Source organism: Microcaecilia unicolor, chromosome 1, assembly GCF_901765095.1.
Source record: "Microcaecilia unicolor chromosome 1, aMicUni1.1, whole genome shotgun sequence".
In the NCBI taxonomy this organism is placed as follows: domain Eukaryota; kingdom Metazoa; phylum Chordata; class Amphibia; order Gymnophiona; family Siphonopidae; genus Microcaecilia; species Microcaecilia unicolor.
In genome coordinates, this window is record NC_044031.1 from 683652777 (window position 1) to 684655686 (window position 1002910).

General features: G+C 43.4%; 7 protein-coding genes and 2 non-coding genes across 14 annotated transcripts; 7 read left to right on the forward strand and 2 right to left on the reverse strand.

Moving 5' to 3' along the window:
- The first annotated feature begins 17850 nt into the window (after positions 1-17850).
- Positions 17851-33235, forward strand: RPS17 (ribosomal protein S17). Its single transcript, XM_030187998.1, has 5 exons — positions 17851-17934; positions 20953-21104; positions 22374-22479; positions 31942-32007; positions 33105-33235. The coding sequence occupies exons 1-5, from the start codon at positions 17932-17934 to the stop codon at positions 33183-33185; spliced, it is 408 nt and encodes a 135-aa protein (XP_030043858.1). The 5' UTR covers positions 17851-17931; the 3' UTR covers positions 33186-33235.
- On the forward strand, positions 21951-22085 carry LOC115460845. Its single transcript, XR_003940618.1, has one exon. It is a non-coding gene; the product is annotated as a small nucleolar RNA SNORA71 (small nucleolar RNA).
- On the forward strand, positions 23318-23450 carry LOC115460846. The gene has a single exon (XR_003940619.1). It is a non-coding gene; the product is annotated as a small nucleolar RNA SNORA71 (small nucleolar RNA).
- Positions 33236-90274: 57039 nt separating the features above from the next.
- On the forward strand, positions 90275-102743 carry LOC115461605. Its single transcript, XM_030191556.1, has 7 exons — positions 90275-90347; positions 90772-90872; positions 91795-91938; positions 93879-94064; positions 97541-97805; positions 99956-100117; positions 102454-102743. The coding sequence occupies exons 1-7, from the start codon at positions 90275-90277 to the stop codon at positions 102741-102743; spliced, it is 1221 nt and encodes a 406-aa protein (XP_030047416.1).
- Positions 102744-118918: 16175 nt separating this feature from the next.
- LOC115461610 lies at positions 118919-178077 on the forward strand. Its single transcript, XM_030191569.1, has 10 exons — positions 118919-119003; positions 122981-123112; positions 125353-125467; positions 128178-128235; positions 137999-138175; positions 141610-141789; positions 145759-145901; positions 156611-156716; positions 161409-161638; positions 177263-178077. Exons 1-10 carry the CDS (start codon positions 118919-118921, stop codon positions 177387-177389), a joined length of 1353 nt encoding a protein of 450 aa, XP_030047429.1. The 3' UTR covers positions 177390-178077.
- Positions 178078-185826: 7749 nt separating this feature from the next.
- SNX1 (sorting nexin 1) lies at positions 185827-328752 on the forward strand. Its single transcript, XM_030188008.1, has 15 exons — positions 185827-186104; positions 217064-217160; positions 225890-226023; positions 227830-227896; positions 266195-266238; positions 276845-276986; positions 285745-285823; positions 291308-291383; positions 292945-293058; positions 294297-294390; positions 296316-296521; positions 305106-305249; positions 317248-317328; positions 318539-318610; positions 328324-328752. Exons 1-15 carry the CDS (start codon positions 185994-185996, stop codon positions 328372-328374), a joined length of 1512 nt encoding a protein of 503 aa, XP_030043868.1. The 5' UTR covers positions 185827-185993; the 3' UTR covers positions 328375-328752.
- Positions 328753-383749: 54997 nt separating this feature from the next.
- Positions 383750-494459, forward strand: SNX22 (sorting nexin 22). 3 transcript variants are annotated; one of them, XM_030188032.1, is made up of 8 exons: positions 383750-384064; positions 465035-465118; positions 466999-467103; positions 467933-468027; positions 475357-475389; positions 478151-478218; positions 491193-491282; positions 493555-494459. In XM_030188032.1, exons 1-8 carry the CDS (start codon positions 384002-384004, stop codon positions 493665-493667), a joined length of 651 nt encoding a protein of 216 aa, XP_030043892.1. In that variant the 5' UTR covers positions 383750-384001; the 3' UTR covers positions 493668-494459. The 3 variants fall into 3 exon arrangements, with proteins under 3 accessions (XP_030043892.1, XP_030043900.1, XP_030043908.1); XM_030188040.1 differs by having other exon boundaries at positions 491196-491282; XM_030188048.1 differs by lacking the exon at positions 491193-491282 and having other exon boundaries at positions 383753-384064.
- Positions 494382-507377, reverse strand: PPIB (peptidylprolyl isomerase B). Its single transcript, XM_030188020.1, has 5 exons — positions 507128-507377; positions 500748-500861; positions 498078-498171; positions 496973-497157; positions 494382-494841 (listed from the first exon to the last, which is right to left on the reverse strand). Exons 1-5 carry the CDS (start codon positions 507260-507262, stop codon positions 494719-494721), a joined length of 651 nt encoding a protein of 216 aa, XP_030043880.1. The 5' UTR covers positions 507263-507377; the 3' UTR covers positions 494382-494718.
- Positions 507378-520975: 13598 nt separating this feature from the next.
- On the reverse strand, positions 520976-945951 carry CSNK1G1 (casein kinase 1 gamma 1). Of its 4 annotated transcripts, none has more exons than XM_030188057.1 (13): positions 945634-945951; positions 799102-799546; positions 768028-768068; positions 754862-754931; positions 684965-685116; positions 653455-653689; positions 615975-616060; positions 604302-604386; positions 588147-588295; positions 584349-584456; positions 552445-552549; positions 544117-544223; positions 520976-526761 (listed from the first exon to the last, which is right to left on the reverse strand). In XM_030188057.1, exons 2-13 carry the CDS (start codon positions 799286-799288, stop codon positions 526707-526709), a joined length of 1380 nt encoding a protein of 459 aa, XP_030043917.1. In that variant the 5' UTR covers positions 799289-799546; positions 945634-945951; the 3' UTR covers positions 520976-526706. The 4 variants fall into 4 exon arrangements, with proteins under 4 accessions (XP_030043917.1, XP_030043924.1, XP_030043930.1 ...); XM_030188064.1 differs by lacking the exon at positions 945634-945951 and adding an exon at positions 874896-875000; XM_030188070.1 differs by lacking the exon at positions 552445-552549.
- Between the last annotated feature and the right edge of the window lie 56959 nt (positions 945952-1002910).

Genomic DNA, 1002910 nt, shown 5'->3' on the forward strand with positions numbered 1-1002910 from the left:
GAGGAGTTGAAGATGACCCAAGGTTACGAGCTGATGAGACAGGAAGGATGGGAGTGTTATCCACAGAAAGAGAATGGGGGAGGAGGAGAGGTTGGTTTGGGGGGAAAGATAAGAAGCTGTCTTGGTCATGTTTAGTTTCAGATGGTGCTGAGACATCCAGGCAGCAATGTCAGACAGGCAGGCTGATACTTTGGCCTGGATTTTGGCAGAGATTTCTGGTGTGGAGAGGTAGATCTGGGGGGGGAGTCAGCGTAAAGATGATACTGAAAACCACGGGATGAGATCAGAGTACGAAGGGAAGAGGTCCCAGGACAGATCCCTGAGGTACACCAACTGACAGTGGTATAGAAGTAGAAGAGGATCCACTAAAGTATACACTAAAGGTATGCTAGGAGAGAGAAGAAGAAAGCCAGGAAAGAACAGAGCCCTGAAATCCAAATGAGGACAGCGTATCAAGGAGTAGGCTGTGATCAACAGTGTCAAAAGCAGCAGATAGATCGAGAAGGATGAGGATAGAATAGAGACCTTTGGATCTGGCCAGGAACAGATCATTGGAGACTTTAGCAAGCGCTGTTTCAGTTGAATGAAGGGGGCAAAAGCCAAATTGAAGTGGATCAAGAATAGCTTGAGATGAAAGTCAAGGCAATGGCGGTGAACAGCGCGTTCAAGTATCTTGGATAGGAAAGGGAGGAGGGAGATGGGGCGATAGTTGGAAGGACAGGTTGGATCTAATGAAGGTTTTTTTTAAGGAGTGGTGTGACTACGGCATGTTTGAAGGCTTCAGGAACAGTCGCAGTGGAAAGTGAAAGATTGAGGATATGACAGATAACACTATCTCTCCTACTGTCATCCCATTTAAGTAGATGTGTGGTAATAGGATCAGAGGAACAGGTAGTTTTGAGGAGGAAAGATGTGTAGTTTCCTCTTCAGTGATTTAAGAAAAGGAGGCAGGGCTTGGAGGGTTGAGAGAATGGACTAAGGGAAGGAGAGGTGGAGGTGAACTGGTTGAGAATTCAAGTTCAATCTTGTGAACCTTATGAAAGAACTCAGTGTCTGGGGGGAAAGTGAAGAGGGGGTTGGAGGTGAAGGCAATGAGAAGGGTTTGAGCCAAGAGACTTTGTCAACTGGATGTAATAGTCCTGTTTGGCAAGAAAAAGAGCAGACTGGAAGGAGGTCAGCAAGAATCTGAAATGTATGAAGTCAGCATGGGCACAGGATTTCAGCCAAGGGCGTTCGGCAGAGCGGGCAAAGGAACATAGCGGATTCTAGAGGTCAGCCAAGGTTGGGGTTTGGTACGTTTTACAGAACGGGGAATGAGAGGAGCGAGAGTATCCAGAGCAGAGGAGAGAATAGTATATTATAGGAAGAGACAGCCTCATTGACAGACTTGGATACCATAGTGGTAGAGAAGAGATTTGAAACATTGGAGGACAGAGTAGAAGGTCAATAGCCTGAAGATTACTAAATGTATTGGTTAAGATTGGATGGGACTGGGGAGGAGGGTGTTTAAGTGTGAAAGTTATCGGATGATGGTCAGAGAGGGGAAGAGTTTAGGCACAGAAACTGGAGAGTGAGCAGTTTGAGGAGAGGATAAGATCAAGACAGTGGCCGTTCTAGTGAGCGGGGGCAGTGGAGCACAGTTGAAGATTGAAAGAGGATGTTAAATCAAGAAACTGTGAAGCATAAGAGTCAGAGGGATCATTTAGCATGAATGTTAAAATCCACAAGAATGAGGGAAGGAGATGAAGGTTCAAGAAAGAAGGAAAGCCAAGCATCAAAGTCAGTGAGAAAGGAAGAAAGGGACTTATCAGGGGTCGATAAATGACTGCTACTTGGAGAGGCAGACGAGCAAATAGACGGATGGAGTGGACTTTGAAGGAAGAAAAACAGTGAGAGTGAGGTAGAAGAAGAGGTTGAAATCCTACAAGAGGGTGAAAGTAGTAGCCCGACACCACCTCTGTGGCCAACTGGGCGAGGAGTATGGGAGAAGATAACCTCCATGGCATAGGGCCACAACTGAAGCAGAGTCTTCAGGGCAAAGCCAAGTTTCAGTTGGCTTTACCCTGAAGACCAGGTACCATGATTCATCGAACTATAAAGGTTATCAATAGAAATCAAACAAAATAAAACATGGCAAAGAAAATATGATACCTTTTTTACTCAACTATAAACAAATCAGAACAGATTTTGTGATTACACTTGAACACAGTACACTTTAACTCCATTGCTTTGTTGGCCCTCAATCAACATTATAACCAGCCTTATTCATGCCACTTCAAATGGTATTACCAAAACCAAGGAGACTACTCTTATTTTCCATGTATTCAAAGTATAGCTAATACCTGATTTAATCTTTATCAATTCTACTCGCCCAAAACAAAAATAAAAAATCCTAATTGTTTAATTTATCAGATTCTTCTCATCACTATTAAGAGAATTAAGCACCAGACTCTGCAAGCCCTGGATGACCAAGAATCTAGGTATGCACCCCAAGTAAGTAAGTCTACTGTATCAGTTCAAAAGCAGGTGGATCAGCACTTGTCCACACACTGGTGTGGTTTTCTTACCAATTAGACCTGCTTTGCAAATACTCTGCTTAGCAACCCAAAACCTTAGTTTTCTAAAAAAAAAAAAAAAAAACCAGTACAGAAAATATTAGATGTCTGAGTAAATGTTCCATGTAATGTATTACCGACGCCAAAAGTATTTTATCTTAAAGCATACCCCATGCCCAAAAAGCATAAAAAAGAATAAATGTCAATTTGCACTTTTGGCAGAGTGGGGTATCTACTTGCCCTATCTCTTATAGATTTGTGCTTGAGTGAAATAAGCACAGTGGAGAACTTGAAATTGACATTCCTGTGAGACTGCACTGACTGATCCAGGAGTCTGTGAAGTCAACTTAAGATCATAATGCGAGACAGGTATGATACCTAAATCTTTTTGCTCCATCTGATTTCAATTATTCATAATCTTTAGGAAGTATAACGTAGCAAAACCCAATGGCACTCTTGAGATCAAAATTTCTCTCCTAACTTTTTTTAAGATTCACGAAACCAATGCTCTTACCAAGAATCCAAGGCCATTCCATTTAAAGCAGATACATACATTTGTTGCCAGGAGCCAAAACTATCACTGAACTGGATGGTTTCCTCCCATATCAAGTCTTTTAAACTTGTTTGCCATCATCTTGTAAAATGTGTTCCAAAAATCTTACCCCTTGTTGCTTCCACTGGAGAAATACAGCAGCATCCCATGCCTGGAGGAGACATTGAATTCCCCTGTATAGGCAGCAAAGCTAAAATCCGGAGATTCACTGTCCAGTAGCACATAGGAGCCAACTTTTCAAAATTATTGGGGGTGCTAAGCTCAGTGGAAATAACCCTTCCTTGGACACATACAAGGAATTTTCTCAATATTGGGGGTGCTAAAGCACCCACAGAGTCGGCTCCTATGCTGAGTAGCGTCGTGTCTCTCCAGTGTGCTTTCAAAGGGCACAACAGAATGCTCCTCTCTTAAGTAACCAGGCCAAACTCTTAAGTAAGTCTATCATATATATTGGGTACGTATGTTACACAACAGGAGTTGCCACTCTTACCCTTACCTGAGCTTCTAGTCCTTTATGGACCTTGTATATTTCATAGTTAATGCCCTTTAGAATAAGATAAGCACTCCTGCTTTTTGTTCTACAGGAGTCTCAAATTTAAGAAATGGTAGGTAGGAGATATAGAGGCTTATTTTCAAAGCACTTAGCCTCCCAAAGTTCCATAGAAACATATGGAACTTAGCCTCCCAAAGTGCTTTGAAAATATGCCTCATAGTCATGTTCTGCCATTGACAAATGTCTCTTGTAACAGAGGTATGTTTACTTAGTGGTGGTATAAGGTTTGTAATACTCTCTTTTGATAGGTGATGTCACCCCTCCCACATTCCAAGAGATTATCTTAAGTGATTGCATTGCTACCTATATTTATATTGGTGGCAAAATAATATACAATCTTACACAGGATGGGGGGGACAGGCTGTCCCAGCCAGCAGCCACCCCCCCCCCCCCCAAAATAATTCAACATGATCTTATAGAGAAGAGGGATTCTAATGTCCTCCTATTAACAATAGGCATATTAAAGAATTAAAAAACAGACAAATATAAACACAAGCTCCCTAACCCAAAACCACCACCTCCCATCCCTAACCTGCCCCTAACCCAAAACTCAAGTATGAGAAAGTCCACCCAATGAACTGAGTCACTATAAGGCTACCCTCCCCTCAGGTGAACTAACCTGAATTTTGTAAACTTAAATGTATACCACTCCTGCCATAGGGCCAAAAAAAAAAAAACCAACCCTGAATATGTAGTTTAACAAAGGAAAAGTGGAACTATTGCTTGACTGTTGAAGAGATGTAGTGCATGAGTGAACATTAAACAAAACAATTTCAGTTGTAATTTCATTGTAACACATGAAGTCCATAGAGCGTCTGTCCCCCAATAAATGATTAATCAACAATAAGTCTCTCTTAACCGGCCGGGAACCCAATATTTTAACTATGCAGGTAGAATTAGTGTTCTAGGAGCTGCTCTAAAACTTCTAAAGTTAAAGAAACATAAAACTTTAAGGTGTTTAAATCAAAGAATCAAAAGCAGAGCTTGGGTAAAATTAAATGAAAGAAATGCTACAGTTGAGAGATGCAAACTTTCACATGCTACCAGTTGGTAAAATCTCAACTACCTGTAGACTTACAGAAAGTGCAGTCATATTAGAAAAGCAGTACTTAATCTGAAAATAGCTTCATATGAAGTGAAATTGGGTTCTATCTTGTTGAAAGTGTACACAAATTTTACAGCTGGCATTGGAAGCAAGAATTAATTCAGGCCAAAGGTTTAAGGGGTAATCCCTAAGGCAAACCCCAAATGCAATCAACTTCTCTGTAGGAGCTGTATAAGATCACAGTCAAGTAACTATTGCCGTGTAAGTTGTATTGCCGTTCTTGCAGCAGATGTCTGTACTGCTTCCCGTAGTGTGCATAGTCAGGCTTAGCATAGGCATCCTACCACAAATGCAGGAGAAAGCTGAAAAGCTTTTGTATGAATCAAAGTCCACAGCCCCAGTTATACTGACAACTAACACACAAAGACCAAGTATTAAAAAAAAAAAAAAAGAGAAAAAAACGTGTTTAGGAGCAGGTAAAAATAAACATGTGAGAAGAATGCACAAATGTTAAATTAGAGAAAAGCAATGAGAACCTATTTAGTTTAGAGGAAACACACACTTTGTACTTTAGGCCCATAAAGTAGCGCATATGAGTTTTATCTTGTTGGGAAGATTGGATGGACAGTACAGGTGTTTTTCTGCCATCACCTACTATATTACTATGTAAGTGTTGAACCCCCTCTATCCCCAGCATTACAAAATTGGAACGGTTACAACCTGGCTAGTGAAGCAGGAGACACTGGTGGGACAGCTGAGCCGTTCTTCCTCCCAGGATACTGGTGCGTGCTGCAGGTGCAGGGCTGACAGACACACTGAGGGGTCCTCCTTAGGGAAGATGCAGGTGCTGTGGTTTTGAGCTTCCCAAGTGGCTCCTTACTTTCAGTTCTTGATAGTTTATACTATACCCTAAACTAAAAATAAAATTCATTTTTTCTACCTTTGTTGACTGGCTGTTTACTGTTTCTAATTATGTAGGTTCCAGTTTCTTGTTAATGCTTTCCTTGACTTAACTCCCTTGCTAAGATTTCCTATCCATTTGTCATTTTTCTCCTTTTCCTTTCAACTTTCTTTAACATATTTTTCAAACTCTGTCCAGATTTAATTCTTTCTTATTATATATTCTTCAACTGCCTTTTTTTTTTTTTGTAACAGTCTACCTATAGCTTGTCATTTTTCCCTCACTCTGGCTCTTTCACTTTTTTTTTTTTTTGCTACATTTGTACCCCGCGCTTTACCACTCGTGGCAGGCTTAATGCATTTTACATATTGTATACAGGTACTTATTTGTACCTGGGGCAATGGTGGGTTAAGTTTCCATCTCTCACTAAAACTCTATCCTCGTTCTTCTAGTGTGTGCCCTCTTCTCACCATCCAGCATCTGTCCCCTCTTGCATCCAGCATCCTTTTTTCTCTGCTCCCCTCTCTATCCAACATCTGCTCCCCCTTCCCATCAAGCATCTGCTCCCTCCTTCCCCTTTCCAGCCAACCTCCCCTCCTACTTGCTACTACTGTTTTCAGCAGTGGGATGGGATTTGATATACCGCCTTTCTGTGGTTACAATCAAAGCAGTTTACATATACAGGTACTTGTTTTGTTCTTGGGGCAATGGAGGATTGAGTGACTTGCCCAGAGTGGAAAAAAAAAAATTGCGGAGCCACACTATTCCTACTTGTGGCTGCTGGCTGTGCCCTGGAACAGGAAATGAAGTTGGGGGGGGGGGGGGGGGAGACTGGCAGCTACAAATGGGAACAGTGTGGCCCGTGATCTCCTTTTTTTTTTTTTTTTTACCGCCACAGCAGTGGGATGTTGGGTGGGAGTGAGGAGAGCCACCCTGGTGCACCTCTTACTCCATACAGATTTTGGGGGGGGTGCCACGGCATATTTGATGCCTATGGGCCATACGCACATTCCTGGCTACTCAGCCCTTGGCAAATTCAGTTCAGAGGTTACATGAACTTTTAAACTGTGTAGTGCAATAGACTCTTGCAGGAGAGTTTTAACTAGCTAGGCTCTGTAGTTGGCCTTGAAAAAGTACAGGTTATTGGTGACAAAGCTATACAGGTACTTTTTTATTCGCTTATTTTAATACAGTGACCCTATTTTACATCCAACATACTAAAGAACAGTTAGAAACAGTGTCGGAGCCAGTCTCAATACTCACTGTTCTGGGCTTCTACTGAAATTTAAAATAAAAGGTTTGTAATTAGACTTCCAACAAACTTCAAGTTGTCAATTTAAACCACAAATGTAAATGAAGAGACCATGTTACAAAGGTTTGCTATGTCCCTTTCATAAAGTGCAGGGCACTGCCTAGGGGTCTCTGTGCCCCCCTGCAGACTATCAGTTGGAGGTGGCGGTGGCCCCCCCCCCCCCCCCCCCCCCCGGGTGAAAATGATCGCTCACTACTTGCCACACTGACAGGAATTGTCAGCAATATTCTTAGAAACAAATTGCTATACATTGCAAAATAAGATAGCAGATGTAAATTCTCAAAGTGGACATATTCCAAATACTAACATGAAAATAAAATGATTTTTTTCTACCTTTGTTGTCTGGTGACTTTCTTTTTCTGATCATGCTGGCCCAGTATCTGATTCTGCTGCTATCTGTCCTCTTAACTCTGTTTCCAGGGCTTCCTTTCCATTTATTTCTTTCCTTTCCTCCTTTCTTCTTAATTTCTGGTCCTCAGCTTCTGCCTATTTTCTTCATCCGCGTGCAGTTTTTCTCCTCTCTTCCTTTTCCCTCATTTCATCTCCATCTCTCATCCCTCCCCTCTATGTCCAGCAATTTTGCCTCTGTCCCCTGCCCCCTCCATTCATCCTTTTCCAGCAATTCCCCTCTGTCCCCTGCCCCCTCCATTCATCTTTTTCCAGCAATTCCCCTCTCTCCCTGAGCCCTGCCCCTCCCATCCATGCGCCTCTCTCTCCTCTCGCTACCATGTCCTAGTTGGCCTGGCCCGCCCTCCCGCTCCCATTGTTCAGCTGCCCGCCCTCTTCTCTCCCCCAACATCCCTTTTCTAGCTTTCTAGCTCTAGCTTTAAAGAAAAAAAAAAAAGTAACCAATAAACCCAGGTGTTTACTGCTGTACATTGGGTGGGGAATTGTAGAGGTGGATTAACTAACAAAATAACAACTTGAAGCAGGCTAGTGCACATAGTGAAATAGTTGGTCAACACTGTGGTCTAGACAGCTTGTCAAACCAGTGAGAGATGGATCAGACGCACATATGTCCCACTGTACTTCTAGTAAAGTTACATGAAGAAAAATGTTATCCACTATTATAGCATGCAATTTGGATTCTAAGCTGAACCCAGGACCTAGGTAAGGATGAGTGCCACCCACCCTGTTCGAATAAGAGATCATAGTTCTCAAGATGTTTGTGAACAAAATACTTGAAGCAGCTCTTAACTGCTGCAGTAGCTATTACTGGAGAAACCCTCTACTTTCACTTTATTTTGTAATGAGTTACTGTAGCTGAAAAGGGGTAAAACATTAACCATGTTGGAATAAAAGTTTCACCTTCAGTTTACGTACTGGCACTGTGGACAGAGTATCCATTTAGTCTTCTGTTATTTCTCATGAGCCATCTCTTATGTTACACCTGGTTTCCAGCTAAACTCCCTTTCCATTTAACTAGTCCTTAGTGGCATGTATTGAGCATACCCACCCATTCTGCCAACAGCCACCAAGTACCTGCAAGAGCAAGGGGTACAGCAAACTACTGGGAACAAAGGAGGGGAAGGTATAGTACTGGGTGGTGTTAAGCCCAGATTTAAAAAAAGGCAAAGGAGATGCTGACTGAGTGTTGCACTTCAGTCACATCTCTACGCAGCCAGTTTTTGGTAGCAGAATTGCATAAGAGGGTGAGAATCCTAGATGCAGTTCTGCAATCTGGAAGCTAGTTACCACTTTCCACTATTATGGTAACATGGATTAGCAACTAGGCCCCACTGTATAAAATAAATGTGATGTAGCATAAGTAATGCCAGAGCTAAGATCATAATGCAAGAAGTCATATGTACACATGTGACACTCTTTCTAAAGATTTTGTCCTTTTTATTAAAGAAAGTGTATCTGGCTACAGGAACTTGACCATAAGATGTAAAAGCTAAAAAGCTAGGCATGTGTGTTTGCTGTTTGGTTAAAAATGTTGAGCAGTCCAGAATAGTTTAATCAGTTTGTAGTAATATTACCAAAAGTGTTGTCCTAACCTTACCTGGTTAATCAGGTGGCAGGCTGAGTAGTGGGAGGGGGAGAAGTTTGTTTTGCTTATTCTTTTTCTCCCTTCCCTTCCCTCCCCCACCTCCCAAAAGCCCACACCCTGAGCATTCAACCCCTTCCTGAAGTGAGACTACTGCTAGAGATCACTGCCATCGTTTTGAACCCAGAGCTGGCATGGCTGAGTGACTTGGGGTCACTCGTACCTGTCTTGCCCTAGACCACCAGGAATCCATAGTTGGGGGGGGGGGGGGGAGACTTCAGGAGAGGTCTGGATGCTCTTCAGTGGTGGGGGCTCTTTGGGAGGGGAGTGTATGCTTACTTTACCACTGCAGGCTGTTCTTGGACCTGGATATTTAGCATTGCATTAATGGTGTTATTTAACACACAAAAGGGGCAAAAATTAACATTTTCTTACCAGTAGGTAAGGATCATATCATTTTACTTTTGCTTGTATGCATGTTCGTTTCCTACTTGTAGGTAAAAACAGCTCCTCCTCTAGTGGACCCTAAAGGACCTGAGCCTCTTGGTCAGCTGCAGACTAACCTAAAAACGATGCAGGTACAAACATGTACACACGTGCAGGGCAAGGCTAAGCACTGTATGCCCTCTGCTGAAAAGCCGCTGCAAGTAAAAAATCTATTTTCAGTTAGTGAGCAGAATAAATCAAACAAGTGGACTATGCCATCCTATGGTGGGGACACGGAGGTGCTCATAGTCCTCTGAAATGGGGTTTTCCCTTTAAATATGCACTAAACTTCACTGCAATCTGGGTGTTTTCAATGTAATTTCTGCAGCTGTAGCCTATATTAAAAAAAATAATAAAAGCTGATCTTCATCTCTAAATTTAGTTTGTTTTTTTCTTCTTGGTTCACTTGAGCCCCCCCCCCCCCCCCCCCCACCCCCCCCCCGCCAAAAGAAATATTTTGTTAATTGTCCCTTTTCTCTCAATCACTTAACTTAATGACGTAGTGGTTACTATTCTGGAATCTTTAGGAAATGCATCTGTGTGGAAGATGGTCTGCTCCCGTATGCAACAGCAATATCACCCTGACTGCAATGTACCTAATTGCTTGTACAATGCAAAATAATTAAAAGTTAACACAATGAGGGCTTCAGTCCTTGCAGTCACTCACCTCTGTCACTGAAGATGTAGAAAAACAGGTCTCTTCCTTACAAGACCCATGGCATCTACTGCATGAGACCAACACCACCACCACTCCATGCCAGAGAGAAACTTCCCAACTCTACTCCCCCCCCCCCCCCCCCCCCTGCTTCTGAGCCTCTTCATTCCTCGCTGGGCTAGTGTCAATAGAATAGAGAACTAAAGGTCAAAAGGGATCTTTCTTCAGTTAACCAATACATATAGCCAGGGAGCTTTGACTCGTAACTCCCTAGGCTAATATCTACCAGCCTACTCATGTAAGTACCCTATTTACCTCCCCACTTCCCCCCTGTAACTCCCTCTCTTATTTACAAAAATAAGGGATTGTACAAAACATATTTATATGAAGACTAGATTTAACTGAAAGAAGCATGTCCTACCATGTGAAAAAGGAAAATTGTCCACTTGATTTTGATATAACTTCTTGCCTTGGGGGCCAAGGATTGAGTCTGTGCATCTCATTATAATCCAGACTAGGAAATATAAGCTCTGAAAAGGAGTTTATACTAGCACTCTAATAATTCTGTGCTATAATTGATATCAACAGCTCTCTGAAGCCTACAGGGTTGCCAGAGCAGATAAGTCTTGCTGGGGTCTACAAGCCTATAGTTTTTTATGTAATAAAGAAACAGATCAAATTGTTGGAAGGCATGTTGAATAACTCTTTAAATTTAGAATCCACATCAGTACTTAGAAAAAAAAAAACTATTTAGAGATTGAACACAACAGGGTTGTAGATCAACAACAATCTGCCAAGTCTGGGTTCATTCCTAACAAGAGTAAGCAGTCTTGCATTTTTCCATTCAATAATATAAAATGTTTAAGTAACACAAAACATTGGTCTATCATGCCAATTGAGGATTTATCCTGACCTGGCTTGAAATCCACATTCACTCAAAAAAAAAAAAAAAAAAATTTTTTGTGGATGGACTTTAGTGAAAAAAAAAATCAATTAAATCACAATGAAAGCTCAATCAATTAACAGTTCTATCAAACATATAAATGACAAGTGACCGACTCACCCGCAAATGCGCAGTAGAGACCAAACATTGAGAGTGCAGAAGTCCAAGCCCCGCCTCCACCAGCAGTACAGCCCAATAGGGAGGAGGGCTTGGACATGGGCGTGGAAATCGGAGGAGGGAGCAGGAGGGAAGGAGGGGGCGGAACTGAGGGAAACGGACGCAGTGATGGAGGAGAACTGAAAACACGACAGAATCACGGGAGGTAACGAAAGCAGCTGAAGGAGGACACAATGATGGCGGAAAGAGGGGAGGGGGCAACGCTGGGGGGGTCAAAGGTGGTGGCGATGGTGGGGGGGGGGGGGTGAAATGGCAGCAGAGGGGACGGCAGGGCAGAGGAGGTCACAATCGCAGTACATTTAGGAGATGGGTGGACATGGATGGGAGCCCTAGGATAGAGGGTAGGGGAGAGAACAGTTGATGGACACGGGTGGATGGAGCAGATGGGAGGGGGGAGAGGAGGGTTGCTGGACATGGGGGGAGGGCAGGGGAGATAGCAGGGTTGATGGACGGGGGGGGGAGGCCATAGAAAAACAAAAAACTCGCCCGTTGTTACGGGCTTAACGGCTACTACAACTATTAATATGCAAACACCTTTTTAAGCATTGGTATACCACTTCTTATTTCACCAAAAATTATGAAAGGAGGAAAAAAACTTTAATGTCCCAACATTGGCATTTCATGCTGAGTTTTATGCTGCTGTATAACTGATGCCATTTTTCTCATCTGTCTAAAAAAAACCACCTCTTTTTTTTTTTGGGGGGGGGGGGGGGGGGTTAAAACCGATATCGTGCACTCATATCAAATTCCCAAATCTACTATAATAAAAGCACCTCCAACGTTCTGAAGCTGACTCTGTGGTAGTGACGGGTTTGTAAGGTTTGTGCTGGCTGTATCCATCTCCTGTCGTGACGTTTGCGTGCTTCCTGGTTCGTCACAAGCAGCAGTGACCAACCACAGGATACCAGCATGAGGCACACCAACGTACCCTCAGTCGGCGCCCAACGTCGCTGGCATCAACACTGCCAGTACTACTGCCGCCGCCACCACCCTCTGCAAGCCACTTGCCACCTCCCTGACAACCCCCCTCCCAGACACACGACACCCTCCCCCCTGGGTCTGCAGCTGTCGCCACCGCTCCCCCCTCCACCCCCCCCCCCCCCCGAGGTCACCACCGGGCTGGGCACCCTGCATTGAAATCGCAGGCTCACCTCTGAAAGCAGTGCTGCAGGCAGCAGAACACCTCCCTTCGGCCCTCCTTCCGTCCCGCCCTCGTGGAAGTTGCATTAGACGACGGTGGGACACAGAGAGAGAAGGAGGCCTGAAGGGAGTCGTTCTGCTGCCTGCAGCGCTGCTTTCACGGAGGTGATACTGCGATTTCAATGCAGAGGGCAGATGGTTGACGACGGAGGGTGGGTGGGACTGCGGCGCCGGGCCCCCCTTGGAGCCCCAGGCCTGGGGAATTTTGGCCCCTCCCCCACCCCTCCTCTTGGCAGCTATGTCTCCACCCCCTTCCAGTTCAAGGGGGAGGGGGTCCGGAGAGGGGAGGAGGGCGAGAGGGTCCTGAGACCAGAGAGGGAAGGGGGGACGTATCTGTGTCACACACACACTCTCACAGTCAGTGTCTTTCTCTCACTCTGTCACACAGTCATTCTCAAACACTCGGTCTCACAGAGAGTCTGTATCGCACACATACTCTCGCACACTCTGTCTCACACACACTCTCTCAGTATCTGTGTGAAACCCTCTCACACTCACTGTGGCTCACACACTCGCACACATTCTCACACACACACACACACTCTCTCTCACACAGTCACTCTCACACACACACACTCTCAAACATACACACTCCGAGGAAAACCTTGCTAGCGTCCGTTTCATTTGTGTCAGAAACGGGCCTTTTTTTTGTTTGTTTTTTTTACTAGTGTCTTAATATTGATAGGTGTGAAGAACTGTTAATTTCTTCTTCCATTTTGATTTTGAAATCCACATTCCCATATAAAGGTAAAAGATTGCAAAACTTGGGTCAAAGGCCCAAAATCTAGCCATCTCTCTCCACAGTGTTCTCAGTGGTTGTACTATAGTACTACAATGTAAATAATCTGGAAGTGATTTAGTTTTGGTATGTAGTATGTAATTTAAGTGCCAGGGATGACCTAATGCTTTTTCCATTCAAGCTGGGGTGTAATCTGAATAAGTTAGCCATATTAGAGTTTAATATCTGGGATGTGTAATTACTTTTTAAATTGGAAAATGTTATTTTTGATTTTTTTCCCCCCTCCCTAACAAAAAAGTTGCAGCTCTATAAAGATTATTGATATCTTTTTGTTTCAGGTATAAAGGAAGTGTTTGGAAAAAATGCAGCCATTTAGGGAAAATAATCATAGAGCATAAATTAATCCTCCCCATTAAGGACAAAGGCAGTGCAGACATCACTGTAGGATACCAAACAACTTTTCAGTACTCTGACTCTTTATACTTTGTATATTCATGACCTCAGTAGTGACTCATGTCATCTGAGTATACAGCTCATGATTCGCGTGTGTGTTAACCGTAAAGGCATGTACACAGTTGACGTGTACGTGGTTAATGTGCGCTAAAGTGCCTATAACGCTGCTTAGTAAACAGGGCCCAAAGCCTATTAAAAGTAATTCTGACCAACAAAGAGACAGGCAAATCAAGAGTTGTATACTCATGTGAAACGAGCCACTGCTGAGGTCATGAATATACAAAGTATAAAGAGTCAGATTGCTGAGCATTTTTTTGATATACTTATGAGAAGCTCCCATTCAGATCCAAGTGTTCGACCTGTTTAACTGAAATTACTATATGAGGCATTTAGTATTACAAAATTGATTACTAATATTAAAGGCCTCCTATAGCAGTGGTCTTCACTTCCTTTGTCCAAAGTCTGACTTCCTAAAAATGCAGCCCCGGAAGGGGGGATGGGACGAATCAGGGATATCCATTGACGCAAGCCCAAGCAAGTAAAAAAAAAAAAAAAGCCTGGGCTTGTTTAATTCAATGGATCGCCCTGATTTGTCCCACCCAGTCCTGGGTCTGTATTTCCAGGAAGTCAGACTATGGAGATTTCTCTTGTTTTAAACTAAATCTCTCTGACTGTGATATTTTCTAATAATGCTGGTAAAGACCATTCCAGATCCACTATGTGAACCAGGAGCTTGTCTGCAAAAGCATATATCTTGAAAATCTCCACCTCAATCTGTATGACCCAGACCTCCAGGTTGCTTAAGAGGTCTCTAATTAAGGGGTCCACAAAAAGCAAGGGTGAGGGCATCCTTGTCTAGTACCTCTTGCTATTTCAAATGTCTCAGAGGATATCCCATTGACTCCTATCTCATCTATCGGACAATAAGGCCTGTACTGCTGACATAAAGGACCCTGTAAGACCATAGAATTGTAACACTCATACATAAACTACCAATTAACTCTTGTCAAATTACTTCTTTTCATCAAAACTGATAAGCTAGAGAAGGTGTTGTAGCAAGCCTCGACTTCTCAAGAGAAGCTATTTCTCATACGTTTTTCGCCACCTAGTGAGAATAAAAAGCCCACTTGAGGCTCAGCCACAATGTGAGGTAACATCTGGGTCAATCTATTAGCCAATATTTTGGCAAAAGATTTTGCCTCATAGTTAAGTGAGATTGGTCTGTATGAATCTGCCAGTTGCGGATCTGTACCTGGCTTCTACAAGTCCACTACCAGGGCCTTTTGTAAAGAAGAAACCATAGTCCCTGTAGCTATAAAGGAGTTAAATATTATTGTCAAACAATTAGAACTTTCTGGACAAAATCTCATAGAAATTCAGAGGATAGACCATACACTCCAGGTGTGTTATGTAGAGGAATTAGTTTGATAACATGCTGCTCCTCTTACACCAGCCATGGCACATATAAACAGACATCATTGAAATTATTATACTAGTATAGGAGAAAAAAAATAACATGATTTTTTTTCATTATAAATAATTTCTGTAAGCTGTTACAGCTCCAGTATACCCAGTGCAAAATAAGACAGCAGATGTAAGTTCTCAAATTGGGCATATTCTAAACACTAAAATGAAAATAAAATGATTTTTTTCTACCTTTGTTGTCTGGTGATTTTGTTTTTCTAGCCATATTGGTCCGAGTCTCTGATTCTGCTGCTCTCTATCTGTTCTCTTAACTCCGTTTCCAGGGCTTCCTTTCCATTTATTTCTTTACTTTCCTCCTTTCTTCTTAATTTCTTGCCCTCCATCCATAAGTAAAAGCTGGGTCCTCCTCTGTGGAATTGACTGGAGGAGGTATAATGTGGATCCAGCTTTTGCCTATTTTCTCCATCCATGTGCAGTTTTTCTCCTCCCTGCCCTCCCCTCCATCCACCCACCCACCCACCCACCCATGTCCAGCCACCCTCCTCTCCCCCTCCCACCCAGCACCAAGCACCCAGCACCCCTCCCACCTAGCATCAAGCACCAGGCACACTTCCCTCCCACCCAGGCATCAGGCATCCCACCCAGCACCTAGCATCCCTCCCACCCAGCATCAAGCACCAGGCACACTTCCCTCCCACCTAGCACCAGGCATCCCACCCAGCGTCAAGCACCAGGCCTTCCTCCCTCCCACCCAGCATCAGGCCTCCCTCCCTCCCTCCGAGCACCAGGTCACCCGCCCGCCCCCCCCCCCTCCGAAATTTAAAACTCATACCTGTGTGAGGTTAAGGCGGCAGCGACAGCAGCAGTGAAAAGCATGCTGGGCTGGCTCGGCGCGCCTTCAGCCTTCCCTTCTGTTTCTCAAGCTCTGGTCCTGCCCTTGCGGAAACAGGAAATGAGGGTGGAATCTGAGCTTGAGAGACAGAAGGGAAGGCTGCAGGTGCGCCAAGCCAGCCCAGCCTGCTTTTCACTGCTGCTGCCGACGCGACGCCACCTTAACCCTGAGCAGGTATGAGTTTTAAATTTTGGAGGGGGGCGGGAACTGGCTGAGGCGATGGCGCACGTGCCAGCAGAGAGGGCTCTGCGTGCCCTCTCTGGCAGCGTGCCATAGGTTTGCCATCACTGCTCTAATCTAATGAGAGAAGCCCTAGTGTTCGTTTATTGAAATACTCTATGAGGTCCCCGATCTCTTGAAATGTAATGAGCCAGTTTCATAGTTGTTGGCATGTTCGAATAACTGATAGTGATAATACAGTGTACATTTTTTTTTAACCCAAGCATGTAACAACTGATTAAAGGTAGACTGGGCAGCCAGGAACTTGGCCTTAACACCACTGGGGAGGGTTAATCCATAAATTTGTCTGTCTCTTCTGACTTGGGTATCCCATCTTTTAAGCTCAGCCTCGGATTTTTTTTTTCCTGTGGGAAGTGTATGAGATACTACTACTACTTATCACTTCTATAGCGCTACAAAGCATACGCAGCGCTGTACATCATACACGAAAAGACAGTCCCTGCTCCCCCTTAATACAGCTTAGCTACCTCCCAGAAAACCACCAGCCCTTCTGAGAGGAAACAATGCTGGTCCAAGGTGGTTCTAGCCCTTTACAGAAGAATGTTTGCTGGATACAGCACATTACAGAGTGCTGAAAATGAGTGCTGGAGCAGGAATGCTCCCTTCCTTCTTTAGAGAATGACTGCTGTACTGTAAACAAACAAGTGATCCGTTTTTAAGGTGGTACTCTAAGGATCTGAGTTTACCCACACCCTCCTAATTCACCTGATGGTTAGACAGGTCTTTTTAGATCAATGTTTGCAGAATCTTGCTAGCATATCTGAGAAGGAACTTTTTTTTTTGGTGGGGGGGGGGGGGGGGTTAACAGCTGGATCTTGTTATTTACTTTGTGGATTGTATGTATTTTTGATCACTGAAAAATATTTGAGATTATTATAACTATATTTCCCTCTCTTTCTTCCTTTGTTCCTCTTTTAGTCTGTTTTACAATTTTTGTGATTTTAACAACTTTGGTTTTGATGAAAGGTAGTATATCTTTAGAAATTGTCCTCCTTATTAAATAAGCCAGGGCTACATAAATGTAACTAAGCCTCAAATAGCAAACTTCCAACATTTCACACAGTGCAGATTTTCTTCCAGGTCATGCCACTCTCTGACCTGGAGGATCCTTTTGAACGTGTTTCCTTTTCCCTATTGCACTCGAAGCAGAAAGAAGGCTGTGCCCCTAGGGTCTGGTACCCCCCCCCCCCCCCCTTTTTTTTTTTTCTTTAAGAAAATTCACTGGTTTTACATAATGGTAAAGAACTTCTTTGCTTCTTACAGTTTTTCATGAAATTGAAGGGTTGGGTTTTTTTTGGTATGTGATGATGATAAGCACAAGCTCATTGCTCCTGATTCACATATTTCATGGAGATAACAGGTTGATATGAACATACCTTTTCAGTTATTAAAGAAAATGGGAACTAAAATTATATGATTTTTAAGTTTTACATGTTGAGTTTGGACTCTTCTAAAATTTATTTTGTTTGCTGGATTCAAAATCTGATTGTTTGCCTACACTGCTGTGCGCGCTGTTTCGGCGGGAAGAGAAAAGAGAATGGTCTAAGTCAGTTAAGATTTACTGTATGATACAAGCAGGTTTAATGTGCGCAGAGTTGATTAAATGTATGGGCCTTAGTCAACTCTTGTTTTGTATTTCCATGCTCTCCAGGAGAAAGTGGTCGGCCGCGTTTACCCTCCCAGCCGCTAGATGTCCCTAGCAGAAACGTCTGTTCCCACGCTCTTTCAGTCCGCAGACAGTGACACTCTGAGCGCAGCTTTATATCGCCTCTCCCCAGAATCCTTTGCCCTCTTCCGCCGGCCTTGTCCAACATGGTGGGTTTTCTTCAGTGGTTTCTCCTTCTTTAAATCCGGTGCCATCCTGCCTCTATGTCTCTGGGGTGGACACAGTGACTGATCTGTTCGTCTGCTAAAAGCTCTGGGCTGCTCCTTGGCTGGATGCGGGGGCTTGGGAGGTTCGGGTGCCGGGATTCTCTGGTGAATTCCCGGCCGCGGGGAGGAGAGCTGGAAGAAGTGGCTCGGGGTGCTCGGTCCTGTGGAAGGAATGAAGTCGGGTGGATCTAGTCCCATTTCCGAGCGGCTAATCCAGGGTTAGTTTGCTGTGGTGCTTATGTGTAATTGGGCCGCTTTCCACTGGCTCATGTTCCATTGCAGGGCTTAGGAGGCGTCCGGTGGCCGTTTGTATCGCGTCGAGGACGGGCCTTGTTTTGTTTGGAATTGGTTTTACTGCTGAAACTGAGGCAAGCGTGTGTTCATAGCTGCAACTGGTAAGGCGGTACAATATTTTCGGTTGCTTGCAACCTTTACCGTCCAGGTAATTTGCACTTCCGAATTAAAGGACAGGAAGTGAGGATCGGTGCTGCAGTTTTAAACTCCTGACGAATCGGTGTGCAGAGAGCCTTGTGAGCCAGGTGTCTGTGTGTGGAGACGGCACTTTTCTGTAGGGGAGCTTTGCTGTGTGCTTGCAAAGGGACTTTGTGTTTAATTCTATAGAGCAAATGTTTTCCAATCTTGGCCCTCGTCAGGTCGGGTTTTCAGGATTTCCTTAATGAATATGCATGCGATCTGTTGGCATACAGTGGAGACAGTGCATGCAAATATATCTCATGCATATTCATTGGGGGAATCCTGAAAACCCGACTGGATTGTGGCCCTCGAGGGCTGAGGTTGGGTAACCCTGCTGTAGAGGTTGGGAGAGCTAGGCCTTTGCTTCTTAATGCACACAGTACATTGAGAGAGAAATTGTTATTGAGGAGTTTCTAGGCCGAACTTTGATGGATTGATACTATCTTGTTTGCTACTGTTAGAATTAAATAGGTTTTTGGTGAAAATGAGCTATTTAAGTTGTGGCTATTCTTCCAGCCATTGCATCTCTTCTGTCAAAGTGGCATCTTATGAGGATTGTGGAAGCTTAAATGCCCAAAGGCCCTCAGGAGCTACTACTCTGACAATGAGTGAGGTGGTTTCTACTGTCATAGGTAGGTAATAGAAAAATCCTAACATTCCTAGCTTTAGAAAGCCGGGTTTTGTTTTCTTAATGGTTGAGAGGTTGTGACATTTTAAAAACTAAAACAAAGGGATTGAGTGAGCATTGATGAAATGTTAGAGACTCTGGTGCTAGAGAGGGCATCATCTTCCTGTTATTTGACTTTTGTTTCTTTTAGAGAGTGTCTTCATCTAGAAAAGCTTTCTTTTTAGGGGAGGGTTGGGGAGGAGGAGATGTCCATTGTGGAGAGCTTTTTTATGTGCTGTTTCAGGAGTGTTTAAAGGGAGATGAATTGTGTATGTTACTTACATAGTAACATAGTAGATGACGGCAGAAAAAGACCTGCATGGTCCATCCAGTCTTGTCGTACAAGTCTGCCCAGCAGTATTTCCCGCCTCCCAACCACCAGTCCCGCCTCCCATCACCGGGTCTGGCACAGACCGTATAAGTCTGCCCTCCACTATCCTCGCCTCCCAACCACCAACCTCTCTTCCCCCACCTGCTCTGCCACCCAATTTTGGCTAAGCTTCTGAGGATCCATTCCTACTGCACAGGATTCCTTTATGCATATCCCACACATGTTTGAATTCCGTTACCGTTTTCATCTCCACCACCTCCCGCGGGAGGGCATTCCAAGCATACTTTGTGTAACAGATTGTTTAGTAGGTTGTCAGAATTATTTGTTTTGTCTTTAATTTGATATACCACTTTATTATAATTAGGACTTTTGATTTTAGGATGTGTTTTCCAGTGTTTATCACTATGATGCAAAAAAATTAAGGGGCCCATTTACTCAGCTGCTCAAAGAAATGGGATAGTACATTCTTATGTGGGCCTTTCCCGTGCACTAAGTACATTTGTAGCATGGTTGTCACAAAGGGCTTTTTCATATTTGTTTTATTTCTGGCCAAGTGTTAATGTTAGCAAGCAACCATTTTTAAACAAATTACCGTGGGAGCACTTACTGCCTCCTGTTTAGGAAGTGCTAAAAGTTCCCTTGTTAGGGATGCGCTAGCCAGTTAGCATGGTGGTGATGTTAGTGCATCCACACTACTACTACTCCACACCCATTCAATGCCCCTGAATGCCTCTCCCCCCCCCCCCCCCCCCCCAAAAAAAAAAAAAAAAAAAAATTAAAAAAATAATAATTACCGCGCACTTAGCATGTGCAGAAATAACGCAGGATGTTAAGGAAGTTTTGCATTAGGCCATTGTTGGCTGTGCTGTGTTAGGCGGCATTGGTGCCTAATGCAGCTTAGTGAAAAGGTCCCTAAAATAGCTGCTTATTGGATAAACATCACCTTCACTGATACTCTTTCACCGCTTTCCGATCTTGTCTTCCACTCAGTTTTTATGCCTTTTTTGCGCAGGTTGCTCCTAAGTGACACAAAAATATATATCTGATTCCATCAGAAAAGTTACCCAACAGTACCACCTTTGGTATGAAAAATAAACACTGATTTTTGTTTTTGTACCTTCAAAGAAACCCAAATTAGCTGGAAAATAAACACTTAAAGTTTATAAAAGAAGCACTATTTATAAATAACCTGAACAAGTTCACAACATATATTATTATATTAAATGACCCCCAACACAGTTACACCAGACAAAACTGTACAAGAATATTCTAACATCAGTTAATTAAGAAATACTTATTATTATGCTTTTAATTTTGGAAAGCATAATTTTTGCCAGTTTTATCCATTGTAGAAAATGGCCTTTTCTGGCTAGAATTTTGTGTTTAACTGTTTGTTCTGTTGGGTTTGTAGCAGGTTTGCATTTAATTGGGGAAAATGATGATCAGACTTCTGATTATTGGATGTTCTTTCTTGTTCTGCTGTTTTTAGGGACGTGTAAGGACAAAGACCGTGAAAAAGGCTGCCCGGGTCATCATAGAGAAGTACTACACCCGGCTAGGAAATGACTTCCACACCAACAAGCGCGTTTGTGAGGAGATTGCTATCATCCCTAGCAAGAAACTGCGCAACAAAATTGCTGGGTAAGGGAGAGCTTGGACTGATGCTGCTCTTACTGGAATAACCTTTGATGGATCCATACGGGTAAACTGTGTAACATGCAAGATACCTCTGAGAGAGAGATGCTAAGTTACTGAAGCTTGTGATTGCTGGTTTGCCGTTGGTGGTATTTTTGGACCTGATAATTCCTCCACCTGATAATTCCTCCATTTGTTCTTTTGCTTCCATTTTGTTTGGAACTAGGGCTGGGATTCTGGCACCACAAGCCTTCATTCATAGTTTTAATATTCTAGTTATAACAACCATCCTAAAGTTGGGAGCCATTCACCAGAGGTCCAAATCTGGCCACTGTGATGCTTGACCCTCTTGTGATCCACCCATGCCCCTTCTAGGTCCATGCCCCCTTGGGATTGCACACACTGGAATTTGAACATGCAGCTTATGGAATACTGACTAAGGGCAGCTACTTGTGTAACTGCTAATTAGTCCGTTAACACCAATTATAGCCAATAATTGGTTAAGTCCAATTAGTATCTGTCTGTAAAGTTATACACACAACTGAGCTTATTTTGTAAATTGGATGAGCAAATTTGTGCGCAACTTTCTAGAATTACGGGGTTTGTGTGTATGAAAAAATGCTTAGCGCTCTGGTGCTATAGAACTGTAGTGAGATAGTGCATTCAGATTTCTATAGTACGTGTAGTGGGGGAAATCAAGAGCACAAAATGAAATCATTGCAGTGGAGCAGCCCATATTGATGCCAAGGTATGAGAACACTTTGAAAGAGCTGGTTTTACTTGTTAAATGCACAGGTGGTTTACTAGTAGCAGGTGGTGGTGGGGCTATAGGCTAGACTGGATTCCTTCTGAACCTGCATTCGAAAGTGATCACGGTTCTGCTTGTGGCCTGGTCATTGATACTGCAGGGAGAGAAATCTTTGGAAGTTTTTCCCGTGTTTGCCGGGTTCAGTTTCTGTCCCTGCCAAACCCTGTATCTTTCAAACATTGAGGTATAGAGGCCAAGTGCTGCAATTTCTGCTTCATTGGACATATTTACTATTGTGGGACGTAGACTCCGGTCAGCATCTCCTTAGTGTAGTTTCAGATATTCTTAAAGTCCCGTGTGTCATATTGCTACAAAAAGTAAGAGGATATAACTTCTGAAATACTGACAAGACAATGAATTTTGTAGTATTTTAGTAAATTTGTTAAATTGGATTAGGGCAAGATCATTAGTGCTAGACCTAAAGACAGTGATTGGTTATATGACCATGTTTGCATCTCTGTATTTAGCTATGTCACTCATCTGATGAAACGTATCCAGAGAGGCCCAGTCAGAGGCATCTCCATCAAACTGCAGGAGGAGGAAAGAGAAAGACGGGATAATTATGTCCCAGAGGTGAGAGTCTCTTGCATGTAGCATGGGCTGCCTCTTCTACCCAGTTGCGGGGCTTTTTGAAGCTGAAAGCTCAAAAAGCCCAATGACCTTTTATGTTTGTTCTGCACTTGATATGCTATCTTTCTGTAGATACAGTCAAAGTAGTTTACATATACTATTTTTTTTGCAAGTACTTTTCTGTCCCTAATGAACTCACAAGCTAAGGAGCCGCTACAGTGGAATATATGAAACTTTGTTCCCAAACTATTCTAACAAAGGATGGTTTATTAATATCTAGTGCAAGGTTTTACATGCCTTCTCCAAGAGTTTTGCATTGGGTTGTTGTCACAATCTCGGACATAATCAAGCTGATCACACAGGCCCACAGATGGAAAAATATAAGGGCTAGCCAAAATTGAGGCAGGGAAACACTTTTTTAATGCCTTTTCTTTCTTTTCACTTTTTGCTTTCTATTCTCATGTTTCCTCTCAAAGCACTCTTCCCCTTCCTTTCAGCCATCATCTTCGCCCTTGGCTTGTCAACAGCAACCATCTATTTTCCACAGGTTGGGTTTGACCAGTAACATTCACCATTATGTTGCCAGGGCATCACTGGTGGGTAGTCAGTCAATTAAGCCGAGCTCCAGGTCTGAGTTTTAGGTTGAGTGGGGTGCTTGAGAACTTTCAGCCCTGCACATGATCTTGAGGTAGAAAAGGGGTGTCTGTCCTTTTTGTCCCTGTTGTTTTTTTTTTTGGAATCTGTTTTCTGATACAGTCAGGCAAGTGACATTGGGATTTGCTGAATTATATATATTCTTGATTGTTTGGCAAGCAGGAAAGATGTTTATTATAATAGATGTACCTGCATTCGAAAGTGATCATTGTCCTGTCTGTGGCTTGGTCATTGATACTGCAGGAAGAGAAATCCAGAGATTTTTCCCGTGTTTGCAGGGTCCAGTTTCCATCCCTGCCAAACCCTGTAACTTTCAAACATTCTAACTTGAAACCTTTATTTATTTATTTTTTAAAGGGTTCTATACTCAAGTTTGTATATTGCTCCTCCTGGAAGTCAGGTACCTTCCAACCTAAGGGCTACTGGTTCAAGGCTGACTCATGCCTGATAGCTATTAACAGAAAGAACTCTGAAATTTAACAATTAATTTATCTTATAAAACTGACCAGAAAGGTAGAAGGTGGAATCTGAGCAAAACTTAGATGTAACCTGAACGAAGCTACAGGAATAACCCCAAACAAGAACATAGAGGGATGTAACTTGCATGGAGCAGCAAATACAACTTCAGATACTTTACTGGGCAGCCTAGAGAGAACATATTGGCCTTTATCTGACATTGGAATGCGGGACCCGAGGCAGCATGGCTTCACTAGTGGCAGGTCGTGTCAGACGAATCTGACTCTCTTCTTCGACTGGGTGACCAAACAGTTGGATGTGGGAGGGGTGCTTGATGTGGTATACTTGGATTTCAGCAAAGCCTTTGACATGGTTCCGCACAGGCGACTGATAAATAAATTGAGTGCCCTCGGTGTGGGACCTAGAGAAGCTGATGGGGTAAAAAATGGGTTGAATGGTAGGAGACAGAGGGTGGTGGTAAATGGAGCTTGCTCTGAAGAAAAGGACGTCAGGGGAGTACTGCAGGGATCGGTCCTAGGGCCAGCTCTTTTTTTTTTTTTTTTTTTTTAAAGTATTTTTATTACATTTTTAACATACATAGAACATATGCTAATAACAACGATTGAACCATTTTCTTAAATGTTCTATCCTCGACCCCCCCCCCCCCCCCCCCACCCCCCTACCTAACACATAAGGGCTGGCTCTTTTTAACATCTTTGTGAGCGATATTGTGAAAGGGCTGTCTGGTAAGGTTTGTCTCTTTGCGGATGATACTAAACTCTGCAACAGGGTGGACACCCAGGAGGGTGTGAATGACATGAGGAAGGACCTAGCGAAGCTAGAGGAATGGACCGATATTGGCAACTAAGGTTTAATCCCAAAAAATGCAGGGTCATGCACTTGGGTCGCAAAAACCCGAGGGAACGGTACAGTATAGGGGGTGTAGTGCTTCAGTGTGCAAAGGAAGAGCGGGACTTGGAGATGATTGTGTCAGACGACCTTAAAGCTTTCAAACAGGTAGAAAAAGCGGCGGCCAAAGCCAGAAGGATGCTTGGGTGCATAAAGAGAGGCATGACCAGCAGGAAAAAGGTGATAGTGCCATTGTAAAGTCTCTGGTGAGGCCCCATTTGGAGTACTGCATGCAGTTCTGGAGATCGCACCTACGGAAAGATATAAACAGGATGGAGTCGGTCCAGAGGGCGGCTACGAAATTAGTAAGCGGTCTTGAATGCAAAAATGATAGGGACAGGCTTATGAACACTGTTTACGCTGGGAGAGAGGAGACATGATAGAGACGTTTAAATATCTTAAGGGCATTTATGTACAGGAAGAGAGCCTTTTTCAAATGAAGGAGAGCCCTGGAATGAGGGGGCATCTGCCGTCATGTTTCTATTATTCACTATGTTACATGGATCCTAATTCCCTGGAAAATGCTGGCAAATAGCTTGTTCATGTTATGCACAGAGAATAAAGGTCCCAGGATAGGGAGGACAGGAGAGAGCTGTTCTGTGATGGGATACTGCACACTTTGAATTAAGTTTTTCTTTGAGAGATGTTGGATTATTCCATCTTTAGTGGGTAGGGTTGTTAACAGTACAACTCTTAATTTTATTTCAGCAATGTTGGGGTTAGTACTTGGTATTAAGATAAAATAGATTTGTTTTTTTTGTGAAATTATATATTTCCATATCATCAAGCTGATCAATCCATAGACTGGTGGGTTGTGTCCATCTACCAGCAGGTGGAGATAGAGAGCAAACTTTTGCCTCCCTATATGTGGTCATGTGCTGCCGGAAACTCCCCAGTATGTTCTCTATCTCAGCAGGTGGTGGTCACACACAGCAGCAGCTCTGGCTAGGCCTCCAAGCCTAATTTTTAGGTTTTGTTGAGTGCCTGGGGTTGAGGGCTCTTTTGAGCAAGTGCAAACCTGGTGGTGCCAGGTCCCTCCTTTTCTCCCCCCTCCCGCTGGCTCCGTTAAAAAAAAAAAAAAAAAATTTTGAACGTCCTTAAAGGCGTTTATTTCGACGTTTATTTAAGCGTCTATTGCAGCTACTCACTGGGACACCAGGTCGTTACAGCTCGGAGCGGACAGCAGGTAATTTTTACCTTTTTATAGCGGGCAGGGGGTTCCCCGATTCTTCTCCTCGTGGCATATGGCGTCGGAGGCGAGGGCGCAAAGGGGCGCTCCCCGGATCGCTGGAGCGCTTCTAGAGGGGATGCGGGGGTCTTCAAGCCTGATTCGCCCTTGTTGGGTGACAGTTTCGTGACCGATGTATGTCCGGTCCTTCCTCCGGCGTGGCGGTTTTTCCCGCCATAAACCGCCCATCCCCCCGCTCCTCGCCTCCGCCATCTTGGCCGGCCACGCGGCTCGGACGGCTTCTTCTTGGGCCGCCCTTGAGGTTGGAGACATTAATGCCATGAACGCCCTTAATTTGGGCGACGGCCACAAAAGCGGCTAAAGTTAAGAGCCGGTTCTTCCCGCGCGGCTCCTTCGCGGAGTGTCGCGACCGGACGCCATCTTGGATTGCGCAGCATGTCTCTCCCCCCGCTCTTGCGAGCGCCGGTTGAGGGTGCGTCTAGGGCTGTTGCCCAGGCTGCGGAAGTGCACAGTCTGGGGGGTTTTCTCCCCCGAGTTTGTTTTGCTGCTGCATCAGGCCTTCCTCATGCACAACGCTGCCCCTGCTCCCTCGTCTGGTAAAGAGGTTGAGGTTCCCAGAGGTAAACGCCCTCGGGTTGATTCCCAGGCCTTGGAGGAATTTGTCTCCTCCGATGTAGATGAGGGCAGCGTGTCTGAGGTCTCCCAACGGTCCTTTGCGGATTCCTGGAGAGGGACCGGATCCCCCCGCTCGGTTGGAGCGGATGACCCCTGTGCAGCGCGGCTTTTTAGCCCAGAGGATTTGCCCAACCTGTTGCTACAGGCCATGGACACTTTGAAGATTTCCTCTCCGGAGGACGTCTCTCCCTCAGCCCCTGTTGGCTCTGCCATTATGCTGGGGACAAAGCGCCCGCCTAGAACCTTCCACGTGCATGATGCTATGCACACCTTAATTTCGGCTCAATGGGATGTCCCAGAAGCGAGCCTTAAAGTGGCTAGGGCTATGTCCCGCCTCTATCCTTTGGCTGTGAGTGAACGTGAGGCCTATCTGTGGCCCTACCGGGATTCTTTAATCACTGCGGTGACTAAGAAAACGGCGTTGCCGGTGGAAGGTGGCACGGCCCTAAAGGACGCCCAAGACAGAAGATTGGAGGCGGCCTTAAGGTCGTCCTACGAGGCTACTGCTTTAAATTTGCAGGCCTCAGTTTGCGGTTCCTATGTGGCCAGGGCGTGCATGACTATGGTGCGGCGGGCTTCCCCCTCGGATTCTTACCTTGAGGGATGATTGGCCGGCCCTGGAATCGGGCTTGGCCTATTTGGCAGACTTGCTGTATGATGTCTTGAGAGCCTCAGCTAAAGGCATGGCTCAGACAATCTCTGCGCGGCGGTGGCTTTGGCTGAAGCATTGGTCTGCTGACCACGCCTCTAAATCCCGCCTGGCTAGATTGCCTTTTAAAGGCAAGCTGCTCTTTGGGGTCGAGCTGGACAAAATCGTGACCGATCTCGGCACGTCTAAGGGCAAGAAGTTACCAGAGGTCAGGGCTCGAGCTAGTGCTCGCCCCGGTACCTCCAGAGGACGGTTTCAGGAAGCCCGTCGGTACCGCCCGGGCAGGTCGGGCTCTTCTGCCTCCTCTTCCTTTAAGAGGACCTTCTCCCCCAAGCAGCGTTCCTTTCGCAGAGACCGCCGTCCCGGAGGTGCTCCCTCCGGTCCTCCCCCAGGGTCTCGTACCCAATGACGGGGTCTTGGTCCACGCCCCAGTGCAGATTGGAGGACGGCTGTCCTCGTTTCTGGGCGAGTGGACCACAATAACTTCAGACGCTTGGGTGCTGGAAGTCATCAGAGACGGCTACAAGCTAGAGTTCTGCCGACCCTTAAGAGACGGGTTTGTACTCTCTCCCTGCAAGTCTCCGGTCAAAGCTGTGGCAGTGCAGCAGACCTTGGACAATCTCATCCGCCTGGGGGCGGTCGTTCCGGTGCCAGAAAATCAGCTTGGCAAGGGACGTTACTCCATTTACTTTGTGGTACCAAAGAAAGGAGGTTCTGTCCGGCCTATCCTCGACCTCAAGGGGGTCAATCGGGCCTTGAAAGTTCGGCACTTTCGCATGGAGACTCTCCGCTCTGTTATAGCGGCAGTGAAGGCAGGGGAGTACCTGGCATCCTTGGACATCAAGGAAGCGTACTTGCATATTCCCATCTGGCCTCCTCATCAACGCTTCCTGCGTTTTGCAGTACTGGGCCGACACTTCCAGTTCAGAGCCCTCCCGTTCGGGTTGGCTACTGCTCCGCGGACCTTCTCCAAAGTAATGGTGGTCATCGCGGCCTTCCTGAGGAAGGAAGGAGTACAAGTCCATCCTTATCTGGACGACTGGTTGATCCGAGCCCCCTCTTATGCAGAGTGCGGCAAAGCTGTGAACCGGGTGGTTGCTCTTTTGAGCTCCCTGGGATGGATCATCAACTGGGAGAAAAGCCAGCTGCGCCCCACTCAGTCCCTGGAGTATCTGGGAGTTCGATTCGACACCCAAGTGGGCAGAGTGTTCCTGCCAGACAATCGGATTGTCAAGCTTCAGGCTCAGGTGAACCAGTTCCTAGTAGCCTCTCCTCTTCGGGCTTGGGACTATGTGCATCCGTTGGGCTCTATGACGGCCACGATGGAAGTAGTGCCCTGGGCCAGGGCTCATATGAGACCACTTCAACTCTCTCTGCTGCAGCGCTGGACTCCGGTGTCGGAGGATTATGCTGTGCGCCTTCCCTTGGGCCCAGCAGTGCGCAAGGCGCTGAGCTGGTGGACGCAGATGGACAAGTTGTCTGCAGGAATGCCTCTGGTGACCCCAGAGTGGATTGTCGTCACGACGGACGCTTCCTTGTCGGGCTGGGGAGCCCACTGCTTGGGAAGGACAGCGCAGGGACTCTGGTCTCCTGCAGAGGCAAAGTGGTCTATCAACCTCCTGGAACTCAGAGCCATTCGGTTGGCGCTTTTGGAGTTCATCCCGGTACTGGCGTTGAAACCGGTACGGGTTCTGTCGGACAATGCCACGGCTGTGGCCTATGTCAACCGCCAGGGAGGTACCAAGAGCGCCCCTCTAGCCAAGGAGGCTATGAATCTATGCCAGTGGGCGGAAGCGAACCTGGAGCAGCTTTCAGCGGCCCACATTGCCGGAGTCATGAATGTCAAGGCGGACTTTCTCAGTCGCCATACCTTGGAGCCCGGAGAGTGGCAGCTATCTGCTCAGGCGTTCTTGGACATCACGAAGCGCTGGGGCCAGCCGAGCCTAGATCTGATGGCGTCATCGGCCAATTGCCAAGTGCCGCGCTTCTTCAGCAGAGGACGGGACCCTCGATCCCTGGGAGTAGATGCTCTTCTCCAACAGTGGCCGACACAAGAGCTTCTCTATGTGTTCCCGCCCTGGCCCATGTTGGGCAGGGTGCTAGACCGGGTGGCAAAGCATCCCGGCAGGGTAATCCTGGTGGGTCCGGATTGGCCCAGACGTCCCTGGTATGCGGACTTGATCAGGCTCTCAGTCGACGATCCTCTGCGACTGCCAGTGGAGCAGGGCCTGTTGCATCAGGGTCCCGTGGTGATGGAGGATCCCTCCCCCTTTGGTCTTACGGCCTGGCTATTGAGCGGCAGCGTCTGAGGAAGAAGGGCTTCTCAGACAAGGTCATCGCCACTATGCTGAGAGCGAGGAAGCGCTCTACTTCTACTGCTTACGCCAGGGTTTGGCGTATCTTTGCAGCGTGGTGTGAAGCAGGCTCACTTTCTCCCTTCACTGCTCCAATTTCTTCAGTGTTGGCGTTCCTGCAAGAAGGTCTAGAGAAAGGCCTGTCGCTCAGTTCCCTTAAAGTCCAGGTAGCGGCTCTGGCTTGCTTCAGGGGCCGCCTGAAGGGTGTTTCCCTGGCTTCGCAGCCAGATGTGGTGCGCTTTCTCAAGGGAGTTAATCACCTGCGCCCTCCTCTGCACTCAGTGGTGCCTGCGTGGAATCTCAACCTGGTGCTAAGAGCATTGCAGAAGCCGCCTTTTGAACCCTTGTCGAGGGCATCTCTGAAAGACCTGACGTTGAAAGCAGTCTTTTGGTGGCTATCACTTCAGCCAGAAGAGTTTCCGGCTCCAGGTGCTCTCTTGTCGAGAGCCTTTTCTGCAGTTCACTGAGGCAGGAGTGACTATTCGCACAGTGCCTTCCTTCCTGCCCAAGATTGTTTCTCGATTCCATGTGAATCAGCAGCTCTGTCTCACTTCCTTTCGTAGGGAGGACTACCCAGAGGAGTACTTCTGCTCTTAAATATCTGGATGTGAGACGAGTCATCATCAGATACTTGGAAGTGACCAATGATTTCCGGAAGTCAGATCATCTGTTTGTCCTGTGTGCAGGTCCTCGTAAGGGTCTGCAGGCTGCTAAGCCTACAGTGGCAAGATGGGTCAAGGAAGCCATTGCAGCGGCTTATGTGGCCGCGGGGAAGGTGCCGCCTATCCAGCTGAAGGCTCACTCCACAAGAGCTCAGGCGGCCTCGATGGCAGAGGCCGGATCCGTCTCCTTGGAAGAGATATGCAAGGCGGCAACTTGGGCTTCGGCTCATACATTCTCCAAGCATTACCGTTTGACTGTGACTGCACGGGCGGAGGCCCGGTTTGGAGCTTCAGTGTTGAGGTCAGGGATTTCAATGTCCCGCCCTGGGTGAGTACTGCTTCGGTACATCCCACCAGTCTATGGATTGATCAGCTTGATGATAGGGAAGGTAAAATTATGTATAATCATACCTGATAATTTTCTTTCCATTAATCATAGCTGATCAATCCATAGCCCCTCCCAGATATCTGTACTGTTTTTATTCTGGTTGCATTTCAGGTTCAAGTTTAGTCTTCAGTTACTTCAGAAAGACTTCGTGTTCAAGTTTTTTCACTTGGATTCTTCAGAGTTAAGACGAGTTTTGTGTTACAGTGAGCTGCTGCATTCCTCTCACCCTCCGTTTTACGGGGCTGGATTGAGACTTAAAATTCTGCCGGCACTCCCTCCCCGTCGTGCGGCTGTAGGGCAGCTTTGTACCCTTCCCGCTTCGGCGGTGTTAGGGTCAGTCAGCTCCTCCCGCGGTTGCGGTTGCAGGATAAGCCAGATCCCCCCGCATCGGCGGGTGTGGTGTCCCCTTCCCCCGCTCCGCGGGGATGAGCTGGACGGATTCCCCTCCCCCACTTGTGTGGGGATGAGCTGGGTTAATTCCCCTCCCCCGTTTCGGCGGTGGTGAGCTGGGCAGAGTGTCCCTTCGTGGGTGTAATTCTCTAAGTGCTGAGTCCTGCGGATGGAGCTTTGATATCGACATACTGAGGAGTTTCCGGCAGCACATGACCACATATAGGGAGGCAAAGTTTGCTCTCTATCTCCACCTGCTGGTAGATGGGACACAACCCACCAGTCTATGGATTGATCAGCTATGATTAATGGAAAGAGAAAATTATCAGGTATGATTATACATAATTTTACCATATATATATATATATATATAATACACACACACACACAACACACACACACTGATTATTTGGTTTTTGAGGAAAAACAAACCCCTAACATATTAGAAAAACCTAAAGATAAGTGGAAAATTTGCTGTTGTATAAAAAAGCAGCTGGGGGTGGTAGCCTTATGCTGGTGCTACTGTGTGCATTTGAGCAATGCAAATAATGCATGTTAATTGTAACACATTTGTAAATAGTGTGCACACTTCACAATTAATACAGGCTAATTGCAGTTACCACACAGTGGTAGAAGATGGCTTTAGCACTGCTGAATAAAACTTGTTTTTCTCCTTTCGGCCCCCTCCTCCTTGGGCAGGTACAGTGTCAAAATTCAAGATGCAGTCAGTCAAGATGACACTATTTTGAATTTGTCTACTAGCAGAGCAGGAGTGTTTGGGCATTCCCTTACAGTGGGGAAAGAGCAGGGTTGACTTATTCTGTTAAGATGGGTGAAGGATAGCTTTATTGCTGCTTGGTTGGGTGGTTTCAGGGGGGGTTAGGGATTATATTGGGGTGAACAATAGAGATCATAGGTGGTATGCGATTTTTACCCTGTCAGTTTTGAGATGTAAAAAACTAAAACATGAATCCAGTGGAACTACAGTTCTTTATTTTGCTTCATTTTATTTTTATTTTCTTTGCTTTTCCTTCCTGATCATAATTTCTTCTCAGCTTGTCCTCTGTCTCTTCGTCTCTGGTGTTGGTATCTCAAATAAAAAGAGATTGTTGCTGATTGTCTCCTTTCCTAATATGCAGGTCTCTGCCCTGGACCAGGAGATCATTGAAGTTGATCCAGACACCAAGGAGATGCTGAAGCTGCTGGTATGTGTAGCTCTGTGTACCCTGAGGTTAATCATGGGCATTCCATTCCAGCTTCATGCTGGTGCCTTATCTGCTTTTTTGAATGTTTCATTGAAGTCACAAATTCTGCAGTTTTCAGGCTTCCCAATTTTCGAAAGCATCCATTTCAGGTTTTATCTTTGTAGCTCTTATTGTCCAGCCCCAAAAGAGGTGTTTTGAACCAACTTAATCTTTATATTAATGAGATTAGCTTGTAATTTTCACTCCTCCATATACTTCTCAAAATTGTACTGAATTGATGGGCTCCAAGCCATGCTTCTTAAAACAGAAATGTCAGTGCCCCTGTCAGACTGCAGCCTTCAGAACTAAAGAGGAAAAGTCTATATTCTGCTATTGAGACAGACATGGGAAGCAACTGCTTGCCCTGGAATTTGTAGTATGGAGTGTTGCCACAATTTGGGTTTCTGTCAGGTACTTGTGACCTGGCTTGGCCGCTGTTTGGAAAACAGGATTCTGGGCTAGATGGACCACTGGTCTGGCCCACTATGGCTGCTCTTATGTAAGATGAAAATAAATATTATGTATCATTGTTTCCTCCTTTTCCTCCATTTTTATCTCATGGAAATGTCCCAGCCCTGATAGTATAAACTGGGTAAAATGTACTGTTATGGTCCCAGGTGCTAGAGGAAAATCCAATGAGAATATTCTCAGTGCTTCTCTGTGGCTGCTATGCCCTGACAGCCAGATTGGGTAATACTCAAACCACTGATGTTAGCTGTGTGGGAGCTGGAGATGCTTGAGCACCCCCAGTATTGAGCAGACTGTTGACTGTGTCCAGGGAGGAGTAATTTCCATTGGGTTTAGCACCCCCAGTCACTTTGAAAAGATGGCTGCTATGGCTCAAATCCAAGTCTTCTGCATTTAGAGATACAGTCAAAGCCCTGTGACAAATGGAGATATCACCGCTGTAAAAGAAATAGACTATTGTGAATACATTCTAAATTAACTTTGCTTCATTAGTGCTGTTCTGAGTCAGCACATGCTATCTTGATAGACTAATGCCAAAGTGGTGTATGTAGCACCTACTGCTTTTAACTCACATTTGTGCTTTATTTTAGGATTTTGGCAGCTTGTCCAACCTGCAGGTCACTCAGCCAACTGTGGGAATGAATTTCAAAACACCAAGGGGAGGTGTTTGAAGCCACCTTGTACTATACTGTGTTCAATAAACTTGAGCTGTAAAAATCCACACTTGCCTTCTCGCTTGTTTCTAGTTGTATATTGGGTATTGCCTACACCTGATGCATCTTGATCATGTAGGACGTTTTGTTAATATCTCTGTTCTTTTCTTATATGGGTATGAATGCTCGCTGTCAGTAGTCCTGTGTTAAAACTGTTTATGTACAGGTCCCAACTTGCCTCAAAAAAAATAAATAAAAGAAAGTTGGTAAAAGCGTGTGAACTCTTTTTCCCCATCTGTTTTCTCCTTTTCCTGAGTTCAGGAATTTTGAGATGCTTACAAAGTAATGTACTTTTATGTCACATTTACATTGGCATCTGCCATGTGCCTAATCTCTTCCTTAAAAGCACAATGTCCAATTGTAGGCTGGGAAACTAGCCTCTAGTGTACTGATATTCACTGATGGTCCTCAAGGACTGCAAACAGGTTTGCAGATTCTCTCATGCATATATTCATTAGGAAGATTCTGAAAAAAAAAATTTGCAGGTCTCAAAGACTGGAAGTAAATACCACTGCTCTTACTGATACCTTTGAATGAACAGTTTTGTTCTGGATCGGTCCTGTGCAAAATACTTAATGTAATATTGTTAATTTAAGCAAGCACGTACTTGTCAGTGTTGAGTCATGAAATAGTTTTCCATACTAATCAATGTCACTATCACAGTGGATGTGCTTTAATATGCAGTAAAGTCCGTTGACATCATCTGCTGCAAAGCCTACAATTGTTAAAATTCTGCTTTTAGTTCTATTTTACATCTAGTGGTGGGATTATGTGCGGGTAAGATTGTTTTCTACTATGTCTTGATTGTAAGCAATAGTCTTGATTATGTTACTGACGTTCCTGAGGCTCGATTAAGGACTTGTAATGAAGGCAGCTGCAAATCTGTGACTGACTAAACAAAACACTAGGTCAGTAGTTCCCAAACCTGGTCCTGGAGGCACTCTGGCAGTCATGTTTTCAGGATACCCACAATGAATATTCATGAGAGATTTCCAGGTGTTCCTTGCAGCACATCATGTGGCTATGACTGAATACTGGTTGGCTCTATTTAACTTATTAGTCTTACTAAGACAGTATTTGAAACGTGAGCTAATTTAGATTTGCTATGACAAAGGATATAGACATATGAGATCAGGCCTTTTTTTGTCTTTTTGAATATTTTTATAATTGCTTTTCCCTGGTCTGATGAAAAGTTCTTGAAATCTTGTCAAAGGATATTAAGTTAGTCTAATAAAAAACCAATAACTTTACCTACAACTTGGTGGTTGACTCTTGTTTCCACATATCCAATCAGACTTACACAGCAATCACAATTTTGGTTTTACATTGGCAAGTGTAAAGTATGTTGTGTAGAGTAGTGAAACAAGCTGTCACTGTAATGTATTTTCAATTGTATTTAGATGCGGACTTGAAAAATGTGCAAGGGTGTGATGAGTTGTGATACACAGTACCAAATATTAACTGAAAGTTCTAGAAGGAACCCTGGTGTGTTGGGCAGAGCGGAGGCCTATCACTGTGCTGACTGGCCTAAGTGATTTGGGAGGGAATAATGTATGGAAAATGGTAGAGTAGTTTTTCAGGGTTCATGCATTGCACCCCAGCCCTACTCAGACAGTGCTTAGAAACCCAAAGAACACTTTGCCCCCCCCCCCCCCCAAAAAAAAAATCCTGTCCAGTTAAAAGAGCATCCACAAAGGATACATAGGGTTAAATATGCAAACTTGTTTCTACATATACCCAGGATAGTAGAGAACCTACAAAGAAAACGAAATCTGACTTGGATAAGGAGTGATATCTACAAGTATTCAAAGTTCCTGTAGCTGGGATACCTCGGCAGTGTGGACTGTAATAAATGGGCAGAATAAATTGGCCAATGGTAAAGTTTTCAGAGCATCCGCAATGAATTCCATATCATCATGCTGATCAATCTATAGACTGGTGGGTTGTGTCCATCTACCAGCAGGTGGAGATAGAGAGCAATCCTTTTGCCTCCCTATATGTGGTCATGTGCTGCCGGAAACTCCTCAGTACGTTCTCTATCTCAGCAGGTGGTGGTCACACACAGCAGCAGCTCTGGCTAGGTCTCCAAGCCTAGGTTTTGTTGAGTACCTGGGGTTGAGGGCTCTTCTTGAGCAAGTGCAAACCTGGTGGTGCCAGGTCCCTCCTTTTCTCCCCCCTCCCGCTGGCTCCGTTTAAAAAAAAAAAAATTTTTGACGTCCTTTAAGGGTGTTTATTTCAATGTTGATATCAGCGTTTATTGCAGCTGCTCACTGGGACACCAGTTCGTTACAGCTCGGAGTGAGAAGCAGGTAATTTTACCTTTTTATAGCAGGCAGGGGGTTCCCTGTTTGGTCTCCACGTGGCTTATAGCGTCGGAGGGCGAGGGCACGAGGATTCGCTCCCCGGACCGCGTGTGTGCGTCTAACGGGGATGCGGGGGTTTTGAAAGCCTGAATCGCCTTTGTTGGGCATCAGTTTGGAGTCCGGTCAGTGTCCCGGTTCTTCCTCCGGTGCGGCGGTTTTTCCCGCCATAAGCGCCCATCCCCCGCTGCTCGCCCACTCCATGTTGGCCGGCCACTCTGCTCGGACGGCTTCTTGGGCCGCCCTCGAGCTGGGAGACGTTAATGCTATGGTCGCCCTTGATTCGGGCGACGGCAAGAAAGCGGCGAAAGTTAAGCACCATTCTTCCTGCGCGGCTCCTCGGAGTTTCGCATGGGACGCCATTTTGGATGCGCAGCATGTTTCTCCCCCGCTCTTGCGAGCGCCGGTTGAGGGTGCGTCTAGGGTCGTGGCCCAGGCGGCAGAAGTGCTCAGTCTAGGGGGTTTCTCCCCTGAGTTCATTTTGCTGCTGCATCAGGCTTTTCTTATGATAAATGCTGCCCCGGCTCCCCCCTCTGATCAAGAGGCTGAGGCCTCCGGAAGCAAACGCCCTCGGGTGGTCTTCCAGGCCCTAGAGGACTCGGTCTCCTCTGATGTAGATGAGGGCAGCGTATCTGAGTTCTCCCAACGGTCCTTTCGGGGATTCCTTGGAGGAGACGGATTCCCGCTCGAATGGAGCGGATGACCCCTCTGCAGCACGGATCTTTCTCTCAGAGGATTTGCCCAACCTGTTAGTGCAGGCCATGAGCATTTTGAAGAGTTCTCTCCGGAGGACGTCTCTCCCTCAGCCTCTGTTGGCTCTGCCATTATGCGGGGGACTAAGCGCCCGCCTAGAACGTTTCACTTGCATGAAGCCATGCACACCTTGATTTTGGCTCAATGGGATTTCCCAGAAGCGAGCCTTAAAGTGGCTAGGGCAATGTCCCGCCTCTATCCTCTGCCTGAAGGTGAACGGGAGGCCTTTCTTGGGCCTACCGTGGATTCTTTAATCACTGCGGTGACTAAGAAAACGGCGTTGCCGGTGGAATGTGGCACGGCCCTAAAGAACGCCCAAGACAGGAGTTGGAGGCGGCTTTAAAGTCGTCCTTCGAGGTGGCTGTGTTAAGTTTACAGGCCTCAATTTGTGGCTCCTATGTGGCCAGGGCGTGCCGGACGCTTGTGCAGCGGGCTTCCCCCTCGGATCCTTCCTTGAGGGCTGTTTGGCCAGCCCTGGAATCGGGCTTGGCCTACTTGGCAGGCTGGCTGTATGATGTCTTGAGAGCCTCGGCTAAAGGTATGGCTCAGACAGTCTCTGCACGGCGGTGGCTTTGACTGAAGCATTGGTCTGCTGACCACGCCTCTAAGTCTCGCCTGGCTAAGTTGCCTTTTAAAGGCAAGCTGCTCTTTGGGGTTAAGCTGGACAAGATTGTGACTGATCTCGGCACGCCTAAGGGCAAGAGGTTACCGGAGGTCAGGGCTCGGGCCAGTGGTGCCCGCCCTGGCTCCTCCAAAGGACGGTTTCAGGAAGCCCGTCGGTATATTGCCCGGGCAAGTCGAGCTCCTCTGCCCCTCTTCCATCAAAAGGAATTTCTCCCCAAGCAGCATTCCTTTCGCAGAGACCGCCGTCCCGGAGGTGCCTCCTCCGGTCCTCCCCCAGGGTCTCGTACCCAATGACGGGGCGCTGGTCCATGGCCCAGAGTAGATTGGAGGTCGCCTACCTCGTTTCTGGGCGAGTGGACCAGGGTAACTTCAGACGCTTGAGTGCTGGAAGTCATCAGAGACAGCTACAAGCTAGAGTTCTGCCGACCCTTAAGAATCGGTGTTGTGCACTCTCCCTGCAAGTCTCCCGGTCAGGCTGTGACAGTGCAGCAGACTTTGGACAATCTGATCCGCCTGGGTGCGGTCGTTCCGGTGCCAGAAGGTCACCCTGGCAAGGGACGTTACTCCATTTACTTTGTGGTACCTAAGAAAGGAGGGTTTGTCCGGCCTATCCTCGACCTCAAGGTGTCAAAGGGGTCAATCGGGCCTTGGAAGTTCGGCACTTCCGGATGGAGACTCTCCGCTCTGTTATAGCGGCAGTGCAGGCAGGAAGTTCCTGGCATCCTTGGACATCAAGGAAGCTTACTTGCATATTCCCATCTGGCCTCCTCATCAACGCTTTCCGCGTTTTGCAGTTCTGAGGACACTCCAGTTCAGAGGCCTCCCTTTCGGGTTGGCTACTGGCTCTGCGGACCTTCTCCAGTTATGGTGGTCATTGCGGCCTTCCTACGCAAGAAAGGAGTTACAAGTCCATCCTTATCTGGACAACTGGTTGATCCGAGCCCCCTCTTATGCAGAGTGCGGCAGAGCTTCAGACCGGGTGATTGCTCTTTTGAGCTCCCTGAGGTGGATCATCAACTGGGAGAAAAGCCAGCTGCGCCCGACTCAGTCCCTGGAGTATCTGGGAGTTTGATTCGACCACCCAAGTGGGCAGAGTGCTCCTGCCAGACAATCGGATTGTCAAGCTTCAGGCTCAGGTGGACAAGTTCCTAGCAGCCTCGTTCTCTTCGGGCTCAGGACTATGGGCAGCTGTTGGGCTCTATGACGGCCACGATGGAAGTAGTGCCCTGGGTTAGGGCCATATGAGACCTATACAGCTCTCTCTTGCTGCAGCGATGGACTCCAGCTTCGGAGGATTACGCTGTGCGCCTTCCCTTGGATCCAGCGGTGCTCAAGCGCTGAGCTGATGGCTGAGGCCAGACAAGCCGTCCGCAGGAATGCCTCTTGTGACCCCGGAGTGGGTTTTCGTCACGGCAGATGCCTCTTTGTGGGGCTGGGGAGCCCACTGCTTGGGAAGGACAGCGCAGGGGCTCTGTCCCCTGCAGAGGCAGAGATGGTCTATCAACCTCCCGGAACTCAGAGCCATTCGGTTGGTGCCTTTGGAGTTTCTCCCGGGCCTGGCGCTGAAGCCAGTACGGCTCCTGTCGGACAATGCCACGGCTGTGGCCTATGTCAATCGCCGGGGAGGTACCAGGAGCGCCCCTCTAGCCAAGGAGGCCATGAAGCTATGCCTGTGGGCGGAAGCAAACCTGGAACAGCTGTCGGTGGCCCACATTGCGGGAGTCATGAATATTGCTCAGGCGTTCTTGGACATCACGAAGCGTTGGGGCCAGCCAAGCCTAGATCTGATGGCGTCCTCAGCCACTTGCCAAGTGCCGCGCTTTGTCAGCAGAGGACGGGACCCTCGATCTCTGGGAGTAGATGCTCTTCTCCCACAGTGGCTGACACAGGAGCTCCTCTTTGTGTTTCCGCCTTGACCCATGTTGGGCACGGTGCTAGGCCGGGTGGCAAAGCATCCGGGCCGGATAATCCTGGTGAGTCCGGATTGGCCAGACGTCCCGGGTATGCGGACTTGATCAGGCTCTCAGTGGACGCACCTCTGCAGAGGCCAGCGGAGCGGGGCCTGTTGCATCAGGGTCCCGTGGTGATGGAGGATCCCTCCCCCTTTGGTCTTACGGCCTGGCTATTGAGCGGCAGCGTCGGAGCAAGCAGAGCTTCTCAGACAAGGTCATCGCCACTATGCTGAGAGCGAGGAAGCGCTCTACTTCTACTGATTATGCCAGGGTTTGGCATACCTTGCATCGTGGTGTGAGGCAGGCTCACTTTCTCCCTTCACTGCTCCAATTTCATCAGTGTTGGCGTTCCTGCAAGAAGGTCTGGAAAAAAGCCTGTCGCTCAGTTCCCTTAAGGTCCAGATAGCGGCTCTTGCTTCTGGGGTCACCTGAAGGGTGTTTCCCTGGCATTGCAGCCAGATGTGGTGCGCTTTCTCAAGAGAGATATTCACCTGCGCCCTCTGCACGCAGTGGTACCTGCGTGGAATCTCAATCTGGTGCTAAGAGCCTTGCAGAAGCCACCTTGTGAACCCTTGTCGAGGGCATCTCTGAAAGAATTTACGTTGAAAGCAGTCTTTTGGTGGCTATCACTTCAGCCAGAACAGTTTCCGAGCTTCAGGCGCTATCATATCGAGAGCCCTTTCTGCAGTTCACTGAGGCAGGAGTGTCTATTCGCACAGTGCCTTCCTTCCTGCCCAAGATTGGTCCTCGCTTCCATGTGAATCAGCAGCTCTGTCTACCCTCCTTTCGTAGGGAGGACTACCTAGAGGAGTACTCTGCTCTCAAATATTTAGATGTGAGATGAGTCATCATCAGGTACTTGGAAGTGACCAATGATTCCGGAAGTCGGATCATCTGTTTGTGCTGTTCGCAGGTCCTCGTAGAGGGACTAGCAGGCTGCCAAGTCTACAGTGCACGATGGGTCAGGAACCCATTGCAGCGGCTTATGTGGCCGCAGGGAGGGTGCCGCCTATCTAGCTGAAGGCTCACTCCACCAAGAGCACAGGCGGCCTCGATGGCAGAGGCCGAGTCCGTCTCCTTAGAAGAGATTTATAGGGCGGCAACTTGGGCATCGGCTCATACCTTCTCCAGGCATTACCGCTTGACTGTGGCTGCTCGGGCGGAGGCCCGGTTTGGAGCTTCAGTGTTGCGGTCAGGGATTTCTGTGTCCCGCTCTGGGTGCGTACTGCTTCGGTACATCCCACCAGTGTATGGATTGGTCAGCATGATGATATGGAAGGTAAAATTATGTATCATACCTGATAATTTTTTTTCCATTAATCATAGCTGATCAATCCATAGCCCCTCCAAGATATCTGTACTGTTATATTCTGGTTTCATTTCAGGTTCAAGTTTAGTCTTCAGTTCCTGTTCAGGAGGACTTCGTGTTCAAGGTTTTTTTCAATTGGATTCTTCAGGAGGTTGAGACGATTTTGTGTTACAGTGAGCTGCTGCATTCCGCTCCCCTCCGTTTTACGGGCTGGATTGAGACCTAAATTCTGCCGGCGCTCCATCCCGCTTCGTGCGGCTGTAGGGCGCTTTGTACCCCTCCCGCTTCGGCGGTGTTAGGGTCAGTCAGCTCTCCCCTCGGTTGCAGGATAAGGCCAGATCCCCCCCGCATCGTCGGGTGTGGTGTCCCTCCCCCGCTCCGTGGGATGAGCTGGACGGCTTCCCTCCCCCACTTGTGGGGGGATGAGCTGGTGAATTCATTCCCCTCCCCCGTTCGGCGGGGTGAGCTGGGCAGAGTGTCGCTTGGGGGGTGTAATTCTCTGAGTCCTGCGGATGGAGCTTTGATATCGACATACTGAGGAGTTTCCGGCAGCACATGACCACATATAGGGAGGCAAAAGGATTGCTCTCTATCTCCACCTGCTGGTAGATGGACACAACCCACCAGTCTATGGATTGATCAGCTATGATTAATGGAAAGAAAATTATCAGGTATGTTACATAATTTTACCTTTTCATTAGAAATTTGCATGCACTGCCCAACTGGCTGGAGGGCGGAAGGACAGATTTGCAAACCACAGTACCAGAGGGGATTGCACTTGCCATTAAACCAGTAGTGAAAAACTTGGGTGTGCTTCTTGATCCAGGTCTTAATACATGTGATTGTATTAAGGTAATCTTTTAAAACTTTTGGAGTCTTTTTATGTTATGTCCTCTCAGACTTTTGTCACTGAGTTTCAAGTTAGGGTTGGCCTGCAAGTGTTGGTATTAGGTATCCCAGTAAAATATAACTTCTACAATTGATCTAAAATGCAGCTGTAAGGCTGGTTTCAGGCAGTCTCTACCTAGCATATTAGGGTGCAGCTTAAAGTTCTCTGTTTTAACTTCAATATTGTGGATAAAACTGGTACAACCAATTTATCAGACCCTACAGTCCATCTGGATCCAGAGGTCTGCGGGTAATCTTCAACTTTGTTTTCTCTCGGAAAGGTTATAAATTCAGCCTTTATCGCTGTTCCTTGGGGATTCTTTTCCCATATTCCTCAAACATGTTGAGATTTTTTAAACACAGACCTTTGCTTAGTTTTACATGAGTGGACCGATATTTTTGTAAACTGGTTTACACTTGTATTATGTTGTGGTTGTACGATGATACCTGTGTCAACTTTCTCTACCTCTCCAGAACTCAGCCTTTCTTGCCTTTACATTGCACTAGGACAGTGGTTCCCAAATCTGGTCCTGAAGGTGCCCCACCCAGTCAGGTCTTCAGGAGATCCACAATGAATATTCACAACAGAGATTTCCGTGCAGCAGAGGCAGTACATGTAAGTCATGAGTATTCATTGTGAATATCCTGAAGGTCTGTCTGGGGTGCCTCCAGGACCAGGTTTGGGAACCACTGCATTAGCATCTTTATCAAAACTCTCATCTTCCATTTATATCAGTGCAGCCTACAGCCCATAGCAATATGCCTTCTCTTCTTTAGTCATCATTAGGGTCACATAAAACTTCTTCCTGAATCACCACAGCAGCTGTTGCAACTCTCAAGAGGGCTCACTGCAAGACTAATTTCAATAACTTAGACCAGTGGTTCTGAAACCTGCTCCTGGAGGCACTCCAGCCAGTCAGGTTTTTAGACTCCAAAATGAATATTGAGAGATTTGCATGCACTGCCCCCATTGTATGCAAATGTACTACTACTACTACTACTTATTTCTAAAGCGCTACTAGACGTACGCAGCGCTGTACACTTGAATATGAAGAGACAGTCCCTGCTCGACAGCTTACAATCTAATTAGGACAGACAAACAGGACAAACGAGATAAGGGAATATTAAAGTGAGGATGATAAAATAGGTAACACGTCAGAGGAGGGCGGGCCCAGGAAGAACGTTGGGACGTCGGAGGAGGCATCACTGATCGTCAATCAGCTGTTCTTGCCCGTGCATTGCCTTCACACAGAGGTGAGAGGCGCTGCATGGGCCCGGTAAGGCAGAGGGGGGCCGATGGAGGGGTGGAGCGGCGACGACCTCAGGGAGGATGGTGGAGGATGGCGGGAGCTGTCAAGGGAGGGAGGAGGGGGGCCGGGCTGCCTTAACTTGTGATTTTGATGCAGGGGGGAGTGGGGAGCAGCGGCGACCTCGGGCGGGGGGGCGAGGCAGTAAAAGACGCTCCTGACGAGCGGGGAGCAGCGGCAACCTCGGGCGGGCGGGCAAGGAAGTCGGTAAAAGATGGGGTTTTAAAAAAATGTTTTTTGGCATGCGCAGAGCAGCCAGCATAACACTTGGCTGCTCTGCGCATGCTTTACGGGCAGATTAACGACGGGGATTACACTTCTTTAATGCATTCGACTTTAGAATACCGCACCGAACATGTGCGACTTGTTTTTTTAGTGCATTCTTCGTTTTTTCAACTTCAGTAAGGAATTTTTATGTTTTAGATTCTTTTACGTTTGGTTGATGCTTCTGGCCCTAAGTGAATAAGGGTTAGGAGTTAAAAGCTGCATCAAAAAGGTGGGCTTTTAGCTTAGATTTGAAGACTGCCAGAGATGGAGCTTGACGTACCGGCTCAGGAAGTTCAAAGCCCACCTCTTCAATGTTGCTTTCGGCACCTAACCTTTATACCTTTCAGGAAATCTAGACTGCCCCAATTTGATTGCCCCTACTTGACTGACTGTACATTTGTCCATTAGTTTGTAAGCTCTTTGAGCAGGGACTGTCCTTCTATGTTAAATTGTACAGCGCTGCGTAACCCTAGTAGCGCTTTAGAAATGTTAAGTAGTAGTAGTAGTAGTAGTAGTAGTATTCCAGGCATATGGTGCAGCAAGATAAAAGGAATGGAGTCTGGAATTAGCAGTGGAGGAGAAGGGTGCAGATAAGAGAGATTTACCCAGTGAACGGAGTTCCCTGGGAGGAATGTAGGGAGAGGTACTGAGGAGCTGCAGAGTGAATTCACTTATAGGTCAATAAGAGGAGTTTGAACTGTATGCGGAAACGGATAGGAAGCCAGTGAAGTGACTTGAGAGGGCTAATATGAGCATAACGACACTGGCGGAATATTAGTCGTGCAGCAGAATTTGAACAAATTGAATATTCATTGTGGATATCCTGAAAACCTGACTTCCTGGGGTGCCTCCAGGATCAGGTTTTGGAATCACTGACAAGACCAGTGTTTCCCAAGTCGGTCCTAGAGTACCCCCTTACCAGTCAGGTTTTCAGGATATTGACACTGAATATGCATGGTTAATTTGCATACACTGCTTCCATTCTATGCAAACCTTTCATGCATATTACTACTACTACTACTATTTAGCATTTCTATAGCGCTACAAGGCGTACGCAGCGCTGCACAAACATAGAAGAAAGACAGTCCCTGCTCAAAGAGCTTATAATCTAATAGACAAAAAAAATAAAATAAAGTAAGCAAATCAAATCAATTAATGTGAACGGGAAGGAAGAGAGGAGGGTAGGTGGAGGCGAGTGGTTACAAGTGGTTATGAGTCAAAAGCAATGTTAAAGAGGTGGGCTTTCAGTCTAGATTTAAAGGTGGCCAAGGATGGGGCAAGACATAGGGGCTCAGGAAGTTTATTCCAGGCATAGGGTGCAGCGAGACAGAAGGCGCGGAGTTGGCAGTAGTGGAGAAGGGAACAGATAAGAAGGATTTATCCATGGAGCGGAGTGCACGGGAAGGGGTGTAGGGAAGGACGAGTGTGGAGAGATACTGGGGAGCAGCAGAGTGGGTACATTTATAGGTTAGTAGAAGAAGTTTGAACAGGATGCGAAAACGGATAGGGAGCCAGTGAAGGGTCTTGAGGAGAGGGGTAGTATGAGTAAAGCGACCCTGGCGGAAGATGAGACGGGCAGCAGAGTTTTGAACCGACTGGAGAGGGGAGAGGTGACTAAGTGGGAGGCCAGCAAGAAGCAGATTGCAGTAGTCTAAACGAGAGGTGACAAGGGTGTGGATGAGGGTTTTGGTAGAGTGCTCGGAAAGAAAGGGGCGGATTTTACGGATGTTGTAAAGAAAGAAACGACAGGTCTTGGCAATCTGCTGGATATGAGCAGAGAAGGAGAGAGAAGAGTCAAAGATGACCCCAAGGTTTCGAGCTGAGGAGACAGGGAGAATGAGAGAGCCATCAACAGAAATAGAAAACGGGGGGAGCGGGGAGGTGGGTTTGGGGGGGGGGGGGGGGGGGGAAAATGAGAAGCTCGGTTTTGGTCATATTTAATTTCAGGTGGCGTTGAGACATCCAGACAGCAATGTCAGATAAGCACGCTGAAACTTTGGTTTGGATGCAAGGTGAGATATCAGGGGTAGAAAGGTAGATTTGGGAGTCATCAGCATAGAGATGGTAGGAAAAGCCATGGGATGAGATTAATGAACCAAGGGAAGAAGTGTAGATAGAAAAGAGGAGGGGACCAAGAACAGAGCCCTGAGGTACGCCGACAGGCAGAGGGATAGAAGTAGAAGAGGATCCTTCAGAGTGAACACTAAAGGTGCGGAGGGAGAGGTGGATATCCTGAAAATCTGATTGGCAAGGGTGTACTCCAGGATTGACTTGGGAAACAGTAACTTAGAAGATGCCCCCCCCCCCCCGAAATATGTCTTTGTTTGTGTTCTATCAGCTTGCAGACTCCAAGAAACAAGGACTGGCTATTGTGAGTCTGAAGAAAGGCACACATCTAGTAATGCCATAGAAGTAAGAATATGCAAAGACAATGCTTCATTAACAATCTGGGGTATTGCATGATTTTGTTACGTGTGTTCAATTTGCACCAAAGCCAAAATTTGGGTAACTGCTGGGGCCTCCACCTAGTGCAGTGGTTCTCAAATCTGGTCCTGGAGGCACTCTAGCCAGTCAGGTTTTCAGTATATCCACAACCACAATGAATATTCATGAGATAGATTTGCAAGAGTGGAGGAGTGGCCTAGTAGTTAGGGTGGTGGACTTTGGTCCTGAGGAACTGAGTTCAATTCCCCCGTCAGGCACAGGTAGCTCCTTGTGACTCTGGGCAAGTCACTTAACCCTCCATTGCCCCAGGTACAAATAAGTACCTGTATACAATATGTAAGCTGCATTGAGCCTGCCATGAGTGGAAAGCACAGGGTACAAATGTAACAATAAATAAATAAATCTCATAAATATTCATTTTGGGTATTGTGAAATCCTGACTGGCTGGGGTGCCTCCAGGACCAGACTTGGGGGAACCACTGTCCTATATGCTTGTCCCATGCATTCTTGAATACAGATACAGTCTTCGTCTTCATTATCTCCATTAGGAGGCTATTCCAAGCATCCACTATCCTTTCCGTGAAGAAGCATTTCTTTAGATTACTCACGAGTCTATCCCTTTCACCTTGATCTTATTATTATTTGTTACATTTGTATCTCACATTTTCCCACCTATTTGCAGGCTCAATGTGGCTTACATGGTACTGTATTGGCTTTCGCCGATTCTGATATGAACAAATACAAGGTGATATTGTGGTAGAATAAGGTTCATGTTCATCTTAGACTCCCTCATTCCAAAGCTTCCTTTCAGTTGAAAGAGATTTGCCTCCTATGCATTTATTCTGTGGAGGAATTTAAATGTCTATCATATTTCCCCTCTGCCACCTTTCTTCCAAAGTATATATCTTTAGATGTTTAGGTCTGGCTCCATATGTTTTATGACAAAGATCACTGACTATTTTAATAGCAGCCCTCTGGACCAACTCCATACTATTGATATCGTTTTGAAGGTGCAGTCTCCAGAACTGTACACAGTATGCTAAATGAGGTCTCGCTAGAGACATATACAGAGGAACTATCACCTCATTTTTTTCTGCTGGTCATTTCTCTCCCTAGGCACCCAAGTAGCCTTTTAGCTTTTGCTGTCACCTTTTCTACCTATTTGGTCTTCTTAAGATCATCAGATTATGGTCACCCCTCTCCCCCCCCCCCCCCCCATCCTGCTCTTTTGTGCACAGTACTTCACCCCCTATACTGTACCACTCCCTTGGGGTTTTGCAGCCCAAATGCATGACCCTGCATTTTTTAGCATTAAATATTAGTTGCCAAATTCTAGATTATTCTTCAAGCTTCGTTAGATCCCTCCTTATGTTATCATTATATTTTGGTATCATCCACAGAGGCAAAGTATACCAGACCCCTATTTTGCAATATTGCTTACAAAAATGTTATAAACAACCTGCCCAAGGATTGATCCTTGATTATAAACTGCTTTGGATGACTCTTGGAGCTCCACCAAGTGCTGAATCAAGGAATGTAAAGACTTATACACTCCAGACTTTTTCCTTTCTTATTTTTGATTGCTTTTGAATATTTGTATAATTGTTCTTTCATATTAAAAGTATAGAGTATGTTGTGTAGATTAGTGAAAGAAACTCCTCATAATATATTCTAAATAATATTTAGATAGCAGAATTTGAAAAATGTACACAGTACTGTTGAGTGATGACAGGCTTCCACCGGAGGCTGGGAATCCAGGCCATTCAGCTACTGGGCTGGTTTCTTGCGCTCCTGACATTCCTTACCATCAAGCTTTATCATCATTTTAACAACTACCAAAACTAGCATCATTGTCCCAAAATCCCGATAGAGTTCCCTGTGCCCCTGCTCAACTGTACCTGGGCACTACAGATCTGCTGGGCTGGTATTTATTTTTTTTAGCACTTAGCCAGACATATTTAGCTGGATTCTTACCTTACAATTTAGATAAGTACAAACTGATTTTATACCCCATGGAGCTAGCGAAATAGCCACTCACTTCAAGCTACCAATGACAAGGTGTGAACTAAATATATGTAAATAAATAATCTTGCTTCCTTAACTTCAGGTACTTATTTGCTTTAGCTTCTGTTTCTTAGGCTACAAGAGACACAAATAAGAAAATCTTACCAAGAGACTCAGCTGTTCCAGAGAGACAAATAAAACCAGAATTAATCATTTCTCTCTCCAACCCGAGATCCATTGATACTGCCAGTTTATCAAATGGTATCATGAAAAACAGGTGCAGACAGCTAATTATAAATTTGTCTGGGTTTGAATCATGATGAGGCTGTTAAAACATTAAATCAGTTTGACAGCAATGATAAATTGGATGGATATCAAATTGAAGATTAGCCCATCAAAACTGGAAATCTTTCAGGAGGTAGAATGCGATTCTAGAGTCTGATATATTTGAACAGTAGGCCATACTTTATTAAGGAACCTTTGTACTAAAGCTCAGCACATGGCCCATAGGTATAAAATAGGATGCACAAAATTTAACGTGTGCTAATGTCCATCAGTGCACGCCAAGCTTTAGTAAAAGGGCTCCTAAATTAATTTATAAGAATATTTAAATTCCCTGTTGAGATGTAAATCCCACCCAAGAAGAGGGTGATCACTTGTAGCCTCTCCCTTAGGCCATATCTGGGGGCTCTTTCCAATATAATGCTTTGGGGCTCTTAATTTGAACTTCTGCCACTGGTTATACAACCTCGTTTTGTCCTTTTTCTTTGCACGAGACCCCTCTGTAAGTAAATTAGGTTGCTTGTTTATTATCTATAATTAGGGCCCCCAGCTGCCTGCAATTCCTCAACCATGGGAAGGGCTACACATTCCTCATTTCCTGCAGAACTGTTGGGGAATCTGATAGAAATGTGTCAATGACTATAATGGTAGTTATGATCTAAGCAGCAGTGCTGCATTTTATAACAAGTCTTCCCCTTCTCTTCCAGGCTGGACTGTCACATTTTTGAACAACTAGATTCAAAGCATGACAGCCTAGCCAGGGAGAGGGAGGGGGTAGAAGAGTTTTAAAACACAGTGCTAGAACCCTACCAATGACTTCCTGCTGTTATCCTGAGGCAAAAAAATATCAATCTCTACCCTGAAGACATACTAGAAAAACACTTCTTCCTACTGTGGTCAAGATGAGTGAATAGCCTAATGGTTCAGTGTAGTGGGCTGGGAATCTGGGGAACTGGGTTCAGTTCGCACTGCAAATCCTTGTGACCTGGGCAAGTTACTTAACCCTCCATTGCCCCAGGTATTAAACTTAGAGTGTGAGCCCTATGATTTACCCAACAGAAAGGTGGTATATCAAATGCATTACCCTTACCATTATGATTGAGGGGGTAGGGAGGCAAAAGAGTGTCAGGGGGAGGGACAATGAGGAAGAGCTTGTCAAGGGGGGAGGGGGGGTCAAGGAAAGAGCTTGCACAAAGGGGTGAGGAGCAAGACTGAGTAGATATGGTAGAAAGAACATGTCAGTGAGTAGATGGGGATAAGTGTGACAGGAGGTATTGGGAGAGGGAGGGGATTAGAGGTGCAGGGTGTGAAACAATGGAGGGTGAGAGTGAGTGAGGAGGAGATTAGAGAAGGTGATGGGGAAAGAAAGGAGAGTGGGGGGGGGGGGGGGGGGGATTGGAGAGGATGTGGATTGGTTAGTAAGAAAAGGGATCAGTGTAGGGAAGGAGAGTGTGAATATACTGACCATCCCTATCCTATCCAATCCTGGATTCCCTCTTCTTCCCCTATCTGAGGACCCATCTCCATTTTATAAGAACATAAAGCCATGCCAAATCAGATCAAGGTTCACTGAACTTAGCATCCTGGCCAGTCCAGGTGACAAATACCCAACAGATTACAAAAAGTAGATCAATGTAGTCCTTCCCTCCTCTGAAATCTCCCCATCCCCATATCCCTTCTCAATATACGGTTTTCTCTCTTTATTTCTCTCTCCCTCCCAGCAGCTGGTCACTATGATCCCTTTCCTATAAATAAAAGGAGCTGGGCACTATAAAATACCAGAAGAAGACTTTTAAACACTAAAGTAAAAAAAACAACAACCCCAAAACCTGTAAGTATATGCAAATTTATTAAAATGCACAACAGTGCTACAGATGTTGAAAAAATCTGCTGTAGCAATTTGCAAATCTGCGACAGGAAACAATGAGTTGTGAGGAGTGTTTTGGATTTCACGCTTCCTGAATTGTAGCCATGAGGGGTTAATTCTGAAAAGGTCACTGGATGCTGCCTACTATGCACAAATCCTATGTCCGCAATTATGGTGCATAATTTCCATTCGCATAGATGAACAAGTTATTGATAATTTGCCATAGTAATTATTGGAGGAAAAGAACTTTAGTGGCTGGGGTTACAGTCTTAATTTTTATTTAGGCTAATAACCACCTACTTCTTCATCAGTTCTTTAAAAACCTCCAATTGTTAATAACATTATTATTTTCTTTTCTCTTTTATTAATGTCAGTACTTATCTGAAATGCTGCTGTGCTCTACGCTCTACAGCACGGCTGTTTCACCCTGGCTTCGTCAGGAGTGATTTAATACTGCAGCTGCTCTAGTACCGTAAAAAACACTATATAGCAAATGATGTTCAACTAAATAGCTACATTACCTAACATAAGTTGTAAGTAAGATGTGTAGATCGTGATCAAAATTCTCTCACCTTGTCTCACAGGCGGTATGTTGCTATAGAATGAACTCCTTTCAAGATGGCGCCTGAAATTAAAAGGACGCTCTTCTTTCCTCATCCAATCAGAAGAGTGTTCTGATTGGCCGGGAGAGTATATATTTTAAATGGGCACATCCATACCGATTGTAATCTAAACATTCTTTATTACTATTCTCATTAAAAATTATTTTCCATTCAATTGCCAGATTTAACCCGTATGGGTGAAGAAGAGTATTCAGTGTTATTGATCCAGTACTGGTCTCTTTGGATCTTATGACTCCTTAATGTGGTCAGTGACTCCACAAATAAGCCTTCAAATTGATGGCCTATTTTAAGGCAGTGAGCCACTAGTGGTGCTTCTTGTTTTGGTGTAAGATATTAAATCTGTGTCCATTGAGTCAGTAACCTCACTGCCCTTCAAAAGGCCATCAATTGAAGACTTTATTTGTGGAATATTTGGTGCCCTTTTTCACCAGCACCCTGAGCCAGCGCCTCACCTGGTTCATAGGCTGAGCTGGCCTTGAGGAAGGGATTGCCAGACATCCAGAGCTGGCCAAAAACCTCCCTCCTGAAACTGTGTAACTTGGCAACTTTCCATTTTACACTCTATTTATTTATTAGGATTTATTTACCGCCTTTTTGAAGGAATTCACTCAAGGCGGTGTATAGTAAGAATAGATCAAACATGAGCAGGATGCAATTAGAGCAGTAAAATATTCGAACAACAATACAAAGTGTGGGCATGGTATACTACTTGCAATGACAACACAATATGTACTAGAACATTATAATTGATAGTGAAGGGTAAGGCAAAGTTGTAACATATACTGTAGATGAGTAAGAAAGTAGGAAGAATTAGAAAGTAAGGTGATTGATTTCAAGAAGTTGCACATGAGGTCAGAGAGATGGTTAAATATTATCTCAGCTAGGGTAGGAGTGGATAAGCCTTTAAGTAGGGGCTTATTAGTTTCCTTTAGCAGGTATTCAGGAAAGCTGAAGAGCGAGTCTATAAGCTGGCACCTTTGTCTAGGGAACTCAATGTGGAGTGGAGGAGTGGCCTAGTGGTTAGTGCACCAGTCTTGCAATCCAGAGGTGGCCAGTTCAAATCCCACTGCTGCTCCTTGTGATCTTGGGCAAGTCACTTAACCCTCTGTTGCTTCAGGTACAAACTTAGATTGTGAGCCCTCCTGGGACAGAGAAATATCCAGTGTACCTGAATGTAACTCACCTTGAGCTACTACTGAAAAAGGTGTGAGCAAAAATCTAAATAATAAATGTCATACACTTAGCACCAGTTTGCCACATCTTGGTGCCAAGATTCCATTATAGAATACTAGCATAAGATTGGCATTGGCACACCCTTGTGTAGGCATGCCCTTTTATACCATGTAAATGGCAGATGTAAGTTGGCATGCCTAGGTGTACTAAGTATAATATTCTATAAACCACATGCCTAATAGGCCTGCTCATGCTCCACATGACCCTCCCTTGAAGTAAGGTGCTGTGGCACTTAGGTGCTTACCTTATAGAATAGCGCCTAGTGCACGTAGGCACCTGTTAATTTGATGGCACCTTTTATGTGTGTAAGTGGTGCCTACCTCTCAGTGCCACATTACAGAATTGCCCGATACCCCAGGATTCTATATCAGCTTGGAGAAGAGACGGCTGAGGGGAGACATGATAGAGGTATATAAAATAATGAGTGGAGTGGAACAGGTGGATGTGAAACGTCTGTTCACACTTTCCAAAAATACTAGGACTAGGGGGCATGCGATGAAACTACAGTGTAGTAAATTTAAAACAAATCGGAGAAAATGTTTCTTCACCCAACGCGTAGTTAAACTCTGGAATCGTTGCCGGAGAACGTGGTGAAGGCGGTTAGCTTGGCAGAGTTTAAAAAGGGGTTAGACGGTTTCCTAAAGGACAAGTCCATAAACCACTACTAAATGGACTTGGGAAAAATCCACAATTCCAGGAATAACATGTATAGAATGTTTGTACGTTTGGGAAGCTTGCCAGGTGCCCTTGGCCTGGATTGGCCACTGTCGTGGACAGGATGCTGGGTTCGATGGACCCTTGGTCTTTTCCCAGTGTGGCATTACTTATGTACTTATGACTTAATTTCCATGTGGAAATCGAACCGTATTATATAACAATGCATGAAACTTAATTGTTAACTAGCTAATCAGTGCTGTCAATTGATGTTAACAAGCAATTATCAGCACTAATTGGCATTAATCAAGATTTTGCAGAACTCACTAAGCATATTCTGTAACGTGGTGCATTTAAATTCTAAGTCGCATAGTTGAAAAGGGGCACAGCCATGAGTGTTTCTAAATCTATGTGCGCTGTTGTAGAATACACCCGCTCTGCGCCTCATTTAGGCATCAGGATTTATGCCAAGGTAAACATAGCGTAAATGGCAGTGACTAAATTTGGTCATGTGGAGAGGTGCTCGGTGTATTCTATATACCGCGCAGAAATTTAAGCCTATTCTATAAGATTTAGGTGTACGTTTAGAGAATTCACCTGGGCGTATTTTTTGTTTCTGTGCAGAATTTTTAAGCGCCGTATATAGAACACTAGTTCATAATGCCTACTTTTATTCAATCTATGCACAGGTATTCCTGGAAGAGGGGGGAGGGGAGAAAGTGGGTGGAGTAAGGGCAGAATGGGCACTTCTGTGTGTGTTCTGTAAAATCACTTGTGCTCTGATTTCTACCAGCATATACAGCGCACACATTTCTGAGCAGGTATAACAGTGTGCCAACACTTCAGCTAGTCGGTTTTACAAAGGCCCAGAGACACAGGTGTTCCCTTAACACACAGGGCAGCATGTGTGCTGTGTTCCTTGCGTAGCTGTTCTGTTATATGATTAGCTCGTAATCTTAATCTTTAAGGAATAACATTCTCCTTGGTTTTAAAAAACCTTCTCTCCCTCATCAGTGATTTAATCACCTTTAGAGATTTACCTAGCTGGCATATCTAAAACCAAAGTGAGTGGTTAATTGAAGTCCCTTTCTTTAATTGAAGTCCCTTTCTTTAATAGAGATAACCCCCCCCCCCCCCTGAAGATAAATAGAATGCCATAAAATCAAACTGTTAGTGCAGATTTTTTAATAGAAAATAGTTTGTGCCCACAGATGACACTCAACTCCTTTCACTATCTGATGTTTGAGAGATTGTTAAAATTTGAGGATATTTTAAGCAGGACAGTCATTCCGCTTTCTGAGTCATCACTGGTGAAAAGGTGCATTCCTTGATCCACTGCCCCAGGGCCAGCATCCTATGGGATAAGCAGGAAAAGTACCCCTTACAGTTTCTGCTTGGAGTACCACAGTTGGCAGAACCCTAAAGCAATGGGGCTGTGTTCCTCTGTGGCCAGGAAGGTCCAACCTCAGGCACACTGTGGTTGACCTTTTACTCCTATTAAGCCACCACAGCCTCCCTCCCCCCCCCCCCCCCCCCCCCAAAGTAGAGGTGCTCTATGTGGCTCCTCGTAGCTGCCTATTCTACCTAATGGAAACTTTGAGCTTGGAGGCACAGTAGTTAGGCCAAAGTTTACAGTTTCCTTAGCTAAAGCTTTTTAAGGTGTGTTCTCACCAGTGAGGAAAAGAAAGAGTTACAAAGCCGCACAGTTACTAAACACCTGTTTATAGTAACCACCATTGCAGGCAGTAGCCTGGAAAATCGTCCCTGCTGCATTGTGCTTTGCCCTTCTTCCGTGACTGGCTGTGAAGGGACGGACAGGGAGGTAAGACTCTTTGCTGTATAGCTCTCTGTGCCAAAGGGGCTCTGTGGGTAGCTCAGCAGCAACCTGAGGGTTTGGGTCTCCTAACTGACATGTAAGAAGTATTATATAAAATATTAAATATCCACTCTGAAGCATTGTAATAGTCCATTTGCACAACTAGTAGTTTATATAAATTGAAAAGGATCCTTTATCAAGTTCTGATTTCTGTCATGCAGAACTTATTGTGTTACTGCTGAATATAGACATACAGGCAGACGAGATTGAATGTGAATAAGTGTGGGACAAGGCAAAAGAATGGACAGGTACCATATATTCTCAATGGGACAGTCCTTGATAACCCTGCGAACTGTACTGGATCTCATAGAAAACCTAGGAGAAGCAAATAAACAAGCAAGCAGGTATCCTCTACGGGTGAGAGGGGAAATGTATCATCATCATCAGAAAGAAGAAGAAAGGGTCCTTCACTCAAGGAAACGGTGAACTTAATGGAACTTTCACCGAGAGAAGCGTGTCATAATTCGATATTAAATACCTTCAAAAGAAGTTGCTGAAAAATAGATACTGTGGTGTAGTGGAAGCAGGGGGCTGGTTCAGGAGCTGATTTTTTTTCCTCCCACTAAGCTTTTTCCTTACCTTTTCCTGTATTCCAGTGCTCAGATTGCTGTGTGCTATCCACTTTCCTAGACAGGCTATGGCTATGGAGCCGGTGTAGTCGCAGCCACCGCGGGGATGAACTGCACTGGCAGTGATTGCAGCCCACGAACGCTCCAGGATGGCACGAAAATCTGAAGAGACCAAGGAGGAGCTGGAAGCAATCAGAAAGAGGGTTGATCGGGTATGAAAAAATACATATATCACTTGAACAGATATATTTATATGTCTATCTCATTACCCAAAATACAGCTGGGCTGCCATTGTCATCATATTGCAGCCAAAGAATTCATTTTCGTGAGTAATATAACAGACACCCTGTACAAGAGTGTTTTCTTTTCCACATCTTTGGGCTTCTCTTTGGCTTCTGCTGGATCAAGAGATCATGGAGAAGGCCAAGAGCTGAACATGCATGAAAAGCACAGCGTCATGCTATGAGAATCATAGTATGAGAGTTGGAGAGAGATGGGGGCGTTTTACTGTTTTATGAATGCTTATTATTATAGGGAGGTAATTTAGAGGGGTCTATAAATGTCTTAATGTTGGTTTAGCATGTAATTGCATAAAACCAGAATGTATTTGCAAAATAAGCACCATAATGGAATGTCATGTACTGTGATTCAGGGTTTTTTCCAACATTTCCTTTAAGGTTAAGTGCCTTGTACAATTTCTGAGTGATATAGAAGGATTTGACATGTGGGCTTACTCTAGACCCCTTCATATGAGGTATGACACGTTCTGAAACAGATTCTAAACCTAGGATAAAGGCAAGCGCACATGCACCACTTTATTAAAACAGGCAGTGCTTTTCAATATAGGAAGACTTACACCAGGACAGGTACTACTACTAGGTGAACTAAGCAAGTGCCTAAGTGACAGAGTTTAGAGGGTGGAAAAATAGCAAGTAGAGGCAGCTGGGTGGAGCAATATGGCTGGTGGGGATCTCATGAAATATAGAGTTGGGCAAGTGGAGCAGTAGGAGCTCGTGAAGCAGATATCACTGCTCCTGCTTTTCCTCTCCTACAAAGCAGTTCAAAATAAGTAATCATGGAACAGCACTTCATGATGTTGATCTCATGCATGTAGTGCCCGCCTTAAGAAACAGGAGAAGGAGTTCAATTCCCACTTCAGGCACAGGCACTCCTTGTGACTCTGGGCAAGTCACTTAACCCTCCCTTGCCCCATGTAAGCCACATTGAGCCTGCCATGAGTGGGAATTGCGGGTACAAGAAGTTAAAAAAAAAACAGCCACAAGTAAGTCGGGTTGGCACGATTGATTTGCTTAGGGCGTCCAGTACTTTTGTGCTGGCCTTCTGCATAACACATCTGAAGTAGTTTAATTTGAAGGGATGGCACATATCCAACCCATACTGTAGGAGAAGGAAGTTTGGATTTAGCTCACGCCTTTTCGGTAGTAGCTCAAGGCAAGCTACATTCAGATACTATAAGTATTTTCCTGTCCCCTGGAAAGGGTCACAATCTAAGTTTTTATCTGAGGTAACAGAGGTAACCACAGATTAAGAAACTTGCCCAGACACAAGAAGTGTTGGTGGGATTTGAACCCTGAATTCCCTGGTTCTCAGTCTTCTGTTCTAATTATTAGGTTATCCTCCATCTAGTAGAGATATTTTGAGCATGTTTTGGAACCGTATAGTGTTCGAAATGAAGATTGGGACTTGGGGTGATTGTATCTGGACAATCTTAAGGTGGCCACACAGGTAGAAAAGGTGATAGCCAAAATCAGAAGGATGCTCAAGAGCATAGAGAGAGGAAAGATCAGCAGGAAAAAAACGAGGATGTTACTGCCGTTGTTTAAGTCTCTGGTGAGTGTATGCAATTCTGAAGACTGCACCTACGACAAGATATAAACCGCATGGAGTCTGGTCAGAGGGTGGCTACAAAATCGGTCAGTGGTCCTCTGTATAAAACAAATGGGGACAGACTTATAGACCTCCCATATCGAAGAGAAGGCGGGAGAGAGGGAATATGATAGAAACTTTTAAATATCCCCATGGCATTAACTACAGGAGGCGAGTCTATTTCAATTAAAAGAAAACTCTGGAATGATAGGATGAAGCTAAAAAATACTAGATTCAGGAATCTGTGCCAACTTTGAGTGAGGATTATGCCTGGTGTGAATCCTACTATGTAAGCATGGTCCCGCACCCCTGGTATTCTATAACTACTGCCTAACATGTGGTATAACCCTGACCTGTCCTGTCTCTCCCATGGCCACACTTCTTTTAAGTTGTACATGAGTCACTTTGGGTGCTCAGTGTTATAGAATAGCACATAGGCAGATGCAACGTGAATCCAAATTAGTGCCAATTCTAATTAATGCTAATAATTGGTTGTTAGCACCCACTTGTCTAATTAGTTGCCCGTGCATCTGGCACCATGCTCAAATTTCGTGACCTGTATAGAATCTAGGGGACCATGCATCTTATCTTTTTTAGCTGTACCTAATATTGACAACTCAACAGTACACGAAAGGCTAAGAGTCTGAAGCCTGGTGGCCATTTGGCAACCCTACCAAACACATGGATGAGGAGGGGTGTTAAAAAATGATCCGCCCTGGGTGTCAAACACACTAGTATGTCACTGTTTACAAGTATGTGCAGTCTTATCATTGCATGCATATGTACATGTGGGGCGATTTTATGAGAAAGATAATCCACAAAAGTGGGGGGACCGTAAGACACTACAGATGCAAAACCAACAAAGAGAGTAGTGTAGTCCAACATGACACTTCCAAAGAAACCAGGACCGTGACTTAGATCTAACAGGAATTTTTATTCTATAAGAGACTTGACACCGCACCGTGTTTCAACAATAGTGTCTGCCTCAGGGGTCTTTAAGAGTATAAAGAACCAAGATAACAATCACGATCTTTAAAAAGACGCGATTGCATGCTTTTCAGCCCTTTATATGAAAGATTGTTGCCCTGGCAATCGCATCTTTTAAAGATTGTGAGGCCCTTTTACAAAGGCGCACTGAAAATGGCCTGCGGTAGTGTAGACATGTGTTTTGGGCGCGCGCAGAATCATTTTTCAGCACACCTGTAAAAATGTCTTTTTAAAATTTTTGCCGCAAATGGACATGTGGCAAAATGAAAATTGCCACATGTCCATTTTGGGTCTGAGACCTTACCTTCAGCCATTGACCTAGCGGTAAAGTCTCACATGGTAACCGGGCGGTAATGACCTACCCACGTCAAATGCCAGTTGGCTCATGTCCAATACGCATGTCTGAAAATAAAAATTATTTTTCGGATGCGCGTATTGGACATGCACCAAAAATGAAATTACTACAAGAGCCACTTGGTTGCCAGGTGGTAACTCCATTTTGGCGCACATTTGGGCACGTGTAGACACTTACACGGCTTAGTAAAAGGTACCTAGCAGAGTCCTAATTATTAGCAACATTCCATGCTACCAATTTTGGGGCAAGCATTGTCTGTCTCAACAGCAAACTATTTAGTATTTTATTTATTTAGATTTTGCTCACACCTTTTTCAGTAGTAGCCCAAGGTAAGTTGCCATTCAGGTACACTGAGTATTTCTCTGTCCCTGGACGGCTCACAATCTTAAGTTTGTACCTGAGGCAAGGGAGGGCTAAGTGACTTGCCCAAGATCACAAGGAGTAGCAATGAGATTTGAATCTGCCACCTCTGGATGCCAAGACCAGTGCTCTAACCACTAGGCCACTCCTCCACTCTCAAACTATGGACTTTTCCTCCAGGAACTTGTCTAAACCTTTTTAAAACCCATATACACTAACTGCTGTTACCACATCCTCCAGCAAAGAGTTCCAGAGCTTAAATATTCGTTGAGTGAAAAAATATTTCCTCCTATTTGTTTTAAAAGTATTTCCATGTAACTTCCTTGAATGTCCCCTAGTCTTTGTACTTTTGGAATGAGTAAAAAATTGATTTACTTCTGCTGGTTCTACACCTCTCAGGATTTTATAGACCTCAATTATATCTCCCCTCAGCCATCTCTTTTCCAAGCTGGGGTGATTCTCAGGTCGGCTAAGATCAGGTGACACTCAAGGGGAGGAATGCTGGCTTCGGCCTAACCCCTGGTATGCCTTTTCTTGGCTGGGAGGTGTGTGGTGGAGGTACCCAGTGCTCCTACCAGCTGCCTTCCATGTGCTGTGGAGGACTTGCAGCCCATCTGCATATCCTCACAGCTCACAGCTTTCTCCGGGGTGACTCCCAGGTCCACTCCAATCCACTCAGGGCCTTTGTGGCACACAAAGCATTTTCCCTATACACTTTATTTTCTCCCAGTTACTTTTTATGGCTCCAGTACACTTTCTCTTCTTGGTACTGTCCCTTCCTAATCTCTTTCTCCATCTGAAACCACTGTAAACTGCAGGAACACATTGCCCAACTTCTGCTTTCATCATCTCACCATCTCTTTTTTTTTTTGTTACATTTGTACCCCGCACTTTCCCACTCATGGCAGACTCAATGCGGCTTACATGGAGCAATGGAGGGTTAAGTGACTTGCCCAGAGTCACAAGGAGCTGCCTGTGCCGGGAATCGAACTCACTTCCTTAGTTCCCCAGGACCAAAGTCCACCACCCTAACCACTAGGCCACTCCTCCACTTTTGTCTTCTTCCTTCTTCTCAGATCTCAACCTTCAACATTTCCTTCCTTACATTCAAGGGATGTAGGAGTGGGGAAATGAAGGACAGCTGGACAAACCACAGGTTCAACAAATCGACTTTATTCTTCAAATGCGTAAAAAGAGTGGATTTGTTGAGCCTGTGGTTTGTCCAGCTGTCCTTCATTTCTCCACTCCTACATCCATTGTTTGCTCTCCGTGGGATTCCTCCTGTTCAACTACCGTTTGGTTCCCTTCCTTCCATTCAACCATCTCCATTCTATCTGTGTACATCTCGCCTTTGTTGCTGTTGTCATGCCTCTTCTACTCTTCTCCATACTCTCTTGCTCCTTCTCCTGCACTCTGCTGGGGATATCAATCCCAATCCTGGTCCTCTACATCAGCTCTCATCCTATTTGTGCAGGTCACACTGTGATGTCTCCAATCTAATTTCTGTTCCTCTCCTCCCCCCCTTCTTCCCTGCCTTTCTCATGTGCTCTGTGGAATGCCTGCTCTATCTGCAACAAACTTTCCTACATCCACAACCTCTTTATCTCTTGTACTCTCCGTCTGCTTGCCCTAACTGAGACGTGGCTTTGTCCTGAAGACTCTGCTTCAGCCACTGCCCTGTGTCATGGAGATTACCTTTTCTCCTATATTCCTCGCCCAAGTTGGCTGCAGAGGTAGTGTCGGGACACTACTTTCACTCTCCTGTAGATTTCAACATTTTCTTCCACCTCAGGCTCACTGCTATTCTTCCTTCGAAGTCCACTCCATCCATCTATTCACTTCTCTGCCTCTCTGAGTAGCAGTCATTTATTGACCACCTGATGTCCCTTTCTTCCTTTCGCACTGACTTTGACGCCTGGCTTTCCTTCTTTCTTGAACCTTCATCTCCTTCCCTCATTCTTGGGGATTTTAATATTCATGCTAATGATCCCTCTGTTTCTTATGCTTCTCAGTTTCTCGCTTTCAATCTTCAACTGTGCTCCACTACCCCCACTCACCAGAATGGCCACTGCCTTGATCTTATCTTCTTCTCAAACTGCTCACTCTCCAGTTTCTGCGCCTCAGCTCTTCTCCTCTCTGACCATCATCTGATAACTTCCACACTTAAACACCCTCCCCCCAATCCCATCCAATCTCAACCAATACATTTAGGAATCTTCAGGCTATTGACTCTTCTACTCTGTCTTCCAGTGTTTCAAATCTCTTCTCAACCACTATCCAGCTCATTTTCGAAAGTGATCGCCGGCCATCTTCTGACATAAATTGGGAGATGGCCGGCGATCTCTCAAAAGTGGCCAAATCGGTATAATCGAAAGCCGCTTTTTTGACAACATCGCTGCTTTCCTGTCATGGAGCCGGCGAAAGTTCAAGGGGGCATGTCGGTGGCGTAGCGAAGGCGGGACATGGGCAGGCATGGGCGTGGCTAACAGATGGCCAGCTTCAGCGCATAATGGAAAAAACAAAAGCGTCCTTAATGAGTATTTCGCCGGTTTTACTTGGTCCTTTTATTTTTACGACCAAGCCTCAAAAAGGTGCCCCAACTCACCAGATGACCACCGGAGGGAATGGGGGATGACTTCCCCGTACTCCCCCAGTGGTCACCAACCCCCTCCTACACTAAAAAAATAAAAATAAAAACCTTTTTTGCCAGCCTGTATGCCAGCCTCAAATGTCATACCCAGCTCCATGACAGCAGTATGCAGGTCCCTGGAACAGTTTTTGTTGGTTGCAGTGGACTTCAGGCAGGTGGACCCAGGCCCATCCCCCCCCCCTACCTGTTACACTTGTGGTGGTAAGTGTTGAGCCCTCCAAACCCCCCCCAACCCACTGTACCCACATGTAGGTGCTCCCCTTCACCCATAAGGGCTATGGTAATGGTGTAGAGTTGTGGGGAGTGGGTTTTCGGGGGGGATTTTGGGGCTCAGCATCCAAGGTAAGGGAGCTATGCACCTGGGAGCTATTTGTATATATATATTTTTTAATTTTTAGCAGTGCCCCCTAGGGTGCCCGGTTGGTGTCCTGGCATGTCAGGGGGACCAGTGCACTACAAATGCTGGCTCCTACCATGACCAAATGCCTTGGATTTAGCCGGGGTTGAGGTGGCCGCTTTTAGTTTCCATTATCGCTGAAAAACAAAAGCGACCATCTCAAACCCGGCGAACTCTGGCATTTGGCTGGTCCAAACCGTATTATCAAAGCAAAAGATGGCCGCCCATCTTTTTCGATAATACGGTTCTGGCCAGCTGTTTGCGGCACCGCCAAAATAGATCGCGGGCAATCTATTTCGCCGACGCCGTTCGATTATTCCCCCCTATGTTATCCAAGTCTGTCAATGAGGCTGTCTCTTCCTATAATACTACTCTCTCCTCTGCTCTGGATACTCTCGCTCCTCCCATTCCCCGTTCTGTAAGGCTTACCAAACCCCAGTCTTGGCTGACCTCTAGAATCCGCTACCTTTGTTCCTGTGCCCGCTCTGCTGAACGCCTTTGGCTGAAATCTCGTGCCCATGCTGACTTCATAAATTTCAAATTCTTGCTGACCCCCTTCCAGTCTGCTCTTTCACTTGCTAAACAGGATTATTACATCCAGTTGACAAACTCTCTTGACTCAAACCCTTAATCTCTCTTTGCCACAATGAACTCTCTTCAAACTGCCTTCACCTCCATCTCCCCCTTCACTTTCTCCCCAGACTCTGGCTGAGTACTTTCATGATAAGGTTCATAAGATTAAACTTGAATTCTCAATCAAGTCACCTCCACCTCTCCTTCCCTTAGTCCATTCTCTCAACCCTCCTTCAACCCCTGCCTCCTTTTCTGAAATCACTGAAGAGGAAACTGCACATTTTCTTTCCTCCTTGAAACTAACTACCTGTTCCTCCTGATCCTAGTCCCACCCATCTACGTAACAGTATCTCTCTGTCATGCACCTCACCTCGTCCTTGATGGCCCCCTCGAGCAGCACGACTTCCTTTGGCAGCACGGGTCTCATCACCTCGTCAGCGGCGTTTTTTTCCCACAGCGCAGGATTCCCCTGCCTCTTAAACAGCTCGTGCTCCCTGATGCTGCCATCCTTTTTCCCTGGCGCTTCGCACCGCTGTCCGGTGCATACCGGTGGGGCAATGCTGAGCTCTGCCCTGGGATCTCTGGTCCACCCTCTTTCTTGCTGGGAATTGGCCAACCCAGTGATTGGGCTCCTAGTCTCCTTCCTCTTTTGCTCCTCCATCCTATTGACTGTCTCGGGTTCCCCTATGACCCGCTCTCATTGGCCAATTACCTGTCCTCTGCTATTCCCCTGTCCTATGGCTGCTTCCCTTTCTCTGCTGGTTCTTGCTGACGTCAGACACCAGCACTATTTCTACTGAGCTTTCCTTTGCCTCTTTGCTTTGGCTTCTACTCCGGTAGGTCTACTCCTAGCTTTGCTAATATTTTCTATGCTGACCTGGTTTCTGGTTCTCTGCCTGCCTCTGGACCTCGCTTTTGCCTGCTGCCTGCTCATTTGATCCTAGCTTGTACCTGGACTTCTCTTGCCTGCTGCCTGCTTGTTTGACCCCAGCTTATACCTGGACTTCTCCTTGCTTGCTGCCTGCTCATTTGACCCCAACTTGTGCCTGGACTTCTCTCTGCTTGCTGCCTGCTCGTTTGACCCTAGCTTGTACCTGGCTTCTCTTTGCCTGCTGCAGCTTATTGGACCTCTTCCCGGCATCCCTTGTTCGCCTGTTCCTGTTCTCCTAAGTCCTGCCGGCCGGCCGCACCTAGGGGCTCAACCCCCGGGGAACGGCAGTCATTGCAGGTGAAGCCTCAGGTTGCCTGACCGCCAAGTCAGAACCTGGGTCCTTGTCCAGGTCCCAGATCCTGCAGCGTTCAACTTGGTACAAGAACTCACTAGTCTGACACTCTCCTACTGTCATCCCTTTTATCTGTCATATCCTCAATCTTTCATTTTCCAACTGCGACTGTTCCTGATGTCTTCAAACATACCGTAGTCACACTACTCCTCAAAAAACCTTCATTGGACCCTACCTATCCTTCCAACTATTGCCCCATCTCCCTCCTCCCTTTCCTATCCAAGATACTTGAATGTACTGTTCACTGCCGTTGTCTTGACTTCCTTTCATCTCAACACTTCAATTTGGCTTTTGCCCTCTTCATTCAACTGAAACAGCGCTTGCTAAAGTCTCCAATGACCTGTTCCTGGCCAGATCCAAAGGTCTCTATTCTATCCTAATCCTTCTCGATCTATCTGCTGCTTTTGACACTGTTGATCACAGCCTACTCCTTGATATGCTGTCCTCATTGGAATTTCAGGGCTCTGTTCTTTCCTGGTTTTTCCCAGCGTACCTTTAGTGTATACTCTAGTGGGATCCTCCTCTACTTCCATCCCACTGGTCAGTTGGTGTACCTCAGGGATCTGTCCTGGGACCTCTTCTTTTCTCCCATCTATACTTATTCCTGGTACTCTGATCTCAACACATGGTTTTTCAGTATTGCCTTTACGCTGATGACTCCCAGATCTACCTCGCTATACTAGGAATTTCAGCAGGAATTCAGGCCAAAGTATCAGCCTGCCTGGTCTGACATTGCTGCCTGGATGTCTCACTGCCATCTGAAACTAAACATGACCAAGGACCGAGCTTCTATCTTTCTCCCTAAACCAACCTCTCCTCTTCCCCCATTCTCTATCTCTGTGGATAACACTCTCATCCTCGCTGTCTCAGTCAGCTCGTAACCTTGGAGTCATCTCGACTCCTCTCTCTCCTTCTCTGCACATATTGAACAGACTGCTAAAACCTGTTGTTTCTTTCTCTATAATATCACCAAAATTCATCCTTTCCTTTCTGAGCACACTACCAGAACCCTTATTCACACTCCTATCACCTCTGCTTAGACTTTTGCAACTTGCTTCTCACAGGTCTCCCACTAAGCCATCTCTCTCTCCTTCTGTATGTTCAAAATTCTGCTGCACGACTTATATTCCACCAGTGTTATGCTCATATTAGCCCTCTTCTCAAGTCACTTCATTGGCTCCTATCCATTTCTGCATACAGTTCAACTCCTCTTATTGTCTTACAAGTGTGTTCACTCTGTAGCTCTCAGTACCTCTCCACTCTTATCTCTCCTACACTCCTCCCCGGGAACTCCATTCACTGGGTAAATCTCTCTTATCTGCACCCTTCTCCTCCACTGCTAACTCCAGACTCTGCTCCTTTTATCTTGCTGCACCATATGCCTGGAATAGACATCAAGCTCCATCTCTAGCTAACTTCAAATCTAGGCTAAAAGCCCCCTTTTTAATGCTGCTTTTAACTCCTAACCTTTACTCACTTGTTCAGTACCCATGTTTTATCATTCCCACCTTTGTAATTCCCTTATCCCTTAATTGTCCTGTTTGTCTGTCCTAATTAGATTGTAAGCTGTGTCGAGCAGGGACTGTCTCTTCATATCCAGTGTACAGCACTGTGTATTTCTAGTAGCACTATAGAAATGATAAGTAGTAGTAGTAGTACTTTTACTTTTTACTCAAATGTATTATATTAGGCAATAACATTTTTATTTTCACTTAAGTAAATTTTTTAATGTGTTCTTCATTGTACTTTTTACTTTTACTTAAGTAGTAAAATATACATTTCTTTTTACTTAAGTACTTTGACCTAGTACTTTGAACAACACTGTGAACCTACTTTCTAGAGATTTAGCGGGATACAAATCTATAACATAATGCAACAAAATGGAATTTTAATATTACACCTTGATACTTTGAATGATACTCTCTACCTCTCTGCTGGATTCTCCCATTTATACATTTCTTCAACAGTGGTTTCATAGTGATTAATTGGCTGATTTTCTGTATTTTTAAATCAGATGATTCAGGACCTGTTGAACGACTAGCCTGATAGTCAAAGGGCAGCTACCAGGCATAGAGATTATAGATGATGTGGTAAGTTAAATTTTGGTCTTTCTAAAGCAATGTACATATGAAAAAGCCTCAATTTGGAGCTAGTCAATCGACTCAATACCAGTCTTGTAGGCTGCTATGCAGCAGCCCTGGGTTCAGTTCCCAAGCCTTTCTTTGGGCTGGCTGGAGTAGGTCATAGCTAAGAGGAACACATATAGATTGGATGAGGGAGGCATCATGTGATATTCCAGACAGAACTGCAGCATGCCTTTCTACCAGAGGACTGGTGCTATGATTGCTGGGCTACATGGGAGAGTCTCAAAATAGTACAGTCAAATCAATATTCTAGTATCAGTAGGGTGGTCTCTTGGTTGGTAGGGCAGTCCTACAGGTGCTTTGGCAGTCATAGCAAAGATGTCTGTAGTGAGTCTTTTCCAATGCAGTCAGATCCTCACAATTTTATTATTAAACATAGATCCTGATCTACTAAAACTTTCCTTCCCGTAAGTACAAAATAGGAAGGCCCTGTAGTGCCTCTAGCCCGTAACGGTTATGTCCAAAAGCCTTTAGTACTTCCCAAACTCAGTTCTCTAAAGGTCTTCCTTTGGCTTCAGAAATCACAGCACATACTTCTGCCTCTGTAGTGTTAGAAAGCTCCAATAGAGCTGAGAGGCCTTAGATTGAGATCTTTAGGATCATGCAGCCTGAATTCTCACCTCTCTTTCCTCTCCAGGACCAGCTGAACTCCATCCTGAGTGACAAGGTGAAGAGGAAGAAGTACCATCAGCAGCTTAGTGTCTTCATTGTGGGATACCAGGAAACCTGTGGGGCAGCGAAAAAAACGTCCTCTCACAGCTGCAAGAGGTCAGGCATTGCATTTTTAAGCTTCTTTGGAGCTACAGAATAGGCTCCACACTCTTCAACACTTTGATGTTGGGCTGTAACACATCCACCCTTTTCTCCCCTTATGTCACAGAAACAGATGGCATCATCAGAAACTGGGGAGGGGGGAGGGGAGGGAAGGTATCCAACCAGTTTATCTATTTGTACCAAGCTGCTGTGCTATGCAAATCCTGCTTCATCACTGAGTACCTCTACCACTGGGTTCTTCTCTCTTCCCTTCTTCAGACATCCACAGCTGTCTCTTACATCTCCCCAGGCAGGGCCGGTGCAAAGGTATCAAATGCCCTAGGTAAAACTTTAGCCTTTCATTCCCTACCCTCCCAATTAATTGTCAGGCTCCTAGGCCTCCCTTATATTTTGATTAAAAAAAAATCAACAATCATGATTGCCCCAACCCTACCCTTCCCAAAGCAATCCTGAAAAAATAAAGAATTAGGCATCAAGGGGCCTGTTTACTAAAATGTGGTGAGCAGTTGCTGTGAAAATTAGCAGTAATAACAATTATCGCACAGTCATGACACATACTGTGAACTAATTGCATGGTAACCCTCTTTCTATAAAGTTTCCCCAAATTTAGAACTAGCATATGCAAGTTATATAGAATAAGGTTAGTTGCGCACATCCTATATAATAAAACTCACCCTCAACGTTCTGAGGACACTGATGTCAGTGTCACTTCCTTCGGGCACTTCCTTCGGGTTCGAAGGGGTTCGTGGTGGTGAAGCCACCGAAATCACTGTCTCTGGCCCCGCCCTCGCGTCAAACGTTATGACGTTGAGGGCGGAGCAATGGCGTCACAGATCGAGGGCGGAGCAATGGCGTCAGTGGCTTCACAACGAACAAGGACTCAGGAGATGAAGGTGGCGTGCGTTATGAGGTGCGGAGCAATGGCGTCAGTGCCTTCACAACGACGAAGAGGTGGGTAGGGAGGGGGGGGTTGGGGAGGAAAACCTTGCTAGCGCCCGTTTCATTTGCTCCAGAAACGGGCCTTTTTTACTAGTAACTTAATAATGAACTGATAATTGGTGTTAACGAGGAATAGCCTATAACTGTCATTAACTGGCACCAGTTAGAAATTACACACATAACTGGCCTTAGTCGCTATTCTATAATTTGTGTGCTCAAAGTCCAGAATGCGCAACTTCAAAGGGGGAGTGGACCTCGAACGGGCATGAGCGTGTTGGAGCATGTCAGGCAGTTAGTCGTGTGGGTTCTAGAATACTGGCGTTTATTCACCTAACTGCGTACAGTTAGGCACGAGCATTTACTCCAGGCATTGAGCTGGCATAGGTGCTTGTATCTAAAGTTAAGTGTGTAAATGCAGACTTATACTAGTATTACCATAGTATACCAGCTGCATGCACAACTGCAATTATAGAATTTGCACTTAGCACGTATCATCCCAGTAGCTAACTTTCAGCAACCTTTTGAGAATTTACCCCTGCTTGTTGTGGTAGGGAGTGGGAAATGGGTGGATTATGGGTATGGATGGCTGTATTGAGATTCTCTCTGCTCTCTCGTACTGCAGCTTTCCCACTGCCCATACTGTGTATGCACACTGAAGCACCACACTTACCTGTGTCGCCACTGGCCTCAGTTTTACAAAGGAAAGCCACCACACTCGAGTGTACATGTACCTGCAGTGCTGATTCTGCTGCAGTGTGACCTCCTATCCTAGAGGTGGAGCCAGGCCTGTGGCTGCTTCTACATTGCCAGGGTGAAAAATCACAAAAAGACCAGTGAATAATGTCACAAAAAAGTTTTTATTATACAATTATTTTAATGCTTCTTGTAAAAACACCTGCTGAAAAACACAACAACAACAACAACAACAACAACAACAACAACAACAACAACAACAACAACAACAACAAATATATCTATCTATCTATCTATCTATCTATATGTGAATTTATTATCACCCACTACACAGCCTAAACATTAGCTGCTATCATTCGGGTGAATTTATTAATTCTCTTTTATAAGGCTTACTCCCTAGTGCAAGAGCAACTGAAGTAGTGCTCTGGGTGCATGAGGTCATTAGCACCAGACTAGTGACCACATCTAGGTGCCCCCCTTCACCCGTAAGGGCTATGGTAGTGGTGTATAGTTGTGGGTAGTGGATTTTTTTTTTGGGGGGGGGGTTGGGGGGCTCAGCACACAAGATAAGGGAGCCATGTACCTGGGAGCAATTTATGAAGTCCACTGCAGTGCCCCCTAGGGTGCCTGGTTGGTGTCCTGGCATGTCAGGGGGATCAGTGCACTACGAATGCTGGCTACTACTACTACTACTACTTAACATTTCTAGAGCGCTACTAGGGTTACGCAGCGCTGTACAATTTAACAAAGAGAGACAGTCCCTGCTCAAAGAGCTTGCATTTGGTCGTTTCTGAGATGGGCGTCCTTGATTTCCATTATCGCCGAAAATCAGAAATGACCAAGTCTAGGGACGACCATCTCTAAGGATGACCTAAATTTCAAGATTTGGGCGTCCCCAACCATATTATCAAAACGAAAGATGGATGTCCATCTTGTTTCGAAAATATGGGTTTCCCCGCCCCTCCATCAGGACATTTTGCGAGGGCGTCCTCAGCAAAACTTGGGTGTCTCTTTCGATTATGCCCCTCCACGTGATTTAAGTCAATTGAGAATCAAATCTAACACCCAAGATTTTAATAGTCTCACAGAGTGGAATAAGAGTATCATCTATGATGGGGCAAGGTGGTAGTGGAGAATGAGGCCACATAAACGTGATAGCTTCACACTTAGAGGTATTGAGAAAAAGGCGATTTTCCCTAAGCCACAATGAAACCTTAGACAGACATGTATTAAGAACAGAATAATGCCAATTATTGATTGTTGTCACCAATTAAGCCAATTGCTTTGCATGTGAACCTTCAATCCACTTGCAAAACTGAGTGTTTGAGTGACCTATTCAGAATTGCCAAGAAAGTAGTGAGGATGGGATTTGCACCTGAGTCTTTAGATTTGGCAGCTCTGTGCTCCATCAAGCTTAATTGCCAGATAACATTAGTGCACTGTTATGCCTTGTATGATGCCATCAATGGCCTGGAAATTTGGGGAGGGGCAATGTGGTAAACAAGTTTTGCACCACACTGCATGATTATCATGGACTGATCACCACACCTTGATGCAGAGCGCTGCTTGAAACGCGATCGTCTTGTGATTATGAGGGACCTCCTCCTCTCCTTGTAAGTAATTCTATAGTACTGAGAAAGCTTGGCAAGATGTAGCTAAGTATTTGACTATTTTGCCATCAATGAATTACAGGAGAGCAAAAGTAATATAATGAAAGACTAGAGATAATTGTAGGAAAAATATGCTGGACTGATGATTATACCTATGAGAAATTGTTATGATAAGCACAAATTAGTGCTCATCTTTCATCTAGTACGATTGTCTTTTTAGACAATACTGAAGTATACTTTATTGAAGTGTAACTTGTAAAAGATGGGGTTTTTGTTGCTGCTGCTGTTCTTTTTTTTTGGGGGGGGGGGGGAAATTTTGTTGTATGATGCCTAAAGCACTTGGTACAAAATAGCATGTTACCCTCATGTCCTGTATAGGAGTCATTTCCACGCTTGTCATTGCCCTTTGCATCCAGACACCTTCATGCCAATAGTAGTTTCCTGAGCATAAAAATGGTCAATCTTGGAGCTGGATGGAGGATAGGAGAGTGTCTGTCCTGATGACATTCTGGGATCTGCTGGGGACTGTGAAATTAAAAGGGGATCTGAAGTCTCTCAAAACTTCTTAGCAAGTTCTAACCAAACTGTGATGGACACTGCAGTACAATTGGGCTCTTGGTGGATGCCTCACCAGCCACAGTAACCAGGAACGTAGCCAGATCTGTTATTTTGGATGGATCCACAGTTAAGTTGGGTGGGCCTTCCCAAACTACCCCTCCTTTATCCTACATCTTGCTCCCTCTCCTTCTTCCCCAGATCTGGCATTTGCTGCCACAGCCACCCGCCCGTCCCCCATGTACCTCAGCTACTTCATGGGCAGTGGCAACAACACGCATCCACTACCTGCGCTGGGTTTGCAGACTTCCCTTTGCAGCATTCCGCCCTCACTGATGCTGCTTCCTGATTCTCTCTGGTGAGGCATGGCAGAGGGAAGCCTGCAGGGCATACACAGGCAGCAGATGTAAGTCACTGCCCAAAGCCTGTGAAGTTGATGAGGTATACTGGGAAGGGGAGGTTTAGAAAGAGGGGAATGGAGATTTGCCAGGCCCTGGGTGAGTGAGTGAGTGAGCAAGCAGGGACAAACGCTGGATCTGGATGAGGGAGAGACGGGAGCAAGGCAGCCACTGCTGAATTGTCTTGGGTGGGCCTGTGCCCACCCAGGCCCACCAGTAGCTACGCCACTGACAGTAACTGAAGAACATAGTTCAGACCTGGCACACGCTTAGTCCTCATTATCAGTCTTATTTTGAATTCTGTTTGCATTTTTCCTTCAGTTTTTCACATACTATGCAAAGTTGGAGGAGGAGAACTTTGTCCAGATGGAGGACTTCCACATGGAAATGGATAATGTGGCTGACCAGGTACTGTAATAGCACAGAGACTTTTCCAAAACCTACAGGAAGCCATGCAGTAGTGACCTTCATTTATTTGTCATTTTGTCCAGTTAATGTATTCTAATCACTGTAAACTGTTAGTGTTATATAAGACCTAACTTAAATTGAATTGAATTTTCTGTTCCCTTCACCCTTGCCCTTTGCACTGTTACTCATGGGTAATTCAGGGATCATTTTATAAACTTTTTGAACATATAAAATGCTGATTTATGTGCATAAATGGCCTCATAAATTTAGGTCATGCCTAAAATCATGTGCGGTGCAAGCAGGTGCATATTTGTAGAGTAGGCCTGCTCAGGGGAGGAGTCTTGTGGAATCATGCATTGCCACCTGCTCCTGAGAGAAGGAGTCAGCATAATGGTTAGAATAGTGGCCTGAGAAGCAGGGTTCAAATTCCACTGCAGCCCTTTGTGATCTCCTGCAAATCACTTAGGGAGTTTTTTGCTAAAGCTTAGCTCGAGTTATCCGCAGCAAGGCCCATTTTATTCCTATGGGTGCTGCTGCAGATAACTCGAGCTAAGCTTTAGTAAAAGACCCCTTTATCCTTCCAATGCCTCAGGAACAGGAAAATAACTTATCTTGACCCACTGAAAAAAGAAGAGTGAGCTACATGCAGTTCCTTTTAAATGTCCTCACTTATAAAGAATCAATCCTCAATCAATGTACTCTATCCAGCTTATTTTTGAAAGAGAAAGACGCCCATATTTCGACCCAAATCGGGAGATGGGCGTCTTTCTCCCGTGGGTGAACAAATCGGTATAATCGAAAGCCGATTTTGGTCGTCTTCAACTGCACGCCGTCGCAGGAACGAACAAAGTGGACAGGGGCGTGTTGGAGGCTTGGTGAAGGCGGGACTGGGGCGTGGTTATCGGCCGAGGAGAGATGGGCGTCTTTAGCTGATAATCGAAACAAGAAGGGCGTTTTTGACGAGAATTTGGTCCACTTTATTTGGACCCTTTTTTTTCAGGTCCAAATCCCCAAAAAGTGGCCCAACTGACCAGATGACCACCGGTGACCGGAGGGAATCGGAGATGACCTCCCCTGACTCCCCCAGTGGTCACTAACCCCCTCCCACCAAAAAAACCCACTTTACAAACTTTTGTTCCCAGCCTGTATGCCAGCCTCAAATGCCGTACCCACCTCCATGACAGCAGAATGTGTTCTATCCTCTGACAGCCATTACCCTGGTTCTGATGTGGCTCTCGGGTGAGTGTGACACCTTTTCTGTTATGCGCACTGCAGAGTCACATCAGCAATGCATTGTGGTGGGTGTAGGGTATTGGGCTCCGTGATTCCACTAGCCTGTGTTAAATGCTCACGATGTTGGTAGTTAGTAGGCTCTACTCCCATGGTGCTTTTCCCTCTGCTTACTGGGTCAGAGTGTGCCCTGTTTTGTTTCCTGTAGTCCATGAGGTAGTGGCCATTTTTGTAAGCCAGTTTTAGCTCCCTTTCATGTGTTACCCACATTACTGAAAGTGGGCATTGTACAGCATTCTGCCAGCTCTGACCTACTGCTAATCTCAGTACCAGGGAGACTCTTTGCCAGTGGGGCACAACCTCTGATCTGCAGTTAACTGTGAGTAAACGTGCTTATTCCAATAAAAGACGTTTTCGGAGACATTAGTCTTCAGGTGTCAACTGGTGTGCCAAGGTTCTACAGCAGCAACAACTCCTAGAGGCCTGGAGCACTTTTAGTGGGTACCGCAGTGCACTTCAGGCAGGCGGACCCAGGTCCATCCCCCCTACCTATATCACTTGTGCTGGTAAATGGGAGGCCTCCAAACCCACTGTACCCACATGTAGGTGACCCTTCACCCCTAAGAGCTATGGTAGTGTTGTACATTTGTGGGTATTGGGTTTTGGAGGAGGGGGTTGGGGGTTGGGGGCTTAGCACCCGTGGTAAGGGAGCTATGCATGTGGGAGCTGTTTCTGAAGTCCACCGCACTGACCTCTAGGGTGCCCAGTTGGTGTCCTGGCATGTCAGGGAGGCCAGTATACTACGAATCCTGGCCTCTCCCACAACCAAATGGCTCGGATTAGGATGTTTTTGAGCTGGCCGGTTTTAGTTTCCATTTTTGCCTAAAAAAAAAAAAATGCCCAGCTTAGAAATGAACAAATCCATGGCATTTGGTCCGTACAAACCGTATTTTCGAAACAAAACAAGACGTCCATTTTTTTCGAAAATATAGTCTGTCCCTCCTCTTCACGTACCCGTTTTCGGACATAGACGCCCATGGAGATAGCATCCTATCCATGACAGCGGCCAATCCAGGCCAAGGGCACCTGGCAAGGTTCCCAAACGTACAAACATTCTATACATGTTATTCCTGGAATTGTGGATTTTTCCCAAGCCCATTTAGTAGCGGTTTATGGACTTGTCCTTTAGGAAACCATCTAACCCCTTTTTAAACTCTGCCAAGCTAACCGCCTTCACCACGTTCTCCGGCAACGAATTCCAGAGTTTAATTACGCGTTGGGTGAAGAAAAACTTTCTCCGATTTGTACCAGCACTAAATATATTGATCACAAGACTCCATGGTACCCTGAAGCAGGAGTCGAAACTCGGCCGGAGTCGGGCCGTGGATGATAGATATATTGACTGAACAGCTGCAAGATAAGTGATCCCTACACATTTACTAGTTTGAGTGTTAGGTATCACGTTATTAAAATTTGGGAGGTTTTTTTTAGCCTGTGATGATTAGATGGAACTCCCTTAGGTTGGATTCCAACAAAGGAGTATCTATCCGTATTTGAGGCTTTTTCCTCCAACTACATACCACAACAGTAACACATAGAGTACATTGATTGACGATTGATTGTTGGATTTTGAATACTCTATTAGCTCTTATATATATATATATATATATATATATATATATATAGAACTCACTTACAAAGACTCATAAGTAACAACAATGGGGCTCATTTTCAAAGCACTTAGATCTACAAAGTTCCATAGGTAACTATTTAACTTTTTAAGTCTAAGTGCTTTGAAAATACACTTGTTGGTGTGTTATAAATAGCCATTTTCCTCCCCTATTAACTTAGGTGCCCTATTACAGATTTACCCTCATCCTGCTCATGGTTAGGCAACTGACATTTAAATGAGTTTAAAAAGTGCTGTACTTCATATAAGGATCTGATCTGCCCTCCCCTGACAGGTGAAAGCAGCTGTGAGTTCTGCAAAGGCAGCAATGTCCCGCCTAATGGAGCTGAACAAGGAACTGATCAGCTATGTGAACAAGGCTATGACCCCCACCTTTCCTGGGAAAAGGTATAGAGTGGTGTGTGTGAGAGGCTGTAGCTTATTGCAGTGTATGCTACAATATGCATTCTCAAGTTCAGTCTGTAAAGTCACCAGTGTTGTATCTACGAATGCACGAGTTATATATAAAGCTCTCAAGAAGCTGAGATCAGGTCTTGGTTATCCTGTTTTTCAAAAGATTTGTAAAACTTTATTGCAAAAAAAGCTTCCTGAAATAACCAGATCTATAATATTAGTGAGTATTTTATCTATTTTGTGTTTATTTATGATTTTATTTTGTTGTGTATTTTTATATTTTTATGTAAGTGGCTTGCTGTATTGCTAGGTTGTTGTTGTTGCTGCTGTTGTTTTTGTTTTCTTGTGTGTGTGTTTCTGTAACATTATTTATCTTGGTTTCCTGGAGCGTCTTTTTTTTTGGCCAAGCATCTCAGAACATTTAAATAAATATGCAATGTATATTCATGAAGACAATGGCCAGTTACAAATCTAGGCAGAGATGCCACTCTTTTTTTTATTTTTTCTGAGTCATGCACTGGTTTCCTAATTTGTCCTACTGACTCCACAAATCTGGAGATTTCAGAATGTCCACAATGAATATGAATGAGTGAAACTGGCATTTACAGTTACCATTTATTAAAAATTGATATACTATCAATACTTTTCCAGATCAAAGCAGTTTATAATAAATTATGCAGTAAAGATCGACGGAGAAAGAAGTCCAATTTTGTACCAGTTAAATGTATGAATGATTACTCTGTTTCTAATGTATCTACTCCTGTTTATTATGTTAATGCTAGATCCGTAGCCAATAAATTAGACACAATTAGAGACTGGATTGAGAGAGATGAGCCAGACCTGGTAATATTGGTTGAAACATGGCTTCAAATGTATGATGATCCGGTAATTAATGAATTATCTCCTCCTAGCTATAAAATCTGCATTATTACAAGGGGGTAGCTTTGTTGTATAAATATTTTTTTTATGTTAACCTTCACTCTTCCTTTAAATCAACTTTTTTGGAGATCATGGCATGCACTGTTCGGGACACCTCTTTACAAGGCACCCTGACTATTATTCCATTCTATTGCCCTCCAGGTCAATGGAAGAACACTTCTATTGATGTTTTAGATATTGTTACTGGTTTAACTTTAGAAAATGAAAATGCAATATTACTAGGAGACATAAATCTTCACCTGGAAGATTAAGGTGACCCAAAGGTTAGGTACATTTTAGAATTTCTTTATTCTCTAAGTTATAAGTGGCCCACTTTCACTTCATCTCATATTAAAGGCCAACATATAGATTCTCTGAAGATAATTTCATGTCTATTTCTGTTAGCTGCTGGGAACCAGTAATTTGGTCAGATCATTATGCCTGCAGCTTATTATAAACTAGGAAAAAAGGCCTGTTTCTGACAGAAATGAAACGGGCACTAGCAAGGTTTTCCTCAGAGTGTGTGTGTTTTACAGAGTGTGTGTGAGAGTGAGTGTGTGATACAGAAAGAGTGAATGTGTGAGTGTGTGTGACAGAGTGAGAGTGAATGTGTGAGTGTGTGTGACAGAGAGAGTGAGACTGTGTGCAAGAGTGTGTGTGTGTGTGTGAGAATGAGAGTGTGTGCCAGGGGCCCCCTCCCTCCCAGTTTCAGGGTCCGCCCCCCCCCCCCCGCAAGGTCCAGTGTCTGCTCTCCCTCCCTCCCACCCACACAGTTCCAGGGTCGTTCCCCCCCTCTCCTCCAGTTTCATGGTCTCCCTCCCTCCATCCCAGTTTCTGGGTCCGCCTGGCCCCCTCTAAGTTCCAAGGTTGGCCCCCCTCCAAGTTCCAGGATCGGCCCCCTCCAAGTTCCAGTGTCCGCTGTCCCTTCCTCCCACCCACCGACCCTGTTCCAGGGTAGTTCCCCCCCTCTCCCCCTCCCTCCCAGTTTCTGGGTACCCCCTCCCTCCTTCCCAGTTTCTGTGTCCGTCTGGCCCCCCTCCAAGTTAGTTCCAGCGTTGTTGCCCCCCTCTCTCCCTCCCTGTTCCAGGGTAGTTGCCCCCTCTCTTTCCCTCCCCTCCAGCCACCCACCTGCAACGTGATGACATCGAGGGTGGCGGACCTATCAGAGGCGTGAAGGCAGGGCCGACAGAGATGGTGACAGAGCGACGAACCTAACGATCCTAACAAACCCTTCACTTGAAGCCACGGAGTCAGCTTCAGAACGTTGAAGGTGTCTTTTATTATAGTAGAGATTGGCAAAAATCACAAAAAATTAAGCCTTCTTTTGAGAACCAAAATTGTATAGTATGTATTTTTTTTAATTTTTTGTTACATTTGTACCCTGCGCTTTCCCACTCATGGCAGGCTCAATGTGGCGGGCAATGGAGGGTTAAGTGACTTGCCCAGAGTCACAAGGAGCTGCCTGTGCCGGGAATCGAACTCAGTTCCTCAGTTCCCCAGGACCAAAGTCCACTACCCTAACCACTAGGCCACTCATGTAGGAAAGCGGACCCAGGAGAATTTTGGGATAAACCCTTTGGGGCCCTCTTACTAAGCTGGCAATAAAAAGGGCTGTGAACTAGTGGCGGGGGCCATTTTTGCCACCCGTTGAGGCCCTTTTTACCGCAGCAGGTAAAAAAGGTGAAAAAATAAATGGCAATGTGGTAGGATTTCACTTACCAAGTGACCAAGTGGGAGGGAGCACTTACCACCACTGGCCCTAACCCGGCGGTAATTGGGTAGCACACAACGCTGCCTGATTACTGCCGGGTTAGCGCATGTGAAAATATTTTTTCAAATATTTCCGCTAGCACTATTAATGCTGCATGCTGGGGGTAGAGCTACCACCGGTGCCCGCATTGGGCCAGCGGTAACTCCAGATTGGCACATGATAAACCTGCAGTGGGCTTACTGCCGCTTAGTAAAAGGGCCCTTTTTTATCTTCTCAGTTGACAGATGTTTTACATAACATATCAAATTGGCTTTTAATAAGTAAAGAAGTGATGGGTGAAATTTCACCACCCAAAGTTATAAAAATTCTTATTAAAAATACTAAACCAAGCTGGTTCACTGAAGAAATAGTTAAATTGAAGAAAAAATGCAGAGCTTTGGAAGGAAAATGGCGAAAAACTGAAAATGATTCCAATAAGCTACTATGGAGGAATTCTATAGGAATCTATAAATCATGATCAAAGAAATTAAAACAAATACATTTTAGTTCACTTACAGGCTTATTTTCGAAAGAGAAGGACCCCCATCTTTTGACACAAATCGCAAGATGAGCATTCTTCTCACAGGGTCGCCCAAATCGGCATAATCGAAAGCCAATTTTGGGTGTCCTCAACTGCTTTCTATCGCAGGGATAATCAAAGTTCACGGGGGCATGTTGGAGGCGTAGTGAAGGCGGGACTGGGGCGTGCCTAACACATGGGTGTCCTCGACTGATAATGGAAAAAAGAAGGGCGTCTCTGACGAACACTTGAACGACTTTACCTGGTCCTGTTTTTCTTACGACCAAGCCACAAAAATGTACACTAAATGATCAGATGACCCCCGGAGGGAATCGGGGATGACCTCCCCTTACTCCCCCAGTGGTCATTAACCCCCTCCCACCCTCAAAAAAGTTTTTTAAAATATTTTTTCCAGCCTCTATGCCAGCCTCAAATATCATACCCAGCTCCATGACAGCAGTTTGCAGGTCCCTGGAGCAATTTTAGTGGGTGCAGTGCACTTCAGGCAGACGGACCCAGGCCCATTCCCCTCCTACCTGTTACACTTGTGGTGGTAAATGTGAGCCCTTCAAAACCCACCAGAAACCCACTGTACCTACATGTAGGTGCCCCCTTCACCCCTTAGGGCTATGGTAGTGGTGTACAGTTGTGGGGAGTGGGTTTTGGGGGGGGTTGGGGGGGCTCAGCACACAAGGTAAGGGAGCTATGTACCTGGGAGCAATTTCTGAAGTCCACTGCAGTGCCCCATAAAATGCCCGGTTGGTGTCTTGGCATGTCAGGGGGACCAGTGCACTACGAATGTTGGCTCCTCCCATGACCAAATGGCTTGGATTTGGTCGTTTCTGAGATGGGCGTGCTTGGTTTCCATTATTGCCAAAAATCGGGGATTACCATCTCTAAGGATGACCATCTCTAAGGTCGACCTAAATTTCGTGATTTGGGCGTCCCCGACCGTATTATCGAAACGAAAGATGGACGCCCATCTTGTTTCGATAATATGGGTTTCCCTGCCCCTTCGCTGGGATGTCCTGCGAGGACGTCCTCAGGAAAACTTGAGTACCCCTTTTGATATGCCCTCTTATTGGTTCAAATCAGATAGATTCCCAAAAACATTATAATCAGTTAGTGAACAAACTACTAACTCCATCGCAGCAATTAGTAGCAAATAATTTGACTCCATCAGCAGATGAATTTACTCATTTTTAAAAATCTAAAGTAAAAAAAAAAATAGATTTTTTCTTAAACAAGATGATATTAGTGATCTAGAATTTTTAGACTATACTGATAGCATGCAGGAGGGGATCATAGCTGAGAAGAATTGGAGCTCTTTCAAAATCCCTGAACTATCCTCACTTGAGTTATTTATGAGAAATTATTCTGCATCATATTGTGCCCTGGACTATTGTCCTAATTCATTACTGAATTAATAATTCTGTATATTTTAAGAATTATGTGTTTGCTTGCATTACAGATACCTTTCATTCAGGACATTTTCCTAATGAAGCAGGAAAACTTCTCCCCCCAATATCTAAGAATGCAAAATTAAGACTTGCGGAGGTTTCAAACTATTAACCTCTAACATTCATTCCATTTCTCACTAATGTTAGGAAGGGAATTGTGGCAAGTCTGTTAATGGATTTTATGGAATCTAATAACATTCTCCCTCCTCCACTATCAGGATTTAGAAAATATTTCAGTACTGAGATGCTGCTAATTTCTTTATATTCAGAGGATAAGGAGAGTTTAACATGTCTCATGCATTTGATCTCGTCGATCATAAAATCTTACTGAACTTATTAACACATTATGGAATATTTAGCAAATTTTTCATTACTCTGCATTCAAGAAAGCCATTAAAACGTATCTCTATGATCTTTTTAAAATTTATACTGATTTTATCTACTTACTAACTATAATTTGTTGTATTTCCAGGGTTTTGTCCTGCTTTTTTGCATTGTTTACAGCATAGAACTCTTAGGGGACATTGAGGCTTATTTTCGAAAGAGAAAAACGCCCAAATTCTGACCAAAATCGGGAGATGGACGTCTTTCTCTTGTGGGTGCCCAAATCGGTATAATCAAAAGCCGATTTTGGGCGTTTCCAACTGCACTCCGTCGTGGGAACGCATAAAGTTGACGGGGGCGTGTCGGAGGCGTGGTGAAGGTGGGACTGAGGCGTGGTTATCGGCTGAGCAGAGATGTGCGTGCTCGGCCGATAATGGAAAAAAGAAAGGCGTTTTCAGAGAGAATTTAGGTCACTTTTGTTGGACCCGTTTTTTTCACGAACAGGTCCCAAAAAAGTGCCCAAAATGACCAGATGACCACCGGAGGGAACCGGGGATGACCTCCCCTGACTCCCCCAGTGGTCACTAACCCCCTCTCACCAAAACAAAACGAATGTTAAACACTTTTTTCCCAACTTGTAAGCCAGCCTCAAATGTCATCCCCAGCTCCATGACAGCAGTATGCAGGTCCCCGAAGTAATTTTAGTTTAGTTAGTGCTTTGCGGGACCCATGCAGAGAGGAAAAATCAGAAGAAAAAAAAAAAACAAGCAAGTGCAGTCAGGGACGTCTAAATTACCAGGATAGTAAAAGGGGGAATCGAACCAGCAACCTTCTGATTACACGCTCAGTGTTCTAGCCAGTGCACCACTGATTAGATGTCCTTCCATTTCCATTAAGTCTCTCCAAGTTTCTGTCAGCCAATCACCGCTGTTTAGCTGACACAGATGTCAGCTAAATGAGCTGTGATTGGCTGACAGAAACTTGGAGAGACTTAATGGAAAAGAAAGGACATCTAATCAGTGGTGCACTGGCTAGAACACTGAGCGTGTAATCAGAAGGTTGCTGGTTCAATTCCCCCTTTTACTATCTTTTAATTTGGACGTCCCTGACTGCACTTGCTTGCTTGTTTTTTTTTTTCTTCCGATTTTTCCTCTCTGCATGGGTCCCGCGCAGCATCAACTAAAGTAAAATTGCTCTGGGGACCTGCATACTACTGTCATGGAGCTAGGTATGATATTTGAGGCTGGCACAGAGGCATCTCAGGGGGACCAGTGCACTACGAATGCTGGCCCCTCCCACGACCAAATGCCTTGGATTTGGTTGTTTTTGAGCTGGGACGCTTCGGTTTCGATTATCGCTAAAAAACAAAAACGCCCAGCTCAAAAAACGCCCTAATCCAATGTATTTTCGAAAAAAAAGATGGACGTCCATTTTTTTCGAAAATACAGTTCGGCCTGCCCCTTCACGGACCCGTTCTCGGAGATGGACGTTTTTACAAATGGGCGTTCGCGTTCGATTATGCCCCTCATTGTAGTATAGAAATGTAAAATGTAATGTAAAAGAAAAAACAAACCATAAAAATAAAAAAAGAACTCCATAAACTTGATAGGACAGACCTAAACACATCCATTTTGGCAAAAAAGAAACTCCAAACTTCCAAAAAACAAAACTAAAAACAACCATTCTAACAGAAAAGCAAAGACAAGAAAACATACATTATAATGTGTTTCCCATCCTACATCACTATATTTCTCCCTCCCCCTCTGGTACAATATTAAAAGCTAACACACAAAAAAAATGCATCTTCAACAATCTTTTAAAAACCTTAAAGGATGTAAGGGGCCCTTTTACTAAGCTGCCTAGGCGCCTACGTGCACCCAATGCACTCCAATTTGGACCTATCACCAAGCTACCACATGATCTGGGCGGCAATTTAATTTTGTACGCGCGTCCCCTATGCGTGCCGGAAAACATATTTTATTTTCCGGTGCACGGCACTAACCGGGTGGTAATCGGCATTGTACGCGAGCAGACGATTACCACCTGGTTAACGCATGAGACCTTACCGCTAAGTCAATGGGTGGCAGTAAAGTCTCAGGCCCAAAATGGACTCGCACCAATTTAAATTTTGCCACACATCCATTTTTGGCCAAAAAAGGCCTTTTTCGCAGGCGTGCTGAAAAATTGTTGTTGTTACTGGACCTGCGTCTATAATAATGCAGGCCATTTTTCGGCACACCTTAGTAAAAGGACCCCTAAGCGTCTTCTGGGTCCTACTGGACTGCTGGCTTGAGGCGAAGGACCAGCAGGCAGAGGAGAGACTGGTTTCTTGTTCTGCTCATTTTTCTGGGTCCTAGGGTGCAGGAGGGTGGACTCTCTGGTGCTGAACCTCCTACAGAACTAGCACGATTTGCAAGAGTACTGGTTTTGCTTTGCTCAGTATACCTCCAGTATATTGCAGTTGTCCAACAAGCAGCATGAATAAAGAGAAAGAACTCTAGAACTTACATTTAAATTAATTCTGGAAGCTACGATAATGCTGCTAATTATCTTATTTTATTTTCTTTGTTTACAGAAAGCCACTGGACGACAAGTACGTAAGTGCATTGCATGAAATAAGTGGGCTGCCATTTGCTCTGCATTGATCCAAAAGAGATGGGCAGACTCTGCTCACTAGAGGGAGCAATAGTGGTGGCCACCCTTTGAAGATGGTAGCATTGATGAAATTTCTCCTTGTAGTGAAGGTAAACCCTGTTTCTCTGGAGTAGGAAGCAGAGTTAATTAATCTCAAGGGACTTCCTTATTTTTTTTGCCAAATTTCAATAGACTATTTATTTATTTGTTGACACTTGTATACCACCATAGCTGAGCATAGACCTAAGCAGTTTACAGACTAAGGGGCCCTGTTTACTAAACCACGCTGGAAGGCCTCTTTTACCAAGCTGCAGCAAAAGGGAGCCAACGCTGGCATCGGCATACGTTTTAAACACGCGCCAAGCCCCCCTTTTACTGCAGCTGGTAAAAAGGAAGTATCACCTTTCTGCAGGAAACAGTTGTCCGGCAAGTAAAGGAGTAGTGGTTAGTGCAGCGGACTTTGATCCTGGGGAACTGGGTTCAATTCCCACTGCAGCTCCTTGTGACTGTGGGCAAGTCACTTAACCCTCCATTGCCCCGGTACAAAATAAGTACCTGTATATATGTAAACTGCTTTGAATGTAGTTGCAAAAAAACCTCAGAAAGGCAGTATATCAAGTCCCATTTCCCTTTCCCTATTTCAGATTCTACATGGAATGTTGCTACTATTTGAGATTCTACATGGAATGTTAATGTTGCTATTCCACTAGCAACATTCCATGTAGAAGCCTGCCCTTGTAGATCAGCAACGCGGCCACACGGGCTTCTGTTTCTTTGAGTCTGACGTCCTGCATGTACGTGCAGGACGTCAGACTCACAGAAACAGAAGCCTGCGCGGCCGCGTTGCTGATCTGCAAGGGCAGGCTTCTACATGGAATGTTGCTAGTGGAGGAGTAGCCTAGTGGTTAGTGCAGTGGACTTTGATCCTGGGGAACTGGGTTGAATTCCCACTGCAGCTCCTTGTGACTGTGGGCAAGTCACTTAACCCTCCATTGCCCCTGGTACAAAATAAGTACCTGTATATATGTAAACCGCTTTGAATGTAGTTGCAAAATACCACAGAAAGGTGGTATATCAAGTTCCATTTCCCTTTCCCTAAAGCACTTGCTGCATGGCCATTTCTGGGAGGGGGGAGCCCTTACCGCCACCCATTGAGGTGGCAGTAAGCGGTAAGGGCTCCCACGTTAACCCGGCAGGAACCAGGCAGCGCGTGGCACTGCCTGACTACCGATGGGTACACTCTGGTGGGAAGTACCACCGGGCTGCTACGGTAACCTGGCAGTACTTCCTGTATAGTGAGTGGTAAGCCTGCATTGAGCTTATTGCCGCTTACTAAAAGGAGCCCTAGGTGTGCTAATTTTTTAGCGTGCTCTAACAATAGAGACACCCATTGCAGTCCTATGAGTGTCTCTAGTGTTAGTGTGTGCTAAATTTTATTGTGCGCTAAAAGGTTTGTGCACCTACAGTGCGGCTTTGTAAACAGGGCCCTTAGGACCCTAATTACTAAGGTGTGCTAGAGTTTTTAGCATAATCTAAAAAATAGCGCTCACTAACACTAAAGACATCCATATATTCCTATGGGTGCCTCTAGTGTTAGTGCATGCTAAAAACACTAGTGCGCCTATAGAGTGGCTTAGTAATCAGGGCCCTAAAGTAATGAAATTGGAAAAGGAACTACAATATATGATAGGAAAGTGGGGGATAAGAACAACCAAAAGATTATAAATGAAAAGAAATTATAGGTCTAAAACACAGGAGGGGTAGAAGAAGGAGGGAGGGGGAGGGCAAAAAAAGGGAAAAAAACTTACAGAAGTCCAGTTAGCTAGTCACTGAGGGCAGTGGCGTTCCTAGGGGGGGGGCGGTGGGTGCGGTCCACCCCGGGTGCACGCCGCTGGGGGGGGGGGGGTGTTACGCGTCTGTCGGCTCCGCTCGTTCCGTGCTCCCTCTGCCCAAGAACAGGTTACTTCCTGTTCCAGGGCACAGGGAGCATGGAACGAGTGAAGCCGACAGGCGCGCGGCACCCCCCCAGCAGGTAAAAATGCACTCGGGGGGGGGGGGGGGCGCGGCACCGGGGGGGGGGGCGCACATCGGCAATCTGCCCTGGGTGTCAGCCACCCTAGGAACGCCACTGACTGAGGGGTCCTTTTACAAAGGCGTGCTGAAAAATGGCTTGTGGTAGTGTAGGCGCGAGTTTTGGGTGCGCGCAGAATCATTTGTCAGCACACCTGTAAAAAAAGCCTTTTTCCTCCCCCCCCCCCCCCGAAAATGTACATGTGGCTAAATCAAAATTGCCGCGCATACATTTTGAGTCTGAGACCTTACCGCCAGCCATTGACCTAGCAGTAAAGCATTTGGGCGAGAATGACCTACGCGTGTCAGATGCCACTTGGTGCGCGTCCACTACGTGCGCCAGAAAATATATTTTTCAGACGCGTGCCAAAAATGAAATTACCACAAGAGCCACACGGTAGTTGGTTGGTAACTCCATTTTGGCGCATGTTGGGCGCGCATAGGCGCCTACGCGGCTTAGTAAAAGGGGCCCTGAAAGCTTGCTGAAAAAGCCATGTGTTAATGGCAGTCTTAACTTGGACAGGGATAGCTCGGCACAGATCTTACTAGGGAAAGTGTTCCACATCATAGGTGCCAGAAAATAGAAAGCACTATTCCTAGTCCTTTCGTACTTGGCAAGACAGGGGTTAGGGAGAACTATCCAATGGTCATTAAGGGATCACAAAATTTGCACAGGAGAACAATGCCTGAATCTGGAGTGGGGGGAGGTGGGGGAGGATTTCAGCTTGTCTTAAACTGAATTAGTTTACACATACTTATAATCCTGGTGCTTTGAATGAATGAATTGTCAACATTTATTTGGAAAGTAAAACAGGAGAATACATTGTTGTGTTATCTAGAACAGAGGAATGGCCCAGCTATGTATGGGTACAAATGGATAAGGACTGAATCTGTCTCTTCCTGCCTATATCAGTACAATGATCTTTATTTCCATGCATAACCCTATTCATGCTCCATGTGTCAATCCATTGAAAACGTCCCCTCATTGTATTGTTGCTGGATGCTGGAAATTCAGCCACAAATTGTACCTGCGTATTTCACTGATGCTGGAAGGCAGGAACTGGGAAGGAAAACCAAGAGAAAGTGTGACATTCTAGATCAGAATTATCAAACTGCAGTTCTGGAGGGTCACAGACCAGTCAGGTTGTTAGGATAACCCTACTCAGTATTCATTAAAATATATTTACCCGCACTACCTACATCATGTGCAAATATATTTCATGCATATTTATTACCTAATAATCATTGACCATCAATTTTCACCATATCAGAACCAGTTTTAATTCACAATACTTTAAACATTTTTTTTTTAATAGAATGTAGCTTGATCCAAACCACAGCTGGAAATAATCATGCCCTATACAAAATATAATCAAGGAGCTCAAGTTGCATATGTTTTCATCTCAAATAAAACATTCTTATTCACATGCTTTCAAATCAAGATTCTTCTCGGACATAAACAGTTATTAAAGGGCCCTTTTACTAAGCCGTGGCCAAAAGTGGCCTGCGACAGTGCAAGCGCATCTTTTGGGCACAGGCCGGGCCAGTTTTGCCACATCCTAGAAAAAGGGCCATTTTTAAGGGGCCAGAATATGGACGTGTGGCAAAATACAAACCAGCGCGCGTCCATTTTCGGCCTGAGACCTTACCGCCGCCCATTAGCTTAGCGGTAAGATCTCATTTGCTACCCAGGTAGTAGGCATGAGGCGCACCCACTGCCGTTTACCACTGGGTAAGCACCATGCGGTAGAAAATAGAAAATATTTTCTACTGTGTGTTTTTGGCGCATGCTAAATTCAGAATTACTGCCTGGGGCACATGGTAGCCAGGCAGTAATGCTGATTTGGCATGCACTAGACATACATAGGCCTTTATGCGCCTTTGTAAAAGGGCTCCTAAGTGTTTCTGCTGAAAATAAGTCAACGTGGAGGGGCATTGTTGAAAGGGACATCCAAGTTGTGATTTGGACATCCTTGCAAAATGGCGAAATCCAGGGGTGGGGAAACCCGTATTTTCGAAACAAGATGGACGTCCATCTTTCATTTTGAAAATACCGTCAGAGACATCCAAATCCTTAAATTTAGATGTCCCTAGATTTGGAAGTCCCTAGACATGGAAGTTTCTAACTTTCGGCGATTTTCGAAACCAAAGACATCCATGTCAAAAATGGCTAAATGCAAGCCATTTGGTCATGGGAGGAGCCGGCATTTGTAGTGCACTGGTCCCCCTGACATGCCAGGACACCAACCGGGCACCCTAGGGGGCACTGCAGTGGACTTCATAAATTGCTCCCAGGTACATAGCTCCCTTACCTTGTGTGCTGAACCCCCCAACCCCCCCCCCCAAAACCCACTACCCCTAACTGTACACCACTACCATAGCCCTTACAGGTAAAGGGGGGCACCTAGATGTGGGTACAGTGGGTTTCTGGTGGGTTTTGGAAGTATTGCTGTTTCCTCCACAAACATAACAGGTGGGGGGAATGGGGCTGGATCCGCCTGTCTGAAGTGCACTGCACCCACTAAAACTGCTCAAAGGACCTACCCCTCTCCTCAAGACCCTTCACTGGCTCCCTATCCGTTTTCGCATCCTGTTCAAACTTCTTCTACTAACCTATAAATGTATTCACTCTGCTGCTCCCCAGTATCTCTCCACACTCGTCCTTCCCTACACCCCTTCCCGTGCACTCCGCTCCATAGATAAATCCTTCTTATCTGTTCCCTTCTCCACTACTGCCAACTCCAGACTTCGCGCCTTCTGTCTCGCTGCACCCTACGCCTGGAATAAACTTCCTGAGCCCCTACGTCTTGCCCCATCCTTGGCCACCTTTAAATCTAGACTGAAAGCCCACCTCTTTAACATTGCTTTTGACTCGTAACCACTTGTAACCACTCGCCTCCACCTACCCTCCTCTCTTCCTTCCCGTTCACATTAATTGATTTGATTTGCTTACTTTATTTATTTTTTGTCTATTAGATTGTAAGCTCTTTGAGCAGGGACTGTCTTTCTTCTATGTTTGTGCAGCGCTGCGTATGCCTTGTAGCGCTATAGAAATGCTAAATAGTAGTAGTAGTAGTAGGACCTGCATGCGCTGTCATGGACCTGAGTATGACATCTGAGGCTGGCATAGAGGCTGGCACAACGTATTTTGAAAGATGTTTTTTGAGGGTGGGAGGGGGTTAGTAACCACTGGGGGAGTAACGGGAGGTCATCCCCGATTCCCTCCGGTGGTCATCTGGTCATTTCGGGCACCTTTTTGTGCCTTATTCATAAGAAAAACACGTCCAGTGAAAACGTCCAAGTGTTCATCAGGGACGTCCTTGTTTTTTTTGATTATGGGTCAAAGATGTCCAAGTGTTAGGCACGCCCAAGTCCCATCTTCGCTACGCCTCCGACACGCCCCCTTGAACTTTGGCCGTCCTTGCGATGGACTGCAGTTGGAGACGTCCTAAATCGGGTTTCGATTATATCGATTTGGACGTCCCTGGGAGAAGGACGTCCATCTTCCGATTTATGTCGAAAGATGGACGTCCTTCTCTTTCAAAAATGAGCCCAATGGTCTCTCTACTGGTGATCTTCAACATTCATCTTAACTTGTAAGCCATATTGAACTTAGCTCAATGTCTCTTATTGTGGTGCTAAGAGCCCTGTTTTGCATGCTAGTTGCATTCTGAGCCCACGAGTGCTTTGTTTCATGTGCTCTGATCATGGGGTGGTAGCAAACACAGGCGCTAGTATGGCGCTAACAGCCCCTAGCACCTACGTTTGCTTTTTTTTTTGTTATATTTGTACCCTGCTCATGGCAGGCTCAATGCGGCTTACATGGGGAAATGGAGGGTTAAGTGACTTGCCCAGAGTCACAAGGAGCTGCCTGTGCCTGAAGTGGGAATCGAACTCAGTTCCTCAGTTCCCCAGGACCAAAGTCCACCACCCTAACCACTAGACCACTCCTCCACTCCACTCCACTCCACTCCACTTCTGATCATCGGCCCATTAATGTGGCACAAAACTCCCTTTGCAAGGTTACGATCAGTGCTTCAAACAATCCAAGGTGGTCTGCATTAGTCTCTACAAGACTGCATGTTTCGCCAAATTTGCGTCAACAGGAGACTAAACCTAAACTACAAATCTATGTCTTACAAAATTCTCACAACATTACTTAAACCAAAATACTACACCTCTGTATACATATAATGCCCACTCACCACTATCCTTGTAACTTCAACCTGGACCATCCCAGTTTGGATATTCGACCGGTGGGGCTGCCAAAAAGTGAAACCTAATCACTGAATATTGGATCATGGCCAGGCTAAACTTTTTAAATATATTGAAGGGCAGTCAGTGCTACCAATTATACAGCTGCCCAACCAACTTCCTTGTTGAGCCCAAATGGTTCCACAGTGTTCCATTCAAATATCATGTGCTGCTTGCTTCTAATTAAAATTGCTGAGCTATCCCCTCCTCTGGGTAATATTATGTGTTGTAGGACTACGAATTGCTGGTCTTTAGCTAAATGACCTCCAATGATCTATTAATGGGACATCATTTTTATCAAGCCTCAAAATGCTCAAATGTGGTACTATTCTTTGCTTCACAGGTTTCTTAGTTTGCCCCAGGTACCATTTACCACAGGGACACAATATTCCAAAAATAACCTGTTTAGAAGAACAATCAGTTGTGCCTTTCAGCCAATACTGTTTATGACTATTGGGTATTGATACCGTATTTACTGCTAAAGTAAACGGACATTATACACAATGTCCACAAGCATTAGATGCATATTTATTAGAGATACCTTGAAAACCAGGTAGCAATGTGGAGCTGAACAAGGAAATGATCAGCTATCCTGCTTATTTTCGAAGGAGATCGCTGGTCATCTTCCGACACAAATCGGGAGATGGCCGGCCATCTCCTGAAACCGGCCAAATCGGTATAATCGAAAGCCAATTTTGGCCGGCTCCAGCTGCTTTCCATCGCAGAGCCGGCCAAAGTTAAAGGGGGCGTTTCCGCAGGGTATGGAAGGTGGGATGGGAGCATGGTTATGAGATGGCCGGCTTTGGCCGATAATGGAAAAAAGAAGGCCGGCTCTGACGAACCAGCCTGCTTCACTTGGTCCATTTATTTTTAGGACTAAGCTTCAAAAAAGTGTCCAAACTGACCAAATGACCACCGGAGGGAATCAGGGATCACCTCCCCATACTCCCCCAGTGGTCACCAACCCCCTCCCACCCTAAAAAAAAAAATTAAAAACATTTTTTGCCAGCCTCTATGCCAGCTTCAAATGCCATACCCAGCTCCATGATAGCAGTATGCAGGTCCCTGGAGCAGTTTTAGTGGGTGCAGTGCACATCAGCCAGGCGGACCCAGGTCCATCCCCCTCTACCTGTTACACTTGTGGTGGTAAGTGTTGAGCCCTCCAACCCCCACAAAACTCACTATACCCCACATGTAGGTGCCCCCCTTCACCCCAAGGGCTATGGTAGTGGTGTACAGTTGTGGGGAGTGGGTTTGGGGGGGATTTGGGGGGCTCAGCACCCAAGGTAAGGGAGGTATGCATCTGGGAGCAATTTTTGAAGTCCACTGCAGTGCCCTCTAGGCTAGGGTGCCTGGTTGGTGTCCTGGCATGTGAGGGGAACCAGTGCACTACAAATGCTGGCCCCTCCCAAGACCAAATGCCTTGGATTTGGCTGGGTTTGAGATGGCCAGCCTCGGTTTCCATTATCAGTGAAAACCAATGCCGGCCATCTCAAACCTGGCCATCTCTGACATTTGGCCGACCCGAACCATATTATCAAAACAAAAGATGGCCGGCCATCTTTTTCGATAATACAGTTCGGGACCGCTGTTTGCGGCGCCGGCCATATAGATGGCCGGCGCCATTTGATTATGCCCCTCCATGTGACCAAATCTATGACCCCACCCCCTGCTGGGAAAAGGTACAGTGTGATGTGTGTGAGAGGCTATCAGGCTTATTTTCGAAAGAAAAGGGCTCCCATCTTCCAACACAAATCGGGAGATGGGCGTCCTTCTCTCAGGGTCGCCCAAATCGGCATAATTGAAAGCCGATTTTCGGCATCCTCAACTGCTTTCCTTCGCGGGGATGACCAAAGTTCACAGGGGTGTGTCGGCACCGTAGCGAAGGCGGGACTTGGGCGTGATTAAGAGATGGGCGTCCTTAGCCGATAATGGAAAAAAGAAGGGAGTCCCTGATGAGCACTTGGCTGACTTTACTTGGTCCATTTTTCTTGCAACCAAGCCGTGAAAAGGTGCCCAAACTGACCAGATGACCACCAGAGGGTATCGGGGATGACCTCCCCTTACTCCCCCAGTGGTCACCAACCCCCTCCCACCCTAAAAAAAAAACAAAAAAATTTTTTTTTGCCAGCCTCTATGCCAGCCTCAAATGTCATAACCAGCTCCATGACATCTCTAATGTCGACCATCTCAACATTTAGGTCAACCATCTCTAAGGTTGACCTAAATGTTGAGATTTGGGCGTCCCAGACCGTATTATCGAAACGAAAGATGGATGCCCATCTTGTTTCAATAATACGGGTTTCCCCGCCCCTTCGCGGGGCTGTCCTGCGAGGACACCCTCATGAAAACTTGGGCGCCCTGTTCGATTATGCCCCTCCACAGCTCATTGCAGTGTATGCTACAATATGCTTTCTCAAGTTCGATCTATAAAGTCAGCAGTGTTGTATCTATGGTTTGCAGCCCTCCAGAACTGCTCTTTGACACTTCTGTTCTAGAAAGCCTTGTTTCAGACTGTAGGCATTTGCTAAGGCAAAAGCACCAACTGTGCCTATTTCCTGAGCCCTCCATCCCAAATCATGTACCAGCTTTAAAAAGCAGAAAAGTCTGATGCCTCCATCAAGGACCTACCTCCACCCAAATTTTGATGGAGCTAAATACAGCCATTGCAAAATTCTAAGAAGGGGACACACCCAGACATTCAGTTCTATCCATTAAACTTACCGAACCAAGGCTAAAAAGTACTTTTCAATGATGTTCTGTAGGAGCCGCAAAAAAATGGAGAAAGCCATAGAACGGGCCAAAGAGGATATCACCCAGCTCACAACAAAACTCCTTCAGGCCCAGGAAGGTAGGAAGGCGAAGGATTTACCAAGCTTCATGTTTCTCTATTTGCTCTTTCTCTACTTTTATAATTGTTCTCTTGTAAGAATTACCCAAGATCACAAGGAGCAACAGTGGGATTTGAACTGAGCACCCCTGGATATCCAGCCTGGTGCACTAACCACTAGACTATTCCTCTATACCACGCTGACCACTGCCTGTGCAAAAGTGGTTCTAACAAATGTTCATTCCTGATTTTTTTGTTTTTGTTTTTTATACAAAAAAAAAACAGAAAATGGCAGGAGATAAAGAGCATACAACATAACCAGCCTGCCCATTTTAGATGCTATTATGCTGATAAGAAATTTAAAAAAATGCATCATGTACAACCTGTATCGATTATTATATATTTAATAAAAAATGTGAAAACATCTACATTTCCATTCTTGTAGATCTGGAGTCTAAAGACAAGAAGCTGAAGGAACTGTTAAGACAGAATGAGATGAAGGGGCTTGAGAGTCAACACTTACAAACCCACCTGGAGAGTACAAAGGTGATTAGACAAAAGCATTCGACACAGTGAGCAAAACAGATAAATTATAAACCAAACACTTAGGGGTCCTTTCACGAAACCACATTAAACACTTAAGCATACGGTTTACCATACGGTAACTGCTTGCACACAACTGCGTTAAGGGACTTTATGGTATTTTTTCAGTTACCGTGTGGTAAACATGGCAACTTTTTGTATTAGGGAGTGGGTCATGGGCGGAGGGTGGGGCTTAGGAGGCGTTTTGTGGTTAACACGTTGTAAATACCGTATGCTAATTGGCAGATTTGTAGTTAGCCTGGGATCACTTATTGCCTCTTAAATAAGAGGTACTAAGTGTTTCCACACTAACTCCAAGCAAAGCACATGCAGTAGCTGCACATTTAACATGACACCTGTAATGACAAATGATGGGAACGCCTCCAATAATTGTTGCTACCATGTGGTAAAGTCCTGCATTAAGCCCACAGTAACTGGTTTAATAAAAGTTCCCCTAAGTGCATTGGTGGAAATATGATGCTGTTTACCAATTCTCATAGCTTTGGTGACCCCAGAAGCTATGAAGGGGAAGCATTTTTTAGATGCTGAGGGACAGAGGAAGAGTTAATTCTTGCTCTGTGTCTAGAGATGATCTCTTACCTCTTTTCTTTGTCTCACACAGTCCAGTTTTTAAAGAACAAATATATGGGCCAATATTTGAATCCTGAAGTCAGCAGTTTTGTTTTAAAACTCGGGCCATGGCATTTTAACTATTTTATATATTCAACACCACTAACTGAGTTTAATTACATTTTGAGAACAAATGTATGCACTTGGGCCTAGTAAATTTTCAGAGAAGTCAATTTATGAGTGTGACTAATGGCTAGGCCGGCCCTGAAAAGATGGCTTGGTACTATGTCCTCCACTTCCCTTTGTGTTTGTCCAGAATTGCCTGGCCACTTTCCAGCGGGAGTGTGAGATGCAGAGGTCATTGCAGGAAACTGAGGGGAAGAGACAGATTTCCCGCATCGCTGAGCTGGAAGAAATCCTGAGAGAGAAGGAAGAACTGAAGCGAGAAACAGCAACACAGGTAACACTGAAGTTCACCAATACATCTGTCACTTTGAAAAACGTATGTAGCCACCATCCATCCATCCATCTTTACAGTTGCTAACAGTGTTTCTCCAATCATATTTTTACAGCCACCTGGGGTTCTTTTACAGTGGTGATGGTGGTACTACAGGAAGGGGAATGTATTAATGCTTTGTGGGAAAAATATAAGTTAAACCAGTGTCTGAAGCTAAAACTACCCTTAAGAAAAGCTATAAACTACTTGTAAGACTAGTCAGAGTATGTAACTGTAATCCAGGACTTCTAAGTTTTAATCTCCTTTCTGCCACCGACTTGTAACTGTAAGCAAGTTATTTGAGCAACCAGTGCCTCGAATTAGCTGACTACTGTTGAATGATAATAGCAATGTTTCTTCTTCCCCTCTTTCCCTCCCCTTTGGAATCTATCATGTAGGACAGTAATAATTAAGGGGTCCTTTTACTAAGGTGCGCTGAAAAATGGCCTGCGGTAGTGTGGGTGCGGGTTTTGGGCACGTACAGATCCATTTTTCAGCATGCCTGCAAAAAATGCCTTTTTAAAATTTTGGCCAAAAATGGATGTACAGCAAAATAAAATTATGAATCATATGAGAGAAAATAATTCCAGGTCCACTCTTCTATCAATGGTGTCTCTGTACCAAGTGACCAGTTCGGGTCAGAGAGCATACTGAAGGTCAACAGTTTCCGGTAGCTTTTTACAGCATGGGAGAAACATTCCATTGATTGAGAGATGGTATTATGTTTTTAAAATTTCAACAGAAGCTTTACATCTTCAAGTCATTGATGAAAGAGTGGGCCTGGAATTATTTTCTCGTAAATGATTCATATTTTGCCAACAGGCTTCTGGGCTAGTTAGTATTGGAAATATTGGGGTTTTTTTTTATTTCATTGTAACCAGTGAGCAAAGCAGTTAGTAGTATAAATGGATGATATGAATGAGTTAGTCATGATATCACTTACTTGTATACAATAAATATTTTTGTATAGTATAAATGGTGGTCTGCAGGACATCTATTTGAAAGTATTAATACTCTCCAGATAGTGCCAAGGCAGTACAGGGGCAGAGTATGGGTAGAGGAAGACGTTATCCAGAAAGCAGCAATATTCAACCTTCTATCCAGGTAACTTTCTGGATAAAGCTAGGGCAGAAAATTGCTGTCCTAACTGTATCTGGTATTTGAATACTGCTGCTGTCCAGATATTGGTGGCACTTGCTGCTCTACAGAGATATTCAGCACCATTCGGAATCTGGACAGTGGTGCTGAATGTGCATGGATAATTTAACCGCTGCAGCCAGCACCAATATTTTTGTGAACAGTAGCTTAGCAAAGTCTCAAACTGAAAAAAAAAATATTGATTTGGCTTGACTGTTTTGCTCTTGAAGAATCCCTAACTAACTGGAAAATAAACACCTAAGGGGCCCTTTTACAAAGACGTGCTGAAAAATGGCCTGCGGTAGCGTAAACGCGTGTTTTGGGCGTGCACAGAATCATTTTTCAGCGCAACTGTAAAAAAAAATGCCTTTTTAAAAATTTTTGCCGAAAATGGGCGTGCGGCGAAATGAAAATTGCCGCATGTCCATTTTTGGTCTAAGACCTTACTGCCAGCTATTGACCTAGCGGTAAGGTCTCATGCGGTGACCAGGCGGTAATGGTCCACATGCGTAAAATGCTGATTACCGCCCAATTACCGTCCGCATGCCAGAAAATAAAAATATTTTCCGGCGCACGTAGTGGGCACATGTTAAAAATGAAATTACTGCAAGGGCCATGTGGTAGCCAGGTGGTAACTCAAAATTGACGCGCATCGAGCGCACATAGGCGCCTACGCTGCTTAGTAAAAGGGCCCCTAAATTTACAATTTATAAACACCCAAGAACAGAGGCTCTAATTTTAGTTGTATTTTCTGCATGGTCTCACAGTGGAGTGACCTCAGCCCACCCAGCACAGCTGTATCTGAGTGGGAAATAGACTCCATGGCTGGAGAACCAGAGAGAGACGGGGGTGACGATGATGACAATGACAGAAGACAACACGAGGAGCTGGAAAGACCTGGACTGTGGGAGGAAGTAAGAGGAAATGGCACGTTTTCAGAGCAAGAAGTCCAGGTGTGGCATGGTCAATAACTGGCTAGATGAATCATTGTATAAAAAACAAGTGGTCCGAAATGCTGCAGTCCAAATATGTCACAAGCACAAAGCAACAATGATAAGCCAGAAGCTATTTCTTAAAATCCTTTAATAAATCCAAAACAACCTTATAATACTTTTTCCAGTAGTCCATTAGCACAACATGTTTCAGGGGCAAATTTTGAAAGGTAAAATGGACAAACACTCCACCTACAATTCTTTATAAGGTTGTACTCACAGGGATCTTCAGCCTACAATGTAGAGCTCAAAACAGGTCCCCAACAATACACAAGTGCAAATCAAGTGAAAAAGCTTGATTATTCTTATCTTTAAAGTCATACAACTAGAAAGTCTGCAAACTTTAAGGAACTGCTCTATGGTTATGACTGCTAAAGGTCCAGAAACTGACAGGGGATACTATATGTATGTGTAATACCATCACCGCCTGGATATCATACAGTAATGGTTATGATAGCATAGACCAAACAGGAAGGATGTCTCAATCAGAAAATTATCCCCAAGTGGTTGATTTCTCAAGACGTGTCTCCCATTTTGTCCAGTACAGGATTCACACCAAAAACGACCAAAAGCTCCCTTTTCCAAGTTATAAATGCAAAGGCCACTGGCAAATTATCCTATATTGCTGGATCAGCACTCCATTGGGACCTCCTGTGCCTTTACTAAAAACACTTCAAGGTGAAAACTTATGTGTCCCTATCTATAACATTTTAAAATCATAAATCATAGTTCATTTTCACAAAAATTGTGTCCACTTACCTGGAGCAGCATACTGCTTCAATAGTTCTGCAAGCAAAATTTCATGCATGTGGTCCCCTGCTTGAGAATTCCCTTTTTTGTCTTGGAGAGACCTTTCATAAACTGGAACCTTGCTCTTCTGTGTATTCTGGCACTACAATACTTCTCTGGTAGGGAATACATCCCTCAGCTGTTGGCAGAATTCCCTCTAAGCTGTATGGAAGCGCTCCATTTGCATTTCTGCAGTACCACTATCACATTTTCAGTCACAATGGGCAGCCAGGATCTGCAGAACTCCCAGGTATCCTTCCTAGTTCCTGCCCCTCATGATTGATACACCTTGCTGGCAGGAATGTGGCTGGACATCTGTGCAGAGGCAGGGCCACTGAAAAACAAAGCTGGACCCAGGGCAAACAGTCTTCAGGGGCATGCCCCCCCCCCCCCCACCTCAGCAGTGATCAAGAGTGACTACTCTGCCAAAAATGGGTCCTTCTTCCTGCCATGTTCCATCTCCTGCGAAGTAACTTCCTGTTTATGTATAGGAGTGACCCATGAAGAATGACCTATGGCCATCAGAGCAGTCTCTCTTGATCACCTGTGCCGGGTTGGAGGCTGGGCCTGGGGAATCTTGCCCCCTGCCCCCCCCCCCCATCTCAGTGGCTCTGCTTAGAGGGAATGCTGGTTGTTGGACTCTGATCTGTGGAACCTTGCATTCAGTAGCTATAATTTGGGTTTCTCTTTCCCACATGCATTACTTTGCACTTGCTCACATTAAACGTCATCACATTACTATTTCCTGTTCTGTATTCTTGATCATTAAAACATCATCGATTGCCTAGCCTCATGCTGCTGTTATATATCACAGTGAGCAGGACTGGGGCAAGTTGCCGTTTGGGGAAGGGTGTGTCATGTCCCTTACCTCAACGCAAGCGGCGTCCTCAGGCTGTGCGGGGTCCCGTCGACATGCACACTTGACTGGCACTGCCTGAGCCATGTGTGTGTAGTCCATGGGCTTAGCTACGTGGGGCCACATGGGCATGGGCCCCCGTGGATTTGGCCATGGCCCCTCCCCGCTGCCAACCCCCTCGACCCCCCCTCCCACCGCCAACCCTCCACCGCCTTCGGGTACCTTTGCTGGGGGGGGTCCCCTACCCCCGCCAGCCGAAGTCCTCTTCTCAGGCGTGGCCACGTTGCTGATCTGCAAGGGCAGGCTTCTGTTTCTGTGAGTGACATCCTGCACTTTGTACATGCAGGACGTCAGACTCACATAAACAGAAGCCTGCCCTTGCAGATCAGCAACGCGACTGTGTCTGAGAAGAGGACTTCAGCTGGCAGGGGTTGGGGACCCCCAACAGCAAAGGTACCCAACGGCGGTGGCAGGGGAGAGTTGGCGGCGGGGGGAAGAGGGGGTCGAAAGGGTTGGTGCCGGGGGGGGGGGGGGGTCAAAGGTGGTGGTGGCGGTGGGGGGTCAGTCATGTATCTGTCTGTCTGTGTGCTTAGATAGATATTCTGCCTGGATTCTGTGGTTTTCTGACGCTTGACTTTCACTGTTCACAATGGCACATATTTTTGCCTCTGGAGGATTCTCCTAGAATGCTTGATTTCCCACTCAATATTATATCATTAACTGGGAAACATGAATTTTGTATTGCCTTCTTTCCCGAAGACAGGCTGAGACCCAGGTCGGTGTTAGACATGCAGGTGCCCAGTCAGAAACTGGGAAGCCCCCCGCCCCCCCCAAAAAAAAAACCTGTTAACCTGTTTGCAAGCTATGTCTCCTTCAGCTTGATGGAAGGTGGGGCCCCCTGTGACATGGGGCCTGGGGCAATTGCCCTGTTTGCCACTTCCTAACGCCGGCCCTGCTGATATCTGCTTTTCATGTGCCATGGACATTCAGTTGTACTTGGCACACAGTCAATTTCCACATTTAGAATTATACAGATGCTACACAGATACTTCCATGCTTTATTTTAGACCTGATTTCTTTGCGCTTTCATTTCTACCCCATTTACCTACACTGGCGAGCAGTGGCATAGCTACATGGGGCCACGGGGGCCTGGGCCCCCCAAAATTTCCTCCAGGCCCCTGGTTTTCTGGCAGGGGTCCCCAACCCCCGCCAGCTGAAGCTTTGCCCAGTGCCAGTCTTTGGTGCCACCGAGTTGCCTGCCCTGCTCTCTCTTCCCCTTCACGTCCTGCACGCTCCTTTTAGTGAAATTGAGCATGCTCACTTAAAGGAGCGTGCAGGACGTGAAATTGAGCATGCTCAGTTTCACTTAAAGGAGCGTGCAGGACGTGAGGAGGAAGACAGAGCAGAGCAGGCAACGTGGCAGTGCTGGAGACCGGCGCTGGACAAGTCTTCAGTTGGTGGGGGTTGGGGACCCCTGCCAGCCAAAGTATTTGCTGCAGCTTGCATTTAGCAATTTGGGGAGTGGCAGGGGGATGAATTGGCAGGGGGCGGCGGTGGGGTGGCAGACCAAAATGTGCCCCTCCACCTCAGGCTCTGGCCCCCTCCCACTGTGAGGTCTGGCTACGCCCCTGCTGGCCAGTGACAAACCAAATAAAATTTAATGCCACTTTTGTTCAACAGCTGCTTATTGTTTAATTCCTTATCTAACACTGAACTTATGTCTTCTCCTAAACACTCCTTCCACTACTACCCTTATTCTGTATGTCTCACTCTTTGTTATCCACTACCTTAGTCCCCTACTAGGCTTTGTACCCCTAATCTTCCTACTTCCAGGCCCCTTACCTCCCTGTCCTATACCCATCTGTCTGATCAGGACTCGCTGGAGATGATGATGCTTTTGTTGAGTCAGGACAGCAGCTCAGAGGAACTTCGACAGACCAGCTTAGGTGGTCTATCATTGGGTAGCACACCTTCTCCTTCACTTCAGGTGCAGATCCAACATGACAGTGGCCAAGGAGAAGCCAATGAGGAGATGGAAATGCCATCAAGCTGTGAAGGTACCTAACTTCTGTGAAAGACTGACTGCAGCAGCAGCCTATGAACCTCTTAAAAAGGGCTCTGGCTTTCAAGCTCCTTCTAGGAGACCTCCCTCCTCCAAGGCAGCACAGGGGCTGCCATACTAGAGGTCCTCTATGTACCTCTCTGTTTCCCTCAGCTCCTCAAAGTCTGCTACTCTAGCCTCAAGAGAATGGACTCGTTCTCTGAGAGCTAGGAGCTCTTTGCATAGAGCACACACATGTAACCTCTCGCTAACTGGGAGATAATCATACATGTGACAATCAGTACAAAAGGCTGGCTAGCACCCCTCTTGCTACTGGACTGCTGTCTGCATCTTAGTATTATTGTGTTGTTTAAACTTCTTAAGGTACTAGGTATATTAGATTGATATAAAGAACCTTATGATTATATGGTATATTGTTTGATTTATTTAGTATTTGCATCTCAGAAGGAGACTAGTTGATACAGTTTGCTTTTAAAAATTCTGTCTTTATCAATAAACCTACCTTACCGCTTTTAAACCTCAATCTTTAAATCACCAAAGCACAAAAAATGTTCACTTACCCAGTGAAATGGCCTGTTCTTTCAGAGCTTCTCAGAAAACAAGTACAATTTCCTGGGTAGTTGGCTCCTGGTGCCAGATCTCAGCACTGGTTTAAACTGACATGAAAGAAGGAAGGAAAAAAAATTGTCACATGAGATATCCATAAAGACCTGAGAAATAGTTCTAATAGAAATTCTTAGAGAGCTCAGAAATAGTTCAAATGGGCTTCTATAGTCAGTTAGGAAACAAGCAGTGGATGCCTAGAATGTTCTTTCATGGGACGTGGTGGGGTTGAAAACAATGATGGAATTCAGAAAGGCATGAGATAAACACAGAGGTGACATAAAGATGAAATAAAGGTAAGGGACCAATATTCAGACCATGGGTTGGTGCTAAACCCAGATATTCAGTGCCGGCCATTTCTGGTGACCAGCATTGAATATCTAGCTTATTTTTGGCCAGTTTGAAGATAACTGGCTAAGTCAATATTCAGACTTAGCCGGTTATCTTCAAACCAGCCAAAATTATACCAGGTTTTCAAGCAGCCAAATATGATTGCTAAACCCACTTTAAAAAACAGTGGATAGCCAGTTATATCACATGATATTCAGTGGGGAATAACCAGTTATCCCCAGCTGAATATCTGCGTAGAGCCGATTAAAAGCTATTTAACTGATCAGCAGCCATTCTGCCCATTTAAATAGTGTGAAATATTGGGCAGTAAAAGTATAGAGCATTTCCACGCACAACAAAACTTTTTTTTAAAAGGCGTTGGGGGGGAGGGGGGAATCAGACTACACCAGGTGTCAATTGCAACTCTAAAGGCAAAGGAAGGTTGACTTGCACAAAGTTACAGGTAAACCCTGGCCGCCCTTCTGGACAGAGTGGATGAGCCATACTGGTCTTTATTTGCCTTCATTTACTATGTGAATTTTAGGTTCCACCTCAAAGAGCAAGAAAAGTTCCAATGGGTGGAAAAGAGTCTCACAGACCCTCCTCAAGGTGCCTCTTCAACAGAAATCAGAAATAGCTCTAACAAACTTCCATAGGCAGATGGAAACTGTTCCAAAGGGTCTTCTCATAAAAAAAGGGGAAATTGTCATATAACATCTCACCCTTCATTTATCTATTAATCAAACTAGATATTCGGCTTATGACAAACATGTCCTATGGTGGATCACAATTTAAAAACATAATATAGTCACATTACAATTTTGTAATATCAGTCCACAAAAATTAGAGAAATACTTTACCAAGAAAACAGGGTTTTATCCATTTCCCAAATCCCAAATGTTGAGCTTCATCACATATATCTTTAGGGATTGCATTCCATGATGCAGAGGCACAACAATGAAATGCACACGTTATATCCTGACAGATAACTGAATACTTGAGTAAGCTGATACTACAAAAAGGGTCTGCTGCAAGAACTGCAACTGTCAAGCAGATCTATGAAACATCAGCAGGTCCATCAATATTCCGACCCCTTAGTATGCAAGCATTTCTCATTGAAGTTTTATTGCACTATAAAAATTATACTCCTGCAGATTTCACAGAGAGAATTGTCAATCTCTCTCCTTTGTTCTCCATTTTTCTCCTCTGCAGGCAGTTTAGGAAGTGCTGACCTGTCTCAGGAACTTAGAGATGATCCTGTTCTCACCTTACAAGAGGGTGAACCCCCTATCTCAGGAAGGACAACTCCTGCAGACGCAGAACAGAAAATTGAGCTCCATGTTTCAGATACAGTGACTGCCACAGAGCAGGATGGTAAGTCCTCCATCTGTGGCAAAGAGACACCAGCAAAGAGCATCCAAGACACAAGTCAACAAGCAGACCTTCTAGTAAGTAGCAACAACCCAGGCAGATGGTTCTACATTTTTCTTTTTCTTCTAATAAAATGTTTCACTAGTTTGATTTACCTGTGCTTGTCAATGAAGTGATTTTTCATGTAAATTGGTGCTCTGGCCACTAGACCCCACCTTCAGTACAAGTAATCTCAGGATCTGGAAGCAATAAATATAATATCAACACTAGCCCTGCTACTGTCAGATCTATATGAATTAAAGAAAGCATGGGACAAGCACAGTGGATCTCTGAGGGAGAGGAAATGATTACAGAGCATATTAGTTGGCATGGATGGGCAGACAGGATAAGCCATATGGTCTTTATTTGCCACCATGTCCACTGTTTTATGCAAGCAGGAAAAAGGACAGGTTGGAAAGTAGAAAGCGTTCCTAGCAACAAGAAGGTTCCTAGCTATCGCTGCCATGGACCCTGATCTCTGGTGTCCTGTCTTCAGAGAGTCCGAGCCAGTAATTTCCTCATTCCTATGGCAGCAGCCCTGGTGCTTCTATCTCCAGCATTTAATTCTGGCAGCCTTGATTCCCACTGACTCAGTATGCTGTTTGCAGATGTTCCTCTTTGCCTATACTATTCTATAATCCTGAATAAATGACTGACTGGTTTTAACCTCAGATTCTTAAAGTACCCTTCTAATGGAAACCTGAGAGCTATCCACTCCTAGGGAAAATATTGTATAAAAGCCAGTGGCGAGTTCAAGCTATGATGCCATTGGGTGTGCAAGAGCAGTCCATTCCATTATGAGAGTATGGTGGTTCATCTTTGTAAGAACTACATTAATCTAGCTATCCATAGACATAAAGCAGAAAGACTTTTATCATTAAGATAACATCTTCTGTCTTTGGACTTAATTTTTGTGCAGTTTATTTTTATAAATATTTTAATATTCATATTGAATAGCCATATTTCCCACCCAGATACTGCAGAGGTAAAAAAAAGAAAGAAAGAAAGAAAACAACAGAAACTGTAAATGTCCTAGGTCTTTAAACTCTGAAGGAAAACAAAACAAAACAAAAATACCAAGTCTTAATTTAACTCAATGTAGCCAATAAAGATCACCTGGATGAAGGTAAGCTGTTCTGGATCCAAAATCAAAACAGACCTCAGGTCTAAATTTCTGACTCTTGGCACAATATTTCAACACCAAGCCAACTTCAAAATCCAATGTTTTTTAAAAAATTTATATTCCAATTTTTTTTTCTTCCTCGGTGGAGGGGAACACAGCAGGTATAACCTGACCTTAGCTCTCAAAAGAGCCTTTCAATTTTTGAACCAAATTTTAAAAACCAGCCCTGATCCAGTTTTGTGGCAGAGGATAATATCAGCATCATACTTTTCCATGACAGAGTCTATCATGTTTTCTGCAAGTCTTCACTGAGATTAGAATCACCCACTCATTTTGTGTGGAAGAAAGTACACTCTAACCAGGGCTGCCAAGAGGGGGTGCGTGGGGGGGGGGGGTGCAAAATTACCCCAGGCCCAGCCTCCAAGGGGGGGCCCACAGCCAGAAAGGCTTCCAGTGGCAGGCAAGGAGGCATACACAGGCAAAAGAAAGCTGGACTGGTCTCCTGCTCCTGTTTGTCAGGCCCGGGTTCCAGGTTATCACTTTAACACATTAACTCTGCTCTGCCGCCACAGGTCCTTCTTCCTGCCTTGTCCCACCTCCTGTGTGAAGTACTTCCTGTTTCCACACAAGTGGGAGGAGATGCGACAGGAGAACCTGTGGCGGCAGAGCAGAGTACATATTAATGTGATAACCTGGGTCCCAGTGCACAGGAGCAGCAGAGAGATGACATACCGAGGGAACAGACATAGTAAGTGACTGTCAAACTATGCGTGGAAGACTTGGTAGAAATATCTAGACACTACAACGTATATATTTCGTACATAACTTGGCCCCAGTTATTTGCAAGACCTTCAGAAAATTAATTGTTCTGAGTTTTGGGTTATTTTTTTTTTAATTTCCATAAATCCATCTTTGCTTTTTAAGGTATCAACTTCAAAGAGTGAATAGCAGAGTCATGTCAGTTTATTTTAAGCTGCAGCTCTACAGCTGGCATTCAAAGAAATTGAATTAGTGGAATATATCTATTTAATATCCAAGTTTGCATGCCATGGAAGTGCAATAGTAACTTTCAGAGGCACTTCAAGGATCTTCAGAAAGTCAGATGGTAAAGGCTCAAAATTTGTTTCTAAAACCATGTTCTCTGACAGAACCATCTCAGCTCCCCCTTGACGTTCAGATTTCATCTACAAGATAGGCAGTTCTGACTTCTCCAGTGATTCCTCAGAGAGCACACCAGCCTCAAAGAGCCCCACGCCTGCTGTGAAATCCAGAATCTATAGCTCTGGGTGCAATGCAGTGACAGTCAGGAAAACAATGAAATCCAACCGGTGCATGCCCCAAGCTCCCACACCAACGGGTATCTCATCAATGTGCCTGGCTCTTCTGCAGTGTCCTTCCAACCCAACTCCACAAAGGTTGGAAGGACACTGCAGAAGAACCAGGTACTGTCCTAGTTTGCGTGTCTAGAAAGACCTATGCTCTGTGCTCATATTTTGACACTGGGCAGGAGATAAAAGAAAACGAGAGCAATGAGAAGAGAAAAGGAAAGGTTCCTGGGTCAAAGCAGCTACTGATGTGGCTCACCATCCACCATCATCTTAATTCCACTCTTCGGCATGGAGTTATTTTACAGTAGTGGTAAGTAATCTACAGTATTATATGTTAAAAGTGTCAATAGGACAGAAAATACATTGTTGAAAGTTTCTTTCTCCTTTTTTGATTATGGTATTGTATAGCAGGTACTTCTTATGGAAATATTGGCACATGTCCTACATAAAGGAACAGCCACCTGGTTCACTGATGGCTGTTTCAATATATAAAATCAATAAGGAACAAACAGGAAAAAGCTGAATTTAGAATTCTTCTTGCCCTCGTTACCAGAATGTGTTTTGTTGCAGCTGCTGGCAGAATTAGCTGCAGTCAAAGAGGAAAGTCAAGAAAACATCGCTCGGCTGAAAGGGCATATCAGGGAGCTGGAGGCTCAGAGGGAACTGGTAGGTATTACTGTTTCAGAGTCCAAAGCCTAGCAAGTAATATGAGAGAGATCCTTCAAAAGCCAGAATCAACTCCATGTTCACAAAGCCATTTCCAGTCCCCAGCTTAACCACATTCCTGGCAACAGCTGTTTATAGTTCCACTAAAGGTTTGGGGACTGGGTGTAAAAAGACATGGTCAATTGTGTCTTGTTTGGGAGACAGGGGCTACAAGATGCATTTTTTTCTGAGTGTAATATCTATTTTTGTGTGCATGTGTATTTGCATGCTTGTCTTTGTGTGTGTATGTATGTTTTAGTGTGTGTATGTGTGCTTGTCTTTTTGTGCGCATGTGTATGCATATCTTTGTGTGCATTTGTATTTGCATGCTTGTCTTTATCTGTGTGTGTTAGTGTGTATATATATGTGCTTCTCTTTGTGTGTATGTGTGTGTGTGTGTGCATGCTTGTCTGTATGCTTGCCTTTCTGTGTGAATATGTATTTGCATGCTTGTGTGTGTATATGTGTACTTGTCTTTGTGTGTGTGTGCATGTCATTATCCCCTGGATTCTATAAAAGTCATCCAATTTTGGTGTCCAAAATTGGGCCAGGATCCCAGATCGGTGACCAAAATAATTAGTTAATGGGGTCCAATGATTTCATTATTGAAGTTAACAAGTACTTCATTGGCACTAATTACGATTTGGCTGACGATCTGGCTGCATGCTATTCTGTCACAATGGGCACCTACATTGAATCGCGTGCAACTCAAAAAGGGGTGTGCCCATCCTGGAGTGCTCTTTATGGAATAGTGTTTGCTGCCAAATTTTCAGTGCCATTTATAGAATTACCCCCTAAGTGTATTTGTGTGTGAGTGTGGCTTTGTGTGTATATCCATGTGCCTGTGTGTGTTTGTCTCTGTGTATGTCTTTTGGTTATGCATACAGATGGACAGGCAGGCAAGACATATGAATGGAGCCTCCCCAAAATGTGCTATAGTTTGGGTAAAATGTGCCTATAAATTAGGGGGTCAATATTCAGCTGGCAGCGCTCAGTGTTTTGCTGATGGCTGCCAGCTTTATTCCTGGAATTTCAATGCCGGCCATGTCTGTGCTTTGGCATTGAATTTCTGTGCTTATGGAGCTGGTGAAACCAAAACCGGTTAAGTGCGATATTTATCACTTAAGTGGCTATAGGGCACCACATAAACATAGGACTGACTTTGATGTGGTCCTATTTATGCCATTACCTTGGCTAATTAAGTGCTGAACATCAGCACTTAACTGGCCAAGTTCTGACTTCGCCCCCAGAATGCCCCAAAATAGCCGGTTTTGAGTTGGGCTCTAACCGGGCATTTTCAGTGGCATTACCCAAGCAAGTGATTTAACCAGCCAGGAGCCGTTCCTGGTTGAATACTATAAGTCCCAGTGAGCCAGCCAAGTGCTGTATCAAAAAAAAGTTCTCTAGGTATGAACAGAAATGATATAGTCTGACAAGCAATTTTCAGTTGATTTAACGTGGTTATATGGATGTTATATCGTGGTTATATAGATGTTGTGCTTCATCTATATTTGAAAAGTTTTGTTGTTTTCTTTTAAATCATATACATTGAGAAGTAAATTTTCAGTAGGGTGTCTAACAACAAAACCATACTCATACTTTTCAGTTTATACAATCCCAGACCATTTTTATTTCAGAGGACTTGTACATTGTGTTTGAATATTAGCTTGGTACATGGAGAAAAAACATGTGTATACTTAAACCGGGTGAATGATGGCTTAAATATATGCCTTAGTGCATGCCTCCTTTACGCTTAGATTTTTTAAACTTAAATGTATACATCTATTTTTCTGACCACCAGAACATCTTCGGGGCAACTGTATAAGCTGGCGCCTAGAGGTTCCAAGTTTATTTAGTATTTACTACCCCGCCCTATGGAAGCCGTCAGGGTGGTTTACAATCTAAAATATGAGGAGAAAAAGATGGAGGTAGAAAAGTAAAAATACAATAGACAAGATACTTGACACAATGAGGGCGGTGAGGGGGGAGCTACAATCATGATAGTAAAGTTGGTAGGCTAAAACAATAGGAGTGCTCTGCTATGAACAGACTACTCTGTCCAGTTATTCAAAATAGAATCATTTATAGGCATCTGCAAATAGGTGAGTTTTAAGTTCGGCTTTGAAAGTTGACAAAGCAGATTGAAGTCTGAACAATCGAGGGAGGGTATTCCAAAGATGAGGTCCTTGTACTGAGAAAATGGAATCCCAGATGTGTTCATGAATTAGTACACAATAACTTTGGGATGATAAGTTGGTTCTGCTGAGGCTCCAGGGGCGTAGCTACGGGTGGGCCTGGGTGGGCCCAGGCCCACCCAATCTCAGTTCAGGCCCACCCAGTTTAAGCACTGAAAAGTGCACAGCTGAGCTGAGCAGCCACTGCCTTTCTGCCTTGCAGCAGCGCCGGCCTGCTCAGCCACCTCCCATCTGCTTTTAGTCTCTCGGGCAGCACTGGTAGCTGTAGTGAGCGAAGTGATGCTCCATAACGCAAGTCACGTGCTGCACGGTGCCGAACAAATCCGCCACTTCCTGTGGGCTGAGGTCGCAGAAACAAGGAGCTGGGCGCAGTGGACAAACCAACACGTGTCCTGTTAGCACCGGTCGCAGGTTTACCAGTGCGAACGAGAGCTCTCAGATAGCTTCATGTCTACACATCCTGAAGGGACATTTGGTGTGATGATATATATGAGAGCAGGTGAGTGGCAAAATAAATTCTTATTGCTTTTATTTCTCTTTGACTTCTTATCACCTTATGAGAAAGATGCTCTCTCTGTTTACTGTGGTATTCTTTAAAAGTTCACAGAAGAAGTAATATCCTCTGACAATTAAAACTCTGATTGCTAAGTCATTATTCTTACAACTGCTCCCCCCCCCCCCCCCCCCCCCTGTATCTTTTGAACTCTCAAGAGCATAAATGTTCATAATGTTCATAACAGTGACAGCAATTACTTTTCTCAGCATGGGATCTGCTGGTATGTGGATTTGCAGAAGAACAGCAAAAAATAATTCAGTTACAAATGCTATTTTGAATTACCACAGGCAGGGGAAGATTATGCCTAAAAAATTAGCACAAGCATGGCAATCCTCTCCTCTCCCCTTTCTTTCTCTCTCCCTTCTCCTCCCTATCTATCCTTGGTGCTGCAGTGTGGGCTGCTAGGTTCAGTGTATTATCACTGCAAATCTCTGCCTCATTTAAACAAATTCCAGAAGCAGTAGTTTCCCTTCTTTCAAATCTGCCCCCTTAAAGGTACAGGAGTTCATGAGCTGGCAGCTATTCCTGTACTGTGGCCTGCAAATCCCTGCATCTTTAAGAGGTCGTCACTTTTGGGTCGCAAATCCTCTGCTTTCCTGGCTGGCGCAGATACTAAGCCCCATCAGCCAAAGATCTCTCCTGACTGGGTCGTGCCTGCAGCAGCAGTTATTCAATAGGCGCACTTTGTACAGTGGTGGAAATAAGTATTTGATCCCTTGCTGATTTTGTAAGTTTGCCCACTGACAAAGACATGAGCAGCCCATAATTGAAGGGTAGGTTATTGGTAACAGTGAGAGATAGCACATCACAAATTAAATCCGGAAAATCACATTGTGGAAAGTATATGAATTTATTTGCATTCTGCAGAGGGAAATAAGTATTTGATCCCCCACCAACCAGTAAGAGATCTGGCCCCTACAGACCAGGTAGATGCTCCAAATCAACTCGTTACCTGCATGACAGACAGCTGTCGGCAATGGTCACCTGTATGAAAGACACCTGTCCACAGACTCAGTGAATCAGTCAGACTCTAACCTCAACAAAATGGCCAAGAGCAAGGAGCTGTCTAAGGATGTCAGGGACAAGATCATACACCTGCACAAGGCTGGAATGGGCTACAAAACCATCAGTAAGACGCTGGGCGAGAAGGAGACAACTGTTGGTGCCATAGTAAGAAAATGGAAGAAGTACAAAATGACTGTCAATCGACAAAGATCTGGGGCTCCACGCAAAATCTCACCTCGTGGGGTATCCTTGATCATGAGGAAGGTTAGAAATCAGCCTACAACTACAAGGGGGGAACTTGTCAATGATCTCAAGGCAGCTGGGACCACTGTCACCACGAAAACCATTGGTAACACATTACGACATAACGGATTGCAATCCTGCAGTGCCCGCAAGGTCCCCCTGCTCCGGAAGGCACATGTGACGGCCCGTCTGAAGTTTGCCAGTGAACACCTGGATGATGCCGAGAGTGATTGGGAGAAGGTGCTGTGGTCAGATGAGACAAAAATTGAGCTCTTTGGCATGAACTCAACTCGCCGTGTTTGGAGGAAGAGAAATGCTGCCTATGACCCAAAGAACACCGTCCCCACTGTCAAGCATGGAGGTGGAAATGTTATGTTTTGGGGGTGTTTCTCTGCTAAGGGCACAGGACTACTTCACCGCATCAATGGGAGAATGGATGGGGCCATGTACCGTACAATTCTGAGTGACAACCTCCTTCCCTCCGCCAGGGCCTTAAAAATGGGTCGTGGCTGGGTCTTCCAGCACGACAATGACCCAAAACATACAGCCAAGGCAACAAAGGAGGGGCTCAGGAAGAAGCACATTAGGGTCATGGAGTGGCCTAGCCAGTCACCAGACCTTAATCCCATTGAAAACTTATGGAGGGAGCTGAAGCTGCGAGTTGCCAAGCGACAGCCCAGAACTCTTAATGATTTAGAGATGATCTGCAAAGAGGAGTGGACCAAAATTCCTCCTGACATGTGTGCAAACCTCATCATCAACTACAGAAGACGTCTGACCGCTGTGCTTGCCAACAAGGGTTTTGCCACCAAGTATTAGGTCTTGTTTGCCAGAGGGATTAAATACTTATTTCCCTCTGCAGAATGCAAATAAATTCATATACTTTCCACAATGTGATTTTCCGGATTTAATTTGTGATGTGCTATCTCTCACTGTTACCAATAACCTACCCTTCAATTATGGGCTGCTCATGTCTTTGTCAGTGGGCAAACTTACAAAATCAGCAAGGGATCAAATACTTATTTCCACCACTGTACATGCTTAGTTGAGGTCTAACTGAGCATGTGCAAGAAAGCAGGCATTAGTGGTGAGGCGCTCCTGCTGAATAAGTGCTGCTACAGGCACATGTAAGGCAGGAGAGGTCTTTGGCTGGCAGGGCATGGCATCCCTGCCAGCTCAGGCATTTATATTTTGAGGAGCCAAGGGCAGACATCATGGGGGTGGGGTGGGGGAGAGAGAATTACATGCCCACCCACATTGGGCCAAGGCCCACTCAGAATTGGTTGTCTGGCTACGCTACTGTAATTGAGCAGGTCTCAATATCTTGTTTGGGCAATATGGAATAAGAAGCCAGGAGAGGTATTGCGGTTCATTATGGGTGAGAGTTTTGAATATAAGTAGCATCAAAGCACCATTGATTGGCAGGTGCCTATGTGCACTAGGGGTAGGGCCTAAGTGCCACAGCACCTAGCTGCAATGGGGCATACATGTGGGCAGAGCATGGGTGTGTCTCCCCATTATGTGTGCAGATAATAGAACAGTATAAAATTATGCATGCCAGCCATTGACGTGGCAGGCTCATCTAAACATGGACATGCCAATGCTAACATATGCTACTATTCTATAACAATCCTGACACCAAGATGCCCTTATAAAATTGGCACTAGGGCATGGCTTTGGGGTGCATAGATTGAGGTACCAGTTTATAGGGTGAATGTAACCCAAAGCACCTGTACTGTAAAAATATGCTCATTCTCTAATGTATTACATGTGTGAATCTTGACTAATCGTTTAAGAAACTTCCCCCTCAATATACAATATATATTTGTATATTTGCTGTGGGGCTGATTCATCAATTTTGAATCTGGAAAGAAGGTGGAAACCAGGCTGGTACATAAAAATAATTGTTATTCAAAGCTGCAACTCCCTATGGAGAATTCCCCACATGGTGCATCCACTTATTTATTGCTCTCAGTTTGCTTCTTTTATAGGAGAAGCAGGAGCTGCTGCAGCAGATCCAGCACCTGCTAAAGGCACAGGCTGTGGCTGAAAGGAAAGCTGCCTTTGCTCTGGAGGAACTCCAAAATCTGCGCTGTATGCATATGGAAATGGTATTCCTGCATCCACTTATAGCTATGACTTCCTCTTGCACAGTTCTTACATTTCTATTTCTTCCATGTCGTGTTTACCTAGCTGTAAACAGTACAGTTTTCTATAAGTGGCTACTGAACAGCAAACTAAGCTAGGAGAAATAAGGTGGGTGTTGCACAGATAAGACAACTTCAAGGACTGGCAGTTTGGAGGGGGTGGATAGGGAAACTAAACCTCTCCTTCTATCCAAAAAGAGGCTGAACAAATATTGATTTTGGTTTCAGTTTTGACACCGAAACTGGCCCAAAATCTGGGTTTGGTCATGTTTCATTTTTGGGTGAAACTCCACCCCCCCCCCCCTGCAACCACTCTCTGCCTGCCCCGCTCCGCCCACATATCCATCCCCACCATTGCCTCCTGAGCAAGTCCTCCCGGGCAGGCTGCCACCCACTGGGAGAGAACGGGTCCTGCTGATCCAGACACCCCACCCCCACCCCCAACAATAACCCCTCCAACCTCCCACCACCTGAAAGCTCTCCCCGGGCCTACCTTAAATGCTCTAGTGGTCTAGTGGCTTCTTCTGGGCAAGAGCGATTCCCAGTCGCTCTTGCCCCTTCTGGCTTCTTAGCAAAAATGGCTGCTGGGACTTCCCACGACAGCCTCTCAAGACTGTTGCACAAGGTCCTAGAACCCATTTTGCAATTGGAATTGGCATGGGCAAGAGCAATCCTGTCGCTCCTGCCCATGCCAGTTCCAATCGCAAAATGGGTGCTAAGACCTCCCATGACAGTCTCATGAGGCTGCCACAGGATTTCCCAACAGCCATTTTCGCTGAGGAACAAACAGAGACAAGATCGACTGGGAATTGCTCTTGCACAAAAGATGCCACTAGATCACCAGGGCTTTTAAAGGTAGGCCCAAGGAGGATCTTTCAGGTGGTGGGAGGGCAGAGGATTTGTGGTGGTGGTGGGGGGAGGGGTGGCTGACTGGCTTGAGAGAACCAGCCCTCTTTTGGGGGGTGGGGGTGGTGGATAGCATCCCGGGAGGACCTGCTCTCTGCCGGGAGGGAGAGGGTGAGTGTAGGGTTACCATATGGCTCCAGAAAAAGGAGGACGGATTGAGCCAGCCGGGTTTTACTTCCATTGCTTTCAATGGAAGTAATTGAGCCAGCCGGGTTTTACTTCCATTGCTTTCAATGGAAAACAATGGAAGTAAAACCCGGCTGGCTCAATCCGTCCTCCTTTTTCTGGAGCCATATGGTAACCCTAGGTGAGTGGTGACCCAGGAGGACCCACTCTCTGCTGTTGGTGGCAGCTCAGGAGCACCCACTCTCTGCTGGGAGGAGGGAGGCACTGTGTTTGGTTTCACTTTCAGCTGAAGACAAATGGCAAATTTCAGCTGCTGATTCGGTTTCAGTCAAAACTGAGAACCCAATTTTCAGTCGCCCTATACTCTTCAAGGCCCTAGTCTCTGTCTTCCAATGTCCTCTGTTAGCAAGCACACAGCCACCTCCACAAAGACTCACTTCTTCCAAAGAGAGATCCAAGTACTTCCCCCCCAAATTACAGACACATTAACTTGTCTACCTACAATCTATAAAGGCGATTCTGTAGCTGGGTGTGTGCAGTTATGAGCACATTGCATGCTTAAGTGCACAGAAAAGCGGCTCTTACATATGTACGTACACTGTGTGCTATTCTATCAGATAGTACCTAACCAAAAGGGTGCGTGAGCATGGGTGTGTCTCACATTTGCAACTTGCCTAGTGCACTCAGGCACACCCATTTACGCCTGTCATTGATCTGTTGTCAATAGAAATAAAACATGAAACAGAAAATAAGATGATACCTTTTTTATTTGACATAACTTATTTTCTGTTTCATGTTTTATTTCTATTGATTACCTTTAAAAGTGGACTAACACAGCTACCACACCTCTCTACTCATTGATCTGTTGTAAATTGTCATGCCTAAATGCAGTTTTATACTAGTAATTCTATAATAGAATCAGGGTGTCCAGATGCCATTACAGAGTAGGTGCTCCCTTGGAATTTGAGGTGCTACAAAGCAGATGTAGTCTTAAAGATAGGGATCCAGGTGAGTCAGAGTTGACTGCAACCTCGGTCCTTGAGGGCTGCCTTCCAGTTGGGTTTTCAGGATTTCCCCAATGAATATGCATGAGATCTATCTGCATGCACTGCCTCCATTGTATGCAAACAGATCTCGTGCATATTCATTGGGGAAATCCTGAAAACCCGATTGGGTTGTAGCCCTTGAGGACCGAGATTGCCCAGCCCTGCACTAGACCTATCAGGGATTTTGGGGGGGAGGAGGGAGAGGCTGCAAGAGAGGGGGGCTGGGGGTCTACTAGACCACCAGGGTTTTTTTTTAACCCTAGGAGTAGGGTCAGGTTGGGGGGGGGGCAGGGGTCCATTAGATCACCAGGTCTTTTTTTAACATTGGGGGAAGTCAAGAGGGAGGTTGGGGGTCCACTACACCATCAGAGCATTTTCTTTAATGTTTAGAGAAAAGGGGGTGGGAGGGAGGGGTAAGCTGGGGTCACTGCACAAAGCAGTGTGATGTAGGGTAGTTAGGTTGGAGGGCGAGAAGGAGTGCCAGTAGATACCTCTTCTCTTAACCAATCCTTCTATGTTGTCCTGGAGCAGGCAAAACGTTTTGCATGCTAAATGTGCGCAAGAAACCTTTTTTTTTTTTTTTTAGCATGGCTGTGGGGTGAATAATGACTGCATTAACATGCATTTTAATGCAGTTTGTGGTAATGGTTTCAGCGTGAATTAATTCCAGCACTGAAACCATTTGAGCATTCAGCGCACAATAACATGGGTGCAAACCTGGCGTTAACTGCATGTTAATGCAGGCGATAATGCTGAACATCAGCCCCAGAACTGGGTGCAATCTGGGGTTTGCACGTATACTATGCAAATGCAAAGTGTATGTGCATAACCTAGTAGCTATACATGTGTATATTTACTGCTCTGGAGCAGACATAAATCTACACATGTGCCTGCTGCTGCTGGTTGTATGTATAAGCATTGATTTTAAAAGGGAATGTATATGTAATAAATCTGAACTCCATGGGGCCGATATTCAGACTGCAGGAGTTAGTCCAGCTAACTCCCACGGTCACCAGTAAACCCGGATATTCAATGCTGGGCTGTTTCCAGTGACTGGCATTGAATATCCAGTTTATTTTTGGCCAGTTATCAGATCACTGGTTATGAAATTTAGATTTAGCCAGTTATCTTCTAACCAGCCAAAAATATCCCACATATTCACGTGGCCAAATATAGTTGCTAAAGTGGGGCTGCAAATCGGCGGATAGCCAGTTATGTCAGCCAATATAACCGGTTATCTGCTAACTGGTGATATTAAGCGGGAGATAGCCAGCTATTCCCCCTGCTGAATATCACCGGATAGCCAGTTATGGGGCATTTATCCAGCCAGGTGCCGATCCTGGCCAGTTAAATGCTTTTGAATATCAAGGGGGTGTATGCCTTCCCTTTCTAAAATTTCCATTTTTTACACATACAGCAGCTGCAACCACTTATACAGGTGATTCTAAAATCACCCCCTAAATGTATTTCTGAGCATTCTGATATTAGTGCGATTCTAACTGATAATGTGCTGACCTTGGCATTTGCTCTGATCATCTTCTTGCAGCCCAGTTGTGAATGTGTACCTGTGTGGAACATATTCAGCCAAAGAGCTCCAGGGCTTTTGTGCCTTCCTCTGGATCCCCACAAGTAAACAGCTTCCCTTGAATGGCCACTGTGCAGAAAATATTATTATTATTAGCATTTGTATAGCGCTACCAGACGCACACAGCGCTGAGCACCTGATACAAAGAGACAGTCCCTGCTCAAAAGAGCTTACAATCTAAATAATACAGACAGACAAGACAGTTATGGGTGAGGGAGTAATGGGAGCTAAAAAGCAGCAGTGAAAAGGTGGGTTTTCAGCATAGATTTGAAAACAGGTAGAGATGGAGCTAGACGTATAGGTCCAGGAAGTCTATTCCAGGCATAAGGTGCCGCGAGAGAAAAGGAGCGAAGCCTGGAGTTAGCAATGGAGGAGAAGGGGGACGACAAGAGAGATTTGTCCAGTGAGCAGAGTTCACGGGGAGGAATGTAGGGAGAGACGAGAGTGGAGAGGTAATGGGGGGCTGCAGAGTGGATGCATTTAAAGGTCAGCACGAGAAGTTTAAACTGAATGCGGAAGTGGACAGGGAGCCAGTGAAGTGACTTGAGGAGCGGGCTAGTGTGGGTATAATGATTCTGGTGGAAAATAAGTCATGCCACAGAATTTTGGACAGATTGGAGAGGAGAGAGATGGCTGAGCGGAAGACCAGTGAGAAGTAAAATAGAACTTGAAGGTTTCTTTCACCTATGCTGGCTTTGCTCAGTACATCGCAAAGCAATTCTAACATTCCAAGCACTTATAGCAAAGCTACTTTAAAGGAACACCCACTGATTTTCGATCATGTTCATGACCATGGATTTCACACTCACAGGACTGTAAAATTAATATTCATTCACCTTTCTCGTGTTTTATTGTGGTTTTATTTCCCAGTCCCCTTCTGCTGAATGTGAAGTGCAAGATTCTTCAGAAATTATATCTGTCCCCAGCACTAATGAAGTCGTCCATGTTCCAATGTCCCAGTTGGACGACAGTCCCCATCCTAAGAATGGTATGTGCAAGAGAAGCTGTTGACATGCCTTCAATGAGTTGCCAATGAGGAGTTATCCTAGAGATGAGGTGGAGGAGGTTCAGGAACAGGGATTAGTTATTTGGGAGCAGTTTTCAATGATAAATAGGAAGGTGGCAGAAGAAGTAATGGTTAAGTTTCACCCTACATACTATTACAGGGATCACTGCAATTCTTGGTTGATTAGATAAATCAGAGGCAATCATAAATGCTTTATTCAATGACAGTACATTCTGGATTCCCTGAAGGAGACTGAAATATAACCATTGCTGAAAAGAGAGAATTTGTATTAGAGAGATTTGGAAAATTATGAACCAGTGTCCAATCTCTTGTAAATTAGGGCTTTTTGAAGAGTTACATTGAACAGTTGATTCTATAACCCATAACCTACATTTACATACTGACTGTGCACATAATTTATAGAATATTTGTATTTAAACGTATAAGTGCAAGTTGTGCAGTAAGCAGTATTTTATAAGCTTGGCACACAACTCATATAGTGTGTAAATAGAAGGGGTGAACACATGAATGGAGCATGAATACTATAAGTTACATGCTAAAGTGCTGCATTTACATGTGTCCACGTACAGCTGCTATTGACATGGCGTAAGTGGGCATGTCTTAATGTTGGTATGTAAACAGAGGAGGAGTGGCCTAATGGTTAGTGCAGAGGGCTTTGATCCTGGCATCCTGGGTTCAATTCCCACTGCAGCTCTTTGTGACCTTGGGCAAGTCACCTAACCCTCTGTTCCCCAGGTACAAAAACTTAAGATTGTGAGCCCTCTAGGGACAGAGAAAGTACCTGCATATGATGTGTACATCTAGTAACACTATAGAAATGATTAGTAGTAGTATTTTATAATGCTATCTGAGCACCCAGATGCCATTATAAAATTAACGCTTAGCCTGTCGACACCCTTTCTTGAATTCTTCCTAAAATGGGTTGAACCTAGTTACTTACAAGATAAAGTACAGGGCTATATGCTAAGATGCCAGCTTCATTCATTCTGCAGGAAAGGGGGTATTGGTTCTTCTGGAGAAACTTGAGGCTCAGCTAGATATCTTTTCTGTTATTGCCTTGGCATGGTAGAGCTCCCGGAAGATCTGAAATTGTGCCAAGATTAACTGCATTTACAACAGATTATAAAAACATGGTTGTAAAAACAAACATATTCAGTTAACTGAGCTGGCACAGTGGGCTGAGGAATGGGATGGTCGGGTTAAAGGATCCTCATTGTTAGGAAGCTAGGCTGTGAATTGTTATATATATATAAGAAGGTTGGGTTTGGTTTTTATAGTATTATAATATGTGTATATTGATTTATTTTATTATAACCTACTTCAAGATTTTAAAATAGAAGAGAAATATAAATGTAAATAAACATGCTCCAAGAAGTGATGTATAAATGAAGCTACAGTGTGGTAAATTTAAAACGAATCGGAGAAAATTTTTCTTCACCCAACGTGTAATTAGACTCTGGAATTCGTTGCCGGAGAACGTGGTACGGGCGGTTAGCTTGACGGAGTTTAAAAAGGGGTTAGATAGATTCCTAAAGGACAAGTCCATAGACCGCTATTAAATGGACTTGGAAAAATTCCGCATTTTTAGGTATAACTTGTCTGGAATGTTTTTACGTTTGGGGAGCGTGCCAGGTGCCCTTGACCTGGATTGGCCACTGTCGGTGACAGGATGCTGGGCTAGATGGACCTTTGGTCTTTCCCAGTATGGCACTACTTATGTACTTATGTAATATAAACACAGCCTCAGGGACGCGTCTTCTCAATGTGGCTTAAAGGAAATATATGATTGGAATAGCGCAGATCATATTGAAAGTGAAACAGATTAAAGCAGAGACACAGAAGAGAAAGGTCCATTTCTTTTCATCATAGACCTAAAGATTTCAATTTGAACACAACTGAATACAATTGAGTACAAGCTCTCAGAAAGACTGGATCACTTTTCACACTTTGATCTCCATCCGGCTTCATGATGTGCATGCAAAATGAAGGAATAGAATCAAACAACCCCACTGAGCTCACTAACCCTCTCCACATATGAAAAAATATATGCACAGAAAGTCTACAGCATTTTTAGCCAGGGTTGGCTCTGTTTGCCCTAGAACTGTTCCTATTGGAGGAGAGGCCTAGTGGTTAGAGCACTGGTCTTGACATCCAGAGGTGGCTGGTTCAAAGCCCACTAGTGCTTCTTGTGATCTTGGGCCTCAGGTACAGACAGGGAAATAAGCAGTGTACCTGACTGCAATTCACCTTGAGCTACTACTGGAAAAGGTGTGAGCAAAAATCAAACTAGAAGAGCAGTCTAGTGCTTAGCACAGTGCCCTAAAAACCAGGGGTGCTGGGTTCAATTCCCACTGCAGCTTCTTGTGACTCTGGGCAAGTCACTTAGCTCTCATAAGGGTGATGATACATAAGTAATGCCATTGTGGGAAAAGACCAAAGGCCCATCAAGCCCAGCATCCTGTCCCCGACAGGGGCCAATCCAGGTCAAGGGCACCTGGCAGTTTTCCAAACGTACAAACATTCTATACATGTTATTCCTGAAACTGTGGATTTTTCCAAGTCCATTTAGTAGCAGTCTATGGACTTGTCCTTTAGGAAACCGTCCAAACCCTTTTTAAACACTGCCAAGCTAACCGCCTTCACCACGTTCTCCAGCAGCGAATTCCAGAGTTTAATTACACGTTGGGTGAAGAAACATTTTCTCCTATTTGTTTTAAATGTACTACACTATAGTTTCATCGCATGCCCCCTAGTCCTACTATTTTTGGAAAGCGTGAACAGATGCTTCACATCCACCTGTTCCATTCCACTCATTATTTTATATACCTCTATTATGTCTCTTCTCCAAGCTGAAAAGCCCTAGCCTCCTTAGTCTTTCTTCATAGGGAAGTCGTCCTATCCCCGCTATCATTTTCGTCGCCCTTCGCTACACCTTTTCCAATTCCACTATATCTTTCTTGAGATGCGGCGACCAGAATTGGACACAATACTCAAGGTGCGGTCACACCATGGAACAATACAACGGCATTATAACATCCTCACACCTGTTTTCTATACCTTTCCTAATAATACCCAACATTCTATTCGCTTTCCTAGCCACAGCAGCACACTGAGCAGAAGGTTTCAGTATATTATCAACGACGGCACCCAGATCCCTTTCTTGGTCCGTAACTCCTAACCTGGAACCTTGCATGACGTAGCTATAATTCGGGTTCTTTTTTCCCCACATGCATCACCTTACACTTGCTCACATTAAACGTCATCTGCCATTTAGCCGCCCAGTCTCCCAGTCTCGAAAGGTCCTTCTGTAATTTTTCACTTTGATCGTAACCACAGAAAGGCAATATATCAGATCCCATCCTCTTGCTATAGATTTAATATTTTCTCCTTGCACTTGGCTGATGAGCTCAGCAGAATTCTTTGGTCTGTATGTTAGTGCTGCACGATGGAGCCAGAGAGACTTCAAAGTGAAAAATGACATGCCTTCCCCAACTGTTCTACAAAATGTGCATATCATATAGTTTATAATAACAAACAGAATTTTGCTCTTTACTTCCAGGTATTAACTCCATTTTTCCCTGCTTCTTTTATTTCCCTGCTTCTTTTATTTCTTCTAAATACTCTAGCTTTACTCTAGGTCTTCTTTGTACTTTTCCCAGAGTACCTTAATGGTTAGTGCAGCACACTAAGAACCAGGGGAACCAGGTTTGATTCCCACTACAGCTCCTTGTGACTCTGGGCAAGTCACTTAACCTTTTATTGCCCCATGTACAAAATAAAGTACCCTCATATAATATGTAAACTGCTTTGATTGTAACCACAGAAAAGCAGTATATCAAATCCCATGTCCTTTCCCTTTCCTCTAGGCTTTCTCTGTACTTTTCTCCACCCTTCCGTACTCTCCCATCCCTCTAAACCTTCTCTTTCTGTTTTCCCACTGTCACAGAATGCCTAGTCACCCACCTGGGCTAACCCTGCAGCCACCTGGAGGATTTGTCCCCTGCACAACTCAGGTCTGCCTGAACCTGCTGCTTGTGCTTTACACTAGCACCCTCCTCCCATTGACTGGTTTACAACCACCTCTGGGTGATTCAAGTTATCCCCAGTGATTTTTAGGTTACTGGAGGCCACACTCCCAGGGATCCCACAGCTCCCAGAAAGCACCCACAGACCCAAACCACAAGCCACCAGGATTCTTAGTCAGTCCAGACAAGCAGAGCAAACAAACAATTACGTTTATTTTCATAAAATATTGAACAGCGAACTATAAAACAGATGGGGGGAAAAAAGCACACAATGAAAGGTAACTCAAATAGGATTAATTATAAACTATCTAAACATTTTATCACTACCTGAATAGTGCCTGGAAAGTACAGGAAATATAGCTGCTCACCAGTTCTAGAATATAACTGATCACAGGGTCTCAGCAAAGAGATCTTTTCCCCCTACTTCCAAACTAAGACTGACAAATTACCTCACAGTTAGGAGGGGAAAAGAAAAATACCTGTCCCTTCTGGTACAGCTTTAAAGAAAACAATCACTATCTGCTGGCCAACCAGATATACATACAGTGGAGCCAGTGCATGAAAATCTCTCTCTTGCATATTCATTGTGGATACCATTAAAACTAGGTGGGCTAAAAGGCACTCTAGGACTGTCTGGAGGAACGCTGATCTAAGGAGGATATTTGTGTCACAATGAATAGGTGCTCCAGAAGGTCCATATGTTACACCCGAGACTGGCACAAACCAAGATCATAGAGGCGTTGCCAAGATGCCATTTGCTGAAGGGATCCAAGAGATTTCCAAGGGCATTACAACATTCTTAGGATCCATCAGGAGTGGTCTTCTGGTTCAAGGTACATGATCAACTAACTCTCTGACAGGAGCAAAACCTTATTACAAATTTCCAGCATAGTCATCCAAATGTGCTCATAGCAGTGAGATTTTACGGGCATTTAAAGTCATGCAGTGAAGAAGCAAAGCTGTGGAATAAATTGACTATTTGTATTGCTCTCTCTTTTGTGCTTTATCAGCATTATCAGTGCACTCTGTTTAGTGGGATTATGTGTCTGTGCTAGAAATTCAGCCCTAACCTATGCTAGCCTCACTGCATGTCTGAGTACTAACCTATTACTGAGCAATTCTCACAGCCTTCGATGACACCATTCTGAACAGTTCAATAGTTTGTATTTTTAATTGGGCCTGATATGCAGCCCTCGAGAGGCAGCCCACATATGTGCCGTGATTGGCGCTGACCTTGGATATTCTATGCTGGAGCATTTCCGGTGACCAGCATTGAATATCCGGGAGTTTTTGGCTGCTATAAAGTTAATCGGCTATGCCGATATTCAGTGCTAACCGGTTAACTTTTTAGCAGTTAAAGTTAGGCCTCCTATTTAAGTGGCCTGTTTTGACTGCTCAACATAGCTGGTTAGGCGCTGAATATCCGTGCCTAACCAGTTATGTTGCACGATATAACCGGTTATCTCCTGCTGAATATCCGTGGTTAGGCGCTTAATAGTTCTGAATATTGGGGTCCTTGTGTTTAAAATATGATTATGTGTGTATATGATGTTCTTTACCTTGGTCAAGGCCGATTATAAATCAGTAAACCATAAACCTTAAGTAAATATGTAATTAATTATAAAAGAAACATCATTTTCCTGTTTGTTGATGTTTTAAAATTCAGCATTTGTTATTAGCTAATAGTAATATGACAGTTTTCATCATTCAGCATCAGGCAGCAGTTATCCAGTAACGTATCACTACAAAATATATGATAAATTGGTGACATACAAGTACTGTTAAATAAACACATCAATTGACCACCCAGATACATCCTTCACATAGTTTCAATTTTTAAGTTAAAAATTTGATATACTGCACGTCAAGCATTGTCTTCTAGGTAGTTTGCATTATTAAAGGGAAAAGGGATCACATCTGTAAGATTCCATGGTATCATTATTCCACACAGTTCTCTTCCACATCAGTCACATCCATAGGATTCAGTGGTAACACCCTGCTGCATACAATTACCGTAATCTGAAATTCAGTCCATCTCTATCTTGTACTGCTCTCAAAATGCCGACTGAGATTTTTGTCACTTTCAGTAGTTTGTGATGGAGAACTCAAGGCAGATGAGGGGGTTGCCTAGAGTGGCGCCTTCTGGGGATATAGCATATAGCAGATACCAAGATTTGTAACAGAGTGGACACCCCGGAGGGAGTGGAAAATATGAAAAAGGATCTGCAAAAGTTAGAAGAATGGCCTAATGTTTGGCAATTAAACTCCAATGCAAAGAAGTGCATCGTGATAAACTTAGGGAGTAGAAATCCAAAGGAGACATGTGCTAGGAGGTGAAAGGCTGATATGTACAGACAGAGGGGGATCTTGGGATGATAGTATCTGAAGATCTGAAGGTGACGAAACAGTGTGACAAGGCGGCAGGGCTGGTCAAACCCGGTAAGCGGGGTAAGTGCTGCAGGGGGGCGCCTGCCTTCAAGGGCGCCGCTGCGCCGCCATACCGCGCCGCCCTTGGTGTTTTAAATCTTTAATTTACCTCCGTTCCAGCAGCTGCATCATTTGAAAGCCCTGCCCCGTCTCTAGCCTTCCCTCCCTTCGTGAGTTCGTTCCGCAGTCCCGCCTTCTGACATCATTTCCTCGAGGGCGGGACTGCAGAACGAACTCACAAAGGGAGGGAAGGCTAGAGACGGGGAAAGGCTTTCAAATGACGTGGCTGCTGGAACGGAGGTAAATTAAAGATTTAAAGCACCAAGGGCGGCGGGGGATGGGGCGATTCGGGCGAAGAAGAATCGCTGGACAGGGGCAGGGTGGGAGAAGAGAGAAAGGAGATGCTGGGGGGGTGGGGGCGTGCGGGTGCAGGAGGGGGGGCATGCGGGCGCCAACTCATCGACTGCAGGGGGGTGCAGAGACCCTAGGACCGGCCCTGCAAGGCGGTGGCCTTAGTCAGAAGGATGCTAGGCTGTATATAGAGAGAGGCATAACCAGCAGAAGAAAAGAGGTGTTGATGCCCCTCTACAAGTTGTTGGTGAGGCCCCGGATACAGTATTGTGTTCAGTTTTGGAGGACATATCTTGCTAAGGATGTAAAAAGACTTGAAATGCTAAAAAGAATATCAGTGGAAGGTGACAAAAATGGTATGGGGCTTGCGCCAAAAGATGTATGAGAAGAGACCGGAAGACCTGAATATGTTTACCCTAGAGGAGAGGAGGGACAGGGGAGATATGATGCAGACATTTAAATACTTGAAAAGCGTTAATATAGAAACAAATATTTTCCAGAGAAGGGAAAATAGTAAAACTAGAGGACATGAACTGAGGCTGCAGGGTGGTAGATTTAGGAGTACTATCAGGAAAGTGGCTTTCACAGAGAGAGTGGTTGATGCCTGAATGCCCTCCCGAGGGAGGTGATGGAGAAACAAATGGTGATGGAATTTAAAAAGGTGTGGGATGAACACAGAGGATCTCTAATTAGAAAATGAATGGATAAAAAAACAACTTAAATGGTTGTATGTGTGTTTGTATATCAAGTGGTACTTAGATGGCGACTCTGGCTGTGAAAAACTAAGGCTGGTGCTGGGCAAGCTTGTATGGTCTGGGACCCGTATATGTCAATCCGGTTTAGGATGGGCTGGAGAGGGCTTTGAAGGAAACTCCAATAATTTGGAATGTGAGGACAGTGTCGCGCATACTTTTACAGTCTGTGTCCCACAAATGATAAGGCGGATTTTGGATAGGCTGGAGTGGCTTTGACAGCAAATTCAGTAGTTGGAACCAGGGCCGCCGAGAGGGGGGGACAGGGGGGACAAAATTCCCCGGGCCCGGGCCTCCGGGGGGGGGGGGCCTGGCGCCGCCGCCGCAGTCCAGCCCGCCCGCCCTCCATCACTCCCTGGCATTGAACTTAAGCGCCTCACCTTCGAAAGCGCAGCAAGCAGTGGCAGACCACTCCTTCCTTCCATGTCCCGCCTTCGCCTGACGTAACTTCTGCGAGGGCGGGACACGGAAGGAAGGAGTGGTCTGCCGCTGCTTGCTGCGCCTTCGAAGGTGAGGTGCTTAAGGTCAGTGCAGAGGGCCCGGGGGTGGAGAGAGGGCCCGGAGGAGGGGGGTCCGACGACCTCGGGTGGGGGGGGGGGCGGGGGCGGCCTTGTCCCAGGCCTGGCCCAGTCTCTCGGCGGCCCTGGTTGGAACCTAAGGACAGGGCAAGCAGACTTCTATGGTCTATGTCCCAGAAATGCCAGAGACAATGATCAAGTATTTTATATCAGATTCATTGTTGGTTTAATCATGACCTGATTTTGAGTGTGACTGTTGGGCGGACTGGATGGACCATTCAGTGGGTCCCCCCTCACCAAATGGCCATGCAGCAAGTGCGAACTTACATCACGGCCATTTCTTTTTTCAGCCTTTTTACCTTCTGCAGTAAAAGGGGCCTTGGCACCAGCAGCGTAGCCAGACTTCGCGGTGGGAGGGGGCCAGAGTTCCAGGGTAACGCCAGACATATCTATCAAGGTGAAAGATATGGGAAGAAATATGTTGAGAGGGTGATGTCCTTGAAATCCACAAATATCAATGATGTGGGGAAGAGCAGTGGAAGAAGGTGTTGCCACTGAAATCTGTTGATGGGAGGATAGTGTGGTTGGGGAGTGACTGTCATCCTAAGATCATAGGACCTGATGAGTTGAAAAATGAGAAGTCATTTTATTGAATTTTAATTTCCTGTAACAGTTGCATGATACTCAATGATGAGAACAAGAAGAGTAGGAAGTAAAAACAGGGTGTATAAATAAATATAAACTGAGATTTAATTTCTGCAGATCTTTATTCACTGGCTGAGCTCCTGGATGGCTCATGTGCTGCAGTACCTGAAGTGGTGTCAGCCTCACCTGAGGGAATCAGTAGGGCAGAAGTAGCTCAGAGTCTTCAACTGCTGAGTAATGCTGCAGTAGGTATGGAACAGAAGGCAATCCATTCAATCTCTCTGGTTCTTTCTCCATAAGCTCATGGCTCGCTCTAGTATTTTCTTGTGACAATACCTTGAACTATCCACAGAGCATTAGCCATTGGGAAAAAGGCACTGGCCCCACCCCAAGATGAATTCCCTTTCCTCTCTTCATCAACCATCAGCTACTGTATACATTTTCCAATCTGACAGGTGTAAAATATGACAGCAGTCAAATTGGCTACTATCCTATCATTTATAGAATTTATCTTTTATTTTGAAGGAAACTTAAGACTTTTCTTTTTACCTAAGGTTTTGGCTGTTTAAATATATAGATATAGATATAGATAGATAGATAGATATTCTATGATGTCTTGTAATTCCCAAAGCTGTTTTGTTTCTTAATTGTACACTGCTTAGAACCTTTTTGTGAAATAGGCGGTCAACAAATGTTTAGATTTGATTATAATTAAGCGATAAAAAATATTTAATCCATGGAAAATTGTTAATATTTTTTCAAGATAGCAACTATTTGTGAATTTACAGAACTTATGGATACACACAAAGACAAACAAAACACACCACAAAAGTAAAAACAATGGCATGCCCTAGAAGATATCAAGTAAATAAACTCAATTGTTATAACAATCTGCAAAAAGAAAAATCAACATAGGACAAAGTTCTTTCAAAAGACAAAGGTGCCCAGATTACTGCATGGTATCTGCAAAGCCTCTGTGATAACTTGTGGGGGTGTGGCCAGCATCCTCCCCTATGGTTACTGCACAAAGCTATTACCACCCAGTGGGTGCAGAAACAGATAAACTAGGTGCTAACATTTCTGTGTGTGTTGCACAAGCAAAATTTCAGAATATATGTATGTGTGTGTGCATCTACATGTGTACATGCCAATTTTCTACCTTAGCGCTATTCTAGAGATACGCGCCTGTTTATGCAAAGGTGAGTACACATGAGCAGAGCACGGGTGGGGCTTAGGTGCAGCTCCCACTTATACATGCAACTTACTGGATACTGTACATTATGCACGCCTGGGCTGCAATTTAGGTACTTGCACTCACACCGGCTCTTAATGTTAGGCGTGTCAATACCGGGTTATGCTAGGATTCTATAAGGGGGTAATCCAAACAGCCCAGCATCTTATAATTTAGTCAAGTTCTTTATTATCTTCTATTTCTTGAAAAGGTATAAAAAAACTTTTTTATTTGAAATTCAACTTGGCATAAATTCAACTCCAAATTCCACTTAATATAAGTTTCACTTGACTCAATTGGATTTGTAGATTTTTAAATGTATAAGTACAGCTTAACTCATCTGCACTCAGAGTCATAAATAAAGGACCGCTGGCCGACATGCGGCATGTTCCGCTATTGGACGCCAATATCCAAAGACTGTTTCTATAAGGGAACATAGACACCTAGGTTCCATTATAGAAGAGGCTCCTACCAGGTGCCCTCTGGGCACCTAAACCTCATTATTGGGAGGTGGAAAGCTCTGTTCTCTATAAGCTGAGAGGGAGTCCTCCAACTGTATTGCTACCAGTGTGTGTGGGGGGGTACTTCAATATTGTGCTTTCAACTGCCAGGGACAGGCAGGTTACCTGGAGCCCTGCAGAGCTTGCCTGTCTCTCACTATTGAAAATGTGATAGGGAAAGAGCACTGCCCCCTCCCCCCCCCCCCCCCCCCCCCACCCGGCAGAACTGTAGGTGGAGGACTCCCGCTCAGCTTAGAGGGAACAGTGGTGGTAAGTGCATCCACACTATCTGAATTGGTGAAAGCACACAGGAAGTTTCCATGTGCTACCTGCAAGGCTCAGTCAACCTCCCCTCACGTAACTCATTTCCAACTCATGAATTCGCATGTGCTGTCATGCCAGTGATGTAACTGTTAGCGAGGCTGTGTGCCAACAGTGCATGCTAATTCACACAGTAACTGCTTACTGCAGTTTAGTAAAAGGACTCCTTAGTCCATTATACCCACAGGAAGATAAAGCACCCAATGGCCCATAAACAGCACCCAATAATTTATATCCACACAAAATCAGTGGTGAAATGAAACCCTTTAGGATACCATCCCAAGCATATAATTGTTAAGAATGCAGTTTTGTAAATCTTCCTGTAAATATGAAGGACTAACAGTTAGAGCTACAAACTGGTAATTTTCTATGTTTTAGGACTTTATGACAATGGAACCCAAAAACATTGCTCATTGACACCAATTGTGTTCTTTAAGTGTTTAACAGATTACTTGAAGGAATAAGCTATAAATATGGAGCACCACCAAAGCTAGCGGAAGTGACGTCAGAAAATGCTGGAGTAGAAACACAAGCAAATGCCAGTGACATGAGGTACAAGTGTCTGTCTTCTCGATGGCCTTTCCTGTTATAAACTTTAACTGTGAAGCACCTCAGATCCTCATGCACTGTTCCATCCACTCCTAGTTAACCTGTAACCTTGCTTACACAGATGTCTGGGAGATACAGAGCACTAACAGCCTGATTCACAAAGTTCCTTTTCTTATAGACACAGAATAGATGGCAGTTCTATAAAGTGGCAGGTGCCAGAGGTGTGCCTAAGCTGTTATAGAATACAGGCGTAAGGCATCATTGGCACATCAAAATATACTGAAAGGGTGAAGTACTGTGGTCAACAGGACACATCCAGAAGAAAACATGTGGACGATGATGATATATCAACACAAGTTTATTGCCCTGTCAGCATGACTTCCAGAACTTGGATTGCTCTTCTTTCAAAGAGTTTTTCTAAAAGACTATTTTATTTACTTTATGTTCAGTATCACAGGGTTGTTTACCACCTACAATCCAATAAGACTCCTGATGCAGGCACATTAGCCAAAACACGGTGCCATGTCGAGTCCATTTATGCAATAAACTTAAGTTGATATAACATCATCGTCCATGTGCCTTCTTCTGGAAGTGTTCTGTTGACCACACTACTCCACCCTTTCAGCATCCTTTCTCCGTAGCGTTTTACTTTCTTCCACTTTGCGGTAGCCTTTTGAGTGCACATCAAAATATAGGCACAGGCACTTATATCAATGCAATGGCAGGTGTAAGTGGGCCAGGCTTGTGCGCAACATCTTATTATTTAAGGTGCATGCATTGCTAGATGAAACACCCATGATACCCCCATGCTGTGCCCAGATTAACCCCCCCCCCCCCATGCAAGTGCATGCTGAGGGATGTAAGCGCACATTTTATAGAACCTAGCGCTTATGTGTGTAACGACCAATTAATCACACACATAAGTGCTATTATTCAATAAATACGTGAACATTATTAGAACCTAACTTTAGACGCACCTTATAGAAATGTTCTCTTAATGAATCAGGCCACTGGTAAAACTATTTGACACTGTAAGGTTTGAAACACTGGGGCCAGCTTTTCTTATTTTGAGATGCAATCTGGGCTATTGGCTTATTGATCTGAATTAATTTATGTCCAAGCAAAAAGTTGGTTCCCTGATGTGTACAGAATATGACAGTAGTGTTTTAATTAGCCCATTTTGAAGTGCACAGTGAATGGGAGATGCCTCTTGGTAGACTACTGAGCGAGGTCTAGGGAGGCAGTTAGGAAGCACAGATCCCCTTATGTTCTAACTCCTGTTGCTCTGTCTTATCTACCTAGATCAGGGCTTTCCAATCTTTTTGTGGCAATAATCCCACGAATGCAGCCAAATAAATTTGTGTGACCTCCTGGAGGTGCAGAACAATGATGCATCTATAGAGAGCCCACCTAGGCCATGACACCAAATTCAGGCTTTGTGACCCCATTTGGGGTCCTGATCCACAGTTTGGGAAACTCTGATCTAGACATTTCATCTTTGCGTACACTTATTCTTGCTGTACATCGCCTTGAAAGAATTCCTTCAAAAAGATGGTAAATAAATTCTAATAACTAAGGGGTCTATATTCAACATGATTTAACTGGTCAGAAACAGATCCTGGCTGGTTAAATCGCCTGTTCAGGGTTAACGGGAATTTTCAGCAGCACTTAACCAGTTAGCAACGCTGAAAATAGCTGGTTAGCACCAAATTCAAAACCGACTATTTTGGGGACATTCCTGGGGTGGAGTCAGCACTTGGTTGGTTAGGTGCTGATATTCAGAACTTAACCAGCCACGTTAACCGTATAAATAGGACAGCATGAAAGTCAGTCCTATCTTTATGTGGTAACCCCATAGCCAGTTAAATGCTGAACATGGCACTTAACCGACTCTGCAAACTCAGAAATTCAATGCAAGTGTGTGGACATAGCCTGGCATTGAATTTCTGGGTTTAGTGCTGGCAGCAGTCAGCAAAACGCTGATTGCCGCCAACTAAATATCAGGCCCTACATAAATAAAAAAGAAGCACTTAGACCCCTGTAAGGAGAGAAGCACTAGAGAAGCCAGTCTCGGAAAGTGCTGACTTACGAGCAATGTCTAAAGTGGACATGAAACAGGAAGTGTTGAGAACATCCCATTTTCAGGATGCTTGAGGTGGAGGGAGTTTTCATCAAATGACCAAAGGTCAGCCCTGGATTAAGTAAAATAAGTATGTGCTTAGGGCACTAAGGGAAGGGGGGCACCAAAGAGTTTTTCCCCCTAGTTATCATGCCCTTAACTCTTTCACTGCTGTTTGCCACACCCATTATCCAAAATGAATTTCAGTGTTTTTCTAACCAGTATAAATATATATGATATTTTGTTTTGTACAGTAATTATATTTCTCAGCACTTATTGAATCTTAATGTCTTGCCAGTTAAGGGATGGAAGGGCCAAGGGGCACCATTGTTCGGCTGTGCTTAGGGCATCAGCTGGCCTTAATCCCACCCTGCCAAAGGTGCAGCTTTTGAATCTGAAAATGGACCAGGACACAGCAGGCAGGAATACACTGCTCATCTTTGCTGTATTGGCAACATTTTGTGTGCTGTGTGTATTTCCAATAATCTAACCCCATAAAGAAGAAGTGTAGTATTTACAGGAGAGGAGAGCATATCCACATATCACAGGAAGCCTTAAACTGAAGGGAACTTTCTGTTTTTCCATTTATTCTAGAGCTTTGTCCCAGGATCAGAATGACACAGTGGAATGGAGCAGCTCCTGGACCTCACTGGTAACTATAAAAACATCAAAGTACAAGTTCTTTGGGGAGAAAACAGTGTGCATTGTTAGCACAAGCATAGTTTGGGGTGGGCATGGAGGCCTCCTCAATGCTGCAAGTGCTAATGCTGAATTGTTTCCCCTCCCTTTTCCATCAAAGTAGGCAAACTCATTGTTAAGATGTGAGGACAAATTACAGTCACTTACAAATCCCCTGTACACAAGTCGCAAATTTATTTATTTACTTATTGGGATTTATTAACTGCATTTATGAAGAGATTCACTCAAGGTGGTGTACAGCGTGTATAGTTTAACATAAAACTTACAATTTTGTTAATAGTAAAAATGGCCAAATATAAACACGAATACAATACATGAGGAAAACTTGAAAACAACAAATTATAACTTAATAATAGGACTAGCATGAAACAGTATTAAAATATATACATTTAAAAGCACTGAAGTTCAAATATCAGAGATATACCTGTAATACAATGTCAGCATAATACTAATGGAGCATCTGATTCTAATGCATTTCTACAACATAGCTTACCATGTAGCCGAGGGACAAAGTGCAGATATATAGACAAGGACAAGATGGGTGGTGTAGAGTCAACTGGGATAAATAGATGAGTGGTTAAACTCTAGGCAAGTTTGTTAAACAAGATTTAAGGAACTGGTCTAAGTTACAGTGGGGCTGATATTCAAACCGCAGGAGCCGGCCCAACCAACGCCTGTGTTGCCACTTGCAGGATGGTTTCTTTAAACTATTAGCAGGGTGGTTTGCCAGTGCCTTCCCCAGTCATCTTGATCTCTCCCCATCCCACAAGGCTGGGTACTCAATTACTGACTGAAAGGGAATGAATGGCAGAGTTGGCCAGAGGCTGGCTACCTGACAGAAATCCCACATTAGTGTGGAATTTGAACTCAGGTCATGGGTGCAGTAGGCATGTGACCTAACAATTGTACTATAAAGGTCTCCTAAACTCACTTATCACAAATACAAAATCTGCTGGATTAGAGGGACCAGGGTCAGATAATTTGAGTACAGAAGTCTTCTATTCCTGCCATATCTGAGGCAGTAGGTCATGCTCCGTCTCCAACTCTGTTAAAATCCAGTCTACAGCTTCTGTCTCTTAACCCCCTTAATACTGATGTTGTTTTAATCATTCCCATAATAAATGTAACTCCTTAATCCCTTATTTGTCCTGCTCATCAGTCTTGGATAGATTGTAAACTCTATGATGAAGCAACTCTCTCTTAGGCATTTGTGTACAGTGCTATGTACATCTAGTAATGCTATAGAAATGATAAGCAGTACAATATATTAACATGGTTTGCCCTTCAGCAGCTTAAGTGCAAAGCAATCATTGTGATGATTTATGAGTCATTGCTGTTCAACAAGAAAGTGGTTGCCAGTGATAGGGTTCAAATCCTATCTCTGGTTAATGAGGCCCATGCTCCCAGGTGATTTTCACTGGACAGGGATCTCTTTCCAAGTAAATGCTTTTTTCTTTCTGCCAGATACAGGTCTTATGGCAACTTCACCCCATTCAAACCCAAATACTGCAAATGAATTCAGGCTTAACTGATGGCCTGGGATGGTGCTGTTTTATTTAGCTAAACTTATTGATGTATTCAACGATCCCACAACTTGCAGGTATCCACAGCAAAAGTTCAGACAAGCAGTAGAAAGTAAATATCAAAGATAACTCTCCTTATAAATAAAATCCATTCTCTGGCATATCGAGCAAAGTTCATCAGAGTACATTGAACATCACCTTACATTATTTTGGAGGTAAATGATAAGATTTCCAATCGACCTGATTTTCCTCTCGTTATCCATGATTTTCTCAGGAGCTTCCCAGAATATTATTATTTATTTGTTACATCTGTACCCCACATTTTCCCACCTCTTTGTAGGTTCAATGTGGCTTACATAGTGCCGGAGACTCCGGTGTATACAAATACAATGTGAAGTTGTGATAGGGTAATGTTCATGTGGTAGGACCACGTAGAGGAAACGTTCAATAGAAGAGTTCGGTGAAGGCCATTATGAACTTTACTGTAGTTCTGTCGCAGATATCAGGCATTTACGTTGGATCTGTAGGGTATGCCTTTTTAAACAGGTGGGTCTTGAGTGTCTTTCTGAAGTGTAGGTGGTCATATATGGTTTTCAGGTCTTTTGGTAGTGCATTCCACAGTTGTGTGCTGATGTAGGAAATACTAGATGCGTAAGTTGATTTGTATTTGAATCCTTTGCAGTTTGGGTAGTATAGATTTAGGTATGTTCGTGTTGATATGAATGTGTTTCTGGCTGGTAGGTCGATAAGGTCTGTCAGGTAGTCTGGTGCTTCACTGTATATAATTTTGTGAACCGTAGTACAGATTTTGAAGGCAATGCGCTCTTTGATACATCAGTTGTAGAATAGGAGTTAGTGCCCAACTATCACTTAAGCACATAATTACATAAGTGTACAATTCATGTGCATAAGAGTTGTGTTCTCTCATTTTAGTATGCAAATAGAGCTTCCATTTAGGCACTAAGGTGGGGATTCTATATATGGTGCCTAAAAAATCTGCACAGAAAACATTTTCGCCTAAGCATATTCTATAAGCGGCGCCTAGATTTAGGCACAATATATAGAATACGCTTAGTTGATATCCCAGGGCATAAAACTATGTGCATCCATTTACACCAACGAAAATGTGGCATAAATCCTGGCATGGAGATTTAGGCGCAAAGGGCCATATTCTATAACTACACACGTAAATTCCAGAATGCCCACGAAACGCTCATTTCCCCGCCTATAACCACGCCCTGTTTTTGTTAGGCACGGTGCATTACAGAATATGCTTAGCAAGTTGTGCATGTAAATTTGAATTATTGCTAATTAGTGCTCATTATTGCTTAAGTGCTATTATCAATGCTAATTAGCTTTTTAAGCCAATTAAGTTACGCATATTGTTATAGAATCTGCCTGGATTTCGGCCGGGATATCTAGGCGCGCTGCATAGAAACCGTGGGTTAATATGCAAATTCAATGCACTTTTTTGTCCTCCTTTTCTGGAAATGTGTTCTCCTTTTGGGGTACTCCGACTTGGCCACCATATCATTCCTCCAGGGGCCTAAATACTGCCCAAGCAGGTCCTGCAATAGTATGGGGGGCCCCATTCAAGAAGGGGGGAAGCAAATGCACCCTGCAGGGACAGAGGCAGAATGCAGCAAACACATAAGGTTCTGTTTACTAAGTCGCGCTGTAGGCACACAAACTTTTTAGCACGTGCTAAAACGTCAGCGCGCCTACAGCGTGGCTTAGTAAACAGGGCCCTTAAGCATTTTTAATCAGTCAGAGAAACACTTGAGCGCATCATCTCCTGCTATGAGAGCCTACTCTCAAGGTAAGAGCCAAGTGATTTCACTTTCACTTATCAAAATTGTATTAAGCTAGGTCAAGAAAGGTATCATCTTATTTTCTTTTCTTTTCTTTTCTTTTCTTTTCTTTGTTTTGTTTAATTTCTATTTATTACCTCTAAAAATGGACTAACACAGCTACCATACTCCTTTCACTTAAAAATATTTTACTTATCGTGAGATTTGGCCCCAGAGGCGGGACATGATATGCTCATCGTTTATTTAACTGAATAAAGATGTTGGGAGATAGCACAGAACACTTTTAAAGGGAAAGGACAGTGTTTACCATGCTCACTTCCTACCCTTAAATTTGGCTTGGGGCCCCGAATTTGAACTTACACCACTGCACCCTTCCTTGAGAAGACTGGTGCATTGGGGAAACAGAGTAGTGAGGGAAACAAAAAAAAAAAGTAGATATACAAAAAAAAGAACTTTATATATAAAATCTCCTTTAATAGTTCCAACAGCAAAGTGTGCACAATGTCAAATGTGACTACAAATGATGGTGGCATAAATAATAAGACTCGACATGGCTGTGTTTCGGCAAAGATGCCTGGGTCAGGAGTCATCTAATCCAATGGTTATATCACCCAGGTTTAGTAGTGAACTTCCAAATGTAATAATTCAAGACAAAACAAACAAGAGGAGCTTTATTATGTGAGCTTTCGGCAATGATTACCGTTATTTAAAACTGGTGCATTAACAGGCAGAAAAGCAAAGACTAGAAGAACCAATCAGCTGTTAGTTTAAGGTACTTCTGACATCAGTGTGTACCTTAAAGACACATAAGCCCATACACATCATATACTGCTACACAAAGTAGATAGCTCTGTGCTTAAGAAAATACATGTGGATCTAGGGCCATAAGTGTAATTCACATGATCTAAATTTTAGCAAGGGGCACACACTGAGGGCTGGATAAGGAAGCCAGATTGGGATTAACCTAGATCAGTGCTTCTCAATCCTCTCCTGGAGGCACACCTACTACTACTACTACTTATCATTTCTATAGCGCTACTAGACGTACGCAGCGCTGTACACTTGAACATGAAGAGACAATCCCTGCTCGACAGAGCTTACAATCTAATTAGGACAGACAAACAGGACAAACAAGAGATAAGGGAATATTAAAGTGAGGATGATAAAATAAGGGTTCTGAACAAGTGAATAGCCGGTTGGATTTTCAGGATCACCACAATGAATATGCATGAGATATATTTGCATATATTGCAGATCCTTTGCATGACCTACTAGCAGAGGAGGAGAGGGCCATTGCTTTGTCAGATTTTGGCCATGCTCAAGACAGATGTAGAGGACAATGCTGGAAAAGTGTTGAAAGGACAAATGTGGGGGAAGGAGGGAGCTGGTGTTGGGTTACATACAGTGGTGTGCTGGAGCCAGCTCGCACCGGCTCACAAGAGCCGGTTGTTACATTTTCTTCCGACTTGCGAGCCGGTTGTTAAAAAGCGCGAGCAGGCTCTGGCTCTCCTCCCTCCCTCCTCCCTCCCTCCGGATCCGGTCCCTCACCGACTCCTTGTCCTTCGAATTCTTCGGGGCATGCAGTCTTGCCTGCCTGCTGCCAGCGCTGACTCTCCCCCGCTGCTGGTTCATGCTTTAAAAATGGCTGCCAAGACTTCCAGAGGCGGCCTCGCGAGACTTCTGCTGACGTCTCAGCGACCATTTTGAAGCGCGATCCGGCAGCGGGGGAGTCAGCACTGGCAGCGGGCAGGCAAGACTGCCTGCCCCGAAGAATTCGAAGGACAAGGAGTCGGTGAGGGACCGGATCCGGAGGGAGGGAGGGAGGGAGGAGAATTCACTGAACAACTCGGGAGGAGGTGGCAGGGGAAAAGGGAGTCGCTGGGCATGGGTAGATGGAGGGGAGAGAAGGGTCGCTGGGTATGGGTGCATGCAGGGCAGGGGAGAGGAGGGTCACTGCTGGACATGGGTGGATGGAGGGCAGGAAAAAGGAGGGTCACTGGGTATGGGTGCATGCAGGGCAGGGGAGAGGAGGGTCGCTGGGTATGGGTGCATGCAGGGCAGGGGAGAGGAGGGTCGCTGGACAGGGGTGGATGGAGGGCAGGGGAAAGGAGGGTCACTGGGTATGGGTGCATGCAGGGCAGGGGAGAAGAGGGTCGCTGGGTATGGGTGCATGGAGGGCAGGGCAGGGGAGGGTCACTGGACATGGGTGGATGGAGGGCAGGGGGAGAGAAGGGTCGCTGGACATGGGTGGATGGAGGGTAGGGGAGAGGAGGGGAGAGAGAAGAAATGCTGGACATGGATGGAGGGGAGGGAAGAGTGAGGAAGGAGATGAGATGAGGGAAAAGGAAGAGAGGAGAAAAACTGCACATGGATGAAGAAAATAGGCAGAAGCTGAGGACCAGAAATGAAGAAGGAGGAAAGGAAAGAAATAAATGGAAAGGAAGCCCTGGAAACGGAGTTAAGAGGACAGATAGCAGCAGAATCGGATACTGGGCCAGCATGATCAGAAAAACAGTCACCAGACAACAAAGGTAGAAAAAAATCATTTTATTTTCATTATAGTGTTTGGAATATGTTCACTTTGAGAATCAGGTGCTCAACATTAAAAGTGTATATTTATTTACTTATTTATGGCATTTTATCGCACATTAAACATGAATTTGATTGGAACCTGGGATCATTTAATTTTTTTCCTTGAAGTAATGCATTTCCACCCCCCCCCCCCAGGCTCTCTCCCCGGCTATAGCCAGCTCTGCAATTTGGGGGGGGGGGGGGACGCAGAGGGGGACCGGGGAGAGAGCCTGTTGTTAAACATTTACCAGCACACCACTGGTTACATAAAGGATTTAGTGTGCGCATTTACCTAAAACAGAGGTGCAGCCCCATTTTAGAAAGGACACAGAAGTCAGAATTGAGACATCCAGGTCAGGACGTCTCTAGTTTTAGTAGTATTTTAGAACAGAATCTGCTGACATAGAGGCTGTTCTAAAACACTGAGAAATGGACGTTTATGCACCGAGTGTGGGCAGCATAAACATCCATTTTAGAAAAATAAACATACAGAATATCGTCATATTTAAAGCCGATACAGAACCGGTTATCCGTGCCACATAACCAGTTATGTTATAAAATGGCAACATAACCGGTTATGTGCCACAATATAACCAGTTATCTTTCCAATCTTAGAAACAGAACTGGTTATTATCCTGATGCTGTCACATGACTGGTTTGCTTGCCAGGTTAGCATTTGGGGGGAGAAAAAAAACACTGGGGGATTAAAGGGGCAACCTCCTCCCCTCCAATCCCTGCAGTTTAGTGCTGCTCAGTAACAGCTATTTATCAAATCCTAAACACGTTTGGTAGCAGGTGTAACTTCCAATGCTGATCTTTTAGGACATAGACATTAGTCACCAAAACATGCCCAGGCCACATCTACCTTCCATCTGCATGCACCAGTACACACGTTTAAGTACCGGTTTATCCACGTATCAAATGCAAATACGGCTTGCAAAATGAGGGCCTAAGCATCTGACTAGGTAGAGTGGATGCACCATTTGGTCTTTATCAGCTCTTATGTTACTGTGTTACTTACTATCTCCAGAATCAGAGGTCATGGTAGCTGGTTGTAAAAAGATGACATTGACAAGTAAATAGAACAGCTGTACCTATGAAGTCAAGAAAAACATGCAGGCTAGCTAAAGGTCTGTCACTAGGCTCTTTCATACTTTTGACACTTGAGAGCAATTGGGCAAAATAGCCATCATTAGATTAGTTAAGTTATTATGTTTATTGCAGTAATATACGTGAAAAAGTCCTGCATCATCTGTGCGATAATGATAACTTTCATCTCTGACCAGCTTTCTGCCCAAATGTAAGGTGGAAAATATTGCATATCATATGCCATTTTATTCAGAATTCAAGTTTGCATCAGTTGTATATGTTTTTCTGATATTTTTGTGGCGCCTATAATGGTTTTTATCCCACCCATTGGTGTTCCATTAGCAGCTTCTATATTTGATGCATTTTCGGATCAAAATGAATCAATGGTGTTGAGAGTTTTTGACCTATGAATATGCTTTAGTTTTTAGCCAAGTATTAAAGCTGATAAATTGTTTCCAATGGTCCTTTTCAGGGCCACAGAATTAATAAAAAAATTAATTTATTTTTACTTTTTTATTAATTATTATACTAAGCGAATGTAGGAAAAACAGCTTCTGGCCTTGTGTATTACAAGAAGAACTGAATGTTCTTAGATAAGCTTCTTGGCTAGCTTGTAAAAACCTCCTAATGGTCTAAAACTGTAACATGTTCATCCAAGCTCAAAAAGTATGTGATAACAGACAAACTGCTTCATATACAGCTGCACGGAGATGAGAGTCTAGAAAGGTATATAAGAAACGGAAAGGTATAGGTAAGTCAGACAACTTCCTGAGTGTATGCTGGATTTGTCTCCTTGCAAGAAATAAAACTGCTTTAAGCCTGACTTGGTCTTGTGGTGTTGGTGAGTATTATTGGTAAAATTCTTTTAACAATTTTTTTTATTAACTCTGTGGCCCTGAAAAGGACCATTTGAAACAATTTATCAACTTTAATACTTGGCTAAAAACTAAAGCATGTATATTTATTTATTTATTCATTTGTTTGTTGCATTTGTATCCCACATTTCCCCACCTATTTGCAGGCTCAATGTGGCTTACAGTATGCCATAATGGCGCTCGCCATTTCTGGAATGAGAAATACAACGTATTATTACATTAAAGTTCATAAATGTTGAAGTAAATTATAAAGTAAGTTGGATAAACACTTGAACTTGTGATATACGTACATAATACACTTAGAGGGGCATAATTGAACGAAAACGTCTATCTCCATGGGCGTTTATCTCCGAGAACGGGTCCGTGAAGGGGCGGACCGAACTGTATTTTCAAAAAAAATAGATGTCCATGTTTTATTCGACAATTTGTGAGCTGGGCGTTTTTGTTTTTCAGTGTTAATGGAAAATGAAAGCGCCCAGCTCAAAAATGAATAAATCCAAGGCATTTGTTCGTGGGAGGGGCCAGGATTCGTAGTGTACTTGTCCCCCTCACATGCCAGGACACCAACCGGGCACCCTAGGGGGCACTTTTACAAAAACAAAAAAAAAAAGGTAAAAGAGCTCCCAGGTGCATAGCACCCTTCCCTTGTGTGTTGAGCCCCCCAAATCCCCCTCAAACCCACTGCCCACAAGTCTACACCATTATTATAGCCCTAAGGGGTGAAGGGGGGCACCTACATGTGGTTACAGTGGGTTTGGGGGGTTGGACGACTAATAAGCATTAAGCAGCACAATTGTAACAGGTAGGGGGGGATGGGCCTGGGTCCACCTGCCTGAAGTCCACTGCACCCCCTAACAACTGCTCCAGGGACCTGCATACTGCTGCCAGGGAGGTGGGTATGACATTTGATGGTGAAAATAAAAAGTTGTGAAACATCATTTTTTGTGGTGGGAGGGGGTTAGTGACCACTGGGGGAGTCAGGGGAGGTCATCCCCGATTCCTTCTGGGGGTAATCTGGTCATTTAGGGCACTTTTTGGGGCCTTATTCATGAAAAAACAGGGTCCAGGAAAAGTGCCCTAAATTCTAGCTACAAACGCATACTTTTTTTCCATTATCGGCGAAAGGCGCCCATCTCTCCTCGGCCGATAACCACGCCCCAGTTCCACCTTCGCCACGCCTCCGACACGCCCCCGTCAACTTTGTACGCTTCTGCGATGGAGTGCAGTTGAAAACGTCCAAAATCGGCTTTCCATTATACCGATTTATTCGTTTTTGTGAGATAAACGTCTATCTCCCGATTTGGGTCGAAATCTAGGCGTTTTTCTCTTTCAATTATAAGGTGGTTAGCATCATACTATACATAGCTAAAAAAATAGGATAGATGGGGCTAAATAAAACATTTCAATGCTAAGTACATGCAAAATTGAATTTACAACTTACTTATGAACTTAATATATGAATTTGGTTTCATTAACTCATACAGTAGCAGAAAGAGAAATAAACGAAAACATGATTTTCTGAACAGGTGATGCAGGACTTTTTCACACCATATTCATAGTGGATGCTTTCGGACTCAAGCACCCACACAAATATTTTTGTGGACACATTGCACCCCCAGAACTGTGTCTCTCTCTAGACCAGCAAGCTGCACCTTCTCTCAATCTTAATTCTCTGCAGAAGCAGGTGATGGAGCCACAGAGAATGCTGTGCTTCCTATCTCCATGGTGGTTCAACCTCCACTTCTATCTTATTTCTTCTTTAGAAGGGAGACACACCCATGAAAATTATAAAAAACAGCATCCTAATATTACTCTCTCATTATATATTCTCTGCTGGTTTTCCTTAGATTAATAGAGAGCAGAAAAGGAAGGATAAGGGTGAGCTAAGGTCTGCTTTGGAGCTTGGTCCTCATACCATGGAAAGACCACCAGGGATTCTTTTCACATATCTTGATGAGATGCACAACCGTCGGGTGCTGGAACGAGGTGTGACCACTGGCAGGGTGCCCAGAGACTTGTACCAGGTGAGCACAGCTTCAGACCCCCCCCCCCCCCACCACCACCCCGTGCTTGCAACTCCTGCTCTGCCACTGAACTCCGTTAAAGTCCTCTCTTTCATTGGCAGTGTGAACTCTGTGACTAGGAGCACAGCTAGATTCAGTGTGAAGCATTACTGCTGAACCTTCAGAGCACACCACAGAGCAACTGAGTCAAAACCTACTGCTGTAAGCTGCTGCTTTCATGACTTGACAATATTATTCGCTCAGTGAGATGTGGTTTTCCTAATAAACAGGGCTATAGTCATTTTTACCACAGGTGGTCCCCACTTATTAAAAGAAAATGGTCATTGATGCAAGTATTCTACTGAAATGTGTCAAATTTGCAAACAGAGATTGATTCTATTGTGTATGATGGCAGACAGTGCAGGTTACAAGTTCTTAAATAAATAAATACTTATGCTCTTACATTAAGGGGTAATATTATAAGCAACTTGAGCATATAGAACAATGTTTTATGTTATAAGATTACCCAGTTCAGACATGCATAAAAGCAGGCACTCAGAAAATACATCATCTACTTTGAACTATATTTACTGAAGTGCACAATACCACCTTAGCTCATACTAACATGCATTAATGAGGGTCTCGTTATATGCAGTGGAGCTCTTTGCTAATAACATACAGTAGCACATGTTAGTAAATCTAGGCTTTCATGCGCTATACTTATATGTATTTATAGGAGCAGAGAAGGGACAAGATATATGTCCTGATTCCTACCAGCTCATATATACAGTTACTCTTGTCTTGGAGTAGGTATAACTTTGTCTAGGTCAGTTTTCAGGATGGCTGTTTTATAAACAGAGGCATATATATCAGTTAAAAAAAAACAACAACAGATGTTACAGGTACACCTATATGCCTTCCCTATCTAGGCCCTCTATTTTAAAATTGCCCTTCATGAGGGCACTTTTCAAAAGTCATTTTAGCTGGGTAGAAGGGGTGTCTGGCAATTTCCCACTTTTAACCCAGTTAAAAAGTACCCACAGTGTACATATATTTAGCTGCATCAGGGAGAGGCATTCCCTGGACATGTCTTGCGCAGAATTAGGAAACAGGTCATGTAGCCAAATGGAAAGGAAGGGCTCAGATGAGAGATGAGAGGTGAGTGCTGGAGAACCCAGATTCAGTATCATAATACATCATCAGCAGGACAAATTTCAAAGCCATTTGTCAAGTTATAGGGTAATTTGATAACAGGTTGCCTTTGGCCTATTTTATGAAAACACATAGGTGTTTATATGTCTTTATTAAAAGGCCCCAAAATGCAGCCAAAATTGTGGCTAAAATGAAGTCATGCACATTTTCACGTGCTGCAGAGTATGTGTGTATTTTATAAAGTTTGCGTGTAAATCATAACACCACCCAAATTCTGCCCTCAAACATGCTTACATCTGAATCACCTAAAAGAATGTATGTGAGGATACTTTTATAAGAGGCATTTTCCACTCTACTAGTGTCTGAATGATAGTTTCTTGGAAGATCCGCAGATCATCAGTAGAGTGGAATGCATACTAGTTGAGTATCTGGAATTTAATGATATGGAGGAAGTGTCTCCAGAGGCTCTGTCAGAAGGCACAAATGCTACTATGCAGGGACACCTGATCACTATAGTGGCCCACAGGAAACATCAGAGGCAAGCTGAAGAAAAGAGGCTAAGACAACTCCTCCATACATTAGAGGTGCGGCATAAGGCTAGGCCCAGGGAGTAGGCTTTGTTAGGTGAACTGGAAGAGGTTAGGAAGCAGTTCAGGGCCATGGAAGCTGAGCGGTTGAACTATAAGCTGCAATGTGTGAGGCAGCGTTTGAATTTAATAATAAGGCAAGCAGGCTGTTGGCCCACAGGCTGAGAGTGCAACATACTAGGAATAATGTGCTTCGACTTAAGGGGGAGGAGGGCAGGGAGATAGTGGAGAATGAGTTGATCAGGGACAAATTTGTGGCATTCTTTAAGACTCCATACACTCCGGAATCAGAGGTTGATGGGGAAGCCATTGACCATTATTCAGAAGGAATATAATTGGGGTGAATGCAAGGGAGAGAGGCGGATCTACTGGATAGGTCTATCTCGGGGGTGGAAGTGAAGCGAGCCTTCTGGTCCATGAAACCAGGATAATCCCCCAGCTTGGACAATTTTTCCGCATTATTTTATAAGTGGGTTCAACATCTTTTGTTGTGACCCTTGTTGTGTCTTTTTAATTCCCTGGAGAAGGGGTCTCAGTTATCTTAATTTATGTGTCTTGCCGTTGTGACTTTCATAGCAAAGGAGGGTAAAGACCTGACAAATTGCAGCTCCTATAGACCCATTTCCCTCTTGTGAGTTGATACAAAAATATTACGTCTTGTGGAATCTGTTCTTGGGTTAGTCCACCCTGACCAGTTGGGTTTTGTGAAGGGGTGACAAGCAGGAGGCAACATTGGAAAGGTTTTGAATATTATTGATAAGCTCTCTGTAGATGCTGAAAAAGCATTTGACCAGATGTCATGCGACATAGCCAGTTAGGCACGGATAGTCAGCGCTTAACCGGCTATGTTCGGTGGTTAAAATAGGCCGCATAAATGGCAGGCCTATCTTTAACTGCTAAAAAATTAACCGTTAGCGCAGAATATCAACTTAACCAGTTAACGTTTTAGAGGTTAACCCCCCCCCCCCTGGATATTCAAAGTAGATTGCCGGAAATGGCCTGGCATTGAATATCTGGGTTTAACGCTAGCAGCGGACAGCAAAAGTGCTGCCGGTCGCTGGCTGAATATCAGACCCGTAATGCCTAAATGCTGTAGTGCGCTGCCCATGGGCGGGTCAGGGGCATGTCTTGTAGCTGCATGCATAAGTTACTGAATGCTATCACTTATGCACACAACTGGCAGCTTTAGGTGCCAGCATTTACAGCAGCCTTTGACATGGCATAAGTGCCAACGCCTAAAGTTAGGAGCACACATGCCAACTTAGACCCTATTACAGAATTGGTGCTTGGCGCCCTTTGTAGAATCTACTCCTTTATGTGCATATACTAGTACTTCTCACTAATGCAGGCTCTTATAAAATTATCCCCCTCCCCTGTTGTATTTTGTAAATCTGCAGCTCAGAAACGCGAGATCCAATTTCTGAAAAACAATCTGTATTTCCTGATGACGGTGCTCCTTTAGTATCACTGAGATAAGAGGCAGTCTGCAGGTTATCCACTTTGTCTGCAAATCCCATATCTATTGCAGAACAAATCAACCTTCCCAGCAGAGGACGTTATATTATTGTACAATGTGACTACAGCCTGAGAGAGCTGAGGCAGCAAGGTACCAGGACATGTTAAGAATCTGCCAATAAATTGGAAGAGTCTCTTATCACTGTACAGGAATCAGGCTGTCTGTCTGATAGTTATTTAGAATCATGTGGCACTTCACAGGATGCTAGCCTGGCAATGGACAGCTATGGATGGCTCAGACAAGGCAGCCTGATCTCTCTGGTCAAAGGTTACATCCAGCACATTGCCATCAAGGGGGTGGAAAACAGACTGCAAAAGCAGAGCCTTTCGAATCCAGAACTGAGACAAACAATGCGCAAATTCCAAACAGCGAAGCAGCAGGTAAAAATAGATCAAGTACAATCCTTAGAGACGGGCAGTCAGAAAATGTTCATTATGTGTCGTTTCCCATGTTGCTCCTGCAAATGTTTGTTTTAATTGTTTCCGTTTGGTCATTTTTTTTTTGACACGGGAGCAAAGTTTCCGAAAGAGTGTGCACTCTTTTCCCGATAGCATGCGCAATGGTTCGCACATGCATGATGGCTGGCATGCTCTTGGGAAAAGAGTTTGCATTCTTTTAGAAAGAGTGCACCCTTTTTCCAACTAGGGTGCATTCTTTCGAAACCATACACTCTATTATCAGCAAACAATTTTTTTTTTAAACATGAATTTTTGTGTGAGTGTGGGGGAGGGGTTCCTGCTTATTTTTGGGTTTTAACAACATGCTATGGCATTTGACATTTCCCACAACATTGCAAACAACAGCTCATCCCTAAAAATTCTTATCCTTATCGGTGTCTCTTTCTTCCTGTCATAATATTATTGCTATAACCATCAGTGCACACAATACTGTCTAAGATCATTCACATGACTCTGTCTCTGACCCAGAGAAGTTACAGCACCAGCGGACAAACAGGTTAAGGTCAGAATAGAACCTGGCTTTCTTCTAGTTTCCTGTTTTCTGATCCAGTTCTCCTAGGGGCCCTTTTACTAACCCGCAGTAGGCACTAGCGAGTGCCTACCGTGCGCCAAAAAGCACTGCCTCGGGACATGCTGAGGCAACCCGCAGTAGTGTGCCAATCAGCGTGCTCTAATGCTGCGTTCAAATATGGTTTTTATTTTTTTGGCGCAGGAGGTGTGTCTGTGGGCAGAGCATGCCCTGCGCTAATTGGGTTGCGCTGGTATATTGCCGCATGTTGTTTGATTAGCGCAGGAGCCCTTACCACCTAGTAAATAGGTGGTGGAAAGGGCTCCTGTGGTAATGGCCATGTGCTAATTGGGAAATTAGCATGTGGCCATTACAGGAAGTTATACAAATGTGGCCATTTTACTGCCACGCTAAAAGTAACCACAACGTGTGGAAAACTCATGCGCTACAAACAGCGACAGCCACTTTTGAGCGCGGCTTAGTAAAAGGGCCTCTTAGTGTGGTTGTTGTAAGGAAGTTGATGCTAGGTAAAAAGACTAGGGCACCCTGAAAAAGTCAGTCTAGGATAGCTTTTGGGGACAATAATTCTTTCACTTTCATGTTATTCTGATCCGGCTCTCGATTCTCTTTCCTTGGGTCACAGTTTGCCCTGCTGTTATTAGGTAATAACAGTATCAAGTTCCAAGTTTATTAAACATTTTCTATCCCACCCAACAGAACAAACCATCTGGGTGGCATACAAATGCCTCCTCCTTATTTTTGCCCTTTGAAGCTGGCATACAAATCTGGCAGCACCCCAAAGACAGCTAGATGCGTGTTCCTGAAATGCTAAATATTAAAAGAATAGTGGGGTCTTGGCATTGATGTGCCTAAATGGAGGTGCCCATTTAGAGAACTGCCTCCTATGTATGCATGGAAATGTAGGCCTGCTTTTATTTAACTGTATAATTGTTTTAATTATTTTTATTGAACAATTGCAAATGATCATATAAAAATCAACTGAAGTACATTTTGTACAGTGTTCCAACCTTCAAGTATTAACAGTTTAACTCATGAACAACATCTTGAATAACTATTATATCTTCTTTTTCGTGTTTTTTTTTTTAGAAGTCTTTATTGAATATTGAGAAACATAACATAAGAAAAGCATACATTCCGGAGACTGCATGACTAATTACAGATAACCAATTGAGAAACCCCCCCCCCCCCCGCAAAAAAAAAAATGTTCTCAGTAAAAGTTACATACAATCAAACATTCACTTCCAACATTTTTAGAGGTTTTATAACTATAATTCCCTCCTTCAAATCTCCACCCTCCCACCCGAACCCCACACTCCAACCTATTAGCAAATCCAAACCACCTAAGAGAAAAGAAAAAAGCAAAACAAAAGAACCCCCCCCCCCCCCACCCCATAAACTTTGTTTTATCCCTCCTCCCCCACCAGATCCGAAACACCAAGAAAGTCCATTGAACAAAAACATGTCCTGGCTCAGTGGTGTTCCTTACACTGAGGCCAGGAATAGTATTGGAATAGCATCGATTACACACAGTTGCCAGGAAGCTTCCCAAACAAGACAAACAAAATTAAGTCCATACATTACAATGTGTATATTTACTTTAACATTTTCTATATTTGGTTGATCTAAAATATTCAATGGATTACAATAAAACACAAGACCAATTATCACAAACCTATACAACATTAAAATAAATACAATAGCCAATCTATTAAAATGATGAGAAAATATTAAACGCTTGACTACAAAGAAAGGCCTTAGTCTTCTTTCTAAATGTCAAGTAGTCATCTTCTAACATATCTGCCTTGACAAATTATTCCACGGTTTATTACAGGGGCCACTACAGTAAAAGTCCATGCACTACTCTTAACCTCTCTCATTTGTCTTACGGTAGGAACCACCAACAGGTTCTGATTTTGTAAGTGTGAGTTCTGTACAGACTGACATGAGGCCAACATATTCCTAAAATATTCTGGAGACATTTCATTCAGCTACTTAAACACTAAAACCACAACTTTAACTCCTCTTCAAACTGGACATCTTTTAATCGACTCTCGATTACAGCTGCCAGTAAATGTATTGCCATTCTTAATCCACCATCATCACCTTTTGACCTGTAACCTGCCACTTCAGTGCAAATTTACCCATCTTAGCCTTCCTTTATTCTTGCCTGTTTTACAGGGCAGTTTGGAACAAGGATAATATCTTTTATCTTGGAAACATTTAGGGGGTCTTTTACTAAAGATTAGCTCGAGTTATCTGCAGTAGGGCCCATTTTATTCCTATGGGCCTTGCTGCAGATAATCTTTATTAAAAGATCCCCTTAATTGTTCCTCCTGTTCTTAAGAAAGCTAACCTTGATCCTTTAGTTCCCACCACTTACAGACCCATCTCCAACCTTCCTTTCATTTCTAAACTTTTCAAATGCATTGTATATAGTAGCACAGTAGATGACGGCAGATAAAGACCTGTACGGTTCATCCAGTCTGCCCAACAAGATAAACCCGTATGTGCTCTTTATATCTATACCTGACGTTGATTTGTCCTTGCCATTTTCAGGGCACAGACCGTAGAAGTCTGCCCAGCACTAGCTTTGCTTCCCAAATACTGGTATTGCCACCCAATCTCCATTAAGCTTCTGTGGATCCATTCATAGTAACATAGTAAATGACGGCAGATAAAGACCTGAACGGTCCATCCAGTCTGCCCAACAAGATAAACTCATTTTACGTGGTATGTAATACTTTATATGTATATCTGAGTTTGATTTGTCCCTTCCTTTCTAAGGGCACAGACCGTAGAAGTCCGCCCTGCACCTGTTTTATTCTCCAAATACCGGCATCGCCACCCAGTGTCTGCTAAGATTCCATTGATCCATTCCTTCTAAACAGGATTCCTTTGTTTTTATCCCATGCATGTTTGAATTCCATTACCATTTTCATCTCCACCACCTCCCACGGGAAGGCATTCCAAGTATCCAGCACTCTCTCCGTGAAACAATATGGCCAGCTCTCTTCCTTACTTGAAATGGCACTAGCCCTTCGCCTTCACCAGGCAGGATTTTGAACTGACCACAGTACAGAAACACTCCTTCCAGTTCTATACAATGAAATACGCTGTTCTCTTGACCTGTCCTATTCTGACCTGTCTTTGATGATACAATAGAATTGGAGGTTGTTGTTTTGTAATATACAGAACCATTCATTCCCATCACTGGTACAGATGTAATAAGGAATCTTTAATATAGTTTTCAGGATAACAGACAATGTCCTCTCTCAGAAGAGCTCATTTAGTATTAACTTCCAAGCGTTCATTGGTTTCTGTCTCAATTCCACTCAATCTCCTTGTTTCTTTATCTCCTACAGGCATTTCAGCGCTGGAGGAAGGACAGGTTCCAGGTCTCTCAGAGCAGGCTCCAGCTAGCAGTATCCCTCGATGACAAGCTGAGACAAATAGAGGGCCAGTCGGGGATATTTCTCATAAAACCTCTACTGTCATGGTCTGAAAGGTATCAAGACTCTTCTTTCTGCTACCTACTACCAATCAAACAGTAGGCAACAACAGCATTTGCACGGTTACAGGCAAGAGCAGTACATTATCCACACTTGGCAGGCACTTTAGATCCCCTGAATTTCCCCAGGGGTAATGTGTTGTGAATTCAGAGAGTGCCCGTTTCTCTCACGTTCATATTTACCAGCAGGATTACAGAATGTCTATGATATGTGAGCAACCTGGCAGAGTTACTTAATAAAATTTAAAAAAAAAAACAGGATGGCTTGATAGTGCTGCTATCTGTGAGACCTGGATTTCTTTCCCAGATAAGACTTTTGCTTGGATGGCTATGGATGCTGTGGGATATAACATTCACAGCTGCTAGGAGAAAGAGTTTCAGACATCATGCAGAACGACTTCTATAGATGGAATTCACAGTCTACATAATGGATTCAGAATGGAATTTTCTGATTAAAAAAAGAGGTGACCGCCTCCTCAGTGCAGTGAAATCTACCAGTGTCACCATGCAGCAGGACTGGGTTTAGTTCTGCCATGCCTATGGGCACAAAGTGGGGGAGGTGGAGGAAGGGACTTTCAGAAGCTGTGGCATGAGATGGGGCCCCCTTCAAAGACCTGCTATAGTCAATGGCATCTCCTTCTACTTCCTCAGCTCACACCAGCCCATTAAAATGGCATACTACTTCAGACACAAGATACCCCACACAGCTGTTTCCTCTGCCTCACGAGAAAAACAGCCTGCCACTAGGGGCTTTGATACTACAGAGATGTCACAGAGGACTAAGTGTAATGGCTGTGATTACATCAGGCTCCTGCAACTTAAATTAAATAATACATTTTTTGCTTATTTTCAACTCAGACTTTTACAGATTTCTGCTCAGTCTGTGTTGAGGCACCAGTCCTCACTTTTATTTTAAACTTCTTTCATTTATTTTGCCTGGAGAAAGGAAACTTTTATATTCCCTTTATATAACAAACAACTCTCCTTGTGTCCTTTGATCTGAGCTGGATCTATATTTACCTCTAACCCTCTTCCTGGACAACAAAGAAAAATCCTACATCATTCTGTCTCAAATGGACCATCCAAGGATATCAGAACCAGAAACTACAAAGTTCATAACTACAATCCGTAAGTTGAAGTTTTATTTTAACTACATAACTATTTCTAAGATTCTGAATCTGTTACTTTCTATTACAACTAAAGTCCACCATCATCCTCTACATTAAGTCGCCAAAGAAATTCACATAGAAATGCAAAGTACAGACATTTGTTTCTCTATTACTGGAATCCTTTAATCTCCCAGGCATGGTCTGAATTAATCCTTTAATCCTACTTTGCCAACTGGTAAGATTGCTGATCCACAGAGTGAACTGAAGTGCCACCAGGCGAAATCTGTCTAAGGAACTGACTGCTGAGAATTTCCTAGAGGCCTTTGACTATCCATGTGGATGAAAAGACTACTACAGTACCAGAACAGGTTAATATTTGGAATACACACTTAGCTAAGATCTTAGAGAAAGCGGCACCACTAAAAAAAGGTCTTATGCCCCACTCATAAATGCTTACCTTGGTTTTCTCCAGAACTTCGGACCCTTAAGCGCGAAGGATGGAAACTGGAAATCTCGCTTGGATGAGGACAGGCAAAACTGTTGGAATAACAAGGGGAACAATAAAAAGGGAACAAGCTTTACTCATATACTCAAAGAACCAGCCCTACTAAAACTTACAGAAATGACAAAGGATAAAATAGGATTGAGGATTTGGGACCTCTTCTTTCTGGTACAAGCATCTGCAGTTGAAGTATGGCTAAGAATTAAGCCCCAAAAGGTGCTGCTCTCCTTGCAGCTTCTACTTCTGTCCAGACTGAATGCAGGATCCAAGGCAAGGGTCTGGCTTCTTGGGCTAATTGTGTGCACATTGAATCTCTCATGAAAGAAGTACAAAAACTAAGAGAGGAGGTGGCAAGACTAAGAAGCATATGTAACAACCAGAAATAAAACTCAGAAATGCAACTCAAGGCCTTGGGTACATCCAACAAAGAGAATGAATGTCTTGTATAGAAAGAGGAAAACTGGACACAGATTACCAGATCCTGCAAAATCAACCTCCCAACCATCTTCTGTTGAAGAACCTGGAGGTAGAAGATGTGAAAATATCTCAAGAACAAGAGGGAATAAAGCTCAATCCCAAATCTTCCAGATCAAAGGTTTATAAGAAGCTAAAGGTAGTTGTAGTTGGCGATTCCCTTCTGAGGGGTACAGAGGCGCCCATCTGCCGCCCAGACATTATGTCCAGGTAGGTGTGCTGTCTGCCTGGTGCAAAGATTCTGGATGTTGCAGAAAGTTTACCAAGTCTCATCAAACCTACTGACCATCACCCCATGCTGCTTATCCATGTTGGCACAAATGATACTGCTAGGTATTCAGCTGAGCATATCAAACATGACTTCATGGTTCTGGGGCAGAGGGTGAAACAGTTGGGTGTACATCCATTCTTCCTGTTGAGGGTAAAGGCAGAATAAGGGAAGCTCGCATTCTGGAGCTGAATATGTGGCTGTGTGGATGGTGCTAGCATGACCACTTCAGTTTCCTTGACCATGGGATGCTTTTCCAAGACCTACTGAGCAGGGATGGCATCCATCTATTGAAGAAGGGACAAAGTGTGTTCTGTAACAGACTGGCTAACGTACTAAAGAGGGCTTTCAACTAGATTTGCTGGGGATGGGTGAGAAAAGCCCTAGAGTCATTAACAACTCTTGGGAATGATAAAGGGGATGGGATGACTTCCCTATGAGGAAAGGACAAAGCGGCTAGGGCTCTTCAGCTTGGTGAAAAGACAGTTGAGGGGAGATATGATAGAGGTCTATAAAATAATGAGTGGAGTGAAATGGGTAGACGTGAATTGCTTGTTTACTCTTTCCAAAAATACTAGGACTAGGGGGCATACAATGGAGCTATAAAGTAGTAAATTTAAAACAAATTGGAGAAATATTTCTTCACTCAATGTGTAATTAAACTCTGGAATTCGTTGCCAGAGAATGTGGTGAAGGTGGTTAGCTTAGCGGGGTTTAAAAAAGATTTAGATGGCTTCCTAAAGGCAAATCCATAGACCATTATTAAAATGGACTTGGGGAAAATCCATTGCTTATTTCTAGAATAAGCAGCAGAAAATGTATTGTACTGTTTTGGGATCTTGCCAGGTACTTGTGACCTGCCACTGTTGGAAACAGGATGCTGGGCTTGATGGACCTTCAGTCTGTCCCAGTATGGTAATACTTATGTACTTATAGCTATTCTCAGTATCTTTCAGTCTTGCAATTCCATTCCTATTTTTTTCTCCTTTCTCCAATGTACCTGGATTGACCACTGCTGGAAACAGGATGCTGGGCTTGATGGACCTTCGTTCTGTCCCAGTATGGGAAAGCATAGTATTTTAGAAATCAGAAGAAAGAGCAATATCTGGAGAGCTTTGTATACCAATGCACACAGTATGGGAAACAAATTTATGGATCTGGAGGTAGTAATGGTAGAAGCTAACTTGTATTTAGCGGCGATCATGGAGACGTGGTTCACAGACAACCATGACATGGATATAGTTATACCTGGCTACAATCTATTCAAGAATGACAGGGTAGGTAGAAAGGGTGGAGGAGTGGCATTATATGTTAGGAATAATATTAAAGTGACAGAATTGCAGGACATATGGGGTAAGAAAGAAACACTGTGGGTCAATCTGGAATGAAGGAATAGATAAAGTATTTACATTGTGTGATATATTGGCCTCCGAAGCAATCAGATGAAATGGACAGAAACTTAATCAAAGACATTCACAAGACCACTAGTAAAGGAGAGGTACTACTGATAGGTGACTTCAGTATGTCGGATTGTGATTAGGGTGTCCCTGCTGCGGGGTCATCTAGAAGCAAGGGGATCTTGGATTCTCTACAGGAAGAATTATTCTAGCAGTTGGTAATGGAACCTACCTATTCTGGACCTGATGCTTACAAATGGGGAGTGTTTCCAATGTTACAGTGGGTGATCATTTGGCATCTAGTGATCACCAGATGGTGTGGTTCAATATTAAGACACATTAGAAGAGGACTTATTCAGGATTGAAGGTTCTAGACTTGAAAAGAACTAACTTTGCCAAGATGGGGAAATAACTCAGGGAGGAGTTAGTTGGATGGGAACAGCTGAAGAAAGTAGAACAGCAGTGGACAAAAATGAAAGGAGCTCTTATAAATGCAACAAACCTTCATGTTAGAAAAGTATGTAAGAGGAAAAGAAGGCTACTTTGGTTCTCAAATGTAGTAGCTGAAAAGGTAAGGGAAAAAAGGTTAGCTTTCATAAGTTACATGCTGACACAGAAAGAAGAAGACAGGCAAAAATACCTAGAAAAGCTAAGAGAAGTTAGAAAAGCTGTCAGAAAAGCAAAGATATAAATGGAAGTGTTGCAGGAATTACCACTAGTGTTAGCAGAATCTGTAGTACTTCAGGAGTCAAACAGCACACACCAGAATGAGGGAGAAATCTTCTTTATTTGCCAGCAAACAAAGTAGGACATCAGCACTAAGTCTCTTCTTCTCTTTCTCAGCTCTCTGGATCTTGTGGCTTCTGTCTGTCCTCTTCAGCTCTCTTCTCTCCTTCTTCTCAGCTCCTTCTTCTGACGTAAGCTGCTTCTGCTCCCAGTTATATACAGTTTTAAACCCCCTCCTAGCCCCCCTTACTTTCCAGATGGTAAAGAATAGATTGATTACCCTGTCTGAACCAATCATCTCTACACATATGTTCAAAAATATCAGTTACATAGGTTCCAGACATTTCCTAACTGACCTATGACCTGAGGCCTCTCACGCTAGACAATGGGGCACCAGAACTCTTGCATTTTATTATGATTCACATAATCTCAGTCATAGCTTAAACTGGGTTCATTTAGGGGCCAGTCTTGCTTAATGGCATACAGTCCTACATTTTGCTATAATCCATCAAGGAAGTAAGTTGACTTTTTCTGACCTCTTTCACCTATTAGCTTCATACATTGAACTAGCTAGGACTGTGGATAATTCAAACCAGACGATGACCTTTTCAACTGCAGTCTTACTTGAAAAGTCAGGCAAAGATATAACACTGGATTGAAAAGATATTCTACATAGAATTATTAATTACACAGAATAAAACATATTCTAAAATAAGCAGAAATCAAAATTCCTTATAAGACCAAATATAAAGCATCAAGAATATCTAGAATTATTTATTCTATAAACTTCTAACCAGCATTTTAAACTAATCCTTTTAAAACTACAATATGCCTGGCTCATAATGGTATACAGATGTGGTAAACTAATACCTATGAACTAGCCTTAACCATCCATCACTCACAAGGGGTCAAAGAAAGTTTCTCTCTCTGACCTTTCTAACCTTTAGCCTAGCAAAAGTTAGACATTCTAAATAATCTAAACCATATGGCATTCCTCCATCACTTTACAGGACTGAAGAGTTAAAATAGAATTAACAATTTCTTTGCCCATGGCTGCCTCAGAAGAAAAGATAGCCAGTACAGTAAAACTGGGAGACAAGACATTTTTTTTAGATATGTAAGAGACAGGAGGAAGTAACAAAATGGAATAGTGAGGCTGAAGGGTGAAGGTGAGGAATATGCAGAAGCTGATAAGGACAAAGCTAAACTGCTTAACAATTATTTCTGTTCTGTGTTCATGGATGAAAGGCCGGAAGCAGGGCCGCAGAAAACAATTGCTAATGGAAACAGATGTTTGGTAGACCAGGACCGATTTTCAGAAGACTCTGTTTGCGAGGAGCTAGCTAAACTAAGAACAGACAAAGCAATGGGGCCTGATGAGATACATCCGAGGGTGCTCAAAGAACTCATGGAAATTTTGGCTTCTCTGTTGTCTGACCTCTTCTATGCTTCCTTAGAGTCCAGATTGGTCTTAGAGGACTGGAGAAGGGCGGATGTGGTCCCTCTGCACAAGAGTGGAAGTAAGGAGGAAGTTGGGAATTACAGACCTGTTAGTCTGACCTCAGTGGTGAGTAAACTAATGGAAATGCTTCTAAAGAGGAGGATTGTGAGATTTCTAGAATCAAATGGACTGCAGGACCCAAGGCAGCATAGTTTCACTAGAGGCAGGTTTTGCCAGACTAATTTGATTGATTTTTTTGACTGGGTGACCAAATAGTTGGATACAGGAGGGACTCTAGATGTGGTGTACTTGGATTTTAGCAAAGCCTTTGACACAGTTTCTCAAAAACAACTGATAAATAAACTGAGTGCCCGTGGAATGGGTCCTAAAGTGACTACCTGGGTTAAAAACTGGTTAAGTGGAAAGATACAGAGGGTAGTGGTAAATGGAGCCTGTTCTGAGGAAAAGGACGTTATCAGTGGTGTACCGCAGGGATCAGTCCTTGGGATGGCTCTTTTTAACATCTTTGTGAGTGATATTGCAGAAGGACTGTGTGGTAAGGTTTGTCTCTTCGAAGATGATACCAAACTCTGTAACAGGATTGACACCCTGGAGGGTGTGGCTAGGATGCCAGGGGGTCTGGTGAAACTGGAAGAATGGTCCATTGATTGGCAACTCAGATTTAATGCTAAAAATTGCAGGGTCATGTACTTAGGTTGCAAAAACCAAGGGAACGGTATAGGAAAGAGGATGAAGTACTTCTGTGTATGAAAGAAGAACGTGACTTGGGGGTGACTCTGTCGGATGATCTCAAGGTGGCCAAGCAGCTAGAAAAGGCAACGGTCAAAGCCAGAAGGATGCTTGGGTGCATAGGAAGAGGAATGGCCAGCAGAAGAAAAGGGGTGGAGGAGTAGCCTAATGGTTAGTGCAGTGGACTTTGATCCTGGCAACCTGGGTTTGATTCCCACTACAGCTCCTTGTGACCTTGGGCAACTCACTTAACCCTCCATTGCCCCAGGTACCAAAACTTAGATTGTGAGCCCTCTATGGACAGAGAAAGTAACTGCATATAATGTGTACAGTGCTGCATATGTCTGGTAGCGCTATAGAAATTAGTAGTAGTAAGAAAAGAGGTTATAGTGCCCTTGTATAAGTCTCTGGTAAGGCCCAATTTAGAATACTGTGTGCAATTCTGGATAGAGTTGGTCCAGAGGGCGGCTACAAAATTGGTCAGTGGTCTCTGTCGCAAAACATATGGGGACAGACTTAAGGCTGTATACATTAGAAGAAAGGTAGGAGAGAGGGGATATGATAAAGACATTTAAATACCTCTGTGGCATTAATGTACAGGAGGTGAGCCTCTTTCAAATGAAGGAAAACTCAGGAATGAGGGAACATAGGATGAAGTTAAGAGGTTATAGGCTCGGGAGTAATCTAAGGAAGTACTTTTTCAAGGAAAGGGGGATGCATGGAATTGCCTCCCAGTGGAAGTAGTGGAGTCGAGGACTGTGTCTGAATTTAAGAAAGCATGGGACAGGCACATGGGATCTCTTAGGAACAGAAGGAGATAGTGGATACTGTGGATGGGCAGACTGGATGGGCCAAGCCTTAACAGCAGCCAAAAAACAGTATTTTTCTCAATGCATTGAACAGGCCGCCAATTCAATAATTCAAACAGCCTACTGCAGTCCTCATAACAGAACCAGCCTACCCAGTCACAACTGAACTGCACTGAACTGACACAGACATATGGGATTCTTTTAACTCAATAACAGAGGAGGGCTTTAATGAAATTCTAAGAGACCTTCGACCAACCACCTGCTCCCTCGACCCCTGACCCTCAAAGAGAGTGCAGCAGGCAAGCAGGGGCCTCATAGAAGGCGCCACAAAATTTGAAGTCCTCTCTTTCTAATGGGCAATTACCACAACATTAAAACGAGCAGTAATGCAACAAGATGGCGTTTTGAAGAGAATGCTGCAAGGCGGCATATCACTCGATTTCCTCCACTATTTAATTCTTTACCTGTTTCTATGCCAAAGTGGAGGGGAAAACAGCCTGTTGGCCTGCAACACCTGTGAGACCATCGGGACCGATGGACCGCTTTGCTGTGCCTGGAAGTCTTTCGGGGCTTGGTTCTTCGCTGCTAGAGGGAGTGGTGAGAGGCGTCCCGCTCCCTCAGCTTTAGGCTGAGATCTCATTTAGCCCCGACGAGCGGGGGCCTCCGATGATGCTGGCAGTGGAGCTGCAACAGGGGCAGGAAACCCCTTGTGTTGCTGACCAAGGAGTGCTTCCTCCTGCGAGGTCGGTTTGCAGCGTGGATCTGCTGGATGTTACCATCGGAGAGAAGATATCGGAGAGAGTTAGTGTTTTGGCACACTCCAGAGCAGTAGAGGAGAAGCAACCATTGGGTGAAAACTTAGCTGAATTTACTTCAATCTGTAAGTCTTTTCTGCCTAGAAAACCACCCATTATTACCTTAGTCTCAATATGGAAAGCTCTTAAGGGCTTAGAAACTTCTTTCTCACAGAAATTATTACTGGTGACTCAAGCCTCAAAATTGCCACTGGAAAAAATTTCAATCTTGGAAGCAAGAACACTTAAAATTGAGAAAACAACAGAAATGAATAATGATAACATTAAATCTCTTCAACAGACACAGCTTAACTTGATTAAGGAAAATACTTTGTTACACTATCAAGCTGAGAACTTAGAAAATCAACTAAAGGCTAAAACTCTAAGGTTGATTAATTTTCCAAAAATTACATCGGTTGCTCCTTTAATAACTTTTAAGAAATAGTTATCAGAAATACTGAAGATTCCTGAACAGGCTTACCTGCCAGTTTCTAAGATATATTATTTACCACCATATAAAAAAGATAAAAAAGAAAATATTAATCAAGTTGACCAAGGAACAGAAGTTTCATTTGATATATTGAATCTCACACAAATAATTCAAGAGGATGAGAAGGGTATCACACCAGCAACTTTGATTGTGACTTTTATACTGGAACCGGATCGTGATTGGATTTTGAGACAATTTTTCCGTCATAGGGATGAACTCTTTATGAATAACAAGATTAGAATATTTCCTGATATTGCGAGAGCAACTCAAAAGAGACGCCAATTATTTCTAAAACTCTGTCCCAGGGTTTTACAATTGGGTGGTTTATTTTGGCTTAATTTTCCCTGCAAATGTGTATTGAAAATTAATTCAGTTAAATATATCTTTTTTGACCCAACACATCTGAACTCTTTTTTAGAGTCGAGGGTTGCTATTACTCCCAAACTACAGCCAACTATATTACCAACATCTACTCCGTGATTATATATTGTTATGGCACTTAAAGTATCTCTTCTATTTCCTTTTAATTATTGGAAACATATATAATGGAATTGTACCTTGTTCTCTCTTTAAAGGGGTGGACTTGAGATTGGAGGGGGAAAATAATATATTGTTTGAATAATTGTTTATTTTTAAATTGTATTGCTTACATTCTTCAATCTTTCAAATCAAGAGTTTGTCTTGAATTATTGTGAATACTCATTAAAAAAAAAACCGAGCAGTAACGCGTCCTTTGCTAAAGAAGAACAACCTTGACCAGGACACACTTGAAAGTTACCGGCCAGTATCCAACATCCTGTTTTAAGAAAAACTTATAGATCAAATAGTCTGTGATCAAATCAGTGACTGGTTAGAAGAAAGAAACTGGCTAGGTCCATGTCAATCTGGAGTCAGACCCAGTTATGGAACAGAAACAGTCCATATATCCCTACTAGATTTAGTATAGTTTTGGCGGGTAAGTGCCATTTTTTCATAGTTTTTGGAAATTTCACCACTTCCCCATTTAGGGGCCCTTTCACAAAGGCGTGTTGAAAAATGGCCTGTGTTTTGGGTGTGTGCAGAATCACTTTTCAGTGCACCTGTAAAAAATGCCTTTTTAAAATTTTTGCCAAAAGTGGACATGCGGCAAAATTGACACACGTCTATTTTGGGTCTGAGACCTTACCGCCAGCCATTGACCTAGTGGTACAGTCTCATGCGGTAACCGGGCAGAAATGACCTAAGCATGTCAAATGCCACTTGGCGTGCGCCCAATATGCACGTCCAAAAATTATTTTTCGGATGGTCATATCGAATGCACACAAAAAATGAAATTACCGCAACAGCCATGCGGTAGCCGGGCAGTAACTCCATTTTGCCGTGCGTTGGACACGCGTAGACGCTTACGCGGCTTAGTAAAAGGGCCCCTTAATGTCTTTGGGTGCACTTTATCACACATATTTTTTTATTCATAGAGTAGTATCACGCTGTAATTTTCTTCAATTCAGCAAGTTTTTACATACCACATCATTATATTCATGGAGTATTATTATGTTCTTATTTATCCTCTTTAACTTAGCATGTTTTGACTTTATCTGCAGATTTCACTGGCCATCATCACTTGCACTCCATTGATATCATCACTGCACACTAGGCACCATTCTATCTCTCCTTTCCATCTATTTCTTCATTTCTTATCCACTATTTATTTATCAAAGTAAGGTTTTGTAGCATTCATTTTGTATTTTTAATTCTTACTGTAATATTTGTTTATGTTATAGAATTGATCCCTGAGGCAGGCGTTTGTTTACGCTGAAGCATGGCTCGTGTTGGGTCATTATTAAAGTACACTTGTTCCATTCTTGAGATCCTTTTGTGCATGATTTAAGGTTAATCATCTTCTGCAACAGTAATTGAAAGTGAATAACAGGCCCCTGTATAATGAGTGTTTTCTGCTTTATGTTCAGATATCCGCAATTCCATTCTGAAAGAATCAGTGCTCATCTGAAAGGTTCTCCAGTGACCCATACAGTGCCAACCCATCCGTCTTCTACACAGGTCCCCAGCTTTAAGGTAGATTGACGGGGATGGGAGGTGGAGAGAATGAGAGGGGGGAAATCATAGGCGCCCGGTATAAGAGGCTTGGGGAGGCTAAGCCTCCCCAGCCAGAAGTGCAGCAAGGGCGGGGTGGGGCGGACCACCCCGGGTGCAGCTCCCGCTGCCTTGAACATTTCCCTCGCTCCCCCTGACTGGTGCGTGGACCGCGCGATCATTACCGCCCCCCCCCCCCCGACTACTGCGGTATCGCTCTCCCCCTCCGCTCCTGTCATGTCTTTGAACGTCGAGGATTCCTTCCGGTAGCAGCAGAATCGGCAACGATGTAAGCGCTGCTTTCAGCCTGCCCCAGAAGCACTCTCTGTACAGTTTCCCGCATAGGAGGGACGCTGTCCAGAGAAGGCTTCTGGGGCAGGCTGAGAGCAGCGCTTACATCATTGCCGATTCTGCTGCTACCGGAAGGAATCCTCGACATTCAAAGACATGACGGGAGCGGAGGGGGAGAGCGATACCGAACTAGTCTGGGGGGAGGGAGCGATGCATCATGCCAGCCAGCTGCCAGACCAAAGGGAAAGGGAGTGGAGAGAGGAGGATGTGAGGTGCCACATCTAAGGGGAAGAGGGAGGAAGGAAAGCAATGGCAGGGAATGGGAAAAGGGGGGTGGAGAAAGGAGTGAGAGTGATGGGAGCAAGAAGGGGAGGGAAGAGAAAGGTGGGATGCATGAGGACGCTGGAGGAGAGAGAGAGAAAGTGGAAAAGTGCAGGGGAGAGCCAGGGACATGCAAAAGAGCAGGAGAGAGTCAGAGAGAGATGGGGAGAGAAAGAGGGGACATGGCAGAGAGCATGGGAGAGCCAGAGAGAGATGGGGAGTGAAAGAGGGGACAAGGAAGAGAGCAGGGGAGAGCCAGAGAGAGATGGGGAGCGAAAGAGGGGACATGGAAGAGAGCAGGGGACAGCCAGAGAGAGATGGGGAGCGAAAGAGGGGACAAGGAAGAGAGCAGGGGAGAGCCAGAGAGAGATGGGGAGCGAAAGAGGGGACATGGAAGAGAGCAGGGGAGAGCCAGAGAGAGATGGGGAGCAAAAGAGGGGACATGAAAGAGAGCAGGGGAGAGCCAGAGAGAGATGGGGAGAGAAAGAGGGGACATGGAAGAGAGCATGGGAGAGCCAGAGAGAAGATGCTGGATGGAAGAGGAGAGAGAGAGAGAGATTAGTGGAAAGATGGGGAGAGAAAGAGGGGACATGGGCAGGAGAGAGAGAGAGAAGCTGCTGGGGAGAAACTGGGGAGACCCTAGCTGTCAGACGGAGAAATGCTGAATGAAAGGAGGGAGAAAGAGGGAAAATGCTGGAAGGAGGGGGCAGAAAGAGGGAAGACACTGGACGTAAGGGTAGGGAGGGAAAGAGGAAAGACACTGGAAGGATGGGGATAGAGAGGACATGCTGAATGGAAAAGGGTAGAGAGAGAGAACTGTTTAGAAGGAAGGGGAGATAGAGGGAGACAATGGATGGAAGGAGAGGGAGACAATAGACGGAAGGATTGGGAGAGGGTAATGGGTAGAAGGATGGAGAGAGAAAGAGGGATGACACTGGATGGAAGGGTAGAAGAGAAAGACATGGATGGATGGAGGGGAGGGAAGAGAGGAGAAATGTTGGACAAGGATGGAGGGAAGGAAAGACAAACGAAGGAGATGCACATGGATGGAGTGGAAGGGAGAGAGGAGAAATGCTGGACATGGATGGAGGGGAGGAAAGACAGAGGAAGTTCATGCACATGGATGGAGGGGAGGGAAGACATGCTGTATTTGGATGGAGGGGAAATTGCTGAATTTAAGGGCTGGATTGGAACACTTTGAGGGCAGATGCTAAAACTGGAGAAAGGATAGGGACAGGGCTACAGATGGTAGACAGGACGCATAAGGACACAGGAGGATGTGGACATGTTGAGAGAAAAAATATCAAATGGAAAGAAGACACTGGGACCAAAGCGAATAGAAAAACTAAATGATCAGACAACAAAGGTAGAAAAAAGTATTTTATTCAGAATTTATTAACTGGAATATGTCAGTTTTTGGAAATGTGCATCTGTGATATTTTGCATGTAAGTTTCAATTTTTCTAGTATTGCTGCATGCTGAGTCTGACTTCTTGAGGTAACTTTCCAGTTTTGCCTTCATATCTGTTGTGTGATGTGTTTTTCATGTGTAATCAAGGTGCAGTATTCTACTAGTGTGTAGTATTTATAGCCCTTTTTGTTTTTTTGTTTTGTTTCACTAGGTTATGTACTGGTGTTTTAGAGCCCGGTGTAATTACAGTGCTGCTTTTCCACGCATAAGGTTGTAGCTCATCCTGTCCTTGGAATTAGTGCTGTTATGGTTTGCTAAGGTTATGAGTGTGTTTTTGCACAAGTTTGTGTATAGTGTTTTGCAGTTGAGAGATTGTGTATTGGCATTACTGAGGTGGCACCAAAACATCGGAAAGGGTTTTAGAGCCTAAATCATGACACACTACCTCTTGAAGGATCTACATATAGTTGTTAATAAAAGGAGCTCATTGTGAACACTATCCACCCTAAAAGGGTGTTTTGTGGCTCTACATGAGAATTGTGATATTATGATCCCTTGTTTCATATTGTTGACGGTCTGCATTTTCTATATGGGTGGTATATTGGTGTATTAGGGTCTGCCTAGTGTTATGGTACAGTAAGGTTCTGAGTGTGTTTTTGCACAAATTTGTGCATAGTGTTTTGCAGTTGAGCGATTGTGGTTAGTATATGCTTTGAGCAACCACTTTATTCTTTGACATATGATACATATTTAATATCTAAATTTAATAAAAGGTATTGTGACTATTTTATTTTTACTTATTTTTTTTCTGTTAATTGTGGCTATAAGCTCCGCCCCTGGCTCCACCCCCTAACCCCGCCCCTTTAGCCTCCCCAAACAGTTGGGCCACCGACCACCTATGGGGGAAATGCTGAACCACAGGCAGGGGAGGGGAAGATGCTGGCTTGCTCACCAGGAGGGGAAGGGGAGCGATGTTGGACCTGGATATGGAGGGCAGGAAGAAAGAGATACTGGACAATGGGAGGGAGGGGATTGGAGGGGAGAAAGGAAGAGATGTTGGACTGGGTAGGGGCAGGGGCATGGCATCTGATATTTTATATTTCATTTTGTATAACTCAGTCTTTGCACTGATCTACCACAGTTCTAAATGAGTCAGATTTAATAAATTTTCATTCAACATGAGTAAATTCATATCTGCTTTAATGATGGGGAAGAAAGAGAGAGATAATGGACCTGAGGATAGAGGGGAGGGAAAGAGAGGTACTGGATTATGATGGAAGAGAAAGGGAGAGATATTGGACCTCAGGAAGAAAGAGAGAGAGATAATGGACCTGGGGGTGGAGGGGAGGGAAAGAGAGATACCTGATAATGGGAGGGAAGGAGCGAGGGAAAAGAAGGGAGAAATGTTGGATCCTGGGAAAGAAAGAGTGATAATGGACCTAAAGACAAAGGAAAGGGAGGGCAGGCAAGAAGAAGAAAGAGAGATGTTGAACCTAGGAACAGGAGGGAGGGAGAAATCAATTCTTTAATCATGCGATTAATTGCAATTAAAAACTGTAATCGAAATGCAGCCCTAGTAAATATATGAATATTCTTTATGGGGGCAACTCTATAATCAGCTCCTACAATTAGGTAGCTGGAGGGCACAAGGCTGGAGCCTGTTCTGTAAGAGAACATAAATATCTACTTTCCTTCATAGAAACTAGCGTAACCAGGTATATATGCACTTAACATTTGGGTGCCAGCACTCACTCCAGCCTCTAGCGTAGCAAGGGCAGGGCGGTGGGGGCGGTCTGCCCAGGATGCAGGCAACAAGAGGGTGCACAGAGCAGTCGCATGGCTGTCAGCTCCACTGGTTCCCTATCCCCTCTGACATTACTTCCTGTTTCAGGGCAGGGGACCGGTCGAGTCGACAGATGCGCGACTGCTCCATGCACCCCCAGGTGGTGAGGATGATGTGCTTCGGGGGGAGAGGTGGGTGATGCACTTTAGGGGGGGTGATACGCCTGGGGGGGGGGTGCATGATGCACCAAGGGGGGGGGGGGGTGTAGCGGCGATCCACCCAGGGTGGCAGCAAACCTAGGTACACCACTGGCTCCAGCCATAGAACTTTTGTGTTTGTGTCTATGAGTGGCAGATCCCAGTGTAAGTAACTTTACGTGTGTAAATGCCCCACCCATACTCCCCCCTATGTAAATTAAGCGGGTATTTACAGAATAATGCTTAAATACATTGCAACTCCACCCCAAATATGCCCTGGGAACACATATGCACTATTTTTTGGTGTGCGTACTTTTTACACTTGTATTCCCACATACAATTTTATAATAGTCATTTTCTGTATGAAAAACTTGCTTTACATGAGATCAGTGCTTTATAAAATTATGTCCATGATGGGCCTTGTTTAGACAATTTTTCTGGAAACAGAGCTAATTTGGGTTTGCTCTGACAAAAGATGTGATGACTTATGCAATCCAGATTCTTTGGGGGGGAGGGGTTATTTTGACAATTTCTATTAGCTGTTCTTTCAAGTTGAAAGTGCAGAGTATGTTGTGTAGATCAGTGAAAAACATACAAGGGTGTGAACAGTTTAACAAAGCTCTGTGTCTGTATCTGTTATGAAGATTAGATTTTGAACTCTCTTAATGACAGGAAGTCCCAAACCTTTGGGCTGGTAGCAGTATGGAGGTCAGCGGTACTTCTTTCTTGATAAATACTTTGACCAAGGATAAACATCAGAAAGAATGGAACAGTGAATCAGCAGATGTGAAAGACAAATCTGTAGAACTTAATCAGAAAAAGGCGCCAGAACCTATGGTTATAACACCACGGCTTCTCGTAATGGATGTCAACAGATACCTGATTGAAGAATGCCTGGTGAGGTACAGTACACATTTAATTTTTCAGGTCTTATTTTGCAGCTGTTTTATTGTTTCCATTTATCCCCCACTGTACTTGCACTAGCGTTTGTGCATGACCCAGATCTAAGAGAGCTTGACAGCTTTTTTCCAGTCTATAGAAACCATTTATCTAGAAGCAACATTAGCCCTTTCCTCAAAAAAAAAACAGACCCCCTAATTCTATGATCTTGTGTGCCCATTTTCATGTTTACCCCTAGATTCTATATAGAGTGCCTAAAGATCGAAGCTGAAATCCAGGCACATTCAGCACGCGTAACTTAATTGGCTTAACAAGCGTTGATAATAGCACAACAAGCAATAATAAGCACTAATTGGTAATAATTAGAATTTACGTGCACAACTCGCTAAGCGTATTCTGTAATGAACTGTGCCTAAATTCGAATGCGCGCAGTTCAAAAGAGGTGTGGCTATAGGCATGGAAATGGGAATTTCGTGGGCATTCCAAAATGTATAAGCGTGGTGATAGACTATGGCCCAGTGTGCCATGAGAAGCTCTGAGAGAAGAGGACATTTCTCTGGAGAAGTGACATTATTTTGCTCTGTGCTCTTAAAGATTGTAAACACAGAATTAAAAAAAAAAGAAGAAAACTTTATTAACTAGTCTCCATACCCGTTTCCCCATAGTTTTAAAACTTGAATTTTCTGCCACAGCCTTAACAAATAGACTGTAGAAGGCACAGCAGGGCCTAGTTCAGTCTTAGAAAAAAATAAAAATAAAAAGAGAGAAGCAAGCATTATTATCTAGTTTCCATAATGTACAACCCTTTTCCCCATAGTTTTAAACTAAAACTTACTCTAGAGGTATAAACGTAATAGCCAAGAGTATTAAAAGTATAGTAGTAAGGCTCAAACTGTCCTAAAGGAAAGTTATTGTCTGTTCTTTGCCTGCTGGAGAGGTAGAACTGCTACTGACCTGAATTAGGTATTAATTAAGGTGTGAGGAAGTAGAATATTTGCAAAGGTTACTAAGGGCAATCTGATTACTGGGTTAGCTTCAAAGGATTTGTTTGAAGCAGTCTCCTTAGAATCCAACCTATATAGAGAGGATACGTCCCACTTAACTTTCGTTCTGAGAAGTTCTGAGAGAAGAGGACATTTCTCTGGGTAAGTGACATTATTTTGCTCTGTGCTTGGTAATGTAAAGATTGGGTTTAAAAGAGGAATTGTTGGATATTGATAAACACAGTATTAAAAAAAAAAGAAGAAGCAAACTTTATTAGCTAGTCTCTATACCTTTTCCCCCATAGTTTTAAAACTTGAATTTTCTGCCACAGTATTAACAGATAGGCTTTAGAAGTCAGAGAAGGCCTAGTTCAGAAGTTGTGCAGGCAGCAATAATGGATCACTGCAGCAATAATGGATCACTGCAGGTGCCGGGGACACCTTTAAGGTACACAGAGGAGGGACAGGGTTCAGCGACGGACAAGTAGACGCCGGGGTGCTGCAGAGGAGAGATGTTGATGTGGGGTTACGCTGCTGGGTGGGCCTGTGCCTACCCAGGCCCACCAGTAGCTACACCACTGGGTGGTCCTATCATATTTTGGTTTCCTGAAAATAAGTCTGGCTGCTGTATTTTGAACTGTTCAAAATACTGTTTGGAGTCTGTTTGCGATCTGCTCTTTGCAGCCTGCATAGAGTGCATAGCAGTAATCTAGATGGGTGAGGATAGTGGACTGCACTATGAGTTAGAATACTTCAGTGGGGAAGTTGTTCCTGTTTCTCCTCATTTTCCATATCATGTGGAACGCATTTGTTGCAACCTTTGTGACCTGGGGCTAGAGTGTCAGTTTTTGATCAATGATTACTCCCAGTAGTTTTAGGTTTTCCGAGAGGGGGTTACAAGGTCCTGTCTGTGGTTATGTTGGTTTGTTTGTGCAGTGCTGTAATTACCAGGAATTGGGTCTTGTCTCTGTTGAGTTTGAGTTTAAAGGTAGTAGCCCAGTTTTCTAGTATATTTAGGCTTCCTTTAATTATCTTTGATATGCCTTTTATGTCTTTTTCGAATGGGATGTAGATTGTCACATCGTCAGCGCAGATGAATGGATTGAGGCCTTTATTGTCACGTGTCTTGGTCAGAGGTTTCATCATGACATTGAAGAGGGTTGGAGAAATTGAGGATCCCTGTGGGACTCCTAATTGTGCTTTCCATGTGGAGGACAGTTCGTTTCTCTTTTTGACTTGGTATGATCTGTTGGTCAGGAATTTCTCGAACCATTGGAGTGTTGCTCCACTTATGCTGATCTTGTCGAGTATTCATATTAGGATGTAGTGGTTGACAATGTCGAAGGCTGAAGACATGTCAAATTGTAGCAGTAGTATGTTTCTGCCTTGACTGATTTTTTTCTTGAATTTGGTGATTAATGCAGTTAGTGTCATTTCTGTGCTGTGGCGAGATCTAAATCCTGATTGAGAGTCGTGGAGTGTTGAGAAGTTGTGCAGGTATTCTGTGAGTTGCTTGTTGACAACATTTTCTAGTAGTTTGGCAATAAGGGGTATGGAGGCTACTGGTCCGTAGTTTTTGACATCACTTTTGCTTAATTTGGCATTTTTGGGGATAGGCGTTAGAATGATGTTCTCTTTTTCCTCCAGGAAGAGGCCTGTGGTTAGTAGATTGGCTAAGTAGGCTGTGATGCTTTTTAGGAATTTTGCGGGGGGTTCCTTTATCTGCACTTTGCATTTGACTTGCCATTCCTTATGTTGCTTCTTATTATTTTCAGTCGGATCCTTCTGTCATTTTCTGAAGGATTTTCTTTTAGCTCTAATAGCTTCCTTCACCTCACTTTTTAACCATGCCAGCTGTGATTTGGTCTTCCTTCCTCTTTTTCTAATACATGGAATATAACTGGCCTGGGCTTCCAGCGTGGTATTTTTGAGCAGCATCCTCACCTGATGTAAATTTTTGACCTTCACAGCTGCTCCTCTAAGTTTGTTTTTTTTTCACCATTCTTCTCATTTTATCATAGTCTCCTTTTTGAAAGTTAAATGCTAACGTATTGGATTTCCTGTGTGTGCTTTAAAGCTGATATCAAATCTGATCATATTATGATAACTTATCAAGCGGCCCCACCACCATTACCTCCTCCACCAGATCATGCTTGCCACTAAAGACTAGGTCTAGAATTTTTCCTCCTCTTGTTGGCTCCTGTACCAGCTGCTCCATTAAGCAGTCTTTGATTTAGTCAAGGAATTTTACCTCCCTAGCATATCCTGATGTTACATTTATCCAGTCAATATTGGGGTATTGAAATCACCCATTATTATTGTGTTCCCCAGTTTGTTAGCCTCCCTAATGTCTTGTGTGCAAGGACGGCGAGCCCTTAGGTCCCATAAGGCCCCGAGGGACCTTAAAGAACAGCCGTGCAACCCCAAGTCTTCACCCGCGGCGACCGCCGTTCACCAAGGGTTGAGCCCCCAGCTGCAGGCGGTCAACGGGACTTCAGGAACCACGGGGTGCCAAGCTGACCCGGACAGGGACCAGGAGAGCAGAGGGCAGATGGAGAACGAGAACATCCAATAACAGTCAAAGTTCAGGGCAGGCAGCAGACAACGATGTTGAGATCCGGCAAGAGGTCGAGGCAGGCAGCGAGCAGGGAAAAAACCAGGAACAGTCCAGAGGTCAAAACTAGAGGAACACGAAACACAGAGGAACACAGGAACAAAATGGAAACGGGCCTCGGGAACAGAACCTGAAGCAAAGTTCTAACTCAGTTCTCTTCCTTAAGTACTGTTCAGCATCAGCCGCCCCGCCCCCGCAGGTATAGCCAACCAACCCGAACCTGGCTATTGACAGAGCCCTTCTGATTGGCTCTGTCTGCCCAATCCAGCACCTCAGAGGCGGAGCTCCGGACCCCCGCGCCCGGGAGAAACGAGGACGCTGGCCATTGCGCCTCGGCACCTCCTCCTCCCGCAGCGCAAACACCGCCCCCACAGCCGGCGACCGCGAGATCGGCGGCTGCAATCGCTGGCCTCTGGCCTCGGCCCCGGATTGGGTGGCCATCACCGCGGCGGGCCCCGGCTCCTCGCTGCGGCTTCCGGATCGTCGACCCTCGCCGAAGTGGACGCCGGCTCCCGCCCCCCGCGGCGGAGAAGCCGGAGGGAGCTGCGGACGCGACACCTAATTTCTTTTTTTTTACTTTCTTTATTGAATTTTTTAACAGTTTTTTAACATAGCCTCCCTAATTTCTGATAACATTTCTACATTGGTCTGTTCATCCTGGCCCGGTGGACAGTAGTACACTCCTATCACTATCCTTTTCCCCTTTGCACATGGAATTTCATCCCATAAGGATTGCAAGATGTGTTTTGTTTCCTGCAGAATTTTCAATCTATTTGATTCAAGTCCCTCCTTAACATGCAATGCTAATCCTTCACCAATTCGATCCACCCTATCACTACAATATAATTTGTACCCTGGTATGACAGTGTCCCACTGGTTATCCTCCTTTCATCAGGTCTTTCAGATGCCTATTAAATCTAATTTTTCATTTAGTGCAATATATTCTAACTCTCCCATCTTATTTCTTAGGCTTCTGGCATGCTCATATAGACATTTCAAACTATGTTTGTTGTTTCTTTTTAAATCGTGCTCAGCAGTTGACAGTGTTAATTTGCAATCTTTTGTCTGCTTTTTATTTAAAGATACGTGGAGGGGCATAATCGAAAGGGACGCTCAAGTTTTGCTGAGGACATCCTCGCAAAACATCCTGGTGGAGGGGCGTGGAAACCCGTATTATCGAAACAAGAAGGACGTCCATCTTTCGTTTTGATAATACGGTCGGGGTCGCCAAATCTTGATATTTAGGTCGTCCTTAGAGATGGTCATCCCTAGACTTGGTCGTTTCTGATTTTCGGCGATAATGGAAACCAAGGACGCCCATCTCAGAAACGACCAAATGCAAACCCTTTGGTCGTGGGAGGAGCCAGCATTCGTAGTGCACTGGTCCCCCTGACATGCCAGGACACCAACTGGGCACCCTAGGGGGCACTGCAGTGGACTTCATAAATTGCTCCCAGGTACATAGCTCCCTTACCTTGTGTGCTGAGCCCCCAAAACCCACTACCCACAACTGTACACCACTACCATAACCCTTACAGGTGAAGAGGGCACCTAGATGTGGGTACAGTGAGTTTCTGGTGGGTTTTGGAGGGCTCGTTGTTTCCTCCACAACGTAACAGGTAGGGGGGATGGGCCTGAGTCCGGCTGCCTGAAGTGCACTGCACCCACTAAAACTGCTCCAGGGACCTGCATACTGCTGTCACGGACCTGAGTATGACATCTGAGGCTGGCATAGAGGCTGGCAAAAAATATTTTGAAAGATATTTTTTGAGGGTGGGAGGGGGTTAGTGACCACTGGGAGAGTAAGGGGAGGTCATCCCCGATTCTCTCTGGAAGTCATCTGGTCATGTCGGGTACCTTTTTGTGCCTTGGTCATAAGAAAAACATGACCAGGTAAAGTCGTCCAAGTGCTCGTCAGGGACACCCTTTTTTTCCATTACGGGGTGAAGACGTCCATGTGTTAGGCACGCCCAAGTCCCGCCTTTGCTACACCTCCGATACGCCCCCTTGAACTTTGGCCATCCCTGCGATGGAAAGTAGTTGGGGACGTCCAAAATCGGCTCTCAATTATACCGATTTGGACGACCCTTTGAGAAGGATGCCTATCTTCCAATTTATGTCGAAAGATGGGCATCCTTCTCTTTCGAAAATGAGCCCAATAGTAAACATTTTTTTAGGTATATTAAAAGCAAGAAGCCAGCAAAAGAATCAGTTGGACCACTAGATGACTGAGGGATAAAAGGGGCACTCAGGGAAGACAAAGCCAAAGCAGAGAGATTAAATGAATTATTTGCTTCAGGCTTCACTGAGATACCGGTGCCAGAAATGGTATTCAAAGCTGATGAGTCAGAGAAACTGAATGAAATCTCTATAAACCTGGAAGATGTAGTGGCACAATTTGACAAACTGAAGAGTAGCAAATCGCCTGGACCGGATGATATTCATCCCAGAGTGCCGATAGAATTGAAAAATGAACTTGCAGAATTATTGTTAGTAATATGTAATTTATCTTTAAAATAAAGCATGGTACTAGAAGATTGGAGGGTGGACAATGTAAAGCCAATTTTTTAAAAAGGTTCCAGAGGTAGGGACTAAGAACATTTTGGCACTGAGACAAAGGGGGGGAGGGCTCCACACATCAGACAAAGCAATATGTGAAACTTTTCGGGCCTTTTATCATGAGCTGTATGCTTCCCCAGAGGAAGACGGTCTGCTAAATCAGATGTATTTAGGAAATCTGGCTTTACCAAAGCTTACAATACAAGAGTTGGATAGTCTCAATCAATTAATTACTGAGGATGAAGTCAGTCTAGTTATTGCCCGCAGCCCGCGACTAAAAGCCCCGGGACCTGATGGTTTAAGGGGAGAATTCTATAAATTAATGGAAGGAGGGGTTATACCTGCAATTACTAGATTTTTGAACCAAGTGATAGAGAGACAGAGGTTACCCCCAGACTTGAATAGGGCTCAAATAATAGTTTTGTTGAAACCGGGGAGGGACCCTCTAGAGCCGACATCGTACCGGCCTATCTCCCTGTTAAATTATGATACCAAGTTGTTGGCAAAAATCTTGGCTAATAGATTGGCGAGGCTGCTCCCAAGGTTGATTCATGAAAGTCAAGTAGGATTTGTGGGAGGTAGAGCAGTGAGTAAAAACTTGAGAGCAATATTGACATCACTAGAACACAGCTCGCAGGCGAAGGTAGCATCATTGCTGATCAGCTTTGATGCGGAAAAGGCCTTTGATAAGGTTCACTGGAAGTTTCTTTTTGATACGCTGGAACATTATGGATTTTCAGGGAGATTTGTTGAGGCAATTCATGCTTTATATGCCAACCCATGTGCCACTCTGAGAGTAAACGGGATAGAATCGGAAAGTTTCTGTATTAGGAGGGGCACGAGGCAGGGGTGCCCATTGTCCCCTCTTCTCTTTGTTTTGGTTTTAGATCCCCTTATCAGAGACATCATGGCAAACCCTTTGATCCGGGGAGTTGGCTTAGGGACACACATGTTTAAGATTGCAGCATTTGCGGATGACATTTTGGTACATCTCACAAACCCAAGGGAATCCTTAGATACGTTATTGGAAACCTTTCGTGAATATGGCGACTACTCAGGTTTCCGTATTAATCTAGACAAGTCAGAAGCGCTGGCTTCGCCAGAGGTGAACCAGAGGGACTGGGCTCCTGAATTTCCGTTGAGATGGGCCAGAGAGTCTTTTAAATATTTAGGAATCCGACTCACAATGAATACATTAGATTTATATCAGTTGAATGTTAAAATCTTACTGGAATATACTAAAACTAAATTGGACTCTTGGATGAGTCTGCCACTGTCATTAATGGGACGGATACATGTAGTACAAATGGTGTTGTTTCCGCGCTGGTTGTACGTTCTTCAAACCTTACCCATACGTCTATCGCGGTCTGATTTGAAGCGGATGATGCGCCTTTTCAGTAGATTTTGTTGGGCAGGCAAAAAGCCTAAAGTTAGCCAAAACCAGTTAATAGGGAGCTGGAGACAGGGGGGAATGGGTATCCCGGATGTGTTCCTATATAATCAGGCGTGTTTGCTGCGCCACTTAGTAGATGTGGTGAATGCCACGCAGTATTACACACCTATGGGCTTGGAGGAAGCTTTTTTTGCTCCCTATGATATACAGTGGGGGAAATAAGTATTTGATCCCTTGCTGATTTTGTAAGTTTGCCCACTGACAAAGACATGAGCAGCCCATAATTGAAGGATAGGTTATTGGTAACAGTGAGAGATAGCACATCACAAATTAAATCCGGAAAATCACATTGTGGAAAGTATATGAATTTATTTGCATTCTGCAGAGGGAAATAAGTATTTGATCCCCCACCAACCAGTAAGAGATCTGGCCCCTACAGACCAGGTAGATGCTCCAAATCAACTCGTTACCTGCATGACAGACAGCTGTCGGCAATGGTCACCTGTATGAAAGACACCTGTCCACAGACTCAGTGAATCAGTCAGACTCTAACCTCTACAAAATGGCCAAGAGCAAGGAGCTGTCTAAGGATGTCAGGGACAAGATCATACACCTGCACAAGGCTGGAATGGGCTACAAAACCATCAGTAAGACGCTGGGCGAGAAGGAGACAACTGTTGGTGCCATAGTAAGAAAATGGAAGAAGTACAAAATGACTGTCAATCGACAAAGATCTGGGGCTCCACGCAAAATCTCACCTCGTGGGGTATCCTTGATCATGAGGAAGGTTAGAAATCAGCCTACAACTACAAGGGGGGAACTTGTCAATGATCTCAAGGCAGCTGGGACCACTGTCACCACGAAAACCATTGGTAACACATTACGACATAACGGATTGCAATCCTGCAGTGCCCGCAAGGTCCCCCTGCTCCGGAAGGCACATGTGACGGCCCGTCTGAAGTTTGCCAGTGAACACCTGGATGATGCCGAGAGTGATTGGGAGAAGGTGCTGTGGTCAGATGAGACAAAAATTGAGCTCTTTGGCATGAACTCAACTCGCCGTGTTTGGAGGAAGAGAAATGCTGCCTATGACCCAAAGAACACCGTCCCCACTGTCAAGCATGGAGGTGGAAATGTTATGTTTTGGGGGTGTTTCTCTGCTAAGGGCACAGGACTACTTCACCGCATCAATGGGAGGATGGATGGGGCCATGTACCGTACAATTCTGAGTGACAACCTCCTTCCCTCCTCCAGGGCCTTAAAAATGGGTCGTGGCTGGGTCTTCCAGCACGACAATGACCCAAAACATACAGCCAAGGCAACAAAGGAGTGGCTCAGGAAGAAGCACATTAGGGTCATGGAGTGGCCTAGCCAGTCACCAGACCTTAATCCCATTGAAAACTTATGGAGGGAGCTGAAGCTGCGAGTTGCCAAGCGACAGCCCAGAACTCTTAATGATTTAGAGATGATCTGCAAAGAGGAGTGGACCAAAATTCCTCCTGACATGTGTGCAAACCTCATCATCAACTACAGAAGACGTCTGACCGCTGTGCTTGCCAACAAGGGTTTTGCCACCAAGTATTAGGTCTTGTTTGCCAGAGGGATTAAATACTTATTTCCCTCTGCAGAATGCAAATAAATTCATATACTTTCCACAATGTGATTTTCCAGATTTAATTTGTGATGTGCTATCTCTCACTGTTACCAATAACCTACCCTTCAATTATGGGCTGCTCATGTCTTTGTCAGTGGGCAAACTTACAAAATCAGCAAGGGATCAAATACTTATTTCCACCACTGTATTAGCATTGCTCCATTTACCTCGTAGTCAGCTCCCTTCTAAATTTAAAAAAAGTATAATACTACAGCCCCTTCGGGAGGCGTGGCAGTGGTGGATGCGGCAAATGGGGGGCCAACCACACGTTACAGATCAAATCCCAATCGTAGGCAATCCTGTTTTTGAAGCAGGGACAGATAACCCGACATTTGGCAGATGGCAAGGGCTGGGTATCACAAGATTAGAACACCTATTGTTGGACAATGGGGAAATGATAACATTTGACGCTCTCCAAGATAAAGTGGGATCAGCTTGGGGTAATAGATTTGCCTATGCACAGGTCCGACACTATGTGAAGTCCCTGAGCCAAATACCCCTGAGAGGGCGGATGGGGGAGCTGCTAAGGGTTTTCTTTGAGGAGTTGCAGATAGAGAAACAATCTGTATCAGCACTGTATGGGGCACTGGCTAGGCGTAGGTCCCAGAGGCAATATGTTGATCTTAAGCGAAAATGGGAACAAGATTTGGGGATCTCCCTGGCAACATGGGATGTGTCAGCTACCTTGAAGGGCATACGGGCGTTGGTAACAGATGAGAGGTTGAGGGAGTGTGGTTATAGAGTGGTCCTACGGGGGTATATGTCTAGAACACAACTGGCTCATATGTTGGGGCCGGACAACTCGGGGTGTTCTAAATGCGGAGGGGGTCCCAGCTCGTTATATCATGCATTGTGGCAATGCCCCAAGGTGCGCATGTTTTGGCAGAGGGTAAGAGGGTTTTTGATTCGATTGGGGAACAGAGTTCAAGGAACGGAGCGGCAGTTTCTGTTGGATCAACCAAGAGCGTTTGCCCCATTAGGCGCCCCCGCTATAATGTTATGCAGGAAGCTGAGCTTGGTAGCGCGGAAATGCATTATGCAATACTGGGTCTCATCGGAAGGGCCAGCTTACTGGCATTGGCGCAATCAGGTGCATCTCCTGGCCTCTTGGGAGGCTAGGGATTCAAAACAATCGCCTAAACGTAGAGTGCGCTTTCTGCAGATTTGGACACCATACCTGCAAATGCTTAGTCCAAGGGGACGTAGTCTGCTTGTTAATGCCTGATAAATAGTAGAATAATGGAAAGTATGGATAGCCTGGAGTAGTCAATTTAGTCTAAAGTGGAAATCTGCTTGCAAGGGGGGGAGGTATTGGGTGGGGGGTTGAGTGAGATGTAAATGGCTAAGCTTGGCAGTGATCTAGAGCTTTGATGTTTAGTTACTGATATTTTGTGATAAGCACTATTTTACCTAATGAAGTACTCAAGTGTATGATATTAGGAACAAGAGTCACTTAAAACCTAATGTTAGCATGGGCCAAGGAATTGTTAAGAGGGGAGGGGGGAGAAAAATGGGGACGAAAAGTGTTTGGCGAAGTTGAATATGTTGTAAGAATGCTGTTTTGTATATCAAGCAATGCTATAAGCATATTCTACATTACTTTGTATTGTGAGAATTGTTAATAAAACAGTTTAAACATAAAAAGGTTCCAGAGGTGATCTGGGAAATAATAGACCAGTAAGCCTGATGTTGGTGCCAGGCAAAATGGTAGAGCCGGTGGTGGGCAGCGGGACTGGTGGTTGGGAGGCGGGGATAGTGCTGGACAGACTTGTACGGTCTGTACCAGAGCCGGTGGTTGGGAGGCAGGGCTGATGGTTGGGAGGTGAGGATAGTGCTGGGCAGACGTATACGGTCTGTGCCAGAGCCGGTGGTTGGGAGGAGGGGCAGGTGGTTGGGAGGCGGGGATAGTGCTGGGCAGACTTATACGGTCTGTGCCCTGAAGAGCACAGGTGCGGGTCAGAGTAGGGTATACACAGAAAACAGCAAATATGAGTTGTCTTGTTGGGCAGACTGGATGGACCGTGCAGGTCTTTTTCTGCCGTCATCTGCTATGCTATGTTAGAGACTATTACAAAGAACAAAATTGCAGAGCATATTCAAAAGCATGGATTAATGAGACAAAGCCAACATGGATTTAGTGAAGGGAAATCCTGCCTCATCAATCTATTACATTTCTTTGAAGAGATGAACAAACATTTTATTTTTATTTTATTTTTGTTATATTTGTACCCCGCGCTTTCCCACTCATGGCAGGCTCAATGCGGCTTACATGGGGCAATGGAGGGTTAAGTGACTTGCCCAGAGTCACAAGGAGTTGCCTGTGCCTGAAGTGGGAATCGAACTCAGTTCCTCCGTTCCCCAGGACCAAAGGCCATTCCTCCGGTGAACCGATTAATATTGTGTATCTGGATTTTCAAAAGGCATTTGATAAAGTACCTTATGAAAGACTCCAGAGGAAACTGGAGAGTCATGGGATAGGAGGTAGTGTTCTAGTGTGGATTAAAAACTGGTTAAAAGATAGGAAACAGAGAGTAGGGTTAAATAGTCAGTATTCTCAATGGAGAAGGGTAGATAGTGGAGTTCCCTAGGGGTCTGAGCTGTGACCGCTGCTTTTTAACATATTTATAATTGATCTAGGGAGTAATTAGTGAGGTAATTACATTTGCTGATAAAACAAAGTTATTCAAAGTTTTTAAATCGCAAGAGGATGTGAAAAATTACAAGAGGACCTTACGAAACTGGGAGACTGGGCATCCAAATGGCAGATGGCATTTAATGTGAGCAAGTGCAAAGTGATGCATGTAGGAAAGAGGAATCCGAACTATAGCTACGTAATGCAAGGTTCCACGTTAGCAGTCACTGACCAGGAGAGGGAAAGGGATCTAGGTGTCATCAATGCTGATACATTGAAACTCTTTGCTTAGTGTGCGGCAGCAGCTAAGAAAGCAAATAGAATGTTAGATATTATTAGGAAAGGAATGGAAAACAAAAATGAGTAATTTATAATGCCTTTGTATCACTCTATGGTGCGACTACACCTCGAATATTGTGTGCAATTCTGGTCACCACATCTCAAAAAAGATATAGTGGAATTAGAAAAGGTACAGAGAAGGGCGACAAAATGATAAAGGTGATGGGATGACTTCCCTATGAGGAAAAGCTAAAGCGACTAGGGCTCTTCAGCTTGGAGAAAAGACAGCTGACAGGAGGTATGACAGAGGTCTACAAAATAATGAGTGGAGTGGAATGGGTAGACATGAATCGCTTGTTTACTCATGCCAGAAATACTAGGACAAGGGGGCATGCAATGAAGCTACAAAGTAGGAAATTAAAACGGATCGGAGAAAATATTTCTTCACTCAACGTGTAATTAAACTCTGGAATTTGTTGCCAAAGAATGTAATAAAAGCAGTTAGCTTAGTGGGGTTTAAATAAGGTTTGGATAGCTTCCTAAAAGTCCATAAGCCATTATTAAAATGATCTTGGGGAAACTCCACTGCTTATTTCCAGGATACGCAGCATAAAACGTATTGTACTGTTTTGGGATGTTGCCAGGTACTTGTAACCTAGATTGGCCACTGTTGGAAACAGGATGCTGTGCTTGATGGACCTTCGGTCAGTCCAGTATGGCAATACTTATGTTCTTATGCTCACAAATCTATGTGCAGGGATTTATGCCACATTTTCAGTGGTGTAAATAGAGGTGTGCATAGTTTTAGGCATTGTGGTATCAACTAAGCATATTCTATATACTGCGCCTAAACAAGGTGCCGATATGCTTAGGCGGAAATGTTTACCGTGTGGGTTTTTTAGACGCCTTAAATAGTATCTGGCCCTTAATGTGCAAAATTGCATGTGCAGGTTATACAATACTGCCAATTATGTGTGTAACTCAATTATTAAATTAGGAGTAAACTGTCGTTAACAATCAATAGTTGGCTATAATTGGAGTTAATCTGGCATTAATTGGCACAGATTTGCGGTTACGCACCTAATTGCATTTAATCGGCATAGTGTGTGATTTCTTTAGCACACAACTGCTAGGGGGTGTGGATGTGGGAGGAGCATGACAGGTCAGGGGTCTGTCCAGCACTTACATACTACGGTTGTAATACTGTCAGTTAGCAGTTAGGTGCAAACAAACCTATAAGACTTTTGGGCGCTCGTTTTCAAAAAAGCAAATGTTTTAAAAAGTGTCATAAAGCAGCATTCGGAAAAAAAATCTTCTCAAAATCTCCAAATTGATAGTTTTGAAACATGTTTTGCAAAAGTCTACCTATGCAATTCATCTGCAGTACATCCAAATCACAAGGGGGCATGTCAGGGATGTGTCAAAGGCAAGATTAGGGAAGGCGTACCTAACACTTCGACATTTTACAGCCATAATGGAACAAAACGAAAACGTCTAAGGCGAAAATCTAAACGCTTTGGTCTTGACCTGTTTTAGAAGAAATAAGTCACAAAAAGGTGCCCTAAATGACAAGGTGACTACTGGAGGGAATCAGGGATGACTCTCCCAGAAGTCACTGACCCCCTCCCACCCCCCAAAAATGTGAATAAAAATATTACTTTCCAGTCTCTATGACAGCCTCAGATGTTATAGCCAGGTCTATTGGAACAGCGTGCAGGGCCCTGGAGTAGTCTAGTAGTTGGTGCAGTGCACTGTAGACAGGTGGACCCAGGCCCATACCTCCCTCTACCTGTTACACTTGTGGTGAAAACTGTGAGCCCTCCAAAACTCACCAGAAACCCACTGTACCCACATACAGGTACACCCATAAGGGCTATTGTAGTGGTGTAGGGGGTAGTGGTTTTGTGTGGTTTTTGGAGGGCTCAGCAGACAAGATAAGGGAGCAACGTGAGATGTGTATCTGGGAGTATTTATATGATGTCCACAGCGGTGCCCCCCTAGGGTGCCCCACTGCTTTGCTGGAATGTCTAGGGGACCAGTCTGCTAAAACTGCTGGCCCCTCCTACATCCCAATGGCTTGATTTTCTATGTTTTTCACTTGCACATTTTGTTTTAATGCCTGAAAAGATAAATGCACAGAGCACAAAAACTTGTTATAAACTTTATTTTGGGGGGGGAAAAAAGATAAATGTTTTGTGGTTTCAAAAATGGTCATGTTATCCATTCAGATTTGGGACATTTAATGCAAAACGTCCAAAGTCTGACTTGGACATCATATTGAAAATGACCCTCCACAGATATCTCTGAAAACCAACTTTTTCACCGCTGCTTTCAGATAGCCAGCAGGGATTTGGTCAGTTGGTTGAAGTTGTAGCATTTGTGAATTTGTAAACTTTGAGAATTTTGGATTTTTTACATTATTGATTTAATTTTCTATTGGAATTTTAGATGCACTTGGTTGATTGTCTATCTCTGAATCTTTCCTTTAATTATTTGGAATTCCTTTCTTCTCTTACTGTTAGTATTGTACACTGCTTCAACTTGCCTGTGCTAAATGAAGCAAATTTAAAAATAAACCATAACAACAGCAAGGAAATGAGGCAAAGAAGATGAGGGCTTCCAAAATTTGAAATATGTAGGACCCCATCTAGGACCCGACATGGTTGTGTTTCAGCGTGTGAGCCTGGTCCTAGATGGGGTCCTACATATTTCAAATTTTGGAAGTCCTTGTCTTCTTTGTCTCACTTCCTCGCTGTCGTCTACACATCCATGAGGTTTTGGATTGTCTCCTCCTTTGTGCTTTTCCTAAATAAATCATAAACCAGCCATTGAACTAGTGTAAGTGCTCGTGTCTAAAATTAGCTGCGAACTTATACTAGTATTGTATACCAGCAATTATGCACACAATTGCTGTTATAGAATTTGCGCTTAGCGCATACTTTAAACACCTAACTTTAGGGGACATTTTCAGAATTACCCCTGATCATGTCTCTTAATATAAGAAAACCTGAAGAAACTTCCAACTTGGGTCTCTTGTACAAAGAGAAGCCTATCAAAAAGCTATTTCAATAGCGACTTTTCAACCTGCGAAGCTGATTTTGAGACCTGGGTTCTAACAGATGAGTTACATATTAATGAGGCTGTTGCCACTATCATAGCGCAGGGAAGGAGGTGACTGCCTTCATATAGAGTTGTCTCCTTAGAGCTACTGTTCCCTGTAAACTGAGTGGGGGGTGCTGTTTCCCTATCACATTTTCAATAGTGAGGGACAGGCAAGCTCTGCAGGACTCCAGAGAACCTTCCTGTCCCTAGAAATTAAAAATACAATATTGAAGCACTGCCCCACACTGGCAGCAATGCAGCTGGAGGACTACCACTCAGCTTACAGAGCATAGTGCTTAGAGCCCACGGTGAAATGAGAAATCTGCTGCAGGTGATATGATATAATATCTAGAATTACTATGTGCTCAATATATTTATGTTTCTCACTGTTTACTTCAATGTTTTTGCAGTGCAATTTCACAATCTAGAAGCAGCTCTTCTTACTCCAAACTTCAGCTTTCAGGTTCAGCGGCTTTGCGAAATTTCCTTCCTGTCACACGAACGTCCGGGTTAAACCTGAGCTGCTCAGATCATTAAAGCGGCAGCCTGGATGCACCGTGTATAACAGAACTATTCTGAAAGTAAATTAATGGATTGCTGTGATCAGATGTAACTGGTGAAATATGTCATTCTATGAACTTTGGTGGGATGAGCACTGCAGCTCCCTAGGGGAGGGGCGGGGAAAGGATGGTACAGCCTGTGGTATGTGCTAAGCTTACAAAAAGTGGAAATAGTTCAGGGGTCAGTATTCAGCTGGCAATGGTCAGTGTTTGTTTAAAGCTGGCTGCCACTGGCTAAATTAGATCTGGAAATTCAGTGCTGACCCCTATCTGGGTACTGGCACTAAGTATCCGAGTCTGGGGAAGCTGCCAGGTGTTGTCTGAGTGCCACTTGTTTGATGTCCTAAATTAACCAGATAGCTATCAGGGTAGTGCTGCCGAATATCGATGATGCTGAGGTAACTCCTGGCTCTGCCCTCGGGCTGGTCCGGCTGTAACCTGATAGTGCCAAATCAGTCAGGTAAGATATTCAATTGCACTATCCAGTTATATCCTGTTGGGACCCTTTCAGAACCCAGTTAATGAGTTCTGAATATTGCCTTCTTAGTTTTTAAAGGGTAGTCCTACAAGAAACGTCAGTGTGTAGAACAGCATGTTATTGCACAGAAACAGAAGAACAATGCTCCACACAGCAGCATGAAGCACGAGGCCGAAAGAAGGCTTTCCCACTTGGCATATTTTCAAAGCACTTAGCCTTCCAAAGTTCCATAGAAACCTATGGAACTTTGGAAGGCTAAGTGCTTTGAAAATGAGCCCCCCAGAACCTGGCCCAGACTTTTCTGGATTGTGCTCTTTGAAGATATTTTTATGACATCTGAGCAGATAATTTGAATGTCTTCAGTGTTAAAACTCCTGATGCAGGCTATACAGCTGAAACACGGCCCGTACCGAGTCTATTTCAAGATGTTATCCAGTTTGGAATAATCAAATAAAGATTTGACTGTCACCACTGGTTTTTTGGTGGTTTTTTAAGTCTCCATTGCTTTTTGTGCTTTGAACAGCATTTTATACAATGAAATAAACTCATAAAATTGCCCGAGGATCCAGGTGTATCAAAAATTGGTACATAAAACCATAGCACCAAGCTTTATGTGATATAGATGCAGGCATTGTCGGGGACAGAGAAAAGGCACAGCAGAGGCAGGATAGGCTCTTATGTGCACATTTTATAAAATACTAGGAAATATGAGGACCAAGAGAAGAAGCTGGAACCAATGAGTGCCTGCCTATGAATCCTAGATGCGACTCCTGCAAGCTATTTGTATATCCAATATCAAAGATGGCTTATCTATTATCAGTTGGAGTTGACAAAGAATATGACCACTGATTGAAACCAGCGACTTCTCAACTTTCCTAATGCTTAATATCTACTCTGGAATTATCTAAACTGTATCTGAGGGATGTTCTCAAATTGCCCAAGTGGGAGGCTTTAAGGATTCCTAGGATTTATTTTAAGTCCAAAACTATTCAGGTGGGCTCTGAGCAGGATAAGGGAATGAATGTTATGTTATCTGAAGGAAGCTTTGCTTTGTCGAACCTTTTGGAATCCTCACCTGTAGAGATTTCCACCCTACTTTGTTTTCTCATCAGAAATTGATATGGTCATGATACTTATTAAGAAAATATGCTTCTCCTCTGACACGCAGGACTCAGACACATATGTGTATGCGCCATCCAACAGCACCAGATCTTGCTGTATAACCCTTGGATGAATTTAACTCTTACAGTTTTCATAACATGCATTATACATTACCTTGTACTGTTTATTACTTATGTAAGCCACACAGAGCTGAATAATTGTATTCAGATAATGTGAGATGCAAGTATCAAATAAATACATTTCTTCAAAAAGGTGGTAAATAAATCCTAATAAATGAAATAAAAGTAGTGTACAGTTCTGAGCATGCACAGTTCTTTCCATATGCAGCAGTCTCCACAGTTGTATTTTGTACTGCCAGATGCCACAGCAGAGCTCTCTCAATATTTTCACTGACGTCTTCTCTTCTTGTTTTTCTGACACTGTTTTTATTATTCTTTCATTAGGTTTTATTATTTTCTTAGGGGCCCTTTTACTAAACTGTGTTAAGCGCTAACGCACACTTAATGTAGTGAAAAAAAGCTTACTGCAAAATACGTTAAAGTGTTTTGCAGTAATCTGCCTGTCATCGAGTGATACTTTTTTTGTTATTTTTTTCAGGTGGGGACCTGTCATGGGCAGAGAAGCATTATTCAGCTAGCACATTCTGATTAGCAATGCTACCTGGATAATGAAGACTGAATGCGGGAGCACTCGGTGCCTCCTAAATAGGAGGAAGTAAGTGCTCTCGTGTTAATTTTTTGAGTTTCCCATACACTAATGGAAACATTAGCATGGGGCCTGTTATAAGAACAAAGAAAAAAAAGCCCTATTTTGGGGCATTAGAAATGGGCTTCGAAAACAGGAAAATCCTGTGTTAAACATGCTAAACCCATATTTTAGTGCATCTTAGAAAAAGGGTCCCTTAATTATTAAAAAAATAATATTAAATAGAATTTGTATTTCCTACTTTGATGCCATGGGACTAAAGGTGTAGGTGAAGCCCGATTTCACACCCTGTGAAAGAAAGAGAGCCAACAATGACATCCACAGCTGAGTGCAGATAGACGTATCCGAGAGTCTAGAAGAATCATCTCTACCGGCTCTGTGAGCTCTAGGAGGCAGAGGAGGGGTTCCTAAAACTGAAGTAAAGACTATTCAACGCAGAAGACAGCTGACTGCGCAGTCCAGCAGGTCTGCATTTGTATTTTATCTTTAATTACTCTCCTGTTCCAAATCTGAACTCCATGTGAGCTGCAAGCAGCTACACGAGTTATTTCCCTGCCCAGGTTCTCCTCTTTTGGATGTTGCCTCCATCTCCTCATGCAGTGGTTTCAAAAGTCCTGTCATGAAAGAGGGGAGCATCATACTTCTTTGGAGAAAGTGACACTCTCAGGTGAGACTTCTTGACTGCAAAAGGCCAATATCCTCAGTGCTTTTGCACCTGTCTGAACAAGAGCAACCTTCCAAACTACAAAGCTCTGTCATCTCAGTGCAAAAGAACATAATCATGGTGCCATGTCAAAGCAAAAGAAGTTTGAAAATATTCCAGCACCATCGTCTGCACATAAGAAACTTCCTCCTGGTGCAGACAAACCTCTAGTGGCAGGCCCTTCTCATGGTAATACCCCTGTTGTATCACATGCCATTCAGCATAAAGGTTCTTTAATTGCAGACCCTGTGCAAATATCCTCTTCCTCTCCTAAACTTCCATAAGATTCTGTGCTTTCAATTGCTACTCAGTGCAGTACCTCTGCACTCAAAAATTCTAAGTCCCATCTGCTGCTGAAAAGCCACTACCTTTAATCCAGTTCTGTTTTCTGTGGCAGATGATGAGTGTTCCCTGTCAAATTCCCCTGAGTTGGACTTTTCAGATAATTCAGTCAAAAAAATGATGCTGTTTGAACAGCTCCTTTGTATACTTGCAGGAAGTGTTTAATGATTTTGTCAAAGAACACTACAAGGATAATCCAGGAGTGGAATATCAGGATCACGCTGCACCACAAATCTATGCAGGAGTTACTCCTGCTAGAAGAGAGCCACAATCTTCTCAAGATCCAGCACTATTTCTTCTTTCTATATTATTTTGTGCTATCTTTATTGTTAATTTCAGTATTACAATCACAATTATTCCATTGTGACGATCAGAAATTCCATTGAAACAACACATCTTACAAAAGGATAATAAAGTTACACTTGACCACAATATATAATCCAAGACTACACATTCTAAACTAAGAGGAAATAAATCAAATCTTACAGATGCATACTAACACTGTAACTTTCCTAGCCCACCTCAGTGGAATGGGGAACACTTACCTGGACCCTTTCCTATTCTCAAGCCACAATAAATTCAGCAAGTTGTCTGGGTTCAAAAAACATATGTCTTATTTTGAAAAAATACAACACAACAACAAGGAAATCTCAGTAAAAATTTCAGTCCCAACGATTGTATTCTAGGCCTAAGAGCCAAAAATGATTGGCATTGTTTCTGTGTCTGCCTTGACAGGTCAGGAAATATTCTTATTTTGGACCCAAAGAACTTCTCATCAATTACATGGAAATAAGATTTCAAAACCACGATTCGGTCTATTTCTAAGGCAAACGTTGCAATAAGAGTAGTTCTCTGAGGGGTCGTTTTACAAAGGCACACTAGCGTTTTTAGCATGCGCTAAAAATAAGCTTGGGCAAAAGATAAGCATGTGCTAAACGTTAGAGTCGCCCATATATATTTCTATGAGTGTCGCTAGTGTTTAGTGCACACTAATGATTAGCGTGCCCTAAAACCGCTAGCACGCCTTTGTAAAAGGACCCCTGCGTCAATGTCTCCAATGATGACGCCAAAAAGTCTGTGAGATTGATCACTGACTGCTCCCTATTTCTCACAAGTTCAGCATCAATGCTAGACGTCAGATTCAGATACCTTTACCATCAGGGGCAAAGATTCAGATGGTATCTTCAAAACCTCCTGCATATATCTCGGTAGCATATCCACAGATGTTACCAGGGGAGACTTAGGAAAATTCAAAAACTGCAAGACATTTCTCTGACTTTGATTTTCCAAGTACTCCAATTTTCTGTGCATGACGGCATTATCTTTCACCAATGAATTATTAGTCAATTCAATGAGCTTTTTTTCTGGGGAGCTAATTTTTTTGGGACTGGTTACTCAGTTCCTGGGAATGGGCCAACTCCCCAACTACTTTAACCACAGATACTATGGTTGAATTAAGGGTCTGCATAGCGTCCCACAAAGAGTCCATATTGATTTTAAGAGGCTTTTGCACCTGAGGTGCAGACAGTTCAGAGAGCTTCTCAATCTTTATATGCCCGGATAAGGTTCTCACAGTTGGCTACATAGGACGTGAGTGAGGTAAACACATTGCCTTCAGCGGCCTGGAAGCTTTCTCTCTGCTGCAACTTCCTGTCCCGCATAGGCGGGACACTGCAGCAGGAGAGCTTCCAGGGCCGCTGAAGGCAGTGTGTTTACCTCACTCACATCCTATGTAACCAACTGTGAGTACCTTATCTGGGCTTGCCTCACTGACACTGCAGGTGGCTCAGAAAATTGAAGGCAGCAGTGCTGCAAGCCAAGCTAAGGGAGCAGGTAGGCGAGAGCTGAAGGCAGTTAGATTGAGATGGCCGCTGAAGCCCATGAAGTTGGTCTCCCTTTCCTTCTCCTCCACGCACACCTTATCCCCTTACCCAAACAAAGCAAGCAAATCTATGAGCTGCTCTATCCACATTGTCGTTCTTTATTGTTGGTAGCATTTTTATTGGATCTTACTTATGTTTTCAAAGATGCCAGCTTGTGTAGCATACCAATGTACACAGAGGAAGTATTGCTTTCATCTAATTAATTCTAAATCATAATCATTGAGTTATTTGGAGGGGCTGGTTATAGGGACTCACTCTGTTCTGATGTTTTCACCTAATAAAGGGCCACCAAAACAGACATTATGAGTATCAAGTGCTTAACAATCAGGCTTACTATTTATAAGTACAGTTTACAAAAAATCATTAATTAGGTTGAGACCTGGAAGCATTTAACATCTTTTTTTTTTCCTGTTCCTACATCAAAAGAAAAAGATGGCATGTGGGAACTTGCTTAAGAATATAAAATAAAAGTGAGAGGACGACCAAGGATACCAAAGACTGAGAAGATGTATAATAATAGAAAAGTTTATTGAAGTATGAAGACTTGACACAACGTTGTGTTTCGGCCGTTAGGCCTGCATCAGGAGTCTTATCTGCAGACTTCTAAACGAATGATGATGGCAAAATCTTCAGGAAAGGATGGTCTTTAAAAAGACCGTTGTAGGAGCAAGCTTGCTCGTGTGTCTCCTTTGACTACACGCTTACAGCGAAATGTTTCAAATGGCAAAATTGGGAACTTGCTCCTTTTGTTTTGTGGAATGCAGTGGTATATTATAAAAATGCACTTGCCTTTTTTATTACTACTATTTCACAGAGTCATCACGACAAACTGCGCATCCTTCAGCATTCCAACTCTCTCCTTAGTCAGCTGGGCACTTACTCCTTTAAATTTTTCCTCAAGCCATTCAAGAATCCTCAGGACTATTACATTTTTTGAGTCTCTAATTTCCCGGAGCGCTGAAGTCTGCTTCCTCTCCACGCTCTCCTTCCATGTGCACCAGGAGTCCTGGCTCTGCTGCCACTTGCACGTCCTTTGGTAAAGATACATGTTTGGCTTTTTTCTTATATATTTCTTGTATCAATTTACTGGTTTTCCCTTTTATTGCTTTTGACATGACAAACCAACCCTTGGGGGGGGGGGGGTGCTCAAAATTGTGATAATGAGTTGATAATCAGGTCTTGAGGGAACACCACTGGGACATGTCTGTTCACATACCAATTGGAACCTGAAGCCCAACTGTAACCCTTAATAAGGACTTTGAACAAGGAAAGAGTCTCAATTTTTTTGCCAATCATAATCCCTGGGATTCTATAAAGCACAACTTTAGTTGCATGCGAAAATCCAGTCGTATTCTGGATTTGCGTGCACAACTTAATTAGTTAACAAGCCAATCAGCGCCAATAATTGCCACTTAACAAGCAACTACTGACAGTAATTGGCATTAGAATTTATGCACAGAACTAAGTGTATACTAAAACGCTTTGCGCGTAAATTCTAAGTCACATAGTTGAAAAGGGGGCATGGCCACAGGTGTGGAATGGGTGGGTCATAGGTATTTCTAAAATTTATGTGCATAATTATAGAATACACCCAGTCTTCACCTCAGCAATTACACCAAGTCTTACTTGACATAATTGCCCGTGACTAAATTTAGCCACATGAACCGGCACTCAGCATATTCTATAAACTGTGCAGAAATTTACGCTTATATATAGACTCTAGTCAATATGTTATACCCAAAATAACCAATTCAAATTGATTTTAATTTATTAATTTCAGAAAATAAAACAAGTTCTAATGATATCTTTGTATCTCTGTCCAGTTAGTCCTCAGTGCTGTCTCAGCTGCCTCTATTTACTCCTTGCTTCTTCCACTGACCCTTCTTTGGACCTTTCTCATTTGTCTCTTCCTGTTTGTAGATGCATACTTGCCACTGTTAGTGCTTTAACAAGTTTTGCCACAATATTAAATGAAGTGATTACAGGGAGCTGCATCTTGCTGATCCCCATTGCCCTCCTTTGCTCTTCTGGGCTCTATCCCCCCCCCCCCCCTCCCCTCCAACACTACTACTACTGAGCAAGACTAGGTGTTCACCTAAGGCAGCAGCTTCTTGGGCATAGCAAAAAGCAGCTGAAACAAGGCAACATAGGTTAGGCTTTCCAAACTGGATTTTAACCCAAATGGGGTTGCAAAAGCTACATTTGGGGTCACAATATAAGTGGGCTGATAAAATCTCATTGTCCCATGCCTGATGGCTCAGCTAAAGATGGGGGATGACACACAAGCACCAACTGAATTGCTGTAGGAGGATCCCAGGCGTCAGCAGATAGAAGATAGGCCTGCGAACGTCACGTGTTATAAAGGGGGTCATTATCAATTGGCCCCAGAAAATCTGATAAGTACTGACAGTAGGTCCTGACAGGCACACAACCTCAAAGAACTGCCAACGTACACTTTAACCTGCATTTTTATAGGATGTTTGCATAATGATCACGATAAGTACATAAGTACATAAGTAGTGCCATACTGGGAAAGACCAAAGGTCCATCTAGCCCAGCATCCTGTCACCGACAGTGGCCAATCCAGGTCAAGGGCACCTGGCACGCTCCCCAAACGTAAAAACACTCCAGACAAGTTATACCTAAAAATGCGGAATTTTTCCAAGTCCATTTAATAGCGGTCTATGGACTTGTCCTTTAGGAATCTATCTAACCCCTTTTTAAACTCCGTCAAGCTAACCGCCCGTACCACGTTCTCCGGCAACGAATTCCAGAGTCTAATTACACGTTGGGTGAAGAAAAATTTTCTCCGATTCGTTTTAAATTTACCACACTGTAGCTTCAACTCATGCCCTCTAGTCCTAGTATTTTTGGATAGCGTGAACAGTCGCTTCACATCCACCCGATCCATTCCACTCATTATTTTATACACTTCTATCATATCTCCCCTCAGCCGTCTCTTCTCCAAGCTGAAAAGCCCTAGCCTTCTCAGCCTCTCTTCATAGGAAAGTCGTCCCATCCCCACTATCATTTTCGTCGCCCTTCGCTGTACCTTTTCCAATTCCAATTGTTGAGTTTAATTATCGAAATCTTGGAAGAGTTCGTCTCGTCTGGGGCGCCCACCACCCTCGCGCCGCCTCTGCACCCTACCTCTCCGTCGCCTACTTCACACAGTCTCCGCTCACCGCCGCTGCTGCTGAGCTGACGCTGCACGGGCGTCCAGTAGGGGTCACTGTCGGCTCTCTTGCTGCTGCTCGCAGCCGCGCCTTTCAATAAAGTTCTGTTTGTTGCAGTGGGGGCGCCGGCGCCGCGCTCGTTTTGTGTCCCGTGTTGGGGAGAAGCAGAAAGATGGCTGCTGACGGTGACAGCTTGGAGCGGCTTCCTCCACCCTTCCCCGAGGAGGAGCCAGGGGGACGAGGGGACAGCGACGCGGAGGGAGAGGATATCTTCACCGGCTGCGTGAGTTACTGGAGCTCGGGCGGCGGGGAAGGCTGGGCTGGAGGCCCCGGGTGGGACGCCGAACTCGGGTAACTTGGTCACAGGGCTAGGGTGGGACCGCGTGAGCACGTAAAACATTGGCTTCTTTCCAAACCCAGAGCAAGGAGTACAGGCCTTAACCTGTCTCGAAGTAACTGATCTTGCCCTGTCCTGGTGATCTGAGGCAGAGTGACAGTGTCCTCAGCTAACTGTATTCAGGCTGCACTCGGCAACAGCTCCAGTCCAGGGCTGCTATATAGGGTGACACTGTACTCCGCAGGGACCCTTCTGCCGGCCATTTGAACAATAACCGTATTCCTGCTCTAGCATATTGGCATTTACAACTTATTTTAAATTGTGTTCGTTTTTGGAAAGAAGTAGAGCAGCAATTGCAAAACTGTCAAATGAGGAAAATAATTGTAGCACTGCTGATACTGGTGTTCAAAGGAGGCAATTTTGTTCGGTTTCTCCTGTTTGGTTTTTACGGTATCCGAATGTTAGAAACGGGGCGTTTCTTTTGAGTTTATAGTGCATCACAATATGGGTTTGCTGTAAAATGACAAGGTTTCCCTAAGTGTGACAGGTATTTAAGTCTAGCAGTAAGTGGATAGAGTGTTATATACACTGCACCTCTGAAGTGGGTTTCTATGAAATCGAGACAAGTTAATGTAATCTTTTGGGGAGTAATGCCGTTGTGCATTTTATGCTGTTCTAAAAGAACAACTTTATAAAGTTTTCAAAACTAGAGATTAGCAAATAAATTATAGACAAGATTTTCTAGTATTAACATTTTGAGTGGACTAGCTTTTAAGTATTATGCTGCTCATCAAATCGGTATAGAACTAGTTTTGCACCAGTACAAGGCAGAGAATGTATTTAGTCCAATAAAACCATTTCATTTAGAACTTGTTTGCGTAATCTCTCTGTTTGGTACTGGAATCTTTGCGAGAGTGTTGAGCAATTGAGTTGAGTTGCTAGCTCTGCTAAATAATACACAGGACCTACAACTGATAGTAACATTGAGGTTGTGGTATGAAACAGACTAGTGTATAGTTCAATATAAAACTAGCTCAGAACCAACCTAGATTAGAACAATTGTCCTAGACTTCAGAAGGGCAGACTTTAAGAAAACTAATGACTTAAGAACCATGTTTGGCGTTAGGGGCTTTTGGTGGTTAAAAAGAACTATGGGCAGTAATAAAAAGGAATATGAAAACAGCAGCAGGTCTTTTGTCAGGCATTTTAATAAGGGGATGTGAATGAAAAGCTCATTTTGGTTCACCAAAGAAGAGAAAAATAAAGATCAAAACAAAAACCATTTACAAAATACAGATAGAGGAGAAGAGAACAGGCAAAATTACCAGGAAAACCACTGCCTGGTTAACCATGCTACTTCCTTTCCAAAGGCTCAGAGGCAAGTGTTTTCAGTGAATATGGTAGGGCTGCAAAAAGAGAGGCTGAAGGGGAGAGAAACAAGTTAGGAAAGGAGATTTTTTTTTTAATGTTAAATATCTTTGGGGAGACAAAAGGCCTTGAAACATCAGATTAAAAACTCAGGCAAAACAAATGCTGCAAAAGCATTTCTATATCTTTTTCTCTTCCTTGATCCTAATTTTGACTGATATCTAAGTTTTTTTTGTTTTTTTTCTAAATATGTCCCACACTTACTGGAGACAGTACTGGAGTTGGTGGAGAAAGCTGAGCTCTGGCTGGCTAAGGATCTAGATACTAAGTCACACATGCAAGTGTGCTTCAGGCATGTGCTTAGTCTGGGCCCAAAGATTTGTCATCTTATCCCCAGGCCAGTTATGGCCTGCATTGTAAATATATCGCTCATAAGATGAAAATCTTTAGCCTGTTGTGGAAGCACCAAATATCTTTTCATGAGGGCCATAAGGCTGTTCAGAAATTCTCCCTAGATGCCTTTCACAAAGGAAAGAGATGGCTCCTGTGTTTTCTGCTCTCCAAAGAAAATGTAAAATGCAGCTACAGTACTCTACTTGGCATAGGGTAGTGGTGAGTAGCAATCCTCGGTTCATACTGTGTGGAGGAAGTGGTAACTTTTTTTGGACCATGAACTCTTGAGAGAGGCTCTGAAATGTCATCCATGTTTTGCTTCCAGATAGGACTGGAAGCTAGAATCTTCTGTTCTGATTGGTGTTACTAGATAGTATGGTATATCATCAAATTCAATAAATAAATACAAAAGAGCTGACATGAATGAAACGTTTTGGGGCCCTTTTACTAAGCTGCTCTAAAATGTGGCCTGCACTATTTCAGCATATGGGTTTCCCACGCATTGAGGCCACTTCTAGCATGGCTGTAAAATGGCTTCAATTTGTCCTTTACCATTAATGGCCACGTGCTAATTAGCGCGTGGCCATTAGCACAGGAGCCTTCACCACCACCTATTTTATAGACAGTAGAGGCTCCTGTGCTAATCATTCAGTGTGTGCCAATGCCCACGTGCTAACTGATTAGTGCAGGGCATGCCTATTCTCTGCCTCCAAATACGGCCCCCTGTGCTAAAAAATAAAATCTATTTTTGAGCACATGGGAAGCGTGTGCCAATTCCAAAACTGCCGTGGGACATGATCAGTTAGTGCTTACTGCAGCTTAGTAAAAGGATCCCTTTACCGTTTTTGCAATTTTGTATCTTTAAAGTTCATTAATTAGATGTTACCAATAATTACATAATGACATTGCCCTGTCTCTGTGTGAGGAGAAATGTAAGTGCTTGCGTACATATGTTTGTGTGACTGGGAGTTCTACCGTTGGCCCACTTAGAAGGTATTGCTATGCCATTTTGGAGAAAGATTTGATAAGGGAGCATTCTGACTGGTGACAAGCAAAATGATAGCTTGAAGCTGATGCTATTAGTTTAAGCTTTATTATGAAGTTAATTCTGTGTATTTTAAGATAGTATGACTAGTTGAAATTGGTTTCCTGGCATGTAGTGGTATACATACACCTGTCAAATGGGAAAACATCACAGCACCGAGATGAGCACAGATACTGTAAAACAGGAAGCACTTGGGAGAATTGGATCATATTTAAACCGAGGCATAACAGAGTTTCCCCACATGTTTTATTTTCCATTTTATTGGGGGAGAGGAGTTGTGGGATAGCCCATTTTAATTTAGAGGGAGCTTACATTTACTTGTGTTAACTAACTCGGTTTGTAATGAAGTGGGTAGGTCAGTAATAGCTTTGGCTAAGCTATTTTTCAAGATGGTGGTTATATTTACTCTCCTGATGAGTCTATTGACCAATCTTTTCAGTGTTATGTTTTAAGTGGAGTTCCCATCTGTTCAGGAGGTGATATAAATTGTGATAAATTCTTCCCTGGGCTAATCAGTTAGTTCACGTTTTGCAGCTCTAGGTAAAAATGAAGGTAGCCTTTTTGCCAGTTTGTAAACTGTGATTATATGGAAGTATATCTGCAACAGCTCAGTGGCTATATAACTTTATACATATAAAATATCTGCACAAAATGTTATACTTACATTCAGTGACAGTAAATGTACAAGTGCCTCTGCTGAATATACATATATATCTTGTCCGTACAAGTTATACCTTCTAAATTTAGAACTGTCAGATCTTCAAATCCCTTAAAGGATTTGGGCTGAGTACTTGAACAGGATCTTCCTCTACACACCGCCAAGATTGCTAAAGTCATCTTATGGAACGTCTCTAAGCACACCCTCTCTAAAAGATATTGCATGATGTGACGCCCACAAATGAACCTTCTCTGGAGTAACCCTCCATACTCTGGAATGTACTCCCTGAAAAGCTTTGCTCAACACAAGACAATCTCTACTTCAGGAAGCTGGTGACAGCTTGATTCTTCTCCCAAGTTTTTAATGGAAGATGTAGCTAACTTGCTAGTCTCGCATACAAGGACTAGCACTGGTCACAAATACAGTACTTGCTTATCCACTCCTAGCCTAGCTGAGATCATTTTCATGCACTTTTCTGACTCCACCTGTAACTTTCTTTGTTAGTTCCCTTATTCTCTATCTAACTTCTGTTCTGTCTTATCTGTCTTCCACCTTCGCTTACACCCTATGCTAATAAGATGTTTTGTTGTAAGTAGTATGCAGTGTCATATGTATTGTTTGAATATTTTTTCTTTTGATAATGTTTATTGCCTGTGTTCAGACTGATCTTGTACACCGCCTTAGTTGAATTTCTTTAAAAAAGTGGTAAATCCTAAGAATGAAAGAAAGAAAATAAGTTTTTAAGATATCTGGGATTGGTCTTTTTTTGCCAGTCTTCTGAGAAATATTATTAAAACCTTGGATAGCTAAATGGGCTTGGCTCTTTCCTTTTTGAGTTGAATCCAATTAAGATGGTTCGATTCCTAAATTCATAGCAGTCTTAACTGTTGGGCAAGCTAGGTGGTTGCCTAGAGTACCAAAGCTTTGAGGCCCAGCATTATGGGGACAGTTGGGATCAACAACTTGAAAGGTCATCGGGCTCTTAGGAGAGAAAAGTGTTGTCCATGCTTACCCTCTCCCTCCCTTCACAATATGATCTGTGCAGGACTGAAGAAGAACTGCTGGCCACTGCCTCCCCACCTCTATGGTTGGACTGAAAAAGAGCGGATGAATCAGCCGCTTCCTTAGCATCCCTCCGGACCGGCCCAGGATTGGACTGATGGGTTGTGCTCGCCTACCAGCAGGTGGAGACTGAGAAAATACTGGGCCTGGGCCGGTCCGGAGGGATTAAAGGAAAGCAAATTAGCAGGTAAGGTCTAATTTCTCCTTCTTGTTGCCTCGCTTGCCTGTATGGATGGAAGAAAAGAAAAACAAAGTCTTGGACCCAGCCACTACCTCCCCCCTCACTGTATTTGGTGAGACTTAATTAGTGCCACCAGCCTAAATGCTACCTTCATCCCACATAACCTGCATGGGTCTAAAGCAGTGATTTCTCAATCTTTCCTCTGTTGTAATACACCTGACATAATATTTATGTGTGACACACTAAACATTACAGTTTTCAGCTAAACAAAGGAAAACCCTATGTTTCATGTAATTGTTGCTAATAATGACGTATTGGTGGTGTCTGCCAGGGTTGACGAGAGAGGTGAGTTGCACCATTTTCTTTTGAGGCTGATGACAAAAGTAGAGACCAGTTATGGAGATTTCAAGTACCTAACATCCTGGTTCCCAACTCTCCCCAACTTGCAGCACACATGATGGTTTTTAAGAAAAGCACAAGCATGCTTGTCTCTCAGAATTTCAGTGACATGCCAGTGTGTCCCAACACACTGGTTGAGAACCACTGACCTAAAGAAAGGGAACAAGCCCAGTTCCAATAGACACATCTTTTAAACGGTCACTTTAAACTTCAATTATAGGAATACTGTTGGATCCATCAGATACGCATGCTTCAACCTTTAGGCTAACATATTTTGAGCCTTGCATGAGTGTAATCATCATCAATCCACTATATATTTTTTTCCTTTTCTTCATCAGTATATAATACATTAAATACTTAGCTTAACTTTTTCTTAAGCCTTCATTATAGGATGCATGTAAAATCATACAGGAGACGCATCAAAACCAACATTAATACACGTTTTGCCGATGGCTGTCTCAAGGTCACTCTCCTAAAACAATAAAAAACAACTTGACACTATATAGGTTCTCATTCGTTGCGGTTTATAAAATGGCCGCAGTATTTAAATCATTTATGTTCAGCTAACATCACATGAGTAAAGGAGCACCAATCAGAGCCTGGGGGTAAGAAACTTCCATCCAATCAGGAATCAAGCTAGATCAGCATCCTAATTCAATTTCATGATTTAATCCCCTAGGACTGACAGCATTCAAAGCAAAAATCCAGTACTGCTCTCTGTAAATTAGTAGTTTTTCATGCGTTTACTGCTTACCACACTTTAGTAAGAAAGGCCTCTTAGTGCTAAAGGAAAACTGAGCATTTTCAAAATGAAATGAAAGTCAAAATATTTTTCTTTTTCAACAGCAAACCTCTGATTTTTTTTCTTTTTTAATGTAAAAAAGGGATGAGAAGGCATTGACTAATCTTGATTAATGACAAACAGCTGTGTGCGCGTTCATCAGCAATGTTGGAGTCTTGCTTTGGGATATTGAAATCTCTGCTAACAGATATAGGAGCTTCAGTATTTTGGGTCAGGGTTTTGTTGAGATGGTATATAAATATAGTATGACAAAAGGTGACAGTTTGCCCTCTGAGAGCTTTTAAAGCAGGTTTTATGGACTGAAGTGAAGCTTCCGAAGTGTAAGCTGAAGGTAGGTGTTCTGTTACATGTGAAAGGTTGCCAAGTTTTGGAAGAAGGTAGTAGATATTCTTGGGGGAAACTTCCTGGAAAGATAATTGGCTCTAAATGTTGCTATAAAGCAGGTTGGTTTGATGCCTTATTTTCTTTAGGGAATGAACACAGTTTCTGAGTAAAGCATGCCTATTTATGTATCCAAGCAGACAAAACTCTTGTAGATGATGTACAGGCAAACGTTAGATTTCTGGCCATTATTGGCTCTGCACTTTCATAAGCAATTGGTATTTTGGCTTCTTCTATCCATTTCCTAAGTGTTGATTATAATCAGACCTGCTTAATTCTTGCATGTTTCATAAACTGAATATTTGCCAGGATCAAACTGCTTCAGACCGAGGTGCAAAAATGTACTTAAACACCATCCAAATTCTTTTTTACATATAGGGTGACTGGGGGATCTTGGTTTAAATGTTTTCTGCTGTTTTCCTTTTCCCTCTCCCTTTAAGCCTTTTTTCTCCCTCTTCTCTATTTTTGTTCAGATCAGCTGCTCTTCCTGGCCTTGTCCCCTTCTGTCGGCTCCAGTGGCCAAACATCTGGGTTTTTGTCAGCCCTGATTTATTTTATGTATGTCTTTTATTTGTAAGCCGCTTAGGTTTAAGCGGGTTAAAAATTTTTTAAAAATAAATCTGCAATGAGCAAGTCAAAATTAACAGAGTTTAGTATTCAGTGGGTGGATGTGTATTTTGGGAAACAGTACTGAAAAGGGCAGCCTACTGGATTAGATGACACAAGTTTCTTTAGCATTTAAACTTTATTTTTGGCTAACTTGCCCCTTCCCCTTTTTAAAGCTGACTTGTAAGCATGACCTTTGAGTTTCAGTATTAGTAAATAGGAAGCTAAAGCCTCACATTATGAGAGTGCTAGAATGGAAGTTTGGATATTGCAAAAACTTATGAGGTCTTCAACTCTATTGCAAACTATTTCATGATGTGACCTAGGAAAGACTGCAGTGAAAACTGTTAAACTGCCACTAGTGATTCTACTAGCTAATATCAATCTTAAAAAGAAAATTAAAAAAAATTCAGCAGAAAAGTTGAATTTTTATTTTTTAGTAATGGGAAACTTATTTTGGCACAGTGTACCATAAGTACAAACATCAGAGAGACATTGTTTCAATTTGGGAGTTTTATCTCTAGAATTCCTAGTGGATATGTCCAATAGTGTCATGTTTGGGTTTGAGCAAGATGATGGTTCCTTTAAATCCAAGCATACAGCATGACATGGAGGTGTTGCACTTGAAGGGGCAGCACTGAGGGTAAGTCTAGAAACTTCTTGACTGATGAGGCATGTCATCTTTAGAGCAGGAAAGTATATACATATATATAAGTGGAAAACTGGGTGGGGGGGGGGCAGTTCTTTTGATAAGGAGATGTAGTTGCTTTTGAGGTGGTAGTAAACTCCAAATGAATTAATTTTGAGCATACCATGACCCTTGCTCCCATTCCAAAATATATGGAATATGGTCTCAGTCTCTCAGGTTTGCTGCTAACGCTTTCCATAGTACTTGTACTGTGCTAAAGAGCTTTCCGTATGGAGTTCATAATATGTAATAGGCAACTTGGGGAAACATGCTTGAAAATTCCTTTTATCAAGCCTCATTGTTTTGTGGGAAAACAAGTGTTTAAACAGTTTTTCCACATACCTGGGGAAGAAAGATTTCAATATGTCTAAAAAAAAAAAAAAAGATGTTACTTGTCTAACTTTTGAGATAATTGTTAGATATAAACTAAGGCAAGAAGAATAAATGTCACAAGTGTAATAAGGCTATGCTTAAACCTCGACACCAAGAGAAAAATCTGAGGTTTTATGGGATTATTTCTCCTACAAAATCGACTGCAGTTTCTTCTATTAATGATTGGCAAAGTTGAAAGTTAGGGTTTTTGCTGCTGCAGCACTTAGATTTCAGTCTGAAAACTGAATTGTTCCCTATTAGGAAACAGGGGTGTGTTTTTCTTCAAGCTACAAAAAGTGCCAGGGAGATTAATTAGCACTTGAATTTAGAATTGCTTGAGCTGGAGAAAACAGTATCCCTAAGCTAAGACAAGTCATTCAGTTGAAATGATGTAAGTACAAAATGATTCAGAGGCTTGGCTCAGTGACTCAGCTCTTGATGGTTTTCCAAATCTTTTAGGAAGCAGAGGTCAACAAAAGTGTTTTAATACATTTTGTGACTACATATCTAAGTGATCTAACTAATAAAAATCTAACATGGCTACCTGGATAAAGCATTTTGGGGCCAATGCAGAAAGCTATTGTGGGCAGTCTAATGAGCAGTCTGTCTGCTTGCTACAGCTTACACAATGTAAAAGGTGGTTGAGCGTGGGGTGTTAACTTGTGCGGTAAGCATGGCACATACTGCATTAAAATGAATGGTAATGTGGTCATTACCCCAATGCACACGGAAAAATTGGCTTCTGATTTGAGCATAATGCAAGAAATTTGTCAAGTAGAGGGCAGTGTAGAAGGTTGAGAAGAGGGAATGTCTAGCAGCACTCCTTATCCCAGTATAACTTTGCACATTGGTCCCTGGCTTCTAGTAGCACCCCCGTCAAGTTCCTTGGGCATACCTTAAATGTTGTTGCCTGACCCTGTGCAGTGCATCCTAGGATGCACTGAGCAGGTTAATTCTGTCAAGGAAATTTTTTTTCCTTTATTTGGGAGCCTCCACCCACACTACTAAATAAGGGAAAATTCCCTTATTTGACAAACTGACCCTGCTCAGTGCATCCCAGGATTCACTGTATGGGGTTAAGCACCATTACTTTCCAAGATAGCAGCACTGGAGACTGGAGAAGTAAATTAATTTTTTTATTTTTTACTTCTATAAGTACAGAGACTAGGGGACACAAAAGTATTTCCATGTAACTTCCTTGAAAAACAAGTAGGAAGAAATATTTCTTCACTCAATGAATAGTTAAGCTCTGGAACTCTTTGACGGAGGATGTTGTAACAGCGGTTAACGTATCTGGTTTTAAAAGAAGGTTTGGACAAATTCCTGGAGGAAAAGTCCATAGTCTGCTATTGAGGCAGACATGGGAAGCAACTGCTTGCCCTGGGATTTGTAGTATGGAGTGTTGCCACAATTTGGGTTTCTGCTAGGTACTTGTGACCTGGCTTGGCCACTGTTTAGAAAACAGGATACTGGGCTAGATGGACCATCAGTATGGCTACTCTTAATGTTCTTATGAGATGTGAAGGAACCCTAAAGAACTGCAGCCTCATGTTTGCACTAAGTTGGTGTTTTTCTTTGTTGGATCAGGATTTTGATTTTGTTGTTCTATTCCAGACAATGATTAGTGGACTTCATTCTTCAATTTTCCCCCTATAGATTCAGAATTAGGTTTTTTTCCTTTTTAGGTGTATCAACTTTTGGGCTTGCAGGTGTGATATAAATGGTGCAGTATATTAAGAATAAAATACAAAGGCTATAGAAGTGATGTACATTCATGTACAGTGGGTATTCTGTCCCTGGATGGCTCACAATCGAGGTTGGTATTTGAGGCAATAGAGGGTTAAGTGATTTGCCCAAGTTTACAAAGAACTGCAGTGGGATTTGAACCGGGCTCCCTCATTTTGAGCCACAAGAGTAAGTCTTTTGAGTGCCAGAGGTGAGTAGATGCATATGCAAATTAAAGGGAAGATATCAACTCTAGAAGGATTAAGAACCTTATTGGTTTTCTTTGTGTCCAATTCATTTTATAATATCTATACATTAAAAATGATTTTGGAGACCATTGCCATTTGACTTCTTCTGTTGCAAGGGTTTTAGACAGTGACATCTTGATGCTGGGCTTCAACTGTAAATGAAACTCCTCATCCCCCATTTCATTTTATCTCACTGTTAAAATTAAGATTCCTATTTGTTAGTAGAGACTGGGCACCCTCCTGGCTCTTCACGACTTTGATCTGCGGACACTCACTGACACCGATTGCCAGTGGCTAGACCAGTGGCAGCGGCAGTCTAGTTATTAGTTTCAGAAACACACGTACAAAACTTCGGCAGTCGTTCAGACAATCGCTTGAGCGAAAACACCTAAATATACAAATACAACTTTGAAATGGCATGTTTGTTCCTACAGCTTCTTTACAAAATGTATGCAGATATTGCGATTTTTAACTTAAGACAACTGTAAGCAGGATTATTCCACAAACCCCAGACCTTTTGTTATGGATTCTTCCAGTTTTGGAAGTGAGGTCATATCTAATATCTCTTATGAAACAATGGCATTTCTTGTGTTTAGATAAATCTTTGGATTGATGCGACTCTGAACAAAGAGAGATCTAATGTGACAGCTTTAATGTTTCTCCTAATGGAACAAATTACTTACAAGGGAGTCTTTATTTGTGTCTTCTACCAGCATTGTGAGTTTTTATTTTTGACGTGAAGTCTGATTGCAGTGTAGGTGGAGAAATAAAGCATACAAGTCTAAGATAAATGATTCTTTGGTATTTACCTGCTTTAAAGGTGAACATTTGAAAAACATCACAATCTGATAGCAGAGTAGCTCTATAATGTGATTTTAGCTTAATGGCATGGACTCAAATTACAGAAAAGAGACAAAGGGATCCACACCTCAGAAATGTTACACAAGAAAGCAGATACAACCAGTAAAAAGTTGGATCAAAGTTCAGCTTTTAATGAAAAACGCCTGACATAGCTATGTTTCAAGAGATCTTCATCAGGGGTATGACTGTAACTGAGATATTGTATTTTTGTTTTCATAAGGATAACAGTATGCATGTTACATGTCATTAAAATCTAGACATCTTTATATTTACAAACAATAAATGTAATGCAATTGTAAACTGAGGTCATAAAATTAAGTAAATGTGCATGACTGATTAATATACATATTTGGCATCACATGTGAGAAATAATATCCATGCCCACCAGTAGTAAAATGATGGAGTGCTTAATCAGACCACCAACAGGTTACAAAATTTATAGAGTAACCTTAAAATTAATCACATATGACTGTAACCATAAATAAAGGAATTTAACAAAACTATACTCATACTGACTACATTTATTTATTTGTTGCATTTGTATCCCACATTATCCCACCTCTTTGCAGGCTCAATGTGGCTTACAATACATCATGAGTAGTGACAATGCATGAGAAAGTATACATTTAGTAATAACAGAAGTATTTTGGGTAACATGATAATGATAGAACATGATAGTATTTTTCAGCAAACATAGTAAGAGAAATATAAGAAATATATAAGAATTATATAAGAAAATATATATTTAGTAATAGCAAGAGGATCTTGGGTAGTGTGATGATAAAACATGTTAATATTTTGGCAGGTAGATATAGTGGAAGTAGTTCTGGATATGTGTACAGGAGTTCATATTTGTTGATCATTGTTGTATGCCTTGTTGAAGAGATGAGTCAGCAGAATTCGGAAGTTAGCTAGTTCGTAGATTGTTTTTAAATTGCGCGGCAGCACATTCCAGAATTGTGTGCTCAGATAGGAAAAGGTTGACGCATGCGTTAGTTTGTATTTGAGACCTTTGCAGTTTGGGAAGTGAAGATTAAGGAATGTGCAGGATGATTTTTTAGCATCCCTGGGTGGTAGGTCTATCAGGTCTGACATGTAGGCTGGTGCAAGGAGAAGTGTTCAAGTGGATTAAGAACCTAAAAGGGGGAATTCAGTCAAGATAGCCATTGAAGACAAATCAGGAAAGTTCTTGCAATTATCAGGTATCAAAGATGGTCTAATTACATCGAGAGCTATACAGATATGAACACACAACGGTGCCTTGAAGGGGATGAGAAGGTGGGCTAAAGAAAGTGAGCAGCAAAGATGGTATATTGAAAACAGGAACGGAGCAGTTAGGAAGTTGAAAAACAAAAGCTGTGGAATTGATGAGGTACCTACTGAACTGGGATCTTGGGTAGTCAAGGAAGTATGGAAAATCTGTAATGAAATTTGGGAAATTGAGCAAATGGCCGAATGGTGTAAATTCATCCTCTCTGCACAGTTTGTGTCCTTTAACTACAAAACAATAATGATAATCCCATACCTATGCAAAATGTTGAACATGCTGCAGGAGAGAGTGAGAAATGCACACAAAGGAAACCTGAGTAAGGAAGGTTGACAAAAAAAAATAGAAGTACTGCATTCAGCAGATGTTGATGCCGGACTAATTGCTGAAGAAATGCTAAGCAAATAAAAAAAAACCAAAAAAAAAACCTTTACCACTGCTTCAACTTCAAGAAGGCATTTATTTGGTATGACTTCTATTCTGGAGCAGTGGAGTAGCCTAATGGTTAGTGCAGTGGCCTGGGAGCCAGGTTTGATTCCCACTGCAACTCCTTGTGACTCTGGGTAAGTCACTTAGGGTCCTTTTACTAATCCATGGTAAAAGTGGCCTGCGTTAGTGCAAGCACATCTTTTGGGCATGTGCTGGGCCTTTTTTTTTTTTTTTTTTAACGCATCTGAGACCTTACTGCCACCCATTGACCTAGCGGTGAGGTATCACATGCTACCTGCGCGGTGAGTATGCAGTGTGTGTCAACTGTTTACCGTCGGGTAAGCGGCCCGTGATAGAAAATTATTTTCTATGGTGGAATTCGGTGCATGCCAAATTCAGAATTACCACCCAACTCACACACTAGTGCCGATTTGGCACTTGCTGTACTCACGTAGGCCCTCCTGCACCTTTTGTAAAAGGGCCTCTTAACTCTCTGTTGCCCCAGGTACAAAATAAGTACTTGTATATAATATGTAAACCACTTTGACTAACCACAGAAAAGTGATATATCAAATCCCATCTCCTCCTTCTCAACCTGTTCTTCTCCCAACCTCAGTCTCTTGATCTAATCATCTTCTGGTCTGGTTTAGCTGTCTCTGATTGATGTGCACTATCCAATCTGCATCCCAACCACCAAAAATACATAGTGTGTCAGAGCCTTTCTTTAAGCACTGCCTTTTAACTTTTCACATCTTTCTCATCCATCTCTAGATGATAAAACCACTGCTTTGGCCCAAACACTTGGCGATAGTCTGGCCTCTCCGTTTCTTTCTTCCCAGCATTCTCGCATATATCATCACTGGTTTATTGCTGAATTGAGAACGCCTAAGACCCCGAGAAGGGCAGAATGGGGAATGGAGGAATACTAGATCCTCCTTTTGCCCTTCAGAGCTGTAAGACTCTGCAACATCATAATAATCAATTGAGATGGGCTAAGCAAATTTTAGCAGCTGAAATTTTATCCTAAACAAGTTTCTTGATTATAGATCAGCTGTTCAAGAGACTCTGCTTTCTTCCACTCCTTTATTACTGTATTTATAGAAATGTCTTTGTATTAAAGATATCTTGATGTTGTAAATTTCTATCGTGCTCCTCAAAACAAAATTACAAGAAATCATCGAAATAGTTCAGGAAAATTATAGGGATTTACAGTCCATGGAAGAAGGATCCAAGAACGGAAGACTTCAGAGCAGGACTACTAAAGAAGATACACTCAATCGTCCTTCCCTCAGGCTCTAAAAGGATCTTCCCAGGGAGCAATAGGGTGCCCCTCCCATCTCTAGCCTCTTTGGTTCCAACACATATATATGGGTTAGCCATGGGAACAGAGCTTCTTCTGACCACCCCACCTGTTTGGTGACTGTCTAATCACACTAGGTGATCTGGTGTACTGCAAACTACTCCTTTCCTGAGGACATGCTAGATTTTCCCTGTTCCTGAGGTTCTAAACCTATCCTGAGGCAAGCTGGGGTGTCTTCTACAGGCTGACCAAGTTTTGGCTTCAGCATCAAAATGGGCCTGAAATCCATATGTGCCCTCATTTTGAAACCAACTTTGGGTTGTCTTTCTCCCCCCCCCCCCCCCAATGCTTACCTTAACCATCCTGGCGGTCAAGTAGCCTAGTTGGTGCAACAGTTTCTAGGCAGGAGCAATTTGCTAAAGCTCGCAGCAGCCATTTTTAACGGTGGAGACGGCATGGGGGAGGAGTGTCTGGGGGTAGCTCCTGCCCCTAACTTAAGGTCACCAGGATTTAAGGTAGGCCCTGGGAGTGGGTCTAGGAGGGGGAACTGGGGGGCAGTTCATACTTCCTCCTGTTTGGGGAGGGAGGATGGTTCTCCATGTTCAAGGGAGGAGGGAGTGGCCGCCTGTTTAGGGAGAGTGTGAGGGCTGTTCCAGGACCCTAAGCGGCTGCTTTGGGTGAGCCTCTGATGCCTTCTGTTCAGGGAAAGCTTTTTATCAGGGAAGCTTACTTGCTGTCTCTGATTATTACACTATGATGTCACTCCCCTTTTGTATCAACAGAACTGGTTACATTTTGTAAAGTGGCAGTCTAGTTTAGTATACTTTTATCTTGCTCATTCCACATCGGCCACCGCAGACTTCATATTTCTCTAACACAATCAGTCATTCCTACTACTACTACTACTTAACATTTCTATTCCTCCTGTAAGGAATGTTAGACTGGATTCTTCATGGGAACCAGCTTCCTATGGACCATTGTACTGAAACTTTTTTTTTTAAATGCCTTTAAAATATATGTATTTTTTTATTTGTACCCCGCACTTTCCCACTCATGGCAGGCTCAATGCGGCTTACATATTATATACAGGTACTTATTTGTACCTGGGGCAATGGAGGGTTAAGTGACTTGCCCAGAGTCACAAGGAGCTGCCTGTGCCTGAAGTGGGAACTCAGTTCCCCAGGACCAAAGTCCACCACCCTAACCACTAGGCCACTCCTCCAAGTCTTGCTGTGCCTTTCCTGATCAAGACCATAATTTTCTTGTTTCTAAGACAGATACATGATACCTTAATCCTCCTTGACCTGTGACTGATGCCTCCCTTTTGTATTCTGGTTTTATTCTTATGTTAGGATTTTATTTTTGTATCATACTATTCCCTCTTGGGCCCTAGGTGCTACTACTACTACTCAACATTTCTAAAGCACTACCAGACTTACGCAGCGCTGTACAGTCAAACATGAAAAGAGACAGTCCCTGCTCAAGAGCTTACAATCTATAGAACATAACAACAGAAACAATCAAATTAGGACAGCATAGTACATCTGATTACACAATAGTTCATAGGGACAGACTAATAGGTGCTGTACTGTGCCTTATTGTTCCTCTGCCTCTATATATTATAGTTTGCTCCATTTTTTTTTTTTAATTGTACTACTGCCATGATGGCTTACAGAAGGCGTGAGATACCAAATCATTCAAATAGTAACATAATAAATGATGGCAGATAAAGACCTATACAGTCCATCCAGTCTGCCCAACAAGATAAACTCATTTTACATGGTATGGGATACTTTATACCTGAGTTTGATTTGTCCTTGCCATTCTCAGGGCACAGGAAGTCTGCCAAGCACTCTTGTACTAAAAGTTCTGAAGGTAACGTCGAAGCCCCTTAAAATTTACAGCCCATCAATATTTATTCAGTCACGATCAGGGCGTAGACTATATTTATTGCATTTGTATCCTGCCCAGCACTGGTTTTGCTTCCCAATTACTGGCGTTGCCATGCAATCTCCTGTAAGATTCTGTGGATCCATTCCTTCTAAACAGGATTCCTTTGTGTTTATCCCATGCATGTTTGAATTCCATTACCGTTTTCATCTCTACCACCTCCCGCGGGAGGGCATTCCATGTATCCACCACCCTCTCTGTGAAAAAAAAATACTTCCTGACATTACTCTTGAGTCTGCCCCCCTTCAACCTCAATTCATGTCCTCCAGTTCTACCGCCTTCCCATCTCCGGAAAAGGCTTGTTTGCGGATTAATACATTTCAAATATTTGAACGTCTGTATGATGTCAGCCCTGTTTCTTCTTTCCTCCAAGGTATACATGTTCAGGTTGGCAAGTCTCTCCTTGTACGGTTTGCAACGCAAATTCCATACCATTTTTGTAGCTTTTCTTTGCACCACTTCCAGACTTTTTACATCTTTAGCAAGATACGGCCTCCAAAACTGAACACAATACTCTAAGTGGGGTCTCACCAGCGACTTGTAGAGGGACATCAACACCTCCTTTCTTCAGCTGGTTATACCCCTCTCTATGCAGCCTAGCTTCCTTCTAGCCACGGCTGTTGCCTTGTCACATTGTTTCTTCACCTTTAGATCCTCGGACACCAACACCCCAAGGTCTGTCTCCTGAGTCGAGCTTACTAATAAGGACTGTGGGGCTTACTGCATATGCATGAGAGAGGCATGTAAATCTGTCATGCAAATTCGTTAGGGAACACTGGAGAAACTTATTAGAGTGATGTGAAACTTGCATGAAAGGTCAGGGATGACTGTAAAGTGCAAGAAAGGATTGAATAAATGAGTAAGAGCAACAGTAAGCAATAGACAAGGAGATCAATGTTCCCACTATTCATAACAATTCTGGAGAAGGCCATGGAAAAAATGAAAATGCAAGAGCATGGAGGTGTGATGATATGAAGAAGGCATATTAAGAACTGAATTGCAAATGATATAGATCTGGTGGTGGAAGGGGAGTACCACCTGCAGAAGCAATTGGCAGGAATATATCAGGCTGACAAAGACTCTGGGCTTCACATTGACAGGGATAAGATGAAAGTCATTCTGATGGGTAGTGATAGGGTGTAGGTGTTAATAGAAGGTATTGGAATGTGTTGACCAATTCATATACTTGGAAAGTGTGATAACCAGAGGTAAACAACTGAGGAAATAAGAATGAGGATCAGAAAAGTAAGCAATGCTTTTGCAAACCTGGCCACAGCAAGAACAGTGAAACATGCGTGATGTCTACATTGCTATATGCATGCAAGTCTTGGACTCCCCCCCCCCCCCCCCCCCCCCCGCCACCAAAAAAAAAGCCAAACAAACCTGCAAAGTTGAATGTTTGAAATAGTGTTGCAGGGAAAATGAGAATATGGTGGAGGGATATGGTGACATGCAAAAAAAGCATAATGAGCCTTCAAGGATAAATTGGCATCTATTTAAAAAAATGTCTAATCCACCTAAGAAACTAAGCAGCATACATTAATTATATTCTCACATCATACAATAAAACTAATACACAAATAAAAAGACAGCCCCAATGCCTACCCCCACATTATCTAATCCTCCATCAGGATTCCTTACTGCAAAATCACCTCTCAATAAGATGCTTTCACAAAAAGATGAATTTTCAAAAGCTTCTTTAACTGCTGCACACAGTGGCACAGTCTCATCATTCGTGGTAGGGTGTTCCACAGACCCGACCCTGCTACCGAGACAGCAGTTGCACAAGTTTCTGCATACCTTGCTGCCATCAAACTGTCTATCCCTAGTCTCATTGCTGACCCAGACCTCAACTGTCTCCCTGGCTGATAAACACGCCTTATCATACAAGGTTTTATGAATGATGGCCAAAACCTAAAGTTTATTGAAGGACTCTTTAATAAGTGTTAGATGCCAACCTATCCCTGAAAGCTTATTGTGCCATTTTGCATCTGTTGATTTCTTGTGCTTTGAATTCCCCCTCTCCTGCTCATCGGAGGGATATGGTGAGGATCAGAGAGGACTTGAACAGGAAAGTTAACGATTGTGGACAAGATCAAAGCAAGAAAACTGTTTTACATCTTACAGATGTGATCTAACATCGATTTTAAAAACGGTGGTGCTGGAAAGAGGCAAAAGTGAGAAAAAGATCAAAAAGAAGATGGCTGGTTGATGTGTGTGTTGGCTGAACTCCACCAGCCCTTTTTTTAAAACTAGAACTGCACATTGTGCCCTGGACCTCCCATAGACTTTAAGGAGGTTACTTTTATGAAAACCAAAGACAAGCACACCAAGAGGTGTAAAATAGGGGAAAATTCATTGGTGATAAACTGACAAATATATCTCAGGAGTCGGGTTGTTTACAATGCATTTAAACAAACACAAAATGCTTTCCTATTTAATACATCAAAAAGAAGTATATCCTCACATGAACTAGATAAATGAACAACACCAATAACCATGACACCTGCAACCAAACTGCATTAAAAAAAAAAAAAGAAGAAGCCTGAAGGAATAATGCTGCCGTTACCATCTTACAAGTAGGATTAAGAATGTGCAAACTTATCTCTAATTCCCTCAAGCTCTACTAGCAGCAGGTCCTCCAGAAAAGCTTTGGAGTTTGTTGCAGGAGCAATTTTCAGGGCAGTAGCAACCTGATGCACTGCTTACGCATCTTATGAATTCTGAATCCATTGTACCTGCATTGCTAGACTTCACAGTGACATCCAAAGCCAACTTGGTAAGGGAGGTGGAAGAATTTTGTGGTGAAAGACTGACAAGAGGGAAAAAGTGTTCTGCCCTACTATGGATTGACTTAAAGTTTTTCTCCTGTTGCTGGGGGTGGTGGTTACAGTGGGGGCCACACCAGGGGCCTTAAGGAATCACCAGAGGCCCATGGACTCATCTATTGGACAGTGTCTTGAAACAGCCACCTCTGCTTCCTGCTCCAGCTGCATTTCCCCAGGCAAAACGCATAGAGATTTTGAAGAATGTAGCCAAGGGCAATCAAATTTAGCAGACAGAAACATGGTGTATTACTCCCTGAAGCAATAAGCCTAACCAGCTAGATTAGACTGCAAAAGGTATTCTCATGGTGAACCTCATGACAAACTAAATTTTTCTTTTTTGTTTTTTGTTGCAAACAAGTATCAGTTCCTCAGAACTGCTTGTGTGTGGGAGCTACTTGCAAATGTAAGAGATTAGCATTTGCTGCTCCTTCAGATTTTTATGTTGTATTTTTTTAACATAAAATTGTCATAACCATGGTGTGGAAACTCATATATGTGCGGTCTGAATTTTAAGAAGTTCAAAATCCACATCTTAGCAACATCCTTAGAAACGCACTTAGAAACATCCTTAAAAACACGTAGAAAAAAAAGACAGCAACAGCCTTCCACCATTGTTAAGAAATCAAGGCTAAGAAACCTAGTAAACCTAGTTCATTTCTTCTCCCTCCCCCATCTCTCCTCCCTACTGAAAGTGATCCGGGAAATGTGTGTTGTGAAAATATAATTTAATTAGCTCTGGCTGTCTTTCTCCCTTCTCTCTTTGCCACCAGTGTTTCTCTTGATTTCCCATCGGGTTCACACAATTCCTGATCACTGGGAACTGATGGGCAAGAATTAATTCTGGGGGAAAAGAAGGAGATAAGGGGTTGAGTGGCAGTGAAGGATTGAGGGAGGGTGGAAAGGGTCTGATGGAGTGGCCTATGAAGCTGGTTTAAAAAAAAAAAATTATAGAGATCCTTCCAGTCCTCCCTATTCCTTGCCAAACAGGACTATTAGACCCAATTGACTAATTCTCTCAGCTCCAACCCTCGTCGCCTCTTCGCCACCCTTAACTCCCTCCTCAAAGTGCCCTCCATCCCCCCCCCCCCTCACTCTCCTCAATCACTGGCTGACTACTTCCGCAACAAGGTGCAAAAGATCAACCTTGAGTTCACTATCAAGCCACCTCCTCCTCTTCACCCTTCAACCCACTCCCTCAACCAACCAACCCAGGCCGCCACCTCCTCTTTTCCTGACATCACCGAAGAGGAAACCGCCCACCTTCTTTCCTCCTCTAAATGCACCACTTGTTCATCTGATCTCATCCCCACCAACTTACTTAACACCATCTCTCCTACTGTCACCCCCCCCCATCTGTCATATCCTCAACCTCTCCCTCTCGGTATTGGCAGCAGAGGCCATCTTAGTAGGCTCATATTAAGAGCAAGCATTGACAGCAGCGGGGTCATGTGTTGCCGGGTGCATGGAGGCACAGGCAGGCACAGGGGACTTCCTTTCTCCTGAGTGGGATTCCCGCTCTGAGGCATCGGGCATGTACGCCATTTTCTTTTGCTGCCTCCTGATGCGGCTTCTGCTTTCTGGCTGTTGGCTGCATTGGCAGCTTCGCAATCAGCTGGACTGCAGGGTTCATCTTTAGGGGTCTGCCTCTGCTATGGGTACCCCTTCAGGCTTTGTACCAACCTCTCCTGATTTGGGGGAATTGTTCTCTGCCCGTATTTCGTCCTTTTTCTCCACGTCCACTGGTTGAAGTGGCTTTTGCCCCCTCAGCATTTGTCTGTAGCCCGCCCCCTTTGGAAGTTTCTTCAGGTACAGAAGTAGCTTTACTACCCTCTGTTGTAGATCCGGTGTTCCAGGAGAGGCAGCTGGGTGCAACATTGGAGTTGGGGTCCTTGGGACCCCTCTCTGGTTCCCCTTCAGTAGGCTCGGGGGAGTTTTTTTACACCCATCTCGGGCGAATGGGTTCTAGATGGCAAGATTTTCCAGAAGGAATCTGATGGTCCTCCTGCGGTGTGCCTTGTTCTTTAGGATGCACGCCAGCTGATCTATGGGGCTGGGGTCTTCTGACCTTTCCTCCCAGTCCATTCTGCTGATCCATATGCCTATATGTTGCAGAAGTCTGGTTGGGGAACTGACAGTTTCTTTTTAGTTCAGCCTTTGGAGATCTCTGGCTTGTTCCCTGTCTGTCTACACTGATGAACCCTGCCTCGAAGAGGGGATGTTTACTCCCCAGTTCAGCAGTAGGGTCCATTGCTTTCCTGTCTTCCTCTATTCGGAGGGAGTCTTTTGAGGGCAGTCCCGTTCTGCACAGAGGCAGCAATAATCACCTGAGCTGGAAAACCATGTTTGCCTAAGTGGGTGCATTGATGGCAGCAGTTTCCAGTAGGCCTCACTGTCTGTGGCGAGTTAAGATTTTCTTATAGTTCCTGCGTTTGCTAAAGTCTGTTTCTGGTGTGGGAAACAGTGAACAGCATCAAAGCAGGGCTCCTTGTGTTGGATCTCAGAAAGGGCCTATTTAGTATTTTTATTTACAGACTTTTTTGGTCACCCTCAGTTGTTTTTTTTTTTTTTCTCTGAGGGCAGTTGCTTAAACACCCTGAAAGTTTCCCTCACTTCCTTTGTGGAACTCTCTTTATATTGGCAGTATAGGTATTGCCTACAGGCACACCACCCTGAGTGTGCCTGATCTCCTCCAGGGTTGCCAGGTGGAAAATTTTTTTCCCACCCAATCCAGCCTAAAAACAGCCCAAAACCCGCCCAAACTCAAACCCCGCCCCTGACACCCCCGCCCCTGCTGTCATCGGCCCCGCCTCCCCGTCATTGGCCCCGCCCAGAACGTCACTAACCCCGCCCCCCGCGGCCGAAAAAAAAACGCCTGAAAACCGCGGAAAAGAAAAAAATGAAGCCCAAAAAACCGCGACCCGCCGCGGGCAAAAACTGCCTGTGGCGGGTCGCCAAACTGCCCATCTGGCAACACTGATCTCCTCTGATCTCTGAAGCTCAGCACAGTTGGCCCTGGTTTCTACTTCTTTGGGAGACTGTGATTTCCAGGTGCTGTAGGTTTTCTTTTTTCTTTTTTTTTTCTGCACCTTGCCTTTGGCTCCAGGTTTCTGTGGGAAATGTTACATATTGTTGTTTTCTGGGGCTAATGCTCTGGTCTCCATGGTAACCATGGAACCTCAGTGCGGCCATGGGGACATTATCTCCAGGTGCAGTATTTTCAGCAAAATAGTTTTTGGTTTTTTTTTTTTTCTGGAAGATGGCTAGCTTTCAATCTGAAGGTCACAGGTTTAAGGCTGGTTTGTGCATCATATTAGACGCAGTGGCCCTCGGCTCCTTTTCAAATGGGGCATATTTTACTTCACTCTCCCATATTGCTTGCCTTGACAAGCAGTTCATTGCATAGCTGGGACAACTAACACTACACTACAGTGCCAACGGTTAGCTATATTGGTTTCCCACAGCAGCTCTCCTCTTCTAGTATTGCACTCTGTCACTGATCAAGCTATTGCATACCAGCTCCAGCCTCCGCTGTATCTGCGGTACCTCTAGCTAGCTGTATGTTGTAGTGTCTCTAAGGCTTTTTATTGTAGTTTTGCATTTTTTTTCTTTGTATTGGACAGCTAGCTATATTGCAGAGCTACTTCAATTTAGAATTCATCCCTGTTCTCCTCTAGGAAGCATTTCTGCTCCTTCCCCTTTGGCCCCCTTATCTGCGATTTCTTTGGTTGGCTGTTCTGGGCCTTCATATTCAGTTCCGGGCTTTGCCTTTTGGCATGGCTACGGCTCCACACACCTTTTCCTAGGTTTGGGAGTGTTGCGACATTGTCCGCAAGGGTGACATCTGAGTGCACCCCGCTCTAGATGAGTACCGAGGATCAATCTGACTCTCTCCGGGTCCTCTCACTGTTGGAATCCTTGGGCTGGGTGGTCACCCTTCAGATGAGCCACCTTGTCCTGTTCCATTCAGCTCTGGTATGGTTTTTTGTTTTCTTGACCGAGGACTGGAGGGTTTAGCTTCAGACTCAGGTGCGCGGTCTGCTTGGGGCGCCGAGTCCTCAGGCCTGGCAATATGTTCGTGTCTTGGGCTCTTTGGCAGCCACTTTGGAGGTAGTGCTGTGGGCTCCTGCTCACATGCGACATCTGCAGCTCTCGCTTCTCAGCAGATGGTCACCAGTGTCCTAGTAGTGTCAGTGGCATCTTCTGTGGCTGTTCTTGGCACAGCTGCCCATGAACTGGTGCTCCACAATTCCTCCCTGTGGAAGGGATGCTTTGGCACCTCCGCAGTGGATGGTGGTGGTTATGGATGCAAGCCTCTCGGGCTGGAGAACCCTTTGCCACCTTCCGCCTCCGGGGCGGTGGATGGCACGGGAGACTGTGTGGCCAATCTCCCTCCTGGACCTGCTTTTGGTGCTGTACCTCTTCTAGCCTTTCGGGACATGTTGCAGGCCAGGCGGTGCTTGTGCCATTGGAGAACATGATGGCGATGGCTGCTGCTTTGACAGGGTGGGATTTAGAGTCAGGCCCTGGCCACCAGGGCATGTCGCCCCATGGAGTAGCAGAGGACCTCATGTTAAATTTCTCTGTGGCCCACTTTGTGGGCTTTTCCTACATTGAGTACTCTTTTTCTGTCGTCTTCTCCTGGTCTCGGCGGAATTGTTATTCTGCACCAGTGCTTCTCCAGTTTGACCTCAGGTAGAGAGCTCTGGAGGTGGATCTGATGGTGTCCCGGCTGGATGCAAAGGTGCCTTCTTTCTTCTGTCATCAGAGAGAGGGTGATTCAGCAGGGCTGGTTGTTAAGCTGCTTCTTTTCCCGGAGGACGTTCTTCGATAGTGTTTTCTCAATTGCCTCTGTGGCAGAGTTCTTTTTGGATCCCTCGCCACTGGGGTCGAGTCATTCTGGTAGCTCTGAATTGGCCATGGCGCCCTTGGTATTCAGATCTGGTGTGGCTCCTGGTGGTTCCTCCATTTCGGATTCTATTCAACTCTGGGCTCTTCCTTCATGGTCTGTTAGAGTGAAGGATCCCTCTCACTTTGGTCTTACGGCCTGGTTTTTGAAGAGGTCGACTCTGAGGAACAGAGTTCTTCAGACACAGTGATTGCTGATGTATTGTGAGCTTGTAGGCAGTCCACTTTGACTGTGTATTCTAGTGTGTAGAGGATTTTTTAAGGCATAGTATATGGCCTACGCTTGGTCTTCATTGCGGGCGTCTGTTCCTCAGCGATTGGTTCTTGTTGCAGAAGGCCCTGGCCTCTAATTAGCTTTGGGTGCAGGTGGTGGTAGCCTGCTTCTGGGAGAGAGTGTCAGGCTCTCCTCTGACTTCGCACCCGGATGTGGTGTATTTCTTGTGGAGAGCTTTGCTTCTCTGCTGCTGTGACCTTGTTTGCTGAAGCCTCGTTCTTGTTCTTCGAACCTAGCTTAGGGCTCCTTGTCTACCGAGCTTTGCTTCAGACTCCTTTTGATCCTTTGCAGAAGACTTTGCTTAGGAGCTTACTCGTGAGTGACGTTCTTAGTTGCCAATTCTTCAGCACGCAGAGTGTCCGAATTTTTAGCACTGCCGTGCCAAGCTGCTTTGTAATTTGCTGAGTCTGGAGTGACCTGCGTGCGGTTCCTCCTTTTCTTACCGACTGTGGTTTGGCTTTTCTTCATCAGCCCCTTTCTTCCCTCCGTTTGGGAGGGGGATTTTCATGAGGAGTAGACGGCACTTCATCGTCTTGATGTTCGGAGGGTTCTCCTCCCGGCATTCACAGATGTCGCATGTTTTTTCAGCGTTCGGATCCTCTCTTTGTCCTTCTCGCTGGTCCTTGCCATGGGACAGCAGCCTCTGATCCGACTATTTTTTTGTTGGATTGTAGATACTTTGTTTTTGAGGATTTTTTTGGAAGGTCGCGTCCCGCAGGTGGTGCACCCTTGCTCTACGAGGTTGCTGTCTATCTTTTGGGTGGAATGGATATGCTTTCGCTATTCGTATGCTGCCTCAGCAGCGACAGTTCTGTCTCAGGGAGCGACGACTGCTGATTGCTTTGGTACATCCCACCAGTTCCTGGATTCATCTGCTGCATTTTTTTTTGTTACATTAAGGAAGGTAAAATTATGCCTTACCTGCTGATAATTTTCTTTCCTTTAGCAGTAGTAGATGAATCCAGGATCCCACTCTCTGTCAGCCGCGATTGTTTTGCCTGTCTGTTCTTGTCCTGGTCTTTTAAAAAAAAAAAAGAGAGAGAACAGAAACCACTGAAGAGTCCATTGCGGAGTCCATTGCAGTCGTGGTTTCTCTAAGTCGGACTGACGAGTTTCTGTTGTGTTTGGTTGGTGAGGAAGGCTTCCTGGTTTCTTGTCTGATTCTGTTTGGTGATGAGACATATACTGAAGGGAAGGAAGAGCTGACCGTCTGGTATCACTGCCTTCAGCTTTGTAATCTCTATCTCCACCGGCTGGTAGATGGACACAACCCGTCAGTTCCTGGATTCATCTGCTGCTACTAAAGGAAAGAAAATTATCAGCAGGTAAGGCATAATTTTACCATCCTGTTTATAACTTTCTGTAGTTGAAGTCTACAGAACTGCACACAGTACTCTAAATGGTGCCTCACCAGAGACTTCTACAAGGGCCCTAGCACATCTTCTTTTTTTTTTTTTTTTTTTTAATGCAGGTCAGCCCTCTCTTTATGCACCCAGGCATCCTTCTAGCTTTGACTGTTGCTTTTTCTACCTGTTTGTATCTGATGACCTTAAAGCTTCCAATCACTCCCAAGTACCTCTCTTCCTTCGTACACAGAAGCACTATAAGCTCTTTGAGCAGGGACTGTCTTTCTTCTATGTTTGTGTAGCACTGCGTACGCCTTGTAGCGCTATAGAAATGCTAAATAGTAGTAGTAGTAATATTGTACCGTTCCCTCGGATTCTTATGATCCAAGTGCATGACCCTGCATTTTTTAGCATTAAATCTTAGTTGCCAAATATAGGACCATTCTTCCAACTTCGCTAGGTCCTTCCTCATGTCATTCACACCCTCCGCTGTGTCCACCCTGCTGCAGAGTTTGGTATCATCCGCAAAGAGACAAACCTTGCCAGACAGCCCTTCCGCAGTATTGCTGTCAAAAGACGTTAAAAAGAGCTAGCTCAAGGACCGATCCCTGCAGTACTCCACTGATAACAGTAGTAGTCTAGTGGTTAGTGCAGTGGACTTTGATCCTGGGGAACTGGGTTCAGTTCCCACTGCAGCTCCTTGTGACTCTGGGCAAGTCACTTAACCCTCCATTGTCCCAGGTACAAATAAGTACCTGTATATAATGTAAACTGCTTTGAATGTAGTTGAAAAAAACCACAGAAAAGGCGGTATATTAAGTCCCATTCCCTTTCCCTTTCCCCCTTTCTTCGGAGCAAGCTCCATTTACCACTACCTTCTGTCTCCTTCCATTCAACCAATTTTTAACCCATACCGAGGGCACTCAATTTATTCATCAGTCACCTATGCAGCACTGTGTCAAAGGCTTTGCTGAAATCTAAGTATACCACATCTAGCGCCCCTCCCACACCCAACTGTTTGGTCACCCAGTCGAAGAAATCAGATTTCTCTTACAATACCTGCCTCTAGTCAAGCCATGCTGCCTCAGGTCCTTCATTCCATTCAGTTTGAGAAACCTCACAGTCCTCTGCTTTAGAAGCACTTCCGTTAGTTTACTCACCACGAGGTCAAACTGACCAGTCTGTAACTCCCAACCTCCTCCTCCTTCCACTCTTGTGCAGCGGGACCACATCCACCCTTCTCCAGTCCTCCGGGTCAAGTTCTGCATTGAAGAGGTCAGTCAGAGGAGCCACCAGAACCTCTCCGAGTTCCTTGAGCACCCTCAGGTATATCGCATCAAGCCCCATCACTTTGTCTACTTTTAGTTTAGCTAGATTCTCACAAACACAGTCTTCTGTGAACAGGTCTTGGTCTACCATACATCCATCCCCTTTAGCCTTTGTTTTCTGCAGTCCTACCCCTGGCCTTTCATCCATGGATACAGAGCAGAAATAATTGCTAAGCAGTTCAGCTTTATCCTTATCTTCCACATATTCCTCCCCATCTTTGAGGCTTGCAACACTATTATGGAACTTCCTCCTGTCACATATCTGAAAAAGACTTATCCCCCAATTTTACCTTATTAGCTATCTTTTCTTCCATTTGCCATTTTACTTTCCTGACAGCTTTTTTTCCCAGCTTCTCTTAGCTTATCCAGGTATTCTCGCCTGTGTTCTTCTTTTGGAGGCTAATCTCCTTTCCCTTATCTTTTCTACTACTACGTTTGAGAACCAGAGCGGCCTTCTTTTCCTCTTACTTTTATGTAATTTTCAAACATAAAGGTTAGTTGCCTTTAATATAGCTCCTTTCAGTCTTGTCCATTGCTGTTCTACTCCCTTCAGCTGTTCCCATCCTACTAACTGTTCCTTGAGAAATTCCCCCCCATCTCGGCGAAGTTAGTTCTTTTGAAATCCAGGACCTTCAATCTCGAATGAGCCCTCTCCCCTGTCTTAATATTGAACCACACCATTCGGTGATCACTAGATGCCAAATGGTCTTCCACCTTGACGTCAGAAACATTCTCTCCGTTTGCAGGCACCTGGTCCAAAATGGCTCCATCCCATAGGTTTACAGTTGCGGTTACAGTTCATCACATAAAGGGATAGAGGAGATATTTATATATATCTCCCGGATTCTATATAGGCTGTCAAAATTTGTGTGTGGATCCCAGATGCATGCGGAAATCAATTATTGGCATTAATTGGCACTTATGCATGGATCTGCCTATGCACTATTCTATAACCAAGTGTCTAAATTCCATAGCATGCAAATCAAAGGGGGGTGTGGCCATAGGAGGGGCATGAACAGGTGTTCCCAGAAATTAGGCACAATGTTATAGAATTCTTGGATTTCTACACCCAGCTGCCATCAGTTGAGTGCCAGTATTTACACCCACTTATGGCTGACGTAAGTCCTCCTGCCTAAAGTTGGGTGCGGGAATCCATGCTAAGTGCTATTCTATAAAGGTTACTTAGCACTGAGACCTTTTATTGAATTGACGCTTAGCACAAATTTTAACAATGCCTAACTTTGGGCATCATTTACTGAATCAGGCCCACAGAGGACAAACCCATAACAGGGTACCCACTATGGGCTCGATCCTATATATGGCACCAAAATATGCATGGTTTATAGAAAGCACTTATGTCTGGGAATCGCGCCTAACTTTAGGTCTGGCCATTTGCACCAATTGAAATGTGGTGCAAATGTATGCGCATATTCCTGTTATACAACAACGTGTTAATTTTAGGAATGCCCCTGTTCAGTCCATGTCCCTCCCATTTCCGCACCCCTCTTTTTTCAGGTCATGTGTAAATGCCAAATCTAATTGGTGTCAGGGAGGATAGAACCATACCAGAGAGGCTGAATGAGTTATGTGCTTTGGTCCTTACTGAAGAGAATGTAAGAGATCTACCTTTACTAGAGAGAGTTTTCATGGGTGGTGATGTGGAGGAACTGAAATTTTTTTGTGAACCTGGAAAATGCAGTGAGTCAAATTGACAAATTTAAAGGGCAGCAAATCACCTGGACCAAAGGGTATACATCCCAGGGCACTGAAAGAACTCAAATATGAAATTGCAGATCTATTGTTGGTGATTTGTAACATGTTAAAAAATCGGTAAGACCTGAAGATTGGAGGGTGGCCAGTGTATTGCCCTACTCTTAAAAAGGATCCAGGGGTGATCTGGGAAATTACAGACCAATAAACCTGATGTCCGTGCCAGGCAAAATAGTGAAAACTATTATAAAGAATAAAATCACTGAACATGTAGATAAATGTGGTTTAATGGGTCAGAGCCAAAATAGGCTCAGCCAAGGGAAGTCTTGCTCACCAGTTTGCTTCATTTCTTTGAATGCATGAATAAACGTGTGGATAAATGTGAGCTGGTTGATGTAGGTGATCATTTTTAAAGCTCATAGACTTACGTAGTAACATGTAACTTTGTAAGTCTGTGTTTTGAAAATGAGCTTCATAGTGTATCTAGATTTTCAGAAAGTGTTTGACAAAGTCCCTCATGAAATTTCTGAGAAAATTAAAAACCCTTGGGATAGGAGGCAGTGTTCTGTTGTGGATTAAGAATTTGTTGATGGATAGAAAACAGAGAGGATAAGATTAAATGGCGTAATTCTCTCAGTGGAGGAGGGTGAATAGTGGAGTGCCCTAGGGATCTATATTGGGACCGGTGCTATTTAACACATTTTTAATAATCTGGAAATGGGAATGATGAGTGAGGAGATTTAAATTTGCAGACAACACAAAACTATTCAAAGTTGTTAAAAAGGTTTGGGCAAGTTCCTGGAGGAAAAGTCCATAATCTGTTATTGAGATAGACATGAGGAAGCCACTGCTTGACCTGGGATCGGTAGCACGGAATGTTGCTATTACTTGAGACCTAAATTGGCCACTTTTGGAAGCAGGATACTGGGCTAGATGGACCATTGGTTTGATCCAGTATGGCTATTCTTATGCCTTATGTTCTTAGGAGGTGTGCATGCTCCATAGCTTCTGCTGTTATCGTAAGTGCTTTTTTTAAGCTCCCAAACCCTTGGGGACTATGATGCACTTCCACTGATCAAGAAAACAATCGGCAGTCTGTTTAAAGAAGAAAAATGAACTAGAAGCTAGTGCACAAACTATACAGAATTGCCTCAACTGTTGTCACCATGAAAAAAGCATGAACCTGTTTCCGAGACTTTAATACGATTTTCTCCATTGTGTGACAGATTAAGAATCACTTAGGTTGGAGTGTAAGCCTATGTCAGATTTTTGTACGACTGTTGCTATCATGAGAACTTGACCAGCTGACTGAACAGCCCATACAATTGATGGGAAAGAAGAAAGTTGTACATGACGTGAAAGCTTTTATTTCACTCAGTGTAACCCCTGGTCAAAGGCACTGTTTTCTAGGGTGTATAGCTCCACAGCATTGCTTAGGCAGCCATTAACACTGCATCTCAGGTTGCATACAACTGGGTAGAGAAAGTGTACAAGCTAGTGGAGTTTATCTGGCGCTGCAAGCTTGTTCAGCATTTATGGTCTGTTTCTGTGTGCTGATCTTGCAGTGTGCAAGATGAGCACACAGGAAACATAGGCCGTGGATTTTGAATAAGCTTGCAGTGCCAACACACAGCAGCATTAGTGGAAAATGCAGCCATGAAGCAGCAGCAGGTCATGAATAGCAAGTGTGTGGGGATTCAACCTCCATTCTGGTGAGCCATTTTGCAGTTTGTGTGTGGAGGAGGATGATAAAGAAGTAAGGAAGAGGATAAGCTGAAAGGGGTGGGGGTCAGAGGCCATTGGATAAGGGAGAGGATACGCTAAAAGGGGTGGGGGCAGAGAGGCTATTGGATTGGGAGAGGGTATCTGGGGAAGGAAGTAAATGCTGGAGGAGGGGTAAAGAACAGATGCTAGAGAGAGGAGAAGAAATCATGCAGTAAATGCTATGGGAAAGCAAAGAAGTGGCAGGGAAAATGCTGGGGGGGGGGGGGGGAGAAAAGGGGAAGTGAGGAAGAAGGCAGAAGGGTAGATATGGGGGGGAATTGATGGCAAGAGATAAAATGGAAATGATGTGAGAGACATAGAAGGGATGGGTAGGGCAGTGGTGTGAAAGATAAGGAAGAGAGCTTGGGAATCTGGTGGTAGTACTGTGCTCATGAGAGGGGAGAGTAAGACCCCTTCTCCCACTGGTCATGTGAAAATATGGTTAGCCCAACAATAGAGCACACCTGCAGATTCTATTAAAAAAAAAAAAAAAAGAGGGTGACATTTGGTCAAAGGTTGTTTGCTCTGATAACTAGACTGAGTTACAAGGGCAATATCAAATAGCAGAAATAACACCCAGCTAACTGGGAGTTTAGTGATTTGAGAGCCCAGAAAAAAAACAGGAGGAAACTAGTGGGCTCATAAATGACTCAGAGTCTGTGTCATTTCGGAGAATTATGGGTTGAGAATTAGACGCTTGTTGAAGGCTTGGGTTGTTGTGGGTTTTTTTTTTTTTGGGGGGGGGGGGGGGGTTGTGTGTGTGTTTTTAACAGTATTGATAGATTTGACGTTTATACTGTTCTGATTATGTAAGGTATTACTTTTTTGTAATTTTTATAGTTCTCTTGTTACGCCATTATGCATTTCGTATTTTGGGGGTTTTTTTTCCTTCTGTTATCCAGATTGTACCTTTTCTTGGTTAAGTGGATTTATAACCATTGTAATTAAATGACTTGTTTCATTTGTCTTGTATATGAAGTTTGTAACCAAAACTAAATCTTCATTCTCCTTTCAGAGCAAACCCACACAACTGGAGAGTAAATGCTCTCCTTCAATCATTTCCAAAGAGAATGGCTTACACTTAGAGGATGAGGAGCGGGACCTATTTGCAGGTAAAGGTCTACTTGGATAATGTCACATAACAAAAAATGCAAGACTGGAAAACAGCACGTCTCTAAAGTAACTCATTCCAAACACTTTTTGAGACCTAAGAGCTTCTACTACTTAATTGTCGGATCTTAGAGTACATGTAAGCAAGCAATTGCATTTTGGTTCTGGGTTTCATGGTCTTCAAGGCTGTAAGTATTGACTATAAATATGGAAGCAAACTTTCCAGCTCAAGAGTTGTAATAGTATGAATTTAATCCTGTTTAATAGGAACACCCACACAAAACAACAAAAGAGGCAGAAGAAGACCAAAAAACCAGACTGAAACCACAGATAGTAAGAGCACCAAAGAAGTTTTTATTTGGACCCTACACGGTCCATGTTTCGGCCAAAAGGCTTTCAGGGGTCTAAAACAAAACAAAGATAAAACGTAACGTACATAACGCATAAAAACATATACATATATATTGTGATAAAGTCACCTCCAGGATAGTTGGGTTAAGGCAGCTTCAGTCTGAACTACAAGTCCCAGAAGCCATTGTAGGCAAGGAGCCAGGGGGTGAGATGGAAAACCCGGACTGGACTCCTAGCTGCAATAGGGGAAGACATGGGTGTAAGCTGGCAGGTTGTGTAGAGTGGCTGCCACTAGGTGGAAAGAGAGTTAGGAAACCCTGTGTGCAGGAGCTCATCATTGGTCTCATTAATTTAATGCTCAACTCAGCTGGTTTGGGTGTGAGGAAGCTAATGAGTGGAGAATGATTGGTGGTGGTAGCTGAAGCCAGGGATTGATTAGGCAGGTGGGAAGGAGTCCCAGCAGTGGAGTTCAGTTTAGTTCAGGAGAGAGAAGCAGAAGGAAAGAAGGAGTTGCAGGCTGAAAATCCTTGGGCAAGGAGGTCCCTAAAGTACTGGTAGTTACAGGCTGAAAATCCTTGGGCAGGGAGGTCCCTAAAGTACTGAAGCAGGCTGAAATTCCTTGGGTGAGAGGAAGTCCCTAAAGTATTGAATTCACTGCGAAGCTGATGCAGGGGGAAAACCCTTGGGTAGAAAGAGTCCCTAAAATATTGAACTTTCCTGAAGGTAAAGAGGATAGAAGGTAGAAACTGCTACTTGATGACTGGACTGTGATGATGAACTGAAAGAACTGTGGGTCTTGGGAATTGAATTACTGTTTATTGTGCACTGGACAAAGAGCCCAGACTGGAGCCTGTAGGCCTGTATTGAATCCTGGTATGTGCTATGCTGCTGTTGGAACTGTTTACTAGAAACCTGCATGGAATAAAAGTCCTTAAGATTGAAGTTACGGGTGGACATCTATTTCTTCATTGTGCCGGGAGCCTGTGGCTGGAGGAGATTGTTCTATCCTTGGCTGCACCTAGGGGCACCTGGTTACAATATACATACAGTGGTGGAAATAAGTATTTGATCCCTTGCTGATTTTGTAAGTTTGCCCACTGACAAAGACATGAGCAGCCCATAATTGAAGGGTAGGTTATTGGTAACAGTGAGAGATAGCACATCACAAATTAAATCCGGAAAATCACATTGTGGAAAGTATATGAATTTATTTGCATTCTGCAGAGGGAAATAAGTATTTGATCCCCCACCAACCAGTAAGAGATCTGGCCCCTACAGACCAGGTAGATGCTCCAAATCAACTCGTTACCTGCATGACAGACAGCTGTCGGCAATGGTCACCTGTATGAAAGACACCTGTCCACAGACTCAGTGAATCAGTCAGACTCTAACCTCTACAAAATGGCCAAGAGCAAGGAGCTGTCTAAGGATGTCAGGGACAAGATCATACACCTGCACAAGGCTGGAATGGGCTACAAAACCATCAGTAAGACGCTGGGCGAGAAGGAGACAACTGTTGGTGCCATAGTAAGAAAATGGAAGAAGTACAAAATGACTGTCAATCGACAAAGATCTGGGGCTCCACGCAAAATCTCACCTCGTGGGGTATCCTTGATCATGAGGAAGGTTAGAAATCAGCCTACAACTACAAGGGGGGAACTTGTCAATGATCTCAAGGCAGCTGGGACCACTGTCACCACGAAAACCATTGGTAACACATTACGACATAACGGATTGCAATCCTGCAGTGCCCGCAAGGTCCCCCTGCTCCGGAAGGCACATGTGACGGCCCGTCTGAAGTTTGCCAGTGAACACCTGGATGATGCCGAGAGTGATTGGGAGAAGGTGCTGTGGTCAGATGAGACAAAAATTGAGCTCTTTGGCATGAACTCAACTCGCCGTGTTTGGAGGAAGAGAAATGCTGCCTATGACCCAAAGATCACCGTCCCCACTGTCAAGCATGGAGGTGGAAATGTTATGTTTTGGGGGTGTTTCTCTGCTAAGGGCACAGGACTACTTCACCGCATCAATGGGAGAATGGATGGGCCATGTACCGTACAATTCTGAGTGACAACCTCCTTCCCTCCGCCAGGGCCTTAAAAATGGGTCGTGGCTGGGTCTTCCAGCACGACAATGACCCAAAACATATAGCCAAGGCAACAAAGGAGTGGCTCAGGAAGAAGCACATTAGGGTCATGGAGTGGCCTAGCCAGTCACCAGACCTTAATCCCATTGAAAACTTATGGAGGGAGCTGAAGCTGTGAGTTGCCAAGCGACAGCCCAGAACTCTTAATGATTTAGAGATGATCTGCAAAGAGGAGTGGACCAAAATTCCTCCTGACATGTGTGCAAACCTCATCATCAACTACAGAAGACGTCTGACCGCTGTGCTTGCCAACAAGGGTTTTGCCACCAAGTATTAGGTCTTGTTTGCCAGAGGGATTAAATACTTATTTCCCTCTGCAGAATGCAAATAAATTCATATACTTTCCACAATGTGATTTTCCGGATTTAATTTGTGATGTGCTATCTCTCACTGTTACCAATAACCTACCCTTCAATTATGGGCTGCTCATGTCTTTGTCAGTGGGCAAACTTACAAAATCAGCAAGGGATCAAATACTTATTTCCACCACTGTATATGTACATACACATATATGACGTGAATAAAAGTTAATCATATACAATTTTTATTTCTTATAATGGTGACATTCAAGCACAATTAAAATCATAAAAATGTAAAACTGTATAATATCACAAAGCTTCATAAAAGATAAATGAGGATGCAGTGTATAAAATAATCTAGAATAAGAATAGCAAAGGAAACAGGCAAAAGACTCATATATAGGAATATATGGTAATATCTAGAGCCACAGACAGAGATATATTTGTCAAAAACATGGCAATGTTACACTTTAAAATATGAACACCATAAATGGGTAGTTCACTAAGGGCTACAACTCAGTCACTGTCTTATTCTTTCTTTGAGATAGGTTTTAATTAGATATATCCTTAACTATAGTGATTAACTTCACTCCCCATTTATGGTAGACTTTAGTAGTTAAATTACTACTACTACTACTTAACATTTCTAGAGCGCTACTAGGGTTACGCAGCGCTGTACAATTTAACAAAGAGAGACAGTCCCTGCTCAAAGAGCTTACAATCTAACAGACAAGTGAACGGTCGGTCCGATAGGGGCAGTCAAATTGGGGCAGTCTGGATTCACTGAACGGTAAGGGTTAGGTGCCGAACGCAGCATTGAAGAGGTGGGCTTTAAGCAAAGACTTGAAGACGGGCAGGGAGGGGGCTTGGCGTAAGGGCTCAGGAAGGTTGTTCCAAGCATAGGGTGAGGCGAGGCAGAATAAGCGGAGCCTGGAGTTGGCGGTGGTGGAGAAGGGTACTGAGAAATGTTTTTGACTGATTTTCCTGTAAGATTTTTCTTATTTATATTCTCATGTGTATGGGTTTAAGTGTTTTTCTGTACAAGCGGGTTTTGCTTGGTATTTGTAATTCATAATTTAAATAGCAATTAAAAAAAGGAACACCAACTGAGATATTTCAATCAACATAGGACTAAGTAGATTTGGGTAACTCTGCTATAAACATTGGGATCTTTATCTTCCTTGGAGAGAAATTTGGTCTAGGTCAGTTCTTAGAGATTCTTAGCAAGTCATGTTCTTAATATAGCCACAATGAATATGTAGATGAAAGATTTGCATACATTACCTCCATTGTATGTGAATCTGTTCTGCACATTCATTACAGATATCCTGAAAACCATGGAACTGGAAGTCCTCCAAGAACAAGTTTGGGAGCCATTAGTTAAATTACTTCTTTTCCAACTTCAAAAAAGGGACGTGGAGGGACTAAAGGTTTACTGTATGAAAAGAGAGGAGAAATTAAATAAGTTGGCGATTCACCGCAAAATTGAGCAGTTGGAGAATTATAATAGGAAACTTGACTTGTATTTATTAAACTTTCCTAGGAAGAATGTCTCCTCTGGAATTGTTTATAAAAATATCTGATTGAAAATTTGAAGTTTCCTCCGGAAGCTATTCCTCCTCTTAATAAGATATATTATTTGCCTGATGCCTCTAATAAATGAGAGGGTACACCTGGGTCTTTTGACAATGGACAATCGAAAATAAGATTTGACTAAGTCTTTTTCTGACTTGAAGGAAAGATTGATGTTATTGGTTGCATTGGTTTTTGAACAGGACTTAAATGCTATTATAAGACTTTATTTTTTGGAATAGTCAAGTACAATTTGTGGGCAAAGAATTTGGATTTTTCCAGATTTGACAAGATCAACACAGGAAAGGCGTAAGACTTTTTTTTTCTATCGATGAGAAGAAGCTTGGGGCTTCATATTTATTAGCTTACCCATGTAAAAAGATGTTTGACTTGGTGGATCTTTGGAATAGCCTCTTACCAAGTATCACGTTTCAAGATCAGCCTGTGCCACAAGCATCTGAATGTATTCGATTAATTCTTGCATAGATCCACATTCTTACCAAAGTACCCTATCTTTCTCTATTTATCTCGGATTCTGAGTTGCAGGGCAGCCACTCTTTCTTTCCCATGATGATCATCTCAAAGTGATCGAAGAACGTTCAGATACATCTGTTATGAAAGGAGACTGTTCCATAGGTTGTACAACATGTCAAGGGAAGTTCTTCAGCAAAAAGTGGAACAGAGCTGATACCTTTTGGATTTTCAAAGTTTATAGATGTTCCAAAGGCCACAGTCAGGGTAACCGTTGGACCAGGTGAGGCTCAGGCTGCTGGTGATTAAGGACACCAAAATACCCACCCAGCCTCTGACCTCATCTGGTCTACAGGTTGAGGCTTTTCTTCCCCTCCCTCTAGGTCTGGCATTGCTCCCTCACTTCTCTTACTCCCCTATGATCCTGTAAACTCTACAGGTAACCGGTGGCAGCAACAAGAGCAGTATGAGAGGCTGTCTTTGGCCAGACCCTCGGTCTTCCTTCTTCCGCATCCTGCCTCCTCTGAAGCAGTTTCCTGTGGGAAGGATGTGGCAGAGGGAAGACCCAGCTTGTCATGATGCTGCTGCTGCCACCGCAACCATCACTAACATTTTTACAGGACTGTGAGTAAGCAGTGCTGGACCCATGGAGAAGGGGAAAGGAACTGAATTGGGGGAGAGATGCCAGACATACGGGGGGAGGGAGGGGTGTCAGAAGCAATGCAATGGGGGGGGGGGGGGACACCACTAAAGCAACTTAGGGTGCCACTATCCTTTTGAGCCAGCCTGGCTACAGTGACACACTTATGCTCCACTGTCCACTGCAAGAGCAGCAGATTTAAATATGATAAATGTAATTACTGGTACAGCTGACTGGATTCAACAGGACACAGCTGTAGTAGCTGAATCAGCATTAGAAAACAAAAAAAATAGATTTAGACCACTTGGGAAGAGAGAAATCTTGAGGTAATGGTCATCTTATCTAAGGCGCTAAATGGGGGATCCATTTTATCTGAGCATATGTATTTGACACTTCAGGAGAGGTGGTAGAGTCCAAAACAGTGAGCGAATTAAAATAAGCAGTGGATAGACACAGGGAATGCCTAAACAGAGGATGGAAACACAACATGAGGCTGATGCCAGACAGATTTCTACAATCTGTGTCTTGCAAATGGCAAAAAACAAAAGATTCGTTAACACCAGTTTTGTAGATTGCTTTGTCACGTGCTGCGAGTGATGGTATTGTGCATCTCAGGGGAAGACATCTTGACTGGTAAGTGGAATACTATCAGCTATACTTGGGGATGATATGTGGTTATGACCAAGATTATATCCTGTTTGACTGCCTATATGATTGGCATGGTAGAGACTTGACAATCAGCGTTTAAGCATGGGTGATAGGGGCCCACACAGAGTGGCAGGTGTGGCTCTGGCCACCTTGTTGGGCAGACTGGATCTATCATGCGGGTCTTTGCAGTCATTTACTGTGTACCTCATCCTGTAGACCATGGTCTTCACTCCCTTTTCTCAAGACCCACCAGTAGATCAGATTTTCAGGATACTCCTAATGAGTATACATGCGAGAGCTTTGCATACCTTCTACTTCCATTTTATGCAGATCTCTCGCATGCACATTTTATTAGGGGTATCCTAAAAACATGACCTGTTGGCTGCCCTTGGATTGGGAGCTAGGTGAACAGCAGCAACCCAATGTAGAAGAGACTTCTCCATTTAAGAAGAAAATGTTTTTTCACTGTTTACTATGTGTGTGATTGCAACAGGCTCAGCATTAGTCTAGTCATTGCTAAACAAAAAAGTCTAAATAGCTTTCTTTTTTTTAACTGAATACTGCCAGTTTATTCTCCAATGCACATTCTGCCCTGTCGGAGATCAGGTGCATTGCTTTCTTCAGAAACGTTAGAAAAGATTTCTGGATCCTCAGCATTAAATCTGGATACCATTCTGCCTGGAGGACCCCTCACCTGGTCTGGGTTTTTTTTTTTTTAACCCCAAAGCCACTCTCTTTGATTTGAGGTCCTTCTGTTACAAGCTGGTGTGGTAGAACTCTTTATTCTTCAAAAAATGGCAAGAGGGCTAAATCTCATCTTGGACTTGAACAACCTTTTTTGTTCTCTACAAGAAGTTCAAAACAATATCCTTTCCTGAGATCCAGCAAATACAGCCAATGGATCTGAAGGATGTGTGTACATGCATATTAATATATCTCGATTACAGAAAGCATTTTTGTTTTACCCTGCAAACCAATAAATACTAGGACAAAGTCTCCCTATTCAAACTGTCGTCAGCTCCCAGGGGCGTCACTAAAATTTTGTGATCATGGCAGCTGCCTTACACAGGCCGGGGGGGGGGGGGGGGGGGGGTTCTTGATATTTATACATTTTGATATCTGACTTAGCATCTTCATCAGTGAATCTAGCCAGCTTCAAGGGCACAACACGTATCTTTTTCTGTCGCTTGGCTTTCACATCAGTTTTAGCAGCCTACAAAGAAGGTCTCTTTCATAGCTCTTCTACATGTGGAACAAGCTAAAGCTTTCCTTCCACAAGACAGAATGTAAAACCTAATGTATGTTAAGACAGTGCAATGCTCCCCTTGGATCACATCCAGAAACAAATGGTAGGCCACATGGTTCCCTTTTGCTTGCTTTATTTTGAGGAAGCCACAATGGGGATCCCAAATTTCAGCAGAATCCTTGAACCCAGCTCTCTATGTTCTGAGGTTCACCCATCCACTTTCCTTCAAACCATGTCCAGTGTACAGTGCTGCGTACGTCTAGAAGCGTTATAGAAATGGTGGTAGTAGTAGTAGTATTACCAAAACCAATTTGCTGAAAGTATCTCTGACAGTAGCTTCCAAGGTTGGGAAGCAAGACCAATACCGGGCTGACTTCTATGGTCTGGGTCCTGTAAATGGAAAAAAAAAATCAGGATCAAGGCTAGAGTGGGCTTTGACAACAGCTCCAGGTCTGGGCAGACTTCTATGGTCTCTTTCTCAAACTTGACAGGGAGAGACTGAGATAATGAAGTAGAACCTGTGCAGAGTACCAGATTCAACTCTGGGCACCTTGTTGGGCAGACTGGATAGACCGTGCAGGCCTTTATCTGCTGACATTTACCATGTTGTGTAGCTCAGGAGCTTTTGATAACTTTGATTCTTACTGATCACAGATACTTTTGTGCTGGAGAGCATACTTTGGTGCATGAATCACTCAGGGAGCCTAGTCAAATTCCAGGAGACTTATCCACATAAATCATTTGGATTTGAGAGCAATATTTTATTCCCTTTTGAGCATTCACTCATCTTCTGACAATCAAATATTAATGTGTAGAGAAGGTAAAATGGGATGGGACAAGGCAGGAGCCACATAATGAACCCTCCCCCCTCCCCTTTAGGAATACTTCTGGTAGACTTAATGCTTTCAACCGTTGGTGTTGTCGTCTTAGGTCCAAACTGACCTCTGCTTTTGAATTTGTTATAATTGATGATATAATTCCATGTGGTTTGGGTTTAAATCTGACTATTGTACTTGTGCTTTGTTTGGTAAGTCTTTGCATTCTTTTTTGGGGAAAGTGATATTTACAAGAGGAAGTGTTGAGTATTTTTTCTAATATGTTTATTTATAAACCGTGCTCTGAGGTAAAAGGGTGAAAGCACTGAAAACAAAATGAATGAATTCAATACTTTACAGTTTTGTAAGACTCTTCTCCCTTCTTAGGTTGATAACTGAGATGAGTTAGGATCTCGTATTTGCAGAGGGTTAGAGAAACTGATAGAATTTGTCAGTGTCTCCTAAAGTTAAGATATATTATCATATAGACTAATGCCAATTAACATTTTTTTTCTTTTTGGTAAATCTGTTTTTGTTTTACAGAATCCACTGTGGAGTTATCTGTTGACCACATACAAAACAACCAGAAGAAAGAATCAACTGTATCTAAGCCCACCCCATTCAATGTTGCTCCAATGAGCTCATTTTCAACATCACAACAGAAGAGTTATGAAGAGGCGAGTCTGATGTTGTTTGATTTAGTTTATTTACTTTATATATACCACTTACCACAACCAGAGTTTTAGAGTATACAGAAAGGTTAGCATTTTAAATATTGTATGCTGTCATTCAAACATAAAAATATAATTAATTTATTAATGTATAAAATTACTTTCATCATAAATCGAATCTGTAACACTGCTTAAATAGCCAGATCTTCAAAGCTTTCTATAAAGGCAAATACCCAGAAATCTTATGCAAATAAATTGGTAGTGAATTCCACAGGGAAGGTGCAGCATAGTAGAAAGCTCTGTGTCTGGTACTTGTCTACTTAACAATGCTTAAAGAATGCAGTTGAATCAAACATTTTTGAAAAGGATATAGTGTTTGAGACACACATTCCTCTAATTTATCAGAAAGATAAGTAGGAACTCCATGTAAAGAGCTTTGTGGACCAGACACAACAATTTAAAAGAAATCCTTGCTGGTATTGGAAGCCATTCAGTTTTATAAGGGTAGGTGTAACATGATCAAATGTTCTTTTTTTTTTTTTTCCCTTGTAACTAAGCTCCTATATTCTGGATTAATTGCAACCTAGTCAAACTGTTAGTCCTTGATATGAGTTGCAGAGATCCAGCTGGCTGGTTAATCAATGCATGAACCACTTTTACCAAGTTAACTAATGTAAGAAAAGGCTTCAATTGATGAATCATTTTAGTTGACAAAAAAACAAGAACACACAACAGAACTTGATTGAGATGAAAATTACACAGTATTGTCACAGTGAATCCAAAGATTGCATAACTACACTGCTTTCTTTTCTTCATATTCCTATGCCATTCTCTCCAACTTCTCAGTACATATATGTGGGCAGCACTGAAAGCATTGTCTGGACAAAAGGGATCCCAGCATTGCTCTTTATGATTGGTTGAAGCTATCATAGTAGCGGCAGGCACATTTCCCCTCCCTTCCTTCCTGGATGGAACACATGGACTTTGCACATTTGATCCCCAGCTAGCCCTACTTAGGCTTGGGAACCACAAGTCTAAACTAAGCCGATATTTTTTGGGGGGAGGGGGGTCTCCCAACTAGCATGTTTTTTTGGGAAATCTCCAGCATGCATGAGGTATGCATATAATGAAGTTTGTTTCACATTTCCCAAAAACACCAGAAATTTGGAAACATTTATTTTTTATAGCATTTATATCCCGCTCTTTCCCGCTCAATAGCAGGTTCAGTGCGGCTTACAAAGCATGGTACAAAGTATTATAGAGATAATACAAAGTATGGTACAAAGTATCACAGAGATAATCCAGTTATAGAGAGTAGGACAGTAGGAAGAGATGTGGGGGAGAGGATTGGAGTATGGGTAGTGTTAGTGGTGTGGATCAGGTTCGAGAATTAGGTTGGGTTGTTTGGGTATGCTTGTTTGAAGAGGTAAGTTTTCAGCAGCTTTAGATGTTCATTTGTTGTTCGGATATGTCGAGGTATTGTGTTCCAGAGTTTGCTGCCTATAACGGAGAAGTTGGATGCGTAGTAGGTTTTGTATTTGAGGCCTTTCCAATTGGGAAGATGGAGATTGAGATATGTTCGAGAAGATTTGGACCCATTCCTGGCTGGTAGATCGATCAAGTTGGTCATATAGCTTGGGGATTCGCCATGGAGGATCTTGTGGATCATTTAAGCAGGTTTTTTTTTTTTATATTGGGCAAAAGTTGGAGGATGGGAAGAGATGAACTTAAGACTGCCCATGTTCTGGTGTGCTCATCCTAAATTATTTGTTTGCACAATTGACATTGGTCATATCTCTATTTTCTTTGTAGCTGGAAGAGGAGGAACAGGAAGATCAATTTGAATTGTCAATCAAAGTGACTTCCCCAGAAAAAATTGGTAAGTGTGTGGCTGTTTTAGGAATCCCATGTTCTTTTTCTAGATCTCTGGTAGTGCCAGAGGATGATGGAATGGCAATAGAGGTGCAGGGTGCTGCTTCCAGAAACACCACAAGTTATAACAGCATTTGGTATGATGTGTTTTTCCATGCAAGATACCAATAAAGATGTGTTTCAATGATATACAAAATTGTTCACGATGTTCCTAACAAAACAAGGTGGGGGGGGGGGGGATATGGAAAAGGATTGTATATGCTTGTTGAAAGTGTTATAAAGTAATGAGTCAGAGTGCAGTTTTTGGCACAAATGTTTAATGTGATGATAAAATCTTTGTCAATAAAGATATTTTAAAAAAACCAAAACTGAAACATCTTCCTAAGAAGAGCACATTGCAAAACCAAGGGTAATTTTTCTGGATCTTGATGTGTGGTACAAAATGCAAATTTTATATTGGTGGGTTAACTATTGGATTATTTTCTGCTGCTTTATTAGAAAGATTTAAGAAGGTTAGCTGCTTGCTCTAGGGCTCTTCTTAACTCCTAGCTCCTCCCTTCCTCACCCCATCTTCCAGATCTTGTTATATAGTCCTTCTTGTCAGCTGAATTGAATTAAATAGAAGTGTTTGGTGTTGGTTGGAAGGGAATATCTGGTCACATTTTAGTTTTTACTTATATTTCTTGGTACTTTAATTAGTAACATCGTATTTATATGATGTGTGAAATCTAGTCTTCCTTTTTGAAGGTGTACCTCAAAGATTTAAAATACATATATGAAGGGATAAGATAAATATCCCATATCCCAAAACAGGTGAGCAAGCAAGCTGAGTTCTGCATACAGAATCGGAATAGGGGATTAGCTGTTTTTGAAAAGGTAGGAATAGTAGGTATTTTTCTTTTTTGTTTCAAGAGATGGTAAAGCTCCTACAACTGAACAGTGACTGGGAAACACCATGCCACTAAAGCTATTGCCTTCATTACAACTTCTGTCTCTGTCTAGACAAAGCATAATCCAAGGCAAGGGATTGTTTCCATATGCAAGATGTCTTTAGGTTGAATCCCATCCCTCATGAAATAAGTAAAGGAACTGAAAGGAGGTGGTGAAGCTGAGAAGAGATGAGAAATAACATCAATGAAATACTTCTTGAGGTGTTGATCTCCAGTAGAGGGGAAGAAAAAGTTATACTAAAAGAGGACAAATAGTCACCAAGAACCTGCAGAATCAACACTCCGACTCCACCTCCCCTTGAACAGAAGAATCAGTATGCTGCCCTCGAAGTGAAGAAGGCAAGAAACATCCCAGGAACAGGTGAAGCTGGAGCTCAAGACCCCCCTAAAGTAGCTGGATCAGAGATCATTAGGAAAAAAAAGGGTAGTGGTGGTTGGTGATTACTTTCTGAGGGGTACAGAGGTGTCCATGCTATCTGCCTGGTGTCAAGATCAGACATTTATAGAGAGTTTGCCACAACTCATGAAGCCTACTGACTATTTGACACTGCTAACCCTTGTTAGACTCTGGGAGAGAAGGTGAAGCAGGTGGACGGGCAAGTGGTACTTTGTCATTACTGTCAAGAATAAGTGCTGAAGCAGAGAGGCTCGCTTCCTTGAAATGAATGCATGGCTGCACAAGATATAGTCCAGGAACTGAAATGCTCTTGACACTAAGACTTTCCAAGAGCTGCTGAGCAGAGATGCCTACCTATCAAAGAAGGGACAAAGTGTTTAATCCACTGAAGAGGGCTTTAAAACCCTTTAGTGTCCAATGTTCCCGTAATAAGCCATATGGGAACAGATTGATGGGAACATTGGACACTAAAGGGTTAAATTAGGATCAACAGGAATGGGTGAACAAAGTCCCTAGGTAAGTAAAAGCCCTCAGGGAAGGGATGCTAATAAAATGGGCAACGCGATAATGGGTGATTTCAATTACCCCAATATAGACTGGGTTAATGTAGCATCGGGGCACGTCAAGGGATAAAATTCCTTAATGAAATGAAGGACTGCTTCATGGAGTAGCTGGTTCAGGAGCCGACGAGAGAAGGAAAAATTTTAGATCTAGTCATTTGTGGAGCACATGATCTGGTACGGGAGGTAATGGTGCGGGGGCTGCTTGATAGCAGTGATCATAATATGATCAGCTTTGAAATCTGCTTTCAAAAAAGTAGACAACGGAAGTCAGATATGTTGGTGTTTAACTTCAAAAAAGGGAGCTATGATGAAATGAGGAGGATGGTAAAAAAAAGAACTTAGAGGAGCAAAGGATAGGGTAAAAAACCTTCAAAAGGCGTGGATGCTATTCAAAAACACCGTCCTGGAGGCCCAGGCCAAATATATTCCATGTATCAGTAAAAGAGGGCAGAAGACCAAATGACAACCGGCGTGGTTAAAAAGAGAGGTGAAGGAGGCTATTGGAACAAAAAGAGAATCCTTCAGAAAATGGAAGAAAGAACCAACTGAAGATAATAAAAAGAGGCATAAGGAATGTCAAATCAGATGTAAAGCGCTGATAAGAAAGGCTAAGAAGGACTTTGAAAGGAAGATAGCGGTAGAGGCAAAAACATATAGTAAAATATTTTTCAGGTATATAAAAACAGAAAACCGGCAAAAGAATCAGTTGGGCCGCTGGATGACCGAGGAGTAAAAGGGGCACTCAGGGAAGATAAAGAAATAGCGGAAATATTAAATGAGTTCTTTACTTCACCGAGGAAGATTTGGTTGGGATACCGGTGCCGGACAGGGTATTCGAGGCTGACGAGTCTGAGAGACTTAATGAAATCTCTGTAAACCTGGAGGATGTAATGGGGCAGTTCTGCAATCTAAAGAGTAGCAAATCTGGGCCAGATGGCATTCATCCCAGGGTACTGATGGAACTAAAAAATGAGCTTGCGGAGCTACTGTTGTTATGTAATTTATCCTTAAAATCGAGCGTGGTACCAGAAGATTGGAGGGTCGCTAATGTAACGCCGATTTTTAAGAAAGGTTCCAGGGGAGATCCGGGGGATTATAGACCGGTGAGTCTGACGTCGGTGCTGGGCAAAATGGTAGAGACTATCATTAAGAACAAAATAACAGAGCACATTCTAAAGCATGGACTGATGAGACAAAGTCAGCATGGATTTAGTGAAGGGAAGTCTTGCCTCACCAATCTACTGCATTTCTTTGAAAGGGTAAACAAGCATGTTGACAAAGGTGAGCCGGTGGATATTGTGTATCTGGATTTTCAGAAAGAGTTGGACAAAGTCTTTCATGAAAGGCTCCAGACGAAATTAGAGAGTCATAGGATCGGAGGTAGTGTATTGTTATGGATTAAAAACTGGGTGAAAGATAGGAAACAGAGAGCAGGGTTAAATGGTCACTTCGCAATGGAGAAGGGTAGTTAGTGGGGTCCCTCAGGGATCTGTGCTGGGACCGTTGCTTTTTAATATTTTCATAAATGACCTGGAGGTGGGGGTAACTAGTGAGATTATGAAACATGCTGATGACACAAAGTTGTTTAACGTCGTCAAATCGCGGGAAGATTGTGAAAAGTTGCAAGAAGACGTTGCGAGACTAGGAGACTGGTGTCTAAATAGCAGATGACATTCAGTGTGAGCAAGTGCAAAGTGATGCATGTGGGAAAGAGGAACCCAAACTATAGCTACGTCATGCAAGGTTCAGTGTTAGGAGTCACCGAACGAGAAAGGGACCTGGGAGTCATCATTGATGATACGTTGAAATCTTCTGCTCAGTGTGCTGCTGTGGCTAAGAAAGCAAATAGAATGTTAGGTATTATTAGGAAAGGGATGGAAAACATAAATGAGGATATTATAATGTATCAGTCCAGGGTGCGACCGTACCTATTGTGTTCAATTCTGGTTGCCGCACCTCAAAAAAGATATAGTGGAATTAGAAAAGGTGCAGAGAAGGGCGACAAAGATGTTTAATGGGATGGGACGACTTTCCTATGAGGAAAGGCTAAAGCGGCTGGGGCTCTTCAGCTTGGAGAAAAGGCGACTGAGGTGTGATATGATAGAGGTATATAAAATAACTAGTAAAAAAGTCCCGTTTCTGATGCAAATGAAATGGGGGCTAGCAAGGTTTTCTTCTGTGTGCGTGTGGGAGTGTGTGTGTCCCTGCCCTCTCTCCCTTCCCCTCTGCTCTCTGTCCCCTCCCCCCTCGGAGTCTAGTCCTTCAGTGTTAAGTTTCCTGATGTGTATGTGTTACAGAGATAGTGAGGGCTTCTGCCCTCTCTCCCCTCCCCCCTCTGAGTCCTTCACTGTTACAGAGAGAGCGATTTGATTTCGTGCTTTGCTGTGTTTTCCTTCACTGTTTGTGTTACAGAGAGAGCGAGGGCGGGGCAGACACTCATGGGGAAACCGGATATCTCTTCCCCTTTCACACTTCCGGCTGGAGGCTTCATTTAGAACGTTGGTAGTGCCTTTTATATATAGAGATGTGTGGAGTGGAAAAGATAGATATGGAGCGTCTGTTTACGCTTTCCAAAAATACTAGGACAAGGAGGCATGCGATGAAGCTGGAGTGCAATAAGTTTAAAACAAATAAGAGAAAAGTTTTCTTTACTCAGCGTGTAATTTGACTCTGGATTTCGTTGCCGGAGAATGTGGTTAAGGTGGTTAGCTTAGCAGAGTTTAAGAAAGGTTTGGATGGCTTCCTGAAGGAAAAGGCCATAGAATGTTATTAAATGGACGTAGGGAAAAATGCACTATTCCTGGGACAAGCAGTACAAAATACTTTGCTTCGTGTATCTTGTCAGGTGATTGTGACCTGGATTGGCCACTGTCGGAGACAGGGTGCTGGGATAGATGGACCTTTGGTCTGTACCAGTGTGATGCTTATGTCTTATGTCTCTACAGGAGTAGGGGAAATGGTAACATCTGCATAGCTGTGTATACTAATGCCTGCAATACATAGTAACGTAGTAAATGATGGCAGATAAAGACCTCAATAGTCCATCCAGTCTGCCCAACAAGATAAACTCATTTTACATGGTATATAATACTTTATATGTATATCCGAGTTTGATTTGTCCCTGCCTTTCTCAGGGCACAAACTGTAGAAGTCTGCCCTGCACCGGTTTTATTCTCCAAATGCCGGTGTTGCCACCCATGTCCGCTAAGATTCCATATATCCACCCTTCTAAACAGGATTCCTTTGTGTTTATCCCACACATGTTTGAATTCCATTACCGTTTTCATCTTCACCACCTCCCACAGAAGGGCATTCCACGTATCCACCACCCTCTCCGAGAAAAAATACTTCCTGACATTACTCTTGAGTCTGCCCCCCTTCAACCTCAATTCATGTCCTCTAGTTCTGCCACCTTTCCGTCTCTGGAAAAGGTTCGAATGCAGATTAATACCTTTCAAATATTTGAACGTCTGTATCATGTCACCCCTGTTTCTCCTTTTCTCTAAGGTATACATGTTCAGGTCGGCAAGTCTCTCCTCATACAGTTTGCAACGCAAATCCCATACCATTTTCGGAGCTTTTCTTTGCACCGTTTCCAGTCTTTTTACATCTTTAGCCAGATACGGCCTCCAAAACTGAACACAATACAAGTGGGGACTCCCCAACGACTTGTAGAGGGGCATCAACACCGCCTTTCTTTTGCTGGTTATACCCCTCTCTATGCAGCCTAGCATCCTTCTAGCCAAGGCCGTCGCCTTGTCACGTTGTTTCTGCACCTTCATATCATAAGTACATAAGTAATGCCATACTGGGAAAAGACCAAGGGTCCATCGAGCCCAGCATCTTGTCCACGACAGCGGCCAATCCAGGCCAAGGGCACCTGGCAAGTTTCCCAAACGTACAAACATTCTATACATGTTATTCCTGGAATTTTGGATTTTTCCAAGTCCGTTTAGTAGCGGTTTATGGACTTGTCCTTTAGGAAACCGTCCAACCCCTTTTTAAACTCTGCTAAGCTAACCGCCTTCACCACATTTTCCGGCAATGAATTCCAGAGTTTAATTACACGTTGGGTGAAGAAAAATTTTCTCCGATTTGTTTTAAATTTACTACACTGTAGTTTAATCGCATGCCCCCTAGTCCTAGTATTTTTGGAAAGCATGAACAGACGCTTCACATCCACCTGTTCCACGCCACTCATTATTTTATATACCTCTATCATGTCTCCCCTCAGCCGTCTCTTCTTCAAGCTGAATAGCCCTAGCCTCCTTAGTCTTTCTTCATAGGGAAGTCGTCCCATCCCCGCTATCATTTTAGTCGCCCTTCGCTGCACCTTTTCCAATTCTACTTTATCTTTCTTGAGATGCGGCGACCAGAATTGAACACAATACTCAAGGTGCGGTCGCACCATGGAGCGATACAAAGGCATTATAACATCCTCACACCTGTTTTCCATACCTTTCCTAATAATACCCAACATTCTATTCGCTTTCCTAGCCACAGCAGCACACTGAGCAGAAGGTTTCAGTGTGTTATCGACGACGACACCCAGATCCCTTTCTTGGTCCGTAACTCCTAACGTGGAACCTTGCATGACGTAGCTATAATTCGGGTTCTTTTTTCCCACATGCATCACCTTGCACTTGCTCACATTAAACGTAATCTGCCATTTAGCTGCCCAGTCTCCCAGTCTCGTAAGGTCCTCTTGTAATTTTTCACAATCCTGTCGCGAGTTAACGACTTTGAATAACTTTGTGTCATCAGCAAATTTAATTACCTCGCTAGTTACTCCCATCTCTAAATCATTTATAAATATATTAAAAAGCAGCGGTCCTAGCACAGACCCCTGAGGAACCCCACTAACTACCCTTCTCCATTGTGAATACTGCCCATTTAACCCCACTCTCTGTTTCCTATCCTTTAACCAGTTTTTAATCCACAATAGGACATTTCCTCCTATCCCATGACCCTCCAATTTCCTCTGTAGCCTTTCATGAGGTACCTTGTCAAACGCCTTTTGAAAATCCAGATACACAATATCAACCGGCTCCCCTTTGTCCACATGTTTGTTTACTCCTTCAAAGAATTGAAGTAAATTGGTCAGGCAAGATTTCCCCACACAAAAGCCGTGCTGACTCGGTCTCAGTAATCCATGTCCTCGGATGTGCTCTGTAATTTTGTTTTTAATAATAGCCTCTACCATTTTCCCCGGCACCGACGTCAGACTCACCGGTCTATAATTTCCCGGATCTCCCCTGGAGCCTTTTTTAAAAATGGGTGTTACATTGGCTACCCTCCAATCTTCCGGTACCACGCTCGATTTTAAGGATAAGTTGCATATCACTAGCAGTAGCTCCGCAAGCTCATTTTTCAGTTTTTATCAGTACTCTAGGGTGAATACCATCCGGTCCAGGAGATTTGCTACTCTTCAGTTTGCCGAACTGCCCCATTACGTCCTCCAGGTTTACCGTGAAGTCAGTAAGTTTCTCCGACTTGTCCGCTTGAAATACCATTTCCGACACCGGTATCCCACCCAAATCTTCCTCGGTGAAGACCGAAGCAAAGAATTTATTCAGTCTCTCCGCTACGTCTTTGTCTTCCTTGATCGCCCCTTTTACCCCTCGGTCATCCAGCGGCCCAACCGATTCTTTTGCCGGCTTCCTGCTTTTAATATACCGAAAATATTTTAATATATCCTCCAACACCAACACCCCAAGGTCTCTCTCCTGAGTCGAGCCTGCTAATCTCTCCCCTCCTATTCGGTATCTCTCTTTTGGGTTTCTACACCCCAAATGCATCACTCTGCACTTCTTGGCATTAAATTTTAACTATACGAGTTATGGCTGAGTTTCATGAACGGCATTCTGAGCACTATCATACAGTATTGCACACTACTTTATTACACAACCTATTAGTTATAATAAGGAGATATTTTAGGTTTCTAGTCTTTCGTATATTTATAATATAAGAGAAACCTAGCATCTAATCCCCAGTATCTCTCAATTAAATTTTAACTGCCAGACCCTCGACCATTCTTCTAACTTTCAGAGATCCCTTCTCATCGTTTCTGCTCCCTCCATATACTCTATTGGCTATCTTCGTATCATTCACAAAAAGGCAAACCTTTCCTTCCAACCCTTCAGCAATATCTCTCACAAATATATTAAACAAAATGGGCCCCAGCACCGACCCCTGAAGAACCCCACTGCTCACCATCCTTTCCTCCGAGCGGATTCCATTTACCACCACCCTCTGCCACCTGTCGGTCAACCAGTTTTCTATCCAGTTCAGCCCTTTCAGCTTATTCACGAACCTTCTGTGGGGGACCATATCAAAGGCTTTGCTGAAATCCAAGTAGATTACATCTAGCGCACGGCCTTCATCCATTTCTTATGTCACCCAGTCAGAGAAGTCAGTGAGATTCGTTTGGCAAGATTTTCCTTTGGTAAAGCCATGTTGCCTCATGTCCTGTAACCCGTTGTCCTCTAGAAAGTTATCCTTTCTTTCAGCAGCGACTCCATTACTTTTCCTACCACCGACGTGAGACTTACCGGTCTGTAGTTTCCCATGTCTTCCCTGTCTCCACTTTTGTGAAGAGGGACTACATCCGCTCTCCAATCTCACAGAACCTTTCCCGTCTCTAAAGATCTATTAAGTAAATCTTTAAGAGTTCCCGCCAGGACTTCCCTGAGCTCCCTCTGTCCTGGGATGTATCCCATCCAGCCCCATAGCTTTGCCAACCTTCAGATTCTCCAGCTGTCTATAAATTCTTTTCTGCCGTAAATGGCGCACTATCCACTCCATTCACAAATATTCCTTCAGCAGCCAACCGCGGTCCTTCTCCAGGATTTTCCTCCATGAACACCGAAGATAAGTAATTATTTAGCACATTCGCTTTATCCTCCTCACTTTCCATATAACCATTCTCATTATCTTTCAGTCTCGCAATTCCAGTCCTATCTTTTCTTCTTTCTCCAATATATCTGAAAAAGGTCTTGTCACCTCTCTTTACATCTTTAGCCATTTTTTCTTCCAATCGCACTTTCGCTAGCTGTATTTCCCTCTTTGCTTCTTTGAGTTTAATCCGATAATCTTTTCTGTGATCCTCTCATTGCGTTCTTTTGTATTTCTTGAACAGAGCCTCTTTTGCTCTTATTTTTTCAGCTACTTGGTTGAAAAACTATATAGGCTTCCTGTTTCTCTTGGTTTTGTTTACTTTCCTTGCGTAAAGATCAGTTGCCATATTTATAGCAGCCTTCAGCTTTGACCACTGATGTTCCACTTCTCCTACGCCTTCCCACTTCAGCAGCTCCCTATTCAGGTATTCCCCCATTTTATCAAAATCAGTACGTCTGAAATCCAGTACTTTGAGTTTTGTGTGTTCACACTGCGCCTTCGCCCTTATATCAAACCATATGGTGTGATGATCACTATTACATAGGTGGGCACCCACCCAGATATTAGAAACACTTCCTCCATTCGTGAGCACTAGATCCAGCATCAACCCTTCCCTCGTGGGTTCCGTCACCATTTGTCTGAGCAAGGCACTTTGACAGGTGTCCTCAATCTCCCGACTTCTTTCCGATTCCGCAGATGGGATGTTCCAATCCACATCAGACAAAGTTGAAATCTCTCAACAGTAGCACCTCCCCTTTCATACCAATCTTTTGAATATCCTCTATCAGATCCTTGTTTAGCTTCTCTTTTTGTGCCGAAGGTCTGTAGATAAACCCCCGTGTGGATACAGGTTCCATCTTCTCTTTCCAGGACGATCCATAAAGTTTCTTCCTTTCCCCAGGTGCCCCGCATTTCAGCCGCTCTGATATTGTCTCTCACATACAGCGCCACTCCTCCACCCTTTCGGCCCTCTTATCCTTTCTAAAAAGATTATAGCCTGGTATAGTCACATCCCATTCATGGGAATCATTGAACCACGTCTCTGTAATAGCAACAATATCCAAGTTATCGTCAAACATCAGGGCTTGCAAGTATTGAACCTTTTTACCTAGACTATGAGCATTTGTGCTCATTGCTTTCCATCTGCATAGAGAGTTTAGGTGGTTTTCTGTATTTAGATGACCTTTCCCTCTGCCATCAAGTTTATTCTGGGGGTGACTTTCCGAATTCCCTTGTTTCCTTTTGTTACCCCCGCCTTCTAGTTTAAATGTCTAGAAACATACTGTCTGAATTTCTCCCCAAGGATCCTTTTTCCCGTCAAGGAAAGATGTAGTATGAAATGAGGCTTTGGATCTAGAGACTGAGATGGAAGAGGCTGACTTGGATTTAGTGGCGGTAACGGAGACATGGTTCATGGAGAACAATAACTGGGATATAGTTATACTGGGCTATAATCTGTTCAGGAAGGATGGTGTAAGGGAGAAGGAGTGGTAAAGATATTAAAGCAACACAATTGCAGGACTTATGTGGTAAGGAGACAGCACTGTAAGTTGCTTTTTTTTAAAAGGAGGAATGAAAAAAATGGGCAGATATTTAAGTGAAGACATTTACAATAATAGCTATGAAAGGGGAAGTACTACTAATAAGCAATTTCAGTATGCCAGATGTTGATGTCCCTTTTGCAGTGTAAGTGATATTGCAGAAGGGCTGAATGGTAAACTTTGCCTTTTTTGTGGGTGATACCAAAGTAGGGTAGACTCTTCTGATGTTGTGACTAACATGAGAAGGGATATAGTGAAGCTTAAAGAATTTAACAGCTAAGAGTTTTCAAAAAAATGCAAAGTAATGCATTTGGGCTGTAAAAACTGAAGGGAAGCTGTCTAGTATAGGAGGTAAAGTACTTCTATACATGAAAAGAGTGGAACATGGAAGTGGTTGGCCACCTTAAAATCAGATACAAACAGATAGAGAAGGTGATGGCAAAAGCCAGAAGAATGCTTAGGTATGCAGGGTGAGGAATGGCCAGCAGGAAAAAGGAGATAAGGTCTTGGCAGAGATTTATACTCTGGAGACTGGAGAATAAGAATTTTGTGATGCTGTTATTTTTTCCTAATAAAAATGCTGTTTAAAAATGCCCAGAGGAGGAGGAAGCTTGTACTGCAACTCCAGACATGAGGTTTTGGGACATGGTTTGAATTTTATTTATTTACTTATTTTCTTTTTTGAGAGATCTCTCTAAGGAGATAAGTTATGAAGATGTTTTATGGCCTTAATATGTGTGTTCATATTACCATAATACACACCAGTCTAAGGTACCTAGGGGGAGTAAGGGGATACAAAGTATACAAATGCATGTAAAACACCTCTTTACTATGTAAGCTAAATAAAGCAGCTTGTGGTGACCATTGTAAGAAGGTTTTTTTCAGGGAAAATAATGCCAGTGTTTTGCAGGTACTATCTTGAAGGGGCTGGCCAGACTGAAAGCAAGCCCTGCTCCCCCCATGCTGCCTTACAGAATCCCTGAGGTCCCTTGCCAGCACTGGTTTCATAATGACACTGGCAACCCCAAATCTTAGTTTTAAGGTAGCTTGACTCCCTAGTTGTAGGTCTAAGACTACCACTACTACCACTAGAGATTGTTGGCATATAAGCAGTATAAAATGTTTTGTAATTTTTTGGGATCTTGCCAGGTATTTGTGACCTGGATTGGCCGTTGGTGAAAACAGGATGCTGGGCTTGATGAACCTTTGGTCTTTCTCAGTATGGCAATACTTATGTACTTATATTATGAACCTGGTACCAACAAGGGGCAGGAGCGACAGGGGTTGCTTCTGTCCTGAACCTACTAGACCCCCAGAGTAGGAAGGACTTTTGGGGAAGGGGGGGGATCAGGTATGGGAGAGAAGCTCCTGATAACATGCTAGCAGTAAGAAGTGTCTTGGGGAGCACAAGCCTGTGGCCACTCCTCTGAATAGTGCAGCTTGCATGTACTGTGGGAGTGACTAAGATGTAGTACTAAGCTACCACAGATTAGTCACTCCTGCAAGAAATTAAGATTCTCCAATGACAAGCAGGCCTATTTATTCTCACAAGTGGGTATTATGGCGCCATGTTGCCTGGTCCAGAGCTTATAGCAAACTTTACATAGCTTTGTAGCTTGCAAGACATGCTCTGCCGTGCATGTGCGAGTGCCTTTCTGCCTGCCACGAGGGCATTGTTACCATAGTTGTTTTTCTACCATGGTGAGGAGAAGCTGCATCTGTAGTTTCTCGTCACTCCCAGTGGAAGAACTTCTTTTTTTTTTTAGTGCCTTTTCGCCGTCTTTTTTGGCAATTTTTTTCACTGTGCCTTGTTAGGCCTTTGTCCCCCTTCTCTTCCCATATATTTTTCGTTCTCTTTGGTTCGCTTTTAAGTTTTCTTTATTTTCTGTGACTTAGACTGCGATTAGGCCTAGTCTCTGGGTGGGTATTTCCCAGGATTTTTTTTTGTGGTGCCTTGCCCCTTTTCTCAGGCACCATCATGTCTCTTGATTTGGCTTTGGATGTTTTTCCTTCCATGTCCATTAAAGCTCCCAGTGGCTTTAAGCGCTGTTCCTGGTGCAATCAGACAATGTCCGGCAAAGACACCCATTCTTGGTGTCTTCAGTGCTTAGGGCCCGACCATAGCCCTGCCAACTGTGTCCTTTGTCTTCGAATGAAGAAAAAGGACTAAGGTGTCCAGAGAGGCTCAATGTGAGAAGACATTTGGAGCCAGGTAAGAGTCCTCAATGTTGAACACTGCATCGGTCCATATGGCTGCTTCGAAGACCCATGCACACTGGGAGCATTTGTGTGTTGGGTAGGTCACCACCTGTCTCGACGCCGGCTGCTGGACAGGGGCCCCTGCGACTGGCCAGCGTTGGATCCAACTCCAAGGCGATGTGAGGATTTGACGTTGTCTTTTTTAGCACCAAGGAATCTCGACGCCGAGCTTCGTGCAAAGGCCTAGAAGCATTGGCATTAATCGTCCTCGACACCTTGTGCTGGGGGCGTCGAGGGATTCGGCACCCGAGAAGCGTTGGTGCTGGGATGATGACTCCCCCTCAGTATAGATGCGTCTCACCAAGCAACCAGGACCCGATTCCCCTCTCTGCCCCATCAGTTCTGCAGCCTGTCTCGGAGCCGGTACCCCAGCCTTTTCCGAGGGCTGCCCTCTATGAGCATCTCCAGGCCTTGCTTCCTGAGCTGCTGGATGGCCTTTTGCAACGGTGTGTATCAGTATTGGGAGTGCTTGCGCCTGCCCTACCACCTGTTGCGGCTCCACTTGGCCCTCAGCTTGCAGTGCGGTCTCCGGCATCTCATGCGGCCCCTGGCGCCTCATGCAGCCCCTGTGTCATCTGCCACCCATGCTGGTACTCCCTTGACGTCGGTGGAGGAAGCTTTGCCGGAGTTGAGGAGGGAGCCGGTTCCTTGACACCCCTCTCAGGCACATGGTTCCTAAAAGTTGAGGCAAGCTCGGTCTCGGCCATCCCTCTAGGATTTTCTATTTGATTCCATTGAGGCATGCTCATGGGAGTCAGAGGAGGATCCAAGGTACTTTTCCTCTGATGAGTCCTATGAAATTTCCTCTGAACCCTCCCCGACACTTGAAAGGAGAAAGTCTCCTCCGGAGAGCCTTTTGCTCCCCTGTTTTGTGAAGCAAATGGCTGAAGCTATTCCATTTCATTTGGATGTGGAGGATGAGCCAGAGGCTAAGATGCTCAAGGTTCTGGACTATGAGTCCCCTCCTAGAGATGCTATGTCTCCCTCTATGAGGTGCTCAAGGAAATTCTCAATAGGAACTGGGAGTCCCCTCTGTTGGTCCCTGTCCTACCCAAGAAGATCGACATGATGTATGTAATCAACAGCACAACTGGTTTTGATAGGCCCCAGTTGTCTCACAATTCCATGATGGAGGAGTCTGCTCTCAAGAGAGCCAGGAGTTCTAGAGATTATACCTTGGCCAGGCAGAGAAGCTAAGACATTGGACTCATTTGGAGATGTTCCAGGCCTCAATGATCGTGTCCCATATACAATCTTGAAACAACAAAGAGAGTCCAATTCTCCCGTAAAAAACAACACAAAAAACAAAAGAACGGAAGAACTCAAAAGAACCAGACTCAAAAAATGAAAAGCCAAATTTATTGCACAAGACCCTACACGGTCCGTGTTTCGGCCAGTAAAGGCCTTCCTCAGGGGTCTATAAATTGACTTATACAAATATTCATATTTCAATTACACGGCTTATGCATCAGTTCGGATAGGATCAGCAGATCTGTCCGAATTCGAATGAACTTTTGGATGTATATATGAATATTTGTATAAGTCAATTTATAGACCCCTGAGGAAGGCCTTTACTGGCCGAAACACGGACCGTGTAGGGTCTTGTGCAATAAATTTGGCTTTTCATTTTTTGAGTCTGGTTCTTTTGAGTTCTTCCGTTCTTTTGTTTTTTCCATATACAATCTTGCCAGCTCTTTACGAGCGTGTACTTATGAGACTTGGTGTGTAAGTTGTTGGACTTGGCAAACTCTCCCCCACTGGAGCAGGCTGAATCAGTACACCAGTTGGCAAGCAGCAGAAGTGTGTCGTAAGTTCTTGGCCACGGGCATCTACAACATTTTTGATGTGGCATCCAGGATCTCTGCTCAAAGTATAGCAGTGCGCAGACTCTCTTGGCTGTGTGTTTCTGACTTGGAACAGTTGGTTCATAGAGGTTGGTGGATGCCCCATGCTGGGGGGGATAATCTTTTTGGAGAGAAAGTTAAGGAGGTCACTGACCAAATCAAGAAACACACTGATACCATCTCTTCTCTCTCCCTCTAGGCACTTTCTACATCAGGCTCAGCTCCAGCCTGCTTGTTCTTGTTAACAGCGTAAGCCTAAGGCCCCCCCCCCCCTACTGCTTCCCAGTCGAAGCAAGGGATGAGCTTTTGACTGGCTCTAGCAGAGCATAGCTGCTGTAAAAGTTTCTGTCCCGGACAACTTGCAGATCAGGGGGAGGCTAAAGTTTCCTTACGTAAGGTGGCCCCTTCTAACATCCAACTGGTTGGTTTTTCAAATTGTCCTACTCGGATACGCCCTCAATTGTCTTCAAAACTTCCAAATTACCCACCGAGAGCTGATTTACCTGCTCGTGCTGATAGCTGAAATATACTTGTAGAGGAGCTCTGTTGCTTTCTAAAGGCCCATGTGGTTGAGCCCGTTCCACCAGGGGAGGAAGGGTAGGGATTCTATTCCAGATATTTCCTCATACAAAAGAAGTCCTATCCTAGACCTAAGGGCCCTGAACAAATTCATGGTCAAAGAAAAGTTCAGTATGGTTTCCCTTTGCACCCTTCTACCCATGATTCAGGAAAATGATTGACTATGCTCTGTGGACATGAAGGATGCATGCACTCGCATCCCAATACTTCCAGCCCACCGGAAGTATCTCCGATTTTTACTGGGAACACATCACTATCTGTACTACATGTTGCCCTTTGGCCTCTTGTCAGCTCCCTGGATTGTCACCAAATGTCTAGTGGTAGTCGCATTGTCGCTACGCAGACTGGGAGTCCATATGTTCCCTTACCTCAACGATTGGCTGGTGAAGAGTTAGTTGGAGGATAGTTCTCAGGAGTTTATGTGGAGGATTATTCAGGTGCTGGAGCTACTAGGGTTCGTTACAAACTGCCCTAAACCACATCTTCCTGCTCAACAATTGGAATTCATTGGAACCCTACTCAATTACACAACAGGTTTGAGCTTTTCTCCCAGGACCGAGTTCAGACACTCTAGTTACTCTGGCTTCTCAGGTTCGATCTTCGCAGCAGGTTGCAGCTTGGTAGATGCTGAGGTTGTTGGGCCACATGGCTTCCACAGTTTGTGACACCCGTGACATGCCTTCACATGAGATCCGCCCAATGGACCTTAGCCTCCCAGTGGTGTCAAGCTACAGGAGATCAAGCAGATGTCATCTGAGTGTCTCTAGATCTTGTTCACCCTCTGCTCTAGAGAAAGTGGACCATTTGATCCAATTTGACTCTGGGACTAGCATGCCAAATTATTCTGCCCCAAGGTACTGACGACGGAATCCTGTGCAGTAGGAATGGATCCTCAGAAGCTTAGCCAAAATTGGGTGGCGGAACAGGTGGGGGAAGAGAGGTTGGTGGTTGGGAGGCGAGGATAGTGGAGGGCAGACTTATACGGTCTGTGCCAGAGCCGGTGATGGGAGGCGGGAAATACTGCTGGGCAGACTTGTACGGTCTGTGCCTTGAAAAAGGCAGGTACAAATCAAGGTAAGGTATACACATATGAGTTTATCTTGTTGGGCAGACTGGATGGACCATGCAGGTCTTTTTCTGCCGTCATCTACTATGTTACTATGTTACTCCTTGGGGAGCTCATGTAGATGGACTTCAAACCCGGGGAGCTTTTTCCCTTCAGGAAGCAGTCTTCTGGAGCTATGGGCGATCTGGAACGCTCTAAAAGCTTTCAGAGATCAGCTATCCAACCAAATTGTGCTCACTCAGACACCCAGGTGCAATGTATTACACCAACAAGAAGGGGGGGGGGGGGGGGAGGCACTGGATCACGCCCTCTGTGTCAGGAGTCTGTCCAGATGTGGCGCAGGGCTCGCCAGCATGGCATGTTCCTTTGTGCAGCTTATCTGGTGGGCAAAAAAACAGTCTGGCCAACAGGCTGAGCAGGGTTATGCAACTGCACAAGTGGTCCCTCAACATGGGAGTTGCATCTTCCAAGTGTGGGACACCCCCTTGGTGCCACTCAACTAAATCACAAAGTCCCTCAGTTATGTTCCATACTTCAGGCTCACGACAGACTAGCATCTGATGCCTTCCTCCTGCTTTGGGGGACATGTCTTCTTTATGCATATCCTCCCATTCCTCTTGTGGGGAAGACTTTGCTGAAACTCAAGCAAGACCATGATCTTGATCACATCTTACTGGCCGCGGCAGATCTGGTTCTCTTTTCTGGAGTTATCCTCCAAAGAACCGTGGAGTCAGAATGTATTCTGACTCATTCAGAATGAGGGATCTCTTCTGCATTCCAACCCTTCAGTCTCTGGCGCTCATGGCCTGCATGTTGAGAGCCTAGAATTCGCTTCTTTTGGGTTTGCAAGAGGGTGTCTCTTGGGTCTTGCTGGCTTCCAGGAAAGATTCTACTAAGAGGTGCTATTCTTTCAAACGGATGAGGTTTGCCGTCTGATGTGAGGGCAAGGCCCTAGATCTGTTTCCTGCCCTACACAGACTCTTCTTGAATACCTTCTACACCTCTATGAGTCTGGTCTCAAGACCAATTCTGTAAAGGGTTCACCTCGGCGCAATTAGTGATTTTCACTGTGTAGAGGGTAAGCCCATCTCTGGACAGCCTCTAGTTGTTCGCTTCATGAGAGGTTTGCTTTTGTCAAAGCCCCTTGTCAAACCTCCACTTGTGTCATGGAACCTCAATGTCATTCTCACCCAGCTGATGAAATCTCCTTTTGAGCCACTGAATTCCTACCTTGTGAAGTACTTGACGTGGAAGGTCACTTTCTTGGTGGCAATTACTTCAGCTCGTAGGGTCAGTGAGCTTCAGGCTTTGGTAGTAGATGCACCTTATACTAAATTTCATCATAACAGTAGTCTCCTCACGCACCCCAAGTTCCTACCAAAGGTTGTGTTGGAGTTCCATCTGAACCTGTCAGTTGTCTTGCCAGCATTCTTTCCTCGACCTCTTGCTCATCCTGTTGAGAGCACTTTGCACATCTTGGACTGCAAGCAAGTGTTGGCCTATTATGTGGAGCAGACATGGCCCACAGACAGTCCGCCCAACTTTTTGTTTCTTTTGATCCCAACAGGATAGGGGTCACCATTGGGGAAACTTACAATCTCTAATTGGCTTGCAGATTGTATTTCTTTCACTTATGCCTGGGCTGGGTCACCCTGAAGGGTCATGTCAAGGCTCACAATGTCAGAGCCATGGCTGTGTCGGTAGCCCACTTTTAGGTCTGCCTCCATTAAAGAAATTTGCATGGCTATGACACAGTCTTCAGTCCACACATTCATATCTCATTATCCTACAATAAGCAGGATTCCCGACTTGATAGTTGGTTTGGGCAGACAGTGTTGCAGAATCTTTCTGGGGTCTAGAATCCAACTCCACCCTCCTAGGCCCGTTTTATTCTATTTCAGGCTGCACTCTGTATATAGTTTCAGGTTGATCTTGAGTGATGTCCTCACCGTTACGAGGTCCAGTTGACCAATGTTTGTTGTTCTTGGTGCGCCTGGATGCTAGGGATACCCCACTTGTGAGAATAAATAGGCCTGATTGTCCTTGGAGAAAGCGAGGATACTTACCTGTAGCAGGTATTCTCTGAGGACAGCAGGCCTTATATTCTCACAAACCCTCCCACCTCCCCTAGGAATTTTTATTTTTTATGCTGTAGTATTTAACTGCAGTAACTGTGCCCTCTCAGCAGGCAGGAAGGCATTCATGCAATGGAGCATGTCTCGACTCCACAAAGCTCTGTAAAGCAACACGGTGCCTTGTTACATCAAAGTAAGTTTATTGGGACCCTGTGTATTAACAGTTTCCCCGAGACCTGTTAATACAAAGATGCCCCAGCAGTGCCATTGCACATCTGATGTAATTTGACCCCTGAGGAAGGCTTGTATGCCGAAGCATGGACCGTGTAGGGTCCCAATAAACTTACTTTGACGTTCTTATTCCCTGTTTGGGCTGGTTTCTTGGAATTTGTTCACCTCCACTCTTGTGTTTTGGCCTTTGGTGTTTTTGTGGAAGGTGTGGATCTCCCTGACTTGCCATTCCTGGTTTACATTCTATCATCAGGGAAGGGGAACCCCGACCCTGAGAAGATATCCCAAACCGCTCCTACAGGAAAACAACTTGGGTATAGTCTCACTAATACAGTTAAGGTGAACATCGATAACCCTGCTTGGGCGGCTGTATTCAACCAGGGAAGACTACGTGGGAGGTAGCAGGGTAGGACTAACCATCCTGGAGTTGTTTGGCCTTGATTCAGTGAGCACCGGGAGTGAAAATAATATCCAGGAACTGAACTAAATTACATGCACATCTAATTTACATACACTGGTAAACAATGGACTTTGACTATTGGAAAACTCCGGGAAGGGAGAAAAGGACTCTGTTGGGCCCCAAAAGGGGATAGGGGGAGGACATGTGGGTTTATTCCAGGATTCTAAAGACCACTAGGTCCCTAATTATTGAACCCACCTTAACTGAAAAGGGAGACTCTAACCAATATCTTGCAGCTGTAGAAGCCTAAATATTCAGAGACTGATCTTTCTTTTTTTGGGAGTTGAGAGGTCTTGTGGCGTGGCTGGACCTTTTTGCTAAGGTTTCTTACAAACTAACCCTTTTTTGGTTGGATTATTGACGACGGATGGATTGACTATTGAGGGAGAGTTTGGCCTACACCTTCTGGATTGGATTCAGCATACACCTTCGGTTAGGCGGGGATAGACTTTTGAAGACTTTGCCTACACCCTCAATGGTGGTGACATTCACAGTAACACATGTGGTTAATCTAAATGTTAAAGAATTTTTCTTTAGGTTATTTATACTGGTAGATATTTCCCCTCTAATTATTTTAGCTCTTTATTGTGCTTAAGGCAGGTTGTGTTTGGGGTTTTTTCTTTATTACAGAGGTACATTTGCCCTAATTTCTGTGCAAGAGGTGATCATTGTAATTTTTTTAGTTCAATAAATACAACATTAAAAAAAGAATCTTTGATATTTGCTAGAATAGTGTGGGATCCCATTTTTAAATTTGATTTTAGAAAGATGGCATAATAAATGTGGTAGTACCGAGTGCATTAAAACTTTTTTTTTTTTTTTTTTTTTGCATTATATTTTCCTGGTGTTTTTAAATGCCACTTTTTTTTTTTTTTTTAAAGACAAAGTTCATTCAAAAGGAAACTTGAGCAACGGTGCTATAAATTCCTTCAGATTCTAGAGATTGGCTTTTCTCTTAGGGCCCTGTTAAGCAGCACTAAGGGCGTGCTGGCATTTTTAGTGCATGCTAAATATTAGACACCTATAGGAATCTATGGGTGTCTTTAGGGTTTAGCGTGTGCTAAAAATGCTAACGCATCTTAGTAAACAGAGCCCTTAATATAGTGCAACAATTGAACTGAATTTCTTAAAATAAGTCTCATCTAGAAATCTTGATTCAAAACCTTTTTTCTTTTTCTTTTTTTTAACCCCTTCTACTGTTTCTGCTATTATTGCTGAATCATTTGGGAAAATTGATTTTACAGCAGTTGATTGCATGCTAAAGGACATAGATATTTATTACAGCAGTAGTATCCTGGATAATATCCAAACCCCACATGTTGCATCTGCCTGCTGAGTCATTGCCATGTGTCCTGCTTCCAGCCTTCTTTGTTTTCCTGTTTATGAATACAGAGGAACTTCTCCCACCTCATTGGCCCCATCAGCAATTTTGTGATACTTCAGGGAATGATGTTGATGCTTCAGTTTGTGTCACTTGACTATGTCTCATGACATTCTTCTCTATAACAGAGTAAATTAAACATTTAATTAAGAGAACATATTCATCATAAACTGCAATTTTCTGTAAGTCATCATAGTGCATAGCAATGCTCTTTAAGTGGTCTAACTGAAATTCTCAGGACTGATTATTCTGCAGCTCCCTTGAACCTATGGAGTATCCTAGATTTGGATGGTCTCACAAGGGACCTTGCAAGGAATAGTTCCTAATTTGCTGTTGTGTTTTTACAAGTTGTTTATGCAATGCAGACATATCAAAGATTGAGTTGCACATGCTCGTTTTTGTGATGATCAGAGGAATTAATGGTGACTATCTTAAGATGTTCAAATACAGCAACTTAAAGCAGATCTTTATTTGGTGTAGATGGCATAAAACTAATAAGCTATATAGATATGTGAAATGTATAAATCACAATAGCTAGTTTTTTCTCTCAGTGCCTAGTTCAGATGCTAGATATTAGGTGCTTATTTATAAATCTATTTCTGCCGAGCAGTGCAAATGTAATTATAAATGGGTAGTTAGGACAAACAGTCTGGTTTCAAAGTAAAGCTTCAGAAAGAGAGATGGTGTCGTTACCATTACCAAAACCAGCAAAGGCAAGTAACTATAGGCTTGATGTTCAAAAATGTTGATCTAAATTTTGTGCTTAGGAGTTTAAAATATATACTCATAAACTTAGAGAGCAAAAAAAGGCTGTATTGTCAACACAGTGTTATAAGTGTCACTTATACTGCTCATAACTGCTGTTATCAATGGATGAAAAAAAGTACAGCCAGCAAGAGTTAAATTCTGTTGGGTTATTGATCTGGGTCACAACTTATTAAAAAATTGACTTATTAAAAATTGGGAAGGTTTTTGACCTAAGATTTACATTGTCGCTAAAGACTTCTTCAGCCTAAAAAAATCAGGTTGGTTGTAAGTTTCTTACAACAAGTGAGATATTTTCCTCCTTCACCATGAATGGGATTCCATTGTTCACTTTGTTGTGTATGTACTCATAAATTTAGGCCTGCTATTTCCCTAAATTTAGGAGCCTAATTTATGAGCCTTTTGCTTACCACTTAACTTATTTCCCCGCACCTTTTGTCTTCCTGATACCATGCACAGTTCAATGCATGCACTATAGTTCAAGGTGGGAAAGAGAAAACCATCTTATTGGTGAATGACAAAACGAAGAATGTTTTTCTGCTCCTTTTTATTTGCCGTTAACTTTCCTATGTTATTGTAAATAACAATACCATCTCTATTTTTGTGCTCTTAAATTTGACTTTAGTGACATTGAGTATAAATTTAGTTACCTAAAAGGTCCCCTAAGCTGTGGTATAAAGTGGCCTTAGCGTGCCTTTATGCAGGTTTTTCCCACAGGCTAAGGCCATTTTTACCACAGCCGGAAGATTTTCGCTTTTTCAATCTTTTTCTGTTAATGGCCATGCGCTTTTGGATTGTTGTGGTCGTGTGACAGGAATTTATCCCCTGAAGCAGCTGTAGCAAAACAAGGATTTCTTGTCATAAGTACAGTTGAAGTCATTGATTTGGTTTGCATAACCAGCACAATTGTTTTTTCTTGTTTAAGTGTTATTGCAGTCTTTTTATTTATACCCCCCCCCCCCCCCCCCCCCCCCCCTTGGTACAGTGTGGCTAGGAGTGGAGTTATCTGACCAATGATGGCTCACAATATGCTCTAGCTTATGAGCAGTGACTGAATAGCTGCGGTCTTTTTCTTTTTCCCTCCTCTTTGTATGTGGTCTTTTGAAACACCAGGCGGAGTAAAAACTGCTTGACCAGACAGACATCTTCTCAGGAGTTTCCATTCGCTAAAGTTGCCATTATTGCGTGTCCATTAAATAATTATTGCAGGAACATTTACAGGCACCTATTTTGTAAATGATAAAGGCTCGCACAGTAATTCTGCGCTAAGCAGTTATTGTGACGGGAAAATCCATCAGTCTGGCTGACAGACTAAGCAGGGACTTGCAACCACACGAGTGGTTATTCAGCATTGGTCATTGCCCATGAGGTCTTCCGAGAATGGGGCACCCCTCAGTGGATCTCTTTGCCACTCGGTCCAATCACAAGAGTCCCTCAGTTCTGTTCTGGGCTCCAGGCCCACAACAGGCTAGCATCGGATGCCTTCCTCCTTCAGTGGGGGACAGAACTTTTGTATGCGTATCCTCCCATTCCTCTTGTGGGGAAGACTTTGCCGAAACTCAAACAAAACTGCAGGACCACAGTACTGATCGCTCCCTTCTGGCCCCGGCAGATCTGGTTCCCGCTTCTTCTGAAGTTATCCTCCGAAGAGCCGTGGAGTTTGGAATGTTTCTAACCCTCATCACGCAGAACGAGGGATCTCTTCTGCATCCCAGCCTCTGGTCTTTGGCCCTCCTGGCCTGGATGTTGAGAGTTTAGAATTTGCTTCCTTGCATCTTTCTGAGGGTGTAACCAAAGTCTTGCTAGCTTCTAGGAAAAATTCCACTAAGAGATGCTTTTTCAAATGGAGGTGGTTTGCCGTCTGGTGTGAGGGCAAGGCCCTAGATCCTGCCCTACACAGACCTGCTTGAATATCTTCTGCACTTTTCAGAGTCTGATCTCAAGACCAACTCAGAAGGGTTCACCTCGGTGCAATTACTGCTTAGCAACATGTAGAAGGTAAGCCCATCTCTGGACAGCCTCTAGTTGTTCACTTCATGTTCCTTCAACATACTCTCCTTTTGAGTCACTTGAGTCCTTGTCATCTGAAATACTTGACCTAGAAGGTCTTATTTTTGGTGGCTGTTACTTCAGTTCGCAGGGTCAGTGGGCTTCAGGCCTTAGTGGCAGAAGCACCTTATGTGAAGTTTCATCATAACGGAGTAGTCTTCCGCACGCTCCCTAAGTTCTACCTAAGGTTGTGTTGGAATTCCATCTGAATCAGTTGATTGTCTTGCCAACATTCTTCCCCCAACCTCATGCCCATCCTGGTGAAAGCGCACTGCACACCTTGGACTGCAAGCAAGTATTGGCCTTTTACTTGGAGCGGACAAGGCCCTAAAGAGAGTCCTCCCAATTGTTTTGTTTCTTTTGATCCCAACACGATGGGGGAGGGTCGCCATTGGGAAATGCACTATTTCCAATTGGCTGGCAGATTGCATTTCTTTCACAAACTCTTCACTACTCTTTCATGTACTCTGCGCTAGCCAGACGTCGACTCCTTTCTCTCCTTCTCTGCACATATTCAACAGACTGCTAAAACCTGTTGTTTCTTTCTTTATATTCTGAACACACTACTAGAACCCTCTCGCTTAGACTATTACAACTTGCTTCTCACAGGTCTCCCACAAACCATTTCTCTCCCCTTCAATCTGTTCAAAATTCTGCTCATGACTTATATTCCACCAGTGTCACTATGCTCATTAGCCCTGTTGCTATGCTCATATTAGCCCTCTCTTCAAGCACTTCATTGGCTCCCTATCCGTTTCCGCATACAGTTCAAACTCCTCTTATTGACTTAAAAGTGCATTCACTCTGCATCTCCTCTACCTCTCCACTCTTATCTCTCCCTACCCTCCTTTCTGGGAACTTCATTCACTGGGTAAATCTCTCTTATCTGCACCCTTCTCCTTCACAGCTAACCAGGGGCGTAACTAGGTGGGGCCACGGCCCCCCAGATTTAGTCCAGGCCCCTGGTTTTGCTGTCAGGGGTCCCGAACCCCCACCAGCTGAAGCCTTCTTCAGCACCGATCTCGGGCATTCCGTGTTCACTGATCTGTGCTTGCTTGAGTCCTGACATCCTCCATGTTCCATTAAGTGAAACTGAGCATGCTCGGGTTCACTTAAAGGAACGTGCAGGCGTGCCATGTCGCTGATCTGTGCTTTCTTTCTCCTGACATCGACTGTCTGGCTACGCCCCTGTTACTAACTCCAGACTCCGTTCCTTTTATCTTGCTGCACCATATTCCTGGAATAGACTTCCTGAGCTGGTACGTCAAGGTCCATCTTTGGCCGTCTTCAAATCTACTACTACTACTACTTAACATTTCTAGAGCGCTACTAGGGTTACGCAGCGCTGTACAAATTAACAAATAAGGACAGTCCCTGCTCAGAAGAGCTTACAATCTAAGGACGAAATGTCAAGTTGGGGTAGTTTAGATTTCCTGAGAAAAGGTGTAGTGATTAGGTGCCGAAGGCGACATTGAAGAGGTGGGCTTTGAGCAATGATTTGAAGATGGGTAGGGAGGGGGCCCAGCGTATGGGCTCAGGGAGTTTGTTCCAAGCATGGGGTGAAGCGAGGCAGAAAGGGCGAAGCCTAGAGTTGGCGGTGGTGGAGAAGGGTACTGAAAGGAGGGATTTGTCAAGAGAGCGGAGGTTACGGGTGGGGGACATAAGGGGAGATGAGTAGAGAGATAAGGAGGGGCTGCAGATCGAGTGCATTTGTAGGTGAGTAGGAGAAGCTTGAACTGTATGCGGTATCTGATCGGAAGCCAGTGAAGTGACTTGAGGAGAGGGGTGATATGAGTATATCGGTTGAGGCGGAAGATAAGACGTGCGGCCGAGTTCCGGATGGACTGAAGGGGGGATAGATGGCTAAGTGGGAGGCAGGTGAGGAGTAGGTTGCAGTAGTCAAGGCGAGAGGTAATGAGAGAGTGGATGAGAGTTCGAGTGGTGTGCTCGGAGAGGAGGGGGCGAATTTTGCTAATGTTATAGAGGAAGAAGCGACAGGTCTTGGCTATCTGCTGGATATGCGCAGAGAAGGAGAGGGAGGAGTCGAAGATGACACCAAGGTTGCGGGCAGATGAGAAAGGGACGATGAGGGTGTTATCAATTGAGATAGAGAGCGAAGGGAGAGGAGAAGTGGGTTTGGGTGGGAACACAATAAGTTCCGTCTTGGCCATGTTTAGTTTCAGGTGACGGTTGGACATCCAGGCAGCAATGTCGGATAGGCAGGCCAGTACTTTGGCCTGGGTTTCCGCAGTGATTTCTGGTGTGGAGAGATAAAAGCTGGGTGTCGTCAGCATAAAGATGATAGTGGAAACCATGAGAAGAGATTAGGGAGGTGTAGATTGAAAAAAGAAGGGGCCCAAGGACAGAACCCTGGGGAACTCCAACAGAGAGCGGGATAGGGGAGGAGGATGAGTCATGAGAGTGCACTCTGAAGGTACGATGGGAGAGATAAGAGGAGAATCAGGAGAGGACAGAGCCCTGGATCCCAAAGGAGGACAGTGTGTCGAGAAGTAGGTTGTGATTGACAGTGTCAAAAGCGGCGGATAGGTCGAGGAGGATGAGGATTGAATAGTGACCTTTAGATTTGGCGAGGAACAGGTCATTGCAGACTTTAGATAGTGCTAAAAGCACACCTTTTTGGTGCTGCTTTTAACTCCTTACCCACTTATTCACTACCCATGTTTTATTATGCCCACCTTATTTGTCCTGTTTGTCTGTCCTAATTAGATTGCAAGCTCTGTCTCTTCATGTCCAGTGTACAGCGCTGTGTACATCTAGTAGCATTATAGAAATAAGTAGTAGTACATCACAGGCTGGGCTAACCCTTGAGGGTCATGTCAGAGCCATGGCTGCATTGGTAGCCCACTTCAGGTCAGCCTCCGGTGAAGAAATTTGCAAGGCTGGGACATGGTTTTCAGTCCACACAGATTCACATCTCATTGCTGCCTTGAGCAGGATACCCGATGGAACAGTCAGTTTGGACAGACAGTTCTGCAGAGTTTGTCCAACTCATCCCACCAAGGCCTGGTTTTTCTCTGTTCCAGGCTGTACTCTCACTCAGATTGTATATAGCTTCAGGTTAATTACTTTTTGCCCTTAATGTTGCAAGGTCTAATTGACTACTGGTGGTGGTGGTTTTCTGTGAGCCTGATAGCTAGGGATTCCCACATGTGAGAATTATAGACCTGCTTGTCCTTGGAGAAAACAAAGATACTTACCTGTAGCAGGCCTTGTATTCTCACATAACCTCCCACCTACAGTGCTTTTTTTTGTAGAAAAAAAAGTGCCGGTACTCATTATGGGCGGGGTCACCACATGGTTCCTCCCCTATGATAGCCACACCCACATTAGCCACACCCCTTATACCAGCCATGGTGCATATAAACAGACATTGAAAATATACTAGTATAGGAGGTTATGTGAGAATACAAGGCTTGCTACAGGTAAGTATCTTCGTTTTCTCCCCTTAGAGTTGTCTCCTTTTTTTTTCTTATGTTTTATATTGTACTGCTGGTCCCACACTTACAGCAGTTGGGAAGGCACCTTTGCTTGTGTGATAGTGTGTCTCGTGCTCAAAGACCTGTTTAAAGCTTGTTACAAGATTGGGACTGATAACACAGACCCGCAGTTACCCACATGTGAGAATATAAGGTCTGCTGTCCTCAGAGAATACCTGCTACAGGTAAGTATCTTCACGTTTTGTGGACCAGACTTTGTTGCTATTGAAGACCCATTAGTGATGAGACATCTGGGGAAGGGTGAAAACAAAATGACAGAATATTAATTTTTCTTTCAGATATTTTGTTCTCCTTTAAGTACACAAGTATTGCCATACTGGGAAAGACCAAAGGTCCATGAAGCCCAGCATCCTGTTTCCAACAGTGGCCAATCCAGGTCACAAATACCTGGCAAGATTCACCCCACCGCCCCCCCTCCCCAAAAAAAGTACAAAACATTTTATGCTGCTTATCCCAGAAATGCAGTGGAGTTTCCCCAAGTCCATTTTAATAACGGTCTATGGACTTTTCCTTTAGGAAGCCGTCCAAACCTTTTAAAAACCAATTTAAGCTAACCGCCTTTACCACATTCTCTGGCAAGGAATTCCAGAGTTTAATTACACGTTGAGTGAAGAAATATTTTCTCTGATTCGTTTTAAATTTACTACTTTGTATCTTCATTGAATGCCCCCTAGTCCTAGTATTTTTGGAAAGAGTAAACAGACGTTTCACGTCTACCCGTTCCACTCCACTCATTATTTTATTGACCTCTATCATCTCTCTCCTCAGCCGTCTTTTCTCCAAGCTGAAGAGCCTTAGCCACTGTAGCCTTTCCTCATAGGGAAGTCGTCCCATCCTCTTTATCATTTTCATCGCCCTTCTCTGCACCTTTTCTAATTCCACTATATCTTTTTTGAGATGTGGCGACCAGAATTGAACACAATATTCGAGGTGCGGTGGCACCATGGAGCAATACAAAGGCATTATGACATCCTCATTTTTGTTTTCCATTCCTTTCCTAATAATACCTAACATTCTATTTGCTTTCTTAGCCGCCGCAGCACACTGAGCAGAAGGTTTGAACATATCAACGATGACACCTACAGTGCTTTTATTTTGTAGAAAAAAGGTGCCGGTACTCATTATGGGCGGGGTCACCACATATGGCTCTGCCCCTATGATAGCCACATGCACATTAGCCACACCCCTTATACCAGCCATGGTGCATATAAACAGACATCATTGAAAATATACTAGTATAGGAGAAAAAAATAACGTGATGTTTTTCATTATAAATAATTTCTGTAAGCTGTTTACAGCTCCAGTATACCCAGTGCAAAATAAGACAGCAGATGTAAATTCTCAAATTGGACATATTCCAAACACTAAAATGAAAATAAAATGATTTTTTTTCTACCTTTGTTGTCTGGTGACTTTGTTTTTCTATCCATATTGGTCCCAGTCTCTTGATTCTGCTGCTCTCTAACTGTTCTCTTAACTCTGTTTCCAGAGCTTCCTTTCCATTTATTTCTTTACTTTCCTCCTTTCTTCTTCATTTCTTGCCCTGCATCCATAAGTAAAATCTGGGTCCTCCTCCGTGGAATTCACTGGAGGAGGTATAACGTGGATCCAGCTTTTGCTTATTTTCTCCATCCATGTGCAGTTTTTCTCCTCTCTTCCCTTTCCCTCATCTCCATCCATGTGCATCTTCTTTTTTTCTTTCCTCCCCTCCTTCCATGTCTAGCACTTCTCTCTCCCCTCTCCATCCAAGTCCAGCATTTCTCCTCTCTCTGCCGCCAACCCCCTCCATCCATCCATGTCCAACAATTCTCTCTCTCTCCATCCATTTCCATCATTTTCCTCTCTCCCCTGCCCTCCCATCCATATGCATGTCCTTCCTGTCTTTCTCTCCCCTCCATCCATGTCTGGCATGTCTTCTCTCTCCCCTGCCCTCCCCTCCCATGCCCAGCGATTCTCCTCTATCCCCTACCCTCCCCTGCCACCCATGTCCAGCGATTCTCTTTTCTCCCGTCTCATCCATGTCCAGTATGTCTCTTCTCTTCCCCACCCTCCCCTCTCATCCATGTCCATCAATTCTCCTCTCTTCCCCTGCCCTCCCCTCTCATCCATGTCCATCAATTCTCCTCTCTTCCCCTGCCCTCCCCTCCAATCCATGTCCTGCATGTCTCCTCTCTCCCCTCCGCTCCATGTCCAATGATTCTATTTTGCCCCCTATCATCCCCCTCTCTTCCATGTCCACTGACTTGCCCCAGCCTCCACCTGCCTGCGAGATCATTCAATCCCCAGCCCCACCTGCCCGTTCCCTTCCATTCATGCACCTGGCTGTGCTCCCTGCATTGCAAAACTTTTGTTTACCTGAAGTTGCAGCGAACCGGCAGTAAAAGCAGCAGGCAGGCAGGCTTGCCTCCTTGTCGCTTGCTTCGCTTCCCTTCCCTCTCAGCGTGTCCTGCCCTCACAGAAAGGAAATTACATCAGAGGAGGGCGGGACGCACTGAGAGGGAAGGGAAGCGAAGCAAGCGACAAGGAGGCACCTGCTGCTTTCACTGCCGGTTTGCCGCGACTTTCGGGTAAACAAAAGTTTTGCAATGCAGGGAGCACAGCCAGGTGCATGAATGGAAGGGAACGGGCAGGTGGGGCTGGGGATTGAATGATCTCGCAGGCAGGTGGAGGCTGGGGCAAGTCAGTGGACATGGAAGAGAGGGGGAGGATAGGGGGCAAAATAGAATCATTGGACATGGAGCGGAGGGGAGAGAGGAGACATGCAGGGAGCACAGCTGGGTGCACGAACGGAAGGGAGTGGGCAGGTGAGCCATACCGCACAAAAAAGGTGCCGGTACTCCGTACCGGCTCGTACTGGCACAAAAAAAGCACTGGACACCTAAATCCCTTTCTTGGTCGGTGACTCCTAAGGTGGAACCTTGCATTACGTACATATAATTTGGGTTCCTGACTTTCCCACATGCATCACATTGCACTTGGCTCACATTAAACGTCATCTGCCATTTAGATGCCCAGTCTCCCAGTCTCGTAAGGCCCTCTTGTAATTTTTCACAATCCTCTCGCGATTTAACAACTTCGAATAACTTTGTGTTGTCAGCAAATTTAATTACCTCACTGGTTACTCCCATCTCTAGGTCACTTATAAATACGTTAAAAAGCATCGGTCCCAGCACAGACCCCTGGGGAACCCCACTAACTACCCTTCTCCATTGAGAATACTGATCATTTAACCCTACTCTCTGTTTTCTATCTTTTAACCAGTTTTTAATCCAGAATAGGACACTACCTCCTATCCCATGAGGTAGTCTTTCATGAGGTACTTTGTCAAACGCCTTTTGAAAATCCAGATACACAATATCAACCATCTCCCCTTTATCCACATGTTTGTTCACCCCTTCAAAGAAATATAATAGATTGGTGAGGCAAGATTTCCCTTCACTAAATCCATATTGGCTTTGTCTCATTAATCCATGCTTTTGAATATGCTCAGTAATTTTGTTCTTTATAATAGTCTCTACCATTTTGCCCAGCACCGAATTCAGGTTCACCGGTTTATAATTTCCCAGATCCCCTCTGGAACCTTTTTTTAAAAATCTGCGTTACATTGGCCACCTTCCAATCTTCCGGTTTGATTTTAAAGATAAATTACACATTACTAACAATAGTTCTGCAAAGTTCATTTTTCAATTCTGTCAGTACTCTTATAGTTGCATCAGGCAAGTATATAATAGTACTTTTGTAAAAAAAAAAAAAAAAAAGAAAAGCAAGCATATGCATAAATTCCCCCACATACATCATAACAAGATTATTGGGGGGAGGGGGGAGTAAGGAAATCAAGGACCTGCTCTTGTAGGTGTAGATGATATACTGATTTAAATAAGTCTGAAGATTCTATTTAAACAGATCCTTGGATTACTTTTTGTTCCCCTCCCACTCCAGTAGTCTTACTTGAAATTGTTAATTTAAAAATAACCTTGTATGTGTGGGGTTTTTTTGTTTGTTTTTTTCGTTTTTGTCTATCTCTTTACTAAGCAAGCAAAACTGGACAATAGTAGATGATCTTTGAAGTAAAGAACATTGTGTTTTAGGAAACCTTGATATTCGGGGCTATTTGCTTGTGGAGTAATATGTAGATATTTGATTGTGGGCAGCTTGGATGTTAGTTTGATTTAGACATTGTGAAGAAGTCCGCTGAAAATGCATTATTTTATGCTGAACACTATTTTTGTACTTGGGGGGGGGGGGGGGATACTAATTAGGATGGATATTTTTATTGTAAGATTCCCACTCTGTAAACTCTTCATACAAATGTACACAAAGTAAATCTCTTGTACCACCTGCTGGAATCTTCCCCATTAATTTGTTTTTACTAAGAATTGTTTGAATGCAAAAACTTTTCCTTTTACACAGAATCAGTTACTGTCATATAATTTAGACTTCATTGATTTCATTGAATATAGCTTCTACCAATGATTTATTCAAAAGACTCTTGACTCAGTCCAGGAACCATTAACAAATTTAACGGCCCACTGCTCATAAATGCACTTCATGATTTCAAGAGACAACCAAGCAGCCCTTGTAAAATGGTAGCATTTAAAAAGTCCAGCCAACAAAGCAATTGCACTGAACAGCTCACCATGCTTTCAATTTCCCATTTGATATTTTATATGAAACAGCATTAGGTCCCTTTATATAAAGATGTTGAATTGTAGCTTTGCAACTGAAGCAAAAAAGCAACTCTGCTATGTAGGCTCAATTATAGCATCTAAAAGGGTATATACACTCGGATCCACAAAAACATGAAAGAAGCAATCTGCATGTGGCTTTTGCTGGCTTTTGCCCCAGCAGCGGTGGAAATACTGATAGTCGAATACAGCTATAATGCATATTAATAACGGAACACCTTTTTAGGTGAGGGGGCCCAATGAACCAACTTCTTCTGCCACCTATTGCACAGTGTAGAATTTAAGCTAGATTTCTTTCCCATGCAGAGATTGTGAGGTAGGGAGAACAGAGGCCTACACAAGTCAGATGAGGGCATCACCTGCATGCTGGAAAAGGAAAGATGCCTTTTCAGCTTCTACTGTGTGGGGTTTTCCCCCTTCTTCCTCTCACCTCTCCTTCCTAGCTGCAGTTGCTTCTCTTTTGGATGTAGGTTCCTGACCATCCTATAGTGGTAAACAGCAGTGCATGATGGGATCACACTTCCATTCACTGGCACAATTTCTCTGGATGTTACTCTCATCAGTCTGGTATTCCTGTGTCTTAAATCCATGGTCTTACTCTTAACTCACTGCAATAGATCCTGATGTTGGTGGATGGACATTCCTTACTTCTGTGGGGAAGCAGCTTGTCTGGAAGCTGGGCCTTTCAGAGGTTTAAAATTTTTGTGAGTAGGTGTAGTGTTTTTCATTTTACAAATTTATAAATCTGAGCCTAGGAAGGGGGAGAGCTGAGGTTATTGAGCCTAGGGAAGAGGAAGTAGTAGTCTTGGGTGACTGATTTTGGGGGGGTGGGAGTGGGAATTGGGAGGGTGGAAATTGAACCAGGGAGGGAAGTAGCTGATAAGAGGAGGGTCAGAAAAAGCTTGCATTTTCTTGCAAACAGATGGCCTTTTATAACCTCCGATGCGGTTCTCTGAAATCATCCAGATTAGGGTATCCTCTTCAATTAGTGGATTGATCTCCAAATTGCCCACCTAGTGTATCAATATTTAAGCTCTCAGGATCAAGAAATGCTTGCCAAGGTACACTCTTCCCTCTTACAGGCCAATGTGATTGAACCCATTCCATAGGAAAGAGGGCAGGGATTTTGTATTTCCTGGTCATAAAAAAGAGATGAGGATTCAGCCCAATCCTAGACCTGAGGGCCCTGAACAAACATCTCTCCAAACAGATTTTCAGGATGATTTTATTAGGCTCCCTCATACCACTTTTCAAAAAAAGGGATTGATTATGTTCTTGGGGGTGGGGCACGCCCTCTTTACCACTGCATTCAACAAAATTCCTCAGTTTTGCTCTAGTAAAGGGTTGCACAGCAAATTAGCCTTGGATGCCTTCCTTCTACATGGTGGAGAGGGAAGAGTCTTCTGTACACATATCTTCCAATTCCCTTCATAGTGGACAGCATTGTGAACTTGGACAAGAATGGGTAACCATGGTTCTCATAGCTTCTTATTAGCCAAGACAGGTCTGGTTCCCCATTCTGTACTGCGAGGCTGGAGTGTTTTCCAATGTTAGTCCAATGCTGTTGTATCCCATTGTTGAGTCCACACCTCAACATTGTGCTTACCTGGCTGATGAAAGATCTTTTGAGCCATGACTATCTGCCATTTGAAGTAACTGTCTTGGGAGGTCTTAGTTTTAGTGGCAGTTTTATGATTTTAATTTGTTCTATTTAATTTAACAAAATCACAAGTAAAAATATATATTGTAACCTGCTTGGGTCTGTTTACCCTGTAAAAGGCAGAATATAACTATATAAATTAGGAACCTTATTGAGTAGAACTTTTAAGAAGCCTTTAACAAATGACCTGAATCCCCAAAAATTAGAACCTAAAGGGAAGTATAACCGGAGGCAAGATGGCAGTAAGAGCAGGTGCTCTGTGGGAGCTTTTAATGTTTCCTACATGCCTGAGTACCTGTGCCATTCAGATCCCTCTTAATTATGGTGAAGAGGAAAGATAAAACTAGGCAGCATCCTCTATTTGAAACCAGCCACAGCAGATTGCTGTTAGAATCCTTCTGTTACCAGGTTAGGTGTTTCCCTTCAACCAGCCTGGAGATGTATGTTTCGAGCATCAGTGAGAGCGGGGCTTCCTTTAGCCCTGCACTGAGGTTGGCTCCATTACAACCTAGAAGTGTAAGCCCATCCATGGTGTCTGCTACTCAGGCGGAGTTCTCCCAACCTATTCAGACACCTTTTGGAGGAAACTTCGGCTGTGCCTTCATCACCCCTCAGCAACTTAATTTTAGCTGTTTTATATTTTAGCAATATTTTGAGCAGCAAAATGGAGGAAACCCAGCTCAGTGAGCGAAGAAGCTGCAAAAGCTGACTGTTGTGACCTTGGAGTCACTGTGGGATGCCATGCAAGTACCTAATTCTTCTTTGCTTAAGTGATTTCTAAGTTTGTGACTGATCTTTCAATGGTTTCATACTCTGTTGCGGTCCAGTCCCAAACTTTGGATTAACATTCTCTCAAACTTGTGACTTTACATAAGTACACAATTATTGCCATACTGGGACAGACCGAAGGTCCGTCCAAACCCCACATACTGTTTCCAACAGTGGCCAATCCAGGTCACAAGCACCTGGTAAGATCCCAGAAAATACACTTTATGCTGCTTATTCTAGAAATAACAAAACAAAAAAGATAGAGGATTCCTAGGAGTCAAACTATGTTGTACAGGTTGAGTCTCATATAATCGCCACGGCTGGCTAGAAATAAGCAGTGGATTTTCCCCAAGTCCATTTTAATATTGGTCCTTTAGGACTTTGGAGGAGATGATAACCACAATGCAAGAACTGAATGAATGCTCAAGGATAGTCTTCACACATAGGAGAATGGAATATCTAGAAAATCAATTAAGAAAAAAAATACTCTGCACTTTTTTGAATTTTCCAGAATCATTATTGATTGCTCCCTTGGATATGGTTTGCAAGTATTTGTGAAGTTTTAAAAATGTCTTCAGAATCAACTTTCACCTATTGTAAGGGCTCATTACTTGTCTCTACCAAGTAGCACTGGTGCAGATGGGACCCAAGTTGTCTCTATCTGGTTTAAATATGACAGTTTTTGGAGTCTTCATTGGAGGTGGTAACTCAAAGAACTACGCATAATAACTTTTGCTTTGGAACCTGATCATAATGCAGTCTTGAGGATGTATTTCCATTCTATGCATGACTTTTTATGGGTTCTAAAGTTAGAAATTTTCCTAATTTATCTAAAGTTACACAAAGACGACGCCAATAATTCTTGGCATTGAGACCTACAAACTTTGGGGATTAAGTGTTTTTGTTACGTTTTCCTTGTAAATTGTGTATTAACTCATGAAGGTAAAACTTTAGTTTTTTATGTTTAAACGGTTTTTATTGGCTTTTCCACATGTATATCATTACAAACAGGCATGGAACCAACTTCTCAAACAAGCCATGTTACACCCATCTAGATACCTACTGGCCTTTCGGCCAATTTTAAACATTCCCCCCTCCTTCTTATTGTGTAACAATTTTATGAATGACACTGCAATACAACTCATGTCAACCCCTCAACAACATCAGAACTTTGTTACCAACATCTCTATATATAAAAGGCAACACCAACGTTCTATGAAGCCTCCAACCGGAAATGTGAAGGGGGAGAGATATCCGGTTTCCCCATGAGTGTCTGCCCCGCCCTCGCTCTCTCTCTAACACAAACAGTGAAGGAAAACAGCAAAGCAGGAAATCAAATCGCTCTCTCTTTAACAATGAAGGACTCAGAGGGGGGAGGGCAGAGAGGGCAGGAACACACACACTCCCACATGCACACAGAAGAAAACCTTGCTAGCCCCCATTTCATTTGCATCAGAAACGGTGCTTTTTTACTAGTTTCCAATAATTTGAACAGCGGTCATACACATCAATCAACAATGTGATTACCTAAGACCTCTTACCCCCGCACTCTTATCAAGGACTAGTGCAGTAAACTTTAGTTTTTTAAACCAAACATCTAGTAGACTATATTGTTGGGTGGACTTTCACTTCGTCTTAGACATGTCTGGCATAGGCAGTTGCGTTGATTGTAGTTTTCTGTTTTATTTTTTCCTTTAATTTTGGTTCCCTTATTTTTAATTTGTGGAAGAATTTGTATGATTTTGTTCTCTTGTATTTCCTTTATTTTTCATTTTTCTGTATTTCTAGAGTTGCATTAGAAATGGTTTATGTTTTGAATTTGAAATCTGAAATTAAAAAAAAAAAATAGAACATAGCGGGTCCTTTTACTAAAGTAAGTCTTTTTTTTTTTCGTTTGGAGTTTTTTTTTTTTTTTTTTTTTTGCATTTTATTAGGCTCCCTCATACCACTTTTTCAAAAAAAGGGATTGATTATGTTCTTGGGGGTGGGGCACGCCCTCTTTACCACTGCATTCAACAAAAATTCCAGCAAAACTTAAAGTGCATTAAGTGCAAAGGCTATATGGTAATTGTTGGGAGCATGCCCAGCATGTCCTCGGCATGCTCGGTGGCGGAGTGGCCTAGTGGTTAGGGTGGTGGACTTTGGTCCTGGGGAACTGAGGAACTGAGTTTGATTCCCACTTCAGGCACAGGCAGCTCCTTGTGACTCTGGGCAAGTCACTTAACCCTCCTTTGCCCCAGGTACAAATAAGTACCTGTATACAATATGTAAGCCGCATTGAGCCTGCCATGAGTGGGAAAGCGCGGGGTACAAATGTAACAAAAAAAAACACTACAAACTGCACTAGTGCACATAAACCTGGTTGCAGCTCGTGAGGCGGTATTAAGTGAACATGTGCTAACTGCAAATGTGACATCACATAAGTACTGCGTGCTAACTGTGGTATGCAGTCCATGCCCTGCTTAATTTTCATCCCTTAACCCAGGGGTTCTCAAATCTAGTCCTCAAGGTCCATAACCCAGTCTGGCTTTCAGGATTTCCACAATGAATGTGTGTGAAATGTTTGCATTCACTGCTTCCATTGCATGTAATTAGATTTCATATAATCATTGTGGAAATCCTGAAAACCAGCCAGGGTTGTGGACCTCAAGGACTAGATTTGAGAACCCCCGCCTTAATCCAACATGCAGTTAATGCATGAATTAGCGTGTGCAAACTGGCATGCTGCCATGGTAAAGTTGATGTGCTTGTGCAAAGTAGTTGACACACGCTAATTCAAGTGTTAATTGCTTAGTGCACTTTAGTAAAGGGTCCCCAAAGAGAAGGCTTTTAACTTTAATATGATTTCACCCATATGAAGTGAGATACAATGGTAAATGGTTTAACTGTAAAACACTATTTTCACTACTTATGCTTCCTAGAACAATTTAATGTTTTCTCCTGAGGTTTATTTGAAGGTTTTTAAGAGGTGGGAATGACTAGGTCTAAACTAAGTAATCATTTTCATTCAAAGGAAGGAATTCTCTGTTTTAGGACTCTTCTATACTTTTCTACCCAACCCACATACATATGGACATAGTATATCAACAATATCTGATTTTCTTAAGGATTTAAATATGGGTATAAACTAGCTCTATGAAGGGTCTGAGTTCCAGACTTTTTAAATTTAAAAAGGCAAATCTTCACTTAATACAATAATGTTAAAATTGAATCTATAATATGCAATGTGAAATCAATGGAGCAATTTGTTTTTTTAAAATTGGGCCCAGCAAAGTCGTTCTCCTCCCTTCATTTTGCAGCTACCTTGTCTCTCCCCCCCCCCCCCCCCCAATTTATAGAAACTTTGAAATGAAAACTTAATATATGATTTCCCCCTGTTTTTATATTCCTTCTCATCCCACCTAGCTTAGCCATTGCAATGACAATCAAAAACCAGAGACAGTGGTGCATCCTCGGGAACCTGGTACATGTGCACCAGAAATATGGCCAACAGATGTCAAAATGTTGCTTCTCATTCCCTTGAGGGCTGTGAATGCCATCTTTTAACTTCATGAAGTCATGACCTGGGAATGAAATCCAGGTTCTCTGCAGGACAGCATGCAACGCTGCCCCTGAACCAAGCTTTCATTTCTAATATAATTTTAGAAATGGATATAAACTTATTATGGGATGGAACTTCCTCCAAAGATCATTTATAATTCTGATTTGACTTGTATGTTGGCCTGTAGGTGAGTGGTTTTCAGAGGCCTGTACACTGCTCTTTAACCACTTCAAGTAATATATTTTAAAATATTTTTTGCTTGTCAGCTATTTGAGATATATAGATAGATCTATATAGCTATATAAATATAAAAATCAGGTTGCATTTACCTAATAAGCCAGCTGTCTGTCTAGATCCTTGGTCTTCACTCTCAGTCCTTGAGGACCATTGATGGGTCAGGTTTTCAGAATATCCCTAGTCATTCAGGCCATGACCTGAGCCTGTCGAATGGGGAGGTAGACACTCTTCGTCCTGCAGCTACACCAATCCATACTGCTGGAGGCAGCGAATACTTCCATACTAGTGATGATGCCATTAAAACTTATTGTTCTCTGCCTCCATTTGCTGGTTGTATCTTCCTCTACTTTTTGGGTTGAAATGCAAAGTTCTAGCCTTGTATAATTTTCACTTGAAGGCTTGGTTCTATTTGTGATTTTGGTACCCAATCATCTTGTCCAGTGTTCATATATGGGACAGTTTTATAACTGGATGCTTTTAAATATTTCCAAATAAGTGCCTATTTTATGTATAGTGCCTCTTATAAGCTTTCAAAACAATCTCCAGTAGTACACAAATGCTTTCATACTAATTTACATATGTGCGTGTACTCTGCATGTAGGAGCAAACTATGTGTCTGGGAACCCCTACACATATATCCAGTATAAGTGCTGTTTGTATGCCTACTTTTTATGCACTTACACACCCATACAACTTTATAATAGCTGGGGGAGGGGTTGTGTGTACGTACAGAAATGTTTTATAAAATTACCTCTATAGTAACACCAATATTAAAGTTGTGCTGCTTCTATCTCTACATGCTGACAGGACTTAACTTGGTTTTTTTCATTTTCCCACAGGGGAGGGTATGAACGCATATGTAGCTTATCAAGTATCTACTCAGGTAGGTCTCTGAAGAGTGTGAAACTGTCCTGCTTGGCTCTTTCGTCTTTCTAGAGTTGCTTGTGTTTTAGGGCAGGTAAAATACACATTGAGGGAATGCTAAGTTTTGTTTGTTTTTGTTTTAATTTACATTTATATACAATTTTACTGATCAAATCATTTAAAATGGTTTACAAAGCATATAACACAACAGAAGTGTAGAACAGTCAGAAAAAAAATTTTTAAACCTGAAAAATCAAATAACCTAAACGTTCTTCATCATAAACTATAAACTTACATTTAACTGGATCCTAAAAATAAAATCAGATTAATGAGGAAACAGTAATGTTTTCAACTTCCTCCCTTCTAAATGCCATAAGATTTGTTTCCTGTCTCAGTTCTAAATGAAGTTTATTCTGTAACTCTGGACCAATTAGTTGAAAAGATTTTGACTTCCAACTTACTTTCCTTATAATGGCAATACTCAGAACTTGAAGTAGGTTGCCTGGATCGCAGAGATCAATTTTGGTGTATAAAAAGTAAGTTTCTTTTTTAAATATACTGATTTTCTGACAATGTAATACCTTGAAAATCAAACAATAATTTAAATCTGTACCCTTTTCTTCATAGAAAGCCAGCGTAATTGAGTCAAAAGGGGTTTAGCACTTTCCTAACAATGCCCTCCTAATAATCTGGCTGCTGCATTTTGAACGGTTTGTAATTTCTTAAACAAAATCGTTGTTAAGCCCACATATAAGACATAACAATAATCCAGAAGGCTTACCAAAAAGGCATATGTTATTGTGTCTAACTACTTCAAGGCAGTGCCCTCTATGGACAGAGAAAGTACCTGCATATAATGTGTACAACGCTGCATATATCTAGTAGCACTATAGAAATCATTTAGTAGTAGTAAGTCCAGAAACAGTTTCAGTTGCCTAATTATTTTTAGTTAAAAAAAAAAAAAAAAAAACTTTTGAGAAACAGTGCCTATCTGATTCTTCCCAATCCCAGCCTGCCCTAGTATAACCCCTAACAGACCAGACTCTGATCCAATGTAGGAAATACACTTAGGATGGTAGGGGAAATGTTACCAATATCCAAACCAAGTGGCTTATTGCTCACCTGTGAATTTTCCACACCGCTGTGCTATGGAGGCTGCTGCTTTTATTGACTTTTGCTACAGCACCAGATATTACTCTGTTGTCTCGGTGTTTTAAATTATGTATATTGACCCCCCTGAAGCAGGCGGCTGTGTTTGCCGAAATACAACCTGTGTCTGGTCTTTTCGTTTTGGTGCTTGAATAAATCTGCTGTGAGCTACTTCTCCTGGTGGATTGGTCATTGTGTCATCCTCTATTCCTGCTTTTACCTATATTAACCACAAGACCACTGGATTTTAACCAACTTCGCCAAACAGTTGTTCATCCTAATTATTGCAGAATCTTTACTACTTCTAACGGAAGCAGCAATTAGATATCATCAGCATACATAAACACTTTGATATCCTAATGTTAGGTATTAGGAAAGGCATGGAAAACAAGAATGAGGATGTTATAATGCCTTTGTATCGCTTATGACTCTGGGCAAGTCACTTAACCCTCCATTGTCCCAGGTACAAATAAGTACCTGTATATAACGTGTAAACCGCTTTGAGTGTAGTTGGAAAAACCACAGAAAGGCGATATATAAGGCCCATTCCCTTTCCCTCTATGGTGCGGCTGCACCTTGAATATTGTGTGCAATTCTGGTTAACACATCTCAAAAAAGATATAGTGGAATTAGAAAAGGTACAGAGAAGGGTGACTAAAATGATAAAAGGGATGGGATGACTTCCCTATAGGGAAAGGCTAAAGCGGCTAGGGCTCTTCAGCTTGGAGAAAAGACGGCTGAGGGGGAGATATGATAGAGGCCTATAAAATAATGAGTGGAACGGGTAGATGTGAATTGCTTGTTCACTCTTTCTAGAAATACTAGGACACGGGGACATGCAATGAAGCTACAAAGTAGTAAATTTAAAACGAATCAGAGAAAATATTTCTTCACTCAAAGTGCAATTAAACTCTGGAATTCGTTGTTGGATAATGTAGTAAAAGCAGTTAGCTTAGCGGGGTTAAAAAGGTTTGGATAGCTTCCTAAAAGAAGTCCTTAAGCCATTATTAAAATGGACTTGGGGAAAATCCACTGCTTATTTCAAGCAGCATAAAATGTATTGTACTATTTTGGGATCTTGCCAGGTACTTGTAACCTGGATTGACTACGGTTGGAAACAGGATGGTAGGCTTGATGGACCTTCAGTCTGTCCCAGTATGGCTGAAGGTAAACATTGAAAAGTAATGAGGATAATGGTGAGCCATGAGTTACACCCCATGCCCCTAGGTATTTGAGACCAACTAGCTTTATACCAGACCCGAAAGGATCTTTCAGCAAGAAAAGAGAAAATACACTTAAGCACTGCCGCAGATAATCCTGCCATCACGCATGAATTCGCAAATACCGAAAAAATGTATGTATGAGAAATAGGGGTAAGATTCCAGCAGTACCAATTTTTTTCCTCAAAACTGTGAAAAGCTAGTACATATCCCTGTAGGAAATACAGGGTTTGGTTCTTGCATTTGTCAACACATAACAAAAAACCCAAAACAAAACAGCGAAACAGTGTATTGTGAAAAATACATATTTTTTATTTGCTGAATCACAGTACTGTAGTAACACTCAAAGGAAATACTGTACAGTATTGCATAATATAAAGCAAGTACTGTATCATGGTTTTGCCACCATATTTATTTGATGAGCCAGTTGCAGTATGTACTGTAGTAACATTCTTAAGAGATTGCACAAAACAGTGCTGGAAAATACTTGTACTGTACCATGGTTTTGCCACCATGTTTTACAGTTCTTGCAGTTGGTAACACTTCAAGAAAAATGTGCTTGATAAAATATTGCATGCTGTAACCAGAAGGTACTGTACCATGTGAAAACATTGCTTGAAAACTACATATCTGCTTGCGAGGGGGACAGAGACTTGCTCTTCTGCACAGATGAGGGCATCAAATCAGGCAGGTCAGCCTCTGAAGAGTGACAGCCTTGCAGAATGATAGTAGATGATGAAGAGATGACCCTGGGGGGAGGGGGGTCAACTTCTGTATGATCTGCCTCAATTGCCTGGATCTCGTGCCTTGTTGACTGAAAAAACAGTCAGCCTTTCTGCTTTGCTTTCCTTCTGCTTAAATGTTTTATTGTAAGGGGCAAATGCAGAGCTTGTTAGATGCTTACATTTTTGACTGTGCTCCAGCATAGAATTACATTTCTCCATGTCACTGAACATTTTTTCCAGTGTTGATGCCCACTCTACTATTTTGGCAGATGTGAGAGGCACAATTTTTGGAGTCTCAACTGTCTCTTCTTTATTACTGCCCCTGAGACTTTATTGCTGGACTCTGTTGCAGTCTCTGCCAAATTTTCCTTGAAGTCTTCTTGTCATGTCCTTGAAGCTTTCTCCAGGGATTTGTCGCTCAAAGCGCATTATTTCTACTCGTGTTCTGCTACACCTTCAAATTCCTCCAAGTTCATTACACTGTCCTGCCAAGTTTTCCAACAATTATTTTTATAGCAGCCTGTGTGACTCTATCCCAACATAGTCGATTACATTGAATATTGTCACTGTCTTCCAGTAGTTCAGCATGGTGGTTTTCTCATCAGCATCTAGAGTTTCACAGACTTTGCTGCAAATAAACAGCAGCCATCACTGATACCAACAGGGTTTCAGTACCTAAGTGCCTACTGCTAGGATTGTGTTATACTTAAATCTGGTTAGTTTACATGATCTTACTTTTCTTTTGCACACTACCCTGAAGGTAATTAATGACAATCATGTTTTTCCTGTCAACATCTGTTTTGCTCTTGGGGGGGGGGGGGGGAATGGATTCATCAGGATTGAGCACAGAAATGCATTTTTCTTATCCAAGCCACTGTTTTTATCTAGAGCCAGTACAGAAGCAGTAGCTTGTAGTTTGTCATTGATTCGCAGTAGTATTAGAGCTGCTGTAGCAGCCCAGGCTTTCAGCAATCAAAATGTATTGTCAAAATTCTTTATTTAAAAATATGTATTATCCCCATGATCCACTGTTTTAGGCAGGGTACAATAAAAGCATGCACATAATATTCAAATAATAAAATTAAACATAAACATATCAAGCTAGTTCAGCCTTCAGTATAAACTATCCAAATGCTTTCTGAAATGACATCAGAAACTTCATGAAAGAAGCAAGCTTGCCCCTACTACTGGAAAGCATAAGACAAAGAGCAGAGGAACCCAACATAGGGAAACAGTGAACCACAAATATCAAAAGCATTTGAGGGGTTAGGGCATGCAGCTGGGGTCCAAGATCATAGACGTTTGGGGGATTTTGTGTATGGTTTGGGAGGGGGGCAGTGATTCACGTGGTTAGAGGGGATTTTTTTATAGTTGTGCGAGGAAGGGGAATTGACTTGGCACCCTCTGATTAACATGCATATTTTTCATACAATATTTGATATGGAGGTGGGGTTGTAATGATTCAAGGGGTCAATATTTGGTGAGAAATGTTAGGGCCTGGAATAGTGTGTTGGTGGAACCCCTGCAATTAGGGTTTCAAATTTCTTGAGGGAGGAGGGTTTTCAGGATATGGTAGGGAATTCCTGAATTTAAAAAATTAAGGTTGGGATAATTTAATGCTAGATTGTTCAAAAATAATGTTATCTGTGACTTATTTTGGGTAAGTTTAATTTGTGTGTTGGATTCTGATTAGCTTTTAAATAATTTGTCATCTGGTCTTTTCTAACATGGGGGGGAGGGTGATCTGTGCATTTAAGCCTCAATTGCAATTTTTGTTCCACACTTGATATACTGCCTTTCTGTAGATAGTTACTGGATTATATATACTATTTTTTGCAGGTACTCTTCTGTCCCTATTGGGATCACAATCTAAGGTTATTTATTCCTGGGGCAGTGTAGGGTTAAGTGACTTGCCCAGGATCACAAGAAACTGCAGTGGTATTTGAACCCAGTTCCTCAGGTTCTCAACCCATTCCACTAACCGTTAGGCTACTCCTCCACTAAGATTGCCCTTGTTTGACTAGAAGTAGTTGGTTGTGCTTGAGCTGCCTCCTGTTGCCCAGTGGGTTGTTAGATGAGTTGATTTATTCTGCATCTTCAATGTTATGGGGAGGGTTTAATTTACATAATTTGGAATATTCAAGGTCCTCTGATTTTTATTGGAACAATATATGTGCAGGGTTTTCAGTAAATGCCAACACATTTTAGATTTTAATATTTTGTGGTGCTCAGAAATGAAAAATGAGGGTGCCACTGGGTTGGTATCCTAGCAGAACCATGGTCTGATCATTTTCTTTAAATTTTTGACATGGATGAGGTGAGACTGGGGAGAGAGGGATGCAGGAAGTGTTTGTGCTCCAGACAACAGAAGTTAAAGGTTTTGTTATTGGGAAATGATAGCATTGGAATGGGTTTTCGCAGGGGGAGTGGGGGGCATAGAGGGACCAATGAAGATCATGAGGCTCAATGGCAATGCCTTTCACAGGAGGTGTTAAATATGAAGAGAGCCTTATGGCAGGCTGAATGCAAGTGCTGTAAAAATAAGGTGAAAAGTATAAGAATTATTTGCTGCTTTTGAAACAATATAAAGATATTATATTAAGAAGACTAGGAGACAACTAGCTGGCCACAAATGTGCTTTTACAATGAGAAGTGTTTATTGGCTAATGGGAGTGATTAGAAGTAGAGAGAAGGAAGAGCTTGATGCAGATGTGTGGTAGTTTTTTGGAGGAGACATTCAGATTGAACAGTAGTTAGGATGAGTGAAGGCACTTGGATAGGTGTTGAAGGAAGCTTGGAAAATGTAATATATAATATAATTTTTTTTATTTTTTTTGTAGAATAAATCTGCCCTGATGTTAGAGGCAGACTTAGACGTTGTTGCAATCACGGAGACTTGGCTCAATGATTCCCATGAATGGGATGCAAACATACCAGGCTACAATCTGTTTAGTAAAGGTGGAGGAGTAGCTCTGTATGTGAGAAACGATATCACAGCGATAGAAATGACAGGGGCCTGGGGAAACGAAGAAGCGATATGGATCACCTTAAGAGATTATGGGACCTCTGTCCACATGGATGTTGTCTACAGACCTCCGACACAATCAGAGGAACTAGATAAAGATCTGGTCACAGATATCCATAAGTTGGTAAAGAAAAGAGAGGTGCTGTTGCTGGGAGATTTCAGTCTGCCAGATATGGATTGGAAAGTTCCATCTGTGGAATTGGAAAGAAGTAGAGAGATTGTGGATGCTTTTCAAAGTGCTCTACTAAGACAAATAGTGATGGAACCTATGAGACAGGGAGCAACGCTGGATCTGGTGCTCACAAATGGGGAAAGTGTCACATGTCCGAGTGGGTGCCCACCTGGGCAGCAGCGACCATCAAACAGTTTGGTTTGATATAACAGCTGAAATGGAGGGCAGCCACTCAAAACTCAATGTCCTGGATTTTAAGCATGCTAACTTTAGTAAAATGGGGGAATACCTGGGGAAGGAGCTGATGGGTTGGGAGGACATATGAGAAGTGGAAGGGCAGTGGTCCAGGCTGAAAGAAGCTATAAATTTGGCTACAAACCTTTATGTAAGGAGAGTAAATAAAAACAAGAGAAAAAGGAAACAGATATGGTTTTCCAAGCAAGTGGCTGAGAAAATAAAGACTAAAGAGTTGGCGTTCATGAAATATAGAAAAACTCAAGAAGAAGAACACAGAGAGGAATACCGTATGAAACAGAAGCCAAGAGAGAGACATCTGGCAAAAGCGGAAGAACAAATGGCTAGAAATGTAAGGAGGGGTGACAAAAATTTCTTCAGGTATATTAGTGAAAGGAGGAAGACTAAAAATGGAATTGTGAGACTGAAAGATGATGCAAACTGCTATATGGCTAATGATGAAGAAAAAGCAAATGTGCTAAACAAATACTTCTGTTTTTATTGAAGAAAATCAAAAATCCTGGAGAAGGACCACGATTGACTGGCAAAAGTACATATGAGAACGGAGCGGATATAGCACCGTTCTCGGAAGAGAATGTTTATGAACAACTTGAAAATCTAAAGGTGGACAAAGCCATGGGACCGGACGGGATCCATCCCAGAATATTGAGGGAGCTCAGACAGGTTCTGGCGGGTCCTCTTAAGGATTTGTTTAATAAATTCTTGGAGACGAGGGAGGTTCCGTGAGATTGGAGAACAGCGGATGTGGTCCCTCTTCACAGAAGTGGTGATAGGGAAGAAGCTGGAAACTACAGGCTGATAAGCCTCACTTCGGTTATTGGAAAAGTAATGGAAGCGATGCTGAAGGAAAGGATAGTGAATTTCCTGGAATCCAATACGTTGCAAGATCTGAGACAACATGGTTTTACCAAAGGTAAATCGTACCAAACGAATCTCATAGAATTCTTTGACTGGGTAACCAGGGAATTGAATCAAGGATTTGCGATAGATTTCAGCAAAGCCTTTGACACGGTTCCTCACAGGAGGCTCTTGAATAAACTTGACAGGCTAAAGGTAGGACCCAACGTGGTGAACTGGATTAGGAACTGAATTGACGTTAATGGAATTCGCTCGGATGAGGGAAAGCTGAATAGCAGAGTGCCTCAGGGATCGTTGCTGGGGCCGATTCTATTCAATATATTTGTGAGCGACATTGCCGAAGGGTTAGAAGGTAAAGTTTGCCTTTTTGCGGATGATACCAAGATTTGTAACAGAGTAGGCACCTCAGAGGGAATGGAAAACATGAAAATGGATCTGCAGAAGCTAGAAGAATGGTCTAATGTTTGGCAATTAAAATTCAATGTGAAGAAATGCAAAGTGATGCACTTAGGGAGTAGAAATCCACGGGAGACGTATGTGTTAGGCGGTGAGACTTTGATATGTGCAGGCAGGGAAGAGGTGATAGTATCTGAGGATCTGAAGGTGACGAAACAGTGTGACAAGGCAGTGGCTGCAGCCAGAAGGATGCTAGGCTGTATATAGAGAGAGGTGTGACCAGCAGAAGAAAGGAGGTGGTGAGGCCCCACTTGGAGTATTGTGTTCAGTTTTGGAGGCCTTATCTTGCTAAGGATGTAAAAAGAATTACGGCGGTGCAAAGCAAAGCTATGGGATTTGTGTTACAAGACATATAAGGAGAGACTTGCAGACTCGAACATGTATACTCTGGAAGAAAGGAGAAACAGAGGTGATATGATACAGACGTTCAAATATTTGAAATATATTAATCTACAAACAGATCTTTTCTGGAGATGGTGAAATGAGGTTGAAGGGGGGGGGGCAGACTCGAGAAAAATGTCAGGAAGTATTTTTTCGTGGAGAGAGTGGTGGATACTTGGAATGCCCTCCCACGGGAGGTGGTGGAGATGAAAATGGTAACGGAATTCAAAAATGCGTGGGATAAACATAAAGGGATCCTGTTCAGAAGGAATGGATCCTCAGAAGCTTAGTGGAGATTGGGTGGCAGCACTGGTGGTTGGGAGGCGGGGCAATTACTGGGCAGACTTCTACGGTCTATGCCCCGAAAATGGCAAGGATAAATCAAGGTCAGGTATACATATAATGTAGCACATATGAGTTTATCTTGTTGGGCAGACTGGATGGACTGTACAGGTCTTTGTCTGCCGTCATCTATGTTACTATGTAATAGATGATAAAAGGGCTTTAGAGTAGTAGTTCCCACAATGAATATTTGAGAGATTTTTCTAGATGCGTGCACAGCCTCCATTGCATGAAAATCTATCTCATGAATATTCATTGTGGGTATCCAGAAAACCTGTCTGGCTAGGGTGCCTCTAGGACCAGGTTTGGGAACCACTGCTTTAGGTAGTTATCTATTAGAATTACATAGTGTAGTCTGAAACCTTGTCCAGTAAGGATTCACAAAATGGCTGCTGTTACATTGGCTAGAAAGTTAGCTGAGTTGGTAAATGTATCCTTGAAATGGGAGTATTACTGTTGCTTTTAAAATGGCAGTAGTTCACCGTGTAAATGTATTACAGTTGAATACTGTGAGTTATAGGCCAGTATCTAGTCTCCCATTGTTGGGGAAATACTGGAATCGGAAGTATCAATAAAGCAGTGTTGAGTGGTTTTGATAACTTTTTTTTTCATCATTATTTGGCTGTACTCAATTGGTTGAAGTGGGAAGTTTTTATGAAATTTGTTAGTGGTATTGCTTTCCCTGACACTATGCCAAAAGCATAAATATTAAATATTGTCAAGAGAAGGGATCTTGTTTTGAATGTATGCAAATACTATTTTCAACTTCAGTGGATAAACGATATCTGCTCAAATTGGGGGGGGGGGGGGGGTAATAATTAGATATCATCTGTCCTTGGTCTAATCCTGGATGCATGATTGTTGAATATAGATAAAATGGAGATAATGTCTGTCTAAAAGGAAAAGGAGGGTTATTGATTTAGGATTGTCTGGCAGGGGATATTCTCTCAAGTATACAACGAGGTGCAAAGTTTGTTGGCAGTTGGATACTGCCCTGTCTTTAAAAACTGACATTAAATTAATGGCTCAGGTAACTTTTTTTTTTTTTCCCCTTCTTGGAAGCTAAAATACTTGACTTCTGTCCCATGGTACAAATATTGATATTAGATTACTGTAAGGTAGTGTTTCTCTTCAGTGTTCTTTGAAGGTGTTGCAGGTGGCATGCAAGCATAGAGATCATATTATGATATCTTTAATAAATTTGCATTTGCTTCTAATACAGCAACAGATTATTATTTTTAAAGTACTAATGTTGTTCCAATCTCATTCTAGATTGGCCCCTCAATATTTGGTGCTGGATAGTATGTCTTAGGCCCTTTTCATTAGTATTTTATGCACATCACCTCAGCATGGGAGGCATGTTTTTTTTTTTTTTTTTTTAATTACTCTGGAGTTAGCTATTTTGGTGAGAGGGCCTGCTCTTTGCAATTCTCTGCTTCAGGCAGTTAGAGGGGGAACAATGGTATCTTAGATTTCAGAAAATTTCTTATCTGTTTGGGGAGGCAGTTGGCATTTGCTAATTGTACATGGAAGTGTTAAGTATTGTTATTGGGGGGAGGGGGTTAGACATTTAACCTTGAAAGTTTCTTTCACAGTCAGAATTTTGACAACATTGAACAGAAGTTAAGGCAAGCTTTTTATTAACGATAACCCCACCTCTCCCCTCCCTCCCCAAGTCATTTGTTTGATGTAAGTTCAACCCAAAGCAAACTGAGCATCAGACTAACCAGATTGTACCTCATTCCATGCTTCAACAACATTTGGCAAGTGTATTTTGTTCATTCTCTGAAGCAGTTGTTCTCCATACTTGTTCAGTCCTTGCTTTCAGTAAGATGCATGTTGTGATGATTGTTGTCATACTGATACTTGTTCATTTCGGTGCAAGCTGACAAAAGGTAGTAATTAGTCATTATTACCCTGGCCCACCATTGTTAGCTAGCAGTCTTGGGTGCATATTCAGATGTATGAATTGACAAGAGATTGGTTATGTACATCAGTGATCATTTCTTACTTCATAAAATAGTTTTTTCTCCCCACCTCAGACTAGCTTACCAATGTTCCGAAGTAAACAGCTCTCTGTCAAGAGGAGATTCAGTGACTTCTTGGGTCTTTATGAGAAACTGTCAGAGAAGCACTCACTGAATGGGTTCATTGTCCCTCCACCACCAGAAAAAAGTTTAATAGGTTAGTATAGCTTATTTCTTGCATTCCTTATCCATTGTCTTTCAGGAAATCTCTTAAATCAGATTGCTGTATAAATATTTTCTGTCCTATATGGCTGTCTTTTATGTTTAGTAATGTACTGAACTCTTGTGTAATTTTGTACTTGGTGGCTTTCGTTTGGAAGAAATATCTAATTCATGATTCAAAAATAGATTTCCATATCAATGCCAGATCAGTCTAGATGAATGGGTTGTGTCCACCTGCCAGCAGATGAAGCCAGAAGAAAACAGCTGAAGGCTGACTTCTCACCTTACAGAGGGGCCAATGCTGCCTTCAGCTACTTAGTATTTCTCTACTTCCAGCAGGTAGCTGCTGCACCGGCCACACATCTGCACTACGAGTAGGTCAGGTAGGCCACTTCTGGGAAGGCTGTGAAGCATAGACGAGTCTAGGGGATGCTGTGGGTAATGATCCTGTGAGGCTAGCTTCCCTCTCCTCAAAGAGAACAGACTTAGTTGGAGGCTGAGTTCCCAGTACCAGGTGATTCCTGGAGGAGCTATTGACCACGTGGTCAGATTTGAACTTTGGAGGGGGGGGGGGGGTCCTAAAGTGATCACACTCCTTCCACTTGTTTCCTATGTCTAGGACAAAAAGATGTGATATGCTACAGGTAAGTCATGGCAGTTCATATCAGCTGGTGCATTTGGCGTGACTTGGGAGCAGACAAGCAGGCACCAAGTGAGTGGGTGTGATCTGTAAAGTTTAAGCACCTGGTCAAAAGCAAAGCTGAAGAGGTTCTACCACATTGAGGTGTGGTTAGTCAGTGTGCATGGAATAATACCTGGTCAATGCTTCTGTATTGGTAGGATAAGCAACTATTTTATAGCTGCTTCCCATCAACAATATGAGTGAAGCATGCTAGGCTCTTTATCTCACTCTTCCTCTGATATTGTATGCAGCATTCACAAAATTGCCCATTTTTCTATCTACCCTCAGGTATGGCTGAGCCTGCACAGCTGCACTTTTCTACAGAGTTAGTATGTCAAAGGCAACTTCACATGCAGTATTCTGGTTGGCATAACTTTATGGGGAAGTGGTATGAAGGAGTAGCTTGGTGGGGCAGGGGGAGTACTGCTCAGTATTATAAAATTGCTTTAAAAGTTTTATTGTTAGCCAGGTGGTGAATAAAATCAGCTGGGTGGTACACCAGGTTAAAAGGTCCTACTCACAAGCAAGTCTGAGCTCCTCTTTCCTCCTTCCCCTCCCTCTCAGCTGGAGGAGCAATCTGGAAACAGTCTGAAGGAGCAGCGCTCTGCCCCTCTAAAATGAAGCTTCCCAGAGTGCCTTTAAGGCCAGTTAGATATGCGATGCATGAAAAATTACTGCAGCTTGAGAAAAATGAAAAGAAAAAAAATCCTGGGAGGTTCTGCTTTGGCAATGAATGCACATTCCTTTCCTAACCCTAATCTGTGTACCTGCATGGGAGGAAACACAGTTTGACCTTGGCAGTATTTAGCATGCTAGAGCATTCCACTGACTGGGTCAAGACAAAGAGGACATTGCCAATTCAGCAGACAGAAGGAACATGGAGGTAAGTCATGCCAGGTGCTCATTTGGATCTTTCTTATTGCCAGGTCAAAGTTAGTTCGACATGGCCAATATGTTTACAGCCATGTTTTTTCAGGTCATAGAATGGCAGATATGTTAGTTTCACCCTTTCTAAGAGGTAATGGTCTTTTGGAAAAGTCCTGGAACTTTAGGGACCAAAATTCAGAGTCTGGCTGGAAGAAGCCCCGGTTCTTCCCCCATCCCCCCCACCAAAAAAAAAAGAAATACTGGTCCTGATTCTTCCACATTCAAAGGCCATGAGCAATACTACTTGGACAGCTCCATCCTTTCCTCGGGAATAGTCCTGGACAGTTGGTTTGGCTGGAGTGGACCATGCCTTGTTGCAAGCTGCTGTGTTCTGGCTGAGAGTTTTCACAGCAACACTTGAGGGGGGGGGGGTTGGAGTCATCTTATTGGGTGTTGGGTGCTTCCCTTTGCTCATAGTGTAGGGTTTGGAGGCAATGTTAAGTGCTACAATGAGCCTCAGGGTTTCAGGCACAAGACTGCTGTGAGTGTACTTGTTTTTGGAACACCTATGCAGAATGACAGACTTCAGGTACCATATATACTTGAATATATGCCGGAAATTTCTAAAAAAAAAAAAAAAAAAGGGGTGGTGGGGAAATTTTAACTCTGATTTAGAGAGTTGCACGGGGCTAGAAATCTTACCCATCCCCACCCGTCCCTGCTAGAATCTCACCCATCCCCACTGGAATATTACCCAACCCCACCCATCCCCGCAAAAATGTAACCCATCCCCTCAAGAAAATTCTGGTTAGCTCCCTTAATCTCTCTCTGGATTTGAGCCACATCACTGTAGGCAAGGAGGGAATGGAAGCTCTAACTTAGAACACTCTGGTGTGCACATGTAAGATTTGTCTCTGATTTCTGGTACTGTGTGCTGAGAGGTCACCACATGCATGTGCCAGTAGGTCAGGTGACATCTGATGCTCTTGCCTGTGTCAGAGCTGAGGTCTGCGCATCAGCCCGGGAGCAAAGAGCATTAATTGTAACATAGTAAGTGACAGCAAATAAAGACCTGAACGGTCCATCCAATCTGCCCAATAGTCACACTCATTATCAATTCATGATTAAATCAATGAGTGTGATATTATATACTTTATTTCGTGTTTCTGGAACATAGACTATAGAAGTCTATTTGGCCCTATACTTATGTTCCAACTGCTGGAGTTCTCATTGAAGCCCACTCCAGTCTATTCGTCTTCTCTTTTGTGGGATACAAACCATAAAAATCTGTCCAGCACTGTCCTTATGTTCCAGCCACTGAAGTTGCTGTCTAAGCCCTTTCTATCCTATCCTAAACCAGACTGCCATATATTAGACACAGACCATACAAGTCTGCCCGTTATCGGCCCTAGTTAATCACAGCCAGAGTCGCCATCTAAGCGTCACTTGACACATCCACACACATAAAGCCATTTAAGGTTAGGATTTTTATAACTTCCATTTTCTAATTAGAGATCCTCTGTGTTCATTCCAAGCCTTTTTGAATTCCATCATCATTTGTGTCTCTACCACCTCCTTAACGGAAGACTTTCCACATTTGTGCTGTTAAAGCAAGGAGGAGGAGACAGCACTCAAGGTACTCAGTAGATGAGAGGCTAATGCAGTGCAGCTTACACTTCCACGGGAACCCCGCAGGACCTGCTTCCGTCCCCGCGGGAACCCCGCAGGACCTGCTTCCGTCCCCGCGGGAACCCCGCAGGACCTGCTTCCATCCCCGTGGGAACACCGCAGCACCTGCTTCCGTCCCCACGGGAACCCTGCAGAACTGCTTCCATCCCTGCGGGAATCCCGCGGGATTCCCGCGAACCCTGTTTCCGTTCAGCTCTCTACTCTGATTATAAGTCAAGGGCTGTTCCTTGTCCCTCCTCCTCCTCCTTCTGTCTTCCCTCCCCTTTGGGTGTGGGGGGAGAAAGACTTGTTGACTATAAGCAGGGATCCCAAGTATATATTGTAGTTCCTGGATAGATGCACAGGGGCATTCCTTTCCCAGGGTTACCAGCACATGTTTATGAGATTTGGTACTCTGGATCCCTTATTGACATCTTCAGGCCCTCCTCCTGTGCTAATTTTGGCCCAGTCACCTGTCAGTCAAAAGGTAATAGATTTAGATATTTTTAGGGCGATTTTCACCTATAGTGAGTGTTCTGCAGTTGTGGAATCTTGGTGTTGATTATCTTTGAAAAACAATTTAGTTCTTAGGTCTTGAAGTATAAGTGAGAAGTCTTGTTTCCTAAAAAGAACATGGTTTCGTGGTCTTGGATGCAGTGGCTGAAGACCTCATTCCTGATGTTCAGATCTCCCATTTCCACGTCTTCCCTGAGAGTTGTCCTTTATGCAGGTCCTAGGCTGCAATTCAGTAGACCTATATATTAATTATTTCAGTGTCACAAGGCTACTATCTCTTTCAAGAGTCTGAAAGGAGCCTGAGCAGATAACCTGATCTATTCCCTGCCAGAGAAAACAGAGGTTATTTTATACCATATAGGTGAGCCTGCTAGACTGGGATGAGATTTATGGTCAGGAACAGTAAGTGATGACTGTTGTCCTGGTGGAGAAATAGGTCCAAATCTTGGCCAATAGCTAGGGAGAAGACAGTGCAGGTGGTGGCAGCAAGACAACATTACTTGCTAATGGGAATAATGTGAGGAAAACTATGCCTGGTGCCCTGGTAAATGTCAGATTTTGTCTAGAATGGAGTTATCCTGCAGAAACCCAGGAGCAACACACCATTATCATTCAGAGGAATTTTCTGAACTACTTTTGGGATCCTGAAGTATAGAAGGACTGGAGGAAGTGGCTGTGGCTCTACTAGGCGTTAGGTGGAGGGAACCTCCACGAGCTTACCTCATATCAACTTGCTGTTGCTCCAGGCAGCTGTTCCAGTTCCCCAGGCCAAACAGGGACAAAGCAGATACTCCGTCTACTTCATTGTCTCAAACAAGGAAGACACCTTTCGTCCGGCCTTAGATCTCAAAGATCTAACCTGCTGCTTCTGACCTGCTTTCTCATGAGACCACACTACTGGGGACCATAAACAGTTTGTTATAAACAAGTTATTTTCCCTCAGTGTTTTGTAGGCCATCAGATCCAGCTGGTGCTCTTTCTCATGAGTTCCCGCAATGGAAGTTAGTCTAAAACTCATATGTTTTAAAAAGTCACTTAAAATGTGTTTGCAAATCGGACAAACTGTACTTTTTGGTAAATAGAGACTTGGCCTCATGGCTTCCAAGCCCACAATTACTAGGTGGATGAAGGAGACTATTGTATCAACTTATTTGCTTGTGGGGAAGCAGGCTTCTCAGGTCTTGAGGGCTCATTCTATGAGACATACAGCAAGATCTTAGGCGGAGACTACCTTACTATCTATTTGCAGGACGGTGACAGTCAATGCTGCATTGCATACCTTTGGCCAGCACTACAGGGTGGTTGTTGTGGCATGCTTGAAAGCCAGTTTTTGGGCTTTAGTCCTCACGAAGATAGTGCCAGTATCCCACCCACTCTATGGATTGGTTTGAACATCCCACAGAACAGTGAGAAGCTACGTAATGGAAGGGAGAAATTAGGTCTTACCTAATAATTTTCTTTCCCTTAGTCTTCCCACTGTTCCAGAGGCCTGCCTGAGATTTGAGTTGTTTAGTCTGTGCAAAGTAATGGGTCAAATAACGACACCATGCATGGTGCTTCCTGCATATCTCTTGTTCTCTACAAGTTGTGCAGAGATGAGAGGTCCACATATTTTTGCTTGTCTGGTTAGTGTTAGGATAGCGAGTTATTTAAGTTGGTTGTGTGTGTTCTTGGTTTCTTCTCCACCTGCTGGTTGATGGACATGGGTTCTGGAATAGTGGGAAGGGCTAATGGAAAGAAAATCAGCTAAGACCTAATTTCTCCTTTCTTTACCCGTCTCTTATGGGGGAAGACAACAGAAGACAAACTTAACCCTCTTAGAGGGGGCAGAAATGGCTCTTAAGACACAATCTCACAAAAGCTCCTTTGGGATGGGATGTTGTCCTTGAGAGTCCACTATTTGGAACCTGAGCTTAGTCCAGAGGGCTCAGTGTTCTATTCCTCTCAAGCCTCGCATTACTAAGACTTGGGACAGAGGTTGGACTCCTTGAGTAATTTTAAAAAGGTATTATATCTGTAATCCCAATATGTACCCCCTTCTGAGGATATAACATTTCACTGCTGGCAGAATCATGCTCTTTCTCCCAATGGCAGAGAAATCAGATGATGTAAGTTGAGGCAACGGTGTCCATTCTCAAGTTAATTGTCAGCCACAGTTTCAGATGTTTGTAGGAGCCAAGGCAGAGTTGTATTTAAGGCATCAATTTCTGGAGGGGTCAGTGAGATGATCACCTCAGACCACACCAGCAAGAATTGGCAAGTCCCAGAAAGCAGGGAAACCTACTTAGTGCAGAAGTCATAGGCAGAGTTACTCTCAAGGAGGTTTGATAACAGGAGACAACATGAGCCTATCTGACCCATTATGTGGGCTGAAACCAGTAGGTAGAGCTTGTCGCCCTATCGGTTTCATTGTTTTCGGTGTACCAAGATGGTGGCAGCTGCAATGGGGAGAATTAAAACCTTGAGTGGCGTGGGTGATGACTGATTTTAGCCTTGAGACATCATGCTGTCTCCTGTTATCAAACCTCCTTGGTTACTCTCTGTCCAGAGAATAATGGCAGGGTTGTGCCCTTTCCTCTATTGCACCCCTTTTCTGAGTGCCTCAGCATGGGTGTGCAGGTGTGGAGAGCCATCTTAGTGTGTGATTCCTGAGAACAACTGTAACTTCCTCCCACCTGATCTGGGTAGGATTTGGGTACATCCCACTCATGTAGACAGGTTTAGCATGGATGAAAGGGACATTTGGACTTATCTGTTAATTTCCTTTTCTTGAGTCCTGAACTCATCCATGAAAACCATGGCAGTCAAGGGCTCTGACAAAGAAAGCTGACAATATATTTCAGCCCACTCTGAAGGTAGTTGTACCCTTGGTATATAGTGTTCTTTTTTTTTTTTCTGGATTAGTGGCCATACATTTATTTTCACTGCATCAGGTTTTCCTGCCTTAGCTTTGACATAAGAGGAGCTAAAGGCTCATAAGGTGTGTGAAATCAGCTCTGAGCTATTTTTCTCTGACTCCATCTGCTGGTAAGGGGACATAACACACTCATCTGGACTAGTCTGGTAGGACTCAAGGAAAATAAATGAACAGGTAAGTCCAAATTTCACCTTAAATATTAGTTTTAAAGTAACTAGCAGGGACCTGCTGAAACTTGGTGGAAGGGCCTGTACAGGGTCATGACACTGAGATTGCTATAGCCTCTTCTCTGTCCCTATCACCTTCTCTCCCATTGTCTCCTCCCTGTTCCCAGCAGTGTATGTATCCATTTCTCTCATAAAGTTCCATCAATCCCCTTCCCCCAACACTCATTCTGTCAACTCTTCTACTTCACACCCCCTGCTAGCTAAACACAGAGAAATTCCATGGTGGTTCAAGTCCCAATCTCCCCCCCCCCCCCCCTAAGACTAACTCAGTAGCAGTTTCTTCCCATGATCAGATTCAACCCCCAGCTTTCTCTTTCCTCCTCCAACTGAGCGCTTATGTCTAGAAGAGCAGCTGGGAGGTCTAGGGGACATGTCACTCTTATAGCCACATGGCCTAATTCAGGCCCCCTTAAGCTCATGGGCAAAATGAGTAGACTTTCTTAAGGTTCCCTGCTGCTTCTCGCGCAGCCTGTCTCCGCTACTTGGTTCTCTTCTACACGTGTCCTAGAGACCTCATCCTCATTTGACCTGAAACTTCCAAAAACATCATAGTAGCGATGGGAGCTTCCCCAAGGCTTCTACTGCTGGCTATAACCTCCCCAAACTATCTGCTTCTTCTTCTGACCATGACTGACAATAGTACTCTGGGCCCCCAACTTCTGGGTTCAAATGCATGGTTGCTGAAAGCTCCAGTTATAGTAGCGATCTACCATACTGAGCCTTGTGCTGCCACTGTCCCCAGCATAACCTGCTGATGACTAACCAGAACACAGCAGTGCAGTGCTTGTATGTTAGGAAGAGAGATTTGGAGCCACAGTACCTCTATAGACTAACAAGTCACCATTAGCAGGATGCTAATGGTGTTATAGAAGCACTGTCTGTTAACTGATGGGTATAATCAGAAGAGTGCAGCACTACATTAATGTGTCCCCATGTCCCTCCCCACTTCTACTGGAAGTCTGTCCATTCTCTCTCAAGGCAACATGGGGCACTGTGTGCATGCACAGCCCACCTGCACAGAAAATGTGTCTATATAAAATAGTGCCAAAGTAGATGCCTACTTGCCACCATAGACCAGGTGCCATTATAAAATTACCCTCTGTGTAGAAAGTGCTGTAGTAATAGGTGGTGGTATACTGTGAACAAAGTAAACAACTTTAGTACTCTGAGAGCTCCTTTTACTAAGCTTCAGTAAACACTAGTGTACGCTTACCACAGATTAAAAGGGCTTACTGTGGGACGCACTCAGATGTCCTGTGGTATGTTCCCAGCTTTCACGCACTACCTGCATGGTAAAAACTTTTTCATAGAGGGGTCATGTCAGGGTTAGTGTATCCACGTTACTGTACACTAACTGATTTAGCACAGGATTTAAGCAAGAGCCCTTACCACCCACAAAATAGATGTGTAAAAGTGGCCTTTTCCCATGCACTGGGACCACTTTCTACTGCAGCTTAGTAAGATGACTTCTAAGTCTGCAAAACAGACCTGGAAAACTTTTATGCTTTTAATCAGAGCCTTATTGTGTGTTTGAGAGGGAGGGAGGGTGCTGCCCATTTTTTTCCCCTTTTGCCACATGCCACCTCCTCTGACATTAGCCATTTTGAGGTATGATTCTGTATTTGCAGAGGACTGGAAGACAACTTTGACAGAGCTGCAGGTGCCATGCGCTCAGTCCTTCCCTTTTAAGAGTCCTGAGCACGTCAAACCTGGTATCCTTGTATCAGAACCCTCCCCAAGACAAATTTAGAATGTAGTCAGTCTGCATTTTTATTGTGAACATTTTGTACAGTCTTGAGGATTAGAGTTGTCCAGTTTCACTATGGCTCTAGTGCTTTATGATCCTTGTAATATGTGCTTTGTCCCTTTCTACGAGGCATGACCAAAGTGAAGGTGGGAAAAGAAGACTCCTCCTCAGCTGAGTTTCTTGAGAAGAGGCGAGCTGCCTTAGAAAGGTAAGAGTGGCATTCAAGAAGTCAAATGTTTTGTTGCTGTGCCTCTCTGGATATCATCTTAAGCCTCTTGATTCCGTTACTGCTGAAGTGATGAAAAACAGAGTCACATACATTTCAGGAGTTTGGACTTGCCATTACATGTTTAAAAAAAAACAACAAATTGGTAGATGCCACTGTACTGTCGACACACAAAATATTTTTAGACACTATCATGCAACCTCCTGCTTCTTTGTTGTGAAGCTCGTTAATATTCTCATCTTGCATATGTGCAGCATTAGGTATTGATGGTATTTGAATATAAATTATAAAGAGGCAGGCAAGCCATAAAACTCAGAAACAGACCCTCTAGTCAAAACCATGTATGTATTCTGTTACTGAGGTACCTGCTGACTTGAGAGAGAACCTACAAGGACTAGTGGTTTTTCATTTTTGATAATGCAGCCACTGTTAATGGCTTGTAGTTGTTGAACTGTTATCTTACCATAGCACTGCTGCTGTTATTGGCTAATAGAGTATGAAGGAGATTCTCTGGCCTATGTGTGGACCTCCCCAATTTGCTGCCTATGAGATGTATCTTAACGATGAGCAAAAGTGAAAAGAATCCACTGTCGAGCAAATATTGTCTCCTTGAACAGAACAAACCACTTTTTCTCTTTTTCCCCTTTCCTTTTGCAAGAGCTATTTAGTAGCAATTCTGCATCAGCAGGAATCATCCTTCTAAAATGAGTCATTTATTTGCTCCATGATCTGAGCACATAATCGCCAAATTCCTGTGCCTCATTGATTAGAGATTTGAATCCTAGCAGCCACTGCCAAGCTGCAGAAGCATTCCTATTGTAACAGTATGGCCTCTATAGCTAATGGCAGCACACTCTCCTGCATCACTTAGCAGAAAAGGAACTCCATTGAAGATAAGACAGTCAGTCACACTAGAAAAGAGTCTCCTAGGAGGATGTTAATTTTTCCTTTTCTCCCTTTTCTCCTTCATAGCACATCAACCGAAGACCCCAATGGTCTCGAACTTCAAAAGCCAAAGCAAAAAAATGGGTTTTTAAACCAGCCTTAAACTTTTTCAGTGAAGATTCTGAATGTAAAAAGAGGGAGGTTATTCCAAAGAAAGAATTCCAAAAAATAAAAAGCACACACTCTCCTGTTTCATAGTAATGTGGTTGGGAAGAATTAACCAGTGATTGTTGTGAGAACAGAGGAGCTGAGACATAAGAAATTGTTAGTCTAGCCAAATATTCTAACAGACCTATATGAAGTGCTTTGGAAGCCAGCATAAGAATCTTAAAATCAGCCCGATGAAGAAATGTTTACAGAAATTAAGAAAGCCGACAAATTGGACAACAGTATAATAATTTCAGTTACCCCAATATTGACTGGATAAAAGTTACATCAGGGAGCGCTAAGAAGGTAAAATTCTTAGACATAAGACTGCTTCTTGGAGCAACTGGTCCAGGAACTGACAAGGGGGAGCTGTGTTAGCTCTTGTCCATAGTGGAATGCAGGGCATAGTACGAGAGGTAACCATGTTGGGTCCACTGGTAAACACATAACATGATCAAATTTGAGCTAATATCGGGAGTGAAGACACAAAGGAAATTTACTGTGGCAGCATTTAATTTTCAGAATGGATTCGACGATAAAATGAGGGAAATGGTTAAAAAAAAAAACCTAAAAGGATTGGCTACAGAGGTTAGGACTTTAAATCAGGCATGGATGTTGTTTAAAAATATATAAATAAATCTTGAGAGCTCTCTAGTGGTCTGACTCCAGCAAGTCTATGCTACAGGAGGAAGAAGCCTCACGAGGCTCAAAGGTTGCTAAAAGCAACAGGACCAGGCTGCTTCAACATTGGCTTTAAAAAAAGGCATAAAAACCCTCCTGATAAACTCAAACTGTTATTCTCTACGTTGTGGGAGAATACTTAGCTATACAACTGCGAAAATATATATATATTACTCAGATTTCTATTCCACAGTAGTAGTGTGAAGAATTACTTAGCTTTAGACCGGTCTTCCTTGCTCTCCTCTCATTCAAACTAATGGACTGTGACCTATGGTGACCCAACGTTTCGTCGCCTGCTTCAGGGTTCACCCAGTCACATTTAAAGTCTGTCAAAGAAGGAGAAAAAACATGGGGTGAGCATTCAAAAAGTTCCTTCGGTCTACTTATTCAGATTTCAAATATCCCACTTACATAGAGAGAGCAACACATATCTCTACTCTTGGTCTTATTCACCATCCCCTTCCTAATTCCTATATATATATATATATGTATATATATATCTCGTTGTCTAGGGTTGGTCCCGAGTCCAGTTCACAGAGGCAGTGGGTTCCCAAAGAATACACACTCCACACGGGTTTGGATATATAAAGTATATTATATTTTGCAGATATATATAGGCTTACAGCACTTAGTACAGGTAAATGGTACAGGCTGTCTCTGGGTGTGTGTTTACAGAGAGATAGAAAGGATAGGGTGTTTGTTCAGAGGACGAGAGAAGCCTTGGGGTTGTGCTGCAAGAGGTATATATGTGTGCCGGGGGGAAAGAGAGAGAGAGAAGTAGTGCATGCAGAGCCCTGTGTGCTCTGCTTGCAGAGAGAGAGAGAGGGGGAGAGGTGCCCCGGACAGAGAGCAGTGCCCTGGACAGAGAGAAGTGCCCCGAGCACCATGTGCTTCTCCTTTATACCTCCAGAACAGAAAGAGATCAAATTATATATATATATATATATATATATATATATATATATATATAAAAGAGACCTATGAACTGACTAACTTCCGTAAACTACTAAAGACCCATCTCTTTGACAAGATATACCACAAAGCTCTAAACATGTGAAACTCCCACATTTATCCAGAAATGTTAATAATGCCTTCTGTTATATTACTATCATGTATTCCAGTACCATGCAACCCAAAATCCTTCTGTAACACCAAATGTCTACTCTCTTCTCTTTTCCATTATCCATGATGTATTGTAAGCCACATTGAGCCTGCAAAGAGGTGGGAAAATGTGGGATACAAATGCAATTAAATAAAAAATAAATAATTCCTCTATTGCTTCATTATGCAATCTCACCTAACTATTGTATTCAATTCTGGTTGCTGTGGAATTAGAAAAGGTTCAAACACGAACAACCAAAATGATAAAGGAATGGAACGTCTCTTCATATGAGGAAAGGCTAAAGAGTTTAGGGCTCTTCAGCTTGGAAAAGAGACAGCTGAGTTGAGAGATGATTGAGGTCTACAAAATCCTGAGCAGTGTAGAATGGGTAAAAGTGAATAGATTTTTTTTACTCCTTTTCAGAAAATACAAAGACTAGGGGACACTTGATGAAGTTACATGGAAATACTTTTTAAACAAGTAAGAGCAAATATTTCCTCCAGCAAATAGTAATGCTCTGGAACTTGTTGCCAGAGGCTGTGATAACAGTGATTAGCATATCTGGGTTTAAACAAGGTTTGGACGATTTGCTGGAGGAAAAGTCCTTAGTCTTCTATTGAGATAAACATGGGAAGCCTTTGCATGCCCTGGGATTGGTAGCATGGAATATTGCTACTAATTGGGTTTCTGACAAGTACTTGTGACCTTGATTGGCCACTGTTGGAAACAGCATACTGGGCTGGATGGACCATTGATCTGACCCAGTATGGCTATTCCTATGTTCTTATTTAATAGATAGCCAATGTAGTTTGGAAAGCAATGGGGAAGTATGATCTCTCCTTTTAGCTAAACATAAAATTCTAGCGTCTCTGTTTTCTAATTTTTTTAATTTAGACTTAAGCGATACCAGCATAAACTGAATTACAGTAATCCATACAGGAACCTACAAAAGCATGATACAAAGTATATTAAGCCTCATCTATAGAACTGCGAGACGATCGCAGTTTGTGAACTGCAAAAAAAATGGATTTAAGAACTGAAGATATCTGAAAGAGTTAGTTTTGAATCTAGTATAACATATAGATATCTACATTTGTCTACTGGCTGAATAAGGAAACCAAACCAAAGAGCACAGGTGCAACCAATGGAATAGAAGTATGTCCTGTGATCCTACAGTCTGTGATTATTTGAGGATTTAGATCTAAATTATGTGTACGTAGCTAATTAGATACTTTCTCCAAACGTTTTTGAAGTGGGCTAAGATTGGGTGTGATATTGAAAGTCAAGGTATCATCCGCATAAAAATACATGCCAAGACCAAAAGACTGTATTACACAAGGCAGACTGCTGAGAGAGAGTAAAGAGAATTGGACAGAATGGGTCCCTCTGCAAGAAAGAGAATAACACTGGTAGCACGTCTGTTTTCACTGCTTTGAATTATGATTATGTAGGAATATAATATAACATGGTTCCATTGTTTATTTCTGGTGTGTATTATCTTGTTGTTTTCCGTGAAAAGAATTTAATGATAAAATTTCTTCCTAGACATCTGACCCAGGTGACTCTTGGTTCTTCTCTAGCCAAAGGCTTGAGGGCAGTTTGTAACTGAACCCATCCTCAGGGGTTGCTTGCAGTAGCAGCAGTCACTTCCCTGAAAATATTGCCTTACCATGGCAGTGTGCACAAAACACATCTGGCCTGTTGAACAGCACCAGCCCAAATACGATTGCAGAGGGGTGACACTCTTCTCAGTCTTTGTTGTTTGTATGTTATAATTAACGTTTCAAAAATTCTTACCCAGTATAACTTACAGTAGTGTTGTATTCCAAATGTTATAAATAATTCTACATGTAATTTGCCTGAATAAAAGGGAATCATTTTATACAGATCAGTATCTTGATGTGCTGATAGCCATGGAGCATGCTCTTTCACAATGACAATAATGCAGTGCTTCAACAGATGAGCTGTAAGCCATCAGATCATAGTACTGTGATATTGGGTTGTGGCCTTGTTCAACGTTTCTTTTCACTTCAGAACGTGTAGCACAGCTTTTGTAGCCTTTATGACCCAAGGGTATAAGTAGACTTGCTGTTGTATGCCTCTTTAGTGAGATGTTTAAGCCTATGGTCCAAAGGGAAGGAAGATTTTAGATCACTATGTATATGTTTATGTGGATAACTATACCCCTCCTCCCAAATAACTTTAAAAAATAAGGTCCATCAAGCATAACATCCTGTTTCTAAGAGGTGGCACGTTCAGGCTACAAGTACCTGGAAGATCCGAAGAAATAGATCCATATTTCACATCCTGTCCTTGCTGCTGTACTTGCCAAATTTTCAATACATGTTAGGGGATTCTGACAGCTGTGTTATGGATTCACATATACACCCCCCCCACCCACCCCCAGTAAATAAGCTCCATCAATTCAGCATGTTAAAAGTCATAGGGTGCTTGAAACATTTTAGTACTGTCTTTGTAATGAAATAGTTCATGTATCTCATCTAACATATGCTGTCATACTGTTTGAGGGTAATGACAGTTGTGATTGAGTGTATAAATCTGAAGCTAGCATATTACGTTTTTATCTGCAGATATCTTCAGAGGATTGTCAAGCATCCCACCCTGCTCCAGGATCCTGACGTGAGGGAGTTCCTTGAAAAAGAGGAGGTTTGTATTATCTTTTAGGGTGTATCTGAAGAGATGTATACATTTTATTTTGTTCAAGGAGCTAAGGAAATACTACAAAGAAGCACCTTGTATGCCAAACTTTAAAGAATGGAAAAAGAAAAAAAAAAAGGGGGGGGGAACCTATATATCCTCCCAAATTAATAATAATAACAAAACAGAGAGAAATATAAAATGGTGCAGACCCTAACACATCAAAAGTCGCCGCCAACCCGCCTACCTTTGCTGGCGGGGGACCCCAACCCCCCGCCAGCCAAGGTCCTCCTCGCAAAAGGCTTCTTATTCCTTCTGTTTCTGACGTCAGACTCACAGAACGATTGGGCCCTGGACCCCCCTGCCGACGACCTGCTCTACCCCTCCCCCCCCCCCCCCGGCCGCCAACCCGCCTACCTTTGCTGGTGGGGGACCCCACCCCCCTGCCAGCCGAGGTCCTCCTCGCAAAAGGCTTTCCTATTCCTTCTGTTTCTGACGTCAGACTCACAGTACGATTGGGCCCTGGACCCCCCTGCCGACGACCCGCCTACCTTTGCTGGCGGGGGACCCCACCCCCCTGCCAGCCGAGGTCCTCCTCGCAAAAGGCTTCCTATTCCTTCTGTTTCTGACGTCAGACTCACAGTACGATTGGGCCCTGGACCCCCCTGCCGACCCGCTCTACCCCCCCCCCCCCCCCCGGCCGCCAACCCGCCTACCTTTGCTGGCGGGGGACCCCACCCCCCTGCCAGCCGAGGTCCTCCTCGCAAAAGGGTTCTTATTCCTTCTGTTTCTGACTTCCTGCAGAAGGAATAGGAAGCTTTTTGTGAGGAGGACCTCGGCTGGCGGGGGGTTGGGGTCCCCCGCCAGCAAAGGTAGGCGGGTTGGCGGTGGGAGGGGGGAGTTGAGCGGGTCATTGGGGAGGGGGGTCGACGGGCGGGCGGTGTCGGCGGTGATGGGGGGCGGGAGGTGTCAGCACCGCCGGGGGGGGGGATTAAAATGTGCCCCCTCACCTCAGGCTCTGGACCCCCCTCCCGCCGAAGTCTGGCTACACCCCTGCTTCAGATTCCTGTATCCTGAGTGAGGAAATCCAGTAGTGGGCATACTGAAGTTCTCCTAAATGTGTAATATTACTTTCATAGATGAAATACTGAGGCGCTTAAGGGAAGTGTGAGTACCTTGCTAGAACAGCAGCAAAACAGCAGAGATGACCAAAAACTAGTGTGTAACCAAATGAATATTAAATAGATCCTTTATTGACAATAGTTCATACAAACACATGAAGGAATACGCAACCATCAAAGGACTCGACATGGGCCATGTTTCGGCTATACCGCCTGCATTAGTAGTCCAAATTTTAATCCAAATGTACATGTATCAAATGCACAGGACTGTGTATGAGTCAGTGTATAATCTCCCTTAATTGCAAAGAAACTGTTGTGAACAGTCAGTGTCCAATGATGAAACCAGCAGCACCTCTCCACTATAGAACATAAACTTGTTGAATAGTACCAGGCAAACTACAGATATAATTGTCTCACCTTTTCTTCCTCCCCCCCCACCCCTTCTATAGTTGCCACGTGCAGTGGGAACTCAGACACTGAGTGGAGCCGGGCTTCTCAAGATGTTCAGCAAAGCCACTGATGCTGTCAGTAAGATGACCATCAAGATGAATGAATCTGACATCGTAAGATCAGTCTTCTTGTTCAGTTTTCCTGTTAGCATTTTTTTTTTGTTTGTTTGACTTTTGATCACTGTTTCTTGGTGGTTAAAAGCATGCTACCAATTTTAAACACCAACTTATATGTGCTTCTTGTATGTCAACTCTTCGTTCTTGTTTTCTGATTTAAGAAGGGATATGATAAGCTTTCTGTTATTCACCTCCAGTGGTGTGCTGGAGCTGGCTGGCACTGGCTCACAAGAGCCAGTTGTTAATTTTTGTGACATTTTGCAAGCCGGTTGTTGAGACAGAACGAGCCGATTTGCATCTCCTCCCCCTAAGCCACAGGGTCCCAGCACATATCTGAAGGCAGCCACCCTGGGGGTCTAGTGGATTCTTCGGGGCAGGAAAGATCCCCAGTCTTTCCTGTCTGCTGCCGGCGCTGACCCTCCCGCTGCCACATCACTCTTTAAAAATGGCTGCTGAGACTTCCAGCAGTGGCCTCGCCAGACATCCCCTGAAGTATTGCAAGGCCGCCCTTGTAAGTCTTAGCAGCTATTTTAAAGAGCAATGCGGCAGCGGGAGAGTCAGTACCAGCAGTGGTCAGGAAAGACTGAGGATCTTTTCTGCCCCGAAGAATTCACTAGACCACCAGGGTGGCTGCCTTCAGGTATGTTCTGGGACCCTGTGTCTGGGGGGGGGGGAACGGGACGTGAGGAGGATACAGTTTGAAAATACAACTTTTTTTTTTTTTTTAAATGCCAGCTTGTGCATACGGATGTACACAAAGGAAGTATAATGGAATAACTTTTCATAGGTAGAGAAGTAATTTGTTATAAATCGTAATTGGTGTGTCATTTGGAGGGACTGTTTATAGAGACACCCTAACCCTGTTATATTGGTGCAGAGATTTTTTTTTTCTCCTGGTAAAGGGCTTCTAAAACAGACATCATGTTATGAGAATCAGGTGCTCAACATTCAGAGTTTCTATCTGTTTATGTACTTATTTGTGGCATTTTATCCCACATTAAACATGAATTAGATTGGAACCTGGGAGCATTTAAAATCCTTGCCCCCCCCCCCCCCAGTCTCTCTCTTCGGGTATAGCCAGCTCTGCAATTTGGGGAGGGGGTGTGCAGAGGTGGACTAGGCTCCCCCCTCCCTAAATTGCAGGGCTGGCTATACCCGGGGAGAGAGCCTGTTGTTAGAGATTCACTAGCACACCACTGTCCATTTCCATACCATTTTGTGTTTCTCAATTTCAGTGGTTTGAAGAAAAACTTCAGGAGGTGGAGTGTGAGGAACAGCACCTGAGAAAATTACATGCTGTGGTAGAAACATTGGTCAATCATAGAAAAGGTAATAATCTCTCTTAATCTAATACTGTGGGTTTATTGCTTTTAAGGTGAAGACAGCTGTTCTGTAGCATTCATCCACAATCCAGTCCTTGGTGACCCCTGGAATGTCAGATTTTTCCAGATACCCAAAATGAACATGTAACCGAGATCTGCAATGGAGGCAGCAGTGTATGCAGATATCTCATGCATATTCATTGGGTATTTCCTGAAGTTACTGCCATATGGGGATCCTTAAGAACAGGCTTGGGAGCTTACTCGAACCACTAGCTTGGGTGCCTCCATACATGGGTAACATTGATAGAAATCTGTTTTACTGAGCTGCCCTGATAATAGCATGGTTAATCAGGCATAGTCTCTCATGCGCGATCTGTGTTTGGGAGTAGTCTAGGATCTTTGTTTCTGTGACTCAGTAAGGCTGGGAGCAATGCAGACACCCCATAGGAAGAGAATACCAGCAAGCGCTCTAGCACAGTCACCTGCCAGCTGGGGTTAAATTATGGAAGAGTTTACCTCTAACATGAGGTCAATTAAAAGCCTAAAAGTTTGTAAGAAAACTCTTAACATTTCTATTTCAGCAAGCCTTTGATAGTGTGCAGTATTACTTTTCTCATATTGGTGACAGTGATAATAATTGGAAGTTTAATTGAAATGAACTTTTTTCATTTTGTGTCTCATTTTACATTTTGATTGCTTATTTATATTGTGTATGTTACTTTTGTACGCCACCTAGAATTTTAGATTGAGGTATAAATTTTTAGTTTCAACCATTTTTATTGATGATTCATCAATGTAAACAATCAACACATTCAATATACAACCAAAAAAGAAATTAACATATCCTGCATGCGAAAGAGATAATCGTGGCATCATCAAAAACAAATTTTAACATTTCCTCCCTCCCCCAACTCAGCCTCAAACCCCATCCCTCCCTCGCACTTTATTATTCTCAGTTCTTCATGGAAGTGCATAAACATATGAACTCTGTTTACAAAATGGTCACACACAACCACGAAGGTCAGTGTGCTGTGTAACTATGTATGCCCTGCATCCTATTATAGCTGGAACATTAAATATACTAATAAAACCCCTCCAAGCGAGAGAGAGAGAGAATTTTTTAAATAAAGCTAGCTCCTGAAAGCAGTAGAACTAACTTGTTGCAAAATTATAATTTGCATTATTTGGAGGGAGGGGGTTCAACATGTTTTGTGCTTGTTGGCAACCTGGTTATCCTATGGTATGGGGGGGAAAGGAGGGTGGGAAGTTCCTCTGAGAGAGAAGGAGGGCTATTGGGAACTGATGCTTAGTAATGTACTGAAGGAACACAGTATGTCATTTGCATTGCTGTTCCTACTGTTGTTTTTAACCTAATTTGCAGTCAGGAGGAGAATAGAAGATATGAGACATACTTTCCCCTAATCATTTGTTTAAAATAAGAACAATGTAATACCAGAGTTCAGCTGAGGATTTAACTGGGAGTAAAGAATGTTGCATGACCTTGTATATCCTCCCCTGCTCCCTCTTCTCTTCCTCTGAGAGAGACTATCAGTCGGGCACCAGCTCATTGCTGCTGGAGGTGAAACTATTTTTCTCTGGTGGTATTCTCCACTGATGCCAGTGGACTTCTAAATCTTAATAGAATCAATCTAAATCTGAATAGAATCAATTTTTGTATGCTGCAACTCTACCTGAATTAATTTTCCTCCTCTTAAAATAATGCATGTTCCTACAGAAAACGTTAGATGTATACATAAGGTTGCTGCCATTAAATAGCTATGCCATTAATAAACTGCTTACCCGCATAAAGCAACGATTGGCTTCATTTATCAAAAGGGTTCCAGTAGACACTTAATCAGGTCCTTTATATTGACTTCTTTCTAGGGAGGGAAATGATCTTGATTCATTGTACCATTATTCTGTCTTCCTTAGAACTGGCGGTAAATACAGCACTATTTGCAAAAAGCTTGGCCATGTTGGGGAGCTCAGAGGACAACACTGCCCTGTCCAGGGCTCTGTCCCAGCTGGCTGAGCTAGAAGAGAGGATTGAACAGCTGCACCAGGAACAGGCCAACAGTGACTTCTTTTTCCTAGCGGAGCTGCTGGCGGATTACATTCGTCTACTCTCTACTGTTCGGGTGAGGTGTTAGACGGTGTTCAAGGAGGCAGCACAGAGGCTTTAATATTGTATTGTTAGAACTTCTGATCTTAGGTTTTAATCAACAAAACACCTCTAGTGTGACAAATAAGTGTTCATAACACCTTCTCTACTTGCCTTGGCTCTTCCACTCTCTTTTTACACATTTTCTGTGATAACTCAGCTGTGCAAATGTATATATTTGATTCAGCAGAAAAGAGAACAAATAGTGGTATCTGCTCTCTGAAAGCACCAATGAACATAAAGGACCCCTGATTAGCTGGAAAATTAACATCTGAATTTACAGTATGTAAATATTTTATCAATAGAAGCCCTTTGTATTATTTAAACACTAGTAAAAAATGGCCCGTTTCTGGAGCCAATGAAACGGGCGCTAGCAAGGCTTTCCTGTGGCCCCCCCACCCGTCGTCGATGTTGGTGAATTGCTCCGCCTCCGCCCTCAATGTCATAACGTTTGACGCGAGGGCGGTGAATTGCTCCGCCTCCACCCTCAACGTCATAACGTTTGACGCGAGGGCGGGGCCCAGACACTGTGATTTTCGAGGCTTCAGAGCTTCGAACATACGAACCTTGGCTTCAGTGACGTCAGAAGCCAATAGAACGTTGAGGGTGAGTTTTATATATATAGATAACTAGGATCTTTGATACTCTGGCCTGTCCTTAATGATTATCCTCTTAAGATGAGTTTGCCCAGGTACACACAGAAAATCCATTCAGTATGATAATGTATTCTGCTGAAATGAGTTGCTTAATATTACAAGACATTCCTTTTAATTAGGTTTTGTAAACCAACTACTAAAAAATAACACTAGGTAAGGAAATTATGCTGTGGCTTTACTTCCCATCTGGATGAGTGTTCTGGCATTAGAATTTCATTTTCCTCTGACTGTGTGAATTGGACCATACACAATATATTTTCTTCATAATTCATATTCTTCAGCAAATAAATGAAGAGAATGGTGTGTGTGTGTGTTTATATTTCTTGAAACTACAAAGAATAAAACCATCTCTCCCATTCTCCGAGGACAAGCAGGCTGCTTGTTCTCACTGATGGGTGACGTCCACGGCAGCCCCTCCAATCGGAATCTTCACTAGCAAAGGCCTTTGCTAGCCCTCGCGCGCCGATGCGCACCGCGCATGCGCGGCCGTCTTCCCGCCCGAAACCGGCTTGTGCCGGCCAGTCTTCTTTTCTCCGCGCTCGGTACGGTTGTGTTTTACCGTTCGTGCCCCGAAAAGTCGACCTCGCGCGTCGTTTTCGACATTTTTCTGTGAGAAATTCCAGAAATCATTTGGATTAGCCACTTTCGGTTTTTCCTTCCTCTACTTCGAGTTTTTTTGCCCCGTTAAGTTTTCTTTCGTCGTCGGGGTAGGCCTTACTTAGGCCCCGGTCGAAATTTCCCTTTTTTCTGTGCCAAATTTCGCCATTTCGTCTTTCGATTTCGCCGGCGTGATTTTTCCGCCCATGACATCGAAGCCTTCCAGCGGCTTCAAGAAGTGCACCCAGTGCGCCCGGGTAATCTCGCTCACTGACAGGCACGCGTCGTGTCTTCAGTGTCTGGGGGCTGGGCACCGCCCTCAGGCCTGTAGTCTGTGTTCCCTTTTGCAAAGGCGGACTCAGGTAGCGAGGTTAGCCCAGTGGAACATTTTGTTCTCGGGCTCTTTGTCGGCATCGGCACCGGGGGTATCGAGTGCATCGACGTCTTCAGCGTCCAGACCTTCAACCTCGGCGGCCAGTGCATCGAGGCATCGGCCCTCTGCATCGGCGCCAAGACATCGGATAGCTGCATCGACGTCGGTGGTACCGGGACCTCGTCTGCTGATGTCGTCGGACGGTGGTGCTTCGTCTGGAGTGCAGGTGAGGGCTGTCCATTCCCCTGCTGGTGGCGGTGAGCCTTCGGGTGGGTCTCCCCCTACCCTGAGGGCTCCTGCGGTACAGCCCCCCCCCCCCCCGAGACCGACCCTCTTCGGTCTCGGCCCCGAGGAAGCGACGGCTGGATTCTACGTCCTCCTCGTCGGTACCGGGAAGCTCCGGTGACATGCTTCGTCCCAAGAAGTCGAAGAAGCATCGTCACCAGTCCCCTTCCCATGTCGGTACCGAGAGCTCTGGGTCGCCGAAGGAGTCGGCACCCAGCAGGCATCGACGCCGAGAGGACCGCTCACCCTCTGTTCAGGAGGTGTCGATGCGCTCCACTCTGGACAGCCCGGAACAGCCTCCACGCCCGAAACAGGTTCTGACGTCGACGCCTGCATCGACCTCCATGCCTTTCTCTGCAGCCGCTCTGAACGAGAGCCTCCGGGCCGTTCTCCCAGAGATTCTGGGAGAGCTGTTGCGCCCTACCCCTCTGGTACCGGCGGTGCTTGCGCCACCGGTACCGTCGAGCGTGGCGCCGGCTGGCCCATCGCCCGAGGTGAGGTCTCCGGCGTCGGTGCCGCGTGCGGTGCCGGCTGCCGTCGCCTCCCAGGAAGGCTCCCCGACTACGTCGGCGGAGGGAGCTTCGCCGATGCGGGCGAGGGAGTCTACCTCTCGACGCCCCCATCGTGGACGTGGCTCCACGGAGTCGAGTCGGGCACGGTTGCAGACACAGGTCCGTGAACTTGTGTCTGACACCGAGGGTGAGGCCTCGTGGGAAGAGGAAGAAGATCCCAGATATTTCTCTGACGAGGAGTCTGAGGTTCTTCCTTCCGATCCCACTCCCTCTCCTGAAAGACAGCTTTCTCCTCCTGAGAGTCTGTCTTTTGCTTCCTTTGTCCGGGAGATGTCTACGGCCATCCCCTTCCCGGTGGTTGTGGAGGACGAGCCCAGGGCTGAAATGTTTGAGCTCCTGGACTATCCTTCTCCACCTAAGGAAGCGTCCACTGTTCCCTTGCACCATGTCCTAAAAAAGACATTGCTTGCGAACTGGACCAAACCTTTAACTAATCCCCACATCCCCAAGAAGATAGAGTCCCAGTACCGGATCCATGGGGACCCAGATCTGATGCGCACTCAGTTGCCTCATGATTCTGGAGTTGTGGATCTGGCCCTAAAGAAGGCTAAGAGTTCTAGGGAGCATGCTTCGGCGTCCCCGGGCAAGGACTCTAGAACCTTGGACTCCTTTGGGAGGAAGGCCTACCATTCTTCTATGCTCGTGGCCAAAATTCAGTCTTACCAGCTCTACACGAGCATACACATGCGGAACAATGTGCGGCAGTTGGCGGGCTTGGTTGATGCGCTCCCCCCTGAGCAAGCCAAGCCTTTTCAGGAGGTGGTCAGGCAGCTGAAGGCGTGCAGAAAATTCCTGGCCAGAGGGGTGTATGACACCTTTGATGTTGCGTCCAGGGCCGCTGCTCAAGGTGTGGTGATGCGCAGGCTCTCATGGCTGCGTGCCTCCGACCTGGAGAATAGAATCCAGCAGCGGATTGTGGACTCACCTTGCCGTGCGGATAACATTTTTGGAGAGAAAGTCGAACAGGTGGTAGAGCAGCTCCACCAGCGGGACACCGCATTCGACAAGTTCTCCCGCCGGCAGCCTTCAGCCTCTACCTCTACAGGTAGAAGATTTTTGGGGGGAAGGAAGACTGTTCCCTACTCTTCTGGCAAGCGTAGGTACAATCCTCCTTCTCGACAGCCTGCGGCCCAGGCTAAGCCCCAGCGCGCTCGCTCTCGTCAGCAGCGTGCGACTCAGCAAGGCCCCTCGGCTCCCCAGCAAAAGCAAGGGACGAGCTTTTGACTGGCTCCAGCAGAGCATAGCCGACATCCAAGTGTCAGTGCCGGGCGACCTGCCAGTCGGAGGGAGGTTGAAAGCTTTTCACCAAAGGTGGCCTCTCATAACCTCCGATCAGTGGGTTCTCCAAATAGTCCGGCAAGGATACACCCTCAATTTGACCTCGAAACCTCCAAATTGTCCACCGGGAGCTCAGTCTTCCAGCTTCCAGCACAAGCAGGTACTTGCAGAGGAACTCTCCGCCCTTCTCAGCGCCAATGCGGTCGAGCCCGTGCCATCCGGGCAAGAAGGGCTGGGATTCTATTCCAGGTACTTCCTTGTGGAAAAGAAAACAGGGGGGATGCGTCCCATCCTAGACCTAAGGGCCCTGAACAAATATCTGGTCAAAGAAAAGTTCAGGATGCTTTCCCTGGGCACCCTACTTCCCATGATTCAGGAAAACGATTGGCTATGCTCTCTGGAATTGAAGGATGCCTACACACACATCCCGATACTGCCAGCTCACAGACAGTATCTGCGATTTCAGCTGGGCACACGTGACTTCCAGTACTGTGTGCTACCCTTTGGGCTCGCCTCTGCGCCCAGGGTGTTCACAAAGTGCTTGGCTGTAGTAGCAGCAGCACTTCGCAGGCTGGGGGTGCACGTGTTCCCATATCTCGACGATTGGCTGGTGAAGAACACGTCCGAGGCAGGAGCCCTGCAGTCCATGCAGATGACTATTCGCCTCCTGGAGCTACTGGGGTTTGTGATAAATTACCCAAAGTCCCATCTTCTCCCGGCGCAGAGACTCGAATTCATAGGAGCTCTGCTGGATTCTCGGACGGCTCGCGCCTATCTCCCAGAGGCGAGAGCCAACAACTTGTTGTCCCTCGTCTCGTGGGTGCGAGCGTCCCAGCAGATCACAGCTCGGCAGATGTTGAGATTGCTGGGCCACATGGCCTCCACAGTTCATGTGACTCCCATGGCCCGCCTTCACATGAGATCTGCTCAATGGACCCTAGCTTCCCAGTGGTTTCAGGCTGCTGGGGATCTAGAAGACGTGATCCACCTGTCCACGAGTTTTCTCGAATCCCTGTATTGGTGGACGATTTGGTCCAATTTGACTCTGGGACGTCCTTTCCAAATTCCTCAGCCACAAAAAGTGCTGACCACGGATGCGTCTCTCCTGGGATGGGGAGCTCATGTCGATGGGCTTCACACCCAAGGAAGCTGGTCCCTCCAGGAACGCGATCTACAGATCAATCTTCTGGAGTTGCGAGCGATCTGGAACGCTCTGAAGGCTTTCAGAGATCGGCTGTCCCACCAAATTATCCAAATTCAGATAGACAACCAGGTTACCATGTACTACGTCAACAAGCAGGGGGGCACCGGATCTCGCCCCCTGTGTCAGGAAGCCGTCAGCATGTGGCTCTGGGCTCGCCGTCACGGCATGGTGCTCCAAGCCACATATCTGGCAGGCGTAAACAACAGTCTGGCTGACAGGTTGAGCAGGATTATGCAACCTCACGAGTGGTCGCTCAACTCCCGAGTGGTGCGCCAGATCTTCCAAGCGTGGGGCACCCCCTTGGTGGATCTCTTCGCATCTCGAGCCAACCACAAAGTCCCTCAGTTCTGTTCCAGGCTTCAGGCCCACGGCAGACTGGCATCGGATGCCTTCCTCCTGGATTGGGGGGAGGGTCTGCTGTATGCTTATCCTCCCATACCTCTGGTGGGGAAGACTTTGTTGAAACTCAAGCAAGACCGAGGCACCATGATTCTGATTGCTCCTTTTTGGCCGCGTCAGATCTGGTTCCCTCTTCTTCTGGAGTTGTCCTCCGAAGAACCGTGGAGATTGGAGTGTTTTCCGACCCTCATCACACAGGACGAAGGGGCGCTTCTGCATCCCAGCCTCCGGTCCCTGGCTCTCACGGCCTGGATGTTGAGAGCGTAGACTTTGCCTCTTTGGGTCTGTCGGAGGGTGTCTCCCGCATCTTGCTTGCTTCCAGGAAAGATTCCACTAAGAGGAGTTACTTCTTTCTATGGAGGAGGTTTGCCGTCTGGTGTGACAGCAAGGCCCTAGATCCTCGCTCTTGTCCTACACAGACCCTGCTTGAATACCTTCTGCACTTGTCTGAGTCTGGTCTCAAGACCAATTCTGTAAGAGTTCACCTTAGTGCAATCAGTGCATACCATTACCATGTGGAAGGTAAGCCGATCTCAGGACAGCCTTTAGTTGTTCGCTTCATGAGAGGTTTGCTTTTGTCAAAGCCCCCTGTCAAGCCTCCTACAGTGTCATGGGATCTCAATGTCGTTCTCACCCAGCTGATGAAACCTCCTTTTGAGCCACTGGATTCCTGCCATCTGAAGTACTTGACCTGGAAGGTCATTTTCTTGGTGGCAGTTACTTCAGCTCGTAGAGTCAGTGAGCTTCAGGCCCTGGTAGCCCAGGCCCCTTACACCAAATTTCATCATAACAGAGTAGTCCTCCGCACTCACCCTAAGTTCTTGCCAAAGGTCGTGTCGGAGTTCCATCTGAACCAGTCAATTGTCTTGCCAACATTCTTTCCCCGTCCTCATTCCTGCCCTGCTGAACGTCAGCTGCACACATTGGACTGCAAGAGAGCATTGGCCTTCTACCTGGAGCGGACACAGCCCAACAGACATTCCGCCCAATTGTTTGTTTCTTTTGATCCCAATAGGAGGGGAGTGGCTGTGGGGAAACGCACCATATCCAATTGGCTAGCAGATTGCATTTCCTTCACCCTTCACCCTGGGCTGACTCTTGAGGGTCATGTCACGGCTCATAATGTTAGAGCCATGGCAGCGTCGGTAGCCCACTTGAAGTCAGCCTCTATTGAAGAAATTTGCAAAGCTGCGACGTGGTCATCTGTCCACACATTCACATCTCATTACTGCCTGCAGCAGGATACCCGACGCGACAGTCTGTTCGGGCAGTCAGTTCTTCAGAACCTGTTTGGGCTTTAGGATCCAACTCCACCCCCCGAGGGCCCTGTTTGTTCTGTTCCAGGCTGCACTCTCAGTTAGTTGGTAAATTTTTTAGGTCAATCTCAGTTATGTCCTCGCCGTTGCGAGGCCCAATTGACCATGGTTGTTGTTTTGAGTGAGCCTGGGGGCTAGGGATACCCCATCAGTGAGAACAAGCAGCCTGCTTGTCCTCGGAGAAAGCGAATGCTACATACCTGTAGAAGGTATTCTCCGAGGACAGCAGGCTGATTGTTCTCACAAACCCGCCCGCCTCCCCTTTGGAGTTGTGTCTTCCCTTGTCTTTGTCTTGCTACATATGAGACTGGCCGGCACAAGCCGGTTTCGGGCGGGAAGACGGCCGCGCATGCGCGGTGCGCATCGGCGCGCGAGGGCTAGCAAAGGCCTTTGCTAGTGAAGATTCCGATTGGAGGGGCTGCCGTGGACGTCACCCATCAGTGAGAACAATCAGCCTGCTGTCCTCGGAGAATACCTTCTACAGGTATGTAGCATTCGCTTTAGCCTAACACCCCACTACCTCTAGCACCCATCAAAGGGCACAAATGTTATAACTCCCAATGCACAACAATCTAGGTGGCCTTCTCCCAGCCGGCTTCAGTATACACATTTCTGGATGCTTATGTTTAATTTTTTTTCCCTTCATATCCCATGCAAGAGAGTCAACAGTCACTGCTCCCTCACCAACTCAAGTAATATTGGTGGTTCTTCCTGCCCTTCTACCTTTCCTAGACATTCCAGCTCAAAGCATAACACCTGCCTGTTTCCCTATAGTGCTGTTTCAAACTGTGTAGATACTGTGAACCATGTGATGATGGCATGAAGCTGACATTTACCTCCAGGTATTCTCATTGAAACACTATGGTATCTGGTGTATCTGATCTGAAAGATATGTTTTAAATAAAAGGTTTAAAAAAAATTCCTTGGAAAGTTGGGGAAAGCCAAGCTGTGCTCTGGCCTCATGCTTGTTTTGATACTGCTAATCATTAGGTAAAATATTATATTAATTTATAGCCTGCCTCATCAGTCTCCAGGGATTGCCCAAAGCAGTTTGACAGATTCATAGAAGTCCATGATAAGTGACTCCCAGTTGACTGGAGAAGGAGAAGATCAAAGGTCATTCCAACTTTCCTCACATCTGAGGGATTTGTTTTAAATCCCTCCCAATTTGTTTTCTTTTTACATGGCAGCACCAGGAATACTTGCAAGCTCCAAAGGCTGAACACTAGAGGAACGACGCCTCCAGAATCATCCCTCATCTCTACTCTTTGTGGCCAGCACTGGCTGCACTGTAGCAGTAGCCATTTCTCCCTCTTCCCACGATTAAGTATGTTGCTTCCTTGGTGACTGTTGGGCTCCAACTAACAGCAGACTCTAACCAGAGTTTGCTGTTCTGTGTACAATGCTGAGTTCTGGAATTGTCCCCGTTTAATTTTATTTTTAATCTGCCTTTTTCTTGGGCCAGTTTTTGAAACGTTTCATCCAGAATTCTTTAGTGTTACAATGGTCAGATTTATCCAGCTCTCTGAATGTCATTTTGCTGTGAGTCGGACACTATTTGTTTAAATTTAAAAATTATGTTTAAAAGTATAGCTGTGCAGTCATAATTAAGAGAATAATGGATAGTGTACTTTTCCTTTGACATTTTCATTAAAGCTATGGCTATAGAGATGTCCACAATTACCTTTGAGACAGCGACAGAACAAGAAATACTATTTAAGGAAATGTGGTGTAATTTTTAAATGCATAGCTCATGCAGTTGTTACAATTTAGGATGGATATCTGATAAGCTTGCTTCCATGTTCAATGCATAACTAGAGTTAAAATATTCTAAATGCAAGGGACTTATGTTGAATATTCTTTCTGCTCTATTACTGGCAGGCTGCCTTCGACCAGCGCATGAAGACGTGGCAACGTTGGCAGGACGGCCAGACTATACTGCAGAAGAAACGGGAAAATGAGGGAAGGCTACTGTGGGCCAACAAACCTGACAAGCTGCAGCAGGCCAAGGATGAGATTTCAGAGGTAAGCACTTCATGATGAAAATTGGTTTTCTTCCTACTCATTTGGAACCAGTGCTGGGATCTGTCACAAAGAGCCTTCATTGACTCACCTGTCCTGCATAACTGTTCTGGCTATTGAAGCAACAGTCTTGGGTAGAGAAGTAGTGGGTTATGTACCAGGGTTCCTTCCTGAATCCTTCAGTCATGTGCCCTGACACCAGCCACTGGGTGTGTCTGCTAAACAATGAATAGTAAATTACAGCAGATAGACCAAAAGGACCCAGCCAGTCTGCCCTGCAGCAATTTGTCCAGTTATGCACATGCAAATTTTCTTATGGAATCCAACACCTAGACCTCTTCCTTTGTGTCTGTCACCTAGCCTTTTGAATTAGTACAGTTGTCTTTTAGAGTTGCAGCTACTGTATAGGTTGCCTCCCAGTGTTTTCTTGTAGATTTATGGTTGCAGTGACTGAGAGTCTCAAGTCCTCTGTCTCCAACCAGCTTGGAGAGCAGAAGACCTGACTCAGAATTCACCAGGGACCTTCTGCATAGTAATGCATAGCATCTGCTACCTTAGCCACTGGGCTTGCGTTGGAAGTCTCTGGGCAGCTACCCAGGAATTTTGAAGACCCTGTGGACATCAAATCAGCTGTTTAACTTGAGCGCTATAGAAATGATAAGTAGTAGTAGTAATATGTGAACGCAGACATGTGGTCCCAAGTGGAATATCCAAAATGGCATCCCTTGCCCCCTTGGAGCCATTAGGGAGCAGCGATGAGGCAAAAACAGGCTTACAGTTCAGGCAGAGAGAGCCACAAGTGATGCTGGCTTGGGGAGAGAGGCAGAGAAACATAGCCAGAGACATAGAGAAAGAGATGGAGGGTAATGAAGGATGAGGGAGGAGAGAAAACAGGGTAAGCTGGATAGAGGAGAAGAAACACAGAAAAGGGGAAAGGCTGGATAAGGGAGAAGAAACAGAGAAAGAGTAATGCTGAATGGGGTTAATGGGGGGCTTAGACTTGATGGAAAGGGGAGCAAGAGAGGGCAGAGGCTGAATGAAAGTGGTGAGGAGAGAAAGAACAGGGTAATGCTGGATGGAAGAGAAGAAACACAGAAAAGGGGAACTGGATAAAGGAGAAAAAACAGAGAAATGGTAATGCTGAGTGGGGTTAATGGGGGGGCTTAGGCTGGACGGAAGGGGGGAGCAAGAGAGGGCAGAGGCTGAATGAAAGTGGGGAGAGAGGGAGGTCAGAGGCTGGATGGAAAGTGGGGAGAGGAGGAGGGCATGCATTGGTGGCTGAAGTATGCCACCTGTTTGCTTGGGTAGTGAGCCTCTTCAGCTGGTGAGGCATGGGCAGGCATGCCCACCAGCAAAGGTAGGACTCAATGCTGTTGGGGACAGGGGGCCAAGGCAGGGGACTGGGGCCTCAGTGGGGGAGAGGGAAAACAAAAGGAAATGTGTAACCTAGGGGCGCCGTGACCCGAGAACCTTTGTGAACCACTGGTATAGATCCTTGAGGCAATCAACTATTTTCTTTTCTCCATTGAGAAAATTGACCACTTAAATTGCTTCCTATCTCATGGCATTTTTTTTAGTTTACCCTGGCGACTCTCATGGGCAGTGGCGTAGCAAGGGGGGAGGGGCGGTCCACCCCTGGTGTCAGCTCGGGGGGGGGTGCTCCCTGCCAGCTCCCCTACCTCGGCGCATCGACACCCCCCGACCAGCTCCCCCACCCTACCTTTAAAAAGAATATCGGGAGGCGAGGCACAGCGCCTCGCGCCTGCCCTGCACGTAAAAGAAACGTGGACTGTCGGGCCTTCCCTCGCTCTATCTGTCCCGCCCTCCGCTGACGCAACTTCCTATTTCCGCAAGGGCGGGACAGACAGAGCGAGAGAAGGCCCGACGGTCCACATTTCTTTTACGTGCAGGGCAGGCGCGAGGGGCTGCGTCTCGCCTCGGATTCCGACATTCTTTTTAAAGGTAGGGTGCGGGAGCTGGTCGGGGGGGAAGGGGGGGGTGTCGTGCTGCACCCGGGGGGGGGGGGGTGCAACGGCGAACCGCCCCGCCCCGGGTGGCAGCCCCCCCTGCTACGCCACTGCTCATGGGGTACTTTTTATTAAATAGCTTCTGAAACTCCCTTATTCTTCTCTAAATATCAGACCCATTAAACCATGTTTATCCATGTATTTGATTTTGAAGGATGGCCTCTATCATTTTGCTTGGCACAGATTTCAGGCTCCCTGGACTGGACTATAATTTTCCTAGATGGATTACAGATTGCTAATAGGTCTGCAGTTTCATTTGAGTTCTTGTAGAACACGTAGGTGTATACCATCTGGTCCGGATGATTAGCTTCTCTTTAGCTCACTAGTTTGATCTCTTACATCTTCCAAGTTCACCCCAATTTGCTTCGGTTCCTCCAAGTCACCACCATCAAAGATTGTTTTGGCATGGGTACTTTCCCAACATCTTTTCAGTAAGGATTGAAGCAAATTGTACCTTACCCTCTTATTCTTAAAATCCATCTTATTCTTGGACATGCAAATTTGTTTCTTAGCTGAGGAATAGCAGGACAAGTGACAGAATATCTTGGGAACATGAGAAAGAAAAGCGAGAGTGGGCCAGAATTAGCCTGCTGAGCTGTGATCATCATATATATTGATGAACAGAGGGGATTATCTAGATTTGAAAAAATGTATATGCTTTTTTGGAATTTTTTTTTAAGAATTCTAAATATGTTATGCCTCTAAAATGTATAAGTTACTATATTACATTTGTAACTCTACATAATGCCTTTCAAACAAGATTCCAGAGTCCTGTGCAGGTCTAGCACTTTAAAAACCTACATATGGGTATGTGCACCCCTGTTCCCCAAAGAACAGAATTACAGATCATATTCAAAAGCATGGATTAATGAGACAAAACCAACATGGATTTAGTGAAGGGAAATCTTGCCTCACCAATCTATTACATTTCTTTGAAGGGGTGAACAAACAAGGTGAGCCGGTCGATATTGTGTATCTGGATTTTCAAAAGGTGTTTGACAAAGTACCCCATGAAAGACTCCAGAGGAAATTGGAAAGTCATGGGATAGGAGGTAGTCTCTTATTGTGGATTAAAAACTGGTTAAAAGATAGAAAACAAGAGGAAGTGACGTCATCGTCCGAGATGGTCGCTTAGCCACGTTGCTCTGTCTCCCTAAGTCCGTTTGCAGCGATCAAAAGCGATTTTAAGCAGCTCCGAATCAAGAAAAAAGGGAGTTCAGTGACTTCTGCACCCCAAGCAGCGAAATCGTCATGAGCAAAGCGGCTTCCACCCGTAAAAAGGAACTTGAAAAACGGGAGAAAAGCGTGGGTGGAAAAAGTGCACACCGCCATGAATCTCCTGAACGGGCCTCACCCTCTGATTCAGATTCGGCCCTGTCCATGGCAGAAACCCGCTCTCCACCATCAAAAAAAGGTATCTCCGGCGAGCTCCGCAATTGTTTATCTAATATACAACATGAGATTAAGAACTCAAAAGATGAGATACTGGAGCGGATGGATACCTTGAGCTCAGAACTGAGGGAGCTGGGGGGCAGGGTGGAGGAGGCCGAGGTTAAACTGGACGAGCACGCGGAACATCTGAACAGGCACGCAGAACTGATTCAGGGGCTGGAAACACGCAATGCAGACCTCGAATATAAATTGGATGACTTAGAAAACAGGGGCCGCAGGAATAATTTACGTTTTCGTGGAATACCTGAAGGAGGCGAGACTGAAGATGTGCCCCGGATTATCCAATCCATATGCAATACGCTGATGGGAGCTGTAGCTGGTGCGGCTTCGGAAGAGTTAGAACGGGCGCATCGCGCCTTGGGCCCACGGAAAGCACAACAAACCAGAGACATAATAGTTCGCTTCCAGAAATATGAAGCTAAAGAAAGAATATTGGCCCGAGCAAGGAACTCAAAAGACCTGGAATATGGAGGGGCTAAGGTTTCTGTTTATCAGGATCTTTCTCAGTATACTCTCCAGCAGAGACGGCTGATGAAACCCGCCCTGGACATATTGATTAAAAATCAATTGCAGTATAGATGGGGGTTCCCCTTCTCTTTGAATTTTGAGGTACAGGGCATAAAGTGCAGAGCGTTAAACCTGGCAGAGGCGTGGGAAGCGCTACTCAAAGGGGGACTGGTGACGCAGCAGATACCACCTGGGACAGTAGCACCAGTAACCAGAGCCAAGCTGCAAAAATGGAAGAGAGTGCCAGAACCCACTAAGCGCACAGCCTCTAAGCGCTGAAGGGGCGTTCGAGATACGATCTGGTAACAAAATATCTGTGCTGCACTAGGAATAGTGCAAGGGACTGGTCCTTATTTAACCGGACTGGTCTAGCGAGTCCACGGACTGTTAGGATATGACTTAAGAATGTATGTGTATTGTCTATTAGGGACACGATTGAAGGTATGGGGTAGGAGGCGTAAGAAAGTATGACTTGTGCAGGAACTCCGAATGCAAGTAAGGAATTAGAGCTGCTTAGGACACCATGGGGGGAAGGGCGGGCGGGGGACTTAACCGGGTGGTGGGTCATTTCTCTCTAATCCCACTTGGAGGAGTTAATCTCTGGGTGGTGTAACAAACAAGGGGAAGGGGAGATATAATGTGGGCGGGGGGGGGGGAGAACAAAGGGAGGTGGGAGGGGGGTGGGTGGAGGGAATGGCTTGAAAGGAAGGGAGTCCATAGGGAAAGTGTATGCAGCTAAGCCTGTAAGGTTGGAATGCTATGTTTATAACTGTATGATTAAGACATGACCACAGACCTAAAGATATTATCCTATAATGTTAAAGGTTTGAATATGCCACAGAAGAGACAGAAATTATTTAAGGAGCTACAACACCATAGTCCCCATATAGTCCTCCTGCAAGAAACACATTTAAGACGAAAGCATGAGAGACTTCTCACTCATCCGGTGTTCCCAGTAGTCCATTGTGCATCCTCCGAGGGCTCAAGGGCAGGGGGGGTTGCAGTACTGATGCATACATCCCTGGCTATACAGGTTCTAGAGGTAAAAAAAAGACCCGGGGGGGAGATATATATTTTTACATATCAAAATAGACCAGGTGGACCTGACCTTGGCATCGATATATGCCCCAAATGTTGGACAGGTGGAGTTTTTTGCGAAGCTGAAACTGGCATTGGCAGCATTTGCTAGGGGCACATTGTGGGGGGGGATTTTAACGCAGTGATGAACCCCATTCTCGATCGTTCAGGGCAACACAAGTTAGATGGTATTAAAGATTCACAGGCGTTGGGTTCTTTCACATACTCTCTGGGCACTCTGGACCTGTGGAGACTGACACACATGAAGGATAGGGACTATACATTCTATTCATCAGCACATGGAACGTACTCACGTGTTGACTACATTTTCTTAGACACAACTCTAGTGGAGTGGGGCCCTACAGCAGCAATAGGCAGTAAAACTCTATCCGATCATGCTCCAGTCTGGGTGGTACTTCCGAAAATAAAGGTAGAATATAAGGATAAGAGATGGACACTTAATACCAGTTTATTACAGGAAGGGGAGGTGGTAGAGGGGTATAGAGCGGTATTACACGAATACTTGGAGTTTAATAAGGAATCTGGGCCTGATCTCAATGTGGTATGGGATGCGATGAAAGCTGTCACTAGGGGATATTTTTTGAAATTAGCTAGTAAGAGATCTAGAATGTGCAAAGCTCAGATTAGGGGGTGTATGGGCCGTATACACAATCTGGAGGCACAACACAAAGCAAATGGTTCCCGACAGATCTTACAAGAATTGAAAGATCAGAGAATGTTGCTGGATTCCATTTACTCGGAACAGCTGAGCCACTTGCACAATAGACAGAGGATGGGGTCCTATGAACACACAAATAAGGCTGGTCGCCTTCTGGCCATAAAGCTACGAAGGCAGAAGGTAGATCGTACAATCACACAGATACGCGATGGGGAGGGAGGCCTGATACGTACCTCAGAGGAAATTCGTAAACGTTTTAGGGATTTTTATCAAGCTTTGTATGATCAGGAGATACACCCTGCTGAGGACTCTGTGGAGGAGTACCTGGCGGACAGTGACCTCTCACCATTGACTCTCCAACAGCAGGCCCAACTAGACAGTCCTGTTACACCATTAGAAATACAGGAAGCTATTCATGGCTTGCCATCTTGTAAGTCCCCAGGTTTGGACGGGCTCCCAAATGAATTCTACAAGATGTTTGCTAAAGAACTGGCACCACTATTAGCAGACTTATTCAATCTGGTAGGAAGGGGGGAGATACTGCCTCAATCTATGAAAGAGGCATGGATAGCGGTCTTGCCTAAGCCGGACAAAGACCACTCTGAATGTGGCTCCTACAGGCCTATTTCAGTATTGAACTCTGATGTCAAAATTTTGGCCAAAGTTTTGGCCAATAGGTTGGCCCCGGTGCTTCCAGTATTAATTCACCCTGATCAGGTGGGCTTTGTCGCGCACCGTAAGGCTATGGACAACATTAGAAGAGTATTAGACCTTATATACTTGGCCAAGCGAAGCCAGCGGCCATTGTGTCTTCTCAGTTTAGATGCCGAAAAGGCTTTTGACAGGGTACATTGGCCATTTATGTATAAGACATTAGAGGTGTTAGGGTTTGGGACTCGGTTTAGAGGCTGGATACAAGCATTTTATGAATCTCCAAGGGCATGTGTGAGAGTCAATGGGGGCAACTCGGGGCTATTTGCTCTTCACAGAGGGACTCGGCAGGGCTGCCCTTTATCTCCTTTATTATTCGCAATGGTAATGGAGCCTCTTGCATCTCGGATATGGTCAGAACCGGGTATCTTCGGTTTGGCCATAGAAGGCAGGGCACACAAGTTGGCTCTTTTTGCGGATGACGTTTTGCTGTTCATTACAAGACCACTGACATCGTTTCCTAACCTTTTGCGTACTATTGAAGAATATTCAGCAGTGTCTGGGTTTAAGGTCAATATGAACAAATCGGAAGCCCTTAACATTACACTGCCGGCTCCGGACTTGGACTCTTTAAAGACTTCTTTTCCATTTCGGTGGGCCTCTAAGTATATACGATACCTGGGGGTTAATTTGACCTCTGAATCATCGGAACTTTTTCAAGCTAATTATAAAAGACTAGGGCGGGACATTGTGGTGGACCTAGAACGCTGGGGGGACATGGTGTTTTCATGGTTTGGACGGATAGCTATAGTTAAAATGAACGTGTTACCTCGTTTGCTCTACCTCTTTCAAGCGCTGCCTGTATTAATGCCCAGACGATATTTAACAACGCTGCAGGATAAAATAATGCGGTTCGTCTGGGCAGGAAAGTGACCACGCTTATCGCATACTTTACTATATCAAGATAAACGAAAGGGGGGGCTGGGGGTCCCTAACCTCATGTGGTACTATAGGGCGGCCCAAGGGAAAGTAGCGGTTGAGTGGTACCAAGAATACCCAGACAGGCAATGGGTCCAACTGGAGCAATAATCATTGGGGCACACACCTCTGGGAGCGCTAATGTGGATCCCAAACCATTTAGGGTACTAGGGGTCGGTGAATGTCCTTCCATTGGGGTAACCCTCTACTACTGGGATAGTCTCTTCCCTCAGAAGAAATGCACTCTCACTAGTTTATCTCCAATAGCATATAATCCACTTTTTATGCCTGGAACTACACCGGGGATATTTACTCGATGGTATGCCATAGGTCTAAGGAAATGGGGCCAAATGTTTGAAGCAGAGCAAATACTCTCATTCCAAAGTTTGCAATCACAATATCCTGAATTGGAGGAAGACACCTACGCATACCTCCAGCTGACCCACTTTCTCAAAACAGAGGCAGTGAGAGGGGTCATAAAACGGGAAAGGTCTAGTCTGGAGGATATCTGTGAGGGGATTGAGTCTTCTGGTGGACTGATCAGCCGATTATATAAATGCATCAGTGCACAGGCTCCTCGCTATTGCCTCCACAGAAAGAGCTGGAATAGCGAGCTGGGAATGGCCCTGGGGGAAAAGGACTGGGAAAGGATTGAAAAGGGGGCAGGAGGCGTGTCAGTACATGTACCGTTAAAAGAGAATGCAGTAAAAGTACTGTTCCGCTGGTACCTCACTCCAGCACGCCTCCAAAGAATATATCCAGCAGGCTCAGGAATGTGTTGGAGAGGATGTGGTCAAAAAGGAACAATGGGACATATGTGGTGGACATGTGGCAAAATTAAAGCGTATTGGAAAACAGTACATAGTAGACTGCAGAGATGGGTAGGAAATACCTTTAGGTGGGCCCCAGAAATTTTTCTGTTCTCTGTTAAAGTAGGAGGGTTAACACATAGCCAACAGATTCTGGTGAGAATGGCGACTGGAGTAGCTAGACAGGTCTTAGCTTCTCATTGGAAGCAGAAGGGTGTACCCTCCATCGAGAGATGGATTTCAAAGTTGAAATATGTTTGTGAAATGGAAAGGTTATTAGCAGAACGAAAACGCAAGCTGAATCAATGGCAAGCTGTCTGGGGTACCTTCTTGGAACAATACCCATAATGAATGGTGAAGGATATCTAGATCCTGTGGACAGGAGAACGCTGAGCCATACTCTTGAAGGGGGTGGGGGGAGGGATGGGAGGGGGGGGAGGTAGGGGGAATTAATATCTCTAAAAAAACTCTAAAAATGTTGAAGTTCAATTGTTCAATATTGTTGTATGCAAAATGCTAGTACCATGTATAGTGCAGAAAGGAACTGTATTATTTTATTCTTATTGAAAACATTTTGTAAGGATGGAATGTTGTGTTGCTTTTTGTGTTGAATTTAACATTCAATAAAGACTTCTTGAAATATAAAAAAAAAAAAAAGATAGAAAACAGAGAGTAGGGTTAAATGGTCTATTCTCAATGGAGGAGGGTAGATAGTGGGGTTCCTCAGGGGTCTGTGCTGGGACCACTGCTTTTTAACATATTTATAAATGATCTAGAGATGGGAGTAACAAGTGAGGTAATTAAATTTGCTGACGACACAAAGTTATTCAAAGTTATTAAATCGAGATAGGATTGTGAAAAATTACAAGAGGACCTTACGAGACTGGTCATTCAAATGGCAGATGACATTTAATGTGAGCAAGTGCAAAGTGATGCATGTGGGAAAGAGGAACCCAAACTATAAGTACGTAATGCAAAGTTCCACATTAGGAGTCATCGACCAGGAAAGGGATCTAGGTGTCGTCATTGATAATACATTGAAACCTTCTGCTTAGTTTGCAGCGGTGGCTAAGAAAGCAAATAGAATGTTAGGTATTATTAGGAAAGGAATGGAAAACAAAAATGCCTTTGTATCGCTCCATGGTGCGACCACAGCTCGAATATTGTGTTCACTTCTGGTCAGCGTATCTCAAAAAAGATATAGTGGAATTAGAAAAGGTACAGAGAAGGGTGACAAAAATGATAAAGGGTTTGGGAAGATTTCCCTATGAGGAAAGGCTGAAGCAGCTAGGGCTGTTCAGCTTGGAGAAAAGACAGCTGAGGTGAGATATGATAGAGGTCTATAATGAGTGGAGTGAAACAGGTAGATGTGAATCGCTTATTTACTGTTTCCAAACCCCCCACCTCCCCCTAACCCATCATATCTATCTTATTTCAAGATTTTTGTAATCTCTCAAGGTAAGATCAAAACACCAAACTGATGAACAAATAATTTAGGCAGAGATATCAAATGAATGCAGAATAAAAAAAACATTCAAAAAACCCCTTTGAGATCTTGGTTTACTAAGTCACTCCTCATTCCCACCTTACCATAACCATTGCCTTTCAACTATAACTAAGGTGACCCATTGTCTGGACTCTTATGACCCCAGGTCACCATGGAATGTTAACATCTATTTCTAATCCCCAGCCCCTCCCTGGCAGAGAATCCCATAGTAACCCTTACTAAACTTATGAGCTTATGAAACATTCGGGAACCTATTTAATACAACACTTCTTTATGGGAAACAGACTGCAGATAGACATAAAGGCTCTTCTCCTTGGGGAATTTTGAGCAACCTGTGCTTCCCAAAGCATTAATTCTTGCAATCTTTCTCCAATGCCAAAAGGAGGGAGGTGCCTCTTGCATCCAATACTTAAGCATACATTTCTTCCCCAGTGCATAAGCTTTGCTAAGGTAAAGACAGGAGTTTTGTGATGGTGTGTGTTTAAATAAATTTATGTGGAGGGGGGGGGAAGGGGGTGGAACGGGGTAGGGGTAAAAAGGAGGGGGAAAATCTACATGTGATATCTTGATGTATTATTGTTTATTGTGGTCTGTAAGGAGTCAATGGTTCTAAGATGTTAATAAGATTTAAAAAAAAAAAGCCTGTGAGTAACTTTAGAACTGTGCTACAAAGACCAAGATGGCATCTGAGGCAGAGGTGCGAGTGTGCCGCTCCTGAACGGTAAAATCTCTCTTGAGGCATTGGACCTTTCTGAATCCCATTATGGGGAAAAGAAAGGGGAAACCCTCTGTACCCACCTCCTCGAGTCGGGTGGTGTCTTCCACCTTGCGTCAAGGGACATTGGACATGGTGGTGGTGCGCCCGCCGGGACCTTCTATGAGCACTTCGATGGCTCCGACAAGTTTGCCGAACCATAGCTTTGAGGGAGCCTCTTTGAGTCCTCCCTCTTGCACAGCTTCTCCGAGACCCGTGGGCGTAATGGCGACGTCAATGGAACAACGCCAGGGAATCTCCGGAGAGAGTCCGTCCCTGGTGGCTGTAGTGGGAGGCCCCGTCGCCACTTCTCCAGCGGGGATAGCTGAGCATTCGGGGTGGACTTCAGTTGTACTACCCCTGAATTTGCAAGCGCAGGAGTTGCTCACGAGGAATCTCGGAGATGAATCTGAAACTGCTGTGACCCTTGGGATGTTATGGGGAGTTATTCAAGGCATAAGCGCTACTCTGACACAGATTTCTAATACTACACAAGCAGAGCTGACGGATATCAAAACTAACCAGGAAAACTTTGCGGCCAGGCTGAGAGCTCAGGACACCAAAATGGAGGCTCTAGACAAAGAGGTACAAGATTTAAAAAAAACTTTTCTTCTTCAGTTTCCAAAGAAAAAACTATTCAGTCTAGAAAAATTGAATATTTAGAAAACCAAATTCGAAGAAACAATTTGAGGATATTGAGCTTTCCTAAGACTCCCTTAATTTCATCTTTGGAAATGTTTAAAAAATATATGAAAGATGTTTTGCATATTCCCATGGAAAATTTACCACCAATAAATAGGATACAATATATAGCCAGTATCTCTACTGGAGTGGGGCCCACCCCACAAATGAATAACTGATTTCCTTCAGGATTCCCTTGAGATAATAACTGAGAGAAATACCATGTTGGTGACTTTTGCATTCGAACTTGATCGTAATAATGTTTTCAAATTATATTTCCGTCATATTAATGAAGATTTTCTGGGTTCGAAGATTCAAATATTTCCCGACCTATCCAGGGATACACAGAAAAGGAGGAAAGCTTTTTTACTTTTGAAATCTAGGTTGTTAAATATAGGGGGCTCCTTTTTGCTTATGTATCCCTGTAGATGTGTCATATCATTTAATTCCCAGAATTATATCTTCTTTGAACCTCAGAAACTTCTTGAGTTTATTATTAGTAAAGAATAGCGATTTATGTCTTGAATTATAAGCTATGCATTGGCTGTGCTCAAGAAGGTTCTTCTGCCTCTGTAGATTTTTAATTTAATTTCCTTCTAATGATTTCTTTGATCTTGGTCATTACTGTTGTGGTCTAATATTAATGAAAAAGTTTTTTTTCCTGATAACTTTGTACCTATTATTAAGTTCTGATATTTCTGAATTTATGTATATGCATGAATGAAAAATAAAATCTTATAAAAAAAAATTTATGTGTAAATTCCATTCTAAAGCATGAGGTCTCTTTGAATCCATGTCTATTTGGACAGCAACAAACTAAATTCTCACACAGGTTAAATCTTATCTGAAACCTATCTGTGTTTCTTTCCCCTTGTTTAGTGGGAGTCCCGAGTGACACAATACGAAAGGGACTTTGAACGGGTTTCTGCAACAGTACGGAAGGAAGTGGTACGGTTTGAGGTAAGTCTTCAGTTTCTCTGTTATCAGCCTGTCTCCTGCATGTTTCTGAATACCCTATCAGCCTATTCTTGTTCTCTTGTTTCTTCCTCTACCATTTTCCTGCTTTCTGATAAACTCTTGGCCTTCCTTCCTCAACCTGCAGCAGTGTTCTTTCTGTCATACCCAACACACCTTCATTTTATGCATTTTATTTTAAAATCTTTGACCTCTCTCCAGCATTTTAATTTCTGGTTTTAAATTGGTTTTAATTTTCTTTTTCTTATCAGTTTTGCTTATCTCCATTACACTCTGACTCATCTACTTATAACTGGCTTTGTGCTAGCAAACATAAATGCCAGTAAATAGATCTGACTGGTTCATAGATTTTCCTGCTTTCTGGTGATATGGAATAATAGACAAGGACCCAACTTTTTTTTTTTTTTGTTACATTTGTACCCCGCGCTTTCCCACTCATGGCAGGCTCAATGCGGTGGGCAGTGGAGGGTTAGGTGACTTGCCCAGAGTCACAAGGAGCTGCCTGTGCCGGGAATCGAACTCAGTTCCCCAGGACCAAAGTCCACCACCCTAACCACTAGGCCACTCCTCCACTTTGATGTGACGGTGAATAAGAAGTTGCCAGCTTGCTGCCAAAACCCCCAAAATAAATGCAGCTGCTGACAAGATATGAAACCCTCAAGGAGGGGAGCTGGAATGCTATGAAGTCAGGACACAGCAGCAGCCATGCCATTTCTGCTACTGCAGACACCCAAAAAAGGAAGTCAAGAGATCCTGAAGCTTTCCCTTCCCCCATCTCCTGTTTCCCTAGTTCCTCCTAGGCTGGCAAGAGGAAAGCAGCATATACTTATTTTTCTTGTCTCTGCCAGTCTTTCAGACTGATATATTAAATCATGTGGTGCTGTATAGGCTTGTGAGACCAGTCAGCATTGCAGTTCTTTTGACAGCTGGGTGGGGGACACCTCATTCCCTCTTATGTGGGTGCATGTTGTCCAGGATCAGTTGGAGGAAGGCGATTCTGTTTCATAGAGGGGGACTAAAAAGTAGAAAGATTCCCCTTCCACAATAAAATCACCAACAGGGTTGGCTTAATACTGATGGTCTGATAATAGCCATCAGTGGTGCAAATGTGTATGACATTTAATTTTTTTTCTGCTAACATTCATAAACATAGCTTCAGTAGAATGTGTGTATTTATATGGGGGTTTCTTTGCAGAAAGAGAAAACCAAGGACTTTAGAAACCACATAATTAAGTATCTTGAGACACTGTTAAATTCACAGCATCAGGTGAGTGAACCTTATTTTTTAAGTTATACGGCTATCAAGTTACCTGAATTGCAATGCAGATTTAAGTTGCAAAATGTGTTCTACTCTGCAGATCTTGTGTTTCTACCATCATCTCTTCACTTGTTGAAACGTTTTACTGTGGTATTAAGCTATTTCAGAAGTGTTTCTCCATCTCCAAACAGGAACAGTTGTAATACTTCAGAAGTAGAAGTATATCGTAGTGATAGGGTGGACTGGACTGGTGGAGGGGTAGCATTGTATATTAACGAGAGCCTTGACTCAGATAGATTACAAATTCAGCAGGACACAAGTCACACCTTTGAATCATTGTGGGTTGAAATTCCATGTATAAAAGGGAAAAAAACGGTGATAGGAGTGTACTACCGTCCGCCTCGCCAGGACGAGCAGGTAGACGCAGAAACGATAAAAGAAATCAGAGATGCGAACAAAATGGGCAATGTGATTATAATGGGTGATTTCAATTATCCAAATATAGACTGGGTAAATGTAACATCGGGACACGCTAGAGAGGTACAATTCCTTGATGAAATCAAGGACAGCTTTATGGAGCAGCTGGTGCAGGAGCCGACGAGAGAAGGAAAAATTCTAAACTTGGTCCTTAGTGGAGCGCATGATCTGGTGAGGGACGTTATGGTACTGGGGCCGCTTGATAACAGTGATCATAATATGATCGGTTTTGATATCGACCTTGAAGTAACTGTACACAGAAAGTCAAATACGTTAGCGTTTAACTTTAAAAAAGGAGACTATGATAAAATGAGAAGAATGGTAAAAAAAAAAACTTAGGAGGGCAACTGAGAGAGTAAAAACTGTACAACAGGCGTGGACGTTGTTCAAAAATACCATCCTGGAGGCCCAGGCCATACATATTCCGCGAATTAGAAAAGAAAGACGGAAGTCCAAAAGACAGCCGGCCTGGTTGAAAAGTGAGGTGAAGGAAGCTATTAGGGCTAAAAGAAACGCCTTCAGAAAATGGAAGAAGGAACCATCTGAAAATAACAAGCAGCATAAGGAGTGTCAAAGCAAATGCAAGGCGCAGATAAAGAAGCCAAGAGGGATTACGAAAAAAAGATAGCATTAGAGGCAAAAAAACATAGTAAAAACATTTTTCGGTATATTAAAAGAAGGAAGCCGGCAAAAGAATCGGTTGGGCCACTGGATGACCGAGGGGTAAAAGGGGTGATCAAGGAAGACAAAGACGTAGCGGAGAGAGTGAATGAATTCTTTGCTTCGGTCTTCACCGAGGAAGATTTGGGTGGGACACCGGTGTCGGAAATGGTATTTCAAACGGACGAGTCGGAAAAACTTACTGACTTCACGGTAAACCTGGAGGACGTAATGGGGCAGTTCGGCAAACTGAAGAGTAGCAAATCTCCTGGACCGGATGGTATTCACCCTAGAGTACTGATAGAACTGAAAAATGAGCTTGCAGAGCTACTGCTAGTGATATGCAACTTATCCTTAAAATCGAGCGTGGTACCGGAAGATTGGAGGGTGGCCAATGTAACGCCCATTTTTAAAAAAGGCTGCAGGGGAGATCCGGGAAATTATAGACCAGTGAGTCTGACGTCGGTGCCGGGGAAAATGGTAGAGGCTATTATTAAAAACAAAATTACAGAGCACATCCGAGGACATGGATTACTGAGACCGAGTCAGCACGGCTTTTGTGTGGGGAAATCTTGCCTGACCAATTTACTTCAATTCTTTGAAGGAGTAAACAAACATGTGGACAAAGGGGAGCCGGTTGATATTGTGTATCTGGATTTTCAAAAGGCGTTTGACAAGGTACCTCATGAAAGGCTACAGAGGAAATTGGAGGGTCATGGGATAGGAGGAAATGTCCTATTGTGGATTAAAAACTGGTTAAAGGATAGGAAACAGAGAGTGGGGTTAAATGGGCAGTATTCACAATGGAGAAGGGTAGTTAGTGGGGTTCCTCAGGGGTCTGTGCTAGGACCACTGCTTTTTAATATATTTATAAATGATTTAGAGATGGGAGTAACTAGCGAGGTAATTAAATTTGCTGATGACACAAAGTTATTCAAAGTTGTTAAATCGCGACAGGATTGTGAAAAATTGCAAGAGGACCTTACGAGACTGGGAGACTGGGTGGCTAAATGGCAGATGACGTTTAATGTGAGCAAGTGCAAGGTGATGCATGTGGGGAAAAAAGAACCCGAATTATAGCTACGTCATGCAAGGTTCCACGTTAGGAGTTACGGACCAAGAAAGGGATCTGGGTGTCGTCGTTGATAATACACTGAAACCTTCTGCTCAATGTGCTGCTGCGGCTAGGAAAGCGAATAGAATGTTGGGTATTATTAGGAAAGGTATGGAAAACAGGTGTGAGGATGTTATAATGCCGTTGTATCGCTCCATGGTGCGACCGCACCTTGAGTATTGTGTTCAATTCTGGTTGCCGCATCTCAAGAAAGATATAGTAGAATTGGAAAAGGTGCAGAAAAGGGCGACTAAAATGATAGCGGGGATGGGACGACTTCCCTATGAAGAAAGATAAAGGAGGCTAGGGCTATTCAGCTTGGAGAAGAGACGGCTGAGGGGAGACATGATAGAGGTATATAAAATAATGAGTGGAGTGGAACAGGTGGATGTGAAGTGTCTGTTCACGCTTTCCAAAAATACTAGGACTAGGGGGCATGCGATGAAACTACAGTGTAGTAAATTTAAAACAAATTGGAGAAAATTTTTCTTCACCCAACTTATAATTAAACTCTGGAATTCGTTGCCGGAGAAAGTGGTGAAGGCGGTTAGCTTAGCAGAATTTAAAAAGGGGTTGGACAGTTTCCTAAAGGACAAGTCCATAAACCGCTACTAAATGGACTTGGGAAAAATCCAAAATTCCAGGAATAACATGTATAAAATGTTTGTACTTTTGGGAAGCTTGCCAGGTGCCCTTGGCCTGGATTGGCCGCTGTCGTGGACAGGATGCTGGGCTCGATGGACCTTTGGTCTTTTCCCAGTATGGCATTACTTATGTACTTATGTTCTTTCAGCCACCCAAGCTGGAGGTGTGGAAAGCTTGACTACCAGTGTTAAAATATAAGAGATACCTAGGGTCAGGATCACTTGGTCTATCCAGTCTTGCTTGTATGTACCTGTCTGCTATAATGTGGCAGACCCTCTTCAATCTCTACTCCCTTCTCATAGGAATCTGTATGGCAGCCTTCATATAGGAAATGAAAGGGCTGTATAGTGAGGACATTACTCAACTGGAACAATTGCAGGAGAACAAAGAAACATCACAAAAGGATCTGGGTTCTTGGGTTTCTGAAGCTTTTGTTTCCACAGCTCTCCCAATAACCTATGTGAATAAGAGTTTTATATACTTATAAACATTGGTTTTTTTGTGTGTCATATACCTTTCTTTTACATATTAACTTTCTAATAAAATGGACTTTGTTATAGCACATGATTTCCTGTTCTAGACTTCTGTAAACCAAATATTTTTGCTGTTTTTTTCCCTCTTGTCAGCTACAGCATCTGCAAAGAGCTTGGGACCTGTTCACTGCATAACTGCTGAAAAGTCTTTGACTTTTTTGGACTGCTCTGTTATTTGGAGAGGAGAGAGATATACCAAATTTAGAATTTTTGGGGGGGTGGGGTGGCACTTTATTATTATTAATATTATTTTAACTTTGACTTGGGCTGCAGTACTGTTTGCAGCCAGGCAGATTTGAATACCATCTGACTCTACAGACCTGTTTCCAGGGCTAGCCTAGGTGGGGGGCTTACCCAGGGATTGTACATCATACATCTTTCTGTAGTGACAGTTAATTTTAATTAGCTGGCCGTTTTAACCACAAATTGAGGCAAAAGTGTTGTGGAAGCTAGAATAATGGAGGCAAGAATGTAATTATATACTAAAACTGTAAATCTGCAATATCTGGCCATCTGTCGCTTTTTTAGACATCTGGCTCAAGGAGTAACTTTTTAGTCATGAAGGGGTTTATTCATGGAATGTAATTGGCTAAAGTGTGTTTTGCTGAATGAACTTTGCTTTCTCTTGATCGCTGTAAGCAGATATAGAATGATTGCCCATCTGTGGATAGTTTTGAAGAGAGTAGAATGCAGATAATTGAGTGGGGTTTCAAAGGTCTTCACTGGCTAGAAAACCTTTAAATATCTGTCCTTCCACAGATGAGCACTTTTTTTCCCATATCTTCTTGCTAGACCAGCCCAAATGAATGGCTTTATTTTCCCTAACCAGCAGAGACAGAACACAGCTGTCCAGTGATGACATACTCGCTGTAACTTAATGGTACAGCCCTGGACTAGCCAGTATTCTATGTCCAGCAGATCTGCCCTGCAATGGCAAAAAGCAAGTGCTTCGATAGATAAGCACTAATTCTTTTTGCCATTGCAGGGCAAAGATGGTGGCAACTTCTGGCTTGCTACAATAGGACTTTGTGTTTTAGCTTCCAGGGTTTGGCTTATGAACAGGGGTCCCCAAACTGTCCTCAAGGGCTACCATCCTTTCAGGTTTTCAACATTTTTATAATGAATGTGCATGAATTCTATTTGCATACAGTAGAGGCAGTAAATGCAAACAGATTTCTTCATTGTGGTAATCCACTAGCCTGGGATGTGGCCCTTAAGGCTGGCCTTGGGGGAACCCCTGCTCTAGACATACAAATCCTTCCCCTCCCCATATAGGAGACCCTTCTCACATGGGAAGAGAAAGCTATCTCTCTTTTCATTATACAAGCACAGAACACACACAATCAGTCTAACTTCACACAGAGAGAACGGCCTAAACAAGTTTTCTGCTCAACCTAAGCAGCCATCCTCTCACTCAGCCAGCTATATACTGTCCATTCTATTTCAAACACCATGTCATATTCCTCCCTGTCAGAGGTTAGGTGTACTACCTTTCTTCAAGAATGGCAGGAAGTCTACTATTAGAAGCTCAAACAATAGAACCTGTTTCACTACAGAGAGAGAATCAATAGCTGTACTTCAAGTATTTCCTCATTCCCAAGAAGATAAGAGGACTGCACCCCATCTTCAACCTCTGATTTCAAACACACTTTCTCTACAAGGAGAAATTCGAGATGAACATACTTCTCATCATCCTCCTCTATCTGACTAAAGAGGATTGGCTGTGTTTACTGGATCTCAGATGCATAGATATATACTGATTCCAGATATAGAAAATAATTTTGTTCTGTAAACCAACTATTGTCACAACAAGTTCTCCCATCTGGACTATTCGCAACTTTCAAGATCTTTATCAAATGTCTTGTGGTTGTGGCAGTCCACCAACACAAGCAAGGGCCTCTAGTATTTCCATTCCTCAGCTATATTCTGGCATCTTCATCACAAGTTCTAACCAAGTCCCACAGGGACACATTGGATCTACTTCAATCCCTTGGCCTTCTCATCACTTTGGCAGATTGACTCTTCATCCTACAAATAAGATCTTTATAAGAGCTCTTCTCAAGAAGAAAGCAAACTCTTTCCTTCTGCAAGACAGAATACAGAACTTTTGGCGGTATATTTGAAAAGCCCAGTATTCCCCTTGGGTCATGGCCAGAACCTTCTTGCAAATGTTGCCCATTTTGCTACCTCTGTGCCTTTTGCTCACTTCATATGAGAGCCACAGTGGGACCTCAAGTTTTCAGTGGAATCAGTGAACCCGATATTTGGGCAGTAAAATTCACTCATCCACTTAGGGTTTCTGTGAATAGACTTTTGACCAAACTGGTTTTGTAAGGACCTTTCTTTTGCACCTCAGGAGTATCTGTGTATACTATTCACAAATCCTTCCAACATAGGCTAGGGAGCTTCTCTTTGCACTCAACTCAATCATTTATTCTCTTCAAAAGCTGATAAACTGCTCCGCATCTATACAATTGAGAGCAATATTTTACTCTTGGAATGTTCACTTATCTCTGAGACCAACCATTTCTAATTCAAATGGAGAATTAATAGATAATATTTTACATCAGCAAACAAGATGGTGCAGGGTCCCTTCAGCAATGACAAGAGGTGGCAATAATTTGGGACTTTTCAATTTTCAATCACATAGCAATCTAATACTAGGACTAGGGGGCGTGCAATGAAGCTACAAAGTAGTAAATTTAAAACGAATCGGAGAAAATCTTTCTTCACTCAACGTGTAGTTAAACTCTGGAATTCGTTGCCAGAGAATGTGGTAAAGGCAGTTAGCTTAGCGGGGTTTAAAAAAAGATTTGGACGGCTTCCTAAAGGAAAAGTACATAGACCATTATTAAAATGGACTTGGGGAAAATCCACTGCTTATTTCTGGGATAAGCAGCATAAAATGTATTGAACGTTTTGGGGATCTTGCCATTTATTTGTGACCTGGATTGGCCACTGTTGGAAACAAGATGCTGGGCTTGATGGACCTTTGGTCTGTCCCAGTGTGGCAATACTTATGTACTTAAGCCACTTACATAGCATAGTAATATGCATAGATGACAGCAAATAAAGACCTACATTGTCCATCCACTCTGCCCAACAAGATAAACTCATACCTGGTCTTGATTTTCAGGGCAAAGAGCATAGAAATCTTCCCAGCCAAGGGATCTAAAACCAGTTGGAAGACCAACTCTGTAGAGTTCAGCCTCACAAGTGGTCCCCAGATGCTCATTCTTCAGTGTATTTTTCAGAAATGTTTATTTATTTTATTTATTTATTGCATTTGTATCCCACATTTTCCCACCTATTTGCGGGTTCAGTGTGGCTTGTTTGCTGGCAGCAAGAGCACACAAACTACACAGTTCACCCAGCTCTCTCTCAACAGACTATGTGCGAACTCTTTAAAGAAACACTGAAACTACCAAGGAAATAGTAATTGCAAATGTTTGCCCCCAATATTCCTGCAAGTACTTCTTTCATGAAAAATAATTCAATTTCATTTACTGAATTTATATTCTATTCATTACATAAACGTTCTAAATGGTTCACAATAAAGCATGCATAAGCAATTTGGCAAATAAATAAAATAGAAAAATGTAGGCAGATAAAGACCATCCGGGTTATATTCAGCACTATTTAACTGGCCAGTATACATTGGCCATGACTGGACTTGGCCTCTCCTTTATGCTTATCTGCCTATCCAAATAATACCAAATAATACCAAACTTCATAAGACCCAGCACAGTGATTCTCATAGCAACATACTGACCTTTTCAGAACTGGTTTTCACTTATAAGATTGTTCTCTCTTCAGGCTTGGTGCAGGACAAGGACATCCTTCTACACTTGACCTTCAAGTTGCTGGTGCAAACTAAGTATCTAGTTGCCTCCTTCAACAAACTACAGTCAAGCCAAGATTTGGTAGCAGCGAGGAAACCTTTCTTGAGACATATATGCCTTTATAAATGGAGAAGTTTCTCAGCCTGGTGCTTTACTAATTGGGAAGACCCCTTTTCATGTCTTGCAAATTATACTCCAATATGTCTGCCTTTATTGACTTGGTGTACAGACCTCCTCTCTGAGTTCACTTTAGTTTGCTTTCAGCCTAGAAGTCTTAATATGATACTGTGAAGCTGGAACTCTTGATTTCAAAATTTATAGCCTTATGTCAAACCACCATTAAAAGACTTCCTGTTCTATGGGACCTGATTATCATCTTTAGATATCTGATGAAACTACCATTTGCGTTATGGAATCCTCATCTCTAGCATCTAACCTGGAGCTTTTACCTCAAAAAAAAAAACAAAAAACTATCAGTGAGCTTCAAGCCTTGGTCACATTTGAACATTGCACTCCATTTCATTGTAACAAGGTAGTATTACATATTCATCCCAAATTCCAGAAGATTTTTAATTAACCGTGAATACAATAGACAACTTTAACCTGGAGGAGGTTCATTGACAATACATGTATTGTATGGAAAGGCACAGAGGATTCTTTTTGTCAATAAAGGAACTTTGTGTGAACCTTACTCTGGGATCTGTGACTTTTTTTTTTTTTCTTTTTTGTTATATCCTTACCCAACTTTGAAAAGCAATATATCAAAATTTGAAAGAAATTAAATCTCAGAGAGATGTACTACTTGAGCTATGGAACTAAATGAGAGGACTGGGGAGACTGCAGTGCATGGGAAGGGCTCTGGATGTTCATAACTGTACTTTAGTTCTGAGCTCTGGCAGAGCTGTTTTGATCCTGGCACTGTCTAAGGATCTCTCCTGCGCGCCCCCCAAGTTCATTTAGTAGTGGTTTATGGACTTGTCCTTTAGGAAACCATCTAACCCCTTTTTAAATTCTGCCAAGCTAACCGCCTTCACCACGTTCTCCGGCAACGAATTCCAGAGTTTAATTATGCGTTGGGTGAAGAAATATTTTCTCTGATTTGTTTTAAAATTACTACCCTGTAGTTTCATCGCATGCCCCCTAGTCCTAGTATTTTTGGAAAGCGTGAACAGACACTTCACATCCACTTGTTCCATTCCACTCATTATTTTATATACCTCTATCATGTCTCCCCTCAGCCGTCTCTTCTCCAAGCTGTATAGCCCTAGCCTCCTTAGCCTTTCTTCATAGGGAAGTCGTCCCATCCCCGCTATCATTTTAGTCGCCCTTCGCTGCACCTTTTCCAATTCTATATCTTTCTTGAGATGCGGCGACCAGAATTGAACACAATATTCAAGGTGCGGTCACACATGGAGCGATACAACGGCATTATAACATCCTCACACCTGTTTTCCATACCTTTCCTAATAATACCCAACATTCTATTTGCTTTCCTAGCCGCAGCAGCACATTGAGCAGAAGGTTTCAGTGTATTATCAACGACACCCAGATCCCTTTCTTGGTCCGTAACGCCTAACGTGGAGCCTTGCATGACGTAGCTATAATTCAGGTTCTTTTTTCCCACATGCATTACCTTGCACTTGCTCACATTAAACATCATCTGCCATTTAGCTGCCCAGTCTCATAAGGTCCTCTTGCAATTTTTCACAATCCTGTCGCGAGTTAACGACTTTGAATAACTTTGTGTCATCAGAAAATTTAATTACCTTGCTGGTTACTCCCATCTCTAAATCATTTATAAATATATTAAAAAGCAGCGGTCCTAGCACAGACCCCTGAGGAACCCCACTAACTACCCTTCTCCATTGTGAATACTGGCCATTTAACCCCACTCTGTTTCCTATCCTTCAGCCAGTTTTTAATCCACAATAGGACATTTCCTCCTATCCCATGACCCTCCAATTTCCTCTGTAGCCTTTCATGAGGTACCTTGTGAAACGCCTTTTGTGAGCCATTTAGAACTTTTATTTAAATAACAGAATATAAATTCAGTAAATGAAATTGAATTATTTTTCATGAAAAGTACTTGCAGGAATATTGGGGGCAAACTGTTGCAGTTACTATTTCTTGGGTAGTTTCAGTGTTCTTTAAAGAGTTAGCACACAGTCTATCTGCCAAGTTTTGAAAGTTGCCCGTACTTTTAATAGTGCTATGAGAATCCAGTTATCATCTGCCAATTTTAAAATACCATGTATGTATTTTTAAGGTGGACTTATAAATTGGTTTACTGTTTCTTAGGTAATAAATACAAATAAAATAAAAAAAGACTAATAGAGCTACTACAACTGCCTCTTAGGAAAAGTCAAATTGCTTTTATATAGGTCATACATTGACCTTTTAATTATGAATGTAGTATTATATTACTTACCCTCCTTTTCTTTATCCCTCCAGCTGGTGAAATATTGGGACGCATTCCTTCCAGAAGCAAAGGCCATCTCCTAACTGGACCAAACAAACCCAGAGCACCCTTCTCCTGCCTTTTTTATACACTATACCTCTTGCCTTTTAACACCCCAGTTACATAGCCTACTGCCAAACCCTTAGCAATTTTAAACCAAAAAGGAGAAAGATTTAGCCTCGTCAGTCTACCCATCCAGCACCTCCTCTAACTGTATATTTTTCATTTAATTTCCATATATATTTTCTTAAAAAGAAATAGTTTATTGCTTTAAAGAAAAAAAAGCAATTAGGTGATGGATTTCTGGGGGGTTTATTAATATATATGTATAAATAAAAAAATGTATATTTTTCAGGATGTGGTACAGGAATCAAGAATGGAGTATTTGTATTACTCTTGCTAGTGCCATGAAATATTACATAATAAAATATTTAAAAAAGTAAAGTGCTGGCAGTCAATGTTCTTTTTATTGGTTTCCAGTTCATTGTTTCTCTGTGGTATTCTCTTTGGTTGCAGAAGAAGTCACAGAATGGTTCATGGTACTGCATAACACAGCATAGTTGATAAACAAGTTTATTGGGTTTAAAAAGACACAGGTTAATTTCTGTCCATGGACAACCTTCCTAACTTTGGAGAATTTCTAAGAGCTTTATTAATGTACTTCCTTGCTTGTGTAACACTCCACATCACATAAGGGGTCCTTGGTTTTCTTCCTGTGGAACTGGCTAGAAATGTTATCCTGCGATACCCAGAATTTATTCAGATTCTTTGTCCTTTTTATAGATATAGGCTCTCCACTCCCTTATGTTTCCCTTTTGTTTTTCTGTCATTCAGTGTGTGTGTGGAGGGGGGGGGGGGGGGGGGGTCTGTGTTCACTTTTTTCACCACTTTTTCAGTGCCTGGTGTCCCAACTGGGCTTTTGTTTAAAAGAAGCCTACACCCAGAGAGAGATCTCAGATCTGTAATTGGGAAACATTACCACCGTCTTGTCCTCCAGTTTGGGCTAGTATCAGTCCTACATGTTCCAAAAATGTCTAGCAGTAATAGCTGTTCATTTTACCTGAACGTGTATGTAGGCTTTCCTTATCTGGACATTTGGTTAATCAAGAGCCTATTTTATCTGGGTGCTGGGGTAACTAAGGTTTGTTATCAGTTACTCAAAATATGACTTGAGCCTTTAACCTCAGTTGGAATTCATAGGAGTTCAGCTACACAGACATAACTCGGGCAAAAGTCTTTCTTCCACCAGAAGGGATTACCATTCTGGGGTTTCCATGGTTTTAGAAAATTACAGGGAGTCATTGAACATCAGCATGAGGCATGTTACAGTTGTTGAGATATGTAGCCTCAGAATGAGACAGGCCCAATGAACTTATGCTCATACTGCACTTAGGCTGCTCAGAATTTACAGAATGTGATCCTTTCACTGAACCTCTTGAGGTCTCCATGTCCTGGTGGATGGAGCAAATCAACCTGGCAAAAGGAATTCCCTTTCAAATTCCTCCTGTCTAACTTGTTCTCATCAGACTCCTCCAAACGGGGTTGGAGGTGCTCATGTAAATTAACTTCACTTGGGGATCTCTGGTCTGCTCAGAAAAGAGTTCACTAGATATACTTCCTAGAGCTGAGGATAGTCTGAAATGCTCTATGGCTTTCAGAGATAAGTTGGCCAATAAAATTAAAATTGGTTACCAGATAGCCGTGTACTACATCATCAAGCAGAGAGGAACATATTCATACCTCCTGTTTTGGGAGACTATCAGGAAGTGGAACTGGGCCAGCTCTGACGGAATGACTCTCAGAACCACATATCTAATAGAAATACAATATCTGGCAGACGAGGTGAGCTGAGTACTTCAACCACAGGAGTGGTACCTACTACTACTACTACTATTACTATTTAGCATTTCTATAGCGCTACAAGGTGTACGCAGCGCTGCACAAACATAGAAGAAAGACAGTCCCTGCTCAAAGAGCTTACAATCTAATAGACAAAAAATAAAGTAATCAAATCAATTAATGTGTACAGGAAGGAGGAGAGGAGGGTAGGTGGAGGCGAGTGGTTACGAGTCAAAAGCAATTTTAAAGAGGTGGGCTTTCAGTCTAGATTTAAAGGTGGCCAAGGATGGGGCAAGACGTAGGGGCTCAGGAAGTTTATTCCAGGCGTAGGGTGCAGCGAGACAAGGCGCGAAGTCTGGAGTTGGCAGTAGTGGAGAAGGGAACAGATAAGGATTTATCCATGGAGCGGAGTGCACGGGAAGGGGTGTAGGGAAGGACGAGTGTGGAGAGATACTGGGGAGCAGCAGAGTGAGTACATTTATAGGTTAGTAGAAGAAGTTTGAACAGGATGCGAAAACGGATAGGGAGCCAGTGAAGCGACTTGAGGAGAGGGGTAGTATGAGTAAAGCGACCCTGGCGGAAGACGAGACGGGCGGCAGAGTTTTGAACCGATTGGAGAGGGGAGAGGTGACTAAGTGGGAGGCCAGCAAGAAGCAGATTGCAGTAGTCTAAACGAGAGGTGACAAGCGTGTGGACGAGGGTTTTGGTAGAGTGCTCGGAAAGAAAGGGGCGGATTTTACGGATGTTGTAAAGAAAGAAATGACAGGTCTTGGTGATCTGCTGGATATGAGCAGAGAAGGAGAGAGAAGAGTCAAAGATGACCCCAAGGTTTCGAGCTGAGGAGACAGAATGAGAGAGCCATCAACAGAAATAGAAAACGGGGGGCGTGGGGAGGTGGGTTTGGGGGGAAAAATGAGAAGCTCGGTTTTGGTCATGTTTAATTTCAGGTGGCGTTGAGACATCCAGACAGCAATGTCAGACAAGCCGCTGAAACTTTGGTTTGGATGCAAGGAGAGATATCAGGGGTAGAAAGGTAGATTTGGGAGTCATCAGCATAGAGATGGTAGGAAAAGCCATGGGATGAGATTAATGAACCAAGGGAAGAAGTGTAAATAGAAAAGAGGAGGGGACCAAGAACAGAACCCTGAGGTACGCCGACAGGCAGAGGGATAGAAGTAGAAGAGGACCAGGTACAGTTTTTGCCTCGCCCTGTCACCGCTGTGACCTCCTGCAACCCCCACATACTTGAGCTGGTGAGAATCCCCAACCCTACCAGCCAAAGTGCTGCTCCTACCTGTGACCGCTGCCACCTCTGTGCTGGATCTTACCTCCTGCTCAGTTTCCGTGAAACCAAGCATGTGTGGGAAGCCCTGTCCCCTGAGCATGCTCAGTTTTGTGAAAACTGAGCATGTGTGGTGGTGGTGGTGGTGGTGGTCAGAGGCCTGATGTGGTGGTCGCAAGTGGAGGAGTATTTCCACTGCAAGGCATGGGGACCTGAACACAAATTAGGGGGGCCAGACCCCAAGGACCTCCCCCTGCCCCATAGCTGCACTCCTGGATTTGAGGCACGGCCGGGGGGGGGGGGGGGGGCAAACTTTCCCAGGCCCAGTGCTGGCAAGCTTCTTCCTGCCTGCTTCCTGGTCTGTCCTCTCCTCCTATATGTCGCCATTAACGCGATATCACGTTAATGCAATCATCTAGGTCCCGACTCACTGCCCGGAAAGGAGTAGTGCAGGAGAGGACAGAGTGAGAGAGCAGGCAGAAAGGTGCGGAGCTGGCAGCCCGAGTGTGGGGGAACGGGGTGCAGTGTAGTGGTGGTGGCCCGGGGGGGGGGGGGGGTGCACATGTGCGGCAGTCCTGCCCTGGGCCAGGCTGTGTCTCTCAGCAGCCCTGCTTCAGGAGATAGAAGTGAGATTTCATGAGTGAGGCGCACCAGTAATGTATCTTCCTGCATCTCCTCAGAACAAGAATGTTTCTCAGTTTTGTTTCAGGATAAGGGATACATGGCAAACTAGTCTTAACGTCCTACCTCTTAAATGGGGGGGGGGGGGGGCTTCTGTATCCATACCCTCTAATTCTACTTAGTGAACCTCTTGTAAAACTTTAGCAAGATTGGAAAACTGATAATCATATCCCCCTTTTGACCAAAGTGGGGTTAGATTTCTGTCCTTCAAAACTTCTCTATATGGAGCCCAATGAAACTGAGGAGTTCTTACTAAGTTTCAGTGGCAGCAGTTTTCTGCCCTCATTATTGTGAGGGAGAAACTGAGTGGTTGGTTTATTCCTTTTTGGTAAAAGATTTGCGATACTGTTCTGCCTTATAAACATCTACAGACCCTTGATACAGCATTGTTAGGTGAAACATAACCATCTCCATAAACTTTGGAATGCCTGTTTTTACTTTGTATCCTGGTGCTATCTGTTAGTTCCAGCATTGGTAAGTTAACAGTGGCCTCCTTGTATGTTTCATGTTTACAAAGCTTAGAATGGATGATGGTGCCACCTTATGGTGCTTTTCAGAACTTTGTATCCAGCTACAAGATGAGTAACCATTTCCAGCAAAGTAAAAAAAAAAATGTATTTATACCTGAAGTGCCTAGGGGGAGCTCTGGTGTGAATGGCCATAATGGGAAGGGAAATGGGACTTGATATACTGCTTTTCTGAGGTTTTTGCAACTACATTCAAAGCGGTTTACATATATTCAGGTACTTATTTTGTACCAGGGGCAATGGAGGGTTAAGTGACTTGCCCAGAGTCACAAGGAGCTACAGTGGGAATTGAACTCAGTTCCCCAGGATCAAAGTCCACTGCACTAACCACTAGGCTACTCCTCCACTCCATTGTCATGCAGGAGTCTGACCTGTGATGTTCTGGACCGCCTAAATGCAGTGGAAGGCTGGCAGAACAAGGCAGGAGAAGCCCATGCTGGGTCTGGACCGGGAATGGAAATGTTGCATGCATGCGTGATTCAGCAATTTGCTGATGTCTGCACTCGCATCATTCGTGTATATGTAGAAAGTTGGGTGGACAGTCTAGTAAGCTCCAGGAAGGCCTCAAAGTATAGGTAAAGTCCAGTCCAGCTGAACCTGGAATCTTTTTAAAAAAATTTTATTTGGGCACAGTTCTGGTGCAAAATGTGTTGCGCAATTATGCGTACATGCTGGTGACACAAATAGAGGCCCAGAGACTTCTGGAAGGTAGGGGGGTTTCAGGTTTACTTTCTGAAAATGGTGTGAAAATTTGTGCATGCCCAGTAAAAGGAAAGGAGACCGGCAAGGATATCTGCCCATTATATAAAATATAAACACACCATTTTTGAGTGTTTAAAAAAAATGTATGTGGCTAAGAAGTGCTGTGAAGTTTTTAATGTGTGCTGTGTTAGTGCAGCAGTGCATTAAAGCTACATTTTATAGTAATTGGTCAGTGTCAAATATAAAATTGGAAGACGTTTACAACATGGAAATTTTTGGATAAAAGTAAGAATTGAATCAGTTCACATGAATTCTTTTAAATTTGACCAAAAAATGAAGCTGTTAATTTTTATTTAGTGATGGAATGTGACAGTGTTTGTGTGTGAATGTAAGCAGGCTACTGATTGGCTGACTGCCCTAAAACAGAACTTGAGGGAGAGTAACAGAAGAAAATGAAGAGAGGAAGTCCTGCTGTGTGTGAGTGTATTTGAGAAGTAAGAATTGTTGTGTTTGAGAGAAGAATAAAGAAATTGACTGTGAACCGAATGAGAGTAAAAAGTTACTTTAAGGAAAATATCTTAATTTTAGAGGAAAGAACTGAACTTTAAAATTTGACTGAGGGAAAATTTTTCCTAGTTGGATTTTAAGTAAGTTTGGGGTTTTAAAGTAACTCAGAATAAAGTGATATGGTAGCCATGTTAGTCCACTCTTAAAGGTAATAAATAGAAACAAAACAGAGAAAATAAAATAAGATGATACCTTTCTTTTTGGACTAACTTAATACATTTTTTGATTAGTGTGACAAAACTTGGTTTCTAAGCCTGAAAACTGTATTTCATGCATTGGCCAGCAGATGGCGATTGTTTTGAGTTTTAAAGCTGTTGCAGAAAAAGACTGTAGGCTTATGGAAAGGCAATCTGCAATACCATTGAGCAGCTACTTTCAAAATTGATGCCCTAGGCTCTGGCCCTGGATTTCAAATCTATCCTGAAGATACTGGATTTTCCCCCATCTCAGCCAGGGAGTGGAGAGAGAAAGATCTCTTTACTGAGACCCTGTGAGCAGTTATATTTCGTGACCTCCCCAGGTACTACCCAGATAGTAAACAAATGTTTAGATAGTTTTAATTGATCAATATTCAGTTACCTGTTATTGCTTGCTGAGTTCCCCTTTTTTGTTCACTGTTCAGGTTCTGTGACAACAAACCTTTAGTTTATTGACTCTGCTGGACTAAGAATCATGGTTTGTGTATTGGGGTCTGTGGGTGTGTTCTGGGAACTGTGGGACCACTGGAGTGTGGCCCTAGTGTCCTAGAAATCACTGAGGAATAACTTGCGAGGAGACTAGCCCAGAGGCAAGTGGAACCCAGCCGGTGGGAGGAGGGTGCTAGTATAGAACACAAGCCCAGGTGAGTCTGGGCAGTGCTGGGCAGACCCTTCAGCTGGCCACAGGGCAACCACAGGTGGGTGCTAGTATAGAACACAAGCCCAGGTGCAGGTGAGTCTGGGCAGTGCTGGGCAGACCCTTCAGGTGGCCACAGGGCAACCACAGGTGGGTGCTAGGTGTTTCATGACAATTAGCTTTCGAAGGTAACCCTTCAGATCAAAATAAGCAAATGTTGATAAATAGCAGAATCTATAAGTGAAACACAAAAGCATTCCAATAAGGTGAGAAACGGGGAGCTGGGTGGTTGAGAGATGGATTGTAGATAAGAGGATGACAAAGCAGTAGAATTTTATGGTTTATAATGGGCTAGAAAACCCAGATCTTTAAGTACTGTCTGGTGGGTGTCAATATTAATCATTTTTACTTCAAAGGTCTTATGTTCCTGGCTTGTCTTAAAGTTTCTTTTTAGTATTCTTAACATAAAATTGTTGATGTAGTGTTCTGGTTTTGTAAAGTACTGTCCCACAGAGGTGACATCCTGGCTGGCATTTGCATTTTTCGTATGATATCTATGTAGATTAAATCTCATCTTTAGCATCTGGCTTGTTTCTCCAATTAGCTCTCTTCTTACATTTATACCACATTTGAAGATGAGCTTATGAATATTCCTTTGTTTAATATTTTTCCTTTGTGAATGACTGTAAGATCCTGTGAAATGCGTTGGCACAGTTTGCAGATGGAAGATGTGTGCCACTCTCTTCTTTTTGAGTTTCTATCGGGAGCTTGCTTTTCACTAGTTTGCGTTTTAAGTTAGGTGGCTGTTGGAACCAGCACTGGTGAGGATGGGAATATTTCAGTAGTTCATCCTCCTGGAATAGTGACTATAAATCTTTAATGAGTTTTCTCAATTTTTCCACTCTGGATTGTATGTCCGTGGCTTTCTTTCCCTTGTTGTACTGTTGCAGATTTTCCATGGGTATTTTAAGGGAGGAGGCAATATTCTTGGAAATTATTTTGGGGTTGTACTGTTGTAGCCCTTTTGTTTGAAGGATTCAGTCAGTGTTTTAAGGTGTTTATCTCTGTCTCTTGGGTCAGAGCAGATACGATGGTATCTTGTAGCTTGGCTGTGTATAATGGATTATTTTGTATGAGAAGGGTGGAAGCAGCAGTTGTGAAGGTAACTGCATCTGTCTGTAGGTTTTCTCTATATAGATGTTTTTATATAGTCATTGCAGATGGAAACTGTGGTGTCCAAAAAATATGACTTTTTCTGGGGTGCAGTTAATTTTGAATTTGATTGTAGGATGGTGTGTATTGAAAGAACTGTGAATTTTTTTTTTAGAGTTTCTTGTCCTTCAGTCTAAATCATGAAAATGCCATCAATATACCAGTAGTATTGTAGGGGTTTAGTCTGATTATATATTTAAAAATGTCTCCTCCAGTTCTGCCATAAATAAGTTGGCCTATTGGGGTGCCATCCTACAGTTTATCACATGCAGTTCTGCCATCTGCATGGGGAACGTTGCTGTATAATGAATCTACATCCATTGTGACCAGAATAGCACCAGGTGGTAACTGCTTGATGTTTTTTTTTTTAATTTGTTCAGAAAGCCTGTGTTATATGAAGCTGTTTGTCTTATGCACAAAGGGTTTAAGAATACCCTCTAGAAGTCCAGATATTTCCTCTGTAAGTGTGCCAATACCAGGGTTTCCAGGTTTGTGGATTTTGGGTAGCATGTAGAATGTGCCCACAGAAGGATGGTTTGATATGATATGGGGGGGGGGGGGGGAGGTTAAATTGTGGCTGTAGTTGCTTTGAAAGTGTTTTGATAAGATTTTTCAGCTGCTCTGTATAATCCTGCATGGGTTCGTACGTTAGTTTCCTGTAGTATGTGTTGTCTGACAGCAGTCTGTGTCCTCCTTCAATGTATTTTTGTGCGACCATAATCACTACAAAGCCTCCTTTGTCTGCAGGTTTGATGGCTGTTTTGGTTATTTTATAGGGTATTTATGGCCACTCTTTCTGGTGGAGAAAGGTTGTACAAAATTTTCTTTTGTTTGCTGAAAAGTTGTGATTTCACCTTATGCCTGAAACTTTCTAGATGTAGTTGTCTAATTTAAAAGAAATCAAGGCTTGTTTAAACCCATTCTTAATTGACATTAGTGTGGAACAGTGTTTTCCAGTAATTTAGAGGGAAGTAAAACTAGGTGTGGGATTTTGATAAATTTTCGTCAAAACCTCTGAGAGTTTCTGACAGAGTTCTGAGATAGATGTGCTACTGGAGCTGAAGAGAACCTGAGCAGCTGAGAAGAACATAAAGCCTCACCTGTTATTTATAATAGAGAAAGTAAATTGAAAAATTAATAGGATCTTTGTCACGAAACATCTAGGGTTACCCTGTGGCCACTTAGAGGGTCTATCCCCAGCACAGCTCAGGTCTGCCTGCACCTGCCGCTTGTGCTTTACATTAGCACCCTCCTCCCACCAACTGGGTCATAACCACCTCTGCGCAAGTCTCCCAATCTTTAATTATCCCCATTGATTTCTAGGTTACTGGAGCCATTCAGTAGTCTACTCTCAGTAGTCCCACAGTTCCCAGAAAGCACTCACAGACCCAACACCAAAACCACCAGGATTCTTTATCAGTCCAGACAGGCAGAGTCAACAAATAGGTATATTGTCACACTGGAACAATGAACAAAAAAAAAGGGCAGTCAGCAAACAGTAACAGTTAACTGGATTATGGATCAATTATAACGCTAACTAAACATTTAAATACTGTCTAAACAGTACCTGGGAAGATCAGGACATATAATTCACTGAGCCTCAGCAAAGAAATCTGTGTCTCTCTTCTCCTGGGCTAAGACTGAAGTAACAACCAGCAACAACTGCTGGGTAATTTCAAACTCCAGGCTAATCAGAGCCCAGTCAACACGTTTTAAAAGTATAATGCTCATAGTTCTGTAGTTTCACTTCTTCACTAAGTGAAACTAAAAGAGGGCTTGCACTTAACAGCTTTACATAAACATGCACCCAGCTGCTGGTCAAACTAGATAAATGCACTTTAAGAGTTAATAAAGACAGTTTTACAGGTTTAAAACACACTTCTGTCACAATCTTCATTTAGAGAAGAGATATATAATTGGTTGGTTTTAATTAGTTACTCATAGAGTCTAGGTATCCTATTGCAGGAAGGCACTCAATAAAGCTTCACACACATTATGGAAGGCAAGCTTTTCTCCTTTATTTTGTTTTAACAGGGAAAAAGACACAAATGAAGATATACAAGATAGATGAAGCATGAACACTTCAACAAAAGAAAACTAATAATTATCCAGTTTTGGATAATGTGGGGTATAAATATACATAAATAAAACTTGTGGACTTTAAACACATTTAAAGAGGCAGACATCGCAGTTAACATTCACACTTACTTACCTGACAGTTTTTTTACACTAATCTTCAAGTGATTCTGGGAAAAGAAAAGGTTTTTCACACACAAGAGCTCATTTTCAGAGCACTTAGACTTACAAAGTTCCATCGGTTACAAGCAACTTTGTAAATTAAAACCAGTAGAAATGCTTAAGCATTCCAGTGGATGATTTGTACCTGGTTCTGGCTTTAGCCTAGTGCGCTAGAACCTGGTATTTATCTTGGGTGGGGTTTGCTCTAGCAGCAATTCTCCTTTTCTTTGGTACAGTATGCTACAACTTGAACCATGATTCTGACCTAGGGCTCCTAATTTGTCCTATTTTAATAGTCAGTATTCTCCCAATATTAGCCTAATAGAGCTGTATATGTTCATATGAGAATATTATTCATCATCTAGTCCATTCCACTGTGGCTGCTTCTGCTAATGCATCTGAAATTTTGCTGAAAAATTGAATCAATTTAATTTGAGAAATCCCTAAAAGAAAGATGAGGCTTATGTTTTCCATGTAGAATTTAGGGACAGGTAACTCAGCTGCAGGAACAGTGCAACAATCAACCCCCCCCCCCCCCCCCCCCCACACACACACACACACACTTTCAATGATGTGTGGAAGAGAAAACTCCTAGTTTCCTCTGTCCTTACAGACTTTGCTATGAACAATATAATAAGCATATATAGTAGGTGTTCTGCATAAGCACACACTTTAGAAAACCCAAACCAACTGTATGTAGTGTTGGTTTGTTTAAATCTAGTAATTTATGCTAAATGATATAGTATCACTATAGAATTTAATTAGCAAGGTACAGGCTAAATCACATGAGAAAGATCCATCTACCCAGTGCTCTTAGGCATGTGGACAGCATACTATCCTTCCCCATCCCAGAAGGTTGTGGCACAGTGATGACAATCCTGCCACCTTGTGTGGTCAGAAGGAAACAGCTATTCAGTGCTGCTGCAATTCAGCAGACCTCCTTAACCTTTGAAGGGCATAAGGAAGGGCTACAGTTGTAGTGGTTTAGTGCTACAGCTTTTGGTATAAAATAAATGCCTTCTGTGGGGGAGGTTGCCTAGTGGCAGATCTACTCCTGTCTATACAAGGGAGGTTATAATACAATACAGGTCTTATATACAACAATCGCCCAGCAATATTGCTTCAAAGCAGTTTAGAAACATCAAAACTGAATGGGGCACGGTTCAAGATGGCAGCACACACCTGGTGCTCCTGCATATTTGCTCTATTTTTGTTTCTTATCTCTGGTGTTTTGCCTGCGATGCCCCAATACCGAGAAGAGAGGGACAGTGAGGCCAATTGCCCTGCCAGCATACACTTTGTCACTGGTGCAGCAACAGTGCAAGGTACACTAACCAGGACTGCATCAAGTGTTTCCAGGGTAAAGGAGCTCAGACTTCCTTGGGATGCTATTTCAGCTTGTCTCCCCCAGTATCCGATATCTTCTGTGTCAAGCGGCAGCAGCTACACTATTGGAGGAGTTACAGGTGCTGCTGGGATCAGTCCCAGAATCCTCGGATGGGGGAAAAGCTCGGCTGATGAGTGGACGAGAGTGTGTGAACGCTGGAGTAGCAGTGATGGAATCTGCAACTCCCACAGTGGTTTCTCTTTGCTTGGGAAAATGGATGGCCTAACTAAGGTTGGAGAAAAGACGGCTGAGGGGAGATATGATAGAGATCTATAACATAGTGAGTGGAGTGGAATGGGTAGATGTGAATTGTTTACTCTTTCCAAAAATACTAGACTAGGGGGCATGCAATGAAGCTACAAAGTAGTAAATTTAATACAAATTGGAGAAAATCTTTCTTCACTCAATGTGTAATTAAACTCTGGAATTCGTTGCCAGAGAATGTGATAAAGGCGGTTAGCTTAGTGGGAGTTTAAAAAGGTTTGAACAGCTTCCTAAAGGAAAAGTCCAGAGACCATTATTAAAATGACTTGGGGAAGATCCACTGCTTATTTCTGGGATAAGCAGCATAAAATGTACTGAACTTTCTTTCTGGGATCTTGCCAGGTACTTGTGACCTGGATTGGCCACTGTTGGAAACAGGATGCTGGGCTTCATGGACCTTCGGTCTGTACCTGTGTGGCAATACTAATGTACTTATGTAGATAACATAAAAACGGATTGTTCAGGTCAGTTTCAACAAATCCAAAATGATATAAAGGAGCTTTAGGAATTTAAAAATTCCCAGTGCAGCTCCTTGTGACCTTGGGCAAGTTGCTTAACCCTCCATTGCCAAAGGTACAAAAACTTAGGGACCCTTTTACTAAAGGATTGGTGTGCAGCAATGGTTTTGCTGCATGCCAATCCAGAACTACCACCAGGAGCCCGGCAATAGTTTCCACCCCAGCGCGCACAATTTCCGACGCTACAGGAATTTTTTTAATTTCTTTTTGTAGCACCATACACTTAACTGGTGGTAATTGGGCAGTGCTGGGTTAGCGCAGGAGCCCCTAGTGCCATATCAGTGGGTGGTAGCAAGTGTTTCCCACTGAAATGGCCATGCGGTAAGTGATTCACATACCACACAGCCATTTTTTTTTCAAAAATGGACAGGCTTTTTACCCACTGCGGTAAAAGGGGGCCTCAGCATGCATCAAAAACACACACTGTTGCTAGTGTAGGCCTTTTTTTTTACCACAGTTTAATAAAAGGCCCCTTAGATTGTGAGCCTTCTAGGGACAGAGAAAGTACCTGCATATGTCTAGTAGCGCTATAGAAGTGATTAGCAGTAGTAGTAAAAATACTGTTGTTAAAGATACTTCGCCACAGGAAGATTGAACAAATGGAGAGTTATAATCAACACCTAAATCTACATGTTTTGGTTTTTCCTCGCGCTCTGGAGATTAGGGCTTTGGACATGTTTAAGAAATGCCTTTGTGAAATTTTGAAGTTTTCTCCTGAGTTATTTCCAACATTTCTTCTAGTAGCTCCTAAGGAGAGGTATTAGCTCTGCAAATTGCAAGTGGAGAGGTGTGAGCAGTATAAAAAGCATATATGATATTTCAGCTTTATTAGAACAATCAATTACTGAATCCGTGCAGAAATGTACTTTGATAATATAACAGGATGTGAACAATTTTATGGAAATTTAATTTCATAATTCACAAGCTTTTTTTATGGCCGATGCAGCTAAGGCTACTCAAAATCGAAGAAAGGCCTTTTTCGGTTTAAGACAAGAAACCTTAAATATGGGAGCAACTTTTGTTAGCTTATCCCTGCAAACATTTGATGTGCTTGGGTGGGGGGGGGGGGGGGGGTGTTTTGTTTTATTTTCTTACCTGCACAATCTTTCATACAACTTTAAAAAGTTGTATAACATCTGATGTGGTATTTTTTTAATCTCTCCCTTTGATTTCATGCTTCTCCTAAACTTAGTTATTCTGTCCCCCACTGTTGTAGTTTAAGGATGAAAGGTTATTTCTTCATGTTATAATTTATTATGAACCTATCTTCTCATCTCTTCTGTTTTTCTGTATCAAGTGTATTATGCTGGAAATTGTTTTTTTTTTATTGTTATATTTTTTAGTAAACCACAAACATCCATCAAAACCACTAGTAACAAAAACTAGGATGGATCACACACAGGAGGGGCATGTCAAGATGGCGGTTGGTACTCATTGCTAGACCGGACAGCTAAGTTGCTTTTGCTTCAAAATATATTTCCACGATGCCCCATACAAAGAGGAAAGGCTTGGTGAGAGTACAACCGCCGAAAACTCTCACCTCTACGCCCGTGCAACTTACCTTGGACCGGTTTGTTATGAGTCGAACACAAAAATCAGGTGTAGTGGACCCAGTGAAGGATGCTGGCGGAGGAGCGCTGACTCCCTTAGGGTTAGAAACATCTCTTTCTTCGCCTGAGCTCTATCCACCACCTTGTCCAGCTCTCGTGAGAAGTCAGCCAGAGGACCCGGAGGTATCGGAAGGCGGTGCTACAGGTTCCTCAGTTGGCGGTGGCGTATCTCAGTTAGCTGAGAGTTCCAACGTGGAACAAGTGGTTCCCGAGGTGGTGACATTAAGCCTGATTTGGCAAGCTATCAAAGAGCTGACCAAGGTAACGGAGAAAACGGCTCAAGAAACTACTGCCATAGTAAGTAAGCTTGAATCTTTAAGCTTAGCTTTTGATAAACTGAAAAATGAATCGTCGAATCAAATGACTCAAGTACAATCAGACATATCGAATTTAAAGGCTACATCGGTTGCATTGGTCAAAGATAGTTTAATAACTGCTCAGAAAATTGAACAGATGCAGAATTATAACAGGAGGCTGAATCTACGAGTTCTAAACTTCCGAGTAGTTACAGCAATCTCAGCCATGGAATTATTTAAGAAATATTTGATCGAAGTTCTTCATTACTCACCTACTCTGATTCCTCCTATAAATAAAATATACTACTTACCGATTGCCTCAAAAAAAAACAGGATGTAATAGAAGGAGTTGGAACTCAAATACAACCACATGTGGATGATAATGTAACTTTGGATATTTCTGCACTCCTGGATTAATCTCTTAGTGATATAAAAACTCGAGCTACATTACTCGTGTCATTTATATTTGAGCAAGATGTTAACTCTTTAATGAAAATTTATTTTAAGAATACTTTTACTCTTTTTTTTTTTTTTTGTGGGGCCAGGATTTGGATATATCCGGATGTTGCTAAAACTACCCAAGAAAGAAGAAAATTATTCCTGGCCCTAAGAGAGGACACTAAATCTATCGGTGCTAAGTTTCTCCTTCAATATCCATGCAAATGTATAATTTACTATGTTAATAATAAGTATGTTTTCTTTGACCCTGCGCAGCTCAAAACTTTTTTGGAGCAAAAGCAAATATCTGCCTAAATTAGATTAATGTATATGAGTTATGTGATAATTTGTGTTCATCAGACCAGGCCATAATGCCTCTTTAATTTTTTTCTGCTTTATTATCTCCTATACTTTGTTTGCCCCCCCCCACCCCCACCTTGCTATTTTGTGGTCTGAGGTAGAGGGTTTATTTCTATAAGTGTCTAAATGCCTGGGAAATAATTCTGTGTTAATTTCCTTATTATCGGTTCCTATTAGTGATTATATATAAGCCTAAGCATAAAAGGTTTTGAAGATATCTTAGCTCTATATTTCTGTATACAAGATGGAAATGCTTGTAAAATTAATAATTTTCAATAAAAAAAAACTAGGATGCACATTTAAATCTTAGATTAAATTAAGAAATTTCTTAAAAAGGTAAGTCTTCAGCTTTTCTTTTTTTTTCAAAACCTCATTTAGTGCCTCTTTTACAGAACCACATTAGCAATTCCTGGGGCAGCAATGTTGACAAAGACCATTCACTTTGAATGGGTTTCTTCAGCATTGCTGTGAGGAATCGCTAGTGCGGTTTGGTAAACGAGGCCTCTATAGTTCATGTCTTATTAGTGATGAAGAATTCCATCTGCGGGCTGCTTGATATGAGAAGTTAGAAGAGTTTTAAAAGGATGCTCTAGCACTGCTGAGGGAAAATTAAGCATCAATTATCTGAGATTTGAGGATAGTTTAATAAAGTTGATGAAATATTAAAAAAATAAAAATAAGTACATAAGTAATGCCACACTGGGAAAAGACCAAGGGTCCATCGAGCCCAGCATCTTGCCCACGACAGCGGCCAATCCAGGCCAAGGGCACCTGGCAAGCTTCCCAAACGTACAAATATTCTATACATGTTATTCCTGGGATTTTGGATTTTTCCAAGTCCGTTTAGTAGCGGTTTATGGACTTGTCCTTTAGGAAACCGTCCAACCCCTTTTTAAACTCTGCTAAGCTAACCGCCTTCACCACATTTTCCGGCAATGAATTCCAGAGTTTAATTACACGTTGGGTGAAGAAAACGTTTCTCTGATTTGTTTTAAATTTACTACACTGTAGTTTAATCGCATGCCCCCTAGTCCTAGTATTTTTGGAAAGCGTCTGATGTAACTTGCATGAGGGCGGGACACAGGGAGGGAAGGCCCGAAGGGAGGCGATCTGCAGACTGCCGGTGCTGCACTTCTTTCACACGGAGCAAGGTCGAGGTGAGGCGCTATGATTTGAATTCAGGGGGGCCCGGCCCGGTGGTGGACAGAGGGGGGCAGGTGGAGGGGACTCCGTCGCCGGGCCCCCCTTGGAGGCCCGGGCAATTTTGTCCCCCCTGCCCCCCCTCGGCGGCCCTGATGAGGCTAAAACTGCCCCTCCCCCCAAAAAACCCCTCTAAAATTAGTCCAACAGGTGAATATTTAGTTTCTTGTGCTTGAATGGTGGGCTAATTAACAAAAGTAGTACAAAACATGTAAGGGTAAGGATAGCACCTCATGCTCTTCTTCTAAGTAGGAGTGGTATATGGAGGCTGTAAGGCCAGCAGGAAGGGGTCCAGCTGTACTTGTAGCTTTATCCTGATTGTGAGTTGCCATCTTTCAGCTCCTTCAGGGAATAAAAAGGAGAGGGAGACGAGAATGGCTGCGTTTCAAGGTAGAACTAAAAAGAGCCCCTGGATTATATTAAACTGGATGATGGCCTTCCTGTGCTTCAGAGCGGTGGTGGGATGGGGGACGGGTTACACATCAAAGATAATCTCTATGCTTCCATCCACAAAAAAGATCCTAGTTGTGTACCGGAATTGTTAGGATTGGGCTTGTTTTAATTACAATGAAGATATCAGACAGAAGATAGAACGGATTAATGACATGGGGCACTACACACTGACGTATGGCTGCAAATGATTAATAAGGGCCATTTGTCCAATGTGCAGAGTAAGCTCTCCTGCCAGACCAGTTCACTTCAGCCCAAGCTCTGACTCAGGGCAGAATCTATGCTAGTGCTTTAACAGGTCGGTGGACAGCATTAGACTTTGCCAAGATTGACATACCTGCACTGTGTGTATACCACAAGCTGCTGTTGATCCAGCTCTGATGGGATTAGGAAACCTGGTTTTGCTCTGGGTCTCGCTGTCCCATGGCATTTGCTGATGCAGCATCAGAAAATTGTATCATGGTAGAGGCAGAGTAGGCAAAAAGTAATTCTGGAACTGCTGGTCTCTGCATTTTAGGAAGGTCAGCAGCACAGCCTCCTCTGCAAAATCATCTGCACTCAATGACCTGGTTCTTTATTCTGTCTCTGTTTCAATGAAGAAAAACAAATGCTTTCCTTTCAAGCTTTAAGTGTGTTGTAATGTGCATTGGCTGCCTAGAGAATAAAGTGAGGAACCTGAGATCCCTTGGGCAATGTGTGACGGCCCAGCTGTGATTCATATACCCACATGCATGCAAAGTACTTCCAAAGAATAAATAGACTTTCCAGATCAGCACAATTAAAAATAGAATGTGTCTGTCTTGTGCATGTTCCTGAATTTCTTTCCACTTGTTCCTTTAATGAAATGGCAAGGTGTAGCTTACTATTTTCAGGTAGGGAAAATGCACTCTAGAGGTCTGTAAGCCCTGCCCTGCAATTCTCACTGCCAGGGAGGAACAGGGGAGTGGTAATAAGTGTTTGCAGGAGAAAGGCAGACTATCTCTGGGAAATATTCTGCATCTGTATATAGATTGGTCACAACATGCTGGAATCAAGGCCAGCCTTGTGCTGTTGGAATTCAGTGTGTGATATTTTACATAACTGATGGAAATATGTCATATCTCCACTAGTTTTACAATAACAGCTTCATTCTACTGTCTACAGATCTGTCAGGGTTCAATGACAAAGTACAAGCGATATATAAGTCAAATGCTATTGTTTCTGCTGATTGCAATCAAAAGTGTATGAAAGAGGCAAAAACAAATGTAATTAATAAAAAGCAAGTAAGAAGGGGGCCTTGTGGCAAGTGCTGTTTACTGCCAGGCAGGAGTCCCAAGTGCTACATCCATGATGATGGTGGGGGGGGGGGGGGGGGGGGGGGGGGCAGCAGCAGTCTGTTATCAGTCAAGGGCCACAATAAAAAGAAAAACCAAAGTCTAGGTTCTGGAGAGACCTGTTTGTAGCGCCTGCCTGAAGTTTCGTAGTAATGACTGAGCAAAATTTGGAAATGGATATAAAAATGGGGGAGGGGAGATGACTCAGGTCACCATGGCATGCAACAATATAGGTACTTGGTTTATCTGGTGTGCAAGAGTCACTAACTCATTAGAAACTAAGCAGATATCTGCATAGACCACAGCGTCATCACAGAATCCACCCCCGACTGACTAGAATATGGGTGATATTGGTATAGCTGAAGGTACTGACAGCTGAATGGTACTGTAAGGTTTTTCTATAGCATCTTAAAACAGGCTTCAGATTTTAGCATAGCGCTGTGGATTCCTGTTTCTTTAATCTTATTTTTGTGTATGAAAAAATACTACTCTTTTAATTAATTGCTATTCTTATTTTTTCTAAAAATTTCAAAGAAAAAAAATAAATGTGCATTAATACTAACTACTCTTGTTATGGGCAAATTCTGCATAACAGTTTTTGTTAAGATATATACTATTTATTAATCTGGACTTTAATAAAAAATTCTAGTTAAAAATAAAAAAAAGCACAGTTACATAGCACATCGCCTACAAAAACTTTTCTGCCTGAACAACTGTTGCATGAGAGCCAGGCTATCTGGGGCACACTCATCTCAATAAGATGGCCTAGAGTTGTAAGAGTCCAGCCAACGGGCCATCATAGTTGCATTTTCAAGGAAAAAGGTTATGGAGGAGGGGTGGCAACAGGTTGCTCATAAAAATGGGATCATAAGATTTTTTTTGTCTCATGATACTTTGTTCATTGTTATACTATTGTTTTTTTTTCAATATGTAATTGAGCGTTGCCTTTGCTTTGCAATATTGTTTATCGGCTTGCTGTATGGTTCTTTTGATTCTGACTAAAACTTGTTAATACTGCTGCATGAGAATAATAGAAGAGATGAAATTGTTTTCAACTGATGTTAAGCCAAATATGTCAAAGATGAAAGGAAACCATGAATAAAATTCAAATAAAGCAATATAAGAGCCATGGACCAGGAAGGTTTATGTATTGAGCAAAGCTTGTTAGTGCTGCTGCCTTAAAGGAGAAAATTATGATGAAAGTGTAATGTGGAGGGCTGCAGTGACCTAGAAATTAGAGTTCCTCTAAATTCCATTAAAATGTTACAATTTGAGCATGGGAATTTTAACTACCAAAAATATAAACATTTACAAATAATTGAATCTGCTTTTTCTAATTCTGAATCCTTGAAGATGTCTCTCAGATTCTCCCTCTCTCTTTATCTGACTGCTTGTCTCTCCTTTTTTTCTCCCTCTCTTCCTTATTCATTATTCTCCCTATCCCAATCTCTTTTCTATGTCTGTTGCACCTGTCTCTCCAGTGACAGTACATAACTACAAAATGCACCCCATGCTGCACCTGCTCTTCCTGGAGTGCTGCCTTTGATGAAGGGCATATCATTTAGTTCTGGAAGTTGTGGTAATCAGTTAATGTGCATGGGCTAACTGGTTACTGCTTGCACACCCACTCTTTGTTTTGCTGCATTCGGCACACATTATTGCCTAATGCAAAAGGACCCCTAAATGTGTTCGTTTTAGTGTTGAGACCCTTCCCTATCCAGTTCTGACCTCTTTAGTCTACTTTTCATCAGTTCTGGGAGGCACGGGAGCCAACATTTCAAAATTGATTAGGGATGCTAACCCCAATGGAAATTACACCGCCCTGGACACAGTTAAGAAATTTGCTCAGTGTTTGGAGTGCTCAAGCACCCCCAGTGTTGGTTCCTGTGCTGGGAGGAGGTAAAGAGATCTGTCCTCCCTATCTCCATCCTGTGCAGACTTTCAGTGTCAGCCATAAAGCAAAGAAAGGGGCATCATCAGCTCATGACTCAGACCTTACATCTGATCTCACCCAGACAGAGAAGACAAGTAGAGGATGGGAACTATTCCAGTTCCCACTCACCAGCACATTCTGGTAAGAACGTCTGATGAGGCAATGAGTTCCTTTACACTTCCTGACTCAAGGCATTTGGCATCTAGGAGGTAGGGCAGGAGGAGGGAAGGCTGCACAGAGGCTGTCTGTTTCCCTCAGCTGTAAATATGTAAGAATAAAAGAACTACTATTAAGAAGGGGGGAGGAAGAAGGGCTTAAGCTCTCCAGGCAGGAAAAGGGAAGTGCTTAGTGGGCAAAGAAACACTATCTGAATTGTGTTCAGATCTGCAGGTGTATGAGACATGAATGTTATTCACAGGCACAGGAATTTCTACAGATGTGAAGAGACAAAGCAGATCATAGAACACCTTATCTAACCCCAGCATGTGAAATCCTTTTGTAAAACTATTTGTTTTTTTGTAAAATGTTTAAAAAATGGACTGTTGACGAATATTAGTGTCGGTGGCTCTTCTGCAAAGGAAGACCCAAACCTGATGAAGGTCTGCCTATTATAGTAATTTGGTGTGAAGGTATTGTTGTGGGGAAATTTCTTCAAATGGGTTAGTTATGCGCATACCATGACAAGCCAGGGTATGTGGAGTATGATCTCAGTTTCTGCAATTTACACTAATGCTTGCCATTGCATTGTGCCAAAGATCGCTTCTTTCTGTAGTTCATAAGATGTAACATACAGTCAACTTTTCCAAGTGTGCTTGTGATCAAGCCTGTAGTACCCAAAACAATGGGAAATATTTCTGTATCTTTCTGCCACATTTTCTTGGTCTCGACTGCATTTCCTGATACTTGAGGATCTTCCCTCTCTCCATGTGATTCACTGAGTAATTGCTTGGGACTAACGCCTCTATGATTAATGCCATTCTGGTGTTTTTCTCTTACCAGTGCTGTATACGGTTCTCTGGCATTCAGCTTTTTATCAGTCAGAATGGAGATGGCCCAGGTGATCATAACCTCTTCATCTGTTTGGTCTTTGAAGTGTTACTTCACCTGATATTCTATATTGCCATGTTTTCATTGAGCTTTGATAGTACTTTATAAAGGTAACATAAGTTCCTATGTGCCTTTATTAGCTTGTCTGGCTACAATTTACACTTCCTCAAAATAGAACAACCTTCATGTGCAAGGTATTATTATAACCACTCTAGTTCAAATTAGCAAAGGTAACATGCCAAATCTGTATCTAAGCTGGAGTGCTGTGCAAAAACTTGTTCTTATGTGCCACTCAAAATTCTTACAGACTGTCTGAACATTACCTGGATAGTTCTGGGGCACAGAGTGGGCATTCCACCTAACTGTACAGATAATTGTTGACAGTCATTATCCATTTAGCTATGGAGATAAATTTAGGCCAGCAAAAAGGCTATTCTAACTTAAACCGCTATCCGGAAAACGGCTGAATACTGCCACTATTCACATAAATATTTATTTACTGTCTTTTTGAAGGAATTAACTCAAGGCGATGTACAGCAAGAATAAGTCAAACATAAGCAATAGACAATTACAGCAGTAAAAATATTCAAACAACAATACAAAGTATAGTATGCTTTATTTATTTATTTATTTGTTGCATTTGTATCCCACATTTTCCCACATATTTGTAGGCTCAATGTGGCTTACATAGTACCGGAAGGCGTTTAATTTCATTGCCTGCCCCCTAGTCCTGGCCATGTTTCTTCCAGTTTTATGAATAAGGTCACCATGTTAATTACTTAAAATAATTTGCTAACCCATAGATATTGTGAGAAAGAAATATATGGGGATCCTTTTCAAAGCACTTAGACATACAAAGTGCCAAAAAATATATATGTAAAAGAATGAGCATGCAGTGGGTTTGATTGGCTTCCCCTTTTCTTTGTTGGACCTCTCTGGGTTAGAGCTGGGATGTAGCCTTTATGTCTTGTTGTTGCCTTCCTTCTCTTGAGTCCTTGCTACCTCAACCTTCTTCAGCTCAGACACCTGCAGTCTAGCCAGCTTTCTCCTTCTTTAACTGAACGCCTTTCCTTTGCTTTAAGTCTAGCCAGCTTTTTCCCTTTGTACATTTCTTTGTGATCAGTCTAATTTATGTATAAGAGGCTGATGTTATGTTAAGGGGGCAGGGATGGGAAGATAGAGAAGATAATGTAAACACTGAGCACACTGATTGTTGGATGGCTGATTGTATCTTTATGTTCAATAAAAACTTTTAAAGTAAAACTATCAGAGTGATGCAGAGTAAAGCCATAACCTCCCTCTTCTCCAACCCATTAAACAACCCAACAAATTAAGAGTGTCTTTTACAAAGGAACGGTAGTGTTTCTAGTGTGTGCTAATGATTAGCGTGTGCTAAACACTAGAGATGGCCATAGGAATATATGGGTGGCTCTAGCATGCACTAAAAACGCTAGCATGCCTTTGTAAAAGAACCCCTAAAACAATTAAAGAACTAACTCAATTTAAAAAAACAGACTCGGTAACTCAGGATCTTTTACTAAAATGTGTTAAGAAATGGGCTTAGCTCATTTTAACGCAGGACTCTCCTGCATGCTAAGCCCATTATTAACGTGGCCCAAAAACGAGGCTTTTTAAATTTTTGCCATGTCTGCTTTGTCCAGTTCCAACTAATAGCTTGATGAGAGGTAAAGGGGTCCTTTTACTAAGACGCATAAGCATCTACACATGCCCAATGTGTGCCAAAATGGAGTTACCGCCTGGTTACCATGTAGCTCTTGCGGTAATTTCATTTTTGGCACGCGTCCGATATGCCCGGCTGAAAAATAATTTTTATTTTTGGAAGCACGTATCGGACGTGCGCCAAGTGGCTTTTGACACGCGTAGGTCATTACCGCCTGGTTACCATGTGAGACTTTACCGCTAGGTCAATGGCTGGCAGTAAGGTTGCAGACCAAAAATGGACATGCGGCAATTTTGATTTTGCCACACGTCCATTTTCGGCAAAACTTTAAAAGGCCTTTTCTTACAGGCATGCTGAAAAATGGATCGGCGAGCACCCAAAACCCACACCTACATTACCACAAGCCATTTTTCAGCGCACCTTAGTAAAAGGACCCCAAAGTTACTTAACAACCTCTGGGAAATCGTGTAAAACCATTCAAAAGATTATTCATAGAGCTACTTATGTATATACCCACCATTTCCCCAAACTTTTCATCAGATAAATATTTTTTACATTTTTTATTTTTGTAAGCGTGCTCATAAGTTTCAAGGGCATATGCAGACCAAAACCAGCCCAATTAACGTCCATAATTTTTTATATAATCATTGCACACAATGTGATAAGGCAGCCAAGCAGCTAGATCTAAGGGTTCCTTAAAACAGCCAAGTTGCGAAACATGGTCCGTGTCGGGACCCGAAAAGCTAAGTGCTTTTCAATTTATTGGTTATACACATTTTGTGAAAAATTGTGTGTAATGATTATAAAAAATGATGGACGTTAATTGAACCAGTTTTGGTAAATTTAAAAAATATTTATTTGAGGAAAAGTTTGGGTTAATGGTGTGTATAGGCATAAGTATCTCTGTGGATAAACATTTGAATGCTTTATCCAGATAGCATATGTTAATGTGAATGTTCTAGCTGGATAACACTTTCACGCCCATTCAGGTCCCACAAAATAAAAAAAATAAATAAATAGCACACTCGATTAGCACACTGAGAGGCAAATTACTGCAGAATACTTTAACTTGTTTTGTGGTAAACCTTTTTTCACACATTAACCCCAGAATTCTATATATGGTGCCTTAATTTCAGCACAGAAATCGAAGCATATTCTATAACAATGCACATAAGTTAAGGGGTCTTTACTAACGCTTAGCTCGAGTTATCTGCAGCAGGACCCATAGGAATAAAATGGGCCCTGCTGCAGGTAACTCGAGCTAAGCTTTAGTAAAAGACCCCCTTAATTGGTTAACTAGCTAATCATCACTGTTAACTGGACATTAACAATTATCAACACTAATTAGCATTAATTAAGATTTACACTCACAAATCGCTAAGCATATTCTGTAACTTGGTGCACCTAAATTCTAAGACATGTATTGAAAAGGGGGCAATGGGCATTTATAAAATCTATGTGTGTTACAGAATGCAGCCACTCTGCGCCTAATTTAGGCATTAGGATTTATGCCAAGTAAAACATGGCGTCAATGGGCATGACTACATTTGGTCACATGGAGAGGTGCTGGGCATTATTCTAGCAGAAAGTTAAGCCTGTTCTATAAAATTTAGGTGTACTTTACACAATACACCTAGGCATATTTTTTTCCCACACAGAATTTTCAGGCGCTGTATATAGAATCTATTTATTTAGATTTTGCTCACACCTTTTTCAGTAGTAGCTCAAGGTGAGTTATATTCAGGTACTCTGGATATTTCTCTGTCCCAGGAGGGCTCACAATCTAAGTTTGTACCTGAGGCAATGGAGGGTTAAGTGACTTGCCCAAGATCACAAGGGGCAGCAGTGGGGTTTGAACCACCTACCTCTGGATTGCAAGACCGGTGCTCTAACCACTAGGCCACTCCTCCACTCTAGCCCTAAGCGCTCATTAGCTCTTAACACAATTTAGTAAAAGGGTCCCTAAACTCCCATAAAACAACCATGAGTGACATCTCCTTCAATATCTACCATCACAACATCTGGCATCCCACCTAACCCCCCCCCCCCCCCCAAAAAAAAAAAAACTCACAGGAAACAGCCATGTTTTTTTACTAAGGCTTCCCAAATGTAACAAATAAATAAATGCATGGTAGAACTGGGCCTGGACACTGTGTTCCCCCATGTCTTGTGGCTGATCTTTTTAGAACTGTGTCTGGGCCATTAACCCAGAAATTAAGCTATGCTTCAGTCCAACACAATCTCTACAGTGAGCTATGTTTTCAAAGAAAATATTAAGACAGACTGCAAAAAGAGACACAGGAAGAAAGAGAAGTGAACTGGTACATTTGAATTTAAGCCCTGGTAGGTGTATTTTCTTATTTATTTGTTTGTTTTCATTTATAAGTCGCCCTGATCAAGAAGTTTCAAATGGCATAAAAAGCAAAAGTAAAATAAATGGCCACATTTTCTTGTTGTCAGGCTGTGCATTTCCCCTCTAGACATTAGAAAAACTAACCTTGTCAAAATGGAATAATATCTCAAAGGGGCTCTTTTACTAAAGGTCATTAAGCCCTAATATACAGTGTCCCAAAACAGGCTTACCGCAAAACACATTAAAATGTTTTTGCAGTAATTTGCCTGCTTGCGTGCACTACTTCCATGTTATTTATATGTTTCTTTTTTAGAGGGGGGGGAGGGAACATGCCATGAGCGGGGAATGGGCATGGAAGCATTATCCAGCTAGTGTGTTCTGATCAGCATGTGCTAACTGAATAATATGGACTTAACACGTGGGAGCCTTTGGCACCTCCTAAATAGAAGGTGGTAAGTGCTCCCGGTGGGTTTTTGTTTGTTTTTGGTTTTTTTTTGTACATTTTGCAAGTCCCATGGGCTAATGAGAAAATTAGCATGGGTTGTGCAAAATAAATTAAAAGAAAATTCCTTAAAATATTGGCGTGTAAAATATGGGCTTAGCATGTGAAAGTCCATGTTAAAACACACTAAGCCTAAATTTTAGCTCATTTTAGCAAAAGAGTCCCAAAGCTAGCTGGATGGGAACATTGAGGGAAGCAAAAAAGTGGCAGGCAGAGCTGAAAGGAGATATTTCAAGGGCAATGAACCTTTTTAAGACAGTAAAGAAAAGTAAGAGGAAAAGAAGGTCACTTTGGTTCTCAAAAGTAGCTTAAAAAGGTGAGAAAAATAGGTTATTTATTTATTTATTGCACTTGTCTCCCACATTTTCCCACCTATTTGCAGGCTCAATGTGGCTTACAAAGATCTGTTATGGCATCGCCAATACAGGTTAAAAGATACAAATTGGTGTTATAAAGAGATCAAGGACAACAGAGAAGAACTAAGTAAACATTTAAAGAAAGATGTCGTTTAAGTTGGGGTGGATTGGTGAAGTGTTATGGTTAAGCTACGGGTTCTCGTGGTAGGCCTTGTTGAAGAGGTAGGTTTTCAGAGATTTGTGAAAGATAGTTATTTAGTTAATTGTTTTCAATTTTGATGGTAGTGCATTCCACAGTTGTGTGCTCATGTATGAGAAGCTGGTTGCATGTGTTAGTTTGTATCTTAGTCCTTTACAGCTGGGGAAGTGTAGATTCAGAAATGTGCGGGCAGATCTTTTAGCATTTCTAGGAGGTAGATCGATGAGGTCTAACATGTAGGTCGGGGGGTTTCCGTAAATGATTTTATGAACAATCGTGCATATCTTGAACGTGCTTCGTTCTTTGAGTGGGAGCCAGTGCAGTTTCTTTCTTAGGGGTTTTGCACTTTCATATTTTGTTTTTCCAAATGTGAGTCTGGCTGCGGTGTTCTGGACTGTTTGAAGTTTCTTGATAGTCTGTTCTTTGCAACCAACGTATAGTGCGTTGCAATAGTCCAGGTGGCTTAGCACCATTGACTGTACCAGGTTGCGAAAGATGGATCTTGGGAAGTAAGGCTTTACTCTTTTAAGTTTCCATATGGCGTGGAACATCTTCTTAGTTGTATTTTTCAAGAGTGAGGTTTCGATCTATGGTGACTCCGAGAATTTTCAGTGTGTTTGAGACGGGAAGGGAAACATTTGGTGTGGTTATTGTGGTGAATTTACTTGTGTTATGTTGCGAGGTGAGTATGAGACGTGTTTTTTCTGCGTTGAGTTTTAACTGAAATGCATCTGCCCAAGAGTGCATTATTTGGAAGCTTTGGTTGATCTCGGCGATTTCCTTTAGATCATGTTTGAACGGGATGTAGATCGTGACATCATCTGCATAAATATATGGGTTGAGGTTTTGATTGGCTAGTAACTTGGCTAGGGGTATCATCATTAGGTTAAAGAGGGTTGGTGAAAGGGGGGATCCTTGGGGAACTCCGCATTCGGGTGTCCATGGGGCAGATGTATTCTCGTTAGATGTTACTTGGTATGATCTTGAGGTCAGGAATCCTCTAAACCAGTTAAGAACGTTGCCTCCCACTCCAAAGTATTCTAGGATATATAGTAATATTTCATGGTTGACCATGTCGAAGGCACTGGACATGTCGAATTGTAAGAGGAGTATATTGTTGCCTGTTGCAATTGTTTGTTTAAATTTGTTCATTAAAGTCACTAGTACTGTTTCAGTGCTGTGGTTCGACCGGAATCCTGATTCAGACTCATGAAGAATTGAGTATTTATTTAAGTAGCTTGTTATTTGTTTCGTCACCATGCCTTCCATAAGTTTAGTTATCAGCGGGATAGATGCTACTGGCCGATAATTGGTTAAGTCATTCACATTTTTCTTTGCGTCTTTAGGTAGAAGGGTGAGTAGTATGTTTCCTTTGTTCTTTGGGAAGAGGCCGTTTTGTAGCATGTAGTTCATGTGGCTCATGAGGTCTGTTATGAATTGTTGAGGGGCGGATCTTATCAGACTGCTAGGGCAGATGTCTAATTTGCATTGCGACTTGGCGTATCTACTAAGCAGTTGGGAGATGTTGTCAGTCGAGAGTGTGTTAAAGTTAGTCCATGATCGATCTGCTGGGTGCTCCCCAGGTATTGGATCTAGGCATTCAAGGAGGTTTGCATATTCAGTTGTATTGATAGGTATCATGAGTCATAGCTTTATAATTTTCTCTTTGAAGTAGTTCGCAAGATTATTTACTGATGGGGTGTCCATGTTGTTAGTAGTAACTGGTGTGGTATTTAGTAGTTTGTTTATGAGTTGGAAGAGTTTGTGTGTATCCTTGTAGTCTGGCCCAATTTTAGTTTTATAGTATGATCTTTTAGTTTGTCTAATGGTGTATTTGTATTTTCTTTGTAGTTGTTTCCAGTCATTAAGTGCGGAGTCGTCTTTTTTCTTATTCCATGCTCGTTCTTATCTTCTGACCTGTGTTTTTAATTCTTTCAATTCTTCATTGAACCATGGTATTGAGTTCTTTCTGTGTGAGGCTCTGGTTTGAAGTGATGCTATATTGTCTAATATGATTCTACATCTGTTGTCCCATTCCTGAATAAATTGGGTTGAGTCTGTTGGAGCTGTCCATTAATTGTTAGACTTCAAAAACTACTAGAGATCGCAGAAAGACAAGCAACAGTGTAGGGGTGAAAAGAACAACAGGACCTGGGTGTAGAGAATCATGGTTTTGATATACCTTTCTGTGGTACAACCAAAGCAATTTATATCTATTAGATGCAGGTACTTTCTCTGTCCCAAGTGGGTTCACATTCTAACCCCCCTGTTTACTAAGCCGCACGGCAATGCCAACACAGCTCTTTCAAAGTGAATGGGCTGTGTCAGCATTAACGCATGTCAGCCACTGCAGCTAATAAACAAGGGGTTAAGTTTTTGTACCTGAGCAATGGAGGATTAAGTGACTTGCCCAGGGTCAAAGGAGCCACAGTGGAAATCAAACCCGGTTCCCAGCCCACTGCACTAACCATTAGGTAACTCCTCCACTTCACTTGGGTGATTTTTTTTCTGATGATCTTAAGGTGGCTAAACTGATTAAAAAAAAAAAAAAAAAAAAGAAATTGATGGTAAAAAACCAGGATGCTTCAGTGGGTACAGATTGGAATCACAGGCAGGAAAATGGAAGTGATAGTACCTTTGTAGAGATTGTTGGCAAGACCTCGTTTTACAAAGCCACGCTACCAATTCTCAGCGCAGCAAATGAGAGAGACCATTCAATTCCTATGGGTTTCTTCTCATTTGCCGTGCGGGAATCGCTAGCATAGCTTTGTAAAAGAAGCCCTTTGAGACCTGTGCACAATTCTAGAGATCACATTTTCAAAAAGCTATAAACAGGATAGCATTGAGCCAGAAGGCAGCCAATAAAATGGTCTGTGGTGTTCATCATAAAGTATATGGGATCAGATTTAAAGATCTCAATGTGTATATTTTGGAAGAAAGGCGGGAGAGAAGAGATATGATAGAGACATTTAAATACCTCCATGGCATAAATACACAGGAAGCACATCTCTGTCAACTGAAAGGATGCTCAGGAATGAGGAAGCATAAGATGAAGGTGAAAGGAGATAGACTCAGGAGTTATCTAAGGAAATATTTCTTTATGGAAAGGGTGATGAATGTATGAATAGATTCACAGTGGAGGTGCTGGGGATGAGGAAAGCATACGCATGAAATAAGGCATGGGACAAGCACAAATGATTTGTGAGGGAGAAGAAATGATTATAGGGCTTATTAGTTGGTATAAAGGGGAAGAGTGGATAGGCCATATAGAGGGGCATAATCGAACGGAAACGCCTATCTCCATGGGCGTTTATCTCCGAGAACGGGTCCGTGAAGGAGCGGGCCAAACCGTATTTTTGAAAAAAAATGGACGTTTTTGAGCTGGGCGTTTGTTTTTTTTAGCGATAATGGAAACTAAAAACGCCCAGCTCAAAAACGTCCTAATCCGAGCCATTTGGTCGTGGGAGGGGCCACAATTCGTAGTACACTCTCCCCCCTGATATGCCAGGACACCAACTGGGCACCCTACGTCAGTGCGGTGGACTTCAGAAAAAGCTCCCACATGCATAGCTCCCTTACTAAGGGTGCTGAACACCCAACCTCCCTCCCCCAAAACCCACAAATGTACAACACTACCATAGCTCTTAGGGGTGAAGGGGGCACCTACATGTGGGTACAGTGGGTTTTGGAGGCCTCCCATTTACCAGCACAAGTGTAACAGGTGGGGGGGATGGGCCTGGGGCCACCTGGCTGAAGTGCACTGCGGTACCCACTAAAAGTGCTCCAGGGACCTGCATACACGCAGGCCTCTAGGACTGTTTGCTGCTATATAACCTTGGCACACCAGTTGACACCTGAAGACTAATCTCTACGAAAACGTCCTTTATTGGAATAACCGCCTTTACTCACAGTTAACTGCAGATCAGAGGTTGTGCCCCACTGGCAACGAGTCTCCCTGGTACTGAGATGAGCAGTAGGTCAGAACTGGCAGAATGCTGTACAATTCCCTCATTCAGCCACATTCAAGGGAAGAACTAAGTTGTCTAACGTGGCTAACACAGGAAAGGGAACTAAAACTGGCCACTACCGCATGGACTACAACAGGAAACACAACAGGGCACACTCTGACCTAGTAGGCAGGGGGAAAAGCACCATGGGAGAAGAGCCTACCAACTACCAACATTGTGAGACTGTAACACAAGCTAATGAAATCACGGAGCCCAATACCCTACACCCACCACAATGCAATGCTGATGTGACCCTGTACTGCACCCGAGAGCTACATCTGACCCAGGGAAAGGCTGTGACAGGATCGAACACATTCTGCTGTCATGGAGGTGGGTATGGCATTGGAGGCTGGCATACAGGCTGGGAAAAAAGTTTTTAAAGTGGGGTTTTTTTTGGTGGGAGGGGGTTAGTGACCACTGGGGGAGTCCGGGGAGGTCATCCCCGATTCCCTCCAGTGGTCATCTGGGCAGTTGGGGCACTTTTTTGGGACTTGTTTGTGAAAAAAAGGGTCCAAAAAAAGTGACCCAAAATCACGGTAAAAACGCTTTTTTTTCGATTATCAGCTAAAGATGCCCATCTCTCCTCGGCTGATAACCACGCTCCAGTTCCGCCTCCACCACACCTCCGACACGCCCCTGTCAACTTTATTCGTTTCCGCGATGGAGTGCAGTTGGAAACGCCCAAAATCGGCTTTCGATTATACCGATTTGGGCGCCTTTGCGAGACAGACGTCTATCTCCCGATTTAGGTCGCACTATAGGCGTTTTTCTCTTTCGAAAATAAGCTGGATAGTCTTTATCTTACCATAATTTTCTCTGTTTCATGCAAGCAACCTAGTTTTCCCTGTAGGCAGTTTAGGGGCTAAATACGGTAGCTCTTCCTCTGTATGATGGCACTTTCTCTCAGGCTCTGCTCAGCCTAAGCAGAGTCACACTAGTGTGGCCAATTCAATACCCCATGAGGCGTATACTCACCTAATGTGATAATGTTGGATAAACACAGAGGGCAATGTAGCTGCGTTCATTAGAGCAGAACATGCCCACACTCCACCACCCAGACCCACCCCCAGTGCTAAATTTTATTTTTTAGCATATTGGCAGCATGCATCAATCCCAAAATTACCACAGGACCCCTCAGCAAGCCATTTTGTGCTGCAGTAAGCATGCGTTAGTGTTTACTGCAGCTTAGTAAAAAGGGCCCCTATGCAACTTCTTGTCACTGTGTGTACTTTTACATCTGTAATCCCTGAGGTAATTTTATAAAAGCCCTTTATAAAATACCTCTTTAATAAATAAATGATCTCATTTTCAGAGAGTACTAGAGTACCAATCTGTTGCGGATGTAAAATGTTCATGTCTGCAATTGTTTGTAATGACAGTCTTTCTTCTTAAGACATGTAAGCATTCACTATCTTGGAATTCAAGTGGAATCACTTCAGCTCTCAGTTGCCTGGAATGGGGTTTAACTAATGATATTTTTCTGCAAGGTGCAAATAATATTAATACAGTATTCTACTCCTAATCCCACCTATACTGCCCTTGGAAAACAGATGAAAGCCAGTCTCAAAGGCCTATATCCAGTATCCATTGTACAAGCAGGTCGTAGCTAGTGAATTGGATCTTTCCCATTGTATCTTTGGAATATTGATGCTGGAAACATGGAGGCATTATAGGATATCTCACACTCCTGTGCACCATCTCTACTGCACCTCTCCCCAAACTCTACATAGTCTTCCACAGGATCTTTCAGCCACCTTTCCCTCCTACCCTCTCCATGCTATGTAGGGGCGTAGCTACGGGTGGGCCTGGCTGGGCCCAGGCCCACCCAATTTCAGCCCAGGCCCGCCCAGCGCCAGCCCTAGCTACCATTGCCGGCCACTGCTGCTTTTTCTGTTGAGCAGCAGGGCCGGCGCTACAAAAAGAAGAAGCGCTAATGCTAAGGACAAAAAATGTTTAAAAAAAAACGCGGCACCGGCAGGCACTGTCTAGGCAGCCTTGAGGCATTGGCTGCTGGCTCGCAGGCTCCTCCCGTCTCCTATGTCACTGCCCCTGGAGCAACGCAGGGGCAGTAACGTAAGAGACGGGAGGAGCCTGCGAGCCAGTAGCCAATGCCTCAAGGCTACCTAGACAGTGCCTGCTGGTGCCGCGCTTTTTTTTTTTTTTTTTACATTTTTCGTCCTTAGCGTTAGCGCTTCTTCTTTTTGTAGCGCCGGCCCTGCTGCTCAACAGGAAAAGCAGCAGTGGCCGGCAATGGGAGTTGGGGCTGGCGCTGGCATGCAGGGCGGGCCTCGAGGAAAAGAGAAAAGAGGGAAAACATGGAAGGATGGGGAGAAAGAGGGAAAACATGGAAGGATGGGGAGAAAAGAGGGAAAACAGATGAAGGATGGGGAGAAAAGAGGGAAAACAGATGGAAGGATGGCAGAGAATGAGGGAAAACATGGAAGGATGGAGAGAAAGAGGGAAAACATGGAAGGATGGGGAGAAAAGAGGGAAAACAGATGGAAGGATGGGGAGAAAAGAGGGAAAACAGATGGAAGGATGGCAGAGAATGAGGGAAAACATGGAAGGATGGGGAGAAAGAGGGAAAACATGGAAGGATGGGGAGAAAAAAGGGAAAACAGATGGAAGGATGGCAGAGAAAGAGGGAAAACAGATGGAAGGATGGGGAGAGAAAGAGGGAAAACGGATGGATAGGGAGAGAGACTCTGGATGGAAGGATGGGGAGAGAAAGAGGGGAGATGGATGAAAGGATGCAGAGAGAAAGGGGAGAGACTGGAAGGATGTGGAGAGAGAAGGGACACTGAACAGAAAAGGGTACAGAGATACAGAGACACTGGTTAGAAAGAGGGAGAGGGAGAGAGAGAGAGGCATTAGATGGAAGGATCAGGAGAAAGGGTAGATGAATGGAAGGATGGGGAGAGAAAGAGGGAAGATGCTGGATGGAAGGGTAGGGAGAAAGAGGTGACACTGGATGGAAGGATGCAGAAAGAAAGAGGGGAGACTACAAGGATGGGGAGAGAAAGGAGAGCTGCTGGATGGAAAAGGGGAGTAATGAAAGACTGGAGAATAAGAGGAAGGGGCATGGGGAGAACAAGGGTGAGAAAAAGATGTAGATGAAGGAAATTAAAGAATGGATAGTAAGAATGAATTAAATCAGGACAGAGAGAGAGAGAGAGGCAGAAAAATATTGAAGAAAGCAAAGAAAAAGGAGAGAAAAATGACAAATGGCCAGGAAAACCTGGCAGAAGAGTTAAGCGAATACGAAGGAAAGCAGAATCTAGAGACTGGGAGCGACACAATGAGAAAAAGTAAATGGCCATACAAGAAAGGTAAAGAAAATAATTTTATTTTTAATTAAGGATAAAGTAATATGGTACCTGTGTTAATGAAGTTTCAGAGACCAATACTTCCTTCCTTAGGTCTGGCGAGGATACCGTAACAGCATTATACTGACCTGAGGCAGGAGATTTTGGCCTCTGAAAGCTCACTGAAAAGGGTGTTAGGCTATTAAATAAATTTTCTGAAATCTGATGCACTGAAAAGCAGCACTTTACCCTGTGTGACAAATGCATCTGATTAGCGTGACTAAATTTTGCTGGGGGAGGGGGGTAGAGAGAAAATTTTGTGCCCACCCACTTTGGATTCAGGCCCATCCAAAATTGGCAGTCTGGCTACGCCACTGATGTAGGCACTCATATTTCCACGTGTTTCTTAATGGGAACATTTTGTAGAGATGTATTCCCATATTCGAGAAGGTCTTAAGAATATAGTTGCTGGAACTAGAAATTTTTGAGGTGCTACATTAACCCCTTCCCCCCCTCCCAACAATCCCCTTCCTGAGGGTGCAGGCTTCCATTATACACAGCTAATATAAACAGTTTTCCATATCCCTAGCATAACAATTGTTCCAGCTCCCTGTACAGATGCTGCCAGAGGAAGCCCAAATGAAGAAGTGAAAGTGATATTTGCTAACGGGGCTCTTTGGTCTTTCCATCTTCATAATCTCTGTATTTGGGTTTGAGAAACACTAGCAACAGGTTCTTTCTGCAGAAAGAGAAAAGAAATCGTACAGGCTGCCTTGTCTCCAGGGTTCCACTAAGTTAGGCAAGAAGTGCTCTGCATCCACTGAAAGAGAATGTGAAAGCTTTGTAGTTTGGGGAATTTCTTGTTTGAGAAGTATTTCCCATAAGTTTATCTAATATGACCCCCATTTTAAAGTTAAAAATTCATGTGATCCCAGATGATGAAAACAAAATAGCAGAGCCTCACGTCCTCCTCCCCTTCGTCAGCACTTATCCAAAGCGTGAAGGCAAGAGCAGCAGCAGCAGTAGTCAGCACAGGACTCCATGTGTCAACATGTGCTCACAGACCCCAGTACTCTGTGTGGATTTCTGGTGTAACAGGAAGCTCACACAGGAGGAGGGGGTAGAGCCTGTGAACACTCCCTGACTCACAGGCCCCATGCTGAAGGCCACTATTGAACACCAAAAAGGAAAACCACGCACTCCCATGGGAGACAAAGCAAGCAAAAAAAGGGGGTGGGGATGACCAATGTGATAGTCCATGGTAAAATCACAAGTCTTTCATTAACATATGCAAAAAGTGCTTGCTTAATGACAACACATCATTAGCATACAGCAACCATTTGCTTGAAGACGCTTTTTGCATATATTAATAAAAGACGTGCTTTTACTATTGAACACATCATAGTGGAGGTCCAGAGGGAGGGGTGGAGCCCAGTTTGCGACACCCATCTACTGATCATATGACCCCATTTGGGGCACAGTTTGGGAACCACTGGGCTAAGGATACCAAGGTGCTCATGATCAGACCCCGGCGCTATTTTAGATAGCGCTCTGGAAATACCGCTCGTCCAACGCTGTAGTAGCATGGTGTAGTGGTATGGCATGATCAGAAGTTAATATATGCAAAAATATGTAGCGGTGTAGCGGCGCTCATCCCTGTAGACAGCGTAGTAAAATGAAGCTAAGTAGCTGGGACGCATGCGCACTAATCAGACACGCTAGGCTACGAACAGCACGCATGTGCGTAGGGGGTGCTTGTCATTTTATCGTAAAGTGGGTCTAACCGCGGGTTTACGCATGGTGCCGTAAAACATCGGTTGTCCGTCGATCGAGGTGGCTATGCATTTTTTTGTTCTTTTCTAGGGGCTGTATTTTATTTACAATTTAATTTACAATCGTGTATTTTTATTTATCATTTCCCTTTTCTGATTTTTCAGGATAGCACAGGTAGTTGTTGGTTCCTCCTGTAACCCGTGTTTTTTTCACACTTGTGCTGGTAAGCATCAGCTTTTTCTCTTTTAACAAAAGGCCGCACGGTAGAAAAGGGGTCCGTGTTGCAGTTCATGATCATTTCTTGAATTCATTTAATAACAAATGAGGAAATTAAAAGGAAAAACAGAGGCAGTGCTAGCTATGTAAAATAGCCAAGCTATGAGCCAATGAGCCTGATTCCTCTAAAACGATGCTAATTAAACAACCTATCAATCACAGCCAGCACCTTACTGCACTTCCTCCCTCCTGTAAAAACATAATTGGACATTACACTTATAAATATTGAAGGCAAGTGATCGTTCTCTCACGATCCCATGCAGCGATGCCGGTAATTGGGAAGCAAACTGGTGCTGGGCTGACTTCTATGGTCTACACCTTGATCGTGACTGAATAGATATAGATGGGCTTGAGTGTAAGGGGCTTCGACCTTAGCTTCAGAACTTTTAGTACAAGAAGAGTGCTGAGCAAATTTCTATAATTCCAACCCTTCCAGTATCTCCCAAGCACATATCAAACTTTTTGATTAATATAAAATGTTGTGAAGGATCTTCAGACTTTGTGCACCCTGGCTGCTAAACTTGCTGTCTTTCAAGCAGTTAGGTGCAAATCCTCATTAATCCTTTGATGTGAATGTATTTTTTTTGTATATATTTTCTTTGAACCCATTTACAATTTCTAGTGCTCAATTCTTTAGCAGCCTCATCTTTCACTCCAAAACGCATTTCTTATTCATCACAAATTCAACTTAAGCATATTCAACTACTTAACTGGCAGCAGGATTCAAACAGCAGGAACCTTAACCGACTTGGCCGGGTTTCGCAACTTCATCAGGGCGGAGGTTCTCTGTAGAAAACAACGTTCATATTAGTTAAGCTCATACGTATCCACACTTACTTATATTCAATTTCTGTAGCACTGCTCCCTCCACAACGTACTTTTCACTCTCCTGTTACCATCTTCATACCAGAACGCTAGCCTTTAAATCTCTATCAGCTGATTGAAAGCACGAAGCTTCTGATAGGCGAACCAGCAAGCTGACTCTAACCAATCAGATTACAGACCACCAATCTAATTCAGAGTTCAATACAGACAAGTATATATAGCACATAAACTTCACAGTGACATTAACTGGCAACCTTGTTGGCATTAGCAGCAAAGAGGCAAAAGACTAAAAGGAGACGAGTGATTTGAACGACAAATGAGTAGAAATCTAGAGTTGAGACAGGAAATCAGGACACTGAATTACCCTCTTGAAACTAATGGTGGTACTTCCAAGGGCCGCCGAGAGACTGAGCTGGGCCAAGGACCGCCACTACCGCCCTCTCCCCCACCCCCCGGACAGTACCACTGCTGCTACCCCCACCTGGATGCCTTGAGCCAGACTTAAAAAATTTGGAGGCCATAGCTCAAAGTGGGGGGCACATTTTGGCCCACCTCCCTGCCCCCTGCCACAACTCCACATACCTTGGCTGTTGGGGTGCAGGGAGATGGGCCAAAATGTGCCCCCCCCCACTTTGGGCTATGGCCCCCCAATTTTTTAAGTCTGGCTACAAGGCATCTAGGATTCCAAATTGAATTTGGCTGGTGGAGGTCCCCAAGCCCCGCCAGCAGAAGCCTCCCTCCAGTGCTGTTCTCCGCCGCATTGCCTGCCCTGCAGCTGCTTCCCCTCATGTTGCGCATGCTCAATTTCATCAAAACCAAGCATGCACGATGTGAGGGGAAGCAGGGCAGGCAATGTGGTGGAGAACAGCACTGGAGAAAGGCTTCTGCTGGCAGGGCTTGGGGACCTCCACCAGCCAAACTCAATTTGGAAACCTGTGTCTGCTCCTCCACAGCCTCTAAGGGGGGGCCCAGTGCCGGAGTCTGTCTCTCTCCTGCTCCTGTTGGGACCTGGGTGATTGTGTTAACAAGATCACCCAGGTCCAGTCAGGAGCAAAAGAGAGACAGATCCCAGTGCCAGCCCCCCCCCCCCCCCGGAGGCTGGGCCCAGGGGAATCTTGTCCCCCCCCCACCGATCTCTCCTCTCGACGACCCTGAAGTGGCATCGGCACATGGGTTTGCTGCACACCAAGGCTCCTTTTTACCGCTGCTGTCTTTTAAGGAAGGAAATGGCCATGTCATAAGTTAAAAGTACCAAACAAGGATGGAAAGGAAGAGATGTTCCAAAATTACACAGGGAGAATAGAAGTAAATTCTTCTAAAAAAGGTTTATTGGTCAAAATTTCACAAGGAGTAATCCACAAAACTATGAAAGGGGGTGACCCAGATGACCCTACATGGACCGTGTTTCAGCGCACAGCCTTCCTCAGGGGTTGCTGAAAGTTCACACTGCTAAAGGTTCATAACTTGCAGACATCTTGAAACTGGAGTGTCGCAGACAGCTCTAAAGCGACCTGCCCCTGACGCTATGCAACAGCGTCTTTCAACTTTAGAGCTGTCTGAGATGCTCTGCTTTCAAGGTGTCTGCAAGTTATTTACCTTTCATGGTGTGAACTTTCAGCGACCCCTGAGGAAGGCTCAGCGCTGAAACACGTCCTATGTAGGGTCCTCTGGGTCACCCTTTCATAGTCTTGTGGATTACTGCCTGTGGAATACTGCTTGTGAATTTGCACCAATAAACCTTTTAGAGAATTGACTTCTGTTCTGCCTGTGTTGTTTTGGAACATCTCTTCCCTTCCACCCTTGTCTATTACTTTTGGTCTTGCGGTGGAAGTTGTATGGACTCTCTTTTTTTCCATGTGGTAAGTTAAAACACTTGCTGCACAGCCATTTCCTGGAGGAGCCAGGCAGTGGCCTGGCGTTAACCATTACTGCCGTGCATGCCCCCAGTGCCAGAAATGTTTAAAATATCTTCTAGCATAGAATCAGAACATAGCAGGAGTCAGATCTATCACCAGGTTCCCCCAGGAGCTCGACAATAGGGCCAAATCACCACACGCCAAGCCGGCGCAACCCCTACCGTCCTTTTGTATTTGAAGGTGTGTTACCTTCAGAGGAAGAATCTCAGTTGCCAATGCTGTTATCTGACACCTTTTACTAGAGATAACTTCAGCAGTGATAAAGAAAACATGTCTGCAATGCTGCAACCAGATAGATTCGTGCACAGAGAGTCATTACCTGAATAATGGCAATAAATACAGCTATGACGTGTCATTCTTCCTGGGGTTTCTAAGGCTGTACAAAAAGCAACATTTTAAAATAAATGGGAAGTGAAGGGGAAATTGCTTAGTATCAGAATAAGTCTCAACAAGTTCCACCCGGTCAGCCACTCACAACATAGATGTAACCTCAAGTTCAGTACTTGGCTGCTTCTGGCCTTACTACATTTAAGTTACTAGTAGAGAGAAAGCACACCACATCCCTTCTTTCCCTTCCTTTATGAAACTGTGAAGTAGGATGTGTGTCCCACATTTGGAGAGCTAGTTTCCACATCACTGTCAACTAGCCAACCTGGGAGTTTGTATTTAAAACCTTAAAAAAGACCAACACCATGCAGCTACTCACTATAAAAATAAAAGCTGCTTGTAGTGTAGCGAGTATCATCTTACGCAGTTTTCTGCTCTAACTGAAAATGATAAAGGGGATGGGGCGACTTCCCTATGAGGAAAGGCTAAAGCAGCTAGGGCTCTTCAGCTTGGAGAAAAGACGGCTGAGGGGAGATATGATAGAGGTCTATAAAATGATGAGTGGAGTGGAAAGGGTAGATGTGAAGCATCTGTTTATGCTTTCCAAAATTACTAGGACTAGGGGGCATTCCATGAAGCTACAAAGTAGTAAATTTAAAACGAATCAGAGAAAATGTTTCTTCAATCAACGTGTAATTAAACTCTGGAATTCGTTGCCAGAGAATGTGGTAAAGGCGATTAGCTTAGTGGGGTTTTAAAACAAAGTTTGGACTACTTCCTAAAGGAAAAGTCCATAGACCATTATTAAAATTGACTTGGGGAAAATCCACTGCTTATTTCTGGGATAAGCAGCATAAAATGTTTTGTACTTTTTTGGGAGATCTTGCCAGGTATTTGTGACCTGGATTGGCCACTGTTGGAAACAGGATACTGGGCTTGATGGACCTTTGGTCTGTCCCAGTATGGCAATACTTATGTAACCACTCATGTTCTCTTCTTCTGGTAAGAATCATCTCACCTGTAGCTGGTCTTTCGCTTCCCTGGTTGTCTGGGGGTGGGAAACTGTAGAGGCAGCACTCATAAGAACATAAAAGTTGCCCTACTGGGTCAAACCGATGGTCCAGCATGCCTAGTATCCTGCTTCTAACAGCGGCCAGTCGAGGTCAGAAGCACCTGGCAGAATTCCAAAAAGTAGCAAGATTCATGCAAGATTCCTCCAAACCTTTTTTTTTAACCCAGACATTGCTGTTACCACATCCTCCGGCAACAAGTTCCAGAGCTTAACTATTTTTTGAGGGAAAAAAGAATGTCTGCTATTTGTTTTAAAAGTATTATCATATAACTTCATGGAGTATCATTTATTTGTACCGTTGGAGAGAGTAAACAGGGTGTGTTTACCAGTTCTGTTCCACTCAGGATTTTGTAGATCTCCATCATATCCTCCTTCAACTGTTTATTTCTTTTTTTTTTCTGCAAGCTGAAGAGCCCTAATGTCTTAAGCCTTTCCTCATATGAGAACAGTTCCATTCCCTGCTCATATAGCCCCTGTGATGGGGGAATGGTAGGCATTGCTTAGGGGTAGCACCTGGTAGCAGATTCAGGATCCCTGATCACAGAGGGTATGTTTAAAGGGAATATGAAATAGGAGACAGATCCCCGACTACCTGGAAGTGAAAGCTCATGGTGCCAGGATCCCAGCCCTGGTTTTCAACTGAACTGGAGACTCAAGAGGTTATCAAGTGCAAAAGGAGAGAGAGAGAGAGAGAGGCTGTAAGAACAAATCAGTAGAAATCCAGAGCTGTAACAGGCAATCAGGATCCTGTCAGCAGCTAGAAAAATAGGAGCTAGTGTGTGGGGAAGTGGGTATTTCTCAGAGGACTCAAATGGTTTCACCAAAAAGTGTGAATTTGCTGCTAGGCCTAGCTGCAAAAGTTATGGAGGCTGCAATTCCCACATCACAAATAAAACTGAAACATTGAGCACAGTGGGGAAGAAGGGCTAACTGACTCTGTGTGGCTGTCAAAGTTTCTCAAGGGAAGTCAGGGCTACATTTCCCCAGGTCCAGTCTGTCTTGCCACTGTAACCATTTTATTTATTTTATTTGTTGCATTTATATCCCACATTTTCCCACCCATTTGCAGGCTCAATGTGGCTTACATAGTACCGGAAAGGCGTTTACAGGTTCCGGTGTGAACAAATACAATGTGATGTTGTGGTAAGATGAAGTTTATATGGCAGAGCCACAATAAGGGCCCGGCCCTTCCAAACGCTAGGGTCACTGGTGGCATGGAGTTCAGGTGACGCACTGGCCTTTTGGGCTGAAACAAGTCAGCCTACATCTTCGGTAGGCATGGCTTTTAAAAAGATGGGCAATGGATAGTGAAAAGAAAAGATCGCCACCTGCTCTGATGGTTGTAGTTTTTTAAAGGAGAGAGAAAAAAAAAATGACAGACAGTTAATACAGTGGATCTCAGTTGTGGTTAAACAACTGCCAGCATGATTTCAACCTAGAACATATACCTATCCCCTGCTTTACCAGTCCCAAAGCAACTTACAATGGAATTCATTAGCTTAGAACAATGGTCTTCATTAATTTTTAAACTGGGGGTCACTCTGGATTCTAATCAGCTGAAGGAGAGTCGCCAAATATCTTCCTTATGTGGGGCCACAACACTGCTGACCAATGTATGTCAATGACATCCATCCCCACCAGCCCACCGTCAAACTTCTTTGAGAAGTATCCTCAAGGTTGTACATAAGTATTGTCATACTGGGACAGACCGAAGGTCCGTCAAGCCCAGCATCCTGTTTCCAACAGTGGCCAATCCAGGTTACAAGTACCTGGCAAGATCCACATTTCATGCTGCTTATCCTAGACATAATATCTAATAGCAATATTCTACTCGATTATGGTAAACAAACCTCCTAATTGTTTAAGTAGAATTTATTCAGCATATGCAATCAGCATAGTGTTGTTAAAGCAGGGGAGTCTCATAAGTCGCTAGGGTTAAAATTCAATTCGTATAACCTTGTTTGCAACAGTTGTAATCATCGGCTCACCCTACCAACCACCTTCGCTGCTATTTTTTATGTAATTTTTATAGATTTTATCTTTTTTTTTTTGTTACTCTACCAATGCCTGATGTGTGGTTATGCTAATATTGCATACACATTAGGAGCTTCACAGTGAGACAGTCTAATACTATGACAAGGCTGTAGACATATTCAAAACATAGCTTGACTTAGCTTTTGATTTGAAGTGCAGAATTCTCCCCAACAGGTGCCTGTTTCGTACACTCGGCTTTCTCAAGGGGTTGTTGTCGCACCAATCAGCAAGACAGCCAGTCTTCAAATCTAGGCTAGAAGCCCACCTTTTTGATGCTGTTTTTAACTCCTAACCCTTACTCACTTGTTCAGTACCCATGTTTTATCATTCCCACCTTAGTAATTCCCTTATCCCTTATTTGTCCTAATTAGATTGTAAGCTCTGTCGAGCAGGGACTGTCTCTTCATGTCCACTGTACAGCGCTGCATACGTCTAGTAGCGCCATAGAAATGATAAGTAGTAGTAGTAGATTCCCCATGTCTGTCTCAATAGCAAACTATGGTCTTTTCCTCTCATGCATTCATTGTGGATATTCTGCCTGACTAGGTGTGTTTCAAGGAATAGGTTGGGAGCAACTGGTTTAGAATGAAGGCAAGAAGGTACTTAAAAGAAACTCAGTTGGAAGATTCCCCTTTCCTTCTAAAACCTCGTGGCCAATGGTGCCATGAGCAGCATTTACTCTACACACTTTCAAGGCACTTCTATAAACCAGGCGCTAACATTTACGTTCACATTATATACAAACTAGCCGTTAAGCCTGTTAAAACGGGCAAGATTTGTGTTTTGCAAAATGTAATAATTCTCACCTTCATCCATCCATGTCCAGCAAACCTCCTCTCTCCCCTGCCCTCCCCTCCCCTGATCCATGTCCAGCAACCATGCTCTCTCCCCTACCCTCCCCCCCATGTCCAGCAGCCCTCCTGTATCCCCTGGCCTCCCCCCGTCCACCAACCATGCTCTCTCTCCTGCCCTCTCCCCATATCCAGCAACCCTCCTCTTTCCCTTGGCCTCCCCCCCCCCCATCCACCAACCCTGCTCTCTCCCCTGCCCTCCACCCCCATGTCCAACAACCCTCCTCTCTCCCCTAGCCTCAGCCCGTCCACCGACCCTTCTCTCTCCCCTGCCTCCCCCCATGTCCAGCAACCCTCCTCTCTCCCCTGGCCTCAGCCCGTCCACCAACCCTCCTCTCTCCCCTGCCCTCCCCCCCTATCCAGCAACCCTCCTCTTTCCCCTGGCCTCCCCCCCCCCCCCGTCCACCAACTCTGCTCTCTCCCCTGCCCTTCCCCCATATCCAGCAACCCTCCTCTCTGCCCTGCTCTCTCCCCATGTCCAGCAACTCTACTTTCTCCCCCTGCCCTCCCCCCATGTCCAGCTACCCTCCTCGCCGCCACTCCCTCCCTCCTCCATGCCGGGCTCCCTGCACTGATATGAGAGCGCCTCTCACCTCCGTGTGAAAGCGCTGCAGGCAGCAGCAGAGCGATCTGCTGCTGCCTGCAGTGCTTCCACATGGAGGTGAGAGGCGCTGTCATGTCAGTGCAGGGGGCCCGGCACGGAGGGGGGCGGGAGCGGCAGTGACGATGACGTCAGGGATGGGTGGGGTGGAGGTTGGTTCGCCGGTGATGTTGGTTCGTTTCAACTTTCCAGGCTCCAGCGGCAGCGGCAGGCAGCGTCCGACTCCGTTTCCCTCTCTGTTCCGCCCTCTGACGTCATCATGTCTTGACATGAGGGCGGGACAGAGAGGGAAGTCTCTACTGCGCATTTGCGGGTGAGTCGGTCACTTGCCATTTATATGTTTGATGATTACAACACTGGTATATATGCCAGCATCCTGCCTTAGCACTAGTCTGAAGATACCCGCTCATTATCTGCATATACAGGAACAGAGCATGGGCTGAACTCCTATTTAAGTGTCTAACTTACAGAACACTATGGGGGTATCTGCCGCAATTAGGTGCCAACAATTACACCTGCTCTATGACTGGCATTCGTACTTGTGCCTAAATGTTTAAAGAATCTACATACCCAAGTATTCTATACGTGGAAAGTAGATTTACTTTTCTTTACAGAATGGGCTTCTTTCACATGCTTGCTGGCTTCCTAATGGCAAGTCACCACTTATAGAATTGTCCCCTTTACAACTGCAAGATACACAGGGTAAAAAACACCATGATTTTCAAAATGAAAGCATGGCTCAAACTTGGGTCCACCTTGGTTTTATCCCCTTCTCCTCACAAGAATAAGTTACCTGCACTGGTCCTGAGCCCAGGTGCTTCTACCCACACAGAGTAAGACGATTTTGAAAAAAAGGTATTTTGTTGCATGTAAATACACATGTACTAATCAAAATCTCTTTTTCAGTCCCCTCCCCACACACACACACACACCCATATAGGGAAATGTTCTCCTTGCCTACATTGCTACAAAGTCCCTGAGTACTTTTTACCTTCCAATTTTGCCACAATTTTCAAAATGAAAAAATATATATACACTCTCCTTAAAAACTGCAGGGGGGGGGGGAGGTACCCACACACTTACACCTACCTTTTTGGCAGGTACACTTTACTACTAAAATATTATATTCTGCAGTTTTGAAATTACAAGACTGTGTGTATTTGTAATCCCCCCCCCCCCCCCCCCCCGAATTTCTCTGCTGAACGTATGGATGCATGCTATGGAAAAATGTACACTTGTCCACACAGAGTGGACAACCTTTACATAGTCCACTTCTGTCAATAAAATACCTCCAATTTATCTTTGCTTTATTGTACTAATATTAAGACAATAAAAAAGTTACATAGCTGTAACCTGCATTCTCTTAAGAAAGCAGTTCAGTCACAAGCTTCGCCACCCAAGATCTACACTCTTTGTGGGACATCTTTCAGAAGAAGTCACAAGACAAAGGTTGGAGGGTTGACTTATCCTCCTTTGTCCTTATCGGGTAGAATTAGTCTTTCATATGATCCTCTTTCCTAAATGGCTCTATCTTCTGCAAATTCTTCTTTTTAAACTTTGAAGAAGAGAGATTATTAACTAGAAAGATTATGAAGTTCTGCTGAGTAGGGAAGAAGCCAAAGATGAGGCTGCATTTGTTATATGGTAGTTGGCAGAATGGGGGGGGAGGGGGGGGTTAGGGTTGCCTGATAAAAATTTACAATCAAGCATATCTTATGCAGGATATAAGTGACTGGATGATGGATTGCCTAGTATTATAGTCCATTGTCTTACAAGAAAGCTTTTATGGCACTGTATCATTTTAATTCACTAATGTAGGTGCTCACTACCAAAATACACGAGGCATAGTGTATTGGTACAGCCATTGCAGGATACCTGAGGTCCTTCATCCAGTTGATTGGGGGAGGGGGGAGCCCATGCATTTCCTCCAGGTATGGACAGTAAATCCTTTATTTACTGGGAAACAGAGAGGGTTTGCAGGAGCATTTGCTGGATGGAGGAGAGTAACCATTTTCTAGCACCGTATCACTGGTGGGGGTGACCAATTTGCCTTCTACCAGGTTAAACACTACATACACTCCTTAGACATATCTTTTCACTCCCTGGTGAAATTTGTAAACTAAGGACCGTTCTTTTGACAGATTATTTCAGGTTTCTATAAGGCCATACACCTAATAGGCAAGCACAAAGACTTTACTGTCTTAAAACTGAAACGGGAAAATGAGGTGGGGTTTCTCTACCCAAGAACTGTCAGTCAATTAAAAAAACTGATTTTGGAGAAGACAATGCTGCTAAAAATGAATTGTGGGAACAGACCCTGGTACAGGGATTCCAGGGCCAGATCCCCTACACCCCAGAGGTACTAAAACCTGTCCTAGGGGTCCACAGGCCAGTCAGGTTTGCATGCCTGTCACCTCTATTATATGCAAAGAAACAAGATAGTATTATACAGAGCTTAGTATATTCTGATGAAGACACAATGCAGAGCTTCCCAAAACTGTGGGTCAGGACCTGAAATAGTCTGAATGTTACATCAGGGAGCGCTAGGGAGGTAAAATTCCTAGATATAATAAATGGCTGCTTCTTGGAGCAAATGGTCCAGGAACCAACAAGAGGATGAGCTATTTTAAATCTAGTCCTTAAGCGAATGCAGGGCATAGTATGAGAGGTAACGGTATTGGGTCTGCTGGAAAAAGTTATCATAATATGATCAAATTTGAGCTGATATCTGGAGTGAAGTCACTAAGGAAAACTACTGTGACAGAATTTAATTTTCAAAAGGCCGACTACGATAAAATGAAGAAAATGATTAAAAAAGTTAGGACTTTAAATCAGGCGTGGGTGCTGTTTAAGAATACCAGCTTGGAAGCCCAGACCAGATGTATTGCACGTAATTACAAAGGTGGAAGGAAGAGCAAACGAGAGCAAGCATGGTTAAAAGGTGAAGAGAAAGATGCTATTAGAGATAAAAGAACATAAGTACATAAGTATTGCCACACTGGGACAGACCAAAGGTCCCTCAAGCCCAGCATTCTGTTTCAAACAGTGGCCAATCCAGGTCACAAATACCTGGCAAGATCCCGAAAACATTCAATACATTTTATGCTGCTTATCCCAGAAATAAGCAGTGGATTTTCCCCAAGTCAATTTAATAATGGTCTATGGACTTTTCCTTTAGGAAGCCGTCTAGAACTTTTTTAAACACCACTAAGCTAACCACCTTTACCAGATTATGTGGCAACGCATTCCAGAGTTGAGTGAAGAAACATTTTCTCTAATTCGTATTAAATTTACTACTTTGTAGCTTCATCGATGCCGCCTAGTATTTTTTGAAAGAGTAAACAAATAATTCACGTCTACCTGTTCCACTCCACTCATTATTTTATAGACCTCTATCATATCTCCCCTCAGCCGTCTTTTCTCCAAGCTGAAGAGCCCTAGCCGCTTCAGCCTTTCCTCATAGGAAAGTCATCCCATACCCTTTATCATTTTTGTCGCCCTTCTCTGTACCTTGTCTAATTCCACTATATCTTTTTTGAGATGCGGCAACCAGAATTGAACACAATATTCAAGGTGCGGTCGCACCATGGAGTGATACAAAGGCATTATAATGTCCTCACTTTAGTTTTCCATTCCTTTCCTAATAATACCTAACATTCTATTTGCTCTCCTAGCCGCTCTCCCTCTTATTTTTTGGGATTCTAGCATTTGTAGAGAGTCACTTATAATTGTTTTTCCTTGCATCAAGCTGTGTCTTCTAGAGGTTAGCTTTTACTGCTGTAGGCTGTAAAGTTTCTACTTCAGGTAGAAAGTTCAAGTTTAAAACTATGGGGAAAAGGGTTTTATACTATGGAAACCAGTTAATAAAGTTTGCTTTTTTTAATTCAAATTGTGTCACAGGCTGAGGAGGGTGAGCCCTTGGGCCACAGCTGAATTGACACTGCCTAAATAACCCAGAGGTTAGATAGGCCCAGACTGGCAGCAAGCGAGTCATGCCCAGGCTAAGACCAGGGCTAGCCAAATCTAAAGGTTTACCAGGAAAGTAGGAGTACTGTCACACAGGCCACAGCAGGCAAGTAGGTATAGATACCAACAATGGTACTGAAGAGGCACAACAAAGTCCAAGAAATCCCAGGCAAAGTCAAGAACAGGCCAGATGTTAGCAGGTGCCTCTTAAGAGCCCTTGGATAGAGGAAACCAGAAGGATAACCCACTGGAGCAAGGAAGGAACAGACAGACAGGACACAGGAACATGGCAAGGCAGGAATACTGGAAGAGGGATAGGCAAGGCTAGAGAGTCAAACTGGGACAAGGGTAGGCAGGCTGGAGACACAGACTTGAACCAGGACAGATGTGGCAACACATACCAGGCAAAAGCTAGGAGACCTGTTGCAAAGGCACTGGTTGAGATTCAGGAACTGATGTCATCAGTCAGAGCCCTCTTGCAGGGCTATAAAAGGAAGTGCAGACTTCCAAGAAGTAGAACAGATTATTCTGACATGTTGGAGACCATGGAAAACAGGTGAGGGGCGTGACACTGGCTTTATCAATAAAGATTATCCCAATCTTTAAATCACCTAATCACACAGCAAAATAATGTTCACTTATTTATTTATTTATGCACATTTATACCCCACTTTTTCCCCACATGAGAAAAGTCCTCTTCTCTCAGAACTTCTCATATCTATCTATTACACTTATCCTCCTTTCCCTGCTTTATCAGTCCCAATACAGCTTACAATGCAATTCATAATATACAGTTCATAACAATGGGTAATTCAAAAAATTAATTTCACTCCAGCACAAAAAAAGCAAAGAAAAAGAAAAGCTAAAATAGCTATCAGATTTCTAGATCTGTCAGTTTTTATTGAATAACATTTTTTGAATGGCCAAAACATTCAATATGTTAGGATATTGTTCTACAACAGAAAACAGGAGCAATTTTTTTTTTTTTACTTCTGCTTTCACATTCTTGTTTTTTAGGCTCAGATACAATATGAAGAAATGTAGCTCAAAAAAGGAATTGTAGGTGAGGCTGTTTTACTGAGTTAATTTTTGTGAGCTGTACTGCCTCTACCCCATTAGGTGCTGAGACCTCGATGCTCAGAAGCAAATGTGGGTGCTAGAGACCATTAGTGGCCGCAAGTGCTCAGAGCTGACAAACGAGTAAAACCAGGAGCTCACCAGCTCTGAACACAATGCTAAAGAGATCATCCTGTATTCCTCCCCAATGCTCAACATGCCAAACAAGGGCGCTTCTCCCACAGCAAACCCTACGCCAGCTCTGAGCTGACATAAGGGTTCTGCCAAGCCGTGGGGAGGAATAGGGAGACCGGTGTTGCAAGATTCTTTTTTGTTCTAGGCAGTCTTGAAAACCCCAGTGGGCACTTGTCCAGCTTTTTACATAACATAAGAACATAAGAGTAGCCATACTGGGTCAGACTACTGGTCCATCTAGCCCAGTATCCTGTTTCCAACAGTGGCCAAGCCAGGTCACAAATACCTAGCAGAAACCCAAAATGTGGCAACATTCCATGCTACAAATCACAGGGCAAGCAGTTGCTTCCCCATGTCTGTCTCAATAGCAGACTATGGACTTTTCCTCCAGGAACTTGTCCAAACCTTTTTTTAAACACAGATATGCTAACCGCTGTTACTACATCCTCCGGCAAAGAATTCCAAAGTTTATTCGTTGAGTGAAAAAAATATTTCCTCCTATTTAAAAAAGTATTTCTATGTAACTTCCTTGAGTGTCCCTAGTCTTTGTACTTTTGGCATGAGTACAAAAAATCAATTTACTTCTACTCGTTCTACACCACTCAGGATTTTGTAGACCTCAATCATATCTCTCTCCTCATCCATCTTTTCTAAGTTGAACAGCCCTAACCTGTTTAGCCTTTCCTCATACAAGAGGAGTTCCATCCCCTTTATCATTTTGGTCACTCTTCTTTGAACCTTTTCTAATTCCGCTATATCTTTTTTGAGATAAGGCAACCAGAACTGAACGCAATACTCAAGGTACAGACACACTATGGAGCGATACAAAGGCATTATAGTATTTGGTCTTATTCACCATCCCTTTCCTAATAATTCCTAGCATCCTGTTTGCTTTTTTGGCTGCCGCCGCACACTGAGCAGAAGCTTTGGCGTTTTGCGGCAGCCCCTCCCCTCCCAAAAAAAAACAGGAATAGAAAACAATAGTGACTGGAGTACAGGTAGGAGCATGGATGAAGAAACGAAGGCAGGGGGAATAAATAAAGGGAAAGGGAGCAGAGCAGCGCAGAAAAAGTAGGTAGAGACGCTCAGACCTGGAAGAAGTTTTTTCTACTCGCGCTGTTGGCAACTCTTCCTCCTCCTCCTCCTCCCTGGTGTTCTGGGCATGAGCTGAACAGCTGTGTTTAACACACAACTCTTCAGCATATGCGCCAGACACTGCCCTCCTGTTGCACTCCCTAACAGTAACATAGTAACATAGTAGATGACGGCAGAAAAAGACCTGCACGGTCCATCCAGTCTGCCCAACAAGATAAACTCATATGTACTACTTTTTGTGTATTCCTTACCTTGATTTGTATCTGTCATTTTCAGGGCACAGACCGTATAAGTCTGCCCAGCACTATCCCCACCTCCCAACCACCAGCCCCGCCACCCAATCTCGACTAAGCTTCTGAGGATCCATTCCCTCGGAACAGGATTTCTTTATGTTTATCCCATGCATGTTTGTATTCCGTTACCTTTTTTCTCTCCACCACCTCCCGTGGGAAAGCATTCCAAGCATCCACCACTCTCTCCGTGAAAAAAATACTTCCTGACATTTTTCTTGAGTCTGCCCCCCTTCAATCTCATATCATGCCCTCTAGTTCTACCGCCTTCCCATCTCCAGAAAAGGTTTGTTTACGGATTAATACCTTTCAGATATTTGAACGTCTGTATCATATCACCCCTGTTGCTATGAGCGTGCCTGTATTTACATCTCATTAGTGTTGAGCATTAGGGAATTATTCTTCTGTGCTGATCTGGCAGTATTTCTCCGGCGCTGTTTTGAGCATCTGGGCCTGAATGAACAGAGACTGATGAGGCCCAAAGGTACAAGTGTTGCATTACAAGTAGGATGTTTTCAAAGTTGTGAAAGTTCCTCTCCCTCACCGCTCCCACCCTCCTTTCAGTTTACAGCTTTGAAAATTAATACTGCCATACCTTCCTTATAATACAACCTGTAATTTACTGGTATATTTGGACATCAGCATCTCCACCTCAGTCTGCTCTGCTTTATTTAAAGCTGCGGGGAGCGCACACGCACAGCCAAAATTACTAATCACCTTGAGGGGTTTTGTGTCTTCAGATCTATTTAAAATTGGGTTTAAAGTCTGTCTTTTCAGTGCAGTAACAAGGTCCTAAAATGCCTATTGCTGAAGGAAAGAAGAAAGAAACAGTTTGTCTTAGTAGGGGGCCCAATCTCCCCACCCTTCATGTGCTTTTTTATGTAGATTATTAGCCAGGCAGAAGTCTAATTTTTTTTCCAGCTTTACCCAGTTAGATAAGTGATCTTCTGAGACTGCTTTAAATCTTAACCCGGTATGGACCAACTACCTGTTTCAAGATCAGGGAAAAAGATTGTTTTTATACTTGTACTGCTTCAGCATGACAAATTCTGTCTGAAGTGTTTTTATCCTGACTGTAGCGCTTAGTCGGTAGAGAGTTAGTCTTCCCCTCTCTTCCTACCCCTCCTATTATCCATTTGTCTTATGTTTTTAGAAGGTAAATAGCTTTTCCTCTCTACACCTCCGCCTTTTTGGAGATAGGTTTTAAATCCTAAACTGGTTCTTCCTGAGGGCGGCCTAGTTGTTCTAAGCAGTGTCTATCATTATGAAGTTCCTGAAACCTTTTGTTTGTCTCTTCAGTGTACTGTGAACAAATTCTGCATTGCAATGAACATTTCTGTGTCTGAACAGCACCGCATACGTCTGCGTAGTAACAGAACGCTACATGAAACAAGATGACGAATAGGAAGGATCCAAACAAAGTATATCTTAACCAAGCATGAAGAAAGGGGAGGGAGCTGAAACTCTGATGTGTCACTGGACCTTCTAACACAAGTCTCTTCTGTTCACCTCTCTTAGGGGCAGATGATCGAAAACCCCACGCTGTTCCAAACAGCGCTCTAAAAATAGCACTGGAACAGCACAGGGCTTTATCGCCCCTACGATCAGAGATAATAGCATGCAAATTTAAGCACGCTATTATCTCTGTTCATAGGGTAAAGTGTGAGAGGTTTGTGCCTGAAATCCTCCTGCGTTTGTTTGACAGGTCTGCGCTGTCAAAGGCCCAGACCTGTCAAACACAGGGGCTGGAGGTCCATGAGACCACCAGACCCCAAACAGTATGGCCCTGGTGGTCTAGTACCCCCACCCCGAGCCAAGCAACACAGGGGCTGGAGGTCCAGCAGTGTCCTGACTCCCCCCCCCCCACGACACAAGTTCAGGGGGGGCTGGAGATCCGGTGGGTCTCCAGCCCCCCTAACCCCCCCAGCATCCCCTCAAATAGCCCTGGTGGCCCAGTGAGCTGCGAGTCAACCCCCCCCCCCCCCCGGCTTGAGATCCGGTGGGTCTCCAGCCCACCTAACCCCCCCCAGCACCCCCTCAAATAGCCCTGGTGGCTCAGTGGGCTGTGAGTCATCCTCCCCCTGACCTAGTGATCTAGTGGCCATCTTCCCCTCCCCCTACCTTCATTGGAGGAGGGAGGTGGCCTTTCTCGTCTTCCATGGGCGCCGCCTAAAAAATGGCAGCGCCCAGCCCTGCCCAGTGCAGCCATTTTCAAGGCAGCGCCGATAGAAGAGGAGGGAGACCACCTCCCTCCTCCAACGAAGGTAGGGGAGTGGGGAAGAGGGCCGCTAGACCACCGTGGGGGGGGGGGTTGACTCGTGGCCCATTGGTCCGCCAGGGCTATTTGAGGGAATGCTGGGGGGGGGGTTATGGAAACTGGAGACCCACTGGATCTCCAGCCCCCATGTCGCTGGGGGGGCAGTCGGGTCAGGTTTCCTGCTCCTACAAGGGGGGGGGGGGTGCTGCTGCATTGGGAGGAATGGGGGGCCTACTAGTGTGCAAATGCATGCTGGACAGGGATCACCATTCCTCCCCAATGGTCTGGAAATCCTAACGCCAGCTCTGAGCTGGCATAGGGTTTGCCGCGCACATGGCGCCAATGTTTGACATGCTGCCCGCTGATCATCGGGAAGGAATACATTCAGCATGCATTTGCATACTACTTGCGCTGAGTCCTGTTTTGCATTAATTTGCATGCTAGTTGTGTTCAGAGCCCACGGTAGGGGCGATAGAAAACACAGGCGCTAGTATGGTGCTAACAGCCTGTAGCGCCTGCGTTTGCATCTGATCATTGGCCAATTAGAACAGCAGCTCCTCTTGCCCCAAAACTACTTCCAGTCAGCTCACTCTCTCCACTAGGAGCTCCCTTACCCCAGGAGGACTCCAGTCTGGTAAATCCTCCCACCTTCCAGCTTTGGCTAAATACTAAGCTTCTGTGTAAAAATCCATAGTGCAAGTCTTTTACTCTGCAATGGTAGTTTGCTTCTGTTACTTCACTCCAATTCAATGCTCCAGGAGGAACATCCCTTATGTGTGACTCACTGTCAGTGGTGGCTTTCTTTTCAGAACCAGAAAGGAGGTATGAAAATAGGAGCTTTTCTGGTACAAAAATATTAACAAGGGGGAACTTAATGCCTCCTATTTAGCATGCACAAATGCAAATGTGCTAGCTACATAATACTTCCATACTCATTCTCTGCCCATGATACACCCCCCCTCTCCAAAAAATATCGAAAACAAATAGCATGTGCTGACTGGCAAATTACCACAAAACACATTTTGTGGGAAGTTTTGTTTTTCTGCAGTAAATGCACAGTAGGTGGGCTTTGGACCTTAGATTCTCTAGTGCTCAACCAGCTTTTCTAACCACTAAGCCAGTGTTTCTCAACCCAGTCCTTGAGGCACACCTAGTCCCATCAGGTTTTCAGGATATCCACAATGAATGTGCATGAGAGAGATTGGCTCCTTGGTATGTAAGTCTACCTCATGCACATTCACTGTGGATATCCTGAAAACCTGATGGGCCTAGGTGGGCCTCAAGGACCGGGTTGAGAAGCACTGCACTAAGCTATTCTTCCTTCAAGAACGCCCAACTTATAGCATTAGTGACCTCACCACACCTCCCTTGATCCCATCCCCAACGCCCACCTTATAGCGTTAGTGACCTCACCACACCTCCCTTGATCCCATCCCCATGAGCAGAGCCAGCTACACCATTCATTCCCCTTTCTACCACATCACACTCACTGACAGAAAGAAGTGGTACCCTCGCTTTAATAACCAGACTAAATAAATCAACAGCATTGAGCACTGAGGCCTATGCTCTAATTACTGCAACATATCGTGAGCTTTTGAATTGTTTAAACAGAAACACTGTTGACAAAACACTCCCTGAGCAAAGAATCACATGGATTCAAAATTCCACTACTCACTTCCCTGATGAGAAGGGTCAAAACAGCATCCACAATTCTTCCAGCCTGGAGTCCAGTTCAATGTTCTTCATGTGTATGTTCATTAGTGTCTTCATACCAGGCAATCTGTGGTACAATCAAAGCAGTTTACACATTATACACAGGTACTTTCTCTGGCGGTCTTTTAGTAAGCCAAGGTAGCATTTTTAGCTCCTGGTAGAAATCAGCTGGCGGTGTCTCGGCGTTTACCACCAGCTGATTTCTAGCATGAGCTAAAAATGCTACTATGGCTTAGTAAAAGACCCCCTCTGTCCCTTGTGGTGGGCTGAAAATCTAAGGCTTGTACCTGGGGCAATGGGGGAGTTAAGGGTCACAAGGAGCTGCAGTGGAAATTGAACCTGGTTCTCAGTGCACTGTGCTGCTAACTATTAGGCATAAACCTCCCAGAAACATCAAGTCACTGGATCTTCCAACTTAGCTTCATACTTGCAAAATGTTTCATACCAAGAATTCACACTGCTGTGCACAGAGTGATACTCACTTCAAGCGGTTACTAAATTCCTACTTACAGAAGCAGGTTGGCCTATACGTACATGCAGGCTCGGATTTAGGCGACTGCTTCTGCAGCCAAATTTTCGAAAGCTCCAAAGCACTGCTGCCATTGCCAAGCTATTAATTGGGCCTGCCACTTCTCCTTCCTTAGAGTGGTGCTGGCCCCAAAACATTTAGGCTTACTAAGCAGCAGTAAGCACTATTGGTGTGCATAATGTGTGCACTACCGCAGGGTGCACTCAGACATCCCGTGGTAGTGTTGGCATCTGGGCACACTTCCCAGGTGCTACAAAATAATTTTTATTTTTTTAGCGCTAGGGGCAGGGCATGTTTGGGGTGCAGAGTAGTTCTGCCCAACACTACTAGGTTATCACCGCTACATTGCCACACGCCTATTGATTAGCACATGGTTAGCACATGAGCCCTTTCTGCTTGCTAAACAGGTGTCAGTAAGGGCTCACGCGCTAATTGGGAAATAAAAATTCAACCATTTTACACCTGCACTAAAGTTGACCTCAGCGAAGGGGGCAACCCACAAGCTAGTCATAATGTAGACCACCTTTTAGTGCAGCTTAGTAAAAGGGCCTGTAGGCCCTCACAGGCTCTGGCCCTTGTACAGATTTCCATGGTAACGGGCAGCCTGCAAGAGGAGGGGCAGGGTTGCTGCAAGATCTGTCAGTGAATGAAGACTCCCAAACCCCACACTGAATTTTCTTGTTTGAGTTGTTGCTGCTGTTACAGAGCTGCTACTTCTGTACATGTCAAACAGTACCTGTAAGGCAATAAAAACAAAAGAAAAGAAATGAAAATAATGTGATAATTTGACTAACTTAATACATACTTTATCCAAAGGAAGGTGAATGCCAAAAAGAAGAGAGGATCTGGATGAGGAAGAACATAAGACCAATGGTCTATCTAGCCCAGTATCCTGTTTCCAACAGTAGTCAAGCCAGGTACAGGTACCTGGCAGAAACCCAAATAGTGGCAACACTCCATGCTACAAATCCCAGGGCAAGCAGTTGCTTCCCATGTCTGTCTCAATAGCAGACTATGGACTTTCCCTCCAGGAACTTGTCCAACCCCTCACCTCTGATGACCTCTGAGGAGAATCACCCTTCTTTATTATAATTATTTTTGTAATGCCGGAACATACCTGACTAGACCATTATAGAGTCAGAGCTGATAAAAAGCAGAAGGTACTGTAACTAGCCCAATAAAGCGATCGTTTGTTGATGCTCACACAACAGGAAAAATTCTCCAAAAGTAGGCTTAATTGATTCAGGACTGCTTTTTAAAAGATCATGCAGAACTGCCTGAGCCTCTTCTTACAATTGGAAGTAAAGATAAACATGACCTTTGCTAGGGCGGGAGAACTAAGAACTCAGCCTTAGGCTCTGAAAACAACTGATCTAAGCAAGAGGCATGGGAGAGAAGTGAAAGACGTAGAGGGGGGAGGGGTCCACCCGCTGGGCGTATCCTACTGGATCTTCCCAATTACATTAGCGTTCTAGAGTGAGAGGGTAGGCGTGGTTTGTAGGAAGGGGTCTGATCGAAGTGTGCAGAGTTGCTTGTGCTTCTCCGTTGGCTCCAATGAATGAATCAGCAGCTGCCCTAGGGTTTGTGCATGCTCCTGTCACCCGATCCCTGCGCTGCCTGTCCGCCGACGGGAGGTGTGTTAAGGTCCTCCTCCTTCACCACCGGCTGAAGTGGGGCTGCAGTGCTGCTGAGCAGCGGCAGTAGTAGCAGTAACAACAACAGCAGCCGACCCGTCGCGGGTGTCGGATATCCTAGTGCTGCTGAGTTGCAGGCGCCTTCCTTTCCTTCCTCAGCATGATCGAAGTCTGTATCCCCTCGGTGGGACAAGAGGTTTTGCGCTCGGAGAAAACACACACGGTAAGGGGAGAAAAGTCTTTCCCAGTGTTCTCTGCAAGTCCGTCCGTCTTTTGGGATTGATTTCTTTCTCTTCTCTCGGCTTTCATTCCGCTTCGTTTTCTTTTTCTTGATTGATTTGTTGTTCTTAGGAATTCTGATAGAGTTGGGGAATACTTTCAGCAACAAGTTTTTGTGGGAGGGAGATCGTTTCAGTGCTACAGAAGATCATCGAAAACGTTTTCTTCTTGCGTCTGGAAAGGAGAAATACATGTGTAAACTAAAATGACAACCAACCTTGTATTGTAATTGTTGTATTTGCATTTGGAGTCAGCACACGATCCTCTGTAACTCAAAGCCAGGTCTGGATGCGATGGGCTCCGATCTGCGAACTATAATAGACTGATTATAGTTTTCTTTTTAAGGGCTTTATATTTTCTCCCACGTTTGTGCTTTGGGGATTACCCTTTGATAAATGTATACATTGTGGGGAAACTGTCAGCAATCCTATTTTGAAGCTTCTTAAGAGGTTACATTTAAAAACAAAATACATTAGGTTTGCGAAATAAAGTAGGGGAGGTACTGCAATTTTAATTATGGAATTAACTTGATTTATTGTGACAGTTTAAAAAGTTAGGGGAGTCAAGAAAATAAGAAAAGCGAGTGAGTGATTTATCTTAGAATAAAACAAAATGCCAGATAAGATTAGCTGTGGAATAAAGGAATGGATCCGAGGTAGAGTCATAACTAATAGATTTGAGACCTCTGTTAGTGGCCTTGGAGCTGGCCAGGGAGCAGTATGAACCATGCTACATCTTGCCACTATTGCGGTATTTGTAAAAGTAATGTTTGGTTTTGATTTTGTTCATTCTGTTTTCTTGTAGCTGTAGGTAGTGCTTTTGTCTTGGCAGTGATTCTTGCTCTGGCCCTCAGCTTCTGACGTCTGTCAGTGAAGGCATTTAGCAAAGGATAAAGCCACCTGCTGTGGGCACTCTCAGCGAATTAAATATTTTGGGGCTGATGAACTAAACCTTGTTTTAGAGCCATGCACTGTTTCATAACACATGCCTAAAGAAAAATATGTTGTCCTAATGCAGTAAGCAAATAGCATGCAAATAAAAAAAAAGTATGCAAGCATAGGAGAGCACATCGGAAGCGTGCACACATAGGTCTGCACTAGCAAAAAGCTATATTTCGCATTTACAAAAAAAATAGTGTTGGCACACATGTACGTGGTGGAATGCTATCATGTGCATCAGTATTATTGTGGGTATTTGGAAAAAATATCAGCACTAGGAATTACATGTTCATAAAGTAGTCCACCCTAGCTCTTTACTGGCCATAGCCCTGCACACACACCCCCCACTCTTTTTTTTTTTTATCCTTGCACTTCAGCAAATAAAAAAAAAATGTGGATGCTTCAAGCTCTTAGAAAGAAGAAGCAGACATGACATCTCATTAATGCCTGACACAGAGGAGCCAATTTTTTACTCCTCAGACCTAGCTTTGGTAGGAGAAAACTTCTAAGCTTTGGATATTTTGCACACTTCTTTGGAAAGGGGATGGGATGGCACTTGGCCTTTCTGTGGTTACAATCAAAGTGGTTTACATCATAGGATCCAACTTTTCAAAATGATTGGGGGGAGGGGGTGCTGAATGAATGCATACGTGTGCAAGAAGTCCCAGCATGCTGCTCAGAGCCAGAAACAAGTAGCAGGGAGCAGCAGCAGTTCATTTATTTGACTGGTGGGGCTCAGTATCCCTGCCAGCAAAGGTAAAGGAGTTCAGAGATGCCAAGGGCTGCCCATCTTAAAGCTGGAGATTTACCACCGCTATTCTAGAGATTGAAAGCCAGTGAGTGAGGTTTTTCTTGTGGGCTGCAGCCATGTCAAAAACCAGTTCTGGCAGATGCATGTTCAAAAACTGACATATACATAATACATCCAAAACTTAATTATCTTCTCATTTCCATCTTCCAAAATTCCAGACAGCAGCTGTACAGATCAGCAGGACCCAAACCAGTCCAAAACAAGTAAAGCCAGAAAGACAGTTTACATCTAATTATTCAACCACCCTTAGGATTCATCTTTGGGTTTAAAAAGCAAAACCATGTGCATGTAAGGTCTGAATAAACAAATTAAAACAAAGTTTAAAGCAAATCCCTTTATATGTAATTATTGGTAGCAATAATGAAACGGTGATAATCATAGCAAGCAGCCTGAGCCAACAGATTTATTTGCCAATAAACATTTGTTTATATATTTAGGTATTTGACATTTATACCGCACATTTTCCTGTACAAATTAGAATTAAAGTAAAATAATTGCCTTTGTATGAACTAGGCAGCTAATAGCATGCTAAACTGGACAATGTTGGCACATTTAGACTGACTTGACAGAATTCTGCATGAGAGAAGTCCTTCACTCATTATTCAATACCTGTCTTAGAAATAATAGTAATAAAAAAGGCAAGTGCATTTTTATAATATACTACTGTTACTATCTACTATGTTACTGCAATCCACAAAACAAAAGGAGCAAGTTCCCACATGCTGCTGTCTTTTTCTTTTGATGTAGACACAGGAAATAAAAGATGTTAAGGCTCCCAGGTTTCAACCTAATGTTTTGTGTTAATTGTACTTATAAATAGTAAGTTGGATTGTTAAGTACCTGATTCTCATAACGTTACGTCTGTTAACATCTCTGAATGAATACAGGGAGTCCCTATAACCAGCTTTTCCCGATGACACACTGACTTAAAAATTTAGGACAAATTAGTACTCTAACCGATGAAACCAGTACTTCCTCTATGTACATCCCTATGCTGCACAATCCCAAGCTGGCATGTTTAACGTGAGATCAAATAAAAATGCTACCAACAATAAAGAATGACAACTTGGATAGAGCAACTCACTCGCACCTCCGCTTCTTGCCTCTTCTGCCGCATTTCATTTTTTTAAAAGTAGTGCTAGTGGAACACTTCGGCAAGAACAGGCTGCTTCAACCAATTCCAGGGACCTTCCTTCAGCTTGTCCCGCCCCCGAGGGCTGAAGGAAGGCCCCCAGGATTGGCTGAAGCAGCCTGTTCCTGCTGACGTGTGCCAGCACTGCTTAAAAAAAAAATAAGGCAAAAAGAAAAGGCAAGTACTGGGGGGGGGTGGGGAGGAAAAAGAGCAAGTCAGAAGCAAGCCAGATAGGTGCTGTATGGGGGGTGGGGCGGGCAGTGGGGAGAGAAGATGCATAAACAAGCCACAGGGGGAGGAGGAGGAGGAGTACAACGATGCAGAGAGGGGACCTGAGCCCAAATTTTGAGAGCTGGTTGTTGGAGTAGCTACTTTTAACAACTGGCTCCCAAAATTCTTCAAAAATTAACAAACATCTTGCATGAGCCGGTGAGAGCTGACTTCACCACACCACTGCTCGGGTCCCAAAGTATTGAGGGTGCTTGAGCACCCACGGAGTCGGCGCTTATGGTCTCCCAAAATTCTTAAAAAGTTAACAAACTTCTCGTGTGAGCTGGTGCAAGCCAACACCAGCACACCACTGCTCGGGTCCCAAAACATTGGGGGTGCTCGAGCACCCACGGAGTCGATGCCTATGGTTTACATATTATATACAGGCACTTATTTTGTACCTGGAGCAATGGAGGGTTAAGTGACTTGCCCAGAGTCACAAGGAGCTGCAGTGGGAATTGAATCCAGTTCCCCAGTATCAAAGTCCACTGCACTAACCACTAGGCTACTTCAATAGCTCATAGCTTTGTTACTATCGGATTTTAATGAGCTGTGCACTAATGTCAGTACAAGGGTTTGCACACAATTTTCTCATGCACAGAAAAGCGTGTGCAGACATTGCACTAAACTATGAACAAAGCCTTCTGCACTTATTACATCTGCCCCTTTGTGATTTAGAACTAGTATTTAATAAAGTTTGTTTTGTTTTTATAGGCACATGTTGAAATAAAGGGCAAAATACCACTCACAACTTGTATATTTTTACTGGCCTAACTTAATACATTTATGACTAATAGAGCTGGTGGTAGCCTAATGGTTAGCAGGGCCAACGTTAGGGGATGGCAAACAGGACAATTGCCCTGGGCCCCCATAATACAGGGTGCTCCAAAACCTGCTTCAAGCTGAAGACGGCATAGGCTGAAAACCAGCTTTGGGGCCCCCTCCCCAATTTCTGCCCTGGGCCCCTGAATATCTAACACCAGTCCTGATGGTTGGAGCAATGGGCTAAGAACCAGGGGAGCCCATTCAAATCTCACTGGAGCTCCTTCTGATCTTGGGCAGGTCACTTAACCCTCCATTGCCTCAGGTACAGACTTAGATTGTGAGACCTCCAGGGACAGAAACTATACTCACTGTATCTGGATGTACACCACTTTGATAGCTTTCAGGCATAAGAACGTAAGAATGGCCGTACTGGGTCAGGCAAATGGTCCATCTCACCCAATATCCTGTTTTGAACAGTGGCCAACCCAGATCACAAGTACCTGACAGAATCCCAAGAGTAGGAAGGTTCTAAGCTACCAATCGCAGGGATAAGTAGTGGGTTGAATCAAGTCTATCTTAATAGCAGATTATGGACTTTTCATGTAACACAATTTAGTAAATGGGCCCCTCTAGTTTTGTACTTGAGACAGTGGAGGATTAAGTGACTTGACCAAAGTCACAAGGAGCTTTTTTTCAGTTCCAGAGCTTTACTATTTGAATGAAAAAATATTTTATCTTAATAATTTTAAAAGTATTACCATGTAATGTATTGTTCATTAGACTTTCAACTTTTTGAAAGAGTGAACAACTAGGTCACGTTTACCCATTCTACTCCACTCAAAAGTTTGTAGACTTCTATCATATTCCTATTCAGCCACCTCTTTTTCAGGCTGAAGAGCCCTAACCTAACCTTCTCCTCATACGAGAGGCGTTCCATTCCATTAATCATTTTGATTGTTCTTTTTTGAACCTTTTCTAATTCCATTATATCTTTTTTGTTTGTTTGTTTTTGAGGTGCAGTGACCAGAATTGCACACAATACCCAAGATGAGGTCACAGCATGGAGTGATACAGAGGCATTATAATATTTTTTCTTATTTTCTATCCCTTTTCCTAATAATTCCCAGCATTCTGTTTACTTTTTTGGCCTCCGCCACACACTGAGCAGAAGATTTCAAAGTATTGTTCGCGATGACACCTAGATCTTTTTCTTGTAACTATAATTCAGATTATTCTTCCCAGTGTGCATTACTTTGCATGTGTCCACATTAAACTTCATCTACCATTTGGATGCCTAGCCTTTCAGTTTCCTAAGGTCCTCCTGCAATTTCTCACAATCCACATGCAATTTAACGACTTCGAATAGTTTTGTGTTGACTGCAAATTTAATCACCACACTTGTTCCCATTTTCAGATCATTTATGAATGTTAAATAGCACTGGTCCCAGTACAGATGCCACTGTTCACCTTTCTCCATTGAGAGAAATGGCCATTTAACCTTATTCTCTTTTTCCAATTCCCAGTCCACAACAGAACATTGCCTCCTATCCCATGGCTTTTTAATTTTCTCAGGACTTTTAGTATATAAGAAAATTAAATGTTTAATTAAAATTATCACCTGGGTGTAGAGGAGTAGCCTAATGATTACAGCACTGCGTTGAAAACCAGGATTCAGATACCACCGATTTACTCCTTGTGACCCTGGACAAATGACTTCACCTTCCATTGCCTCAGGTAGAACTTAGATTGTAAGTTCACTTGAAAAATAACCTCTGTACCTGAATGTAACTTGGCTTGAGCTTGGATTTGGGAAAGGCAGGTAATAAATGCAAGGTCGTTCTTCTCCTTCTACCAGATTTGTGAGTACTCTTGGCCTCTTCATTTCTTTCTTGCTCAGGTTAGTTTGGCGTTCTTCTGTGTGCTCGGCTTCCATCGCTGTTCTCGATTCTTGTGTGGGACATGGTAGTGAAGTTGGTCTCCTTTCCTCGTCTTTCCTTTGAAGATCAATATGTGGATTGGTTTTTCTCTTCCTTTCCCTCCAATCCTGATCTTATCAAAACCTTTTACTTACATTTTGGGCACTAGTCCTACATTTGTTTTCCTCAGCAGTGTTGACTCCATCCTCTTTCATTCTGTTAATTTTCCTTTCCTCCAACCTTATCCATTAATGCCACAAATAAGCAGTTATCTGCCACATTCTCTGAAAGGCCGCCCTTGATCTTCCTACCATAGTTTCCCACTATCAGTTCACATCCCTTCTTTCTTTTCTCTTGAGCATGCTGTTTTTTTCTCCAGAACCTTGATGTTCTTCTATCATCTAATTTGATTAATTTCTTTGTCTGGTTTTGAGGCAATTTACTCTATAAAATCTGTTGTCTTGCACCTCTGCAGCCATCTCCACCAGTCTGTTCTTTAACGGGGGATGTGAGATACACTCAGCCGCTCCAATCTTCTAACAATATATAGAGTCATCCAGTTCTATTTAACTTTAAGAAATTAACCAGACAACCAGGTGGAATTGCAGGGTTTCAAACAAGGGTTGGATAGCTTCCTAAAAGAAAAGTCCATAAGCCACTATTAAAATGGACTTGGGAAAGTCCATTGCTTATTTCTGGGATAAGCAGCATAAAATGTATTGTACTGTTTTGGGATCGTGCCAGGTACTTGTGACCTGGATGGGCCACTGTTGGAAACAGGATACAGGGCTTGATGGACCTTTGGTCTGTCCCAGTACGGCAACACTTATGTACTTATGAGTAAATCAGGCTGCAGCTTTGTTTATTGGTAGGGAATAAATAAAGTAACCTGAGCTATCAAATAACAATACTTCCATATCATCATGCTGATCGATCCATAGACTGGTGGGTTGTGTCCATCTACCAGCAGGTGGAGATAGAGAGCAAACTTTTGCCTCCCTATATGTGGTCATGTGCTGCCGGAAACTCCTCAGTATGTTCTCTATCTCAGCAGGTGGTGGTCACACACAGCAGCAGCTCTGGCTAGGCCTCCAAGCCTAATTTTTAGGTTTTGTTGAGTGCCTGGGGTTGAGGGCTCTTTTGAGCAAGTGCAAACCTGGTGGTGCCAGGTCCCTCCTTTTCTCCCCCCTCCCGCTGGCTCCGTTAAAAAAAAAAAAAAAAAAAAAATTTTAAACGTCCTTAAAGGCGTTTATTTCGACGTTTATTTAAACGTTCATTGCAGCTACTCACTGAGACACCAGTTTGTTACAGCTCGGAGCGGACAGCAGGTAATTTTTACCTTTTTATAGCGGGCAGGGGGTTCCCCGATTCTTCTCCTCGTGGCATATGGCGTCGGAGGGCGAGGGCGCAAAGTGTCGCTCCCCGGATCACTTGAGCGCTTCTAGAGGGGATGCGGGGGTCTTACAGCCTGATTCGCCCTTGTTGGGTGACAGTTTCGTGACCGTTGAATGTCCCGGTCCTTCCTCCGGCGTGGCGGTTTTTCCCGCCATAAACGCCCATCCCCCGCTCCTTGCCTCCGCCATCTTGGCCGGCCACGCGGCTCGGACGGCTTCTTCGTGGGCCGCCCTTGAGGTTGGAGACATTAATGCCATGAACGCCCTTAATTTGGGCGACGGCACAAAAGCGGCTAAAGTTAAGCGCCGTTCTTCCCGCGCGGCTCCTTCGTGGAGTGTCGCGCCGGACGCCATTTTGGATGCGCAGCATGTCTCTCCCCCGCTCTTGCGAGCGCCGGTTGAGGGTGCGTCTAGGGCTGTTGCCCAGGCTGCGGAAGTGCACAGTCTGGGGGGTTTCTCCCCCGAGTTTGTTTTGCTGCTGCATCAGGCTTTCCTCATGCAAAACGCTGCCCCTGCTCCCTCGTCTGGTAAAGAGGTTGAGGTTCCCAGAGGTAAACGCCCTCGGGTTGATTCCCAGGCCTTGGAGGAATTTGTCTCCTCCGATGTAGATGAGGGCAGCGTGTCTGAGATCTCCCAACGGTCCTTTGCGGATTCCTTGGAGGAGACGGATCCCCGCTCGGATGGAGCGGATGACCCCTCTGCAGCGCGGCTTTTTAGCCCAGGGGATTTGCCCAACCTGTTGTTACAGGCCATGGACACTTTGAAGATTTCCTCTCCGGAGGACGTCTCTCCCTCAGCCCCTGTTGGCTCTGCCATTATGCTGGGGACGAAGCGCCCGCCTAGAACCTTCCACGTGCATGATGCCATGCACACCCTAATTTCGGCTCAATGGGATGTCCCAGAAGCGAGCCTTAAAGTGGCTAGGGCTATGTCCCGCCTCTATCCTTTGGCTGTGAGTGAACGTGAGGCCTATCTGTGGCCTACCGTGGATTCTTTAATCACTGCAGTGACTAAGAAAACGGCGTTGCCGGTGGAAGGTGGCACGGCCCTAAAGGACGCCCAAGACAGAAGATTGGAGGCGGCCTTAAGGTCGTCCTTTGAGGCGGCTGCTTTAAGTTTGCAGGCCTCAGTTTGCGGCTCCTATGTGGCCAGGGCGTGCCTGACTATGGTGCAGCGGGCTTCCCCCTCGGATCATTCCTTGAGGGCTGATTGGCCGGCCCTGGAATCGGGCTTAGCCTATTTGGCAGACTTGCTGTATGATGTCTTGAGGGCCTCAGCGAAAGGCATGGCTCAGACAATCTCTGCGCGGCGGTGGCTTTGGCTGAAACATTGGTCTGTTGACCACGCCTCTAAATCCCGCCTGGCTAGGTTGCCTTTTAAAGGCAAGCTGCTCTTTGGGGTCGAGCTGGACAAAATCGTGACCGAACTTGGCACGTCTAAGGGCAAGAAATTACCAGAGGTCAGGGCTCGGGCTAGTTCTCGTCCCGGTACCTCCAGAGGACGGTTGCAGGAAGCCCGTCGGTACCGCCCGGGCAAGTCGGGTTCCTCTGCCCCCTCTTCCTTCAAGAGGAATTTCTCCCCCAAGCAGCATTCCTTTCGCAGAGACCGCCGTCCCGGAGGTGCTCCCTCCGGTCCTCCCCCAGGGTCTCGTACCCAATGACGGGGTCTTGGTCCACGCCCCAGTGCAGATTGGAGGACGGCTGTCCTCGTTTCTGGGCGAGTGGACCACAATAACTTCAGACGCGTGGGTGCTGGAAGTCATCAGAGACGGCTACAAACTAGAGTTCTGCCGACCCTTAAAAGACGGGTTTGTACTCTCTCCCTGCAAGTCTCCGGTCAAAGCTGTGGCAGTGCAGCAGACCTTGGACAATCTGATCCGCCTGGGCGCGGTCGTTCCGGTGCCAGAAAGTCAGCTTGGCAAGGGACGTTACTCCATTTACTTTGTAGTACCAAAGAAAGGAGGTTCTGTCTGGCCTATCCTCGACCTCAAAGGGGTCAATCGGGCCTTGAAAGTGCGGCACTTTCGCATGGAGACTCTCCGCTCTGTTATAGCGGCAGTGAAGGCAGGAGAGTTCCTGGCATCCTTGGACATCAAGGAAGCGTACCTGCATATTCCCATCTGGCCTCCTCATCAACGCTTTCTGCGTTTTGCAGTCCTGGGACGACACTTCCAGTTCAGAGCCCTCCCTTTCGGGTTGGCTACTGCTCCGCGGACCTTTTCCAAAGTAATGGTGGTCATCGCGGCCTTCCTACGAAAGGAAGGGGTACAAGTCCATCCTTATCTGGACGACTGGTTGATCCGAGCCCCCTCTTATGCAGAGTGCGGCAAAGCTGTGGACCGGGTAGTTGCTCTTTTGAGCTCCCTGGGATGGATCATCAACTGGGAGAAGAGCCAGCTGCGCCCGACTCAGTCCCTGGAGTACCTGGGAGTTCGATTCGACACCCAAGTGGGCAGAGTTTTCCTGCCAGACAATCGGATTGTCAAACTTCAGGCTCAGGTGGACCAGTTCCTAGTAGCCTCTCCCCTTCGGGCTTGGGACTATGTGCAGCTGTTGGGCTCTATGACGGCCACGATGGAAGTTGTGCCCTGGGCCAGGGCTCATATGAGACCACTTCAACACTCTTTGCTGCAGCGCTGGACTCCGATGTCGGAGGATTATGCTGTGCGCCTTCCCTTGGACCCAGCAGTGCGCAAGGCGCTGAGCTGGTGGATGCAGACAGACAAGTTGTCTGCGGGAATGCCTCTGGTGACCCCAGAGTGGATTGTCGTCACGACGGACGCCTCGTTGTCGGGCTGGGGAGCCCACTGCTTGGGAAGGACAGCGCAGGGGCTCTGGTCTCCTGCAGAGGCAAAGTGGTCTATCAACCTCCTGGAACTCAGAGCCATTCGGTTGGCGCTTTTGGAGTTCATCCCGGTACTGGTGTTGAAGCCTGTACGGGTCCTGTCGGACAATGCCACGGCTGTGGCCTATGTCAACCGCCAGGGAAGTACCAAGAGCGCCCCTCTAGCCAAGGAGGCTATGAATCTTTGCCAGTGGGCGGAAGCGAACCTGGAGCAGCTTTCAGCGGCCCACATTGCCGGAGTCATGAATGTCAAGGCGGACTTTCTCAGTCGCCATACCTTGGAGCCCGGAGAGTGGCAGCTATCTGCTCAGGCGTTCTTGGACATCACGAAGCGCTGGGGCCAGCCGAGCCTAGATCTGATGGCGTCATCGGCCAATTGCCAAGTGCCGCGCTTTTTCAGCAGAGGACGGGACCCTCGATCCCTGGGAGTAGATGCTCTTCTCCAACAGTGGCCGACACAAGAGCTTCTCTATGTGTTCCCGCCCTGGCCCATGTTGGGCAGGGTGCTAGACCGGGTGGCAAAGCATCCCGGCAGGGTAATCCTGGTGAGTCCGGATTGGCCCAGGCGTCCCTGGTATGCGGACTTGATCAGGCTCTCAGTCGACGATCCTCTGCGGCTGCCAGTGGAGCAGGGCCTGTTACATCAGGGTCCCGTGGTGATGGAGGATCCCTCTCCCTTTGGTCTTACGGCCTGGCTATTGAGCGGCAGCGTCTGAGGAAGAAGGGCTTCTCAGACAAGGTCATCGCCACTATGCTGAGAGCGAGGAAGCGCTCTACTTCTACTGCTTACGCCAGGGTTTGGCATATCGTTGCAGCGTGGTGTGAAGCAGGCTCACTTTCTCCCTTCACTGCTCCAATTTCTTCAGTGTTGGTGTTCCTGCAAGAAGGTCTGGAGAAAGGCCTGTCGTTCAGTTCCCTTAAAGTCCAGGTAGCGGCTCTGGCTTGCTTCAGGGGCCGCCTGAAGGGTGCTTCCCTGGCTTCGCAGCCAGATGTGGTGCGCTTTCTCAAGGGAGTTAATCACCTGCGCCCTCCTCTGCACTCAGTGGTGCCTGCGTGGAATCTCAACCTGGTGCTAAGAGCATTGCAGAAGCCGCCTTTTGAACCCTTGTCGAGGGCATCTCTGAAAGACCTGACGTTGAAAGCAGTCTTTTTGGTGGCTATCACTTCAGCCAGAAGAGTTTCCGAGCTCCAGGCGCTCTCATGTCGAGAGCCTTTTCTGCAGTTCACTGAGGCAGGAGTGACTATTCGCACAGTGCCTTCCTTCCTGCCCAAGATTGTTTCTCGCTTCCATGTGAATCAGCAGCTCTGTCTCCCTTCCTTTCGTAGGGAGGACTACCCAGAGGAGTACTCTGCTCTTAAATATCTGGATGTGAGACGAGTCATCATCAGATACTTGGAAGTGACCAATGATTTCCGGAAATCGGATCATCTGTTTGTCCTGTTTGCAGGTTCTCGTAAGGGTCTGCAGGCTGCTAAGCCTACAGTGGCAAGATGGGTCAAGGAAGCCATTGCAGCGGCTTATGTGGCCGCGGGGAAGTTGCCGCCTATCCAGCTGAAGGCTCACTCCACGAGAGCTCAGGCGGCCTCGATGGCAGAGGCCGGATCCGTCTCCTTGGAGGAGATATGCAAGGCGGCAACTTGGGCTTCGGCTCATACATTCTCCAAGCATTACCGTTTGACTGTGGCTGCACGGGCGGAGGCCCGGTTTGGAGCTTCAGTGTTGAGGTCAGGGATTTCAATGTCCCGCCCTGGGTGAGTACTGCTTCGGTACATCCCACCAGTCTATGGATTGATCAGCTTGATGATATGGAAGGTAAAATTATGTATAATCATACCTGATAATTTTCTTTCCATTAATCATAGCTGATCAATCCATAGCCCCTCCCAGATATCTGTACTGTTTTTATTCTGGTTGCATTTCAGGTTCAAGTTTAGTCTTCAGTTACTTCAGAAAGACTTCGTGTTCAAGTTTTTTCACTTGGATTCTTCAAGAGTTAAGACGAGTTTGTGTTACAGTGAGCTGCTGCATTCCTCTCCCCTCCGTTTTACGGGGCTGGATTGAGACTTAAAATTCTGCCGGCACTCCCTCCCGCTTCGTGCGGCTGTAGGGCAGCTTTGTACCCCTCCCGCTTCGGCGGTGTTAGGGTCAGTCAGCTCCTCCCGCGGTTGCGGTTGCAGGATAAGCCAGATCCCCCCGCATCGGCGGGTGTGGTGTCCCTCCCCCGCTCCGCGGGGATGAGCTGGACGGATTCCCCTCCCCCACTTGTGTGGGGATGAGCTGGGTTAATTCCCCTCCCCCGTTTCGGCGGTGGTGAGCTGGGCAGAGTGTCCCTTCGTGGGTGTAATTCTCTAAGTGCTGAGTCCTGCGGATGGAGCTTTGATATCGACATACTGAGGAGTTTCCGGCAGCACATGACCACATATAGGGAGGCAAAAGTTTGCTCTCTATCTCCACCTGCTGGTAGATGGACACAACCCACCAGTCTATGGATTGATCAGCTATGATTAATGGAAAGAAAATTATCAGGTATGATTATACATAATTTTACCTTCACATGAACCCAAAGGACTATCTGCCCATCTGAAACAAGGAGTCCGAGTATAAAGTCAAAACCAGGCAGGCAAGAGTTACTCAGCCACAAACAGCAAGAGCAACAAAAGACGTGGACCTCCAGGACGGAGTTGTAAGCTTAGGCCTAACCATCACCACCTAGTGACAGTTAAGGTCTTCTTCAAAGGATGTCCTTGGAAAGCAAGCTCAGGTTCCTCCCCCCCCCCCCCCCCCATCTCCCCAGGAAACGAATCTCCTAACCAGAAAACCTTTTTCTAAAGCCTCCCGAATGTTATTCAGGAACAAGTTGAGACCCATGTCTGACAAATGGACACGATCCCGACCGTAAAGGCAGGCAGGATGCATCCACCCAATCGTGGCAAATCTGATGGCCATCCCTTGCCACCACCCATTTCCCCACTTGGCAATTCACTTTCTCCAAGCCCCTACAGATTTTGCAAAACATAGCTGCCTGTGTGCTGTGTTTTGCAAAGTGTCGGGGTCATGTAATGCCTCTGTTGATGAGATTACACTGGTTGCCTATTCATGCACGTATCCAGTTTAAAATTCTTATGTTAATCCATAAATCTGTTTATACTGGTCTTCCAGAATATCTGGCAAAACTAGCTGTTCCCTCTGCTCCTTCCCGTTGCTTGCGTGCCATGAATAATCACAGGTTGGTGTTGCCTAGTCTGCACCAAGCCTATTGGGAAATAACTCATAAAAAGCACTTTTTTGGGGGGGCCCCTTACCTCTGGAATAACCATCCTGTTGATATTAAAACAAAATCATCCTTGAAAACTTTCAAGGCTAATTTTAAAGACCAATCTTTTTTAGAGCATTTCTTCAGTGAACTGGCAGGTACCTGAAATCCCAGTGCAGAAGTATGGATTTTATGCAATGCTTGCTTGATCCTTGGTGTGTTTTTCTGTCCTTTAAAGAAAATGAAGATAGAGATGTAAGTGATGAGTTATATACTTCTAATGCAGATGATAAAAGCTTTCTTTGCTATATGGAATTCAAGTGTTTCAGACAGAGATTCAGACAGGGATAATCTGGGAAGACAAAGCCATAGCAGAGAGATTAAATGAATTCTTTGCTTCGGTCTTCACCGAGGAAGATTTGGGAGAGATACTGATGCCCGAAATGGTATTCAAAGCTGACGAGTCGGAGAAACTGAATGAAATCTCTATAAACCTAGAGGATGTAATGGGGCAATTTGACATTGAAGAGTAGCAAATCTCCTGGACCAGATGGTATTCATCCCAGAGTACAGATAGAATTGAAAAATGAACTGGTGGAACTATTGTTAGTAATATATCTTTAAAATTGGGCGTGGTACTGAAAGATTGGAGGGTGGCCAATTTAACGCTGATATTTAAAAAAAGGTTCCAGAGGGGATCCGGGAACTTATAGACCGATGAGCCTGACATTGGTGCTGGGCAAAATGGTAGAGACTATTATAAAGAACAAAATTACAGAGCATATTCAAAAGCATGGATTAATGAGACAAAGCCAACATGGATTTAGTGAAGGGAAATTTTGCCTCACCAATCTATTACATTTCTTTGAAGGGGTGAACAAACGTGTGGATAAAGGCGAGCCGGTTGATATTGTGTATCTGGATTTTCAAAAGGCATTTCACAAAGTACCTCATGAAAGACTCCAGAAGAAATTGGAGAGTCATGGGTAGGAGGTAGTGTCCAATTGTGGATTAAGAACTGGTTAAAAGACAGAAAACAGAGAGTAGGGTTAAATGGTCAGTATTCTCAATGAAGAAGGGTAGATAGTGGGGTTCCTCAGGGGTCTGTGCTGGGTCTGCTGCTTTTTAACATATTTATAAATGATTTAGGGATGGGAGTAACTAGTGAGGTAATTAAATATGCTGACTACACAAAGTTATTCAAAGTTGTTAAATCGCAAGAGGATTGTGAAAAATTGCAAGAGGACCTTACAAAACTGGGAGATTGGGCATCTAAATGGCAGACGATGTTTAATGTGAGCAAGTTCAAAGTGGTGCATGTGGGAAAGAGGAACCCAAACTATAGCTACGTAATGCAGGGTTCCACATTAGGAGTCCCCGACCAAGAAAGGGATCTTGGCGTCGTTGTTGATACGTTGAAAACCTCTTCTCAGTGTGCTGCGGCAGCTAGGAGAGCAAATAGAATGTTAGGTATTATTAGGAAAGGAATGGAAAACAAATGTGAGAACGTTATAATGCCTTTGTATCGGTCCATGGTGCGACCGCAGCTCAAATATTGTGTTCAATTCTGGTCACCACATCTCAAAAAAGATACAGTGGAATTAGGAAAGGTACAGAGAAGGGTGACAAAAATTATAAAGGGGATGCGACGACTTCCATATGAGGAAAGGCTAAAGCACCTAGGGCTCTTCAGCTTAGAGAAAAGACAGCTGAGGGGAGATATGATAGAGGTCTATAAAATAATGAGTGGAGTAGAATGGGTAGACATGAATAGTTTGTTTACTCTTTCCAAAAATACTAGGACTAGGGTGCATGTGATGAAGCTACAAAGTAGTAAATTTAATACGAATCAGAAAAAATGTTTCTTCACTCAACTTGTAATTAAACTCTGGTATTCATTGCCAGAGAATGTGGTAAAGGCAGTTAGCTTAGCAGGGTTTTAAAAAGGTCTGGGCCGCTTCCTAAAGGAAAATTCCATAGACCATTATTAAATTGACTTGAGGAAAATACACTGCTTATTTCTGGGATAAGTAGTATAAAATGTATTGAACATTTTGGGGATCTTGCCGGGTATTTGTGACCTGAATTGGCCACTGTTCAAAACAGGATGCTGGGCTTAATGGACCTTTGGTCTGTCCCAGTGTGGCAATACTTATGTACTTATCTGCTGATCCAGTTAGAAGACATCAGTATTATTGCAGCCTAGTCTGATTTGAAGGAACTCAGACTGAACAATCCACTTCCTGCCAGTGCAGTTGTTTCATCTGTGCTGGATTAATGACTCACAGTAGCACTCACATGAGTGACAGTCATTTTCAAAATTTAGTTTTACTAAAAACTAATTGGATTAAATTGTAGAGGAGCAAAGTTGTTGGAACAAAAATATTAACAATAGTTGCATTCATTGTAGTTACGGTACTTGCCTTTGTATCGCTCCATGGTGCGTCTGCACCTTGAGTATTGTGTTCAGTTCTACTCGCTGTATCTCAAAAAACATCTAGCGGAATTAGAAAAGGTTCAAAAAAGAGCGACCAAAATGATAAAGGGGATGGAACTCCTCTCGTATGAGGAAAGGCTAAAGAGGTTAGGGCTTTTCAGCTTGGAAAAAAGACGGATGAGGGGAGATATGATTCTGGTGTAGAACAAGTAGAAGTAAGTCAATTTTTTTACCCATTCCAAAAGTACAAAGACTAGGGGACACTCAAGGAAGTTACATAGAAATACTTTAAAAAAACAAATAGGAGGAAATATATGTTCACTCAACGAATAGTTAAGCTCTGGAATTCTTTGCTGGTCAATGTGGCTCTGGAACTCTTTTCTGGAGAATGTGGTAACAGCGATTATCTTATCTGGGTTTTAAAAAGGTTTGGACAAATTCCTGGAGGAAAAGTCTATAGTCTGCTGTTGAGACAGACATGGGAAGCAACTGCTTGCCCTGGGATTTGTAGTATGGAGTGTTGCCACGATTTGGGTTTTGTCAGGTACTTGTGACCTGGCTTGGCCACTGTTTGGAGAACAGGATGCTGGGCTAGATGGACCATTGGTCTGACCCAGTATGGCTACTCTTATGTTCTTATATACGTTTGCATTTTACTCAAAATGTATTATATTAGGCAGTAATTTTTTTGCTTTCACTTAAGTAAATTTTTTTACTGTTCACTATATTTTTTACTTTTCCTTAAGCATTAAAATATACATTTATTTTGACTTAATTACTTTGACCTAGTAATTTGAACAACACTGCTCCTCTGATGCAACTTCCTGTTTCCATGGCTGCAGGAAGGCTCTTAGGTTAATGGAAGAAGCTTGTTTGAATTGCAGATGCTGCCCGCATCCAGGCACGCACAAGGTTAATTATGATTAAAATGTTTAATCATGCAAAAAAGTAACTAGTTAATCATATTAGTTAACTTGATTAAACCACAGCCCTAATGAAAAAAAGTTTTAAAAAAATACTATAAAATACTAAGGGCCCTGTTTACTAAGCCGCTCAGTAGGCGTGCTAACTTTTTAGCGTTCACTAACAATAGAGACATCTTTAGTGTCTCTCTCATTAGTACGTGCTAAAAGGTTAGCGCGCCTACAGTGCAGCTTCGTAAACAGGGCCCAAAACCTTATTAGGGCCATATTTCATCACATCTCATCATCTATATTCCATTACCAACATAGATAAATTTTGAACATCCCCTAGACTGAAGTGTTTGTATATTGTTTTTCTAAATTGGGAGTTGTCAGATAACTTTGGAATGGGTTTTTGCTTTACCATTCTATTACATTTCTTTGAAGGGGTGAACAGATGTGGATAAAGTGAGCCGGTTGATATTGTGTATCTGGATTTTCAAAAGGCATTTGACAAAGAACCTCATGAAAGACTCCAGAGGAAATTGGAGAGTCATGGGATAGGAGGTAGTGTCCTATTGTGGATTAAAAACTGGTTAAAGGATAGAAAACAGAGAGTAGGGTTAAGTGGTCAGTATTCTGAATGGAGAAAGGTAGATAATGGGGTTCCCCAGGGGTCTGTGCTGGGAGCGCAGTTTTTAAAATATATTTATAACTGATCTAGAGATGGGAGTGACTAGTGAGGTAATTTTAAATTTGCTGACAACACAAAGTTATTCAAAGTTGTTAAATCGCGAGAGGATTGTGAAAAATCACAAAAAGGACCTTACAAGATTGGGAGACTGTGCATCCAAATGGTAGATGACGTTTAATGTGAGCAAGTGCAAAGTGATGCATGTGGGAAAGAGGAACCCAAACTATAGCTACGTAATGCAAGGTTCCACATTAGGAGTCACTGACCAGGAAAGGGATCTAATTGTCATTGTTGATGATATGTTGAAACCCTTTGCTCAGTGTGTGGCAGCAGCTAAGAAAGTAAATAGAATGTTAGGTTGTATTAGCAAAGGAATGGAAAACAAAAATGAGTACATTATAATGCCTTTGTATCGCTCCATGGTGTGACCGCACCTCGAATACTGTGTGCAATTCTGGTCACCGCATCCTCAAAAAAGATGTAGCAGAATTAGAAAAGGTACAGAGAAGGGCGACGAAAATGATAAAGAGGATGGGCTAACTTCTCTATGAAGAAAGGCTAAACCAGCTAGGGCTCTTTAGCTTGAAGAAAAGCTCTACCGATAGAAGTCTATAAAATAATGAGTAGAGTGGAACGGGTAGATGTGAATCACTTGTTTATTCTTTCCAAAAATACTAGAGGGCACACAATGAAGTTACAAAGTAGTACATTTAAAACAAATCAGAGAAATATGTCTTCACTCAGTGTGTAATTAAACTCTGGAATTTGTTGCCAGAGACTATGGTAAAAGCAGTTAGCTTAGCGGGGTTTATAAAAGGTTTGGATATCTTCCTAAAAGAAAAGCCCATAAGCCATTATTAAGATAGGCTTGTGGAAGAGAAAATTCACTGCTTATTTCTTGGATAAGTAGCATAAAATGTATTGTACTGTTTTGAGATCTTGCCAGGTACTTGTAACCTAGATTGGTCACTGTTGGAAGGATGCTGGGCTTGATGGACCTTCAGTCTGTCCTAGTATTGCAATACTTATGTACTTATAACCCCCTTCACTCCCCCATTCCTCCTTCATTCACAAGGAACCCAGGGAGCATGGGTGTGCCTGCTTGTCCCTCCAATCAACATCTGATCCTGCAGCTAGCCAGGTGAAAGGGGACCACATAAGATTACTGCAGCCTTTTTGAGAGTGACGTTATATTTTAAAATAAAAACTACAGCTTACTTGTCCCGAAGAAGCGGAGCGGAGTCCTTAGCGGGAGGGACCGGTGAAGCGATCCCCCCGCAGGAAATAGAAATATCTCTCTCCCCGCCTTTCTCTACGATGCCTCCTTGCCCTGCAACTGCCTTGAGCGGGACGGGGTTTCTTTCGGAACCCGGAAAGGGTGATTCCGAAGAGCTCAGAGGGGAGTCCAACTCTGCAAGGATATCTGCAGCTGCAGGAGAGACAGAGGTGAGCCTGGGTAAGATCTGGCTGAAGTTACTGGAAATAGAAAAAACCCTGAGACAATCTTCGGACGAGGTAAAGACTCTGAGTTTGAATGTGCAGGAAGTGAAAAACTCCTTAGATATGGCAAAACAAGACTTTTCTTCTAAGATTGATGCCTTACAGAGAGAGACAAAGCAAACTGATGATTTTAAAATGGCTGTGATAAAAGATAATCTGGAAATTAGAAGAAAATTGGAACAAGTAGAGAACTTTAATAGGAGATTAAATCTCAGAATATTGAATTTTCCTAGAATATTGGGAGTATCCCCAAAAGATATGTTCCAGAGATACTTGAAAGAAAACTTAAATTTTCCCCAAGAAGTATTCCCTCCTTTGAACAAGATTTATTACATACCAAGTACGATGAAAAAAGTTGGGACAGAGAATTCAATAGATCTACAAAATGTCACAGCCATTTTGGAGCAAACAATTGAAGAACCATCTGAAAGGGGGACGTTGATAATTTCCTTTGTATTTCAACAGGATTTAAATGCAGTAATGCGTCTTTACTTTAAATCAACTAACCGTATATTTGCTGGCCAGAAGATCTGGCTTTATCTGGATGTGACTAAATTTACACAAGAAAAACGTAAAATGTTTCTCTCTATGAGGTCAAAAGTTTTGGAATTGGGAGGTTCTTTCCTCCTGGCTTATCCCTGTAAATGTGTCATCAGGTTAAATCAAGTTAAATATATGTATTATATGCCTGATCAGCTTCAGACCTTCCTAGACCATAAACAACGATAGAGTTGAGATATATATGGGACTGACGGAACCATATTAATTTTTATTTATATATTATGATTGTGTTATCTTCACTAATACCTACCCACCTATTATTGAGGTCTAAGGAAGCCAAACTTTGTCTTTATTAGGATGTTTTTCAATTATAATCTTCCTGTATTAATATTTAATGGCTGTATTACACTTTTGCAGTATGATAATCTCTGTAATAAGTATATAAAATTAATAAAAATTATGAACAATAAAACTACAGCTTACGTAGAGGAGGATTGAAATTCCAAATCTTAAAAAGAAGGTCTAAAAGGGGACAACTGGCGGTCAGCCACCGATGGCCAGCGTTTTGTCCCCTGAGCAGCAAATGCGGGACCGCAATGCGACGAACTGCCCACAGATGAAAGGGTTGGCGAGTCCTTTGATTAGCACCGACGAAGGAGTGTCAATGCTCTTGGACCTAGAAAAAACAACTCCATCGCTCCCAAATTATTCAACCACCATGTCCAAAGGAGTGGAGGAGTGAGTTAGAGGCATATGCTGAAACGGAGGACGTTTACAGCAGAACCCGAATTGGCGGAACGACTCCTAAACACCTATGAGAAATCAACTTGGAGTTTTTGGCTCCCGTGGAGGTTACACTGAATACCATCTGGAAGGCGTTTCGGGACCTAACGGTGGCAGTAAATAATTTTGTTTCAGATATAATTTTATTAGAGAGTTACATGGACAATTTAACTGAACCCTTTGAGAGTGAAAAATTGATATAACAAATGATTCTACACGAGCAAGAAGTGGTTATGATTTTGAAAATGATAATAGACCAGAAACTTTGAGTAATAAAATGAATATTATTATAGATGATTAATATCGAGATTATTGTTTTTCCCAGAGTTCCAGATATGACTCCTAAAATTTTCCTCAGAAATATTTCCTCAATTATTACTTTAAAAGGAGTGAAGCTTGTGAAAACTGGAATTACTTTAATCAGTGGGATTTGAATTAGAGACTTAAGTATATGTATTGTTAAATAACTTCTGTTTTTTAAAAGAGAATGTAATCAGATCTATTATTTCTAACTAATATTGGACAATAAGTATGTTTTCAATGAAATGATTTGACTATATACTGTATTGGCCTTGAAGAAGCCAACCAGATGATCAATGTGGAATAATGAATTAGACAAGTAATATCTGGGGACAATCAGGTTAATACCACTTTTTTTTTCTGTTTACTGTTTAATTGATCTCCTTGTCTTGTTTCACTGTCCCATTTCAGTGGTCTAAGGAAGAGAACAGAATTACCTAACTGAAATAATTCCTATATATTACTTTCTCTGTATTTCCAGCAAGTTGTTTTATCGCTTGTAAAAATTTAAATGGTTATAAAAAAAATAAAAAAGAAGGTCTAAGAACCTTTATAGAAATAGCAGAGAAAGATCATTATCAAAATCAAATGGATTATTTTTTAAAGAGCCAGAACAGAGAATGTTTCTTTTATCCATCACCATCTTGTACTTTCAAAGCAGATTCATAGTCGCTTACTACTATTATTACAGTCACCCAGTGCTGCAAGGTGTACACTGTACACATAACACACACCAGACAGTTCCTTTTTTTGTGGCGTTTGCAACTCAGTACAGAGATGTCCATTAACTCAAGACTAAAAGGAGAAAGTAGTGGGGGGGGAGGGGCCAGAGGACAGTGTGGGGAAAAGAGAAGAAGGGGTGCAGGTAAGATAATTTTTAGTTTTGCTAGCTCTGCTGAGCTGCTTGCAAATTTTGTTCCTGTAATTTGTGTAGTCAAAATGTGTGGCCGGCATATATGGTTTTGTATTCCTGGGGAAGAATTTATGCAGAATTATGTTACCCCGGCTTGCTTCCTTTCACTTTCTATCATCCTTTTATCTCCCCAGCCTCTTCAGCTTGAATAGCTACATATCAGGCCGCATCCTCCACTTCTGTGCTGGCTCTGACAGCTGAATTTGAACTGTGGGGCTCTATGGTGTTTGTTCAGTTCAAATTCAGCAGTCGGAGCCAGCACAGCAAAGGAGGAGGATGCAGCTGCTTTCCTCCTCCACTAGTGTTGTTGGAGTGCAGGGAAGAAGGGGGGGCAGAGCTTGCTGTGTGTTGGGTGGGGTGAGAGAAGGTGAAAGGGGCAAGCTGGAGGGGTACAGCAAAAGGGAAGTGCGTGCCAAAGGTATGTGGGGAGCAGGGCCGGTCTTAGGCAGAGGCGGCTGCATAGGGCCCCGCGTGGCGCGGTGCCCACCCCCGGCTTGGGCCCACCGTCAGCTCCTGAGAGTCCCCACCTCCCCGGACCCTGGCGACTAACTGCAGCGACGCTAGTGAGCCAGGCCCAGCCCAGGCAGCAATGACCCCGACAGCGACGACGACTAGGACAGACAGACTGCTCACCTCCAGGCTCCAGCTTCCCGCTCAGTGTCCTGCCTTCTGAAGTTCTGATGTATTTCCTGTTTCCGGACCGTGAGAGCGGGAGTCATTGAGCGGGAAAAGCTGGAGGTGGTGAGGTGAGCCATCGTCGCTGACGACGTTTCTACTGATTGAGTGAAGAAGGCTGCTGCTACTGGGGTGCTGGTAGGCGACTTGATATTGTGATGGGATATTAGAAAGAAGAGGCAGGCAGTAAAGGGAAAGTGGAGATGGCTGGGGCTTGAGGAGAAAAAGACCTGATGGACCTTTGGGTTGGCAGGAGATTGGTAAAAGGAATTGTGAAGGGGTGGGGGAGAAAGATGTGATGGCAGGAGAGAAAAAAAGAACCAAGGTTTGAGGGTGAGGGGAAATGGGCACTAGGAATTGACAGGGAGAGGAGAAACCTGAGGGTGAGCGGATCAGCAGGGACTCAGGGACTAGAGGCCTGAGGAGGAGAATGGAAGGGAGAAAAGGTGGCCTTAGCTGGGGATGGCAGAACAGCGATTGGAGGGAGAAAGGGAGATCAGAAAAGAGTGAGTGAGATTCAGAGATTGGCAGTGGGCTGAACAGGATTTGGACTGGGGACTGGAGGGAGAAAATGTTGTTTTGAAGGAGAGAGTGGAGAGTTGTGCAGGCACTGGCAGTGTGAATGAGAGAGAAGTGGGTGTATGTGCCAGGGGTGAGAGCTATGGGTTATACTGGGGGGGTCCACAAAACGTGCTGTGGAGAAAGTGTATATAGTGTGAGGGTGTGCTTGAAAGAACTAGGATGCTGTGAGTACTGAGGGGTTATAGATTTGGGGGGGAAGCAAGGATAGACAGCTATGGTGGGGTGCATGCTCGGAGGTGTGTGAGAGATCTCTGGGGTGTCTGGGGAAGAACATTCTGAGAGAGCTATTGGAGAGCCTATGGGTACTGGAAATGAGAAGGATTTCAGAAAGCTAGTATATGTGTGTGTGGTAGGGGGAGGGGGAGTATGAGAGCTCTGGGTGTCTTTTTGGGAGGGAGGTTTGGTATGTCATATGAAGTGTGTTTGAACTTAGAAGGGATATAGAGAGAACTAGGTCGGGGGGTCTTGCTGTGGATGGGAAGAGAGAAAACTGGGGATTGAATATTATACCAGGGGGCAAGTGGGGGGACTCCAACTTTTAGGGAGACCTCTTAGGTGATATATTTATGTCCTGGGTATGGAAGAACTAGGCTTTTTTTTTTTTTACCGGGGTTAATTCTATGCAAAAGAAAATGTACAAATAATGCACAGAATTTCCCCAGGTGTAATCAGATGAATAGGTTGCAGGGGAATCTTTTATAGTAACTTTTTATTATATGATATTGGAGCAAAATAAACCGCATTTAGGAAATGACTGAGCACTAAGGATGAAAAAGAGCACCGAGGGCCATCAAGCATGGGATAATCAAGAATCCTTTATTGATGAACCGACATGGGTCGTGTTTTAGCATCAAGCACCTGTGTAATGGGGTCAACAGAATTGATCTGAACTCTTAAAATCTCCCCCCCCCCCTCCCTTCCCGAGGATGATGATCTGCAGCTTGCACTTTTTAATTTTTTAACATGCTATGCAATTAAGAAGCTTTGGCTTTTAACTAATTGTGTTGTCGCATTCCATTAGGATTTTTTTTTTAAAGTTTAGATCAGCTCAGTTGACCCCTGACGCAAGCACTTGACACTGAAATACGGCTCATGTCGGGTTCAGACATAGAGGACTCTTGATTATCCCATGCTTCACGGTCCATAAACCATTATTAGGATGAACTTGGGGAAAATCCACTGCTTTATTTCTAGGATACATAAATAGACAAAAAGGAGAGCTAGTTGACACAACAGAATGAAGGGGCGTCTCATACAGTCACATAGACACTTGTGCGTGCCTGGCTTATATTGAGCCAATATATTCGTGACGAGATGTAATCATGGACTGCCCCCAACCACCTGTGATGCACGGAAATTGTGTTTTGTGAATTACCTTATATACAATTCTAAGTGAGTATATTTAAATATCTTGTTGTGATCATCACTCTTTTTTAGTGTGATTTTTTCTTCTGTGCATTCACGGATAAGCAGCATAAAATCTGTTTTACTCTTCTGGGGTCTTGCAAGGTACTTCTGACCTGGTTTGGCCACTGTTGGAAACAGGATACTGGGCTTGAAGGACCTTTGGTCTGTCCCCAGTATGGCAATACAAAAAAAAAAAAAAAAAAAGCCACACTCCCATAATGCAGGGTCTGTCCTTGGGAGGCAGATTTCTCTCCAAGTATCTTCAAATCCCACCAGTAAAATCACCACATGACTCTAAATGTGGTTCCCAATCACAGTGGTTTTACTGGCATCTAATTTATAATCTAAACAGAAAAATTATGCAGTTCAACCACAAAAGTTCTTATGCAAATCAGAATCATGATCTACATTCAACCACCACTCTTATGGTATATTATCTTAGATCAGGGAATGTTACCCAGGGAATGTTACCCCCGAGAGGAGCAGAGAAGGGTCTTGAAATCTGTGGTGCAACTTTCTAGACAGAGTGGAGGCAGTTATTAGGATAGTGTAACTGTGTGTAGCTGTCATTTTAGCGACATGTTAGCAGTTAGTGGCTAACAGTGACATTTATAGCTGTCAGTAGTCGTTAGTGGGCACCTGGATTAGGAAGGGGGCACAAGGGTTTTATTGATCAGTTAAGAGGGTGTGGGAACCAAAACATGTTAAGAACCCCTGTCTTAGGCTGTGAAGTAGAGAAAGGAAAGGCTAGCTACTGGGGGGTCAGCCTTCACTTCTAACCCTCCTATTGGTGTCTCATAGCTGTAGTGTTCGGTCCTCCGTGCTGTACCCTCTGCCTTTTCCATTCACTTTTTTTGGCTGCCTGAGACGCGTTTTGGACATGATCCATAAGGAAAAGATAAAGATTACATTTTCAGCTCCTTGGAGATAGCACAGTAGCTCCCTCTGTCTTTTTATTCTCCTCTGGGAAGATGTGTGGCTTCAGAATGGGGTGGGCCACCTGAGACCTGACCCCCCCCCCCCAAAAAAAAAAACAAACTTTCAGCAGCACAGTGTTTGTGCATTGGGGCCAGCAGTGTGCAACCAACTGGAACCCTATAGTTCTAGTTTTATGACTTGTGCTGGCTGACGTGGCTGCACAGATGTACATGCTGTACCCATTAAAGCTGCTTCTGCCTCCTCCTCCCATCCTCAGGCCTGCTGGCTCAGTGTTAGGAAAGAGCTGCACTGCTGCCTGTAGGGGAGGTGAGGGGTCTGGAGAGGTAGCTTCTCTGATGACTGGGCACCAAAAGGGGGAGAATGTGAATACTGATAGTGCGAGCATACAAGACGGGAGTCAGAGGACGGGAAGGTGGAGCGAAGCAGGGTCAGAGGAATTTTGAGCAGAGTGTGGGAGGGTGTTATGAGGGGTAAAAGGATGGAGCTAGATTAAATTTGTTTAGCCTCCCCAACCAACCAAAATGGTGTTCTGCTGCTCCTCCTCATCACAACCCTTTTTATTATTTCCAGCCCAGTGGATGTTGAAAGGAAATGATATAGAAGGTGTTGAGAATGTCTATCAACAAAATAGCACTTTGACAATTTAACAGAATAGGAATAAAATAGGCACATAAAGTTTGAAGATGGGTTAGAGTGAATTGGGGGTTCCAGAGAAATAAGCCCCCCCCCCAAAAAAAAACCCCATAGGCCCACTTCATTTATATGGGAGACGCTGTTCCAGCTTGTTCAACACAGAAACTCTGATACAGTAAAACACAGTGGTTAGAGAACTGCTCCTTTCAAACTGCTTCACTCCTTTTCTCTGTTCTCAATCAGACACAGAACACACACAGTGAGGCATGCTCCACTTGCTTTCCATATCCAATATTCCTGATTCATTTCAGTATTTATATACTGCTTAGTTCTAAGTGGTTTACAGTTTCATTTTACAGGTGACTTGCCCAGGGTCACACAGAGCAGCAGAGGGAATTGAACCTGGTTCCCCAGGATATGAACCCTCTGCTGACCATCAGGCAGCAGCGGGAATCGAACCCAGGCCCACAACCCACTACACTGACCATTAGGCCACACCTACACTTAATGATTTCAGATGTGTATTTCATTTTCTTGTCATAAGTTATACTATGAAACTAAACCATATAGCTTTCTTAGTGGTTGTGATGTGTACTGCCAGCTAATACCTGTTGCCATGAGACAGTGGCACCCTTTGGTTAAGGTACAGAATCCATCCTTTGAAATCTTTCATAATGTATTCAATGGTTTGATATATGATCACACTTTGTTTTATATTATTCTTTGTAAACCATTCCATTCACACTGCGCCTTCCCCTGCAAGTCAGACACAAATAGAGACAAAAACATACATAAAATGAAAAGTTGGAAAGAAGTCCATGAGCCATGCTCAACATGCTTTCTCAACTTATTATATCCCTGTTTCTATGTCAACTACTGCTAGAACTTGGTTATAATTCTTCATACCTTAATGCTATATTACACCAATTCCTAAGAACTTAAGTGCCGCCACACTGGGACAGACTGAAGGTCCATCAAGACAGTATCCTGTTTTCAACAGTAGCCAATCCAGGTCACAAGTACCTGGCAAGATCCCAGAACAGACTTTATGCTGCTTATCCTAGAAATAAACAGATTTTCCCCAAGCTAATGTTAATAATAGTTTATTAACTTTTAGGAAATTATCCAAGCCTTTTTTAATCCGTACTAAGCTAACTCCTTTTACGACATTCTCTGTTCAACAAATTCCAGAGTTTAATTACACATTGAGTGAAGAAACATTTTCTCCAGTTTGTTTTAAATTTACTACTTAGTAGCTTCATTGTGTGCCCCCTAATCCTAGTGATTTTGGAAAGAGTAAAAGAGCGATTCACGTCTACCCAGTGTTTTACAGACCTCTATCTCCCCTCAGCCGTATCTTCTCCAAGCTGAAGATCCCTAACTGCTTTAGCCTAGTGGTTAGTGCAGCGGACTTTGATCCTGGGTATCTGGGTTCAATTCCCATTGCAGCTCCTTGTGACTGGGCAAGTCACTGTACCCTCCATTGTCCCAGGTACAAATAAGTACATGTATATACTATGTAAACCGCTTTGAATGCAGTTGCAAAAACCACAGAAAGGCGGTATATCAAGTCCCATTTCCCTCATAGGGAAACCATCCCCATCTCCTTTATCATTTTTGTTGCCCTTCTCTGTACCTCTCTAAGGCAGAGAAACAACTTATACCACCCGTGCCCATAACAGGGATACAAACAGTTTTCCCTACAGAATATTCAACCCAAAATGATCCATAACAAAACAAATATATAACATCCAACATATGAAGTAAATCCAGTTAATATTGAGGTGTTCTTGGAAGCTTTTTTTTAATCAAGTTGATGGCATCTACAACAGCTGGAACTATTTCTGTAATTTTTTTTTTTTTACCACATTGTCTTGGTCTGTTTGTATCTGGTAACTGTGAGCTTCTGCATCTGCACTATGTAATACAAAATAGAAGTAACAGTACCAATGCAGTTCTTGTGTTCTTTTATCTCTTACCATTTGGTCTTCTGGTAAGGAGCTTTTGATTAAAATCAGAATGTCCCCAGGTGATCACGCCATCTTTATTCCCTGTATTGCAGAGTCATGCAGTTAGGTTGCAAAAACCTGAGGGAACAGTACAGTTTATGGGACGAAGAACGCTTGGGTATGGGGTGTGGAAAGAGGAGGTGATGGTGCTTCTGTATAAGACACTGGTGAGACCTCATTTAGAATATTGTGTACAGTTCTGGAGACCACACCGTCAACAAATTTAAACAGGATGGAGTCAGTCCAAAGGGCGGTTACTGAAGTGGTCTTTGTTATAAAGTGTACCGGGACAGACTTAAAGACCTCAATATCTATTTTTTGGAAGAAAGGTAGAAGAGAGGAGATAGAGATGTTTAAATACCTTCATGGCATGAACAGAAAGCAAGTCTCTTTTTTAGTTGAAAGGAAGCTCTATAATGAGAGGTCATAAGATGAAGGTGAAAAGGGACAAACTAATAAGTAATCTGAGGAAATGCTTCTTCATGGAGAGGGGTGTGAATTTGTGGGATGGCCTCCTAGTGGAAGTGGTGGAGACAAAAATTGTAACAGAGTTCAAGAAAGGTTGGGACAGGTACATAGGATCTCTAAGGGAGAGGAAGAGACAGTAGGTGGCATGAATGGACAGACTACATAGACCATATGGTCTTTATCTGCCTTCATTTTTCTCAGTTTCTTTTTTTTATTTGGCTGGAGTGTGATCGTGCTGTTTAGAGGATGATGGTGTAATAGTGTTTCCATTACGTTCATTCCCACTATTCCAGGACGAGTGGGTAGTTATGTCCATCGACCAGCAGGTATAGATAGAAAATACAGAAACTGAGCACCACTACATAGCTCCTTGCTAGCAGCTCATCTCCTCAGTATCTTCTGTCTCCAGCAGGTGGATGAACAGACTTCCTCTGTTTCTGGTTATGAGGACTTGCTCCTGGTCCAGTTGGTCAACTGGTTCCCAGTTGAGCAGAGTGAGCAGTTAAGCAGACATACCTGGTGGTGCTGGGTCCCTGTCATGCCTTCCCCCTGGGATGTTCTGCGCCTTTTCCCTGTTTTTCCTTTGTGTGAGAGCCTGCTCAGCAACCAGTCTGCTCAGAAGATGAGGAGTCGCAGGCAACATAGTAAGTCTGGTAGGCCGGTGCTGCTGCCGTGCCCTGCTGTGGCAGGGGGGGTGACTGTGTCCCCGGGTAGTGTGGACCCAGGGTGGTGGGTCCTTTTTGCTGTGCTTCAGGCCTCGGGACATCGATGGGAGCACTGCGTGTTGGTGCTACAAAAAAAAACATGGAGGAAGTGGGGGAGCAGTTTTAGTGATTGGATCAGTGGAGTGAGAACCAGGGGAGCCTGGTGCAAATCTCACTACTGCTCCTTGAGGTCTTTGGCTGATACAATCAGACTGTGATTCCTCCTAAGACAGAAACTGCCTAATCTCCTGATTCTATAAAATAAAAATTAAAGCGGGTGGGTAGCACGGTGCGCCACATGTTTTCCCGCGCAGCGGCAGTCCCTGGCCATGGCAGCCCCTGCTTAGAGTATGACCTGCTGCCCGTCATCAGGCTGCTAGGAGCAGTGGGCGGTGTTCATGGACCATGGCACGGTGTGCAGTCTGGTTTCCGAGTGGAAGAGCTGATTCAGGGCTCACACATACAGGGCATGCTCGGTCACAGCAGTGCTTTTCTTTCGACGCAGGGCCTCTGTGCTTCACCTCAGAAGGAGGCGGGAATGGCAGCCATTTTGTTTTTCGGCAGAAGTGAAGCCCCCGCGCAGCCGGCTACATTGGTGGGGGCCCCGGGTCAGGGCCATCCCTTCATCTGCTCCACCAAGCTTTGGGCTGGGGCTAGGAACCTCTTCTCCAGCGGGCCTGGCAGCTCCGGTGAGAGAGAGAGGAGATGGGGGATCTCCTTGCCTGTTCCCAGGGGATTGCGACTGCTGCCCCGTGGAGACTTAGTCTCGGATTTCGCTGCACTTGGGCTGCTAGGAGGCGCCCCCCCTGATTTCAGAGGCAATTGCCGCTATCCCTTGGGGAGTTTCTGGACGGTAGTCAGGAGGCTAGCCTTATGAAGGGCCTCATGGGCCCGTTCAAGGTGTTCCCCCCCATTCACCTGGGCATTCCAGTTCTGCTTGCCACAGTGTGGAGTGCGCCTGACGCAGGCCTACAGTTTGGGAGGACCGTGGCTCGTTCTTTTTTCTCTGGTGCCAGAAGGAGGAGATGTTCCCTTATCTAAGTTGGGCTGTGTGTCTGCAGTCACCTACAGTACTTCCCTCCTGGGGTTTGGCGGCCTAGTCTTTAGGGATCTACTAGATAGGAAGCCAAAAGGGGCTTTGCAGTGCACCTTGAGGTGACTGTTTTGGAGCTGCAGGCTTTTATTTGTGGCCCTTTGGTGGCACAGGCCTGTTTACAGTGGCATCAGCAGTCCCTTTTCCCAGGGCAGTCCACGGGCTGCCTGGATGGAGGCGTGCTTAGCCTGTCTGATAACCGCTGTGTATGTCATTCTTAGTGGTTCAGCCACAGGCACGTCATTGACGCTCTCCGCGAGGCGTCAGTTCTGGCTGCGGGCGTGGGTGGTGGTTGCCACTTCCAAGGCCTGCGTGGTCGGGTTACCCTTTGAGGCACATTTCTCTTTGGGAATGGCCTCAGCAGTTTGGTTCAGGAGCTGTGTGAACGGGTCCCAGCATCTTCCAGAAGACACTCCTTGTCCCTCTGCGCGCCTTGCGGACTCGGCAGGTGCCCTGTTTCGTGATGGCTCCATGTGTAGGTCTAGTCGTCAGACCTTTGACCAGAGGGCTCAGTCTCGGGCCCGGCAATCTTTCTGCCGGGGGACGGAGAGTCGGCAGGGCACTCAGAGTGTGTGGCTGCTGTCTCCCGGCAATCCCAATGTAGCCAGGCCGGCTGGTACGTCCGGTCCTACAGGGGGCTGCTTCAGGCCTTTCAGGTCTTGTGGTCTACCTTTTTCACAGCTCTGGCGCTGGTTATTCTGGGTGATGGCTTCCAGTTGGAGTTCTCCCAGCTGGTAGCTCCTGTCTTCTTACAGTCTCCTTGTCGGGGGGGCCTCTGGCAGCTCAGGGCAGAAGTTCAGTTGAGGTGCTTCTGGCCCTTCGGGCCATTGTTCCCGTCCCTCCCGCCAAGTGCGGTCTGGTCAGTTCCCCTCCTATTTTATTGTTCCCAGGAAGATGGGAGCAGTGCATTCCAATCTGGATCTCAAGGGGTCCACCAGTGTCTGTTTTAGGATGGTGACCCTGAGGTCTGTGCTCCCATCCATTCGGAGCGAGAGTTCTCTCTGCTCTTGAGACCAGGGAGGTGTAATTACCTTCCCCTCTGCGGGCTGCTTCTGCAGTTCTTTCCCCTTGGGCCCAGGGACCTTTTTCCTAGGTCGTGCGCATAGCAGTCTTTCTGCGGAGATGGAGGTTTCGTTTCCTCTTGCACTTGGACAGCTGGCTAATCCGGGCCTCCTCTTGTCAAGACTGTGTGGAGGCCCCTTCAATAATGGTTCGCCTCCTGTTTTGTTTTCCTTTCTGGTTTAGGTGTTCTTTTGGTTTCCCTGTGAGCTTGAGTGTTTCTCACAGAGGGCGGCACTTTAAGTTACTGCATCGGATTCTTTGTTCCTGCTTCGTTCCCAGCTTCCAGCCTGGGATTTCGTGCAGGTCCTTGGTTCTGTTGCAGCGGCCCTAGATGTGGTACCTTACACTCTGATGCGGCCAATTCATATGGCCCTGTTCAGCCACTGGTCGCTGTTTTCAGAGGGTTACAGCTTCCGGCTTCCTTGCCCCTGGCGGTCAGACAGAGCTGAGGTGGTTGCAGCTTCCCCAGTCGTTGACCCTAGGGAGGTTCTCCCCACTCCTGCCTTGGGAAGTGGGGTCTACGGAGGAGAGTTTCTTGGGCTGGGGTCCCCTGGCACAAGACTCTTGGTCTCCAGTAGAGGCACATTGGCCCCTTTCCTCTGGAGCTGTGAGTGGTGCACTAAGCTCTGGAGGCTTTTGCCCCGTTGTTGGGAATGCTTTGGTGTGGGCCTTTTTGGACATTGCTATGGCACGGGCCTCTTCTACTAGCTGGGGGGGGGGGGGGGGGGGGGACTCCTAGCAGTCGGCTGGCTTGGGAGCCCAGTTGGTTTTTGGCCGGGGTAGAGATACCTGTTGTGCCTTTCAGCTGTTTGAGGGGTTCCTCACATGGGGACTGACTTTCTTAGCAGGCACGCTCCGACTTCCAGCGAGTGGGAGCTGTCGGTCAAGCCGTTACAGCTGGTACTACTACTACTACTTATCATTCCTATAGTGCTACTAGATGTACGTAGCGCTGTACACTTGAACATGAAGAGACAGTCCCTGCTCGACAGAGCTTACAATCTAATTAGGACAGACAAATGGGACAAACAAGAGATAAGCTGGTGATTTGTTGATGGTGGCTTAGTTCTCTTGGCCTATCCCTATGTCACGCCTCCTCGGTTCTTCAGCCGTCACAGGGAAGAGGACTCTCGGGGGCTAGACGCCCGGCTGTGTTTGTGTCTGAGCGAGGGACTCCCATATGCCTTCCCCCATTCCGAAGTTAGGCTGGGAGTGGGGGAGAGTGGCAGTCCCTCGGGATACAGTGCTCCTGTTCTCCAGCCTGGACATGGCTCCAGTGCTATGCAGATCTCGTGAAGCTCCTAGTTTGGGAGCTACTTCGATTTCCTCAGTTTCAAGGTTTCTTCTGTCAGGGCCTGGTGGTCAAGGAGGATTCTTCTCCCTTTGGTCTTTCGGCCTGGCCCTTGAGAGGGCTCGGCTGAGGAAGAAGGATTAGTGGATTCAGTCGTGGCTTCTCTGCTGCAGGCTCTTCTTCCTCTGCGCCAGCCAGTTATTTGCTTCCTCCTTGGGCCATTTCCTGGCATTTTTGCGGGAGGGAGTATCGAGGGCTAGCGTGGATCCTTGTGGGTTCCAGTGGCAGCCCTGGCTTGTTTTCAGGGTCATTGGCAGACCTCTTCTTTAGTGGCTCATCTGGTTGTGATTCGTTTTCAGAGAGGTGTGGGTCGCTTACACTGCCCTTCGAGTGCCTTTTCCGAATGGGATTTTATGCTGGTCCTTCGGGTGCTGTAGCACTCTCTGTTTGTGCCCTGTTGCTAGGTGTTCCTGACAGTTCTCGCTTAGAACTCGTTTCTATTGGGTCGCTTGAGGCAGGGGTCTTGTTTCGGGCAGTTTTGTCCTTCTTGCCCGAGTGCTTGTTGGTTTTTATGTAGTCTGCTATATCTCTTTCGCAGGGCTCTCTTGTGTTTTTTCGAGGTTCCCTTATATGGTCTATCTGCCCAGTTTCCCATCTACATTTCTCCATGTCTTACCTCATCCTGCACCTGCATCATTACTTTTCATTTTCCCAGTAACCTCCTTTTGAATGAACTTCATGACCCATACAAATAGTACATTCTTGTACTTTTATTTACATGCAGCTGTATCATACCTTCTAAGCTTGGATAAACATGTGTTATAATCTAGCCAAAAGCATGTCTAAGAACAAACTACAGTGCTTCTTGTCCAGAAGCTGTATATGTAAGAAATGATTAACCCAATACTTTCCCTACACTCCTGATTTGGGCGTTCTTCTTCCTTGCTTGAGGACTGATACTGAGGAGCTGAACTGCTAGCAGGGAGCTATGTAGTGGTGCTCAGTTCTGTATTTTCTATCTCCACCTACTGGTCGATGGACATAACTACCCACTCGTCCTGGAATAGTGTGAAGAACTAATGGAAAGAAAATTATCGGGTAAGTCCTAATTTCTCCTTATACAGTTTACAGTAGGTGAGGTGTACTGCCTCATTGTGCTTTTCTGTATACAGGTTTTCACTGAAAGAATAGTTAAGCTCAGGAACTCGTTGCCGGAGGATGTGGTAACAGCATTTAGTGTATCTGAGTTTAAAAAAGGATTGGACAAAAGGTTCTTGAGGAAAAGTCTATAGTCTGTTATTGAGATGGGCATGGGGGAAGCCACTTATTGCCCTGGGATTTGTAGCATAGAATATTGCTACTAATTGGGATTCTGCCAGGTAGGATACTGGGCTAGATGGACCATTGGTCTGACCCAGTGTGGCTGCTAATATGTTCTTATGACTGAGATGAGTGGTGACCTCCAGCAATTGGCCATGTAACAGTTTCTTGTTCTGTGCTGTAGAATTGGTATTAAACTATTTTTGTGTTCACTTAGGCCAATAGCTTTAGTTTTTCATTCCTGTTTCAAATGAACAAAAAAATACCAAATAAGATAGTCTGCATGAGCCTCAGGAAACTGTCCTGAAGATGTCCCTTGCCACTGCTGCAGGAGGCAACCAAGCCTGAACTGGATATGGGAGTAGAGAGAAGATATCATTGCTGAGCACCAGGGCTCTGGTGTTAGAAGCCAGAGTCCAGTTCACTTTCTCAAAATTGATCTCAGCACATTGAGGCTCCTTCCTCTCCCCTGCACTACAGTCAGGATCTTGATCAGGTCTGGCCTAGTGAGGGGAAGGTGTTGATCACTGACTCCCAGCCTACAAAAAGGATGCTCTGAATTTCTTTGCTGATAGACACTCACAAGTGTTTTATATGCATGTAGATCAGGGGTTCCTAAACCTGTCTTGGGGGAACCCCAGCTAGTCAGGTTTTTTGGATATCCACAATGAATATTCATGAGAGAAATCTGCATGCAGTGTGGAAGTGCATGCAAATAAATCTCATGAATATTTACTATAGATATCCTGAAAACCTGACTGGCTGGGTTTCCCCAGAACAGGTTTGGGAACCACTGATATAGATTAAGGATCCTTCTTGTCACATTCCTTGAGTGACTAGCAAAGGCACCAGCTCTGGAGGGCCAGAGAATGTTTGAGTATACCTGGTACCAAGAAAACTCCTTCACTGGTTTCAAAAAGGGAAAATTGGTATTGAGTTTAGCTACCAGCTACCCTTGGCAATTCTTTATGCTACTTCAAATATCCTTTTTGGCAGTAGTGGTGGTGGGGGGGCTTAGGCATGGAAAGGATAAATAAGGCTGAGGGTTTCAGAAAAATAGGGGTATGTGCTAATGGCCTATTATAAAATCCATCCTTTGAAATCACAGCAGTGACATTTGATAGTTTCATATAGTATCACACTTGATTTAACTTTATTGTTCTTTACAGTCCAATAGAATGTTTGGGTACTGCACCATAAGAATAGCCATACTGGGTCACACCCAATGGTCCAGCGGCCAATCCAGGTCACAAGTACCTGGCGGAATCCAATTAGTAGCAACATTCCGTGCTACCAATCCCAGGGCAAGCAGTGGCTTCCATCTCATGGGTCCATCTCAACAACTTTTCCTCCAGGAAATTCTTGAAACCTTTTTTTTTTTAAACCAAGGTATGCTAACTGCTGTAACCACATCCTCTGGCAGCAAGCACAAGAGCTTAACTATTTTTTGAGTGAAAAAATATTTCCTCCTATTTGTTTTAAAAGTTATTTATTTACATGTAATTTCATTGATTGTCCCCTGATCTTTATACTTTTTCAAAGAGTAAAAAAGCGATTCACTTTTATCCATTCTACCTGAACATGTATACCCTGGAGGAAAGGAGAAACAGGGGTGATTTGATGCAGATGTTCAAATATTTGAAAGGTATTAATCCGCAAACGAACCTTTTCCGGAGATGGGAGGGCGGTAGAACGAGAGGACATGATATGAGAGTGAAGGGGGGCAGACTCAAGAAAAATGTCAGGAAGTATTTTTTCACGGAGAGAGTGGTAGATACTTGGAATGCCCTCCCGCGGGAGGTGGTGGAGATGAAAGCGGTAGCGGAATTCAAGCATGCGTGGGATAAACATAAAGGAATCCTGTTCAGAAGGAATGGATCCTCAGAGGCTTAGCTGAAATTGGGAGGCGGGGCTGGTGTTTGGGTGGTGGGGCTAGTTCTGGGCAAGACTTCTACGGTCTGTGTCCTGAAAATGGCAGATACAAATCAAGGTAAGGTATACACAAGAAGTAGCACATATGAGTTTATCTTGTTGGGCAGACTAGATGGACCGTGCAGGTCTTTTTCTGCCGTCATTTACTATGTTACTATCCAGCTTATAATCGAACGAGAAAAACGCCCAAGTTCCGACCTAAATCGGGAGATGGACGTTTATCTCACAAAAACGAATAAAGCGGTATAATCGAAAGCCGATTTTGGACGTTTTCAACTGCACTCCGTCGCGGATGCGGACAAAGTTGACGGGGGCGTGTCAGAGGTGTGGCGAAGGCGTAACTGGGGCGTGGTTATCTGCCGAACAGAGATGGGCGCATTTCACAGATAATGGGAAAAAAGTATGCGTTTTTAGCTAGAATTTAGGGCACTTTTCCTGGACCCTGTTTTTCCACGAATAAGGCCCCAAAAAGTGCCCTAAATGACCAGATGACCACTGGAGGGAATTGGGGATGACCTCCCCTCACTCCCCCAGTGGTCATAAACCCCTTCCCACCACAAAAAATGATGTTTCACAACTTTTTATTTTCACCCTCAAATGTCATACCCACCTCCCTGGCAGCAGTATGCAGGTCACTGGAGCAGTTATTAGGGGGTGCAGTGGACTTCAGGCAGGTGGACCCAGGCCCATCCCCCCCCCTACCTGTTACAATTGTGCTGCTTAATGCTTAGTCGTCCAACCCCCCCCCCCCGAACCCACTGTACCCACATGTAGGTGCCCCCCTTCACCCCTTAGGGCTATAGTAATGGTGTAGACTTGTGGGCAGTGGGTTTTGAGGGGGATTTGGGGGGCTCTACACACAAGGGAAGGGTGCTATGCACCTGGGAGCTCTTTTACCTTTTGTTTTGTTTTTCTAAAAGTGCCCCCTAGGGTGCCTGGTTGGTGTCCTGGCATGTGAGGGGGACCAGTGCACTACGACTCCTGGCCCCTCCCACGAACAAATGCCTTGGATTTATTCGTTTTTGAGCTGGGCAATTTCATTGTCCATTATCGCTGAAAAGCAAAAACGCCCAGCTCACAACTTGGCGAATAAAACATGGACGTCTATTTGTTTCGAAAATACGGTTGAGTCCGCCCCTTCACGGACCCGTTCTCGGAGATAAACGCCCATGGAGATAGGCGTTTCTGTTCGATTATGCCCCTCCATGTTATCCATTCTACACTACTCAGGATTTTATAGACAGACCTCAGTCATATCCCCCCCATTCAAGCTGCCTCCTCCCCCTTCCTCTAAGTCCAAGACACGTGCAGGGGCGTTGGAAAGAATTCCTTGTCATACTCTGCATGCTTTCCCCACTTGTTGCTTTTGAATATGTTTACTAGCATTGGCTAACTGCCTATTATAGTTGATAGGAGGTGGGGAGTTCGCATGTCTGTACTCACACTTCATGATAGTGACGAATCAGAAAGTCAGTTGTCTTGTATTCACTTTTTTCACCATTTCAGCAGTATGTCTCATGTTGCATGCACTCTAGACAGTCTGTTTAAATTTCAGCTTAGCAGTTTTTGTGGTTTTGGCAGGAGATGTGTCTCCAGTTGTTTTGGAACAGCAGGGGAAGACTAACATGGGCTTACCAGTCTGTATGTTCTGGCAGTTCACACCAGTTGTTTATATTCACTCTTGCTGTACAGAAAAATTCTGCAGTCTCTTCCAGCTTCCTTAAATAGCACTTAACATAAGTTTTGGCTTGATGAATTTTGAGGTCCTGAGCTTCAGTTGTCTTCAGCCTAGGCAATTGTATTAAATGCAATCTGTACTTTTAATTTGCAGAACCAAAGCCAACCACCACAAGAGCTGGTCTGATTGAATAGCACACTGCTAGCCAGAGCTGTTGTGCCCCTTCTTTATCCCTTCTTCACTTCCCCTTTTGATACTGAGATGAAAGGAAAAGATCAGTTTCTCCATTTGTCTTCTGGCCTTATATTTCCCCCTTGTATCACCATCTCATCTCTTCTCTGTCCACTCAGATCTTACCTCTTACCTGCCAGTTCTCCCTGTTCCAAAACTTGCCTCCCTATCCCCTCTTTACTGGGAGGCTTACACGTAAGTCTTTAGTTATCTGGCTCCTCTCCCCCTTCCAAACGTCTCCTATCACTTCCCACAATCCTTAGACCTATTCTTCCTCCAAACCCCCCCCCCCATGCCAACAGTCTCTCATTCCATCATCCCCAGACTGATTCCTCCCCCCCCCCCACCACATCCTCCCTTCACTTCTCATTATTCCCAGATTGATTCTCCCTATACCACCCCCCCCCCCCCAACAGTCTCATCTCTTCTTATCATCACCTGAGTGACTTTTCCCCTCCCTCCCCAACCATTTCATTCACCCATCTCATGTTCTCATCCCCTCCAATCTGATGCTCTGACCCCTGAATAATTTCTACTCGTGCTTGGCCAGTTATCCTCTGGGTCGGTTTAACCCCCTGTCATCTTTGAGTTTTAAGTATCCTAGGTAAACCCTCAGCCTTGCACCTCTCCTATCACAAACAAATACTTATAACTTTTAAAAATATTGTGCTTATGTTAACAATTTTACATGCAAATTGAGTAGACTATGAAAATTAGCACTCACAAAAACACATTTGAAATACAGTCTTCTGAGGTAAATTCATTTCCTGCTGTGATGACAAAACAATTACTGAAAACCTTCAAAAACACTCAAAACCCATATGACGCCATATGAAAAGAGCACTGACTCCTAGGACTCATAGCAACCATCCTAGCTAGGAAAAGGCTGCAATGCAACTATTAGTACAGGCCCTAGAACACCAGTGTACCTCCTCCTGAGAGCTGCTTCAGAGCCCTACACAAACACCCTGCAGAACACTGCACCTCAGTCACACACGCTGATCCCAGACAGATCCTCAAGTATCCCACGAGCAGGGCTCAGTGCGCACTGTGCAGTGCAACACTGGAGAAATACAAACAAAAATGCATTTCCTCCTAAACTGTGCAAAAGAATTAACAAGCACATATTTCAATCAATAAAATAAAAGTAAAATGCCTTGCCTTTACCTTTGCCTGGACATTTTTTTTTTTCAAATCGTTTTGGTCCTAATTTTTCTACTCTCCTCTTGTTGGCCTAACTCCTTTTCAGTTTCTGTTTCTTTCTACAGCTGTCAGACCTTGATCTTTCCCTTTTCTCTCATTTCCCTTCTCTGCTGTTGTCTACTTATAGCTGTAACTCACCCATTCTTTTCCCTCTCGCCCTCCAGTTTTGTCTGTCCCAACCATCCTCACTAGGGTTCTCCCTTCAGCCTCCAGCTACAGGGCCAGATCAAGGGAATGTGGTGCCCTAAGCCAGCTTTTGCATTGGCACCCCTCTGCAATCTGGTATCTCTTTCCTTTTCGCCACCACCTTTGATCCAGTATCTCTCTCTCTCAGGTCGTCCTCCTCGTGCTGGACCAGATGAGGCACTGGCTCAGGGCATCGATGATAGATTGCCTAAATTCCAGGCCGGCACCTATCCCTCTAGAAGTTTGAAGGTAGACCTGACTGGGATTTTGGTGCCCTTTATCATCAGCACCCTGGGCCAGTGCCTCACCTGATCCGTAGGTTGAGCCGGCCCTGTCCAGCTATTTGGCTCTCATTCTTCCATCCTTCCACACTAACAACCATCTCCTTACTGGTTTTCTCAAACCATTTCTCTCAAATCATCCCCACTCACTGCTTGTCACGAAACGCCTAGCCACCCGTCTATGCACAGCTCAGGTCCGCCTGCACCTGCCGCTTGTGCTCTACACTAGCACCCTCCTCCCACTGGCTGGGTCACAACCACCTCTGGGCAAGTCTCCTGCTCTCAAATTATCCCCAGTGATTTCTAGGTTACTGGAGGCCATACTCCCAGTGGACTCACAGCTCCCAGGAAGCACTCCCAGACCCAACACAAACCACCAGGATTCTTTACCAGTCCAGACAGCAGAGTCAACAAACTGAAAATTGTTTATGGTCTTAAAATTGAATAGTGAAATATAAAAAGTGCAATCAGCAAACCATAACAGGTAACTGAAATATGGATCAATTAAAACACTAACTAAACATTTGTTTACTTTCTTAAAAGTACCTGGGAAGATCAGGATCTATAACTGTTCACAGAGTCTCAGCAAAGAGATCTGTTTCTCGTTTCTCTCTGGCTAAGACTGGGGCAAAAGCCAGTACAATCCAAATGAAAAGAGCGCCTGGGCCAATCAGAGCCCAGAACAACAAGTTTCAAAACTAGCTGGTTACATCACTATAGGCAAGTGGTTCCCAAACCTGGTCCTGGAGTCACCCTAGCCAGTCAGGTTTTCAGGATATCCACAATGAATATTCATTAGAGAGATTTGCATGCTGTGAAGGCAATGCAAATCTCTCTCATGAATATCCATTGTGGATATCATGAAAATCTGGCTGGGGTGCCTTCAGACCAGGTTTGGGAACCCTGCTATAGGCATTTCCTTTATCTGTGTGCTAACTAAAAGAAGGAAAGGTCATTCCTCTATAACAGTTTTAAACATAAACATGCATCACCTACTGGCCAAACTAGAGAAATACACATCAAGAAATATTCAATACAATTTACAGACTTAAAAACACGCTGTTCTATCACTCTGCTTCTAGCCACTCTGTTGCATGTTTCGCATCCATTCCCTCCTGTCACCTGTCTTACATTCTTCCTTCTCAATCGCTTTACCTCTCCTACATACATTTCCAAATATTTTGCTTTGCACACTCACCATTCCACTCTACCTGTTTCTTACCCCTGTTGTCCTTCACACTTGTCAGTCTCCCTATTTACTTCTTGCAGCTTTTTCGGCTTACACTGTCCCTTCCATTCTTTGCTGAGGCCCCCTCCCGCTATCCCTGATTCCCTGCTTTTTAGGAGGGGATGAGAAGCAGAAGAAAGTAGATGAAGGCTAGGCAGGGAGTGAATACATAGAAATGGGGGACTAGAAGTGGGTGGAGAGGATGCAGGAGGTTGAGAGAGGATTCAGAAAGGGGGAGTAGAAGGGAGACAGAATGCTGGCAGGTAGGTGAGAGGTGAGAAAATGGATCCTGAGACTGAAGTGGGTGTGAGAGGGCTAGAAAAAGGGGTGGATTCTAGCGATGAGTGGATAGAGAGGTAGGGAAGAGAGAATTGGGGGTTGTGGGAGATGAAAAGAAAAGAGCAGTGTTGGACAGTGCAATGAGGGAGGGGAAGAAGACGGAAGAAATGGAAAGGAAAATTAAATTTTGAAAACCAGCAGGAGGAAAATGGAAGAGAGACCAGGACCGAGTTAATTTCCCAGACAAAGGTAGAAAAACTTTTTGTCACTTGTTAGAAACTGGAATATGTGTAGTCATTTTATTTTTCTCTTTTACAAAGTATAGGAGGAAATGTATGCATTTCTGTTTCTCTATCACCCTGCTTACAGAATCTAGCTCCTCGGCATTTCTATTTCTAACTTGTGGTCTATTATCCTGTGTTAGTTGAGAGACAATTTGTATTCTCTATGAGCTGAGGGATGTAGTTTGTGTAGAGATCTATAGCAGGTTTGGCTACTCTCCCTTGGCAGACAGTGCTATTTATGGCTCCTAACCTTGGACCAATGCCAGGAGCCATGGGGTGGGGGTGGGGGGAGTTCTCTTCACATGTCCTGTCCTTTCAGTGGCTCATGTCGGCCAAGAAGTTAAGCATGAGCCTGGAGGAGGTGCAGGGGCATGCCCAGCATGCCATGGTACCAAATTCAACATCGAAGCTGATACAGAGACAACCCTACATGTGTCTGTGCCTCTGTGCATGGTCTCTTCCTTTGTTTTGGGGACATGCTGCAGTTTAGGGAGATCAGCTTTCTTCTTTCAATTTGCCTGGGCCTAAGAACCCCACCCCATCCCACAAGTGATTTGGAGGGGCATTTTCGAAAGAAACGTCCAAGTTGTGATTTGGACGTCCTTGCAAAATGGCGAAATCTAGGGGCGGGGAAACCCGTATTTTCGAAAAAAGATGGACGTCCATCTTTCATTTGGAAATACCGCCAGAGACGTCCAAATCCTTAAATTTAGATGTCCCTAGACATGGACGTTTCTGACTTTCAGCGATTTTCGAAACCAAAGATGTCCATGTCAAAAACGTTTTAATGCAAGCCATTTGGACATGGGAGGAGCCAGCATTTGTAGTGCACTGGTCCCCCTGACATGCCAGGACACCAACCGGGCACTCTAGGGGGCACTGCAGTGGACTTCATAAAATGATCCCAGGAACATAGCTCCCTTACCTTGTGTGCGGAGCCCCCTAAAACCCACTACCCACAACTGTACACCACTACCATAGCCCTTACGGGTGAAAGGGGGCACCTATATATGGGTACAGTGGGTTTTGGAGAGCTCGCTATTTCCTCCACAAATGTAACAGGTAGGGGGGTGTATGGGACTGGGTCCGCCTGTCTGAAGTGCACTGCAGTACCCCTAAAACTGCTGCTGGGACTTTCATGTGCTGTCATGGACCCGAGTATGATATCTGAGTCTGGCACGACATATGGGAGGTCATCCCCAATTCTCTCCGGTGGTCATCTGGTCATTGCGGTCACCTTTTTGTGCCTTATTCAGAAGAAAAATACATCCGGGTGAAAACGTCCAAGTGTTCGTCAGGGATGTCCTTACTTTTTTCAAATATGGGTCAAAGATGTCCAAATGTTAGACACGCCCAAGTCCAGCCTTCGCTGTGCCTCCGACACGCCCACTTGAAATTTGGACGTCCTTGCGACAGACTACAGTTGGAGACGTCCAAAATCCGGTTTCCTTTATACCAATTTGGACGTCTCTGGGAGAAGGACGTCCATCTTCCGGTTTATATCGAAAGATGGATGTCCTCTTTCGAAAATGAGCCCATTGGTCTCTCCCTCTCTTGCCTACTTGCCAAATGGTCTCTCAAACATCCCCCTCTCCCCTGCATACCTTTTTAAATAGCAGATTTTCTCCATCAACGAGCAGCAGCTAATACACACTGCTCATGTTGGCCCCACAGCCTTTCCTCTGATGCAACTTCCTGTTTCTGTGTAAGCGGGAATACATCAAAGGGAAGTCTGAGGGGCCAGTGTGAGCAGTATGTATCAGTCACTGTTCGCTGCAAGTGAAGATCTGCTATTTACAAGGTATGCAGGAGGGACAGGTGTTGGGAGTTTTCAGCTGGTGGGACTTGGGGATCCCTCCAGCCACATCATAGATGTGGTGCTAATGAGTGGGCCTGAGCCCAAAGTGGGTAGGCCTGGGCTCACCAGGCCCACCCTTGGCTATAGAGAACAGAAAGTGGGAGAGCGACCAAAGATATCAGAAACTGGAGGATGTTCTTAAAATGAAAGTTTATTAAGGGTTTCGAAGACTCGACACAACGTCGTGTTTCGGCCGTCAGGCCTGCATCAGGAGTCTATAAAAACATACATTTATATACAATGAAGAAACAATAAAATTGCAAAAAATGTATAAAAATATATATATACACATATAAAGTAGTATATATGTGTGTACAATAAAGCTATGTATGTGAAGAAATGTGCATGACAATTCTGAAAACAGAAAAATTGTGAAACACATGCATATGTGGACTGTGTAAATGTACATGGTTTACTGGAAGACAAAACACATACATTTATATATATGATAATGAACGAGGAGCACATATGTTGCTATATAACTGGAAAATAAACAATTATGAATGTATAATTTTTAAACTGGAAAATTAATAAATAGTGTTGAACTATAATTTTCATCGAATAAAATGAGAATCTTTATAATGCAAAGGAATAATGATTTTTTAACAAATTATTAATAAATGATGCAAATTATGAAGATAATGCATTTGAAGTTTCTTTATATTACAATTATAAAAATGTTTGACTCACATGCATGTTTGGGTTTGGTGTCTTTAAAAATAATAATGTCAACCACATAAATAAAACTTAACTGAGAGACACAATTTAAAATTATAGTCATTTTAAAATACAAATTATTAATAACGATAGTATTAGACTCACATACATGTTTGAGCTTGGTTTCTTTTTTATATAAAATTTTTTTAATGATGATAAATAATATCAACCACATAAATAAAAATCAAAACTTAACTGGGGAACACAATTTAAGATTATAAAATTAATGTGAGGAGACCATTAAGTTGGGATATACTTGTGAGTAAGGAATTAAAAAATAATATAAGGAAACCATTTGATTAAGATATGCTGTGAATGAAAAAGGGTGATGCTTGTTAACATGATGCAATACCTAATTATTGAAGTCTGAGATTACTTAGGAGAAAATGGCAAGTTTAAATTTGGAAACCAGACAAATAAAAATAAAAAATAGAATAAAATACAATACTGCTGATAAATGTTGTGCTGAATCCATGGCACTGACCTGCTGTGCAGGGTGGTCCAGAAAAATGACGAGAGATTCTTTGAAGATGTCACAACAGTCTTTTGAGGAATGTAAAACATAGATTGAAACAGTGGAAGAGCACAATTTTTCTGTTTTCAGAATTGTCATGCACATTTCTTCACATACATAGCTTTATTGTACACACATATATACTACTTTATATGTGTATATATATATTTTATACATTTTTTGCAATTTTGTTGTTTCTTCATTGTATATAAATGTATGTTTTTATAGACTCCTGATGCAGGCCTGACGGCCGAAACACGACGTTGTGTCGAGTCTTCGAAACCCTTAATAAACTTTCATTTTAAGAACATCCTCCAGTTTCTGATATCCTTGGTCGCTCTCCCACTTTCTGTTCTTTGTTGTCTTTACCATGGGGCGTTTGAGTTGTCCGCTTGCCAGCGGATTTTCTCTCACAACCACCCTTAGCTATGCCACTACTCAGATTAACAATGCTGGGCACACTCGATAGCAATTGCCTCCCTGCCCCAGGTACACTGTAACAGGATTCTCTCAATCCTCATCCTATACTTCCTACTGACTCCAGTGCTCCATTCTCGCTCTCTTCTGTTGAAAACTTTGTTGCATTTTGTAATATTTCCTGATCTGCTGAATAGTATCATCTGGGACTTGTGTTCAACTCTTTCTATGCTTGACGATAACATTGGTATAGCACGTTCTCATTAACCGTAGTATTACATATATTTTAGGAACTGGGCTTGGGGTTTAATTTACAAACTTATATTCTCCCACAGAGTGGGAGAAAAACCTTGGTAGAACTGATCCATAGTTTTTTTTTTTTCTGATGTCCTTTCTTGAAGTTGAAGCACCTGAATTCTGACCTTTTGGGGTCATGAACATACGTTGCTCATGAGTATTATGGCATGGTCCATCCTTTCAATGAGTGGAGAAAGCTTTTTAGGAAGAGCTTGTAATCGGCTAAATGGTGCCCCTACCCCTTTATCCCTTGAAGGGTTTGTGGAATGCTAATTGGACGCCATACAGAAGAATTTGTCATGTATTCACCACTTTCCTGGTTCTAGTGTGAACTTAGCGGGTTTGGACCGGAATTGCGCAGAAACTGTTCCAGATCCTACTGACCCACAGAAGTGAGTCAGGGTGAGTGAGGAACTGACTGCCTGTAATATATTTATTTATTACACTTGTATCCCACATTTTCCTACCTATTTGCAGGCTCAATGTGGCTTACATAATACCGTAAAGGCGATTGCCAAGTCCGGTATGGAAACAAATACAATTTGATATAGGGTCGGGTAAGGTTAGTATATTCAGGTACATAGGGATCAAAGATAGGAAGGAATATATAGTGTCCAATAAAATCTATGGTTTTGCTGTGTTGCAGAGTTGAGGCATCTAAGTTAGGTCGGTGGGGAATGCCTTTCTGAATTGGTAGGTCTTTAATGATATCCTGAAGTTTTAGATGGTCGTAGATTGTTTTCACGGTCTTTGGCACTGCATTCCACAATTGTGTGCCTATGTAGGAGAAGTTGGATGCATAGGTTAATTTGTATCCGAGTCCTTTGCAGCTTGGGTAGTGGAGATTCAAGTAGGTATGTGATGCTCTGGTTCTGTTTCTGGTTGGGAGGTCGACCATATATCCTGGGACTTCACCGTAGATAATCTTGTGGACCAAGGTGCAGATTTTGAAGGTGATAACATTCCTTGATTGGGAGCCAGTGCAGTTTTTCTCAGAGGGGTTTGGCACTTTCGAAACATGTTTTATCAAATATCAGCCTGGCTGCTGTGTTTTGGGCTGTCTGGAGTTTCTTTGTGAGTTGTTCTTTACATCTCGCATATATTCCATTGCAGTAATCTGCGTGGCTCATTACCATTGATTGTATCAGGTTGCGGAATATTTCCCTCAGGAAGAAAGGTTTTATACGTTTAAGTTTCCACATTGAGTGAAACATTTTCTTTATAGCGAAGTTTACTTGGCTCTCAAGTGTAAGATTGCGATCAATTGTAACGCCTAGTCTTTTGAGGCTATCTGAGATAGGGAGGGTGTGATCTGGGGTGTTTAAGGTTGTGGGTTTATAATTATTGTGTTGGGATGAGAGGATGAGGCAGTGTGTTTTTTTCAGTGTTCAGTTTCAGTTGAAATTAATTTGCCATGAGTCCATGATATTCAAATCGCGCTTAATTTCATTGGTGATTTCTGATAGATCATGTCTGAAAGGGATGTAAATTGTGACATCATCTGCATAGATGAACGGGTGAAGGTTTCGGTTGGATAAGGATTTGGCCGGGGGGGGGGGGTCATCATTATATTGAAGAGTATTGGTGAGAGTGGTGATCCTTGAGGTACTCCGCAATCTGCTTTCCACGGTGGTGATATGTTTATTTTTGATTTAACTTGGTATGTTCTGGTGATTAGGAAACCCTTGATCCGGTTAAGTATATTTCCTCTAACCCCGAAGTGATCTAGGAGACGTAGAAGTATATTGTGGTTTACCATGTCGAATGCGCTCAACATGTCGAATTGGAGGAGGAGTATGCTTTTATCTGTGGCAATTTCATGCTTGAATTTGGCTAGGAGAGTGACTAGTATGGTTTCAGTGCTATGAGAGAGGCAGAATCCTGATTGTGATTCATGTAATAATGAGAACTTGTCCATGTATTCCATAAGCTGTTTTGTCACCATGCTCTCCATCAATTTGACTACTAGTAGGATGGATTCGACTGGGCGGTAATTGTTGAGGTCGTTCATTTTTTCCTTTGTGTCTTTTGGTAGTGGGGTGATTAGGATGTTGTTATGTTCCTTGGGGAAGAGACCTTGTTAGAGCATGCAATTTAGGTAGGATGTAAGGTCTTCAGTGAAGCGATTGGGTGCAGATTTAAGTAGGTAACACAACCATACAGATTATTACTATGCATCACTTACCTTCATTTGGGAGTTCAAGATCATCTGACCAATGTTTGATGTCTCCTTGGGCAGTGGGTAAGAAATGATTATAAGGTGTTGGGTTACCCTTTGCCCTCAGATCTTGACAAACATTCACTCTGAGCATCTCTCGTTTCCACAGTGCTGCCCGTTTCCCAAAATAACATTTGAGCATCTAAATACAGCACATTTATTGTTCTTGCTCTGTGCCAAACAGATGTCTGGCTGTGCCAGCTGGAAGGAGCTATCAGTGGAATAAATAGATGTGCCAGGGAAGGGCGGGTGAGCAGTTTGAGTGTTAGGCTGTGATACTGTGCACTGTGATTCCCATTCAGGACTCTTCTGCTTCTGACTGTAAAGGGAAAATGTACCAAATTCTGTCAATATAATCATATGGAAAGAACTGGCAGGCATTTCAGAAAAACAGAGGCAAAAGGCTACCAGCAAACAACAATGTATTATTATAAAAAAAAAATAGATAAAGGCTAGAATCATTTTCAAAGTTTGCACTTTTATCTATAAGATCATCTATGGTCTAGTGCTGATTATGTGTTAGATATGGTAGATATGGTGGAACTTCACCCTCTCATTGCTATTCCAGGTACAAGAGATTATCTTCTGTTACATTTTTCTTGCTATGACAATATTATTACTACTACTACTTATCATTTCTATAGCGCTACTAGACTTACACAGCACTGTACACTTGAACATTTGAAAGACAGTCCCTGCTTGACAGAGCTTACAATCTAATCAGGACAGACAAACTGGACAAATAAGGGAATTACTTGAGGTGGGTCTCTGTTTATAAGACCCAAAATACTATAATGCCTTTGTATCACTCCATAGTGTGTCCGCACCTTGAGTATTGCATTCAGTTCTGGTCAGCATATCTCAAAAAAGATACAGTGAAATTAGAAAAGGTTCAAACAAGAGTGACCAAAATGATAAAGGGAATGGAACTACTGTTGTATGAGGAAAGGCTAAAGAGGTTAAGGCTCTTCAGCTTGGAAAATAGACAAATGAAGGGAGATATGATTGAGGTCTACAAAATCCTGAGTGGTATAGAATGAGTAGAAGTAAATCAATTTTTTACTCATCCCAAAAGTACATAGACTAAGGGACACTAGAGGAAGTTACATGGAAATACTTTTAAAACAAATAGGAGGAAATAATTTTTCACTCAAAGAATAATTAAGCTCTAGAACTGTTTACTGGAGGATATGGTAACTACAGTTAGTGTATCAGGGTTTAAAAAAGGTTTGGACAGATTCGTGGAAGAAAAGTCCATAGTCTGCTATTGATACAGACATGGGAAGCAACTGCTTGCCCTGAGATTTGTAGTATGGAATGTTGCCACAATTTGGGTTTCTGCCAGGTACTTGTGACCTGAGAAAGGAGAAGAGAGAGGAATGGAATTGTGAGACTGAAAGATAATGATAATGGCTATGTGGAGAGTGATGAAGATAAAGTGACCGTGCTAAACAATTATTTCTCTTCGGTGTTCATGGAGGAAAATCCTGGAGAAGGACCGCAGTTGGCTGCTGAGGAACATCTGGGAATGGAGTGGATACTGCGCCATTTACGGAAGAAAAGTTTATAAACAGCTGGAGAATCTGAAGATGGACAAAGCTATGGGGCCAGATGGGATACATCCCAGGATACTTAAGGAGCTCAGAGAGGTCCTGGCGGGACCTCTTAAAGATTTATTTAATAGATCTTTAGAGACAGGAGAGGTTCCGCGAGGCAGACTCAGGACTAATGTCAGGAAGTATTTTTTCATGGAGAGGGTGGTGGATATGTGAAATGCCTTTCCGCAGGTGGTGGTGGAGATGAACAGGGTAATGGAATTCAAACATGATTAGAAGGAATGGTTCCATGGAATCTTAGTGGAGATTGGGTGGCAACGCCGGTAATTGGGAAACAAAACGGGAGCTGGGCAGACTTCTACGGTCTACGCCCTGATCGTGACTGAATAGATAGGGATGGGCTGGAGTGTAAATTTTAAGGGGCTTCCATGTTAGCTTCAGAACTTAGTACAAGAACAGTTCTGGGCAGACTTCTACGGTCTGTGCCCAGAGAAGGGCAAGGACAAATCAAACTCGGGTATACATATAAAGTAACACATACCATGTAAAATGAGTTTATCTTGTTGGGCAGACTGGATGGACTGTCGTCATTTACTATGTTACCTGGCTTGGCCACTGTTTGGAAAACAGGATACTGGGCTAGATGGACCATAGGTCTGACCCAGTATGGCTACTCTTATGTTCTTATGGAATGACAAAACAGACATGGGTACTGAACAAGAGATAGGGGTTAGGAGTTAAAAGCAGCTTCAGAAAGGTGGGCTTTTAGCCTAGATTTGAAGACTGCCAAAGATGAAGCTTGACATACTGTCTCGAATATAAGTCTATCCTGGTTAAAGATTTCTCTCATTTGGGCACCAAATGGTGGAACTCCATCCCGAGAGATGTTAGTTGTATAAGTAACTATTTATCCTTCTGTAAATTTCTGAAAGCTTTCTTGGTCAATAAGTTTTGTCCTAAACAATCAATTGCTGATGTAGTTCTTTACTGGATCTTAGCCGGTTACTGCTGTGTTAATTTTCTTTGCAGTCTAATCTGATTTATAATTTAACATGTCTCTGTTTATAATTTACTATCATATACTACCAGGTTAATTTGTAAGCCACATTGAACTGGTCTGTTTATTTCCATATATTGTGGGATATAAACACCAATAAATAAATAAATACATAAATAAATAAATAACAAGGGAAGTCCTCTCCTATTTTCAGGAAGTTCTTCAAACTGGCTAGTTTATATGGATAAATCAGTTGCCCGTCTCTGCAGATGTGGCCTTTCATCTTCTGAGAAAGAACAAATTCTTTCTCACCCCTTGGGTAAGCTTCTCCCTTAGGTTTAAAGAATTGCTCATTTTTTACCTTAAGATTTCTCATGAAGGGTTTCAGAGGCCAAGAACGGACTAAAAAGAAAGAGAGGCTGGGTCTGCAGGTGGATCACAAGAATGTTCTCACATTTTTCATGGGTCTCATAATTAGTCGCTTCCCTGAGAAATTGTGACTCCATAAAATTTTAGTTTTGCAGTTTTCAATTCCTTTGCGTCTTCCTTGTTTTTTTTTAAACTTTTTTTTTTTGGGGGGGGGGGGCAGTTGACTTGTTCACCTTACCCAGCAGTAGTACGTTTCCAACCTCCCTCCATACTCTTGCTTGTGAATTTTCATCTCTCTACACATTGTCTTATCATCTGTGTGTATTTCTGGAGTTCGCACCTTCAAAAAGATATAAACAGGATGGAGTCAGTCCAGAGGCTAGAAACTGGTCAGTGGTCTCTGTCATAAAGCGTATGGGGACAGACTTATAGACCTCAATATGTCTACTCTGGAAGAAAGGCCGGAGAGAGGGAATATGATGGAGATGTTTAAATATCTTCGTGGCATTAATGTACAGGAGGTGAACCTTTATTCAACTGAAGGAAAACTCTGGGATGAGAGGACATAGGATGAAGTTAAGAGGTTATAGGCTCAGGAGTAATCGAAGGAAGTACTTTTTCATGGAAAGGGTGGTGGACGTGTGGAATGGCCTGGGACTGTGTTCTGAATTTAAGAAAGCAAAGGACAGACATGTGGGATCTCTTGGGGAAAGGAGGGGATAGTAGTTGCTGAGGATGGGCAGACTGAATGGGCCGTTTTGGCCCTTATTTGCTATCCTGTTTCTACCTCTTTCCCTGCTCTCAACTCAGATCTGCCATCAATCCTCAGTGCCTCAGTTTTCCCTTCCCCCCTTTTTGTATCTGTGTTATTCTGCCTTGATATGAAGCGCCTTATATTTCATATAACTGAGTCTAACAGATGCCATATGATAAGAGTAATCTCGTATGTGCTTTAATAATGTTAGTCAGAACTTGAAGACATAGAAATGAGACCAGCGTTCCCAGTACAAGGGAAAGAGTGGGAAAAGGTTATAGAATAAAACATGTTGGGGCTTCATACACAAGTGAATTTTATATTTTTGATGCTTTACCTGCAGAAAGTAAAGCTGTCTTCACCTACCCTGGAATCTATCGCACTGTCACATCGAAGTGTGCTGTTCAGTCGTATATGGAACCACCCTCTAGAATAACAATCATTGTATGCTTCCCAATATCAACATTGCCTTATAAACTCTGCTGCCCCTAAGAGAAAAGAAAGCAACTCGATCCTCTTGTTCCCGGTGTTTTCCTGCATGATTTCAGCAGGACATGAGGCATTGGGGTGGGGGGTGGGGGGGGGGTGTATGGCAGGAGAAAAAGCCCACTTGTGTTAAAAAATAAATTTAAGTGCCTACCTGTAATCTAGAAGGCATGTCCCATCATAATGCATATTAGATTTCAACATAATTCCTTCAGGATCTCCAAGATTTCAGAGGCAAAAGGCAGTATGTTCATTGCAGAGAAACCAAGCAAGACGTGTTTCCATTTTCCCACAAATCAGCCAGAATGAACTTACTTCCTCCTACCATTGCAGAACAATATAAATATATCACTGCTGCTCTCTTACACATAGTGGGTGTGAGCCCTGCTCCAAGCAAGGAAAACATTTCTGCATAACACACACACACCCACTCACATTTTCTTAATTATTTTATTCTACAAGAGGGTCAATATACAGTATTGCACAATATGCACAAAGCAGAAATTAAAAAAATAAGCATAAGTCAGTTCTGGAGGAGGAGTAGCCTAGTGGTTAGTGCAGCAGACTTTGATCCTAGGGAACTGGGTTTGATTCCCACTGCAGCTCCCTGTGACTCTGGGCAAGTCACTTAACCCTCCACTGCCCCAGGTACAAATAAGGACCTGTATATACCATGTAAACCGCTTTGAATGTAGTTGCAAAAACCACTGAAAGACAGTATATCGAGTCCCATTTCCCTTCCCTTCTGTGGCTCATATAAGAAAAGAAGAATGTGCACCCTAGTTCATAAAACTATCTACGGTGAAGCCCCAGGATACATGACAGATCTCATAGACCTACCAACCAGAAACACAACAGGGTCAACACGAACATACCTAAATCTCCACTACCCAAGCTGCAAAGGACTCAAATACAAATCAACTTATGCATTCAGCTTTTACTACATAAGCACACAACTATGGATCGCATTACCAACAGCCGTGAAAACAACGTATGACCACCGAAACTTCCGGAAATCACTAAAAACTAAACCTGTACAAAAAGGCATACCCTACCGACCCAACTTAAATGCCTGAACCCTGCAACACAACGAAACCAAAGTTCATAATGGACATAAAATAACTCTTCCTCACTACGATTCCCTAACGCGTTTGTCACACATGAACCTTATTCTACCACAACATCACTTTGTATTTGTTCATACCGGAATTGGCGAATGCCTTTACGGTACTATGTAAGCCACATTGAGCCTGTAAATAGGTGGGAAAATGTGGGATACAAATGTAACAAATAAATATGTAAGAAATATTGTATGAATGAAACAATTGTGTAACAGTGTTTGAGAAAAAAATGTGAAAAGTTCAAATAAAACCAAAGGGGCCCTTTTTACTTCGCTGCACTAAAAAGTGGCCTGTGCTATGACTAGCGCTTGGGTTTCACGCCTGCTGAAACCACTTTTAGCACAGCTGTAAAATGGCTGCATTTCCTATTTTCCTCGTTAATGGCCACGTGCTAATTTCTCAGTTAGCGTGTGGCCATTAGCACGGGAGCCCTTACCAACACTTATTTTCTAGGCAGTAAGGCCTCCCGCACTAACCGCATGTTAATCGGTTTAGCATATAATGATGTAGTTGCGCTGATTAGCGCTGGGCACATCTACTCTCTGCCCCCCAATTACACCCCTAGCACTAAAACAATGTATTTTATAGTGTGTGGGGAAACTTGCACTGATCTGAAAACTACTGCAGGGCACTTAGCATGCCACAGGGTAGTGGATTTTAACCTATAGTAAGCACACGTAAAGTGCTTACCGCAGCTTAGTAAAAGGGCCCCAGAGTTAAAAGAAACAATTGTAGAATCAGTATCATTATTTACAAATACAGTGCAATCCGCTTAAGTGCAAGGGTCTGGGACCAAAGAAATGCATGCAGTTAATGCACTTAACCGTTGTGACCCAAAGAAGCTTGACATCTGATAAACATATGTACAGTACTGTTATTATACCTACAGTATACAGTCTCCGTTAACTGACGTTAGGCTTACTTGAAGTAATCAGTTATAGTCCTCTGTACACTATTGTGTCTGTGAGTTCCATAGACTGTCTGCCAGACGGTAAAAACTGTCATATAGCACTGACATCCAGTGGCCTCCAGATAGGCCCGCACGGTGTTGAGACTCTCCAACGCTCTTGCAAAAGTGACAGGTGGAGGTTGTTGAATTTCGTCAGCATGTGCCTCGCTGCTCATTTCATCATCTGTTTCATCATCAGCCGTTGTTGCCTGTGTGTAGGCGCATATCTCGACATCAGTGCTGTCTTCAGCAGTTTGTAGATCATAATCAACAGCTATGTAGCGATGGAACTCCTCTTCAGTAATACCGGCTGGGATGTCAATAACCTGTTCATCTGACGCGTTTGCAACAGCTGCATCTGTTTCGTCCCTCTCCACATCCTTAACAAAGCTTGCCCGCTTGTAGAAGTTCACAGTGGTTGCCTGTGTAACATGATTCCAGGCTTCTTTCTGCATATGTAGGGAATACAACAGTGATAGATTACGAGCCAGTTCAACAGCACATTTATCCTTACCAGTCTGGTCATCCATAACGCTCATCAGACGACGTAGCACACGAGCGCTATTGAACTGGCCAAGAACTGTTCCTGGTCGGTTAAATAGCACTGAATATCAAGCCGAGAGTACAAACCTCAAAGGAGTCTCATTTAGGTATGGCTGATATGGTGAGAGAACTTCAGCCTTCCTGCTATTCTTACTCCCTTCGGATTCAGCCTTCTCTGGCCTTGTGGGAGGCTTTTCTAAATAACCACACTTCCCAGCAATTCCTAGGAGCGTTTCTCTTTTATTATAGTTCTAACAAAACCCCCCATTTTAAGAAATGCACATCTCTTCTCATCTGGGATCAAATCATTGCAACAAAACTATCCATAGAGCACAAAGTTTACTACAAACTGTATATTCTTCTTACGACTTTGTAATTCTTTATATTGTCACTATGTAAGCCGCATTGAGCCTGCTGTGTGTGGGAAAGCGCGGGGTACAAATGTAATAAATAAATAAATATTTGTAACAAACTACAACTGGGATGATATTGATTTGGTCTTTTTTTTTTTTTTTTTTTCTAGTTCATGTACCCCGGTTCTCAATGTTTTTCTACATCTCAACTGCATGTCTCAGTTTGTTCTACACCTGTGCCTTCCCTATGTAATAAACTTGGCACATCTCTACCTTTATTCCTGATTAAATAATTGACCTCATGCTGTGTACATTTTCTTTTCCTGACACTGCAAGGTCTGTGTACTGACTAAAGCCACACCAGTGCTGCGCCCTTAACCGGCAAGTCCAGCTCTTCTGGAAATTTCGGGAGCTCATTGGTGGCACTGCCACTGTGCCCTGACACTCTGCAGGCTTTGTGCTTCCAAAATGTAAGGACAGAGATGGGTGGTGGGAGAATTGTCTCTGTTGAGGCTCTGCTGTTTTATAGGACTAGGGGGCACACGATGAAGCTACAAAGTAGTACATTTTGAAATGACTCTGAGAAAATATTTCTTCACTCAACGTGTAATTAAACTCTGGAATTTGTTGTCAGAGAATTAGTAAAAGCAGTTAGCTTAGCGGTGTTTAAAAAAAGGTTTGGTTGGCTTTCTAAAGGAAAAGTCCATAGACCATTATTAAAATGGGGAAAATCCATTGCTTACTTCTAAACAGCATAAAATGTATTGTACTGTTTTGGGATCTTGCCAGGTACTTGTGACCTGGATTGGCCACTGTTGGAAACAGGATGCTGGGCTTGATGGACCTTCGGTCTGTCCCAGTATGGCAATACTTATTTACTTTTGTAATGGCATCTTCCCTGCTGCAGCACTAGTTATGATAATGGGACAGTCTGTAAGAGACAAGTGCCTTTTGTGGGTTGTACATAGGAAAAATGTTTGTTTCACTTCGCAGGTTGTCTTCTTTTGTTTCACGTATGTTCTTTACATTGGTTGCATTTAAATTATTGGAGAGAAACTAGTGCATATCCCTAACCACTACCTTCATTTCCTGTGACCTCAGAGGGCAGATGTACACAGTCTGCCTTCTAACCTCTGTATTAGTTCATCTCTTTCTCTCCTCTTTTTCTGTGTCCATACTGCACGTCTCCCTTTCCCTCCCCAGCTTTATATTTGCCCACTCTGCTCAGGGTCTTTCTGTGCTTATGCATTGTTCAGTCTATCCTGGCTGGGTGAATTGAATCCTAGCACTGGCAGTTGTAGGAAGCCTCTTGCTGGTGCATCTCTGCAGTCCGTGCTGTCTGCCATGACACAATGTCCCAAACCCTTCTGAGGCCCAACTTGGAAAATGCGCTTCTATTTTGAGTATTCTGCTGCTGGCATTGTCCATTTCCCCACAGTCCAGGGCTGACTGGTGTCTATACTAGAGAATGAGACAGAGATAAAATTTTTCCCCATCCCCTCCATATCCCCTTGGGTTCTGTTCTCATCGGCAGAAGCCGCAAACACTTAAGATTTTATATTTAAATCTTTTTATTGAAGTATAAAAAGTAACAATATGCTGTGCAACTGTTGTGTATAAATTACAAATAGAAAACAATAATAACAATTAGCAAGTATAATAAACCCTCCCACCACCACCATCCTCTACCCTTCCAACCCCAACAATAGCTGACTTCTACCTACCCCAAGGAATCCTAATCCACCTTGTTAAAATGTCCAGGGTTACAAAATACAACCGGTTCTGTATTACCTAGAGGGGAGAAATATGCCCTAGGAAACACTGTTATGATTTTTTAAATCTGTGGATGAATAAGAAGTCATCAACAATCTCCGGATTCAGTCTAGCTCTTCTGTCTTCCGTAGTCCGTCCTGCAATAGAAGATGCCTTCTTAGAAGATGTGCTGGTAGCAGGATGTACAGGATCCCCCATGCAAATTTTGCTAGCTGTGGCCAGAATGTTTGCTTGTTTTTCCAAAAAATAAAAATATTGTTGTCTGCATCAATCAATTCATTAACAGGCTTCAAATAGAAAGTGACACCGGGACAGAGTTTGGCCCCTTTCCCGTGGGATCTCTCCCCTCGGTGGTCCCTGTCCCCATGTAATTCTGTACTTAGCTTGTCCTAGAGCAGGGGTTCTCAGTCCAGTTCCCTGGACACACCCAGCCAGTCAGGTTTTCAGAAAACCCACAATGAATATACATGAGATAGATTTGCCTATAATGGAGGGAGCAATCTTCATAGCAATCTCTTTCAAAAACTTAAACAAAAAAAATTAATGGCATGGCTCTTTACTCAGGCCTATGAGGATGGTAATTCAGGGTCTCAGTAGGCCTACTCTTTTTCTTTTTATGCTGTCTGACCCCCCCTCCCCCCCTTCTTTTCTGTGTGATTGGTTTGATGTCCTATTGATATTGTGGTTCCTTTTCTTTTCTCTTATTGTTTTTATGTTTAGCCTGCACACCGCTCAGCTCTGCTCGTCAGTTAGGGCGGTATAGTAAGTTTAATAAAACTATAAACTTAAATGAGTCAGCAAGACCAAAATATTCCTGAAACTTTCTGGTATTAAAATCCAACCATAAACCTCTTTTAAGAAGCCCCATGTGCCTTAAAACAAACTTGCATTCTCCTCGTGTGGGTGTAGAGCACATCCAGTACTCTGAGGCACTAGTTAGACCTTGCTGGCTCTTTTTTTTGAGTTGATACTATGAAACACCGTGTTAGTGGAGCATGGTGTTCAAGTAATAAATGCATGAATTGTTGTGGGTATTCTGGAGGAGGGACAGCTTGGAGTCTGCTTCACCTCCATATAAGTACATAAGTATTAGGACAGATCGAAGGTCCATCAAGCCCAGCATCCTATTTCCAACAGTGGCAAATCCAGGTCACAAGTACCTGGTAAGATCCCAAAAAAGTACAATACGTTTTATGCTGCTTATCCTAGAAATAAGCAGTGGATTTTCCCCAAGTCCATTTTAATAATGGTCTATGGACTTTTCCTTTAGGAAGCCAGCCAAATCTTTTTTAAAACCCCGCTAAGCTAACTGCTTTTACTACATTCTCTGGCAACGAATTCCAGAGTTTAATTACACGTTGAGTGAAAAAAAAATTTCTTTGATTCATTTTAAATTTACTACTTTGTAGCTTCATTGCATGCCCCCTAGTTCTGATATTTTTGGAAAGAGTAAACAATCGATTCATGTCTACCCATTCCACTCCACTCATTATTTTATAGACCTCTATCCTATCTCCCCTCAGCCATCTTTTCTCCAAGCAGAAGAGCCCTAGCTGCTTTAGCCTTTCCTCATAGGGAAGTCATCCCATCCCCTTTATCATTTTCGTCACCCTTCTCTGTACCTTTTCTAATTCCACTATATCTTTTTTGAGATGCGGTGACCATAATTGAACACAATATTCAAGATGCGGTCGCACCATGGAGCAATACAAGGGCATTATAACATCCTCATTTTTGTTTTCTATTCCTTTCCTAATAGTACCTAACATTCTATTTGCTTTCTTAGCCGCCACCGCTGCACATTGAGCAGAGGGTTTCAATGTATCATCAACGATGATGCCTAGATCCATTTCCTGGTCGGTGACTCCTAATGTGGAACCTTGCATTACATTTCTAAATCTGTCTATGGGTGCAGTACTGCCACCCCAGTCTCATGGAATATTGAAAGTACTGATTTAGTCCCAGGGTTGTTTCTCTAACTGATTTCCATACTGGTTACTTGTTGGCCTCTGGATGGCTATGATCCAAGGGTAGGGTCAGAGTCAGTAGCTGAGGACCATACTGTCAAGGTCTTTTGGCTGAAAGTGAACATGCACTACATGAGGGTTAATACCCTGCACCTGGCCTGCCCCTTCCTCCCCCACCTCCTCAGCAGAGGCATGAAGTATTTGGACTGGCCAATCCATGAGGATTAAACAATGTAAAAAGAGAAAACTCAGAGCACTCTTGGGTGTGTTATGTGCTGTACGAGATGTGAACAGGTGAGAACTTATTTAGCAGGTGGTCTTGCATTTCATTATTTTTGTGCACTTTCAATGCACAAAGTGCTTTGCAGAATAAATTGCATGGTACTGAGACTCTTCTGAACATCCAGCAATCGATAGGGGTAGGGATTTGGACACAAGGAAATTAAGTGACTGACTGAGGGTCATATAATGTCAGAGGTGGGATGTGAACTCAGATCTTCAGTTTTAGAGTGATTATCCAACAGTGGTCCAGGAGAGTCTGATCTTCTTCTTAGATCTTAAAGCAGGGTTAGACCCAGCGTGGGGATCACCAGGGATGACCAGGTTTTTGGCCTGCAGGAGGCAATAACAAACCTCTGCAGTATTTTGCCAAGGTAGTGTCTTATGATCACCTAGCCCGCGACACCCAGAATTAGGTAGAAAGAGACTAGCAAAACATCATTAAGTGCAGGTTACACCAAACCAAGCACACTGCATTTGCATTCACTTTTGTGAGATGAGAGAGAGGGTGTTAACACTAGGGAAAGGGGGAAGGAATTTAATATACTGCCTTTCTGACGTATTATAAGTTGTAGAGAAAGGCTGATACCACTACATTATGAAGTGGTTTGAGACATGCGACCATTAGCATTGTTGGGCAAAGGATACCTTCTATTGGAGTGTTTTCCATTTCACTTCAAGCATTATGCAACTCCAGTCCTTAGCTTGGTGCTGGCACCAGACCTCCTTCTCCCCCTGTACTCTAGGCCAGTGCCTGGCCCCTGTTAAGCTCTGCGCTTGTAGTGTTGACGTACCATGCCTAGGCCGGGGACGTTACTGCCCTGCCTTTGTTTTCCTTTGTACAGACATGATTCTGACCAAAATGATGGTTTGGAGCCCCATTTGGGGTCACAACCCACACTTTGGGAATGGCTGTTCTACAGGGAAAGATGAGGGAATGTTTCACCAATTTCTTTTTTTAATTTAGTTTTTTTTTTTTTAAGGAGACCAAAGGTTGTACCAGAATTTAAAAATGGATAGAGATGGGGCATTGCAGCTTCCCTCTGTGCTTTAATTCCTATAAATGCTTCATGAAATGAGCATGTGCAGGGAGTGCCAGTGTCAGTGTCTTGGGCAGCAGACCTGTTCGGTTGGTGGGGCTTGGGCATCCCTGGTAGCAATTCAGTAGAAGCCACAATTTTTTTTGGGGGGTGGGGCTGAGCCCAGACTGGGGGAGAGGGTGTCTAGGCCCCTGTGGTTATACCACTGTGCCCTTCTGTCATTTCAGGGCAGTTTTGACATCAGGCCTTGATGCATTGAATAGTGTCAGAACTTGTGGGGCTGGATATAAATGTTTTCTCCAGGAGCAGGGATGCTATGCATTGAAGATGTATCGTGCTTTAACCACTGATGTCATGTACCCCTTGAGACAGCTTATGAGAGCAAAACTCTGACCATAATCAGTGTGACTGACTCCTTCTGCACGTTTATTGCCACAAGTGTTCCAAAAGTTTAAGTTTTTTTCACTTCTAATTCATATTTTTGGATCCACTGATGTTTATTCCTGTGAAGTTTTAGCAAAAAGAAAATTGAGAAGAGTTTTTTATGTCAATGAAGAAAAATTGACCCACTGTTTTTTTTCCTTCCTACCTTATAAAAAATTGTATATTGGGTGGAGGTGTGGGCGCAGAGGCTTTTCTTCCCTTTCTCATGATCATACTTCTTTGCACTTCACAGGAATTTAGTACCGTTAAGTACTTAGCAGTTTCTATAACAAGAGGTTGTTTTGGCATTTTGATATCCTCCTTGTTTATTGATCATTTCTCCAGCCCATACTCTTTCATGCTTGTGGCATTACAAAGCAGGGCTGAGCACCATAGTCTTTGTTGTGGCCAGTGAGAGGGCTGGCCCTACACTGGTAGACTGGCAAGACAGCAAGTGGGTGTGACCAGTGTGGGTTGTGCCTGTGCCACCTGGCAGCAAGGAGGAGACTGACAGAAACATACTAATCCCAAGTCAGTCATTTAAATAAAGTGAGTCAGTAAGTGTGTTTCAAAAAAACACATCATTCAAAGCTTTACAAAGAAAAAAAGGAAGTTCCAGAAATTCTCCACTGTTGGCATGGCCAAGACCCATGAAAGAGGGTGATGTCAGAGCTTACATCCTAGTGTACTGGCGGAAGCTGTGTCTCAGGAATTTGTTGTTAATTCTTTGAGTTGAATAGCTTGTAAACTGCATAGAATGGAGACTTGTGTAGAATAGAAATAAGTAGCTATAGTATGTTTGCACACGCATATGTATCTCCTTACTTTTGATCCAAGGTGAGAATCCCTAAGGGCAGAGTAGGTAATTGCGTAGGGGCAGCTGCTGTGCTACCAGAAGTCTGGACCTGTCCTTGTTTGGGACAATTGACAGACTCCTCTTTGAAAGGGAATATTTGTGCCTTCTGCAGTGCACAATTTCAGAGGAGGAGAACCACCTTACCATAGAAAATGATAGTAACGTAGTAAATGATGGCAGATAAAGACCTGAACAGTTCTTCCAGTCTGCCCATCAAGATAAACTCATTTTACATGGTATGTGATACTTTATATGTATACCCAAGTTTGATTTGTCCTTGCCATTCTCTGGGCATAGAGCGTAGAAGTCTACCCAGCACTGTTCTTGTACTAAGTTCTGAAGCTAACGTCGAAGCCCTTTAAAATTTACACTCCAGCCCATCTCTATCTATTCATTCACGATCAGGGCGTAGACCATACAAGTCTGCCCGGTACCGGTTTTGTTTCCCAATTACTGGCGTTGCCACCTAATCTCCGCTAAGATTCCACTGAACCATTCCTTCTCAACAGGATTCCTTTGTGTTTAGCGTTTTCATCTCCACCACCTCCCGCGGGAGGGCATTCCACATATCCACCACCCTCTCTGTGAGAAAATACTTTCTGACATTACTCCTGAGTCTGCCCCCCTTCAACCTCAATTCATGTCCTCCTAGTTCTACTGCCTTCCCGTCTCTGGAAAAGGTTCATTTGCAGATTAATACCTTTCAAATATTTGAATGTCTGTATCATGTCACCCCTGTTTCTCCTTTCCTCCAAGGTATACATGTTCAGGGCAGCAAGTCTCTCCTCGGGTTTGCAATGCAAATCCCATACCATTTTTGTAGCATTTCTTTGCACCGCTTCCAGTCTTTTTACATCTTTAGCAAGATACATCCTCCAAAACTGAACACAATACTCCAAGTGGGGCCTCACCAATGACTTGTAGAGGGGCATCAACACCTCCAACTGGTGGTTGGGAGGCGGGGATAGTGCTGGGCAGACTTGTACGGTCTGTGCCAGAGCCAGTGGTTGGGAGGCGAGGATAGTACTGGGCAGACTTATACGGTCTGTGCCAGAGCCGGTGGTTGGGAGGCCGGGCTGGTGGTTGGGAGGCGGGGATAGTGCTGGGCAGACTTATACGGTCTGTGCCAGAGCCGGTGGTTGGGAGGCCGGGCTGGTGGTTGGGAGGCGGGGATAGTGCTGGGCAGACTTATACGGTCTGTACCCTGAAGAGCACAGGTACAAATAAAAGTAGGGTATACACAAAAAGTAGCAAATATGAGTTATCTTGTTGGGCAGACTGGATGGACCGTGCAGGTCTTTTTCTGCCGTCATCTACTATGTTACTATGTTACTCCTTTCTTCTGCAGGTTATGTCGCATTGTTTCTTCACCTTTAGATCCTCGGACACCAACACCCCAAGATCTCTGTCCTGAGTCGAGCTTACTAATCTCTCCCCTCCTATTCGGTATCTCTCTTTTGGTTTTCTGCACCCCAAGTGCATCACTCTGCAATTCTTGGCATTAAATTTCAACTTGTAGTATAATTAGGGTTCTAATGTCTCAATCTGGCATTATATGGTCCAAACTTAATATTTTTTTTTGTTACATTTGTACCCCGCGCTTTCCCACTCATAGCAGGTTCAATGCAGCTTACATATTATATACAGGTACTTATTTGTACCTGGGGCAATGGAGGGTTAAGTGACTTGCCCAGAGTCACAAGGAGCTGCCTGTGGCTGCAGTGGGAATTGAACCCAGTTCCCCAGGACCAAAGTCCACCACTCTAACCGCTAGGCCAGTCCTCCACTCTACAAGAGTAAAACTTTATACCAATTCCTATTTTACTAAAAAAAAAATATATATATATATTTTATTTTTTTTATATATGCAGTGCTCAGTGTGCCTATGTACAGTTTATGTTGGTATATACGTTAAGCACAACAACCAATTACCATCATTGCACCGAACCTTCCTGACCTGCCTCCTTGACTGACGCACACTGAGCACTGCATAAATTTAAAATATATATATATTTTTTGAGTAAAATAGGAAATGGTATAAAGTTTTACTGGTGTTAATTGTATATTAAATTTTAACTGCCTCGACCATTCTTCTAAGGTTCGGAGATCCCTTCTCATCATTTCTACTCCTACCAGGGTATCCACTCTATTGGCTATTTTTGTGTCATCCACAAAAAGGCACACCTTTCCTTCCAACCCTTCAGCAATATCTCCCACAAATATATTAAACAGAATAGATCCCAGCACCGACCCCTGAAGAACTCCATTGCTCACCTTCCTTTCATCCGAGCGGATTCCATTTGCCACCACCCTCTGCCACCTGTTGGTCAACAAGTTTCCTATCCAGTTCAACCCTTTCAGCTTATTCACGAGTCTTCTGTGGGGGACCGTATCAAAGGCTTTGCTGAAGTCCAAGTAGACTACATCTAGCACATGCCCCTCATCTAGTTCTTTGGTCACCCAGTCAAAGAACTCAATAAGATTTATTTGGCAGGATTTTCCTTTGGTAAAGCCATGTTGCCTCAGGTCCTGTAACCCGTCGGCTTCTAGAAAGTTAACTATCCTTTCTTTCAGCAGTGACTCCATTACTTTTCCTACCACCAACATGAGACTTACCAGTCTGTAGGTTCCCACTTCTTCCCTGTCTCCACTTTTGTGAAGAGGGACCACATTTGCTCGCCTCCATAGCAGATTTGCTGCCCGTCCACACCAACCTACCAGCTGGCTGGGATTTCGGAGAGGAGGGCTGGGCCAGAGCAGAACAGCTGGGGGATTGAATCTGTCACTGCTTTTGATTATCTTAATATAATAATTTGTACCTCAACGTTCTATGGCTGGTTGGCTGGCTGACTGGTTTCGTAACATCCTGATGTCGGCAAGCCTCCAGCATTCCTTTCCCTCTCACTGTCCCGCCCTTGTGTAAAGACGAAATGATGTCAGAGGAGGGCAGAACAGTGAGAGGGAAGGGAACGCTGGAGGCGAACTGACGTCAGGATGTTACGAACACAAGCAAGTGAAGGCAACGGAACGCTGGAGGGGAGGGGACGCGAGCCCAACATGCCTGCAGGGGACGCTGGATGGGAGGGCAGAGGAGAATCGCTGGGGAGGGCAGAATCGCCGGACACGGATGGGAGGGCAGGGTACAGGACAATCGCAGGACATGGAGAGGAGGACAGAATCGCGGGACATTGTGATGAGGGGAGGGCAGGGCAGAGGAGAATTGATGGACATGGATGGGATGGGAGGAGAGGAGAGAATCACGGGACATGGATGGGAGGGCAGGGCAGAGGAGAATCACTGGACATGGAGGGGAGAGCAGAATCGCAGGACACGGATGGGAGGGCAGGGCACAGGACAATCGCGGGACATGGAGGGGAGGGCAGGGCAGAAGAGAATCGATGGACATGGATGGGAGGAGAGGAGAGAATCACGGGACATGGATGGGAGGGCAGGGCAGAGGAGAATCGCTGGACATAGAGGGGATGGGAGGCGAGGGGAGAATCGCGGGACATGGAGGGGAGGGAGAATCACGGGACACGGATGGAAGGGCAAGGCACAGGACAATCGCTAGACATGGAGGGGAAGACAGAATTGCGGGACGAGGGAAGGGCAGGGCAGAGGAGAATCGTTGAACATGGATGGGATGGGAGGAGAGGAGACAATCACGGGACATGGATGGAAGGGCAGGGCAGAGGAGAATTGCTGGACATGGAGGGGATGGGAGGCGAGGGGAGAATAGTGGGACATGGATGGGAGGACAGGGCAGAGGAGAATCGCTGGACATGGAGGGGAGGCCAGAATCGCGGGACACCGAGGGGAAGGCAGGGCAGAGGAGAATTGCTGGACGTGGAGGGGAGGCCAGAATCTCAGGAAACCGAGGGGAGGGCAGGGCAGAGGAGAAATCGCTTCAACGAGAGCCTTAAAAACCTAATCACCATTACATGATAGCCTTGCTAGCGCCCGTTTTCATTTTTTTGAGAAATGGGCCTTTTTTACTAGTACATATACACATCTGTATCATCCTTTGATTAAAGAAAACAGCAGGGTAATTGATCTGCAAACTCCAAGAAGGACACCAAACGAAGCAGATACGTATGTGGAAAACAATATTTAATTGATATAGATCAATAAAAAATTAACAAGCCCGACACAGGCCGTGTTTCGCCCCACTGGGCTGCATCAGGGGCTAATCGATATCTATAAAATCATATAGTCTCCAATTGAGTATCTATTTTTTGAACTCGCAATTAAAATGCACACTTTGACAGATGGCACTTCACAAAAACAAACCTTCTGAAATCGTGAACCGACATATGCCACCAATATGGTGGCATATGTCGGTTCACAATTTCAGAAGGTTTGTTTTTGTGAAGTTCCACATACGTATCTGCTTCGTTTGGTGTTCATCCTTTGATTATACATATACACATTTATAACATCCTTTGTGGTAGACAGGCATCACCACTTAATGACCACAGACAGTGCTGTACCAGCACCTGTTCGATGGTCAGAACATTGAGCTGATGCAAAGGCTTGTGGTAGAATCTTTAATCCTTCATGTCAACACTGACAGCTCAACCACTGTGACTAAAATGATTAAGGGGATGGATTTGACTCTCATATGGAGAAAGGCTAAAGAAGTTAAGGCTCTTCAGCTTGGAGAAGAGATGGCTGAGGGGGAGATATGATAGAGGTCTATACAATCCTGAACAGAGTAGAACGGGTAAACGTGAATTGATTGACTGTTTCAAAAAGTACAAAGACTAGGGGACACGCCATGAAGTTTCATCATAATACACTTAAAACAAATAGAAGAAAATATTTTTTTCAGTTAATGCATAGTTAAGCTCTGGAACTCATTGCCAGTGGAGTTGGTTAAAGCAGTTAGTGTATAGTTCCTGGGGGGTAAAGTCCATAAACCATTATTTTTAGACCTGAGTAAAGCTGCTGCTTATTCCTGGGAGTAGGTAGCAGGAATCTTGCTGCTTTTTGGGACTCTGCCAGGTACTTGTGACCTGGACTGGCCACTGTTAGAAGCGGGATACCAGGCTAGATGGAGTCTTTGGTCTGCCATCATTCTCCTCCCTCTTCAGTCTGCTGCTCTGCCCATCTCCTCAGGGATCAGGGTCTTCTTTACTGCTTCCTGAACCCTTTTACCCACTGTGGATGGTGGCCGTTCCAGTGCATTGGAGCATGTTGAATATCTGTGCAGGGATACTGAACGTTTTGGTCAGGCCAGGGTGGTGCTTGCTATCTGTATGTACAGAGGCATGTGTTTATCAATGATTAGTGTGCTTCTGCCCTCCATAGACTGCTACCCAGTACACAGGGGCACTGCACAGTGAGCCAAAGGCTTCTTTTTTTTGGGGGGGGGGGGGGGGGGGGGGGAGAAATACTCCAAATTTCTGCTAGGAAAAGGGAGGATATGCTGATAGGTTTTTTGGATTTGTTTAAACAGAATAGCAGCATTCTCTTTGGAGTATGATACTGATTTGGCCGCTCGCTATAGCAAACTGATGATTAGGTACAAACAGAAAACAATGGCCGGCCCAACTATTAGACAAAACCAGTCAGTCACTTTAGGGCAGCAGTTTTGAGGGGGGGGGGGGCAGCTGCAGTCGGAGCAAAGCAATAGTCCTGACAGCTGCACAAATTCAAAAGAAGCATCAGCCTGTACTTTTAAACACAGGGAGAGTGGGAAGTTCCAAATAGTCCAGTTAGGCCTTTTTACATGATTGTTCTGGGAGGGGTGGCATTGAGGTCATCATCTTGTTCAGTTTATCAAAATCTCAGAGGGGAGGTGCCTAGGGAGCTTGGTTAATTGAGGGGAGCACAAGACTGAAGATTCTCCTACAGCACCTAATACTGTTGCACCAGCCCTGCCCAGCAGTGTTGCCAGGTGGGCGGTTTTCTGCGACCCGCCGTGGGAAATTTTTGCCCGCGGCGGGTTGCGGTTTTTTGGGCTTCTTTTTTGTTTTTTGGGCAGTTTTTTTGGCGTTTTTTTTGGCCGCGGGGGGCGGGGTTAATGACGTTTTGGGCGGGGCCGATGATGTTCTGGGCGGGGCCGATGACGGGGGGAGGCGGGGCGGGGTTGATGACGGCGGGGGCGGGGGTGATGACGCGGGGGTGGGGGTGTCGGGGGCGGGGTTTGAGTTTGGGCGGGTTTTGGGCTGGATTTAGGCTGGTTTGGGTGGGAAAAAAATTTCCCACCTGGTAACATTGCTGCCCAGTTTACTTACTGGGTCAAAGCTATAGGCCACAGTTGATCTGACTTTCCTCTCTCACTTCTTTTTCCATGCAGAGGTCCCTGCACTTATCCCAGGCTTCTTGAATTCTCTGGGATTTATTTGGGCATGTCGTTTAGTGATTGACCTTTAACTTTCCGCTGCACTGACTCTGAAGTGTAGTGATGTGTGGCAACTTGTGGGTAAAAACTGATGACCGTGTAAAGCATTTAACTGATTTTTATTGGCTACCCAATTGCTGTATTTCTGGCATATTGTCTCTAGTAAACTGTATGAAGGAAAAAGAGGATTTGGAAGTCAGGGAGAAGAACACAAATAAAGAATGAGGAGGATTTGATGATATGGAGAACTAGGGAGGGAAGAGAGAGAAGGTTTTCAGCCGGATAAGACTTTTCATCTTTGTTTTCACGTCACCTTATTTTCCTTCTTTTGGAAGAAATACTCCCAAGCCTCTGCTGGGAAAAGAGAGGATATGCTGATAGAGTTATGGATTTGCCCCACCTATCTGATTTGGTTTTTTTTTCTTGTTTCCTACAACCATCTTAAATGTTCACTGATCAGTCTTGCTCTGAAATGCTGCTACTCCCAAGTGAGTGAGCTCTAAATATCATCATGTGTCATAATGGGAATTCTGATGTCAGCATTATGACATGACATATAAGAGGAGAGAAAATCTCAGTCTGACATGGGGTGGGGGAGTACAGGTAGGGTGTAATATTGTGACCTAGGATTCCTATAACTTACTGAAGTATTTTACTGTCTGTCATGCTGTGGTTCCATTCTATAGAATTTTGCATTCTCTCTAGGTAAAAGAGTCAGTTAGTGTACCTTGATTCATCCTGTGACTGAGGGGGAGAAGAACTAAGTGGATCAAGCCCAAAGTTTGTTATACACATAGATTTAGCTCCACCACTAACGGCTTGGTGGGGATGCAGTGGGATTGCATTTTCGGTATCAATGTGAAGATATAATTTTTAAAGTTATATGTTGATGGTATGCAAGAAAATCCTGGAGAAGGACCACGAGGGACTGGCAAAAGTACATCTGAGAATGGAGTGGATATAGCACCATTCATGGAAGAGAGTGTGTATGAACAACTTGGAAAGCTAAAGGTGGACAAAGCCATGGATCCACCCCAGAATATTGAGGGAGCTCAGAGAGGTTCTGGCGGGTCCTCTTAAAGATTTGTTTAATAAATCTTTGGAGACGGGAGAGGTTCCGAGGGATTGCAGAACGGCGGATTTGGTCCCTCTTCACAAAAGTGGTGATAGGGAAGAAGCTGGAAACTACAGGCCGGTAAGCCTCACTTCGGTTATTGGAAAAGTAATGGAAGCGATGCTGAAGGAAAGGATAGTGAATTTCCTGGAAGCCAATAAGTTGCAAGATCCGAGACAACATGGTTTTACCAGAGGGAAATCATGCCAAACGAATCTCATTGAATTCTTTGATTGGGTAACTGGAGAATTGAATCATCGACATGCTATAGACGTAATCTACTTAGATTTTAGCAAAGCTTTAGACACGGTTCCCCACAGGAGGCTTTTAAATAAACTCGATGGGCTGAAGATAGGTCCCGAAGTGGTGAACTGGATTAGGAACTGGTTGACGGACAGACGACAGAGGGTGGTGGTAAATGGAGTTCGCTCAGAGGAGGGAAAGGTGAGTAGTGGAGTGCCTCAGGGATTGGTGCTGGGGCCGATTCTGTTCAATATATTTGTGAGTGACGTTGCCAAAGGGTTAGAAGGTAAAGTTTGCCTATTTGCGGATGATACTAAGATTTGTAACAGAGTGGACACTCGGGAGGGAGTGGAAAACATGAAAAAGGATCTGCAGAAGCTAGAAGAATGGTCTAAGGTTTGGCAATTAAAATTCAATGCGAAGAAATGCAAAGTGATGCACTTAGGGAGTAGAAACCCACAAGAGACTTATGTGTTAGGCGGTGAGAGTCTGATATGTACTGAGGGGGAGAGGGATCTTGGGGTGATAGTATCAGAGGATCTGAAGGCGACGAAACAGTGTGACAAGGCGGTGGCCGTAGCGAGAAGGTTGCTAGGCTGTATAGAGAGAGGTGTGACCAGCAGAAGAAAGGAAGTGTTGATGCCCCTGTACAAGTTGTTGGTGAGGCCCCACCTGGACTATTGTGTTCAGTTTTGGAGGTCGTACCTTGCAAAGGATGTAAAAAAAAATTGAAGCGGTACAAAGAAAAGCTACAAGATTGGTATGGGATTTGCGTTCCAAGACGTATGAGGAGAGACTTGCTGACCTGAACATGTATACCCTGGAGGAAAGGAGGAACAGGGGTGATATGATACAGACGTTCAAATATTTGAAAGGTATTAATCCGCAAACAAATCTTTTCCAGAGATGGAAAAGTAGTAGAACGAGAGGACATGAAATGAGATTGAAGGGGGGCAGACTCAAAAAAGATGTCAGGAAGTATTTTTTCACAGAGAGAGTGGTGGATGCTTGGAATGCCCTCTCACGGAAGGTGGTGGAGATGAAAACAGTAACGGAATTCAAACATGTGTGGGATATACATAAAGGAATCCTGTGCAGAAGGAATGGATCCTCAGGAGCTTAGCCGAAATTGTGTGGGGGAAGAGGGGTTGGTGGTTGGGAGGCGAGGATAGTGGTGGGCAGACTTATACGGTCTCTGCCAGAGCCAGTGGTGGGAGGCGGGACTGGTGGTTGGGAGGCGGGGAATAGTGCTGGGTAGACTTATACGGTCTGTGCCAGAGCCGGTGGTGGCAGGCGGGGCTGGTGGTTGGGAGGAGGGGATAGTGCTGGGCAGACTTATACGGTCTGTGCCCTGAAACTTACAGATACAAATCAAGGTAAGGTATACACAAAAAGTAGCACATATGAGTTTATCTTGTTGGGCAGACTGGATGGACCGTGCAGGTCTTTTTCTGCCGTCATCTACTATGTTACTATGTAAGTAAATTGGCCCTGAGTGTTAAGTCTGATATTATTTATATAAGGACTCATTTTCAAAACAGAAAAATGTCCAAAAAATGGTACAAAGTGGCATATGGACATATTTTATTTTCACAACAACGTCCAAATTGCTATTTTTAAAACTTATTTTAAGACATTTTTCTATACAGTTCATCTAAACCTCAAGGGGGGCAAGTTGGAAGCATGTTCTGGGCAGGACTAGGGCAGGCTTACGAGTTAGATGCTTTTCTGCAATAATGAACATTACTTATGTTGAATAAAAACTTACTATACTGCAAATTCCAACAGAAGAGGGTCTGTGAATTTTACAATAAAAAAGCGCCAATTTTGGAGATTCCAGATTGTGATTACATATTTTTGTTTTGTGTTGGAAATCAATCGACTTTGACTTGCTGATTATATTTTTTTATTTATTTTTTATTTGTTACATTTGTACCCCACATTTTCCCACCTATTTGCAGGCTCAGTGTGGGTTACATGGTGCCGGAGAGGTGTTGGTATGCTTCGGAGTGAACAGTTACAGATACAAGGTTAAGTTGTGGTAGGAAAAGGTTCATGTGGTGGGAACCACGTAGGTTCGTGTGGTTGAACCACATGATGAAAGTCAAGAGCGGATGGGGTTGTTGGGAGATCAATACGAGTTGTAGTGTTGTGGTGTCGCGAAATTCATGTATTTATGTTGGGTCGGGTGGGTATGCCTTTTGAAACAGGTGAGTTTTTAGTCTTTTCTTGAATTGGAGGTGATCGTACGTCGTTTTCATGGCTTTTGGTAGAGCATTCCACAGTTGTGTGCTGATGTAGGAAAAGCTAGATGCGTAAGTAGTTTTGTATTTTAGTCCTTTGCAGCTTGGAAAGTTGAGATTTAGGTATTTACGAGCTGATGCGGTTGTGTTTCTGGTTGGTAGGTCAATCAAGTCATATATCCCCGTGCTTCGCTGTAGATGATTTTGTGAACCATAGTGCAAATTTTGAAGGCGATGCGTTCTTTGATTGGGAGCCAGTGTAGTTTTTCGCGTAGGGGTATTGCGCTTTCAAATTGTGTTTTTCCGAAGATGAGTCTTGCCGCCGTGTTTTGAGCGGTCTGAAGTTTCCTTATGATTTGTTCCTTGCATCCCGCATAGATTCCATTGCAATTGTCAGCCTGGCTTAGCACCATCGATTGTATCAGGTTGCGGAATATTTCCCTCGGGAAGAATTGTTTCACACGTTTGAGTTTCCACATTGTGAAGAACATTCTTTTCGTTGTGGATTTTACTTGGCTCTCTAGCGTTAGGTAGCGGTCCAACGTTACACCGAGGATTTTCAGGCTGTCTGAGACTGGGGTGCTGATAGTTGTGGCGTTATCCGTGCTGGATTGGGATGAGAGAATGAGACAGTGTGTTTTTTCATTGCTGAGTTTAAATTGGAATGCCTTTGCCCATGCGTCCATAATGTTTAGGCCGGTCGTGATTGCATTGGTGATTTCTGTTAAGGTGGATTTGTAAGGAATGTATATAGTAACGTCATCTGCATAGATGAATGGGTTAAGGCCATGGTTGGATAAGGTCTTGGCTAATGGGGTCATCATTAAGTTGAAGAGGATCGGCGATAGTGGTGATCCCTGTGGTACTCCACAGTCTGCTTTGCAAGATGATGATATGCTTGATTTTGAATTTACTTGATATGTTCTTGTGGTTAGGAAACCTTCAAGCCATTTGAGTATGTTTCTTCCAATCCCAATCTTGTTGAGTACTCTCATTAATATGTTATAGTTTACCACGTCGAATGCACTCGACATGTCAAATTGGAGGAGGATATTGTTACCTATTGCTATTTGCTGATTGAATTTGGCTAGGAGAGTGAGTAGAACTGTTTCAGTGCTGTGTAGAGGGTGAAAGCCTGATTGTGATTCGTGTAGTATTGAGAATTTGTTTATGTAGTCTGTAATTTGTTTGGTCACCATGCTTTCCATCATTTTGATTGACAGCGGGATGGATGCTATCAGTCGGTAGTTGGTAATTTTGTTTGCTTTTTTTGAGGTGTCTTTTGGTATCGGGGTGAGTAGGATGTTGCCAAGTTCCTTTGGGAAGAGACCTTGCTGGAGCAGGTAGTTTAGGTGGGATGTGAGATCTGTGAATAGGGCAGGGGCGGATTTGATTAGGTAGTTGGAGCAGGTATCTAATTTGCAGTGGGTGTTGGCGAACCTTCTGAGCGCTCGCACTATTGTGTCAGTGGTTAGGGGGGCGAAGTTCAGCCAGATGCGGTCAGCTGGGTATTCACCTATGGATGGGTCAAGTTCGTCAAGGAAGTTTTTGATGTCGGAGTTGTCATTGGGTAACGTGCTTTGGAGGTTTACTATTTTTTCGTTGAAGTACTTAGCAAGTTTGTCAGCAGTTGGGATGTCTGTGCTAGCTGCGGTGATTGGGCTGGTATCAAGTAGTTTGTTCATGAATTGGTATAGTTTCTCAAACTGATTCCTACTGACCCCTGACTCAGACTCTTGACTTTCCCACACTTGAGTGTCTCTTGGTGCGTCTTTTCATTTGTATCATTGTGTGTACTTTGACCCTGTCTTTTGCTGCTGTACAATATGTGAAGTGGCATAGTAAAATAATTGACAATAATATTAAAAGCGTACTTAAAAACAATACTAAAAAGCAAACTCTTCCTGTTCTCACCCATCTAAATAAAACTTTCCTTCCAGTTCCCGTGAGCTTCCTCACATTCTTCTGCAACATCCTATCTTGACCCTTTGCCATTGCCTTTGCCTTTGCCATCCTATATTTGTTTATATAGGATTTATTAATTGCCTTTATGAAGAAAATTTACTCAACGTGGTGAACAAGTACAGCTTTATTTATTTATTTATTTATTTATTTATGTTTTGCATTTGTATCCCACATTTTCCCACCTATTTGCAGGCTCAATGTGGCTATATAACAGCTTGCATTGTGTTAACAGCATGACAATAGTAAAATAACCAAATGTAAGTATAAAATATGGGAGGGACCACGTGATGCACTGAGAGGGTGAGACGCAGATTTCATGTTCTCTGAGACCCCGGCGCTCGAAAGCACATAAAACAGAGCCAAATCAACAAACCGCCCTCAGAAAAGTACCTATCGGATGGACAAATATATAGAAGTCAAACCTGGCATGATGGTAGACAAAGGAACAAAGAAAGAGAAGGAGAAAGATAAAACACGCACTGCTGAGAACAGGACAGAAGAGAAGATGGCGCCGGGTGGGCCATGCTTCTCGAACAAACAAGTATCCCAGCTAACGATGGCAATTGAGAAAACACTGGAACCCAAATTTACACATTTGATAGACCAAATCTCACATTTTGAAACTGCAAGAGGATGTGACAAGGAGAACAGGAGAATTAGAGCCGCGGGTCTCAGTGCTGGAAGACGAATCTCCCTCGACGTCAGAGACCCTGGACAAAATGCATACAAGGATGAAGGAATTGTCTGCCAAAGTAGACAACCTGGAGAATCGTTCCAGACGGGCCAATTTGAGGATAGTGGACCTACCAGAGTCGCTGGGAGAGAGGAACTTGCTATCCAGGTTAGAGAGCTAGCTGGTTGGCTGAAGAGTTTGCGCTCTCAGACCGGGCAGGTCCCCTGTGCTTAGAACAAGCGCACCGCATGGGAAGAGCACAAGATGGCCACCAGACTCCCTGAGTGGTCATAATAAAAATACACAACTACATGCACAAAGAGGAGATTTTGAGAGGATTCCAACTGAAAGAGATACGACACAGTTCGAGGGACACAGAATAAAAATCTTTCAACACTACTCACTGTCTCTGTAAGAGCGAAGAAAGTTATTCACCCCACTTTGTAAACAACTACATGAGAAGAATATTAAATTCCTTTTTCTCTACCCTGCGGTTCTCAAGACGCACTATAATGGCTGTTGGCAAGCTTTCAACTCAGTGGAGAAAGTGTAGGACTTTATAGTGGGACTTGTCACAGAGCTGCGGAGCTGCCTTCCAGGAGACTGAGATAAGTAAACGGAGTAACCGTTAATAATCATTGCTAAAGTTGAAATAGTGAGATATGTTGTGGTGATACTTTAATCTGTTGATTTTGTATGGAAACTAGAATGATCATGGGCGCAGGGCCTCAAGCATTAAACGTGGTTTAGAGCTCCATGTCAGGAATGGGATGGAGCTGTACAAGGGAATGTAAGGGGAGGGGGTAGGGGGGGGGTGGGAACAGTAAGGGTGGGAAACAGAGATATAGTGGAGTTCACTACGGGGAGATATATCAAAAATGCAAGGGTGACTGCATGAATAACAGCATTTACAGTTTTCAGACTGAAAATGACTGCTGGTGTGCGCTGGCAGAGGGGATCTTCAAGAAACTAGTCTTTCTGCAGAAGAACACATGAAACTAAAATGCCAGTGGGTGGTAGAGATTTATAGCTTAGAGGTGGGGTTGCAATTTTATTACATAAATCTTTAGCATGCCAAACCAAACTGTTATTTAAAGACAGTGAAGGGCGATATGCAGGCCTAAAATTGGGCAACATAATAAGAATAATGGGTGATTCAATTACTCCAGTATTGACTGGATAAATGCTACATCAGGGAGCACTAGGAGGTAAGCCACTTTGAGCCTACACATATGTGGGAAAATGTGGGATACAAATGTAACAAATAAAATAAATTAAATTAAATTAAAAAAATAAAATTCTTAGATGTAGTAAATGCTTCTTGGAGCAACTGATCCAAGAACCAACACAAGGGGGGGGAGATATTTTAGCTCTAGTCTTTAGTGGAATTCAGGATATGATATGAGAGGTAACGGTGTTGGATCTGCTGGGAAACAGTGATCATAACATGATCAAAATTGAGCTGATATCTGGAGTGAAGTCATTAAAGAAATCTACTGTAGAAGCATTTAATTTTCGAAAGGGTGGCTATGACAAAATGAGGAAAACTGTTAAAAAGAAGCTGAAAGAGCTGGCCACAAAGGTTAGGACTTTAAATCAGGCGTGGACAAATGTACATGGATGAGAGATTTAAAAATACCATCATGGAAGCCCAGACCAGATGTATTCCACATATTAACATAACAAAGTTGGAAAGAATAGTAGATGACAGCCAGCATGGTTAAAAGGTGAAGTGAAAGAGGCTACTAGAGCCAAAAGAACATCCCTCAAAGAATGGAAAAAGGATCCGAATGAAGAAAATAAGAAGCAGTGTTAAGCCAAATGCAAAGCATTGATAAAGAAGGCTAAAAGAAAAACTTGCTGTGGAGAACACCTTTTTCAGGTACATCAGAAGCATAAAGCCTGGGACCATTAGATCATGAAGAAACAAAAGGGGCCCTCAGGGAGGACAAGGCCGTAGCCTTGGCTGGCCCAAGGTAAGATGCCGTCTGAAGCGGAGCTAACATGCTGCCCACCGGGCCGAAATGCCGTCCCCACGGGTGGCGTTTACCTCGTTATGTTCAAAACCCAGCAGCGACTCCTGTAAGCTGGTCTACCGGCGGCGGCACCCGCCTCATCCCTTTACTGTGGCTGCCTGAGCCACTGACGAAACTTAAAGTTACATCAGAGAGGCAGGCGCAGTAAAGGGAAGAGGCAGGTGCTGGCGGCGGCAGGGCAGCATATCAGAATTGCTGCTGGGTTTGGAATGTGACAAGGTATAATGTCACAAAGGGGGAGATGCCGCTCCTGAAGAATGCCGCCTGAGGTGATTAATGGTTGGGCCGCCCCTGGCCATAGCAGAGAGATTGAATGAAATCTTTGCTTCGATAAGATGAAAGACATCTACTTGTTCCAGAAATGTTTTTCAAGGGTGACGATGCAGAGGAAGTGAAAGAAATCTCGATGAACCTGGAAAACATACTGAGCCAAATTGACAAGTTAAAAAGTGATAAATCACCTGGCCCGGATGGCATACACTCCAGGGTACTGAAACAAATCAAACATAAAATTGCAGATCTGCTGTTAGTGATCTGTAACCTGTCATCTGTAGTACCTGAATTTATTTATTTTTTGACATTTATCTCTCATATTTTCCAATTAGCATTGTTTCAATGTGGCTTACAAACATATTAGAGTCGTTATGTTTGGTGAGCTGGCCAATGTAACGCTGACTTTTAAAAAGGGTTCCAGGGGTGATCCAGGAAATTACAGACCGGTAAGCTTGACTTCAGTGCTGTGGAAACTATTATAAAGAATAAAATGGTTTAATGGGACAGTTAACATAGGTTCAGCCAAGGGAAGTCTTGTCTCACCAATTTCCTTCATTTCTTTGAAGGCATAAATAAACATGTGGATAAAGATGAGCCAGTTGATGTAGTGTATCTAGAGTTTCAGAAAGCTTTTGACAAAGTTCCTCATGAGAGACTCCTGAGAAAATTAAAAAGTCATGAGATAGGAGGCAATGTCCTTCTGTAGATTGGTTATTGGACAGAAAACAGAGGGTAAGGTTAAATGGCCAGACCCAGCCATTTTCCCTCCAGGCCCGCCCAGCTAACATCCGGTGTACCAAGGGTGGGGCACTCCAACCCGGGTGTCAGCAGGTGGGGGGGGGGGGTGCTCTGCTGGTGCCGCAGTCCCCACCTGCCTACCAGGGCCTCCCCCTGCGTGCATACAATGGATCGGGGAAGGGGGTGCGCATACAGGCCTGTGCTCCAGTGTTCAGTCTGGCTTTGTCCCCAGCGACTTCTGCTCAGTGATGCCTACCAGCTCCATCGATGGACATCTCCTGCCACCCAGCCTTAAAAAAAAACAAAAAACAGTGAAGCACCTCGCATCTGCTCTGCAAAGCAAGCAAATCGCCTCGTTGGCCCTTCCCTCACTGTGTCCCGCCCTCTGATGTAACTTCCTATTTCCGCGAAGGCGGGACAGTGAGTGAGGGAAGGGCCAACGAGGCGATTTGCTTGCTTTGCAGAACAGACGCAAGGCGCTTCACTGTTTGTTTTTTTTTAAGGCTGGGTGGCAGGAGATGTCCGTCGATGGAGCTGGTAGGCATCACTGAGCAGAAGTCGCTGGGAACAAAGGCAGACTGAACAATGGAGAAGAGGCATGTATGCGCACCCCCCTCCCCGATCCCGGACCGTTGTATGCACGCAGGGGAGGAGGCGGGTTCTGCTCACTAATGTCTGCCCCTCACGGCCCGCGCAAAATGGTCTGACTGGCTTGGGCATCCTGCCACTGCACCAGACATCAGTGAGCCACAGAGAAATCTGGGCATTCATCCAGCCCCAGTCAGGAGCCACTACAGTGGTCAATGGGCACTGATAGGAGTCGGCTTGGTCCTCCTCTCCAGCACTGCACCATGTGCACACACTGATCAGGGCCTCTTCGGGGGCTGAAAACTTCCTCTGCTGTGCCCAGGTAAAACTATATATATTATAAAATGGTAGTGGGCTTCTGGGTGGGGGTGGGCTCTGCAGTGCTCAGGCAAAAAAGAAAACCCTTTTGTTGGGCACCTGGGAGGGGATGGGGGATTGTGAAGGGCAACTTAAGAGAGGGATGTGGGGGTTAGGAAAGGGCAGAGCTGATCCCAGGGTGGAGGGAAGGAAGGGCTGATGCTGGGCTAGAGGGAGAAGTGGAGGGAAGTCCACTCTAAGTTATTATTTAGTATTATTCCAAGAAATACTACTCATACCTATATACATAGTGCCCACCCATATTAGCTCTGGGCCCACCTAAAATGTCAGGTCTGGCTACGCCACTGCTCTCCGGACCTCCCCCCTCCTCTTCCCTCCCCTGACAGCAATGGGTATGAAAGGCCTAGGCCCCTTCTTGTGGTGCAAGGACACATTTATGTTTTCAAACTACTAGTTTCTCATTTTCTGTAGCAAAAGTATTTTTGATAATTTTTTTGATAGTTTTTGTCAATGTATTAAGATTTGTGAGAAAAAAATGTTTATCATTTTATACTGTTAATGAGACTTTCTATTTGATTGTGTGGTGTAGATTGGTGTGGGGTTTTTTTTTTTGTTTAATATCTGGTTTGAATATTCAGATTCCTGATCTGCATTTCTTTTTGCATTGATTTAATTAATAGTACTTCTATAAGACTCCTTAACACATTTTACCTGCTGCTTCTATTGTATACAGATAGATCTCATCGTGCCTATTCATTGTGGAAATCTTGAAAGCCTGACTGGCTTGTGGCCTTCAAAGATTGTGGTTGCCCAACCGTGGCATACAGCATGTGTTTGTTTTAACTTTCAAAAGATTTCTGTCTTTTTTTTTTTTTTTTATGTAAAAATATACACACATGAAATCTGGATGTTCAGCACAATTTGAACATGATGCGTGGTATAAATGGAAGGCACGGAACCAAACAAGCTGAGTGATGATTAGATGCCAGCACCAGAATTGAGAAGCAAAGCCAGTGCTGGGCAGACTTCTACGGTCTGTGCCCTGATCATGGCTGGACAGATTTGGATGAGCTGGACTGGGGCTTTGATGACAGCTTCAGTAGTTGGAGAACAAGGCCTGGCAGACTTCTACGGTCTGTGCCCTGAAAATGGCAAGATAAAACATAGAGGCAGACCTTGTGAGAAAAAAACACAGTCTTTATTTGTTAACTAAAAGCTCCCAGGAATTCAATGTATGTATGAATGCATGTATGAATTTTAATTTTGATATAGATGTAATTCCCTTATCTCTTATTTGTCCTGTTTATCTGTCCTAATTAGATTGTAAGCTGTGTCGAGCAGGGACTATTTCTTCATGTTCAAGTGTACAGTGCTGCATTTGTCTAGTAGCGCTATAGTAGAAGTATGTTGAATACTTTTAGTCTTACTTAATTTTAAGTGTATTTATTGTTATTTGTAGCTCTTATATTGTTATATCTAGCTTTTAACATTATTTGCATGTTCTTTTGTTTTTTTTATAATAATATCTAAATGTTTTTATGTTTGTCCTTCAAGTACTTTTGCCCCTGATGCAGCTGGTATCTCAGGTGAAACATGGCCATATCGACCACAGATGTTTGAATTCCAGGGAGCTTTTAGTTAACAAATAAAGACTATTTTTTCTTATAAGGTTTGCCTCTTTGTTTTATCTTCCACGTTGGATTTGGTGGACCGCTTGCCTTGTTGTTTTCTGACTCCTGAAAATAGCAAGGACAAATCAAAATCAAGTATACATACATTCTACTATGAGTTTATCTTGTTGAGCAGACTGGATGGACAATACTAGTCTTTATCTGCCATCATCTACTATGTTCCTATGATGCGGTCTTGTAAAACTTTGCTCTATATTTCTGCATCTAAATGTAAATGCGTTACTGAAAATTTAGCTCACTGGGGAAACATACTGTAGTTTAGAGGAGACTGCATTCAGCTCTTCCTAACAATTCCATAGCTTGCTCAACCTGGTCTGAGAGATGGGGAAAATGTTTGTTTGGTTGGTTTGATTTCAAATAAGTCCCAAGCTTCCCCAACTTACTCCTGGAGGAATTCTGTACAGCTGTACCATGCAGAATTTTACATGGGACCAGCAGATGGCAGCAACTGCTAGAAGGAAATATCTAAGTCCTGAGTTGCTGGAGAGCAGTGTTGCCAGGGCTGCAGGTTTCCTGCCCAGTTGGGCTCCTTTCCATGACCCGCTGCGGCTTTTCACGCCATGTGTGGGTTGCAGGATTTTGGGCGGCTTTTTCTTGCCCCGCCGGCGGTTTTTTCCCACTGCCATCGGCTGCGGGTTGGCTCAGTTTTCCCGCGGCCAGTGGAGGCGGTCTTAATGATGTCATTTGTATGCAAATGGACGCATTAATATTTATTAATGATGTCATTCAAATGCAAATTGACTGTGCAGTTTGGGGCTGGTTTTGGGCGTGAACAAGTTTTTCCATCTGGCAACACTGCTGGAGAGGGAGGGAGCAGTGGTTTGAAGGCCAGAAACAGGTAGGAGGTGTAGGCCTGAGTGACAGAAGTGGCCAAGGCAATGTTGGCAGCATGGACTGCTAAAGTTTGCTGCTAAGCATTACCCTGTGTGGTCGATAGAGAAGGAAGCAGAATAGAGGATAAGAATAGAGAGAAGGATGGAAGGAGGGTTGTTGGAGAATGAGAACTGGGGGAGCATGAAAGGACATAGAAAAGACTAAGGGGGCAGAGAGTGGGGGTGTTGAATCTGGGAGAGAAAGATGAGGGAGGCCATGTGAAATAGGAAAGGAAGATGAGGAGAGCTGAAACTCTGGAAAATGGAGCGAGTGCCAACTGGAGGATTGGCCTTGAGGGGGGAGAAAAGATATCAGGCTTAGAATGGTAGAAGCTAGCGGGGGGCAGTGATAGAGAGAGAAAGTGAATGTGTCAGGGAGATAAATAAGATGGTCCAGAGGAGGGGAAAAAGCAAGATGGGAGGGTCGAGACTAGTGGAGGGTGACAGGACTTAGGATGTGGAAATTTTGCACATATTCACATCTTCTGAGTAACAGCTTTTTCTGTATTGCATTTAAATTAATTATTCAGATGATAATTACTACTACTACTACTACTACTACTATTTAGCATTTCTATAGCGCTACAAGGCGTACGCAGCGCTGCACAAACATAGAAGAAAGACAGTCCCTGCTCAAAGAGCTTACAATCTAATAGACAAAAAATAAAGTAAGCAAATCACATCAATTAATGTGTACGGGAAGGAAAAGAGGAGGGTAGGTGGAGGCGAGTGGTTACAAGTGGTTACAAGTCAAAAGCAATGTTAAAGAGGTGGGCTTTCAGTCTAGATTAAAGGTGGCCAAGGATGGGGCAAGACGTAGGGGCTCAGGAAGTTTATTCCAGGCGTAGGGTGCAGCGAGACAGAAGGCGCGAAGTCTGGAGTTGGCAGTAGTGGAGAAGGGAACAGATAAGAAGGATTTATCCATGGAGCGGAGTGCACAGGAAGGGATGTAGGGAAGGACGAGTGTGGAGAGATACTGGGGAGCAGCAGAGTGAGTACATTTATAGGTTGTGTTTTGATCACAATTTTTGAAATATAGTTTTCCCCTAAGATTACCATCTGTGCAACTAACTGCTGCTGATTGAGGTCCCTTTAAGTGGAAGTCTTCGTTCTGATGACAATACCAGTAAACTGCTGGAATCTTTGGAGAAGAGAGCTAGCATGTTTGTCTTTCAGGAGTCATTCAGTTGTGGAGAATGTGGGATTTGTTTTCTTTTCAGCCTCAAGGGCATGCACCACAGAAGTTTCTAGTGTGGATGATAGTTACTGTACCTGTTGGTGTTCAGAAGACTCTTCCAATTCCAAGCACAACAGAAAAACCTCTACCTCCTGCCTGTCAGCCCTCCCCCAGCCTTTCGGTCTTTCCTGGAAACATATGAATCAGCATGACTGTCCTGGCAACAGAAGTCTCATTGAATACCTGAGCAGTGTTTAATTTTAACTCTTAGTCAGATTTCGTGTGAATAATATTATCCTCTGCTGTTGCAGGTGTTTAAGGTGGACGTTCTCTTCAATGGCCGGAAGCACTCTCTGCAACGACGATACAGCGAGTTCCATGCGCTTCATAAAAGGGTAAGAGAAATGCTGCATTCACCGCCTGCGCAGTTCACCTTGGGCCGGTAGAGTGTTGTTGCTCTTTTACTTTTCATAGCTGTGTGAACCTTCTCCCCAAAGCTAGCTGCAGATGCTCTAGCATTTCCCTGCTCATCAGTGCAAAGAAGATTTTATTCTTTTTTTTTTGTTCATATATCTGCTTGTTTCCTTTCTCCTACCCCAAACCCTCATTTGTCTTCTGGGTGTTTGATTGTATCACAGAAAGGTGGTATATCAAATCCCATTACCATTACCCTTACCTGATTTAAATATAAACTCCCAAGTCCAGGATGGTGTTAAACAGTAAGGAACCCCAAAGCCAGAGTTTGATGAGAGAGACTAGGCCTCTTTCAGCTTGAGGCAGGCTTGGAGGTCCCTTGTGGCATGGGGGTCCAGGGCACTTGACTAGTTCCTGTCCAAGCCAGCTAGCAGCATATCACCCTTCACTCTCCTCCAAGGGGGGAGGAGGGTTATTGCCTCCGGGCCTTGAGCCATGTTAAGTTCCCTGCAAGTGGACCTTTCATTTCACTGATTCATTTCTAGATCCCTTCTCCTATGCAAATATTTAAAATGGATTCCAACAGTACATTACAAACATAGCAGCACTATTGCACTCCATAAAGGGGCCCTAAGCTGTGTTATGCAGCTAACATGGGTTTTGCCATGCAGACATTCATGCAAACATGTGCTCATGTCTACTATGAAAGAAGCCAGTGCAATAAAAAAAACAAAACAAAAACACATCCTAGTCGTTGAACATGGGAATGGCAGAAGCTGGATGTGACGTGGGTAGGTCAGAGAAGTGGTAGCATGTATAGCACACAGGTTTTTACTGCGCTCTAGCTGTCATGACTGCCGATAATGTGACTATACTTACCACTTCCTCAAGTGGAGAAAGTGCAGCCACGCTACCAGCAATCCAATAGCCCAGCAATGGCCCTAACCCCAATTAGCCCCCCCCATATGACACTTCAATCCCATTCCTATTAAGTACAGCCCCTTGCATTTGTGTCCAACCCAAGCCACCCCTCCATCAACCCTAGCAATGCCTGGTGGTCCAGTGGCAAGGATCGAGAATGGTCCCCCTCTTCTCCCACTCCTTCTGGCTCCACTTTTAAAATGTCATTTATGACCCCTGTTGTTGGTCTTGCAGTACCAGCACTAAGGGTCAGCCTTCCATACCCTACGCTTGTTGATTTTGACGATGGCAGTGGCAAGTGTTGTATTTTATAACAATATTTCCTAGGCTGAGACTGTTATGGTTTGATGAGACTTGAGTATTTTGCTGTGGTTGCAGGGAAGGAGGAGTGACCTAGTGGTTAGGGTGGTGGACTTTGGTCCTGGGGAACTGAGGAACTGAGTTCGATTCCCGGCACAGGCAGCTCCTTGTGACTCTGAGCAAGTCACTTAACCCTCCATTGCCCCATGTAAGCCGCATTGAGCCTGCCATGAGTGGGAAAGCGCGGGGTACAAATGTAACAAAAATAAATAAATAAAATTATATGCTATTTGCTTTTTAGTTTTCATTTTATTTACTTAAATGATTCTTTCATGCTTAAGATTTTATTATATTTGTTGAATTTGATTTATTTTTGTTGTATTTTGCTCAGGTGCAGTGTAAATCATTTTAAATAGGGGACTGTAAATGATTTTGTTTAACACTGAGTGGATATTGTAGTTTGCTGTCACCTCTGCCTTAAGCAGAGACCCTTCACTCACACCTTGCCAGAGGTCCCAGAGGCACGTGATACCTGATATGTGCTGTGGCATTTACCCTCATGTTGAATATGCAGTAGAATACAAATTTAAGACAGCCTGTACAACAGAGTAAAGACTCCTGCACCTTTTTATTTTGTTAGATAAAAAAGAACTGCAAAGTCCCTGATTTCCCTCCGAAACGAGTCCCAAACTGGATGCCAAAAGTCTTAGAGCAGCGCCGACAAGGCTTGGAGGCTTATATCCAGGTAAAGTGGCAGATGGGCCTGGAGGCCTGAATCCCAGGTAAAATGGTGACCCCACTGTAGAAATTCTAATAGCAGCAGCTTGCTTGTCCTTGGAGAATTGGAGTTACCGCCCGGTTACCACTTGGCCCTTGTGTTCATTTCAATTTTGGCGCGTGTCCACTACGTGCATCTGAAAAATATTTTTTATTTTTTGGCACACGGCAGTGACGCATGTCAAGTGGTATTTGATGCGCTTAGACCATTTCCGCCCGGTTACTGCGTGACTAGGTCAGTGGCTTGTGCTAAGATCTCAGACCAAAAGTGGACACGCAGCAATTTTAATTTTGCCACACGTCCATTTTCAGCATAAAAAAAAGGCATTTTTTTGTAGGTGCGCTAAAAAATAATTCTGCATGCGTCCAAAACGCGTGTCTACACTACCGCAGGCCATTTATCAGCGCACCTTAGTAAAAGGACCCCTGAGTTTGCTATGAATGTAATTTCCAAAAGATCTATTTTGTGTTTTTATCTGTGGAGCAATCCAGAAAGCCAGCATTATCCAAAATTTGGATGAGGTGCTGGGGTTTCTGTTAAAAAATCTCTGTAAGGGGCTAGTTGATTCTGTGACTTCATCCCTTGCTGTGATCCTGGCTTCCAGCCCTATATACCCTCTCTTCCCCAAGGCTTGTCCTTAAAAAAAATGGAGGGTGTGGAGGTTTTATCTTGCCTTAATTTCCTGCACTGCTGAACTGTATTCTGTACACATGGTGGTAAGAAGAGCTGTTGAAGGCTAACTGGTTTGATTTTCTTGCTTTGGTCTGCTTTGATATGATTTATTTTTTCTTCAAAGGGTGTCTTGTGTCATAACCAGGATGTGCCCAAGGAGTTGCTGGAATTTCTCAAGGTCAAACATTTTCAACACAGCAGTAAACATTGCAGCTTGGAGTGAGTACTCTGCCAAACACGTATCTTGCGAGAATGAAGACATTGATTACGATTGTATCAAAATATAACTGGTGGTTGTTGTGGAAGATTGCTGACTGCACTATTTGTGATGCCAGACATTGATCATGAAGGAATGTAATCTGCACACAGTGGCAGATGCAGCTCTGGATGCCTTACATAAGTACATAAGTAATGCCACACTGGGAAAAGACCAAGGGTCCATCAAGCCCAGCATCCTGTCCACGACAGCGGCCAATCCAGGCCAAGGGCACCTGGCGAGCTTCCCAAACGTGCAAACATTCTATACATGTTATTCCTGGAATTGTGGATTTTTCCCAAGTCCATTTAGTATTGGTTTATGGACCTGTTCTTTAGGACACCGTCTAACCCCCTTTTAAACTCTGCTAAGCTAACCGCCTTGTTGGGCAGACTGGATGGACCCTGTGGGTCCAGTACCTGCTTGTTCAAGCAGCTTCTACTTCTGTCTAGGTCTATTTAGGATTGTGTTATGTAAGTTTGGTGGGTGCTCTGGGTGATCTGGAGGGGGGGGAGAATCTGGAAATGGGGGGAGGATCCATTGGAGAAGGGTTGGGGGGCAGCTCAAAATATTACATGGCTCCTTTAAGAAGCATCTGGGAGTATTGGGCCACAACTTTGCAGCCTGATTCTCCCAAGATGTAAGAATAGCTGGCAATATTTTTCAAGGAATAATGTAGCTTGTGGTGTTCACTGCAATCCATGTTATTCAATTTACATAGTAATGTGCTGTTTTGCATGCACTTGGCATTGTGTGATATGGTAATATAACATATATATTAGTGCGCTTTAATACATGTTAATGGGCAAATTACACGTGCTAGGCCTGTCATGCTCCTTAATAACTATCCTAGAGTGTTGAAAAGTTATTCATTAGAACGGGTGTCACAGAGGAGGGAGGGGCTGTGGAGGTTTTAAAAGAAAATGTTTGGCAAAAATTCTTTGGACTTGATAAATCTACAGTAAAGAATTTTGTTTTGTCTGTTCTATAAGATATAAAATCTGTAATGAGAGATTAATTGAAAGATGGCTGTTCATACCTCAGTTCTAAAACTTTAGGCGATCCCCATTTTATGTGGAACATAGAGATCCCTTGACTATGACATTTGACGTATAACCCTGCCCTGGGACCCATGATATTTGACTTTTATTCTACTACTACTACTACTATTTAACATTTCTAGAGCGCTACAAAGTGTACGCAGCGCTGTACAAACACAGAAGAAAGACAGTCCCTGCTCAAAGAGCTTACAATCTAATAGACAAAAAGTAAAGCATTTAAATTTAAAATATTTAAGCAGTCAAGCACAAGAGAACAGTCACAGAAGGACTGAAGATGTTGAAGGGTGGTCAGTGTGATTAGGTGTAACTCTGGTTGGAGTAGTGGGTGAAGGTGATAGAAGAATAGAAATGGGTGAGGTAAAGTAATGAGTGGGTTGATAGAGAGGTTATATAAGACAGGTCACTCTAGGGGTGGGTGGTAGAGGGGTAGGGTGGGCGGGATTAAGTCTAAAGCAGGAGAAGGTATTCTCTGCAGCCTATCTGTGAGATGGAAAATGCTCTCTGAAGCTGCTGCTATAAGTTGTTAGTTTTCTCTCCCTGAAAGAGATCCAAGCCACACCCACGAAGTTCAAACTGGCTGTGGGGAGGGTGAGGGGAGGAAATGGCAGTGCTTGATGAAAAAGACCTATGATCTTTCTCATGACCTTAGACCTACAAACCATGACATTTGACCCACGAACTTTCACTTTTAGCCACAACATTTGACCCATAATACTGACCTTTGACTCATGAGCTTACACTTTTATGACTTTTACCAATAATCCTTGACCCCATTACTGTGACCTTCAACCTATAACCTCTGACCTATAACCCTTTAAATTCAACCCTTGAATAATGACCTTGACCCCCCTGACTTTTGATCTTTAATCCCTAACCCTGACCTTTGTCCCATGAGCCCCAAAACCTTGACCCATGACCAACACATGAAGTTTGACACCATGTGACTTTTGACCACAGACACACAGCCCACCTTAACTCTGACTTGATGCATGAACTTCAACCTCAATATCAATCTTTTACCGCTGACCTTTGACTCCATAAACCTTGATTTCTGATGTTTGGTCATCGACCCTACCTTGACTTTAATATATGACCCTTGACCTTTAAACCCTGTCCATCGACCTATATCCCTAACCTTTGTCCTCTAACCTCTGGCCTCTAACACTAAATCTCAACAAACAGCATGTCAAAAGAGAACAGAAACAGATCTAAACAAGAATTTGAATCATCCTGGTTGTAAATGCACATTTGTTTAGTATCAATTAATATAGTAAACGAATACATTTATAAATCTGTGTTAAAATTACTCATAAAAGTCATTGAAAACAAATTAAAAACTGTAACATTTAAACTAAGGGCCCTGTTTACAAAGGCTCACTAAAAATTAGCACTCACTGTGTAGATGCCCGTAATATTCCTATGGGCATCTAAATGGTTAGCGCGTGCTAAGTTTTAGTGCACGCTAAAAATGCTAGCACACCTTTTATAAACTAAATCATCTCAAAAAAGAACATACATTAGCATATACAAGAATTTGATTCATTCTTGTTGCCAATTGAAATGTTTTACTGTAAATTTGTCAATACGATTTTTAAAATATTCAAAACTTGTATATATTCTTAAGGGTCATAAAAATTGCTAACTATATAAAATTTTAAAAAATAGATGTTGAGGTTATGTAAGGATTGGTGAATACATATGTAAACATACGATAAAATGCAATAAAAAAAGTAAAAAAAAATTTTTTTAAATAGAAATAGACAACAGGAGGAAATCAAAAGCTAAAGGTGGCAGTTTAAGAGTGTTTTGTGATATTTTATATTGCAAATGAGGGTTTACTAGATTCCAGTGATTGTGTGTGTATGTATATATGTATAAAAAATAATGTGTCCAGTCCTTGTTAAAAGCATCCTTTCTATCTCGTAATTCATATGTTTGCTCCATAATCATTATTTACAAAACTTTTTGTTGCCACTGAAAAAGAGTAGAGGGTATCTATCTTTTCCAAAATTTAGCAATGACACATCTAGCTGCTAGTAATAACACTGTTCACTAATTTTCTATATTTTTGTGGTATGTGACAAAAGGGATCTTCACCTAGACGCATACAGTGGGGGAAATAAGTATTTGATCCCTTGCTGATTTTGTAAGTTTGCCCACTGACAAAGACATGAGCAGCCCATAATTGAAGGGTAGGTTATTGGTAACAGTGAGAGATAGCACATCACAAATTAAATCCGGAAAATCACATTGTGGAAAGTATATGAATTTATTTGCATTCTGCAGAGGGAAATAAGTATTTGATCCCCCACCAACCAGTAAGAGATCTGGCCCTACAGACCAGGTAGATGCTCCAAATCAACTCGTTACCTGCATGACAGACAGCTGTCGGCAATGGTCACCTGTATGAAAGACACCTGTCCACAGACTCAGTGAATCAGTCAGACTCTAACCTCTACAAAATGGCCAAGAGCAAGGAGCTGTCTAAGGATGTCAGGGACAAGATCATACACCTGCACAAGGCTGGAATGGGCTACAAAACCATCAGTAAGACGCTGGGCGAGAAGGAGACAACTGTTGGTGCCATAGTAAGAAATGGAAGAAGTACAAAATGACTGTCAATCGACAAAGATCTGGGGCTCCACGCAAAATCTCACCTCGTGGGGTATCCTTGATCATGAGGAAGGTTAGAAATCAGCCTACAACTACAAGGGGGGAACTTGTCAATGATCTCAAGGCAGCTGGGACCACTGTCACCACGAAAACCATTGGTAACACATTACGACATAACGGATTGCAATCCTGCAGTGCCCGCAAGGTCCCCTGCTCCGAAGGCACATGTGACGCCCGTCTGAAGTTTGCCAGTGAACACCTGGATGATGCCGAGAGTGATTGGGAGAAAGGTGCTGTGGTCAGATGAGACAAAAATTGAGCTCTTTGGCATGAACTCAACTCGCCGTGTTTGGAGGAAGAGAAATGCTGCCTATGACCCCAAAGAACACCGTCCCCACTGTCAAGCATGGAGGTGGAAATGTTATGTTTTGGGGGTGTTTCTCTGCTAAGGGCACAGGACTACTTCACAGCATCAATGGGAGAATGGATGGGGCCATGTACCGTACAATTCTGAGTGACAACCTCCTTCCCTCCGCCAGGGCCCTTAAAATGGGTCGTGGCGGGTCTTCCAGCACGACAATGACCCAAAACATACAGCCAAGGCAACAAAGGAGTGGCTCAGGAAGAAGCACATTAGGGTCATGGAGTGGCCTAGCAGTCACCAGACCTTAATCCCATTGAAAACTTATGGAGGGAGCTGAAGCTGCGAGTTGCCAAGCGACAGCCCAGAACTCTTAATGATTTAGAGATGATCTGCAAAGAGGAGTGGCCAAAATTCCTCCTGACATGTGTGCAAACCTCATCATCAACTACAGAAGACGTCTGACCGCTGTGCTTGCCAACAAGGGTTTTGCCACCAAGTATTAGGTCTTGTTTGCCAGAGGGATCAAATACTTATTTCCCTCTGCAGAATGCAAATAAATTCATATACTTTCCACAATGTGATTTTCCGGATTTAATTTGTGATGTGCTATCTCTCACTGTTACCAATAACCTACCCTTCAATTATGGGCTGCTCATGTCTTTGTCAGTGGGCAAACTTACAAAATCAGCAAGGGATCAAATACTTATTTCCCCCACTGTATCTAAGACAAAAGTGGGATAGAAATTTTTAAAATTTGTGATTAAAAATAATTGAACTTGTTTCCAAAACTTCAGTATAAAGGGACCAAACCACCACGTATAAAAAAAAAAAAAAAGGTACCTTCTTGATTATATCGTCACTAGTGTAAGTTTGAAACTTTGGGTCCCATAAAGATACTTGTTTTGGAGTTACATATGCCCTCATTAAGGGATCCTATGACTAAAGCGCAGCAGGCCCACTGTGCAGTGATCCAGTAGTGCCTGCCCACAACCGTGCTCCATTTTTCTGCATTTCAAAAATAAGCCCCACTGCCTCGTTAATGCCTCCTAAATAGGTTGGCAGTAAGGTTCCCCCGGAAATGGCCGCACAGCAAGTACTTAACTTACCGCACACAATTTCCTTTCTTTTTAAATGCCTTTTTACCGCTGCGGGTTTAAAAGGGGCCCCCGGCGCACAGCAAACCATGCACCGACGCCACCTCAGGGGTCCTTTTACCAGCAGCTTGGTAAAAGGACCTCCTAAGAGTCTAATTTGAGTATTTAAAAGCTCAGCTGAGCTGGTGCATTTAAATATTTTAGTCCATAAGGAGGCATATTTTCAAAGCACTTTGGGAGGCTAAGTTCCATAGGTTTCTATGGAACTTTGGGAGGCTACTTGCTTTGAAATGAGCTTGAAGGTAATCCAAATTGTTGTTCTTAGCCCAGCTTTTTCAATGGTGCTTGAAACCGGCCTAGCCTGCTTTAAAAGTAATCGCTGCAAGAAGAGGGTGCTGCATCGGGTTTGGGGGGGGGGGGGGAGAGATGCCCGAGCGAGCCCAGGGAAGGAGGATGCCAAGAGGATGCACAACTAACCCAAATTTTGGAAGTCAGGTTGTAAGTAGCTACTTATTAACAACCAGCTCCAAAATTCTTGAAAAAAACTAACAAACGGCTCTCACGAGCCAGCGCCAGCACACCATGCTGCAGGTTCTCCTGGTGTCAGCTAATGTGCTGTGATTGGCTGAGAGAGACCTGGAAGGGGGGGGGCATAATTCGAAAGGGACATCCAAATAGTTTTGATTTGGGCGTCCTTGCACATCCCGATCCCCGATTCTCTCCGGCGTGGTCATTTCGGGCACGTAAGAAAAACACGTCCAAGAGAGGACGCCCATCACAAAATCTGAAGGGAAAAACGTCCAAGTGCTCGTCAGGGACGTCCTTTTTTATTTTTGAGTGAAGGACGTCCAAGTGTTAAGCACTTGAAAGGATGTCCCTGACAAGCACTTGGACGTTTTTTTTCTTCCGATTTTGTTTTGCGATGGGCGTCCTGCTCTGCATGGGTCCCACTCACAGCAGCCCCAACGAGAGGTGCAGACCTCCTGTTAGGTTTTCCATGGTGCATGGGGTCGGAAACGGTAGTGCATCACATTCACATTATAATAGTAATTAGATCATTTGCATTCCATTTTCGTTAGCTGCTACCATGACAGGAAAATGGCTCGGAGAACCCTTTTGTGCATGTCCCGGTTTACTACTTGCACGCTAAACTGGCTAGAACCAGTTTAAAAACCATGTTGCTGGCTCGTTAAGTTTAGTGCATCTGGCCCTGAGAGGCTGAAGGGGGGAAGGATGAGGGGGGCATGAGAGAGTGACTGGCTGCAGGTTGAAGGGGGGGACATGATAGGGTAACTGGCTAGAGTGGGGAGCATGAGAGGGTGACTGGCTGGAGGCTGGAAGGGGGGCATGAAAGAGAGAGATTGATGGGACCCAGGCCATCATGATATGTGAAACTGAGGCAGTTGCCTCTTTATTTCACCTATCAAGGCAGTGCTGTCACACAGAGCTGATGGCATGCTTTGGGAAGGGAGACTGCTGGCTCTGCTAGTAACTTGCAAAGGCACCTTGAGCAACTGATTTACTAAAGTTTCTTTGCCCAGGGGCAAAAGAACCTTAGTAAATCAGTTTCTGAAAAAACTGCTCATCTGACAGGGGATCCCCCTCCTCCCAAGAAAAAAATAAAATTTACTGCAAACAATATTGGAGGGAAGGAGAAGCGAGAGAGGTTTCATCTGCTAGCTCCCAAGTTTTGGGGCTGGCTCCTAGATTTAATGAAAATTTGTCAAGACCTGCCTTATATCAGTGTTTCCGTTCTGCAGGGGTTCTAACTCCTCACATTGAATGGGGCTATATTTTGGGGACTTTGTCTTTATAGCCCCTGGTCCAAACTGGGCCCATTTTCAAGCCTGATCTGTCCTTTAATTGGGTTCTCCCAGGCCATGTTGGTCTTGCCTGTGAATTTTTCAGTTATGTTAACCCCCAGACCTTTTCTTTCACCATTGTTTTGGGGTTTTTTCAAATTGAAAACCGATGAAAAATTACAATATATAACAATAAAAGTATATCAAAAGAGAACATAAACAAATATAGACCAAGATCATTTGAGCCTTTTGTGTGCAGTCTGTGTGATAGCGGTAGAAAATTCACTCTGATTAGGCACTGCACACATCCGACGGTACCCTTTAAATTCACCAACATTATTGTTCTTTTACATTCCAGCTCATTGACAGAGTTATCATCGGAGCAAAACAGGTACGTCAAAACCTTTTCTTCACATATTCATTTTGGGCTTTGTTCAGCTCTGTCTTCAGAAATAGGGTTGGCAGAGAACCCAGTTGGTGGGAGGGTGGCCAGGGACCTGATGGAGAAGGAAAGTGTGCTTTTTATTAACAAACTCAGAGCAGCTAACAACATCAATAAATATATTGATTACATAAAAAATTAGCAGGCCAACAAAAATTCCTACGTGGTCTGGATGAGCCAGCGAGAGAGACTCTGGTTGGGCTGGCAGAAAGGGAATCAGTGGGCAGGGCCAGAGTTAGGGGATAGCAAACAAGGCAATTGCCCTGGGCCCCCTGTATTATGGGGTCCCCCAAACCTGCCTCAAGCTGAAGAAGGCATAGGCTGAAAACCCAGCTTTGGGGTCACCCCTCCCAGTTTTTGTCCTGGGCCCCTGAATGTCCTGACACTAGTGTTGTCAGCGGAGTCCCTACCCAAATCACAGATGATGACTGACCGATTTCATACCATTTCAACTTGGCCAGATCCAGCTTCCTCAGCCATGGAATGTCAGGAGATTTGAGGGTTCTGGTCATAGTACTTGGAAAAAAAAAAAAACAACAGTTTACCTCACATGCTGGAGAGTAGCGCCACCTAGTGAACTGTTGCTAATTTGTAGACACCCAAAAAACAATTATAAAGCTGTCTCCTCCTCATGGGGGTTTTGAAAAATTCCAGAGTAGCTGATACTTTTGCAGGCTAATTTTGCATGCACGCTTTGGCTTAAAAAGAGTGACATGGAATGAGATGGTTCTCTTTGCTGAGAGTTTACAGAAAGGGAGAAATACCTGGTACAAGTCAGGTCAGTTTCATCCCATGGCTGTGTTTGCATTTTGCTAGAGCTTTGGATGCATTGAAATGAGAGCTGAAAAATCAGTGGCAGAATGCCAAGGTCTAGAACACAATTCTTATGGACAACCATGTGTGACCATCTCTGGGTAAAGGGGACAAAGTAGCAGATCCAAAATGTTGAGAATGGCCAATTTTTCATGTCATGGGTCCATAAGCAGTCTGCAAAATTACGTTTGAATGTCTGTGACTTCTTTATTTTTAAAACATAAACATGTGTTTTGGACTGTCGTATTCCACATTGTTTGCTCTAAAAGAATTCATTGAAACCTGATTTTTTTGATTCTGGTGACTTTGGTTACCTTTTCCCAGAGAGATTCGCACATGTTTACTGGCAAGGGAGATGGTTACCTTCCAACCACCTCATTACTCCTCCTCCTCTGCCTCCGCCTCCTTAGACGTCAGTGATAACATCCCTTTTACATACCAGCATAAATGTTAAAGGACACACACACCTCAATGTTTAGGACCAAATTCTATATATTGCGCCTGAAAAATTGGTGCCGATTAAAGACACGCTTAGCCTGATTCTATAAAGAGTGTACACAACTTAATTGAACAACAAGCTAATCAGCGCTCATAATTGTAAGATACCAATTATCAGCACTAATTGGCAATAATTAGGATTTAGGCACATATCCGATTCTGTAATGGATTGTGCCTAAATCCTGTCGCACATAACAATTTGGGGGTGTTCCCAGATTTTATGCGTGATGATACAGAATCATGCCTAACAACGCCTAACTTAGGCACCAGTATTTAGGCCCTGCTTATAATAGGCCTAATTGCAGCTGCCTACAGTTAGGAGCACTTTAGTGCTAAGCATGAATCTGTAGAGGAAGATAACTCTTCAAGCAAGCTTACCCGAACGTCCCGAATTAACCTTATTAGCCCACCTATATGACTCCAGTTCTGATGACCATCATATCTTGTCCTTGTCTCCCAATTCTCCTTCATGCTTAGCCCCTAGTCTTTTCTTCACCATCTTCCCTACACCATACTCCTCCCATTCCTTCTCCTTTTGCTTATCTTATCTTTTTGCACCTTTCCATGTTCATTCACTTATTCTTAAGTCCCTCTCTATAACTATGTTTATTACAACTAGGTTACTACAGTTAGTATATTCTCTTTACATGACTTTGTAATTATATTACTTTGTAAGCCGCATTGAACCTGCCCTCTGTGGGAAAGCGCGGAATACAAATGATTAAATAAATAATAGAATCGCACTAAGCGCTATCAGCGCCAATTTTTAGGCACTACTATAGAATTTACCCCTTAGTGTCATGACAGGTTCAAGGCTGATATAGTGCCAGCCCTCAGCTGAAGAATCTGGTAAATTTAATGAGAAATAAATGTTTGTTCCATTCCATTCATTGATTTGATATAGCAATTGAGGCAAAGTAAGGGCAGAGATACAAACAAAAACCTTAAGTTGAAAAGTGCATATTTACAGGTAAGATAAGGTGATTCCGGTGGTGTACCTAGCTTGCTTGCTGCCCAAAGCAGTTCACACCCCCACCAGGTGTGTCGCCCTCTTCCCCCCGAGGCACATCACACCTCCGTGCACGGAACAGTCACGTAGCTGGAACAAGAAGTAACATCAGAGGGGGTGGGGAACCGGCGGAGCTGACAGCTGCATGGCTGCTCCACATACCCCCTTGCTGTCTGCACCTTGGGTGGATCGCCCCACCCTTGGCACTCTATTAGATGATTCATTTCCCCCTTCACTTCAATTGCAGACTCAGGTTTTTCTGGGGAGAAAAATCTGGGGAGGTCCATTATGTGGGGTCAGCACTGTAAAAAGAATTCACACTTAATACAGAGGAAATGTCCTGTTCAATGCTGACAGTTGCTGATTGTGTGTTTTATTCTTTCCCCCCAGCTTTCTACTTTGCCACAGACCAGTGGTTGGCTTCCACAAAGACCCCTACGTTCTCCCTTCAAGTTCAGGTAAGGACTCGCTATGCTGGGAGCCAAAGCTGAATGCCTATTGGTGCAACTCTTAACGTGCTGATGCTGCATTTTCTTTCAAGAAATATTATTGAAATTTCTAAGTTGTATAAAAGTAATAATAACAACATAAAAGGCAATTCCATTCATCAACAAAATACTGTATGGCAGCTAAGCTGGGAGCAACCTAACATAATAACCATAGAAGATAACATTATGGTACAACTGAGTACTATAATATAGAGCCAAAGCCAAACAATACAATTAAGCATGACGACAGAAACTATAAATTTAAAAAAAATGTTCAGATACTCATTTCAGAGTTAGGAAACAGGTTATGGAAGGGCATTTCTTGCACATTTAATCAGTAGTATATATGAGAGTTTTTAGCATTTTATGGGAGGCACTGCTTTACATTGCTGTCTGTATGTAGCCTCTTAGCCCCTGTAATTCCCCTAACCCCAGTGATCTCTAAAACAGGCTTGCAGTGGTGAGTGCCAGACAGTTTCCCCTACTGTCTCAGCTGTAGATGTTAAACAGGTGAAGTGCAATTTTAGCCAAGCATTAGAAAAGACAGAGTTGTAAAGGGCATCAGGTACAGAGGAAGGAATAAAAATGGAAACTCCTTCTGTGTTCAATCTGGATTCTATTTTAGCCATGTTTTGTACTCCGCCCACATTCCACGTAGATTTCATAGTGGATAACAGTCAACAGAAAACCTCAACATCTGAGGAATGTATAATTAGCAACAGAATCCTAGTTAAGTCATATTAGATCTTTTCAGAGACTTTCTAAAACAGATAAGATGAAATGTGTCTTAGCTCATGGGGTAAAGTATACCAGATTCTTGCATTTTGAAACGGAAACAAGTGATTAGAAATGGACTTTAATGGAACATTTCTAAAATGAGGGATATCCTATATGCAAAGTTCACAAAAAAATAAAAATTGTCTCTCTAAGGAGTTCAGCGACTTCCTCAGAATTTTGACCATGAAGTGACTTATAAACTAAACAGGCCAATTTACATAAGAACATAAGAGTAGCCATATTGGGCCAGATCAATGGTCTGTCTAGCCCATATCCTGTTTTCCAAACAGTGGCCAAGCCAGGTCACAAGTACCTGGCAGAAACCCAATCGTGACAACACTCCATACTAGCACAACTGACAGAAACAGGTATCAATGGAACAGTACTTGCTTGGTTTAGATCCTACCTATCAGACAGGCAACAATCCATAATGTTTGGCAGCAACTCATCACCACCATGGACACTGACCTGCGGGGTACCAGAAGGATCAATGCTGTCACATATTCTGTTCAATATCTACCTCAAACGGAGGAAGTGACGTCATCAGACCGCATGGACGCTTGAGAGTGAAGCTCCCGCGATCCCACGGAGAAAACGAGCGATAAACCGGAGTCCACAGGGGCTGGAAAGTCAAAAAACAGCTAGGGGAGTACCCAAAAAGCAGAGCAATAGCACCATATGACGCAGCTCGAAAATCGGCGGACCTCTCGCGATTTGCTTTCTCTCCGGTGGTGCGGTAGCGGCTAAAAACAAAATGGCGGAGGTTCGGAAACCGAGAGACTCGGTAAATGGAGAAAAATCCAAACTTTCAGAGCAACCGGTGGAACAGCCGAAAGATAAGATATCTGATGAGGGAGAGTCTCCAAATATACAAACCTGGCTGCAAGATATTAGCGCGGACCTGAAAGCCCTACGGGCCGAAGTGGCGACGCTGGGAACTGACTTACGAGGAGAGATACGGGAGTTGGGCTCGCGTCTTGAGGATACAGAGTCCCAGGTAGAAGTCCATAGCGAAACGCTGGGAGCACTGGATCACCAGATTTCGGAGATGCAGGGTGAGCAACAACAACTACTGGACAAACTTGAGGACTTAGAAAATAGGGGCCGCCGCAGCAATCTGAGCTTTCGCGGTATCCCGGAAACCCCTACTTATCAAAATTGTGAACAAGTAATCCAAAAAGTAGTTTGTGAATTGTTATTGGCAAGCGGAGAAGTTATGGAACCGGAATCGGTGCATTTAGACCGAGTGCACAGGGCGCTAGGTACTGGGCGCAATAACACACCTAAGGACATTATTGCTTGTTTTTCCAACTACAAGTTAAAGGAAAAGGTGTTGAATACGGCGCGCCAGACTCAGGAATTTAAGTGGGACTCATATGCCGTTGAAATATATCAAGACTTGGCAGCAGCTACTCTCAGACACAGAGGAGAACTAAAGCCCTTCACCAGACACCTGAGAGACCTTAAAATACAATACAGATGGAAACATCCGTTTGCACTAGTCTTTTACAAAGATGGGAAACAACACCAAATAAGATCAATTTCTGAGGCCCGAGTGATTTGCCCAGAGGCTGTGGAGCCAGAAGCCCGGACAGAGGCAGACCCGAACAGAAAGATCAACCAACGCTCTCTCCCACCAAAATGGCAGAGAGTAGGAAAAGGCCATAAAAGCTACAACGGTCAACGATCTACTACACAGATTACATGAACTAACTAAAATTCAGGTGGTGAGACTGTTACTTTTATCACAAATAGTGTTAATGTTGGTTTCAGATACTGCACATGTTAAGCAACTCTCCAGCCTTGGACGCAAGGTAGTTTGAGATATGTGTTACTTAAGGGATACGTGGGAAGCAGAAACGCGGTTCCTTCCTCACACTTAAACACTTACTGGTATATTCAGGGGTGTTCTGTAAGAAATTGGGGTTGATGTGGGAGGGGGGAGGGGAGTATATGTGGGAGAAGGGGATGGGAGGGAAGGGAATTGGTATGAAGCAAGATGACCATAAGCAGAGGGATGATGTCCAGTGTGTAGGCAGGGGCTTAAAATGGCACCTAAAATATTAAGTACTAATGGGAGACATTAAGTGTATGCTACTCAATGTACGAGGGCTAAATGTGCCTAGGAAGCGGCAATTGCTGTTTAGAGAGATGCAGAGGCTCAAAATAGATATAGGTCTGGTACAGGAGACTCATCTTAAAGCCCGATATGAATATCTGTGCAAACATAAGCAATATCCTTCTATATTCTTTGCTTCTAGTATTGACAACACGAAAAGTAAAGGAGTGCTGATAGCATTCCACGGGTCTAAACCCTGGGAGGTCAAGAAGGTGGTTAAGGATAAAGGGGGGAGGTATTTGTTAATTGTTTTTGCACTGGCAGGCAGAGTATATACTTTGATAAATGTATATGGTCCCAACACAAACCAAGGAGATTTCTTTGCAGAGCTAGATAAGGTACTCACGAGAAATATCGAAGGGTCCCTACTGATAGGAGGGGATTTTAATCTCACCCTTAATCCAACATTAGACAATACCTCTACTGACACTAACTATGCCAGACAAGATAGGCGGAAATTCCATGACTTTATAACACGCTGGCAATTAATAGACTACTGGAGACGCGAGAACCCTACACAGCGTGCTTACACTCACTTTTCAGCAGTACACCACTCCTCCTCCAGAATTGATATGTGGCTAGGTGATACCTCAATGTTGAATATGGTGGGGGACCATCTTATTCACCCATGCACTTGGTCGGATCATTCCACAGTGCTTTTACAGCTTAAGGGACAGGGACATGTCAGACGGCAACATAATTGGCGCTTAGATGACGCCTTGCTGACTGACCCCAATATTGTTAACCAATTGGAGCAACACATTAAAGATTATATTTTTTTCAACGACAACGGGGAGGTGTCCCCCACTACTGTCTGGGAAGGTTTTAAAGCAGTGGTGCGAGGTCACCTGATAGCCCTGCGGTCTCAGGCATGGAAGACACGCTGTGCCAAGGAGACCGAGCTACGCCAGCAGTTAGTACAGACGGAGACGCTTATGCAACAGGAGACTGTTCAGAACCCCTCGAGCATTAGGCTGCGGGTGACAGACCTCCGCAACCAATTGCACGAATTAGAATTAGCAGATGTGGCAGAAAAACTACTAAGAGCGCGTCAATCGCACTTTGAATTTGGCAATAAGCCTAGCAGGCTTTTGGCCCACAAACTAAAACAACAGGTTAGCAGGAACCTGATAGGGGGTATACGAGACGCGGGGGGAACTGTGCATTCTGACCCTGAATTTCTTGAAGTGGCGTTCAGGGAATATTACATGGAGCTATATAGATCAGAATCTGAAGGTGGGATGGAAGAGGTTACAAATTTTCTGGCAGGCATTGAGCTACCTAGGCTCCCTGAGGTCCTAGACAACACCCTAGGGGCCCCTATTATGTTAGAAGAGGTGGAGCAGACGATTAAAGGTTTATCCCCTAATAAGGCCCCGGGTCCTGACGGATATACGAACAAATTCTATAAAATGTTTGGGAAATTAATAGCCCCCCTTTTAGTCAAGGTTTTCAATTCGATAGATGAGACTACGGGTCTGCCACCGACATGGAATTTGGCGACGATCACGGTCCTGCCTAAACCGGGCAAGGATCCTCAGCTATGCAGCTCATACAGGCCTATTTCACTATTAGGAGTAGACTATAAGATATTTTCAAAAATTATGGCCACTAGACTGCAGAAATATCTCCCACTGCTCATACATGAAGACCAGGCAGGGTTTGTGCAAAATCGCCAGACCTTTGATAATATAAGGCGTACTTTGCAAGTGTTACAAGGGGCACAAATAACTAAAACCCCGCTATGTATATTATCCCTAGACGCAGAAAAAGCTTTCGATCGGGTCAGTTGGCCATTTCTCTTTGCGATTCTGGAGAAGGCTGGTATAGGAGGGCGATTTGCAGAGTGGCTGCAAATAATATATAAGACCCCAACAGCAGCGGTACGGATAAACGGGACTTTAACTCGCCCCTTTTCCCTTTATAGAGGTACTAGACAAGGATGTGCGCTATCCCCCTTGCTGTTTGCTCTGGTGATGGAGCCGCTGGCAGCCAGGATTAGAGCAAACTTGAACATACAGGGCCTAAAGGGAGGGGGGATTGAAACCAAAATACTCCTGTTTGCAGATGACATCCTATTAATCCTTAAGGATCCCCTGACAGCTTTTCCAATTATTGGGGAAGAATTCTTAGCCTATGGGGCAGTATCAGGATTTAAAATTAACTTCAATAAATCAGAGGCACTCGATATACATTTACCCAGTGCGCAGTTAGAGTTGCTGAAGGCACAGTTCCCATATAAATGGGCTCGTAAATACATTAGATACCTAGGGGTTAATATACCTCGTCAATTAGAAGATATTTTTGACACCAATTTTCCTCATAAAATGCGAGAGATCTTTCAGGAACTGGAGAGGTGGGAGGGCTTGACCCTGTCATGGGCGGGCAGGGTTAATGCCATTAAGATGATAGTTCTCCCAAAGCTGTTATACTTGTTTATGGCCCTACCTATTGCCATACCAGATACCTTTTTCAGGGGTTTACAGGGTAGAGTGTTCTCGTTTATCTGGAGGAGGAGGCCACCACGGGTTAGACGAGAGGTGATGTACCAATTTAGAGACAGAGGAGGGATGGGGGTTCCTTCCTTCTATACATACTATATAGCTGCACACCTGCGAATTTTGGCTATCTGGCTGAGGGATGCAGGAAAAATTTGGACATGTATAGAACAGAGCTGGCTGGAACCCTATCCGCTCAGAGCAGTACCATGGTTGCCAAAGCACACACTCAGAGAGCTTACCAAAAGGAGTCCCCCAATTCTCCAGTGGCCATTACAAACTTGGTGTAAGATACAGGAGCAATTTTTCCCAGAGCGGAAATACTTTAAACACTCATTTCTTAGATTTGCCCCCCAGTTTGGACCAGGAGTAGTGGATTTGGCATATAGAGACTGGGAGGACATGGGTCTTTGCGAATTGGGGCAGATGTGTGAGGAAGGTCAGGTTCCTTCCTTCCAAGACCTATGTCAGGAGCATGAGCTTTCCCCTCTGCAAGCTTTTCAGTATTACCAGGCACGAGACTTTATACGTCGCAGAGCCTTGGAGGAGCTTAATCTAACAGAAACACAACTGGAGAAGGGATTGATGGGTGGTGGAGGAAGGGGGGGTATTTCCAGAATATACAAGCGTTGTTGGCCCGCACCCACCCGGTAGAATTCTACACACAAAGATGGGAGCGAGCAATGGAGAACACATATGAGCCACTTACATGGGTTAGAGCGTTTAGGTCCCTGCTTAGAGTGTCAATATCCAGTGCAATGGTAGAAAACGGACACAAGATATTATATAGTTGGTATTATACGCCCAGCCGCTTGTTCAAGATATACCACTCGGGATCAGCTCTTTGTTGGCGGGACTGTGGTGAGGTAGGGGATATGCAGCACATATGGTGGTCTTGCGTACATGCCCGCCGATACTGGGAAAAAATTGTGGACTTTGTGCATTTGGTAACTGCTACAAAATACCAGCTGAAAATAGACTATTGTCTCCTACATTTTCGCCCGCCAGAGGCCAAAAAACATATCCACCAATTTGCTACGCAGGTGTTTGTCGCTGGCAAGCTGGTGCTGGCGGCATCATGGAAGCGACCTCGGCTACCAGAATTACCGGCCGTGTTGGAAAAACTGAAACACATCCAACTGATGTCGAAGCTCACTGCACTACGCAATGGACACATAATACAACATCAGAGAATATGGGACTTATATAATACCTGGTCATCTGCTAACGCAAGCCAATAAAGACACACAATACTTAGCTCAAGAGGGGAAGGGGGAGGGGAGGGTGGGAGAGTCAGGGGACCTGGGACATGGTTAATACTTATTGTTAATAATTATAGCAGTTAAGCTTTCAGAAGAGTTATTCAGTTACAAGTACCTGTTGATGACATTTGTTTGATGGTATTGACTCTGTATGGCAATGAAAAATGACTAAATAAAAATAAAGCTGAAAAAAAAAAATATCTACCTCAAACCACTAGCTGAGCTGATTCGGTCAATGAACACTCAGTTCTACATCTATGCGGATGATGTGCAGCTACTCATACCCACTGAACCTGACTTACCTACAGCCTTGAATAAACTGATTACCAGTCTAATATCAATTCAAGAATGGGCTAAACACAGCAAACTTTGCCTGAACCCAAGTAAAATCGAGCTTCTGTGGGTCCCTAACACAAGTGGATACATACCTGACATCAAAATCCCTTTTGGGAAGTATGAACTCCCCCTCAAATCACAAGTCAGAAACCTTGGAATACAGTTAGATTCAACATTTACACTGATTCACCACATCCAAGCAACCTTCAAGAGCTGCTTTTACTATTTGCGACAGCTACGCTGCCTCTCTCCTTACATTAAGAAGGTAAATCTTAGCCCAGTCGTACATGCAAAGATAACATCAAGACTGGATTACTACAATGCAATATACAATGGTGTGACTACAAAGGGCCTGCTCCAGCTCCAGTTGATTCAGAATGCAGCAGCAAGACTCATAGAAGGTTGTAAGTGACATGATCATATCACACCATTTTTGTAAAAACTTCATTGGCTACCAGTACAATACAGGGCTAAATTTATAACTCTATGTCTGATCTTCAAAGCTCTAAAAGGAAATGGCCCTGAGTACCTGAAAAATAGGATGATCCTCCACACACCACCAAGGACACTAAGGTCCTCCCAAGGACTTTCACTAACCACACCCTCTCCAAAAGACATTACACGATGTGATACCCGCAAGCGAGCCTTCTCCGGAGTAGCCCCCACACTCTGGAATGTACTGCCTGAAAGGCTGCGCTTAACACAAGATTATCTCTACTTCAGGAAGCAGGTGAAAGCTTGGCTCTTCAACCAGGCCTTTAATGAAAGAAGTAACTAACTCGTTAGTCTCACTCACACACACAAGGAGTACTCAGGCTGCATATACTGCAGCAGGACATGTTTATCCACTCCTACCCTTGCTGAGATAACATTTAACCATTTCTCTGACCTCATGTGCAACTTTCTTTAAATCAATCACCTTACTTTCTAACTCTTCCTACTTTCTTACCCTTCTATATGTTACATCTTTGCTTTACCCTTCACTATCACTTATAATGTTCTATTACATATTGTGTTGACATTATCAATAGTATACCATGCCATACTTTGTATTGTTTTTGAATATTTTTACTGCTGTAATTGTCTATTGCTCATGTTTGATCTATTCTTACTGTACACCGCCTTGAGTGAATTCTTTCAAAAAGGCAGTAAACCAATCCTAATAAATAAGTACTACAAATTGCAGGCAAGCAGTTGCTTCCCATGCCTGTCTCAATAGCAGACTATGGACTTTTCCTCTAGGAATTTGTCCAAACCATTTTTTAAACCCAGATACGCTAACTGCTGTTACCACTTCCTCCAGCAAAGAGTTCCAGAGCTTAACCATTCAGCACCTATGTACAAAACGTTTGAGCTGCCTTCCACTTGTGTGGTTAGTTACTCTGCAATGTAATACCCATCTTTCTCAGCAGTTCTAAAGCCTGAATCCACACACAGAGTAACCATCAACTGCTTCCAGAACATCCCTACCTGCACTCCATTATAATTGCTACTACTGCTACTCCATGCTTGCATATACAGGAGAACCCCCTGCACTGTAGGCCTTAACCTGTAGTCAAGACACAGACCAGACAAACAGGCTTCAGACAATGTACTGCATCGCAAATTGCAATGTCCTCCCAGCAGAAGTGACCAAGTTTTTAACTGATAAACCAGGCAAAACCAAATTAATTTGTGTTTAGAATTCTATCTACTACGTAATCTCTCCCTCTCTCAAATGATGTACAAATACCTTGAAAATATTGGTATAGTACAACGCCGGCTATCTGGATGGCCAATTATCCGAACCTGTTCAGCCAGTGATAACATCTCCACTCGCATCACCCTCTTTCTCATTTCCCTCACCTGTGGCCCATTATCCGCCCCCCCCCCCCACCCCTTGTAAATCTGCCATATAGAACAGTACAGTATCTTCCCAGTCAATCATCCTTGTGATCCGCACAGTCTGTTGAAGGAAATGGCATAACCAGGAGCGGGTACACAGAGAAAAGCCCTTTCTTTTTCTGGCCCTTTCCTTTTTCCTGACTCACATGCAGCAGAGAAAAGTCTTGTCCTTTCAGCTTGCGAGGACACGGCAGGGAAAAGCCTTGCCCTTTCAGATTCACAAAACGAGAGTGGGGATACAGCAGTGTTAAAAATGACGTAAAAGTGAAGAAGGAACGTTTTGTCATTAAAAGACAAAATTGACGTTGTGGAGAAATTAAGAAAGGGAGTGTCATGGGAAAATTTGGCAGAAGAATATGGTGTAGGATCATCATCAATATCTGACATAAAAAGACAAGGCGATGCTATTGTAAACTAGTCAGCTTATTTTCGAAGGAGATCGCCGGCCATCTTCCAACACAAATCGGGAGATGGCCAGCCAAATCGGTATAATCGAAAGCCGATTTTAGCTGGCACCAGCTGCTTTCCATCGCAGAGCCGGCTAATGTTTCCAGGGGCGTGTTGGAAGGGTAGCGAAGGCGGGACAGGGGCGTGCTTAAGTGATGCCCGGCTTCAGCCGATAATGGAAAAAAGAAGGGCGTCCCTGGCAAGAATTTGGTCAACTTTATTTGGTCCCTTTTTTTTCAGGTCCAAGTCCCAAAAAAGTGCCCGAACTGCCCAGATGACCACTGGAGGGAATCGGGGATCACCTCCCCTGACTCCCCCAGTGGTTACTAACCCCCTCCCACCCTCAAAAAAAATAACTTTAAAAACTTTTTTTGTCAGCCTCTATGGCGGCCTCAAATGTCATACCCAGCTCCATGACAGCAGTATGCAGGTCCCTGGATCAGTTTTAGTGGGTGCAGTGCATTTCAGGCAGGTGGGCCCAGGCCTATCCCTCCCCCTACCTGTTACACTTGTGGTGGTAAATGGGAGCCCTCCAACCCCCCCCCCTAAAACCCACTGTACCCACATGTAGGTGCCCCCCTTCACCCATAAGGGCTATGGTAATGGTTTAGAGTTGTGGGGAGTGGGTTTTGGGGGGGATTTGGGGGGCTCAGCACCCAAGGTAAGGGAGCTATGCACCTGGGAGCTTTTTTTTTTTATTTTTAGAAGTGCCCCCTAGGGTGCCCGGTTGGTGTCCTGGCATGTGAGGGGGACTAGTGCACTACAAATGCTGGCCCCTCCCACAACCAAATGCCTTGGATTTGGCCGGGTTTGAGATGGCCAGCCTTGGTTTCCATTATGGGCAAAAACCGAGGCCGGCCAACTCGAACCCGGCCATCTCTGATATTTGGGCGGCCCCAACCGTATTATCGAAACGAAAGATGGCTGGCCATCTCGTGGCCCCGGCCCTTCATGGTGCCGTCTTCGGAGATGGCCAGCCCCGTTCGAAAATGCCCTCCACGTCTCTGCTCTTGAAAAAGAAGAAGGGAGGTGTTCCAGGAAAAACATGGAAAGGTCACCTAGTGAAGAAGTAGATAAAGCTCTTTATCTTTGGTTGCTGCAAACAAGATCGTTGGGCCATCCAATTTCTGTGCTGCTATTATCCGAAAAGGCAATGTTTTTCATTAAGCAATAAAGGTATTCAAATCCTCCTCCACTGTCCGAGGAATTGCACGGTGTAACATTAGTTCTTGTTTATTGTATTTAGCACGCTTAACCTCGGTTAATCAAATTCTTATCCAGTCTTCTCGATTTGATGTTGAAAATCCTTGTCATTGGCACAAATTTTTCTAAAACTCAGAAACTGCGAAAACGGAAGACTGTCCTTCAATCTCCGTGGATGGCAACTGCCATACTCCAATAAGGTATTTCGGTCTGTAGGTGTCACATGCACATTGGGTAACAAATCTAGTCTCAAAATAATGAATCTTCTCAAAAGAACAAGATAAATTGAATAGCAGCATGACATGCAGGGGCAGACTGACCATACGGGCATCCAGGCAGTGCCCGAGGGCCCAGAGGCTCTCTTCACCCCCCCTCCCTAAGCCTCAGTCGGCCTTCCCCAGTCCCACCTTGAAGGGCCCTGGTGGTCTAGTGGCCGCTATGGAGTCAGGAAACAACCCCACTCTTTCCTGCTTGCTGCCACCATGTTAAAAATGGCTGCCAAGAGACTACTGTGGGAAGTCTTGACAGCCATTTTCGAAACATGTTGGGCAGAGTAGCAGCAGTGGGCAGGAAAGAGTGGGGTTCTTTCCTGCCCCCGAAGAAGCCACTAGACCACCAGGGCTCTTCAAGATTGGACCAGGGAGGGCCTACTGAGGGTCGGGGTCTGTAGTTTACAGGGGGGGCTGTAGTGTGTGGAAGGGGAGTGGCAGGCAGCATCACTGTCAGTCTGCCCCTGATGACGTGTTGAGCCACGTGACGAAAGATGCAAAACTGATTTCATCACTTTTCCATAAAACAAAAGCATTAGCAATATACCAACGCCAGAGGAATATCTGGTCATAGAAAGGTGAAGACAATATCCACTTCACTTCAAAATCTGAGATATAGAGGTTTGTTATGGTAAGGGCAAATGTAGCCCCCATAGCCACACCCAAGATCAAGATCTGTAAATAAAGCTGTGAATAAAAATAATTTTCACATAAAGCCAACTGTTGCAAAAACTCAGAAGATCTCAATCTAGTCTCCAACGCTTGCCATATGATACTAAAAGCTTCATCCTGAGGTATCGTACCTCTGCAATAATCCTCACAAAAATGCATTTGTCTTTAAGATATGAAAATCCAGTACCCACTAAAGATTTCAAAAAGACATCAACAAATGTAGAGAGATAATCAGTTTACCCGGGTGGTTCTCTAATCTTTTATGTATTGTTGGAAGTGTATATAGTACTGGTATATCTGGATGAGAATTCAAAAATTAAAATTCTTTGGATGTAGTGTAGCCTTCCTCAATTATAAAAAGATCCTAAAGTGTCTTCTCATCTTGACTAATTTTAGACCTGTTGCTTCCATCCATTTTTTGTGGCAATATTGGAGGGATCAGTAACTATGCAAATGACACGATATCTGAGAAATTTGATATCCTACACAGTTCTCAATTGACTTTTATGCTAATTATAGAGCGGAGACTGATAGGTACTCTTCTAGACCACCTTAAAAAATAAAGGAGGAAAAGTGTTGGTATTACAATTTGATTTTTTATCTGCTTTTGATCTTATGGATCAAAATATCTTTCAATTTAATTCTGAGTAATATTGGAATTATGGGAAATATTTCTCATTGGTTGATGAATTTTCTGAATGGAACATAAGGTCAGATTTAAAGAAGCTTTTTCAGATAGTTGGAGTTTGCCATGTGGGGTACCTCAAGGTTCACCACTGTCCCTTCAATATCTATCTTCATTCTCTGGGCTACTCATTTGATAAAATGGGTTTTTAAACTTTTATTTAAGCTGATATCATAGTCAGTCATTATTTTGATTGTATCTCAGTTTCACTTATCTGTAGCTAAGGTGCAACAATATTGACATTTGGATGCAAAAACATAATTTAAAGTTAAATAAGGAATAAACCAAATTTTTATTAGGAAAAGGGTCCAGAAAACACTTAGGATAGGTCATAGTCAATGATCCCTATCATCTACAATTAAAATACTTGGCGTTCTTATAGATCAAACACTGTAGAACCTCAGCCAAATAATTTGGTTTAAAAAAACCCTTTTTATCAGATGAGAAAATGGATTTGGAATTTTTTTTTTTTTTTTTTAAGAATCTAGTTTTAGGCTATGGACTCAATCATTTGTTTTGGCTTTGTTTGATTGATTTTCTCCCTTTCCAAAGCTGAAAGAATATCACCTTTTTAAAATTCAACTACATTGGCTTCCAGTAGAAGCCCAGCTCGTAAATTTTACTGTCTGCTTTTTAAGATTGGGTATGGCTTGGCTCCTCCTTACATGTATACTATAAGTTTCTCAAGATCCAATTTCTTTTATTTGTTGTGAGATTTTTCTATCTGTTTTTCCTGACCTCAAAGGAATAAAATAAGAAAGAATTGAATACTTTTTTTTTTTTTAATCTTAGCAGGCAGCAACACATTGGAAGAGATTTTCATATGCAGTCCATTTCAAATTATATCCCCTCAAGGACTGGGAGTGAATACTATTGCCATAGGTAATACTCTGAAAAAGCGAAAATTAAATTGTAACATTAAAAACCCGGCTGCATGGTAGAATCTTTTGAGGTGAGCACAGACCAGCCTGCTCTGTTCTGGTTCCTGCTGCTATATTATAGGCAGTGTGCAAAGTGTTTGAGCATTACCTTGTGTCTCTAATGGCTGTAGCCTGTTACCCCCAGTGGGGCTATCATTCTTCTGTACAGAAATTGAGGGGGGGGGGGTGTATAAAAAAAAAAAAAGCAGCCATGGATTTTGTCAACTCATTCACCAAATTCTTCTTAAACTACACTAAATATTTATACTAAAATAAATGACACTTTGCATACTTAACTGCCTAAACTTACTTTTCTACAGTGTAAAAGTGACGGTGTAATGTCCTTGTTTACACTAATTGAAAATGGTGTTTACTGATGCACAGTTGTTATAAAGTTACTTGCAATAAACTAAACATTATTGTACACAATGACTTACTGCTATGTTTCCAAAGAACTGGACACGGGAGAGGGTGAGTCAAATAAGTGTCTGAAACCAGTACACTAGAAGAGTGGTGACTGTGTGGGAAGAACTTGATCAACATGTGATCAATAGTGGCGTACATGTCTTTGCACTTGTGGGGAGGACATTTTGAACAAACCCTGTGATTGCAATTAACCTTATTTACTATGCAGGAGTAGAAAGTTTATTTTTTTTTCCAATTTATGCACAACAGTGGCACAGCATATTCCTTTTTATACTTTAATAAAAAGATTTAAATATAAAATCATAAGTGTTTGAGGCTTCTGCAGATGAGAACAGAGCCCATGGGAATGGGATGGAGACAGAGATAGAAACGGAGGGGACAGCCCCGTGTCCATTCTCTACTATAAAGTAAAGAGCCATGGAGCCAGCTAACTAGGCTTCCTTCTCTGAACTCATATGCACTTAAGAAACTTACCCAAGATGGTACAGCACTAGGACCTGCAGTAAATCTACACCATTATGTTTCTCTTATTTAACAGGTCCTCAACCCATTAATAGGCCACTCCTGAGCCTTATTTCTACCAGCTAGAATTAGACTTTCTTAATAAAATAAGACAAACTTGGACACATCAGCCAACCTCCCTTTTATCTCTAAGATCATTTAGAATGTGGGATCTGGTCTTGTCTTAGAACAAGGACTTGAACACTATTCACATGGGCCATCTGGTTTCTAACCTAGCTGAAGTACAGACTGCATGAGTTGCCTTACTAAATAAGGTCTGTCTAAAGCCAGGTTGCTCCTACGTATGAGCCTGACCTTGTAAGAGCAGACAGGGTGAAATTAGCACAGCTACTGTTGTACCACACTGATTCTGCCCCCCCCCTTTTTTTTTACAAGCAGTCTTCTAATGTTGACCAAGACTGTAACTTCTCCCTGTAGTACAGCCTGAGGAGTCTAGCCTTGCTCCGAGCAATCAAAGACTTAAAATCAGCAGCTTTCTGTATGCTAATGACATTCAAGCATCCTTAAATGTGTGTAAAAATGGCAGTGCAGACTTTAAATGGCATCTGCTTTTCCTGGGTTCAATTTCATTTCCAAGAAACAAATTCTCTTAGAATATGGCTGGCTGGAGCAAAGGCAGCAGTAGTGATTTAGAATTAACCTTGGAACTTCACATTGATCTGTTGGCAAAGAAATGCTTTTAGGCTCTGAGAAAGTCAAGCTATTTTGACTTTTACTACAATCAAGACACTCTGTGCTCTTAACATGTTCCATTATGGCTACTTTGTACAGCAGACTTAAGTTTTCAAACATTAAGCAACTTGTACTCGGAGCTGCTTAGTTGCTCTCTAGTGCAAAGAAGTTTGATCATCTCACACTGCTGTTAATAGACCGCTATTGGTTTCTTATGGTTAAGACATGTCCAATTCAAAAATACTAATGCAGTCTCATCCTGCCACCCAAATATATTACTGCCCTGTCCTCATTAGCCTGCATGCAATCTTGGCTGCTCAGCCCTTCAGCAACATGGCTTAAATGGTTGCCTAAGGCTTTGGCCAGTTCACATTTTTGTAGCCCATTCCACCATCGACATCAGCCTTCTCCACTTCATCCCCCCCCCCCCCCCTCCTCTTTTAAAAATACTGATGTGTGGTATATCCAGAGTTAAACAGTACTGTCCTTACTTTCATATGAGAAATATGAATAGGCAGAAAAGCTTTTAAAGATTTACAGAAAATGTGTTTATTAAAGCTAAAATGTACTATGAAAGTCAGATATAGAAAAACAGCGACTCTCTCTTGTTACAGATCTCCTTCCTGAACTAGTTGTCACTGGTGTACTAGATGGACACTACAGACTGGGCATTAATACTGGAGTGAAGACTGGTCCAAAGGTGCCAAAGTTACCTTCGCCTGTTTGACAGATGGGTCTAGAATACGGCTACAGCTCTGGGTTTTGGTGAAAAGGGCCCCTGTCAAAGTATGCTAGAAACTGTCACTTCAGGACAATGCAGGTGGCTCACTGTGCGAGAGGACAAGACAGTACTGAAGTACAAGCGCCTCCCAAAAAGGATGCAGGATTAAAGAAACAGGCTGAAACTGCTATGAGCAGTGCTTGAAAAAGACTGGATGCAGAACTGTTGCAACCAAAGAATAAGCTGCTTTGGAGGCCTATGCTTCACAGGGGGTTGACCCTGGACTCTGACTTTACCGTAGCAAGCTGCAATCATCCCATGCAGCACCTACCCTTACAGCCTCAGGCTGCTATTAGTTTGTGCTCTTTAAATAAATTTGTTAGAAAATGCTTCAGTCAGTGTTTCTTCCATTCAAAGACAGTAGCTTTACTCACACTCACTCGCAAAGCAGCTACACAAACTATGAAGGCAGAAGAGATTCAGGTTCTCATTCAACACCCAAGTAACACAAGGTCCCTCTTGGCAACTGGTGTCATTTCTCAGGCTATACAAACCCAGCCTGTACAAGTTTACATTAAAGGCAGCATAGGCAAGATACACAAGACATGGACACATTTTAAACAGAACCATCATTTATTTGGTGTAGATCAGATTCTGCCCCCCCTCCCCCCATAATCACCCACAAACTGAACAGATGGCATGTGATGCCTTTTAACATAAAAAAAGTATTACAAATGATGGTTTCACCCCACAAGAGCTTTGTATGTGGGAAATTGGTATTAACACCTGGTTATAGTTCAAGCAGAGAAAAATCTCACCATTCCAGCTTTCAGTAGGAGCTCTCACAGCTACAATTCTGACAACATAGGGGACTTGTACTTTTGTAGATGCAACCAATTAAGCTCCAAATAAAAGGCTAGAATTTGAGTCAATGTTGTAATCAACTTTATGGATAAGGGCAGTTAAAAGGAGGCCCCTTCCTCGACAGGCCCTTTACTAACCAACCCTTCAGTTCATCAACTTGGACCCTTTGTTCTACAGCTGTTTCCTTTTAACTTTACTCTTTGGCAATAGCAAATGGCTTCTCCACATCGATCTTCCCACAATCTGCGATGATGACATCTTTAAGAGGCTTGTCCCGGCTATCTGTTTTAGTATTCTCAATCTTATGCACCACATCCTACGGAAAGAAACAAGTAATAAAGTGTGGGGCTTGCTGGGCATTGACTGACAGCTCTCACTTTAACTCTATAACTACTACAGCCTCATGAATGAAAGCTGCAATACAACAAGCCTGCTTTTGGGAACTAGGTCCTTTATTTTTCTTTACAACAAGGATTGTAGCCTAAAATATTTCCCCATATAGAAAAAGACACTACTACATTAAAAGGAGATGCCCACTAAAGGCTAACATGGATGATTAAGGCCATGGTTTTCTCAGTGCACTTATATCTATCTGTTCACACACACACACACTGTGTGAACTCAAAAGCTTATGTACTGCATCATCTCTGAATGTGTTGCGTTCATCCAAAGGTTTCACATTTTAGTAAATCCAGAAAAAATATGAAATAAAAGTGAAGATAACTAAAAAAGCATTACAGTATTCAACATGTGCTTCTATCTTGCTGATACATGGTAAAAGGCAGAGGTGTTAGATTGCTGCAGCCAGATGAGGAAGAAAAGGGTATGATCATGTGACCCCCACTTTTTTTTTTTTTTAAACATTTGTTACCACAGTGGTTTCAAAATCTGTCCTGGGGGCTCCCTACCAATCAGGTTTTCAGGCTATCACAATTAATATTCATGAGAGGGATTTGCATGCAGTGGAGGCAATTTTGCTGAGTTGGCCTCTATCTACTGGCAAGGAGGATAAATCAACATATCTGGACTAGACTGACTGGATTACAAGGCAGTGGTTGTTTAGACAACCCTCCATAAGCAAATCACCTGAAGAGCCCCAAACACACCTACTGGGGAACATGGTTTAGGCAGATTCTGTAAAGTCTTTGAATGGGGGGGGGGATAGTGCTTTTTACTTTCTTTTATTGTACCTCACTTTGAAAGTTCTGTTGGAAGAGGTGTATTATCTAAATAGGAGTAGCCTAGTGGTTAGTGCAGCTCCTTGTGACTCTGGGCAAGTCACTTAACCCTCCATTGCCCCTGGTACAAAATAAGTACCTGAATATATGTAAACCACTTTGAATGTAGTTGCAAAAACCTCAGAAAGGCGGTATATCAAGTCCCATTTCCCTTTCCCTCATAGATGTCACATTTATTGGAGTAATCAACCATTCTTTTCCACAGAAGATAAAAATAAATACAAGTTTTTACATGGCCTTGGGGCAGCAGTAGAAAGATACTTGTTGGGAACTAGGCCCTTCTAGTCTTATTTTCACCTATTCTGTGTTTATGTAGTTATTTTTAATCATTTTTATTGTGCTACACCTTGGCTGTTTTTTCCATGAAAAAGAGAGTTAAATGAATTAGAAATATTTCAAGTTTCTACTGGAATTATATTGTTTTCTGAGCATCATTTTCACTATATTTTGTATAGTCATGTTTCTTTATTAGTATATTTTTATATAGTGGTTTTTATAGTATAGATGTTTTAAAATAAATATATTCAGCAAACTTCAAGAATAAAGTAGCTGCATTTTCCATAAGAAAAAAAGCTCAAGAACAAATAGCCATATGAGACTAATAAAGGAGGCTCAGAAGAAATACCAATTTACTAAGTGGGTAACTGATGCTTAAAAATATCTATCAGTGTAGGTAACAAGAGCTGAAGCAGGTCAGAACAGCTACTGGGTCCAAGCTAAAGCTATTAAATATAGCAAGGTCTGTGGTGAAAGACATGAGGCTACTAAACGTGGACCCTCCTCAGAGTCAGGAAAGCAATCGATGCTGGTTACATGCCGAAACCACAAAGATCTAGAGCAGGAATTGTCAACTGAGGGCCGCAACCCAGCTGGGTTTCAAGATTTCCACAATGAATATGCATGAGATCTATTTGTGTACCATAGAAGCAGTGGATGCAAATCAACCTCATGCCTATTTATTGTGGAAACCTTGAAAACCCGACTTGGTTGTGGTCCTCAAGGCCATGGCTGCCCACCCCTGCTCTAGAGCAAAGCTTCCCAAAAGCTATCCACAGAAACCCATAGCCACTTAATGAATATGTATGAGAAATGTGCCTACACCGAGTCTTCAATGCTTATTCACCACAGATATTGAGGAAAGATTTGGGAAGCCCTGTTCGAGAGATCTACATCTGTACAAGAAGAGGAACCAAATATCTGCATGCTTACCATTCCGCTGAGGACCTTGCCGAACACGACATGCTTGCCATCAAGCCAGGGTGTTTTCACAGTGGTAATGAAGAACTGGGAGCCGTTGGTGTCCTTGCCAGCATTGGCCATGCTTAACCAGCCGGGGCCATAGTGCTTCAACTTAAAGTTTTCATCTGCAAATCGGTCTCCATAGATGCTCTTACCTGTCATGAAACAATACAGTAAAATGGCACCCATTGATAGTTAAACATTAAAAAATCTCATCTGTATGCTGTGGACCTGTCGGAGAAACTAATCTGCACTTTACTCTAGAGCATGCACTATTCCAGGCATTCAACCCTGGATCCAAATGTAACCACCACCATGGTGAGGCATTTAGAACTACCGATGCTAATTTCCCAACCTGCTCTAACAAGGCGGCTGACTAGTTCCACTGCCCACCCTCAGTAGAAGTTCAGACAGTCCAGCTTTTATGCCACTTTATGCAGGGGCTTGCAGTCCTGCATTTGTAAAGCAAGGCAAAATTTTAAGTCTACATGGAAAATATGCTGATCAGACTGAATTTCACTGAAAAGCTTAACGCTGGCAAACAGATGCTCAGGTATTCAATGCCAGATGGTTTTGTTGCTACTTGTAAAAAAAGAAGTAACGCTACCCAGGACAAGAGGAAAAGCAAAAGGATGAGAGATAACATCTTAAAAATGTCAGAGGCGATTCTAGACAAGAGAGCAGGAAAATCCTATTGAAGTTCCCGCACTACTACCCGAGGAAATGAAGGAAGGAATAGGCAGAGCAAAGATGTTTTACATTATTCAGTTTGCAGTTAAAATAGCTGGGATCCCCGTTTCATTTTGATTTTGGGTCAATTCCTTAAGAGAAGGGCCTTAATATCTGAAAGCTCTTCCAACTTTAGGGATCACTGTAGCATGAAGGTAAGTGCAATCACATTTTTGTCCTCAAAAGAACATGCAGGTGCCACCAGTCTCTCATTTTTTGCTACTCCAGATTAGATACAGCTTTCCCCCTCAAACTAATTTTAAAATGGTGCAAAGAAGAAATACTGAAAAACTGGAAAGTTAATTTTAGAGCATGCTTTTAATAACAGGAGGGAATTGGACTTTACCTCCAGTGCCGTCTCCTCGGGTGAAATCTCCTCCTTGGATCATAAAGTCCTTAATAACACGGTGGAACTTGCTGCCCTTGTACCCAAATCCTCTCTATAAAAAAAGACAAGAGAAACACAACCAAGATGGAAAAACAATTAGCAGAGAAGGCAGTCTGCTGCAAACACAAGATGCATCCTACACAAGGGAAGAAAGAAGTTACTACTCCTGGGGGCATTTTGCTGCTGCCTTCCTACCCCCCTCTCCTTGTGCAGGAAGCAGGAGCAGGACCCAGCTGGGATAGTCTTTTCCATATCATAACCTACAGTGTTTCCCACCTCACTATAGATCTCCTGTCCCGTCATCAACGTGGCCTTCACTTGCTCATGTCTCATCAAGCCCAACACATGGATCCCAAAAGACAAGACACCACCGCTAACATATCGTCTACTCTTCCTCTACCTTGGTCCCGATGCTACCATAAGCATTGCACAGATCTCCCCCATATACTTGTTGCACCACTGGCTTGCATAACTCCCCTCCCCTGATCATAGTCTTGTCCTTCTCCTGCCACCCTGAACCCACCAACTGAATGGCACAGGATTTCATGCAGCTAATGTGGTTCAAATTGGCAGTCAGGTTCAGGGCACAGCCCTATTGCAGTTGCTCTCATCTTACCACATGAATTGGTACAAAAAAAAAAAAAAGGGTGTGTGTGTGGAAGAGCTAGGTGCATATACTGGGTGCAGGGAAGAGAAGCAGAAAGGAGAAAGCTTGGGATGCCCATCCTTGGGGGGTGGGGGGCAGCAGTATCTGATGGGGATTAAGAAATGGAGCCAAGTTGGAGAAAGCAACAGCTGGCAGGAGAGGATCCAGGACTTTTGATGAAATCTGTGCAAACATTACAAGATATGTATGCAGAATTTCTGCATAATTTTAAAAAATAGCGCACAAATTATACTAGTAAGGTATCAGTGAAATAAATTCAAAAATCCCATTTACAAAATAAAGTCAATAAAGGGACAAAATTATAATCAAATTTGAGGGCTGGAACCGTGGCAATTAAAAGCCAATAGTCTCAGTTCAGCCCTTTAAAGATCTATATATATAATTGAACTGAGACTATTGGCTTTTAAATTTGAGAATCTGGATTCAGCAGATGGATATTTTGGGGACTGAGGCTATTGGCTACTTTGCACTTGATATTCTCATTGGGAACTTTGTTAGTTTTGCTTAAAATAAGTTAAAAATTAAAAAAAAGTTTTAAAATAATAAATATGTTGAAGGATAAATATGATATAAATCTCAGGGAGTCTAATGATGTATATAGAGCATTCAAGTGAGCCGTACTGGAGAGCGTTCTCACCAAGAATAAAGCTTGGCTGTGGGATACAGCCTGAATTCTCCCTTGATCCTTCAGTACATTATAGTGGTAATTTTTCATATTTTTACAGTTCCCTCTGTTTCTATCGAGTTGCACAGTCATTTCTTTTGGGATCAATTTATTTTTTGAGAATCTTCAGTATTCTCTCTCCCTTTGGGTTCATCACCATTTTTAGTGGTCCACATACAAAGCAGGGAAGAGGAAGGTGGCTGCTATTATGGAAGCTCAAAGGAGCAAGAGGAAATTGTTGGGACACAAGAAAGGAAAACCCTGAATTTGGAACTCTCACTGGTGCTCTTACTCCTCGGACCGTCAAGAGTTTGGCATAATAGCATTTGGTGACATTGCCGGTCCTTTGCGTTCTATATCCAAGCACATATATAGAAACTCCATCTCACACAGCACATGAACAGCTGCTATCACTTGCAAAATGTTACAAATCATCCATTTCAGCTGAAATTCCCCTGGAAAAACCTAAAAGGCCAGAAACAGCTCTGGCCTCAAGCAAACCAAGTCACCAGCAATAAAGATGCAAAATTGTGGAGAACTTTGACCAAAATACATTGGCATAGCTTACCCTGCTGTGTGAGATGGGGTTTCTGTGTATGTGCTTGGACGTAGAACGCAAAGGACCTCTTCCAACATAAAGACCTCTGATGCCCCACCTGAATTTTGGCACTGGCGCAATATGGTGCATCAGTTGCTGTCTTGGGAGGCTCGGGAAGCAAAAGGCTCTTTTAAACGTCAGAGAGGTTTTTTGAAGGTGTGGAACCCCTATTTGACCTCTATGTCGTCTAGAGGCAGAAGTCTTATTTTGAATACGTTGATGTGTCAGTGAGTTTGTCAGCGTGTCTGGATGGGGGGGGGGGGGGGGGAGAAACACTCTGGTGTCAATTGATTTTATTGTGGTTTGGTTAAAGCAAGATTGTGAAGGCTTTTTTTTTTCTTATGCTGAAACTTCAATAAAAATGTTGAAATATAAATTCACCTCCCCTACAAGGCAGATGGCTGGCAAATATGAATGAAGGTGACCCAGCCATGGATGAGCTCACATGGTTACAGCAGCAAAAAGTGGAACAAGTCAGGAATGAGGTGCAGGTGGCCAGCACTGAATCAGAATAATGCACTACCAGTTAGGAATGGGGTGTGTGCTAGCAGTGCTTCCCTTAGGAAGTGGTCACCCTGATAGTAGTATGCCTAGAGTCAATTTCACTGCAAACACATACTCCAATTATACTGTATATATTAAGTCACACATGCAGCCATGTATACTACAAAGATTGTCGCAAGAAAACAAGAGACTCACCTCTCCTGTTGCTAAAGCAACAAAGTTTTCTACAGTCTTTGGAACAGTCTTTCCAAACAGTGCAATCTCAACACGCCCAACTTCTTCATCCCCAATTTTTAAGTCAAAGAAGACCTGAGGGAGAGGACCAACAAGATCAAAAGCACTGTACAAACGCGGAGGACTGCATGCAAGTATCAGAACACATTTCTACCTGAAGTACTGGTCCTGACCACAGGACTCATGCCCAGGAACACTGCTGACTCCACATCAGTGCTTACCTTGCTGGTTACAACTAGGGGACGGGGGGAGGATATGTGTCCTCCATGGATGCAGTTGAGAGAGCATGGGTACCCCTCCCCCAAAAGTGTACCAGAGAAAGGACCTCCTCCACAGGGCTGCTCTCTCTCATGTCCCACTTACTTTAGCAAAACCTCAGTAAACCCAGGCTGAAATAGATTCTACTGTATTCCAATACCAACTGACTCTGGCCTACTCTCCTACTTTCAAAGCTGGGGGGAGGGGGCAGAACAGGTTCTCTCAGGACACTACTGCTAAAGAGGAGAAGCTTTTGAGAAGAACATTTTATATATTTATTTTATTTATTTAATTGGGATTTATTAGCCACCTTTATGAAGAGATTCACCCAAGGAAGAATTTTGTAGGAGATGGTGGCACTCCTATCACCAGTGTACTGATTAGGCATAGACATACACAGCCTAATGGGAGAATTATACCTAGTAAGGCAACATTTCTGATCCTTCCCTTTCTCTCCCCCCTCCCCCCCCCATCCTTATAACCAGTCCCTCCTTCCTTTCTTCCCTGCATCAATTACTAAGAGCTCTGCCTCCACAAAAATATGTAAACAACACTAATTATCCCAACATAAAATATGCCACAAAATTTAAGAAAACGTTAAAAAGAATTTACTCAAGCTGCCACAGGAAATTTGGGGACTGTAGCCATACCATGGGGAGACACTTTTTTTTTTTTTTTTTAAGTAATTCTACACAGAAGGGTGGTGAATGCTTAGAAAACCTTCCCAGGAATAGTGAATACAAGAACATGGAATTTTCACAGAAAATATATGGCAGTACAATGGGAATGAAGCACTGGATAATGTGGGTGGAATGGTAGAAACACACCACCACAGCACTGTGTTTTCAAGAAGACTGTGGTGCTCATTTTCAAAGCATTTAGATTTACAAAGGTTATTACAGAATGTTGAAAGTTTAAGTGCTTTAAAATACGCCACTGGGTCCTATATGACTGGACCATGGTTACACCCTAACTTCAGCAAGCATGAGGAAGCTGAAGTTTAGTAAGAAAAGGGGCATAAGAACTGACTGAGGTGGTCTGGGGTTGCATGTGGAATCTTGTATGTGAACATAACACAAGAACATATGAATAACCATAATGGGTAGGGCCAATGGTCCATCTAGCCCAATATTTTGCTTAAAACAGTGGCCAAGTACCTGGCAGAAACCCAAATAGTAGCAACATTCCATGCTAGAAATCCCAGGGCAAGTAGTGCCTTCTCTGACTAGGGACTTTTCCTCAGGAACTTGTTCAAACCTTTTAAAATCCAAATATGCTAACTGCTGTTACCACATCCTACAGCAAAGAGTTCCAGAGCTTAACTATTCCTCGAATGAAAAAACATTTCTTCCTATTTGATATAAAAGTATTTCCATGTAATTTCATTGAATGTCCCCTGGTCTTTGTACTTTTTGAAAGCGTGGAAAAAAAATCGATTAACTTCTACCCGTTCTACACCACTCCAAATTTTATATACATCAAATCATATCCCCCTCAGCCAGCTGTTTTCCAAGCTGAAGAGCCATAACCTCTTTAGCCTTTCCTCATATGGGAGGAGTTCCATCCTATCCCCTTTATCATTTTGGTCGCTTTGAACCTTTTCTAATTGCGCTATATATATATTTTTAAGATACAGTGACCATAACTGAATGCAATACTCAAGATGAGGTCACACCATGGAGCGATACAGAGGCATTATAATATTCTTGGTCTTATTTTGCATCCCTGGCATCCTTTTCGCTTTTCTGGCCACCGTCACACACTGGGCTGATTTTAGCATATTGTCTACAATGACACCTAGATCGGAGTGTTGACTCCTAAGGTGGACCCTAGCATCAGTCAACTGGACGGGCAACATTGGTCTTAATTAACAACATTCATCATATTTCTGTCCCTATGTGAACTTTTGAAAACCAAAATCATGAAAGTGGCAGTACCACTGCAGGAATAGTGAGAATATATTCACTCTTCACACAGCTTGCATTCTGTCACCCTTTGCAGCCAGGCTCTACTACTACTACTACTTATTTTTATAGCGCTACTAGACCTAAGCAGCACTGTACGCTGAACATGTAAGAGACAGTCCCTGCTTGACAGAGCTTACAATCTAATCAAGACAAACAGGACAAATAAGGGATAAGGGAATTACTTAAGGTGGGAATTATAAAACAGACGTGGGTACTGAAGAAGTGAATAGGAGTTAAAAAGCAGCCTCAAAAAGGTGGGCTTTTAGCCTAGATTTGAAGACGGCTAGAGATGTCTTGAATCAGTACATCAGTACTGATTCAAGAAGTCTATTCCAGGCCTATGGTGCAGCTCCGTTCTCGAATTCACAGTGAAAGGGTACAGATAAGAGAGATTTACTCAATGAACAGAGTTCCCGGAGAGGAATGTAGGGAGAGATAAGAGTGGCAAGATACTGAGGAATGCAGAGTGAATGCACCTGTAACTCAATAAGAAGAGTTTTAATTGTATGAGGAAACAGACAGGGGAGTCAATGAAGTGACTTGAGGAGAGGGCTAATATGAGCATAGCTACACTGGCGGAATATAAGTCATGCAGCAGAGCTTTGAACAGATTGAAGGGGAGAGAGATGGTTGAGTGGGAGACCTGTGAGAAGCAAGTTGCAATAGTCCAAGCGAGAGGTGATAAGAGTGTGGATAAGGGTTCTAGTAGTGTGCTCATAAAGGAAAGAACATAAGTACATAAGTATTGCCATACTGGGAAAGACCAAAGGTCCATCAAGCCCAGCATCCTGTTTCCAACAGTGGCCAATCCAGATCACAAATACCTGGCAAGATCCCAAAAAAGTACAAAACATTTTATACTGCTTAACCCAGAAATAGTGGATTTTCCCCAAGTCCATTTAATAACTGTGATATTATAGAGAAATAAACAACAGGTTTTATCAGTCTGTTAAATATGTACAGAGGAGAGGGGGAGAGAGAGAGAAGTCGAAGAAGACCCCAAGGTAACGAGCTGATGAGACAGGGAGGATGAGAGTGTTATCCACAGAGACAGAGAATGAGGGGTAGGCATAGTGGGAAAGATAAGAGGCTCAGTCTTGGCCATGTTTAGTTTCAGAAGGCAGTGAGACATCCAGGCAGCAATGTCAGACAGGCAGGCTGAGACTTTGGCCTTGATTCCTGCGGAAATTCTGGTGTGGAGAGGTAGTTCTGGGAGTCACCAGCATAAAGGAGATACTGAAAACCACAGGAGGAGATTAGAGCACCAAGGGAAGAAGTATAGATGGAGAAAAGAAGAGGTCCCAAGTCAGAGCCCTGATGTACACCAACTGATAGTGGGATAGAAGTAGAGGAGGATCCAGAGCATATACTAAAAGTGCAATGGGAGAGAAAAAAAAAAAAAGAACAGAGCCCAGAAATCCAAGTGAGGACAGCCTATCAAGAAGTAGGTGGTGATCAACAGTGTCAAAAGCAGCAGATAGATCGAGAAGGCCTGCAGTCAAAATTACCTAGCAGGTTTCAAAAAATGTAACAAACAGGTACACCTAGGACAAGAGAGTACTATAAGAAAATACTTTTATCCTAAGATGCTAGTGGAAAACTGGGACAGACTTCCAGTGGAGCTGGCAGAGCCAAATATGGCCAAATTCAAGCATGCTTGGGACAAACACAACGGCACTTTAGTGGCAGAACAAAAGACTGATAAAAATCGGTGATAAAGACAACTTGATCCACCCAGTCTCGTCCCTGCCTGCCCATATTTTCTGGGCATCCAAGTTTTATGTTTACTTTACACTGTAAAGGCCTGGTGTGCTACTTACAACAAGAGATCCAAGTTTTCCAGTTTACTCCAACTGAAAGAAAGAGACAGTTAACTGTTTGCTCTGTACACTATACTGGTACAACTTCTACATTTTATAAACTGCCTTTCCCATTAATTATTCTTCAATCCATTCAGGGTTTCTAGGAACATAAAACTAGAATTTAATTCAAAGGGGGAACATTGGGTAGTAAAGAGGAAATTGGTTCACACATATCCAAAGTGTACTAATAGTAAGCTAGAGACGTGGGAAGGTAAAATTATGATTTACCTGCTGATAATTTTATTTCCTTTACTCACAACAGACGAATCCAGGAACTGGTGGGTTGTGTCCATCTACCAGCAGGTGGAGACAGAGATTACAAAGCTGAAGGAAGTGACACCAGACAGCCAGCTCCTCCTTCAATCGTGTATGTCTCATCACAAAGCAGCATCAAACAAGAAACAAAACTGTGAGCCTTCCTCACCAACAAACCAGAATAAGAACATGTCTCCTCAACGTATAAGAAATAGGCCCGAAAAGACTTTCTCTTCCATTTCCCCTACTAAATCAGAAATAAGTAGTTCATTGTTTCTTCTCTTTTTTTTAAATTTAATATCAGAAGAAAACAACAACCGTGGCTGACAACGGGCGGGATCCTGGATTCACCTGCTACGAATAAAGGAAAGAAAATTATCAGCAAGTAAGGCATAATTTTACCTTCCTTAGCCTCCGCATCCCAGGAACTGGTGGGATATTCCAATGCAATCCCTAAACAGTAGGAAGCTGCTGCCCCCAGGACAGACCCGCCGCTCAAAAGGAAGCATCTGACCTAGCGGTCATTATCAACTCTATAATGTTTCGAAGAGGTATGCAGAGAGGCCCAAGTAGCCCCCCAGAAAGCACACCAGTTTAAGCCCATGAAGCCGACTGCAGACTCGTGGAATGCACTCAAGTCTTCCAGAAGGATGCGACCCTGTAAAATATATGTGGAAACAATCACCTCCTTGACCTACCAGGAGATCGTCGCCTTAGACGCTGTCTCTCCCTGACGGGGACCAGTGAGAAGGAAAAAAGATGATCTGAACGCCGGAAATCATTCGACATCCACAAATAAAAGAGGAAAGCCCTCCAAAAATCAAAGGGCTGCAAACTCAGCTGGATAATCCTCCTCCCGAAAGGAAGAAAGGAAAAGAGGTTGGTCGAGATGAAAAGCCAAAACCACTTTAGAGAGGAACGAAGGAACCATACACAAAGTCATGCCAGACTCCAAAAACTGCTGGAAAGGATCTCGGCAAGACAAGGTCTGAATCTCAGACACCACGTGTGCCGAAGAGATGGTAACCAAAAGCATCGTTTTAAGGGTAAGATCTTTGTCAGAAGACTTCTGCCAACGGCTCAAAAGGAGCATTCTGCAAGGTGAAGACAAGTGGAGGAGGAGATGCAGAACTCTCCTCAAGAACCGTACCACATCAGGGTGCGAGGCCAGAGAACAGCTCGACACCTGCCCCCGGTAGCAGGCCAAAGCAGCCACATGCACTCGAAGAACATCTACCCATTCCACGCCACTCATTATTTTATAGACCTCTATCATATCTCCCCTCAGCTGCCGTTTCTCTAAGCTGAAGAGCCCTAGCCGCTTTAGCCTTTCCTTATAGCCCCTTTATCATTTTCGTTGCCCTTCTCTGCACCTTTTCTAATTCCACTATATCTGCCACCACTTTGGAAAGGCAGAACAGCTAGTCTAAGTCTTCCTTGCTGCAATGGATAGAGATTCCCCACAAACCTGCTACCCTTTGAAACTGCCTCTTGTTGCCTCCAATTGTAACCCACTGATTTCCCCATGTGGTTGAGGGAACATTGAAAAATTCTATTACTCTCCATTTTTATTTCTTAAAAACTACCCAAAGAAATCACATCATATCAGGCTACACGCAGAATTATTACTAGCTAGGAGGGAGAAATCTCACATATACAAAACCAAAGACAATGCTGCAGACTGACCTAAATTAAAGGGTAGGCACCTTCTTAAAAAGCTCTTGTTTAACCCTTTAGTGTCCAATGTTCCCGTAATAAGCCATATGGGAACAGATTGATGGGAACATTGGACACTAAATTAAGCAGCTACGTATTGTTAAATCAGCGACAAGCTGATTCTTCAACAGCTATATGAACCAACAATAAGGTGCCTCTGTTCTGCAGACACCGGGCTAAAAGGCTAGGACAGACATGAAGCAACAAACCGAACAGAAACCTAAACCCAGAATGAAAGAATCAAGAAAAGCGGGAGCCGGTCCCTAACCACCACTGCCTTTACCTTCTGAGTCACCTTAGGACCCTTCTTCTTCTCATCCGCTTCTGATGTGGCTGGGAACAGCAGGAAAATGATAGAACCAGCAATCAAGGCGATAGCAAAAAGCAACTTCATGTTTTTCTCAAGGATCCTGATCATGAACGAGTAAGCACTCGGGAACAAAGACCACAAAAGAGAAGAAAAAAAAAAAAAGGAGCAAGAAGCAACCGCACAAAGCAAAACTCGGGGAAAGACGGAAGTGACGCAATTGGCGCCCGACTCCATCCACTAAAGGTCAGGCGATGGACGGTACCATTACAATGGAAGGGTGATGGAGAGTACGTTGCAGATTAATAGAAAAGCGAACGCTTTCACTCGGTGTCAAATTTTAATACACTAAACAAACCACAGAAAAAAAAACCTCTCGTCCCCATGTCTTACATCTTAAAGCGAGTAAAGCTCAATATTACCTCGATGACGTGTGTACATCACCCTAAGAAAGATATGTAGTACAGTCGTTCTGTGACCGGGAGAGTCCAAGTACTAAAGTATTGTGAGGGGAAAATACATTTTCTTTACTATATTTTGCTATACAGATCTGCTGAAAGTTGGCGCGTGAATAATGTAGTAGCATTTAATAGGAAGCGCCTGAATACAACGTAACTCAATCTTCATAGAAAGAAAATAATAGCACAGCTGGATTTAGCTCCCCTCCGCCACCAACCAGTTAATATAAACAGGGGGGGGGAGGGGGGCCGCCAGCCTTCTGGCTCTTGCCACGTTTCAAATCAGTCTCATTTGTAGTTTTGTACAGATGTGCTGTACCAATAGAACAAGGACATGACAGAGCGATCAGCCAATCAGAGTGAGAGTCGAATGCTGGAATGGCACGAAAGGGTGGATGGATGTGGCTGGCATCCGAGGCGGTTAGATTGAGAGAGTCGGGCACGGCATGATGAGCCTGTCAGGGAGAATAATGATTAATGTCCTGAGTTAAATACCATACACAGAGAAAACAAAAAATAACATTAGGAGGTTACATGTAAAATGTTCATATGTATACGACTACCAAAAGAAAAATGACGTTTTAAAATGTTGGCGATCGAATCCGGGAAGATCCCGAGGATCCCGCTGTTTACACCGTCCCGCCTGTCTAGTTTATCTTGTGGGGCTGAAGTCAGTAGGTTGAGCTTGTCGCCTGTTTCGTTCACCCAAAACGATTACAAGCAACGCTATTGAAAACAATAGCAAAAGCTTATTAAAACAAAAATAAGGGGCTGCCCGTGCGTGGTCCATCTGTAAAAGGTCGAAAGCTGTGCCAGTTATTTTTATTATTTTGACTTATTTGCCACATTTGTACCCCACATTTTCCCACCTATTTGCAGACTCAATGTGTCTTACATTATATTGCAAAAGATATAGTTATGAACAGAGTAAGAGGTTTGTTCTAAATTAACATATTACTATGTAAGAATTAAGAAAGCTATGTATGTGGAATAATTTACATAACACATAATGGAAAAGAAAAAATATGATAATATGGCTAATATAATCAGTTTAGAGGGATTAGTAGGTGGTTGGTTTAGATATAGAATAATCAAGTTCTAAGGAGGATTCTTATTGTAAGTTTATAAAACCACTTGGCCCTGAAACATGCTCAAAACATAATCCATTTGTGTATCTAAAATTTAAACTTCTACAAAAAAGATAAGGTGAGGATGTGATTCCACGTGCCACAATGAAAAGAGAGTTTAATTTTACTTCCATTTAATTTGAATATATTCCAATTTTATAACATCAGGTTTATCAAGGCAGATTACAACAGTCAATGTGAGCCTAACAGGAAACAGGATATCCTCAATGAGATTTGACCATGTATTACTGTATTCTATACAACAGTATAGAAAAATGAGCACAAAATAATAGAGTTTATTACTGCTTTTTCTACCAGCTGCAATAATTGTTAAGCTATTGTAGTGATATTCAATTTTAACAATATTTACATCTAAATATGGCAATGATGGAACCACATGGGAGATGCTGGAGAGAGAGGTGTCAAAGAGATGAGCGAGAGGATGATAGCGAATAGAGAGTAGAAGTGTGATAATGGGGAGATGAAAGGTATGAGGGAATAGAGACTCACTGGGGAAGGACTGGGATATGGGAAGTCTATAACATCAGCACAATCCGTCCCTTCATCTCTGAGCACTCTACCAGAACCTTTGTCCACACTCTTATCACCTCTCGTCTTGATTATTGTAACCTGCTTCTCACAGGCCTCCCTCTTAGCCATCTCTCTCCTCTTCAATCAGTCCAAAACTCTGCTGCGCGACTCATTTTCCACCAAAGTCGCTATGCTCACATTAGCCCTCTCCTTAAGTCACTTCACTGGCTCCCTATCCGTTTCCGCATTCAGTTCAAACTTCTCTTATTAACTTATAAATGCATTCACTCTGCCGCCCCCAGTACCTCTCCACTCTTGTCTCTCCCTACGTCCCCCCCCCTTCGGGTACTCTGTTCTGTAGATAAATCTCTCTTATTTGTCCCCCTCTCCTCTACTGCTAATTCCAGACTTCGTTCCTTTTATCTTGCTGCACCTCACGCCTGGAATAGACTACCCGAGCCTGTACGTCTAGCCCCGTCTTTGGCCGTTTTCAAATCCAAACTTAAAGCCCACCTCTTCACTGCTTTTGACTCCTAACCACTACTCACTTGCCTTGTCCTTTATCCTCATCTCTTTATTCCCTTACCCTTATTGTTCTGTCTGTTTACCTGTCTTATCTAGATTGTAAGCTCTTTGAGCAGGGACTGCCTTTTTGTGTATGGTGTACAGTGCTGCATATGCCTTGTAGCGCTATAGAAATGATAAGTAGTAGTAAGTGGGAGAGGTAGGAGTGAGAGATGGAAAACGAGCAAGTGAAAAGAAGATGGAGGACTGTGGGGTGATAACGACAGGGAAATTTGAGTGAACAAAAGGCAGAAAAAAAAGGGAAGAAACAGCTAACAGAGAATAATAACATTAATATACCAGAGACAGATGTAGTGAGGGAATGGAACAAAAGAGGAGGAGAGAGGAGAAATGGCATATGGACAACAGATATCGGGAAGAGAGTTAGCAGAAGAGACAAGAAAGTAGCTCAGAGGAACTGGAATCACCATAATTGAAAAATAAAATGATCAGACAGGGTAGAAAAAGTGTTTTATTTTTAATTTATTACCTGGAATATGTTAGCTTTGGGAATGTGCATTGTGGATATCTTTCTATTGTGTTCAACACAAGAGGAAATGCATTTCTCTTTATATTTCTCCAGTATTGAGTTATGTGCTAAGTTTGATTTCTTGAGGTAACCATTTTTTTTCTTCATATTTCTAATTTGTGATCCTTTGTCCTGTATTTGGTGAGTATCTGTATACGTTTTGCATGTGACTGAGGTGCAATATTGTGTTTGCTTGTAATTTCTATGTAGAGATGTGTAGCAGTCCCATATATTCTCTTAACAGTAGTAAATGCATTGGTGTTCTAGGACCCAATGTTAATGTATGTAGTTCTGTTTGTTTATAGGTACGATTCTTGCTGTTTGAATAATAGGAATTAGTGCTACTGTTGTGTGATGAGTTTGCTACAAGTATGCTGAGTTAGGATTTCTGTCAGGTTTTGTATTATTTCAGTGTGCCTGGTAGAGGAGAGATTTATGTTGCTGTTGCTATTGGTCAGAGGACATGAGAATCAGAATATTCTTTGTATGGTGACTTCCATGGACAAATGTCCTAGTTTTTGCCCTATACAAAGAACGCATTTATAAATAACGAAACATTTTATAATACTGTGCAGTTCTCTCCTGCCCTCACCCAACTACTACTTCAAGCCACCCAGCTGGCAAACAGTTCTGGGGAGAACACTGCATATGGTAAAGACATTTAAAATAAAAGGCTCACGTTCTTGCTTTGCTATAGAGAGGTGTGGTAGCCATGTTAGTCCACTTTTAAAGGTAATCAATAGAAATAAAACAAAATAAAACATGGAAAAGAAAATAAGATGATACTTTTTTATTGGACATAACTTAATACATTTCTTGATTAGTTTTCGAAGGTTGCCCTTCATCCGATCAGAAATAAGCAAGTGCTGTTAGATGACAGTATATATATACACAGCATGACTATGATCGAACAGGACATCATGCAATCTACATCCATTCCAACCCTCCACTTATATACCTCATATGATCACTATACAACTTTGTATTTGTTATCCACCGATTGGGCAAACGCCTTTGACAGTACTATGGAAGCCACATTGAGCCTGCAAATAGGTGGGAAAATGTGGGGTACAAATGCAGCAAATAAAATATAAGTGAAACATCAAAGTATTTCAGTGACAGTCTAACAGGATGGGGGTGGATAGGTGAGAGGAGGGTGACAAACAGAGCAATACAACTTTATGGTTTATAATGGGCTAGAAACTCCAGATCTTTGTTAAGTCCTGTCTGGTGGGTGCCAAAATATTTAATAATTCTGACTTCAAAGGTCTTACGTTCCTGTATTGTTTTAAAGTTACCTTTCAGGATTCTTACTATGAAATCACTGGTACAGTGTTCTGGTTTTGTAAAGTGCTGCCCCACAGGCGTGGAATCCTGGCTGGCTCTGGCATTTTTCATGTGATGTCTATGTAAATTAAATCTTGTCTTTAGCATCTGGCTTGCTTCTCCAATATAGCATCCTTTTGTCACATTTTTTACACTGAATGATGTATACCACACATTGGAAGATGAGCATGTAAAGGATTCCTTTATGAATGACTGTGGGGTCCTGTGAAATGTTTTGGCATAGCTTGCAGCTGGATATATTGCAAGGATGTGTGCCATTCTCTTCTTTTTGAGTCTGTGTTGGGAGCTTACTACTTGCTTCACTATGAATGTAGTACAGTATTTATGATCCAGTGCAAATATGCGAAGAGGGCTATTATATCAGAGAAACAAGCCAAAATTCTTCATAGACAAAAAAAAAAATCCAGAATAATTGCTCATTAAGGGGCCCTTTTACTAAAACTTAAGTGTGTTAACGGAATTAGTGCACACTAACCCCCAATCCTATAAAGGTCACCAAAAACTCTGCGCACAAATTTAGGCGCGGTTCCAATTTGCACACTGTTTAATTGATCAATTATTAACACCAATTAGATTTAATTGGGTGTTATGCACCTAAAATTTACATGTGACGCAAAAAGGGGACATCATGGGCATTTTTGGGCAGAACGGGTGTGGGTTTGAGTTATGTGCGTAACTACAGAATAAAGGTGCTCTGCGCATACATTTAGTCACGGGCATTTGCACCACATTTTTATTGGTGCAAATGGTCGCACCTAAATTTCAACACAGAAGATCAAACCCCTCACAGTCCAAATAGACACACAGAGACTGCGGAGACAAAAAAAAAAAAATCTCAAGACATAGCTCTAAAAGTTCATATATTTATTATCAGGCAAGACTTGACATGGGCACTACTAGGCCTGCATCAGGAGTTTAAAAATAATAAAATAACATAAGTATGGTAGCAATCATATAATAAATGGAAACCGAAAACAAAATTAAAAAGGGAGAACTAAACATCCTAATACTATAAGGACAATATGAGGAATACCCTAACAAGAATATCAATTTGGGTACAGAAAGCACTTATGTAATACTAAAATTGCATATGGCTATTTTAACCAGCGAGACCCTTATCCATACTAATGGTTCTCATTAAATATGTGACAGAGATAGCCCTACAAGAATAACTAGAAGACTAGATCCAAGAGGATTTTAAGATATGGGGGCAGCAGCAAGGGTGGGGAAACACACCCCCTGTACAAGGTTCCTGGCTATGCTACTGCCAATGGCATATAGTGGGAGCTTATTTTCCCAGATTCCATTACAGAATATGAGCATATCAGCAGGCCTAATATTTACACACCTGCAGTTAAACCAGCCATAGACCTGACATAACTTCAGCTGCCTAAATGTAGCAAGGACATGAACTTACAGTATCTGTAAGTTACGCACATAATTGGGAGCTCCACCCATACATATGCCCCCTTGCACTTGTGTACTAACTTGCACCATTGTGGAATAGCACTTAGGTGCCCCACTGGCACTTTTGCGAGCGAGTGTACACTTACATGCAGAAGTGCCAGTATTCTAGACATTTACATGTGCCAGGGGCACATAAATGCAGGTAATTCTAGGTTATAGAATTGCCCTTCATGTGTACCTTGCATGCAAATTAAGAAGGGCAGTGGCATACCACAGTAGCATATCCAGGAATTTTCAACAGGGGTTCATCGCTAGCCCAGCCCACAAAGCTCTTGCCTCATTTATTGTATTTCTGTTTATTCTTGGTTATTTTACTATTGCTATGTTGTTAACAAAATTGTACATTTTATGTTAAAACTGTACCTGCTGTACAACACCTTGGGTGAATCTCTTCATAAAGGCAGTTAATAAATCCAAATAAATAATACACTACATATTGAAAACAGTGATACTAACATCATATATGTGAAATAGAGTTACAGACAAAAAACTTTTACATACTAACTAGTCCAGATATAATAAGAAACCGTGATGGCTATACACAAGTGATACACTGTGTATTAAAAACACCTTGTATGGGCTTTATTTACAAAAAAAAAAGCCTAACATCCAAATTAAAAATGATTTATGACAGCATAAACTATAAAACATATTTAAACCTTTATGCAACTCAAGTAATCTTTCTTTCTGGAAAAATAAAGCTGTATGGCTTTAGGTGTATATATGATGCATAAACTCAAGTTCAGCCAGTGTGGTGGAAGGACTATCATATCTTCCTTTAGTTATATGGGGGGAATATATATCTGCTTCACTTTTCCCGTACCTGCAAAGGGTTTAACCTGATTTCCCTCTGTAAAACATTATAGTCACTAGCAAAGCATGCATAACATAAGCCTTGCCGTACTAGGGGTCCCTGACAATTGATCCAATGACAACTGGTCTAAAACACACAGGGTTTCTTTTACAAAGCTGCGCTAGTGATTCCCACATGGCCAGTGAGAGGAAGCCCGTACAAAATGAATGGGTTTCCTCTCATTTGCTGCACCGAGAATCGGTAGCTTGGCTTTGTAAAAGAGGCCTACAATAGCTAATGGGTCAGTTGGTCTAAAAGATAATTGATCCAAACAAAAGCAGAGACAGAATACCGCAAAAATCAGTGTAATTGTGTAAGAAAAAAGTACAGCAAAATATAGATCTTAGTAAGATAACCACTGTCAACAGTAGGTCTTTGAGTTCTTAACAACTCAAATCTCCCTGCTGAGAGTCTGTGTATTCTGAAAGAATCAGGGCCGGTCAAACCCAGTAAGCGGGGTAAGCTCCGCAAGGGGGCACCTGCCTTCAAGGGCGCCGCTGCAGTGCTGCGCCGCCATACCGCGCCGCCCTTGGTGCTTTAAATCTTTAATTTACCTCAGTTCCAGCAGCCGCGTCATTTGAAAGCCCTGCCCCGTCTCTAGCCTTCCCTCCATGAGTTCGTTCTGCAGTCCCGCCTTCTGATGTCATTTCCTCGAGGGCGGGACTCTGAGGGAACGAACTCATGAAGGGAGGGAAGGCTAGAGACTGGGCAGGGCTTTCAAATGACGCAGCTGCTGGAACGGAGGTAAATTAAAGATTTAAAGCACCAAGGGCGGTGCAGTATGGCGGGGGATGGGGGCAAAGGAGAATCGCTAGACAGGGGCAGGGTGGGAGAAGAGAGAAAGGAGATGCTGGGGGGCTTGGGCATGGGCACCAACTCATAGTCTTCTGGGGGGGGGGGGCAACTCATAGTCTGCAGGGGGGCGCCAGAGACCCTAGAACCGGCCCTGGAAAGAATAACCAAATCAGTTAAGGATGACAGTTCTGGACATCTTCTTTTCAGATTTGACAGTTTGCTTCAAAGACGCTGTCTTCAGCAAGTATGGTTGTGCAGCTGGGTCCATCCTTGCAAGTGTGGATTGAATGATTTGACAGGCTTGTCATTACTGTTTGCTGCCTTCACACAGGCAATGTGCATGGGATGCTTTTTAACCATACTAAGGGAGAATAATGTGTGTGTGAATGTGTATATGGTCTAACAACTATATTTAATATATGTAAAATCATTTCAGGTTCATTGCCCACTTGGTATATCACCTATCATGAATACTATCTAGGCAGTTTACAATAATTGATAATATAACTGGAGGAGAAAGGAAAATCAAGAAAAGGAAATGCATGCCCTATAAAGGGACAGGCCAAACAGGGAGGAATAATCTGAGGACTATATATTTCAGATCCAGGTTCCCCACCATCACCCTACGTAGGGGCGTAGCCAGATGTTAAGGTGGGAGGGGGCCAGAGCCCAAGGTGGGGGGCATATTTTGGTCACTGTCTGCTGCTGCTGCTGTAATTCTTGGCTGACAGGGGTCCCCAACCCCCACCAGCCAACCAGGGGCCCAGAGCAAATTTGGGGAGGCCCATGTGGTTCCATCTAGCTACACCTCTGCTATAGAGGCTGGAAGAAGAGGGACAGTTATGCTCTGGAAGATTTTTCAAAGAAAGCCTGTTTTAAATTTCTGAAAGGAGGTTTCAAGTTATCAATAAGGCAGATTGTTCCATAGGATGGCCCAAATAGAGATATAGTTATAGATATATATATTTGTTAACTTATTTCAAGCACACTAATTTATTCATAAGTTCACATTGTGCCCCCGATTCTATAAAGGTAACCCAAAATTGCGAACACAAATTTAGGCATGTTCTCAATTTTCATGTGCATTCTGGATACTGTGTTAAGAGCAGCAGGAGACAAATTAAATGAACAACCTATGTGCAAGGTGATTTGAAAGACTTCAAATATGGTTATTCTCAGTACTAGAGCAGCATAAAGGCAATGTGGAAATAAGAACTGAAAAATCTATATAGGGCATTACTGTTCACAGACAATTTCAGAACTATTTCACCGTACCTAATTTTACAGTTCTCCCTAAACATGTAAAACTGTTTGTGGTAGTATGGCTATTGTAAGCATAGATGAAACAACTTTCACCTGAGCTACTGCCCTAACAAATTTTAGTTACTACCCCTCATCATCTGTTTTCCAAGTATTTCTCAGAAGTCAGTCTTGCCAACCAGCTGCAAATCACAACTGGTACAGAAAGCCAGATTTATCTTTTGTATTTGACAAAGGGGCCTTTTTACTAAAATGTGGTAAGAAATGGGCATTGCATATTTTAATGCAGGACTTTCCTGAATGCTAAGCCCATTCATGTGGCCCAAAAATAGGGCTTTTTTTCATTATTTTTGCAGGTCCTATGCTAATTTTTCCATTAGAAAAAAAAAGTCCAACTATGTTGCAATCAAAATAAGTCAAAAACGTAGAGCAGCAACAGTGAGGCAGTTATTTTTTTTTTATATAAAAATCTTTAATGTTTCTAAAATAACCTTGTGACAATGGAAATACTGAATTCAAAGTAACTACAAAAAAATAAAATAAAAAAGTGTAATTAAAAACCCCCCATCTTAAATATTACTGCTACCAATGCACATTTACACACCCCAGCTGCAACCAAACAGGAGAAAGCATGGGTGGGGGAAACCCTCCTCACTGGATCTCCTTTAAATCATCATAGGTAACAACCTTACAAAAAAAAAAAAAAAAAAACCGCACACATCTATCTTAACATAATATATGTCACCAGACATACAAAATTAAAAATCAGCCACAGGAGCTTTGAAATAGCTCCAATTACTAGTATTTAAATCAGTCTTGGTGCCAAAAAGCGTCAAAAATTGAAAGATCACTAAAAACATTACAAATAAAAGGTTTAAAACACCATTTAAAAAAAAAAAAAGAGGGCCCACAGAACTGCCTCAGCATTAGTCAGCAAATGTTGGATGATGACTATATTCATCTGACAGGCGGATGCGGAAGGAAGACTTTATAGGGAGCCGCATTCAGAATGCTGGAAACAGATTTGTTCAGGGGCACTCTTTCAGGTGTGTCCTGAAACATCAAATGAAACTGGAGACTATTTATGCCCCTTTAAAACTTGTTTCCCTTATTTCTGTATTCATCATCCTTTTGCTGCTAATAGTGAAGCACAATCAGATTATCATCTTCTGAAAGGTTAGTCTCTCTGATGTAATAGTACATTCTTCTTGTTCCTTGCTTTAAAATGAGCTTGAAATGCATTCAAGATGAACTGCACAAAGAGAAAAATGCACATGTAGTCTTAATGTATGGTTCATCTCAAATGCTTTTGAAACAAACAGAATACACTACAAATTCATTTTTTAGGGACAATTCAATCATTAATTATAATGCATCACCACCAGCAGGTGGCATAATCTAATACCTTGACATCTCCAGTAAAAATGTGTTCTCACAAAGGACTGTAGTATTTGCAGGGAAATAAAAGGTAATCTCAAATAGCTATCCTATTTTCACATTATCTTTTTAAGCAGGTTGTAATAACAAACTTGGGAACAACCAATCCTGGAAACTCAGTTGTATTTTAATTATATTCATTGAAAAACACAGGACAATTTTGAAGCAGTTATTTTAAATATTAACAAATAATAATACAATTATAATTCTTTTAAGTCTCAATAAACCAAACTCCAAAGGTTTATGCATGAACCTTACAAGGGAGGCCATGGTTCAAAAAGCAGCTGTTTGTACAGATAAGGAAGTGATCTAATTCAGAGCATTTACTTACTATAAAGACCCCCTTAAACATGAAGTGGAAGATGCCCAATCTTCATTAAGGGAAAGATGTGTCTATATTAGGTTGGCTGTATGTATAATCTGTTGGTTTTAGCTGGTCCATAGATACTGTTCTTAGTCCGTTTGTAGTGCATAGTCACCAGCTCAAAACATACTATATTTTTGAAGGCATTTCTCCTTTTATGGCCTTTTTCTTTCCTGTTTGACCTCCAGTATCCCTCTCTTTCTTCCCATGATGACCAGTTCCTACTAAGAAGTTTGGAGGTGAAGATGACAGAAAATACAACTCTTCAGTGCTACTTCCAAGGCTACTCTTTTGCCAACCATTATTCATTGTTTAGTGAATCATTCTCTCAAGTCCTTCCATAAACAGTGACCCATGTAAACCCGGACAGCTCTTGAGACCTCATTTCCAAATTAAGTCACAGTTTCAGTAATTCCATATTCCCTAATGGGATCCATCAGGAGAGTTTATCCCATTTGTCAATTTTTTCACACTGGCACATAATGATGGATAAATCTTGGTGAGAGAACATTAAACCTGCACCCGATCTAAAGCCAACGCAACTCTGATCCTTGAGTGCCAGAGGTCAACCTGGATTTTAGCTTTCCGAAAGCACAAGCAAATTAACTACTGAGATTCCTTCGAGGCACATCTCTTGCATATTCAGTATGGGAATAGTTGAAATTTGAGCAATTTTCACAACACAAGGTCCAGACTAGAGTTAGTCAAGTCTGAACTATTTTTTTACAAAATTGTCTTTAATAAATAAAAAAATAACTGAGTTAGTCTGTCTGCATTTCATGAGTGTGACTATAGAAATCAAATTGGATTTCTGATCCAATTTTTGCGATACCTTACACCAGTTATGTTGGCCTGCCCTTTTTTTTTTTTTTTTTTAAGGTGAACATATTGAATGTTTTTACCTGGAAGAAAGGATTAGAAAACCAATTCCCATGTTTAATCCAGTAAGTAATAGGGAAACAATCAGACAACTCATTGCAGAATTAAAATTTCAAAATAATAAAAAAACCCAAACATCATTCAACAGTTTCAGAGAGAGGTTAGTAGCAACAATAGATTCTAGATGTCAACAAAACATGGTTCAAGAAAATGGAGTGTATGTCAACACAATGTATTTGTTTATAAAAGGAGAACACATACATTGAATATATTGGATTACTATACAGCAGTGCAATATTTCTCAATAAACTTTCACTTTTGACTTCAAGAATCTAGGACATCTCAGCCAGCTCTTCACAGGGACATGGATTATTGTCGCATCTGTTCACATCTAGCTGCATTAACGTACAAGAAAGCACTGTGTGCTTTTACTGGAGGTAAAATAAGGGTCTTTAATCACTATTTTCAATCTCTCTTCCTGAACTTTAACAAAAATCCAATTCAATTTCTTATTTCTGGGGGATTTAGGGAGATGAGGTTGGAAAAATGATTGCATTGTTGTATTTCAACTTCCATGTAGAGTTTCCTCACCTGGCTTACATGACTAGAAATTCTTGGAACTCCCTGGTGACTAGGCATCTGCTCTAACCTGTGATGCTCTGTACCTTGCCTAAGAGTTCAACGTTTTACTTTACTACTAGTGCAAGAGAGCTTAGTATAAACAAGCATTACTAGCATGCTAAAAAGAGAGATGTCCCCAAATTATTTCAAATCAAAAGCAGATCACTCAAGAAATATCCCAAAATGGGTTTAAAATAATTAATAAAATAAATATTCCTTAAGTATAATAACCAGTCATTTAATACATTCAAGTCATATATTCAGATGGGACAAAGAATAGAATGGTAAGTCAGCTGGAGATTTTCATGCCATCCATTTATTTTGCTTGCAGGCACTCTGTGGGGTACTAGAAGGCAAAACTAGATCAACTAGTTTTTAATTTGTTGACATCCCTACCTCTCAGGTTGGACAGACCTGCCTTCTCCACAGCAGGTACTTCAATTACTCCCCCCACAGAAGCCAAAAGAAAACTTACCTGAGTAAGTATAACATTACAAGTACTAAGCAAGGGTAAAAAATGAAAAAATGAAGAAAAACAAAAGACTGAACCGAGGTCTTCACAGCAATTTTTGAATACTTTCGTATGAAAACTTGGACGTATCTTCATGTTTTTGGCAGTCATGAGGACCCCCGGCCAGAGAAAAACCTACGTTTTTGAAAGCAAATATGTTGAATCCTGTTGTTTAGGGATTATTTGCATATAAGCCTGCTGGATACTTAGTAGACCATCAAGCACTGCATGGCACTTTGTTTTGTATTTTAAAACACGTCTTAACATCTTTAGAAGAAAGGAAATATTTTCAACCACTGGCTAGCAGCAACCTCTAGATGCTCAGGTACCAGATTTCAGAAGGAACTGCAGTCTGTAGGCCCAGCAGAGCACTGTTACTGTGATGGCTCAACAGGCCAGGGGAGGATTGGCAATGTAAGAAAACCTTAAAGACAGCTACAAATAAAGGCTTATGGATCCTGGAGGCACCCAGCCAGTCAGGTTTTCAGGATATCCACAATGAATATTCATGAGATAGATTTGCATACAGTGGAAGCAGTGCATGCAAATCTCTCATGAATATTCGTTGTGGATATCCTGAAAACCTGACCGGCTGGGGGTGTGTCCAGGGCCAGGTTTGGGAACCACCGGCAGATATCCGTCATGATTTAGGTAGAAGCCAAAACAGGCAGGAGGAAACTGAAGCAGCAGTCCAAAACCTGAGAATCTGACGTTTCCCTAACACTGCAGATTTAGACACCTGGATTTCTTTGTTTGTTCTTTCCCCCCACCCCAAACCACATGCCTGAATGGTCTATCTCAGCTGAAATGAATTCCGGCCAAGTAATAATCCACAAAAGCTTTGTATAATTAAATAAAGTACAACTATACTTATTTGGATAAATAACTATGCTATTCATTCATGATATAAACCAACCCCTGCTAAAAAAAAATCCCTGTTCATAGGTTTTAGGAGAGCTTCACTGCTTTTCTCCATCTGTCCTGTCCCCCTTTAAAACAGCAATGGCTGGATGGCCAATGACAGACTGCACTTTGGGAGCTAATTCTTAGGAACAATGCTTTTTTTTTGTTTTTTAGAGGGGGGGGGGTGTTGATTTTACCCTGATGGTGTTTAAGGAAGAGGAGATCAAAGCAACAAACAGGCCCAGGTAGCAGAAAAGAGGGGGGGGGGGGCACTGGGGCCATGACCTGACCAATACTGTGTCCAACATATACCATCAGCAGCTAGAACGACTGGGAGCAGGGCTGGTGATTGGCTTGTTTGACCTTTCCAACCAAAAAGGTGTTCCACTGCCCTGACAAGCTGTCAGTGTTCAGAATAGACTTTACTTGCGCAATTAGCAGTACAGTAGTAGTTTGCTAGCAAGAGATCACCTTGGCTAAAAACCTGTTATAATCTGGACACACAGCTTTTGTAAAAATAACTTATAGAATTAGGAGCTGGGAGGGGGGAAGGGCTAAATATCCCAGTTGTTCTGGTCTCACTCTGACCCCTCCTCCTTCTCCCTGCTTTTCTTCTGTCCTGTACTCTTTCCCCTTTTCCTTTTTTGCATTACTCTCATTACCCTATGGTCTCCTAATTTGTTTTTAGTGGTGTGATTGAATCATGTATCTACACACAAACCCACCACAGACCTCCATAAGGCAGCCAAATCATTATTTTATTCCCCATTGCTGTGTTCTGATCTGTCTCACCCTCCACCCTGGATGATGTTGCAGGCCGAAACATTTAGACCTTAAAACTTTATCTGCTCTAGCCAAAAAAGGTCAGACTACAGGGAAAGGACAGAGTTCTATTTACACAGCTTGTGTGTGTGTGTGGTTTTTTTTTTAATGTTCACGTTTAAGTGTACAGTGCTACATGATATTTCTGTACAAAGATCCATTCCAGTAAACATATTCTGTATGAGGTATAGGAGAGGCAAACTGCTCAGATCACTCGGTCAGAAATAACAATTAAACTTTCAAAATTAGTGGAATAGTTGCACTGCTCAATTAAACGTGAACGTTTTCCAAATCATATTAAGAAAAAACTCTCACCCCCTAAAACTTCTCTTGCTACACAATAGTTTTACAAATATTTTCAACAAAAGCAATAAGATTTGTCAAGGCAGTACTTTACTAGAAATACAATTTTTGGCCCACTTGAGTGAGAAGTATAGATATCTGTAGCAAAGCATGCATCTTGTATCATATTGCTGAAGTGAACATAGAGTCTTGCAATGACCAGAAAAATAAATATATTCCTAACAAATATAAATTAACAGAAAGCACACATTCACAGACTGTCATTGGGAAAAGCATGGATTAAAGAGTGCCATTCTTCTCAAATTTAGTACAAGAGAAGCTCCAATTTGCATTGAACATCTAAGGTCAGAAAAGGGATGTTTAAGTCAGGATGTTCACAACTTCCCAGGTATTTTACAAAACGCTCACTGAATGTGGACCCTTCCTGTAAAATATATATAAGGACATGTAGAAATTCAAGTGTATTTGACAGCATACACAGTGGGCATAGCCAGTTTGAAAAAAAAAAAAAAAAGAGCTTGCTCACGTATGTTAATACGGGTAAGTGCCAGATTTTGTAAAACTCCTAGAAGGAATAATCACTTGTATATGATGTCTTAAGAGGCAGAACTTTCAAAACTTGCTTTTATGAATTTAGTTTGTAAGGACCTCAAACTGGGTATCTGGCGGTCTGTTGATTTGACTTCCGCTCAGAACACTCTCCAAATCGTCACTGGTCCCCTTGATCTTTTTGTGGTTTTTAATATCAACCCTGAAACAGCTATGTTTAGCTTCTTATACTTATTCAAATGACTATTTTTATTAAGTAAAGTACTTAGCTTTTACATAGATATGGTAAAAGTACTTAGCTTAAGATATCATATACAAATGGATTATTTCTTTTAGGAGTATCATAGCATATCACTTGTGAAGAATTGCATTGAGTGAGCCATTAAGGAGACTAGATTTTGTAAAGTTGCATATAAAAGAGGTGTCAGTGAGGGAGCTGAATTTCACGTTTGGCTTTTTGAGGAGGTTTTTAAGGCCACAGGGATAAGCACAAGTGCTCACTCGTCTACTTCTTAGAACTCTAAGTCCACAGGAAGTTAGCCCGTGCTTTTGCAAGAATCAGAGGAAGTGTAAATGCCGGAGGAACTTTTTGAAACAAGTCTATTCCCCTTGTAAAATATGAAATACAAGTATATTCTTAAAAGGTCTGTTCACACCATGGCCTCTTGAAATCTGTATGTGTTCTGGATATACACATGTAAGTAGTGGCTTTTCTAAAATAGATACTTACACATTTAAACTAGCTTTTCATATGTGTACCATGCCACCTAACCTTTGAAAATAGCCTTCTTAACCTTGAAAAGAAAAATGGCAAATAGAAAAAAAAGGTCACATATACTCTAGCAAAGCACATTAAGAAGCCAATCTGCAGCTTATTACCCTCGACTCCTGCAACCAAACAGAGCAAAACAAGGTTACTTGGAGCAATTTCTTTCCAGGCTACCATAATAAGGCAGTAAGACGTTTTGCAGAAAGCAACCAAAATAGTGAATTCATCAAAAATTCCTTATATAACAACTAAAGTTAAAACAAAGGGCCAGAGGTTCTGAAGTTTCTCCCAATTTGGGACTATGGCAAAATGCTTGGTATATCTGATCTCAGGATTTGAAAAACCAGCACGAGACTGCTATAAGGACCTATGCTTCTTTCTGCTCTACTTGGACTTCATACATAGGAGCCAGAAGCACAGCTTCACTTCTGAAATCTGGTCCTTCTCATCTCTACCAGTCTATGCAGTCCATTGAGGTCTGATGAACATATGCATGATGAGAGTTTACGGTAGCTATCCACCATGTACCAGACAGATAAGTTGGATGTTATCAAATAGAATGCAACGAACCAGATGAATGCAGCTCTATTACAGTGTTATTGCAACAACAATTAAGCCCCCGAGGAACATTGCAGAAATTGGACTTCAAAAAGCAGTGTGACGTCAGGCATAAAATGGGTGGACCTTCATTTATCTCTGCTATACAACTGTCTTCTTTAGCAAGAAATGCCTTAATGGCTAACCAACAAAAATACCTTAAAGTTCTGAAAGTCTGGGTTACATTTACCGATGTGTTACCTTTACAGTATGCATGGATGCCACTATCAAGTGTTAGTAAACAGGCCCCACCACATGAAATGGTAAATAGTGCATGCTAGCAGAGATTAATTCAGTAGCACACTTTAGTAAACCTAGGCCTATGCTTGTTAGTGATGGCTTTCACCTAAGACTAATGCCAACCAAATCACAGGCCATATCTTCTGAATCTTAGATTCCTCCTCAACTGTGTTCAACAAAAGCCAGAAAAGCAGCTTCACTAGCAGGAAAAAGTGGCTGAAAGTTAGGCCTGTTCTTAGAATGGCTGCATTTGTAAATCTTGAAATTTCATATCACATTAATTTAAAAAGAACACCATAAAATGAATGGCTGTATTTGCACACCACTCACATAAAAAATTGAAAAGGGCCACATTCTATAGCCAAAATAGTTGTGTTGGTAGACAGGGACACGGAGTAGAATACTTTTCCGTTGGCAAAATAAAAACTTGACTTGCAATCACAGCTCAATAGTCTTGTGCCAAGCACAATGAGTTTTCAACATGACATGTAGATTGTGCCACATTACTGTTGTGTAATGTAGATACGGAGGAGTTCTTAATAGATTCAACTTGCCTCTTGCTAAACTAACTACGATTTTATTCTCTCATGACAATGTCATGTTAATGTCCAAGTTGATGTATCCTTCAAAGTGAATAAAACAATCATTTGCATAATCTCTATTTTAGGTGGTCTGCATGTTTAAATGGAATGGGGCAAGGAAGCTAAAATTACACTATGAACAGCAGTAGACTTTGGTGAGTGTGCCACTGTACATTGTTTCTCAGTGAAAAGACAAGACAGACAGCTACTGGCCAAATTATATTGTTCAATGCAGATATCCTAAGAGTGGAGTCCCCAGAGAAATAGAGGATTTGTAGGGTTCTTATTTAGGATGGTATGCACATATCCCCTCCAATTAAAGCGAGGATGCTTTTAGACATAACCATATATACAAAACCCCACATACACACTGTTCACCTGTAAGTTCTCTAACTAATGGCTCATACCGTCATCCCTTCAAAACACCATAAACTTGATATGAAAAACATAAAACCTGACACCACACAGAATCACCCCAAACAGGGGTTCTTAACAAGGTTCTTTTCCTTATCCAATTACAGATTCTAAAACTTGAGCTCGTGTAGCTGCTCTTCTTCAAAAAGGGTGGTTACCGACACCATGGCTAATATTTTCAAAAAGGATGGCCTCAGTTTCCTATTATTATCTATGTCAAGTCAATGCTGCTCTTTGCCTTTTCCCCTTCTTTTCTAGGTTTATCCTAGTGTGGCGTACAGCTGAAGCCTTGTGGTGACATACTGCTGATATGTGACGTATGCTCAGCTGTAATGGAACACAATAGGATACACCAAGTCCTTGTCATTCAAGTAGTATCTCTGTTATACCAAAGGATGGTGAAATAAAAGAAAAAAAAAACCTTAAAAACAAAGCATATCACTGTAAAACATTTGCAAAACAAATTCAATTACATTTCAGAATTTTTACTGTTTTGGGCAGATGGAGGGTAGGGAAGTGGAGACCTGAAGCTTGTATATTGTTCCTTGAATCTCTTAATTTAATTTCTTCTTGTGGGGCAGCACAAAAGATATGCGCATGGGAGCACTGAGATCTGGCTTATCAGATGCAGTTCATATGCTGCTTATAATTCCACAGCTGCAATTTGCACGTCTTTCCTGCTGCGCCACTCTTCAAGCATTATTCAATACAGAGTATTTTCCACAGGCACAGAATGGTGAGAATCCATTTTGTTTGAATAAGGCCCTTGGAAACAAATGTTCTTTCCATTTCACAACCATGACTGTGTCTCTCAAGTTCTTGATTTTTCTACTGGTGGACTTTGATACTTCCTCCTCCCCCCCCCCCCCCCCAAATAAAAGTGCAACCAGTATCATTTTGTCTACTGTCCGTCTTGGGTTCTGTTGCTGCTAGAACACATGGAAATGGTCAAGAAAGAAAACAAAATATACAGTAGATCACAAATTTCTCACAGCTTATATGCTACATTACAGTGTAACCACTGACAAAAGTGTCAAAAAAATAGAACTGAGGAAGTGAAAAAAAAAAATCAATGTAGCCTAAGATGTTTAGATGGATGGCTACCTTGTCTTTTCTTCTGTTCCTAAAATTTCTCTTCCCAAATTCTTCCACCAGGTTCTGGTTTGCTTCCGGCTACTATCCTCCTCTCACCTGCACGAGTGCAATTACACCTTTTAGTCTAAATAACTTATTTCTCAGTTGATTAGTATAAGAGAGGGAGTTGTGGGAGTGCAGAAATACATGAGGCAACAAGCATCCCTTCTCTGAAAAATAAAAATAGAGTTCTTCAGCTCTGAATTTTTCCCCTCAATCGTTGACACAAGCACTGAAGGAGGAGGAATTGGCCAGCCTGTCTGGTGTTTAGCCACAGCATCTGCTCTGGAGATATCCATCTTCAAAGGAAGGAGGTCAGGAGAACTAATTCAAGTAGTCTGCTCCCAATTTAAAATTTGCCCTTTTTTCAACTGTTTCTTTACTTTCTTTTTGGTTTAAGATTTCACCCAGTTCCCCTCCCTCACCACGGTCAGACATGGCAGGTGCTGAAGGCATGATTTATAATTGCAAAATCCCTGGACATTTCCAGGGGGCACCAGTCACTTGTGTCTCTGGGTGGTCTTCTTCCTTTTCCTCTTAAAGAAACAGCAGCACCTATGGCAAGAGATATTTCAAATGGTTTAAATAACAAAAGTATAATAAAGTAACTCAAGAAAATGTTACATTTCTTATGTTTATGTACCTCAGATTATTTCTTGTTTAACTGTTAGTTACATGCATTTCACCACAAATCTCAAAATCCATCACTTGCAAGCTTCACTTGCTGGCAACTCAGCCAATAAGCTTGAACTTCAAAAACAGCTGTGTTTAAAGGGAAATTAGCTACACTTTTGTTTTAACCCCTCTCAGAAATCAAGTATACCATTTTTCCGCATCAACAAGCAGGACTGAATCGAGCTCACACGTGGGTGATGCCATTCAACGGCACCGGGCAGAACAGCTATCCCAGAGCTCAGAACTAGTTGTTAGCCCTTCCTACATAGATCATCTCCAAAGTCTTTCAGGATTTGTGTCCACTCCTGGTTCTCTTGAAAATCTGCTTTGCTGGACATTTATCAAATTTATGTCCCCCCCCCCCCCCCCATCCAAAACATCTTCACTCCTTCACTTCAGACTACTGCTTGGACCAGTCCAGTCAGAGACCATGCATTTGGCTGAGTTGTGCTGTCTTTATAACACTGGCAACTTTCACATTATTTTTTAATGGACAAATTATACTAAATGATCACCACTGAGCTTTGGAGGCATCCATTTGTGTGTCTGACTCAGTCCTGCTTGTTGATGGAAAAAAAAAAAACATTGTTTTTTTCCCCTATACTTAGAAGGACTGATCAGACACACAATCCCTTCCACCTCCCCAAGAGTTAAATTCATTCTTCAATTATGGAACTATTGTGCATGAGACCAGCCATACATGCTCTCAACTTTGCATTTAGGTCTGAGCGCTGGGAAAGCAGTTCTATCCTGGCACTATCAGATGACATCACCCCACTTGTACACCTGATCAATCTTGCTGTTTATGGAAAACATCTCTTATAAGCGAGAAACAATGCTAATCCATTGTAAATGTTTAGGTTTTCAACTGAAAAATAAATCCCTGATTCCAATTAGCCTTGGTACCAAGGCAGCAAAATGGAGGGTCAAGTTTCCCAAGCAGGCTAGTGATTGGATTTGAGTTTTGAAGTCAAGTTCAGGTTTCAGCCTTCTGGTTCAGAGCTGTGTATTTCTAACACAAAACATAAGAAAAATTATCTAAACCTCAAAAACCACAGCTTAACGTAAGCAGTCCTATTTCAAAAATTTATTTACTTTAAAACTGAGAACAGTAATTAAAGTTGCTTAATTGGATTTTACCCTATCCATTATAAAAATTGGCCTAATCTTAAAAAGTAAAACAAAAGTTGCAACTCAACGTAATGAACCAGTATGAGAGTCTCTGCATGAAAGAAACAAAATGCTATGACTAGAGAGCAGAGGGGTAGATTTTTTTTTTTTTTTAGGTCAAGCACAGGCTGATTCCAGCACTCTGACTGAGGTGTCTGGTGTGGTCCTGAAGGATAAATAGTGGCATTTATGTGATAAGAAAGGTTCCAGTGAGTGGATTAGATTTCAGACTTACTTATGGGCAAAAGAAATACACTACAGCTGTTATCCAAATAACCTGGTTCTAAAGATATGATAGTAGGACATATTACACAATGTTAATAGCATAAGTTGTCTCACTAAAATATTGGCCTAGGCACTTTGTCCCAAGCATTTTCTTCAAGAAAGCTACGTCAGCATGCATCGGTGTCAGTATCCCCCAAACACACATGGAAACAGAGGAATTGCAGTTGAGGGACTTGTTGAAATCCATTTACTGGCTCCATTATTTGCTGTCCTTGCAGTTAGTCAGCCTTTTTTTTTTAATTTTATTTACAAAGGCCCTTTCCAACACAACATCTTTGGTATGTCTGCTCTAATTAGGTGGAATAAACTAAATGTATAAATCAGACATAATACTACATAAGACAAATTCTGCCTCCCACATGGCTTTAAAAAGATATGGAAATGTGGATGCTCATCACATCATTCTTTCTGGTACTTTTCCATGGGGAAGCAATGTTTCACATTTGACAAATACAAATCTTCATTTCTCCAAACTATTCAAGACTATATTTCAGCTGGTATGTGAGAAAGGCATTTGAAGACATTATCCTCTTCAACCTGCATGCCTTCTATCTCAAATTTATAGCCCCTTCCCTCTACCCCCATAAGGTTGCTACTGGAGAGGTTGCTGAGTCAGCCTGGAATGAAAAGAGGAAGCTTGGTGTTTGCTAAACACAGAGGCAGACATGAATAATATAAAGATCTGTGATAATTAAACAGAATGAAATTTCAGTGCATGCAGACAACGTACAAAGAGAAGAGCTCCAGACTATGACATATATAAAAAAAATTTGTCTCTCACAGGACATACTTAAAAGTCTTCTACATGAGGGAGACAGGGTGGTACAATCTCTGTGGAATAAAGACTTTCAGAACACTGCTCGTTATATTTTGAATTCCTCTGAAGACCTTTCATGAGATTTGTTTCATATATTTTAAAGGTTGATCTGCAAGTTTGTGTCTTTATTCAATATCTAATTTCCTACCTCATAAGAGTGCTTTTTGACAATCAAACGGTTTGACTAACAATCCACCATCAAGTCTTTACAATTATCAACAGCTTGGGTCATAAAGTATTTTAGTAAATAGTCTGTACTACAAGTACATGCCTTGATTCATGCCTGCTATGTGCACAATATTCATAGGAAGATAAGTCACCCTTCCGGCCACACAAACTACTGAATGTGACCAAAGTCTAAATCAGTGGCTCAGGGTCCTTTCTGTATGAATGTATAAAGGGATCTGGGTTAGGAAGACTCTTGCTCCAAGGCTGCAAAGCTCACATTCCACTTTGAATAAGTTCAGATCGTAATCACGGCCCCTTTTAGTCTAAAAAAAAATGCGCTTTTAATAAAAGTACACCATCCTGAGGGAGTACTGAGACAGGACCTGCCAGTGACGGAAAAGAATCCACATGTCTAAGTATTGATCTGTTTGGAAATTGTCTTAGAACTTGGTGAAAAAGGATATTTTGAATTAAAGTGATACATTGTGTGTTCATTTAAAAAAGTTAAGCCATAGGCTAGTTAAAAGCTTTCTGTTAGTGTATTAACAAGCCATTCCACCCACCTCAGGCTCAATCTTTGCTTTATAGGACTTTTAGCCAATTAGGAAGATAGAAGGGAAATTTTTTGGCACATGCTTAATTGGAAATTTTCATCAGCAAATGATTAACCCTTAGCAAGAGATTATTTGTAGGTCCTCCGCAATTCATTGAGAAGCAAACAAAATAATAGCATAACTATTTTAACGTCCATTAAGTTTATTAGGTATAATTAAGTATCCCTACTCCCTTAACAATTTTAAATAAATAAACAACTCACCAACACAAGTGCAGACTGCAGTCCTGCAGGATGATAAGGGCTATCTAGTTTTTTTTGCAAGACCTAATGCTGAAAACTTTTTCAAGTGCATCCAAAGGAAAGAGCCCACAAGGGAGCGAATAAGGGATAAAAAGAGTGCTTAGGGTAAGGTAACAGAAGAAAAATTAAACAATTTCTTTGCCTCAGTCTTTACTGAGGAAAATGCTGGAGTCTACCCACACTGGAAACCTTATTTTGATGGTGATGATTCAGCACAACTAAAGCATAAAACTGTAAGCCTAAAAGATGGAACAGGTCATACTGATCAATTCAAGGGCAAATTGGCAGGACCAGATCGTATTTACTTCAGAGCCATATAAGAGCTAAAAGAAAGTTGCTAACCTGTTACTAGTTATCTATCACTCAAAATGGCCATGATTGCTGGGGTCAGAAGGGTGGCTAATGTAATGCTGAACTTTAAAAAGGACTCTGGGGGTGATTTGAGAAACTACAGAATGGTGAGCCTGACGCCAGTGTCTGGCAAATATGATTGAAGTTGTACTTTAAAAAAAATACTGACCACACAGGCTTAATGAGAAACATTCATCATGGGTTCAACAAAGGCAACTCTTGCTCTCCCAATTAATGCAGATTTTTTTTGAAGGTATGAACAAGTGGATAAGGTTAAGCCAGCTGATACAGTGTATTTAGATTTTCAAAAGGTGTCTGAGGAAGTCCTTCACGAAAGACTCCTTAGGAAATGCGAGAGTCATGCAATAGGAGGAATCACTGTGTTATGTTGAAATTTTTAGTCCAGTGTGCTACGACTGCTAAAAAAGCAAAATGAATGTTAGGGATTATTCTAAAAGGGATGCGAGCAAAGCTGAAATACCATTATAGATCTCTTGTGTGATCACACCTCAAGTACTGTGTGCAGTTCCGCATGCAACCATCTCAAAACAGATATTGCAGAACTAGAAAATGTTCCGAGAAATGCAGCAAAAATGAAAGAGGAGCAGAGCATCTCCTTTATGAAGAAAGGCAAAACAGCTCATGGTTGTTTGGCTTAAGAGAGAAGACAACCAGGACATGTTAGTTTATAAAATCATGAGTGGAGTGGGGTGGAATGGTTAAAAAGGGAACAGATGTTTAGCCTTTAGAACACTAAGAGGACATTCTATGAAACAGTGAAAAATTGCAGAAAGTCCCCTCCCCCCCTCAGTGCATAATTAAGCTGTGGAATCTGTTGCCAGAGCATGTGGTCAAGACCACCAACATAGTGGGATGCAAAAGAAGTCTGTACAAATTCCTGGAGAAAAAGTCCATTAAAAATATTAACCAATTAGACTTGGGAGAGCTATTGGTCAGTCCCACAAATGAACTATGAGAAATAGCTCTACTTTTGGGCTCTGCTGGGAACTTGCGACTCAGATTGGCCACTATCTGAGACCAGATGCTGGATTTGATGAATCGTAGGAAAAGCCATGTTGAGTGAGACCAAGTTCTTAGGTTATCTTCTATCATTTATATATTCCCTTTTATCCTCCCACACAAGGCCTCTTGTCCCACTTTTTCCTATTAGTTCTCATCATGGAAGCATCATAAGTACATCATGTGATATCCAGGACGTTCACAGTTTTCGGTCTTATAGGCCAACTATTAGTGTAAAGATGTAACTTGCATTGCTGCTCTTGAGTTAACCACCTAGGCGTCACACTAAGGACAGATAACTCTTCCACTGCACTTGTTAAAGTAAAGACCCAAGGACACCTCTGTGTAAGAATTTAAAATGTGCATAGGATCTTTTTTTCTCCTGGGCCAGCATGGACTTGCAGTACCTTTATTAATGTTACAATATGGGAACAGATTTGGCATTAATAAGGTCTTCTGACAGGCTTGGAACCCTGGCTCACGGTAGTAGTAATTTGATTACTGGTAGTGTAGATAAGTATCTGTCACTGGATCTTGCTCCCTCTAGTAACAATCCTGGCTTCTCCTTTCCCCTAGAGGCTGGCAGTGCTAATCCAGCAGCATTCTCAGACAGTTTAAAGAATCTGGAATAGAACCTAAATGTTTGCGGCCTGAGAGCACCGATTACCAACGCACTTGGTCAGTGTGCTTATTTTTTTTCTTGGATTAGAAGCCCAGCTCAGAGATCAAACCCTAATCTCCCTCATGGCAGTGCTACTACTGAGCAACTGGGCTAGCCTCTCTGGTTTTAGTTTCAACAAGCGCAGAAGTAAAGAAGTAACAGGAATTATTTCAGTGCAGTATTTACATGTCACAAGACAAATTTGTTAAATGTTGAAGAGACAGCCCGAAGCTACCCACATGATACCACCAAGCCTTGTAAATCTGACTGTGGGTACTTTTGTAAATTGTATTGCTACCTATATGGTCTTTATAGAGTATACAGAGTGTGTGATATTATTCTAAGAATGCTATATTTTTAAACCTTGACGAACAATATTGTACGATATGAGTTTCTTCCTTAAAATATAACTGTTTTGATTATCTGGCAATGTGTGTGCCTGCTTCGACTCCCACGCCATATTGAGAAGCATTTCTTCACAAGAAATCATCTCATAAGCATTAGTTCCTCAACGGAGTAGTTGGTAGTAAGTGACACTTAAAAGGAAAAAAAAATGACATTTTAGCCAGCTTACTGGTCAGAACATCCAGTATCTTATTAATAATGGAGACTGTGAAGAATATCCACTAGAAATTTTACACCCAATGTCATGCCTCAAAAAGATTTTTAAAATGTAGATTAAATATAGTTTGTACTAGCTTAGTAAGCCAAATAGGAAAAGTGAAGTTTTACTCTAAATGCAGCATACCAGATTTTCACCAATTAAAAGGTGCATGCATATACAATTTGTTTTGTTAAAGCTGCATTTACGGAGAATCATTTTTCTTTGAATTCCCAGTCAAGTCTGGTACACTCTCTTTTGTGCGGACTAGACAGGGGACTCACCACAAGTTGAGCATTTTCACGCAGCTACAGAGTGTGTGTAAAGAGAAAAGACAGAGAGAGAGAGTGAGAGATATTAATACACAGAGATGAAGCAGAAGCGTGGCCATGCAAACATGCAGAAAATATCTGTGTTAGAACAAAACCTTCTACCTGAAAATATTGCTTAGCATATTCCATATGCCCCTTATCTCTCCATAGCATTTTATTTTTGGCTTCAGATTAATGACCCATCTACTAAACATTATAGGCTTAATTTAACAGGATGTCTATGTGAAAAGTTCAAAAAGACATCTAACTTATAAAGGCAATATAGACATCCAGAACCAGCATGCAAATGCAGAGGCACACATTTACACCTGCCCCCTCCCCTTAAAGTATAAATCTGTGCATGCTACACATATTTTTTAAATGAAATGTGTACACATCAAATCCACATCCCCCTTGCACAAACTACATCCTGGGAACGTCTACACACAGATTGCTTAAAAGCAGGTGCACACTTTCTATACACATATTCTCTTTGCATTTTTGTGGGTGCACACTGGATTTATACACAGAAGAGGGGTTACCTTTACAAACCTTGGGCGGCTTTTACTAAGGCGTGCTCACGTTCTTAGCGTGCACTAAAATTGTGGGCGTGCTAAACGTTAGAGACGCCCATATGAAGGCACTGGCGTCTCTAACATTTAGCGCGCCTTCAATTTTAGCGCACCAAAAATACGAGTGTGCCTTAGTAAAAGACCCCCCCCTTATTTGGAAAGAGGAAATGAACTAATTCTTATATCCTCACCTACTCTAAGATCTACTTTCCAAAACTGGAAATACTGAAATATTTGCTAACCACTCTGTGGTGTACCTAGCTTTGACACCTGGGGCCAATTATTTTTTTTTTATCACCCCTCCTCTTCTACATGAAAAAACATGTTTTGTAATAATAATGACATGAAACGAATGGTCAGAAAAGAAACAGTGAAATTTGAAAAAATTAACAAATACCAATCACCACTTTACAAAACAAAAATGGAAAATAAAATCATTTCATTGGACTAATACATTTAGTCCAAAACTTCCTTCCTCAGGTCAGTACAGTGTACTACTGTTACGGCATCACGTCCTGACCTGAGGAAAGGGGTTTTGGTCTCTGAAAGTTTGTCAAAAATAAAATTAATCCAATAAAAGATCACTTTATTTCCATTTTCTATTTATAAACATTTATTAACACAGCTAAAATACTACTTTACCCAAAGCAAAAAAAATGTTTCATCTACCTTCGTTGTCTCTGGTTTGTGTTTTCCTCATTTTCTCTTCTCCTTTCTATGAGTTCCATCCAGCGTCTGCCCTCTCTCTGCCCCTTTCATCCGTCTACCCTCTTTCTCTCTCTGCCCTCTCCCCCTTCCATTCACTATCTGCCCTCTCTCACTCCCTTCCATCCAGCATCTGCCCTCTTTGTCTCTGCCTTCTCCCCCCCTTCCACATGGCACCTACTGCCTCTTCCTCTCCCTTCCATCCCTCATCTACTCCCCTCCCCCTTCTCCTTCCATCCAGCCTGTGCCCCCTCCCTCCCTCTCTCCTTGATCCAGCTTCTCCCGGGCTCTCTGTATTGCCAATCTCTTCTTGGAGACTCTCCTCTCTGTACCTCTCCAATGCTGTTGCACCAAACTAGTAGCAAAAACAATTCACTAGTCAGAACAGGGTAATTATGGGGCCTGCACTTACTTGTGGCTGCCAGCTCTGCTCTGAAAATGGAAGTGATGTCAGATCGGCAGCTGCAGGATCAAATGCAGACCCTGTGATTGGCGATGCTCATCACTGCCAATGCTCGTGCGCTGCTGGACTCCGGAGGAGAAGCAGCAGCGGCAGTCCGGTGAGAATGGAGGCTGCACTCAGGAAGGTGCACTGGCACAGAACTGCCTAGGGCTGCACAAGAGGGAACGGAACAGTGGGGAAAGCAACAGCACCCCTTTATGATCTGCACCGGAGGCAGGTTGCCCCCACTGCCCTGCCCTTGGTACACCACTGTAATCACTACACTTTAGGGTGGCAAGACTAGTATTTTATGTTAACAAAATATAACTTTTCCTGAACTAGTGATCCAAAAGAGATAGTCTACCTTAGAGTTTCCCAGCCTCCTAACCTTTTACTGGTTAATTCATATAACAGCAATGTAAATCACAGGACATATTTCATCATCACAAATAATTACAAGTCACAAATTTTGCTCTCGCCCAGTTTCATATTGTGAGCATTATTATGCTATAACATTTCAAATGTTCACAACAGAAATTTGCTTGCAGCATAGAAAACATCAATAAACTGTCTTGTTTCAATCTTCCTTTTCCTAATGGTGCTTCAATTTTTGACCTAAATGCAAATTTACTGTGCACTTCTTCTGAATCTCAAAGGTCTAGTGTAAGGCATTTCAACAGAGAACTGAAATAGCACATCAATGTAACCAAACCAAACGTCTATGTGACAGTGCTTCCCTGCAAGTGGATTAAGTAGAGAAAGCTTTTCGAAAGAGCTAATTGTTCTCTGTATTTTAAGCACAAGCATGCAGCAAGAATGTCAAGTTCCCTCCCTTGAAGTGGAAGCCTACTGGAAGGTGACTACAACTTTCAACTCCATCAGGTTTCCTCCTGCAAGGATCCTCTTCACTCTTACTGGTATGCTTCCAAGCCTGCTCTGTAGGACATGAGCTCCTGAAACAATTCCCCATACCTGGCAGCGTTCCTCTCCTTGACTGACACTCCACCTCTTGGAACAGAAACTGTCCAAATTTCAGTGCAGACTAGGAGTTTAGGGCTTATTTCCCTCTCACAATGATCAACTCTGGCTTTCCCCTAGTCAGAATCTCATTTTACTCCATGCTTGCTCTCTAAAGCCTGGGGACTCCATCCTTCAGTCCCAGCTACCTTCCTGGTGGACAACTAAAGAAAAGAAAGAAACTGGAAATGTTCTGGGCTCCTCCACTATATAGAAATAGCTCTCCCTGCAAGATATCTCTTAATAGGGAAGGTATGTAAAATCTCTATGCCCTCTAGTTTGCATCACTATTAAGTATTTGCAGAGAAACTCGGGTATTTAGTTAGGGACATCATAGCACCTCTTACACGTCATCAATTATTAGCTAAACTTATCACCAGCATTAGTACACACAAATGACAGGGCACTTTTCTATATAAACTATAACATCATCATCATTAATAAAAAATATTTACTAAATGGGTCCCGGCTAACTATTGGTGAACTATGCTCACACCGGGGGCGGACTGAGAGTGGTCTGGGCCCCCCGCCTGGCCACTGCCTGATGCCCCCCTACTGCCGCAGCTGACGCCCCCACCATCCCAGTTCTTTCCTACCCGCTGCGCTGCTGATACTCCCCCGCCCGCAGATGCAAATTTCAAAAACTGACATATTTCAATCACTATACTATAGGTTAACAAATACACATAAAACAAAAAAAAAATGGAAAATATGATACCAATTTATTGGATCAAATATATTTTCAAGTTAGCTTTCAAAGGCCAAAACCTCTTTCCTCAGGTCAGGACAGTATACTGCTATTAAAGTATTCTGTTCTGACATGAGAAAGGAGGGTTGGGTCTCCAAACATTAGCAAAAATGTATTAAAATTAGTTCAATAAAGATATCATCTTATTTCCATTTTCTTTATTAACACAGCTACCATACTACTTTATACTAAACTAAAAATAAAATTCATTTTTTCTACCTTTGTTGTCTGGCCGTTTACTTTTTTCTAATTGTGTTGGTCCCAGTTTCTTGTTTCTTCTTTCCTCAATCTCTTCTTAACTCTCGCCAGCGTCTATCCCTCTCTCTCTTTCCCCTTTCCGTCCAGCATCTGCCCCCTCTCCTCCCCCCTTTCCATCCGTCTGCCCCCTCTCTCCCTCCTTTCAATCCAGCATCTGCCTCCTCTCTTCCCCCTTTCCATCCAGCGTCTGCCCTCTCCAGAGGCTTATCTGGCCTCCAGAGCCAGAGGGAGGGGCACATTTTAGCCCCCTCCCCCCGCCGCCATTACTGGACCCCCCCCACCGACTCTCTCCACCCCCCTCCCGCCGCCAGCCCTCCCCCACTGCCGTTTCTTACTTTTGCGCCGAGGTCCGCTTCCTCCTGGGCCTTTAAAAATATTTTTTCAGCTGGCGGGGGACCCCAAACCCCGCCAGCCAACAAAATATTTTTAAAGGCGCAGGAGGAAGCGGACCTCGGCGCAAAAGAAACAGCAGCGGGGGAGGGCTGGCGGCGGGAGGGAGGCCAGGGTGAAATCTGCGGGGGCCCAGGCCCCACGCAGATACGCCCCTGGCCCTCTCTCACACCCTTTCCATCCAGCATCTGACCCTTCTCTATCCTCACTTCCATCCAGAGTGTCTCCTCTTTTTCTCCCTCCTCCATCCAGCATCTGGCCCCTCTCTCTCTTCACTTCCATCCACTCAGGCCTCTCTCTCTCTCCAGTTCCATCCAACATCTGCATCCTCTCTCCCCCTTCCATCCAGCTTCTATCCCCTTTCTCTCTTTCATCCAGTGTCTGTCCCTCCTCTCCCCATTTCCATCTGGCATATGTCCCTTCTCTCTCCCTCATCCAGTGTCTGTCCCTCCTCTCCCTCTTCCCACCTGACATCTGTCCCCTCTCTCCTCATCCAGCATCTCTCCTCCCTTCCCCCTCCATCCAGCATCGGTCCCATCATGGGGTCCTCCTTATTCCTGCTCAACTTATATATCCCCACTATCACCCCACCTAATCCCCATATCCTTACTCTTCCACCCTACCCTCTCTTACAATCACACCCTCCCATCCAGTGTTACAGTCTTTTTTTCAGCCCCACCCAAGACCCAAACTCTCTCTCCCCCTCACACCGGACACCCCCACTGGCACACCAGGACCAGGCTATCTTCCACTCCCACCCAATACCGCCCTGCCACGACCACCACTGCTGCTGCTCTGCTGCTGTTTCAGCAGTCGCAGCAAAAATAGAAAAAAAAAAAAAAAAAAAAGATTTCGGGGCTGCATCGTTCCCTTCCCGCTTGCAGCTGACCGGCTCTGCCCCGGAACAGGAAATTGTTAGAGGAAGGCGGGACTGGCAGCCGCGAACAGGAGGAACAATGCGGCTCCGCGATCTTTCTGTTTTTGCCACCACGCAGCAGCAGCAGCAGCAATGGTGGCCGCAACAGGAAGGTAGTGTGTGGGAATGGGGAGAACAGCCGAAGAATGGCAGGCATCCGGGCAGAGCCTCTGGGCCCTCGGGCACTGCCCGGTTGCCCGAATGGTCAGTCCACCCCTGGCTCACACCTTAGTTCTTTGTTTTTCCAGCAACAAAAGCAAGCCCACAAACTGAGATTATCAAAACAATTACATTTGGTCTCCTCGCTCTTCTTCTGTGATGCCTAAGCCATGGCAATGTGGTAACCCTCTCTCAGGCCAGAACAAGCCTACAGAAACACCTACCAATCAGAACCACTGAATCTGTTGAAGAACCATTAATCACGAGGAAACTGAAGTTCTACATAGTCCTTGATTGTTCTGAGCCCTTTTTGACAACAGCTAGATAAGCAACTCAATGGATCATGGCAGGAATTAAACAAAAAAAGATCACACACACAACACCCTCCCCCCAAAAAACAAAGAAAAAACCAGGGGCCACTGGACATTTGGAATTTGTTTATAACTGAACTTGAAAGTCAAGTGAATACAGGCTAAAAAGATGGTTTCCTGTTCTAGAAAAGTACAGATTATTTTGGGTCAATTCCACAGGCTTTCATGCTACTATTTATACTACATGATTAAAGCAGTGCCATGATTTATTCATTAGCAAACCCTTTTCATATAAAGCACTGTACAACTTTAAATATGTGATCAAGTGATCGACTGTGATGTCGATGTAACTCAAGTGTTTTTGATGCCCTAAGTGAACCTTGAGCTGTACATCCTCCTTCCTCCAGGGGTGGTTCAAGGTACTCCCTCTATCCATGTCCAGGATCTCCTTCCCTAACCCCTCAAACATAAATCAATACTATCATTCTTTTGCCAGTCTGCTGTTGCTGCTCTCAGCTAGCCTGTTCATCATGCCTTGTAGTACCCCAGAGCCAGATACTCAGATCACCCATGCTAAATCACTTTGCCATATACCAGCCGCATTTCTTCTGGTGTGCTGACTGCATAGAATGATGTCATTTCCACTGGTGCCAGTAGTGAAGCAGCTTGGGAGAAGGGTGGGGTCAGAGTAGAGTTGGAGAGAGCAGAGTGATGGGCTGATAGAGAATCATGCTGCTATGTCTATTGTTGGGGGCTAAGATGTCTGCCTGAAGAGTATATATGATTACCAGTCCCTGTCCCAGTCTAAACCACGGTGGTCAGGTCAGCTGCTGCTGCTACTACTCAGTGCAGGACTAAGTAAGTACACAACCTAATAAGTTTTCCCCTGCTGAGTGCTAGCCCTCATGTGGCGATTACCTAGCTTGCTAGTGGTTGCCCTGAATTTAAAAATAAACATGGGTTTTTAGTACTATCTAGAACATGTTTATGAACTGCAACAGAGTGGTCCCAAACTAAGTTAATGCATTTGTACTTTATCCCTAAAGGCTGAACATTTATTTACAGCTTTTGGCTCACTCAGTCGCCTCTGGGTTGTATGCAAACATCCAGCAATCAAGCTAAGATTTAAGAGCACTTGGTCAATGGCCTTCAACTACATCCAAGCCAGAAATCAAATCTTTATGGATAGACAGCTAATAGCTTGAACTGCCTGGAATTAAATATTGAAGACAATGCTGGGGGAGGAAGTGAGTTTCATTAACAAATCAATGAGATCTGGGCTCCTACCAAAGATCGAATGAACTCAGGTTATACCTGGATTTCATTCCCTCTGGAGCTACTCCTCCCCCTCAGTATCAGCTTGGACCTCAACACATTTGGAGGGCACTGAAGGGAAATTTAAAGCTCAACTGTGCAGGAAATTAACCATTTCTGCAATACAGCATGTTCTAAAAACCTTGGTCACTATACTCATCTTAAGGGGAGTTTGTTTTTTTGGGGTAGAACTGGCCCTGTACTGCTAGAACTGCCCCACCTCTTAGCTATCATATGCAAAAGGCAACCATAAGAATAACTTTTAAAGTTTAAAAAGACAAATCATTCAGGCAGGGACATGGTGCCAAAATCTCTTTACTGTGTACATTAAAGCATTCAAAAGATTGAAGGATTTACTCTATTCCCTAAAGAAGGCTAATGGTGTGGACTTAATTGTATATATAAAGTGCAATAGCCCAACATTTAATGGATTCTGAGTAGGGTGTCATTTAAAAATGGAAAATAATATGATTTAATTGTGACAGTGACTCTCTGCAAAATTGTAAGTGGTCAGTGTTCCTTCTATGCCAGGGGTTCTCAATCTAATCCTTGGGACACATCTAGCCAGTCAGATTTTCAGGATACAGAGTAAGTATGCATGAGGTAGATTTGCATGCAAATTTATCTCATGCATATCTATTAAGGGTACTCTGAAAATCTCAGTGTCCAAGAAGACCAAAGTTTATTCTTCAAAAGAGGTGTGCTGACACAGCAACCCAACACGGGTCGTATTTCGACATGCAGAGCCTTCGTGAGGGGTTCTTTAAAGCCAGCAAAACAAATAAAAAAATGTGGTAACATTCAAAATGTCTTTAAGAATAATATAACTCCTGACAAAAGCTCTGTATGTCTAAACATGGCCCGTGTTGAGTTGCTGTGTCAGCATACCTTTTTTGAAGAATAAACTTTGGTCTTCTTGGACACTGCGGTTGGCTTATTCCACTCTTTTTGCAGTCTGTGTGATCTTCTGGAAGATTTATGTTCTCTGTTTATTGGTTATTCTGAAAACATGACTGGCTAGGTATATCCTGAGGACTGAGTTGAAAACCCTTGTTCTAAGCCATACATGTGTGTGACTGCACAACTTTTTGCATTTCCCACTCAAAACTCCTGACTTACATTTTTGTGACCTCCTTCCCCCTTCTGCAGGGGTTGTTTGGCTTACCTTCATAGCTCAGCAAGGTTGCTTAAGTGTAATGGAGGTTCTCTGCACAGCAGGATGTCAGTCACATACTGGTGACATCCGACAGCACAAGAGATAGACCTATTCTCCTGAGAAAAGCCATGGAGAGACCTTTCTAAGTGTGTGCCGGATAGACCCCCAACCCAGTGCTCATGCTTAAACTGTAGGCAGGCTCATCCTGTAGGGGACACTCAATGAAATTACATGGAAATACTAAATAGGAGGAAATATTTTTTCACTCAAAGAATAGTTAAGCTCTGGAACTCGCAGCCGGAGGATGTGGTAACAGCAGTTAGCGTATCTAGGTTTAAAAAAAGGTTTGGACAAGTTCCTGGAGGAAAAGTCCATAGTTTATTATTCAGATGGACTTAGGGAAAGTCACTGCTTGCCCTGGGATTGGTAGCCTGGAATGTTACTACTAATTGGGTTTCTGCCAGGTACTTTTGACCTGGATTGGCCACTGTTGGAAGCAGGATACTGGGCTAGATGGACCATTGATCTGACCCAGTCTGGCTATTCATATGTTCTTATCCTCAGTCATAACATCTGACAACTACCTGATTCCAGCAGCCTCATGAATACCTAAAATCTAAGGAGCCTTATAATGGTTCCAAGTTAACGTAATATAAGATGTAAGAAGCTTCAGGCTCCTAGAGTCATCAGGCAATAAAGTGTCTCATGCCTGAACACCTTCAATCAGGGAGGGAGGAAAAGCTAGGACAGGGACCCAGGGAAGGAGACTGGTTGGGTAGGGGTGAGAGGAAGAATTCAGAGGAAATAAACATGAAAGAAAAGAGCGCACAGGATCAGAGGAGGAAGATCCAGAGGAAAGCAAGACTGAAATTATAGGAGACAGGAGATTCTGGAAAGGGGGGGGGGGGGGGGGGGAGTGGAATGGGAGAAATGAGCAACGAAGACATGAAATGGGAAGAGGTAAAGAAAATCAAGATGGAGGAAGAACCCGGGGAGGAGAAGTGAGAGGACCAGATGATATAGAAGAGAATAAGCATGGGAATTAAAACAGGTGGTAGAGAGATGGAGGAGATGGTGAGAGATCAGACAGGCTAGCGCATCATATCTATGTTAGTTGAATATTCTAATGCATGCCTATTAGGGGGAGGAGGGGGGAGGGAGTGGAGGGGCTCCTGGAACTCTAAGGGGCGGGAGGGAGGCAGGTTGGGGGGGGGGCATGGAACTCGGAGGGGAGGGGGGCTGGAACTCGGAGGGGAGGGGGCCCTGGAACCTTGCTAGCGCCCATTTCCTTTCTGTTGGAAACGGGCCTCTTTTACTAGTATTATTATGTTTCAATCTACTTTTTCATGTTTACCTCATTTATTGTATTTATGTTTATTCTTGGTTATTCTACTATTGTTATGCTGTTAAAATTGTAAGTTTTATGTTAAACTGTACCTGCTGTACACCACCTTGGGTGAATCTCTTCATAAAGACGGTTAATAAATCCCAATCAATAAATAAATACGAGAGGGGAGGAATACAGACAGGAGGATAGAAACAGGGATGAAGAGATGAGGAAATAAGAAGGGATTTGGAGAAAAAGGAATGGGAAGGCTAAAGAGTGACAGATGGGAAAGAAGGAAGCAATGAGAAAAATCTGAAAGGGATAGGGGTGAGAGAAGAAGGGTGTGAACAGAAGGAGAGGAGGGCTGAAAATCTGGTTTGGCCAAGGTAGGAAAAGCTGAAAAATATAGATAAAAGGAAAGAGACGGAAACAGCAACATGAAACAGGAGAAAACTGACTGGAATGAAAGAGTAAGGGTAAAAACAGTTGGAGAAATGAAGGGAAAAGAAAGAAGGGACATGGCTGGGAAGGGGAGAAAATAAGACGGAAGCTGGAAGGATGAGATGGAGGTTCATAGAAGAATGAGATGGGGAAGGCAGATGTATTAAAGAAGATTTAAAAATGGGAAGAGAGAGCGGTAAAAAAAATGGAGAAAAGTGACAGGAAGATTTCAAAGAGATAGATAGGGAGAGAGAATGAGGAACACGTGGAAGGAGAAGACAGGGAAATGAGACCCACAAAAGCAAGAAGGCAGATAAAGTCACCAAAGAGACTGAAAACAGTATAAGGAAGAAAATCAAAAGTACAAGAGAAATTTTGTTTTTAGTTTGGACATTTAAATTTAGTGCTTAGAGAGCTTCTTTTATAAAGCTGTGATAGCAATTCCCAAGCAGCAAATGAGAGGAAGCCCATAGGAAATGAATGAGCTTCCTCTCATTTGCCACACTGAAAATCAGTAGAGCAGCTTTGTAAAAGAGCCCCAGAATTCATTCATATAAAATGGGGGAAGGGAGATATAACAGCATATAATGGGCATGTAAGGTACCCTTCCCCCCCCTACATACTGATGAAATGTGGGTATCATAGGTTCATTTTGAAAGCAATAGTGAGCATCTGCTGAACATTAACAGGTGAAACAGGCAGCAAGAACGGAGATCCTCATTCTGAGTGTGGTTCAGAGCTATACCCTGATACTATTATTCAGACATTAATACATTCCCTCTGAATTGGCTTATATAAATCTTGATCAGATCAAGAAATATCAAACTCCCTCAGCTTAGACAGGTTCCCAGAGGAAAAAGCAGCCAGACACACAACTCTAGTAAAAACTTTACAAAAGATACTTTAGCAAAACAAAGCTTCCTCCCTGACACATGATCTAGGGCTTATAATTATGATGTAAAGGATTCTTTATCATGTTCTAGAAACAATACAATAGTAAAATCTGATTCCTAATGGAGCTACTTTAAAAATGTATTTGTAGCTGAAACAAGTAGATAAAGCCAATTCTTGTTTACAGTCACTAAGCATTAGGGGTGCAGGATTAAAATATGCAAGCAGCAATGAGTGAAATGCTATGGATACAAGTATCAGAAAATTCAACATAAATGCAATGACAAGAGTGCATTACACCACTGTAAAGAAGCATGCAGAGTGAAGGGACTTGTGCAGCAAACATACTTCGCTTCTTCCACCACCTCCACCTCGGCCTGCGCTGTGATTGGTGCATTAGACTGTGCCCCTGTTTGGTCATCGGCGTTGAGCTCCCCATTGGTTGAGCTTACCACCTGAAAAACAAGTGTGAAGAAAAGCGATAAACAGGAAAACTGTGTTAAAAGAAGTGTGGCAATCCTAACATTCCAACAATTCATCTATGGCAAGGATTTTATTTTTAAACTAGAACTTGAGATTATTTACACAAAAAATAAGCACAGTAAGTAAACCGGGATTCTCAACCCAGTCCTTACGACACACCCAGCCAGTCGGGTTTTCAGGATACCTAAAGTGAATATGCATGAGGTAGTTCTGCAAACAATAGAGTCAGAGCATGCAAATTTATCTCATGTATATTCATTGTGGATATCTTGAGGACTGGGTTGAGAACTTCCAATTTAAAGTGGCTATCCTGAAAGCACTATCCCCTGGATTCTGTATAACACGACTTATGTTGTGGGCACAAATCCAGTTGTATTCTCGATTTGCACATGCAACTTAATTACTTAACAAGCCAATCAGCGCTGATAACTGTCACTTAACAAGCAACAGACACTAATTAGCATTAATTAGAATTTATGCGCAGAAACATTCTATAACATGATGCACGTAAATTCTAAGTCACATAGTTGAAAAGGGGTGTGGCCATGAGAGTGGACTGGGTGGGTCGTGGGTGTGTCGTTGTAGAATACACCCGGTCCACATGTAATTTAGGCGTTGGCATTTACACCAAGTTTTATTTATTTGGATTTATTTACCGCCTTTTTGAAGGGATTCACTCAAGGCGGTGTACAACTGGCATAACTGCCTGTGACTAAATGTAGTTGCGCAGACGGGCACTTCGTGTATTCAATAAACCACATGGAAATTTAGGCTTACTCTATCATACTTTATAGAATATGCCTAGGTGTGTTTTGCTTCGGTGCTGATTTTTTAGGCATGATATATAGAATCTAGTCCTATGTAGTTGCCTTACCTCAGTGAACTACTTCTACTACAGGAAAGTTTTGGTAAGCTGATGCCCATTTTAATTGAAATTAATCTTTTAAAAAGTTGAATTCTAAAATAGTGAGAATTCTAGAAATGTTATTTGTGTGTGGGATTTTTTTTAAAGTAAAAACACTGTGGACTCTGGAAATATGAAACGGAAATAGAGAGCAATTATCAAAGCTCTTTACATGGGTAAAAACTGATTTACTTGGGTAACATGACTTGGCTGAAAGTGCCTTCTTTGGAGCAGCTAAAAATGCGTGCATGCTTTTAACATGGGAGGAAAAGTCATTCCTGTGAATGTTTAAATTGATCAACAAAAACAGTATGCGTTCATTTGATTTTTCAATGTACACATATTACTCTACCTCCTCCTCCATCACCCACACTAATAACAGGTGAAAAGTACATAGGGGCCTTGACATGTACTTAGCACTTGATAGTTTTCAAAGAGAAAGAGGCATTGCTTCCTTGAAAATGAGTGTAAAGTATACCAGCTATTTGCAAATAACTCACAGAATGGATAAAATTATAAAGCAGTTCCTATGTTTTTATTTGACCTTCTTAACAAGCATATGCTATATCACAGCTCTTCTACCCAAAAACAGGGTCAAAACAATGGTTTGTCTCCAGCACACTGCTATAATATACTTAGGAAATACACTAGAAAACAAATCATTCAGAGGGACCTGAATCACTCAGAAATCTGAGAGGAACTTCTTGAGATTATTGTGAGGTATCATCAAGTTCCACATTTCACTTTAGGGTACCATTATGGGTTAAGTTGTTGCACAATTAAGAACATTACACATTTCTTTTGGTATTTTAATGAAATGACCTCTCTAAAAGTTTGCTTGCAGTGCAAGCACATCCTATGGTATTTTCACTTCCAGCAAAAATAATCATTTTGTCACAGCTTTTTCTTTCTTTGGTATCAAGAATCCTTACTTACAAGGACAGTACATCATGTGCAGTGAAGAGAATATTAGCAAAACCCAAGGCAAAAGGAAACATCAATATGCTTACATATTAGAACCATCAAAACAGATAAACTATAGTTCTCATAGATTTCTATCCTTAGCATTTTTTCCCTAAAATCAGATTACAAATTCCCTAAAAGTTATTGTTAAGCTACAATCAAGTCAGTACTGTGTATATGATTTCTGTATTGTTGTAGTTTTATAGTTTTTTCAAATTTTTATTGTAATTTCATGTTAATTGTGATTTTAGCATATAAAACCATTTTGGTATTGGATTGAAAGGCAGTTTATAGAGTATATTAAACTACTGATAATTACAGGGGGGTGCATGACCATAAATAAAATGACACCAATATGGCTTGAATTACAGCTCATACCTTCTCTATTTATGAAAGGAAGCACTTCAAGGGTTTTAAATACACTATGGTATACTATAGCAAGAAGTGTACTTGGAGGATCAATCCCTATGCATCCTGTATTTTATCATCTTCCTTAGACACATTCAACTGACACAAAAAGCGGCTACCCATAGGTGTAATTTGCATGCTTACTTTCAAGGGCCCTACTAGTGATGGGGTGGGTGGGGGTGGGGAGGAGAATGATCAATTCTATGCTAAGGGCCTGCAGCAATTTAACGTGAGAAAATCCTCTCTTTCAACAAAGCTCAAGGTAAAAACAAGGGCCCCTTGTCAGAATATTTGTTTTCCACTTTGGAGGTAAGCTGTAGCTGTGGATGTTGCTATCAAGATAAGTGAATGTTCCTGTTTTGAGATTTGTGGCGCTGAATTTAAGACATTAAGGGAAGGGCTCTAACGATTTTTTAGTGCGTCTGGGCCTGAATGAATTGAAGACATTGGAACCATTAAGTGAAAGTTGTTAATATATGCAGGTTTTTTTTTTTTTTACCCAGGTGTGTGCTTTTTCTCCAAATACATTTTTTTTCTTTTATACATTCTAGAAGAGCAGTAGTACCGATGTTTGTTTAGAGCCCTGTCAGAACTCACATATTTATTAATGAATACGGGTCATTGATGGCTCCGCTTCTTTGATATAATTTATTTTTTGTTATACGAGTTTTGGTTTTTTACACTCATGCTTACTGGTATCCATGTGGATCAGTTTTCTTATGATTTTCTGGATTTGAGACTGTTCTCCTCATATATTTTTGGAAGGGACTATGCTCCCCATGTTCACCCCAAACTACATTTCTACTACTACTCAATCTCACCGCATGTTAATTTAAACTGTTCATGTGCTGTTTTAAACAATGCAAGGCTTATTTTTGTTGTGCCTCAAACTGTTCTACACACCACTTTTTGTTGCATAAGATGAACCATATCGACATATCATTCATACAGGAAGTACAGGGCTACATAAATTTATTGTTAACAAAATTTTGTTCTCCACTAGATTTTCTTTTTTAAGGTCTTCAAGTTCTAGAAGGTTACTGTAAAATTATTTTCCTACAAAACTGTGTCTCTGGACCATGAAACACCAAGTTTTATCCCAACCTACTTTATATGTATCCATGGCCAGTAAAATGTAGTGAACTAGTAATGTAAATGTTTACAGTAAGGCGGTATATATAACCATGTGTGCCTGCAGTGATAGAGAAATTATGACAGCTGTAACAATTAGATTAATTTTTATATAAAGCACCCGAAATATGAACATGGAAGAGAAAATGGAGTGAAAAAAAGAGAGGTAAGGGAGCTAAAGCCCTAAGAGCTGAAACAACTGGAAATAATTAGATGACGACAGTAATATCCATTCATTCAACTCTAGAAGGAAAAATTATTTCAAGTGCAGAAATCTGTGATTCAGATCATCCTCATATTGAAAAAGAAAAGAAAGTCAAACATCATATTTATGACCAGTTTCTTTTTTTTCTTCCAGACAAGCTTCTGTATAGTGAGTTTAAGCCAGTTTTTGGGAGGTTTATGAACATTTTATTGTATCCATGTAAAGTCTAGGGGCAGGGCCTGCCCAACCATTAGGCAAGACCAGGTAATCACCAAGAGCAGCACAGGCAGCAAAAGCAGTAGGCCCTGACAGCCATACAAACTCAAAGAACCATCAGGACAAGGTTTTTAACCTGCTTTAACAGGATGATGGCTGAACTTAATGATCAAAAAGTCAAAGTTAATGGGTAGGGGGGGGAGGGAAAGATACAAAGCTGAAGGTCCATCTAGGGTGCACACTACCCTTGCCCAGCTCTGTCTGGGGGCTTAGAAGAATTGGTTCATCCTTCTTTCATGTCGCTGTCAGAAACTAGATATTTTAATACTCATGGTCATATTGGAGAGGGAAAGCTATCAGGGTAGTGAGACTTGCATGTCATCTATGTTATGGATGTAAATCAGATAGATTGTGGGTGGTTTGAGATAATCAGGAACTGAATGTTGGCACACACAGGGAATCTAAAAACTGTTTATGAAATGGTTCCTCTGTGAAACTCTCTTAAAATTTGTGTACAAGCTCGAAAGCTATAGAAGCTGTGTACATTCCAGTAAGTAGGTATTTTTCTGTCCCTGGAGGGCTCACAATCTGTTTGTACCTGAAACAGAGGGTTAAGTGACTTGATCAAGATCACAAGCAGCTGCAGTGGAAATTTAACAGGGCATCCCTGGTTCTCAGCCCACTGCTTTAACCATTAGGCTCCTCCTCAGTGCTAAGGAGTACTCAACCAAACTGCTCAATTGGCTGATAGAAATGTACTTGATCTGAATTTAAACCAGAGATTAGCCTGGAGGAGTAGCCTAGTGGTTAGCGCAGTGGACTTTGATCCTGGGGAACTGAGTTCGATTCACACTGCAGCTCCTTGTGACTCTGGGCAAGTCACTTAACCCTCCATTGCCCCTGGTACAAAATAAGTACCTGAATATATGTAAACCGCTTTGAATGTAGTTGCAAAAACCTCAGAAAGGTGGTATATCAAGTCCCATTTCCCTTTACCCCTTCCCCTTTTAAGTTCAAAAACATCCATGGATTTTTCCTCGACTCTCACACAGAAAATCAGTTCGATTTTACACCACAGTTCTCTTGAAATCCACAACTCTGCAGAAAGCTGCACTTGATTTCAGCCTCTATGCCTGTGGCATTTGCAGATCTGTTGTGGACTTTACTACCCATTAACTTATTTTTTAATGGAAGTTCACCAACTTGAGATAGAGTTGAACAAACTGACTACCCAAATCCTTTCAATACTGAATGAGAAGGGTTACAGTGTCATTCACAAAATAGTGAGGAATTTGGAGATATTAACATGCATTAGCAGCGACAAGAAGAGCATTGTTTCCAGTTCAGTTTCTAAGAAATCTGAAATGTGTTCTCACAACTGGATTTTAGAATGGTGTTTGCAACATTAGACTACTGTAATGGTTTATTTGAGGTACTGCCTAAAAAGGTAATCAATACCAAACAAATAGTGTAAAATATAGTGTTCTGGAGTTCTCAGGAGTCTGCAGTAGGGTGTCAAAGGAATTGCAGCATAGTTTCAAGGTCTTAACTGTTATTCATGGTGTGGTGCCAGAATATTTGAAAGGAGTGTTGATAAAATATCAGCCAAAGAGATCTTTAAGATCAGAGGCTCAGGTCCTGTTGATTATTTAATCAGCTAGGGATGCATTGAAGGGCACTGTCAGTAAAGGGTCTGAATTTATGAAACTAGCTAATGACGGAACTAAAGTTAGAATATTTGAAATGTAGGAAAAATGTTAAAGGCATATTTAATTAAATTAGCTTTAGGGGGTATATATGATTAGAAGGTTCGGTTGCAGATACCTTGATATACTGCAAATCTCATTTCAAAACTAAGTAGTTTATCTGGGTGAGCAGTACATTAAATACTTTTAACAAAAAAATTATATATTTTTTAAACATACATGTATACACACACACACACACATATATATGTTTACTATGGCGCGCTAGCATTTTTAGTGCGTGCTAATATTCCTATGGGTGTCTACACAGCGCACGCTAATTTTTACTACACACTAAAAATGCTTGCTTATCTTAGTAAACAGGGCCCCTAGAAATAACAAACGGAAAACAAGCTTTGGTAACATCATTCTATGAAAGTTGACCATCTCAAACCCAGGTCTTGTTGCCTTGCTAAGTATGCATGCCCAGTGTGGGAATGAACTGTTCCTTCCAGGAAACTAAATCTGTTGACAGTTGTTCTGGACTAGCAGGATGTCTAAAGCCAAAACCAAATTACAGTATGCACTGTAGCACTGAACCAAATATCAGGAAACAAGTAGCAAGTCAAAGAGAGAAAAAAAAATCAACGTAGTTAGAAGACCCAAAGCAAGTACTCTGTGGTCATATAGGATTAACCAAATGTATTAAATTGTGAAATATTTATGGCTAGCATTCATCCTTTGGTAAGACAACCAGTAAGACAAGGATGAAGTTATAAAACGGAAGATTATGCCCCGTCAGATCAGAAATCCCACAAGGTGGATTCAATACAGAGTGACCAAAATAACATCCAAATTGCCTAGAATAGTTGGATGGGATTATTTTAGTGAGCGTGTATGCAAGTGCAGTGATGTGCAAACCATGGAGCACCTGCTCATTTCCCGACTCCAATGCACAGGTGGACCTTGCTACAGCAGCAAAGAGAGTCACCAATTGTGAATACTTGTGTAAAAACATGTGATCTGTGAAAAGAACATGAGAAGAATGAACCAATTTGTTCAACCCCCAGACTTTACATGGGTCCAGTAAACTGTTCACAAACCTCACCAAAACTGGCCTATATCATTGTGGAGAAGTTTACCTGTAAGAAAAACAAAGAAACAGATCATAAGTTGTTTGGCTCCCTTTCTTAAACCTGAGAACTTTATAGACAAAAGGTCTCTGTATTTAAATTAATAGATATTATTGGCAACTCCTTACTACTTCTAACTCTTCCTTGGGATCTTTCCTCCCCATCCCTCTTATGTTCCCTTGTTAGGGCTCTTTGCATAAGTAGTAATCTGGTAATTGTTACAGCTATCATAATTTTCTGTTACCACAACTGAATATGTATGTTCTCCTAGGCTAGTTTCCTGCAGGATTAACAGGCGTACCAAAAATATATGGTAGTGGCCTTGTCTTATGAGACTGGCAGTGTCGCTATTTAAATTTTATTGATTTAGATTTTCAGGGAAAGAAATGGAACTCCCATACATACCCACTGGCTGATATTCCCCTTACTTCTAATCCCTATATAATTATTACAATGCAGTGAAACATTAGACAATTTCATTGTGGGCAGTAGGGAGAATTTTGAATTTAAATATTATACATCATTTATGAATATACACTTGCATGTCTTGTTCAAGGACCTCACTATATTTAAATCTTCATAAGATAGGAAGCACTTTTTATAGGGAATCAATTTACTTTTAATCTATATTTCTTGCTCTTATTCAAACCATTCTCACTGTGGAATTCAACATGCTCATTACAGAATTATTCCTAAGTCTCAAGGGATAATTAGTAGAAGCTCTGTTTGTACTATACTGTGACCAAATCAAATCCAATACTGCAAAGCGGTAATAGAACACAAGCAAGCAAAGGGAACAGCCATATTTAATGTGAAGTCAAAGTAACTTCCCATTAAAAATTAAAATAAAATAAATTCATTCATTTTGCCAAAACAAAAAGTTTAGGGAGTCAGGAAAATGGGAAAACTTTTTTATATTTATGTAACTTAGTTTTTTTTTTTTTTTTTTTTGGGGGGGGGGGGGGGGGGGTTGGGGGTTTGAATATGTGCTTTGCAGAAAATCCCAACTACAAATGGAGTTCAGTGTATGGCACTTACTGTCTCTAAAATTTAACAGAGAAGTCGGAGCCATTTTTTTTTAATTCAAGGGAAACGACCTTCTTGCCAAGAACAATACAATTTTTGTCACGTCTTATAAACAAAATTTGCGCATGTGTTAAAAAGCTCCTTGTGCTACTGCTATCACACTGCTTTCAAGTTTAAACCATGGAAGCAACCCTTGTTGGAAATAAACCATTAGCGTCCTGGAAAGTCAAGAAAATAGCTGGCCTGAGAGCACCACAAAGTTAATCATGTCCTCAATCAACCCTAAATTATAATTTACAATAATTTATTTCAAATACTGGTAGCTCGGGGTAACATACTACATGGTGTTCCATATTTTATTACAATTCAAAAGTTATTTTATTAAAAGCTACAAGTCATTTTTTGTGGAAGGAAAAAAAAGTCTTAAAACTCTGAAGCTACCTTAGAAATCTGATTAGCTAAACACTGAAGTAGTTTTGTGTCTGCTGATAAAGCTGCACAGCTCAGAAAGGGTTGCAATACCTGTACTGATCCCCCATGCCGATCTGCAGCCAAATGAGATGTCAGGTAAGAGGTATTTGTCTGTCGGCTGGGCTGCATCTCCCAGGCTCCTCGACGATCTGTAGTCTGCTCAGGCATTAAGGAAGCATGAGAGCAAGGTAAGCACAGGTAGATGCAACAGAATAAAGCAATGAAAACAAACTGCTGTGTAAGTGAAAGGATTTTCCAATAAAAAGAGAGCAAAGCCAAACACAAAGTATTAATAAAGCAGTGAGTTTGTTAAAAAACAAAACAAAACAAAAGGCTTCGTGTACGCATGTTCCTCTCTCCCATCCAAGGGGAAACACCTAGCCTTGGGTAATATAGATACACATATCTAGTAATTTCATTCTTTTATGACTCCCTACTAAAGCAGTTAGAGTCACCTACACTCTTTCACCAAACATACACACTAAGGACATTGCTATAAATCTTGGGAGGTTTTCCTATACCTCCATGACACAAACATAGGAGAAAACCATTAGTACGATTTCAGGAGCACTGGAATCACTCTCAGTGGTGCCGTCACTGAAGAAACCTGTCAGTATCCTACACAGATCCAAGGGCAGGACTAGAGGTATATGAGCCGAGACTTAGCATATGTATATTATGGGAAGGAAGGGGGGGGGGGGGGAGAAGGGTTAATGCGTTGGTACTCCGACTCATTGGGAAATGACCACATACCTAGTATTGCCAAAGGAGAAGAAATAAACTTTCTGCTATAAAGATATGCACACAAACTACCACTCCCTCTCTATACTGCCAGTCAAGTGACGTACAGAAATGTTATTTTGGGAGCAATGGAACCTATAGGCTTATTTCAGTTAAATTAAATGTTTTGCTGTAGAATGCTAAAGCCTCTCCATTCTAACATAACTAGGCAAGTGTTGAGTTTGCTAAACAACAAAATCCTAGTAGGGGATAAAGTTAATATTCTTGGAACACCCTTATAAATAGCTGGGGATAAGGTCAAAGACTTCATTTAAACAAAAACCAGCAGAGTTGTTAGAATATGAATATATATATTCTATGAATCTACTAATAAAAAAGCTGCAGTGCCAATCCATAAAAATTATAGAAAGGACATAAATAAATGTTTGTTGACTGGACAGCAATGATCTGGAAAGGACTTTCTTAGCAGCCTATTGTAATTTTAGCTGCTTTTCAAACTTGCTTTTTCATTTTTTTTTCTTCAAACTGATACAGCTGAAATAGCCATCATCACACAGATATAAACAGTACCAGAGCAGATGATGGCAGATAAAGACCAATTGGCCTATCCGGTCTACCCAGTAATATATTCCAACTGCCATCTGCAAAAATGACCACTTGCCTTTTTCTTTGGTGTTCTCCCATCCTGAGTAGATAAGCATATCAATTCCTATATTTAATCACAGCAAGCCCCTTCCTCCCATGTGTTGTCACAAGTTTTGCAGTAATGTAAATAGCTACCAAACTACTGAAGCTATTCTTCTAACACCTGGCTGCCAAGATCTCTTTGGCCTTGCTGCACAGTACCCAATCACAACCAACCAGCTATCAATATGGTTGGTTTCTGGGGAGAATTAGCCTGCTGGTTCAGATCCAGCTATTACATAATCTGCAGCAATGCTAGGGTATGCTTCATTTGCTTGATCTTTGTTTTCTTCTCATCACTTTCATAAGAAAATAAGAAAAGCCATGTTAAGTCAGAGAGAAAAGTCCATCAAACCCAACATCCTGTCTAAACAGCTCCCCGTCATGGTCACAGGAGATCACTTTTCAAAACCCAACACAATTCTATCTAGACACAGTGAAAGTGTCTGCTCAAAACTGGGACTGCTAAGCACACAGAGGTCAGAAATACTCAACAGATCGTCAAAAGGAGATCTGTTTCTCATAGCTCATTTCTAGGAAAAGAGCAATGACTTTCCCAAGTTTACTCTGCTAACAAAGTTTTATGGATTTTCCTCCAGGAACTTTTCCAAATCTTTTCAATCCATGTTGGTCACCTTGACCACATCTTCTGGCAACAGATTCAAATTATGCACTGTGTGAGCAGAAAAATCTTTCTATGACTTGTTTCCAGTCTTCATGGAGTGTCTTGTTTCTGTGTAGTTTGACAGGTTAACCTATTTAACCATTCCACCTCACTCATGATCATATTCCCTTCCAAGTCATCTTTTCTCCAAGTTGAAGATCCCTAACTTTTTTAGCCTCTCTTCGTATGGGAGGTTTTCTGACACCCTTTATCTCTTAACCTTTTATAGTTGCATTATATCCTTTTTAAGATGGAGCAACTAGAACAGCACACAGTATTCAAGGGAGGGTCACACCAGAAGCCTCTATAGAAACAATGATATTAATTTTGTTCTTGTTTCTTTTTGAATAATTTCCAACATTTTATTTGCTTTTTTAGCACCTGCAGCACATTAGGCTGAATCATTTCATTATTATCCACAAGGACTCCAAGATCATCTTTGTTTTGGGTGATTAATTCCTAAAGTTCAGCACTTTGTACATGTAGTTGGGATTATTTTTATTTACATGTATCACTCTACACTCATCCATATTAACTGTCATGGTCCATTTAGAAACCCAGTCTCCTAGTCTCACAAGATCATTCTGCAAATCCTAGCAATCCTCTGTCTTTTTAGCAATTTTGAATAATTTTGTCATCCACAAATTTGACCACCTCCCTTGCCACTCCTACCTCCAGATCAGTTATGAATATGTTTAATAGCAAAGGTCCCACTACAGAACTTGGGCACCCCACTACTTACCCTTTTCTATGTGGATAACTGACCATTTAGTCCTAAGAAATGTTTCCTGTCTTTTTGCCAGTTTGCAACCCCCAAAATAACATGGCATCCTATCTCATGATTCTTTAGTTTCCCAAGGAGTCTTTCACCAGAGACTTTGTCAAACACCTTCTGAAAATCCAAATACACTATATGAACTGGTTCACCGTATATCAACACTGAACCACCATTAATATGCCCCATTTGTCAATCCAGTCTGCTCCATCTAGATACCTCCTCTTGTTCTGTGGCATACTGGATCAATGAACATCCTTTCTTAAACTCCAGATCTGCCTTATGCATATGTGAGAGTGTTTACTGCATATGAGTCCAGTCTGGTCAGAGGCCCTGTTCACTTTGTCACCGCCCATGCCCCCAGCTCATGAGGGACAGATACGTGGAAGCAATGCAGCAGTGGAGATATAGGTCACAGCCATAGGAGCAGGTGTCTTTGGTTGAGGGGGGGAGGGAAGAGAGAGAAAAACCTTGCCTTGCATGGGGAGAGCAAGAAGGAAGAGAGGAAGAGAGAGAGAGAGAGAGAGAGAGAGAGAGAGAGAGAGAGAGAGAGAGACAGAACGCACTTGGGTTAACTTGGGGTATGGGGCAAATGTTGGGGTCACCACAAATATTTTGTTAGTGACTATTAGTGCACCAATACTGAATAACACCAAAAAGGTATAATTCAAGTGGCAAGAGCTGGCAAACAGGAAATCAACCTGCAGATTTATTTCTGTTTCTGAAGCTGCAGAAGAAACTAAGTCTGAATACAGATGGTCTGTGGAGGATGAAGAACCATGACTAGGTTAGTAATGCGGATGTGAAAGACCCACAGAGAGTGGGGCACCCTACAGGCCAGAAACATTTAATACTTCTATAAGATAAGAGTTGGGCACATGGAACCTTAGTTGGCTGAGTTTTGTATTTGTGGGAGCTCCCAAGGGTGGTGAAATTTGCTGTAGTGTGTTGGAAGGGATGGTAGAATAATGATCATCTGCAATTTGCAGGGTTTTTTTTTTTTTTTCAATACTGCTAGTCTTAAAATTAAAAAAAAAAAGTCAGTTCAAATTAAAAAAAAAATTATTGGATTTCAAGTTATCATTTATTTTGTTTTAGAGCCTCATAGAATCACTATTGCTGATTTCTGGGCTTTTGCAACAACTTACAGCTACCACAATGTTTCTCTCATTTCATGTTTTCTCTTCCTAACATTAACCTGATCATGTCACTGACCGAGTCAGTCCAGTAAGCAAGTATTTATGCAAAATGAGGCCTTACAATGAGTCTCTGCACATGCTCCTCCCCCAAATTATTCACATGCTGCCCCTGTTTAAACCAATACCAACTCTCTTTTCCCTCTCTCATATTTTTTTTTCACTAGACCCCATTCCTACTAGTGCCTCCCATATCAGTCAAACTTTTAGAAGGGCTGGACTCCACCACTTTTGCCGGTAGGCCATTTCATACTTTGTGGTCTTCCGCTGATTCTTAGAAAGCCCAAATGTAATCTAACACCCAGACCTTTTTTCATGTTTTACTTTCAAACCCTGCAACATACAGCCATCAAAACTAGTGAAGATATTGTCCCTGAACATCAGGCTTCCATGTTAACTGATGTTTTAACCCTGGTTGCCCTGTGCAGGCTACCTTTCTGCCTTCTTGTAAGCCCAAGTCAGACATATCATTACTGTTAGGCTTCTAACCACCTACTCCATGTAGGTCACTCCTGCTTCCTTATATACCTGGAGAAGCTGTCAGTGTTCCATGCAGTTTACTCAGGGCTGTAAAACTAGGAGCCAAATATAGCCACACTATTGCTGTTAATATTGTAACCAAATCTAACACAATCATTCTTCATGCTCTTTGCCCAGTGGCTTGTGTTTTCCTCTACTGCAGCTCCTTGGGACAAGTCACTCTTAACCCTCTACTGCCTCAGGTTTGCCTCAGGTATAAACATACTGTAAGCCCTACAAGATATCAACTGTAACTGGATGTAACTCACATTGATGTACAACTGAGAAAAGGCCCTTTGGCCCTGTAGAGTTTCATATAACTAAGCAAGCACTCAATCCCCTTCCTTCAAATTCTTTTATGTTACTCGACATTCTTTTCATCTATTATTTGTCTTTTTGCAGCATTGTCTGTCCCAAGCACACTTAAATTGTGTCAGTGTTTTCGTGGCTAGTATCTCGTCCAGTAGGCTAGTACAGCCGTTCCCCAGCTTGGTAAATAAATATTTTGTCATTTTTCTTTTGTACCTTCTCCCTCCTTAAATCTCTATTTCTATGGAAAAGTTCATCTTTCAAATATTTTAAAGGCATTAATAAATTATGGGAATCCAGGAAGTACATAAGTATTGCCATATTGGAACAGACCAAAGGTCCATCAAGCCCAGCATCCTGTTTCCAAAAGTGGCCAATCCAGGTTACAAATACCTGGCAAGATCCCAAAACAGTACAATACATCCTAGAAATAAGAAGTGGATTTTCCCCAAGTCCATTTTAATAATAGCTTATGGACTTTTCTATTAGGTTGCTATCCCAACCTTTTTAAATCCTGCTAACTGCTTTTACCACATTATCTAGCAACAAATTCCAGAGTTTAATTACACATTCAGTTTTAAATTTACTGCTTTGAAGCTTCATTGCATGCCCCCTAGTACTAATATTTTTGGAAAGAGTAAACAAGCGATTCACGTCTACCCATTTCATTCCACTCATTGTTTTATAGACCTCTATCATATCTCCCCTCAGCCGTCTTTTCTCCAAGCTGAAGACCCTAGCCGTTTTAGCCTTTCCTCATAGGGAAGTCATCCCATCCATCATTTTTGTCGCCCTTCTCTGTACCTTTTCTCATTCCACTATATCTTTTTTGAGATGCGGTGACCAGAACTGCACACAATATTTGAGGTGCGGTCGCATCATGGAGTGATACAAAGGCATTATAACGTCATACATAAGTATTGCCATACTGGGAAAGACCAAAGGTCCATCAAGCCCAGCATCCTGTTTTCAACAGTGGGCAATACAGGTCACAAATACCTGGCAAGATCTCAAAAAGTACAAAACATTTTACCCTGCTTATCCCAGAAATAATGGATTTTCCCCAAGTCCATTTAATAACGGTCCTCATTTTTGTTTTCCATTCCTTTTGTAATTATAACATTCTATTTGCTTTTTTAGCGCTGCTACACACAGATCAGAGGATTTCAACGTATCATCAATGATGACACCTAGATCCCTTTCCTGGTCGGTGACTCCTAATGTGGAACCTTGCATTATGTAGCTATAGTTCGTGCTCCTCTTTCCCACATGCATCACTTTGCACTTGCTCACATTAAAAGCCATTTTGATGCCCAGTGTCCCATGAGATCTATCTAACTTTGGGTCCCCCCTTTGTTCAAGTCCCCTCCTATTAAAAAAGGAACCCCATCAAAACTTTGAATATGATGAAGAATTTGCTTATAGAAGGTTTTACTGTATTAGGTATGTAGACATTACAAAGGAGCAGTGGTTGGTGTTCAACAGTTACAAGAACTAGCAAAAAACGCCCAGCCTCTTCATGAATAATTTTGTGGGTAAGATCCCTTTCTGAACTAGTATTATGACTCCCGCCTTTTTGGCCCTCGCCGGAGAGTCAAAATAAGAACGAAACCGCCAATGGCAAAGCTTTTGATGTTCCTGTGCATCTAGATGCATTTCTGGAGGAGGGCTGTGGACACCTTCTGTTGGTTTAGCGCTTGAAGTATTTTCTGTCGCTTAATTGGGGAAGAAATACCTCCCACATTCCAAGTTATAATTTTGAGAGGTATTACGTGATAGCATTGTGAAAATGATACAGAAAGTTCATACCCACTTAGAGAGCGATAAGGGCATCCCAGCCAGTACCCCCACCACTCTAACCATAGAATCTTCTGTTGCACATTCCCCCAACAAACCGGACTTCCATGCTTGAAGCCAACCTCTCAACCCTCTGAAGAAAATCCCCTTTCCCAAGTCCATTTTAATAATGGCTTATGAACTTTTCTTTTAGGAAATGATCCAAATCTTTTTTAAACCCCACTAAGCTAACTGCTTTTACTACATTCTCTGGCAACGAATTCTAGAGTTTAATTACACATTGAATGAATAAATATTTTCTCTGATTCATTTTAAATGTACTACTATTTATTTATTTGTTGCATTTGTATCCCACATTTTCCCGCATTTTTGTAGGCTCAATGTGGCTTACATAGTACCGGAAAGCGTTTAATTCCATTGCCTGCCCCCTAGTCCTGGCCATGTTTCTTCCAGTTTTATGAATAAGGTCACCATGTTAATTACTTCAAAAAATTTGCTAACCCATAGATATTGTGAGAAAGAAACTGACCTTGCTACATAGAGAGGTCAGACACACAAATGGACAACAGTCTGGTATTTGCCTAGGGAAATAGTTTAGGGCAACAGGGAGTGGGGAAGGGAGGCAGGTAAAAAAGAAGGGACTGGGGACTTGGAGGGGTCATAGGTAAGTGTCACAAACTCAAGGAAGGTGAGCCCTTGGACTGCTGCTGGAAAACCTGCTGAAGCAGGTGAGTGACTCAGACTAGGCATAACACTAGGCAAAATAGTAGACTAGGAAGAAAACAGGAACAAGGCTCGACTCTGGTGGGACCCAGGAACAGAACTTGGCTGGAGTAGGACTCAAACAGGGCTTGGCTGCAGCAGGACTCAAACAAGGCTTGGCTGCAGCAAGAGCCAGGAACAGGGTTTGGCTGTACAAGGAACCAGGAACAGGGTTTTCCAGGAACAAAGGTGAACTTTTGTGAAGGCAATGCATGAAAAGCCCCCAGGAATGAGGCTCAGAACGCACTGAGGAACACAGCAGGGTACCAGAGCGATGCTAAGATACTGGGGACATCAGACTGAGGCTTGCATAATCTCTGGAATGAGGTTTGGAGAACAGGGAAATAGGCAGTAGTCATCAGTGTAGGAGGAACGTAGTGCGGAGAAGCCGCAGAGCCTGACCACTGGAAGGAAAGGTGAGTCTGGAAGCATGGTCATGACCAGACTCGTGACAGTAAATCTAAGCAGGTTAGAACAGGGATAAGAAAATGGGAGGTAGAGAGGAGGAGGGGTAGTTACAGTTAGGAATGAAGGGAATCTAAGAGGCGGTGTTAAGGTGGGTGGAAACTAGGAGCAGGAAGAGGGGCATTTGCAAGGGTGCAATCATCATTGTGCCTGCCACTCCATCTGCTCTCCCACCCCATCTGCCCCAGTTTATGGGAGGTAGGGGTCACGTCGCAAAATTCAGCAACAGGTCCTAGCCTGATACAGCACATAGCAGTATGTTTAGCTCAAATCAAGCTTTAACAGTGGTCAAATGTAAAATTGTTTTGTAATAAAGATTTTGATGCCTCCACATCTAAATTTTTTCTAACACTAAAAACAGTCAAAGTGCTCTATGATTCCTTCAGATTTAGATGAAACACCACTGGACACACTCTGTTAAGCAGTTGACAACTAAATACCCATCACTTTCAGGCCATACTGTTTTAGTTCTGTAGCTTAGTATTTCAAACCTGATACTGCTTATAGAATACGGGGCTGCATTTCAATTAAAATATTAATCACAATTAATCACACAATTAAAGGTATTTTTTCCTCCATGGCAGCTCCTTGTGACTCTGAGTGAGTCACAACCCTCTATTGCCCAGAGTCACAAGGAGCTGCAGTGGGAAAAAAATAAACATGCCTTTAATTGCACAATTAATTGTGATTGCAAATTTTAATCAAAACGCAGCTCTAAAAAAATAAAGAATAAAAAGTAATGAAAAGACAAGAAATACAAAATACAAATTGAAAATTACAAACTAAAGAATCTAAAACGGCATACAGAATAGCTATAAACAGCCTTACAGTTTACACAGCCTACTTCAGAAAAGCAAGCCTAGAATATATATGGCCAACATACCAGTGATAAGCATCTCTTCAAGAAAATAACACTTCCTTTCACACTCTTCCCCTAGCAAGTGCAAATTCAGTTATCACTGTTCCCTGTATTAATGATTTTAGTTCCCTGTACTAACGATTTTAGTTATTAACCAATACTGACCATCAGCAAAATTAATCCACCCTGGGACACATAATATATTTTCAAAGCACTTAGACTTACAGAGTTACATAGCAACCTATGGAATTTTGTAAGGCTAAGTGCTTTGAAAATGAGCCCCATAATCAGTGTCATTTTCCTTACTATTCTTCCATCTACCCGTATTTCTGATTCTACCACCACTGTCTAAAAGAAGCAGCAGTGCTTACTGAAGGAATAGTTTCCTACTCATACACAGAGTTTGCTTTACTCTCTTCCGTATTTTCAACAAAAGGTACCATTTGTTTGCATCAATTCATTTCATTTGGGTGCCTGACAAAAAGTGCACACAAAATTGATTGTACACATATAAATCTATACACTATACACATAAGTGCACACAATCAAGTTGTGCACTTAGAATGTTTGTGCAACTAAATTGTTTTTATTGAAATAAATCTATGAAATCAACAGAAATTAGAAAAAATGTTGTTATATATGAAAATAAACTGATTTTTATTTTGACCAGGCATATCCTTAATACCCATCCTATGTAAATTACAGACTTTGCAGTAATTATTACTAAATTTCTTAACCAGTGCACCTCATAGAAGCAATCATGTCATAAATAACCTTATCTAGAATGGTACCTGAGCAATTCATATTGTTTATGTCATCACCAGATCCTGCAGGAACCAATCATATGCCATTTCTATATGAGATCATTTATGACACTGTTCCTAGCATTACTAGATTTGAGATTCCAAGTAATTTTTCTGAATGCCTTGTGAACAAATTTTTGAAAAAATTGAATCACAATGTTGCATGATCCTACCAGATGCACTTATAACATCCTACAGAATAGATAGTGGGAAATGCTTTCTATTGTTTTAATATTTAATTGTTTTAATAAGAATAAAAGGCCCATCGAGCCAGCAGCTTGTCTTGGACAGTAATTAGTCTGAGTCTCTAGGAAATACCATGCAGATCCCAAACAGTAGATCTATACTCTGTTCCTCACTCCTAGGAATAAGTAACAGCTAATTATTTATGAATCTCTCTTTCAGGAACATGTCCAAACCCCTTCTACATCCACTAATACCAAAAGATTTGACCATATGCCCTAGCATTGGGTAAAAAAAAAAGTTTCTCCAATTGGTTTCAAATCTGCAACCTATTAGGTGGAAGGAGTGTCCCCAGTCCTAGTACTCTTTGAAAAGATAAATAACTAATATTTACCTGGTTCACCTATCTCATGATTTAAAAAACATCTCATATCTCCTCTCAGTTGATTCTCCTCCAAGCTGAAGAACTCTAATCCATTTAGCCTTTCTTCACAGAGGAGTCATTCCATCCCCTTCATCATTTTTTATCACCATACTCTGTAGCTTTTCTGGTTATGCTATATCTTTTCTGACATGCAGTGACCAGAACTACACAACATATTTAGGGTACAGTTGCATCAAGGATCAATACAGAGACTTTATGATATTCTCTGCTTTATTTACCATTCATTTTCAAATAATTCCTAATAATTCTATTTGTTTCTATCACTACTGACACACACTGAGCAGATGATTTCAAAGTATTCTCTACAATGACCAAGATACTTTCCCTGAGTAGTGAATGAATATAAAACCCAACATTTGTGCCTACAGTTAGGTTTTCCCCTATGTGCATCATTCTGCTATTGCCCATATTAATCTCCATATAGATGCCCAGTTTTCCCGGTTTGACAAGGTCCAGTGGAGGAGTAGCCTAGTGGTTAGTGCAGTGGACTTTGATCCTGGGGAACTGGGTTTGATTCCCACTGCAGCTCCTTGTGACAATGGGCAAGTCACTTAACCCTCCATTGCCCCAGGTACAAATAAGTACCTGCATATACTATCAGGCTTATTTTCGAAAGAGAAGGACGCTCATCTTCCGACACAAATCGGAAGATGGGTGTCCTTCTCATAGGGTCACCCAAATCGGTATAATCGAAAGCCGATTTTGGGTGTCCCCAACTGCTTTCCATTGTGGGGACGACCAAAGTTCCCGGGGGCATCAGAGGCATAGCGAAGGCAGGACTTGGGCGTGCCTAACACATGGGCGTCCTCAACCCATAATTGAAAAAAAGGGCGTCCCTGACAAGCATTTGGATGACTTTACCTGGTCCTGTTTTTCTTACGATCAAGGCACAAAAAGGTGCCCGAACTGAGGAAAGAATCAGGAATGACCTCCCCCAGTGATCACTAACCTCCTCCCATCCTCAAAAAAATATCTTTAAAAATATTTTGTGCCAGCCTCAAATGTCTTACTCAGGTCCATCACAGCAGTATGCAGGTCCCTGGAGCAGTTTTAGTAGGTGCAGTACATTTCAGGCAGGCGGACCCAGGCCCACCCCCCCCTACCTGCTACATTTGTGGTGGTAAATGTGGGCCCTCCAAAACCCACTGTGCCCACATGTAGGTGACCACCTTCACCCATAAGGGCTATGATAGTGTACAATTGTGGGTAGTGGGTTTTGGGGGGCTCAGCACACAAGGTAAGGGAGCTATGTACCTGGGAGCTTTATATGAAGTCCACGACAGTGCCCCCTAGGGTGCCCGGGTTGGTGTCCTGGCATGTCAGGAGGACCAGTGCACTACGAATACTGGCTCCTCCCACGACCAAAGGGCTTGCATTTGGTCGTTTCCGAGATGGGCATCCTTGGTTTCCATTATCGCCGAAAATCAGAAACGACCAAGTCTAGGGACAACCATCTCCAAGGACAACCTAAATTTCAAGATTTGGGTATCCCCGACCGTATTATCGAAAGGAAAGATGGGCGTCCATCTTGTTTCGATAAATACGGGGTTTCCCACCCCTTCACCGGGACGTTTTGCGAGGACGTCCTCAGCAAAACTTGGGCGTCCCTTTTGATTATGCCCCTCCACGTAAACTGCTTTGAATGTAGTTGCAAAAAACCCTCCCCCTTTCTGCAGTTCCTCACAATCTGCGTTTTAATATTTAATAATTGTCTCATTTGCAAATCTGATCACCTCATTCACTGCTTCCTTTCCAAGATCATTTATAAATATATGAAACAGCACCTGTCTCTGTACAGATCCCTGGGGCAGTCCACTATTCATCTCTCTCCACTGGGACAACTGGCCATTTAATTCTAGTGTGATTTGGTAGAGGCGGACATCAACTCCTATCCTTGGGGCTAGTTTCTGAGGTGACACTTCAGCCTACCGCACCACTTTATCTGTTCCTGCACAGTGAATCTATACTATTGTTACCACATGTGGACTTATTATAAAAGGTTCTCTAAAACTTCCAGCTCAACATGCAGTAGAATTATCCACTTGTGACATAGGGATATATTCAGTAGAAATTATTAGGAAAGATTCTGCAAGGAGAAAAAATGTCATTGGGTCATTTTCCAAAGCTTACAGTATGCCTATATGTTGAACACTGTGGTCAGTCCTACATCAACCATCTAAAAAATGTATAAAACATACAAAAGCCTGAAACAGCTTCCATGGGAGAAAATACTTAAGCTAGGACTCTTCAGCTTGAAAAGAAATAAATAGGAAATGTGATAAAGAGTCTCATGTTTCATAAGTTCTGAGTAAGTAACTCAGAATCTATTATTTACTAAGTCTAATACAAACATTAAGACACACCTAACAAAATATCATGTGACAAAAGTACAACTAGAGAAGTGGGCCTTTTTTAATCCAAATGTTTCTGTTCCTTTTTTGGACTTCTAGCTCAATCTAAATTAGGGTTGGAATTTGGTGCTATAAGCCTTCATTTGCTATTATCTAGGAATATTTTCCCTTGTTTTCAAACCTCTTCAAATGGACTTTAGTCCAATCAATGCAAAGGCAGTATTCGGCCAGGGGCCATGCACAATCAATGCTTCATCAACAGCCCTGCAAATAGTGGGCTGTTGATCTGGTCACTAGATGTGACCATTATGCAATGACTCATTGCCCTCCACAGCATTCTTGGCTAAAAACCCAGACTCATCTGCATCAGCCTCACTAATGTTATGTGGTACTGAATCCCAAATAGTATCATCTACTATGTTACTATTTGGGATTCAGTACCACGTAACATTGTCAAGGCACAGAGTTTAACATGGGTCATAATGGGATTAAAATAACTTTTAGAAGATAATATCCCAGAATTGACCTAACAGAGAATATGTCCCTATATCCTTTTTTTATCACTTCCTCTAAGTGTTGCTTGCCATTGTCCAAAGTACAATACATCAAATGGATCTGTGTTCTTATCTCTTCCATCTCTTGTCATTCCTGATGTTAACTAATGGCTTCATATTAAAAAATACAGAAAATGATGTAGGACCACAAAACAGAAAGTATCTGAAAAGAACTATAGCAGTTTCAATAGTAATCAATTTAGTCTTCAAAAGTATCTAATAATTTTGCAAAACAAAGGCATAAAAGAACCAGCTAGTGGAATCACTTGACGTGAAACCTGTGGAAGAGTATAGCTGTGCACCTCACTTAAATTTGATGACTAGTGAATGAAAAATGTCTGCTCTTTTTATTTACTGATCAGAACACTTGAAATTGATATAGAAAAATTAGGAGAATGTTAAATGCTTTCTGCTATACCAGGAAGATTAAAGAAAAGATAAATGATGCTTTTCTAAAATTTAGCTTTTAATTACAGGAAGAATAATTAGGGCTAGAAGTTGCTGAACACATTTGCTGCTAGGAGTGCATCTGCTATCACATGTCCCTATTGTCATACATCATTGAAGGCAAACAGCAGGCTCTAGATTAATGCACTTATAGAAGAGCAAAAGAAAAGAAAAGAGTGTGAATGATCGATAGTTACGACTTGCTTGGAAACGTTCAATTCTAGACATGCTTTTAAATGGAATTTTAGTTTAAAAGTAGAATATTTTATTTGCTAGCACTGATAGCTTCTGTTAACTAAAACATTTAAGGGAAAGGGAAATGGGACTTGATATATCGCCTTTCTGAGGTTTTTGCAACTACATTCAAAGCGATTTACATATATTCAGGTACTTATTTTGTACCAGGGGCAATGGAGGGTTCAGGTGACTTGCCCAGAGTCACAAGGAACTGCAGTGGGAATTGAACTCAGTTCCCCAGGATCAAAGTCCACTGCACTAACCATTAGGCTACTCCTCCACTCCAGTGCTGTATTACTGCAAAAAGAAACTTGTACAATAATAACAACTAGTAATGAAGGCCCGTTTCTGGCAGGAATGAAACGGGTGCTAGCAAGGTCCTCCGATGGCCGGCATAGGCCCCGCCCATCCCGCGGATGTGCACGGCGGCCCCCCTCCAAAATCGGCAACCCCCCCCTCTACTATCCTCCCCTCCTCTTACCGGGGTCCCAGCCGCAGCGGCAGAACTGAAGGGCAAGGTAGTTCGGAGATTCCTGTTGGGTGGGACCAGAGAGTCAGGGCACAGAGCTCATAGCGAAGACAATGGAAGGCAGCAGAATTTGCGAGCTACCTTGCCCCTCAGTTCTTGCGCCGGGACCCCGGTAAGAGGAAGGGAGGATAGCAGATGGGGGCTAGCGATTTTGGAGGGCGACTGTGCACGTAGGGGGATGGGCGGGGCCTATGTCGGGGAAGGGAGTGCTGTTGCGCGGGTGGAGGGATGGCTGAGAGACAGATGGGAGTGGTTTGTCATTTTTGGAGGGGGGGGTGACGTGTAGGGGCATCTGTGAGAGTAAGACGGGGTGGTTGGATTTTGGAGGGGGGGGGGGCGACGCGCAGGTACTGTATGGGAATGACAGCTGCGTTGGGCAGTGGAAAGAGCTTGTGTTCATTATGACCCGCCCTCGACATCATAACGTTGTGACGTGAGGGCGGGGCACAGATAGATGGTTACTAAAAGTGGTTACAGAGCTTCGAACTTACGAACCCTGAAGCCACACAGTGAGCCTTAGAACGTTGAGGTTGCTTTTTATGTGCAGATGGGGCGTGGCTGAGGGCGGGTCTATGAGTGAGGGTGATAGCCTAGCCTACAAACAGTACAGGAGTTCAGTGCTTCACTGTCAGGGAGTGAGGTTCAGAACGTTTGAGGGAGGATTTGAGCTTCAGAACATTTGAGGGGGATTTTATTTATATAGATAATAATAATAATAATAATAAAATCATTATCCTGCTCTAGTCAGGGACCCCAAGGCACAGTTTTGAGGCACAAGCAGCACTGCTGGTACTGTCAGGAAGATCCTAGTGAACAAGTGCACAAGAGGCAAAAGCCAACAAAATCATGGCAATAAACACATGAATAGCAAACTGACTGTAATAGCCAAGGATTGTAAGGAATGCAAGACTGATCTAACCTCTCACCCCTTTAAACTATCCCAGCAGAGCACAGATCCAGCCAGCACATTACCACAAGAGTATAGGGAAAGTCTTGCACTGTCAGCCTGTATATACAAAGTTTCCATTTTCAGTACTGTCAGTCTGGATAGCTCTGCAGCATGATAACTACAAAAGTATCTAGGTAATGCCCACATATCCCACTGAGAGGATCACCACTCAGATTCCAAGTGAAATTCAAATTTTTGTTAAAAATAAATGCTAAATGCATACTAAATCTCTGTCTCCAGGTCTATGTGATAATCAGTGTCACCCAAACCACATGGACAAAGCTTGCATACAGAGTAGTCAGTTAAAAAAAAACCCATTTTTTAAAAATAAATAAAAAAGGAAAGGAGAAAAACATGTACTGTTGCCTTTAAAATTAGCAGGAACAAACTATGTGCACAAAAAGAACCATTGGGTCTTCCAGAAAATTGTCTCATGATTTCACCGGCTAATTGTTTTTAATGGAAGAACAAGATACTTCCCTCTGAAAATCTCAACTAAAAACTTACTCATACCTGTCCTGCATTTTGTCCTATTAAAAAACTGAGGGAGACTTTTACTAGGCTGTGTTAGGTGCTAGTGAGTCTAACACAGTGGAAAAAAGCTTAACAGAGGACATTCTAAAGCATCCCGCATTACTTTTGGCATTTGTGTGTTAAGCACACAGTATTTATTTATTTTCTGAGGGGGCATATAAGGGGCAGAGAATAGGCATGGAAGTGGTAATCACTTAGCGCTTGCACATTAGCGTGCGCTAACTGGTTACTATAGGGTTAATTTTTCTAAATGGCCAAGTACTAATGGTAACATTAGCACGAAGCCATAATTGAAACAAATACAAAAAAGGCTTTTTCACGGCTGTACAAGAAATGGGCTTAACATGCAGAAAAGACCATGAAGGGCACACTAGACCCATTTCTTACCACAGCTTAGTGAAAAAAAACAAAAAAAAGCCCCTGAATTATGAATACTTTAAAAGGCACAGTGTCAGGATTTACATTCCCAGTGCCTGTGAAGAAATAAGGAAACCTGAAATTTGTGAACAGGTACTGAAGATTAATTCAGTATGGTGGGAATCACTCCAGGAAAGGGAAATGATACAAACATAATATAACAAACACTAAAATAATATATAACACTAAAACAATTGTAGGAGTTCTATTGATTCACAAATGTCAGTCTTGTGGGCTTGTACATTTACAGAGATGACCTTAGCAGTGCTGCTATCCTGTACACTCTTAACAGAGGATCCTCAGCGATATTCATCAATTATACAGTGAAAATCATTAAAATGCATAGCCAGAGAGTACAAATGCTTTTTTAAGCAGACAGCCAGAGTTCACTTTTGCAGGAAATGGGTTTCTTTTTTGTAGTGGAATTGTTCATTATTTATTAAAAAGGGTTATTTTTAGCAGCCCAATTTTCGATTGCATTTTACCATTTGGTCCACTGAAACTTAGTCAAACCATCATTTATTCATGCACAGGGTTTTAGTATTTCTGCTTATGCAGTGATTTGGTTTCTTCATTAGTGATAAAATGTATTCTATTAACACAATGCAACAATACTACATTTATTAATGGGATTTATAGTACTGATCATCCTAATGAGCAAAACTTGACTAAAAATTAAAGATTCAAGAATGCCTTGCAATAAAAAACTAAAGTAGAACATAAGCTAAGATGTGCCTGGTCAGTCCATCAAACTTGGCATCTTGCTAACAGTGGCAAATCTTGGTTGCTAAGACATACCCACCAGGTCCAAAAGTACATCCTTGTTGCTCAGTCCCAGAGATAAGCAGTGGCTTTCCCTGGGTCTTCCTGGTTAATAACCATTTATGGACTTTCCTTCACGAACTTGTTCAAATGCATTTTAAACCACTTATGTCCAATACCTCAACCTCATCCTCCAGCAACAAATTCTCTGGCTTAATTATATTCAGAGTGAAAAAAATGTTCCCCAATTTGCTCTGCTATCTGTTGGTTCATGCAGTGCCCCATATTTCGTGAAATTCTAGGTGGCTCAGAAAAACATAAGAAATCATACCTTCAGGCAGGGTCATCCCAAGGGTATTAGACACCTTAGGCAAAACTTCAGCGGCGAACCCATTCTTCCCCTTCAACCCTGAGGAATCTCAAAGTCATATCACTCTCACCTCAATAGATCAGCATCTTCCCTTTCCCTCTCTACCTTCCCTCCACCCAAGGTTGCCAGCATCTCCTCTTCTCCCCTACCCCCTTCCCCAGTTGGCCAGTTTCTCCCCTTCCCCTCCAACTCACTCTCCCAGTTGAACAGTTTCTCAACTCCCCTTCCCTACCCATAACCCTGCATCCAGTATCTCCTCCCCTCTGGGTTGCTACCTCCCCCCACACTAACCCCGAGCTTTAAAAGGAGCACTGTGCGGGCTCTCTAAAGTACAGGCCTGCACTGAAGTGCCCCACCCTCCTCCAATAGGAAGTCCATCTTGGTGGGGAAAGACAGTGCTCTAGTACGCGTCTGTGCTTACAGGTCTTGCACAGAGCTCTATTTTTTGGGGCTGGAAGCAAGCAGGCTTGGCAAGGGATAGGTTCTGATGGATGGCCTAGTCCGCCTACTGGCAGGGATATCCCTGTCTTCAGGCATAACAAGCAAAAATATTACATCACAATGCCTTTGAACTGCATCATAAAGTAAGCTAAATTTGAAAGGTTGGCATAAAAAGACAAGTTCTGCTTTGCATGCAAAATCTTAAAACAGTACAGTCCGAGTATTTGAAAGAGTACATATCATTTCTCTGTTTTACTCCCTCAGTTTTATAAATTTGACTGTCCTCAGCTGAATGAAGGACCCAGACCTACTCTTATACCTATTTTGTAGTTGTGATCTCTGAGTTACCTTGGTCTGAGCTCAACTCTCAGGAGAGAGGTACTACAAAAGAAAACTCCATCCAAAAAGATGACACTGGATGGAAATAATGTGTATATACTAAGTTTGTGAAAATCAGTAGATGTTACAAATGTTCACTCAAGTAAAGTGTGCAAATGCTCTGTTAAAGTACAAACTAGTCAATTTTATTGCACTTGTAATTCAAACATCTAATTAAAAATGGATTAAAACTTTAAAAATGCACAATAAATAATTTTAAAGTGTTTAAAACGCTGCCTACTGGATCAAGATAAATACAACTCTAAATTAACATTCAGGTAAATATAATTTAATTTTCTCAAACTACCATGTTACAGCTTAAACCCTTTTCTTCCAGGACCTCTAAGATGAGTCAAATATAATTTTTAATGCCTCAGGAATTATACTATATATGAATTCAGATTTTAAAACTTTTTCTACCTTTCACAGTAAGTAAGAATATGTTGAGAGGCATTTTTGATATGTCTAAGTCCGACTTTAGGTGTTTTGCAAAAAATGTCCAAAATCTGAATAGGAAAGAAGTTCATTTTCAAAAAAGAAAAATCTCTATTTTTTTGTTTTCGAAAATACTGTTTCTAAAAAGATTTTGTGCTTTGGATGTTTTTTTTTTTTTTTTGGTCCATTTAAAAAAAGAAAAGCAAGGTCCAAGTAAAAAACATAGAAAAACAAGCCATTGGGTTGTAGGAGGGGCCAGCATTTTTAATAGACTGGTCTCCCAGACATCCCAGGAGATATATAGGGCACCCTAGGGGGCACTGAAGTGGACTTCAAAAACATGCTCCCAGGTACACATCTCACCATTGCTCCCTTATCTTGCCTGCTGAGACCCCCAAACCCACTGCCCACAACTGTACACCACTACAATAGCCCTTATGGGTGAAGGGGGCACCTATTTGTGGGTACAGTGGGTTTCTGGTAAGTTTTGGAGGGCTCACAGTTTCCCCCACAAATGTGACAGGTAGGGGGAGATAGAGACCAGAGCCCCCCACTCCATGGCACACTGCACTGAACACTATACTACTCTAGGGACCTGCATGCTGCTGTAATAGACCTGGCTCTAACATCTGAGGCTGTCATAGACGCTGCTATATCAGGGGATCAGTGTCCACTGGGGGGGAGGGTATGGGGGAGGTCACCCATGATTCCTTCCAGTGGACATCTGGTCATTTAGGGCACCCTTTTGTGCCTTATTCGTTATAAAAACAGGTCTAGCTCAAAACGTCTTAGTTTTAGTCCTGGACACTTTTGTTTTGTTCCATTATGGCTGAAAAACGTCCAAGTGTTAGGAAGGCCCAGATCCCGCCCTTAACATGCCCCTGATATGCCCCCTTGTGATTTGAACACACTTCTGATGGACTTCATAGAAAAATGTCTAAAAATTGGTTTTGAAAATATCAATTTGGACGTTTTTTTGTGAGAAAAACGTCCAAATACAGGTTTATGCCACTTTTTGGACATTTTTCTCTTTTGAAAATGAGGTCCATGGTCTTTTATAAGTGTGTTTCTCTCTTTTTCAAAGCCTGAATTTTTTTATATCTATGTCTTCTTCTTTGCATATCTGTTCATGCTTTCTTGTGTTCAGTTCTTCATCTGACTTGGTTGACTTTGCCTTGATCTTCTCCCTGCGAATCTTTCTTACTAGGTGTGCTATTCTACAATATGTGCCTACTTAAAACAGGATACCTTTATTGAAGATTGCTTGCTAGTAAAAGAAATCTTTTTTCGAAATAATTCTGTCTGAGTGTCCTTATTAAACTATTAATTTTACTTTCCCTCACATTAACTACAAGGACAGTGTTTAATTTCTTCAGGCTTTCTTGGAAATCTTCATCAATGTGTTCACTCATACATTCATACTTCTGATAAACTATGGAAATTTTGAGGTAAATAATCCCTTAAGGGAAATAAGTTTCTGATGATCAAGATTAGAATATTTTCTTCACCTAAGAAATCTTAGGACTTAAAACTTCAGAAAAGTTAAATTCAGCTCTCTGGCAAAAGCCTGGCGATATTCACTTTGAAACTGAATATTAAAGTGATGTATGTGTGTGTATATACTCATATACACACACATGCATCAGTTTAATATTCAGTTCCCAAGGTGGTTCATGATTTATATTATTCTTCCCAACATGCATCACTTAGCATTTGTGCACATTAAATTTCATCTGCCATTTGGATGCCCAGTCTTGCAATTTCTTAAGGTCTTCCTATAATTTTTCAGTCTGCATGTGTTTTAACAACTTTAAATAGTTTTGTGAAATTTGCAAATTTATTCACATCACTTGTTCTGATTTCCAGATAATTTATAAATATGTTAAACAGCGCTCGTCCACGTACAGATCTATGCAGCACTCCACTATTCACCTTCCTCCACTGAAAAAAAAGGAGCCATTTAACCCTGTTTTCTGTCCAATAACCAATTCCTAATCCACAACAGGAGGTAATGTTCTGTCCCATGACTTTTTAATTTTCTCAGGAATCTCTCATGAGGAACTTTAATCAAGCACTTCCTGAAAATCTAGATACACTACATCAACAGGCTCACCTTTATCTACACGTTTATTCACATCTTCAAAGAAATGAAGCAAACTGATGAGGCAAGACTTCCCTTGGCTGAATTCATGCTGTCACATTAAGCCATGTTTGTCTATGTGCTCTGTACTTTTATTCTTTATAATAGTTTCCACTATTCTGCCTGGCACTGAAGTCAGGTTTACCCGTCTAATTTACTGGATTACCCCTGGAACCCTTTTTAAACATCAGCGTTACATTGGCCGCCGCCCTGTCTTCATGTACTATGGACAATTTTAATGACAGGTTACAGATCACTAACAGTAGTTCAGAAATTTTATGCTTGAGTTTTTTCAGTACTCTAGGGTGCATGCCATCCAGTCCAGTTGATTTACTACCCTTTGTTTGTTGATTTGGCTCAGTATGTCTTCCAGGTTCACTGAGCTTTGTTTCAGTTCCTCTGTATTTTCACCCTTGAAAACTATTTCTGGTACAAGTAGATATCTTACATCTTCTTCCGTAAAGACCAAAGCAAAGAATTCATTTGATCTTTCCGCTATGACCTTGTCCTCCCAGTGCTCCCATTGCTCCATGATAATCTAATGGTCCCACGGATTCCCTCATAGGCTTTCCGCTTCTGATGTACCTGAAAAAGTTGTTACTCTGAGTTTTTGCTGCGCAAGTTTCTCTTCATATTCTCTTTTAGCCTTCTTTATCAATGCTTTGCAAGGGCTTGCCAGTGCTTATTGTTGCTTCTTATTTTCTTCATTCAGGTCCTTTTCCATTCTTTGAAGGATGTTCTTTTGGCTCTAATAGCCTATTTCACCTCACTTATTACCCATGCTGGCTATCGTTTTCTCTTCTTTCCAATACGTGGAATAAACTACTGAAAAGGTGTGAGCCAAAATCCAAATAATAAATATCTATATTTTTGAACAACATCCATGCCTGATTTAAAGTCCTTACCTTTGCAGCTGATCCCTTTAGCTTCTTTTTAACCATTTCCCTCATTTTATCATAGTTGCCCTTTCCAAAATTAAATGCTTCACTCTTGATATTAACTCAAATTTGATCATGTTATGACCACTGTTTCCCAGTAGACCCAACAAGGTTACCTCTAGTACTATGCCCTGCATTCCACTAAGGAGAGATCTAAAATAGCTCCCCCTCTTGTCAATTCCTGGACCAGTTGCTCCAAGAAGCAGCCATTTATTATATCTAGGAATTTTACCTCCCTAGTGCTCCCTGATGTAACATTTATCCAGTCAATACTGGGGTAATTGAAATCACCCATTATTATAGTACTAGCCGTTAAGCCCGTTAAAACGGGCGAGATTTGTGTTTTGCAAAATGTAATACTCACCTCCATCCATCCATGTGCAGCAAACCTCCTCTCTCCCCGCCCTCCCCTCCCCCGATCCATGTCCAGCAACCCTGCTCTCTCCCCTGCCCTTCCCCCCATGTCCAGCAGCCGTCCTGTATCCCTGGCCTCCCCACCCGCCCAGCAACCATCCTCTCTCCCCTGCCCTCCCCCCATGTCCAGCAGCCCTCCCCCCATATCCAGCAACCCTCCTCTTTCTCTTGGCCTCCCCCCTCCACCAACCCTGCCTTCCCCCCATGTCCAGCAACCCTCCTCTCTACCCTGCTCTCACCCCATGTCCAGCAACCATGACCTCTCCCCCCTGCCCTCCCCCCATGTCCAGCTACCCTCCTCACAGCCGCTCCCTCCCCCTTCCGTGCCGGGCCCCCTGCACTGACCTGACAGCGCCTCTCACCTCCTTGTGAAAGCGCTACAGGCAGATCGCTCTGCTGCTGCCTGCAGCGCTTCCACACGGAGGTGAGAGGTGCTGTCAGGTCAGTGCAGAGGGCCCGATACGGAGGGGGGTGGGAGCGGCGGCGGGGATGAGGGGGAGGGTGGAGGTTGGTGCGCGCGATGTTTGTTTCCAGGCTCCAGCAGCAGCGTCCCACAGTCCGACTCAGTTTCCCTCTCTGTTCCGCCCTCTGACGTCAAAACGTTTTGACGCGAGGGCGGGACAGAGAGGGAAGTCTCTACTGCGCATTTGCAGGTGAGTCAGTCACTTGCCATTTATATGTTTGATAGCCCAATTTGCCAGCTTTCCTAATTTCCTTAAACATTTCTTCATCTATCTGCTCATTCTAGTATACTCCTTCCTTTTATACATGGAAGTTCTATCCATAAGGATTCGACACTGCTTTTTCTTGTAGAATGTTTACTTTATATGAATCAATTCCCTCTTTAACATATAGCATATTATCCACTATTTTTGTGATAGCATTTGTATCCTGTTAACACAGTGTCCCATTGATTGTTCTCCTTCCACCAGGTCTCTGAGAAGACTATTATATCTACCTCTTCATTTACTGCTTATATACTCCAACTCTCCCATCTTATTTTTTTAGGCTTCTAGCATTTGCATACAGACACTTCAAATTTGTGTTTTTTCCTTGCATCTACAAGCTGCTTAGAAGTTGACGGGGATAATTTGCATCCTTTACTCTGCTCTCCCCTTAAAAACTCCAGGTTTTCTTTCACCATTGTTGAAACCTCTGTATTGGGATTCTCTAAATGTTCTGTTTCAACATTATCCTTCCAAAATACTCTATACTGAACCATGTGTTTCTGGATGACTGTAGGCTCCCCACTTCCCCAACCACAATTTTAGTTTAAAAGCTGCTCTGTGTCCTTTTTAAATGTTAACGTCAGCAGCCTGGTTCCATCCCAATTCAGTTGGAGTCCAACCTTTCAGAATAGGCTCTCCCTTTCCTAGAATGTGGCCCACTTCCTAACAAATCTAAATCCCTCACCCTGCACCATTGTCTCAAACACGCATTGAGACTTCGGAGCTCTGCCTGTCTCTTGGGTCCTGTGCATGGAACGGGTGGCATTCTGAAAATGCTATCCTGGAGGATCTGGATTTCAGCTTTCCACCCAAGAGCCTAAGTTTGGCTTCCAAAACCTCCTTCCCACATTTTCCTGTCATTGGTACCCACATGTACCAAGACAGCTGGCTCCTCCCCCAGCACTATCTGAAATCCTATCTAGGTGATGCTTGTGGTCAGTCACCTTCGCACCAGGTAGGAGAGTGACCAGGCAATCCTCACATCCATCAGTCACCCAGCTATCTACCTGCCTAATGATTGAATCACCAACTACAACAGCCAATGCTCGGTTGAGCATGTGTGATGTGAGGGGAAAAGCAGCCACAGGGAGGCAATGTGGTAGAGAACAGTGCTGGAGGAAGGCTTCTTCTGTTAGGGTTTCGGGATCTCCGCCAGCCAAACCAGAGGCCCTGAAGCCCTATGTCTGCTCCTCCCCAGCCTCTAAGGGGGGCCTGACACCAGAGTTTTCTCTCTCCTGCTCCCATCGACACACGATCACCCGGGTCCCGTCAGGAGCCGGAGAGAGACATACCCCGGCGCTGCCTCCCCCCCCCCCTCGGCAGCCCTGACATCAGCTCATCCCTCCTCCAAGGCACACAGAGGCTGCCAGACTGAAAGGTAGGACGTCTCTACAATGCCCCTATAAGTCTCCTCTCTCTGTCCCCCTCAGCTCCTCCACGTCTGCTACTTTAGCCTCAAGAGAATGGACTCTTGCCAGCTGGGAGCTAATCATACATATGACATTCAATGCAAAAGACTGGATAGCACCACTCTTGCCGCTGGACTGCTGTCTGCATTTTGTATTATTAAGTTAATTAAAACTTATTAAGGAACTAGGGATATTAGACTAATATATAAAGAGCCTTAAGATTATATGGTACATAGTGTGATTTGTTTAGTGTTTGCTTCTCAGAAAGTAAATATATTTCAAACTCTGCATTGAAAACTCCCATCTTGTTATTCTAATTAGAATAACTGACTACAAATTAAGACTATAAATGAAGAAATGTGCTAGGGGTAGACCCTGCTGTGCCTTCTAGAGGCTGTTAATGATGTAGGCTGTGACAGTTAAATTTCTATCTCTGGAAGAAAGTTCAAGTTTAAAACTACAAGGAAAAGGGTTTTACACTATGGAAACTAGTTAATAAAGTATCTCTGCTTTATTTCTGAATAATTCCTACAAGTTTACTTTTTTTTTTTTGACCACCACACTGAGCTGAGAATTCCAAAGTATTGACCAAAATGTCTACAACATCCTTTTTCTGGGTGGTGATTCAATATAGAAGTCAGTATTGTGTACACATAATGAGGATGTTTCTTCCCTATATGCATCTCTTTGCACATCTACTTTTACCTGTCATCTAGACACCCAGTTTACCAGTCTGGCAAGCTACTTCTTCAGTTCCTCAGTCTGTTTGTGCTTTAATTACTTTTCATCTGCAAAGTTGATCAATTCACTGGATGTTCCCTCTTCCAGAGCTGTAGTGAGTAAGTTAAATACCTATCCCAGTACAGTTTCCTGAGGCATATTATTGATCTCTTCCTACTGGGGAAACAGACTATTAAATTTTTGTTTTCTATCTTTTAACCAATCTACAGTATGACATCCAACATCCCATGACTTTTTATTTTCCTAAGGAGTCACTCCACCAAAGACTATCAAATGTCTGAAAATCCCCATATTCTTCATCAACAGGTTCACCTTATTTATATGCTTATTCACACCTTCAAAGAATTCTTATATATTAGTAAGATGCTAACAAAAATGGCATCAAATGACATATCTGCTCTAGAACTAGGAAAATATGAACTGCACTCATGCAAGGAGACCATGACAGAATAGGATAAAATGCATATTTTTTAACCAGTAGGGGGAGTCCTATTGCAAGGAAAATGGTAGTTCTTAGACATGCACTAAGGCTATAATCCAAGGGAATTTGCTCTGACAGTAGCACAAGAGTCTATATACACAGTAAGTGCTGGAGGATGTTTCCAAATTTCAAGCATCTGGGTCTCAGTGACAGGGATGGATTAAAAGTGTTTTGAGGGTCACAAAAGGCACCTTGCCATAGCTCCCCCCACCCCACATCCTTATCCCTACTGCAACCCTGTATGGCCAGTGCTCCATTCATCCTTTACCCCATCCCACCTTAATTTGTTATGGATGACAGTGAGTGGCATCATTATTAGTAACAAAATCATACTTCCAAGAACACTGAATAAAAAGGAAGACAGGTAACCGTACCTATCACCTCTATCAAGGGCATCGCCCTCATATTTCTCAAAGATGCTCTACTACAACAAAAAATTATTTAAAAAAATATCATTACTGATTCCAGAGCCCAAAAGGTTTAAAACTAACCCACCATTTCTACAGCATACAATTTTCCAAAAAAGTGTTTCTCCCATTCTTAAACTGACAAACCTTTAAACAGAGCCTACGGTGTCTACATCAGAAAGCAAACAGGAACAGAGATCTGCAATGCATAGAGTTTTAAACACAAACAAAATAAAAGGTAACTAATTACAAATGTCATTTGTTTTCAAATAGGAAAATCAAAAGCTGAATCACCCTGAGTTTTTGAATTGTGAGGTGCTGGTTCATGGATGTGTTAGAGGCAAATATTTAAACCAATACAACATCCTTCTGGCCTATACACACACAGAATGGTCACTGGGTTTCCAGATTATATTTATTTTACACTTGCCTCCATAAAGGTTCCATAATCATTAAATTTGTGTCCCACAGATATAATGGAAAATAAACATAAAATAGAACTATGTGAGCTTTCCATTACTTGGGATTTTAAAATTTGACATTTCACATTTTCTTCTCCCAAAAGGTTAAACACCAGCAGATACAATGTTGAAATAGTAGAAAAAACAATGGGCATACAATACAAAGCCAAGGAAAACACAAATAGGTTATAACTTGTTTAAGGTTACTTAGAAAGTAGAAGTAGTTATATCTGAGTCTTCACCTAATCACTAGTCTACAGTCCACTTTTCCAACCATTAAAACAGGCTGAATCTATTAGTCTTCCTAATTTCCCTATCATTCAGGTTCAACTGCCCCATCCTTATGTGTTATAACCAGTACTTTTATGGTAATAATTAAGAAATAAAAGCAAAAGAAAAAAAAGAAAATATAGTAACATCTTTTTTTGACACACACACACACATATATATATATATATATATAAATTTTTTTACAAGCTTTCGATGGCAGAACTTTCTTCCTCAGGTCAAGAATGAGCAGAAGATGACAATATCAAAATTTATAAGTGAAACATAAAAGCATTCCAATGACAGCTGAGGAAAAGGTAGGGTTGGACTGAGGTGAAGGGAGGAGTGAGAAATAGGGAGAGATGGATGGGTACTAGAAGATGATAAAGCAGGAAATACAAATTCTTGGTAAGTCCTGTCAAGTACATGTCAAAATATTTCATCATCTTAACTTTAAGACACTCAGGAACATAAGACTTTTGAAGTTTTCTCTTAGTGTTCTGACCATAAGACTATTAATGCAGTATCCAGATCCTGAAAAATGCTCACCCAGAGAGTTGTCACCTTGAATTGTATCAGGGACAATTTCTCCAAATGGGTTAGTTTGCACATAATATGATGGGAATGAACCTCACTCCTAGGCCAGGGAATGTGCAGTAAGTCTCTCAAATTTACTGCTAATGCTCACTATAAAAATTGCATTGTTTCAAAAAGAGCTTTCCTCTGGAGTTCATTTGCTTTGTGGTAGCTGATATAGTGTTTGTGTGAGATATTCTTGTCTTTAGTATTTCACCTGTCTCTCTCTCTCCAATATACTGCCCATCTACCTATTCTCTGCATGTAGTAATAAATACAAAATTTGAACAACAACATGAGTAGGATCCCTTTTATACTGAATGTTTTTGCTGTGTGGGTAACTATGGGATCCTATGACATGTGCTGGCACAATTTGCAGTTTAGTATATTCCTAGGATTTGTGCTAGTCTTCTCTTTTGAGCTTCTGTTGGGAGTTTTCCACTAATTTTTGCTTCAGATTTGGTGGTTGTCGGAAGGCCAGCAATGGTGGAGCTGGGAATCTCTCTTAGTAATCTATTCTCCCGGAGAAGTAGCTGTAGATCTTTTATGGCTTTTCTTAGTTCTATCAGCTCTAAATTGACAGGACTTAAGTAACTGTGTTTTTTAAAATCACATTATCACTTCTTTTCCTTTTTTTGTTTTGTTTCATTTAATTTCAATTTAGTACCTTTAAAGTGGACTAACTGCACTTTATCCAGCACTTTTATGAAATCATTTAATTTTCTGCCCCACTCAGTTTGATATTGAAGAGAAATTCAATTTAGCTTTGTAATTTTCTGAACCCACTGCTCAAAACTGTAAATCAAGTCCATAATTTCTGACATCCATTTTAAATTCAGAACTTGAAAGAAAAACTGTCAGTCGTATTTTACATAAACACTAATTTGAAAGGGCCTGGCATTCAAAGTCATTTAAGTAGTCAGGAGAAGCTCTTGGCCATTTAAATGGCTTGCCCAAGGCTATCGGGGGGGGGGGGGGGGGGATATTCAGCAGCTCTTAACCAGTTAATGCCTCTGAATATCTGTGCTAAATGGCCATTCCAGTTAGCAGCAATTTTCAGCCCCCTGACTAAGTAACCGCAAAAAGGCTGTCCTAACTTTATACGGTGAAGTTAACCAGGTGCCAGTCTGAATATCAGCCAGTGTCCAACTAACTTCTAGGTGACCGCTGATACCCAGATATTCAATGCCGGGAGCTGAGCATACACTGGCATTAAATATCCGGGTCAGTTTAGCCCAAGGCTAAGAGCAGCTCAGATGACATTTTACACCTTGGGCTGAATATTGGGCTGAAAGTGTACATCTTCCCCACTTAATTTGACACATATTACCAACTCCTGTTTCCTGGAAGAATTTTGATTTTGTCTTTCATATTTAATTTTTCTCATTGATATTTTACTCTGAAGCATTGTAAACACCACTCCAAATGCTAAAACAGCTGCAGTATTTTTTTTAATACTGCAATTGCTCCCCAGTCGTTATATAGAAAAAAAAAGCAAGCAATAAAGAAAGAAAAACACACTGCTCTACAAAAATATCTTTTAATTTGGGGAATGAAATAGTATTAAAAAGTGCTTTTGATAGGAAGGAGCAACAGAAGCAGCTCACAGAAGAAGCACATACATGCTGTCAGACAGCCTTCTTGTCAATATACCTTCACACTGTTCCTCTCTGGAGGAGGAGGCGATTAGGCCTCCTTTACCAAGATGTCTATGGCAGGGAGCCATTCACACATACGCCAGATAATTTCTAATTCAAAGCACTTTGTACACTGGGTAGATTTGGGGAGGAAGCAGAGGAAGTGACCAGCACAGGTGGGTAAAGAGATGAAAAGACGAGGTAAGTTAGCTTTGAGTACACTTGGCTGTCCCTCGTGTTACTAAATATTGAACCTTGTTGGCACTTATATAGTAGAATCTGCAAAAAGGAAAGCAGAATTCATAATTATTCATATTTCTATCCTTAGCAATACAGTAACTGAATTTAAAAACTTAACTAACATGAAAGCATGTGCAGTGTAATGAGGTCATTGCTGACTTGTGTTACTAACTTTTCTCTCAATGGCAGGTATCCCCCTATTCACAGCATGGTTTCCTACTTGTATATCTCACCCTTTTCTTTCCTACGAGACTGGGTGAACCAATAAGCTTCGGACTGCTTCTTTTAGAAACCTCAAAGAGAGAAAAATGGAATGTCCTTAGAAAGAAATCATCTGGCTTACAACTACTATTATAATCATATGCCACACAAAATACCAAGACAAGCTTAGGAAGTTTCACTAATGGATGGGATAAAGGCACCTTCAGAACAACTAAGCCTCAAGGTGTTAGAAGAGATTACATTTCATAAAGATATATTATCTATTCATACAGCTACATTATGTACAAAGACTTTACTGCAATGAAAGGAAATCTGCCTATTACTTAATACAATTCTCCAAATATCAAAATAAATAGTTGTTGCTCCTTAGAAGGATTCTGGATATGTCGCCTAGTTTGGTAATAGGACTAAGAAGCCTCAAGAGGAAACAAACCAGAAAACTACAAATGAAGGCATATGGCACCTCAACTTTGAAACTCCTTTTCTCTTTCTTCCACATGATTTCAGAGGTCTAAAACTAACTGCTAAGATGGAGTAACGTTGTACTAAGGAGCCCATTTACTAAACTGTGTTAAATGCGTGCTAATTCCTGAATTGAACAGTGTTAGCGTGGCACTTAACATAGCAATTAGCATGAGAAATCAATATCAGGGGGAATGGAAAGGGTGGGGAATGATCAGGGACTGCACCTTACAGTTAACATGAAGGTTATTTCCACATATTGACTGCTAATGTGGCAGATAAAGTGGTGCAGTTAACTACACTTCCAAAAGAATAACCGGCAAGGTGCTTGGAACGCTCCCAACAGTTACCACAGAAGTTTGCACCTAACATGTCTTAATTTTTGCAGTTGACATGCATTAGATGCAAAGCCTTAGTGCATTTTAGTAACTAGGAGCTTCAGTGTTCTGAAGAGCTCCTTTTTTAATTACAGCATCAGACTCCACCAGGAAATAAGTTACATGTAATCCTACCAGCTCTGCCTCCAAGTCACTAGAAACATTAAGATATATTGTTCAGTGAGACCTGACACTCAAGGTAAAAGACCATCCTAAATTAGAGGGATTCAAGGATAAACAATATGTCTTCAGTCAAGAGCATATACTACTACTTATGTTATGGCAGATAAATTTCCATGTAGTGTAATGTTTCACAGAGCCTAAAATTTAAGATGACAACATTTTAGAATTCAAGTATATATAGAATTGATATAGGACAGCAACAGTGGGGCAACAGGAGGCAGCTGAGTAGGTCTATAGTGACAGCATGGGCAACTGGGCAGACTGGATTTGTCAAGAAATTGTCTGTCCTCAACAACCTCAGAAAAGCTGCCCTTAGTAAATCCATTTTAGCAGTTGCTGCTGTCAAAAGAGCAGACTTCCTACTTTATAGAACAAGAATTTAAGGTAGGATCAATAGACATTTAACGCTTAACAGCAGCATCAACTAGGTTGAGAGAAGGCAATTGCTTTCTAGTCCAGTCGATATGGGGATATTCATATTTTTGACTGCTATTAGATTGTAAGCTCTTTGAGCAGGGACTTTCTTCTATGTTTGTGCAGCGCTGCATACGCCTTGTAGCACTATAGAAATGCTAAATAGTAGTAGTAGTAGTAGCTATGGTTACTGAGGATACTTTTATTGTCAATAAACGCCTACTACAATTACAGGACTTTATCTACTTCATTGTCTGCTGAAAGATACACATATAATGGGTCCAGTAGTATAACTGAGGGTAAAAAACTTGTGCACACTTACTTAAATTCCTAAACAATACTACTTCATACGTGATCTATGCACTGCTTATCAATTAGACTCTTAGTAAATAAATTAAACTTGTATCTATAATCCTGGTATGTTATCTTTTTAAGTTTTATGTTTTTTTTCCAAAAAAGACCTCAGCAGGGATTTAAAACAACTCATGATTTCTTAGTCGCTCTGAACAAAAGATCCCAATATCGTCACTGGTCCAACCATAAATTTTTATAATCTTTTTGTGCAATTTTTCAATTATTTTATACTTTATATATATGCAATTTCACTTCAATTCCTTCATCTTTAGAAACTTCCAAACCTCTATGGTACTTGTATGTCAAGCAATACTTAGCTTAATGAAAGTCAGAAGGAGAGCTATTTGGTTTGCTTATCAATTAGACTCAATCAGGAAGAAGCTAGTCACAATTTTTATCTTGTAATCACCATTACCTCTGAAGGTCCAGCACCTCAAATTATTTATCTGGACAGTGCTATAATACGAACAGCACATAAAAGTACTACATATGCAGCTTCCTACCCCTAAGTAACCTGCTTTTACAACAGTCTTCTGTGTGGTTCACTTTATTAAAACTTTATCACACAAAAAACAATGTTTACTCAGAGTGACCATCTTATTCAAAACCTTAAAATGAACATACAATGGTTAAGGTTAGAGAATAGGAGAGCAGTAGGAAAAAAGTCTTGGGCCCACTGTTACCAGATGTGCTAAGCATGCACCATGTAAAACAACGAACAGCAAAGATCTACCAGTGGTTAGTTTCACTGCCTGGACCAGCACCACTAAATGAGGATCACAAAATTAGTCAATCTGTCATGCTGTTACCTGACAAATATCATTGATAAGTGACAACAGACACACTTTCCACAAGTTAGAAGGAAAGCTCAGGCACACTGGCTTTTTTGATGACATACCTGGTTTCGAAGAGGTTGCTGTTGTGATGGCCGTTCCCTATGTGCATGGCTGTCTCTTGTTATTGCAGATGTCCCAGAATCTACGTGAACTGAGCCCACTGGAGTAGGCTGAAAAGTGAAACTTGTTGTCATTAAAATTATTCCCATAGTATTTTCCTTCCTATATGCACAGTGCAACATATGTATATAAATACTTTCGCAGAAAGCAATCAGAAGTTCTCTCAAGTTGAAATAATTTGTAAAACAGAAAATATACATACAATAGCATTCTAATATCCTACATGAATGTGAAAAGTTTAAATAATACAACTAAATATAAAAAATTAGAAAACCCATCCCTGCAGTTATTCTCCAGCTGTTAATGCTATATGGACACTTGAGGCGTTCTTTAATATTTGGAGAGATTCTTGATTTAAAGAATGAGCAAAGCCAGACCTCGATTTACTAAATTTCTATAACTGGGAGGGCGAGAGGGAATACAAGTTACAATAAATGAATAAATAAATAAAACACTAAAATTGATACATTAGCTTAAAAAAAATACAATTTTGACTAAGATTCAAGAGATACCCCCTCCCTTTTTCAGGTCCAAACAAACTAATATAGGAGAAACTTAAGAAAACATTGATTTATTTCTTAATTTATTAAAACAGCATAATAAAATATATCCTGTTTTTCTCAATTTTCTGGCAATGAGATTAGTTTAAAAATTGCTGTTTCTTTTGCAGGGAGGGAATGCTAGCCATTGCACAACTTTTGAAATAAATCCGCCATGCTCAAAGTACTTACATATTGGGTTCTGGAAGGAGCCATAGCCTCTGGCTGAGGACTATCAATACAAAAAGGATTAAAAATGGGAAAAACCTATATAATAGTTAATAGCTCATGGTGCCATAATCCCAACAGAAGCCAATTCCAAATGGCCCTAGAAGCCTGCAAAATAACTTTAAAATAATAAATCCATCTAAGTTAGAGAAGTGATTCCATTGCTCCAGACAGACTATGTTACCTGGCATAAACTGTTGCCAATTTTAAAGCACCCTTGCAGAGTGGAAATTCACCCACAAGTATCGGCAGTGAAGATGGAGAAGGGAAAAACCCTTGGACCTCAAGTATTTCACCTATGCAGGAGGAGGATCCACACACCAGGACTCAAAACAACACTGCTGTACTGAGTCAGGTGGTAAGTAATGTCTCTGAAAGGGAAGACCATGTTGATGTAGCTGCACTAGCTGCAACAGAAGTTCCCCTATATTGGGGGAAGTGAGTGCAATGAGCCGTAACCAAAGGTGAGAGCTTTTTTGGGGTCTCAAAACTGACTTACTGGCAAATAAGGGGAGAAATTATGGATTAAATTTCTGAGCTCCAGGGGTATTTTGGAGAAATTGGAAGGAGAGTAGAGAAAGTGGAGCTTCATGTCATAGAGCAAAGAGAGGCTCTTTTGGACTATAGCAACAATTAACTATAAAAGCAAAAGGTTAAAATGGCAGACAAGCTCGAGGATCTAGAAAACAGATCAAGATGACAGAATTTGAGTTTTATAAGGGGAATCCCAAAATAGTGGAGTTCATTGTGCTACGAGGAGATTCAGAAAATCTTCTGCACTATACTACAGGCAGCAGGAGTTAACAGAGGGCCTGAATGTTAAACTTGATTTTGCAGAAGGATTATTGGGTCCCCCTAAAAAAATTCACCAATGAATACATTGCTCTGTTATCACAACTTCACTTTCAAGAAGAAAATTGGTGGAAAAGGAGAGCTTTGAGCAGACTGACTTGGGAATTCTACAAAGTAGAAGATTTTACAGACCTCACACTGTCCACTCTAAGGAGAAGAGAACAGAGATATTCTGGGAATCCTGAAAGGGGAAAACATTAGATGTTTCCTTTGGGAGGAAAGCATATAGGATTCATATAATGGATGATGTGATACAAGTCCTGTCTTCTGTGGAAGTATGAGACCAGCAGAATAAAAGAATTGACAATGAGATGGGACCACCTGAAGTGACAAAGAATGTCATATGAAGGAAGGAGACTACAGAGACATACTGAAAAGTCAGCAAGGACAACAGGCAGTGGTCCCCATTGACTAAATGATGCCTGAAAGTGTGTCTACTAGCTAGTGAGGTGGGATGCAAAGTAACTTGAGTAGTTTGACTGCCAAATGTGGGGGCTTTTGCTACAGTTATGAACAAAGGTTTACCAAATCTCAAAAGGATATGAGTGTTGTTGGGGAAAGATATAGAAAGGGAGGCCTTTATAGAGAAACCAACTGGGGAGAAGGTTGTAGGTCCCAGGAATGACTGTAGTTTTGGGCTCAAACCGCAAAATGTGTAGTGGGTGCTGGGAGTGGGTAGGGATGAGTTCCAGTAGGTCACTCATATACCACTGATGGGAAACACTGCCAATGGGAGGTCTTGTTAATGTGCCCTAAGATTCCGGGGGGGGGGGGGAGTGGTGTGAGAATAACTGGCTGTGTATGTGTGATTGTAAAGGCAAGTGGGGCATGGTGGATAGCTACCACCAAAAAACTACACCTGCCTGAGAGCAATCACAATCGATACTAAGGTCTTGAATTCACCACTAAAGTAATAAATGATGTTGCAAGGAGGTGGAAAGACTAAAAGCTCATTAAATGGTCTTTTCAGGAATGCCTGCTGGCTAATTTCAGGACCAAAGAGGGCAGTGCTGCTCTGAACTCAACTGAAGTAGGGCCATAGACTAATTCTCACAAGTACCAGCCACAGACTACCTCAGAACTACAGCCGGTAGACTTCAGCCTAGGGAGTCAGGCCTATCCTTGTATCCTACTGCACCAGTTTGACCTACACCATCTGTTGAAGACAGAGAAATAGTGACCATTCCAGGCTGTCTCACTCCTTATTTGAATGTTGTCACAGGAATATTCAAATTTCTCTGCCTCACATCTACTGGTAGGAGGACACGTTGATATAGCAGGATAAGGAAGAGGTGGTTAAGATAGCAACTGGATCCTTAAAAAGCGATAAAAATTGCCAGGTCTACATAGATGTTTTAACTAAGGTTTATTAAGTGTTTGTGGACTTCTTAGTTGGGCCCTTGGTGACTTTCTTCAATGTCATCACAGGAGGAAGGGTGCTGGCAGAGACAATGGGATTGGCAGGGATTACAGTATAGCCTGAGGAGGGGAAAGATCCATTGTTATGTGGATTGCATAAGCCCATCTGAATCTAGATATTAAAATATTAGCAAAAGTATTCATCTATAGGCTTCATCTATATTCAGAACAAATCTTCAGCACCTTCTCAACATCAGTCCATTATTTTTTTTTAAAGTGCCAAGTGTGATCAATAGTGAATTCAAAAATATACATTTTAACATACTTAAATGTCCAAAATCTATAAATTAAAAACAATTTGACATGAGCATGTTTTGAAGATCTGCATCAGGAAGTTAGGAATTCAGCTCTTCCCAAAAACGGCACTGTCTATCTCTCAACCAGCATATCTCATTTCAATGTGCTGAAATGAAAAAAGAAATGCTGGAAAAGAAATAGCGGGACAGCATCTGACTGCAAGAATTACTAAGTAGCTTTTGGGACAGTGGCCTACTGCATGGCAGGGGGGATGTTTGCTTTGGAAAAGCTGAAACATATTGATATTATTCCTGGAGGGAAGGTTATTGAAAAACAAAATCTGAACTAGAAACAACAACAAAAATAACCATTTAAGTCCTAAGGATTTACCATGGGCAACCACAACTCCCAAAACAAACTACTTTTATTAAAAGAAAGAGTTTGCTATTTGCACATAATACTTACAATTGGCCTGCCAACCCAATCATAGGCGTAGTCAAATGTGTATCCTTTTCTTTCAAACAGCTCTGTAAAAAGTGTTCGTAAATAATCATAGTCTGGTTTCTCAAAGAAATCTAGCCGCCTTACGTATCTTAGATATGTTGCCATCTCCTCTGTTGAAAAGGAACAAGAAGAAAAGTGACCACTTTTGACATAAACCGGGCCGCTATGATTAATTCAGATATCTTCTGAAATTGTTCTTAAAGGTAAAAATCAATCACAGCTATTACACTAATGAGAATTATAAAATAGTAAGTAAAATAGCTGGAAGATACCAAGCTGTTGTAGTCTAGAGATTTAGCCTGTCATTGATTGAAGTCTACAAAGGTAACCAATTCAACAATTATACTGAAGAGGTTTCATTCCCTAAGTATTTCTGATTTCTGACAATAGGTAAAAACAATGAAAATATCAAACTGCTCAAGTCAGAAAGAAGCAGAACAATTAACAGCCTTAACATAACATAGTAATTGTTGTCACATAAGGACTCTTGGTCTGAATTTGTCCAGTTGCCATGATCTCCTTCTCACCCTCCCAACTGCATGCTTGAATTCTGTCAGTTTTAAGTACTACCATTTCTGCTGGTATTCTGTTCCAGGAATCACTACTTTCTCAGTAAAGTAATATTTCTTATATTTCCTGTGAGCCTCAAAGGCAAGCAAGATAAAAATAAAGGACAGAATAGTTGAATATGCAGATGAAAACAGAAAAGGATTAAGATATAACATTGTACAAGCACAGAACGAATGCCCTGTCACCACAGGAAGAGAAAGTTGTAAGAAAGGAGACAAAAGACACAAGAGCAGAAGAAATGAAATGGTTAGAAGGGTGTGATGAGGCCATAGATGTACAGTACAGTTTACTACAAAGCAGCTGACCCCCATAGCCTTTTTAAAAATAAAACATAGCTTCAGTGTATGTGTGTGTTGATGTGTCAATCACTTCTGTTGTTTCTCAACCCTACCTGAGGGCATCTGAGGTTAGGGAGATTATCCAGAAAAGCATATTTTCAACATCTACATCTTTGCGTAATTCATCACTATTCCCTTCTACCAGATTTCAAGTTTAGTGGGGTACAGTGTTAGTTGCCTAAACTGTTGGTGCCTACCATCTAGTTCTGCACTGAAGTCTTGGAAAAATCATATCTTTTCTCTATGTTTTAATGTCTCTTCTTTTCTGGCTCGCACCAAAATCAGCTCTTTATATTTACAGTTGAGGATCTTAACCAGTATTGGTCTGGGTCATCCACCTGGTGCTGGATGTTTCCCAAGGACCCACTGAACTCTTGATAACTAAATCATTTGGCAAGGCTGGTGAGATAATTCCTTCAACAGTTGGTCTAAAAAAAAATCATAATTCCTTTTTCCTCTCCAAGACGCCTATGCTTACATTAGATTTTCCTGGATGAATTCTTCAAATAATTCAGCTTTTGAATGAATCTCTTTATGACAACTCCTTATGATCCAGTTTCTCATTTTACAGTCCCCAACTCATCTTCAACATCCAATACAACATGCTGCCCCATTTGACTCTCTCCACCATCTCTTTGAGCTCCATTTGGACTCTTTCAAGCTCCTTTAGGATAGAGTTTAATTTTCTGGGTTTTTATCCAACCATTCTTCTAGGGTCTGCAATGTATGCTGAGCTGGGTGATACCTCTCCCTCAGCTTGCCACCCGTCATTTTGCACAGGCAGCCATTCCTGCATCATTTGTTGCCTCAAGCCCTTCTTTTCTCTTTTGTATAGATGTGTTAGTGAGGTTTTGTTCTGCTTCTGCCTCATGGACTGGATATACCTTTTCCACTCTCTGCAGACAAAGTAGAGATTGGTATCGAGTATTTTGGTATTAATTCTGGGTTTGATGTGAACTTGCAAGGCTCATGTCTGCCACCTAGCTCAGTATCACCTAACCCCTCATGTTAACCACGTTAAGAATGAAGGGAAATATTTGACACAATGTTGAACTTAGCCCACATCATCAACTGCTATCTGATTTACCACCAAATCTTGAGCCTAGGCAGTTTACAAAAATTATACATTAAAATTTGAAAAAAAAAAAAGGAACTCCACCCTAAAACAGGAAAGCCTAATACACAAAACAAGTACAGGCAATATATATATGATTGCAGGCAGACTCCATGGTCTCAGACCCATTCTCTTGGCTCTCTGGCACTTTAGATTGGAAATATGGTCATGATTTGAAAGCTCCAAGCTAAGTGTATCATAAGCAAACATGATCTGCTTCTACCAAAAAAAGAAAAAAGAAAATCACACTCTTCCTCTCAAGAAACCTCATCTTTGATTGCTGACCATTTCGAATCTCTTCTACAATAAAAATGTAGAATAAAACATACAATAGAAAAACAGACAGAAAAATGAAGACAGGTAAATATGTCTATTCTCAACAGGAGAATAGAGTGGTGTCATTTTTTCTAATCTTTTACTGTTCATTAAAATTGAGCGAATCTCTTCTGATTCCATTATTAGGATTGGTTTAAAATGTACTTTAAACATATGCGAACAGAACGAGTAGACACCCCCCCCCCCCATATACCAGTGTGCTGATTGGCCAATGTTAAAGCAAGGCGTCTGACGTAGCCGGCTTTTTAAGCAGCCATTTTTTGACTCAGCTTGTCCCCTCACGTTCCATCAGTATGGAGGTAACAGAGAATAGTATGGTCGCTGTTTTTTTTTGAATTTGATTGTTAATGACAACAACCTTTTTTTCTACTCACCAGATAATCATTGACCACAGTACCCTGAAGCATGTCACCGAAACGTTGGCCACCGTTGGCCGTGGTCGGATATCGAGGTGAAGGAAGGACCATTACTGTAGAGTTAAGCAGACAAGCTAAGTGTTTTGATATTAACAGTACGGTGCCTAAGATTCAAGAAGTTTGCCGGATTAGGTCCAATAGAGCCTAAGAGGTTTTGGTCAATGATGAAGTCCAGCCCCCGTAGTTAATACTCAAGCTGGGGGCTTCTTGAGGCCTTTCCTCTTTAAAGCTAATATATTACTTAGACGCTTATGTGCTCCATGTTGTGAATCTCCTTATTTTCTAGATATAGACATATAAATATGGCCAATCCAGTCTGCCCATCCTGCCATCTATTATTCCTTCCTCTCCTTTATAGATCCTATAACATACTATAACACACAAAATGAAACTACAGGCAATATGTATAACAACTTTTAGTTTCTGTTGATCTCTCTGAGCCTTCTCGTAATAGTAGTTTTCCATTTGTCCTTTATCAAGGAAGACGTGGGGAAAGATACCAATGCCAGAAATTGTATTCAATACTGACAAGTCAGAGAAACTGAATCAAATCTCTGTAAACCTGGAAGATGTAATGGCACAATTTGACAAATTGAAGAGTAGCAAATCATCTGGACCGGATGGTATACATCCCAGAATACTGATAGAATTGAAATATTAACTTGCTGAAATATTGCTAGTAATATGTAATTTATCTTTAAAATCAAGCACAGTACCAGAAAATTGGAGGGTGACCAATGTAACACCAATTTTTAAAAAGGGCTCCAGAGGTGATCCGGGAAATTATAGACCAGTAAGCCCGACACTGGTGCCAAAAATACTAGGACTAGGGGGTACAAAATGAAGTTATTAAGTAGTACATGTAAAACAAATTAAAGAAAATATTTCTTCACTCAATATGTAATTAAACTCGAATTCATTCCCAGAGAATGTGGTAAAAGCAGTTAGCTTAGCAGGGTTTAAAAAAAGATTTGGATAATTTCCTAAAAGAAAATGCTATACGCCATTATTAAGATGGATTTGGGGAAACTCCACTGTTCATGTCTAGGATAAGCAGTATAAAATCTATTTTACTCTTTTAGGATCTTGCCAGGTACTTGTAACCTGGATTGGCCACTATTGGAAACAGGATACTAGGCCTGATGGACCTTCGGTCTTGTCCCAGTATGGTAATACTTGTTTCTATGATACATGTAAGTTGTTCTTTGCCAAGCAGCTTAAAATCTATCTGCTAGTGCGTTAATTTTACACCTCAGTATGATAAACTAAACTCTGATTAGTTAAAACATGGCTGAACACAGCAACTAAAGTCTATAGGAACTTAAACTTCAGAATTAACTCCTGAAAGTCATTTTTTCAACTTTCTTTACACATATGCAGCTATTGGTTGAGTCGGCAACATGTTAACTGATGAGTGGCCAACAAGAATCTTCTGCTGCCCCCCAAACCACTTCAACTCTACTTGTTAAACCTGGCAATACATGTAAAACCTTAGCACACACATTACTGTGAAAGTATTTTTATTGCATTTTCATCATAAATACAATGCAAGACTGAACAAAGTCTCAAATATAAAAGCAAACATTACAAACCCCCTTCTCAAAAGATCCCCCTGGATTTCAAGCGTGCTGACTTTAGTAAAATGGGGGAATACCTAAGGAGGGAGCTGATGGGCTGGGAGGACGTACGAGAAGTGGAAGGACAGTGGTCCAGGCTGAAAGAAGCTATAAATAGGGCCACAAACCTTTATGTAAGGAAAGTAAATAAAAGCAAGAGAAAAAGGAAACCGATATGGTTCTCCAAGCAAGTGGCTGAGAAAATAAAGGCTAAAGAGTTCGCATTCCAGAAATACAAAAAAACTCAAGACGAGGAACACGGGGAGGAATACCGGAGGAAACTGAAAGAAGCCAAGAGAGAGGTACGTCTGGCGAAAGCGCAAGCGGAAGAACAAATGGCTAGAAGGGTAAGAAGGGGTGACAAAAATTTCTTCAGGTATATTAGTGAAAGGAGAATGACTAAAAAGGGAATTGTGAGACTAAAAGATACTGCAAACCGCTATGTAGATAATGATGAAGAAAAGGCAAATTTGCTAAATAGATACTGTTGTTCTGTTTTTACTGAAGAAAATCCGGGAGAAGGACCATGATGGACTGGCAAAAGTTCATTTGAGAATGGAGTGGATATAGCACCGTTCACGGAAGAGAGTGTGTATCAACAACTAGAAAAACTAAAGGTGGACAAAGCCATGGGACCGGACGGGATCCACCCCAGGATATTGAGGGAGCTCAGAGAGGTTCTGGCGGGTCCTCTTAAAGATTTGTTTAATAAATCCTTAGAAATGGGAGAGGTTCCGAGGGATTGGAGAACGGCGGAGGTGGTCCCTCTTCACAAAAGTGGTGATAGGGAAGAAGCTGGAAACTACAGGCCAGTAAGCCTCACTTCGATTATTGGAAAAGTAATGGAAGCGATGCTGAAGGAAAGGATAGTGAATTTCCTGGAAGAAAATGAGTTGCAAGGTCCGAGACAACATGGTTTTACCAAAGGGAAATCGTGCCAAACGAATCTAATTGAATTCTTTGATTGGGTGACAGGAGAATTGAACCGTGGACGTGCTATAGACGTAATCTACTTAGATTTCAGCAAGGCTTTTGACACGGTTCCCCACAGGAGGCTCTTAAATAAACCGGATGGGCTGAAGATAGGACCCAAAGTGGTGAACTGGATTAGGAACTGGTTGACGGACAGGCGCCAGAGGGTGGTGGTGAATGGAGTTCGCTTGGAGGAGGGAAAGGTGAGTAGTGGAGTGCCTCAGGGATCGGTGCTGGGGCCGATTCTGTTCAATATATTTGTGAGTGACACTGCCGAAGGGTTAGAAGGTAAAGTTTGCCTATTTGCGGATGATACTAAGATTTGTAACACAGTGGACACCCCGGAGGGAGTGGAAAACATGAAAAAGGATCTGAAAAAGCTAGAAGAATGGTCTAAGGTTTGGCAATTAAAATTCAATGCAAAGAAATGCAAAGTGATGCACTTAGGGAGTAGAAATCCAAGAGAGGCGTATGTGTTAGGCGGTGAGAGTCTGCTAGGTACGGATGGGGAGAGGGATCTTGGGGTGATAGTATCTGAGGATCTGAAGGCGATGAAACAGTGTGACAAGGTGATGGCCATAGCTAGAAGGTTACTAGGCTGTATAGAGAGAGGTGTGACCAGCAGAAGAAAAGAGGTGTTGATGCCCCTGTACAAGTTGTTGGTGAGGCCCCACCTGGAGTATTGTGTTCAGTTTTGAAGCCCGTATCTTGCTAAGGATGTAAAAAGAATTGAAGCGGTGCAAAGAAAAGCTACGAGGATGGTATGGGATTTGCGTTACAAGACGTACGAGGAGAGACTTGCGGACCTGAACATGTATACCCTGGAGGAAAGGAGGAACAGGGGTGATATGATACAGACGTTCAAATATTTGAAAGGTATTAATCCGCAAACGAACCTTTTCCGGAGATGGGAAGGCGGTAGAACGAGAGGGCATGAAATGAGATTGAAGGGGGGCAGACTCAAGAAGAATGTCAGGAAGTATTTTTTCACGGAGAGGGTGGTGGATGCTTGGAATGCCCTCCCGCGGGAGGTGGTGGATATGAAAACGGTAACGGAATTCAAACATGCGTGGGATAAACATAAAGGAATCCTGTGCAGAAGAAAGGGATCCTCAGGAGCTTAGCCTAGAATAGGTGGCAGAGCTGGTGGTTGGGAGGCGGAGCTAGTGTGGGCAGACATATATGGTCTGTGCTGGGGCTGGTGGTTGGGAGGGGGGACTAGTGCTGGGCAGACTTATACAGTCTGTGCCGGGGCTGGTGGTTGGGCGGCGGGGATAGTGCTGGGCAGACTTATACGGTCTGTGCCAGAGCCGGTGGTGGGTGGCAAGGATAGTGCTGGGCAGACTTATACGGTCTGTGCCAGAGCTGGTGGTTGGGAGGCGGGGATAGGGCTGGCCAGACTTTTACGGTCTGTGCACTGAAGAGGACAGTACAAATAAAAAAAGTAGCACATATGAATTTATCTTCTTGGGCAGACTGGATGGACCGTGCAGGTCTTTTTCTGCCGTCATCTACTATGTTACTATGTTGTAGCCAATTACCATCAAAACAGACTAAAGAAAACACTGAGGGAAGTTAAGCTCCAATTATTCAATACTGCTGAAGAAACTCATATATTAAGGGTGTCAAAAATAGAGTACATAATTTAAGAAAGCATTTCTTATGCATAAGACTACATGAGTCTATGGACTGTCTCTCCATCTGTAATAACTCATGCATGTGGCTCCACCGTTGGGCCAAAGTGGGAGCTGCTGCAAGAATCCACTGCAACATAATACAGTATTTGGCAATCAAAAAAGGCTTTACGTAAAAAGAGACCCGAAACCCGGAATCATGGTGACATTATTCAACTCTAAGGTGTGAGCTGCCAAGAACATCAGAACATCCACTCCAAGTGGGGCCAGATTGTCTGTCAAAAATGGCAGATAGGCACACAGTCCCAAATGCTATGTTTATAGGAGACCTCTCTAGTGCCATATTTTACACAGGTGCCGTCAGTGGGAAATCTCATCCTCCAAGCTTGAGATGGATGGATATATATGTGCAAAAGGAACTTGTATCTGAATACTCTCCACTAGCAGATTGTAAATGCTGTAAAAAATTTAATTTATTTATTACATTTGGATCCCACATTTTCCCACTGATTGCAGGCTCAAAGTGGCTTTCATAAAACTGTAGGTTATCAATAGAAATCAAACAAAATAAAACATGGAAAAGAAAATAAGATGATACCTTTTTTTATCGGACATAACTTAATACATTTCTTGATTAGCTTTCGAAGGTTGCCCTTCTTCGTCAGATTGGAAATAAACTGTAGTAAAGCTACAGTGCAAGAAGTACAATTATGCAAATTCAGAGTAAGATATGAAATAACAATTAAAACAGCAATAAGTAAAAGATAACAACATGTAATTAGTGTCCTTGGATCATATTAATAGTAAGGGTTAATTCGTATTATGTTGAACCAGAATAAGCCTTCTTAAACAGTACTGATTTCAATAATTTCATGGAATTTAGGTAGTTCTGGGTAGATTTTACGGATTTGGGTAAGGCCTTTCACAGTTGAGTGCCTATGTAAGTGAAGTTTGAGGCATAAATTGATTTGTATTTTAGGGCATTACAGTCTGGGTAGTGCAAGTTCAAATATGATCATGAGGTACTGGATCTGTTTCTGGGTGGTAAGTCAACTAACTCAAGCATATAGTCTGGTACTTCACAGATTATCCTGTGAATTAATGTACATATTTTAAAGGCTACTCGTTCTTCAATAGGGAGCCAGTGCAGAATTTCTGAAAGTGGTTTTGCAGATTCGAATTTGGATTTTCCAAATATCAGTCTTGCTGCAGTATTTTGAGCCGTTTGTAATTTCTTGAGTAGATGTTATTTGCATCCTGCATATATAGCGTTGCAGTAATCCATCTGGCTTAAGACCATGGATTGCATCAGATTGCAGAAGACATCACGAGGAAAAAATGGTTTTATTCATTTGAGTCTCCACATTGAATAGAACATTTTCTTTGTGGTGTTGGTTACTTGAGCCTCCAGTGTTAAATGTCGATCAACTGTGATCCCTAGAAGTTTCAAACTATCAGATATTAGTAAAGAAAGGTTGGGAGTATTTAAAGTGGTAGGATTATATTTGTTATACTGAGACGATAAAATGAGACAGTGGGTCTTTTCAGCGTTTAATTTCAGATGGAAAGAATTTGCCCAAAAGTATTAATGTCCTGGTAGCCGAAGTCTATAACCCAAAGGGCTACCACCTTACATAAAGGAGGGAGACCTCTAAGTTTTAATAGGACAAAGTAATGATGGTGCAACAATCCCTTAGTCACTCCCGGGCCAGGCATCATCAAAATCAGATTCCTCCAAAGCCACACAAAAATTTCTAAATAGGGCTGATGTATAATGATGAAGCTGCATGTATAGATACCAGGAACACTGTGGGAGAGAATAAGTGTGCTGAAGATCTATATGGGAGAGGATGACCAGGCCCATGTCACCATCTTAGTCCACAACATGCTGGAGCCGCTTGAGGCCTTGAGCAGCCTATTCCTTAAAACAAGTATCCAGTTGGTCAGGTGGAAAGTCAGCATTGCCCAACAAGAGTAGGTGGCTGGAGCTGGAAGACCAAAGTGACATCAGAAATGATACCAAGCCCATCTCAATGCTTTCAGTAAAACATGATGCTTTAAGAATGAAGGGAGTGTTGCAGTACAAGCTTGCATTAAATAAGCTGGAGATAATCATGTACACATCTGGCTCTCATAATCAATGTCACAATAAAAGGAGGCGTGAAATATCCAAACTCATATAACAGGCAATATTATACAGTTTTAAATTCGGTAACCCCAGACCTCCCTCTCAGTACAACAAACATAGTTGAGACAAAGGAGACCTGGGTCGCTAGAGTTCCACAAAAATTGGCATAAAAGTTGATCCCATAATGTTTCAGATCCGTATCTCGTAAGATGAATGATGGACGTTGAAGGACATACATCCATTTTGGTAATATTATCATTTTCAACCAACGAATTCTACCCCTTAAGGAAACCGGTAAAGAATTCCAACACCCACAGAGCCTGCGAGTCTCCTCTAAAAGGAGAAAAAGATTAATATGATATAAAGTGACAAATTATTGGGGATAAAAACCCCCAAATATTTTATAGAACGATGTGCCAACTGCAGGGGGAAGTACCCTGCCATCGGTTTGGCAAAGTCTCATATAAACTGAGGGCCTCAGATTTATCCATATTAATCCACAATCCTGAAATCTGCCCAAAGACCAACAGTAAATCTAGTGCACGGGAGAGGAAGGTCTCAGGCTCTGTGAATGCTGCCAGTAAATCATCAGCAAATAACCCAAAGTAAATATATGTGCACCCACCAGTATGCCCCTTTTGGTGCACTCCTGCAATAGCTTACATGCCAAAGGCTCTATACAAAGCACAAATAAAATGGGAGACAGGGGACAAACCTGCCATGTACCCCTCTGAACCTCAAAAAACTAAGAGAGGACCCCATTCAAAAGTGCCTGCACCAAAGGCTCACAATAAAGGAGACACACCATAGGCAGAATATTCCTTTCAAAACCAAATCTGTGTAATGTCTTCCACAAGTAAGGCAAGGAGACGTGATCAAAAGCCTGTTCTAAATCAAAATTTACTAAAAAAAAAAGCATCCCACCCCATCATCTGGATAGCAGAAATCGCACCTAACAGCTTACGTAGATCACTCACCGCGTTGTGCTCTTTAACAAAACCAACTTAATGTGAAGCTACCAGATGCCAGTGGCGTAGCCAGAAGTCAATTTTTGGGTGGGCCAACAGGTTGGATGGGTGGGCACTAGACAGTGGTGTGCTGGTAAATGTTTAACAACAGGCTCTCTCCCCGGTCCACCTCTGCACCCCCCCCCCCCCCCTGTGCACCTCCCCTCAAAATTGCAGAGCTGGCTATAGCTGGGGAGAGAGCCTGGGGGGGGGGGGGAGGCAATGCATTACTCTCTCCAGGAAAAAAAAAAATAAATGATCCCAGGTTCCAATCTAATTCATGTTTATTGTGGGATAAAATGCCATAAATAAGTAAATAAATATAAACTTTTAATGTTGAGCACCTGATTCTCAAAGTGGACATATTCCAAACACTAAAATGAAAATAAATTGATTTTTTTTTCTACCTTTGTTGTCTGGTGACTGTTTTTCTGATCATGCTGGCCCAGTATCCGATTCTGCTGCTATCTGTCCTCTTAACTCCGTTTCCAGGGCTTCCTTTCCATTTATTTCTTTACTTTCCGCCTTTCTTCTTCATTTCTTGCCCTACATCCTTAAGTAAATGCTGGGTCCTCTGCAGACGACTGTCCAGTGGATCCAGCTTCTGCCTATTTTCTTCATCTATGTGCAGTTTTTCTCCTCTCTTCCTTTTCCCTCATCTCTTCTATTCGCCTTCCTCACTCTTCCATCCCCTCCATCCATGTCCAGCATTTCTTCTCTCTCCCTTCCCTCTCCTCCATCCATGTCCAGCAACCCTCCTCTCCTCTGCCCTTCCCTCCATCCATCCATGCCAGCAACGCTCCTCTCCCCTGCCCTTCCGTCCCATCCATCCATGTCCAGCAACCCTCCTCTTCCCTCCATCCATCCATACCCAACAATTCTCATCTCTGCCCTGCCCCTATCCATTCATACCCAGCATTTCTGTTCTTGCCCCTGCCCCCTTCCATCCATCCATACCCAGCAATTCTGTTCTTGCCCCTGCCCCCCTCTGTCTATCCATAACCAGCAATTCTATTTTCTCCCCTGTCCCCTCCCTCCAGCCATCAGCGATTCTCCTCTCTCCCCTGCAATTCCCTCTGGGCTCCATCCTTCCCTTCCATTCAATTCCACCTGCCCGCCCTCTTCTCCCCCCCAAAATGTACAGTGGGAGCAGGCTGAGCTCCTGCATCTGCCTCCCTCTCCCAGACGCTGCCTACCGCCGCCATGATCACAGGATCTACCTCCCTCCGTCTCTCAGCACACATCAGCAGCAGCGCTGGTAGCGAATCATACACGCTGCCTTCTTCTAACCCGGAAGCGTCTTCTCTGCCGCGTTCCGCCCCCATTATCAGAACTTCCTGTTTCTGCTGGGGCTGGAAGCGGCAGAGAAGACGCTTCCGGGTTAGAAGAAAGCAGCGTGTATGATTCGCTACCGGCGCTGCTGCTGCTGATGAGTGGCAGTGCTGAGAGACGGAGGGAGGTAGATCCTGCGATCATGGCGGCGGTAGGCAGCGTCTGGGAGAGGGAGGCAGATGCAGGAACAGAACTCAGCCTGCTCCTTCCGCTCCGCTGCCTCCACTGCTGGGTGGGCCTGAACCCAAACTCCAGGCCCACCCGTGGCTACGCCCCTGCCAGATGCAGCAAAATATTAGATAAACAGGTGGCCCAAATCTTCGCATAAAGTTTAACATCTACATTAAATAGAGAAATGGGGTGATACAAACTAGTAAAATGAGGATCGCAACACGGTTTCAGAATAGGAATGACTGTAGCACCTCTCATCATTTGCGGGAATTTCCCCATGTAGCACACATATTAAAAGTAAAATATATTTCAGTTATTTTCTTCTCATATTATTCCTGTTTTGGAAAAAAATAAACATGTCATATTGCATGGAAATAAGGTATAATAAATCAAAAACTGTAAACTGATAACTTCTACAGGACTAATTTAAGAAATGCATTAAATAGATTTGGGGCGTTACATCCCTTCATCAGGTCACAATAAAATGAGTAGATCAAAGCTAAAAATGTTGCCTGTATACACAAATGAGTCATACATTATATTTCAGATCAAGGAAGCCTAGCACCCTGTTTCTAACCGTTGCCAGCCCAGACTACAAGTATCTGGTGCTTTGCCCATTTGATTTGTGCTTGCAGGTCTACATTATGTCTCTGTGAGATATGCTGCTCAGAAGTAGCTTTTTGCAAGGACCATTGCCATTTTATTCTGATAGAGGGAATGAAAATGTGCAGCATTTAACCTATCATGAAATTCTTGGCTTCATGCCCTACCCAATACATAATTAGTCATTTCTAGGGACCTCTAGTCCTTATGGATTATTTGTCGTACCCTAAGGGAGAAAATCATCTTGGACTCAAAGCACAATGCCTCATGACTTTCCCTGCCCTCTCTGTCCCTCTTACCAATTATTCAACCATTCATTCAACAGGATTCATCACACTTGGACTGAATCGGATTGTGTAGCATTCCTCATTTCAGCTATCTACTGTAAGTTCCTTGTTTGCTTATTTGTAATACAATTGGAAATTAAGAAAGTGAGTCCTCTCAAATGGGTATTGAGCTGGTTTAAATTACCTGGTAGGTTTCTAAAGATTTATTTATTTATAACATTTATACCCCACATTTTCCCACCTATTGGCAGATGTTTGACTTTCCCCAAGTCTTTATAGTTCATAACTGTTTATAGATTTTCCTCCAAGAACTTACAAACTTTTTTAACCCCAGCTATGATAACTGCTTTTACCACATCCTCTGGCAAAGAACTCCAAAGCTTAGCTGTACTTTTGAGTTAAGAAAAAAAACAAAACAAAAAAAAACCACACACACAAATATTGTAAGCTGCTTTGAGGCCGCTTTAAGTGGTATTAAGCGCGGTGTAAGTGCTCTGAATAAAATAAAATAAAAAATATACATTAGCTGCGTACGTCTAGTAGCGCTTTAGAAATGGTAAGTAGTAGTAGTAGATACATATTTTTTCTGATTTGTTTTAAATATATTACTTAGAAATATCATGAAGTGCTCCCTAGTCTGTGCTTTTCGAAAGAGTAAACCAATTAATGTTTATCCATTTCCCTCTGCTCATGATTTTATAGATCAGCCGCTTCTTCTCCAAGCTAAAGAGCCCTAACGTCTTCCGCCTTTCCTCAAATAAAAGCCATTCAATCCTCTATCATTTTGGTTGCCTCTCTGTACTTTTTCTAGTTCTCTCTCTCGGAGGTGTGATGACTGGACTTGAACACAATACTCATAGTGCGACTGTACCATAGTGGGATACAGAGGTATTATGATATTCTTAATGTTATTCTCAATTCCTAAGCACAATTACACACTACACTGCATTTTATAAAATACAAATGTACATGCACAGAACTCATGAACATTTGTGGAAGAAAATTAGTGCACTACTAGAGATAATTCTCAGAGCCTATTTGGCCATTCCACATAAGGTTAAGATAGCCCAGTGAGCTTTTCCTGGAATGTACAATAGCTGTTGGGAAAATAATTTTGAATCCATTTCTTTGTGATTTAGCACCAAGCCATAGGTTGTCCCGAATGCTAAATTCTAGCACCCATTAAGAGAATGTAAAACAATAGAGGCTTTTGTTTTCAGTTGGTATCTTCATCTCAGTTGGGCTTGCCTTTCTCCATTCATGAATAATTAACATAACATAGTAATATAGTAGATGACGGCAGAAAAAGACCTGCATGGTCCATCCAGTCTGCCCAACAAGATAAACTCATATGTGTATGTATACCTTACCTTGATTTGTACCTGCCTTTTTCAGGGCACAGACCCTACAAGTCTGCCCAGCAGTATTTCCCGCCTCCCAACCACCAGTCCCGCCTCCTATCACCGGCTCTGGCACAGACCGTATAAGTCTGCCCTCCACTATCCTCGTCCTCCCAACCACCAACCTCTCTTCCCCCACCTGCTCCGCCACCCAATTTTGGCTAAGCTTCTGAGGATCCATTCCTACTGCACAGGATTCCTTTATGCATATCCCACGCATGTTTGAATTCCGTTACCATTTTCATCTCCACCACCTCCAGCGGGAGGGCATTCCAAGCATCCACCACCCTCTCCGTGAAAAAATACTTCCTGACATCTTTTTTGAGTCTGCCCCCCTTCAATCTCATTTCATGTCCTCTCGTTCTACCGCCTTCCCATCTCCGGAAAAGATTTTTTTGCGGATTAATACCTTTCAAGTATTTGAACGTCTGTATCATATCACCCCTGTTCCTCTTTTCCTCCAGGGTATACATGTTCAGGTCAGCAAGTCTTTGCTCATACGTCTTGGAACGCAAATCCCATACCATTCTCGTAGATTTTCTTTGCACCGCTTCCATTTTTTTTAACATCCTTCGCAAGGTACGGCCTCCAAAACGGAACACAATACTCCAGGTGGGGCCTCACCAATGACTTGTACAGGGGCATCAACACTTCCTTTCTTCTGCTGATCACACCTCTCTCTATGCAGCCTAGCAACCTTCTCGCTACGGCCACCGCCTTGTCACACTGTTTCGTCGCCTTCAGATCCTCTGATACTATCACCCCAAGATCCCTCTCCCCCTCAGTACCTATCAGACTCTCACCGCCTAACACAAGTCTCTCGTGGGTTTCTACTCCCTAAATGCATCACTTTGCATTTCTTCGCATTGAATTTTAATTGCCAAACCTTAGACCATTCTTCTAGCTTCCTCAGATCCCTTATCATGCTTTCCACTCCCTCCCGGGTGTCCACTCTGTTGCAAATCTTAGTATCATCCGCAAATAGGCAAACTTTACCTTCTAACCCTTCGGCAATGTCACTCACAAATATATTGAACAGAATCGGCCCCAGCACCGATCCCTGAGGCACTCCACTACTCACCTTTCCCTCCTCCGAGCGAACTCCATTTACCACCACCCTCTGTCGTCTGTCCGTCAACCAGTTCCTAATCCAGTTCACCACTTCGGGACCTATCTTCAGCCCATCTAGTTTATTTAAGAGCCTCCTGTGGGGAACCGTGTCAAAAGCTTTGCTAAAATCTAAGTAGATTACGTCTATAGCACGTCGGTGATTCAATTCTCCAGTTACCCAATCAAAGAATTCAATGAGATTCGTTTGGCACAATTTCCCGATATTCAGCCAGTGGCAGACAGCACAATTGTTTTCAACCACCAGTGTTAAACCCGAATATTCAATGATGGGTCATATCCGAGGACCAGTACTGAATATCCAGATTTATTTTGGCCACTAAAAAGTTAACTGGCTATGCCAATATTCAGCGTTAACCAGTTAACTTTTTAGCAAGTGGCCTATTTTGACTGTGCAACATAGCAGGTTAGGCGCTAAATATCCACACCTAACTGACTAGCCGCTAACTGGGATATTCAGAGGGAGATAACCGGTTATCTCTCGCTAAATATCTGTGCTTAGGCACTTAAACTCTATTTAACTTGCCAGGAATTACTCTGGCTGGTTAAATAGTTTTGAATATCAGAGGGGGGGGAAGGGGGGGACTGAATTTGTTTATTTTTACTAGGTTCTCTTTGGGATCATCTTATACAGATAGGGATGGATAGTCAATGGGGCTTAAGTTAAGCTGTGCTGTTGAATGTCCCCTCCGACTGCCGTGGCACTGTGCATTTAGTGCCAGGACAGTCCATGGGCAGAGTTAGGGTGGAGCCAGTAGTTATGTGGTCACTGACCATATTCAGTGCTGGTGACAGCATAGCTAACTGGGCAGATGAGATCACACAAAAGGAAGTCCTAACCTTACCCACGTAGCTACGTAAATGTCAGCCCTGAATAGCAGCAAACACCCAATTAACTTTGGATTGGAGGCTGACCTGGACATGGCCCTGGAATTAAGTATCTGGGTTAGATTCAGCCCATGGTGGTCAGCAACTTTAAAACCGTCGACCGCTGTAGGGGGATAGTTTTTATTTATTTATTTTTTACATGCTATACAACGTGCTACAAGCGATTCCTCTCTTACCTGGAAAGTTTTCACAAAGAACTTCAACAGGCGTGTTTCTCTTTGTGTCTCCTATTTTCTGATACCGTTCCTTTAATGTGTCAGCCTATAGGAAACAAAGACAGCATATTTCAGATACTGCATTAGTGGATTGCTTAAAAATGTATTATTGCTAATAAAAAGGGTAATTCCTAAAGCCATGTCTGAGGGCAAAGCAGTGCTTTATCCATGTGGATAAATGTATATAAATACTGCATGACCACACAAGTTTACCTGGTGTGAGCAAAGGCATTCCTGGGCAGGATGGCAGGGGTTTGTATTTACACATACACTTTTGAAAAACAGTTATAAATGTGTGTGCATAGCTTCTCAGAAGTAAATTTCAAAGCAGGAGGCTTTTACTAGTGTGCACAGTTAAAGTTACCCTCAGAAATTTTAATACAGCTGTTAAGAAGGACAGTTCCACATTAATGTTAATTCCAGTGGTCTATATACTGGAATAAACAGATTTCTTTCCTTAAATTCAGGACAGAGGATAGAATTTGTAGCTTTCATATTTTAACAGACCAATCCACCATGAAGTAACCTATAACACAGTAAGTACTATTGAGGGAACTAAAAACCTCCTCCATGCACGGAGAAAATATAATTTTATATAATTATACAATTAGGAGGCTAAAGGAATATTTTCTCAGCATTTGGAACATATGGAACCAGTAAGCAAGCTGAGGGATCATTAGATTTGTAAATTAATAAATCATGGTTTGCAATGCCTTAAAAATGATTGTCAAGAAGAAATCTCAAATGAGTTAACACCATGAACTACACACAACTGGTTTGCCATATAGACAAATCTGGCAGTACAGTAACCCTAAAAATCCACGACATGGTTTCTAACCATGAATAATTTCCTTAACCTTCTAAAGTTTAAAAATGAGATAGTAAATTCTTTTAGATGGACATTGTAACCATGGGAATTATCTTGAATATCACTGCAAAAAAAAACCATGCACTAAAAATAAATAGCTGACTCTCCAAATTACTTGAGCGTGCTGTTCACCGCCGCTGCCTTGATTTTCTCTCCTCACATGCTATTCTTGACCCATTACAATCTGGTTTTCGCCCTCTCCACTCAACTGAAACTGCGCTTACTAAAGTCTCCAATGACCTATTACTGGCTAAATCCAGAGGTCAATATTCCATCCTCATTCTTCTTGATCTTTCCGCTGCTTTTGACACTGTCGATCACAGCATACTTCTCGATACCCTGTCCTCACTTGGATTCCAGGGCTCTGTCCTTTCCTGGTTCTCTTCCTACCTCTCCCTCCGCACCTTTAGTGTTCACTCTGGTGGATCCTCTTCTACTTCTATCCCTCTGCCTGTCGGTGTACCTCAGGGTTCTGTTCTTGGTCCCCTCCTCTTTTCTATCTACACTTCTTCCCTTGGTTCATTAATCTCATCCCATGGCTTTTCCTACCACCTCTATGCTGATGACTCCCAAATCTACCTTTCTACCCCTGATATCTCACCTTGCATCCAAACCAAAGTTTCAGCGTGCTTGTCTGACATTGCTGCCTGGATGTCTCAACGCCACCTGAAATTAAATATGACCAAAACCGAGCTTCTCATTTTCCCCCCCCCAAACCCACCTCCCCGCTCCCCCCGTTTTCTATTTCTGTTGATGGCTCTCTCATTCTCCCTGTCTCCTCAGCTCGAAACCTTGGGGTCATCTTTGACTCTTCTCTCTCCTTCTCTGCTCATATCCAGCAGACCGCCAAGACCTGTCGTTTCTTTCTTTACAACATCCGTAAAATCCGCCCCTTTCTTTCCGAGCACTCTACCAAAACCCTCATCCACACCCTTGTCACCTCTCGTTTAGACTACTGCAATCTGCTTCTTGCTGGCCTCCCACTTAGTCACCTCTCCCCTCTCCAGTCGGTTCAAAACTCTGCTGCCCGTCTCATCTTCCGCCAGGGTCGCTTTACTCATACTACCCCTCTCCTCAAGACCCTTCACTGGCTCCCTATCCGTTTTCGCATCCTGTTCAAACTTCTTCTACTAACCTATAAATGTATTCACTCTGCTGCTCCCCAGTATCTCTCCACACTCGTCCTTCCCTACACCCCTTCCCGTGCACTCCGCTCCATGGATAAATCCTTCTTATCTGTTCCCTTCTCCACTACTGCCAACTCCAGACTTCGCGCCTTCTATCTCGCTGCACCCTACGCCTGGAATAAACTTCCTGAGCCCCTACGTCTTGCCCCATCCTTGGCCACCTTTAAATCTAGACTGAAAACCCACCTCTTTAACATTGCTTTTGACTCGTAACCACTTGTGACCACTCGCCTCCACCTACCCTCCTCTCTTCCTTCCCGTTCACATTAATTGATTTGATTTGCTTACTTTATTTATTTTTTGTCTATTAGATTGTAAGCTCTTTGAGCAGGGACTGTCTTTCTTCTATGTTTGTACAGCGCTGCGTATGCCTTGTAGCGCTATAGAAATGCTAAATAGTAGTAGTAGTAGTAGTAAAGACAAGTGGCAGCAATCCAAATTTCCCATCATGTCATGATGAATTCTACTAGTAGCATTATGTTGCTTTCACATCAAAAAAGCATACAGGAAATCGCTCCATATATTTGTGGATAAGCCATTAATGAACTACCTAGTACACAAGCTTTATATGGTGCAGTTATTTGTTAGAAACAAGCACATTAGTGCTAGCAGTCTATGACAAAGCAACTCGAAACATCCAGCTAAGCGAAGTACAGGAAAAAGGGCTCTGATTATTTTACACAGAAACATACAAAAATGAAAGCAGATAAAGACCATATGGACCATTCAGTCTGCCCATCCATGCCATCTACTATCCCTTCCTCTTCCTTAGAGGTCCTATGTACTTGTCCCAAGCTTTCTTGAATTCAGATACCGTTTCTATCTCCACCACCTCCATCGGGAGGCCATTCCATGAATTCACCACCCTTTTTGTAAGAAGTATTTTCTGAGGGTGCTTCTGAGTTTATCCTCTTTCCATGCCTCCTCATTCCAGATATTCCTTTCATTCATGCCATGTAGGAATTTAAATGTCTATCATATCTCCCCTCTCCCAAAGCATAAATATTGAGATCATTAAGTCTGTCCCCATATGCTTTATGATGAAGACCACTGACCATTTTAATAGCTGTTTGCTGGACCAACTTCATCCTATATCGTTTTGAAGGTGTGGCCTCCAGAACTGTACACAATATTCTATACTAGTAAAAAAACGCCCGTTTCTGACACAAATGAAACGGGCGCTAGCAAGGTTTTCGTCGGAGTGTGTATGTTTGAGAGTGTGTGAGAGAGTGGATTTTGAGTGTGGCTTAGTTATTGTTTTGTTGGGGAGTGTGTGAGGTGCATGAGCAATCAGTGGTGCCATTTTGGTGTTGGGGTCTGTTGGGGGGAGGGTACCGTTGTTCCACATAATTGTATGTGTTTCTGTTGTTTGTGGAGGGGTTGGGGGCTCAGAGGGTGTGTGTGTGTGTGACTGAGGTACACAGGTGTGTGTGTGAGTGAGAGAGATGCTGCCTGTGTATGGCACTGGTTTTTTTTTGTGTGTTCACAGGAAAAACAGAAACAGAAAAGATAACCCTAGACTTGACTAAGATCTTTAGCTTGTGTACTGGGGTTATTAGGGGTGAGGTGGGGTGTGGGAGCAGAAGAGGGGGCATGTGTTTTGGCGATGGATAGGTGCGGAGCATAATGCTAAGGGGATCAGAGGGAGTTAACATGTTATCCATAAAGCTTTAGTACCTGAGGCAGCATTAAGTAGAACTGCAGTACCAGCTGACCTGACATACAGTCAGTGGTAATGACCTACACGGTAGTATCAGGGCTGGCCATACCCCATCTCTGCTATGACCTGCTCAGATCCTGCCCCTATCCAAACTAAACAGCAGAAGATTTTTGCGTTGCTTTCTGGCTTTAGTATGCGGTAGTCATTATCATGAACCTGTGGTAATGGCTATCCCATGCTGAAGCCATCAAGCAAGGTGAATATCGTCTGTTTTTTTGTTATTTCAAGGGTTGATTTGTCTCCAGATGGGCATACCTTGACAGGAACAGGAATGAACGTGGATATGTTAGGAACAATCTGTGAATTTACTGCCACTGTCTGTTTTTGGAAAATACATTCCTGTTCCGTGATGTAGAGGTGGGTTACTATAGCGAGCGTATCGTGTTGCGCGGTGGGCTTGGCGGAGAAGGATGCACGACGTCTTGCTGGGGATGTGTAGTTGGCCGCTTGTCTGTCTTGTACCGAGTCTTGTCTGCGGATTCTCTGCCCGATTGTCCCCCGAGTGTCTCCGGGTTCTACAGCCCCATTATCTCCCGATCAGCAGTGGCTGCACTGTAGAGCAAAGTGGAGCAAGGGAGGCTGCAGCCACTTCCCTCCAGCACTTTAAATGGTTATGTGTGTGAAGCAGATCTCGTGATCCCCCCTCCCCGATCTTCGGACGCATGGTAAAAGTGGTCGGCTACAACAGGGAATCCTTTTTAATGTGCACTTCCGCCTGAGATGCCGGGAGGGTGACGAGTAGGGAAACACGCTCCGCGTGTTTTCCTACTCCTCCCCCTGCCTGGGTCACGGTACTCCTTCCCCTGCCTGGGTCGTGGTTTTGTGTGGTGCGTCCGTGCTGGAGGCGGTGGGTGAGTGTCATTGCTCCGCCCTCGACGTCATCACGTTTGACGCGTGGGTGGGGCAGACACTCATGGACGAAAAGCGATCTCAGCCGCCTCACTTTTAGAACGTTGGGAAAGTGAGGCTTCATTAGAACGTTGGAGGTGCGTTTTATATAGAGAGATGAGGTCACAACAGAGTCTTACAAATGGACATCATCACCTCCTTTTTCCTACTACTACTACTTAACATTTATAAAGCGCTACCAGGGTTACGCAGCGCTGTACAATTTAACACGGACAGTCCCTGCACGAAGGAGCTTACAATCTAAAGGACAAAAAACTGCAGTCAATCAAATTGGGGCAGTCTAGATTTCCTGAATAGATGAATAATGATTAGGTGCCGAAAGCGACATTGAAGAAGTGGGCTTTGAGCAAGAATTTGAAGATGGGCAGGGAGGGGGGGCTTGGTGTATGGGCTCAGGTAGTTTATTCCAAGCATAGGGTAAGGTGAGGCAGAAAAGGCGGAGCCTGGAGTTCGCGGTGGTGGAGAAGGGTACGGAGAGGAGGGATTTGTCCTGTGAATGGAGGTTATGGGTAGGAGCGTAAGGGGAGATGAGGGTAGAGAGGTAATGAGGGGCTGCAGACTGAGTGCATTTGTAGGTTAATAAGAGAAGCTTGAATTGTATGCAGTACCTGATCAGAAGCCAGTGAAGTGACTTGAGGAGAGGGGTGATATAAGCATATCGGTCTAGGCGGAAGATAAGACGCGCAGCAGAGTTCTGAACGGATTGAAGGGGGGATAGATGGTTAAGTGGGCGGCCAGTGAGGAGTAGGTTGCAGTAGTCAAGGCGAGAGGTAATGAGAAAGTGGATGAGAGTACAGGTGGTGTGCTCAGAGAGGAAAGGGCGAATTTTGCTGATGTTATAGAGAAAGAAGCGACAGGTCTTGGCTGTCTGCTGGATATGCGCAGAGAAGGAGAGGGAGGAGTCAAAGATGACTCCAAGGTTGCGGGCAGATGAGACGGGGAGGATGAGGGTGTTATCGACTGAAATAGAGAGTGGAGGGAGAGGAGAAGTGGGTTTGGGTGGAAAGACAATGAGTTCGGTCTTGGCCATGTTCAGTTTCAGGTGGCGGTTGGACTATTCCTTTCCCTTTGCACCCAAGCATCCTTCTAACTTTCACCGTCGCCTTTTCTACCTGTTTGGCTACCTTAAGATCATCATATATGATCACATCCGTTCCACTCCTCTTTGATGCACAAAACATCTTCACCCCCTAAACCAGGGGTTTTCAACCCAGTCCTCGGGGCACACCTAGCCAGTTGGGGTTCTCAGGGTATCTTGAAAACCCCAACTGGCTGGGTGTGCCTTGAGGACTGGGTTGAAAACCTCTGCCTGAACTGTATTGTTTCCTCAGGTTTTCACAGCCCAAATGCATGACCCTGCATTTTTTAGCATTGAATCTTAGATGCCAAATTCTGGACATTTCTTCAAGCTTTGCTAGGTCCTTCTTCATGTAGTCCACACTATCAGGAGTGTCTACCTTATTGCAAATGTTGGTATCATCCGCAAAGAAGCAAACCTTACCAAATAGCCCTTCAGCAATATCACTTACAAAAATGTTAAAAAGAACTGATCCACCACTGGTAACATCCTTTTCCTCAGAGTGTGCTCCATTTACCGCTACACTCTGTCACCTTCCACTCAACCAGTTCCTAACCCAGTCACTTTAGGGCCCATACTGAGAGCACTCAGTTTATTAGTCACCTATGCAGAACAATGTCAAAGACTTTGCTAAACTCTAAATACACATCTAGCACTCACCCTTGATCCAACTCTCTGGTTACCCAGTCAAGAAATTAATCAGATTTGTCTGATAAGGCTTGCCTCTAGTGAAACTATGTTGCCTCAGGTCCTGTAATCCATTGGATTCCAGAAACTTCAATATTCTCGTTTTTAAAAACATTTCTATTAATTTACTTACCACAGAAGTCAGACTTACCAGCCTGTGATTCCCAACCTCCTCTTTACTTTCGTGGAAAGAGACCACATCCACCCTCCTCCAGTTCTTTGGGACCACTCCTGACTCTAGAGAAGGATTGCAAATGTCAGCCAGAGGAGCCACTAGAACCTTGCTAAGTCCTTTCAGTACCCTCGGATATATGCCATCCGGCCCCATCGCTTTGTCCACCTTTAGTTTAGCTAGCTCCTCATGAACAGTCCTCTGAAAACCGTTCAGCATCTACCAAATCTCCGTTCCTATTTCTATGGTCCTGCTCCTGGCCCTTCTGCTGTAAACACAGAACAGAAATATTTGTTAAGCAATTCCACCTTACATTTGAGTCTCACAATGCCACTTTTGCACTTCTGCCTATCATTAACATATCTAAAAAATGTCTTGTACCCCCATTTTACCATATTGGCTATTTTTTATTCCATTTGTATATTTGCTTTCTTGACTACCAGCTTCTGTAGCTTTTCCAGATATTGTCGCCTGTCTTCTTCTTTCTGCAATCTCTTATAGTTTATGAAGGCTAACCTTTTTTTCCTTACTTTTTTCAGCTACTACTTTTGAGAACCTCTTACTTTTATTTACTTTCCTTACAAAAATGTTTGTTGCCCTTACAATAGCTCCTTTCAGTTTTGAGCGTTCAGGTTTAGCTTTATTTCATATACTACAAATCTGTGAAAATCTAAGTAGTTTACAGAAAAAATTAAGAAAACAAAAAAAAACCCCACAATAAATGGAATTTATAAATTTATAGAACAAGAGGAGGCTAAGGTTACAATTTCGTCTTAATAAGGGATTAAGGGAAGGGAACAAAAATTACCCTAAAAATACAAAAGAAGGGGAGGCAAGACAGACAAACACAGCACACAAGCAGCACAATCCCAGTACTCCACTTAAAAGTAATCAAATTCAGTACAAAACTTGCAAAAATGTAATTCAAAAGCCTTATTAAAGAAATAAGTTTATAGTGCCCTCTTAAAAGAAAGTTCTAAACAAAAACTAAGCGGTACAGAGTTTCAAAGCATAGGAGCAACTATGGAAAAACAAGCGGATCTCTCATGATGGGAATGAATACGTAGATATGAAGGGACAAAAAGAAGGTGCTGATCAATACAGCAAAGGGTACACACTAGAGTGTATGGAATAAGTGAACAGAACAGAAACTGAGGGATCCCCCATATGGTGATGAATAGGGAGCCAATGTTCTAATTTCAAAAAGGGGGTAACTGTCATATTTACATGTGCCATGAAGCAGCTTAACCGCAGTATTGTGAATTAACTGAAGATGATGGATTTGATACTGAGGAAGATCAGAAAAAAAAAAGAGCTATAATAGTCAAGATGGGAAGTAACCAAAGAATGTACCAGTAGATGGAGAGACTGAAGATCAAAAAGGGAACGAGCATTAGAAATGTGATGGGGAAAAGCAAGATGGTTTGCCCACTGCTTTCCTATTTCTTCCAGATCCAGCTAACTCCTTGAGGTAATTCTCCATCTGAACAAAGATTTTTTTTCTAAAGTCTAAAACCTTCATTTTTAAATGAACCCTTTCCTCACCCCATGCCTGTCTTAATATTAAATCATCATCCGGTGATCACTGGATGCCAGATGATCACCCACTATAACATCAGAAACACTCTCCCAATTCGTAAGCACTAAGTCCAGTATGGCCGCATCCCGCATGAGTTCCATGGCCAACTGCTGGAACAGATCTCCCCGTAGAGAATCCAGGATCACCCTAATTCTAGAAGCCTGTGCAATAGGGATAACCCAATCAATATCTGACATATTAAAATCAACCTATTAGTACTACTTTCTCTTTCACATAATATCTAATTAAATCTCTATCTACTTCTTCCGTCTATGAAGGCCTGTATTTCCTCTTTCCAGACTGACCCACAGTGCCTCTTGCTTAACCTGTAGTTCCTGCAATTGTGTGACTTTAATATTATCTTTAATATGTAATGCCACTTCCCCTCCACCTTTCTTCCTACCCTCTCTTTCCTTACCAGATTACAGCTCAATATAGCTATATCGCAGTCATGGTTCTCTGTGAACTGCATCTCCGTGACCGCCAATAAATCCAAATCAGCCTCTTCTGTCACAGCTTTTAGATCCAGAACCTTGAGATCTAGAACAGGATGAAAGGTGCCTTCCTTCTTGGGAACCACAAAACAGATGGAGTTACTGCCTAAACCGTGCGGTTCCCGAGTGATGGGAATCACCGCACGTAAACTGAGCAGACTCCTTAAGGCATCTCTGATTGCCTCTGCTTTCCAGCAGGAATGACAGGGAGTCTCTAGAAACAAATCTGGAAGATGATGGTCGAATTTCAAGGCATAACCCTCTTGAATTACCTCTAGAACCCACCGGTCCAACGTAATAACCCTCTTGAATTACCTCTAGAACCCACAGGTCCCAAAATAAGTGAGTGAGCCAACCACTGAACCCCACCAGAGGGTGGACTCAAACACCTTCATTGGGAACCTCGGCTCTGAGCAGCAGGGAAGGAGGCAGACTCGTGACCACCACAGCAGGCGCCAAGAAAGGTCTGAGTCCTTTGAAAGAAACCACCTCTTTGTATAGCACTTGTCTTGACCAGATGGTAACAGCAAGCCTCTCTGAATCTGCATCTGGCAGAACCACCTCTGCCCAGACCCTTAGGTCTGTCCTCTGGCAACAACGGAACCTTAGCGTCACCTAGCCCTAGCTTATCCAGTTCCTTGCCAAAGAGCACAGGATCGCGAAAGGGGAGAGAACCCAGCTTAGACTTAGAAGCTGCATTAGCAGCCCAACCCCATACCTAAAGGGCTCTGTGGGCCACTACTACCAAAGACATAATCTTAGCTGATGCCCACAAAAGGTTGTATATAACATCCGCAAAAAAAAGAGGACCCCTTTTCCAACTTGGCTACCTCCATAGTGACCACAGCCTTATCCAAATTAGGCCATCCAACACACTCTCAGCCTAATGAAAACATGCTCTAGCCACTAGAACCCACAAACAAATGCCTGAAGAACCAGATCCAAAAGATCAAAATTATGGTTTAATAAAGTTTCCGTCTTGGGATCCTGTGGATCCCGAGGTATGCTGCCATCAACAGGGATTGTCATCCTGTTTGTCACTGCCATGACCAGTGCATCCACAGTGGGGGTCTTAAAAAGAGTCTCCTGAAGAATGGGACAGTTTCATCATTGGCCTCACCACCTTAAATGGGGAGTTCGGTGATGACCCCTCTGCCTGAATCATCTCTCTGAGGTCTTGATTCATTGAAAAGGACTTGGGCAGTTTCCAGATACCCTTAACCAACAGATCCACATGAGACCTGCCAGGAGCCCCTGCCCCTCCTAGACAACAACAACAACCTCCTCAAAACACAGTGTAGACCAAACCTGTGTAATTCAGAGGGCTTATCCCGATTAAAAATCCTAACAACCAAGGGATCCCCTCTTGGAGGCAATATTTGCTTTCCAGCTTCCTAAATGGGACCCTCATCCTCCTCTGGATCACTGAAGGCCTCTTCTAACCCCAAGGAGGCTATATCTACCAGGTCCTTTTAGCCATCAAGGAAGCCTGGGCAGGCAGGACTCTATTCCCCCCAGGCCCTAAATAACACCAAAACGAACTCAGGAGGAAAACCTCATCCCCCTCCCCCGATTGCCAAAGATGAGCCGGAGGGAGTTTCACTGACCAGCCATGGCAGAACCTCTGTCAAGTAGGCCACACTGGAAATGGCAGCAGTTCCCGCCAAACGAATCCCCAAAGGAACACAGACTGCCTCTGTGGCCAACTGAGGGATATTCTCTCACACCATGCGATCCTTAACAGACCCCTCCGAGACAACTGTCATCATCGACCCTGGCTCCCCACACAACTTACAAACCACCTCCAGCACATCAATCCACTTATGGCAGCACACTTTACAGTGCCTGAGCTTCTCTGGACTCATGGCTGCTGAAACACTGTCAGACTGCAGGACCACAACTCTGTAGCAAACTGGGACAGCTCACAGAACAAACTCAGGCTGTGGTAGAGACTGCACTGCTCACCAGTTGCCACACTACAGCACCAGGCTCTTGCCTGTGTATTTTTTCACAGAAGCAGAAAAAGTGCTGTGGACTGGAGGAGGCATTAATGCCTGCAGCACTCATACTTTAACAGAAGCAAAACGGTCCTCCAGAAGGGAGCCAGAGATGGGAAGGGCCCCAGCCACCTGAGTGTAACACCCCCTGGGCTTCTTGCGGTCCCCCCTGGACCAACACCCCACAGCAAGCAGGCTCAGAAAGAGAAAACAACTTGGTGGAGGGGGAGGTTCAACTATGAAGTAAATCAGACCAGAATTCACTAAAGACCTCAAAGTAAGGAATATCCCTAGTCCTTCAGGCCTACCAGAGTTAGACACTGACTGAACAGGCTACACATCCACCATCTGCTAGAAACTAAGAACAATACTGGCTGCCTAGCAACTGAACAGGAATTTTATGCAAGTCAAAGTTTTAGTGTTCTCAGTCTCCATCTGCTGGTAGGTGTACATAACCCACACATCAGCGTCTGGACCGATCTGGAATGGCCAACAAGAAAATGATTTAACCCCAAGTTTGAATGCAGTTTCCAGAAGGTAAGATACTCCAATGAAGTTTTCCTCTCCCCTGCAGGTCCTCTGTCAGTCCCCTCTTGAGGACTAGGTTATCTTTTAGGAGTCTCACAAATTCAACATTATCTCTCTATAAGATGTCTTTTTATCCCCTTACAAAAATATTTTTGGTAGGAGAGGGTTTGTTTGCTACTCCTTTAAGGAGCGAACAACTCATCTATAATGTACATATATTTGCTCTGCAATAACCCAAATACAAGGTTTATGTCATTTGACTACACCAACTGTGAAAAAACTGAAAAAAAAAAAAAAAGAATATAAACATTGCAAATCTGATTACTTTCAGGGTGATAAACCTTATTACAGACAACTCATCTGGCCTTAAATTACAAGAGGATTAATGAAAAAATAATTTCCTTATAAAATATACCTTTAGCCCTTGCCAAGGTAGACTGCCTCGGAGGAAATACATGAACATGTGTCCCAGTGCTTCTAGGTCATCTCGCCGACTTTGCTCTAAAAAGACAAACATACTTCACATGACAGCTGCATCTTCTTAAAGGGCAGATGTTCATAGAATATTTTAAAAAGTCTTACCATAAACAGCATAGCACTGAAATATAGTGAGATCCTCTTAAGAATTTGGATTTATAGAAAACAATTAATTTAAATTGAATTTCAATGTGCTTTAGAATTCAGTAGGTTTAAATATTTAAGTTCATATCTTTGAGGTGAATATATCAGTTTTCATGTTCAACCTATATAATAGCTATCAAAAAGAAGTGAAGGCAAGTTAGGTTTTACCACCAAATTACAGTCAGGTAAAGTCACATGCCTGAGTGTACATACTCAGCAAGAAAGCAAGATTTAAACTATTTCACTGCTCTAATCAATGAATCCTACTTACCATGCCCCTCCCACCATTGGTACTACCACCACAAAATAAAATGGTCTTTTAACATAATAAATTATGGCAAATAAAGACCTACATGGTCCATCCAATCTGCCCAAGAAGGTGGCATGGCATGTGATATTTCAAGTTATCCTTTTACTGTAACAAACTGACTTCCAAACCTTGTGTTATAAGAAGGAAAGCAAAATTGTTGTTTGCAATGGGAATTATCCATAGACAGCAAGAGAGATCAGATAGACAAGTGGGGGATGCCATCTGACAGCACTAACATGGATGTCTCTCGCAGACTTCAGAAAATCTTAAGCATCAACTGCCCAGGAAGTTGTATGTGATTTATCCTGAGGTCTATCTAGCACCCAATTACATCTTGCTTTTTCCATCAACAAGTATTATCAGCTCCACAATTGGATAATGCAATAGCCGAGCGTTTCCTTATTTTCATTTTATTTAATTCCTGAAGGAAACCCAAAGTAGTATATTTTTGGAGAAGTTGATTATTAAGGCTTTGAAAAACACTGTCTGAAACACTGTTTAGATAGCACAGACACAAAGTTGTTAATAGATGACCATGTTACAGCTTTACATATTTCTTTAATACAAATTGAGTAGAAATGGCAACAGATATTGCCATAGTTCTGACACAAAAGGCCTTCATTTGAGTGTTTAGATGGGATATGTAATCTGCTGGTTAGTTTAACTTTATAGCTACTGCACTTCCTAGTTTGTTAGGATCAAAGGACACAGACAGACAGGTTTGGCAAGGGTGGCTGTGTTTTTGATTTTCGTGTACTATTCTAGTGTCTTTTTACAGGCCATTGTATGCAGGGTGGTTCACATTTGAGTACAAGAGACCTTGAGAAAAAGTGGGAAGCACTATGAAATGATTGCTGTTAAATGATTAAAACCACTTTTGGAAAGGACTAGGGTAGGTTTGCAGGACTAACCTATTGTGTGAGCATTGCAGGTGTGGAAAACAGACGAGAGCTTGAAGCTCACTAACTCTTCATGCTAAAGTTATTACTACTGAGGAGAGCATCTTTTAAGAAAGGAACTTCAGTTGTGATGGAGGTCCTGATGAAGAGAGGATAACTCTCAAAAGATTGTCAGAGTTATATTAAGTTTGTTCAATAAGAAGGTATCACCTACAGCTTAGTTACTGACTTATTTCCACACAGACCAGATAAGAAAAAAGTAGAATATACTGAGAAGTAATTTCTTAGCAAGTAAAGGCGTCTAGTTATAAAATGTTCTTATGTATTGCTTTCTAAAAGCTATTAATATATCCCCCCAATTCCCTGGGAAAGGAGGAAGGATTTTTTTCAATGACATGGACTAGTGACTGGATGTTCAGATGAGAATCCTCCCTTGATCTTGAGTTATAAGAGTAGGCCATTCTGATAGACAAATCAGTCTCTGACCAATAGCTGATGAGGAAACTAATTTGATAAGGCTATGAAGATTATAGGAGCCACATCCTATTTTATCTTCTCAGAGAGTCTTGCATATTATGTTTATAAAATGTATAAACCATCTCCCTGGAACTAAAACAGTACCCTCTCAAAATGGTGAATACAGTTTTAAAGCATTAGCAGAACAGGGAATAGATGTAGAGAAGCCCTGCTCCCCAGTGTATGCTGAAAGCATCCCAAATCAATCTGCATTGGTTCGCCTAAACTAAGCCACATAGCTATTCGAATAGCAACTGACTATCACATACTATCCTGTATGGTTAGGCAGAATGCCCAAGTACTATCCTCATTCTGCCCTGACACTACGCAGATAATGCTCGGATAGTCTGTACGAATTTTCACTGGCTTGGATACTGTCAATGAAAATGGGCAGAGAAGACACATCCATATGGTAGCTACCGCTATATAGGTGAGTGATTTGGAATTTGAGTTGATGGAATCTAAAGATATGTACACATACATATCTTAACATAGCATAAATAAAAGTATTATGGGGTTACCATGTCATATTCCTAAGTTTGCTATTCTGTATAACAATGTTCATCTTCCATAACAGTATAAAATAATATATATTTTTTAAAACACAGTCCAATAAACAGGGTTGGTTAAAAGGTGGTAACCCAAATACATTTTTCAATATTGAATATTAATATGGGTGGGGAGGACATGAGAAACATAACAAAAGGATCATCAGATCTCATAGCCACAGCTATTACAAGTCCAAACCCAAACCGGTTTCTCAATCATTTCTCACGCCGCCAACATAAAAGAAACCAACATCTTGTGCCAATATACAAAATCTCATGCAAATATTCATAGAAGTCAATAATAATCAATATAAATCTTCATAACAGAGAAGTACAAATCTCATTGCTATCACTTATCTGCAGTAGCAGCTTTCAGGCAGTGAGATTCGATTGAACATCATAGTTGTTTACAATGGCATGATTAAAATGTGCGTTTAGTTTTACACTGCATGGCATAAATTTCACTCCTTTAAATGAGCTACATTTCACTGCATTGGAAGTAGTAAATCCCACTGCCTGAGTTGATGGATACACTTCTGTTACATAAAGAGAAACATTGGCTTTATACATTGTCCTGCACTGAATTGAATGGACTAAACAGATACCTTGAAGGGTAATAAGTTCTTGTAAGATAATCCTGTTCAGAGCACACTAGTTTGATTGAATATATAACCATCACATTTCACTCATGCTCTCTTTATTTATTTTTTTTACTGGCAAGCTTTCCCTCTCTTTCCATTTTCACAAAGCTGAATTGTTAAAAGAATGGTGTGATGCCAGGATAAAGTATATAAGCTCCTTTTGAATGTTTTGTGGTAACTAGTTATTATATATATATATATATATATATATATATATATATATATATACACACACACACACACATATATATATACATACTTACTGAATTATTATTCGTTGTAGATATATATTGTAAGTGATCAAACCAGAGACTCTACAATCCCAGAAGCAGGCTTTCTGTCGAAATGCCACGTTGATATTGTTGGTGTCAAGTGTTCTTTATCAGCTGAGAGCTGCTACTGAAGATAAGTGATCGCAATGAGATTTGTACTTCTTTATTATAGAAACATAGAAATATGACAGCTGATAAGGGCCAAGTGGCCCATCCGGTCTGCCCATCCTCAGTAATCATTAACTCTTCCTTTGCTAAGATTTCTCACATGCCTGTCCCATGCTTTCTTAAATTCTGACACAGTCCTCGCCTCCACAATGCCCATCGGGAGGCCATTCCACACATCCACCACCCTTTCCATGAAAAAGAGCATTTTCTTAGATTCCTCCTAAGCCTATTTCCTCTTAACTTCATCATATGCCACCTCATACCTCAGTTTTCCTTCATTTGAAAAAGGCTCACCTCCTGTACATTAACGTCACTGAGGTACTTAAACGTCACTATCATATCCCCTCTCTCCCACCTCTCTTCCAGCATGTACATGTTGAGATTCCTATGTCTGACCCTGTATGTTTTATGACTGAGACGGCTTACCAATTTTATAGCCACCCTCTGGACTGACTCCATCCTGTTTATATTCTTCTGTAGGTGTTTTCTCCAGAATTGCACACAGTACTCCAAATGGGGCCTCACCCTAGAATTGCACACAGTACTCTAAATGGGGCCTCACCAGAGACTTACACAAGGGCACTATCATCTCTTCTTTCCTGCTGGTCATCCCTCTCCTTATGAACCCAAGCATCCTTCTACCTTTCACTATTGCTTTTTCTGTTTGGAGACCTTAATGTCATCAGACACAATCACCCCCAAATCCCACTCTTCTTTTGTACACTGAAGCAGTTCACCCCCTATAATGTACTGCTCCCCTGGATTCTTGTAACCCAAGCGTATGACCCTGCATTTGTTAGAATTAAATCTTAGTTGCCAAATATCGGACCAATCTTCAAGCTTCGCCATCCACACCGTCTGGGGTGTCCACCCTATTACAGAGTTTTGTATCACCAGCAAAGAGACAAACCTTACCAGACAGCCCTTCCACAATATCACTTACAAAGATTTTAAAAAGAGCCGGCCTGAGGACTGACCCCTGCGGTACACCACTGATAACATCCTTTTCCTCAGAGCAAGCGTTATTTACCACTACCCTCTGTCTCTTTCCATTTAACCAATTGTTAACCCAGTTACTTTAGGTCCCATACTGAGGGCACTCAGTTTACTTATCAGTCACCTGTGCAGAACCGTGTCAAAGGCTTTGCTAAAATCCAAGTACACCATATCTAGCGCACCTCCCAAGTCCAACTGTTTGGTCACTGAGTCAAAGAAATCAATCAGATTTGTCTGACACGACTTGCCTCTAGTGAAGACATGCGGCCTCAGGTCCTGCAGTCCACTCGATTCAAGAAACCTCCCAATCCTCCGCTTTAGAAGAGTTTCCATTAGTTTGCTCACCACCAAGGTCAGACTGACAGGTCTATAATTTCCAACCTCCTCCTTTCTTCTGCTCTTGTGCAGAGAGACCACATCCACCCTTCTCCAGTCTTCCAGGACCACTCCAGACTAAGGAAGAACTGAAGATGTCAGAGTGGAGCCGCCAGAACCTCTCAGAGTTCCTTGAGCATCCTCGAATGTACCCCCATCAGGCCCCATCGATTTGTCTTTTAATTTAGTTAGCTCCTCATGAACACAGTATTCTGATAATTGGTCCCAGTCTACCATACATCCATTCCCATTAGCCTTTGTTTTCTGCGGTCCTACCCCTGGCCTTTCATCTGTGAACAGAGAACAGAAATAATTGTTGAGCAGTTCAGTTTTATCCTTATCAGCTAATACATATTCCTCCCCCTCAGCTTTGAGCCTCACCAAGGTATTATGGCACCTCCTCCTATTATTTATATATCTGAAAAAATGTCTTGTCCCCCAATTTTACCTTATCAGCTTTCTTTTCTTCCATTCGCCTCTTCGAATTCCTGACAGCTTTTCCAGCTTGTCTTAGTTTTTCCAGGTATTTTTGCTTGTCCTCTTCTTTCCCTTATCTTTTCAGCTACTGCATTTGAGAACCAGAGCGGCCTTCTTTTCCTCTTACTTTTATGTTATTTTTTACCATAAAGGTTTGTCACCTTTAAAATAGCTGCTTTCAGTTTTGCCCACTGCTGTTCTACTTTCTTCAGTAGTTCCCATCCAACTAACTGTTTCCTGACAAACTCCCCCATCTCAGCAAAGTTAGTTCTTTTGAAATCTAGGACTTTCAGTCTTGAATAAGTCCTCTCCTCCCTTGTCTTAATATTGAACCACATCATTCAGTGAACACCAGATGCCAAATGTTCTCCCACTGTAACATCAGAAACATTCTCCCCGTTTGTGAGCACCCGGTCTAGGATAGCTCCATCTCGCACTGGTTCCATTACCCACTGCTAAAATAATTCCTCCTGTAGAGAATCCAAGATCTCTTTGCTTCTAGACAACAGTGTAGTAGGGGGCACCCCAATCAACATCCAGCATGTTAAAATCACCTATCAGTAGTACTTTCCCTTTCCTAGCTATTTTGTGGATGTCTTCAATTAAGTCTATGTCCATTTCTTCTGACTATGAAGGTGACCTGTATATTACACCAAAGTAAATACATTTTCCTTTCCCTCTTACCAATTTAACCCAAAGTGCTTCTTCCTTACCCCATTCATCTTGCAGTTTTGTCACTTTAATATTATTATTAACATATAATGCCACTCTCCACCCTTTTTTCCTACCCTGTTCTTCCTGAATAGATTATAGCCAGGTATAACTATATCCCAGTCATGGCTCTCTGTGAACCACATCTCTGTGACCGGCACTAAATCCACATCGGCTTCTATTATTGCAGCATCTAGAAATTTGTTTCTCGTACTACGGGCATTGGTATACAAGGCTCTCCAGATGTTACTTTTTCTTCCTTTTCTATAAGGGTATTTGATGTTTTACTTTCCTGAGGATTACTTATGACTTTGGGGCTTTTCTCACCCATCCCCAGCAAATTTAGTTTAAAGCCCTCTTTAGTACATTGGCCAATCTGTTACTGAAGACAATTTGTCCCTTCCTTGAAAGATGGACACCATCACCACCCAGTAGCTCTTGGAAAATCATCCAATGGTCTAGGAAACCGACGCGCTCACGTTATCATCATCCACACACTCATTTTTATTAGTGACTTCTATGAATATAGTAACAAACTTACAAAGTTCTATAGCAACCTATGGAACTTTGTAAGTCTAAGTGCTTTGAAAATGAGCCCCAATAGTAACATAGTAGATGATGGCAGATAAATACCTGTACGGTCCATTCAGTCTGCCCAACAAGATATACTCATTACATATGGTATGATGCAAAACTTCAGATGTATACCTGATCTTGACTTGTCCTTGCCAATTTCAGGGCACAGATGGTATAGGTCTACCCGGCACTGTCTCTGTTCTAAGTTTCTGAAGTTGTCGAAGCCCCTGAAAGCTCCACTGCAGCCTATCCAAATCTATTCAGCCACAATCAGGGCACAGACCGTAGAAGTCTTATCCAGCACTGGCTTTGCTTCCCAATTAGTAGTGTTGAAATCTAATCTCCGCTAAGTTTCTTTGGATGCATTCCTTCCAAACAGGATTCCTGTGTGTATATTCCACAGATTTTTAAATTGTTACCATTTGCATCTCCACCACCACCCGCGGGAGGGCATTCCAGGTACCTACCACCCTCTCAGTGAAAAAATACTTCCTGACATTATTGCTAAGTCAGTCCCCTTTCAACCTCAATTAATGTCCTCTAGTTTTACCACCTTCCCATCTCTGTAAAATGCTTATTTGCAGATTTGTACCTTTCATATATTTTAACATCTGTATCATATCATCCTGGTTTCTCCTTTCCTCCAGATTACACATATTCAGATCAGCAAATCTCTCTTTGTACATCTTGCTATGCAAACCCCATGCCATTTTTGTCACTTTTCTCAGAACCATTTCAAGTATTTTTACATCCTCAGTAAGATACAGCCTCCAAAACTGAACAGAATACTCCAATAATTGCATGAGATTTTATATGTTGGCACAAGGTGTTGGTTTTCTTGGCAAGGTGAGAAATGATTAAGAAACTGGCTTAGCTGTGGCTACATGAGGTCCAGTGACCCTTTTGTTATATTTCTGATAACATAAGAATAGCCATACGGGATCAGACCAATAGTCCATCTAGCTCAGTATCCTGTTTCTAACAGTGGTCAATCCAGGTCACAAGTACCCGGCAGAAACCCAAATCGTTTTTTTTCTTATTTAGATACTGCCGATAATCAGCAGTATTATTAGGAAATAATAAGCTTTTGATTCATTTGTAGGTGTAGCCTTGGGATTACAGCAGCAAAGTTAGAACCAGGGAAGCCGGGGTTCAAATCTCACAGAAATTCCTTGTGACATTAGGCAAGTCACTTAACGCTCCACTGTCTCATGCATAAACTCAGGTTTTGAAGGCCTCCTGAGATAGGTAAATACCTACTGTACCCGAATGTAACTTAAGAGCTACTACTGAAAAGGTATAACAAACACCAAAATAAATAAAATTAAAAATCTAGGAAGGGGGAGAAAAAAAAACCTTTTTCAATCTGGATATAGATAGCTAGATCTAAATGGGCAACCTAATAAATGAAATATGCTGGAACTCAAGCACTAAAAGCTTATAGATATCTACAACATGGCCAACCATGACTTCTCACGGCAAATAAAGGTGCAACTTTGAAAAGTCTGTTCTTCTATCTCGGTCAACTAGGGCATCAGGATTGTCCAACACTCCATCAGAATGACTTGGAGAGAAAACTAGAGGATCACCCCTCAATATGCAAAAGCAAAATAGGTAACAATTTCACTTCTGATCTTATCTCAGTTATATACTGTACTATAAAATACAGATCTCTCTACAAAGGTTATATGTTTAATCTTCACCTGTCATTCCCTACACACAGGGCATGCAAAATAAAAATCTCTGACAATTTTAAGTTTTGAAGTCTGAAGGAGCATAGAGTTACCAGTGGCATTAACTTCCTTCTGCAACTGGCACATGCAGCAACCAAGTATTTTCCACAGCGATTACAAAAACTATGGAAACCACCATTCTGCCACAGCACTGTCAAAATCCTATGAAACTTGGAGGAGCCTTCCTAAATATTATCTACCTGAAAACAGTGTTATAAAGTTTAACTTTTCACTTAACAAAATAATTGGAGAAATACAGAATTTTAGGGGGAAAAATAAAATTATGCTGATGGAAAAACCCTCCCCCCCCCCCCCCCACCATGAAATACACATGGCTCTCCTATGCACAGTGATCCCTTCAGTACCTCAGTTAGTTCCATAGTTCTAGAAGGAATGCCAACTCTAAGGGGAATTGAGAGAGATGTATGCTGTCTACTGAAGACATCTGATACAGATAAGAAACAGTGTATTTGCAGTCAACCAGCAGGACTGAGTCAGACACACATGTGAGTGATTCGCAGGCTCACGCCGCTCCTTCAATTGAGCATTTCCAGGTCTAGGCCAGTCATGAAGAAAAATGTAAGCGTTGCTAATGTTACAAAAACAAGTTGGTCAGCACAGCTTGACCGAATGCATCATCTCTGACTGTGGACTAGTCCAAGAAATATTGTGAAGTAAAAGTATGAAGCAAGGATCAAGTTGATACTTGCATATGGTATCCAGTTAAGTAGATTTCAGGAACACCACAGTAGTTACAGTGGCTCTGATTTGATGAGGATTCACATTACTAGTTAGCAGGGCTTAATTTATAGGCGAAAGGAAAGTGGAACTGTGGAGCAGGGGCAGGAGACAGGTAGGTAATTGATTATCGATTACAGTTACCTGCTTAGAATAATTAATTGAATTTCCTTTACCAAAGCCATATTTATTTATTAGGATTTATTTACCACCTTTTTGAAGGAATTCACTCGAGGCGGTGTACAGTAAGAATAGATCAAGCATGAACAATAGACAATTACAGTAGTAAAAATATTCAAAAACAATACAAAGTATGGCATGGTATACTATTTACAATGTCAACACAATACGTAGTAGAACATTATAGGTGATAGCGAAGGGTAAAGCAAAGATGTAACATATAGAAGGGTAAGAAAGTAGGAAGAGTTAGAAAGTAAGGTGATTGATTTAAAGAAAGTTGCACATGAGGTCAGAGAAATAGTTAAATGTTATCTCAGCTAGAGTAGGAGTGGGTAAACATGTCCTGCTGCAGTATATGCAGCCTCCTTGTGTGTGTGAGACTAACGAGTTAGTTGTTTCTTCCATTAAAGGCCTGGTTGAAGAGCTAAGCTTTCACCTGCTTCCTGAAGTAGAGATAGCCTTGTGTTAAGCAGAGCCTTTCTGGCAGTGCATTCCAGAGTGTGGGGGCTACTCCGGGGAAGGCTCGCTTGTGGGTATCACATCGTGTAATGTCTTTTGGAGAGGGTGTGGTTAGTGAAAGTCCTTGGTAGGACCTTAGTGTCCTTGGTGATGTGTGGAGGATCATCCTGTTGTTCAGGTACTCAGGGCCATTTCCTTTCAGGGCCTTGAAGATCAGACATAGAGTTACATATCCAAGAATACTCATGGTAAAAGCCTTATGGTAGATGAAGTGGTAAAATACCCATCTTATACACAACCCCAATGTGAATATTGCTTAACTTTGTCTCTTGATGCTTAGTTGACCAACTCATGCCAACCACACCCTCTATCATGTCACATCATGTTGCGCTAACTAATCTTCAAAAGTAATCAATTACAGTTACTGGCAGTGGCTGCCCTACCATTAGGCCAACTGAAGCGGGGGCCTCAGGTGGCACTCTCCCCCTTCTCTCATCAACTCTCTTCCCTGCATTTACCTTCCTTTTTGTTTTCCAAAAGGAAGCAGTAGCAGCAATTCCCATAGGCTGCCTTGCCACTGGCACCAGCCTCTTCTCCCTACTATGGCCCGCCTCTTGATGTGACTTCAGGCTTCCTCAGAGGCAGGATGCAGTACAGTGAAGAGTCCAGTGCCCGCGGCAGGGCAGCCTATGGGAATTGTTGCCACTGCCACCTTTTGGAAAAGAAAAAAGAAGGAATTGTTGAGGAGGGGAAGGGGCAAGATGTCAGACCGTGGCCGGGTGGGGGCGGCATCTCTCACTGCCTCAGGTGGCAGAATGCCTTTGGCCATCTCTGGTTACTGGAATAGTGGATAAGTAGTTAACTACTTTACTGATTACTGCAAGAAAGTAAATAACTACAATAACTAATTACTAGTAACTCAATATCGCACAACACTGTGTTGGGGATCAAAGGAGAGAAAACTGTACACACTGATAGATTCTGTTCTTTTGTGGTAGTTTACAGGACAGAGCGTGGAGGGATGTCTCATGTATTTTTATGAAGTTTATGGCAAAACACAGGAAGTACTATTTCCTCATTGACATGAAAAATTGTTATCTTCAGTAAGAACTTAGGCTAAATAGAAAGAACTACCTTGTTGTGACAGAATTAAGTATATGGTACTAATAACTGCTCCTAGAAAAGTACTCCCCAGATGACAAAGTTGAGTGAATCTGACTTTGTTGGCTCAAAGGTCACATTCATAAGAAATATAACGACAACACCAAAATCCTAAGGTACAGGAGGGTTCTGCAATGTAACCTACTTGGATTTCTGCAGCGTCTTTGATACAGTTCCTCACAGAAGACTCATGAATAAGCTAAAAGGGCTGAATGTAGGACCCAAAGTGGTGAACTGGATTAGAAACTGGTTGACCGACAGAGGGTGGTGGTAAATGAAATCCTCTCAGAGGAAAGGAAGATGAATAGTGGAGTGTCTCAGGGGTTGGTACTGGGGCCGATTCTGTTTAATATATTTGTGAGAGACATTGCTGAATGGTTAGAAGGAATAGTTTGGGGTATCCACTCTATTGGCTATCTTCATGTCACCTGCAAAAAGGCAGAGGGAGTAGAAACCATGAGAAGAGATCTAAAAAAAATTACAGGAATGGGCAAAGGTCTGGCAGTTAAAATTTAATACAAAGAAGTGAAGAGGGATGCACTTACGGTACAGAAATCCAGAAGAGACGTACCAGATAGGAGGAGAGAGATTGATAAGCACAGCTCAGGAGAGGGGACCTTGGGGTGACTGGCCGAGGATCTCAAGATGACGAAACAATACAAGGTGGTGGCCACAGATGCTAGGCTACATAGAGAAGGGCATAAACCAGTGATTTTTTTAAAATAGGATTTTTATATATTTTATAGACTCCTGAAGCAGGCGCATAGGCACCGAAACACAGCAGCTGTGTCGAGTCATTTGATGTTCTTTAATAAAGACTTTTTATTGTGTATATGGCTGTTTTTTTGAAAGCGCCAGATTACCCTACTCCTTTCTTTGCTGCGCTACTTTGACGTAGGGATTGAGTGTTCTTTCAGTTTTTGTGGTTGCTCCTTATTTCCTGGAGGCACCCAACCAGTCAGATTTTCATGATAGCCACAGTGAAAATTCATGAGATAGATTTGAATGCAGTGGAGGCAGTGTATGCAAACCTCTCATGAATATTCATTATGGGTATCCTGAAAACTGCCTGCCTGGGGTGCCTCCAGGACTAGGTTTGGGAACCACTGGTATAACCAGCAGAAGAAAGAAGCTGTTGATGTACCCGTACAAGTCATTGTGTTCAGTTTTGGAAGCTGTATCCTGCTAAGAACGTAAGAGAGAAAAGCAACGAAAATGGTATGGGGTTTGTGTCACATAAGTATGAGGAGAGACTAGAAAACCTGAACACGTATACCCTGGAGGAAAGGAGAGACAGGGTGATATGATACAGACATTTAAATAATTGAAACGTATTAACCTACAAACAAACCTTTTCCAGAAATGGGAAGGCAACAGAACTAGAGAACATAAATTGAGTTAGAAAGGGAACTGACTGAGGAATAATGTCAGTAAGTATTTTTTCATAGAGAGGGTGGTAGATACCTGGAATGTCCTTCCATGAGAGGTTGTGGAAATGAAAATGGTAACATAATTCAATAATGCATGGGATAAACACAAAGGAATCTTATATAGAGGGCGTGGAACCACACAAGCTTAGTGGTGATTAGATGACAACACCAGTAATTGGAAAGCCCTACCAGTGCTGGGCAGACTTCCACGGTCTGTGCCCTGATCATGGCTAGACAGATATATGAGTGCCGGGCAGACTTCTAAGGTCTGTGCTCTGATCGAGGCTGGACAGATTTGTATGGGCTGGAGTGTGACTTTGATGACAACTTCAGTAGCTGGAGAACAAGGTCTGTGCCATGAAAATGGCAAGGACAAATCAAGATCAAGTATACATATGTAGTATCATCACATCATGCCTATCTTGTTGGGCAGACTGGACAGACCATACAGGTCTTATCTGCTGTCATCTACTATGTAAGTCTTGCCTGTGATAGTGATAGAGGACTGAACATTCTGGACATGAAACATTAGGGTTTGCAATCAATTTAAGCAATAGTTTTTCCACCACTGTACGAAGTCTAGAATTGCTCATATAAGCAAATTCTTGTTTGATGGCATAAGTGTTGATCAATCATATGTCACGGTCTGTCTCGGTTGGTTACTTGACTATCAGACACAGACCCAAGAAGTGAGACCTTATGCCAATCCCAGGGCAGAGAACCAGGCCTAGAGGCAAGGAGTCGGTTCTTGAACAAGCAGTCGGATAGGCCCAAGGCTTCACTTGCGGTGACCGCTGTTCCCTAGAGTTTAAGCCCCTAGGTTCAGGCGGCCGGCAGGACTTTGATGGAAATCAGGCTGGAAGAGACTACTCGGGAAGTACCTGTTTTGTCTGTGAGGAGACAACGGGGATCCTGGTCAACCAGTAGTGAAGGCAGGCCGCGGTCTAGGCAAAGTCAGATTCAGGCACAGGTTGAGGCAGGCGGTGATCCAGGAGATGTCAGGTTCAGGCAAAGGTCAAGTCAGGACAAGTCAGCAAGAAGAAACACACCAGCACAATCCAACAAGGTTGTAGCCGAGGCAAAGAAGCAGCGAAAGATTCCTGGTTTTAAAGCTGAAGGCATCTGACGTAAGAGGAGCGCGCGCCCGCAGGTACACACCCAGATGGTAGGCACGCTGGATGAAGGCACCTAGACTGTAGACGCCCAGGAGGGAAGGAATCTATGTGCGTAGCATCTAGGCCAGGAACGTCGTGTCCGCAGGTTACACTCCAGGTTTTTGACATCATAGGCTCTGAAGGAGGTGAATTGTTTATCAGTGCTAGAACCAGGTTCTCAGAGGAAGCTGTCAAAATCAGTTGCTGAGATATGAAAAGACTAGGTCACCATGCCTGTATAAGTGAGCAGCCATCAGTAAAAGGTATTTGGTGAAAACCCTGGGGGCTGATGAGAGGCCAAAAAGAAGAACTTTGCAGAAGAAACCTGAGGTATTTCCTGCATCACAGATATATCAGAATATGTGTGTAAGCTTCTTTGAGAGAAGTGTACATAACCATAAATTGGAGGCAAGAAGTGTTTATTTTGACCTTTTCCTTGTACAGGAATAAATTGAGATTGCCAAGATTTACTATAGGTGTAAGCCACCTGAGTTCTTGGCAGTTAGAAGTACCTGGAGTTGAAATGATCTAGACTTCTTGAAGCAGGCATTTATGGGAATAAGGTAACAGATCACAGTAGAGGTAAATCTGGTGACACAGTGTGGAATCTAAGGTGGACCAATCTGTTGTGATCTGTTTCTGCTACTGCAGGAAGAATGGCACATGACCTCTACAGATATGGAAGGATATATAATTTGCAGGAACGCTGGTTGCAACAATAGAGGACATTCAAAAAGTAGGTGGTTAATTTAACTGTGGATGTGGCCTGCTTTGCCTTCCTTCTCCATGATGAGGTATAGCACAAGTAGGACACTGAGCATAATGAGACTGCCTGGTAAAGCAGACAGACTCTTCTATAATAGTACTAACTTTTAAAGTATTGGTCTGTGCTCATTCATCTGAAGGATGATGTAGAATGAGGTACATTAGAGATAAACTATAAAGAAAAAAAAACTGTAATCTGATGTCACCCAGTCTCCTATACTGTATCCCCAAAAAGGGAGTCTGCAATACAAGAAGCAACTGCAGCTTTGAATGAACATCCTTATGCAGGTTTGATGCATGCAACCATGCAAGACATCTAGCAACAACAGCAAAAGATAATATTCTAGAAGACATATTGAATTACTTCACAGGCTGTGCACTTAAGAAGGGTGCTTCATCTAACTTTGAACTGTGCTGGTGGGAAAAGGCTGGACAAGAAACCATGTACCTTTTGAAACGTGGTATGCATATGTTATGTCATGTAGAGTTGATGAGCCACAATGCAGACAGAAGGCGTGGCCTGTGCAATACCTTTTTGTACAAATGGTTTGAGAGCCTAGGGTTTTGACTAGAAGACATGTTGTAATACTTTTTACATTTTTGCACTTTTTCATGGCTAAATCAACCACTGAAAAATGTGAACGCTGGACCTTATTGAAACTGGGAGCCAGTTGAACCATATATTTTACATTCATCTTCTTGGAGACTGGCTGAATGTTAAGTACGATATGCCACATAAAGTTGCTCTTCTTGCAAGGTGCCACGAATTGGTGTAGCTACAATAGCCTTTGGGTTTCTATAAACTTTAGGAGTCCAAAAAAGGTTGTTTCTGCCTCCTGTTAGAGCGGGAAAGGAACCTCTTATCTATCATGCACTGTATGAATCTTCCATAGAAAAACTCTTCATTCCAATCAGGCAGAGGTGGTCAATCAGAAGGTATGTCTGTAAAAGATATCCTTTGTTTCTAAATAGTATTCCAGAGGAACAAAATCCAGATCGAGGTAACTCCTTCAGAGCTCTCAGATTTTCAAGCAAGAAGGGATTTCCTTAAAGCTTGCAATCTAAGTAGAGAGAGTACCAGATCTTGGGAAGAATGGACAGTCCCTCTGAACAGGAGTAATGCATATGGACTGAAGTTCCACTGGATTGTTGATACTGAATATCTGGAGGTCCTCACAATAGCACTTGACAAATTTGTTGAATATCTTTTGCAGATGAGACTATTCTAGAAGAGGTAGCAAAACAGATGGAAAGGATTAACCAGTTACTGTAATTAGGATCAGAGTTGAAGCCATATGAGGCTAAACTAGTGACCAATGAGCAGGGGACAACTGTGTATCATTTGGGGAGAAAGAGGCCACCTGAACTGGATCTGCAGTATCAGTATGAAAGATCTTGTGCTGAAACAGTCTGCTCAGAATCTGTGCAATATGGTAGTTGCAGTAGTGTCCTGGGCACAGACTCTTTGAAACTGACTGAAAGTGCTTTCACCTCAGCCCTGGATGAGCATTCAGAAGAGGACAATAATTTTGGCTGTGAACCTCAAAAGGGTTTCACACCAATTTTAACAATGTCTGGCACTGCTCTTCTGTGGATGAACTTTTAAAATCACTGCACAGAGATTAAAGAAACTTCTGCCAAAGAGGATGCGTTAGAATACGCAAACGTCATCCAATCTATTTGCAAATATTCTTTTATCCTGTTTTAGGGCAAGCAGAAGCCTCTTCTCTGTTTTGTAACAGTTTTGAAGACTGGTCAGGCATATTTTTGGGCTTGTAGAGATATAAACCCATAATGCTTACAAACACCCTGGTTATGGCCTGAACCTAAACAAACTGAGCATTTGGAATGAGTGCCAAAGTTCTGGATCTTTCTTCTGCACTGTGGGGTGGGATAGAATTATGAGTTTATCTGGGTCATTTTTGAAAATAAACAGTCAAAAAATATTAGACACACTAGAGATGACAAAAACAAGGTTGGAACTAGACAAAAGGTTGAAAAATCTCACAAATATGTGAGAGGTTTGGTTTCCTAATTGTTCAGCAGAATGGAAAGAATTAAACAGAGGTATTGAAAATACCACTGCATGTAGGAAGGACCAGGCATGCTCAGAATATACACTCAGGTCTAGGCTCTGAGAGCGTTCCTCTGTTCTGGTGACATGTGAGGATGGTCACCCCACCTGTGATTCAATCCTGCTTGTCAAAATTAAATACTTGTACCTAAAAAGCAATAAATAAATAAAATAAAAAAACACTTTCATAGTTTTTCCTTGTTCAGGGAAAAGGCTTTAACTTCATAAAGGACCTTATTATTTAGCAAACTGAAAGAGACTTCAAAAACATATTCAATTTAATAAAACAAGCTGATGTGCCTGATGTTATGCTTCACAAATTAGGTGTAGTCCATTGCACCACAAAGGAAACATATCTCTCCTTTTCATTAAGAGACTCATTTTCAAAGCACATATATAAAACTTTTTAAGTCTATGTGCTTTGAAAATGAGCAACTATATCACTTATAACGCCTCAGCATTTCTATGTACTCCTCTCCTTTCCCACTTTCATGTCCTTCACGCTGTCTTCCCACGCTTTCTTCCTATTGCTGCTCTATCCTTGCTATACCAACTATATTTCCCCCACCCCTTCTGCCAGGAGCCTACCGTCCAAATCCCTGCTTTTCCCACCACATTTACCAGGTATACTCTCTATGGAAGAATTTAGATATAATTTGGTAGAAGCGTGGAGCCCCTAGGAGCACAGGGCCCTGTGCGGCCATCCCTGCTTAAGGCTGGCCTTAATGGGATCTCATCATAATCCTTACACAATTATACAGTATTCTTAACCAAAAAATATATGGCTATTTTTTTGTTTTAATTGTACAAAAATAGAGGTTAAGCCTCTATCTGTGCAAGTATCTTATCTAAATTGATTATTTATTCCTAGTGGCCAGAAGAGCAATAGCAGCTGCCTGGAAAAGTTCCAGACTTTCTTTTTCTTATACTGCAAGAGAAGCAGAATCAGTGTTCACAAGTGGTTGGCCTGCACAGCACTACTCATGGTTCTTTGCTGCAGCAATTAGGGATGTGCACTGCTCTGACATGACACGGGATATCATTTCTCATGTCGTTTCTTGCCTGAAATAAGAAGTAAAATCTTTAAATTCTGAGGTTTCTCGTGTGTTATAGTGCAAAACAGTGCACACTCATTCTAAAAGAGAGCACACTAATAATGATATTGCTCTCAAAATGAAAAACATTAAACACATGTAAATTTCCATAAATATGAGAAATTTTGAGAAGTTCCAAGAGAAGAGGACATTTCTATGGTAAGTGAACACTATTTTGCTTTGTGCTTTGGGAACTTAAAGATTGGGATTTAAAGGAGGAATTGTAGGTTAGTGATAGGCAAAATAAAAATATAAAAAGCAAATTTTATCAACTAATCTCCATAGACTTTTCCCACTTAGTTTTAAAAACTTTGTACCACAGCATTAACAGATACAATCTAGCAGGCACTGCAGGATCTAGTTTAGATTGCAAATTAATACTGTCAAGTACTAAGCATGATGTAAATAGGAACAAACAGTTTGAAATGTCTATATGTGAATGCCAGGAGCCTAAGAAATAGGATGGGAGAGTTAGAATATATTGCACTAAATGAAAAATTAGATATAATAGGCATCCTGGTGAAAGGAGGATAACCAGTGGAACACTGTCATACCGGGGTACAAATTATATCGTAGTGATAGGGTGGATCGAATTGGTGGACGCAAACAAACTGGGCAACACGATAATAATGGGTGATTTCAATTACCCCGATATTGACTGGGTAAATGTAACATCGGGGCATGCTAGGGAGGTAAAATTCCTTGATGAAATCAAGGACAGCTTTATGGAGCAACTGGTACAGGAGCCGACAAGAGAAGGAAATTCTAGACCTAATTCTTAGTGGAGCGCATGATCTGGTGCGGGAGGTAATGGTGCTGGGGCTGCTTGATAACAGTGATTATAATATGATCAGATTTGATATTAGCTTTGAAGTAAGTATACATAGGAAATCAAATATGTTAGCATTTAACTTTAAAAAAAAGGAGACTGATAAAATGAGAACGGTGAAGAAAAAAAAAACAAAAACTTAGAGGAGCGACTGCGAGAGTCAAAAATTTACATCAGGTGTGGATGCTGTTCAAAAACATCATCCTGGAAGCCCAGGCCAAATATATTCCGAATATTAAAAAAGGAGGATGGAAGACCAAATGACCCGCTAGCCGGAGTGGTTAAAAAGTGAGGTGAAGGAAGCTATTAGACCTAAAAGAAAATCCTTCAGAAAATGGAAGAAGGAACTGCCTGAAAATAATAAGAAACAGCATAAGGAATGTCAAGTCAAATGCAAAGTGCTGATAAGGAAGGCTAAGAGGGACTTCGAAAAAAAGATTGCATTGGAGGCAAAAACACACAGTAAAAAATTTTTTAGGTATATTAAAAGCAGGAAGCCGGCAAAAAAATCTGTTGGACCACTAGATGACCAAGGAGTAAAAGGGGCGATCAGGGAAGACAAAGCCGTAGCCATAGGCGGTCGGTGGCCCAATTGTTTAGGGAGGCTAAAGGGGGTGGGGTTAAGGGTGGAGCTTATACCCATAATTGTCTGACAACACACAGAAAAAAAATAATTAAAAATAAAAGTCACAATTAATACCTTTTATTAAATTTAGATATTAGATATGTATCATATGTCAAAGAATAAAGTGGTTGCTCAAAGCATATACTAACCACAATCGCTCAACTGCAAAACACTATGCACAAATTTGTGCAAAACCACACTCAGAACCTTAATGTACCATAAATATTACACTGGGCAGACCCTAATACACCAATATATTACCCATACGGAAAATGCAGACCGTCAACAATATGAAGCAGGGGATCATAACATCACAATTCTCATGTACAGCCACAAAACACTCTTTTAGGGTGGATAGTGTTCACAATGAGTTCCTTTAATTAATGACCATATGTAGATCCTTCAAGAGGTAGTGTGCCAAGATTTAGGCTCTAAAACCCTTTCTGATGTTTTGGTGCCACCTCAGTAAGGCCAACACACAATCTCTCCACTGCAAAACACTATACACAAACTTGTGCAAAAACACACTCATAACCTTGCCAAACCATAACAGCACTAATTCCAAGGACAGGACGAGTTACAACCTTATGCGTGGAAAGGCAGCACTATAATTACACGGGGCTCTAAAACACCAGTACACAACCTAGTGAAAAAAACCAAACAAAACAAAAAGGGCTGCAAATACTACATGCTAGCAGAATACTGCACCTTGATCACACATGAAAAACACATGACAACAGATATGAAGGCAAAATACTGAACTGGAAAGTTACCTCAAGAAGTCAGACTCAGCATGCAGCAATACAATAAAAAATTGAAACTTACATGCAAAATATCACCGATGCACATTTCCAAAAGCTGACATATTTCAATTAATAAATTCTGAATAAAATACTTTTTTCTACCTTTGTTGTCTGATCATTTAGTTTTTCTATTCGCTTTGGTCCCAGTGTCTTCTGTTTTATGCAGTGTCTTCATTCCATTTGATATTTTTTCTCTCACCATGTCCACCATCCTCCTGTGTCCTTATGAATCCTGTCTACCATCTGTAGCTGTCACGTTTCCAAAGCAGGAACTGGGTTGTGAGCCCTTGGGCCACTGCTGAGGAGCGGCAGTGGCAGGCAAAACCACCCCACACCGGAGACTAGGCAAATCTCCGGCAAGCAGTTAGGCTTCACCTGCACTTGGCCACTTTTCACCCAGAGCTGAGCTCTGGGCTTCAGGTGGCCAGCAGGACTTGCTGGACAGGGCAGGACTGGATAACAGCAAGGCAGCACAGGGACTGAGGGTCAGAGGGGAAAGGGAGGAACATGGGCAGCAAGGCAGGAGACTGGGCAAGGAAGGGAAAGCTAAAGGGCAGAACAGAAAGCTGCAGAACAGCCACTAAACCAGGAACAAACACTGACTAACAAGACACAGAACTAAGAGCTGCAAGCAGCCCCAAAGCCAGAACACAGACAAACAGAAACTAAACACAGAATTATAAACAAGAAACCAGGCAAGAAAAACCTAAACTAAACACAGACTAACTAGAAACAGGCAAGAATCTCAGGCAAACACTGGACTAGCAGAAATGCAACAAGCACCAACATACCAGGGCCTTAGACGCAATGCAAAGGCAAAGGCAGAGAGGTTCCAAATGGCTAATAAGCCCAGCAGGCAGCTGAGACTCAGGTGCAACGATCACCAGGCAACTAAGGGTCGGGCAGCCTGGAAGATCCGGACTGGACTGAGCTGAAATCTGGAACGGGTGACAGCACACCGACAATCTAATACAGCCAGCACACAGAGACAGAGACAGAACTAACTCACAAAGAAAAGACAGAAGCCATCTCAGAAGCTGACCACAGGAAATAAGGTGAGTCTGAGAGGGGTCACGGCCACAGACGTGACAGTAGCCCTGTCCCTATCCTTTCTCCAGCTTCAGCATCTGCCCTCAAAGTGTTCCGATCCAGCCCTTAAATTCAGCAATTTTCCCTCCATTCATATCCAGCATTTCTCCTCCCTGCCCTCCATCCATGTGCATCTACTTCCCTCCCCTCCATCCATGTCCAGCATTTCTCCTATCCCTTCCCCTCCATCCATGTGCATCTCCTTCCTGTCTTTCCTTCCCTCCATTCCTGTCCAACATTTCTCCTCTCTTCCCTGCCCTCCACTCCATCTATGTCCAGATTTCTCCTCTCTTCCCTCCCCTCCATCCATGTGCATCTCCTTCCAGTCTTCCCTCCCCTCCATCCATCCATGTCCAGCAACTCTCCTCTCTCCCCTGCCCTCTCCTCCATCCATATCTAGCAAATCTCCTCTCCCCTGCCCCCTCAAGCCATCCAAATCCAGCAATTCTCCTCTCCCCTGCCCTCCCCTCCATGTCCAGTGATTTCTCCTCTGCCCCTGTCCTCCCCTCCATGTCCAGCGATTTCTTCTCTCTTCCCTGCCCTCCACTCCATGATCCACTACTACTTATCATTTCTATAGCGCTACTAGACGTGCGCAGCACTGTATACTTGAACATGAAGAGGCAGTCCCTTCTCCACAGAGCTTACAATCTAATTAGGACAGACAAACAGGACAAACAAGAGATAAGGACAAAGAGTAGCAAGATTCTAGAATCCCAAAGAACAGCAAGATTCTGGAATGGGAGATTAAGCACCTTACTCAATTTTACACCAAGAATGGGGCAGAGGGAAAAGGAGAACAATCTCACATTTCTAGCCTGCAGACACATGCTCCAAGCACTGGTTTTAAAATGTAAGCATGTAGGAACACGAATAAATCCCAGGTGACCTGTGAACAGGAACAGGCACCTTTCCAAAAACTGGGTGCAAAAAAAAAAAACTGAACATAATGGACTGTTCTTCTGTTCCATCACAGTTCTGCTGTATTTTTTAAGTCCTGGAAGGAAATGGAGAGGGCAGAGAGGAAGGGGAGATGAGGAGAGAAAGTGAGCTAGGAGAGGGGAAGACAGCAGATTAGAGAGGAAGTTGAGAGCAGGGAAAGCTGCGACAGCAGAGGGCGAGAAGGAATGATTTGCAGTTTTCTTATACATGGAAGTTGAACATATAATGAGAAGACAGAGGTTAATGGAACCTGTTCTTGCTGTGAATAGGTTTTCTTTGAGCTGCTGCCACCCCCCCCCCCCCCAGCACCCCAAGCTCACATCTCCCACTCCCTCCCCCTTCCATTCAGCGTTTTTTTTCTCTCTCTCTCTCTCTGTTTATCCTTCCATCCAGTCTCTCCCCTGTCTCTCTCTCTCTGCTTGTATTTCCTCTTCCCCTTCACTCTACCAGAACTTAAGTAGCTGCTGCATTTCGGGACCAGCCGCGGAACAGGCATTCTGCATAGGCGTGTCTTCTGACTCTGCTGCTCTCTCAGTCGCCGGGAGAGGAAATGACATTCGGGAGAGGCTGGCAAAGTAAGCAGATGCGTGATGCGAGTGTGACCCCGCGGCTCTCTTTTACTGTTACTCATCAACGTCACGTCGTATTTCTAATCCGGCAGCAGTGGCATAGGAGGAAGGTAGAAGTCTTATACCGGGCACCTTTGGCCGTAGCGGAGAGATTAAATGAATTCTTTGCTTCGGTCTTCACCAAGGAAGATTTGGGTGGGATACCAGTGACGGAAATGGTATTCGAAGCTGACGAGTCGTAGAAACTTAATGAATTCTCTGTAAACCTGGAGGATGTAATAGGGCAGTTCTACAAACTGAAGAGTAGCAAATCTCTTGGACCGGATGGTATTCATCCCAGAGTACTGATAGAACTGAACAATGAGCTTGCGGAGCTATTATTAGTAATATGTAATTTATCCTTAAAATCGAGCGTAGTACTGGAAGATTAGAGGGTGGCCAATGTAATGCCGATTTTTAAAAAAGGTTTCAGAGAAGATCTGGGAAATAATAGACCAGTGAGTCTGACGTCTGTGCAGGGCAAAATGGTAGAGACTATTATTAAGAACAAAATTACAGAGCATATTCAAAAGCATGGATTAATGAGACAAAGTCAACATGGATTTAGTGAAGGGAAATCTTGCCTCACCAATCTACTACATTTCTTTGAAGGGGTGAACAAACGTGGATAAAGGTGAGCCGGTTGATATTGTGTATCTGGATTTTCAGAAGGCGTTTGACAAAGTGCCTCAAGACACCAGAGGAAATTGGAGAGTCATGGGATAGAAGGTAGTGTTCTACTGTGGATTAAAAACTGGTTAAAAGATAGAAAACAAAGAGTAGGGTTAAATGGTCAGTATTCTCAATGGAGAAGGGTAGTTAGTGGGGTTCCCCAGGGGTCTGTGCTGGGACCGCTGCTTTTTACCATATTTATAAATGACCTCAGAGAAGGGAGTAACTAGTGAGGTAATTAAATTTGCTGATGACACAAAGTTATCCAAAGTCATTAAATCATGGAGGATTGTGAAAAATTACAAGAGGAACTTACAAGACTGGCAAGCTTATTTTCATAAGAGGACGCCCATCTTTCGACACAAATTGGAAGATGGGCATCCTTCTCACAGGGTCGTCCAAATCGGTGTAATTGAAAGCCGATTTTGGATGTCCCCAACTACTTTCCGTCGCAGGGACGGCCAAAGTTCATGGGGACGTGTCAGAGGCGTAGAGAAGGCGGGACTTGGGTGTGTCTAACACATGGATGTCCTCAACCCATAATGGAAAAAAGGGCGTCCCTGACGAGCACTTGGACGACTTTACCTGGTCCTGTTTTTCTTACGACCAAGGCACAAAAAGGTGCCCGAACTGACCAGATGACCACCGGAGAGAATCGGGGATGAACTGACCAGATGACCACCGGAGGGAATCGGGGATAACTTCCCCTTACTCCCCCCAGTGGTCACTAACCCCCTCCCACCCTCAAAAATAATCTTTTAAAATATTTTGTGCCAGCCTCAAATGTCATACTCAGGTCCATCACAGCAGTATGCAGGTCCCTGGAGCAGTTTTAGTGGGTGCAGTGCACTTCAGACAGTTGGACCCAGGCCCATCCCCCCCACCTGTTACACTTGTATTAGCCCTCCAAAACCCACCACAAACCCACTGTACCCACACCTAGGTGCCCCCCTTCACCTGTAAGGGCTATGGTAGTGCTGTACAGTTGTGGGTAGTGGGTTTTGGGGGCTCAGCACACAAGGTAAGGGAGCTATGTACCTGGGAGCAATTTATGAAGTCCACTGCAGTGTCCCCTAGGTTGCCCGGTTGGTGTCCTTGCATGTCAAGGAGACTAGTGCACTACAAATGCTGGCTCCTCCCACGACCAAAGGGCTTGCATTTGGTCGTTTTTGAGATGGGTGTCCATGGTTTCCATTATCGCCAAAAATCAGAAATGACCAAGTCTAGGAATGACCATCTCTAAGGACAACCTAAATTTCAAGATTTGGGCGTCCCCGACTGTATTATCGAAAAAAAGATAGACATCCATCTTGTTTTGATAATACGGGTTTCCCCGCCCCTCCATCAAGACGTTTGGCGAGGACGTCCTCAGCAAAACTTGGGTGTCCCTTTCAATTATGCCCCTCTGGGCGTCTAAATGGCAGATGACATTTAATGTGAGCAAGTGCAAAGTGATGCATGTAGGAAAGAGGAACCCGAATTATAGCTACGTCACGCAAGGTTCCACGTTAGGAGTCACGGACCAAGAAAGGGATCTAGGTGTCGTCGTTGATATGTTGAAACCTTCTGCTCAGTGTGCTGCTGCGGCTATGAAAGCAAACAGAATGTTAGGTATTATCAGGAAAGGAATGGAAAACAAAAATGAGGATGTTATATATGGTCCTTTGTATCACTCCATGGTGCACCTCGAATATTGTGTTCAATTCAGGTCGTCACATTTCAAAAAGATATAGTGGAATTAGAAAAGGTGCAGAGAAGGGCAACGAAAATGATAAAGGGGATGGAACGACTTCCCTATGAGGAAAGGCTAAAGCGGCTAGGGCTCTTCAGCTTGGAGAAAAGGCGGCTGAGGGGAGATATGATAGAGGTCTATAAAATAATGAGTGGAGTTGAACGGGTAGATGTGGAGCATCTGTTTACGCTTTCCAAAAATACTAGGACTAGGGGGCATGCAATGAAGCTACAATGTAGTAAATTTAAAACGAATCTGAGAAAATTTTTCTTCACTCAATGTGTAATTGAACTCTGGAATTCATTGCCAGAGAATGTGGTAAAGGCGGTTAGCTTAGCGGAGTTTAAAAAAAAGGTTTGGACAGCTTCCTAAAGGAAAAGTCCATAGACCATTATTAAATGAACTTGGGGAAAAATCCACTATTTCTGGGATAAGCAGTATAAAATGTTTTGTACTTTTTTGGGATCTTGCCAGGTATTTGTGACCTGGATTGGCCACTGTTGGAAACAGGATGCTGGGCTTGATGGACCTTTGGTCTTTCCCAGTATGGCAATACTTATGTACTTATGTATGTAAACAAAATTACAATTTCTGGACTACACACCTCTAGCAATTGTTTGGTTCAATTACAGTAGCAAATGTTATTTAATTTCTCTAAGCTGAATCTTTTCCTTATTCTTTCTACATCTTGAGTGAACGAGTAGCCTAATGCTTAGCGCAGTGGGATGAGAATCAGGTTTGATTCATACTGCGGCTATTTTTGATCCTGGGCAAGTCAATTAACCCTCTACTGGCACAGGTACAAACTTAAGATCTCTTTTACTAAGCAACACCAACAATTCCTGGCATGGCAAATCAGAGGAAGCCCATTCAATTCCCATGGGTTTACTCTTATTTGCTGCATGGGAATCACTTGCGCAGCTTAGTAAAAGAAGTCCATAGATTGTGAGTCCATTTTGGTTTTACCACAGAAATGTGGTACATCAAGAATCTAATAATCTAATATAATGTCTTTGGGGCCCTTTTACAAAGCTGCATTAGGTGCTAATGAGAGCCTAATGTAGCTAAAAATGGAGTACTGCAGGACACACTCAGGTGGATGACTAGCAGGAAAAAGGAGATGATAGTGCCATTGTATAAGTCTCTGGTGAGACCCCATTTAGGGTACTGTGAGCAGTTCTGGAGACCGCACCTACAAAAAGATATAAACAGGATGGAGTCCGTCCAGAGGGCGGCTACAAAATTAGTAAGCGGTCTTGAACTCAAAAAATATAGGGAGAGCCTTATGAACCTCAACATGTATACACTGGGAGAGAGGACACATTATAGAGACATTTAAATCTCTCAAGGGCATTTATGTACCAGGGGCGTAGCTATGGGTGGGCCTGGGTGGGCCCAGGCCCACCCAATTTCAGCTCTGGCCCGCCCACTCCCATTGCCGGCCACCGCTGCTTTTCCTGTTGAGCAGCAGGGCCGGCGCTACAAAAAGTAGAAGCGCTCAGCTGATTGAGCTGAGCGCCACCGCCAACGTTAACAACGAGAAAAAAATGTAAAAAAAAAAAAAAAGCGCGGCACCATAGGCAGCCTCGAAGCATTGGCTGCTGGCTCTGCAGGCTCCTCCCGTCTCTTACGTCACTGCCCCTGCTTCGCTCCAGGGGCAGTGACGTAAGAGATGGGAGGAGCCTGCAGAGCTAGCAGCCAATGCTTCGAGGCTGCCTACGGTGCTGCGCTTTTTTTTTTTTTTTACATTTTTTTCTCGTTGTTAACGTTGGCGGCGGCGCTCAGCTCAATCAGCTGAGTGCTTCTTCTTTTTGTAGCTGGGGCTGGCGGGCCTGAATCGGGTGGGCCTGAATCGGATGGCAGGATGGGGACTGGGGAGAAAGAGGGAAAACGGATGGCAGGATGGGGACTGGGGAGAAAGAGGGAAAACGGAAGGATGGGGAGAGAAAGAGGGAAAACGGATGGCAGGATGGGGACTGGGGAGAAAGAGGGAAAACAGAAGGATGGGGACTGGGGAGAAAGAGGGAAAACAGAAGGATGGGGAGAGAAAGAGGGAAAACAGATGGGAGGATGGCAGAGAAAGAGGGAAAATGGAAGGATGAGGAGAGAAAGAGGGAAAACAGATGGGAGGATGGCAGAGAAAGAGGGGAAACGGAAGGATGGGGAGAGAAAGAGGGAAAACAGATGGGAGGATGGCAGAGAAAGAGGGGAAACGGAAGGATGGGGAGAGAAAGAGGGAAAACAGATGGGAGGATGGCAGAGAAAGAGGGGAAACGGAAGGATGGGGAGAGAAAGAGGGAAAACAGATGGGAGGATGGCAGAGAAAGAGGGGAAACGGAAGGATGGGGAGAGAAAGAGGGAAAACGATGGGAGGATGGCAGAGAAAGAGGGGAAACGGAAGGATGGGGAGAGAAAGAGGGAAAACAGATGGGAGGATGGCAGAGAAAGAGGGAAAATGGAAGGATGGGGAGAGAAAGAGGGAAAACAGATGGGAGGATGGCAGAGAAAGAGGGAAAACGGAGGATGGGGAGAGAAAGAGGGAAAACGGAGGATGGGAGAGAAAGAGGGAAAACAGATGGGAGGATGGCAGAGAAAGAGGGAAAACGGAAGGATGGGGAGAGAAAGAGGGAAAACAGATGGGAGGATGGCAGAGAAAGAGGGAAAACGGAAGGATGGGGAGAGAAAGAGGGAAAACAGATGGGAGGATGGCAGAGAAAGAGGGAAAACGGAAAGATCGGGAGAGAAAGAGGGAATACAGATGGGAGGATGGCAGAGAAAGAGGGAAAACGGAAAGATCGGGAGAGAAAGAGGGAATACAGATGGGAGGATGGCAGAGAAAGAGGGAAAACGGAAAGATCGGGAGAGAAAGAGGGAATACAGATGGGAGGATGGCAGAGAAAGAGGGAAAACGGAAAGATCGGGAGAGAAAGAGGGAATACAGATGGAAGGGTGGCAGAGAAAGAGGGAAACAGAAGGATGGGGAGAGAAAGAGGGAAAACAGATGGAAGGATGGCAGAGAAAGAGGGAAAACGAAAGGATGGGGAGAGAAAGAGGGAAAACAGATGGAAGGATGGCAGAGAAAGAGGGAAAACGGAAGGATGGCAGAGAAAGAGGGAAAACAGACGGAAGGATGGCAGAGAAAGAGGGAAAACAGACGGAAGGATGGCAGAGAAAGAGGGAAAACAGACGGAAGGATGGCAGAGAAAGAGGGAAAACAGACGGAAGGATGGCAGAGAAAGAGGGAAAACAGACGGAAGGATGGCAGAGAAAGAGGGAAAACGGATGGATAGGAAGAGACACACTGGATGGAAGGATGGGGAGAGAAAGAGGGGAGATGGATGAAAGGATGCAGAGAGAAAGGGGCGAGACTGGAAGGATGTGGAGAGACAAGGGACACTGAATAGAAAAGGGTAGAGAGATAGACACTGGTTAGAAGGAGGGAGAGAGAGACATTAGATGGAAGGATCAGGAGAGAAGGTAGATGGGTGGAAGGATGGGGAGAGAAAGAGGGAAGACGCTGGATGGAAGGGTAGGGAGAAAGAGGTGACCCTGGATGGAAGGATGCAGAAAGAAAGAGGGGAGACTACTGGAAGGATGGGGAGAGAGAGGGGAGACACTGGAAGGATGGGGAGAGAAAGAAGAGAGCTGCTGGATGGAAAAGGAGAGTAGTGAAAGACTGGAGAATAAGAGGAAGGGGCATGGGGAGAACAAGGGTGAGAAAAAGATGAAAAGCCATTAGTAGATGAAGGAAATTAAAGAATGGATAGTAAGAATGAATTAAATCTGGACAGAGAGAGAGAGGCAGAAAAATATTGAAGAAAGCAAAGAAAAATGAGAGAAAAATGACAAATGGCCAGGAAACCCTGGCAGAAGAGTTAAGCGAAAACGAAGGAAAGCAGAATCTAGAGACTGGGAGCAACACAATGAGAAAAAGTAAATGGCCATACAACAAAGGTAAAGAAAATAATTGTATTTTTAATGTAGGATAAAGTAATATGGTGTTAATAAAGTTTCAGAGACCAATACTTCCTTCCTTAGGTCAGGAGAGGATACCGTAACAGCATTATACTGACCTGAGGCAGGAGGTTTTGGCCTCTGAAAGCTCACTGAAAAGGATTAGGCTATGAAATAAATTGTCTGAAATCTGATGCACTGAAAAGCAGCACTTTACCCTGTGTGACAAATGTATCTGAGTGTGACTACATTTTGCTGGGGGAAGGGGGTAGAGAGAAAATTTTGTGCCCACGCACTTTGGGTTCAGGCCCACCCAAAATTGGCAGTCTGGCTACGCCACTGTTATGTACAGGAAGCGAGCCTTTTTAAATGGAAGGAGAGCTGTGTAACGAGGGAGCATACGATAAAGTTAAGAGGGAACAGGCTTAGGAGTAATCTAAGAAAGTATTATTTCACAGAAAGGGTGGTGGAGGCATGGAATGGCCTCCCGGTGGAGGTTGTGGAGTCGAAGACTGTGTCAGAATTTTAAAAAGGCATGGGATAAGAATGTGGGACTTCTTAGGAAAAGGAAGAGTTAGGGGTTACAGAGGATGGGCAGCCTGGATGGGCCATATTGCCTTTATCTGCCGTCATATTTCTCTGTGCACATGCTAACCGCATGCTAAAAAAATATTTCAAAATTATATTTTGAATGGGCATGTCATGGCCAGAGAGTGGGCCTTCCTGTGCTAACCAGATAGCACATCCACATTAATGCACAATAACTAATTAGCACAGGAATACTATATGGGTGATGGTAAGTGCCCATACAATAATTTGTTTATAAATGGCCATTAAAGTGAAAGCTACATACCTGTAGAAGGTATTCTCTGAGGACAGCAGGCTGATTGTTCTCACTGATGGGTGACATCCGCGGCAGCCCCTTCAATCGGAGATCTTCACTAGCAAAGACATTTCCTAGCCCCCGCGCGCGCACGCACACTGCACATGCGCGACCGTCTTCCCGCCCGAACTCGCTCGTGTTCGTCAGTCCAGTAAATAGCAAAGACAAAGACAAGGGAAGGCACAACTCCAAAGGGGAGGCGGGCGGGTTGGTGAGAACAATCAGCCTGCTGTCCTCGGAGAATACCTTCTACAGGTATGTAGCTTTCGCTTTCTCAGAGGACAAGCAGGCTGCTTGTTCTCACTGATGGGGTATCCCTTGCCCCCAGGCTCACTCAAAACAAGAAACATTGGTCAATTGGGCCTCGCAACGGCGAGGACATAACCGAGATTGACCTAAACTATTCAACTAACTGAGAGTGCAGCCTGGAACAGAATAAAAATGGGCCTAGAGGGGTGGAATGAGGGGTGGAGTTGGATTCTAAACCCCAAACAGATTCTGCAGTACCGACTGCCCAAACCGACTGTCACCGACTGTATCCTGCTGCAGGCAGTAATGCGATGTGAATGTGTGGACAGATGACCATGTCGCAGCCTTGCAAATCTCTTCGATAGTGGCTGACTTCAAGTGGGCCACTGACGGTGCCATGGCTCTAACACTATGAGCCGTGACATGACCCTCAAGAGTCAGGCCAGACTGGGCGTAAGCGAAGGAGATGCAATCTGCTAGCCAATTAGAAATGGTGCGTTTCCCGACTGCCACTCCCCTTCTGTTGGGATCAAAAGAAACAAACAATTGGGCGGACTGTCTGTGGGCTGTGCCCGCTCCAGATAGAAGGCCAATGCTCTCTTGCAGTCCAATGTGTACAGTTGACGTTCAGCAGGGCGGGTATGCGGTCAGGGAAGGAATGTTGGCAAGACAATTGACTGGTTCAGATGGAACTCCGACACCAGCTTTGGCAAGAACTTAGGGTGGGTGCGGAGGACTACTCTATTATGATGAAATTTGGTATAAGGCGCATGAGCTACTAGGGCTTGAAGCTCACTGACTCTACGAGCTGAAGTGACTGCCACCAAGAAAATGACCTTCCAGGTCAAGTACTTCAGATGGCAGGAATCCAGTGGCTCGAAAGGGGGTTTCATCAGCTGGGTGAGAATGACATTGAGATCCCATGACACTGTAGGAGGTTTGATGGGGGGCTTTGACAAAAGCAAACCTCTCATGAAGCGAACAACTAAAGGCTGTCCCGAGATCGGCTTACCTTCCACACGGTAATGGTATGCACTAATCGCACTAAGATGAACCTTTACGGAGTTGGTCTTAAGACCAGACTCGGACAAGTGCAGAAGGTATTCAAGCAGGGTCTGTGTAGGACAAGAGCGAGGATCTAGGGCCTTGCTGTCACACCAGACGGCAAACCTCCTCCACAGAAAGAAATAACTTCTCTTAGTGAAATCTTTCCTGGAAGCAAGCAAGACACGGGAGACACCCTCTGAGAGACCCAAGGAGGCAAAATCTACGCTCTCAACATCCAGGCCGTGAGAGCCAGGGACTGGAGGCTGGGATGCAGAAGCGCCCCCTCGTTCTGAGTAATGAGGGTCGGAAAACACTCCAATCTCCACGGTTCTTCGGAAGACAATTCCAGAAGAAGAGGGAACCATATCTGATGCGGCCAAAAAGGAGCGATCAGGATCATGGTGCCTCGATCCTGCTTGAGTTTCAGCAGTCTTCCCCACCAAAGGTATGGGAGGATAGGCTTACAGGAGGCCCTCCCCCCAATGCAGAAGGAGGGCATCCGACGCTAGTCTGCCATGGGCCTGAAGTCTGGAACACAACTGAGGGACTTTGTGATTGACTTGAGCGGCGAAGAGATCCACCAAGGGGGTGCCCCACACTTGAAAGATCTCGCGTACCACTCTGGAATTGAGTGACCACTCGTGAGGTTGTATGATCCTGCTCAATCTGTCGGCCAGACTGTTGTTTACGCCTGCCAGATACGTGGCTTGAAGAAACATGCCATTCTGGCGAGCCCAAAGCCACATTCTGACGGCCTCCTGACAGGGGGCGAGATCCGGTGCCCCCCTGCTTGTTGATACAGTACATGGCAACCTGATTGTCCGTCTGAATTTGATGGGACAGCCGATCTCTGAAGGCCTTTAGAGCGTTCCAGACCGCTCGTAACTCCAGGAGGTTGACCTGTAGACCTTGTTCCTGGAGGGACCAACTCCCTTGGGTGTGAAGCCCATCGACATGAGCTCCCCACCCCAGGACAGACGCATCCGTTGTCAGCACCTTTTGTGGCTGAGGAATTTGGAAGGGACGTCCCAGAGTCAAATTGGATCGAATTGTCCACCAATGCAGGGATTGGAGAAAACTTATGGACAGCAGGACTACATCCTCTAGGTCCCCAGCAGCTTGGTACCACTGAGACGCTAGGGCCCATTGAGCTGATCTCATGTGGAGACGGGCCATGGGAGTCACATGCACTGTGAAGGCGATGTGGCCGAGTAATCTCAACATCTGCCGAGCTGTGATCTGCTGAGACACTCGTACCCATGAAACAAGGGACAGAAGATTGTCAGCCCTTGCTTCCGGAAGGTAGGCACGAGCTGTCTGAGAATCCAGCAGAGCCCCTATGAATTCGAGTTTCTTAACAGGAAGAAGGTGGGACTTTGGATAATTTATCACAAACCCCAGTAGTTCCAGGAGTCGAACAGTCATCTGCATGGACTGTAGAGCTCCTGCCTCGGAGGTGTTCTTCACCAGCCAATCGTCGAGGTAAAGGAACACGTGCACTCCCAGTCTGTGTAGAGACGCTGCTACCACAGCCAGTCACTTTGTGAACACCCTGGGCACGGAGGCGAGACCAAAGGGTAGCACACAATACTGAAAGTACCGTGTTACCAGACGAAATCGGAGATACTGTCTATGAGCTGGCAGTATCCGGATGTGGTATAAGCATCCTTTAAGTCCAGAGAGCATAGCCAATCATTTTCCTGAATCATGGGAAGAAGGGTGCCCAGGGAAAGCATCCTGAACTTTTCTTGGACCAGATATTTGTTCAGGGCCCTTAGGTCTAGGATGCGACGCATCCCCCCTGTTTTCTTTTCCTCAAGGAAGTACCTGGAATAGAACCCCAGCCCTTCTTGCCCGGGTGGCACAGGCTCAACCGCATTGGCGCTGAGAAGGGCGGAGAGTTCCTCTGCAAGTACCTGCTTGTGCTGGAAGCTGAAGGATTGAGCTCTCAGTGGGCAATTTGGAGGCTTTGAAACCAAATTGAGGGAGTATCCTAGCCGGACTATTTGGAGAACCCACTGGTCGGAGGTTATGAGAGGCCACCTTTGGTGAAAAAATTTTAACCTCCCCCCGACCGGCAGATCGTCCGGCACAGACACTTTGACTTCGGCTATGCTCTGCTGGAGCCAGTCAAAAGCCTGTCCCCTGCTTTTGCTGGGGAGCCACAAGGGCTTGCTGAGTCGCACGCTGCTGACGAGAGTGAGCACGCTGGGGCTTGGCCTGGGCAGCAGGCTGGTGAGAGGGAGGATTGTATCTACGCCTATTAGAAGAATAGGTAACAGTCCTTCTTCCGCCATAAAAACGTCTACCAGTTGTGGTAGATGCTGAAGGCGCCCGGCGAGAGAATTTGTCGAATGCGGTGTCCCGCTGGTGGAGCTGCTCTACCACCTGTTCGACCTTTTCTCCAAAAATATTATCCCCCCGGCAAGGAGAATTCGCAATCCGCTGCTGGATCCTATTTTCCAGGTCGAAGGCACGCAACCATGAGAGCCTGCGCATCACCACACCTTGAGCAGCAGCCCTGGACGCGACATCAAAAGTGTCATAAACACCCCTGGCCAGGAATTTCCTATACGCCTTCAGCTGCCTGACCACCTACTGAAAAGGCTTGGTTTGCTCAGAAGGGAGCTTATCCACCAAGTCCGCCAACTGCCGCACATTGTTCTGCATATGAATGCTCGTGTAGAGCTGGTAAGACTGGATTTTGGCCACGAGCATTGAAGAATGGTAGGCCTTCCTCCCAAAAGAATCCAAGGTTTTAGAGTCTTTGCCCAGGGGCGCCGAAGCATACTTTCTAGAACTCTTGACCTTCTTAAGGGCCAGATCCACAACCCCAGAGTCATAAGGCAACTGAGTCCGCATCAACTCAGGGTCCCCATGGATCCGATACTGGGATTCGATCTTCTTGGGGATGTGGGGATTAGTTAGCGGCTTCGCCCAGTTCTCCAGCAGTGTCTTCTTGAAGACATGATGCATAGGTACTGTGGACGATTCCTTAGGTGGCGAAGGATAATCCAAAAGCTCAAACACTTCAGCCCTTGGCTCATCCTCCGTAACCACAGGGAAGGGAATTGCCGTAGACATTTCCCGAACAAATGCCGCGAAAGATAGACTCTCAGGAGGAGAAAGCTGTCTTTCAGGGGAGGGAGTGAGATCAGAAGGAAGACCGTCAGACTCCTCATCTGAGAAATATCTGACGTCTTTCTCTGCTTCCCACGAGGCCTCACCATCGGTGTCGGACACTAGTTCATGAACCTCTGTCTGAAGCCATGCCCGCCTCGACTCCGTAGACACATGGCCACGATGGTAACGTCGAGAAATAGACTCTTGCATCGGCGGCGATGAAGCTCCCTCCATCGACGTCGTCGGAGAGTCTGCTTGGGAGGCAGCCGACGCGGGCACTGCAAGCGGTACCGGCACCGGAGACCTCACGACGGGCAAGGGGCCAGCCGTCGCCTCACTCGACGGTACCAGCGGCGCAAGCACCCCCGGTACCGGAGAAGGGCGCAACAGCTCCTCCAGGATCCCTGGAAGGATGGCCCTGAGGCTCTCGCTTAGAGCGGCTGTTGAGGAAAGCTGGGAGTCCGGTACAGGCGACGAACTCAGAATCTGCTCGGGGCGCGGAGGCAGTACCAGGCTGTCCAGGGTAGAGCGCATCCACACCTCCTGAATAGAGGGTGAGCGGTCCTCCCGGCGTCAATGCCTAGTGGGTGCCAACTCCCTTGGCGACCCAGAGCTCTCGGTACCACGACGGGAAGGTGACCGGTGGCGATGCTTCTTTGCCTTCACACGAAGCATGTCACCGGAACCTCACGGTACCGACGAGGATGTCGAATCCAAGCGTCTCTTCCTCGGGGCCGGGTCCGACGAAGGTCGATCCCGGGGGGGCTGTACCGCAGGAGCCCTCGAGGCAGGGGGAGACCTACTTGAGGGCTCACTGCCACCAGCAGGGGAATGGACAGCCCTCACCTGCACTTCGGACGAAGAAGCACCCTCCGACAACATCAGCACCAACGATGATCTCAGTACCGTCGACACTGGAGCACCGGTCGATGACCTCGGTATCACCAACGTCAATGCACCAGCCGATGACCTTGATACTGAAACCGTCGCAGCACCGGGCGAGGCCCCAAACAGAACGTTCCACTGGGCCAATCTCGCCACCTGAGTTCTCTTTTTTAACAAACAACAGAGAGTACAGGCCTGAGGAGGGTGCCCAGCCCCCAGACACTGAAGGCACGAAGCGTGCCTATCAGTGAGCGAGGTACCCCAGTTGTACTGGGTGCACTTCTTGAAGCCGCTGGGAGACTTCGATGACATGGGTGGAAAAATCACGACGGCGAAATCAAAATTCGCGATGATGGCAAAGGCACCAAAATAAAAGGGAGAAAAAATCCGTACGAGCGGCCAACAGGGTCGCTACCGAAAGGGAAAGGAAACTTGTACGGGAAAAACAACTCGAAATAAAGGAAAGATTTTTTTTTTTTTTAAGAACACGCGAACTAGTAAAACAAAGAAGACTTCCGAAACGGAAGGACGGAAGAAAAGCGCGAGGGTCTCCTCAGGGCACAGAACGACAGTAAACACAGCTGTCCCGAGCGTGGAAAAAAGAAGACTGACGAACACGAGCGAGTTTGGGCAGGAAGACGATCGCGCATGCGCGGTGTGCATGCGCGAGGGCTAGCAAACGTCTTTGCTAGTGAAGATCTCCGATTGAAGGGGTTGCCACGGACGTCACCCATCAGTGAGAACAAGCAGTCAGCTTGTCCTCGGAGAAATAAAAAAAATGAAAACTGGCCATTTAAGGCTGTGGTAAAAATCGCCTTAACACATGGGAAAAACCTGCTTAAGGGCGCCTTAAAGTCCCTTTTTGCTGCAGCTTAGTAAAAGGAACCTTTTGTTTTGAAATTTTTAATTTACAAAACTTGAGTAGGTCCTATGAAGGGAAGCCACGTTAGGTACACATATTATATACTCTCCTATCAATTTTTAATTCTCAGCACAGTACAAGATATTAAATAAAACAACTCATAATTGTACTTGATTTGAAGCTTCTGTCACTCTAGGGCACTAAGGGAGTAATTCTGAAACTGGCCATGGGTCTTGAGACATCCACAGGTATCCTGTTCCTGAAGGTATGCAAACAGATTTTGAAAGGGAATCACATCATTTTTGCATAGGTTTCACTGGCTACCAGTACAATAGAGAGCCAAATTTAAAACTCTATGTCTGACCTTCAAGGCCCTTAAAAGAAATGGCCCAGAGTATTTGAATAACAGGTTCTTCCTCTATACACCTTCAAGGTCACTGATGTCCTCCCAAGGAGTATCCCTAACTACACCCTCTCCAAAGGACATCACACGATGTGATACTCGCAAGCGAGCCTTCTTCGGAGTAGCCCCCACACTCTGGAATGCACTCCCTGAAAGAATTTGCTTAACACAAGACTAGCTCTACTTCAGAAAGCAGGTGAAAGCTTGGCTCTTCAACCAGGCCTTTAACAGAAGAAGTAAATGACACCGGTTGCACATACTACAGCAGGACACATTTATCCACTTCAACCCTAGCTAAGATAGAAAGATGCTTGAACACTGACCTCAATTGCAATACTAGTTCTTTATTTTCTTACTCCTGTTACTCTATTTTATCTATATGTTCCATCTTTGTTTACACCCTCTGCTGTCTATTAAAACGTTTTATTTGTATATTGTGTTGACATTGTAATGTAGCATTGTCGTTTGAATATTTTTACTGCTGTAATTGTCTATTGCTTATGTTTGACATATTTTTGCTGTAAACCGCCTTGAGTGAATTACTTCAAAAAGTGGTAAATAAATCCTAATAAAGAGAATGAGGTAGTTTTACTTACTGTGAAGCAAATGCAAAGTATACATATGGATTTCAATATCAATCTTAAAGAATATTTCAGCTAGACATTGAGAGTACATGCACTTTGAAGAGAACATGTACTTTCAAATCCAAGGGGTGGAGGAAGAACAATTTAATCATCTGTTTAACTACATAAACATTGTGCTTAAACATTTCCCTCTGAGTAGATCATTTGACTATCATTTGATAATCTGTTTGTTCATGCTCTGACAACCACAACTAAGATGAGCAAAAACCTTCATTAATTTAATCTGAGGGCCAAACATTAAAAAAAATTAATTTTTACCATGTTTAAGAATGTAAACAGGGTACATAATACAACATACCCATGAAATATGTGGTAGGTTCAGAAAAACAGAAGGTGTGCCAAATTTTAAATTCTGAGCAGACTACAAAAAGAAAATCACAAACAACTCAAATTCTGACATTTTGTCACATTTAAGATAGAAAAAGTTGTCCACCTGTGGGAAGCTGGACAAGTGATAAATGATTTTGGATAAAGTGGAAGACAGAAAAACAGCTCTAGTTTTCTACTTTCCATGTATCTTTTCCTGATCATCACCATCCTGAACTTTTTTTAACTTCTTAATTGTTTCCATTTGATTTGTGTAACGTAATAAAATGAGCAGGAGACAACCAATCTGACCACCTCTTTAGGCAACAAACTGAGCACACCTTTGCCAAGGTGAGTGTTGATTGACATGTATCTTGCTGTTCCAGTGAGGCTTTTATGTTCCCTATAAGGTATGTGCTTTTTGGTTTCAGGATCAATGTACTCCTTTGCCAGTCCAAAGTCTATGATATGAATAACATGCTCCTTCTTATTGCCTTGTCGACCAATTAGGAAGTTCTCTGGCTTCACATCACGATAAATGAGGTTCTTTGAGTGCACATATTCCATTCGAGAAATCTGTAACAGAAAAACATGGACCACTTAGGCACACAGGCTCTTTAATCGATACAATAAGCCTTTTAACAACTATCCATACTGGAGCACCAGCAAAAGCAAACATTTGTATAAAATTGAGGGTTCTGTATACCAAAGAAATTTTCACCTTTTTTTCCCAAACAACAGTTAAGTGATTATTAAATTATCTTTTACCTGACTGGCAACTCTAGCACCTTTGTGTATTAGACCACCCACTGCTGACAATCTACTGTGTGTGTCATTTGACTACATGTTTCTCTAGATTCACAGATTTGATCTCCAATTGCAAATCTCTCTATATTGGATTAGGGTAAATCAACAGAATCTTAGGAATGGTACCAACTTCCATAAATGCCATTCTGTTAAGTCAGCCAAAGAACACAGTATTTCACATATGAAAACATCCTGCAGTAGATTAACATCATAGTAATTCATAGAACAAAATTTTACTAATCGTATCATATAAACAGAAATTCTAATTTACAAGTGCATAATAAAACTGCATGACTACAATATTTTGTAAAAACTAAAACATGTAAACAAAACTAATACAAAATGAAACAAACATATAAAAAAGGGAAAGCTCTCAGAAAAAATATATACCATTCCCTCATTTACTAGTTGTAAGAATCTCAGCGTCTTTTTTGTAAGGATCTTGAGAGATCTTGATTTTAATCAGAATTATCTATCCCCAAGATGGGAAACATGGTCTGTGCAGTGGTTCTGCAATATAATGTTTGGGTTTGTCTTAATTTAACAAAGTAAAATACCTGACTTTGTCAAAATAAAGTCACATGACCTATTTTACTCAGTTTTATGTAACTTTAATGACCTTTTCTCCTTACCAAAAGTTATTTTCTTAAATTAGGTTTTGAAAACTTTCCAAATAAAATAAAATTTGTCAGTATAAGAAAAACAGAAGCAAAATATCAAGTTAGAAACAGCAGCAAATCCAGCCCATGTCAAAGGGAGTCTTTTTTGTTGTTGTTGTAATCTATCAAGAACAATCAAGGCAGGAAAACATCCAAACACAACTACAACCAAAATTATAATCCAACCTTTATCCACTCCTAGTCCCTAACCTCAGTAGATAAAACCTTATTCTTCCAATGTGTCCTTCCTGGTAGAACATTTTCAAGCTGCATAGGATTAAAAAAAAAAACACCCATATTTTTCATTTTGAAAATAAAGCACTTAGCAGGAAAATGTAAAAAGAAAGATGACCTCAAAGAAAGAACCAAGACTTAAGACTAAGAAAACCTTTCCTATAAAACTAGACATTATGTGAAAGATCTGGAAGTACTAGTACTTTGACCATAGTACAGCAAAGGGCCCTGTTTAGAAAGGTGCACTAAAACTTAGCATGTGCTAACCATGTAGACACCCATAGAGGCATTTACACAGTTAGTGCACCTTTGTAAGCAGAGCCCAAAAACTTTATTCTTAAAATATGCCCACAAACTGTCATTTTATCATTATCTGTAGAAAATGTGATCAAGACAGTAGCTCTAGTTGGAATCACATGTTGAAAGTCCTCCAAAAAAAGTAGTTAAATTAATACTCAAATTCACAGCAAGGGCATCAAAACACTTCACAGCCTCATTGTCCACCCGAATTTTATCAGGCATATACCACCACTGAGAACAATACCATCAGAATCAGTGACATTTAACACCTCTTCCTTAGAAAAAACACATTAGATAGATTCTCCTATCAAAGCAAAAGGCTATGAAATTTACTACCTAAAGATCTAAGATGTATAAATAACTACCTACATTTTCACAAACATCTAAAAGGATTCTTTTTCTGAAAATTTAACTATGAGGATATCTGATTTGATACCATCCTTCAACTAGACTCTTGATGTATTTGAGTGTAAATCAACTGCTGATGTTTTATTTAACCTTGTAAACCACATTGAACCAATGTATATTGCAAAATTGTGGGAAAGAAATGCTGTCAATAAAATATATAAAGAACAAAGAAAAATTAAGAAATCTGACATTCATACTGCTTATCAATATTCTGAATGTTTCTTTGAGGTAACTCAGGCTGTCTTTAATTGCAGACTCAACTACAGTCTGTAGAGACAGAACCTGAGGTTTCAAGAAATTTAAGGTTCTCCAAATTTAAGGGCATCCTTTTACATAAGGAAACATAGCTAAGGAATAATCTCACAGAGAAGGTCTTCAGTTCTAGTCACCGCCTATAACATGTCCATTAAATAAACCAGAGTCCCAGATTTTATTCCAGAGAAACCATCCTCCCCTGCTTTGAAGGCAACCACCTTCAACACACCCATCCCAGAGGGTTGTCAAGAACCTGAGGTCCCTTCTAAACTACATTCCACTTTAGGCATGATAGAAGCTGGGGAACTGGAAGCTGTTGGAAGGAACACAACAGAATATGGCAGCAGAGTATGTTTAGCAAAGTTCAAAGAAACTCTTCCTTCGATTTATTTATTTATTGATTGGGAATTACTAACCACTTTTTGGAAAGATTCACCCAAAGCAGTGTTGAGGGGGATTGTACAGTGCCACTTGATACCTGGCCACCAATACCATTTAAATATTTATCCATCAGACCTCTTACCATAGGACAGCAGGGAATATGGGCTTATCCTTTCTCTTACTCACACCTGAGACAATTCACATATCACAGCTGTGTGCTATCAGAAACTCTTCCACTGCTCCACTATTATTCAAAGGAGCTACCAAGGTGCATTCTTCTTTGGTATGCCCTTTGGACATACACATGCGGCAGCAACAAGTCTGGATTTTAAAGCCCTCCTTGTCCTCCACGGACATCAACAGGGACACCCCCTCAGCACCTGCACAGTCTCTCTGCAGAGCAAACAGCATAATCCATTCAGTTCTTCTCAAACAGGTATTGTTGACTACTCGTCGGCCGCTCTCCAGTCATTACTAAACATTAAATCAGTGATGAGGACCTGGTATGAGATAGAATAGTCTAGTATTGAATCCCTTTCTAAAATAGTCTAAGCTAGAAAGAGTAGTTCTAAAGATACCTCTTAGAAGAGTTTCCATTTCTAGGAGAGGGGAAAAAAAAAGATGAGGAAAAGCGGTTTGGCTAAGACACCTAGAACATCTCTCTCTGGAAGTAAAAGGGCATTAGAAGATTTTCTCTCTAGAAAAACAATAAGGCATGCCCAGGAGTGCTATAGCAGAATACTGCTGGCTCTGCTGGCAGAGCAAACTGTCAGTGAGGAGTATTCTCTAAAATTCCCCTAGAGTCTTAAGCATGTGCAAAACAGTGGACAAGTACAAATCTGAAGGGGCACTTTGATTAGTAGAATCAATCTCAGGAGCATTAAGAAGAGTAACATGATATAGGATCTCTAAGACACTTCCCACCAAATCCCAAGAACCTGAAGAGTAGAGGATATGTATGACATCAAGACAGCATGTTGATTGCTTCATATGAAAATCCAGGTAATTTAAATTTGAAAATGCCATCTAATGTTGAAAACATTAGAAAAAGGTAAGTGCAAAGCAGGAAACTTATTTTGTTACCTAGTCTCTGAGTAAAATATTAATTGGAGTCACTGATGCAGCCTGTACAAGATATATTTTGTTTAAAACATTCATCCATCTCATGACCAAAAATAAGCGATTCCAATCCTGTTTATATTTACTGAACCTTGACTGTCATTGAGATAATTCAACAGTAAAGGAAGACCTTGGGATGAAGAATTGATAGACATAAAACACCAGCAGCTAGAATTATATTCCTTATATAAAACCCATTCATTCATGCAAAGGACCACACCTCAGTGCTCCACAAATAGAGTGGAGTACATAGGCGGTCGGTGGCCCAACTGTTTGGGGAGGCTAAAGGGGGTGGGGTTGGGGGTGGGGCCAGGGGTGGAGCTTAAATCCATAATTGTCTGATAACACACAGAAGAAAATAAAAATAAAAGTCACAATACCTTTTATTAAATTTAGATATTAGATATGTATCATATGTCAAAGAATAAAGTGGTTGCTCAAAGCATATACTAACCACAATCGCTCAACTGCAAAAAAACTATGCACAACTTTGTCCAAAAACACACTCAGAACCTTACTGTACCATAATTATTACACTGGGCAGAAGCTAATACACCAATATACCACCCATACGGAAAATGCAGACTGTCAACAATATGAAACAAGGGATCATATCATCACAATTCTCATGTAGAGCCACAAAACACCCTAATTCATGTTTAATGTGGGATGAAATGCCATAAATAAGTAAATAAATATAAACTTTTAATGTTGAGCACCTGATTCTCAAAGTGGACATATTCCAAACACTATAATGAAAATAAAATGATCTTTTCTACCTTTGTTGTCTGGCTGTCCGATTCTGCTGCTACCTGATCTCAGTGCAGGTCAGGAAGTCATCCTCGTTAAATATCTCCCTGGCAACCCAGCCAACCCCCCCCCCCCTCCCCCTGCTCTCCCAGCAGTAAAGTAAACAAACCATAAACTAATTTCTACAATTGGTTACACAAGGCTAGAGGGCTTTCACTGCAGCTCCTGCTGTGAGGATGGAGGTAAATCAACAATTTAAACAGAGCACAGCAGGGGAGGCTTAGCCTGTCCAAGCCTCTTATACCGGATGCCTATGGTGGAGTAGTTTTCATATATCTGTGGTGATTATTGTACTATATGTATTAGTAAAATGGAAAAGTGAATAGAGTAGATTATTCAGACAACACTAAGAGGTTAACTGTACAGGATGTCTAGTTAGTATTTTAGAAATTGTTTTGCAAAATAAAACTGTCACAGCAGCACATGTATTTGGTGGGAAAGACATCAGAAGAAGTCATTATACAAAATAAAATGTTTAATAAAAAGTGTTATCACTCAGGGCTTTGCAGATTTAAGTAGCACCATTATCATGGGTAAGCAATGATTTTGCTAATTATGCATGTAATTGCAGATGACGTGGCACCAAGTTCTGAAACACTAATTTTTAGCAATTTTAGCTTTAAATATATTTTATTGAAGTCACAAAAGATACAACTTACTCAGGCAAACAGATGCACAGATCTACTGCAAAATATACCATTGCTATTGTGTGACTACAACATAAAGTTTATATATATTCACCCAACTGAACCCTCAAAATCCTACCCCCACCTCAATATGCAGTATACACCCTTACAAATCAAAAGAAGCTTGGAATCTGGAGCATGTCACCAGTACAGTTACATCTCTAATGTATTAAAAAAAAGTAGAATGGACTCTCATCAACATAGTTGTCAAGTATGTGCGCCATATTTTTAGAAAGCATTTCTTCACTCTAGGGCCCTTTGTATCCACCATGTGGCGCTCCATGAGCAGGAGTTCACACATCTGATTCCTCCATTGCATGAGTGTTGGGGGTTGACCTTTAATCCATTTAGCAATTAGGACAGCTTTAAATAAAAACAAGACTGACACTCCCGTGCCCTCCTCTATATTGGTCATATTGTTCAGGCGTCAACGCTGCGGGGTCAATTCCCACTAGCTTCCATACAGCTGACATAACTGTTGCCATAAACAGCCCCAGAAGCGACAAGGCCACAACCTCACACATAAATGTTTATATGCCACACTTTGGACATTTCCCATCCATTGGGAGACCCATCTTCTTTGCACGAGAAGGATATATATAAGAAAGCATCAAAAAGTTATAGTGTAGTTCTTGCAATGTAACACTCTCTGCTAACCTAGGTCCCTCCTGTAGACGTGCCAAAAAATCATCCAAATCATACGGACCAAAGTCAACAATCCATTTATCCAAAACAGTTGACAAATAGGTGGGGCCTAGAGGTTTCTGAAAGCCATCATAGTAACTGCCCAATAAGAGTTTATGAGTTGCTGTGGCCACTGTTCATCAAACTAGATTCTTCAGAATCAACATGAAATTTCTAAAATAAAAGACTAAACAAAATGGTAAAGCTGTCTATAAGTATACCAGTCTAGAGATGTGAATCCATACTGCTGTTGCAAGGATTCAAACGATATCACCGGTTCATCCTCCTCTATGACATGTTGTAATAATTTAATTCCCTTACCCACCCAACTTCTAAACCCACATTCTAACTGTCCTGGAGGAAAGGATCCACTGCCCAACCGGGGTAGAAACCGAGAGCAATGGGCATGCAGACGAAAGTGTCTTCAGAGATAGTTCCATGCCCATCGTAATGGTCTCAACAATGAATGTTTCTGCAGCCAGGAAGGTAGTTGTCTACCATATGCATGCAGCAAGTACCCTGACAATTCCGCATAAAGCTCTTTTCCCAATGCTATATTACAATACTCTGAGGTATCATATATCCAATCTCGAATCTGCCAGAACTGACAAGCCACACTGTACGCCTTCAAATCTGGCAGATCTATACCCCTCCCTGTGATGCAGTTGAAGATGTCGCAATGGTAGGCGAGATTTCTCACCCCCCCCCTCCCCAAATCTCCTAATGATAGTATTCCAACAAGTTAAATAAGCTGGCCTTAAAATAGGTAAATGTTGGCAAGGGTATAGCCACTTTGGCAATAACACCATCTTAATAAGATGAATTCTACCCCACAGAGACAAGGGCAGAGGGGTCCAGCGCGAACAGAGGATCTTAGACATCTGGAAGAGTGATGGGACATTTAGCCACATGCAGCCAAGCCAGGTTGCTAGGTGTGGCCAATCCCAAGTATTTCAAGGTTGCATTCACCCAGCACAAAGGGAAAGTTTCCTGCTAGTCTCTCCCCTGCCCAGGTCTTAAATTAAGGACCTCATATTCAACTGCATTGATACAAAGTCCCAAAAGGAACCAAACAGATTCAGTATATTCAAAGTCCTAGGCAAAGAATCCTGCGGATCAACCAGGCAGTCAGTAATAAAGCACCAACTTGAACTGCTGAATGTCAATGGGTATGCCTTGGACCTGATGATCCAATAATAGTTTTGGGGCTAGGGCTCCATGCATAGGATGAATAACAGGGGAGACAACCCTGTCTCATGCCCCTCTGCATTGAGAATGGGGGGAGGGAGAAGACAAAACTCCATTCACCAATACTCAAACTCTGGGCTCCGCATATGTCTGCAGAAGACACAAAATTGGACCCTGAAAGCTGTATTGTTTCACAGTTATGACCAGGAAAGTGTCGAAAGCTTTCTCAATATCATAGCTAACCAACACTGCATTCAGTTCAAGCCTATGCGCCATCTCTATGGGCCCCAAAACACGATGAGCATTGGCCACTGCATTTCTACTCTTTACAAACCCCACATGATGCGGGGCTACTAATCGTGGGAACAAATTTTGTAATAGTAACACAGTAACATACATAGTAGATGACGGCAGAAAAAGACCTGCACGGTCCATCCAGTCTGCCCAACAAGATAACTCATATTTGCTGCTTTTTGTGTATACCCTACTTTGATTTGTACCTGTGCTCTTCAGGGCACAGACCGTATAAGTCTGCCCAGCACTATCCCCGCCTCCCAACCACCGGCTCTGGCACAGACCGTATAAGTCTGCCCAGCACTATCCTCACCTCCCAACCACCAGCCCTGCCTCCCAACCAACTGCTCTGGCACAGACCGTACAAGTCTGTCCAGCACTATCCCCGCCTCCCAACCACCAGCCCCGCGCCTCCCGATCTTGACTAAGCTCCTGAGGATCCATTCCTTCGGCATAGGATTCCTTTATGCTTATCCCACGCATGTTTGAATTTTGTTACCGTTTTCATTTCTACCACCTCCCGCGGGAGGGCATTCCAAGCATCCACTACTCTCGCCATGAAAAAATACTTCTGACATTTTTCTTGAGTCTGACCCCCTTCAATCTCATTTCATGTCCTCTCGTTCTACCATCTTCCCATCTCCGGAAAGGTTCGTTTGCGGATTAATACCTTTCAAATATCTGAACGTCTGTATCATATCACCCCTGTTTCTCCTTTCCTCCAGAGTATACATGTTTAGTTCAGCAAGTCTCTCCTCATATGTCTTGTAACGCAAATCCCATACCATTCTCGTAGCTTTTCTTTGCACCGCTTCAATTCTTTTTACATCCTTAACAAGATACGGCCTCCAAAACTGAACACAATACTCTAGGTGGGCCTCACCAACGACTTATACAGGGGTATCAACACCCCCCTTTCATCTGCTGTCACACCTCTCTCTATACAGCCTAACAACCTTCTAGCTACGGCCACCGCCTTGTCACACTGTTCGTCGCCTTCAAATCCTCAGATACTATCACCCCAAGAGCCCTCTCTCCGCCCGTACCTATCAGACTCTCCCCGCCTAACACATATGTCTCCCGTGGATTTCTATTCCCTAAGTGCATCACTTTGCATTTCTTCACATTGAATTTTAATTGCCAAACCTTAGACCATTCTTCTAGCTTCCTCAGATCCTTTTTCATGTTTTCCACTCCCTCCCGGGTGTCCATTAACGTAGCCAATTAACTTAGCCAATATTTTAATGTCCACATTGAGGAGAGAGATTGGATGGTATGAGATAATAAGCAATGGAATTCTCCCTGGTTTCAAAACTGGCTAAATAGTCACTTCCCTCAAAGTACTAGGGAAAAGACCGTGGCCAAAGACTCATCATAAACTGCTCCCAACACCGGGGCCACCTGTTCATCTAAAATTTTATAAAACTCCAGAGGTAATCTATCAGGCCTCGGAATCTTACAACCTAACAGTACCAGCATAGCCATCTTGACCTAAGCCAGATGGATAGGCACATTGAGTGAGTCTAACTTCTCTGGTTGCAAGGTGGGCGTGGCAAATCTGCAAAAAGCTCTCCATAACATCTATATCAGTATCCCAAGCAGCACATAATGTAGCATAATAATTCTTGAGTAGCTTCGCTATTGCATGATTTTCTTTAATAGTAGCCCTCACTGGGTCACGCAGAAGGACAAAACGTGTCCCCCGCCTCAGCATGAACCAGCTTGGCCAAACAAGTGCCCATCCGATTCCCATATCGGAAAACATGATGGCGACTGAACTGTAATGTATGCAATGTTCTCTGATGATCGAGGCTATTTAATGCATCTTGTAATTGAAGATATTGCTCTCTGGTTTCCCTACTGAGTTTGAGCCAGTTCCCTATATGCATGTTGTAATTGCGTTGTTGACACAAGAATTTGCTTATTTAATGTTTTTGTGCGGTGAGCCAGGTATGATATAATCTCCCCTCTCATTACTGCTTTGCCAGCCTCCCACAACAGACCAGGTGTAGCTCCCATTTTTTTCTTAAATATGGTGCAACATTGACATCAGCCAGATAGAGAAGCATTTTCCATAATGGGCTACATACTTTTCTACTCAGATGAAGACTTAGATCAGTGTTCCCAAACTGCGCGCCATGGCACCCTGGTGTGCCACAGCGACCTCTCTGGAGTGCTGCGGCAAATCCTGACCGCCCTCCCGCCCGAACCGCTACTGCACAAAGCAGCGCAGCAGTGGCAGAAAAACAACAAAAAAGCAAGTGCAGGACTGCAGCAGCCTTCAAGCATGTGCTGTCAGTTCTGCCGGTCCTCTGCCCCCGGAACTGGAAGTTGACGTCAGCGGGGGTAGAGGACTAGAAGAAACGACAGCGCATGCCTGAAGGTTACTGTGGCCCTGTACTTTTTTTTTTTTGCAGCCAATGAGGACAGAGAGTAAACAGAATTTGAGACTCAGAGGCAACTGCTAAGGAGGTTGGATGAACAGGAGACAGGATGAAGTCAGAAAATTGAAGCCATAGGTCAGTAGTCTCTGTTTCCATTCCCATTCAAAAAAAAAAAAAAAAGCAAGCAAACCTATGAGCTGCTGCATCCGAGTTGTCAGTCTTTATTGTTGGTGGCATTTTTATTAATCTCCTTATATTTTTTAACATGCTGGCTTGTGCAGCATACAGATGTACAAGAGGAAGTATAATAATGGAATAACTTTTCATAGGTAGAATAGTAATTTGTTATAAATCGTAATCAGCGTGTTATTTGGAGGGGCTGGTTATAGGGACACCCTACCACTGATATATTTGTGCAGATAAAAAGTTGGAGACCTGTGTGGCTGGGGGTGGGGAGGGAGACCTCTGTGGCTGGGGGGGGGGGGGGGAGAGAGACCTATGTGTGTGTGTGGGGGGGGGGGGGAGACCTGTGTAGCAGGGGGGGGGAGAGACCTGTGTGGCTGGGGGGGCAGAGACCTATGTGGCCAGGGGGGCACAAAAAAATTAATCGGACACGAAGGGTGCTGTGAACTGAAAAAGTTTAGGAACCACTGGCCTAAACTGACCATAGCATAATCAGCGATAACTCTTAAGAGAATTTCTACTGAATGAACTGCATTAAAAGCATGATCAGAGAGCAATATATAATCTAGCATTATATAGACTCCACCAAATGTGCATGAGAGATGTGGTTAAACCTCACCACCCCAGGATGCAACACCCTGTATAAATCCAGCAGATTTAAGTTAGGACATAATAGGGTAGCCTCCCAGTGAGTAACTAGTGGGTGTCTCCCACCCACATTTTTTCTATCTTGCTCTGGGTCTGCCACCGCATTGAAATCACCACCTATGATATACGTACATTTTGGAAAAGGAGTAACAGCTCTAAGCAAAGCAGGGAAAAAGGTTCGGTCAAAAATATTTGGGGCATATATTGAGACCAACACATGGGGTTTTCCATATAAAGTCTATATCTGCTCCAAATGGCAAAGAGCTGAAAGGGAAGGCTCTTATTTATTAGAATTGCAATACCTGTCCTTTGGAGTACTAGGCCTGTAGAGTAAGAGCAGTGTCCCACGCATTCCCTGAACAGCTTTTGATGCTCAGGCCCTGTCAGGTGAGTCTCCTACCACATGGTTATACCCGCGCCCTGTCTTCTCAAGGCAGTCAAATTTCTTTTCTCTATATTGGTGAGTGAATTCCACTCACATTCCAAGCTATAAAATTAACAGCCATGAGCGAGAGGGGAATATGGATATCAGAATATGCAGCACACCCATCGGCATAGAAATACCAGACGAGAGTCCATAAGTAAAATCAGCTATTGCAACTGGTTCCAGATTCCAAATGCAAGAAATATTAAAAGTACAAATCATCCTATTATTGAAGAAATCATCCACCCCTACCCCCTACAAATCCCTTCATAAGAGTAAAATGAATCTAATCAAACCCAGGAGAAACCAATCTCAGCTACTAATAAGTCACGCAAACTTGCTAAGTATTTTTGGAAACAAACTATACAATTCCAAACTCTAGGAGAGGTGCATCAAACAAAAATATTCAGTCCTCATGAGGAATCATTGATGAATCCTAAGGGCAACTGTGCTTCATGTCTTGGATCCTGCAGAACTCGAATCAGTGGACTGTCGTTTTAAACAATTGCTGCGAGCTGGCACTCTCTGTCATTTTGGAGAAGATATAGACGGCACAGCAGTGGTGGTTGTAGTCGGCTCCGGATCTTTCCAGAGGACTGCTACATAGAGATGAGTGCAGGCCTCCACCATTGTTTTAACTCTATAATGTTTACCACTGATCATGAAAGTTAATACAATAAACAAACAAACAATAAATAAAGATCCACCTATAATGGATGCGCTCTCTTTGCAGCAATGAGGTCACCTCACAAAAGCCTCTCCTCTTTTGCAAAGTTAGTGCAGAGAGGTCTTGATATATTGCGCGCCATATTATACAAGTGTTCTTTAAAATCCAAGGAGCAAAAGCAATATATCTCGATTTATTTGGTTGCGGAGGGCCTAAGGCTTGTTCTATGTACATGTCATCTGGCAGTTTCAAATTGTTATTAGGAGAATTTTGCAGAAGTTGCAAGCAGAGTTCACAGATAATGGCTTTACAGTCTTCTTTCACCTCTGATTCCAGAAGTCTGTGAACTCTCAGATTTGCTCTTCACAGTCTATTTTCTAGATCATCTATTTTTTCGTGTACCATCTCCACAGCAGTGTTAGTCTGCTCTACATCCTTTACCACCATTTCCAACTGGGTGGCATGTGAGTCCAGTTGCCATTCATTCTCCTCCACACGAGAGACCATATCTTCCAGACTCCCATGGACATCATGGATCATTGCTAACTCACAAAATTGCGCCGCTGCAGAATTCTGTAGCACCTCTCTCAGTTCTTGTAGCATTAGCTGGAGATTGCATTTGGTAAGTGGATAGACCTGGATCTTCCTCTTCACCATCTTCGCGAAAACACAGTATAATAAATAAATTGAACTGTGAACTAAAGCTAGTGAGGTTTTTACTGTCTGTTTTTCAACCTCACAGCAACAGAAGCCTGCAAACACTGTCACTAAGTCTGGCCTCTAGGTATCACCACCCAGAAACAGCTGAAACTCCCAACCATTAGTGACTAAGGCCCTGATGCTCAAACGTAAAACGCAAGCACTAGAGGCCATTAGCACCGTACTAGAACCCACATTTACCTGCACAATGTTCCGAGGCCCAGAATGCAAGAACAAACGTGTGCAGACAAACAGTGCAGGTAGCATGTTAAAGTAGTTAAACTCATGTTATTGAGGTCATTTTGTATTCCTCCCCAATGCTCAGAAAAGAGTGCCCAAAACAGAACTGCCTTAATGCTGCAAAAAATAACACCAGGACACAGCAAGCATTAGGGTGTTAGAAAAGAGAATTTCTCATGATTCTCATGCTTCTCTCATGATTGTTTCTGTAAACTCTGCCAGTTTTGATTGCTTTTGGAAGCAGAAGGAAGCATGCGCAAGCCCTTAAATGCTGGTCGTAAGATACAGCAGACCCAAGCGAAAGTACACACTGGCGTCTGTTTCCTGCATCTAAATTTAAAGCATCCATGCTATTAAAAAAAAAAAATTAAAAACACCCAAAGTGAAAACACACATTGGCGTTCGTTTCCTATGTCTAAAGGTCGCAGAAAAAAGAGGCCAATGTGTGCTTCATGTTCGGATTTTTAACAGGTCCAGCTAAAAGTCAGATCCTCCAATTCAAATGAACATTCTGTGATTATAATACCAAAACTCAATGTCTGTTCCATAAATAAAGTATTACTTTTATTAATCTATCACACCCCTTAACACCTCAATACTATACAACAGTCACAGAACAGGGGATAACATTACTTTCCATAAAAACAACTGGAATTTCCTTTATACAGAAACGATTTACTGCAAATATTAAGTTTAAGAGCTCAGAAGACTGTTTTATACTATTTAGTTTGTTTTTAAGCTACATCACCTTTTTCAAACCAAAAACCCTCCATACGTTACAATCATTTGGAGAGAGAAATCCCAAATACATCACAAACAAAACATATTTGAAGAATATATAAAAGCACAAGCTATTTTCTACAAGGTACCATAACATCAAGTTGCACAGACAAGAGACTAATCACCAGATAAGGACTGATACAGGGCTTAGATAGATAAATTCTTATTACAGATATCTAGCTAAAACGCTACTGCAGCACCTTAGTTCTTCTCCGCTCTCTTCAGCTCTTAGACTTAGGTGGCTCTGTCCCACAAGATGACAACATACCCTGGATTAATGGAATGGCTGGATTGCAATGCTTTCATCTATCATCACTATCTTTCTTTATGGTTCATATAAGTTTACGAAGGTCATTATGTGTGTATCTTCACTGCACTGTGTGTAATGATCACTACTAATTTCTGCTCTCCCTCTACAAGTTCTTATCACAAGCTTGACGGAGTTTAAAAAGGGGTTAGATAGATTCCTAAAGGACAAGTCCATAGACCGCTATTAATGGACTTGGAAAAATTCCGCATTTTAGGTATAACTTGTCTGGAATGTTTTTACGTTTGGGGAGCGTGCCAGGTGCCCTTGACCTGGATTGGCCACTGTCGGTGACAGGATGCGGGCTAGATGGACCTTTGGTCTTTCCCAGTATGGCACTACTTAGTACTTAAGATAATTTTCTCTCAGCCAAACATTTCAGCCATTGCACACACATTAAACACCTGTGACTGAGAGGTAATGCATTTGAAAAGCAAATCTAGCTAGGAGTGTTATCTACTTAGCTTCAGCAAGCTTTTGACACAGTTCCCACAGGAGGCTCTTGAATAAACTAGACGGGCTGAAGATAGGACCCGAACTGGTGAACTGGATTAGGAACTGGTTGACGGGCAGACTCCAGAGGGTGGGGTAAATGGAGTTTCGCTCGGAGGAGGGAAAGGTGAGTAGTGGAGTGCCTCAGGTTCGGTGCTGGGGCCGATTCTATTCTATATATTTGTGAGTGACATTGCCGAAGGCTTACAAGGTAAAGTTTGCCTTTTTGCGGATGACACCAAGATTTGCAACAGAGTGGACACCCCGGAGGGAGTGGAAAGCATGAAAAAAGATCTGCGGAAGCTAGAAGAATGGTCTAACGTTTGGCAATTAAAATTCAATGCAAAGAAATGCAAAGTGATGCACTTAGGGAGTAGAAATCCACGGGAGACGTATGTGTTAGGCGGGGAGTCTGATAGGTACGGACGGGGAGAGGGATCTTGGGGTGATAGTATCTGAGGACCTGAAGGTGACTAAGCAGTGTGACAAGGCGGTGGCCGCAGCTAGAAGATTGCTAGGCTGTATAGAGAGGTGTGACCAGCAGAAGAAAAGAGGTTTTAATACCCTGTATAAGACGTTGGTGAGGCCCACCTGGAGTATTGTGTTCAGTTTTGGAGGCCGTATCTTGTGAAGGATGTGAAAAAAAATGGAAGAGGTGCAAAGAAAAGCTACGAGAATGGTATGGGATTTGCGTTACAAGACGTATGAGGAGAGACTTGCGGACATGAACATGTATACCCTGGAGGAAGGAGAAACAGGAGTGATATGATACAGACGTTCAAATATTTGAAAGGTATTAATCTGTAAACGAACCTTTTCAGAGAGGGGAAGGCAGTAGAACGAGAGGACATGAATTAGATTGAAGGGGGCAGACTCAAGAAAAATTCAGGAAGTATTTTTCACAGAGATAGTGGTGGATGCTTGGAATGCCCTCCCGCGGGAGGTGGTGGAGAGGAAAAACGGTAAATGGAATTCAAACATGCGTGGGATAAACATAAGGAATCCTGCTCAGAAGGAAGGGATCCCCAGAAGTTTAGCCGGTGGTTGGGAGGCAGCGCTGGTGGTTGGGAGGTGGGGATAGTGCTGGGCAGACTTATACGGTCTGTGCCAGAGCCGGTGGTGGGAGGCAGGGCTGGTGGTTGGGAGGTGGGGATAGTGCTGGGCACACTTATACGGTCTGTGCCAGAGCTGGTGGTGGGAGGGCGGGGCTGGCGGTTGGGAGGGGCGGGGATAGTGCTGGGCAGACTTATAACGGTCTGTGCCCTGAAAAAGACAGGTACAAATCAGGTAAGGTATACACAAAAAATGGCACATGTGAGTATCTTGTTGGGCAGACTGGATGGACTGTGCTGGTCTTTTTCTGCCGTCATCTACTATGTTACTATGATCTTAAGAGGATGGGATCAATTTGATTTATAAATAGCATACTTACTAAGCTACAGTAACAAGGACTGCTATACAAAGAATATTTTTTGGTACAGCAAAGGTTCAGGCTGTGATTAACCTTAAAAAAATCTGTAGCCCTTGGATGATAAGGAGAAAACATGCTACTCTCAATTGTGCTCTTCGAGGGGGGGGGGGCAGGTTACAGTACCCTCCCTATGAGAAAGCCAAAAAATATCAAAACATCTGGAATACAAAGGACAGATTAAATGGTAAACACTGAGATGGGGGGGAGGGGTGTGCTATACATGACAACCCTTCTATTTTCCACAAGTCGAAAGAACACAAAGATTTATTAAATATTCTAATTAGTTGGGGAAAATGTGTCCGTATGAAAACTTCCCGGGGTTGGGGGGGTAGAGAGTGGCATCTGAATGGACGCATGGTTAAGAAGCTCCTCACTTACCTGGATTAAAAATAATTTTTCAACCTTTATTCTTGCAAGGAAAACACACCAACTATAATTCTTTTTTTTTTTTTTTTTTTTGTAGTTTATGGCTACTAAGTAAGCAAACTAAAATTGAAGCAGCGTTTGTCATGGGTTCCAACTGTAAGCAAACAAAAATGGATCCTCCGTCACCGGACAAAACTATGAAGAATAAATCTGACAACACCAATTCACTCACAGTAATAACGGAGAAATTAAACTCCATCGCTGGTATGCTTTCTGAGAATTCCTCTGATGCAAAATGTACAAAAACAGATGTTGCACAACTAAATACTTGTCTTGAAGCATTTGAAGGTAGAATCAAGCAGTTGGGGTAAGTCTCATGGAAGCAGCGGGCAAGTCTCATGGAAGACCAGGCCCTTGTGTTTCAGTGCGCTTCCAAGATGACGCAGGAAATTCAATCTGCCTTAGAAGATGCAAAGAACAGACAGCGTTGCAACAATATTTGCCTACTTGGTCTCCCCAAAAAATCAGAAGGTGAGAAACCAATTAAATTTCTTGAAGAATTTATACCAAAACTTGTGTGACTCTCTTTCAATATCCCTTTCAGAAAGAAAAGACCCATAGAGTCCCATCGGGTTCATTCAATGGCGGGAAAATACCGCAGCCTCTTATGAAAATTCTGAGACTCCCTCAACTTCTTGAAATTTTGCAAGTAGCTAAAACACAGCACAATATTATAACTACATTTTCTTCCAGATTTTACTAAAAATACTGTGGATATTCTCAAAATATTTCTCAGTTCAAGACCCCATTTGAGGGCCTTAAATGCACATTTTGGATTACTAAATCCTGCTCGGATGAAAGTAACTCTCCATAATGCAACTAAAACTTATACTAATCCAGTGCTACTAGAAAAATATATATATAAGCAAGAAAAAATCATTATGAATACCTGTACATGAACTATCTTATAAAAGAATTTCTGCAAATTACCACATCATAAAGAAATGTATGAATGATCCTGTAGATGTAGCCCTTTGTTTATTAATGTATGCTAATGTCTCTCTTCTGTTCAAATACATTCTTTGGTATTTTATTAGTATCTTTGCAAGTATATTTTCCTTCTTACTGGGTATAAACAATAGAATTGATATCGTGTCATAAAGGTTATGTTTAATACAATTATTTAAAGGGAAGGAAAGAAGATTTAGCTTCTTTTTCATCTTCATTCTCCCTCTCTCCCCCAAAGGGCTCCTATGGGAAATTTTGAATATTATGGCATTTTTTCTTTTTGCCGTAATTGTTCAGTTCTTGTAATATATACACTGCATGTCTTTTTCCTGCCATTTTGGTGCAATATTGATATTATTTGTTCTGTACTGACTCATTCTTTGAGATAATCCTGATGTTTCTCCCTTAATTATATGGGACACATATAACGCATACATTTGGGGGGGTATTATTGCTCATTCGGCTCATATTAATAAAACAAGTAAACAAGAACTTGTACAACTGGAACAAGAAATTCACTCCCTTGAGCACAAATATATGTCGTCTGGAGATAAAGATCTAATTAATCTTCAAAAACTTTAAACTATAAAAGTATTGAGCCTCAAAGCTGGAATTCAACTTTCTTCTCAATCTGCTGTATATTACTCAGACATGAATAGGTTTGGCAGAATTCTTGCAAACTACTTGAAAGGTGCCAGGCAAAAAACTATGATTCATGCCATTAACCACAATGGATACATCCTGACTAAGCAAAAGGATATCATTAATCGCTTTTTGGACTTCTATAAATAAAGGTATCTATTCTTCTCATCATAATGCATCTTCTGATCAAGTGGTGTCTTTCCTACAGCCTTTGAAGTGCCCCACTCTGGGCTCATAATTTCTTTAAAATTTGGAAGCTGGTATTTCCTTGTCTGAGATTAAAAAAGCTATTTCTTCATTAAAACCAAGGAAATCTACAGGCAGTGATGGATTTGCAGCAAAATACTACTACTACTAACTACTACTACTATTTAGCATTTCTAAAGCACTACTAGGGTTACGCAGCGCTGTACAATTTAACATAGAAGGACAGTCCCTGCTCAAGGAGCTTACAATCTAAAGGACAAATGCACAGTCAGTCAAGGGGCAGTCGAATTGGGGTGGTCTAGGTATCCTAACTCCTAGGTTATTACAGTTGTATAATTATTGCAAAACAGGTAAAAAAAAATGATCCTCTATGTCAGAAGCAATTATTCTTCTTCTAGAAAAGTCTGGAAGAGATCCCCTCCTTGCTGGTAATTACGTCCTATATCTCTGCTAAATTTTGACTGTAAAAATTTCACAATGGTCATAGCAGATAGATTAGCGATGGTAATTGGTAATATAGTAGCACCTGAACAGAGTGGTTTTGTTCCTGGTTGCCTTGGTTCAGATAATTCTAGGGTGGTTAGTCATATAGGGCTAGATCCTATATATGACACCTAAAAAAATCCGCATGTAAATAAGCGTATTCTCTAAAATTAAGGTGTGGTATACAGAATAAGCCTTAATACTGCAGCGCCTAAAGCTACACGTGTTAATTTACACCAATAAAAACCTGGTGTAAATCCATGCGGGTAGATTTAGGCACACTGACGCGTACTCTATAATTGCACACGTAACTGTTGGAATGTCCGCAGAATGCTCATAAACACGCTCCTTTTCAGCTATGTGCATTTACTTTGAACTATGCACTTTGCAATTTAGGCGCAGTTCTTCATAGAATACGCTTACTGATTTCCGCTCATAAATTGTAATTATTGTCAGTGCTCATAATTACTTAAGTGCCGTTAAAAACACAAATTTATCTTGTTCTGCCAATTAAGTTACGTGCTTATCTCCGTGCAAATCTAGGCGCCATATATAGAATCTGGGAGATACTGCATATTTCTAAAAAGCTTCACACTCCAACTTGTGTGATTTCTTTAGACACAGAAAAGGCTTTTGACTATGTAGAATGGCCTTTTCTGTTTCATGTACTGACATGGTTCAAATTTGGTCCTAAATTCATGGATATGGTTTCTGTTTTATACTCAGCACCAACCGCTAAACTTTTGATCAATTCCTCTCTTACAGACATTTCAATTTTACAGAGGCACCCGGCAAGGTTGTCCTTTCACCTATATTATTTCTTCTTGTACTGGAACCACTCCTTATTGTTATCGAGTATCACCAAGAAATTCAAGGAGTCCCTATTGATAATTCTTCAATTAAGCTCTTTGCATATGGGAAAATTAGGTTCTTACCTTGGTAATTTTCTTTCCTTTAGTCACAGCAGATGAATCCATTACGAATGGGTTGTGTCCATCTACCAGCAGGGGGAGATAGAGAACACTGAAAACCATAGTGCCTCTAGGACGGCTAGCTCCATCTGCCTCTCAGTATTTTGAAGCTTCCAAAGCAGTGTAAAACCGCAAAGTAGCATAACATGAACTTTCCTCACAGCGAACGAACGCCCCAGAACAGGAGCAATAACACAAAGGAGGGACGAACTCAACCTCCTGTAGTAGAACAGAAATCCTGAAGACTGTTTTCCAACTTCTCCCAATGAGGGAACATATCTGCAGGAAAAACTGAACACAAAACAGAGTCAATCCGGGAGGGATCATGGATTCATCTGCTGTGACTAAAGGAAAGAAAATTACAAAGGTAAGGACCTAATTTTCCCTTCCATGTCATCAGCAGCAGATAAATCCATTACGAATGGGATATATCAAAGCAATCCCTAGATAGGGCAGGAACAAGCCACACCACGCACAAGCACTTGTGCTCCAAAAAGCACGTCCCCCCTGGCAGCCACATCCAGCCTGTAATGACGGGCAAAAGAGAGCTTAGACGCCCAAGTAGCTGCACTACATATCTCTTGAAGAGAGATTGCTCCTGTCTCAGCCCAAGAGGAAGAAATCACTCTTGTGGAATGTGCCTTAAAGGCGTCAGGCAAAGGCCGGCCAGATAGCAGATATGCAGAAAAAAATGGCTTCCTTAAGCCAACGGGCTATAGTGGCTTTAGACGATGGAGACCCTCTGTGAGGACCTGACAACAATACAAAAAGGTGATCAGAGGTCCTGAAAGCATTTGACATCTGCAGATACTGCAACGGAGCCCTGCGCACATCCAGAAGGTGCAACTGCCCAAAAGATTCCGGAAACTCCTCCCTAGAAAAGGAGGGCAGATAAATAGGCTGGTTTAGGTGAAGCACTGAAACCATCTTAGGCAGGAAGGAAGGCACTGTACGTACCGTAACTCTGGACTCTGAGAATTGCAGAAATGGGTCTCGACAGGTCAGCGCCTGGAGCTCAGACACCCATCTCACGGATGTAATGGCCACCAAAAAAACTGCTTTTAGAGTTCTTTGATTGGGTGACAGGAGAATTGAATCAGGGACAAGCTATGGACGTAATCTACTTAAATTTCAGCAAAGCTTTTAACACGGTTCCCCACAGGAGGCTGAAGATAGGACCTGAAGTGATGAACTGGATTAGGAACTGGTTGACGGACAGACGTCAGAGGGTGGTGGTGAATGGAATTCGCTCGGAGGAAGGAAAGGTGAGTAGTGGAGTGCCTCAGGGATCGGTGCTGGGGCCGATTCTGTTCAATATATTTGTGAGTGACATTGCCGAAGGGTTAGAAGGTAAAGTTTGCCTATTTGCGGATGATACTAAGATCTGTAACAGAGTGGACACCACGGAGGGAATGGAAAACATGAAAAAAGATCTGAGGAAGCTAGAAGAATGGTCTAAGGTTTGGCAATTAAAATTCAATGCGAAGAAATGCAAAGTGATGCATTTAGGGAATAGAAATCCACGGGAGACGTATGTGTTAGGCGGGGAGAGTCTGATAGGTACGGGCGGAGAAAGGGATCTTGGGGTGATAGTATCTGAGGATTTGAAGGCGACGAAACAGTGTGACAAGGCGGTGGCCGTAGCTAGAAGGTTGTTAGGCTATATAGAGAGAGGTGTGACCAGCAGAAGAAAGGGGGTGTTGATGCCCCTGTATAAGTCGTTGGTGAGGCCCCACCTGGAGTATTGTGTTCAGTTTTGGAGGCCGTATCTTGTTAAGGATGTAAAAAGAATTGAAGCGGTGCAAAGAAAAGCTACGAGAATGGTATGGGATTTGCGTTACAAGACGTATGAGGAGAGACTTGCTGAACTTAACATGTATACTCTGGAGGAAAGGAGAAACAGGGGTGATATGATACAGACGTTCAAATATTTGAAAGGTATTAATCCGCAAACAAACCTTTTCCGGAGATGGGAAGGTGGTAGAACGAGAGGACATGAAATGAGATTGAAGGGGGGCAGACTCAAGAAAAATGTCAGGAAGTATTTTTTCATGGAGAGAGTAGTGGATGCTTGGAATGCCCTCCCGCGGGAGGTGGTGGAAATGAAAACAGTAACGGAATTCAAACATGCGTGGGATAAGCATAAAGGAATCCTGTGCCGAAGGAATGGATCCTCAGGAGCTTAGTCAGGATCGGGAGGCGGGGCTGGTGGTTGGGAGGCAGGGATAGTGCTGGACAGACTTGTACGGTCTGTGCCAGAGCCGGTGGTGGGCAGCGGGACTGGTGGTTGGGAGGCGGGGATAGTGCAGGACAGACTTGTACGGTCTGTGCCAGAGCCGGTGGTTGGGAGGCAGGGCTGATGGTTGGGAGGTGAGGATAGTGCTGGGCAGACTTATACGGTCTGTGCCAGAGCCGGTGGTTGGGAGGCAGGGCAGACTTATATGGTCTGTGCCCTGAAGAGCACAGGTACAAATCAAAGTAGGGTATACACAAAAAGCAGCAAATATGAGTTATCTTGTTGGGCAGACTGGATGGACCGTGCAGGTCTTTTTCTGCCGTCATCTACTATGTTACTATGTTACATCCTTCTCCGAAGCTCGCCTCAGCGGCTCGAAGGGCGAACACTAAAGAGCCTTTAATACTAACCCCAGGTTCCAAGCCGGACAAGGGGCCCGCACGGGAGGATGGAGCCAAAGCACCCCTCTAAGAAACCGTGCAATGTCCGGATACGCAGCCAGGGAGAGGCCCGAGACCTTCCCCCGAAAACATGCCAACGCTGCCACGAGAACACGCAGGGAATTATAGGCCAAGCCTTTTTGTACACCATCCTGCAAAAAGTCAAGTATCAGCGAGACAGAAGCCTGCATGGGTGTGATCAGTTTAGAAACACACCGAGCCTAAAACTGGCGCCAGATCCGAGCATAGGCAACAGAAGTGGAACGCTTGCGGGCCTGCAAGCGAGTGGAGAATACCTTGTTAGAATAGCCCTTGTTTCTCAATTGCGCCCTCTCAATAGCCATGCCGTAAGACCAAAACGGCATGGATCCTCCATGGTCACCGGGCCCTGTGTCAACAGGTTCGGTACCAGAGGCAAAGGAAGGGGAGCCTCCACAAGAATCCGCTGGAGGTCCGCATACCATGGCCACCTGGGCCAATCCGGGGCAATGAGGATCACCACTCCTTGAAGCAGCCGAATTCACAGGAGTCGCCCTATTAAGGGCCAAGGAAGGAACACATACAGGAGGCCCGGGGGCCAGGGTTGATCCAAGGCATCCAACCTCGCCGAGCGAGGATCGTTCCGTCTGCTGAAAAGGGATGGGACTGTGGCATTTGTGCTTGAGGCCATAAGATCCGCTACGGGCATTCCCCATTTGGCACAGATCTTAAGGAACACTTCGTCTGCCAGTTCCCACTCCGCAGGGTCAATTTGAGACCTGCTTAGAAAATCGGCTTGCACGTTGCTCTGACCTGCTATGTGAGCTGCTAACAGAATCTGCAGATGTAGCTCGGCCCAGTGGCACATCTGAGCGGCCTCTATGGCCCGTTCTTGACACTGAGTGCCGCCTTGTCGATTTATGTAGGCCACTGCTGTCGTGTTGTCTGACAGAACTCTGACAGCCAGTCCCTCCACAGTCTTGTGAAAGGCCAAGAGCCTGGAATATCACTCTCAGTTCCAAGCGACTGATGGACCACCCTGTTTCCTCAGGTGTCCACAGACCCTGGGCATAGCTTCCCTGGCAATGTGCTCCCCAGCCCCTCAGGCTGGCATCCGCTACCACCAGGCACCAATCGGGAAGCGCTAGCGGCATTTCTCGCCGCAGCATGCTGTCTGAGAGCCACCACTCCATACTGAGTCAGGCCGCAGGGAGCCACGCAAGTCTGCATTGATAATCCTGGGACATAGGAGACCATTGTTGAAGCAGGGCAATCTGCAGAGGTCTCATGTGCGCTCTCGCCCATGGCACCACTTCCAAGGTGGCCGTCATCGACCCCAACAGCTGGACAAAGTCCCAAGCTCGCGGACGAGGCATCCTCAGGAGCAGGCGGACCTGATTCTGAAGCTTGCACTGCCTTAGGTCGGGAATATTGACGACCCAGCCCAGAGATTGCAGTACTGAAACCACTCTGGCTCTTACATGACGACTCTCTTCTGCAAAGTCCGCTCTGATGAGCCAGTCGTCGAGGTACGGGTGAACCCGGATACCTTCTTGCCTGAGAAAGGCAGCTACTACCACCACTACCTTGGAAAAGGTTCGGGGAGCTGAGGCGAGGCCAAAAGGCAAGGCCCGAAACTGGAAATGTTTTCCCAACACCACAAAACGGAAGAACCGTTGGTGCGGGAGCCATATAGGAATGTGCAAGTAAGCTTCTTTTAGGTCCAGAGATGTGAGGAACTCTCCTGGCTGTACCGCCGCAATGACGGAGCACAGGGTTTCCATGTGAAAATGCCGCACTCTTAGTGACTTGTTGACTTTAAGTCGATAAAGGGCCAAAAGAGCCGCCTTTTCGCGGCACCACAGAATAAATAGAGTAACGACCACAGCCGTGTTCGGCGGGAGGCATGGGATAACCGCTCCAAGGTGCAACAAGACTTGTAAGGTCTCCTCTACCGCCACCCGTTTGACGGCAGTGCCGCATCGGGACTCCACAAACATGTCTCTCACCAGGGCACCGAAATCCAATCGGTAACCTTCTCTGACCAGGTCCAGGACCCACTGATCTGAGGTAATCATGGTCCATTCCTCAAGAAAGAGGGAAAGGCGTCCTCATACAGCTGCAAAGGAGGAGTGGACTGGCGTCCCATCATTATGGAGGATGGCCCTGAACTCCTGGCCTTGAGCCTGCTGCTGCGGAGCGTTTGTCCGAGTGAAATGAGTTCCTCTGCTGAAAGCGGGCATGTTGAGTAAACCCAGCAGAGCGCCCCGGGCGATACCTTCTAGCTTCACGGAAGTGAGGTCTGGAGGAGGAGGGAACCAACTGACCCTTGGAAGAAGGCCGCAGCCTATCCTCAGGTAACCACTGGGGTTTAGCATCCCCCAGGTCGTTAACAATCTTCTCCAACTCCTCTCCATAACAGAAGGCCCCGAAAGGGCAACTTCGCCAGCCTTTGCTTAAAGGCCATGTCAGCCACCCAATGCCGTAGTCATAGAAGGCGGCGGGTGGACACCGCCACAGACATCTGTTTAGCTGAAGCTCTGACCAGATCATTGAGGGCGTCAGCTAAAAATGACAAGGCCGACTCCATGCATGGTACAACCTCAGCAAGGGACTCCGCACCATCCACGGCTGTTCCACTGCCTGTTGTAACCAAGAGAGGCAGGCTCGAGCAGCATAAGAACTGCAAACAGACACCCTTAAGGCTAGGCCCGAAATCTCAAAGGACCGTTTTAGCGCTGATTTCAGCCGCCGGTCCTGAATGTCCTTCAGGGCGACCCCTCCCTCTACTGGGAGGGTGGTCTTTGAAACTGCCGTGACTAAGGCATCCACTTTAGGCATCCCAAAACGGGCCAAGTGCGCCTCACTCAGAGGGTAAAGATGCCCCATCGCCCTGGCACTTTCAAGGGCCCCTCTGGGTCAGCCCATTGAGCAGAAATAAGCTCTTCAATGGAGTCATGCAAAGGAAATGCACGAGCAGGCATCTTAGTATTCGCCATCTTGGATTACCAGAGGAGGCCTCGCCTTGAACAGGGTCATCAATAGAGAGGGCCTATAAGGCATCAGAGATAAGTGCTGGCAGCTCATCGTGGTGGAAAATCCGAACCACAGTGGGATCTTTCAGATCCAGTGGCAATCCGGCACCTTCCTCTGGCTCTTCAGACCACGAAGGCCTGACAGATCCCTCAGAGTCCCCACAGCCCGACCACAGGGGGGGGGGGGGGGGGGAGGAAGGGGGGTGCGCCACTCTCCGACGGGGAATTTACCCATCTATGCTTAGCGTGCATCCAATGCTCAGGGGCATCCACGTGTGATATCAGCCCCAGGCCATCATCAGTCGGAGGGGGACCAGGTAGCAACGCAGTGTCAGACATCTGCGGCAGAGCTTTTTTTCAGCATGAAGGCTTTATGTAAATAAGCACAAACTCGGGGGAGAAAAACTCGCCCTGACCTCCCGTCTCCGAATTAGGAGCCACGGGGAACGGAGCTCCTCTAGTAGCCTCGGCCCGAGGTGCCCCTCTGCTCTCAGACTCTTCCGCAACTGCGGGGGGGGGGGGGGGGGGGGTCGAGCCATATGGCACTTCCAAGATGGTGCCCGCTGCCAGCTCCATCGAGCAGGAAGAATCATCGCTCGCCATGCTTGTACTGGCTCTACCGTCTAAACAGCACGTTTTACAGAGCCCCGCTGCTGATCTGCACTTGCCACAACGGAACAGCGCTTAACACCCTCAGCAGCCATCGCCGAAAAACGGCGTAATAAAATTCAAAATGGCGGCTTCGCGTCAAAATCACCCCGATCAGAACACCGTCCACAGGCCCTCCCCGAAGGAGCTGAGTACCGCTCTTACCTCAAAGGACCGAGTCCATGAGCTCCGGTCACGCTGCACAGTCAGGAAAAGCCTCAGAAATAGCAGCGCTGAAAAGCGCATTGGTTTTTTTTTTTTTTTGTAACGCTGTGAGGAAAGTTGGAGGCAAACAGCTACAGAGGCACTCCGGAGGCAGAAGAGGGTGGGAAAGGCAGGGAAAGGGCAAACCTATGTGCCTTTAAAGTGGGCTCCACTTAGCCACAACACCCCTGCTACAACTGGCAAAAGCACAGGAGCCATCCCAGGCAGAAACTTGAAAGAGCTGAACAAGCTGCATCCAACCCTGCTGGGAAATAGAGAAATACTGAGAGGCAGATGGAGCTAGCCGTCCTAGAGGCACTATGGTTTTCAGTGTTCTCTATCTCCCCCTGCTGGTAGGTGGACACAACCCATTCGTAATGGATTCATCTGCTGCTGATGACAAGGAAGCGGTTGATGTTTTACTTTATATTACTAACCTTCTTTATCAACTCTCCTGGATTATTATGGATCTCTTTCAGGATACAGAGTCAGTTGGACAAAGACTGAATTAATCCCCTCAACATACATTGTAATAGAGCACAAATCATATCTTCTCCAATAAGATGGTGACCAGACCAAATTAAATATCTTGGTATCCTTTTTGGGAATACAAAGGTAGATACTCTCAAAACCAACACTGAATTACTCCTAAAAAAAACAACAACTTGTGACTCATATAATTCTTGATCTCCCCTACATTTTAGTTGGTGGGGGAGAATAGAAATGATTAAAATGGTTATTGCTCCCCGCATCATATATGTAATGAGTATGTTACCATTCCAACTTCCTAAATCTTTCTTTCAGACTTTGGAAAAAATTATATCCTCCATGGAAAAATAAACCTGTGAGAATTTATCTAAATTGCGTATGCCTAGACACTTAGGAGGGTTGAAACTTTTTATCTTTATAAACAAACATTTCTGCTTAAAGGGGCATTGACTTGGTTACACTCAAAGAATGATGCTGTGTCTGTATGGATGTTCACTGAACAAATTTTGGTAGATCCCTTCCTTTTAAACAAATTACTAATATTGGCATCAACGGCATTAACTACTAATTGGCCTACAATAAATGATACCCTCAAAGCCATTCTTATATTAGATTCCACTTGTAAGTTCTCTATTTCTTTTTCTATGGAGGCTTCAATTTAGAGTCATCCTCATGTGAAAACTGGTTTCAATCCTATTTCCTGAAACAAATGGGTCTCTAGAGGTATTTACTGAGGCAGATATTTGCTCTCAGAAAAATATCCTTTCCTTTAAGGATTTAACTTGTAAATATAATCTTCCTGATAATCAATATTTTAAATATTTACAGCTGAAATCCGCTATTACTAAGTGGATAAATAAAATATATCATGTCAAACACCAGATGTCTTGAAATTACTTTTCTCTATCTTTCAACCAAAGGGAATTGCATCTAAATTATATTCTGTTCTATTACCTTCCACTCATTCAAAAATCAGTGCTCTTCAAAACATATGGTCGTTAGACACTGATCATTCAATGTCTGTAACTCTGGAAATGGTTTTGGACAAAATCTATGAAACCAATTGCATCTGCCCCAATATTGCAATCTCTTTTTTTAATGGCTCATAAAGCATTATGGACCTCAGATCAGCAAAATAAAGTTGACTCTTCGTTGTCAAAATTGTGCTGGTCCTGTAATAGCGGTATAGAGTACTCTTCAACATATGTGTTTTTCCTGCTTTTCGTTGGCAGTATGGGACATATTCTTCACATCAAGATTCCTCTTTCATATAAACTCATTATCTTTCGACCCACAGGTTTAAATAAGAAAGACTACAATTGTAGTTAAAAGATATATGATACATTATTAGCCATTGCAATTTCCACTATTAACAACGGGAAAAAACATAAATTAGTATCTTTCTCTTTTTGGTGGGCCAACATCTGCACCATTCTCAAATATGAGAAAACCCTAGCTGAACGCTATAATTCTATGAATTAAGTGTTGTAACCTTTAATAATTGGCCAAACTCAAGCAGGAAATAGCCATAGGCAAAAGCATATTTCTCCTCCATTTCGATATGTCAAGCGCATTCGACATGGTAAACCACAACATACTACTAAGACCAGGGGCGTATCTGCGTGGGGCCACAGGGGCCTGGGCCCCCGCAGATTTCGCCCTGGCCCCCCTCCCCGCCGTCAACCCTCCCCCGCTGCTTACTTTTGCTGGCGCCGAGGTCCGACCCGCAATCTCCGTTTTTCGTCTTCCTCCGTGGCCATGCTTCCAGGAAGTAATGCTGCAGTGCTGATTCGTTGAATCCAGTTCGGCGTCTGACGTCAGACGTCGAACTGGATTCAACGAATCAGCACTGCAGCGTTACTTCCTGGAAGCATGGCCACGGAGGAAGACGAAAAACGGAGATTGCGGGTCGGACCTCGGCGCCAGCAAAAGTAAGCAGCGGGGGAGGGTTGACGGCGGGGAGGGGGTGGAGAGAGGCGGCGGCGGGGGGGGGGGGGAGGGAGGCAAAAATGTGCCCCCCCCTCTGGCTGTGGCCCCTCCTACCGCCGGATTCCAGATACGCCCCTGACTAAGACTCCTAGACTACTTCAGGATTGGTGGAAATATACTTAGCTGGATCAAGGGTTTTCTAACCACCAGAACATACCAAGTGAAATCAAACTTAAATATATCACCACCTTGGAAAGCAGACTGTGGAATACCTCAAGGATCACCACTATCACCAACACTTTTCAACATAATGATGATCCCACTGGCCAAGTCATTATCAAAGCAAGGCCTCAACCCGTTCATCTATGTAGACGATGTCACAAAATATATTCCCTTCAGACATGATCTAACAGAAATCATCAATGAAATCAAACTCGGTTTGAACACCATGGACTCATGGGCCAACTCTTTTCAACTGAAACTGAACACTGAAAAAACACACTGCCTCGTCCTCTCATCTCAACACAACACGTACAAACCCACTACCTTAATCACCCCAGACCATACCCTCTCTATCTCAGACAATCTGAAAATACTCGGCGTCACAATCAATCGCAACTTCACATTCGAGAGCCAAGTGAACTCCACAACAAAGAAAATGTTGCACTCAACATGGAAACTTAAACGCGTAAAGCCTTTCTTCCCGAGGGAAATATTTCGCAATCTTGTACAATCAATGGTACTAAGCCATGCAGACTACTGCAACGGAATCTATGCAGGATGCAAATAACAACTCACAAAGAAACTCAAGACCGCTCAAAACACAGCAGCCAGGCTGATATTTGGTAAATCGCGATTTGACAGTGCCAAACCCCTCCGAGAAAAACTGCACTGGCTTCCAATCAAAGAAAGTATCACCTTCAAAATCTGCACCCTGGTCCATAAAATTATCTACAGCCAAGTCCCAGGATACATGACAAACCTCATTGACCTACCAATCAGAAACATAACAAGATCATTTCGAACATATCTAAACCTCCACTATCCAAACTGCAAAGGACTCAAATACAAAACAACATACGCGTCCAGCTTCTCCTACATAAGCACACAACTACGGAACATATTGCCAAAAGCTGTGAAAATGACTTATGACCACCTAAACTTCAAGAAATCGCTAAAAACCTACCTATTCAAAAAGGCATACCCCACCGACCCAACATAAATACCTACACTCAAACACAGGAAAACCAAAGCTCGTAATGGACACTATATAATCTTTCCTCTCCTTAACCCCCACTATATGAGAAACACATGTACCTTTATTCAACCATAATATCAGCTTTGTATTTGTTTCTCTACCGGACTTGGCGAATGCCTTTACGGTACTATGTAAGCCACATTGAGCCTGCAAATAGGTGGGAAAATGTGGGATACAAATGTAATGTAACAAATAAAATAAATAAATATATATTATGCATATTTCACAAAGGCCAACAAAAGGACAACTCCCACCTAATATTGATTAATTATGGGATCATCAAATATAGGAGCCTAAGCCAGCACAGTATCTGCTAAATACACTGTCTCATATTTCAATCAGTCCCAGTTTTATATTAATTTTTAAGTAGAGGAGTGTGGTAGCCGTGTTAGTCCACTCTTAAGGTTATCAATAGAAATCAAACAAAATAAAACATGGAAAAGAAAATAAGATGATTCCTTTTTTATTGGACATAACTTAATACATTTCTTGATTAGCTTTCGAAGGTTGCCCTTCTTCGTCAGATCGGAAATAAGTCAGAATGATTGAATATTTTAACACCCAACAGAAAGGACTTAACAAGGATCTGGGGTTCCTAGCCCATTATAAACCATAAAGCTGTATGTCTCTGTTGATCACCCCACCCCTCACCTATCCACACCCATCCTGTTAGAATATCAATGATATGCTTTGATGTCTCCATGCATACCTCCTACCCACCCCCATCCTCCCACCCTGTCAGACTGTCATAGTAATGCTTGAATGTTTTCACTTATATACACTGTCAGCTAGCACATTTGCTTATTTCCGATCTGACGAAGAAGGACAACCTTCGAAAGCTAATCAAGAAATGTATTAAGTTATGTCCAATAAAAAAGGTATCATCTTATTTTCTTTTCCATGTTTTATTTTGTTTGATTTCTATTGATAATATTAATTTTTAAATGCATATAAAATCCAGTGTCTAAAAGATTTTCAATGCAATACTCTGTTGCCTTGTGTGTCAAAGGTTTCTAGTTTCTTGAAAAGACTCTTCTTGAAAATCTCTTAAATCCCCTAAGAACTACCAACACATCAAGTAGTTCATATCCAGAACTTCTAAGCAACTGCAAGCCATTCACTCAAACAAACAAACAGTATAAAACCTCATATATGGAATATAGATCAGACATTAATGTCCACTTGTCCAACACTATTGTATGAGTTGACGCTGGATTTTGAAAGAATGCTGCCTTAGCAATGACTGAAATACAAGCCAACATATCAGAGCCTGATACTATACTGGCACAAGTGTCTAATAGTCCCCTAATTCATCAATATCAGGCAACAGTTGTCCTTTTGCTGAACTGTCTCAAATTATCTTACCTGTAGGGTTTTGTTTTTTTGTCTTTTTTTTATTTTTTTTGAATGATTGGTTTATTTTATGAAGGCAACAAGTGCCTATCTGCCTTTATAAAATTACCCCAGATAAAGTAGCTGCATAGATTTACACCTGTCCAAGGCAGGTATAATTGTGTGACTACATACCATGTATGCAGGAAAAAAAAAAAAGGTGCAAGTATGTGTATTGTCAATCCTTATCTGCACCAACCCTGTGAATGACTAAGTATATCACACCTAAATATAGATACTTTATGTTATCTGTTTTATTTAATTTTGTACATGTACACTCCCAGCAATTTTATAAGAATCTAGCTGAGTGCACACAGCATAGTTCTACATGCTCAATTTCTTTATAAAATTATCCCCTATGTGAGTTATTTTTCAGTCGTGCAATAACCTGTATTAACAAAACCCATTGGAAACCCCATTTACAACCACTTTTATTTTACTCACCAGCTGGATGGCTATCATTAATACAGTCTTCAAAGTAAATGTTCTGTCACAGAGGTCAAACAAGTCTTCCAAGCTAGGGCCAAGCAACTCCAGTACCATAGCATTGTACTTTCCACAAGGTCCAAAATAGAATACTTGGGGAAGGCCTTCAGCTGAAAGAGAAAACATTTGTGAAACAGGATTTCAAGCCTAGCTTCAACTTTTAGTATCTACCACCATTCCTATTCTATTAACTTTTCCACATACTCCTGTTATTAAGGCAAAGACTAATTTACTGCAAAAGCTGGGAGTTTTACAAAAAACAGAGGTTCTTCAAATACTGGAAGCAGCACAGACATGAGAAGACCTAGAATGGATATTCAGTATAACTTGTTCTCTCCAAATCTCTGAAAACCAAAGTAGTTATATAAAAGTTTTATGTAGTCTTCAAGTATTGGGTATCCCAAAAGTGTCTATATTATTTATATTCAAAATAAGCAGTTGAATAGAATTTGAATAGACCAAGAAATATGTTTGTCATATGGTGTAAATTACTACAACTCAGTACTAGGTGGGAGATAGAGACAAACCACTGGGAACACCAAACCAAACCCAATTCTTTGTATCGAAAGAAACACACAAGTTAGGAATTTATGATTTGTACAAGCAGATGGAAAGAGCTCAATTGTCTAATATTTCATATTTTACTCAATATGCTTGGACAAAAAACTGTTTATTCTACCTTACTGTACCAACTTACATATTTCTTCACGTGCACGTTGTCTCCAATTCCCAGCAAGGAAACACTATTCACAAGGTTTGTTTTCTCACATTGCCTATTTATGCTCTTTCATGCACAAAGTACCAACATGGAAATATGAATATAAGAAAAGTCATGTTTAATCAGACTAAGGTCCATCAAGCTCAACATCCCGTCTCCAACAGTGAGCAGTATGGGTCATAAATACTTAAGATACCACAAAGTAAATGCAATTTTTCTAAGTTCATTTCAAAGGAAGAGTGGTGGCTTTCCTAAGTCTACCTGACTAATAATTTGTTCTGGTCTTTCTCCTCCAAAACTTGTCCAAACGTCTTTTGAGCCAAGCTGTCTTACTCACCTTGACCACGTCCTTCAGAAATATTCCACAACTTAATAGTGTGTGCATTGGGGGGGGGGTGGGGGGGGGGGGGGGGGGGGAAGCAAGATTGAGCTTTCTTCAATTTTGTTTTAAATCTTAGTAGTTAGTTTTATGGAATGTCTTCTTGCTTTAGTGTTCTCTCATAGGTTACACGGCTGTTTCCTATTTAATCATTCCACTCCCCCATGATTTTATAAACATTTATCATTTCCCCTTCCCTGTCACCTCTCTTCTAGGCTTATCATATTTGCCACCCTTCTCTGGAACTTTCCTATAGTCTCAATTTTGACCTCAATTCGTTTTACAATCATCATTAATATTCTTTGATTCTTTGGCAGCTGCAATGTACTGGGATGAAAATTTTCAGAATATCTACAATGACTCCAAGATCTTTTTTTTTTTTTTTGGGTGGCGATTCCTAACTCCACACTCATTCTGTACCTTTTTTTTTTTTTTCTTTTATTACAGGTCTTACTTGTTGATTCCAATTTCAATGTAAAATCACAACAATCCCTGTCTCACTTGTTCACAAACTAAATCGGATTTCCATCAAGGTTATTAATGTCTACAACTTCTGAAAGTGAAGTGTCAACCCCTGAGAATTTAGCCACTCCAGAGCCTTCACAAGGTCGCACAACACTACTAATATGGCAAAAATATCATTTTTACAAGACTAATACACCATCATATTGTCGGTACAGATCTATGTGGAGGAGTGGCCTAGTGGTTAGGGTGGTGGACTTTGGTCCTGGGGAACTGAGTTCGATTCCCACTTCAGGCACAGGCAGCTCCTTGTGACTCTGGGCAAGTCACTTAACCCTCCATTGCCCCATGTAAGCCGCATTGAGCCTGCCATGAGTGGGAAAGCGCGGGGTACAAATGTAACAAAAATAAAATAAAAATAAATAAAAAATCCTAAATTTTAACCCAACTTTCTGTAATACTTCACATAATGGACATGTGTATAAATTAAACAAAATGGCTGACAAAACTGAAGCATATGGTACTCCCCTTTGAGTAACATTTTTACTGCTGTATTCTGTACAACTTGAAGTCTCCTAATATAGTAAGAAGGAACACCTGCTAAAAGTGAATTACATTAGTCCAGACGGTTTAATATTAAAGCAGTCAGTAGTGTTTTAAGTGCCTTCTCATCTAATTACGACTTTAACAAGTAGATATGTTGACTAAAGAGCTATTGATAATAACACCTTGCAAGAATAAATAATCTTTTATAGGGATTTCAGCTATATTTGTATTTGGTTGAAATAGACAGGAAGGGTAGCGGTCTGAGAATCATCATGATTCTGATTTCAAAGTGTTCAAGGATAGGTTATGTTGAGCTATCCAAGAAGAAATTTAAGAAACAATCCAAGGAATTTCGGAATTCAAAAATCCCAGAGTCATGGACTACAAGCAACTGAATATCATCAGATAAAGTATGGGAAACTTCCCAGATCCTATTTAAACATTATTAACGGGGCTAAAAAGATACTGAATTACATAGGAGACAGAACTGAGCCTTGCGGAACTCCATGTTACAATGGAACAGAATGTGATTCCATATTGCTAATTAATAGCACCCAAATAGTCATCTGCATAGATTCCTGAGCACCCTCCTCCGAGGTGCTCTTCACCAGCCAATCATCAAGCAACGAGATACAGGAACACATGGACACCCAGTATGTGTAGCAATGCTATACCTACCGCTAGACATTTGGTGAAGACCCTGGGAGTTGACACGAGCCCAAAAGGCAACATGCAATACTGAAAGTGATGTGTTCCCAGCCAAAAATCAAAGATACTTCCAGTGGGCTGGAAGTATCAGGATGTGAGTATATATGAGCATAGTCAATCACTTTTCTGAATCATTGGGAGAAGGGTGAACAGGGAAACCATCCTGAACTTTTCTTGGACTAGGAATCTATTCAGAGCCCTTAGGTCTATGATGGGATGAATCCCCCCTGTCTTCTTCTACACAATGAAGTACCTGGGCTAGAATCTCTGCCCTTCTTCCCCTCGTGGAATGGGTTCGACCGTATAGTCTTCAGAAGGGTGGAGAGTTCCTCTGCAAGTGCCTACCTTTGCTGAGAGCTGAATGAATAAGCTCTCGGTGGGCAATTTGGAGGTTTGAGATACAAACTGAGGGCGTATCTGAGACAGACCATTTGAAGAACCCACTGGTCATAGAATATAAGAGGCCATCTTTGGTGAAAATATTTTAGTCTGGGACAAACACTTTTACTGTGGCCATGCTCTGCTGGAACCAGTCAAAAGCTCATCCCTTGCTTTGCCTGGGGAGCAGCAGGGGCTCTTAGGCGCACGCTGTTGATGTGAACGAGCATGCTGGGGCTGAGCCTGAACAGGCTGGTGATGCAAAGAGTTGTACCTATGCCTAGAATAGTAATAGGAACTCCTCCTTGGGCTTGCCAAAGGTCATCCTAGATAAGGAGGTTGATGCAGAAGGCGCCCAGCGGGAAAGAGAAGAGATTGTATCAGTGTTTTTTTTATTTGGTCAGCAACTTTTCTTCAACCTTCTCTCCAAAAGGTTATACTCTCTGGCAAGGGGCATCCGCCAAACTCTGCTGAACAGAATGCTCCAAGTCAGAAACACGCAACCATGAGAGTCTGTGCATTGCTATACTTTGAGCAGAGATCCTGGATGCCAGATCAAAAGTGCTGTAAGTGCCCCTAGCCAAGCACTTTTGGCACGCCTTCTGCTGCTTGAACAAATGGTGAAAAGGCTTGGCCTGCTCTGGAGGGAGCGTGTCAACCAAGTCCAACAGCTGGTGCACCGAGTTTCACAAGTAAATGCTTCTGAAGATCTGATAAGATTGTATACGGGAAATGAGCATTGAGCCTGGTACATCTTCCTCCCAAAAGAATCCAGTGTTCTAGCTTCTCTGCCTGGGGGCACCGAGGCATAGTCCCTGGAATTCCTGGCTCTTTTGAGAGTGGATTCTACCACCATGGAATTGTGAGGCAACCGAGGCCTATCAAAACCAGGTGCACTGTGGAGCCGATACTGGGTGTCAATCTTCTTGGGCATGACAGGGACCAACAGAGGGGACTTCCGGCTCCTGACGAGGACTTCCTTGAGTTCCTCGTGGAGAGGTGCAAAGCCTCCTTAGGAGAAGATGTGTAGTCCAGGACCTTGAGCATCGTGGCCCTGGGCTCATCCTCCACTTCCAAAATAAAATGGAATGGAACCAGCCATTTCCTTTACAAAAGATGGAAATCAAAGGCTCTCAGCAGAAGACTTTTTCCTTTCAGGTGGAGGGGAGGGTTCAGAAGGAATCCCATAAGTCTCGTCTGAAGAAAGGTAGCTGGCATCATCCTCTGAATCCCATGAGTGCTCCTCTTCGGTGTCAGACAGCATCTCCCGATGGGATTGTTGAGATCCAATCTGCCTCGGTGATGAGGAACCATGTTTTCGAGAGTGGCATCAAGAAGTCAACTCCCGTCTCGACTCCAGCAAAGCTTCTTCCACCGACATCAAGGAATGCCGGCTTGGGTGGCAGTCGACAACGGGGCTGCAAGCAGTGCAGGCGTCAGAGGCCGTACCGCTGGCCAAGGGCCAAGCAGGGCTGCAACGGAAGGCAGTTGTGCAATCAACCCCAATGCCGATGCACACCGTTGCATAAGGCCATCTGCAGCAGCTCAAGGAGCAAGGCCCGGATGCACTCATCAAGGGCCAACACAGGGAAAAGCTGTAATGTTGGTTGAGGCGCAGGTTGCAGAACCCCTGGGGTCGATGCGAGAGCTGGATCTCGGCTGCTAGGAGACAGGTGCATCGGTACCTCCTGTACGGAAGAGGAGCCATCCTCCCGGCACCAGTGCTTTTCAGGTGTTGAATCCTTCGACGCCCCGGAGCTCCCAGCACCATGTGTCGAGGGTGACCAATGAATATGCTTCTTTAACTTAGCCTGAAGCATGTCAGAAAGGCTATTTGGTGCCGACGAGGACGATGTCAAATCTTCATGTCGCCTCGGTGTCGGGTCTGACCATGGATGGTCCCGGGGATCCTGTACAGGAGGCCATGAGGCAGGTGGAGACCCATTTGATGCTTCACTGCTCCCAGTGTCTACTGGTGTAGTAGCAGCCATGCTTACTGATGCTCCCGATGCCAGTGTCATGTTCATTGATGCTGATGCGTCCGAACTCAATGCCAACTTAGAGGAAATGAACTCGGCTCCAGAAATCCTCTCTCGTTCAGCCTTTCTGGAAAGCTGGGTCCTCTTCTTGCGAAGACACAGTTGACAGGGCTATGGTTGGACCCAAGACACTGCTGACACCTAGAACGTGTGTCCTCAGAGATTGTCCAGTTGCACCGGCTACAGCACTTGAAGCCACTGGGAATCTTCGTGGACATGGACAGAAAAACTTCATTGGCTAAATTAAACAACGTGATGTTACCTGAAAAAAAGGGAAAGGCACAGAAAAAAGGGAAGGAAAAGTCCCGGCCAAAGTCAGAAACTAAACGCGGCCCAATGAGGACGGAAAGACAAATAAAACTTAAAACTGAACAAAACAAAACAACAAAAAAAAACTCAAAAGAAATTAAAGGGAAAGAAAATAGAGGTTCCAACATCAGGAACACAACTAAGATCCGAAAAAATAGCCAGAAGGCACAAAAAATAGATCTCTAAGACAGAGCAAATCAGGACGTAAGACAAAACACCTTCATGCGTGGAAAAAAAAAAGAACCAAGAAGACCGAGTTCGTGTGATGGGTAGGAAGGCACTTGTGCATGTGCGGTGGACTAAGTTAATACATTTTTCAGTTAGCTTTCAGAAGGCAAAACCACTTTCTTCTGGTTAGGACAGTATACCATATCTAGGGATCCTTCTACTAAGGTGCACTATTGAATTTAGCGTGCACTAATGATTAGTGCTAAATGCTAAGAAGCTCATGGATATAAAATAGGCTTCTTCGTATTTAGCATACACTAAATCTATTAGCACACCTTAGTAAAAGGTCCACTTAATTTGTAATGTAGTATGGAATGTCAGGTTTTCAAATGTACACCTATCTTTATATTTTGCACAATATAAGGAGGACACCCTACTGTTTCTCTGGTGTTGCACTGTGCAAAGTCTGGCATCTTAGGAGTTCATTTAATTTTTGTCTATATATTTCTATTTTTAGTTTGTAGTTACTTATTCTATATTTGGTGAAGGTCTATCTGCATTCTGCATGTGTGGAAGAGACCAGGTATTCTGCTAACATTGAATGTCTGTGCAGGATCAATCTGTACTAATCTGGCTTGTTTACTTTTCCAATAGCTGTATTGATGTTCTAGAGCCCACCACAGTACAGTCCTTTCTTAGGTAGGCCCTTCTTGTGTAACTCCTGGAAATTAGTGCTATTATGATATGGTAGAATTGCTCTACAGTTCCTGAATGACATTTGTAGGGTTTTTTATTACTTTAAAATATGCCTGATACTGGATTTTGGATTTGAATTTAGATTATGCCTTTCTCAGTAGTAGCTCACAGCAGCTTACATTCAGGTACAGTAGATATTTCCTAGTTCTGCAGGGCTTGCAGTCTAAGTGTGGGCAATGGAGTGTTAAGTGGTTTGTCCAAAAAATCGAGGAACAGCAATGGGATTTGAACCCTGGCTTCCATGGTTGGCATCCTACTGCTCTAAACATTAGGTACAGCTAATATATACGATGCCTATTCTAAACATGTTTGGTAACCCAACAATAAACTTAAGGCTGGCAGATCTGAACTTGGTGGCCATTTGGTAACCTATTAGGCAAATCAGTTTATAGTTGCTGATAACTACAGGATTTTTGTTAAAGTGCTGCTGAACATTACTATTCACATGACCAACAGGAAGATGATGAACCAGGGAGCTAGAACAGACTGCTAGCTAAGTGTTAAAGTACCTGCTTAAAATACCAGAACAGTGGTAATACTAGTCTGGAGGGAGCGAGAGAGAAAGAGCAGGGCTTTGGAGAGAGAGGCAGCAGTAGTGAGAGGAAGTGGAGAGTGACAGTGTGCACTGCCCTCGATAATTCATGAGGGTGAGAGTGGGGATAGGCACCATGAGACAAATTTCCCTTGGTACTGGTTCATTTCAGTGGAAAAAAAAAATCTTCACTGTCTTATAAACTGGGTTCCTCTCTGGTCTATTTTTTTTAGATAACCATAATTAATATGTATGAGATGTATATATGCAAATGAATATGCTAATGTGTCACAGCCCACACTTTGCCCCTCTCCTCCCCAATGGAACAGTCAAACTAAGCCTATGGGCCTAAGCATTATGAAAATAGAGTCTCGATACTGCACTTACATCTTGTTCAAAAGAATAAGTAAGCAAGCAAAGTGGCTCTCTCACTAACTTCTATTATAGATTCCTCCAAAAGTAGATTCTATTTAGAAGGGGAATAATGTCAAAAGAAGATTTAAATATCTCAAAGGTTTTTTGCTTCAAACATAATTGAAAAAAGTGTTATTCACAGCATGTGCTTGTCACACGACAGACTCAGATCAATACTGCCAAATAGTGTGCAAAGCCTCAAGACCACCAGGTAGATATGCGTTGAGAAAAACAAACATGTCCCATTATCAGGTTGGCACCACAGGGGAATATAGATCACTTCTGATGCCCTAATGTCATTCATCAAATGCACATTGGCCACAGCAAAAAAAAAAAAATCTGTTTAGCCATCACTGCAACTGACATGGAAGATCAAAACTAGCTTGTCAAACTCATTGATCTTGTACAAACCCAAAGTTGTGTATATTTGTGATCAACAATATCTTGTAATATATAAACACTTCACTTAAAAATTTACTATATAGTATATTACTAAATAAGAAACCAGCAATGCCTTATGTTTAGGAGGGGAAAAGCTTCAGATGATTAGGGTGTTATATAGTATTATGAATCACCTTATCAATCTCTTTATAATTATTGGTTGAAAAAAAAAAATTTTGTGCTACAGTCGGGTCTGGGTCTGGAAAGTGAACACAGTTTGGATTTCTCTTCAGCAGGCATCGGGGGATCATAAATGCTGCACTGAAGTAGAAGTTATGGGATTTTTTTTCAATCCAAGCAAGATGTGCTTGTTTGGCAAGCATGTTTTCAAAGTTTCCCTTATTATTATTTGTAGCAGTTGTATCCCACATTTTCCCACCAACTTGTAGGCTCAATATTTACTTCACTTGACTTATCACTATTTCAAACTTAACTTGCCAATACCTATGCTATTCTCTATTTTCCTCTTTAAGTCTGTTACTTTGTGAAAAATACGTCTTTCAACTCATCATTAAAAACCACAACAATTGTTTGGTCCTTTTTTTGTCCTTTATCAAAGCATGGAATGTTTTTTTCTGGGCTTCCAAAATGGTATTTTTAAATAATGTTTTCAACTGATACTAAATTTAAACCCTGGCAATCATTTCATTTAGATTTTATTCTAACAAATTTCCTCATTTAATCAAATTCAATTCACACTGTAACTGAAAGGTAAATATGTCAAAGTTACAGGCTCTTGCAGACCAAAAAGAATATGATTTGATTTTGTGGCTTTCTATGTTGCTTCATCCATATTCTGGTGAAGTTTATATTTTATGATTGTTTAATTAGTAAACTTCTGCAAACAGTAATGTTGATATTAGTGGCATATAAATTTTAAGATAATGTGCATTGTAGTACAATTGCACACCACTTGACTTTGTAATACCAAGTTTCTCCTGTTGTGAATTTCCTAGCTGACAAGTTAGCGTGTTAAAAGAACCCCCTGTATTTCAGTAATGAGACCCTTGTTTCCTCTTCCTTCCCTCCCCAATCTCTTAAAATCATTCTAGGCACAGTATTTAGTTTGTCTTTGGAAACAGAAGTCTAACTTGTTAGACGTCACATTTGCAGATGTATGCATAGCAACATACTATTGACATTTAAGTAAACAATATAGATTGTATGTTCAACCTTTCCTTCAGTTTTTCACACTTGTAATCATGGCTACAATGAAGCTGTGTAGCACAAAAACAATATAAGAGATACTTTTGTCAAAGTCTGAACTAGCCAAAATTTTTTTAATGGTACAGAGGCGTAAGAAGGAAAAAGCCTCAAGAAGCTCCCAGCGCTTTATCACTGGCTCAAAAAACCTCCTCTATAGAACGTTATTACGCCTCTCAAAATTTAGCAAAAATGAATTAAGCCAAAACAAAATTCAGAGGAGGTTTTTTGAGCCAGTAATGAAGCAGTCCTGCTCCCTTAGCTATAATATGCTGGGAGCTTCTTGAGGCTTTTTTCTCCTTACGCCTCTATAGTATTAAAAAATTTTGGCTAGTTCAGGCTTTGACAAAAGTATCTCTTATATTGTTTTTGTGCTATATAGATTAATTTGAAGAGATCAACCCCCTGTGTTGGGATTTAGTACAATGAAGCTGTGTACATTTTCACTAGTTCAGGAGCTCGTATAAATGTAAATCTATATAGTGCAAGCAAATGTGCATATTTTATAAAGACCAAGGCTAAATCATGGGTCTGCTCATGCTCTACCCAAAATGTGCCCCTGAAACATAGAAAGATTCATAGAAATACCGTGCTAAAGCAGTCCAGACCAAAGGGTTGTGTCCTCCAAACAGCAGATACAGGTACAGAAAATGAACTGTTCCAGTGGCATCACCAGTATAAGGGCTGATTCAGCCCTGAATCCTTCAGTATGCCAAGGCCAAAGCAGCATGATGTGAAACTCACCACTTGAGAACCCTTAGGAAACTACTGCAGAATGCACCAACAAAGTCCAGTACTTATGAAACTATCTACACCATAGGGAAAACAGAGGGAGCAACAGAGCACAGATAAAATTCCCCAATGCTGTAGTCCTCCAGGGGGGCCCTGGACTGCTCTAACAGGATTCAAGGAAAGTAAATTAATAGGTATGAATAAATATTACCTTCCTTTTCATCCTGCTAGATCAGTCCAGACCAATGGGATATGCAAAAGCAATACTATATGGAGAGGGGAGAGACGAGGCCCCCTAATCACAGCTCTGTTAAAAGCAACATACCCTCCTAGTTAAAACATCAACCTTGTAATGTTTTACAAAGGAATGCAACAACTACCAAGTCACCACCCTTCAAATCTCAGGTGAAACTGCCCAAATCTCTACTCAGGTGGTCACCTATACTCACACGGAATGCACATGGTGCCTCACCGCTGGAACAGCTTTTTGATGAAGGATGTGTGCTGCCTCAATCACCACCTTAAAATGATGCACTATGGAGGAATATGAGGCAGCCTAGAACCCATCTGAACCCAGGATCTTTGGTTTCTGCTGAAACTGAATCTGTGACAAACTGGCTGCTCGAGCCCGAACCCGTCTGCTGAAACTGGCTGCTCGGTTTTGTCAAAAACCAAATTATAAACAAAACTGCTCCCCCCCCCCCCCCCAAAAGCTGGTTCTAATCGGAAAATGACTTCTGGGGCTTCATATGGCAGTCTCAAGAGGCTGCAATGGGAAATCTCGGCAACCATTTGCTTTAAAGCAGTAGCACACGGCAGGAATGAGTGGGGTTAATTCCTGCCCTTGAAGACACCACTAGACCACCAGGGCTTGACCATCTGTAGGCCCAGAGAGGGCCTACAGACGGTCAAGCAGGAAATAGGGGTGCAGCAGAGTGATTGCATGGGGTGGGTTGGGATGGGAAAAGAAGAGAGGTTTGGTTTCAGCCAAAAATGCACAGGCATTTTTGGTTGAACCCAGATTTTCGGTTGGTTTCAATCCGAAACCAAAATTTGGTCAGCCGCTAAAGCAGCCTCCCCTTTAAGTGGGCCCTGAAAAAAAATGAATTGTTTATCAAACTTCCAGAAGGGATTGTAACCTCCAGATACTAAAAGAAGCACCCTTCAGACATGAAGATTTACACAAAATCCGAGTGTAGTTATCACAAAGACCAGGACTGACATTACCCGATTGACATGAAAGGGAGAAAACACTTAGTAAGAAATCAAAACTGTATGGAGTGAAACAGCCTCTTCTATAAAGTACAAATAAGGATCCCTACAGGACGGGTGAGAGTCACCTGTGCAAATGACAAAAACCATCTTCATGGTAAAGGCCTTCAAAAGCACATTCCAAGGGCTCAAATGCCAGCCTCACCAGGGCACTGAGGACCAGGCTGAGATCCCACCGGGCATCAGTCCAGAGAAGAAACCATAATGTGCTTCATTCAGTGCAAACATGAATGACATCCACTTGTGCTGCCAAACACACCCCTTGACCTTTGCCCAAATTGCCCTAAAACAAGAAAGGGTCACCATCTGGATTTTGAGTGTTTACAGCCAAACCCTTCTCCAATCTCTTTTGCAGAAATACAGAGTCAAGACAAATATGCTTCCATGGGGAAAGATTGTGTTCGGCACACCACCACTGAAAGACCCCTACATCGGACATATACACCAGGGATGTAGTCCATCTATGGGCTTTTAGCAATGTGACAATGAATGCATACAGTAACTCTCGTTACTCAGGAGATGTCTCTCAAAGGCCATGCCATAAGCCAGAAACAATCTGGGTCCTCTATGACAACTGGACCCTGTCTCCGAAGCCCATGTTCCAAAAAAATCCCCTAAAGGGCAGCTTACTTAAAGCATGCTTTGGAGGTAGCATCCACCATCCTATGACATAGCCAAAGCCACCTATGGGCCACCTCACTGAATGTGATAAGATGCTGATAAGACTGTAAATGACATCTACCACAAAAGCCACCAGCAGCTCCCGGGCCCACCATAATACTTCCTGAGCTAAATAGCCTCCACATATAGAGGTATGAAGTCCCATGGCCAAGGAGGTGAATGCCTGCTTAAGTAGATGCTCTACCTTTCAACTATAAGCTGTTTAAGTACTGAGCCCCCCTCTACCACAATAGTAGTTTTCTTAGTCACAGCTGTAACCAATGCATTTACATTAGGGGGACAGAACAATTGTCCAGGTCCTTTCGAGAATGGATAGAGCTTATCCAAGCACTTAGTGCCTCTGATGATTTCCACACCACTAGGGATCACCTGTGAAAGGGATCTATGAAGTTGGAAGGACTTGGGCAGCTTCTTGAGACTTTCAATGATTGGGTTCCCATCCAATGCCTCCATCTGGGATGATGCCAACATGTGCATGGCTAAGGTTACTGAAGTTATCACATGGTTAAGCTCTTCCTTCCTGAAGAATCACACCAGGGAATCATCCTGATCCTTCTCCTCTGGGAGAAAGTCCCCCATATCTGGAAAGGCCACCTCCCAGAGAGAGACCATAGTAAAGAATGATATGGGGACAAGCTTGTCCCCATTCCCACAAACTCAAACTCCACCGCACTAGTTCCATAAGTATAAAAGTATTGCCATACTGGGAAAAACCAAAGGTCCATCAAGCCCAGCATCCTGTTTCCAACAGTGGCCAATCCAGGTCTCAAATACCTGACAAGATCCCCAAAAAGTACAAAACATTTTATACTGCTTATCCCAGAAATAGTGGATTTTCCCCAAGTCCATTCAATAATGGTCTATGGACTTTTTCTTTAAGAAGCTGCCCAAACCTTTTTTAAACTCCGCTAAACTAACCACCTTTAACACATTCTCTGGCAATGAATTCCAGAGTTTAATTCACGAGTGAAGAAAAATTTTCTCCGATTCGTCGCATGCCCCCTAGTCCTAGTATTTTGGAAAGCGTAAACAAATGCTTCACATCTACCCGTTCCACTCCACTCAATATTTTATAGATCTCTAACATACCTCCCCTTAGGCGCCTTTTCTCCAAACTGAAGAGCCCTAGCCACTTTAGCCTTTCCTAATAGGGAAGTCATCCCATCCCCTTTATCATTTTTGTCGCCCTTCTCGGTACCTTTTCTAATTCCACTATATCTTTTTTGAGATACGGCGACCAGAATTGAACACAATATTTGAGATGCGGTCGCACCATGGTGCGATACAAAGGCATTATAACATCCTCATTTTTGTTTTTCATTCCTTTCCTAATAATACCTAACATTCTATTTGCTTTCTTAGCTGCAGCAGCACACTGAGCAGAAGGTTTAAATGTATCAACCATGACACCTAGATCCCTTTCTTGGTCTGTGACTCCTAACGTGGAACCTTGCATGACGTAGCTATAATTCGGTTTCCTCTTTCCCACATGCATCACTTTGCACTTGTTCACATTAAACGTCATCTGTCATTTAGACGCCCAGTCTCCTAGTCTCGTAAGGTCCTATTATAATTTTTCACAATCCTCCCGCAATTTAACGACTTTGAATAACTTTGTGTCATCAGCAAATTTAATTACCTCACTAGTTACTCCCTTCTCTAAGTCATTTATAAATATGTTAAAAAGCAGCGGTCCCAGCACAGACCCCTGAGGAACCCCACTAATTACCCTTCTCTATTGAGAATACTGACCATTTAACTGTACTCTCTGTTTTCTATCTTTTAACCAGTTTTTAATCCACAATAGAACACTACCTCCTATCCCATGACTCTCCAATTTCCTCTGGAGTCTTTCATGAGGTACTTTGTCAAACGCCTTCTGAAAATCCAGATACATAATATCAACTGGCTCACCTTTATCCATGTTTGTTCACCCCTTCACAGAAATGTAGTAGATTGATGAGGCAAGATTTCCCTTCACTAAATCCATGTTGACTTTGTCTCATTAATCCATGCTTTTGAATATGTTCTGTAATTTTGTTCTTTATAATAGTCTCTACCATTTTGCCCAGCACCGACATCAGACTCACTGGTCTATAATTTCCTAGATCTCTTCTGGGACCTTTTTTAAAAAACAAAATCGGCATTACATTGGCCACCCTTCAATCTTCCGGTACCATGCTCGATTTTAAGGATAAATTACATATTATTAACAATAACTCCACAAGTTCATTTTTCAGTTCTATCAGTACTCTGGGATGAATACCATCCGGTCCAGGAGATTTGCTACTCTTCAGTTTGTAGAACTGCCCCATTACATCCTTCAGGTTTAGAGAGAATTCATTAAGTTTCTCCGACTCGTCAGCTTCGAATACTATTTCTGGCACCCGTATCCCACCCAAATCTTCCTCAGTGAAGACCGAAGAAAAAGAATTCATTTAATCTCTCCGCTACGGCTTTGTCTTCCCTGATCGCCCCTTTTACTCCTCGGTCATCTAGCGGTCCAACCAATTCTTTTGCCAGCTTCCTGGTTTTAATATACCTAAAAAACATTTTTACTATGATAAATGACAAATTGCTTGGTTTTTTGTACGAATGAGATTTTGTACTGTTGCAGGAACAGGCTCATCCAGAGGGTACACAGGCAGGAATAGAGCCTGTTCCAGGTCTGAGCTTCTACTCTGACATCTGGGATTCTTTGAACTGTGAATTTGGGCTCCTGAGCCATAGGTCCCTCAGTGGCGGGCAGTGGACCCCCCCCCCCCCCCAACCAGGCAGCTGACCCTCCCTAATGGCTGATGCATGCATCAGGGCTCCCTGACACTGGAGCCTATACTGGATAAGAACAGGTTCCCTCCTGCCCTCCTTCTCTAATGCTTCACATGCTCCTTAACTTGAGCCTAACTTTAGCGGGCAGTCTGCAAAATGGGCAATGCTCCTGCCAAAGATAAGAAACCGCAGCCGGTGTCAGGCACACAGAATTGTTGCAGCATCATTAATTCTCCTCTGGAAGGTCCCCAGGTTCACACAGGAACAAAACTATGGCTGCCTGGTCACATACAGACCAACATGAGCCAGCAGCAATGCTCTGCTGCTGGTTCATGCAGGTCCACATCACCCTCCCCCAGGAGTACAGAGGTCACAGTGGAGGGGGAGCCTAATGTTAGTGCAGGGTCCTGAGATCCTGGGGAACTGGATTCAATTCCTATTGCAGCTCCTTGTGACCCTGGGCAAGTCTCAGGTACAAAAAACACAGACTGTAAACCCACTAGGAACAGAGAAAGCACCTGTATATAATGTGTACAGTGCTGCGTATGTCTAGTGTTATAGAAATTAGTAGTAGAAGCAGCAGCAGCAGCAACAAGCCATTATCCAACAGGTCCAAATACTGCACACTCACTCCACTGGGGAACAGGTCTCTGGACTTCTGCTCAGTCCTACAAGTGCCTGCTCCGATCTGCCTCCTGTTGCTCCTGCCCATCTATCTTTTATTTTCATTCTTTTTATAAATAAGAAATTTCCCTAGCAAACAGCTGAGGGAATAAAGCCCATCTTCAATTACATCTTTTTAATTGTTTTCTGCAGGGGCGCATGCTGGGGGGGGGGGGGGGAGAAGAGAAGCCCCCCTCCCCCACCCCCTCTGCCAGAACATCTCACCAAGTAAGAGCCTTCAGGCTGGCTCAGGAACCTGAAGTCACCTCACCAACCCACTCAACTAGGAACGCCCACCTTCTATAACTACCCTAATCACTCCCTTCCTTCTTCTCTCTTCCCTTCCTAGTCGCTACACATCACTAACTGTATCTGATATCCTGAAATGACAATGTTAACAAACCTATGTAAGCCACATTGAGCCTGCAAATAGGTGGGAATATGTGGGATACAAATGCAATAAATAAGGGCTGAACCCCTCCCTGGCTCAATTGAGGAGCAGACTGTGGTCCGAAGCCTAAGAACATTACTGGCCAAGGGACTCAACCACAAGGGTACGGGCCATAGACTGTATCCTGGGAAGTCAGGCTTAACAATGTAAACTGTTGCACCAGTCTGAAGGGTTCCAAGCTGCAGCAGCCCTTATACCAGTGATGTCAGTGGAACAGTTCAGTTCCTCTATCTTCATGTGCTAGTAGAGGGGACACAACCCAGTGGTCTGAACTGGTCTAGCAGGATAAAACCAAATAGAATCTTACATCAAAACTCTGTTAAAGGTGACCAGTTATGCAGCTTTTGAGGTAGAAATGGGGTTTCCTTCTCCATTCATGGGACCTGTGTAGCCTGCTGTGAAAACAGTGTTTACAGGACTCCGTGGTGACTGGGATGCCCTCTGAAACCTTTCTGCTTATAATCTTAACTTTTCAGATAAGGAAGCTGCAAGATTGTTATTGCTGAGTGCTATTTTCAGCTGCTAATGTACAATTTACTGATTTTTCCCAATTTACTATATGTTGTTTCTAAATTGTTTAGGATTGCAAAGAACTTAGTCTGTCAAGTACTGCTCAAACTTTTAGGGGTGGCCATAATTCCCTTCAACTCACCCAATCCACTGGCAACATAGAAGGGGAAAGAATTTTGGATTTAGCTCAACTTTTTCAGTTGATTGTCAAGGCAAGTTATACAGAATCTTAAGAGGGTTCATTCTTTAATGATTTAATTAACGCTGCTCCTTTTTTAATTAAGCCAATCTTTAGTCCTACCTAACCTTGGACTTACTGTTTTTTTTTAACTGAAAGTGCTGCGGGTGTGTTTTGTCTATCATTGTGTACACTAAGTGCCAAGGAGCTGAGACTCTCTATTATATCTAATAAGTTACCACTACATAAACAATAATAAATAATTTAGCAGGAGGCAATCAAGGGATTCTTTTCTATGAGCACTGGCATTGGTCTGCTCAGTCAGCAGATGGTGCTGTACCCTACATGGTGTAGACTAGCAAAAAGTACAGAACAGAACTCTAAATGTGAAACGCAAATCAGTCCTCAAGCCCGCTCCTCCCCCCCCCCAAAAAAAAAAAAAAAGCTACTCAGGTTTTCAGTAAAACCGTAATGAACATGCACAAGAGATCTGCATGTACTGCCTGCAAAGTATGCTAACATTTTATGCATATTCAGTAGGGATAACCTGAAGAATGACTAGCTAGTGGGCCTGAGGAGTCATGTGAGCATCACTATTGGAGTCCACAGCTTCGTTCTGCTCCATCTCTGCACCTTACTCAGGTTTCCTACATATTCCTCTGCCACACAGTCTGCTCATAATGGTGCTGGATGGCCAAAGAAACTGCTACTATAGATCAATAACCCAAAAACTTACAGCATAAACTGGAAATGATCTCTAAATACATGGTACATTAGGGACAGGACTATGCTTTTATGATAATGCTCCAAGAGTATTCATTCTGTACTCTATGCCCTGCTACATAGCCAGCACAAAGGAAATAATCAAAACTGCTTTTAATCAGCCAAATTTCTAGGGTCCCTTATTTATTTATTTATTGCATTTGTATCCCACATTTTCCCACCTATTTGCAGGCTCAATGTGGCTTACAGAGTTTTGTTATGTCATAGTCATTACAAGATGTCAGATACAATTGGTAGTGTGCAGAGTTTTGTTATGGCATATTCATTATAGGATACCAGATAACCTTTGTACACTACCAATTGTAAGTCAGGGTTAAGTAAGGAAATTCCCACTTCAGGCACAGGCAGCTCCTTGTGACTCTGGGCAAGTCACTTAAGCCTCCATTGCCCCATGTAAGCCGCACTGAGCCTGCCACAAGTGGGAAAGCGCGGGGTACAAATGTAACAAAAATAAATAAAAATAAATAAAATAAAAGATAAGGAAGGTTTTAGGAAGGATAGTATAAAAGGTGGACTGTCAAAGCTGGTGGATTCGTAGGTATTTTGTGGGTTATGGGTTCTCTTTGTATGCCTTGTTGAAGAGATGTGTCTTCAGAGATTTGCGAAAGTTCGTTATTTCGACAGTAGTTTTCAAGGCAGTTGGTAATGCATTCCACAGCTGTGTGCTTATGTAAGAGAAGGTGGTGGAGTGTATCAGCTTGTATTTTAGTCCTTTACAGCTGGGGAACTGTAGGTTCAGAAATTTGCGGGATGATCTTTTGGCATTTCTGGGAGGAAGGTCCACGAGGTTTAGCATGTAGATTCATAGGCGCCCGGTATAAGAGGCTTGGGGAGGCAGCCGCCCGCAGCAGTTTCATTCTCAGACGCGACGCCGGCCCGACACGCCGTCTTTATCTTTTCCGTTATCCATCCGTCCGTCCTCTCTGCAGTGCTCTGAGTACTGCCGGCCGGCTCACCATCACCTGAGCGCCACGCATGCCCAGTTCTGGCGCACCGCGTCCCCCCCCTCCTCCTCCTCCTCTTCTCGCCTAGATGACGCAGGCCGGTGATCCTGGATGGGGACAGTCAGACCTCGCGCGGGGAAGGGGCGAGATGGATCGGTGGAGCCTCGGAGTGTTGACTGACGCTGACGAATCGGGTAGGTTATTTGTGACTACTAAAAAAAAAAAAAAGGCCCGTTTCTGTTAGAAATGAAATGGGCGCTAGCAAGGTTTTCCTCGTAGTGTGTATGTTTGAGAGAGTGTGTGTGAGATTGACTGTGTGAGAGAGTGAATGTGCGAGTGTTTGTATGTGACAGAGAGAGACTGAGACTGGGTGCGAGTGTGTCCGTGAGAGAGAGAGTGTGTGTGTGAGAATCAGAGTGTGTGCCAGGGGCCCCTCCCTCCCTCCGAGTTCCAGGGTCATGAGAGAGAGTGAATGTGCGAGTGCTTTTATGTGACAGAGAGAGACTGAGACTGGGTGTGAGTGTGTCCGTGAGAGAGAGAGTGTGTCTGTGTGTGAGAATCAGAGTGTGTGCCAGGGGCCCCTCCCTCCCCCCGAGTTCCAGGGTCATGAGAGAGAGTGAATGTGTGAGTGTTTTTATGTGACAGAGAGAGACTGAGACTGGGTGCGTGTGTCCGTGAGAGAGAGAGTGTGTCTGTGTGTGAGAATCAGAGTGTGTGCCAGGGGCCCCTCCCTCCCCCCGAGTTCCAGGGTCATGAGAGAGAGTGAATGTGTGAGTGTTTGTATGTGACAGAGAGAGACTGAGACTAGGTGCGAGTGTGTCCGTAAGAGAGAGAGAGTGTGTGTGTGTGTGTGTGTGTGTGTGTGTGTGTGAGAATCAGTGTGTGCGCCAGGGGCCCCTCCCTCCCCCCTCCGAGTTACAGGATCATCCACCTTCCCTCCCTCCGAGTTTTTTCTGACGTACAGGGCTACATGTGCAGTTTCTCGAGGCTGGACTTAGAAACCTCCCAGAACTTGATACTGCAAAACCTGGCATCGTCTGTCCCGGGTAGGAGAAGTTCAGAGAACAGTTCTGCTGGCCCATCTGGGTCTGTTGTGAGTAGAAGAACCTTTCTTGTGCTCCCATCTTCAGCTCAGGCAATTCTTTGTTCTGAGGATCCAGTTGTTTGTAAAAAATTTATGACTCAGTCCCGTTTATCATAGTGAGAGAGCAGAAGTGGCTGTAGAATGTGGGTGTAGTGCTCCCATTGACAACCAGCACAGAAAAAGAAACGATTAGGGGTAGAGGATGTGTGGAGGAGAAGAGCTGCAGCTGACTGTGTGTCAGGACCAAAACTGTCTCCCAGCCTTCTTTTGCCATTAGCATCACAAGTGATCAAAGTTTATGTGTAGGTACAGAGAAAAAACCGAACACAATAGAATTCCCCTCACCAGTTAGCAAACGTCCCTGCAGAGGTGTGGTCTATTTTATTTTTTTTTTTGCCGTTTATTAGTTTCAAGAGTCCTCTGACTGCTCCTCCCCGTCATTCAACCTGCACCATGCTCTCTTCTATTAGCTTAGCTGAACCTGTCCTTCTTATTGAAAGAAACTGGCTCGCCCTGAAGGAGGACAGAGCTTATTGATTGGCTGATTCCTCTTAGTAGACGGGTCCTATCTTAGCATTTTCCTACGACTGTTCAAGTGTCCTTCTACGAAACAGCACGCCCTCAACAACGACGGGCTTTTAGATTGTCTGGTTCCTGAGGAGACGGGTCTTATTTTAACACTAGTAAAAAAGGCCCGTTTCTGACACCTATGAAACGGGCGCTAGCAAGGTTATCCTCGGAGTGTGTATGTTTGGGAGAGTGTATGGGAGAGTGAGTGTGTGTGAGAGAGAGAGTGAAAGTGCGAGTGTGTGTGTTTGAGAGAGAGTCTGGGTGTGAGTGTGTCTGTGAGAGAGTGAAAGTGCGAGTGTGTGTGTTTGAGAGAGAGTCTGGGTGTGAGTGTGTCTGTGAGAGAGTGAAAGTGCGAGTGTGTGTGTTTGAGAGAGAGTCTGGGTGTGAGTGTGTCTGTGAGAGAGTGAAAGTGCGAGTGTGTGTGTTTGAGAGAGAGAGTCTGGGTGTGAGTGTGTCTGTGAGAGAGTGAAAGTGCGAGTGTGTGTGTTTGAGAGAGAGAGTCTGGGTGTGAGTGTGTCTGTGAGAGAGTGTATGTGTGAGAATGAGAGTGTGCGCAAGTGCATATGTGAGACACAATGTGATTGTGATTGTGTTTCACGCAGATTCAGTGTGTGCGTGAGAGAGAGTGTGTGTGATACTCAGATGCTCTGTGAGACTGATTGTATGAAACCAAGCGAGTGTGTGAGTGATTGTGTGACACAGAGTGAATGTGATACACTGTGAGACAGAGTGTGTGAGAGAGAGAGACAGAAAGACATTGTCTGTGAGAGAGAGTGTGTGAGAGAGTGTGTGTGTGACAGAGATACCACCCTCCCTCTCCCTCTCTGTGGTCAGGCCCACCCCTCTATCTTTCTGGTGTTTGAGATTCCCGCCACTGCACCCAAGCAATTGGTGTGCGAGTGAGTGTGTGTGTGGGGGGGGGGGGGGGGGTAGGTGGGGTTCAGGAAGCACTGCCAGATGAGATAGTGAGTGAGTGAGTGAGTGTGTGTGTGTGTATATGGGGTTTTAGGAAGCGCTACCAGATGAGAGAGAGTGTGTGTGTGTGTGTTTGGGGGGTGTGTTGGTGCGACAGCTTTGAAGAAGAGGGGTGTGGGGGTTCAGGATGCGCCGCCAGATAAGTGAGTAAGTGTGTGTGTGGGGGTGGGTGGTTTATCAAGCACTGTCAAATGAGTGTGTGTGTGTTTGGGGCGTGGGTTCAGGAAGCACTTGCAGAAGAGAGAGTGAGTGTGGGGGGGGGGGGGGGGAGGGTTGAGGTAGCAGGGCCAAATGATAGTGAGTGAGTAGGTGTGTGTGTGGGGGGGGGGGGGTCGGTTTATGAACGGCTGCCAGATTAGTGAGTGTGTGTGTGGGTGGGGCAGGGGTTTCAGGAAGCGCTGCCAGATGAGAGAGAGTGAGTGTGTGTACGGGGTTTCAGGATGCGCTGCCAGATGTGAGAGAGTGGTTTGGGGGAGAGGGGGGGGTTCTGGAAGCGCTGGCAGTTGAGTGAGTGTGTGTGTGAGGGTGGGTGGGTGGGTTAATTGTGCGTTTCCACATGAGAGTGAGTGTGTGTGTGGTGGGGTTCAGGAAGCACTGCCAGATGAGAGAGTGAGTGTGTGTGTGTGTTGGAGGGGGGGGGGGGTTCAGGAAGTGTTGCAAAATGAGAGTATGAGTGTGTGGGGGGGGGCAGGGGTTTCAGGAAGCGCTGCCAGATGAGTGAGTGAGTGTATATGGGGGGGGGGGGGGGCAGGGATTCCAGGAAGCGCTGCCAGATGAGAAAGTGTGTGTGTGTGTGTTTTTTGTGGGTGTGGGCGTTGAGGAAGTGTGGCCAAATGAGAGTGAGTAAGTGTGTGTATCTGGGGGGGCAGGAACGGCTGCTAGATGAGTGAGTGTGTGTAGGCGGGGGGGCAGGGTTTTCTGTAAGCACTGGCAGATGAGAGAGTGAGTGTGTGTGTGTGGTGGTGGGGGTTTTGCCAGATGAGTGAGTGGGGGGGGGGGCAGGGTTTTCTGGCAGTGCTGCCAGATGAGAGAGCGAATGTGTGTGTGTGTTGTGGGGGGTGCGTTGATCTGTGGCCAATTGTTAGTGAGTAAGGGGTTTGGTTTTTTTTTTGGGTGGTGGGTTCTGGAACTGCTGCCAGATGAGTGATTGTGTGTGGGGTGTAGGGGCTGGGGTTTCATGGAGCGCTGCCAGTTGTGAGTGTGTGTGTGTTTGTGTTATATTTCATTTGGGGGGGGGGCGGGAATTGTAGTCTGCTGAAGATCGAAGGAAGCGGAGGCTGCTTTCTTGGGTTGTTTGTTTTGTGCCATCTCCGCTTCCTCCGCGTGATGGACCCACCGGCACCGCGCGTTCCCCCCCCTTGCTGCCATCGCACCTTACCGCGTCGTAGTTTTGCTGGCAGGGGACCCAAAATCCCGCCAGCAGAAGTCTTTGTCGTGTGCTGTGCTGATTCCCGCTTGATCTTCAGCATTGCTAGCCTGTGCAGAGCGGGGTTATGTGCGTCTGACGTCCTGCACGTGCAGGACATCAGACGCACAGAAGCCCTGCCTGCAAAGGCTAGTAATGCTGAAGATCACGCCGTAGTCTGTATAGAGGACGTTTTTTTTGCGGGGTTTGGGTTCCCCGGCGGCAAAGCTACGCGTCGGTGGGTGGGTAGGGGTGGGGGTAGGCGTTGCTTTATGTGGATTTGTTTGCAGGTCTTATTTTGTTCCCAGGATTTTCGTGGGTGGCTTGGGGGGGGCGTGCGGTGCGTTGTTGGTTGTTGCACCAGCAACATGTGTAAGGGGGGGGGGGGTATTGTTATTGTTTTTTTCGGTTTGTCGTGGGTGGCTTTGTGGGGGGTGGCGGTGCGTGTTTCGCATCCTGAGGGAGGAATAGGGAAACACGCTCTGCGTGTTTCCCTACTGCTCCCCCTGCTTGGTTTTGTTTCTTTCGTTGAGTTCTACTATTTTCATACGCTCCCTGAACGTTCTTGTTGCAAAGTTTCTGAACTCAGAGCAGACTGTTAAAGGGTTTTTTTGACATCATTACGTTTTACGTGAGGGCGGGGCACAGAGTCATAGTGGGATGGCTTCACCACCATGAAGTTACGAACCCTTTATCGTTGTGCTGCGAGTTCAGAACCTTTGTCCTCAGAATGTTCAGGGTGCGTTTTATTATAGTAGATGTGCAGGCTCTCAGCCAGTCAGCCTTTCCTATGTGAGAGCGATGCAACTTCCTGTTCTGCGCGGGAGGGGCCATCAAAGTAGGGAAGGGAAGGCTCAACGCTGGTTACAGACAGTATTTGTCTGAGGTGTTCCCACTTCCTTGAAGTGATTTGCACTGTTCTCTCAGCTGGGACCCTAAGATGAAAGATTTTTGAGATCAAAAGGAGACCCCTTATTGGCTAACGTGGAAAGAGCCCTGCTGTCCTGTGGCTCCAATTTTTGCCTCTCGTGTAAGCAATCCTTCATCTTGTAAGCAGTCCCTCAGACAAGGCCTTCTAGTACACCTCTAGACTAGAAATGGATTCTAATCAGTAACATTTGTTGGCAGATAAAGAACTCCTGGTTAATTTCAGTCTGCCCAGTTGTCTCCCTCTACTGTATCACTATAGATATTACTTAAATCTCTTGTCTCCTCCCTTCTTGCCCCTTAGCACCACACACCAAATCTGTCTCAATGATGGGCTAACAGATAGATAAAATAACACAAAAAGCCAAAAAGATGCCCAAATACATAGAGACAATGGCAGCAACCCAGACCCAGACCATAACAATTCAAGAAGAAGAAATTGTGGCAGGCAGCGCACGTTGGATTTCAGGAGAGGTAGGTGCTGACTCTGAAGGTTTAAGTCAAAATAAAAAAATACTTTGTTTCATGCAGATCTCTTTTGTTTAAACATAACTAAATGGGCTATAAGCCCCTAATGCTTTTGGTTCCTATATTTTGTTTGTGATGACTTATACTGTGCCAAAATTGAAATTTGAAAACGGTTATCTCTATCTGGTCATTAATAAAAGGAGCTCATTGTGAATTTCCACCCTAAAAGGATGTTTTGTGGCTGTACATGACATGAGAATTGTGATATGATCCCTTGTTTCATATTGTTGACTGTCTGTGATGTCCGTTTGGGTGGAATTTGGTGTATTAGGGTCTGCCCAGTGTAATATTTATGGTACAGTAAGGTTCTGAGTGTGTTTTTGCACAAAGTTGTGCATAGTGTTTTGCAGTTGAGCAACTGTGGTTAGTATATGCTTTGAGCAACCACTTAATTCTTTGACATATGATACATATCTAATACCTAAATTTAATAAAAGGTATTGTGACTGTTATCAGACAATTATGGATTTAAGCTCCACCCCTAACCCCGCCTTCTTTAGCCTCCCCAAACAGTTGGGCCACCGACCGCCTATGTGTAGATTGGTGCGTCTGCGTGAATGATTTTGTGTACCATCGTGCAGATCTTGAATGCAATGCGTTCCTTGAGTGGGAGCAAGTGAAGTTTCTCTCTTAGGGGTTTTGCAGTGGCATCATGACGGCAGCTGACACCCGGAGCGGGTCGCCGCTGCGCACCCCCCCCCCCCCCGGGTGCAGCGCGACCCCCCCCCCCCCCCCCCCCCCCCCGCAAGAACATACCTGGAAGGCGGTGAGGGGCGGGAGGGCCAATCCGCCGAGTGCACACCGCTGGGGGGTGTCGGCGCCTCGCTGGTTCCTTGCTCTCTCTGCCCCGGAACAGGAAGTAATCTGTTCCGGGGCAGAGAGAGCAAGGAACCAGCGAGGCGCCGACACCCCCCAGCCCGTGCACCCGGGGCGGACCGCCCCACCGCCCCCCCTTCCTACGCCACTGGGGTTTTGCACTTTCATATTTAGTTTTTCCAAATATGAGTCTGGCGGCGGTGTTCTGGGCTGTTTGGAGTTTTTTGATAGTTTGTTCTTTGCATCCCGCGTATAGTGCGTTGCAGTAGTCCGGGTGACTTATTACCATTGATTGTACCAGGGTACGGAAGATGTATCTCGGGAAGAAAGGTTTTACTCTTCTGAGTTTCCACATGGAGTGGAGAAAAGAAAATATGCAACCTCCCTTCAGGCACAAAAACAATGTGATTTTTCCTAATGTCATGTCATCAACATTGGCCTAATTGCATATTTTTAATTCTACTTTATTCCTTTTCTTTCAGAAGCAATATTTCCAAATGAATACAATTTGCACATACTGTGACCGCAATTAACCTCATTCTTAAGCCAGGATATGCAGACTATGACCTCAGTCTCTCAAATTTACTGTTAAGGTTCGCTGTGGTACTTGCATTGTACCAGAGAGAGCTTCCCCCAGAATTCATTAACAACATGTATCGGCAACTTATCCAGGTGTGGTTGGAAATTCTTTTTAATTAAGCCAGTGGCACCCAAAACAATGCTCATGAGAATTCTTACATGATCCAGGTCACAGGACTAACCCAGAGGAGAATTCTACAATGTTACTCGTGTCTGCAGTAACAAATCTAACTGCAACATTTACCCTTTATATATGAGTATATATGATGTAGAAGAAAATGGAAAATATTGCTACTGAATATAGGATGGGCTAATGGAAAATAATTTACTACATACAGTAGCTTGCAAAGCAATTAAAATAGTGTTTTGTCTGAGATGTAAAACATTCCCCCTGCACTCTGGCTCACCCTATACAAGTATTTCTGCAGCTTCAAGTATTTCACACTATAGTAATGACAAACACCCACATTTTCATCAGTTCCCTACTTGCTTGGCAAGAGAGAATGAAACATCCAAAACATTTTTCTCTTCCTCCTACACATACATTTATGAGAATTTGAGTGCTCTTGCCTGGCTACAGCCTTCCTGTCAGCATGCAAAGGCTACGCTAAAAAGCTTGTAATAGGCTTAAGCATTAAGAATACAAATTAGAACAAATCCCTACTTTTAAAAACAAATCAATTGTACAGATGTGTAAGGCAATGTTAGTTTTCATCACAAAACCACAATTACGATGGCAGGAAAGTCCACACTGATGGATTTTGTATTTTTTTTAAACATTACTAGAATCTGAAAGCTGTTCCTCCCTAAACCTAAACAGTACACACATGAAATTTTACAATGTACTCTCCTCCAATATGGCAGCTGCTTTCTCTGAAACACCGAATAAGTTAAACAAAAATAAAATCAAAACACGTATAGAGAGTCGATTGTTTTAAGTGCCCTATATAACTGCAAAAAACCTTTTTCATTTATACTTTGCACCAGTTGCAAAAGAATAACAAAATGGCCCAATAGCAAATGCATTAAAATAAAGGCGGCCATCTGCCTCATAGCAGCAGCTTCTACTGCTTCTGGCATGGGCTGCTTTTCTGTGCCCTGAGCAGCTAAACAAAAATACACTGCATGCTGAAATAATTACTATAGCACTCAAACTGTTTTAACAGGAGTCTACTGCAACACATGAGCATTTTAGATTTGTACTGCCAATACTGAAAGTTTCTGTGATTAGGTGAAATGCTTTGTTAAGCTGCTTTATAATGAGACAGTACTATTAAGTCATTTATTAAGAGCGCATCAAGGCTCATTTAGTAAACAGCCAACTGATGAAGGCATTAATAAAGATCAGAAACATAGAGCTGCACAAGAGACATCCCTGTGCCTATACAGTGTCAGCTTTCTGGCTTGTTTAGAAAGCAGGCTGTAGAGGTTTTATAATCAAGCCAATATAAATTATATTGGCAGCTTACAAATGCCTGACTCAACCAATGGATAGTGTTCATGACTTCACAACTGTAAACAGTCCAAAAGAAACCAAGTTTATGTATTATTAAACAAAGATTTCTCAAGTAGAGAAAGGTGGTATATTCATCTGCTGAACAGAGCATCTAGACAGAAATTTGAATTAAAACAAACACAACCCTCTCCTGTAGTCAGTGTTTCAAAAAACAATTATCTTCACAAATAAAACCATTCTTTTGGGTGACTAGTGGTGCTGTCGGGAAAATAAATATATATATATACATATAAATAACTTGTTCCACAGTAACATAGTAGATGACGGCAGATAAAGACCTGTACGGTCCATCCAGTCTGCCCAACAAGATAAACTCATATGTGCTACTTTATATGTATACCTGACCTTGATTTGTCCTTCTATTTGAAATTGAAAAAGTATTAAGGGACAATTTACTAGGTACTATTCTTCAGAGTATAAATACCCCTTAAATAATAAGAATAGTGTATTATACATCAATTATTATCTCAAAATCTATTTATTGCTATAATGCATTCATCTCGCAAGTATTTTAACATTCAAACATATGTATCATTCTCCACAATGCTATACTTGATTTGTCCTTGCCATTTTCAGGGCACAGACTGTAGAAGTCTGCCCAGCACTAGCTTTCTTCCCAATTACCAGTGTTGCCACCTAATCTCCGCTAAGCTTCTATGGATCCATTCCTTCTGAACAGGATTCCTTTAAGTTTATCCCACAAATTTTTGAATTTTGTTACTGTTTTCCTCTCCACCACCTCCCACGGGAAGGCATTCCAAGTATCCAACATTCTCTCTGTGAAAAAAAAAAAAAAATACTTCCTGACATTTTTCTTGAGTCTGCCCCCTTTCAATCTCATTTCATGTCCTCTAGTTCTACCGCCTTCCTGTCTCCAGAAAAGGTTTGTTTGCAGATTAATACCTTTAAAATATCTGAATGTCTATATCATATCACCCCTGTTTCTCCTTTCCTCCAGGGTATATATGTTCAGGTCAGTAAGTCTCTTCTCGTACGTCTTGTAACGCAAATCCCATACCATTTTTGTAGCTTTTCTTTGAGCCGATTCAAATCTTTTTACATTCTTAGCAAGATACGGCCTCCAAAATTGCACACAATACTCCAGGTGGGGCCTCACCAATGACTTCTACAGGGGCATCAACACCCCCCTTTCTTCTGCTGGTTACACCTCTCTCTATACAGCCTAGCATTGTTCTGGCTATGGCCACTGCCCTGTTAAACTGTTTCATCACCTTCAGATCCTCAGATACTATCACCCCAAGATCCCTCTCCCCGTCTGTGCATATCAGACTGTCACCACATAACATACGTCTCCCTTAGATTTCTATTCCCTAAGTGTATCACTGTACTTCTTTGCACTGAATTTTAATTGCCAAACATTAGACCATTCTTCTAGCTTCTGCAGATCCTTTTTCATTTTTTCCACTCCCTCCGGGGTGTCCACTCTGTTACAAATCTTGGTATCATCCACAACAAGGCAAACTTTACCTTCTAACCCTTCGGCAACGTCAGTCACAAATATATTGAACAGAAACGGCCTCAGCACCGATCCTTGAGGCACTCTACTACTCATCTTTCCCTCCGAGTAAATTCCATTAACCACCACCCTCTGGCGTCTGTCTCTCAACCAGTTCAACACGTTGGATCCTATCTTCAGCCTGTCAAGATTTTTCAAGAGCCTCCTGTGAGGAACCATGCCAAAGGCTTTGCTGAAATCTTAGATTACATCTATCACTCGTCCTCAATTCAATTCTCTGGTCACCCAGTCAAAGAATTCAATGAGATTCATTTGGCACGATTTACCTTTGGTAAAACCATGTTGTCTGGGATCTAGCAACTTATTGGATTCCAGGAAATTCACTATCCTTTACTTCAACATCACTTCCATTACTTTTCCAATAACAGAAGTGAGGCTTACCGGCCTGTAGTTTTCAGCTCCTTCCCTATCACCACTTTTGTAAAGAGGGACCTCATCCGCTCTTATCCAATCTCACGGAACCTCCCCCGTCTTGAAAGATTTATTAAACAAATCTTTAAGAGGACTTGCCAGAACCTCTCTGAGCTCCCTCAATATCCTGGGATGGATCCCATCCGGTCCCATGGCTTTGTCCACCTTTATATTTTCAAGTTGTTTATAAACACTCTCTTCCGTGAACGGTGCTATATCCGCTCCATTCTCATATGTACTTTTGCCAGTCAATCGTGGACCTTCCCCAGGATTTTCTTCCATGAAAACAGAAGTATTTGTTTAGAACATTTGCTTTTTCTTCATCATTTTTCACATAGCTATGTAAGCCACATTGAGCCTACAAATAGGTGGGAAAATGTGGGCTAAAAATGTAACAAATAAATAAATAAATTGCGGATCACAGCATCTTTCAGCCTCACAATTCCATTTTTAGTCTTCCTCCTTTCACTAATATACCTGAAGAAATTTTTGTTGCCCCTCCTTACATTTCTAGCCATTTGTTCTTCCGCTTGCGCTTTCACCAGACGTATCTCTCTCTTTGCTTCTTTCAGTTTTATCCGGTATTCCTGTGTTCCTCTTCTTGAGTTTTTCTGTATTTCACGAACGCCAACTCTTTAGCCTTTATTTTCTCAGTCACTTGTGTGGAGAACCATATCGGTTTCCTTTTTCTCTAGCTTTCATTTACTCTCCTTACATAAAGGTCTGTAGCCATATTTATAGCTTCTTTCAGCCTGGACCACTGCCCTTCCCTTCTCGTATGTCCTCCCAGTCCATCAGCTCCTTCCTCAGGTATTCCCCCATTTTACTAAAGTCAGCATGCTTGAAATCCAGGACTTTGAGTGGCTGCCCTCCAATTCAGCTGCTATATCAAACCAAACTGTTTGATGGTCACGTCTGACCAGGTGGGCACCCACTCAGACATTTGACACACTTTCTCCATTTGTGAGTACCAGATCCAGCGTCGCTTCCTCCCTTGTGGGTTCCATCACCATTTGTCTGAGCAGAGCACTTTGAAAAACATCCACAATCTCTCTACTTCTTTCCAATTCCGCAGATGGAACTTTCCAATCCACATCCGGCAGACTGAAATCTCCAAGCAACACATCACTTTTCTTTCCCAACTTTTGGATATCTGTAACCAGATCTTTATCTAGTTTCTCCAACTGGGTCGAAAATCTGTAGACAACACCCATGTGGACAGAGATTCCATTATCTCTTTTTAAGGTGATCCATATCGCTTCTTCCTTTCCCCGGGCCCCTGTCATTTCAGTTGCTGTGATATGTCTCACATACAGAGCTACTCTTCCACCCTTACAGCCATCTCTATCCTTCCTAAATAGATTATAGCCTGGTATGTTTGAATCCCATTCATGGAAATCATTGAGCCATGTCTCAGTGATTGCAACAATGTCTAAGCCTGCCTCTAACATCAGGGCTTGAAATCATGAACTTTGTTGCTTAGACTGCAAATATTTGTGGTCATCACTTTCCATCTACATTTCAGTGGCACTTTTGTCTTAGTTTTCTGTTTAGTCTCACTTCCTGTTGTGTTGGTAAGAAATGATTTGCTAAGATTGTTGTTTTCATTGCTTTCATTTCTACTGTCACATCTTGTCTTTAGCTTTAGCTGGGGATGACCACTTGAAGTGACCTGCCTCCATACACCACCCCCGCCTTCTAGTTTAAATGCCTAGAAACACTGTCTAAATTTATCCACAAGGATTTTTTTTCCTGCCACAGTGAGATGCAGCCCATCGTTACAATATAGCCTTTTATTTTTCCATGTATTGCCCCATCCTCCTATGTACCTAAAACATTCTTAGTGACAACAGGCTTTGAGCCAGCTATTGAAATTTTCAGTACTTCACAATCTTTTCTCTCCCTTTCCAAAAGTAGGTAGTATTTCAGAAAAAGCTATTGTTTGTAACAAAGATTTTAACCCCTCCACCAGCTCCTGAAAAGCTCTCTGCACTGTAAGTGGGGTATTACTGGACAGGTCATTTGTTCCCAGGTGGCTAACATCAGTAGTATTTCACTCCTTAGTTTCTTCTCTGATTATAGCCATTATTTTCTTGGTACTCCTGGTAGCTGAGGAGCCTGGAAGGATTTTCACTTTGCACAACCCCTTGAACTGTGTTTCAAAGTTAATGACTCTGATAATGGAATTCCCTAGTAGCAACAGTTTCCTGGAACAAATTTCAATATTAGTGCTTTGGGGGTGTTTTTTTTTCTCTTTGGGCACCTTCATTGCTTTTTGTTCCACCTTCATTGCTTTTTGTTCTGCCTCAGTTCTATTTTCAGGGGAATTACAGTGCTCTAATGGAGCAAAAGAATTCTGTAGGAGCAACATTCGTGAGGGTGGATGCTTCTGTGCCACGTGTCAGTCTACCTGAGCCTACTGTGAACCATCTATTCTTAGGTGGTTTTATCCTTTGAGGCAGTCGTAAAAGGTTGGTATAATTCTGTGCAGGAATGGGTATGAACAGGTGTACTGTGATAGGGTTAACCGTCTGCAAGATTGCCTGTGTATGACTGAGGAGCAATGGCGTAGCTACGTGGGGCCACGGGGGCCTGGACCCCCTGCCGATGACCCTCTCAACCCCCCTCCCGCTGCCAACCTGCAGTCGCCTACCTTTGCTGGCGGGGGACCCCAACCCCTGCCAGCCGAGGTCTTCTTCTTCTTCCGGCACAAGGCTTCGTTCTGTTTCTGAGTCTGACATGGTGTGTGTGTGTGTATCTATCTATCTATCTATCTATCTATCTATCTAGATAGATAGATAGATAGATAGATAGATAGATACACACACGTCAGTGCAATCCGAAGTGCAAGGGTCTGGGACCAAATAAATACATGCAGTTAACCAGAGTGTGCACTTAACCGATGTGACCCAAAGAAGCTTGACATCTGATAAACATATGTACAGTACTGTTTATTATACGTACAGTATACAGTCTCCGTTAACTGACATTAGGCTTACTTGAAGTAATCAGTCATAATCCTCTGTACACTCTTGTGTCTGTGAGTTACATAGACTACGTCTGCCAGACAGTAAAAAACTGTCATAGCACTGACATCCAGTGGCCTCCAGATAGGCCCGCATGGTGTTGAGACTCTCCAGCGCTCTTGCAAAGGTGACAGGAGGTTGTTGAATTTCGTCAGCATGTACCTCGCTGCTCATTTCATCATCTGTTTCATCACCCATTGCCTGCGTGTAGGAGCATGTGTGGACATCAGTACTGTCGTTAGCTGTTTGTAGATCATAATCAACAGCTACGTAGTGATGAAACTCCTCTTCAGTAACACAGGCTGGGATGTCAATAGCCTGTTCATCTGATGCGTTTGCAACAGCTGCATCTGTTTCATCCTTCTCCATATCCTTAAAGCTTGCTCGCTTGTAGCAGTTCACAATGGTTGCGTGTGTTACATGATTCCAGGCTTCTTTCTGCATATGTAGGGAATCCAACAGTGATAGATTACAAGCCAGTTCAACTGCACGTTTATCCTTGCCAGTCTGGTCATCCATAATGCTCATCAGACAACGTAGCACAAGAGCCCAATAATGTTGTTTGAAATTGGCTATTATGCCCTGATCCAGAGGTTGAATCAGAGAGGTAGTGTTTGGTGGCAGGAAGACCACCTTGACGTTAGACAGCCTGACATCATCACTGTGAGCAGCACAATTATCACAAAGCAACAAAATCTGACGCTTTTGTGCCCGCATTCTAGTGTCTAACTTCTTTAGCCACTGCTTCCAAATTTCCCAAGTCATCCATGAATTTGCGTTAGCCTTGTATGACACAGGAAGTCGCTTAACATTCTTGAAGCAACGGGGCTGTTTGCTCTTTCCAATGACGAGTGGTTCCAATTCTCACTCCCATCCATATTGCAGCAAAGGAGGATTGTCAGTCGGTCCTTCGACGTTTTACCTCTTGTAGTTTCGGCTTGTTTGAATGCAAGTGTTCCATCAGGAATCGCTCACCAGTAGAGACCGTTTTCGTCAGCATTGAAAATGTCACGAGGTGCAAACTCGTTCAACATGGTAGGAAGAACTGAAACAACCCAATTTTCAGCACCAAAGTCATTAGCGTCTTGTTTTTCACCATGCTGTTTCTTGAATTTTATGTTGTTCCTCTCCTTCCATCTTTCCAACCATCCAACAGTGGCTTTGAATTCAGTTAGTCCAAGACTTTCAGCTAGCTGGTTAGCTTTCTCCATAAGCAGTGGACCACTGACAGCAAACTGTCTGCTCCTGACTTGAGAAAACCACCGAAGAAGAGCAACTTCTACCTCCTCAGCTTTTCCCCCCGTTTTCGTTTCCGGTGTGGATTTGTATTGTTTTGCCAGTCTTCCAGAAGCTGGTCTTTCTGCTTCAAGATACGTGAAATTTGGCTGGGATTGACACCACATTCTTTAGCAATAGATGCTTGAGTTTGTTTGTTTTCAAATGTTTTAAGAATTTCTATTCATTCAGCCAGTGTTAAAGTCTTACAGTTGTGCGACGACAACTCCAGTATACACTCTAATAACATTCTTTTGCTTATTCTGCCTGTGGCAGTTAAAGGGGCGGTAAATTTGAAATCTTGTTGGTTGTCACGCGCCAATCGGCTTTCATATTCCTTGCGCACGCTTATGTGGAGTCTTTCCTGCAGAGGAGTGGTCTTAAACCATGCACATAAGCGAATCTTGCACTTATCAGTGGTGCGCTAAACTGGTTTGTTCCCACAGAAATTGATGGCGCCAAAAATGGGACCGAAGTACAGAATGCAGTTAAACAGAGCATGCGCTTATCCGACGTGCACTTAAATGGAGTGCACTGTATGTATATATATATATATATATATATATATATATATATATATATATATATATATATATATATGATACGATAGTTGTAGTCCGCCAATCTCCAAACTTAGGTTCAAAGCGGATAACAAAAGACTAAGAGAAACATTGATTTATATAATCAAGAACATGATTTCTGGAACAAGTAAGTCTTCAAGTGTTTATGAAAGGATTATACCCTCTTAACTATCCTAAGTTCAACAGGCAAAGAACACCAAATCTAGACTTTTTGATAAAAAAAAGGATCAACCCCAGAAAAGGAAGGAAAATAAATGAGATGAAAATCCCTAGATCAAGAAGCAGTAGGAGACAACTGAAAAGAAAACAGAGTAAGCAAATATTCTAGACATGTATCAGCAAGCATTTTATAAACTCAACAAGCTAATTTAAAAGTAATACGGGCATTAACAAGCAACCAGTGCAATTTAACCAGGAGTAGTGTGATAAACCTATTTTTTTCCCCCAAAAAAACATCTTGGGTGCTGTATTTTGTAAAATTTGCAATCTAGCAAGCACTGTGCTCTCATATTTCAGACTTTATATGGCACTACCCCTGATTATATGTTGCCCCTTGTCACTTTGCCTTCCCACAATGCCACCTATGGTGTGACAGACTACCTGCATCTTAATTTTCCTACCTGTAAAAAAGTAGACTATGAGGCATATTTTCAAAGCACTTAGCCTTCCAAAGTTCCATAGTAGAGGAGTGTGGTAGCCGTGTTAGTCCACTCTTAAGGTTATCAATAGAAATCAAACAAAATAAAACATGGAAAAGAAAATAAGATGATACCTTTTTTATTGGACATAACTTAATACATTTCTTGATTAGCTTTCGAAGGTTGCCCTTCTTCCTCAGATCGGAAATGAGGAAGAAGGGCAACCTTCGAAAGCTAATCAAGAAATGTATTAAGTTATGTCCAATAAAAAAGGTATCATCTTATTTTCTTTTCCATGTTTTATTTTGTTTGATTTCTATTGATAAAGTTCCATAGAAAACTATGGAACTTTGGAAGGCTAAGTGCTTTGAAAATATGCCTCTTTGTCCGTTTATTCTGCTACTTTTTCTTACCAATGTACTAAGTGGTGGAATTCCTTGCCGAAATACATTAGATCCTAGCATGGATTATTTAGCTTTTCACAAGTTTTTGAAATAGTTCCTTTTTAAAAAATTTCTGTTAATTGATGGGGATACCTAGTTTTTTTTTTTTCTCTCCCCCTCCCCCCATTGAATATATATTTACAATTTTTTCCTATGTTGATGTGTGGGATTAAGGTTTTTTATTTCATATTTTGTACTGTCTTCTTACATAGTAACATAGTAGATGACAGCAGAAAAAGACCTGTATGGTCCATCCAGTCTGCCCACAAGATAAACTCAAATGAGCTACTTTATGTGTATACCTGACCTTGATTTGTATCTGCCATTTTCAGGGCACAGACCATAGAAGTCTGCCCAGCATTAGCCCCGCCTCCCATCACCGGCTCCGCCATTCCAATCTCCGCTAAGCTTCTGAGGATCCATTCCTTCTAAACAGGATTCCTTTATGTTTATCCCACACATTTTTGAATTCCGTTACCGTTTTCATCTCCACCACCTCCCGTGGAGGGCATTCCAAGTATCCACCAATCTCTCCGTGAAAAAATACTTCCTGACATTTTTCTCGAGTCTGTCCCCCTTCAATCTCATTTCAGGTCCTCTAGTTCTACCGCCTTCCCATCTACGGAAAAGGTTTGTTTGAACGCCTGTATCATATCACCTGTTTCTCCTTTCCTCCAGGGTATACATGTTCAGGTCAGCAAGTCTCTCCTCATGCGTCTTGTAACGCAAATCCTATACCATTTTTGTAGCTTTTCTTTGCACCGCTTCAATTCTTTTTACATCCTTAGCAAGATACGGCCTCCAAAACTGAACACAATACTCCAGGTGGGGCCTCACCAACGACTTATACAGGGGCATCAACACCTCCTTTCTTCTGCTGGACACACCTCTCTCTATACAGCTTGTTAGCCTTTTTCAACTTGAACTTGTGAGGGAAAATGTGGGGTATAAATGTCATAAATAAATGAGCACAGAAGAATTGTAAAGAGCAGAAAGAAGTGTGCAATGATTGAATTGAGGGACGGTTTCTGGACCGTCTAGTAGGTGGGAGTCCTGGGAGGGCATGTAAGCACACAATACGGAAGTGTTTTTTCCTTTGCAGTGTGATTGTGGTGATACTGGTGATTTGTAATTGGTGCTCTGTGGGACTTTAAGGTTGTATATGAGAGGGATGTAGTCACCACAAAGTTTTTACAAGAACACTATGCCAAGATCAAAGAGATGAGAAAAAATGTTTTTGAAATATGTCCATCTGGAAATGGGTTACAAAGCCATTTCTTAAGCACTGGAACTCCACTAAACCACAGTGAGAGCCACAATCTCTAAATGGGGAATACTTGGAACAGTGGTGAGTCTTCCCAGGAGTGGCTGGCCTTTCAAAATTACTCCAAGGGTGCAGCAACAACTCATCTGGGAAGGCAAGTCTTTTTCAATTGAAAGGAAGCTCTGGAAAGAAGGGACATAGGATGAATGTCAAAAAGCACAGACGCAGAAGTAACCTGAGAAAATACGTCACAGAAAGGGTGTTGAATTTGTAGACTGGCCTCCCAGTGGTGGTGGTGGAGAGAAAAACTGTGTCTGAATGAAAGAAAGCTTGGGGACAAGTACAGAGGATCTCTGGAAGAGGAAGAGATCGTAGATGACATGAATCAGCAGACTGGATAGGCCATATGGTCTTATCTGCCTTCATTTTTCTCTGTTTAAACTGAGCTGATAGAAGACAATGAAGACCATTGCAATAATCCAAATAAGAAAGGATTGTTGACTGAACCAGAATAGAAAAATGTTTTTCAGTGAAAGTGAGCAAATATTTCTGAATTGATGGAGCTTAAGAAAAATAATTTTAACTACACTGTTAATCTGAGGTTTCAAAGATAAGGATGTGTCCAAATAAACTCAGAGTATCTTAGATACATTATCTACTTTCAGAGTTAGACCATCAGAAAAGAACAGTTCTTTAAGGAATGGAGGTTTCAGTACAGTTTAACCAAAGTATATACTACCTGACACCCACAAAACATTTGTTATGGTCTCAGTATTGGCAACCCCCCCCCCCCCCCATCCAATCTAGGTACCCTGTCTCTCACCCCAAACTGACAGACATCCTTCTCATTCTACTCCCCTGCCCCCAAAGACTAGGTAATTGCCTGTGGTGACAGCTTCTGAGGTACAAGAGGGGAGGCAGCCAAATGCAGCTGCAGTTATAGCAAAACAATAGATTTTTACTGATGCACAAACTCAAAGAACCATCGGAATGTACTTTTAAATATTTATACATTTTCATATAATCCTCTTAGGAGAGGTGGTAGTAGAATCATCATAATTGTTAAAGTTCATTACCAGAACCTCAGGGAGGAGGCATAAAAGGGCCTGTTAAACAAGGGGAAGCAAGGCTGAAAGTTTGCCTAGGGCAGTTGATATCATAACATAGTATCTGCAGGTCTTCTCTCTATTGATTCCCTCTCTCTGTGGCGTACATGCTCTCTTCCTCTTCCTTCCCCCTGAAGAAAGCAATCACTCTCTTCCTCTGTACATTCTCTCCTCCCTCCCAGCTTTTTTTTTTCATGGCCCACAATCACCACAACTCTTCACCAACAGTTCCAGCTCATTACAGCCAACACATCTGTCACCTTTACTGTAAATGAATACCCCACCCAAAAGTATATTATAAATACAGAACGTAAATGTTTTTGATATACTGATGACTACAGGAGAGGTTTTTTCTATATAAAATGTATTTCAATTTGTTATATATCACCTGAAAGCCACTACTACTACTACTTATTTCTATAGCACTACTAGACGTACGCAGCGCTGTACACTTGAACATGAAGAGACAGTCCCTGCTCGACAGAGCTTACAATCTAATTAGGACAGACAAACAGGACAAACAAGAGATAAGGGAATATTAAAGTGAGGATGATAAAATAAGGGTTCTGAACAAGTGAACAAGGGTTAGGAGTTAAAAGCAGCATCAAAAAGGTGGGCTTTTAGCTTAGATTTGAAGACGGTCAGAGATGGAGCTTGACGTACCAGCTCAGGAAGTCTATTCCAGGCATATGGTGCAGCAAGATAAAAGGAACGGAGTCTGGAGTTAGCAGTGGAGGAGAAGGGTGCAGCTAAAGCCCCAAAACTATTGAAGCAGTGTACATTCAGGTACAGTAGGTATTTTTCTGTTCCTGGAGGTCCCACAATCTAAGTTTGTACCTGAAGCAATAGAGGGTTAAGTGACTTGCCCAAGATCACAAGGATCAGCAGTGGGATTTGAACTGGACTCCACTGGTTCTCAGCTCAGTGTTCAGTGGTCTACTTAACCACACCTGCAAGCTTGTTTAGCATATAAGTATACTGCCTTTCATTCCTTAAGAATCTCTATATATAAAAGGCACCACCAACGTTCTAAATGAAGCCTCTAGCCGGAAGTTTGAAGGGGGAGAGATATCCGGTTTCCCCATGAGTGTCTGCCCCGCCCTCGCTCTCTCTGTAACACAAACAGTGAAGGAAAACACAGCAAAGCACGAAATCAAATCGCTCTCTCTGTAACAGTGAAGAACTCAGAGGGGGGAGGGGAGAGAGGGCAGAAGCCCTCACTACCTCTGTAACACAAACACAGCAGAGCAGGAAACTTAACACTGAAGCAGGGGCGTAGCCACGGGTGGGCCTGGACGGGCCCAGGCCCACCCACTTTCCCTCCAGGCCCACCCATCCAAATCCTTCATCGCTGTCGCTGCCTTTTCTCCCGCGGCTTCCGGGAGGCAGCGATCAGCGTTACCTGTCAGTGCCTGCCCTGAAATTGTGCTTCTCTTCTCCCCAGGCTTCGCTTCGCCCCGCTCCTTTCTTTGCTCGTCGCGCTGCGCTGCTATTCAAACAGGCAGCTCCGCTCCTCTCTGCCGCATCTATCCGGCCCTACTAAACAGGAAGTGCATCAGAGGGCCGGATAGACGCGGCAGAGAGGAGCAGAGCTGCCTGTTTGAATAGCAGCGCAGCGCGACGAGCGAAGAAAGGAGCGGGGCGAAGCCTAGGGAGAAGAGAAGCACAATTTCAGGGCAGGCACTGACAGGTAACGCTGATCTAACGCTGATCGCTGCCTCCCGGAAGCCGCGGGAGAAAAGGCAGCGACAGCGATGAAGGATTTGGATGGCGGGCCTGGAACAGTAAGTGTTGGATTTGTGGTTGGTTGGGGGGGAGGGGGGAAGGGACAGAGTAAGACTTGTAGGAGGAAGGGGATTAGAGGGAACTGGGAAGGAAGAGAGCTGCTGGAGGTGGGAGGAAAAGGAGGAGGGGATCAGGATAGAAGGGAGAGAGCTGCTGGACATGGGAGGAAGGGGCTGGAAAGCTTCTGGAAGAGGGAGGGGAGGGAGAGAGCTGCTGGACATGGGAGGAAGGGGCTGGAAAGCTTCTGGAAGAGGGAGGTAAGGGAGAGAGCTGCTGGACATGGGAGGAAGAGGAGGAGGAGACTGAATGGAAGGGAGAGAGCTGCTGGACATGGGAGGGAGAGGAGGAAGGGGCTGGAGAGCTGCTGGACAAGGGAGGAAGAGGAGGAAGGGACTGGAGGGAAGGGAGAGAGCTGCTGGACATGGGAGGAAGAGAAGGAGGGGATGATGGAAGGGAGAGAGCCCCTGAAGGAAGGGGAGGAGGGGACTGAATGGAAGGGAGAGAGCTGCTGGACATGGGAGGGAGAGGAGGAAGGGGCTGGATGGAAGGGAGAGAGCTGCTGGACAAGCTAGGAAGAGGAAGAAGGGACTGGAGGAAAGGGGGAGAGCTCCTGGACATGGAAGGAACAGGAGGAGGGGACTGGATGGAAGGGAGAGAGCTGCTGGACATGGGAGGGAGAGGAGGAAGGGGTTGGAGAGCTGCTGAACAAGGGAGGAAGGGACTGGAGGGAAGGGAAAGAGCTGCTGGACATGGGAGGAAGAGAAGGAGGGGACGATGGAAGGGAGAGAGCTGCTGAAGGAAGAGGAGGAGGGGATCTGGGTGGAAGGGAGACAGCTGTGGGAGGAAGAGGAGGAGGGGATCTGGATGGAAGGGAGAGAGCTGCTGGACATGGGAGGAGAACTGGAGGGAAGGGAGAGAACTGCTGGTACAGCACAAGCAGGGAGGGAAGGGAAACCGAGATACCAGACCAAGGAGATGAAGGAAAAGGGAATATTAAACCTAGGGGGGCAGACTCAGGAAAGATGTCAGGAAGTATTTTTTCACGGAGAGGGTGGTGGACGCTTGGAATGCCCTCCCGCGGGAGGTGGTGGAGATGAAAACGGTAACGGAGTTCAAACATGCGTGGGATATGCATAGAGGAATCCTGTGCAGAAGGAATGGATCCTCAGAAGCTTAGCTGAAATTGGGTGGCGGAGCAGTTGGGGGGAAGAGGGGGTGGTGGTTGGGAGGCGAGGATAGGGGAGGACAGACTTATACGGTCTGTACCAGAGCCGGTGATGGGAGGCGGGACTGGTGGCTGGGAGGCGAGAAATACTGCTGGACAGACTTATATGGTCTGTGCCCTGAAAAGGACAGGTACAAATTCAAGGTAAGGTATACACATATGAGTTTGTCATGGGCAGACTGGATGGACCATGCAGGTCTTTATCTGCCGTCATCTACTATGTTACTATGCTATGTTACAGCTTGAGGGAGGGAGGCAGGAAATCAAGCAACCAAACCAGATGCTGGAAAGAGGTGAGAGGGAGAGAAGCTGGATGGGGTAGGGTCAGAGAGGGTAGAGATATATTGGCACTGGGGACAAAGAGAGGGAAGAAGATGGACAGACTAATATAGGGACACAGAGAAAAGGAGATACTAAACATGGAGGAAGATAGAGGTACAGAGATGGAAGAAGATGGACGGATGGCAGAGAAAGAGGGAAAACAGATGGAAGGATGGCAGAGAAAGAGGGAAAACGGATGGATGGGGAGAGAGACACTGGATGGAAGGATGCAGAGAGAAAGGGGAGAGACTGGAAGGATGTGGAGAGAGAAGGGACACTGAACAGAAAAGGGTAGAGAGATAGACACTGGTTAGAAGGAGGGAGAGAGACATTAGATGGAAGGATCAGGAGAGAGGGTAGATGGGTAGAAGGATGGGGAAAGAAAGAGGGAAGACGCTGGATGGAAGGATGCAGAAAGAAAGAGGGGAGACTATTGGAAGGATGGGGAGAGAGGGGAGACACTGGAAGGATGGAGAGAGAAAGAGGAGAGCTGCTGCATGGAAAGGGGGAGTAGTGAAAGATTGGAGAATAAGAGGAAGGGGCATGGGGAGAACAAGGGTGAGAAAAAGATGAAAAGCCATAAGTAGATGAAGGAAATTAAAGAATGGTAGTAAGAATGAATTGAATCTGGACACAGAGAGAGGCAGAAAAATATTGAAGAAAGCAAAGAAAAAGGAGAGAAAAATGACAAATGGCCAGGAAACCCTGGCAGAAGAGTTAAGCGAAAACGAAGGAAAGCAGAATCTAGAGACTGGGAGCAACACAATGAGAAAAAGTAAATGGCCATACAACAAAGGTAAAGAAAATAATTTTATTTTTAATTTAGGATAAAGTAATATGGTGTTAATAAAGTTTCAGAGACCAATACTTCCTTCCTTAGGTCAGGAGAGGATACCGTAACAGCATTATACTGTCCTGAGGCAGGAGGTTTTGGCCTCTGAAAGCTCAATGAAAAGGATTAGGCTATTAAATAAATTGTCTGAAATCTGATGCACTGAAAAGCAGCACTTTACCCTGTGTGACAAATGCATCTGAGTGTGACTACATTTTGCTTGGGGGGGGGGGGGGGGTACAGAGAAAATTTTGTGCCCACCCACTTTGGGTTCAGGCCCACCCAAAATTGGCAGTCTGGCTACGCCACTGCACTGAAGGACTCGACTCTGAGGGGGGAGGGGAGAGAGGGCAGAGGGCAGGGACACACAACACTCCCACATGCACACAGAAGAAAACCTGGCTAGCCCCCGTTTCATTTGCATAAGAAACGGGGCTTTTTTACTAGTTTAAAAATAAATGCACTCTGGTTCTCTTTGGATTCTGTTTACAATTGTGAAGTCACTGTACACTGGACTGATTCTTTTATCCCTATTACTCCCTTTAATGCTCTTGACTGTCACACAGGGAGACCCAGATTCAGAAAAATAGTCAGATTTTCAGTCAGAATGTAAAAGTTAATTTTTCAGAAACAAACATTCTTTTATAGTCTTCTCAAGACCTTAGTCTAGAAAGAGATTAATGCCAGTATGCATTCTGGTCTTGATATTATACTACACATGCCTAGAATATTTTCCAGCAACAGTAAACTCAAATAAGGAGGAAGTTACTGTGTAGCTAGAAAATCTATTCCACAGTACAACTCAACTTACATGATAATGGACAAATTAAGGCTTGAGATAACATGCTCTTCTAACACCTTAACTATAATCACAGCTCCCTCAGAGATTAAACAACCATTTTGCTCTGGGTGCAAATATATAAAATTATAGACATATTGTTAAAGGGATTCTTTATTATATATCTAATGGCTTCTCACCCTCTTCATCTTCCCATTGAAGAAACGTTCCCAAAGGATGATAGCTTGATGAAATGAAAGCAAAAACAAAATAATAATCATAAAGAAATAAAGGTATGGGTGTTATTTTGATAGTGAATTGAGAGTTGCAAACTCCATTTATATATTTTCTCTGCTGGAAAGAAATGTCTCATTTTAAGCAAAAATGACATTTCCCCTCTACTCTCTTCCTTAAATACTCTCAGACCACCAATGGTAGACTTAGACTTGCTCTCATCTCTGCTAAAGTTACCTCTCCTATGGGTCACTAAATAAAATGTTATGCCAGCATTAGAGGTAATTAGCGCCGGCATTGAGTGCAGAATGCTCAGAGGGCTCTACCACGGGAGACAAATGTGCAAGCCAAAGATTAGCGCAAATAGCATGTGAATGTAGTCAAACAGATGTTGATTAAGGTCATTTCCTATCACCTCCAACACTCAAAGAGCAGCACACAAAACAAAGCTGCCCTTACCACTGAAAACGACAGCTTGGAGGCAGCTTTAGGGTGTTGGAAGAGAAGAATTTTCACAATTCTTTTTTTAATATCTGTCATTTTTTATTTAATTTGGAAACAGAAGGAAGCCCATGCAAGCCCTAGGCGCTGATAGTGAGAGACGAATGTGTGCAAGTCAGAGCAAACCTGAAAATGAAAAGCACACTATTTAAAGGCACAGAAAACCTGCACTAGTGTGTGCACCACTTTTGGGTTTGCTGGCACAAGCACACAACAGCTGAGCTTACTGCAAAACTCTTCTGCTCATGCCCCAAGCATGTTCCCTCCCTTGCTTTCGCTTTTACAGTGTATACAATTTGAACACCATTTTTTAAGCATTGGCAAGATAAATTTCTGCGCTGTTTGAGCATTGTATGTTCTGCTTTGTTGGCTTTACCACAGGAGTTCTGAGCTTTGGCCTCAGTAAGTTGGCTTTAATTGAATGGAAGAGATTTTTTTTTCTACCTTTTCTCCCCCTTTATTCTGTCAGTGCAAATACCCTTGAAACATCCTGGTGGAAGCAATCATCCTCTTTCCAAGAATCCAAGTCTATCTCTTCTATGACATGGGCCCACCTGCCAGGAAACCAGAGTCTTTTGCAGAAGAGAGTTAAGGTGATTAAAAAAATTAAGCTGCAGCAGTCAAGTTAAGACTTTACCATACAGTTAAGTCTCTCTCTCCTTATGTGATGTTATGATTGAAACATATGTATTCATTAATCCAATGGATCACAGCATACATCATTTGAAGGCAAGGATTTCATTTAAAACGGAGTATGTAATCTATTGTCTAGCATGCCCCTGCAATAAGGTGAATGTTGGCCAAACATCAAGGAGACTATCGGTTTGATTAACCTAACATAAGAGTTCACTGCAGACTAATAGAATTGGTCTGCCTCGTGTGGCACATTGCATTGATCAGAAACACTCTTTTCAAGATCTCCATTGCATGGTTCTACAGCGAGGGGAACCGCTTCAGAGAGGAGACCAACAGTCTAAGTTGCAGTCCCTGGAACCTAAGGGGGTGAATTCCCATATGGAATGGTGACATTTTTTTCCCAATTCGTTGATTGGAGGATTTGATGGTGGCATCTGACCACAGCTTTGAAATAAGTGGAGGCCATTTTGAATGATTTTGAGAGCCGAGGCAGCTGGGTGAAATAGAAGCGCTGTCCCCTATATGTGAGAGACTGTGACAGAGCTATGATTACGTATGCAGCATTGTGATGTAAATCTGATTCTTTTTTTCTCTTTAGAACTGCCCCATTATTTTGGACCCTGAAGCAGCTAAGCAAACCACTGGCCACAGTTGGTCTGGGGGTTTGAAGAAAACTTGAAGAAGTTGGCTCTACATTTGCTTTTCAAAGATAAGTCCATTTGATGTTTATTATTATTATTATTATTATTTGTAGCATTTGTATCCCACATTTTCCCACCAATTTGCAAGCTCATTGTGGCTTACATTTGCCATAATGGCGGTTTGCCATTTCCGGGTAACAGAATTACAAATGGTATTGCGTTAAGGTGCATACATACATGGTAGCAAACATGGAACATAACATACTTGAAACAAATCATGGTATATGTGTATACTATGTTCATACAGACTTGGTAAAGAAGAGTACATTATGATATTACATGAAGATTCCTGAGCAGTAAATTGGATTGTAACATATATTAGGTCATCGACTAAAGGAGATACTATATTCGACATAAGGATTAAAGTGGTAGTACTTGTTCATTAATAGCAAGAGATTAATCAGTCAGTGATACGATTTCGGTTGTGCCTAGGTCGTGTATAGTCTTATTATTTAATATTTAAGCTGGATGTTTGTGGTATGCCTTCTTGAACAAATCTGTTTTCAGTAGCCTTCGGAATATAGTTAGGTCTTGCGTTGTTTTTATGGCCTTCGGTAGTGCGTTCCATAGTTGCATGCAGATGTATGAGAAACTGGTCGCATATGTGGATTTGTATTTTAGCCCTTTGCAGTTAGGGTAGTGGAGATTGAGGAATGTTCGTGCTGATCAGTTTGCGTTCCTAGTAGGTAAATCTATAAGGTCTGCCATATAGGTCGGGGCTTCTCCATGAACGATTTTGTGGACCAGAGTGCAAACTTTGAACGCAATTCGTTCTTTTAGTGGGAGTCAGTGTAGTTTTTCTCTTGAATTAGTAACACTGAAGTTCCGCTCACCTATTGTAGTGGAGCTATTGAGTGATAAAAGAAATGCCTTTTGATTGCTGTATACTTTGACTGCTGTATACTTTATTATTTTAGAAAAATGGACACAAACTTAAAAATTGAAAAACGATAAAAGAACAATATGTCTAAATGAGAGGTTTTTGCCAATGATGAAGAGTAGATTGTTTTGATCACATTACCTCTATAAATCTCTGGATTTGGAACTCTTGATGCTTTTCCGTCCTTTTTTGTATAATTTGTTATTTCAAGTAGATTACCTTGTTTGGAGTTTATCTTTAAGTAATAAAAGCACACCACCGTAAGACAGCTGTGAATAGGTGTCCCAGTATTGAAGAGTCATTCTGAACCATGGGCTTCCTGGACTATACTCTCTACTCAGCCCCACAGACTTCAGCAGTAATTTGAACTTCCTTTGTGGCCCTAAAGAGCCACTAAGTCCATAGGCAGTCGGTGGCCCAACTGTTTGGGGAGGCTAAAGGGGGCGGGGTTAGGGGTGGGACTTAAATCCATAATTGTCTGATAACACAGAAAAAAAAATAAAAGTCACAATACCTTTTATTAAATTTAGATATTAGATATGGATCATATGTTAAAGAATAAAGTGGTTGCTCAAAGCATATACTAACCACAATCGCTCAACTGCAAAACACTATGCACAACTTTGTCCAAAAACACACTCAGAACCTTACTGTACCATAAATATTACACTGGGCAGAACCTAATACACCAATATACCACCCACATGGAAAATGCAGACCGTCAACAATATGAAACAAGGGATCATAATATCACAATTCTCATGTAGAGCCACAAAACACCCTAATTCATGTTTAATGTGGGATAAAATGCCATAAATAAGTAAATAAATTTAAACTTTTAATGTTGAGCACCTAATTCTCAAAGTGGACATATTCCAAACACTACCCTCCCCTCCATCCACCTTTGTCCAGCAACCCTCCTCTCCCCCCTGCCCTCCCCTCCATCCACCTATGTCCAGCAACCTTCCTCTCCCTTCCCCTCCATCCACCCATGTCCAGCAACCCTCCTCTCCCCTCCCCTCCATCCACCCTTGTCCAGCCAGCAACTCTCCTCTCTCCCCTGCCCTTCCCTCCATTCACCCATGTCGAGCCAATAACTCTTCTCTCCCCTGCCCTCCCCTCCATCCTCCCATGTCCAGCAACTCTCCTCACCCCCTTGCCCTCCCCTCCATCCAGCAATGTTAACTTCCAGCCCCCCCCCCCCAATTCCCCGCTCGTCCATCCCGTCTGCCCTCAGCTCCCCCCTAGCCCTCGTTTGCTTCCTGCCGCTGCCCTACCTTTAAATATTGTATTTTTCTTCCAGTCGCGGCGCCATTATTAAAAGCAGAAACAGGCTCGGCTCCAGTCTTCCCCCGCATGGCTCCGCCCTCTTCTGACGTATTTCCTGTTTGCGCGAAGGCAGAGCTATGCGAGGGAAGGCTGGAGCCGAGTCTGCTTCTGCTTTTAATAATGGCGCCGTGATTGGAAGAAAAATGCAATATTTAAAGGTAGGGCAACAGCAGGAAGCAAACGAGGGCTAGAGGGGAGCTGAGGGCAGACGGGTTGGACGACCTGGGGAGTGGGGAAGCCTGCAGCTCATCGCGGGGTGGGGGCAGCAGGCGAAGGTGGTCACAGTTGGGCTGGGGAGGCTTAGCCTCCCTAAGCCTCTTATACAGGGCGCCTATGATTAAGTCATATTTGGACTTTAAAGATCTAATATTAATTCCTGTTCTGGATGAATGTAATAGGTTCTAGACTGTCTTCCCCATATCTCTCAAATGCAGGGGTCCTCAAAAGTCCTTGAGTGCCTCAATCCTTTCAGGAATAAGTGGGCGCAATAGAGGCAGCAGCAAGCAGGAGGAGGAGGAGGAATATGCTAGACATGGAACAGAGGAAAGGAAGGGAAGATATTGGACCTGAGGGGGACAGAGAAGGGATAAAAAGTGGGAGGGGAAAGATAGGGAAGAGGAGGAAAAATGCAAGCCACTGGAGGTGGCGGGGGGGGGGGGGAGGAAATAGAGGAAAAGGGGTTGCTGGCCACCTGGAGTAGGTAGGAAGGGGAAGGGGTGTGTGCTGTCTACCTTGGTAGAGGGGTGTAGGAAGGGAAAGAAAGATGCTGGAGTACAGGGGGAGGGGGGAGTAAGAAGTAGAAAGCGTAAAGGAAGTCACTGTCATTGGCCATCTGACGTGAGTAGAAAAGGGATGCAGACATATACTATGGGATGGGGGGAGGAGTATGGATTTGAACCACCCCTGGGAGTGGAGGGAGTAGAAAGTATAATGAAGATCACTGGCCACCTACAGTGGGGTAGAAAGAGGACGGGGAGATGCTAGGCTACGAGGGGAGGCAGAGTATAGCCTTGAGTCACTATTAGGGGTGGAAGGAATAAAAAGTATAAAGGGGGCCATTGTCTTTTTTCCATCTGGGGTGGGGTTGAAAAGTGAAGAGGAGATGGACTATGGGCTGGGGGAAGTATGGCCCTAAGCCACCCCGGGGATGGAGGAAGTAGAGAGTATAATGGGAGTTTATTGGCCATCTGAAGCAGGTAGGAAGCAGAAGAGGGAGCTGACTAACTGGAGCGGGATAGGGAGGGGAAAGGGCGATGCTGAACTATGGGAAGTTTGTATGGCTATAAGCCACTTGTAATTTTGGGAGAGGGTGCACGGCTGAGGTTCGCCTAAGGTGTGTCAGATACCCTTAGCTGTTCCTGCTCATACATACTCAATTAGAACAAAATACTACTGTAAAACTCTTTGGTGCCTGAAACAACATCATGTTACCCCATGATCATGGTCTGCTTTGTTATGAACCACAAGAAAGGTAGTGGAGCAATTTTGTGAATAGATTCAACTAGAACACTATCCATGGGAAAACACTGGTTGCTGATTAGCTACAGGATTAAGGTCAATGTACTGTCCCCTCTCTCTCCACACCCAATTTTTTTTTTCACTTGATGATGCATAACATACCTGGGCGGGCAAATAAACAGATGTATGGATAACACCCAAACTTCAGTTATCGCAAAAATGTCAAGAGAATAAAAAACTATACAGATCAAAAAGCAACCTAGTTCTATTTCTAACTGAATAATCACTAGCATAAGTCATGTTCAAATCAAGTGGGATTTGATTTTGTTTTAGGTATGCAAGAAATACAAACCACAGAAAACAGGGATCTATCACGATGCAGCTTTTAACTCCTAACCCTTATTCACTTGTTCAGAACCCTTATTTTATCATCCTCACTTTAATATTCCCTTATCTCTCGTTTGTCCTGTTTGTCTGTCCTAATTAGATTGTAAGCTCTGTCGAGCAGGGACTGTCTCTTCATGTTCAAGTGTACAGCACTGCGTACGTCTAGTAGCGCTTTATAAATGATAAGTAGTAGTAGTAGTGTAGATCCCTATGGGTGAGGTTTTTAAAGAGGGTGGTATGATGGTACAATCACGGTGTAGGGTCCCACGCTAAACTCTCACCACTTAGGGAAGGTACAAAGAAAGGTGGGGAAATTCTGTATTTTGTATATTATACAGTGTGCAATTCAAGATGTTAAGCGAATTTCTCTAGATGTTACAAAATTTTAATGATGACAATATTGCACACTAACTTTTAAATTATAATAATTTATTGCACAAGATATTTCTTTTTAACTTTTCAGAAAATGTATCAACTTTCAATCAATAAACTTTCCTCTGAAATTCTCAACACCACAAATCAGATAAGTAGTACAAATAATAACTCTCTCTGTTACTCAGAATTTACTTTAACTATGAAATTTTAACAAGAAAATTGATTCTTTGTGTCAATTGCTTTCTTACAGATGTCCACTTCCTTCACTTTGCAATGTAACTGAATCTCAGCATAAAACTCCAGGTAAGTATTTACATGTAAGTTTAAAGTCTCTGAAATGGTGTAGGTGGTGATTTTTGTACTTAGCTGCTTGGGTTGAACTTTCTTGAATGATGGTAACTTTTGTCTTTTGTGGTAGTTGGGGCACGTGTCGCTCCTGCAATGGTCCTCCTGCGTTGCCCAACAGCCTGTGTACCTGTACTCTGGTTAACCAAAGAAATTGAAACCTTGTCTCCCTATCCTGTGGGAACTTTTATAGGGATTTTTATCATCAAAACTGTGGCCAACCTATCTAGAGTAACTCAATAGATAATTAATGTTCCCTATTGCAGGACCTGCCTTATTACTTTTCCCTGCCTAATGAGGAACACTCTTCCATGTATGTTAATCACACCTTGTAACCAGTCACACATTTCATACCTCACTGCCCTCATACACAGCAGTTCAGCTAAGGACAACAGTCCTGTTTCAATTTTTAAACAGCACCAATTCTCACTGCAGACCGGTGTAGGGTGATCACAACCCTGCTTCGTGGCAGGTCAGTGGGAACACACCAGATTTGCACACTCACCCTTCACCAACAGGCTTCTACACAATTTGTAGCCCCTCCAAACTCAGGCAGACCCCTCAGTACAACCACCCATTAACACATATGCATTGCACTCAAAGTGTCAGTCAAATGCACTGTGGCCACAACTCTGCTCTGAGACAGATCAGTGGAAACACAACAGTTTTCCTGCACACTCACTGTCACTAGCCACCTTCACTTGTTACCAGCAGGCTATTATACAGCTTATAGCCTATTTCAACTCAGGCAAGCCTTTCTGTATAACCACTTAGCAAATTAACACATATGCACTCCCTCAGTGCCAATCAGGTGTACTGTGGTTATCAGCTTGTCTATTCACACAAATGTCTTATACATATAAGGGCAGATCATCTTTCATGCAGGTATGTTTCAATCTTTTTTATTAGGTACATGTGCATACATGGCAACCTTAAAGCATATACACCATATTATCTAATACAGAGTATATTCATATTAACAGAAATTTTCTATTCACCCCGCCCTTTCCTTATCAGTCCCCCCCCCCTCCTTCCTACCCTCTTACCTCCCTAACCCCCCTCCCCCCCTTTGTCCTAAGATTGTCCTGTTACAACTATAGACCGAGAGAGAAAAAGAGAAATATGCCAGTTCGACATGGGGTCCATACATCAACTATTCACCAGTCGGCTGCGCACTCCTGGGGTTAGCGTGTTCAGAAATGGGGTCCAACAGTTCTGCCAAGTCTCTCCTTTTATTGATGCAAATGTTTGTATGTCCATTCTCTCCAGTCTCATTAAGTTAATAATTCGCAGCCTCCGTTGTTGTATAGTGGGTTGTTTGTTAGTTATCCACTCCGCAAGGATGCACTGCTTAGCCACAACAGTGTGCTGCATAAAAGCTCTCATGCCCTTTGGGGGTTTAGATAAGAGTAAGAAATATCCAAACAAAAGTCGGGCATCTATCTGCCACTTCGTCTTCCACAGACTTGAAACCTGCGTAATCAATGCAGTCCAAAAATTTCTGATTTGCTTACATGTCCAAAACATGTGCCCCAGCGTGGCTCCCTCTTCACCACACTTAGGGCACGATCCCCACAGGGACCCCCCCCCATATGGAATGCTCTCCGAGGAGGTACGTAGGCCCGCAGCGCGATTTTATACTGTAATTCCCAGTGTACTGAATATTTAGAGCATTGGGGATTGACAAGGTATGTTTTTTCAGTTGCTCTGAGGTCACTTCCGACACAAGTTCTTGTCCCCAAACTATCGCCAGCTGATCGAATCTCACCTCAGGGAGCTCATCCTTTAAATGTCAGTGGGACTTTTGTTTGCGCTTCCAGAGTGTAAGCATTGGATAATTCCACCTGAACATCTTCCGTCAGGTCAGTCCAGTCCAGGGTAAAGTACGGATGAAATTTTGTAGTTGAATATAGTGGAAGTAGTCAACCCGTGGAATAGAGTATTCTCTTTGTAACTCTGAAAAGGACTTGAGCCCTCCTTCAAGGGTCAGAACATGCAAGAGATACACGATCCCTTTCCTTTTCCAACGTTCAAAAGCTGAATAGATACAACCCGGGGGAAATTGCGGGTTCCCAGCGACAGACAGGAAAGGGGTCACTCTAGAAGAAAACTGGTGACATCTGCATATCCATTTCCATGTTGCTTTCGCAGAGGTCATGATTCCCGTGACCTTCAGAAAATCTGGAATTCTCCCACCAGATGAATGCAGATAGTTACTAAAGTGAGTCTGTGAGAGGATTTGCATTTCTAACTCTGTATTGGAATAATCAGACCTGGCTCGGAACCAATCGTTAATGTGTCTCATTCCACAAGCGGTTGTTATACTTTTCATATTAATTAGTCCCAGCCCTCCGTACTCTACTGGAGTGCACAGCATCCTCAACGAAAGTCGTGCTCCTTTTCCCTTCCAGAGGAAGCGTCGTAGCATTTTGTTCAAACTTCTCTCTGTCTCAAGACTAATGGCAACACTTGGAAAATATATAACCACTTTGGGACTATAAACATATTATATATCGCTATCCTACCTAGTAGATTCAAAGGGAGAGACTCCCACCCGTGCAGTTGCTGTTGTGTATTCTGTAACAGCTGAGATACATTCTGAGTGTATAAGTGTGTTAAATTTGCAGGCAGTATCACCCCCAGATATTTTACGCTTCCATCAGCTAGCTTAAATGGGAGTTTGTTCAAGCTCTGTAGATTTCCCCCTGTCGCCAGTGAGAAGGCCCATGATTTACTGTGATTCAGTAGAAACCCAGCCACATGTTTGTATGCCTCAAAGAGTTCTAGCAGGGGTCCCAGCGAGCGGTAGATATTGGCCACTATCACTAAGATGTCGTCTGCATAGGCTAATATTTTTAAATGGTGCCCCGCCACTCGCACCCCCTGTACCGCCGCTGCTTGTTGTAATTGGCGTAAGGAAGGTTCTAGAGAGAGTACAAACAGCAGCGGAGAGAGGGGGCACCCTTGTCTTGTGCCACGCTGTATGCTGAATTCTGGTGTAAGGACCCCGTTCACCAAAATAGCAGCTCTTGGCTGGTTGTATAATGCAGTGACAGCATGCAAAAATCAACCTTCAAATCCCATATGCTTCAGGGTCTGAAAAAGAAAGGCCCAGCTGACCCTGTCAAAGGCCTTCTCGGAATCTAAGCTTAATATCATACCGGGGTCCTTCTCTTCCTGACAGCGTGCCATGGCTATTAAGGCTTTCCTAACATTCATTGTTGCATGCCTGTTTTTGACAAACCCGGCCTGGTCAGGTCCTATCAACCTGGGCAAAATTGGAGCTAGTCGGTCTGTCAAGATTTTTGCTATCAGCTTAGTATCAACGTTTAATAAAGAAATTGGCCTGTAGGATTCGGGCATCTCTTTAGGTTTTCCCGGTTTCGGTATTAACGTGATTGTCGATGTGTTTGCATAGAGGGGGAACGCTCCTGTTTCTATGACATCTTCAAAGTAAAATAGCAGCGCACCTCTTGCTTCCGGGGGCATTAACTTATAGTACTCTCCGGAGAAACCATCGGGCCCTGGAGCGGAGTGGAGTCTCAACTTCTTTATAGCAGATTGTATTTCTTTCATAGTTAGTGGACCGTTTAGTGTTTCTTTCTCTGCTACAGTCAATTCAGGGATATGGCCTTCCTTAGATAGTCTTGGATTTCTTGTGTGGTGCCTACGGGCTCTCGCTTGTATAAGGTGGCAAAATACGTTTGTAAAATCTGTGCAATACTAGTGGGTTTATTTGTTATCTGCCCTGTGTCATCTCTTAGAGAGTCTATTACTCTAGGGCCTCCCCATGTCTTTATGACTCTGGCCAACATCCGTCCTGGTTTATTACCATATCTACTCAATTTATACTTCCTGTATACCAAAGAATGCGTCTCTTTCTCATGTAAGAGTGTGTTAAGTGATATTTGGATTGTTTTCAGGTTTTCTAGTGTCTTTGCAGAGGGGTTGCGAGTGTATGCCCGTTTAGCTTGGATTAAATCGCGTTCTAAATGTAATATCCTAATCGCTGCCCGTTTTTTTCTTTAAGGAAACGTAGGCGATTATATGCCCTCTCAGTACTGCCTTCGAGGTAGACCAGAATAGCTGGGACTGGATTTCATGTTTTGCGTTGTTTGTCTTAAATTCTGCCCACTTTTCCATGAGAAAATTCCGGAAGGCTAAATCTGTGTAAAGATAAGCCGGGAACCTCCATCCTGGCCCTCCCCGCTTATCTATGTCAGTTTCAATATCGACCCACACTGGAGTGTGGTCTGAAATTTCCTCCGGGCCAATTACCGCTCTCTGTATTCTGTGAAACCAGACTCTAGTAATCAGTATGTAATCTAATCTTGCTTGTGTCCCATGAGCCCGAGACCGGTGAGTAGTCTTTCTCTGTCGGGTGTAAGGCCCAAGTGTCCACTAGGTCTAAGGTCTGCATCAGTGTGGTGAGAATTTTCTGTCTATAGCCCTGGTAGTGCATAGAGGCGGGATTTGTACAGTCTAGCTCGCTGTCTTTGATCAAATTACTACTACTACTTAACATTTCTAAAGCGCTACTGGGGTTACGCAGCGCTGTACAATTTAACATAGAAGGGCAGTCCCTGCTCAAAGAGCTTACAATCTAAAGTAAGTATCGACTGATAGAATTTGGGGTCTTGATTGTTAGGTCCATATACTACCAAAAGGTTGAACTCCATTCCCTGCAGCCAGATCTTTACTAACAAAAAATGCCCATGTGCATCCTTAGCCGTGACCTCTGCTTTATATGACAGCCCTTTCCTGAATAGTATGGCCACCCCTCCCTTCCGTCCCTGAGAGGGGCTGACCAGTACTTCGCCCACCCATGTTCTCTGTAGTTTACTATGCTCAAGGTCAGAGAGACGTGTCTCCTGCAGACATGCAATGTCTGCACCGTGTCTACGTAGGGCCGTCAATATCTTGGCTCGTTTTACCGGGGACGTAATACCCCCTACGTTCCATGTTACAATTCGTGCGGGCATAGCTCAGGTCTTAGGAAAATGCCTTGGTCTGTTATTCGAAGTGTACCACATTTCTCCCTTAGCTTACTGATGGGATGCCTCCTAACTTTCAGGTGCAATGTTTCCTTAGTAATAACAGGTCACGTTTGGACCCTCCCTACATCAGTGTGTAGCAGGCCCAGCTCAACTGGCACATCTGAGGTGTTGTGTGGAGTCTCTCCCTTCCCTTTCTGTCCCACCCCACCCCACCCCCTCTCTCCCTCCCTTCCCAATAGAATTACCCCAGATCATCTGCACAGACTATTAAGCCTGCGAGATTAAGAGTAACACGTGTGGGCGCTTCGAGGCCCCTAACCCAGATCTCTATACCTTTGCATTCAGTTTGACTTCAGTTACACTTCAGACAATAAATTAAAATTCTAATCAAACATATTTAGTTACCACTCAGTCTTTCTTTCATATCCCATCTAATAGTTGCTGTTCTGCTAGCACTGCTCGCGCTTCTTCCACCGTACTGTAGGCCTGCCACCGTTCATTAATACAAAGACGTAGCTTTGCTGGGTACTGTAGCGTGAATTTTATTTTTCTTGTTGCAAGTTGGGCACAGAGTGGGTGGAATTTTCTGCGCTGTTCTTGAACTCTTTGCATGTAGTCTGGAAAAATCAAAATGGATTTACCTCCATATTTCAAGGAATCTCTGCGGAGCTTGAACCCTTGTAATATTTCCATTTTATGTTGGTAATTTAAGATCTTCGCCACTATTACCTGCGGCCTTGCGTTTTCCTCTGTGCGCCATCCCACGCGAAGCGCACGTTCTATTATTAGGGAACCGCAAGAGTCTGTGAGGGCTAATTCGGTTGCCAGCCATCGTTCTAGCCAAGTATGTAAGTTGCATTCTGACAGCTGTTCTGGCAGGCCCACTATGCGGACATTGTTCCGCCGGGAACGGCTTTCCAGGTCCTCCAGCCTCTCTTCTTGCTCTTTCAGTTGTTGTTGTAGGCCTCGCAAGTCTGGACCAAAGTCTCAGGTATCATCTTCGAGCGCGGATACTCTCGTTTCTAAATCGCTGGTGCGGGTTCCCAATCCGTCAAGGATCAACTGGTAACTGTCGATCTTCTCGTTAAGTGCTGCCCATTTCGGGTCCCACGCACTCGCAAATGCCGCCGTCAGTTGAGTAAGTTGTTGGTCATTAAAACTTATCGATGGCGGAGTTTTGGGCAGGCCGTCCGCCATTTTTCCTTCCGCATTTCCGGTTTTTGTTTTTTCTTTTTTTTACTGACCTTTGAGCCATTATATTCGGCGATTTTTGTAAGTATTTGTCCATAGGCACTTTAGAAGCGTTATCAGTGGTGAAGCAGTCGTTTAAGACTCCGTAATGTTGATCAATCTAGGGCGAGGGCCTCAGAGCTAAATAGCAAACGTCCTGCTTAGCTCATAGCGTCACATGACTCCCCTTTCATGCAGGTATATCTTCCCTTTACCTACAATCTCTCAGCTTTACTGAATTCCACTCTCTCTGTATCACCTGGTGTTCTGATTCAGTCAAATTATAGTCTATTGAGGTTTTCCCTCCTCATCCACACTCAATTTTCCAAGCACACAGACAGAGCACCTCTCATACCGGTCCTGTCTCTTCTGTGTCAACAGTTCCTCTCACCTTGTATCAGACAACTCTTTATTTAAGCTCTCTCTCCTGTATAAATCAACTCTTACACACACACAGGTCTGTCTTCTCCTGTGTCTTCAGTTCCTCTGATAGTATCCAGCTCTGCCTTCCCCTAGCAACAGGACTGCAGCTAGGCCATCTGACCTAGCAGCACCAATCAGACGCTAGCTTGTGGCAGGTGAAACAACTATTACAAACTGTAAACTTTTCACAAACTCCATTTTAAAATCAGATTTTCCCATTAAAGTGTATGGAGAAAATGGATTTCCATACAAAATACACTATAAATTACATTACTCTTTAATAAGAATTATACCATCATCCAGGCCACATTTTCCTGAATCCAATCCATGTTTTACATTTTTTAAACCATAAACAGGCACCATTTCACATCATTTGCATGTAAAACCCCCCAAAGTGCCAGCAGACCCCTGGGCAGCCCTAGCAGACTCAGGATGGCTCCTTTACAAGGGACACCCCACATTTTATTTATTTTAATACCCCATCTACAGTAGTTTGTGACATAAGCAAGTCAATCTCCGTATCTACCTGTTCCCTGCATAGTTTCAATCCAATTCAATGGTAAAAATTCCCTAATATCTCTACTCAATTCTTTCAAAGCCACACTTGAGAGGGAAAAAACAAAAGAAAAACACAGACAGAAAAGGCATTTAAGTCATATAAAGGGACACACAAAGGGGCATACCCTTTGTCATGCCCATTTTACAGCACACCTCTAGTATCACACTGCAATGGTCACACCATTTTAAATAGTTATCGGTCTCAGAAAGATGTCACCATATGGATCAGAACTTACAACCCTCTAGTGAGTAAAGCAAAGTGACAGTCTAAAGCAGAACAGGTCTAGCAAGGCACAAAGCTGATCTTTGCAGAGTCAGAATATCCCAGTTCTCAAACAAAATCACTAATCAAGCAAGCACGGCATTTACTCTAGCACAGAGCTTCCTAAAGCTCTCCTTTGAACCCCATAGTCAGTCAGGTTTTCAGGATATTTTCAATAAATATGCACACATTGCAACTCAGAACATGTAAATTTATCTTACACATATTCATTGTGGATATCCTGGGAACATGACTGGCTATGGGGTCTCCGGGAAACTTTGGGAAGTCCTAATCTAGCAGAAGCCATCTAAACCATCTCTCAGACAAGACAAGATCACTTTCACACTAAATTGTTATTTCCTTATCTATATATATATATATATATATATATATATATAGATCAAGGGTCCCAAACCTTTCACGAAAAGGGCACATAGGACATTTCCAATCACCAAGATGGCTGAGGAAGGATAGGGCAGTGTGTTCCTTTTGGAGTTTGGTGAGCTAGAGGTTATGTGTGGCCCTTGATTTGAAATTTGGGTGGTGGCAGACGAAGCATCAGTAATATTTTTTCATCTTTTGTAAGTTGGTAACTTGGCCAACTTGCCTCATTAGACCACAACGGGTGAAGGTTCAGCAGCAACACATGAGACCCAGCACCGGGACCAGCTGATCACCTATAGATAAGTAACTCTTATCACATTTAAGCATATTGTTGCAGCGGTCTCCAACACATTCGGAGGTAGGCAGGATCGGTGCTATGATGTTTGGTTGCTACGGGCCGCCTCCATTTTGTATGGTATAAAGGCACACGAGCAAATTCTGAGCACTGCATATTAAAAAAAAAATATATATATATATATATATACACATATATATATATATATATATACACACACACACACACATATATATATATACACACAAATAATGGTTAACTTACTACATACGGATAACACTGGTGAAATTGTAGATATCATTAATTTATCACACCAGCTTGAACTGTATTGAACCTTAAGTATTGAGTTAAAATTTAATGCCAAGAAGTGTAGAGTGATGCACTTGGGGTGCGGAAATTCAAAAGAGAGATACCGGATAGGAGGGGAGAGATTAGTAAGCATGACTCAGGAGATAGACCTTGGGGTGTTGGTGTCTGAGGTTCTGAAGGTGAAGAAACAAGGCGACAAGGCGATGGCCGTGGCCAGAAGGATGCTAGGCTGCATAGAGAGGGGCATAACCAGCAGAAGAAAGGAGGTGTTGATGCCCCTCTACAACTCATTGGTGAGGCCTCACTTAGAGTATTGTTTTCAGTTTTGGAGGTCATATCTTGCTAAAGATGTAAAAAGACTGGATGCAATGCAAAGAAAAGCTACAAAAATGGTATGGGTTTTGCGTTGCAAACCATACGAGAGACTTGCCGACCTGAACATGTATACCTTGGAGGAAAGGAGAAACAGGGGTGACATGATACAGACGTTCAAATATTTGAAAGGTATTAATCAGCAAACAAACCTTGTCCGGAGACGGGAAGGCAGTAGAACTAGAGGACAAGAATTGAGGTTGAAGGGGGGCAGACTCAGGACTAATGTTAGGAAGTATTTTTTCACAGAGAGGGTGGTGGATATGTGGAATGCCCTCTTGTGGGAGGTGGTGGAGATGAAAACAGTAATGGAATTCAAACATGCGTGGGATAAACACAAAGGAATCCTGTTTAGAAGGAATGTTTCCGTGGAATCTTAGCGGAGATTGGGTGGCAACTCCGGTAATTGGGAAACAAAACGGGAGCTGGGCAGACTTCTACGGTCTACGCCCTGATCGTGACTGAATAGATAGGGATGGGCTGGAGTGTAGATTTTAATGGGCTTTGATGTTAGCTTCAGAACTTAGTACAAGAACAGTACTGGGCAGACTTCTATGGTCTGTGCCCTAAGAAAGGTAAGGAAAATCAAACTCTGGTATACATATAAAGTATCACATACCATGTAAAATGAATTTATCTTGTTGGGCAGACTGGATGGACCTTACAGGTCTTTATCTGCTGTCATTTACTATGTTACTATGTTAAATGGAGCTTATTCTGAAGAAAAGGATGTTATCAGTGATGTGCCGCATGGTTCCATTCTTAGGCCAGTTCTTTTAAACATTTTTGTAAGCAATATTGTTGAAGGGTTCTCTGATAAGGTTGCCCCTTGCAGATGATACCAAAATCTGCAATAGGACACCCCTAATGGAATGGATAACATGAGGAAGGACTTGCAGCTAAAATGTTATGTTAAAAAACTGCAGGGTCATGCATTTGGGCTCAAAAACCCAAGGGAATGGTACAGTTTAAAGGGTGAAGAACTTTTGAACACAAAAGAGGAGCGGGACTTGGGTATGATCGTCTGTGATGATCTTAAGGTGGCCAAACAAATAGAAAAGGCGATCGTAAAAGCTAGAAGTATGCTTAGGTGCATAGAGACACGAATGGCCAGTAGGAAAAAGGAGGTGATGATGCCTCTTTATAAGTGGAGGAGTGCCCTAATTGTTAGTGCAGCAGGCTTTGATCCTGGCAACCTGGGTTCAATTCCCACTGAAGCTCTTTATGACCCTGGGCAAATCACTTAACCCTCAATTGCCACAGATACCAAAAATGATTAGTAGTAGTAGTAGATCTGGTGAGACCCCATTTAGAATATTGTGTTCAATTCTGGAGACTGCACCTTCAAAAAAATACAAAACAGGATGAACTCAGTCCAGAGGGTAGCTGCTAAAATAGTCAGTGATCTTCAGCATAAAGCTTACGAGGTCAGACTTAAAGATTTTAATATGTATACTTTGGAAAAAAGGAGGGAGAGGGGAGGTATGATAGAGACATTTAAATACTTATGCAGCATAAATGCACAGGAGCCAAGTCTCTTTCAATCGAAAGGAATCTCTGGAAAGAGGGGGCACAAGATGAAGGTCAGAGGGGACAGACTCAGAAGTAACCTGAGGAAATGCTTCTTCAAGGAAAAGGTGGTGAATTCATAGAACAGCCTCCCAGTTGAAGTGGTGGAGACGAAAACAGTATCTGAATTCAAGAGAGCTTCAGACAAGTATATAGAGTCTCTAAGGGACTGACATGGAAAGTAGATGAAATGAATGGGTAGACTGGATAGGCCATATAGTCTTTATCTTCCTGGTCAAAAGAAAAGCTAAAGAAACACTAGAATTCCCACCAGTCCCTCTTCCTCCCCTACACCAACTCATCCCAGTTTATCCCCACCTTCTCCCTCTAAGCCCATCTAAATACACTCAGTCTCCATTCCTTCCAGTCCAGTCTCAACCATGCATACTACCCCACACTTCCAGCCAACCAATCTTCAACATTCTCTCTTCCCTATCCAGCCCATCCATACCAAAAACATTCTCTTCTTCCAGATCCTCTCTCACTTCCCCCTTCACTCAATTTTATCTTCCTCATCTCCCCTTCTTACCCTATTTTCTCATTACTTTTTACTCCTTATCAATACTTTCACTTTTGTTTGGAGGTAGGGTGCATAAAATCGCCACTGTCAATTTTATCACATTTTGTTACAATTTACTGTATTGCGCAAACAAGGAGCAGGAGAGTGTGTGATGCTAAGCTCCAACACCTGGAGTAATGAAGGGAGAGCTACGCAATGCTTTTGTATTCTGCACTGGCAGCAACAACACTGGCTTTCTACAAGCAATAGATGCTGCAGCCTGCTTTCGTGCAGCGCATTGCTCATCCAACACCATTATCGATTACTATCAGCGAGTACACTACCTCCTGCATGTGGTAATTCTGGAGCCTTACAGTCAAGCTGTACCACAGAAAATGACACCTCAGGACATCGTCTTACCTCCGCACTAAAACTTTTAAATTCCAGTGACTCTGCTTTGCTGTCGTGCTATCGGCAGCTTCTGGCAAGTGTGGCCTTGATCGCATGTGACGCTTTAGAGGCCTTTTGATCCCACGGGGTGCACTAAAGCTATTTGAACCTGGCCTTCTGCACAATGCCTTCCGCATGAGCCAACTGAAGAGTCACTGATTAGTGTGATGAAAGCTGTTCCCGAAGCATGGAATACCTATTAGCTTCTTATAGTGATACGAGGGAATTTAATCTCTGAATAACAGTCAAGGCCCTGCTCCAGAAAACACCAGGCGGAAAGTCCGTTCTGCAGTACCCTGTTCTTGAGCTAACTGAAGAAACCTCCAGACTTAAGAACCTGTGTGCAACTGACAACCTCCTTCAACCTAGCTCAAAGTTCTGTTTTCCATTTTCTGAAGCTCTTTCTGGAGCTATATGATTGACACGGAGCTGTAACATGGTATAATGCTGTAAAGCGGCTACTCGCTTCATTTATGGAGATCATTTCTTTATTGTCTGGCATCACTACTATTTGAATTTAACGGCCCAGCAAGATCACTCATCTGTCGTCTGTGGTCTTCTGCAATTCCTCCTGCATGTGGCAGTTACAGGGCCTTTGATCTGTGCTACGCTTGATGTCATCTCAGTGTGATTCTTCCTGCCACACTAATCTGTTCTCATCCTAGACTTTAGATATCAATACTGGTGATCTCACTTATGAAAGAGAAGTGTCTTGATTCCTTGTGAAAGATGACTATGGAAAGAGATGCTCTTTCTGTACCCTGGAACTTTTTAACTTTTGCAACTGTGATCTGCTAACGGCAGTACATTACATTTCAGACTTGTATCCCACTCTAACCTCACAGTTCAGAGCAGGTTACAAAAATTAAGAAGCCAGGACAATCACTGGGAATTACAACAACTCAATCTATATAACATGACCAAAATATTAGCGTTCTTGTAGAACAAATCTTTTAAATAAACAAGTTTTAACCTTCCTTCTAAATGTCAAATAATGCAGAGCAACAGAAAAAAAAGCATCGCAAAGTTTTTCCAGATCCTTGCTGCTTGGAAGGCCAGTAGAGTTTCAAAGATCTTTAAATGCTTTTTACCCTTAACTGGGGGAAATGCAACTACTGTAAAAATACTAAGCCTTCGAATTCTGGAACCAACACAAACAAAAATGAGACAAAAAATAATCTGGAACAAGGCTTTGTAATGTTTTATATAAAAAACAAACATGTTATTCTGGCCTCAATTGGCAGCCAGTGTAACCTAATAAGGTGATATACATTCGCATTTAACATTAAATAAACCACTGTATTCTGCACCATTTGCAATCTCTTTAGCAGCTTCTTAGTACAACCCAGATATATCAGGTTACAGTAATCAAGACACGATAATACGAGCATGCGTTAAATGCTCGAAATTATGCCTATCAAAGTATTTTCTTATCATTCGCAACTTCCTCATCATAATAAAACACTTTTTGACTAGTGCATTTATCTGATCTTCCAATGACACCACATTGCCAATCTGAACTCCAAAAATTCTAATAATGTTTGAAATAGTAAAATCACATGAATTCACTGTAATCAATTTTGGAATGTTCTCTGGTTTTATATCAGTAGAGGTAAAGTTTCCTTAGCTTTCAGACCGAGACCTCTCTGAGTGATTACAATTTGACTAAAGGGCTCCTTTGAACTATATAAAAACTCTCCAGGTACTGTTTGACTGCTATCTTCTTTGAACCTACCTTTGAACTTTCAAAGTTATAGCTGTATTTTCATATCACTACTGTTTGTCTGGCAGAGAGTTCAAGAGCTTATCTATTCACTGAGGGAAAAAATATTTCCTCCTATTTGTTTTTAAATTATTTCCATGTACCTTCCCTCAAGTGTCACCTAATTTTTGTACTTTTGGAACGAATAAAAAAATTTGATTTACTTCTACTCCTTCTACGCTATGGCCTTGTCCTTCCTGAGTGCCCCTTTTGCTCCTTCATGATTTAACGGTTCCATGGATTCTCTCACAGGTTTTCTGCTTCTGATGTACCTGAAAAAATTGCCACTGTGAGTTTTAGCCTCTGCAGCAAGTTTCTCTTCATATTCTCTTTTAGCCTTCTTTATTAATGCTTTGCATCTCACTTGCCAGTGCTTATGTTTTTCTTATTTTCTTTGTTTGGGTCCTTTTTCCATTCTCTGAAGGACTATCTTTTGGCTGTAATGGCCTCTTTTACTTCACTTTTTAACCATGCTGCCTGACATTTTCCTCTTCTTTCCACATTTGCAACTACATAGAATGCATCTAGACTGGGCTTCCAAGATGGTATTTTTGAATAATGTCCATGCATGATTGAGTGTCCTAACCTTTGCAGCAGATCCTTTTAGTTTATTTTTAACCATTTTCCTCATTTTATTATAGTCGCCCTTTCAAAAATTAATTTATTTTGCGGATTCATCCCAGATAGCAGCTTAAACTTAATCATGCTATGATCACTGTTTCCCCGGGGACCCAATACCGCCACCTCTCACAATTTCACAATCGGCCAAACTAGGTTCCCTTTAGAACGAAGCCTCAAAGTATTAGGAGTTATACTTAACTAAAACCAAACATTTGATGACCAAATAGAAACAGTAATTAAAAAGGCTTTCAGGATGCTCTGAAACTAAGAAGAATCAGGAACTTCTTCCTAACCTCAACCTTCCGTCTTCTGGTCCAATCTCTGTATCCTGCATATAACAAATTAACACGTTGTTCTTATAGCCCGCAATAATTCAATGCAGATTATGTACAAAGAGAACTGGACAAATACAACAAAAAATTAATCAGCAAGCCTAATACATTCACCTTCTTCCATGGATCCTAAATAGATAAGTCATAAGCAATCATCTAAAACATGCATAATTTGATTATTAAAGGAGAAACATCTTTAATTTAGTTGCCTGATAAAAAAGCAGAAGTCTATGCATTTCTTTTTTACTTTACCACCTCACTGATGGAAAGGATAATAAATTGATAGATCTGGAAATACAAGTAGTATATGACAAAGCAAAACATCGAGTCAAATAAACAGGAGCTAGACCATAATCTTTTTGGTACCTGGGTGTCACCTATGTTTCTAGACAATCCCACGTTTCTGCTATTATTAAGAAGGGATTCTATTGGTTGCATTGTCTCTGATTTATCACACATTTTCTGGACTTTACTTCCCTTATACATGCTTTTATCTCACGTTTTGATTATTGCAATGCTGTCTTTTGTGGAATTTCATCTTCTGTTCTTTGTAGATTGCAAACTGTACATAACTCTGCAGCTTGTTTTTGTGGAAGGCTCGAAAAAATGATCACATCACTCCTCTCTTCCTCCAGTTGTACTGGCTCCCAGTACAATGTTTAAGATTTTATGTTTGACCCACAAAGCACTTCACCTTGGTACACCTGCTTATCTTGCCTCTGTGGAAAAACCCTACACTCCTTCTCATGCCCTTCGTTCACTTGATTTGCACCAGTTCGTTCTCTCTTCTCCCATGATTGACCATTATGAATCTACTCATTCCTCTGCTTTCCATTTTCTTACACCTTCATTGTGGAATACACTCCACCCTTATATTCGATCTGAGTTGTCATTTGGTAAATTTAAGATTTTGTTAAAAAATCTATTTTTTGACAGAGCTTTCAAGATTTCGCTGTGATGTTTCAAATATCATGGTGGTCTGTTTGTCTCAACAGTTCAACACATGTACCTAGACCTTTTGATTTCTATAGAGTATGTACTGAATATTTCTTGTTGATTGGTCTTTTACTTTCCTATTTTAATTTGGCATTCCTTTCCATTTTTATGCATTAATTTGTATTGTTTTAATTGTTAGCCACTATGACCTGCATGGGAGACTACCATGTGGGATGTGGGGTCATGAGAGAATACTGTGTGGAATATGATGTGGGGAGGCCATGAAAGAGACTACTGTGTGGGTTTCGGGTGGAAATGAGGGATTGAAAATGGCTACTCCTGTGAGTCCAGCATTTTTCTGTCTCTCCACCTCCCTCTCCCCTTCCCACTCACTCTCTATGGGTCCACTGAGTTTGTGGGTGGGAGGGACAGAGAAAGGCGGGGGGAGGGTAGTTGAGCTAGAATAGATACCTGACGTGTTGGAGGGTACAGGAACCAGATTATTGGGGAAGGGAGCATGTGAGATGCTGACTAACAGGTGAGACAGGGACATGGAGAAGAGATGGTGCAAGTGAAGGAGTATAGAGATAAGGACACATGGGAGTAATGCTATAGACAGGAGCACAGAGGGAAGATACTGAACAGGAGAGAAGTTCACAGAGGGAAGATGGATGGTGCACATAGAATGAGAAGAAATGTCAAATGGACAGGAGATCCTGAAAAGATAGTGATGAAAAACTGAGAAAAGTTGGAGAGAGACCATGGGACCAAAGTGAATGTGAAAAATATGCTCAAACAAAGATAGAAAAACATTTTTATTCTGAATGTATTGATATATTTCAATTTTGGGAAATGCACATTTCTAATATCTTTCATTCTAGTCCCTATGTCTCTAGTATTACTTTGAATGCAGGGTCTGACTTAAGGCTTTCATTTTTTTTTATTTGCCTAAGACCTCTATAGTGCTCTTGCTGCCTTGTTTTATATTTGTTGGGGGTCCAGAGATAAGTGTGGTATGATAGAGGAGTTATGTAAGTATTAGTACATTCTCACAACAGTTTTCTTCTGTTTCAATGTTGTGCTTACCCACTTCCCCTTTGTCTAATATTAAATTTTGTTTAAATTTGCTACTCAGTATGACATTTATGCCAATAATAGGGAAAATCAGGAGGGGGAGAAAACCTTTTTTACATCACTGTGTTTACTACTGGTTCCTACCTTTTTTTTTTTTTTTTTTTCATTTTCTGTGTTTAAACTGACGCTATAATAGTTTGTTGGATATCACCTAGGGTGATCCATAAGTACGCATAAATACATAAATTATAGTCGATCCAAATCTGGCGCCTAGATTTTTTGGCTGGCTCCTAGGTCCTAAGAATATTTGGCGAGGCCTGCTTTATAGCACTATGCAATATTACATAATTCAGCTAAAAACATCAAACATATAAACGGCGAGTGACCGAACTCACTCGCAAATGTGCAGTAAAGACCCTCTCTGTCCCGCCCCCGCGTCAACACGTGATGATGGGGGCGGGACAGAGAGGGTCTCTACTGCGCAAGGGGAGGGACGAAACCGCCATCGCTACCGCTTCCCCCCCCCCCCCCAAGGTCGCCACCGCCACCCACCCTTCACCCGGGCTCTCGCTCCGCTATAGAAACAGCGTCAACACAGCACACAGCTCAGCGGAGCTGCCGTCGGCCTTCCTTCCCTGCCTGTGTCCCGCCCTCGCCTACGAGGGCGGGACACAGGCAGAGAAGGAAGGCCGACAGCAACTCTTCTGAGCTGTGTGCTGCGTTCCTGCGCTGTTTCAATAGCGAAGTGAGGGCCCGGCCCGGGTGGAGGAGGGGTTGCGGCGGCGACTCTGGGGGGGGGGCCGTAGCGGTGACCTCGGAGGGGCAGCGGCGAGCTCGGCAGCGGGGGGGCCTTGCAGTGGCGAGGAGAAGGGGCCCTTTCAACCCCCCCCCCCCCGTCCTATACTAGCCCATTTTTACGGGCTCAACGGCTAGTCTATATAGAAAATTCAACTTTTTGTATTACCTACTATTGGGGTCATTTTATTAAGCTGCAGTAAAAAGTGGCCTTAGCAAGCCCTTAAGTGGGTTTTTCCTGCACATTAAGACCATTTTCACTGCAGCCGGAAAATGGCCAATCCTTTATTAAATGACCATGTTGCCATTAAGCCATAAAAATAAATTACTGTGTGAGCATTTACTGACACCTATTGTGTAGATGGTAAGGGCTCGCATGGTAATCCTTTGCTAACCAGTTAGTGCACTATAACATAGCTGCGTTGATAAGCTTAGGGTCACCCACTCTCTGCCCCGACACACCACCATGAAAAAAAATGCAAAAAGATTAGTGCCAAGATTAACACACACTAATTTGGAATTTACAGCAGGATGCCTGAGCATGCTCCTCAGTAAGCCATTTTAAGCTGCTATAAGAGCGAGCTAGTGTTCACTACAGCTTAGTACAAGGGCACAGATAGGTATTTGTGGCTATCCATTGGAAGCAAAAATACATAATCTTATTTCAATCATGTTATACTTAGAGTTGGATTACGAATAACCAACAGACAGACAACTAACGGTGCCAAATTATACAGACAATCATAAAACAGGGTCTTCTCACTGAACTCTAATCTCCAGTGTACACCCTGCCTTCCCCACTTTTCAATCTCCTTCAACTATGGGTGTCAATCGTAAATCAGGCACTAGTCATGGCTGAACCCAAGATGATAAACTGAGCAAATCCTTATGAGCACCTAGCAATTGTAACCACAGCTAATCCAATCAGCATATCTCATAGCTTAATTTCAAAATAATATCTTTCTGATAAACCAAATTTATATTGCCTTTCCTCCAAACTCAATGGAAGGCTCCAAAATCTCACCCAGGGGCTGATGCAGAAAGCATGGTTTTACTGTCTGATCAATGCAGAAAGGGCTTCAGCATGAGTGTTAACTTGAGCAGAAACTACAACCGCATACTGAATTAAAATGAGTGGTAATGGGATCCTTACAAATTCAATGGCATCCTTACAAATTCAACGGCAATGCAGGGGGAAAAAACAGTTTTAGATACACAGGCAATACAGAAAACTTTTCTCCAGATCTGGAGCAATGTAGAAGAGTTGGTGACTAGTGGTACTCCCATTCTCCCCTCAACCTGACCATCCTGCCCCAGACAAGTTTCTGCAATGACTCAACCTTCCTAACTCGATCCAACCACCCTTTCCTGTCCCCCTCTACCCGATATTTAAGGGAAAAAAATGTTCTCCTTTCTATTGCAAATTGGCTCCACCTAGTGCATCCCTGGATGCACCACGAAGGGCCAGGAGCCACCATTATTGAAGAATGCAACGCTGGAAGCATCCTGCTCATGTTAAAAGGTACAGTAATTTGCCTGCCCATTGCATATTAGCATGCCAGAGGAATATTTTTCATCTTAATTTCATAGTAGATCCAGCGTGCTGAACCAGCTGTATTGAATATCTTCCTGCATCACCTCCCCCCCCCCCCCCCCCCCACAAAGGAGAAAAATATAAAAGTCTGGCTTTTGATGATGATCCCCTTTGTGATACCTGTACAATGTGACCAAGTGCATAAAACTTCTGCAACCAGTAAAGTAAGATGTTTTGGGCAAAACTCTTGTGATACCCAGACTTGATCTAAATACAGAAATGCTGTGCAAGTTTCATAGAGAAGATTACATATAATCAAAATGGCTGCTGAGTAACGGGCTAAAAAACCGTTAGTTCCAGATAACATCGCAGAGTTGTAATATTGTCTGGCTGTATGCTGGCCCGATTCTGCGTGAACTGGTTTCGTTTGGTACCGCAGTGTTCTGCTTTTGTCCTTGGCGCCTGTTTCGGATCGGGGCTTCAAAGGGAGCGGATTTCCATCCTTGATCGTTGTGTCTGTGGTCCAGCTGCATGCTCGGTTACATCGATGTTCTGGTACTGGGAGCAGGGGTGTGGGGACTGTCTCCCCACAATGCCGGACGCTAGTGCGACTGTTGGTTGGCTCCTGTCTGATGTTTGTTTGACCCAGCTCTCCTTCGGCCTCTCCGTCAGACTGCTCCACTCCATGATGGTCTGCTGCGCAGCTTGTGGCTGGCTGTTGGGCATCGGAGCCTCCTTCGCGATGGGAAGATCTTTTGTGCATTGCTTCATCGTGTGGCCTTCTCGGCTTTGCTGCTGGACTGGGGTGTTAGTCTTCGGCGATGCTGGCTGCTGGTCTTCTCTTCTGCGGCTGTTTTGTGCCTGAAGAGTGCTGCATGTTGAAGGGGCCCTGTTTCCTCCTGGATCGCCAATTCTAGCCACTGCCTACCGCTCGCATTCCTGTCTTGTTCGCAGGCTCTGATTACCTGCCTTCAGTGTCTCAGCGAGTCAAGATCTGATTTTGGACTCCTTACTTTCTTTTCTTTTTGTTTTCTCTTCCTTGCCTACCTATTTGATTAAATATTGTAGTTATATTCTATATTCCCTTCCCTTCTTCCTCCCACTGTCATTGTAAATGTTTCATTAGTTCATTGTAAGCCGCTTAGGGGCTGCTTTATGTGGTAATAGGCGAGGCATAAATGATCTAAATAAATAAATATAAGTACATGAGTATTGCCATACTGGGAAAAACCAAAGGTCGATCAAGCCCAGCATCCTGTTTCAACAGTGGCCAATCCAGGTCACAAATACCTGGCAAGATCCCAAAAAAGTACAAAACATTTTATACTGCTTATCCCAGAAATAGTGGATTTTCCCCAAGTCCATTTAATAATGGTCTATGGATGTTTCCTTTAGGAAGCCGTCCAACCCTTTTTTAAACTCCGCTAAGGTAACTGCCTTTACCACGTTCTCTGGCAACGACTTCCAGAGTTTAATTACATGTTGAGTGAAGAAATATTTTCTCTGATTCGTTTTAAATTTACTACATTGTAGCTTCATCACATGCCCCCTAGTCCTAGTATTTTTGGAAAGCATAAACAGACGCTTCACATCTACCCGTTCAATTTCACTCATTATTTTATAGACCTCTATCATATCTCCCCTCAGCCGTCTTTTCTCCAAGCTTAAGAGCCCTAGCTGCTTTAGCCTTTCCTCATAGGGAAGTTGTCCCATCCCCTTTATCATTTTTGTCGCCCTTCTCTGCACCTCTTCTAATTCCACTATATCTTTTTTGAGATGTGGCAACCAGAATTGAAACACAATATTCAAGGTGCGGTCGCACCATGGAGGGATACAAAGGCATTATAACATCCTCATTTTTGTTTTCCATTCTTTTCCTAATAATACCTAACATTCTATTTGCTTTCTTAGCTGCTGCAGCACATTGAGCAGAAGGTTTCAACGTATCATCAACGACGACACCGAGACTCCTTCCTTGGTCTGTGACTCCTAACATGGAACCTTGCATGACATAGCTATAATTCGGGTTCCTCTTTCCACATGCATCACTTTGCACTTGCTCACATTAAACGTCATCTGCCATTTAGACGCCCAGTCTCCCAGTCTCGTAAAGCCCTCTTGTAATTTTTCACAATCCTCCCACGATTTAATGACATACGTTTCTTAAGAAGATAATTTCATAGACTGTAGCAGCACAACTTAACAATCACTTATTTGGCAAACTCATATTCAGTCTTCCTCAAATTAATTTCACCTACCATCTTACTCAGACTTGTCCAAAGTTCGGTACTCAAGGGCTGCAGAAACAGGCCAGATTTTCAGGATATTCCTAATGAATATGCACAAAACAGATTTGCATAATATTGATTCAGTGAGCATGCAAACCTCATCCATATTTATTTGGGATATTCTGAAAACCAGACTTGTTTGCAGCCCTCAAGATCTCAGCTTGGACAAACCCGGTATTAATGTGGTGATCCTGCATTAGCAGTTTTATAATTACCTTCTATTTTATTTATTTATTGTTACATTTGTACCCCGCGCTTTCCCACTCATGGCAGGCTCAATGCGGCTTACATGGGGCAATGGAGGGTTAAGTGACTTGCCCAGAGTCACAAGGAGCTGCCTGTGCCTGAAGTGGGAATCTAACTCAGTTCCCCAGGACCAAAGTCCACCACCCTAACCACTAGGCCACTCCTCCAACAATTTTAAGCAGGGGGCTCAAAATTGTACTCCATATGTTAGAATATTGTGCAGTGATAAAAGATGGTCATAACTTTAAACCCATGACAAGTCTGGTGGCAACAGTCAGGTTATTTTGTTCAACTCACTTGGATCACACCTTTCCAATGTTAACAAATATAAATGCCATACAACTCCTTCCAAGCAACAACAGAACAGCAGCAATATAGTCAAAGAACACAAACTCTGAACACAAGGTTTACTTACCTGCACTGCTAAGCTGTTTATAAAATCTGTATTCTAAATGAAGCTGTGGTGCACGAGATTTCACTGGTTCCTGAAGGCATAAGGAGAAATAATGAAACATCAAAAACAAAACAAACTGCTTCTGATCTTTTTCTTTCAAATTCTGCCCCTATCAAAATGAAAACGGTTTCTGCTGTAGTTAATTTCCAGTTTCAAAAATACACTGAATTGAAAGGAAACAGTACTATTCTTGTGTTTTCTTATCATGCCCTACCTAAGCATTTTGAGGATACCATACCTGCACCAGAAAACTAAGGGCCCTGTTTACTAAGCAGTGCTAGAGGCACGTTAGTGCTTTTAGCGCGAGCTGTGTAGGCGCCCACAATATTCCTATGGGCACCTACACAGCGCAAGCTAATTTTGTGCACGCGCTAAAAACGCTAGCGCACCTTAGTAAACAGAGCCCTAAATCTACTATTTGTTTTTATACATGTTCTATCTTTTAGATTTATGTGAATGACTTGAGAAGAACAGGAGCAAGGTGGAAGTAATACTCATGTCTACCAGAATACCAAAGAGTTAGAAGATTGAAAAGTACAGTAAAGCTGAGCTACAAGAACAGGGACGCTACACAAAGAAATTGTATTGTTTCCATGATATAGATCGTTATTAATTTCACAAGAACTATTTGCCTCTATTTATGATGTTCTTTTTTTGTCATACGTTTTAAAATTCCCAGTAATGTTGCAGCTTCATGTTTTCTTATGTTTAATATTAGAAAAAAATCTGAACTTTTATAAACTTTGTTTTAAATTTAGGCCTACGATTATAAAATTTGGCTCCTTCAGAACTCTGGATGTTATAAGGGCTTCACTGTATGTATTCCAGCATGTGGGTTGGCTTTCCTTCCACAGTGGAATTTGGAAAGATTTTTTTTTTGTTTATATTATGTGTTTATTAAAACCAAAACAGCACACCATAAAAGATATCAAATACTGTCAAATTTCTACATTTTGTCATGTTATCATAATATTCGCCTTGCTGTTCCTTTTTACAGATTTTGCCCTGCTCACCCAATTGTTGATGAACCACATGCAGTACATCCATAATGCATACTATCTGACATATAAAGCTAAATCCTGGAGATCACATGGTACCATGAAGAGGAGCAGATGCCGAGTTGTGGAGCTGCTAAACCTCCCTCTAAATCAGGCTTTTAATCTCCCAGATAACATTCATGCACTAAAGCAACTTGATATCATTCCAGAAAAGACTAGTTTACTACTAGGAGATTTTTGAACCACTGTGATGGCACTGGAAAACAAAATGGCGGATGTCCAGCCCTCAGAATCCCTCAATCTGCTCCATCCGGGCAGCAGAAATCACTATGGAAATAATGACAGCTGTGGAAGCAGCCCAGGACAAAAAGCTCCTGCCCATGAGTACTTTGATAGTATTGGAATGGAGTTTGTTCATCAGTCCCAGCTTGTCAGTGACCTGAAGGATCGAGTTGGGGAAGTGGAACAGCAGAGAGACCAGATAGCAAAAAAAACTGACAACAGCTAAAACTAACCTGTACAATCTCAAGAATCACTCAAAAAGGAATAACCTAAGGCTGACAGACCTATCAGACTTGCTAGTGGAGAGTGAACTGGTAGGCTTCCTTGAGGCACGGCTGGTGTGGTCTCCAGCTTGGCACACACTTGGAACCGCTTCACGTGGCATGTGCTTACCATGTGGGCCCACTGAGGCAAAATGGCAACAGATCATATGCGGTCATCCTAAAAATTCTCAGCTATGGCCATAAACAAGCTATTTTGAGCAAAATCCGCTTGGGAAACTACCTCAATCATGAAAAGAATCCTCTGCTTTCTAGATTATTCAGCCTGAGTTGTTACTGTCAGAAGGGCATTTGCCTCCCATCTGGGTTGCATTGTTTGATAAAAAGCTAAAAAACTTACTTTATCATATCCTGCTGAGCTATGGGTAAATCATGATGGCATACAGAAATGCTTTGAGGACATTTCAGAGGTGAAGAGGTTTCTGGAAACCTCTTTAGAGTCCCTGTGTGCCTGATCTCCGATGTGTTCTTCATGAATGAAAAACCACTAAACTATATATGCATACTTTGAGGAATTGCTTGAGACTACTCACATGTTCAGCTTCTCAAGTTGGGCATGCAAAATTACACTATCGGGCTCATTTTCAAAGCACTTAGCCTCCCAAAGTTCCATAGAAACCTATGGAACTTAGCCTCCCAAAGTGCTTTGAAAATATGCCTCTATGTCACCAAAGTTTGGTTCTTGGTTATGCCTTTTGGATGTTTGTCTGGTTTTGTGCACAGTGGTTGATTGAACTGCAGCGTGCAAGAAGCCACTACTCCTTACCTACACATACAGCTGGAGCCTCCACCTAGGTGGGTAGATCCAACTGAACCGGGGGGGGGGGGGGGGGGGAGGGGGACTGATGCACGCAAGAGAATCCAACATGGTGGATATGTGCTGAATGTCATCTTTCCTGCTCTTACCTTTGTGGAGTGTGTTCTTTTTCCTTTATAAGAGCAACTGTAAAGGAAAGAATCTAGTGTGCCCATCTTCCCGAGTAGCTCCTCTTGCATTGGGCACGATGGATACCTATGTAAGCAGACCAGAAGTTTAGGTATGTGGGTCTGTTGGAAGCCTTCTGGAGAGACATCAAGAGATGGGAGAGCTGAAGGTCCTCCCTTGGACTTGATGTCATCTTGCTTCAGCCTTGAGCATAGACCTCACTGGATCCGGCAACCATTGTGCTTTTGAAGAAGCTGGGAGTGCATCGATGAGTAAATATGCAGGTGACCTGCACATTCTCAGTAGAACACTCTATACAGCTCTAGAGCTTTGTAAATGCTCTGTAGGTCGACACCTACTCATGAGGCTCTTGGCCTGCTTGCCCTCTGAGAAAATATACAGTCTTCTGAGATTGCACTCACATGGTGGATTCAAGTCTAGATAGTGATTGTCAAATATGTGTCTTGGTATGACTGTGCTATTTGTTAGCTTGTTGGGGTGAATGTAAAAACTGAAGAGTCAAAACAATGGAACTCTTTTCTAATTTGATTTTAGTCTGTACATCGCTGACCTGTTTGTTCATATAAAGTAATATAGGAAGTTTTTAATAAACTGTAAACAGTACTTAATTGCTGTATAAGTTACTTTTCTCTCGCATTATGGGACAATTTTAATAATGTTATGGCATATATTGGCTAGTTGCTTGTCATTCTTTAGTTATGCTGATTTTTTTGTCCATATCCATAACACCCAACATAAGAATGTGCAATTGATTATAACCTGAAGAGATCTACCAGTTTTGTAATAATGAATTTTCTCACCAACATTGATCTTATAGATAAGATTTTTGAAATTAATATACTTTATGTTTCAACGGTTTTTATTGAAAACAGTGTACATTTTTGTCAACATCAAATATTCAATATGTACAACCAGTCATGTAATTCCTTTCTAATCAACCATCAAACAAATTGGGCCTACTGTTTTCACTTTTTATTCCGTTTCTCCAATCCCCCCTCCCTTTCCCTGTTTCCCCTACCCCCTAACATCCCCCCCCCCCTGTTAACCCACCTATTCTCTCCCTCCCCCCCGGAAAACTCACAATCATTTTAAAGAGGAACTGACCCACCCACAACTTCAATATAGTGTCTACAGCACATTAAGCACAAAACTCTTACCCTTAGCTGATAGGGTATCTATATATTTTCCCCAGATCTTCAAAAACTGATTCTTTCGTTTTGGGGATCCTCTGGCTTCTCTTGCCTCCCACATCAGAAGCTGGTGCACCATATTCCGCCAGTGCCAAAATTCTGGTACAGCCTCCGAAGTCCAATTTTGAAGTATACATTTCTTTGCCAGAAGACATCCCTTACGAAAAAATAGTGTTTCCTCTGAGGTATTCCCCTCTAAATGATCCATAGATATCCAGTAACATCTGTGAGGGGGTTCCTATTATTTCACAAGACAGCAGGTTTGACAGATAGTTGGCCACTCTGGACCAGAAGCCCTGTATGGCTTCACAGCTCCAAAATGCGTGGTAGAATGTGTTTTCTGCGATTTTGCATCGCAAGCATATTGCATTTTGTGTTCCCCCAAATTTTGCTAGTTGAACTTGTGTGAAGTAGGCTCTATGAAGTACCCGAAATGCACATTCCCGATATTGGGCTCCACTAACTAAGTTTGCAATACCCTTCACTTGTCTGTTAATGTCCCAGTTGGGGAGGGCTATTCCCAAATCTTTCTCCCACCGTTCTTTAACTATTTTCAAGTCTTTATTCATCCCCACTGACCCTAATGCCTTATACACTTCAGAGACTGATGGTTCAGTATCCGAAATTTCCTCAAAGAATTCTTTCAACTTGGACCCTGATTTTTGTCTCAATTTCTCCCCATCTAAAGAATGTATAAAATGTTTCAGCTGGCAATAAGCAAAAGTGTCCCCCCATTGCATCGGCTCATTACCCAGTATTTGTTCTCGCGGTTGTATCTGCCCCTCAACTCCCATTATGTCTTCCAAATACATTATTCCTCTTTCCTCCCATCTTTTAAATACTGGATTCTCCAAGCCTGACACAAATTTAGGGTTCCCCCGAATGGTCATTAATTTCGTGACTTCAGTATCCACTTCCAGACATTTTCCCAAAAACTGCCACGCCTCACGCAGTGGCGTCAACAACAAACTTCGACTTAGATATCTAGGGATCAAAGCTCTCTCCACTTGCAACAATGACACCAAACGATATGGAGCATAGAATGCCTCTTCCATCTCTAGGGGGGTGTAATTATTCGATTCAAAAAGCCAATCTCTAATATGTCTCAGTAAACATGCCATATTATATAGTTTCACATTAGGCAAGCCTAGTCCCCCCTGTGACCAGCCCCCCCATAGCAGCTGGAATTTCATTTTCGCCTTTTTGTTCGCCCAGCAAAATCTCATTACCAGTCTGTAAAACTTCGTCAGATCTTTGTTCAGCAGCCTAAGGGGAAGGGTTTGCATGACGTATAGCCAGCGAGGAAGAATTACCATACGTATAAGCCCCAAACGACCTATCAAAGAGAGTGGCAATGCTTCCCATTTTTCCAGCTGTTGTTTAGTTTGTGCCAGAAGTTGTTTTATATTAAGTTTATAAAGGTCCCTAGTCTTCGTTGATAGCAAGATTCCTAAATAGCGGAAGTGTCCCCTTGCCCACCGCAACGGAAAGATCCCTGGCCAGTTTCTATTCATCTCTTCGTCAGCAGCCAGTGCCTCTGACTTTTCCAGATTTAACGAGACCAGAGAAATCCCCAAATTCTTGAAATGCTTCTAATAGAGCTGGTAACGATGTCTCTGGTCTCGTGATCACAACTAACAAGTCATCAGCAAAGGCTGCCAATTTGAATTTTACAGTACCCAAGGTTACACCATGAATTTCTACATTGGAATATACCTCTCATCAGTGGGTCCAAATACAATGCAAACAATAACGGTGACAAGGGGCAACCTTGACGAGTTCCTCTCTCTATCCTCACATTTTCTGAACAATTACCGTTCACCATCACTCTCGCTTTTGGTGAGGTGTAAAGAGATTTAACCGCTCCCAAAAACCATCCATCAAATCCATATTTTCCCATTACTGTGAACAGAAACTCCCATTTCACACGGTCAAAGGCCTTTTCTGCATCAAAGCTTACTATGAGTGCTGATCTATTTGCCCTACCAATCTGTTCCAAAGAGATTAGAATCTGCCTGAGATTCTTAGATACAGCTCGGCCCTTAACAAAACCCACCTGTGCTTCATGCACCAGTCTTGGCAACACCCGACTCATTCTGTTTGCCAGTATCTTTGCAAAAATTTTTACTTCACAGTTTAATAGTGATATGGGTCTATAAGACTCAGGTAAAGTCACATCTCTCTTGGGTTTCGGGATTAATATGATACGAGCTATATTCAGTTGGTCTGGCAGTGACCCCTTCTCCACCCATTCATTATATGCTTCCACCATTGGTGGCAGAATGGTCTCTCCCATCAATTTATAAAACTCTATCTTCAAACCATCCGGTCCAGGAGTTTTCCCTGATTGACTACTTCCAATGGCCCATCCCACCTCATCACTAGATATAGGGGCATTGAGCTGGTCTCTCTCCCCATCAGTCAGTCTCGGAGAATCCAGATTGTCCAAATATAAAGTACTGTCAAGGCCTGAATTATCCCTTTCTGCATATAATTGCTGATAGAAGTTTTGGAAAATATCTCGGATTTCCGCGTCTGAATGGCATAGTTTACCTGTCTGATCTTTCAAAGCTGCTACTATGTGGGTAGCCTGTTTCCGAGCTATAAGTCGCGCCATCATCTTCCCACCCTTGCCCCCAAATTTGTATAATTGAAATTTATAGTAGGTTTGTGATTTCACCTCACGTTCATGGATCAGCGTGTTTAGCGTTACCTGTGCCCCTAGGAGCTCCTTTCTAGTATGAACGTTTGGAGTTTCACCAAGTCTTTTCCGTAAGGTACGGATCTGGGCCTCTAATCTCAAAATTTCTTTGTCCCTAGCTTTTTTAAAATGACTGACATAGCTGATCATTTCTCCTCTCATGACAGCCTTGGCTGCTTCCCAATACGAGGAGGCACTTGAAATTAATATACTTTATTGCTATAAACAAGTCACATATAAAGATTTTGGTTCTGTGCCATACTGTCTGGGATCAAACATCATGAAAATATTTGATTTCCTGAAATGATGACAGTGGAGTCAAAACCAAATCCATAGTCTATGAAACTGCATACAGTAAACATTTTTATCTACTACTACTTAACATTTCTAAAGCACTACTAGGGTTACGCAGCGCTGTACAATTTAACATAGAAGGACAATCCCTGCTCAAAGAGCTTACAATCTAAAAGACGCATGGGCAGTCAGACCGATAGGAGCAGTCAAATTGGGCAGTCTGGAATTCCTGAAAGGTAAGAGTTAGGTGCCGAATGCAGCATTGAAGAGGTGGGCTTTAAGCAAAGTCTTGAAGATGGGCAAGGAGGGGGCTTGGCGTAAGGACTCGGGGAGGTTGTTCCAAGCATAGGGTGAGGCGAGACAGAATGAGAGGAGCCTGGAGTTGGCGGTGGTGGAGAAGGGTAATGAGAGGAGGGATTTGTCCTGTGAACTGAGGTTTCGGGCTGGAACGTAAGGGGAGATGAGGGTAGAGAGGTAGTGAGGGGCAGCAGACTGAGTGCACTTGTAAGTAAGAAGGAGAAGCTTGAACTGAATTTATCTACAAACATTAGGAGGCCAGGTAGGGAGTAGTAAGTTTACCAAGTAATTGCATATACAGTGTTTTGCAAAACTTCATACCCTTTTACATAGAGGGAACAATCATGGAAATATGCAAAAAGAAATTACAAATAATCAAAAATTCTTGGATTTAATAAATTTTCAAATCCTTTAAATATAACAAATCCAATTAGCCCCATTTTCAAAAATTGCCTAAACAAGCCCATAATAATTTAAAGAAACTACATGTGTCCAATCTTAGTAGTTGACCTGATTTGAATACAACTTATTCTATTAAATGAAATTTGAAGCAAGAGTCTAAACATGTCAAAACATTGACCTGCTGAAGGAACTCCAGAATAAAGATTGGGTCATGACCATAGTAAAAAGCTCAGTGTGTTTTAATATTCCTTGGGGCACTTTCAGGTCCATCATTGTCAAGTGGAAAGAGTTTGTACCACCAAGAAACTGTCTCAGTCAGGTTATCCTTTAGTTATCCTTTCAAGTCAGTAGCTATAAAAGTTAAGAAAACTGCTCAAGAAGGTCAAAATGAGGCCTAAGACTACTTTAAAAGAATTACAGAGGTCTCTGGCCAAGACTGTTAAACAATTAACATGCTCCCCAATTTCATAGGCACGAATTTGATAGGAGGGTGAAAAGAAAGAAGCCACTGCTGATGAAAATCTATACAATGCACTATATAATATCTGAAAAGAAACAAACACTTAGGGGACAGTGCATGCATATGAGAAAAGGTTTTGTGGTCTGATGAGGCCAAAGTGGAAGTTTTGGGTCTCAATATTAAGCAATGTCTTGTATAAACAAAGAATATCACCCTAACACAATCCCTAGAGTAAAACATGGTCATGGCCATGGCACCATTAGTTTATACAGATGCACTGCAGAAGTGAGAACAGGAAGGCTTGTGAAAATAGAGAAATCTTAGAGAGAAACTTGTTCCATTCTGCCAGACACTTGGGACTGGGGCCAAGATTCACCTTTCAGAAGAACAATAATCCTTAGCACAAAGCAAACGTTAACTACAGAGTACTCAGCAAGAATAAAATGAATCCCTCAAGCAGCCCAGTCAAAGCCCAGACCTAAATCTAATTAAATATTTGCAGCAAGACTTGAAAACTGCAATTTATTGGATAACCCCCAATAGCGTATTGTGTTCAAGAAAGCATCCTCCGCTAGGCTTCATTTTCCTGGATCCATGGAATTCCTGCTGAGGTAATCCGCCCAGATATTTTGGCCTCAGTCAAATGTGCCACCAAGATGTCCTCCAGATTTTCCTCCGCTCAATGTGTCAAAAAGCTGCACTTCTGCCATTTGCAGGTTTCTGGTTCCTCCTTGTTTCTCAACATAGGCTACTGCCGTTGTATTGTCAGAATCCTTACTGTTTGGTCTTGAAATTGCTGACAAAACTCCACAAGACCTAAAAGAATCACCTGAATTTTCAGACTGTTGATTGACTACTGAGGACCAACTGACCTTGTGCCTATTTGCTGAGACAATGTGCCTATCAACCTGTGGAGACTTGCATCTTTTGTCACAAAGATCCTATTTTGGGCTTCCAGCAGACACCAGTTTGAGACCGATCTCTGGTACTAGTGGTAGTATAGATGGAGCGCTTGACTGTGGAGACCACAGAGAAAAGAAACCTCTGCAAAGGTCTCATGCATCCTGGCGCACAGCCCTAAGGTCGCATCCATTGATCTCAACATTTGAAGGTAGTGCCAAACAGTTGGTTTGCATAGAGAGAAAAGGTGCCCTAGGCCAGTGCCTCACCTGGTCCATAGTTTGAGCTGGCCCTGTGTATTTGGGGTACTATTCAGGGGGCCGAATCTAATACGAATATAAATCTTCAGTACAGCAGCTCTAGTGCAGATAAGCTTCCATTAAGTCTAAATTGAGAAACTCCTTGCTGCATCGCCACAATTACCAATCTTAACGTTTCCATTCAAAAACTTGGAACTTTGAGAAAATTTGCTGACCACTTGAGATCAAGAATCTGATGGAAAGTGTCATATTTTTTTGCAGTATAAAGTCGCCTTCAAGTATGTCACCCTCGATCCAGCATCTTCCTCCTCCCCCTGACCACCTCATGATGCTACTACTTGGGATTATGCCAGGTACTTCTGACCTGGAATGACCACTGATGGGAACAAGATACTAGGCTAGATCGATCATCTGTCTGCCTCAGTATGACTATTCTTATGTTCTTATACATTGGAAGGGCCTACCTTTGATTTGGTTTAGCTGGAGAGGTTAATGCCTGTGCTGAGCAGTGAGGAAGTTGGAGGCATGCTTGTGAACTGAGCATGTGCGGAAGCGCCATGCCAGTGGATGAAGAACACTGCTGACTTCCATGCTTATGAAAGCCTAGGGTTCTGTAGAACCTAGTTTGAGAATCACATCTCCAGATTCCTCACTGCTGCCCTCCTTTCTATGCCTGCAGTACAGTATCAGGCTATAGTTGTGGTAGCTCCTCTTCTCTCTCTGGAAAACAGTCACTTCTCTTCTGTATATGGTGGCTAGGGCTACCCTGAGCCTCAGCAGCCACATTCATTTTTTTTTTGGCCCAGTGACACAGGATAGGTGTCAGGTCAAAGTTTAGGTATCCAGAATTTTTCTGTAGTTGATAAAGACCTAAAGCATCATATTGTGGCTGTTGATGGAATTTTAGAATTCACAAGACAAACATTCACATAGAATCTACACCACAAATTAATAAAAAAAGAAATAAATTTAAATAGAGGTTAGAAGAGAAATTGAAAAATGTACAAGTAGGTCCATAAGTAGGTCAAGAGATTTCCGAAGAGAACATAAATCCAGATTAACACAGTTTTAAAGAGAAGCTCATAAAGAGGGACTATCAATTTGACTATCAAATTCTGCATCAAAAGCTGTATATCTGAACCCAATGAATCACTATGGCTATGGCCAAACAGAAGTTTTAGATCAACAGGACAGAAAATGAGTTAATACTTCAGAGGCATTTCTCTCTACTAAAGGCAAAGAAGATAAAATCATAACTATCAGTTTACACTTCAATAGGGCAGTGCCTTTGAAACAGCCCTACAATTAAAATAGAAAACAAAATTATTAAAAACAGAAAATGAGGGGGTCACGTGATGATTGGGTAGTGAACGGATGCCCACGAGAGGAGCTCCTGAATGGATCCCTATTTATTCTCTATTTAACACTCTTTTGCGGCATGAGATCTGGATAGAAACGCTAAGGTAGTCTTCAACTTTCCTTGCCTTCCTTTTTGCTAAATGGAAACAAGACGATAGAGCTTTGTATGGCGGAAAAGACACCGCGCACTGTGAAAGAGCAGAACCGGCAAGCAGAAAACAAGATGGTGCCGGAACCATTGATAGCCATGGTCATGCTGCAGGAGGAGACGGTTCGGGAACTCACCCGAAGTGTTGCTGCAATCCTTAAAGATAAGCTATCAAAGCTCCAATCATCAGTAGACGATATTAAGACATGTTTGGATTCTCAAGAAGCTCGATTGCAGTAAGTGGAAGACAGTGTGGCCCATGCAGAGGACTGGTTGGCCTCAGCTGAAAATCAGCTGCGAGTGCTTAAGGAAGAAAATAAGACTCTTACCAACCGCCTTGAAGATCAAGAAAACAGAGCCAGACGAAATTATATCAGGTTGGTGGTAGTCCCAGAATCAGTTAAAGACAGCGAACTCCCTGCTTTATTAGGAAGATGGCTCCTGGAGCAGCTGGGGTTCCCGACTGCGGCCCTCCCTATCAAGGTAGAGCAAGCGCATTGGCTGGGAGGAACTGTGTTACCAGAGGGCCGACTACGTACGGTGATAGCCCGGGTCCTGAACTCCGCAGATAAGGCTCAAATCATGGTGCTTTATAGGCAACAAATGGGACCTGTGCTATGAAGGCAAACCCCTGCGGATCTTTCAGGATTATTCCAACCTTGGTGGCAGGAAAGCAGAAAGCATTGGCCCCTCACTGCATGACTCTTTTCAAACGAGGCATGCAATTCTCACTGCAATACCCGGCAAGAGTCCGCTTGCACTATCAAAACAAGCAGCTCTTTTTTGAGGAACCTAAGAAACTGCAGGACTTTATAGAATCGCTGGCCTTTCAGACAGGTTTATTGAGTAACTTAGCCATCGTGAGCGACTAAGGAGCCAGAAGGCCTGGTTACACTTGCTGGCTGCTTTGTGGTTTACCACCCGCATCTATTTCTGGCCATATTTGACTGGATTTTCACATCATTCGGGTTGTTGGCCCAGGATAGAGGTCTCTCCTAGCGAGGGCTCGGGACCTTGGACTCTCATATCAGCTGAGTAACATGATATGTGCAGGTAGCCGCAGAGCCCGAGGGCCTGTTCTGAGACTTGGGCTACCTCATGGCTCGCCCATTGCACTAAACTAAGGTACAATAAGCCTCTTTAGACGTTATTTGTTACTTAAATGCCGTTGCTTTTAATGATGTTTGCATGCCGCTTGGGAGTTATATGGGTGTGTTGCTACAGTAGTTCGATGGGACTGGGAGGGGGCTCCACTCTAAGTAGACATCGGGAAATATGGTTGCTTCTGTTGGGGGAGCTTTACTTTATGTTATCATATGTAATTGTATGCTTGTTATAACGGTTGGAACATAATGTATGCCTGTCTCCTTCCCCTCAATAAAGATATTTACAAAAAAAAAAAAAATAGAAAAGGAGGACTTAGCCACATGACTGGGTGCTACATTCAATTATGCAGACAATCTGGTTCAGTTTTTAGGCTTAACTTCTGCCTCCGATCAGCTAGGGATAAACATGCTGCAGAAGCAGTGTTCACAGCTCCCAGAGGAGAGGTAAACTCAACCATCACATTACTAACATTTATTTGCCAGGCTCAAGGTGCATGAATCTGCAGTTACAGAGGGAGTTACACTGTGTGTGTGTCTCAGAGACTATCATTGCAATGGCTGAGCATACAGATGAGTGAAATAATGGATGAAAACCCCAGGCAGTTGTAAATGTAATCTTATGGTACCAGAGCCCAATATAGGCAGGTTTCAATTGAGCACGATGCAATCGCTGGTGGATAGTTATAACAGCATGACTATGCTATTCTGGTGTTCTTGGTTATCAACACAGTGCACACCAGGATAGAGGAACTTTGACAAGAAAATACTTAATTATAACCAAAAATAAAAATAAAACAGTATGAAAGAACTAATGCAGGACTGGTAATCATATGTATAATATTAAAGATTTTATCATTAGATTATCTGTGCATAGAAAACCATAGGCACATGTGTAAACTGAATACATTATATATCAAGAACAACCAACACTGGGACATTTGTGCAAATATCTACCGGTTCTATTAACATTATAAAACTATACACTCCATTCTAAGTACATATCAGTTTCAATAACTTAACTCAAATATAAGAAATACAAAGGGAAGAGCCTGGGCTTATGTAAAACTGGTGGTATTACTAGTTTAAAAACCTTAATGGACTATGTTAACATATTCCAGTAATGGAGAGCATTACAGTCCGACTTCATGCAATCACATTTACGGTCATTACTACACAATTGCATCACTGAAAGTAAAAGCAGATGAGAAAAGCTGATACAGACAACTTCTGTGGTGTGTTAACAGAAGAGTGCATTATGTGGGTGTATCCCTTGTACTATGTTTGCTTCCAACATTAGCGAAAATCAGAAAAAGGGTGAGGTGAAGAGAGTTTTGTCAGCATCAAACAAAATGAGTTACTTCAACTTCTGTATGGCACTTTTTGAATTTCTTTCTCAAGGCCCAACTTCCACTGACAATGATTCTTAGTCACAAAGCATTAACAGTAAATATGAAAATGAAATAAATCAAAAGGAAAGATTCTGTAAGAAATTATCCTACTCACCAGTTTGATTGCTACATATTCATTGGTGTAGAGGTTTTTGCCTATGGGGAGAAACAAAAAACAAAGAAAGCAAGCACTTAGAGTGTCTTCTACAAACTATTAACCCTGCACAGTAAAGAATATTGTGAAAAGGTAAGCATGCAGCAAGATCATAACTAGGGGTATTAGAACATTTGCAGTGCCAAAAGGTACATCAAGGGCATCAACTAAGTTGACCAAGAAAAATAAATCAAGAAAGTAGCACATATGAGTTTATCTTGTTGGGCAGACTGGATGGACCGTACAGGTCTTTATCTGCCGTCATCTACCATGTTACTAAATTAGGGTTACCATATGGCTCCAGAAAAAGGAGGACGGATTGAGCCAGCCGGGTTTTAATTCCATTGCTTTCCAAGCAATGGAAGTAAAACCCGGCTGGCTCAATTACTTCCATTGAAAGCAATGGAAGTAAAACCCGGCTGGCTCAACCCGTACAGGAATTAGCAGTGTTGTTCAAAGTACTAGGTCAAAGTACTTAAGCAAAAATAAAAATAAGTGTATATTTTAATACTCAAGTAAAAAGTACAGTGAAAAACACATTACAAATTTACTTAATTTAAAAAAAAATGTTATTGCCTATTATAATACCTGTCCAACATGGGTTTTGTTTGGGGGATGTCTGTTTCAGTTAAGAAAGATATGAGGTTGCTGGGAGTAATACTGGACAGTAGACTTACTATTAAATCCGAAGATGGTAAGCTAGTTCAGATAGCATTCAAGTATATTGTCCACCTATGATTTTAGAAGTGTGGTTCAAAGTATGATATTGGCTCAACTGGACTACTTCAATGCCTTATATCTTGGGATAGTGTCCTCAAGTATTAGGACATTGCAAGTGGTCCAGAATGTGGCTGTTTGGGTCACTGTAGGTTTGTTAAAATTTTTGTGTGTGACACAAATTCATAAGCAACTGCGTTGGTTACCCATAGTTCAAAGAACTCCGTTTAAGATACTAACGTTTATTCAGAATTTATTCCAATGCTTCTTTTTATTTTAAACAATTTTTGCATGTTTACCATCCAAAAAGGACATTGAGGTCTGAAAATGATATGCGGCTTTCTCTGGATATAATGGTATTAGCATGGCATGCTGATACAAGAGCATCTGCTTTTGTTGTGGCAGGAATTCCATTATGGAATGCGCTTTCTGGTCAACTTTGTCTCTGTGCTAATATTTCACAGTTTAATAACCTTTTGAAGATGCAACTTTTTGTGACAGCCTTTTTTTGGATTATATAAGGAAATGACATATTGCTGATGAGCAGTAATGCATTGAAGAGTGGTTTTAATGAAACGGCGGAGGTGGTCCCTCTTCACAAAAGTGGTGATAGGGAAGAAGCTGGAAACTACAGGCTGGTAAGCCTCACTTCAATTATTGGAAAAGTAATGGAAGCGATGCTGAAGGAAAGGATAGTGAATTTCCTGGAAGCAAATAAGTTGCAAGATCCGAGACAACATGGTTTTACCAAAGGGAAATTGTGCCAAACGAATCTAATTGAATTCGTTGACTGGGTGACTGGAGAATTAAATCAAGGACGTGCTATGGATGTAATCTACTTAGATTTCAGCAAAGCTTTTGACACGGTTCCCCACAGGAGGCTCTTGAATAAACTAGATGAGCTGAAGATAAGACCCGAAGTGGTGAACTGGATTAGGAACTGGTTGAAGGGCAGACGCCAGAGGGTGGGGGTAAATGGAGTTCGCTCGGAGGAGAGAAAGGTGAGTAGTGGAGTGCCTCAGGGATCGGTGCTGGGGCCGATTCTATTCAATATATTTGTAAGTGATATTGCCGAAGGCTTACAAGGTAAAGTTTGCCTTTTTGCGGATGACACCAAGATTTGCAACAGAGTGGACACCCCGGAGGAAGTGGAAAGTATGAAAAAAGATCTGCGGAAGCTAGAAGAATGATCTAACGTTTGGCAATTAAAATTCAATGCGAAGAAATGCAAGGTGATGCACTTAGGGAATAGAAATCCACGGGAGACGTATGTGTTAGGTGGTGAGAGTCTGATAGGTACGGACAGGGAGAGGGATCTTGGGGTGATAGTATCTGAGGACCTGAAGGCGACGAAACAGTGTGACAAGGCGGTGGCCGTAGCTAGAAGATTGCTAGGCTGTATAGAGAGAGGTGTGACCAGCAGAAGAAAAGAGGTTTTAATACCCCTGTATAAGACATTGGTGAGGCCCCACCTGGAGTATTGTGTTCAGTTTTGGAGACCGTATCTTGTGAAAGATGTTAAAAAAAAATGGAAGTGGTGCAAAGAAAAGCTACGAGAATGGTATGGGATTTGCGTTACAAGACGTATGAGGAGAGACTTGTTGACATGAACATGTATACCCTGGAGAAAAGGAGAAACAGGGGTGATATGATACAGACGTTCAAATATTTGAAAGGCATTAATCTGCAAATTAACCTTTTCCGGAGAGGGGAAGGCGGTAGACCTAGAAGACATGAAATGAGATTGAAGGGGGGCAGACTCAAGAAAAATGTCAAGAAGTATTTTTTCACGGAGAGAGAGGTGGATGTTTGGAATGCCCTCCTGCGGAAGGTGGTGGAGAGGAAAACAGTAACGGAATTCAAACATGTGTGGGATAAACATAAAGGAATCCTCCTCAGAAGGAAGGGATCCCCAGAAGCTTAGCCGGTGGTGGGAGGCCGGGCTGGTGGTTGGGAGGTGGGGATAGTGCTGGGCAGACTTATATGGTCTGTGCCCTGAAAAAGACTGGTACAAATCAAGGTAAGGTATACACAAAAAATGGCACATGTGAGTTTATCTGGTTGGGCAGACTGGGTGGACCGTGCAGGTCTTTTTTCTGCCAACATCTACTATGTTACTATGCTCTATTTGTATTATTATGTATGTATGTGTGTTTGTTTGTTTACTTATTTATTGGGATTTATTAAACACCTTTATGAAGATATTCACCCAAGGAGGTGTACAGCAATTTATATGGAAACCACCTAGGATGTAGGTGGTATATACATTTTTAAAAATAAATAAGTGCTGCAACCAGGGCTGTGGAGTCGGTACAAAAATCCTTCGACTCCGACTATGACTCCTCAGTTTATGGTACCTCCGACTCCTAAGTTTTTAATATGTATTTTTTTTGCATGTTGACTGAAAGAGTGCAGCATGCAAGGCTGCATGTTAATGTCTGGATTTAAAATCTGTGTCATTGTGACTTTTTATTTTTTTTATTAAAGAAACTATAAATATTCATTAATCCTAAAGTTTAAACAAAAAAACACACTTAAAAAAACAAGGTTATGTTTATTGTTTTTTTTATCAAGTATAAAGTCATCATAGCATTAGCAAGTATAAAAATATGGAACAACCACATCCTTTGGAAATTCTAGAATAACATCCTTTGGAAATTAGAACAAAATCAAAGTTAACCTACATAAACCAAAAACATTTGGAAAACCTAAAACAACTTATATATTATTTAAACTTGGCATATATAGCTGTAGAATAGCTGTTAAACATAATCCAAAATTAACTAATATATAAAATATAAAGCTCTTCTTGCAGAGAGAGAGGAAGTTGGGTGGAGTCTCTCTGCTGCCTTATCTGTGTGTGCTGAATGATCTTCTCTTGGAGCTTAAGTTCACTGTGAGGTCAGAGAGGAGGTGCTCTACAGCAGGTCAGTAAATGCAAAGGGAGACTGAGCAGAGGGAAGCTCTCCAGCAAAATAGTTCAGCTGGACTTCACACTAGTGAAACAACTAGGTACTAAGCTTTATTCACAGCAGAGAAGTACTTTATTCAAATGTATGAGGAGTCGGAGTCGGTACATTTTTGCCGACTCCAACTCCGACTCAATGTACCCAAAATTGCTGCCGACTCCGACTCCACAACCCTGGCTGCAACTACAATGAATGCAATTATTTTTAATGTTTTTATTCCAATACATTTACTGCTTTATTATTGAATCCACTTTACCTTTAGTAAAATCTAAATTTTGAAAATGACAGTCACTCATACGAGTCATTAATCCAACACAGCTAAAAAGGTGTTTAACAAATGCACTGGCAGGACGTGGAGTATTCAGTCTGATAAAAAGTTTCTTCAAATCAAACCAGGCCAAAAAACTACTGGTTTCTTCTGATAGGGTCTACAGGTGCTAATCAAAGGGAATCCCTATCTGAGGTGCAAATAATCAAAAGCCCCGCACTGTTCAAAACAGCACTCTGAAATTAGCGCTGGAACGCCCCTATGATCAAAACTATAGCATACAAATTTGTGCACACTATTAGCGCCAATCATAGGCATGAAGGCACAACCCTCCCGCAGAAGTTGTTTGACAGGTCAAACATTTCAAGGGGCTGGAGGTCCGGTGGACCTCTAGAAACCCCCCCCCCTCCCGAAAGAGCCCGATGTTACCCCCTCGCCCTCCTGATAGAACAACCCGACACCCCCCCCCCCCAACAGAATAGAGGGCTGGAACTCCAACCCTCCCTTAGTGGACCAGCTACCCCTGAACCCTCCCACACCTTCAATGATAGAGAAGGGAGTAGCACTCCCTCCTCCTTCCAGCATTGCCTCCAAAATGGCAGTGCTCTCCCCTGCCCAGTGCATCCTGGGATGTGCTGGAGCCCTGCCTAGTGCATCACAGGATAGGAAGTTACATCAGAGGGCGGGACACAGTGAGGGACGGGTCGATGCGATGAAGCGATTTGCTTCATTTACAGCAGAGCAGACGCGAGGCACTTCACTGATTTTTTTTTTTTTTAAGGCTGGGTGCTGGGTAGAAGAGGGTCGTCTGTCTGTCGACAGAGCTGGTAGGCAGGTGGGGACTGGGTCGGGGGGCTCAGATGGGAGAAGGGGACTGGGTCTGGGACTGGGTGGGGAGCTCAAATGGGAGAGGGGGAGCACAGACAGGAGAAAGGGCCTGGAGCTGGAACTGGGATCTGAGAAGAGGGCAAGAGGAAGAATGGGGCCATGCCTGGGGCAGGTGGGAGAATGGGTCTGGGACTGAAACTGGGGACTGGTGGGATAGTGGGGATGAAACTGGGGGCAGAGAGAGAGAGGGCAGACGGTGGATGGAAGGGGCAGAGAGAGAGAGAGAGAGGGCAGACGGTGGATGGAAGGGGCAGAGAGAGAGAGAGAGAGGGCAGACGGTGGATGGAAGGGGCAGAGAGAGAGAGAGGGCAGACGGTGGATGGAAGGGGCAGAGAGAGAGAGAGAGAGAGAGAGAGGGCAGACGGTGGATGGAAGGGGCAGAGAGAGAGAGAGAGAGAGGGCAGACGGTGGATGGAAGGGCAGAGAGAGAGAGAGAGAGAGAGAGAGAGGGCAGACGGTGGATGGAAGGGGCAGAGAGAGAGAGAGAGAGAGGGCAGACGGTGGATGGAAGGGGCAGAGAGAGAGAGAGAGAGAGAGAGGGCAGACGGTGGATGGAAGGGGCAGAGAGAGAGAGAGAGAGAGAGAGAGGGCAGACGGTGGATGGAAGGGGCAGAGAGAGAGAGAGAGAGAGGGCAGAAGGGGATGGAAGGGGCAGAGAGAGAGAGAGAGAGAGAGAGGGCAGACGGTGGATGGAAGGGGCAGAGAGAGAGAGAGAGAGAGAGAGAGGGCAGACGGTGGATGGAAGGGGCAGAGAGAGAGAGAGAGAGAGAGGGCAGACGGTGGATGGAAGGGGCAGAGAGAGAGAGAAGAGAGGGCAGAACGGTGGATGGAAGGGGCAGAGAGAGAGAGCGAGAGATGGCAGACGGTGGATGGAGGGGCAGAGAGAGAGAGAGAGAGAGAGAGGGCAGACGGTGGATGGAAGGGGCAGAGAGAGAGAGAGAGAGAGGGCAGACAGTGGATGGAAGGGGCAGAGAGAGAGAGAGAGAGAGGGCAGACGGTGGATGGAAGGGGCAGAGAGAGAGAGAGAGAGAGAGAGAGAGGGCAGACGGTGGATGGAAGGGCAGAGAGAGGGGGCAGACGGTGGATGGAAGGGGCAGAGAGAGGGGGCAGACGGTGGATGGAAGGGGCAGAGATAGAGGGCAGACGGTGGATGGAAGAGAGAGGGTACAGACAGTGGATGGAAGGGGCAGGGAGAGGGCAGACAGTGAAAAGAAGATGAGGAAAGCAGAAAACAGGAACAACTGTAAATAAAATATATATTTTTTATTTTTTTGCTTTAGGATAAAGTAGTATTGTAGATGTGTCAATAAATGTTTATAAATAGAACATGTAAATAAGGTAATCTTTTTATTGGACTAATTTTAATACATTTTGACTAACTTTCAGAGAACAAAACCCCCTTCCTCAGGCCAGGATAGGATACTGTAACAGCACTATACTGTATTAACCTGAGGAAGGAGATTTTGGCCTCTGAAAGCTAAATGTATTAGTCCAATAAAATGTTATTTTATTTTCTATATTTGTTTTATTTCTATTTGTTAATTTGTAAAGTGGTGATTGGTATTTGTTAGTTTTTTCAAATTTACATCTGCTGTCTTTATATTTTGCACAGTAGTAGGGGACATTTTCTGTTTCTGTGATGTTGCATTGTATGCAGTCTGGCATCTTAGGGGTTCAGTTTAATTTTTGTCTAAATAGAAAGTTTATGATTACTTATTCTATAGTGGATTAGGGTGTATCTGTTTGTGAAAAAGACATGGCTTTCAGATGGCATTGACTGTGCAGGATCGACGATCTGTACTATTCTGTCTTGTTTCGTTTTACAATAAGTGAATTGATGTTCTAGTACTCACTGTAGTGTTTAAGATGCTTTCCTTTTCCTTATGTGACTCGTAGAAATTACTGCTTATGGTATGCAAGAATTGCTCTATAGGTCCTGAGTGTTTTGTATTCTCGGTATGCCTAGTACTGGATTTTGGAGGAGGGTGTTAAAATAATGACCAGGTCCGGGTGTCAACTACCCTAGGTACGCCACTGGTGGGAACCCTTCCGTCTTAAGGCCAGAGAAGCAGAACTTCCTCTCTAAAGACGATTATCAATCAAGTGGGCAGTCACCCCAATGTAAACTTTTCTATGGGATGATCAGAAGTCTGTTGTGGTAAAAGACATAGCTGTTCAACAAGAACTGCAGAAACAACATAGAAGACAACCTGCTTCAGTATCCAAGCAGACAGTACAAACATCAGCAGTGATCCAAGGAAGGATAAGACAGCAAAAGTTCACTCAAATGTAACTTTTATGGAAACTGTTCCATAATTACAGATAACCTTTACCAGGGGTCACACTGGTTCCCAAATATATTCATTGGTAAATACATAAGTAGCCAATAGATACTACAATTCCTGTGCTGAAGAAGAATCAGTTCAAATGCAGAGAGGCAGGACACCAGTAATCAATTTAACAAGCACAGCAACTCCACTGCTCTCATAGGCTCTTATTCACTGAACTGCAAAACTTAAGATGAGATGATCCACTGTTTGTGTGACGAGGTTTGCAATAGCAAAACCCTGTTCCAGGTTTTACCCTTTCATTTGGTTTACTGAGGAATCATTATTTACATCTTGTGTCTGCTTTTACTTTTAACTGCAAGCATCACATATATACCTGAGTAAAAGTAGTAAAAAAAAAAATTGGTGAAATTATTACTGTGGTAAAAGTAAAAGTAACAAGCTAAACAGGAAATCAATTACTTCCACAGAAAAGTGAGAAAAAAAAACAAGAGTGGAAGATGCTAAACACAAGCTCCAAGATGATCAATTGAAAAGCTTATTCTTCAGATTCAACATGTAAAATGCTGACAACAGAAACCCTCAGATTCAACATGTAAAATGCTGACAGCAGAAACCCAACACAGGCCACATTTTGGCAATCAGGCCTTCATCAGGGTTCTTTAATGCCAGCAGCAAGATCATATAAACATACTAAGTATGAAATTTTTAAAAGCATGTTGCTGACTTTTCAATGTTGATTCTGAATGCTAGAATTCAATACTTGTATTGCAAACTACGATATGCTTTATAAAGACTTCATACTCAGCATGTTTATATGACCTTGCTGCTGGCATTTAAGAACCCCTGATGAAGGCCTGAGCACCAAAACACAGCCCATGTTGGATTTCTGCTGTCAACATTTTACAAAAGTAAAAGTAACAAATGTTTCTTATACTTCTTTACAAGTAAAAGTGACAAAACTTGTAGTTAAGTACAGTAACTAACATTTACTTAGTTACTATACAACACTCGGAATTAGTGTCCACTTGGTAGAACATGGGAAGTTTCTCTATTGTTTCAGCATAGGGCACTAAAATTCACTTACTAGAGCCCTGGTAAGGAGACTGGTTACAACTTGAGGCTTAGTCTAAGAACTAGCCAACTATGAGCAGATAACAACTCTAACCACCTATGGGCATATACCTTAGTTTCCTGTGCTTCTGTGCAACTGAGTAAAGCCTATGTTCCTTCTCTGACCCAAACTGTCACACAGTGTTCAAAAATTTGTGCATTGCCACCCAGCAAGCTCTTTAAACACAGCCATCCCATATTTGAAGTAGGCATAGCCTAATGTTAGAACAGCAGGCAAAGAACAGGAGAAAAACACTATGCATCACCAAAACCGGCAGCAACAAACAGTAGAGGCAATCCAGAGACGAAGACAATCAGATTTGCCACATGGAGTTTTATTATATACTAGTAAAAAAGGCCTGTTTCAGTTTTTAAGGAAACGGGCGCTAGCAAGGTTTTCCTCGTAGTGTGTATGTTTGAGAGAGAGAGAGAGAGAGAGAGAGAGAGAGAGAGAGAGAGAGTCAGAGAGAGAGTGCGTCTGTGAGAGAGTGTGTGTGTGTGTGCATATGTGAGTCACAGCGAGACCGAGAGTTTGCTGAATCCCCTTCCCCCCCTGAGTTCCTGAAACCCCTCCCACTTCTTCAAATGTGAGTTCCAGGACCCCCCCTGCCACTTCTTCCCATCCCCCCTCTCCCCACTCCGCCTCTCCCCCCTTCTCCGAGTTTCAGGACTCCCTCCCCCTCCTCCTCCCCTTCTTCCCATCCCCCCCTACCCCCTGATCCAGGACCCCCCTCCCCTTCCAGTTCCAGGACCTGCCCCTACCCTTCCAGTTGATATCCAGGAATCCCCTCTCCCCATGTCGTTTCAGGACCCCCCTCTGTAGTTTCATGACCCCCTCCCCCCCCGTGTCGGTCATGACCCCCCCCCTTCCCTCCCCTGTCGTTTCAGGACCCCCCTCCCCACCTCCTGCACATTTATACCTCCCACACGCTTCATACAGCCTCTTCTTTCGCTTCTGTTTCAACTGTTCCTGTGGTCCCGCCCTCAAGGGCGGGACCACACGAAAGCAGAAACAGAAGTGAAAGAAGGACCCTCCCCGTGTCGTTCTTAACCCCCCCCTTCCCTCCCCTGTCGTTTCAGGACCCCCCCTCCTGCACGTTTTTACCTCCTGCACTGTGGGGACGCCGCTTCACACAGCCTCTTCTATCGCTTCTGTTTCAGCTGTTTGTGTGGTCCCGCCCTCAAGGGCGGGACCACACGAACAGCAGAAACAGAAGCGATAGAAGAGGCTGTGTGATGCGGATGACGTCACTGATCTACTGCCGGAATCAGACCACGGAGCCACGGTCCCAGGTAGAGACCGAACGTTGGAGGTGAGAATTATTATATAGGATACTGACCCAGGAAAGCCGGATTCAAATGCCACTTCTCAACCTTATGACCTCTGGCAAGTCACTTAACCTTCCATTGGCTTAAATACAACCTTAGATTGTAAGCCCTGTGAGGACAGGAAAAATACCTACCATACCTAAATGTAACTCACCTTGAACTATTGAGAAAGGTGTGAGTTAAAATTCAAATCCTTTTCAACAAGACCCTCACTTTACCCCTACTTTTTTTGTTTGTTTTTCTAGAGATTTTCGTGCATCTTCCTAACATAACTAAGCCACATCAGAACAGCCTTACTTTTGACAGCTGTCTAAGAGTTCAGCACAGTTTAGTCAGGTCCAGTGCACCAGGAATTCTCCATTACTACATTTCTTATGTTACTTTTACCTTTTGAAGGTGTGGTGCAACTATATATAGCAAGGCAAACAGATGAAGCAGGAGGAAAAGGTCTTTCAAAAGTGATTACACAGCTGACCATAAGAAGCATGTAATACCACATTTATTAATAAACTAGTAAAAAAGGCCCGTTTCTGACACAAATGAAACGGGCGCTAGCAAGGTTTTCCTTGGAGTGTGTATGTTTCAGAGAGTGTGTGTGAGAGTGACTGTGTGAGAGAGAGAATGTGCGAGTGTCTGTGTATGACAAAGAGAGAGTGAGACTGGTTGCGAGTGTGTCTGTGAGAAAGAGCGTGTGCGACTGTGTATCTGAGACACTGAGTGTGAGAGAGAGAAAGTGTGTTTCACACAGATACAGTGTGTGTGAGAGAGAGAATGTGTGTGAGACAGAGTGTGAGAGAGTATGTGTGCGATACACAGACTCTCAGTGAGCAGCCCACCCATGTCCAGTGACCCTCCTCTCTCCCCTGCCCCCCTCCAGTCACCCATGTCCCGCGATCCTCCTCTCTCCCCTGCCCCCCCTCCAGCCACCCATGTCCAGCGACTCTCCTCTCCCCCGCCCCCCCTCCAGCCACCCATGTCCAGCGACCCTCCTCTCCCCCTGCCCCCCTCTCCAGCCACCCATGTCCAGCAACCCTCCTCTCCCCCTGCCCCCCCTCCAGCCACCCATGTCCAGCGACTCTCCTCTCTCCCCTGCCCCCCCTCTAGCCACCCATGTCCAGCGACTCTCCTCTCTCCCCTGCCTCCCCTCCTGCCACCCAGGTTGTCCAGCGAATGCTTCGGGGCAGGCAGGAAAGATCCCCAGTCTCAGCGGCCATTTTGAAGAGCAATCCATCAGCAGGGGAGGGTCAGCACCGGCAGCGGGCAGGCAGGCAAGACTGGGGATCTTTCCTGCATGCCCTGAAGCATTTGCTGGACATCCTGGGTGGGTGGAGGGGTGATCGGCGGGGGTGGCAACGACCTTGGGGGAGGGGCCTCATGCTGCTGTCGTGCAGTTGGTCAGTGCTGCGTGTAACATCAGCCTGGGCTTCGGAGCCTAGCAGACCAACTCCAAAGAAAGCCACTGACACAGGCAGCAAGATAGAACGTTGGAGGTGAGAATTATTATATCCTATATAATAAAAAGCACCTCCAATGTTCTGAAGCTGACTCCGTGGCACTTAAACCTTGAGCCATTCGTGCTCTCCGTGTGATGAAATGACGTCGGCACTTCCTGGTACGTCACCAGCGACACTAACCAACCACAAGAAAGCAACACGATCCAGAGGAATCTCACTCGTTCTCATAGCCCCGCCCTCGGAGCACAGCTAAAGCGACGTCAAGAGAAGGAAAACACAGGAATCGCACTCGCTCTCATAGCCCCGCCCTCGGAGCCCTCCCGCCCTCAGAGCCCAGCTAACGCGACGTCAAGAGAAGGAGCAAACCACAGGAATCGCACTCGCTCTCATAGCCCCGCCTTCGGAGCCCTCCCACCCTTGGAGCCCAGCTAATCTGAACAGCGAGCTGGCTTTCCTCACGCCCTGTTCCGCCCTCCCGCCCTCCCCCTCCCCCAGGATCACCACCATTCCCCCCCTCCACCACCCCCCACTTCGCCACCACTGAAAACAAGAGCCAGAGCTGGTATATAGTTCAGAGGTGCAGCGATTAGACCTCTATGTGGAAAGTGCATGCTTCTGAACATCAGGGGCGTTTTAACGAAACACAGACACAGACAGGCACTTTGCACTGCAATTCAGAACTATGCTTACAGCACAGAACAGTACTACAGGCTCCTATAAGAAGCAAACTCAACTCACACTGTCACACTGGATTCCAGCATTGTTTCTACCTTCAAACTGCATTTCAGAAAGAGCAGGAAAGATCCCAGAGTGGGGGAGATCAGAAGAAACCTTGAAAGAGCACAGCAGCTCAGAGGACAGTAGAAGATGGCAAAAGGCTACGACATCATACTACAAAGCAGCCATACAGGATTCCTGAAGTAGAGAAATAGTCACAGAAGCAACAGAGAAGATAATAGAACCTTGGGACAGAAATAAACACACAAATGCCTGAAAGAGAGAAGATATCGGAAGGGAGAAACCACAGAGCAGAGGGCAGAAAAGATTCACCAGGCAGCAGTCTCACAGAGAGTCTCTGTAACACACACATACTCTCACACGCTGTCTCAACCACACTCTCACACACACATTCGCACCCACACTCACTCTGTCACACACACACACTCGCACATTCACTCTCGCACACATACACACTCCAAGGAAAACCTTCCTAGCGCCAGTTTCATTTGTGTCAGAAACGGGCCTGATTTACTAGTAGGATAATAAAAGATTTGGTAACAGAACCAAGCCTGCAAAGCACATTTACATTTTTTTCCTGTATGAACTGTTCAGGGATAACTAAGAATTTCTAGTTGGGCAAGCAACATTTTTTCCACATGTGAATTTCTATACCCTGCAGTACCTTTTAAAGGACTCATGGAAAATATATGGCAGTACATGAGCTTTTGAGTTCAAGTTCATTCCTGATATGTCAACAATCTTCCAGTTTTGACCTTCCTTTTTGCAGGAGTTTGGACTTTAGTTAATAATGAGCTACTAAGAGAGCAGCAGTTCTATATCCAGTCAGTACAGAGCAGATTAAACACAAAATATAATTTCACAATATCATGAAAATTGCCACCTTTCACACAAGAATATCCATGCAATATAAATAGCAGATATGGGACAGAATATATTATAGTGGTTGCTGTGTTATTTCTATCTATCCAAATGGATTTAGAGTCAAACAAACAAGTGGTATATAAGAGCTTTTTGCTGGATTAACAATATCAGACCGCTGACTGACCTGGTGAACGGAGTTTAACTCTCAAGACCTTGTCACAGATACATTAAGTTATCTGATAAGATTAAAATGATCTCACCTACCACTTGTTGGCCCTTATTTCTACACATGGGATAGATGAACTGTCACTACCTATAACTGTTCTCTAAATTCTGATTAATATCTCTAGTTTATCTGAGCATATCACATGTCACCTTGAATCATGTTTCTATCAATGCTGACTATACTTCCTTTTGCGCTCTAATATCAAAATCCAAGGTAACTAACCTCTATCAACTTGACTATTCAGAATTCTGATCTTTGTAAATATCTTAACTATTGACTTGCAATTGCTCCGTAAAAGCAAACATTCAGTCTAACAGCTCAAACTTTTCCCCTTCATCCCCAAACTTAGTTTTAAATTCTTCCAAAGAAAAATCATTGGGGTGTATAAAAAACTCTTTTCATATCAAAATGTGTAGACCAACTATTCAGAAGTTTTGGATATCTCTATTAAAGTACAGCAAATTTACAGGATCCATTTATCTCTTCAACAACAAGTCAACTTATCTGATGATTATACGGCTATAGCATCTAAACCAAATAGAACAAAATGGATTTTATTGTTTTATATGTTTTTGTTGACACGACATACCATACTTTTACAAAGGCTGAGTAGTACGGCTCCCAATGTGACAATGGTTGAACTTGGTATATGCTATTACGATTCTGGAACTGCAAAAGGTGGGTTGGAACCATCCTGGTTGCTGGAAGACATTTCAACAAATTTGGAAGTCGCTATGGAATGTCATGCCACACAGGGTTCGAAGTTGAATTTTGAACCGTTGACTACCTTTGGCTGTATCCATCCTGAACACAGATCTCTCTAGACTTGGGTAAGAGTACACCAGGTCTGGAGGCTGCTTTGGGGGACTGAATTTACTGGGAGGAGCACTGGGATAAGAATGTTTAAAATGAGATTTGAAATGCATTTGTCATCTATTTTTTATCATCATTACTGCTTGTTCATTAATAAAGATGTTAAAAAAAAAAGCAAACAAAACTCATTTATGTCCCCAGATATCAGAGCTGATGGGGCTCAAACCTAAGACCCTAGGGGCGCTTGTGGCTAGAGATCTATTGCGGTGCCCTTGGGGCTGCACAGCTAAGAAAACAGCCAGGAGATAGTTTGTCAGTAAGGTAAACACATGTATCCTGGTTTAGGTATGAATACAAGGAAAGTCAGGAAGATACACACTTGCTGCTCCAACACCTCATGTGCAGATAACAAAACTATTCAAAGTTGTTGAAACACATGCGGACTTTGAAAAATTGCAGGAAGAGCTTAGGAAATCTGAAGAATGGGCATCCAAATAGCAGATGAAATTTAATATGGACAAATGCAAAGTGATGCACATTAGGAAGAATAATCTAAATCAGTTTCTTGATGCTAGCTTACACATTAGGTGTCACCACCCAAGGAAAAAAAATCTAGGTGTCATTGTGAACAACACATTGAAATCTTCTGCTCTGTGTGGAAGTGGCCAAAAAAAAGTGCTAGGAATTATTAGGAAAGGGATAGAATGTAAGAAAGACTATTATAATACCTTTGTATTGCTCCATGGTGCGACCTCATCTTGAATAGTGTGTCCAATTCTGGTACCATATCTCAACAAAGATATAGTGGAATTAGAAAAAAAGTTCAAAAGAGGGTGACCAAAACGATTAAAGGGATGATCTCATATAAGGAATGGCTCAAACGTTTAAGACTCTTCCGCTTGGAAAACAGATGGTTTGGGGGAATATGGAAAAATTAGGGACTTACCTGATCATTTTCTTTCCTTTAGTCACAGCAGATTAATCCAGGAACTGGTGGGTTGTAGCCACCTACCAGCAGGTGGAGATAGAGGACACTGAAAGAAGGCAGTGACCCTGGATGTCCAGCTCCTTTCCTCTTCAGTATATGAACATTCCAAAGCAGAACAATGAAGAAACACAACACAAACTTTCCCCAAAGTGAACAACTGCCCCCTGAACCGGAGCAAGGCACATGAACGAAGGAGAGACCATATCAATCTCCTGCTACATAACTGTCATTATAGAATCTCTGTGCTTGTATAAAAACTCTGCGTGAAGGAAAACATCTGTACAGAAAGGCCGACAGGGAGGGATCCTGGATTCATCTGCTGTGACTAAAAGAAAAAAAAAAAGTTATCAGTTAAGTCCTAATTTTTCCTTATCAACAGCAGATGAATCCAGGAACTGGTGGGCTGTACCAAAGCACTCCCTAAACTGGGTGGGAACATGCGGCTCCCTGGGAGAGAACCTGTGCCCCAAACCACGCATCTTCTTGTGCTGCCACATCCAGCTGATAATGCCAAACAAAGGAGAGATGAGAAGCCCAAGTGGCCGCCCGACAGATCTCCTGAAGTGAGAAGACACCTGTTTCAGCCCACGAGGAAGCCAGCGCCCACGTGGAATGTGCCTTAAACGCCTCTGGTGGAGACCTACCTGACAGCAGGTAAGCAGAAAAAAATGGCCTCCTTAAGCCAGCGAGCTATGGTGGCTTTAGACGCAGAACAACTGAGCCTTGGTCCCAACAATAAAATGAAAAGATGATCGGAGTACTGAAAGTCATTCGACATCTGCAAATACTGAAGCAGAACTCTACAAACATCCAAAAGACACAACTGCCCAAATGAATCCAGAAAATCCTCCTTTCAAAAGGATGGCAAAAAAATTGGCTGATTGAGATGAAATGCCAAAAACACCTTAGGAAGGAAGGCAGGCACAGTTCGGACTGTAAGTCCGGATTCTGAGAACTGCAAAAACGGATCCCAACAGGAAAGAGCCTGAAGCTCTGACACTCTCTGTGCTGAAGTCATGGCTACAAAAAAAAGACAGCTTTGAGCGTCAAATCCTTCTCCGATGCGCGCTTGAATGGCTCAAAAAAAACTTCCTGGAGCGCTCTCAGAACCACCCCCTAGTTCCAAGACAAGCAGAGAGTATGCAAAGGAGGGCAAAGATGTAAGGCTCCCTGCAAAAAAACGGACAAAATCTGGGTGAGCAGCCAGGGAAGACCCGGCCACTCACTCCTGGAAACAAGCCAATGCTGACACCTGAACCCAAAGGGAATTGTAGGCCAGCCCCTTCTGTAATCCTTCCTGCAAAAAAATCCAACAACTGCGAGACCAAAGGAAGCAGCGGCAATGAAGACCTTGCGGCGAACCACGATTCAAAGGTACGCCATATACTCGAGCTTAAGCTGCGGAAGTGGACCGCTTGCAGGATTGCAGCAGAGTAGCAATCACATTGTTAGAATAGCCCTGCTTCCTCAACTTTGTCCTCTCAATAACCAGGCCGTAAGACCAAAGCGGGAGGGATCTTCCACAATCACTGGACCCTGATGTAGCATGAGGGACAAGCAAAATGGAGCTGCCACCAACAATCACCTGAGATCCACATACCACGGCTGACACGGCCAATCCGGAGCAACTAGAATCACCAACCCATGGGTGCAGACGAATCCAATGAAGAACTCGCCCTATCAAGGGCCAAGGAGAGAACACATAAAGGAGATCCGATGGCCACGATTGAGACAGGGCATGCATCCCTACGGAACGGGGATCTCTCCTTCTGCTGAAAAAGTGATTCACCTTGGCTTTTGAACTGGACGCCATGAGATCGATGTGTGGAGTCCCCCACTTGCAACAAATCTGAAGAAAAGGCTTCTGTTGCCAGCTCCCAGTCCGCTGGGTTGAGACAATGTCTGCTGAGGAAATCGGCCTGAACGTTACTTTGCCCAATATGGGCTGATGACAACAGCACCAGGTGATGCTCCACCCAGTCGAGAACGTTGGCCACCTCCGCAGCCAGCGTTCTGCTCCGAGTGCCTCCCTGGAGGTTGATGTAGGCAACGGAGAGAACTCGGACTGGCTATCCTTCCAGCGTCCTTCAGAAGGCAAGGAAGGCTTGGAAAATTGCTCTCAGTTCCAAGTGATTGATGGACCACCCTGCTTCCGTAGTTGTCCACTGACCCTGTGCATAGCAGTTGAAGCAATGAGCCTCCCAACCTGTCAAGCTGGCATCAGTGACCAACAGCAGCCATTAAGAGGACGCCAAAGGCATCCCCGAGCGCAAATTGTCATTAGAAAGCCACCAAGCCAGGCTGCGCTTTGCACCAGGGAACAAAGGCAGCCTACGTTGGTACTCCAGAGAGAGAGAGCGATCGGGGTCCAGTGACTTAGCAGGAAAAGTTGTAGAGATCGCATATGTGCCCTTGCCCAGGGAACCACTTCCAGGGTGTATGTCATCAACCCTAGCAGCTGGGCATAATCCCAAGGACGAGGCACGCGCAACAGCAGGCGTACCCGACTCTGGAGCTTCAGACGTCTGCAATCAGGAAGAAAGACCGAACCCAACGCTGTGTCGAAACGAACTAAATGCTAAATGCGCTGTGATTGGCTGAGAGAGACCCGTCTGTGATTGGCTGAGAGAGACCTGAAGGGGCATAATCAAAAGGGAGGGACATCCAAGTAAGTGGAGCTGTGGCCAAGTGGTTAGAGTACCGGTCTTTTAATCCAGAGGTGGCCGGTTCAAATCCCACTGGTACTACTGAAAAAGCTGAGCAAAAATAGTTTTGATTTAGGATGTCCCTGACGAGCACTTGGATTTTTTTTTTTGGGTGGGAGGGGATTGGTGACCACTGGGGGAGTAAGGGGAGGTCATCCTCGATTCCCTCGGATGGTCATTTGGGGCTCCTTTTTGAAGTTTGGTCGTGAAAAAAAAGGGACCAAGTAAAGCCAGCGAAATGCTTGTCAATCCTGGCTTTTTATTTCCATTATTGGGCAAAGCCAGCCATCTCGTGAGCACACCCCCATCCCGCCCTCACTACCCTACCGACACACCCCCTTGAGGTGGAGATAAACTGTATATGAATTCAAGAAAGCTTGGGAAAAGTACATAGGATTTCTAGGGAAGAGGGAAGGATGGTAGATAGTATAGATGTGCACACTGGATAGGCAATGATATAACCATGAAGGAATTTGGATACTGGGCGACAAACTCCCTTGGAGCCACATGATGCTGGAAGAAAAACAGAAGAGCAGCCCCAGAGATGACACCAGCAGCAAGATTCTGTGGAAGGTGAAGGAGTATTAAACTGGCTTTGAGAAATAGAGGCAGGATGATGGGATTTGAGATCAGCAAAGAAAAAGTGAGGAGAGACTCTGGATTAGGGAGAGAGCAAGTCAGAGGAATCAGACTTTGTTCTAGTTACACATGATGATCTGATCTGCAGACAAGATGCATCATTGCAAAAGGACTCACTAATTCACTGTCCAGGGTGCTGGGCACCGGATACTTCGTCCAATAATGGTTCTGGCTTTCACACTGACGTCTTCTTGCCAGTGTGATCCCTACTTTAAAGTAACAAAGATAACTGGCCCACTGTTTTGTTTTGATCTTTATCTGCCTTCATTTTATCTACCCACTTTCTGCCTCTCCTTTACTCCCTTTCCACCACTGCACCTGCCCTAGCCTATACAACCAGAGCAGTGGAACCTCCTACTTCTCTCCACTATCTCCAGCACTGTTCCCACCTCATTGTTAGCATCTGCTCCCACCACTTCCCTCCTCTTCTATAGCACCCACTTCTAGGTTCTCCTCCCCTACCCCACACCCCCAGCACCCACCTCTAGGTTCTCCTCCCCCTACCCCACCCCCAGCATCTGCCTGCCATATCTGCTGACTGTTCGCTCCATTCTCCTCCCCAGGATCCATTCCCCTTGCTTCATAGCTAACTAGGGAATAGAAGCTGTCCCATTGCTGCTGACTACTCTGCTAATCTGTGCTGGGACCATGAACAATTTCAGAGCTCGCAAAGTAGGACTTCTGTGGGGTGATTTTGTGAAAGAACGAACAAAAGAAAGGAAGAAATAAGAAAAGAACAAACAAATGAAAGAACAAACGAACGAACGAAAGATCAGAAGCAACGCTGAGCTGTGAATTTTAAAGTTGCTTGTGAGTGCCATCTGTCACAGTTTGAAAATACCAAAGACCAGTGACGTGCTTCTTCATAAATAGCAGCCTCCTTTCCCTTCAATATAAGCCCTCTAGTACTCAAATGCTGCCCGGACTTCAGGCACAGTCCCAACATGATCCTAACATAGCTGAGGAAACATTGGACATCTTGTAAAAGGTGAAAGCAGGAGAAGTACAAGGCATGGAACCAAACCCAAATCAGTAGGCAGAGGTAAAGTCCAGGAACAGGCGAGAATCTGGGCAAGCAGAGCAGATTAATTACCAGAAGATTAGCAAGGGTCTAACACCAAATTAGCAAACAACAAGGCACTCTGATACTTACGAGGGACAGAGTGAGAGGGGGTTCCAATGTTCATATAAGCACAAGGAGCCAATCAGCAGAGATGTATACTACAGGAACCAATCAGAGCAGAGGCATTCATAGTGGACCAATTGGGGTGCAAAATTAGTAACAGTATAAAGAGCAGGAAGAGGCCAGGGAACACATCCTCTGTAGGACCAGCCTTCTGGAAGGTAACTGACAACATCACAGATTACACAGAGCAGATGACAACCACAGGACAGCTCCTGCTATTCCTCCACTCCCAAGTCCTGGAAGAGTTGGGATGTGGCACATGAGTACTTAAGAGGATAAGTGATTTTCATCAGTCCCCCTCTTGCCATACTTGATCTGGATCTCTGTAATTTCTATATATGATTTCATATTTAAGTAATATATATGAGGGTATACTATGCAGTGGCATTGTATAGTAAATATGTGTATTTAAACTAAGCACCCAATTAAAAGCTCTATCTTACTGTCTTAGTCAAGTTATATGCATTATCACATAGAAAGCTATGAACTGCCCAGCTATATTTGGAGCTTTTATTGTGCGAGTAGCACAAGAACTGCAATGTAGACTCATAACTCTCCCTCTCAGATGACACTATTAAGAAACTAAATATACAGACAGTGGTGTGCTGGAGCTGGCTCGCACTAGCTCACAAGAGCCGGTTGTTAAATTTTTTTAAGATCTTGCGAGCCGGTTGTTCTGCACGGCAAGCCGGCTCCAGTAAATGAGGTAAGCATGGCAGGAGGGCATCACAAGCCATGCTTACCTCATCTCCCACAGCCCACGTTTGCCTGCACCCGCCCCGTCCTTGGGGGGGGGGGGGGAGTTAAATATTTTGTTATTACCTCCGTTGAAGCGGCCGTGTCATTGAAAGCCCTGCCCACCTCTAGCCTTCCCTTTGTGAGTTCATTCCCTCAGAGTCCCGCCTTCTGACGTCATTTCCTCTTTCCGCAGGGGCAGGACTCTGAGGGAACGAACTCACGAAAGGAAGGCTACAGACGGGCAGGGCTTTCAATGATGCGGCCGCTTCGACGGAGATAATAAAAGAGATTTAAACCCCACAGGGAGGCACAGTGGCAGGAAGAAAAAGGGGGATGTTGGGGGGAGAAGAGGGTGAGCAGGTGGATATGAATGGGAGGGGAGGATGGGGCAGAGGAGAGTTGCTGGACAAGGATGGATGAATGGATGGAGGGGAGGGCAGAGGAGAGTTGCTGGACAAGGATGGATGAATGGATGGAGGGGAGGGCAGAGGAGAGTTGCTGGACAAGGACGGATGAATGGATGGAGGGGAGGGCAGAGGAGAGTTGCTGGACAAGGACGAATGAATGGATGGAGGGGAGGGCAGAGGAGAGTTGCTGGACAAGGACGAATGAATGGATGGAGGGGAGGGCAGAGGAGAGTTGCTGGACAAGGACGAATGAATGGATGGAGGGGAGGGCAGAGGAGAGTTGCTGGACAAGGATGGATGGATGGAGGGGAGGGCAGAGGAGAGTTGCTGGACAAGGATGGATGGATGGAGGGGAGGGCAGAGGAGAGTTGCTGGACAAGGATGGATGGATGGAGGGGAGGGCAGAGGAGAGTTGCTGGACAAGGATGGATGGATGGAGGGGAGGGCAGAGGAGAGTTGCTGGACAACAATGGATAGATGGAGAGGAGGGCAGAGGAGAGTTGCTGGACTTGGATGGATGGAGGGGAGAGCAGAGGAGAGTTGCTGGACATAGATGGATGGATGGAGGGGAGGGCAGAGGAGAGTTGCTGGACATAGATGGATGGATGGAGGGGAGGGCAGGGGAGGGAAGAGTTGCTGGACATGGGTGGATGGAGGGGAAGAAAGACAGGAAGGAGATGCACATGGATAGAGGGGAGAGAAGAAATTCTGGACATGGATAGAGGGGAGAGAAGAAATTCTGGACATGAGTAGAGGGGAGAGAAGACAGAGGAAGGAGATGCACATGGATGGAGGGGAAGGGAGAGAGAAGAAATGCTGGACATAGATGGAGGGGAGGGAAGAGAGAGGAAGGAGATGAGATGAGGGAAAAGGAACAGAGGAGAATAACTGCACATGGATGGAGAAAATAGGCAGAAGCTGGATCCACTGGTCAAGTCTGCGGAGGACCCAGCTTTTACTTACGGATGTAGGGCAAGAAATGAAGAAGAAAGGAGGAAAGTAAAGAAATAAATGGAAAGGAAGCCCTGGAAACGGAGTTAAGAGGACAGATCAGTGGCGGAGGGGCGGTCCGCCCCAGGTGCACGCGCTCGGGGGGTGCCGGCCCCGCTGATTTCCTGCTCTCTCTGCCCCAGAACAGGTTACTTCCTGTTCCGGGGCAGAGAGAGCAGGGAACCAGCGGGGCCGACGCAGCTCTGAGTGACGTGCACTCGGGGCGGATCGGCCCTCCCGCAGGTAAGAATGCGGTCCGGGGGGGGGGGGGGGGTTGCGCCATGCTGCACCCAGGGGGGATGCACAGCGGCGACCCGCCCCGGGTGCCATTAGCCCTCGCTACGGCACTGGAACAGATAGCAGCAGAATCAGATACTGGGCCAGCATGATCAGAAAAACAAAGTCACCAGACAACAAAGGTAGAAAAAATCATTTTATTTTCATTATAGTGTTTGGAATATGTCCACTTTGAGAATCAGGTGCTCAACGTTAAAAGTTTATATTTATTTACTTATTTATGGCATTTTAGCCCACATTAAACATGAATTAGATTGGAACCTGGGATCATTTTTTTTCCTGGAGAGAGTAATGCATTGCCCCCCCCCCCCAGGCTTTCTCCCCGGCTATAGCCAGCTCTGCAATTTTGCGGGGGACGCAGGGGGGGCGCAGAGGTGGATCGGGGAGAGAGCCTGTTAAACATTTACCAGCACACCACTGTATACAGACATTCAAATACCTGAAAAATAATACACAAGACGAAAACCTTGTAATGAAAAAGGAATTCTGGAGCCGAGGGGTCATTTTCCGAAAACGCCAAGAGGATACAGCAAGGATCATCATCAGGTAATACCCTTCAGGTGATGAGGGCTACTGGTTTACCTTGTGATTACTGTTCCTGAACTATGTCTGATTTATCTTCTGACTTTCTGGAGCCTGTTCCAATCCTGATATGTCTAGAGATTATTCCAAGCAAAAGCATAGACTGTAATGAAAGAAATTAACTTTCTGCTAGTTACAAAGCAGAGACAGAGGTGCTCATGTAGCTGGGATGGCCTGTAGGACTATAAATGCCTCATGTCAACTGTGTGGGTCTGAAAACTACCCCCTCTCAAAAAAAAAAAATTATTCAACTTTAATACTTCAAAAACATTAACACAGCAAAAATGAAAAAAATAATTAGGTGAAAAAGGGTGTGTTCTTAAATTCTTTTACTCATATCCCAAACTGGAATCTCTATCATTACTTTTTTTTAAATTGTATCAAAGTTGAATTTCAGAGGGAGGGGGTTGTAATTTCTTCTACAATGTGAACTCCATTTTGTGGTGGGTGGGGGTTTTGTGGATTTTTTTTCCAAGCCATGTGTTTTTTGTACATTAACTGGTCTGATATAGCAATATATCCATCTGGTAGGATCAAGGTAACATAGGATATCTGGGCAATGGCTGCACTGATATGTGGACCTGGGATTAAGAGTGGGAGGGAAGAGACACTGGTTGTGAACTAAACAGGGAAAATTACATACTCACCAACCCAGGGGAGTGGCATACAGAGGATGTTTTTAGGAAAGGACTGATATCCTAACAAAATGGATGAGCCTTGAATAAAGAAAAAAAAAAAAAAAGAAAACCCCACACAAACACTATGGACCAGGAGCTATAAATAGTAGATGGATATAAGTTTTGCAAAAACACTGAATCTTGCCAATAGGGAAAGCTGTTGATAAATCAGGCATAAGTGCATAAAGCACAGAAAAGCAATACCGAGACAAATATTGCTAGGATAAATTAATAGCATGTTTAATTGTTTTTTGTTTTTTAAAGAAGTACTTTGACCTAGTGACAAAAAAATAAACAAACAAACAAAAGGTTTGCTGGCATGAAATACTAGGCAGGGCTGCAAAGCATTTAAGTATGGCGCTATCACTCAAGAAGAGGAGCATTACCTTTCAATTCAGATAGTAAATGAGAAAAAAAGAATGAATGAATGAATGACCATTTGCGTCAATATTTGGAACTTACCATACACACTACTACCTTCTAGCTCCCTGTTGTGCCTACCATGAAATTATTATACACGGGGGCTCATTTTCAAAGCACTTACACATAGCGAATGCTACATACCTGTAGAAGGTATTCTCCGAGGACAGCAGGCTGATTGTTCTCACTGATGGGTTGACGTCCTCGGCAGCCCCCTCCATCGGAAAGTTTACTAGCAAAGGCCTTTGCTAGTCCTCGCGCGCCCATGCGCACTGCGCATGCGCAGCCGTCTTCCCGCCCGAAACCGGCTCGAGCCGGCCAGTCCAGTATGTAGCAAGACAATACACTCCAAGGGAAGACTCAACTCCAAAGGGGAGGCGGGCGGGTTGGTGAGAACAATCAGCCTGCTGTCCTCGGAGAATACCTTCTACAGGTATGTAGCATTCGCTTTCTCCGAGGACAAGCAGGCTGCTTGTTCTCACTGATGGGGTATCCCTAGCCCCCAGGCTCACTCAAAACAACAACCATGGTCAATTGGGCCTCGCAACGGCGAGGACATAACTGAGATTGACCTAAAAAATTTACCAACTAACTGAGAGTGTAGCCTGGAACAGAACAAACAGGGCCCTCGGGGGGTGGAGTTGGATCCTAAAGCCCAAACAGGTTCTGAAGAACTGACTGCCCGAACCGACTGTCGCGTCGGGTATCCTGCTGCAGGCAGTAATGAGATGTGAATGTGTGGACAGATGACCACGTCGCAGCTTTGCAAATTTCTTCAATGGAGGCTGACTTCAAGTGGGCTACCGACACAGCCATGGCTCTAACATTATGAGCCGTGACATGACCCTCAAGAGCCAGCCCCGCCTGGGCGTAAGTGAAGGAAATGCAATCTGCTAGCCAATTGGATATGGTGCGTTTCCCTACAGCCACTCCCCTCCTATTGGGATCAAAAGAAACAAACAATTGGGCGGACTGTCTGTGGGGCTGTGTCCGCTCCAGATAGAAGGCCAATGCTCTCTTGCAGTCCAATGTGTGCAGCTGACGTTCAGCAGGGCAGGAATGAGGACGGGGAAAAAATGTTGGCAAGACAATTGACTGGTTCAGATGGAACTCCGACACGACCTTTGGCAGAAACTTAGGGTGAGTGCGGAGGACTACTCTGTTGTGATGAAATTTGGTGTAAGGAGCCTGGGCTACCAGGGCCTGAAGCTCACTGACTCTACGAGCCGAAGTAACTGCCACCAAGAAAATGACCTTCCAGGTCAAGTACTTCGGATGGCAGGAATTCAGTGGCTCAAAAGGAGGTTTCATCAGCTGGGTGAGAATGACATTGAGATCCCATGACACTGTAGGAGGCTTGACAGGGGGCTTTGACAAAAGCAAACCTCTCATGAAGCGAACAACTAAAGGCTGTCCTGAGATCGGCTTACCTTCCACTTGGTAATGGTATGCACTGATTGCACTAAGGTGAACCCTTACGGAGTTGGTCTTAAGACCAGACTCAGACAAGTGCAGAAGGTATTCAAGCAGGGTCTGTGTAGGACAAGAGCGAGGATCTAGGGCCTTGCTGTCACACCAGACGGCAAACCTCCTCCAATGAAAGAAGTAACTTCTCTTAGTGGAGTCTTTCCTGGAAGCAAGCAAGATGCGGGAGACACCCTCTGACAGACCCAAAGAGGCAAAGTCTACGCCCTCAACATCCAGGCCGTGAGAGCCAGAGACTGGAGGTTGGGATGCAGAAGAGCCCCTTCGTCCTGCGTGATGAGGGTCGGAAAACACTCCAATCTCCACGGTTCTTCGGAGGATAACTCCAGAAGAAGAGGGAACCAGATCTGACGCGGCCAAAAAGGAGCAATCAGAATCATGGTGCCTCGGTCTTGCTTGAGTTTCAACAAAGTCTTCCCCACCAGAGGGATGGGAGGATAAGCATACAGCAGGCCCTCCCCCCAATCCAGGAGGAAGGCATCCGATGCCAGTCTGCCGTGGGCCTGAAGCCTGGAACAGAACTGAGGGACTTTGTGGTTCACTCGAGATGCGAAGAGATCTACCAAGGGGGTGCCCCACACCTGGAAGATCTGTCGTACCACACGGGAATTGAGCGACCACTCGTGAAGTTGCATAATCCTGCTCAACCTGTCGGCCAGACTGTTGTTTACGCCTGCCAGATATGTGGCTTGGAGCACCATGCCGTGTCGGCGAGCCCAGAGCCACATGCTGACGGCTTCCTGACACAGGGGGCGAGATCCGGTGCCCCCCTGCTTGTTGACATAGTACATGGCAACCTGGTTGTCTGTCTGAATTTGGATAATTTGGTGGGACAGCCGATCTCTGAAAGCCTTCAGAGCGTTCCAGATCGCTCGTAACTCCAGAAGATTGATCTGCAGATCGCGTTCCTGGAGGGACCAGCTTCCTTGGGTGTGAAGCCCATCGACATGAGCTCCCCATCCCAGGAGGGACGCATCCGTGGTCAGCACTTTTTGTGGCTGAGGAATTTGGAAGGGACGTCCCAGAGTCAAATTGGAGCAAATCGTCCACCAATACAGGGATTTGAGAAAACTCGTGGACAGGTGGATCACGTCCTCTAGACCCCCAGCGGCCTGATACCACTGGGAGGCTAGGGTCCATTGAGCAGATCTCATGTGAAGGCGGGCCATGGGAGTCACATGGACTGTGGAGGCCATGTGGCCCAGCAATCTCAACATCTGCCGAGCCGTGATCTGCTGGGACGCTCGCACCCGCGAGACGAGGGACAACAAGTTGTTGGCTCTCGTCTCTGGGAGATAGGCGCGAGCCGTCCGAGAATCCAGCAGAGCTCCTATGAATTCGAGTCTCTGCATTGGAAGAAGATGGGACTTTGGATAATTTATCACAAACCCCAGTAGCTCCAGTAGGCGAATAGTCATCTGCATGGACTGCAGGGCTCCTGCCTCGGATGTGTTCTTCACCAGCCAATCGTCGAGATATGGGAACACGTGCACCCCCAGCCTGCGAAGTGCCGCTGCTACCACAGCTAGGCACTTTGTGAACACCCTGGGCGCAGAGGCGAGCCCAAAGGGTAGCACACAGTACTGGAAGTGGCGTGTGCCCAGCTGAAATCGCAGATACTGTCTGTGAGCTGGCAGTATCGGGATGTGAGTGTAGGCATCCTTCAAGTCCAGAGAGCATAGCCAATCGTTTTGCTGAATCATGGGGAGAAGGGTGCCCAGGGAAAGCATCCTGAACTTTTCTTTTACGAGATATTTGTTCAGGGCCCTTAGGTCTAGGATGGGACGCATCCCCCCTGTTTTCTTTTCCACAAGGAAGTACCTGGAATAGAATCCCAGCCCTTCTTGCCCGGATGGCACGGGCTCGACCGCATTGGCGCTGAGAAGGGCGGAGAGTTCCTTTGCAAGTACCTGCTTGTGCTGGAAGCTGTAAGACTGAGCTCCCGGTGGACAATTTGGAGGTTTTGATGCCAAATTGAGGGTGTATCCTTGCCGGACTAATTGCAGAACCCACTGATCGGAGGTTATGAGAGGCCACCTTTGGTGAAAAGCTTTCAACCTCCCCCCGACCGGCAGGTCGCCCGGCACTGACACTTGGATGTCGGCTATGCTCTGCTGGAGCCAGTCAAAAGCTCGCCCCTTGCTTTTGCTGGGGAGCCGCGGGGCCTTGCTGAGGCGCGCGCTGCTGACGAGAGCGAGCGCGCTGGGGCTTAGCCTGGGCCGCAGGCTGTCGGGAAGGAGGATTGTACCTACGCTTACCAGAAGCATAGGGAGCAGTCTTCCTTCCCCCGAAAAATCTTCTACCTGTAGAGGTAGAGGCTGAAGGCTGCCGGCGGGCGAATTTGTCGAATGCGGTGTCCCGCTGGTGGAGAGACTCTACCACCTGTTCGACTTTTTCACCAAAAATGTTGTCCGCACGGCAAGGCGAGTCCGCAATCCGCTGCTGGAGTCTATTCTCCAGGTCGGCGGCACGCAGCCATGAGAGCCTGCGCATCACCACACCTTGAGCAGCGGCCCTGGACGCAACATCAAAAGTGTCATAGACTCCTCTGGCCAGGAATTTTCTGCACGCCTTCAGCTGCCTGACCACCTCCTGAAAAGGCTTGGCTTGCTCAGGGGGAAGAGCATCAACCAAGCCCGCCAACTGCCGCACATTGTTCCGCATGTGGATGCTCGTGTAGAGCTGGTAAGACTGCATCTTGGACACGAGCATAGAGGAATGGTAGGCCTTCCTCCCAAAGGAGTCTAAGGTTCTAGCGTCCTTGCCCGGGGGCGCCGAAGCATGTTCCCTAGAACTCTTAGCCTTCTTTAGGGCCAGATCCACAACTCCAGAGTCGTGAGGCAACTGGGTGCGCATCAGCTCTGGGTCCCCATGGATCCGGTACTGGGACTCGATCTTCTTGGGGATGTGGGGATTAGTTAAAGGTTTTGTCCAGTTCGCAAGCAATGTCTTCTTTAGGACATGGTGCAAGGGAACAGTGGACGCTTCCTTAGGTGGAGAAGGATAGTCCAGGAGCTCAAACATTTCAGCCCTGGGCTCGTCCTCCACAACCACCGGGAAGGGGATGGCCGTAGACATCTCCCGGACAAAGGAAGCAAAAGACAGACTCTCGGGAGGAGAAAGCTGTCTCTCAGGAGAGGGAGTGGGATCAGAGGGAAGACCCTCAGACTCCTCGTCAGAGAAATATCTGGGATCTTCCTCTTCCTCCCACGAGGCCTCACCCTTGGTGTCAGACACAAGTTCACGAACCTGTGTCTGCAACCTCGCCCTGCTCGACTCGGTGGAACCCCGTCCACGGTGGGGGCGTCGAGAGGTAGACTCCCTCGCCCGCATCGGCGAAGCTCCCTCCGCCGACGTAGTCGGGGAGCCTTCCTGGGAGGTGGCCGCGGTCGCGTCGGGGACCTCAACCTGGGCGATGGGCCAGCCGGCGCCACGCTCGACGGTACCGGAGGCGCAAGCACCGCCGGTACCGGAGGGGTAGGGCGCAACAGCTCTCCCAGAATCTCTGGGAGAACGGCCCGGAGGCTCTCGTTCAGAGTGGCTGCAGAAAAAGGCTGAGAGGTCGATGCAGGCGTCCGATGCCTCGGCGCCGATGCAGAGGTCCGATGCCTCGATGCAGTCGATGGAGCGGCAGCCAAGGAAGATGGTCCGGACGCTGACGACGTCGATGCACTCGATGCCTCCGGTGCCGATGTCGACGAAGAGCCCGAGAACAAAACGTTCCACTGGGCTAATCTCGCTACCTGAGTCCGCCTTTGTAACAGGGAACACAGACTGCTGAGGGCGGTGCTGGGCCCCTAGACACTGAAGACACGCAGAGTGCCTATCAGTGAGCGAGATTACCCGGGCGCACTGGGTGCACTTCTTGAAGCCGCTGGAAGGCTTCGATGTCATGGGCGGAAAAATCACGCCGGCGAAATCAAAAGCCGAAATGGCGAAAATTGAAGCACCAAAATTTAAGGGGAGAAAAAATCTCGACCGAGGCCAAACTAGGCCTACCCCGACAACGAAAGAAAACTTACGGGGCAAAAGCTGAGAAATTACGGGAAGGGCAGAAAACCCGAAAGGGTCTTCCGGAACACTTCCCGAACTTTTTGTAACGAAAAAGAAGAAAAAACACGTCGAAAAGGACGCGCGAGGTCGACTCTCTGGGGCACGAACGGCGTAACACGACCGTACCGAGCGCGGACGAAAGAAGACTGGCCGGCTCGAGCCGGTTTCGGGCGGGAAGACGGCTGCGCATGCGCAGTGCGCATGGGCGCGCGAGGACTAGCAAAGGCCTTTGCTAGTAAACTTTCCGATGGAGGGGGCTGCCGAGGACGTCAACCCATCAGTGAGAACAAGCAGCCTGCTTGTCCTCGGAGAAACAAAGTTCCACAGCAACCTATGGAACTTTGTAAGTCTAAGTGCTTTGAAAATACTACTACTATTACTTATCTTTTCTATAAGACTAGATGTACGCAGCACCTTAGTATCCTTTTAAGCTCCACAGGAGAAAGACTGCCCAGAGAAATAAAAGGTTGTTTGTTTGTTTTTTTTACATATGGAAATACTCATTTGAAAATGTAATTACAAGTTTTTCTTCCTCCAGTGTGTATATATGGTGCTATATTTCAACACTATACAATGGCAGCTAGCATTTCAATTTAAACTTAGCCAACTCACAATTTTGGTTAAGTACTTTTAAATGTCCAAACTCAAAGGCATCTCAATTCACATCACAATGTTAGAAGCAAGCAGCCAAATTAGAATATTAAGGCAAGCTGATATGCTTGACAGCAATGAATTACTGACTCCAATTCAAAGAGTTCTGAAAAACCTGTTAATTAAATTCACTTTTTGGGCCAACTTCCTTTACAGAAAAAAAAGAAAAGCCCAACATTTCTCTCAATATAAATAGAAGATCTGTTTTATGCTATCATTGTTCTACATGACAAAAATGCACCAAACTCGAGCACATGATCACCAACAATTTGTTTTTCAGAATAACCAAAATACAGAACTCAATCTACAACTTAAGAGCTATTGCATAAATAATAAGTGTGGCTACTTCCCAGACAACCAAATGGTGGCCTTTCATAACTAAAGTTTGACAGTACATTTGCAGGATATTTGGTGAGCACTCTGCATCTGCATGCTTTTAATCATAAAATTCATTCTACAAGCTTTTATCTTGGTCATGTTTATATATGCCACAGATACCACAGCATATGTGCTAATCGTAATGCAAAACTGGTCTATCATAAATATTTACACAGTAATTTTGCCAAAGCAACTAAGTGTCTCTCTTGCACCAAGGTATATGAATATTACCCATTTTAACTTCTACTAAAAGCTAGATCTGGATCTTTGCTGAATTTTACTACTATAAAACAAGCATATTCTTTGAAACAGACTAGGTAGACTAGTGGTTAGTGCAGTGGACTTTGATCCTGGGGAACTGAGTTTGATTCCCACTGCAACTCCTTGTGACTCTGGGCAAGTCACTTAACCCTCCATTGCCCCTGGTACAAAATAAGTACCTAAATATATGTAAACCACTTTGAATGTAGTTGAAAAAACCTCAGAAAGGCGGTATATCAAGTCCCATTTCCCCTTTCCCCATACTGTGTGCTTCTCTCAATATTTTAGTTAAGCTACAATACAGAATTCAATAGACATAGTAAAGAGTTTTACCAGATCACATGAAAATAAACAGAACAGTAACGCTCCGTTTTGTGGAGATGTCTTTAAAAGTGAACTGACAGAATACTCTAAAACAAATTACCTGTGTCAGAACTCTTGAATTACACTCCTTTCTGGATGTCTCTAGGGAACAGTCGCAAAATTTTATAGTGTTTCACCTACAGACCCGTGGCTCAAATCTCAGCCCAGGTGGCATATGTAAAACAAGACCATGGTTTCAGTTCAGTTTCAGAGGCCTTAGCAGACATGTTCTCAATACCACTTCTGTCAGGTTCCTATCAATCTGTGAATTCATCTGCATGCCTCATCACTGACTTGTCACAAGGACACAATAAGAGAAGCAATGACAATGGGGGAAAAAAACCCAAATTATACTGTACAAGTTAAATGTTGACCTGATCAAGAAACTATTACTCTTGAAAGCTCTTACAGATGTTATGGCTAGATAAATTGTAATTATAATATTTAATGAAGAAAAAAATCATTTTTAAAATGGACTGTGAACCTATGTACTCTATATTTGTGTGCAAGAGCAAGGAAGTGTCTCATATGAACCACAAAGTTCTTACCTAATCTGAGCTCCCCAAAATTTCCGCATCCTATTTTCTTGCCAACTCTGAAATTGGGTCCCACCATAAGAACACCAGACGATGTTGTTGAGCTGGATGGTCGTGAACTATGGCCACTCCTCACTGGCAATGCTTTAGTTGCCCGCTGCCTTTCATCTTTCTCCCTATTGGAATGGTCCATGATCATACAAAACCAAGCCCCTGCCAGGAAAACTGGCAGAGTCCTTTATCTGAGCTCCTGCTCCAAAAAACAGTAATATATATAAGATATATAAAATCCAACAGGATCCAAATGGTTCACTCTGCATGTAAGTTTTCAGTAAGAATCAAATAAATGCTTGGTGTTTCCTTGGAGCCATATCCAGCCTGCTTAGTGGATCTTCATTACACATTAATTTCATTGACTAGGTTTTAAGATCATCCAAAGCGAAAGACCCACCGAGCCCTAGGAAAAAGAAAAGTAAACATTTTTAAATGAAGTGAATTATACTACAGAAAAAAAAAAAAAAAGAACAAGCAAGAACAAATTAGGCTGCTGCATTCTAAATGATGTTCTACAACAGCTGCTACATAAGAGATCCACTGTATATGCTGAAAAAGTTTCATGTTTGATTGTAAAGCAAACTTGATCAACCTTTTTCTATCAGGGGTCACGTTTTATGTTTTATAACATTCAGAGGGCCACAACACACATGTAAAATGTGCACATGCTCTCACACTCTTTTCCTGAGAATCACACACTCATGCACTTTGAGAAAATCCAGTCTCTCTCTCATGTACCCCCCCCCCCCAGTCTTCACTCTGAGCAAGACGCACTAAAAAATCGTTAAAGCCCTTCCCTTACCGAGTCCCTTAGCAAATCGGTAAGGAACGGGCATGCATCAAGGAATAGGAATGCAAACGAGCTGCTCGTTTTAGCTCACTTGCATTCTCTATTCCATTGTTAAACAGTCGGCCTGTCGAGCATGCGCAGAGCAGCCAAGCGTTATGCTGGCTGCTCTGCGCATGCCAAGGACGTCCTATATATATATATATATATATATATATATATATATAAAGACGAGCTGTGCCTATGGACGTCCTTTATGGACGTCTTCCCCCCCTCCCCCTGCATTGAAATGAGAGCTTCCCGCAGCCCCGGCCTCCCAGCCATCCTCCACATCCCAGAGGCCCCGCCCCCGCCGCTCCCCCCCCCTCCACCCGGCCGGGCCCTCAAAGCGCCTCTCACCTCTGTGAAGGCGCTGCAGCAAGCAACAGCTAATCGCTTTCCTTCTGACTTCCCTTCTTTCCTCCCTGGCCTGCCCTCCTCTGACGTAAGTTACTTATGTAAGTTACTTACATCAGATGAGGGCGAGCCAGAGAAGAAAGGAGGGAAGTGCGAAGGGAGGCGATCAGCTGTTGCCTGCTGCAGCGCCTTCACACAGAGGTGAGAAGCGCTGTGAGGGCCCGGCCCGGTGGCAGATGGAGGGGCAGGGGAGGGGCAGCAGCAACAACCTCAAGGGGGTGGCGGGGAGGCCGGGGCTGTGGGAAGCTGTCATTTCAAAGCAGGGGGGAGGGGGTAGTGGCGACGGCGACCTTGGGGGGGGGGTCAAGGCGGCATCGGAAGGGAAAAAAGAAAGCCAAGTGCTCGTCAGGGAAGTCCCTGAAGGACGACCATGTTAGGCAAGGACGTCCCTGACGAGCACTTGGGACACACAGCTTGTTCTTTTTTTTTTTTTTTAACATGTGTGTTAGGCGCTTTTCCCACTGGTCTCCATGGGTCCGTTCACAGCAGCCCCAGCCTAACGAGAGGTGCAGACCTCACGTCAGGTTTTCCACGGTAAGGGGAATCGGTAAACGTTAGTGCATCTCATTATAATAGCCTTGCAACGGTAGTGCAGCTCATTATAATCATCTGCATTCCGTTTTCATTAGCTGCTACCATGATAGGAAAATGGCTTTTAGTGCATGCCAGGGTTTACTACTTGCTTGTTAATGGCTCGTTTGGTGCATCTGGCCCTCTGTCTCTTTCTCTCTGTGTTACCCCCCCCCCCCCCCCCAGCCTTCACCCAGTCTTTCCTATCACCTGGCTTCAGCTGCAGAACAAACAGTGGTATTCCTACTTCCCTGCTGCAGCTTGGCTCCAGTGTTGCCAGGTGGGCGGTTTTCAGCGACCCGCCGCGGGAAATTTTTGCCCGCGGCGGGTTGCGGTTTTTTGGGCTTGTTTTGGGTCTTTTGGGCGGTTTTTTAAGCGTTTTTTTTTCAGCTGCGGGGGGGCGGGGTTAGTGACATTCTGGGCGGGGCCGATGACGGGGGAGGCGGGGCCGATGACGGCGGGAGCGGGGTGATGACAAGGGTTGGGGTGTCAGGGGCGGGGTTTGACTTTGGGCGGGAAAAAATTTTTCCACCTGGCAACCCTGCTTGGCCTCTCTGCAAGCTTGAGCCACATGGTGCTGGAAGTTCAGGCTGGTCACACTGTTTCAAGTCTCTCATGAGACTTGAAACCACAAGACAAACCCAAACTTCCAGCATCGTGCGACTCTACTACTACTACTAAGCATTTCTATAGCGCTGCCAGGGTTACACAGCGCTGTACAAGTTTAACATGGGGAGGGATAGTCCCTGCTCAAGAGAGCTTACAATCTAAAGGTTACAAAACTATGTAGTCAGTGTAGGTAGCTTACAATCTAAAGGTTACAAACTCTGTAGTCAGTGTAGGTAACATGAATAGGGAAGGTGGTTAGGCGCCAAAAGCAAAGGGAGAAGAGATGGGCTTTGAGTAAGGACTTGAAGATAGGCAGGGAGGGCGCATGGCGTATGGGCTTGGGAAGCCTGTTCCAGGCATAAGGTGATGCGAGGCAGAAGGGGCGGAGTCTGGAGTTAGCGGTGGTAGAGAAGGGTACGGATAGGAGTGATTTGTCCTGAGAGCGGAGGTTACGGGTGGGAACATACGGGGAGAGGAGGGTAGAGAGGTAATGGGGGGCTGCAGATTGAGTGCACTTGAAGGTCAATAGGAGAAGCTTGAACTGTATACGGTAACGGATCGGGAGCCAGTGAAGCGACTTGAGGAGAGGGGTGATATGAGAGTATCGGTTCACGCGGTAGATAAGACGTGCTGCGGAATTTTGGACAGATTGAAGGGGGGATAGATGGCTAAGCTTCCAGAGAGTCAAGTCACGGTGGAGAAGCAGAAATCCTGCTGTTTGAACAAGAATTTCCAAGCTTCTGCAGACCTGGTAAAAGCACTTGGCAGGCAAGGTTCTGGCTCACTGGTCAAATGTTGGACAGGTCTGCTGTAAGGTAGCCCAATCTGAAAGGAAAGGCAACCTTGGTCTGGAAAAAGCAGGAAAAGGGGAAGCCTGTAACCAGTATTTCTGCTTCACAGACTTGTACAGCCAACTGTGTGGAAAGCATGACTATTACAGAAATGAAATAGCTTTGAGAGATGCTGGAAAAAAAAAGGATAGGCAGAAGAAAACATTGGCAAGACAGATATTACAAAGAAAAATATAATCTCATTTGAGATGTCTCCAAATCTGACAGTGTTAGAAAGTATGTTAACATGTACTTTACATCCTCTCCTCACAAGACTCTGCTTTATCATTATCATGTTACCCAATATCCTTCCATAATACTAAATGTATATATTATCATATAATATATACATTTATATTATATACATATATATACATATATATTATATATTTCCAATATTCATGATGTATTGTAAGCATAGGCGTAGACTGGGGGGGGCGAGGGGGGGCAATGCCCCCCCAAACGATGCGAGGCGCCGCCGCGCCATTAGTTTAAAAAAAAAAAAAAAACACATGCAGGCACGCGCTCCTCTCCGTCTGCTTGGCTTCCCTGCCCTCTCTGTCTGCGTCCCGCCTTCCTCTGACGTCATTTCCTTTCGGGCGGGACGCAGACAGAGAGGGCAGGGAAGCCAAGCGGATGGAGAGGAGCGTGTCCATCTACCCCTCTCTCTTCCTCCCTCCCTCCGGCGCAGGCAGCAGTTTTTTTCCAGCGTTCCTGGCAGCGGTAGCGTTGTACACGCTGCCTCTGGCTCTGCCCCGAAGCCTTCTCTTCAAGTTCCTGTTCCCGCATAGGTGGGAACATGAACTTGAAGAGAAAGCTTCCGGGGCAGACCGAAGGCAGCGTGTACATCGCTACCGCTGCCAGGAACGCTGAAAAAGCTGAAGACTGTTGCCTGCGCCGGAGGGAGGGAGGAAGAGAGGGGGTAAACGGAGTCCCATCTTGGACCTCGCGGGGGGGGGGGTGGGGGGGGGAGCAGAGGGAAGATGGATGGGACTGGGAGGGGTGGGAAGCAGAGGGAAGGAGCAGGAGATGAATGGGATTGGGAGAGGTCAGGCACAGCAGAGGGAAGGAGCAGAAGATGGATGGGACGGAGGGATGGTGAGCAGAGGGAAGGAACAGAAGATGGATGGGACTGGGAGGGGTGGGGAGCAGAGGGAAGTAGCAGGAGATGGATGGGGTTGGGAGAGTTGGGAGCAGAGGGAAGGACCAGGAGATGGATGGGACTGGGAGCAGAGGGAAGGAGCAAGAGATGGATGGGACTGCGAGGGGTGGGGAGCAGAGGGATGGACCAGGAGATGGATGGGATTGGGAGAGGTCAGGCACAGCAGAGGGAAGGAGCAGAAGATGGATGGGACGGAGGGATGGTGAGCAGAGGGAAGGAACAGAAGATGGATGGGACTGGGAGGGGTGGGGAGCAGAGGGAAGTAGCAGGAGATGGATGGGGTTGGGAGAGTTGGGAGCAGAGGGAAGGACCAGGAGATGGATGGGACTGGGAGCAGAGGGAAGGACCAGGAGATGGATTGGACTGGGAGGGGTGGGGAGCAGAGGGAAGGAGCAACAGATGGATGGGACTGGGAGCGTTGGGAGCAGAGGGAAGGAGCAACAGATGGATGGGACTGGGAGGGTGGGGAGCAGAGGGAAGCCTACTGGAAAGAAGACACTGCATAAAACAGAAGACACTGGGATCAAAGCGAATAGAAAAACTAAATGATCAGACAACAAAGGTAAATAAAAATATTTTATTCATAATTTATTAATTGAAATGTGTCAGCTTTTTGAAATGTGCATCTGTGATATTTTGCCTGTAAATTTCATTTCCTTCCTCCATATTAGCATATTCATTTGCATATGTATATATGCAAATGATATGCTAATATGCTCCGCCCATTCTTTGCCCCCCCCCCCCCCCCCCCAAATGAAACAGTCAAACTACGCCTATGATTGTAAGCCACATTGAGCCTGCAAAGAGGTGGGAAAATGTGGGATACAAATGCAATAAATAAAATAAATAAAATACAGAGAACACTCCCAACTGCCTTTTTAAGAGTTCATAAAAGAGTTCATTTTTATTTCTGGTTGAGCCTCCAATGCTCAGCAGATGTGTGTAAGATCACTCAGTATCTCTCCTGTTGCAATTCCAGAGTTATACTACCGATAGAGCGAGCAGCGCCTCCGACGTACTTTTCCTAAAACAGTCTTTTTAAAGACTTGTATATTTGCATCAGATTAATACGATATCTCTGAAGAATCAACTTTACTATTTTTCATCAATTTACAACACAAGAGATTTGATGCAATACTTTCGGAGGATTCTCATTGTCATTGCTCTTCAGTATCCTACATAGCAGACTCCTGATGCAGGCCTGACGGCCGAAACACGACGTGTCGAGTCTTCCAACCTTTAATAAAGTCTTTTTTAAGAACATCTTCCAGTTTTTGGTTTCCTTGGTCGTACTCCCACTTTTTCATACATTTTTGTACTTTTCCGTGGGGTGCTCGAGTTTTCCACCTGTTGGTGGATCTTCTCCTACACTCCCTTGGGAGCTATCAGAATGCCATGGGTGCTTAAAATGAAGGACACCCCTACTATTAAGGAAATGTATGCAAGCAAGGCCCCAAAGCATAGTGCTCTAATAGGAAAAACCACAGCCGAAGTGCTTTCCCGGAGAACTCGCAGCTCAATCCAGACCCAGAATGAAGAAAAAAAAAATCAGAGGAATGTACTCATACTCCGTGTGGAGGAGTGGCCTAGTGGTTAGGGTGGTGGACTTTGGTCCTGGGGAACTGAAAAACTGAGTTCGATTCCCCACACAGGCAGCTCCTTGTGACTCTGGGCAAGTCACTTAACCCTACATTGCCCCATGTAAGCCGCATTGAGCCTGCCATGAGTGGGAAAGCGCGGGGTACAAATGTAACAAAAAATAAATAAATAAAATAGAAGGTAATTATATAAAATAAAAAAAAACTTGTTCTTCAAGAATTGGAGACTGGCTAAGATGGAGATTGCTGACATGGTGATGACCAAGTTGAAATAAATCATGGTGTGTCACAAACAGATGGAGCTGCTGACATCTAAGCTTGAAAACTTGGAAAACCGGGACAGTCAAACCATAAACTTTATGGCATACATGAAGGAATAGAAGGCTCCCAGCCCGGGCAGTTCCATCTATAAAATTCCAGATCACCAGCAACTCCGAAATAAGAGATTGAGAGGGCCCACCATGAACTGTGCCCGCAGCCTGATCCCAACCTTCCACCATGAGCTTTTATTGTAAAGCTGCTTCGTTTTATTGACGTGGAATAGGTTTTGAAATCAGTTAGGCAGCTCAGAACCTGTAAACTTGAAAATGGGGATCTCTGGATCTTTCCCGATTTGAACATGGAGACTATGGGGAAATGGAAAGGCCTTTGGGGATATAAGCAAGCACTAGCAGCACACAGAATTCAAGTGGTGCTATGGCACCCTGCCAAACTGGTGATATTTCAAGGCAGGAAGTGCACATTTTTTTCAACTGATATCAGAAATTGAAAGTTTTATTAAATCGTTGGATTATATACATATTCAAAGCAAAGAGTCAATGTGGACATCAACTGCGTCAATACCCGTGGTGGTTTTAAAAAAATGCAGTTTAGAACTAAAAGTAAACCAGGCTCTCCCACACAAGCGGCAGTTGGGAGCGTTCTCTGTATTTTACAGAGTCTTGCGAGGAAAGGAAGTAAAGTACATGTTATCATACTTTCCAACATTGTCAGATTTGAAGACATCTCAAATGAGATTATATTTTCCTATGTAATATCTGTCTTGCCAGCTTTCTTGGGCAGAGAGAATGTTCACTTGAGGCTAATGTTTTCTTCTGCCTATCCTTTTTTTCCAGCATCTCTCAAAAAGCTATTTCATTTCTATAATAGTCATGCTTTCCACACAGTTGGCTGTACAAATCTAAACTCTGTGAAGCAGAAATACTGGCTATGAGCTTCCTCTTTTCCTGCTTTCCTCCAGACCAAAGTTGTCTTTCCTTTCAGATTGGGTTATCTTACAGCAGGCTTGTCCAACATTTGACCAGCGAGCCAGAACCTAGCCTGCCAAGTGCTTTTACCTGGCCTGCAGAAGCTTGGAAATTCTTGTGCAAACAGCAGGATTTCTGAGAGGAGATATGATAGAAACGTTTAAATACCTCAGTGGCATTAATGTACAGGAGATGAGCCTTTTTCAAATAGAGGAAAACTCTGGAATGAGAGGGCACAGGATGAAGTTAAGAGGAAATAGGCTTAGGAGGAATCTAAGAAAATACTCTTTCACAGAAAAGGTGGTGGATGCGTGGATTGGCCTCCTGGTTGAGGTCATTGAGACAGACTGTCAGAATTTAAGAAAGCTTGGAACAGGCACATGGGATCCCTTAGGAAACCAAGGAGTTAGTGGGTACTGAAGAAGAGCAAACTGGATGGGCCATTTGGCCCTTATCTGCCATCATGTTTTAAGGGTTAAGCAAAGGGCTCTGACCCAACTGTATTCTGTAAAGTATCGAGCTGCAAAGGACAAGTTTCCAATTTTGAAAACTCCCCTTAGGCAGACTGAGGGAAAAAAATCCTACTCTCCTCTCCTTGGATACAGTTTCGCAGATGGATGACACAATGGAGGATGAAGATGGATCCCCATTGATACCCCACAACAGCAGGCTCAGAACCTGACGTGAGAGAGAGAGAGAGGAGATGGTAACACTCCAGATCCCCAGCTAATACCAGTGGACGTAATGCATTGAGCACCAATGACTCAAGATTTATATTGCAATACTCTCGGGACCAGAAGCTGTGCCACACTGTGGCACAATTGAGGCTTTGGCCATTCAGGATTACTAACTGACTGATGTGTATTGTAGTAAAGTACATTGGGGTTGTAGATGAGAGGGCCAGGAGGGAAGTGGAAGGTTGTGTGTGATCAAGGATGAAGGGAAAATTGGGGAGAAGAGGGCAGGTGAGGTGGAGTAGGATGGGAAGGAGAATGGGGAAGGCCTGAGAGGGGATTCTTATGTTGGAGACAGATGAAGCACAGTAAATGGAAAAAATGTGATAAAAGTTATGTGCTGGATTTATTTTTATACACCTATATTTCAAATAAGAGGGGGGATGCTCATACAAGGTGGCAACCTGGAACGTGGGATGAGCAGATCACCCAATTAAGATGAAGCAGATACTGAAATGTTTACATAAGCAGTTGGATATTGTTCTACTACAAGAACTTAAATTGGAACCAAAGGAAATGCTAACATTAAAAAGGCAAGTACTGGAATATACTACTCCTTAGGCAGCTCCAAAGCTAGGGGGAGTTGCCTTACTAATGAATAAAAATATTACCTTAGTAGCATATACTACTGGAGAAGATACATTTGGTTGGTGGGTGGGCAAAATAAATAATTGGGAATTTATGGTAATTAATGTTTATGCTCCAACAGGTATTAAGGGTTCTTTTTTGTCTGACTTGATTAAAAATATTCAACAGAAAGGGAGATGAGATATTATTGGGGGGATATGAATGTGACAGGTCTAAAAAAGGGGTAGAGATGAGATTAGGGAGAGGAATCAATTAAAAAGACGCCTTCACTTTTATGTTTTGAAGGATGTATAGAGAATACACAATCTGCTAGAGAAGCAATTCATATATTAGTCTGGTAGACCATACCTCCCACTCTAGGATCGATTTCTTCTTTGTGAACAAAAAATCTGTATGCTTGTGGTCCAACTTATGTATTCACCTGGTTAGTATCTCAGATCTTGCAATTCTTACAGGAGAAGTGGTGGTAGGGTAGAACAATATGGAAGGCTAATGCTCATTTATTAAATAAACCTGCTATCCAAAAGGTTATTATAGAAAAATGGAAAGGAATATGGGATTCTGGGAAAGCATACATTACAGGTATATTAATTCAACTAGACTCCAGAGGTCGAAAAGTCCAAATGCAAAAAAAGACAGGCCCTTGCAGAAAATTTAGTATGGCAGCTAAAGAGACAACAAACTGATAAGTGGTTTCTAAAATGGGGGAGGGTAAGACTTCTCATGAAGACACTGCAAGAGAGTTTAGATGTTTTTATGAACAATCATACACTTTTTAATTTCTTCTCTAGAAAACATAAATTCCAAACTATGTGGAAGGTTTGGGCCTCACCAGGATAGATGAGAAAGATCAAGATACACTGAATTCCCCCATATCAGAGCAAATAGTTCAAGTTATCTGGGGTCTTCCATTAGGACAAGTCCAAGGAGAAGACAGGTTCCCAATGGAATATAATAAAGTTATGAATCATGAAGTCTCAGGGGTTCTTGCTAACCTCTTTTAGTGATGTTTTGCTGGCTGTCCCACTTCCCAAATCTATGTATAAGAGAAATTTGGTTGTTCTCCCAAAGCAGGGAAAAAACCCATCCTCATGTGACAGCTATAGGCCAATAGCTCTGCTAAACAATGATATGAAAAGTTTTGCAAAGATACTAACCACCAAATTATATAGAATTCTCCCCAAACTTAACAGTTATCAGGGCCGCCGAGAGACACACCCGGGGCAGCAGCAGACTGCCACACTTCCACCCCCTTAACGCCACCACCCCTGCCGGCATGTTTGAAAATATAAGTGGGATCAAATAAAAATGCTGAGCAATAAAGAACCACAACGTGGATGCAGCAGCTCATAGGTTTGTTTGCTTTGTTGTGGGATGACTGCTGCGCGGGGAAGGCAAAAAAAGAGACTAACCTAATTGGCTTCAACTTTTTGATGTCATCCCATCTCCAGTTTTCATCCAACCTCCTTGGTCTGTCCTCTCCTGCTCATGCAGGGACTCGGGACCCAGATGACTGCATTAACGTGATATCGTATTAATGCAATCATCCAGGTCCTGGGTGGCACGCAGGAGAGGACAGACCTGGAAGAAGCAGGCAGGCAGAAAGATGCCAGCTGGTGCTGGGCCCTCCCTTGGAGGCTGGATCCAGGGAATTTTGCCACCCCCTCCCTTTCCCCCTTGGCAGCCCTAACAGCAATCAAATTGGGTTTGTTCAAGGAAGGCAACTTGGAGATAATGTTAGATGGACCATAAATGTAATTATCACTGCTAAAAGATGGGAAAAAACCCACCGTGTCGCTAAAGATGCTGAAAAAGCATTTAACAGGGTGGAATGGCTTTACTTATTTGATTTTATATTTCAACGTTTTTTATTGAAAACAGTATGCAAAGTTACAAACGATATATGTTTCAACAGTTACATCGCATAAAATGATACCAACATATTCAACACAAAGCAGTCCGAACTTACTGCCTTCAACTTATTTCTTATTCCCCTACCCATCCCCTCCCCTTTTAGCCATATCTTCTTCTCCCTTCCCGCCCCCATTGCACCCCTAAACCCTCCCCCCCCCCGAGCCTTCCCCCTCCCTACTCCCCACCTCGCTCCCCACCCCCTTCCCACGGAAAACTCTTAACAGTCCAAAGGAGAAAATAGCCTCACTTCCCTTTATCACCATACCATTCACAACACATTGAGCACAAAGCTCTTGCCCTTGGCCGATAATGTATCTATATATGTCCCACAAACCTTTAAGAAGTTAATTTTACGTTTTGGGGATCCTTTAGATTCTCTTGCCTCCCACATCATCAACTGCTGGACAAGATTTCGCCAAAGCCAAAATTCTGGAGCTGCCTCTGATGTCAAATACTGCAATATACATTTCCTTGCCAACAGGCACAACTTACGAAATAACAAGGTATCCTCTGATGAATTCCCTCTGAATGAACCATGCAAATCTAATAACATTTGAAGAGATGTTCCCACTACCTCACGAGACAACAGAGATGACAGGTAATTTGAAACTCTAGTCCAAAAGCCCTGGATAACTTCACAGCCCCAGAAAGCATGATAAAACGTGTTTTCAGCCCTTTTACAACGTGGACACAAAGATGTCTGCGTCCCTCCAAATTAACAATGGGACAAACTACTGAGGGGCTTTGCTTGGAGAAGGAAAAGATCCAAGGTACCATGAGCCACATTACAACAGGATAAATTGTCAGGCAGTTTGGGAGTTCTTAATCTACGAAAGTTGCCATAATAAAGGCTGTTAGAGACAATGCCCCTCAACACACTGAGTTCAAGTGGAGAAACACTACATACATCCCTACTCTATATTTGACTTTAATAAAGAACAAAGTAGAGACATGAGTGACAAAGTTGACAGGATCAGTGAGCAAGTGTTTCTTCAATCTCTATGGGACACTTGGGGCCAGGTGAAAGAGGCTCATCAGATGGCAGGTAGAATGCACCCATTCAGTGTACTTAAGGACCATCATTCATGGTCTACAGGATATTTTACTTCTCTTACAGGAAGATCGGAGGGGGTGGATTTTAAGCTCTACACGGATGTGTTGTCCCTGACTCAGTTAAAAGGAATCCTGCAGTGGAAGATCCCATTTTATCAACACTTCCAGGGCAGGGATTTTCTACTAGGCAAAGATGCTAAAAACAATTTGCAAATGGATCTCACTAGAGTAGAAGTGATTCTGTTCAAATCAATTCAACACAAGAAATTAATTTCTAAGGTATATGCATCATTAGACAAACTGTACCCTATTACCCAATCCCCTGTAAAGAAAGACTGAGAAGACTGGTTGGGCCACCCTCTGAGTGATGAATCATGATGAATGGGTATCCATATACCAACATGCCCAAAAATGCACTACTGTTACAAATTACAATATCATCAAATAATACAGAAAACTATTGGACACCTATTAAGGGGGAGAAAGTAGGAGATGGATATTAAGGACAATGCTGAAGAAACTATGTGGACAGAAAGGTACATTGGAACATTTACCCCAAAATACTGGTGATTGGTATGGGACAAAATAAGAGCTTTTGACTGTTGAGGACTGGACTTTGAACAAACATGCATGCATGTTAGGCTTGTTACCAAATTGGTTTATAGATGCTGGGCCACCCAAAGGGGTGTCTCATCTGCTCATACTGGCTGCAAAAATAGGAATTGCCAGAAAATGTAATGACGACTTGGGTCCATCGCTGACCCTGTGGAAAGGGATCATAAGAATCCAATTATTTAAAAAAAGCTAACTTTGGAAGTCCATGGCCGTGAGAATAAATACACTAAGGTGTGGGAAGCTGTGTAGTTTTGACCATGTTTTTGAGAGATAAGAGAATAGACTACTGACTTATGAAGAGGTAAACGCAGTACAATAAAGCTTACAGGGTTGTACCCTTTTCATCAATAGATTGTATATTGTTTCCTATGAAACTATGATTTCTAACAGCACGGTTTATTATACATGATGCTGCTATTGAGTTCTCTAAAAGTTGGGCCTTTGATTACTTTGTAGTTACTTTGTTTGGGGGGAGGGAAGGGAACAGGCTTTGGGTTGAGCATTTTGTATTAATGACATCGCAGTTGTTCGCCCATTACATTCAACTGAAATTTGAATAAAGAATTTCAGAAAAAAACCTAAAGACTCACCTTTTCAGAAAGGCATACCCCACACAACCAACATAAACACTGAACAATGTAACACAACAATTAAACTAAGTAATGGCCAATACTCAATCCCTCGCCGTTAGGAGTTACGGATCAAGAAAGGGATCTGGGTGTCGTCGTCGATGATACGCTGAAACCTTCTGCTCAGTGTGCTGCTGCGGCTAGGAAAGCGAATAGAATGTTGGGTGTTATTAGGAAGGGTATGGAGTCCAGGTGTGCGGATGTTATAATGCCGTTGTATCGCTCCATGGTGCGACCGCACCTGGAGTATTGTGTTCAGTACTGGTCTCCGTATCTCAAAAAAGATATAGTAGAATTGGAAAAGGTACAGCGAAGGGCGACGAAAATGATAGTGGGGATGGGACGACTTTCCTATGAAGAGAGGCTGAGAAGACTAGGGCTTTTCAGCTTGGAGAAGAGACGGCTGAGGGGAGATATGATAGAAGTGTATAAAATAATGAGTGGAATGGATCGGGTGGATGTGAAGCGACTGTTCACGCTATCCAAAAATACTAGGACTAGAGGGCATGAGTTGAAGCTACAGTGTGGTAAATTTAAAACGAATCGGAGAAAATTTTTCTTCACCCAACGTGTAATTAGACTCTGGAATTCGTTGCCGGAGAACGTGGTACGGGCGGTTAGCTTGACGGAGTTTAAAAAGGGGTTAGATAGATTCCTAAAGGACAAGTCCATAGACCGCTATTAAATGGACTTGGAAAAATTCCGCATTTTTAGGTATAACTTGTCTGGAATGTTTTTACGTTTGGGGAGCGTGCCAGGTGCCCTTGACCTGGATTGGCCACTGTCGGTGACAGGATGCTGGGCTAGATGGACCTTTGGTCTTTCCCAGTATGGCACTACTTATGTACTTATGTACTTATGATTCCACCCTTGCAACCCCCAGGTGACGAACTGCATCATATCTATAAATTGTATTATCCACTTTGTATTTGTTCACACCAGAGTCTGTAACCACCTCTCCGGAACTATGTAAGCCACATTGAGCCTACAAATAGGTGGAAAATTGTGGGATACAAATGTAACAAATAACTAGATTAAACAAATAAAATAGAAAGAGTTCATTTTTATAAAACACATTTCACCAAAACTCAATTAAATTGTTGCATATTTTTCTGCAATAGCTTTTCCATCTTTACCGATTGGTAAACACTTGGCAAATGGTAAATGATGAAGAAGGCTCAACTGCTCCAGCCGGTCCTCCACTTTTAATTAATACCACCATCAGCTTGTCCAATCTTTTTTACGTGACCCTGCTCCCATCACTGTCCTCCACATCTATCCAAATTGTACATCATGTTGGGGTTATAACTATAGCCACTCCAAGCAACTTACCCCAGCCTTCCTGAAAATCTAATGTAACCATGTTGTTTCATGCCAGTTGTTCCAGTCTTTGCCCCTCCCTAATACAGATGAATTAGGTTTCCACATTCATTAGCAAACATTCAGCTCATTTGGGTGCCTTAAAGTGCACATAAAATCAGTTTAATAGACATCAGCCTATGAATTTTCACACACCTACAGTCAATTTCCAGGAGTTTAAAAGTCCTGATGCCACATTATGTAAAATGAACAAAAATAAACCCCAAAAAACCTGTTCCATGCAAAATCCTAACATGTAGATTCATAGGTTTATGTGCATACAATCAAGTTTGCATGCAGCTTTTTTAGGTACTCAAACTTTATGTACGCTAGTGAATGTGCATCACTATTATATGAGTAAATAAAACTTGCGTCATTCATATTTTTATTGATTCCTTCAGTAAACTGAAACCCGGTGGCATCTGGTAACGAATTATGTTATTACCTGCATGCATACAAATATCACCAATGTATCAAGCCAGTGGAGGCGATTTACTTACTTAATTTGCCTTTTTGAAGGAATTCACCCAAGACAGTATACAGTAAGAATAACCTGAACATTCAAATAGCACTACACACTAACAAAGTATGTACTTACAATGTCAAACTAAAACATGATGAACAGAACAGGGATAAGCAGAGGTGAAACATATAGAGCAGGGGTAGGCAACCTGTGGCTCGCCATTGAATTTTATGTGGCCTCCAAGAGCATGGGTGCAGATAGTAAAACGATGAAGAGACAACTGAGAAATATTGGTTATCAAAAGTTAATCCAGCATCTAGCAAAACTCCCAGACTACGTATTTGGTATTTTGATTAGACCCTTCCCATGATAAAGATGGACAAGAAAACTATTACCTCCTTGAATCCATATGAATTTGGTTTTGGATCCATTCAACACCCTCCAATTTGTTTTTATTTCAGTCAGATAAATCCACAGTTTATCCTACTTGCCCTCTTGGGCTGATCCCAACAAAATAAATAACTGAATATCATCAGCAAGTGAGTGGATATGGATTCCATATCTCAACACAATGTCAATAACTGGATGTACATAAAGATTAAAAAGCAATGGTGGCAACAGAGTACACCATATTTCAAAGATTTAGGTTTAGATAATGGTTAGTGTAGTGGGCTTTGATCCTGGCAACCTGGGTTTAAATTCCCACTGCAGCTCCTTGTGACCTTGAGCAAGTCATTTAATCCTCCATTGCCCCAGGTACAAAAACTAGATTGTGAGCCCTCTAGGGATACAGAAAGTACCTGCATATAGTGTGTACAGTACTGCATACGTCTAATAGCACTATAGAAATGATTAGTAGTAGTAGTAGTAAAATTCAGATTCAACCAACACACTCTGGGACCTACTCTCTACAAAAAAAAAAAAAAAAAGATCTAAACCAGAGTAACACAACATCACATATCCCAATTTCCATTAATCTGGTTCATAGAATTCAGTGATTAAGTGTATCAAAGGCGGCACTTAGGTCCAATAGAACCATTAAGACATCATTCCCTTTATCTAACTATTTCCAACAGTCTTCAACAATGTCCAACAAAACAGGCTTAAGAGGTTAGGACTCTTCAACTTAAAAATGAGACAGTTGAGGGGGGATATGATAGATGTCTACAAAATACTGAGTGGGGTAGAACAGGTAAACGTACATTGATTTTTTACTCTTTCAAAAAGTACAAAGACTAGGGAGCAATCAAGGAAGTTACATGGTACTACATTTAAAATGAACAAGAGGAAATATTTTTTCACTCAATGAATATTTAAGCTCTGGAACTCATTGCCATAGGACATGGTATCAGAATTTAGTGTATCTGGGTTAAAAAAAAAAAAAAAAAAAAAAGGACTGGACAAGTTCCTGGAGGAAAATTACGTAGTCTGCTATTTAGAAAGATATGGGGGAAGCCACTGCTTGTCCCTGGGATCAGTAGTATGAATCTTGCTACAATTTGGGATTCTGTGAGGTACTTGTGACTTGAATACTGGGCTAGATGGACCCAGTACGGCTATTCTTATGTTCTTGAGTAAAGTATAGACCCTAGCTGTGGACATGGTGGCAGTAATGGCTTCTCAGTGAATATGAGGACAAGGCCAGCACATGCTTCAAATACAGTAAGTTAATGGTTAGAGCTGGAGAGCTGCCAAGTTATCCAGTTTCAGGAGGGAGATTTTAGGCCAGTCACGGATTTGACAACTATCTTGGTGCATAAAGTGCTGATTTCAATGGGTAAAAGCAGAGACTATAAACAGCACAGCGAGTTGGGATGCAAGTTCAACAACCAAACTGGCCAAAAAGTTCCCCTCCTGGAAATGGGTAATTTTACAGCTTTGGAGCAGTGGGCTGAGAGCCTGGGAAGATGGGCAGGTCATTTTATCCTCCATTGGCTCTGGTACAAACCAGAAATGCCAAGGCTGTACTACATCAAAGGGTGAGATTTACAAGCAATGTATCAGAGGTATAAATTTACAAAGTTTTACATATGAAAAAGATTCACAAATGAAGGATACCAAATATATTTAGTTTTGTTTGGTGCTTCTGAAAGGATATAAGCAGAGTGGAGGCAGTATTTGGGCAGTTTTAAAATAATTTGCCCAGGTAACAATAGTAAACTTACTAATTAGTAAACTTAACAATTTACTAAATTTACTAATCAGTAAACTTAATAGCTTACTAAATTTATTAGTAAACGTAATACTAATACTAAATAGTTAGATCCCAGGCTGAAAACTTCCCTTAATCTTAGTATGTGCTCAGGTACATTTGTAATAATGCACTCTCCATTGCAGCTAAATTTTTCTAAGAGAAGCTCTATTTATACAAGAATCTTCACTAGACATATAGAACATGCACACATGCATTCAATCTGCCACATCTCACACACATGAATTCCTTCCCTCCTCCAAAAAAAAAAAAAAAAAAAAAACAGGAACACGTCACACAATTCTGTCACCTTTCAGAAAGGCACATCTTCTCTTGTGAAGCGGTACTGTGCTGCTGTTCATTCAATCATTGCCACCCAGCTCTGCTCTCCACCATGTAAAGTTCTTGCATTTGCAGGCAATTTTTTTTCTCAGCTTGAACAGCACCCTCACAATTCACCTCATTCCTCTTACATTCCCATCCTTTTCACAACCCCAAGACATTCACTTGTTCCACTGGTTCTCTGGAAGGCCCAGTTCCAGAGAACCTTCCCCTACAGTCATGGCTATGAGGGCCCTCTCTCAGTAGAAAAGGAAAAGCCATTTTCCCACCTGAACCGCAGCAGAGGCGGCCTGCCGACGATCACTGGAATCCTTTAATGGGAAAAAAAGAGATGGTGGCAACAAGGCAAACGCTGCACCCTCCCACCCCCCACAAAACAGCTGCCCCCTTTGGGCCCTTGCAGAGGATGAGGCAGCTGTTGTACTTCTGCCTAGATGGTACTGCCCCCAATCCCTGGACTAGGATCTAATTGCAGAGACCAGAGTCAAGAACCTTACTTTGTTCTCCTAAAGTCTGGCGTCACCAAGGTCTTTGTAAATACAAAAACTTAGATTGTGAGCCCTCTAGGGAGAGAGAAAGTACCTGCATATAAGCATATAATGTGCACAGAACTGCATATGTCTAGTGGTGCTATAGAAATGATTAGTAGCAGTAATCCTTAACCAGCTTTTCTAGGTTATCACCAGACAGTGCCTCTGAAAGGGAACCTTATGCCAAATGAATCTTGGAGGCTGAATCCAATGATTAGTATTGAAGCTGTAGCTATCACCAAGGCCACAAAATGGAAGCAGATGCAGATCAAATCATAAAGGACATCTGCCATAAAGGCTATGCTGGATTCCATCCAAGCCACTTCAGACAAATTCAGCAACATATTCCCTATAGACTGCATTCCAAGGGCCAAGGAGCTGAAGAACTGCTTAAGGTAGAGCTCCATCCTCCTGTCCTAACAGCCCTTGAGGGATAAAATTCCCTCAATGGGAATTGGGGTCGTCTTTGTCACTACCATCAATGTGTCCACCTTAGGGACCCAGAGGCAGTTATCCAGATCTACCCAAGAGAGAAGACTGAGCATACCCATCGCCTTTGCACCCTGGAGAACCAAATCTAGTAGCTCCTATTGCACAAGGACAATCTGCAATAGAGTCTTATTCAGAGGAAAGGTTTTAGTCAACTTCTAAAGTTCCACCAAGATGAGGTCACCTTCCACAATCTAAGGGGATGCAACCGGGATGCAATGAGCCAAGACCACCTGTCCTATAAGCAAAGCCAATTCTTCCTGGCTAAAGAGACAGACCACAGAGGAATCATCCTCCTTTTCCAGAGTTCCTCCAACTCCAGCAAAGCCTCCCAGCAGGGGCTCATATTCTGATATCCTCCTCCCCCCCCCCCCCCCCATACATCCTCATGGGCAGAAACTAGGGGACTTAAGGCATGACTCACTGCCAATTCTCCACTTAGGATTATGGGCCTCTTTCCACCTCTGACTTGACCATATGATGACCCTAGAGGCTCTATGGCTAGCCACTAGGTCTGCTTCCCCTCTAGGCCCCACAGAGCTGAGAAGGCCCTCTGCAAGCAGAGTCTCAGGGTCTGGAAGAACTCTGGCCCTGGATCCACCATGGTACACAATTCTAACAAGGGCAAAGGATAATGTACCAAGGCAGAATTGCTATCAGACTGCTCCCCCCTCCATACCTGTAGGAACCTGGCGGTTCACTACCAAAATGGCTGTTCCCACCAGACTGCATTGGGAAGCAGCTCCTTGAGACTTGAACTGTTCAGTCATCGCATTGGGACATCCCTGAAGCTTTCTTCATGCAAAACTGCAGTGCTGTTAAACAGAGGAGTAGGAACCAAATACACTACTAATACGCCAGTTCCTTCATATCCTGCAGCACCTCCCTCCCAAAATAACTGCCCCAACTCAGGGAATAACACTGCCAGCTCCCCTCTCCACCAGGCTCCCCAACATGCTTACAAGAGTCGGGGTAGCCTTTGTCATGCTCTACTCCTGCCACTCTGAAGAGGGGGGAAAAAAAAAAAAAAAAAAGAGGCCTTTTTTTTCTAAAAAAAAACTTAATTAGCAGGGCGTAAGGTTCCTGCTCAGACTGCCGAGGCACCCCTCCCTCCCAAAGAGTATCCCATCCTGGCCAGGAAGATAAGGAGGGGGGGATGAGGACCCCAAACAGTAAGCTCCTACCTTGCTGGCATGGGCCCTGTAGGACATCTGCCAACAAACCAAACAAATCCTTTTAGACCAGGATCCAGGGGTTTGGAGGAAAAAAAAGCACCTTCCTGCTTGATGAGAAGGTCTGTGAAACAATCCTTGGGCGTGCCATTGGCCAAGTACCTTACCCTAAAGGTTGGGGGCTGTGGACTGTACCCTGATTAGTCAAGCCTGACAATGAAGCCTGCTGCACCAGTTCAACTTGCACCATTTGCTGGAGGAGTAGAAGGGCAGTTTGAACACCAAGCTAACAACCAGCAAAACCGAGTTCAAACTCTACTGCTGCTCCTTCTGGTCTTCGGCAAGTCATTTAACTCTCCACTACCTTAGATACAAACTTAGACTGTAAGCCCTCCAGGGACAGGGAAATACCTAGCGTACCTGAAAATAACTAACCTTGAGCTATACTGAAAAAGGTGCGAGTTAAATCTAAAAGTAAACCCATAAATAAATACTGACTAGCTCCAGATGGCACTACTCCTTATACTAGTGATGTCACTGGAAGAGTTCAGATTGCCTGCCTCTATTTTCTGGTAGGGGGACATAACCTAATGTTCTGGACTAGTCTAGAGTGACAAAAAGAAACAGCAATTATGAATAATACTTTTTCAAAAATAAGCATGCTCATCGGATCGAGTAGAATTGCTGCATGTTAATACTCTTAACATACTGATTTACCATTTGCCTTTAAAAAAGGAACTAGTTTACCCCATATTAAAAAGTACAGGACCCAGATAATTTGTCAGCAGGTACAGGAGTATTTGACAAGAACCAACAGATTTCATTATGTCAGCTGAGATATCATCAGAGCCACAGAGTGGAGGAGTAGCCTTGTGGTTAGTGCAGTGGACTTTGATCCTAGGGAACTGGGTTTGATTCCCACTGCAGCTCCTTGAGACTCTGGGCAAGTCACTTAACGCTCCATTGCCCCAGGTACAAATAAGTACCTGTATATACTATATAAACCACTTTGAATGTAGTTGCAAAACACACAGAAAGGCAATATATCAAGTCTCATTTCCCTCCTCCCCCACAGTACCAAGACTCTGCTTCTTGCCTTACTGGATGGTAACTAGATAAAAACAAACAGGTGTTTAGATTTGTTAATTATCTTGCGTCACCTGCCTGTCTGCTCTACTTCACACATTAGTCCAAAACTTGTTATTAATAGGAGCCGACTATGTGGGTGCTGTGGGTGTTGAGCACCCCCAACATTGAGAAAATTTCTTGTACGTATCCAAGGAGGAATTATTTCCATTAAGATTAGCACCCCTAATAAAGTTGAAAAATTGGCTCCTATGGGATGTCTAGACAAAGAAAGTTATTTCTTAGCTATTGCTCACAATGAGCACAACAGAGCAGAGAACAATCTACAGCGAGACAGGTGTCATATAGGGCACTGCAGTGGTCAATACATAAATTGTTACATGTCTGTTGAAACAGAGGTGAGGCCTCATTTGGAGTACTGCATGCAGTTCTGGAAACCGCACCTATGGAAAGATATAAACAGGATGAAGTCGGTCTAGAGGGCGGCTACGAAATTAGTAAACTGTCTTGAATGGAAAAATTATAGGGACAGGCTTATGAACCTCAACATATATACGCTGGAAAAGAGGAGGGAGAGAGGAGACATGACAGCGTTTAAATATCTCAAGGGAATTTATGTACAGAAAGAGAGCCTTTTTCAAATGAAGGAGAGCTCTGGAATGAGGGAGCATATGACAAAGTTAAGAGGGAATAGGCTTAGGAGCAACCTACGAAAGTATTATTTCACAGAAGAAAGGGTGGTGGAGGCGTGGAATACCCTCCCGGTGGAGGTGATGGAGTCGAGGACTGTTCCAGAATTTAAAAAGGCATGGGATAAGCATGTGGGATCGCTTAGGAACAAGAAGAATTAGGGGTTAAAGAGGATGGACAGACTGGATGGGTCATATAGCCTTTATCTGCCGTCATGTTTCTATGTCCAAGTTGTGGGGCAGGTGGAGTGGACAAACCTCTATTGGTTCTCATACCAGTACTGGGAATAAACTTTCCCTTGAAAAAGTAGTATATAACTCAGGGGTTTTGCTAGATCAAGGGTGCACAAGTTTACTCCTCAAGATCAACAGGTAGGTCAGATTTTCAGACTCTCTCTAACAAATATGTATAAGAGATCTACATGCGTACTACCGGCACTGTATGCAAATCTCTTCATGCATATTCATTAGGGATAGCCTGAAAACCTAACCAGTTTGCTGCCTTTGAGGATTTGCTTTGTGTATCCCTAGGCTAGATACTGCATTTCCTATGCAGTCAAATATCAGCAATGGTATATACCTGGGATCCTCAAATCCAGTCCTCTAGGTCCACAACCCAGCCTGCTTTCCAGGATTTCCACAATGAAAATGTATGAGATCTATTTGAACTCACTGCTTCCATTGCATGTAAACAGATCTCATACATAGTCATTATGGAAATCCTGAAAACCAGGCTGGGTAGTGGACCTCAAGGACAGAATTTGAGGATCCCTAGTACATCCTTCTCTATTGCTTGTGGTAGATTTGACAATTAAACAAAAAAGGATTTGGCATTAGCCAGCCATGCACGGCTAACAAATAGATTAAGTTACTGTTAACTTTACCAAGGGCTTCCTGGATTTGCCTGAGATTGCAGTTTGTCTTTGCAGGTCAGATGGAAAGGATCAGTTGAGGCACAACCTCCTTTAATTTGGCCTAACAATATCACTGTATACTATTTGTAATTTCTTTCCAACACCTATTGGGATGGAAAGAATAAAGGATTGTTTATACAAAGTTGTCTGTGTAGAAACCTTTCATTAAAGTATACAAACATTAGAAATGTGTGAGTCTACAGCTTAGCACAAACTATTATGCCGTGTAGACAGCACAAACTATTATGCAGTGCAGATTGATGGTATCATATGTGGTATTCTAAAGGAATTTGAATAAATGTGTTTAATTTTTAAATGAAGCAAATATTCAGTCACATGGTAAATGCATAATTTGAAAAATCTAAGACATTTTCAAAATTATGCCTATATTCAGCAGTGCTAGCCATTTAGGCAATGCTGCTAAGTACACTCGCAGAACTTGAACCGATCAGGCTAGATGGTTCAAATTACACCTGCAATTTGTATAGGTCTCCTAGATATAACATATATATATAGGGAGAAATTCTATAATCTAGGCACCCACTTTACATGGGATGAAGGCCTATTCTATAACAGCACTCAATGTGTATAAATGCCGTTAAAAGAATACTAGCGTAAATTGGTGCCAATGCACCTACATTTAGGCACTAAAATTTATGCCAGGTTTATGGCTGGTGTAAATATTAGCACCCAAAAGCAGTGTGTAATATTTAGTATTTTATTAGTTAAGCATGTAAGGTAAAATTAGTCCTTACCTGATCATTTTCTTTCCATTAGTCCCAATAGAGCAATCCAGAGACAAGTGGGTTACATCCCTTTACTAGCAGGTGGTGATAGAGAGAACACCAGAGCTCTTCCATTAAGGATACTGCGCATCAGCCTCACTTTCAGTATGCTTGATACCAAATCAGTAAGGAGACCATAAATCCATGAAGTACACTCCTGCCTCTGTGACAACCAGGGAGAGAGCCAGTGGCCCTGTCCGCAACAACCGCAGCCTTCTTCCCATATCATCCTTCTATAGGACCAGATCCGAGATAACCAAAGCAATTCATGCAGTAAAGTTTCAAGACAGAGCTGGAAGGAAGAAAGAAATTCAGACATGTTTCAGACAAGTAGGAGAAAGGGCAGCCCTCTGGATTGATGTGTTGGGACTAATGGAAAGAAAATTATCAGGTAAGGACTAACTTTACCTTCCACAGCATCCCACAGATCAATCCAGAGACAAGTGGGATGTACCAAAGCAGTCCCCAAGTGGGGTGGGACCGCAGAAGCAGCCTCCAAAGGCATTGCTGGCGCAAGACCCCAGAAGAAGAGGCAAAATGAGGTACAAGACCTCGCACAACAAGACCCCTGAAGACCTAAAGAACTAAGGGAAGTGGCAATGCCCAGAGTTCTAAAAAGACCTGAAAATCAGGCAAGGAGGTAACCTGAACAAACAAGGCCATAGGACGAGGATATTCGACACCTACAGAGAAAACAAGTCTCAATCACCTGACCAAGTGGGGAGCCCCAACAATGGGAGCAGTCTGGCAACTAGTGTTGGATCAGCCGCACCAGCCATCATGAAACCCACTTCGGCAGCCAGTAATGAAACAAGGCTCAAAAACACCCAAGAGCCAGCTATGGAGCTAAACCCAACCTACGAGGGTGGCCCATGTTGCACCTGCCATAGACTAGGCAAGGCCCAGTACCCAGAGCTGGAACAATGCTCGGCCTCTAGAAAGCTGGGCAGGCTATACGGATACAGAACAAAGGTGAAAACCAGAGTGAATAGGTTCGCCCCCCTGGGAAGAAGCAAGGCTTGCCAGCAGAGCCAGTCCACAGCCCGACCTCCAGGGAGAAGACCAATGCCTGACAATCCGAGAGCAAACGAGAGAGCAAGAGCATGCAAGGGTGACAACCAGCAATGGTCCCTAGCTCAGCTATCCGTGGAGAAGCCGGGCTTCGCCGCAAGAATGGGAGTAAGACCAGAGACAGAAGCAAACCCCCAAGCTAGATAAGGAGCCAGGTGTTAAAAGTCAGAGACAGCACCAGTCTTGACCTCCAAAGGCAAGGTCCTGGCAGAGCCAGAGCCCAGCTCAGCAGACAGGGACAAAGGTGGACTAGACCATCAGGTACAGGGTAAAACCCCACACCCTGAGGTGTGGCCAGGTTCGACTCCTTGAAATGGAGCAAAGTGCCACCTGCCAAATGGTAGCCCAACTCAATAACGAGCTATGGAGAAAGGTCAGGTTCTAGAAACAGAGAAAGACGAGGAAACCAGAGGCCGACCTCTGAACAATCTCTGGAGAGGAAGCACAGCCCGACTCCAGCAGACGGAGCTACTGCTTACCTTGGTGACAGAACAAGACTCAACATCCAAAGAAGAAGAACGAGGCCCGGCATCGGAGCAAGCCATCAACTGGAGACAGGACAAGCCCCAACGGCCACAGACAGGAAAACTTGGCATTCAGTAGCGGGACATAAACCCAACCTCCACAGACAAGGACCGTACCCCTAATCAGAGGTGGTGGAGCCCCTCATTCCCAGGATCATACTCCACCGAGAGCCGGAATCTCAACTGCCAGAGACGAAGCAGGGCTGCTAAGCCAGAAATTGCACAAGGCCCCTAGAAAAACAAGGGAAGTACAATGGTCTGAGGGAGCCAGGCACCACTAACTCAAACGGAGCAATGCACGACCCCCAAAAATGACAGAGCAAGAGCAATATTGGATGTCCCAATGCCAGGAGGCGGGAGCAAGGCCCAGGAAGACATCCCAGAGGCGGGAGCAAGGCCAGCTCATAGACATAGCAATGGACCTCCAGAGACGGAGCAAGGTGGCATAGCGACACCAGGAATGAGTCAATTGACCCCCATCCCGAGATGCCACCCAAAACCTTCAGTAAAAAGATTCAGTGACAATCGTTCCAGTCATGCAATGAACTGCTTGTAGTAATACAGAATGAAAATATGCCTCATTGGAAACAGAGCTGAGTCCACAGCATCTAAAAATAAGGACAAACCAGCCCTGCACCTGAGACCCTCGGGTGGAAAGCCAGACAACTCAAGACTATTTTAATGCAAACGGTGCACCTCAAGAAAATGCCACCATCAGCCCCTACGATGCAGGATTACTATGGCAACAAAGAGAACTTTGTAACATTTCTCCCCCAGCACCATGGAGCCAACAGCAGAAAACCGGATTCTAAGTAAACACCATCTGTACTGCTCTGCTCAGAGAAAGAGCAAGAGTGCAAAACCTAGAGCGGGTAAATAAGGTGCTAGGCTAGGAAAACAGAACTCCAGAGATGAACTCTGGAGATGACCTCCAGTGTTAACTATGTGGTAAGCGTGATTAGGGAACAACCGCCTGGCAGAGGACCTGGTTGAAGGCCAGGCCTCTGTTTATCTGGACACCCAGTGCAATCCCTGCCTGGACAGAGGAATTTTAAATACATGACAGCCATGTGCCCAGAAAGCTAGCAAAGACGGGAACAGAGGGTAAAGGAACTTCTCACCACCCTCAGCTTAGTGTGCATACACCCTCAGTTTAGGGTGCATCAAGCATATAAAAAGAATACAGCAGAAATTCCAAAGCAACAGATGAGATGTCAGACCCTCAGTCTCATTGCTAATACTCATGTCCACATACCCTGGCATAGGAATAAGGAGCATTACTATCAAATTGTAACATTAACCCACAGAAGACATTATCCTAAGCAATAGTGCCAACACTGCAGTAGAATATTGGTTCTAAGCCACATAATACTGCAATAAGGGCCAGAGGCTTGCAAGTTACTATAGATGTTATTGGGGGCAAAACAAGATAGTAGCATAGAGCCAACGGCCCTTACTTCACTTGTATCCTCTTATTAAGAGACAGAGCCACATAATTCTTTCTCCCTGCTGCTGAAATGGCTACTTCTAAGCACAGAAGACCATATCATTCCTCTCATAACCAGGAAAGAATAAATAAAACATATCCCCACATACACCTGCCAAGTTAAAAACATGACATTACCCCCATTAAACAGGCAATGCAGTAGAGTCTCGAATTGATCTACGTGTCAACCAGCTTGCAGCCCCTGATGCTCAAGTACAGCAACTGCCGCACATTTGTGGAAAGATCCAAGCACTTGACCGTGATCCATAAAAATCTAAATAGTAGAACGTGATCTGCTAAATCAAGGTTATAGGTCCTCACAACCCCCACCGGGCCCAGCCGAAGCACAAGAATCTGGGCCAGAGACCGAGCCTACCAAACTGATCCCGAGCACCTCCACAAGTGTTCTGGCAGACGCCTCCGAGAGAACCAAACGCCAGTGCAAACTGTGGAACTGAAAACTGCATGGACATGTAGTACCACAGCACAAAATGGCAGCTGCCATAGTGCAAACCACCCCAGAGCCCACCAAATCCACAACATGGTCTCCTCAGGCACCTACGGTAGCCTGGGAATTTAAGGGCCAGCAAACGAGTAAATGGTAGAACTGGGTGCCAAAACAGAGAGAACATCCTTTCTCAGTGCCACGAGATCCAAACAACAGCGAACAAACCGCTCCCACAGGGGGAAGAAAGAACACTCACTCACCATGTGATTAAGGCAAAAACACAGGAGATGCCAATTCCCATCATGCTCAGCACACAGCTGGTATCTTGTTGTTTTATATCTCTCTGCTATTTCTCTCTTAATTTTTTTTTTTTTTGGAAGAGGCAGGAGTGTCAGGGAGTAGATTTTTTTTTTTTTAAGAGAAGATCAGAGCAATAGAATGCCACAAGGGCCTGGAGGCAGGGAAGGGGTAGGGGAGGGAGCAGGCACCATCAAGTGTACCCCACACTGGCCAAGCACAGCCAAGACCCCCTAAGCTCAACTAAACCTGAGGGAACAGGTTAGGAGCAATCCCAATCCAGAGAGCTGCACAGGATATGTCCAGCTTCCTGCTGAGAGAGAGAGAGAGAATACTAAAAGTGAGGCTGCTGCACAGTATCCTTTATGGCAGATCTCTCGCATTCTCTTTATCTCCACCTGCTGGTAGAGGGACATAACCTACTCGTCTCTGGATTGACCTGTGGGACGCTATGGAAATATTATTCCTGCCCATGCCCCCCTTAAAAATTATATGCCAAGTCATTTGAGCATGTAATTATAGAACAGCAGTTGGTCACACTGCTGTCATCCATGTACTTACAGGTACACTTCTGTATTCTATCAAGTACACTATCAATTTAAGTACACAACAGGTGCTTCAATTTAGGCAACCCTTTTAGAAGATGAGGAGTTAAGAGGGAAATTCTCTAAAAGTGTGCCTATATTTAAGCACCTAGGGGGGCGCCTATTTATAAAGGAAAATAGACACTTACTTTCCTTAATAGAATGTTAAGTGTATTAGGTAAAATACACATCTAAATTACTGAAACAGGTGTATAAATGATCATATTCTATAATTCACATGCCGATTTATGTATACTAATTTGTATGGCAAGTTATATGCTTAACTGTGCGGAATTTTAAACGAAAACACACTTTTGTATACAGTGCCAACAATTACTGCATAAGTGCTTTTGAATATATACCTTGCTGTTCTGAAGAATTTGTGACCTTGTAATCTTGTTCAAACAGACTGTTTAATCTTGGAAAGGTAGAATATAAGTCCTTAAATAAAGGATGATTTCTATTGAGATCAACGCCTGCTAAGTAATAGCGTTATCCAAAACTATGCCTTTTGGAAATTGCAGTATTTTCATCTGTCCAATGCTGAAATATGATGAAATAGAAACAAAAAACACAGAAAAAAATAAAACAGACACTTTAGAAATTTCTGAACAGTTGAATACTGAGGCTTCACCAATTTACCATATGAAACACTTATGAAGAGCAATTCAAAATGGGAAAAATGCAAATTTTGGGGGGATTGACAACTTGAAAAACAAATAGAAACCCATTATGCCTGTCTCACTTGCTTTGATATGGTCACAAAGTTTGGCAAAGCAGACACAATAGAGGAGAGGTGGCAAATTTCCAAATATAAGTACTGATGCAATAAGTTGCAGAATCCTTTAGTAAAGTGGCTTGTGCAAACTTCTTTCAAGCTTATCTTAACTTCCAATGCAATTATGAGTTTTTAGCATGAAAAAAGCAGCAGTAAAAGCACTAAAAAGTCATACAGAAGGCATGCACAACGCTGAATTTAAAGTTACTCCCTATGTGTGTAAAAGAAGGTGCTAGAATCTAGCATGGATTTAAAGATTCTATCTCAGCTCAAGGCTTGAATAAAGGTTCAGCATGGGAGCAAAGTTTGGGATACCAGGCTCCAACTTCACTCCCCTTAAGATTCCTACGACCCCAACCCCCCCCCACCCCCCCCCCCCCCCAAAAAAAAAAAAAAAAAAAAACCTCACCAGGGCAGCCAAGGTCAGGCTACGATGGCCAAGCACCTTGCACAGGGAAGCTCTGGACTACAGAACCTGCAATGCAAGTAGAACCCCCATGGTCCACAGGCATCCCACTATGCTCAGCTTTCACAAATTATCTGAGCATGCACGATAACTGAGCATGCCCACGCTGCAGCTGACCATCAAGATTGTCTGAGGGGAGTTACAGCAGGCTGTAGATGTTCTAAGCTGGTAGAGCTTGAAGATCCCCACCAGCTCACCAATATTGTGCCACTGCTGGGTAGGCCTGAGCAGAAAGTAGATGAGCCGTTGCCCTCTCAGGCCCACCAGTGGCTACGCCCTTGCAACAGAGATATTAACAGCAAGCAACAGTGTAAGACAGGAGTTTCCAGGTTGGATTTTCAGGATTTCCCCAATGAATATGCAGAGAGCTATTTGAATACAATGGAGGCAGTGCATGCAAACAGATCTCATGCATATTCACAGGGTCTGACGCTGTTGGAAGCTGTTTATTAAACCGACCAACTGAGGACAAGTTTGTGATTGAAAGTTGGAGACGTGTGATTTTACTTTGGATGCTACAGGACTGAAGTGTTATGGGAAGGAAAGAGAAAATTTTTCCGCGGACATTAATAATACCTGAAAGCAGTGGTGTGCTGGTAAATGTTTAACAACAGGCTCTCTCCCCGGTCCACCTCTGCGCCCTCCCCCAAAATTGCAGAGTTGGCTATAGCCGGGGAGAGAACCTTAGGGGGGGGGGGGCAATGCATTACTCTCTCCAGGAAAAAAAAAATCAAATGCTCCCAGCCTCCAATCTAATTCATGTTTAATGTGGGCTAAAATGCCATAAATAAGTAAATAAATATAAACTTTTAACGTTGAGCACCTGATTCTGGTCCTGGGGAACTGAGGAACTGAGTTCGATTCCCAGCACAGGCAGCTCCTTGTGACTCTGGGCAAGTCACTTAACCCTCCATTGCCCCATGTAAGCCGCATTGAGCCTGCTATGAGTGGGAAAGCGCGGGGTACAAATGTAACAAAAATAACAAAAATTCTCAAAGCAGACATATTCCAAACACTATAATGAAAATAAAATGATTTTTTTTCTACCGTTGTTGTCTGGTGACTGTTTTTCTGATCATGCTGGCCCAGTATCTGATTCTGCTGCTATCTGTCCTCTTAACTCCGTTTCCAGGGCTTCCTTTCCATTTATTTATTTCTTTACTTTCCTCCTTTCTTCTTCATTTCTTGCCCTACATCCGTAAAGTAAAAGTTGGGTTCTTTGCGACTTGACTGTCCAGTGGATCCAGCTTCTGCCTATTTTCTCCATCCATGTGCAGTTTTTCTCCTCTCTTCCTTTTACCTCATCTCATCTACTTCCTCTCTCTGCCCTTCCCTCCATCCATGTCCAGCAATTCTCCTCTCTCCCCTGCCCTCCCCTCCATCCATGTCCAGCAACCTTCCTCTCTCCCCTACCCTCCCCTCCATCCACCCTCCTCTCTCCCCTGCCCTCCCCTCCATCCACCCATGTCCAGCAATCCTCCTTTCTCCCCTGCCCTCCCCTCCATCCACCCATGTCCAGCAACCCACCGCTCCCCTCCCCTCCACCCACCCATGTCCAGCATCTCTCCTCTACAACTCTCCTCTCCCCTGCCCTCCCCTCAATCCATTTCCAGCAACCCTCCTCTCTCCCCTGCCCTCCCCTCCATCCACCTATGTCCAGCAACTCTCCTCTCCCCTGCCCACCATATCCAGCAATTCTCCTCTCCCCCCTCCATATCCAACAATATTCTTCTCTCCCCTGCCCCCTCCATCCATCCATCCCCAACAATTCTCTTCTCTCCCCTGACCCCTCCATCCATCCATACCCAGTGATTCTCCTCTCTCTCCTGCCCTCCCCTCCCGCTCCCATCAATGTCCAGTGATTCTCCGCCCCATCATCCCCTCCTGTTCATGTCCACCTGCCCGCCCTCTTCTCCCCCCAACACCCCCCTTTTTGTTCCTGCCACAGTGCCACCCTGCGTGTTTTAAATCTTTTTTAATTTACCTCCGTCGCAGCAGCCACGTCAGTGAAAGCCCTGCCCATCTCTAGCCTTCCCTTCGTGAGTTCGTTTCCTCAGAGTCCCGCCCTCGCGGAAAGAGGAAATGATGTCAGAAGAAGCCGGGACTCTGAGGGAACGAACTCACGAAAGGAAGGCTAGAGACGGGCAGGGCTTTCACTGATGCGGCCACTGCGACAGAGGTAAATAAAAGATTTAAAGCCCAAGGGCGGCGTGGGGTGGGCGCAGGCAAATGAGGGCTGTGGGAGGTGAGGCAAGCAGGGTAAGCATGGCTTGTGGCGCCCTCCTGCCATGCTTACCTCGTTCACTGGAGCCGGCTCGCCCTACAGAACAACCGGCTCGCAAGATCTTTAAAAATTTAACTGGCTCTTGTGAGCCGGTGTGAGCCAGCTCAAACACACCGCTGCCTGTAGGTCTTTTGATATAAGGTTGGAAGTGGCACAGAGAAGAAGAAGTATTAAGGAAGAAAACTAAGCTGTGTGGATTGACTGCCATGCCATGCAACATAGAGTCAAGGACTTGTGAATATACAATTGGAATATACTTCAGTGAATTGGTGGATTGGTTAAAGAACTCATGAATGCAGAGTGAAAGAACTCATGAATGCAGAGTGGTATCTTTAGTTAAAAAATTGTGTGAAAAAAATGTTCAAATAGTTCTGATCCCTTGCACCTTGGATCCTGCAAGGTCTTGCATAATAGAGGAATATAAGATGTATGAATATAAGGAGTATGATTGAAAGGAGTGAGTGGATTGGATGAATAGTGGAGGAAAAGAGAAATATAGAAATATCATTAGGAAATATATGTGTAAAAATGATTTGATATAAGTTTGCAATAAAAGAAAAAAAGCATAAAAAATATATACAAGTGTAGCTACTCAAGGGTGGATTTAAATATAATGTGTAACTAAGAAGGAAAAGAGAGCTCATTGTTAGAGGTAATGCATATTCATTGGGGAAGTCCTAAAAATCTGACTGGATTGCGGCCCTCAAAGACCGAGGGTAGACAATTCTGGTCTAAGTGAATTGATCTTTATTTGCCAACATTTATTATTTTACCAACTCATTGTATAAACTTACAAAATAGGGCCACAGCATATAACCTCTGTATTCTTCCTCTATTTAAATAAACATTTCTTAAAATGGGGGTGGGGGGTGACAAAAGGAAACAAGGGAATTCAGAAAGTCACCCCCAGAATAAACATGATGACAGAGGGAAAGGTCATCTAAATATAGAAAACCATCTAAACTCACTAAGCACATGGAAAGCAATGAGCACAAATGCTTTAAGTCTAAGTAAAAATGTTCAAGACTTGCAAACCCTGATGTTTGAAGAAAACATGGATATCGTTGCTATTACAGAGACGTGGGTCAATGATTCCCATGAATGGGATGTGACCATACCAGGCTATAATCTTTTTAGGAAGAATAGAGAGGGACAAAGAGGTAAACGACTGGTGCTGTATGTCAGAGACAATATCAGAGCAGCTGAAATGCAGGCAACCTGGGGAAAAGGAAGAAGCTTTATGGATTGTCCGGGAAAGAGAAGATGGAACCTGTATCCACACGGGGGTTATCTACAGACCTCTGGCACAAACGGAGAAGTTAGACAAGGATCTGACAGAAGATATTCAAAAGATTGGTATAAAAGGGGAGGTGCTACTGTTGGGAGATTTCAACTTATCTGATGTCCATTGGAACGTCCCAGCTGCAGAATTGGAAAGTAGCGAGATTGCGGATGCCTGTCAAAGTGCTTTGCTCAGACAAATGGTGACAGAACCTAAGACAGAAGGGTCGATGCTGATCTAGTGCTCATGAATGGAGGAAGTGTTTCCAATATCCAGGTGGGTGCCCACCTATGTAATAGTGATCATCACATGATATGGTGTGCTAGAAGGGCAAAGGAGGAGTGTGGATGCTAAAAGTACTGGATTTCAGACATACTGACTTTGGTAAAATGGGAGAATACCTGAAGAAGGAGCTGTTGGAATGGGAAGGTGTAGGAGAAGTGGAAAATCAGTGGTCAAAGCTAAAGGCTACTATAAATATGGCAAACTGATCTTTACGCAAGGAAAGTGAACAAAAACAAGAGAAACAGGAAGCCTACAGTGGGGGAAATAAGTATTTGATCCCTTGCTGATTTTGTAAGTTTGCCCACTGACAAAGACATGAGCAGCCCATAATTGAAGGGTAGGTTATTGGTAACAGTGAGAGATAGCACATCACAAATTAAATCCGGAAAATCACATTGTGGAAAGTATATGAATTTATTTGCATTCTGCAGAGGGAAATAAGTATTTGATCCCCCACCAACCAGTAAGAGATGTGGCCCCTACAGACCAGGTAGATGCTCCAAATCAACTCGTTACCTGCATGACAGACAGCTGTCGGCAATGGTCACCTGTATGAAAGACACCTGTCCACAGACTCAGTGAATCAGTCAGACTCTAACCTCTACAAAATGGCCAAGAGCAAGGAGCTGTCTAAGGATGTCAGGGACAAGATCATACACCTGCACAAGGCTGGAATGGGCTACAAAACCATCAGTAAGACGCTGGGCGAGAAGGAGACAACTGTTGGTGCCATAGTAAGAAAATGGAAGAAGTACAAAATGACTGTCAATCGACAAAGATCTGGGGCTCCACGCAAAATCTCACCTCGTGGGGTATCCTTGATCATGAGGAAGGTTAGAAATCAGCCTACAACTACAAGGGGGGAACTTGTCAATGATCTCAAGGCAGCTGGGACCACTGTCACCACGAAAACCATTGGTAACACATTACGACATAACGGATTGCAATCCTGCAGTGCCCGCAAGGTCCCCCTGCTCCGGAAGGCACATGTGACGGCCCGTCTGAAGTTTGCCAGTGAACACCTGGATGATGCCGAGAGTGATTGGGAGAAGGTGCTGTGGTCAGATGAGACAAAAATTGAGCTCTTTGGCATGAACTCAACTCGCCGTGTTTGGAGGAAGAGAAATGCTGCCTATGACCCAAAGAACACCGTCCCCACTGTCAAGCATGGAGGTGGAAATGTTATGTTTTGGGGGTGTTTCTCTGCTAAGGGCACAGGACTACTTCACCGCATCAATGGGAGAATGGATGGGGCCATGTACCGTACAATTCTGAGTGACAACCTCCTTCCCTCCACCAGGGCCTTAAAAATGGGTCGTGGCTGGGTCTTCCAGCACGACAATGACCCAAAACATACAGCCAAGGCAACAAAGGAGTGGCTCAGGAAGAAGCACATTAGGGTCATGGAGTGGCCTAGCCAGTCACCAGACCTTAATCCCATTGAAAACTTATGGAGGGAGCTGAAGCTGCGAGTTGCCAAGCGACAGCCCAGAACTCTTAATGATTTAGAGATGATCTGCAAAGAGGAGTGGACCAAAATTCCTCCTGACATGTGTGCAAACCTCATCATCAACTACAGAAGACGTCTGACCGCTGTGCTTGCCAACAAGGGTTTTGCCACCAAGTATTAGGTCTTGTTTGCCAGAGGGATTAAATACTTATTTCCCTCTGCAGAATGCAAATAAATTCATATACTTTCCACAATGTGATTTTCCGGATTTAATTTGTGATGTGCTATCTCTCACTGTTACCAATAACCTACCCTTCAATTATGGGCTGCTCATGTCTTTGTCAGTGGGCAAACTTACAAAATCAGCAAGGGATCAAATACTTATTTCCCCCACTGTATATGGTTCTCCAAAGAAGTAGATGAAAAAAAATAAGAGAAAAATAGGCTTTGTTCAAGAAATACAAAAGAACGCAATGAGAGGATCACAGAAAAGATCAGATTAAACTCAAAGAAGCGAAGACGGAAATACAGCTAGCGAAAGTGAAAGCGGAAGAAAACAAATGACTAAAGATGTAAAGAGGTGATAAGAACTTTTCCAGATACATTGGAGAAAGGAAAAAAGATAGGAATGGAATTGCAAGACTGAAAGATCATGAGAATGGCTATGTGGAGAGTGATTAGGATAAAGCGAACGTACTAAAAAATTACTTCTCTTCGGTGTTCACAGAGGAAAATCCTGGAGAAGGACTGTGGTCGGCTGTTGAGGGAATATCTGGGAATGCAGTGGAAACTACGCTGTTTATGGAAGAAAGTTTATAAACAGCTTGAGAATCTGAAGGTGAACAAAGCTATGGGGCCGGATGGGATACATCCCAGGATACTGAGGGAGCTCAGAGAGGTCCTGGCAGGACCTCTTAAAGATTTATTTAATACATCTTTAGAAATTGTAGAGGTTCCGTGAGATTGGAGATAAGCAGATGTGGTCCCCCTTCACAAAAGCGAAGACAGGGAAGAAGTGGGAAACTACAGACCGATAAGTCTCATGTCAGTGGTAGGAAAAATAATGGAGTCGCTGCTGAAAGAAAGGATAGTTAACTTTCTAGAAGCCAACAGGTTACAGGACGCAAGGCAACATAGCTTTACCAAAGGAAAATCCTGCCAAATTAATCTTAATGATTTCTTTGACTGGATTACCAAAGAACTGGATGAAGGATGTGCACTACATGTAATCTACTTGGATTTCAGCAAAGCCTTTGTCATGGCCCCCCACAGAAGACTAGTGAATAAGCTGAAAGTGCTGAACTTAGGACCAAAAGTGGTGAACTGGATAGGAAACTGGTTGCCTGACAGGTGGCAGAGGGTGGTGGTAAATAGAATCTGCTCGAAAGAAAGGAAGGTGAGCAGTGGAGTTCTTCAGGGGTCGGTGCTGCAGCCGATTCTGTTTAATATATTTGTGGGAGATATTGCTGAAGGGTTGGAAGGAACGGTTTGCCTTTTTGCAGATAAGAAGATAGCCAATAGAGTGGATACCCTGGAGGGGATCTCCAAATGTTAGAAGAGTCTGGCAGTTAAAATTTAATGACTAATCTGGCACTGGAGTAACACTACGTTCTGGTTTCAATAATATGTAACCACACCATATATAGAATCCGTTGCAGTCTTGCTTAAATTCGTTTTTTATTATGCTATGAAACCTAAAACAAAAACCCTTTGTGTTATAGTTTATGAAGTGCTCAGTGAAACGCATATTACTCTGGCGCGTCAACTGGTTAGTAATATGTCATACTAGACATCATCGCACTTCAGCCCTCCCTTTCCTTCTAAATAGTTGTGCCTTATGACACCAACCTACTTCGTTCAGACATATCACCTTGCAAATAAATACTTAGCTTAGGGCTGGTGCTGTCATTGTCTGTGCAGTATTCTCCAGTGAGTTGCCAGAGTTATGTGAATAGGTGCACGTGATGATAAAAATTTGAACGCTAAGCCGTCTTCCTTAGTGCGGCTTCCTCGTTGTTCTTCAATTCTCAATACTCTCTAACTCCATCCTCCGTTCTCAACACACATGGTGTTTCGCTGCTGTTAGCATCATCAGGAGAACCAAAATGAATTTGGACTTCACTCTTGATGTCCGATAGTAATCTATAAACACCATAAAGGTACACTATAATCAACAGTCCACTGGTGTTGCTAAGGCTCATACAAACACTCATAATGTAGTGTTTACTGAATTTAACTCATATATATATATATACACATGACCGTTCTTATATTTCTCGTCTTTTTTTTTTTTTTTTAATATATGTGTGGCATACCTGAAGGTAGGATGCCAACCACTCCCGCAATCCAACCGTTGTAACCACGCCGGCACATGCGCAGTGTTTAAAAACTGTCACTGATGACGTATACTCTCAGCTGCTACTCGTGCAACCACTCAATTTCCCGATTCAAGCCCTGAGGGGCCACTGTATCCCACTGGAATATTAGCCTCTGTTCATGATGTTTTAATATCCTGGCTACATTGCCTCCATGCCTGGTATGCATTTGTTTAAGCACTACATATTTTAGATCTGGAAGATTATGTTTTAGCATTGACCAGTGTTCTACTAGGGGAGCCTCCCTCTTTTGAATTCTTAGATTGCTGATGTGTTCAGCTATACGTTGTTTAATTTTCCTTTTAGTGTAACCAATGTACCATTTTCCGCATGGGCAAATAATACTGTAAACTACTTGAGCTGACTCGCAATTAGTGGATGACATCAGATAAAAAGGTTTGCCCGTCCAGGACCATAATATGGTCTGTCTGCCATACATAGAAGGAGTAGACATCTCTGACAGGGTTTATGTCCTACTATGTGCTCCTCCCTAGTTTTAGTGGTCTTCAATAGCTCCCCTACGTTTCTGGCCCTGGTATTGGCAAAAAGCTGGAGATCTACAAATTGCAATAGAAACAACATCGGCCAATGTTTCCTTATGATCTGGTTGAGGAATTTGGAATGGACGTCCCAAGGTCAGATTGGAGCGAATGGTCCACCACTGTAGGGAATTGCAAAAATCAGTGGAAAGACGGATAACATCCTCTAGATCCCCTGTAGAATTGACACCACTGGAAAGCTAGGGTCCATTGAGCTGATCTCATATGTAAACGTGCCATGGGAGTCACATGAACTGTGGAGGCCATGTGGCCCAGAAGCCTCAACATCTATCGAGCTGTGATCTGTTGAGATGTTCGAGCTGAGGACACTAAGGCCAGAAGATTGTCTGCCCCTGCCTGGGGGAGATAAGCTCAAGACGTCCGTGTGTTCAACAGAGCTCCTATGAATTCCAACTTCTGTACTGGAATCAGGTGGGACTTGGGATAATTTATGACAAACCCCAGCAGCTCGAGCAGTTGAATAGTACTCTGCATGGATCGTAGAACTCCTGCCTCCGAGGTGTTCTTCACCAGCCAATCGTCAAGATAAGGGAACACATGCACTCCCAGTCTGTGTAGCAATGCTGCGACAACTGCCAAGCACTTTGTAAAGACCCTAGGCGCAGATGCTAGACTGAAGGGTAGTACACAGTACTGAAAGTGCTGGTTTCCCAAGCGGAATCGAAGGTACTGCCTGTGAGTTGGGAGCACCGAGATGTGAGTATAGGCGTCAAGTCCAGAGAGCATAGCCAATCGTTTTCCTGAATCAAGGGAAGAAGGGTGCCCAGGGAAGCATCCTGAACTTTTCTCGGAGCAGGAATTTGTTCAGGGCCCTTAGGTCTAGGATGGGACGCATCCCCCGTTTTCTTTTGTACAAGGAAGTACCTGGAATAGAATCCCAGCCCTTCTTCCCCTGGTGGTACGAGCTCGGCCGCACTGGCCTTTAGAAGGGTGGAGAGTTCCTCTGCAAATACCTGCTTGTGCTGGGAGCTGAAGGATTGAGCTCCCGGTGGGCAATTTGGAGGTTTGGATATCAGATTGAGAGCGTATTCTAACCGGACTATTTGAAGAACCCACCTGTCGGAGGTTATAAGAGGCCACCTTTGGTGAAAAAATATCAACCTCCCCCCAACAGGTAGATCGTCCGGCACGGATACTTTTACAGTGGCTATGCTGCTCTGAAGCCAATCAAAAGCCTGTCCCTTGCTTTTGCTGGGGAGCCGGAGGGGCCTTAGGCGCACGCCGCTGACAAGAGCAAGCCTGCTGGGAGCGAGCTTGAACAGGCTGTCGAGAGGTAGGAGTGTACCTATGCCTATTATAGGAATAGGGAGCACTCTTTCTCCCTCCAAAAAACCTCCTAGTGGAGGAGGTAGTAGCAGAAGGCGTCCAGCGGGAGAGAGAATCCATTGCATCATGATGCTTCTTGAGGGTATCGACCATATCCTCAACCTTCTCTCCAAAAAGATTATCCCCCCAGCAAGGAACATCCGCCATTAGCTGCTGGGCCTTCTGATCCAGGTCCGAGACACGCAGCCATGAGAGTCTGCGCATCACGATACCCTGATTCCATCCCACTCATTTTATAGATTTCCACCATGTCTCCTCTAAGCCATTTCTTCTCCAGGCTCAAGAACTCTGATTTATCCTTTACTTTTAGAGGAGCTGTTGCTCCAGGGGCAGTACAACACCTTTCTGATTGGAGGGGCCAAACAAACTTACCTCCAGCCCTTCCCCTAAGCTCTCTAGCTGCTGATGCTGTGTTGAATAATATAGTGGTAGGGCCATGGCCCCAGTGGCACACTCCATTCTGCTTCTTATGACCATCCTCTTATTTTGGAAGCCCTTCTCTGAATCTTTTCTAGATCCACTATATCCTTTTTTGAGGTAGAGTAACCAGGACTGCGCACAAGACTCAAGGTGTTTGTACCACAGACCTACACAGAAGTATTATATCTTCTATTCTTTTTTTCTTTTTTTTACTCCTAGCATTCTGTATTTTCTTTTCAACCACTGCTATACATTGAACTGAGATTCTTTTCCTGAGTAGTGAAGCCTAATAGAACCTAGATTCATGTACATATAATTTGGATGATTTTTCTTTACCTTTTAAATTTCATCTGTTATCTAGACACTCAGCTCCTCATACTTTTTCTATAACAGACATTCTGCACATTTTAAGGACTCATGTCTTATTTCCCCCTTCTATTTCTATAATACCAGTCTTTCAGTAAGATTACTGTGACAGTGCTATTCTGTCGTTAATATGGTGCCATCTTGAAACAGAAGCATCATTAGTCTTGGAGTTCTCAACTTCTATCCTTGCCTGCCACAAAACAGGATTGAATTTCAGGATCCCCACAATAAAAGGGTAATCATGGGATGTCTATGTGGTAATTCCAATAAAAACACCTATTTTAAGCTTATTACAAAGGCAAAATAGGCACCCATGTGCCTTTATAAAATAAGCACTTAGAATCCAACCCAACAGCACACAAATGTCCACAAACTTAAACCTGTATAAAAAACAAGCTTTTATAGCCTAACATGGGAGAAACAGGGGTGGCATGATACAGACATTCAAATATTTGAAAGGTGTTAATCCGTAAGCAAACCTTTTTCAGAGACGGGACGGCAGTAGAACTAGAGGACATGAATTGAGGTTGAAGTGGGGCAGACTCAGGAGTAATGTCAGGAAGTATTTTTTCACAGAGAGGGTGGTGGATATGTGGAATGTTCTCCCGCGGGAGGTGGTGGAGATGAAAATGGTAATGGAAATCAAACATGCATGGGATAAACACAAAGGAATCCTGTTTAGAAGGAATGGATCCACTGAATCTTAGCGGAGTTTAAGTGGCGATGCCTAGAATTGGAAAACTGGTGCTGGCCAGGCTTCTACGGTCTACACCCTGATCGTGACTGAATAGATATGGATGGGCTGGAGTGTAGATTTTAAGGGGTTTCAACATTAGCTTCAGAACTTAGTACAAGAACAGTGCTAGGCAGACTTCTACAATCTGTGCCCTGAGAAGGGCAAGGACAAATCAAACTCGGGTATAAAGTATCACATACCATGTAAAATTAGTTTACCTTATTGGACAGACTGGATGGACCATACAGGTCCTTTATCTGTCGTCATTTACTATGTTACTATCCTTGCTTTGGAATGCCCTTCCTGAAAGCCTTCAACTGGAAAGCTCCCATAAGAAATTTTAAATAGCCTTTATGACCTCCTATTTTACTCAAGCCTTGAGCCTGGAAGGTGGATGTCATGAAACACTTAGCCACCCGCCTAAGGTTAACCCATGGCCACTTAGAGGGTCTATCCCCAGCACAGCTCAGGTCCGCTTGCACCTGCCGCTCGTGCTCTACACTAGCACCCTCCTCTCACTGACTGGGTCACAACCGCCTCTGGGTGAGTCTCCCACTCTCAAATTATCCCCAATGATTTCTAGGTTACTGGAGCCACATTCCCAGTGGTCCCACAGTTCCCAAAAAGCACTCAAAGACCCAACACACAAACCACCAAGATTCTTTATCAATCCAGACAAGCAGAGGAATGTTTGTTTTAAAAATTAAACAATGAACCAAAAGAAGCGCAATCAGCAAACAACAACAGGTAACTGAAATATAGATCAATTATAACACTAACTAAACCATTTTTATACTGTCTAAACAGTACCTGGGAAGATCAGGATATATAACTGTTCACAGAGCCTCAGTAAAGAGATCTGTCTCTCTTTTCTCACTGGCTAAGGCTGGAGGCAAAAATCAGTACACTCTAAAGGAAATGAGCTCCTGGGCCAATCAGAGCCTAGTCAACAAGATTTAAAAGTATACTGCTGCTTGCTTCCTGCTTGTTTTAAAGAAAAAGAAAATTCAGTTCCTTGTAACAGCTTTACAGCAAAGAAACACCACCTGCTGGCCAAATAGGAGAAATACACTTGAGAACATAATCAAGACAGGAAAATATCCAATACATTTTACAGACCCAGAACACTGTTTCTTCACAGTAGGCTAGTAGCTGCGGTTTACAGTTGTCTCTCTCCATTGCTTTTTATTTCCTTTATGCGAGTGTTTCCTGTTCTTTTGTTGAAACAAAGATAACAATAAAGAGTTGAGTGTCCATTTCTATTTTTATTTCCTCCTTGTTTTAATTTTGGTTTTACCTAATTTGAGTTGCTGTAAAATGCTTTCTTTCAGTGCTTCCCAAACCTGGTCTTGGAGGCACCCCAGTCAGTCAGGTTTTCAGTATATCCACTATAAATATTCATGAGATAGATTTGCATACAGTGGAGGCAGTACATGCAAATCTCTCTCATGAATATTCATCGTGGATATCTTGAAAACCTGACTGGCTGGGGTGCCTCCAGAACCAAGGAACCACAGCTTAAATACCCAATAAACACATGAAAAGAAAAATTTGCTGACCTTAAGGAATGGAGTTCAGAATACCTAGACCAGTGTTTCTCAAGCCAGTCCCAAACTACCATCTACCCAGCCTAGGTTTTAGGATATCCAAAGTGAATATGCATAAAATAGATTTACATCAACTGCATGCAACTCTCTCTCATGTATATTCATCATAGGTCTCATGAAAACCAGACTGGCTAGGGGGTACTTAAGAACTAACTTGAGAAATACTAATCAAGATTATGCCCTTTTGGTAATAAAATTATATCGTACAATTGGGTCACAGTCTGCTTGCCCACATCTGGGCTTCATACTATCATCACAGTAGGTGATGATTTTAGCTTTTGCAGACTATTTAATCTCCTTAACTTTCTATATAAACTGGTTTATTCACAGTTAACATTACTTGCAACACTTACGTATAGTTCTAGCACATCTTGTGAAAAGGCCTCCTTTATTCACTATGTTCAAGAATAAAATCAAGTGACATAGAAAAAACAAACATAAAAGCAGTCAAAGCAGCATAGAAAAAGATTAATTTCCATAACATATAATCAACCGAATAATGCATGATAATTTTAAATAAAATTCCAAACCCACCTGCGTCATAAAATTGGTTTCCCAGTATAAAAAAAAAATAATTTTGCATAGAAATACAAATGTCCCTTGAGATGTTACATTTTATATGAGTGGATTGATTCTCAGCTCACAAGGTATTCTACTGTAGAGATTAATAATTTGCAATCCCCACCAGACTAATGAAGAGCAATTAACTTACAAAATCAGGAACAGATGTCTTCATTTGTGACAAGCAATTTAACTCATAAGCAGCAAGTTATAAGAACAAATCCCTACGAAGGCTACCAACACATTCTTTTATTTCTTTCACATACTAAAGCAAGTGGCTACATCATTAAGGAACCTCATTTTGCTCTAATAATTGCTTCTTGTTTTCCCACCATTAGTGTCTTGGGAGCTCTGAAAATTTTAAAAGATGTTCAATAGTATCAACATGTGATTCTTAAGAGCCAGCTCCCCTATTGATAATCTGCTATATACCTTGATTATTAAGGTCAAAAATAAAGAATTTGAATGAAGCCTTCAAGTATGATCTCCTTGTTAAAATCTATCAAATATGCCATAAACCAGTGTTTATGGAACCTCCCTTGGAGGCACACCTGTCCAGTCAGGTTCTTCAGATTGTTACAATGAATAAGCTTCAAAATACTTTTCTCGTACACTAGGTCTCTAAAGTATGCACATCTATTTAATCTATCTGAAAGGAACCTTTGTGCATGGCCCCTGGTTCAGGGCTGTTGCAGAAGTGGCTGAATTACAACACAAAATGGGGGTAGAAATCCCTGGATAGTTAGCCACCATTGTGCTACAGTGTCCATTTCTTATTTTATAGGAACCACAAAGGAGAAGAAATGTGGAGCAAAAACATACTTTAAGGCCAAGTTCCAACAAAACAGATTGTTAATAATACCTTTTGAAACCTTTATTTGAAATGGCATCAGAAATGTTAGTTTTATTTAATATACAAAGCATTATTTGTTTATTTATTTATTTGCAGCATTTGTATCCCACATTTTCCCCCACACACAAGCAGGCTCAATGTGGCTTATAAGACAATAATAAATAGGGTCAGGTAAGGGAGGGGTACATGTGTAAAATAAGAAACAAAGTAATATGTAATAAAATTGTCCTCTGAATCAATACAAAGTAGAGACTACTGAGTAGCAGCAGTAGGATAGGCCCGACAAAACAAATAAGTCAAGATCGCCTGAAGTCTTGATGATCATATAGCGATTCCACACAGTTCGGTAATGCATGCCACATCTGCGTACTTAAGTAGGAGAAATTAAACGCGTAGCTGGTTTTGTACTTAAGACCAATACAACTTGGGTAATAAAGATTCATATAAGTACGAGATGACCTCAAGTATTTATAAAGTTGATACACTATACTGCACAATTTATCCTTACAAGTAGATAGGTCAGAGTTGTAAAATAGATGAGGAGATGTTTGAGAACACATACACTTCTCTCATCTCTGAAATTCCAACAGCATGGATATGTTCTAGAGCTTTGGTTATAAACAGAACACATGTCAAGTAAAAATGAACTTTTGTGCCACCAAGTATTTTATGTAACAGAAGCAGAGCCATAGGAAATTCTATCAAAGCATCCTAGCTGTTTTAAAAACAAGATGAATTGCCCATTTTGTGCCTTCCAATTGCAGGCAACCTGAATTCCTGTTGAGACCTAGACCACTGGCTCTGAACCTCATCTTCATGGCTCAGTCAACCTGTTTTTTTAGAATATCCACAATGAATATGCATAAAATATGTTTGCATAAGCCATTCTATACAAATCACTCTAGTACATATTTATTACAGATATACTTAGCTGAAATTGGGTGGCGGAGCAGGTGGGGGGAAGAGGGGGTGGTGGTTGGGAGGCAAGGATAGGGGAGGGCAGACTTATACGGTCTGTACCAGAGCCGGTGATGGGAGGCGGGACTGGTGGTTAGGAGGCGGGAAATACTGCTGGGCAGACTTATATGGTCTGTGCCCTGAAAAGGACAGGTACAAATTCAAGGTAAGGTATACACATATGAGTTTGTCTTGGGCAGACTGGATGGACCATGCAGGTCTTTTTCTGCCGTCATCTACTAGGTTACTAAAAACCAAAACCTACTTACATGGGTCTTGAGGATCAAGTTGGGACCTATTGACCTACACATCTCATTCAGTGATGCAGGAGGTGGGGGAAAAAAAATCAAAGGTGAAGCAACATGGTATGTTTGATTTTTAAGATGTTCACTAATCTTCATCAGGAACCCTAGAACACTTATTTACCTTTAAGCAATGAACACAGTAAAACCAATCCAGTGCACCATGATAAATCTATTAAGACCAATACTATGGATCTGCCCTCTGAGTAAAATAATCAGAATATGATGGCAGAAATTCTGTCTACCAAACTTCTTTCAGACTATCAAACTTATTTCCAATTGCAGAGACCCAATCTGATTTTTGGCTTTCTTCTAACTTATTCAAAATCCATTTCAAGGAGCCAGAGTTTGGATTAGCCTCCCGAGACAGATTAGAAAATTACCCTTCTACTCTCTCTTTTGAAAAGTTCTTAAAATATCTGTTTTCAAAATCAACATTTTAATTATTATTGTTGGACTGAGGGAAGCGCCTGACAAACAGCAAGAAAGGGAAGATACTTACCTGTAGCAGGTATTCTCCAAGGACAGCAGGCTGATTGTTCTCACATGTGGATCGGCGTCCACGTCGGCCCACGAACCGGCATTTTGCAAGCAAAATATAAAAAAGTTTTGCCAGAGTCTTCTGGTGTGTGTGCAGTGCACATGCATGGACTAATTTCCCACCCGTCACACGAGCGCGTCCCCTCAGTTAAATCAAAAGGCATATAAAGAAACAAATAACTCCAAAGGGGAGGTGGGCGAGTTTGTGAGAACAATCAGCCTGCTGTCCTCGGAGAATACCTGCTAAAGGTAAGTATCTTTGCTTTCTCCAAGGACAAGCAGGCTGCTTGTTCTCACATGTGGAGTATCCCTAGCATCCAGGCTCACTCAAAACAATGAACAATGGTCAATTCGGCCTCGCAACAGAAAGGATGTAGCAAAGATTGACCTGAAACTAAAACAACTAATAGAGTGCAGCCTGGAACAGAACAAAAAGGGCCTAGGGGGGTGGAGTTGAATTCTAAACCCCGAACAGATTCTGCAGCACCGACTGCCCAAACCGACTTGTGCATCAGGTATCCTGCCGAAGGCAGTAGTGAGATGTGAATGTGTGAACTGATGACCACATTGCAGCCTTGCAAATCTCTTCAATGGAGGCTAATTTTAAGTGAGCCACTGACGCTGCCATGGCTCTAACATTATGAGCCGTGACATGGCCCTCCAGAGACAGCCCAGCTTGGGGCGTAAGTGAAGGAAATGCAATCTGCTTGCCAACTGGAGATTGTGCGTTTTCCGATGGCAACTCCCCTCCTGTTGGGATAAAAAGAAACAAACAACTGGGTGGATTGTGTGAAGAGCTTCGTCCTGTCACGATTGTGACTATGTCCATGCCTGTGCTCACCTCACCCCCCGGTGGCTGCTATGGACTGCTTTCCTTCTGTTCCAGAAGTCATTCTAGTCCGGTCCGGATCTTCCAGTCTGCCAGACTTGCTTGGGTGGTTTGTAACTAAGCAGCACCCTTACCTGCGAATTCATCAGTGATTACCTTTAATAGGCACCTGGAAGTCCTTCAGCTTGGCCTTTGCAACGAGGTGTTCAGATTAGTTTTCGTCTGTGTGTGTTTGTTGCAGTGTCTCTGCTTGTGGCTGCTTTGAGTGCAGACTTCTGCCTTGTTTGTGGCTGCCTATCCTTATCTTCCCCTTTCCTTTGCTTGTTCCAGTGTCTCTGCTTGTGGCTCCCTTGTGTGCAGCCTGCTGTCTTGCTCTGTTATTTGTCTGTACAGTCTAGCTTATTTAGAATCCTGTATCCTGTGTGTAAATTCTCAGTCCTACCCTGTTTCAGTCAAGCTTGCTTGTATCCTGTGTGAGAATCCTGATTCCTAACCCTATCTCAGTCAAGCTTGTGTAGAACCCTCTTCCCTGTGTGTGTGAATCCTGAATCCAGTTGTACTAGTCTGTCTGTTCCAGGATTACTTGTGTCCCTGCTCTATCCTATAAGTCCTGCCGGCTGCCTGCACCTAGGGGCTCAACCCCTAGAGAACGGCGGTCAAGCACAGGTGAAGTCCGGTCATTCCAGTCCTGTGTACTCCAGCTTGTTCACCTACTGCTTCAGTTCCAGTCCAGCTACTCCAGTCCTGCTTATAGCAGTCTGTCGGTGTTCAGTCTTGCTCCCTGCTTGGGGGGGTGGTTCACCTGCTGCTGCCGGTTATTGACAGCAGCCCAAGGGCTCACTATTCCTGACGGTTGTGGCACATCCGCTCAACATAAAAGGCCAATGCTCTCTTGCAGTCCAAGGTGTGCAAGCTTTGCACAACTCTGAGCAAATACCTATAGTTAAATGTTATGCTCCTTCTAAGGTGGTCTCGCAGCAGTTGTTTGCAGGGGAGGTTGAGGAATTAGTACCACCTGATAGTACAGATTTGACAGCTTTTTTTTGTTAGACTCTATGGATAGTATTCCCAAAGCGCAACTCTCTTGGTAATATGATTCTTAAGTTGTATTTCGAGAAGTTGTATTTCCTGAAGTTTCTCAGGTTACTCAGTTGTCTAGTAAGGCCTTTTTGAATATGAAATCTTCTGAATAGAAATTAGGTGGAACTTCTAAAATTCCCCTGTAAATATCTTATTACTTTTCAAGAGAAAAGGAATATTTTCTCAGATCATTAATAGACCTTCCTGGCAGAGCATAAAAATTCACTGGGACAACCAGTAGGGTAAAATAGAAAATGAGTTGATTAATGTATAGCTCTTGTTCAGTTAAAGATTATCCTTATAGATTTCTTTGTGTATATTTTTATTAGATTTTCAGACTTTTCTTCGAGATGTGGGCTTTGGATTCCATATATTCGTTTTCCTAGATTTTATTACTTTTGTTTGTTTGGTTTCTGGTGTTTTCTTATACATTTGTATAGACATAAAAATTATAAAATCTTCAATAAAAACAAATAATAATGTTGACCTGATAGAGGAAAATAGAAAATACAGTAATCAGACTATCTCTGATGTTCTCTTTCTTGCAATCTGCCTAGAATATTTAGACTATAGATATAGTATAGTATTGTGCAATCTAGTATTTTTCTGTGCCTCCAAAGAACACACAAGTTTTGCATTTATGTGTTAATTTGCATATGGCAAAACTTTTTCTGCACTTTAATAAAAGGGTTCCACTAGCTCTTAAGTTTGGCTGAAAATAGGGGACAAATTTAAGCACCTAACATAACCCTCTCCCCTTTGACAAAGCCGCGCTAGCGGTTGCCAGTGCAGTAATGCCAACAGGCTGTGCCAGCATTGCCATGCAGCTTTGTAAAAAAAAAGGGGGATGGTGTTAGATGCATAAATTTAGGAGCTCAATATTTTATGAAAACCATTTTCTGCAGGTCAGTACATAAGAACATAAATATTGCCATAGTGGGACAGACCGAACAAAGTTCCTTTAAGTACAGCATCCTGTTTCCAACAGTGGCCAATCCAGGTCACAAGTATCTAGCAAGGTCCCAAAACAGTACATTTTATGCTGCTTATCCTAGAAATAAGCAGTAGATTTTCCCCATAAACCATCTTAACAATGGTTTATGGACTTTTCTTTTAGGAAGCTATCCAAACCTTTTTTTTTAAACCCCACTAAGCTAACTGCTTTTACCATATTCTCTGGCAACAAATTCCAGCGTTTAATTACAAGTTGAGTGAAGAACTTTTTTCTCAGATTTGTTTTAAATTTACTACTTTGTAGTTTCATTGCGTGCCCCCTAGTCCTAGTATTTTTGGAAAGAGTAAACAAGCGATTCACGCCTACCCGTTATATATATATACTAGTAAATCAGGCCCGTTTCTGACACAAATGAAACGGGCACTAGCAAGGTTGTCCTCGGAGTGTGTATGTTTGAGAGAGTGTGTGCGAGACTGGTTGCTCACAAATGTTTTTTTTGTGCTATATACAGAAATGCATTGCTAATACTAGCGCTCAAAAATTGTTGATTTTTAAAACTTGTTGCTCACATGAAAAAAAATTTGCACACACCAGGCCACTCCTTAGAGGAAACATCGACTGTGACCCTCTGGCAAGAGCAAGGCAGGCTGGAATCCATTACTATACAACCTTGACTGAAGTTTTGCCCCCTCTTCTAGACCCCTTTTTTTTATCATTTATGCTCCATATATTATTAGACTACATAAATATTACTTACTAATTTTTATTTCTCCCTCTGTTTCTTCAGTAAAGCCCATCATTCTGAGACTTATTCCTGCTTCTGTGCAGTTAACCAAAGTTCTCTACAATACATTCCTTCCACCTCACAATCAGTTTATATTTCATCACAACACCATCCTGTCAGTGGGCAATACTAATTTCCTATTAGTGAATTTGTCACTACCATGTCTATATAATGTCAACAAGCAAAAATGAAAATCTTTCATGGTCATCTTAACATAAGTGTCCACTAGTTCAATCATTCAATCAGCATACATCTTTCAGTATGTATTCCTATCAGTTCTTCTATCAATTAAATTACAGATCAGTCCCAGATTTCACAAAGCCTACTACTATCAAATTTCAGCATTTGATATGCTTCAAAATTAAGCATGAAAACTTACTTGTATGAAGGACAGCCCTAGTCATTTGGAACACAATGATAAAGTGTAAAGAGGAAAAAAAAAAAAAAGAGAGAGAAGCAAGCAGCACATATTCTACCTACAATCGTGTTCTGATGAAATTAAGGAACATATTATACAGCCCCCCCCCCCCCCCAACCTTAATGCCCTTCTCATATCTTTTTTTTTCCTTTTTTTTTTTTAATTCATTCAAGAAAATTAGCATATTTATTTTATTTATTTATTGCACTTGTATCCCACATTTTCCCACCTATTTGCAGGCTCAATGTGGCTTACAAAGACCTGTTATGGCAATGCCATTCCAGGGTAGAAGATACAGTTGGTATTACAATGAGATCGAGGATGACATAGAAGAACTAAGCATGCAGTTATAAAAGGTGTCATTCAGAGTAGGTGGATTGGTAAAGTGTTATAGTTAAGCTATGGATTCTCGTAGTAGGCTTTGTTGAAGAGATAGGTTTTCAAAGATTTGCGAAAGGTAGTGATTTCGTTAATTGTTTTCAGATTTGTTTGTAGTGCATTCCACAGTTGGGTGCTCATGTAGGAAAAGCTGGTAGCAAGTGTTAGCTTGTATTTTAATCCTTTACAGCCTGGGAAGTGTAGGTTAAGAAATGTGCGGGAGGATCTTTTGGCATTTCTGGGAGGTAAGTCAATGAGGTCTAACATGTAAGTTGGAGCATCTCCGTAGATGATTTTATTAACAACCGTGCAGATCTTGAATGTGGTCCGTTCTTTAAGTGGGAGCCAGTGCAGTTTCTCTATTTTGTTTTTCCGAATACGAGTCTGGCTGCGGTATTTTGGGCTGTTTGAAGTTTAACGATTTGTTCTGTACAGCCGGCGTAGAGTGCGTTGCAATAGTCCAGGTGGCTTTGTACCATTGACAATACCAGGTTGCAAAAGATGGATCTTGGGAAGAAAGGTTTTACTCTTAAGTTTCCACATGGAGTGAAACATTTTCTTAGTTGTATTCTTCACATGGTTATCGAGTGTGAAATTTCAGTCAAATGCGACTCCAAGAATTTTCAATGTGTTTGAGACGGGAAGGGAGACGTTTGGGATGGTTATGGTAGTGAATTTATTTGTATTGTGTTGTGATGTAAGTATAAGGCATTGTGTTTTTTCTGCATTAAGTTTTAGCTGAAATGCATCCGCCCAGGAGTGTGTTATTTGGAAACTTTGGTTGATTTCGTTGGAGATTTCCATAGGATCATGTTTAAACGGGACATATATCGTGTCATCGCCTGCATATATGTATGGGTTAAGGTTTTTGTTGGCTAGTAGTTTGGCTAGGGGAATCATCATCAGGTTGAAGAGGGTTGGCGAGATGGGAGATCCTTGGGGCTGTTATAGCTTCTTTAGTTGTTACTTGGTATGATCTTGAGGTCAAGAATCCTTTGAACCAGTTAAGAACGTTACCTCCAATTCCAAAGTATTCTAGGATATGTAATGGTATTCCATGATCAATCATATGGAAGGCACTGGACATGTCGAATTGTAAGAGAAGTATGTTGTTGCCAATTGCAATTGCTTGTTTGAATTTGTTCATTAAGGTCACTAGTACTGTTTCAGTGCTGTGGTTCGACCGGAATCCTGCTTGAGATTCGTGAAGAATTGAATATTTATTTAGGTAGGTAGTTAGTGAGTTGTTCCGTCACTACGCCCTCCATAAGTTTGGTGGTTTTGGAAAAACAAATATGACAGGGAACATAAATTTAGTTAATTTATTTAGCATAGACACCATGTCTTCCATAGATCTTGAGGTATCATAAAACCAAACAAAACACAAAATAGTAAAAAAACAAAAAAACAAAAAAGTTAAATTAAATGACAAACCAAATAGCTGGTACTATCCAGCCCAACCCTCCTCACAAAAAAACACTACTTTAAAAACAGTACAACACAACCAGGTTGTACAGGCCATCTGAAACATAAGAAGTCTATATTCTTTAGAGAAAGAATGCCATAGATTTGGAGGGTGAAGGTGCAGGCAGGGCATATAAAAATGCATGCTTGCACCTATCAGCAAGGTATAATCCACTCTCCCATTCTTTGCAAATGTTCTAAAGAACTCAAACTAAAAGCTACATGCATTTGGGAATGGACTGTCCAGGTTAAAAGATACTACCATCCCCCCCCTCCGAAGGGGCACCACCTTGTAGTGGTGGAGGGGCTTCCGTGTTTCAATGACTCAGAGGGCTATGCTGAAGGGTTACCCATATCAGACAGGCCTCTGAGAAGAAACCAGACAAAGAGTGTCCCAAACTAGGGAGAGTGGAAAGATGGTGACCTGAAGCTCGTACGCTCAACGGCCCAGCTGTCCTCTGAAGTTTTGTCTTTGTTTACTTGAAATTTCCTCTCTGCACCTGCAGTTACCTTAACTGAGAGGAAGGGGTCAATGGGGGGGGGGGGGGGGGTCAGCCGCCGATGGCCAGCGTTTTGTCCCCTGTGCAGCAAGTGTGGGACTGCTGCGCGACGAGCTACCCACAGATAACTGGGTTGATGAGTCCATTGATTAGCGCCGGCGAAGGAGCGTGGATGCTCTTGGACCTGGAAACAACTTCATCGCTCTCAAATCATTTAACCACCATGCCAAAGAAGTGGAGGAGTGAGTTAGGAGTGTATGCTGAAACGGAAGTAGTTTACAGTTGAACCCGTGTCAGCAGTGCCACTCCTAAATCCGTAAGAGCTATCAGCTTGGAGTTTTTGGCTCCCGTGGAGGTTACATTGAATATCATCTGGAAGGCATGCCAGGACCTAACGGTGGTAGTAAATAATTTTGCTTCAGATAGGAGTGGAGGAGTGGCCTAGTGGTTAGGGTGGTGGACTTTGGTCCTGGGGAACTGAGGAACTGAGTTTGATTCCCACTTCAGGCACAGGGCATTGTGCCTTGTGACTCTGGGCAAGTCACTTAACCCTCCATTGCCCCATGTAAGCCACATTGAGCCTGCCATGAGTGGGAAAGCGCGGGGTACAAATGTAACAAAAAAATATACATATATATATAATCTTATTAGTGAGCCACATGGATAATCTAATCGAATCATTTGAGAATGAAAAATTGATACAGCAAATGAAGTTCTACAGGAATAGGAAATGGTTAAGATTTTGAAAATGTTAATGGACCAGAAAAATTTGAATAAAATGAATATTGTTACAGATGATTAATATCGAGATTGTTGTTTTCCCAGAGTTCCAGGTATGACTCCTAAAATTTTATTTCCTCTGAAATGATTCCTCTTAGTATATTAATTCAAAAGGAGTGACGCCTGTGAAACTGGGATTACTTTAATCAGTGGGAATTGGATCAGAGATTCAGGTGTTTGTATTGTTAAATAATTTCTGGTTTTAAACGGGGAAAAAATGAAATCAGGTGTATTGTTTCCACTAATATTGGACAATAAGTATGTTTCCAATGAAATTAATTGACTATACACCGTTTTGGGTTTGAGGAGGCCAACCAGATGATCAATGTGGAACAATGATTCAGATAAATAATAACTGGGGATAATCAGGTTAATACCATGTTTTCTTGGTTTACTGTTTAATTGATCTCCTTGTCTTGTTTCACTCTCCCTATTTATTTTGTGGTCTAAGAAAGAGAAAGATTGTATATAATTCATTCATCTAGTTGAGATTGTTTTCTTCTAATATTGTATTAATGTACAGTCATCTCTGTATTACTGTTTGCAAGTGACCCTTGTAAAATAAAAAATTATAAATAAACTAGTAAAAAAGGCCCGTTTCTGTTAGAAATGAAACGGGCGCTAGCAAGGTTTTCCTTGGAGTGTATGCTTCAGAAAGAGCGTGTGTGTCAGAGAGAGAATGTGAGAGAGAGAGAGACAGAGTGTATGTGTTTGTGTGAGAGAGATAGTGTGTGAGAGACAGTGTTTGTGTTTCTGTGTGACACTGTGTGAGAGAGAGGGACAAAGACAGTGAGTGTGTGAGTGAGAGTGTATGTGGCAGACAGAGAATGAGTGACTGCGTGTGTGGTGTGAGGAGCCCCCTTGCAGCCAGGCATGTGCAGCGACCCTCCTCTCTCCGTGTTCCCCCTGCAGCCACCCATGTCCAGCATCCCCCTGCAGCCACCCATGCCCATCAACCCTCCTCTCCCCCTGCTGCATCCTTCCTGTCTCCCCTGCTCCCCCTGCAGCCACCCATGTGGTCTCAGGCCCCCCTCAGCATCCCTCCTGTCCCCCTGCAGGCACGCATGTGCAGCATCCCTCCTCTCTCCCCTGTCCCCCCTGCAGCCAGCCATGTCCAGCGACCCTTCTGTCCCCCTGCCCCCCCTGCAGCTACCCATGTCCAGTGACCCTCCTCTCCTGTGCAGCCACCCATGTCTGAGGACACTCCTCTCCTTTTTCCCTGTTCCTCACCTGTGGCCAGCCATGTCCATCAACCCACCTGTCCCCTCTGATGACCACCAACCCTTCTGTCCCCCTGCCCGCCCTGCAGTGTCCGTCCTGTATCCCCTGTCCCCCTTGCAGGCACCCATGTGGTGTGTGGAGCCCCATCCCTATCTCCCTGTTCCCTTCCCCTCTCCCTGCTTCATTCCAGCCACCCATGTCCAGCGAGACCCCCCTTCTCCCCACCCAGCTGGCGCAGCACCCAAAGAAAGCCCCTTGTCCCCCCCTCCGCGCATCACCCGACCCCCCCACCGTGGCACATCACCAAGCCCCTCCCACCCTCATCAACCCCCTCGCCACCCGCAACCGCTAATACAAACTGTGTCCGGCGGCTGCTGCTTCTGCTATTCAGCAGCAGCAGCCCGTACATAAAGAAAACAAACAAAAAAAAATCCTCCTAAAATGCACCTCTGTTGAGAAGCATCTCACATTGGCTGAAGTCTCAGCATGCGCTCCTCCTCTCCCTCTGATGTCTCAGCGTTTCTCCGGGGTCTTCTGGCAGGGGCACTGATGTTGAGGGGAGAGGAGGAGCGGCTACAGAGACGTCAGCCAATGTGAGATGGTTCTCCACGGAGGTGCGTTTTAAGAGGTTGTTTTTTTGTGTGTTTGTTTTCTTTATGTACGGGCTGCTGTTGCTGAATAGAAGCAGCGGCAGCCGCCGGACAGAGTTTGTATTAGCGGTCGCGGGTGGCGAGGCGGTCGATGTGGGGGGGGGGGGGCTTGGTGAAGTGGCAGGGGAGGGGTTGGGTGATGCGGCGAGGAGGGAAGAGGGTAGGGGCTTTCTGATGCCCCGTTGCATGGGTTGTTGTGGCGATGTGGCGGGGGGGGCACTTAGAGGTGCACCATCGAGGCTGTGTGTGTGCTTGTGTGTGTGTGTGTGTGTGCGTGTGTGCGTGTTTATGTGTGTGTGCTTATGTGTGTGTGTGTGTGCGTGTTTATGTGTGTGTGCTTATGTGTTTATGTGTGTGCGTGTGTGCGTGTTTATGTGTGTGTGCTTATGTGTTTATGTGTGTGCGTGTGTTTATGTGTTTATGTGTGTGCTTATGTGTTTATGTGTGTGCGTGTGTTTATGTGTTTATGTGTGTGCGTGTGTTTATGTGTTTATGTGTGTGCGTGTATGTGTTTGCATGTGTTTGCGTGTTTGCATGTGTGTGCTTGTGTGTTTATGTGTGTGTGCTTGTGTGTTTGTGTGTGTGTGCGTGCGTTTGTGTGTTTATGTGCGTGTTTGTGTGTGTGTGCGTGCGTTTGTGTGTGTGCGTGCGTTTGTGTGTGCGTGCGTTTGTGTGTTTATGTGCGTGTGTTTGTGTGTTTGCATGTGTGTACGTGTGTTTGCATGTGTGTGCGTGTGTTTGTGTGCTTGTGTGTTTGCGTGTGTGTGCGTGTGTGCTTGTGTGTTTATGTGTGTGTGTGTGCGTGCGTGCTTGTGTGTTTATGTGTGTGTGCGTGCGTGCTTGTGTGTTTATGTGTGTTTGTGTGTGTGCGTGCGTGCTTGTGTGTTTATGTGTGTTTATGTGTGTGTGCGTGCGTTTGTGTGTTTGTGTGTGTGCGTTTATGTGTTTGTGTGTGTGTTTGCGTGTTTATGTGTGTTTGCGTGTTTATGTGTGTGTGCGTGCTTGTGTTTATGTGTTTGTGTGTGTGTGTTTGCGTGTTTATGTGTGTGTTTGCGTGTGTATGTGTGTTTGCGTGTTTATGTGTGTGTGCGTGTGTTTGCGTGTTTATGTGTGTGTGCGTGTTTGCGTGTTTATGTGTGTGTGCGTGTTTGCGTGTTTATGTGTGTGTGCGTGTTTGCGTGTTTATGTGTGTGTGCGTGTTTGCGTGTTTATGTGTGTGTGCGTGTGTTTGCGTGTTTATGTGTGTGTGCGTGTTTGCGTGTTTGTGTGTGTGCGTGTTTGCGTGTTTATGTGTGTGTGCGTGTGTTTATGTGTTTGCGTGTGTGTTTGCGTGTGTGTGTTTATGTGTTTGCGTGTGTGTGTGCGTGTTTGCGTGTTTATGTGTGTGTGCGTGTTTGCGTGTTTATGTGTGTGTGCGTGTTTGCGTGTTTATGTGTGTGTGCGTGTGTTTATGTGTTTGCGTGTGTGTTTGCGTGTGTGTGTTTATGTGTTTGCGTGTGTTTATGTGTTTATGTGTGTGTTTGCGTGTGTATGTGTTTGTTTGTGTGTGTATGTGTGTGTATGTTTGTGTGTGTGTGGGGGGGGGGGTTGCGGGTGGCTTTTGTGGTCGTGTGGTTGGGGAGTTTGCCAGCAGTCTGTAGCGATTCCTAGGCAGGGGGAGGAGTACGGAAACACTCCCCCTGCCTGGGTCGTTGTTTGTTGGAGGGGGTTGCCAGTTGGTAGGGGTGCCTTTATGGATCCCTTTACTCTCTATGTTCCGCGGGGCAGAGAGACATGGTGAGTTGGATGGCTTCACCACCATGAACTTACGAACTGTTTAGGGATTTTGCAGATGGCTTCAGCAGGTTGTCTTCAGAATGCTGAGGTAGCGTTTTATTTACAGACTAGTAAAGAAGGCCCGTTTCTGACACAAATGAAACGGGCGCTAGCAAGGTTTTCCTGGGAGTGTGTATGTTTGTGAAAGTGTGTGTGTGAGAGTGACTATGTGAGAGAGAGAGAGTGAATGTGTGAGCGCGTGTGTGTGACAGAGAGAGTGAGTGTGGGTGCGAGTGTGTTTGTGAGAGATAGAGTGTGTGTGTGTGTGTGTGAGAATGAGAGTGTGTGCAAGTGCAAATGTGAGACACAGTGAGTGTGTGTTTTACACAGATACATTGTGTGTGAGTGTGTGAGAGAGTATGTGTGCAATACACAGACTCTCTGTGAGACCGAGAGAGTGTATGAGAGCGAGAGAGTGACGTACAGTGTTTCAAGAGCTTGCAGGCAGTACATAAGAAATTTAAATGAAGTAAATATTATGCCGACATGCTGGCCAAATTCTGTGACTGTGCATGCTGTGATGAAGGAATTCTGGTTTACCTGGCAAAACCATCTGTGTTTAGTTTCTCTCCTCCTTTGACATAACGTGCTGTTCATGGGTCGGATGTTAGAGAGAGAGTGTGTTTGGGTGAGTGAGAAAAGCAGGATGCCTTCAGCGCAGCAGTGTTAAAGTGAAGTTTGGTGTGCCGAGAAAGGCAGGTAGACGGTGTTGAGAGTGAGAAGACAGCGACTGAGGGAGGGGGGAGGAGTAGTGAAGCATCTGTCTTTAGTTTCTCTCCTCCTTTGACATAACGTGCTGTTCATGGGTCAGATGTTAGAGAGAGAGTGTGTTTGGGTGACTGAGAAAAGCAGGATGCCTTCAGCGCAGCAGTGTTAAAGTGAAGTTTGGTGTGCCGAGAAAGGCAGGTAGACGGTGCTGAGAGTGAGAGGACAGCGACTGAGGGAGGGGGGAGGAGTGTCATTGCTCCGCCCCCGATGTCATCAAGTTTGACGCGTGGGTGGGGCAGACACTCAAGGAGCAAAAAAGTGGTCTCTGCCACCTCACTTTTAGAACATTGGGAAAGTGAGGCTTCATTAGAATGTTGGAGGTGCGTTTTATATAGAGAGAGGGGGCGTGGCTGAGGGTGGGTCTATGAGTGAGGGTGACAAGTCCTAGCCTATGAAGACTACAGGATTTTTGTGCTTCTCTGCCTTGGAGTGAGCTTCAGAACGTTCAAGGTGGGATTTATTAATATAGATGATAAAAAAAAAAAAAGCTAATACCATTCCCATGACAGCTAACTCACAGGAACGAGCCAAGCCCCGTCTTATCAAAAGTAATGGTAAATTAAACAAAAACAAAAAAAAGATTAACCACCATCAGGTCAAGTCCAAACATGAGATCCTTTCAAATTTATAACAAGTTAGACTGAATAATCATTTGCTTGTGAAATATTACTGTACTGTCATGTCATATGAATATTTTTGCCCATTTTGTTAAAATGCAAGACTAGTGGGGATCTTGAGAAATTACCCCCATTCTGCTCTCTCACATCACTTTCTTGTGCTCTGTCTCCCTCCTGCATTCCCCCCCCCCCCCCCCCCCCAATTCTGTTCTGCCAGGAATAGCAGTGTTATGATTGGGGTCAGAACCCCTCTCAAACTTACCTCTTTCCTGGGGGTCAGCTTCTTAGCTGGCTTCTGTTTCTTTTCTCTGTCCTTTCTGAGCTGGCTCTGTCTCTCTGTGCTGGCAGCTTCCAGCAGCAGGGCTCTAATTGTTTCATTATACTGCACCTGTGTGGGTAGTCTGAGTTGTTCTAACTCTCTTTGGGTGTACTGGCTTCAAGTGTTTCACGGTTTTGCATTGGTGTGGGTTGGGCCTCTCTGGGTCAGTGTGCTTTTGCCTAGGTCTAGGGAGTGTGACATCATCAGGGAGGGCCTTGATAAGGAAGTGGTCTTGTTTCCTTCAGGGCCTTTGCAACAGTGGTGTTTGCTGTAGGTAGGGTGGTGCAGTGTGCACTTCTGACGTTGTGTCTAGTTTCCCTGCTTGCTTTTGCTAAGGTCCAGGTTAGTGTTAGTGCAGTGTGCACTGGTGACTGTGTGTTTAGCTTTCCTGTTTTTCCCTTATGGTTCCCCTGCTTTTCCTTCTTGGTTTTGGAAGCATTGCTATGTGTAGGGCTTTGGAAGCTCTGTTGCTGATAGAAGTACTTCAGGGTTTGGTGTTGTTAGGAACACTGCAGAGTTTGCTGTTAGAAGTACTTCTGGTGTTTGTGCTATTGGAAGCATTGCTATGTGTAGGGCTTTGGAAGCTCTGTTGCTGATAGAAGTACTTCAGGGTTTGGTGTTGTTAGGAACACTGCAGAGTTTGCTGTTAGAAGTACTTCTGGTGTTTGTGCTATTGGAAGCATTGCTATGTGTAGGGCTTTGGAAGCTCTGTTGCTGATAGAAGTACTTCAGGGTTTGGTGTTGTTAGGAACACTGCAGAGTTTGCTGTTAGAAGTACTTCTGGTGTTTGTGCTATTGGGAGCATTGCAGTCTTTGCTGTTGGTGTTTGGTGATTTAGAAGCACTTTTGGCTTATGTGATAGCTTCACTGCCTTTTCCTTGTGGCTCCCCTGTCTTCCCTTTTAGTGCTAGGAGCTCTTCTGGTTGCTTGCCAGAGCAGTGCTTAGGAAGCACCTTGTTAGTTGTATCTAGCTTGCTAGAGCAGTGCTTAGGTAGCTGGTTAGTTCTGTGTTTAGCTTATTAGTGTAAAGCTCTGCTTGTAGCTTGGTGCTTAGTAGCACCTGTGTTAGCTTTGTGTTTAGTTCCCTGCTCTGTTAGTTTAGGGCTTAGGAAGTCCCTTTCTTGAGCAGGGCTTAGGAGCTCCTGGTTAGTATAGGGCTTAGGAAGTCCTTTTGTCAGTTTTCTGTTAGGAACACTCCTGCTGGTTTAGGGCTTGGGAGCACGTAGATCAGTTTAGGGTTAGGAGCACTTCTGTTTCCAGTCCTGGTCCCTATGTCATCCGGTATCCAGTAAGTCCTGTCGGCTACTCGAACCCAGGAGCTCAACTTCTGGGGGGCTTAGTAGCTAAGTGCAGGTGAAGCTGTGTGGACCAGTCCGGTGTGCTCCAGTCCAGTGTTCCAGTCCTGTGTCCTCCTGTTCAGGGATTCCAGTCCAGTGTTCTAGTCCGGGGTTCCAGTCCTGTGTCCTCCAGTCCGGGGAATTCCAGTCCGTGTGTTCCGGCTCGCTGGGCGGTGCCTGCAGTCCCTGCCGGTGTCGGTGTGCTTGCCCAGCGTTGGTTGGTGGGTTTTGCCTGCTGCTGTCGCTCCTCGTCAGCAGCCCAAGGGCTCATGTTTGCTCCAGAGCCCGGCCCCGCGGGCTCTGAACCTGAGAACCTGACAAGCAGATTCAAGCATTGCACTGCAGATGACTGAACCTTTCTTTTCAACACTTAAGAATTAAAAACCACAAACTAAATTCTTAAGTGCTTTACAATAAGATAATAGATGTTGGTATAAGTGTGTCATACTGTTTAAGGTCACCACTGTGTTCAGGTTTTGAATTAGGTACAGCTGCAGCAATGATGACCCTAAACAGCAACATACTGGCATGAACACATACTAAATGTATAGCATGAAACCACATCAGGATTCTAAAATAAATCAGGACTACAAGATCCTCGGGATGTTTTCAATGAAATATAAACATAAAAGTGAATAAAGAGTTACCAAAATAATATTCATTAAGTTCATCTGCAAGGTCAAACAAGCTGTAGGTTTTGGACTACTGACCTTTATTTCTATATACCCAAGTGAAGTTAATATGGTGCTCACGTTACTTTGAATCTACAATCTACATCACAACTCTATACATTAGAAAAAAAATTATTTAAAAATAAGCATCCGATTGCAATAATATATCATTGCAATATGAGGAGAGAATTGCTGACCTGAACATGTATACCCTGGAGGAAAGGAGAAACAGGGGTGATATGATACAGACATTCAAATATTTGAAAGGTATTAATCTGCAAATGAACCTTTTCCGGAGATGGGAAGGTGGTAGAACTAGAGGACATGAAATGAGATGGAAGGGGGGCAGACTCAAGAAAAATGTCAGGAAGTATTTTTTCACGGAGAGAGAGTGGTGGATGCTTGGAATGCCCTCCCGTGGGAGGTGGTGGAGATGAAAATGGTAACTGAATTCAAACATGCATGGGATAAACATAAAGGAATCCTGTTCAGAAGGAATGGATCCTCAGAAGCTTAGCTGAGATTGGGTGGTGGAGCCAGTGGTGGGAGGCGGGGCTAGTGCTGGGTAGACTTCTACGGTCTGTGCCCTGAAAATGACAGATACAAATCAAGGAAAAGGTATACACAAAAGTAGCACATACGAGTTTATCTTGTTGGGCAGACTGGATGGACCGTGCAGGTCTTTTTCAGCCGTCATCTACTATGTTACTATATATCACATTTCAAGCATGCTGACTTTAGTAAAATGGGGGAATACCTGAGGAAGGAGCTGATTGGATGGGAAGAAATACAAGAAGTGGAAGGACAGTGGTCCAGGCTGAAAGAAGCTATAAATAGGGCCACAAACCTTTATGTAAGGAAAGTAAACAAAAGCAAGATAAAAAGGAAACCGATATGGTTCTCCAAGCAAGTGGCTGAGAAAATAAAGGCTAAAGAGTTGGCGTTCCAGAAATACAACAAAACTCAAGAAAAGGAACACGAGGAGGAATAACAGATGAAACTGAAAGAAGCCAAGAGAGAGATACGTCTGGCGAAAGCGCAAACGGAAGAACAAATGGCTAGAAATGTAAGGAGGAGTGGCAAAATTTTCTTCAGGTATATTAGTGAAAGGAGAATGACTAAAAAGGGAATTGTGAGACTAAAAGATACTGCAAACCGCTATGTGGATAATGATGAAGAAAAAGCAAATTTGCTAAATAGATACTTCTGTTCTGTTTTCACAGAAGAAAATCCTGGAGAAGGACCACGATGGACTGGAAAAAGTACAAATGAGATTGAAGTGGATAGAGCACCGTTCACGGAGGAGAGTGTGTATGAACAACTTGAAAAGCTAAAGGTGGACAAAGCCATGGGACCGGATGGGATCCACCCTAGGATATTGAGGGAGCGCAGAGAGGTTCTGGCGGGTCCTCTTAAAGATTTGTTTAATATATCCTTGCAGATGGGAGAGGTTCCGAGGGATTGAAGAACGGTGGATGTGGTCCCTCTTCACAAAAGTGGTGATAGGGAAGAAGCTGGAAACTACAGACCGGTAAGCCTTACTTCGGTTAATGGAAAAGTAATGGAAGCGATGCTGAAGGAAAGGATAGTGAATTTCCTGGAAGCCAATAAGTTGCAAGATCCGAGACAACATGGTTTTACCAAAGGGAAATCGTGCCAAACGAATCTCATTGAGTTCTTTGATTGGGTGACAGGAGAATTGAATCAGGGACGAGCTATGGACGTAAGCTATTTAGATTTCAGCAAAGCTTTTGACACGGTTCCCCACAGGAGGCTCTTAAATAAACTGGAAGGGCTGAAGATAGGACCCGAAGTGGTGAAAATAAACTGGATGGGCTGAAGATAGGACCCGAAGTGGTGAACTGGATTAGGAACTGGTTGACGGACAGACGCCAGAGGGTGGTGGTGAATGGAATTCGCTCGGAGGGAAAGGTGAGTAGTGGAGTGCCTCAAGGATCGGTGCTGGGGCCGATTCTGTTCAATATATTTGTGAGTGACATTGCCGAAGGGTTAGAAGGTAAAGTTTGCCTATTTGCGGATGATACTAAGATCTGTAACAGAGTGGACATCCCGGAGGGAGTGAAAAACATGAAAAAGGACCTACGGAAGCTAGAAGAATGGTCTAAGGTTTGGCAATGAAAATTCAATGCGAAGAAATGCAAAGTGATGCACTTAGGGAGTAGAAATCACGGGAGACATATGTGTTAGGTGGGGAGAGTCTGATAGGTACTGATGGGGAGAGGGATCTTGGGGTGATAGTATCTGAGAATTTGAAGGCAACGAAACAGTGTGACAAGGCGGTGGCCATAGCTAGAAGGTTGTTAGGTTGTATAGAGAGAGGTGTGACCAGAAGAAGAAAGGGGGTGTTGATGCCCCTGTATAAGTGTTGGTGAGGCCCCACCTGGAGTATTGTGTTCAGTTTTGGAGGCCGTATCTTGTGGATGTAAAAAGAATTGAAGCGGTGCAAAGAAAAGCTACGAGAATGGTATGGGATTTGCGTTACAAGGAGAGGAGACTCTTGCTGACCTGAACATGTATACTCTGGAGGAAAGGAGAAACAGGGGTGATATAATACAGATGTTCAAATGTTTGAAAGGTATTAATCTGCAAACGAACCTTTTCCGGAGATGCGAAAGCGGTAGAACGAGAGGACATGAAATGAGATTGAAGGGGGGCAGACTCAAGAAAATTGTCAGGAAGTATTTTTTCACGGAGAGAGTAGTAGATGCTTGGAATGCCCTCCCACGGGAGGTGGTGGAAACGAAAACAGTAACGGAATTCAAACATGCGTGGGATAAACATAAAGGAATCCTGTTCAGAAGGAATGGATCCTAAGGAGCTTAGCCGAGATTGGGTGGCAGAGCCGGTGGCGGGAGGCAGGGATGGTGCTGGGCCGACTTATACGGTCTGTGCCAGAGCCGGTGGTGGGAGGTGGGACTGGTGGTTGGGAGGCGGGGATAGTGCTGGGCAGACTTATACGGTCTGTGCCCTGAAAAGGACAGGTACAAATCAAGGTAAGGTATACACAAAAAGTAGTACATGTGAGTTTATCTTGTTGGGCAGACTGGATGGACCGTGCAGGTCTTTTTCTGCCGTCATCTACGATGTTACTATGTTACTATCACAAGAGACTTGCCCAAGCCAAAAATTATTTTTCTAATTTATCTTGGAGAAATGGTAACTCAATTTTAGGCCATTACAGGGCCACATTAAGCCATTAAGAACTCATGGGTTTATTTATTTATTTGTTGCATTTGTATCCCACATTTTCCCACCTCTTTGCAGGCTCAATGTGGCTTACAATACATCATGGATGGTGGACATATATTAGAAAATAGACATTTAGTGTTACAAAAGGATCTTGGGTAACATGATAGTGATAAAACATGATAGTAGTATGACAAGCAAATATTATAAGACAGTTCTGAGTATATATTTATATTGGTTGATCTTTGCGGTGTGCCTTGTTAAAGAGATGGGTCTTCAGTATTTTGTGAAAGTTCGTTAGTTCATAAATTGTTTTTATGTTTCGTGGCAATGCATTCCATAACTGTGTGCTCAAGTAGGTAAAGTTTGACGCATGCATTAGTTTGTATTTTAGACCTTTGCAGTTGGGGAAGTGTAGATGCAGGAATGTGCGGGATGATCTTTTGACATTCATGGGTGGTAGGTCTATCAGGTCTGACATGTAGGCTGGTGCCTCTCCATGAATGATTTTGTGAACTAGGGAGCATATTTTGAACGTGATGCGTTAAGTGGGAGCCAGTGTAGTTTCTCTTGTAGGGGTTTAGCACTTTCATATTTTGTTTTACTGAATATGAGTCTAGCTGCAGTATTTTGGGCTGTCTGAAGTTTCTTGATTAATTTACTCTTTACAGCCGGCGTAGCGTGCGTTGCAGTAATCTAGATGACTAAGCACCATTGATTGTACTAGGTTGCGGAAAACAGTCCTTGGGAAGAAAGCTCTTACTCTTTAATTTCCACATTGAGTGGAACATCTTCTTGGTTGTGTTTTTCGCGTGGCTCTCGAGTGTTAGGTGTCGATCGATGGTGACTCCAAAAGTTTTTAGGGTATCTGAGATTGGAAGGTTCAGATTTGGTGTGTTAATGGCGGTGAATTTGTTCTTATTATGTTGAGAGGTGAGTATTAGGCATTAGCCGAAACGCGTTCCCCCATGAATGCATGATATGAAGACTTTGGTTGATGTCGTTAGAAATTTCCTTTAGATCTTGTTTAAAAGGGATGTAGATCATTACGTCGTCTGCGTATATGTATGGGTTGAGGTTTTGGTTTGATAATAGTTTGGCCAAGGGTATCATCATTAAGTTGAATAGAGTCGGTGAGAGGGGGGATCCCTGTAGGACTCTGCATTCAGGTATCCATGTGGCTGAGGTGGTCGAGTTAGATGTCACTTGATATGATCGTGTGGTTAGGAATCCCTTGAACCAATTGAGAACGTTGCCTCCAATTCCGAAGTACTCGAGGATATGTAGTAGTATTCCATGACCAACCATATCAAACGCGCTTGACACAAACTTGTGGATTCCCCCCCCCCCCCCCAACAATCCAGCAGCACATCTTGATTTCCTGGGATAAAAAACAGCACAAAGCTGCCATCAGTCTGAGCTACTGTAGGCTCTTCCTGTCCCACCCCTCAAACAGAAGTGATACCAGAAGGAGTGGGACTGGCAGAGCCATCAGTGGTGCTGGCTGACAGCAGTTCAGTGCTTTTATGCCATTTTTTTTAAACATGGGAAGTAGCTGTACTGGGGAAGTGGACTTGAGCTACCTGCTCCCGTCTCAGAGACAGCTTTGGTAGCTGCTTGCTCTTTATATATTTTTTAAATAGCTTTATTCTCATGACAAGTCAAGGGAATAATGCAGTGCCAAAATAAAGCCAGTTATTCTCATTCTTTTTTTTTTAATTAATGCTGCAGGGAAGGCCCAGGTGTGTGCGTGTGTGGGGAGGGCGGGGGGGAATGGAGTACCAAACACTCCCCCCCACTGGCAAAGGCCCTGCAGGGTCCAAAGTCAGATGCCTCCCTTAAGATATGGCCCCTGGGCTAAACCTTGGGATGAAAGAGGAAAACACCCCTCCAGGTTCAACTTGGGTAAGGGCCATGGCCCAAACCTCAAGAGCTAAAGCTTGCAGACCTGACCACAATGACAGCTGGCTATGGCTGTGTCCTAAGGAGCTAGGCTTAGGACCTGCTCCACCAGCCTAAACCAAATTCTGTCATCTGCTGGAAGTAAAGAAATATTGGAGAATGTCAGGCAGCACCAGCCCTTATACTGATGTCACTGCAACTCTCCATTTGCTGGACAGATGGTTTGGACTGGTTTAGCAGAATCTAAAGGAACCATGATTTCTAATTATTATTTTCTATGAAAATCAGATCTAATGGACTTCTATCAGTAAGACAGACAGGCATGCATGCAAAATGCTAACAGTACAACAAAAGAAATGCAATGGATTGTTATCCAACTGAAAAAGCACCATGAGACTTGCTCCTGCTTTGAGGATTCTGAAGGAGCATTTTTTAACATGCAGTGTTTTATGATTAGTAAACATTACAACTTTTTTTTTTAAGGACTGTTAGCCTTTCCTGGTCATAGATTTTGAGTAGGCTTCTGACGTTCCTGTTTGAATTCTCATTTTGTGAACAAAAATAGAGTCACTACTAGAGCCGGTGGTGGGAAGCGAGACTGGTGGTTGGGAGGCGGGGATAGTGCTGGACAGACTTGTACGGTCTGTGCCAGAGTCGGTGGTTGGGAGGCAGGGCTGGTGGTTGGGAGGTGAGGATAGTGCTGGGCAGACTTATACGGTCTGTGCCCTGAAGAGCACAGATACAAATCAAAGTAGGGTATACACAAAAAGCAGCAAATATGAGTTATCTTGTTGGGCAGACTGGATGGACCATGCAGGTCTTTTTCTGCCGTCATCTACTATGTTACTATATGTTACTATATAGTACTATTGCTGATTCTATATGGTGAAATCTGTTATTACCTATTTCCTTTCCTTGATTCCTGCTATTCCAGTTCAGACTTAAGGCAGATGCCACCCTACCAGCACATGGAGGCAGAGACCTGAAATTATCCAGTGGCATCACCAATATAAGGAATAGTGCAGCCTGGAACTTGCCAGTACATAAAATGACAAAGTTGATACGCAAAATCCTAAGAACAATTGAGGACAACAAAATAAACCCCCAAAATGGATATTTCTGCAAGTATAAATAAGATCTCTGCTTTCTTACTACAGCAAAGACAACAGAAGATGAGAACTTCCATAAACCACAGTCTTCCAGAGTGGGACATTGAGCAGGACTCAAGGAAACGAAATTAGCAGATAAGAACAAAATTTACTTTCCTCATCCTGCTAGAACAGTCCAGGCTGATGGTATATCAACTTTCCAGGCAAAGAAGACAGAGTCCCCTCAAACTGCCTTATCAAAGGCAGTATCTTATCTGGTCTGGCATCAATCCTGTAATCCTTGAGGAATGAATGTGATGACAAACAATTCACCACTGTACAGATGCCCTCCAAGGCTACAGAAGAAGCCTCCACCTAAGAGGTAGCTTGAGACACAAAACAGTGTGTCCACAGACCAATTCTAATTTGGATATACCCTGGATCCAATTGCTTCCTTGATCCAATGTGCTATAGAGGACTTTGCTACTACCTCGACCCTGCATTTTTTGCAGCATTAAATCTTAGATGCCAAATTACAGACCATTCCTTTAGCTTCATTAAGTCCTTCCTTATGTTATTCACACCATCAAGGGTGTCTACCCTATTGCAGACTTTGGTGTCATCTGCAAAGAGGCAAACCTTACCAGACAGCCCTTCAGCAATATCGCTTAAAAAAAAAATGTTAAAAAGAACCGAACCCTGCAGAACACCACTGGTAACATCCTTTTCCTCAGAAGGAGCTCCATTTACCACTACCTTCTGTCACCTTCGACTCAACCAGTTCCTAATCCAGTCAGTCACTTTAGCGGGCGCTCAGTTTATTAGTCATCTATGTGGAACCACGTCAAAGGCTTTATATGTTATAATGTTGTAATTATATATTAAGAATAATATTAAAGTAACAGAATTGCAGGACATATGGAGTAAGGAAGAAGTACTGTGGGTTAATCTGGAAAGAGGAAATTGAAAAAGTATTTACATTGGTGAGAGAGATACAGGCAGTGGTGTGCTGGTAAATGTTTAACAACGGACTATCTCTCCTTAAAAAAAAAAAAAAAAGCACTCAGATACGTACGTAATTGTACTATACATTCTATTGGTACAAATGATATGCGGAAGCAGCAACCAATTTAGAAATATTTTTAAAAATATTCTCTACTGTAAATTCCAAATAGCCAATTTTCACCACATTCTTGTATCTGTACATAAGTACATAAGTAATGCCATACTGGGAAAAGACCAAGGGTCCATCGAGCCCAGCATCTTGTCCACGACAGCGGCCAATCCAGGCCAAGAGCAACCTATGCTCCCCTGTTTACTAAGACGTGCTAACTGCTTCCGTGCAGCAATGCCAACGAAGAGCTAGCGTGGCTTAACAAACAAGGGGGTATGTTTGCTATTCATCTCAATCTGCTATTCTTTTCACAATAAATGTATTAACATTAAACCCAACATATGATTTACTGTCAGACTACTTCTTACCCTATACACTAATATACCACTACTGGGAAACTGGAACAAGATGGACTGTTACAGATTCCTACAGACACTACATGCCAGCAGAATCCTTCACCTCAGTCACACATGCAGAACACGGACAGACCCTCAACTGATACAAAACAGCATGCTACAAAAATAAAATGCAGACAAAAACTAAAGACCCCCCCCCCCCCAAGAAAGCCAGATTCTATACATAGTGAAAATACTGGTAAAAGTAACAGAAATACATTTTCATCCATACTCCAATAATACAAAATTAGAAAAGATATATATTTCCAAAAAAGCAAACACTGATGAGAGCATTTTCCCATTTCCTTTCCCCCCATCCATGAGCAACATGTCCCCCCCATCTCCTTTCCATCCCCTTCTATGTGCTGCATTTCTCCATTTTTCTTTCCCTCCATGTATGACATATCTCCCTCTCCTTGCCCTTCTCTCCCTCTCATCCACACGCAGCTTGTCCCCTTCTCTCCCTCTCGTCCACACGCAGCTTGTTCCCTTCGCTCCCTCTCGTCCACACGCAGCTTGACCCCTTCGCTCCCTCTCATCCACACGCAACTTGACCCCTTCGCTCCTTCTCATCCAAGTGCAGCTTGTCCTTCTCTCCCTCATGCAGCATATTTATCAAAACCCAAACTCAAACCCCCTCCCACTTCCCGAGCCTACCTTAACACAGCCCTGGTGGTTCAGTGGTCAGCTGGGGCAGGAGCGATTCTTTAACACTCCTGCCCATGCAGTCTCCTCTCTCCATACTGAAAATGGCTGCTGTGAGTTCCTGCGGTAATCTCGTGAGACTGCTACTGAAACAGCAATCAGTCACTTTCTGTACGGAGAATGGAGATTGCATGGGCAGTAGCGTACAAAGGAGGATCACTCCTGCCCTATCTGGCACAACAACCAGCTCACAAAAGTAAAGAAATATTAACAAACGGCTCTCGCAAACCAATGCGAGCCGGCTCCAGAACACCACTGTAGAAAGGACTCCCACACAATTATAAGAAATGGACAGAGATTTAATCGAAGACATTCACAAGATGGTTAGGAAAGGGGAAATACTACAGATAGGTGACTTTAACATGCTGGACATTGATTGGAGCATCCCTGCTGCAGGGCCGACTAGAAGTAAGGGGATCTTGGATTCTCTACAGGAAGAATTGTTTCAGCAGTTGGTAATGGAACCCACACCAAATGAAGCTATTCTGGGCCTGGTGCTTACAAACGGGGAGTGTGTTTCTGATGTTATGGTGGGTGATCCATTTGGCATCTAGCGATCACCGGATGATGTGCTTCAACATTAAGACACATCAGGAGAGGGCTTGAATATTCAAGATTGAAGGTTCTAGACTAACATTGCCAAATGGGGGAATATCTCAAGGAAGAGTTAGTTGGATGGGAACAGCTGAAGTAAGTAGAACGGAAGGGCAAAAATGAAAGGAGCTCTTTTAAAGGTGACAAACCTTCATGTTAGAAAAGTATGTAAAAGTAAGAGGAAAAAGAAGGTTGCTTTGGTTCTCAAATGTAGTAGCTGAAAAGGTAAGAGAAAAAAAAAAAGGTTAGCCTTCATAAGTTATAAGATGCAGAAAGATGGGCAAAAATACCTAGAAAAGCTAAGAGAAGCTGGAAAAGCTGTCAGGAAAGCAAAGATACAAATGGAATATATCCAGTACGGTAAAACTGGGGGATAAGACATTTTTTTAGATATGTAAAGTGATAGGAGGAAGTGCCAAAATGGCATAGTGAGGCTCAAAAATCAAGGGGAGGAATATGTAGAAGTTGATAAGGATAAAGCTGAACTACGTAAATATTTCTGTTCTGTATTCAAGGATGAAATGTTGGGGGCAGGGCAGCAGAAATCAATTACTAATGTAAATGGATGTTTGGTAGACCAGGACTGATTTTCATAAGACTCTGTTCAGGAGGAGCTAGCTAAATTTAAAGTACACAATGTGATGGGACCTGATGGGATACATCCGAAGAACACAGGGAAGTTTTGGCGGCTCCATCGTCTGACCTCTTCAATGCTTCATTGGAGTGGTCCCATTAGACTGGAAAAGGCAGATATGATCCCTCTGCACAAGAGTGAACGTAAGGAGGAGGTTGGGAATTACAGACCTGTTGGTTAGACATCCGTGGTAAGTAAACTAATGGAAATGCTTCTAAAGCGGAGGATTGTGAAGTTTCTGGAACGGAATGGACTGCAGGACCCGAAGCAACATGGTTTCACTAGAGGCAGGTCTTGCCAGACAAATCTGATTGATTTCTTCGACTGGGTGACCATACAGTTGGACGTGGAAATGGTGCTAGATATGGTATACTTGGATTTTAGCAAAGCTTTTGACACGGTTCGCAAAGGCAACTGATAAATAACTGAGTGCCCTAGGTATGGGTCCTAAAGTGACTGGGTTAAAAACTGGTTAAGTGGAAGGAGACAGAGGGTAGTGGTATATGGAGTTAGCTCTGAGGAAAAGGATGATATCAATGGTGTACCGCAGAGATCGGTCCTTGGGCCAGTTCTTTTTAACATGTTTGTGAGAAATATTTTAGAAGGACTGTCTGGTAAGGTTCTCTTCTTGCAGATGATACGAAATTCTGTTATAGGGTGGATACCCCAGAGGGTCTGGATAGCATGTGGAGGGATCTGGCAAGCTTGAAAAATGGCCAGTTGACAACTCACATTTAATGCTAAAAATGCAGGGGATTTTTGCACATGTTGCAAAATTCCAAGAGAACAGTATAGTATAGGGCCCTGATGGCGAACCTATGACACGCGTGTCAGTACTGACACGCGTAGCCATTTTCAGTGACACGCGGCCGCATGTGGCCGCATACAGAGAAGCAGCGGAGTTCCTTGCTGACACCCGGGGCGGATCGCCGATGCGCCCCCCCTCCCCCCCGGTGCAGCGCGACCTCCCCCCCCCCGGCGAAATCACCCGGTGCATGTTTACCCGCTGGGGGTGTGCCGTGTGCGCTCCTATTGGCTCCCTCCCTGCTGCTCCCTCTGCCCCGGCTCCTCACTTCCGGCCGGCGGAGCAGAGAGCAGCGGAATGCCGTGGGGGACGCATCTCTGAGGGCCCTGTGATCACCATTACCAGCAACCATCATCCAATCTACTGTTCTGGGGTGTCGTGGATTTGTAATTGACCACCATTACTGAGATAGGTGAGGGGGAGGCTGGGAGAGGCGAGGGCATGTGCTATGGGTGCCGTTTCCCGCCATTAGAAATAGCGGCAGCCATCTTAATTTACATAAGGTGGTCAGTTAGGCTAGTTAGGGCTAACAGGCTATCTATAATTCTATCTTCTGTCTCTGCCCCCCTGATGGAGAACTCAAAAAATAAAAAACCAAGGTTAAGTAAAGGAAGTGGTAGTAGCAGTAGCTGACCCTTTCAAGAGACATGGACCGAGATGTATGGCATTATAGAAAAAAATGGCAAATCATTTTGCGTTCTATGTACTGAAACGGTAGTAAGCAGAACGTGGAATATAAATAGACATTTTGAAACTAATCATTCCCAGCTCTTGAAAAAAAGTGAGGATGAACGGAAGGAATACATTTCCAGGCAGCTACACTTTTATAAGAGCCAATCTAAGTCCATCCTTAAATTTGTAAAAGGTTCTACAAATTTAACACCTGCAAGTTTGAGCATTGCTCACTCCATAGCTCAGCATGGAAAAGCACTCAGTGAGGGAGAATTTATTAAAGAAACTCTCCTAAGATGTGCACCAGTTCTATTTCACGATATGCAGAATAAAGATGCAATTATTAAGAGAATATCTGAGTTACCAGGAAATTTGGAGTGCCTGGATCCAATTACCAGACACTTTTAGCACCCTGAAAAATATAGCAATGGCTTTACTCACAATTTTTCCCTCTACGTACTTTTGTGAAACCTTATTCTCAGCGTTAAATAATATCAAAACCAACAAAAGAAACAGATTGACAGATGAAGTTAGTAGCGCTTGCTTGGGCTTGAAGTGTACAAAATACCAACCTTCAATTGAAGATTTAGCCAATGAAATTCAGCAACAAAAAAGTCACTAATAGGCAGATTAGTTAAAGAATTCCCCCTCCCCCTCACTTATCTTAGTTCATGGCACCCCACACAAGTTAAATAATATCAAGACCAACAAAAGAAACCGACTGACAGATGAACAAAGAAGTCACTAAGTAGGTAAGTTAAATAATTAGTTTTTGGTTTATTAAATACAGTTTTATATTACAATTATACATTTTTGTTATTTAAACTATAAATATCGCGAAATTATGGTTTTTTTTTCTCGAAGTGACACACCACCCGAGTTATGCTCGGTTTTTTTGGCGAATTTTGACACACCAAGCTCAAAAGGTTGCCCATCACTGGTATAGGGCATGAAGTACTTCTATGTACGAAAGAAGAGCGAGACTTGGAGGTGATTATGTCGGACTATTTCAAGGTGACCAAATAGGTAGAAAAGGCGACAGTCAAAGCACATATGGAGAGGAATGACCAGAAGGGAAAAAAGAGGCAATAGTGCCCTTGCATAAGTCTCTGGTGAGGCCCTATTTAGAATACTGTGTGCAATTTTGGAGACCACACCAATGAAAAGAAATAAACAGGATGGAGTCCGTGCAGGTGGTCAGTGATCGCTGTTGTAAAGCTTATGGGTAACAAAAACACACAAAAAAAGCAACACTGGGCCTCCAAGAAAGAGATAATTGCCGTCCTTTATTAAGACCAAGACCCGACAAGGGCTGTGTCGGGTCTTGGTCTTAATAAAGGAGGGCAATTATCTCTTTCTTGGAGGTCCAGTTTTGCTTTTTTTATGTTTTTGTTATTTATTTGTATGCTGTTATATCCTCTCTTTCGTGACTGTAAAGCATATGGGGACAGACTTAAGGTTCTCAATATGTATATGTCACTGACAGTATACACTGGAAGAAAGGCAAGAGAGAGGAGATATAAGAGACATTTAAATACCTCAGTAGTGTTAATGTACAGGAGACAAGTCTCTTTCAAATGAAGGAAAACTCTAGAATGAGAGGGCATAGGATGAAGTTAAGAGGTTATAGGCTCAGGAGTAACATAAGGAAATACTTTTTCACAGAAAGGGTGGTGGATGCATGGATGCGCCTCCTGGTGGAGGTGGTGGAAATGACTGTGTCTGAATTTAAGAAAAGCATGAGACAGGCACATGGGATCTCTTAGGGAAAGGAAGAGATAGTTATTGCTGTGAATGGGCAGACTGGATGGGCCATTTGACTCTTTTCTGCTGTCATGTTTCTATGTTTCTATCTAAATACATCACATCTAGCACTCTCCCTTGATCCAATTCTGTTCACCCAGTCAAATAAATTAATCAGATTTGGCTGACAAGACCTGCCTCTAGTGAAACCATGTTGCCTCAGGTCCTGTAATCCATTGGATTCCAAAAACTTTACTATTCTCTGTTTTAAAAGCATTTCCATTAATTGACTTATCACAGAAGTCAGACTGGCCTGTAGTTCTCAACCTCTTCTTTATTTCCTCTTTTGTAGAGAAGGACAACATCTGCTCTTCTCCAGTCCTCGGGTTTGGTGGGATCATAAGCCTCCAGCACTTCTTCATGGTAGGTCTATATTCCACATCACTGCCAAGAAAAGCTTCCTGCACCTGCATTTTCACTGTTCTGCACCATGTTACATAAACTGCCTGATAGTGTGGGTGATCCCTGCATTTACCACAAAAGCTCTGCAGTTACCACAAATTCATTTTTGCGTTAAATGTGAAGTGCAAAATTTACTGCACTGTAGTAAAAAGGACCCCCCTAATCTGTCTCCAAGATAACCATAAATCTGTAGTAAGGCTACTACTACTACTTATTTCTATAGCGCTACTAGATGTATGCAGCACTGTACACCGGACATGAAGAGACAGTCCATGCTCAACATAGCTTACAATCTAATTAGGACAAACAGGACAAATAAGGGATATGGAAATTACTAAGGTGAGAATGATAAAACATGGATACTGAACAAGGGTTAGGAGATAAAAGCAGCATCAAAAAGGTGGGCTTTTAGCCTAGATTTGAAGACAGCCAAAGATAGAGCTTGACATACCGGCTCAGAAAACCTATTCTAGGAATATGGTACAGAAAGATAAAAGGAACGGCGTCTGGAGTTAGCAGTAGAGGAGAAGGGTGCAGGTAAGAGAGATGTACCCAGAGTTCCCGGAGAGGAGTGTAGGGAAAGATAAGAGTGGAGAGGTACTGCGAAGCTGCAGAGTGAATGCACTTGTAAGTCAATAACAGGAGTTTGAACTGTATGCCGAAATAGATAGACAGCTAATGAAGTGACTTGAGGAGGGCTAATAAGAGAATAGCGACACTGGCGGAATATAAGTCGTGCAGCAGAATTTTGAACAGATTAAAGGGGTGAGATTGTTTAGTGGGAGACCTGTGAAGTTGCAATAGCCTAAACAAGAGGTGATAAGAGTGTGGATAAGGGTTCTGGGTAGTGTGATCAGAAAGGAAAGGACAAATTTTGGTGATATTATAGAGACAGAAACGACAGGTTTCATACTGTTAATTTTCATTACAAAATGAAAACTATATTTTGACATCCTAGAATGTATGTGGGAATTTAAGTATGATTTAAAAAAAAAATCCAACAGCATGCACAAAGAGACCAGGATCAGGTACATTAGTATATCGTTGGCAGCATTAAGCCTTCAAAAATATTAACTGGTTGCTATAATTGGACCAAACATTGCACACTGCTTATCCAGGGCCAATCTTAGCAATTGCAGGGCTCTGTGCAGACCACTTCACTGAGGTTCTCTTCCCCTGTCTGCCACCCACATAGCCCCTTCCCTTACTTAGTCCTGCCCCTGTTAACAAGGTTTTTTAAATTTATTAAAAAATAAAATCTACTCACTCCACACCGTAACATGCATCCACTATATTTCAGTAGAGAGCAGCAGGCAGCTTCAATGATTTTCATTTCACAAAAGCCGTCGAGCCCAGAGCCTCCTAGCTGCTGAGTCCCGCCCTTGTGGAAGCAGGAAGTGACCTCAAATTGGGGTGGGATGCAGCAGCAAGGAGGCTCTTGGTTTAGCAGCTGGTGGGATATAAAAATCGCTGCTGCTGTCTGCTACACTCTACTGAAACAGAGATGCACATTAAGGAATGGAGCAGGGAGGTGTTTTGAAACAAGGAGACAGACATGCCAGGGATACAGGGCCCCTAGGAGCGCGAGGCCCTGTGCAACCGCCCTGTTGCCCCTGCCTAATACCAGCCCTGTGCTTATCAGGTTTAAAATAAGAGATAACATCTTACCACCACTTTAAACCACCTTAACAGAAATTAAATTAAACATAAATAAGACAGGACTATGGACATAGGAGCCAACTTTTCAAAATGATTGGGGGTGCTGAAATTTTTTTTTTTTTTTTTTTACAGGTGGTGCATTCCCTCTCCCCCCCCCTCCCCCCTCATCCCCCCTCGGTGCTGAATGAACGCAACCAAATATTCTTTTTCCCCCCTCTACTTGCCACCACCAAAAATAGTCTTCGACTACATTCACCTTTTGTTTTGTTTTAAATATATTTTATTGCAACATTCAAATAAAACAATTAACAACGGAAAAATACCAAATCGAAAATGAATGGTGTGAAAAATTAGTCTACTGTCTAAGTAGTTGCATGGTACAAGTGTAAAAACTTGTGCCACAGCATTTCTTATCATCAGCTGTGGGAGACAGTGAGACTGCCAGCTGTGATGATAGGTCCTAAGTTCACAAACGAGATCAACCAAAGCCTCCAAATAATGCACACCTGGGCAGATGCATTCCAGCTAAAACTTGATGCAGAAAAAACACAATGTCTTGTACTTACCTCACAATATAACACAAAAAAATTCTCCACCATAAGCACACCATACTGTTCTCTTCCTGTCTCACAAAACTTGAAAATTCTTGGAGTCACCATTGATCGAAACCTCACTCTTGATGCCCACGTGAAAAATACTACGAAAAAGATGTTCTACTCCATGTGGAAACTCAAAAGAGTAAAACCTTTATTCCCGAGATACATCTTCCGTACCTTGGAACAATCAATGGTAATAAGTCATCTGGACTACTGCAACGCACTATATGCTGGCTGCAAAGAACAGACTATTAAAAAACTCTAGACGGCCCAGAATACGGCGACCATACTCATATATGGATAAACTAAATACGAAAGTGCAAAACCCTTGAGAGAAACTTCACTGGCTCCCACTTAAGGAACGCATTGCATTCAAGATCTGCACGATTGTATACAAAATCATTCACGCAGACGCCCCAACCTACATGCCAAATCTCGTGGACCTACCTCCTAGAAACACCACAAGATCAACTCGCAAATTTCTCAACCTACACTTCCCCAGCTGTAAAAGGACTAAAATACAAGATGATACACGCCACCACCTTCTCCTACATGAGCACGCAGTTATGGAATGCATTACCCACAGACCTAAAAACAATCGACGAAACAACTACCATTCGCAAATTTCTCTAGACATATCTCTTCAACAAGGCCTACAATGAGAACCTACAGCCCCACTAACCCACTTCACCAACCCATTCAATTATGAAAGCCCACCTTCTATAAATACCCTAATAAATCCCTTCCTTCTTCTTCCTTCCCTTAATTATTCTCTACACAATACTAACTATACCTGATACACTGGAATAACTATGTTATTAATACTATGTAAGCCACTTTGAGCTGCAAATAGGTGGGATAAGGTGGGATACAAATGCAATAAATAAATAAATAGCTCTGCCCTACCCACCCCCCCATAGTTTGGCATCAGCCCTCCCTTCCCAATCCCCCACCCAGAAACACATCAGCATGAAACATAAAACTTTTTTGTTTTTTACCTGGGCACTGCTGCAGAGCCTACCCCCCCCCCATCCAGATGCCCAACATGAAATTATAAAACTTTTTTTTTAATCTGGGCTGTGCAGAGCCCATCAGCATTATACAGATAAAACCTAACCCAGTGCTGAGCCCGCCCCCACTCAAGCACCGCCCCCCCTCAGAGTAATCCAGATATTACAGAAATTCAGAAAATGTTTTTGTAGTTTTTTTTTTTTTTTTACCTGGGCAGCGCTCCCCTGCAGATCTGTGTGCCAGTACAGCCTCTGCTCCTGCCCCCGTGCACCGGCGGTACAGCACTTCTTTGCTTTGGGCCTTCGGCACTCCCGAGCTCTCCCCGATTCCCGCCTACGCGGACAGGAAACTGCTGGGCCCGGAAGTTGAAAAATGAAGCTGTGTGCAGGGTGGGCCATGGTGAGCATGCAGGGACTGGTCTGGAGGAGCGGCTGCGCGGGACTGGACAGGAGGACCAACGAGACTCACTGGCCCACCACTGCCTAAGTTCAGGGCAGACTTCAGCGACGGCGGCTCCTCTGTGCTCTGCCTCTGTTGCAGGTTTGCAATGCAGCATGCATCATCCCCCGCCTATGCAAGACCGGAAACAGAGCAGAGCCAGAGAGGGAAAGCTTCCGATGGCATCGGCGAGTCAGTCCGGACTCCAGGAGGTAGGAGGCGATGTAGGCGGACAGGCGGACAGCACAGTGAGTGGTGCACTGCAGCAGGGCAGGGAGTCGCGTCGGGACGGTGCAGGGAGCGCCGCGGGAGCAGGCGGGACTTTATGCCCACGACGACATCACGTGGCACTGCAAATTATTGGGGGTGCTTGAGCACCCACAGCACCCTCGGAGTCGGCGCCTATGACTATGGACAAGACTGAGAACAGAGACAAGAAACAGACTGGGGCTGATTTTGAACAAAGCAGTTTAACTTGCAATTTTTGCTTTATCATCAATGCAAAAGACATTTTTCAATCAAGTTAGGGTTTGATGTGTTTTATAATGGACCATTCAGAACTGCCATTTTAATTTTTTTTGTTTAAAGTAAGTCCATATGAATTGTTTATCAAAATAGCTTATATTATAGTATTATGATTCTTCAAAACAAAAAAGCCAGAAAAATCTGGAACTTTGATACACCTAAGGAATTCAAAGCTAGCATTTTTAACATGGTTGAATGGAAAGCAGACATCACATTTCAGTCAATGAATACAAGGGACCCGATTCACTATAGCTTTCCCACCCACCCCCACTCCCAATATTCTGCATCTATGAAATAAAAAAGGCTTACTTATCACATCCTAAATGCTGAGTATTGCTTCATAAATAATTACTGGTACTTTTGCGACTTAAATCTAACAAGTGTGACCGCTCGAGGAAGTAGGGAAAAGATGATAACAGATTTATACAACTTTGGACCCCTTCTTAGATTCATTATAAACATGTTTGAGAAGTGCTTTACTTAATATTTGATGATTTAAACTATGCTGCAAAGACAGTGTTATTTAATCTATATGTTTATTATATCTCTCATATCAGCAACAATCTGAGGAAGTGCTGTAGAGCAATGACGTTCAAGGAGGGAAGTGGGGATACTCTGTGGATGTGGAAATCTGAATGCAAATTTTATTCATGCGTGCATTATGCTTATTCTTTGGATTTGTCCATTTATAGTTATATTTTATGGAAAAATATCTTTTATTAAAGTTTTTATAGCCTGCAAAGTTCATTTATTTCTGGCTACTATGTGTTGAAAAGTTTGAGTCCTTCACTACACTGACTCCAGTCAAACTGAAAAAGACAATAACTTGGCAAACTGCTGTACTTTTTAACTAGGGTAGCAAAGTATTGATGCTCATCACAAAGGCAACATATAGGTAAGTCAATATTGCTTTTATGAAAATAGTAGGCTAGTGAATAGATTTGCTCAATGTTCCCCTATCACAGCAGAATACAGAGAAAACCAAGAAACGCTTCTCTGATCTAGGTGTCTACATTTCCATTGAACTCTGCTTGAACTAACAACATACCATCTGAAAAAAAAATCTAAGAAAAGCTTTATATAAACTTGCAATAGGCCCTGGTATAAACTCCTAATTAGCTTCATCTTCAGAACTGAGATAGATACACACACAAAAAAAATTATATATATATATATATATATATATATATATATATATATATACACACATACATATACATACATACACACACATATATACCATAACAAATGAAGCAGATTGTATCTTCTCAATGGGTCTCCTACTCTTGTATATATTCATACTTGTCAATCTTATTTTGATTGTTGATATAAAGAAAAAAAAAAGAGAGTTACATTTGTCCAACACATTACCGTACTTCAGAATAAATATTAACCAGCAAAACAAAAAGGTTAACAATATCTTGATATGGTCTATCTTCATCTCTACTTCTTCCCTCAGGTAACTAGACTGGTGTCTAGACTCAGGATTTGAGCACCAAGGAGCAAGCCCTGACACCAGGGGAGCTTCCTCCCTCCTTGGACTAGAAAGGAACACAGTCTCTTCTAAGGCCACTGGCAGCCCCCTGTGTCAATGACATTCCCCAGGTTGAGATCTTGGGGAACCAGGTTCAATTCCCTCTGCAGCTCCATGTGAGCCTGAGCAAGTCACTTAACCCTCCATTGCCCCAGGTACAATATACTATTTAAATTATGAGCCCATTAGGGAAAGTGCAAGTACCTGTACAATTGTATGCCATTCGTGCTCAAAAGGAAGTATATCAAACTTTTGTGATCCAAGTGACCATTGTTGAGGCAAGATGCTAGGCTTGATGGACCTTGGTCCAACTCAGCCTGTGTTTTCTTATGTTCTTATATTTCCTGCAGTGACTGTAAATTGTTGAGATACATTGAGCATCTTTCATAATATGTAACAAAATTATACTGCATGACTAATCCCATTTCCAGGCAGACAAAAAAAGGCACAAAAAAAACGGATGGAATAACAATGTGGCTGATGACGACCTAACAAGTCAAATATAATAAAACAACGTTAAACAAAAAAAAAACAAACCCTAATACATTTAACTTTCCCATTAATTCTCTTTTAACAACTCAGAACTAACACTGGAACATTTTACTGTCGTTATACAACAGCCTATTTAAAAACTATGGGGCCCTTTTATTAAACTGCACTAAAAGAGACTCTAGGCCACTTTTAGCATAGCTGTAAAATGGACATATTTCTATGTTTTCTATTAATGGCCAGGCACTAATTTCCCACATGGCCATTAGTGAGGGAGCCCTTACCGACATCTATTTAATAGGCGAAAAGGGATCACACGCTAACCATGCACTAATCAACTGCTCTTCACCCCCCAAACATGCCTCCGGCGCTACACAATATAATGTATTGTTTAGCACTATGAAAGTATGTGCAGATGCTCAAGCATGCCCTGCTGTGGTGCATTTTGGCACATGGGAAGCGCGTGTTAGTGCTTACTGCCGCTTAGTAAAAGCTCCCCTACATATATACACACACACACATATATTCAACATACATATATACACATATATATATATACATACACATATATTCAACTGTTACAGCCTTACTGTAACATATACATCCTTCTCAAATAAAACACAAGAATACAGCAAATTCCCAGCCTATTCTATCACTAAGGGTGTAACATGGGCTAGTGTTAAGCCAGGTTATTTTACCACAAGTTGGGTTATTTCAGCACAAGGTCCCATTTTATGCAACCACTGTGCCTCAACAATGACATTCAAGCAGATTTCTGAACATAAACAGAAACTTATAAAATTCTCTACCATCCACTCACTAGAAATTTCACTTGGCAAATTCAGCTGCAGCCAATTTGTTGACTTCTTCCAAGCAAAATGCTCTTTACAGTGTTTCTACAATTAAACAAAATATATTGCAATAGTGCAGATATATCAATGTATCTATTAATTTTACTTTTATTCATTCTAACTCAATGGAAATTGGAAACAATTATTTAAAAAGGGGGTACAATTTGTCTGTCCATCTACCTACTTGCAAATAGACTAGAATTACACTTCGTGTGAGAAAAACCAGCAAAAGATACAAGTTTGAAAATGGCCCAAATGGGCCTGAGGGTTCTAGGGAGATACGCCCCCCCCCTTCCCCCCCACCAAAAGAAAAAAAATGGCCCAATGCATGGCTATGGAAGAAGGAGTTCCAGCTTCTGTAGCATAGAAACTTAGACAGTATGGGAGGAGGGGGGAAGAAATAAAGGAGTGAACAGAGATCCATGGCAAGAGCCTACAAATGTATATTTCTCCAGCACTCAATATAATTCATCACTGGGTGCCTCCAAAATAGCACACTACCAGTCCAATGCAACAATGAAATAACTGTTTTCGCCAACACTTCATTATCACATCCCTTCTCGTAATACAACAAACCCTGGTTTAAGACACATATTCTGATCAGCCACATCTCCCAGTCTCAACCAGGGCTACCTCTAGGATTCCACAAAATTCAGCCATCTGCCTTCTCCAACCATCTGCTCAGCTCACAGGATGCTTTCAAGTAACTTGTCACCTTTCCTATTATAAATTTAATTCATTTCAGCAATTTTTCCCCGTCTGCTTTTTTGTCAAGCACATATTTGAGGAAAGGAAGGGAGGAAGACTAAGCTGCCAGATTAGGCACTGCTCACTAGCAAAATCTTCCCTCTCCTCCCTTCCAAATGAATATTTTATATTACCCACCAAAACTAAAATTTGCTTTTGAATGCTTTTTTTGTTTGTTTGTTTTTTTGCAGGGGGGGGGGGGGGACACTGAGAAACTCAAGTGAATCTTCTGTCTTTTCATAAAAAAGTAAAAAGCTTTCCTTTTTTGTGTTAAGGGACACTGTTATGCTTTATGGTTTGTGCTTCCTTAGTATCGGTCCTTTTCTCATCTATCAGGAAGATAAAGATTTAGGGGCCCTTTTACTAAGCTGCGGTATAGTACTCTAATGCATGCTTACCACAGGTTTAAAAAAATACTACACGCCCATAGTAGTTTTTGGATCGGCATGCATTTCCCACGCGCTAAAAAGTACTTTTTATTTTTTTAGTACTAGAGGCATGTTTGGGGGCGGAGAGTTGGCTTGTTTTGCACCAATCAGTTAGAGCAGCAACATTGGCATATGCCAAATAATTAGAATGTGATTAGCGCGGAAGCCCTTACAGTCTAGAAAATAGGTGTTGGTAAGTGCTCCCGTGCTAATGGCCATCCTCTAATGGGGAAATTAGCATGTGGCCATTAATAGAGAAAATGGGAAATGTGGCCATTTTACAGCTGCACTAAAAGTGGCCTTGATGCATAGGAAAGCCCCACACTAGTGATAGCGCTGACCAAGCACAAATTAGTAAAAGAGCCCCTTAGATTATTTGTTGTTTGTGTGTGTTTTATTTTGTACTTTTGTTTTTACTGCAAACTGGAATGTTTACTTAGAAATTGTAATATATACTTTAACGAATACTTTTTTTAAAATGCCACATGTCAACAAGTAATTTCTCCAGAAGGTACCAGCATTCATTACATAACCATCTCCCATCACTAAAATACTTGACTCCTAAGACACAGTTATAACTGAGCTTCTTTAGGAAATTTTAATCAAGATTTCAGCTAAACACTAACTGAACATTTGGGTTTTTTTAAATATAGCGAATGCTACATACCTGTAGAAGGTATTCTCCGAGGACAGCAGGCTGATTGTTCTCACTGATGGGTGATGTCCACGGCAGCCCCTCCAATCGGAATCTTCACTAGCAAAGGCCTTTGCTAGCCATCGCGCGCCCATGCACGACCGTCTTCCCGCCTGAACCGGCTCGTGTTCGTCAGTCCCGTATATAGCAAGACAAAGACAAGGGAAGACACAACTCCAAAGGGGAGGCAGGCGGGTATGTGAGAACAATCAGCCTGCTGTCCTCAGAGAATACCTTCTACAGGTATGTAGCATTCGCTTTCTCCGAGGACAAGCAGGCTGCTTGTTCTCACTGATGGGGTATCCCTAGCCCCCAGACTCACTCAAAACAACAAACATGGTCAATTGGGCATCGCAACGGCGAGGACATAACTGAGATTGACCTAACAACTTATCCAACTAACTGAGAGTGTAGCCTGGAACAGAATAAACATGGGCCTAGGGGGGTGGAGTTGGATTCTAAACCCCGAACAGATTCTGAATGTTATGATTGGGGTCTGAACCCCTCTCAAACTTACCTCTTTCCTGGGGGTCAGCTTCTTAGCTGGCTTCTGTTTCTTTTCTCTGTCCTTTCTGAGCTGGCTCTGTCTCTCTGTGCTGGCAGCTTCCAGCAGCATGGGGTTAATTGTTTTACTTTACTACAGCTGTGTGTTGCCTGAGTTGCTCTAACTCTCTTTGGGTGTACTGGCTTCAAGGGTTTCACGGTTTTGCATTGGTGTGGGTTGGGCCTCTCTGGGTCAGTGTGCTTTTGCCTAGGTCTAGGGAGTGTGACATCATCAGGGAGGGCCTTGATAAGGAAGTGGTCTTGTTTCCTTCAGGGCCTTTGCAACAGTGGTGTTTGCTCTAGGTAGGGTGGTGCAGTGTGCACTTCTGACATTGTGTCTAGTTTCCCTGCTTGCTTTTGCTAAGGTCCAGGTTAGTGTTAGTGCAGTGTGCACTGGTGACTGTGTGTGTAGCTTTCCTGTTTTTCCCTTATGGTTCCCCTGCTTTTCCCTCTTGGTTTTGGAAGCATTGCTATGTGTAGGGCTTTGGAAGCTCTGTTGCTGATAGAAGTACTTCAGGGTTTGGTGTTGTTAGGAACACTGCAGAGTTTGCTGTTAGAAGTACTTCTGGTGTTTGTGCTATTGGAAGCATTGCTATGTGTAGGGCTTTGGAAGCTCTGTTGCTGATAGAAGTACTTCAGGGTTTGGTGTTGTTAGGAACACTGCAGAGTTTGCTGTTAGAAGTACTTCTGGTGTTTGTGCTATTGGGAGCATTGCAGTCTTTGCTGTTGGTGTTTGGTGATTTAGAAGCACTTTTGGCTTATGTATTAGCTTCCCTTCTTTTTCCTTGTGGCTCCCTTGTCTTCCCTTTTAGTGCTAGGAGCTCTTCTGGTTGCTTGCCAGAGTAGTGCTTGGGAAGCACCTTGTTAGTTGTATCTAGCTTGCTAGAGCAGTGCTTAGGTAGCTGGTTAGTTCTGTGTTTAGCTTATTAGTGTAAAGCTCTGCTTGTAGCTTGGTGCTTAGTAGCACCTGTGTTAGCTTTGTGTTGAGTTCCCTGCTCTGTTAGTTTAGGGCTTAGGAAGTCCCTTTCTTGAGCAGGGATTAGGAGCTCCTGTTTAGTATAGGGCTTAGGAAGTCCTTTTGTCAGTTTACTGTTAGGAACACTCCTGCTGGGTTAGGGATTGGGAGCACGTAGATCAGTTTAGGTTTAGGAGCACTTCTGTTTCCAGTCCTGGTCCCTATGTCATCCGGTATCCAGTAAGTCCTGTCGGCTACTCGAACCTAGGAGCTCAACTCCTGGGGGGCTTAGTAGCTAAGCGCAGGTGAAGCGTGCGGACCAGTCCAGTGTGCTTCAGTCCAGTGTGTTCCGATCCGGTGTGTTCCAGTCTGGTGTGCTCCAGTCCAGTGTGTTCCGGTCCGGTGTGTGTTCCAGTCCTGTGTCCTCCAGTCCGGGGGATTCCAGTCCATGTGTTCCGGTTCGCTGGGCAGTGCCTGCAGTCCCTGCCGGTGTGCTTGCCCAGTGTTGGTTGGTGGGTTTTGCCTGCTGCTGTCGCTCCTCGGCAGCAGCCCAAGGGCTCACGTTTGCTCCAGAGCCCGGCCCCGCGGGCTCTGAACCTGAGAACCTGACACTGAAGCACTGACTGCCCGAACCGACTGTCACGTCGGGTATCCTGCTGCAGGCAGTAATGAGATGTGAATGTGTGGACAGATGACCACGTCGCAGCCTTGCAAATCTCTTCAATAGTGGCTGACTTCAAGTGGGCCAAAGACGCTGCCATGGCTCTAACATTATGAGCCGTGACATGACCCTCAAGAGCCAGCCCAGCATGGGCATAAGTGAAGGAAATGCAATCTGCTAGCCAATTGGAAATGGTGCGTTTCCCCACAGTCACTCCCCTCCTGTTGGGATCAAAAGAAACAAACAATTGGGCGGACTGTCTGTTGGGCTGCGTCCGCTCCAGATAGAAGGCCAATGCTCTTTTGCAGTCCAATGTGTGCAGCTGAAGTTCAGCAGGGCAGGAATGCGGATGGGGAAAGAATGTTGGCAAGACAATTGACTGGTTCAGATGGAACTCCGACATTACCTTCGGCAAGAGCTTAGAGTGAGTGCGGAGGACTACTCTATTATGATGAAATCTGGTGTAAGGGGCCTGGGCTACCAGGGCCTGAAGCTCACTGACTCTACGAGCTGAAGTAACTGCCACCAAGAAAATGATCTTCCAGGTCAAGTACTTCAGATGGCAGGAGTTCAGTGGCTCAAAAGGAGGTTTCATCAGCTGGGTGAGAACGACATTGAGATCCCATGACACTGTAGGAGGTTTGATGGGGGGCTTTGACAAAAGCAAACCTCTCATGAAGCGAACAACTAAAGGCTGTCCTGAGATCGGCTTACCTTCCACACGGTAATGGTATGCACTGATTGCGCTAAGGTGAACCCTTACAGAGTTGGTCTTGAGACCAGACTCAGACAAGTGCAGAAGGTATTCAAGCAGGGTCTGTGTAGGACAGGAGCGAGGATCTAACGCCTTGCTGTCACACCAGATGGCAAACCTCCTCCATAAAAAGAAGTAACTCCTCTTAGTGGAATCTTTTCTGGAAGCAAGACATGGGAGACACCCTCCGACAGACCCAAGGAGGCAAAGTCTACGCTCTCAACATCCAGGCCGTGAGAGCCAGAGACTGGAGGTTGGGATGCAGAAGCGCCCCTTCGTCCTGTGTGATGAGGGTCGGAAAACACTCCAATCTCCACGGTTCTTCGGAGGACAACTCCAGAAGGAGAGGGAACCAGATCTGACGCGGCCAAAAAGGAGCAATCAGAATCATGGTGCCTCGGTCTTGCTTGAGTTTCAACAAAGTCTTCCCCACCAGAGGTATGGGAGGATAAGCATACAGCAGGCCTTCCCCCCAATCCAGGAGGAAGGCATCCGATGCCAGTCGGCCGTGGGCCTGAAGTATGGAACAGAACTGATGGACCTTGTGGTTGGCTCGAGATGCAAAAAGATCTACCAAGGGGGTGCCCCACACTTGGAAGATCCGGCGCACTACTCTGGAGTTGAGCGACCACTCGTGAGGTTGCATAATCCTGCTCAACCTGTCGGCCAGACTGTTGTTTACGCCTGCCAGATATGTGGTTTGGAGCAACATGCCGTAACAGCGAGCCCAAAGCCACATGCTGACGGCTTCCTGACACAGGGGGCGAGATCCGGTGCCCCCCTGCTTGTTGATGTAATACATGGCAACCTGGTTGTCTGTCTGAATTTGGATAATTTGGTGGGACAGCCGATCTCTGAAAGCCTTCAGAGCATTCCAGACCGCTCGTAACTCCAGGAGATTGATCTGCAGATCGCGTTCCTGGAGGGACCAGCTTCCCTGGGTGTGAAGCCCATCGACATGAGCTCCCCACCCCAGGAGAGACGCATCCGTAGTCAGCACTTTTTGTGGCTGAGGAATTTGGAAAGGGCGTCCCAGAGTCAAATTGGACCAAATCGTCCACCAGTACAGGGATTTGAGAAAACTCGTGGACAGGTGGATCATGTCTTACAGATCCCCAGCAGCCTGAAACCACTGGGAAGCTAGGGTCCATTGAGCAGATCGCATGTGAAGACGAGCCATGGGAGTCACATGAACTGTGGAGGCCATGTGGCCAAGCAATCTCAACATCTGCCGAGCTGTGATCTGCTGGGACGCTCGTACCCGGGAGACGAGGGACAGCAGATTGTTGGCCCTTGTCTCCGGAGGATAGGCACGAGCCGTCCGATAATCCAGCAGAGCTCCTATGAATTCGAGTCTCTGTACTGTGAGAAGATGGGACTTTGAATAATTTATCACAAACCCCAGTAGCTCCAGGAGTCGAATAGTCCTCTGCATGGACTGTAGAGCTCCTGCCTCGGAATTGTTCTTCACCAGCCAATAGTCGAGATAAGGGAACACGTGCACTCCCAGCCTGCGAAGCGCTGCTGCTACTACAGCCAGGCACTTCGTGAACACCCTGGGCGCAGAGGCGAGCCCAAAGGGTAGCACACAGTACTGGAAGTGACGTGTGCCCAGCCGAAATCGCAGATACTGCCTGTGAGCTGGCAATATCGGGATGTGCGTGTAGGCGTCCTTCAAGTCCAGAGAGCATAGCCAACCGTTTTCCTGAATCATGGGAAGAAGGGTGCCCAGGGAAAGCATCCTGAACTTTTCCTTGACCAGATATTTGTTCAGGGCCCTTAGGTCTAGGATGGGACGCATCCCCCCTGTTTTCTTTTCCACAAGGAAGTACCTGGAATAGAATCCCAGCCCTTCTTGCCTGGATGGCACGGGCTCGACCGCATTGGCGCTGAGAAGGGCGGAGAGTTCCTCTGCAAGTACCTGCTTGTGCTGGAACCTGTAGGACTGGGCTCCCAGTGGGCAATTTGGAGGCTTCGAGGCCAAATTGAGGGCGTACCCTTGCCGGACTATTTGAAGAACCCAACGGTCGGAGGTTATAAGAGGCCACCTTTAGTGAAAAGCTTTCAACCTCCCCCCGACCGGCAGATCGCCCGGCACGGATACGTTGATGTCGGCTATGCTCTGCTGGAGCCAGTCAAAAGCTCGTCCCCTGCTTTTGCTGGGGAGCCGTGGGGCCTTGCTGAGGCGCACGCTGCTGACGAGAGCGAGCGCGCTGGGGCTTAGCCTGGGCCGCAGGCTGGCGAGAGGGAGGATTGTACCTACGCTTACCAGAAGAGTAGGGAACAGCCCTCCGTCCCCCATAAAAACGTCTACCTGAGGAGGTAGATGCTGAAGGCTGCCGGCGGGAGAATTTGTCAAAAGCGTTATCCCACTAGTGGATCTGCTCTACCACCTGTTCGACCTTTTCTCCAAAAATGTTGTCCGCTCAGCAAGGGGAATCCGCTGCTGGATCCTATTCTCCAGATCGGAGGCACGCAGCCATGAGAGTCTGCGCATCACCACACCTTGAGCAGCGGCCCTGGACGCAACATCAAAGGTATCATATACCCCTCTGGCCAGGAATTTTCTGCACGCCTTCAGCTGCCTGACCACCTCCTGAAACGGCTTGGCTTGCTCAGAAGGGAGCTTGTCCACCAAGCCCGCCAACTGTCGCACATTGTTCCGCATATGGATGCTCGTGTAGAGCTGGTAGGACTGAATCTTGGCCACGATCATAGAGGAATGATAGGCCTTCCTCCCAAAGGAGTCTAAGGTTCTGGAGTCTCTGCCCAGGGGCGCCGAAGCATGCTCTCTAGAACTCTTAGCCTTCTTTAGGGCCAGATCCACCACACCAGAGTCATGAGGCAACTTGAGTGCGCATCAGCTCTGGGTCCCCATGGATCCGATACTGGGATTCGATCTTCTTGGGAATGTGGGGATTAGTTAATGGCTTGGTCCAGTTTGCCAGCAATGTCTCTTTTTTAGGACATGATGCATAGGTACTGTGGACGCTTCCTTAGGTGGAGAAGGATAGTCCAAGAGCTCAAACATCTCAGCCCTGGGCTCATCCTCCACGACTACCGGAAAGGGGATGGCCGTAGACATCTCCCGGACAAAGGCCGCGAAAGACAGACTCTCGGGAGGAGAAAGCTGCCTTTCAGGGGAGGGAGTGGGGTCAGAAGGAAGGCCATCAGACTCCTCGTCAGAGAAATATCTGATGTCCTCCTCGTCCTCCTCCCACGAGGCCTCACCATCGGTATCAGACACAAGTTCACGAACCTGCGTCTGAAGCCGTGCCTGACTCGACTCCGTGGAAACACAGCCACGGTAGGAGCGTCGAGAGGTGGACTCCCTCACCAGCACCGGCGAAGCTCCCTCCGCCGACATCGTCGGGGAGTCTGCCTGGGAGGCGGCCGTAGTCGGTACCGCAAGTGGTACCGATACCGGAGACCTCACCTCTGGCAAGGGGCCAGCCGTCGCCTCACTCGACGGTACCGGTGGCGCAACAGCTCTCCCAGAATCTCTGGAAGAACGGCCCGGAGACTCTTGTGCAGAGCGGCTGTGGAGAAAGACTGAGAAGCCGATGCAGGCGTCGAGGTCAGAGGCGGTTCCGGGCATGGAGGCGGTTCCGGGCTGTCCAAGGGGGAGCGCATCGACGCCTCCTGAATAGAGGGTGAGCGGTCCTCCCAATGCCGATGCCTACTGGGTGCCGACTCCCTCGGCGACCCAGAGCTCTCGGTATCGAGACGGGAAGGAGACCGGTGTCGATGCTTCTTCGACTTCTTCGAGCGAAGCATGTCACCGGAGCTTCCCGGTACCGACGAGGAGGACGTAGAATCCAACCGTCGGGGCCGAGGCCGAAGAAGGTCGATCTCGGGGGGGCTGTACCGCAGGAGCCCTCAGGGCAGGAGGAGACCCACCCGAAGGCTCACCGCCACCAGCAGGGGAATGGACAGCCCTCACCTGCACTCCAGATGAAGCACCACCGTCCGACGACATCAGCAATAGCGGAGGTCCCGGTACCACCGACGTCGACGCAGCCTTCCGATGTCTCGGTACCGACGATGCAGGAGGTAGAAGCTTTGATGCAGTCGATGCCGATGCAGAGGTCGAAGACTTCGATGCTGTCGACGTCGATGCACTCGACGAGTCCCGTGCTGTTGTCGTCGAAGAGCCTGAGAACAACACATTCCACTGGGCCAATCTCGCTAACTGAGTCCTCTTTTTCAAAAAAGCACAAAGACTACAGGCCTGCGGGCGGTGCCCAGCCCCCAGACACTGAAGACACGAAGCGTGCCTATCAGTGAGCGAGATTACCCGGGCGCACTGGGTGCACTTCTTGAAGCTGCTGGAAGACTTCGATGACATGGGCGGAAAAATCACGCCGGCGAAATCAAAATTCGCGATGACGACGAAAGGCACCAAAAGGAAGGGAGAAAAAAACCTGTACCGAGGCCAAATAGGCCATTCCCGAAAGCGAGAGGAAACTTACGCGGGGAAAAAACTGGAAACACGGGAAAGGGGTAAAGACCTGAACGGTCTCTCTTTTTTTTTCTAAAGCGAAAATCGCGAAGACGCGCGAGGTCAACTTGAGGGGCACGAAACGGTGGCAAAACACGACCGTCCCGAGCGCGGACAAAAGAAGGCTGACGAACACGAGCCGGTTCAGGCAGGAAGATGGTCGCGCATGCTAGCGAGGGCTAGTGAAGATTCTGATTGGAGGGGCTGCCGTGGACGTCACCCATCAGTGAGAACAAGCAGCCTGCTTGTCCTCAGAGAATTATTGATTTATTACAAATTAACAAGTTCAATACTTGAAAAGTAATATAGGTGTATGAATTGACAAATAAATGAGTCAATAAAAAATATAGGAAAATTTAGCACAGGAAAAAAAATAAGCCTTCTTTAGACCACAACCATGAGGGAAGGAGGGGAAATTGTTAAGTTGTATACAGTTTAACACACAATACACCCGATTCATTATACAATTAAATCAATCCTTTAGAGTGGCCTAGTGGTTAGGGTGGTGGACTTTGGTCCTGGGGAACTGAGGAACTGAGTTCAATTCCCACTTCAGGCACAGGCAGCTCCTTGTGACTCTGGGCAAGTCACTTAACCCTCCATTGCCCCACGTAAGCCGCATTGAGCCTGCCATGAGTGGGAAAGCGCGGGGTACAAATGTTACAAAAAAAAAAAAAGATGTATTATCAAGCTGAAACCAACTTTTTTTGCTTAACAAAGGCATTTAGTTGTTCTGGTAAAAAGAAAATATATTTAAGCCCTAAATATTTAATCACACATTTGCAAGGATAATTTAAATAAAAAGAAGCTCCTATCTCTAGGGCTTCTTTCCTTAGGGCAAGAAATTCTCTTCTTCTTTCCTGAGTTTGTCTTGTAACAACCGGATACATCCATATCTTTTTTCCATAAAATAAAGATTGTGATTTTTTGAAAAATAAACGTTTAACTGCTTCCAAATCCTGTTCAAACACAAAAGATACCAGCAAAGACTTTCTTTCAGAATTTTCTGATATGGATGATTCAAGAATCTCAGTTAAATTTAAGTTCAATTGTTTATCATTTCCTTGAAGTGGAATTTGAGATTCCATCTCTAATTGAAGTTCTGGGGACTTTTTATTTGGTGCCTAAAATATGCGATTTAATGGAGGAATAAAGTCAGGGGAGTATCCCAGAGTTTCTATTAGGTACTTTTTAAAAGCATCCAATGGAGAAATCCCGATCAAATACGGAAAATTCAAGAAGCGAAGATTCATTCAACGGTTATAATTTTCTATTTGTTCTATTTTTCTGTGAATCAAAGTTATCTTTAATAGTTGTTGTGGCAAAATCTTGAAGTTTTTTCACTTCCCCATTTAAGACTATCATTTGATTCATAGAGTCTACTTTTTTTTACCGCTATTTAAATCATTTATTTATAATTTTTCATTTTACAAGGGTCACTTACAAACAGTAATACAGAGATGACTGCACATTAATACAAGATAAGAAGAAAACAATCCCAATTAGATATATGGATTATATACAATCTTTCTCTTTCTTAGACCACAAAGTGAAGAAAAATAGGGAGAGTGAGACAAGACAAGGAGATCAATTAAACAGAAAAAAAGAAAACATGGTATTAACCTGATTATCCCCAGATATTACTCATCTAATTCATTATTCCACATTGATCATCTGGTTGGCTTCTTCAAGACCAAATACGGTGTATAGTCAATTCATTTCATTGAGAACACACTTACTGTCCAGATTTTAGTTAGAAATAATACATCTGATTACATTCTCTCTCTTTTAAAAACCAGAAATTATTCAACAACACATATACTTAAGTCTCTAATTCAAATCCCACTGATTAAAGCAATCCCCGTTTTCACAGGCTTCACTCCTTTCGAAGTAATAATTAAGGAAATATTTTGAGGAAAACTTTAGGAGTCATACCCAGAACTCTGGGAAAAACAATAATCTTGACATTAATCATCCACAATAACATCCACCTTATCATTCAAAGTTTCTGGTCCATTATCATTTCCAGGATCATAACCACTTCTAGCTTGTGTAGAACTTCATTTATCAATTTTTCAGTCTCAAAGGGTTCAATCAAATTGTCCATGTAACTCTCCAATAAGATTATGTCTGAAACAAAGTTATTTACTACCGTCGTCAGGTCCTGAAGCGCCTTCCAGATGGCAATGTAACCTCCACGGAAGCCAAAAACTCCAAGGTGATTTCTCTTGTGGTGTTTAGGAGTGGTTCCGCTGATTTGGGTTCTGCTGTAAACGTCCTCCGTTTCAGCATATGCCTCTAACTCACTCCTCCACTCCTTTGGACATGGTGGTTGAATAATTCGGGAGCGATGGAGTTGTTTTTCCAGGTCCAAGAGCATCGACGCTCCTTCACCGGCGCTAATCAAAGGACTCGCCAACCCTTTCATCTGTGGGCAGTTCGACGCACAGCAGTCCCGCACTTGCTGCTCAGGGGACAACACACTGGCCATCAGCGGCTGACCACCAGTTGTTCCCTTCCTCTCAGTTAAGGAAAGTGCAATTGTAGAGAGGTCATTTACATAAAGAAGACAAAAATTCAGAGGGCAGCTGGGCATACGAACTTCAGGTCACCATCTTACCACTCTCCCAGTTTGGGACACTCTTTGTCTGGTTTCTCCTCAGAGGCCTGTCTGATATGGGTAACCCATCAGCATAGCCCTCTGAGTCATTGAAACACAGAAGCCCCTGCACCACTACAAGGTGGTGTCCCTTCAGAGGGGCATAGAGTCTACTTTTAAAGTATCAAAGTAATTAGAAGTTAATGTTGAAATTTCTGTAGTACAGTTGGTTAGCTTTACATCTAACTTCTGGAGAGCATCCCATATGCTCTCCAGCGTTACCATCTCCGGTCTAATTGATACAGTTCTCATTGTCTGCAGGGCCTGTGGCCTCAGACCTCCGTGAGTTGAATTTTCTCCAGAGCCCCTAATCCAGGGTTATGCTTCAACGACTTCCAGTTCTAGCAATCCTGGTTGAGAAAGACAACCTTTGGGCAGAGGCGGTGGATTGCATTCCGGGGGCGATAAGATGGTAAATAGCCCCAAGTCACAGGGGTCTCCTCCTCCTGGGACAGCAGGGCTCTCCTAACTGAACATTTGTAAAGGTTTGCGTTATGCTTTCAGAGGTTATATGGCAACATATTTCTAAGCAGCTAATGCTCATAAAAAAATGGAAAAAGAAACAAATAGGATTAAATGCACACCTAAATAAGCAAGCTTTAAACTTCATCTAAAAAGATTAAATGTTCTATTCACAACTTTTTTTTTAAGTATTTTTATTCTACCACAAATGTAAAACAATATATGGAATAGAGACCTGCATGGGAATGGGGTTTGTGGGAATCCCGCGGGATTCCCCTAGGGATGGAAGCAGTTCCTGCAGGTTTCCCGTGGGGATGGAAGCATTTTTGCGAGGTTCCCACAGAGATGGCAGCAGTTCCTGTGGGATTCTCGTGGGGATGGAAAATTCCTGCAGGATTCCTCTAGAAGTGTAAGCTGCACCTCTGCCAGCCTCTCATCTCACGAGTACCAAGTTCTTTGACTGCTGTCTCCTCCTCCTCTTCCTCCATGCTTTAACAGCACAAATACGGAAAGTCTTCCATTAAGGAACTGGTAGAGGCACAAATGACAGAATTCAAAAAGGCATGGGATGAACACAGATGTCTAATTAGAAAGTTATTTTAAAAAAAAAAACCCTAAACTTAAATGGCTACATGTGTGTGGATGTATCAAGTGATGCTTAGATGGAGACTCTGGCTGTGATGAACTAGAGCTGATACCGGGCAGACTTGTATGGTCTGTGTCTCATATATGGCAATCTGGTTTAGGATGGGCTGGAAAGGACTTAGACAGCAACTTTAGTGGCTGGAATGTGACAGTACTGGACAGACTTTTACGGTCTGTGTCTCACAAATGAGAATAGACTGGAATGGGCTTCGACTGCAACTCCAGCAGTTGGAACATAAGGATAGGGCCAGATAGACTTCTATGGTCTATGTCACAGAAACACCAAATAAAGACCATAATGAAGTATATAATATCACACTTGTAGATTTAATCATCAATTGATAATGTGTGACTATTGGGCAGACTGGATAGACTGTTCAGGTCTTTAGTTGCCGTCACATACTAGCAGGCTTATTTTCGAAAGAGGAGGACGCCCATCTTTCGACACAAATCGGAAGATGGGCGTCCTCACAGGGTCGCGGCATAATCAAAAGCTGATTTTGGGCATCCCCAACTGCTTTCTGTCACGGGGATGACCAAAGTTCACGGGGGCGTGTAAGAGGCATAGCGAAGGCGGGACTGGGGCGTGCCTAACACATGGGCGTCCTCGACCCATAATGGAAAAAAAGGGCGTCCCTGACGAGCACTTGGACGACTTTACCTGGTCCTGTTTTTCTTACCACCAAGCCACAAAAAGGTGCCCGAACTAACCAGATGACACCGGAGAGAATCAGGGATCACCTCCCCTTGCTCCCCCAGTGGTCACTAACCCTTTCCCACCCTCAAAAAACATCTTTAAAAATCTTCTGTGCCAGCCTCTATGCCAGCCTCAGATGTCATACTCAGGTCCATCACAGCAGTATGCAGGTACCTGGAGCAGTTTTAGTGGGTGCAGTGCACTTCAGCCAGGCAGACCCAGGCCCATCCCCCCCCCCCCCCCACCTGTTACACTTGTAGTGGTAAATGTAAGTCCTCCAAAACCCACCACAAACCCACTGTACCCACATCTAGGTGCCCCCCTTCACCCATAAGGGCTATAGTAGTGGTGTACAGTGGTGGGTAGTGGGTTTTGGGGGGCTCAGCACACAAGGTAAGGGAGCAATTTATGAAGTGCACTGCAGTGCCCCCTAAGGTGCCCGGTTGGTGTCCTGGCATGTCAGGGGGACCAGTGCACTACGAATGCTGGCTCCTCTCATGACAAAAGGGCTTGCATTTGGTCATTTCTGAGATGGGCGTCCTTGGTTTCCATTATCGCCGATACCAGAAATGACCAAGTCTAGGGATAACCATCTCTAAGGACGACCTAAATGTCAAGATTTGGGTGCCCCCAACCATATTATCGAAACGAAAGATGGACGTCCATCTTGTTTCGATAATACTGATTTCCCCACTCCTCCACCGGGACGTTTTGCAAGGAAGTCCTCAGCAAAACTTGGGCGTCCCTTTCGATTATGCCTCTCCACGTTACTATTAATCCTGTTTGCTCCCAGGCTGATGTGCAGACCTCAGCTCTGACACAGGCACAAGCATCAGATACCACCTGACCTACTGGCGCATGCATGTGGTGGGTGACCTCTCAGCACACAGTGCCAGTAGATCAGAAACAAATCTTACATGCGCGCACCAGAGTGTTCCAAGTTCCATCTTCCATTCCTTCCTTGCCTGCAGTGCTGTGGCTCAAATCCAGAGAGAGACAGAGAGCTGACCGGAACTGTCTTTTATGTACCATTAAATTCTTGCGGGGATGGGTGGGGACGAGTTAAATTCTTGCCGGGATGGGTAAGATTTCTGTCCCTATGAAACTCTCAGATATGGAATACAGCATTATAAACTGTTACTATCAGATATGTGTACAACAATTAGAATATACATAGAACATTGTGGCAATTTTACAGTTGAAATCTTCCATACATGCTCTTTTTTTTTTTAATCCCACCTTCATAAGAAGAGAACATAAGAACATAAACAATGCCACACGGGACAGACTGAAGGTCCATCAAGCCCAGTATCCTGTTTCCAACAGTGGTCAACCCAGGTCACAAGTACCTGGCAAGATCTCAAAACAGTAAATAGATTTTATGCTGCTTATTCTAAAAATAAAGCAGTGAATTCCCCCAATTCCATTTTAATAATGGCTTATGGACTTTTCTTTTAGGGAATTATCCAAACCATTCTTAAATCCTGCTAAGCTAACTGCTTTTACCACATTCTCTGGCAATGAATTCCAAAGTTTAATTGCACGTTGAGTGAAGAAATATTTTCTCCGATTTGTTTTCAAATTTACTACTTAGTGGCTTCATTGCATGACCCCTAGTCCTAGTATTTTTGGAAAGAGTAAGAATGTGATTCATGTCTACCCCTTCCACTCCACTCAGTATTTTATAGACCTCTTCTATCTCCCCTCAGCTGTCTCTTCTCCAAGCTGAAGAGCCCTAGCCACTTTAGTCTTTACTCACAGAGAAGTCGTCCCATCCCCTTTAACATTTTTGTCGCCCTTCTCTCTAACTTTTCTAATTCCACTATTTCTTTTTTTGAGATATGGTGGCAAGAATTGCACAAAATATTCAAGATGCAGTCACACTATGGAGCGATACAAAGGCATAACATTATTCTTATGTTTGTATTCCATTCCTTTCCTAATAATTCTTAACATTCTATTTGTTTTCTCAGCTACTGCTTCACGCTGAACAGAGAGTTTCAACATATCAATGACGACACCTAAATCCTTTTCCTGGGTGGTGACTCCTAATGGAGTGGAGGAGTGGCCTAGTGGTTAGATCACCAGTCTTGACATCTAGAGGTGGCAGGTTCAAATCCTACTGCTGCTCCTTGTGATCCTGGGTAAGTCAGAATATGTATAGGGATAACATCTGGAGAGGTTATCTGAAGACCTGCTGATACAGTAGCCAGATGACAACGGAATTCCAAGATCTGAGCTGCTGTGCCACAGATATCTCTACAGTTCATTAAACCATGACATCTTTCCTGAGATGTACCCTCCACAGCATGCCAGCCAGCCTGCATCTGCATCAGGTCCCAAGAGAAAGCAGCACAACCACTCCTGCCAGCTCCCCCATCATCAGAGGGAGGATCACGCTCCACTGGCCAGGTCATAACTATTACTATTTCTGTAGTGCTGGGGAAGATAGGTGGCCCAAATAACTATTAGGCCTAGGGTATAAGGTGTGCATTCTTTTTTAGCTCCTTGATATTTAACTAGTGGCTTTTCTCTATGTAATTTAGCATTTATGCATTATTTTTCCATTTATATTAATCTTACCTGCTGCCAATTAAATAAACAAGATATTTTTATAAGTTACTCATACCCATTGAACCTGACTTACCTACAGCCTTGAATAAACTGATTACCTGTCTAACCTCAATTCAAGAATGGGCTAAACACAACAAACATTGACTGAACCCAAGTAAAACTGAGCTTCTCTGGGTTCCTAACACAAGTGGATACATACCTAACATCAAAATTTCTTCCACGAAGTACAAACTCCCCCTCAAATCACAAGTCAGGAACCATGGAATACAGTTACATTCAACACTAACGCCGATTCCCCACATCCAAGCAACCTTCAAGAGCTGCTTCTACTATTTGAGACAGCTACGCTGCCTCTCTCCTTATATCAAGAAGGTAAATCTTATCCCAGTTGTGAATGCCATGACATCAAGACTGGATTACTGCAATGCACTATACAATGGTCTGACTATAAAAGGCCTGCACCAGCTTCAGTTGATTCAGAATGCAGCAGCAAGACTCATAGAAGGTTGCAAGCGACGTGACCACATCACACCATTTCTGCAAAAACTTCATTAGCTACCAGTACAATACAGGGCTAAATTTAAAACTCTATGTCGGATCTTCAAGGCCCTGAAAGGAAATGGCCCAAACTACCTGAATAGGATGATACTCCACACACCGCCAAGGATACTAAGGTCCTCCTAAAGACTATCACTAACCACACCCTCTCAAAGACATCACACGTGATACCCGCAAGCAAGCCTTCTCCGGAGTAGCCCCCACACTCTGGAATGCACAGCCAGAAAGGCTCCGCTTAACACAAGACTATCTCTACTTCAGGAAGCAGGTGAAAGCTTGGCTCTTCAACCAGGCCTTTACTGGAAGAAGTAACTAACTTGTTAGTCTCACTCACACACAATGAGTGACTCAGGCTGCACATACTGCAGCAGGACATGTTTATCCAATCCAACCCTAGCTGAGATAATATTTAACCATCTCTCTGACCTCATCTGCAACTTTTTTTTTAATCAGTCTCTTCTTACGCTCTTACCTATCTATATGTTACATCTTTGCTTTATCCCTCATTATCAATTAAAAATGTTCTATTACGTACTGTGTTGACATTGTTAGTATACTATGCCATACTTTGTATTGTTATTTGAATATTTTTACTGCTCTAATTGCCTATTGCTCATGTTTGATCTAGTCTTACTGTACACCACCTTGAGTGAATTCCTTCAAAAAGGCGGTAAATAAATCCTAATAAACAAATAACAACTGAGCCCTGTGTCCATCACTTGTTAGTATAATTGGGGCTTTTGACTTAGATCCACAGGGGAACATAAGATTTGTTTTATAAGTTCCAGAGTGCTAATCATAATTATAATAAAGTTCTTGTTCCCTATTGCACCATCTCCAAATCTGTGGGAGGAAGAACAGATTGAACTGGAGGTTCCACCGAGATATAAATTACATTAATAGCTTTGGCTAAGTTCTCTGTTATTAAAGTTAATAATGTGTCTCTGTGCTCCATAAGCTGAGCGTATACAGAAACTGCCCTTGTAGCAATAAGCACAGAATTCACATGACCATAGTTGTTTACATTCACTTTTAAACTTCTGTAAGCAGTGTAATACTTACCCAAGGTATTGAATAAAGTTTTACACATTTGACACTGATGAGATTTAGTGTTATAATTTACAAGGTTCTGGTAAAGAACTAAGGTTATTTTTCATTGTGCTTTCCCCATCTGTTTCAGAGTTTGGTGTCCTTCAGTGAACATCTTTGCATCAGTGTTTTTTTTTTTTTTTTTTTTTTTTTAAGAACATCAAGTCATAAGATAAGATTTAATTAGTTTTGAAGCACTTTGCTTCCACTCCTTGTAATAGCATAGGGACTGTTTTATGCATTAATTGCTAGTGATGTCAGAAGGTATTTGTTATTTTTCCTGTGACAGGAAGGATTTTAATTTATTCAGAGAGTTATAACAACAAGGCAGGGCCTCAGGCCTGCAAAATTACAGTTTTATTGCACCTGGCCATGTTAAACGCTGAAACTCCTCTAAGGGTATTATCACTTAATGTTAGGAAGGCATTATGTTTTGACCCATTGTGTTTTTAAGTTACCGGGATTAAGTCTTAATTTTTTTTTTATCATGGGCAAGTTTATTTTACAACAGGTAACTGAAATTGCCAGCTAAATTATAACAGCTTTTCCCCTGATATGCATGAATAAAAGAGCTCGCTGGTTTGAATAATAAACCTTAACTGCATCCTACTCAATTATTCCTACTTAGGTATAAGTTTGATATCCACTCTTTACTATCTCCTCAATACTGAGTTTTTGAGCGGTCCTTTTACTAAACTGATGTAAAAAGGGGGCGTCTGCTAGCAGTAGCAAGTGTCTTTGATGTGCACCAAGGACTCCTTTTAACACAGCAAGTAAAAGGCTATCTTTTTTTTTTTTCTCAAAAAGAAATGGCTGTGTAGTAAGTGAACCACTTGCCGTATAGCCATTTCAGGGTGGAGCACTTACTACCACCCGTTGAGCTGGCAGTAAGGGTGGCGGTGCTGCCTAATTACCGCCGGGAAAGCACTGGCAGTACAAAAATAGAAAATAATTTTGTAGTGTCAGAAATGGCATGAGCTGTGGGTAGAACTACTGCTGGGCTCATCTGGTAGCCCAGAGGTAGTTCCAGATTGTGCGCGGCAAGCCTGTTGCTATGTGCCAACCCTTTAGTAAAAGGGTCCCTGGTTAAAACATCAGCTATAATAAGTTGTCTAATTGACACATATATCTTGTTATACTGTGTGCTTTTAGCAACTAAGTTCAGACGAGAATTTGTTATTTGATTTAAACCATTATTTTCTTAACACCTAGGGACTTTTCAGCTGATAAGGGCTGGGCACCCTCCCTCATATTGCTAAAGAATAAGGATAAAAACTGTAATTATGCAAGACTGAGACCCTGCTTTATTATTATTATAACTCTCTGAATAAATTAAAATCCTTCCCACCACAGGAAATATAACAAAAGCATATGCTATGCTGCTGTCTTGGCTAGAAGAGAATTTTATATCCTCCAAGGTGAGTAATTTTTAAGTACCTAGTCCCAGGTTTGAAAGGTCTGTATTTATCCATGGTATGTTACAAAAATAAGCAAAGTTAAAACATAACTAGATATGACATGGATAAAAATTTGTATTATTATATTACTCTATTAACATATTAAGACCTCACTAAGGGAGTCTTTTACAAAGGTGTGCTAGCATTTTTAGTGAGCGCTAAAAATTAGTGTGCGCTAAACACTAAGACACCCATAGGAATATAATGGGACATCTTAACGTGCTAAAAACACTAGCGCACCTTTGTAAAAGGGTCCCTAAGGTGCTTTAGGTAAATCATTCTTGTGTGTGCATGTAAATCCAAGATTGTAAAAAGTTGAAAACATTTTATAGCTCTTTTGTATGACTTAAACATATTACCAAAATACTAACAAACATCTAAGGATACCCAAGAAAATGCTTTTATACAAAATTTTAAACAATGACAAAATGCTAAGTCTTCACCAGAAGAAAAAATTATAGTTTTATGAGTCTTTCTGAACAGGTACAGAGAAAATTCTCAGCATCCGGCCACCCAAGTTAAGGTTAAATAATATCACTAACCTGTGTTATTTCGAGATGAAGACAGCAAGGAGTTTCTAGCAGCATTTTTCTCCTTAAAAGCAGGTTTATTTTTAGGTCACCATTCTCTGAACATGGTTATGTTGCCACTTCCAAGCTGCTATCTTAAGGGGGTGGGGGGGTTCAACTCTAACCTACTAATATGGGTTAGAGTGCAATGTGTTATGTCTTCCATAATTGCTAACATGTATGAGTTTTGCAGAGGTTTTTAAATGTGGTATGATTTTTTTGTATGTCCATTTGTTTTCACCTTCTTTTAAAACTAATAAACTATGTCTTATACCTTGACTAATGTTTTCTAAAACTTGTTTTGTGTTTGTCAACAGTTTTAAAGTATGTTATGTTGCCAGTGACCTATCTAGGCCACTCACAAGTGTAAGCCACAGTGGCGTAACCAGAAGTCAATTTTTGGGTGGGCCAACAGGTTGGATGGGTGGGCACTAGACAGTGGTGTGCTGGTAAATGTTTAACAACAGGCTCTCTCCCCGGTCCACCTCTGCGCCCCCCCCCCCCCCCCATCCACCTGTGCACCTCCCCTGAAAATTGCAGAGCTGGCTATAGCCAGGGAGAGAGCCTGGGGGGTGGGGGAGGCAATGCATTACTCTCTCCAGGAAAAAAAAAACACGAAATGATCCCAGGTTCCAATCTAATTCATGTTTAATGTGGGATAAAATGCCATAATTAAGTAAATAAATATAAACTTTTAATGTTGAGCACCTGATTCTCAAAGTGGACATGTTCCAATCATTATAATGAAAATAAAATGATTTTTTTCTACCTTTGCTGTCTGGTGACTTTGTTTTTCTGATCATACTGGCCCAGTATCTGATTCTGCTGCTATATCTGTCCTCTTTACTCCGTTTCCAGGGCTTCCTTTCCATTTATTTCTTTACTTTCCGCCTTTCTTCTTCATTTCTTGCTCTGGGTCCTCCACAGACTTGACTGTCCAGTGGATCCAGCTTCTGCCTATTTTCTTCATCCATGTGCAATTTTCTCCTCTCTTCCTTTTCCCTCATCTCATCTCCTTCCTCACTCTTCCCTCCCCTCCATCCATGTCCAGCATTTCTTCTCTCTCCCTTCCCTCTCCTCCATCCATATCCAGCAGCCTCCTCTCTCCTGCCCTTCCCTCCATCCATCCATGTCCAGCAACCCTCCTCTGCCCCCTGCCCTCCCCTCCATCCACCCATGTCCAGCAACCTTCCTCTCTCCTCTTCCCTCCCCTCCATCCACCCATGTCCAGCAACTCTCCTCTCCCCTCCATCCATCCATACCCAGCAATTCTCTTCTCTCCCCTGCCCCTATCCATCCATCCCCAGAAATTCTCCTCTCTCCCCTGCCCCCCACCTCCATCCATCCCCAGCAATTCTCCTCTCTCCCCTACCCCCCCACCTCCATCTATCCATCATCCCCAGCAATTCTCCTCTCTCCCCTGCCCCCACCTCCATCCATCCATCATCCCCAGCAATTCTCCTCTCTCCATCCATCCATCCCCAGCAATTCTCCTCTCTCCCCTGCCCCCCACCTCCATCCATCCATCCCCAGCAATTCTCCTCTCTCCCCTACCCCCCAACTCCATCCATCCATCATCCCCAGCAATTCTCCTCTCTCCCCTGACCCCCATCTCCATCCATCCATCTCGTGACTCTTCTCTCTCCCCTCCCATCCATGTGTCCAGCGATTCTCCTTCACCCCCATGCATCCTTCCCTCCCATTCCACCTGCCCGCCCTCTCTCTGACGGCAGCGCTTCCCAGACGCTGCCTACCGCCGCCACGATCTACCTCCTCCCTCTGTCTCACTGTCAACAGCAGCGGTAGTGATTCAAACACGCTACCTCCTGCTTCTAACCCGGAAGCAGGAGGCAGCGTGTTTGAATCGCGACGCTACCGCTGCTGTTGAAAGTGAGACAGGGGGAGGAGATAGATCGTGGCGGCGGTAGGCAGCATCTGGGAAGCGCTGCTGTCAGACAGAAGGAGGCAGATGCAGGATCAGCGCTGCCTGCTCCCTCTGCTCCGCTGCTGGGTGGGCCTAGGCCCATCCAGGCCCACCCGTGGCTACGCCCCTGGTAGGCCACCATTTATGTTGCCTGCTTTGTCAAAGAATCCTCGACATTCACAGACATTGTTTTAGTTTTGTTTGGGGAAAGTTTTGCTTTTCCCATTTTCTGATGAAAATGGTTAACCAGTCATGTTTATGCTATAGCAATAAAATGAAAAAGAAGGATAAATTAGGCCTTACCTGCTAATTTGCTTTCCTTTACTCCCTCCGGACTGGCCCAGAATGTGACTGATGGGTTGTGCACGCCTTCCAGCAGGTGGAGACTGAGAAAAAACTGTGACTCTAGAGAGCCAATAAGAGCCCTTGCCAGACAGAGAAAGATCCAGTAATAGAGTACCAAAGCAGAAGAAAGAAAACACTTACTCTGTGCATCCAAAAACATGAGCAGCCACCGGCACCTTGCCAACCAAAGGTGTGTGCCTGAAACAAACAGCCAGATATTTGGACAGTATTGTTTCTTTATCTTTATTTGCCTTCTTTTAACCAAGAAGTTACTTATTTATTTGCTTATATTATATATTCCTACATTAGAGAAATAAACCAGCAACACAGCTCCAAACAACAAAACCACGAACATCCGAATAAAACACACCAGAATATCTGAAGGGAGGGATCTGGGCCTGTCCAGAGGGAGTAAAGGAAAGCAAATTAGCAGGTAAGGCCTAATTTATCCTTCCTTAGCCTCCCTCCGGACCGGCCCAGAATGTGACTGATGGGAAGTAACAAAGCAGTACCATTATGGGAGGGACCCTAGCAGCCCCGCCGATAACACACTCTCTCCAAAAGCCACCCGTCGCCAACTGAGAACGTCTAAACGGTAGTGCTTGGAAAAGGAATGTAAGAACGACCAGGTCGCCGCCCTACAAATGTCCTCTGGAGGCACCAGACAACGTTCCGCCCAAGAAGCTGCCTGACCTCTCGTCGAATGAGCCTTAACATGCTCTGGAACAGATTTCCCGGAAAGCAAATAGGCTGAAGCAATCATTTCCTTGAGCCACCGAGATATAGTAGGCTTAGAAGCCATAAGGCCCTTACGCGCACCTCCAATCAAGAGGAACAACCGATCCGACCGCCGAAAACTGTCGACTTCAGGACCCGTTTGACATCCAAACACTTCAATCTCCGCTGCTCCTCTGAACCGGAGAACAAACCCAACACAGGCAAAACAACCGGCTGAGAGACATGAAAAACAGAGATACCACTTTAGGAAGAAAGAACAGAACCGGCTGCAAAACTACACGATCGGGACAGAATTCCAAAAACGGAGACCTACACGACAAAACCTGCAGCTCCGAAACTCACAGCACCGAAGCAACGGCCACCAAAAACACGGTCTTTAGAGTCAAATCCTTTAACGTACAGGACGCCAAGGGCTCAAAAGGAGGCTTGGTAAGAACTGAAAGCACCACATTCAGATTTCTTGGAGGAAACGAGCATTGAGAGGGAGGCCGAAGAAGATTCACCCCCCTGAGGAAGCGAACGACATCCGGATGACTAGCCAACGACTTCTTTGATACGACCACAAAAACACGTCAATGCCGCAATCTGCACCTTAAGGGATGACAAGACCAACCCCTTGTCAAACCCTCGCTGCAAAAAATCCAAAATCTGCGGTACCGAAGTCCGAAAAGGAGACAAACTACACTCCACACACCAACTCTCAAAAATCCTCCAAGTGCGCACATAACTCAGAGAAGTGGAACGCCGCCGAGAACGCAGCATTGTAGCAACGACCGGAGCAGAGAGACCTCTTTTGATCAACCTAGCCCTCTCAAGAGCCATGCCGTAAGACAAAATCGACCCGGATCTGGATGAACGACCGGACCCTGCGACAAGAGATCTTGCGTGACCGGAATCCTGAAGGGAAGATCGTCCAGAAGACGTCGAAGGTCGGCATACCACGGCCTGCGAGGCCAATCCGGCGCCACCAGAATCAGACGACCCTTGTGACTCTCTACCTTCTGAAGCAGCCACCCGATCAAAGGCCATGGCGGAAAAGCATACATTAGACCATCCGGCCAAGATTGAAGAAGAGCGTCCACTGCAAGTGCTTTGGGATCTCTACTGCGACGGCTGTAGAACAGAGGAAGCTTCGCATTGGCCGCGGACGCCAACAGATCCATCTTGGGAACTCCCCAGCGATCTACCCACAGACGAAACGCCACATCGCTGAGCGCCCACTCTCCGGGATCGAGCATGTGATGACTGAGAAAGTCTGCCTGAACGTTTAGAACCCCTGCTACGGGGGGCGTGTCAAGATGGCGCCGTAGCGGGAACGTTTGAAGCGAGCTCCTGCCTTCAACTACCGATTTCAGCTGGTTTTCAATAGTTTTATTTCCTAAATGCCACATACGAAACGGAAAGGGACGACCCGGAGGGATCCCTTACCTCCAGTGACGTCCACCCCGGTAGGAGCGGGTCTCGAGCGCTTCTTTCCTGTGCTATCCCAGAGAAGCGGTGCGGAGTCCTTAGCGGGTCGAGCCGGTGGAGCGGCTTCCCCGCTGGAAGCAGAAATATCTCTCTCCCCGCCATGCTCTGCGACGCCTCCTTGCCCTGCTACTGTGATGAGTCGAGCGGGGTTTCACTCGGAACCCGGAAGGGGTGAAACCGAAGAGCCCAGAGGGAAGCCCGATTCTCAAAAAACAACTGGGGCAGCAGGAGAGACGGAGGTGAGCTTGGAAAGGATCTGGATGAAGTTGCTAGAAATAGAAAAGACTCTGAAACAATCAACTGAAGAGGTAAAACTGTTGAGTTTGAATGTTCAGGAGGTAGGGAACTCCCTTGAATTGGTGAAGCAAGATTTTTCCCTAAAAATTGAAACTTTACAAAGAGAGACCAAACAAAATGACGAATTTAAAGTGGCTGTGATAAAGGATACAATGGATTTAAGAAGAAAATTAGAACAAATGGAGAATTATAACAGGAGATTGAATCTCCGTGTATTGAACTTTCCAAGGTTGCTAGCTGTATCTCCAAATGATATGTTTAACAGATATTTGAAAGAAAATTTAAATTTTCCTCAAGAAGTGTTTCCCCCGCTGAACAAGATTTATTATATACCAACTACAATGAAAAAAGCAGATACAGAGAATTTAACAAACTTGCAAAATGTCACGGCCATTTTGGAACAGACTATTGAAGAAGCACCTGAAAGAGGGACATTGTTAGTTTCGTTTGTTTTTCAACAGAAATGCAATAATGCGTCTTTATTTTAAGTCAACAAATAGGGTATTTGCTGGTCAGAAAATTTGGCTTTACCCTGATGTGACTAAACTCACTCAGGAAAAGCGAAAAAAATTTCTATGAGGTCCAAAGTTCTGGAATTAGGGGGCTCTTTCCTCCTGGCATATCCCTGTAAATGTGTGATTAGATTGAATCAGACAAAATACATATATTATACACCTGATCAACTCCAGACCTTCCTAGATGGTAGAGAACTGCAGAGATAAAGTTTGTAATGGATATACGGACCCATATATATTGTTTAATTATGTATGTAAAGTGGTGTTAACTTCACAGATTCCTACCCCCCATTCCTCATTTCTTAATGTAGAGGTCTAAAGAAGCCAAGTGATGTATAGTTATTTGAAGAATTATTCTTTTTCTTTTTTCTTGTTTACTTTGTAATTATTGGCTATATTACACTAAGCAGTGTTGATATCTCTGTAAGTATATGAAATCAATAAAAATTATATTACAAAAAAAAAAAAGAACCCCTGCTACATGAGCCGCATAGAGTGCCACCAGATTGACTTCCGCCCAATGTAGGAGCAGTGACTCCTCCCGCTCCAACGGGAGACTCCGCGTCCCTACTTGCTGGTTGATGTATGACACCACTGTGGCATTGTCCGACATGACTCTCACTGCCCGTCCGGTGAGCAGTGGAAGAAAACTCCGAAGCGATAGACGAATAACCCTGGTCTCCAACAAGTTGATCGAACACTTGGACTCCAAAAGGGACCAAAGACCCTGAGCCACTTGCCCCTGACAATGAGCTCCCCAGCCTTGAAGACTGGCATCCGTCGTGACCACTACCCAGTCAGGCTGATCCAGAGGCATGCCTTTGGTCAAGTTGGCCTCCCAAAGCCACCAACGTAGACTGGCTCTCACCGACGACGACAGTGGCAACCTGTGAAGAAGTGACCCGGTCTGGGAAGACCACCTGGATAGAAGAGACCTCTGCAGAGGCCTCATGTGAGCCCTGGCCCAGGGCACAGTCTCTATCGTCGCTGCCATCAGACCCAGCACCTGAAGGTAATCCCTTGCCGCTGGGCTGGACCTCTGCAAGAAAATCCGAATCTGAGACTGCAGTTTCAGCACTCGGGCCGGTGGAAGAAACACACGACCCCACTGTGTATTGAAGAGGACTCCCAGATACTCTAAGGACTGAGAAGGCTGAAGGCGACTCTTTTGCATATTGACTACCCAACCTAGATACTGCAACAATTCGACTACCCGAGCCGTCGCCTGAACGCTCTCCTGGAACGACTTTGCCCGAATCAACTAGTCGTCTAAATAAGGATGGACCAAGATACCTTCTGCTCTGAGAGCTGCCGCCACAACCACCATGACCTTGGTAAATGTGCGGGGAGCGGTCGCTAGCCCGAAGGGAAGCGCTCGAAACTGAAAATGAAGCCCCAGAATAGCAAACCTTAGAAACCGCTGATGAGCCAGGCGAATGGGAATATAAAAATAGGCTTCTGTAAGATCGAGGGAACTCAGAAACTCCCCATCCCGCACTGCAACAATGACGGACCGAAGAGTCTCCATCCGAAACGAGGGCACTCTGAGAGCTCGATTGACCGCCTTGAGATCTAAAATCGGAAGAAAGGAGTCGTCCTTTTTGGGTACCAGGAAATAAATGGAATACCGGCCCTGGCCCCTCTCTGCCACCGGCACCACAGAAATCGCTCGAAGATCCAGCAGCCTGCGAAGAGTAAGCCTGACCGCGGTGGCCTTGACGCGAGACCGGCAAGGGGACTGCAGGAAAGCCTCTGACAAGGGACGAGCAAACTCTAACGCGTACCCGTCGCGAATAACCTCTAAGACCCACTGGTCTGAATTAATTTGGGCCCACCTCTCTTGAAATTGCGCTAACCGAGCACCAACCTGGAGAAGAGGCTGGGCCCGCAGACCTTCACTGTTGAGACTTGGAGGCGGAGGAAAAGGAACCCCCGGACTCTCGACCTCCCCGACGACCTCCATGAAAGGAGTGAGTCCTTTGGTAGAATCGAGACCGAGGGCACTGAAACCCTCGTGCAGAACGAAAACGACAAAAATCCCAACCTCTGCTACGAGCCGAAAACTGTCCACGCCCCGAACCTCTAGGCCGATCCTCCGGCAACCGTGGGACTTTAGCTTCTCCTAGGCTACTTACCAACTTATCCAACTCAGGACCAAACAAAAAGGAACCCTTAAAAGGAAACTACTAAGTTTAGATTTCGAAGCCGCATCTGCTGACCAACCCCGCAGCCACAGAGTACGGCGAGCAGCCACCGAGAAAGCCAGAGAGTTTGAAGAGGCCCGCAACAAATCATACATAGCATCTGCCAAAAAAGCTGAAGCCATCTCCAGCTTAGCCACGTCATTATCAATAGCAGCAAGGTCATCAGATGAACGGTCTAAAATCCTCTCAGACCACCGAAAACTCGCCCACACCACCAGAGAACCACAGATAGCGGCCTGCATTGCCAGAGCCGAAACATCAAAAGCATTTTTCAGAAGGGACTCAATCCGATGCTCCTGGGGGTCCCGTAAAGCTGTGCCGCCATCCACCGGGACGGTATTACGCTTAGTCACCGCGGATACCACTGCGTCAACCACAGGAGGACTTAAAAGCTCTTTCTCAGAATCCAGGACCAGGTATAGCCTGTTCATGGTTCTAGCAAGCCGAAAACCAGAATCCGGGCGCTCCCATTGAGCCTGGACAACATCCCTAATGTCCTGATGCATGGGGAAAGACTTACCGGACTTGCGAACTCCTTTAATCAACAAGTCCACCTTCCTAGGCTCCGCCACATTACTATCCTCATCCTCAAAACGGAGAGTAGAAGAAACCTGGGAAATAAGCTCCTGAAGGTCATCCCTATGAAAAATTCTGACCACCGAAGGATCCTCCCCCACTGGAAGGGATTCCTCTCCATCACCCATATGAGAACAATCCTCAAACAAGTCTGCCTCAGGGCCCCAAGAATCCTCTGCCAGAGCAGGGAGCTCCTGCTCAGGCTCCAAGAAATCATCCTGCTCTGCCTGCTCAGACGGTCTGAACCGTTTCACAGGCACAGAAGAAACCTCAACAGAATTCTTTACCGGAGGTTCAGCAGGGGCAGACTGCTGCAGCAAAAATGCCTGATACATCTGCATTACAAAAGCAGGGGGAAAATTGACCAACCCCTGAGCCAGGACCGCAGCAGGAGCAGCGGGCAGCGAGACCAGAGGAGCCCGAGAAACACTAGGACCGGCCGCATCCAAAATGGCGGACGTTCCCGCCAAAACCGGCAACAAAGGAGCAGGAGCCGCGACCGCCTAACTGCTACCCGAATCGGACCCCCCTGAAAGCGGGCCCACCAGCGCCGACGAAACAGAGACCTGCACCCTGTACCCGAGAAATGTCAACCGCCGTCCAGAATTTACACACCCCGCTCAAAGCAAGGCCCCAACGCTGGCAAACAGAACACCGCCGCAACTTTTCCAACATCGCGAACAGCTGATCAGGTAAACAAAGAGGCGCGAAAACGAAAGTAAAACTGCTAACTCGCTAAAACAGAACTGGAGCTGCCCTGCTCGCCCAATCTCAGGCAGAAAACACAGCAATGCTGTAAGTAATCACAGACCCAAGGTCTGGATTGCTTAGAATTTAATCTTTTAAGCTTTAAATCTTTAAAAGCAGCTGCCTCTCCCTGCCTCAACAGTTCTTAACAGTTCTCAACAGTAAGAGCTGGAGGGAAACACACTTTAATCAGACTGCTCCTGACAACAGTCTGCTTTACAAAACAGCAGAATTAACCACAGAATGCTGCTACTTCAGGGAGGAAAAGGGGGGAGGGACTCGCCCATCGAGTGTGGCACCCCCGGGGCAAACAGAGACCCCCACGGACCTCAGCCCCTAACAAGCAGGGGGTTTTTTTGTTTTTTTTTTTATGCACAGATATAATCTGAACCTTTCAGCAGAAAATAGAAAATTACCAAGAAAGAGAAAAGAAATGAGACTGAAGGACTCACCACCTTCCACCTGCTGGAGACTGAGATTACTGGATCTTTCTCTGTCTGGCAAGGGCTCTTTTTGGCTCTCTAGAGTCACAGTTTTTTCTCAGTCTCCACCTGCTGGAAGGCGTGCACAACCCATCAGTCACATTCTGGGCCTGTCCGGAGGGAGGCTAAGGAATCATGATTTACAAACACAAATGCAATTTTAATTACTATTTTATTTTTCATAGCATGCATTTTAGATCTCAATTCAGTACACGCTGGTGATCATCAATCACGATTATAAGTTCACTCTGTTTTAATATTTGAAGGATATACCAAGCTCCTCTCTATTGTCCTGTTACATCCTGTGCTATACCAGCACAGGTATCCCTGCATACCTGACCAGTATTCCAGACAGGTTCACAAAACATATGCATATATGACTTTACAGGCTTCGCCCTAACTGTTAAGTCACATGTATTTTATTTTGCTTGTAGATCAGAAAGGCTTAGGGTTCTCACCATATATTTAGCTAGTACATTTACCTTCACACATCGCAAGTGCCAAATATTTACATGAAAGCAACTGCAAAATTATTTTGGAAAAAGTTTGAAAACCTTCATTATTAAAGCAGTGTGTGTTTATATGCCTGTCTATCCACCAAAACTACTACTACTACTACTATTTAGCATTTCTATAGCAAAAGGATAGGGTTTAGACCTACAAAAATCCTTCTTGCATAAAATATACCCACTTGCTCCTACCATAAAGGTAACTCAGGTGCACACACACATAAATAATGTAACAGTAGTTTGGTATCTCAGTCAGGCTATATTCATTTATATACATATGTCTTTGTTGTTTTCTAAGGTGTACAGTACTTTTGTAATCATGGCCTATATCTGAAGGATTTACTTTGTTTACCCTACAGACACATACCTGAAGCAATCCCTTTTCGCAATATCCTGTATATGCAAAAACATTTTTCATATGTTGCTAATACTTCTAAATTATTTTTCCACATACTTTAGTGTGGTTTGCAGAAGTTTAGCATTCCAAGTCTATATGGATTTCCAAGTACATTTTTCTATATCTTCCCCGCTTGGTTATTACTGATGTCACACATCGTATGTTGTTAAATGAACCAATATCTACTGTAATTCTAGTGCAAATATGGTTTTTCCTACACTAATAAGTTAATTGTTCCAAATACAACTCTTACTAAAATGTTACCCAATGTTTTAGTGTCAATAAAGATGTAGAGTTTTCCACATTGTGATTTCTATATACATCCCTCTACTATCACAGCACAGTGTCCAATGCACCTGTATCATTTTTCATGTATTATTGGCACTTATGGACTTATGAAATTAATGTTGCACTACACATTTCCATTACTGTTGAAGTTCATATGTTGCATGTTTGAATACTTGTTGTGGTGAAGTTAATTTCCATTATATATTCACATAAACCTATATGCTGCATAATCAGCATATAGGCCTGATAGACTGTGCTATGCACTAGCAAAGCACACATAAAAAGGACATCACCTTTGCTGTGCACAAACATCTAGAAGCATTTATATTATTGCTTGTTTGCAGCATTTTTTTATTTGTTGGCTATTTCACTTTGCTATTGATGCAAGGACATAATGCACTGCATGTTCAGGGACTATACCCGCAGCCATAAACAGTCAGCAGCCATGCCATGGACATTAAAGGGCACTTGAAGTGGTGTGTTAAGCACTACCGCCAACATTATGTTCATCATTCATTTGCTACATTACTACACTACGCAGCTACCATAAACTTACAAGTGACTGCCTTCCATGAACTTGTAAGTCATTAATACTACAAGTATTTGACTTGTAGACACAAAGAGATTTGGCTTACATGGACATCATTTAACCACATCTCTTATGGACATTCTTTAATGCCATTTCATTTGCTTGCAACATTACCACAACATATACTCATATGCCTATTGTTTGTGTTAAAGCATGTCTACATTACCGATTGTTACTGTATCACTTTATATTGTCAAAGAACTAGCATATAAAGAAGATAAAGATGTAGCGGAGACCTTGAATGAATTCTTTGCTTTGGTTTTCACCGAGGAAGATTTGGATGGGATACCGGTGCCAGAAATGATATTTCAAGCGGACGAATCAGAGAAACTTACAGACTTCACGGTAAACCTGGAGGATGTAATGGGGCAGTTCAGCAAACTGAAGAGTAGCAAATCTCCAGGACCAGATGGTATTCATCCTAGAGTACTGATAGAACTGAAAATGAGCTTGCTGAGCTACTGTTAGTGATATGCAATTTATCCTTAAAATCGAGTGTGGTACCGGAAGATTGGAGGGTGGCCAATGTAACGCCGATTTTTTTAAAAAGTTCCAGGGGAGATCCGGGAAATTATAGACCGGTGAGTCTGACGTCGGTGCCGGGGAAAATGGTAGAGGCTATTACCAAAAACAAAATTACTGAGACCAAGTCAGCACGGCTTTTGTGTGGGGAAATCTTGCCTGACCAATTTACTTCAATTCTTTGAAGGAGTAAACAAACATGTGGACAAAGGGGAGCCGGTTAATATTGTGTATCTGGATTTTCAAAAAGCGTTTGACAAGGTACCTCATGAAAGGCTACAGAGGAAATTGGAGGGTCATGGGATAGGAGGAAATGTCCTATTGTGGATTAAAAACTGGTTGAAGAATAGGAAACAGAGAGTGGGGTTAAATGGGCAGTATTCACAATGGAGAAGGGTAGTTAGTGGGGTTCCTCAGGGGTCAGTGCTAGGACCGCTGCTTTTTAATATATTTATAAATGATTTAGAGATGAGAGTAACTAGCGAGGTAATTAAATTTGCTGACACAAAGTTATTCAAAGTCGTTAACTCGCGACAGGATTGTGAAAAATTACAGAAGGACCTTATGAGACTGGGAGACTGGGCAGCTAAATGGCAGATGACTTTTAATGTGAGCAAGTGCAAGGTGATCCATGTGGGAAAAAAGAACCCGAATTATAGCTACGTCATGCAAGGTTCCACGTTAGGAGATACGAACCAAGAAAGGGATCTGGGTGTCGTCGTCGATAAAATACTGAAACCTTTTGCTCAGTGTGCTGCTGCGGCTAGGAAAGCGAATAGAATGTTGGGAATTATTAGGAAAGGTATGAAAAACAGGTGTGAGGATGTTATAATGCCGTTGTATCACTCCAAGGTGCGACCGCACCTTCAGTATTGTGTTCAGTTCTGGTCGCCGCATCTCAAGATAGATATAGTAGAATTGGAAAAGGTGCAGCGAAGGGCGACTAAAATGATAGCGGGGATGGGACGACTTCCCTATGAAGACAGACTAAGGAGGCTAGGGCTTTTCAGCTTGGAGAAGACACAGCTGAGGGGAGACATGATAGAGGTATATAAAATAATGAGTGGAGTGGAACAGGTGGATGTGATGCGTCTGTTCACGTTTTCCAAAAATACTAGGACTAGGGGGCATGCGATGAAACTACAGTGTAGTAAATTTAAAACAAATTGGAAAACATTTTTCTTCACCCAACACATAATTAAACTCTGGAATTCGTTGCCGGAGAACGTGGTGAAGGCGGTTAGGTTGGCAGAGTTTAAAAAGGGGTTAGACGGTTTCCTAAAGGACAAGTCCATAAACCACTACTAAATGGACTTGGGAAAAATCCAGAATTCCAGGAATAACATGTATAGAATGTTTGTACGTTTGGGAAGCTCGCCAGGTGCCCTTAGCCTGGATTGGCCGCTGTCATGGACAGGATGCTGGGCTCAATGGACCCTTGGTCTTTTCCCAGTGTGGCATTACTTATGTACTTATATGTTGTATTAGTGAAAATGGATTTGGTTTTTTTTTTAAATTATGGACGTTTATTGTTGTATTGCTTAATATGTTGGACTATAGGTGAACGCACACTACTGCTTATTTTTGGCTAGTATTTCAAGCTGTTCAGCCCTTTTGAGAGCTGACCACCTTGAAATAGAATGGGGAATGTATGGATAACACCAACTTCATAGCACTACTATACAGTATTACAATATATGGCACTACAGTTCAGAGTCTGGATAATGAAAACTTTCTTTCAACATTGAACTAAAAACTATAGACATAGCGTAAGGGTCATAATGACTTGGCAATATTTTGCCAAGGTCTGCAGGATATTCCCCTGCCAACTTGGCTGATGTAATAGTGACAGCATCTGCGTATTGTTTATTGAAACAATGATTCTTGGTCAAGCTGACCTCCAGAACGATGTAAAAGGAACAATGTTGCGGCTCTTCATATCATAACATCCGAAACATCTAGGATCATTCAAGAACTGTATATAAGAAGCCTCTTGGAAAATGAGAGGTTATCTGACGATCTGTTGATACAGTAGCCACATGACAACTGAGCTACCATGTCAAAGAGGTATCTACAGTTCATTAAACCATGGCATCTTCCCCCGAGATGAATCTTCCACAGCGTGCCAGCCAGCCTGCACCTGCTCCACGTCCTAAGAGAAAACAGCGCAACAGCTCCTGCCAGCTCTCTCCCCCTCCCTCCCATCCATCACCAGAGGGAGGATCACACTCCACTGACCAGGTCATAACTACTACTATTTTTGTAGTGCTGGGGTCTGTAGTGCTAAATTGTATGTTTGAATACAAGTGTTTCCAATTTTTATTGTACTTTTTTTTTTAATGTAATTTTAGTTTCCTTGTCATCTATACCAGACCAGTCCAGATAAATGGGTTGTGTCCATCTACTAGTGGAAGGAGACAGAGAAAATAGTTCCAAGTAAACCGCCCCTTAAGGGTATCGTGCAACATGGAACATTCAGTATTTTCTGTCTCCTAGCGGATGGTGGACGGATCGTGCAGCTGCTCTGGATTGCTGTCTGGTAACTCCTGTCCCAGATTCTTCTGGTGACAGTGGAGCCAGGGGTGTGCTGGTAGCTGTGTTGGGCCTAGTTTTAGATGATACTCAGTGGTCCTGAGTTCATCTGCCAGCTAGGGTGATATCCAGTGACCCTTGTTCCCTCCCCTTCCCTGGCTGTCTTTCTAGCAGGGTGATGGTTGATTGTTGCATGGAGTAACTTGTCTCCCCCTGTGGGGGTTCTTCTCTTCTGTGGTGATAGGTATATCTGAATTTCTGCCTCTGAGGTAAACTTTTATTAACTAGCAAAAAAGGCCCGTTTCTGTTTTAAAGGAAACAGGCGCTAGCAAGGTTTTATGTGAATGTTTTTTTTTGTAACCAAACAGTTGTTAGAAAAGTGTTCTAATCAGAAGGAATGTCTGTGTAGTTTGTATAATGTAGAATATGCTCCATGATTTTTTTGTGTTTTTTGGGGTTTTTTTTATAACTCATGTGTTGTACCAGCATGTGCAGTAATCCTCTTCCCATGTATGTGTGTGTGAGAGTGTGTCTGTCACAGACACACTGTGTGTGTGAGACAGCGACTCAGAGAGAGAGAGAGACTGTGTGTGACACAGAGCTACAGTGAGCCAAAGTGTGTGTGTTTACCCAGAGAAGTTTCGTTTCCATTTCTCAGCTGTCTGAATTCGCTTCCGTTCATCGCTGCACATAGGACACTTACCCAGAACAGTTTCGTTTCCACTTCGCAGCTGCCTGTCAGGTGCCTCTGTCATGGCAGCAGAAGTTGCCTCTTCTGTCAGTGGTGGCTCTGCAGTGCGTTCGCTGAGGGTGTCAGGGTCGTGACGCCGGCAGGGTCGCAAACTGCGTGTTTTTGTGAGGGAGGGCGGCACTTTCGGCATGGTGCTTCAGGAGGCCAGCAGTGTTGTCTGCTGAGCTGACTGTTTAGGGTGGGCGCAGTTGGTCTCGAGCCTTTTGCGCGTGCCAGCTGTTGATTTGGGAGGGCGGCAGGCAGTCTCGAGCCTCTTATTTGTTTCACGCGTTCGTTCGAGCAGCTACTGACATCATGTGATCTATACAGCCTAGCAGACCACCTCTCAATGCGCCACGGTCCCAGGCAAAGAACGTTGGAGGTGAGAATTATTATATAGGATTCCTGTCACTAGTGAAGAAGGTTGTTTACAAAAAAAAAAAAAAGGGAAGAACAAGAAACTTTGTATTTTCCCTCCTTTTCTGCCTCCAAGGTAAACCTTTATTTATTCCTGTCACTAGTGAAGAAGATTTTTTTTTTTTTTAAACAATCTTCTTCACTAGTGACAGGAATAAATAAAGGTTTACCTCAGAGGCAGAAAAAGAAGGAAAAACAAAGTTGTTTCTTCTTCACAAAGAAGAAACGTTATTTTTCCTTCTCTCTCTTACCTGTTACCCGATTTATTTTCCTGCCTTTGGCAATGTATTCTAGGGGGCCACTTGCAAAGTTTCTTTGAATTTCACTGGCCGGCATCTGATTCTGATCTTTGACCCTTCCGAGCTGGTACCAGTTGCTTTGATTTTTTTTTGTGGGGCATGGCTCGTGTCTGGATCATGAAACTCAGTTGTTTTTCTCCTCTTCACGGTCCTAGACGGCGGCTGGTTCAGAGGGCGACCCCATTGCTGGAACTTGTACCTTTGCAGTTCGTAGGTCTTAGTCTGCCATTTCCAAAGTGGGGGAAGTCTCTCGCTGGTTCTGTTTGGCTGCAAGCTCGGTCTTGTTAGTCCAAAGCTATTTTTTCATTCCTGTCAGCCTTACACGGCTGTTGGTCAGTTCTTTTTCAGACCGTCTGGTCTTTGCTGCTTCAGGCATCTTGCTTGAGAAGCCCCTGCTATTTGATTCTTGTTTTGGCAGCAGTTTTTCCTCCCTTCCTTAGGGAGGTTCTGGTTCTCTCGTCCCCATGGATCCCTCCTGTCTGCTCTGCTTTATCTATAGAATACTTTCCTTCTGGCGGGGGTCCAAGTTGCCCTTGGTGTGCAACTGCTAGCTCAAATCCCTCTTCTGAGTACCCTCGGGAGCGCCATTCTTACCAGTCTTTTGCTTGGAGTCAGTTCAGTGTCTCTTTATGGGAATGTGCCTTTTTAGGACTAGTTTGCCACAGCTCTTCTTTGCTTTCCCTTGCTTTCAGGCAGGAGTTTTAGACTGGCACAGGCAGATTTTGCCTTTTCTAGTTCCAGGCGTCTCTCTCCTGGCACATTTGGAACGCCTTCCTTTTTCTGTAAGGGGCGAAGTTCTTTCCTGCTGAGTAGATCTATTGCTGTGCATCTGGATTATTGCCTCTTAGCTCTGCGCTTTTCTTTACTTTTCTACACTTTTCTACACTGAAGTGGCTCTGTTCTACGTCTGGAGTTTGACTCTCCCTTAGCTGGTTTTTCCTCGGTTTGGTGTTAGTGGCCTGCTTCCTCTTTGTTCCTGGTCTGGCGAGAGTTGTTTCTTCCTCACTGCCTTATGGCTGCATTTTGCTCCCTATGGTCTGAGGATTCCAGATGTGGTGCTTACCTCCCTCTTGGTGGGAGTTCTTTCTCTACGTTGACTGCTGCTCCATCTCGGTTGCCTGGGAGGGCGGTCATTGTGGCTCAGAGACCACTTGGGGGCCGAGACTGTCTCTTGGGGCACGGGGCTTTCTCTTCTTGTAGTTTTAGTCCCTCTGGGCTGGGGGGGGTGCAGCACCAGGTCTGCCATTCCACAAGTTGTGCTCTTTTCTTTTTGTCCAGGCCGCTGCTGCTCAACAGGAGAAGCAGCAACGGCTGGACAGTGTTAGTATTGGCGGCTGCGGGTGGCGAGAGGGTTTACCTTGCTAGTGCCCGTTTCATCTGTTTCGGAAACAGGCCTTTTTTTACTAGTTCTATACTTTTCCTTAGACCACAAAATAGGGAGAGCGAAACAAGACAAGGAGATCAATTAAACAACAGTAAACAGAAAAAAACGTGGTATTAACCTGATTATCCCCAGTTATTATTTATCAATCATTATTCCACACTGATCGTCTGGTTGGCTTCTTCAAACCCAAAAGGTGTATATTCAATTTATTTCATTGGAAACATACATTATTCTCCAATATTAGTAGAAATAATACACCTGATTTCATTTTTTCTCTTTTAACACCAGAAATTATTGAACAATGCGAACACTTGAGTCTCTAATCCAATTCCCACTGATTAAGGTAATCCCAGTTTCACAGGCTTCACTCCTTTTAAATTAGCAATATAAATTATTACTTAGTAATATTAAGAGGAATCATTACAAAGGAAAACAACAAAATTTTCAGGAAATATTTCTGAGGAAATCTTTAGGAGTCATACCCGGAACTCTGGGAAAACAACAATCTCAATATTAATCATCTGTAATAATATTCATTTTGTTCAAATTTCTGGTCTATTATCATTTTCAAAATCTTAACCATTTCCTACTCCTGTAGAACTTCATTTGCTGTATCAGTTTTTCTTTCTCAAAGGGTTCATTTGGTTATCCATGTAGCTCACTAATAAGAATATATCTGAACCAAAGTTATTTACTACCACCTTTTAGGTCCTGGAGTGCCTTCCAGATTATATTCAATGTAACCTCCACGGGAGCCAAAAACTCCAAGCTGATATCTCTTACGGGTTTAGGAGTGGCACCACCAACTCAGGTTCAGCTGTAAACGACTTCCGTTTCAGCATGGACTCCTAACTCACTCCTCCGGACATGGTGGTTAAATGATTCGGGAGCAATGAAGTTGTTACCAGGTCCAAAAGCGTCGACGTTCCTTCGCCGGCGCTAATCAAAGGACTCACCAACCCAGTCATCTGTGGGCAGCTCGTCGCACAGTGGTCCCACACTTGCTGCGCAGGGACAAAACTCTGACCATCGGCGGCTGACCCCTGATTGTCCCCTTCCTCTCAGTTAAGGTAACTGCAGTTGCAGAGAGGAAATTTCAAGTAAACAAAAAAAAACTTCAGAGGACAGCTGAGCTGTTGAGCGTACGAGCTTCAGGTCGCCATCTTTCCACTCTCCCTAGTTTGGGACACTCTGTCTGGTTTCTACCCAGCGGCCTGTCTGATATGGGTAACCCTTCAGCCATTATCCGCCATTTTAAAGACACACTAAAAGTGGCCTCAATGCGAAGAAAAGCCCCGTTCTAGTGATAGAGCTAGCCACTTTTTAGCACAGATTAGGAACCACAAACGCTATGTGAAAGATCTAATATTCAGAAGAGCCACATGCATTTATCCACGAGCTGAGCAAATCCTCGGGTTAAAAAAAACCCTGAAAAAGTAGCAATATGTTTATGTTTTTTACCGTGCATTAAAAATGAGGCCATTAAAATCAGTTTAACACAAATTAACCTTTACATGTGTAAAGTAGTATTATATATGTTAATAGAAATTTAAAGCATTATTAGAACTTACCATGAACATGTTAACTGAATTGAAAAAAAAAGTATGAAAACCAGGAACAAAGACCAAATAAAGGTAAAACAAAAACAACATTTTGTACCCATGTAAATCTCTACTAAAAATATTTCACTATTAGCTAAAGTTCATTTCTTCAGAATTACAAAGCTAAAACACAGATTTAAAGACAATACATTTAAATTAACAGCCAAGGGGAAAAAAATCAAAAGCCTAACATAGGGAACATCATCATTAAGCTATGAAAGAAAAGGAACTTCTAATTAAATGCTCAAAAGGCTGGTAAGTTGTTTGCCTAGGTACTCCAAATTTAAAACCAAGCTTGGGAAGCTCCAGAGAACATCAGGCACTTGACTCATCATTGTGAAATCTATGAAAAAAATGCTATGCCTTCTTGTCAGATACCCCAGAACACAGACAGTCCCTTCATTCCTCAATAAAACCTGGTGCAGTATTCTTCTCAAACTCTGAGCTTCCTCCAGGATTCTGGCATTCCCAATAACTAAACCCATGCATCCACTTATTCCATCCTGCTACCAACATTCTGCTTCTGCTACAGTATGGCTCTACAGCAGCTTTCCTGGTTGACTCCAGGTGCTCGACTATTTTCACTTGAAATCTAAATCCTATCTGCTTCCTCGTTACATCTCCCAGACTGCTGTTCTTCAATAGCTGGTCACGTCCTGTCAGTTCAGAACGATGAAGGACTTCACCACCCAGCATTACCCTGAACTTACATCCTTTAGAGTTTTCATTTGTTCTCTTGAGCTCCATCTGGCTGTAAACTGCTGGATAACCAATGACATGCATGCTGCCCAGCATTTCCTAACACATACACCCAAACACAGTATTCCAAAACCTACAGTACACACTCCTAACGTTTTCCCCAGTGGCCAACATATGCAGCAAATTTGAAAAACTGTTTATATATACAGATTCACATTGCTGGTGACCATGCATAAAACTCCAGAAGTGTTGCACTGAAGACCATATATGTATTTCAACTGGGTTGAAGACTTATGAAAGGGCTCGTCTGTCTTTTTAAAACATCCAAGATACTACCAACTTCAGAGAGAAAAAAAGAATTTTAGCTGTAAGCCCCCAAAACACACACACAAAATAAAACCATCACACACACATTAAAAAGATAACCCTCAACGTTTTCCCTCCATTGCCCCAGGTACAAACTAAGTACCTGTATATAATACGTAAACTGCTTTGATTGTAGCCACAGAAAAGTGGTGTATCAAATCCCATCCCCTTTTCTCAGTTTAGACCTCCAGAAAATTACTTATACAATAATCATATATATTCACACATACACATGCTTCTAGGTACCAGCAAAACAGTATGAAGAAACTTTAAGTTTACACATACAAGTCAACATGCACACATAAATTAGCAATTTTAGAAGAGGCACTACTTATAAGGATATGCAAGTAGCTTGCATAGATTTGAAAGGATAGGTACACGCACATATACATATACAGTGCACTTGTTATGACCCGGTAGTGGTGAGCCCCTGTGCCCCGACTGAGCACAGCAGAGATGGAGTGACACCGCACTCGGTCAGGCAGCCAGACAACCCCCAGCTTCACCTGGGAAGCGACCACCGTTCACCGGGAGTTGAGCCCCCAGCTGCAGGCGGCCACCAGGACTTCAGGAAACGGCGGGGTTGCACAGCCGCTGACCAGGATGGCAGGAAACAGACACAGTCCAGAACCAGTACTCCAACAGGCAAAGAAATAATCAAACAGGGCCGTGCCGACACGGTAAGTGAGGTAAGCAACGCAGGGGGGCGCCAACCTCTAGAGGGCGCCACTCATTTGCAAAATCTTTTACCTGAAGTTGTGATTTTCCTCTCTCTCCTGCCCTTCCCGCATCAGGAAGTGAAGCAGGTAGCCCAGCAGTGCTGAGACAGATATGCTGCTCTGCTAAAGCTGCTTCAAAGAGTACAACCAGCAGCTATTTATGGCTTTGGTGTGTGAACAACTTTCATTCAGGGTGAGCTGGAACAACATTCAAATTAAAGAGAACAGGTTTGGAGGCAGGTGTGCAAGTGAGACTGGGGAGAAATAAAAAATAAATAGTGTAATTGTTATCTGTAAGTAGTTCAAAGTTTTTTGAGCATGTACACTGAGAGGAGGGCATGACTGCAATGATGTGTACATAATTATCATAGCTACACCTAAAATCCATTTAATTGGCTGAGGTTCAAAGAGGAAGTTTAGCTGACGTATAGTGTAGAATAGCTGGTAAGTAAAAATCTGATTGCTTTTTTTGTGTGTTTGTTTTTATATAAAAAATTCTGCTTGGATAGGGAGAGTTTGTGATATTTGAAAATACATTTTGCTTTAATGAAATTGCTAAACTTTAGAGAGAGACTTATCAATGAGGGATACATACAGTGGAAAGGAAGCCCTGGAAACAGAGTTAAGAGGACAGATACCAGCAACAGAATCAGATACTGGGCCAGCATGATCAGAAAAAGTCACCAGCCAAAGGTAGAAAAAAAATTGTTTTATTTTCATTTTAGTGTTTGGAATATGTCCACTTTGAAAATTTACATCTGCTATCTTATTTTGCAATGTATAGCAGTCTCCAAGAGACTGGGGTCAGACTGTGTAAATGAGATGAAGAGACCCCCCCCCACTGACTGTAACAAAGACAGGAACATGCCTAATCAAAGCTTAGGTCTCTGCAGTTACAAGGGCTGGCCATTCCTAATTATGCTAATAGTTTTTAATAGGCTAAGTCCCACTGAAAAGCCTCTTTATAAAGGCAGTGCTTTCTCTGGAGAGCAGTGTTAAGAAACAGCAGGAATTGTGTTTATTTTTTTAAACTGCTTTCCTGTGTAAGCTAATTTACAGTTTTCTAGTATATGCTTCACATTGAAGGGTATGGTAGACCCTTTTGTCAGGTCTGGCTGGGCCTGTAGTTTTCAGTCTAAAGGAAAGACAGGTAGCAATGGAGAAACATCTAATGAAGAAGCGGGGGGGGGGGGCACCAACTGATAGTCTGCAGGGGGGCACCAGAGACCCTTGGCACAGCCCTGTAGTCAAATCAGTCAGCAAACAAGCGAAATCCGAGATAACTAGCCAAGGTCTGATACACAGGAAAAACAGGAACAGAAGGAAGTCGGTGAACAGCACTCCGACAGCAACTCCTCAGAACAAATGAGGCCGAAGCAATGAAGGCCTGGAGGCAGTGCTTTAAATAGTGAAGAAATCTGAGCAAACCAAACTCAGGTGAAGCCAACATGGCTGCCCCCATAGGAGATCCTCCCAAGACCAAATATGGAGTTCCTTCCTGATCTCGTTTATACAAGATGGCCGCCCCCTCCTGAGCTAGCCAAGATGGCCGCTGCCCGTGCTCTAAGCCGGATGACGGCTGCCAGACTTGGGAAACTGAAACCGACCCATCCTGGAGAAACATAAAAAAAACCGTCTAGCTCTGCCGGACCACACCTCGCCAGCAAATCAGACGCGCAGGCCCAGAATCAGGTGAGGAACCTAACAGCACTCCATTTAAGTGCACGTCGGATAAGCGCATGCTCTGTTTAACTGCATGCCGTACTTCGGTCTCATTTTTGGCGCCAATTTCTATGGGGACAAACTTCGGTTTAGCACACCACTGATAAGTGCAAGATTCGCTTATATGCATGGTTTAAGATTGCTCCTTTGCAGGAAAGACTCCGCATAAGCGCGCGCACAGAATATGGAAGCAGAATGGAGCGTTACAACCAACGAGATTTCAAATTTACCACCCATTTAACTGCCACAGGCAGAATAAGCAAAAGAATGTTGTTAAGAGTGTACACTGGAGTCGTCGTCGTCATCGCGGCGGAACTGTAAGACTAACACTGGCTGAACGAATAGAAGTTCTTTAAAAATTAGTAGAACAAGTCAAGCATCTATTGCTAAAGAATATGGTGTCAATCCCAGTCAAATTTCATGTGTCTTGATGCAGAAAGATCAGCTTCTGGAAGACTGGCAAAACAATACAAATCCACAATGGAAACAAAAATGGGTGGGAAAACTGAGGAGGTAGAAGATGCTCTTCTTCAGTGGTTTTCTCGAGTCAGGAGCAGTTTCCTGTCAGTGATCCACTGCTTATGGAGAAAGCTAATCAGCTAGCTGAAAGTCTTGGGACTAACTGAAGTCAAAGCCACTGTTGGATGGTTGGAAAGATGGAAGGAGAGGAACAAATAAAATTCAAGAAACAGCATGGTGAGAAACAAGACGCCGATGACTTTGGTGCTAAAAATTGGGTTCAGTTCTTCCTACCATCTTCAACGAGTTTGCACCTCGTGACATTTTCAATGCTGACAAAAACTCTCTCTACTGGCAAGCAATTACTGATGGAACACTTGCATTCAAACATGCCCAAACTACTGTAGGTAAAACGTCGAAGGACCGACTGACGATCCTCCTTTGCTGCAATATGGATGAGAGCGAGAAGTTAGAACCCCTCGTCAATGGAAAGAGCAAACAGCCCCGTTGCTTCAAGAAAGTTAAGCGACTTCCTGTGTCATACAAGGCTAACGCAAATTCATGGATGACTGGGGACATTTGGAAGCAGTGGCTAAAGAAGTTAGACACTAGAATGCTTGCACAGAAGAGTCAGATTTTGCTGCTTTGTGATAATTGTGCTGCACACAGGGATGGTGTCAGGCTGTCTAACGTCAAGGTGGTCTTCCTGCCACCAAACACTACCTTTCTGATCCAACCTATGGATCAGGGAATAATAGCCAATTTCAAACAACATTATCGGGCTCTTGTGCTACGTCGTCTGTTGAGCGTTATGGAAGACCAGACTGCCAAGGATAAACGTGCTGTTGAACTGGCTCGTAATCTATCTATATCTTCATATATATATATATATATATATATATATATATATATATACACACACACACACTTCCAAAACATTTTACCCTTCTGGATTTACACCTGCTCTGAGTCACGTCTAACTGTTAGCTGTTTGTCTGGACCTATAATTTGGAGACACAATTTGAAAAGGGAGGGGGCAGGGGGAGACTGTGTCTACCTTTCTGATGTTCAAAGCCACCTCCAGAAGTATAATATTTGTGTTTTCTAGTTCAGCTCATTAATTGATCATGCAGTTTTGCAAAACTTGCTGCTCACATAGCAAACTCTACCACTTAAAGTGCTACTGCTTACATGTACAATGACCTGAGTGACGACATTCCTTTTCTGAGCATTTTTTCCTATAAACGTGTTGTTCCCCAGGGCCAGATTTTACCCATGGGTACTCATAGACACAGGGTGGGGGGCTGTGGAAGCCCTCTTCAGCTCAGATTCTCCCCCCCCCTCCCCAGATCCTTCCTTTACAACTCTTCTTAGTAAGAAACTTCTAAACTTCTAGCAGGCCTTCCATCAAGGGTACACTGTCAAGCTCTGCAGTGCCCTGCCCGTCACAGGGTTTTCCATGGAAACAGGAGCCTGTCAGTAGAAGGAGAAATGGGGCACCAAAAGGCCTGTCAGCTCACAAGTATAGGCAAGTACCCCATTGAAGTTACTTAATAAAGACAACTTACTGCTGCAGGGCAAGCTTCAGTACAGTCACACAACAAATGCTCCAGTGATTATCAAAATATGGCATTAGAGGAGGTTGACTGCATTGCCTATTCCTAATTCTGGGCCTGCTGTTCCCAATATACATGCCACCTAATATATGAATATATGTATTTCTTTTGCACAGCCTTACATATATTTTGTAAGAGGCTCCATGCTCAGCAAGGTTTGTAAAACAGGTTGCAAATTTTGAATGCCCCTTTTCTGACCTAGATGCCCTATAGAAAACTGGGCTGTAAATGTAATGGGGATGTCTCACATTGAAAAAGGACTTAATATTTTACACAGTGTCACCCATCTGCCACAGACCAGCTCTTATTCATTATAGAACTTTAAAGATATCCAAAATGTTCCATTAACAAAATGCAAACATTGCCATATACAATGCTTGATTCAGGTCTATTATGCTGTACGTCTCATATTTCCCTCAAATAGATCACCTCACTTCTAATAAATAAAATCACCAATGCAAATGTGTAGAACATCCAAGCCTCAAATTTTAACAGAAAAACTTGCCAATAGTAAGAATAAATGCATGTTAATCTATTACCGATATAAATTATGTCCATATTTTATTAGCAAATTTCAACAACACTCTCTTTAGAAGATCAAAGGCAAAGCAAAATTAGAAAGGAGAGTGTAATTAAAATAGACATGCCCTATACTGATCTCCAAAAGCATCAACACAAAAAAAAAAACTGTTTGTATACATTTCCCATCAGCTTGCTTGAAGTTTACAGCATCAACAAAAAAGGCCAAACCTCTGTTCCATTCTACTAGGGAGACCAATGAATTATTCAGACAGTTAAAAGGTTTGTAACTCACACAAAGTGCATTCACCAACAACACGTGGCTTTCCATTTTTTTATGGTGCAGATTCTTCTCCAACATACAAATTCCTGCCTATTAAAAATGGCTACTTGTTTCAGTAGTTTCTTATTAGACATCAACTTATATTGAAAAATAAAGTACTAAACTTATTTTAGTTAAAAAAATGCATTCAGAAATATAGTAACAAACCAGCTCTCTGCTAATAACGCACACTATGACAAAACCTACCCCACTGTACCTATTTTGCCATTTCAAAGCTGTAAATATAGGATGCCAGGAATCAAATATTGAAGCAGACTGGCAGTATTACAGATATCACTGGGGAAAAAAAAAAAAAAAAAACAACTCTTCACTCAGAAGTAAATGAATTTGTTCTCCCTCCACCATTTCTCTCAAAGATCAAGGAGAGCAAGGAGCCTAGAGAGGATCAAAGTTGGACCTAGCATAACATAGCTTTTAAATGTAAATATAAAACAAGTGGGGAAAGCATAGAGAGCATAGCTCATGGAATTCTTTCCTGTGGAGCTGATGCTGAAAGCTTTCCACATGGTTACTGCGGGTTTTACACAATTTTACCATGGGATAGTGAAGCAGAACAGGTTTCAGTGCCATTGTTAACTCGTGCAGAAACCCAGACCACACACTGCATTAAAATGAATGCAAAAGCAGTGCTATGCTATCTCACAGAATGCAAAAAAAAACAAACAAACCTCTGGCCACATAACTACTGCAGGAAAAATTACTCCAAAATCTGGGAAAGTACAAGGCTTGGTTGAGAAGAGTGGTATCTACCAACATCCATTTTCTCCCTCCATCCCAACCACCTTGTCCCAGATATTTGCATCAACCCCCTGGTGGTCTAGCAACCCCAATGGCCCAACCCAAATCACCCCCACCCGCAGTTCAAAACATTTCCCTGGTAGTATAGTGGCCCCCTCCCTCCCAATCCAACTCCCTATCTCCAAAATAAAAAAATTAAAAAAAATTAAATCCCTGGAGACTAATGGCACCCTCCCACCACCAATCCCTTCCCCAGTCCACCCGCCACACCTTAACAGGAGAGGCAGGAGCAATGACCACTCTCTCCTGCCAGCAGCACAATTTTTCAAGATAACACCACCCTGCCCTGTGTAGTGCACCCTGGAGAAGCACCATGCAGGGCCTGCCTACTATATAAGGAAATTTAATACAGCAGTAAATTGCTTGTTCATTGAATATTGCATCCCACAGCCTTTTCCCAGTGGTAATTTCATGGTCGAATTGCAGTTCTAACCACAAGGCTTGCTGCATCTGCCCCTGTACGTGTGTACCATGTGCACAAATGCATTCTGCAACAAAAAAAGAACAGAGGAAATGCCTCTTTTCAGATTTCTTTTCCAACAGCTAAGTTTCACCACATTGGGCCTTTTTTTTTGGGGGGGGGGGGGGGGGGGGGGAGGGTTATTTCTATAGGACCCAGTCCAATTGTGTCTTAACCAGTTTTTCCAAAATGCCAAGTTCCATCCCATTCACAGAAAGTTTCTAAGAGCTATTTTGCCCCAGACCAACACGAAAACAGACATTTTTCAAATCTTCTTATATAATTCTTTATGACTTCCTCTGGATACACAGGCAGAAATTGTTTGGTTTTGTGCCTTCTGTCATTTTGTAATAGCATTGCATTATTTAGAGGACCTGTTAATAAGTGGCGGTAAAAGGAGCCCTGCAGTGGCATCAGCGCATGGGAGTGGCGAACGCCGAGGCCCCCTTTTACTACCAATGGTAAAGCCTTTATTTTATTTTTTAAGGAAATGGCCATGCGGTAAGTCAAACATTTGCCACAAACCCGTTTCCTGGGGGAACCCATACTGCCTTCTATTTAGGAGGCGGTAAAGGCTCCTGCGCTAACCCGGTGGTAACCGGGCAGCATACAGTACTGCCCGATTACCACCAGGTAAGCACCCAGTGCTAAAAAAAATTCCAAGTGCCAGTAATGGCATGTAGCACACGCCGGAACAGCCGCCAGGCTCCTGTGGTAGGGCTTATTTGCTGTGCACCATTGCCACAGTAGCCCTACCATGGCTTTGCAAAAGTGACCCTTAGTGTGTAATAAACAAAATAGCACATGCTATTATGAAACAATAGAAAAATGCACATCCCTGGTGTTTACAAGCTTCAACTTTTTAGGAACTGGGGATAAATGATGTGGTGCTCTGATTCAGGTATTTGAAATGAAGACCAGAAACAAGTACATAGATTGTGAGCCCACTAGGAACAAAGTACCTTCATATAATAAATGTAAACTGCTTTGGTTATACCAGAGAAAGAAAGTATATCAAACCTATGACCCTTGACCCTTCACCTCTTAAAAAAAAAAAAAAAAAAAATTACACAAGTATATTTTTTCAGATTTTTCCCTTTATGCACAAACCCATCATCTCAAACAAAGAAATATTAACGTAACTTAAACAGACAAAAAAAAAAGTCACAACACAGGATGCTGGAGTGCAAAGAACATCATAACTAAGGCTTACGATTTATTAGTTAAAATCTAAAAATACTCCTTTTGTACTCTTATCACCCCTCACCTGGCTTGTCTTGTATCCTCCACTCAGTTTTTATGCCTCTTCTGCAAGGGCACCTAATAAGTGGCACAAAGGGATATGTTTGATTCCACCAGAAAAGTCACCCACCAATAGTACCTGTTGTGCAAAAACACTAATATACAGTTTTTTGTACCCTCCCAAGAATTCTTAATTGGCAGGAAATAAACACATTAAAAAGTTACAATTTATAAACGCCTTAGGAAGGAGTCGCACGATGCTGTGAGCAGCTCCAGACATGTGTCAGCAGAGCTGCTCAGGAGTCCTCCTTCTACTCTTCAAAATCAGCATTTGAAGCAAGTATTGTTTGGAGCAATGGATCTCCGGGTTTGCACTAGTCTATGGGCAAGTTTTTAACAAGAACCACATGAGGAATATCACAAAGCCGGAAGACCCAGCGAGGTCGAGGGCCTGAACTCAACATGGTGGCCTCACATTCCCAGCTGTTGGGCCATAGAGACCTCATACCGGAGATAACTGCATCGGTAGCGGAGGCTCCAGACATTCATTTCACCCAACTGTCTGAGCAAATAGCTAAGATCTCCCAAGTCACTTCTGAACTTACCCAGCGAACTTGAGTGCCAAGTGTCAGACGTGGAAGATATAAAAGTCAAGCTCGCACATCTGACCTGGCGCACCTGGAGGATCTAGTGCAGGCACTGCAGGGAAAGATTGATGATCTTGAAAACCGGGCTAGGAGAAATAACCTGCACATCGTTGTTGCCTGAGGCCTCCCCACGTTCCACCTTAGAAACATGGCAGCTTGCAACCTTCCCACAGGCTAGTGGCAGAGACCGCATTCAGCTTGAGCATGCTAACTGTGTAGGTCAGCTACGAGATGGGGATTGCTGCCCTCGAGTGGTAATGGTAAAATTTCACAGATATCCACACAAAGCAGCCGTTCTTCAGCTTTATAAATCGAGCAATGAGAAGACATGTTATGATGGTCAGGTCATCTGGGTATTTCAAGACTACTCCATGTCTTTCTTCTTGGAGGCATGCATTTTCCCCACTGTGCACATTGTTAGTGGAATGCAAATTGTGATTTCAATTCCAATACCCTGTCGCTTTGAGGATTTTTTTTTCTGGGGGCAAATGGGCCTCTAACACTACAGGACTGAATGAACACTTTGGCTAGCCTGCTAGATCATGGAGGCATTTACAGTTTTTAAATTTCTGTACTTCAGGAGACTCATGCCAATTTCAAAGTGCACATTTATTTTTTGGTTTTTTTTTTTTTTTTTTTTGGGGGGGGGGGGGGGGGGGTCATATACTTAACCTGTCTGTTGCAAGCCTACACCATCTGTTAAAGGTAAAGAAATACTGAAGAATTCCAGGCTGCACCAGCCCTTACACCAATGATGTCACTGGAATAGCTCAGTATCTCTTCTTTCATCTGCTGGCTGTGGTACACAACCCATTTGTCTCAATTGGTCTAGCTGGATGGTTATTCAATGGAGTGGTCAAGCACAATCACTGTTTCTGATGCTATAGACTGATATACAAGAAAAACATTTATTGAATATCATTATGTTTGCAAGAAATACCAATAACATTTTTAAACACACATTTGGCAGGCAGCAAAGAATGTACATAGTACAATGGCTACTGCAATAATGACTGTTGTCCAGGATTGCTCTAAAATTCCTACACATTCCAACAGCAACTTCTTATGGATTTAAATGGAAGTAGCCTTCACTACATGAATAAAAAGATACAACAAAAAAAAAAACTACTCTCTCTCCCCCCCCCCCCCCCCCCCCCATCGACCCTAAAAAAAAGACTGAGAAAATATTTGATCTATTACTGGCTAAACAAAAATTGCTTGTTTAATTTTGATGGCTAAAACACTATATACGTTTTGCTTTAGTTAGATATTATTCTTTTTAAATCGCCTTGAGTAACAGCAGCAACTTAGGACCCTGACTGGAAGAAAGGTGTTCTGTAAATAGAAATTAAATTCTGCTTAATAGCTGTAGTAACTGACAAAGGTAACAGCAGAAAGGCAGTCGCTGCATTTACTCAACACCTTTCATTTAAGAAGAAAAGAAGAGACATCTAGCCTAGAATTACCAATTTCACTTGCTCAAACCTTAAAAAAAAAAAAAAACACTTCACTTGGCATTTGCAACAGGATCACACTGCAGCAAATATAAAAGCTGATAACATTATAAGTAATGCCACACTGGGAAAAGACCAAAGGTCCATCAAGCCCAGCATCCTGTCCACGACAGCAGCCAATCCAGGCCAAGGGCACCTGGCGAGCTTCCCAAACGTACAAACATTCTATACATGTTATTCCTGGAATTGAGGATTTTTCCCCAAGTCCATTTAGTAGTGGTTTATGGACTTGTCCTTTAGGAAACCATCTAACCCCTTTTTAAACTCTGCTAAGCTAACCGCCTTCACCACGTTCTCCGGCAACAAATTCCAGAGTTCAATTATGCGTTGGGTGAAGAAACATTTTCTCTGATTTGTTTTAACTTTACTACACTGTAGTTTCATCGCATGCCCCCTAGTCCTAGTATTTTTGGAAAACGTGAACAGACGCTTCACATCCACCCGTTCCACTCCACTCAATATTTTATATACCTCCATCATGTCTCCCCTCAGCCGTCTCTTCTCCAAGCTGAAAAGCCCTCGTCTCCTCAGTCTTTCATAGGGAAGTCGTCCCATCCCCGCTATCATTTTAGTCGCCCTTCGCTGCACCTTTTCCAATTCTACTATATCTTTCTTGAGATGTGGCGACCAGAATTGAACACAGTACTCAAGGTGCGGTCGCAGCATGGAGAGATACAACGGCATTATAACATCCTCACACCTGTTTTCCATACCTTTCCTAATAATATCCAACATTCTATTCGCTTCCCGTTTCTTGGTTCGTAACTCCTAACGTGGAACCTTGCATAACGTAGCTATAATTCGGGTTCTTTTTTTCCCCGCATTTATCACCTTGCACTTGCTCACATTAAACGTCATCTGCCATTTAGCCGCCCAGTCTCCCAGTCTCGTAAGGTCCTTCTGTAATTTTTCACAATCCTGTCGTGAGTTAACGATTTTGAATAACTTTGTGTCATCAGCAAATTTAATTACCTCGCTACTTACTCCCATCTCTAAATCATTTATAAATATGTTAAACAGCAGCGGTCCTACCACAGACCCCTGAGGAACCCCACTATCCTTCTCCATTGTGAATACTGCCCATTTAACCCCCACTCTCTGTTTCCTATCCTTCAACCAGTTTTTAATCCACAATAGGACATTTCCTCCTATCCCATGACCCTCCAATTTCCTCTGTAGCCTTTCATGAGGTACCTTGTCAAATGCCTTTTGAAAATCCAGATACACAATATCAACCGGCTCCCCTTTGTCCACGTTTGTTTACTCCTTCAAAGAATTGAAGTAAATTGGTCAGGCAAGATTTCCCCATACAAAAGCCATGCTGACTTGGTCTCAGTAATCCATGTCCTTGGATGTGCTCTGTAATTTTGTTTTTGGTAATAGCCTCTACCATTTTCCCCGGCACCGACGTCAGACTCACCGGTCTATAATTTCCCGGATCTCCCCTGGAACCTTTTTTAAAAATCGGCGTTACATTGGCCACCCTCCAATCTTCTGGTTCCACGCTCAATTTTAAGGATAAATTGCATATCACTAACAGAAGCTCTGCAAGCTCATTTTTCAGTTCTACCAGTACTCTAGGATGAATACCATCCGGTCCAGGAGATTTGCTACTCTTCAATTTGCCGAACTGCCCCATTACATCCTCCAGGTTTACCGTGAAGTCAGTAAGTTTCTCCGACTCGTCCGCTTGAAACAACATTTCCGACTACGGTATCCCACCCAAATCTTCCTCGGTGAAGACCAAAGCAAAGAATTCATTCAATCTCTCCGCTACGTCTTTATCTTCCTTGTTCGCCCCTTTTACCTCGCGGTCATCCAGTGGCCCAACTGATTCTTTTGCTGGCTTCCTGCTTTTAATATACCAAAAAAAAATTTTGCTATGTTTTTTTTGCCTCTAATGCTATCTTTTCTTCGTAATCCCTCTTGGCCTTCTTTATCTGCGCCTTGCATTTGCTTTGACACTCCTTATGCTGCATCTTGTTATTTTCAGACGGTTCCTTCTTCCATTTTCTGAAGGTGTTTCTTTTAGCCCTAATAGCTTCCTTCACCTCACTTTTCAACCACGCCGACTGTCTTTTGGACTTCTGTCTTTCTTTTCTAATTCGCGGAATATGTTTAGCCTGGGCATCCAGGATGGTATTTTTGAACAGCATCCATGCCTGTTGTACAGTTGCCCCCCCCCCCCCCCCCAAGTTTTTTTTTAACCGTTCTTCTCATTTTATCATAGTCTCTTTTTTTAATGTTAAACGCTAACGTATTTGACTTCCTGTGTACAGTTACTTCAAGGTCGATATCAAAACTGATCATATTATGATCACTTGTATCAAGCGGCCCCAGTACCATAACGTCCCTCACCAGATCATGTGCTCCACTAAGGACCAAGTCTAGAATTTTTCCTTCTCTCATCGGCTCCTGCACCAGCTGCTCCATAAAGCTGTCCTTGATTTCATCAAGGAATTGTACCTCTCTAGCGTGTCCCGATGTTACATTTACCCAGTCTATATTTGGATAATTGAAGTCACCCATTATTATCACATTGCCCATTTTGTTCGCGTCTCTGATTTCTTTTATCATTTCTGCGTCTACCTGCTCATCCTGGCGAGGCGGACGGTAGTACACTCCTATCACCATTTTTTCCCTTTTATACATGGAATTTCAACCCACAATGATTCAAAGGTGTGATTTGTGTCCTTAAATGGCAAAAAAAGAAAGACAAATGGACCAGTGGGATTTCATAGAAATGAGCCTCCCTTTCCCCACCCCTGAAAAAAAATGGCTAGCACTTCTATGGAAGAGGCTATTTCAACAGCTGCAGCATAGAAACACTAACACATTGAAACACAGTGGTTACAGAATTGTTCCTTTCAAACTGTCCCTCCCCCCCTTCACTCCTCTCCCAGACAGAGCCTAGGCAGACATACACATGCATAGGGGGTCAGAAATATATAAAATCTCACACACTACATGTTTCCCCCACCACATCCTATCCTACCTTCACCACATCCTATCATTGCTGGCTTGGCTCTTAGTGATTCACATGCATATTTCCTTACTTCTTAATTCTACTATTATATAGCTTTCTTAATGGTTGCGAAGTACTGTGACACAGTAGCTGTACTGTGCAGTTTGCTACAAGTGACTATGGGGCCCTTTTACTAAGCTGTGTAAGGTGCTAACATGTACTTAGGCATCCTGCGGTAACTGGCAAGGTGTGCAAGCACCAACTGCACACTAAACATTCTTTTTGAGTGGGCATGTCAGAGGGCGAAGCATCTGCATCCCTCTCATTAGCATATACTAACTGGTTAATGAAGGAATATTATGTGAGCCCTCACCACATACAGAACGCATGGCGGTAAGAACTCACACGGCAATTTTTAAAAATAGCCATGCACTAACAACAATAGCACATGGCCATTAATACAAAAAAAATGACAGCCATTTTACAGCTGTGGTAAAAGTGGCCTGAGCACACAGGAAAAACCCATATAAGGTTATGCTAAGACCACTTTTTGACACAGCTTTGTAAAAGGACCCCTATGTATAATATAGTTCCTAGCAGTAGTGAAGCAAGGCACTACTTGTTGCTTTGGGAGAGTGTCACCCAGCGCTTGAACTAAAATTCACTCTTTGAAATTTGATTACAAATGACATGGTTAGATATATCACACTGCTTTATAGGGTTTTTTTTTTTTTCAAACTGCTCCAAACCATCCCTTCCGTTCTAGGTCATCAGGTCATAAAAACACAGATACATATACACACATAGGTCATCAGGTCATAAAAACACAGATACATATACACACATAGGCAACAGATTCAAATTCCTTGTGTGTGCATGTGTTTTTGTAAGAACCCCATGTCATGCCCCACCACCAAGCAGTTGGCCTCAACCAAGTGTAACGGGTGGGGGGGGGGGATGGGCCTGGGTGAAGTTCACTGCACCCACTAACAACTGCTCCAGGGACCTGCATACTTCTGTGATGGAGCTGGGTATGGCATTTGAGGGTGGCATACAGGCTGGGGAAAAAAAATTGTTAAAGTGTTTTTTTTTTACGGTGGGAGGGGGTTAGTGACCACTGGGGGAGTCAGGGGTGGTCATCCCCGATTCCCTCCAGTGGTCATCCGGTCATTTAGGGCACTTTTTGGGGACTTGTTCGTGGAAAAAAAAAAAAAAAAAGGGTCCAAAAAAAGATTGACCAAAATTCGCGCTAAAAACGCCTTTCTTTTTTCGATTATCGGCCGAAGGCGCCCATCTCTCCTCGGCCAATAAATGCCCCAGTCCCGCCTTCACCATGCCTCCGACACGCCCCCGTCAACTTTGCCCATTTCCACGACAGATTGCAGTTGAAGACGCCCAAAATCGGCTTTCGATTATACCGATTTGGGCGCCTTTGCGAGATGGGCGCCTATCTCCCGATTTGGGTCGAAATCTGGGCGCCCATCACTTTCGAAAATAAGGCTGATAGTATTCTACGACAACCTAAACATTTAATTTTACTGGCAAATCTACATTTGTCCAATTTTGGATTGAAAAGTATGGACGCAAAAGAGAGGGTTCCAAAGTACACAAACAGCAAAAGAAAAGCACAAATGGGCCTTCAAGACTGGAATAAGAGTCCTTTAATGGGTAACCCCAACAGTGTTTCGATGCGTATACACCTGCATCAGGGGTCTAAGCTGAAGTTAGAACTCTTGAAAGAAACACAAGCATAAGATAAACTTCCTCAATTTATCATGCAGACAAGGAAACAACTGAGAGCACCACAGTGCACAAGCTACAGGTGTCAACTCAGAAGCGGGAGATGAATCAAATGCAATAATGGATAGCAGATACCAAATCAGTCGCTTTTGTGGATTTTTTTTTTTTACTTTCAAATTATATAAATTCATTAATATTCCTTGAAATAAGAAAAAGTATCATGCAATAATACTAAAAAGGAAATTACAAATTTTAAAGATAGAAAAAAAAAACATATTACATGTTGCTCATTACTCCATTACTCCAGTATTCAATGTTTGAAGGAGGAGAAAAAAGATCAAACAAATTGAAGGAAAAAAGAAAACAAAAACAACCTCTAAACAATTTTTTCCCTAGAGAGCTTTTTCCATAGAGAGCAGTTGCAAAACTCAATACTTTCAGAGAACATGTCTACTGTATTAAGGCAGTCACTCAGAGGGCTCCAGTTGTCCAACCTGTCCCTATGTCACATTACTAAGAAAAATCACAAGTTGAGAGGACTCATAGAAAATAAATGTTTCATTATATTTTATTACACATTTACAAAGAAACTTTAACAAAAAGGTAGCACCAATAGCCACTACTCGAGGCCTCATTAGAAGAAACTGCTTGTGAGTGACCTTTGCCACATCAGGACAAATTCTAACTTTCAAGGAACAGAAGACAGCTTCCCTGTGCTTAAAATAGAGTCTCATAACCCAATCACGATCATAATCCAGTGTTAAAGCAACCACCAAAGTTGATGGAATGACCAATTCTTCTTCAGATGACTCTAAGAAGGTGGTCAAATTCAAGCTATCTAGAGAAATTGGAGAAAGTTGGTCAGGCCCATCTACAGTCTCTTTTTGTTTCTTGAAAGAAGGTAAATAAAAAAAAAAATACTCTAGAAACAAGTGGAATAGATTGTGCAGGTACATGCAAAACGCTTAAACATATCTGAAGGTGAAATACCAGTTATTCATGGGAAATTTATCAGAGATTCCATCTGCATATCTGATTTTCTAAATTCTCACATTTTATTTCCAGGTTGGTTTGTCCTTTAACCAACACCACCACACTAGAGTCCAAGCATTGCACCATGGTAGACAAGGTTTCAGAAGAATTTGAAGCTAAAAGTTAGTCGAGATTCAAAATTATCTACCTTTTGTTTCAACATCAAAACCTTACCCACTTGTACAGACACCTGTGATGTTAAGGTCTGAACCCAGGGAAACAATCTTTCATATTTCCTCCAGAGTGAACATGGCTAGTCTTACTGGTTCAAAACAAATTTGTGGCTGTGGTCTAGGCTGTATACCTGGATTCAAAGTGCTGGCTGCTTCCATCAGATCACTTGTGATGTCTAAAATAACAGAGGGATCCCCTGTCTGGCATGTGCCATCCCCAACCACAGGACTTGGAACTTCCAATATTCTGGGAGCAGTGGAGTCATCATCTAGAGCACCGACAAATGCTCCACTCAGCTCTCTGCTGCCACAAGCCAGGGTTGTCCGGCAGTTCTCTCTCCTCAGGGGATAGCGGGACTGCCCCGGATGATGGAAGGTGCATGGTAAATGCTTCTATTTTCTGTTGAATAAAGGATGGAGTAACACTGCTTTTACCAGTCAGGGAAGCATGTTTCCTCGACCTTGTCTTACACATTTTGGGGAAAAAAATCAGGAAGGAGCTCCATGCATAACTGTTCTCTAGGGCGCCATCTTGACTCCTCCCAGAACACCTTGGTTTCTAATGAAAACTGCCAGTAAAAGTATAAAATTCTTGCCTTGAAATTGACTTCATTTTCTATTTTACTTACCAGGTTTGCTACAAATGAGAACTAAATGTCTTGCAGGATTTAAATGTATGTGTGTATTAGGACTATGTACAATAAGTAACAAACATTTCAAATCCTGGGTATAATCAAGGTTGCACACAAAATCTCCCTCAGCTCAGGATGTGTCACATATCTGATCAAAACTTCAGCCATTGTTGCAAATATCAAGATTCACATTTAGATCAGACGTCAAGTTTAAGATGAAGACCCAATGCTTTTTTTTTCCAATGCAGTTTAAAAACTGCACTGTTTTTGTGTAGTGCTTTTAAGTGTACCAAATTTAAGCTTCAGGTATCAACAGTTAAGCACACAGAACTACCTTGCAGGAAGCCAGCCCAATGGCTCATTGGGGCTCTATAGGGTTATGCTCCTCAGACCTGTAAAGAATGCTACAGAGCTAATATTTAACAGCCGCTAGTGGGAGAGATCATATGTAATGCTAGCACCTAGTGCCGAGACTCAGGATGCTTGTTTAACAGCTTATGGAGGGAACCAAAAGCCATCACACTTGACAAAGGACAGTTGTTATCATAACTATACTAGAACAGATGGGAGCAACGGTAAAAAAAAAAAAACTGAAGAAACTCCTATTTAGCTGCATATGACGTCTTAACCTCAGTAAAGGCTAACTCCAAATGAGATGAGAAAAAAAAGTTTTAGGTACATTTTTGTGCAATTTCCTATTGATTTTAGGAGGAGGACTTATAATTCTTTTAAAACCATAACACATCATCTTTTGTTGCAATGGATTAAGGACTAACCACTAAAGTTGATACCTTGGTGCAATCAGATGTATGAAGTGCTGCACATGGAGAGACTATTGAAACTGCTGACTTGAGATTGACAAAAATGGTTTTGTACAAATTTGGGATCCTTACCTGGACACTAACGATGCGTGTTCAATCTACTTAGTTGTATAATTTGGGGTAGTACCTTTGTAGAGGAGGGAGGAGGAGGGTCTGGATCTTTGAAATATTCTGGTCTGTTTTGGGGTTGTTGTTTTTGCATTTTGTTTACAATTTTGTACATGTTTCTAAGTCATGTTATTCCTTGTCATGATAAACAGTATGGTTCTTTTGCTAAATGACCTAACATTCTTTTTATTTGAAAACATCTTTACCTGACAAAATTCCCCAACAACCTTCTTCAGTATATACTCCTGTACAAAAAAAAAGTGTAAACTGACTACAAGGAATTTTTCCAACTGTCCTCACCTTGAAAACATCTCAGAAGGGAGATTCACTCCAAAATGTACATATATTACTTGTTAATGAAGCTCTAAATTCCAGTATAAATGACAGTGATAGGACATGCTAGGTTAGTATGTACAGTTTAAGCTGCCAAACCTATTTTTCAGGGATGGAGTGTTGTGTGAAAAAAATTAGACAGCAGCTGAAATTTTAAGGAACCATAGAAAAATACAAATTTTCCCTTATGTAATTAAAAATGTTTTGCTTATACTGTAACGGTATCAGTCTATTACTGAAATATGTAGCATATTTGCTGGATATATATACAGCAATATATTTGTGTATCTTTTAAAAACACTGCAGCAGAGAAAATAGTCTCATTCCAAAAGCCCCCTTCCCTCTCCCTTTGGGGCCTCACCTTGCCTTTTCTCATTCCTCAAAACAAAAGACTTAAGACTGCTTTATCAACACAACAAAGATTGGACCTAACCAGAGGATGCAAGGAGGCAGAGAGTCTGGAGAATCCATTGAAGACAAAAGACTTCAAAGGGTGGACCATAAACAGGACATTTGCTTGTCAAAGGTATACCTGCCCCTCCCATCAGCTTCCAGACATGTGCAGAAAGGAAGGACTTGTAATGTGTATCTGCCACAGAGACTGAACAGGACATCAAAAGACATTTGCCAGCAAAATCCAGACTAAGTCTCGTGATGTCATAAGACATGAGACCAACTCAGGGGTCGTGTGCAGACATGAGACTACATTAACCATAATGCCTTGCAAAATATCCAAGACATGCACACACCATGCTTCTCTGCTAACATTATAAAAGGCCTGGAAACAGCCCAGCTCGCTCTCTTGGAACCTGCTCTTTTTGGGACCTGCCGCTCTTGGGACCTGCCGCTCTGGAAACCTGCCTCTCTTGGAAACTGCTGCTCTCTTTGGGGTCCGCTCCGCTGATGCCTCCTGTCCTCAACATGTGCTCATCAATCAGCTGGACCACAGCATGCTTGTAACAAGGACTTGTAAGTTGATCTAGCTGCTACTTTGTTCTATTTTAAGCACAGATTACCTGTAAAGATCCCTTTTAAAACCTACCTCTCGTGTGCAATTGTAAATTAAATCAATCTTTTTGAAGCTAAAAATATGGTCTCTTTGTGTTCTAAATATATATATATACTTAATTTATTTAATTTATTGCAATTATCACCTTTGGTGATTGGTGGAGAAATCAATATAAATACAGCACCTGCTCTTAAATTATAAGCAGTGGCGAGTTGCTCTAGAGCTATTTTCCCCAAAATAACTCATTTCTTCCAACATATTAATTGCTGGAGAAGTGGGTAGAATTTCTTGTAACATATTAATTCGTGGCGAATGTGGGCAGCAAGTCTAACAATACATTCCAATTCTTGCTAGCATTCTGGCTAAGAAACAGCAGATGTGTAACAAGATGCTTCACAACACAACCACCACAGAAAAAGATATAATGAAAAAGTCCTTTATTAACAAATCTAATATAATAAAATGCACTGTGAACGTTCTGAAGACAACGTTCTGAAGCCACTCAAACACTCCCTGTAGGGTTCGTGGATTCGTGGTGTGAAGCCAGCCAGCCGTCTCTGTCCTGCCCTCGCGTCAAACGTCATGACGTCGAGGGCGGAAAAAAAAACAAAATTCCGGCAGCGCAGCGTCAGGGAAGGAGGCGGTGCTCCAGACATCTCTAGCCTTCCCTTTGCTGTGTTCCGCCTTCTTCTGACGTCAAGGATGACGTCAGAAGAAGGCGGAACACAGCGAAGGGAAGGCTAGACGTCAGGAGCGCCGCCTCCTTCCCTGACGCTGCGCTGCCGGAACCGCCACGGAGGTAAATTTAAAAAGAAGAAAAAAAAAAGGGATGTTGGGGGGAGAGAAGAGGGTGGGCAGTAAAGTTTAACAATGGGAGCAGGAGGGCAGGGGAGAAACGACACCATGGATGCGAAGGGGGGGCATGGATGCGAAGGGGGGGGGGGAAGAGGGCGGGCCAGGCTGGGACATGGGAGAGAGAGGAGCATGGATGCGAGGGGGGGTCATGGAAGGGAGAGAGGAGACTTGCTGGAAAAGGATGAATGGAGGCGGCAGGGGACAGAGGAGCATGGATTGGGAGGGCAGGGCTCAGGGAGAGAGGGGAATTGCTGGATAGGGATGAATGGAGGGGACAGATGGGCATGGATGGATATGGATGGCAGAGCTCAGGGAGAGAGGGGAATTGCTGGATAGGGATGAATGGAGGGGCCAGGTGACAGAGGAGCATGGATGGGCATGGATTGGGAGGACAGGGCTCAGGGAGAGAGGGGAATTGCTGGAAAGGGATGAATGGAGGGGGCAGGGGACAGAGGAGCATGGATGGGCATGGATGGATATGGATTGCAGGGCAGGGCTCAGGGAGAAAGGGGAATTGCTGGATAGGGATGAATGGAGGGGGCAGGGGACAGAGGAGCATGGATGGGCATGGATTGGGAGGGCAGGGCTCAGGGAGAGAGGGGAATTGTGGGAAAGGGATGAATGGAGGGGGCAGGGGACAGAGGAGAATTGCTGGATAGGGATGAATGGAGGGGGCAGGGGACAGAGGAGCATGGATGGGCATGGATTGGGAGGGCAGGGCACAGGGAGAGGGAAATTGCTGGATAGGGATGAATGGAGGGGACATATGGGCATGGATGGATATGGATTGCAGGGCAGGGCTCAGGGAGAGAGGGGAATTGCTGGATAGGGATGAATGGAGGGGGCAGGTGACAGAGGAGCATGGATGGGCATGGATTGGGAGGGCAGGGCTCAGGGAGAGGGATGAATGGAGGGGACAGATGGGCATGGATGGATATGGATTGCAGGGCAGGGCTCAGGGAGAGAGGGGAATTGCTGGATAGGGATGAATGGAGGGGGCAGGTGACAGATGGGCATGGATTGGGAGGGCAGGGCTCACACTCTCTCTCTCTCTCTCATATACAATGTCTTTCTGACTCTCACTCTCACACACTCTGTCTCACACTGTATCACATTCACTCTCTATGTGCCACACAGTCACTCACACACTCGCTTGGTCTCGTACATTCACTCTCACAGAGAATCTGTGTCTCACACACACTCTCTCTCTCTCGCCCACACACAAACACTCTCTCTCACACTGTGTCTCACATACACACTTGCACACACTCTCATTCTCACACACACACTCTCTCACAAACACACTCACACCCAGACTCACTCTCTCTCACACACACACACACACTCACACTTTCACTCTGACTCTCAAACAGTCACTCTCACATACACTCTCCCAAACATACACACTCCGAGGAAAACCTTGCTAGCGCCCGTTTCATTTGTGTCAGAAACGGGCCTTTTTTACTAGTAGACAAATAAAACCCAATGTGGTCCACATTTTGTCCAAAGCGAAGACAAAGGAGGAGCATGCCTCACGTAACCGTGAGCATTGAAACAAAAAAGTGAGGTGAATCCAGGAAGGATAGCAAGGAGCTATGTCAGGTCATTTTTCAGTTTGATTTATAATAAAGACTCCTTGATATCCTCCCTGGATTCACCTCACATTTCATCCAATCAGGGTTGCTTCAGAGGTATAAAATCTGCTAATATATATCCACAATGAACTGCAATTAGAAGAAGGGCCACCAGTGGTTTTACCTTGAAATAACTGTCCATCTGGAAAAGTAGAATGACAGCTCACAGATTGCTTTGAACTGCTCTTCCAAACTGACAATTATTTCAAGGTAAAACTACTGGTGGGACTTCTAATTGCAGTTCATTGTGGATATATATTAGCAGATTGTATACCCCTGAAGCAGACCTGATTGGGCGTAACGTGGACCACGTTGGGTTTTATTTTTCTATTTGTTAATAAAGGACTTTTTCATTATATCTTTGGACTCTTGATTCACACTTCTTCTGTGATAAGAAACAGCAGAAGCATTTCTGATCTCTAGCAGGTGCTGGGCTGCCGAGTCCCTCAACCATGCAGCCCAGCAGCTTCAATTCCACAAAACTCTGAATTGCCAACATGGTAGAAATCTGAAAGTACTAGCCTACTGCAGCACTGTTCGTCTTTGCAAGGCCTGGGGGCCAGTGGTAAACCCCACTCTTTTTACAAAGCTTGCTACTGGCATTACCTCCAGAACTGTTATGTTTTTGGTTTGGGACTATGCAGCTCTCAGTAAATTTGAGCTAGAGTGTCCAAATGCCAATATTATTCTCATGAGACTATATAACCATGAAGGAATTTGGATACTGGGCGACAAACTCCCTTGGAGCCACATGATGCTGGAACAAAACAGAAGAGCAGCCCCAGAGGTGACACCAGCAGCAAGATTCTGTGGAAGGTGAAGGAGTATTAAACTGGCTTTGAGAAATAGAGGCAGGATGATGGGATTTGAGATCAGCAAAGAAAAAGTGAGGAGAGACTCTGGATTAGGGAGCGAGCAAGTCAGAGGAATCAGACTTTGTTCTAGTTACACATGATGATCTGATCTGCAGACAAGATGCATCATTGCAAAAGGACTCACTAATTCACTGTCCAGGGTGCTGGGCACCGGATACTTCGTCCAATAATGGTTCTGGCTTTCACACTGACGTCTTCTTGCCAGTGTGATCCCTACTTTAAAGTAACAAAGATAACTGGCCCACTGATTTGATTTGTTTTGTTTTCTTCATGTTATCTGGCGCTGATCATGCATAGAGTCTAAGTCATGGAGTCTAAGGCAATACTTAAGAGATATATACACAATAGGTATTGGAGCTTTTTGAAAGGCAATTAAAAAGAAATAAAAAGTCATATTCTAACTACAAGGAGTTTTTCCCAATGATAGAAGCTTAACAGCACACAACTGTAGCCATTGTAAACCTAGGATTTTCATAAATCTATTAGGTTTCTGAGGGTTTTCTCCTTGATAAAACAAAACACTTTGAGAGGTCTGATAAGCTCACAACCGTCTAGTGTTCAAAAGAGTTCGTATAGATATTCAATTATATCCCAAAGAGGGAAAAAAAATCATGCAGACGTAGCAATCTCCAAATTTCACAGAAACTTTGTATATTTAATTCAGTGGACGACTTTGTAGAAAGAATTTACTAAACTGATTTCAAGAATGCACCTCCCCCCACGCCTCAAAACACACACACACACACACTATAGGTTTACAGGTTTGTTAACCCTTTTGTAAGAAATTCAAACATTATTATGCATTGTTTAAGGGTATATAGAACAATAAAGGTAGGAATCAAACCTGTCTCTAGACTGCTCAGCCCTGCTGTATAGTAACCCACTACACTGTTAAATAAATGAGAAATAATCTATAGTCCGTCTATTATACTTTCCTCTTATAATGTTCTACAATACGGCTGGAAAGTTAAATTCAATAAGGAATTATGAGCATTACATGGGAGAAGTCCATTAAGATTACTAGAAAGATAAGTGAGACAATCCCAGCCTTGATGTCACTCTACAAGTCAGAAAATCCTAGAGTTACAGTTTTGCTTGCTTCCTCCTCCCCCACTGACACTGCATTAATCATGCAGTTCAATTTCACTGTTTATTTCCATGTAGCCATTATTTTTCTTTGGAGGAAAAAGTTGCAATATGCACTAATATTACCGGATACATACTATCTACATGATAATAAGAACATCCATATTCGTGACACTCACAGGTGGTTGCTCAAACACTAAGTTTCAGTTTGAATACTCTGAACACAAAACAAAATATCAAAGAAAAGCACAGGTGGACATGAAGCAACACCAAGAAGGGTAAGGCTGACATCTGCTGCTCTGCCAGCACTGTATAAAATTCTTCAACAGTTATAATCCTCAATATTCTGCTTTGTGTGGATAGTAATTCTTAATGTTCCACTTGGAGAAAACAGTGCCTTCTCAATGAACCAGAAACAAAAGAAAACATTTTGAATTTCATATTTTTCTGCATATTACAAAACAAACGCATAAAAATTAAGTTCTCAGATAATAGTAATCTCTGCTTCCCTCAAGTTGTCATTACATTGGAAGCAGCATATCTAGGCAACCAAAATAAAACTGCACAACAGCTCCCTTAAGCACTGTAACGACTCTCTTACAAAGAAACAAAGCCTCTAGGACTGCTGATATTCAAAAAAAGCTTCAATAAAACTACCAGAATGATTAGACTCTCTATGCAGGCCAACACTCTGAAAAATTGCTCAGTGTAACTACACCAGACGTTATATAGCTAAATCAGATATAAAAGGATGCATCTATTACTTAGATCATCTTTTCAATGTTGCTCATGTTGACTATTTCTTACATCCTTAGAATTCTAGGAAAATGAACATCAACTTATCCATACCAAATCCCTTCTAGGACCATAAGAATGCAATCAATATATATTACAACAAAAAAAACACACACACACACACAACTTTCCTATTGTAGTTTTAATTAATGTATTTGTTTTAAACATATTTTAGAGCAGAAAAGGCTGTGGAGCTCTAGCAAGGATACACATATATAACCATTCACTATATGTGTACACAGCTGACAGACACAAGTATGCATTTCAGAAATCACCAGCTGGTGTGGCACAAAGCAGGCTCCATGGACAACAAAAACAAAAAAAAACAAAAAAAAGGAAGAAGAAGTAGAGAGAGAATGTCTCTTTACTTTTCAGCCACAGTAAGCATTAACATCTATAGTTAACTGGACCACTTCAAGATACAGTACAAACCCATTTATACCATGATCAACTGCATTGGCACTATTGCTGAATGTACTTATGTACAAGGATGCTTGTGCCAGCATAAACATTAGCTGTCATTACTTCACTGTAAGAACTATTTATTTGAATTTCTGTCACACCATTTTCAGTAGTAGCTTAACGTGAGTTACATTCAGGTACAGTAGGTATTTGCCTGTCCCTGGTGGGCTTACCATCTAAATCTGTACCCAAAGGCAACAAGATCACAAAGACCAGCAGCAGAATTTGAACTGGGTTTCCTTGGCTGTCAGCCTGGTGCTCTAACTCCTCTAGTGAGCTGTTTATTTAAAATGTAATATACCATCTTCTAACAGGTATAAATGGTTTACAATGTCTATATTTTAAAGGAAGTCCTTGAGAATTAGCATATGCTAAGTTAGGGCCCTGTTTACTAAGCCAAGTTGTAGGCATGCTGACTTTTTTGGCATGTGCTAAAAATTAGCACACACTAACGATAGACACACCCATATGGGTGTCTCTATTGTTAGCACATGCTAATTTTTAGCATGCAGTAAATAGAATGTACCTTGCAGTTAACCCATGGTAATCTATCGTATATTAGCTATTAATGCAGTAGATACTGCAGATCACTTTGTGCCAACTTTGTGCCATGGGTAATGTTAAGTGCATTCACATTAGCCGTCATACACTTAATGTATTGTTAAATGTATTGTCTGTGCATTAAGGTCTTCTTTTACAAAGCCACGCTAGAGATTCGAGAACAGCAGATGAAAGGAAACCCAAAGGAATTGAACTGGCTTCCTCTCATTTGCCACGCAGAAATCACTAGCGCAGCTTTGTAAAAGGAGCCCTAATTACATGAGAAGATCCTGGGCATGCTCCCAACAGTTAATGCAGAAGCTTTGCAGCTACCATGCAGTAACTGCAAAATTTACTGCACTTTAGTAAAAGGACCCCTAAATGTCTTAACACAAAAATCAATACCTTATATAGTGTTCTTGTTGATTTCCCTTTCCCTCAGACTATATACCTGGAAGCTCAAAGTCGTCTTCTAAACAAGGCAATATCTACAGACCAAATACATCCACTGTACAAGTCAGAATCAATCAATAAATTTATAATGAAGCTTTCTTGCATTTGTAATTCTATATGGAATTTCAAATTGGAATAACACCTGTCTAATACAAATTAACCTATACACATGGCAAATTTACAAAGGAATTGACAAGACAAGGAATGAAATATACTAAAGTTTTACGATTAACTCGTCTACTTATGACTGTGGCAATGAACCCCAACATATGCAGTTTCTTTGCACATGTCAAATGCTTGAAGTTATCTACCAGCTAGGAAATTAATAATGTAAACTGTAAGTGCAAACAAGTGGTAAGTAATAAAAAGGTAAGACATTACATAAATGAATGAATTTATATGTGAAATGCGGTATCACAACCTAGTCTCAAATTATTTTTTATTCCATTGTAAAAAAAAAAAAAAAAAAAAAAAACATATCAATATGACAGCATTATCAGGAAAAGCCTAGAAATGGAAAAAGTGGAAACTGATTACAAATAATGTGCAGCTGGTAACTGGAGGATAAGAAACAAGCTAATAGTATAATATAACATGCAGACCAAGGAAAAGAAAGGATACAGTCTCACAGACACTAAAAATGGCAACAATAATTAATTTTCAGTGCAGATCTATAAGCACACAAAATGGTTTACTTTAACCTCTGAACACATAACAATACGAGTGTTTATACTTTTCCAGTTAACATCCATAAATGATTCTGGACTAATGAAACCAGAGGATTCCATTTTTTCACAACATTTGGGGGGGGGGGGGGGAAGAAGAACCAAACCCAATATAAAGCTAGCTACCCCTACCTGAACAGTGAAGGAATTTACTGGATACTGGGGTATTTGAACTAGCACCTATGAATGGAGACAGTTTCTGAAACATACACAAGTATTTGCACTTTTGTACATGGATCACTAAAAATCACTGTCAGGATCTCCTTCAACTCCTGACACGCAGGGCCATATTTACATATAAGCTAAACTAGCTACAGCTTAGGGCCTCACGTTACAAAGGAACTCATGCTTTATTACAATAGTATTGACCATTTGGGGTTTTTTTTTATATTTTCTTATCATCCATTAAACCTAAAACTTGCTTCCCATTTAATCAACAATCTCTCTTTGAAGAGAATTATGAGCATAATATTAGCAACTTATCATAATGACACAACCTCTTCCACAAAGCTCAAAGAAAGCACATTTTGCCCATAATATTGTATCAGGTTCATGTATTGCTGTAAGCTACACTGTTTGGCAAACATACCGAAAATCTAAACAATTGGAAATAAAATAAGATACATTTTTCTTTTAAACCTTCATTTACCAAACCACATAACACGAACCCTATCTTCAATTAATTTCAATAGCTGATTTTTTGCTGGAAACACTTCGCTCATTTTAAAGTACTCATAACTATTACCAAACACAAATATTTATTTACTCATCAAAAGGGTAACTGCAAGACATTTTAACACACGATATTTTTTCCTTCAGAACGATGTCACAAATTTAACAAAAACTCAAGGAAGGAAACGCAAAGGAACCTGAGTTCTCCTCTTCAGAGAACCCAACAACGAACTATTGTAAGAAAGCATTTAATACCATTTATTAAATAAAATTAAGTAAGAGCAACTAATTCCCACACCAACATACCCATTCAATGCATTTTAAGTTATGTCCGTGGATGGACTCGGAACATGAAAAACAAAAATATGAAAGAACCACGAAATGCCTGAACAAAAAAAAAAAACTAGCGAGGAGCAGTTGCAATCTGAAAGGTAGACGGGAATCCGGGAAGCGCTGCCCAGCCCAGTGCCTGGACTCTTCGTGACATTTCACACTTCCCTTCCCAGGCAGTAAGATAGACAGAGCAGTACTGTATACCTGGCCACAGCTTCGGACCCTGCCGGGCGGGCCGTCCTCCACCACCGCCGGTACCTCCCTTAGCTTCAGTCCAGGCAATAGTTGACTAGGGCAGCGGCGGCAGCAGAAACACCAGCTTCACATCCCTCTTACCGCGCAAACGCACATTGAAAGAAAGGACCAAGCCTCACCGGCCCGGGCGCCTCCCAGAGACAAGGAGCCAAGCGGCGCTCGCTTCCTAGTTCCCCCCTGGGCGGCTACCGCAGCTGCTCAAATCCAGCTCTACCACCACCTCGGTTTCCCTCACTGCAGGGAGAGAGAAACGGAAATGCTGACGACAGCGATGCCCTCCCTCTGACAGAGAAATAGAAGAAAAGGGCGGAGACCAGGTACCGGGAGAGCGAGCAGAAAAGAACTTCCGGGTTATGGCCATAGCAGGTCTTTGGCCTAGCAACCGCGTACTGCGTTGCTATGCGGAAGTGTCTCAACCGGAGACACTGAGGTCTCTGTGCAAACAGCTGTGGTGGGCGTCATTACTTCTAGATATCAGATCTTTCAGCGAACCAGACAGCTGCTGGTGGTTACAGGAACCCAATGATGTCAGGCTACTCGTCTTGTTGCTCTCCTTATGAATAGCATGGTGCTGTGTTGAAAGGAGCAGCCTTCAGGGAAGTGAAGCGAACCACTGCGTACTTAGAGATGTCTAGGAAATGATGATATTACATACAGCGTTTGTAAAAACTATAACCCATTTAAAAAGGGTTATAGTGAAGCTCAAACTACTTTTTTTTTTCCAAACGGAGGCCCAGATACTCAGAACTCTTGGGTACAGGGAAAAGAGGTGCTTTTATTGCACCATACTAGTGCAGAACAACAGTGCACCAATACTCAAAGCTAATGATATTGAATATAAGCAGTAATAGCGCTAACCCCCCCCCCCCCCCGAAACTGCACTAATCAAAATGCAAAACAGCCAGAACGCATGTGCACTTCTTTCTCACACTGATACAAACCCAGTCTACTCGTGTGCAGTTGGTGTTGTGCATCATTGTGCATACAGCACATCAGTGTGCCATAAAGTGCGTCAATACTGCCAAAAAAGTGCCATAAAATCCAGAGGTTATTTAACGGACTGTACTTCTGCATGCAAGTCTCTATCTTTGGGTTTATTGCATTATCATTGTTTATTTATTTATTTGTTACATTTCTATCCCACATTTTCCCACCTATTTGCAGGCTCAATGTGGCTTACATTCAGTGGTGTGCTGGTAAATTTTTAACAACAGGCTCTCTCCCCGGTCCACCACTGCGCCCCCCCCCCCTGTCCACCTCTGCGCCCCCCCCCCCCCCCACGTCCAACTCTGCACCCCCCAAAATTGCAGAGCTGGCTATAGCCAGTGGGTGGGGGGGGGGCAATGCATTACTCTCTCCAGGAAAAAAAAATTAAATGATCCCAGGTTCCAATCTAATTCATGTTTAATGTGGGATAAAATGCCATAAATAAGTAAATAAATATAAACGTTTAATGTTGAGCACCTGATTCTCAAAGTGAACATATTCCAAACACTATAATGAAAATAAAATGATTTTTTCTACCTTTGTTATCTGGTGACTGTTTTTCTGATCATGCTGGCCCAGTATCCAATTCTGCTGCTATCTGTCCTCCTAACTCCGTTTCCAGGGCTTCCTTTCCATTTATTTCTTTTACTTTCCTCCTTTCTTCTTCATTTCTGGTCCTCAGCTTCTGCCTATTTTCTTCATCCATGTGCAGTTTTTCTCCTTTCTTCCTTTTCCCTTATCTTATCTCCTTCCTCACTCTTCCCTCCCCTCCATCTATGTCCAGCATTTATTCTCTCTCCCCTCCTCTCCCCCTGCCCTCCATTCACCCATGGCCAGCGACCCTTCTCTCCCTGCCCTCCATCCACCCATGGCCAGCAGTGACCCTCCTCTCCCCTGCCCTGCATGCACCCATGGCCAGCGACCCTTCTCTCCCCTGCCCTCCATCCACCCATGGCCAACGACCCTTCTCTCCCCTGCCCTCCATCCACCCATGGCCAGCAGCTCCCTTTTCTCTCCCCTGCCCTCCATCCACCCATGGCCAGCAGCTCCCTTTTCTCTCCCCTGCCCTCCATCCACCCATGGCCAGCAGCTCCCTTCTCTCCCCTGCCCTCCATCCACCCATGGCCAGCAGCTCCCCTCTCTCCCCTGCCCTCCATCCACCCATGGCCAGCAGCTCCCTTCTCTCCCCTGCCACCCCCTCCCGACTTGTTCCGAAAATTCTCCTGCTTCCTCCCTCCCTCCCTCCCGATCAGGTCCCTCACCGACCCTACCTTGGCCATCAAATTCTTCGGGGCAGGCAGTGTTGCCTGCCCGCTGCCATCGCTGACTTTCCTCCGCCGCCCGATCGCGCTTCAAAATGGCCGCCGAGACTTACAGAAGTCTCGCAAGGCCGCCTCTGGAAGTCTCGGCGGCCATTTTTAAAGCGCAAACAGGCGGCGGAGGAAAGTCAGCGATAGCAGCGGGCAGGCAACACTGCCTGCCCCGAAGAATTCGATAGTCAAGGTAGGATCGGTGAGGGACCGGATCCGGAGGGCGGAGGGAGGGAGAGCCGGCTCGCCCTTTCCAACAACCGGCTCGCAAGTCCGGCCAAAATTTAACAACCGGATCTTGCGAGCTGGAGCGAGCCAGCTCCAGCACACCACTGCTTACATTGTACCATAGAGGCGTTCACAGGGCTTTTTTTGAGGGGGTACTGAGTACTGGCACCTTTTCTATTGTCTGCTAAAATTGACCCATAGTCCCCAAGTTTTAATGAAAGATCTCAGGCTCTACACAACAATTCTGCCTTGTCATAGATTCTGTGACTGGTTGCAAGGGGCCTGGCTATTGTGGGGTGGGTCCCTCAGTGATCACCCCACCCTTGAAGGGTCGCCTGGCATTTGAGTACCGACACCTTTTTCGGTGGAAAAAACACACTGGGCGTTCGCCATCTCCGGTAGAGAAACAAATACAAGGAGTTGATGTGGTCAGAAAAGGTTCATGTGTTATACACACATTGGGGAATTATAGAGATAAAAAGTTATGTAGAGTCTGTAACAAGCTTTGGTTTCAATGTGTTGCGGAGTTTAGGCACTTAAGTTGGGTCGATGGGGTATGCCTTTTTGAACAGGTTGGTTTTTATTGATTTCCGGAAGTTTAGGTGGTTGTACATTGTTTTCACGGCTTTTGGTAGTGCGTTCCACAGTTGTGTGTTTATGTAGGAGAAATTGGATCCATAAGTTGATTTGTATTTGAGACCTTTGCAGCTTGGATAGTGGAGATTTAGGTAAGTTCGTGTTGATCCGATTGTGTTTCTTTTTGGTAGGTATATGAGGTCTGTCATATATCCCAAGGCTTCACCGTAGATAATTTTATGGACCATGGTGCAGATTTTGAAAGCAATACGTTCTTTAATTGGTAGCCAGTGTAGTTTTTTTTCGGAGGGGCTTGGCGCTTTCGAATCACGTTTTTCCAAATATGAGCCTGGCTGCTGTGTTTTGGGCGGTCTGAAGTTTCTTTATGAGTTGTTCTTTGCATCCCGCATAAATTCCATCACAGTAGTCTGCATGGCTTAGTACCATTGATTGTATCAAGCTGTGAAATGTTTCCCTCGGGAAGAATGGTTTCACGCATGGTTGCATTGTACTTATATGTGCTATCTTCTTACTTTTTTGATCTGGTGGAGGTGAGTGGATAGGGAGATTGATGTTTGTGTGTGTGCTGAAAGATCTCAATTTTATTTTTTTCTGTTTTAGGTTCTTGTTCGTGCTTGCTTGCTTGAACTAGCATTTGTTCTCAAATAGCCTGTGCTTTTTGAACCATCTAGAGGTGGGTGTGAAATGTGGTCAAAAGCAAAACTTTTTTATGGCTTGTTTACTAGCTCAAGGTGTTTGTAACCTTTCTTTCTTCTTTTGTAGGCTTTTGTCTTTGCAAGGCCGCTTGCTTGCTTCCCTGTGCTTTTCCAATTATACAGAGGTAAGTGCAAAAGGTGGCCCAATAAAAAAATGCTTGTATGGCATGGTGGTGCGTGGTTTTCCTCCAAATATGTTCCAGATTGTAGCCCCTGTTTCTTTCTATTTCTCTAGAACAGCGTTTGGCAGCCATTTGGCTTCTTTTCCAATGATATAGTCTTGGTAGCAAGCTGCATGTAAATATATACGTATGTGTGCGCCATGTTAGTTTTCATGTGTTATTCTAACCCTTTTCTTTATATCTAAAATAGGCATAGAGGGTACCAGCCAGCAGGAATTCATGCCACTGTCTTGTGGGCAGGCCAAAAAAAGCAGTCTGCTCACTTTATAGAAGCTGAAAATTAACTGCTTCTTAGGTGCGTGTTTGAGGCGTTCACCCAGTTGAACCCCCAGTCCCACTCCCAGGCACGTAAAACTATAACTGCAAAAAATAAAGTCTGGGTGCAGATAGCGGAGGAAGTGAGTGCACTGGGAGTGGCCAAGCGCACCATGATGCAGGTAAAACACCGGTAACATGATATGCGCAGCAAGGTGAAAGATAAAGTGTTGTGGATCAGAGCATCACACCGGCAGATGGGTGGGAGACCACTGACCAACATACGATTGACACCTGCAGAAGAGCTGGTGAACAGCACCCTGCTCCTGGAGACCATGGTAAGGATGCCAGGTGGGATCAATATTTTTGAGATGCCACAAAATGGTAAGTTGGCTGTTTGCAGGGCCTGTTCATTAATATATAATATAATGGGCAGGTTATAGGAGTATGATGTTTGTGTATATTATTATATTCCTTACTTTTCTTGTCAGTGCCGTGTTCTTAGGAGGCACCTCCTACTGTTGAACCTGGTGAAGGAGAGGAAGAGGTGCGAGGAGAGGAACAAATGTCCCCAACAGCCTCTCCCAAGTCTGGGACAGACCTGGTGACCCTCACGTTGACCCCTGTGTCACCAGCATGGAGCTGTCATGACATGGAGGGAACATGGTCCAGTGGCAGTAGTGAACCCTTTGCACGTTGGTCTCATGCCATGGAGCTCTGCACATATAGATCATGTGCCGTGGAGGAAGCACATTTAAGTGCCAATGAGAAAACCTCTGAGGTGTTGTCCCATGCCATTGCAGGAAGAGACTCTCCCCTGTCTTTCAATGAGTGGAACTGTGGCACCTAGAAATTGTTCAGAGCATGTTCCAGGAGATGCATTTTGTCCACCATTCTGAGGATAAGCTGTCATCTGAGGTGAGGGACATGAAGCAGGCTCTGAGCAACAGCATGAAGGACATGGCTACCAAGATGTGTGACGAGATGAGGGAAATAGTCACTTGGGTCGCAAAAATCTGAGGGAACAGTAAAGTAAAGGGGGTGAAGTGCTTCAGTGTATGAAGGAAGAGCGGGACTTGGGGGTGATTGTGTCTGATGACCTTAAAGCTTCCAAACAGATAGGAAAAGCGACAGTCAAAGCCAGAAGGATGCTTGGGTGCATAAAGAGAGGCATGACCAGCAGGAAAAAGGAGGTGATAGTGCCATTGTAAAAGTCTCTAGTGAGGCCCCATTTGGAGTACTGCGTGCAGTTCTGGAGACCGCACCTACGGAAAGATATAAACAGGATGGAGTCGGACCAGAGGGCGGCTACGAAATTAGTAAGCGGTCTTAAATGCAAAAATTATAGGGACAGGCTTATGAACCTCAACATGTATACGCTGGAGGAGAGGAGAGAGAGAGGAGACATGATAGAAACATTTAAATATCTCAAGAGCATTTATGTACAGGAAGAGAGCCTTTTTCAAATGAAGGAGAGCCCTGGAATGAGGGGCCATATGACAAAGTTAATAGGGAATAGGCTTAGGAGTAACCTAAGGAAGTATTATTTCACAGAAAGGGTGGTGGAGGCGTGAAATGGCCTGCCGGTGGAGGTGGTGGAGTCTAGGACTGTTCCAGAATTTTAAAAGGCATGGAATAAGCATGTGGGATCGCTTAGGAACAGGAAGAATTAGAGGCTACAGAGGATGGGCAGACTGGATGGGTCATATGGCCTTTATCTGCCATCATGTTTCTATATATGCAGAGGATGGTGGACATCATGTGCCAAAACTCCCAGCAGTCCATGCTTTCCCAAGTGAGTTGTGGTCCTTTTCCCTCTCAAGCCCTTCTTCCCTGCTGTTTGTTTCTGAACTGCTGTCAGCATGCACCTCAAATTATCTTTCTGTGTTGTGCAGGTTTCCAGGGAGGCAGGACCGCTGTGCCCTTTCCAACTTACCCTGTACCCGGTTTATTGCCCCAAATTCCCATGTTGCTTAGTAAGTGTGGTTTCACATTTTCCCTTCTTATCCCATGTGTGTGATTGCTGCAACTGACTGTAATGCTCTTTCCCTGTCTCCCCCTCACAGGCCTTGACAATATGTCCCTGTGGACCCCCAGCAGGCATGATAAGTAGTGTCCCCTAAGTTTCTACTATGTTCAACACCCCTCTAACAGACATGTGTCCCCAGTCAACTGTCTTGTTCCATCCTTGCAGGTCTCCAGGAACCAAGGAACAGTACCTGCTATTCCCCCTACCCTGCAGCTAAATACTGTTGATGCATGGTAAGTGTTGTGTCCCATTTCCTTCTTCCCATCCTATTTCTATGTGACCACCACTAATGCTCTTTCCCTTCTCCCCCCTTGCAAGCACATATCACGGCGGCTTCCCAGGCACTCCTCCGGTAGACATGTGTGCCTCTAATTTGCTGTGTTGTTACTTTTATGCAGGTCTCCAGGAAGCCTGGAATGCTGTCCCTCTTGCCAGTTACCCTGTACTTGGTGTACTGCCTCAAACTCCACTGATGCATGGTAACTGTTGTCTTACAGCTCCTTTTTCCTATCCTGTCTCGCTGCACCATGACAGCCTCTAACATGCTTTTCTTGTCTCACCCCTCACAGGCACTGGCTACATGTCTCAGTAGACCCCCATCAACTAAGGTAAGTCACAGGCAACGTTTTCTGCAATGTTCACCACCTCTCTGACACACGTGTGCCTCTAATTGTTTCTTTATAGATGTCTCCTCCGTTTTTTAGAAGAGCCTACCTTTCCTACTTCTTGCTTCTGGAATGAAAGAGACCCATGCTTCTTTGGAGTTAATTTTGAAAATGATCAAATACTCTGAACATAAATGGAATATTTGTGCTGACCTGAAAGTGGTAGCACTGCTGTTTGGCCTACAGTTAGGGTACACGAAGCATATGTGTTTCTTGTGCCAATGGAACAGTCATGATGACAAAAATCATTACAAAATGAGACAGTGGTCTCTCAGAGTCCAGCACACAGTTGGTCGGTACAATGTACAACACAAATCACTGGTCAATCCACTTCAAGTTTATCTTCCACCACTTCACATTAAACTTGGTTTAATACAAAATTTTGTAATTGCACTTGATCGTGATGGAAATGGTTTCCAGTATTTGAAGGAGATGTTTAGTACACTGAAAACTGAGGCTAAAATAAAGGCTGGAATTTTTATTGGCCCCGAAATCAACAAACTAATGCATGATGACACATTCAGAACAAAACTCAACCCTCTGGAACTTGCAGCTTGGGATGCATTTGTGCTAGTAGTGCAGAACTTCTGCACTATCATACCTAAATCTCCACTACCCAAGCAACAAAGGACTCAAATACAAATCCACCTATGCATCCAGCTTCTCCTACTTAAGCACACAACTGTGGAACGCACTACCAAAAGCAGTAAAAACTACGGTCGACCACCTTAATTTCCGGAAAGTACTAAAGACAGAACTGTTCAGAAGAGCATACCTCACCAACCCAACATAAAATACCGGACACTTGCGACACAATGTAACCACGGACCATAATGGACATTACCTGACTCTTCCTCCCCTCTCCCTCTCTAAGTTCCCCCAATTGTACATACCTCACATGTACCTCATTCTACCACAATTCACTTTGTATTCATTCAAACCATGTATTTGTTCAGACCGAAATCGGCTAACGCCGATAACAGTAATATGTAAGCCACATTGAGCCTGCAAAAAGGTGGGAAAATGAGGGATACAAATGCAACAAATAATAATAAATAATAATTAGCTCTTTTGTTCCTTCTATGCAGGCCTCCAGGAAGCCAGGACCACAACGCCCTTTTCCACCCACCCTGTATCTGATGTATTGACCCCAACAGGCTAGCCCGACAGCTTTGCCGAGTGGTGATGGTGGTCTCCAGTCTCCCCGCTTGATTCTGTTTGGTTACATTCATTTATTCACTCCCTCAATATTTTTACCTTTAAATAATTATGTCATGTTGTCCACTCCGTTAATCTAGAAATATTGCTAAAAACAATGTACCATTATATCATCTTTGCATGTGCACCCTGTTAAAATCAAACTTAGTAAGACCTTTTGTAAAAATGACATTTGTAATCAGACTTTCATTACACTGTCCTTACAATAGTTTTTACTGTTAGGAAATGATTTCTCCCCCTATGACCGCCCTGTGTGACAAATATCAGCTGTCTTAATCCATGCAGGTTGTACTAGTTCCATCTTGAGCTTTATTTCCCTTTTGGATTTCATGACACACTTGCCGAGTGGGGTCTCCAGCCTTTCTCTTATTTTTGGTCCTCAGGTTACATTCTGTTCTTTGTCCTATCAAATTATTGTACATATGCAGTATTAAAATGTAATGGTGTAATATATTATGGGTGGTAGAAAAGTTCTGCATGTTGTGTTCTAGTTGTAATAGCCCTCCAATTAAAAATTGTTACAGATTAGTAAGTTTTGCTCACTCAATATTTAAGACTGATTTTTTGCAGAACAATGTTTTTGAGCACCAGCGGCTTATATTATTGATTCTTAAGATTTTCATATCAAAGGCACACACTATAAAGATAACTCTTGGGAGTCACATGATGCAGTGGGAGTGGTAGCCACGTTTCAGTGCTGCTCCGAGATCCCTGCTTTTTTCCGGCCCTCAGTGAATTATTAAACCCTCCGTTGCGTAGTGCCTGACCTGCTGGTGAACCGGGAAACGTGCATGGAACAATATCTCGTATCCATGCCGTCTGGATCTACAAGGAAGGGTGCTAAAAGTGAAAAAGACAAACCTGCTGTGACTAGCGGCGAATCCAAGATGGCGGCCGTGTCGCCCCACGGTGAGGCAGAGTTCACAGCCAGACAGCTGGCGCAGGCTTGCAGCGGCGGTAGGGAACGCACTTGAGCCCCGATTCAGCTCTTTGGAGGGACAGCTGGGGAAACTCAATAGGCTGCTGGAGGATATTATAAGCAGAACCGCGGAGGCAGAGAAAAGGGTTTCGGAACTTGAAGATACTTGGCAGTGCTGGGAGCCAGAAATTGCTGGATTAAAAGACAAAATAGCAAGCCAAACAGAGAAATTGGATGAGCTTGAGAACAGGGCCAAGCGACGTAATCTTCGGCTGGTGGGCTTCCCTGAAAATATTCTCAACAAGAACCTGGGCAGTGTACTCGAGGAATGGCTGCCCAAAGAATTTGCCTTGTCTGATAGTAGAGGCCCCTTCTGTATTGAAAGAGCGCACAGACTCGGGAGACCATCGCAGAACAGTCAGCAACCCAGAGTTGTCATCATTAAAGTACACAGCTACATTCACAAAGAAGAGATTCTGCAGGGGTATTGGCAGAAAGGAGAGTCTTTGGCATATACAGGGGCCCAAGTCCGAATATTTCAAGATTACTCGGCTAACATTCAGGAGAGAAGGCGGAAATTCCATCCGATCTGTACAATGCTGGTGGAAAAGGACATTCCGTTCATGCTGCTATACCTAACAACTCTGAAGGTGGTACATGCAGGGAAATGGGTTCCCTTCACATCAGATCAACTGGCACTACAGTTTATCAACCGAGAATTGAAGGAGGCTGCGTCCCCCTCTTGATACTGTACCACATATATTCCTAGCTGACAGGAATGGAGGTCGCCAAAATCAATTCCGGTTTGGGTCCATTGGTAATTAATGGACCCTAAGTATGGAGGTTATGTATTACTGTAAAGGTACATTGTGTGGGGGGCTGGGGGGGAGCGGGGATTTTGGCACGATGTGACTCTGTCTGGATGGGGATAGTCCTATCGAGAGAAATGGGGTGAAAGGGGTAGGGCAGGGGGGAGGGTACAGGGAATGGGGTTGGGGAGGACGGGGGAGGAGGGAGGGGAGGAGAGAGGGTGGAAAAATATATGTGGTATGTAATGGTAGTGTGGATCAGTGTGTAGGGCAGACAATTGTTTGTGGTGTGGAGCACATTATCGATGCCTTAGGGGTAGGGCTGGGCCTCTGGGCTGGAATGATAGGAGGTGTCGGATCTTACAGGTACAATGGGAGGCTTGGTAGTTGAAGATTAATTTCTTGGAATGTGGGAGGCATTACCTCCCAATTAAACGTCAAAAGATTTTGTCACACATGGGACGCATGCAAGCAGATATTGTGTGCCTACAAGAAACTAGATTATCAGATGTGGAGCATAGTAAATTGAAGCGGACCTGGGTGGGTCAGGTTTACTTTGCATCATCTGGAGCCCGTAGGGGTGGAGTTGCAGTGTTATTACACAAGAGACTGGCCCATTCTTCGGAGGTCATCCAGCGAGATACAAGGGGCCGGTTTATATTGCTTAAAGTATGGCTACAAGGGCAGGAAGTGTATTTATTAAATGTATATGCCCCGACACCTTTTGATAAAAGATTTTTTCCTGAGCTATTGAAGTCTATGGTTCCCTACCAAAAAGAGGAATTAATTATAGTAGGAGATATGAATACCCTCATGGATCCGGAGGTGGACTGTATGGGGGCTAGGAGTAGTGGGTCTCCAGGCGGACCAGACCAGGGTGTACTGGATGCCTTCTCGGCCTCTTTAGAGCTGGTCGATACCTGGAGGCTCCTACATCCGGGTGAGAGGGACTTTACACATAGATCCCGCGCATATGAGACATGGGCTCAACTAGATTATATCTTGGTGTTGGCCTCTCTGTTCCCCTGGGTCACGGGTGTGCAGGTGGAGCAGGTGGTGGTGTCGGACCACGCTCCAGTTTGGATAGAAATGGAAACCCTGGGTGGGTTCCAGGTAGAGCGGAGATGGAGGTTTCCAAGTTATCTGGCTAAGGACCTAGAATTTAAAAAGTACTTGTGTGATAAGTGGGAGGCCTATGTGGCTCATAATGCGCAGCACCCGCTCCGATCCTCAGCTTTTTGGTGTACCGCAAAGGCTGTGTTGCATGGGGAGATCATTTGTTATTTTGCCGCAAGACGGAAAAGGGTGGTAGCCAGCATCTTGAATTTGCAACAGAATTTGTGTAGGGCCAAGTGAACTTATTTGAATTCTCCTTCCAAGACCAACAGGGAAGTGTATGCCTCATTGCAAGTGTCTGTTAATTCCTTTTTACACGAGCAGACCCAACGTCAGTTACTATATCAGAAATATAGGTTTAATCGTTTCGGGAACCACAAGGGGGAACTGTTGGCTAGGCTGGTGGCAACTCAGGAGGGGTACTGATCGATCATGGCATTACGCAATAAACATGGGAAAATCACAAATCGGCCTGAGGCAGTGATACAAATATTGCAGGATCATTTTCAAAATTTATATAGTATTAAGTAGGCCCCAACCCAGATAGATATTGATGGTTTTTTGGCTCGTGCAAAGATGCCTAAGTTAGTGGAGTCAGCGATAGAGATACTCGGGTCACCATTACAATTCAAAGAGCTACAACTAGCGATTAAAGGTTTGAAATCTCATTCAGCTCCTGGCTTGGACGGATTTTTGGGAGAATTCTACAAGACCATGCAATTCTCCCTGGGAGGGGATTTGTTTGAATACTATAAATCTGTCATTCAGGGGGGGTAACTTTCTGGCACATGAAAACACCGCCCTACTATCTCTTTTACTTAAGCCTGGTAAACTGATAGAAGATCCTGAGTCGTACCAGCCTATCTCTTTAATCAATGTAGACATCAATATTTTAGCAAAGATTTTGAATAATAGGTTAACACCACATATGGCGGATTTAATTAGCTTCTCCCAGGTGGGTTTTATCCCTAAGCGACACTCAGTTTAGCATGTTCAGAGAATTCTCCTTATGCCACAAAGCAGATACAAAGGATACTCTGCCATGCTAGTAAGTTTAGATGCAGCTAAAGCCTTTGATCAGGTGATTTGGAGCTATTTGTTTCGAGTACTCGACTGGGTGGGCCTGCCAGAGTGGGTCCTGAGAGCAGTCTGGGCGCTCTATTCTGGGATGGAGGTGTCGTTAATGGTCAATGGGTGTAGGTCAGATAGATAGATTCCTGGTACAGAGAGGGACTCGTCAAGGGTGTCCTTTATCCCCTTTCCTTTTCGACATCTCCTTGGAGCCCCTGATCCGATTATTGAATAACTCCCCAGATGTTAAAGGAATTAGGGCAGGGACTGAAGTGATGGCAGCCTTGGCCTATGCAGATGACATTATGCTTCTGCTTTCTGATCCACAGGAATCCCTGAAGAAAGTCTTAGAGGTTGTAGATGACTATGGGATAGTATCAGGGTTTTCCTTGAATTTCCAAAAATCAAGTGCCCTGGCTTTAGATGACGATTTGGAGCATTCCTGGAGGGGGCAGTTCCCTTTTAGATGGGCCGAGGGAACTTTGAAGTATTTGGGTGTACACATTACTAGAGACCCATCTTTATTGTACACAACTAATGTGGGACCCCTACTTTAGATGACAAAGAAGAAGCTTATGTTTTGGAGAGACCTGCCACTATCATTGTGGGGCTGGATCACGCTGTTTGATATCATTTTGGTGCCCAAGTGGCTATACATGTTTCAACAACTGCCGCTATATTTGCTTAGGAAAGACGAGAGGCTATTGGGGTGGCTAATACAGGCATTTCTCTGGAGAGGAAAGCGTCCCAGACTTTCACTAGCTGTGCTGACTGCACTGAGAGAGAGTGGAGGGATGGGCCTGTTGAACATAAGGCATCTTACAATTGCGTGCTCGATGCATCATGTAAATGATTGTCAGGGCTCTCACCCAGTCTCTGAAATTGTGAGCCCTTGGGCCACTGCCGAGGAGTGGCAGCGGCAGGCAAAATCACCCCAGCAGAAAGCAGTGCTGAACACAACAGGCAGGAACCACAGAATATAACTGGAAAAGACTTATATAGTAGACAGTATCCAGGAGCACAGCACGGTCAAAAGGCAGGCAGCAAAACACAGGTAATCAATAAACTAACCAGAGTCTTTAGACAGCCAGAAAGCAAAGTCAAAATCCAAGTCCAGGCAACGGTTCATAAGCAGGCAGCAGGCAATATCAAAGTCCAAATCCAGGCAACGGTTCATAGGCAGCCAGCAGGCAATAACAAGTCCAGGTTCCAGAAACAGGCAGGATCAAACACACAGGAAAACTTACAGAGCAGGAACTCCAACAAACCAACAGGAACTCAGGAATGACCTATGATACCAAGGCAAGGCAAGCAAGGCTCACAGAAGCTAATACGCCCCTCAGGAGCTGACCCACAGCTGCAGTAAATCACCAGCCAAGTAAGGTTGCTGTTCCAGGAACAACCAGCAGAGCAAGTCTGGCAACCTGGAAAATCCGGACCGGACTCACTGAAGTCTGGAACATGGAAGACAGTAGAAACAGTCCATAGCAGCCACCAGTTCTGGCCACCAGAGGGCAAGGAGAGCCCCCACATGGAAAACAGTCACAAACATGACATTACCTCCTCCTCAAGGGCCCCCCACTCTCCAGAGGAGATTCCGGTCTCCATGGGTAACAGTGGTGAAACCAACGGAGGAGTTTCAAAACGTGACCAGGGGTAGCTGGACTGGAATTCAGACTGGAGGCAGGACCGGAACTCGGACTGGATTTAAAGCTGGAACTCGGACTGGAACTCGGACTGGACTTAGAACTGGACTCAAATGCTCGGCTGAAACTCGAGCCAGACTCAGGAACCGCTTGGCAGAAACTCGAGGCAGACTCAGCTTGGCTGGGACTCAAGGCAGGAACAACTTGGCTGGGACTCAACCTCGGAGCGGACTCAGGAACAGCTGGGCTGGAACTCAACCTCGGAGCAGACTCAGGAACTTGATTGGAATTCAGAGCAGGCTCAGAATCTTGGCTGGAACTCAGGGCAGGCTCAGAAGCTTGACCGGAACTCAGGGCAGGCTCCGGCGCTTGGCTGGAACTCAGAGCAGGCTCAGGCACTTGGCTGGAACTCAGTGCAGACTCAGGAACATCTTGGCTGGAACTCAGGACAAGCTCAGACGCTTGACTGGAACTCAGAGCAGATTCTGGTGCTTGGCAGGATCTCAGGGCAGACTCAGGCTCATCTGGGCTGGGACTCAGACTCAGAGCGGACTCAGCATCTTGGCCAGAACTGCAACTCGATCCGGCCTCAGCATCTTGACTGGCACTGGAACTTGGCAGCGGCTTGGCTAGCAGGGCCACTCAAACTGGCGTCGGAGGCTCGGTCAGAAGCGTCCCTCGGACTGGACTCAGGGGCTTAACTGGACGTGCCAGCTGAACTGGGACCAGAGGCTCGGCCAGAAGCGCCACTTGACCAGGAATCGGAGGCTCAATTAGAAGCGTCCCTCGGGCTGGACTCAGAGGCTTGACTGGAGGCGCTAGTTGAACTTGGATTGGAGGCTCGGTTAAAAGCACTGCTTGGACAGAATCAGAGCTTGGCTGGACCTGGAACTTAGCATGGGCTCAGCGGCTTGCCTGGAGCTAGAACTCGGCTTGGACTCTGGAACACTTTGGCTGAGAGCGTCCCTCCGGATGGACTGATAGTATGCCTGGACCTCAGGATTCACAAGACACTCTCTGTCAACGGCAGCTTCCAGAGTATCCCGCAGGGCTGGGTTGGAGACAAGTAGACGACGGTATTCCCAGAGCGTGGTCCTAGGATCAATGGCAGAAACTGGGTTCACCCTGTGCCCAAGCCGCCAGAACATGCTTCCTCTCCGCTGAAGCTTCATGCAGCTTCCTCACACAAGGATCAGACAAAAGTTCTCTACGATATTCCTCCAGTGTCATGAAAAGGTCAAAACAACCATAAGGCCAGAACCGACTTCACAAGGGAAACAGGAGCAAGAAGTTCTAGGGCTGGAGGCCCAGCAGGTCGGGTGATCTTGCCAAGCTCATGGCCTTGGTATTCTGTCAGGGCTCTCACCCAGTCTCTGAAATTGTGAGCCCTTGGGCCACTGCTGAGGAGCGGCAGTGGCAGGCAAAATCACCCCAGCAGAAAGCAGTGCTGAACACAACAGGCAGGAACCACAGAATATAACTGGAAAAGACTTTAATAGTAGACAGTATCCAGGAGCACAGCACGGTCAAAAGGCAGGCAGCAAAACACAGGTAATCAATAAACTAACCAGAGTCTTTAGACAGCCAGAAAGCAAAGTCAAAAATCCAAGTCCAAGGCAATGGTTCATAGGCAGCAGCAGGCAATATCAAAGTCCAAATCAGGCAACGGTTCATAGGCAGGCAGCAGGCATAACAAAGTCCAGGTCCAGAAAACAGGCAGGATCAAACACACAGGAAACTTCAGAGCAGGAACTCCAACAAACCAACAGGAACTCAGGAATGACCTTTGATACCAAGGCAAGGCAAGCAAGGCTCACAGAAGCTAATAAGCCCCTCAGCAGCTGACCCATAGCTGCAGTAAATCACCAGTCAAGTAAGGTTGCTGTTCCAGGACAAACCAGCAGAGCAAGTCTGGCAACCTGGAAAATCCGGACCGGACTCACTGAAGTCTGGAACATGGAAGACAGCAGAAAACAATCCATAGCAGCCACCAGTTCTGGCACCAGAGGGCAAGGAGAGCCCCCACATGGAAAACAGTCACAAACGTGACAATGATTGGTTCAGAGGATGTCGGAATTCTCGTTAACAGGGTTGGAAATGTCCTTTTTCTCAGGGGTTCACTTTAGTCAGTTACTTCACTCTGGTGTGATGAAACTTCCGCGGGACGTTTTTCGACGCCATCCTCTGCTGGCTTTGCTGAGAGCCACCTGGCGTTGGATGTGTAGGAGACATCACATCTCCACTAGAACCACTCCCTTGCTCTCTATTTGTCATAATCCCGCTTTCCCACCAGGTTGGGGGCCTAGTTATTTTGGTCCTGGGCTAAAAAGGGTATCGTTTATCTTGCTCAAATGGTCAATGAGGAAGGTCACATTAGACCACTCGGAGACCTACAAAGGCAATATGGGATTTCTCCTGGGCAACACTTTGCTTACCTTCAGTTGCGGCATTATATTTTGTCTCTGCTGTGGACAGACCTAACAGAGGACATGGTAGATGTTTTAACTGAGGGATATTCTCTGGGCTCACAACAAACGGTGCCACTGAGGTTTCACCATCAGCAGCTGATGGACACGATGGCAGAGTTGGATTTTGGTCAGTTAGCAGTGAGCTGGACGAATGATCTAGGCTGTACAATCTCTTCAAGATTGTGTCAAACATATATAAAGAATCTATATTCGCAGAGGCTCTCGATATTTCAATGAGAAAAGTTATATCGGTTTTTGTTGCATTTGTATATATCTCATAGACGAGCAGTGCTGGCTAGTATTGGGGGGGAAATGGGGCTTGCTTGAAATGTGGCAGTGGGATGGCCTCTCTAGGGCATATGTTTTTGGTCCTGCCCCTTGGTGAGTCATTTCTGGAGGGGAGTGTTGAAGGCGGTACAATCTATGTGGGATTGTTCACTAGTATGGGACCCACTGCTCCTCTTCAGTGTTATTCGTTCACCTCGGATCCCCCAGCAGGCCTAAAGGATTCGTCGGGGTGGCCATATTTTTTGGATAAACTCTATTTTGAAGGTCCTGGCTCTCCCCTTCGGGACCCTCTTTGCAAGTATGGAGAACTCAGATGCTTGAACAGATGAGGGTGGACAGATGTGGAGTTAAACAATGGGATAGCGTCCCTGGGGCACGGTTTGGGCTAGACGGGAGCCACTATGGAATACTTTACCACATAAAGGGAGAAGTTATATTTTAAACTGCTGATCCGAAGGTATGTATGAGGGTAGGGTGGGGGGAAGATTGTGGGGTGGGGGGGAGCTTGATAGGTATAGGCATAGACAACAGGGACCAATGGCTGATACAGATGTGAATTTATTAGAGGGAGGGTGGGCTGGGGATGGGAGTGTGGGGAGGGGGGAAATGTACCACCTGTTCCTCTGATCCCATTCCCACTCCACTTTCTTAATGCCATCTCTCCTGCTCTTATTCCTTTTATCTGTCATATTCTCAACCTCTCACTTTCCACTGCGACCTGTCCCTGCTGCCTTTAAACATGCTGTGGTCACACCTCTCCTTAGATGCCTTCACCTCGGAGGAATGGGAGTTCCAAATTTTAAACTATATTATCAAGTGGCACAATTACGAGTGCTGGCGGAATGGGGCACTGACGGTATAAAACCATGGCTCCAAATAGAGCAGCAGTGGATGAAGGTGGGGAGGCTGGACGCTATCATATGGGCCCCTCGAAGACAGTTTCTGACTTTTATGAGACGAGCGCCACCGGGGATACAATTTCCACTACAGACATGGTATAGGATAAGACAACAGCTCTTTCCGGGTAGACAGCACTTTAGTCATATGACGATAAGGACTGCCATGAGCTCCCCATTAGCAGTAGAGGATAATATCTATAGCACATGGGAACGCAGGGGGTTGGTGTGGGAGGATGGTGAGGTAGTTGCATTCACAGAACTCAAAGAAGAGTTTGGCCTTCCCTCTTCCCACCTGTTTCACTATAACAGAGTCCATGACTATATAAATCGGAGAGCCAAGGAGGAATTACTCTTAGAAGAAACGGACATAGAAAAGGCTGTGGGGGGAGGTTGCCATCGGGGATGTGTATCTTGGCTCTACGCTGCATTACTATCCAAACATACACCTATAGAATGATACTCCTTGAGATGGGAAAAAGATCTACAAATAAGTTTTGTGAACAAGCAATGGGAAAGAGCTATAGGTTATATGTTAAAGGTTTCCATATCAAGTGCTATGGTGGAAAATGGTTACAAAATGCTATATCGATGGTACCTTACACCTGATAAAATAGAAAAAATGTATGGTCATGGGGGGAGGGGGTATTGTTGGAGGGGTTGTATAGAGAAAGGAGATATGTTCCACATTTGGTGGACCTGCCCTAGGGCGCAGGCCTATTGGTTGGAACTATTGAATGCCTTGCTAAGCTTCAGCGGGGTGCGCTATCCCCTGAAAGCAGAGAACTGTCTATTACATTTTCGGCCGGTGGGAGTGCAGCCGTCAATACACCGATTGGCCTTGGTGTGGTTGGTGGCAGGAAAAATTGTGCTAGCATCGGCATGGAAGAATCCTCTCACACCCCCATTGGTCAAGGTGGTACATAAAATGGACTATCTATACCAAATGTCTAAATGACTGCAATAAAGAATGGCAAATAGTACCTTTTTACAAACAATGGGACAAATATGTTACCTGGAGACTAGAGAAAGGGGTGGACCTTGGATGCCCCTCGACTGATAATTACACCGTTGTCCTAGATGAGATATGAGATTTGTTAGTTTGCCCGACTTCCAGGTTATAGAGCTCATTGGTGGAATAAAGGGAGGGAGGGGGGAGGGGTTTTGGGATGTTGTTGTAACTGTGATTACCAGCTGGTGCTGTAAATGCATGAGATATGATTCTTGTTTGACTTCAAAATGTTAATAAAAATAATTACAAAAAAAAAAGAAGCCTTCACTCGACCCTACTTGTCCCTCTAATTACCGACCCATCTCCCTCCTTCCTTTTCTCTCCAAATTACTTGAGCGTGCTGTTCACCGCCGCTGCCTTGATTTTCTCTCTTCACATGCTATTCTTGACCCACTACAATCTGGTTTCGCCCTCTCCACTCCACCGAACTGCACTTACTAAAGTCTCCCATGACCTATTACTGGCTAAATCCAGAGGTCAGTATTCCATCCTCATTCTTCTTGATCTTTCCGCTGCTTTTGACACTGTCGATCACAGCATACTTCTCGATACCCTGTCCTCACTTGGATCCAGGGCTCTGTCGTTTCCTGTTTCTCTTCCTACCTCTCCCTCCGCACCTTTAGTGTTCACTCTGGTGGATCCTCTTCTACTTCTATCCCTCTGCCTGTCGGCGTACCTCAGGGTTCTGTTCTTGGTCCCCTCCTCTTTTCTATCTACACTTCTTCCCTTGGTTCATTATATCATCCCATGGCTTTTCCTACCATCTCTATGCTGATGACTCCCAAATCTACCTTTCTACCCCTGATATCTCACCTTGCATCCAAACCAAAGTTTCAACGTGCTTGTCTGACATTGCTGTCTGGATGTCTCAACGCCACCTGAAATTAAATATGACCAAAACCGAGCTTATCATTTTCCCCCCCAAACCCACCTCCCCGCTCCCTCCGTTTTATATTTCTGTTGATGGCTCTCTCATTCTCCCTGTCTCCTCAGCTCGAAACCTTGGGGTTATCTTTGACTCTTCTCTCTCCTTCTCTGCTCATATCCAGCAGATCGCCAAGACCTGTCGTTTCTTTCTTTACAACATCCGTAAAATCCGCCCCTTTCTTTCTGAGCACTCTACCAAAACCCTCATCCACACCCTTGTCACCTCTCGTTTGGACTACTGCAATCTGCTTCTTGCTGGCCTCCCACTTAGTCACCTCTCCCCTCTCCAGTCGGTTCAAAACTCTGCTGCCCGTCTCGTCTTCCGTCAGGATCGCTTTACTCATACTACCCCTCTCCTCAAGTCGCTTCACTGGCTCCCTACCGTTTTCGCATCCTGTTCAAACTTCTTCTACTAACCTATAAAGTACTCACTCTGCTGCTCCCCAGTATCTCTCCACACCCGTCCTTCCCTACCAACCCCTTCCCGTGGCATTCTGTTCCTGGATAAATCCTTCTTTTCTGTTCCCTTCCTCCGCTACTGCCAACTCCAGACTTCGCTCCTTCAGTCTTGCTGCGCCCTACACCTGGAATAGACTTCCTGAGCCCCTACGTCTTGCCCCATCCTTGACCATCTTTAAATCTAGATTGAAAGCCCACCTCTTTAACATTGCTTTTGACTCGTAACCACTTGTAGCCACTCGCCTCCACCTACCTCCTCTTTCCTGTACACATTAATTGATTTGTTTGCTTATTTTTTGTCTACTAGATTGTAAGCTCTTTGAGCAAGGACTGTCTTTCTTCTATGCTTGTGCAGCGCTGCGTACGCTTTGTAGCGCTATAGAAATGCTAAATAGTAGTAGTAGTAGTAGTACTAATAAGCTTGATGGTACTCAACTTGTACGGTAATTTTGAATGTAATGATGACTTGGTTATAAATTATAATAATAAGGTTTCATCGTTAAAATGTTTGATATATAAAACAGAGAGTAAAGGGGGGAGGAAGGGGATAAGTGGGGGGAGGAAGGTTGATGTTGGACGGTATAATGTGTCCTAGCTGGGTGAACTGTTATATTTGAACCTTTGGATTTCGTATTACTTGGAAATGTGCCATTTGAAATGTCCTCAATAAAAATATTGAAACATAAAAAGATAACTCTTTTTGCTACTGTCCCTGAAAGGAGGTTTTTATGCCTGTGATATTTATTTGGATTTTGCTCACACCTTTTTTAGTAGTAGCTCAAGGTGAGTTACATTCAAGTACACTGGGTATTTTCCCTGTCCCTGGAGGGCTCACAAACTAAGTTTGTACCTGAGGCAATGGAGGGTTAAGTGACTTGCCCAAGATATCAAGGAACAGCAGTGGGATTTGAACCAGGCACCTCTGGATATCAAGACCATACTCTAACCACTAGGCCACTCCTCGACTATAGCTCTTGAACGTTTGTGAGAACATAGAAGTTCCAGACTGAGCTCTGAGGCTTTTCATCCTTCATCACAAACATCCCCTTCTTGTTATAGAATATTTTGGTAAGAATATTATATGCACGGTTGGTTCATTTGTGTCTTGAGTTCTATTTTTTGTTTTGATGTTTTCTTCTCATCCCCGCCCTGCTGCATCCAGTGGATCTAAGTGGCTGTGCCAGCGCCAATCCAGTGCTAAGTATTTCTGTATTTCATTATATATCCGCTACCACAATGTTCCTTAGCAACCCTCTGGACCGGCCCAGCATGACTGATGCGGAAAGTCTCCATTAAGGAGTTGGTAGAGACACAAATGGTGATTGCATTCAAAAATTCATGGGATGAACACATAGGATCTCTAATTAGAAAATGAAAGTTATAAAAAACCTAAACTTAAATGGCTGCATGTATGTGGATTTGGCAAGTGACACTTAGATGGTGACTCCAGCTGTGATGAACTAGGGCTGATACCGGGCAGACTTGTATGGTCTGTGTCTCATATATGACAATCTGGTTTAGGATGGTCCGGAAAGGGCATAGACAGCAAATTAGTGGTTGGAACATGAGGACAGTGCTGGACAGACTTTTACAGTCTGTTTCCTGCAAATTAGAAGACAAAGAGGCTGGAGTGGACTTTGACACAAATCCATCAGTTAGAACATAAGGATAGGGCCAGGCGGACTTCTATGGTCTATGTCCCAGAAACACCAAAGAAAGATCATAATCAAGTATATAATATCACATTCATTGTTGATTTAATTGTGAATTGATAATGAGCATGACTATTGGGCAGACTGGACCGTTCAGGTTTTTATCTGCTGTCACTTACTATGTTACTATTAATCCTCTCTGCTCCCGTGGCTGATGCACAGACCTTAGCTCTGACACAGGCACAAGCATCAGATGTCACCTGACCTACTGGCGCATGCATGTGACGACTTCTCTGCACACAGTGCCAGTGAATCAGACAAGTTTTATATTGTGTGCACCAGAGGTTCCAAGTTGCATCTTCTGTTCCTTCCTTGCCTGCAGTGCTGCGGCTCGAACCCAGTGAGAGACTGAGAGAGCCAATCGGAAGTTTTTGTAATGTACCATTAAATTCTTGCGGGGGACAGGTGGGGATGGATAAGATTCCAGCAGGGACAGGCGGGGATGGGTAAGATTTATGTCCCTGTGGCAACTCTCTACTCTGTGGACAGTTCTTTTATATTTCTTCACTTGGGGTGAAGGCTGGGCACACCGAGCTTCAAAAGCACTTCACTGTTACGTGCCATTCTTTGGTTCTGTGCCATATCAGGAACCCCTTGTAGAATAATTTTCTGGAATGTAGGAGGCTTCACATCACAGCAAAATGGGCTTTCAAGAGATATAGAGCAGACATTGCATGTCTACAAGAGATGCACCTTACAGATTTGAACACCAAAAGTTAAAGCATCAATGGGTGGGGAAAATTTTCTACTCTTCCTCAGGGGACAGACATGGAGAGATGGCCATCTTATTTAATAAATCCTTACATTATAGCTCCACATTGGTATTTCAAGATGCCAGTGGAAGATATTTACTCCTTATGGTCTGGGCAGGGGGTCACAAATTTTACTTATTAGTTCTTACTCCCCAATACCATATGATTGAAGCTTCTATCCGGATTTATTATGGCACTTACTCCCATATAAATTCTGAGACCTTATAGTAGCAGGTGATTTGAATTTAGTGATGGACCCCACTCAGGATTGCTCGAGAGATGTTAGAAATCCCAGAGAGGGTTCAATTGCTCAGAACATGCTTCGCCACTTCACCACAGCCTTGGGATTGGTAGGTCCTTGGTGCTTGCTGCACCCCTTCGAGAGGGACTATACAACATCTGTGCAGGGTCAATGGCACTTTCTCCCACCTAGATTATATACTTTTGAGTCATAACTCATTTTTCTGCTGTACAGAATGTGGACGTGGGCCCAGGGGAGATCTCAGAGCCACTCCTGGGTATGGATTGACTTAGGATCTTACTCGGGGGTGGGGGGGGGTGAGACTTGAAGGGGTTGGAGATTGTGATAAAGTCACACCCAGGATAGTTGGGTTAAGGCAGTTTCAGTCTGAACTACAAGTCCCAGAAGGCATTGCAGGCAAGGAGCCAGGGGGCGAGATGGAAAACCCGGACTGGACTCCTAGCTGCAATAAGGGAGGACAAGGGAATAAGCTGACAGGGTGTGTAGATGGCTGCCCCCTAGGGGGAAAGAGAGCTAGGAAATCCTGTGTGCAGGAGCTCCTCATTAGGCTGATGCTCAACTCAGCTGGTATTGGGGAAGAGAGCTAGGAAACCCTGTGTGCAGGAGCTCCTCATTAGTCTGATGCTCAACTCAGCTGGTATGGGTGTGTAGAGAAGCTAATGAGTGGAAAATGATTGGTTTTGAAGGCAGAAGCCAGGGATTGATTAGGCAGGTGGGAAGGAGTCTCAGGAGTTCAGTTCAGGGAGAGCAGCAAGGAAGGCGAGAAGCAGTTGCAGGCTGAAAACCCTTGGGCAGGGAGGGTCCCTAAAGTACTGAAGTCTGAGAAGTATTCGCAGGCTGAAAACCCTTGGGCAGGGAGGTCCCTAAAGTACTGAAGTCTTGGAAGTATTTGCAGGCTGAAAATCCTTGGGTAAGAAGAAGTCCCTAAAGTATTGACCTTACTAGTGAAGCTGTTGCAGGGGAATCCCTTGGGTGTGAGAAGTCCCTAAAATATGGAGCTCATTATGAGGGTGAAGAGAATAGAAGTATAACTGCTGCTTTGTGATTGAACTATGATGATGAATTGAATGGACTGCTGCTGCTTGGAATTGAACTAATGTTTATGGTGCACTGGATAAAGAGCCTAGACTGAAGCCGACTGTAGCCCTATATGAATCCTGACATGTGCTAAGAGCCTTCTGCTTAGAGGGGACTACTGGCCACACACTTTCAGGTGGCTTATAGGTGCTTAGGATGGAAGGTGAATGCTGCTGTTGGAACTGTGTACTAGAAACCTGCATGGAATAAAGTCCTTGAGTTTGAAGTTACTGGTGGATATCTGTTTCTTCATTGTACCAAGAGCCTGTGGTTAGAAGAGATTGTTCTATCCCTGGCTGCACAAGAGAGGTACTTGGTTACAAGATTTCCATCTTACTTGGCACAGAACACTAATTTTATCAAATACCTAGGAACTAGGTGGGATGCACTTGTGCAAACTAATGGCCAACATGAAAAGCAACCTTTTCTATTTTGGAATTCTGCCAAGGCAGGCCTTAGGGGGGGGAAGTGATTGCCTATGTAAGTCGTTGTAAAAAGAAATTTGTGTTGAGCATAATTCATCTAGAAAAGTGGTTGCGGAGCGCTAAGCATCATTATATTTCTCACCCCTCTCCACAAAATAAGGAAACATGGGACTCCATTCACCACTCTAAAACATTCTTATTCATGAACAAATAACAGCCTCCTTTACAGGAAATATCATTCCATAAATTTGGAAATAGATCTGGTTGTTTATTGGCAAATATTGTAAAGTCCTGGGGGGGGGGGGGGGGGGCTCCTGAGCAGTGCCAATGTTGCAAGACTCACAGGGAGTTCTTACATCACAGCCTGACTGCATAGCTCAAATTTTTGAACACCATTTTAGGACAATACACGCTGAAGCGCCAAACCCTTCACAACACGAGATTACTTGCTTTTTAGATGAGGCAAATTTTCATAGCCTGGCGCCGAAGGTGGTGAAGGCCTTGAATGCTCCCCTTCGCGCAAAAGAGTTACAGCAAGCCATCAAGGCATTGAAACCATTTTCGGCACCTGGAGCTGATGGGTTTACAGGAGAATTTTATAAAGCTCTACAAATACCTTTGCTGAAACCCTTGATGGCTTATTTTGAGGAAGTAGTAACCTCCGGTGCCTTTCCTATTCATGATAACATGGCACTAATCACTTTTAGACCAAAGCCTAATAAGCCACAAGGTCATGCAGACTTGTATAGGCCTATCTTGTTAATTAACGTGGACATTACACTTCTAGCCAAAACATTAGCAAATAGGCTGGCGGACTATCTACCCGACATGATAGGCTCAAGTCAGGTAGGGTTTCTCAAGAGGAGGCAATCGATTTAAATGTGCGACAAGCTCTCCTGGTGATTGTTACGATTGTGGTCGTGACCCCTCTCAAACTTATTTCTGGTAGTCAGCTTCTGAGCTGGCTTCTCTCTGTCCTTTCTGAGATAGTTCTGTCTCTGTGTGCTGGCTGCTTCCAGCGTGGCTCTAATTACTCCACTATACTGCACCTGTGTGTGTTGCCTGAGTTAGCTCTGCCTCTGTCTCTGTGTGCTGGCTGCTTCCAGCGTGGCTCCAATTACTTCACTATAGTGCACCTGGTGTGTTGCCTGAGTTAGCTCTGCCTCTGTCTCTGTGTGTTGGCTGTTTCCAGCATGGCTCTAATTACTCCACTATACTGCACCTGTTTGTGTTGAGCCTCTCTGTGCTTCAGTATGCTTTCTGCCTGAGTCCTGTAGCTGTGACATCATCCGTCAGGCCCTTGATAAGGAAGTGGTGTTCTTCCATTCAGGGCCTTTGCAAATGCCAAAGGTCCCGGTTAGTGTTTGGTGCTGTTAGCACTTCTGCCTTGTCTTGCATGCCTTGAATCCTATCCTGATTCCAGTCCTGTTGGCTCCCTTTCCCTCCTGTCTGAGAACCCTGTATTCCTGGTGCAGTAGCACTTCTGCCTTGCTCTTGTCTGAGTGCCTGGTGGCACTTCTGTCTGCTTTTGACTCCCTTTCCCTCCTGTCTGAGAACCCTGTATTCCTGGTGCAGTTAGCACTTCTGCCTTGCTCTTGTCTGGGTGCCTGGTGGCACTTCTGAATCCTGTCTGCTTTTGGCTTCCTTTCCCTCCTGTCTGAGTACTCTGAACCCCTGTCTGCCTTGCTTTTGTCTAGGTGCCTGTGGGCACTTCTGAACTCTGTCTGCCTTGCTTCTGTCTAGTTGCCTGTGGGCACTTCTGAACCCTGTCTGCCCTGCTTTTGTCTAGGTGCCTGTGGGCACTTCTGAATCCTGATTCCTGGTGTTCTAGCCTGCTAGTTCCAGTACCGGTTTTCCTCCAAGCCCTGCTAGTTGCCTGCTGCAGCAACTTCTCCCAAGTATGCCTTCACATGATGCCCACCTTTTCCTCATTTAAAAGGAACCCCTGCAAAATTTGGTATATAATTTGGAATACTATTCACATTTAAACCAAACCAAAGAATGTTGGATTTATCAGGGTTATGGCTATTTGTCCAGATACATGATATTAATGAACATTCACAAACAGAATGCAAAACATAGGGAGACATGAACATGTCTAGCACCTACCCTATTAAAACTGGTTCTGATCCAACAAGGGATAGAGTAGTTTTCAGTAAGCTCCAAACTAAGGGGCCCTTTTACTAAAGGGTTTTCATGCAGTAACAGGTTTGCCACGTGGCAAATCAGAACTACCGCAGGCCTAACGTGGCCTCCAGCGGTAGTTCTGCCTCCAGCATTTCTGGCGCTACCAGAAATTCCAGAAAAATATTATTGGTAGGTTAGCGCAGGAGCTTTTACATCTCAATGGGTGGCAGTAAGTTCCCCCCCCCCCCCCCCCTCAAAAATGGCCATACAATAAGTGCAAACGTACCGCATGGCCATTTATTTTTTTCAGGCTTTTAACCCGCTGTGGTAAAAAGGGCCTCAGTGTGCGGCAAAAACAGTCGCCACCGCTAGCACATGGCCCCTTTTACTGCAGCTTAGTAAAAGGGCCCCTAAAAGATTTATGCAGCTACTTGGCTTTTGCCAGCAATTCTTACTGAATAACTGAGACACTGGGAGTGGCAGGAAGTATTCCATCTTCTACTGCAGCTACAATGGGAAGAAAAAAAAGGTTTAATTTCAGTGACCTGGCAGAAAGTCACTTCTAGTTTACACTTTTTCCCTTGCTGCTCTCTCTTGTTCTCCTGTGTACATAGGAACTTCTAGGTCAAGAGCCATATTTAGTTATGCTAATTACAGAAGAACAATTTACTTTCAGCTTGTTAACCACCTTCAGCAAAGCCCAAGGCAAGTACAGAGTAATTAAAACAATGTAATAAAAATGTCATATATATGTATTCAACCACAAAACAAACAGGTACCGTCACTTTCATTTTTTTTTTGCTTGGCATTTTTCACCATTATAGCAATAAAAATGAGAGAAAATCAATCTAAAACAGGTACATGTTCCTGGGTAATATCAGTTTATTTTAGTGGGCTAAAATCTGTACAGGATCCTAAAACAGGGCTTTCCCAAGTTTTTATGTAAGTCATTGACAGGACTAGATAAATAACTTACCCCCCCCCCCCACACACCCCGTTTACTGAGCCACACTAGCAGCTGCCGTGTGGCAGTGCCGACACAGCTCATTCAAAGTGGATGGTCTGTGTTGGAATTAGTGCATGGCAACCACTAGCGCGGCTTAGTAAACAGGATGGTTAATGATATCTTCACCAAGCACCATACCATCTTCTGTCAATCTTTTCTCCCCCCCCCCCCCCCCCTTTCACTCAATATCTTTTTTTTTTTCCTTCATTTATCACAGTAGGCCAATTCTGTGGACTACCTCCATCAAGGGAAGCAGGTCTGGTTTCATTCTCCTTCCATCAGTGATTTCCTCCTCCCTCCTTTAATGTAGGCGTAACTTTAGTATTTATATGTAGGCTGATTCTGCAGTTTTGCTTCCAGTATGATGCATGTCCAGGTCCTACAGATGCCCCACTTTGTTTGCCAGAGGAAAAGACGCTGGAAAGCACCTTAATCCACCTAATTTCTAACAAGTTGAGAGCTACCCAACACTTAACAGCTGCTGTATGAATCTGATTCCTAGGCTTAAATACTATGTTATCAACTTCGATATACCACAATGTAATTGCATACATCTAAGTAGTTTATAATTTAGATCAAGGGGAGAAAAGAATAAAACGAGGGCACAAGACAATGCCAGGGAAACAAAGGGCAATGTTATAATATTTAGTAATAAGATGTTACCAAAGAAAAATAAATCTGTGACCCACTGATATTTTGTACTGTCTCAACAGGATTTTAACATTTCACACAATTCACTTATCCAGGCTGTAAATGTTTGCTTTTTGCTGCAAGATTCAGAACGGCCATTTTTCAAAGCTCCACTTCATTCATCCTCAGGAAGAAGAGCACAATATTTCAACACCAACCTGAATGAACTGCAAGATGTTTTATATTGCTGAAAGGCATTTCTCAACACAGGAGCTATTCCGTACCCTTGTTCACTGGCTGGTCCTGTCCCATATAGACTACTACAGCGGGATCTATGCCAGTTGCCAGGACTATATTCTGAAATGGCTTCAGATGGCTCAAAACACGGCTGCAAGACTCATCCTGGGGAAATCTCACTTTGTTCCTGCTCAGCCACTCCGTATTCAACTACACTGGCTCCCTGTCAAAGACCATATTACATTTAAAATCTGTTCACTTACACACAAGATAATTTATGGTGAAGCCCCTGAATACATGTTTACTCTAATTGATCTGCCCTCTAGAAATGCCCTGAGATCTGCAAGGACATACCTCAATCTTAATTACCCCACCTGCAGGCATGTAAAATACAAGACTCTTTATGCTTCATCCTTCCCCTACATCAGTCCACAATCCTGGAATGTTCTGCCACGACAGCTTAAGGAGCTCATCGACCATCATCAGTTCAAGAAGACCTTAAAAACCTTCTTATTCGCCAAGGCTTATCCCCTGGCTACTCCTGTTTAACCTCTGTCTCTTGTTGGCCCTTCACCCCTGTCATTTACCCGTGTCATCCCATGTATCTTCCCCTCCTGTCACATTCTGTTTCTGTGCCATCTCTGTATTGAATTGTATCCTCTTGACTTAATGTAAGCCACATTGCGCCTGCTTATGTGGGAAAATGTGGGGTAAAAATGCACCAAATAAATAAAATAAAAAATAAAGAAAGCAACAAAATCTTCTAACAAAAGCTTTAAAATAGTTTAAATACATGGATCCCTGTGGGTTTTGGGTTTCATAGGTACGGGGTTAAGCTTAATCCTCTTAAATGTTAATCTCCCTCTACTCAGGGCACTTCATCCTGACTCAGTTCTGTAATCCCTGCTGAGACTGCTCAGGGCCTAAGACTTGTAAGGTCAAAGTTTCTACCTAGGTAAGCATTTCCTCTTATAGAAAACAAGAATCAGTGTGTAGTTACACAAGCACAAAACAGAAAAATGGATTCAGGATGTCTGATCCTGGTCTGCACACCCTCCTGTGATTCCCTTAATTCCTAGAATTCCAGGTCCTTTTTGACAGAGTAGGTTCCTTACTTCAAGGGTCCTCTATTTTCTAGGCCTTATTTTTCTACCCCAGGACCATACCAAGCTGTAGCTGAAAGTAGGTGTATATGTTATTTGCTTTGGTTTTCACTGTGAAAGATGTGGGAGAGATACCAGTGCCAGAAATGATATTCTTTGCTGATGAATCAGAGAAACTGAAACAAATCTCTATAAACCTGTAAGATGTAATGGGGAAGAATAGCAAATCTCCTGGACTGGATGGTATAGATCCCAGAGTACTAATAGAGCTGAACAATGAATTTGCAGAGCTATTTAGTAATGTGCAATTTATATTTAAAATCAAGCATTTAGTAATGTGTAATTTATCTTTAAAAAGGGCTCCAGAGGTGATCTGGGAAACTATAGACCGGTGAGCCTGTCGGTGTTGGGCAAAATGGTAGACTAGGGCTGTACAAAATTTTTAATTTTACAATTAATTGCATACTCCAAATGTAAAAGTTTAAGCATGTACACATAGTTTAGATTTTTTTTTAATGATCCTAAACATTCAACTAATAACTTTGATCCCAGTGTGTGTTAATTGTACAGCCCTACTAAAAAATACAATAGTTTTTTTTTTTTTTTACCTTTGTTGTCTGGTGATGTTATTTTTATAATAATCTTCCCTTCCCTCCCCTCCATCTCTGATCACCATTTTTCCCTTCTCTTTACTCCCCTCTCTTCTATGACTACCATCTCCTATTTCCAGGATCTGTCCCTCTAACCCCCTCCCCCCCCCATAAAATATTTTTCCCCTCTTTCACCGCCTTCCCCCCACCCCTGCAGTCTGCAGCGTTCTCTTCCTTTTTTTTCCCTAGCATCTCTTACTTCTCCTAGAACACCAGCAGCCCCCTTTGTGCACTCCTCCCAGCCCTTGGCCTTGATGCAGCAGTGAAAGCATACTTCTCACCTGGCCCCAAGCCTCTCTCTGTAATAGGAAGTTGTCAAATGAGGCTGGCATCATCTCCCTCTCCTCCCTACCCTTCCCCTGACACTATTTCCTCCCTTCCTTCCATCCAAAATCACCATTTTCCCTTCGCTTTTTCCTCCCCTCCCTTCTATAGGCACAATTTCCCTTCTTTGATTCTTCCATCTCCTATTTCCAGCATCTGTCCCTCTAATACCCTCTCCCCGCATCTCTTTTCCTCTTTCTGCCACCCCCCCCCCCCCCAAATACAGTCCACACCTTTGTATCTCTCTTTCCTTTTTATTATCCCATCACCTTTTCTTACTACTCCGGCACCCCCCACCCTCCCGCTGCAGTGATTGTAGTACAGCCATACTATTGAAGGACATAATTACCTGGTTCCTGGTAGTAATGGACACATTTTTATGAGATCTGCCACCACATGTGATTCTTAGCATGTAATTTACATCATCACATGCTCTTGCAATTTATTGTATGTGGGCAGGACATCAAGACTTATGTCTGAACACACATTTCCAAGCTAATTTTATCAGCACCTTTAGTGTCACATTGGTTGGAGAAAAATCACCAGAACTGATCTTGGAGGATTCTGGATAAGATTGAAATAGGGTGGGAAGCCGGTGGCGGGGATGGTGCTGGGCAGACTTATTCGGTCTGTGCCAGAACCGGTGGTGGGAGGCAGGGCTGGTGGTTGGGAGGCAGGGATAGTGTTGGGCAGACTTATACGGTCTGTGCCAGAACCGGTGGTGGGAGGCGGGGCTGGTGGTTGGGAGGCGGGGATAGTGCTGGGCAGACTTACACGGTCTGTGCCCTGAAAAGGACAGGTACAAATCAAGGTAAGGTATATATATAAAGGAGCACATATGAGTTTATCTTGTTGAGCAGACTGGATGGACCATGCAGGTCTTTTCTGCCGTCATCTACTATGTTAACTTGGATAAACTGTTAAGTATAAATAGCAATATTTTTTTCCCTAGATACTCTAGCTCCTAGAGAAATGAATTTAGAATTAGATTGGGCTTCATTATTATAATGTCAGCCTCATAACACTAGTTGAGTGTCTGGGTGGGTGCCATGTAATTATTTAAATGGCAGTGTTCTTGAGCGGTGGCCATTTTGAATGCTGGAACACTGATCTTAACAATGCCAGGTACTGTTGTATTTTAAAGTTTTGAACTGTTCATTTCTATTTTGGGCTAGTTTTGTAGTTTGTACATTTTTATTTTTTTCAGCGGGCCAGACCCTGAAGCAGCTGTGAGGCGAAACATGTCATATTGGTTGCAGGTCCTTCTGTTAGCTGACATTAACAGCAATATCTTCAGCAATACTAGCAGTGACATAAGCTAAGTATTGATTTTTCAAAATTTGAACTAAAAATGTTTATAAATAGTTAAGTTTTACAAATCACACTAAAAAATATAATAGGGAAGTAATAAAAACTAATTATTCCATAGCCTATGTTGAGACCGACGAAGATCTTGAGCTGCAGGATTGTGGTTCTGCATGAAGCGAGTCACCGTTGAGGTCTTGGACTTGGATATCATTTCTTACCTTGGCTCTATTATTTTGATAGAAGTGACTGATGGGCATTGGGATGTTGGAATGGTTTTGATTTTTTACTGCTCCCATAAATGAAGAATTGAGTGACTGGATTTAAATAGATTTATTGAGAGAATGTGGTAAAAGCAGTTAGCTTAACAGGATTGAAAGAAAGATTTGGATAATTTCCTAAAAGAAAAATCCAAAAGCCACTGCTTATTTCTAGGATAAGCAGCATAAAATCTGTTTTATTGTTCTGGGATCTTGGCAAGTAAGAACATATGCATTTCCATACTGGGATAGACCCAAAGGTTCATCAAGCCCAGTATCCTGTTTCCAACAGTGGCCAATCCAGGTTCCAAGTACCTGGCAAGATCTCAGAACTAACTTCTCTGCCCTTAAGTTTAGTAAAAAGTTGGGCATCTTGTGCCAGTGAAGTGCAGGGATATTTCTTTCCCTTCAGTAAGAAGAACCTGCTCCCCCAAAACAGAGAAAAATGTAGGAAGATAGAGACCATATGGCCTATCCAGTCTGCCCATCCATGTAATTTACTCTCTTTATCACACCGTTAGATATCCTATGTACTTGTCCCAAGCTGTCTTGAATTCAGATACTGTTGTCTGTTTTCATCTCCACCACTTCCACCTGGAGGCTATTCACAAATTCACCACCATTTCAGTAGTATTTCCTCCCGTTACTTCTGAGTCTGTCCCCTTTCACCTTTATCCTATGCCCCCTCGCTCCAGAGCTTCCTTTAGATTGAAAGAGACTCACCTCCTATGCATTTATGCCTCATAACTACTTAAATTTATCATCTTCCCCTCTCTCACTTTGTGTACTGTGAACGATCAAGTCTGTCCCCGTACACTTTATGAAGACCACTGGCCATTTTACTGACTGCTCTTTAGACCAGCTCCATCCTGTTTATATCCTTTTGAAGGTGCAGTCTCCAGCATTGTATGCAATATTATAAATTAGGTCTCGGGGCATCACCACCTTTTCGTTCCTGCCTATGAACAGTGCATGCTGAGAATTAAGGAACAGGACTAGGAAGAAAAATAAAGTAAGGTCCCTAGGATGGAAATGCAGTAGTGGATCAGGATTCCCTCTTTATATCTCTTCCTCCAAATGCTATTAGGCTCTGCTTTTTCCTTGCAGCAGTTTGGCACCAAGAATAGCTACTACCCTGCTTTTGAGATAGACATGGGAGAAGCTACTGGTTGCCCTGCAATTGGTAGCATGGAATATTGCTATTATGTGTGTTTCTGACAGTACTTGTGACCTGAATTAGCCACTAGTGAAAGCAGGATGCTGGGCCACTAGTCTCACCCAGTACTGCTATTCTTATTTAATTCACACAAGCTCAAAAGATTGAATCAGACTATCCAACAACCCATCAATAATAATAACCCATGTGCTAGGACCAAATAGCACTCCAACACACATTTAAAAGCGGAGAAAAAAAAAGCCTCAGTTGAACCACCCAGCCAACCAATGTTATAAGGCATGGGCTCGGCTCACCATCACAGGTTAAAAAAAAAAAAACTCCACTACGCAGAGTGTATGGAATGGCTTCTCAAAATGTCCACCAGTCACAAATGCAAGTGAAAACTGACAGGAAATAAAAATTATCACTCAGTGTTCAAATTCAAACAAACATGCTGGGTAACATAATATTCATCTCAGCTCAATCTTCTCATTTTTCAAATATCGATAAGCCAACATGTCAATGGTTTGTTGGATATTCTTATTTGAGGAGCCGGCATAACATGAAACAGATATGGTGGATTGTTGAGTTAGTCACCGAGCACACAGCACCTGTATTGTGATGCATACTAATGACTAGAGGTGGCGTATTTGAACAGCCAACGGAGGTTTAACGGACATACAGAGTTTGTCCATGAAGAACAGTCATCCAGCGTTTATGTGGAAACATTTTCACTGCGTCCATGCGGAAGGCATGGCGTTTGCAGGAAAAGGACCATTTTGCTGGCAGGACTGAGTTTTGATTATTTGAGTATGATATAATGTATAAGCATGGCAAAACATATGCACAATACGAAACAGTATAAGTATGCAGTTTAAAATGTAAAATCAACTGTTTTGTATTTAAATTAAATATAGGTGTGCAAGGTGAGCGGAGGAGTGAATGTGTGAGGTTTTAATAGTAGGCAGCAGTGCTAGTGAGGTTAGCGGGCATTGCAATACAATAAAATGTTTTTGTGATAAAGAAAAAATACTGGAGTCTTTGTGTAGTCGATATTAAAAGTGACTCTGGAATTAAAAGAGTTATCCCCTGATTAGTAATTTTGGTATTCTTATTTAATGCCAAAAGCACCACCACTGGGACAGGCTATATGCAAACAGAACTTCCTCCCTTTCTAAACTGGCTAAACTTAACCTCTAGCAACCAACTATTATACTGCATCCTCTCCTCTGCCATCCCTATATTATCTACTGGAAGAAGACAACCTTTAGAAAGGGGTGCTTAAACCACTAAAGTTATAGATTCTGTAATGTTGAGTGATCAGGTCTAGGCCTTTATGAGGGTGTTAATGCAATGATTCCCAAAACCTGGCCTAGGAGAACCCCAGCCAGTCAGTTTTTCAGAATATCCACAATGAATATGCATGAGAGATACAGTGAAGGTAGTACATGCAAATCTCTCATGCATATTCATTGTGGATATCCTGAAAAGCCTGTGCTGTGGTGCTTTCAGGACCAGGTTTGTGAACCACTGCCTTAGGTGCATTATGTGAGAAGGTAGATAAGACGCAAGAGCTTTCGGCTAGTGTTTCCCAAGTCCATCCTGTATTCCCTTGCCAGTCAGGTTTTCAGGATATCCACAATGAATGTGCATGAGATTATACAGCCTCCATTGTGTGCCCACTGGAGAAGGACTGTGATTGACTGGCAAAAGTACTAATGAGGATGGAGTGGATATAGTACCGTTCACTGAAGACAGTGTGTATGAACAACTTGAAAATCTAAAGGTGGACAAAGCTGTGGAACCGAACGGGATCCACCCCAGGATATTGAGGGAGCTCAGAGAGGTTCTGGCGGGTCCTCTTAAAGATTTGTTTTGGGGTTTTTTTTTATTTATAACCATTTAAATTTTTACAAGTGATAAAACAACTTGCCGGAAATACAGAGAAAGTAATACATAGGAATTATTTCAGTCAGGTAATTCTTTTCTCTTCCTTAGACCACTAAATAGGGAGAGTGAAACAAGACAAGGAGATCAATTAAACAGTAAACAGAGGGAAAAAAAGTGATATTAACCTGATTATCCCCAGATATTACTCGTCTAATTCATTATTCCACATTGATCATCTGGTTAGCTTCTTCAAGGCCAATACGGTGTATAGTCAAATCATTTCATTGAAAACTTACTTATCCTATATAATAAAAAGCACCTCCAACATTCTGAAGCTGACTCTGTGGCACTGTGGTAGTGTAGGGTTCGTAAGTCTGTAGTTCAGCGTTTCATTGGCTCTCACTGTCCCTGCCCTCACATCGAGGAAACGGAACGCTGCATAGTTGCCAAGCAAACAAATGCAACATCACAGGAACAAAGAACCAATCAGACAGAACGGAACTTGGAGGAGGGGAGGGGAAGGGAGTGGAGTGGATTGAATCTCTAACAAACAATCATATACAGGGAGGTACAAACATCAGTGGAGGCAAGTGCACAGAAGGGAAGACAAACATTTAATCACTTTGTCACTCAAACACATACATACACACACAGACATCACACGCACACTCAATCACTCTGTGTATCTCTCTCTTACACTGTCTGTAAAACACACTGTCACTCTCAGTCTCTCACATAGGCAACTGTATGTTGTATTCTCACGAGTAAGGAGCTCTTCTGATGCGATTGTTAAACTGATTGAAGGGCTGAACAAGGAAAACTTTTACCACATTGTAACACAGTTTACACAAAAAATATTGTATATAAAGAAATCTTACACATGTAAACAACAATTATATTCAGAATACAACTGTGGAAACATTAATGGCAGGAACTAATTACATTGCTAGCGCCCGTTTCATTGCGTTAAGAAACGGGCCTTTTTTACTAGTTGTCCAATATTAGTTAGAAATAATACATCCGATTACATTCTTTCTCTTTTAAAAAACAGAAGTTATTTAACAATATATATACTTAAGTCTCTAATTCAAATCCCACTGATTAAAGTAATCCCAGTTTTCATAGGTTTTACTCCTTTTAAAGTAATAATTGAGGAAATATTAAAAATTTGTTTAATAAATCCTTGGAGACAGGAGAGGTTCCGTGGGATTGGAGAAACAGTGGATATGGTCCCCTCGTCACAAAAGTGGTGATAGGGAAGAAGCTGGAAACTACAGGCTGGTAAGCCTCACTTCGGTTATTGGAAAACTAATGGAAGTGATGCTGAAGGAAAGGATAGTGAATTTCCTGGAAGCCAATAAGTTGCAAGATCAGAGACAACATGGTTTTACCAAAGGTAAATATCAAAAGAGGTCCAAAAATTTCCACAAAAGTCCAGCACAGAAAAAAACAAGTGGAAAAACAACTTCAAGGGATCAATCCAAGACAAGAGATAAGATGCTCCAAAAAACTTTATTGAGGACCCAACACGGTCCGTGTTTCGGTTTTTGAAAAAACCTTCATCAGGGGTCTATAACATGACAACAGAAATATATAAAATAACAAAACAAATATATGATTAAATGAAAGAAAAATATATAATTAAATGAAAGAAAAATATAAACAAATCAAATCACATGTATTACAATCAAATTTTTTAAAAACATGATATTAAAAATTTTAAAGGTTGAAAATATTAAAAATATTAAAAATATTAATCATCCCTAATATAAATCAAATATACTCACATAGAATCTGATATGTTAACAAAATATTATTATTATACCAACAGACAAGCGACTAAGTGGGTAAAGAGCAAATCGACTCTATATAGTTTAATTGACATTATAGAAATTTATCTACAATAGAGCCCAGTGACTCAATACATAATTATGTATAATGTTAATAATTTTAAATGAAAGAACAGATAGTGTTTTAAATGGGTAACAGAAAATTTCTTAGTCCATACATATAAATAAGGATATGATTAAATATCAAATAAAAATAGAATTGAAATTAAACATACCAATCAGTAGTTGCACAGAAGATATACTGACAGACATTGGAGCTCATAAAATGTGGTCTCTATTGAAATTTGTAAATGAGGAAAATAGTTAAATATTACAAAAAGGTTAAATAAATTATATCAACACGTTAACCGACCAGTATCGTAAATGTCCAAATTGTTATTGCTCAAAAACTTACTAAATATTGAAATATATCACATTAATATCAAAATGATAGACATAACAAAAGGAAATTTTTTTAATGAATGGAGGGTACATGATTAAAAGTAAGTAGTGGATCTTATATCTATACAGTCTCATGAGAGAGAAGTTAAATGAAAATTTAAGAACAATTTCTAGAAGGCTTTATTTATGTATCCAAATGTCTATAAAAATGCATATAAATAAATTTCAATATTATTATCACAAATTTTATCCGAAGTCTCACCGTCAAGAAAAAACAATAAGAACCAGCTGTCAAGAAGGGAAAGGAAGATATATACATCGTAAATGAACGATAGGCGAATAGGGCTACATCTAAACATGAGTAGTGTTATATCTTATAATCCAAGAAAAACTAGCGTATAGGGCATAATTAAATGTATAAATATATATGTATATACACATATGCGCACATCCTTGACAATAGGAGTGCCTAAGATACTAACAAAAGATACTAACAAAAAATAGTAAATAATATGATGGTCAAATTAATCAAAAAATATTAAAAACCTATGTATATATTACTGGTGCTATGTCAAACCTACATGACGCTTTAGTAAAAAAGTGGAAAACAAAGGCGTCAAGATACACCAAATAGTAATGTATATACTATAGATCAGCATATATATATTGAAAACAAAGGCGCATATAAATCTCTAACGAAAAAACTCTGAAAGTACTAATGGGGAGGTGATAGCGCATTTGATAATCAATTTGGTCGAATAGTATTAAAAATCATATATATGTATTACTGATACTATGTCAAATCATCATGAGGGTAGGTAAAACCATATATGAAAACTAAAAACCCGAGGTACCCCTAATGCTACTATGTATAATATAACTGAGTATATATATGTGTGTATGCCTAACAGGAAGAAAACAAAACCCGCTGAAGGGGCTAATAAAACTAAATGACTGAATAAAAATAAGCTAAAATTATATCAGTAATGTCTTGTCGGGCAATCGTCATAAGCTACATAAAATCAAAAGAGAAGGAGAACTCTACTAACGAACAGGATGTAGATAACTGTTATATCGACTAATTGTAATAAACGTAGTATGCAGTTGTAATAGAACAGTCCTGGGAGTTAATGAGATGGAGGAACATAACATTAACCCTCCAAATCCATATATCTTCCAAGTTCAACACTTACAGCCTTACTTCACCCTCCATATTATCTTTAAGAAAAGCACCAAAGTGTTAAGTGTACTGCAATACTTAAAAAAAATATTTTATGAATTTTTCATTTACATTCATGTAATAACACAAACATATGAAAGTCAGGAAACCTCTACGGTTACAAAATTAATGGAAAAAAGAAAATTAGAAAAATACTATAATAATCTTTGTCCACAATAAGGTGATCCAAGTACTAGGTAAATTAGTCTTTTAAACTTAAAATATTAATGAAGAAGTTCAAGATTGCACAGCCGAGTAGCGTAATTGCAATCGAGAATGATCACACCTTATTCTTTACCATTAATAAATTCCAATGGTTTCCCAGGTTAAAAAAAAAAACATAATTAGAGGAGCTCAAAGAGACAATACATCTACAAGGACATTTAAGGAGGAAGGTTCCTCCTAATCTACATAGTAACATAGTAGATTCTTGATTTTAATGCCAAGAACTCTTCTTTTTTGAGTGTCCCTTGATAAGTCCGGAAATATCTGTACTTTGGATCCTAGGAAAACAGCATTAATATGACGGAAATACAATCTAAAGATGTTATTCCGGTCAAACGACACCAACATTGTTGTTCTTTCAGAAATAACTTCCATGGTGTTTTCCAGAAATTCTGATAAATTTAAATCAAGTTGTGGAATATTAGTCATTTTTCTTATTCCTGTAATGTATTGGGCCTTTGTCACTGGTGGAAAACCATCAGATGAAATACCCAAGACTTCTCTAAAGTATTTCTTAAGCATTTCTAATGCCGGAATAAGAGGAGATTTAGGAAAGTTTAATAGTTGTAGATTATTTCTTCTAACCTGATTCTCTAGATACTCAATCTTGCTTGCTTGGTAGTTATCATCATCTTATGATGATCCCACTAGCCAAAGCTCTATTCAGGCATGGTTTCAGACCTTTCATTTACGCTGATGACGTTACCATATTCATTCCCTTCAGATCTGATCTAACAGAAATCTCCGACAAAATATCCACAGGCATGAACATCTTAACCTCTTGGGCCAACGTCTTTATGATGAAATTGAACAAAGAGAAAACACAATGCCTAATCCTCTCATCTCAACACTCTGTGCTCCTCCCAACTAATCTTAATACCTCCGGCATCACAATCCCCATTTCAGGTAGCCTGAAAATCCTTGGAGTGACATTAGACAACCACCTCTCACTCGAAAATCACACTAAATCCACTATAAAGAAAATGTTCAATATGATGTGGATAATCAAACGTGCAAAACCTTATCTCCGGAACTTGGTGCAATCCATGGTACTTACCCATGCTGACTACTGTAATAGCATTTTCCTAGGCTGCAATGCCCATATCCTTTAAAAAATTCAGACTGCCCAAAATACAGCAGTAAGACTAATTTTGGGCAAATCACGTTTGAGTGCGCAACACCTCTTCGTGAAAAACTTCATTGGCTCCCTATCAAAGAACGAATCTATTTCAAAGTTCACACATTAATCCACAAGATTATCCATGGTGAATCTCTGGACTATATGCTCAATCTGATTGACCTCCCAACCAGGAACATATCTGAAGCGTCACAAAATTACCTTAACCTGCATTACCCCAATTGCAAAGAACTCAAGTACAAAACCTATTATGGATCCAACTTCTCCTTCTTAGGCAGCCAACTCTGGAATGCCCTCCCCAGACCTATCCGATCAATCTGCAACTATCTACCCTTCCGGAAAGCACTGAAAACCCATCTATTCAAGCAAGCCTATCCAAATGACCCAGACTAATCTTATGAGCACATCTACCCAACACATATCCAGATGACAATGACATTGATCCAGACTATATCTCCCATCTTTCTCCCTTCTCCATTGCCTATCTCTATTCTGCTATACTTAACTTATACTTTCTCTAACAATATGCTGTATTCACTATTAATATGTAAGCCGCATTGAACATGATTTGAGTGGGAAAGCACGGGATTAAAATGTAAAATAAATAAATAATAAATATTATCTTTTATTATCGTCATAATAATTTTTTTTTAAGAATTTACCTCATTTTCCAGAACTTCTACTTTGGTGGTTTGTTCCTCTATCTTACCGGTCAGTTGATTCTGAGTTTGTTTAATCTCCGTCATATCTCCCCGAAGGGAGCCTGAAATTTGTTGAAGGGTGTTACTCATTCTCTGGATTGCATTCCATAATACTTCTAATGTGATTTCAGCCGGCCTTAATGTTTCGCCGTTACCTCCGACTAGACTGCTCTGTGATGTTACAAGCTGAAAAAAATAACACACCTGTCTTCCCTGTTGAGCTGTTAACACAGGGGTTGATACGGCTGCGGGTTCTCCACTATCAGCTACCGAAATGTGGTGGAAACACTTCCGGGTGTTTCCGTTTGCTGTAATCCCGCTGCCTCCAACTCTCTTCCCAGTCTCAGGGGTGCTGTAATCGAGGGAGGGCTAAGCGTCACTCCCTCTACGCTATGGTCCTGTTGGTCCTCTCGTAGTGTTTTCTTGAACTCCCGGCGTTTGTAGCCTAAGCTCATTCAGAGTCGTCTGTCGCATGGGGGGAGGGGTATCTACCCGACTTGTTGAGGTGAGCATAAAGGCTTTCCCCTTCCTCTTCCCCATTTCTGGGCTGAGGATTTACCCAGTTGATAGATTCTTCTGGGAGTCACAAGCTACCAAAACACACGTCTGCTCCAGGCACCATATTGGATCTCGGCAATCGTAGTGCAATACTTAACCCTCACAAGTTCATCTCTCCCCAACATGGAACTAGCTCACCCACAAGAAAGTTTTCCTTTCTGTCATCCCATATGGAAATTTGTCCTACCTGCATTTTACTTTGACTCAGGATACAGGCTAGGTAAGTTTAGTCCTAGCTCGAAAGACATTAATTAACTACAAATAATATGAGTAAATCGAGGTTTTAAATCTCAGTCAAATGAAACAAAAATTCTCTCTACTATGAGTACTCACCAGTTCCAAACCACAAAAAGTCTCTACTTGGGCAAAAATGCATTGAGTGTATACGAGTTCTTCCTGTCATCATTGTTTAAAAAACCTCCTCAGTAAATATACATAGTCCAACAATTTTCTTAAAGAAATGTCTTTTACTTAACTTTGAAAAATGCTTGGACACTCTCTGCTACTGTTCCACAGCCGACAATGGCCAAAATTTCAATAAATTGCTTCAGGGTCCGTGGAGCATAAAACATCCAAACTCTAAGCAAATGGCTGAACATCCAGAGGCTCTATGGAAATTTCTTCATGAACATGGGCAAACTACTCCATGATTTTGGAGGTTTTTGTAATAGCATACTAGTAATTCTACTGCAGTCAACCTGCTAACATTATGCTATTAAGTTTATTTTAATATATTCAGTGAAGATGCTTTACTTAATTTCTTTTGATCAAAGTTTATTTGAAAAAGGTGTATGATTGTAATTTGATTTGTAGATTATATATATCTTGCCTAAATGTTACTATTATGTAGGAAAATATACCAGAATATTTTTCTTAAATAGCACAAAAATAAATTGTCTAGTGTGGATTGGATGTATGAATGATGGAATTTTTTATTTTCTGATGTACTTTAATAGTAATGTCCTTTATCTTTATAGGGCTTTTCAATGTTTTTCTTCACTGTTGTTATGGGAGGGCTAAAAATTGTGTCACTAAGCTTAAATGGTCTTAACCACCCAATTAAACAAAAGTAAATACTTTCTTATTTGAAAAGTCAAAGCAGAGATGTCATCTTCATTGAAACCCATGTCTCTATTGAAGAAGCCTGCAAATTGTGGGATGGGTGGTTAAAAGAATGTTATTTAGCTCCTTCTGTAGGGCAGAAGTGTGGAGTGGTTACATCAGTCTACAAATTTAGATATAATAGATCATCAATTTTATAAAAATTATAAATGGGTATTCAAAATGGGCATTAAAACAATGGTTGTATTGGTTAATATATTATTATTATTATTAGCATTTGTATGCACCTACTAGTCCTACTTCCCAATTCTTTGCAGAACTTACTATATAGGCTGCATTGTCACCCTGTGAGTTTGTAATAGAAGATTATAATCAAGTCCTAGATCCTTTTCTTGATGGCACTAGAGTATCTACAGCCTATACAAACAGATGCAAGATCCTTTTCATCTACACTAGGACTTGATCTGTGGAGAATCCTTAGTCCAGATGGTAAGGATTATACTTTTATTTCTCAGGTACATCAAACTTATTCACAGATTGATTATGCTTTAAGTTTCCAAATCTTTAGTTATGGATGTTGAAGTGGCAAGGATGGGTAATATTGTTGTTTCAGATCGTGCCGACATTTCACCAATTTGGAGGTTCAATAAAGCGAAGATACTTACCTGTAGCAGGTATTGTCTAAGAACAGCAGGCCTTATCTCACAATTGGGTAACGTGGTCATGCGATGCCCAGTCTGACACTTCCAAGAAGCTTAACAGAGCTTTGTGGAGCATTGCTCCATTGCGCATGTGCCCACCGGCCGCAAGAGCAGTTACCGCAGTTAAATACTACAACATAAAAATATAAAAAAGGAGAACATTCCAAGGGTAGGCAGGAGGGTTTGTGAAAATATAAGGCCTGCTGTCCTCGGAGAACATCTGCCACAAGTACCTTTGCTTTCACCAAGGACAAGCAGGCCTCCAATTCTCACAAAAGAATTATCCTTAGCATCCAGGCTCACCAAAAACAAATATTGTTCAATGAGGCCTCACAACAGCGAGGATGTAACTCCAGATTAATCTGAACTATATACAAACTGAGTGAGAGTGCAGCCTTGAACAGAATAAAAATGGGCCTAGAGGGGGTGGAGTTGGACTCTAGACCCCAAATTGATTCTGCAACACTGTATGCCCAAACTGAAATCTTGTCAGGTATACTACTCAAGGCAGTAATGAGAGGTGAATGTGTGGCCTGAAGATCTCATTGCAGCCTTGCAAATTTCTTAAATGAAGGCTGAATGCATGTGGGCTACCGAGAGACCCTGTATTCACAGGTGCCCTATATAAGAGGTTTGTGGAGGCTAAGCCTCCCCAGCCTCCTTCTCTAATTTAGGGTAGGAACAAAATTGCATCTTCCTCTCCTCACCAGAGCCCACTCCCTGCTCACTTATTTTCTTACCGACTGCCTGCCTTGCTATCTCCCTAAGGCTCTGCTCCTTCCCCAGCAGTTCCGCCTCTGCCGGAACCTTCCCCTGTGACACACTTCCTGCTGCCGTTCTGGCAGCAGAGCCTGGCTGTAATTGTGAGCTTCTTATTTTCAGTCAGTCACCGAGCCAGGGAGGGAGGCAGCGGATTGAGCAAGTGGGTAAGTGTTGGGGGGTGGGGAGGGAAGAGTATTTGGGTCTATTTGCTTTGCTGAACAGCAGAGGGTGGTAGATATTGTAAACGCGAGTCCTAGGAGGAGATTTAGCAATGCATTTTAACGCATGGTACTGCCTGGTCACCCAATTATGAAAATATATAGATGCTTCAGCAATTCGTAAGACTTTTTTTGTGAACTAGGAAATGAACAGAACTTGGATGGTGACTGGTGAGGGAGGAGAGACAGAGGGGTGATGATGCTGGATGATAAAGGGAGAAGAGAGAGATGGGGAAACATGGGGCAATGTTGGATGAAGGTATGATGGAATGGGGGAAGGAAGACAATGCTGGATCGTGATGAGGGGCAAGACAATAGGGCAATGTTGGATTGGGACAGAGAGGTTTTATAAGTCAAAATAAAAATTTTGTTTCATTCACATCTCTGTTGTTTAAACATAACTAAATGGGCTATAAGCCCCTAATGTAGTCCATTGGACTTCTTAGATTTTGTTCTTGTGATGACTTATATTGTGCCAAAATTGAACACTTATTGCTATCTGGCCATTAGTAAAAGGAGCTCCTTGTGAACACTATCCACCCTAAAAGGTTGTTTTATGGCTGTATACGAGCAATTGTGATATTATGATCCCTTGTATTGACAGTCTGTGTTTTCCATAGGGTTGGTACATTGGTGTATTAGGGTCTGCCCAGTGCAATATTTACAGTGTTGCCTTTTCATGCATGTTCTTGCTCAGAGTCCTTGGAATTAGTGCTGTTATGGTACAAGTAAGGTTCCGAGTGTGTTTTTGTACACATTTGTACATAGTGTTGAGGGCTTGTGTGTTGGTCTTACGGAGGTGACATCAACACTAATTTCATTTTAATTTGTCATAAAATCAGATATGGTTTTAGAATATTTTGGAGGATCTGATGTTGAATTTTTCCATAGATATGTATATGGTTTAGTGCTGGTAAATGCTTGAACTAATGGAGTTTAAAATATATTTTATTTATGATATATAAATTCATTGTTACATGCACAAAGCATTACTTGTCAATAACCAGCAGCCCTTCCTTGGGACTGACGCAGTTCCAAAATGCAATTTGGAGAGCAGCAATGGGCTACTCAGTAAACATGCAAGTGCTCTATCAATACGAAACTTGCTCACAGCGATGGAATTGATAAAAATTGACTTAACACAGAAATCACTCTGGAAGCTCTGAAAGCAGCTGCCTCAACACCTTTTTATCCAAATCTTACAAAGCTTTTGAAACTAGCACTTAACTCTACCTGTGAGAGATCCTTTTTTGGCATGAGATGGGAACGAAACTGGCTGAGATTCACAGTGGGTCAGGAAAGACTGACAGTTTTATGTTTACTGAACATTGAAAGTGATCTTTTTTTGGAGATAAAAAGTGTTAATTGATAACATTTTTGAATAGTATAACTTGGTTAATATATTCTTTGAGCAACCACTTTATCCTTTGACATGATACATATCTAAATTTAATAAAATGTATTGTGACTATTTTACTTATTTTTCCTGTGTGGTGACAGACAATTATGGATGTAAGCCCCATCCCTTTTAGCCTCCCCAAACAAGTGGATCACAGACCACCTATACCTGCATTGCTTTGTATACTCTAATTGGGAGGTGTAAATTTCTCCATTAGCATTTGGCTTTTAGTTTCAGGCAGGGAGTTTTGGTTGCACAACCCTTCCTCTTGCTTACTGCGCTCCTGGCTTCACCTTGCAAAAGGACCTGGTAACCCCTATGAGATTACAGTATAGGCTAGGAGCAGCTTGACAGCATGATTTGCACTGCAAACTTAATGTTAACAGAGAAAGGTACATAAGTAGCCAGACTGGGTCAAACCAATGGTCCATCTAGCCCAGTAGCCTGTTTTCAAGTACCTGGCAGAAACCCAAATTGTGGGAACATTCCATACTACCAATCCAAATGCAAGCAGTTGCTTCCCCACATCTGTCTCAATAGCAAACTATGGATTTTTACTCCAGAACTTATAGAAACCTCTTGAACCCAGATACACTAACCACTATTACTACATCTTCCTATTTGTTTTAAAAGTATTTCTATGTAACTTACTTGAGTTGCCCCTAGTCTTTGTACTCTGAGACAATCAACCGGCTCTCCTTTATCCACATTTTTCACACCTTCAAAGAAGTGAAGCAAAGCGGTGAGGCAAGGCTTCCCTTGATTGAACCCCATGGTGCCTGTCCCATTAAACGTAATTAAATATAGGGTGCAGAAGTCCACAATCCCAAGCTATATAGTAACAATTACTTCCACGTGATGAAAATGCAATCTGTGCAAGTACATATGTCAAAGGAAAAATGGCCTCACAGAGCTCCTAGATCAACTTGATCCTCTGTTCATCATTGGCCAAAAAAAACTTTGATCTTAACAGGTACCTAGTTGTTGCTATCCATTTCGTTACAATAACAAATGATTTAAAACTTGATTGTATCTGTTATTGCAACACCTGTAGCTACACACAAATGAGAATTATACAAAACTGAAAGGAAACTTATCTTTCAGTCGCTTTTGCTATCGGCACTTGTAACTTCTTATACTGGAGCAAGTTTCTTCTCCCCCTCACCACTAGCTGACGATGGCCAGCGTTTTGTTCCACTGCTTCAGGGTCTATGTGGCTGGGCTGTTTTTGAAACTGGCTCACGTTAAGGCCTTAAGACACGAAGGAGTTAACTTGAGCCAGTTTCAAAAACAGCCCCGCCACATAGACCCTGAAGCAGTGGAACAAAACGCTGGCCATCGTCAGCTAGTGGTGAGGGGGAGAAGAAACTTGCTCCAGTATAAGAAGTTACAAGTGCCGATAGCAAAAGCGACTGAAAGATAAGTTTCCTTTCAGTTTTGTATAATTCTCATTTGTGTGTAGCTACAGGTGTTGCAATAATAGATACAACAATGTGATTTAAAACTTTATTGTAACGAAATTGATAGCAGTAACTAGTTATCCGTTATTAAGATCAAAGTTTTTTGGGCCAATGATGAACAGAGGATCATTTTTGTGCCTATCCCATTAAACCATATTTGTCTACGTGTTCCATAATTTTATTCTTTACTAGTAAAAAAAGCCCCGTTTCTGATGCAAATGAAATGGGGGCTAGCAAGATTTTCTTCAGAGTGTGCATATGGGAGTGTGGGTTCCTGCCCTCTCTCCCTTCCCCTGTGCTGTCTGTCCCCTCTCCCTCCCCTACTACTACTATTTAGCATTTCTATAGCACTACAAGGCGTATGCAGCGCTGCACAAACATAGAAGACAGTCCCTGCTCAAAGAGCTTACAATCTAATAGACAAAAAATAAAGTAAGCAAACCTCCGAGTCCAGTCCTTCAGTGTTAAGTTTCCTGCTGTGCTGTGTTTGTGTTACAGAGAGAGTGAGGGTGTCTTTCTCTCCTCCCCCCTCCTCTGAGTCCATCACTGTTACAGAGAGAGGGATTTCGTGCTGTGCTGTTTTCCTTCACTCATGGGGAAACCGGATCTCTCTGGCACTTCACACTTCTGGCTGGAGGCTTCATTAGAACGTTGGTGGTGCCTTTTATATATAGAGATAACAGGTTTCCACTATTTTGCTTGGCACTGACATCAGACTTACCGGGCTGAAGTTTCCCCAGATCTCCCCTAGAACTCTTTTTAGGTTTAACAGTTTTTATTTAGGATCAAACATATCCAACAGCGAACAACTAAGCAACAAGTCTAGAGAAAATCATCTCACGATTACCCGACAGCAATCATAACAAAATAAGCAAAAACATCATACAGCAAAGAGCTGGATAACATATGATCCCATTTTTCTCCCGCACCCTCCCCCTCATTACCCTGGTTTCCTTTCACATGTAATGATTACACACAAGATCACCCCACTTCCCCCCCCCCCCCCAACCCTGCTTTACCCATAGCTTAAAGATACAAGATGGGTCATAAGAGTCCTGATGCTGGGCTAAGGTCATCTTTGAAAGGATAAGATCTAGTAATCCCAATCCACCCTCCCCTACCCAAGCAAAGAACCCAAAAATTAAAAACAGTACCAACTTAGGAAACACTCTGCAATCTGTTCAATACTATACTTCTTGCTTTATGGGAGATAGTTTGCGAGTAAATTCCAGATAGACATGGAAGCCTTTCTTCCCTTTGGGGAATTCCTAATAGCCCTTGCCTTCCATAACAAAGACATACAATCTATTTCTCCAGTATCAAAAAAGAGCCTCCTCCCGCAAAGAGAGAAAAAAAAAGGACTAGATTACACAATGACCAAAAATGTCTGTAAGTATCGATGAAGGAATCTCCAAAAGGCTTGAATGCCACTACATTGCCAAAATGCATGAAAAAGAGGTATTGTGCCCCTGCTGACATTTGGGGCATTGACCAGCAGGCACGCAACCTGCTGTAGCAGCCTGATACTGTGACATATGCACCCTGTGGAGTATTTGGTATTGACTCTCCTGAAGTTCAGCATTTCCAATCTGCTTTTGAATAGCTTTAATTAATTTTGAAAATCCACCCCTGTCAATTTGTACCTAAGCTCCCTACTCCAAGCCTCCTTAAGAAGGCCATAGTCCCGGGGGGGGGGGGGGGGGGGGGGGGGTGAGAAGAGAAACCAAAGCTCTATGTAAACCTGATACAGAAACCTGGCCAAAAGTATCTGCTTGCAAAAAATCTAAGATTTTCTGACCCAGCCTCATACACACAGCCCTGTGATCTAAGCTACAATAATAGTGGTGCACTTGCTAAGGTGCCGTAGAGGACAAGCCTGACTATAGCGCTTAAGGCAAGGTAAACCTAAAGCTCCTTTTGGCCAGGAATCAAAGATATTCTAGATGCATTTTCGGTTTCTTTCCCCCTCACAAAAATTTCCTACACATCCTATTTAACTGCTGGAAACCTTTCAGCAAAAGGCACAATGGTAAAACTTGAAAACAGAGCCAGTGAGGAAAAAAATAATTTTAAAAAGAGATGTATCCTGCCCATTAAAGATAAAGGTAAATGACTCAATTTCTTAAAATGAAGCTTAGTGTCTTAACAACCTATCAACATTCAGATGATATAATCGTGAAGTCTCCATAGCCAACAACACTGGCAAGTAACAAAGGGATTCACTAGCCCATTTCAACAGATGTCTCCGTCAAACCCCACCCTGATCCCCTGCCTTGTGCAACGCCTCAGAGTTATCAAGATTTAACTTAAAGCCTGAAAAATCCCCAAATTCAGTCATGCATTCTAACAAGGCCCTTATCAATACTTGGAGATTAGTCACGTGAGCCAACAAAATCAGCAAATGATATTTGAATGTCTGGATTCCTCTGAATATCACGTAGGAGGGGATCCAGACAAACAAAAGTGGTGAAAGTGGGCAACCCTGTCTGATACCACGATATATTGAAGAAAAGGGAGAGGAAAGCAATCCATTCACCCACACTTGAGCTTGAGGAAGAAAATACAAAGCTAAAATCGCTTTCTGAAAAAAAAAAAAAAAAAAAGTATGCCATAAACATCCAATACCCCAAACAAAAAGTCCCACACCACCCTGTCAAAGGCCTTTTCAGCGTCAAAACTAGTCAGCACTGAGGGAACATCATGACCAGCTGCCAACTCCAAAGTAATAAGAATCTTTCTCACATTCTTAGTAATATTGTGGCCTTGCACAAAACCCACTTGGGAGTCCTCGATCATATCAGAAGTATATGAGAGATGGTTTGCCAACACTTACAAATAATTTAGCCTCATAATTAAGCAATGAGATAAGTCAATATGACTGGTTTGTGGATCTCGACCTGGTTTCAGCAAAAGGACTATCTAGGCTAACTGCAGAGATTCTGGCAGCTGTCCGTCCTCCACTACAGTACACTAGTAAAACATGCCCGTTTCTGGAGCAAATGAAACGGGTGCTAGCAAGGTTTTCCTCCCGAACCCCCCCCCTCCCTACCCACCCCTTCGGCGTTGTGAAGCCACTGACCGCCATTGCGCCACACCTCGTCAACGCACGCCACCATCTCCTGAGTCGTAAAGCCACTGACGCCATTGCTCCGCCCTCGCTGTGACGCCATTGCTCCGCCCTCGACATCATCACGTTTGTCGTGAGGGCGGGGCCCAGAGACAGTGATTTCGGTGGCTTCACCACCACGAACCCTTCAAACCCGAAGGAAGTGCCACTGACGTCAGTGTCCTCAGAACGTTGAGGGTGAGTTTTATTATCTCTATATATAAAACGCACCTCCAACTTTCTAAAGCCTCCACAAGTCCCAACATTCTAAATGCATGGTGGTGAAACCAGGAATTTGCCCATGAGTGTTGGCCCCGCCCCTGCAAACATCATGAAGTCGAGGGCGGACCAATGACACTCAACCAATCGCATCGCAAACCCGTTACTAAGCGACGGAATGTGACATAAGACACATCGCAAAATGAAAACCAGCAGCACACAAGTTGCTACGCGACGTCAACAGCAACGCTAAAAGGACCATGTAAATCTCTGCTATCCACACAAACGGACACGGAGGGCATAGGAGGGAAGGAAAAAAACCAGCACATACACACACACTCTCACTTTTAACTGGCTATAATGAGCAACTGACCTGCCACTATCACAGGGACTGCTAGCACCTCTCTCTCTCACACACACACGGGACACAGAGGGATGGAAGACAAGGAACTAATCGTTGGGTATGGAGGGGGCGGCAGGGGAGATAAGGCAAGAACTGCCTCAAATGTTTGTGCTGTGTACAATTATAATGCTGTCTCTTCATTTTGACCCTACACTTTCACACAGACACACACACACACTGTCTCTATCTCACACACACACGCACCCACACACATATACACACTCTCACACAGACACACAAACACGCCTCAAATGGTTAAGTTGTCCTATGTAAAATTTCACTGCTGTCTTCATTTTCACCCTACCTGTGTACACTCTTTCACACAGACACACACACTTTCTCTGTGTCACACACACACAGACACACATACATATACACACTCTCACTCTCTCTATAACCTTGCTAGCGCCCATTTCATTTGTTTACGAAACGGGCCTTTTTTACTAGTATAGGATAAGTCTGGGAAAACCAAAGGTCCATCAAGCCCAGCATCCTGTTTCCAACAGTGGCCAATCCAGGTCACAAATACCTGGCAAGATCCCAAAAAACCTCAATACATTTCATGCTGCTTATCCCAGAAATAAGCACTAGATTTTCCCCAAATCAATTTAATAATGGTCTATGGACTTTTCCTTTAGGAAGACGTCCAGACTCTTTTTAAATCCCGCTAAGCTAACTGCCTTTACCACATTCTGACAATGAATTCCACACGTTGAGTGAAGAAAATTTTTCTCCAGATTCATATTAAATTTACTACTCTGTAGCTTTATCGCATGCCCCCAAGTACTAGTATTTTTGGAAAGAGTAAACAAACCATTCATGTCTACCCATTCCACTCCACTCATTGTTTTATAGACCTATATCTCCCCCTCAGCCGTTTCTTCTCCAAGCTAAAGAGCCCTAGACGCTTCAGTCTTTCTTCATAGGGAAGTTGTCCCATCCCATTTATCACCCTTCTCTGTACGTTTTCTTATTCCACTATATCTTTAAGATGCGGCGACCAGAATTGAAACCAATATTCGAGGTGCGGTCGCACCATGGACCGATACAAAGGCATTATAGCATCCTCACGTTTGTTTTCCATTCCTTCCCTAATAATACCTAACATTCTATTTGCTTTCTTAGCCACCGCAGCACACTGATCAGAGGATTTCAACAACGCTGCCGCCAAGATCCCTTTCTTGGCCAGTGACTCCTAACGTGGAACCTTGCATTATGCAGCTATAGTTTGGGTTCCTCTTTCCCACATGCATCACTTTGGACTTGGCTCACATTAAACGTCATCTGCCATTTGGAAGCCTAGTCTCCCGGTCTCGTAAGGTCCTCTTGTAATTTTTCACAATCCTATCGTGATTTAACAACTTTGAATACTTTGTTGTATCAGCAAATTTAATTACCTCACTAGTTACTCCCATCTTTAGATCATTTATAAATATATTAAAAAGCAGCAGTCCCAGCACTATTGAGCCTTTTGAAAATTCAGATACACAATATCAACTGGCTCGCCTTTATCCACGTTTGTTCACCCCTTCAAAGAAATGTAATAGATTGGTGAGGCAAGATTTCCCTTCACTAAATCCATGTTGGCTTTGTCTCACTAATCCGTGCTTTTGAATATGCTCTGTAAATTTTGTTCTTTATAATAGTCTCTACCATTTTGCCTGGCACCGACATCAGGCTTACTGGTCTATAATTTCCTGGATCCCCTCTGGAACCTTTGTAAAATATCAGCATTACATGGGCTACTCACCAATCTTCCAGTACCACACTTGATTTTCAAGATAAATTACATATCCTATATAATAAAACTCACCCTCAACGTTCTGAGAACACTGACACTTCCTTCGGGTTCGAAGGGTTCGTGGTGAAGCCACCGAAATCACTGTGTCTGGGCCCCACCCTCGCATCAAACGTGATGATGTAGAGGGCGGAGTAATGGCGTCAGTGGATGAAGGTGGCGGCGTGCATTGACGAGGTGCCGAGCAATGGCGGTCAGTAGCTTCACAAGGGGTGGGTAGGGAGGAGGGGTTCGGAACGAAAACCTTGCTAGCGCCCATTTCATTTGCTCCAGAAACGGGCATGTTTTACTAGTTACTAATAGTTCTGCAAGTTCATTTTTCAATTCTATCAGTACTCTGGGATGAATACCATCTGGTCCAAGAGTTTTGCTACTCTTCAATTTGTCAAATTGCCCCATTACATCCTCTAGGTTTAGAGAGATTTCAGTTTCTCAGACTTGTCGGCTTCAAACACCATTGCTGGCACCTGTATCTCTCCCAAATCTTCCTCGGTGAAGACCAAAGCAAAGAATTAATTTAATCTCTCCGCTATGGCTTTGTCTTCCCTGAGTGCCCCTTTTACCCCTCAGTCATCTAGCGGTCAAACTGATTCTTTTGCTGGCTTCTTACTTTTAATATACCTAAAAAAAAAAATTATATATATGTTTACTATGTGTTTTTGCCTCCAACACAATTTTTTTTTTTTTTTTTTTAAAGTTCCTCTTTGCCTTCCTTAGCGCTTTGCATTGACTTGACATTCCTTATGCTGTTATAATTTTCAGTCGGTTCCTTCTTCCACATTTTCTGAAGGATTTTCTTTTAGCTCTGATAGCTTCCTTCACCTCACTTTCTACCATGCCAGCTGTCCTTTGGTCTTCCTCCCTCCTTTTTTAAATACCCGGAATATATTTGGCCTGGGCTTCCAAGAGGGTATTTTTAACAGCATCCATGCCTGATGCAAACTTTTGACCCTCACAGCTGCTCCTAAGTTTTTTTTTTTTCACACCGCTCATTTTATCGTACTCTCCTTTTTGAAAGTTAAATGCTGATGTATTGGATTTCCTGCTTATACTTACTCCAAAGCTAATATCAAATCCGATCATATTATGATCGCTGTTATCAAGCGGCCCCACCATCATTACTTCCTGCACCAGATCATGCACACCATTAAGGACTAGGTCTAGAATTTTTCCTTCTCTTGTTGGCTCCTGTAGCAGTTGACAAAATCAAGAATTGCTTTATGGAGCAAGGAATTTTACCTCCCTAGCATGCCCTGTTACATTTACCCAGTCAATATCAGGGTAATTGAAATCACCCATTATTATTGTGTTGCCCAATTTGTTAGCCTCCCTAATTTCCTATAACATTTCTACATCTGTCTGTTCAACCTGGCCAGGCAGACGGTAGTACTCCTATCACTATCCTTTTCCCCCTTTACAAATTGAATTTCAATCCACAGTGATTCCAAGAAGTGTTTTGTTTCCTGCAGAATTTTCAAGCTATTTGATTCAAGGCCCTCCTTAACATATAATTCTACCCCTCCATCAATTCGATCTACCCTATCACTACGATATAATTTGTACCCCAGTATGAGTGTCCCACTGATTATCCTCCTTCCATCAGGTCTCAGAGATGCCTATTATATCTAATTGTTCATTTAGTGCAATATAGTCTAACTCTCCCATCTTATTTCTTAGGCTTCTGGCCTAAGAAATGCATATAGACATTTCAAACTGTTTGCTGTTCCTATTTACATCATGCTCAGTACTTAACAGTACTAATTTGCAATAGTCTAATTTTTTTTTTTTTTTGACACCTGATCTACTACAGTCTCTTTTGCAACCTCACTATCAGGATATCTTATCTTCCCTGTTTTGGTGATATCTTTAAAAAAAAAAAAAAAACCTTATTCCAAACCATGCGCTTTTGAGCAACTGTCAGCCTTCCCCCAGTCTCTAGTTTAAAGCTGCTCTAGCTCCTTTTTAAATACCAGTGCCAGCAGTCTGGTCCCACCCTGGTTAAGGTGGAGCCCATCCTTTTGGAATAGGTTCCCCCTTCCCCAGAATGTTGCCCAGTTCCTAACAAATATGAAACCCTTCTTCCTGCACTATCATCTCATCCACGCATTGAGACTCCAGAGCTCTGCCTGTCTCTTGGGCCCTGTGCATGGAACAGGTAGCGCTTCAGAAAATGCTACCCTAAAGGTTCTGGATTTGAGCTTTCTACCCAAGAGCCTAAATTTGGCTTCTAGAACTCCCCCCCACATTTTCCTATGTCATTGGCACCCACATGTACCAAGACAGCCGGCTCCTCCCCAGCACTATCTAAAATCTTATCTAGGTGACACGTGAGGTCTGCCACCTTCGCACCAGGCAGGCAAGTAACCAGGCAATCCTGACGTCCACCAGCCACCCAGCTATCTACATGCCTAATAATTGAATCACCCACTACAACAACTGTCCTAACCTTTCCCACCTGGGCAGTAGCTCCTGGAGAATCCACAAAGCGTGGAGAACTCAAAGAAGACCCACGGATACTTTGTAAAACAAACAGAAAAGTGGGCACAAAACCAGGAGTCCCAGAGACCGGAGCACAGTAAAGCTAAAACCAAATTTTATAATTAGTATATTTGACTCGACACAACCGTTGTGTTTCGGCCAAAAGGCCTGCATCAGGAGTCTTAAAAAAAGACCTTTGTATCGAATCGTGGAATGGATCACTTGCGTGAGGGGTTCAGCAGTAAATTTGAAGAAAAAAAAATGTACTATTGATTGTCATGTTTGTATAGTTGATATTGAAAATAACTGTGCGATACTCAGTATGTTGCATCTCTAAAAGCAGAGTTTTAATCTGTACAGTATTGGGGATCCCATAAAGGCGTCTCAGACGGCTAAGGAGAAATTAGATCTTACCTGCTAATTTGCTTTCCTTTAGTCCCTCCGGACCGGACCAGGATTGGACTGATGGGTTGTGCTCGCCTACCAGCAGGTGGAGACTGAGAAAAAACTCTGACTCTAGAGAGCCAATAAGAGCCCTGGCCATGTGACCTTAGCCTCAGTATTTGAATAACAAAGCAGGAAAGAAAGAAAGACCTTCTGTGCCGTATGGAATCCTAGCAGCCACAAAGCACTCGGCAATGCCAAGTATCAGAGCTCACCAGCAACTCTCACCAGAGAAGTGGTATGGCCCGATATGTATTACAGCTCACCAGCAACTCTCACCAGAGAAGTGGTATGGCTCACTTGTACTATAGCTCACCAGCAACTGTCACCAGAGAAGCGATATGGCTCACACGTAATATAGCTCACCAGCAACTCTCCCCAGAGAAGTGGTATGGCTCACGTATAATATAGCTCACCAGCAACTCTCCCCAGAGAAGTGGTATGGCTCACATATAATATAGCTCACCAGCAACTCTCCCCAGAGAAGTGGTATGGCTCACGTATAATATAGCTCACCAGCAACTCTCACCAGAGAAGTGGTATGGCCCATTTAAGATTTTTATCTATATTCCAACAACTGAGCTTACCAGCAACTCTCACCAGAAAAGTGGTAAATCATATTTAAGGTTTTATAGATATTCCAGCAACTGAGCTCAGCCACAACTCTCACCAGAGAAGTGGTATGGCATATTTAAGGTTTTATAGATAGATTCCAGCAATTGAGCTCACCAGCAACCACCAGAGAAGTGGTATAGACCACGTAAAGTTCTGTATATATATAGTATTGTTCCACAAATCGTAAAGGAATGAATACACTTCCTACTTAATAAAAGAAGCTAAAGAGTAGAGAGAACATGGGAGGGGCCTGGTCCGGTCCGGAGGGACTAAAGGAAAGCAAATTAGCAGGTAAGATCTAATTTCTCCTTCCTTAGCGTCCCTCCGGACCGGACCAGGATTGGACTGATGGGAAATACCAAAGCAGTAATCTGAAGGGAGGGACCCTATGAAAACTGCAGAGAAATGTTCATGCTGCATAGGCCACCTGGCGACAACTAACATGTAGTGTGTCCCAATGAGCAAAATAAAATGAAACTAGGACTAAGTTGCCAACTTACCAATGTGCACCGAGAGCACCAAAAATCGCTGTAGTAAGAATAGAGCCCGCTTCTGAAGTTGTGGAATATGTTGTAATACGCTGTGGAACTGCCCTCTCAGCGAGAAGAGAAATAGACATTCTCATTTCCTTGATCCTTCGAGATATAGCGGGTTAGAAACAATGAAAAACTTTTACGCCTACTGGCTAGAAGGACCAAACCAATAAGAAAAAAACGATTGGGAAAGGTGAAAACTTTAAACTACAGCAGACCGAAAAGAAGTTACCAACCGTAGAAGTATTCCACCATAGATGTACTTGCTGCAATGGCTACTAGGAAACACTGCTCGAAGAGGAAAACTTTATAGAAAAGTTATGGCTACTAGAAATCAGAACTTAGAGTCTGTTCACATAGTTCACCTAGCTGGTGGACGAAGCGGGGGGTACAGGTGCTGGACTCCTTTAAGAAAACCGCTTTGACAGTGGATGCTGCATAAGCGTGCGGTTGTCAACAGTATCATGCATCACTGATAGAGCTGCCAAATGAACTCTAATGGATGAGTAAGACAGACCAGATTTCGCCAGATGCAGAAGATATTCCAAAACTTGCGAAATGGATACGGTTTGTGGAATGAAGTGGCGAGAGGAGCACCACAGAGTGAACCGTCGCCCCTTTGATTCATAGGACTTTAATGTAGATTTCTGTCTGGAAGCAATTAAAACTTGAAGTACTTCCTGCGAAAATATCAAAGACGTTGCGGACCCAGTAACCACGCCATAAGTTTGAGTGACTGGGGGTCCGGATGTAGAAAGGTGCCCTTGGTTCTGCGTGAACACCTAGTGAGATGACGGAAGAAACGCATATAGAAGGTTGAAAAAACCCCTGCTGGACGTTGGCATCTGACCCTGTCTCCGTCAAGACTGTTGCTGAACCGGAAGAAGCAAGAAATGTTCGTGAGCCTGAAGGCAAAAAGAGATAGCCCTGAAGTGTCGCAGTGAGGAAGTAAGGCTGAAAAAATGAGAGTCCATTCACCTAATGCAGGGTGAGACAACTAAGAAAACAAAAGACTACAAACTCAAGAGTATACTCTTAACTCCTCCTTGGCGGATGACATAACCCATTGCCATGGCAAGGACCAACATAGCTCTCTCCGCCTTGTTTGTCAGTAGGGAAAACAAAATTCAGCCGAAGGTTAAACGAATTGCTGAGGTCCCCCAGAAAAAAATATATACAAACCAAGCTTCTGCCAAAAGTGTACTGCACGAAGCATCCCAATGACAGAACTAAGGTTCTTGAGATAACTAGATGACACTTAAA

Bases quoted from the DNA above. Each gene is read 5' to 3' on its own strand.
- RPS17 (XM_030187998.1), top strand. The intron at 21,105-22,373 runs GTAAGGGAGAGC...CTCTGTATTTAG, and splicing joins CTGCGCAACAAAATTGCTGG to CTATGTCACTCATCTGATGA. The intron at 32,008-33,104 runs GTATGTGTAGCT...GCTTTATTTTAG, and splicing joins AGGAGATGCTGAAGCTGCTG to GATTTTGGCAGCTTGTCCAA.
- LOC115461605 (XM_030191556.1), top strand. From the start codon at position 90,275: ATGGAGAAAGCCATAGAACGGGCCAAAGAGGATATCACCCAGCTCACA. The intron at 91,939-93,878 runs GTAACACTGAAG...ATGGTCTCACAG, and splicing joins AGCGAGAAACAGCAACACAG to TGGAGTGACCTCAGCCCACC. The intron at 100,118-102,453 runs GTAAGTCCTCCA...CTTGACGTTCAG, and splicing joins GACTGCCACAGAGCAGGATG to ATTTCATCTACAAGATAGGC.
- LOC115461610 (XM_030191569.1), top strand. From the start codon at position 118,919: ATGCCATTTGCTGAAGGGATCCAAGAGATTTCCAAGGGCATTACAACA. The intron at 141,790-145,758 runs GTAAAAATAGAT...TATCTCCTACAG, and splicing joins TCCAAACAGCGAAGCAGCAG to GCATTTCAGCGCTGGAGGAA. The intron at 145,902-156,610 runs GTATCAAGACTC...CTTTATGTTCAG, and splicing joins CTACTGTCATGGTCTGAAAG to ATATCCGCAATTCCATTCTG.
- SNX1 (XM_030188008.1), top strand. From the start codon at position 185,994: ATGGCTGCTGACGGTGACAGCTTGGAGCGGCTTCCTCCACCCTTCCCC. The intron at 186,105-217,063 runs GTGAGTTACTGG...TTCTCCTTTCAG, and splicing joins AGGATATCTTCACCGGCTGC to AGCAAACCCACACAACTGGA. The intron at 276,987-285,744 runs GTTAGTATAGCT...CCTTTCTACGAG, and splicing joins ACCAGAAAAAAGTTTAATAG to GCATGACCAAAGTGAAGGTG.
- SNX22 (XM_030188032.1), top strand. From the start codon at position 384,002: ATGATCGAAGTCTGTATCCCCTCGGTGGGACAAGAGGTTTTGCGCTCG. The intron at 468,028-475,356 runs GTGAGTACTCTG...TTTACATTCCAG, and splicing joins AGTAAACATTGCAGCTTGGA to CTCATTGACAGAGTTATCAT. The intron at 491,283-493,554 runs GTAATACTCTGA...CTCTTGTTACAG, and splicing joins AGTGAATACTATTGCCATAG to ATCTCCTTCCTGAACTAGTT.
- PPIB (XM_030188020.1), bottom strand. From the start codon at position 507,262: ATGATCAGGATCCTTGAGAAAAACATGAAGTTGCTTTTTGCTATCGCC. The intron at 498,172-500,747 runs GTGAGTCTCTTG...CTTTTTTTATAG, and splicing joins TTGCTTTAGCAACAGGAGAG to AGAGGATTTGGGTACAAGGG. The intron at 494,842-496,972 runs GTAAGCATGCAG...TTCTTTCCGTAG, and splicing joins GCAAGGTCCTCAGCGGAATG to GATGTGGTGCATAAGATTGA.
- CSNK1G1 (XM_030188057.1), bottom strand. From the start codon at position 799,288: ATGATCATGGACCATTCCAATAGGGAGAAAGATGAAAGGCAGCGGGCA. The intron at 552,550-584,348 runs GTATGTCATCAA...ATGCCTGAGCAG, and splicing joins AGCAACCTCTTCGAAACCAG to ACTACAGATCGTCGAGGAGC. The intron at 526,762-544,116 runs GTATGTTTGCTG...CTCTTGCCATAG, and splicing joins GAGGTGGTGGAAGAAGCGAA to GTGCTGCTGTTTCTTTAAGA.